This window comes from Rhodnius prolixus, unplaced genomic scaffold, assembly GCF_049639745.1.
Source record: "Rhodnius prolixus isolate KJV_2025 unplaced genomic scaffold, Rpr scaffold_3, whole genome shotgun sequence".
NCBI lineage: Eukaryota > Metazoa > Arthropoda > Insecta > Hemiptera > Reduviidae > Rhodnius > Rhodnius prolixus.
The window spans coordinates 37,387,949-38,467,367 of NW_027411603.1; the positions used below are offsets into that span (position 1 = coordinate 37,387,949).

A 1,079,419-nucleotide genomic window follows, 5' to 3' on the forward strand; every position below is an offset into this window, starting at 1 on the left:
GTAGCTTCAAAAATTCTAAAAAGCTCAAAATTCCTTCTATAAATTTATGAGTAGTACTAATGAGTTTTCCAAGAACGATTTGCAAGCTTAAATTTTCATTTACTTTGAAGAAAAATAGCAAACAAAAAAGTATTATAGCCATAAATATAATAGGCTACAATAATTCACAATTATGCAAAAAATGATGATCTCAATTTTCTTTTTTTTTTTATTCAAGTATGTACTGTTTGGTTAGACAAGCAATAAACAATTCAATAATAAATTGAGATGGTAAAATGAACAACGTGAAAATTTTTAAGCATGAGAGCAGGTCGATAGGGGCTGGCCTCTAGTGACAATGTTCAGTACTACAGATTTGTTTTGATCAATGCAGTCTATTAGCATTTCTTTAAACTAAAAATAATATGAATGAAACAAATCCAAACAAAACAATGAAGTTTTAAGAAGCAATTATGTAAACATCCAAAAACAAATTGGATTTTGGTTTAAACCACCAGCGCAGTGCACGAAAGTGGCATGAGTAACTTACACCATTGTGTTTAGGAACATGGAAATGGCAAGCTGTGACCTTACATCATAGCTTACTTTTTCAACCTGAAGATCCACCAGTAATAATGTCGACAGAGAAATAAAGTGACGCACCTTTACTCACTAATTTCGACCTACCACAGGTCTCACAACATGTCTCCTGCATTGCCAGAAACATTTCAGTAAATCTTCAGTACAACTTCACCTATCAATTCACTCACCCTTCAGTTCAGACTCATCACGAGCTAAAAGCCTTACCTGGTCTTCTATTTTCCTCCTCACAGTATTCATGACAAGTACTCTTTAACGTGATACAGCACCAAGTCTCCAAAGGTGCTGGTCACTTACCTTTGGCAACTTATGATGTACAAAAATGAAATTTGAAGGCTGCTGATTGGTGGCGCACACATCGCTTGCGTCAAACCATTCCTACATCACCTTAATACGAGCTTCTACATTTCTTACAATTAATTTTTGGCTAGAGATTTTTCACTTTTTTATATTACCATGTGCGCCACACTATTCTTGGGCATCTGCTTGAAAAGGTGGAATCTATTCTAATAGGAGGAAGTCCTATTTCTAAAATTTGTTCAGAGAAGGGTAAAATAACAATACAAAAACCCTATGAACACCTACAATAGTTCAAAATCATGAATATTATTAGTTTTTATGATGAGACAGGGGAAATAAATTAATTTTCTGTCAGATCTTCAATACTACTAAAGGAATCTGATATTTGATGCTTGAATTGGAATTCCACTGATTCTGTTTTGTAAAGATCAATTTTTGCGGACTAAACGTGTAGGGATAGCTACAAGTCTAGAATCTAAAGACTCATGGCTAATGCAAAGGAAATAGGATCATTATTTTTATTATTTCTGATTAACTAGAAAAAAAAAGGCTCATATATATGCGAATTTATGTACAATCATATATTTATTACAAACATAACAAATGCAACACCATACAATTCAACATTCACACAACATAAAAACATTCACTTAAAAAAATGGCAACTCATTTAATACTAAATGCATTACATAATTTACAATGGAAATTAAATAATTTAATAATTTCTTTTTAAAGAATCAGATTTTACAAAAAGAAAAATTAATTTTGTCCACAATTTGATACATTTTATTCACTTTTCTTTTCCCATTTTAAAGTTCATACACAATTTTTTAAAGGAAATATTACTTTTCTTGCAGATTTTGGTTCTAATTACCAAAAATTCGAATAAATCTTCATGCTTCATAGCATATTGATCATTATAATAGTTTCTCATTTCTCATTAATACATACTTAGTATTACTGAAATCTTTGACAAAGTAGTTAGTGAAGGAACGTTTTTGTTTATTCCGCTAGATCTTCTAGCATACCACTACAACCAAATTCTCTCCAAAGTAAAGGAAATATTAACTATTATTTTAAAAGTGTCTTCACAAAATATATTATGTGTGAAAACAATGCCCCATGAAAACATGAGGCTAGTTACACAAACCATCGTGATCAAGAACACTTCTATTTTCTTTTAATATTATTATCATTTTGTTTTTATTTATCATAGATTAGAAGTATAATCGATCTTGGAGGTTTGCAGATTTCTAGCAGTCAAAGTTTCATCTACCTAAATTTTTAATTCGTACTAGCCCCATTTGGCAGCAAGGTTATATAACGTTTTCAGAAGTTCCACAGCCCTGGCATCCGAATCGTATGGTAGCTTTATATTCGTATTTGTAGACGCTGATGGTATGTACAGTTTTGCAGAATTCAATTTATTATTTAATTCTGTTGATGATTGAACATTACTACCAGCCACAGCTGTTTCTGAATCAGTACCTCTGTAAAATTTCGGGCTACTGTATATATTAAGATTTGGCAGCCCTTGGTTGAATCTTCTACTATTTCTAACTCTAGGTATCCGAGACTTTTTCCTTTGAACTGTTTGAGTAGTGCTTGGTGCTTGAGTTGGTGTTTCACTAGTTGTTTCATCACTGTTACTCCCTTCTTCAGTTAAAAGGGCTCTAATCAAACTAGATCTTGACTCTTCAGGAGTTTTATTTTCTTTACTTTTATCGGCAACTAGAAGTAGTACTAATCTTCTAATAGTCAAATTAGATTCTGCTTGATTCATCATGTTCATCAACATACCAGCTGTTGTTTCATTTAACATTCCAAACATTTCTTTAGCTTTTTCTTCAATAAAGTTCTTGTAATCAGGATGTTCTGGACTCAAGGTTGTTTGATAAGATAATCTTCCACTATTCACTGTTGTTTCATATTCACTATTGGTATAAGTGACATCTGGTTCAAGAGTTGTGGTATCCACGTTCGTCGTAGTTGTAGTGTGATCGGAAGAAGCTTGCAGTGGATGATAGGTAGTTGCCTGAAACAGTGTCGTAGTGTCTAAGTAGCTTTGCGTTTGGTTCACTGGGTTATCTAATTCTCCTTCAGAGAATCTCAACGTACCCAAACTTGGGCTAGCTGTCCAAGTAGTGCTTGAATCTTTCTCTTCTAGAGTTAAATCATTTTCAACATTTTTATGAGACAATTCGGTATCACGTTCAGTGACCAAAGATGCAGTAAGTGTTCCATCAAAACTACTTTCATTATTTAGTGTTTTTCCATTTCTGTAATTTAGGCTAGATGGTGTATTAAATTGTGCATTAGGTTTAATTCGTTCATTCTGCGTGGTATTTGTAAATGGTACTATCTCTAATTCGGTATTTACATTAGGATTTTGTGTTTGAAAACCTGAAGGCTTACCTAAATTTTCAAAAGGTGGTTGTTGGCCAAAATAAGGTAATAATTCTTCTTTGCTAAAATCATTTACTGAGGAATCGCTTTCTTCAGCTGACATAAATGCATCTTTAACAAGTGGTTTATTGTTTCCATTTTTAATGTTTTGCTGTAGTCTTAAATAATTGCTAGCAGAAAGCAAAGACTGGCTACTTGAAGGTACTAACAATCTTTCCTTATCCTTAAGGCTGTCACTTGAGTCTTCACTGCTGCTGGAGTAAGCATTATTATTGTACAAAATATTGGTATTTGAGAGTAGACTATTCACACTTTTAGCTTCTGGTATCAATGGGATTGGTAGATTAAAGTTGGAGCGATTTAATACTGGCGAACTTATAGTTGTAGAAACGGAAACTACTTTAATTGGGGAACCTGTAACATTGTTGGGAAGGCCAGCACCGTACGGTGAATAATTTTTAGGAATTCTTCTGGTGTTATTGTGAAACCCACCATATCTTGGTCTGCTTGCGTCATCTACACTTCCAGCAGTTGGAAAGTAAGTAGGATCTTCAGAAGAACCTAATTTAGCAACTCCAACTGCACCAGTTGAACAATTTGAAGCTACATTATTCAGATCGTTTGCCAAAGAAGTAGGACTTACAGTTGAATACTGAATCAAGTTACTAAACGTCTGAACTGCTATTGGTGAATAGGAAAAGTTTTCTATAGAATTGTCTTGGTCATTAGTTTTTGATTTGCTCGCTAAACTATTAATTTTTCCAACATTCAATTTATTATCTCCTATAAGAGCATCCAGTAACGTTGTAGCAGGTGCAGTTGTGGTTCTTATTTTATTTCCTCTTTGGGCATCAGAAAAGTCCAGCACTTCATCCTCTGGTGAAGGTGTAGTGACCTCAATATTTGGTTCAGTTGGTCTTACTTGTGCTAAGATTTCTTTGAAAGTGTCTGGATCTTCAAGATAAGCGGACAAAGCTCTGCTGAATACTTGCGCTAATTCTCTTAATTCCGAGGAATCCCTTAATCTGCCCTGTCTTCCAACATTCATGTCTGTTAAATCTTCTTCAGTTAACTCAAGTTCAGTAGATGTTGTTGGAATCTGTGTACTTGTTTTCTCGCCAATCACTCTACCTGATTGTTTAGCAATTAGATCATTATTGCTAGATTGTTCTTTGCTTTCTGAAAATAGATGTGTATAAGATTCCTTCGTTTGTTTTGTTAATTCAGAAGGAAGATTATGATTGTGAGTAGATGTGGGAGGGGATATGGTAGTTTTATCACCAAAAGTGCTTCTTCCATCACTATTCGAGTGAAAATTGAGAACAACATCGGAAACTTGAGGGCGTTTCCCTCCTAAATTGTTTAAAATTGTTGAAGAATCTTCAACTGACTCTGGAGAGCCATAATATGTAGCAAGCGAGTGCAATGCTTTAGCAGAGGTTGGAGTAACCCCACTATCTGGCGAATGTGCTTTTTTAGTAGTTTTTTCTTTGATTCCATCTTCTACAAGGGAATTAATTAACTCCGGGCGGATTTCTTCTCTTCTTCCAGAGTTATCATATGAAGCGTATTTAACGGGTGGTTCTCCAGGTCTGTACGAATTCGGTAGAGCATTTGTAGTACTTTGGTTTGGGATATAAGTAAACTGTGTATTTTTGTGAGATATGGTGGTTGAAAACGGTGTCGATGGGTTTGTGACTGTGGTCAAATAGACAGGTTGGACCGATGGGGTAATCGATGACACAGAATAATAAGGAGTAGTAACAGATGGCGAAGGTGTTGTTACACTGGAAGCTTCATGATGTCTTTGGAGTTCTACATAGGTGTAATCTTTATTTTTTGGTTTAATTTTAGCAGTAAATATTGTACTTTGTGGTCCTGTCTGCTGTGTTTGAGGAGAAACTGTGAATGTAACCTCCGGCGTACTCAAAGAATTGATAGTTTGTGCTAATGAAGGTTGACCTTGATCGTAGTAACTTAAATCTTTATATAGTGCAGTTGTGGCCTGATTAGCTAATATAGGGGAGGAAGTGGCATCATTTAAGAAGAAGTGGTTTTCTAGAGGTTTAGAGCTGCTATAAAATAGAGGCGCAGGAGAGATTACATTGATCCTGCTGTACTGATCGTTCAACAGCAAGTTCGGCGAATCGTTCTGATATTTAATAACATTACCATCTTTATGAGTTGGTTTAACTGTTGACGGATATTGGTATTGCGTTTGTGATGATACGCTTCTGTAGCTGTTATAACCTGAATTAATTTCTAGTCCAGGAGTAGTCTGATATTGATATTGCGGTTTTATTGAGGTCTTGTGATTTTGGTACTCGTGCTTTGAGAATGGTTGAGGTGTTGTTTGGAAATGTGGATTATACTGCGAGTTAACAATTGAATCGTAATTAAGTTCTGACGTACCTGGTGTTTTGTATTGAAGTTGTAATTTCGGTGTTGAATTTTGTGAGTAATTAATTTCTGGAGACAAATTCGACTTGACATTTAACTGATAAGAATATTCAACCTGAGGTTTATTGGTTGATTGATAAACTGTTTGAGATTTCACAGGTGAATTGGTGTTATATTGCACTGATTTTGCTGTAGTCTGATATTCAGAGTTTGAACTGACTTTAGAGTTCTTAAAACTGAATTCAGCTCCATCAGTTGTTTGCAATTGAGATTGTGGTAATATACTCTTATAACGATTAAATTCTTGATTGTTGTTTGATTCTGAGATCGATGAAAGCGATTCTTGTTGTTGATTGTTATTGTAATGATAATCTTCACTTAGAACTGGTTTGGATACTGTCTGAAGCCGATATTGATTTGGCTCTTGTTTACTGTAATTCTGGTTATATTCTTCATTTGATTCGGGTTTGGGTGAAGCCGGCTTGTTTGGTACTGACTGTTGATCGTTATTGTAACGATAATCTTCACTTAGAACTGGTTTGGATGCTGTCTGAAGCCGATATTGGTTTGGTTGTTGTTTACTGTAATTCTGGTTATATTCTTCATTTGATTCGAGTTTTGGTGAAGCCGGCCTGTTTGGTAGTGACTGTTGATTGTTATTGTAACGATAATCTTCACTTAGAACTGGTTTTGATGCTGTCTGAAGCCGATATTGGTTTGGCTGTTGCTTACTGTAATTCTTGTTATATTCTTCAATTAATTCGGGTTTGGGAGAAGCCGGCCTGTTTAGTACTGACTGTTGATTGTTATTGTTGTTATAGTTTCCATATTCTTGATCAAAATGTGGCTTGGATGATGTTCTAAAATTTGATTGAGCTTGATGTAGCTCATGACCTCTATACGGATCGTAATTAGTTTTTGTAGAGGCTTGCTTTTTATCCTGATTCAGTAAGCTTTTGTTCTGAGAAACAGAGATTGTGGCATGCTCATTCTGTTGATTTCTTACTCTAATTTGGAAATTATTTTGACCAGAATAATTGTTTGGTACTCTATAATTCTGAACTTTACCTGCGTTACTGTTAGTAGTAGGATAAGTGGAGAGTAAAGGTGGTTGAGCGGTACTTGTAACAGCACCACTACGGTATTCACTTAATTGATCTAAATTATTACTAAAACGATGTCTATTACTAGTGAATGAAGCAGATTCTGCTGTGATCTGTCTCTCCAGTTCAAGATTATTGGTATTGTTTGGTTTCTCTTGAGGCCTTCTTTTACCTTGCCGACCATTGCTAGCTTGCAATTTCTTTCCACCAGAATCGCCATTTATTTTACCATTTTCTTTAGCTGCTAAGGCACGTGCGATTTCCTCTGCTCTTTTCTTATAAATCATTTGATCATGGGCTAATTGTTCCGCACTTTCTTCATATTGTTCCACAGATCGTTCACAATCCACCCTGAACCACCAATCACATATAAGGTGACTTTGACGAAAAATAGTTCCATTTGGACACAAAAAGGATATTTTTCTTCCACCATCACAAATATGGAAAACCTGAAAACAAATTATTCATTATTACAAATTATTATTCAATTATTCATTATTATATAATATTACAAATTTTTATATTGGATTTATTTTATTTTAATTTGGACTCGTTTATTTAAATCTGTGTATAAAGCTTAATGAGGGCGTTAAATAAATTATAGATCTAAATTATTTTTAAAAAATATTTTTTCTTTCTGCTTTAATTCCTTAATTGTAGTTTACTTATGAGAAGATCAAGTTTCTTATTTCAGGCAAATAATTTGTCAACTGTTTACAGATACCCTAAAGCATTAGAATGGAAGATAGCAGACTAAAATTATAAAATATTTTGGTGGAAACCAAATCGACATTTTACCTTGAAGTTGTTAATGTTTACTCCCACCACAAGGCAAAAGATATAGCGCTTCTTCCGGCAGAAGTGATTAATTTCATTTTTGTCTTTTTAACGCTTATTTTTTTTAAATTTTCTGCCAGGCTTTGGCCAATTACCTTAGCACATTCAAACTCGCAGTGATACTACAGTTTAACTAAGAAAATAAATCTCTTCGAATCCCTGTATATTTTACATTAAACATATACACTTCGTAATTTGGCTTCGTTAAACATCAGATTAGATTTTCGAAATAGTTGTAATAAGGAATTCCTGTTTTGTGTATGCCGTAAATAAGGTTAACATATATTTTTTGTTCGAAAGAAAGAGATTATTATTTTTATAATGTTATCTTCTTTGACCATAAAGGAACTCTGATTGGCTAGTTGCCTTGCATAATCTGCACATTTTAAAATCCATTAACAGGACTTGTACCTTCTCTCGCCGGTTGAAGAATCGAATATTTAATGAAAGGGAACTGTATCTCGTCATTACCTAGTTATATAATAACTTAATCGTTCTGTTTTTAAAGTGATTTTTTCCCCAAATTTGCTCATTCCTACTATTTAATGTTTGATAGTTTTCTACTATTTTTGGATTCATAGAATAAAAACATCAGTAGTGATTAGAGTCATCGTGATTCTCTTTTTCTTTACGGCGCAATGCAAAGTAACAATCTAAAGGTGATCTACATAATCTACAAAATGTGTTATAGTAAATTGTTTACTAAAACTACGTATTGATAGTTGGTTCAAAATATCCCATGGCCCATTAAATGAATGCGCTATATTGCAATCACATTTCTAAAAAGAGAATAATTTACTAAAGATTGTGTCAATAACTCTTAAAGCATAGAAAGGCCTTCAAAGATACTATCACTTGATTGCTCTTTTTTTTTTTTTAATTTCCAATACTTAAAAAGAATCACAACCCGTTGAAACAATAAGAGCAAACTTTAAACAAAATGTAGAGTGTAATGATATAAATTAAATTCATTTCGTTGTTTAAAAATTTTCACTTTTAAGTAATAATAGATTCCTTTCGTAAAATTATTATCATTTTTTAATATGCGAGATAATTTATTGTTTTCGTTCACAGTTAATAATGATAAAAAAGTATTGTGTATGGGTGAATTCTCACAGTATTTTGCATAACGTTCCCAAATGAAATTAAATGTTGCATAACAAGAGCGGCGCAATAGTGTCAAGGAAGACTCTGGAAATAAGTAAATGAATAAAGAAAAATAGCACTAGATCAGCTTCATAGAAAACACGATAGTTTTTTGTTCTTTATTAACTTTTATCACACCGGACATGGGGAAACAGTTATTTTACTACAGTAAGTAGCTCTTACTGTTAAGTAGGATTTAATAATGATTGATGGAGATTCACTAATTCACTTATTTGATTTGGACCCAGATGTACCTACATACTTATTGATAAATAAATAAACATAATTTCGATTTAAAAATATATACATATTGTACTTGTAAGTACAATTCTGAAATATCCTGAATTTCTTTCATCTTTTAGGGACGTTTAGGATAGAGCTGGAAGTATATATACAGGAAAAATGAAGGTAAAAAAACTGCAGTTAATGGAGAAGGATATTTTTTTTAAATCTTTTGAGCCTGTAGGCAATGGAAGGATCATATTGGTTTTTTCACGACAGTTAGATGGATGATCTAAAATGTTAGTTAATGTCGTGGAGAGTTAATCGCAAGTCTAAAGAGTTCGTAGTGAATTGTCTACAGTTTCTTGATGTTACTATAGCATGTCCAGCTCCAAGCGGGGCAGGCGTAGTGTAACATCTATTTTTGACCTCTTTGTGTACGATTTAAAGAGACAATTTTTTTCTTTTTCATTTCCAAATTTTAAAAAATGAATTATTGTCTTTAAGTGATTTAAGGGATGTTTTTTATTACTTGATGGCAAAAAGGGAAAAAGGCCTAATAATTTATACTTTGATTTGTGGTTACGTTAAAATTAACCACAAATTTATCTTTATCATGATTTCTTATCATCATTTGTGCTTTTCAAAATATGATAATGCCAAAAGGCCTTTTATAAATTTCTCATCTTAGATATTATTAATAAAATATTATCAAAGTTACCTGACATCCTGTGTCAAGATCGGCATAATATCCAGAACTCTTGACCTTTCTACAACTGAAGTCGGTTCTTGGTATTTTTGGTAATACTGGGAAATCGACTCCCGGGCGTCCCATTACACCTGGAAAATTGGTTAAAATTATTTGTAACTTTTATGATATTAAAAGTGGATTCAAAATTACTTTTTTTCTACTCGAAATTTTAAAACCGTTGGATCTCCTAAGTAATTTGCCACAATGTAAGTAGAGTTTTCTGATGTAAACAATTTAATAAGGATTCTAAAACAAAGAAATGTCAAGACTAAAAGAACTTGTAACTCTCTGAAGCTCTACTAAACTAACGGCATGTTAGGGCGTTTGTAAAAGTGCTAGATAACTTTCTTGGATTTGGAAATAAACAAGATAACCTCTCTGCGAAAATTCTAAAGCAACTGTAATATCCAGTCACCAATCATAACAAACCTACTACAAATGGCCACAATTGGGGGATTCAGAGATATTATACCAGGTTTGCAAAAGAAATGATCATTTTATTCTTATAATTAGATTGAAGAGGATGAAAAGATTTTTGGTGTTATATGATTAGAATTTAATTCATTTCTGAAGCGAAAGGCTTCACATTAGCGATAAGGAAATAAAGTTGGGTTTCAAGGGTTTTGTCTTAAATAATTTATGTTTCTGATACGAATTCCAACGGCATTCACCGTTTTAGATATAACATTGATAGACTCAAAGTAGTTTAAACATTTTACCATCTCCAAATTTTGGAATAAAATAATAAAAGAACATTTTGCTAATGATTAGAAAATATGCCTTGATATTCAGTGTACTCCAACTGATCCGGGTCCAGATCTTGGTCTGTGAGCTGTGGTTCTGGTAGTTTTCTCTGTACTCTTCTCCCTTTGTTTGAACCAGAAGTATCTTCATCTTCCAGTGTCTCTTCATAGCTGGCTGCTCCCATCACTTCGGCTACATAGGGGATCGTTTCGCTGGTGGGCACTGGTAACCGACTTCCCTGCACAACCACATTTTAATGTCAGTAAAGTGAACAATTATTTACAATACATGTGCAATTTTTTTTTTTTTTTTTGGCGCATCAACAGCTGAGGTCATTAGCGCCCGGAGCTTTTTCCAGTGCACTGCCGGCCTCCGGACAGTGTTCTCTCGTTACAGACAACACTGTCCATCACCGGACAGTGAGCTGTAAGAAGCTCCTAGGAAGAGAAAATCTAAGGGTCAGCTGCTGGATTCGAACCCGGGACCTCCGCGTGGGAGTCCAGTATGCTAACCTCATAGCTAATCCCTTCCCTTGCAATTTTTTTAAATTATAATTTCCGAGTAGTTATTGTTAAAGTTCCGATTTTATGATATCCTGTAAAATCTGTAACCTTTATTTGCACAGAAATTAATGCAAATTTTACACAGCATTAAAACTGATTTCTTTGTACTTAAATGATGAGATGTTGATCTCGAAAAATTATGGAAACAAAAAATTAGGCCTAGAATAAAGTGATATCTCTAGAGTGGAGATAGTGGACAAATAATAGGAATAATATTATTTTAGGAGGCCAATTACTATCGTATGAACTGCTTAAGAGAGCTTCTTAAACCTAAAGACTTATCTTCCCAACGATTATGTAAACCATGTGTAATTTTTTGTGTTATACAAGAAATGAAGCCACGCATCTGACGCGTTGATAACCGATTTAAAAATAATCTCATTACTTACTCTTACTAAACTCAGGAAGAAGGCTGCGATCGTCTCCAATTATTATATCTCTAGGAAATGATCTAGGAATGAAAATATGAGAGTTTACTGTTTTTAAATGCAATTTTATTGCCAAATCTTATTATGGATTAGCCAAACGCATATTTTATGTACTATAATAAGGAAATGAGGCACCTTTCAAAAAACTATAAGTTGTTAATGCAAACTCCATAAAATTTTAATAACAGTACGGTGTAAAGAAAGATTATTTGAATAAAAAAAGTCGCTTCAGTGAATAATCTGTGCACTGCAGTTTCTGTGCAACTTAGTGTTTGTAACTTCTGTTAAATGATTGCCATAATGTGATTTCACTAAATGCCAGAGTTGCAAAATTGTCTAGGAGTCAAGAAGTGTCGGTCAAATCTGTTAGCCATCTCTTAGCGAGCACAGTTTTAAAATTGCGTAAGTTGCTATAAGAAGCTTTGATAATTTTAGAAAAAACCTGTAATGTGAACTCGGGGCTTTTTCTTACTATTTTTCTCAAAACTGCATGAATTATTGTGTTATTTGCAAATTGCGAGAAAAAAAAAGTTACTTTCTAGCAAATGAGTGCTAATTTTAACAAATTTAAATAAATAGCAGTTTTATAAAATTCGCGGTAAACTGAAGAATCCGTTGAGGAAGTTAGTATTTCTAGTTGGGCTATTCTCTTTAAAGATGATCTCAGTATTTCTTCTTACTAAATTTAGAAAAAAACTGAGTGCTTTTTCGTTAATAAAACCGCCATTGCGATTTTTCCTAGTTAGAGCATTCCCAAAAAACTATGAAACTTGTTAGTTAGCTTATTTCTGGTCTCATTATTAAATCTGGATTTGTTACAAAGAAGTAATCCTTTTTTTTTATTGGCCCCTTAGTGCTGGTTAGCATATCAGTTTTAAGTTATCAGAATATACGTGTAGTTCGTAGTGGCTATTGATGAAGATAAACTATTCAGGTTGTACCGTCTATTAGTAAAAATAAAAATTTTGTAAAAGTTTCTTTATTAAGTCTGAGAGTTTCACATTTTTTTCAAATAAAGGTTTTGTTAATAATTAAAAGATTATTAATTAAGAACTTTTCAGTTATAAAAGCGATCACTTCGTGAGATTATTGCAGCCCATATTTAGTAAATGTTTTAATTAAACTCCAAGAGTAGACTTACTAAATCAGGTTTGTGTTTAATTAACTTTTAAGTGAATGAACTTATGGATTGTACAAAAGAGATTATAAATTCAATTACAGGTTGGGATTATTTATTTCATTAAAGGATTTACAAAGAAAGTGAAGTTTTGTAGAAATTAAATTATTCAACAAGTGTCTCTAGATCTTTTTTTTGTATTTTGTAATAATTGTAGCGTGTCTTCCAACAATCACGACAGAAACTAAAAGTTTAAATATAATTTACATAACTTTACTTGTTATTTTAGTTGCAATTTCAACTGTTATCTTCATAGTTCTATTTACGTTATATTGTATATCAAATGTATTAGTACTTTAATTCAATAAACTGAATGTAGTATGAAACCTTTTTGTTTTCTTTAGAGATTCTTTCAATTAAATGAGAGGCTTTCTAAATCACAGTGACCTTTAGCATTGCAGCTGACTGAATAGAACTACTGAGAGCAAAATCATTAAAAGAGCTAACTAGAAAGAGACGTGATGACTGTATTCATCAAACTCTAATAGGTATGTAATATAATCTGTTACATTATGTTGTAATGATGTTTAATTATACAGCAAATCACGATCTATGTTCTTAAATATTAAATCCTTTTTGCTAGCTTGTTAATATCAAAGTTTTTAGATTAATTGAAGCTCATCACAGTATCAAAGGTAATTGGTACTTAAGGTCTCCAGTCAATGTTCTATAGTTGCAGCTCTACTGCCCATCGTTAGACTGTTTCTGCTCAAGTATTTCAGAAATGAACGAATTATTCCTTTAACAATTTGCTGTTTCTAAAGTTGGGTTATTATTAAAATAGAATGTTTGTATTTAGAATTTTTTCTAGTTTTCTCAGAAACGTTTAAATTAAAAAAATATACAAGTAATATTTTTGATGTATGGATCAAAGACTAAAATCTATTACTAACATATATAATATTGATTATGGTGTTCATTATGTATGGCTTAATACATAATTTAAGGCAATACAATAAGCAATAATTCTCTTATTTAGCAAACTAAATACTGATTAGGCTTGACAATTTCGTCCATTAATTTGAAACACGAACTATTTAATAAACTAAACATGAATATTCACGTTGGGGAGGAGGAGAGACTGATTGATTTAGCCAAAAGGGAAATCATTGCTGATTTCAGTCCCATTTTCATTTATTTTTACCGAGCTTTCGGACTGGGGACTAGTTCAGGGCTTACACTTAATTAAAGTAGAACATTAATTTTGATTATTGATATGGCATTAATTGCTGTTGTGTTGTTTTTCCTTGTACAAGATTATGAAATAAAGTTTAAATTATGTAATGTACCTGTTAGTTATAAAGTCAATAAAGAATATACTAGTTTTTATCGAGAAGAATCTTATAATTTCAAGTTTAAACTAATGGTTAGTGTTTCACATGTTCCGATCAAGTAGTTTGCAAAACGAAAGAAGTAGTTTAATTTAGGGGTTTATCCAGTTTTAATAAGAGCGTCCAAAATATGATGCTGCTGGCCACGATGATTCAAATCTTATGAATGATCGTTCCATAGCGCAATGATATGATGAAACCACCATACAGAGGAGTTGTAGTAAATAAACTTTTAGTTAGCATTAGCTAGTATGTGTTGCAATGAGCTGCAACAAACCGTTTGAAACGAAAAGCATTCCTTCCATTAAGAGCGGGTGGTTGAAATACAAAAAATAAAGAAATATTATACGATAATAAAACTTGGCCTATGACGTAACTATTTAGCCAACAGTTATGTGTATAATGCATATATTTAATTTAACTCACCTAAGTTTTGATTATAAATTTTGAGCGAAGTTATTAACGATGTATTAACGATGAAAATTTAATGAGAAAATTTCATTTTATTTAAACGATACTTAAAAATTCTTATAAAACAGTAAGCATTAAATTAGGCTACAAAAATATAATATTATTTTTCTTAATCAACGTGTATAAATTAACAAAATAAGTTTAGTGTTTAAAAGACAGTCTTTACTTATTTTCTACAATATTTTATGCCTTTTTACCCTGCAAGAAATGTTTGAAATTATGCAAACTGTGTGAAGATCTAAAGAAATAAACTAATGATTTTGTTTTTCTATTTTAGCTATCCTCATTACGTATCTTTCATGTTCAGTTATTGGGGCACAACTTTAACATTCATCCTCCTAAATCTTGCACTTTTGCACCATTGCACTCAAAATATTGCAATACATAATGTTTCGTGCCAGTTGCAATTTCTGAAATTCGGAAGATTAGTCAATACTTTTAGTTGTAGACGGCTTAAATATTTGTTTTTCAACTATTTTTATCAAGAATAAAGTTGTAAATATATTGTAAATCACTTAAGATGATTCGGCACATGCCGAACTTTGTTAAATGCAGAATAATTCTATTTGACGAAATACCTAATTATGGATTACTCAAACCAAATATTCGTAATATTTAATATTAAGTAATTGTATCAAATGAAACCGAACAATAATTTGATACATTTAAGTCACAGCAAGAGTTTGAGATGAGAGCTAGTAGTAATTGAGATAGCAATAGCGGAATTTCTTGTATCAGGCTTCGATTAAGTCTTGTATAAAACGTACCTTTAAGTCGATGACAAAGGAAATGATCTATTGGGGAACTAATGCGTAGCATTATTTATACGACGTACAAGTTTTGAATGTTTGGTGACGACAGAGGTTGGAATCGTTGGCTGAACTCCCATAGTTCGAGCCCGTAAATCTAATTCGGTAGCGCATTATAAAACAAAATTTGGTAGCACATATCACTTTTGATCGTCTATCAAATAGCTTTACAAGTTGTAACTTTTTTTTAAAAAAGTTCTTGACGTTTGTGCCGCGCGTTTGGAGGCCTTGTTAAACGTTTTTCCATGTAAGTTCGACTTAAAGTATAGAGTCAGTACTGTTTGATTAAGCAAACAGGGATAAAGGTGGTATCCTGACAATTTTGGGCCTTAAATTTCAGTTCTTTTAATATATTTAAAAGTATTCTTATCTAATATCTAAAGCAATTCAACTGCATCTTCTATCCAAAGAAAACAAATTAATCACAATGCAAAAGCAAGTTAGCAAATTATTGAACTCACAAATAAATAAATATTGCTTAATAATATACTAAATGTTATAAATCTTCAAGAAGATTCTGTAATAGTTATAAATCTGGATCGATATATTGTGTTTCCAGTTGTAGAGGTACTTGCCAGATATTTATTATACCACAAACAAGTGTGATCTCATAAGTTCGACAGAAAAGGAAAGATAATAATAATTCGAACAGTTGAACATCAAGCTGGCCTTGGGTGTCGTTAGCTACCTTTCTACCTACATTATTAACAGGCCTTCTTGACGTTTAGAAAGTGCGTGCAGCTGATAATCAACCCGCAAGTACTATTTTCTTTAATTTAATTACATTTCTTTGTGTTAGCCTGTAAATAGGCAACATCTGATAACAATGAAAAACAATTGCGAGTAAATTAATTTTATAATTGCACAAATGTAAGAGCAACTTTGTTGAAATTTACTAGGTATATTACAAAGTACTGAGTCACGCACAGTAATTATTAATTTGAATCAATTACAGTCAATGTTAAATCACCAAAAATTAGGTAAAGTGTTGTGGACTATAATTCCAGCTGTAGAATATAGAATTACAAATTGTAGAAACGATGATTTGACTATTTTTAAACGTCTTGTTCTTTAATTTGAAGCCCTCCAAAGTAACCTACGAAAAACCATCTTCTGTAGGAGAGAAGACAGATTTTACACTCTTGAAAATAAAATATTATACTTTCCTGAATTCATAATTTAAGAAAATGATTAAATACTCGTAGTTTTGATGATAACTTTTTGCTTTTGATGCTCTTCTTCACTTATCTTTAGTTGGTTTCTGGAAATATAAAATTTTGGACTAATATTTTCTTTAGTATTTTATAGACGAATTGATATTTTAGAATCGCCTATTTCAAAAGTAAATAATAAGTTGGAAGTAAAACAATCTTTGGTGGGAAAAAATCACAGATAATTTTTCACTGATTGTAACAATTCTGGAATTTTCTGTTGTCCTCTTCATCATTGCAGCCATCTTAAGTTAATTTGAGCAAATGATTACTTTCACATTATTAATCAAAATATTCCAATTCCTTTGGATCCTTTAGTCTCCTGAACCTGCCACTAGGTTGGTACTCATACTCGTATAACGCTTAACCTGTTGCATTTCTTTCAAGTTTATTTCTCTAAAGAAATGGTTTTTTATTAAGATTAAGGTATGTTCTCTTTCAAACTTTAATTTTTTTCTAGTTCTGCAAATAAACTGATAGGATACAAAGCTTATTTTTGTAGATCAACCAAGCACGATCCACACTTTAATCCTAGAAAGTCAGTCCCACTTTTTGAAAGAATTTTCTAGCATAATTATTGACTATTCCTATATTTGTGTACAAGATCTTTTTTTAAAAGAAGACTCAAGTTGATTATCTTTAAAAACGTTTTTGGCTCCATTTGGCGTGTAAAACTGCATCTTCTATCCAATGAAAACAAATTAATCACAAAGCAAAAGCAAGTTAGCGAATTATTGAACACACAAATAAATAAATATTGCTTAATAATATACTAAAAATGTATATACCTAAGTTATAGTGAATTGGGGAATACATAAATCACTAAAACAAAATATCTACGTCACCAAAAGCATAATAAAACTATGACTTCATTATGGGCTATAAAATTTTTTACTTTTTGTCCTGAATAACGTTTCTAGATTGCGAAAATCTCATTTTAATTTACATAAATAATTGTTTGTTTCCCTTCAGGTGGACACAGAAGGTGAGAGGAAGGACTATTACTGATATTTAATGCCCTCTGCCATACTAATTACTGGGAGGTCAGCTGGCCACTTCTTCTTGCATTCTAATTACACCATCTTGATGGTTACTACTAGAGAGCTGTCCTAGAGACAACGTTAACAAAAAGTCCTCCTGGCCTATTACCTCATATGCAACTTATATCAACTATGCAACGTCATTATTATTTCAACCTTGCTTCATTCTTTTCAGCCAATTTGAAATTACTCTTTAGGGATAGATCGGCTTTGCTTTGATAGTAATTAAGAAGGACTGACCTTTAATCATATATTACGTGTGAATTTTTTATTAGCCAAGACAATTATGCTAATTATATCGCTAGCTGAAATATCAAGTAAATTGCAATATTTTCTTCGCTTTAAATTAAAAGAAATTATTGAGGTAGGAAAACTACTTGATTCAATTTTTAATTTGGTTTTTCAAGTTAGGTCTATTCTGAAATAATTCTTATTCTTATCACTCGTTACAATTATTACGTAGGAGTTATGACGTGTTGAATAATCTGTATTGACAAAAACTATTTTAATGCTTACTACGAGTAGATATCATTTAATTGATGGAGAAATATTGATTATCTGCAAAGTATGTTTACAGTATCAAAACAGGATAAAAAATGAAAACGTGCCATAGATTCTAGCTTAATAAAAAAGCTGATTCAGCTTGTAACTAATTCTCTTATGTACCGTGTAGCAGTCGTTAGAACTACCTTCGTTGAACGTTGCCGTTTTTTTTTATTGAAGATGCGATAACTATTATTTATAAAGAATGAATAAAATCGTGTTGGATGGCCAATCGTGGGTCATCATGTTAAAGAAGTCACAATTATTAGCGCAAAGAGGGGAAAAAGATCCAACTACCTTAAAGTCTGCTAACAAACTTGCTAGCCCGTGATCTTTCTTTAATATTTCCACCTTCTGAATTTATTTAACTGCTTTGCTTTTTATTTTTAATTAAGTATGATCTTACATTAATTTCTTCAGATAACAATTACTGTTCGCTATTTGTAACCCAAAACAAACCATTATTTAATAAAATGATTGCTGTTATTGGAAAACACCTTATTTGGTAATGTTTGCACTTGGGAATAACAAGACATTCGCTCTTCATCAGGTTTAGCAGTAGATTGATGAGTTTCAAACCAACACCTCTAAAACAACCAAATTCGGCAAGGAGGAAAGCACAAACCGAAAATTATTTTAACTCATCCATTTTACTTATTCCTTATTTAATATAAGTAGTACATACAAACCATTAAAAACATGACGGTTCTCCACAGTAAAAATTTATCATTTATTACAAAGTTCTGTATTGCTCTTCAGTGATTGATTGGTGTAAAAATTTCGACACCTCTATGATGTCATAACTTGGATTTTGAACAACTCTTAAACCAGTTGTAGATCTTACGAAGTTATTTAATTTACTCCCACAAAGAAAGTGTGTCTTGGATGGAATAAAGTCGTCAGATTGAGCCTAACTCAACTTTTGGGTCCATTCAATGTAACCAAGTTTTTTAATTAGTCTCTTTAGATCAACAGAGGTGGAAACTACTTTGCGATTAGCTAAAACTGGATAACGTTGTTACATTTTGGAGTATGTACTGCCCAGTTTTTAGCGATGAAGGTCCGTAATACATCCATCCAAAACAAATTCCTATTGAAATACCTACTTCTTCCTAGTTTCAAAAAACGTCCAAGACGTACTTAACCAATTGTCTTCTTGAGCCAAAACGTTATAGCGTTTAATTGTGGTCCAATGGCTCTCTCTTCGACCAGATCAATATGAAAGAATTGTAACCAAATTTAGCCAGTGGAAATATATTTGCCATCAAATTTTTCTACAGGAAGAAGCGGACGTCTTTTCCCCTAAAAAGTTTCGGCGGATTGTTGAGGGATAAGTTCATGCGATACCATCCTTTATCTTCTTATTCACTCTCACACTAAGAAAAAGGATTTGACTATTCCTGCAACAAGTGCGCAAGTTGTTGTAATCGACTAGTAGCTTGCCGTATTGCCTCATCATGTCACTTCATAAATGCCTCATATGATCTTAGTGGCACAAAATCATTTCTCTTCTATCAAGAAACTCATTTCCTGATTCAAAGGACGTTTTCACTGTTTCGAACTGAACCAAACTTGAACTCTAAATATCTCGTTTTCTACTCAATAGATTGTTACTATATTTTACACAATTATAGACAATAGTAGTCTCCATATACAGTTAAAATATAAACAAAATCGATCAAATAGTTTTCGAGATATTTGAAGTTAAAGTTTTCCCTTTATAAAACGAAAACAAATTATAACCCTAAATATCTCGTTTTCTGCTCGATAGTTTTTTTACTAAAAATTCCACAATTATAGACAATAGTAGTTTCCATATGCAGGTAAAATATAAACAAAATCGATCGAGTAGTTTTCGAGATATTTGAAGTTAAAGTTTTCCCTTTATAAAACGAAAACAAATTATAACCCTAAATATCTCGTTTTCTGCTCGATAGTTTTTTTACTAAAAATTCCACAATTATAGACAATAGTAGTTTCCATATGCAGGTAAAATATAAACAAAATCGATCGAGTAGTTTTCGAGATATTTGAAGTTAAAGTTTTCCCTTTATAAAACGAAAACAAATTATAACCCTAAATATCTCGTTTTCTGCTCGATAGTTTTTTTACTAAAAATTCCACAATTATAGACAATAGTAGTTTCCATATGCAGGTAAAATATAAACAAAATCGATCGAGTAGTTTTCGAGATATTTGAAGTTAAAGTTTTCCCTTTATAAAACGAAAACAAATTATAACCCTAAATATCTCGTTTTCTGCTCGATAGTTTTTTTACTAAAATTTACACAATTATAGACAATAGTAGTCTCCATATACAGGTAAAATATAAACAAAATCGATCGAGTAGTTTTCGAGATATTTGAAGTTAAACTTTTCTCTTTATAAAAGAAAACAAATTATAACCCTAAATATCTCGTTTTCTGCTCGATAGATTTTTATCTAAAATTTACACAATTATAGACAATAGTAGTTTCCATATGCAGGTAAAATATAAACAAAATCGATCGAGTAGTTTTCGAGATATTTGAAGTTAAAGTTTTCCCTTTATAAAACGAAAACAAATTATAACCCTAAATATCTCGTTTTCTGCTCGATAGTTTTTTTACTAAAATTTACACAATTATAGACAATAGTAGTCTCCATATACAGGTAAAATATAAACAAAATCGATCGAGTAGTTTTCGAGATATTTGAAGTTAAACTTTTCTCTTTATAAAAGAAAACAAATTATAACCCTAAATATCTCGTTTTCTGCTCGATAGATTTTTATCTAAAATTTACACAATTATAGACAATAGTAGTCTCCATATACAGGTAAAATATAAACAAAATCGATCAAATAGTTTTCGAGATATTTGAAGTTAAAGTTTTCCCTTTATAAAAGAAAACAAATTATAACCCTAAATATCTCGTTTTCTGCTCGATAGATTTTTATCTAAAATTTACACAATTATAGACAATAGTAGTCTCCATATACAGTTAAAATATAAACAAAATCGATCAAATAGTTTTCGAGATATTTGAAGTTAAAGTTTTCCCTTTATAAAAGAAAACAAATTATAACCCTAAATATCTCGTTTTCTGCTCGATAGATTTTTATCTAAAATTTACACAATTATAGACAATAGTAGTCTCCATATACAGGTAAAATATAAACAAAATCGATCAAATAGTTTTCGAGATATTTGAAGTTAAAGTTTTCCCTTTATAAAAGAAAACAAATTATAACCCTAAATATCTCGTTTTCTGCTCGATAGATTTTTATCTAAAATTTACACAATTATAGACAATAGTAGTCTCCATATACAGTTAAAATATAAACAAAATCGATCAAATAGTTTTCGAGATATTTGAAGTTAAAGTTTTCCCTTTATAAAAGAAAACAAATTATAACCCTAAATATCTCGTTTTCTGCTCGATAGATTTTTATCTAAAATTTACACAATTATAGACAATAGTAGTCTCCATATACAGTTAAAATATAAACAAAATCGATCAAATAGTTTTCGAGATATTTGAAGTTAAAGTTTTCCCTTTATAAAAGAAAACAAATTATAACCCTAAATATCTCGTTTTCTGCTCGATAGATTTTTATCTAAAATTTACACAATTATAGACAATAGTAGTCTCCATATACAGGTAAAATATAAACAAAATCGATCAAATAGTTTTCGAGATATTTGAAGTTAAAGTTTTCCCTTTATAAAAGAAAACAAATTATAACCCTAAATATCTCGTTTTCTGCTCGATAGATTTTTATCTAAAATTTACACAATTATAGACAATAGTAGTCTCCATATACAGTTAAAATATAAACAAAATCGATCAAATAGTTTTCGAGATATTTGAAGTTAAAGTTTTCCCTTTATAAAAGAAAACAAATTATAACCCTAAATATCTCGTTTTCTGCTCGATAGATTTTTATCTAAAATTTACACAATTATAGACAATAGTAGTCTCCATATACAGTTAAAATATAAACAAAATCGATCAAATAGTTTTCGAGATATTTGAAGTTAAAGTTTTCCCTTTATAAAAGAAAACAAATTATAACCCTAAATATCTCGTTTTCTGCTCGATAGATTTTTATCTAAAATTTACACAATTATAGACAATAGTAGTCTCCATATACAGTTAAAATATAAACAAAATCGATCAAATAGTTTTCGAGATATTTGAAGTTAAAGTTTTCCCTTTATAAAAGAAAACAAATTATAACCCTAAATATCTCGTTTTCTGCTCGATAGATTTTTATCTAAAATTTACACAATTATAGACAATAGTAGTCTCCATATACAGTTAAAATATAAACAAAATCGATCAAATAGTTTTCGAGATATTTGAAGTTAAAGTTTTCCCTTTATAAAAGAAAACAAATTATAACCCTAAATATCTCGTTTTCTGCTCGATAGATTTTTATCTAAAATTTACACAATTATAGACAATAGTAGTCTCCATATACAGTTAAAATATAAACAAAATCGATCAAATAGTTTTCGAGATATTTGAAGTTAAAGTTTTCCCTTTATAAAAGAAAACAAATTATAACCCTAAATATCTCGTTTTCTGCTCGATAGATTTTTATCTAAAATTTACACAATTATAGACAATAGTAGTCTCCATATACAGTTAAAATATAAACAAAATCGATCAAATAGTTTTCGAGATATTTGAAGTTAAAGTTTTCCCTTTATAAAAGAAAACAAATTATAACCCTAAATATCTCGTTTTCTGCTCGATAGATTTTTATCTAAAATTTACACAATTATAGACAATAGTAGTTTCCATATGCAGGTAAAATATAAACAAAATCGATCGAGTAGTTTTCGAGATATTTGAAGTTAAAGTTTTCCCTTTATAAAAGAAAACAAATTATAACCCTAAATATCTCGTTTTCTGCTCGATAGATTTTTATCTAAAATTTACACAATTATAGACAATAGTAGTCTCCATATACAGTTAAAATATAAACAAAATCGATCAAATAGTTTTCGAGATATTTGAAGTTAAAGTTTTCCCTTTATAAAAGAAAACAAATTATAACCCTAAATATCTCGTTTTCTGCTCGATAGATTTTTATCTAAAATTTACACAATTATAGACAATAGTAGTCTCCATATACAGTTAAAATATAAACAAAATCGATCAAATAGTTTTCGAGATATTTGAAGTTAAAGTTTTCCCTTTATAAAAGAAAACAAATTATAACCCTAAATATCTCGTTTTCTGCTCGATAGATTTTTATCTAAAATTTACACAATTATAGACAATAGTAGTTTCCATATGCAGGTAAAATATAAACAAAATCGATCGAGTAGTTTTCGAGATATTTGAAGTTAAAGTTTTCCCTTTATAAAACGAAAACAAATTATAACCCTAAATATCTCGTTTTCTGCTCGATAGTTTTTTTACTAAAATTTACACAATTATAGACAATAGTAGTCTCCATATACAGGTAAAATATAAACAAAATCGATCGAGTAGTTTTCGAGATATTTGAAGTTAAACTTTTCTCTTTATAAAAGAAAACAAATTATAACCCTAAATATCTCGTTTTCTGCTCGATAGATTTTTATCTAAAATTTACACAATTATAGACAATAGTAGTCTCCATATACAGGTAAAATATAAACAAAATCGATCAAATAGTTTTCGAGATATTTGAAGTTAAAGTTTTCCCTTTATAAAAGAAAACAAATTATAACCCTAAATATCTCGTTTTCTGCTCGATAGATTTTTATCTAAAATTTACACAATTATAGACAATAGTAGTCTCCATATACAGTTAAAATATAAACAAAATCGATCAAATAGTTTTCGAGATATTTGAAGTTAAAGTTTTCCCTTTATAAAAGAAAACAAATTATAACCCTAAATATCTCGTTTTCTGCTCGATAGATTTTTATCTAAAATTTACACAATTATAGACAATAGTAGTCTCCATATACAGGTAAAATATAAACAAAATCGATCAAATAGTTTTCGAGATATTTGAAGTTAAAGTTTTCCCTTTATAAAAGAAAACAAATTATAACCCTAAATATCTCGTTTTCTGCTCGATAGATTTTTATCTAAAATTTACACAATTATAGACAATAGTAGTCTCCATATACAGTTAAAATATAAACAAAATCGATCAAATAGTTTTCGAGATATTTGAAGTTAAAGTTTTCCCTTTATAAAAGAAAACAAATTATAACCCTAAATATCTCGTTTTCTGCTCGATAGATTTTTATCTAAAATTTACACAATTATAGACAAGATTATATACTCCAAGATTCACTAGCTACACACTCTTTTTTTACCAGAACAGTGTAAAATTTACTTACCGAAAAATAATAAAAATAACGTTTTCACACATCTCGACACATCGACATCTCGAAGATTGTCGCCAAGATAGACTATTGATACCATCTTAAGGCAGTCAATGCTTTCACACTTAAGGGAATAATGATATGTACAATCAAGTCTGAAGTTTAATTTAATGTCGAATCGTTTGTAGGTATTAAGGGTCTTGGAACTTCCGTATTAGAAATTAGTCCAATATTTTTATTCTCCTCATTACAATAATTCCTCGCAACTTATTAATTTTAATTTAATGAGAACCTACTTTTATAAATATTTAGAAAGTAATTTAAGTAATGTGTAAAGTATGTTGAATTCACACTCAAGACCACATTTTTGCATTGCTTGTCGATACTGAGCTAACTAAAGATTATGCAATTCATACAAAACTAAGTTTCAATCTAGATGTAATAAAATATCACTTAGATAACGTCCAACTATTTCTAAGTTTTTTTCAATAAAAGAAAACAAAAAGATCACAATTCCCATAACTACATGTCAGCATGTTATCTAATTAACTTTTTATTTATATAAATTCTCATTTAAGAGCATTTAGGAGGTTGTTAAATAACTAACAATGTCTGCTAACTTATGATGTAAGTACAATATGCAAAAGGGTAAGCACTGTTTAAACATTGCGATGTACTTTATGTGGTCATAATGCAAGAAAACGTTGGCATTTAGCAATTTTATTCTGATATTTAAACTCTTTCTGACTTGTACGAGTTCTTAATTTACAACTGTTTAATTTAAATTAACACAATTAATTCTCAGAGTGTTTTTTTGTTTGTAACCTTTGCAGCATTAGGAATTCTGCAAATAGATAGTTGTAATCAGCGTTATAGAACATTAATATAGATCCCGGTCATACGGAGAAAGTAAAGAAATGCTTTTTCAGGCAATCTTGAAGTCCGATGGCCGAATTAGGTGTCTTAGACAGAGGCGTTATCAAACCTATTCGGCTATAAATTTCTCTAATTATAACCATTAAGTGAAGCCCAAGGCTTAGACTGGGAAGCGAAACTAGTACCTTAATACATCTTGTTTTAACGATTAATTTAACTGCTCAAACATGGTATCTTCCCAGCCTTATTGCTACCAAATTTGAAATGACATTTCAGCAGTGCAAGTACTGTAAAGTTACGTGCATGATAGAACTAAGCAGTAATTCTGCTGTCGTTCAAAACCAGTGGGAAATAAAACCATTTTCGTAGCTTTACTCTTTTTATAAATATGGGTAATTGTACGTATTTATTGTGAATTTAAACAATATTGTTATTATTATGTCGCTTTTGTTCAGATTTTACTATTTGTAGTTCATATTTATGGGAGTTATGTTTAAAATGAAGCTGGTACGTCACACTTCTCTCTAAAATATTGATTTATTACAATCAATTAATTATTATTAAACTAATATTCAGTAAAATATGCAAGTTGAAGAAAATAGAACCTATAACTTAGAACATCGAGAAGTGAAGTAAGATTAGCCACGTCGGCTTGTCAGGCTAATGCAAGATGCAAGTTTAATAACATCTGTAAAGTGAAATGGAAGGCAAAGTACGGACAGTATGAAAGCTGTGGGGGCCAATGATTGATATCAAAGTTTGTAACCACAACAGATTAATAGCTATTAACATGTAATAGTCATTTATGTTTGTTGCTGGAATTTCAGAGAGTAGAACCGTTTGCAGGTCACCAGCAAAAGTTTACATCACTGTTAAGATAGACGTGTTTCATTTAACTTTTGATTATGACAAGAAGAACATTAATTTCAAAATGGTTACTTGTCTGGTTATATTTCAGCTTAACTTTCTTTCACTTCGCTCCTCTTTCTTAATTCCTCTTCAGTGGCGAAAAAGGAAGAATCACTATTGTGTTAGATTTATAAAATTAGTTTCCCCAGAAAATAACGTTCTGGTGTCCTCTGAATACGAACAAATTGTTTTTAGTGAACAGTCCGTGACAATAAACAAATTGCTAAATTAAAAAAAGCTCTAACTAGGTATATTTTTTCAAACGAGAAATTTTGTTTTGTATTTTACAAAAATGCAACTTGGAGTCATTTTAAACATGAACAAAAAGTGTTTCCATGCTACATGATTGTGTAAATAGTAATGATTCAAAAGTGAAGATACGAAGAGAATCGCGATTTTCTACATAGTAAAATTCCGATGTTATCAAGATGGAATTCATGGCCATAGAAACCGTGTTTTTGTCCAAACAATTGAAATTACGAGAACATAGACAACGTTGGAAGAAGTTTAAGGATTGTCTGGAACAAAAATTATCAAGGAAAGAGGTTTTTAAAAAGCCGAACATATAGGTAGCCGAACTATAGCCCCAACATCTTTGTGGAAATGATTGTTCTTTGCAACGTCGCCATGCAAGGTAAAAAGTGTTCAATGAATTGAAATTATGGCCAGAGAACTGTTAAACATTGCGTATAAATATTAAATATTAAAAACATATGCTGGACAGTACAGTTGAATACATTGACAGTTTAGTGTTCCTTAAAATATCTTAAAGATGTACATCTGCTTACAAAATTGTCAATTGGAAAGTATGTTTCATTCTTCTGAAACATCACAATTTTAGATTTTCCTGAAGTTCATTAGCTGCTTAATCTATTTAAAAATAACTGATTTTTGTTCTTCTAGAGATTAATGCATCATTGGCATCATACATTTCTGTAATTCAATTGTAAACTAAACTTTCATTTAGTTAGGGATTGAGACAATTATTTGGTTCATGAAAATTGGGTTGCAGTAAATAAATACAAGAGTTATCGCCATCCTTGGATATCTTTGTCATATTGTAAAGAAGAATTTAGTCACTTTTCGATACAAAAACACTTTTAAAAAAATTTTTAGACCGGAAGCGGATATAATTTAGATCATATCAGAATAGTTATGTTTGTCAATGAAGTGGGTTTTTTTTCCTTTCCAGCTGGTATTTAAATATTGCACTCTTAAGGGCGCATAAAGCTCGCAGTAATGAAACAATAAAAAAAATAAACAAATAATTATAAGTAATTTTGGAGTAACTGTAATTATAATATTTAATCAAGAAAAGTGAAGGCCAACCTGATATAATTATTATAACGTATTAAGTAGTGAATTATTATTTTATTGATTATATACTTTTTTCGTTTTTAGCTGACCTTTCTGCACGAGAAAGGTTATTTTGTGGTATTAATCTTGAGAAATATATGGTTTGTGATAAGTAAATACCCCTAATTGGTAAAATCACAATGTTCTTATAGATATATTAAGTATTTTTTATAACTATTTGTATTGCTAGCGTAGATTGGATATATAATCTTGTTAACATTAAGAAATTGCTGTAATTATGTATCTAATTTCAAACTATTAAAAGGCTTTTTACAAATCAATTAAGTTAAACAATATTTTTAAATTTTGGATTGATATTAAGTTGAGAAATTTTGCAACTTGCAGATGATGAAATAAGCTGAAGTCACTGTCATAACGACCCGTAAAAATCTACTTTGAACCAATGATTAACTTTACTTTAAAGTTCGAAGTAAGCCTAATGCTCACAAGCAAGACGTTCTTAAAAAGACGATTCAATGAAATAAGACTCCGTTGAAGAAATCAAACTGGCAAGCGCTTTGACAGCAAACATTGCGCTTTCTAACTCATTCAAGACCACGACCTGCCATGAGCATTGTTGTCCAACCCAATAGGCTTGATGGTTTCCCACGTCTATAATGTCAGGCTATCAGGTCTACTATGTTCCTTAAAATCTCTTAGTTTCTGGTTAAGCAAGTCTGCCGTTAACTTCTGATAAGATGCTGTCAATGAACATTTGAATCCTTGTTCCAGCAAATTCTCTTCAGTTCGTAGAGATAGAAAATAATTATACAATTATTACGGAGCGATGTATGGGCAAATAAAACATATTGATCTTTTAACTTTGGCAGCTTTCTAGTTCAGGTCACAAATAACTTTAGTCTAAGTTTTTTAGCAACAGTTTTTCGCCCAGAAAATCATACTATTGGAATGTGATCGTAAGATATAATATGATCAGCCAGGAGTAAACCAATTTTGTTGGTATTTTACCAAACGCAAGAATGAATATTATAAATACATAAAATGCTAAAAGCTACAGGTGCAGTCTTCTGTTTTTAGATATTTAAAATACAATGTACAATCCCCAATTGGATAACAATGTGCGGCTAATAACATCTGGAGTATGACCACATGCGGCTAACTGGTAGTGCAGGTAGAATGTTTTACCCGACAATATTAACATCATAAACAACCATCTACTGCGATATGTTACCTGTTAAAGATCTTATTAAAATCATTTAATCTACGAATAATACTTCCACCCAAACTACACAAAAAAGTCTCTCGAACTAATAACCAAGAAAACGGTTTCATATTTTCACAACACCTGCATCACAGAGCGTGAAAACGCTCTTAAAAGAAAAATGCTCACAGCAATGCGAAGAGAAATAGCCGAGAATCTGTTTACATGTACTGAATAGACAACTATTCCGCCTAAAATGCTTAGGCTATTTAGTATAACTTTAATTGGTTATCCCAGAATTATTGAGTTGGTTCTTTACCTAACATTTATAATATTTTCAGTAAAACATCAAAATTTGCGAAATCGACTAATGTGCTTAAATATTGGCATTTTTTTTCAAATTCTTGAAAAATTAATCTACAGTTTACAAAAAACCCAAAAACATTACTGGACAAATATCACAAATAACTTTTAATACATTAAAAATAACGCTTTAATAAACTACTAAATAAAAGGTATTAAATATTAATCACAACCACAGATGTTTACTTGACATAGATAAATTGAAAGTGACACCGGTAAAATATGAAAGATGCCATTCTATTCAGTTGTGGTATTGTCATAGAGTGTGGAATGAGAACAAAATGTCTCAGAGCAATAACATTTGCCTAACAGATATTTGGCCGCAAGACGGTAGCAATATTAATTTCCGGGTTAGTTTTGTATAAAACATATTTTTTTTTTTTTCTTTTTGGACAAAGGAGTTAAACAATCAAACTATAGTTTGCAAACAATGTGAATATTCAATATCTAGTAACCATATTGTTCGCATCTCCTTTTACTATAGAGCAAGCAAGCTTTATTGTTTGTGCATTCGTTCTTCTTAAAACTACGATGTATTTTACTGTTATTGCATACGATGTATTTTACTGTTATTGCACACGATGTATCCTCCATAACTAATGCTCTTTAAGTATCAACTAATACAAAATTTTTTACTTACACGAGTTCCTCTAGAAGCTGCGAGCTGAAGTGAAGACACCACCAGTATTCCTGTAAAAGGAAGTGAGATTTTTAATAATGCACATTTATAATTGCTTTAACTGCATGTTAATGCAGTAAAAACTGCTAATTTCTTTTCTAGCAATTACTGTTTTTAGTTTAAAAAAGGGAAAGCAACGAATCCAATTTTGAAATAGAAGATTTAACAGAAACAAAAGAATTGTCAAAGCCCATGAACCAGAAAAAAGCTGGCAGCTAATTCCAATTTGATGACCTTACTACTACTTCCTGAATACCGTTGCTTAGAGTTATCGAATGCTTTTACTTCATGTTTCTTTCAAAAGCTAATCGTATGAACTCTCTTCAAACTTAGATCTCTCTCTCACTCACACACTCATACAATATCGATAATTGCAAGAATAATCAATCGACCATAATGTTCAATTAAACTTGTTTGATTTATGAGAATAGTCTGGATTAATATAAAAATTCACTTCTATTTTCTTATTCTCACAAAAAAAAAGTGTGATAAGATAGTTCCAAATTTTTGAAATACATATTTCTTTTGAACTGTAAGTTTTGAAATGACTGAAAACTCTTCAACAGCAAGTATTTGAGCCTGAACTACATTTAAGGTGCAATTGTTCATATTTTTTATCAATTAGCGCACTTTCCTACAAAAGTTAGGACAATTAGGATGTGGGTAGTAGTCGATTTTTCTTTAAAGCAATATTAGGTATAATCTAAGGTTTTAAAGTACCTAAGAATAATAATAATAATAATAATAATAATAATAGGGAAGGGATTAGCTATGAGGTTAGCATACTGGACTCCCACGCGGAGGTCCCGGGTTCGAATCCAGCTGCTGACCCTTAGATTTTCTCTTCCTAGGAGCTTCTTACAGCTCACTGTCCGGTGATGGACAGTGTTGTCTGTAACGAGAGAACACTGTCCGGAGGCCGGCAGTGCACTGGAAAAAGCTCCGGGCGCTAATGACCTCAGCTGTTGATGCGCAAAAAAAAAAAAAAAAAAAAAATAGTATTCCTAGGAGCTTCTTACAGCTCACTGTCCGGTGATGGACAGTGTTGTCTGTAACGAGAGAACACTGTCCGGAGACCGGCAGTGCACTGGAAAAAGCTCTGGGCGCTAATAACCTCAGCTGTTGATGCGCCAAAAAAAAATAATAATAATAATAATAGTAATAATAATAATAATAATAAGGGAAGGGATTAGCTATAAGGTTAGCGTACTTGACTCCCACGCGGAGGTCCCTGGTTCGAATCCAACTGCTGACCCTTAGATTTTCTCTTCCTAGGAGCTTCTTACAGCTCACTGTCCGGTGATGGACAGTGTTGTCTGTAACGAGAGAACACTGTCCGGAGACCGGCAGTGCACTGGAAAAAGCTCCGGGCGCTAATAACCTCAGCTGTTGATGCGCCCAAAAAAAAAAATAATAATAATAATAGTAATAATAATAATAATAATAAGGGAAGGGAAAGGGGAGGGATTAGCTATGTGGTTAGCGTACTCGATTCCCACGCGGAGGTCCCGGGTTCGAATCCAGCTGCTAACCCTTAGATTTTCTCTTCCTAGGAGCTTCTTACAGCTCACTGTCCGGTGATGGACAGTGTTGTCTGTAACGAGAGAACACTGTCCGGAGGCCGGCAGTGCACTGGAAAAAGCTCCGGGCGCTAATGACCTCAGCTGTTGATGCGCCAAAAAAAAAAAAAAAAAAATAAGGGAAGGGATTAGCTATAAGGTTAGCGTACTTGACTCCCACGCGGAGGTCGCTGGTTCGAATCCAGCTGCTAACCCTTAGATTTTCTCTTCCTAGGAGCTTCTTACAGCTCACTGTCCGGTGATGGACAGTGTTGTCTGTAACGAGAGAACACTGTCCGGAGGCCGGCAGTGCACTGGAAAAAGCTCCGGGCGCTAATAACCTCAGCTGTTGATGCGCCAAAAAAAAAAAAAAATAAGGGAAGGGATTAGCTATAAGGTTAGCGTACTTGACTCCCACGCGGAGGTCGCTGGTTCGAATCCAGCTGCTAACCCTTAGATTTTCTCTTCCTAGGAGCTTCTTACAGCTCACTGTCCGGTGATGGACAGTGCTATCTGTATCAAGAGAACTCGAGAGCCGGCAGTGCACTGAAAAAAGCTCCGGGCGCCAATTACCTCAGATGTTGACGCGTCTTAAATCATTAAAAAATAAAATAAATAATAATAATGATGATAAACTAAAGTAATTGAAAAATATTATAGAACTAGATATTTCCTCAATACCCATTTAAAAGATAATTTGCTGATCTCATGTCAAGATTGATCGTTTTGCTAACCAATAAGTTTAGCCAATAAAAGAGCCAACAATAGAAAGAACTTTTGTATACCAATCAGAACTTTCACCATTCAGACGTGTGTATTTACACAGGTATTAAATAATAAAAATACCGCTTTTCAAAAACAACAACCTTAAAAAACAACATTGTTTAGAATCTCGGATGTTCTCACAACTCCAGTAACTCTCCCACCGCCTCAACTAGACCTTATTTCCTGACTTACCAAAATTTTACTCATTTCTGTCAGTAATTAACTTGTTGAATGATTCGCTTTGGTAAATACTAGATTGTAAGTAATTATTTAGATAATATTAGTTGTTTCCAATAATTATACATTTTTTTTTTATAATAATAATGCCACATTTGTACGGACATTACATAAACAGTACTCTCGACTATTAGATGGACCTTATTTTTACCTTATTTTTTATAATTTACACATTCCTCAAATGTGAACCCTTAAAAAGCCACAAATTACTTTGAATGTTCACAATATAAGTTGAAATTGAAGTTGGCAAAAATCAGATAGGCTAGCAAGATACTAAGGTGCTCAATTTTTTGAAGTCTAAGGCCAGCATTTAGACGAAGACCCACTTTCAATCTTTCAGCTACTTCATTCAGGCCTTCATCTTGTTATTAGTAATTCGGTAATGTTTTTTTACTTAAAAGTAAATAGTAAATAAATACCTACTTTTTTTCAAGCATCCCACTACTAACTTCGGATGCACCATTTTTACAATAATATGAGTATATTATATTTATAAATAGTTACCAGCGGGACTCGAAATAGCGACCTTCCACTTACAAAGCAGTGCAAAATTTACCGTTTTACCGTAATCGGTATTTTGCGATTAACTCCACCAGAAAGACTAAATCCGCATCCAGCTTCTTGCATAGCTTTTATGTATTCCATTGTGCTTGGAGCTGAAGGAAGCTTGTCTCTTTAACAGCATTGTTCTTCGTAACTCTGGTTACGAAGAAGAACCAGACTAAGGAGAAACTCTAAGGCCGCAGCTGTGGGTGCAGTCACCACTTTGCAACCGTCCCATTCAAACAAGCAAGCCTTGAACACCGCTAAGGGCTCTTTACGCGAAGTAAAGGTCCATCAGACTTTTACTCCAAAGAATAAAGTAGGAACCCAAGGAAATGGTTTTTAACTAAGGTAACGTAGAATTTTCAAACTGTAAGCACTGTCTCATTGTCAACATAAAAAATTCTTCAAATAATCATTCCTTTACATCACAATTCAATATTCCTTTCATAACAAACTTAAAGTGTCAATAATTTTGTTTTTTGAAATAGCCGTGTTGGTACCACTTTGTCTTATCAGGAGACTATCAAAAGCGAAGATATTGAATGACATTCATGTGAGTTCAAATTAAATCAGTTTAAATTAAAATTTCAGATAATTAAGCAAAAACAAAAAGCAAGAAATGGAGATATTAAGGAGATAATGGTTTGATCAGTGAGAAGAAAATAAGGTGTAAATGAGCAAAACAAAACCTAAAAGATCAGGAAAGCCAATGTTAGCGCGTTCAGTGGCCATGTAAACGTTACTGCAGGTTATCTGATTTACAAACTGGAGTAACTTCATGTACGTAATCAATCTTTCATATTTTATCATTTAATTGTGTTTCCCATTTCTTAGTGATATTATTCAATTTATATATAGTTTATCAACAATTTTATTAATTTGTTAATCTGTAAACAGAGTTTATTTAAAAATATAAGTAAATTAAAAATTGTAACATTGTTTTAAAATTAAAACAGATTTGTAAAGTTCATTAATATTTTCTTTTTTAATTATTTTCAACTTAGCTCCTTTATAAGTGCCTGTGGGAATATTCACGCGTATCTTTAAAATCTCTAATAAGGAGATTAAAAAGGAGAAAATTAAAAATGAATGAAAAAAAAAAAATCGAGGTCAAAATTACCTTATTTTAAAAAGTGAGAGAACATTTTTCTTGTGAACGTTTAAAACCTTGTTTGTTGAAGACTCACAAAATCTTAGAAATAAATGGTGAACATTGAAGACATTTTGAAGAAAAAGAACTTCCTATTATTATTTTTTTATAATGTTAAGCAAAATTTTGTTTAAGCATCTCTCACTTAATAAAAGTTTTAACTTTATGTCTCGGACGTTTAGCCAGCCAATGGTCCAAGTTTAAAATTGCGTGTTTGCAACCTAATTTCCCATGCCTTGTAGTTTCATTGGTTAGTTTCGATAAATTACCACAAACTTCGCCACATTGAATATATAGCGCGTTACTCGCCGGTACGTTTTCAAAATTATGAACATAGTGAAACCAATGTTATTAATTCTGCCAAAATAATGGTGATATAAAAAGACAATTTCAAGGCTTTCTGCATTAGATGCATTCATGAAGAATCACCACTGATAATGAGACGCATTTATGATGATTACTGCAGAAGGTTCTAGCGATGTCCTGGTTCTACACCAACTAGGTTATAAGGCTCTTATTCTACACTATTTAGCCAATAGAGAGTTTCGTACTGCACCATCTAGTTTAGAGATGTTCTCGATTAACTAGCATAGCTCCTACTCTACACCATTTAGCCTGCAGAGTTTTCTGTTCTACACCATCTAGTTTAATGTCCTATTAATTTCCACCAATTAGCAGATAGAGGCCTTTAGTTTCTGCTCCATTGAGATTGTAGAGGCTTTAACATCTAGTTGATCGTGCTGTTCTACATCATATAAGGTTCAGTTTATCTAGTTTTAACCATCTAGAACTTGTATTTAGGCCATTTCGAAGTACTTTTTTTTTTTTAATATCACCGTTTTCAAGGAAAGTTTTGCAATAGGATCAGAGAATAGATTTGTTACTCAATTGGCTTTGATAAGGTATTCGTAATAACAGGTCTTTAGTATCCATTCTCAGGAGCCACTTTAGCTCAACAGGCGGTTCTTATTTTATGATTGGTTGTAAAATTGGGTCGTATTTCTGATTTTAGACTCTCTACGGATTCTAGAAAAATCTTACTTCGCATTTCCCAGAAAGTTCCTATTTATTGGATGTGATTGGTAATTATGTTTGATTATCAATCCAGTTATTTAAATTATATAACTTAAGAAATAAATGTATCTTTTATGGCAAGAAAAGTGTTGAAAACTTGATGCCAAAAGTGAATACCCGTTTCCGTATGCCAGTCATTGTTTACTTATGGAGAAATGCATGAGGAGCTAATCGCTTCATGAAATATTCTGATTTTAATAATATTGTGATATTGATTGCCATATTGTCTAGCTTTGTGCACAAAACCCTTACTGCATCATCTAGTTAATTGTCCCGCACTAGTCAAACTACTTTAGCTCCAATTGAATACTATTTGGCCAACAGAGCTTTTGTTCTATAAGAAATCAACCATTATTCTTGTCTTATAGTCCACGTACACGCTTAGTTTATCTGTCCAGTTTAGTGGATTCTGCCTAAAGAAGTGACTAAAAACCGTTCAACTAAACTGAACTGACCGTGTAAGTCACAGTCCAGTTTTTAGTCAGTAGTTACTACAGGTTTTTTTTTTATTTTTTGTGTCTGTTCTCCTAGTTGGCTTTAAGGCATGAATTATAAAACAAATTGGCAAATTCTCTTCAATCGTTTGGCACCAATTTTTGAAGAATTGTACTGAAGGACGGAAATTGTAAAGCAGGTAAAAGATAGAAGAGTATGAACCAAGGTGTGATACTCTTTATCCGAAAAGTATGATTATGGATTGGAGTATAATCTGGTGATGTAAAATTGGGCAGCACAGAAGACCCAGGACTACTATTACTATCTTGGATGGACGTCACTATAAGAACTGATTTCTGAAATCCAAACGCCACTGTTTGGAAAAGATTCGATAAATGATACGATGCTCTAATTTACTGATGACGCCATACTGAAATTTCCCTTGCAACTGATGGTACTGAGTAATTACCTGAACGATCTGTCAGTTGAGTGAAGGTAATTGGAGCCCTAGAACTCAGTCACAATAACAAAGGTCTCACAGGTTATGACTACCCCGTTCTTTACGCTAATCGTACTATCATGACGTAAAAACGAAAAACTGCCAGATAAACCAAGCGTTTAAAGAGGCTTTTAAATATACAAACCTTACAATAGATTTACCAACTTCTCGTTTTAGAGTACTTTCTGCAAGAATTTTCATTAGTAAGTAGTAGTAAAGTAAACGCCTATTTTTTAGGCGGGGCTTAACGTCCACCTACCAATTAGGTGTCGTGGACGGTGGCGACTAGCAAACATACTTTACTGTAAATTTCTTTTTATTAAACATTAAATAAAATCCAAGACCAAGACCGGGAATCGAACCCAGTACCACAATACATATTAGCTTCGCAGGTCTCGCCTCTAACCGCTCGGCTACCGTGGCACCTAAGAATTTTCATTACATTCTTCTATATTAATTATTGAATTTACAGATTTATCTCATTATTCTTCTACTTCTATTAATAGGAAATACTAATCAAAGAGAAAGATTTATGAATAGGAAGAGAGCTCATATGGACAGTGAAAACCCCGCTCGAGATCGTGACACTATCAGTTAATGTTCTCACAGTATTGTACGTCGTAACGCTTACTTTCACTGTTACAAGCAGATCATTCGGACGGTAAAGAGCATCATTGCTGGACCAGTTAGAACGTGCCTCTCTTGTACATGTACTTCACACTCTTACTGACCATCGAATACATCCTTCTATCACCTCAACGGGCTATTAATCAAATCAGAATTTATCTTTCCTTCTTGTCCATCTTGTACACGATTCTTAGAAACATTCTTTTGTATTCCTGAATTTCTGTAACTATTTCATTTTATTATTGTGTTGGCGTCTTATTCAAAATAATCCTATTTCCGGTTATTGGAAAGAACGTGACTTGATTACAACTAATTCTCTTCTAAAAATACAAAAGTAGGATACAAACTAAGAAAAAAAAGAAGACAGTTTTCAGTTATACTACAATTGAATTAAGGGAATTTGAACAAACTATTTTTATTTTATTAGTGAAGCATGTTTTTCTGGAATCGTAATTCTTTTTTAAGCAATAACTTTTGTGATGGTGCCTTCCTGAACGTGAAACAGGCTTTCGAACCACTAAATTCTTTACTTCTATCTGACAAATTCCTACTACTTTGACATCAAACTCATCTAAGCTGGCATAACGCAAAAAAAAAAATTCTTGGCCCAGTTTTATACACAGAATTCACCGCTGTTTTTCGTTTCTATCCCGAATCCTTGATTACAACTTATGCAGTTGTTACTAGAATATTATCTACAAAATCTTATCCTGCTCAAGCTTTCTCATATATCTGAAAACGATCCGGACATATCTTTTCTTGGTGTGAACAAAAAATGGAAAGTAAGATTGAAGGAAAACAAATCAGCAACAGAGAGATACCAACTTCCGTTCAAACACGCCACCTTGGACTACATTTACTCAGCCAACATGTAACCCATTCTTGAGACAGAAAATATAAGATTGCAATGAGGAGGAGGATTTCAAACGTATAATAATGATATGTCCACGTTATGTAGTAGAAAGGAAACGAATGTTTGACGACATATACAGGTATTTAGATGCACCATTTCGCTACGAAGACATAATATTTTCCAGCAACATCTATGCGGTAAAATTTGTAGCAGAGCTAGCAATGATATATGAATGTATGTAAAAGTTATAGAATGAATGGAAGAAAATGCTTAGAGAAGGATTACGTGATTTTAATTTCGGTTAAGCTATACGGATGGCAGGACTATAGAGTACTGATCCATCCATTAGCTGTAGTTTATGTAAATAGTTGTATATAGTAGAGGGATGAATGTGTGAAGCGAATGTATTTATAAGTAAGAATGGAGAGTGAGTGATATTCTAGTGATAAGCTCCTAGACGATGCTGGCTGTATGGCGAAAGCCAATGCCAAAAAAAATATATATAAGAATTGATAGACGTTTTGGACAACTACGACCCTGCCTATTTCTAATAGATTCACTGGGGAATGTAGCTCTATTTTTTCAAAACAGTGTGGTAATTCCAACAATAAATTTAATGCATTTCAAAAAATTTATTAATTGTTCAGTAACGTGTTAATCATAGTGTCGATAAACATAGAAATGAATGAATCAACCCTCGAATTACATTAATTTCCAATTTAACTGGATTAAACCGCTCTCTCGTTACATTGTGTAAACTAGTTTAAAGTTTATTATTGCTTTAAATCAAGCGTACACCTCTATCAGGGCTAAAATTTTGAATCTTAAATTAGATTGGTCTTGCAATAATAGTTTCCAAATAGAGGAAAGTTAGATGAACCAACTCTGGATTAAATTGGAAGTTATAATTAGCACCAATTCTGGTAGATTGGACTAACAATAAGGGATAGACAAAGTGAGGAAGTTGTCTATGTAAGCGTTAAGCAATAGATCAACAACCAACACTTGGTCAATTTCTAAACAAAATATATGAAATTTAATTGTTATACAGTTTCCAAAATATTGAGTTCTGTTATTGGTTTTGAATAATAGCTTATGAAAATTCTAAGGTCGATATCTAAGATGTCTACGACTGCAATACCTTCTGTTACTTGAATGTTAAAAGTAATGTAGTGCTTAAAGTAAGGCTAAAAACTGCCAGAGTCTTACTGAGACGAATGCATTTTGTTTTTATTGCATTCGCTTATTCTTATATTTTAATAAATGCTCTAGATTTCACCATCAGCTTTAAAAGATTATAGCTTCTGTACAGTGTTTGAAGCAAATTAAAACAAAACAGAAATTTATTTTTATAAAGAGAACAAACATTCATTATTGAATTATTATTGGGACATCCAGATTTAAAGATAAAGATAATAAACAAAGGTAAAAAAAAGTTTAGAATTAAAAAAAAATAAAAGAGAAATGAAGCAAATGAGGGACACATTATGGAACAAGAGGAGATAAACCTGAAACATGTGGAAATACTTGATAATCTGAAGAACCGTTTTGGTTAAGCCTTACAGAGCTTTCAGCTGGTAATTCATATATGATTTTATTCCATTGAATTAACAAGTCTCTTGTTATTACACATATGTAATAATAGCTTTTCACATTTTAAAGTATGTGTGTAAAGTAAAAAACAAATCTTTTTTTGCAGTTTACTAGCTCTATCAACTTTACTGTAGCAACGCTTGCAGCTTACAACATCTCCAGTTACATAGGTTAACTTTGCTACAAATCTCTAAAGGATGTACTTATACATTGCGCAACTAACTCCAGAATAACTGATCTAGTTATAAACTAGTCAAAATGCTGTAAAAAATAAAAAAAAAATTGCAGGCACAGCTATTATTGGCTAATTGGTTTAATAATAATATTTATATTTGTTTATAACTAGAACATATTTTCAGAAATCGGTGGTGCATTGAAACAGTATCCGGTCGACAAATTTTCCCAGTTGTTTGTAGCTCCTCAGTTAATAAAATACAGAAATCATGTGTAGTGCTAACCTCTCACTTTTTAAGGACCTTTTCCCTCGAGGGGAAGAAATCCAGCTACCAAGGGAGACATCTTCACAAGTTGAATCTACAGTAAGTTGAACAAGAAGCGTCAAACGAGTGACTTATTGGTGATACCTGCACCTTGAAAAGTTAGATTCATTCTTCCTAATAAGAATAAATTAATCAAAATCAGAAATTCTTCGGTGATTGTTAAGCATCTTCATTCCCAAATTCATTTATTAATCAATTATATAATAATATACTCCATTTTCGTGCATTTTAGACTCCATTTCGGTCTACAAACAATTTTATTCCGACCCAATTTTTTTTTTAGATATTGAAACAGAGATATTTAATTCATATAAAATATAATAGTTGTAATATTACTATAGCTTATCTACTATAGTTCGGTCAAATTATAATATGTGGGAAAAATATGATAAACAAGTCCAAATAGAAGAGTTATTATGCCAAAAACGTAATTATTATGAATAGCTTAATCAATATTAATACTTTTTTAATTTATTCTTCTTTATATTCTTATTAATTTAATCCACTGATATAATGCTCCAGAAATCACCTGTCTCCATAAAGGAGTAAGAGGCAAGTGTCTTTTCAGTCGTCCAGGCAGTTTTTCTGGAAGAGTAAACGATTCTTTTCAGTATTTTTGATTGGCAAACAAGAATTAAAAGCCTTCGTTTGAATCTATAGCGTTAAATCCGCGTACATTTCAGTATCGTTAAGCAGAGCAGTCGTTTTTGATGTAGATATAGTTTTGTCATCTTGTAACCAGCAAAAACAACAGTTTAAATCGTTTGTTCAGTTCTTGTCTTTTTTAATCGTTTCAAGTGAGTTATTTGTCACTGAATACATTCCAAATCTTAATGATGTTGTAATTAATTAATTCTAAAATCCGCAACCAGAACTTCCGAATGCTAGATTAAAATTAACCACAGAATTCAGACTACAACTTTGAATACTACTACTGCCGCAACATGGGATTCATTAAATGAATAACTTAAAAACCAGCTGTACATAGAATAATTAAATGAAAGTAACTACTTAATATTGACCTAATTAGATCAGTGAAAATGCTAATATTAAAAGTGCTATTATTATTGTAATTTTTAATTACTGTTGTAATTGTGTATGAACACATGTAGAGCGGAACTTGTAATTTATAGTTTCATATTCGTTACTCTAATATTGTTTATCATTGAACAAATTAACTAAAAACTTATAAAAAACAAAGTAGAGTCCTACTTTCTGAAATGAACTACAGAGATAGGATGTGGGTTAATTTTGACTTATACTCTTTGACAGTCGTCCTGTTTCAGGGGTGGCCAAGCCGAAGACCACCAGGCATCTGAAAGCCCAACCAACACAAAACGGAACATTTTGTTTGATTAATTTAAAACTAAATTCTATTTATCATGTTTTTCACTATTATAAATTTTAATTGCAAAATTATTCAGAATATAATTACTGCAAGATGCTTCTCCGTAAGGACTCGACGCCAATAGCTTTTTATTTAGTCCTTCGTGAAAATTGCATACCTCAGGAGAATTCTTCTTAAATATTTGACAGACCAATCTGGCCAAGAAGATATATCAAAGGCATGTGTTATAATTAAGTTGAAAGCCAATAATACTTTTAATTAATGAATGTTGTTTAAGAATATTTGTTTAGTTTTTGGAAGTTTATCTAGAAAATTAAATATCCAAAAATTTCGAGATTCCGCTTTGTACAAGGATTGTATCCGTTGACTTAAGATTCTTTGATCTTGTGAGGAGAAAATCACACTAATAAAATGTAGATTCCATGCGGTAGGTCGAATGGATTTGATAGTGCAGCATCCTCTACTTACGTACTTGTTATGGTCCACTGTTACGTATAATTACCAAAAATTTAAAAGAATTTGCTAAATATTTTGGTGCAATATCAAAGCATGAATTATTTAAATCAGTTTTACTACTTCATCACTGAAAAAGTCCTGAAGCAAAACAGATTTATAAATAAGGAAATAGTCAAAAATTAGAGTAATAAATAAATAAATAACAAGCGTAAATGTTAGTAAAAGTTGTTTACCTCACAAACAAGCAGTAACTAACTATTTGTTTGTTATTGTCTATATTAGAAACAATTGTCAGACATAGATATAAAGAGGTTGTGTTTTTTTTTTTGTTAGCACGGTCGACTTGTCCCATGGTTTACAAGTGGCTCTACTATTTCCGCTTCTGTGAACTTGACCATGATGTGATTAATGAATAGGCATTCAATGTTTTATGGGCCAAATTTTCCATTTCTATTTTGCCAGAAATGAAAGCAGATTGTTTTATTTAGAGAATTTCACTTGAAGTATTTGTTAATTTTATAATAAAGATAATACAAAACATATCATTTAAAAGTTAATGTAGGGTCGAAAATTCAATCAACATCCACTGGAAGATGTAGGTGATTAAAGTTACATATGGTTCTTTCATTGAAAAAGGGAAAATAATGAAAATAGATACGATGGTGAAGAGTACTCTGCAAAGTTTTAGGAGCAGGTAGATAAGGTTAAACACATTTGGTGGCTAATCTTTGTGATGATTAGTGAATATGGCACTTACGAAGGGATCAGAGTTCAGAAATGGCTTCTTCGTTGGAAAAGAAGTATACAAGAACAAGTAACCAACATAACCTGAAGCTAATATAAGGTTGAAAACCCAAATGAACTGTCAGCACGTGGGTCATCATATTTCTCTGCTCATTTACAGGACCTTCTCATCAGAGTCCTTGACGCTAAAGATTTGAGACAAGATATTTGAAAGTGATGGAGGGGAAGATCAAATGAGTTGGAGCCGGGAAATGCCACGACAAAACCCAACCTGGGTGTACATACAACAAGCAGAAGACAATTTAAAGAAAAATTAGGAGGTTACGCTGGTTGGGAAGCATTGGCTCTGTGTAACTTCCGAAAAGATATTTGGGTAGCATGTGAGTCTCCAGATGGTGGAAAAAGAGAGGCTGTGGAAAGGAAGCGTAGACGATGTGCAGGAAACGAGAGAACGGGGAAAAAATGCTTTAGCAGCATTTTGTGTCGACAAATTGCTTTAAAGAAAATTAGTTCTTCTCGGCCAAAGACAACCATTACAACTTGTCATTCTAAATATCAAATAATACGTCATAGATACAGCTAATCTTAGATTTGATAGATTAAAGCCGAAAATTTCAAAAAAAATAATTCCTTGACCCGCTTTGTCAATGTTTAGATCTTGGTTTTGACGTTTTGACCTACCCCTAAGATATTATTTAAATATCAAATTGCCTGAAGGTACTATCAGAGTCAAGTTATCATGAAGATAGAGTTAAAACACATCTTCAACAATGTTATCATCATATTCTGCTAGAAGGTATCACGAAATTGTATTTAATAAAAAAAAAAAATTGTTAAGAGGATTATAAAAAAAGTATTTTATTCTTGCTCGGGGGCAGTAGCAACTGTAGACAGCCTGCACCAAATTGCAATCATAAGATTTACGCAAAATTACAAAGTGGCCTTACTAAATTGAAACGTACAGACGAAGAACTAGAGAATGAGATAGCAGACCTCTGTTTTAAAGTAAGTACGCATTTTCTTAGACCTAAAGTTATTTCTACTTTGATTTGAGTCTAGTTTAAGAATGATGCGGCCAAATTGCTGTTATAGAAGAAAGATAATAATTTACTAATTTCGACTTTAAGGTAAACTGAGGCAAAGCAGTTCTTTCCCAAAAACGAAAGATCTAACTGAGACGTCAAACAGAGGTATAAAGACAAAAAATTTACTTTCATTTACTTTGAGAATATAAAAAAAATCATTTTGTAGTTGCTCATAAAATATGTATATTAAATACAAATTTGAGGCCAATTATTTTGCAAAAAATGAGACAGAATGTTCAGTAATTTTACCCCTCTATTCGAGGTAACTTTTTGAGATAATTATCCTCAAATTTGTTTATTTGAGAGTGGAAAACTCTATTGAAAAGAAATATTATTTATTATCGTCCATCACTAAAGAAATAACCTTTTAACGTAATAAAACGAAGCCAAAATTGAAACATACGCGCAAAAAACAAAATGTCCAAGTACCAACAAAAGGACCATCATTACCTAATAGAAAATAATCCATTTACAAAAACCTAGGAAAAGAAATATTTAGCTAAAAATGACCAAACGACAAATTGAATGTAGTAATAGCGTTTCTACACTTTAAAAACAGTAAAATATTAGTGGTCTGCCAAACTATTAGTCTATTTCCTTTCGCAGAAAATTGAATAATGGAAAAAAGAAAATCTAATTGAGAAAACAGCAAAACATGAACACCATTTCCTGCAAAAGATCCTCCAACCTTGTATTAGCTCGACAAATGGCAGAAATAGAGTTATACACTGTAGTTTCAAAAATTAAGCGTTTAAATATATTTGCGAATTAGAACATTGTTGTTGATTATATAATAAGTCAGCCAGTATATCAATGAGAATATGCAATATGCATTTTTATTTATTTATTTTAAATAGAAAAATTAGCATTTAGACACACTCTGGTTACTTCATTTGCAGTTATGGTTATAATGTATTTTTCTTCATGTGTCATCCGAAAACTAATCGTGTAAAAGATGGAAAAAGTTTATTTCTTGCATAACAGTCCAAAATGACATCAGTAACAAAATACGAGGGTCGTTTGAAAAGTCCGTGCAAAGTCAGAGAGATAGCACCACTGGCGCGTATCGAGGTTATGTTTAGTTAGTAGCATCTCTTGGAAGAACACACACCAAGTTTCAGCCAGATCGGTCTATTTCTTTGTGTTTGGCATTCGTTTGAATCGAGAAAGTCGAGTGATTTTCAAAAAATGGACGAAAAAGAATTTCGTGTGTTGATTAAACACTACTTTATGAAAGGCAAAACGCCTCAGGAAACTAAAGAGAAGCTTGATAAACATTATGGTGACTCTGCACCTTCGATTAAAACAGTTTATAAGTGGTTTCAAAATTTTCGGAGTGTCCATATGGGCACAAGTGACGCTGAACGTTCTGGACGCCCTGTTGAGGTTACTACTCCAGAAATCATTGATAAAATCCATGATATGGTGATGGATGACAGAAGAGTGAAGGTGCGTGAGATTGCTAGTGCTGTGGGCATCTCGAATGAACGGGAACATAATATTTTCCATCAACATTTGGACATGACAAAGCTATCCGCAAGATGGGTGCCGCGATTGCTCACGCTTGACCAAAAACGAAATTGAGTGAAGTGTTGCAAGCACGGTTTGCAGCTGTTCCAGAAGAATCCGCAGGACTCTTCGTCACTGTGGATGAAACATGGATACATCACTACACTCCTGAGACCAAAGAACAATCTAAACAATGGGTTACCAAGGGGCGAAGACCGTTCCTTCGGCCGGAAAGACTGTCTTTTGGGATTCGCAAGGAATAATCCTCATCGACTATCTGGAAAAGGGTAAAACTATTACAGGTGCATATTATTCATCGTTATTGGACCGTTTGAAAACCGAGCTGTAAGAAAAACGCCCACGATTGGCCCACAAAAAAGTCCTTTTCCATCACGACAACGCACCAGCTCACACCTCAGCAGTTGTGGTCGCAAAATTAATGGAAATAGGGTTCCAACTCGTTTCACATCCCCCCTATTCTCCAGACTTGGCTCTCCCGGACTACTATTTGTTCCCCAATATGAAGAAATGGCTGGCGGGAAAAAGATTTTATTCAAACGAGGAGGTGATTGCAGAAACGAATGGCTATTTTTCAGACTTGGACAAATCCTATTATTCGGAAGGGATCAACAAACTAGAGCAGCGTTGGACGAAGTGTATAAGCCTAAAAGGAGACTATGTTGAAAAATAAAAAAGGTTTACCCCAAAAAATTAAGTAGTTTTTATTTTTGCACGGACTTTTCAAACGACCCTCGTATCAGTTGTTTTTCTCAGATAGTTAACTAGACAAGATATATTTGGACGGTGGTGCCAAATGCAGTACTAATCACTGAGTTGTAACTTCAACAAAATCACCTGTTATTTCATTTTATTACCATTATTATTAAACATTACGTGTTACGTGATTGGAAGATCTTTTTAAATTAAATATTTCTTAAGTTTTTGTGTATTACCAATTATTAGTTTGGTAAAGCCTATAATTATCTCAAGTCAGTTATACTTTCCCTCTAAATAAGAACAGTGCAAAAGGAAGAAAGAATATTGCCAATTTCCGTCATAATTTTTTGTTTTCGTTTAACTTAATATATTCTGTCTTACTTCTGGATTAGTGAATCAGTCACCAAAAATAATAAACAACACTCTACAATGTAAGAACAGAACTGCTAAATGAAGTCGGTTAATTTAACACTGTATTGCCAATGCTCGAACTTAATCAATTATTGCCAATGTGGAGTCATATTGACTTCATAATTTATTTTTATCTTTTTTTATATTGATTTCAATTTTATTAATAAAATTTGCATTAAAGGATGAGAAAGAATAGGAATTAAGAACGAAAAAACAAAATTTTGTCCACAAATCGGCTTTAACATTTCACGCAGAAGGAATTAACTTCAACTTAGGGTCGCAGTAATTTCAGTATTTTCTAGAATCCTGACTGGACTGCCTTCTGATCAGGGAGGGTTCCATTTTTTTAATTACATTCACTATTTTTTTCAATTACTGTGCGCTGTTGACACGGATCGGAAATTACCCAATTCGCTACAAGTTTTTGCTGCAATTCGGACAGAAAATCAACTCTAGAAAGAGGCTTTTTTTTTGTGCTTTGATACTTTCTATGAAAATTATATAAATTTATCATATAAGAATTTAGGCAATAATCTGGAGTCAAGTTAATAACAGAAAATCTACTTATATTACCAATCAGGAGTCGAAATGACTCCTAAGATTCAAGTAAACTAATCTGCAAAAAGGTACTAAGAATTCCACAGTCTTCAGCTCATGACTATCCAAATGGTGAGAGAGTGGGGATAGCATATCTAAGAGCATTTCGGGATAGCTATGAAATGTGGGGAAACAGAGACCATTCCTATTTTTTTTTGGAGTCAAATTGACTTCGGATTGGCAAAGCCAAGTTAAATGACAAAATAACAATGCTTTGTTCGTTGATCTATAATTCATAGCAGTGTTTAAGTAAATAAAAGTTACATTTATGAAATCGATTTGAATAGTTTTCTGTAAACTTCGATTGTGCACTATTATAAGCCTAAATCTAAGGGCCAGCAGCTGGATTCGAACCCAGGCTCTCCGCGTTGGAATCCACTCAGTCATTCCTTTCCCTTTCTAAGGCTATTACTTTTATTTTATAAATACTTTTCTTTTAAGTTGAGCCTTTAGGGCCACCTACTTAGTTGGAAACAGCTGTGTCAGTGCGCGTTTGAAAATTACAGAGTATTGAATGCGTTGACGAAATTACGATTGGAAGAATTCCAGTGTGTCAACTGTACAGATCGAATTCTTCAAATTTCCTTAGATTTTCTGTACAAAGGCAATTGAACTCAGTCGTATCAGAGAACAAATTGTATTTCGTACATTCTACAGAAGCTGTGACATCTCATTTTACACAACAGTATCATGAATCTGTTATAACTGGGAACCAATTAGTTTTTCAGCGCAAAAAAAATTAATTACGTAAACTACATTAGGAAAGAGTTGAGTCTTCAGTACGGTTGGTTTTTAATTTATCAGAATCCATGAGTAGGTAAAAATCTCAATGTCTAACTCGTTCGAATTCCTCTTAGATAATTTGATAACAAAATAAGTGACATAAAAGAATAACCTAAGATAAATTGATAAAGGTGTACGAAGAAATTGAGTCACAAAAGAAGGAGGTAATACCTAGGCAGAAATAAGAAGAACTGTGTGTCCTTGATGTAGATGACCTCTGACAATTTAGCTTACCAAGGCGGCAGTTTCCCACGGACTTCGTTCGTCTCCACTATGGTGAATCGTGTATGGCCCCGTCATCATCCTATTCTCTCTCTGCACATCGATACTCTAGGCCGAGCCGACCCACTGGTGTATTATTTTCACCCATTGCTACACACTAGAGTTGTTGCCTATACACTAATCATACTGTCCGTTACGCTAACATTATTTCCATTCACTAGTGTTAACATTATTTTTATACGGCTAACCTATTCTAATAAAAAATAACTTATTATTATTGTTGGCTTTAAACGTTTGTAATGAAATATTCTATTAACTTTTCAAGCTCTTGTTATTTTTTTCCAAATGTTAAACAGCTTTAGTAATTAAAATAATACTGAAAGTGCACTTTTCTAAAGAAACTGGAACTTAATAACAAACCGTTCATCTCTTCAAAATTATCTCTTGCTACTTTTCTCAAAATGTACTCAAACCTCCAAAAATTTGAGTAACATTCAACTCTGTCGACCATAGTTTAGTTTTTGACACTGAAATGTAACTAACGCTACAGGGAAACCTAACTTCTGTCCCTTCCAAGTACTTTGATTAATTTAATTCAAAGTTCTACACACAAAAACTTTACTCAGATTGTAGAAGTAGTATTAAAAACAGCAGAAGAGTGTATCTGATGATCACTGAGAAATAAGTTATTTTTCTTTTAGACTACAGCGCAATGACAAATATGATTATTTGAAGGAAATACAGCTAGGATAATCAAGGATACTATGTTAAATTCTTCATTGAAGAAATACAAAACGAATCCTATAAAAGAAATGGAAAAAATCCATCATTTCCCCAGAAAGATAAACAGAGAGAACTGGCAGGTAAGGAAGATAATGTTGTGTACAATAAATAATCAGTAATTTAAGGGAATTCTTTGATGGCAAATAAAAAATAAATGGTAAGGAGTAATCAAATAAATTTGGCTCGCTAAAAAACAAACTTATCGTTGTCATTTCTACGTTAAAAAATTGTCTTTGATTTTTCTTCTTGATTCTACTTCAAAATCTTTATAATTATTCTTTTCAGCCAAATGACTTTTTAAATTTCTTAGTGCCAACGATGACATTGTTTTTGTCTGTGGAAGGAGTGAAAATGCTTGTGGCCAACTAGAAAGGAGCTTTTTTTTGGTATTGTAGACGATGCTGGCTGTATGGCGAAAGCCAGCATCACTAGAATATCACTCACTCTCCATTCTTACTTATAAATACATTCGCTTCACACATTCATCCCTCTACTATATACAACTATTTACATAAACTGCAACTAATGGATGGATCAGTACTCTATATTCCTGCCATCCTTATAGCTTAACCGAAATTAAAATCACTGTAATCCTTCTCTAATCATTTTCTTGCAATCATTCTATAACTTTTAAATACATTCATATTTCTTCGCTAGCTCTGCTACAGATTTAAGCACACAGAAAGGAGTTGGTTCTGGACTAAAGCTGTTCAGCAATAGCTCAGGCTGATCATAATATTGTAAAACTTTGCTTTAAAAGCAAGAACCAAAAATAGTCTTAAGTTTGTTGAAATGTTTACTTGAGACAAAATCAAAATGGGTTTTTTAACGGAAATTCATGACATGAAAGCATTAAAATACACTAATAGAGGGAAGGGATTAGCTATGAGGTTAGCATACTGGACTCCCACGCGGAGGTCCCGGGTTCGAATCCAGCAGCTGACCCTTAGATTTTCTCTTCCTAGGAGCTTCTTACAGCTCACTGTCCGGTGATGGACAGTGTTGTCTGTAACGAGAGAACACTGTCCGGAGGCCGGCAGTGCACTGGAAAAAGCTCCGGACGCTAATGACCTCAGCTGTTGATGCGCCAAAAAAAAAAAAAAAAAAAAATACACTGATCAGAGTTTTTTTAAAAAACACAAAACTCTAAACATGTAAGTTTAATATATAAGTTCGAGTATCACCAAAAGTGAGTTTGTAAGTAAGTATTTGGCAAAAATGCATCAACTGAAAGAGTGCAACTTTGCTGAATAGTTTGCACATTTTGCTCTCGTGTGTAATCAGCAAACTACTTCACTCATGCACAGATGTTCTATTAGTTTAATTTGAAATAGTTCTCTGGATTTACTGAGACAACAACCCCTCATTGGGCGGTTAGTAAAAATGCCATCTATTATAGAACGTCCATCACAGTTTCATGAATCGCAACAAGAGGAAGTAGAGTGGTGACTAAATAGCGATTTCTCCAATTTTAGACACGTACAGTAATAGTGCATAACTTTGGAAAGGCACTTTAACGTGTGCCTAATAATATGGAGATGACTGTGTTGCCATTACCGTCTCATACAGTTCTGATGAGAGAAAATTGAAATATAGTATCAAAAAAGTTTAAAGATTGAAACTTAAAAGGCGATATTACATTTATTATTTATTTTTTGTAATAATGTAGAAAAAGAAAATAACTGAACCAATCTAAACGAGAACGCTGAACTGCAAAAGCGATGCTCTACACCCCGGGTTAACGAGAGTAGCCGGATGTAAAGAAATGAGAGAGAATAGGGTCTCCACTTCCAAAACTAGCAAAAGACGAATCGATAATTGAGGAGGACACTGGTTTGATGAGGCTCAACAAACAAGAACACTTATTCACGAACATAAAGTGAATTTACGCAAAAATGATTTTTTTTTCCAAATCACAAATCTAAATTCCCAAAATTAAATCATTTTTATTCAATAAAAATTTAAAACATTACTTCTATTTTACTTTATAATTTTTAAATTCCAACAGTATAGGAAAGTAGTTGTGAAATCATAATATTTTCCAGTTACTTTCCTTTTTGCATGGGTCATTCTAAGGAAAGTAAAAGTCTATAATTTTCTGGAAGCTGAGTTACTATGAGTAGAGGCCATAGTCAGACCCTTGTCTACCATTCAATAGCACGTTGCTATTATATGGCCAACTAATATACATGATTCTTCGCCATTTAATGTTCATGTAATGTAAATATTGCCTTTTCTAATTTGATATTCAATCAGTAATCGATTAAAAGCTGATTATTACGATTTTTTATTATCTAAATAGAGTGGGAGGGAGATTTTACGTGTAATTATAGAATAATCATCAGGGATGTTCGACTGTATCGCGTTGCTAAGAAACAGCTTACTCATCTATCATCTAATATTGAGGAAAATAATAAATAAAATAAAAAAAACATTACTAATGATACAAGCAAAGGTCATCCAGGAGAGAAGAATTGAGAGAAGCTGTAAACATGGTAGTGGCTAATAACGTTAACGAGTCGTCACTAATAACTTCTGCAGGTACAAAAGAACATTCTGTTCTAGGCCAGCTTTATCAAAAAACCCAACTAACTTTTATGATAACATACCATGAACTACAAATGTTCTCTACAGTTCTAAATTTTGCGTAATTCTCGTAAATTGCACGCTTCCATAATTCTATCTTTTCCACCTGAGCAAAGGTAGAATAGATATTTGCTCAAATCATACTCAAATATTTACTCATATCTTTCTATGCAGAACATCTCTTTGATGACTGGCTGCTCTTAACAATCTTACGAATAAATCTTTGTGAATAATATTCTTTTGAATATCTTAATTGTGCTGTATTCGAATTTTATGAGTACAACAGCAACTGATAATCGTATATTTTATAGTTTAAGCTAAACTTTGTACAAACAATATGGCGTATCAATTAACTTATCAACGCTGTGAAAATAAGTGACCAGCTAAACTTTTGTTTAGCCCTGAGCAACATTAAATAAAATAAAATAAATCCTTTTTTCTGACCAAAATATAGAAATCTATTGCTTTAAACCCAACTATATATCACTGACGTTTACAAAGCCCAAGTCATACTTATCTTAAGACCCGTTATAGAGTTTCTGTGTAGATTCACAGCAGTTTTTAGAGAACCTTCGTTGTGCCTTACGTTATACTAATAATTTATAGATCGTACTACATAGTTAAAAAAACAGGGCACAACCCCAGTAATGCTAAGCAAGCTCTATTTGAAATCAAAGGGGTAGATGTCCCAAAATCAGATACTGTGTCGCGTTTAGTTTCTATAATTTTAATTATAGTGATACGACTCTGGAAAGAAGTACGACGATTCAGACCGGCTATCTTGTGATTTTGAAACAAAACCTGTCAAATCAAAACCTATCTTAAGTACTTGAGGTCATGCCACAGAATCTTGGTGAGAAAATAGTTAGTACGACATTGCTGTACGAAGAGAAAGGCTAAACGGTGATTGTAGTTTACTGCTGCAACCAATAAAGAGTTGGATCCCACTCTAGTCTTCTTTAACTTGAAATGTGATTCTAAAAGTAATAAATTATATTATTTGTAACTATTTCAAGTTTTATCACTTGATTTTATGATTTTTTTTTTAGAACAATTTAATATTTAGTAATTTGAAGCTGGTTTAAAAGAAAATAAATAGAAGAACAAAGATGAAATAACTCACCTAAGATGGCTCCAAGCGGGTGGACCCCCATCCTTTGGAACAGCTGCAAAATAATTAAGTAGATTAGTGAAAGAAATAATTATTTACTTCGTTTTCAATTAACTTTAACATTAATTTAAAATAATTGCTAACCTATAGTATAACCTCCTAATATTCGACAAGTTATATACATTTTTTTTAGTCCAGTAAGTTTTTTTTCTTAACAAACCTTCATATTTTGATAACAATCATTGTGCTGCTGTTGTCAATAAATTTATTATTATATATTTTTTTGTCAACGCCCTATCCTTACTTGCAGTCCCAAAATTTGGGTTATTACCAAAATGGAAGCTCGAGATGACTAGAGAAGTAGGGGATGACTTAAAGGATAAAGGGATAGGATAACTGACGTACAAGGTTCAAAGCTACACATTCAATTACTATGTGGACTATCATGCAATTTAAGATTAAAGGCGCTATTATCCTAATTTTAGATGGATTAGCCATCTATTCCAGGTTTATTTGCAAGCACACTGAAATCCCTGCTTAATAACACCTAAAGCCTCAAATGTGGAGTCAGGAAACTGTATTAAATTAAACCCTTTAACAGTGTAGTAAATGGAATTCGTGTAAGTGTGCTAACCAGATTATATATATATATATTTAATTTATTTGCTATTCACAATCTACATAGAATAAAATGTAATAAGAGAATACGATAAACGAATACTTCATGGAAGGATCAGCTTGAGGAGAGAAGCTGCCCACCGGCAACACTCTCGCTGGAGTTTCTTGTACTATTGAAGATGATCACGAGGCCAACAGCGTTTCAATCGCCGTGGAGGACGATCTGGAATGGTTTTGGAGGCGAGATTTTGAACAAGAGGATTTGTACAGAATGGAAGAGAGTCAAAGAATTTTCTATATTTAGATTTAGAATCGTCAGTTACGTATGAGATTTTGAGGTCGTTATGGGAGGGTGGAGTTAGAGACATAAAATGGAGAATTCGTAATCTGACGGAGTATTTTGGATTGGAAGAACTGGATCTTTTGTGAATTAGAAAGTTTGGCTGAACCTCACAGTTCGAGTCCGTAAGTCCAGATCGGTTTGAGTACGCAGTTGTATATTAGTCTTTTAAGTTCCAGTGGCAGCTTAGATTGTCTGCCAATTAGTCGCAGTAGTAATTTGTTTCGTCGGTTGAGTTCTAATCCCAAGGTAGCGAACTAAATTAGCAGAAGGAAGAGGAATTGAGTTAAAACTTATAGAGGGACAAGAATTACGACGCAGAGTAAAAGTTATCTGTTCGCACTTTTGAGTATTGAATTTGACTCTCCACTTTTTGGCCCAGGGTTCAGATTATATTAAAGAATAAATAAAGTAAATATTCAAGTTATCCTAAATCGGAGTGCTTTTCTTCAACTTTTGTAGTATAAACCACTCTAAACTGCGACTTTATCTTGCCTATCCTTCCATTAGACAATTCAAGGCATCATCTTTTTAAGATTCATCTTCGACCATCCACCTCCCAGTCCTTTACCATCTTTCCGGATCCTTCCTCTCCAAGTTTCCACACCAAGCTAGGGAGTTTAATTTCAGAAGAAATTCATGACATTCCTCTCAACACATCCATGACTTCTTCCATACGTCTATTTCTAGTGCCAGGAGTTTCTTGAGCTATTTCTTGTTCAATACCCAGTTTCAGCCAAGTATCTTACAATAGTTCTAAAAGATTGATGAGAAGATTAGGTACTTGGTACAGAAAAACAATTTTTTGCTCCAGAGTATGGTTAAATATTTATTTTTTCAATTTCAGTTTAAACGAAAATAACAGTTTGGAAGGAATTCTTCACCCAGTACTGCACCAAACACAAACGTTCCTATACAAATTATTGAAATAATATTTCCGCATCTACAAATCGTAGGTATCAATTTCAAAAAACAATCTTTATAAAAATAAATTCTCAATAATTTTCGTATTCAACTTTATTATTTATTTTATTAAAAATTAAAAATAAATTGTATTTATTTTTAAAGAAAATAACATTTTATTAATTAAATAAATAATAGCATCACTGTTGTGTAATGGAGCAGGATTCCCACGTCACGTTCCTTGCCTTTGTAATCCATATCTTCCTTCTATCTCACTCAATGGCATTCTCTCTCACCCCCTGCCACTCACCAACACACACTTCACAATTCACACAACACACGAAAGATTAACATTTTCAGGGCCTTTTTTTATATATATATATTTTAATAAAAAAAATAGGAATCTGGAAAAAACAAAAAAATTATGAAATAATATTTTTATGAAAATGTGGGAATTTTCTTCACTTCTGTAACTTTGAGCTCATTTGGCGAGGCAATCTCTGCTGGTTCGAATTCCTCCTTTTATTTCCATGAGTTTGGTGTGTCATGAAGAGGAGGTAGCATGGATTAGTGTTCAGAGCAGATTAGATTTCTCATCTAGGAAACTGGTCCCTAATTTTGGGTATGAGGTCGTTGAGCGTCCAGCACTGGGGGCTAGTATCTGCCCTCGGTATGGTTGCAAGACTCTGGTGGCTGTTCCCTTCTATGCTCCTTGAAAGTCAAGGAGATACTTAGGGCCACCATGCGCCACACTAGTTCATCCAACTAGCCTCTGTTAATAAGGAAAACGCTGGTCTTAACTATCCAAGTGCTCATGCCGATTAGATATGCTTAATGCCTCCTAATAAGGTCAATATGATATAAAATACTGAGTGTTTTCTAACCACTTACTCATTTTTTGGGGGTTTTTGAATTACGAGTAAGTTTTCAGCAAACCATCCTGCAATTTTCCATGGTTTTGTGTTACTTGTTCCAAGTCACTCAATTTCTCTTAAGAAGATTACATTTCTCGTCCAGCAATAAACTGCTTTGCTTTTTTAAATGTGCGCATGAGAAAATTTAATTATAACGATTTGACATTTTTAAGAAAATCGACTGCACAAGTTTCCTTGCAGTTAAAAAAGAAACTCAATTAGGAATCAAGAACCAAATAATAAATTTCTCACATTCCCCAAATTCTTGATTTTTGTTTCATATTTGAAAAGCCTCGAAACCTACTGAGATCACATTGCCAAAAAGATTACACAACTACAATCTTAGATCTTAGATCAACCGCTATTTATTGTATTTAGCTTTGAACTCTTAGCACTTAGTTCGAATTCATGGCAATACATTACAGATCGTAAAAAGGTTTAAAACAGAATCAATAGATAATTTAAGGCCAAAAAATATATATAATAAACTATCTTCAAATTTCTTTAGTAACATTACACTCTACAGTGACAACCAATTAGATACCAGATCTTGGCTGCTCATAATCAGCAGGCCCAAGGCGCCACGGTAGCCGAGCGGGTTAGAGGCGAGACCTGCGACGCTAATATGTATTGTGGTACTGGGTTCGATTCCCGGTCCTTAGGCCTTGGATTTCATTTAATGGTTAATAAAAGAAATTTACAGTAAAGTATGTTTGCTAGTCGCCCCCGTCCACGACACCTAATTGGTAGTTGGACGTTAAGCCCCGCCTGAAAAAAAAAGGGGATTACTTTACTTTACTTTACTTTACTTTACTACTTTAATCAGCAGGCCCCTGTTGATCCCAATTTAATTTATATCCCAGAATTACAGAAATGTTTGGAATAATTGGATAAAATGTATTGTATAGTAAGGAAGTTAAGGTGAAATCTGAACTAATTATTTGTTAGAATACAAAATAATATGAATAGATAATAATTAATAATACCTCTCGAGGAAACTGAAAGTTTGGGTGATCTCACACGATTTATTCTTTATTTTTTATTATTAAAATATTAATAATCTTATGTGTAATTAGTCGGAGGTGAAGATTACACGAATAATGGGAAATAATTACAGATCTAAAAATGGTTTTATAAGCACAACAGAATCAATAGGCAATTTAAGACAAAATAATATATAATAAATTATCTTCTTTCTCATGCCAATATTTTGTGAGCGCGATAAATATTATCTCCTAAATTTTTTATTCAAACCGATTCCATTACAATAAAATTAATCAATAGAACATTATGCCACAGAAATTCCTCCAAAGAATGTAGCTTTAGCAAGATATGAATTTCACTACTTCTAACGTTTTTATCGAACTGTAAAGTTGTAAAAGGCAGGAAATGCCCTAGAATGAAATATTGTTGTAATATTAATTACGTAATTAGGGCAAAAATAGTACAATTCCAGCTGGAAAGAAATAAGCGGTAATGTGATATTTTAGAGGTAATTATTTGGTTTCTTACTACATTAAAATTATTAATCATTTGCATTACTAAATACTTCTCCAAATGGATCTTGTGAAGCCAGTGATACCCTTGATTGTAGAAAGATGAAATGATTTGAAAGAGCATATTTAAAAGTAAATTCACTTTAATAATTAATGCACAGTTCAGTCATCATGCCAATGAATAATTTTAATCATTGCTACAGGAGAGGTTATTTCATCTAACGATGACATAAATTTGAATCTGAAGATTGGGTCTTTGTGATCAGTCTGAAGAGTAAAACATTTCACACAACGCTAAAGCTCAGTTAGAAGTATTATCATTTCATAGTGCTAAAATATGATAGCTAATTTTTACTATTCTTGGATGGCGAAACACTACCACAATTTTTTTAACTTCTGGACCCTCAAAAACTTAACGAAGGCAAAAAGTTTGACTACCACCAAACAGTTCCATTATTCCGGCAACCTTTGGAATATCCCATTATTTTACTAAAATATTTTCTAGTGTTAAAATTTAGAAAATAAAATAATTCATTACTTTGAGCAAACATGTACAGGAACAAGAATTTAGAAACTTGGGCTCTATATCATCGTTCAATAACAAAGTGAACTAGGATATTAAATCCGAAGAACAGGCTTGTACTCCAAAGCAAATCGAAAAAAGAGCATCGAAAACCTGTATCTAAAATAGGTTTTCCATACTAATGCTTAAATATAGCTCCGAAACGTGGACTCTAATAAAAAAGGGACAGTTGAGTTGAGATTGTATGCCGGCAAAGAAGGTGAAACGCCCATTGGTAACGAAAATTGATTAAAAAATATGTTGGAAATACTGGAAAAGACAAACCAAACCTTTTAATTGTACAAAAGTGATGGAGAAAAATTTCATTTTCTGTCGTTCGAAGAATAATGGATTAATAAATCTTTACAAGAAATCTTACAACAAATGAAACTGCATGCACCATGTTACATAAACAATATACAGGACGATTTTGTGAAGAGTCTTTAATATTTATATACAATTCGCTGTTGACTGAGTGTAATAAAGAGGAAACGTGTTCACATGGTGACAATATTGTTTATTGAAGGAGGAAGACAATGAAGAAGAAGGATCATGAATTACAACAGAAAGGTCATGATCCTCCTCGTGCTCATAACATCGTCTTCAACTATCTCTAGTTTTTGTTATATTGTTTGTTTAGACTTCCTAGGTAGAGGGCACACCCTGCTAAATCAACATTGCTGTGTGTGGCTTCATAAATAACAGCCTGCGAAAAATATTGGATAGACAATGTACTTCGTCAACTTTATTGTTATCTGCCTTTTCTGTTAAAGCGACAACGTTTGTATATGTCTTTAAATTTCCGTATTGTACAGCAGTTTGATCTGAAAGAAATATTGTTAATGATGTATACATTTCTTTTCCTGATTAAATTGAATGCAGAAAAGTTTACTTTCAATTTTAAATTTAGACGGGAAAATCATTTTGCAACTTAACCTACCTAATGGACAGTTTTTCCTCAGGCCTTGATTACTTAATTAAGTAATTTTTAGTAAAACTTTGCAGTGTTCTTTTCTCGATATTCTGTTTTCTTCAAATTTTAGTACTTTTTATCCGCTGTTGATGACATTAATTCAAGTAGAAGAAAGAAATTCCAGCCGAGATAGATTATTTCTCTAATTTTTATTGAATCTCTTCTCTTATAGCTACAGCTAAATTGAATAAATTGAAAATTATTTGTAGGTTTTATTGAACGCCCAATTTGAAGCCCTAGTCGGGAGATTTTGTGGTAAATATGAGGCCTCTTCTATTAATTATTAATTTTTAAGATGTTCTTTCGTTGTTTAACGGAGAAATAATCTCTTTGGCATTTACTGATGACATCGAAATCTTTAAATATATTAAGTTTTTTGAGAACAAGAAAGTTTTACCAGTATACCAATTAAATTTCACTACTCTTCCATTAGAAATGGATTTACTCTTACAGTAATTAAATGCATTTTTATAAGTTTGATTCGATTGAAAAATAGTAACCTACTGAATCTTCGCACTTTTACCACTTTGTAATTCTTCTTCTAAATGGAAAAGCATTCAGTCTTATCTTGCACTTTTTCAATTTGTCATTAAATGACATTTAAGAAATATAAAATTAATAATAAGTTGATTTAGTTTATTTATAAGTAACATATATTTTGTATTAATAAATAATTTACTTAAACAAAACATAGAGATTTTATAAAGTATATTTTTCATATTAAAAAACCTTTCCAACATTTATTTTACAAAAGTTATTTATTTATTTTACTTTGGTATGTTTTTAAAGGTTAATTTTCTTACATATTAATAATTCATTTTCTTTGAGTGCTTTCTTTAAATAATTTTTGTGTAACTGTGGTGCATTATTTCTTTTTAAGTAAACATTAAGTATATAATTTTCTTTGTAAAAGACTCTTGAATAAATACATAAATAAAATAAATCGTCTAGTAAAAATGCTCGGGAAATTCAATCTCCATTTTTTTTTTTCCATGTGAACCAATTACTCTAATAAAATATTCACAACCATCAATGAAAGTTTGATCTAATTCAAGAAGGTGAAACTGTGTTTTCTAGAATGGAAAAAAAGTGATTCAGTAAGAAGAAATAATAGTGGAAAAAAAATAATGTTATATACGTATATAATATATAATTCACACATTTCACATTACCGATAATTATGTACATCGGTTGAATACATAAGTAACTTCTAATAGAGTGATTTCTTATTAAACTTGAATTAGATATAAAGGTATCACTTCTGCGACTTACTGTCCTTCATTAATTAAGACTAAAGCAAAGTAGATCACTTGAGCAATATAGGGACTTCTATTAAACTAGATTCAATATAAATATCTAGTTTTCTTTCGATTAGATAGAACTAATTGAATCTTTAATAGAAATAGAATGGAGAGTCTCTAGTTTCTTTCAAAAGCGGTGTGACATGATCAACTAATAAGAACATCAATAATTAGACTGTTTTATCTAAGATTGCACTTTCTTCAATATGGTTAAAAATTCTGTGAGAAATATACATAATTATGTTTTGATAATTTGAAATTACATTACATTATTACACAATATTGTTAATTAATGATTCCTAGCGCCAATGTACTGCTTTGAAGGCTGAAAAATTTCTAAGCACTTCGTAAAACAAGAAAAGAAAATGAAACTACTGAGTTGGATGGTTCGAGACGCAAAATGCGTGTCTTTTTCTCAACAGCTCTACTGGGCATATAAATATGAGTTGGGAAAAGCCTGGAAACTTTAAGGAAAGGACTCCTGTTCCAGCAAGAAAAAAGGTTCTATTCTAAGTTGGCCTGGAACTAATGGAGTTCGAGAACAACAGCACGAGGCTTGAAGAAGTGAAATTGGAAAGACCATCTAACAATCTTAGCTTCAAAAAGAATGTTATAAATTGAAGCGAGTGTACTGTGCGCCACCCTCTCGGTCGGGTTGTCGTCGGATTCTGACGATCCTTCTAGAATCTACAGATATACTGTGAACGTTGTGTATACAAATTCAACCACATTTCGATGGAACAAGAAGCAGTATATATAAACAAAGGCATCGCTTTAAATACTTAAAAGTGAACCAAAAAAATGCATTAGAATGCTCAACTACGAGAAAATTCTTTTTTAATAGGTTTTGTGGAATCTATTTGGGCAATTAGCTCACATGTAGCACAACCTATTCAGTCCAGTATTCCAGCCAAGATGTCCGCCCATAATTTGTGTTTCTTAGGAGCAAATTTCCTTTTACAGCTCATAATCCATACTCACAGTGTTGCCTTCTGTTTGTCACGTGAGAAATCTACCTGAAGGCCATGAGAACCGAGGTGATTCAGGACGCAAGTGACACCAGACGTTATAACACCTTTAATTTCCTTAATTCTCTTTAAAGATCCATCTACTATTTCGATCTTCCTAGCTGTTAAGTCCTTAACGAAGGACCAGATATCATGTTACCTGCGTATTAAGTAATGCTTAAGATTAAATTGTTCAATTTATTACTAAAAAAACTAAAGTTTTCTACACAACCAACAAAAAATAAATGGCATCAATATCATTTTTAGCATCAAAACGGTTTAGTTAAGTAAAAATGAAAATTGCAACCTGTGCATTTAGAAGCTATTAAAGTTTATGACTCTCAAAAAGTAAATCGGGAAATAAATACGATTACAGCACAGATAACTCACTAGAATCTTTATGAGTCATAAAATCAAAAGATAATAGACTTAATAAAAATAAAGTTAACAGAATAAGGAAACAGTAAAACTAGAATTGCATGATCATGAACTTGCTGCAGTGGAGGCTGTGTGATTACGTAATAGTAGGGGGCCCAGTGGCCGCGTCACTCACTCTGCTCGCAGACATTACCCCACCAGGTTTAAATAAAATAATCACTTTCTTTCGCGGTCAAACAAGGCCGGACGACGCCCTTTCAGCCACTGCCACAATGATCGTGTTGTTTAGCTTTACACGTTACTGTTTCATCAGAAAAAAAATACTACATTTAAAGACTTTCCTCGATGACTTACAAACTTTTCTCTAGCTGTAACAACCATATCAAATAAATGTAGATTTAAAAACAACTGTACAAAATTTGTGTATTATCTCTGGAAAGTACAATCATAGAATTTATACTCAGAATCTGGAAAACGAATTTTAAAATTGATAATTATCATGTTTAGTTTCTCACAAGTACCCAACCTACTACAGCTTCAAGCAAGTTACAGACACACTTACATAAAATAGAATCCTGGGCAAAGAAGTGGAGGATTAAAATGTACCCACAGAAATGCCAGCAAGCCACGTTTACTCTCCGGCGGGGCTCCTGTCCACCTGTCCTCTTCAACAGCAATCCTCTTCCTTATACAGATCTGGTGCGCTACCTTGGGCTCTATATAGACAAACGACTCACGTGGAACCCACACACTAGACTTAAAAGACAAGCAATGAAGAAACGTGCAAAACTGCTTTACAGACTTCTTGGACGACGCTCCAAATTACCCATTGAACTCAAACGCTTAATGTACAGTACTATCCTCAAACCTATGTGGACTTACGGACTAGAGCTGTGGGGTTCAGCCAAACCTACAAATATACGGACTGTACAGACATTTCAATCAAAACTCCTCCGACAGATAGCTGACGCTCCTTTCTACGTGACTAACCTCACTCTTCACAACGACCTCAGCATCCCCTTCAAAGACAAACTTGCCAACTGCTCTCTCCACTTGCTTCAATCCTCTAGTACAGTCTCTCGCTTCGTCTGACAATCCTCCTAATTATCAACCTCGCAGACTGAATTGCCAGTGCCCCGCGACTTCCTTGAAGTCTGAAGGACTAAAAATCCATATCCTGTAGAAAGTGCTACCGCTGGGCAGTTTCTTTCCTCCTGCTTTTCACGCCTTTATTCTTCAATCTCCCTATTTACTTATTGCATATTGTATTATACAGATTGTAAATAACGAAATAAATTTAATAAAAGAAAAAAAGTTCCTCGAACTACTGCAGAGCTAGTTTCTTCTTCTTGCCTCCGCTGTATGGCTTCTACAGCCTCCTCCAACTTCTTCTATGCGACTGTATAATACCTACACGCTAGGTAACACCAACACTACCATCACAAAACAACTACGTAGATCTAACCCATAGCTCTGCGTCGCGCATGTCTCCATTTCTCTCCGTCGACTAAAAGAAGAGGTTTTCCATATAAGTTGTTAGTCGATTTTTGCAGTTTCCGTTTACTCTTCTATTCTTTTTCTTAACATTACCCGCTCAGAACTATGTATCATAATTTCTTTCATAAAAGTCAAAGTCTATCGAGTATCTGCTTCTTTAAATACCATTGGTCGTATGATCCTTTAGTATTGATTTCTTTTGCATTTTTCGATGTACCTTAGAAATAAGGGGCTGCAAAAATCCAACCTCAATCGTGCATTTAATGTTTAACAAAACAAAACAAAAATCTAACTTCATTTCTGTTTGAGGGACTGATTCTAGATTTACTTTCTTGCAGTTTTTAATATTCTTTATTTTCTCGTTATCGCCACAATCTGCGTTTTGTCGTCATTAACTCACCACCAAACGAAAATAATCATCCGTCCATCCACTAAAGGAGTGCAACAAAAACGTTTTGACTAAAATCTTTACTGAAGGTACAATTTCAGCGAATAATATTTCTACTATCTTTTTTGTAACTACTTTTTTTTGCAACATCATTTCATGTTAGGTACTTTCATTTGAAACATTCGTAAGGAAAAATCGATTTTTGGCCTGGAAGGGCAGTAACTTCTCATGTTCTATTTTGTTATTCTTTTTGGTCCAACTTATTTTATTTAAATTGAAGATAATGTTAAATTTAAACATTTAACGAATAATTGGTTTTACAAAATTCTGTTTATGGAATTGTAAAGAGCTTCTTTATGTTTTGTAATTTCACATTACTTTCTTAAGTTGGAATTGTTTTATGCCATAATATAAGAGCACTTAGGGTGGGGGTAAATTATATAAAGCAAAATTCATGAGTAGCTTCTTCTTTCAAATGTCAGGCCCAAAACTACATTCTTCTTAAAAATACCAAACCTTTTGTAGTATGTTCTTGGCAACACCTGCCTGTCAAACCTGCTGGGCAAAATATTTAGTTGCTACGGGAGTGTTATGCAGCTTCCAGCTTCCGCAATTAATTCAGCATCTTCAAAGCTGTGGACTTCCTATATTCTTGAAGATGGTGGATTAGCTATGTATTTGCCTGCTTGGAAAATAAAAAAAAAAAAAGTATTGTGGTCATTTCTTATTTGATGATTTCAACTAATATTGCACGAAGACGATGAGACAATTCATCCTTGTCGTGGAGTTTGGTGAGTTCTCAATACAATGAATATTTAATTTCTAGAGGAAGAAAGATTATTGCCAATTTCAGTCATAATTTTTTATCTATTTTTTGCCTAGCCGAGAACTTAGGGACTAGGTCATCTTCAGGGCTTATGCTAGTTGAATATACGAACAATACTTTTTACATTTTTAACTTCAAAGGTTGGTGTGTGTTCTGCCCGTTTCTGTTTATGAAAGCTCGGCAAAAATAAAAAAAGTAATGACTGAAATTGGCATTATTCTATCTTCCTTCTGGATTGGATAAATCACCCACTAAAAACAATGGAAATACTTTAATTTCTATGTTTTTTTCTACAATATTAAAGTGCTGTTTTGATATTTAGAAAGAGGGAGTCCCATTCCAGGGCATATCTCAGGACCCTGGTTTGATTCTGAGACTACCCCTATTGATCTCTGTTTGTTTAGGATGTGACAGGTTCCAGGATCCTGGTCAGATAGCTGAGATAGGATTCAGGATGTTTCCCTACAAGTTTGCCATCCGGATAATTCATGATTGCTCGAATTGGATATTTTCCAGCACTCAACTACTAATTTTCTTTTTTCAAACATCTGTTTATTCAACAATATTTGGAAAAACAGTTTTCTTTAAAGTACAGTCAGCCATTTTAATATAACACACATAGTGGATTCACTTTTCCTGCAACCCATGTCTAAGCAAGTTGGGATTTTTCATTTTTTTTCCTTGAAATCACACAAATCTACCTAATTTTCTTTTTCTCTTCAACATAAGTAAGAAAAGCTATAAATATGATCTCAGATGAACAGATATTTTCATACAGAATTTTTATTGCATAATCTGATAATTTATCAAATACCTACTGAGAAGGGGGGAAATTAGTAAAAAAAAATCTAAACTATATATTTCAATGAAATAATTACAGTTAAATAATTAACCAATCAGAATGCAGAATAAAGGTGTGAAGTGTGGGAGGTTGTAGGGGGCCAATCAAAAAGTTGGAACATTCATGGAGACCACGCCCACTGCCTCACCTACCGGATCGCAATGGCTGCTACTATAGTTCGTAAATAGGTTTTAACTAAAAACATTTGTTCAAGTGATACCTAAAACTTTTTAGTTTTCAGAAAATTCATAAATTAGAATTACTGAAAGAATTGAAGTAAGTGAATCTGGTGCAGAAAACTGAAAATTGAGTGCGAGTTTCTCACCAGAACTTGAGGTTTTTTATATCGTCGTTTCTATTTAATTTAAAAAGTATTTTAAAAATTATTTTTCATAAATACTTCTACTATAGCAAAAAATAATCTTAAGGGAAAAACGTAATATACTCGTAGAACGAATCTTCATCAATGCTTATACTAAAACCCTTATACAACTGTCCTAACGGACAGTTTTAATATGGTCCTCAGACTTTTACAGGACACCCCAGTTCCAGCTAATATTCTATCTCGAGAGTAATGATGATTACAACGCATTACAAAAAGTCTAAACTCAAAAAACCGAATCATGACTATTCATCAATAAGAAAAGGTTTCACATAAGATTTCTGTATGAACAAAAGTAGATAAACTAAGAATAACAAAACTACAAGTAAAAAAATCTGGAGATTAAGGCAAGATAACAATTAAACATCTTATTTAGATGATTTGTTTACAACCTCTTACACAGTGTTCCCTAATTTCATATGCAAATGGTTTACGGATCGCTGCACCGTTCTACTTCTCTCTTCTCACAGTTCGGTCAAGAAGATAAAGAAAATATAAGAATGAAAAATAAAACAAACAAAATCTAATTACATCATAAGTTTCTTTTTTCTTATTAATGGCTTATAAGTCTTGGTAAAAATGAGCCAGAGTTCCCGTAGAAGTAGATTTCTATTTAAAGGCCTCGAAAAGTGGAAACAGCAAGTGCCCGGTTTGCTTGGGATTAACCGTAGGTTATAAAAACTGATTTAAATTGTGGAAATTGTTTTTCAAGAATGGTATAACTTGTTACGGAGAATTACGTCATTTCCTAACGTCGTTAGATACTTGCAAATTAGCAGAAGAAGAACACAGCGTTTTGCTGTGTGGTGTCCTATCCAGAATTAAGACCCGTCCTCTGGCTTCCAAACTAAATTTGGAACTGATTTAGGCTTCCTTAGGCTTTCAGTAAACAGGAAGGGATGTTGTATGCCTAAGGGGTGCCAGAGAAATCCATAATTGAAGGTCAGATAATCCTGATTACCTAATACTACCAGTAAGAGCTGTATTGCAATCGTATCAAAGGCTCAAAATTGAGTTTTAATCTTAAAAATATCCATTTTGACGCCTTCTGTGTCCAGAAAAGTGTTTTTGGAAGAAGAAGAAGAGGAAGAAGAAAAACAGTTTGATTTCTTTTCCGGCATTTTGTTCCTGCCATAGAGAATTAAGTAAATAATGTAACAAATTGAACAATTATTAATTAAAACTAACTTATTGTTTCGTTTTGTAGCACTTATACTAGCAGTTTGAGTTTTAATCGCGGTCGGCCTGTTTTCTGTCTGAGTCGTTGGTGTCCAGATGATGTCCATTTTTCATAAAAAGTAGATTTGGGCACTTCAGATTGCCCTTTCTTTAAAGTGCCACAAGTGAGACCAGAAGTGCCTAGTTCCTAATTCCCCGCCTTCAGTTTTCAGCATTTCTCTCAAACTTAATTGAACTGAACTCTTTATTCTAAGTACACTAAATACTTTGATAAGGATATTTGATTTACTTAAAACGTCTTTCGTTTGATTTTTACATGGTTTTCCCAGAGGGTGATTAGTTGGTCTCCATCTCAAACAAATTTTACATATTTTCCACACATATGTTCACTATGAATTAAATAATTTTCCTAATATTGAAACTATTAGAATTAGAGTAACATAGTTTTTCATTTAACTACATTAATGTAATAAAGAACTAATCATTTATCTATCACAAATTCCATTTCAGTGCACTTGTGCAAAATTATTATTTAACCGCATCTCCTTCTAAATCATAAACATAAAAAAAAAGAGTTACATAAACCATGAAAATTAGATTTATACAAATTAAAACTCATTTTTATAGTGTCTTCTACAATATCATACAACATTAAAACTAGTGAATTTCATAAATCAAAACAATTAGATTTTCATAGTTTCACTGCAATCTACATAATTATAAAATTATACGATAGTTATTAGATTAATTAGATAAAATTAAAAGATTCTTATTTAAAGTAATCAGAAAGTGTTTCTACTTTTTTAAACAGTTAAAAAATATGAAGAACGCCTCTTTTTTAAATTATTTTATTGAAATATCAACATATTTAATAGAATGACAATCATTTCTATAACAAATAAGTGATGTTACTGACTTTTCTTGACGTGATTAGACTAAGAATCCGCTCATTGCTAACCATCTATCCAATCCGAAGCTGGAAAATCAACCTAATACCATATAATGCATGTCAGCTTTAACCTCACCTTAAACCTTGGCTAACAGTTCGTACAGGAGAACCTAACACGGACAAATTGAAGATGGCATTAAGTGCAAAAGAAGCGGGAACGATGAAGAGATGAATTTTATTGCATTAAAAATCCAATTAGCTGCACAAATCATTACTTCTGAAGACTCTTCAATTATCATTACGCTTACAAGCTAAGTACCAGCCGCTTCGGCCAATATTTACAGTAAAACAGTTGCTATTTTGATTACTGTTTTTGGTCTAGAACTTTATATAAATGTTGATGTGATTAATTACTTATAAGAATTGATTTCTTATTTTGTATTTATGCTTCTGCCGAAGAGGGCTACTTCTGATGGTAGAATAATGATGGACCTCCTCTAAATACCAAAATGAATAGAAAAAAAATACCGTTAGTTTCATTTCCCAACGCATTTCTTCCTAGACACTATTTATTAAATTACCGGCCAAACAAAAAGAAAAAGTTTACCAATTACTTGGCGAAGAATTGAAGCATGATGCTGGTTTTCCTTTAGTTCCGCCTATTTACAAAGTTCCTTTTTTTTGTCCTTGTTTATTATTACTTAGTTTACGCCTTCTCTCTAAACACACAACGTTTGTGCTTCAATTACTAAGCATATTGTCGACGCACGTTAGTTTGAAAGGGAATGCAGTCCTATTAAGTTCCATTTATAAGCCAAGAAGCTGTCGACCACGTTTAGAAAAGTCAAATTAAGACAATTAGATGATTATTTTAGCAAATTTGTCTTTTAATTACTATTTTAAAGCGTCAACATCTTTAGATATTAGCCGGCACTGTCAAATACACGTTGTTAATGAATCTAGGACACCATTAAGCCTTAATTACTGGATTTTAAAGGAAGTGTGTGGACAACGTGGCCGACATTCGAACCCTAAGCTCCAAATTGCGCTACAAATTAAACCTGTAATTTTAAACGAAATTATTTGTTTTATTTCTATTATTTGCACAAAGAACCTCTTTAAGCAACAATGCTTATAGTTTTACCCGAACATCAGCGCTCAATGTTTCAATCTCGTTAACTTCAATTGATTAATTAACCACTAATAAGTCTAATATTTAAATAGCATTTAAATTGATAGCTTCATTATCTAATTGATGTCATACTAAAGAATAGTGGCGAAAAGAGAGCAACTTAACTTAAATGGTGCCCTAGTAAAATATTTCAAAGAGAACAAGTGCATAGTGTGCTTAAACAGTTTAATGCAAAATCCTTGTGCAACCAGTTCAGAAAAAAATTGCCAAAACTTAAAAAAAAAATGCATTCGTCACAGTGACCTTTCCGATCAATGGATTTGCTTTAAATTCGAACTTTACTCACACATTTTAGACCCAATAATGAATTTATACAGGTGATGAGGCTGCACAATACAATGAAATGATCTTTGAAAGAAATACCAACATCGGCGATTCCCCCATATTTCCCATAATTCAATTTTGCTGGGAAAATATTGTAAGTATCAGTTCTATATTTAAGAATTCTGCGTAACAATTTTAGAAGTAATCTTTGTAGCAGTTTTTTGTTTGTTTTCCTCACGTGTTTTTCCGATGAAAATTCAAAATGTTTGCACGATCGCAATACTTACCGTGTAATGAGGGGTAAGAGAAACTAACTAATAATCAACAAAGGCAATAAACCACTGGAGGAGAAATCATAAGTTTTTAAGTTAAAATTCTAAAATGTGGCCCGAATCATCACCCTAGATTGAAGAGATGCTGTGAACCAAATATTACATTAACATCTTTATTATCTGTAAATTTGTATTATTATATAATAAAAAATAATAATAATAATAACAGAGAGCAGGAAAGTAGGAGATCTTCCTATTTAGACACAGAAATATAGAATATTATATAATTTAAATTTTTCAACAGTTAAGAGTGAAATCGGACGCCAGGAAGTATCCTAGTTCCGGATAATTTCTCTAATAATAAAGGATTGTTAGAAACATTATTTTTAATAAAAAGGTTAGCAAATTTATCATACAAAAAGAAAATTGATGAAACCAAACAAAATACTGTGATTTAAATATAGTCAAATCATGGTCAAAAAAATGGAGTTCATAAGAATAAAACCTGTTGTTATATCGCAGTCATCATGCACAAATCAATATTGCACAGATTGTGCTATTTATTACTTTCACAAGTTAAAATTTAAATCACACATAGATAAATCATGATGATGTGAACAGTGCTGGGGGGATGTCAGTTATTGTGCAATCTAATGTAAATTAACTTTAGTCACATTATGCAAATCAGTGAAGTTTGACCTTTAAATAGCGTTTTGTTTTCTATTGACAGCACTGATGTCTTCTTGCTTGGTTGACAAACAGTCTTTTGGTTCCCACTTTCTTGGCGACATTGTCTCGCCTAGCTGTGGGCCAGTCGTTATTTATTTGAATAAAATAGAATCTTTATATCTTGGAAAGTACAAAGTCTGTTTGTAACGGTTTCCTTTGAAAATTCAATGACATGTACATCGCCGTTGCAATTACTTGTTGAATATCTTACAAATGTCGTTGGGGAAAGAATACTATCTCTGATTTACCGTTTCTCCGCGCTTCCAGGGACGTTCTTGATGGATCTGAGTAGTTACCAAGTGTTGGAAGGGTAATCCTGGCATCCTTATCTGTCCTTTTAATTGCTTTTAATTTGGGGGAATTTTGACCAATAGAGAAGATTTTAATGGAGAGCATTTAGTTGGTTAGGAAGGGTTTGTAGGCCCAGCTAGCGGCTCACATTACTCTTCTTAGGACTACGCTTAGAGTACCTGAATGAGTGGCCATATTTGTGAAGAACTCAAAAGAACGTAGTACTGTTAAACCTCGTTAACAAAACTCAGAACAAAAAACCGTTGATGAAGAAAGTTTGGTCGCGAATTCCAAGGCGTTACACCACCTCTGCTTAAGCAAAATAGATAAAATTCCACGATTACAGAAGGGCCAAAGCCCATTAAAAAGCTATTTTTAGACGGCTATATTAGACGGGTCTCTTTGCAATTTAGTTTAGACTTAAGTCTCTTGTTGGAACTCCCCCAAACTTTATTACTTGGCCCTTAGAGTCCCCTCGGGTATTGAAAACCAAGCTCTATTGACGCTTAAGGAGCATTGTCATTTAGCTTGTTGTCTCGGAAATAACAGTGTTAAGTTCAGTCGGTCTTCTTTCAGAGAACTCTTACACAAGAATTAAAAAAGAATGCAGACATTTTTTATTGGCTGTTAAAGATACGCAAGGACCTAAATGCCCCTCGCCAGAACATACAAATTTCATCTTCACAATACCAAAACTTCACTACTTCGTCCACGTTTACTTATGGAGCAGAACAATATGGCCTAAAGTTTCAAAATCTATCCAATCCAAACTGTTTCATCTACCTGAAGTCGCTCCTTATTGTGTCTCCAAGTGCACCCTGACTTGAAGCCAATGAACTAATCCACTTCTAAGTCCATTTCTAGAAAATTACTCGAATCTCCCGGCCCAAATTTTGATCCATTCCTTCCCAACCTACTACGCATCAGTTTAAACAACGTTGGCCCCACTAACTCATCACTTTCTAACTTCTTCCTGAAAACTAAAGAGCGCTGGCTGGTGTATTTCATTTTATTTAACCTGAATGCGCCGCTGAAAGTGCTACGCGAGAATGTTAAAGATCTTTCAAAAGGCCTTCAATTATTGTCACAAAAAAAGATGGACAAAATATAGTTCGGACTAGGAGTGAAAATTAGAGATAAAATGTCTATAAGACTTGAACACTAAGAATGTTAATAAAGGTTTATTAGACACACAAATATTTACTAACATGAACTTCAAACTTCAAACAGAACAAATATCTAAATTATTCACGTAATTAACTACGGTGGAGAATTATGCATGTTACAGTTAAACTAAGAATAAATTAAAACGAACAATTACTTAAACATTAAATAAAGAATTATGTACTAAATTAGAATATTAAAAATCTGCATGAATAAGATATGCATCGCAAGAAAGTAGGATTACTTCTTCCTTTTAAATGGTCTTTTTCCCAACTTCCCTTTAAATAGATGACATTTGTCTTGACCTGGCGATCCCTTAACACTCAGCACATTTAAAGTATAACCAATAGTTTTACCACTGTAGAATAATTCGAAAATACACATTTCCTCGCCTCTCTAAATCTCATATTCCAAATTGTTTTTGGACTGTGACACGATTCGTGGATGTATAAGTATCCCGTATACTGTTGCCGATATTAGGCAGTGCTGTGGCAAATACATGAAATTAGGAAACTAAGAAAAAACAATAGAAATGTTGAAGCGAGAAAAGACCAATTTTGTTACCTTGAAGATTAAATAGAAAAGGTAAGAATTCAAGAAGTTGGTAGTCTAAGAACGGGAGGAAATCCGAAGAGTTAAGTGTCTAATAGTTGCGTATTAAGTTGTGCAACAGTGGCTGCCTTCTGTCAAGATATGATCGATCCAAAAACTACTATTAGAGTGGCAGCAGTGGGCGAAGTAGTTGTAGTTAGTGGAGCTTCACCAGCTTCATGGCTCCATTGTCTAGTCAACCAACACGCACTCAGGTCTCGGCTCGCAATCATGATATTGCCAACCATTGTATTGGGTGCACGTGCTCAGGATATCAGGTAGTTTAAACTTAGATAACTCTACAATATCACATCACTTCTCTCAATCTAAAATCCGCTCCATTATTTCTAATGTTTAGTTAGTAATCTAATCGGCCACTTCACTTTCCCAAATGGAACTATACTAGAAGTTAGTTTCCTCTAATTGTAAACTTTGATCTCTATTGAGTTGTTGGTTGCACACAATATAATTTGATGTTTCAGTAAAGTTTAATTCTAATCGATATATTGTTCTACCTACCCCATTATCTCACTTATTTCCGCTTCGTGAAATAATTCTAATTTAAATATCCGGTAGCAACAAAGAACATCTAATTTCACCTATTACACCAATCTCAAAACATAAGTCACATGTGAAGATTTAAACAAAAAAGTGTTAACGAGATACCACCACAGCTCAGTTTCGGAATCATTACTCGAAATGATGCCAGGAATAAGAAAAGGTTCCATATTAGGAGATTAATGATGTACTTATCTAAAGCAAGTGAGTTACAGAGATCAAAATTCAAATTTAGTTCGGTTAAAGGAAGCATCAGTTTACAATATGGAGATTTAGGAGCCAGCATGTTCTGAGTTTACACTAATAGTCTGTGAGTTAATAAGGCATAACTGCATTTTGGTCTCAAGTTTATTTTCAAAACTTGCAACCACAAGAATATAGATACACTTCGGACGTAGAAATACATCTGTTTAAAAGAATTAACAATTTCTTGAGCAGAGCTGGACCAAATCATTCTCGGAGTTGTGTATTATGGTTGACTGATTGTAGCAGTGTAAACGAAGAATAGAATTCTGTCACCAAAAAACAATTTTATTTTTCTGTCAGGTTATGAAGACATTTCGGATCTTCTAGATTGCATCCTCACCTCTACAGTTCTGAGAGTAATTACAGATGTTAAATAATTTGAACAACAACAAAAAAATGTGCAATCCTAAAACTACATTTTACCACAGTCAGGCGAAAAGTGCTTCCTCCAGTAGCTAAAGCAGTTCAGTCTCTTCACTAACTTTTTATTGAATTGTCTGAACCATATATTCCAAGATAAATCATCATTAATAAGGTGCATTACATATACTATATTTGGCGTGGGACGAAATTAACCTAACTTAGTCAAATTGTGTCTACAGAAATGATTCATAGGTATTTTCTGCTTACAAATGTCTGTGAAACAGAGATTCTGAGCAATAAAAAATCTATTGAATGCTTGCTTACTTGACAATCCCCTAAATTAACGTTTTGGTGTTTTTTATAACTTCTAATCAAAAATAAAATTACTTTGAAAAATGATGTAAAAAGGATCAACACTTTCTTTTTGTTTTAAACTTGAAAAATATAAATAAAGTAATGAATTTATAAATCAATTGGGTCAAGGCTGATGGTGATGATGATGAAGCAATTACACAGCTGTTAATTATTATATTAAATGCTATTAAACATAAATTCTCCTAATAACCCTCATCAATATTATATTATCTCTCATTTAGGATAAACTAGGTTACTTTTTGTTCCCGAAGATTGGCCCATATAGAAAAATAATGTTCTTTAAATAATTTTCTTGTAGCAGAAGTTTTGTAATTGGCAAAGAGAATGATTCACGCAATATATAGATGCTGGAAAACGCACTAACTTCCACTTGTAGTTGATGATGGTGATGATGATGGTGTTGATTCAAATTAGAAAAGAATTTCGTGAATTCTATTTATGGTAATAAAATCATTCTAAAAGCTGATCATAAAGCGTCGATCTAAAGGCAAAACTTCCCCAAAAATAAAAAGAAAAATTTAACCATATTGAATATAAAACAGCTGTATGCAGAATCCTTCCAAGGTAGAATCCTTATACTTGAGCAATTACTAGAAAAATTAATGGCCAGAAAAGCAAAAAAAAAAAAATGTGGCCTCTATTACCCATTTACGAAAGACGAGGTTTCCATTACAAGGTAAATAGTTTTCTTGAAGATAGATTTCATGAAATCTTGAAGAAATACCTTCAAGATAGACATCCGGGCTTTAGCTTCATGCTTTCCTCGCTAGATTTCATATTTAGTAGCTCAAAATCCAGGAAGATCGCTTGGTTTGTCAAGTCTTGCTTTCTTATTAGATGAGACTAAACAAGCTGGAACTGGTAAAGCGATTATTTAGAATATATGGTTTTTCTTAGCGACCACATAAGTAGTCTTAAGTAAACTACTTTGATTTTGCCTTCTCAGGAGCTTTGCCTTTACTGTAAGATGAACAGAACGTTTGTTACAAGAGAACTCTCCCTTCACCTGAAGAACTTAGAGATTAATTGCAAACTATTAAGTGAAAACGATTACAATAGCACATCCAGATCCCATAATCAGATAAGTCTGCGCTAACTATAGCATCACAATTTAAAATTTACAGCGGTAACAAGCTTAGTTATCAGGTTTCAAGCAATAACGAATGTACACAGAATTAGCGTAACTCGTCTTAAAATTAGAATAACTTGGAAGATGTTGAAGGCAGATCAGAAGGTGAATACATAATTATATAATGTAATACAGGTTAGCCAAACTAGCTAGAAAGTCTTGAAGATGAGTTAGGTAAGTTGTATTGTAATTAGATATTGTACAAAAAATGTATAAACTATGCTACCCTACAAAAAAAAGTCTATTATTTGGAATGGTAACGTGTATATTGTTGATACAAGTAGGGCAAAAAATTGATTTTCTTATTTTTTACACTAATTTTGATTACTTTGAGGATCCATTATGGATCAAGCTAGACAATTAAAATACAAAAATAATGTACACCACTAACACAGTGTATGCTACAGCAATATAACATAATAACTGCCGTGCAATACCTTTCCATTTTGAGAGGTCAAGATCTACATGATTAATCAATTTATTCAAAATTTATGGTGTATTGGTGTCGGTTCTGGACACTACGTGTGATCTTTAATAAACATAATTCCATGGAAAACCAATGAAGGCTACTCTTCTGCTTAACAAATTATGTATTTACATGGTGTTTTATAAATAATTTCAAGGAGTTCATGTAAATGCCAGTTACTATGTACTTTTAAATTTATTTTTACAGTTTTGTATTAAATTTTCATACTTTATAGGAAAAATAAATAAATTTAGTGGCAAGAGAAAATAATTACCTACTTCAGACATATTATTTCTCCCAGGTTTTTATCAGAATATTCTTATTTTATTGTATTGCTTCCTCATCCTTATCATGTCCGACTACTACCGAAAATCAGGAACAGGGTACAGAACCCATGAGCTGATGATGACGATTGTTTGGCTTTCCATGCTATTTTAGTAACTATTCAAAAGTGTTCTGAACCTTAAATAATAAAAAAACAAATAAATAGTGATTGTTTTTTAAAGCTTGAGGTGGCATTCAAGGGTCACAATCACATCAAAACTGCTTCGCAAACTATTATAAAGTGGCTACAACAATCCTAAGTGCACAATACAAATACGGAGAATACAAAAAAGGACAACTTTTCCCTGGTTGATAATCGTATTAAAAACCTTTCAAGTATATCAACATAAATCTCTTGAACATAACTCTCAGCTGGCAAATAATTTTAAACCAATTCCTGAGGAACTCTTGGTTGCAAATAGTGTTGTTCTTCCTAGACCTAGCGTGCTGATATTGCGCAAATAAAAAAAAAATGTTTGAAGCTTGATAAAGTCACTTACACTTCATCTTAAGTTTCAAATAATTTGAAAAAGTATTCTGAGAAGCCCAAATATCTGGAACATCTAAGAAATGCAACACATCTTAGGTGACTGATCCAATTAAAACAAAATCGTACTAATAGGATGAAAAAATAATTGCCATTTCAGTCGTGATACATTTATTCTGCCGAGCTTTCGACCTAGGGACTAGATCATCTTCAGGGCTGTGAAAGGCAGGATATGGAATTAATAAAATATGACAGTGGAGGAGAGCATCAATTTGAACTTTTAGTTGAGAAAATAAAACAGTCATTTAAAAGAAATTTGATGGCTAAAGCTGCGGATTCAACTTTTCATTGTTTGTATAAGGAGTTAATTATAGATTTGGGTGAAAATCATTACATTAAAGATACTAACAAGTTACACTTTATGCAAACTATGATGAGGTTGAGAGGGCAGCTAATAAATTTAAACTACAGAGTGGGTCGTACAAGCGAGAGTCACCTCTGTTCAATGTGTAATCTTAATGTAGTTGAGGATTTATTGCATTATGTAGCTGAATGTCCAGTTCTTAAAGAATTTAGAATCCGGTGGTTCAATAAGAAAACGCTGAAAAAAACTGAAATAATTAGTTACCTGAACGGGCAGAATAATAGTTTTAAGCGTCTTTATTGGTACCACTTGGAGGCGGCTAATTGCAGACTGTTTTTTATTTCTAATTATAATTTTTAAATTTACTTTTTTTATGGGAAGGTTTTTAATAGAATTTTGTGGATTTCATTAATCAATTTAAATTTGTTTATATTATTTTAATTTTCTGTTACAAAGAATCTTTTTTGTTTATGTAGTAGTTTATGAAAAATATCTATATTAATGTATAATTTTTGTAAGTGAGGTCAACCTCTGCAGACGGACATAATGTCCATGCATTGTGTGGTTTTCTTAGTTTTCTGTTCTTTATTATTTTGTATCGTTATTTAATATTAAATAAACACACATTATTATTATTAAGTAATATTTTTACATTACAGGGTTGGTGTGTCTTCTGTCTTGTCTGTTCATGGACTGAGTGTGATCGGTCTGTGTGTGATATGTGTTATTAGGTTGTGTGGAAGTCCGTGTTGCCAATTGTCAAGTATTTTGTAGTAAGTGATGAACAGCTTTTACAAGACAAAAGCCAATCGAACCAACAAGAATTATTGTTAAAACACTGTAAATATGTTCCACAGCCCTGAAGATGACCTAGTCCCCTAGGTCGAAAGCTCGGCAGAATAAATGTATCACGACTGAAAACTGACATTTATTTTTTTCACCCTATTGAAACTATGAATAAGTCATCAAAAAATATGAACAGCTAAAATCGTACTATTTAACTTGCTAAAAACACATCTCATTAATTACTGATTAATTATAATTGTTAATTTTTTTATGCATTGGTATTAACAAAAATTTGCGTTAATTTCAAAGTAATGTTTTCCAATTTTAACCTACAGGTTACTAACAATTTATTAATAACTTAATAACGTATAAATTTCCAAGTTTAATTCTGTTCATTGAAATAGAATAAATAATCAGTTACTCAATTAGGATTTCAACTAGAAATTACTGAAGCACAAAGAAGGAGACAGAAACAGAGATAAAAACAGATTTAGTGGCAATTAGATTCATTAAGATAAAAGACTAAAACAGAATTCAAGAGGAAGTAAGTTTGGGTTACAAAAGTTGTACACAGCAAGACGGAAGATGAGGAAATGAGAAATGAATGTAAAAGCGGATGTTAATTGAAAAAAATAAGAAGAAATAAAGACTTACCAAGATAGTAGAAAACAGAAGAAATAAACTTAATAAGGATGGAACTAAGGACATGTAACTTTAAATCTTACATCCTGTCTTAAATGGCAACCTCATCTATCTACTGTTAATTCAATTACATTTTAGGCAAATGCTAAAACGTTTTAGTAAATTTCCTAGCAAATTATTAACCATATGCTAAACAGCATGCGTGGAAAACAATTTTGATTCAGATGGTTCACTTCCTTTTTATAAAATTTAATTATAATGTAGAGCTTGAGGGTTACTGTGAACGAAACATCTGGCATGTCCACTCACATGAATTGCTCTCACTTCTATGTTATTTTCAAGGTTCTAACTAACAAATTTTCTTGGGACTATCAACATTTGAGACATATCTAACTTTTGCCAACACCATAAAAATAGTTAGAATTGTAAGAAAGTAAAGTTACAAGAAAAGATTGAACAAAGAATAAACTAACAATATTTACACTATTGTCGATGTACCGAAAAAAAAATAAAAATAGAAATATTTACATATCTCAGCGTTTTTCTGCTAACTTAGTACCACTCCTCAATAACTTCTCTGTTTTCTTACTCAGCTTCTTCATTTCATATTCTAACCGGTTCCGTGCTTATGTCCACCATAAGAGGTAGATTAATCAAGTTGGTGTAGAGATTTCGACTTCACCTATATTTCCGTCTCGTTATTAGATTCATTAAGATAAAAGACTAAAACAGAATTCAAGAGGAACTACACTTGTTAGTCTCAATGTGTTCTACTTTGATGTTATCAAAAAATAGATTGACGATAAATAATAAAAATTTGCAACGATCCAATCTGATCGCCAGACAAGAATTGTAAAAATATACTCTTAGAATGTCACTAAAGAATCTGCCAGCAATCATATTCTGTGCAAACAAGTTCTAACTGGCATCAAAACTTTGAAAAGAAAATGGCCAGGTCATTGAGTTAATGATCCTACACTTTCACGATGAATTACTCTCATTCTAATTTTCAAATTTCAATTGATATATTTTCTAATATCTTAGATAAAATTTTCTAAATGATGTTTTGATGGACAATGTTTAGAAAAATGGCAGATCAAAGATTAGGTAGGTTACTAAGCAGAGTAGAAAGCGATCCTCTTCTAAAATGATGGAAAAGAGGCACAAAACATCAGCCCATTGGCTGCCTAAGTAAATCTTCCGCCCAGCAAGTTTTACTTTATTTTGGAGAGAAATTAATTCTTACCATTGGACAGATTTCGAAGTTAGCGCGGCTTTCCGCTCAGACATATATCTCATCAATTTATCACAGCCAATCTCTTCAAGAAAAATATTTTAAAAAATATGTAGCAGAGCTAGGAAAGAAATATGAATGTATTTAAAAGTTATAGCCGATTAGAATGAATGGAGGAAAATGATTAGAGAAGGATTGCGTGATTTTAATTTAGGTTAAGCTATAAGGATAGCAGGAATATAGAGTACTGATCCATCCATTAGTTGTAAGGTTTATGTAAATAGATGTATATAGTAGAGGGATGAATGTGTGAAGCGAATGTATTTATAAGTAAGAATGGAGAATGAGTGATATTCTAGTGATAAGCACCTAGACGATGCTGGCTGTATGGCGAAAGCCAATGCCAAAAAAAAAAGCAAAAAAAATAAGGCGTTGCAACAGCTGAGATTATCAATGCAATTTTTACTCATTAAGGACAACATTGTCTATTACCAGAAATGGGAACTTTAATGGCTCCCAGAAAGACCAAATCCAAGGCACCTCAACGCAAACCACGTCCCTCCAGCTTTCAAAACCAAACGTGGAACCACTAAGATAATTTCTTCCCTTCAAAAGCAGGAAAAAACAAAACCGTAATTTTCCAAAAGTCCGTAACGAACATCTTTCCATTTTCAGCACTAAAACACAATCTAGGTAGGTGTAGATATTGCCGAAGAAAATGAAATACAAACAGTTTTTAGAAAACTCTCTCAATGGAAGGATTTAGGCGCTCCCGTAAGGCTGGAATATTTAGCGATACGTTACAAATTATCGTAAAAATATAATTTTATTGTTTATAAATATAAAAATACATTACACGTAAAAGTATTAAAATGACGGCTGTCTACTTAAACTTATTTCAAATTGTTTAATGCATATTCAAAATTCACACACAAAACAAATGAAATATGTGACAAAGTTATCAAAAAAAAAAATAAAAATTGAAGAGACGCACGTTTCTCACATTGTATTATACAATATATACTCGTATAAAACCATAAATAATTACAATCAGCACTTCGTGGGAGGGTTAAGTAATCAAATTATTATTAGTTGAATAAGTTTTAATAAGAGAATTATTAATTACTGGCAAGATGAATGTTTTATCAACTGAGTATTATGCTTTTGGCTGCACAAGAAGTCAATTGTTCATCGTGTTATTTTCTTGCTACTTTTCTTTTATATCATTGTCATTATTATTTATATATTTATCTTTTATTATTATTCCTTTATAATTATCTATTACCACCTGCTTTGTAAAAGTTATGACAAAGCATTAATAAGAAATGTTTTTTTTCTTCACGGAAAGTAATTAGTTGCATTAATTATTAACATATTGCAAGTAAATTGTTCGCAGTTTAATTTGTATGATTCGATTTACAAACTTGTTATGTCAGTAACAAAATTGAATTTATGCATGTTTCAGGTAATTACTATTTTGTTTTATTACTTGACAAAGAATGTGTATTTTTAATAAGTTAATGAAACCAAACATATTTTTATAGGAATAGGCAAGTCCCCAGATAGGTATCAGATGTAATGTTAAAATTTAGTGCTTTCACCGTTGCTTGACCATCCTTGTAAATACAAGTCCTTTAAAAGGTGAATCCAGTACTCGCTCTTCAAAAAGATGAACTATAGGAGTTGCTACAACACCAATGCTTTGTTGAGCTCTTTAAAAACAGTTTAGACTTCGTTGAAAGTTATATTGTAGAACTTGCAGTTATTGCAGAACAAGATATAAGCCGACAGTAAGCTGATTATCACTCTCAAACAAACCACCTACATTTAAGTCTGTGAGATATTACACTAGTTATCCTTTTTTTTTTTTGTGCGTTCGATTATTAATCCAAATAGTTGCACGAACTATTTTGACAGGCAGCATTGTGCAGTTGTGTGACATTTATATAAGGCCAAGTCGGTAATCTGGGAAACCTTAACAGTTATACCAATATCTCTTTAATACAGCGCGTAACAGTGTGTTCGTAATTGGTGTACATATCCTCCTCTTTAGTACGTGATATGTGTCCAACAGTCTGAACATAATTTACTTTTTTGAAATCAATAAGTAAAATTTTTCGAAAACAGTAAGAACAGAGAACTATCTGTTTTTGAGTTATTGGATTCACAATGCTGGATAATACTACCTTTTTAGTTTCTTCGGTAAATGGTAATAAAAGAACCTCTTCGATAACATTAGATGTATGTCTTTTACGAGGGTCGTTTGAAAAGTCCGTGCAAAAATAAAAACTACTTAATTTTTTGGGGTAAACCTTTTTTATTTTTCAACATAGTCTCCTTTTAGGCTTATACACTTCGTCCAACACTGCTCTAGTTTGTTGATCCCTTCCGAATAATAGGATTTGTCCAAGTCTGAAAAATAGCCATTCGTTTCTGCAATCACCTCCTCGTTTGAATAAAATCTTTTTCCCGCCAGCCATTTCTTCATATTGGGGAACAAATAGTAGTCCGAGGGAGCCAAGCCTGGAGAATAGGGGGGATATGAAACGAGTTGGAACCCTATTTCCATTAATTTTGCGACCACAACTGCTGAGGTGTGAGCTGGTGCGTTGCCGTGATGGAAAAGGACTTTTTTGTGGGCCAATCGTGGGCGTTTTTCTTGCAGCTCGGTTTTCAAACGGTCCAATAACGATGAATAATATGCACCTGTAATAGTTTTACCCTTTTCCAGATAGTCGATGAGGATTATTCCTTGCGAATCCCAAAAGACAGTCGCCATAATCTTTCCGGCCGAAGGAACGGTCTTCGCCTTTTTTGGCGCAGATTCCCCCTTGGTAACCCATGGTTTAGATTGTTCTTTGGTCTCAGGAGTGTAGTGATGTATCCATGTTTCATCCACAGTGACGAAACGACGCTTAAAGTCCTGCGGATTCTTCTGGAACAGCTGCAAACCGTCCTTGCAACACTTCACACGATTTCGTTTTTGGTCAAGCGTGAGCAATCGCGGCACCCATCTTGCGGATAACTTTGTCATGTCCAAATGTTGATGCAAAATATTATGTACCCGTTCATTCGAGATGCCCACAGCACTAGCAATCTCACGCACCTTCACTCTTCTGTCATCCATCACCATATCATGGATTTTATCAATGATTTCTGGAGTAGTAACCTCAACAGGGCGTCCAGAACGTTCAGCGTCACTTGTGCCCATATGGCCACTCCGAAAATTTTGAAACCACTTATAAACTGTTCTAATCGAAGGTGCAGAGTCACCATAATATTTATCGAGCTTCTCTTTAGTCTCCTGAGCGCCAGTGGTGCTATCTCTCTGACTTTGCACGGACTTTTCAAACGACCCTCGTAAACCACAAATAATAAAATATAAAAACTATCAATCTTATTTGAAATGTTCGTCAATCCGTTTGGCGTTTCTTTATTTCATAAAAACTGCTTCTTATTAAAATGTTTTCGTTAATATGAACTGTTTCCCGTTTGGTAAATTTGAACTAAATCTGAATGATTCTTTTCAAATAAAATCATGTTTAGTAAAGTTTAATAATAGTAATTTTTTTAGCGTGCTACACCTGTGTATTTATGGCAGTTATAAAAAGATAGAGAAAACTAAAAATGATGCAACTTCAAGGTATATAACAGTTTAAATAGTTAACATCATTCCGTTAGGAATAGTGTTAATACATCCGAATTAAAAAGAATTAAAAATAATTGCGTGTAAAGACCAATTACAGGATTATTTACTTTTACTGTTAGAATAAAAAACAAAAAGTTCATACAGGATTCTAAAACGACCTTGGTCTTCAATTGGAAAGGATAAAGATGGTAAAAGGATATGTGGCTGAATTAAATACCGAAGGACATAAAAGTTGAGCCAGCTAACATGATTCTAGTCGTGGACATCCTCAACAGTTGCAAACAGTTTTATATGCAGAGATAAATAAAATATTTTGCAATCTGTGTACTTGACATTATAGTACTTTAAGAAAAAAATACATTCCTGTATAACATTTCATTATTACGGCATTATCTATCGTGAATAATATTTTCTTTAAATTTGTAAAGTTTTTCATTTTAAAATATGTACACGTTCAAATTGATTTGAGAAATGTCAAAGTTCCTTGGGTAAGAGTGAATTATTATTCTAAGCATTCACTTCTTGAAGCCATCACTGTGTCACTTGAAACACAGTGTTTAGCTGTGTTAGGCGCCAAAACTTGAGTCTACCTTCAATGTTATTCCCCCATTAAAAAAAAAAACATACTTTTTGAGCTACGGTTTTGAAAGATACTTCTCTTTGGGTTGCTCTTTCTACAAATAAAGACTGTGTAAGTTGAACAAATTGCAGCAAACGCTAGCCTTCGGCAACCATTGGTAAGGCAAGTCACTCGAGTACTTCACGAGACAATTGGTATTGAAACCTTTCTTTCTACGCAGTTATCAGTTCAGCCTGAACAATGTCCTCTATCATTTCTGTAAAATTCAAAACTGAAACAGATATTTTAAATACCGGATATTTCTTTTTTCTTTAATCAAATTGCAGAGTGAAAAATTAAAATTAAAGTTTTATTTAACCCACTCAAAATTATAAGTTGTCCCTAATAATATTTTTTGTTTTTGTTTTATAATTAAAAATAATAAGTTCAGCTATTAAAAATAATAATAAGTACAGCTATTAAGAATAATAATAAGTACAGCTATTTTTAAAAAAAAAAAAATTATAATGGGTTTCACAGGAGTATATTTTACAGTTTAAAGATATAAAAATTATAAAAGGAAAATATATTGTTAGGACCCATATTAAATTAGCGATTCAAATGAATTAAATAGTAAGAAAATTAGTAGGATGAATAATTGTGGGAAATATTAATTTATAAAAACAGAAAAAGGCCCTTTCAGATGAAATGGAAGTAAAAAAGGCAAGAAATGACGTCCAAAAAAGGGTTTGTTTTACAACCACAGCTGCTAACAAACTACCGATTATCAAAACGTCACAAAAAGAAAAGAGAAGATTTTAAAGTAAGGATGTACCCAACAAACAAGGGTTAGAAATTCATCGCCATGGTGAGTTTTCCGTCGTTCGTCACGCAATCAACTTCCGGTATTTCGTAAGTAAAACTCTTACCAAATCACCTCTGAACTTTTTCTGATATTTTTATTGCGTGAACTTTAGTTTATCATCACCATTGTGTGTGAAGAATTCCAAAAAACTTTACAGCTTTTTTGTGAAATACGTCACCAAAAAAAAAAGTGGACTCAAGAAACCTTAAACCACATCCATAACATCAATGGGTTCATGCGCCAGTTTTAACCAGTTTATGGCAAAAGATTGAAAGAAGCCTTCAATAGGCATTAAGGTTCTGGCGAAGGAATGCTCCAAAACATTAAAGAATTTCGTGTTCAATCGAGCAAAAACAAAACCTTAGCAAAGTTTAAACGTTAAATTACTTTCTAAATTGCAAATAAATTACATTATGCCCTAAATTTCTGCAGTTCAACCATCCCTGATATCTACTGACCATGCATAGAACGTTCGCCACCATTCTTCAGATTTTCTTTCTTTCATATTTTCTCCCGAATATTGCGAAAAAGAACTGGTCGTAAAGAGCAAATCCGCTCTATATTTTTCATTAAAACGCGCGATTGAGTGAGTGAAGTATTTGGAATGTCGGACTTTTACTTTTCTTTTCTGTTACAATTTTGCGCAATTTTAAAAGAATTCTTTTGGTCACAATTTGAAAGAACAGTGCTAGTAAAGTTATCACCCCAACAGTCAGCTTACTTCCACTCCACGATGACCTTCTTTTCTTTTTAAAATATTAAATGATTTTTATATTTAGCAAAGCATTGCAAGTGTTCTAGTTACACTTAAAGTTCAGTTTCTACAACACTCTTTTGACACAATCACTCTGATAAAGAGAATAAAATGGTCAAACTATAAATTCATTCCGGTTATATATGTCTATTTCATCGTAGTGCAAAAGTGGAAGAAGATACACAAGTCACTTCCAAAAAATGTTTTTATCGTAATTTCTGCTAGAAACATGTTATTCAGAAACGTAATCATGAGGTGGCTACAATAACCTAAATCTTGCTTTCAAACGAAGAGATTTATAAAGGATGTAATCATTAAATGGAGCAGCAAAGATTCAAGAAGCATGGTAGAGCTAATTTATCAATCCAAAACGGATTAGAAATAGTAAAAACTTACATGTTAGGACAGATAAAATATCAGCGAAAGCTACACCACAGCGAGATCAGCTGGCTTTCTACGATATTCCAATTTTAAATTATGGTTGAAAAAAAAAATTGTGTAATAACCAATTCATTCATTCTCAGGGGACATCAAAATTTGTAACTTCTTTTAAAACTCACAATCACAAATAGTGCTTTCTCTTAAAAAGCTTTAACAAAAAAAAATTGAAATTCACCTACTAAGTTTACATTGTTTTTCTTAAAAGAAGCTACATTCCACTTTAAACTCTATCCCTCTTTTTTTGCTTTTTATTTCCTATTACGGAGTTTGAAAGTATGTCAGGCTTGTTCCGAGGTAATGAAGTTTAATGTAACATACTGACTCCTACAATAATGTAAAGTTCATGTACAATACATGTTCTGCAACTTGGAATAGCTCTAAACGTCTGTAAAACTGATCTTCATGTAAAATATCCAAATTTTAGCTGCACTCTGACTGATCTAGCAATTTTACACAATCCCTTTAGTAGTACTAATAACATTCGTAATTATTTTTTGTAGCAGGAAAGATTTATTCATCAAGTTTTATTTTAAGCTCCAAATTTTAGGAATTTAACCCAATTTCTGATGCAAAAAAGACACTACTTTATATAAAGAACAGCGTACCAGATATTTCTAATGAAGAATAATTGCCATTTAAAGTGTTGAATTAACGCTCGTAATAAACAATCACAGAAAAAAAACCTGGGTACTCCTACGCCTAAGAGCACCTTTCTCGAATGAAAAGATTCTGAGCAAATTTATCACCATCAACGGGATTGGTTTAAGACGATAAACTAAATAATGAAAGTGATCTCCCAAAAGCTTTGAATTTCTTACGATGGAGCAATAATACATTAAAAGAAACAAAAAAAAGGTTACATAAAGTACCTACCCATCTTACAGGTTATAAAGTATGGCCTCTTTGCTTGCAAGAAAGAATAGGTTAATGTCCACCGCAATGGATTTCTGGCCTCAGTCTAAAATGGAGAGAATCCAGAATAAAGTTATTCGGGAAATAATGAACACCAAGAACATTGGATTGGAATGCACTGCTGAAAAAAAAACTTCAATTGTAAAGAAATATATTCTTATTGCCTATAAGAATCTTAAGAGTGGGATGCAGATGGAAAAAGGAGAGAAGTTGACTAAGACTTTCGAGGAGAAAGTCGACGAGGAAGAGATAGCAGGATATGACGGGCGGAGAAGGATGTTCAGGACAAAGAAAACAGGAGAAATGTATAATTTTTTATTTTTAATTTTGTAATATCAACTTTTTATTTATTTTTTAATTTAATACGTAATTTTTGTAACTATTAACTGTATTTATTTTTTTTCAATCTTGTATATCCACATTGTTTTTAATTTTTTACTTCCTCCCGCTTTTACTATCTATCGTGAAAAGTAAAAATACTCCACTTAATTACCGAATTAAGATTAAGACAATCTTGTGAAAAATTTGGACTAATATAAACAGATGAGATGATGAAGTGGCAATAGTTGTAGACGCGGAGTTAAGTTAGAGGGGATTTGCTGTGTAATCTTACAAACTTTAGATTATAAATAATATTGTTCTTTGCTCATAAAACACCTGAAACCAGTAAAATAACTACCCAAAAGGGCCAGGAGTAAAGCTAAAAAATGCACGCTATTTCTATAACCAAGAATAAAATTATATTGGCTGCCTAATAATTTGTTTCTTCTTCGATTAAACTTTATATTTATGATTGTTTTTGTTTATGGTATTCAATTTCACTTCAATGATGAGTTTATCCATCAAATGTTCATCTTTATATAACACTAACGGAAGTATTTTCGGAACAAGCCACACACATAGTAATATAAGATGTTTACAATGATTTTTCTGTATTATTTTTAAGATTTCCTGATTCTTCCTAAGCACTTGAAATTCACTATATGATATTAACTAATCACTTAATTATAACATCTTGACATTTCAGAAGTTATATAAACATCGGTGACAATTTACATTCTATTACACATGATTTGCCTTACAATTAAGATTCTTAACTAAGTAGATATTTTGGAAAGTAGATTTAGAAGTTACAAAGCTTAATTTTGATCAATTAGATATTTCCAATTGAAATATCAGTGAAAAAGGGTAGCCGAAATATTGAGTTCATTGGTAAAGAATATTCTTCGAATTTTAAGTAAACCTGAGGATAATGAAAGTTCCTTTTCCGGAGATGTGGAAAAAACTACATTTATCTGCATTGAACAGTATTTTGCTGCCTAAGAACTATTTGACCATTCTAGATATATTCTATCTTCCTTCTCCTTTCTAAATAAACCTTTCTATAATGCCGTCAGAAGATCGTCAGCTCATTGTAATACCAATGTGTTTTCCTGATAAGAAAACGAAAGAATAGGGTCACATATGATGATTTAGATTACTTTTCATAAGTTCCTTCTCCGACAAAAACTTCTTCTTCAAGAGAATAGTTAGTCTTTCTGTGTCTTCAGATCAACAATCCGCCAAAAAAATACCTAGACAAAATTACTGCTTCAGCAATCTCTTCATATCAGCTTCTGAATAAAGCAAAATGTTTATTTATCTTCGTCTCTCATTTTATACTTTCCTTTTACTCTTAGCTTGCTTTGCTGAATGCTTCTTTGCCACACCTTTAATTCCTTTATTGAGCTTAAACACTAAACCAAGATGAAAATAAGTACAAACAGTACGATCCAAAGTTATTTCCTTAAAATTACCAATATTATTCAAGTATTTTATTCTGTAGTCATAATTATCTATAAATAATACAGGAACTGATGGTAAAGCGATAAAAATAAATGGCAGATGGAGATTTATTTAAAAAAAAAAAAAAAAAAAAGCATTGAATTTCTTTGAAAATGAGACATTTCTTGGTTTGCCAACTTCCGCCATACTTTCCGAAAGTTCGTGGTTTATTAAATCACAAGAAAATTGCAATTCAGTATATTTACAGATACTCATAAATAATATATTACGAGTAGGTACATAAAACCATCTTGTTATGGAACTCTCTCATACTTTAAATATAAATAAGAAATATATCTGTCAAATATTATGTATTAGAATATATGCCGTGTTAGACAGCTGTGACAGCTTCAACAGATTACTTGCCTACTTGTGTTCAACCAATTTAGAATTATCACAAGTGTGAAGATTATCAAAAATATGGAAATAAGAAAGCAGAGAACCTGATCTAAATTTTATTTAAAGCAATGTCCACTTTCTTAAGGTTCTGCAATTAATAACTTTCTCTGTCAAAAAAAAAGAAAAGATGCTGAAATTAATTAATAGAATCCAAATAAATTTGAAGTTTTATTCATTTCAATAATATTTCTTCGATTAAATTAATCATATATTCAATCACTCCTGCGATCGACAAAAGATAAAAGTCAAGGTTTCAATGATTTCTTTCCTTTGACTTAGAATACCAAGATACATATACCCACATATTTTGATCAATTATACAATATTTTGAGTTGCAGTGGCTGTTAGTTAGTGATTATTTCTAAGCTCTTTAAGGAGAACCAACAGAAACAACCTGAGTTGGCCGCTGAAACTCTCTTTTCATGCCGGACTCTCACCATGCTTTAAACCAAACTTATCAAAGGAAATATACATAGAAAAAAAGTAATCTTTCAAATTCAATGTTTAACAATAATCCATGAATATTGCATATTTTAAATAATTATATATTGCAAATCTTTTATTTTTAAATTAAAAAGTTGTTGCACAATCAAAGATTAGAACATTCATTTCACATTAAAAAAAATATTTAATACATTATTTATACTACAACTGATAGAGAATACAATCGTTCTTAATATTGACTTTATTGCAACTAATTATTAAATATTTGTATTAATATTATACTCAACCTCAACGTTTAAAACGAAACCTTTTAGACATAAAAGTTGATATCTGAACGGGAGTTCTAATATGATCTGTCAATTTTCGTTGAGGGACATTTCATCGTATAAGAACAGTTTTCGAACTCATAGGACTTTTAAAAACATTGTGTTACTGTAAAACTTTCAAATTCTTTTTTTTTAAAGTCCTCTAAATATCCAAGTTGCTTACATACTTTCCGGGAATATAATCGTCACATCGACGACTAGTTAGTAATTTTTTTTTAACTTAGATCCTGGCAGCATAAATTTGAGCCAATACAGTGGTAACTTCTTGGGATGGTTCGTTGAGCTTCCACCAATGGGCGGTGTACATTCATTTGATCCTGTGTGAGCTTTTTGGAAACAGAGATGATTTACTCGGAACCAACAAGTTATTTATTCTATCCCCGCTAGCCTTTTCTAGTCAAGGTAAATTTTTATATCTCCAACTCATAACACTAATGACCATCAGCTTCACTTGGCAATGGAAAATATCTCTTCAGAAATGTTGTTCCGCGGTTAAGCTCACTTGGAGAAAAAGATCAGCGCACTCTAATCTAATCTAGTTGGCGGGGATTATGACAATTTCCAGTATGAGTTGGGACATCAACTGCTCGGTGAGGCTTTACTTCTGATAATATCTTTAAATAATCTTTTACAATGAGAGAATTGATGAAAATCATAGTTCCTTTTTGCAGAAACATAAAAAGCGCGTCAATATCTACAAATAAGGGATATTTTAGAAATAGCATTATGTTATATAAAATTTTGGCAAAAGAGTTTTATTTCAGCATAATACACATAATTAGAACAAAATTTGTAATGAGCACACGTAATCTGGCAATAAGACTATGCTTGTCGTTAATGACAGAAATTCTCTCATCAGCTGGTTTACATTAACTGTTAATACACTTCATTAAAAAAAATGTAACAATCCCTCTCTACCAGTAAATCTATTTCTTCCGCAACCTCTTATAATTATTATTTAATTGCAATTTTTTTTTTTTTGTAATTAAACTTTTAATAAAAAAATAAATGAATCCCGAACGAGAATTAATATTGAATAACAACTGTTCATCTTCCGAGTTCTTAACCTCAAAAAAAAGAAAAAAGTTTCTTCTACCACCTTTGGCCTGACAGCGATGTAATTTTGGGGTATGGACAGCTGTTGCCTTCGACGTCATTAAACGGTGTACGAACGCTAAATCTACGTGACCTTCGCTACTGGATCTGCTGTTAACTTCTGCTACCAACCTTTTTCTTTTTTATAAGAACTATGGGCCATCATTGGGTCTCGCCGTCGTCTCTCTGGGAATCAAACCTTCATGCATGGGCTCTGCTGAACAAACTGCAAGCGCTTATTAAGGGAATAATTATAATTACAAGATTCAAGAACAAGCATTCTGCGTAATAACGAATTAATGTAAACTAATTGGGGCTAAATCTGTGATTTTTAATTAATTTAATCACAAATAAGTAAAACTTCTTCAAAGCTTTTAAGGACGTGATCGTTCATTAGTCTAACCGTTTTGTCTTTACTTTATTGATCCATTTGCCTTTCTAAACAAAATTCTACAAATTCAAACGTGACTTTTCTCCCAACTTTCACCGGAAATTTGACAAGATGATTTCCGCCAAATCAGTTAACAAGAAGTACTTGCTAATTGAGTAGTTTATATATATTAGAATATTTACTTCACTTGAAAAGACAATCACTTGCTGTTTGTACAAAAAAAAATTATGCTGTAAAGCATCTATCTTCAAAGACCTTTAAAAGAATTTGATTACAAAAAAACAAGATACGTACAATATCTTACTTTAAATTTGATCAAAACTTTTCTTTTAATTCAAGTTAAGTAAGTAGTTTTGCGACCGAATCTTTGCTTTCCAGTGTAGCACTTGATTCTAGCTCTTTTTCATTTTTGTTTTAATTTATGATACCGTTTCCTCACTATTAAATTTCTTTGCAGAGAATAATTATCACCAAATTTTAAATTCATCAATGGGAATTTTCTTTTTGACTTCCCTTTAATTGAAAACAGTGAATCAACGCAGCAACCTTCGCTAAAGAGTTGGTGCTGCTACTCTCAAATTCCGCTGAAATCTTTCAAATACAACTAAACCTCAACATCTGAACTGCAGTTTAGGTTTCCGAGTGTTTTCAAACTTCTTTAGACACAATAAAGTAATTCTAAGAAATAATTTCTTTAAGTATCACGAAATTCAATTCCGACTTTGTTTAAAAAAAATCAAGATACTTCTATAGTGTCTATTACAATACACTGCAAATATTCTTTCGAGACTATAACTCAAAATTTCCCACACTAATTAGTAATCAATTTCCAATAAGTAATCATCGATTAATAGCTGAAAAAAATACTTGCTTACTTAGTAGCAGTGAAATTAATTATAAAAAAAAAGTCAGAGAAATTTAAAGAACAAATTATGATAAATACAAGATTTAAGAAGCTAAGGAATTTTAGGTCACTAGCAGAAACTTGGTAGTTTATTGAAATGGGACTTTACAAGTGAAATTATGGCCATTAATCAGACAAATTTAAAAGTAGTCTAATATTATATGTGTCTTATCCACGTAAAATAAATAAATAAAAAATAGTAACATAAATAAAGTATACTTTCTAACATATAAAATCATTTATTTAGTGATTTCTCGTACTTCTGCATACATTGACACAATTTCTAGCGAAAGCATTAAAAAATGTACGAATGATTGTGCAATAATTCTGAAATTTAATGATTCAAAAGTAATTTACCGCCGTGTTTAATTGAAATATTTATTGCAGGACATTATTTTGAAGGATGTTCAGGGATAAAATTTATTTATGAATAATGAACATGAGCACACGAATTAAATATAATTTTTTTTCACATTTATCTTCACTTTAATTGTAGAAGATTATAGTTTTTTGTTTAATTAAAAGACAGAAAATTCATTTTGCAATAAATATGATGTGCAGCGGACATCACCATTCTCTTGTTTTTTTTAAGTGGAAAATTATCCAAAACTTTTATTCCTAAGTGGGTGGACTAGCCACTTCTTCAAGAATTCAGTCAGGTATTCGGACACAGTAAATGTGGTCATTTTTAAAGCTATAATCGTGAATTACCTGTCTGTTATTGAATGAACTTAATGATATCTACCTCTTTTTTGAACCACCTGTACAGCAGAGGGCACTAAAGAAGAACGAAAAAGTTATCTTTTCTTATTAAAAAACAATTAACAGAATTTATAATTTAAAAATTGGCGCATAAAAATTAATGAAAGCAAGAGCGTTCAAGTAACTTTCACGCTCAGGCGTCAAACGTGCCCCTGTGTTTTCATCCTCAACAATCCCATCCCTACCTTGCACGTAGTACGCTACCTGGGTTTCTACTTGGACAGTAGACTCACGTGGAATCCACACACGAGACTCAAACGACTACGACTAAACCAAAGGTACGCACAACTAAGACGCATGATGGAACCTAAATCTAAACTAACCACACCTAATAAACTAACTCTCTACAAGACGTTACTTAAACCCATCTGGACTTACGGATCAGAGCTGTGGGGCTCAACTAAACCTTCCAATATCTCCCGCATCCAATCCTTCCAATCAAAAGTCCTCCGCTGAATTGTAAATGCTCCCTCTTATGTCACTAACATCATCCTTCACAAAGACCTAAATTTTCCTTTTGTCACTGAAACAATCCATTCACGATTCCTCAATTTCCACAAAAGCCTATCCTGTCATCCCAATCCAACAGTTCAATCTCTTTCCTCATCATCCCATCCTGATAATCCCCCACGACGTCTGATCTCCTAACCTAGACCTTTCCACAACTAGAATTCCCGAGAGTGTCAGCACTGGCTGATTTCTCTCTTCCTGCGACCTTACGGTTGCGGTGTACGTCGGCTTTGCCGGGCAGTTTTCGCATCCTATACTGTACTTGTACTATTAACAATTTGCCTGGTGTATATTTATTTTTATACAGGTAGCAAATAAATTAAAATTAAAAAAATTAAAAATTAAAAAACAAAACTGAGAATAATTATTCCCTAGATATTTTCCCTTTCATCAAATCAAAGTTTAATTTATACAAATCTATAAAGGAATGTTACGGCAAGAAAATTAATACTGAATAATTGAAAATAAAGATTGAATGAAAGAAAAGAATTTCCTTCATGAAAAACAATCATGTAAAGTTACTGAAGATTATGCAATATTAGAGAAAGGGATGGAAAAAAATGTTTAGTCAGAATTGAAGAGAAACAGAGAAAGTAGAATGTGGGCAAGTTAGACGAAGATAGAAGGATATTGCGGGTGGTGGAGAGAGCAAGTCAAGGGTCACTGAAGAATCAACATCACCAGCCAGTTGGTGAGTGTGTGTGTTTGTTTTTAGTGAGTGTATAAAACTGGGCAGAGATTGCTCCCCCAGCGTCTCTTTAAACCGTCTGTTGCAGCTTTAACGGTATTCCAATCAACAAAGTGGTTACATCACTTTTCATTCAGTGAATGTTCGAGAAAAATTTTCTACTACTACAGCTAAGTTTATTTGTTTATTTATATCTTAATTTTTGTTATTGAGCAAGTAAAACAATGTTTATAAAGACAAATTCAAGGTGAAAGATGATAATGAACGGTCAACTGCATACAAACTCCACAAAATAGCAGCAAGAATTCCCAATTTTCCAAGTGCGAGTCTGTTAAAATCTTCTCTAACCCCAAATAGCTTCTCTAAACAAAAACAAACTAACTGAGAATAGGAAAAAAAAATCCTAAATGTGATTGAATTCATTTCCGGTCATTAGGCCACCATTTCAGATTGTTGACAACTCATTGGGTAATTGGTGATTGTAAACAGAATGTTCTTGGAATGGTAAGGAAAGTTAAGAAATTGGTTAAAAAGCCACAAAAAGAAATTGAGGGTTCACAGAAAACCAATTTAGAAACATTCTCCGTGGTAAATCTGAAATACTAATCACAATTAATTTGATTTAAATTATAAGTTAAGCGAAAAATTACCCATATTTGTAGTAAGCAAATACAGAATACTTGACTAAGTTATTTTCGATTGGATGAGCAAACAGGAAAAAAAAAGTGAGAAAAATTTAGAAATAAAGGTGAGCAGGTTATTGGCTGAACCCGAAGAATCTGAAATTTGGGCCTAATTAGATGTACGGCCCAAAGATCAGCCATTACCCAACATCCAGGATCCTTAATTTCAATCTGTTTTCGACTTTAAAACCGAGGTAGATTAGATTAGATAAAGCGGGGCTGGACCCACGCCCCATGGCACCGCAGCCATAAGAGGCTTATTATGCCTTCCCCTTTAAGTCTAATAGATGAAGCCTCCCCTTCTAAAAAGGTTGAGGACTTTCCCCTACCAGTTCCTTCTGCGATAAAATCTCCTTTGGCCTCAAAGTTCCAAAGATATCGTAGCGCAGCCGCTCGATTGCAAGGCTGAGATTGGATGAGAACCTTCAACATCAAATGAAAATGAATAATTACGGTGAGGTCCCTTTGAGCAATACTGTACAACCTCGATTAACCGGGCTGACCTCCGGCTATATTCACCCCGGAAAACTGAAATCCCGGTTAAACCGAATACACAGTATTAAATAGTACATTTGTACTATGAATGTACATATGTATATAAGTATGTGTGTATGTATTGTACGGGTACACAGGTAGACTCATCAGTAAGATGCCTATGTGAAAATATGTAAATTAAAAAGCCGTTTCGTCGCAGAGATCAACTCCTATCTTAGACGGCAATTCTCGGCGCCAATCCAGGTGTCCTTATGATGACTCAACATGATCCCGGTTAATCCGAATCCCGGTTAACCGAGAGCCGGTTAATCGAGGTTGTACTGTAGTTCCAATCTTTGTGGCAGGTTTTTTTTTTTAGGTTCAGATGCTCCGAAAGAAATACATTAGAAAATGGGAGACAAACTTTTTACTCAAGCACCAGTTTTAGCACTAATTCTTAACGTGCCTGCAACAGATGTCAAAAATCTATTAACAAAATATGACTCACAGATCACTGAATGCGTGAAAAAAAGAAAAGTACCAAATCAACACCAAACTTTCAGGAAATCATTAAAGAAGATTGTAGTCAGGAACTTGACTTTCATCGTCAAAAACCTGCTCTTGGAAACAAGAATTATAAATAAGATGGGATTAAATGGCGATTGTGGTCACTTAGAAATGACCTCTCCAGATATTCTGTTCCTACTCTCTAATAAACATGTTTATGAAGCTGCAGTTTTAATTTTTATTGAAATAATATTTTCAAATTATTCTTCCTTACAAATTGAATACATTGAATAGATATCTAAGATTTTCCTCTCTTAAAATGTAGCATAATTTGTGGAAATAATTAGGATATAATTTTGCAACAGCTTACACAGAATTCAGCAACGATGTTATTAAATTAGTTGCCATTTTAATTTTGCAGAAATCTGTAACAATATTAAACGTAATAAAAAGAAGATTGTTAACATTATTATATTTAATTGGTAGTTAACTTTCAAACAAATTGAGTAAAAATTATAGTTTCAAAACAAGTATAGAAATAACAGACAAGTACGAGTAACGCGGTATTAATAAGAACTAGTAGTTCTTCTCATGAGCGCTATCTATTTCAAATAGGCTTCACTCAATGTGAAAGATATCTAGCCAAATTTCTATTTTCTAGTTTTATTTCTCCCACGTTTAATTACTTATTTCATTATTATTTTATTAAACTTTCTTTCCGGTTGATTGAAATCACATAAAAGTGCTCCTAAATTAATAATGTAAAAAAAATTATAGAGTGAAATTAAAAATAACAGCGATTATTACTACTTTAATTGAGTAGATTAATAATAACTTCTTCTTTTTTTTTGTAGACAAATCAAACTTTTATTAATTACAATAATTATTTTTTGTAAAATAAAAATATTTAAATTTTGACATTTATCGATTTAAAAATTAAATTAAACGGAAGCCGTAAACCGAAATTACTTTGCCAATTTGCCCATGCTTTTTATTTATCTTCAGCTAGTAAGAGAAAAATATCCTGGAATTGGCTTGGGGTTTCAAATTATTCTTACAACTTAAATATATTTCTTAAATGGGATTTTTTTTTGAACTGTTAGTGGCCATTTTTTAAAAGTATTTCCAGGGACTTTTTTGACAACTTGATAATCAAGTCGAATATGATAGGGTTACTTTAGGGACTCTGCAAATTGTTAAACAAATATTTTTAATTATAATTAAATCAAAATAAACTTTTGGCAAGTATTTCACTTTAAAACATTTAGTTTCTATGTTAAACCAACTTAAATTAGAACACATAATTGGTCGATATTTATCTGATATGTACACTATTGTCCAGTAATTGAGAAGGATTTATAATTTTCTCTAAATATCAGCCAATTCTTTTTCTTTTTTTTTCTGGACACATCCATGACTTCTTCTAGACATGGTCATGCAGACCACTGTAAGAACTGACCTTTTTCACAATTATATTGCACATGCTGTTAACAGGTACTGTTGCAATATATTTACCTTTTTATTTTTGCCTTTTTCTTAAACTTGCACGCAATCAAAAGGTTTTTTTTTTTTTTTTTAGCTTCTCATCTTTGGCGTTCTTGAATAATGTTTATAAAATATCCGTTATTGTGACTAAAACAAAAACCGAATGGAATGACAAGTAGCCAAAACACTGTGGGCCACTGTTATTTAGCAGCAAAACTTCTACTTCATGTTGTATTTTAGTTGCAATATACACTTTTTTTATTTATTTACGTTGGGTCAACGTAGAGTCATCAGATAGATAGATTAAACATTTTAAGGAGCAAACTCCAAAATTTAAAGAATAAAAGACACGGGAATAGCATTGATTTAGCCAAAAAGTCGATGCCCCCGCAATAAGCTTTATTGCGAAGAACTATCTGATTCCTACCTACACAGCTTTCGTCGAAATTCTCAAGAATGAAAAGCCACTAAATCAGTAGCGACCGACCAAACTTCACCTTATTTAAACAACGATAAAAGGAGGTTTACCAGCAACTATATGTTGAAGTCACTTGTAAAGGCGCTGTTATAGGTTATACTTTTTTAAAACATCATGTTTTCGATGGGACTTAAAGTTTGAGAATGAATTAGTTTGCTAATAACTCCAAAATGAAATAGAATACCTCATTTATACCAAGCGAGGTACTGTCGATTGGCGTCCATGGAAAGTATTGGAGAGATTTACTATTAATTAATGAAAGAAAAAAATTAAATTCAAATATGTTAACAACTATGTACATAAGAAAGAAAAGAATGTAAACCTGTTTAAGGTAAAAAAATAAACATAAGTTGTCTATGGATAGTATGAAATTTATAACTAGTGTAGAATAGAAAAGTAAAAGCATTCTGTTATTCTTTAAAAAAAACTTGAAGGAATTGTGGGGAAAATATAGAATATTAAAGAAAGCAAACCGTCATATTTAACATATGACCGTGATGCATGCGGAAGAAAATTTAAAAGACAGAGCGAAATAAAAAGTAGTAGCAATATTCAAGATGTTTTAAGAATGCAGCAAGAAGATATGACTAATTTATCAGGGTTATAAAAAGTAGTAGTAATAATAATAATAATAAGTCTTTATTGGTTTCATTACATACTTATGTAATAACTTATTTATCAAATTTAATATAATTTATTGATAAGTAACAGACAAAACTAAATATTTAATTAAAAAAAAATACTTCTTTAAATGACAAATAAAATATAATTCTTCCTCTTTTGTAAAAATTAATTTAATAATAAACGGGTCTTAAAACTAGACGACGAAATATTTTTTTTCTCAAAATGGAATCACTTCGAGAGTTTATTGAAAACAGAAAGTAACAACTCTAATAAAACAACTAATAAAATGCCTACAAGAAAAACATATAGTGGAAGAGATCAAATTGCGATTTTTTTTTTTTTTTTTTTTTTTTTTTTTTAATTTTATTTGCCATTTACTATCTACAAAACAAACAATGCAATCAGCAAATCCGATGAATGATGCTATGGACGTGATTGGCTGGAGGAGAGAAGCTGCCCACTGGCAACACTCCCGCTTGAGTTGGTTATCAATCCATGAGATGGTCGCGGGGCCAGCAACGCCTCAGCCGCCGTGGGGGGGTTGTCCGGAATAGCTATGGAGGCGAGATTTTGGATTAGAGGATTAGAGCATAGAGAAAGAGAGTTATGGAATTTTCGGTATTTAGTTTTAGCTGTTTCAGTCACGTAGGGTATGTTGAGATCTTTAGGAAGAGAAGAGTTTGAAACGTAGAATGGAGCATCTGTAATTTGACGGAGAATTTTTGATTGAAAGGCCTGGATTTTTTGTGAGTTTGAGCGTTTGGTTGAACCCCACAGTTCAAGTCCATAAGTCCACATTGGTTTAAGTATGGTGTTGTATAATAGTCGTTTATGTTCTATTGGAAGTTTCGACCGTCTGCCAATTAGTCTTAGTAACAGTTTATTCCGTTTGTTGAGTTCCAGTCTTTTTAGTTTAGTATGTGGGTTCCATGTTAGTCGTTTGTCGATATACATCCCAAGGTAGCGAACTAAATTTGCAGGAGAAAGAGGTACAGAGTTAAAGCTGACTGGTGGAGAAGTACGGCGTCGCAGAGTAAAAGTGATGTGTTGACACTTCTGAGGGTTAAATTTTAATCGCCATTTTTTGGTCCAAGGTTCAAGTATGTCTAAGTGTGTCTGTAAGTGAGTGGAAGCTGTTACGGGGTCGGAACTGGAAGCAAGAATGGCGGTGTCGTCAGCGTAAGTGCATAGTATTGTGTTAGTGTGAGTCGGTATGTCTGCTGTATATACAGTATAGAGAAGAGGACCAAGTATACTACCTTGAGGGACGCCGGCTAGAGCAGGAGAGTAATCAGAAGTGGCAGAGCCACAACTAACCTGAAAGAAACGGTCTGTAAGATAAGATTTCATAATTAAGTAGTAAGTAGAAGGAAGATTTCTCTTTAACTTCCACAACAGCCCCGGATGCCATACCCGATCAAAGGCTTGAGCCACATCAAGGAAGGCCCCGGAGCAATATTGTTTCCGTTCGAGAGAAGAAGAAATGGCGTCCACTACTCTATGGCATTGGTGTATGGGACTGTGTTGTTGACGAAATCCAAACTGATGAGAGGGGATGACATTTGCAGTTTCAAGAATAGGACAGATGCGTTTTAGCAATAATTTTTCCAACAGTTTCCCCATGGTCGGTAACAGACTGATGGGCCGGTATGAGGATGGAAGATGAGAAGGTTTGTTCGGTTTGGGAATCATTTTTATGACTGAAAATTTCCATAATGCCGGAAAGTATGTAGTTCTTAGTACTGAGTTAAAGATGTAGGTGAGATATACTATTGCCTTTTGTGGTAGATGACGAAGAATTTCTGAAGTTATTAAGTCAAAGCCCGGAGATTTTTTCTTTGGTAAGGATTTTATTAAATATTTTACGTCAGAAGGAGTGAACGCTTTTGGAGGGAGACAGAGAGGCAAGGCGGTATCTAAGTCGGTTAGGATTTCAGCAGAGTGTATGTCGTCACTAATGTCTGGTTTCTTCCACATTCATTTCTCTTCAGGTCTGCCGTCTCTGATAGCACTCTGACTATGCAGTTTTAGAGTGGTCCAGTTCTCTGATTGTGCTCACAACTTAGTATCCAAGCATTGATACCATTCTTTCAAGGAGCTTTTCAGTCTTTCTAACAGAGACTTTTACAAACCAATTATCAATCTCTGATTCTCGGGGCACAGAAACCATTGGGACAGAAAAATTTGGACGAAGCTTTCGTGCATACATCTTATTAGTCTGTAAAAAATATCTATCACATCTTTTAAGAGTTTTAGTGGCGGACATTTAAGAGAACCAAAGCTATTAGTTAATACAGGAACTGCGTATGTTTATAGTTTTTAACAAAAATCTTTTCCAGTCAGTTTCCACTTTAATAAACAGGTTTACACGTCGCTGATTTCTCTTCTAATTCTTGGATGACTTCTTAGCGTACACTTGGAAGCCTAGATATCTACTGTATCTATATGCAAAAACTCTCAGCCAGTACTGTCAGCGTAACAAGATCACTGCTTTCATATGGAAAACCTTTTTATAAATCCAACACAGCACATTCTCCAGTACTAAGAGTCATTCTGATCGAATGATGAAAGCTACGTTTCAAAATCATCATGATTGGATGGAAGATAACAGTTCGCAGCCAATCTTGACATACCTATGAAATCCCAGGTTACTTCTGAAGGTTCACTAAATTCTAATAAATAATTTTTTGTATCAAAAGGAGAAAGTTGAAATTAATTTTAATAAATGTGAATACATAATCCAGAAAACTCAAGTAACAGATCTTCCTTATCAGATCGAAAGTAATGAGGAGAACACAATGTATTGGAATCTCTATACCACAAGGATTTTTTGTAAAGGTAAGGACTAATGAATTGCTAGTTCAAATTAAATGGAAAGCCTAACAAATATTATGGTATTCGCAGATATCAACATGGGAGGAAAAAAAGAAATTTACAAGGCCATCTTGGAATCTATATTGATTTAATTGGGTGAAATCTGGACCCTCATAAAAAGACTAAAATAAAAGTTTAGATTAATGGAATTTTTGAAGCTAGACGCAGATAGAGTTAGCGTTTACCCAAAAAAGGCTTTAATATGGTACGAATGCAATCAGTGAAAGGAGTTGAAAGACGTTTGAATGGTTACAATATTTGATTAGAACTAGAGAAAGACCGAGTAAGGGTTAACCAGGATTGGTGTATCCTGGTCAATGACAAGAATAGAGAGAAACACAGGAAGACAATGCTAGTTCCTTTAAAAACAGCCAGAATAAAGTTATTTGACAGGGTATCCCTAGGGCGATGTATCTGAGCCTATGTTAGCTCTCAATCCTTAGACTCTTGCAGAAGTTGATTTCCTACACTCTTCTTAGACAACAAGAAAATATGTACTTTGCTCATAATATTGAACACAAACTTCCCAAAGAATTTCCTCGATGGAATGAATGAAATCCCACCATTCTCAAGCTAATATTACTCAAGAAGGAACTCGAGCAAGCCAGTGATTAACTATTACCTCCATCTCTATCCACATATCGATTTAGAAGTCATATCTATTTTTATTTAATTCCTTGTTTCTATAATTTCTTAAAGTTTATCTAAACACTGAAATTCTCTTGTAAAACTAGAGGGCTTGGAATATCTTGCGAGTTTTCTTGGCTTTCACCTTATTAAGAAATAATCAGGCCACATTTAAATATAATATTATATTGTTTGTATTAATACAGAAATTATTTCGCCATTGTTTGCAAAATTATTATAAAATTTAATTTACCAAATTTTAAAATTTCAAACCTGATAATTTAAAACAACATTAAAATATTAATTATTCATTTGACTTTTTAAAAAATTATTTTTGTCTTTTTATAGAAAAACTCAAATTAAAAATGGAATATCCGTCTGAAAACAGTAAATAGATTAATAACTTCTGAATTACCGAAAATGGTAACATAAAAGAGCATGCTTCTATTTTACGGATCTAAGGAGCTTAAGAAGCTGTACAGGTACTTATATAGTCACTCTCACAAGATGCGCTCTTAAAAAAGATAAGCTAATAAACGGGGACGAAAGGTAGTAATTGTTTGAAATTGAATTATATAACTCAGAAGCTAATTCAAAGATTGCTAGATCGTGATCTTTAAAGTGCCCTAATGAAATGAACTATAGCCAACGATTGAATAAATATTTCATCATAATGAATATAATTTATAAAATACAGAATTAAAGAAAAAAAAGTTGTCGAAAAAAAGTACTAACAATCTGAGGACTTCTTTCTTATAAATTATTAAACTCTAAAGTGCAAATTTGATCTAACAGAGAGTTTACTGTAAGTGAATTTAACAAAGCCAATACACAATCATACTCCTATATCGCCTTGCACTAAGGGAAGCGTAATGCTATCGAAATCTCCCTTAAATGATATTATCCCTAATATATAAGGGCTAGAAATAAACAAATATGTACTGACAAAACAAAGTACTGAAAGAAAATCAGATAGCAAGGCAAAATCTTATGTTACGAAAACAATTATAACTTTCCTGACTTTTTTCTAAAACTAACTAAATCTATGGCCTAAATTTCAGATTTCTGGCTTTATTATCCCACAAAAGGGAGCACTGAATACAACTTGAAGGAGTTCTCAAAATAGTACTTAAGGGATGCCTTTATGTTTTCACTCGCCAAAATTAATTTCCTTCAGATTTCAACTTCTTTAGGGATTTGGATGCCCCAGGGAGTAAAACAAAACTATATATTGATTCACCCCAATATTCACACCATTCCTTAGGTTCCACTGACAGTTGTGTCAAAGTACTTCAGTTCTGTGAACCCACAGACATCTAGATAATCCCTAATATACCCTAATCATTCCAACTTATACCTTACAGACGTCTCATTCTATGTGCAAAAGAACACGAATAAGAATTCACAATAGATCTTTTTCAGGTCGTAGTGGATTCGGGTTCTTTTACCTACAAATATTTCTAGTTCAAATTAAATACTGAAAATTTGAGGCAATGGCACATCTTTGTTCTTCTAAAAGTAAAAGAAAAGAAAGAATTAAATAGAAATTAAAGGATCCATCATTCAATTATTTTGGCCGAACAGAGAAGTTGATTTGTTCTTGTAAAAGTCTTTTGGGTAATGTAATGTAATCAGACAGCAGCGAGATTTAATGGAAAAGTGTTCTTGATGTTTAACAAAATAAAATAAATCATAGAATTAATATTTGTGAAGGTGCTAAAGTATTTTAATTAATAAAATTAATACTTAGTATGTAATTAGTAATTAACTTTTAACTGCAATAAAATTTGTTCCTTCTAAACTAGATTTTTTGTTTTGTTACTTTCGGTTGATAAGAGAAATTGGTAGGATCATAACTGGAGGCTAGGTTACTTAACGGAATTGAAGTGAGCAGTCTCCCACGTAACCTGTATTTACATTTTGTAAGCTCTCTCACGGAAACACATTAGCTCGTCAAGATAACATTATTTATTGTTAGCGTACTTACACGGCAATCAGCTGCCACCGTCATTCTCTTATGACCTATTTACCGGCAAAAAATAAAACGAAGTATAATAAGAAATAACATAATTTTGGAGAACGCACTTTTTCACCAAAGTTAATAATGCTAGCTGGCATTGCCATCAACAAGGTTTCTTTTTTCAAGTCTTATTGTAGTATTACAAGAAATGCGTCTAAATAACTTTTTCCTAACCTGTTTGTGATATAGTTAAAATTTGGCAGAAAAGTTATGTTTATTAAACATTAAAATCTGGTGAGGAAAACTCAAACGATTGTATCTTAAAATCTTCTCAAATAAATGGATTTCCTCAAGTAGTTATACAAAGATTTGCTGGTTCTCACATTCTCCACAATCCGCCCCCCAAATTTAAACAAAACTTGTGATTACATTTTTTTGGGAAACACAATCAAAAGTACCTTTACTTTGCATAAATCACGTAAATTTAATACGCTTTTCTGGTTTTTCTGGACTTACAGACAAGAATGTCTTTAAAGTACACTATCCATCGATAAGTAAGATTGTCTAAAATCGTTGAATCGCAAATTTACTAACATTATAACATTAAAACCACCAAGCTGATATTCAATAAAAAGAGACATTTTCTTCGGATTTTATTTGTTTCTCTAAATTAGAAAATGGAGTAATAATATGTGTTAAGTGTCCGGATCGGAATTTTGTTATAATTCCCACTTACTTAGGTTGTGCAACTTGGGATGAGGATTTTCTTAAATTATCACATTATCTTGAAGATTCTCCAAATGTCTCGGTCATGCTGATTGGGGATTTTAACGCGCGGATCGCAGATCAACAGCTACTGCCTGAGGAATTACTTATTGATAATATTTACTGCAGCCGCGCTCGAAATTCTAAAGATTTAATATGTAATAATAAAGGTCATAAGCTGTTGGACTTATGTGATAGTTTAGGCTTAATTTTTCTGAATGGTAGATTTCCAGGGGATGCGGAAGGGGAATTTACATTTGTGGGGGGTATGGGAAGCTCAGTGATTGACTTTTGTTGTGTTTCCTTAGAACTTATTCCTGTGGTTACTTCTTTTTCAGTTCAATGCGAAACCTTTTCTGATCACTTCCCTATAACCTGTAGCATATCGCTGAGTTATAAGTGTAAAAGTAAGGGTACAGTTCTTCCGCTATGCTCCAGATTGTTTTGGCATAATGCCAACTTAGATTCCTATAAAAATTCTCTGAAAAATCTCACCCTAAATCTTGTTGAATCTTCAAATGACACCCAGGGATTTGTAAACTCTTTAACGAGTTTAATTCAAAAAGCCTATCCCTTACATAGTTCTCGAATAAATATACAGTCAATTAGACGCAAACCTTGGTTTGAATTTTGCTGTTTTCGAGAAAGAGGGAAAGTATTTAATTTGTTAAATTTATATCGTAAAACTAACTCCACTCTTGCTAAGGAAGCGTACTGTAAAGCGAAAGCGAACTTTAAGTTGTTGTGTAAGGAAAAGAAAAATGAATTTTATGCTTCTATAAATTATCAATTGAAATCAGTCAAAGATACTAAGCAGTTATGGCATTTGATTAATCACATTAGGGGTGCAAATTTTAAAGTTAATAATGATATCGCGCTGAGTGAGTGGGCTGCCCATTTCCGATCGTTACTGAATCCTGTCCCTCATCCTTCACCAACCTTGTATGCTGAGCCTTGTTTAAGCAACTTAATTTTGGATGCACCTTTTTCTAATGAAGAGTTGGACATGGTCTTAGCTAACCTAAAGGACAATAAGGCCCCAGGATATGACAGGATCAGCTATGAATTTTATAAAAATGCTCCTTCCTCCTTTCATCAAAAATTGCTGTCGCTGTACAACTATATATTCGAGACTGGGTCAGTTCCTCCTTCTTTTGCTAGGTCCCTTATTTTGCCGTTGTATAAACATGGAGATATCAACGATGTGTCTAACTATAGAGGAATATCGTTTCTGGATTCTATATCCAAAATTTTTTCTGGACTGTTGTTAAGGCGGTTTGAATCGTTCATTACCAGTTACAATTTATTAACTGAATGTCAAGCTGGATTTAGGCGTGGTTACTCCACAATAGACAACCTTTTTATCTTAGTTAATCTTATTAAACTAACGTTTTCACAACCCAAGAAAAAGCTATATTGCTTTTTTGTGGACTTCAAAGCCGCCTTTGACTGTGTACACCAACCGTCTTTATTTTATAAACTTTATAATTTAGGTGTGTCCACTAAGTTTATTAAAATACTGCAAAATTTGTATCTAGCCTCTCAGTCTGCAGTAATAGGAAGAGATGGAGTATCAGAATTTTTCCCTGTAAGTAGTGGAGTCAGGCAGGGTTGCTTGCTTAGCCCTATTATGTTTTCGGTATTTATAGACGATTTACCTCTGTTCCTTGAGGGTGGAGTTCGAGTTGGTGATGCCAAAATAAATGTTTTAATGTATGCTGACGACATTGTCCTGATAGCAGACACCCCCCTCCTCCTACAGAGAAATATAAATATATTAGAGAGCTACTGTGATCAATGGAATTTATCCCTTAATCTCAGTAAGTCCAAAGTTTTAGTGTTTCGAAAGGGAGGTCGTTTGGCGGCACGGGAACGTTGGCAGTATAAAGGTAAGGTAATTGAAAGGGTAAAAAGATACAAATATTTGGGAGTTACTTTATCTAGTCAGCTCTCTTTTCAAGAACATCTTAAAGAAAAAATCTCTACCGCTAAACTTGGTATTAATACAGTTTGGACTAAGTTAATTTCGCAAAATGAAGTTCCAATTCATGTTAAGTTTCAGGTTTTCAAGTCTGTATCCCGTTCTATTGCCTGTTTTGGCGCCCAAGTTTGGGGTCATGAAAGGTTCGAATTGCTGGAAAAATTTCAGCGTTATTTTATCAAAAAAATATTTCTTCTTCCAGCCTTTACTCCCAACTTCATGCTCCATATTGAGACCTCTCTAGATCCAGTGTTTTTGCATACTCTGAGGCTTCATATAAATTATTGCCTTCGTACTTTGGATCTCCCTTCTCATCGTTTGCCCAAGGTGGTGGCTCAGGAGGTGGTACGACAGAGGGTTTCGTGGTTCTCGTCTTGGATCTTATTGTGCCAAAGGTATGCGGTCAACTTTGACTCTCAACTGACGAATAAGCTATTATGGCGTGGGCAGCTCGATGATCTGCTTTCAGCAATAAAATCGTCTTACATCGCAGATTCTCTTAGTCGTGCAAAGAGTTCTGAACAGTTTCTATTGTATAGAGCTCTTATGGAGGTTGAGGAGGAGCCCAGAAGATTTTGCGCGCCTCACTCTGATGTCAATATGAATTTGTCCGATTTGAGTCTATTGCTGAAAATTAAGGGTGAACTTTTGAAGCTAAATTCGGTTCCTTGTATAGAGAGGGATTATCAGGAGGAATTATGTAATATGTGTTTTTTCAGTAAAGAAAATCTTCATCACTTTTTAGTAGAATGTCCCGCTCTAAGTGATTTGAGAAAACGGTTCCTTGGTAGTGCCACTCTTCAAGGGAGTGACATAGTGCAGATGTTATCCTCCAAGTCGTGTAAACCTTTGCTTGAATATACTCGTAGGGCTATGGTTTTGAGGAAAAACTTGACCTCCTAATACTTCTCATGTTTATAACTTAAGTTATAAAGTTCATTTATTTACTAATATTTTCACTTCCTTATTTATATTTTAAGCACTTCATATAACTTCAAATTATTTCTATCTTTCTTGTATTTAATCTCTTATTTAAATTATTTACCTCCCAGTAAAGATCACATATGTATCTGATAATTATTTACACTATTCTTTATTTAAAATCCAGTATTTAATTTTAGTTAATTTTATTGAGCAGAGTAATAATTTTTTATTGTGAAACAATTAATTTTTTCTTTTACTTTGACATTAATTGAGTTAATCTTGTTGAGATAATTTGTTATTTCAATGTCTAGCAAACTCTGGCAGACGGCGTTAGCCATGCCTATTAATACTGTTATAATTTTCTTTATTTTTGTATTTTTTGTACTTTTGTATTTTGTAAATAAAAAAAAAATAAAAAGAGACCAGACATTACATCATTATAAATAAATAATTAACAAAAAAATGATTTTTTACAACCCTTCTGAGACTACTTACAACTTATTTATAAAGATTTTCAGAATATAATTCTAGAAACAAGACAATTATCCGGGGAGTTTTATGTGAAATAAGCGGCACAATTCTTTAGAGAGAGACACATTCTCTATCTTCTTCTAACTGCTCTTTACTAACTCCAAAATGTTATATAACTTTCTAATTATTTACTGTCTTATTGTTCTAATCAGATTAACAATAAATTATGTTTTTATTATGCACTATTTTATTGACAGAAAATGTACATATTTATCATCTTGTCTTGAGTTTAAAAAGTAAATAAAGCTTCCAATTATAACCATTAACCAGCTTACTTTTCCTGATAAACAATCTAATAAATGCAAAGAACGAGTTCTCTTTAGAAACGAACAAGAAGATATCGTTCCATCAAGCTGAGACGCACTTCACGTTTCATTCACAACCGGATACCGAAAACGGCAGTATGGCACACAAATTAACATGACAGAAAACCTGGTTTATTTCGTACTAATTGTTTCACCCTCATTCAGGACAAAGAGATCAATTCCTGATCCAAGTGAGTGTAAAGGAATCCTGGCTACAGCCTAACAACTTAAAAATATTTAGGTTGTAAGATCAAGAACAACCTACACCTTTTATACAAAGGATATTCTGTACCCGTTTTTTTTGCGAAGGAAGTTAAACAACACTGCATTTATTTGAATCTGCTCAGAGTTGCGACTCTTCGGAGAAGCAAAACTCATGCCTTCCTAGTTTGTGTGGCCCTCATAGTTGACATCCTCCCTGAACTACTGATTAAACCGTCAGGAATGGAACAGGTGAGCTGAACATAACTGCAGTGAGCCACAATCGAACATCTGGTTCGTGGTGGCGTAAACTTTCTTGCCAGTTCCCTTAGAATCAAATCTACTGATCCTTAAGCCTCTTTACAACCGGGTAAATTATTCGAGAGGTTTTCGTTTTGCTTTTATTTGAAATCAGAGAGATAATTATGCGCATATCTATCAATAACTTTTATTTATACATTTTTCTTTTATATAAAAAAAATAAATTAAGTAGATTTGAACAAAGTACTTGTACATGCATATTATTAAAACGATTTGGGCTTACGGATTCAAACTGTGGATTTCAGCGAAGCGTTCCTTCAGTCAAAAAATTCTAGGTCGGATAACCAGTAAACCATGATATGTCTATAATAGAACCATTCACAATGTTTTAATAATAACATTTCGTTCACCACACGAAACAAGAAATTTCACTATAACCTTTCTGCTCATCCCAAACCCTGTCATTGAACAGCTCTCATTAAATTAATTAATCAGACAATCTTAATTAAAAATTTAGTCAGCGGTGTAGGTCAATAATTGGAGAGTCACTGATGAATGGTAACTCGTTTCATGAGAAGGCAAGTCATTTACTTTATTTGTTGCAACTACAATTGCAATTGAAGTTGTAATTTGCGATGCAGTTTTTTTATTTTTGAATCTATGATGTTAAAAGTAGAAGATTTTGGAGGGCTGACTGAAAGACTTTAAAGGACCAAATAATAAAACATTCTTATCATCCAAAAATGAGACTGAATTTGTTTGTAAAGCTCGAAAACTCCCCGTTACTGCAAATTCAGTGCCTAGTGTTTATACAGCTAGTCAAATAAACGATCAGAAGAGAACAGGAATATGTGCGGGCCTCTGGTAGCCTAGTTTATTTTCAATTGAAGAAGTTGATGTCGCTCTAGTGACGCGCAGACTGTTCCATCAACGGCACCTTTTTTGCGCCGATATCATCTCTACTTTCACTACCTCAGCTCGTGTATTGCTCTCACCTCTTTTATAAATTATATCATTATATATATATACATATATATATAATTCACTGTAACTCTGTAACTTTCAACAATAGCGCTGCAGGCAAAAAGGAACATTATTCACTAACAAGCATGAACTTGTAATTTTATTATATTTGGTACTTCTAGCTATTTGTAATAGCCAGGAAGTCATTTAATACTCTTTTTCTAAAAAATAAAGTAAAGAACAAATACATTTTAAATTGTAATTGCTTTTTAAATACAAAAAATAAAAGAGATTTGCTAAATTTTTGTCCCTTTTTTTAAAAATAAATTTTTGTGCGGATTTTAAACCTAGCCTCGGGTTCCTGTAGTACTCTCAAAAAATCTGAGCCAACTATAAAACAAAATGAGTGAATGAAGATGACTAAATGTGGAAGTAACACAATTAGAAATGGTGGGTACAAATCTCAGACCAAAATCTGACGTAAATTAGCCACCCAAGAACGTATAAGTACAACATGCCGGGATGCCATTCGTACGACGGAATCCTCTTGCCAGGCCACCGTAGCCTGATGTACGCATGAATGGCATTGGGCCAGTTAACAGTCAGCCTGCGTAGATTTGACATAAAGAAGTATAAACGGCACCACTTGTATTTAAGTGTTTAAGCTGGTGATCCAGCAGTGTTTTCCCGGCTCGACAGTCAGGATTGAGGAATATTCCAACTAAAGAATGACACAACAGATCCAATAAGCACTTGATTGGGCATTCAACGCAGTAACCAATTACATTAAACAATTTTTAGATTAGAGAATTGAGTTTACATTGCAAACAATTGATGGATTCCTGCTTCTCTCAGATGCAGGAAAGTTAATAAGAGCTGGAATTTTCTAATAATATGTATATAGCTAAGTTAAAATTAAAATTTATTATTGAAAAACGTTTATTCCGTTATTGTTGGAGATTTTAACCCCTAAAGCCAATCGAGGAGCTTATGTAAGTAAGATTCTCCACTACTTATCTCCTGGAATTACTATGATACCATGTTCTTGTTGATCAAACCTCTTATAATACATTTATTTATGATTAATATGGATTTCAACAATGGCAAATTTAGTGCTTTCAACCAGAGTTTGGTTCATAAAAAAAACAAAGAAATCATAAACAATTTGTAGTAAATATCCTCTAAAACGGCATAAAATATTACAAAGTACGAAATTCCAGTGGACAAATTTAAGAAATGAGATGTAAAAACAGAATGAAAAAAAAAATTACAACAAAAATTACTGAAATATTTTGTTACAAGTTCAGTAATTTTACTGCTCATATTTAGGCCTTACAATACCAGGATCTCGGGATCCCGAATACCGGAATCCCGGACGATTTTTGTCCGTAATTAAAAACCGGTATTTATGTAAAAATACCGTTATTTTTGTATTACATTGGTTGATAAAAATTGAATTTATACACAATTTATCATTTTTCAGATAAAGAATTTAATTTATTATCTTCAATTATTGCTGCTCTTACTCCTGTAAAATTAACAGTAGATGCATTATGCCGAAAAGATGCAAATCTTTTGACGGCTGACGCTTCTTTGACATTTATGTTAAATACTCTTTCCCAGCAAAAATCTACAATTGCATTAGAATTATTGGAAGCATTAAAATCTCGAATTTTACTGCGACGAACTGAATTATCACAAATACTTCAGTATCTGCAAAAAGGCTCACAAGATGTTGTAGAAGTATTTAAACGCATATCCAAATTTGCAATCATTAAAAAAATTGTAAGCTTAACAAAACGGCTCACACATGAAAATCTAGAAGATACAGAAGATATGGAAGTTGTGCAAGAAACATCCCTTCCAATATCTTTTCAAATTAGTAACGAAACAATATTAGAATCTGACAAGGTAAACGTAAACGCATTAAAGAGAAAACTACAGGCAGCAATAGGCGAAACACTAAATACTTCACCGGTGCCTGCGTTTAAAAAAATTCCAAGTCTGGAACAAAAAATAAAAGATGAAATTACTTTTTTTTAAAAAAAACAGGAACCAAAGGAACGTATTTACAAAATGTTTATGATTTCTTAATGACAATAGTGCCGACAAGTGTAGAATCAGAAAGAGCTTTTTCAGCGGCTGGTTATATTTGTACGAAAATTCGGTCCTCGCTTGATGATTAAACGATTGATTGTTTATGTTTTTTAAGAGCATACTTTAATAAACAAAACGTTATTAATATTGTTTCATAAATACTTTCAATTAATTATATTTTTCGCTTCTTTAATTACATAATGCCATGCGAGCCTATTATATGTAAAATATAACATAAAATTTAATATGTACTTTTTTTATTTGCACGATTTTTTTACCTATCTATTCCTACTCTCTATGTAATAAAATTAATAATATCTACTCATTTCAGAACAATATTTATTAGATTTCAGCAATTATTTGTTAACAAGTCAATATAATATCTGATGTAAGTAAAAATATAACTAGTAAATTTTTTATTAATAATACCGGTTTTAATACCGGTATCCCGATATTTCAAATTTCAAATATCAAATACCGACATTCAGATTTTACTTCGGTATTGTAAGCCCTACTCATATTATACTGTATTTTTATGGTATTTCTATATACTGTAGATTGCATTTAAAATTCGGAACTAGCGCGAACCTTTCCAAAACGACTCAGAAAGCAATGACTTAAATCCATATGTTCATTGAAACAAAAAAGTTAATAAATAGAAACAACGTTACCGTCACTAATATATTCATACGAATATTACCATTCATTAGAATAATAACAAAATCATACAAACAAATTAGTTTTCAATGAAGTAATTGTAATTTAGACAGCATAAAATTTCTCATGTTATATTAACTGAACAATGGTAGATTGTTCAAGATTGTCGTCTGTTCTCAGTCATATTGTTTGGCAACTAGTGCAGATATCAACGAAATCAACGCTCTTAATTTGTTCCAATTAAATTTTATTTTTATTTATGAATGTTTATATTTATCATTGTTTGTGTATTCATGGATTGTTTTCTTGTTTATTGCAATTACAAAAAAAAAAGTAAGAAGGAAGAAGATTTCTAGGAGAAGTTGAAGACAAGAACTTACCGAATGTCATAGAGACAGAAGTTTGCCGTTAGAAAGGATATGTCCACTTCTCAGGACATTAAATATGATATGTAGATTATATTAAAGCCATTATGCCAGACTAAATCTTTCTTATTTTTCATTTATTAAGACATTTCTGGCTCCTCTGGTCTATATTTGCTACAATTTGAGTTTAAAGTTATTTAAAACAATGTAATAAAAATAAGAAGTTTTTTGTCGAATACATTACAACTTTAATCAGATCATCTATTAGCCACTTTCTTATGTTTTAATCATTTTTACGAAATAATACATTATTTAGAATCATTAATATTGTTGTTAATTATACATTTTTATGTATTAACTCATTGTTCAATTACTTCATTGAAATTTTTCTTTAAAAAGGAATTATTGTTAATTATTGACTTTTTGGTGACTGATTCATTAATCCAATAGGAAGAAAGTAATAATGCCAATTTCAGTCCTGTCAGTCATTCGAGAAGAAACTACAAATATTTATCAAACCATAACAAATAAAGTGCACAAAACAATTCCTTAAAGACAACGCTGACAAAAGACAAAAATACATAAATTCTCTCACCATCAATCTATCCGAATTCCATATACAGCACCTCACAACATGACTGAAATTAGCATTATTCTTTTCTGCCTATTATTTTAAAAAGGAACTTTAAACAGGTGTCACCACTTCACATGATGAAATTAGGGCTCGTAGTCTTAATTCAATTAAGGGTTTTTCTTGGAGGTAGGGAGAGAGATGGTTACTTCCACTCTAGCGTGCTATTTCGGAGTTCTATTTAGGTATGAATGTGAATTGGAATTTAAAGAAAATCCCCCAACAAGGGCTACTTTACTGAAAAGTATTCTATATTGTTTTCGGCATTTCTTTTGAAAATGGTTTTAAGATTACATTTCAGTGTAAAATACGGTTTTTACTAACCGTATTAAATATGGTTTAAATTAAACCATAAGAATTAAACATGGTTCGAATATTCGGAGTTTGAAACAAAAAAATAGCTAATTAGAACCTTGAGAATATTAGTTAGACCAGGGGTGAGCAACCGTTTTAATCAATGGGCCAATTTAAATTTAAATTTTTTTTGGCGGGCCGCACATAGATTAACTCTTATTAATAATTTACGAAACTTCGAACGAAACGCATCGCGTCCGTATTGCATGTTTGAACAAGTCACCGACAAGTGTGTATCTCGTCACAAAAAAATCGCGCAGACGCGTTCGTATTGCATGTTTAAAAACGTCGTCGACAAGTAACTCGCCATAAAAAAATATTTTGGTTTAGTATGTACTACTATTTTATTATAATTAATTTTATAACAATATATTGATGGGAGAAAGTCGTTAAAATAAATTCAATTTTAGAAATGCTTGGCGGGCCGCGTGTTGCTCATCCTTGAGTTAGACTAAGTTGTGAATGAGTTAATACCAGTTTTATTCTTTCGTTTGTTTTTAACCACTTTTAACAATTTCTGAACTTCATTTTTAAAAAAGGATAAAATTCCAAAAAAAAAAAACGTATAATTATTTTTCAAGAAAATGGTACATATTTTTGTGAAATTCATTAACGTAATCATTCACACAACCTGGAACTACGGTATTACTCCTCCGTTGGAAAGTTATTTTGAAACTTATTACCACAACTTATTATCTAACAGGTGGGAGTTCAGTCTATAAAATGAAGGAATTGTTACCATATGATTTAAAAATGGTAATTTCATGCATCCTTTCAATTAAAGTGTTGGCTTCATTTATTTATTTATTTAACTCTCTTAAAAATGAAGTGGCTTATTCAATTTAGGCGCACTGTGATAAATAAAATAATATAATTATTTTAAACTCAATTTTTGAACAGATATTTTCCTTTTTTAAAGTGTTTTCATGTGTTTCAAGCATTTTATGCTTACTGGAGTTCCTATAATTTGGATACTGGACATGCAAAGATAAGGTTTTATTAAAAGATGCATTTAACCGTACATTGTTCTCTGAATATTGCCACCATCTGATAAGCTTAAGACCGCAACTTTGTATTCCACCCACTTCATTGAAATATTTGGAGCTAGTGAACCAATAAAGTTCGAAAAGTAGAATTTCAAATCACCCTTTCAATTGTTTAGAAATGAAATGATCGGTTTCGCACTAATCACTGCATTTTATAACGACTCAAATCTAAGTTTTCCTCAAAATTTCTGTTCAACTTTCAACTTTTGGATGATAATAACGAAAACTACAACCTGTTACATAGTTACTTTTTTTGGCTATGTACAAGTTTAATGATTGGCTGTGGCCTAAAAGTAGACATTTTCTTTAAGATAGCTCCAACTTTTCGGGCACCTCAAGTGACTGAAACTAGAGAAAGAAGTTTTGTGGAGTTATAAAAAGTTCCGGTAACATAGAGATCTCTAGCGTTCGAATCCACCTCGTTAAAATCACTAAGCTAATACCTTTCCTTCAAAAATATATTTTATTTATACTCATTATAATTATTATTTTTCATTTTTTTTTCTGTTACGATAACCCTTTATCTCCACAACCCTGTCCGTGAAGTAGAATGTTCAAAAAGTCGAACTTTTTAAAGAAAATCTATACTTTTTAGCACTGAACCATTACAACTTGAATGTTAACTACTTAGTCATGGCTTTACAAAAAATAAAAAAGTTAATAATTTCTTAAACTGAATAAATGGTTAATAACGAAAAATTACTGAATAAAATTGATTTTAATAATGTCAAAACCCTATTTTAATAGTGTTCGTACACACTATACCTAAAATAGGTAATATGTGGATTATTTGTGACACCGGTAAAGGTAAAATTTTTTTTATAAAATAAATGGATTATAATATCTGAATGTGACAGATTCTTAAGATAAAAAAAAAGGTAAGTAAGAACATTATCTGAAGCTATTCCAGAAGAATCTTTGGTTGCAGTTATTTTTTTTTTGAGATAAATATTTGTATTGTGTTTTAACAAGCAACGTTAGGTAAATTAGTAAATTTAACACCTAAACAAGATGGATAGCAGTAATTAGTGAAAGTTTCAGATAACAGTGATCAGTAAATAAGCTCATATTGTCACCAGCAGCCCACTTTACCATCTGCAGCACAATACACATTCTGCGGTTTCTTTTCCACTTGAACACTGAATATACATATAGTTTCTCTCCCTATTCTATTATATGCAACAATTTCTATTGATTTGTTTCTTTTAATAATGTGTATAGTTTAATTCTCTAACGATAGTCTATCTTTATTAGTATTTATTAACTGCATTTCGTAATGCAAGTGATAAATAGTTGCGGAAGTTATTTGTTATTCTTCTGATAATAACATCTAAGTTTACAGAACTTAAGATGCTGTTAGTAATTTAGTGCTTTCAATCTAATGAAGAAAGGAAAATACTCTATCCAAAGCCACTCTGGACCCATCCATATAGTTATCCTAAAGAGAAAATCCAGTCTCGGGCCTCACAGCCGTCTAAGATTTACTAAGATTGGCCGATCAACTACCTGGAGGTGGATTACAGGAGTTTGGTTGATTCGAAACCCAATGAATGATGCTGGAACCCAAGAGCTGGCAGGAAGATAGCAGTACATTGAGCATTCAGTTATACTAGGCCATACTTTGAACAATAATAAATTGTCTTTATTTAAAAGAATTTACAATCTCAATTTAATACATAAAAACAAGACAATATACTACATGGTCAAATGACCGTCCGAGGGGTTCAAGGGAGCTGCAACTCTATGATATATAGGAAAAAGCAAACGATAAATAAATTGCAAAAAATAAAAATAAAATCAAATAAATAAGCAAATAAACAATCCTCCAAATCACATCAAATTAATATAAATAAATAAACAATCTTCTAAATCACATCAACTTAATATAACTTCTTTTTTTTTAAACCAAAACCTAACGAAATCAACAGTATAATCAGAAAACAAAGTTATGCATGATGAAGACTTTACAATAAACTCTGCCTTAACATCCATGCCTCTTTACAGTAGCCGATAAGCCTACACCAGTCATCTCCGTTAACATAGTTCATAAACTGATACCCTTCTAAATGCTGCTGGTTGAACCATTTAGATCTAACACCGGCTAGCTTTGGACAAATTGCTATGAAATGATAGACATCTTCTCTGTCACAGACATAGCAAAGAGGACATGAAGCGTCCAACTGGCCGCTGATTGGTTTAGCATTTACATTTAGACTTTCTCCTCTAATTTTTGCATCACTTAGTGGTAGATCATATATATAACTTTTATTATAATCTAAATCTTTATACAATAAATATCTATTTGTGTTTCTAGCTGCAGTTATATATTCATTTTGTAGTTGAATTAGAACTTCATTCCTTAATTGTTTGAACTGTTTTTTCAAAGAAATGGTATCACTAAAATCTATTTGAATGTTTATGTTATATTTGACCAATGTGTCTTGAATATCTTTAAACCAATATGTATTACTATCAATAGTTTTTTGTGCCGGTAACCGGGGTAATCTATCTGTAGCAAAATTTAACGATTTAATTATGTAGTCGTGGTGTAATTTAAGAGTATGTATATAGAGCGGCCATATTTCTGTTTCGAGGTGTATAAAATATGTTGGCGTATGCTGAGGCAACTGTAATATTTTCTTAATAAAAAACCTCAGCAATTTCTCTACTTCAACATACAAGTTACCACCCCATACCTGAGCTCCACAACACAGGACAGCACGGGACACTGAGTTAAACACTCTGTGTTTTGCTGGAAAACTTACGTTTGCATCCAACATTACCTTCTTCCAAATAGAATTAAGCCCAGTTTTCGCCTTAGAAAGCCTCGCAAATAAATGCTTTTTAAAGTTCAGAGAAGCAGTTAGTAAGACACCCAGGATTTATAGCAATTAACGACCAGGATTTTCTCTTTTCCGTACCACCATTTCTCGAATTTTGCTGGTTTCCCCCTTGTCTAAAAACCATGATTTGAGATTTTGAAAGATTAAGTTTTAAATTCCATTTTTCACAGTAACGTTCAAATGCGTTGATAGACTTTTGTAAAGATTTTACATCTGAGGAGATCAGATACATTGAACAATATATGTTAGATAGCAAAACCAATGTATTAAGTAATACAAAATTTATATCTTATTGAAAAGTAGAAACTTATTTTAAAGATTCTATTAAACAGCAATATGCACTTTTTAAATTTGCAAGTTTAGCAGCAAATATAAAGCTGTTCTAATATATACATCAGTGGTTTCATCATCACATGTTTATTCGTATTTTCCGTATTAGTCTGAGGTGATGAAAGGTCAAAAATATTATTTTACTTTTTATAGGTATGGATTCTTTTTTTATTAATTCACCTCTTTTTATTATTATTACTGTGAATAATAATAATATTATTATTACACGTTCAAAAAGTTCAATACAGTGTCTAAAGTCGTGCTGTCTGCACACTTCTTTTTTCATTTCCTTTATAGCGGGCAAACAGTCAAGTACTTACTAAAAGATGTCCAAACCCAAGACCAAAACTATAAACCTACAACTTTCTTTGGATATATGGATGGAAGATATAAGAGAATTCGTGATCTAGTTGCAAAGAGGAAGACAAAAGCGGAAACCTTCCCAAGTGGTGAGTAAGGTCATAAGTGAGTTGTTATAGAAAGTAATTTCAACGTCCAGGAACGTTAATATGTGTGCATAATCATAGCTAGTTCATTAATGTGCTTGCGTTAAAGAAATTTGGTTTACCATATGTACATTATTTACTACTGGTAGTTAGTATTGATTAGTAGAGGCATCTAGATACAATTTCACCTGAGGCATTAAGGTAAAAAGATATGTATACATGTATTATACTGTTTATATAAATATAATTGTTTATATATTTGAACTATGATTTAAAGAACAAATAAGCAGTTTAATAATATTGCAATAAATTGCATAAATAAGTTAGAAAACTGAAAATCATCTAAATGATCAGATAAATTTATTGTACCTATAAACCTTAAAGATAATTAAACAATTTATGAATATGTTCAGACGTCTACTCTAGTTTCTTGCATTGATCAAGCAAAGTCGTTCAAAAATAATTTGACTAAGTCTTTTTCGAGTAACAAAATGGCCTCATTATTGTTCTTTTAATTTTTTTTTTTTTTTTTCTTGGACAAGCGATGACCGCAAGTAAGTTTTTGCTTAGCTTAAGTTTTAAGAATTCAAGCTGGTTTGTAAAACTTATTTCTTGGAGATAACTAATCCTTGCAATTTTTGTTACAATTATGAATGAAAGAAGAATCTAATTCAAATATTTGCCCAGAAATCTTTTTCTAGCTCATTCCAGACAATCATTCATAATTAGTTTCCAAATTTAGGCTGTAGTAAAGTTTGTCAGAAAGATTAATTACAAAAAAAATCTTTATTATTTAAGAAAAGACCTAAACCAAACACTTGAAGCTTACGAAAAAATGTGCTAAAAATTGTATTAACTTTAAAAAATTATCTACAGCAAAGGGCGAAACTTATTCTTTTAAAAATAAATCTCTTCGTATCTTAAAGTCATGAAATATGAGCTCTGAAGGAAAACGGCAATCGCAAACAAAGCCGATAAAAGAAGTAGAAGAACCAAACAAATGAGCAGTTAGTACATTACGATCATTTCCATTTTAAAATTAACATTGATTCAGTTTGGTAAAATATCTTCCACCAAACTTTAATCACCAAAGGACAACAACATCTCTTACATATATCTCCTTAACGAAAACTTACAATTAAATAAGTCAATTGTAAAGGTTGAATAGATGACAAGGTACACAAATCAGCCAGTACCCAACATTTCATCCATACTTCAGCTCGTAATTTCAGCCACTTAGAAATGAACGAAGAAGCTTATATCTTTTATTCTAATTTGGTAACAATAATATCATTTAAATGATTTTACTGCATCAAATTATCATTAATTGATCCCAATTTTTAACAGATCCTCTTAGTAAGGCGAATCACAGATTTCACAGAATTCTTTTCAAAAATAGATATTAAAAAAAAAGTTCCAATGAAAGTTATAAGGTTTATAAACATTTAAAAACAGCCATACTTTAAAGAAATTCGTTTTTAAGTAATTTGCACGAAAATACTAAAAACAAAAACATAAAAAACTCGTTCCTTGGATTACCTGAAGCCTAACGTCATAAAGAATAAATTTAAGCGTAAGCATTAATCGCCAAGATGTAACTCCTTCAAACACTCAAAAAAAACGGCAATTTTCAAATTATACTATTTTCTCCAGGTTGAATTCTTACTAAAAATGTTGAACAGTATTTAAAAACGAAAATTAGAAGCAAGACGAAATTTCAAAAGTGATCTTTAGGCACGATTTCCCGTTTTTGGATTGTGCTGACTTATTCACATACACAGGTATATTGTAAAAAGTCACTTTTTTTCCCAACTAAGAGGACACAAAAAAGTTATTTTCAGTGATCGTAAAATTTTCTTTGACCAATTACGAACGAGTAAAAGGTAAAATACTTCCTTTCTTACTTCGTAAATAAAATAAATAACTTAAAACGAAAAGGTAAAACGCCATATAACATTGCAAGCTTGGTAAATGATAACTTTAATAATAAAATTAATTTTGAGAGAATGAGGTTAATTCTAACCCCAAATATGACCACGGTAATTTCCATCTAATACACCGGGCAGTAAAGACTTCCTTCCCCTTGCCGCAGACCCCCACCTAACAGGACTGTATACCCTCGAAATCGGTACTTTACGCAAACAGAAGGGAATTTGTTTTGTTTTATTCTCTGCGCCTCCGAATTTAAATGTGAAATTTCCCTTAATCTGACTCTTAGCCGGAGGGTTCCTACTATAATTTATATTAATTGCGGCCTTATATTATAGGATAACTGCCCAGTGTTCTACCAAAGTTAATCTCTGGTTGTAATTAATTTACTGAAATAAATTAAATGTTCCTGTGGGAGACATTGTGAAGCTATCTTTAGAAATATAGTATTTAGGCTTAGAATATAATCTCCTAAATATGGATAATCTGTTATTAACGATTTTTAAAAGCCTTAAGTCAGGAATGTACCGAGGGACTACTACAGGAGCCTCCTAAATCGTTACTAAATCTAGCTTTTGTTAGAATTTGCATTATTCACTTCATCAGTTAGCTCAAAGAAGACTGGACCTGTTATGTTAATGCCATATACTTTTATTACATCAATAATATTGGTGTAATTAGGTCATCTATTGGCAGTTCTGTTTCCACTGATGACTCTTAAGTGTCAAAGGATATGATAATAACATTAACTGTGTATTTCTTGCCTATAAATTCCAAGATACTCTGCTAGATTATCCTATTCACTAATCTGCTACCACTCAATAATCTGTTTTGGATCTCCTACTGCCAACAACTTGGAGTGCTTTAAAATAGTTGTAGGAGATTTTAACGCATTATCCACTAGTGTACTTGTAACAAAAGGCACCGCAATTTGGAAGACTTTTTTTAAAAAGTTTTTTTTAGTATTGTTTGTATGCATCAGAAAAAAGCATCCATTTAACACAATCTGAAATTCATATAAGGCACATTTAAAACCAAGCAAACAAAGAATGGACCTTTGTCTAAACCTTTTGATTATTGTAGCTGCAATGAAGTCACACATCAGACACACCGACTGCGATATTCTCTGCAATATTAATATTAAGATGCAGATTAGATAAAGATATAGATCATGGCAGATACTGATTGGTCTTAGAAAAAGAAGTCGAAAAGAGTCGAAGGACTCTAGCGCGGACACTTCCTGCTCCATAAACTTTTCGAAGCTGACAGTGGAGAGGGTGACTTCCTTAGAAGTCAATTATTACACTTTTTTAGACTGTGAGAGGGTTAAAATGTGCAAATACGAACGTAAACTTAGAATAAGATATAATTTGGCTGTGATCACATTATTTAACTCGATCGGTACCTGCAGAGAAAGCAGAAATGCCTGTAACGTAGATTTTGAATACTGGGAAACTGCTGAATAAGAAGGCCAGAGTTTAAAAATGAAACCTACAACTGCAAAATATTTTATCCAAGATGTGTTCATTATAGATTGAAATAAAAGAATCCACCCCCAAAAGATAGAATCACCAAATCAGAGTCGACAGCTAAGAGCTTTGATTTTGGATGAAGTCAACCAAATACAGAAGTCTGGGAAAAGATGCACTCTGATCGTTAAAAAGAAAAAAAAAGTTGAAATATTTTCATCCAAAAACCCATAAATATTTCAATAAAAGATAACGAACAAATATCGTGACTATTCACAACCATTACACTAACTTGAATAAATCATTCACTAACACCTCTGCGCCAAGACATAAAGTTCAAGTGGGAACGAACGTCGAAGACAGAAGATGCATCTAACTTTGAATGAGGTCGAACTTACTCAAGGACGCAAACACGGACACTTCGAGTTCCATAAATTAGCATAAGGAATGCATTTAAAAACTATAAACATAGAAAGATGAAAATGTAAACAAAAATGCAATTATTATTTAACAAATATTCTGTGACTAATTTAGATGAATAGCTTTAATGCAATCATTACACTCCTTATGGAATATGGAGTAGAACGTGCAGTAATTTATCAAATAATTCCAACCGAACGAAAAAAATCCAATACTGTGAATAAGACGGATAGAAGTGAAGCACTATCTGCTTTAAGTGGTACATTTCTGCATCACGCAGCAATCAATCGCCAAAAGAATTGCGTAGCTAGCATACACGCACTCTTAGCATTTTGCGTGTTTATTTTAACTAAAGGATAGCAAATACTTTGACCTTGATGTTTTAGAAGGTACTATTGTGTTTTTAAACCCTAATTAGTATTGTTATACATGCAAATATTCTAGTAACATTTCTATCGTGGTTAATATTTAAAAGAAAGTACGAAAAAAAGGAGATTGTTTTTTGTAGCAACACCTTTTTTAACTCAGATAAAAATGAAGCAATAACGTCAGTGTATAATTTATGCATTAAAATAAGAGCTTATTCGTTTATCGCAGAAAGGGTGTTGTAATTAACGAAGCTATTAACATATCATAACGTTTAGGATTTAACCAAATGGTGACGAAACCTGGGAATACGAATTTTTATTTTGTCTTTATGCAAACCTACTGGGGACTGCTAACGGTATGGAATCACGAAGCAACCGATTTATTATCAAAGGAACATACCCAGGACATAGATACCAGGATATTGCTCATGTCAAATATTTGCAAGGAGGATTACGACGCCTAAAAGAAAGAACGCTTCCTAGCTCTATGGCCGCATTTGGTGAAGGACAGAGATTGAAGAAAAGGTTGAATACGAAGATGTAGCAGTAACATTTATTGGCAGTCTATAGCGGCAGCTTTAATATAAGTTTCAGTACTGTAGTAAAGATATTGGTTCGCTCAAGTCACCACGTCTTCCAGAAGAATCGAAACAATGGAAGATTCAATAGTTCCTGAAGTTTATACCAGCCTGCTAGAAAAGAAGATAATTGAGCAATCTAAAAGTTGTAAACAGAAGAAAGAGCAAACAGAAAGACTTTCCTGGGCGAGAAGATATAACAATCACTTTATAACTAAAACCAAAACACTGAATACCGTAAGCGATTAATGAACTGTTAAGAAGTAAGAAAAAAAAAGAATCAGGAAGTAAAGAAGTGAAAACAAAAATAAAAGATAAAAAAATTGCAGTAAAGCTAGGAGGAGGAATTAGGCGACGAAACTGGCTAATAGCATGCAGAAGAAGATAAGTTTAATGCAAGTTCAGCTAGATGAAGTTAAGCTAAAAGATCAAAGTCAGATGAACGATACCAGCTTAGTCCTTAATGATAGTCTGAAATCTGAAGGTAAGCTTTTGAACTTTGGTTTGTTAAAAAGATAATAACGGCAGAGCTTAATCTATATATGTATTAAAATAAGCCTTAGAAATAGTACTGTAATTAATAAAAGCTATTAACAATCTCTAAGTTAAACGACAATATTAATAATATAAATCTATGATTGAAGTGTTAGTAGTTCATACTATTGAATACTTCACATTCGTGAAATGGTACTTATTAATAGTTTACTGGTCTTGATAGTAATAGCGAGAATGTTAATGAAACTATTACGCGACTAAAAAGAAAAACTGCCCATTAAAAATAAAAAGCTTTCAAAAGAAAAGAATAAAAAATATATTCCCTGAAAGAGCTTGAAGGATGTTAGTATTACAAAGATTTCTTGAACGAAAAGAAAAGAGAGAATATCGAGAAAATGCTGAATCTCTATAAAGGCATTTTTCATGAAGAGAAGTCTACAGTTTAGAGAAGAAGTAACCGGAAATAAAGCTCTTGTATTTGGGCAGGTAGGAGATTGCAAGAGATTGTCCGAACTATCACGAGAAGGTAAGAGGGTTTGCATGATGGGAACCTCCAAGACAGAGAATTGTAGAGAAGAGATAATCCATAACACATCACACGCAATCAGCCATGTTCATTAAATAACTTCCTAATTACATCTTTTTATCGCAAATATAAATAAATATACTTCTATAAATTTCTAGATTTGTTTGTTTTTTTTGAATACAGAAGTCGAGGTTCGCACAATTTATAAGTTTCAATTTTTTTAGCAAATTTTATTTTCGCTTCATATTGATAAGTTTTGAAGAAGGACTCTAAGATTAAGAAGAACCTGATAACAACAGAGCATAATGAGATTTACTTCTGATAAATCTATATGGTTGAATTTTTGCACATATTCATGCAGTTATAAGTTATAAGTGAATAATTCAAAAACTGAAGCTTACCTTTTTTTGAAAGAAAGACGAAGATTAGTTAGAAATCCCAGCGTGCAGGATGAGGATGTCACAGAGAAGTAGCACGAGCAACTAGTGAGAACGACTGTGCGAGAGGATAGCCCGTTACGCTAAGAGAAGAGTAAACAGCAGTTTGCCCCCACGCTGCGCCACTGTGAAGCCCCCTTCTTGGACCTAGTTCGCCACTACGGGGGATAGAAACCCCCACAGGTACATTCAAGGTCCTTTCCACGCTGATTTTCTGTTCATCCCTTCTCAGGGATTGGTTTATTTGGTTTTTAAAGATAATCTTGATCATTTTTACTTTCCCAAATCTAAGCTGCGATATTTTTTCTGTGATGTCTTTTACTTCTTCAAACCAGAAAGTACATTTCTTCATAATTTTCTGCTTCAATCAATTTAATCCTCTTCGTCTAATAAAATGACAAAATATTGGATTTTTTAAAAAGACTAGAAACCTCCTTTTGATCCATATTACTGTCAATAAATTCTTTTATTTAAAACGAGAATACCCCTTTCTTGGACTTGAACAACTTCACTAACATTTTTTTCTTTCATTCGCAATCCTATTTTTCTTCATCTTAATTAATGTTTTTTCGTTTAAGAATTCGATTTTATGACCTCTACTTTAAGCTCTTGATTCAAGTTCAAATATATTGCACAAAAGTCAATCGCTAAAAGATTTGAATGATGATCATCCAATGATAATGTTTAAACGGCTACGACAGGATATCTTTTGAATTTTGAACCCAAAGATTGCCATTTTCAATAATGCAATCAGATGGTCACAAGGCAATTGACGCTTCAGCAGCAATGTACCAAATTATTATTCCTAATAAGTTTTCCATAGAATTTTCATAAAATGACTTTCCTGGGAAATATTTTTAGTTTCTAAAATGTGTGGTACATATGTACGAAAAGTAGAAACGAAGAAAATTATTTATTATTTATTTTAGGGAATTTTGAGGTGCGGCCAATAAATTCACAAACAAATCTCTTTCTTCATGCACTTTCTTTCAACAGTTATGATGTTGTAGCTTAACATTAAACTCCACAAAGAACAATACAATACCCTGAAGAAGGTAATAATATTTACCGAAACGTTGGTATGAACAAACAAAATTTGTTTTTGAGTTTATTATACCGCATCTCAATATTCCCCCCAAAAAATCATCAATTAACAACGGCAGAAAACCAAAACTATCATTATTTATTATGAGTTGGATCCTTTCAATTCAACATTTTATTCGTCACAGTATTTTCTTGTTTTGAGAAATATTCTGACAGGTTTCAAATCTTTATCCATCATTAGAATCTCCAACATCAGATTTGTGCAAAGAAAAGTTTCAAAACATGTCAGTATTTCCAAAACAAACCGGATGAAACAGGAGATTTTAGAAGAAGCAACTTGTCAGCACTACTATGATTTATGAGTGAAGAATAAGTTATGAACGTGATGCCGCCATGCGGACCATATCTTTGACGTTTAATCAGTTTTGCAGAGTATTGGAAAATATGAAGGTCAGTAAAGTGGATTCCACTGAGTATCAACTCCAACTTTACTGCCCGAACTCCTCCTGCGTGGAGTTAATTGGAGAAAAATCGGGTCACAACTTTCCGTCCCCAAAAAATGCTGCGCAACACTAAGTGAAAGATTAATTTTTATTTGCTAGGGCATTGAACCACTCAAAATACTTTCCATATTAGCTCAATTTAAAAAATTTAACTCAGTTGCTCTTCACTCCTTTGAAAGCGACAAGAGGATAATAAAAAACACAGTGTGAAAAGTAAAAAAAGTATTTCCAAATCATTTAAAATTACTTATGGAGAATTTTAGTTAAATTAATAAAAAAAAAAAAATATATATTTCAAGGAAAAATTTCATTTTTGATAAGTTACAACATAATAATATTATGCAAGTATTGGTATGAAAGCAAAACTAAATATAATGTGAAAAATTCCCAAACATAAGTTAATAATTATGTTTTCTCATATTTTAACTATGTTTTCTTGATTAGCGATATTGTCACCAGATGTTAATATACAATATTATTACAAAATATACAATGTTTCACACCCTTTATTATCCCACTCTTATTAACAGTGGTTTAAAATTTTAATTTAATTATCTGACGACATATGTCTGTAGTTAATTTATAATAAATTAATAGCGAAGAATATCGGAGCCTTTAATTTGTTGTTAAATTTTTTAGTGGTCGATAAACGCCCCTGGACAACATCGTTATCTTTGACTTCTTTCTAGTACCATCTAGGCGATGAAAGCCCGTGGACTGTTCTGTCTCACACTTGCTCACTTCGATTTACCCAAGGTATTTTTTTATATGGACATTAATTAATTAATATGAAATTACGTGAAATGTACATGTTTCAATCAAAAAGTCCAAGCCAAAGAAATTACCATAAGAAAATTAATGAGGTTTGAATTACATTTCTTTTTTGTTATAAGCAAAAGGCGTATAATCCACTTGAATTTTTGGTATTTTTGCAATATTTTCTCTTTAGACTTTTTCAGAATTCATCCTTGAAATTAAAACATTTTAGATAAACTCATGGTTTTCTTTGTAATGAGAAAGGTATTGAAAAAGAGCCACCTAATGGAAAAGACTGGAAACATTTTTTTATAACATCCATCTACTTCTGAAATATTGAAAGAAAAGTATTAAAAGTTATATCTCTGGAGAAAATAAAATCTAGATTGGTAATGGAGAGGATTTCACAAATGAACACCAAAACGACATTCATATGTGCGAGGATTTCTTGGTTACATGTCTTATATTTCCGTAACAAAACCAAAACTTCTTGTAATGTAATAAGAAATGTAGCACACTGTTCTAGAAAACAGCCAGTAAATGTCACAGACTAATAGTAATGAACTATCACAGAATGTCTGTAAGAAGCAGTTACATTTCTATTATTTTATTACTTTATTGTACTTACTACACATTAAATTAAATTTTAATAAAGGTTAAAGACATTTTTTTTTTAATAAAGTAATAAAGTTAGCAAGGTTATTTATTTATTTATAGCGCGCAAACATCTGAGATCATTGGTGTTTGGAGCTTTTTTTTCAGTGCAGCTAGGTGTTCTCTCGTTACAGACAACTCTATCCATCACCACTCATGATGTAGCATTAATGTGCTAAATGATTTATCACTTCTACTATACTTATTTATTAATCATACAGAACATACGGAAAAAAAATACAAAGTTAGTTTGAACTAAAGGCAAATATAAAATAGTTATTTTAGTAACAAAACATAAAACATTGTGTAACAACAAAACTTGCTAAGTATCATTTATTCTGGATAGGATAATGAGAATAAATTTAAGACTACAAAGAAGTGAAATGTTTGTGTATAACTCTTAAAGAGCAATGGAAGATATTTTCAATAAGAGAGTTAGAGAGTTCACTACTGAGACCACTCTAGAGAAATCTGACTTCTTAAGACAACACTATGTATGGAATTAAGGACTGGAAGTTAGGATATGTCAGGTAAAATGAGACGGAACAAAGGAGTCAAGAAAAGAAAGAAGTTCGCGAGAAACAGCAATGTTGGGAAGAAGTTAGAAAAGGAAAATCACGTCAGCATGTACGAGAAGACAATGTGGGAAATGTGATAGATGTTTGAATATTCTCTCAGAATGTGAAGACTACCAAACCCAGGAAATTTTCTTCAACTTAAAGTAAAAAATTAGAAGATATTTGATGTAGAATAAAGTTGCGAAGAATAATGTCCAGCATGTTAAATAACTTCTTACTGCCGCAGTTAATGAGTCAATCGAAAGTGTCCCAAGAGAAAAAAATGATACCAAATCTATAGTCAGAATCAACAAAAAGCAATTGGTACATTAACTATTTTGTATTGGCTAGCGAAAACGGTTTAACCTGTCAAACGATATTTGTAAACATTCGGTTGTATTCAAATAAGAGCATTGGTTGAACGCCAGTAATAAAACATATCAAATTGTCTTAAAGAATGGATACATCATTTCTATTCCGATTCTTTTTTAAACATTTTTAAGTCATCTGCAAAGATAAGATGTTCGACATCGTAGTAAAAACAATCCAAAATTAACAAATAATAAGAATAAAAGGAAAACTAAGTTAAGCTAACATTGAGAAAAGTCTTGAGGTGCATTATTAGGAAGAATTAGCATTAACAAAATACAATAACTCTTTACTTTACAATTAGTTTTCTATTTTTCTAGTTCTAGCAAATGCAAACTACATACTCGTATATATCGGTGGTTTTCTAAGTCCCCTTTTTATTATTATTTTAAAAATTGCTCTATGAAGTTGTTAAATGTTATTTACAAAAATGGAATGCGCAGTAAAACTACTCTCATAGCAAAATGACCTGAAGAGAAGTGCATTTACAGGAAACATAAATATCATTGTTGGTATTAAGATAATAATCTAATCAGAAGAAATCATTTCGCCTTAAGACACTTATGAATGTTAACTATTTTCTGGATGAAAGATTCTCTTAAAGGACGAAATTAAGGAATAATTTAATTCAAGGTTACAACAGTCAATTAGAAACACATTGATTTCTTTGTTTTAAAGCAATAATAATAATTTATAATGTCAAAGTGTCTGTTCAAAGTTAGCCAAGTTGCTAAAAATGGTAGAGGAGCTGTGAACTCAAACATCAACATCAGTAATACTGAACTTTGGTAAGAGCAGAATGTAAGATACTTATATTAAAAAGATATTCAGCAATTTTTCACACTATGGAAATGAAATGGATAAATAACAAAGTGCCTCCATATTCAGGATTAAAACTTGAAAAAAATATAAAAGAATTTACTTATTATGAAGTTTAGACAGGGAGCTCTAACATCGTAGTAGAATGACTTAAAGCTTAATCTAGGATTGCACTAGGGGAACAATGATTACTTCGTAGAATTCTCTGGAGAAAAGAAGAAGACTTCCATACATCTCCCGGTGACCTGCGCCATCTTCATTCAAATTCAATGTTTACACGCTTAGGCCTTAGGGAGCTAGAAAAGAAATATATCATCCATAGAACATTTCCATAAATACTATCCAAAGATCCTTTAATGCATTTACAACCATAGGCTCGGACGTAGCATTAGGCATGGCCTTTAGAGGCTAATTGACCTTTCTTTTAATCTCACAACACTAAAGCAAAAAATCAAAGAAAAAGTAATATCTGAAATTAATAGAATTTGTAAGAATGACTTCATATAGTTATCAATCACTTTACTAATTAATAAATACCTAAAATTCAGTATTTAGTTACTGAATTCAGTTTCATCTGAGCTGAATAGCTAAAGTCAGTCAGCTTTACTGTATTAATAAAGTAATCTCTAGGTCACGTGAAAATAATTTTTTTTAAAAGTAAATTAGACTATTGTGCCCAATAATTGTCAATAAAAAGACAGAACTAAAAATGACGGGTGCGAATTAGACAGAATTTTGAAGGCAATAGTTTCAGCCATCACATTATTTAGGCGTTACTATTTTCATTCCCAGATCTAATACCTTTATATTTTAGATTTCTATTATTTTCTTTTAGATACTCCTGTCTTTCAATTACAGCTCATAAAAGAAAAGAATCATAAACGATTCGCATTCCTAATTCATAATGCAACATAAGAACATCAGTTGACTATCTACCTCAAAAATCTTGGCCACAACAGCATTTCTACAAGCATTTTTTCTTCTTAAAACTCTAATTACAAATAAAAAAGAATATCAAGTTTAGCCAATCGAATGAATTGGATTTTCTACAAAAATTGACAACTACTCGTAACACTTTTTTAAAAGGACCATCACACCTGGAAGATAAAATGCATAATAGTGTTCCAGAATGTGCATGTGAACTTTCCCCAGAGTATGCTTTTACCTGGATTTCTTGTTAGACTAACATTCACTTCCTTTGACATAAAATAGAGAAAAATTTATTATTTAATGTCGCATTACTTCTTGATATTCTGTAAATAATAATATCTCAATTTTGGTTTATTTCTACCTCTATGAAAGTTTGTTTTGTTACAAACAAGAGAATTTTAAATTCAGTTCTAAACCTAGATCAATCACTCTTATTGGGAACAATCCTAAAAAGTTTGGTACATCATTCATTATTGAACAGATTATATAGCACATTCTTAAAATTGAACTAAAGTTTCTAAATTTTATCATAAGATATAATGAAGAGAATTCTAGAAGGTAATAGATTAAGTTAGAGAACCAAACTGCATTAAATATTTAAGAAAGTTTTAATGAAAACAAAGTTAGTTAGTTCTTTGACCTCCTTAAAGTAAATAATTTGGACCAGAACTTAAACTGACTGGTAGAGGCTACAATTCGCCAACATCTGTAAAGCTGTAGTTGTACCAAAAAGGCTAATTTTACCCTTTTTTTATTCTATCTTCACTTCTTTGTTACAAATACAAGGAAGTAATAATTTTAAAAAAGAAACTTTACCAGATGCACCTGAAAATTGCGTTATTTGTTGTGAGGGCAGGGAAAGTTAACAATAAAAAACTTGCAAGTCTAAATTAAAAGAATCTATAATTGTGTACACAAATATTTTACGAGTATGCTTAGTTTTTTACTCAGAATAACGTAGAATTATTAATCTCGCATTGTTAATATGTTGTAACGAACAGTTCATGTAAGTATTTACAAATCTATAGACCAAAATGCTTCAGAGAAAACATCAAGTTTTTAACGTGTATAATTAAAATTATACAGAAATATTGATTGTAGATAGGTTCTGGAGGAGCTACCACTTTCTAACCCACACCTCATCATTATCATAATGTTGCACCCATCACAATTGTAATATAGTAAAAAAACTATTCAGAATTAAATCTTTTAATTAAAGCTGTAAAAAATAAAACGTGACGCAATTTTTTACGATTTTCAAACTTATTTTATTTAAATTAGGAGTGTGGCAAAAGAATTTTGTGAAAAAGATGTATATTTTTCCTTCTGAAGGGATTTTAATTTTTGTTGTATAAGATTTATTTTTATGAAAGATGTATAAGATAAGTATAATAAATTAAGTTAATTAAGAGAATACTTTCCATGGAAGTAACTAAATATAGAAAAATGAGTATTTATAGATGAAAAGGAATTACGTATTTCTATCATTAAACCTTTTGTTAATGGAAAAAAGTAGGATTTATATCATAACCGTTCTTCACTGACTGTGAATTTTACGATGGATTGTCTAATCTATATTTTGTTTATAACTAATTTAGTTGTATCTTCTCACCTAAAAGAAAGGATGCCCAATCAAATATATTTTATTTTGAGATCCACCTTTGGTTTGTCCAATTAATTTTTTTTATTCACTCTTAATATTTCCATAACAAGCGTTAAAGCATGAATATTTTTGTTTAAACTCAAAACAACTTATTAGAAGGTGATGTAAAATAATTTCTATTTTTATGCGGATAAGTTTTTACAACGTTTAACTGAAATTTTAACCTCTGTCAGTTAATTTAAAAGAAAAAAAATTCATTTATTAAAGAAATACTTTTTAATTTTGTAATCAATGCGAGTATTAAATATTTATACTTTCACTCACTCCATATGAGAATGAAATTGTTTTATATTTTGAATTTTTTTCATAAAATGCCCGTTTTTGAGAACTTCTAAGTACAAGTGGATTTGACCAATTGGTTTCATTGTGTTTATATTTCTCCCCTGTAAGGAGTGATGACCTTGATATCCCTCATTTTCTTTAACAGTAATATTTCCTTTAAAAATGGTCTAAACAATTCGATTTAACTTTCTTTCATACAACTTAATAGGTTGTAAGTTTTACCTTATTTTACTAAAATAAAGTGAAGTTCTGAAGACTTTCTAAGCTTTACCAACATCCGTACATCAACTAAGGAAATTTTCAGCCTGCCCGAGTTTTTTAAAAGTAAGGTGAAGTAGCGAAGAAAACCAATTAAGAAATATACGTATACATTTTTTTTTTTCATTTCAACAAGTACAATAATTGTTTATTGCATTTTAAATTCTAATTAAATTGCACAATCTCATTTCTCCTTTTTATTAGGCGTAAACATATCAGACTAATTCACTAATTATCATTTTAAATTTTCAATTTTAGAAAATAATGTATACAACTTTGTTTACATATTAGTAGAGTAAAAGTTAGTTTTTAAAACTTATTTAATTACTTACCATTTTATAACTATTAGGTTAATTTTATAAAAATATAGTTTTGTTTTCATTAACTCATATAAAATTTAAAATTTTAGATACAGTGTGTAAATAAATTTCGTCTGAGCAAAACTGAGAACTTTTGTTCATAAATAAAGGCTTCTAATTTTACTTGGTCAGTTTAAAACAAGTCTCTTTAACAAATATCCATAATTATGACAAAAAACAATTGAACAAACTGATCCATTGTACTTGCTAATAACAATACAATAATATTTTCATTTTAATAATTCATTTTAAAAATATAAATCGAAGTAATAGAGAATATAAATGCTAAATAACAAATAAATAAACATTTAAAATAAAATATAACAAATATACGAGCGTGTAATCAAATATTCCTTGCAAGTTATAGCCATTTACCTCAATATTTTTAACAACAACCTCTTTTTATTGGCTTCCTCCTTGGAGGGACGCTGGCTTTATTTTTAGTAGTTTTCTTTTTTGGAGCAGTTTTGCGAGAACTAGTTTTACGGTTGTTTTTCGTTACCCTGCTTGGCGGGGAACAACAACAAGATGAACAAGTGCATGAGGATGATGATCCAGACGGAGTGAACTCATCCATACAGTCTGAACAACTGCATGAACAATCAGAATTCGAACTGGACGAGTAATCTGATTCACTGCTGCTCAGACTGCACCCTGAAAGAAGTAGGAAAATAATCAGATAACTAGTAAAAAGTAGATTCAAGGGGAAGAGAATGACTTACTGAAAAAATAAATCTATTAGTTCAAAGTATGATAATATTTATGTACAAGTGTTGGTGTATGACAGAGTTGGCTCATGTTTATTTGCTAAACACAAATAGTAATTGCACACATCGTCACAAGGTGATTGGCAAATAACGCAGAACTAGGTACATGTTTACCAACTAACAGAAACTCCTGATAGAAGCAGCTAAGAAAAAATTAAATTTATAGCTATGCAATTTGGCGGCACTTGTCGAACTTATCAGATTGAAAAGGTACGGTCTTTTGTACTTAAATAGTCTATATAGAGGTCAAAAGTGAAACAATTTTTTAGACGGAGAAATTGCTGGAGAAAACAGAGCTCCATGGGCTGGAGTTAGGGGGTTGATCGAATGGAAAAGAAGAAACGAATCTGAAACAGGCATTCATAGCGCCAAGTAATGTATATCAAGCTGTCGGTAATATTTCTCAGCAGAACCGGTACAAGTAATCTCAAATGAAAAAGACCTAAGATCTAACATAACTACAATTTGCTTTTGTTCTAACCAGAATACTATATTTTTATCTCTTGTTTAATTTAGAATCTTTACAAAATTCTCTTTCAATTCTCTAAATACTAATAACATCGTTAAGAAAATTAATTAACTGTTCCCACCTTTATCACATTTTAGCCGTGGAAGAGCACTGGTAGTAACGTGATTGAATGAAATTGTATCTTTAAATTCGGCGATGGGCGAAAATAACCAACTGTCTTGATGATTTTGAATTGGAAAATCACAGGAAGATAAAAAAGTACTTCTTGAGGATGATGTAAGATTGTTTGATGTTGTTAGATTGCAATCGGTACTACTGGCTGAAGAATCAGGATAGCCGTTATTTGTGAAATCTGATTGACCGCTACTTATATCGTCTGAGTAGCCGCTACTTATATCGTCTGTATAGCTGCTATAAGTTTCGTCTGTGTAGCCACTATTAGTTTCGTCTGTGTAGCCACTACAAGTTTCGTCTGTGCAGCCACTACTTATATCGTCTGAGTAGCCGCTACTTATATCGTCTGTATAGCCGCTACAAGTTTCGTCTGAGTAGCTGCTACATGTTCCGTCTGAGCCGTCAAGAGTAGGATCGGAGTAATCGTACAAACCAGCTGGGCTGAGTAAACATTCAAAACAATCGCTCTGAGAAGTGTCAAAACTGCTACTCCATCTTCTGCCTACAAAAAAACACACACAGACAAAAATAGTATTTCCTTTTTCTAACTATAGTTAGAAGCAAGCAAATATTTTTATCTGCCCCTCAAAATTCTAATCATTTATTTCTATTTAATTAACTGTAAATAGATATCTAAAGAAGATAACAATGGGCGGCCTACAAATCATCCACTAAAGAACATAGATACAAAAGATTTTACTTCTGTAATGATATAAGATAATAGGAGCTTTTTTGAGAAAACATTTCAGAAAATTTACAGAGAAATATATATCGACAGAGTGTAACTTTGAAGTTATTTTTAAGTCACAGAAGGGACTTTTGTAACTCCTGAAAGGGAAAATTGTGTCTAATAACGAAGAATTACGCTACCCATTAAACTTTAAAATGACTAAACTTTAAGTCCATATTAAAAACAATAAAATAATTAATGGTAATATGATTTCCACAATTATACCAAGAAATGTAGGCTGAAGTATACATTTTTACGAACGATCTTACAGTCACAGTGGAGGATGTTATTTAGTACAACCAATGTTTGTGCCTCAAAAACACTTATATTACCAAAGTTCAAACTTAGTCACTCAAAAAAAGAATAGAGGACCTAACTCGTATTATTTAATGAAATGGTAGTTTTAACAGAAGAACAGATATTCAGTTTAAACATTCTACTAAAAATTCTCTACTTATTTGTTATTGTTTTCTGGGGAAACGATAAAACTTCATAGTTTTTTGGCCCCTAGAAAAATGACGTTTTTATTTTTTGTTTAACTGATTAGGGGGGGGGGGAAATAGATAGGGATTTAGTTAAAAAATAATAGTTGTCTACAAAATATTTGGTTTCACATATCAAACTGTATAAGTAAATAATAATGTAGATTTTTAAAATATTCAAACATCTCATCTAATCTTTTAAGTACAGTGTATATAGTAGATGTAGAGATAAGGTTCTAAAAGAATGCCTGTACTTATATGATTTCCTTGAAACGCTGAAAGTATTTCAGCTATAATGAAGCCAAGTGCGCTAAGCAGCAGTTATAACTTCTTTAGAGCGTATAATGGATTCTCCATAAATTTATCACGTAGACAGTAACACGTAATTATTATTCACTTAACATGCACAACGTTATTTCTAGGAAAGAATGAATCTCCAATCAGCGCTTAAGGCATCCTTATCTCGTGGAGAAGAAAGTAGATGTTCATTCAAATAAAGGCCTGCAGAAAGAAGGTTAACCTAACACAAGAAATATGAATGTGAATTTGGCCAATGTTCATCCCGTTAGGTTTGGTAAAATACTGAGAATACTGAGCTCCGCTGAAGACATAAAGTTGATGACTGAACTGTTTGCTAAATCCTAGCTTAAATTCATGGTGATTTAAACAGTTGAAAAATTAAAATAAAGTGAAACTTAAAAGAAATAATAATTACTACCAGAACTAAATTCTTTGGAAGTATTTTTATTTGTTTAACTTGATTGATGTACAAAGCACCCTTATTTTATATCCCATTTCAAGTTGCTGTTTCTTTGTAAAAAGTGAACGAAAAACTTATAAAAATAGGTTTGTAATAAATTTATGTATTTTTCCTTTATTTCTAGCGATTTGGAGTCATAGTTTTCTTCTACAACCTCACGATCGTCTGCTTTTCTTAAAACAATACAGCTAAGTTTTATTCTACTATCTTTTCAAGCTTATATTTTAATAGTTAAATTAAATTATATTGAGTTTAAAGTTAAATAGATTTTGCTCTAATCAAAGATGCTTAAAAATATTTCAACTTAAGATTCAACTAGGCTCAACATAAGGTCGTATTAACAAGTTATATTTTAAATAAACTGGGTTTAATATCTATGCCCTTCCGAAATAATTTACGATGAACTAAACATACCGAGTCAAAAATATTTAGGAAAAGAAAAAATAAATTATTTTATACTAAAAATCAAAGATGGAAATTTATGTGAATTTAAAAGGAACCCATGCAAATAAGTTGTGTGCTAATAATAATTATGTAAAGTCAGTAAATAAGCAGTTTGACTGGAATGAAGGAAAGGATGGTAAATATATAATTAATGGAAAATATTAACAACTCTCCCATTATCGGTTTGGCTTAAATAATACAACGATCGCATTTTATGATTACATACGTATCTTATGAAAACCATTGGTTATAAAGAAGACAAACAGCCCCAGTCTCTGCTACTCTTGAGTAACCAATGATGAGTTATTAACGAGGAAACTGCAATGAATGGATCTGAACTTTTTATGTACAAAATTTCAGCACTGCACATGTAAAAAAAATTGAACGCAACGTTCTACTTAAAAAAAGGAATATTAGGAAACAGCCACTTTTTGAGTAAAATTAAAGTTGGGAGAAAAGTTAGCTAGAAGAATTGAAATAATTGCAGTTAAAAAAGTGGCACTTTGTATCGCAAACAATTTTTTTAATTTCAGATATGTTCGTTCACAGAAGATCAACTTTAAAGTACAAAGTATGATCGAAATCAATGAAAGGAATACTAAAGCTTTTTAGTATTCCTTATTCATCGCTGGAAACTGGTTATGAACTAAACAGTCCTATTGGATACTGCTATAAACCAAAGGGACTGCCATTTGCATTTTGAATTCTAAATATTTCTTTCATTAAACGGCATTGTTATTCAATCAAGAACGCAATTAAAACACTTCCGTCCAAAATTCAGAATTTGAAGATGTGTGTTAGCGATAATTAACGCGTGAAATGGTTTGATAAGAAATATAACTCCAAAAAACATGCGAAAAAACAAAAAAAAAATAAAGAAATTATATCAAAGTAATTAAAAATAATAATAAATTTTAGGAACAAGTACATCTTGCAGGTTTAATTAAAAAAAGTTGTCTTATCCCATATTGTGAGAATCCATTACCGTATTTATAATCTAAATTTAAGCTAAATTAAGAAAAGTGTGTAGTTGACGTAGGCCACTCTGTATTTTTTCTAATAATTTTAAATTAAGTCCATTTTTTAATTACGTAAACAACAAAATGTAATAATAAGATAGTCAGTTACCACAGAGAAGTTAAATAAGCACTTTAAAATCATTAACAAATCTGTAAACTTAATACGACTTTAATTAAATAAGTATTTTGTGTAAAAAAAAATAAATTATTACTTCTATTAGTGGATCTTCTGCCATTTTTCTTTGGCGTTCTATTCTTCTTTGAAGACATTATAAATAAAAATTTTTAACTGGTAAAGAGACATGCACACATTTGAATACTCAACAGAAGAATGGAAGATATCTTATATTACTTACATAAAAAGTTAATAAAACAAAGTCCAAATTACCTAATTCTGTCCAAAACATTATGGTAATACAAAGTTTACTGGTTAGTTTGTAAAACATGTTATTAAAATTAATAAAATTGCTTGAAACGAATAAAAAAAAATAATTATTATTAAAATGATTTCATTAACTTATTCAATCGTTAATTAATTCTGTTAATTTAATTATTTTTAATTTTGTATTACATTTTTAACATATCCCTGGAAGAAATAATGTATTTTGAGAATGCAGAGCTCAGATAATTTTCTTCGCTACAATACTTTAATTTCATAAAGTTGTAAATTTATTTACACCAATCTCCCAGGAATTTTCACACATTTTGTTATTATTATATTTCTGCGATATTAATAAAGATATGAAAAGTAATTACATCACATTGCGAACAATGATATCGTAAATAATATATATATATTCTTAAAAACCTCTAATATTAAGAAATAAAATATTTGATTAAATACATTTTTTCTGAAAATGGACAATACTTTTATCTAAAAAAAAATATTAACTTTTAATTTTTTTTAAGTAAATTTAACATAATCTTATAATCAACTTAAGAATAATTTTCTGTAATAAGCACCCAGAATTACTTTCTTTTCATTGGATGTCATATTTTATTATTCCCAGAAATTTTACGTTTCATCATTTATTTCTATTTTTTTTAAAAATACTTTGAGAAAGATTACTTAGTTCAAACAGTTTACTGGGAATAATATCACTTTACCACACATCATCAAAAAACGTTCTCAAAAATTTAAATTTCTTTAAGAAATATTTAGAAACAACATACATCTTTGATTAACGCCTTTCCAAAAAAAATTATATTTCATTTTGTTCAAGAATCTTTATAAGGATTGCGAAAATAGTTTTCTCTAACTGAATGTAAATGAGAGGATGGTATTTGTTCGTAAAAATTGCTAGTTTAAAATTATATAAATTGCTCCTAATCGAATAAGAGAATGCTCTAAAAAAAAAATACTATTTATGGCATTGAAATGAGGAGAAAAACGATGTGATAAGAAAGAATTAACTTGAGTGAAGGATTTTTATACTGTACGTATAAATATACTTTTTATGCTGTATTGTAAAAAATACTTTTTTATGCTGTACGTAAGCAACATCATTAAGACTGTCTCTTTGGCTTGCTGAAGACAGTTTCAGTACATTTACAAAATGAATGATCCCTTTAAAAATCTTAATTGTGATTCTGAGAATTTTATGAACTTCCATTTGCACGACATCAGCGGTTTATTTAAACTTAAAATTGATAAAAACCTATCTAGGTCATCGATGTCCCAAGAAATGTTATCTAATTTAATATATTGTTATGTCCCTTTTTGTTGAAAGGTATAGCTAGTGTATCACACCCACACACACACATATTGCTGATTTTTGAAAGATCATGTTAGCGCTAAACCACAACATTTCGATTTAATTCGATTAAGTCGAAATGTTGTGGTGTAAAGCTAGCAAAATCTCAATATACTCTGCACTAACAAAAATCAGCAATATGCTATGATTAATAATATGTGTGGAACATGTGCTATACTTTTCAACGAGATGGAACTATCAGTATTGCCAATAGAATAATAATGGTGTAAAATTACACTGAAATCTTTTTAAGTGAAAAAAAGAATTACAAAAAATGTAGCTTTTGTTTGTTTTTTCATTTTAGCATTCTTTAATGTATTTATTCCCTTAGATGCAATTCAGTTTCTTTTATTAACTCAACCTTAAATCTGAACTCAATTAAAAGTTTGTTTTAATGGCATCTGAAACATTTATAAACAGATAAACAAAGAAAAAACTAAATTATACATGAAAAATAATGTACAGAGGACACTTCAGTTTATCCCTGTTCATGACAGATGATATGAGTATTTACTTGACAGTTACTTGGTGCAGCGTAAGTGGGATTCACTTGGGCAACATCATAACTCGGCACAGGATTCCACGGTGCTATGATAACAAAATATTTACACTGTTTTGGAAACTTCAACAATTGTTCACCATCGACAACAATAATTCAACTTTCAAGGCGTTCTAAAACTCCGGGTTACGCCCACGTCTTTTGGGTCATATCTTTGAGTCTTTTTTGAATGCTGCTTTATTAACAAAACTGTAGATGACGTAGAGATTAGACTTTGTCACTATAAAGGGCTCTGACAAAAAAGATCTGTTTTTACTCCAACAGGGTTCGTGTTTTTCGTAGAATGTAGATGATGTTAGTAGAGTGCATAGTGTATGATGATGACCTGAAGTTTGGCTGTGGGCATACTTACTGCACACAAGCATTTGCACTCGGTAACTGCCTCTGCAACGGGAGAAGGAACCAAAATTAAGTGTTGTTGTACTGGGACACCTGCAAGGAATCCAGGTTCCAAGGTCAATTTCTTTCCTCAATAACTCTGCAGAGCAATATAACTTAAAATTTCTTTTAAACAGTCATTTTGTTTACAGTCAGAACCTCACAAATAATTCAGAAAATAAGAGATGAAGTGACAAGGAAATATATAATTTTGAATAATACTGTGTTGCATTTCAAAAGTACGGAGTGCTTTAAGAGATGTCCAGTTCAAGACACAAAAGCCATACAGGTGTCATCTCCTAACCTCCCCTATTTGGAGGGTACAGATGGAAATATAGCTGGACGATCTTTCTTACTATAAACTTGTACTCTTATTTACACAGATTTCAGTTAATCTAATTTATTCCACTACTTGATTAGTTTTTCATGATTCTTTATTTGATTCCAGATCTTCCAACACGTCGATTGAGATGCCAGTGGCTTCGTGACCACCTACGACAGTTAAGTGACTCCAGCGAGAGTATCCCAAATATAATTTTATGTTCTTAATGCACAAATTTTTCCCATAGGTCTTTAATCACTAGTTTTAACATACAGAGCCAGAATATTTCAACTCTCTTACAATTGGGAGTATCTTGTAAGACCTGAAACTAACCATAGAATCATAAATTATTGTATATTGACCGTAAACATTGTTTAATAAAAATCTCAGTTATAAAACGTATAAATTACAATGGTATAATTGCAGAGAAAGAAAGGGAGATTTCGGGGAAGATGCACTCAATGTTCCTTGACAACGTCAGGAGAAGATGCAGAACAATTCGATTTAGTCTGAGTAGGAGATGTCCATGAGACATGTAACTGTCACACAACAAATATTCGTGAATAAATGACAATAGTTAGAAACGGCTTTTGGAAGAAGAAGACTGGCCACAAATATTTCTCAGGCGAATAGATAGTTTGTCATCAAATAAGTAAATAGATAAATAAAGAGTCGTGCCAGTGCTGCCCTCTGAACGAGTGACGCCGTTATAACATGGTTTGGCCAAATCTGTGTTGAAACTAGATCTTTATATAATTTGGCGTAGACAAAAATAGCACAGAATCAGCTTGAACTAATGCTAATAATGCGAAACACAGATGAACAATCTCCCTCTCAATGTAGATGAATGATATTTTATATAACATTTTTGGTTTTTACAATCCTCTTTTCTTTTCTTTTCTAAGGTAACCTTTCAGGTTTATTAACAACAAAAATCAGTTACTAAGCCAGTTATATTCATTCAACACTGTTCACAAAAATTATTTTCCAAAAACTGAAGCTAATAAGTTGAGACTGTCAAGTTTATTAAAAATTGAGCAAAGAGATGGTGAAAAATAAGTTTTAATTAACGTTAATTCAAGATTTTTTTAAAAAAACTAATTTAATTACTAAAAGTAAGGGAAGGGATTAGCTGAGAGGTTAGCGTACTGGACTCCCACGCGGAGGTCCCGGGTTCGAGTCCAGCTGCTGACCGTTAGATTTTCTCTTCCTAGGAGCTTCTTACAGCTCACTGTCCGGTGATGGACACTGTCCGGAGGCCGGCAGTGCACTGAAAAAAGCTCTGGGCGCCAATATCCTTAGATGTTGACGCGCCTTAAATCATTAAAAAAAAAAAAATATTACTAAAAGTAAATAAACCGTACTGTTGGACAGACGTTTTTTTGTTTTTTGTTCTAGGAGCTTCGAGAAAGAATTTTCGATCAAGATTTTGTAAATAAACTTTGTCTTTTCAAGTTTAATGGAAGAAATTGGAAAAAACTGTAAAATCCACTTTGTGGTTAAAATCTTTATGGATTTTGATCTTAAGCTTGAAAATTGTTGATGATCATTTACTCTGCACTCTATGAGAACAAATTATTTAAAAAATAAACATTGTTAAAATATTCTTTGTTTAAAAACTTCCAGTCAACCAGCGTACTTCTTGGATAAAATTACGAATATGACAGAAATCAGTAGCTAAAATGTTTAAATAATATAAGTTAAAAATATATTATAATTCATTTTGATTTATATAGAATATTTCGTCAAAAGATTATTCCAAAACCAGGAAAGACTGATCGTCTTGAATTAATGAAAACACAGCATTTTGTTATTTCACCTCTCTCATCAGAATCAATTAAAAGCGTGAATAGTCAGACTTGAAGGGGAAATAGCTGAACATCTTTTTTGCAACACATACTGATATTTCAAACTGAAATTGTAAAAAAATAAAAAAAATAACAAAATATCACCATATTGCGATCACTTATAGCAGAATTACAAAATTATTGTTATATAATAAAAATTCTAAAAGAAGAATACATCCAATTTTAATTCGAAACGCACTGGATTTCAAAGACAAAGGTTTATTGTATTCTAGCTGCAAAACGTATTATTTACATTATATAAGTCATGTAGAAATGAACTTTGACATCAAGATTCTCAAATTTAACTTATTAAATAATAAGCAGTACTATTCTTTTATTGCATAAATAATCAATATTAGTCAAGTAAAGTAAAACAGGGAGAAACATTTTATAACAATCTTCTTTTTTGGGGGGGGGAAGACAATTTTTACAAAATAAATTATATTAACAATTTTTATTGTGAAGGAGATTGTAACCTGAGTTTTCATTTCATTAAAAACACTATTCAGCAGCAGTATCGTTAACTAAATCTCCAGTTCTGAATTCGAACAAACAATAACTGCTGACCAACTGCTTTTTTGTCTGTGCCTTTCACGACTTGATGTAAGTAAAATGATGCGCGTGATAGAAATCATAGTTTTACAGTATAATAGTTTTTTTGTAAAAACTATTTCAAAGATTTTTTTTTTTTTTTTTTGAGAGAACATTTTCTGTGAACACCCATAAATCTTTCTCTTCTTCAACAATTCTTAGGAACTAACTTGCAAATATTCCTTTAAGTATTAATTTTAGATTACATTTATTTCTTCTTAATAACATTTTAGAGTTTGCAAAAACTGCACCTGCTATTGAAATAAGACTCGGGAAAGCCTGCACACTCCTCTCCCGGAAATACCCTGACATTAATTTTCTGGAAGAAAAATATATTTAAAATTAAGTTATATATTTAGGTGCATGAAAAGTTTAATGGGATTAGCAGGAGTCATTTATGACATAATAGGAGTCATTAAAATTTAATTACTAAAAATAAATCCTATACTAACAGATATTAACATCTTAAATAAATGTAATGAATACCTTCTTAGAAGACCTCACAATAACATATTAGTCATTAACTTTGGCTTACAGTGTGCCCTGAAAATGATTTTATTAATTGTTAGAAATCTTAAAAAGTTCATTAGTGCTAAATAGTTTTATTCTTTTCACTTTTTAATTACCTACCTGATTGTAAGGTATTGCCACTACTTAGTTTTCTATTAAAAATCAATATTTTCTAAGTTGGAAAATGATTACTCATCATTTAAATTATTGTCTACCTTTTTAAAGATGTTGCACCATCAAACATCATTCATTATTTAAATTTTAGACGATAGTTAAAACAGGCAAATAAAGAAGCGAGAGAATAGATTCGTTAAAACATTTTTTTAAGTGAAAAGAAGTAGTTAAATGGGCACCCACTCGTGTTGAATACTCAATCTCTTCCGATCAGAGAGTTCATTAGAACGCCTCCTGAACCATTTTGTGGCGTATCCTACCAAAATTTTTCTGAGGCTACTCAGAAATAAGTCTCTCGGAAATTCACCATAGAAGTTGGAGAAGTTCTGATGGGTTGAAGAATAAAACCACATTAAGATGTTTTATCATTGCTTAGAATTACTGCATACTCAAACGGAATTTTGATACTTACGTTCCGCTAGCCAAATTTAAAATTTACAAACTTCTAAGTTCTTAAATGTTTTCCAAACATAAGATTTAATTAATCCTCCATTGCAGATAAAGTAGCAAAGCAGGACAACGGCGTTGGTTTGCCAACTAAGAAGGAAGGAATCTGAGATTTTCTTTTCTGAATGTAGAAATGAGTACCAATCATAGAAATCCTAATGGATGTTTTACTATCCCTTAAAATATAAAGTTAAAATAAACTATTATCTAGCCAACGAAAAACTAAATATCCTAGTTTTTTGTTGTGATTAATTAGGCACGCCAATTTTTGCCCATATTAATAAAATTATATTATTGATTTCCTTCTCAAGAAAATGAGCAAAATGTCAAAGAGAAATGCAAGAAGTATTGTTTTTCTGGTAATCTTTATCTATTTAAAATCAGTAAGGTCAAACTGCATTTAACTTTCTTGGTTGCCAATATTGTGTAATTTAATTTTAACAAATGTCAAGAAATCTTTTACGAAATTACTGAAAGTGTTAAAGTTTAATGATGCTAGATGAATTTCGTAATTTTTATTTTTAAACACAAAATTGTTATAGTTTCTGGGTTGTATTATAATACTGTCAGTGTGGCGCTTATACATCAGCCAGTATTATTACTAGCATCAAGAATTTATTGTCACATTCAACATTATTTTTTGTAAGTATAACACATTAACTTGGTATATCGTATAGAACTTTATATATTTGTATTTACTGTATCCATAGAGAATCTAAGAATGAAATAGAATTAATTACAATTTATACATAGTTATACACGTAATTTTATTTAATATTTATTATAAGTGGGACAAAATTTAGTAAACAAAATTTCTTGGTAGTGCTTACCATAAAGTAAAATTATATAGAATACTTTCTCCGAATAACACTACATTACGTATATTCTTCTTCGTAACTTTTTCAGTTTCAGTTGGCGGAGAATAATTAAATCTTTGTCTCATGTCTTTGATTAATGAAACATTTTCCATCAGTTTAAACCGGGATGAGCTGTCATACTTGCAGTAGTCGGTCTCAAATTCTAATTCCAAAGTAATTTATATTCTGCTCTTTAAAATAGAACTAATTCAATAAAACAGTTGTAAACCTTGTTCTCAGTTTCTTTGTCATTCCTAAAATAAATTTGACATTTTCTGTAAAAAAAAAAAGATTTCTTATGTGCAACTCTATTGCAATAAGTTTGATTAAGTAAGACTTAAAGATGCATTAACTGTAGAGAAGTATTTTGGACACACACACACACAGAATGAAAAATTGTATTTAATAGGAACAAGGATGGGAAGACATTAGTTGAAGAGTTGGTTACCTCTGAAGGATACAACTGGGCCATGTCCTTGCACTTTCAACATGTTTCCTCTCCAAGAAGCAATAGAATCATCATGCTTCACCAGTTTGCCCTAACGAGTACATTTATCTAAAGAATTACTCGCTCTTTTATTATTTCCTCCTACAAAATATTATTTAAGCTTTATTTTCTCTTTTCTATAAATTAAAAACTTATTAAGTTTGTGAAATTAACTTTCAGCAATGTAATCTAAATACTGCAATTGCAATTAACTTCCTTTTGCATTTGTCTTTATTAGCATATTGTTTACTTTTCTTTTTGACGTCAAAGTAGGCACTTCTCACTTAAATGAATAATAAACATCTTATTTGAGTGGACATATCTAGAATTAAATTTGATTTATTTTTAAGTTTATAGGCTAAATGTTATTCGTCTGTCTCAACAATATGACATTTGTATTGATTTAAGAAATGGCTCAGAAATTACTGTGGTCGTCTGATATCAGACGATTTTTGAAGTAAATTAATTGAGATCTTAACATTTTTTTGAAAACTCATAGATGTTTAAAGTTCTGAGGTATTCTAGATTCTCTCAAGAACTTTGCCAATAGAATGTTTAAATAAAAGTGGTGTTAGTGAATGAGTTTAATAATCCTTGGGGTCATTTTCAGTAATAATTTAAAATTTCAAAATTATTCTGTAAAATCGCATATTAAACCTGCGGTTATAGATTCTTTAAATGTTGTTTAATAATATAGAGGATTCTATTTTCTTGCAGTAAGTGACTCTTTTTTGACGGATTATTGTTATTACAATATTTCAAGGATTCTCCAAAAAAAAATGAAGTTTTCTGAAATGAAACTTTTCAAATAAAAGTGATGGACAAATATTTGTGGTATACATTTACACGTGGAGTTAAAAGCTAATTATTGATACGTAAGATGATTTGAGCCTACTTCTTTTTAAATTTAGCCATAGTGTCTAGTCAATATACATTAAAGTGTTGAAAAAGGCCCAATTCGGGAATTGGAGGCTGGATTAAGGTTTTTTTAGTTTTTTGTAAGCTAGCGTTTATGGAAATGGAGCTAAGTAGCTGACTTTTATTCAATAAGTAGAATAAAGGAATAAGGAAGGATATGGTTAATACTTTAAGAGCAAGTAATTACATGTTGGCTCCCTTATTAGGAAAGACGGCAAGCTAAAAGAAAGATAAATTTACGAAGTGGTGCAGTCATCAAACTGTTCTTCATAAAGTAACGCAAAACATAAAATTGATTCACGTCGGAACAAAAAAATTGAAGTTAGCTGGAAAGATTGAGACCAAATTATTCGTATTAAATTAAAATAAATCAGATGAGAGTTAATCCGAAAAAAAGAAGAAAAGAAACACCATGACCTATATGTGGAAAAAGAGAACAGATAAAGGTATAAAAGTGAATAATTACTTCCGGCAAAGTAATATTTTGGCTAACTATAGATCAATAATAAGAGATTAGAGAATGTAATTTCAAAAAGCAGACAAACCCAAAACAATGGATGGAACTTACCATGCTATTATTTAATCATCTCTTTATCCTAAAAGAAGCAGTTATGCAGAACCAGATCTGCTATCTTCTCATTATTTAGCTAGGTGCTCGAGTCCCTCCAGTACTAAGTACTGATTTTTTTATTATACTCGTATTTTTACTCTTTGTATTGTCTGTTACGTATTTCTTATTTCTTAATATTAACATAAGAATACATTTTGAACGTAAGATAAATTCAAAATATATTATTTTAACAACTACATACAAACTTTGAAAATCATACAGTTGTTAGTTTTAGCAATGTTTTCTCAGTGATCGTGACAAAAATAAATTCCTTTACAAAGGTTTGTCCCATTTAGTTAGTAGGTAACATAGTGGAATATGAAATTATATATATGTATTAGTTACTAGATAGACCTATTGTTTAGATTACAAGATAAGTGTTCTTTTGATACAACAATAGAATAATCAGTTCCTAAATCATAAGTATTCAAATAAAGAAATATCCTTGGAGGGATAAAGATGCAGAAGTTCAAGGAAATCATTGAGTATTTTATCAAATTATTAAACACTAAATCAATAAAAATTGTTAAATAACAGCTCTATGCAAATGTATTTACAAAATGGTTTCTATACAACTGAAATTACTGAAAGTATGAAAATGTTGAATACTTGCTGATTTGTGCACCTATTGCCGTTGAATAAACCCCAATACTTAATTTTTAATCTGTAAGTTTTTCTTAAAAAGATAGGAATATAAACACAAATTAGTTTTTTCTTTCTTTCTTTGCAACCCAACCGGAGGGTATCTAAAGAATCTGATATTTTGAAGTGCTTTACTGTAATATTTTAATGCTCTAAAATTCCGAAATATGATAAAACTTATTGTTCTGCTCATGAGTGAAAAAGGAAACAATATTTAGATCCATCCAGTCTAAGAATTATAAAATGTACAGTTATTTAAAGACCTAAATATATACTTCACAAAGTAGTCGAACATTCGGACAAAAAGCGAACTTATTAATTTAATAAACTGATTACGAACTTCATTACGTTTATTTGACATAATGAACGTAAGAGGAAAACACTATATACTTTAGCCAGAGCAAATGTTAAAGGGCAGCCAAATGGTCACGAACATTTGTGGATTCATGTGAAAGTGAGCGCAGTAGAATAGAAAAGCGAAGTTCCTTTCTGGGTGATAAAAGTAGATGGAAGCAATGACCCCAGATGATGTACACCCAGCCGCCGTTCCAGACAATCTTCAGGGGCCAACTTAAAAAAAAAATAATAATAAAGCAAAAAAAGCTATTTAGAAAATTAGTAATTGTAACTACACGAGAAGAAAGTTAAAGCAGAACAAATGCTTGGCTTCAATTTATTTTATCTGCGATAGTTTTGATTTGTTTCAAAAGATTCATCTTTTATCAAAAGAATATGTTCATCACGATTCTCGATATTAACAAGTACCGCTCACACATTTATTTATTTGGCTGAGAAAAGACACTAAAAAGTAACTTATACATGCTATATAAAAAGTAAAATATTACAAATTACTTTAAAAAGAGATAGAGAGAAATAGTTTCACTCTCAAAACCTTAAAAAAGAAATTTTTTATTTTCTATTTTCTGATAGTAATAACTTAAACAGCGATTGAACTATGATTAAGTACAAAATAACGTTTTCTTCCTCAAAGAAGTTGGTCCCATTTCACAAGCTGAAAGCGTTGAACATTATACATTCGTAGTCTTCTAGATCTTCACTTGATAATGAAATAAGTTTTACTTATTTTTGTATTAAATATTTATGTCCACCTTTAGGACTTGAAAATTAACTCATAAAATCTTATGTACTTACTAAGTTTTAACCTGGGGGGGTCATCGAAACTTGTGAAGACGAAAATTTCAAAATAACTATTGAAAACTGATAACTTTTATAAACTGTAATGAAATATTTAAGCTGTGAACTAAATCGTGGATTGAGACTATGACTGCGATTATATAATACGGATATTTCACTTTTCAATATCCATCAATATATCGCTTTTTCTAGAACAAATTTTTAAGAATAAGCAGAAAAAAATGTTAAGGTGATTTACTTCAAATGAATCAAAACTTATGACGACGCTGGCGGGTCTAAATAACATCAGTGGTTCTATATAATTTGTAAAAATCCCAGTTATAGTGAAATTCATTTCAATTATTCTACCTGTTAAACATAAGAATGAAATAATCTTTAATTTTTGTCGCATATAGTTCGTCAATTTTTCCTTGGTAATTTCGACGCCAGCAATTGACTGGAAGAATGTCCGCCAGATCGAACTGGCGTATCTATTTGGTCATGGACGGGCTGGAGTGATGTTCAAATTACTATTCCAATAAAAAGTTGCCTTATCTAGATTCCGATATCCATTGATTTCAAATTTCAATTAAATAATTGGAAATACGTACATACGTACGTGGAAGTCCATGTCTACCTCTTTTCCAAAAACTAGGAGTCGCTTTATATTTGCGTAGATTTAACTGAGGTTATTTAGGAAACAGATATAATCTGGATAGATGGAAGGAGCCCAAGAAAAGTGACTAAAAAAATATTTCACAAGTGGCGAATGGCAGAGAGCTAGAGATACGCAAGATCCACAAACAGCTCCAAAAAGTGTACACGTAAGGTACAGCAAAAAAAAAAAATAAATACTTTTTCAAAATTATAGCTAAACATTTATAATGTATTCTCCAATTTAATGAAAATTTTTACTTCATTTCATTACAGCTAATGATCCATATCTATAACAATTTGAAAATCCATGAGCTACAGCAATATCTAATTTTAATTTTATTATGCAAGGATAATAACTAAAAATTCTAAAATAATTCTATGGATTAGAATGTGCAACAAATTGTTTACAGATGTTAACTAATTCACAGAAGTTCGCATCTCTTATGGAAAGTCTGTAACGGCGTGACATAATCGGACCTCCTAAAAGAAAGGTACGTTCCCCCATGTAAGGATTAGTTTGAAAAGACTAAAGAGATTTCTTCCCAGCGGTGCAATTTTACATCCGTATTTATTTATTTCTTTTATTTGCTGGTTGCAAATTTGCTGATAAATGGATTTTTATAAAAATGTTGACAAGAGAAATTGGGACTTTTTGTCAGTAAACTGTGCATAAGTATTGCAGCATGAATAGACAAGTAATATAATAAATAGGATTTAAAAAAAATTACCTTCACTTATTTTCCATGTAAAGAGACAAATGAAAAATATATTTGCTTGTATAATGTATTACTGTTTGGGTAGTAATAAAAAACAAAAAGATTTTGTGCTTTTAACAATTGTATTTATATTAGAGTAGATTAGACATTTTTTAAGAACAGAAGTCTAAGATTATCTTCTTTTAAGAGCCTCCCCCGTTTCTCTCATTTTAAGTTAATTGATCATACTACACATAATTTGCTTAATCAGGCATAAAGGCTAAATGGGACGATCTTCCAGGTCAATTCTAAAATAAACAGGTAATATTTTCCAGTCGGAAAAACTATTTATAATCTACTTAACAAAAACTTACAGTTTAAAAAGTTAAGTATAAGGGTTGATTAAACACCAAAAGGTACACAAATCAGCAAGTATCCATCATTTCATTTATACTTCATTGATATTATTTAAGTAATTTTACTGCATTAACTTTTCCTTCACATTTTTAGAATTTATTAGATGTCACAGACCCTTATGCTGGCCATTTTCATCTACAAAATATTTTTTCAAGACTGTAGACTAGATTGTAATAGTATCTATTTATCTATAATAATCAAACTATTAATTACAGGTTAAAAAGAAAAAAAGTATGAGGCTAAAAAGTTCAAAAACTTTTCTAAAAAAATGTTTACTCCAACATACATTAATGATTTTATTTTATTCATTTTTTTATTTTTTTTTATTTTTAAATAAAAATCGTCGGTTTAAGTTCATTCTTCCATCAAAGTAATTGTTATTTTATGTAGGAGTCAAACGTTTGTAATAATAAGTAATAAATAATCTGACTTTATCGCAAATAATATAGTTTTCTTCAATTACATTCTCAATCTAGGTGTTCTTCCCACAATGTTGTATATATGTAATATAAGTGGCCGACTCTAACTTTGTCTTTTTCTACTTTAACATGCATGTGTATTTGACTACTCAGAATAATTCATAATTCATTTTATCATAATTATAATGAAAAAATATTATGAATAACTGGCCAGCATAAGGGTCTGTGACATCTAATAAATTCTAAAAATGTGAAGGAAAAGTTAATGCAGTAAAATTACTTAAATAATATCAATGAAGTATAAATGAAATGATGGATACTTGCTGATTTGTGTACCTTTTGGTGTTTAATCAACCCTTATACTTAACTTTTTAAACTGTAAGTTTTTGTTAAGGAGATTTTTGTACCTTTTGGATAGATTTTTCTTTTTGTCTATTTTGCAAAGTTACATATCTGCTTTTTTGAGAAAGCGTTTTGAATAAAATAGGAAGGTATTTGTGCGTAAATAGCAAAAATTAAACTGCGATTTCAGTACTTCCTTTTAAGAGGAGCAAGAAAAATAAACTGCGATTACAGTACTTCTCCCTAAAAGGCAAAGAGGCAAAGATTTTGAATCGAACGACAATTCATTGATGTAAATCGGTTCACTCATTGATAATTTTAACGATTGCAGTACTTCCTCTTAGTAGGTGTAAGAGCATGATGGCACTTCACAGCCATGTAGAGGAGCTTTAATCACTTCTTCGTGCTAAATTTTATCAAAATCGAACTAAGCTTTGTAGAAATATTGGTAATAATAGTTTTAGAAAGGGCCTTATTTGGGAAGGGCAAACTCCCCTCCTTATGAGGCATAGCGTCGAGACCTTTAAAGTGCAAATCTTTACAAACTTTCGATTCGAATGACACTTCATTCATGAAAATCGGTTCACGTCTCGATAATTTGAAACGATTGCTATACTTCCTCTTAACAAGTGTAAGAGCAGATCGTCGCTTCAATGTTATGTAGGAAAGCCCTAACCCTATCATCCTATCAAATTTTATCAAAATCGGGCCAAGATTTACAGAGAAATTAGAAATAATAATTTTTGAGGGGGCCTTACATAAAGGGGGCTAACTCCTCTCCCATTCGATGTACAGCGTCGAGACCCCCAAAAGGCACATCTACATAAAATTCCGACTCGAATGACACCTCATTCATGAAAATCGGTTCACGCGTTTAGGCGCTACGCAGTTTACAAAAAAGGTAACAACAACAAGAACAAGAACAAGAATAAGAACAAGAACAAGAACATTTTTTGAAAAAGCCGTCTTTGCTCATTTTCGGCAACTTTTTCTCAAAACCAATTAGATCTGGGTTGTTGCAAAAAAATTACAGTTATAAATGAGGGTTTGCCCTATAATTTAAAGAAAATTTGGGAATTTTATCTTTTATAGAAAAAGAGAAAAAAATTGTCAAAGTTGGGTGCTTTTCAACGTTACGCTTTTTCGTGCACTTTTTGATGATCAACCCTTATACAACTGTCCTACCGGACAGTTTTAATAACTTCACACATTATTAGATTTCCCTTGCGTATACTTTTTGTCACCTGCGAAAAAAAAAGAGATATTCAGTGAATGGAAAGTACGGACCGAGTGATCCGGCAAACCAGTTACCGAATAATAGCCACACTGTCGATCTCCGGTTCACACCAATTAAAAAAATAGTCTCCCACACCACCCTTGCACAATATATAAACTCATACATGACCAACATATCACAGAAAATTTAATTTTAAATTAAAAATTAGTAATTGTTATTTTTAAAAATGATTATTTTACTTGAAAGATATGGATCGTTTTTAGCTACTCGTTCCCAAATTTGTATATCTATTTATTTAAATTTGTTTAGGGTGGGTTTGTAGCCTATAATTCTACAGATTCTTTGAGGGACTTATCACCATCTTTTCTTCCTTTCCAAAGAATTCTTATAATCGCCTGAAAGCAAAGGTTTCCTTAAATAAAGATTTTTATTCGCTTAATATTATAATTTACAATACAAATGCTTCCATACATTTTAGTTTTAAATAATTAGACACCTTTTTATCCGGAGTATGAAAGTATCCAGCGACCTTTAAGATGTATTGTGTTCCCCTCACTAGTGCCACACAAATCCCTACAATGCTCCTACCAATTCTAGACATCGGTAAAAACCTATGATCGTTCCAAAGAGGATAGTCTTTTTCCAACACCTAGTGATTTTCCATGTTTGTGAACTTTTAATAATGGCATCTTAGACAGTTTAAAAGTTTTCTTGGAGATTCCTCCATCTCTCCATAAAATCCCAATGCCATCATGTTCTTGACCCAGCTTCTTGGGGTGCCCTCTGAGTCAACAGTGCAACAATTTAATTTAAGACACGTCAACATCTGAAATTTAAGGTTAAAGCCAGAAGTATTTTGACTGCACTGTCGGCCTGTGTCGCTCGTCCTGTGACCTGAGTCACCATTATCACTTATAAACGGAAAGTGAGCTGTAAGACGCTCCTGGGAATAAAACTCTAAACGTGTGCATCTTAATTCGATTCAGGAATTAGCTGGGTATCCAGTACGGTATTCAGTGAGTTAATCCATTCCCACCTTCTAATCTTAATACTTATTAATCTAATAAGGCGCCTCAGTTTTATTAGTTGACATCCTGAGCATCTCTTCTATGCACTACCTTCTTAAAGATTGTGTGTTATCGTAATATTCAACGACACTGGCCGTCATCAAATCAAGAAAATCTATGGGCAGCATATTCTGTACTCGTGCACTATTTATAATAATGTTTCTTTTTTCAACCATATTGTTTAATTACAATTTAAAAAGATATTTTTTTTTATATTTACAATGATGCTTTGTAAGCTGGTATTCGATGGAAAGCATGCGACAAGCGAGGTTTAATTGATTTTGAAGAGATTTCCACTAAAATTTACTCAAGTTAAGATAGAATTAGTAACCAGAGTTATCTTTTTCAAAGAATCTGTACTTAGGTTTACAATGCGGAAAGAGTTGTAAGAGTGCAATTGACGAGCCCAAGTTTGGCCCATCAAGGTTTGGCTGTCAACCTGTTTTTGGAGAGAATCCTTAGAATTAGCCAAAGACATATATATATATATATATATTCAGTAAAACATTCACGCACTTAAAAACTATAGATATATTTGTTTGGCGTAAAAAACTGCCCTCATCCACGCAAACCTATATGACCTATTTTTCACCTCCTAAAAGAAAGTCGAAACATTAAAAGCACAAATAATATGTAACACAAAAGAATGCAATCATCACTCCTTGTACATAACACTACTACAGTGCATAAAAAAAGAGTGGGATTAGCTTATGATGTTTGAAAACTATGATAATAAGGTGTGTGGGAAAGGCTTACAAAGACTTTCTATTCCATTTTGGATGATAGCATCACTTCAATGTTAAGAGTTAAGCAATTTTCATTTCAGCTTTACTCGCAATATAACTAAGAGATTTCAAACTTGCTACAACTTACAAGATTTTACAGTTTTAACCAATCATAAAAGAGAAAAAGTTATTATAATGTACAACTATGTATTCTATTAATGAATATTTATCACTTAAAAAATTTAAAAAAGTCAAAAAGAATATCCGATGAATAATAACTTAAAAGAAATTTAGGATATTAATATCCTAGAAGAGTACTGCCCACCAAGACAGGCACAAAAACTGATGGATTATCATTAACAAATTTAAAATGAATATATATGCTTTCATTATCACCTATAACTCTACAGTGGATACTTTATCTTTCAAGAATCGGGCCATTATAATAATAAAAAAATAATCTTTTGAACTTTCTACCCCACGTTTAACTCGGCTCATTTTCTCAATGGTGTTTTGCTTTTAAGTTTATTTCATGAAATCTGAGACTTCTGCCACTTTCTTCTGCTAAAAACGATTTGTTAACGCTGCTAAAATTGTTTAAAACATTTTGTAAACACTGAATATAATCTTAGTTTCCTAATGTTGATGGAGATTGGTTTCTTCGTATAAATAATGTTACCCAAGTTTCTCCTCTCTCAAGAATCAAAACTATTGACTTTCTGGTTCAAGTTCATGAGTACGTCGGAGTCTCCTTCAACTGAAACGTACTTACCTGCAGCGCTTTCGTCAGTACATTCCTCATTAACAATTAAACCCAAGATCACTGGAACTAACTGATAATTCAAGGATCAAATTAAACACTTTACAACTTAGACCGATAATGCTAGGGAGAGTATTTAGAAAAAATACATCAAAATTGTATTTTGCAATGTGCAGAATATTTTTTGTTATTTATGTGGTACGACGATTTCTGAGGTTTTGTTCCCGAAGCCTTTTTACAGTACGCTTCTACCCAGAGGTGATTTCTCTCTCCCTTTACAGCAATATAATGAGCAGTATGAAGCTCCTAGAAAGAGAAAAATCTAAGAGCAATGTGCTGAAATCTGTTCATCATCATTAATTAGGACTTAATTGAGTACTGGAGTTGGAAAGATGATTTGAGATGTCGGAGGAACCCTTTTTTTGCCCCATCATTTTCTTTAGAATCTCATCTTCCGAATAAACTGTAAACCTGTCCTACTTTGTTTATCTCGAATTTTTATAAAGTGCCTCTTTCAGGATATACATTCTAATTACACTAGTTGGATGAACAAACTAATTGGCCGCGCGATCATTGGCTGCTCAGAGATGCAGTAGTATCTTAGCATCTTAATGGCCTATTACACTTGTAATCCCTGGATGGACGCCGTCCACGAGCTCAAGTCAATGCGCTGGTCTTAAGCCAACGCACATAATGAACTGATGCACCACAGTAGCATTTTGAGACGAGTACCTCAATACTAGGATGCACTCTGTTAGTGGGTTCAAATCCCAGTCTAATATGAGAATGAGAATTTAATAGTAAAGTAAGTTTGCTAGCCGTTTGCGTCCACGAAACCTAATTTGGTATTGGACGTAAAGCCCGCCTGAAAAAATAAGCATTACTTTACATTTCCAAAGATTATTACACTGTCCAAAAACGCAATCTTGCTCGTCGCTTTAAAAGATGTAGGTTCCGCTGCTTCAAGCTACCAATTATTGGTTTGTCAGATAGAAGTTTGGTGCTTAGGTCTGGTGGAATCAGGGCACAATATTGAGCCTATTTATTGGTAGAAATGAGGTTAAAAACTCACTTTAAAAGTTGAGAACTTTTTTTTAATTTTGGTGAATATGAAATTATGGGATAGATTTCTAAGTTAAAAAAGGAACTCATTTGTGATTTCTGATTATTTTAACGGGAAAGTTGAAATTGAGGTGCACTGCATTTAACTTTGAAGGATAATACGCCACTGTTTCAAAACCGTCAAGAAACAGCGTATAAAAACAGATTGAATATTCTAGATGTTAATGAACATACTTACAACTTATGCGGGAAAAAGTACTAATTGAGGAAATAGAGGAACAAATAATACTTTTGAAATATGGTTTTTAATACTTGGTTTCATTTCATGAAATCAAATTACAAATGTTATTTTTCTTTTTAACTAATAGTCCAAACATAACCATTTTTAAATAACTTGCGACAAACAATTAATTTTGTATACATATGGTACTGGTGACAATAAACACTTCCTTTTAAATATTTTGTTGCTCCACATTTCATTTAAATAACTTTATACAGTAGAAATAATATTCTCTTTTTAAGTAACACTTAAAAATTCTAATTAAACAACAAAGGTGGAATGTGTTTGGATAATAGTTACTTTTTAACAAAAAATTTTAAAATAAATTATAAAATGAAAATTCAGAAAAAATAGGCAATTCCAAAGTAAACTTACATTTGCCTGATTTAAAAAGCAAACCAAAAAAAGCTACATGATTTTCAAGTTTTTTCCTTATTTTTTTACATCCATAATAACATACAGTGGAATGGAAACCTACAGATCTATTATAATTAAACTTCTGTTAAATTCATTATATAATATTTTTATCACATCCTTTCTCAATCTTACTCGGGTGTTCACTAAATTAATTTCGGGCTGTACACAAATAAGCTATTTATTATTTATTTTATATTATTTTTGCTTCTACATCAAATATATATTTCGTTCCGCCCCCATAAAATGGTCATTTACTTATTATATTTATTACATTTAAAAAAATTTGTTAATCTTCCCAAAATGAAACTTCCTTAAGAGGAAGAGAGAGATAAAGTTAAAATAATGAACAATGATTGAATGTTAACAAAGAAAATTAAAGCCTTTACTTAGATAAGTCCAATATTGTTAATTAAATCTTTAATGTATATTATATATCTATATGTACAAAACACATAAATTGAAAGCATCATATTTTTCTGAAAATAACTTCTAAGTAGCACTCTCATTAATTGTATTTTTATATTCATATCGTAACAATACTTTTTCTTTTGATGCAAATTAGGCTTTACGTTTTGAACTCAACAAGTACAAAATTATACATCAATATATTTTTAAAACTACGCATTTTTTTTTTTATTCTTTATTTTTTTTAATCTGCAAGAATGGTGAGATAAAAAAAGACAACAAATATTCAATCGTGCAGTAATAATATCATGGTAGTACTATATAGATTGCATTTTTAAATATTGTTATATTATGATTGCACTTAAAAATAATATTGTCACTTAATTTTTTAAAATACAACACCATCGGAAACTTAATTTTGAAATCTTAAAAGTCAGACAGTTTGGCTTTAAATAATAAACATTGGTTAAGGATTATAATTATAACAGATTTTATTTATAGTTATTACATTGATTTTTTTAAACTGACTCATATATTTAATATTAAAAATTATCATCTTTTTTCATTTCATAAGAAATGATATTTTAACAAATCACTTCCACCAAAATACATGGCGCAACAAAAAAAAAAAAAACGATAAATGAGATTTTTTTGATTACTTTTTGTGACTGTATCCTTTTTACAAGGTACTGCTGCTTCTCTTAATACTCAAACACCTCTTCGGTTTCTGTTTCTGTTGGAAACGGTTCGGTTCTGTTTCGTGGTTTATATCCCATGAGGATGAATACCCTCTCAACAAAGCCTCGAGAAATAAGATCATCAGCCATGTAAATGACCCCACTAGGGAGGTCGTAAATTGGAAGTATTTATAAATCTCACATTAGGTGAGATTAAGATCCAAACATTGCTGACACAGTAAATTCGGAAGACTGTGATGGGCGAGACATAAAGCCAGAATGGCAAATTGTGAGGTGCCCACAGAATGTTACACGTTGAAAAAGAAGAGAGTTGATTGCCCCAAACTTAGGGTGTGCAGATGGGATAAGAACTACGCTCATGTCCTGTTAAACATAAAGAACTGGATGATAATAAAATGCAGCTTCCATTCTAAATTAAGTTGTAGTGAATGAAAACTATTTTGTTTACTAAATTTTTAAATCAAATTGAATTAAATAAAACGTTTGTTAAGGATTGAATTTACAAATGAAGATAATTTATAAATGAGATAATCAAATAGTATTTAGTAAAAACTATGCTAAATACAAAATTCCTTTTGCTTCCAACAAAAAGACATCCGTCTGACAGAAAGATTACAATAATTAAGCTCCATAATTTGTATATTTTTATATAGATATTTATATAAATTAATATGTTATACATTTAATTATACAGTATGTATATATTCATTGAATATTTATATATATGTATATATATTTTTTCTTTCTATATAATTTTTAATTAATACTTAAAAAAAATCGTACTTAATTTATAAATTTTATAATACACATCAGTAACAATAAGAAACATACTATGTTTCTAAAATAAATAATATAATCTTAAACTAATACTTCTATGCAACAAAATAGAATCATTCACAGAAATAGATCACCACATAATGTAATTATTTAAATATGTTCATATACGATGTACTTTAATATTCAATTAAAAATAAAAATACGATAAGAGTCTCATTTATATATTTACAAAGAAAAAAAAAAATGGCAAAAAATATTTAGAATTTAAAAAACAATATAAACAGAAATATTAGAATACGAAGAAAAGTTTCATAAATTCCTACTTAAAAACTAGAAAAAAAAAACTTTTTCGTTGGCATTTATTAGTATTCCATTTCTTTTTAATATCAAACTACGATATACCCCAATTGTTTCTCGCATAATTTTAAAAATTAAAAATATTCTACTATTTTTACGTTTCTTTTTCTTCTATTGTGTACAAACAAATGTTTTTTCGCTATGTTTTATTACAATCAATTAATTTTTAAGTTTAAAACACAAAAAAATAAATTAAATAAATCAATAAAGTAAAAAAAGATAAAGGACCACAACTGACATTAAATTTTGTTTTATTAAATTCTAAAGTAGGAAGATATCATAAAATAATTTTTCTTGTATCATTATCATCAATTTTCTTTTCGTTAAGCAAAAATGAAGTAACAATGCCGCTTTATTATTATTTTTTCTTTTTTTTTTGTATTATTTTTTTTTTTTTAATTAGGCACATGGAAGGGGGTGAGAGGAATTTTTGCCTACAAACAGAAAATATTTGTTTGTTTTGGTTAAAGTAATCAAACAAAACAGTAGGCTAGAGGATTATATATTACACTTAGCTGGTAACAGGTGACTGCAATAGCCAAAGCTTGTACCATTCTCAATTAATTATCTTTATTTACAGGCCTCAGGTCCACTTAAATTCCTGAAAATAATAAATATAGTTTATTAAATCACAGGCGTACCAAAACAGCAAGTACATAATATTCATTGTAGTCAGTCTACAGTAGATTATTTAAAAACTGACATCATTATTTAAAAATAAAAATATATATAAAAAAAATGCATCACAATGTTATTACTGTATTGTTTCTTAATGAAATAATATTCAAAGACTTGCGATGAAGCAGAAAACTTGAGAAAAAGAGAATAATAAATTTTACTTTGGTATGAACCTCTTTTTTGACTGCCTATCTTGGGAACAGGATCCACCATAACGTCTAATCTAAATTACAACAGATTTCTCAGAGTTCTGAGATGACTTTAATTAATTTCCTTCATCAAATTATTGACTGTTACTCTTTTTTTTTATCGAAGATCTCTAACATTATTTCAATTACCTAAATTTCATTGTTATGACTTAATTTCATCTAATATGTATTTAAATTTAATTTAATTAAAAAAAAAAAAAAAAAAAAATTATGCAAATTTACACAAACTGGAAATATTAAGAGGGAAGGGATTAGCTATGAGGTTAGCATACTGGACTCCCACGCGGAGGTCCCGGGTTCGAATCCAGCAGCTGACCCTTAGATTTTCTCTTCCTAGGAGCTTCTTACAGCTCACTGTCCGGTGATGTACAGTGTTGTCTGTAACGAGAGAACACTGTCCGGAGGCCGGCAGTGCACTGAAAAAAGCTCCGGGCGCCAATAACCTAAGATGTTGACGCGCCCTAAATCATACAAAAAAAAAAAAATTAAGGGAAGAAATAATTAGCACTCTTAGTTGTTGTACAAGCTAAGTTTTACTTTTGCAGAGTCCTGTTTATCTAAAATGAGATTAACCTTAAGTAGAAAGAAGAGTATCCGATGAAATGTCTCATATTTATTTAATATAGTTATCTAAAAACAACTTTTAGAGAATTTAGTTTTTTGCTATTTAGTTTTTGAACAAATTTAACAAAATTCTTAAGAGCAAAAGCTGAAGTGGAGACAAAGGGATAAAGGGTGAGATGATTTCTTATGCCCTTCGTTCAATCTGGTAATTTTTGAACATTTTCTATGTAGATCCTATAACTAGAATGTCCCCTACAATTCGAACTTTACAGGCAATCTCTCTTATTACGTATTCCACTGTTATGGTCTGTAATTCATTAGTGGCATGCACGTTCCGGTACAGTTCATCAGTTCCGTGGTGCAATGTAAAAATATAATATATTAAGCAATGAAGGTCTTAGAAGAAGAGAAAATCTAGGGGAGCCCTTTTGTATACGACGTCAGGACCCTTGCATGTGTCACTACTGAGATGTAATTAATTTCTTAATGAGTAAAAGTAAAGTAGGTAAAGTAGTCGCCTATTTTTTCAGGCGGGGCTTAACGTCCAACTACCATTTACTTATGTTGTCGTGGACGAAGGCAACTAGCAAACGTACTTTACTATTTCTCATTTAACCATTAAATAAAATCCAAGGCCAAGACCGGGAATCAAACCCAGTACCACAATGCATATTAGCTTTGCAGGTCTCGCCTCTTAACCCGCTCGGCTACCGTGGCGCCTTAATTTCTTAATGATAAGTTACTGTTTACATCCATCTTCAGGAATCTGTTCAAAAACAAAAAAAAAATACCTAATTACACGAAAGAAAAAATTAAAGAAGATCACAACCTTATTTCTTCTAAAGTTTTTCCCAGTAAAACAGGACTCTACAAAAGATATCTTTTGCAATGACATTTCTGGACAACATTCTTCACAATACCTAAAACTTAATAAGAAAAAAAGCAGTGGCGGCAAACAGTTCCTTGTATTTTATTAGTAGCCATAAATGTATAATTAAATTAGTATAAATCTATGTGCTACAGCCTCATTTCATTGGATTTTTTTTCTCTTAAAGGAAAGGTAAGACTATTGCGAAATGAATGTACTAAAAGTCGGAATTTCTACTTCATTGATTTATTTTATTATTTACAATGAAATGGTTTTTTACAAGGTCTAAACAAAATCTCGAAACTCATGGAAGGATTCCCTTCCTTCTGGTCTAAACAAATAATAAATCTTAACAATAATGTCAATTTGATTATCAGCAATTTTCGGTACTGTGCTGAAATCAATGTGAATGACAGACCATAGTATTGATACAAACGTTCACGATGGGGAAAATTTAAAAAATCTCTTTTCTTGCTTAGAGAACCTCAAAATACGAATCTCTAATTTTAAGTAAGAGAGAAGGGAAAGAAAATTACAAAATATTCAAAACTTGAAATTCAAATATGCTACAAAAATTTGCCAAACCAACTGTACATGTTATTATAATTACTAGAATTTATAGTACAATAGAATATTGAGCTTTTGGTGACTGAATCATTTATCCAAAAGGAAGAAAAATTATTACCAATTTCAGTCTTAATTGTTTTTATTATTTTTTGCTGATGTTACGTCCTAGGAACTTGGTCATCTTCAGAGCAGTGGAATATGTTATCCAGCAACAGAATTATAATGTATATTAATTTTATCGAAAAAATAGTTCACAAAATATCAAATTAATGTTCATTATAATTGTTACTGTAAAATACATATGTTCCACAGTCCTCAGATGACCTGAATCCTAAGGTCAAAAGCTTTGCTAAAAATTAAAAAAAAAAATACGACTGAAATTAGCAATTTTTCTTCCTTTTAGAATGTATGGGTTAAAATGAATTGGCAAATTTCAGGCCGCCACTGCAAAAGCAAGTAGAAAAATAAAATCAAACACAGGTGATTCACAGGATGTAAAATTACCTGTTGTTCATAGAGCTCCAAAAGGATCGAGCTCTTGTTGTTGTTGCTGTGGTTGAACAGTTGCAGGCATTTGTCTTGGAGAGCCCATACCACCAGCCATTATGCCCTACACCATATAAACCTAATGAGTGCTATACAATATTTACACAAGAAATCCAAATATATAATGTTTATATGAATGTAATTATTAATATAATAATAATATACACTAATCTAAATTTAATTGAAAATAAAACCTATATAGCACTCATTAAATGTTAGGCTACATTTTTATTATTCATTAGTTTACGTGTATATACAAGAAGCTGAAAGGTTTCATCAGTTAAGCAATACAGTAGAAGAATTTTTTGTTCATATTCGAATCGCAGCAGTTTAGAGAGATTAAGGGTAAATCTATGAGAGATTGATTTCTTTGGAAAAATGCTAAAAGGTAACAATATCATTCATTTTATTGTAAGGGATAAGCTTGAAGATAACAGAATATAGGTAAGATAAAGCAGCAGATGAAGGGAAGAAACCAAACATAATAAAATGAAATTTTATTAGGTAAAAGAAAATTTTTAGAAGAATGAACATTTTTAGTGGAGGTGAACATTAATAAGCAATGAATTTGAAAATTTAATCTATTTCTCTTTTTTTATTATTCCACAGATGATTGTTTCACCTAAATCATCTAAAATGAGAAGAAATGTGAGTCATTATGAGTACAAATGGTAAATTATCTTTTACATCATGAAACACAAAATTTCAATATATTTACTAAAATTGTTTTTTATTTTCATTTTATGGCAAATAAGATTGCAAGTAGAATATGTATAATTCAAACAGAAAATATTATATTGTGGGCACTTCTTGATTTTAATAAAAATTAGTTTACTTCTATAATTTATTGTTGAGAAGAGAACAAGGGACCACAGGATGTTGGAGGAGACTGAAACAAATTGTTATAATAAACTAAAAAAAAAAAAAAAAAAAAAAAAAACTGATTAGGTACAAACAAACAGTTTTTCTACTAAATAACACCCTAACTAACCTTTCATAAATATGCCTCTCCCAACAATTTAAGGGTTGTGATCTGACTTTTACTTATTTTAGCAATTGCAAGAAACACTCTTGGAAAAGTACTATTAAATCAATTTTTATGTAGCAGTTTGTTCAACCCGAGTACTGTGTATCAGAAAGTCTAAAAGTGGAGGATCCCTGTTTGAACTTCTAGAACCGGTAAAACGACAACGGAGAATAACAAAACATAAAATTAAGAAACAAATTTTTTAAAAATCATATCTAAGGTATTATATATTGAATTCGTCAAAATTAGAAGGAAAGCCATTTTAAACAGATTAAGTAGTATAATTACCCAAAGACTACTATTCGACCGCAGAAACTTTTCAATATCTTAAAGACTGAATGCTTCGTAGCCTAATTTTAAGTACTCTCTAATATATTCTAAGGACTAATGTTTTCTAGTTATTTTGCAACATTATATGTTACCATTTGACTCTCAATCTATTTCATGAAAAATGATAAATAACATTTTAAACTTGTACATAGTATTCTTAAACATATGAAATGTAAAATTAAAAAAATTAAGAAAATGGAAGATGCGATAATACATAAAATAAAGAAATTCATGCTGAAATTTATCAGAAAGATGAAAGTTCATGCTATCAAAAAGATATAAAGGTATGATAACAAATGGTAACATTCGCTAAACAACATCAGACATTCATTCCCTCCAACTTACCATATGGTGGTGCAAGTTGCTGAATTGCGGTGTGCTCATCATGCCTTGTCCCTGGAAATAAACAATGTCTGCAATCGTGCAACTATAAGGCAAGCAATACCTAACTACTAGTTATAAACAAATTAAATCATTTTTTTTTATTATTATCATCGTTTTCTTTTAAACGAACCTTATTTATTTACTTTTAATGGTCAATTTGTAAAACTTTAAATTCGATTTATGATTTAAAACAAAGAATTTAAGAATATTCAACTAAGTATATAAATATTATTTGTAACACTGTATTATTTAAACTCAACTAAAAACTAAAATTGGTTTTCGCTTATTGTGTTAAATGAGATAGAAAACATTTGAATTATTATTTGTTTTTTATGTATTTTTAAAAATGTAGTAAGGTCCGAAATGCTAGACAGTATCGTTATTTGTATCCATCGAAGCAAGTTTTTTTTTTTTTATGGTTCTGACCAGTTGTGAAGTTTTATCCATCATCACAGAGTTTAATTTATTAGTAAAGAATTTGATTTCCCATTATGATTCTGCCATACACAGAGTCAGCAAATGTAGTGTGTTTCAGCAACAGTGGTAATCAAATTACACCAAACTAATATATCTACTACCGATAATGGATGAACAGCCTAAACCGGTCAGAAACGTAAAATACACGCGTGCTGCAACTGATAAAATGAATGAAACGTATGTATCTTAATTTATTTGTACACTATTTTATATCTAACGATGTGGAATATAAACCCTCAAAAAAAGCATGATTGCAATAAACATCAAATGTTTGTGGTTTTGAATTTTGATTACCAAACTTTTCATTTTACAGAAATTAAGGAAAAACATTAAGCTTTACACAATGAGTTTCATCAGTGTAGCCGTTTCTTAATTTTATTAATACATACAGATATTTACTTAAAAACTCATAAAATGGAGAAGTGTCATAAAATTTGTTTTATATTTCTAACCGAATTTTATTTTCGTGTTTTTTTTTTTAGTTTTCACAAGATATACACTTCAAAAATAGTTTTTAGAACTGGTGTTTCGCGTGTAATTCAAATTTGAAAAAAATTTTAAGTACCACAATGAAAATCATTGAATGAAAAGATCTTGGTTATTTTTTAATAGCTCCGACGACCTTTAAATGTTTATGATTGCATACAAGTAGACTAAAATTTATATTTAAAAATATTTTTTCAAGAAAAGTAATTTTGTTGACCGTTTAGGGGGAAAGGGTTATTAGGCTCTCCTCTTAAATGTCATTTTAGGGTAATCTATCACTTACACAGTATTGACGAGGATCAAATGAATTATTTAATATGGTTCAATCCAAAGAACGAATTTCCTGATGTGTTTTCCGTTTTCAACGATTTCCTTACTTTCGTTTGAACTTTGTTTTATGAAAGCTGCTGTTAAGGAAGGATTGTTGACCGTCAAAATTGACCTCATCAAAAGTCCATTATCATTAATAACATGAATTATTACCACCAAATATTCAGTAAAAATTCTAAGTTAAACCTCGAAAACTGAAGAGAGAGCAGGTCTTATGAGTATTCATCCTGATATATAAATTTTTTGTTTAGTTTTTTACATCAGAATATTATAAAAGGAAAGGATAAAAAATAATAATGATGATTTAATTTCCTACTTTAAAAAATCAGTAAAAATAAATCTATCTCAATTTTTAATTCGAAAAAAGAAGTGCTAAAACTAATATTACAAAATCGAAACTTTGCAAAAAAATAAGGTGTTCAAGTTTTAACATGCAAATAGGCACAAAAATAGATTTGTGCTGTTTTAATGTAATGTTTGAACTGTTATTGAATAATATAAAGAAAGCATAACAATTCTGTCTTGTGGAGAATTAAAATAAAAGCAGTTTGCAAACTGAAGCTGTTTCATAAAATGCGCATGCTAAAAGAAAATTTTAAAAACGTAAGGTATTTCTTTACATATTTGGGATTTCCAATTTTGGTAAAAATTTTATTCTAATTTTCTGTATAAATATGTACATGTGTACGAATCTTAATTATATATCTTCATTTGTACATTTGAAATCAATGGTTAATTTAAAATAAATATTAAAACAAAAGCTTTTCTTTTATAAAAAATTGAAATGAATTTTTCATAAAAATTTTCATCAAAACCAGTGACTGCAGATATAATAAACAAATATAGTAAAACCAATTTCAGGCTAAGTTGATATGAATCTATATTTATAATAAATAAATTTAAAATGAGATAACTAACATTATTACATGATTATATAGTGCTTACATGCAAAATAAAATATTTGTATTTACCATTGGCCGATAATTAGCGCCTGTAGTAGCAGCCATTGGTTGAGGGCTCCATCCAGTTCCTCCGCCACTCTTTGCTGAATTCTTAGGAGAATTCCACTGCATTCCTCTAAACACAAGAGTTTTGCAATTAGAAGTCTTATTTTGGTTTATTGTAAGCAACTTATTTTTTGAAATCAAGTAATTACTATAATTTATCTATTACTACTAATATCAATTTTTAAGAGAAAAGTGAAGATCAATTTGGGAGCCAGTACTTTTAAACGCCATGAATGCCGTTTCTGAAATGAAATAGTAGTAGAGGAAGGCTCTGTTTCTAAAAGTATTGCTGATCAACAGGCTCTCAAAACTTTTCATGTAATTTGGCGTGTTCGACTCAATCAAAAACCTCTACCTGCTTCTAGCAGCTGGATTGATTCCTAAATTAAAATTCATATAAACTTTCAAGAACGTGACAAGAAACCATTCAAAAAAAGAGCACTTCTTGAAGTGTTCAAAAGCTTTTTTTCTAAAACCTACTAATTTTAGTTTCAAAAACTATTATTAATTTCGCTGAAAATTCGAATTTATGTTGATAATCCAAACACCCTCTAATATAGAAGTTAACAGTACCATGAAATTGCGAAGAGATCAACGAAGCCATTGAAGACATATTCTTTCATCTTTATTACATCACCTTTTAAAGTAAAATTTGAAGAGTTGAAACAATTAATTATTTTTTGTGAATTAATTAAACTGAGACTTATGTAAATTTAATTTTAAATTGTCCTGTTTGTTCGAAAAAGTCAATTTCACATTTTTACAGCATCAGAACCGAAGATGTTAAAACTACTCACTGGTTAGCGCCCCAGATCAAAGCAGAAGAAGAAGTTTGTGAATTTAATGATAAACATACTTTTGTACGGGTTGGTTTCCTTTGTTGATAGTTAAATTTTCAGCAAGCATGGCTAAACTTGTATCAAGGTCTCCCGTCAGAACTTTACCTCCTTGTGTTTCCGCTCCTAAACAGAAAATAAAAATAATTCATATTTTTATTAACAATAATACAATCAGTAATGTAAAAAAAACAACCCAGAACAGTATAAATAATATTGCACCTTTAGCCTAATATTGCAACGAACTGTCGGATTGTTCTTGAAGATAAATTTTATTTAAATGTACCTAAAAAATCCTACGCGATACACATGACACTTCTTTTTCTTACGCAGGTTTTAAAAATGTATAATATATCGATGATTTTATTTTCTTAAAACATTTGTTTTTATTTTTTTCTGGCCAGTTTAAGACTCATCTTACAAAACAAAACAAAAATTGATTTCAGGTTCTAAGTACTAAGATTATAAAGATACTTTATAAAAGGAAGTCTAAAAACCTGAAGAATAGATTTCTGAAGATGGATGAACATCTGTAACAGTTCAGAACGATAGAAAAGAATTGTACTATGGCACGTAAAAATAATCGATGTAACGTTAAATGTTTTTATTTCAATATTTGTAAGATTATAAAGATTTTTACAGCGGTTGTACTTTTCTTAAGAGGAAAAATGCTTATTAAAGAAAATAATGCTTTCTGTAATGTTCAGATTATCATATTCCATCATACATTCAAGAATTTAAAAATTACCTATAATTTGAATTTGTTTCATTACGTAGTTAGAACTTCTATTATCTGAACACTTAAATGAAAAGTGACATCTAAATACAAAGCTGTATTTTATGTATTATAAATTCATCTATAAAATATTTCTTTCTTTAAAGAAAAAAATAACATGACTGCATCCTCGCAAGTTATCTAAGAAGATAACTTATGAGGATAACATCAAGAACCAAATATTTAGTTACATACCTCTGCTTAATTTCTTCTCCTATGAATTCAACTCATTTTTATTATTTCATTTTAAAACTAAAATGAAATAAGAAATTTCATTTTAAAACTAAAATGAAATAAGAACTCATTAAAAATTGTTTAAAATGCAACAGGCACTTGCAGACATGCACTAAACTTTAAATAACTTGCAAGGCGCTCGGAACCGAAAAATTATTTTAAAATAAATATTTATTCAAATATTTATTATGGTTAGAATACAAAAATCTTCATTGATTTTAGAAATTTGAAATAAAAAAAAGCATATTAAAGGAAGTGTTCAGTGCACATATGCTCAAACCGTCACATTTTTTCCAAATAATTTTACTGAATCAAATGCATACAAGCATTCTAAGGTAATGCAAACTATTCCTAAGATCGGTCAGTATAATAATGAATGAATTAACTTTTAAAGTAGTGTTACAACTATCAAATAAACTTTATAGAAAATTTAACCAAATTAATGAAACAATTTCTAATAAATGAGAAAAGGAATGCCATCTATTTTTGAAAAAGTTATGATAATAATGAATGGATATTAAAATATCCTTAAAACTAATACAAGAATTCACAGCTCGAATAGAATTTAACATTGATAGATGGGCCTATAAATTCACTTGGAAAAGGTCATTTATTTATTTATTAGATTTCCTTCATTAATTGTTTTTCAAAACTTGTCTCCTCTAGGAAATTTTTGTGAGACAAAACGATTTTTACTTCTAAAAAAAAAAAAAAAAAAAGTGTAAAATTTTCTAAATTAAGTTTTTAAACCTAACACAAGTTTTAGAGAGACCCTTAAATAGCAGCAACTGCGCATATATTAATTCACTATTCCTTACAAAATAATAAATGCAAGACCCTTCGTTGGTGGGTTCAAATTATATTTAGGGGGAAATTAGTACAAAGGTGCAAGCCTATTAACAGACTTTTGAATCAAGATTCAATATTTAAGTGACAGTATAAAAATTTCAAAACTATGCAACCATAAGATTTTGTTACTTATTCATATATCAACTGGAGAATGAGCACGATTTTCTAAACAGGATTTAACATGTCGAAAAGCTATTCCTGCTCAGGACAGAGTGGCACTAACTTTGCCCTTTTTGGACATAATAATATAACTTAATAATATAAAATTTAAATAAAAAAAAAAAGAAACTGGGCACACTAGTGAATCATCAGTGTAATGTACATTATGGAGGTTACATTAAAAAGGAGTAACTTCGATTAAAACCTATGTCGAAAATTCACAAAATTCGTCCCAATAATAAATAATTTTGAGTATTTAGTTAGGTCCGCAGCGTTGAATAATATATTTGATTTTATCCATCATAGCAGGACGAAACCTCTACTCCAAATTGATTATTCTACCTCTGAAGATGGATGAAAGTCAAGGATACAATAAACATGCAAGCTAGCCGGATAAAATCAAACATAAATAACGTGTTTTATATCATATATTTGATGTTTCAGCCAAAAGCCTCCAAATAGGATCGGCCAACTCGAGTTTTGTATCAGATACAGAACGAAACTATATGCATTATCACTTTTATGATAAGGGGATCTTTCGAATCCGTTTTATTTAAAAAGAAATATTTTGAAATTACAGTTTAGGTGAGAATTTCAAACTAAATTAATTCTGAAAAAACCGAATGTTTTGATTCCATCTGAATGAATTAAAAAAAGAACAATAATCACTTAATTAATGAGGCACTAAGATTTTCCTTTTCTACGGTCATGACCTTTTCCAAGAGGTTTTAAAAGTTTTATACAATTATTAAGTGAGCGCCTCACATCATTGAATTTCACTGTACGACGACAAATTATTATTACCTGTTATAGGCTGAGTAGCTGCCAGAGGTGCCTTTGCCGGTGATGAAAAAAGTTGTGGAGTCGCGGGAAGAGCGGCTGATTGAGAAGGAATATGAAGAGGAACTTGTTGCTGCTGGGTTATTGGACATGTTTGGGATGGCGGAGGAGGTCTTGATGGTGAAGGATTACCACCCATTGCTATCCGAATTGAATCATTTAGATCATCCAAAGCTGTCTTGGGCGGAGAAGATGGTCTAGGAGGAGGAGGACGTGGCGGAGGTGGTGTTCCACCTTTTAATGTGGCACACTCATCTCCTCCGCCAACTTCGGTCATAAATGGATTTACTGTAGGATCCACCACGCCAGCTTGCGCACATAATCACAAAATCAAACTACTTACTCTTTATAATTAATTAAATTAGAATGAATCTTAATTTACCTTACACTAATTTGATTTACTACACAAAAGAAAAAGTTTTATAGCAAATTTTCAGTAATAACGAACAATGAAACCACTCAAATTTCAGGTTCACACTGTTTAACCAGCTGTACACCAAGAAAGCTTTGAAACTGTCCAGAAATAAAAATGATATGAGCGTTTATGCAACATACAAAGCAATGAAAACTTATTAATAAAATCAGAACCAATTAAAACAACATCTGGTATGTTAGCCCTAAAGAAATGTAGATCACTGGAAGATATGCATCCTTGGCGGGCGAACGGTTTAAAATTATAGCATGACTCAGATAAAAGTATTTAAGTTTGTTAGATTTTTTATTTGTTTTGCTATAAAAACTATTTCTTTAAAAAATGTTTAAGGAAAAATAAATAATAATCAATACTAATTTGGATAAGGAATAAATCAGCACCACTAGTCGTCAACCTCAATAAATAGTTATTTATAAGCATATACATTCTTATTAACTTTTATTTCTTAATCAGATATGTTTCAGTTTAATTTCTTTTCATTAGAATATCTAAAAATGGACAAAGGAATGCTGAAACATTACTGTTTGGTGCTCAAAAACTCATTTAAAAAACATTTTTTGGGGGCAAAAAAAAGAAGTGAAAATGGTCGACTAAAAATCAAGTTATAATGTTATTCTTTATCCTTTCAAAAAAAAAAATAATAATAATAATATTAATACATAAATAAAGTTTTTAAGTGACGACCAAAGAGTTGTGTTATGTGCATAAAATGTTAACGAAAATATTTGCGTGCTAATAATTTTCAAATACAAAATATGAAGTGCTTTATACAATTCTACAACGAACAATATACATATATATATTATTATTTTCAAAAATGCTCCTATGAAGAACTTAAGAGAAGTTATTCCAAATTTCTACCGAGAAATGACGATTGCCAGCATACAAAAATAAACAAGACGCGGAAGTTACTGAATTTGATATAATTTATTTAGAAAACTAATCTATTTCAACCTTGAGCTGCCTTTCGACGAATAATTTATACGTAAAAAAGATGTATAGAAATAAATTTCTATTATTTAGATTCAAAGTTAAATATCCATCAAGATTAATAACAATTTTAACACTAAGAAAACTTAACGATTAAGCAACTTGCTCTTCCGGTAAGAAGATAAATCCATTCTCGTTTCTTAGAAGAGATTCAAGAAATTTATAATGGACATCAGGAGTTTAAACTTACACCATAATGTGCATTTTTATTACCAGCATTCCTAACCAGGGTTTTAAAACTGCAAATCTTACTCTTTATACTAGAGAACCTAGATTAGAGAAACCCATTCAATCGAAAGCTATCTTATTGTGGCTTACTGCAACAACCACCAAACATACCAAAAAGTACTAACTCCTCCTAACAAGACAATTTTTTTTTTTTAAAAAAATTGATTTTTGTACATTGTGGGATTATGAGACATTGGATTTCTGTTTATCAGGTTACTGTTCATAAATTAAAAGCCACAACATTCCTTATTTTTCTCTCATTTTTGATTATAATGACCTTCGGGTGGGACCGATTAAAATAGATCCGTATAATTTTAAAACAACTACAAAATAATGTTATATTTTGATTACTTATTAGCCTGATTACTAATTATTAGTTGATTACTTATCACGACTCTGAGAACAGTACTCAGAATTAATTAATACCAAAAATATTTGTTTAAGAAAACGGACAAAACTTAAGTAAATGCATTTATTTACCTAAAAGAAAATTCTGAAAACATCGAAGGGTTTGATAATTCCTAAAAGAGGTTCCATAAATAATATAGATATTTTATGATTTTCAGTTAAGTAAATAAAAAATTGAAAGCGCAATATAAGAAACCGAAATATGATTCAATTCCTTAAATCTACCTAACGCAGTTTCTTCATGAATTTGGGAGCCACTTGAATCAATGCCGTAAATTTAACAATTCTTCTATCAATATTGGATCAATTATTTGTATTTGTCAACCTCGCCTTAGGATCAGTAATATAAAGAACGAAGTATAAAAACAAAACAAAACAAAAAACTTAATCTGAGTAAATCAATAAGTGGCATTTAAATGACAGATTTTACAAATATACCAAAAAACTAACCTTTATCGCTCAAATATTTAGGTGAAACAAAGTCTCCACTTTTTTAATAAATACCCACAAGAAAAAAAAAGAAAAAAGAAAGATGCTGTTAACTTTAAAAGATATAACATTCTTTAAACAAATATAAGTACCTTGCGCTGGAGTTGTACCATTATCAGTAGGACCAAATACAGAAGAAAACGCCGTATCACTAACGAAAGTATTGGCTGGTGTGTTGTTAAATCCTGCAATAGAAAACTGAACTTATTTTTGGCTTGAAAAGACATCTCTAATTCGCTAGCAGAGGAGCAAAAACCAAAGATTACCTTAAGTAGTTTTATAAAAATGAAAAACAACTTCGAAAATATTCATTGAATTATAAAAATTTAAAATAATAAGTTTATATACCAAACTTATAATTCTTTATTTTATTTATTTCATTTCTTTTTTTTTGTAAAAAAACTTTTGACCTCAGTGTAGATATGTGCATTCAGAAATTTCAAGACAAATTCTTTTTAACCACTGAAATTTTTTTATTATTCATAATGTACTATACTAAATAAACTATTTAACTAACATTAATAAAGGATAAAATTTTATTTTGACGAAACAAATTTGACTTAAGAGTTCAATGAAATTAAACGAAGTTAGGATAATTACCGTTCCGGAAGACAGCCTAACACATGATATAAATCTGAATGGAGCGTTTCTATCCTATTGTTCTCAAAACAAATGATGAATTTAACAAAAAATCAAAAATATTCTTCATGTTATTAAACAAAAAAAACTTTGAAACTGACAAATTTGTGTGGCATTTTTGTGAACGTCATCTTCGAACCAAAAATCGAACTGAGAAAATACTAAGAAGTGAATAAAACTCCACATTGAATACACCTGAAAAGATATCTACTAAGAACGGTGAAAACAGTTTTTGATACTGCCAGCCCTAATAAATATTTACACATAAATAATTAATACTAATTAAAAGAAGGTTTTTTTAAGGAATAAAAATCACCATTCGAGATCCACATATTATTGTTTGATGGGACTTGTCCTGGAACTACGGGTACTGTGCCAGCGAGAGGTGCAGCAGACAATGGAGGTTGAACTCCAAGTGGGGCTTGGACACCGACACCTGCGACAGGCGCTGGCCCGCCAAACATATCAGCAAATGGATTACCCAATTGTAACAGATCATCAGACGCTTTTGCAGACTGTTGCAACTGCAAGAAAATATAAAATGGTGCTTAAGATGAAAAATTTACTTATAATATAGTTGTAACTGAAGTACTCAATTGTATACTCTTTAAATAAAATATTTGCGGAACCCATCGCTGAAGGAAGTTTATTGCCGAGACAATAAACAATATTGTTTAAAAATTTTAATTGCACAGTACGCACAAATAAACGAAATTATTGTTAGTTTCATTCACACTGAGATGGAAAAAAAAAATCAATTTGAAAAACCTCAAAAGGTGTCGTACTACTACAGCCACATTAAATTCTAAAAATGAAAAATTTAAAATATTAATGTAAGTAAAGTAATCGCCTATTTTTTCAGGCGGGGCTTAACGTCCAACTACCATTTACTAGGTGTCGTGGGCGGAGGCGACTAGCAAACATACTTTACTGTAAATTTCTTTTATTAACCATTGCATAAAATCCAAGGCCTAAGACCGGGAATCGAACCCAGTACCACAATACATATTAGCTTCGCAGGTCTCGCCTCTAACCGCTCGGCTCCCGTGGCGCCCGTTTAAAATATTAATTATTGAGATATAATCTTAAAATTAACTAAAAACTTACCTGTGGTTCTGCAGAAGTTATCGGAGTTCCAAAAAGATCAACAATTGGTTGTGTAGGAGATCCAACCAGAAACGGATTTGTTGCTGTAGCTCCACTATTCGTAGGAGACTGCACTTTGGACTTGAAAAAAAAAAATAATAATAACATATAAAAGTAACATTAATAAATTTGAGATTTAATTTAATGTTTGTAGATTGAAATCTCCAATGGAAATACAGGAGAAAAGTACCTTGTAATGATTTATGGCAGCTTCTTCTTCGGCGAGAGCTTGCTGACGTAAAGCCTCATCAGTAGCATCAATGTTATGTGCGGCCGCAGTACCAAACGAAGTGCTTGTAGTACACAGAGCAGATACCCCACTCTTCACATCTGTGCGGTGACTGTTAAAAATACGGTACTTTAGAAAATATTAATTATTCAACATCCTTGAGTACAATTTTACTCATAATGCTTTACCTATATCTTGGCAATGAGGAAGGATCACAGGAAAGGGTTAAAGGTGAAGGATTAATGGACCTTTAGGACAAAAAGTATTTTAAAAAAGAACTATACTACATGTTAATTATTAGTGCATTACAAAAAAAAGTGTACCTTGCAGATTGTGTGGGAGTATTAGCTGCAGATCCTTTCTTCCCTTCGAGGGCTGCTAGATGTTGTTCCAACGCATCCAACAGACTGCTGGGTGCCTAAAAAAGTAAAACACTGTTACAATTTTAGCACTATTTAAGTAAATATGTTATCAAATACAGAAACAGCCGCATTCCATTGGTTTCAGGAGACAAGTTCCATTTTTGCCAATGTTTTTACTCCTTGTAATTCTAAATAGATCATCCTAAAAAGTACAATCTAATCTTAGCCTTGTCATTATATTTCAAATATAGAAACTGCAGCTTTCAAGAGAAATTAGAGAAAGATTTCAACTTTTTCCCTTGGTTTTTACTTCTGGTTTTTCACAGTACATCGACCCAACATGTAGAACTTAGCATTGGCCTGAATATTAACTAACAAATACAGAATCAGCAGCATTCCAGTAAATTAGGAGAAAAATTCCACTTGTTCTAATGACTTATACTTCTTGTTTTTCAAAATAAACTGAACTGCTTCATACGATTTATTTTCAGCATTCCCAAACTACTTGTTTTGTGAATTTAACGAACTTCAAAGCGGATAATTTCAGCGTAAACTAAATATCGAAAATTTAAAGTTTTTATATCTGCACTTTTTTGGATGGAGCAAAAGACACTAAGCATTAGTTTGAAAATAGTTGTACAAAATCGATAAAAAAGATGAAGAGATAAAACTTTTGTACTATTTAGCTTTTGATTAAACATTAAATTGAATTTAAAAAATTTAGAGATTTTAATTTAAAGATTCTAGAATTAAACTTCTTTGAATGTGAATTTCAATTTAGATAATTAAACTAATTAATTTTAAACATACCTTGGTCAAATCTGGAATTTCACCTTTATCGATTCCAACATTTTCGGCTACTTTCAAAAATTCTCCAACCCTATCCATACGTATAAGAAATTTCTTATAAAGATCTAACGCTTGTCTACATTGTTTTTTGTTCATTTCAAAAAATTTTTCTGTAAAAAAAAAAGAAGATGTATAAATTGAAGAACAAAGAAATATTTTTGTCAGGAAGATATCCTGCCTTATAAAATAATACAAATTTGCATTAAATGCATATTTATAACTAATAATTGTTAAATAATTTAAGATTAAGTCGTGGTCGAGTGGTTGGAAAGCCCCAGTTGGAATTCTATACCGCATGTATAGCTGCTAGACTATCTATAAACCTTGGGTTCATCCTGCTGTGTTTATAACTCATGTAACTGCTCACTGTGCACAAATCATGGTGTTCCCAAGGCACTATCTGGCTGTCTAGATCATTGTGGTTTAAGTGAGGTGCATCTATTAAATAGAGGGTAATAATTAAATAGTTATGTCATGTCAGTCTCGGTTAGAGGATCCATGTTAGTCAAATGACGAGTTGTACACAGATTTATTTAGGTTTTTGCGAGCTTCCTTGCACTGTTTATTGTTGTTGTTAATGTTTAAAAATCTAACTGTCAAAGATCTGCGTAAAGAGTTTTGTTTGTTCCTCCAGTAAGATTAAGTCCAACTTCTACTTATGAAAGCAGTCCATTATTTTGACCTGAGAAGTTTGAAAGTTAACTTATTATTATGACATCAGTAAGATAGTTATAGTTATATATATGAGTGTTGTCTGCTAAGTTGCGGAAGCAAAAAGTATAGAAGGTAGGAATGTCATTCTGTAGATTGCGAAGAAAATAAGGCTAAGAACTGAGCCTTGAGGCACATGATCTTTAAACTTGTCGGCTACTAATAATCGAGTTTAACTCTTAACTTGAATGTTCTTTTGGGAATGAAGTCAATATATGTTGCACGTAAGTAGAATTAAGTCTATAAAGAAGTCCGTCAACTCAATGATGAGTCAATGACCAGAAAAGCAATTGTCGTCCATTGTTTGAATTCAAATCCAGTCACTATTCACTCGTTTAACTGTTAAGCCGTTGACAACGACTTTCTGCATCCAAATTGATGAGAAGGTATCATTTTATGTTCTATAATCTGCGCGTGTAGTAGCATAAGTTTTTTCAAATAAGTTTGGGTACATTAGAAGCAGGCTTTTGGCTTATTTTGTTGTGATTTAGTTCTTCAAGTATTTGGGGAAGATTAAAGAAAATCATTTAAATAATTTTAAATAAAATATTCAAACAACTTGTGAAAAATAAAAACACAAGATTTACCTAAAAGATTAATAATACTGTCATTATAGCCAGCAAAGAGACGGATCAGGTCCCGGAACAATAACATGAATGCCATGTTAATAACACCGTTGCTCAAGTCAGCGGCTGTACAATCGAATTCAAGTAATTCGTCTAATTGGGCTTGTAGAACTGGAAGGGTTTTCAATAATTTTTCTGCATTCATTGTTCTCAACACACCATCTTCTTTCCTAAAAATAAATAAAAATAATAATTATGAAATGGCAAGATCATTAGCAAAATTACATAAATAGGGTATACATAATAAATTGCTCATAATTTGAAATTTAATACCTTTTACTTAAATGATTTACAAGAATTTTTATTTCCATTTTCAAATAAAGGAAGAGCGCTAAAAAATTTTTGAAGCAATAAGGTGCAGACAGAACATGGTTGATACAGGTTCTTCTTCGACAGTTCTGAACGGAGAACTTGATATCTGGTATCTCAAACTAGATAAATTTAGCTGTCTGGAGTTGTACGTACCAGTCATCAATAGTGACTGCCTAAGAATTTTACTGCTAAGAAGGGAAGCTACATAATAATCCTAATCTTGGTTGGATCTCTAGAGCATACAGAAAACAATTATGGGTCTTTGGTTTGGCTAGCAAATCACTGGTCAGTGCCTCTTGCAACCATTGACGAAAGAGAAGCCATGATGAATGCGGTCTTTAGAGTATGGTTAGTCAATGAAATCCAGATCTAGTTTTGGGATACCCATGAAAAAGGCAAAGAAATACTTCTTATCTTCTAAATCTTCTGAATGGAATTGCTCAGAATCCTTTCATAAGGACAAATTTCCAGGTTGATGATTTGTGAGTTAATGGATTAAACTACTTTTCTGGATACTGTAGCTAATCCAGGAAATGGTTTAGGAAATGTTTTCTGTGACATGCTTGCTTGTTTACATTTTCTCTTATAAGGAAAGACAAGTGCCTCTAAATTATAAGCAGAGGTCACTCCGTAGACTAATTAGTTTTGAGGTCAACTCCTATTTAAAACGTCTATCTTAAGTTTCAAAGAAGGTCGGTATGATACAATAAGTAATCCATCAGGGTTTGCAAGGTCACAATGCGTTCGCTTAGATTCAAAAATACGATCTATTCTATATAATCTTCAACTTATCATATTAAACATTAAATAAAATCCAAGGTTTAGACCGGGAATCGAACCCAGTACCACAATATATATTACCTTTGCAGGTCTCGCCTTTGACCGCTCGGCTACTGTTAGAATAATAAATTTATATTCAGATTTAAATTTAAACTTACCCTCTCTTTACTTTGCAAAAGTCTAATGCAACAGTTCTATATGACATTGCTTTTTCATTTAAATATTTTGCATATCTTCTTATAAATGGAGACATATCATATCCTGCAATGAAAATGAAATGTAAATAACAAGAAAATAGAATGGAAGTTTCAAAGCACCATGCACAAACCAAAACTGTGTAAAATCACGGTCGAAATGTACACTGGATAAAGGACTATTCTTGTGGATTAAGATCCAGAACATGCACTGTGATCCATTACATGATTTTCCTTTGAAAAATTTTACAATTATTTCGTTTTATTTTTATTAAATTATATACAACCAGATTAGTATAAAATCTTAATATTCTGATTTTTTTTTTAAAATGAGCAATGAGGACTGATATTTAATTAAGAAAGCAAAATATTTCCAGAAAGCAGGGAATATTAAAAGCAATTATGTTTGTTTTGTTTATTGCATTTAACTTACCAACTCTAGCCCCTAGTTGTCCATTGAGAATCAAATGGAAAATGAAGAAAAACAAATATTAAAAAAATACTGGTTAAAAGACAATTAAAAAAAAAAATACACTTTCAGAAATTACCCAAAATTAAACCTCTTAAGACATAAAAATTCCATAATCATGTATTTTCAGCATCCTAATCATTCACAAATATACTAATAATTGTTAGTGTGTTAATTTATGACAAAATGTTTTTTGAATAAATACACTTAGAAAATACTTTTACTAACAATAACAAAACTCGTTTTTTAGGGAATCAGTAGCTGAAAAGTTAGTGATTCAATTAAAAAAACAAATTTCAAAGATCAAATGAAGTCAGCTAAGGTTGATTTTATTAAAATATCAATAAAATCACGGAATAAAGTATCTTGTTCAATCACAAAACTTAAGAAAGACCTGAAAAAATATTCCCAAAAAGTAACCGCTAGTTTTTTTTTTTGCGATTTCTCAAAATGACAATGATTTTGTTTTTTTTATCTACAGAACTAGATACTTGGAGGCCGATTATTTGAATCATTTTGTGAGGATAATTGATTTTTCGAGAGGTCTACCATTCTTTGATTCATACCGTGAGCATTCTTTTGAAGAGTTTGTTTTGAACAATGGATCCTTTTACTAGGACTACAAACTACTCTCAAGACACTTTGAGAACAGTTTTCTATAAAACTGTACTGGGAACATAAGACCTGTATTACACATTGTATCTTGTAACGTAGAAAATGATACAAATTAAATCCATCAAATCAAAACTGTTGCATCATCAGTGAATGACTATCAACAGTTATAACAATACTTCCACTTGCAACAAATAGATAGCATTAGAGTGGATTTAACTTGTAAAGTGTTCATTAAACTTCAAGGATGAGCAGAAGATAGAAAGCGCTAGTTATTGCGGATCAAATCATAAATCTTGAACCAGATTGTAACTGTAATCCCCACCACCTTTTTCATTTGTAGTTTTCCATCCTGTTCCTTTGGAGTTTCCATTTTAACAATAAAAGCAAATAATAATTTGAAGAAAGACGTCCAAGTGTTACAAACTATAAGTTTTCGGTTGTAATATGACTCATCTCTATTTTTGTAAAACATTGTTCGTAACGAAGTTATTCCCAAACCTTTGAGACTACAAGCACTACTACTTGCTTCTACTAATACTGCTTCAACCACCCTCAAGAAATTTACTGTCTTCATAAAACTTGTAACAACTAATACATTATTCATTACAGTCCGAGTTTTGCCCAACCAAATTTTAGTTACTCGTCACGCTTGCTTTTCTTAATTGCCTTCTGTATGCAATTCTGTTAAATCTGGTAACGTTTATTCTACATTTTAAAAAGGTGCAAAGAGTTTATTTAAAGTACTTTACACGAATTGGGGGCAGGACGTATTAAGCCATTCGAAATATGAAGCAAATGAAAAGCCACGAAACTTTATCAACATATATCTCCATCAAAAATACAGCTAGAAAGCTGCTATTATGCACAATTGTGGAGGTAGATGAGTACTACAATTGTCTATATTTCTGAAAGGTTACACTAACCGGGCTGGAGATACAGCAATCAGAATGTCTAAAGAACGGTTAGCCCCCATTTAGAATGAATAATAATATTAATTTATATTTATTTTTGTAAAAACATTTTACAAAATAAATTATTGTACATAAAATATATAGCAAGGGCAACAGTCGCCTGTCTGCTGGTGCACGAAAATGCACCCAACTTAAACAAATTGAAATTGATATCTTCTATAAAAGATAAAAATCCCAAATTTTCTTTAAAATATAGGGCATAACCTCGTTTATAAGTGTAATTTTTTGCAACACACGGACTGTGGTCAAAATCAAACAAAAGCGTTTGGTAAACGGAGTAATTGAAACTTTGAACTTCGAATGAATCACAATCATTTCAATGTAGTCCTCAAAGTGGCAGTTAGAGAAAGTAAACATCTTCTTTCTTTGAATATTTGAAAAATATGTTTTATTGAAATTGCTACAAAAAAAAAAAAAAATAGAGAGTTGTTTGAATATTTCTACTAAGTGTATTTGTCCAAAAATGATACCATCTCGCACCAGCTAAAACACAAAAACTGCTTAATAAATATTTCTTAAATAAACATACCTTGAACTCCACTTTTGTCAAGAAAATTACTAAGTTGGAATGTACTGTTGCTGGAAGCAAGAAACTGCGTAAACCTCTGTAAAAGTTAACAAGATCAAATTAAATTATGTATAGAATATAATTTTCTTTTAATACTTAATAGTGTAATAATAATTACTATTCCACGATTTAGTAAGTTGAGCTTTTAATATCAAGTACGAATTGTAATTTTCTCAAACATTTTGGACATTCTCAAACATTTTGAAAATTGTTATTTTATATACAAAAAAAAAAAAATGGTAGCTAGCTCCTAGGAATTTCAATTAGCCATTTTCCGTTTGGCCCGAGGATAATTTGAACTAAAATTTGAATTCATTATAGCTTCTCAATCGCTAATAGTAAATTTAATTTATTATTATTATTTTTTATTCTTCATTGTGGACCTTAACTACATACATTTTCAACAGTTAAGTTTACTTTGAGTTTGGTCAGACTTGTCGACAATAAGCAAACCATATTGTGCAATATAAAAGAAGATTTCAATATTTATAATATTTTAATAAAGGTATATTAATTAATTGAAAGATGACATAGAATACGATATAATATAGATATACCTCATTTCCGTAACACATGAGATGGTGTACTGTGATTAACGCTTTAAATACAACCACCCAATTAGTATTTTGAGTCCTTTCGATCAACAAATTCGCCAATTGTGGTATCGACACGTTTGGTTCATTCGTGCAATGTATTAAATCTGAAACAAACAAACAAAAAATTATGAAATATTAATAAAAAATATAATAATGTGATAAAAACAATAACAGACTGCGATATCAAATATTTTATTTAAAAAAAAAAAAAATTGTACTCAGTTTAGAATAATATGGCAATGTGTGCTTTTGGCTAGTCTAATAAAAAAAAAGTCATTTATTTACTCATAACCGGAATTTGTTAGTCAAACAAACAGATAACTTTCTTCGATAAGCCACCAATCTAAGCAACTAACTCATTGTCTTTTTTTTTTTTATGAGTCATTTTTAGATTTGTCATTGCAAAATATTGTTCTTCGGTTTAAATAGCTGTTCAGTTTCGACTGACACTTATATCTGCAGTTCCTAACTGAGCCGCTTCTGCGAGTATGACTTTCAAGGTACTATTCATTGGACTGAAGATTCTTTTGGATTAACCATGAAGTGGTCACTCTTTTCGAGGGTTTAGGCTACTTTTTCCCTTTCATGTTCCATTAACCGTGTTCTTAAAAAGAGAGGTTTATTTATATATTTCATGTACAGATAATGTAATGAATTGCAATTTATAACACTAAAAATTACAATAATGCATTAAAAATATTGGGCCGAATGGATCTGGCAAACAATACGTACGCGCAAACGCATAAATCCACTTAAGTTTAACTGCTAAGATATTAGAAAATTCAATGAAATCAAACAGATATTCTGTAGAATCTTTTCTGGTTGAGAGGCCACGTGTTTCCTCTGTAGACAGCATAATTTATTGGCTATAGTCTATATCTAGTACAGGAGATAAAGATAAAATCTCATCAATTAGTGCTAGGAGATTACGATAATCTTTTATTATAGTACAGTTTGGAAGACAAAGGCAAAATGGTTACTAAATTATAAGAACGAGAGTAAATAATATTTGTGTTAAGATTGGATTTACGGTTAAGTTTTGTACTGAATATTTTTAGGAATTATTGGAGATATATATACGAGTATATTCAAGTCAAATCTTCAATTAAGTGATAAGAAAATCAATATTTTATAGGTAGATTTTTAGTCAGCAATCATTAAATCAATGCGAACACGAGCTAATGTATACACATAATCTTTGTACTTGCCAGCAATCATAATATTATTTATTATAAGGACAATAAATCAGTGAATTCTGTCTTTATTCGCTGAATTAATGAATGTTAGTCTTATTATTTTGTTTTTCATTTATATTTTAAAATATTTATTTCATATTTACGAACTAGCAAATGTACATGTGACACGGTCATTCACATATGGATAATTATTTGTCGGGTCTACCTCATAAACGAGAGTTGAACGTAGGTAATTTTTTTTAATAATTTATAAACGACAAAGTTACTGTCCTCTTAATTGGAGGAATAGCGTTCACATTATCGTAAGTGGAACTAAATGGGAAAAACAGGCGAATGACATGGAGTTATTGATAGGTCAAGTAGTGGAATGATTGAATTTTAGAATTGTGTAACACATATATGCATTTACTTCTGAGGGCTATGCAAGATGCAAGTTACATAAGCAGTGGCTAATTGCAGACAGTTGCAATAGTCTTTCGAGTGTGTGTGTGCATTGTACACCAATCTCAAATTGCACATCTTTATTCATTCTCAAAAGAAAATTCCAAGAGAAAATACTGCTTTCTCTTACTAATATTTCTCAAGGTTCTAAAGGTTCTAAACATTGTCTCACCTCCGAACATTTGAATCATATTTCATTTTTACGAACAGTATAATATGTTTAAATGCATATTAGCCTGAAATTTAACCTTTTAGGGAAGCTAAGCGTACCTTAACCTCTATCCAAGAAGTACTCTGAACCGAATTTTCTATTTGTGAGAAATTTACGCACGAAATTAACAGAAAAGCCTTGGAGCCATATTCGAGACAGTAAAAGAGGTGATTTCCAGAAAAGGCATCATTTTAACACTAGACTTTAGTCACCTATTTAAACCCCTTTTAGCACTATACAAGAATTAACAACGTGCATTTCAAAAGAAAATATAACTTTTGCAAAATCTATTAAAAAGCCTTTATCCAGAAGTGTTTTTAATCGAATTTTTCGAAAAAGTTATACAACTACATACGAGGTATGTTCAAAAAATAAGGTGAATTTTCAAATTTCGCGGGCTACGTACATTCGAATTTCGATTGTCTTTTTTTTTTATGTTGGTACACTTGTCTCGAACATATTTTCAAAGTTGTAGCTATATAGCATGTTTAGTTTGTATGTTAGAGGCATAAATAAGTCAAGTGTTTTGCGAGTTCGGCGATTTTCTTCTGTCGAAAAAATGGATCAACGAATTTGAATCAAATTTTGTGTAAAAAATGGAATTAAGTGCTCAAAAACACTTGAAATGTTGAGAGTGGCGTACGGTGAGAGTACTCTGTGTCAAAAAAATGTTTACAAGTGGTACAAGCTTTTCACAGAAGGTCGAGAAGATGTGAATGACGACGCTCGCCCTGGACGCCCCAGCACATCAACAACCGATGAAAATGTTGAGAAGAATCATCGAATCACAATTAGAGAAGTTGCTGAGGTTGTCGGCATATCGGTTGGCACATGTCCTGCAATTTTTTCGGAAATTTTGGGCATGAAGCGTGTAGTAGCGAAGTTCGTTCCAAAATTGCTGAATTTTGATCAAAAAAACCGTCGCATGAGCATCGCTCAGGAATTGTTGAATGACATTATCATGTCTCAGCCACCGTATTCACCAGATTTGGCGCCCTGCGACTTTTTCCTGTTCCCATGATTGAAGAGACCCATGAAAGGACGGAGATTTGCGACGATTGAGGAGATAAAAACCGAATCGCTGAGAGAGCGCAAGGACATACCAAAAAGTGCATATCAGAACTGTTCCGAGGATTGGAAAAAACGCTGGCACATATGTATTATATCTGAGGGGGACTACTTTGAAGGAGACAAAATAAAAATCGATGAATAAATAAATATTTTTTAAGAAAAATGAAAATTCACCTTATTTTTTGAACACACCTCGTATATACAATTTTTACTACTGAAAATACTAAAAAGAAAGCAAATCTATTGATTCTAATTTGTAAAATTAGTACCACTTTGATTCTCATTATTAAGTCTCAGGTTGATAGATAGTATAACTTGATATTTGATAAATAATAGCAAGAAACTTAAGGTAAAAAGTAAACTTAAGGTTACCTTAATAGAATCTTCCTTGTATCAGCCAGGTATCGAGGCTTTTTGCTAAAATTGAATAATCATGATACATTGGATAGAACTTAGAAACTTGTAATTACTTTCAAGGATGGTTAAGTTATCTAATATCTACTAATCATGTAGTTATTGAAATTAATTACATACACGAATAATACGCAAAAGGATAAAGTTCATTTCTCTTTAGTATACAGTTATTTTCTTAGAGACAAAAAAACTATTATAGGATGAACTTAATAAGGGCAAAGAAGAAGCCATAATAAAAACGATTGGCTACTAAAAAAAAAATAAGGAGAGAAAGATGGTGATGAATGAAACGAGTAAATCAAACAGAAAATGAGTCAGACAACATTTCAAGGACTTTTATAGAAATAATAATCATTTATATTTGAGAATAAGCTCATAGCCAACACATTAAATTAACAAGCAAACATTGTACGAAGAAAAATTGAAGCCCATTCTGGTCTTATTTTTGTTTTTTCCCATATATTCTAAGGGACTAAGCCATCTATCTTCAGGGCTATGATAATATTACATTCCTTTTAATATGACAATGGCAATTCAAGATGACGCATAACGTAGTTTGTTTATTGATTACTACTTAATTAATTAACTACACATTGGTTTTGATTACGCAATTATACAAAAAAAAAAAGGATCAATTTAACAAGTGGCTACAATAAAAACTGTGTGTTAACCGCAATATTCAATTGTTCTTTTTGTTGTGATTGATTCGGTATTGAATAGCTTCTAAAAATCTTGTTTGACTTACGAATTTTTAAGTCATAAACAGTGTAGGTATATAAAAATAGTTTATAAAATATATTTTATATCATCTTTAATTTTCAAATATGTATTATTTTATTATTATTTGTTTTATTTCTTATAAGAAATGATAAATTTCTATAGCACGACTTCAGCCTCTGCCAGTAATAACAATTATAAAAGAAATAGCACTCACTAACTATTTACCACTTGTGATAAATAAATACAAAATAAAAGTATGAAATACAAAATCAAAATCACCTCTCGTTACAAATTATTTCTTAAAAAACAAAGAAAAATAATGAAAACTGATATATTTACAAAAAAATAACTTAAATTTGATACTAATAAGAGTTTAATTATTATTCGGCGGCGGAATTTCTTTACAGCTGTTGAATATAATTCTTACAAATCTGTACCTCTCATCTAGAGCACCAGAAATGAAATAGAACAAACTGTTAAATTTATCTTTGCTGTCAATATCGAGTAAATTAGTGCAAACGTCAGTTTTATTGGAGCTTATGTTCCTATTCAACAATCTTTTCCTTAGTGAATTATAGAAAGAACATTCCAACATGAAGTAATTGATATTGTCTTTTTTACTTTCAGCACAAGTAAAACAAACCCTTTCATGGTCAAATACATGGTTTACTCCTTTATGAAAAATACTAGGATACTGGCTACCCTAATCTGAGCTATCAGTCTAATTTTTGAAATAAAGTCGACTGTATTAGATGTCATGTTAAACGCAAATGTCCTGAAGATGACCTAGTCGCTAGATCGAAAGCCTGTCGAATAATAGCAAAAATTAAGACTGAAATTGGCAATAATTTCTTTACTTTGGATGAATCTGATATCAGAATAGATGAATATTATTGTAAAAACGAATTTTTTTTTTGGTTGGCATTGATTAATATCAATACAAGTATGATAAATATAATCAATGACAAATTTGGCGTAGATGTACAGAAGGGAAAGGAAATCGTATACTGTTCAGTCTGGTATGAACGGCAAGAAGTTGGATTGGAGCCAGGTGCGCATTTATTAAGCAAAGCTGTTTACTTATTAAGGATATAATTACTGATTTTTTTTTTTTTTTATTGAAAATAGAATTTTCATTGCTTAATTTACATAGCTAATAAAGGTAGTTGTTAATGGAATCGTCTACCATTACGACGATTATTATGATCAAAGATATACAGGTACATTCAGTAATGCAGCCAAAGAGCCTACACCATTATGATAATATGTTTAGTAAATTTACCTCGTTTGGTGTGTAATTAAACTTAAAAGTTATTGCTAACTTGAGCTGAGTATCCGGAAAAGGCACTCAGTGAAGACGCCATCGTTTCGTGCACATTACAACTCGGAAATGCTTTCTAAAATTTATTAATGTTTATAAGTTTGACTACAATTAGACTCAACGAAAATAAAAAAACGAAATATTATCAGAAAATAAGCATTTTCGTAATTATTTAAAGAAATAGCTAATAAACATTTTTGTTTACATATATTGAGTATTTTACGATCAATTCAAAAAGAAGTGTGTTATCTGTGTTTCTTTCTTATCGTTTTGTAACTTTTTTTTTATCTCCGCTAATGCTGAAATTTGTGTAATGAGTTATTACTCATTATACAAACCTTCAATAAGTTCTCTCCTGTTCGTACCTAGCACCAACAACTTCATTCTGAAATCCTACCAACCTTGATCGCTATTTTAAAGTTGCGAATTGAATTCTGTCTATAAACGTATCTTAGCTTGGCGTCCAGCAAGGCATCAATCATCCTAGGCTATAACCTATCTTCCATTTATACAGCAAAGATCCCTACCAAGATCTACTCATGCTGTCTGTATCGCTATACTAGCTCACATCATGATCCCTAGAAGGTTACCAAAAATATGCATGACCACTTGTTTTAATAATTGAATGGTGCTTGTACTGGCGAATGGGACTTACGAGTACATCTAACCAAGGTCCACTGAAAGAGACGTACGAGGGTCGTTTGAAAAGTCCGTGCAAAGTCAGAGAGATAGCACCACTGGCGCGTATCGAGGTTATGTTTAGTTAGTAGCATCTCTTGGAAGAACACACACCAAGTTTCAGCCAGATCGGTCTATTTCTTTGTGTTTGGCATTCGTTTGAATCGAGGAAGTCGAATGATTTTCAAAAAATGGACAAAAAAGAATTTCTTGTGTTGATTAAACACTACTTTATGAAAGGCAAAACGCCTCAGGAGACTAAAGAGAAGCTTGATAAACATTATGGTGACTCTGCACCTTCGATTAGAACAGTTTATAAGTGGTTTCAAAATTTTCGGAGTGGCCATATGGGCACAAGTGACGCTGAACGTTCTGGACGCCCTGTTGAGGTTACTACTCCTGAAATCATTGATAAAATCCATGAAATGGTGATGGATGACAGAAGAGTGAAGGTGCGTGAGATTGCTAGTGCTGTGGGCATCTCGAATGAACGGGTACATAATATTTTGCACCAACATTTGAACATGACAAAGCTATCCGCAAGATGGATGCCGCGATTGCTCACGCTTGACCAAAAACGAAATCGTGTGAAGTGTTGCAAGGACGGTTTGCGGCTGTTCCAGAAGAATCCGCAGGACTTTAAGCGTCGTTTCGTCACTGTGGATGAAACATGTGGATACATCACTACACTCCTGAGACCAAAGAACAATCTAAACAATGGGTTACCAAGGGGGAATCTGCGCCAAAAAAGGCGAAGACCGTTCCTTCGGCCGGAAAGATTATGGCGACTGTCTTTTGGGATTCGCAAGGAATAATCCTCATCGACTATTTGGAAAAGGGTAAAACTATTACAGGTGCATATTATTCATCGTTATTGGACCGTTTGAAAACCGAGCTGCAAGAAAAACGCCCACGATTGGCCCACAAAAAAGTCCTTTTCCATCACGACAACGCACCAGCTCACACCTCAGCAGTTGTGGTCGCAAAATTAATGGAAATAGGGTTCCAACTCGTTTAACATCCCCCCTATTCTCCAGTCTTGGCTCCCTCGGACTACTATTTGTTCCCCAATATGAAGAAATGGCTGGCGGGAAAAAGATTTTATTCAAACGAGGAGGTGATTGCGGAAACGAATGGCTATTTTTCAGACTTGGACAAATCCTATTATTCGGAAGGGATCAACAAACTAGAGCAGCGTTGGACGAAGTGTATAAGCCTAAAAGGAGACTATGTTGAAAAATAAAAAAGGTTTACCCCAAAAAATTAAGTAGTTTTTATTTTTGCACGGACTTTTCAAACGACCCTCGTATACGAGTAGTTAACTTTTCAGTCTAGTGTTCGGACCCAAGTAAGTCTTTGTCGATGTACATTCTAAGGTAGGGTACCAAGGAAGGCATGAAGGAGAAAGAGAAATTGAGTTTAGTCTTAAAAGAGGATAAGAATTGAAAACTTAAACGAACTGTTTCAAAAATTTAATTAAACAAATTATATTATAAAATTCAATTATCAATCTTATCAACTCTATTTACAATAATAACACATTTATTTGGATATTATCCATCCAATACTTTGAATTATGCCAAGAGTAAATGCAACATATAATTCTAACCATACTCTCTATTAGTGACCAAGCTCGGTCACGACAGTATTCTATCGTAGTTTAACATTCGCCTAAATTTCACGTTAAAATAATGATCAGAATCTTGTAGTTTTTTGGTCACGAAACTTTCGCTATATTTTCTCATTTACATGGCAATGTTCGTAATAACAGTTTATTAAATTTTTGTTGATTTGAAGCTTTTGTGATATGGAAGTTACTGAAATACTAAGCTGTCAACAATTATGAAAGCGTTACGCTTACACATTAAATTAGATTTGGTTATTTAACAGATATAGGATAAAATGCAATTATATATTTGGTAACATATTCAAAAAATATATAATAGAAATAATATGGAAATGTAATATTATGCAAATAATAACGAGCATTTTCTTAAAAATGATTTGAGAACAATTTAATTAAATATTAATTTTTTCTTTAAAGTATTCACAACTTCGAAGAAAATAATTTGTTTACTTTATTTCAACATTTTAGATCAATGGCGTCAGGAGCCTTTTTTTTTTCAGAGCACTGCCAGTCTTGGATGGCCGGACAGTGAGCTTTAAGAATCTCCTACGAAAAAAAAACAAATCTTAAGGTCTAGCAGCGGGATTCGAACTTGTGATCTCCTAATCACAATCTCCCAGTTCGCATTCACTATTTGCATTATTATTCACCCTTGAAATTACCAAAAAAACTCTTGGTTTATTGCAGAATACAAAAAGGATGCCCTAATCATTAATTTATTGAAAATCTGTCTTGACTGCAAATAGTAAGAGACAAAAGCATTTAAAATGTTTTCAAAGATGCTAGATTAACAAAATGCAAAGAACTAATTTCATAATTCATGTCTTATAGTCACATTAGCGTGCATATGTTTGTTCTCTTTGGATTCCACGTCATCAAACCGGAGCATATATGCAATCCTCATAAAAAAAAGAAGCGCTATTTCTATCAATTTTTCCCGCGATAAAGCATGAATTCATTCTTTTATCCCCACTTTATGGCGGTTCAGTTCATTTACTCTTTGTTAATTCAATACAGATTCCTATGTCTTAAATCATAGGCGCATATTGCCTCAAAAAGAGCATTTCCAACTTACGGTTCTTGGCATTTTGTGGACAACTCCGCCATAGTCACAAACTAAGCTTTGATGACTTTCATTCAATAGTGTCACTGCTAAAATAATATTTGCCACCTAATTAAGACATCCATCTAACCAGGTTCCAGTTCCTTAAATTCGTGCTGTTTCTAGCATGTCATTTTCCAACAATATCAGACCAACTAATTTTACTCAATTCCTTTTTCCGATCATTCTATTTCATCAAGGCACCCATGGAATATTAATAATCCCGCAATGAATTTACCTTTCTTAGAGTTTAGCAAATATAAAGAGTAACTGTTAATTTATTGAAGAATTAACTTCATTTACTAATATTTTGCTAAAAAGATAAGTTATATTATATTTAAGACTTTCTAACAGATCTAGTAAGGTAGTGATAATTGTCAACCGCAAGATGTAAATGGAACTAACCTGTAGATCTAAGAATCGGACAGCTATCCGATCTCCTCATCTCCTCAGGTGAGGAAATGAATAAAAAATTACCTTTAGGATAAAGACCTTGATCGAAAAGGGAAAGAGTTGAGTTTCCTTTTATGGAGTTCCTACCGACGTATCAAGGTTGGATGTAAAATAAAATGTACTTTTAGTGAGGATCGCCTACGTATTTCAATATAGATTATGTTTAACTTTTGCAATTTTTTTAAATGTCGTACGGTTGTTGACTTACGGTTCCACTTAGTTTACAGAGAGATACGATATGATGTTACTGTTAATTAGTTTGATTTGCATGAATCTCTGCGGGCTCTACGAAAATTAAATCTATTTCAAATAACATTATAATTAAGTCATAAGATGTAAACTTTTTTAAAAAATTTTTCACTTCATTAGCCATTTTTACAACTACAACATCTTGCTGCATCAAGTAAATTTGATCATACTGGTTAAATTCACTTGAAAGTCGTGATAAGAGTAATCACCCACTGGTGAAACTCTTTCTCAGTGGATATTACACTCACGTCAGTAGTTCTCTAGGGCGCTTCCGCTTCAAGGGACGAGGAGGATTGTCTGGAAGGTGTGGAGAGGAGAGTTGTTGGACGAGAGGATTAGGATGGAGAGCTAGGAGGCTATGAAATTTGCAGTAGCGAGACTTTATTAGATCAGAGACAAAGAGAATGTGAAGGTCAATATGTATGGTAAGGTTAGAAATGTAGTATGGAGCATTCAGGATTTTTCGTAGGATTTTAGACTGTAGTGTCTGCAGGCGTTTGGAGTTAGAGGGTTTGGTTGAGCCCCACACTTCTGCTCCGTATGTCCATATGGGTCTTAACAGTGTTTTGTAAATAGTCAGTTTGTGATTCAATGCGAGTTTGGATCTGCGGTCAAGTAGTCTAGTAAGTAGTCTTGTATCGTCTGTTCACGTCTTGTCGTTTCAGTTGAGTATGTGGGTTCCAGGTTAGTCTCTTGTCAGTGTACAGTCCTAAGTATCGTACTACGTCAGCTGGAGGAATCGTTACACCGTTCAGTTGAACTGGTGGACTCACAGATTTTCGTAAAGTAAACGTAATGTGCACAATATAAACTTAATCAGCAAATAATGCTTTGATAGAAATGTATAAAGTATTCTAGCTAAATTTTAAAACAATAATTCAAGATTTCAATATTATGGGAAAAATATACATTAGGATATAAATCTTGTACATTAATTATACAAGTTTTTAAAATTGTATAAGAATTTCAATAATTCTGCTTTGTTTGGTTTACTATCTGTGTATACATTGTAGTTCTCTATTTGGTAGAGCTCTGTTTACATCATGCATTTCCGGGCACGTTCCATGACCTTTCTTCTATCTATCTTTGTCTGGTCTCCATTACACCTCTCACTCACTCACGACAGAGCATACTTTTATTTATTAATAGTTTTACCGCTCTAAACATGATGTACTTTAAAACAGGATGTACAAACATAATTCTAATACTATTTTATTCTTTAGTGATGAAGAGGCTTAAACTTTAGCCGCTTCATTAAAATAGGTTTTTGCTTCGTTTTTGTTGGGTTATTTTAGTCCAAACTGATTATACACAAATTTTTATTTTGTAACTAATTGCTACAACTTGATTCAGGTAATTTTTTTCTTAAACTAAATTCCTGTTTTTAGTTACTTTCAACACACTCTTTAATCTTCTTGGTGTGCTGGACCTCCATGAAGACATCGTGCATTTAAATCCTTCACAGACATAGTTTTTCATCAAGAATCGCATTCGTCACTTAGACCGCCGTAGAACTCATTACCGCCGCTTAGAGGACCAATCGGATAAGGTTGCACCCGTATTCTGTTTCCTTTTTAAAAAAGGAAACCTTGTTCATTGGTTAGCCAGATATTCGATGTGAAATTGCTGCGCAGAAGGAGATGAGTTTTTTATATGGGCTAAAGGTACCTATTTCATAGTCCAGATTTTGTTTTCCCAGCACCGGCTTTATACCGATAAACTTTAACTTCTTGCATATCCTTAGTTTCTCTAATCTCCTAGTGATACCATTGTTGGGCCTTCAGGGCTAAAAAAGCAGGCAACCAATCTTCGCTAACCTATCCAATTGCTCTTTGCACCCACTGGACCTTTAACTTCAATCTTCTATCCTGCAGTATTGTATGACAATTCTTTTGGTTTAATTGACTATTGTATCCACTCTTTAAGAAATTAAACCTAATATGTCTTTTTTGATATGACTATTTTACCATGCAACTACAAGAGAGTTCCTCCCAAAAAAGTACAAATTTCTTCTTATGGGGTTCTTTGTTGTAGAAAAAAAAAAAATCTTGCTGCTTCCATAAATTGCAATTACTTCAGCCTCAAAATTGATGGATCTTCTTTTCATTAGAAAACTGCCCAAAGAATTTGCCAGAACGATACAAGCTAGTCTCTGCTGTAGTATACTATCTTAGAAGGGGCAAACATCAATCAGTTTGCAATGAGGAGGATTTCAAACATATAATAATGATATATCCACGTTATATGGTAGAAAGGAAACGAATGTTTGACGACATATACAGGTATTTAGATGCACCATTTCACTACGAAGACATAATATTCTCCACCAACATCTGTGTGCTTAAATCTACAGCAGAGCTAGCAAAGAAATATGGAGGTATTTAAAAGTTATAGCCGATTAGAATGAATGCAAGGCAATGATTAGAGAAGGATTACGTGATTTCAATTTCGGTTAAGCTATAAGGATGGCAGGAATATAGAGTACTAATCCAGCCATTAGCTGAATTGTATGTAAATAGTTGTATATAGTAGAGGGATGAATGAGTGAAGCGAATGTATTTATAAGTAAGAATGGAGAGTGAGTGATATTCTAGTGATAAGCACCTAGACGATGCTGGCTGTATGGCGAAAGCCAATGCCAAAAAATGCCAACATCAGTATAGAGATAAGTCCCAAAATTCCTGGATATCTCTTTACTATCGTCTTAGATTAGCGGGACGGGACCTATGCCTCACGGCACCGCAGCCAAAAGAGGCTTATTGTGCCTTCCCTCGTTACTATCGTCTTTAGAAAGGCTTAATTCAACTCCTTAAAAGAAAGGTTTCAAAGTGTTTCGAATTCCCTACATATGCCATCATCGTTCCACAAAAACCAACATTTTGATTGTTTCTCATTACCAGCCGCTATGATTGATTCTACGGCTTTGCTACATACAGAATTGTTTCATTTAAAACCTATCAGATGGAATGTCTTTGTTACCTCAGTTGCATGTGAAGATAATTAGCTATGCATTCCGTCCATGGGAGACTAAACAGCCTTATACAGTTAAGGGTTGTTCCACCTTCAATTGGTGACCCCTGGATACCACCAATGTTACCTGCAGTTTGAAGTTACATAAGGAACTAAACGAGTCACAACCAAACATCAATATAATGTAATTAACGTAAACAAGCACGGTAAAATATTAGGACTATAAAATAAATTAATAATACTACCCAATTAGGTGACGTAGACGAAGGCGGAAGGGCATACTTTACTTATAAGTTCATCCACGCTTCATAACTACACTAACAACCGCTCCTTAAAACGATTAATAAATCTCCCGTTCTTGTTTTTAAGACAAAAAAAAATCAGGGAGCTGTCTAAAAATAATTAATAATTGCCTCGTTTGATCATATCCTTTATAAGAGTGTAATACAACGGTCGTCGCCAGAAGAAAACGGAAATGAGATACCGTTATAAACAACCTTATTTCTTTTTTTATATTATATATATACAAGTATTCGTTTCCTTTCTTAAAGCAAGACATTATTTTCAAAAGAAATATTAAAAAACACTTGTGCATAATTAAGTTTAAGCTGTACTTAAAGTAGGTATACTGTGTCGATTCCTTAAGCGCTAATTGAATCGGTTTATAAGGAAACAATTGTCCCTCTCTTTTCGGCTGGAACGCTGAACATTATTAAAGTCACAATTTCAACTAGGAAAGCAAGTTTAAATTCAGTTTATAAGAAAACTCGAGATTTTGGCTATACAATGTCGTCTGGCACAATATTAATAGTAACTGGTTGCCAATAACACTTGGCTTATTAAAAGTAATTAATCTCCACCTCTCTAAAAAAGGGATCCTGCTGAAAAGATCTAGCAAAATATAACCAAGTTCTCAGTTGAGCTTTGAACTAGCTAGCGTTCACATCGTGTCTGCTCAGTGTATTCATATAACAACTATATTAAAAAGTGAAAGTTTTTTCTCTTTAATTTTGTTTTTTCAATTTATTTATTGATTTGGTTCTTATTAAATATTTATTTTCCAATATAAGTGGTTATTATTTTCAAATTTTTTCTTATTTTTGAAGTTTGATCTAGCAGTTTTAATTTTAATTTTGAAAATGAGTGTTGAAAGTGGAGGTCCGGGACCTCCTGAAATGGAAGTAATGGAAGCTGGGGTTTCTTTTGAGGAGAAAAGGGATAAAAACGAAGGTGAAATTGAAGGTGATTTAAGTAAAGATGATAAAGTTAAAGAATTGTATCTACCTACAGATGTTGGCCCGTTTGAAATATATATGGAAAGTAAGGGTCAAGGACAAGGTATTGGTCAATTACATGCAATGTCAGTAGGTAAATTAATTAATAAATATCATCCAATGATTCAGAAAGACGTGGTGGAAATTACAAAAATGGGGAAAAACCGATTGAGGTTAAAGTTTAGAAATGGTAGTGCTGCCAATACATTAGTACTTTCTGATGAGTTGAAAAAAGATAAATTTGAATGTTTTATACCCAGTTATTTATTGAAAAGAAAAGGGGTAATTAAAAATGTGGATTTAACTCTTTCTGATGAGGAAATAGTAAATGAGAGTTTGTTTAATCAGGGCAGAAACATTAAATTAATCGCTGCTAAAAGATTTATAAGGAAATATAAAAAAGAGAAAGGGGAATATGAAACCAAACCTACATTTTCGGTACTCTTAACTTTTAGGGGACAAGTGATGCCAGAATATGTGTTTATTCATCATGTACGATGTCCAGTTGAGCCGTACATATCTAGAGTTGTACAGTGCTACAATTGTTTACGGTTTGGTCACATGAGTAATCAATGTCGAAGTAAAATTAGGTGTAGTCTGTGTGGCGAGCAGCATGATAGGAAAGACTGTGAAAAAAAAGAGGATTTAAAATGTATTCATTGCAATGGAAATCACTCAGCTACAGACAAAAAATGCACGGAGCAATTAAGGCAAACTAAAATAAAAACTATTATGGCGCTAGAAAACTTATCATATTCTGACGCTAAAATGCGTTTTAAAAATTCGTACGCTAAAATAACTGATGCTCCTCCAGTGATATATTCTAAGCGTGAATTTCCACCATTAACATTAAATCCGAATTTAAATAGTATTACACCACAAACTGAGCCAGCTCAACCAATCAAAAGAGCGAGACAAATTTCCCCTCCTAAACCACAGTTTTCACAAAAAGAAATAGAATCCTTTTTAATTAGGTCCACCCCGTCTAAAAATACACCCGGGGGACTGGTAAATTTTAACCCATACCGACCGGAAGAAAATTATATAGAAACTATACGTACTAAAGATTGGGTATGTGAGATAATTATGTCTGTGTTGGACTCTATATATCCCCTTATAACGTCACAGGTAAGGGAAGAAGAATTGATAAAAATAATACAAGAAAGAGTTTCACATTTTCCATTTAAGTAAAATTCATTCAATTATTATATTTTTTTATAAATCAATAATTTTTATAAATGACAATTCAACAGTTAAGAATACTTCAATGGAATGCACGATCAGCAGTGGCTAATAAAGGCAGTTTGGAAAAGTGTCTGGAAAATGAAAAAATAAATATTGCATTAATATCTGAGACGTGGTTTAAACCGAATAGTAATGTTAAATTTAGAGGTTTCAATTTAATACATAAAACTAGAAGTGATGGTAAAGCTGGTGTAGCTATACTGTTGCAAAGTTCAATTCCATATGTAGAAATAAACAACTTACATACAATAGACGGATTAATGTCCGTGGCGGTGAGTATACCTTTACATGTAAACAAAAATATTACGATCGTGTCTGTTTATAATTCCCCTTTAAATAAAATTAATTATAATAACTGGGATAATTTTATTAAAATTTTACCTCACCCACTGATTGTAGGAGGAGATTTCAACATACACCATAAAGAAGTAGGCTCTAGTTTTACGGATAATAAGGGTAGAAGTCTTTTAGAGGCGGCAGAAAGTAATAATTTAATTTATTTAAACGATGGAACTGCCACACTTGTAAATAATATTCGCCAAAAAAATAAATCAGCATTAGATATAAGCTTTTGTTCAGCCAGTATTAGCCCGTCTTTTAAATGGGAAGTTCTAAATGATCCTATGGGATCAAATCACCTACCAATACTGATAACGTCAGAGAAAGAGAGTATACCTCATGTTCCTCGCCGACCATTTAGTAAATGGAAAATTACAAAAGCAGACTGGTCTCTTTATAATACAACATTTTCAGATTTAATAAACAATTCTTGCTCGGATCTAGACTACTCACAATTAATAAATATCATAAACAAAGCTGCCGAGTGTTCAATACCACAATTCCAATTCAACTCAAATTCCGTTGTTTTAACTAAGTCATGGTGGACAACCGAATGTGCGGAAGCTATACAGCGGCGTAAGGATGCTTTTAATAAATACAAAGCTAATCCATGCTTAGATAATTACATTGAATGTAAAAAATTGACTTCTTTGGCCACTCGAATTGTTAAACAAGCAAAAAGGAAAAGTTGGGCAAAATTTTGTGAAAATTTAAATAAAAGTACTCCTATTAAAGACATCTGGAAAAAAATAAAAAATATCTCTAATAAACAAAATAGTTATACTCCTGTGGTTAATGGAGAGTGGGTTCAACATTTTATTAACACACTAACTCCTGAGTTAGCCCAAAATGAAATTAAAATCGAAGAAAACGCGCACATTGATGTTAATGCTAAATATTTAATAGATACTTTTACATTAGCTGAACTTAATAGAGTGCTGAAATCTAGCCCGAACTCTGCTCCTGGTTTGGACCAGATGCACTATTTAATGTTATATCATATGCCGATTAGGGGTAAGATAATATTATTGCAAATTTATAACAGAATGTGGTCCACAGGGCAGTTTCCGGATGAATGGAAGCACTACATTGTTATTCCTTTCTTAAAGCCTAATAAGCCCCCAAATGAAAGTAGTTCATATAGGCCAATATCGCTATCATCATGCGTTTTAAAAACAGTAGAAAGAATGATAAAATATAGATTAGAGTGGTGGTGTGAACACTACAATATTCTGCCAATAACTCAGTTTGGGTTTCGCAAAGGAAAAACAATACAGGATTGCTTGTCAGAATTAACCACAGACATTCAGATAGCTCTGTCGTCTAATAAAAGTACACTTGGCCTTTTCTTAGACATTACTGCTGCCTTTGATAATGTACAGTTGCCTATTTTGGCAACTAAATTAAATAGTTTAGGACTTCCTGCTACATTCATTAGAAATATCATTAATCTTTTATCGGGTAGAAAACTCTATATAAAAATTAATAATAAATTATGTGAGCCACGTATAGCTCAGACTGGCCTGCCGCAGGGCGGGGTCTTGAGCCCACTATTATATGCATTGTACGTGAGTAATATCGAAAGGATGGTAGGATCTCAAGTGAAAATCCTGCAATATGCGGACGACATCTGTTTATACACCAGTGATGTAACAATTGATAGTTGCATAAATCATTTAAACGAGACAGTTGGTCGCTTAAAAGAGTGGTCAACTAATCATGGCTTGACGATATCTGCAACTAAAACAGTGGTTTGCCCCTTCACCAGAAAACGAAGGTTACCTTTAGGAGATACAATTTCGTTAGGTGGTTTCTCCTTTCAAGTTGTCAGACAAGTAAAATATCTGGGAATTACATTTGATAAGGTTCTATCATGGAAGCAACACGTACAATCTATTGAAACGAGAGTTGGTAAATATTTTAATGTTTTAAGGGCGATCTCCCATCAAAAATGGGGTTCGGACCCAAATATTTCTCTTCTATTTTATAGGACAACTGTACGCAGCATTATAGATTTTGGATCCTTTCTCTATGGTCAAGCAAAAATGTCAACCCTTAAACCTTTACAATTGCTACAAAATAAAAGTTTAAGATTATGTTTAGGATACACTAAAACTACACCACTTGATGTTATGCATTCTGAAGCTGGCGAGCTGCCGGTTAATCTCAGAAGAGAACAGTTATGTCATCGATATGTTCTGAAAACTATGAGCAGGAATGAAAAATTATATAAACAAATTTGTTTATTGAGTATTAAAGATTTACAGATACGTTATTGGAGATATAAGAACTCACCCGTGCTGTCAGTTAGTTTCACAGAAGTTTCGCATTTGAAACCTCTGATATATATCGCAGACAAATTGCCATATTTCAATGCCAATTCAGAAATAATTTCACAAAATCAGCCGCATGTTAAATTCTTACAAGACTATTCTAATATTCCGCAATCAATAGTAAATAGAGTATTTCTAGATGATATTTCTGAACTATTTCCCTCCACATACACCCTGTTTACCGACGGCTCCAAATTAAATAATGAAGTGGGATGTGCCTATTTTGATCCCAATAGCAATACAAGAAAAATGTTTAAACTGCCTGCCTATTCTACCGTTTATACAGCCGAACTGATCGCCATTCATCAGGCTATGGTATACTCTTATACTTTGGATGCCACAGATATCACCATATTTAGTGATAGTAGAAGCGCCTTAGATGCCCTGTATCATTGGAAGTTGGCATCAGCCAATCATTTAATAATTAACATTGCCGAAGCTCTTTTAAATCTGAAAAATCAAGGAAAGAATATTAAGTTTGGTTGGTGCAAAGCTCACTGTGGTATTAGTAATAATGAAACAGTAGATTTACTTGCTAAGGAGGCCAGTAGTTCTGGTGAGTACTTAGCGATCCCTCTTCCGCCATCAGATTTAAAGGGCTGGGTCAAAAGAAAAATCATGGAAAAATGGCAGTGTAAATTTGAAAATTCGGATAAGGGCTTATTTTATAAAACAATGGTACCACAGGTTAACCATAAAGTATGGTTTAAAGATGGTTATTTTGGTAAAAGAATTGTTACCATAATAAATAGAATGCGAGCAAACCATGGTATTTGTAGGTCATATTTGTTTAGAATAGGTAAATTGGCCTCTCCTCTGTGTAGGAGATGTAATGAAACGGAGGATTTTGAACACGTAGTTATGGTTTGCCCTAATTATAGTAAAGAAAGGGAAAAGTTTTTTAACGAAATCTCAAGATATTGTACTGTTCCCCTCTATTTTAAGGAGATAATATTCTCAAATAATATCTATGTGTATTCGTCTTTGGTAGAATTTATTAAACAATACAATATTTAATACCTACCAGCCAGTTATTGCTAAACACACATACAGTTAGTTGATTGGTTAATAGTGTAAGCACTGATACCATTTAAAAAAAAAAAAAAAAAAAAAAAAAAAAAAAACCAAGTTCAGCTAAATTTATAATTAAAGATAATCTTTAATCGAAATAATGTTGACCAGGTTGTTGTTTTTTAAGTATTAAAAATAACTAAAAATAAAAATAAATTGCCAAGATAGGATCAGTATTTGAGAATGTTAGCTTAAGCGAACTGTAAGGGTGAAAGAAGTGAATGCCAAAATTGTGGTGATGACTGATGACAATGCACTGATAATGTTGCAATTTAGTTATTCTCTAAGTGCAAGAGGGGAATCTAGTGTAAAAATGGTGCTAATCTAAAGGAAGATCTAATTTTAATCTTTGAAATAATCTAAATAGTTATTTAACTTTTTCTAAAAGATTAACAAGAATTTAATTTCCTAAGTAAACAAGATGCGAGACTTGAGTTAGCTGTTTTTATTTGGAAAAATAAGTAGTAATGTTTAAATGTATTAAAGTATCATTTTAACACAGAAGTGTTCTGTTTAAAACGCTATTAATCCATAACTGATATTAAACTACAAAAACATAAATGAAACAAAAAACAAAAACAAATGAAAAAAAACTCCAAATTAACACGATGGAAGGTATTTTTACGTCCTTGAATAGCTGATATAAATCATGCACGCACGTATACATCTAATAAACCAGATAATAGACCAGATCTACTCGATAAACGTTAATTTTCGCGTCGATAAATGCAAACAAAAAATTATGTTTAATTTTGGTTAAAACTTCATTCCTGTTATAAATATGGTTTGGTAGTAAAAACTTTAGAACATCGTTAAATTCCCTGGTTTCTACCCAAACTTCTTTTGGTTCTTCTGTTGCTTGAATATCTTTCCCCTCATTAGAACAAGTACTGGGTCAACCTTTCCCATACATTCAGCTAAAAAAACTGAATCTTTAAATCTGCTAAATAATTTATACGTGCTGTTTTTCCTGAGCCATTTTACGGACTGTGTGTGTTTCATTGTAAAGAGGATGCTGACGTACAGATTGTTCTAACCAATAAGGTCTCCCTAAAAAAGCGTACATTGAACTGTTAATCCGTTCACTCGCTCTAGATAACCAGCGAAAAATTCACACAGTCTAAAGGTAAAAATTTACATTATGTTTTACACTGTAACATGATTATAACCGCAGCCAAAAAAAAATAAAGAAAATTAGGTCAACCTGAATTGATGGAACAGTATTACTAAGCTAATGTAAATACAAATAAACAGAAAAAACCCTTTCAACACAACTAAGCAGGAAGTTTAGCTGTTAAAAATGTGTGCCACATAAATATTTTAGAATGGACAAAGTACTTTCTCCGATACAGACTCTTAGTGAGGCAGACATTACACAACGTTGGATCTTTTCCTCGCGGAAATATTGAAACATGGACTTAATAAAAAGTTACTCTGGTTTGCTAACACTACAACCTTATTTAAACAATGTCCATATTCTTTATCAATAAATATGCTCACGAAAGTTTCGTTTCCAAATGAACTGGAGGTTATTTTTCTCAAAATACTTCGCAAAATAAGCGTACAGCAAAATAGGCATCGAATCGACTAACCATTTTTACGTGAGTTTTCAACAGTATTACTGGTAATTTGTAGAAAAAAATCTAATTTAAGAAGCAAATATCCACTTTTAATGACAGTGAAGGATCTAAGCTTTAAATCGCTTCACAGTTAAACGGTAACTATAATTAAAGTGGCTATTCGAGGCGTCATAAAAATTAGAAGCGCAGCGGGGCTTTTTAGCGAAAGTCTTAATTAAAAAAAGAAGAGCATCTACCGACCCTTTTTTAGGGCAAACCTTTTTGACTCAACAGACTGAACGACAAAAAATATCAGAAGAAACGATCTGAATTTGAGTCGTTTCCGCAATTATTTTGTTTATCTTATTTGGCTCGTGTTCGTTATTTTAGGAATGGTTAATGATCTGCAGACAAAGCACTTAGTCATGCTTATTTTCTTTTTTTGTGCTGTAGTCAAAACATTAATCGGCTAGCAGCTGACTACTGTTCTACGGAAAATGAGTTTAAAAAAAATAAACTTTTGTCATGTTAAACTTCGTGCGTCCTAATCAGTAGCGAAACTCTCCTAATTTTACATAACTAATTGCTCCCCTTAAGAGAGTGCTCTCTCCTCACAGACAACACTGTCCATCCAATAGGATTCGAGCCCAGTATCTCCGCGACAGAATCCAATGCGCTAACCGATAAACTAATCTCTTCCCTTATGATTCTGTACAAAGGCTGTAAATACGAGGTGTGGCTATTAAATAACGAGACTGATGCTGCTACAGAAGAACTATGCATGCGTCAAATCCTAACGACCGACAGCTGTGCAACGTAAAGCCTTCTCTTTCGATTGCAGCGTCTCACCACGTATTTGTAGAGAAATCTGTCTGACCGAAACCGTCTTTTGTGCAAGAGGTGTAAGTTTCGTTTTGCCCAAAACATGATACTACACATGTAGTAGAGCAACGAATTGGCGTGAAATTTCACATGAAACTAGGTAAAACCGCTACTGAAACTTATCTTTTTTTAAAAGAAGTTTATGGTGATGAAAGTTTATCACATGCGCAAGTTTTGGAGTGGTTCAATTGTTTCCAAGATGGCCGAGAAGACGTCGGAGATGATGACCGCGCCTGGGTCGCCCTTACACGTCCAAAACGGATGAAAATATCGATTATAATTAATCAACATTACTACCGTGGAGGTGCTTGCTCAACTCCGTGAAAGAGTAAGGAAAAAAACGACCCGATGTGTGGAAGACCAAGTCACGGGGTTCTCCATCAAGACAACGCGCCGGCTCACGTTTTTAGCCAAGTGCAACATCCCAGTTTAATAAGCCATCCGCCTTATTCGCCTGACCTGGCCCCATCTGACTTTTATCTGTTCCCTAAAGTCAAATCTGCATTAAAAGGAACACGATTTCAGTCCGTTGAAGCTGTGAAAGAAAAAGCGGCACGCATCATGCAGGAGCTCACAGGAAAACACTTCCAGCACTGTTTCGAACAATGGTAAATTCGCATGGAGCGTTGTAGAGATAGAGGAGGGGTGATAATAACTAAAAATACATAAATTTAAAATAAAATGTTTTATAGCTGTAGACTCGTTATTTAATAGCCACACCTCGTACGCACCAGATTGGTAAAAATCATTGAAATGTTGCAAATTGGCGGATGATTCAAAGAATCAAATCATCATTTGATTTTTTTTTTCTATCCATAGACTAAACACTTTGTTGCACACTAAAAGTTCATTCAACCGTTCATTTTTTCATCCGTTTCAAGTTGAAAGCATCACAACACTTTTTTGTCTATTCATTAACAAAAACAAATAACATCGAATAGAACCAGAATGAATTCTAAAATATACAATTAATTCATTCATTTAGAATATTTTATACCGAAACTGAACAATGCGAATCTGATACGCAAAACACTGCCCAATTCTTTCAAACTAAACTTTCCCACACTCCCAAAAAATTCATTATTTGTTACAAACCAAACAAAGAAATTTGCAACTTTAAATAGAACAGTATTTTTCGGCTCTTAGTTTAAATTATTCTAGTGCTGCACGAGAAACGAGACAAATCTCGGTCTCGGTCTCGGTTTTTCAAATATTAATTTTTAGCTACAAAATTATAAAATTGTGTTCTTTATTAATAAATAATCATTACGAGTATTGAATTAATTATTAAAAGATACGATTTTATTATATATGCTCAATATTACTACATCTATTTGACTTCGAATTACATAAATAAAGTAAGCAAAGTAAAGTAATCGCCTATTTTTTCAGGCGGGGCTTTACGTCCAACTACCAATTAGGTGTCGCGGACGGAGGCGACTAGCAAACATACTTTACTGTAAATTTCTCATATTAACCATTAAATAAAATCCAAGGCCTAAGACCGGGAATCGAACCAAGTACCACAATACACATTAGCTTCGCAAGGTCTCGCACCGCTCGGCTACCGTGGCGGCCCCCTTCGAATTACCTAATTTTTACATAAATTCACTAAATGAGAAGATCTTCTATTGGTCATTATCATCGCAGCTTGCGAAAATAATCTTTCAGATGGCACTGAAGTTGCACAGATACTAAAAATATCTTTTGCCATTCTAGACAAATTTTTGAAGGAATTCTCAAGTGTTTTCCACCATTCTAAAATGTCAACGTCTACTGGTCTAATTTGGTGTAATTAATTATTTCTGTCTTCCATGCTTAGGTGATATTTGCTGATTTTTGAGCAAATGGTGCAAAAATATTGATGCAGTCGTCGTCGTCGTCGTCGTCAAAAGGTGAATCATCAGATTCTTTATCTTCACCAACAGCCGTAACTAATGGAGCGGGAAGTTTGTTGGGAGGTGTATTTTTTATTTCAAGTAAACAAAAATTCAAAAAAACCGAGACCGAGACTTGAGCGACCGAGACCGAGACCGAGATCGAGATCGAGACTGCATAAAGTCTCGCCTCGTCTCGGTCTCGTGCAGCACTAAATTATTCTGCATATTCCATCCTTTATCTATCTACTCGAAACCTGAACTTCATTCTGATTTAATATTAAACACTGAGCGTCCTCTGGTGATACCATTCATTTCTTCTTGTAGGGGGCTAAAACCTATTAGCTAGTTACTTTCTTTGTGATTTCACAGATTTGATTAATAATTTGCTTAGAATTGGCAGTTTTGGATACAGTACTCAGTCGAAATTTCAATCAATGGCATTTGTAAAAATGATTAGAGAATCATTACTCCAATAAGAGTATTGGAGTAAGAAATATTTCTCTTAAAATCTTTACAGAAAAGAAATTTAAAGTAAAATTTCTAAGCCCAATCAATATTACTATTTTTTTATCTACTCTTTTTAAAGCAAAGCAGAACGGCGATAACATTATTTTTGTCTATCTTAAAAGAGGTGTTCAATGAAAAAGAACAAACGCTGATGTAAGAGATCCATAATTTTTTATCTCAGCTAAAATTCTTATAAATTTTGTTTACAAACAGCGCTAAATATAATTTCTTTTCTGTTTTATATCGCTCCATTACTGATAACCCTTTAAGAAAGTCTAGAATACCTTAGGATCAGAGGGTATTTATGTAACAATATTTCATCACAGATCTTTCGATAGTCTGGTGAGTCTGTGATCGCTGCTGAGAAGTTGATCTGTGCTTTAACAGAATATTACGGACACAAAGAGATGAAAAAAGCATCAACTTGGAACCCTGTTTTAAGATAAATTGAAGTATTGGTTAGTGTTTAGCTGATTTTACGCCAATCGGAATGTCTCAATAGATTACTAAGTAATGCGAGCCTAACTATCAATAGTTTCATTTAGCTGAATCGTAATCGTTTAGATGCAGTTTAATTTCATTGGGGTATTTTTCTTCTTTCCTACCTTCTGATGCACTCAAATTTGTGGACAAGAGGTTCTGAACATACCCTTATCATCAAAACATTGAAACAGACAGAGATACAACATTTGCTAACAACCTTTCAATTGCTACCATTTCTTTCACTTGCTCACCGTTGAGTTTGAATAGCCCCAAATGAAATGCATCTTTTAAGGAACAAACAAACACTTTCTCATGGTTAGTAAAGCATATTTTGCGCAAATAAAATTATTCCATAAAAGTATCTGGAATAAACTAACTTTAGTTCCAGCCATTGATTTACTTACAATTTGAAAACTGATCAATTCCCTTCAAACATTTATATCTAAAAATAGATGATGTCTTCATTTGTAGAGGAGTTCAGGAATTACAGTTATAAACATGAAAATAACTGCCATTAAGAGAAAACCTCTTACGAGTTACTCGGCTGTTATTTTATCAATAAAAGTAAAAAAAAGAAAAAACAACAAAAACTCCTTTATCAACAAGAGTTCACTAAAAATCTGGTTGTGGGTTATAAAAAAGAAGGCAAATGGCACTTTCAAGGCTTTCTGTTAAAAATAAAATAAATAAATACATTTAAAGAGAATGACGTCACCAAAATACATTCACACAGTGGAAGCATGCTCTGGATATAAGCCAAATTATTGTACATAACAGCTGACAGTGATTGCGTTAAATTATTGAATTAAAAGTTAGTAGAAGAATCACATGTCAGGGATTTACGCAAGAATTGGCAGAGTATAGGTTTCAGATTGTAGTTCTATTTAGGAAAAGAATTTGTAGCGCAAGAAATGGTAACTTGACGAATGTATCGATATCATATTTGTAAAAATTTAAACTTCATAGTGACTAGAATTCTACATTTTTGTAGAAAATCAATTATAGTACACCTTATTTCCATTGGGTAATGCTGAAAATCAAAGCATACTTTTAGTGTTTGAATTAAAGCAAGAATAACAATCACTTAGCAGGATTTACTCCAGAAAGTGAAGAGGATTGCCCCAGCAGTTAATCTGTGAACAGAATAACCCCTCAGTTAACTCCTCGAGCGGGTATCAATCTCTGTAAATAATTAAAACATATACAGGGTGATCCACTTAAAACGCACCAATCGCTAATAACTTTTTAGCAAAACGGAATTTCATTCCACTCATTCTTATTACTTAAAAAATCATAATACTTTTTTTTAATAAATTGTAGTCATACGCGGAATTGGAACTGGGGATCTCCCTCTTACAAAGTCACGTTCTTGACTACTAGTCCAGCATCCGCCCATCGCTGGGCAAGATAGTCTTACCGTAATCATACGTCAAGAAATCTTGCATACTGGGTGCATTAAAATGATGTAATGATTGCTTTAATTTGATGATAAAACAAATTTATCCTGATTCACCCACAACCATTACATTGTACTACATGATTTAAAATCTTCAATTATTATTATTTTTGTTCTTTGCGTCACCAATAACATTTTTTGCAGTCAGAGGACCACCTAAAACTTGTATTTGTAGTGGAAAATTAATATTGAAAACCGTTCACGAATAGATAAAATTGTAACTTTGATCTTAAATACGAGGGTCGTTTGAAAAGTCTGTGCAAAGTCAGAGAGATAGCACTACTGGCGCGTATCGAGGTTATGTTTAGTTAGTAGCATCTCTTGGAAAAACACACACCAAGTTTTAGCCAGATTGGTCTATTTCTTTGTGTTTGGCATTCGTTTGAATCGCGGAAGTCGAGTGATTTTCAAAAAATGGACGAAAAAGAATTTCGTGTGTTGATTAAACACTACTTTATGAAAGGCAAAACGCCTCAGGAGACTAAAGAGAAGCTTGATAAACATTATGGTGACTCTGCACCTTCGATTAGAACAGTTATAAGTGGTTTCAAAATTTTAGGAGTGGCCATATGGGCACTGAACGTTCTGGACGCCCTGTTGAGGTTACCACTCCAAAAATCATTGATAAAATCCATGATATGGTGATGGATGACAGAAGAGTGAAGGTGCGTGAGATTGCTAGTGCTGTGGGCATCTAGAATGAACGGGTACATAATATTTTGCATCAACATTTGGACATGACAAAGCTATCCGCAAGATGGGTGCCGCGATTGCTCACGCTTGACCAAAAACGAAATCGTGTGAAGTGTTGCAAGGACGGTTTGCAGCTGTTCCAGAAGAATCCGCAGGACTTTAAGCGTCGTTTCGTCACTGTGGATGAAACATGGATACATCACTACACTCCTGAGACCAAAGAACAATCTAAACAATGGGTTACCAAGGGGGAATCTGCGCCAAAAAAGGCGAAGACCGTTTCTTCGGCCGGAAAGATTATGGCGACTGTCTTTTGGGATTCGCAAGGAATAATCCTCATCGACTATCTGGAAAAGGGTAAAACTATTACAGCTGCATATTATTCATCGTTATTGGACAGTTTGAAAACCGAGCTGCAAGAAAAACGCCCACGATTGGCCCACAAAAAAGTCCTTTTCCATCTCGACAACGCACCAGCTCACACCTCAGCAGTTGTGGTCGCAATATTAATGGAAATAGGGTTCCAACTCGTTTCACATTCCCCCTATTCACCAGACTTGGCTCCCTCGGACTACTATTTGTTCCCCAATATGAAGAAATGGCTGGCGGGAAAAAGATTTTATTCAAACGAGGAGGTGATTGCAGAAACGAATGGCTATTTTTCAGACTTGGACAAATCCTATTATTCGGAAGGGATCAACAAACTAGAGCAGCGTTGGACGAAGTGTATAAGCCTAAAAGGAGACTATGTTGAAAAATAAAAAAGGTTTACCCCAAAAAATTGAGTAGTTTTTATTTTTGCACGGACTTTTCAAACGACCCTCGTATTAGGGATATCAATAATGGGGGTAACGTCATTTATCACAGTTTTTTATGTAGTTTTCATAATCATTGTCAAAACCAGTGGTCCTTATGAAACCACGATCAAGTTTTTGCCTGTAACTCCGCCAAAAATGGAGATACAGCATCGGGGGTGAAAATTTTTAAAACTAGACCCAAAAAAACATACTTCGTGGTTTTTTCGTAATTCCGCTTTCCTAAAAAGTTATTAGCGATTGATGCGTTTTAAATGGATCACCCTGTATATAAATATTTAAACATTTTTCAACACAGTTTTACATAACTTCTCCGCAAATTATTATCTATAAATTATTATTTCTATCTAAATTTGTATTATCTTTTAGTGACCTAAAACTATTAATATTTGGGATTTGGTCAAATAAAACCAAATTTTCAGCCGGTCCGTGAGTAATTAAGTAAATTACAAATTAACAGTGGTTATATACAATGTCGTTTTTCTACTCATACAATTTCTATTTCTATTCATAAAATAATTACAAATATTATTTAATATTATGTTTTTTATTTCAGTATTGATAGCTAGCTGGTCCTTTATTTCTGCCGGTCGACCAGGGTCAAAAGGTCGAAAAACACTGATTTGAAGTATAGTTAATGGATGTATAATTGTTAATTACTACTTAACATCAAATCAAAATAACTATAAATATATAAATGTGACTACCATGGCGACCAAAGTAAGGCAAGCTTGCTGACGCGTAAACGGTAGCTATAGAGGCGCGGGAATTACACTTTTTGCACTTCTAGGAAATAACTATATTTTAGTTTCTCTTTTGTGCTAAAAATTCAAATAGCAACTTGAGCGACTATTAACAAATAACAAGAAAAAAGAAATAATCAATGGTTAATGGTTTTTACTTTAGTTAAAAAGGATGAACCGTGTGTGAGGAACTGGGACAGACATCTGCAATATACACACAGTTCCCCTTCACTATACCGTTCACCATGATCCAGCAATTACTTTAAGTACACTTCTCAGCTGTATCCTTCACTTACTGTTAAAACGCTGGACAAACATTCCATCATTTAAAGTGCTATTTACATTTAAAACACGAAAAATAACTAATTTAATACCCTCCTTATTAAGTGCAGATTTTGGATTCTAATTTTTCACAGTAAAAACGAAAAAACTGTAATTTCAAATTGACAAACACAGCACTGATTGGAGAACATTACAGTACTGCTTCATTAGGGTATTTTGCAAGAACAAGTCAAGAAGAAGATTAATGGCGGACTTATAATTCTTGAGGAAGATATTAATTGGTAATAAACTGTCTGCTCTGAGCCAATCTTTCTCACGAACCAGCTTGCATACTGTTTGCGCCTGAGTCTACCCTGTACGGCCTACAAGCATCCTTAGTAACAACGATGTCACTTCAAATATATTAGTGAATGGAATTATGGCATTTCTTGTGTAACTGATTACCTCACAAGAGGCGACATATTTAGGAATAGAAATTTTGTATAACAATTCCTATGGCTTCTTAAACTTTTATTTTTTGTGTTAATTAATGTTAAGAGTTCTACCATTTTGAAATCATTGATTTCAATGGCTGCAAGTTGGTCAATTTTGAAATGAATAATACGATGTACGATAATTGTGGGCATGTGAATGAACTTCAATCAAATTAAAGCATTAAAAAAAATAAAAAGTAAAATTGACTATTCCAATAAAACCAAATGAAAACATCGTCTGCGCGATCAGAGAATTAAATCGGCATATAATAATAATAATAATAATAATAATAATAATAATAATAATAATAATAATAATAATAATAATAATAATAAAACTATGTTTCAATACTTGTTATCTGAAACGTAGTTAGTTCCTTGCAATATTTATTATCTAAATTATCGCAATGGTCATAAAATAAATCAACGTTAGTTTAATATTTGCAAATTTTGTTCAGTAAATCTCTTAATAAATCTTAATATAGCATCAAAAATAGACTATCAAAAACAGAAAACGCAGCTACGTGTAGGTTGCATTTTTTGTTTTGTTTCCTAGAACCGGTTTCGGGGCGTTTGTCCAGCAACGGCGAGCTAAGACCTTCAAGAGCCTATATTGTTGGCACGTTCTTATGTTACAGTCCACAGTAGACCACGCTATGTTAAAACTATGGCGGTCATTGTGGGAGTTACTTAGGACAAACAGTTATCAAGTTAAAAATAAAATACCTTATTACAATTTTTATGTTAGAACTAGTTTAGGACGTGGAGTGGGAGTTTGTCCAGCAGCAGCAGCGGCCAAATCCATTGAGACCTTAAAAGATCTACTATCGTTCCACAAGAGCGGTTGCACAATTAAATGACATTTGTTTCTAGTATGATGGTTTCATTTTCAACATTACTTTAAACATGAATGAGAACAATTTTGTTCTCTTGTACACTTTGGTTTTCTCAATTATAAACTATAATTATTTTGTGCACAGATCTATAAAGGTAGAAGATATAAAGGGTTGAAAATTTTTTGGGTCATGAAATTCTGTAAAATTATGGCCGTTCTATATCTTCCACTGTGAAACCCGTATTGATATGGAATTTTGTTCTCTTGTAAACTTTGTTTTTCTCAATTATAAACTGCAGTTATTTTGTGCACAAATCTAAAAAGGTAAAAGATATAAAGGGTTGAAAATTTTTTGGGTCATGAAATTCTGTAAAATTATGGCCGTTCTATATCTCCCACCGTGAACCACGTATTCGTATGAAATTTTGTTCTCTTGTACACTTTGTTTTTCTCAATTATAAACTATAGTTATTTTGTGCAAAGATTTAAAAAGGTAGAAGATATAAAGGGTTGAAAATTTTTTGGGTCATGAAATTCTGTAAAATTGTGGCCTTTCTATATCTTCCACTGTGAACCACGTATTGATATGGAATTTTGTTCACTTGTAAACTTTGTTTTTCTCAATTATAAACTGCAGTTATTTTGTGCACAAATCTAAAAAGGTAAAAGATATAAAGGGTTGAAAATTTTTTGGGTCATGAAATTCTGTAAAATTATGGCCGTTCTATATCTCCCACCGTGAACCACGTATTGATATGGAATTTTGTTCCCTTGTACACTTTGTTTTTCTCAATTATAAACTATAGTTATTTTGTGCAAAGATTTAAAAAGGTAGAAGATATAAAGGGTTGAAAATTTTTTGGGTCATGAAATTCTGTAAAATTGTGGCCTTTCTATATCTTCCACTGTGAACCACGTATTGATATGGAATTTTGTTCTCTTGTACACTTTGTTTTTCTCAATTATAAACTATAATTATTTTGTGCACAGATCTATAAAGGTAGAAGATATAAAGGGTTGAAAATTTTTTGGGTCATGAAATTCTGTAAAATTATGGCCGTTCTATATCTTCCACTGTGAACCACGTATTGATATGGAATTTTGTTCTCTTGTGCACTTCGTTTTTCTCAATTATAAACTGTAGTTATTTTGTGCACAAATCTAAAAAGGTAAAAGATATAAAGGGTTGAAAATTTTTTGGGTCATGAAATTCTGTAAAATTGTGGCCGTTCTATATCTTCCACTGTGAACCACGTATTGATATGGACTTTTGTTCTCTTGTACACTTTGTTTTTCTCAATTATAAACTATAGTTATTTTGTGCACAGATCTATAAATGTAGAAGATATAATGGGTTGAAAATTTTTTGGGTCATGAAATTCTGTAAAATTGTGGCCGTTCTATATCTCCCACTGTGAACCACGTATTGACATGGAATTTTGTTCTCTTGTACACTTTGTTTTTCTCAATTATAAACTGTAGTTATATTGTGCACAAATCTAAAAAGGGAGAAGATATAAAGGGTTGAAAATTTCTTGGGTCATGAAATTCTGTAAAATTGTGGCCTTTCTATATCTTCCACTGTGAACCACGTATTGATATGGAATTTTGTTCCCTTGTACACTTTGTTTTTCTCAATTATAAACTATAATTATTTTGTGCACAGATCTATAAATGTAGAAGATATAAAGGACTGAAAATTTTTTGGGTCATGAAATTCTGTAAAATTATGGCTGTTCTTTATCTTCCACTGTGAACCACGCATTGGTATGGAATTTTGTTCTCTTGTACACTTTGTTTTTCTCAATTATAAACTATAATTATTTTGTGCACAGATCTATAAAGGTAGAAGATATAAAGGGTTGAAAATTTTTTGGGTCATGAAATTCTGTAAAATTATGGCCGTTCTATATCTTCCACTGTGAACCACGTATTGATATGGAATTTTGTTCTCTTGTGCACTTCGTTTTTCTCAATTATAAACTGTAGTTATTTTGTGCACAAATCTAAAAAGGTAAAAGATATAAAGGGTTGAAAATTTTTTGGGTCATGAAATTCTGTAAAATTGTGGCCGTTCTATATCTTCCACTGTGAACCACGTATTGATATGGACTTTTGTTCTCTTGTACACTTTGTTTTTCTCAATTATAAACTATAGTTATTTTGTGCACAGATCTATAAATGTAGAAGATATAATGGGTTGAAAATTTTTTGGGTCATGAAATTCTGTAAAAATGTGGCCGTTCTATATCTTCCACGGTAAACCACGTATTGATATGGAATTTTGTTCTCTTGTACACTTTGTTTTTCTCAATTATAAACTGCAGATATTTTGTGCACAAATCTAAAAAGGTAAAAGATATAAAGGGTTGAAAATTTTTTGGGTCATGAAAATCTGTAAAATGGTGGTCGTTCTATATCTCCCACTGTGAACCACGTATTGATATGGAATTTTGTTCTCTTGTACACTTTGTTTTTCACAATTATAAACTGTAGTTATATTGTGCATAAATCTAAAAAGGTAAAAGATATAATGGGTTGAAAAATTTTTGGGTCATGAAATTCTGTAAAATTGTGGCCTTTCTACACCTTCCACTGTGAACCACGTATTGATATGGAATTTGGTTCTCTTGTACACTTTGTTTTTCTCAATTATAAACTATAGTTATTTTGTGCACAGATCTAAAAAGGTAGAAGATATAAACGGTTGAAAATTTTTTGGGTCATGAAATTCTGTAGAATTATGGCCGTTCAATATCTCCCACTGTGAACCACATATTGATATGGAATTTTGTTCTCTTGTACACTTAGTTTCTCTCAATTATAAACTATGGTTATTTTGTGCACAGATCTAAAAAGGTAGAAGATATAAAGGGTTGAGAATTTTTTGGGTCATGAAATTCTGTAAAATTATGGCCGTTCTATATCTTCCATTGTGAACCCCGTATTGATATGGGCTTTTGTTCTCTTGTACACTTTGTTTTTCTCAATTATAAACTATAGTTATTTTGTGCACAGATCTAAAAAGGTAAAAGATATAAAGGGTTGAAAATTTTTTGGGTCATGAAATGCTGTAAAATTATGGCCGTTCTATATCTCCCACCGTGAACCACGTATTCGTCTGAAATATTGTTCTCTTGTACACTTTGTTTTTCTCAATTATAAACTATAGTTATTTTGTGCACAGATCTATAAATGTAGAAGATATAAAGGGTTGAAAATTTTTTGGGTCATGAAATTCTGTAAAATTATGGCCGTTCTATATCTTCCATTGTGAACCCCGTATTGATATGGAATTTTGTTCTCTTGTACACTTTGTTTTTCTCAATTATAAACTGCAGTTATTTTGTGCACAGATCTATAAATGTAGAAGATATCATGGGTTGAAAATTTTTTGGGTCATGAAATTCTGTAAAATTATGGCCGTTCTATATCTTCCACTGTAAACCACGTATTGATATGGAATTTTGTTCTCTTGTACACTTTGTTTTTCTCAATTATAAACTGTAGTTATATTGTGCACAAATCTAAAAAGGTAAAAGATATAAAGAGTTGAAAATTTTTTGGGTCATAAAATTCTGTAAAATTATGGCCGTTCTATATCTTCCACTGTGAAACCCGTATTGATATGGAATTTTGTTCTCTTGTACACTTTGTTTTTCTCAATTATAAACTGCAGTTATTTTGTGCACAAATCTAAAAAGGGAGAAGATATAAAGGGTTGAAAATTTTTTGGGTCATGAAATTCTGTAAAATTGTGGCCTTTCTATATCTTCCACTGTGAACCACGTATTGATATGGAATTTTGTTCCCTTGTACACTTTGTTTTTCTCAATTATAAACTATAATTATTTTGTGCACAGATCTATAAATGTAGAAGATATAAAGGACTGAAAATTTTTTGGGTCATGAAATTCTGTAAAATTATGGCTGTTCTTTATCTTCCACTGTGAACCACGTATTGGTATGGAATTTTGTTCTCTTGTACACATTGTTTTTCTCAATTATAAACTATAATTATTTTGTGCACAGATCTATAAAGGTAGAAGATATAAAGGGTTGAAAATTTTTTGGGTCATGAAATTCTGTAAAATTATGGCCGTTCTATATCTTCCACTGTGAACCACGTATTGATATGGAATTTTGTTCTCTTGTGCACTTCGTTTTTCTCAATTATAAAGTGTAGTTATTTTGTGCACAAATCTAAAAAGGTAAAAGATATAAAGGGTTGAAAATTTTTTGGGTCATGAAATTCTGTAAAATTGTGGCCGTTCTATATCTTCCACTGTGAACCACGTATTGATATGGACTTTTGTTCTCTTGTACACTTTGTTTTTCTCAATTATAAACTATAGTTATTTTGTGCACAGATCTAAAAAGGTAGAAGATATAATGGGTTGAAAATTTTTTGGGTCATGAAATTCTGTAAAATTGTGGCCGTTCTATATCTTCCACGGTAAACCACGTATTGATATGGAATTTTGTTCTCTTGTACACTTTGTTTTTCTCAATTATAAACTATAGTTATTTTGTGCACAGATCTATAAATGTAGAAGTTATAATGGGTTGAAAATTTTTTGGGTCATGAAATTCTGTAAAATTATGGCTATTCTATATCTCCCACTGTGAACCACGTATTGATATGGAATTTTGTTCTCGTACACTTTGTTTTTCACAATTATAAACTGTAGTTATATTGTGCATAAATCTAAAAATGTAAAAGATATAATGGGTTGAAAATTTTTTGGGTCATGAAATTCTGTAAAATTGTGGCCTTTCTACATCTTCCACTGTGAACCACGTATTGATATGGAATTTGGTTCTCTTGTACTTTTTGTTTTTCTCAATTATAAACTATAGTTATTTTGTGCACAGATCTAAAAAGGTAGAAGATATAAACGGTTGAAAATTTTTTGGGTCATAAAAATCTGTAAAATTATGGCCGTTCTATATCTCCCACTGTGAACCACATATTGATATGGAATTTTGTTCTCTTGTACACTTAGTTTCTCTCAATTATAAACTATGGTTATTTTGTGCACAGATCTAAAAAGGTAGAAGATATAAAGGGTTGAGAATTTTTTGGGTCATGAAATTCTGTAAAATTATGGCCGTTCTATATCTTCCATTGTGAACCCCGTATTGATATGGGCTTTTGTTCTCTTGTACACTTTGTTTTTCTCAATTATAAACTATAGTTATTTTGTGCACAGATCTAAAAAGGTAAAAGATATAAAGGGTTGAAAATTTTTTGGGTCATGAAATGCTGTAAAATTATGGCCGTTCTATATCTCCCACCGTGTACCACGTATTCGTATGAAATATTGTTCTCTTGTACACTTTGTTTTTCTCAATTATAAACTATAGTTATTTTGTGCACAGATCTATAAATGTAGAAGATATAAAGGGTTGAAAATTTTTTGGGTCATGAAATTCTGTAAAATTATGGCCGTTCTATATCTTCCACTTTGAACCACGTATTGATATGGAATTTTGTTCTCTTGTACACTTTGATTTTCTCAATTATAAGCTATAGTTATTTTGTGCACAGATCTATAAATGTAGAAGATATAAAGGGTTGAAAATTTTTTGGGTCATGAAATTCTGTAAAATTATGGCCGTTCTATATCTTCCATTGTGAACCCCGTATTGATATGGAATTTTGTTCTCTTGTACACTTTGTTTTTCTCAATTATAAACTGCAGTTATGTTGTGCACAGATCTATAAATGTAGAAGATACAATGGGTTGAAAATTTTTTGGGTCATGAAATTCTGTAAAATTGTGGCCGTTCTATATCTTCCACTGTGAACCACGTATTGATATGGGCTTTTGTTCTCTTGTACACTTTGTTTTTCTCATTTATAAACTATAGTTATTTTGTGCACAGATCTAAAAAGGTAGAAGATATAAAGGGTTGAAAATTTTTTGGGTCATGAAATTCTGTAAAATTATGGCCGTTCTATATCTCCCACTGTGAACCACATATTGATATGGATTTTTTTTCTCTTATACACTTTGTTTTTCTCAATTATAAACTATAGTTATTTTGTGCACAGATCTATAAATGTAGAAGATATAATGGGTTGAAAATTTTTTGGGTCTTGAAATTCTGTAAAATTGTGGTCGTTCTATATCTCCCACTGTGAACCACGTATTCGTATGACATTTTGTTCTCTTGTACACTTTGTTTTTCTCAATTATAAACTATAGTTATTTTGTGCACAGATCTATAATTTTAGGAGATATAAAGCAGTGGTTCTTAACCGGTGCTCCGCGAATATGGTCCAAGAGTTCCGCGAAATTTTAATTTGAAATGTATTGAAATTTAGAAACTTAAGAAAGATACGAAAACAAAAAATTGTTCCTTTTTTTAAATTTGAATTTAATTTTAAGTTCTTGCTAAATACCGAATTTCAAATTATTTAATGTTAGTGTTCCGCGAGTAAAATATATACATATAATTGTGTTCCGCGTCTATGAAAAGGTTAAGAACCACTGGTTTACAACAAGGCTTGTATATTAAAGACAAAAGAAAGTTACTCTGAAATCAATAATTTCAAGAGAAAATTTGGAATGTTTACCTCACGTTGGTTAGATGTTTCAAATCACAATACTATTAAGTATAGTATAAAGGACAAAATGGTTGGCGTATTCGAAAAAGATCCAAACGAATCATCACAGTTATGCATCCTTTAAACTTCTGTGTTTTAAACATTTTCTCGCCAAAACAAACAATTCCAGGCTACAAACATTTTTTATTTTCCTTTCGGGTGATCTAAAAGTCCAAAACAAAACGTACGAATTTCCGTAATGAAATCCTAATTTCGGAAATTTGGACAAGATCTCAATACTTCCTCGGAATAGGAAGATAGAAATGAAGAAATAAAAACGTTTTAACGTATCTCTTTTGATTGAAATATCGAGATCATTAAATATGAAACTAATTTTAAATTAAGACGATTCATTCCGAAGATTTTGGTACAGATTAATTACTGACGCTGGAGGATACACAAATGTGAGAAATTTATTAATTAAAATGATTCAGAAGGCATTGAGGAACGTGGCCTAAGTGTAATCTTAGAACAACCAAAGGAAGAATCCGGCTGATACAGAACTGTTAGGTTAATGCAAAAGGAAGAAAGGTCGTGGCTGATTATGCACTTCTTATGTCTGGAGAGTCCATAAACAGAGAAAACAGAAAACACATCAACCTTAGATATGTAAAAAAAAAAAATATTGTAATTGTTAATGAGCATAAGCCCTGAAGATGACCTAGCCCCTAGGCAGGAAAGCTTGATGAAAAAAATTTATGACTGCAATTCTCGATTAATGAATCAAGTCACCAAAAACAATGAACAATATTCTACAATCACTTAATAACAGTTAATTTAATCAATATCGTCACTCCTAGTTTAATAAGAAATAGTTTTTAAAGAATGTAAAGAGAGAAAACAATTTAAAGCGTCTATCACCCGAAGTGTGCATTGTTACATAGAATAGATAACTGTCACCTTAATGGCTTTAACGGTACCAGCTTTTATTTATTGAAGTTTCCTTTTTCCCTCTATACATGCCATACACTTGTCTAACCTCTCTAGAAAAAGATCGAAAACGTTAATCAAAATGGCAGTTTCTCTTATAACTTCTAAAAATATAGAACTAAATATCGAATCCGAAAAAACATGTTTAAATGAGAAAATTGGGAAGTTCAAAGTGCTTAAGATTGTAGAAAATAGAAGAATTATCTTTAAATGAAAACTGAATATTGGAATTTGAATGTTACTCATAATAATCAAATAATGCAATTAAATCTAACTAGGTTCTTCCATCAATCTTGAAATCAACAGTGGTCTTACATGAATCCAAACCAAGTGCGTGTAAATGTCATTTAAAAGCAGGGATACATTTCAAATAAGTCAACGTACATTGACTCTGCCAAAGATTTCTGCGATAATTTTCATTTTCGACTCATTTATGAGGGACTGATGGTTTTCACTGAAGTGTCCATGAATAGAGACTTGTACAATTGAGAATAACGAAAAGAATGTATCGCGCTAACATTTATTAGTTAAACTTGAAACGAATTACATTCAAGAAGCCTCAGAATGAAAAGATACATTTAAATATTATATAAACAATAATTAATAAACTGAATTGTTTAATATAAAATAAATCTGTATTCAAATAACGAGTAGAATTAGCTTGAAATAGGGCTTATTCTATCACCCTCCAGATAGGAGGAGCAGGATATAACTTTAGTATGACGAAATCAACATCTGTTATGACCTGAAGATCCCTTAACATACGGTTCAATCACCAAGCCAAAACCTAGAGAGTAGACCTTAATGTTGGTGCCGGCGAAAGATAGATTGCTGTCGCCAACCATCTGGTGCTGGCCTATGTTACAATGAAGTTGAGGTAAACAAAAAAAATCATTTGAACAGCAATTCTAAACCAAAAGAATACAGGGTAGACCTACCGCCTAATTTGCATACATTGTCAATATATGGAGAAACAGAGGCGTCATGTAAGTCATTTTAAATCACCAACAACGTGCAGTCTAATTCAAGCTTAATTTTTATTTTAAAACTCTTTCTAAGCTCAATGGAATAAATAAATAATTGGGTAGCTAATCTGTTAGCTGAGAAATTCAGAAGTAACATTATTCTAACTCGCTGGTTCATTGTTCGAAACACTTCCGACTTATTAACCAGAATTAAATGTTATCTAATTTGACTCCTATATTTGGTCACCTTGCCGACTGTACAGCTGTACAATATTTCAATAAATAAGGCTACAAACTTTATTTAATAATAATTTTAAAATTTAAACTAGGTCTATGTTACTCTGTAATGAGAACTCTAGACGTTCTAACCTACATAATCCTCTCGATATGTACGAGGGTCGTTTGAAAAGTCCGTGCAAAAATAAAAACTACTTAATTTTTTGGGGTAAACCTTTTTTATTTTTCAACATAGTCTCCTTTTAGGCTTATATACTTCGTCCAACGCTGCTCTACTTTGTTGATCCCTTCCGAATAATAAGATTTGTCCAAGTCTGAAAAATAGCCATTGGTTTCTGCAATCACCTCCTCGTTTGAATAAAATCTTTTTCCCGCCAGCCATTTCTTCATATTGGGGAACAAATAGTAGTCCGAGGGAGCCAAGTCTGGAGAATAGGGGGGGATGTGAAACGAGTTGGAACCCTATTTCCATTAATTTTGCGACCACAACTGCTGAGGTGTGAGCTGGTGCGTTGTCGTGATGGAAAAGGACTTTTTTTGTGGGCCAATCGTGGGCGTTTTTCTTGCAGCTCGGTTTTCAAACGGTCCAATAACGATGAATAATATGCACCTGTAAAAGTTTTACCCTTTTCCAGATAGTCGATGAGGATTATTCCTTGCGAATCCCAAAAGACAGTCGCCATAATCTTTCCGGCCGAAGGAACGGTCTTCGCCTTTTTTGGCGCAGATTCCCCCTTGGTAACCCATTGTTTAGATTGTTCTTTGGTCTCAGGAGTGTAGTGATGTATCCATGTTTCATCCACAGTGACGAAACGACGCTTAAAGTCCTGCGGATTCTTCTGGAACAGCTGCAAACCGTCATTGCAACACTTCACACGATTTCGTTTTTGGTCAAGCGTGAGCAATCGCGGCACCCATCTTGCGGATAGCTTTGTCATGTCCAAATGTTGATGCAAAATATTATGTACCCGTTCATTCTAGATGCCCACAGCACTAGCAATCTCACCTTCACTCTTCTGTCATCCATCACCATATCATGGATTTTATCAATGATTTCTGGATTAGTAACCTCAACAGGGCGTCCAGAACGTTCAGCGTCACTTGTGCCCATATGGCCACTCCGAAAATTTTCAAACCACTTATAAACTGTTCTAATCGAAGGTGCAGAGTCACCATAATGTTTATCAAGCTTCTCTTTAGTCTCCTGAGGCGTTTTGCCTTTCATAAAGTAGTGTTTAATCAACACACGAAATTCTTTTTCGTCCATTTTTTGAAAATCACTCGACTTCCTCGATTCAAACGAATGCCAAACACAAAGAAATAGACCGATCTGGCTGAAACTTGGTGTGTGTTCTTCCAAGAGATGCTACTAACTAAACATAATCTCGATACGCGCCAGTGGTGCTATCTCTCTGACTTTGCACGGACTTTTCAAACGACCCTCGTAAAAGATTAAACGATAATTGTTCGTAGAATTGTTCTTTTTAAACTCCTTGACGTCATACTTGACTGTACCGATCTTTTTTTTCTCTTCCCAACTTGCATCTTCCTTCTCATTTCATTCGATATTCTTGCATCTTTTAGTCCTCAATATCGCACATAAAATTATCAGTCGTAAACAAAGTATAACTTTTTTAAATGAATATTTAAGAGTAATTTTTAGATTTTAACTGAAATATAAAAAAGAATCTAGAAGGGACTACAGTACTTATAAAAATCTATTCAAAACTAATCACGTAACCATAAGAAATAAAAATTTCTTCTGACTAAAACAATGGAAGAATGAATGAATCATCTATTCGAGGAAAATTCAATGGAACTGATAAAGAAGAAACTTTCAATTTAGACAAATCAAATTATTTTTATTTTCTCGCAACTAAATATATACGAAGTGAACGGATACAATCAACTAACAATAGCTACCAACTAACAATAACTACGAAACAGAAAGGAAGTTTTGTTTAGATATTCTTAACAAATTATTTTATCTCTTGATGATAATTTAAAGAAGCTGAAATAAACCATTGAAGCTGGGGTACACAAGATGATTCTGTGCACTGACGTTCTATAAAACAATTTTTAATAAAACGGAACACCAAAAAAAGGGTGTTCCTTGCCACATTTTTCAAGTAGAAAATTGATGAACTTTACAATAAATTTAACACTGATACTGAGTAAACATTAGAAATTCATCCGTTGATGATCCGTTTCCTCTTGATTTACTTTTTTGACAGCCACGAGGTTATCTTATTTCCATTTTGAAAGTAGAAAAAAATATAAACAAAAACAAGCTAGTTATTAATAAACAGTAAATTAATAAATAATGCCCACAAGTACTCGAGAGGCAACAATCAATTTTGATTGATTGATAAAATAGCTCTTTTTTATTGGAATTAAGTCAAAGAGTAATTACTAACATTTTAGGCGATGAAACAATGGTAAAAGATAAGCTAACTTTTATCTCAACAATGATTTGCGCTTATCGGTAAGATCGTATTTTCTTCAAAATATTGTTCTAGTTTTTTTGAAATGCATATTGCGATTTGGCAGATGATGCAGTATGTTGATGTAATTTAAATAAATGAACAGAAAGAAACTGATTCAGGTTTTTTTACAGAATCTTACGTGTTTAAACAAAAAAGTAGCCTTCCGCGATTTCCCAGTCTGAGTAACCAATATAAATCACAAATGTTTAACCGAAGCTAGTGAAACTGTTTTCAATCGATAATATTATCCATTAAAAATTAAATTCACAGATTTTAACATTTTTAGATAAGTTCAAAAAAAAAGAAATCAATTATTTTTCTTCAGTACTTTTTATTAAAATTAAATTTGACTAGAAACAGTCAGATAAGTGGCATCTGCATAAATTTCCGCTAAAACATGATAAAAATAACTTTAGGTTGTTCATGTCTGTGTCTGGACTTTGGCCGTAGGCTAGATTTATGTTTATATTGTTGGAAAGGGTAGCTAAATGACTTCATCACATTAATAATAATGGTTCTATTAGAAGGTTCTATTATCAAATCATCAATCTCATCGTCCAGAGTCCGGCAGAGTACTGAAAAAAGCTGCGGGCGCCATGACCTCACAGATGTTGGTGCGCCTAATAATAATAATAAGAACAATAACAGTAAAGTATTAGTTTGGTGATAATGCACTAGATTACCATACGAATATCCCAGATTAGAATCGAAGGCTGTGCGTCCTCTCTTACAAGGAGGGAACCTCTTACAGCTCACCGTTCGGAGGCTGGCTAACTATGATTGGCCCTAATGTAATACACTTCGCATAATAACAAACTAAAGTTGTTTGCAATGGCCGCTATGATGATTACTAGTTATTGGATCGATGTTTCTTAGACTAGCTATCAACAAGTGCTGTTATACAAAGTTTTACTGTACTCAACTTACGTTAAACCAAACTTAGTCCAACCAGGGTGCGGCATACTTACCTGTAACAAAACAAAAACTTTAAATAAGAGTCAAACTTTATAACGCTAAGTTTTAAAAACAAATACTTGTAACGTCTCTCCCTCAATATACAGGGTTGCACAGCGATGCACTCTTGAAGGCGAATTCTGAAGTTTTCAACCGCTCTTCTGCACATTTCGATGGGTATTGCCGTCAATTTTTCTTTGATTCTGTCCTTAAGTTCTTCCTGGGTATGTGGACGATGTTTTGGTCATTCTGGAATGAACACATGTTTAGGTCAGTGACGAGGCCCACTTCCACCTGTGTGGTGCTGTTCATAAACAGAATTTTCGCTATTGGGCTTATGAAAACCCAAGGGAAATTCACCAGAGGCCACTTCACTCACCTAAAGTGACTGTATGGTGTGCAGTATCCCAATCTGGGATTATTGGTCCTTACTTTTTCGGTGATAATGGGCGAACCGTCACTGTCACCGCTGAGCGCTATGTGACAATGTTGGAAGAGTTTTTTGAACCTGAGTTGGAAGAATTGAGAGAAGCAACTAATCTGGGAGACATCTGGTTCCAACAGGACGAGGCTACATCCCACAATGCTAGGATTTCAATGGTGAGATTGAGGCAAGTGTTCCCCCAGCGCCTCGTCACTTTGAGGGGGTGACGTGGAGTGGCCTGCGCGCTCACCAGATTTGAGCATTTGTGATTTGTTTCTTTAGGGGTACGTAAAGGGAAAAGTTTTTAAACATCGTCCACATACCCAGGAAGAACTTAAGGACAGAATCAGAGAGGAAGTTACGGCAATACCCATCGAAATGTGCAGAAGAGCGGTTGAAAACTTCAGTATTCGCCTTCAAGAGTGCATCGCGGCTGACGGCCGCCACCTACGATATCATCTTCCAAACTTAATGTAAAAAACTAGATTCTGTACTGAATTAAACAATATAAACATAATTTCTGTAAGTTGAATTGTTTTTGTTTTACATCCCTTTAAAACCGGTTCATACCTTTTGACCCACCCTGTATATATTTTCTATTTGTAAACGCCATTCTGCAGGTCAACCTCTAAATTGATGTTTACACCCCAGATTCATGCAAAAAGTTTTGGCTAAGAAGATAAAATTATTACACTATTTTGGGGTTAAAAATCACTTATTTTTATTCTCAAAAAACAGTTTTTTGTTCTCTGTTTTTTGTTCTTCATATTTCTGTTCAACCATCAATCGTATGCTGTCGATTCGCAAAGAAAGAAACGAAAAACTTTTTCACATAAGCTGTTTTTATTACATTAAACTCATAATATTTCATTAATACTCATTCCACTCACTTGCATCATTTTACATTCTATTCTATTTTTAACAAGAAATTTTAGAAAGTAGAGGCGGACAGTTTTTCTACTCTAAATATTCGTTGCGTAAATAAATACAAATTGTCTAAATATTTATTTAGAGTTGAAAGGAGAGAAAACAATATTTTGGATGGATGACTGAGAGGAGTTGAAGCTCCTGATGGTTAACCTTACACACAAATACATCCTGATAAGAGTGGAACAGAGTACACATTGAACTCTTAGCTTTTCTGAGCCAAAATGGTTTGGATCGATTGGCCGGCCACACCGCTGTGCTCAACTAGCGAGCTCTTTACAAGAAAAGCACATTATGTATTGTCAATACTGGCGATAGCTTTCAGTTGTATTACTTACGGACAAAGTTACGGTGCCAGATATAGTCTCCTCTACAATAACAAAAGAAACCGTGCAGACAATTACATTATTATCATTACAATCTTTCTTCTAAACAAATTGTAAGTTATGGCCTCAAATAACTTTACATTACTTGATAATTAATTAGTTCTTTTGAGTAATTTATAATGCTTCTATACTTAAAGAAACACAAACTATAATTTATACATCACAATAAACCGAGCGAACAGTAGTTTCGAATTTTAAAACATAAGAGTGTATTGAGAATTTGACTTAAACTTATAAGGCTCCCATTAGACCACATAGCTGTCAACTACTCTTGAACTACAACTCAAAATCTCAAAAAGCGTAAAGAAAGAATAACAGCAATTTGAAATGAGTGTCTAATGAAGCTTTTAAAGTGTATTCTCATTAGAAGAACATTCTGGCTTTATAATCTTTTAATATGAATTTTGTTGAGGCGAGAAATGCGTGAGGTGGCGTTTAACAGTGGTCAGCCAACAAATGTTGAACAATTCTAAAAAAAAGAATAACAAAGAGACAATTCAACTTGTTGTGACGTAAATAGAGAAACAAAAGGCGGAAATATGAGCTGAAACAACAAAGCACAATAACACCACTAAAATGCATACAATAACAAACACAAACCTTGCAAGAACACAAATTTTTATTTTTAAAAAACCAATGTTATTTTGCCCTTAAACAGATTCGAGAAAAAGCATTGAGAGGGCAACTGAGATTCATATATTTTGTTGTCCCTTTAATTGAAATTAGCCTTGGAGAAAATAATTCAAAACCTATTAGAAAAAGAAACTCACAATCAGATGACGTTTAATTTAGATTGATCGCCACATTAGGTCTCTATTTCGACCAATATCTATCAAAACCGAATAAAATTCTTTTGAGTTTTTTGGTAAATATTTCGAGATTGTCTTAAAATAAGTCGAATTTCCCTTAATTTCGCTACAAAATCTGGGTCAATGGCGTCTGGCCTTCTCAGAGCAATGCAGACTCCGTTTCAGTGATCTTTCTTTTTCTCTGTACTGAATAGAGGTAGACGCTTCTAGGACAGCAAGATAGGTTTCGTATCCAGGTCCTCAGGCAAGTGCACAAAAAGTGAGATAATAATTTCTATTATTCTCTCTTATTTACTTTATACTTATGAAAACGTAAGTATAAAGTTTTTTTTATTTTTATTTTTTAAGTTGTATCAGTGTTTACACTATTAACCAATCAACCACTTGTATTTGTTTTTAGCAATAACTGGCTGGTAGGTTTTTTAAATATTGTAATGTTTAATAAATTCTACCAAAGAAGAATACACGTAGATAATATTTGAGAATATTATCTCCTTAAAATAGAGGGAAACAGTGCAATATCTTGTGATCTCATTGAAAAACTTTTCCCTTTCTTTTTTTGTAATTAGGGCAAACCATAACCACGTGTTCAAAATCCTCCATCTCATTACATCTCCTACAAAGAGGAGAGGCCAATTTACCTATTCTAAACAAATATGACCTACAAATACCATGGTTTGCTCGCATTCTATTTATTATGGTAACAATTCTTTTGCCAAAATAACCATCTTTAAACCATACTTTATGGTTAACCTGTGGTACCATGGTTTTGTAAAATAAGCCCTTATCCGTATTTTCAAATTTCCGCTGCCATTTTTCCATGATTTTTCTTTTTACCCAGCCCTTTAAATCTGATGGTGGAAGAGGGATCGACGCTAAGTACTTGCCAGAACTACTGGCCTCCTTAGCAAGTATATCTACAGTTTTATTATTACAAATACCACAATGAGCTTTGCACCAATCAAAATTAATGTTCTTTCCTTGATTTTTCAGATTTACAAGAGCTTCGGCAATGTTAATTATTATATGATTAGCTGATGCAGACTTCCAATGATACAGGGCATCTAAGGCGCTAAAACAAAGCTTCAAGAACTTAATACTTTTATTTTCAACGTGTAGTTTAGATCCGGGAGTACCTAATTAATTCGGGCTATAGTTAAATGAAGCCAAAACTTAAATAAATGCAAATTACTGGGAGAATCAACCAGGAAGTAATAAAACTTCAAAGAAGATCAAAGTTTCAGATTCAAAGTAGACAACATCAAGAACAGAAACCAAATTTATAAATTATAAAACCCTCTTAAAGATGATACTCACGATAACGCTAGCAAAAGAAGAGTAAAGTCTACTGGGCATTTGGGAAAGAAACTGTTTTGAGGAAGATGCATGGCGCGGTACACGAAAACGATAAATGGAATATTAGATCGGCAACCAGGAATCATACCAACTATAACGTGCAGGATCTTGTAGGGGAAGTAAAACTGTGATAGTTGGGCCACTTGGTGAGAATGATAGAGGAGAGAATATTGAAGAGGAGGTTCACTGACCATCCTAGATGGAGAAAGAAGAAGGAAGACCACGGTTGCTAAGGTTGGAAGTTGTTGAGTAGGATCTTAGGTTGTTGATGGTAAGACGATGGAGGAGAATGGCTCAGGTATAAGGGAAGGCAAGGCCCTTAAAGTTTTGAAACTAGAATTTTATTTACTTTAGGATTAATGCACTTAATTTTTTTTTCAAAATTTTCTTAACGAATTTCCCAACTACTGATCGGCCTGATTTCTTGTACAACCCTCTACACTACTCTGTACATATTGCAGACGACACAGCCATACTAGCTACAAGTACCCATCCCATCCTTCATCTGCTTCATACAAGTTACAGGACACACTTACATAAAATAGAATCCTGGGCAAAGAAGTGGCGGATTAAAATGAACCCACAGAAATGCTAGCATGTTTACTCTACGGCGAGGCTCCTTTCCACCTGTCCTCTTCAACAGCAATCTCTTCCTTGTACACAGATCTGGTGCGCTACCTTGGGCTCTACATAGACAAACGACTCACATGGAACCCACACACTAGACTTAAAAGACAAGCAATGACGAAACGTACTAAACTGCTTTACAGACTTCCAAATTAACCATTGATCTTAAACGCTTAATATTTAGTACTATCCTCAAACCTATGTGGACTTACGGACTATAGCTGTGGGGTTCAGTCAAACCTAAAAACATACGGACTGTACAGATATTTCAATCAAAACTACTCCGACAGATAGCTGTCGCTCCTTTCTACGGTGACTAACCTCACTCTTCACAACGACCTCAAAATTCCCTTCGTACACCAACTCGCTAAGATTAAACTACTTGCCCCCCCAATCCTCTTGTACTACCGCTCGCCTCCTCTGAAAATCCTCCTAATAATCAACCTCGCAGACTGAAACGCCAGTGGCCCCGCGACTTCCTTGAGGTCTGAAGACTTAAAGATCATTACATCCCGTAGAGAGTGTTGCCACTGGGTAGTTTCTCTCCTCCTGCTCTTCACGAGCAATTAAAATCTTAGTACTTCCAGATTTACTTATTGTATACATGTAATACAGATTGTAGATAACTTAATAAATTGGGGGGGGGAAATTAAATTAGAAATTTTAGCTATCTAATTAACAATCACTTCTATTTGTAACTTTCCCTTTAACTAATTGAATTTAGGGTGTTAAAGGAGAATCTGTTTCTTACATTTGAGTGTAGAAGGAGCGGAGTAATGTGTAGCTACATATTTAACCTGCAGAACAATCTTCTACCATAGTTAAGTGGGAATTAAACAAATACATTTCGTACCATTGAAGAACATAAGTGTCTTAAGAATGCCGTTAATGTTTAATTAATAGGAGTCCCAATCAAAAAATAATAATTAGAGCATGAAGAATACGAACAAACCAAGTACATCACACAATGAAGTTGGTAAAGAAACTACCAATTATTTTTCTTTTTTCTTTTATTTAATAAATTAATGTTTTGCATGAACATGTAAATGCCATCAGGTTGTTATTTTGTGCAGCTGTATCATGGATAACAAACTAAAAGGGTAATTTGAAAAAGATTTCATCACAAATTACCACAAACTCCTTGTCAGCAAGAAGTTTGCACGAACAGTCTTTCCTAGTTTTAAACGTTCCTCTTTTGCATAATTCTAACTTTAACAAAAACACCAACACCAAACTTGTGTGAAAAAAAAAAAGATTCAAAGGACCTGAACGTTTTAAACTCCCCATGTAAGGTGTTTATAAAACAAGCAAGAAGGTGGTGCAGGTGTAAAAAAAAAAGGCATACGAGGGTCGTTTGAAAAGTCCGTGCAAAGTCAGAGAGATAGCACCACTGGCGCGAATCGAGGTTATGTTTAGTTAGTAGCATCTCTTGGAAGAACACACACCAAGTTTCAGCCAGATCGGTCTATTTCTTTGTGTTTGGCATTCGTTTGAATCGAGGAAGTCGAGTGATTTTCAAAAATGGACGAAAAAGAATTTCGTGTGTTGATTAAACACTACTTTATGAAAGGCAAAACGCCTCAGGAGACTAAAGAGAAGCTTGATAAACATTATGGTGACTCTGCACCTTCGATTAGAACAGTTTATAAGTGGTTTCAAAATTTTCGGAGTGGCCATATGGGCACAAGTGACGCTGAACGTTCTGGACGCCCTGTTGAGGTTACTACTCCAGAAATCATTGATAAAATCCATGATATGGTGATGGATGACAGAAGAGTGAAGGTGTGTGAGATTGCTAGTGCTGTGGGCATCTCGAATGAACGGGTACATAATATTTTGCATCAACATTTGGACATGACAAAGCTATCCGCAAGATGGGTGCCGCGATTGCTCACGCTTGACCAAAAACGAAATCGTGTGAAGTGTTGCAAGGACGGTTTGCAGCTGTTCCAGAAGAATCCACAGGACTTTAAGCGTCGTTTCGTCACTGTGGATGAAACATGGATACATCACTACACTCCTGAGACCAAAGAACAATCTAAACAATGGGTTACCAAGGGGGAATCTGCGCCAAAAAAGGCGAAGACCGTTCCTTCGGCCGGAAAGATTATGGCGACTGTCTTTTGGGATTCGCAAGGAATAATCCTCATCGACTATCTGGAAAAGGGTAAAACTATTACAGGTGCATATTATTCATCGTTATTGGACCGTTTGAAAACCGAGCTGCAAGAAAAACGCCCACGATTGGCCCACAAAAAAGTCCTTTTCCATCACGACAACGCACCAGCTCACACCTCAGCAGTTGTGGTCGCAAAATTAATGGAAATAGGGTTCCAACTCGTTTCACATCCCCCCTATTCTCCAGACTTGGCTCCCTCGGACTACTATTTGTTTCCCAATATGAAGAAATGGCTGGCGGGAAAAAGATTTTATTCAAACGAGGAGGTGATTGCAGAAACGAATGGCTATTTTTCAGACTTGGACAAATCCTATTATTCGGAAGGGATTAACAAACTAGAGCAGCGTTGGACGAAGTGTATAAGCCTAAAAGGAGACTACGTTGAAAAATAAAAAAGGTTTACCCCCAAAAATTAAGTAGTTTTTATTTTTGCACGGACTTTTCAAACAACCCTCGTAATAGACTACTGATTGATTTTATCCGACATTTTCTTTTGTAAACATTTTGTTGAACTAATCAATTTTAATTTTTCTGGCCAGTCAATCTCAAAAACTGCACACTTGGAGCAAATCCGATAATCGTATTAGTTTCTCTTATTGAATAAAAACAAGAATTAGAGAGTATAAAATACCAAAATTAAGCTGATTATAAAGAATGCAGGGGAAAAAATAAACTGACTGAGAACAATATTCGATTGTGTCTACTAAATATAGAAGGAAGCGAGAGAAAAGATAGGTCCGGTGCGTGGAATTATTGTTGGCTGTATCGTACCGACGAGCACCAGATTAAGTCACCCGCACGCACCACGACGAAAATCAATGTTTCCGTCTAAAGCTCTCAGCGTGACACCATCTGAAATAGCTGCTCGCTCTCCATATAATTCATTGGGTCACGTTTTTTTCACTCACTATTTTTTTTAATAAACCTAATGTTGCTTAACACTATAATTGTAACTAGCTTTTAAAATAAATAAATAAATAATTCGACTGCTATTTTTCTAGAAATAATCCATTTTAATTTTGTTTGTACTGAAACCTCGTAACTGAAAAATATGATGAACTGACATTGTACTGGGTACTATTTTAACATTTTTTACGATCGCATGTGCATCTACTTGAATTTTTATGCAAAACTACGGACGCCTTGGCAACACTAAGCAACATATCTCTATTCTAATGGAATTGAATCCCCTCTTTATCTTTTTTTTTTACTGCCTAGTGGATAGATTAGATTAGTCTAGGACGGCCTCAAGGTCTACGCCACTACGACCTCTTTGGATCTATTGTGGCTCCCCTCACTCTAAAGCTCGACCCTCCAGACCTGTCCTTTTAATCAGACTCTTAATGCTGGAGAGCGACTCTTGTGTAAAGCTCCTCAGGCCTTGGTTTTTCCTCTCCGAGAAGTACGAGGGTCGTTTGAAAAGTCCGTGCAAAGTCAGAGAGATAGCACTACTGGCGCGTATCGAGGTTATATGTTTAGTTAGTAGCATCTCTTGGAAGAACACACACCAAGTTTCAGCCAGATCGGTCTATTTCTTTGTGTTTGGCATCCGTTTGAATCGAGGAAGTCGAGTGATTTTCAAAAAATGGACGAAAAAGAATTTCGTGTGTTGATTAAACCACTACTTTATGAAAGGCAAAACGCCTCAGGAGACTAAAGAGAAGCTTGATAAACATTATGGTGACTCTGCACCTTCGATTAGAAGTGATAAAGCTTGGGCATGGATGTCCACATCCCGGAACTACTACAAACCAGGATTTCCACTCTTGAGGCATGGAAAATGAAATCGTACCAAACAATGCGTTTGATTTCTTTGCAAGGAGATGCTAGCAGCGTCATGTAAACGGACAATTAAAATTCTAGACTTGAGAAAGATTTTATCTAGACTTGATTGATTTTATTAATTAAATAACTCTTAACGATAACATGCTAGCAAATATGAACTAACACCATGAATTTCATTGAAATCATTTTCTATTTTGGTTCATGAACTGTGGAAGTTCCAAAACCTTGTAGAATTAGATAAAATTAGGGCAGCCTCAACGCCTACGCCACTGCGACACCTTTGGATCTATTGTGGCTCCCCGACTTTAGAGCTCGCCCTCCAGACCCGTCCTTTTGATCAGACTCTTAATTCTCTGGAAAGTGACTCCTGGGTAAAGCTCTCGGGCCTTGGTTTTTCCACCCCGAGAAGTAACATCCTTAGCCCAGACAAGCCCCTCACACTGACACAACACGTGCAGTGCCGTTTCCTCTTCTTCCTGATAGAACCTACAGAGACTATCATCTACCATGCGATGAATGTGTTTTCTGAGCCTACAGTGGCCCAGTTAATAGGCATACAATTATCCTTATAGCCCCACGACCTAGACGGATTAATTCTGCAGTCAGCCTCGGCGAATAGCCTTTAATGAACTCCTTTGCCTGTCTCTCTGCCCAGTGTTGGCTAGCCACCACTCCTGAGACCTATTCTGCACCCATAAGTTAATTAGTCGCTGACTTAACACACTTCGAAACCCCAAAACAGGGCTCCGGGCGGACGAAGTGTCCCGCAGAGCCTTCCCGGGCCAATAAATCTGCCGCTTCGTTTCCCTTATGACCTGAATGACCAGGTACCCACCCAAACCAGAAAGACCTTATTTTGGTCACTAATTTCCTTCAGGGCACCCAGACAGTCCCAAAACAGCCTTGAGTTGCCTAGTGGATAACAAGTAAATATGATTATGTACAATAACATAAGTAACATGTATTAGGGCGATCCGATGACCCCAAATGAGTTGGCTACACAGGGTTCCGCTGTAGAATTCATTTTTAAAACCCAGAAGGAAGAATAATGTTTTTTCGTTTTCCTTTTTAAATTCACTCGTTAATTGATTAATTGAAATATTACTTTTTATTTTACTTTTTTAAACATCTAATTTAAAAAAAAATACTTGAAAACACAAAGAAAAGTGGATAACTTTCACCTTCTTTTGCAATTATTTAACTTCTGACTCATTTTCCTTTAAGTAGAATTGTTCAATCAAATAATTAATAATGGCTCGGCAAGACAAAAAAATTATTTTAAACAAAATTAACAAATGCACCGATAAAAACGTGACTTCTATTATCGAAAATGTTCCCTTTTATCGGATGAATAATAACAATATTTTTTTTAATAAAAAAATTCATATATCACATAACAAGCGTTCCATTTTGGTTTGTCATTACCACAGACTAGACATTACTTCGAAATGAAGTAGAGATAACAGTAACATTTAGCAAGCGATATTAATGAATAATGATTTCAGAGGAAATTAAAATAATTGCTTTAATTCGAATTGGTTTGCTGCAATATTAATCCAGATATTTTAGAACGTTTCCAAATCTTTTTAACTTATTATTCGAAACTATTATTGTAAATTTTATTGTATTATTAAATTCAAAGAATTTAATTCTGGGTTTTACCTTAAATTTACTCGAAAGACCCGTGACTCTCCTCAATAAATTTAGATGTACATTAATAATTAAAATATCAAGACTTATCTCTAGGGAACGGATTCGTATGTATTTACATATTTTTTTCTAGGCAATTTACAGACGTTTTTCAACTAGAAGTATTCATACTGACACTTTTTAAGCCGTTTGAGTCTACTTTTATTTCACATATTTCCACATATTTGGATGTTATCGCATATTTATACATATTTGATTAAAATAAATAAATATTTCTACATATTTAATCAAAATATTTTGGGCATATTTTCATAATTGGGAGGTGGTTGACAGGAACTGTGATAATTCATGTGACGTGTATTGCTCATGCCTTGCATCGAGTAGCAGAAACTGTCCGATCTTTGTTCAGTGACGTAGATTCCTTAATCTCCTCGGTTAAAAAAGTGTTTTTAAAAGCACCAAGTCGCATTAAAATGCTAAAAGATCTCTATCCAGACTTGTGCCTTCCACCAGAACCAATATTGACAAGATGGAGTACTTGGCTGGAAGCAGCTCAGTATTACTATGAAAACTACAATAAAATCAAGAATGTCCTTTCACATCTCGAAGACGAAGCAGTAGCGATAAATACAGCCAAGTCTTTATTCGAGAAACCTAATTTAAGGAACGACCTTGCATTCATTTCTGACAATTGCGTATTTCTTACACAAGCCATTACCCAACTTGAGTCCCAAAATATTCGACTGACAGAAAACGTGTCCAACGTTAAAAAAGTCATCGAAAAGGTGGAAGGAATACCTGGGAGTAAGGGAGATCTGATCAGATCAAAACTGATAGAAGTACTGAGCAAGAACAAAGGGTGGGAGACCATCTGCCAGATTTCTGATATTATCAGTGGAACAGAAGTCACCTCAGAACATCGTGTACCCTTTACAACCAACGAGATAACTTCTTTCAGCAAGGCACCTATAACATCTGTAGATGTTGAACGATCTTTTAGTCGGTACAAGTCCATCTTACGCCCAGATCGTCGTCACTTTACGTTCCAACATTTGAAATTTCATGTGGTTGCAAACAATTTCGAAGAGTGAAGTTTTCAAAATTGAAAATTTAACACATCTTTTTATAAATAGTAAAAATGTTCTTTGTTGTATAAATCTTTATAACTTGTAAAAACAAATTATTTTGTTCCTAATAAATTATTATAAATTGTAAAAATGTTCTTTTCTTGTATAAATAATTATAACTTGCCCCCCCCCCAAAAAAAATTCCATTTTCATAAAAAAAATGTCCATTTTACTTAAATATTTCAGAAAATATTTTAAGAAAATCACATAATTGACGAAAATAAATGCATATTTTAATTAAATATTTGGCATTTTTAAATACATAAAAATCCGTTCCTTACTTATCTCCTAAAATTTTTATTGTAGATACCTCATTAATTCAATTGCTTTTATAAGCACTTTTATATTGACAATTTAATTCAAGTATCCATTATGATTATGATAAATTCTATTAATACTTTGCTAATAATAAATAAATTGTTAATTATAATTAGCATTAATGTTTATTTTCTGTAATAATGTTGAGATAGTGCTGAAATTCAGTGTTCCATTTTTACCGTGTTGATGTTTTGCAGGTCCAATAAAGTTTACTCTTATAAATGTGATTTTGTGTCTATAAATATGAGGCAGCCTAACTCAAAAACGGGAAATTTCACGTAAGTTCTAATTTTGATATTTTAAATCAAGCGTCCACTTAAAATATTTTCCGACAAAATCAGCAAATCGCACACGTAGATCTATCTATAACTTTATCTCTAAACATATTCCAAGAAAGATGCTTTTTTTTTTAAGGCAGCTCTAAGTGAGAGGTGATAAGCATTCCTCTGAAGTCTAATTCAAACATAATGACCAGCCTCATTATATTTTTAAATATTAATTGGAATTAAATCCGTTAGTAAAATTTAAAATTTGAAGAATATAGATTTGATCGGTACTTTCATTTTTTCACACAAAAGAGTTACAAGAAAATTGTATTATGTCTATAAATAGCGGTTAGAAAAGTGTATAACAGTCATGGTTTTTCTTTAATATGTGTTTTTAGGTTTAATTTTCTAAATTAAAGACGAAGAGAATTTATCAGAATTCCAAGATAAGAAACAACAACTCCACAGTTTTATCTTTTAACGCAATGAAATATTCATCTGAGAATATATTTTGGGAATACTAATGATTCGTTATCTATAAGACAATTAGCGACAAAATTTTCAATATCGTACTCCCGCTAAAAAAGAGTCACAACTCAAAAAACATTGTTTTGAGAAAATTTATGTTAAAGAATTTAGTTCACTTAAGCCATTCATTTATCAGTTACCGAGACAAAATACAAGTTAACTTGTTGTTTTACTGTTTCAGGGATATATTAGCTCAATGCTATTGGTGCAGTAATTTTCTCAAAAAATAATTCGATTCTTTTTTCTTTTCTTTTTTAGCGATTTTTGAGTTGTGACTCTTTTTTAGCGGGGGTGCGAATATGGGAAATGCCTATTTATTTGGCAAGTTGCACCATCCTGACAAATAAATCTCAGTCTATGTTTATGTTCTAAGACTATGTTCCGGTGTTACAGAACTTGAAAAAAAGTTTTGATGCTATTTGAGATAAAACTTGCATTTTCTCAGAGCAAACAATTTCTCATAGACTTTATGAGAGAATTAAACGTTCATTTCCTCTTTACGTGTTTAGCAGATGCATAAACGGCATTGATTTGCTCCCAAAATTTTACAGTATCTTTAAATCGTTAGGTCAATCACTGCCGGATCTTCATTATGTTAAGAACATTTCAACAACCCCCGGACTTAGGAGCGCTGAATGGCTAGGCAAGAAGACTATGACCTACCGTTTCCAAACAACAGCAATGAGAATTTCTGTTAATTCATCCAAAAATACCAATTGTGTGCAATTAACGGCTGATATTACTTTAGTTTGAAGACAGACTCAAGTCTTCTGTTCTTTTTCATCTCGAACAATGAAATATTCATGTTAAGACCATGGCAGATACTCATACTTTTTCAATAAATCTTGAGTTCCAATTCATCTTGTTTTATTTTTGAAAAATCTTCTAAAGATATTAAATAGATTCACTTTATCTGGTTAATCCGTCTTATCTCAGTCTACCTGAATTTATCTCTTCTGTCTGATCCATTTCTCCTCCTTCGCAGTTTATACAGTAATTATACATTTGTACAAACTTTCAAATCCTTCAAAATCTGAAACCAAGACTTTATCAATATCTTCGAAGAACCGAACACTATTTGAAATATACAATATAACAATAAGAGTAAAGCTCTAGCTGGTCCATCATTAATTTGTAAATAGATAAGAGAATTTCTTAACTCGGTTCTTTAATTACTAATAAAATTCCTTTTTTATCGCATTAAATTATCTTTAGAAGATCTTAACATTATTGAATTTCAAGACATTTATGGCTCCGTTCGGTGAGAATAATAACTGCCTGATGGAATATCTAAACTCAAGATTATTCCCACCAATTTTATGAACACTTCACGGCAATTAATTACCTTTTGAGTTCACAAAGACACCAACCACCCTGCTTCTAAGCTGTACGATGTACGTACGGTACTCTCTAATGCTCTTAAAAATTCTATCTCACTATTAAATTTTTATCACTTTTCTGCGTTAATACCGTTAGTAATAAGTTACTTAGTGTGACTAACTGCTGCCAGCAAACTAACTACTATTCACCAAAACAAAAGTGATGAGTAGGAAATGAGAGGTAAATAACAGTTAAGAGATGGTCATTTAGAAGAGGGCGTGGTCAGCTTCCAAGCTAGAGAAGGGCAGCTTTAATTTCTTTAAAGCTTACAGAGAAGCAAGCTGGCAAAACAAAGATGGAACACATTTTACTTAAATGACTGATAATAATTATTGAAAAATTATGCACGAACACTTATTAGTTATTAGTTTATCTAATAGACCAAGGGTCGCCAACCTTTTTTGATCATGGACCCCTATATAATTTTTCAAAATCTCCATCGACCCCCATAAAAGTAATTTTCAGTTAATTAAAATAAAACTATCTATTAGGTACTGTGTTTGTACATTCATTTTATAATTTTAAACATTTATTAAAGTAATTTAACATTGTGTAACAATAGTTTTATGAAAAATATCTTCTTCTTTTTTTTTAATTTGTTTATTTATTTTGCAGCTGTATGCAGTACAATAAGCAAAATAGATGAGAGATAAGGGATAGCGCAAATGCACTTGCACGTATATACTCTTTAACAAAAACTTACAGTTTAAAATGTTAAGTATAAGGGTTGATTAAACGTCAAAAGGTACACAAATCAGCTAGTACCCAACATTTCATTCATGCTTAGCTGATATAATTTAAGTAATTTTGCTGCATTAACTTTTTCTTCACATTTTTTTAGAAATTATTAGATGTCACAGACCCTTATGCTGGCCATTTTCATCTACAAAATATTTGTTCAAGTAGCACTGTAGATTGACTGTAATATCTAGTTATTTATAATAATCAAACTATTAATTACAGGTGAAAAAGAAAAACGTTATAAAAAATAAAAAAAAATTATGAGGCTAAAAAATTCAAAACCTTTTTTTAAAAAATGCTTATATCAACATACATCAATGATTTTGTTTATTTTATTTTATTTATTTTTTTAAATCGTCGGTTTAAGTTCATTCTTCGATTAAAGTAATTGTTATTTTATGTAGTAGTCAAACGTTTATAATAATAGGTAATAATTATCTGGCTTTATCGCAAATAATATAGTTTTCTTCAATTACATTCTCAATGTAGCTGTTCTTCTCACAATGTTGAATATATGTAATATAAAATAAATAAGATATGCATATTTTTAGGGCAGCTAATTATTCCAGTATTTTACTATAAGTAAAATTAGGGAGACTAAATTAAATTACAATTTATTGAGAAATGAATAATTGTTGAATAATCTACTTGTTATTAACTGTGAGTTATTTGTGCTCACGAATATTTCGGTAAGACGAATTCAAGACTGAAATATTCTGTTAAATCCGTGATTCAAATTTAAACAGTAGCCGACTCTAACTTTGTTTTTCTCTACTTTAACATGAATGTATATGTGACTACTAAAAATAAAGGGCATATTAAAGATAAATCCAAAGAATAATTTGGAATAGAGTTAAAATAAAGTACCTATTTAAAAACGAAGATATAATATACATTTTATCATAATTATAACAAAATAATATTATGAATGATCTAGCCAGCATAAGGGTCTGTGACATCTAATAATTTCTAAAAAAATGTGAAGAAAAAGTTAATGCAGCAAAATTACTTAAATTATATCAGCTAAGCATGAATGAAATGTTGGGTACTAGCTGATTTGTGTACCTTTTGACGTTTAATCAACCCTTATACTTAACATTTTAAACTGTAAGTTTTTGTTAAAGAGATTTTTGTACCTTTTGGATAGATTTTCATTTTTGTCTATTTTACAAAGTTACTTATCTGTTTCACAGATTTTTTTTAAAATTTAGAATAAGCAATTCTATCATTATAACCTGATAAGGTGTTAAGTCGGAACTGTAACTACCATTGGAGAGATCTTTTTAAAGAATGATTATAGTTGCCATCCTCAATAACAATTTTTTTGAGAAAGCGTTTTGAATAAAATAGGAAGGTATTTGTACGTAAAAAGCAAAATTAAACTGCGATTTCAGTACTTCCTCTTAAGAGGAGTAAGAAAAATAAACTGCGATTACAGTACTTCTCCCTAAAAGGCAAAGATTTACAATTCATTAATGTAAATAGGTTCACCCATTGATAATTTTAACGATTGCAGTACTTCCTCTTAGTAGGTGCAAGAGCTTGATGGCCCTTCACAGCCAAGTAGAGGAGCTTTAACAACTTATTCGAGCTGAATTTTATCAAAATCGGACTAAGCGTTATAGAAATATTGGTAATAATAGTTTTAGAAAGGGCCTTACTTGGGTGGGGCAAACTCCCCTCCTTATGAGGCACAGCGTTCAGACTTTTAAAGTGCAAATCTGTACAAAATTTCGATACGAATGACACTTCATTCATGACAATCGGTTCACGTGTCGATAATTTGAAACGATTGCTATACTTTCCCTTAACAAGTGTAAGAGCTGATCGCCGCTTTAATGTTACGTAGAGGAGCCCTAACTCTATCATCCTACCAAATTATTTCAAAATCGGGCTAAGATTTACAGAGTAATTAGTAATAATAATTTTGGAGGGGGCCTTACATAAAGGGGGCTAACTCCTCTCCTATTCGATGTACAGCGTCGAGACCCCCAAAAGGCACATCTACATAAAATTCTGAATCGAATGACACCTCATTCATGAAAATCGGTTCACGCGTTTAGGCGCTACGCAGTTTACAAAAAAGGTAACAACAACAACAACAACAACAACAACAACAACAACAAGAAGAAGAACAACAACAACAATTTCTGAAATTGCAGTTTTTGCTCATTTTCGGCAACTTTTTTCTCAAAACCTATTAGATCTGGGTTGTTGCAAAAAAATTACAGCTATAAAGGAGGGTTTGCCCTATATTTTAAAGAAAATTTGGGAATTTTATCTTTTATAGAAAAAGAGAAAAAAATTGTCAAAGTTGGGTGTTTTTCAACGTTACGCTTTTTCGTGCAGTTTTTGACGATCAACCCTTATACAACTGTCCTACCGGACAGTTTTAATATGTCCATACATATACGCGCACATGCATGTGCGTCAAGAGCGTGAGTGGAGTGAACGACGACCATCCAGTAATGGAAGCCGTTAGTTCGCCAGATTGGCAAGCTTACACAGCAACCATCCTAGGAGGTCGGCGTTGTGTTGAGATGGTCGCGTGGCCACCGCCGCTTTAGTCTGAGTTGAGGATTAGAAGGAAGTGTTGTGGATTAGAGGGTTGTAGTGACTGTGTAGATTTGAATGGAGTTTTGTGTAGCGAGATTGGGCTATTTCAGAAACGAGAGGAATATTGAGATCAGAGTGTATAGTATGATTGGAGACGTAGAAGGGAGCGTTAACTATTGTTCTTAGAATATTTGATTGTAAGGTATGAAGTCGGTTGATGTTTGATTTTTTGGCACTTCAGTAGAGTTGTATTCCGTACGTCCATATTGGGACAAGTAGAGCGGTATATAGTGTTCGTTTGTTCGTCGGGGTCAGTTTTGAACGTTCGTCGAGTAGTCTTTTCAACATTTTGTACCTCAGATTGAGGTCAGTTCGTTTGAGTCTCGTGTGGGGGTTCCATGTTAGTCGTTTGTCAAGATGTAGTCCGAGATATCGTACTTGGTTAGTAATTGGTAGAAAGATATCTTACATGTTGAAATTTAAATAACTTAATATTTATTAAATAATAAGTAATTATAAATAAGTAAAGTAACTACAGTATTGCTTCTTAATTAATGAGATGGGTGTGTGCCTGGTCTTTCTTTGCAAGGTTCGCTATATTGGGTTCGAAATTGTTTTTCCTTCGACCCTCAATCGACCTCTTGGCTCTATATAGACCACATTGGCTACCTCTGCAATAGACTAAAAAGAACTATGAGCGGAGATCTCAGCCTAAACTCATTTGTCAGAAGTGATAAAGCTTGGGCATGGGTGACCACATCCCGGAACTACTACAAACCAGGATTTCCACTCTTGAGGCATGGAAAATGAAATCGTACCAAACAATGCGTTTGATTTCTTTGCAAGGAGATGCTAGCAGCGTCATGTAAACGGACAATTAAAATTCTAGACTTGAGAAAGATTTTATCTAGACTTGATTGATTTTATTAATTAAATAACTCTTAACGATAACATGCTAGCAAATATGAACTAACACCATGAACCTCATTGAAATCATTTTCTATTTTGGTTCATGAACTGTGGAAGTTCCAAAACCTTGTAGAATTAGATAAAATTAGGGCAGCCTCAAGGCCTACGCCACTGCGACCCCTTTGGATCTATTGTGGCTCCCCGACTTTAGAGCTCGCCCTCCAGACCCGTCCTTTTGATCAGACTCTTAATTCTCTGGAAAGTGACTCCTGGGTAAAGCTCTCGGGCCTTGGTTTTTCCTCCCCGAGAAGTAACATCCTTAGCCACACGAGCCCCTCACACAGACACAACACTTGCAGTGCCGTTTCCTCTTCTTCCTGTGCAGAACCTACAAAGGCTATCATCTGCCAGGCCCATGCGATGCATGTGTTTTCTGAGCCTGCAGTGGCCCAGTTGATAGGCCTATAATCATCCTTATAGCCCCATGCGGACCTAGACGGATTAATTCTGCAGTCAGCCTTGGCGAATAGCCTCTAATAAACTCCTTCGCCTATCTCTGTCCAGTGGTGGCAAGCTAACGAAGTGTCCCGCAGAGCCTTCCCGGGAAAAAATAAATCTCCCACTTCGTTTCCCTTATGTCCTGAATGACCAGGTACCCCCCCCCCCCAAACCAGAAAGACCTTATTTTGGTCACTAATTTCCTTCAGGGCACCCAGACAGTCCCAAACCAGTCTTGAGTTGACCTGGTAGGAACTAACTGCCCGTAGAGCAGCCTGACTATTCGAGAAAATTACGACCTTAGAGTTAATAATTCCCCGCCCTTTAATCTCGGTGGCACAGAACCTAATTGCAGCTAGCTCAGCCTGAAAAACTGTGGCTAGTTTTCCTAGGCTAACCGAAAACCTACATTTCAGCTTCACTCCGTACACTCCCGCTCCCACGCCCTCCTCCAAAGCCTTGTAACTTCAATATGTTTAGATGTTAGTAATTTCAGAATTGTCCCAGAGTTAATTAGAGGACAGAACTGTCTGAAAATTAGGAGTCAAGTTTAAGAGGAATTCAAATTATTACTACAAAACGGTTGGCTTACTAATTTGCTTAAAGGTGAAAGGACCGCTATTTCGCTATCAATTAAAGGCATATTGCAGTGTCAGCTAGCGTGAATTTCTGTTTTGAACCAAACACAAAAGTGTCCTAGTTTGAGAAAAAAATATTGTCAAGTCTAGTTATATGGATTAAAAAATATAGCAGAACGCAAAAATTAAAACTTTACCAAAGTTTAATAATTTCTTATTAAATTCCAGAGTATAAATGTCTCTGAACCAGAATTATTAAGACGCTCATCCTCTTAAGAAAAATTTCATAAATTCTAAAGCAGGCTTCTTTAAAAAAAAAACAAAATAAAATAAACAAATATAAATAAAGTTGACATTATTAATTATTAAACATGAGACCCCCACCAGAGTAGTTTATAAATCTAAGAGAATTTAATAAGAGAATATAACTTTTTAGTAATCTGTTTATTTTTCTTAAGAGAAACTTTTTAATTTAAATGCAACCTAGACGGAGGAATGGCCCATTTGCTGAGCATCTACGAGAAGGAACCGGTGGGCAGGAGGCGAGTCCAAGGGAGAGTAGAAAATGTCTGCGTCAATGTAAATGTCTAGCCCAGTAATTTAATATAAATGAACGCAGTAGATAAGAAGAACGATGGAAGAATTTAGTTTTTTTTTTAAACATAAAGGAATAAAATGAGAGCAGCTCTTCAGTAACATTACTGCAGAGGTCAAGGCCGAATTAAATAACCATTATCAATCAAAAGCATAACTGGCGGCGATGACCGACCGGCCGGACCATAAAAAGAAATGATTTTCTTCTCTTTTGGATCTTTTCAATGCTCAAGATTTCCGCTAAAAAAAAAGACCTGGATCAAATTGTGGAGCAACGTTCTAACTGCAAAAACGTGACCACACTAAAGTTGATAAGTAATTGTCATCTAATCTTAGGAAGACACATTTATTTGGAACAGGAAGAATAAATCTTTAAAATGACGCTAATGGTACATACAAGAAAGAGATCTTTCAAATAGATCTTCCATTTCTGTTTACGATTAAAATTTTTTCATAATAATAATGACGCAAATAGGATGAAAAAATAACTGTAAGTTTCAGTCATTGATGTACTTTTATTATGCCGAGCTTTCAACCTAGGGACTTCTGTCTTGTCTGTCCATGAACTGTGAAAATGTTGATTCGATTAGCTTTCGTCTTGTAATTACTGTTCATTATTTTCGGTGATTGATTCATTGTTTCAATAGGATGAAAAAATATATACCTGTTTCAGTCATTATACTGGGTGTATACGGAGGAGTGGTCGAAACTTCGGGAGGTGATACAGCAGCTCAAATGCAACAAAAAAATATTCTTTTCACTTTGGCCCGATTCTCAATATTGTCCAAGATATTTGCATTTTTAACTTTTCCGACGATATTCGCGTTTTTCACCATAAAAACGGCCGTAACTTTTCTATCCTTTATCCTACAACAAATCTGCTTTTTCCAAACGAAAGAGCATTAAATTTCCTATAAACCTGCTTAACCCAGAGCCTCGAAACGTTTCTTATAACAATTTACACCCCTCTGTTCGGGGTAGGGTTTTATTAAAAACCAAAAAAAAATCCATATGGTCTTGAAGCTCAATAAATGGCGCAACTTTTTCTGAAATTATGTAACTCCTTGATTCATTAATCATTGAAAAAATGCAGTTGAAAATTTTAACAAAAATCATCGAGAACGAATTTTTTAGACATTAAAGTAAAACTTTCATTGTTATTAGAAACGTTTTGAGGCTCTGGGTTAAGCGTATTTATAGGAAATTTAATGCTCTTTCGTTTGGAATAAGCAGATTTGTTGTAGGATAAAGGATAGAAAAGTTACGGCCGTTTTTATGGCGGAAAACGCGAATAGCGGCGGAAAAGTTAAAAATGCAAATATCTTGAACACTATTGAGAATCGGGCCAAAGTGAAAAGTATGTCGCATTTGAGCTGCTGAATCACCTCCCGGAATTTCGACCACTCCTCCGCAAACACCCTGTATAGGCAAGACAGAAGGCAAACCAACCCTTTAATGATGTAAAATAATATATTGTAAATTAGTCGTGAAGATGACCTATTCCCTAGGTCGAAAGCTCGGCATAATAAAAATATATTGTGACTGAAACCGGCATTTACTTTTTCATCCTAATGAAATCAAGAATCAGTAACCAAAAATGGGATGAACAGTAACAATGATGCTGCTAACTTGCTAATTAAAGTTAATTTAAAATAATATTAGGGGGAATACTCAAGTTATAAATAAAAGTAAACTCAGTATTTCTCATCAAACAGCACACTAAGTTGTTTTGGTTAAATGAAGAGAAAATGTTCGATAAACTACTCAAACAAATGGAAAAAAAAACACTTCATATTAATTAAGTCACGAAATGATGGCCGAATGAAAGAAAACAAAAATTAGCAACAGTTTTATTTTCTCCAAGTTTTCGTTAAATTTTTTGTTCTTCAAGTTGGTTAAAGTCCTTGAAAACTCGAATAAAAGTCGTGAATGACGTAGCACTAGTAAATGATCTTACGACACACCAAAGTGCCTTGATAAGGCATGAAGTTCTTATAAATGAATTTTGTAAAGTTAACTGCTTCTATATTACTGTACTTTGGAACTAAGTTACCTGGAGCTTACAATTCCCTTTCTTCATCTTTTGGCCAAAATTGACACGAGTAAAATTATTACTTCAATAAGAAGCTTGTAATTAATTACTTTAATAAATAATTACTTCTATAACTCACTACTTTAATAATAAACCTTGGCCTTTGTTGGTTCCCAATGGCGTTGGTTTAACTTAAAGAGTTTATTATTGTTGTTTAAATAGACAAAACAACATTCAAGGCTTTCGGGAAGAAATTATTAATTAGCGCCCTAGGTTTCCACATTAGATCCTGGGAGGAATTCGAAACCAACTGACAGCCTCCAACTGCTCACTGTTCGGTGATGCACAGTTTGTCTATATCCGAGGAGAATACTGCCCGGAGATTTACTGAAAAAAAGGCTATGGGTGCAAACAATCTCAGATTGGACACGACTTCAAGAAAGAAAAGTATAATAACAAAGCCGTTTTCCAAGTGGTTATCAGGCCGAAACTGTAAGGGTATGCCCTAGACCAGGGGTCGGCAACCCGCGGCTCGCGAGCCGCATGCGGCTCTTTTATCTAAATTTTGTGACTCTTCAGCATGTCCAAAATAAATTGTATATTTCAATTTTATTGAAAGAAGTGAAAATTTCATTTATTAAAGCAAAGATATTTTTTCACAAAGAATTTTAAATGCGATTTGGTTTGAAATTGAATAGAATTATATTAAAATAAAGTAGGTAATTATATAATACTTTCATTCAAACACAGGTTTAGTTATTATTTATTTGTTTATTTACTTTGCAATATGTGAAAATAAATGTATAAAACATTCATATGTTATTGAATATCATAAAATCATAATTTATGAAAATGCAAATGATCTACAGAGTTTTTTACTCTATCATCCTTGCAGCTCTTGGTAAGATTTATTAAAATTATTTAAGGAGAAATAGCTCTCTACTTGAAATAGGTTGCCGACCCCTGCCCTAGACGGTGATGGACGGTGGGTGTTTCAGTAATGGACGATCAGTTTAGCACTTCAAACAATGTGATAATTACAGACAAAGAAAAGTAATGCCAACTAGGAACTACCAGAGAATTAACCATGATGAACTTAACCTGAAGCAATCTTTTGATTCTCCAGATCTCTGTACAGGTAGAACCTATGTATGGAGTTTTGGCTCAGTGTATGAGGACTTCTTTTTTAAAAAAGGCAAATCACAAACAAGCAACTGATTCGCAGTAAAAGAATCCAAGAACTTGGAATGGAGGCGTTGCCAATATGATTCAACCTATGAAACTATCTTCTTGTTTGCTTCCAAATCTACAGAATGAAATCAGTTGGGATTGCGATGGATTGCTATACACTTGCACTTGTTTTAAAGTTAAGTAAATGACAGTTCCACTAAGTAGCTTTACTTATAATCTGAGCGGATACTAGTAAGAATAAAATGTAAGAAAAGGCCAACAGAAATTAGGAGTATTTAACACAAAATTAACTAACGAGAGATAATTAAAGCTAAGTAGACATTTTTGAGTAAAAGAAACGGCCTAACGGTATGACGACGGACTGAGTAACTGTGTTTGATTGAAGAAGAACTGGAGAGCTAATTGCAGCAGCCTGGTTCGTTGGCCACTCAAGAGGATATTTCTGCTGGCCATTGATCGAGAGCTTCCTATTTCCTTTCGAAACTCCACAGCCTTTTCATCATTTCCTACTTCATGCATTGTTTTTCCAATTTATTCCTCTTTCCATACCCCGCAAGATTCACTAGCAGATTAGATGGATAACAAAGAATAAAAATATATGGAGCTGTGTTAAGATGTTTTATATATGTACATGAAGGCAAATACTGTTTCAGTACAAAACCTATTTAAAAAATTACTCTTAATTAATTCTAATGATCACTGAAATTCATAACTACAGGTAAATCGGATAACTGGTTCTTTGAAAATAACGAATAACGCTCTATAAATCCTGCATCTACCTCAATCAGTTTTTCCGCAACTTGGGCAACCATCAAAGAATTACTCTTCTAAAGATCTTTCAGAACGCAGTAGATACAGGTTTAAGACCACTCGCTGAAACTACTTTTCTCAAATAGCAACCTTCCAAGACATTACCAGCAGATCAATACGTTGCTCTCTGCTAAGAAACCTGAAGAAGTGTTTACGAGAGAATATCACTGTTCTTGATTAAATTGAAGTCTTGAAACAGGATATTTGCTGATCTCCATGTCCGTAATGAACTGTAGCTCGTTTATATAGAAAGGAACAGCACTGGAATACTGATACCCTTATAATCTAAAACCCTAGCCGGGGGATTGTGCGAAGAAAAACGAAAATATATTTAGGTTTTTTAAACTGAATTAACAGTAAGTACTAGTAATAATTTTGGTGAACAGCTAACGAGGCCGGTTTCAATTTCACTTCAGAATTAATTCTGCTCCTATTAATATTTTAACGATATTTACTACAATTGTACCTTACTTATCATTTTTCTACAGATTTTTAAGTGCAACAATTAGTAAGGCTGATTATTTATGAACAATTAATGCAAGTTTCAAGAATCTGGATAGCTCTATTTACGTCATTAAAAAACGTTATAATGTTATAAAGCCATGGATTAAATAAATTTATTGTCTGCGAAAATAATCTGAATACTTGAAGAACGTACACGGTACGTGTAAGGTGTAAGAATAAATTTTGCAATAATTTACAGATTCTGTGCCTCCAAGAGAATAAGAACAATTCCAAACTGAGCAAAAATAAGAAAGATTAGGATGGAAAACTTTTTTAATAACTGGCACAACAGAAAAGCTTCTTATAGAGAAAATTTTGGACTGTGAAGAACGCTCTAATTTTGCTGGACTTTTAGAAGATAAAGAACCGCTATAACTTTCCAAAGTATTAACTAGATGCTAAAGAAAACAATAATAGTTATTTTAGTGGCAGTAAATGTCGTATTGAAATCAAATAGTTCCTGGCATATTTAGGAGAATATAGAAATTTTTTACATATTCGACTAAACTTATTCATTTTTATTTTAAATATTCTCTTAGACAAAGAAAGTGAATTAATAAAGAATACAACAAATCTTAAATATTATACACCAAATTACGTAAAAAAAAAAGCTTTTATAAAAAAAGCGTTCTCGTAATAATTTTAAAGAATAGCTAACGATCTCACTTTTACGTAAAGTTGAGTGTTACATAACTAACTTCCCATTTGCATTCACTTAAAAAGAAATTGGAATCAAAAAATTGAATTTAGATTTAATAAAATTAATGATTGTGCCTGAAATATTCACAACTAGAGTTGCATTTATTTAATCTCACTTGTTTTTAACTGCATTTAGTTTCATAGGTTTAATAAAAATATTTATTTCGGAGGTATCCAGCTTTGCTACCAATAAATCATTGTGCCTTCTCAGACCCAGCAACACTGCTGATGATACACTCACCGTGATATTCTAGGGAAGTCGAAGTCGGCAACAAAGGATAACTCTGCTACCTGTAGCCGAATCAGGATGTGTAAGGTCTCGCCATCCATACTCCTGAGTGTACTAATGACTACCCTAGAAGCAAGGGAAGTTCTGGGGAGACATTAATTTCAGGTACACTCAGCAGATTAGGATAAACACTGTTTTTTTTAAAAAAGTCTTAACACGCCTCCTTATACACCTTTTAAAGCCAGACTTAACTGAACAAAAGCAACCTCCTACCCAGAAGTGGCGCCCGGTACCTTTATAATTACCGGGAACTTTCAAGAACACTTACTTCTTGGGTTAAGTAATTGTGGTATAGCATTTATACGAAGATATAGGCACAATGTAAAGGAATAAGCCACGAATCATTACGTGGTTTCTCTGGTCTTTTCAGCCTGCTTTCAAGGATGAAATTACCATAAAAACCTCAAATGAATGATAAGATTTGATGCATTTAAATTGCATCAAATTTCAGCATTATGGAAACCCTGAAAATTTATGCTAATTTTTTTTATTTTATTTATTTATTTTTTTATTTAATTATTATTGAGTGAACAATTAACTTACAAGAGGAGATAAGATTACTAGTAGACGCATGCTACAATGATAAGCCAATGTGGGCGGTCCGACAATCAGAAAAAAAAGAAAAAAAGAGCATTGGCCCTTTCATTAAAGAACTTCAATTTTAATAAAAGTTCATTAAATTCAAATTCTCCAAAGAAGAACATTTGTAACCTTTCTATAATTTGTTAAAATCGCAAATCAACTAAACATTTACTCAAAACGAAGTAGAACATAATAGTGTACTATTTGTTTCATTCGTTAATACATATATATAATAATTGGGAAATGATACATAATATTTATGCCCAAACCACATTAAGCTGCACAGAAAATACTAAATAAGTAAATAATGACAATAAATATATTTATATAAAAATGAAACTGTTAAATTAAGACACAAATAATTATTACAAATTACTACTGGTCAAAATCTACTACACACTCGAATCTCTTAGGGTCATAGCGTGCATATAAAAAAACACTTATAATAATGGTGAATTTATAAAAATTCACTGAAATGAAATAGTACAATACAGTGAAAAAGGTTCATCTTATTTTAAATTCAAATTCCTTAAATGTTTTAAGGCTCTCTACGAGGGTCGTTTGAAAAGTCCGTGCAAAGTCAGAGAGATAGCACCACTGGCGCGTATCGAGGTTATGTTTAGTTAGTAGCATCTCTTGGAAGAACACTCACCAAGTTTCAGCCAGATCGGTCTATTTCTTTGTGTTTGGCATTCGTTTGAATCGAGGAAGTCGAGTGATTTTCAAAAAATGGACGAAAAAGAATTTCGTGTGTTGATTAAACACTACTTTATGAAAGGCAAAACGCCTCAGGAGACTAAAGAGAAGCTTGATAAACATTATGGTGACTCTGCACCTTCGATTAGAACAGTTTATAAGTGGTTTCAAAATTTTCCGAGTGGCCATATGGGCACATGTGACGCTGAACGTTCTGGACGCCCTGTTGAGGTTACTACTCCAGAAATCATTGATAAAATCCATGATATGGTGATTGATGACAGAAGAGAGAAGGTGCGTGAGATTGCTAGTGCTGTGGGCATCTCGAATGAACGGGTACATAATATTTTGCATCAACATTTGGACATGACAAAGCTATCCGCAAGATGGGTGCCGCGATTGCTCACGCTTGACCAAAAACGAAATCGTGTGAAGTGTTGCAAGGACGGTTTGCAGCTGTTCCAGAAGAATCCGCAGGACTTTAAGCGTCGTTTCGTCACTGTGGATGAAACATGGATACATCACTACACTCCTGAGACCAAAGAACAATCTAAACAATGGGTTACCAAGGGGGAATCTGCGCCAAAAAAGGCGAAGACCGTTCCTTCGGCCGGAAAGATTATGGCGACTGTCTTTTGGGATTCGCAAGGAATAATCCTCATCGACTATCTGGAAAAGGGTAAAACTATTATAGGTGCATATTATTCATCGTTATTGGACCGTTTGAAAACCGAGCTGCAAGAAAAACGCCCACGATTGGCCCACAAAAAAGTCCTTTTCCATCACGACAACGCACCAGCTCACACCTCAGCAGTTGTGGTCGCAAAATTAATGGAAATAGGGTTCCAACTCGTTTCACATCCCCCCTATTCTCCAGACTTGGCTCCCTCGGACTACTATTTGTTCCCCAATATGAAGAAATGGCTGGCGGGAAAAAGATTTTATTCAAACGAGGAGGTGATTGCAGAAACGAATGGCTATTTTTCAGACTCGGACAAATCCTATTATTTGGGATCAACAAACTAGAGCAGCGTTGGACGAAGTGTATAAGCCTAAAAGGAGACTATGTTGAAAAATAAAAAAGGTTTACCCCAAAAAATTAAGTAGTTTTTATTTTTGCACGGACTTTTCAAACGACCCTCGTACGCTCTACACAATTTTACAGTCAATATGTTCCAAGAGTTTAAAATTCTTTTTTACATAACTGGCATTGCATGGTTCAATTTTTATAACAAAATTTACTGAAGATAATAAATCTCAAGTGATTACCAATGGGTGAAAAATTGAACTATCAAATAAGCCAAATTTTACTAAAATAATGTTTCAATTAAATGATCAATTTACTGCTCGTAAACTAACAGATATAGCGAAGAATTTGAATACAAATCAATGACAAAACTAAATATGAAATTCTATCAAAATATTCAAACGAGAGCAGACTAACAGTACAAAAAATTTAATTAAAACTAAATGCACAGAACTGAATATGTCAACCTAAAATTTTAGCTACACAGCCTTAATGCTAGAAGAGCAACTTAAAGTAAGATCATAAAGTTTTGTTTATCACAGTCTCAGTATTTACAATTCTACTTTCCAAATATTTCTCTAAGTAAAGTTTCTCGAGGACAGTAGGCTCCAATACAATATATTTAGCATATTGAGTTCAAACAGCTGCACTTATTTCTTCGCAGTTGCATCTATATACTGCATTATTGAATAATTTGTATTCTTTTTGCTTGCTAAGCACAATAGAGTAAGTTTTTATGCTTATTCGTTATTATGTACGCCATATTCAAAATGCTTCTCAAAGAAATCCACACTGCTTACATATCTGTAATAATAATTTAATTTCAAATTTATTATTAATCACTACTTAAAAGACTACTAGACTACTACTAATCTTTCACTTAATAATAAACGACTGATTTTCAATTCCATACTAAAACCCGTCTGGAAGTACTGGTATTGAACTGTGGGCTTCAACGAAACGCTCCAATCTTCACAGAATTCAATCGCTTCAGTCTAAAATTCTCCGCACTATCGTTAACGGCTCCATTTTTACGTTCCAAATCTAACCATCCACACAGACTTGGCAATACCGTTTGTAGGTCCAGGTTGCTCGAACTCGCTGCAAAAGTTTTCATCAGAACTTGCACTCTCATTCCAATCCTCTTGTCCGCCATTTATCATCTCATCACCTCCCAGACGATTAAAACGCCAGTAGCTTCCCGATTTTTCTCTCTTCTGAAGAGAGTAGCAAATCCTGGAGACGACTTAGGGAGTTTTATCACTGCGGTAACTTCTCCCCTCAATTAGTGAGTTTGTAGTGGTGTCAGTTATTGTCATTGTTACTAATAGTGCATCTAGGTGCTGGTGTAACTTAACAAATAAATTTAAAAAAAAAATAATAATTATATAAGCATTAAATCATTTTGCATTCTTTCATTTCAACTATTTTTTGTACTAATCAATCATTTTCACATTCTGAGTCAGCCAGATGTCCACTGCTCCTTACTGAGACGATTTCTTTGATGAAGTACCCAGAAATTATCTAAATTTAAGATATTACTAAATTATTAAGTGATGGATTAGTAAATTGAGCAGTATTTTGAGTTGATGGTACTATCTTTACCTGAGGAGAGGCACAAAGAAAAATACAAAGCTTACGCCTCGTATAACATTAAATTTATGCATATATTCATATACATAATTTTACGAGCTTCGATAAAGATTTAGTACATTATGAGCTGTGAAGATTCGTTGATAATTTTCTACTTCTCGCTACTTTTATTTTCGCTCATACAATCAGGAAACTTAAAATTAGTGAAGCCAAATATTAACCTCTTAAGATGAACATTATTAAGTAAATCCCGGGGATTTAGCGTATTGGATTCCCACGCGGAGATCCCGGGTTCGAATCCAGCTGCTGGCCATTATATTTTCTCTTTCTAGGAGCTTCTTACAGCACACTGTCCGGTGATGAACAAGAGAACACAGTCCGGAGGCTGGCAGTGCACTGAAAAAAAGCTCCGGGCGCTAATAACGTCAGATGTTGACGCGCCTTAAATAATAAAAAATAAATTAAGTGAATCCTGAAGAGGCGATAATTCTCTTGTAATACGACCATCATGAGATCCTGGAAGAATCTAAACAGTTACTCAATTCTAGTAAAATAATGTTTAAATTCTCTTGTACTCTTGAATGGGAAGTTTCCCATTATGAAAAATTATCATGCGTACAACAAACAATTGATGATGGGATGCTGTATCTTGGACAAGAGGAAGTAGATATGGTACGGAGGCTGGCTGTCGCCTCTGTTCTGGACTGTGTATTTCATATCATTAACATAACTCATACATACTATCAGCAGATCCTCCCTCTTCTAATGATTAACAAACTATCATTACCACACTGTTCTAATTATTAAAACTTTTTTAATAACTAGTAATCTTCTTATTTTTTTGACGACAATATAAAGTGATGAATACCAACTACAATCTCAACTTCCGTTTTAGTGAACAAAATGACCCCTTAACCACCAAAGAAAAGCAAAAAATAACATGGGACCTAATTACTAAGTTATAAAGGATCCTCAAGCTAATTTTTACTAACACTAGCCAAACATTGGAAATGATAAAGAAATGACAAAATCTGAAAAATGAAATTTTAAGCATGGATGGATCAAGCATTTTTAGCGAATAGAAAAGAGGTCGAAATCCTGATTAAGATGTTTATTGATCAGATGACCGAGGAAGTCGATAAGAAAGATTTTAAAGAGTTGAAGAATAAAGTGCATAAAAATATATATATATATAAAAAATTCATTAGTAGCCAGCTCAAACACAAATTTCAAGTAAAATCCCAAGTATCGAATCTGAGATTCAATATTCTTTCATCAAATAAGACGTTGAAGGACTCGTAACTTATTAGAGTTGTCTGCTGTCACATCCGCAAGCCGTCATGCTAAGACAATACAATGGGTGAACTTAGTGGGACGACTATTGATGTGATTTTGAAAAGAAGTTGAGATAATTTTAAAATAAGATGGGTTATAAATTGTAATGGATGGCAGGGGACAAGAAGGGTAAATTTTCTTTAAAACAATCTTTTCGGACACCTAGTTCCATCTATGGGAACTGGAGAATAGAGTGTTGTAGAGTTATGGAAGATGATATTAGACATAAACACATTAAAAGGTGTGTACTATTTTTTCGTCAATTTTTGGATTCTAGAAAACTTATTTTGTCCAACAATTAAGAACGTTAGAGATATCGTTTCTAACATAATCGTCTATTGCAGTAAATTGTTACCACGCTCAAGAGGGTGGATATATTTGTGGTACGTATATTATATAAAGCTTTAAATTAAATTAATTGAAGGGAAAAATAAATTTGAGTCCAAAAAATTAACGATAGAACAGTAAGCAACTTCTAGAAAGACTATTTTTTGAATCAATATTTTTTCAGTTTGAAAAAGCATCATCACTTCTTGATTTGAAATCATTTCAGGATCTAGATAAGATAAAATTGAAATAAGAATAATACTTAATTTCCTTGAAGGCCACTTTCAAGATACTGAAGGTTAAAAAGAGGTGAATGGCTTTGGTAAACATGCCCTTCAGGTAACCTTGGCCACCGGTCTCATTATTGATCTTCTTCCACCTGGAGGGTATCACAGGTATGTCCACCCTCTTATTCATAGTAAAAACTTCTACTGCAATCGGCGATACTGTTTGGAATGATATCTTTAATGTTTAGAGGGAATATTAATGCTAATATTCATTTTTTCTTCTCTTCAGCTTCAGGTACCAAAGTATGAATTAAAGATATTTTAGTATTCAGTTAAAATATTATAGTATACCGAAGACGGTAGATCAAAACTGTCTCTAGACAGCAAAAGCCTAATTTACCCTTGCATTTTAATACCCATCTTCGAGTATTGAATAGAGCACCAAACGCAACAATCTCCAAATAATTTAAACTCAATGTAATAGTATAAATTCCTTAGTTTAACAATGCCATTTCTTTAATAAAATATCCCATTCGTGAAACGTGGATGTTCTAAAATACGTAGCACAAGCAATCACTCAGTCAACTACGCCATGAAAATAAATGATGGAAACAAAGTACCTAAAACCAACCGAAATAAGGAAAACTTATGGACTGTAACGGATAAAATCTACAATATTGTCTAGCAGTGCTACAGGAAATCAACCACATTTTACAACATAAAATATGTGCCTGCATGTGTACCAACCAACACAGATAGCTAGTTTTGACGGAAATATACTCGTTTGTTAGTTGATTACCTTGGCTGTAGGTCGGAAGAGCTATGTGAGGTTGCCAAAACCCTTAAGTTATATATTTCCGCAGTAGTTTTTTTTACTATTTATTGTCCTTTTAGCCACATAAATATTTACCCAAAAAAAGAAATAGAAATTAAAGTAAACATTTTTTTAAAAAAAATAAGTGCAAAACTTAGTCCACAAACAACTGAGCTTATCTCATAATGTAACTTAAACTAATAGAACTTCATATAAAGAAATTATTATAACTTAAGATGAAAAAAGTCCGTAAGTTTCTGTTAATATTATCACATCAACTTCCGGAACAAGAATAATGAGGCCTAGCGAACTAGTATAATAATGCCGCTTTTCCTGGCCCAACAGTTACATAATATAACAGTAGTTTTTAAAATGCAACAGTTCAATGCAACAATTACAGTAATTCTAGAACTAATTAAAACACATCCATTATAGTTGTTAGCCTTATCATATAAGATGGAAATGCATGACCTAGTTTTGGCATCCAAATGAAAATTATTTAAATACTCTCAAATTGCACTAAATTACACTGTAATTAGATGGATGAATCTGATAGCATCAAAGTACTCGGAAGAAGGTAATGCCAGAGAATTCTAACACACAATTAATTAATTTTTAGAAAGAGAATTTATTACATATAGGTGTGATAATAAAAATGTTCAGAAATTAACGGTGAATATGGAAACGCTATGGACTGATTACCAACTATGAAGTGTTAAACATTCTTTCAAAGAACAACTAAACTTATGGCGAACATTGGTAAATCAAGTAAGTGCTAATTATTTTATTATTATCATAATTATTTGACACTTACCTAAAAACTAAAATACTTTGGGACTAAGATATTAGTTGGTTGTTGAATTGTTACTTCTTAAAAATTTTTGGCTATCTATGAGGGTCGTTTGAAAAGTCCGTGCAAAGTCAGAGAGATAGCACCACTGGCGCGTATCGAGGTTATGTTTAGTTAGTAGCATCTCTTGGAAGAACACACACCAAGTTTCAGCCAGATCGGTCTATTTCTTTGTGTTTGGCATTCGTTTGAATCGAGGAAGTCGAGTGATTTTCAAAAAATGGACGAAAAAGAATTTCGTGTGTTGATTAAACACTACTTTATGAAAGGCAAAACGCCTCAGGAGACTAAAGAGAAGCTTGATAAACATTATGGTGACTCTGCACCTTCGATTAGAACAGTTTATAAGTGGTTTCAAAATTTTCGGAATGGCCAAATGGGCACAAGTGACGCTGAACGTTTTGGACGCCCTGTTGAGGTTACTACTCCAGAAATCATTGATAAAATCCATGATATGGTGATGGATGACAGAAGAGAGAAGGTGCGTGAGATTGCTAGTGCTGTGGGCATCTCGAATGAACGGGTACATAATATTTTGCATCAACATTTGGACATGACAAAGCTATCCGCAAGATGGGTGCCGCGATTGCTCACGCTTGACCAAAAACGAAATCGTGTGAAGTGTTGCAAGGACGGTTTGCAGCTGTTCCAGAAGAATCCGCAGGACTTTAAGCGTCGTTTCGTCACTGTGGATGAAACATGGATACATCACTACACTCCTGAGACCAAAGAACAATCTAAACAATGGGTTACCAAGGGGGAATCTGCGCCAAAAAAGGCGAAGACCGTTCCTTCGGCCGGAAAGATTATGGCGACTGTCTTTTGGGATTCGCAAGGAATAATCCTCATCGACTATCTGAAAAAGGGTAAAACTATTACAGGTGCATATTATTCATCGTTATTGGACCGTTTGAAAACCGAGCTGCAAGAAAAACGCCCACGATTGGCCCACAAAAAAGTCCTTTTCCATCACGACAACGCACCAGCTCACACCTCAGCAGTTGTGGTCGCAAAATTAATGGAAATAGGGTTCCAACTCGTTTCACATCCCCCTTATTCTCCAGACTTGGCTCCTTCGGACTACTATTTGTTCCCCAATATGAAGAAATGGCTGGCGGGAAAAAGATTTTATTCAAACGAGGAGGTGATTGCAGAAACGAATGGCTATTTTTCAGACTTGGACAAATCCTATTATTCGGAAGGGATCAACAAACTAGAGCAGCGTTGGACGAAGTGTATAAGCCTAAAAGGAGACTATGTTGAAAAATAAAAAAGGTTTACCCCAAAAAATTAAGTAGTTTTTATTTTTGCACGCACTTTTCAAACGACCCTCGTAAATATAAGAAAATTGTGCAGAAAACATTTGTTGATGTGTTAAAGCCGATAGCCAACAAGTTTTAAAAAGTTATTTCTTACTTCTTACTGCTAACTCCTCGAATACTTACCTGTAACAAAACAAAATATAATTATTATTTATTTTAGTTATTATTATAACATTAATTGTTTTGATTTTTACATTTCTCATTTAAAAAAAAAATATATACTGTGATTGAAATACTGTATTAGGAATATCGTAAAGTTATTGTTCTAACATAAAAAAACTATATTTAATTTAATAGAAAATAATAAATGAAAATAAAAAATAGATAAAACAGAAAGAAGTGAACCATAAAAAATGAATTTGCGAATCAATAAAATAAATCAATTAGAGAAATGTGGGCAACGTTAATTTCATTAGCTTTCACTTCAAAAGTAGAATTACGAAACAACTAATTATTCTATAATCCCGAAGAGCCGCCAATCTCTCCTATGATAATCCAAAAGAACAACTGATTCGTTAGGTTACACAAAAAATTACTACTGAAAAGATTAGATATTGCCTGTTTAAGTTGCATTTAAGCTGAAATATTTCTGTAATAGAGTAAACAATAACAGGAAAATGGACAAGAAAATTTTAAAAGAACAGAATGCGAGGTTGAAATGAGAGAAAATAACCTCTATAGAAAGGTCAGAACTTACTCTAACATTCCAACCAGTGCCAATAAAATAACAGATCTTTAAAAGTTACGATTCTAATAGGACGCGTCGAAGCGTCCTTGGGCCACTGGTAGACTAGTAAGACCGTTTCCTCGGCACTGACATTATGATCCTCACTCAATTCTTGTTACAGATGCTTTTTAAATCAAAGGTATTGTTTGATCAATAGGTATCAGTTGGTTTTCGTTGTGGTATTGATTTTTAAAGATCGAACTTGAGGAATGGAGGACGGACATTCTTCAACAGCAATACTTTAAAAGCAATGAACAGTAGTGTCTTAGAGCAATCAGAAACTAGAATATATCCTTCTCTAGCTTACTAGGGACATTCTTCCCGTTTTACCCGTTCCTGTATTAGTACTAGGGGTTCTTTATGGTCCGTACCTATCCTTTCGGATCTACCAGACCCCCTGTGTAAGCACAGGGTCGTTTTACAAGAGAAGGATGTCACCACCACGGAGAGGCTGATGTGCTAGGCCTCTCCGTGGCAGAAGTGCCACCCAGGCATTCCCCCGCTTGGCCTCCAAAGAGGCGGGTTGAGATTACGCTCAACCAGCGCGTGAGCCCAGCCCTCACTCCCAGATCGTAGAGGAGGCAATCTCTACTTTAGCTCTGGTCAGCCGCACCTTCTAGCAACAGCACTTCCATCGTCAAGCGATGGCTGGTACTCATTTCTATGGCGGTGTACCCTTCCGCCCAGTTCATGTCCGGGGACAGCGGACCTATTGTTTAACGAACGGCCACTACGAATCCAACCTCAATTGCAAGCAATTGGCTTGGAAACTGGCGCTTGCGCCCGTAGTTCAGTAATTCACTAAATAATAAAATTATCAGTTAGCAGCGTGACTGATCGCACGCCCGATGAACTGTCTACTTATTATCTACTGTTTTGACCCGTTGCCGGAGGGGTCAGGTGTACAGTACACCTAGGAACCAAGGACCAATATAATACTAATCCTTGGGGGGGATAGGAATGAAGGAGGGGTTGTGGAAGAGTATGGGAATTCCCCACCCAACCTGGAGAGCCAAAAGCTAATTGCATTCCTCCCGGAATGGGCGATGGTGTCGCTACATACCTACGCTGAGCTTACTAGGGACAGTCAAAATTTGAAACCGACAATAAATATGAATTATCAAAAAATTCATAACTCATTCTAGCTAAAAACCCTTAAACACAACTGACCCGCCGTATAGTTTTAAATAAACCAGAACTGGATATCTTGCTACATCCTATTTAAGTGCAATAACATAACTTACAATCTCTGTTTACCCAGAATTATGCACCAAAGAAAGGAAGTCCCTCCCTGAAGTGAAAGAATACTTGACATTGCTGCCAAATTGCAGAAAACACCACATTCTTTTGTACTGAACTAAGAGAATTGGCTACTCTATCGATGCTTTCTTCAACAATGAGCAGACAATAACCAATTTATAATAAAATATTATTATCTAATAAATATATATTAATGACAACGTGTTCGCAACATCAATTATTACTTTCTTATTTACTAATAAAATATCTAAAGGGGTCTGATCTGAACCAGATTGGTCTTGCAGGTTGTCAATTACCAGCAATGTTTAATTAATAAATCAATATTTTCTAAATTATTAATTAAAATTTATTACCAATTTCAGAATACAAAAATAACTTGGTATTCAGTTGGGTGAAAAGGTATAATATAAATAGAATACATCTTTCTCTTTAACGTAATTCTGCGTGAACTACTTCGCTTCTTATGCTAATGTTACATTATGCTTAACAATGTGTACGCAGCAAAGAACTGTACTAATGACATGAATAATAAATATATTACAATAGATATCAACAGGAACTTCATTATACTATTTACAGTGTGCCGTCATTCTGCTACTGTTAATAACAGACTATGGTGTTTATGAGAGAATGGGAAATACAATATAATGAAAAGCCTTTCAAGTAGTCGCTTTTCACACATTAACAGCCTTTCAATAATTAAACAAATAATAGAAGCTCCTTACTTTTCTTATATTTTCTTTTCCAATTTTAAATGAATTTGTCTCTTTATTAGAACTCTGGAGTGAAAACCTGTTTTGAGCTTTAAATGGCCAAGCTACCTCATCTGAATTTTGAGAAAATTTAATACAAAGAAAAAAGATACGATCGCGATACTTCTAATATAGTAATGAGCTATGAGATATAAAACATATGAATGAGACATATTCATCCTAAGTTTGCTAAGGAAACGGCTGCATGCCCCTACGGGATATGACTCAGAGGGATTTTACCTACAAGCAGAGACGAGTATGGTTGCTCCCTAAAAATATAACTACACATTATATTAAGCGAAATACGCATGCACTTTCCATTTTCTAAAATCAATATTAGTATTATCCAAGAAGGATACCTTAAAATGTAAATACCTAGGCTACACTTGGACCCCATAAACTACCTTGAAAATCAATTTCATATTCTATTCTATTCAGAAAAGTAATTTCTGAGAAAATACTGAAGAAACATTAACAAAAGTTGGGAACTTTTAATATTTTTTAAGACGTATCTTTACAGTTTAGAAAACCAGACGATATCCTTACCATTTAGGGAACATTTTATATTTACAAAATTCTACATTTATAGTTATTCGCTATAATAATTACGAATGATGTAGTTTCCACTTCAATAGAAGTACAAATGAATACCAGAGTTTCAAGTTTCCGTCCATTAGGACATTTATTGTTGTTCTATCAACTTAATGACAGTAAGTTTAGAATGTGTACCACTCATTTTCAAATTCTGTTGCAGATTGCGTGCATGCAACTAAATTTCTACATACCAAATGGTTTACCTTTTTTTTTATGATTCACATGGCATTCGCTTAATGCAATTGTTATATTCCTTTTTGTTCATATTTTTTAATTTTAGCTGAACCTAAGAATTTATTACACTTAATTCTAGATGGTCGGGTTTAACTGTTGTTATAATTAGTTACCGAGAAATCTTTTATCATTCAATTATCAGCATTTTGAAGATAAGTCTAACCTACAGATTGCCTTGGTGTGTTGTTTCTAAACATCCTGTACCTAGGTTGACCCCTTCTGGGTCATAAATATTGATGCACCCTCCTTTTAAAAGTTTAATTTTCTAAAAAGGTCGAGGCCAAATCACACTACCTTAACAACCATTTCCCTCATTCGAAGAGTATCAGATCCAATCAGCCTGAACCAAACTCCTATCGCTTCGGCAGAAATGCGATATTACAGATTCCATTTCGACGAACGCCTCCACTCGTGGATCCTCCATACTTGACTCAAGCGACATGAACTTAACTTATATTGATCAGAAGACCACTCAAGAAATGACCCAAATAGACTCTGATGAACAAACTCCACAGAGCCTTAACTACTAGTCCCAATTCTTGACAAATACGGACTTGGAACTGTATGGTACAGCTAAGTGCTCCAATCCCTCAAATCAAAAATACTACGCACTGCAATTAAGTGCACCTATCTACGTTAGCAATCCAACTATCCTCCTGATATAGCTATCCTCGCTAATCTTAAGCCCCTAGCTCACATTATTATTTAATGAGACATCTCCCAATATTTATTATTTTGTGCCTTTTTTTTTGCAATTACAGAAGCTATTTCAGATAATTCTTGTGCCCCACACTTTGGTAAACACTCCTTAGAACACGTTTTTATCAATTTTTTTCTAGTTAAAATCTTTCAGTAAAAGAAATGTTAAAGACTCTTTCCAAAAAATAATAATAATTAATAATCTCAACAGCCACACTTTGTTTCCCAGCAATGTGCCCCAAATTTAACAAAAGTTTAACCAGCTTTGTTATTTGCACAATTAATGAGATTTGTGTACCTTTACAAATAATAATACTTCAAACCATACTGCTTTCCATCATTAAATTATAGCTAAATTGGTTTATTCAACTCAAAAGCTACCACTTTGCTATTGTTATTGTTTCAAAAACAATTACCTGAACTGTTTGTAAAATAGAATTACTTTGTTTTGTCTCTTGTATAACAGTAAAATCTCCAGCAGAATGGCTTAATACTTCAACTGGAGAAATAGCGTTAACCAATCAAATGCGGTTATGTTTCAAGGACAGACTGGCTGTGAGGTTTACACAACTTTTAAGTATTAGAATAGTAAGAATATGAGTCAGAAATATATAGGAGGCATGCCAGATCTAGCAGGCAAGTTCTAACCAAACACACATAAGGAGAAGGGGGCTAGAAGTATTCAGTGGTGAGTCAATCTGTTGCCGTGAGAGGGGAATCGAACAGAATAGATAGGTATGCAACCGCTACACCACCTTTGAAACCCTTTGAACCTCTTGTTTGGTTTTATAACTTTATTAATAATACATTTTGTATAGATCTCTTGGTGATGGAATTTAATCTTACAAGACACTTTTAACGAAAGGGAAAATGTATAATATACAGGGTGACCAGAGTTAAATGCTCCACCCACTTTTTTTTTAAACGGCGGGAAATTTCGAAAAAATAAAAAACACGTATTTAATCATTTTTAGTCTAGTTTATTTTCAGTGATTGACCCATTTTTTTAAACCCCTGTATCTCGAGATACAGCATCCAACTTTGTTTTTTCAAATGGAACGTTATATTTTTTGTTGCATATTTTTATAGTATTTGAACTCATAAAAAAAAAAAAAATTTTGAAATCGGTTAGGTTTTTCAAAAGTTATGGTAATTTAAAATATGAAAAACAAATTTCAGTTTATTGTCAAAATTAAGTTATATTTTTTAAAGAATCTGTTCAAACTGGGCACAATCAACGGATAGGCAAGCCAAAACTCTGGACTCCCACGCTTTGCTTGTAGCAGCACTTATGGTGACGAAGTCAAGATCTAGGCAGGCTAGAGTTATTCGACGTTTCAGATCATCGACTGAAGCCACGGGATTAAGGTTACTGTACACTTTTTTTTTTTTTTTTATATTCCCACAAAAAAAATAGTCCATTGGGGTTAAGTCCAGAGATCGAGGTGTGGCCATTGGATGGGACAATGAGTCCCTAAGCACTTTTAATTTCTGTCCAGGTAACACCTCGAAAAACTCTCCGCATTATGTGCCGAGCAACCATCTTGTTGAAAAGTACATATCTAGCCGACGTTATAGAGGAAAATCTTCAAGCAGAACTGGCAAAATGTTAAAAAAAAGTTAAGATACCTTGCATCCAGTTAAGTTCTCTCTGTAGAAGTATGGGCCGATTAGTTGATTTCCTAAAACTCCACACCAAACGTTTGTAGAGAAAACAACCTGAACGTCGAATAACTCTAGCCTGCCTAGATCTTGACTTGGCCACCATAATTGCTGCTACAAGCAAAGCGTGGGAGTCCAGAGATTTGGTTAAAAAGCTTCCAAATTCTCGTTTGAGCATTAAAAAGTTTATTTTCCCAGCCTCCTTGAAAAAACATCTAGAATCCATTAAAAAAAGCAAAACGGAAATAAAAAAAAAACCTGTTTATAACAGTGAATACAGTACATATATCTTGGGACAAATACAAGTAAATTAATTATTAATTGTAGCAGCTAAACCGGAAGGAAATTAACGAGATAGGATGGGTCCATCAAGAAAGTTTATCACGATCTAGTCCCCCGCTTTACAACAGGAAATAGTCTTTCCCCTTTAAGTTACAACATAAACTCATTTGGATAAATTAATACAACTGTTCATAGAAATTACTAAATAATAAGTTTTAGAATTAATATTTATTAATACAGGAAAAGGAAGTTAGTATTTAGAGATCATGTCGAAATGTTTGATCGAAAAATTTGTTTTCACTGTAAATACATGTTTAGTGGCACAATAGAAATAGTATTTTCAGCGAAATTTTATTGCGCGTTCTAGTCGCTATTTCTTATTGAAGTTTTTTCCTATAAACAAAAAATAGCTACAGAAATCAGAGCTAGAGATCTCCCAAATCAAATCTATTGCGCACAACTTCACAATTCTCGATCTCCCAAAAACATTATACCAAACGCTAGCACTTTTCTGTATCCTCCTGCATTTGCTTAGATGTCCATTGAAGTGTGTTTTGATTTTACTGCTCCATCGTTTTAACCAGTTAAGCGTGTTTGACGTGTATACACATATTATTTACTGGAATGTTTCCTTTATCTTACCAATAGAACTGCCAAGTATTTTATACGGAGAAGGTTGGTGGTAGACAGCCAAATGTGATAAGTGGTTGGTACATGTTTGGTCTCCGCATCAGAGATTGGGGAATTACTACACACAAATAGAAGCTCTCAACCCTTGTGCAAGGTTCAAACCTCAGTACGAGCATGATTTCATTTTGCTCAAGAATTCAAAGCTCTTTTCTTCCTTGTAAAAGCACTTGCGTCCCTATAGTTAACTAGGCAATGCATACGAGGGGGTACCCAAAAATAACCGGAATTGCGTTGCCGCGCATGGAGCTTATGTAGTACGCATTTCTGCCGCTAGACGTGTATAGCGCAATTCCTTGCCAGTTCAGTCCTGCCTGTGTTGTCTGCCTGGCTTGTTCTGTTCATCTGCAGTGATTGTTTTTACCAGCGCTGTTTTGTTCTTTTTTCGTTTTTTATGATGGCAAGTTTAAGTGAACAACGTGCAGCTCTGAAATTTTGTTTTCTACTCGGCAAAAATGCTGCTGAAAGTGTTTTAATGTTGAAAACAGCTTACAAAGATGACGCTATGGGAAAAACTCAAGTATACGAGTGGTTTATTCGGTTTAAAAATGGCGACATGTCGATTGATGACAAACCTCGTTCTGGACGTCCATCAACTGCCCGAATCGACGAAAATGTTGAAAAAATTCGAGAGCTGGTGTTCACAGACCGTCGACAGACAATTGATCAACTGTCAGAGAGTAGTGGGTTATCTTGGAGCTCGGTTCAGCGAATTTTAACGGAAGATTTGGGGATGAAAAGGGTTGCTGCCAAGTTTGTTCCTCGAGTTCTGACTGACAATCAAAAAGAACATCGAGTTGAAACATGTCGTGCTTTGAAACAACAGCTTGAAACTGATCCAGACTTTCTGTCAAAGGTCATTACTGGTGATGAGTCATGGTGCTATGGTTATGACCCAGAAACAAAGCAACAGTCGAGCCAATGGAAGACGTCATCTTCACCCCGACCAAAAAAATGTCGTCAAGTCAAGTCAAACATCAAAACAATGCTGATTTGCTTTTTAGATGCCAAAGGCGTAGTCCATTCAGAGTTTGTCCCCCCAGGTCAGACCGTCAATCAAACCTTGTATTTGGAAGTTTTGAAAAGATTGCGCAATAGTGTCCGCCAAAAAAGACCCGATTTGTGGCAAACAGGAGACTGGTTCTTCCACCACGACAATGCACCTGCACACACAGCCATCTCTGTTACACAGTTTTTGGCTAAAAATGGCATGGTTCCGCTGCCCCACGCACCTTACTCGCCTGACCTGGCTCCGTGCGACTTTTTCTTATTTCCACGCATGAAAAAGGGCATGAAAGGTCACCGATTTGACAACATTGAAGAGGTCAAGAAAAAAACGAAGAAGGAGCTGTCAGCCATTTCTAAAGATGACTACAAAAAATGTTTCGAACAGTGGAAGCACCGGTGGGACAAATGTATTAGTTGTAATGGAGAGTATTTTGAAGGAGATAAGGTTGTTCTGTAAAAAATTTGTAAATAAATAGCTTTTAAAAAATAATTCCGGTTTTTTTTGGGTACCCCCTCGTAATGTGAAGCGGTGCAAGATTTTTAATGAGCACAGAGAATGCTCTGTAATCTGTGTGCCCCTTAGAGATTGCAGAAAAAGTCGCTTGCATTGACTATTACGACTATTGTAAACTTTTGGTTGTTTTGTACTGCGTTCGACGTGTATACAAGTCATTGGCTGATTTTAATTCCGCACACTGTGGGGGGGTTTTTTAAAACTACAATTCCACGCTTAACTGGTTAAGGATAAGAAAGGTAGCCGTGTACGGCTACTTTCTGTGAGTTGACAAGAGACTTCTGTGCAAGGATGTGCAAAGGGACACCCTTATAGTGACTAAAAACGTTTTTTCGATAACAGCAGGCTTTTTTTTTCTTCATTTAGTGCCAAGCAGGGTGTTCAAAAAAAATATTTAAGCATCAAGAACATTTAAAGAACAACGTTTACACCAAATTTACTCGAAATACAGATACTGCTCTTATTCTAGACTACAGTTCGTTAGACGTCAACTTGTCTTAAAACATAAACGTATAAATCGATCAAAAAAGCATCTTTATTGATGCATATACATAACTGACTTCCTTTGTGTACATTTTTCACAATATTACCGCGCTTGATAACCGGTATTCAAAAATAACAAGCAGAAGGTAATAACCTTAATAACAATTTAATACATATGTGGTATTTTTTCCACATAAATTAAAAATATTTATCCACATGTTATTTCAATAGAGTACTTACTTATTAATCCATTACTTCAATTAATTAGAGCCATTTTAACGATCATAATGAGAAATAGATTTTGTAGCAGACCTAAACTAAAAGGTGACAATATTATACTGACTCCAGATTCTAGAAGGAAACAAATAGACACTCACTTTGAGGTCATGAAACTGATTGAAGATGAAGAAAAACAAGAAAGTAAGGCTGAAAAAGGTAATTTACAACAAAACTTCCTTTACTAATGTTAATTTTTTGTAAAAAAAAAAAAAATACAAAGTTTTATACAAATCTAAGAGTGAAACAGCAGTTTTATAGTAATTAAGAGAACTTGAGTCTTTCCTCATGATCGCTATATTTAGGAGGCATAAAAAAGAAGGTATGATTAAGATAATGTAGAATAAATTAACCAATATTAAAAATCGATAAATATGGTGATAATATAAACTCGATATTTAGGTGCCCTAGTTTCTACACTACAAATAAAAGATGTACTTACAAATACGAGAGCTATCAAACAACAACCACAATCATTTGGTCGACCTTGTCATTCAAACAAATTGTAGTTTGAATTATATAACCATTATCACATTATTAATCCTCAAACCACAAGATGCGGGTCGGATCCGACCCGAGGCGAAAATATGTTTCCATTGTACCCCCCCAAAATTAACTCTTAGCGATTAGACTCGGTATACCCTTTCTGTGAGTCCTTAGGAAGAGCCCACACTGTTTCCGCCGATTCGGTGAGTGTCACTCCGCTCTCTAGGTTCTTATTTTTGTCAGTAAGTCAGATTCTAGGTCGGATCCGACCCGACCTTGGTATTAACGTTATACGTTTTGTCCTGTACAAGTGGAACAAAAATGAAGAAAGTTACTCTGGAGATGCACGTTCGATGTTTCTCAAGAATCTTGCATTTTCCTTGACGCAACCTCTTGTAGGAAAAAGACTGAAAAACGAGCGTTTTCCAAAGGAATTACTCCTTACGATTGGAAAATATGTCCTACTTGTTCCCACTGATAATGGCGAACAATCAAATGATTTTTTTCCATAACAATGTGATAATTTTGTTACCTCACAACTATTTTACTTTAATTTTCATTCAAGATTTTTATAAACTGTTTTGTTTTTATTGAGACAAAGTTCCTTTTTCAAGTTCATTTCTTCACTTATTAGTCCATTCTAAATAGACTAATGCCATAAAATTATACAATTTATTAAAAAATTTATACATTTTATGTAGAAATAAATGTGTTATTTTGAGTTATATTTGAGTTTTTCACTGTAAGTAAGAAAATATAGTATCGGGTCGGATCCGACCCTAACTTAGTGTTCGTGTCAGGAAAATTCATCTTGTGGTTTGAGGGTTAAGAACAAAAAATAATCCCTATTTTTTTTTTTTTTTTTTGGCGCTTCAACAGCTGAGGTTATTAGCGCACGGAGCTTTTTCCAGTGCACTGCCGGCCTCCGGACAGTGTTCTCTCGTTACAGATAACACTGTCCATCACCGGACAGTGAGCTGTAAGAAGCTCCTAGGAAGAGAAAATCTAAGGGTCAGCTGCTGGATTCGAACCCGGGACCTCCGCGTGGGAGTCCAGTATGCTAACCTCATAGCTAATCCCTTCCCTATTATAATAACCTTCGTCTTTTCTGTGTTGACAATGTTCTATATTGACTTATCTCAGCTACCTTCTCTGAATAGACAAATTTATGAAATATTTCTCTTTGGTCATTATTTTCTAGTACAGCCACCAGATTGTCCGCAAGAAGGCAGAACTTGACTGGGTCTATAACTGCGGATTTGAGGGTTTGGAAGCTCTGAATTACTTAGTATATCAGGATCATAAAAAGAAGCAGGCTAAAGTTGTATCACTGCCGAATGCCGTGGTTTCTTTGGATTTACTGCAAGATCCTAACACCGTTTCTATTCCTCTTAAGTAGGCTACAAATTGTCAAGATAGTGTCCGCGTCAATTGCTTTATACCAGAAAAACTAAATGTAATTGCATGCCAAAAAGTATGTAATTCCCTTTAAAACTTAAATCGGCAAATTTTTCTAACACAATTTATTAAAAAAGTGATTCCTACCTTAGTTAAACACAAAACTATAAATAAGCCCAAAACGTTTTGAACCACAAATTACGAACCATTTTCCCCTTCAAATCACCAATTTGCCCTCCAATACAGTCTTAGCCAATAAAAACCACATAAAAGAGAATTAAATAGAGCAGCAAACATTAATTTTCGTTTCTATATAGGATTATGAAAATATTGAACTATGCACGCGCGTATGTGAGATTATATCCTTAATTTCCTGTAGAGTGGATAAAATATTCACAACTGGCAACAACGTTGCCTTTTACCTTCTGCCAAGGACAGGTTCCATCGTACAGTAATTCCAAAATTTAAATTCTTTTTTGACTCGGATCTTTCTGGGAGAGAATCTATCTAAATTTAATAGAAAAGCATCATCATAGAGCAACAGATATTATATAAACATTATTTAACTTTTATAATTTAAAAATAGAAATTATTTTAGGCTGATTAATATAAACAGCTCTTAGTAACTTAAAATTTAAATTTGAACATCAAATTTGAGCTTATGATAAGAACAAAAAAACTTTTCCTCAATAAGAACTTTAACGTAGAAATTTAACACGAGTAATTTTTCTCAAGCTTTACCTTTTTAATAAATCTTTTAGTTATCTGCAACATTACGAGGTGTGGCTATTAAATAACGAGACTGTTGCTATAAAACATTTTATTTTATATTTATACATATTTAGTTATTATCACCTTCAGTATACACCCCTCCCCTATCCCTACAACGCTCCATGCGAATTTACCATTGTTCGAAACAGTGCTGGAAGTCTTTTTCTGTCAGCTCCTGCATGATGCGTGCCGTTTTTTTCTTTCACAGCTTCAACGAACTGAAATCGTGTTCCTTTTAATGCAGATTTGACTTTGGGGAACAGATAAAAGTCACATGGGGGGCCAGGCCAGGCGAATAAGGCGGATGGCCTAAAACTGGGATGTTGTACTTGGCTAGAAACGTCTTGACAGACAATGCAGTGTGAGCTGGCGCGTTGTCTTGATGGAGAACCCCGTGACTTGTTCTTCCACAAATCGGGTCGTTTTTTTTCCTTACTCTTTCACAGAGTTAAGCAAGCACCTCAAGGTAGTAATGTTGATTAATTAAAATCGATATTTTTCATCTGTTTTGAACGTGGAAGGGCGATCCAGGCGGTCATCATCTCCAACTTCTTCTCGGCCATCTCGCAACCGCTTGAACCACTCAAAAAACTCGCGCACGTGATTAACATTAATCGCCATAAACTTCTTTTAATAAAAGATAAGTTAAGTAGCGATTTTACCAAGTTTCATGTGAAATTTCACGACAATTCGTTGCTCTACTACATGTGTAGTATCATGTTTTCGGCATAGCGAAACTTACACCTCTTACACAAACGATGGTTCCGTTCAGACAGATTTCTCTAAAAACACGTGAGACGCTGCAATCGAAGGAGAAGGCTTTACGCTGCACAGCTGTCGGTCGTTAGGATTTGGCGCATGCATAGTTCTTCTGTAGCAGCATCAGTCTTGTTATTTAATAGCCACACCTCGTATTAGAGCGAAGTTCCTTGAATAATACTACAAAAGCGACTTCAAAAAGAAACAATATCTATTAACTCACCAAAAAAACATGGGATGTGAAATATTCACTGAAATTATTCCAATACTTTCTTAAATCTAAAGAGTAACCTGCATAAAAAGATCACAAGAATAGTTATAGAAACTTGACCTTTTAACCTTTTTCTATATTTTTTAAATTTTCCTACCAATCAATGGCCATCTTCAGTGTACTGATAATATTAACTATCTGTACCCTAATAATCTTATTGAAACAGTTAAGCTTTTGTTCTACGGCGTTAACCGATTTGCGTAGTGAACCGCTCATACAATATTTATTCTAATTAATATTCTAATTTATTCTAAGTAGAAATTGATTAACTTTCTAGTTTCAATGTACTTAGGTGACATCAATTTATATATAAATGTGTCAAAATTAACAATTTTATTTCGTAAATTTTATTAAAAACCGTTAGTAGACTGAAGATTGTATAACATAATAAGGCAGACTTGAAAATAGATAGTAAATTAAAACTGTTCGGCCGGACAGTTTAAAGTGCATGAAAAAGCGTAACGTTGAAAAACACCCAACTTTGACAATTTTTTTCTCTTTTTCTATAAAAGATAAAATTCTGAAATTTTCTTTATAATATAGGGTCCTCCTTTATCACTGCAATTTTTCTGCAACAACCTTGATGTGATAGATTTTGAGAAACAAAATTGCTGAAAATGAGCAAAAACGGCTTTTTCGAAAATTGGTTTTGTTCTTCTTCTTGTTACCTTTTTTTTTGTAAACAACGTAGCGCCTAAACGCGCGAACCGATTTTCATGAATGAGGGTGTCATTCGATTCGGAATTTTATGTAGATGTGTCTTTTTGGGGGTCTCGTCGCTGTACATCGAATGGGAGAGGAGTTAGTCCTATGTATGTAAGGCCCCTTCCAAAATTATTATTACTAATAACTCAGTAAATCTTGGCTCGATTTTGATAAAATTCTAAAGAAATGAAGTAAAAAGTCACTTCAAAAGTAGATAAATATTAAAAAGAAGAAGAATATAAATTCCTGTACCAGCAATTACAAGTTGGTAAAATTAATTTACCAAATTAATCCAAAAAATGAGGTTTAATTTGATTGAGAAAATAGAATTAGGTTACCAAAAAAATATAATGAACAAAAAAGCTAGAAAATTCAGCCACTTTATTTTAGCCCTTGTACATTTTATAAATGAAATAAATATCTATTTTGTCCTTCGACAAAAAACAAGAGAAACTTCAAAATATTTAAAAAAACAATTTTGACAAATTAATGTCAATGTCAGAAAGTGTACAACAATGTCCTTGGGTTGGCTAAAAAGTGGTTGTAAAACAATTGTATAAATAAAGCCTTCTGGCATTGTTTAATTAAATATTAAATCAAATTCTCAATATTTACCAATGTAGAAACAACTAGTTTTAGGATTGCATTTTATTACAAATTAAGAAAACAAGATATACGATCAAATTAGTTAAGAAAACCTGAATATTTATAAAAATAAAAGATCGATATAATATTTACACTATATAGCATATATATGTATAATTATATACAATAAATTTGTATATACGCGAGGGTCGTTTGAAAAGTCCGTGCAAAGTCAGAGAGATAGCACTACTGGCGCGTGTCGAGGTTATGTCTAGTTAGTAGCATCTCTTGGAAGAACACACACCAAGTTTCAGCCAGATCGGTCTATTTCTTTGTGTTTGGCATTCGTTTGAATCGAGGAAGTCGAGTGATTTTCAAAAAATGGACGAAAAAGAATTTCGTGTGTTGATTAAACACTACTTTATGAAAGGCAAAACGCCTCAGGAGACTAAAGAGAAGCTTGATAAACATTATGGTGACTCTGCACCTTCGATTAGAACAGTTTATAAGTGGTTTCAAAATTTTCGGAGTGGCCATATGGGCACAAGTGACGCTGAACGTCCTGGACGCCCTGTTGAGGTTACTTACTCCAGAAATCATTGATAAAATCCATGATATGGTGATGGATGACAGAAGAGTGAAGGTGCGTGAGATTGCTAGTGCTGTGGGCATCTCGAATGAACGGGTACATAATATTTTGCATCAACATTTGGACATGACAAAGCTATCCGCAAGATGGGTGCCGCGATTGCTCACGCTTGACCAAAAACGAAATCGTGTGAAGTGTTGCAAGGACGGTTTGCAGCTGTTCCAGAAGAATCCGCAGGACTTTAAGCGCCGTTTCGTCACTGTGGATGAAACATGGATACATCACTACACTCCTGAGACCAAAGAACAATCTAAACAATGGGTTACCAAGGGGGAATCTGCGCCAAAAAAGGTGAAGACCGTTCCTTCGGCCGGAAAGATTATGGCGACTGTCTTTTGGGATTCGCAAGGAATAATCCTCATCGACTATCTGGAAAAGGGTAAAACTATTACAGGTGCATATTATTCATCGTTATTGGACCGTTTGAAAACCGAGCTGCAAGAAAAACGCCCACGATTGGCCCACAAAAAAGTCCTTTTCCATCACGACAACGCACCAGCTCACATCTCAGCAGTTGTGGTCGCAAAATTAATGGAAATAGGGTTCCAACTCGTTTCACATCCCCCCTATTCTCCAGACTTGGCTCCCTCGGACTACTATTTGTTCCCCAATATGAAGAAATGGCTGGCGGGAAAAAGATTTTATTCAAACGAGGAGGTGATTGCAGAAACGAATGGCTATTTTTCAGACTTGGACAAATCCTATTATTCGGAAGGGATCAACAAACTAGAGCAGCGTTGGACGAAGTGTATAAGCCTAAAAGGAGACTATGTTGAAAAATAAAAAAGGTTTACCCCAAAAAATTAAGTAGTTTTTATTTTTGCACGGACTTTTCAAACGACCCTCGTATATGTATAAATATATACAATAAATTTGTATATAATGCACCAAGAAAAATATTAAGGGTCTCAAGAAATACAATTATCTACTTCCTTGCCACTTTAATTTCCGCTGCCAAATATGCTAGTTTTGTTGTAAAGGAAGCGTATTATTTACTCTAAGCAATTCTCATAAAACGTTGAATACATACAAAATATCTTCTTCATTTAATTTATTTTTTCATTTAAATTATTATTTTCTCTGAAAAAAAGATAAAAGTGAATTTAGTAGAAATGTACTGTCCCATTTTCTTTGTATTTTTCACTTCTGAAGTTGAAGTGCCACGTAAAACGGGAAATTTTTCATTAAAAATATGTTTTTTGCTAGCACCTGAATAAGCAGAATTGTTGCTATGTGAATATAATTCTGCTATCCCGTATGGGAATATATTGCAAGTCAAAATATGTCCTCGTAACAATTCTATTCTTTGCAAAGTCAGCCTCGAAAGCACATCTCCCATTTAAGGACGTCTAAAATCTATAGTAGTAAATTCCAAATTAATTATACAATTTTCTGACTGATCCATATTGCAAAAAAGAATCCGGGACCTCCGCGTGGGAAACCCTTTATGGTTTTTACCTTTACTTATTTTTTGTTTGTAGTTTTTCTTCTAGTTTAGCCGAAACTAATCGATCACTTGATTCTTGCGAGTAATGATACCCACAAGATATTGAACAATACCTGGCCAGGACGAAGCCAGGGAGAAACTCTGCTGGAGGTCCGCAATGAGGAGCTGGATGTAGGGGGCGAAAGACTAATCAAACCATCCATCCTAGAGGCTGGTACCTTCTGAAGTTTCTATCAGGATAGTTTGCACTCGTCACAATCGATGCAGGGAATGATTATAGGGCATTAGGATCGAAAAGACCTCGAATCTATTTTCAAAATCCGAATAGAAGAGATCCCAGGACTTTCTTAAAAGTAAAGCAATGGGAACAAGATCAAAGTAACCAAATGGGCCAATTTTGGTAAGCTGTGGGATGAACCAAACGCAGAGGCGTCTAAATAACTCGCGTAAACGTTCAAATCAATTTTTATTATAATTAAAACCACTACGTTACATAAAGATAAGAGGTAAAATATTCACTTATTCTTTGCAGATAATCTGCACTGGACAAAAACTCCTCCTAGAGGAAAAATGTATGGCAACGTGAATGTCCTAAGCAAAACCGGATATTAAAATCTTCGCCGATTTCCGCTAATATCTACGCTTCCCTGTAATTATATACACTAAACTGAAATCAAGAACAAACCAGTTTACACACCAACCACTAATTTGAATAATTGGTATTTCTATGACAGTTACCACAAAACGCTTACGGTAATAACCACTGGGATAGTCAACTAGGTAAATTCCCCCTTCTTCAGGTAAAGGATCTTCCCCCACTTGGTCATCACTGAGAAATTGATATCCTCTGATCGCAAAGGGCCAAAAATTTCTCATAAATCGCGTAAAGCAACACAAACTGGAGATGAGAAGCCATTTCCTCCACAAATCCACACCAAAATTCCTTATTAAATAACCTTATTAATTACCTTCCCTTATTAAATAACCTTATCCATACCTGTACATGGAAAATACTATTGTCTAAAATTGTATAGAATTGCGTAAAAATCTATCGAGTAGTTTTCGAGATTTTAAAGTTGAAGATTTCACTCTTTCAAACGAAACCAAAATTTAACTCTAAATGGTTTCGTTTAAAGGAGTGAAATCTTCAACTTCAAATATCTCGAAAACTAGTTGATAGATTTTGTTTATTTTTTACCTGCATATGGAGAAAACTATTGTCTATAATTATATAAAATTGCGTAAAAATCTATCGAGTAGTTTTCGAAATATTTAGAGTTTAATTTTGGTTTCGTTTAAAACAGTGAAATCTTCAACTTTAAATATCCCGAAAACTACTCGATAGATTTTGTTTATATTTTACCTGTGTATGGAGAAAACTATTGTCTATAATTGTATAAAATTGCGTAAAAATCTGTCGAGTAGTTTTCGAGATATTTAGAGTTAAATTTTGGTTTCGTTTAAAACAGTGAAATGTTTAACTTCAAATATCTCGAAAACTAGTTGATAGATTTTGTTTATTTTTTACCTGCATATGGAGAAAACTATTGTCTATAATTGTATAAAATTGCGTAAAAATCTATCGAGTAGTTTTCGAGATATTTAGAGTTAAATTTTGGTTTCGTTTAAAACAGTGAAATCTTTAACTTGAACTCTTATTGCATAATAAGAGAATGAATATACCGAAAAGAAATTAAATAACAAATCATTGAAAAGACAAAATTAAAATCATCACGTTTGTATACTAAATTTTATGATAAAATCCATGACTACAGCAATAAATAAAGAACATTATAAAATAATTTTAAACGTTATTTTCATTTATAAAGCCTTGAACATAAAATAAATTCACTAATTTTTTTATTATTTATTTTAGTGAAATTAAAACATTAGCTTTATTAAGTTTTACGATCTAAAATAAAAACCGAGAATAAATATAATGTAACAACCATTTACGTGGTACCAATTTATGCGTATGTCCTTGAGACAATGGAACTTATTGTCAATATCCTTTTTAATAATTATTTAGTAAATTGTTTTCAATATTTTGGTCTTGTGCGAACATAAAGCTGAATTTATACGTTAACTAAGCAGATGATTACTAATGTTAAATAGTAACAATTACTTTTATCGTTTTATTATTATTATTATTATTTTTAAACGATAAACTATTAAAAGCGAGAGGAAAAGGTCAAATTAAATATCTAGAAAGAAAAAAATAAGTAAACAATAGCAATCTTAACTGGCAAGACACATATTTAAGATAAATTGCACGCAATTACATCTTTTAACGACCTTCATCTGCACATCATCTTGCTTTGTAACTGATATTGGAAGATACGAGGAGGTATCATTAAGTTGAAACCTGTTGTGATAAACTAAATGGCAAAAAAAATGCTTTAGAATTTTTCTCAAATTTTTGAAATTTTCAAAATGTCTTACTTTCGCACTTTCATTCATTGTCAGCATTACATTATTCAGTTTGTGTGTAGAGATTTCCGCTTAATTTCAATGTTTCCGCCTCGCACTACACTTAGTAATCTTTCTTTGAATATAAATTTATTTAAATGATATTTTCCGCAGCGATTAGTGTAACATAATTACAGAAATTAATGTATCTATTATACATTTTTTGTTTTTTCTTAAGAGATGTTGCAACGTTGGCTAAAACAAGTTGAAATAGCTTACAGAGAACTTATAGAAGAATTTCAGTCAGCAACTGACAAACATATTGAAGCAATCAGAATTTCTTTGAAAGAAGTCGTGATGCACGATTATAGATATTCTCTAAGAGGTAAATATTTTTTTAAAGAAAGGTTCCTCATTTATTTTATTTTTTCTGATTACATAAAAAAAAAAAAATCTTTTAACAATGTAACTAATATGAGAGAATGCAAGTCGAGAACTAGTTTTTATATCATCAAACTGTATTGTGTTATATAATCATCAGAGCCAAATAGATTTCTTCTGTAGTGTTTTCAGAGCGTCACACATTTCGTCATTTATTTCATTTAAATATTGTTTTTGTTTGTTTAATCATTTGTTTAATTAAGATACTGATCGATTTAAATGAGAGCGCTTTTATGTATACAATTCTTAATCGATATATCGATATCATCGAATAAGAAATATTAATCAAAATCATACAAAGAAATAAAAGGATGATTATAAGAGGAGATGTGGTGGTATCAAAAAATTATTCTTTAAATCTTTAGCTGCGATTTCAAAACATTTTAATCCTAATGGAAAAGACTATGCAATTAAGCTATTAAGGGTCATTTTTATTGATTAACTTCGCCATTTCCATTTATCTAAATTGACCGTTTAACTTTACTAATATTTATTTCAGAGAAATAAAATGAACTGCCACTTACGCATTCATTTTTTAGCAAATTTTATTCATTATTGACGAATTAATGCCAAACAAAATTAATAAATACAATGTTTCAATCATAGGGGCCCCCTCTATTTCTGTAGATAAATAAGTCTTGCTATTATTTTAAGGGAACATTTCTATAATCCTTTAAATAATAATTCAGTACACAGGGAAAGGGATTCATTAATCTAAGTGGATTAGCATACGCTGGATTCCAATGCGGAGATCGCAGGGGTTCGAATTTTCTCTTTCTAGGAGCATCTTTTACAGTTCACTGTCCGGTGCTGGACAGATAGTTGATGCAAAAAAAAAAAAAAGTATTCGCTATAAAGACCATGGAACTTCTAAGTTTCACTTCACGTTGCCTGTAAACAAATAAGTAAAGTAAGTAAAGTAATTGCCAATTTTTTCAGGCAGGCTTTACGTCTAACTACCCAAATTAGGTATCGTGAACGGAGGCGACTAGCAAACATACGAGGGTCGTTTGAAAAGTCCGTGCAAAAATAAAAACTACTTAATTTTTTGGGGTAAACCTTTTTTATTTTTCAACATAGTCTCCTTTTAGGCTTATACACTTCGTCCAACGCTGCTCTAGTTTGTTGATCCCTTCCGAATAATAGGATTTGTCCAAGTCTGAAAAATAGCCATTCGTTTCTGCAATCACCTCCTCGTTTGAATAAAATCTTTTTCCCGTCAGCCTTTCTTCATATTGGGGAACAAATAGTAGTCCGAGGGAGCCAAGTCTGGAGAATAGGGGGGGATGTTGGAACCCTATTTCCATTAATTTGCGACCACAACTGCTGAGGTGTGAGCTGGTGCGTTGTCGTGATGGAAAAGGACTTTTTTGTGGGCCAATCGTGGGCATTTTTCTTGCAGCTCGGTTTTCAAACGGTCCAATAACGATGAATAATATGCACCTGTAATAGTTTTACCCTTTTCCAGATAGTCGGTGAGGATTATTCCTAGCGAATCCCAAAAGACAGTCGCCATAATCTTTCCGGCCGAAGGAACGGTCTTCGCCTTTTTTGGCGCAGATTCCCCCTTGGTAACCCATTGATTAGATTGTTCTTTGGTCTCAGGAGTGTAGTGATGTATCCATGTTTCATCCACAGTGACGAAACGACGCTTAAAGTCCTGCGGATTCTTCTTGAACAGCTGCAAACCGTCCTTGCAACACTTCACACGATTTCGTTTTTGGTCAAGCGTGAGCAATCGCGGCACCCATCTTGCGGATAGCTTTATCATGTCCAAATGTTGATGCAAAATATTATGTACCCGTTCATTCGAGATGCTCACAGCACTAGCAATCTCACGCACCTTCACTCTTCTGTCATCCATCACCATATCATGGATTTTATCAATGATTTCTGGAGTAGTAACCTCAACAGGGCGTCCAGAACGTTCAGCGTCACTTGTGCCCATATGGCCACTCTGAAAATTTTGAAACCACTTATAAACTGTTCTAATCGAAGGTGCAGAGTCACCATAATGTTTATCAAGCTTCTCTTTAGTCTCCTAAGGCGTTTTGCCTTTCATAAAGTAGTGTTTAATCAACACACGAAATTCTTTTTCGTCCATTTTTTGAAAATCACTCGACTTCCTCGATTCAAACGAATGCCAAACACAAAGAAATAGACCGATCTGGCTGAAACTTGGTGTGTGTTCTTCCAAGAGATGCTACTAACTAAACATAACCTCGATACGCGCCAGTGGTGCTATCTCTCTGACTTTGCACGCACTTTTCAAACGACCCTCGTACTTTACTGTAAATTTCTTTTTATTAACTATTAAATAAAGTCCAAGGCCTAAGACCGGGGAATCGACCCCCAGTACCACAATACATATTAGCTTTGCGGGCCGAGCCTCTAAACGCTCGGCTATCGTGGCGCCTGCCTGTAAGCAATAAAATATCCTAATATTTTAAGAACCAACTAGAAGCACAGTATTACCCTAACATCTCTCTTACATCCACTCAATTAAGAAGCAATTATTTTTCTTTCATACCACTAGCTATAAAGATGCTCTATATTAATAGATTTAATACAACAATATTAGCAATTACATTAACTGCAGCGAAGGAAAGTATTCTGAACTGTTTAGAACCATTATGAAACAACATTCCAAAGTTGTTTCGCTTGCCTCTTACTTTTTCTATTACAGATCTGTCGACATTACTCGGCTTTCCAAATACATATACGTACCTAGAAAGAAAGCAAAACTTATAGCAGCAAAATAAAATGAAAGTGAAGGAATAATCAAGTATCTAGTTAGCAAAATTCTGTTTCACTACCTTATTATTATTATTTTTTTAAAAATGTTTTAAAGCGCGTCAACATCTAAGGTTATTGGCGCCCGGAGCTTTTTTCAGTGCACTGCCGGCCTCCAGACAGTGTTCTCTGGACACTGTCCATCACCGGACAGTGAGCTGTAAGAAGCTCCTAGGAAGAGAAAATCTAAGGGTCAGCAGCTGGATTCGAACCCGGGACCCTTCCCTTATTACAGTGGAGTCTCGGTTATCCGTCACCCTTTTATCCGTCTATTCCAATTAACCGTCACTGTCCTCAGTATTTAAAAATTAAAAAAAAAAAATCAAAAAATTATGTCGCAGACATTGTATTCATTAATTTTAATACACAATAGAATGAATTGAATAATGAAAGATACCTGACCTTTAAGGCTTAAGCGTATAAACGTATAAAATATGTATACCAGTTAATACAAAGTTTTATACACGTTAAACAAAAGAATCTGGAAATTTTCCTGATTTTTTCCATTATCCGTCTATTCGACTATCCGTCACGTGTCCGGTCCCGGTCATGACGGATAACCGAGACTCCACTGTACTATTATTATTATTACTACAAAGCTGTTATAATACTGCCTGTTCTGCAAGTTCTCCATACCCTAGGCACAATTCTAACTGAATTAGCCTAAAGTGAAGATTTAAGTAATTTTATTTCATAATCATACTCAGTCGCAAAGCTGTCATGAAGGAAAGAGATAAAATTTCAATGCCTCCTAAATCTCTCTCATTTATTTGAATTTCAAAATTTATAATAAAATTCCAAGGTAATATAAACCCAAAACCGGTAGAGTGAACAACCAGTCGACTATTGGGCAAGTTAAGCTTAACCAGTCACCGAGTGAGAGCACTTCTCTGCCATTCCTTTGAAACAACACCATTATTCCTAAAGAATTGACAAAATTAAAAACATATTTCACATATTTAGTCCTTGATTACATACAAATGTACTCATTGAACAAAGTCTTTAAAAGAAAATGATAATAATAATGGAGAATTGAAAGACCCAGCATTCCTAACAAGATTAATCATGGCAAAATTAAAAGCTACCAGAGTTTCATTAAGCAATTAAAGCTGGTAATTATGAATGATAGATTCATCTTGATGAAAGATTGTTGTAAATCTTGCTTGCATTAAAGTCTTAACTATAAAAAGCCTCTATTGTAAGTTAATTCGTGGTGAATGCCGGTCTAGTGCAATGGTATTCTAACATTTTAACAGTGCGCGACCCTGCCCGGGTCATTTGAAGGTAACATGCTGAACTAAAATTAAAATAATCAATAATCTAGTTCTAATTGCTCACAAACTAGGACTAGGTAATATTAAAAAATCAAGAATATTTTATTAAGAAGTGAAAATTAGGGAAATCCCATTTCGCTCATATGGGATGTGGCAAATTAGTAATAATACCTTTTGGAGCTGCGTCAGACGGTATTCAATTAAATTTCTTTAACAATTTTTTCTATCCACCTTGCGACGCCAAAGTAATTTTTCGCGTACAACCATAGATTGAATATTACTGGACAAGTTGGTAAGAGCGTGGATTTGTTAGTGGGAGATCCCCAGTTCGAATCCCGCATGTAGGTGCTTTTTAATTGTTAGAAAACAAAAAAATGTTTACAGTAAAGTATGGACTTCCGCCTCTATCCACGATACCCTAGTTCCAGTGATAGCGAACATATGACACGCGAACTTATTTTGGGTGACACGCATTGACCAGAGACAAAAAATTATTATATAATTTTAAATAATATAGCGATTTGTGGGAGTACTTTGAAGAAATTACTGTATTTATTGAGAATAAGAATCTTGTACGAGGGTCGTTTGAAAAGTGCGTGCAAAGTCAGAGAGATAGCACCACTGGCGCGTATCGAGGTTATGTTTAGTTAGTAGCATCTCTTGGAAGAACACACACCAAGTTTCAGCCAGATCGGTCTATTTCTTTGTGTTCGGCATTCGTTTGAATCGAGGAAGTCGAGTGATTTTCAAAAAATGGACGAAAAAGAATTTCGTGTGTTGATTAAACACTACTTTATGAGAGGCAAAACGCCTCAGGAGACTAAAGACAAGCTTGATAAACATTATGGTGACTCTGCACCTTCGATTAGAACAGTTTATAAGTGGTTTCAAAATTTTCGGAGTGGCCATATGGGCACAAGTGACGCTGAACATTCTGGACGCCCTGTTGAGGTTACTACTCCAGAAATCATTGATAAAATCCATGATATGGTGATGGATGACAGAAGAGTGAAGGTGCGTGAGATTGCTAGTGCTGTGGGCATCTCGAATGAACGGGTACATAATATTTTGCATCAACATTTGGACATGACAAAGCTATCCGCTAGATGGGTGCCGCGATTGCTCACGCTTGACCAAAAACGAAATCGTGTGAAGTGTTGCAAGGAAGGTTTGCAGCTGTTCCAGAAAAATCCGCAGGACTTTAAGCGTCGTTTCGTCACTGTGGATGAAACATGGATACATCACTACACTCCTGAGACCAAAGAACAATCTAAACAATGGGTTACCAAGGGGGAATCTGCGCCAAAAAAAGGCGAAGACCGTTCCTTCGGCCGGAAAGATTATGGCGACTGTCTTTTGGGATACGCAAGGAATAATCCTCATCGGCTATCTGGAAAAGGGTGAAACTATTACAGGTGCATATTATTCATCGTTATTGGACCGTTTGAAAACCGAGCTGCAAGAAAAACGCCCGCGATTGGCCCACAAAAAAGTCCTTTTCCATCACGACAACGCACCAGCTCACACCTCAGCAGTTGTGGTCGCAAAATTAATGGAAATAGGGTTCCAACTCGTTTCACGTCCCCCCCTATTCTCCAGTCTTGGCTCCCTCGGACTACTATTTGTTCCCCAATATGAAGAAATGGCTGGCGGGAAAAAGATTTTATTCAAACGAGGAGGTGATTGCAAAAACGAATGGCTATTTTTCAGACTTGGACAAATCCTATTATTCGGAAGGGATCAACAAACTAGAGCAGCGTTGGACGAAGTGTATAAGCCTAAAAGGAGACTATGTTGAAAAATAAAAAAGGTTTACCCCAAAAAATTAAGTAGTTTTTATTTTTGCACGGACTTTTCAAACGACCCTCGTATTTAAAAAAAAAAATGCATTTTTATGTTAGCTAGTTTAAAAAACTGTGAGTTAACCCAAAAAGATAATGCATAGATTGTTTCTACTATTATGACCTTTGAGGTTAACACTACATTATAATCAGATAACATGTAAAAAAAAAAAAAATGCTAAAGTGCATTTTAAATATGTAACGGAAACCAAAATGTGCAAATTTTATTAATCAGTTCAAGTCCTAAAAAGATGATCTAATCACAAGTTTGGCAAGAAAAATGTATATAAATAAATACAAAATAAATATTACTAATATTTTTCTTCCCTCTAAAACAACTCATTTATTTATTTACAATCTCTGCAATGTTAGTTATCAAGATACACAAACTTGTGACGGCTATATAAAATAATAATTAATAAATAATGAAACAATATTATATATTTATTAAATATACTCATGAGTGTTACATATAATAATTCAATAGAATGTAAACTTTCTAAAATATCCCTCCTACGAGAATTTGTAACTTATATATGGCTATACGATCTATTTTAACTAATCAGGTCAAATACTTTTAGCTTTATTTACATATTAATAATATTGTGAAATATTTGTTTTGTAGAAGTATTAAATAGTTATAACGTTTTTCTTAACTAATTTCAATTAACGTGTGTGGTGGGCCATCCGGAAAGGGGTGGGGGAAATTCTACTTTCTCCATCGTAGCTTTAATTAGGTATTTAACGAAATTCCGCTTCCCTGAGGTTGCGCCAGATAAACTGAATTAGTAACTCGGAAGAGGAAGAAAGGAAGAATCAGAGAGAGTCCTCCAATGACACGCAATCTCTCCTCTCGCTTTAACAACAATGTACTAAACTGTGTACATTACGTCATCAAAATAACGCACACTTAGTACGAATTCTACAGAAGAATCTCGATAAGCATGTTGAGTGTTGAAGACGAATTACATTGGCAAACATTGTATTCATGATGTAACAGTTTTAAAAAGTTTGTGATTTATGACTGGCAGGAAACTGGACATTCAAGACAGGACTTCCTGAGATGAGGGCAGAAGCTAACCGTAGAACTAGAGGATTGGAATGATGAAGAGGAGTTCTTGGTAGTTTTCTTATTTTAAAGAGGAACCAATTTCTTTACCGGAAGGGATTATAATAGAGAATTATGTGGGGGTAAGATGGGATGTACAGTAAATATTTTGTGGAAGAATTTAGATTCTAAGGATTAGATTCTTTTGGAATTAGTTCACTTTATTCAGCCACTGGGACTACAAACCCTGCAAATCAAAATAAGTCTCTTGTTTTGTTAAGTTAGGAGCTTGAACGTCTTATCTAATAGTTTTAATACGTAATCTATAGTGTTTTTAGCTCTTGTTTCAGTTATACATTGTCTGTGGCAACCAGTTTGTGAAGTATAACTATAAATGCTCTACTTATCATTGATTAAACGTTCCGAAGCTTTAATAAATATTGACAATTCAAAATATAAATAAATACATTTTTTATGCAGAACTCCACGAATAATGGGAGTAGCTTTTGCAGCGCCAGATTTAAGACTAACTTGAAATCAGCCTAAAATTCAATATTTTATTTTAGTTTTCAAGAAGGTTAACCTCGAAAACCTGTTATTATTATTTTTTTAATACCAAAACACCCCTAAAATTTGTAGTTCTTTCATGAATTTCGATCTAAGTCATTTTTCGACCTAAAAAAAAAAACTTCTTCTGGCCCCAGATGCCTGTTCAGATGAGAAAATACTGCCGAACTTATTTTCGACCTCGAATAACCAATAAAAAATTGAACAAAATTAGAGAATTACAGTATCCATCACCTCTTACGAGGCAAACGATATAGATAAATCAATAAAAAAGCGTCAATATACTTAAAAATCTAAGAAAAGAAAAAATAAGAAACAAAATATTCTAACCAGAATACAAACATAAACTCTAAACAAAATAAACTTCAGAACATAAACAGAACCATTCATTCTTACTTCACTTCTCTCGCTAGTTTTATCCATTATTAATCTCGTTTATAGTAATTTATTGTAATATAATGCATTATTAACTTAATTATTGTTAAATTTATATAAGAAATAAGGCGCCACGGTAGCCGAGCGGGTTAAGAGGCGAGACCTGCAAAGCTAATATGCATTGTGGTACTGGGTTCGATTCCCGGTCTTGGCCTTGGATTTTATTTAATGGTTAAATGTGAGATATAGTAAAGTATGTTTGTTATTCGCCTCCGTCCACGACACCTAGTAAATGGTAGTTGGACGTTAAGCCCCGCCTGGAGAAATAGGCGATTACTTTACTTTATAAGAAATAAAATAAAAATAATTAAAAAAAAAAAAAATACAAACTAATCATACTTTTTTAGTCAAACAACTAAATTTAGACACTGTATGAAATAACCGTAAAATTATATTTATTGTATAAAGTATGTCACACTTATGATTAGTCACAATTTTATTTGATAACATTAATTTACATTATCTACAATTTCGAGGTTATATTTCCTAAAAGTATAAATTTAAATGAATCAAGTATTATGAAATTGGATTAACATTAAAACGTGGGAAAAGTTACTGTATATGAACAGGGTATATAAGAAATAATAAAGAAAATATACTGGTGACCTACTAAACCAGTAACACACCGGTGGGAGTTGTGAATTGCATAACCATATATATTGGAAGGCACAAGGAACCTACGGGCCAGTAGGAGAAAGTGTTGTAAAGAGATTTGCTGACGTATCACATTATCACATAGAAAACCAGTCCTTGTCACTTGCAATTCTTGAAGTCTGCTTATATGCGAAACAACTTTAATGTCACTAGTCTTTGAAGTTTTTATTTTTATTTTTAATTACAAACCGTCTTATTTCTCTTTTAATTGTTTTATTGCAATCATAATCTTGATAGTCTTCACTAATTAGATTGTTGAGTTTCTTGAAGCTTTATTTCTGTTTTCTATTACTACTGATTAAGCTAGTGTTATTGTTTTGTTTTTAATACTTGGTTAGTATCAGTAAAGTAATTGCCTATATTTTCAGGCGGGGCTTAACGTCCAACTACCAACTAGGTGTCGTGGACGGAGGCGACTAGCAAACATACTTTACTGTAAATTCCTTTTATTAACCATTAAATAAAATCCAAGGCCTAAGACCGGGAATTGAACCCAGTACCACAATGCATATTAGCTTTGCAGGTCTCGCCTTTAACCGCTCGGTTATCGTGGCGCCTCGATTAGTATCAGTACGTATTTACAATAAATGTTTGAAATTCAGACTACTCTCGTATGTTTGGCTCCCATTTCTCAACCCTGCATAATTTCATCTCTCTTTTTTTTTTTAAGGCTTCTCTGCACATTGAGAATTTCTTCGCCCAAACTCATTTAATTCTTTAGTTATCTTTTTTCAAATGTCTCTATTCTTTGCCTCCTCAATTGAAAGACCATATCCAACCATATCATCTTTAGCCATCTTCAGCCATGACAGCTTCGGCCTTCCTCTTCTCCTTCTTCTCTCTGGGTCCCTTTTCCCAGATCCGTCTAGGAATCTTTTGTTCTTCCACCCTTGGAGACATATCCGAGCACTCCAACCTCTTCTCTCCTTTTCTTTCTTCGGAGAATGTCCTTCACTACTTCCATAGTCTTTCTTATCACCAAGGACGTTAAAATACGAATTAATAACCACAATCTTCTAGGCTAATGAGCCTTGAAGGAAGTTAATAGTATTTTGAGAAAGATTTTCAAAGCACTGTCTCAACATTTATTGTTAGTTTCCTCAAAGGTTTAGAAAAGTTTAGACTTTTTCTCTTTTCCGCATCGTTTCTCCCCAAAACCACCTTGGATTTTGCCTCTTCTTCCTGATAGCGCTTTCCATGATTCCCATTCTCCCATTCCTAAACTACACACATCCTCTAAGGGCAGAGGTGTCAAACTAGCGGCCCCCGAGGTAATTTTTTTGCGGCCCACGAAAATAGCTCTTATGGGAGATTGAGAAAATACCGCAAACGCCAATTCCTTGTTAACCCTTGAACTAGTGAAGACTTGTATACACGTGGCCCCAGGGCCTTTCCTGGTGGACCTGTGGGCTTGTATAAACGCGCAGACTTAGTTCCAGCGACATTTGAAAGCCATATGTCTGCCACTCTCAGAGGTTCATTTCAGGATGATTTGGTTTTAAAAGACGAAGTAGGAATTCCCAAAATATATTCTTATTTAGGTGAGAAATATCCCAAAATGTTTGCTGTACAAATTTAGTGTTATTTTTGTAGAACGTCCTTGTGTGAACAACTATTTCCGTCTATGAAATTAAACAAAACAGCATACAGATCAAGATTGACTGGATAAACATCTATCTGCTATAATGAAGATTGTCTGTTCTCAGTCTCTGAATCCAGATATTGGAAAACTAGGAAAAATTTTGTAAATATGTTGTGGCCTGTGTGAATCTTGCTTGTTGCACCAAGTGGCCCGTGGTTTAAACGAGTTTGGCACCTCTGTGATAGGGGATTATCCCGTTCAGAACTGCCTACCAATAGTATCTATCAGATTATACAGTAACAATCAATTAATCTAGTTTAATTTTTACTATCTAATCTGTAAGCGCAAAATCTAAATCTTATCCAAGTAAAATTCTTCTCTATAAGATCACCATTGTCCCAGAAGTAACCAGAGAGCGAGGTTCTGTTCTACGATATATTATTTCACTTCCTAGCCCTCTACAGCCTCACCGGAGACAGTGTACGATTGAAGTCACTGGGCGCCCATGAACTGTGCTAGAAAACTCGGAAAAGTGCCTTATACAACATCGATCATTCTCTGGATTCAATATTGGACAAGATTTCATGTAAACAAGACTGAAACAAGACATTTAATGACATGTGAAACTACCGTAAGGGAGCCATATTTACCATCAAACACATTTTAATCACTGCCTAACTTCAAACGGACTGCCCTACTATTTACGTATACGAGGTCTATAAATTAAGTAATGAGAATGATTTTTTTAAATTTTTTTTATTCAAAAAGAATTACAATTCTATATTGTCACCTTCAAAATAACTTCCTTCTGAAGCCACACAGCGCTGGAGAAGTTTCTTCCACTCCTCGTAGCAGTGCTCGAACTCCGATACTGGAATAGCTTTCAGCTGGTCGGTTACAGCCGTTTGAATGTTTCCGACTGTCCCAAAATGAGTTTCCTTGAGGTAATTTTTCAACTTCGGGAAGAGAAAAAAGTCACAAGGACTCAAGTCAGGCGAATAAGGAGGCTGAGGAGCCACAGGAATGTTATTTACTGGCCAAAAACTCCATTTATTGAAATTGCTGTGTGACAAGGAGCATTATCGTGATGTAACACCCACTTGTTCTTGATGTTTGGTCTCATACGAATGACCCTTTTTCGAAGTTTTTCAAGAACCTCTCGGTAAAAGTGTTGATCGAACGTTTGACCTTGAGGTGGATATCGAAAAAACAAATCAGCATGCATTTGATCTTCGATTTCGCCATCCTTGCTTTTTTGGGCCTTGGAGAGGTTGAAGTGTGCCCACACTCTATGCTCTGGCGCTTGGTTTCTGGGTCGGACTCAAATACCCAAGACTCGTCCACCAGTAATGACACGAGTGAAAAATCACCTCAAGGGAACTCATTTTGGGACAGTCGAAAACATTCAAACGGCTGTAACCGACCAGCTGAAGGCTATTATTCCAGTATCGGAGTTCGAGCACTGCTATGAGGAGTGGAAGAAACGTCTCCAGCGCTGTGTGACTTCAGAAGGAAGTTATTTTGAAGGTGACAATATAGAATTGTAATTCTTTCTGAATAAATTTTTTTTTAAAAAATCAGTCTCATTACTTACATTTACAGACCTCGTATATTTCTCAAAATCACTACATAACACGATTTACTCGTAATAGACAAACAAAGTTACACAAAGATAAAGGCAATACTGTATATTATAATATAAACCTTAAAATATAAATAAACATCCACTAAAACTAGATAACTGGTTTACTATAACCCAGCATCTCCGCAAAAACTCAATGCATTGACCACTGAACTTTTTAAACCTCCTAATTAAATGTATAATTAAATACATTAGGAAACATCCTTCACGTTATATAACGTGTTACTACTATTTAAACACTACAAGGACTTCTTGTTATGTATAATACATTTCCATAAGAAGTTCTCTCTCTACGGTAACTTTTTCATAATTGAACATTATATTCAATCAGATTCTTGAATAAGCAGTTACGTAATTAACAATGAGACTTACTTTGGATTCTTAAAGGGATTAAAACACAATCTTAACATTAGTGAAAACAGGTTGAAATAACTTAACTCAAATTGGCGAACTCAATTACCAAGTCTTAAAAAACCTACTCTCACAACAAGAAGATGGCGGTCAGTCAATGGTTACTATTCACACTAATTGGAATTCTTGATTTATCTCTAATTGTACTTTGAACTTGCAAAGCTATTAACTTATTATATTAAAAAAATTTCAATATAAGCTTTTTTTCCTTTTAATTAAACATTTGTAAGGAATCCCAAGTAAGATTTAATTTAGGTCAGTTCCAAACTTGTTTAAACAAGATAGAACAATAAATTATTGTATAACTAAAATCATGGTAAAGGAGTTCTGCAGGAAATTAAATTCAATATCTGAGAGAATGAAATGTTTTTTTTAATTTCTCTTTCTCCTTTAAATAAGAGAAAGAAGCAATGTAATCGTGCAGATTTTCGATTTAACTAGTAACATTAATTTTTAAGATTTCTTAAGTTCAAAAAAGTGATTACAAAGAGAGTTGAAAAATTTTAGATACTAGAAGATGGATGCCACAATAAAAACAAAAGAAAAGAAAAATAAAAAAACGAGATTAAAATGAAGTAAATAAAACCTAATTTAAGGCTGGCTTTATTATTACATCCAACTACCAAATTAGGTGACGTGGATGGAGGTGACTAGCCATCATACTTCACTATAAATTTCTTAAATATTAACCATTTAAATAAAAATCTAAGGACTAGACCGGGGAGAATCGAACCTACTAACCCACAACAAAAACATCTTTTAGATTTTTGGGTCTCGCCTCTTCTAACCGCTCGGCTATCGTGGCGATTAAGATATTACAAGGTTTTGGCCACCATTAATGCACTCTTTTTGGTTTTTTAAATATATACAAGGTGATCCATTTAAAATGCAACAATCGCTAATAGCTTTTTAGGAAAGCGGAATTTCGAAAAAACCCGCGAAGTAAACTATGTTTTTTTTTGGGTCTAATTTTCAAATTTTCCACCCCTGATGCTGTATCTTCATTTTTGGCGGAGTTACGGTCAAAAACCCGATTGGCGTTTCATAAGGACCACTGGTTTTGACAATGATTATGAAAATTATATAAAAAACTGTGAAAAATGACGTTAACCCTGTTTCTATATCCTTAATATTAGTCGAGATATTTAAGATTAAAGTTACAATTTTATCTTATTTGTGATCGGTTTTCAATATTAATTTTCCAACAGAAATACACGTTTTGGGAGAACTCCCAAAACATAGCAAAAAATGTTATTTGTGACGCATAGAACAAAAATAATAATAATTGAAGATTTTAAAATATGAAGTGTAATGTGATGGTAATGGGAGAATCATGATAAACTTGTTTTATCATCAAATAAAAGCAATCATCACATCATTTTAATGTACCCCGTATGCAAGACTTCATGACCTATGATTACGGTAAGAATATCTTGCCAGGGTATTGGTCTAGTGGTCTTGAGCGTGGCTTTGTAAGTGAGAGATCAGTTCGAATTCGATATTCTTACTGTCATCATAGATCAAGAAGTCTTGCATACGGGATACATTACAATGATGTAATGATTGCTTTTATTTGATGATAAAACAAATGTATCCTGATTCACCCACAACCATTACATTGCACTACATGTTTTAAAATCTTCAGTTATTATTATTTTTTTACTTTGCGTCACAAATAACATTTTTGCAGTCAGAGGACCTCCCAAAACTTGTATTTCTGGTGGAAAATTAATATTGAAAACCGATCACGAGTTGATAAAACAGTAACTTTGATCTTAAATATCTCCGACAAATATTAGGGATATCGTAACGGGATCAACGTCATTTTTCACAATTTTTTATGTACTTTACACAATCATTGTCAAAACCAGTGGTCCTTATAAAACCCTAACAGAGTTTTTTTGGGCCGTAACTCCGCCAAAAATAAAGATACAGCATCGAGGGTGGAAAATTTGAAAACTAGACGAAAAAAACATACTAGTTTACTTCATGGATTTTTTCAAAATTCCGCTTTCCTAAAAAGTTATTAAATTAGCGATTGGTGCGTTTTAAATGGATCACCATGTATATACGAGGGTCGTTTGAAAAGTCCGTGCAAAAATAAAAACTACTTAATTTTTTGGGGTAAACCTTTTTTATTTTTCAACATAGTCTCCTTTTAGGCTTATACACTTCGTCCAACGCTGCTCTAGTTTGTTGATCCCTTCCGAATAATAGGATTTGTCCAAGTCTGAAAAATAGCCATTCGTTTCTGCAATCACCTCCTCGTTTGAATAAAATCTTTTTCCCGCCAGCCATTTCTTCATATTGGGGAACAAATAGTAGTCCGAGGGAGCCAAGTCTGGAGAATAGGGGGGATGTGAAACGAGTTGGAACCCTATTTCCATTAATTTTGCGACCACAACTGCTGAGGTGTGAGCTGGTGCGTTGTCGTGATGGAAAAGGACTTGTTTGTGGGCCAATCGTGGGCGTTTTTCTTGCAGCTCGGTTTTCAAACGGTCCAATAACGATGAATAATATGCACCTGTAATAGTTTTACCCTTTTCCAGATAGTCGATGAGGATTATTCCTTGCGAATCCCAAAAGACAGTCGCCATAATCTTTCCGGCCGAAGGAACGGTCTTGGCCTTTTTTGGCGCAGATTCCCCCTTGGTAACCCATTGTTTAGATTGTTCTTTGGTCTCAGGAGTGTAGTGATGTATCCATGTTTCACCCACAGTGACGAAACGACGCTTAAAGACCTGCGGATTCTTCTGGAACAGCTGCAAACCGTCCTTGCAACACTTCACACGATTTCGTTTTTGGTCAAGCGTGAGCAATCGCGGCACCCATCTTGCGGATAGCTTTGTCATGTCCAAATGTTGATGCAAAATATTATGTACCCGTTCATTCGAGATGCCCACAGCACTAGCAATCTCATGCACCTTAACTCTTCTGTCATCCATCACCATATCATGGATTTTATCAATGATTTCTGGATTAGTAACCTCAACAGGGCGTCCAGAACGTTCAGCGTCACTTGTGCCCATATGGCCACTACGAAAACTTTGAAACCACTTATAAACTGTTCTAATCGAAGGTGCAGAGTCACCATAATGTTTATTAAGCTTCTCTTTAGTCTCCTGAGGCGTTTTGCCTTTCATAAAGTAGTGTTTAATCAACACACGAAATTCTTTTTTGTCCATTTTTTGAAAATCTCTCGACTTCCTCGATTCAAAGGAATGCCAAACACAAAGAAATAGACCGATCTGGCTGAAACTTGGTGTGTGTTCTTCCAAGAGATGCTACTAACTAAACATAACCTCGATACGAGCCAGTGGTGCTATCTCTCTGACTTTGCACGGACTTTTCAAACGACCCTCGTATATTTTAAGAGTTGCTCGTAAACATCTTTTTAACAATTTCCTTTAAAGTTGAATTACTAAATTGAACAATAGTAGTTCTATTATAACTTTTTGCAATGAAAGCTACAAAAAATTCAAATTTGCAAATTAGCATTACCTCCTCTTAAGAATAAGAGCAAGAAAAACACGCAATTCATTTACATGCTTACATAAATTGTGTAAAAATTGTAGGATGTGTATACCTACATTTATTTGGTTATCAAATTAGGTTATACAAATTTATATTTTTAGCCATCAATGAAAAAAAAAATGTTCTCTTTTAAGGAGGAAATAACATTATGTTTACTTAACGGAACAAATTCAATACCACAGCACATTTAGCTGAATAGGATGATACATATTGTTTTGTGCCTATCCTACAAATAATACCTTTTATCCATTCATATCATATTTTTTATGTTGAAATTTCATAAATACTTTCTACTTAAATTATTATAATTTCATTCATTTGTTCCATTTAGTAGCTTTATTTAAATGGTTTGTTACAATAGTGGTTTTAAGTAACCTTTCAATGACGATTTTGGTTAAAAAATTAGTGATAACGGAAGTAAATATGTTTTGCATTCAATTATAATGTATGTACCTTTCCTTTTACTTTTTTGAACAAAAACTTTTATTTTATTCATATGCTTTATAAGTTTTCCTGTATACGTAATTTCCTGTAATTTGTCCTTCATTTTATAGCGATGATACATATTTCGTTAGTCCTCGATGTCAAAATAACTGCTCAAATACAAGTTAAAAATACCGAAAATGAACTTTGTGATACAATAAAATTAATTTCAGCTTACCAATAAACAAATTCTGTAGCGGTAAACGTGCATGCGTCCTTTCTCTGGTTAAAAAAAAAAATCTTAAAATAAGTATTTAATATAAAAAAGTTTTAAATAAATAAACGAGGTTTTTGTAGGAAGAAGCCTCTATAAACAGATCCAAAAAACGATTGTTTTCTATATGAAGGTTAACTAAAGGTTAATAGACGTGGTTACCTTTCTCCAAAGTTCAAAAAAAAAAATCTGTTGGTACTACTGACAAGAAAATTGCAGAAAAGCTGTAAAGATCTTTCTCCGGTTATCCGATTTCCTTCTACCTCGGGATTTCAATAAGATATTTATTTATTTTTTATACCTTAGAACATGAGTTAAAAGATAGTAGTTTTTTATAATTCAAAAAAATTTACGTACAATTAAAAACTATACATTCAATCAAATTAAGACATTCATATATTTTGTAATTTTATTTCCTTTTTGAAAGATAAAAAAAACTATCATTTGGATTATTTAAATTCATGTACAATCTGTAATATGAAGAAAGAAGAATTAAATCATTTTCAATTTGTATTGTCCAAATTACAGTTCACTCAGAAAACATTATACTGATAAATGTATAGAGGGTACCAATTATGGTCTTGCTGAGCTTTTTACTATGGATATTTTGATGAAAGTTAATGACCTGTATTATTATACTATTGGAGCTTTTAAGTTGTATTCATTCATTATTAATGAATACATCATAATACTTAATAAACAAATTGTTTTTAACTGTATTTAATACATAAATGTGCTGAATATGATTTGTAATACAGCAATATCTCTTAGCTCTCTTTGAAAGTAGTTTTTATTCAGTTATTTTATATTTATAAAGTCTATATTTTAGTTACATTTATAATTTTATTTCAATTTATTACTAGATTTGGTATCCAGTAGTTTGGTATTTTTATTTTCCAATTTTTATAATTTTTTAATGGTACTAGTAGTTGTTATTCTTGTCTACTTCTTTTATTTTATTTTTTTGCGTTTATTATGCTACAATCAGCGCGTTAGCGCTATAAGTAACAGTGATAACCGAGAAACAAATGATAAGTAACGAGTGGAGAAGTTACCCAGTGGTAACACTCCCAAATATTAGATGGTTAGTCACTCTCCTTCACTGGAGAGGAGATCACGAGGCCACTGTCTTTTAAGACGTCTTGTCCGAGTTATCAGGAAGAGTTCTAGAAGAAAGATTTTGGAGCTAGAGGATTTATATGAGATTGCAGGCTGAAGTGGAGTTTTTTGTATCGTGTTTTCAGCAACTTCGGTGATAAAAGGAATGTTAAGGGTCAGTGTGTGTAGTCCAGGTTGGAGACATAAAATGGAGCTTTTACGATAGTTCGAAGTATTTTAGTTTATAGCGATTGAATCCTTTAGAGATTGGAGTGTTTGGTTGAACCCTACAGCTCTATTCCATACGCTCAGATGGGTTTCAAAATAGTACTAGTATAAATCAGTCTTTTGTTGTCCAGAGAGAGTTTTGATCTTTCGTCTAAGAGTCTTTTAAGTAGTCGATAGCGTCTGTTTAGTTCTTTTCTATTTAGTCTAGTGTGGGGGTACCAAGAAAGTCTTCGGTCTAAGTAAAGCCCAAGGTAGCGAGCAACGTTTACTACTGGTAGAGGTGTTAGGTTATAGAAGACTGGAGGAAGAGTAATGCGCCGAAGAGTGAAGGTGATGTTTTGAGACTTGGTTTCATTAAGCTAAAATAGCCCAGTTCTAATGAGGAGAGATGAGATTGCAGATTTATTTTATTTTAAAGTTGATATTTAATTTACAAGTATTTCTGTTCATTGAAATATTTTCAAACGCAAACTCATTGCTAAAAGGTATTGTAACTTTATGTGTAACAAATATATTACAGTTTGTAATCGGATTAAAAAATTATTTCTAGGTGTTTCAATATAAAGAAGTGTACAAAAGAAATGTACCCATTCTTGTCTTCGAAAGACAGAGATTCGAAAAATATTAATTTTTTATACGGACCAATACCATCGAATTTTTCTATATTTGGTTGGTCAAAATATACCAATTTTGTTTGTTTGTTTCAAGACCTGATTTTGTAGAAGGGTTTTTAAAAACTTCAACGTGATTCGAGCGGGGGAATATCTGGGAACTGATAATGAAGAAACCTGGTAATAGATTAAAGGATGGAGATAAGCGAGAAGGGAACTTGATTTGCGATAAGTATTCGAATTAGGTGGTAGGTTATTAGGATTTGAAGATTGAAATGGATTATCACGTTGGGTACATGAAAAAAAGGGTATTAATTAGAAAACGGGCAAATTTTTGATAGAAGGGATTGGAGACGGAGGATGTTGAATCCCATAACTCCAGATCGTAAATACTAATTGGTTTTACATTCAAGGATTCAGAGGGCAGAAAAAAAAAAATAATGACTTTTGTTACACTATAATCCTGGATGCCTGTCTGCAGCTTAGAAGGACACAAAAATTTAAAAAAATATATATATATTCACTGCTATCCTTGGAAGATTTACAGAAATATTGGTGAATAGGTCCAGTTAAGTGAGAGGTTGTGAGACGGCCGGCCGAGCAGAGCGAGGATACTGACCCTGCAGCAATCCCATCCATCATTCTATCTCTCTCAAGCGGGCCTCCGCTCTGCTCGCACTTCAATCTTTTTTCTCCCAGAGTGTTTGCCCTTCCACTCTCTAGTGGCATGTTACATACCTAACTGGCAACATATGATAGGTTTACCACTATTTTGTGTAAATGTGAATGTGAGATTCGAATCACGGATATCGGCGTAACAATCTAATGTAATAATCACTGGAGCTAATCACTTCCAATGTGGTAAAACCTGAAACCCATTTCCACACTAAGCAACTCAATGTAGAATTACTGATTGTCTTTAAATGTTCCTTGTGGATGCTTATTTTGTCACAACACAATTGGTTTGTTTTTATAGGCTGAATCCAATTATGGGCTAAATGATACGCATTTTTCTGCTTCAATTCAATATATTTTTATAAATTCCTTATTCCTAGAGCCCATCTTCCTCCACCAGGACTACAGCATCTTCATACGCTCTTCTAGGTCCACATTCCTCTTCCATTCAACGTAGTCTCCTAACTTTATAGTCATAATAACACTTCACATCTTTAATTTAAATAATGGACAATCTAAGATAGTTTCACAATCGTCTGGATCTCTACTATAATCTATCAAGCTCTAAACTTCTCCTACCTCCGTGTTTTAAACGTCTTAAAACAAAATTCAACTTCTCCTGGAGTCCTATTTCTCTTCATTTCCCTCAACAAGGCTACCAAATTCTTCTCAAGAAGAGGGGGCTGAACAACGTCTGCTTTTAGCTTGCGCTTTGAACTTCTTTATAGAACTGCCTACTTCTCTGTATCTCAAAATTCTACTGCATTTGTTCAACTCGTGTTTTCTCACTTTTAAAATACATTAAGTGATAACTTCCCCCAATTAGAACCTGACTGATTTTGTTTTTGTTTATCTTTTATAAAAAAATGAATCAAAATGATAAATTTTCAATTCTAGCAAAACATTTAAAAGACTTTTGGATGAAGAAGAACTGCAACAATCCTACAGTACGTCAGATTGAACTACTTGAACAGGCTAATGAGGAAGAGGAACATGATAACGATGTTGAAATTGAATCGTTTGGAGATATGTTCAAAATACAGTATGGAGAAATGTCCGTATTAGAACGACTGTGGCGGCATAGAGAATGGTCAAATTCAGTATGGATTTGTATTGGAACATTAGTGTTGATAATGTTAACAAATATGGTACTCACACTTCATGGAAACCAAGGAATATCCGTGTTACGTACAGGAACGAAAGCATTAATTTGCAGTGTTACCAATGATACTGACATGTGCAATGATCTAGGCACTAAAGGTACGAAAATTAAATTAAGTTTAAGGTCAAAATGGTAATATATGGAAATACCACTTTAAAGAAAGAAGTTTTGACAAAAATCCTTCCTGTACCAATACCCAAATTTTTTGCTACCTGCTCAAAATGTTTCCTGCATTTCTCTCAATTAATCTTTCTTTCCAACATTTTCTAAATCATCTCTAAGGTCAACAAATTTCTGCTTCCAAATATAGCCTCACAGAAATTCAATCGAAATTCGATGTAAATTATAAGTCAGAGCTTAAGAATTCTGTGTGGACCAAGAAGCGAAATAGTTTAAACCTATTTTATCTAAATATACATATTTCCTCTTTGCTAAGGTTGAAATGCATAATTTTTTTTTTTTTCAACAATCCTCTTTTCGAGTTCGTTAATTCTTATTTTCAATGTAAATTGGCAAAAGAATGCGCTAATTATGTCACGAATTAGCAGAATAACAAAACATAAATAACTCTATTTATAAGAATAAGAACCCTGGCAAAATTAACTAAAATGTTGGAGGCAATATTCTTTGCTTTCTTCATTTATCTTAAACGAAGGAACAGACATAAAATTATTTTGAAGGTTAAATTTTTAGAGGGAACTAAGAATCAGTTTATTCACCTTTGTCATCTAGTTATCGTAAAAATACAAGTTGATAAAGGATATGAAATCGGCCAAGAGATTTCGCTAGATTTCCATAAATATTAACCATATGCCCACTTCTACAACTATCTGTTTATTGTCGAAATAAAATTTTAAGCCTAATTACAAGAATTAAATATTCTAAAAAAGTAGGTTTACTAATTTCATAAATATTTGTTACTGTAAGTTCCACTATCATTTCTTTTCAGCTCAGCATTAAAATACATTCATAAATACAAATATATTTCTTAAATTTCAGTTCCCAAATTTATTGAAACATTATCTTTAACAGAAAAAGGTATAAAAGAAGAATTAAATTCACTTTTCAATGATATAAACAAAAAAATTCAAGAATTAAATTATGAATTAAACAAGACTTCGGCGAGCAGTAACAATACTATAAAAGCTGGCAGTATTAACGTTACATAAATTGGTTGATAAATACACAAGTTAGATTAAATTCATAAATTTATATCATATGGGTAAATGAGTAGTTATGTATTTTGGAGAAAGGAACAATAGAAAATAACTAAGTACGCAGGGTTTGTAGGGCATCGATCTTTTAAGCGTGTGACGTCATCCTTTCTGGAACTTATCCTACCACTTTTTTTGCAACCAAGTTACAAAAAAGAAATTTAAACATAACGCATATAAAGGCTGTACAATATTACTACAAATTTTATTTCGCGGACAAGAAAATGAATCAATCGTGAAATTAAGTAACCGAAAAATCTCGCCTTATCTTTAAATTTAAATTACTGAAGTAATTTATTAAATTTGTAAATAAAATCTTTAACACTGACTTCTATCCAATAGAAAAAACCACATCACATGATTCAACAGGAACGATACAAAGAAGTAATTAAAACTAGAATATTTGTTTTTAACTCAGTTCAAAAGTACATCGAACTTTTCGAGATTAAACCTTTTCTAACCTTTACTTTAATAATTTCGTTAGTTAACATTATGCAAATAGTATTATAATACTTACAGTCTAAGTGTTTCTTCTTTGGCCCAATTAATTCTTCAGTAGTTGCTTTACAAACAGATTTTGCTAAACCTTGGCCGGCAATGCTGTGCCTTGCGGCTAGCAATCTATCTGTCATCGTTTGCCCAGCCATTTTTACACTCATAATTTAACTTTTTTCTGCGATGAACCTAGGGGTAATAAACCCCACACAATTCACAATTTGAATAATCGAAAATAATTAAAATTCACCAACTATGGCTATTCCATGAAGAGTGCCACCTAACTCACATAAGTGAAGATGGCGACTACCGTGTGCTGATCTTTAACAAGTATGAACAGGATTACCAACTTAATAAATAATTAAAATATTCTCCGCGAATTATAAATTGCCTCAAAATGTAAAATGGTATTAAATATAAAAATATTTTATTGTTCAAGAGAAATGATTAAAAATTTAATCATTTCTTACTTTTAGTATTTGAATTAAATTAAAAATCTAGATTATGTTTTTATCAAGAAAATTCATATTTATTTGAAAATTACGAGTTCAATAATGATATATATATTAAAAATTGCTTTCTATTTACATCTTGGATAAAGGTTAATTAAAAAAGTTTTAATAAAGGTGGATGAGTTGAACAATTTAGGTAACAGTAACCATAAGGTTACAGTGAGAGAGAGTGCAGTTTTGGTTCGTCCGCTAGTGAGTACCAGTGATTAGTAAGAGAAATTAGTGAAAATCACGATTTTTCTTGGTGTTTGGCAACTTCTCCTAGGTTTCAAATTTTTTCACAAGCATCAGTTAACATGAACAGTCTTAATTAATTTTGTACCGTACTTAAATTTCGAATAAATTTTGTTAAATATGCCTTGTTGGTATTACGATAAGAAGGAGTTAAGAAACACTCCTTCTGCATTAGATAATATTGATTATGATACTGAAATGAGGTACAGAAAAGAGGGTGCAAGATTTATTATCGACACAGGGACTAAAATGGATCTTGGATATAATACAATGGCGACTGGCGTTGTGTACTTTCATCGATTTTATATGTATCATTCGTTTAGAAATTTTCCGCGATATGTAAGTCATTTATGATATTTTTAAAAGTATTAGTGACTTCAGGACTGTATATTAATCAATATTATTCTAGGTAACTGCATCCTGCTGTCTTTTTCTCGCTGGAAAAGTGGAAGAAACGCCGAAAAAATGTAAGGATATCATTAAAGCTGCTAAAAATTTTCTAAATGACAAAAAGTTTGCGACTTTTGGAGATGATCCTAAGGTAAATATTCTAAAGTAGATTTATGAGTTTAGTATTTATTTATGAGTTAATTAATATGGTAAAATATTTCCTACATTTCACGCTCCAGGAAGAAGTGATGACTTTAGAAAGAATATTACTACAAACTATTAAATTTGACTTACAAGTGGAACATCCGTATCATTTCTTACTGAAATACGCTAAGTGTTTGAAAGGTGACAAATCAAAACTACAAAAAATGGTACAAATGGCTTGGACATTTGTTAACGACAGGTCAGTATTCTGCATTTTGTTTTTATATTTCTACAGTTTTGTTTATTATGTGCTGACGTATAATTTCTTCCAGTTTATGTACAACTTTATGTCTTCAATGGGAACCCGAGGTAATAGCAGTTGCCCTAATGTATCTAGCTGGAAAATTAAGTAAATTTGAAGTTTTAGACTGGTCAGGGAGACAGGCTAAACATCTTCGATGGTGGGATATGTTTATTGAAGATGTCACGATGGATCTCCTTGAAGGTGCTTTTCATTTCTGTTTTATGAAATCTAATACATTTAGTTTTATTGAATAAAACTGTAAATATAATTTTGTTTTATCTTTTTGGCTAGATATATGTCATCAAGTGCTAGATCTTTATTCGCAACCCCAAACACCGGCTGATGCCCCTGATTCTCCACCTCTTGCACCTTCAAGACCTCCCACACAGCAAGTTGGATCTGGTCTACAATTAAAGGAATCCTTGACGTTGGAAAGATCACCAAATAACATCCCTCCTCCAAATGTTACACAAGGTAAAATGAAAAGAAAGTAATAATTGATCATTAACATTAAACCCTATTTTAAAACTAAGTTTTACATTAATTGTTAGGAAATATAATAGTGTGTGAATGTGGTTCTTTTTGGGGTTTTAGTTTGTTTTTTGAGATTTTTCGCCTTTTTGCTTTAAGGAAAGTTGTAAACTGTTTTGCCACCATGTCGAAAGTTATTAATGCCAATAAAACACATGAAAAAAAAATTACATTGTTCGTCGTCGTATTAAAAATTGAGAGCTACTAAATGTTTCATGTTATTAAAAAAAATAATCATTGCCAGAATAATTTGTAGGTTACAAAAAGACATTATTTTTCTAAGATATCCACTCACAGTAAAATGTTGTATGCATCTACAATCTGCAATGTTGTATGTTTAATCAACCATCTTGGTGAGAGATTCACTTATTAGGAATCATCAAACCTTCACAAACGTGGTCTAACTGGGATGTCTTGCTCCTTCTAGCTTACCTTAGAGAATTCTTTTGGGACCATCTTATCCTCTCTATTCTATCTAGATGTCTTAAGTTGAGCATGCTTCATACTGATCATAATATTCGTATCGCCATGCAGCTCGTAAAAATCCGTATTAATTCTACAGCGTCATTTTTCATTTATAATTTTGGCTCTGATGATATTTATTTTCGGAAAACATTACGTTTCCACAATCAGAGGATCATTTCACTCTTACTTATCAACACCCGAGTCCCGCATGTATAAGTGATCACTAGCTTTACCGTTACGTTTTGTTTTCAACCATTTTGGTTTCCTGCGTCAGCTGGTTAAAAGGAAAAGCTTTCGTTAAATTGCCAGCCGCCCTTCTAACCTTTATTTCTTGCTCTTGTGTGTGTGAGAGAGGGAGTTGTTCTTTTCCCTTCGGCTTCCAGTCCTAAAATCTCTTTAGCCATTGTTCCATCTTCCCTTCTTTTTATATGGTCGTAACATCTAAGTTTCTCTTCCTCCACACCTTCTGCTGCACATTTTTTGAAACGCCCATTTTCGCCCCTAACTGCAACCTATTGATCAAAATCCCTAAACTGGAAGTTCTTGTTTACAGATTAGGATTTGTTACTTTTTTGCGATTATTTTTGTAAAATAGCACCGATTGTAACAGTGATGGTCTACATCTTTCATTTAAAACTTTTCCTAGAAACACTTCTAAGAGATGATAGAAGGCTGGGTAGGCATTCTTTTAAAGGGTCATTTGAATGTAATGAAACGATGTGGATCCTACATATAAATGAGGGTTAAATGGTTGCTGAAATTCTGAGCTTTATGAAAATTCCACAATCGGAATTACTATTTTACTGTGTGGATTATTTACATCTTTTAGATGTTCTCAAAAACAATTACAGTATTTTCTTTGAACTTTCATTGGCATTGCCTTCAAGAGCGCCAATAATCTCATTTGATGAGACGTCTTTACCAAAAAAATTTAAGCAAAAGGTTTAGGGATTGTATGTATTGGTTTTACTGAAATATTCAAGAAAAGATTGTTTTAAATACATTAATTTATGAATATTTTGGATTTACGATGCCTATTAGGATTTTCATATACAATTCTTTCGAAATATATCTCAATTTTTCTTTTTAACCCTAGGTTAATTTTTAAAAAAAACCTATTGGGAATTGCAGTTTAAATTTATTTTATTTTAATCTGATTTACAGATTTATTAATTTACTTTACGTCCAACTTTGTTTTTAATTTAAGTAAAACATTGCGTCGGAGAAATTCTCAGTTCAAGTTTTTTTTTTTTTTTTTTTTTTTTTAATAAAGTGCCTTAGGAGACATTATTTGTTAGATGTCTTAGGAAATGCTTGATTCCAGACTTCCTTGGAAGATCTACTTTAAATTTGAAACGAAGATCTGGAGTTGCAACATTCAAAGACGATCAACATTCCAAAAAACACTTTAAAGATAATAATAATTTGAATTATTGTTATTAAGTTCGGATTTAAATTAGTGTAAAATTTTAAAAGTTAGATATAAAAATCATTTTTACTATGAACTTGTAACAGTAATTTTTTCTGGAAATTTTCTTGTGAAAATTAAATGTGTGCATTTCAAATTATCCAATACATGTTGCACATTTTACAAAAAAGTATTAAAACTGAGGTGAGTTACCAAATTGTATATATTATGTCAAAAATAGTAACCATTATAACCATTTCTGAAATAAGACTGATTGCTATTCATTTTTAAAATGTTATTTTTAACTTACTTTTTTAAACTTTGTTTAATCTTAAAAAATTTTATTCTATTTATTGTATCAGCTATAGTTGTGTGGACCTCAGTTTTTTTCGTAAAAAGAAATATTTGTTCCTTGTAGAAAACTGTGTATATTATTCTCAGTTGCAGTTTTATTTATTTATTCTATTTTTAAGTGTTTAATGAAAAACAAATTCCTAATATACTGATAGGGTGTTGAATAAAACTACTTAGTACCTGCTCTTGATTCTTTTTTTCTACAATCCAATCGTTAAATTTTCCAAACTTTTTATTTTTAAGGATTATCTATAATTTACTCTTTAAAAAAATAAGGGAAACATATCATTTTAAACTTTTTTACCCTATTTTATTTTTGAAGAAAGATGGTGATTACATAAACGTTATGGGAAGGTGTTTTAAAGTGCTTAACTCTGTTTGACTCTTACCATAATTTCAACTGTAGAGCACAGTTGGTTGATTCACTTTTGTAGAGGCGTTAGTATTTAACCTTCTTTGAAAATGTTTTTTTTGGCCGAATACTAAAAATTCTTATTTTTCTTAGGATTCGAATCTGTTAAACATTTTAAATTATGCTAAGGTTTACAATGTTAGTTTGGTAACCCAAAGCAAAACTTTAAAACTTAGAAGAAACAACCCTGTGAACAAATAATTCAGCTTTGTATCCTGTTTTGTAGAAAATTCAGTCACTATTTTGTAGAAAGCTTGGCACAGTCATTTCTTAAAACGAACTAATGTAATCTTGAAAGCTGGAGTAAATAATTACGTAACTTTGGAATTATTGCACTCCATTCCAGTTTTTCATCTTCTGTAACATATTCCTGAGGATCAAAAAATGATGATCCAATAATAACAAACTTATAACAACAAACTGCAGGTCCCTTGTGTTTTCAAATAAGGCAACCATACTATTTTAAACTTAATTTTCATGCGAAAAGGGTAAAAAATTATTTTTACTTATTATTTCTGGGATTTGGTAGATGTTATTTTAGATGCTTTATTCCACAGGCTTCTGGATCATTCGCTTATCTATACAATTATAACTTACATTTAACTTTTTTTTTTCTTTTTTTTTAAATTGGTAAGTACTCCTTACATTTTTCTGGTAAATATAGAAGTAACTATAAAAATGATAACTAAATCAAATATTTCATTAAAAAAATCTTTTAAACTCCTTTCTTTTCTTAAGTTAGACTGTTGTTTTCCAGTTCACCCGGTGAAAATATTGCCAAAAGCAGGAGAATTGAAGCTTGTAAGCAGTAATGGTGAAGTAACTAAATTAGTTGTGGATCCAACTAAACCGCCTCCAACGCAAGCTACAACATCAGTACCACCGCCCCAGATTGAAGGCGCTTATCCTCCTCCATATCCACCATATCCTCCTGCGTCAGCTCCACCTCATTATCCTCCAACATTTCCAACTAATTTCCAAACTGTTAGACCACCTTACTATCCTAATCAATGACATCTCATTCGTATTATTTAATTTTTAGTAATATTTTTTATTTTATTTTATTTTGTATTATTTGTTTATATATAAGAAAAGTTTATAAAAAATTCATATACAGAGAAATTTAATAAATTATCTTTAATTTATTTTATTTAACACTTCTTGTTTAGTAATCTCATTTTCTGTTACTTTCATTAATTTTTATTTTTTCGAAATTGGGAACATGGACTTTGTCGAAAAAAAAATCAGAAAGATACAGGAGTTAAAAATTCGATTGCTCTTCTTTGCTTTCAAATAATCTGGTCTTTTTGTAGGGATTTTAAGAAATCGTATTCATGAAGACATTTATATTAAACAGTTATTAAACGTCAGCATCAAATAACTACTAATTGCAATAAGAGATAGGGAAATAAGATTTCTAAATAACAATTCTGAAATTTCGACCTTCGCAAGAGTGGATGATTTGAGTTAATTTGACGCAAGCCATTCACACCTTCATTTATAGAAATTGTTATAAGAAGTAGCACCAAGAATAGAAGAGCATTTTTATCTATAGAACATTCTGGTAATTTTGGAGAGCTTACCATCCTAGCAGATTTTGGAGAACACAAGAACTTAGTTACTTTATTACAGCCTGATGTCCAAGCAGATGATACTCTTTTTAATAATTAGGTTTTAGAAATACATCATCCAATATCAAATAAATTAAAACCTTAAAAGTAAAGGACGTGAATCATTTATAGCTCTTCTTATTTAAAGCGCTCGAACAATCTTCTAATTGTTATAAATGTTGTCATTATTATAGTTTGTACTCAACTGAAAGCTACAGTCAGGTAATAAGTACGAATAAATAAATGAATTTTGAAGGTCTGCTTACCTCTTTTTTTGGAACCAAATGAGAATACTTCAGAAGGGCACCAGTCGTCTATCTATAATATCTGGAAGCCAAGTGTATACACAATATTTGGAATAATTATAACTTCAGCTACAGAGTTGAGTTGTAAATATCACAAAGTAGCTGAAAGATTTATTTAAATAGACTATGTTTTATATAGATTATAAAATGGCGTTTCTTGAATATTTGCTCACCTTTTTCGAGCCAAATTCCAATATTTAGAATTACAAAAATCTTTTTTTTAATAAAATTTATTGAAAATAACAATAATAATAAATATTCTTTGTTAATAATACAAGGCACAGCAACTTCAGTTACAACAGTTTTGAAAAAATGAATGGAGCACAAATACTTTTTTAAAGATTCAAATTTGAAATGCAAAATTTGATAAATAACTTTCACAAGATATAATTAAATTTTTCTAGTATACAAATAAAAAAAAAAAGCTACAATTCCTACTCTTTACAAAAATATAAAAGTTTCCAAATTCTATAACAATTAAAAGGTGGGCTAAATTGGTAATTTACAAATACATAATAAATTATTTTTGACAGTTTATATATAATTATATAAATACCAATATACCAGTAATGATATTTACGATTTACTTTAAATGAATTTAGGGAATAAAACTGTACAATATTTTCAAAGACTAGACGTAATGTATAAAAGAAAAAGAAGAATATAATTTACCTTTTACTTTCGATACTTTAAGATCAAATTTCTTGAGTATACATAAACCTAAATTATTGCACGAATGTGCTTTCTAATTTTTAGCAAACTGTTATTGAAGAAGGTACAAAAAAAAAATGAATAACTGAAAAACGGGAAAATAATAATAGAGAAAAATGAGCTTAAATTTGGTTAACAACTTTTTTGAAATTGCTGGAAATACACATAATTAGGCATGATATATTTTCCTCTCTTTAGGTCCACATTTAACTTGATCTCAAAATTAAATAGACCAATAATAACCGCCCTTAAATCATTTACGCAGGCTAAGGAAGAAAATATTTATAAATCTCTAATCAAAAATAGAATTTTTTACTTGAATCCTACTTGAATTTTTATATATTTTATAAAAATAGACTTGATCTAAATAATCTGAAAAATATTAACAATTTTTCTTTCATTTCAATAATGAAATTTTTAGGCACTTAAGAGTAATTAAGAATAATTTAATTAATTATTCAATTTTCATTGCACAATTCTGTAAATTTTCAAAAGAAAACAAAGAAACAAGTATAGAAAAAATTTGGAAATATTAAACTGAGCAAATATATAAAAATTGGCATTTATGATTTACAACAAAAATCATTCATTAAATATTTTTTTTTTATACTAAATATTTTTACCAAAAATATTTAATTCCTGACATTAAAAATAAATAAACTTGATTTAATTTAAGACTTTTTTTCATACTTGAACATTAACGTTATTTTCTACAAAAAATAAAAATAAACTTTACCATCTAAATTTAATAAACATGTATAAACCTCAATGAAAATCATCTTCCTAATAATTTTAATATCTGCGAGTATTTTGTCAGCATAGAACTGTTGAGAATCCTTCCCATGTAGCCAAGTCTGAATGGTTAAATAAATGTAAGTTTTGATCCCTGAATGTAACAACTGATTTTTTTGTAAATGCTTAATATCCCTTTTTAGAATTATGGGAGCTCTATGATTGGAAATTCTTAAGAAGCAATTACGTATGCAGTTGAAAGCCGCGAGTTACTCCGAACAGTTGGGTTTTCATTTACAAATATTTAATACTAAAAAGCTTCTTCAAGAAGTAATTATTACATAATCAATTTATTGCTATTCTGAGTGTTGTGGGACAAAGACTATCAAGATTACAGCAGCAGTATACTGGGAAAGAAAGATTCTTAGAATTTTATTGCTATGGAATGTTACCTATAAAGTAACCGAAAGAATCGTTCTTAGCATTGAAGGAAGCAAAAATTTAGGAATAGATATTAAGCAGTAATTTTGTCCCTCTTCACAATGCCAGGAGTTTTTGGAATTAGTTATATTCGAATAGAAAGTTTTGAAGACACTTTTTGTGCCGCTTTCGTCGAGATGTTTAATGGAATTCTAAAAAAATGTTCGCTTGTTTGAAGTCTTAGCAATGAAATAAAATAGATATCTTATCAAAGGTTTAAAAACACTTACACGTTAAAAATATCCAATCTTCATCTAAGACTGGATTATACAGAACAACACCAAAGAAATAACCAGCAATAACTAACATTCCTCAAAGTCTTAAATGTTGCTACAAACCATTTTTATAAATGTTTTCGAAACCGGATGACTCAATTTAGTCGTCATTTATCTTACAGTACGAGTTTTCTAGTATGTTTAACTTAATGAGAAAACTGCAAGTATTGTTAAGAATAAATCACCACAATTGAATAGTTTTTTGTTTGCCTCTTTGCAAAATTATTCAATAATTTGTAACCGTAAAACATCTTAGCAGGCAAAAGTGAAGTAATATATTAAACAAGGCACGCTAAATTCAATCTTGGCAAAAAAACAAAAATAATAATAATAATACACAAACTTTTGAGAACATTTCCTTTACTATTTACCAAATATAATTAATTTCGTTCCGGAAACATTCAATATTAGCCAGCTAATTGAGCTTTTGAAAGTTAACTTTTAACACCAACAAAGGCGAATATTAATGAGAATAAATTTTAAAAATTCCTAATTTCACAATGCTATTTCTCAAATGTTGATGTTTACGTTGTAAAGGACGGTAAGAAAAATCTCTTTTTAACAAACACAATTGCATAATTAATAATTGAAAAATTAGAATCACACGAAATTAATTTAACTTTTTCTACATTACATAGGTATATTTCAAAATTATAACTATAATATTACATTTTTTCACTTTATCAATAATATATTTGTGTACAGTGTGGTTAAAGATTTTATTTTATTTTTCATGATTTTTATTGGACTAGTATTAATTAATCGAAAATAAAAGCAAACTTTAAAAAAGTAAAGTTTTATTCAACATCTATACTGCAGAAAAAAACAATTTGTTTGTAGAATAGCTTTAAAAACCAATTCCCACATTCACTTTACAACGTGCCTAAAACAAACATGGTCATAGTATGTAAACATGTCATACTTTAAGGCACTTGTTAATTATACTTTGGCACACTAGTTAAAGAGGTGGGGTTGTTACTGCTGTCTTTTTAAAGTTCCTAACAGAATCGTAATGTTTTCTTCATAATAATAAGGGTCACTGTCTTAAGAGAAAATTTTGTTTTGTTTGGTAATATTTTAAGGTGTAAGGAAATATAGGTACGAAACGCGAAACGAACTAAATTTATTAGGATAATTGTATACTGTACATGCTAATACTGAAGTTAAATATTTTACCTATATTTTCGCACTCGTACATAAAAAAAAATCTGCTTTTAAACAGAATAAAATATAAAAGCAAATTATTGTGAAAACAAAACAAAGAAGTGCCAATTTCACAAATTAAACTGCACTTTTGGCGATTCCACTCATCATTGGTAACGCATCATAAATAATTTTGTTTATACACAACATTAAGCATTCATTATCAACTTTCCAAATTAAAAAACAAAATATCAACAATTGACTATAAATTCATAACAAAACATCTAGGTAAATATTCGTTTTATACATACCTATATTTTAATTAAATTAGTCTTGAATTTTTCAGATAATATATAAGCAAACTATGTACAAACCTATATTGAGATATATTCTGTATCATTAACATTCTTTGATGGCGAAGTAAATAGACAACTCTTGCGACATCAAGTTCCTAGAACAGACAAAAGAACGGATCTATTAAACTAGTAATATTTTTAACATGAAACATTGTCTGAGACTTCACATGCTGTTTAATTTTTTATTTCCCCCCCCCCCCTGATGATTAGTAATACTCATTCATCGAAGTTTTCTTTTAATTCAAAGTTATACAAAATTTTTAGAATCTCGTAACAAACTTGGTAATTCGGAATTACTAAAAAAAAAATTAAAAAATAACTAGCAGGCCGAATTCGAGCACGGCATTTCAAAGTAGTGTCTAAGAATATTCATGATGGTTAATGCTTTGAATATTACAGGCGTGCAATCATCAAGGAAACGTGATAGTAGTTTAATATATTCAAAATTACCTGCAAAATAATCAGCACATAGAAAATTTCGCAACTATTCATCACTAGTTGATAACAAGAATGCACGTTTATTACGAACTGGATCAAAAATGCTATAATCAGTAGATATGTCAGTATATGTGATATACTGAACACTTTAACACTGAATAACGAAATGCTGTGTTCAAGTTGAAGTACAGGGTGCGGCAGCATAACTCCTTTTTTCAAAACTTAATAAAACCCATTGTATGAATCAGAACATTTTTATTTGTTTTTTACAATCCCCTAAGTCCACCTCATGTAGCCGTGCAAAAAAAAAAATTCCTGTAACATGTTTTACATACCGGTCCGAATTCATTGTCACTGCGACTTCATTTTCCTCAAAGAACCAGGGACCAATAATTCCAGCTGAGGAAATTGCACACCACACTGTGACTTTAGGTGAATGTAAAGGTCTTTGATGCAATTCCAACATCGAGCCTGCTATGCTGGCAAGAGTCATGACAAACGCCAGAAATCGGTTTACTCAGTGTTTAGAGAATGGGGGACGTCACCTATCTGATTTTATCTTTAAAACTATGTAAAACAAAACTTTAGACATGCACCTACATTATAAAAAAAACAAATAAAAATGTTCTGATTCATACAATGGGTTTTATTAAGTTTTGAAAAAAGGAAGTTATGCTGTTATACTTGAAGTTATACTTATAGGAAAAAAGTGATAATAAAATTCGGGTATTTCCCGTTAGCTCCGGAATACAAAGTAAACAAGTCATGAAGTCATATGATGTCAACAAGACCAAAGTCACTGACACATGTAACCGACCGACATCTGATCATACTGTCAAAATTAGAATTAAATTTTTTTGGGGGAGATTCGCGCTAGATCAAAAAAATTCGTGTAAAAAAAGGGTATTTGTTCTTATTGGTGAACCGAGTAAAAAAAGAGTTGGTGCACTTGTTTAAGGGTTTTGTACGCTTAGTGTATGTGCAATGTCTTAAGAATTTTCAAGTTTGAGTTAGTATTTTACTCAGGAGGTGCGCGAATTAAAGTAGAAAATCACAGAAATATTTTTTTCATTTGAATCTATAAATGGAAATAATTATTGTTAAAATAATTATCGGAGTCTATTGCTTTCTACACTTAATTCTATAATGTTCACAGTTATTGACCAGATGACGGAGTATTTCAAATACACCTACTAACTAACCTGATTGTGATCATGCGTAAAAAGAAGAAGATCGCTGAGCATTGTAACAGCTGTAGGACCGACGCCTGTACTACAATGAATAAGAACTGGAGGATTCCTATTATGACCAGCAGGGATTTCAGTCATCGTGTGCTGCCTTACAGAACTTAATTCTTCTAAAAAACCTATAAATATCAATAAATATTATTTAATCATTACTGGATTTAGATGCTTTATTTTATTTTTTATTAAAATATAAACCTAGAAAATGTGGGACAGTATTTGGGCAGCCTTGGTGACCCCATTCTATGTATTGTAAATGCCATACACCCCTTGAAGATCTGGAGTCCACATGATGTAGTAATAATTTACTTGTGGCACAGTGACCAGTTGATTGAGAAAATTGACACATTACTTCGAACTATAAAAAAAAGAACAAATGTTATTTTGTTTAAACAATATTATATTAAAATAAACATTTTGTAACACATACATGGCCCGCATGTAGCATTCTGTCCGAAGTTGGTAAATAAGGAGCTATTTCTTCACCTGGAGCAGGTAATGACACAACTAAATAAACTTCACATTCCCATACCATTTGCCAAAAAGCTCCGATAGTGGTAGAAAGTGGACTTTGAGCAGCAATATAAAATCTTTGTTGTGAACCAACTGTAGCCTACGACAATTTTTTTTATTAACTTCGTTTTTTAGATTAAACCATTTCGTAGAAAAACAGAATACGTTATGAAATCCTAAAAGCAGAAAATATATACACAGTACTCACAGTGATATGTGATGCGTTGACATAACCATGTCTGTTTTCTTTACTGGGAGCTAATCTCACTCTATTGTCTTCGTAAGGCACTACATCATTAAACCTGAAAATAATTGACATTATAATTATTCATTTCTTTTAGCATCGCCTTTCAATGCTTTTCTAGTTCGTTGTAAACATACTAAGTTTCAGATATTGATTAATAAATAAATTACTGAATTAATTATTTACTATTTATTACTGATTAATATTTGTTTTTCACATATGAAGAGGTAGGTAGAATTTCATAAAAACCTAACCATTATTTAGATTATTGAGAATAAGCACAATTCTTAACAAAAATAAAATAGGAAAGATCTTCTTCACAATATGGTTTCAAATGCTTAACTTTGTGAATTGAAGAAAGTACTGAAGTAAGAATTTTAATCATTAAATAAACTTTCTCTTAATAACTTCCAAGTGATTGAATGAGAAGAGCGAAATGTGCTTTATTCTAAATCTATTTCGTTTTAACTCCAATGAATTGAACACTTACGCTGCAATAGACTGTGCAATGGAGATGTCCAGCCCAATTAACATACGTTAAATTATGGACAACCTTTACAGAAATAATAGATCGCAGCTTATTGTGTTCATCCTAACATTTTAAGTATACCAAGCTGATTTTGGTGGCAAATCTCTTAAGACTTTTAAAGAACTGATCAAGAAGTAAATTTGCGACGCTATACTATTTAGTGTATGAACTCAGTTTAAGTAAAAATAAATGCAATTTGTAATAAAGCATTTATTTCTGTTTAAATAATTTGTTTCTCCTGAACCTGACATTAAAAAATTTAAAAACATTAGTTTTTCTGCAACTTAGAAGTATTTATATTCATTTCCAATGGCTATAAGAACACTAACAAACACACTGAAAAGTGAAAAGCTTACAAAACCATATATTGATTGGATAAAATTCTAAACGCCATTGCACTTTTCCTACTAAAAAAATTATCCTGCTTACAACACTTAGATTGTATTTGCTCAAAGAAATCTATTTATAACCTGAAAAAAAAAGACATTTTTTTGCTACTAATCCATGTAACCTACCTATTTCTTGGAATATTTTCTGGCAATGTAGCAGTTGTAAAATCACAATTCTTCTTCTGCTTCGGAATTTTCTCAAATTCAAAGAATAACTGACTGTCTCCTAATTTTTTTTCGAGAAGTTGACACTGAAAAGTTGCATATGTTATTAGAATCTCATTAAACATTTAGTGCTTACAAACAACAGCCTTTTTTGTATGAACGATGTCGTAAAACGAGAAATGATTCATTCAGTTTTATTGAAAACAATCTAAAAACAAAAAATTGGAGTATTCAGATTTAAAAGATTTGTTCAGTAAAGAGTAGCTTCATATATTAAAGCGAACTGGCATTCTACCTGACAAACCCACCACCCCCCTCCCCCAAAAGTACCCTTAATCGAATGATTTCAGAAAAATGTTTCATATAAAAGTTGTAGAACTATTTATGAGCTATAGTTATATTAAGTTTGAAGAAAATCGGAAAAGCGGTTTTTGAAAAAAACGGAAAAAAAGTGAAAAATCTATTCAGTAAAGTGGTACTTCCGGTGGGCCTATTTTGACCAAAAATTTATAGTCGCTTCCGGTGGTGACACTTGAACGAAATATCAAATTTGAAGTTTCTACGATTATCCGTTGCTGAGATATAGCGGATAAACGAAGTACAGAGCAGTAAAGTCAGTCCAAACCTATGGCATCAAGGCCCGTTGGGTTAGAGAACTTGAAATTCTAGGAATTCCAGATCTGTAACCCAACGTGCCTTAGCCGTGCTTTTTAATATCACTTTTCTCTCTCTTCTCTCCGACAAGCCGAATGCGATCGGTTTTCTTCGGCAATTTTCGGCACAATTAATATTTATTTTTATTTCCAATTTAATATTTAACTTCTAATTTGCACACTCACACGACTTTCTTACTCTACGTTCTAACAAAACGAATATGATGGTTTTTTGTCGGCAATTTTCGGCACAATTAGTAATATTTATTTTTATTTCCAATTTAATTAATATTTATATTTAACATCTAATATGCACACTCACACGACTTTTTTTAAAATTCCTATGAAGTTAGGTATTCTTTCATTCACCAAATAGTATTACCTTAAATCACCAATACCTTCTGATGGAACTATTTTTTAAAAATCTAATGAGCACACTCACACGATTTCCTGTAACCGATACCTATGTAGTTAGGTATTCTTCCATTTACCAAATGGTGTTACCTTAAATCACCAATACATTCTAATGGAACTATTTTTTAAAAATCTAATGAGCACACTCACACGACTTCCTGTTACCTATACCGATATAGTTAGGTATTCTTCTATTTACCAAATAGTATTACCTTAAATCACCAATACATTCTAATGGAACTATTTTTTAAAAAAATCGAACGAGCACACTCACACGGCTTTCTCTTAGCGATACCTATGTAGTTAGGTATTCTTCCATTTACCGAATAGTATTACCTTAAATCACCAATACCTTCTAATGGAACTATTTTTTAAAAAAATCGAACGAGCACACTCACACGGCTTTCTCTTAGCGATACCGATGTAGTTAGGTATTCTTCCATTTACCGAATAGTATTACCTTAAATCACCAATACCTTCTAATGGAACTATTTTTTAAAAATCTAATGAGCACGCTCACGCGACTTTTTCTTTTACTTTTTGTCGTTTAATCAACCCTTATACTTGACTTTTTATACCGTAAGTTTTTGTTTAGGAAATGTTGAATGAAATTTTATTATCATTATACTCGTTTACCAAATATGTTACTTATGTATGTTACTGTAAGTTACTTTTGAGCATAGTAAATGATTATTTTCTAGGCGTCGCCAAATATACTAGCAGAAATTAAAGGAAAATGGCTAGACTGGCTGGGACAACTATAGCACTTAGGTGGATAGGTAGTAAGTTATAGAGGAATAAACCCAAAGAAGGAAAGTCGGAAGACTGAGTAAAGGTTAGTGCGAAGAGACGAAAATTACTAAAGAATGTCACGGACTGTAGAGCTAAGGAAACAAAATTAATAAAAAGTTGATTGTTTCAGGAAATAACCTTTCCTTGGTAGGTAATCTTCCTGAGGTGCTTTAACTGCAAATGATACAGATAATAATCGCCCTTCCTATGCAAATGTCACAAAAATTTATTATTTTCCCTATGCGAATAGTTTTTTTTAACTGATTTAATAGTTTGATCAAAATTATGTACTTATTATTTTATATTCACTTATAACAATACAAAATAATAAATTTATTTTACTTCACAGTTGGTAAATAAATCTGTATACTGAAATCAGGTAGTCAATGTGTTTTATAAGATGAATATTCTTAAGTGAAATAAACTCTACTCCATTTTCCATTATTTAATCATTTACCACTGCCACATATATTATACTATCGATGCAAGTAAATATTATTCCGACAAAAAAATAATAAAATAACCTGAACTTACCATTGCTTCCTTAGAAATAGTAGTGGGTAAAGGTATTCGTGGAGCATCTTGTTTGGGAAGTGTAGCTTGTTTATTTTTACTACCTCCACCTAGAAGCAAAGCCCATTTCCTGCCTTTACTTTTGTTAGGTTTTCCAAGAGTACCTCCTCCGGTTGAACCGTCGCTGCTTCTGGTTGAAGAATCTATAAAAATAAGACATTTTTGTAAAATATTTATTAAATTTTTTATAACTATAGAATAGGATTAAATTAAACATCATAATCGTGCATAACTAACCCATAGAAACATCAAAATGTACTCTATCGTGTACGCTATCCCTATGGACTGGTGATGGAGCTGGTGGCTGGGGCTGCTGTTGTGGTGCTTGTACAGTATGTTGAATATTTTCAATTGCTCTCATTTCTGGAGGAGCTGATTGAATACTTGCAGCTCTACTGCGAGGTGGTTCGCTTCCACTAAGTCCTCCTTCGCATATCCACGGCAAAGGTACATTCTCATAGATCGGCTCCGTAAGTCCACCTAGTTCATTTTTTTTTTTTTTAATTTATTTCATCATTTACAATCTGTATAATATACACATATACAATAAGTAAATAGGAAGAATAAACGGTAAATGGACGCGTGAAAGATAGGAGGAGAGAAACTACCCAGTGGTAGCACTATGGGATATAATGATCTTTAGGTCTTCAGACTGCAAGGAAGTCGCGAGGCCACTGGCGAGTATTGTTAGGGATGTCAGAGGAGGTGAGAGACAGTACTACAGGATTGGAGCAAGTGGAAAGAGCAGTAATGGAATTTTTGATATTTAGTCTTGGCGAATTGGTGTAAGAAGGGGAATGTTGAGGTCGTTGTGAAGAGTGAGGTTAGTCACGTGGAAAGGAGCGTCAACTATCTGTCGGAGTAGTTTTGATTGAAATGTCTGTACAGTCTTTTACTCTTTCAAAATTAAATAAATAAATAAATAAAAACGAATAAAAATATAAATATAATAAAATTCACTCACCTTGTCTTGATGCCAAGTTCTGCCTTAGAGGAACTTGAGGCTGCCCTGATGGTTGATGAATTATTGCATTGCCTCTCCCCATGTAGTACATAATATTATTGCCACCTACTTCATCTAAATGCTATCAAAAATCGAAAATTTATTTACCATGAATTTTAATAAATCTGTTAAATAAAAGTATAAACTACGAGGGTCGTTTGAAAAGTCCGTGCAAAGTCAGAGAGATAGCACCACTGGCGCGTATCGAGGTTATGCTTAGTTAGTAGCCTCTCTTGGAAGAACACACACCAAGTTTCAGCCAGATCGGTCTATTTCTTTGTGTTTGGCATTCGTTTGAATCGAGGAAGTCGAGTGATTTTCAAAAAATGGACGAAAAAGAATTTCGTGTGTTGATTAAACACTACTTTATGAAAGGCAAAACGCCTCAGGAGACTAAAGAGAAGCTTGATAAACATTATGGTGACTCTGCACCTTCGATTAGAACAGTTTATAAGTGGTTTCAAAATTTTCGGAGTGGCCATATGGGCACAATTGACGCTGAACGTTCTGGACGCCCTGTTGAGGTTACTACTCCAGAAATCATTGATAAAATCCATGATATGGTGATGGATGACAGAAGAGTGAAGGTGCGTGAGATTGCTAGTGCTGTGGGCATTTCGAATGAACGGGTACATAATATTTTGCATCAATATTTGGACATGACAAAGCTATCCGCAAGATGGGTGCCGCGATTGCTCACGCTTGACCAAAAACGAAATCGTGTGAAGTGTTGCAAGGACGGTTTGCAGCTGTTCCAGAAGAATCCGCAGGACTTTAAGCGTCGTTTCGTCACTGTGGATGAAACATGGATACATCACTACACTCCTGAGACCAAAGAACAATCTAAACAATGGGTTACCAAGGGGGAATCTGCGCCAAAAAAGGCGAAGACCGTTCCTTCGTCCGGAAAGATTATGGCGACTGTCTTTTGGGATTCGCAAGGAATAATCCTCATCGACTATCTGGAAAAGGGTAAAACTATTACAGGTGCATATTATTCATCGTTATTGGACCGTTTGAAAACCGAGCTGCAAGAAAAACGCCCACGATTGACCCACAAAAAAGTCCTCTTCCATCACGACAACCCACCAGATCACACCTCAGCAGTTGTGGTCGCAAAATTAATGGAAATAGGGTTCCAACTCGTTTCACATCCCCCCTATTCTCCAGACTTGGTTCGCTCGGACTACTATTTGTTCCCGAATATGAAGAATTGGCTGGCGGGAAAAAGATTTTATTCAAACGAGGAGGTGATTGCAGAAACGATTGGCTATTTTTCAGACTTGGACAAATCCTATTATTCGGAAGAGATCAACAAACTAGAGCAGCGTTGGACGAAGTCTATAAGCCTAAAAGGAGACTATGTTGAAAAATAAAAAAGGTTTACCCCAAAAAATTAAGTAGTTTTTATTTTTGCACGGACTTTTCAAACGACCCTCGTAGATAAATAATAATATCGCGATGATACAAGTCAGTGTAAAAACCAAAAAAGGCTCATTATCAATTTTGTTAAATAATTCACACAAAATGGATGAAAACGTGTGTTACAATGTATGTGAATGGTTAACAATTTGTCTTCAGAAATTTTGCTGGAAAATAAAAAGATGAACACTGTGTTAAAATTCAATTAAGCTTAATGTTTTATTATTTAATTTAATATTTCAGTTTTTCTGTGGGTGAGCGTGTTTTTATGGAGCCGAGGGCTGTTTTGGGAGTAAAAAGTATGTAGGAAGAAAAACAAAATATGGATCTTGAATATTCAAAAATAAAAACCTTCACCAATTGTTCATTCAAAAATTATATCAAACAATAATTCAGAAACATGCGGGGTACTTAAAAAAAAAAAAAAAATAAAACAATAAATTTAAAAATTTGGTAAACCACCACCTAAAACAAAGTTCGATACTTTTGGGCATACTTGTTGTGTATCGACGAGTGCGGCTAGATTTGCATAAGTTCTGTGAGCATGTGGATTTGGAATCAGATAAGGGCCTGCTAATCCACCAAATTGACCACGGCTCCGCAAACATACTAGATCCGGACTTGAACCACTCACCTAATTATAAAAACTTGATTTCATGGACGATTTTTTTTATACATATTTTGTAATTTAGTTTTGTCTTCATAGTAAATTTTTAAGAATGTTGACAAGAGAAATACTTTTAATCATTTGTACGTTGTATTATTTAACTTATGAAGAACTCAACTTAAAATACTATGAACATTCAAAAAAAAAAAAAAATCAACAACAAAAAATATGAATTTAATCTAATCTTATGTAGTAATGAAAATATTAGGAACTTAATTAATCTACCTGAGTGCTAATAAAGGTGGCCGTGGTAAGTAACGGCTGAGAAGCCAAATCAGGCGTCGAATTACTGTTTGGCCTGTAAGGTGGTGGTGGCTTATAGACTTGCATCATAACTCCACCACTGTCCGCTCCTCCATCCAACTCAGGAGTACTATATAATAAGAACAATTATAAATAAGAACATGGACGCCCATCAGGATAGTTCACACCGCCAAATAAAATTAAAAAAAAAAAAAACTCAATGTCAAGCCATTCAGTCTCTCACTGCCATCCTGGCAGTTTTACAAGTAAGAAATTTAGTCAAAAGTTAGAATTTGCTCTTAATGTCAAGTTGTAATAATTGTACAAGTAGAATATATAGTAAATTGCATTAGTCAATTATTAGAGCATTGTATTTACCATTAATTTATTACACTTTCCCCTCAACTACCATAACCACAAGAAAACAAAATGAAACACTCCTGTACAAAAAAATATATATATGAATATATTTTAATAGAAAATAAAGAAAAACAAATTCAGTTAAAGGTTCAATTTCGAATTTCGCTCATTCAAAATCTTTATAGTGCATCCACCAATTCTTTTTTTAATAAAGCGCCCATAATACTAATTTTATTAGATCTATATTCCTAAAGAACTTGATTATCTTTATCTCTGAAATTACATTCATTTATCACAAATAACTTTGACGCTCTGCTTATTTTCAGGTATGTTTCTTATAATATGTAAATATGCCAGTATTTCAGATTGCTTACTTACTTTTCCCTTTTTGCAGATGTTTGTTCTATTTCTTTATACCTCTTACACAATTCTTTTATTATACCTGAATATCAACTGAAGTATTCAGTTTTTATAATTAAAAACATTTTATATTTTATTAAATTCATCTTTTCTAAAACGTTCTTTTCACTAACCTACTAGAGATTAGTATAAAAACAAAATTATTTTTAAAAATGTATTAATTTATTTTTAAAAAATGCACGCCCCATAAAACCTATTATTAAGAATATCTCAAAAAATAAACAAAGCGCAAAAGTTTGTGTTATTTATGTTTAAAAAAATAAAATAAAATACAAAATATTAAACCTATAAGTATGCAGATTTGGTATGTTATGAGTTCGATGGTTTTCATCAGACTGTTCCAAATAAACTCTATCTACTCTTTCAACGTCTGGAAAATGTTTATATGCATTTCCATACTGCCTTACACCCTACACAAATAAAAAAGAATAAAACAATCTAAGAAAACACAGAATTTGCAGAGAAAGAAATTATTTATTTCGTAAAATTTAAGCCTACCTCATGAAGATTGCTTTGATGAATTTCTGGCTGGCTACTGTATAAGTAAGCATGACTTCTATACTTGTTTTGAACAGCCGTTTCATAGTCCGGTGCTGGTCTGTACGATGGTAACATAGCTCTGAAGACCGGATAATCAAATTTTACTTTAAATACAAATTATTAGTTTTTTCAAGGTAACATTTATATCAATGAAAGAATTAAAAAAAGATAATAGTTTTTCATACAATTTTACCTTTAAAAAAATGCAAACAACACCATTTTAACCGTAATGTTGAATTTATTTTACTTTCCAGTATCCGATTCAGTGACCCAAAACAGAAATTACTAAAATTAAAGTAACTAGTAACCGGGTACTAAGAATAGAATCGTCAAGATAAGAAGCAGAATCAGGACTACACTTCACTAGGTTCGATTCTTAGTTTTGATCTGGATTTTATGTCGTTAATATAGCAAATGTTCAGTGAAGTATGTTACCAATGTTAGCATTAGTAGATTAGAAACTGTTTGTCATTTTTTTTCGAATCAAATCAAATTTATGAAAAAGAATGTCTGAAAAAATAGATAGTAAAAATATCCCAATATTTTTATAAAAAAGTGTCTCAAAACTACTCATTTTCAACACTTTTGCTTATGGCACGAAAATCACTATTCTTTCAATTTCACCATTAAGAAAACCCACATAAACACAAAAAAGTACTATTAACGATTTACATCACAAAGATTAAGAACAGTTTAAATTTCAAAACAGATGACAATCTCAAAAAATTCATTTGCCAACTTACTACAAACAAGTAGAATTAATCAATATCTTTGATAATGGAAAGAGATATGGCTCAAACAAGAATTTATTGAAGCCTACCACTTAAAACTAAAGAAAAAAAATCAACAGTTAACCTTTTACATAGGTTAACCCGTAGTTGATATTCCTGCTACCTTCTAAGAATTTGTTAAAGTAAAGATGTAAAATAATTATCAAATGCCAATTGTTTTTGTTTACATAATTTAATCTTTACTTAAAAGTAACCTTTTCTGTCTTCTAGAAAATATACAATATTTCTTTTCACAATCTTGAAAGTGGTCTAGTCCCTATGTCGAACGCTATTAGCAAAAAGACAAATAAAATAGAAACGTAATCAGCAATACTTTCTCTTCCTCTTAAAGATTGCTTTAACATATTTACATTGATTTCTTCATTTGCTAAATAAGCAAACAATTCTTAATAAACATTAGAACCTAGAGTTCCAAACTATCATTCTCTTTCTCACCTTTTTACAAACGATATAATTAACTATTATTATTAATGAATAATACAAAAAAATTCTTCTCTGAGAGTATTTTACCTCATCCTTTCGATGTCATGAGTAGAATGGGCCAAATCAAGACAAGAAGTAGACTGTGCCCTTTGTCTTTCCAAAACTAGTCTTTCAGGTATGCTTTCACTCCTATCCAGTTCTTCGTGACTACTTGCTAACAGGCCATCCTACGAATTGGAAAAGTAAATTTTCAGTTTCAAAAAAAAAAAAAATCTAGGGAATCATAAAATCTGTGAAAAGAAATTAAACTGAATACCTCATTTCCTAATTGAGAAAATAAATTTCTAACTACTTGTGCGGTATTACTGGAATCCGACTCAGGGGCCTCATTTTGCATAAAAAATGTATGCTAGAAAAAAAAGTACCAAAAAAGTAACAAATTAGAAATGCTAATAAATATTCCGAAGGCACTTTTAGGTTTTGTACTCTGTGGGGGAGGGGGTTGTGGTGGTCCTTACTTTGTAATAGATTAGCAATAAAAACTCCGTTCTGTTATATTTCTTTCAAGTAGCACAACTCCAATTAAATCTGAGCTACAGATAAAGGCCTACACGTTTAGCAAACAAATGATAATGAAATATGAGTTCAAAACATTAACAATCCGTTGGAAGAAGCAGAGCTTTCATTCCAGTATATGTTTTGAAAGGTTTTGTATTGGATTTGAAATGAAACGTATGGACGGGCTCTGCTATGCAATAGTTTTCTTTTTAGTAGCTTTCTCGACATGTCGCAATGCTTCTGACAAAATTGGAACACAATAAGTCTAAGAAAAAACAGTGATGTATTCTTTAAAAGCAGAACATGCACTTAAGGTAATATATCCATAAATCGGAAGAAAGTAAATATTTCATTGAGTAAAACGTTTTGAAATATCGGAACCTGCAAAACGTTCCTTTTTATAACCTAGTATTGTAAATAATTGCTTTTAGAGAAAGCTCTCGGCACACTGAAGTCACATTAAGCGTAAAAAAAAAAAAAAATATATAAAATTGCTTCCAAAAAAATCTTTTAATTAACATACTTGATGAACACACATGCGCCAAATGTATTTAGCAGTTTCAACATCTGGAAGTTGATAATTTGTTGAATCTGCAGGATCTTGACATTCCATTCCAAAATTTCTTTTATGGTTGACAACATTTGTAATATCTTTCCACCTAAAATATAAGATCCTAATTAATTGAAATAGTTTTAATTTCTTCACAAAGTTAAATAGTTTTTATCTCTGTATCAATAAATATATCAATATTTTATCTCAATCAATGAATACAAAAGAACAGTTTCTCTTTCTGCAGTAACCTAATCTGAATAAGACTGTTTAAAATAAATAACTTCTCTAAATATCATTGTTACCATGATCATTGTGGAACCCAGATTGCGACTCTAAAGTGTTTGTCTAGAAGAATTAGAACACTATTGGATAATCGCTATGGACCGATAGATTTAGTTGGTCGTTTCGCCTTAAAATAGTAAGGATTAAATATCGATAGGATGGATAGTTGGCATGGATATAAAACCATTAAATTCATTACTAACATCGGGTACTTGTTCAACAATCATTACTTTACGAGTATTTTAGAGAACTTGTAGGAGAAATAGGTCATAACGTCTAATCCACATGCTTTACCACATTTAGATTTCTTTATAGTGGAATCAATTTCGATATCAGTAATTTATTAGTAATGGAAAGGTAATATGTATGAGTCAAGGAATCACGATTCTAAAGGAGAAAAGTGAAATACTTTTTCCAAGCATCGAGATCGATTGAAGCGGTTAAGCACATTCACCATTTAGGACTTGTAATAGCTTGAACGTTTATTTTCTACTAAATTTAAATTACCTTTTCTCTTCTTTACAAAATCATCTTTATCAGTTAATGCCAACTGAGAATTTTCCAACCTTTGTAAGGCTATTTTTACAATTTTATTTCAAGTTTTTGCACTTCAAATCAAACCACTGATTTGAGTTGCTTAAATTTTAGTTTAAATCCAAACTAGCGGACATATTCCAGACAGCACTAATAAAAAATTTTTTCATTTCATCAAGTTTTGTATGAGAATTAACACTTATTTTATTCGAATAACTAACACTACGGGAAAACACATTGGGAAGCGATTTTTTTAAAATACTTTTTGCCTCATTACCTTAAAGATATTATTTTCAATTGAAAGTGTTTCCACTCGACAGGTGACCGGGTTATAAACTGGCAGAAAAAGTAAGAAATGCGAATACACGGCCACTTATCCACCATCACATCTTTAATTAAATTAACATGATTATCTAAACATATCCACAATGCTGGACACCGTCTTAGATAGATGGATAAAATAAGCATTTTAATAATATCAGTAAATGAGAGACTTGTGAATGTTTACCTCCGATTAATATTTTTAGAAACAAAAAACCCACCACGTTAGTGGAAGAAAAAAATGGCCTGTAATTGAGAGACACTTTCTATTCTTTACAGTTTTCTGAAGATGAGATTGTTTGGTTAAGGATGATTTAGTACACTTGGTGAGAAAACAATTAGAGCTTGATCAGTTTAGTACAAAACAAACTGAATGAGATCCCTCTTCAAAACAAGCTTCACTTTTTAATTTGGAAAAAGGTTTAGATTTGGAAGTATATCTGTTGGCAGATTTTGGTTACTGACAATCAAAACTAGATTATTGTATTTAAAGGCAAAGTGGATAAGAGCAATATCGCCAATCAGATAACTGTGGATATTTAGAAGAGGCGTCACCATGAATAGGGATGCAACGATAGAAGAATTAGGAAATCCCTACGTGAGTTTGAAGAATGACGCTGAGAATTCCTAGTAGGTGACCCAGAATTAAGCAGTGACGGTGCTAATGACCATAGACGTCGATGCGCCAGGAAAAAAAAAACAGAAGTGACACAAAGTGAGGGGAATGCTTGGACTGAAATAAACAATTAGATAGAAATAGGAGCCTTCAATTCCCATAGTTAAGAATTTAAATTAAAGATGACATCAGTTCAAATAGACACTAGTATTGAACAGAAGATAAATATCATTTAAATATTGGCAGAAACACAATCACTAATATCTCTACCTGAAGCTAGTTAGTTTTTCAACTAAAAGCTCAAGAAATAAAGAAGGTCTGCTGTTTCCATCGTGAAACCTTTTAACAAAGTTATATGATAATAACATAACAATCTTACCTGTAAAATTTGGATGTTTGACCATTTTCATTGCGCACGATTATGCCAGTTAAAGAAACGCCTATTATCACATCATTTCCTGCCATGTCCTTGGGAAAATAAATAAATAGTGTTTTTAGACTTATATACGACAAAAATTACGCAAATGTTTTAAAAAGCTTTGTGAGAGCTTTTAAATACCTTTGCCAGAAATGTCTCCTGTCCATAACATTCTAATTGCTGCGCTGCAAGAATGTAGTACTCCTCAGCAGTCCCCTGAGGCACTCCAGCTAAAGCTGCATGTTGTAATATTACTGCTTGGGTTAAATTTTCAAGATGGCCATCTTCTGTCATGTGCTTTGGTACAAATAAATACTGAATTATTTATTTCTTAGCAATATATAACTTTTTTTTTTAAAAAAAAGGAATATCTTTTACTTTTGGGAAAAGAGCAAAATCTTTTAGGTACTCAGCTGTATGCCTCTCCAAATCGTGACTTCCATACTCGGCTGAAACATAAATTATAGAAATAAATTCATATATGCTAGTTGTATACTAGGAAAGTCTAGGAAATCAAATCAGATTTAAGCGCAAGTAAAGTAAACTGTGAGTGATTTGTGATCTGATGATTTTGAATTAGTGTGAGTTAACTAACGAATATTTGCACACATCGTACAAAGTGGGTTTTAGGGCTTTCAGTATAAAGGATGTGTGTGAAGTTAGGCCGGATTCTTAAATGGAAGCTAAATTCTTGTAGAAGTGGATAGATAGTACACTTTGATAAGAGGTATCGAAAGAAATACTATTTTAATTTTCACATTGTTATATTAGATGACAAGTGAAACATACCTTGCATGCTGTAACTTGCCAACATAACAGCCTGCTTCATGTTACAATTAATTCTACCTTCAATGACATCTTTTTTAAGCTGCAGGAAGTAGTGGTACCTAAAAAGAATAAAAATTGAATTTTTCCCAGATCCAAATTACATTTGTTTTTTTACGAATGCTACAAATTTTTATCAGACCTGGTAATTTCATCCGTTATAAGACTAATACCAGTCACATAGTACATTACTCGAAGGTAAAGATTAGGTTCTCTGGCATATTTATCTAACTGCTTTTTTAGTGGTCGTTCCATCTCCACCCATCTAGGGGAGCCATGTCGATTGACATAACGGAGTCCAAAAAATTCTGGCTGAAATTTTTTCTCAATTACTTCTAAAATATTAATTTAAAACAAAACTGTAATTATGATCGATACAAAACAAACCTGTTGTAATCCTAGCCGTTGGCATACATTATCAAGACATTCCCGTCCAACACTTTCTGACGATAAAGTACACTCGATGGTTGCATTATCAAGCAATTCCACACAAATTACAAACAATGATTTTGAAACTACATTATACTGTCTACTTTTTTTCAGACGCAATTTGAAAGGCATTGCAACGGTTAGTTATTTTTACTAGGATTTCGACTCAAAACTGAAATAACCACCCTTACCTGCCACATTACACTGGTACTAAGTTTGTAATACATTAGAATTTTTTATAAATCTACCTTTGAGGTAACTGATGAAAAAAAAAGTTATTAAAAACTGTACAACAGGTACTTGTATCACAAAAATATGAGCAGGCATTACTCACTTAGAAAGTATGTTATTTCTAATAGGTGAATGTTTACGTCATTACTTTCTCAACGTAAAACTGCACTTGCATCCCAAAAATTGTGGCCAAACATAATGTTACTATAGAATTAAAGATTTGTTCTTTTGTTAGGCAAATAACTTAGTGAAATAGGAAAAAATAAAACCTCCTCCAAGAAAATGTAAATACATAGCAACTACAAACATGACAGGGGCACCAACATAAAGGAATCTCATTGTCTCACTCCCATGGAGTAGGTGAAAATTCACTGTGTTGGAGCAGTGATGAAAATGTTTAAGACAAATCATTTTTTTGAGAGATCAGAAGCTTACAGACTTCTCTAAATTCAGTGTATTAGTCAGGTTTAATTACTTATTATATTCACAAGAAGAAATGTTTAATTTTTTAAATAATTGTTACCAATAAAATAATTTCCCCCCTTTGGAAGAGTTATTTAATAAAGAGCCTAATTCCAGGCACAATAATTTAGATGAATTGAATGTGGTCTTATATCTTCTTTTAATAGACTGCTTTAATATTTCCTCGCGACTTTACACGTGGAAATGTAGCATTAATTGAGTATTTCAAGCCATTATTTCTGGGAAATTAATCTGGTGCCTATGCGGGTAGCCCAACCTAACACTAATGAACGTACTTTGTCAGGCTGAAAACTAGTACAATGCACAAGATACATAGTAGTTGAAGAACGCAATTATTAGGTGTTACAACACGTAGCTTCACATAAAGTTACATCCCGCTGCATAGCTTTCATAACGGGGTAATTAGGTGTACCCAAAAAGGCTTTGGACAATTGGAGCTTGCCCTTACCACAAACCAATTAAAAAAAGTAACATATAAAGTACTTAGAAACAATGAGTAAAATAAAAATCTCTTATCATAAATCATTACATTTTTAGGATATTACTAACATTATACTTGCATCAGTTTTTATTATTCTTTTTAAGATTGTTGTCTATTGTATAAGAATCTGAATGAATGATAATTCATTTTCTTTGCAATATTCAACTAAAAATAACCTTAAGAATCTCACAAACCTTAAAACGTGGTATTTAGTTTGGAATAGCCATTGATGAACTTCACCAATGCAAACGTCACAAATATCCACAGTACCTAACAAAAGAAACTTCCAAATTCTGCTTGTATCAAAAATACATACCTGGTTGCCGCTCCAAAATAATCCATCTGAACAATATTTGTTTGGTTTGTTCAGGGCTAAAAAAGGGAACGAATATTCATTTCTAAAGTGTATGTTCTCTTATGAAATGGGAAGTAATTCCAATTATTTCAGAAGGGTTTTACGTCCTATAGCAAGCGATTAGGTATCGTGGCAACTAGGCCGTACTGCAAGAGCATACGGCCAATAGGCAGACCAGCCAAAGTGAGAGTAAAAAGAATTTAATAATTACAAAAAAAATCCCATACTTTTTCTCAAGGAAGTAATTAAGACAGACTTCGGTCACACAACTAAAGTAAAAAAAAAAAAATCTAAACTACAAATATAAATCAAGATAATTGATGTTTAGTTATTTAACACATTAGACGATTTTATTATTATTTTTTTTAATGTATATTTCATTTCATGCAGAAAAAAATTATTTAATTGCCAGGTAGTATGCAAGTAAATATGAAAGTATTAATACTGTTACAATTATTTTTGCGAATTGGCCTAGATTTCACGATGGTTGGTGTATTGAATAATTCATTAGATATATATATATGTTTTCTGAACATTTCATACAGTCCATAATTAGTACATTTCAAAGGATATTGAATTCATGAATTGATTTCTTCAAGATATCTTTAAAGGAATAATTAATTAAAAGAAGAAATTGTGAAATATCTTAAGATATCAACTTCCTCCAAACATGAAGGTTGTACAACAAAGTTTAAGGTTTGATGTATCCAGAAGTGTGAAGGTGGTGAATCTTTAATTCTTATGTGACAATAATTCCAATGAACACAACGAATAATACTAACATCTGAGTACCATTCTAGTTAAAGTAGAGAAAAAACAGTTTTCAGCAATGTCGATAAATTTCCCATCCAGCATCCTTAAACAAGGATTAGGTGTAGTCTGGTCCACCTTTTTTTGTCTGCGTAGTCTGGATCCTATAGAAGACGGTGTTCCAGGTAATGGAACATTATTAACACTATTTTCCCTTTTCACAATCACCTTCTAATTACCTCATCACGCAACTATAAGGTCAGAGTTAGGACTGTGTTAATCGCTGCTTAATTATTCAAAAGAATTTAGGTTTTTGTGCAAATAAAAAAAAAATGGAAGTGACTACAATAATTTTATAAGAAAAGTGCATGTTAATGCTATCCAGCGGAAACTATTAGAACTATTAAAAAGTGTAGTTTAATATTATGCCGCTAGATAGAATGAGAGAGCTAATTTTATCCTGTGCTCAAAAATAAATTAAATAGGGATTGTTTACAACAATCAACATGCGAGAAGAAAGATTCTTAAATTACCATAACTTTCAGTTCAATTAAAGTTATTGTAGCTTAATTTTACTAAAATCTATTAACACAATACCAATTATGATTAATAAAAATATATGGTAGAACACATTTTATTTAAAATTATTTAATAAAATAATAAATATGCTAGAATATTCCTTTAACAGCCTGGAACAACTTCTAAAATTTCATTGCTCTCAACGGAACCAAGTATCTTAACAAATCGCCTCTTCTTAGCATTTGAGTGCGCTCTTTTAATAATAGTTTATTCCACTTATTTTATTTTTTTAAATTAACATGACGCTAGTTTTAGATATTTAATTTCAGACATATATTTTGCTTGTCGTTAAAATTGTTCTTTTACAAGGAAAATGGTTCTGTTTTCAATAAACTTGGAATACCAAGTTTAAACAATCTCTTTTATTTGGAACACTTTCTAGTGAAATAGATAGTAAAAGAATTCTGGAAGAGTTCTATTTCTTTAATGAAATCTGAAGCCTGTCCTAGTCTTTCTGCTATCTACGATGCTTAGTCGCACCATTCTTAGTTGTTAGAAGTAACTGATCCATAAAAAATGTCCTAGTTCATCGTAATTCTTCTAAAAAAAAAAAAAAACGTGTCTATCTGTGGCAGAATTTAAATGCTGCGAAAACAAGCATTAAAAGGGAGAATTAGTAGTTTAACCAAAAATTTGAGTACTACGGTTACTGAATAGGAATAGCACACCAAGAACTCAAACTTAAAACAAAAAAAAAGCAAAACATAAATTTACATATTTATTTTATTTACTGTATAATATTTACAAACGTCTCTTAAATTTTGTTAAAATTCGCTACGTGCCAAGCATAAACCAGTGACACCGTACCTTTTGAAAGCCATTTGTTGGTTTAAAAATTAATTTTGTTTTTATTTCTTATTTTAAAAAGAAATATTTTTTCTTTGTAAAAATATAACGACCATTTATATTATATATATAAATATTAATATTAAACCCTATTTTCTTCACTTGTTAACAGTAACATCAAAAAAGTGTTACTTTTTGTTTTTATTTTAAATGGATCCAAATTACTGCTACAAAAATAGTTCATGTAATTTCAGTTCTCTTTATTTTTCGCGTAACAATAACATCGGAAAATTATTCAGAATTTTTCATGTACACGTATTTTAATTATAAACAATTGCTTATAATCTTACTCTGTTATGCTACACATGTATTTATTTATGTTTTATTCGAAATTATTCTTTGCAGCAGTCGTTAAAATTCAATGAAATGGCTGGAATGCAAATTTGTCGCTTAATCAAAGTTCATTTTTATTACTAAATAAATTATTATAATTAAGAACATAATTTCAAACTTATTTTCTTAAAAAACGCTAAACATTCACACATATTTATACTACTTACTACTTAATAAATTTTGTATACCATTTTTTTTTTCCAAACACAAAAACTCAAAAGCCGTGAAATGCAAACATAAATAAATCCAAGAGACTTTTCTTTTTTTGTAAATTCTGAATATTTAAATAGGGATTCACAACATAAAATTGTTTTAAATACTTTAATTCTTAAAAATTAATAAATTTACATTTGAATATATGCATGTATAGATTTTGTTACTTTCTCTTATTATGTTTTAACATAAAAAACAATTAACTAGATTTACTTACATGGAAAAAACAATTAGTTTTTATGAATCAATCCTAACTGTACACTAAGATTAACATTACTGCAATAATCATATTTTAACTTGCTTCTTTATTTTTGTGAATTAAAAAATCGAGAAATTAATATAAAATATTACAATCCCAACCCATTTATAAAATTCTTCGTTCTCGTGTATTCCAAATACTATGTTCAATTAATTATAATAAATTTTATCACAGTACTTTAACTTATTAACTATTAAATAATTCCATTACTATTAAAAGATTCAATATTTCATTTTTTTAAATTGATTTTCTTCCGTGTTCAGGCTCCAATGGCGTAGCTCTTTAAAGGTCATTAGAGGAGTGCAAATCTTTAGAGGTTAATAAAGTTCATCCCAATTTTTAGGTTCTACTATATAATGCTAGTTTTGAATCCTAGCCTAACTTTAATTTTAACTTTAAAACCACAACAACTCCAGCATAAGTCCTCAAAACAGAGGCACAATTATGCTCCTTACATATTTCTTACCTAAGACATGCGCTAGCAACATTTTGAAACTTCTCGAATGTTAATTGGGGAAGACCTCTCATTACCCGAAACTCATCCTAAACACATCATACCGAAATGTTCTAAAATGTTGTAAGAATTTTTTAAAAAATATTTCATTTTTAAGAAAGAATACATTAATATTACAATTAGTCACAGAATTTCAACAGAAGTGAGTCTAAAGCATAATGGTAATGCTCTGATTTGTTGAAATTTAATTATAAATGTTCCATTCCAAGCTAAGTATGCTGCGGAAACCTTAGAATACCTCTTTTAATATAAGTTTAACAAATTTAAAAAAACTTTAAGAGGTTTTTGATTTTAAATTCAATTTTTTGTCTTTTTATTATATCCATTATTGGAAAAAGTACCACTCCAACATATTTTTTTCGAGTTCGTTAATTTGGTTAGTTAAGACGCGGTTACACTTGCACTTAATTATTTATTTAATTTATGCCATTCACATCTTTATCACATCTAAAATAAGAAACAAAATAATAAAATAATGATTAAAATAAAAAGAATGTAATTTAATACTTTTATAAGAAATATACAATGCAATTTCACATACAATTTTTTTTACAATTCCTAGATTATATTCATACCAAATTCAAATTATCACACTATTTTATTAAATTTACTAAGCACCTTCGTCCTACTTATTCTGTAAGAAATCATACAAAACTGAATGACTATTTTTAATTATGCTTAAACTAAGTAAATAATGTGCTTTTAAATATGGCACTGCCTGGTTGAACCAAATTTTATTGGGTATTATATTTTCGTAAATAAAAATAAATTCTGAATAATTTTATTATTTATTTTTGAGATCATATTGTGTGTTTTAATTAATATTGTATTTTTAAGTTCTGATACCCATCAATAATAATAAAATCACTTCTCATTAGTAGACTATTATAACAAATGATCGGCATTCCAAATTTTGTCATATTTATTTATATATGGATAAAGTTAGAGTTGGGGAAGGGGAAAGAACTTTGCAGCACAAACTGCTTGTCCAGACTCTTTCTCCATTCCATATTTCTCCTTGACTGCAGCAAAAAATTAAATTTTCTTAGGAAAACATGTAATTGGATTATTGTGGACACTACAGTCTATGTTTTCTACTGCGAAGAGTAACAACGCTATTTCAACATGTAATTCTGTTCAAATATATCTGTAGACTGATATGCTAGCTCTAGCTTGGGTAAAGGAATTTTTATAAGATATCTTGGCTCCGAAATAGGTACCAGAATGGATTAGGAAACCAAAAGTCAAATTAAAATGCAGCTGCACTCTCATCACGAAGGTAATCTAAAAATGTGGTTGTGAATTTACAATACTACAGTCAATTCTCGATCCCTAAAGAATTCTATTCTGACGTACCATGGTTTAAATATTTTAGTTACTTTCAGCGTCTCTGCAGCATTAAATCGGCCAGTGGTCTTTACCCTCGGAAGTTCAGAGAAAAGAAGACGGATGAACCCGAAACTGGCATTTAGGAGGATGCTAGGGAATCAGATATCTGATTCTTCCGAGAGGGAGAATAAGGCAGATGAGAGAACAAGTGATTGGCATACTGAATTTCCATGCAGAGATCTAGTGATGTAATACAGCTGCTGACCCTATTATTTTTCGGTTCCTAGGAGCTTCTTACTCACTCACTGTCCGGTGATGGACAGTGTAGTCTGTAACGAGAGAACACTGAAAAAGCTCCTGGCGCCAATAACCTCAGACGTTGACACTACTTAAATTATTTTTTAAAAAAAAAATCTCTTTTACAACGATTACTCCGTATTGTCGTAAAAGATAAGTATAAAATTTAACCTCTGTCAATGTTTTAAATCTGTGCAAATCAATTCTGTCTTGTTATCCAAATTTTTTGTATACGGCATTACATTTAGTACCATAAAAACACGTTATATCAATTGTTTATAATTTTTGTTGCAAATTAAAAATTAGTCACCCCAATTTTCGGTTTAGATCCATAAAACCAGCAAAAGGAAACAACATACTTCAAAAAACATTTTATTATATAGGCATGGCGATTACTTGTTAAATGATAACTTTTTTAAAATAATTTTCAATCCACTGGTTTTGTCAACTTTCAAAATATTTTTTAATAAGTACATATCTTTTTTATTTATGTTCTATACGTTCTAGAATTTACTAAACAACAATTTTTATTAAATTTTTAATTAGGATGCAATGCAGATAAGGTTTTAGAAGGCCACGCACTAAGTTCAAATTATGAAAATGGTTATTTATTTACATTTTCATTTACCAAATTTAATATAATTGACTATATCTTTCACATCTAGTAACGGAATTCACTAACGTTTACATGCCATGGTTTGCTTGTGAATTTTGCATTTTTTAATTGTTAAGCCCAAAAGTGGAGTGAAATTACAATTATTAACATAAATTAGAATTATATACAACATTACATAACGTTCGAAATGCAATTTTTACTGTACAAATAAGATAGTTTTATACATGGAGACCAAAGATTCATTTAATAAAGGTTCCTAGTACATTACAGCAAACAGCAAGTATAACTTCTGAATTTTATTATATTAAACATACATTTCATTTTTTTTTTTGTTAGTATTAATTTTTGTTTTTGATGAGGGTACACTTTAAAAATAGCAATTCATTAGATTAAAATTCTATTAGTTATATTGCTTTGAGTAACAAAAACCGATAATATTCCTAGTAGGAAATACCAACTTCTGTTATATTAAACGAATACATTTCCTTTTAAGTACTGACTCAAAACCTGTTTTTTAATCTTCGTTTTACTAGAAAAAAAAAATTGTGGTATTCCAATAAACGACTGCAATATTATTTTCACTAATTCAGGCCCATTGAAAAAGCAGTTTGCAAAAAAAAAAATAATAATAATAATAAATAAAATAATAATAATAATAACAATAATAATAAATAAAACTTTGATACAATGATAATATAAATAGAATATTGTGAAATTAAAGACTGCAATGGTTGTCAGTGCTAAATGTAATAACATTACCGATTTACTGAAATAAGAACAATTCATAATGAAAATGTTTATTTTCATTATGAATCGAAATACAAGTAGAGTCCTCCTACCGATGAGGCTAACACGCATTCTTTTTTTAAAAAGTATGCAATCTTAGAAATCGCATGCAGTTATAAAAGAACATAAAAAAAAACCAAAAAAATTCAATTTTATGAAATTTAGAAATTTCCACGGCTTAAAGAAAAACTAAAATAAAAAATTGTCACTTAACCAGATTAACTTTAAACATACATTCTCAAAACATTAAAAGAAAAATGTAAGGAAAACATTTTCCCAAAAATAATTCAACTACAGCCTTTCTCGTTTGCTTTAAAGGTTCTTAGCTCTAGTACGCTGCAAGCTCTCTTATCAGTAAGATTTTTACCTTTTTTTTTGTATATGTACACTTTTTTCTTTGTTTAACTTGGTCTTTACAATACTGATTCTATTTGATTTATTTCTATGGCAGTTGACTGAGGTTGTCCTCCAGATGGTGAAGGTGCAGTTTCAACAATTTCTGGTACATCCTCATTTGGTTCGTTTTCTTCATCATCTTCGTCTATAGGAGTGAGGGCGTCATCGCCAACAATTGGCAGTGGCTCACTGGCAGTACACTGTTTCATTACTGGAGCCATGAATGAAGTTATCGTGGACAATAAGAAAAAGAATGCAGCCATATAAAATGGTATGGTATAAGTTTTGGTGGCATCATAAACGGCACCAGCTAACGGAGAACCGACAATAGCTGCAGCTCCTCTGAATAAGATGAGAAGTCCAAACGCGTTGGTCAGTTTGTCAAGACCAAGTAGATCCACCAAAATGATTGAAGTCAGGGAAATATATGCCGCTGAAAAATCAAAAAATAAAATAATTTCTAGACAGGTTTATTTAACCTTTTTATTTAAGAGTATGTTTACAAGTGATACAAGAAGAAACTAAGTAAGAACAACATTCTGCAGTATCAACTATTAATATTTATTTAGCTGGCCTTAAATAACACGGTGTAAAACAAAGTTATCCAAAAATATAGCTATTTCTGAATTCTAAATTTTTTTGTTTTCATTTTTTAAACACAAATTCATTTTGGGAGATTTAGAGAACCTCAAATTTTTTAAAATTAAAATCCGAACGATTTGGTTTTAATCTTGATTTTTTCTTAGAAAGACTTTATATTTTAAATAGAGATTTAACTTCAAAGAAACTTTTAAACATTTGTAATCAAATATCTTATTCAAAACAAAGTCAACAAGGTGTTTGTGTAAGCAAGGATTTCATGTGTATCACAGGTCTAGTAAAAATTATTCTCATAAAATCTAAAAGATATAAAGTTCTTGAAACACTTGAAGGAAAGGAAGCTTAAAATTAATGAATTCTTGGAATCCATTCCATCTGGAGAAGATACGAGTGGGTGGGCAAGAAAGCCAATGCCACCGCGGTCCAAAGTATCTAACAGGACTTTTAAGACTTCTAGATCTAAGACAGATTTCGTTCATGATAAAGAGCCTAAAATATAACTATTTATAACTATTTATAGAGTAAACAGGTCACACGCTTTTTACATTTTCCGCAGTTGACAGAGTTAAAAATTTGCAAAGCTGTAATACAAAGTTTGTAAAGTTGTTATGCATAAAAGATCTTGCAGGCCATTAAGAGACAACGTTTTACTTTGCAGAATAGGAAGATAATAATCAATATTATAATATATCCTTAACAAAAACTTACAGTTTTAAAAGTTAAGTATAAGGGTTGATTAAACGCCAAAAGGTACACAAATCAGCAGTTCCCAACATTTCATTAATACTTCATTGATATAATTTAAGTAATTTTACTGCATTAACTTTTCCTTCACATTTTTTAGAATTTATTAGATGTCACAGACCCTTATGCTGGCCATTTTCGTCTACAAAATATTTACTCAAGTAGCACACCATTTAACTTAGATTGACTGTAATATCTATTTATCTATAATAATCAAACTATTAATCACAGGTGAAAAAGAAAACGTTATAAAAAATATAAAAAAAATAAGAGGCTAAAAAATTCATAAACTTTTTTTACATCAATGATTTTATGCATTTATTTTTATTTTTAAATAAAAATCATTGGTTTAAGTTCATTCTTCGATTAAAGTAATTGTTATTTTATGTTGTAGTCAAACGTTTGTAATAATAAGTAATAAATAATCTGGCTTTATCGCAAATAATATAGTTTTCTTCAATTACATTCTCAATCTAGGTGTTCTTCCCACAATGTTATATATATGTAATATAAAATAAAGAAAATAAAGATATGCATATTTTTAGGACAGCTAATTATTCCAGTATTTTACCATAAGTAAAATTAGGGGGACTAAATTAAATTACAATTGAGAAATGAGTAAATATTGTTGAATAATCTACTTGTTATTAAATGTATGTTATTTGTGCTCACGAATATTTCGGTAAGACGAATTTAAGACTGAAATATTGTTTTGAATCCTCCGTGATTGAAATTTAAAAAGTGGCCGACTCTAACTTTGTTTTTTTCTATTTTAACATGCATGTATATGTGACTACTCAGAATAATTCATCACTCATTTCATCATAATTATAATAAAAAAATATTATGAATGAACTGGCCAGCATAAGGGTCTGTGACATCTAATAAATTCTAAAAAATGTGAAGGAAAAGTTAATGCAGTAAAATTACTTAAATTATATCAATGAAGTATTAATGAAATGTTGGGAACTGCTGATTTGTGTACCTTTTGGCGTTTAATCAACCCTTATACTTAACTTTTAAAACTGTAAGTTTTTGTTAAGGAGATTTTTGTACCTTTTGGATAGATTTTCCTTTTTGTCTATTTGCAAAGTTACGTCTGCTTTACAGATTTTTTAAAATTTGGAATAAGCTATTCTATCATTATAACCTGATAAGGTGTTAAATCGGAACCGTAACTACCACTGGAGAGATCTTTTTAAAGAATGATTATAGTTGCGGTCCCCAAACCATCCTCAATAACCATTTTTTTGAGAAAGCGTTTTGAATAAAATAGGAAGGTATTTGTACGTAAATAGCAAAATTAAACTGCGATTTCAGTACTTCCTTTTAAGAGGAGCAAGAAAAATAAACTGCGATTACAGTACTTCTCCCTAAAAGGCAAAGATTTTGAATCGAACGACAATTCATTGATGTAAATCGGTTCACTCATTGATAATTTTAACGATTGCAGTACTTCCTCTTAGTAGGTGTAAGAGCATGATGGCACTTCACAGCCACGTAGAGGAGCTTTAACCACTTATTTGAGCTAAATTTTATCAAAATCGGACTAAGCTTTGTAGAAATATTGGTAATAATAGTTTTAGAAAGGGCCTTATTTGGGTGGGGCGAACTCCCCTCCTTATGAGGCATAGCGTCGAGACTTTTAAAGTACAAATCTGTACAAAATTTCGATTCGAATGACACTTCATTCATGAAAATCGGTTCACGTGTCGATAATTTGAAACGATTGCTATACTTCCCCTTAACAAGTGTAAGAGCAGATCGTCGCTTTATTGTTAGGTAGGGGAGCCCTAACCCTATCATCCTACCAAATTTTTTCAAAATCGGGCCAAGATTCACAGAGTAATTAGTAATAATAATTTTGGAGGGGGCCTTACATAAAGGGGGCTAACTCCTCTCCCATGCGATGTACAGGGCCGAGACCCCCAAAAGGCACATCTACATAAAATTCCCAATCGAATGACACCTCATTCATGAAAATCGGTTCACGCGTTTAGGCGCTACGTTGTTTACAAAAAAGGTAACAAGAACAACAACAACAAGAAGAAGAAGAAGAAGAACAAGAACAAGAACATTTTTTGAAAAAGCCGTTTTTGCTCATTTTCGGCAACTTTTTTCTCGAAACCTATTAGATCTGGGTGGTTGCAAAAAAATTACAGTTATAAAGGAGGGTTTGGAGTTAGATTTAAAGAAAATTTGGGAATTTTATCTTTTATAGAAAAATAGAAAAAAATTGTCAAAGTTGGGTGTTTTTCAACGTTACACTTTTTCGTGCAGTTTTTGATGGTCAACCCTTATACAACTGTCCTACCGGACAGTTTTAATGCAATAAAAATAGTGAAATCAAAGCTTTGCCAAAAGTTGAGACAAAAATCAAATTAAAATCGGGACTTTTCGTAATAGATTCTATTGAGATCGGAGAGATTCGGTTTTCATATTCTCACTGATTCAAAAGTTTAAAATATATACTCAAATAAAAGTAGTAACTTACATATTGCTAATCCAAAGAATATGGCCATTACAACATATGCAGCATAAGTTTTGCAAAATGGTGTCGCAGCTACAGCTAAAGTTGAAATGATTAAACTGATATTATTCAACAGTAAGGAGTTCACTGCCGGGAAATCTGCGACCCATCCGCAAAGTACACGACCAACTGTATTTGTAATTCCGATAATTGATAATAAGAATGAAGCTGTTGATTGGTCAATTCCCTTAAACAAAAAAATAAATATATAATAATAGTAAATGAACTTATTATGGAAAATATTTATTTATTGGTGAATAGAACTTACATCTTGAACCGCAGCATCTACCAAATATACAAACGGTACATAAAGTCCTGCCATACCGAATACATTACTTATTCCAATAAGTAAAAATACAGGATCTTTGAGTAATGTGTAATCCAGCATTGCAGCAAGTGCAGATTTGAATGATTCTGGTAAAGTCAGGCAAGGACATAATTCAGCTGCAATTTTGAACGAAAAAAATAATTATCAATCAGCCTGAAACAACTAAAAAATGCTTTGTTTAAACTTTTTTCTTTAAGTAAACAATTATTTTTGTGTAATCTTTAATTATGCTGTGGCATTTCGGTGCTCTTTATGAATGAACGTTTTGTTTTTTATTACTGAGTGAAGATAAATCGGAATCAATACTTAAAAGGATTTATTGTAGTGTGTATTGTACATCTCTTTTGGTGACTGGTTTATTAATAATAGTGGAAGAAAGTTTGTTGCCAATGTCAGTCATGATTTTTTTATTTGTTTTATTGCCAGTCTTTCGACCTAGAAGGTATAACCTCTGAAGATGCCCCTAGTTCTATCTTTCTTCCTCTAAAAAACTTTTATTTTTAAAAATTCAATGAGATCCAAATATCAAAGATAGTGGGATTTTGTTATAGAATATGTTTTTTTTTTTTCACATTATCGCTTCAAAATTCAAAAAGGACTGGATAGCTAATTCAATCCTATCAGCTGTAAATACAGCAAAATGAATAAATGTATTTCAAGAATCGTTTCACAAATAAGTACTCTACAAATCGTGTCGGTACGCAACATTTAATTGTTTAAGTTCAATTTCCAACAAATTCTTTTTTTAATTGGAGTAACTGGATAGTTATTGTAAAAGTATTCTTTTGAAAGGATAAGAAACTTCGGACACATAAGATCCTGAAGAACTGATAGATCCTTCTCTCCCTGCGGATAGCTCCAAGGTGAGTACAGTGTACTACTTTTTGTTAATATGGCATAGGAGCAAGAACTACTTGCGTATCAAATTTTCTAGATTGAATTTTCATTGATAATATTGGTTCTTCCTCTCCACACACCTCTAATATCTGATTGTATTTTAGACAAAAACATATGTCAAAATACATAACAAAGGAAACTCATGCTAGTTCGGATGGCTCAATCGCTTTCGATAATTAACAGTTTCGATAGAAATTCCTAAACTAAAAGTTAATTTTCTTATTTTTTCACACTCACTTAGCGATATAGTCAAAATAATCCAAGTTAAAAACAAACAATAAATGACCATTTTTTGTGGAAAATATTACTAATAAATCTTTATTTAAAATAAATAAATAAAAATGAAAGTAAAGAATACTAACGGGGTTCTACTACTTCACCATCTGGTCCTCGATGATATCGAGGTAGCGAAATGACACTTTGCCTGTAACCAATTATTGATCTTTGTGATTGATATTCTGGTAAATTAACAACTGATCCAGAATAGAAAATATCTTTGCGCGACAATGGTCGAATCAATTCTTTTCTCGCTGTCATACTTGCTTTACTCGTTGCAAAGCATATACTATCTGCGTCTATCTGTGAAAAAAAAAAATGAAAATTAAAAAATTTTAATCTATTTTTTAAAAAAAAGTAAATTAATGCCTATTTTTTTTCAGGTAGGCTGATAGGTGGACAGAGGCGACTAAGAAAGCGTACTATACTATACATTTCTCACATTAACATTTATATAAAAATAAATACTGTTTAATAAATTGTTAGCAGCTGCCAAATATAGATATTTGTAGCAACCTGATGATTTCGTTTCCTAACTAATTAATTTTTTAAAACAACTTCCTTGAAGGTAAAAGATCATTAGAAAAATGTCTTAAGGTGAGGAATGTTTTTTAAAGAACACGTTTAAACAACAATTTAAAACATTCAGAAACCTATAATAAAATTAGAAATTCGAAATATACTCTATTACACAAAGGCTATTTCTAACATAAACGACAGCAAATAGACTTGGAATGAACTTAAAAAATTAAGCTTAATTAAAATCCGTCGTCAACTTAAATGACATTTCTTTTAATAGTACTAAGTAAAAAAACATTTTTCCTCATTCGTGAATAAAACTGCTGACTGTAATTTCTTGTATAAAACTAAAACAGTGGTAACCGATTTTACTTCAAACTCTTAACCTTGGATACTCCTTCGGATAATCTCTTCCACAGTAAATCTAAAGCTAGTGGATATTGATAAGATTTCAATAAGTTTCAAAAAAATATCAAATAAAATAAAAGCTATGCTCTAATCAATTCTGTTTCAAAAGATACTTACAATCATTCTTTGTAAGTATGCTACACTTGCTTCCTTATGGAAGCATTCCTTAATCCGAAACCTTCCTAAAACTAAACTTCAACTCTCACTGAATGAACTGCGCTCTACTTAATTGGTGCTGTCTGCTATTTCGACGATTTTAAAAAAGGTTTAAGTGTTAAAATATAAAAGGATATTTGATAAATTCGACTAACATCAGTTTTGGACCACATGTCATCATTATTGTTCCTAGTTGCACTGACAACGGAAGATGTAGAGAGACGAAGATGCAGAGAACGTCTTACATCACCATTTGAACTGATGTTTGGACGGGACACCTTGATTGCCTGTAGTGATGGTTTGTAGCGTTCTCCTTGGCTAGTTTTTCTCATTCTGTCGAAAAATGGAACCGAACCATTCTTTGGCAAGCCTTGAACATGTGTAGTGAACGCAGGCTGAGAAGCATTTCTAGGGAGTGATGCTTTTGGTGCTGCGTTGTCCATTTTGCCTGTGTCTTCTTTTGAATCTTCCTTATTCTCCTTCTTCTCTTTTGCCTTTAGGTCTGACTGACTACCTGTAACATACAGAATTTCCGAACATATTAAAACAAATATATGAAACATATTTTTCTAGAATTGTACTGAGAATCGGGACAAGTAGGTCCGGTTTTGAAAAGTGTTAACATAATAATATGATCCTACTGATATCAGGATCTATTTTGGAAATATTTTAAATCACGAAGGCCAACCATTTATTCTTTCTATGAATGATGGTTTCTGAAATTTATTGTTTACATTCATTATTTAAATGGCGGAATGTTTGCCCCTCTCGACACAAATTAAAGAATATTTTATTATTAGTATGGACTTGGGGGAAAAAATGTCGTTGACTTGTAAAAAAAAACCTTGCTAATAATGCAATCAATTATTGAAATTTGCGCTTTATGGAAAGGTCAGAATTCACTGATTAAAACAGCATACATGGACTGACCATAAAGAAATTTTTAGTTTTTTAAATCAAAAGTTGATGAAAATTTCTATAGATATACATATTTTTTTAAAATGTTTTGCTACGAATTTCCCATATTCTTCTTGATCTGTTTTTGTCACTTGTGACTTGTGACTTGAAGTCGCTATGATCACCCCAGTTAAAAGTGATAGAGGAATGAACTTCATTAGTGGCCACTGAAAAAAGGGCAGTTTAGATAAATAGACATATTTAGATAAAATATTATATTTTAATTCTTAAAAATACATTACCGTCAGATTTTATCCAATATTGCTGAAAATGTTTCTTCTATTTTGAAGTTTAGAAAACTAGAATACCTTATATAAATGAATAGAGGAACAACAGATCTTAGAGAATATTCTTAAGATGGCTAGCAACTCCTTAAGCAACCATAATGTACATAACTCTTTCGGAATAACAACAAGAGTCATCCACCTTCCAACAGATTACTTAGGAAACCTTATTCTGACAAAGCTAAACATTCCATCAAGCAATGAAACCGACTGGGTAACTACCCAAATAGACAACAGAAACAATGGGAATCTGCCGTGGTACTTTCTCAAAATTTACCAGCCCCAATATTGGAAAATGTTTTTCTCGAAGAAATACATTCATTTTTTAAAAGAAATAAAAAAAAAATCTCAACAATAATTTCTGCTAATTTGATTTTTTTAATCATTCTTTACCTGTTAAATATTTTTCTATCTTTTGCTCCAGGTCCCGGAGTTGATTTTTGAAACATCCAACAAAGGCCAGCCTGCCGTGTTTAAAGTAATAAATGTGATTAATGAAGATATTTGTTCAGAAAGGTGGCAAATAACAAGAAATACAAAATTAAGGGTGGAAGGGATCATCAAGTTATGTTTGAGCAAAAGATAAAGACAGACTTTCAGAAAATAAAAACAAAATTTAAACTGGTAAATAAATTTATACTTAACAAAACATTAGAGACAAGAAAAGAAAAAACTTCTTCAATAACCGATATCTCACCAGCACTAGAATTTCCAGATGAACCGCTTTGTTCAGGAGCTTTGGCCTCTGTAATTGTGGGTAAAACTGCCATAGTTGGAACCGGTGTGATAGGAGTCCCAGGTACCAATTCATTTAAATTGAAACTTGAATGTACTCCCGGGTCAATATTGATTGGCATCTTCATTCTTTTCTCCATTGAACCATCCGGTAATTGCACAATAAAATAAGACCCTCCTATAGAACCTCTTTCCATTTGGAATCGTTTTTCATCGGCCATCCTTTGTAGAAGTGGTTTACATGATGGTCCTTTTGGAAATTCAAGCGGACGCATCATTGCACCAAATACCTATTTAAACATTAAAATAAATAAATAAGTAAATGACTAAATAGTCTAAACCCAAAATCTATGAATAATATTTATTTTAAAAACTTACGGCACAATTTAGAATAAGTCCAGCTAATATAAGATTGGCTCCTTTCCAATCAAAATGTTCAAGCAAAAATGTTGCTAGCGGAGCAAATGCAAACGTCCCAAAACCTGAACCGCAAACTGCAATTCCAGTTGCAAGTGATCGTTTCGTTTCAAAATAATAGCCCACACAAACCACAGCCGGCAGATATATCAGTCCAAATCCAATACCTAAAATTAATTCGTGCAAAATTAAAAGATATTTTTATAATTTTAATTTATAGTACCTATTAATATTTTATTTAATGGTTGATTAAAGAAATAAAGTTTGGGAAAAGTAATATTACATACCACCCATAACGCCGTAAGTAATCATGAGAACGTTCACATTTGGTGAGAATGTGCTGAGTACGAAAGCAGCGCAACCAATAATACTGCCTGCTATACAGACCGAGCGACATCCGAATTTATTTGTGAGTGCACTCACTACAGGACCTGCAAAAAAACATTCCTCGAATTAGTTGAAAGAAATATAGTGCATGCTGATGAAACGATAATACAAGAATTCAGCAAAATTAATGGCGCTACAACAAAAGTAAAATTTATTATTACTAGATACATTTCAACGCCGCATTTATTATTTTTTATTTTATTCAAACGTGCTTAGTAAGTTTGATTATAAGAATCAACATTAAGTATTATGAGGAACGTATATCTTGGCGACAGTACCTTAATTCTGACAGTTCTTAAAGCACATCATTTCTTTCTATACAACATGTCCTTTACTTACAGTACCCCAATAGAAATAAGAGCTCTTTTATTCTATCGGTAAACTAACAAGGAAAGTCACTGCAAAATAATCTTCAGGCACTAATAAAAAATAGAAACAAGAGCTATAGAAATAGAGCTACATTATGAGATAATCTTTTACACTATTTACAAACAATCTTCAACTTTTACTTTACTTACCCTAATTTTGTCAAAAACGTAAAATTAAAAATTATGGCCAAAATTTTGGATTACACCAAACGAAGGAGGAGATATCCTTAAAAATTCGGGATTTCTAATATGTCCTAATAAAAAATTGAAATATTATTTGAGAATTTGTTTGTCTACAGGAACGGAGGAGTTAAATTTGTCTTCTAAACTATTTAAGATACATACTTAATCTAATGCTCTTAGATATTCATAATCTAACGTCCACGAAAGGTTAGAATACCTGCTAAAATTCTAGTTGATAGAATATCGATTCAATGAAGGAATTGACCTGATCGATTTTTCGTCTGCACTAGAGGTTTTCTTTCTAGTAGTAATCAGAACCACATACTATCATAAATTACTGGAATCAGGTGTCTTTTTTAAAGCAGAGCAATGTTTTCTTACAGTAAGATAATAACGCCATTTTTTCCGGTGGTTTTTTCGTCAAAGTAGGCGTAATGGAGAAAGAGAAATAACCACAATATGTACTTTTTTTGCGGTCCAGTTGAGGCTCAAATTAAACAGATATCTCTAGTCGAATTGATGGTCAAATGGAAATCCCAAGTTGTAAAATGTTTGACACCCAGCACTCTAATTGAAGTAAGTGAATGTTGTTTGATTGTTTTCTCAAGTAAATAAATTTGACAGTATCGAACTTATTTTTATATTGCTAAAATAAATACAACTTTCATTTTCCACACCATAACTAGCGTAGGGTTATTTTAAACAAACTTGTGTCTAGCGAACTATTCGAACAATGTAGCGACTGTATGTCTGCCATACTCTTGGCAAGTATTATTTAATTACAGAAATACGTTTTTGATATGCAGCCAATTTCAAAGAATGATGTACATTCATTATGCAATGTGTACTCTAATATTAAACATTGCAATTTGTCAAAAAAAAAAAGAAGTAACTAGAGCTTAACTTATACTGTTTAATCAGAAATTATTTTTTATGGAGCTTTAAATCAAATTTTACATTATGTACAACTACCGAATTACATCTGAGGCCATCTATTAATGAACTTTCCCCACGCTATATTCTAGGAAGGTTCAATGAACAAAGTATTATTTAAAGCCCATTTTATTAAAATTTCTTCTCTTTAAGAGAATGTAGCTTATTTTATTTAAATCGTTTGCAAAGATTTGATTAAGAAAATGGTATTTTGAAGAAATAATCTGATGTTCAAAGAGGGTTATAATAGCCTACTTGTAAGGCAAATATTTTCAAAAGGATGTTAATGGTTACTTTCCATACATTTTTCTTAAAATAAAATATTGCCATCTGAATTATTTATATTTTCATTAATTTTTTTGTTTGTTTATAACAGAGCATTTTGCTTTACAAATATCGTTCACTATGGGCTATAAATTAGAATTTTACATGTAGCTTTCGTCCAATTCAAAAATTACACCTTATCAAATGTATAATTTTAATTAATCCTTTCACAAAGTTAAGTTTTTTACTTTAGTTTCCCAAATTTCTCGAGCACATTCTACTGGTTGTTAATAGAAATAATATTTACTCAGCTTATAAATCACTTTTTAGTTTCAAAGGAGCAATTGTTCTTCCCTTTTCATTAAATCAAAATGCTTGAAATCTTAAGTCTGATAAATATTAAAAAATTAACCATACTATAGTTTTTTTACCTGCACTGAGGTACATGCCAGACAGTAGGGAGCCAACCCAAGCGGTTTTCCCTTTTCCTTCTCCATAATAATTAACAAACTCTCCAAGAAATACACCAAAAGTATAGGCAATGCCGTCCACAATCATGTTACACATGAAGGATGCGAATACGATGACCCAGCCATATCCACCGTCCGGCGGCGGTGGTATGTCATGCAGCTCGCAATAGGATAGTCCGTCAGCTTCTTCACCAGGACTAAGGTCGTCCTCTGTCAGTCGGACCCCTTCCTCGCCCCCGCCGCCTCTATCAGAGCTCTCGCTCTCAGTCTGTGAACAAACGAATAAAATTTTTGTAATTAAATTAGTTGTAAAACGTACATTAGGTTTTTAGACAGATTATAACAAAACCGAACTTAGGATTTCAGATTTGAGTTTTTGTTTTTCTTTTTTAGAAATTTAAAATTCCGCTCAGGTTCTTGAATTCAGAATGTGTGTTAAGATTTCTTTTGAAATATATGTAATTTAAATAATTAGTAATCCAGAGAGTCAGGGACCACCTTCTACCTTCTTTAAGGTTTTTCCAAGAATGAATTAATGATGAAAATTTGGACTAGGAGTTTTGGATGATGGAATAGGTGATTTTGAAGTTCAATAGTAATCTGGCCGAGATCGTGGACAAACAGAATCTTCCTGCTTATTTGAATAGTATGGCAGTAAGGCGTAGAAAGAAGCGATGGACCATTTTTGATTGTCGGGTTCACATTTTGTAGAGGTTAGTACACTTAACAGTTTACCTATAGTTCTACACTTCACTTAGCAGTTACCTATAGTTCTACACTACACTTAGCAGTTACCCATAGTTCTACACTACTCTTAGCAGTTACATACAGTTCTACTCTACACTTAGCAGTTACCTATAGTTCTACACTACACTTAGCAGTTACCTATAGTTCTACACTACACTTAGCAGTTACCTATAGTTCTTCTCTACACTTAGCAATTACCTATAGTTCTACACTACATTTAGTAGTTACCTATAGTTCTACACTACACTTAGCAATTACCTATAGTTCTACACTACATTTAGTAGTTACCTATAGTTCTACACTACACTTAGCAATTACCTACAGTTCTACACTACATTTAGTAGTTACCTATAGTTCTACACTACACTTAGCAATTACCTATAGTTCTACACAGAAATTCTAACTGGATTGAACAGATATAAAGTTGTTTTTCTAAAGAGGTCTAGTTTAGAAGGAGTCTAAAGTTCTGGTTATTAAAATAGATGTGTTCAAATCTTGGGTGAAGTTTTCGTCAGTCTCTTGATTAGAAATAATCTAACATAGATTATGGGTTTTGTTCTTGAAAGCCAAGTTATCCCAGACATAATATACCAATGGTCATCTGAATAGCCGTCCATCCAGTCTCATACTACTTGTAGAAGACTTAATAGCCAGAACAGGATAGGATGTACGGGAAATTCCGATTCTGAAATTGATAATTCTTCAGCAACTAATAACAATTACAACTAACTCTGCCAAGGAAGGAATTAGCTGTGCGGTTAGCGAATTGGATTTCTACGCAGAGATTCCAGGTTCGAATCCAGCTGTTGACCCTTAGATTTTTTTGCACTTCCTAGGAGCTCCTTACTGTTCACTGTCCGGTGATGGACAGTGTTGTGCCCCGACAAAAAAGCTCCGGGCGCCAATAACCTGAGATGTTGGGCGCGCCTTTAAAAAAAACTATGCCTGAAAGACTGTTCCAGTTTTCCTAGGCTTTTCCAGGGATCACATCTCGGCTTGTAGACGTACTCACACATCCTTTTTTCTGTCTTGGAGCCCTTTCTCAGAGTCTTAAGTTTAAAGTAAGCCTCAATTATTGTTTTCAAAACGAGGTCACTAAAAAAGTGAACACATTATATCCTAAATAAAAGAATAGTTTTAAATTTAAACAATACTTCTCAAACTTAAAGCTCTCTACCCCCCCAAAACAATTCTTGGGTGCTCCCCTGAGTACAAATTAATACACTGAGAATGAATGCTATTTAATAATGTTCCAAAGTTATTAATAATAATAATAATAATCAAAAAAAAGTATAAGTAGCCTGTTGCAACAGTGACATAATATATACAATGAAAGGCAAATATTATTAAGGTTGAAGATGATTTATGATAGAGAGGACAGTGCCTTAGGCATTTATGGAATATTCCGTAGTTCACTTGTTTACATATTTTGTTGACCAATCAATATATCATGTCTGCTTCAGTCTCCATTGACCACTAACTCATTCAATCCAGCATTAATGTCCATATAGGAAAATTTTTTTTATTCTCCTATTTTTGGGCTACTATTAATTTGTTATTTTAGAATTTATTATCTACGTCAATAATTTCCTTTATAATTTTATTATATATAAAAGTTGTTCTATATTTATTCCTTTAGTCGTTCCAATAGTTTTGTGTTGGAAGTAAATACGATTAAACGAGATTTTATAGAGTTAAAATTAATTTGAAGATTTCTCCGAATTACCATTATTTGTTTTGAAAAAAGAGTCCTTAATTTTTACAATGATTTCTCCGTATAAATTCTCAGTTTATAATATTTTCTTTAAACAATATTGAGTTTACAATGAAGTCAATAAACTATTTGAAAACTTAATACCAACTTTTGTAAACAATGATTTAGGTATAGATACTTTCATAAGGTTGGCAACATTTTTTTTCCCAAGAACTTTGACTATAAAACATTAAGAATAATGAAATAGTATAACTTTGATTTTTGCACTTGGGTTTTTGCGAGAGCCGAAGAAGCGAGGTTCTGAGATAAGATAACCAGTTTTAAACTATTCCTGCCAGGTTTATACCTAAAGTTTTTATGAGGTTACAAGAATTCCTTCTTCTTCTCAGTTAACAGTGCTTAATAACTCCATACTTTTTTGGGAGCTATTTTAAAATGTGAGGACCAGCTTTGTTTAATAAAATAATTTTTTATATTTTTATTGAAGAACTGGTAGGCAGTTATTAAAGTTACCCAACCAATATATTTATATATTGTTTTTTCAATAAAAAATATTTCCATTTTGACCTTCAGTTGAATAAAGAGGGCGTTTATTATTGCAGCGATAGTGAGGTTGACACGCTGAATTACGTCATATTATATAAAAAATCCTTTGCAAGCAGGAGGTTCTCCCACTTATATCGGTAGGAAACCAATAAAATGAAAGCCTTAGAGGGATAAATGAGGAGAAAGTAAGCTTAATCTGTTGTATTTATTTAAATCAATTGAATAAGATGTTCTTTATCTTCGATTTAAAAGATATAAAAGTATTGTAATAGAAGATAAACTTCAATACAATAAACGCTTAACAGTTAACGTGCGATAATGACAGCTCAATTAGATAACAAATCGAGATATTAGGGAACGAACATCTCTTATACAACACTTTCAACTAATATGGGGTAGCCGAACTTTGGGGATCTTCTGCCAAATGTTTCTAACTTCCTCAGATTCCTAACCTTACTGTCAAAAAATCCATGGCATTATTGTCTGAGCTTTCTTTTACAAATTCCAAACGGACCCTTGCATAATAACTTTAATATTCCTTTCATACAGAATGTAAACTCAATCCGCTATATAACTTCACAATTCCTTAGTCAGTTAGCCTCTATTCCTGATCAATTACTGATAATCCTCTCAGACGTCTTAAGTGCCAATGATCACGTGATTAGCTTTTTAATCTCTTATGAGAAGAGCTACCATTGCTTTAGTTTCTTTATTATTATTTTTTTTTAAATGATTTAAGGCGCGTCAACATCTCAGGTTATTGGCGCCCGGAGCTTTTTTCAGTGCACTGCCGGCCTCCGGACAGTGTTCTCTCGTTACAGACAACACTGTCCATCACCGGACAGTGAGATGTAAGAAGCTCCTAGGAAAAGAAAATCTAGGGGCAGGTTTGGTCTTAGTGGTCAAGATATTTTAAGTGCAATATTTAAAATCCAATACAAGGTTAACAGATTTTTAAGAAATATTGGTTTTCTATGATTTTATGGTTGCACCCAAGAATTACTACTATTAGTAAATGTTTTTACGCAATATTTTTTTTTAATTCATCTAATGCACTTTTATTCCGGAAAAATTGGTTTAAAAAAAACAAGGTAAAAGATATCCGTCCTGTTGGAAAAAGCTGTGAAAGTGCACATAGGAAACTCTTATCGTCAAATAATCAGGTCAAGTCGTAAAAGAAGGAAGTGAAGGTTTAATAAAAACTGGCCCTAGAGATTGGCTATTTGGCAATAAAATTTAGAGAAAGAGGAAATAACTGATAAATCTTTGATGTTCACGAGATTGGGGCTGATTGCACGAAACGTAATAAAAATGATACAAAAGGCAGCAAAACGTCACAGATACATAAAATAACCGTAATAACCCATGGGATCATTTCCAAACAATTTTCTTGGAATAGCTGTATAGCTACCAATTTTATTCACGCTATTGTAGTAAAGAAAGTTTGTTGCATTTATTCAATAGTCTGATATAATAATCTCAAAAAACTAATAGTCGCTGTAAAAAACTGAACATAACACGCTTGGGCAAACTGGAACTATATGTTGCATGCGACGGATACTGGAGGTGGACTGATCAGGAATAATACAGACGACAGTTCCACTAAGTAGCTTTACTTATAAACCGAGCGAATAATTTATAATAAGAATATAACACAACAAAAATAAGTGAAGAAAAGGCAAAATTAAAAAGCACTGAAAAGACTATAATACGTATATATTTCTTGAACACCTCCTTTAACTCATTTACACTTTTTAGTTTTACACACAAAATATAACTGAAGAAAAAATGCCTTGGGTAATACTGACAAAAGAATCTCTTTGCCACTGCCATCTAAATAAATATTTATATGAAATTAATTTATACAGAGGGTGCCTCCTCAGATTACTATATAAATATATAAATATATATTAGGAATGACGACTTAAGTACAATTTAATAATTTAATGACTGGCATTGAAGAAAAACTATAAATTAACAAGATGTTTTAGTTAGGCCCTTTCTCAGAGAACAAATCCAAACCAACGGGATCACACAAAAACGATTTTAACTCGCATTGAGAATACAACTCTCAAAAATTACATTAAAAGTGTACTCATATAGCAGAAATAATAATAATATTTATTGCTTTTTAAGTTTACACTTTACAAGCAAGGAGTTGTATGTATTTGTGATACAATAATGCTGAACTCAAAGTATTGAAAATAAATAATGGAATGCAAACAGCGCATGTACAATATAATAATAAAACATACAAAATTAAAGTAACTGCTTAAAAAATACAGAAAATACAAACAAAAGTAGGACACTTGATGTCTAATAAAATCGAAATTAAGTAGATTTGATTAATTTGGAAATAAATAAACAAAATAATAATAATAATAATAAAAAAGAAATTGCACAAAAATTAAAACATAATAATATTCATGAACTTAGAAAATAGATATGAAACGGGGAAAATAAGATGAAAACTCAAAGCCACAAAAAAAATACATAAGCCGCCTAGAAAAGGAAAAAGTAAATTTATACATATACACAGGTATATGTTAAATGACATTATATACAGGCACAAAAAACATATTAACACTTAAGTTTGAGACCATTCACTGTAAACAAGAAGAGGTTATTCATTTTACTTAAGGTCAAAGTGTTCAATAAATTTTCAATTTTTCCAGTTACAGTCATAGAATCATTTATGAAACAGGAAATGTATTTAGTTCTAAGGTGATTAAGTTCTGAGCAATCTAAAAAGAAATGAGACAATGTATCGAACTGTTGTGAATCACAAAGCAGACAGTAACTCTCTGGAGAAAATTTATAGCGCATATCACCACATGATACCTTAGAGCACTTTTTACAAGCCAGTCTTATCTGAGCCATCAACCTTAATTTGTTGATATGGCACTTCAAATTGAGATAACTTTCTCCAGATCCAAAGGAGCTAATATTTCTATAATATAAATTATATCGACTATTTAAAACAAGGTCAACATCAATTGAAGATAAGTGGTTTTTCAGCTTGGCAAGTACATCACATCTGCTTTTTCGCAGAAAAGAAACATCTTGCTTAAGCCACACATCCTCAGCTCCAATGAGATAAAAAAAACGATTTAAATTCAGATACCCAATTGAAAGGTATTGAAGAGAAATTAGCTAGTTGGTGCAATATAGCAGAAATGTTAAAAGACTAAGTCATAACAATATTTTACTACTAAAACATACAACTGTTTAAAAATAAGTTACTAAAGTACCAACAGAATATTTTCTTATCTATTTGGATCAGCCAAGAACTTATCTGGATAAATATTCGATAAGAAGTACTCGCTGAAATATTCGCATCAATTCCTTTATTCTTTATTTAAAGAAGAATTCTACCTTAAACGATACTAAAGAAAGGGAATGATTGTATTAAATATGCAAAATATTAAGAGGAAAAAAACAGCCGTGGGAATGGATTAAGGGAACAACAACTGGCGAGATAAGGATTGTTTATTTATTTTGTCCTACAAATGATCTCTTTGGATTACTTCTTGCTGTCTAAAAATCTTTAAAAACATTGTAAACATAACCTATAAATTGTATAAATTACAACCTTCATATAAGCGATAGAAATTCTAAAAATTAGATAGCCAAGATTTTAAACTGATTGAAAAAGATTATTAACAACAATAACAACTACAATCTAATTATCAAGTTCATATTTCTAAAGAAGTGGCAATGTATAATGTTCAAAGCACTACTGTAGTAACTTTTTGTTGTTTAATGAGATTTTGAAAACAATATTAATCTAATAAATATGAACTATTTATTATTATTTAAAATTAATATTTTATTTAAAAATAATTTTAAATAAAATTACCCTTCGAAGTATTGAATATCATTTCTCCTGATAACAAAAACAAGTTACTAACTTTCAGTACTTGTGCTCGTAATATTTAAATATTTATTTCAATTAAAGGGAAATAATTATTTTACAAAAAAAGTAGGTATTTTATAAATCTATTGACGAATAAAAATGTCTTTTGAAGAAAGGTGGTGATGTTGACTGGTCTGCAGGTGGGCGTAAGCCTCCCAAGGCGTAATCCAAAAGGTTTAACTATCTGTCAGAAATCAAGCAGTCTAATGTGCTGGCAAACCATTGCTGAGAAGTAATAAAATGAAGTAGATTGGATTAAATGTTCGTAACAACGAATTTCAAAGCGAAGGTGCGTGCCCAGCTGCTATTGCAGTCTAGCAATTTTGAGAAGGAAATTGGTGCCTAACCTTTTCACTAGGTATACCAATCGTAACCATAAAAACAAAAAAAAAAAACAAGATAGTAATTATTAATGACACCAAAGCCGCACTTACCGACATGAAATCCAGAGATAAGCTTCAACTTCTTGCAAAGGATGGCAAAGTAGTTGGTACTGTAGTGGATACCTTAGCAAACAGTGGGGATTCCAGGTAATGAGAAGGTAGCAAACCTTACGAGTATTGGTTCAACGTAATATCAAGTAAGATCATAGATCTCAACCAAGAAATTTGTCAGGGTCACGATTAAAGGAATATGTGAGGATGATGCCATCTTATTAGAGTAAATTCTGAACTCTATAACGCGACGTTCGTTGGTTTTACCTATAATACAGCTGGCTAAAGCCAATAAATAGCCTATTTTGGCTTATGATTTGTAGTGATTAATAGCAGCATTATCTCCTCCGAATTAGAGTGGTCGAGAGTCTTTGGTGTCCGCTCTACCAGTGTGGAAGAACAAATGAAATATCTTTAGAAGCATACCCTCGAATTCCAGCATTAAGAGTCTGATCAAAAGGACAGGTCTGGAGGGTGAGCTTTAGAGTGAGGGGAGCCACAATAGATCCAAAGGGGTCGCAGTAGCGTAGGCCTTGAGGTCGCCCTAGTCTAATCTAATACCCTCGAATATGAGGCAAAAGTTTATTGGACTGCAGGAATCCTGCTTCTTTTGTCTGTTTTAATGATAATCTGTATTATCGATTCATTCGAACATCTCATTTTAGGTTTTTAAATTTAAAATAACAATAGAAACATTAATTCCGTTAAAGATTGTCCCTGAACTGAAATGATGTTGCGTGACATTAGGATCAGTCAGATTAAGATAAATTTTTAATGATATGAAGAAAGGAGAACACTAAGAAATATGGCGATAAAATTGGTTTAGAATTCAAAATGTAAGAATTATAATACTGTCTCGTGTACATGATTACATAGATAGTAACCTGATTAAACATGGTTAATTATAGCAAACAATATTCAATCATTATACTGCAACAACAGCAGACTTAACTCAAGTAGGGCACTGACTTTTGGAACCTGAAACCAGAAACACTATGATCTCCTATACGTATTTTCTGCTCTGTAGTAGAAAAAAAACAGTGATATCACCTAACCTTAAAAAGGTTGAGGCTTTCTGATTGAAATAGAGACAATCTCTACGCTGAAATCTTGACACGGCTGCTGATGTGAAAAGAACATCGCTAAGATTAGTTCAAAAGAGATGAAAGCGAGCAAATAAGTGGTAAGTCATGAAGATATAATTGAAAAACTTTACTTAACATTTGATTCTGCTTAAAAACAGTAAATCTCCTAGAATTATCTAACAAAACACTTGTAAAGGCAAAGAACTTAAGGGCGAACATACAAACAAAACCGTAAACGCTATAAACACTTTTCAGCTCATCTGCTCAGCAACAATAGACATGTTACAAAATTATGTAAAAAATGGTAAATACTGTTATAACAGTTGGATAATTATTACCAAATATTGTATCTCTTACGAGAATATTTTTTTTTATACGTCAACACATTATCCAATACATCAATATCAGCGGTACAATGACGTTCTGAATTGTATGATGTCATTTAGGCCACTTAAAGAAAGTGTTCCCCACTGTGCAGTGCTGCCATCTTTCGTCTATATCACATACATCACATTATTCTAGTATAAAAACAAATTAAACTGTAATTGATAATACCTACGAGTAAGTAGCAAATATACTCAATATTGTTATACACATAACTTAGAATTCCAATCACAAAATTACTATATTTCTGAAATAATTTTATTTACGTTCTCTAATAAACTAGATTAAGCTTAAATAATTAATGAAAATATTAATACACGATATTAGAGAATAATGCAAACAATTTTGAAAATTCAATTTGAACAAAAATATACTGAGAAAAAATGTCATACACAATATCTACCATCCTATGAATCGCTTACTGCGTTTATTGCAGAATTATTGACGTCCGGAAAGCGATAATATTTATTGCCTTTAAAAGATATATTATAAACAGTACAAAACTAAAATAAAACACAGAACAAGACTTAAATAAACAATACCATTTCTGATGTATAATTAAAGCGTTCCCAAAATAAAACAGAATCAATACAGAAAGCATTTAAACTAAACACTATTGATATAATAAAATATAGTCGTATTTCCTGAACAGTAATCTTTCAGTTGTAACAAGGATACAGAATCATTCGATACTACAGGAGAAAATGGATCAGCCATTTCTTCAGGAATTCAAAATTCAGTAGAGGTCTGCAATTGATGTGAACAACTGCTCAAATTATGCGGTTTTTATAGATAAACTATAGTCCATTAACACATCCGTAATTTCTTAAGATTAAATTAGGGCGGCCTCAAGGCCTACGCCACTGCGACCCCTTTGGATCTATTGTGGCTCCCCGACTTTAGAGCTCGCCTTCCAGACCTGTCCGTTTAATCAGACTCCTAATTCTGGAGAGTGACTCCTGGGTTAAGCTCTCAGGCCTTGGTCAAGTATAGGTAACTCTTAACAGATATTAACCGACTTACATCCCCTCATGTAAGTTCTGCGAAAAATTTGGTTATAAAGACCTTGGAGTGAGAGAGAGAAGCCGTTATTCATATCTTTTGGTACAAAAAAAGAAGAGGAAGAAGGAATCTGCAGAACTAGAAAGTCACAGGGGCTCCATAAACTAAATTCTGAAGTTCAGAAATCTGCAGAACTAGAAAGATACAGGGGCTCTATAAACTAAATTCTGAAGTTCAGAAATCTGCAGAACTAGAAAGATACAGGGGCTCCATAAACTAAATTCTGAAGTTCAGAAATCTGCAGAACTAGAAAGATACAGGGGCTCTATAAACTAAATTCTGAAGTTCAGAAATCTGCAGAACTAGAAAGATACAAGGGCTCTATAAACTAAATTCTGAAGTTCATGTAGTTATTATAAGAGAAAGCAGAACTAGAAGGATATTTAACTAGAAAGAAGGAACCTGAGATGATTCCTTGGTCCAGGAAGAAGTTCGAATTAAGCTTAAGAATAGCTGTCACAACAATGGCGAAAATTTATTGTGCAGGACCTTATTGCAAAAGGCTGCAAAATAAAGAATTAATAATCTCAGTATTAGGCCCCCAATCCCGGGTTCGAAATAAGGGATCCAATAGTCCGAAATGTGGTTGCTGAGGGCATGGTGACATTAATTTACCCATCAATCAATCGAAGACGAACCATCATGGAAGTTGAAACAAGCCTATACCAAACGAGTTCATTTCTTTTTCTATTCTACCCCAGAGTAAACGCCTCTATCCTCAGTTTCTACCATTCCTCGAAGGCCTATTCCAGCCTTTTCAGTGCAACTAACAGTAATGCTTAGTTCTTTAAGAAGTTAAGCTTTATTTAAAATGAATTACTTAATGTAAAGTCAATTTTCTCCATCGTAAACGAAGTATATGTAACCCAAAAACACTACGACTTTACACAACCATTCATTAGTTCCATATATGACCTGGTTTTTTCCCCCTTTATCTATCAATTAAAACTCGTTCCTGCGACCTAGTCATTAATGTAAGTTTCACTGATAAATAAGTTTCATACATTACTTTTTTTTAATTAATATAATTATTTAGTGTTATTTAATTAAGTTTATAGAACGCAAAAAAATGTTTTGCGTGTACAATTAAATGTTCATTTACAAAATGAGTACAGTAGAATATCGATAGCCACACTAGGTAATTGGAAGCGGGGTCGTTTCGATTACTAAACATTTTGGTGCTTAATTAATACTTACAAGTATATTTATTTTCTTTTTTAAAATTTGAACGAAGATAATTCAACACTTTGTGAATTACATCACTTTTTTTTTAAAGCTTGTTTGGATATGTACAATTAAAATGTATTTCGAGGCTAGCTCAAAGGCAGAGTTCCGACTATTGCGCACATATACTTTGGGACAAATTATGCACCTTTGGGTCTAGAGGAAGGAATTCAAGTACTCGCTGGATAATCTTAAAGAAAATGACGATCTTTACCGTTACATGTATCAGCGAAATAATGAAAAAGTATTTTGGAATTCCTATACTGTGTATGAGAGAAATAAATGTTAGCTGTTTTAAATGAGTCAGATTGTGCTAGGCCTAGATACGTGAGAAAATTGAAATTTTCTTTCTTGCCAAACATTTCTATTATTGAAATGTATTCATTTTTATTTGATTTTTCATTTTTCTATTAGAGTTAAATGTTTATCTTTTCATTTCAAGTGTAAACACACAGTATACTCATTGTTTACTTCGTTTTTGTTTTGTAGGGAAGTTCTCATTAATCAATTAAAATCAGCTGTGTAATGCCCAACTTCCCACACTAGTGGGGGGAAATTCCCATTAGTGTCACTTTCCGCACTAAACTTTATTGTGCTTCCTTGATATAAGAAGTTTTGTTATTAACATAAATATTTTCTGTAAAACTCTAATAAGCTTATTTAAATTTATTTTATTTAAATAATTAAAAAACGAATATTAAAAAATAAAATAAAAATTGAAAGGAATATAGAAATAAAAATAATACTTTAATAAATAATTAGATATTTTTAATTATAACAGTTAAAAAGGTTATAGTGTTACCTTATAGAAATTTAAAATGGATTCTAGTGATGCCTGTTTAGAAAACACTCCTCCATCAATAAAAGAAACAGCAGAAAATGTAATAAGTAATGTAAATACGTAAGTAATGTAAATAATTGTAATATAACAATAAATGTTTATAATAAATAAATTACTTTTTGTTGACTGTAAAAATGAAATTTTTAATTTTTTTAGTTAATAAATGGTTGCAGAAAAAATATAATATTTAACTCTAGTGTAAAGTATTTTCCACACTAGTTAAATAAATAACTATGGTTGTATTTTCTAGTTCTAATTAATTTTTTCATAAAAACGTAAAATTTTCTTGACTTCTGACGTACAGCCATGATGTATTAGGACAGGGATGGCGAACTTTTTTGAGATGTGGGTCAAATTTTGTTCATTTTTTTTTTTTAGTACTAGCTCTTGGGTCACTAATGCCCATTTGCACAAGAGTTAAGTAAAATGGGACGAAAAAGTGCTATGGAAGTCTCTTTTTTACAAACATAACTGAACAAAACCTTACAAAAGTGTGTTTTATCTGAAGAAAAATCTAAATATGGTTATTTGCTTTGGGTTGTCGATTTTTTTTTTAACAAACAAAATATGAGTAAAATTATACATTTTATTTGATATTTTGTAAATACATTTTGCTTTATTTCAAATACTACAAAAGCATTTGTCGTCATTTGCGTTATAGAACTGTAATGATCAAACAAAAAGTTATAGATAGCATTTGAATTGCTTTTGTTTCAATGCGTGATTGAAAAAAAATACAGATAGAATATAAATTATCCACACAATTAGAAAATCTAAATCAACCCGTGTAAACAAACAAATGGTTGCCTAACAATTTGGGTCAGTGAAAAAGCTTGCGCGGGTCAGTGTCTGACCCGACTGACCCGCGGGTCATAGGTTCGCCATCACTGCATTAGGATATTTACAGGTTCCCATTGAAATGCCAGCGGCGGAGCTCCTGTACTTCTGGTGCTCTTGTCTTCTTTCATCTTGACCAGACCTGGTGCCGCTAATTTGTGCTCTTTAGAGTGACAGAACATGGGAAACTTCTTTACAGATTATTTGGACGACTTTTCTAATAGCCCCGTGGAAGTCAAACGATTAATATATAATACTACTCGCAAACCTAACTGTAAACATAACAAAACTACTCCGACAAATAGTTGACGCTCCTTTCTACGTGACTAACCTTACTCTTTACAATGACCTCAACATCCCTTTCTAGCACCAACTCGCCAAGACGAAATATCGCAAGTTCCATACAAGCTCTCTCTACTTGGTCTAAGTTCGATATTTCGCCTTCTCAGACAATCCATCACGCCGACTAGAATCGTCAATGGCCCCCAAAGACTTCCTTAAGAATTAAAGATCATCTTCAACATCGATTTCCTACAGAGAGTGCTGACACCGCTGGCAAGCTTCTCTCCTACTGCTCATCACGCACCATTTACAACATCACCATCATATGTACTTATTGTATATATTTACGAGGGTCGTTTGAAAAGTCCGTGCAAAGTCAGAGAGATAGCACCACTGACGCGTATCGAGGTTATGTTTAGTTAGTAGCATCTCTTGGAAGAACACACACCAAGTTTCAGCCAGATCGGTCTATTTCTTTGTGTTTGGCATTCGTTTGAATCGAGGAAGTCGAGTGATTTTCAAAAAATGGACGAAAAAGAATTTCGTGTGTTGATTAAACACTACTTTATGAAAGGCAAAACGCCTCAGGAGACTAAAGAGAAGCTTGATAAACATTATGGTGACTCTGCACCTTCGATTAGAACAGTTTATAAGTGGTTTCAAAATTTTCGGAGTGGCCATATGGGCACAAATGACGCTGAACGTTCTGGACGCCCTGTTGAGGTTACTACTCCAGAAATCATTGATAAAATCCATGATATGGTGATGGATGACAGAAGAGTGAAGGTGCGTGAGATTGCTAGTGCTGTGGGCATCTCGAATGAACGGGTACATAATATTTTGCATCAACATTTGGAAATGACAAAGCTATCCGCAAGATGGGTGCCGCGATTGCTCACGCTTGATCAAAAACGAAATCGTGTGAAGTGTTGCAAGGACGGTTTGCAGCTGTTCCAGAAGAATCCGCAGGACTTGAAGCGTCGTTTCGTCACTGTGGATAAAACATGGATACATCACTACACTCCTGAGACCAAGGGGGAATCTGCGCCAAAAAAGGCGAAGACCGTTCCTTCGGCCGGAAAGATTATGGCGACTGTCTTTTGGGAGTCGCAAGGAATAATCCTCATCGACTATCTGGAAAAGGGTAAAACTATTACAGGTGCATATTATTCATCGTTATTGGACCGTTTGAAAACCGAGCTGCAAGAAAAACGCCCACGATTGGCCCACAAAAAAGTCCTTTTCCATCACGACAACGCACCAGATCACACCTCAGCAGTTGTGGTCGCAAAATTAATGGAAATAGGGTTCCAACTCGTTTCACATCCCCCCTATTCTCCAGACTTGGCTCCCTCGGACTACTATTTGTTCCCCAATATGAAGAAATGGCTGGCGGGAAAAAGATTTTATTCAAACGAGGAGGTGATTGCAGAAACGAATGGCTATTTTTCAGACTTGGACAAATCCTATTATTCGGAAGGGATCAACAAACTAGAGCAGCGTTGGACGAAGTGTATAAGCCTAAAAGGAGACTATGTTAAATAATAAAAAAGGTTCACTCCAAAAAATTAAGTAGTTTTTATTTTTGCACGGACTTTTCAAACGACCCTCGTATATGTATATGCAGACTGCAAAAAAGAATTTTTTTTTTTTTTTTTAATCAGGTAATATCTATTTTTAGTTTTGGTCTAATCCCACTATGGTGGGATCTCCGCGTGGGTGTCCAGCATGCTAACCACAAGTTTTCCCACTAGTAAAATATTGCATCCAAGAATAATGCAACTAGAGATTGTGATGTGTGGGATCACATTGTTTTATTTTATTTTTTAATAGCAAAAATGACGTTTAGTATATAAATCAGTGACATCAAGGCTAATTTAAGGCATGATAAGAATTCTATCAATATAAACCATGTCAACATGTTTAATATTTTGTCATTTATTACTTGACCAATAAATTAAACAAATTTCATTTAAATAATAATTGTTTGGTAGTAAATATGAAAAAGTTATTATGTTAGAGTGCTAGCGGTTGCCAAGGTGTTTTGTTATTAATTTAATGACAAAACATGTTAAGCGAACGAATTAAACTCGTTCACATTCTCTGGCTTAAATTTAATTACATTTTCAAAATACCTAACGTTGATGATTCTGTCAACTTTTCCAATAAAGATCTTCTTTTTTCTGCCCTCTATGAACCTTTTACAGTTGTAGAGCAACACTGTCTGGTGATGGACAGTCAGACAGGAGCTAGTGAACACTGCCTTAAGGCCGGCAGTGTATACTGAGAAGGCTCTCTAAGCGTTAATGGACTTTCATGAAGTCAAAAAAGATCCACTATTCTTGAAAAGTTCCTACGAAACGGAAGCTGTAATTCAGGAAACAGGAACTCGATACCTGATTTTTGGCAATTCCTTGCCAAATACCAGCTACTTCATTTAAGAATTAATCGTAAGTTTGGTCATTTTAAAAAAAAAGGCTATCAGTTTGACGACTCCATTTTAATGTAAAAAAAACGTTTTTTTCCCGGTCGAACAAGTTTTGATCTTATCAAGATACTTTAGGCAAAAATATAGAGAAACATTCTAGTAGCATGCCGTATATATCAGGACAAAATATTATTAATATCTTTAAGCCAAGCTAGTTATGAAAGACCCAATTCCAACAATTTAAAGTTTACTTTCTTCTTGTAATAAATTAGATTTTACGTATGTTGATTAAAGCTAAAGAATGTGTGAAATTTCTTTACGAACTCTGCTCGCAATATCATATTTCATTTTTAGCATAAAAACTTCTTTTTATTAAAGGGTAGGAGCATAAAGAAAAGTTCTTTTTGAAGATAATTCCTTATTTTAAAATAAAATCTATTTAAAGAATGATTTAATAGAAACTCTATAAATAAAAATATTGATTAAATATTTTAATAAATTTACCTTTTTTTCCCATAACTGCACCTTATTTTTACTCAAGTGACCCAAACTATTATCGTTTTACTTCATTGAAAGAACTTTATCCTCAATTACATAAATTTCAAATTTGTTTTATTATCTGAAGAACTCCAAGGTTGTTTATTTGCTTTATTTTTTTTGGTAAAGGGGGTATCAAATTAAGATTTAACAGCTTATAATTTTTTTTAAATCAATTGGATTGAGAATGTTAGAGACTCGGGTGAAGAGAAAATAATTACATTCTGGTACATATGCAGTCGGATTCGAACCCGTGACCTCCAGCACTTGAGACAAGTACGCTACCACTGAGCTATTGGTATTACCTTTTTCATTTCTAATAGTGGAATCTATTTTAATCTCAACTTGTTCATTTCTTTGAATATCCAACTAATTATATCACCTCTGAAGTTCAGGAATTTTGTCAATTCCATTTTCTCTTTTTCAGGTAACATTTTAGTTGGCGATTCAAAATTTTTGACATTAGAATTTCGCCAGTAATCTTTTCGAGTAATAATGTTTTTGAGATAAACCAGGGGAGAAAAATTAATTTTAGTAATTGATCTGAGTATTTCATTAAAGTACACATTTAGATAGATGTAGGCCATAAAACTTTCTGATTCAGCAAATCTTTACTGTAAATAATGTATTAAAACTTGTATTAACAATTTTTTAATATTATTTATAAATTGTGTAAACAGAATTTCCAATCTTTACATCAACAATGAAATCACAATTAGCAATCATCATGCATATCGATGACATATCAGCCATATTAGTATAGCTAATAAATAAATTATGCGTGTACGTTGTACATTAATAATTCTGAAACATTTAGTTACGAGAGATTCACTAATTTCACTTTAGTGATTTATTAAAGGAATGTTTGCCAAGAACTACGAGTATTAATTCTAGGGATAGCAATTCAGAAAAATATCTAATAAATGTTGTTTATTCTATGAATCCAAATGAATGGAATAAGTGGTCAATAGAAAGTGAAAAGTAAATTCTTGATTTAATTTTATTTATTGATTACTTTTTCTAGTTTCATCTTTGGGGATTAGTCATTCTTCTTATTTTATCGAAAGTCACAAATGAGTCTTGAAAAATAAGGATAATAAAATAAGGATAATCGCTCTTAGTTTTCTTTCGACTACTAAAAACATGGAATTTTTAGCAACTCATGTTATCCCATTAATATTATGCAATTATAGTGCATAAAACCAAGATGGTACTTAAAAGAAGAAGCTGCTGCTAATCCATCTTCCCCAAGTACTGCTCAGTAAAAATATTTTTAAAATAAAAGTTACTTGTATGCAGGAACTGTTTTGGAAGTTAGGTGCAACGGTTTAGTCGAACGGTTAGTGGTGAGGGCCTGCAAATTATGAGAATATCGCAAAGAAATTATTAGTAGTCTCACTTAAAATTTAATATAAATAATAATAATAATAATTCTTTTTTACTTTATTTTCACAACTGCAGTATAATTCTGCAATAAGTGAAGCTGATACAATATGAAAATAGAATAGATACATGAACAGCATTCATCCCATTGGTGAAACTACCAAAGTGGTACAGTTCACTATTGTAAATTGGCATTTACTTCAGTTAGAAAATCGCGAAGCCACCGGCGCTTCAGCCGTCTTGCAAGTATTTCCAGGCAATGCAGAAAGTTGGGATACTAATGGATTAGGATGTGAGGTGATTGATGGGTGGAATTTAATATAACGGGATCTTGCAGCTTTTGAAACATAAGGAACAAGGAAATCTCGGTGCTAGGTAGAGTTGGAGACAAAGTAAGGAGCATTAGCGATTCGGCGGACGTGTTTTTGACTGGAAGGATTGGATTCTTGTAGATAATGGAAGCTTTGGCTGAACCCTAAAGTTCCATTCCGTAAGTAGGCAGGCAGGTTTCAGTATCATGGTGTAGATTAGTCGTTTATTCTGTAGTGAGAGTTTAGATCGCTTGTCGAGAAGTAGTAATAATAATATTAAAATGTTTATTGTTCAAAGATAACATCTTTTAACAATGAGTTTGGTTTATTTTATTTACTTATTTTTTTAATAAGTGAACAATACAATGAAAATAGCGAAAGGAAAAAGAAAATGTATCCAAAATACAAAGAAAATTTATCCATTCAAAAAACAGATGATAAACAAAAAATTCAATTCCTATTTGTACTTACAATTGGATTAAATATAAATATGTGAATTTAATTGTAAACATAATCACTCGTCAATCACAAATAAACGAAGTTGTAAACATTAATAAATTACATAATAAAATAAATGTTTCACGTTATTTATTGAATTTATTAAAAGAAGATCTTCAATGCTATTATTTTGATTATTATAACATTTGTCAATGTATTTCTTTCTTATGTTATTGTACTCTTAAACAGGACATGAGAATAGAAAATGCTGTAAAGATTCTAATTCCAGTTTGCTACAAGATAATGCATATATCTGAACCATCTAATACTTATCTTGAAACTTTATAAATTTAATATAAATAATGTTTACTACAATTTAATTTTTTTTTTTTAGAAGAAAATATTAACTTTCTAAATCCTTTGAATCTCTTTTACCAAATCACACATAGTTATGTAGATACTTTTCAATGTAATAGATACGCTGTGATAGAACTGATAAATTCTTTCGCCAGATAAGGAATGTTTATTGCATTTCCCCACTTTGTGTTGTAAGCTAGTAGATAAGCCATCAGAGTGAACCGTACCGACCTTACAAATGCGTGTCACAAAACTTACTGCTTCTTATCCCACTCTTGATTATATATAGATACATATATATATAATAAAATATTCATGGATTTCACCATCACTTTATCCTCTATGTTCCTTTATTTTTATATTTTTTACTCTACATGATGCCATAAGAAACAAGCATTGCTACCAACCTAAAGTTGAATTCTGTATTGACAAAAAGTATAAGTTGATAAAAAGAAATACTCAACTTCGTCTTAGAATTTTCTGTCAATTTGGGATCTTTAATGAACGTTAGTTTTATTTCTCGTAGGTTATTTATAATAAAAAAATTAAATGGAGTCTAAATTGTCATTTTAGTGAAATTAAAGGGTGTTTACCTTAATAAGCTGTAAAATGTTAGTAAAATTAAAAATGTTCAGAGTTATGGATATAGAATACAAATTAAGATGAAACTTCCTTCAATATTTTATATTGTAAGCCACTATTTGTACTCTAATTTCCCTAAGACTTAACGTCAATTTCAGCGAAATGTAAAAATCACAAAACCGGAAATCTATGGATATGGTCGAACAGCCAACATCGTTTTAATCTAAGTTGAGGATTCTTTAATTGGATGGTTGTAGAAGGGACTTCTTCAGGAGGATTGGGATAAGTTGAGAGGTTACTTCGAAATTAAGGAAGCAAGATCAAGAATTGGTTTTTATGATCGGTTAGTTTTGTTTATTCTGTAAGTTTATAGTTAATCTCCAACCAAATAGCCGCCATAAATATCCATAACACCTTCATTAAACTTAGATTATTCAAGTTTCTTTCACTAAAGATCGCAGAAAATAGTATTTTATTTTTAATAATTTTTACCAATAAAATGAAAAAATAACCAAATTCAAGGGGCAACGAAAAGAAAAACTGCCACCAGTTCAATGAAATAAATTTGGTGCCCAATTTACATAAAGTATAATTAAAACAACAAGCACATTATATGGGGATTGAAATACGACAAAAACATGAATCACTGAGTCGGAATCAGTAAGAATAATGAAAAATGAATGGCATACCGCGAAAAGTATTTTTACATTTACTAAATTATCACCACATCTCGAATATTTTAACATAGTTTCACTAAAAGCATAAAGGCTCCACCAATTAGAGGGAATCTATCAATTTTACTCTTTCTGCCAGTGATTGCTGCAATTAGTTTAGCTAATTTATATTTAACATATCTATAGAAATAACTAAGCCAAAAGGTTAGTAACATTTAATGCAAATAATAAGCTCTAACTGGGAAATAATGTGTTTAGCACATATTCCATTAATGTTTGATAATAAATATGAATAATACAAGTTGCTTTCAAATACTGATGTAATATTTAACAGTTCGATCTCGGTAATAAGAACATCTAAGAAGGTTAAAGCTAAACTTTAACAAGGTAAACACAATTGCATTTTGACATAATTTTAGGATATCGTGAGAAAAAGAAGCAGATTAATTATTAATCTATAACAATACTTAGAAAATTACAATTTAATTTTAAATTTGATCTTATTTTGGTGATAAAGTGTAATTTAAAATATCTAGAATGAAACACAAGTGATGCCATTATATCTGACAGCTTCAAGAGCAAAAGGTTCGTGATGTAAAAATGCTGAAGAAGGTTTCTCTTAAGAAGAAGATTGGTTATCAACATTTAGAGCCGGATGTTGAGTGCGATTATTTGTGAACTAATTCATTATTATCTAACTTTAAATATTTTCAAACTAGCTCCATACTACTTCCGATCCTTCTTTCTCCCCACTTAAACATAACGATGCTGGAGTTCCGCAGGGCAGCATTCTGGGTCCTATTCTCTGTTCCATTTACACTTCAGACATACCAACTGATCCTAACACTACACTTCTTACATAAGTAGATGACACTGCCTTACTGTCTCCACTAATCATGATCCTGTACTTGCTCACAGAAATCTGCAGTCACATCTCTCCTCATTAGAACAGTGTTTCAAGAGATGGGCTATTAAACTTAATCTAAGTCGCAAAATATCACCTTCACTCTTCGGCGCATTACTCTTTCTCCAGTATTCTTTACTTAGACCGAAGACTTCCTTGGAACCCCCCACACTCGACTAAAAAGAACAGAACTAAACAGACCCAATCGACTACTTAAAAGACTCTTAGACGACAGATCAAAACTCTCTCTGGACAACAAGAGACTAATTTATTCTTCTATTTTAAAACCCATCTGGGCGTATGGAATAGAGCTGTGGGGTTCAATCAAACGCTCCAATCTCCAAAGGATTCAATCTCTTCAATCTAAAATACTTCGAACTATTGTACACGCTCCTTTTTATGTCTCCAACCTGACTATACACACTGACCTTAACATTCCTTTTGTCACACAGGTTGCTAAAACACGATACAGAAAACTCCAATTCAACCTGCAATCTCATATAAATCCACTGACTCAAAATATTTCTTCAAGAACTCTTCCTGATATACCGGACAAGACGTTTTAAGAGACAGTGGCCTCGTGATCTCCTCTCAAGTGAAGAGAGCGACTAATAGCCTAATATTTTGGAGTGTCACCACTCCTTCTCCACTCGTATACCTCTGTAATTCATAGTTCTGTTATCACTGTTACTTATAGCGCCAACGCGCTGATTGTAGCAAAAATAAACGCCAAAAAGAAGCACCATACTAAAAATAAAAATTTTTCAGAGGAAAAAATGTCTAACAAAAGTGACGGAATTCTTGAATGAACGGTTTCAATAAAAATCATTGCCAATCATGTTCGAGAAAACGCTGAATAACTTATTGAACTTCTTTATTAATGCACTCTACAAATGATTTGATTTCTAATTTAGAAGCAGGAATTAACCTGCTAACATAGCAAATAAAAAAAATCTGCTTTGAACCCAGGTAAGTAAAAAATAACCAGAGCATTTCAGCTGCTCAAAGACAAGTATCCCTAAAACCTTTAAGAATTAACGACGAAATTAAACCAATGACGAATGTAAAGAAGTGCTAACTAAATTTTCAATGTTTAACATTCTCGTTTAGTGGTATTTATGACTGGAACTGGCAATAACCTTTCTTCATTTTGGATTAATGAATCAAGTCACCAAAATAAGATGAACAATACTCTACAATGTAATTTTGTAAAAAAAAAACTTGTAAACACAAGTTTTGTGTTTCTTTTTTTTAAACAATACCATTAACCTTACGAATATATGGATCTATTAGAGAGGAGGAAACCTGAAGAAGGCGCTCTAACACCTATTCCAAGCCCTGGACATCGTTAAGGTGATAAAAGTAAGTAGTTTGCGAAAGGGACGGCCATACAATTAGAATGGCAGATAATGAAATGCCCAGAAAAAGTAATGGAGGAAAATATGCAGCGCACAAGAAGAGTTGGACGCCCTAGGTTACGATGGGGGAGTTGATGGTGTCAGCAAGAACGCCAAGAACATGCTGAACACCCGCAATTGGAAAGCTGCCGCATTGAATAGAGAGGACTGGCGGAAGCGGATCGAGGAGGTCAAGGCCCATTGGCAGGCTGTAGAGCCGAAATAACTAACTAACCATTAACCTTATAGAAACATTGACTGCACCTTGTATCGAAGGAGCTAGCAACTCTGTAAGTCCATGCAACAGTTTGCATGACAGATGCAAGGGATGCACGATCAATTTTTAACAATACGAAGCAATCCTTATAAGATTTCGGCACAAAGCACTTCAGTATAAGATAGTAACAGCACGAACTACAGACAATTAGTAGTAAAGTAATTACCTATTCTTTTCAGGACCTAGCTTAAGCCCAACTACCAATTAGGTGACGTGGAGCTCCATACTTTAGCTATAAACAATTTTCTCTGACAAATAAAAAGTAGTCACACGCAGGATTCGAACTGGGGATCTCCCAGATATGAAGCCAAAGCTCTTAACCACTAGACCAACACTCGCAAACAGTGCTGACAAGAATTTTTCCTTAATCTTATTATAAAAAAGCAATGAGGAAAACCTTCACATTGTGTTCTAAGATAAGCAAAAGGAAAACTTTAAGCCTTTCCTTATCTGTACAGTTCTATAAAGCTATTATTTCCTTACAGCAGGCGGCCTGTGCTATCTACAGGCGACCTTGGATTTATTCATATATTTATTTTTTCATTATTAAGTAAAATGTGAAGACTTTTTCTTTTCAATTCTACCTGAGTGGCTGGCGGCTTGATCAGGATGGTTAAATTGCAATTAGATAGATTGCAGGCAGCAAGTAAACTACTAGAGGAACAAAGGAACTTCTACAGCTGCAGGAAATAACACAAGGAAAGTAAATGATGTTGAATAACAAATGACTAATCCCTTCAAAGTTACTTTTAATTGCAGCAACTAGAATAGGTAGGCTATTGTAGAATTCAATCCTAAACTTACACGATAGGCGATATATTCTTAATTTTTTTTTACCAACTAGTTATATCACATTTCTATATTCTCTCTACGTACATACACAAACAATTTTTCTACATATTTAAATGACAACATCAGCTTAAACGCAGAAAATATACCTGCATAATTAACATTACTACCGATTTATGCATTTTTCATTACTTTTAATAATAGTAACAATTATTTTTATAACATATTATCTTATTTATCTTTTATTCCATTATTTTTCTTTATATTAATTATAATAACTATTATATTAATAGTGTGCTCATTAAACTTGCTCTAAAATAGTCCCGTTAGAATGTATTGGTGATTTAAGGTAATACTATTTGGTAAATAGAATACGTAACTGCATACGAATTTTAAAAAAAGTCGTGTGAGTCTGCATGTTAGATACTAAATATTAAATTGGAAATAAAAATAAATATTATTAATTGTGCCGAAAATTGTCGACAAAAACCGATCACATTCGGCTTGTTACAAATAAAAAAAAAAAAGTCGTGTGAGTGTGCATATTGGATGTTAAATATTAAATTGGAAATAAAAATAAATATTAATTGTGCCGAAAATTGTCGACAAAAACCGATCACATTCGGCTTGTTACAAATAAAAAAAGAAAAAGTCGTGTGAGTGTGCAAATTAGAAATTAAATATTAAATTGGAAATAAAAATAAATATTAATGTGCCGAAAATTACCGACAAAAACCGATCGCATTCGGCTTGTCAGGGAGAAGAGAGAGAAAAGTGTAATAAAAAAGCACGGCTAAGGCACGTTGGGTTACAGATCTGGAATTCCTAGAATTTCAAGTTCTCTAACCCATCGGTCCTTGATGCCATAGGTTTGGACTGACTTTACTGTTCTGTACTTAGTTTATCCGCTATATCTCAGGAACGGATAATCGTAGAAACTCCAAATTTGATATTTCGTTCAAGTGTTACCACCGGAAGCGCCAATAAATTTTTGGTCAACATAGTCCCACCGGAAGTACCACTTTACTGAATAGATTTTCCACTTTTTTCACATTATTTCAAAATCCGCTTTTCCTATTTTCTTCAAACTTGGTATAATTATAGCTCTCAAATAGTTCTATAACTTTTATAGGAAACATTTTTCTGGAATCATTCGATTAAGGGTACTTTTGGGGGAGGGGGTGGTGGGTTTGTCAGGTAGAATGCCAGTTCGCTATAATATATGGAGTTACTCTCTATGGTAGGCTATTCTTTACTGAATAAATACTTTGTGTATGAAAATGGCCAGCATAAGACATCTAACAAATTTTAAACGAAATTAATAAAAATTTAAAAAAGAAAAAAACAGAAAGTTAAGTAAGTATAAACTTAACTTTTTAAACTGTAAGTTTTTTGTTAAGGAGAAATCAAATACGTCATAAAATAAAATATTAAACGTAATATTTTATGTCTATAATATGCGCATATAACTATAATCACCTTGCAAATATATAAAACAAAACATAACCTTAACAATGTTGCAACAAGATTAGTGAGGAAATAAATCTACTTTAGTGAATAGAGTCATCTATCATACCTGACTATACTCACAATGTCAAGACGAGTGTGCAAAGCGAAGTAATTGGTCCAACTGGATTACTTTGCGAGGCTCGTATTCTCAACTGTCAGACATGCTTACCAAATTATAATTTATGTTCATCTTTTTATTGTCAACAACAAAAGATAAAATTTAATTTGCTTTTAGCCTTTCATGGCCCTTCGTAAACAATGGCATAAGGTTAACAAAAAAGGTCTAGCAAAATATTCCACCCTAAATAAATGCAGTAAATTTATGTTGTATATTCGTATTATTTCTTAGCCAAATAAAACACCACTTTACAAAAAATCTCTTATAAACTATTCCCTCTGTCAAAAAATGCCTGCAATGCACATGCACTGTAAAAAGTTTTATGAAGAAGTCTAATTATTTATTAACGAAATCTTGATCGTCAAAGAAATCGCCGTTCATTTCAATTTGACGACGCCGCATGTTTTAAAAGACACTGATATTATTAATGTTTACACAAACATAATCAAAACGATAAATGGAAAACCAAGATCTATTTTTGCTATAAACCAATTGAAGTGCATCAAGATACAGAAGGAAGTGACGTAGTAAGAGGCGAGCAGATTTGTAGTACAGCATGCTATAAGTGTAATCAGCGAATGTATCTAATCAAGAACAATACAAGCACACGCTGAAAAAGTTTTTTAGTATCACTATCAGGCCAGAAGGATGCAAATCATTCTTTGGCTTTTACTACTTCCATCTTGATCCGAAGGATTAAATCCTTTAAATTGCTTATTGCGATTCCTTTTGTAACTAAACTGAAGATAGGAAGTTTGCAACATTACCGGAAAAAGAGAAACTAAATAATATTTTTGCTATTCACAAAAGGAAGATTGGGCTTGTATGAATGCTTCATTTGCTAAATCGATTAACTCCAATTTCTGAATTATATTAAATTTTAATGTCTGAACACTTTATTGACTCCTAACTGTGTAATAATGAAAACAAATTTCGGTGATAACCAGTATTACTAAATGACAAAAATGTTTTAGCCATTGAATAATGAATAATTTATTTCAGAAGCCAATCTGATTAACTCAGTGCTCTAATGTAAATTGTAATAAAAATTTAGCTAAACGCAATTGACGACTTCGTATATACATAGTACATACTTTGCTCTTTAATGTAACGATGTAATACGAGACAATAACGGTAAACTGGTTATTGTCGCTGTCCCTTTACGATGAAAAAGATTAAACCAGTTGCATTATAATTTCCACAGAAGCAAATATTTATGAATTTCACTGTAAGTGATTAAAAAAAAATAAATAAGCCATTAAAACATTAAGATGGAAGAAGTTGATAACAATTTAATTTAAGAACAAATTCAAGGACAAATCAACATGACGGGAGCTCAAATACACCTAATGAAAAAGACATCAATTATATTGCTGAAGAATCAGAAACTAAGTAAAAATACTTGTAGTACTTGTAACAGACCAGTTATTACTCAAGTTTTCTTGTAATAAAAATATAAATTTAAGACTGAATTAATCATTTTCTTACACATGCCAAATCGATTAACTTCCTTAATCACGTAAAAATTGCGTAATAGTAACGATATATTTCATCTTATACTTTTAATATGTCGAGAGATAAAAGATACATCTGCAACAATACGGTCTCCATCGTTTATTTGAATCTATTCTTTAACAGGAATTTTAAAAAACAATATATACCTACTAGTTTCTCATTTTTCTCAACTTTTTGTTTTATGAAGTTAAATCGATTTGGCAAATGAAGCATTCATATAATAGCTTCTGCATCATAAAAAAAAAATGTTAAAATGGCGACTAACGAGGAAGTTACAGAAAAACAGGAAAATGCCGGAAATTGGGCCAAAAAAGAGATAAAAGGAAAAGAATCTGATACTTCACATCGTTATTTCAACTGGAGTTAGGGCGTAAAGCAGTTTTTGACAGGAATTATCGATTATCTCTTGTCTGCAAAAATTATGAAATTATTTAAAGAAGTTTTTATTAAGAAGAGGTTATTAAAGGAGATAGATTTTTAGTTTAGGATGCTTGGTACATAGTTTTGGAGCCGATTAGGATGGTCTATTGAGAGGTCTTCCGGTATCCTGCATTCTGGCGACTGTTCTTTGCCTTCACTTCTTTGCTCTTCTGTTCAGAGCAAACTTTACAACCTAAGCAGCTCATCTGGTAACTGCTTACGAATCTTGAGTCCAGGTAGACAAGAATAATCTGGTCTTACACCCACTTTTAAAGCACCATAAGTCAGAAAACATCTCTACAGGATGTTCAACTGTAGACAGGAAACTATGATGAGAGAAAAGGAAACGTCTCTTATACCATACCACAGAGATGTGAAACTCAATTAAACCAAGGCCACTTGGTGCAACAGGCAAGATTCAAGCGGGCCACAAATATTTACAAATTTTTCCTTAGTTTCCCAATATCTGTATTCAGAGACTGAGAACAGACAATCTTCATTAAGGTAGATAGATGTTTATCAGTCAATCTTGATCTGTATGCTGTTTTATTTAATTTCATAGACAGAAATAGTTGCTCACACAAGGGCGCACTCCAAAAATAACACAAAATTTGTACAGCAAACTATCTGGATATTTCTCACCTAAATAAGAACTTATTTTGGGAATTCCTACTTCGTCTTATAAAACCGAATCATTCTGGAATTCAACTGAGATTGGCAGACATATGGCTTCCAAACTGATCTCTGGAACTAATTCAGCGCGTTTATACAAGCCCACAGGCCCCCAGGAAAGGCCCTGGGGCCACGTGTAAACTCGTCTTCAGTAGTTAAACGGAAACTGGGAATTGTGTGTACGATATTTTGCCTTGATCCTTCCCTTTGCTTTTTTTGCCTTCAGGTCATCGTGGGCCACAAGAAATTACCTCTTCTCGCACTTTGAAAACCAGAGGAGACACAACACGTGAAAACGTCTAGTGGAAAACTATGCACCTAGTAAAAAGAAAGGCGAAGTTCCTCGTTCAGAAGCTATAAGTAAACATCACAACAAACCTCTTCTATTGACAGAGTAGGGTTGGAATTAACCTGGAGCAAACTATGTCAGACAAGTGAAAGAAATGACGTGTTTATTGGCGTTACAATCGCTAGGGTGTGGCACGAGATCAGTATTACGCCAAGACCAAAGAAGATCAAGAGATGGCTGATTAGAGTTGTGGAGACGATAGAATAGGCCTCTTTCATTGCCGAGTTTTAGAGACACAGGTCCCGCCTGTGCCCTAATAGATAAAATTGAGTAAAAAAGTTCCTGCTGAAGCATATTAATGATAAAGTTCACTAAACGTAGTTTACAACAATAAACATTTTTTTCCATTAAATTTCTGTTAAAACATTTGCAGATAAGGTAGACTATTCTCTCGTCTAGAAAATTTATATGCATAAATTTTATGGAAAAAGTATTCTAGCAATTTAACTTTCTATTTAGATTTTCATCTCTTTGATCTTCTTTCTTTCAGTAATTTAGCATCTCAAGTGTTATTATAATGAACCAGGATGGTTCCTTTGCAATTTCCTAGAACGCTATCCCCTTAGTTGGGCTAATTCCAACATTATGCTCTTAATTAGAAGTCTACAGAGAACTCACAACTGGTTACAATTATTGTTACTAAACATTTTAATTAAGAATATTTACAATTCATCTTCTCGTAGTTTTTTCTTTGGTAATTAAAGTAATGCCAAGATAGTTTTATAATACTTGTCTTAGTCATTAATTTATGAATAATAAAACTACAAAAGATTTTAATGGTTTAATTTATGAATAATTATAATAACAAAGAGAATTATTATTTAAAAATTAGTCATTAATTTTGTAGAAACCATTGCACCGTAGTTGGATAACATTAGTTGGCACTTCACGACATTATTGATAATATTAGCCCATCAATTTACAAACTAAACAGCAGTCGACTGTATGGGTGTTTCAAGATGAACCAAATCCAACAAAAGTTGTTCGCGCTCGAAGCACTTCGAAACAAATGGTCACATGTTTTTTTTTTGGAAAAACTGGTCATGTGGCAACAGTGCCTTTAGAGGAACGTAGAACGGTCAATTCTGAATGGTACACAACCATTTGTTTGCCGGAAGTCTTCGATGAAATAAGGAAAACAAACAAGCCGTCGTCGGATCATTCTTCATCAGCTGTCACACATCTCGTCTAACAACCGACTATTTGAGCACTCAAAAAAGTCGAATTAATGGGTCATCCGCCGTACAGTCCTAATTTGACACCAAATGACTTCTTTTTGTTTTCGAACGACTCAGAATAAATTACGTGGACAACGATTTTCGTCGGCAGAAGAAGCCGTTGATGCATTCAGAAAACCATGTTTTGGAGGTGTCTCAAACGGAATGGAAAAAATGCTTTGACAAGTGGTTCGAACGCAAGCAGAAGTGTATAGATCATAAAGGAGAATATTTTGAAAAACAATAAAGTCATTTTCAAGAAAGATATCTGTAAATATCTTTCTGTCTGAATTCAGTGCTTACGACATTGTTTCTTAAATGAAAATAGGTAACTTGGAATTCCGTATCAAGATAAAGATTCATCCATGAATTTATTTCCTACGAAGAACATCACAATTTTCGGCGAAACTCCTGAAGAAAGAAAGATGCGAGTATTTATAATGACGTTCAGCATTTTTAAACTTCCAATTACCTTCAGATTATCTAGGTTTTAAGTTTCTACTTGGTTAAATAATTAAAAACATCACACAGATATTGTACAATGTTCACACGCAGATATTGTACAAAATTTATAACAGACATGATGACATTTATCTAATTTTGGAGTGCTAAATACGTTTAAAGAGGATAGAGATAACCAATATCAATTTACCAGGTTCCTCGCCCATTTATTGTGTACAGGAGAGGATAGAGAAGAGCCACATGTCCTGAAGAGTATGGCAGGAATTAGACTCAGATGTCAACAAGGAGGACCACCTTCTTTCAGCACACTATCTCCTTGACGTTGCTTCCGTTTTATTCTCAGCTTGTTCATGACAATAAGAATTTTTACAAAAATGCATTCTTATTTTATTAAATTATATTTTTCAATACTTTAAGTGAAGTTAATTTAAGTTTTCTTTTACAAACTGATGAAACTTACACTTTTACTGAAGGCGCATCTACTAAGAAGAGTAACAAGAGTTCTGGAAGTATGCAGAGACGCTACGTAAACTGTAAACGTGGCTGAGTTATTTGATGTGAAGGTATTGTGGTACATGATGAACAGAAGCTTCATCGAATGACCCTTAACCAAGCACATAAATGATTCTAAATAGGGCGAATAAAATTCAAATATGACATAGAACTAGCGCAAATTTTGCAAAATAGGAAGTTACTCGTGTAAATAAACACATACATATTTGCATACTTTGTTTCATATTATACTTGCAATCACCTCATTAAATATTCATCATGTGTTTACAATAAGTACTTCAATTAACCAAAACTCTTGTTACGCCAATCAGGGGAGAAAATAAAAAAAAAAAAAAACAGAACAGAATCGAGCTGACGCGAGTATGTAACACGCAGTCATCTTTTGGATGAATTATTTATTTTATCAACCATGAAATAAAAATCCATGGCCTAGACCGGGGAATTGAACCCAGTACCACCAATAAACACATAATAGTTTTGATAATTTTAACCACTCGGCTACCACCATATTGGATTTAGAAACAAATTACCAATGCCATGGAAATGTCAATAGCAGGGCTACCAACCTTCGATACACTAATATGGTTAATATGCTTGAAAACGCATAAAAATTAATAAATAAAATGCTCATTTTATTATAGACTTTTTCTCAATTAATCTTCTTTCTTTTATTTAACAGACTAGTTCCAGAAACCATCAACTTTATAGAATAAACACTTTTTTAGTTAATTAAATCATTTTTTCGTAAAAAGATTTAAACTTTTTTTTACAATCTATATATTTTTTTTTCAGATTAATGATTAAATTATAAAAGTTTGCTTTTAAATTGGTAGCATTCTATCATTTTTATTTTTTAATTGGTCAAACAGTTTGAAAATTGCGTAAATTATAAATGGCAAACAAGAAATTTAACACTGGTAGATAATGAAGTGAGTAAATGCGCAATGCCAAACGGAAATGACACTTCCTGATGCGCATTTTGTCCTTGCTAAATAGGTTACATTTGTTATGTTTTTTAAAATTAATATTCAAATTTAATTACACGATTTTTTTTTATTTCCATCAATGATTGGCAATCATTTTGATTGCCAATCATTATTGAGAGCAATTGAAAGATCAAACATTTTATTACCATAAGTGGATGATGCCGAATTATTAACTCTAATTTACTATTAAGTCAGACTTTTACATTCATCACATAAATCATGAAATCAAAAAGAATTTGAAACATTTTGTACAAGAAGTTGGAGACACTAACTCAATCTCCATATTATAATAAGAAAGGAATGAAATGAACAAACAATATTACCGTCTTGCAGATAAACAGGTCAGTTAATGATTCATTACTTATTCATTATCTAACAAAGAAATCTAAACAATTGGTAAAAATTGAAAAACTGAACAATCAACGGAACAGTAATTGAGATTAGGTTTGAAAAAGCAAGGAACAATACGTAATTTAATATGAATAAATATTATAGAAGGCAAGCTAACGTAATAGTAGTAACTATTTTGTTTTTTATGGTAGCAAATACATAAGCACGTTGTATGAGTCAGATTCATTTGAAACAAAGACGACTTCATTCCAGTATGAGTTAAGTGTTCAATTAGACAGAAAAGAATATTTGTATACAAACAGCAAATTCCATAGTAGAACTGAACTAGCATTTGAACATATTCCTCGATTAAAATATTTTTCGACCCGAGAGCAATGGGAGTGAAGGGATTTTAAAATAAAAATACAGAATCCCGAGCCCAAAGTGGATGGAAAGCTATAAGACTGCTAAATTCCATAATTTAGAATCCACAGATGTCTGCGAAAATAAAATAATGATTTTAAAAAAATGCTTACTTGACTGTAAGCATGTGTTGTTGAACGGAAATAAAATCTGAACACTAACATACAGAGAAACATATGGTTTGATTGTCTGGGAAAGGCTGGAACGAAGCTCAAGAGCACGACGGATAAGGTAAGAAAGAAACTGCTGAGGGAGTCTCTAGGTAGTACCGACGCCAAAAAGAGAGCGATTGCTCGGCTGGCACAAGATTGGAGAGCCTGCTGGGCCAATGACCGCCATGGGCGATGGACGGCAGAATTAATTGTTGACCCGGTGATCTGGGCAGAAAGGAAACATGGGGAGGTGGATTATTACCTCACACAATTCCTTACTGGCCACGGGTATTTCGCAGGATTCCTTAAAAAAATAGGGAAAAGGCCGTCTGGGGCATGTATTTACGGGGACTCGGACTCGGATGACGCCCTGCACACCTTTTTTGAGTGTACACGATGGGTACAAGAAAGAAGAAGCTTGCAGGAAGTCACCGGTCCGATAGCTCCGGACAGCATCGTCGGGCGGATGCTGGAAGATGAGGAAGCCTGGGCAAAGGTATCTTCCATTGTTAAAAAAATATTAATAAGGAAAAAGAAGGACCTCGAATTATTGTAGGTAAGGTGGAAGAGTAAAAAAAAAAAAAAAAAAAGGAAGGAAAGTCAAGTAACGAGGCGCCATCCCGAAGTAATGCTGTTTGGCGGTTCCGGGATGGATATTTACGCCTGAAGGGGAGGGGGTTTTTTAGTGGGTCGAGCCCCACACACCCGACAGATCGTCGGAAGGTGCCTTTGGCATTTTTCCCCCTCGCAAAAAAAAAAAAAAAAAAAAAAAGGTAAGAAAGAATAAAAATGCCCAAAAAGAAGTGGAAGAAGACACAGCAGTCCGAGTCTTAAACATGATACGGACACACGCTAAGAATCGGAGATTACCCAGATGGCCCAGGAGATGTTTGATATGGCAACCATCCTTTGATAGAACTGAGGCGGGACTAGTAGCAAATAATATCCGGCTAAAAACTACAGAAACAGTGACTGCCCTGGACAGAGGTAATCTGGAAGAATTCGATCCTTGCACCTTAGTGAGAAGCCTGAGCAAGTCATTAATACTAAAAACACAAAAATAAATATGCAGGATAACCGGCTCGATACTAATATAGAGATATTCTGCTGCATTTGTCGATTATACATTACTCAGGTGGTAGCAATATTTAATAATCTATGTACAAATTAATACGACAATTTTTTTAATCTTTTATTGCAATTTACCTCTGCAACAGTTGTTGCAACAAGCAAATATGGTAGAAGAAAAAAGAAACAGAAGAGATCATGAGTGGAGAAGGCACCCAGTGGTGTCACTCCAGTAACGTGCTTTGCTCTCACGATAAGAGAAGATCATGAGGCCATCTTCTCTTCAATCTCCTTAGAGGATTACCTGGTAATGTGGAGGAAGATAGGTGTTCTATGAGAGGGTTAGGATGAGCTGCTGTAGAGGAATGAAATTTAAGAAAACGAGTGATAGCAAGATCCTGAAATGAAAGGGATTTTGAGGTCATTATGGATGGTGAAGTTAGATACATAGAACGGAGCGTTAAGAAGTTTTCGAAGTATTTTTGACTGAACTGTCTGGAGGCGTAGTGAGTTGGAACGGTTTAGTCGATCCCCATACTTCGATGCCGTATGACCAAATAAGTCGCAGTAATAGTAGATATAAGAGTCTTTTGTTATGTAGGTTAAGTTTCGAACGTTTGTCAAGTAGTCTGGCTAGAAGTTTGTAGCGTTGGTTAGTTTCTTGTCTTTTCAGTCTAGTATGGGGATTCCATGTCAACCCTTTGTCTAGGTACTGTCCAAGGTAGCGCACTTTGTCCACAGTTGGTACAGGACTTTGGTTCAAGATGATGGGAGGTAGGATTTTTCGTCTGAGAATAAATACTATAAACTTTAGACTTCGTAACGTTGGTTTTGATTCTCCAATTGAAAAGCCAGTCCTGTAAGTGGTTGATGTGTGTTTGTTGAGTTCGTGTAGCGATAAGAGAATCGGAATGAGGAGATATGATTGCAGTATCGTCAGCAAAAGTAGAAAGAATGGTATTTGGATGTTGAGGTATGTCTGCTGTATACAAGGAGTAAAGAAGAGAGCCTAGGACACTGCCCTGAGGAACACCAGCTCGAACTAGATGGATATCAGAGTCTGCTGCTCCACAGTTGACTCTGAAATATCGGTCTTTTAGGTAAGATTTGAGGATGAGGTAGTAAGGTAGTGTAAATACGACAAATTATGTTAACATTTCACAAATAAATTATAATTAAAAAAAAAGAACACTTAATGAGGTTTCAAAATCATGCTTGTTACAGGAACAAGTATCAAGTATTCTCAATACTAAGTATTGCTGGTGAAATATCATGGTTTCATTATTTGTACGCATTTGAAAAATAAAAATAAATGTATAAAAATAAAAAACAACTGGAACACCGTATTTAGATTCTTTCGCTAATTATCGATAGAAAATAATGTCAAATATGTCCAAACATTTTCACCAGAAAGAAGTGACAAATAAAGATGGCACAGAGATGAAATAAATATTAATCAATCTGGGAAATATTTAAAGAAAAATTAACTTCTTTCTGAAAACAGAACAAAATTATCCGAGAGATTAACTACTACTCAGAGAAACTAAATAATAATAATAATAATAATAATAATAATAATAATAGCAATAATAATAATAATAGTAATAATAATAATAATAATAATAATAATATTTTAGATCAAAAAAGATTAGTACTTTGAAAGGGCGGCCAGCAAACATTTCTAACCTCAACAAGTGGCCCTTTAGCCTAATTAAGATTTCATCACAAGCCTGTTCTATACCACAATTATTTGACACAATTTATACAAATTATTTTTTTTATATATTGTATTTAAATTTAAAAGTGTACACACTTGCAAAAGTATTAGCATATTTTTAATATTATTTGTTGCAAATTACGTCATAAACATGTGTAGACCAGGCGGTGCTGTTCCAAGGTCTTATAACTGAGGTCGTTAACATTTTTCTGAGAATGGCCGATATTACTATATTCTAAGTAATGTTGTTGCTTTGTATATTACGCCATTACTGGCTAGATAATTTTTCTTTGTATTTCAACTAAAAATCTTTATCAACATTAAATATACTTCCAATCATTTTTTCTAGGAAATCTGATTTAGTAGCTCATTGCTCGAATGGAAGGCAAGAGACATGAATTTTTGAAGCTGATATATAAGCCCAGATATTGGCGAACTTATACGAGGTTTGGATATTAAATAACGAGACTATTGCTGTAAAACATTTTATTTTAAATTTATACATATTTAGTTATTATCACCTTCAATATACACCACTCCCCTATCCCTACAACGCTCCATGCGAATTTACCATTGTTCGAAACAGTGCTGGAAGTCTTTTTCTGTGAGCTCCTGCATGACGCGTGCCGCTTTTCTTTCACAGCTTCAACGGACTGAAATCGTGTTCCTTTTAATGCAGATTTGATTTTGGGGGTACAGACAAAAGTCACATGGGGCCAGGTCAGGTGAATAAGGCGGATGGCCTAAAACTGGGATGTTGTACTTGGCTAGAAACGTCTTGATAGACAATGCAGTGTGAGCCAGGGCGTTATCTTGATGGAGAACCCATGACTTGTTCTTTCACAAATCGGATCGTTTTTTTCCTTACTCTTTCACGGAGTTGAGCTAGCACCTCACGGTAGTAATGTTGATTAATTATAATCGACGTGGAAGGGCGACCCGGGCGGTCATCATCTCCGACGTCTTCTCGACCATGTTGGAAACGCTTGAACCACTCAAAAACTCGCGCAGGTGATAAACATTCATCACCATAAACTTCTTTTAATAAAAGATAAGTTTCAGTAGCGGTTTTATCAAGTTTTGATGTGAAATTTCACGACCATTCGTTGCTCTACTACATGTGTAGTATCATGTTTTCGGCAAAACGAAACTAACACCTCTTACACAAACGACGGTTCCGGTCAGACAGATTTCCTCTACAAACACGTGAGACGCTGCAATCGAAAGAGAAGGCTTTACGCTGCACAGCTGCCGGTCGTTAGGATTTGGCACATGCATAGTTCTTCTGTAGCAGCATCAGTCTCGTTATTTAATAGCCACTCCTCGTAGATAAATGAGGTTAGGTCATTAGGTTAGGTCAGGGGTCGGCAACCTATTTTAAGTAGAGAGCCATTTCTCCTTAAATAATTTTAATAAATCTTACCAAGAGCCGCAAGGATGATTATGTAAAAATCTATGAAGATCATTTGTATTCGCAAATTATAATTTTATGATTTTCAATAACATTTAAATGTTTTATATATTTATTTTCATGTATTGCAAAGTAAATAAACAAATAAATAATAACTTAACGAATGAAAAGGCGGCAGTCTTACAATATAAGTCAAGTACTTTATTTTGATACTGGATAATTCCATTCAATTTCTAACCTATCACATTTAAAATTATTTTTGAAAAAATAACTTTAATAAATGGAATTTTCATTCGTTTCAATAAAATTAAAATATACAATATATTTTGGGCAGGCTGAAGAGCCAGACAATTTGGATAAAAGAGCCGCGAGTTGCCGACCCCAAGGTTAGGTCATTGGTCATTATTAGTTATTTATTATTTTATTGTTTTTAAGAGTCAAATTTCTCTCTTAGCAAGGAGTTGACATAATACAACAATACAATACATTTGTACAATATGTATACAAATTAAACTTCTATGAATCATAAAATAAGAAAATAGTAAATTATGGAAATAGTGATTCTTGCGAGTTGTAAATAAATAAATGACAAAACAAAACAAAGAAGAATACATAAATAAAAGAAAAAATAATAAGAAGACACAGATAACAGTTAAGTAATCATTAGTTAAGTTTACAAAGTAAAGTTATTGGTCATTAATAGTTGAAAACATTCAGTTAATTAATAACAGGAAGTGACACAGAATTCAGCAAAAAAACAAAATGGAGGAATTATATTTCCGCTTCAAATATTAAGACTAAGGGGGGATGAAATAAGTCGAACAGTTTATACAAAGTTAATAAAACAATTACAAACATGAGTTACAAAACAAAAACAAATATTTTTTTTTAAATGCAAACTCACATTACTCAAAGAAGAATTAAGTTCAGAATATTGGACTAATTAAACAATTGAGAACAAGTGGTTAAAATGAATTGTTTCAATTGTTTTTAGAAAATTCAAAAGCGTGTTTAGCTCAATTATAATTATCATTTGAAAGCCAGGATGTGCAGTGTGTTAGTAATAGTATGTACATCTGAGACCCATATTTATGAAGGTTAACATTAGTGTGGGAAAAATTAGCCAAATAATGCAGGAAGTGGAGTAGAGTTAATGCTAACACTATGTGGTATCACCAGTTTTCCTGTGTTAAGCTATCAGGAGGAGTTGATTAGATTTACTTCAGGATATAGTTCTCAGGAAGTAATTTACCTGATCAAGGCTTTCAAACATGTTTTATAATGGTACAATGGAGAGATAAAATACCTACATTACGTAATTAAAGCTATTTTTCTTTTTATTTTTAATTATACAATACTGTATACGCATTCTAATTGCATGATCATAATGCACAATAAAGCTACCTTATTATTGTTGTAAATTAATAAACTGCCCTTGAGCTGAATGTGTCCAGTATTGTGATGCGGGTTATACAATATACATACATGTGTTATACATGTGACCTGTATATATTGACACCCATGACCTACATAAACCGATGAAAAACAAAATTACTTCCTAAATTTCCATTATCTCATCAAATATTCCTGGATCTGTTTTAATTTAGTTGTTGTTTTCTTTTTTTTATTATTATTATATACTGTTATATTCTGAAATGTTAAATCTCCAATTTTTATTTGCTATCACCTTAACAAACATTTACAGCTTAAACAGTTAAGTATAAGGGTTAATTAAACGTTAAAAGTTATACAAATCAAATAGTAATCAACAGTTCAGCCATTTCGTAATGTTTGGAAAAGTATGTATATAATAGACATTTTATTAAGAATCGGCAAAAGGAAATCGTGTGAGTGTGCAATTAGAAATTAAATATTAAATCGCAAATAAAAATAAATATTAAGTCATGCCGAACATTGCCGACAAAAACCGATCATATTCGGCTTATTAGAGATAAAAGAGAAAGAAAGTCATGTGAGTGTGCACATCAGAAATTAAAAAATTAATTGGAAATAAAAATAAATATTAATTGTGCCGAAAATTGCCGACAAAAACCGATCACATTCGGCTTGTTACAAATAAAAAAAGAAAAAATCGTGTGAGTGTGCATATTAGAAATTAAATATTAAATTGGAAATAAAAATAAATATTAATGTGCCGAAAATTACCGACAAAAACCGATCGCATTCGGCTTGTCAGAGAGAAGAGAGAGAAAAGTGTAATAAAAAAGCACGGCTAAGGCACGTTGGGTTACATATCTGGAATTCCTAGAATTTCGAGTTCTCTAACCCAACGTGCCTTGATGCCATAGGTTTGGACTGACTTTACTACTCTGTACTTAGTTTATCCGCTATATCTCAGGAACGGATAGTCGTAGAAACCCCAAATTTGATATTTCGTTCAAGTGTCACCACCGGAAGTGACAATAAATTTTTGGTTAAAATAGGCCCACCGGAAGTACCACTTTACTGAATAGATTTTTCACTTTTTTCAATTTATTTCAAAAACCGCTTTTCCGATTTTCTTGAAACTTAGTATAATTATTGCTTTCAAATAGTTCTATAACTTTTATTTGAAACACTTTTCTGAAATCATTCGTTTAAGTGTACTTTTGGGGGAGGGTGGTGGTAGGTTAGTCTGGTAAAATGTTAACTGGCTGTATTATAGGTAGTTACTCTTTATGGTAGTCTACTTATTACTAAACAAATATTTTTTTAATGAAAATGGCTAGCATAAGGTTTTGTGACATCTAAGAAATTCTAAACAAAATTAATGAAAATTTAATGCAGTAAAATTAATTGAAAATTACTCTAGATTGTTATTCTTTTTCAGCTCTAAGCGTTCATAATTTTGTAATGAAGAGCCTTTTCAAGTTTTTTTTGAACGCCTATTTTAGAATGTTCCATAAAAAAGTTCAGCAGTGTTTCTTCAGAGCAACAAAAACCAAATTTTCCCCATCAATAATAAAGTAAACAGCACTGCGAACAAACTTCTAAGTACGGTAGAGGAGAGAAATATAAAAGGAGAACCGGTTTTAAAAAAACCAGCCCTTATATTTTTCCCTTTCTAAGCCCCTTACAGCGCACCATCCAAAAATTGGCAGTATTATAGCGAAAGAATATTGTACAGAGACAGGCAGAGTATTGAAAAAAAGTTTATTGCATCAATAACCTCGAATGCTGATGCGTCTTACATTATAAAGGAAAGAAAATAAATCAACGAAGACGTTTAAGTAGGTCGTGAACATAAATATTTAGTTCCGCAATGGCAATGACTAAGGAATCATATTTTTGTGAAATATATTTCTCATTTCACAAAGTAATTTGTTTTATTAGGTATTTAAATATCTAGTTAGTCTGTCGATAAGGTTGTTTGTATACAAACAATGGAATATAAGGGACGGACATATGTTTTCAACTCATTCAACTAAAAGGAATCTGGTTAACCCTACACTAGTTTTGGTGATTAACCACACTGTAATGAGTTTGATTGAGAAATATTGCTAATAATAAATAAATAACCGAAAAGTAAATACCAAGGTTTAATATAACCCCGAGAGAGGTTATTTGATTGGATTAAAAGTTGGCTTCACTCAAAAGAAATAAATAAAAATATCACAGAATTAATAAACGAATCGAATAAATACAAATTTGAAGATTTTAAACAATAAAACTAATTCAGACAGAAAGATAAACATTTTATTTCCCTACAACATTTAGGGACCAGTGCCAAAAGTCTCTTAGTTTTTCTATGTATTATAAATTTTGAACAAGCAACACTACATCCAAGTGAAAAAAATAATAACTGAAGATATAATATTTTTAACTGTAAACAATGGTTTTAATTTTCTATTTACACTTTTCTCTTAAAATAAAACCTTAATCACAACAAAAACCTACTTAATTCGTGCGTATTTGCAAAATAAACAAATAAATATTTAATAAAAGAGGAATTTTATTAAATATTCTATTAAGACTGTACGCTTTCTTGAAACATTGAAAATAAGATTTAGCTTTCATTTAAAAGTTTACTGAACATCTGAAAATCATTATTTATATTTTGTTTTATATATTTACTGATATAAAATTTACGTTTTGGCAGCTAAATAAACTAACACTACACTACAAGATGCATTTGATAAAAACTATTGAGGGCAAATTCTGAATGTCCCTCTTTTTCAGCTTAACTGGCTAATTGGTTACATCTAGATAGTTTGATGAATAAAGATGATGCTAAATGATTAGCTGGAATGTCTTTTCTAAGATGCCACCAATGAATAGACCACGCTATTTTATTTTATCATGTATTTACATTCTTCATTTATTTTGTTTAATGTTTGTTATTATTTTAATTAATTTCTTAAAATTTGAAATAATTTTGTTGCTATAATTTTAACTTTCTTTTTTACTATTTTAGGTAATAGGAGTAGCCATTTTGTCTGTTCATTGGAGATATTCGTTTTGTGATCCTCTGAGTTAAAAAATAATACAGAAGCGGATTTTACGTCACACTATATGTACGTATTGCATGTGTCAGTATGTCTGTCCGTGGAGTTTGTGGCCAGTATAAAATCAAGTATTAAACATTGCAGCAGTTCAGACTTAATTCCAGGTTTGTTTACATCAGATCCGGCAATAAACTTTTGAATATAAATAAACGACCGGAAATTGCTAATAAGTTGAAGTTAGCTAATTGTATTTTAGTAAAGAAATTTAAGAATACTTTTTGTTCATTTATTTATTTAATTAGGATTCTTCTTAAACATTAACCATAGCATTTTCAACTTTATATAAGCAAGGTGAAAATTCTTAAGATAATTCTAGAATAGGTTTTCCCAGAAGGTTACCTTACAATTCATTCGCTTCCTTGAAGTGTTCCTCCTCTCCCAATGACACTACAGCTGAAGTATCCTCATCTGAAGATTTATTATTGATTAAAAAAAGGATGTTTTCATATTTTTAACTCCCGTCTGCTTCTTTTATTTATTAAAAGTAGAGTCTAACTTGAATTGTTATTCTCTATCACCAAATAATAATATTAAATAAGTGAAAAAAAAAAATTATAATTTCATTTCGATATTGTTCAGAACGTGATATTCACAAATCTAGACCAGCGTTTCCCAACCCTTTTTTGGCTCGCGTACCACTTGGTAGTACAATCATGCTAAATTGTATCACTTCGTAAAAAATGATTGTATTTCGTGAAAACTGTTATTCCGAGTGAGTTATTTTCATTATTATTATATTTATTTGTATAGAGATTCAATGTATCTGTTACAAAGGAGTTCAAATTCATGTTCATTTTATAAACTTTGTAAAGTGTAAGATCTTAGTTTAAAAACTTTTTAAAAATAATTTAAAATTGCGTACATATTTTTCTTTTCAAGCTTATTAATTAATTTACAAAATACTTCTTTAGGATTATTATATTTGTGCCCAAATCTTCTAAATTAATTTCTTTTAAGCATTCAACTAACCTGTAAGTACCAATTAAATTTAATGTTGCTTGGATAGAGCTTACTCATTAAAATCAGTCTAATTAAGCAGATTTTTACATAGACTTTTATCGATAATGATATAGCTTTTCCTAAATTTTCTTTATAAAAAGGGTTTGAAATCCAGTTTATCATTTGTGTTTTCGTGTTTTGGTAAAATACTCCATGAAAGACAATTCTAATCCTGTAAAATGGGCTATTATATTTTCTAGTATATCTTGAGACAGACTAACATTATTACTGTACATAACATATTAACAACTTTACTGTATAATATTATTGCTTAAAATATTTTTTATGTATTATAGGAAAAAAAAACGTTTCTATGGTATTTTTATGATTTTTTTTTTATGTCCGCCATTATTGATTATTTTTCGCGAACCACCAACCAGCAACTCGCGTACCGCAGGTTGGGAAACGCTGATCTAGAAGGTAAGAAAAATCAATGAGAAGTATTTTAGAGAGGGCCTGGACCTGCTTGGGGCAAACTCCTCTACTAAAGTTACACAGCGTAGAAACCTATAAAAATGCAAAAATCTACATCACTTTTTAAATCAAATAACACTTCATACAAGTAAATAGGTACACGAAACGATAATTTTAAATGATTGCAAAACTTCCCCTTAATAGGTGTACGAGCAGAACGTCGCTTTAAATGGTTATGGCCCTAACCCTTTAATCCTGTCAAATTTTTATCAAAATCAGGCTAAGATTTACAGAGTTATTAGTAATAATAATTTTAGAGGGGGGTCTCACATATATGGGGCTAACTACTCTGCCATTCGATGTACAGCGTCGAGACCCCCCAAAAAGCACATCTACATAAAATTCCCAATCGAATGACACCTCATTCGTGAAAATCGGTTAGCGCGTTTTGGCGCTATGTTGGTTAGAAACAAGGTAACAACAAGAAGAAGAAGATTTTCTGAAAATGCCGTTTTTGCCCATTTTCAGCAACGTATTTCTCGAAATCTATTTAACCTACGTTTTTGCAACAAAATTACAGTTATAAAGGGAGGATTTGCCCTGTATTTTAAAGAAAATTTGGTAATTTTCTCTTTTACAGAAAACGAGAGAAAAAAAATTGTCAAAGTTGGGTGTTTTTCAACGTCACGCTTTTTCGTGCAGTTTTTGACGATCAACCCTTATACAACTGTCCTACCGGACACTTTTAATTATAAATATTGATCAACTATGTGCTTGATTTCTTCAAATAATTCTTTAAATTCAATTTTACTGTGCAAAAAATTACAGTTCTGTATCAGGTTGCTAACACAACCAAAACCAACTAATAAAACAAAAGCCTGTAACATATTTTTTACATTAGAGCCATTTCAGATCTCCAAGGGATTCATTCTCAATTTAAAAATACATCTGGAAATATCGAGTTTGTTTTTGTTCAAAAATAGTTCAATTGTTGATCTTTAACTCGGTTCCATTCAAAAAAATTTTTGTGTCAAGGTGAGAGATGAGCAATAATTCCCTCCAGTCAACCATAAATGGTTGGTGCACTAAAACGAGTTACCCTACACGATTCCTACAAACAAATAAACAAATGTGGCCCAAAAAAATTAACTATAATCTCTCTTTAAAATACAAAAATACGAGATCTGTAAATTTTAGTAACGAGACTGATTTCTTAAAAAAATTTTATTCAAAAAGAATTACAATTCTATATTGTCGCCTTCAAAATAACTTCCTTCTGAAGCCACACAGCGCTGGAGACGTTTCTTCCACTTCTCATAGCAGTGCTCGAACTCCGATACTGGAATAGCCTTCAGCTGGTCGGTTATAGCCGTTTGAATGTTTTCGACTGTCGAACATCAGGAAGGAAAGGTGCCTTGACTTTTTGGATTCAATTGAAAATGACCCCCTTTTTCTGGAACGTGTCATAACTGGTGACGAGTCTTGGGTGTTTGAGTACGACCCAGAAACTAAGCGCCAGAGCATGGAGTGGCACACTTCACAACCTCTCCAAGGCTCAAAAAAGCAAGGATGGCGAAGTCGAAGATCAAATGCATGCTGATTTGTTTTTTCGATATCCACGGAATCGTCCACAGAGTTTCTACCTCAAGGTCAAACGGTCAATCAACACTTTTACCGAGAGGTTCTTGAAAAACTTCGAAAAAGGGTCATTCGTGTGAGACCAAACATCAAGAACAAGTGGGTGTTGCATCAAGATAATGCTCCTTGTCACACAGCAATTTCAATAAACAGAGTTTTTCGGCCAGTAAAAACATTCCTGTGGCTCCTCAGCCTCCTTATTCGCCCGACTTGAGTCGTTGTGACTTTTTTCTCTTCCCGAAGTTGAAAAATCACCTCAAGGGAACTCATTTTGGGTGCAGTCGAAAACATTCAAACGGCTGTAACCGACCAGCTGAAGGCTATTCCAGTATCGGAGTTCGGGCACTGCTATAAGGAGTGGAAGAAACGTCTCCAGCGCTGTGTGGCTTCAGAAGGAAGTTATTTTGAAGGTGACAATATAGAATTGTAATTCTCTGATTTTTAAAAAATCAGTCTCATTACTTAATTTACAGACCTCGTACAATTTTTTGCTATTATTGCATGTTATTATTATTAAATTTTATTTTATGCGTTATTATGAGAACTTTGAAGTTAGCTATCTTCGTCTATCTGATAGGAAAATGAACACAAATAAATAAAACAGCCATCAGGTTACTTTTACTTCAGTGAAGGTAATTTAATCTCGGCTTACATAATCTGTGTTTTCCATCACATGCAGTGGCTGCTGTTATGTTATTTACCTACAAAGACAATTTAAACTAATAAATTAATATTTCTATAGCATTTTATGAAAGTGTTGGCACCACTGTTTTTAAGTGAAACATTCTCATATTCTGGACTAATTCATAATCAATATAGTACTTCAATGCAAACATTGACTTGGATAGACAGCTTGGACTGGCAGCGTTAGTGATAGATTATTATTAATAAATAACCTACTTCAGCAGGTGGCCTCATGAATAAAATGTTTAGAAGTATTCGTTGAATTATTTAAAGGAATTCAGAAAAAAAAATGTATTAATAAATATTTGAAGCGCGTGTTTCACTCCCTAAAATAAATAATAATAATAATTATTATTATTAACTTTTTTTTGTACATGAGGCGACTCAAAATCTGAGGTTATTGGCGCTTGGAGCTTTTTCTCAGTGCACTGCCGGCTTCTTGACAGTGTTCTCTCGTTACAGACAACTTTCTCTGTCTATCAGCGGACAGTGAGCTGTAAGGAGCTCATAAAAAGAAGGAAATCTAAGAGGGCCAGCAGCCTGGATTCAAACCCGTGATCTCTGCGTTAGAATCCAGTATTCGCTAATCACTCAGCTTATCCCTTCTTTAATAAATAGTTATTATTATATTATATATATATATATATATATATATATGGAGTGTTTAATGAAAAATGTATCAAGAAAGTGCGTACGATTGGCTTACATTCTGGTACCAACGATTCTACTTTAATGGTATATAGTGGAATATCATAAATACAGGTATCTCTTTTACAAAAAAAAAATCATGAAGGCCCTGATTAACCACGTCCAAATATAAAAGGAGTAGTCAAAACGTGAGCATTAGCAGAATACAAGTTTACAGCCGCTCTAGAAACGATGTCTTTATTAGTGCTAAGATTATCGCTTCAGAAATAAATATAGATTTATTGTAATAATGTTTGTTTTCCTTTCTAATCTATCATAATCAGGGCAGTAATATGGTACACGGATGGCTCCAAGACGGAGGAGGGTGTGGGAGCGGGAGTGTACGGGGCGAAGCCGAAATGTAGGTTTTCGGTTAGCCTAGGGAAACTAGCTACAATTTTTCAGGCTGAACTAGCTGCAATTAGGTTCTGTGCTACCGAGATTAAGGGGCGAGAAATTATTAATTCTAAGGTCGTAATTTTCTCGGATAGTCTGGCTGCTCTACGGGCAATTAGTACCTACCAGGTCAACTCAAGGCTGGTTTGGGACTGTCTGGGTGCCCTGAAGGAAATTATTGACCAAAATAGGGTCTTTCTGGTTTGGGTACCTGGTCATTCAGGATATAAGGGAAACGAAGTGGCAGATTTATTAACCCGGGAAGGCTCTGCGGGACACTTCGTTAGCCCAGAGCCCTGCTTTGTGTTAAGTCAGCGACTATTAACTTATGGGTGCAGAGTAGGTCTCAGGAGTGGTGGCTTGCCAAAGGAGTTCATTAAAGGCTATTAGCCGAGGCTAACCGCAGAATTAATCCGTCAAGGCCGCATGGGGCTATAAGGATAATTGTAGGGCTATTAACTGGCCACTGCAGGTTCCAAAAACACATGCATCGCATGGGCCTGGCAGATGATAGCCTTTGTAGGTTCTGTCAGGAAGAGGAGGAAACGGCACTGCACGTGTTGTGTCAGTGTGATGGGCTCGTGTGGCTAAGGATGTTACTTCTCGGGGAGGAAAAACCAAGGCTTGAGAGCTTTACCCAGGAGCCACTCTCCAGAATTAAGAGTCTGATTAAGCGGATGGGTTTGGTGGGCGAGCTCTAAAGTCGGGGAGCCACAATATATCCATAGGGGTCGTGGCGTAGGCCTTGAGGCCGCCCTAATTTAATCTAATCAGGGTAGTAGGCTGAGTTCTGGGGCCAAGTAATGGAAGCCGAAATCCCCTAGGAATTTCGAGCCTAAACCTTTCTGAGGGGTAGCCGATATTATAAACAACGAACTATAAAAATGTACTAACTATACAAAAATTTGGTAATTACAAATTGTACAAACTTAACTTCAAATAATTGTATTATAACTTACGAGGGAGAAATGTTTAATTACAATACCTAATTAGAAAATAAGAAAAAGTGATAATTGCTTTGAAAAAAGACGTGGTATTTGCCGAAACTTTTTGAATTTTTATTTTTATTTGTCCGAACCTTCACAATTTAAAAAAAAAATATTATATTAACTACGAGGGTTGTTTGAAAAGTCCGTGCAAAGTCAGAGAGATAGCACCACTGGCGCGTATCGAGGTTATGTTTAGTTAGTAGTAATAATTGTAACTTGTTTCCTTAAACTAATTAAAAAATTGAACTTCTTCAACTGAATCTTTTTTATTTGGCAAATTTTTGGTTTCTGGATTTTGCTTCTCTGCTTTGCAGAACCAATGAAAAATGATGCTCTTCTCTCTCAAAGAATTGATGCGAGTTCATGTAACTGTTATTTTAAACTATTTATAACAATGCTTAATAAATTTATATATCTAAAATTAGAATTTCACTTGTGAATAATGCTAATATAGTATATAACTTTCTACAACTTGATTGCTTGTTAAACTTTAACGGTTTTTGTTTATAAGTCGACGTTATTTTTATATTCTAGTTTTAGTTTTATTTATTTACTAATCTGCATTTCAACCAATAACTTTATTTTGTAAAAAATAAATAAATAAATTCAATGCGTTAAGAAAATGTTTCAATCTGCTGTTAAAAATAACTTGGTCTGTTTAATGTCAGTGTCTGTTTAATTTTGTTTTATAATTAAGATTCATTTCTCAATAAACTTGCTCAACTATTTCTCACTTTCTTCTTTCTTTTATTCCTTAATAGAAAGTATAATTTTAGTTAGTAAAATTTGCAATACTTAAATCGATTATGAGTTATACGATATTCAAGGGTCGTTTGAAAAGTCCGTGCAAAGTCAGAGAGATAGCACTACTGGCGCGTATCGAGGTTATGTTTAGTTAGTAACATCTCTTGGAAGAACACACACCAAGTTTCAGCCAGATCGGTCTATTTCTTTGTGTTTGGCATTCGTTCGAATCGAGGAAGTCGAGTGATTTTCAAAAAATGGACGAAAAAGAATTTCGTGTGTTGATTAAACACTACTTTATGAAAGGCAAAACGCCTCAGGAGACTAAAGAGAAGCTTGATAAACATTATGGTGACTCTGCACCTTCGATTAGAACAGTTTATAAGTGGTTTCAAAATTTTCGGAGTGGCCATATGGGCACAAGTGACGCTGAACGTTCTGGACGCCCTGTTGAGGTTACTACTCCAGAAATCATTGATAAAATCCATGATATGGTGATGGATGACAGAAGAGTGAAGGTGCGTGAGATTGCTAGTGCTGTGGGCATCTCGAATGAACGGGTACATAATATTTTGCATCAACATTTGGACATGACAAAGCTATCCGCAAGATGGGTGCCGCGATTGCTCACGCTTGACCAAAAACGAAATCGTGTGAAGTGTTGCAAGGACTGTTTGCAGCTGTTCCAGAAGAATCCGCAGGACTTTAAGCGTCGTTTCGTCACTGTGGATGAAACATGGATACATCACTACACTCCTGAGACCAAAGAACAATCTAAACAATGGGCTACCAAGGGGGAATCTGCGCCAAAAAAGGCGAAGACCGTTCCTTCAGCCGGAAAGATTATGGCGACTGTCTTTTGGGATTCGCAAGGAATAATCCTCATCGACTATCGGGAAAAGGGTAAAACTATTACAGGTGCATATTATTCATCGTTATTGGACCGTTTGAAAACCGAGCTGCAAGAAAAACGCCCACGATTGGCCCACAAAAAAGTCCTTTTCCATCACGACAACGCACCAGCTCACACCTCAGCAGTTGTGGTCGCAAAATTAATGGAAATAGGGTTCCAACTCGTTTCACATCCCCCCCTATTCTCCAGACTTGGCTCCCTCGGACTACTATTTGTTCCCCAATATGAAGAAATGGCTGGCGGGAAAAAGATTTTATTCAAACGAGGAGGTGATTGCAGAAACGAATGGCTATTTTTCAGACTTGGACAAATCCTATTATTCGGAAGGGATCAACGAACTAGAGCAGCGTTGGACGAAGTGTATAATCCTAAAAGGAGACTATGTTAAAAAATAAAAAAGGTTTACCCCAAAAAATTAAGTAGTTTTTATTTTTGCACGGACTTTTCAAACGACCCTCGTAGTTAACATTAACAAATTTATTCATCAAATTAATAATTACGTTAGCCAAAAAATAATAAATTAATCAAAAATTAAGCCATAACTGCGGAAAACAATTACAAAGAATTATGAACTGTTATATTAATAAATGTTTTATGTAATGCCCACTAGAGAACTCTAGGTGCTTTAAATGAAATATTGGCACGTGCAAAATTTATTAAAAATAAAATTCAAAATAACACAAAAATAAACCATTAATCTGACAATGAAAAAAAAGGTTATTATACGCTTTCTCTTGATTTAGTAAATCCAATTTATAACGAATGTAACAATATAATAATTAACAACAGTTCAATGAGTGTGAATTCACGCTTCATCGTCTGATCCCAAAATATCTAGGCAGCAGTGGGGTAAAAAAAATACTAATTCTCTTGAACAAATAAAATGATAAATCCTGTCATAAATTTTGGTTATTCCGCGAATCGCTCAAAATAGATAAGGGTTTTTGTAGATTTTAAATAATTATAAAAAGTAGATTTTGTACTAATTTAAAGTTTATGTATAGGTTGGGAGGGATGTGCAAAGTGCAGCTTGATATAAATAAGAGCGAAACAAATGGAAGACAAAGAGGAAGGGAGGTCGGAGCTATACCGGAAGTATGTCAAGGGCGTCACGTGGCTATCTGGCGCGCGCCATCCGGAGGCCATGCGCCACAATCTGACTCTCGTTATCACCACCGGTACACACCATAACGTATTGTTGTAATATAAGTCCTCTTAAAATTAACATACTGCTGCCTGACACAGAATACCACACAGCCTTCTTTATCAATAAACTTTGAACATATATTTTGGTTGAGAAGCAAAATTTGTGTGTATATCATATCACGATTCGAGTAAAAAATAAAATATGTTCACTGTAGCTAGCTGCTATTTTTTTTTATTAAAGATATTTTTTTTAATATATTATTCACACACAACTTTTTGCGGGCTCAGAAGACCGCAAAACGGTTATTTTCGGAGAAAAATCGATTTACAATATATCGCATGATCTGCAAAAAATAACTGAGGGCAACTTAACCTGACAAGTTCACTGTCAGGAAAGTAATAAAAGTGCACATCAGAAGTGACATCTTCTAGTCTTGAACTGGCATCTCGGAGATGGAAGCTAAGCTTGGAAATGGCCGTCTGGCGTTCGTACAAATGGGCAAGAAAATGATAAGTTTGTAAATAATGAGTTTGAAGTATCAGCTTGAGGATGAAAGTTTGGTTTTTGGATACAGGATAACTTATCACTTATCAAATATTATCAGTATCACCAATGCCGAAGCAGTTTTTACTATGGGTATGAAGGATTATCACAAAGGAAATACACAAAAATTGCGGCACTTCGTAAGCGCCCAGATTATGGTGGGTTAGGGGTGATTCCTGGGTTTAATCCAAGTCTAGGGCTTGGATTTTATTAATTAGTTATTATGAGAAAATATTTTGTAGTAAAATTAGTTTGTAATCGCCTCCTTCCAAGACACCTAAAAATTTGTTAGACGTTAAAACATGCCTAAAAAAAAAAAAAAAAATGGGCGTTACTTCACTTCTATGAACAGAACCACAGCCTTGGCAACCTCGAGACGTTATAATGACAGAATTATCATAAAGTGGAGGCTGAGAGAATTGTAGTGGTACTAGACAGAATTAAGAGAAAGGCGACATGCTAAGAGATTTTTTAGCTGGGACGATTCATCCAGGTACAGGGCAAGGTACTAGCTGGACTTTGGTTTTCAGGACATTCAAGAATTCTGAAAGAAGTGTATAAACTGGGCACCCTACATTTCTGGTCATCTACTACAGCTAGCGGTTCTCAACCTGGGGTACGCGAAAGATTGTTTAGGGGTACGCAAAAATAAGTAGTTATTATGGCGGAAGATATAAAAATTATACCAATATATTATTATTATTTTTTTTTTTTAAATGATTTAAGGCGCGTCAACATCTTAGGTTATTGGCGCCCGGAGCTTTTTTCAGTGCACTGACGGCCTCCGGACAGTGTTCTCTCGTTACAGACAACACTGTCCATCACCAGACAGTGAGCTGTAAGAAGCTCCTAGGAAGAGAAAACCTAAGGGTCAGCAGCTGGATTCGAACCCGGGACCTCCGCGTGGGAGTCCAGCACGCTAACGGCAGAGCTAATCCCTTCCCTCAGATATATTATTAATGAGAAAAAAATTATATAATAAATGATTCCTACAACTTAATTACAAAATTATTATAATAAAACTGAATAACATATAAATTGACAAGAATTAAGTACTAATTCGAGACTGCAGTATTTTTTTTAAAGTAAATATATTTATATATCAAAAATTATTAAATGATTTCTTGAAAATGTAAAAATTCGAAAAAAATGTTGCTTTAGTTTTGACTAATATTACACATGGCCCGCATATAATTTACTTCTCCTTTATTAACGCTTTGCTGTTTCAATTTACGACCCCTGCAATAGTTATTGGTTTGAAATGTTTACCTATTCTTAAATGATTTTTTTAATAGGAACATATCATATGTATATGTTCTTTACAGGCCACATTATATTCAGATTGTTTTGCTGTTAATTTAAAGTTACAATACGTAAAATCAGGAATACGATTATTAATTTTTTTTATTTACATATATATTATATAATATATATATTTGTTAGGGGGTACACACTGAGGAAACAATCAGGTAAAGGGTACACTAATGAAAAAAGATTGGGAACCGCTGTACTACACCATCGAATGAGGGAGACCAACGCCATTTTTACATAGTTTAAGGATGGGGAGCGGAACACTAATGGGCACAGCATCCTCCTAATGAGGTTTAGGGCTGATTTATGTTTTGGGTGAGGTTTAAAAGCCTTTGGAACCGAAAAAATATCTGAAAAATTCAAAAATCCATTGAGTATAGAGTAGAGAAGAATTTCAGAATATCAGATTTTTAGCAACAAATTTAACGCTCTTCAAAAATACTTAAAATTTACCGTACAATATCCAAAAATAGAACTTAATAAAATCTATCCATCTGTTCTCACAGAATCCAATTTTCTAGGAAAAAACAAAAAAATTTTATAATTAAAAGTAGTAAATTTTTATGTTCACAAGCACAATAAAAAATTTAAATAAAATCTATAGGAACCATTTCAAAGTAACTTTAAAAAATAAGGTGAAATCTAACAGCACATCCGGACTACCTATTTCAACAAAGTTACAAATTTAGACCCACATCCGATTCTTATTAATATTAATATAGGTGGCAAGGTATAACATGCAAAACGTGTCAAATTAAATGAAAACCTAATCTATCGTCTCCCCACAAAACGCTGTAAATAGAATTTCTTTTTGAAAAAAAATGTGGCCAATTAAAGATGCAAATCTACGAACAAACAATTATAAAACTACAAATCTTTTTCGTGAAAACTGAATTACACAAATTGTGATAAGAGATAGCCGTGAATGTTCAGTATTTTTAGCGTTAAATTGCAAACGATGACCATTAACCAAAGTCATAGAAATATTATTCTTGGATGCACTGGTAATGTGCAATTAATCCTCTAATTTGAAAAAAAAATTTAAACAATTTAATTAATTATTCAAGTAATAAACAATAAAATTAAAGCCTTAAATTCTATTTTTAGATAAGCAGTCATTTAACCCGAAAAATGGCTATTTGCCTTGGTACAGTTTTATTATCGTCAACAATTAAATAAATTGACTAAATAACCTTAAAGGAAAAGTATTACAACTAAATTAGAAAAATCGATTAAAAAAAATATAATTGTTCAAATAATAACCATTAAAAACGTGAACTCATTAAGCACTTAGTTTTTCGAAACCAATTAAATTTAATAATCGAGAAATTCCTAAATATTTTCCATAAAGATAACCAAAAAAAAGTCTCCATAAAATGAAATCCAATTTATTCATAATAAAATGGAAATATTAAATTTTTTCCCCCTTCTTTTTACATTAAATTATTAAATTTATTAAATTGAATAAATATCTTATGAATAATTTAAAAAAATAAATAAATCATTTACACTTATTTAATTTTTAGGTTCAAATAATGATAATAAATTCAAGGTAAACCAGTGACTAAATCCCACTTGGTTTTCATAAAAATGCAAATTGCATAAATCATGGGATTTAATTTTCGTTATATTTGCTTATTTTACAATTTTTTTTTTAATAATCTAGTTTTGTGCTGATCTTGTGTTATCTTATCAGCTATTTATTTATTTATTTAGCTCGTTTTAGTGATAAATTTACTTTACAATGAATCTAAATGGGCTAAAAAGCATTTCTAAATTTATTGGTAGGGAATGAAACAAAAATTTGGGAGTCACGTGGCAGAGAGAGCCTTCATTGTATCTCCATCGATCTCCAAACATATTTAAGCAAACTGTGCCATCAATAGATATCTAAGTTCTATTTCTAGAAATGAATGAATCTGACAGCAGCTTAAAGACTCTCTTATCTTGCGGTGGTAGTCACGGAGACGAAAGAAGTGGTAGAAGCTGAGAGTGACCATCATTCAAAGTGCATGGACGTTGAAGAATAAAGAGTATATGTATTTTTTTTAGATAGCTTTATAACGAGAGAGTCTGTAACGAGAGAAAATTATTCAAAAAAACCAGCTGGACACAAAAAAAAATCAGATCTTGACTATAATAAGATTAAGATTTATAGAGTTATTATTACTAATTGTTTTACGGTGGCCTAACTCGTGTGGGGGGCGAACTCCTCTCCTAAAGATGCACAGCGTCGAGACCTCTAAAATGTAAATCTACATAAAAGTTTTGAACTAAATGACACTTCATTCATGAAAATAGGTTCACAGGACGCGATAATTTTAAATGATTGCAAAACTTCCTCTTAGTAGGATGTAAGAGCTGAACGTCGCTTTAATTTTATTTAGGGGGAGCTCTAACCCTTTTATACTACCAAATTTCATCGAAATCGGGCTAAGATTTACAGAGTTATTAGTAATTAAAACTGTCCGGTAGGACAGTTGTATAAGGGTTGATCGTCAAAAACTGCACGAAAAAGCGTAACGTTGAAAAACACCCAACTTTGTCAATTTTTTTCTCTTTTTCTGTAAAAGATAAAATTCCCAAATTTTCTTTGAAATATAGGGCAAATCCTCCTTTATAAGTGTAATTTTGTTTCCAACATCATAGATTAAATAGATTTCGAGTAATACGTTGCTGAAAATGAGCAAATACGACATTTTCAGATAATAATTTTGGAGGGGACCTAACATACATGGAGCTAACTCCACTCCCATTTGATGCACAACGTCGAAACCCCCAAAAAGAAAATCTACATAAAATTCCGAATCGAATAACACCTCATTCATGAAAATCGGTTTGCGCGTTTAGGCGCTACCTTGTTTACAAAAAAGGTAACAACAACAAGAACAAGAAGTTCTGAAAATGCCGGTTTTTTTTTGTTTTTTTTCAAATTTTCGGCAACTTTTTTCTCAAAATCTATTAGATCTGGGCTGTTGCAAAAAGTTACAGTTATAATGAAGAATTTGCCTTATATTTTAATGAAAATTTGGGAATTTTATCTTTTACAGTAAAAAGAGAAAAAAATTGTCAAAGTTGGTTGTTTTTTAACGTTACACTTTTTCGTGCAGTTTTTGACGATCAGATCAACCCATACAACTGTTCCATCGGGCAGTTTTAATAAACATCTGCGCAATAAAAAAAAAAAGAAAACGCCTGTAGTGTAACCTTCCGTGACGTATTTTGCAAACCCAATGTTCGCCTACATAAAAATAAATAAAAAAAAGAGTAAAAGATTTCATTGGAAACAAAATGAAATAGAAACAGAAAAATTAAAGAAAAACCTACGCTCCATTACAGAATAATAATAAAAACTAGCGTATAAATCGCCAGCTGTTGTCCAATTGTAAGTTGGTTTACAGCATAGTGAAGAAATAAAAGAATATTATGCTTGTTACAAAAACTTAATACTTAAGTGCAAAACATTTGCGTTGGATACTTATGTTTATTTTTTGTAATATGTACAAATTAATTAAAAAATCAATCTTCTCAAAATGATTGATCGAATTGTTTTCCCAAATTACTACGTCGCCTACCGTTCTCAACAACCTTCATGGTGGGAGTGACTGCCTTAACACGTCATCTCTTATCTGCGTTGCACTGGGGATCGTATTGTAGATTTTAGAAAAAAGAGAGAGCGAAAATGGATAAAATGGATTGCAAGATCAAGGTTAAATTCCAATCGTGCTGCACTTGGATGATACTTTTCTTTACTTCCTTCAAAACTACCTCTTTCCTGGTTTTGGAATGTGAGAAGCCTTTGGTACAACTGGCTAGGCACAATAAAGTTCGGCTGGTATGGGTGCTGGGTCATGTGAGGATTAAGGGGAATAAAACAGCCGATCTGCTGGCCCAGGAACGGAGCTGACACTCCTTTCATCGTCCCGGAACCTGTCCTAGGGATCACTAAGGGTGCACTTCAGAAATTGGATCTGGAGAGAACATGAAAAGAACTAGGTGATATGTCCTGGGGATCAAACACAGTAAGTGTAAGATACCTTGGCTGTACAAACAAAGAACCAAAGTGAGTCTGTTGCTAGGGCAGAAATCAGATTACTCTGATTACAGGCCTATTCAAAGTGACGTGGTAGGTCAGAAAGCGTCTGTACAAGGTGAGGGCTTATTAGCTCGAAACCGTTGTGCAGATTGTGTCAGGAAGAAGAGGAAACGGCCTCTTACCTGCAGTTCGTTTGAGACCAAAGGAAGTAGTAGTGCAAAAAGAACTATTAGGGAAAGTCCTCAACCTCCTTAGTAGGGGAGATTTCGTCTACTAGATCCGAAAAGAGGAAGGCACAATAAGCCTCTTGTGATTGCAGTGCCGTGGGGCATAGGTACCATCCCTTTTCTAATCTAATCTAGTTCTCTTCATTAGAGCCTTACTGCGAGATGAAGGACAGTGTTGTCTGCAACGAAAGAATCTGTCCGGAGGCTGAAAGTGCTCTGGAGAAATCTCAATATATATTAAGTTAACAAAATGTTGGGTAAATGAATAATTTTGAGTTTTCCATTGGCTCAAGCACAAAGTTTAGGCCTTTACCACGAACAGGGTATCGGAAAGGGTCATGCACTATTATGCATTTACATTTCTTTGCTTGCAGTCAACGTTTCCACCAAAGACCAGTCACAGCAGTTCTATGCTGACAAACGCAAAAATTTCGAGGCTTTACTTGTAACGAACATAGACCGGTAATTCCTCTACAACGTTTAACAGAGAAAGACATTGTCCGTAAAGACCGCCCTCCAGGAGGGTCACCTTTCCGTGGGTAACAAAATCCAGTAGTCTGCCTATATACGAGGTCTGTAAATTAAGTAATGAGACTGATTTTTTTTTTTTTTTTTTCAACAAGAATTACAATTCTATATTATCACCTTCAAAATAACTTCCTTCTGAAGCCATACAGCGCTGGAGACGTTTCTTCCACTCCTCATAGCAGTGCTCGAACTCCGATACTGGAATAGCCAGCCTTCAGCTGGTCGGTTACAGCCGTCTGAATGTTTTCGACTGTCCCAAAATGAGTTCCCTTGAGGTGATTTCTCAACTTCGGGAAGAGAAAAAAGTCACAAGGATTCAAGTCAGGCGAATAAGGAGGCTGAGGAGCCACAGGAATGTTTTTACTGGCCAAAAACTCGTTTATTGAAATTGCTGTTTGACAAGGAGCATTATCGTGATGCAACACCCACTTGTTCTTGATGTTTGGTCTCACACGAATGACCCTTTTTCGAAGTTTTTCAAGAACCTCTCGGTAAAAGTGTTGATCGACCGTTTGACCTTGAGGTAGAAACTCTTTGTGGACGATTCCGTGGATATCGAAAAAACAAATCAGCATGCATTTGATCTTAGACTTCGCCACCCTTGCTTTTTTGGGGCTTTGGAGAGGTTGAAGTGTGCCACTCCATGCTCTGGCGCTTGGTTTCTGGGTTCGTACTCAAACCCACCTGACTTGAGTCTTTATGAATTTTTTTCTATTTCCGAAGTTGAAAAATCACCTCAAAGGAAGTCATTTTGGGACAGTCGAAAACATTCAAACGGCTGTAACCGACCAGCTGAAGGCTATTCCAGTATCGGAGTTCGAGCACTGCTATGTGGAGTGGAAGAAACGTCTCCAGCGCTGTGTGGCTTCAGAAGGAAGTTATTTTGAAGGTGACAATATAGAATTGCAATTCTTTTTTAATTGAAAATGTAAAGCGAAAAATACCCAAGTCAAGCACTATTATGAGTAGGTTATAAGTTCAATTTCCATTTTTTGATTGCTCCAAAACTCCGTTTCACTCATGGTCTAAATTCTCAGTTACAGTTAACTATCTTTAGAAAGTTGGTATAGAATTAATGAGTGCCAATGATGATCCGGTAATTATGTAATCGTAAGTAGGACAGTCCCAAACTAGATCGATCAAGGTGTCAATTTTAGCGGTTTTTATCTTTTGTAAACAGTTAAATACAAAAATTTTTTTAAAACTAATATTCACCATTTTTTTCCTCATATTTTGCAATCAATGCGTCATATAATTTCAATTTTTTTTGTTTGTGTAAAGATTAATGTTTGAAACATTCATTGCACAAATCGATTAACTCCACTTTTTGAAATATCTTACATTTAAGTGTCAAAGCACTAGGTTCAGTCATACCTTTTTATACTTATAATGAAATTTAAAAAAATAAAAATAAAATTAACACCATTAAACGGCAACAATTTTTTTATGGACCATTGAATAATAAATAATTTATTTCAGAAGCCATTTTGATTAACTCAGTGCTCTAATGTAAATCGTTACAATAATTCAACACTCAAATTCAGTAGCAGGCGCTGAATGATAAGGGTAAATTCATTTGAATTTAGGTTATAAACAGAATTATATCATCGCATTTTTCCATTTTTTTGTTTTATCGAGTTAATCGATTTGTGCAGTGAACTGTTCCAGATTAGCGAACATTTAACTTCAACTATACTAGTGAAAGAAAATTTTTCAAATAAGCCAAAAGAATTAGTCTTTCAGCAGCACTTCTTAACCTGCAGTTCTGTAGGTAAGTGACTGTTTCACAAGAAGTTTAACCAGAAATCTATGTCATTATCGTAGCGATGTGATTTTGGCTAGGTAGACTGCTACTGGGAAAATGAATCTTCAATAAAACTTCTTAATGAATATATCTGATTGTGGCCATAAATTTTATAGGTGACCAAAATATCTCAAAACAATGAAATTCCATGTAAAATTTCAATTAAGCAGAATAATCCAAATAAAATACGTGTGAAACTGTTTACGGAAGCGACATGTTAATTTGCAAATCAAGTATCCTTAACGAGAGATGAGTAGATCTTTTTGGGCGAGTTACGCAAAATATTACAAATTGCACTAAAAAAAGGTAGTTTATTTGTAAGACACCTAGTTGTATTGGTTAATACCGAATTCAGATACGATTAATCTGTTAGACTTGGTTTCAAAATTTTCTATTGTACCAAATTTGAAACTAAGCCAATTAACCTTCGATTATAAAAATAGCGCTTATTTGAAAAATATTTCCTAATATTTTCTAAAATTTTTCAGAGAGTTTGGATTTTTTTTTTTTTAGTGCAATTTGTAACCTTTGACTTCCTTATTTTAAGACAGCCTACTTTAAAATTGACTATTGGCCTATCTAAAACAGAGTTTTCAATGAGTTAAACAACTTGATACACTAATACTGTTGAGTGCTCGTGAACACGTTTTCTTGCAAAACAAACGTAATTTCTCATACGAAGATAAAAGGAATCCTGGAAAATGATATATCGTTTGAAAGCCCATTAAACAAGGAAACTTTTATAAAAAGTGCCAGCACCTAGGTCGGATAATGATCACATAAGAGCCTAATGAGTTTTCTTAAAAATTTCGATTACTTTTATTTTTCCAGCATTCGGAGGAAGATTGAGGCTGTTTGGAGAATAACTTATGCTTCGAAATGGTATTCATTTTTAGAAAATTTATCTGTCTTTCTAACCGTGTCATCAGAATCGAATTCAGACTAAAACTTTCTGAGTAATAACATTTTTATTGGAAAAAGTAATGATTTTAGAAAAAAACTTTAAAGTGACGTCACTCAAGAACAGTGGAAAATATGAAGTCATTGAACTCCACTTTAGATGTACTACCCACAGTAGGCCTATGGACAATACTTACTGGTTCACCCTGTATGTACAAAACATAGCTAAAGAACAACGGAAATATATTTGACCGTAATTGACGAACAAATTTTCTAAGTCACGAGACATTAACAAAACAATTTAAATTTAAAAAAGCTTTGCAGTTCAACATTATTTTAAAGTAAATGCAGTTTATCACTTCGACAAAACTATGAAAGTTTCCAGGTAGACTATTTCTTCTGGCTCATTAGACTATCAACGAGAGTGGACTATTGTGCAAGTGCTAGAGAGGATGCAAAGAAAAAAAACTCCTTCATCTGGAATAATAAGTCTTGAATGTTCTGGCTTCGTTTGTAGGGTGGCAAGCACGTATTCTTTCTATTTTAGCTGCATTTGTGAATTGGCTAGCATGAAGATGTAAAAGATTTTTTATTTTAAAATTATTTTTTTAAGTAGGCTCGGTCCACAGGCCCCCTATAAGGGAAGTTACACCACGACCTATCATTTAAAACCACTCTCAAACTGAGGTTAATTATAAGACTAAATTAAAAATTGAACAGAATTCTTTTTTTAGAAAATTAATGGCTGGCTTAAATTCGGTAAGCATTGGGCAGAAAATTTGATAAGAACGTTTTTACTCCGCATTAATTATTTAATTATTTACAATAAACATCGCTTGGATATTAATCTACTAAATACTTATGTTTTTTCCACAAAAAAAGACTCGTGTATTAATCACAAATAAGTATTTCACAGAAGTATTTTGGCTTTTGATAGACGAATAGTATGATAAGATAAAATGGAGCAAACATTGGTCTGTAGAATTGCCGGTATATTTTTTATATAAATACCTAAATACATTTCAGAATCACTCATTATAAAAAAGAATGAGAGACAAATTGATGAATGATTTAAAAAATTAAATCAAATTAAATTTCAGAAAAACAAATTTTCAAAGTCATGGAAATATTTATTTCAATGATATTACGTCACGAGACGTGCCAATCTTAACGATTTGGCTCATCTGTCAGATGTACGGCTCAAACTGGGCGTATTCTCTAATTATTTTTTAATTTTTATTACTCGCGAAAATAATACGAAAATTCTTTTTTTTAAAGTAATCACTATTGAGAGGTCCTTAATTTCAGCAAATGTTTGCAGCAAAACAAAAGTGTAATTTTTTAATTAGTATTAATCAAAAGTAAATGAAAGTGTAGCTACCGGGCAGATTTTGAGGTTCTCAAAGTACCAACAAAAAACACAAAAAAAATGGTTAGTAAAAAATATGCCTCTTTCTGTGAATCCAGGCGTGACTCCAACGATTTTGCAGAAAGATCCAATTTGACATTTCACTCAGGTACCAACATAACAAAAGACTCATATACCTTCTGCTATTGCGACCTATTTGGTCATACGGCATCGAAGTATGGGGATCAACTAAACGTTCCAACTCACTACGCCTCCAGACATTACAGTCAAAAATACTTCAAAAACTTCTTAACGCTCCGTTCTATGTATCTAACCTCACCCCATCCATAATGACCTCAAAATCCCTTTCGTTAAAGATCTAGCAAAAACTCGTTTCTTTCATTCCTCTACACCAGCTCATCCTAACCCTTTAATAGAACATCTACCTTCTTCTGCAATACCAGGTGATCCTCCAAGAAAATTGAAGGCTGAACGAGATCAATTCTCATCTCATAAGAGCAGACGTCCACGATAATGCGAGGATTGCCTACTCTACTTAATATTCCAGACATTGTGTTATCATGCACCACATTTACTTGTTGCAACAATTGTTTAAAATTAATAGGTAGGTATATGTTTTTTTTTATTTTTAATAACTTCAACTTTTTTCCTGCTTTAAATAATCTAGGATAAATTTAGCGGTGTTGCGACCTGATGTTTTCATATACTCGTATAAACTTATATGTACAGCCATATCTAAATATGAACTTAAATTGACTTATAGCCTAATCATTAGGTGTTAGGTTATAAAGAGGTCGGCAAGAAATTTTTACTTTAAAAAGGGGTCGCGGCAGAAAAAAAGTTTGAGAAGCACTCTTTCGTCTAAGAGAAATATTAACTTAGAATATTTTTGCGGATTTTTCGTTTTAGTATTTCGGTGGAAATATGAATATACACTGTAATATATACATACGAGGGTCGTTTGAAAAGTGCGTGCAAAAATAAACACTACTTAATTTTTTGGGGTAAACCTTTTTTATTTTTCAACATAGTCTCCTTTTAGGCTTATACACTTCGTCCAACGCTGCTCTAGTTTGTTGATCCCTTCCGAATAATAGGATTTGTCCAAGTCTGAAAAATAGCCATTCGTTTCTGCAATCACCTCCTCGTTTGAATAAAATCTTTTTCCCGCCAGCCATTTCTTCATATTGGGGAACAAATAGTAGTCCGAGGGAGCCAAGTCTGGAGAATAGAGGGGATGTGAAACGAGTTGGAACCCTATTTCCATTAATTTTGCGACCACAACTGCTGAGGTGTGAGCTGGTGCGTTGTCGTGATAGAAAAGGACTTTTTTGTGGGCCAATCGTGGGCGTTTTTCTTGCAGCTCGGTTTTCAAACGGTCCAATAACTATGAATAATATGCACCTGTAATAGTTTTACCCTTTTCCAGATAGTCGACGAGGATTATTCCTTGCGAATCCCAAAAGACAGTCGCCATAATCTTTCCGGCCGAAGGAACGGTCTTCGCCTTTTTTGGCGCAGATTCCCCCTTGGTAGCCCATTGTTTAGATTGTTCTTTGGTCTCAGGAGTGTAGTGATGTATCCATGTTTCATCCACAGTGACGAAACGACGCTTAAAGTCCTGCGGATTCTTCTGGAACAGCTGCAAAGCCGTCCTTGCAACACTTCACACGATTTCCTTTTTGGTCAAGCGTGAGCAATCGCGGCACCCATCTTGCGGATAGCTTTGTCATGTCCAAATGTTGATGCAAAATATTATGTAGCCGTTCATTCGAGATGCCCACAGCACTAGCAATCTCACGCACCTTCACTCTTCTGTCATCCATCACCATATCATGGATTTTATCAATGATTTCTGGAGTAGTAACCTCAACAGGGCGTCCAGAACGTTCAGCGTCACTTGTGCCCATATGGCCACTCCGAAAATTTTGAAACCACTTATAAACTGTTCTAATCGAAGGTGCAGAGTCACCATAATGTTTATCAAGCTTCTCTTTAGTCTCCTGAGGCGTTTTGCCTTTCATAAAATAGTGTTTAATCAACACACGAAATTCTTTTTCGTCCATTTTTTGAAAATCACTCGACTTCCTCGATTCGAACGAATGCCAAACACAAAGAAATAGACGGATCTGGCTGAAACTTGGTGTGTGTTCTTCCAAGAGATGCTACTAACTAAACATAACCTCGATACGCGCCAGTAGTGCTATCTCTCTGACTTTGCACGGACTTTTCAAACGACCCTTGAATATCGTATAACTCATAATCGATTTAAGTATTGCAAATTTTACTAACTAAAATTATACTTTCTATTAAGGAATAAAAGAAAGAAGAAAGTGAGAAATAGTTGAGCAAGTTTATTGAGAAACGAATCTTAATTATAAAACAAAATTAAACAGACACTGACATTAAACAGACCAAGTTATTTTTAACAGCAGATTGAAACATTTTCTTAACGCATTGAATTTATTTATTTATTTTTTACAAAATAAAGTTATTGGTTGAAATGCAGATTAGTAAATAAATAAAACTAAAACTAGAATATAAAAATAACGTCGACTTATAAACAAAAACCGTTAAAGTTTAACAAGCAATCAAGTTGTAGAAAGTTATATACTATATTAGCATTATTCACAAGTGAAATTCTAATTTTAGATATATAAATTTATTAAGCATTGTTATAAATAGTTTAAAATAACAGTTACATGAACTCGCATCAATTCTTTGAGAGAGAAGAGCATCATTTTTCATTGGTTCTGCAAAACAGAGAAGCAAAATGCAGAAACCAAAAATTTGCCAAATAAAAAAGATTCAGTTGAAGAAGTTCAATTTTTTAATTAGTTTAAGGAAACAAGTTACAATTATTTTTTTTTTAGACTTTAAAGGAAAAAAAGAATTGCCAGAACTGAAGTTTTTTGAGGTGGAATGAAATGAAATGGGTTGCTGCGTCATCTGTGCTCTCCTGCAGTTATTTTGATGAAAATGACAGTTGTAGTTTATTGTAGATGCATTAGATTACATACTGAAGTTGAATCAAAAAGCATAAACACAATGGATATTTTAAGCAGTAAGCATTCTGAGATTCTTTCCAATAAAGCAAATATTTAACGTAGTTAAAAAATGTTCATTCTTTAAAATAACCGTTGATCTAAAAATTTTAAATATTTAGGATTTCCAAGGCATTGGACAAATTCTAACTCAATTTGGAACCTTCCTCGGGACACGTTGCACATTACATTCGGCTCAACATATAGGATCAGAAAATTATTATTAATTCATTACGTGTATTGTTTTTAACAATAACTACGGTTACAATAACTGTGTCAAATGTTGCGAATTACGCTATCTGCATGATGTATTATTAATAACTAAATAAACTAAATTCTTCCGCAAATAATTCGAACGGTACAGTAACGGCCGTCAGCACAGTTCACACCAATGGAAGCAACAGCCCTTCAAACTAGAAGAAGAATATTTTAAACCTCGTCGATAGAATCATGGGTCTCACCGAATTGGTCTTAAGTCTTCAATTGTCACCGTCGGATGCGATTAGTACTTTGGTCAATTGTGAATTCAAGTGCACGTAGAATCTTAACTCAAATTCAATGCACAGAGTTTCCAACTTCTACAGATTCTTCATTATTTGTTTTATTTTTACTAAATGACACACTTTCAGAGTGATGTCCTAGAAATACCTTAGCTTTGATTTGAGGAAGCTGAACGTTCATACTTCTCGTACAAATCCTTTTTTAAATGAAATGACAGAAAAATAGTTCTAGTAAAAGGGGGTTTTTGGATTTCTTTAATTTAAGGTGAAATAAGATTATTGCTATTTAGTAACTTTTCTACCTAAGGACAAGGTCATCTTCAGGACTCATACTTATAAATATCATAATATCTTTATACAATATGCGTATTTACTTTAAAAATTAGTGTGTCTTCTGCCCTGACAAGTCCATTCATCGAAAGCTTGGCAATACAGCCAAATACAAAACAAAAACTAACTCTGAATTTAGAAATAAAGTCTCAAAATATCATCTTCACTAATTCGGCGCATTACTTCTCCTCCAGTCATCTATAACCTAACACCTCTACCAGTAGTAAACGTTGCCCGCTACCTTGGGCTTTACTTAGACCGAAGACTTCCTTGGAACCCCCACACTAGACTTAAAAGAACAGAACTGAACAGACGCTATTGACTTCTTAAAAGACTTTTAGACGATAGATCAAAACTCTCTCTGGACAACAGAAGACTAATTTGTACTTCTATTTTTGAAGCCCATCTGGGCGTATGGAATAGAGCTGTGGGGTTCAACCAAACGCTCTAATCTCCAAAGGATTCAATCTCCTTCAATCTAAAATACTTCGAACTATTGTAAACGCTCCATTTTATGTCTCCAACCTGACTATACACACTGACCTTAACATTCCTTTTGTCACACAAGTCGCTGAAAACAAGATACAGAAAACTCCACTTCAACCTGCAATCTCATATAAATCCTCTAGCACAAAAATCTTTCTTCTAGAACTCTTCCTGATAAACCGGACAAGACGCCTTAAGAGACAGTGGCCTCGTGATCTCCTCTCCAGTGAAGAGAGTGACTAATAGCCTAATATTTGGGAGTGTTACCACTGGGTAACTTCTCCACTCGTATACTTCTGTTATTCATTGTTACTGTTATCCCTGTTACTTGTAGCGCTAACGCGCTGATTTGTAGCATAAGCGCAAAAAAAGAAAAAAAAGAAATAAATTATTTTGCCTTTCGTAAAAATTAATAATTCTAGTTACCGCAATTTTTTGCATTGACTTTAATTATTTCAATGATTTTAACTAATTAACGTGAATAGCACTTGATTAAGGTGAATAGGAATTCCCCTTGATAACGCATTACTGTAGAAAAAGTAATCAAACATTACGAAACTACACATTTGTAATGAGCAATTCATTAAAACTGTCAGTTAGTAAAGTTGTACAAGTGTTATCGTCAAAAAAATGCACGAAAAAGCGTAATTTTGGAGAAAAAAAACACCCAACTTGGATATTTTCCGCTCGTTTCCACTAAAAAGATGAATTTCCCAAATTTTTCTTTAAAATAAAGAACATATTCTCGTTTATAAGTGCAATTTCTTCTCTTTTTGCAACAACAAAAATAACTGTGAGGTCTATCGCAACGTTTCAGAAAAAAAAAAAAATCACTTCTACCATTTAGAGGACAAGTTCTAGGGGGAGGTTTTGTTTAAGAGTTATTACACCTTAGGCGTCCATGTTTTGTGAATACAAATAAGAAAGAAACCAACACGGTTTCACCAGCTAATTACAGAGAATACAGCCAAAGTTGTCTGGGAAGTCCAGCCAACTCTCCAACAAGGAAACTAGATAGAAATTAAAGATGTACAAATTGTAGGAATACCAACTGTTGGAGTAGAATTAAAACGCTGTCTGTTGCAATAATAATAATTATAAAAAGAAAAAATAACTTTTAAAATACTCAAGTGCACGATTAAATAATGGTAAGACATTCTCAGCACATGTAAGCAAGGCAAATTCAATTCAATTCAAATAATTCTATACACTTAAATTGTAAATTCTATGCATCGATTAACTATAAAAAATGGGCTGACCCAGTTCCAGTCTGATTCAAATTTATTAATTTATTTTTTTAAGAGAGCCAAATCAAGTTTTGAAGAAAAGAGATTCGTTTTTCTTGAATTGATTTATTATAATTCTTTCATTGCATTGGAAAAAAGTTATTTAGCTGACTTGATCCGCTGTATCATGTATGTTTATTGCATCGCTGGACCAGTTTCAGTCTTTTATCTGTAGCCAGAGGTACATTAATCAGTTTGGTGTAGAGGAATTTGACTTCACTTACACGAGGTCTGTAAATTAAGTAATGAGACTGATTTTTTTTATTCAAAAAGAATTACAATTCTATATTGTTACCTTCAAAATAACTTCCTTCTAAAGCCACACAGCGCTGGAGACGTTTCTTCCACTCCTCGTAGCAGTGCTCGAACTCCGATACTGGAATAGCCTTCCGCTGAGTCGGTTACAGCCGTTTGAATGTTTTCGACTGTCCCAAAATGAGTTCCTTTGAGGTGATTTTTCAACTTCGGGAAGAAAAAAAAGTCACAAGGATTCAAGTCAGGCGAATAAGGAGGCTGAGGAGCCACAGTAATGTTGCTGTGTGACAAGGATCATTATCGTGATACAACACCCACTTGTTCTTGATGTTTGGTCTCACATGAATGACCCTTTTTCGAAGTTTTTCAAGAATCTCTCGGTAAAAGTGTTGATTGACCGTTTGACCTTGAAGTAGAAACTCTTTGTGGACGATTCCGTGGATATCGAAAAAACAAATCAGCATGCATTTGATCTTCCGACTTCGCCATCCTTGCTTTTTTTGGGGGCTTTGGAGAGGTTGAAGTGTGCCACTCCATGCACTGGCGCTTGGTTTCTGGGTTCGTACTCAAACCCACCTGACTTGAGTCCTTGTGACTTTTTTTCTCTTCCCGAAGTTGAAAAATCATCTCAAGGGAACTCATTTTGGGACAGTCGAAAACATGCAAACGGCTGTAACCGACCAGCTGAAGGCTATTCCAGTATCGGAGTTCGAGCACTGCTATGTGGAGTGGAAGAAACGTCTCCAGCGCTGTGTGGCTTCAGAAGGAAGTTATTTTGAAGGTGACAATATAGAATTGTAATTCTTTTTGAATAAAAAAATCAGTCTCATTACTTAATTTACAGACCTCGTATGTTCGTCTCACAGTACTTAGATGAACTACCAGGGCGAATCGGAAATGTAAGTGAAGTCGAAATACCAACACTAAACTGAATCAAATCAGAAACTGGTCTGAGATACCATAAAACTTTTTTAAAAAAGCCACATTTTCATAGTTACTTATAAAGAAATAAGGTAAGTTCAGTTTTCACCAACACAAGTGCAGATTTCTTGCAGCTTTATTTTAGTCAAACTGTTCCTAAAGAATTCCCTGTGATAACTAGGAATTATCTGTACCGTTAGGTGAAATTTAGAGTTATGAGGAGAACAAGTTATTGAGGAACCTTAACTGTGGAGGATGGATATCTCTGCAAAAAGAAAGGTTTAATTTGACAGAGAAATCAAAATAAACTTTTTCAGTTTCTGAGTAGAAATACACGGGAATCTGTGTAGTATAGATTCTCCATCAAAGTTAACTTAGAGATAGATTTTTAAGTTAATATTTTAGTTGTAATTGTTTTAGAGATAGAAGAAAGGCAGAAGTTCTACTAAAAATATTCTACTTTTCTAATTAAAGCCAAGATCTCTGAATCACCCAAAAGTTATATTAATTCAGTAAAAACAAATTTTCATTTTTCACGTCACGCTTGTTTGGAGTTAAGAACTAGTTCTCTGGCTGCAGAGTTCAGTCATAACGAATTTAACCAGTTAGGGGTGAAATTTAGTTTTTTAAAAAATACCCACAGTATGCGGAATTAAAATCTGACAATAACGTGTATACACGTCGAACGCAAAGCAAAACAACCATAAGTATACAATAGTCCGTAATAGTCACTGCAAGCGACTTTTTCTGCAATTTCTGGGGCTTACAGATGACAGAGCATTCTCTGTGCTCTTTCAAAAATCTTGCACCACTTCACGTTATGCACTGCTCTAGTTAACTAGGGGACGCAAGAGATTTTACAAGGAAGAAAAAGAGTTTTGAATTCTGTGCAAAATGAAATCATGCTCGTACTGAGGTCTGAAGCTCTATCTAAAAGGTAAAAACGGCATTGCACAAGGGTTGAGAGCTTTTATTTGTGTACGTAATTCCCCAATCTCTAATGCGGAGACCAAACATTATTGGTAAGATAAAGGAAACATCCCACCAAATAATATTCTTATTGTATTTTATTAAAATTTCGAGTTTTTATAGTTAATGGCAATTTTTATATTTTTCACAACGAGTATACACGTCGAACGCACCGTAATAGAGATTTGGTTTGACGTGTATACACGTCAAACGCGCTTAACTGGTTAATAAAAGATTTTTCAAGTTAGTTGTGTGATTAAACTGAGCCTTATCCTTCCGACACCTCTCGGAGACTGCCGAAAAGAACCTTAAATTCTATCACGCAGTAAACCACAACTGGAATGGACTACTTCGCAAGCACAAGAAGCTGCTAACAACGCCAGATTTTGCAAAAATCTTGAAAGTTCCAAGTGTCAAGTTTATTCGTATAGTACACATTTTAAAACTAATTTTTTTTAAATAATACTTAGTTACAATAAAAGACAAATAAAATCCGTGTTCAAAAAAAATATTTTGGATACAATAAGTTCAGCCTTAAAGCCTAAAAAGAAACTACGTCACTGGTGTTTATACTGAAGTGTTTATATCTTGACCTTTCCCTGTACAACTTGCACTAAGATGACCCACTTTGTCAGGCCAAAGGTGGTTTACATTCAGGCTAACGTTCTGTAGTTTTTCTAAAATTTTAACAATAAATTCTTCAGAATAATTATTGTTGCTCAATGCAGTTTTTTGAAAATACTTGCATCGTAACTACATCATTCGTTCTATGGACTATGGCTAACCATCGCTTCACAATAGCCTCTATACAGTATAGCGTTCGTTACAAGACAGCATTATTTTTTTTTTAGTATATAAACTTCAAGTTTCTTTAAAAGGCATTACTAAAGAAATGAATAAATTTTATTTAATTCAATAATTAGGTCCAAAATATGGAGAACACGAGAAGCTGTCTTGCAATTATGCAAACTGCATTAATTCTCGAAAAAAAGTGTTTAACTGCATTTACATTAAATGTTGTTCTCCAAATAAACATATATAATAATTCAAATAAATTATCTTCAGCCTGGCGAATTATGTAACTGGAATTCCCCTAATCTTTTTATCTTATATATATATATATATATATATATATATAGCGGGGAAAGAGATATATAAAAGTCGGGTTCAGTTTTATTGCTTTTTATTAAGAGAATATCGCGTTATATTCTGTTAATTTCTACTCAATTATTGTTTCAACTAAACTAAGTGGAAAAACTAATCTAGAATGAAATAGGAAAAAATAATATACAGTCGACTCTCGATAATTCGAAACTCGATAATTCGAACTCTACAGCTGCTAACTTCGGTAATCGAAAAAATTCATTGTATTTAGATACGCTCGATAACTCGAAATCCTTTTCTTAACAACAGGGGGAGAGAAGGCTCTATAATTCGAAAGTGGCCACTTCCCCTTTTTATAATTCGAATTTTCCCTAGTAATGTTTACTTCTCATTTTCCGCTTATTGTCCATTTCCTGCGTAATGTTTCCCTCCTTTCAGCCCAGTTTAACTTTCCAATTCTCTTTCTTAGTTTGTCACGATGGGAAGTACATCTCCCTTACTGTGTCCGACAAAAAGAGAAATTATCGCGGCCGTGAAAAGTGGTTCGAAAAAAAGAAGATATCGCCAAAACTTTCAATATTCCATCATCAACGCTTTCTACAATTCTAAGTCACTTGACTAAGTCAAACCACATTGAAACAAAAAACTGTTATTCATTTTTTTAATTAGGTACATACAGTGGCTACAAAAAGTATTTGCACACCTACGATTTTTGTTATTTCCAAAAGGCAAATGAAATAAATTATATCGTACTGTCTTATATTTTTTTGTTAGTCATTTTAGATACATATTTTATAGAAAAAATTATTTAATTATATTTATGTTTGCCAAAAAAAATTAAAAACTACATTTTAAAACACAAAAAGTATTTGCACACCAAACAATATTCTTGTTTGTTTAATTAATAAATCCGTTCAAAGGTTGATTTAAAATTTTAAATTAGAAATAATTATGTTTTGGTTCCAATTCAGTTGTTAGCAAGATTAACTTGGCAAAAACAGCAGAAATTTCAAACACAATTCGCTTTAAGGTAATTAAATTGCGGAATAACAAAAAAAGTTATCGGCAAATCGCTAGTATCTTAAATATGAACATGTCCACGGTGCGATACATCATTAAAAGGTACGAAGATAGGGGAACTATTGAAAATAAACGAAGAACCGGTAGACCTAAAGTGTTAAATGAAAGACAAAGAAGAGGCATTGTTCGTCAGGTAAGGGCCAATCCATTCACAAGTGCGGGCGAGTTGGCGAATATGGTCGCGACAACATCTCAGCGAGTGAGTGAAAGCACTATAAGGAATGTTTTGCACTTGACAAATTATTACGGTAGAACTGCTAGGAAAAAGCCATTCATTAGTGAGAAGAATAGAAAAAAAAGACTAGAGTTCGCAAAGAAATATTCAGGCAAGTCAATAGAATTTTGGGAGAATGTGCTCTTCACTGACGAAAGTAAATATAACATTTTTGGAAGTGATGGCCGGCAATATGTTTGGCGAAAGGTAAATGAGGAATTTAAAAATCAAAATATAATTCCGACAGTGAAACATGGGGGAGGCAACGTGATGGTTTGGGGCTGTGTTTCTGCAAAAGGTGTGGGTAAACTTGTGTTTATTGAAAAAAATATGAATGCTCGAATGTATGTAGATATTCTGCGCCAAAATTTGGGCCAAAGTGTTCGTAAGTTGGGTATGGAAAATTCATTTTTATTCCAACACGACAATGATCCGAAACACACAGCGAGAGTTACAGAGGAGTGGATGCTCTATAATGTGCCAAGGAGACTTCACACACCTCCTCAATCTCCAGATGTGAACATCATTGAACATATTTGGCAAATGCTACACGTTAGAATACGAAAACATACAATTTATAATAAAGATTCGCTGAAAAAGGCTTTACTAGAGGAATGGGATAAAATAAGCCTTGATGATATTAAACCATTAATTTGTTCGATGCCTAACAGACTCAAGGCTATAATAGAAGCCCAGGGATTAAATACTAAATATTAAAATTAATTTTTTTATTAAATTTTATATAGAATCAAGATGTGTGCAAATACTTTTTGTGTTTTAAAATGTAGTTTTTAATTTTTTTTGGCAAACATAAATATAATTAAATAATTTTTTCTATAAAATATGTATCAAAAATGACTATTAAAAAGATATAAGACAGTACGATATAATTTATTTCATTTGCCTTTTGGAAATAACAAAAATCGTAGGTGTGCAAATACTTTTTGTAGCCACAGTATGTATATTATTATTTATTGAAATGTTCAATACATATGTAATTTTTTTGTTCTTTTTTGTCGTTTTCATTATTTTTACTTTTTTACTTGAGGCTATATATCTGTACCTCGGAGGGAAAAGGCACCACGTCACAAAAAGTAAATTTTACAGGGGAGCCAAATAAAGATATTTTTCCAAATTCATTTTTTGTTCCACTTTTCCGGTTATACTCTTTCCTGTACTTCTCACCATAATTATTACAGTTGGTATGGCCACTTAACCTCCCATATTTTAAAATATTTTATTTTGATCCCCATTGTAAAAAAAATTTATGCCCATGTAGTGCCTTTTACCCTTAAGTAATGAAGTATCATAGCGCTTTTTAAAAATACATAAATCGCTTAATAGTAAACATAGGACATAGTGCTTTACACCTGTAGAAAGAGCAACAAAAAATTTGTAAAATGATGCCAAAATCTGAAAATCGAAAAAAATGGACATGGTGCCTTTTCTCTCCGAGGTACAGATATGTCTAAAACTACATACGTATTTCCAATATACGTGTGAACATACATATATACTTAATAAAAACTATTAATAATTCGAATTTTTTTCCCCCTTCTTGGTAATTCAAACTTCTTGATAATTCGAAGTCTCGATAATTCGAATTTTTCTTGTAGTCCCTTGGATTTCGATTTATCGAGAGTCGACTGTATATTATTTTCATACAATTATTTCATTCAAGTGAAAACAAAAAAATAATAAGCCGGTAACATACTATGTTCCCTGAGTTCGAAAAATGGGGTTTCTATGATTGGTTTAAAAAAAAAAAGTAACCCACAGAAAGTCAAATATTTGTTATTTTGTTTACACAAAGCACGAGTAGAATTGGTTCAAAGTTTTGGTTAAAACCAAATCTCTCTTAAATGGACAAAAACACTTTATTAAATAGACTTTTTCAATATTTTTTTTTTTAGGGTTTACTGTAAAATGTTTTACAATGATTCTGTTCCAATGATTCCCAGTTCCTATGATTCCTATTTCATCGCCCATATTAACTAAACTTTACCGGTTGATTCTTTCTATTTGCCAATAAAATAATTATTTAAATAAATTCTTATTTCTCGCCTAAAAATTATTTCATCTTTGCAATAAAATATTATTAATGAAGATAATTTAAATAATGGCTAAGAAATATATCTACTGATAATACTATCAAACCCGATAGCTCGTTAATATACATATTAAATTAAATATTACTTAATTAGTTGGTTATTGAGACTAAATTCAAATATTCAAATTGTAAAAGAATTTATTTGTCCTTATTTCCAAATACGAGGGTTTTAAATTTGGTAAAAATTATAATGATTTTAATTGAATATTTCTTGCAAACCATTTACCTGAACTAATTATCGTAACTATAACTTCACTGAATAGAGTTTTGTAATTAATAGCGGTACCTCTAAAGGGAACGTTTATAATAATGGAAATCATGCACAAATTGTAACTTTCAAGAGATTTGTAATTGCATAAATTACGCTGAGAGCGAAAACGAGCGAACATTCACAACAGTTCTGTTGTGGCTGCACAGAGCTCAACGTGTGCATTTCTAAATGCAATTTCTTTTCTGAAAATTTTGTTCTAACTTGCAACAAAGAATTTAAAAATAAAGTATATTGCAGAAACAATCACTTTTTATTTTATTTTATTGTTTTTAATTAGCAATTTATACTCATTATATAGGCGCCACGGTAGCCGAGCGGTTAGAGGCGAGACCTGCGAAGCTAATATGTATTGTGGTACTGGGTTCGATTCCCCGGACTTAGGCCTTGGATTTTATTTAATGGTTAATATGAGAAATTTACAGTAAAGCGTGTTTGCTAGTCGCCTCCGTCCACGACACCCTAATTGGTAGTTGGACGTTAAGCCCCGCCTGAAAAAATAGGCGATTACTTTACTTACTTTTACTCATTATATATAAATATATATGCAATAAATAAATCTAATGAAGATGTAAATGGTGCTTGGAAGAGCAGGAGGAGATAACCTACTCAGCGGTAGCACTCTCAAAGATATCTTAGAGCCACTGGCGATTAAGTCGGCTTGATGGATTGTTAGGAATGGAAACGAGAGATTGAATGATCAATTGAACAATTGACAAGAATGAGAAAAGGATGGGAAGATGTTGTATAAATGAGATTGGCATAGGTATGTAGCGACATCATCGCACATCCCTAAAGGAATGGAATTTAACTTCAGGTTCTCCAGGTTGGGGGATTCCCACCTTTTCCTCGGCCAACCATTCCTTTATCCCACATTTAGTGATGCCTACAAGCATCCCAGGTTATACTGCACCTGTGTGCATCCGAGCACTGGACATAAACCAGTATAGAGGCTAGGTTTAAGCAATAACTCCAATAACTTGAGGTTATGAGTTGAGCAACAGGGAAATATTTTGTGAAGCCGCATGCGGCCTGCCACACTTTCTTGTGCGGCCCAATAAGAGTTCCATAAAAAATTATAGTAAAATAAAAAAAATAAAAAAATTATTAGTAAAATTATAGTAAGTTTTTAACATATCTATACATATTGTAAAGTCGACCTTTATCATTCAATTTTTTAATTGAATATTTTTTTTTTTTTATGATTTAAGGCGCGTCAACATTTGAGGTCATTAGCGCCCGGAGCTTTTTTCAGTGCACTGCCGGCCTCCGGACAGTGTTCTCTCGTTACAGACAACACTGCCCGTCACCGGACAGTGAGCTGTAAGAAGCTCCTAGGAAGAGAAAATCTAAGGGTCAGCTGCTGGATTCGAACCCGGGACCTCCGCGTGGGAGTCCAGTATGCTAACCTCATAGCTAATCCCTTCCCTTTTATTGAATATTATATTTTATGCTTTTCTAAACGGCCAGCGCAACATTTTAAAATTTGTAATCGGCCTGTTGTAAAAAAAAAGGTTGTCATCCCTGTGCTAGACTGTGTGCGGTAGCTCGAGAGCCTGTTAGAGGCGCCTTCCTTAAGTCTAGTGGTGTAATTTAGTGGTTTATTGTCATTTCACGAGTCGGCCTTAAATAGGCCTGAAGGCAGACACTTAATCTTTTAAAACCATCTCGCGGGACTGATATGCCCGAATGGATAGGTACTGTTCTTAAAGAACCCTAGATACCAGTACGAGAACGGGTAACCGGCAGGAGTAAGAATGTACAAATGGGGATGTTGAGGTCGTTATGAAGGAGTAAGGTTAGTCACGTAGAAAGAAGCTATTAACTATCTGCCGGATTGGTTTTGATTGGAATGTCTGTACCAAGTTTGTTTGAACTCCCCACAGTTGTAGCCCGCAGTTAGCACTGTAAATCCACTGTTTCCGAGTTTTAAAAGCAATTTAGAGTGTCATAGAAACAATGATCATTAGAATACAAACAATAAAATGAACAAACCTCGTAAATAGTACTATGCTGAGGACGATACGCCATAGATGTGTGCAATACACGGGTCCCACTCTAGTTTAAGCAAGCATTCATTCTGAATATAATTCAGAAAATTATTTTGAAAATTCCAGACACCATTATGAACAACAAAAATCACTGATTAAAACCCTTACTTCATTAAAATAAGAATAAAAATTATTTTAAAACAAACTGAAAACGCACTAAACTTACGATAAAATGATATACAATTTTTTAAAAGAAAAAAACAACAAAAAATCAAATGCTATTAACCACTTAGATCGTCCAACATGGACGAGAAAGAAAACTGTATGACATTCACAGTATAACAACAGCCACTTAATAACACATACGTGGCTCACATCATACACTAACTCTAAACCAAGATCATAATGATAGAAGAAGAGCCAGTTGGCTAAGAGATATCGCCAGTCACAATCCAATATTAGACACAAAACGCACGCGCATTTATACCCAAAATGCACCTTAGTGATTTATGTCTTAGCCAATTACTATTGTTATTATTTAATTAATTTGTTTTTTAATTCAGTGAAATTTATTCTTTTCAGTCAATAGAACATTGTATTTACTATAAAAACAAACATGGAAGTATATAGCTTACATATTTCTATACAATTTATTGAAATCAGTGAGCGAAAAGTTAAATAAATGAACTTTTCAAGTGTTTACAAAGCAATTTCATGAAAATAAGGATAATTTATCGTTTGTGTGTGACAAGAAAGATAACAAGGGAATAACAAAGCTAAAATTCATATATAATCAAAATTGTACAGTTTGAATCAAAAATTGATCAATCGCTAACCTTTCTTTCTCTTAATATTTATTATCGCTTAACTTAAATGATGTTTTTTTTTAAAAAAGGGAAGAAGTAAATTAAAATTTACCCTAATTTTTAATTATAACTCTTAAATTAGTAGAGTTTATTACACTTAAAATAGAGGGGAACGTGAAGAGGAGAATATGAGTAGGAGAGAGGAGAGATAGGAGAAGAATGACGTTTAGGTCTTCAGACTGCGAGGAAGTCGCGGGGCCACTGGCGATTCAGTCGGCGAGGAGTATTGTTTGGGATGGCAGATGAGGCGAGAGACTGTACAAAAGGATTAGAGCTAGTCGAGAGAGCAGTATGGAATTTTTGATATTTAGACTTGGCGTGTTGGTCTATGAAAGGAATGTTGAGGTCGTTGTGAAGAGTGAGGTTTGTCACCGTAGAAAGGTGTGTCAGCTATCTGTCGGAGGAGTTTTGACAAATGTTTGTACAATCCGTACGTTTGTTGGTTTGGCTGAACCCCACAGCTCTAGCACCGTAAGTCCACATAGGTTTGAGGATAGTACTGTTTATTAAGCGTTTGAAGTTCAATGGGAAATTTGGAGTGTCGTCCTAGTAGTCTGTAAAGCAGTTTCGCACGTTTCGTCATTGCTTGTCTTTTAAGTCTAGTGTGTGGGTTCCACGTGAGTTTTTTTGTCTATGTAGAGCCCAAGGTAGCGCACCAGATCAGTACAAGGAAGAGGATTGCTGTTGAAGAGGATAGGTGGACAGGAGCCCCGCCGGAGAGTAAACGTGGCCACATTAGAATTTTTGTAAACCTAATTTTCGAGGACTGGGTAATGGCCCATACCTTGAACTACGAATTATGAATTGCGAGGTCAGCTGATTTAGAGCAGGTGGAAGGACTTTCAATTATCTTAAAAAAGTTCGTTGAATGAAATTAGCCTTACTGATAACAAAAGAAAGAAAATCTATTATTCGGAAGGGATCAACAAACTAGAGCAGCGTTGGACGAAGTGTATAAGCCTAAAAGGAGACTATGTTGAAAAATAAAAAAGGTTTACCCCAAAAAATTAAGTAGTTTTTATTTTTGCACGAACTTTTCAAACGACCCTCGTAAATCAATTATTACCAAATTCGGATGCACAAAACTTACTTGGCTTCTCATTTTAGCCGTAAGAATCAATCAAAGTAACTTTTAAAAACTAAAAACATAGCCAGCACAAAAGTTTACATTAAGGTAAATACAGGGTGAAGGTATAAGGCCACGATATTGTAAACTCATTCATGAAAGATAAAAGGACCTTGTACCTCAGACAAGGACTCAATGGCAGTGAGACAGACTGGATCAAGGTGTTTTTAAGAAGTCTAGGCCACCGCCTTTGTGATCTAGGAGTCTATTAATTTCATGAAACTTCTTCAGGTTTATCTTTTTAATTAGAAAGAAAAAAGTTTGTGGAGTTTTCCTCCTATGGAAATACTAAGATATTGGTTTTTTTCCACCCAACTGTCGGAATTGGAGTCCAATAAATCGTTCAAGATGATACTCTTGCTGTAATGCTCGTCTTTTCAGGGAATAAACTTCAATAAACCCCAGAAGGAAGTGGAACTGGGCTGGACACATTAAAGGTGGGCTAAAATACTGATAGAGTCGGACTCCTAGGTTGTGGAAAAGAGGAAGGAGGACGTCCAACTACGGACTGGGATCAGGAAATGAAAAAAAGATTTGCGGTGGAGCGACCTGGCCTAGGAGTAGCTAGAGACAGAACGGAGTGGAAGCGAATGACGAATGTGTTTTGTGAAGTGTGGGCAAACGAATTTCATAGATTAAATTTACATTAAAAGGGGTATTGGTTTTTTAGCTTTTGTTTTATATACAGTTCGTTTTTGTAATTAATTGTTTTAAAGACGCATAAATTTCTTGAATTACAACTAAATTAAACCCCAGCTAAGACTGATTTTGTGCAAATAATAATATTACTTCCACTTACAGGACTGGCTTTTCAAATGGCGAATCAAAACTAACGTTACCGACGATTTTAACCAAATCAAAATTTACACTATTTACTCTTAGACGGAAAATTCTACCTCCCATCATCTTGGATCAAACTCCTGTACCAACTGTGGACAAAGTACGCTACCTTGGACTGCACCTAGACAAACGGTTGACATGGAATCCCCATACTAGACTGAATAGACAAGAAACTAACCAACGCTACAAAACTTCTCGCCAGACTACTTGACAAACGTTCGAAACTTAACCTACATAACAAAAGCCTCTTATACCTGCTGTTACTGCGACCTATTTGGTCATGCGGCATCGAAGTATGGGGATATAGATTAAGCGTTCCAACCCACTACGCCTCCCAGACATTATAGTCCAAAAATACGAGTTCGAAAACTTCTTAACGCTCAGTTCTCTATGTATCTAACCTTACTATCCATAATGACCTCAAAATCCCCTTTCATTACAGATCTTGCTAACACTCGTTTTCTTAAAATTTCATTCCTCTACAGCAGCTCATCCTAACCCTCTCATAGAACACCTATCTTCCTCCACATTACCAGGTAATTCTCTAAGGAGATTGAAGAGAAGATGGCCTCTCGTGATCTACTCTTATCGTGAGAGCAAAGCACGTTACTGGAGTGACACCACTGGGTGCCTTCTCCACTCGTGATTATTTTTATTATTATTAAAACCCAATAGCCCTCTGGATGCTCTTGTTTTATTAGGGTACAATGAATACCACGAAGCACAAAATGTTAAAATGATTGCTTAAAATATTGACCTAAATTCAGAAAATGAGAAATGCAGCAACAGCTACAGTTGGTGCTTATTATTTAGGGACTTTACTTTTTTAAAACCCACAATTAATGGGCAATTCAAAAAGTAAACCCAGAATTAATAAGATTTCTTCAAATTTTGATATATAAATTGACACCTGTCGTCAGAGGAGCTCCCAAAACGTGTATTTCTGGTGGAAAATTAATATTGAAAACCGTTCACGAATTGATAAAATAGTAACTTGGATCTTAAATATCTCGACAAATATTAGGGATATCGAAACGGAGTTAACAGCATTTTTCACAGTTTTTTTTATGTAATTTTCATAATTATTGTCAAAACTAGTGGTCCTTATGAAACCCCAATCGGGTTTTTGCCCGTAACTCCGCCTAAATTAAAGATACAGCATCGGGGGTGGAAAATTTGAAAACTAGACCAAAAAAAACATATAGTTTACTTCGTGGGTTTTTTCGAAATTTCGCTTTCCTAAAAAGTTATTAACGATTGGTGCGTTTTAAATGGATCACCCTGTATACACATAAGTAAAGATGCTAAAACGGAAGTAACAAGAAGTGAGGGACACAATGGTGTTATTTTCCAATGGAGGCACTGCCAGGCAAGATTTAAATCTTACTGGCCACTGAACACTGAACCAAATCGCTGAAATAGTCTCGTGGCTAACACCGCTTTAATCGCCTGTACGATTGGTGAATCTCTGAACGTGAATGGGCCCTTAAGTAGATGAGTTGAATTTGCAGTATGTTTTTTTTTTTAAATTAATTGAATATTAAAAAGATAACTTGGTTAAATGCTAAGGTTAATATTGTAAACATAATATGGAGTATAGGGTAAGCGTTGGATCCAAGGGCTATGAACTGGAAAGATTGAATCGATAGGAATTGGAAGGCTTGGTTGAACCTAAAATGACGTACTTTGTCTTCAATCGGTATTAAGGGGTTATAGGCAGTCAGAAATTTGAAAAAATCGATTTTTTTAAAAAAAATTTATATTAAAGTATTGTATCTCAGGAATGTTGTCCTAAAATTTTAAGTCGATCCGAACAAAATTGTTAAGAGTGAAAGTGTTTACAAGCCCCGACCGAGTTTACAAGCTGAGCACAGAGCGTAACTTCCTACGCGGGAGGCAAGAATCCTACGCAGACAGCAGAAATCGGAAAACTTGGATATTTTGGAAGACATGGAGGACTTATTTTATGGGCCTGGAATCGATGGCACTGTGTAAGTTGAAAAAAAAAAATTATCCAGGTTTTATTCGCAAACCTTTAACCGCTGAAAACTTTAAACGCGTTTTTCTCCAAAACTACGTTTTCAAAGTCGGTGGACACGATATCTCAAAATCTACTGCACCGATCTTTTTGAAATTTTACGTATTTCTTTTACACATATTAAAATCGTACTTGGACGAAGGATTCTTTTTTTCAATGAATAGAACTTGTTTTGCAAACATAAAATGGTCAATTTTTTTAGTGAAAATCGTGAATCAAACTTTAAAGTTGTCCCAAAAATTAAAAATTCAATTTTTTTCTAAATCCTTCGGTCAAGTACGAGATAAAGTCATCTACTAACGAAATCTTTTCGAAATTTTGATTTCAGATAATCCAGTCTCAAGATATCATGTCCACGAGAGGGTTGCATTTTTTTGACGTGTTGCAATTAAATATTCGCCATTAGTACAATTATTATTAATTTGTAACGAAAAAATTACAATAAGTTCTTTAAACATGGGCTGATATGACGCAAAAGTTCCCGAATAAAAAAGTAAACACGTTTTCCCCCCCAAAAAAATTTGAAAAAATGACTTTTTTTGCGCCTCTGAGTGCCTATAACCCCTTAAGATGGATTGAAAGGATACATAGCATGGCGAAGTGTAAATTATTAAAAACAGTAATTCCATTTTGTCTCTGATCCAAAGTAATACAGGTTAAGGATCAGACTCAGATATTACAACATACGAGCAAAAATTTCAAAATAATTAGAATAATGTTACCTTAATTGCAGATTAGATTGTAGAAATAAACTTTCACTTACCTGGAACAGAAGTAAATAAATTATTATTAATCTAGATTATTTCATTTATAAGAATATTTATAAACAAGCAATCTATCTAATAGCAACCATTAATAAACAAGTTGATGGTAATCATCTTGTTCGTCGTGGGAAAACATAACCTGCTCTTCTGTAACTTTCACATTAGAAGATTAAAATTTGCATTTCAATTAATCTAAAAACCACCACAAAATTATTATTTCAATTTTATTTAAAGCTTTTAATGGTATATTTGATTTTCAATTTAATAGCAACTTGTTTACGTAGAAATTTTCTTATTCAACAGGTTCTATTAATAGGCTATTAATCAAGGAAAATTGAATTCTTCAGTTTTTAACTTCTTCAAGATTTAGAATTATTACGAAATGAGGACAATAACAGCTAAAGCATTGTCTTTTTATGATTACTGCCTAAAAATGTATGTGGTGCGAAGACGTTTCTTTTTTTGGAAGAGGGATTCGTAATCTTCAAATTGGCCTTATTCAGCAAGGGGAAGCTGTAAGGTGGTAGCACGTGTCATCCCAGCTGAATCATGATTCAGAACGCTGCTAACCGTAACAGTTCGATGCACCAAAAGAAACCTCAAACTTTTATTTAGAATTAATTCCTGTGAATTAAATGTAGAGATGGAAGACTGTTTTCAATCAAGATGTACGATATGTTGTTTTAAGTATAAAATTTTAATTATTTACTAAACTCTAATTAATATTGTGCAGGTGATTAAACCGTATAATATACTAAATTGACAGTTTAGGTTTGAAAACCTGATGGCAACGCGTCACAAAAAAATGCTTTTACACGAATTTAGAGGAAAAAATGGAAAAATGAAGTTTTACATGAATCACGATTGAACATAACAAGTTCAAAATAGTAATAATAATATAGGGAGGGAGGGAAGGGATTAGCTATGAGGTTAGCATACTGGACTCCCACGCGGAGGTCCCGGGTTCGAATCCAGCAGCTGACCCTTAGATTTTCTCTTCCTAGGAGCTTCTTACAGCTCACTGTCCGGTGATGGACAGTGTTGTCTGTAACGAGAGAACACTGTCCGGAGGCCGGCAGTGCACTGGAAAAAGCTCCGGGCGCTAATGACCTCAGCTGTTGATGCGCCAAAAAAAAAAAATATATACAGTAATAATAATAATATAATAATAATAATAATATAATAATAATAATAATAACGACAAGACAACGTACAAGACATTTCTAAAAAATTGGAAAAAATCAAAAGGATAAAGATATACTTCGATAGCTGATTCTTCCAAAAGCTTATTATTCAATTATAAAAAAAAAAAAAGTTAAAGAAATATGCAAGAATTGTGGATTATTTTGCTCAAAAATTGTTGACAACAAATCAAAAAAATAAATCCAGAAATATATTCCTCGAAAACACATTTCCATGGACTTGCAACAAAAATCTTATCACTAGATAATTCAATTCAACAATACAATTCTACTTTAAATAATAAAAAATACAGAAAAAAAAAAAATAACAAGGGCTTACGGTAATTAATTTTATTATTGTTATTTTATGACGGAGAGGGAAGATTTTTATTATTCCATATGCTGTTTATCTGCTGATAACGAGGTTGTTAAAAAATTTAATGACGACAAATGCCAAGCGGTTTGCGTTGAGACGTCCATGGATTTATTAATCCAGCCAAGTTATAGCCAATTAAAATTATATTTAAAAAAAAATATATATATATATAAATTTATGTGAGCCAATACTCTCCAATTTTAAATTTGTTCTTTTGAATTTATTGAAACTGTCCGGTAGGCTAGTTGTATAAGGGTTGATCGTCAAAAAGGGTAAGAAAAAGCGTAAAGTTGAAAAACACCCAACTTTGACAATTTTTCTTTTCATTTTTCTACAATACAAATAGATATACGTTAAGCTGTGGGGCCGATTCTAATTGACGATTTAAGATAATGTTTTACGAACTTTATAGTATTGGTAAGAATTAAATAAATTTAGTGCTGTTCGTAGAAAAAATGTGAAATAGAACGTTCTGGCAGAAAAAATAATTCGGAGTGTACACATAAAATTACTGCAAAAATGGTTCCACCTATGTGCATTATGCAATTCTTTGTTCAGGTGAACATTGTAGTTTACAAGAATACCTAACTACATAGGTATCGGTAACAGGAAGTCGTGTGAGTGTGCTCATTAGATTTTAAAAAAATAGTTCTATTAGAAGGTATTTGTGATTTAAGTAATACTATTTGGTAAATGGAAGAATACCTAACTAAATAGGTATCGGTAAGAGAAAGTCGTGGGAGTGTGCTCATTAGATTTTCAAAAAATAGTTTCATTAAAGTGTATTGGTTATCTAAGGTAATACTATTTGGTAAATGGAAGAATACCTAACTACATCGGTATCGGTAAGAAAAAGTCGTGTGAGTGTGCTCATTAGAATTTTTTCTAAAATAGTTCCATTAGAATGTATTGGTGATTTAAGGCAATACTATTTGGTAAATGGAAGAATACCTAACTACATCGGTATCGGTAAGAAAAAGTCGTGTGAGTGTGCTCATTAGAATTTTTTCTAAAATAGTTCCATTAGAATGTATTGGTGATTTAAGGCAATACTATTTGGTAAATGGAAGAATACTTAACTACATACGTAGCGGTAAGGGAAAGCCGTGTGAGTGTGCTCATTAGATTTCGCCTAAAATAGTTCCATTAGAAGGTATTGGTGATTTAAGGCAATACTATTTGGTAAATGGAAGAATACTTAACTACATACGAATTATTAAAAAAAAAGTCGTGTGAGTGTGCATATTAGATGTTAAATATTAAATTGGAAATAAAAATAAATATTATTAATTGTGCCGAAAATTGCCTACAAAAACCGATCATATTCGGCTTGTTAGAGATAAAAGAGTAAGAAAGTCGTGTGAGTGTGCATATTAGAAGTTAAATATATTAAATTGGAAATAAAATAAATATTAATTGTGCCGAAAATTGCCGAAGAAAACCGATCGCATTCGGCTTGTCAGAGAGAAGAGAGAGAAAAGTGTTATTAAAAAGCACGGCTAAGGCACGTTGGGTTACAGATCTGGAATTCCTAGAATTTCAAGTTCTCTAACCCAACGTGCCTTGATGCTATAGGTTTGGACTGACTTTAATACTCTGTACTTAGTTTAACCGCTAAATCTCAGGAACGAAAAATCGTAGAAACCCCAAATTTGATATTTTGTTCGAGTATCACCACCGGACGCGACAATAAAGTTTTGGTCAAAATCGGCCCACCGGAAGTACCTCTTTACTGAATAGATTTTTCACTTTTTTCACTTTATTTCAAAAACCGCTTTTCCGATTTTCTTCAAACTTGGCATAATTATAGCTCACAAATAGTTCTACAACTTTTATAGGAAACATTTTTCTGGAATCATTCGATTAAGGGCACTTTTGGGGGAGGGGGGTGGTGGGTTAGTCCGGTAGAATGCCAGTTCGCTGTAATATATGGACTGACTTCCTATTAAACATTAATTAGGAATAAACGTGAAACCAAAATGCCATATTTGAAGAAAATTGGCCAACCGGAAATACCATTTTACATAATCGATTTTACAGTTTAGTCAAGTTTTCTTGAAAAGTTGCATCTATGATTTATTTTAAAGTTCGACTACTTACAGTGCACAAACTGTAAATATTTGAATTGTTTTATACTGCTTTAAAAAACAAAAAAAAAATCGAAACTGGCACTTTAGAGAGAAGGCCAACCCCAAAATGACAATCGAATTCGCTTATATTGGGTTCAAAATACATTCTGACTCAGTAAAATTACTTTTCCCGTATTCATAGCACCTCACAACAAATATTTTCAATAAAAAAGTTAAAAAATCAATAATCTGCGCCAATACACCTTCTCTTAATAATAGAAAAACGTTAAATACTAAGTAAACGCATTTTAAATATTAAAAAGCTTAGTTTTTCTACGAAGAAAATATTTGCTTATTTTTCACTAAAAAAAACAAAACCTTTTTCCATAAAGTTTTCCAGAAAAGAGAGTGGCACAAAGTAGTGATCAAACATTATAGGAGATTGTAAAAGTAAACAGCAAACTGTAAACAAAACCGTATTATCGAACATTGATAAATACTGATAAAAGATATTTCTCTGAATATGGGGGATTATTATTAACTGAAATATGTGCAAAACTTAATTTATTATAAGAGAATATTTTGTAAATTCAAATTCTGGTTAATTCTATCCAATACAAAAAACATTCACATTATTTATTACCTAATCTTACTTTACCTTCTTATTTCATTCTTTGTTTACACAAAGGCCTTTCTTAATTTTTCTTATTCAGTTTTAATTAACATTTTTCTTTACATGAGAACGATATTTATGATAGTGATGATTATATTTATTCTTGAGAATTACTGTTCAAGACAAGCTTTGCGTTGAATAAACAGCTGTTATTATTAATAATATTATATTATTCTAACTAGGGGGGTAAATATTGTGAGTGAGGAATACAAACAAAACCAACCAGTGATAAATGGCTTAGTCTAATGTTTTTAATTTTAAATTTTATTGGATTTAATTTTATTCATTATAAATATTAAAGTTTTTCTTATACAATTAAATTGCTTCTCTTTGTTTTAATTAATACATATTTCATAATTGTTATGTATAAATGTTTTGTTAAAGGTTTAACACTAAACCTACCATGACCGGTCAATTGACCTTTTTTAAATTTGGTTTAAATTTTCTAATTACAGCGTTATCATACCGCCATTAAACTTCACGACTTTTCCTAAAATATGTATACAATTGTTTTTTTTTAACATTCACTTCTTTTACTAATATTTGATTTTTGAGAAAAATATGTAGTCCGTCTTAACTAACGTTTTATTTACTTATTTTAATATTTTATTTTATTTATTTATTTTTTTTGTAACAGAATTCTCTCGAAAACTCAATTTGATAATGCATTTATCAGATTATTGTTTGCATGTGGTGCATATGAGGCGAAAAATGTATGATATTGCCCTTTTCACTGGAACAAAAAATAGGGACGAGCATTCTTCTCAAACACAGTTAGCAGATATGTATAGACGGAAATTGTGTGGTTTATTCGATTGAATCAAAGAAATCATCGCTTACAAACTGATAAATTTGCTTTGATTTCTAAAATTTGGTACAAATTCGTAGAGAACAGTCAAAACTGTTATAATCAGGTGTATGTATCACTTCTAAGGACATTTGTTTCCAAAAAAAAAAAGTCAAGATGCAGATTTACTCAGTACATGCCAAATAAACCGGACAAATTTGGTATCAAATCTTGGCTAGCGTTCGATGTAATAAAAGGCTTTCCATATTTGGAAAAAAACTTGAAAGCAGAGAACCTATAGTTCTGCTTGAGGTGTTTGTCGCTCTGAAATTAGCAAAAATCTATACAGCTCGTGGAAGAAATATAAAATCCTCGAAGATGGCATCGAAAAATAGTTTTCAGTACCCTAGACCAGGGGTCGGCAACATAATTTAAGTAGAGAGCCATTTTTCCTTAAATAATTTTAATAAATCTTACCAAGAGCCGCAAGGATGATAGTGTAAAGAACTCTGTAGATCATTTGTAATCGCAAATTATTATTTTATGATATTCAATAACGTTTAAATGTTTTATATATTTATTTTCACATATTGCAAAGTAAATAAACAAATAAATAAGAACTAAAACTGTGTTAGAATGAAAAGGCGGCAGACTTATATAATTATGTACTTCATTTTAATTTAATTCTATTCAATTTCAAACTTATCACATTTTAAATTCTTTTTGGAAAAATATCTTTAATAAATGAAATTTTCATTTTTTTTCAACGAAATCAAAATATACAATATATTTTGGGCAGGCTGAAGAGCCATACAATTTGGATAAAAGAGCCGCACGCGGCTCGCAAGCCGCGGGTTGCCGACCCCTGCCCTAGACTTAGCCCTGGGATAAATGCATGGATTTTGTATAAGAAAAAAACTACCGGAAGTGAAATTTCAAGGCTAAATTTGGTGTTACCATTGCAAAAGCATGGCAAATATTAGTAGTACACGAACAAGTGGTCGGAAAATAGCCAAATAAGATACTGCAAAGGTAATAAGACTAAAAAATGCTGTCTAAACTGTAAAAAAATACGTATGCGGGAAATGTGTCATTGAGAAGCCTATAATTATAAAAAATTATGCAAAAAAGAATAAAATCTACGAGATTTATTTTTAAACAAAAGAAACTATGCTTTTTCATGGTTAAATCATTATGATATTCATTCATAAATATAAGTAATTTTAAAGTCCGGACATTTGACCGGTAGGAATAGTTATGCGTAAATGTCGGTAGGTTTAGTGACAGAGAAATAGAACTAGATATATATTTATTTAATTATTTTTTCTATTGACCTTGAACATGTTGGCAGTAAAATGGTCAAAATGTATACATACTCGCATGTCCACAGACAGCTCAATGCATATACAGAGAGACCCACAGACAAACCATTCCACGCTACCACGAGGAGGAGGAGGAGCCCCATTGTCTGCGTAAAACATTACATAACCTGTTGCTCTTAAAATATTTATATACATAAAAACCCTAATCAATTCTGTAACTAAATTAATTGAAATAGATATTGGACGAAGAAGAGTCTGAAATGTGGAGAAAATGAGAATGAATGTGACGTCGATTTGGTTTCAATGGCAAATTTAATGTAACTAAAAGATATTAGCTGCTGTGTTGTTTTTTGTGAAAAACAAATAAATATTACATTTGGATGAATAAATACATAACACAATCTTGTTATCTCAGTATATTGACCGATCTGCTCCACACTACAAGGACGTTCTGTTCTGTTGTTGTTGATGTTGTTGTTGTTATTGTTGTTGTTTTTGTTGTGTTCTTCTTAACCCCCGAAAAAAATGTCTATTATTAAAACAAAAATCTTGTTAAGGTAAAAGTGTTTCAGCTTTTTCTATTTAATAAAATTATTGTTTCGAAATCAAGTTTGGGGGTTGAGATTATTGCTTGGGATTCTTCTTCCAACGCATACAGTCATATAAATATCAACCTTAAATTTGAAACTGTGTTAAGAGTATTTAAAATACTCTTAAATACTCCTGGCAAAGGTAGTCAATTATTATTATTAAACAAACCTCTTTGGAATATACTAAAGCTTCTAAAGCGAACAAATGAAAAATGTAAATATACTTTTAGTATTTGTTAAGCCGCGTACCGTCCTTTCTCGGCGGTCAGTTCTCCATCTCGCCTTTTTCTATTTCTCTCTCTCTCTCTCTCCTTATTCAAATTCTCGTAGTACGCGTTATTTTTCGTTAATCTTTTCCTTTGGTGTCGCCGCCAATATCTTATTTTTCTGCTATTTTGTAGTTTTATTTAGTTCTCAGTTCCCATGGTTTCAACCTTCCCCTTCTCTATCCTCTCTTAGGGTACGTTCACAACGGAGCTGTGAGCATAGATGATAGCGGAGATGATAGCAGTGATGCATCAGCGCTTATAGAATAACCTAGTACATTCTTATGTGAGCGTGCACAACGAAGCTTCGACTAGTGACACATACGCGCTGCTATAAACGAGCATAGATGATAGAATTGAATTTTTCATTTTTCTGCTAGCTGAACTCCAGTATCGGAGCTTCAAAATGGAGGTAGAAAAATTAATTAGTGCTGTCTTTACTCATTATTTTTGGTTATTATTTTATTATTTACTTTTAAACAATATTTTGTTTTTTAAATCGTGCTTACATTTATTTTTGTGTATTTATTTGTTTTTCCTCAATATAACCTTACCTCAGAGTTATCACTAGTTTTTCTCCTATAGTTATAGGATTTCCATGACAATTTTTCCTACGTTTTCTTAATTTTGACCTTATTTTTTCTAAAATTTAGTCAAATGTGGTTGGACCCATCCTCACATATTCAAAAAAACGATCCGGATAATTTCTAAGTTCCTTATATAAATAGTGAAATTCGCCCAAAGTACTTCGTTTTTTTATTTATGGGATGTACATGATATTTTCTACATCTTTTTTTTTTAAATATACCATTTCGTTGCTGGTGAACATAAAAACTCTTCTTCTCTACTCGACATGTTGCATGTATCACAGCTCCGTTGTGCACACTAATCAGCGATTATATTTTACTCTATCAGTTATCATCTCTGCTATCATCTATACTCACAGGTCCGTTGTAAACGTACCCTTACCCGTGGGGTTTTTCCGTCTGCTGTAGTTCAGTACGCCGCTGACTGTGCAAATAAGTTAGTGCTCCTCAATTCCATACCGCTTCATAACGAGTCGACGTCTGGCCCTGCTCTGCATCAGATATAGTACGCGTCCGCTGGACCAACGCTTCAAGTACAGCTTTTCGTACTTCCGCAACGCTTCATCATCGGCTGCTTCCGGCCCTACGTCACTCGAGTCTGCCTGCTGGTGTACTTCTTACTGCACCTCAACCTGCTAAGAGTCACTTCCGCTGATATCTAGCACTTCGCTTCATCCGCATCTAGTGCATTGATTGTACTATTACCTCTTCCTCATCCCCATCTAGTGCACTTGGTGCACTATTACCCTTCCCTCTTCCGCTTACCTCACTTCCAATTCTAATACGCCTCTTTGGGCTTGTACCCCAATACTTCTTACGCTTCTAGGAGCTCAGCTACACATTACACACACACACATTTTTACACACTTGTTTACCTAAGCTCCTTAATAGTTCCTATTCCCTTCTACCGCTTAATTAGTGATCCTTCACCGCCTGGCGGATACTGTGTGCGCTCGCTTCCGGTACGTTAAAGATAAGTGTTTTCTTGACCATTTTCATTACTAAATATTTTCTTTGTATTTATTTATCCCCTTCCCCCGAGCACGTATCGATTTAAATTACGTTTACGTCATCTTCCCCTCTCCGCATCTGGGTGTAAGCCTCACGCGCTTACAGTATTCTAGGAAAAATAAAAAAAGAAAAGCGAGTTTGAAATTATAATTACAAAAAGAACGTCTTGTCCTTGAAGAAAAAGAAGTATGCAAGAGAACTAGTCTTCAGAAAGGATATAATCCAGTGATGCAACAACATTTTTTAATATGGATGCGAGAACTTGAAGGTCATTCTCATTACTGGGTCATTTGTAAGTTGGTCTGTATGGTTAAAGTAAATAATTTCTAATTAATGTATAAACGTTCCTATATTTTTGTTTTGTGTTTTTAGTTAATAACCTATAGTCGAATGATTGGCAAAAATAAATAAAAGACAATCTAAAATTGGCATCCATTTTTTTTTTTTTAAGGTTGTATCATTGTTTTTTGTTTGTAAAGAACCCTTTCATATTTACAAACCATAAAACAAAACTGTTCAATACGTTACAGATTAATTTGAACCTTATTAAGTAGAAGATTCACTTACTTAACAATTACCCAGAATTCATTGAAATAATAACATTTTATTTAAGCTAGTGAAAATAATGAGAATCGGGATAAACACTGTGTTTACAAACAACGGGTACTTTAGTAACACATTTCAATAAGTTACCATGAAAAGAAAACAACCATTCGAGGTGAACTTAAATAATAATAAAATAGGAAAAGAACTGAACTAAAAAGAACAACCATTATTTTGTTTGTGTTATTATAAATCTTTTTTCTTTTTTTTTATTTAGACTTGGTATTTTTCCGTTACCGCTAGCTTCAATGTCGTCTACATATTTCTATGCTGGTATTTATAAACTCATTCTTTGATTCAACGAATGACTTATCCCTCTCTAACTTATATATACACATGTCTAGTAAGGTCTCAAGGAAGCATGCGTTAGGCCAAATCAGTTAAAATTATAACTCAGCAAAACGGAACTACGTAGATATGACGGTCTAGTGGAAAAATACACGGTACGCAACTGTACCAATGACATTCACAGCTGTTCCTTGTTTGCATTATTATTATTAATAATGTTTAAATGAATTCAATTAAACATTATTAATTGTAAAGTAGTAATTAATTTAACAAAATATGAGAGTATTTTTTAATTTTATTTATTTATGATTTAAGGCAACATCTGAAGTTATTGGGGCCTAGAGCTTTTTCCAGTGCACTGCCGGGCTCCGGGCAGTGTTCTCTCGTTACAGACAACCATGTCCATCACCGGTGAGTGGACTGTAAGAAGAGCAGAAATCTAATGGGCCAGTAGTTGGACTCGAACCCAGAACTTCCGCGTGGGAATCCAATACGCTAACCTCGTAGCTAATTGCTTCTCTATGAGTGTATAATTTCCTTACATAAAGTGTAAACATTTAAATTAAACAAGTTCTGTAAAGAACGCCATTGATAGTAAGTAAGTAATCGCCTATTTTTTTCCAGGCTGGCTTTTCGTTCAACTACCAAATTAAGTGTCGTGAACGGAGGCGACTCAAACAAACATACTTTACTGTAAATTTCTTTTATTAACCATTAAATAAAATCTAAAGCCTAGACCGGGAATCGAACCCATAACCTCAATACAAATTAACTTTAGGGCTCGCTTCTCTAACCACTCGGCTATCGTGGTGCCTCAATATTTTTATAATATAATAGTCAATTCAGGCACGCGCATTTCTCAGAATATTACTTCTATTTCCCGTATCGTTCAATGTTCATTGTTTATTCTATTAGATTAATGAGGCATGTAAAATCTTACATAAAATTAATAATTTTACAGCTTGTTTCTGCTCAAAAAAGTTATTTTTGATAAAAGTTGCGTGGGCTCATACCCCTACTATGCAGAAACCTCTGCTTTGCTTTATCTTATTAGAGAAAATTATAGGCGGAAGGGATAATGATAATAACCATGGTTATTAGTGCAAGGTCATTATCATATTATCAATTAATGATCATATTCAAATATGTTAATTTATGCAGCTGAAACATTTTGTTATGTTTCTGCAGAACACGAACAATTCCACATTGCAATCGCTGTTTCCAACAACAAAGGAAAAACAATGTTCTTCCATTGCTAGTGGCCACCCACGGCCCTCCTTAGAGAATCACATTCCCTAGTGGCTCTTAACACATCCTAGATTGACAGTCAAGATTTAGAAGCTTAACAGAGGAATCTATAGCAATAAATTGGGGTAGAATGCGTGGCTACAAATAAACAGCTTAGAGATCCATTACAAGTGCCTCCTAAATGCATACTAAGATAAATCTATACCAGTTTCCTTAACAGTAAAATGTTTCCTATCATTCTTGTGAGGGTTGAATTAGCAACAACCGAATGGCAGGTTCTGAATTATGGGGAAAACATTTACTGTTACTAATAATATTTATACAGTAGACCATCTAGGACAGAATCGACCAACTAGTTGCAGCCCTAATCAAATATTATAGCACCAATATGCGATAAAATCTATAGAAAGCCTAAAATAGACGCGATCAAAGCAGAGTGTTACCAAAGTTTGGACAAACTTATAATGATTTAAATAAAAGACTTAAGTGATTGCATTGTAATTAGGAGTCATATTTGCTACCAACTTTCTGCTAATTCAGGATTTTTTTAAAAATAATTTAATAAGTTTTCTACAATCAGTATACACATATACAGTCGAGCCTCCCATAAAGGACACTTTCACTAGCGACCTCCTCCATTTACGGGACAGTTTTTGGATTTCCCCGTTTTACCCCTGTACACTTTCTATATAAAAGAACCTCCATCTAACGGACCGCTGGCATTGATTTTGTGGAACGGATTAAATGTTTCACCTCCCACCAACGACCACCTTATTATTAAAAGTTCGTTTGACGCGATGATAAAAAGAATTATCCCCTCTCAAGTTTTTGTTTTTTTCTGGTTTTTCCTAAAGTTTCCTATATAAGCTCCATATATCTTGTACCATTTTAATCATTTTTCAATATTACTTTGGACGAACAATATCATTTTTTCCGATATGTCTCTCAAACGAAAGTGGTTAACTCTAGAAGAGAAAATAAATGTGTTGGAAGATTTTGCAAAAACCAAATCGAGCTAAAAGTCAACTTGCTGAAAGGTTTGTTCTATTTTTCTTTTCTAATAATAGATGATGGTATGATGATAATTTTACCATAAATTATTATTGTTATGAATAAATGTGATGATTATTACAAAAAATTGTTATAAACATTATTAATTAAGTCAATAATATGTAGTTTTTTGATCAATTTTTTGGATTATTAAGAAAAACTTGATGCATATCATATAGCTAAATAATTATGCAATTATGTACGTTTTTAAATCTATTAATAATAAACAATTTTTAAATAGATGTTTGGAAAAAAAACCCATATTTTTCATTATGAAACTTGCCTACCTCCTTCTAACGGCCACCTCCAAACAGCGGCCACTTTGCTTTCCCCCGCCAGTGTCCGTTATTGAGAGGTTCGACTGTATACAATAAGTAAATCAGGAAGTACAAGATTAATTCGTACGTGAAGAGCAGGAGGAGAGAAACTACCCAGTGGTACCACCCTCTAAGGGATATTAATGATGTTTAGGTCTTCAGTCTGCAAGGAAGTCGCGGGGCCACTGGCGATTCAGTCTGCGAGAAGGATTGTGAGAGGAGGCGAGAGACAGTACAAGAGGATTGGAGCAAGTGGAGAGAGTAGTATGGAATTTTTGATATTTAATCTTGGCGAGTTGGTGTACAAAGGGGGATGTTGAGATCGTTGTGAAGAGTGAGGTTAGTCACCGTAGAAAGGAGCGTCAGCTATCTGTCGAAGGCGTATTGACTGAAATGTCTGTACAGTTCGTATGTTTGTAGGTTTGGTTGAACACCACAGCTCTAGTCCGTAAGACTACATAGGTTTGAGGATAGTACTGTATATTAAGCGTTTGAGTTCAATGGGTAATTTGGAGCGTCGTCTGTAAAGCAGTTTAGCACGTTTCGTCATTGCTTGTCTTTTAAGTCTAGTGTGTGGGTTCCATGAGAGTCGTTTATTGTCTATGTAGAGCCCAAGGTAGCGCACCAGATCTGTACAAGGAAGAGGATTGCTGTTGAAGAGGACAGGTGGAAAGGAGCCCCGCCTTAGAGTAAACGCGGCTTGCTGGCATTTAAATTCAGGGTTTTAATAACTAATTTTGCAAAAATTAAAAACATAACCAAAAAAAGAAGTAGTAAAACAGCATAATTTACAGAAATGGCCCATTTCAGGGAAATAAACTTGACCTTATTTTTTAGAGTTCATCATAAAATGTTACAGAAGAAGATAGGTGACGTCACGGTAGACCCCCCCTCAGGTCAACCTTAAGCCCTATTATAACCGCCCATGCCTGTTTTATACAATATCTAATAAAACTTACAATATTTGTCGATTAGTAAATGCAGTGAGAAAATAAAAGTTATCATTGTTTTTTTAAAAAAAACAGGAGTTTTGGATTATGTTCAAGATCCAAGGTAAAAGTGCCAGAATATAACAGTAACTCTCGTTAAATAGGAACTGAAATTTTCAACTCAGAAAAGTAATAAACTAACTCAATTCAGAATTAAACTTACCAGTTAACTTGTAACAATCAAATCTAAAATGAAGTCAGGCGATAAAGTCACGAGGTTCGCTAAGTTCCTGTCGATAAACAGGGTGCAGACGGAGTGTCACTAATAAAGAAACAACTGTTGGTTACAATTATTGATTTAAATAATAATATAAGGTAGGCCACCAGATTTCGATTAAATTATAAATTATATTTTAGTGTTAGATGCACCACTAACTGTGATACAAGTTAACCAGATTCAAAATGAATGACTCGGAGAGTTGTGCCACGGTATTGATTGCAACATTCAATATTTATATAAATGAAGTCGGCCACGTTAAACCTTATTTAACCTTCCTGCACTGATTTAGCAAATGAAATACTGCACGCAATTAATCATTCTAATTCATTAATTTATAAAGATATGCTGCAATAGCTTATATAAGATGCAGTAAACAGGACTTGAGGTTACTTAAGAAGTTGGACAAACCAATTAAAAACACAAGTGACTTCAGTGTAAAAATTAGGCACAATTGCCGTACTTCCCTTCTGAGCAGAAAAGGAAATAATACGAACCTAAAAGGAAGCTAAGTGGTTAGCATAAACTGGATTCAAAAGCAGAGATCGTGGGTTCAAAACCAGCAGCTGGCCCTCAGTGTTTTTTTCCTAGCAGTTTCTAAACAGCTCACTGATGGAAAGTGTGGTCTGCAACGAGAGAACACTATGCGGAGCTCCGGGCGTCAATGACCATAAATGATGACGCGCCAAAAAAAAGTGAAACAGTAACAGAAAAATTAAAAAAAAAACACGTTGAGTAAAAATCCAACCAAACACAAAAAGGGTTTTACGCCTTACTGTAAGTGAAGAAGCTAAACCAGAATTACACAGATGTGTTGCATGTAAATTCAGGTATTAAGTCAGGAATTTTTCTGGTCGAAAAATGGCGGATCAGTGGAGTGGGCAACTACTTTACGGACTCTAACTTGGACGACGCTCTAAATTGCCCATTGAACTCAAGCGCTTAATATTACAGTACTATCCTCAAACCTATGGTGGACTTACGGACTAGAGCTGTGGGGTTCAGTCAAACCTACAAACATACGGACTGTACAAACATTTCAATCAAAACTACTCCGACAGATAGATGTCGCTCCTTTCCACGGTCACTAACCTTATTCTTCACAACGTTCTCAACATTCCCTTCACAGACCAACTCGCCAAGACTACATATCAAAAATCCCATACTGCTCTCTCTACTTACTCAAATCCTCTTGTACAGTCTCTCGCCTCCTCTGATATCCCTAATACTCCTCGCCGACTGAATCGCCATTGGCCCCGCGACTTCCTTACTGTCTCAAGAACTAAACGCCATTACTCTCCTCTCTCCTACTCATATTCTCCTCTCTCATATAGAGAGTGCTACCGCTGGGTAGCTTCTCTCCTCCTGCTCTTCCCGCCCCAGTTCATCTTATTCACCTCCTATTTACTTATTGTATATATTTATACAGATTGTAAATTACAAATTTAAAAAAAATGCTTTATTTATTTATTTAATTATATACAATATTTTTTCACTATTTTCTGTTTAACATACAATTCTCCTGCTTGTTACTGCGACCTATTTGGTCATACGGCATCGAAGTATGGGGATCGACTAAACGTTCTAACTCACTACGCCTCCAGACATTACAGTCAAAAATACTACGAAAACTTCTTATCGCTCCGTGCTATGTATCTAACCTCACCATTCAAATGACCTCAAAATTCCTTTCATTACAGATCTTGCTAACACTCGTTTTCTCAAATTTCATTCCTCAACCACAGCTCATCTTAACCCACTCATAGAACACCTATCTTCCCCTCACATTACCAGGTAATTCTCAAAGGAGATTGAAGAGAAGATGGTCCCGCGATCTACTCTCCTCATAAGAGCGGTGTAGTACTATGTTCACGATAATGAAGTGACACTACTGGGTGCCTTCTCCGATCCGTATTCATGTTATTGTTTTATCTTTATCACATTTGCTTGTTGCAACAGTTGTTGCAGTAGCTAATTTCAATAAAAGATAGATTTTTACAAAAAACATACAATTCTAATGCCATTTAACAAGAGAATATATCGCCATCTATCAAATTTTCATTCAGTTAGAACCGGAAATATATCTACTGAGAAGTCCCTGAACACTATTGAAATGTTTTTAACACCTAGTTTGATATTATGAGTACGGGTACGAATGTAAAACAAAATATCTCAAAAACAAAAAATACTGAAAAGCTCAAATTTTTTAAATTGTGATTTCTGTTAAAAATTTTTAAAAAAGTCAAAAAAATTGACTTCCTTCTGTCTTAGAAAGGCCATCACTTCCGGATCATAGAGAAGGCAGACTCTATTTTAGTTTTAAGAGAGTCATACTCCCATACATCGTCATCGCGGTGTAACTGATACAACAATTTACATCGCGGCATATATCCCCGGCCATTTCAGTTTCTTATCTTACAAAGAGCTCTTGGTGTGAAACCATGGCCACTACAAAATATCCGACTACGATGGACAGCAATTAGGGGAGTGTCTGACGCTTACGCCCCTAGTTTAGTGTATTACATTAGACTATGTTAGCGGCATGGTTGATCGTACACTGTTACTGTCGCCTATCTTCTGCATTTTGTCCTGTACTCTGAGCGGTCAGGGTAGCGAGTGACCAACAACCCTTATAGAATGAAAAGATAAAGGGAAAGCTAAAGGATATCGACGAATTGGGATGGAATAAAGGTAAGAAGTGGTCCATTATATGCGCACTTAATACCCACAATCCGGCGCACTCCAGGCTTTAAAGTAAAGTAATTGCTTATTTTTTCAGGCAGGGCTTTACGTCCAACTGTCAAATTAGGTGTCGTGGACGGAGGCGATTAGCAAAACATACTTTACTGTAAATTTCTTTTATTACCCTTTAAATAAAATCCAAGGCCTAAGACCGGGAATCGAACCCAGTACCACAATACATAACATATTAGCTTTACAGGTCTCGCTTCTAACCGCTCGGCTACTGTGGCGCCTAACACCAGTCTTTATGAACCCAGTATCCTACACTATACACAATGCATTAAATATAGAAAAATAATTGACCTAGACTAAAAATTAAACCTAGCTCATACACAAAGATCCACTATAATCTTGCTGGCACGAGATACTGCCACGCATCCTAGACAATGTTCTCTCTAAGCAGAACAAAACTGCTCCATCACCAGACCATGATCTATAGTGAGCCCGCATGGATTTGAACCCAGCTTCTTTGGCTTATCAAACATGCTTATCTTTTAAAACTTCGTACGCTCTTTATTATGTGTTTCGTACAACCCAAGATATCTCTCTTGCTTTCTTTTTTTTTGGTTTCTATGTGTTGGCACTGATGAAGAACTAAAAATAGTTGGTGAAGATTCTTTCTTTATAGTATAGACCAACATCAAGAAGCTGTAGAAAAAAGGGTAACAATTCCTTCCGCATAATACAGGTGAAAGTATTAAATACAGGGGTTCTTGTCTATTGTTTTGAATATTATAACAGCATTCCTGTGGTAGGTACGAGTATAGGCTCTAATCAAAATTTTTAACAGAGTGAAAACATTGTACGACACATGAACAATCACAGATATACAGACAAAAAAAACAACTAAGCGGACGATCTGAATGTATATTTATGTCAAGGTATTGGAAAGTAGACTGCCTCAGACCCTGGCACGTTTATTATATTTTTTTACGCAAAAACATTACAACTTTGGTAAAGTTTACCCGTTCTGTTCTCGATGTTTCTTTATTCTGTTTCTATTCAGAAGTAAATTTTTAAAAAATTATTGTAACAAAGTCATAGAATAGAGTACAGATATTTATTATACAGATTCGCTGCAATACAAACCATAATTATAAGAAAAAAAAGTGACCTTCAGCTCCCTGAATCAATTTCTTAAAATGAATTTGTTTAATTACGTTAGTGGGTACGAGGGTCGTTTGAAAAGTCCGTGCAAAAATAAAAACTACTTAATTTTTTGGGGTAAACCTTTTTTATTTTTCAATATAGTCTCCTTTTAGGCTTATACACTTCGTCCAACGCTGCTCTAGTTTGTTGATCCCTTCCGAATAATAGGATTTGTCCAAGTCTGAAAAATAGCCATTCGTTTCTGCAATCACCTCCTCGTTTGAATAAAATCTTTTTCCCGCCAGCCATTTCTTCATATTGGGGAACAAATAGTAGTCCGAGGGAGCCAAGTCTGGAGAATAGGGGGGATGTGAAACGAGTTGGAACCCTATTTCCATTAATTTTGCGACCACAACTGCTGAGGTGTGAGCTGGTGCGTTGTCGTAATGGAAAAGGACTTTTTTATGGGCCAATCGTGGGCGTTTTTCTTGCAGCTCGGTTTTCAAACGGTCCAATAACGATGAATAATATGCACCTGTAATAGTTTTACCCTTTTCCAGATAGTCGATGAGGATTATTCCTTGCGAATCCCAAAAGACAGTCGCCATAATCTTTCCGGCCGAAGGAACGGTCTTCGCCTTTTTGGGCGCAGATTCCCCCTTGGTAACCCATTGTTTAGATTGTTCTTTGCGTTTTGCCTTTCATAAAGTAGTGTTTAATCAACACACGAAATTCTTTTTCGTCCATTTTTTGAAAATCACTCGACTTCCTCGATTCAAACGAATGCCAAACACAAAGAAATAGACCGATCTGGCTGAAACTTGGTGTGTGTTTTTCCAAGAGATGCTACTAACTAAACATAACCTCGATACGCGCCAGAGGTGCTATCTCTCTGACTTTGCACGGACTTTTCAAACGACCCTCGTATAGTAATTCTGAATAGAAATCACTTGAAGACGTTTTACGCGAAAAACGTAATGGTATTTTTGCCATGAATTTCATTATAACAATTATAAATGTGAAAAACTAAATTAAAATGACAATTTAGAGAATAAACACCGCCTATTCACCACTTTCAATGCAAAAACAGTTTAAAATAAAACTATCGTAGCTGTTTTTAAAGCAAATTGCAAAAATATAAATCGAGTTTATAATACAGCACTCCCAGTTGGCTGTTATGAGCTAAAGCTTCGAATCTGGAATCGGGTCCCTCCTTAAGAAAGTACACAATAGCCCTGTATCATTTAAGAACCTGGACAAAAGAGGCAGTGAAGATACTTCGATTCCCAGTAGCTTAGGCTCCGAGTAGCACGCCATTTGGGAGCTTAATGCGAACATTCCTGAAGGGCGTTTGGAATGGATTTTCGATTCTTTGGCCATCCACTCTACACAGCGGTTCTGCTGCTGCACATATCCTGTTCAGATACTTCGTAAAGAAGCAATGCCCAGCTACTGTGAGACAGTAATCTTCCCCAAATATTTGACTTAACATTCGCCAAGAGGGCAGCATGGGCGGAGTCTTGGCAGAGACTCTTCCAAAAAGATTTAAATGACTCCAATATAAAGAGTTAGCCTTTTAAGGCCATTTTGCATAGGCCCTATAAGTACTTTGGTACCAAAATATTGCAATAAGGTACCTCATGACTAGCCTGTAGGCCTCCCTTTCGAGGCTTCTTAATCCAGCATTGCCCTGAGACAGTGATGGCGAACCTATGACCCGCGCAAGCTTTTTCACTGACCCACAATTGCTAGGCAACCATTTGTTTGTTTACGCGGGTTGATTTACAATAGATTTTCTAATTGTGTGGATAATTTATATTCTATCTGTATTTTTTTCAATCACGCATTGACACAAAAGTAATTCAAGTGCTATCTATAACCTTTTTCAGCAACCATGTAGGGAAGTTCTCATTACTCAATTAAAATCAGCTGTGTAATGCCCAACTTCCCACACTAGTGGGGGGAAATTCCCATTAGTGTCACTTTCCGCACTAGTGTGCTTCCTTGATATAAGAAGTTTTGTTATTAACATAAATATTTTCTGTAAAACTTTAATAAGCTTATTTAACGTAACTAAATAATTAAAAAACGAATATTAAAAAATAATTAGATATTTTTAATTATAACAGTTAAAAATGTTATAGTGTTACCTTATAGAAATTTAAAATGGATTCTAGTGATTCCTGTTTAGAAAACACTCCTCCATCAATAAAAGAAACAGCAGAAAATGTAATAAGTAATGTAAATACGTAAGTAATGTAAATAATTGTAATATAACAATAAATGTTTATAATAAATAAATTACTTTTTGTAGACTGTAAAAATGAAATTTTTAATTTTTTTAGTTAATAAATGGTTGCAGAAAAAATATAATATTTAACTCTAGTGTAAAGTATTTTCCTCACACTCGGCAATTTGCACTTGCACTCGCATCGCTTCGCTCGCTCGTGCGTGCAAACCCTGCCTCGCGTGAGGAAAAGTACTACTTTCCACACTTGTTAAATAAATAACTATTAGTTTGATCATTACAGTTCTAAAACGCAAATGACGACAAATGCTTTTGTAGTATTTGAAATAAAGCAAAAGTGTTTACAAAATATCAAATAAAATGTATAATTTTACTCATATTTTGTTTGTTAAAAAATCGACAACCCAAAGCAAATAACCATATTTAGATTTTTCTTCAGATAAAACACACTTTTGTTAGATTTTGTTCAGTTATGTTTGTAAAAAGAGACTTCCATAGCACTTGTTTCGTCCCGTTTTACCCGTTAAGCCAACTGAATTTTAAATATGTTAATATGAAAATATTCAGTTTAAAATGTTTAAACTTAACTCTTGTTCAAATGGGCATTCGTTACCCAAGTACTTAAAAAAAATGAACAAAATTTGACCCACATCTCAAAAAGGTTCGCCATCCCTGCTGTTGGGTCTCCTAAGACATGGCGCGGATCTAATCCGGAAATACTACAAAAAAAGAAACATTGTGTATTCCATTGAAACACGAAAGTTAAAAGTGGTACGGCCACGTGTTGCGAATGAGTGGTGAGAGATGGCCTAGGAAAATCATAGATTTCATTCCTAGTGAGAGGAGAAGGAAAAGGAAGTCCTAGGAGAACTGGGATGGAGGGTATCACCAAAGGAATGGCCTCTTAGAGGCCTTCGGGAGGGAGAATTAAACCTCCCTTAATCCATAATCGAGTTTACAATCGAAAGTAGAGTTGTCTAAAAACTTTTCGATATTGAGCAAATGTTCAAAACAAAAATATGGATCCTTTTCTAAAAATATTCTTTTTCAGACTCAGTAGTACACAAAACTTTCTGTTTAAAAACCTGATTTATATTATATTCATATACGTATACTAGGGTCGTTTGAAAAGTCCGTGCAAAAATAAAAACTACTTAATTTTTTGGGGTAAACCTTTTTTATTTTTCAACATAGTCTCCTTTTAGGCTTATACACTTCGTCCAACGCTGCTCTAGTTTGTTGATCTCTTCCGAATAATAGGATTTGTCCAAGTCTGAAAAGTAGCCATTCGTTTCTGCAATCACCTCCTCGTTTGAATAAAATCTTTTTCCCGCCAGCCATTTCTTCATATTGGGGAACAAATAGTAGTCCGAGGGAGCCAAGTCTGGAGAATAGGGGGAATGTGAAACGAGTTGGAACCCTATTTCCATTAATTTTGCGACCACAACTGCTGAGGTGTGAGCTGGTGCGTTGTCGTGATGGAAAAGGACTTTTTTGTGGGCCAATCGTGGGCGTTTTTCTTGCAGCTCGGTTTTCAAACGGTCCAATAACGATGAATAATATGCACCTGTAATACTTTTACCCATTTCCAGATGGTCGATGGGGATTATTCCTTGTGAATCCCAAAAGACAGTCGCCATAATCTTTCCGGCCGAAGGAACGGTCTTCGCCTTTTTTGGCGCAGATTCCCCCTTGGTAACACATTGTTTAGATTGTTCTTTGGTCTCAGGAGTGTAGTGATGTATCCATGTTTCATCCACAGTGACGAAACGACGCTTAAAGTCCTGCGGATTCTTCTGGAACAGCTGCAAACCGTCCTTGCAACACTTCACACGATTTCGTTTTTGGTCAAGCGTGAGCAATCGCGGCACCCATCTTGCGGATAGCTTTGTCATGTCCAAATGTTGGTGCAAAATATTATGTACCCGTTCATTCGAGATGCCCACAGCACTAGCAATCTCACGCACCTTCAATCTTCTGTCATCCATCATCATATCATGGATTTTATCAATGATTTCTGGAGTAGTAACCTCAACAGGGCGTCCAGAACGTTCAGCGTCACTTGTGCCCTTATGGCCACTCCGAAAATTTTGAAACCACTTATAAACTGTTCTAATCGAAGGTGCAGAGTCACCATAATGTTTATCAAGCTTCTCTTTAGTCTCCTGAGGCGTTTTGCCTTTCATAATGTAGTGTTTAATCAACACACGAAATTCTTTTTCGTCCATTTTTTGAAAATCACTCGACTTCCTCGATTCAAACGAATGCCAAACACAAAGAAATAGACCGATCTGGCTGAAACTTGGTGTGTGTTCTTCCAAGAGATGCTACTAACTAAACATAACCTTGATACGCGCCAGTAGTGCTATCTCTCTGACTTTGCACGGACTTTTCAAACGACCCTCGTACAATTCCATTCAAGGCTACTTGAAGAGTTCTTAGAAAACTCTTTTAAACTTTTTTAATTAACTCCAAGAGATGATATATCTAACTTAAAATGCTCATTTAATAATCTTAATAAAATAAATCTGATTCGCCGAGTAGAAGAAATGAATTATTTCAAATAAAAACTTATATAATGTAAACAAAGTTGGAGGACGAAGTGATTTAAGCAAGTTTCCTGTAGTGCGAGTATTAATAGCATGAAAACCATTACGATGTTTCCTATTTGTCAACATTTGGACGCTTTCCATTCAGATTTCAGTAAAAGATAATAATATATTTTAGAAATTAACATTATGCTTAATTACATGTTTAGGCGATATAATTTTGGCAAAAAGACATTCCTTTGTACTTATTCTTTTTTAAAGTTCTTACGTACAATGAAAACTCTATTTTTATAATTATTATTCAATGTTACAAGTTTGCAATTCTACAATATATTGATTGTATTAATTATAATTTACTTATTTCATATTTTAAGATATCTTATTTGAATAAAGATCTTTCAAGTTATTTGTTTTAAAGTAGCTTCTAAAATTTAGTATCTTTGCTTTCCTTGCTCGCTCCTATAAGATTCATTTCTGAAAGGAGAGCAATCGAGAGAAAAAGTTAGGGAATTTTAATGTTAGAGAATGAATCCTGCATCACTGTTTTCTTTCAAATAAGTCTGATTTTATTCAACCAGTTTGTTTTCCTCAATTTAGGAGATGGGAAATTATTTAGTTTACGTTTGTATACTTGAATTTAGCCTAGTAACATTTTAGACGATTCTGGTGAATGCAATATAGAATTATGATTTAAATCTTTTATACAGGGTGTATTCGGAGGAGTGGTCGAAACTTCGGGAGGTGATTCAGCAGCTTAAATACAACAAAAAATACTCTCTTCACTTTGGCCCGATTCTCAATATTGTCCAAGATATTTGCATTTTTAACTTTTCCGTCGATATTCGCGTTTTCCGCCATAAAAACGGCCGTAACTTTTCTATCCTTTATCCTACAACAAATCTGCTTATTCCAAACGAAAGAGCATTAAATTTCCTATAAATCTGATTGGGTACAGAGCCTCAAAACGATTCTTATAACAATGAAATTTTTACTTGAATGTCTAAAAATTTCGTTCTCGATGATTTTTGTTAAAATTTTCAACTACATTTTTTCAATGGTTAATGAATCAAGGAATCAAATAATTTCAGAAAAAGTTGCGCATTTATTGAGCTTCAAGACCATATGCATTTTTTTGGTTTTTAATAAAACCCTACCCCGAACAGAGGGGGTGTAAATGCAGAAAACTGGGATTTGCGTAACCTACTTTTCACTACTAATTTACTCAAATATCATCGATTGAAATAAGCAGATTTGTTGTAGGATAAAGGATAGAAAAGTTACGGCCGTTTTTATGGCGGAAAACGCGAATATCGACGGAAAAGTTAAAAATGCAAATATCTTGGACACTATTGAGAATCGGGCCAAAGTGAAGAGAATATTTTTTTGTTGCATTTGAGCTGCTGAATCACCTCCCGAAGTTTCGACCACTCCTCCTTATACACCCTGTATATTACAAAGAAATAAAATAAAAATATATGTAGAATGTTAAATAGTAAATGGTACTTTAAGAAAGTAAATAATAGTTTAATAGTGGAGTGCAACTGTCACAACTGCTAGTTTAACTTGTCAATCAGCTAGCTAATATAGCGTGCTGGTTTTTGCCCCTAATTGTACTTCATTAAAGTATACAAAAAGAAAACATACAAGTTAAAATGTTTTAAAGCGGCAATTTCAACATATATTTAATTGTTTAAATTTTTTTTAAATAAACAGGCTTGGCGGGGTTATATTTGTTATGGAGTTCATTGAGGCTACGATCTTGATCTAAATTAGTGGATCTCTCCATTAATTTAGGATTCATCAAAAACCATTAAACCATCCATTCAATTGTTTGTGGAAAACAGAATAATGCTCTGGCCATGAGAAATTTTCCTCCCTAATTATTCTTGTAAATAAGCACGGTTTCCTATTTCACTTTGATTACCTTTTTACTTATTAATACCCTGGTTTTTATGTTTTTGGTTTGGCTTGTTTTGCGATGCAATATTGATTATCTATTTTATAAGAGTTCAAACTAGGCCGGCAGCCAGAACAGGTCAACAGGCCACCGTGAATATTATTTTGTTATATTGTTGCAACTTAATTTTTTTAGATTTTAATTTTTGTATTTTTTATTACTTCTTATAAATGGGAATTTGTAAATGGGAGCAGATTTTTATTTTCATATTTATTTATTTAATAATAATATTCTTTATTAAGGGATGGGATTAGCTATGAGGTTAGCATACTGGACTCCCACGCGGAGGTCCCGGGTTCGAATCCAGCAGCTGACCCTTAGATTTTCTCTTCCTAGGAGCTTCTTACAGCTCACTGTCCGGTGATGGACAGTGTTGTCTTTAACGAGAGAACACTGTCCGGAGGCCGGCAGTCCACTGAAAAAAGCTCCGGGCGCCAATAACCTTAGATGTTGACGCGCCTTAAAACATAAAAAAAAAAGTCTTTATTAGAATAAAGACTGTCTCCTGGTCAATGACCATCAGGGGAGTCGGTCATCTCATACATTGCAATAGATTATAAATAAATAGATTTGATACAATACTGTTAAAATACAAAAACCAATAAAATGAGATAGAAATAAACAATTTAAACAAAAATTAATACAAAACGAGTAAATAAAATGAAGATACTCCAAATGAGTAGGAGAAAAATAAATTTAAAATTTGTACGCTTACGTAAGAAAATAAAATAAAATTTAAATGGAGACTATGGCTGGAATTCAGTTGTCAATCGCCATAAAATTACGTCAAAATGTATTAAATCTTTAGAAGATAAAATTTGAGAGGATTGAGAGAGATCCGTTTAGAATTAGATGTTGATAATTTTATTAACGAAAAATCAAGTGATAGTTCAAACCAGAAAGGTTAAGCTTTGGGAAAAACTTGTATTGCCCTTAATAACATATGGCTGTGAAGCCTGGACCTTAGATGCAAGAACAATGAACAAATTGAGAATAACTGTACGAGCAATGGAAAGGTATATGCTGGGCATAACAAAGAGGCATCGGAAAAAGAATATTTGGGTTAGAAGTATAACGGAAATGACAGACATAATAGAGAGAGAGTGGCGAGAAGGAAGTGGAAATTGGCAGGTCACATTATGAGAGGAGTGGTAAGGTGGGCGAAGATGCTGATAGAGTGGACTCCTAGGATGTGGAAAAGAGGAAGAGGACGTCCAACTACGGACTGGGATCGAGAAATGATAAAGATTTGCGGTGGAGCGACCTGGCCTAGGGTAGCTAGAGACAGAATGGAGTGGTAGCGAATGACGCATGTGTTCTGTGAAGTGTGGGCAAACGAATTTCATAGACTACATTCTTATTAAAAGGCTTATTATTTGTTTTCTTTTTTGTTTCTGTTTTATATATTCGTTTTTGTGCCTAATTGTTTTTGAAAGACACATAAAGTCATTAAATTGCAACTAAATAAAACCTCAGCTAAGGCTGATTTTGTATAATGAACAAGTTTTGTATAATGAACAAGTTTTGTATAATGAACAAGTTTTGTATAATGAACAAGTTTTGTATAATGAACAAGTTTTGTATAATGAACAAGTTTTGTATAATGAACAAGTTTTGTATAATGAACAAGTTTTGTATAATGAACAAGTTTTGTATAATGAACAAGTTTTGTATAATGAACAAGTTTTGTATAATGAACAAGTTTTGTATAATGAACAAGTTTTGTATAATGAACAAGTTTTGTATAATGAACAAGTTTTGTATAATGAACAAGTTCTGTATAATGAACAAGTTTTGTATAATGAACAAGTTTTGTATAATGAACAAGTTTTGTATAATGAACAAGTTTTGTATAATGAACAAGTTTTGTATAATGAACAAATTTTGTATAATTTTATTGCATAATTTTTTTACACAAATAAAGGTATATTATTATTATTATTAGTTCAAACCAGACTTTTAAATTAAATTTCCATTTCGTAAATCTGATCCAATTTTGGTTCTGGTAGAAAACAAAAAGAAAAAAGTTGTGTTAACAAAAACGTAATGGTTTACCTTGCCCACTTTTTATCTTTATGTTGCAAATCTTATATAAGATATATTTTTACGTTGCGTAAATACATTTTTCCAATTACACCAACTTGCTAACTGCAATTTTCAGGTTATGCCAACTGTGACGTCAATAGAATAATAATTATTTGAGAGAGGGGGAGAAATGACTGTTTTTCTGACAATGGCTGGAATATTTTATTTGATCAATCAGAAACAGTAGAGCTGTAATAATTTATTTAAACTTTACAGAAATGGAGAAAACCAAATATACAAATCGTAAATTTTGTTTCAACAAATTTAATCTTCTATTTTCTCTGAAATTGAACTCGTTTATGAATAATATTCAAGCGGAAGTCCATTAAAAATAAAAAAAGTTTATTGCAGCCATTTATAGGTAGCAGAGATACGTACTTACCCTATCAGCTGCAAGACCTAACCTTAACTGTGATTCAAAGCGCTAAACGACGACAAAATATTGGTAAACACTGAGCGCCCTACTTCCTAAGAATATATTGTAAAAGAGGTTTCAGAAAATATTGCATAGGTTATACTAACAATAATGGACAAAATATTGGCTATCAGTAGCGGGCAATGGAGAATAACTATCGTTCCAACATGTTCTATTTTTATTTATTTTTACTTTCTGCTAATGCTGGCCAGTGGAGGCGATGCGAACGGATAGAATTTCCGAAATTATATTTAATCCGAAAATACACTCCTTCTCCGAGAATATGGTTAGCTAATCTCTGAGAACTTTTTTTTTCACTTTATTTGACATAGTTACACCTACAACAAATGTTGCATCAAGTAAATTTGATGAAACTGGTTAAATTTTCACTTGAAAGACATGTAAGAGTCACCACCTATTGATGGAACTCTTTCTCAGAATTGATTGCACTCACAACAGTAGGTCCCTAGGCCACCTCCGCTTCAAGCGACGAGGAAGATTGTCTGGAAGGTGAGGAGAGGAGAGTTGTTGGACGATAGTATTAGGATGGAGAGCAAGGAGGCTGTGAAAGTTGCAGTAGCGAGACTTTATTAGGTCAGTGACAAAAGGGATGTGTAGGTCAGTGTGTATGGTAAGGTTAGAAATGTAGTATGGAGCATTCAGGATTTTCCTTAGGATTTTATATTGTAATGTCTGTAGGCGTTTGGAGTTAGAGGGTTTGGATGAGCCCTACACTTCTGCTCCGTATGTCCATATGGGTCTTAACAGGGTCTTGTAAATAGTCAGTTTGTGATTCACGTCGAGTTTGGATCAGCGGTCAAGTAGTCTACTAAGTAGCTTGTAGCGTCTGTTCACGTCTTGTTGTTTCAGTCGAGTATGTGGGTTCCAGGTGAGTCTCTTGTCAATGTACAGTCCTAAGTATCGTACTAAGTCAGTGTACGAAAGTTCCTGGTGGTTGCGGACGGAAGTTGCTTTGGTAGAGCGAAAGATAACAGCTAGGAAGGAGAGAAGATAAATTCACTCTTAGAGCTAGGAAAACCCGGGTACCTCATTCCCACAGCTTCTTTAGCATTGCTTCTCGACTTTTAGGGCTAGAATGAGAAATAGGCACTGTATAGACGGAAGATCTGGCTGGGGCGACAACCACTCGCACAATTCAAAGTGCAACTAAAGGATACTAAAGTTAGAACGAAGTTCAAGCTATTAATGCCCATTTTTTCAGGCAGGCTTTACATCCAATTACCAAATTAGTTGTCGTGGACGAAGGCGACTAGCAAACTGAGAATTAAAATTAAAATAACAAATATCACTTGATTATAGCGTACGCTGTCAAATTAGGCATCAGAAAACTAAAAAGAAGTACACTAATACGTTTATGCAGTTAAGTAATGCCTAAATTTTCAGGTGGGCTTTATATTTAACTACCAAGTTAGGTGTAATCATACTTTACTACAAAGTTCTCGTATTAAAAAAACATTAAATATAATGCAATGTCCAGATCGGCGGAATTGAACCCAATAAACCAACAATGCATCTTAGCTTTGCGGGCCTCGCCTCTAACCGCACGGTTACCGTGGCGCCTGCTATAGTTTTAAAGACAGTTTAAGCGGGCAAGCTTACTGGAAGGTTCATTTATCACCTCTTTCACTTTATTAGCCATATTTATAACTACAATAAATGTTGCATCAAGTAAATTTGATGATACTGGTTAAGTTCACATGAAAGTCATGTTAAGAGCAATCACCCACTAGTGAAACTCTTTCACAGTAGATATTACACTCACGTCAGTAGATCCCTAGGCCACTTCCGCTTCAAGGGACGAGGAGGATTGCCTGGAAGGTGAGGTGAGGAGAGCTGAAAGTACAAGAGGATTAGGATGGAGAGCTAGGAGGCTGTGAAAGTTGCGGTAGCGAGACTTTATTAGATCAGAGACAAAAGGGATGTGAAGGTCAGTGAGTATGGTAAGGTTAGAAATGCAGTATGAAGCATTCCGGATTTTCCCTAGGATTTTAGACTGTAGTGTCTGCAGGAGTTTGGATTTAGTGGATTTGGTTGAGCCCCACGGTCTTAATAATTTCTTGTAAATAGTCAGTTTGTGATACAAGTCAAGTTTGGATCTGCGGTCAAGTAGTCTAGTAAGTAGCGTCTGTTCACGTCTTGTCGTTTCAGTCGAGTATGAGGGTTCCACGTGAGTCTGTACAATCCTAAGTATCGTACTACGTCAGCTGGAGGAATCGTTACACCTTTCAGTTGAACTGATGGACTCGCAGATTTTCGTTATCACCTTTTCAAATACAAAACTCCAAAATATCTTATTGACACAGGTTTATTGCTAAAGCTATGTCACCTTCCCTAAGCATGGATATGGTTTACATCAATGTTGATGTGGTAACCCCCAGAAAATGCCCCAAAATTTGATTTTTAAAGATTAGCTAATTAATTACAGACTGGGTAAAAGTCAAACGGATACAGTTGGGCTTTGCACTTAGTAAGTCGCTGTTATAGCAACGTTTGATGCTGATAATATGCCGGCTTTGGAGACGATTCTATGCCGAGTGATCTGGAACTGCCATTTTGAAACGTCATTAAATTGCTGTAACAAGTTTATTGAAACCGGAAGGGCTTATTTTGTTTTTTTTAAAAAATAAATAAACAAACAATTTCTTGTCACTATTTCTTCTTACGGGTTCAGACTCTAAAATTTCTTCGAAACACTGAGGCTCTAACCCGTCCTTGTTCTAGTCTATGATATCAAAACGTCCAAAATAGGTCACGATGACCCCAAAATGAAGCAACAGATAAACAAAAAAAGTAATTTAAAAAAAACTTATCGACCCTAATCACCTTGAAGATTATTCCTTCTATTTTTCCTTCAAATTTTTTCCTTAACTTAAATACCCTTTACAAAACTTATCAGATAGCTGTTCCAAATTTCGATAAAATATCGAGAAATTCTGGTTTTTATAAAAAAAAAAATTATCAAACACTTAAAATTAAATTCGATATGTGGATATTTATTATAATTTGGGAACTAAGTTTTAGAAAATTTAGAAACCTTATGGGGTAACTTATTTTGACAATACATTACACAAATTTTAACTCCTATACAAACACGTAATCCTGTGACGTAGACGTTTTTAGTAAACATTAAATTAACAAGATTAAACCAAATACGGACAAGTTTTTGCATAGCAATAAACAAGTTATCATTTGAAATTAGATCAGGGTTGGTTATTATATAATGTATTTCATTTTAATGATCATTTATATTTAATCAATCGATTAAAAAGCAAAAGTACGATTTCTGCAATATTCAATTTACATTTAGATTTTGCAACTTATATGCAGAATAGATGGAGTTTAAAGCTCCAACGAGAATTTCAATTTTTTACTCCCCTATCCTTATAACACAAACTAGATTTCAGGTTGTGCTATTTTTAAAATTGACTCGAATTTATAAATTTAAATAATTTAAAAAAAAATATCATAGATTATCTTCTGTTTTGCATAGAGAGTTATTTTATATACTATTTATGCAAGTATTAGTATTCCATTTTACCATGTGACGAGCCAAAATTATGTATAACAATTTTTTCCAAAATATTTCCCGAAATTGAAAATAAAAAGAAAATCATTTTCCAATCCAACTGATCACCGTCTCTCTATAAACTGTAGACAGTTTTGAGAATATATTTTCTACTGAAAGTAAGACAAATTTATGAAGACGAATATTGTCGAAAGTTTTCAAGACAAGAGAAATAATCAACAATATACAGGGTGTTCATTTTAAGACGGCTCAAATGCATTTCATGCTTAAACGGTTAATCTGAGCAAAAAAATGGTAGAGGAAAAATTTGTTGGCCGTTATCTCTAGTTTCAGAATATGTGACTTGATTTTAGATTCCTGTCCGCATACGCGGCTGACGCGCGACCAAAAGTGAGGGTTCGCAGTTGACCTCCATTTTCATGTATACAGTTTTAAAGAGTATAAAAAGTTATGAAAGAAACCGGAAACCGCAATTCGATATCTTCAAAATTAAAGGTGCTAGGCCATTTCAAAATCTGGTATTTATTAATCATATTTCAATTTTTTTAACTTGTTATCAAAGAGAAAGAAGAGCACGCGATAGGTCATTTTTATGTATTTTTTCATCCCCTTTCTATTAAAAATATTGCCAAAGCAGTAAAGCTAGTATTTTTCTTAATATCGGGAAAAAAGTCGAAGAAAAATCAAATGTTAAGATCTTTAGATGTTCTCAAGCATACAGAAAATGGCTAAAAATTAATTTTACATCTGTTACATCAAGAAGGTTTAATAATTATTTGGTAATTTTGGGAGAGTTGCGTTTAATTACCAAAAAAATTGGAAACCTTCTGCCACATATTTAAGTGATCAATATCTTTCATGTAAAGGTTCATTCCTTAATTTATCAAATAATGCACTTTACTCAATTTGTGCAGCATGTACTATGCCTCCAAAGATGCCTCCTCAGATACAGAGAGCAGTTGATAACCAACTGACCAATCTGGCTTGCGAGCATAGAATTTGGAGGCATAGTACATGCTTCACATGTAAAATTACCAAAATAAATTCATTTATTAAAAAGAAAAAACTAATCCGAGTTAGGAAAAAAAAATTATTTAAACTAAAAAAACTAAGAATTACAGATAAAATTCTTAAAATTTTGTAAGCTTAATTAATTGACTGTAAATTAGCATAAACAAATGACGACTTCCACAGTGAGCAATTCCAAATAAACTGCTGTTCATTATGAAATAAAAATAAATCTGGTTTTATTAAAAAAGGAATGAGTCATATTAAAGTACACTATTTTTCTAAGAATCTAGATGTAATAAAATATTATAAACTAGAACATGTGTACACCGAGCATGCGCTTTAGATTTATTTTTTCATGCAAAATCATTGCGCCAAATGTACATACATACTATACGAGTATATTTATAAATATATACATTATTTATTTTGAATTTTATTTAGTTTTAATTAGTAAATACAAAATGATTATGAATATAGATTGAAAAAAAAAAAAATTACTTTAGGCGGTAACGAAGAAAAATGAAATCACCAGTAACTGGTTACCAAGAAAAAAAACACTGGTTACAAAATAATGAAACGGAAAAAAATAATGACGTAAGAATGTAAGTTACCAAAATGAAAGCTTTTAATAAATACGATAGAAATATTAATTAAACTTGAAAAGGCTAAAATATCATAAACTTAAAAGAAAGGAAAATGTTATGTTTTAATTATCTGGAAAATGGATAAACAATTTAGAAAAACACTAAATGTAGAACAAAATACAATTTTAAACTTTAGAATAAAGAAAAAGGTCAGAACTTTGTTTGGTAAAGTTTAATACTTAATTAACTGAAACATAAGTTAATAGAAATACTGTAACCAAATATTACAAGAGATGTAGAATAGAATTTAGAATAGAACAAACCTGCAATTATTCAAATTGTCCAGCTGTCAAGACTTAACTTCAAATAAAATATTTTTTTCTGCAACCATGTAGGAATGTTCTCATTACTCAATTAAAATCAGCTGTGTAATGCCCAACTTCCCACACTAGTGGGGAAAAAGTCCCATTAGTGTCACTTTCCTCACTTGTGAGTGGAAAAACTTTATTGTGCTTCCTTAATATAAGAAGTTTTGTTATTAAATATTTTCTGTAAAACTTTAATAAGCTTATTTAACGTAACTAAATAATTAAAAAACGAATATTAAAAAATAAAATAAAAATTGAAAGGAATATAGAAATAAAAATAATATTTTAATAAATAATTAGATATTTTTAATTATAACAGTTAAAAAGGTTATAGTGTTACCTTATAGAAATTTAAAATGGATTCTAGTGATTCCTGTTTAGTTTTTTTTTTAGTTAATAACCCTAATGGTGGCAGAAAAAATATAATATTTAACTCGAGTGTAAAGTATTTTCCTCACACTCGGCAATTTGCACTTGCACTCGCCTCGCTTCGCTCGCTCGTGCGTGCAAACCCTGCCTCGTGTGAGGAAAAGTACTACTTTCCACACTTGTTAAATAAATAACTATTGTTTAACTATCTCTCTTAAAGGTTTAAGGCGTGCCAATATCAGCGACTTCATTGGCGCTCAAAGCATTTTTTTTTTTGTGTGTGTGCACTTTCTGTCTTTGAACAGTGTTCTCTCGTTAAAGTCCATCACAGGACAGTGAGAACTCCTAAGGTAGCTCCTAGGAAGAGAAAAATCTAAGAACCAGCAACTGGATTCAAACCCGGGATCTCTGTATGGGGGATTCTAGTACGTTAAACATTGAGTTAATCGCTACCCTGAATAGAAATAATAATTAACTGAATAGCGTTTAGTGAGTTTATAGTGGTGTCAGTTATTGTCATTGTTACTAATAGTGCATCTAGCGCTGGTGTAACTTAAAAAATAATTTTTATTTTTTTTAATTTGTTTACTTATTTTGCAACTGTAATAGATTACAACAAGCAAAAGAGATGAGGGTAAGGAAATGGCGCAAATACACGTGCACGCATATATATATGCACTTACATACACGTGCGCGCACATGCAAGTGCGCCAAGAGGCGTTGAGTGGAGTGAACGACGACCATCCAGTGATGGTGAAGCCGTTAGTTCGCCAGATTGGCAAGCTTAGGGTACGTTTACAACGGAGCTGTGAGTATAGATGATAGCAGAGATGATAACTGATAGAGTAAAATATAATCGCTGATTAGTGTGCACAACGGAGCTGTGATACATGCAACATGTCCGAGAAGTGAAGAAGAGTTTTTAAGTTCAGCAGCAACAAAAAGGTATATTTTAAAGAAAAAACGCTTTAGAAAATATCATGTACATCCCATAAATAAAAAACGAAGTACTTTGGGTGAATTTCACCATTTATATAAGGAACTTAGAAATTATTCGGATCGTTTTTTTGAATATGTGAGGATGGGTCCACCCACATTCGACTAAATTTTAGAAAAAATAAGGTCAAAATTAAGAAAACGGAAAAATTTTCAACGGAAATCCTATAACCATAGAAGAAAAACTAGTGATTACTCTTAGGTTAGTAATGATTTTATTGAGAAAAAAACAACAAATAAATACACATGAAAATAAATGTAAGCACGATTTAAAAAACAAAATATTGTTTAAAAGTAAATAATAAAATAATAACCAAAAATAATGAGTAAAGACAGCACTAAATAATTTTTCGACGTCCATTTTGAAGCTCCGATACTGGAGTTCAGCTAGCAGAAAAATGAAAAATTCAATTCTATCATCTATGCTCGTTTATAGCAGCGCGTATGAGTCACTAGTCGAAGCTTCGTTGTGCACGCTCACATAAGAATGTACTAGGTTATTCTATAAGCGCTGATGCATCACTGCTATCATCTCCGCTATCATCTATGCTCACAGCTCCGTTGTGAACGTACCCTTACACAGCAACCATCCTAGGAGGTCGGCGTTGTGTTGAGATGGTCGCGTGGCCACCGCCACTTTAGTCTGCGCTGTGGATTTGAAGGAACTGTTGTAGTAGGAGATGTTGTGGATCAGAGGGTTGTAATGACTGTGTAGATTTGTGTATCGAGATTGGGGCTATTCCAGAAACGAGAGGAATATTTAGATCAGAGTGTATAATGTGATTGGAGACGTAGAAGGGAGCGTTAACTATTGTTCTCAGGATTTTAAACTGTTAGGTCTGAAGTCGGTTGATGTTCGATTTTTTTCGGCACTTCCGTAGAGCTGTATTCCGTATGTCCATTTTGGGGCATATTAGAGCGGTATATAGTGTTCGTTTGTTCGTCAGGGTCAGTTTTGATCGTTAGTCGAGTAGCCTTTTCAACATTTTGTACCTCAGATTGAGGTCAATTCGTTTCGTAACGAGTGGGGTTTCCACGTTAGTCGTTTGTCAAGATGTAGTCCGAGATATCGGTACTTGGTTAGTAATTGGTATAGAAGTATTGTGGAAGGAGAGTTTTCTAATTTAGAGTGAATACTATGTATTTAGATTTAAATTCGTTCATTTTGATTCTCCACTTTTGCAGCCAAGGCTTGAAAAGATTTAGGTGTGATTGCAGTGAACGGCTTGCTATTACAGGATCTAGATGAGGAGAAAGAATTGCAGTGTCAAAGTAATTGTAGTCGGATGAGTTGGTAAGTCGGCAGTATAGAGAATATAAAGTAAGGGGGCCAGAATGCTTCCTTGAGGATCTCCAGCGAGTATTGGAAGGATAAGAGAAGAAGTAGAACCTTGTTTGACTTGGAAGGAACGGTCGGAGAGATAAGACAAACAAATAAATTTAGAAAAAAAAGAAAAGCGTAAAAGTTTAAAACATATTATTTTATCCATTTAAATTAGATATGACTGAGAATATGTTTTCTTAAAATACTGTCACCAGTTTTTAAGATTATTATTATTATTAAAGCAGTAAATAAGCAATGAAATAAAACAAAAAATCAATTAACGAAACAAAACAAAGTAGCACGTACAGGTGGAATTAGGCGATTTCTCTTTCTATTGACAATGAAAGCAGAGTAGATGACGTAAGCAATAAAAATTACGAAGGTTACTTGGATGTCAGCGTCTATACTTAAAGGAAATACATACATATATATATATGAGCAAAACAGACGTTTATCATTATCATAATTATCATTATCGTTATTATTTGTCATTATAATTATAGTTTTAAGGGGAAATTCTATTCCAATTGGAACAAGTGCATGCATGTAAATAGTTTAGGAAATACGAGGGTCGTTTGAAAAGTCCGTGCAAAAATAACAACTACTTAATTTTTTGGGGTAAACCTTTTTTATTTTTCAACATAGTCTCCTTTTAGGCTTATACACTTCGTCCAACGCTGCTCTAGTTTGTTGATCCCTTCCGAATAATAGGATTTGTCCAAGTCTGAAAAATAGCCATTCGTTTCTGCAATCACCTCCTCGTTTGAATAAAATCTTTTTCCCGCCAGCCATTTCTTCATATTGGGGAACAAATAGTAGTCCGAGGGAGCCAAGTCTGGTGAATAGGGGGGATGTGAAACGAGTTGGAACCCTATTTCCATTAATTTTGCGACCACAACTGCTGAGGTGTGAGCTGGTGCGTTGTCGTGATGGAAAAGGACTTTTTTGTGGGCCAATTGTGGGCGTTTTTCTTGCAGCTCGGTTTTCAAACGGTCCAATAACGATGAATAATATGCACCTGTAATAGTTTTACCCTTTTCCAGATAGCCGATGAGGATTATTCCTTGCGAATCCCAAAAGACAGTCGCCATAATCTTTCCGGCCGAAGGAACGGTCTTCGCCTTTTTTGGCGCAGATTCCCCCTTTGGTAACCCATTGTTTAGATTGTTCTTTGGTCACAGGAGTGTAGTGATGTATCCATGTTTCATCCACAGTGACGAAACGACGCTTAAAGTCCTGCTGATTCTTCTGGAACAGCTGCAAACCGTCCTTGCAACACTTCACACGATTTCGTTTTTGGTCAAGCGTGAGCTAATCGCGGTACCCATCTTGCGGATAGCTTTGTCATGTCCAAATGTTGATGCAAAATATTATGTACCCGTTCATTCGAGATGCCCACAGCACTAGCAATCTCACGCACCTTCACTCTTCTGTCATCCATCACCATATCATGGATTTTATCAATGATTTCTGGAGTAGTAACCTCAACAGGGCGTCCAGAACGTTCAGCGTCACTTGTGCGCCCATATGGCCACTCCGAAATTTTTTAAAACCACTTATAAACTGTACTAATCGAAGGTGCAGAGTCACCACAATGTTTATCAAGCTTCTCTTTAGTCTCCTGAGGCGTTTTGCCTTTCATAAAGTAGTGTTTAATCAACACACGAAATTCTTTTTCGTCCATTTTTTGAAAATCACTCGACTTCCTCGATTCAAACGAATGCCAAACACAAAGAAATAGACCGATCTGGCTGAAACTTGGTGTGTGTTCTTCCAAGAGATGCTACTAACTAAACATAACCTCGATACGCGCCAGTGGTGCTATCTCTCTGACTTTGCACGGACTTTTCAAACGACCCTCGTATGTTTTAATTAATTTTAGAAAAAATCTAAGTAAAATCTAAATCTAGGTTTAATTGGGTAGTAAGGAGATGTTATGGTCTTGCCAAATTGTTATAAACTTATTTAAAAAGGGAACGTTGGTTAGGTTTAATTTTGTCACTGCCGCTGTAATCATAAATCTTGTGAATTTTGTTTTATTTTTTGTACATTTTGTATTTTTTATACTCGTATGTAGCATTTTTAAATAAGCAGGATTAAAGGTCAATCAATATTTACGCGAGTAAATTAAAAAAAATAAATACCCTTGGTTAATTTAAACAGATAAAACACAAGTTAGAATTTAAAGGATAAAGTAATAGAATTCTGGTTAAAAAAAATAATAAAAATAAAACATACGTCCGAATAAAATAAGGAAGAAAATAAAATTTGTAAAAAGCGGATATTTGTAGTTATGTTGGTATTGAATGTACAAAAATAGACTGAAAACATTCTCTCTGATCTGGGGCCAAAACACCCAACTTTAAAAGAGAGAGAGAATCTCAGGAGATAAACCGTCCAATGCCAGCCAAATAGTAAAATTATCATCAAAGTACAGTGAACTAAAATTAAGCTGATTATGGCTGAGATTATTGACACAGCGAAAAATTATGACTGAATATAATATACAGTTTGGCATTTCTTATTCAAGCGAGAAGTGTTATTTTACTACAGGTTTGCTATTATGAGTTTTCAGCGATCTACATCCTGAAAACGTTAGTTAATATTGATATTAAAGAAAAAAAAAAAATTGGGTTCCCAAAAAAAAAATATAGCAAAGATAAATTTTGTCAGACAGGTAGTAATTAGGAATTACAAATTTTGTTAGTAACTTACACAGTAACAGTAAAAAGAGATACGAGGGAAATCAGGAGAAAATGTGGTTAGTTAGGTCTTTAGTTTGGATAATATCGTTGATTTTATCCGTCTAGCATTGCACTCCTCACTGTTTACGGAGTAACAACCACGATATCAGAGATAAATCAATCAGTTTAGAGTAAAGAATTCGACTTCACTCCGTCTCAAATATACGAGTAAACGTACAATAAAGGGAAAGGGATATTTAGCTGAGTGCCTAGCGAATACTGGAGTCCAACGCGAAGGGTTCAAATCCAACTGCTGCTCCTTAGATTTTCTCTTCCTTAAAGCACATTACGAGGGTCGTTTGAAAAGTCCGTGCAAAGTCAGAGAGATAGCATTACTGGCGCGTATCGAGGTTATGTTTAGTTAGTAGCATCTCTTGGAAGAACACACACCAAGTTCTCAAGTGACGCTGAACGTTCTGGACGCCCTGTTGAGGTTACTACTCCAGAAATCATTGATAAAATCCATGATATGGTGATGGATGACAGAAGAGTGAAGGTGCAAGAAAAACGCCCACGATTGGCCCACAAAAAAGTCCTTTTCCATCACGACAACGCACCAGCTCACACCTCAGCAGGATTACAAATTTTGTTAGTAACTTACACAGTAACAGTAAAAAGAGATACGAGGGAAATCAGGAGAAAATGTGGTTAGTTAGGTCTTTAGTTTGGATAATATCGTTGATTTTATCCGTCTAGCATTGCACTCCTCACTGTTTACGGAGTAACAACCACGATATCAGAGATAAATCAATCAGTTTAGAGTAAAGAATTCGACTTCACTCCGTCTCAAATATACGAGTAAACGTACAATAAAGGGAAAGGGATATTTAGCTGAGTGCCTAGCGAATACTGGAGTCCAACGCGAAGGGTTCAAATCCAACTGCTGCTCCTTAGATTTTCTCTTCCTTAAAGCACATTACGAGGGTCGTTTGAAAAGTCCGTGCAAAGTCAGAGAGATAGCATTACTGGCGCGTATCGAGGTTATGTTTAGTTAGTAGCATCTCTTGGAAGAACACACACCAAGTTCTCAAGTGACGCTGAACGTTCTGGACGCCCTGTTGAGGTTACTACTCCAGAAATCATTGATAAAATCCATGATATGGTGATGGATGACAGAAGAGTGAAGGTGCAAGAAAAACGCCCACGATTGGCCCACAAAAAAGTCCTTTTCCATCACGACAACGCACCAGCTCACACCTCAGCAGTTGTGGTCGCAAAATTAATGGAAATAGGGTTCCAACTCGTTTCACATCCCCTCTATTCTCCAGACTTGGCTCCCTCGGACTACTATTTGTTTCCCAATATGAAGAAATGGCTGGCGGGAAAAAGATTTTATTCAAACGAGGAGGTGATTGCAGAAACGAATGGCTATTTTTCAGACTTGGACAAATCCTATTATTCGGAAGGGATCAACAAACTAGAGCAGCGTTGGACGAAGTGTATAAGCCTAAAAGGAGACTATGTTGAAAAATAAAAAAGGTTTACCCCAAAAAATTAAGTAGTTTTTATTTTTGCACGGACTTTTCAAACGACCCTCGTACAACTCACTGTCTGGTGATGGACAGTGTTGTCTAACGAGAGTACACTGTCCGGAAGTTGACTGTGCACTGTATAAAGCTCCGGGCATCAATGATCTCATAAATAATAATAATAAAGAATTAGGTACTCCCACGCGGAGGTCCCGGGTTCGAATCCAGCTGCTGACCCTTGGATTTTTTCTCTTCCTAGGAGCTTCTTACAGCTCACTGTCCGGTGATGGACAGTATTGTCTGTAACGAGAGATCACTGTCCGGAGGCCGGCAGTGCACTGAAAAAAGCTCCGGGCGCCAATAACCTTAGACGCTGACACGCCTTAAATCATTTAAAATAATAATAATAATAAAGTATTAAATAATGTTTTAAGCTGTTTGAAAAGTTTAAATATGAAACGTTAGTTTCAAATGTTGAAAAAAAATACGAAAATGAAACTGCTCAGTCGATAATGTTAAGAACGTACCAATCTGAAATAGAATATCGAATTGGTCTTCTACCATTTTCTCATCAATTTAAAATATTTTGTCTTATCTTTATCTTAGTATGGAGAGGGGGACACTCAATAGCAGAAACACAATTTTTTGAATTCCATTGTTCATTCTCGGTTATAAAATAAAAGAGATATGACCCTGTTGCTTTTCATTAAAAAGATTTCCTGCTTTCTAAATTTAAGCGAACTATAACAACTATATCAAGGACTGTCATTCTTCCTTCCAAGGATCAGCGTAGATTTATGTATTAAAACTGTCCGGTAGGACAGTTGTATAAGGGTTGATCATTAAAAACTGCACGAAAAAGCGTAACGTTGAAAAACACCCAACTTTGACAATTTTTTTCTCTTTTTCTATAAAAGATAAAATTCCCAAATTTTCTTTAAAATAAAGGGCAAACCCTCCTTTAAAACTGTAATTTTTTTTGCAACAACCTAGATTTGATAGATTTTGAGAAAAAAGATGCTGAAAATGAGCAAAAACAGCATTTTCAAAAATTGTTCTTGTTCTTATTTAAAAAGAAATAATTTTAACAAAAATACACAGAAGACATTAAATTTTAGGAAAAACATTTATTAGGCTAAAAACCTGTTTTAACATCTTGCCAAGGTGTTGATCTAGTGGTCAAGAGCGTGGCTTTGTAAGTGGGAGAACCCCAGTTCGAATACTGCGTATGCAGTAATTCTTATTACTTAATACATCATAACACTTTTTTAAATAAAATGTAGTCATACGTGGGATTCGAACTGGGGATCTTCCACGTACAAAGCCACGCTCAAGACCACTAGACTAACACCCGCCCATCCCTAGCATGATATTCTTACCGTAATCATAGCTCAAGAAGTCATGCATAAGGGGTACATTAAAATGATGTGATGATTGCTTTTATTTGATGATAAAATAAATTTATCCCTGATTCACCCACAACCATTACACTACATGTTTTAAAATCTTCAATTATTATTATTTTTGTTCTTTGCGTCGCCAATAACATTTTTTGCAGTCAGAGGACCTCCCAAAACGTGTATTTCTGGTGGAAAATTAATATTGAAAACCGTTCACGAAAAGGTAAAATTGTAACTTTGATCTCAAGTATCTCAACTAATATTAGGGATATCTAAACGGAATTAACGTCATTTTTCACAGTTTTTTATGTAGTTTTTATAATCATTGTCAAAACCAGTGGTCCTTATGAAACCCCAAATAGGTTTTTAGCCGTAACTCCGCCAAAAATGGAGATACAGCATCGGGGGTGGAAAATTTAAAAACTAGACCCAAAAAAACATATAGTTTACTTCATGGATTTTTCGAAATTTCGCTTTTCTAAAAAGTTATTAGCGATTGGTGCGTTTTAAATGGATCACCCTGTATACTATAGAGCTTCAACTTTTATCTCTAACCTAAAAATTCCGGTAAGAAACGTTAAACCGAAAATTATTACGATGTAAAATTATCGATTACATGAGTACATCAAAAATATTAAGTATTGTAAGGTCTTCTGAGTTCCAAAAAAGTGTTTTTTAAAACTGCCGATAAAATTAGATTGAACCTTGTACAATATTAAAGTGAAACCATCTTTCAGAATAAATTCTTCAAGTTTCAAGAATATTTAATTTACATAAAATGTGTTTAAAAAAAGTCATATGAGTGTTCATGTCAAAAGTTGTTTAGCATGGCTGTCCGATAACAACATGAACAGTGGGCATGCAGGAAGGAATGGCCGCGAGAGGATACTAGAGGAGAGGGAGAACGATGATGAGAGGGAATTTTGGGAATTGGTATATGATAAATACACATCACAAAACATTTTGCCCGTAAAATTTAATTCAGGATAATTTTATAAAAAGGGTACGGGATTCCTTCTGAAGTGATAAGAATTAAATATAAGTCAAATGTACAGAGCAAGACAAACATTTGAGAGAACTTTGTATATTGTAAGAGAAAATTTTGAGCGACAACAGGTTTTATTTCAGTAATTTTATCAATTTTATATCTTTAGGAATACAATTATTACTTATTTATTTTGTCTTCTTTCTACTCAGTAAGCACTGAAAAATTTTGTATCTGTATCCGTGTTAACTTGAAAGTAAGCGACCCCAATGATATTATCATATTATCTTATTAAATAAGATCAGTAACAGAACATAGTACCGCAATACATCTTTGCATTGCGGTACTAGTTTTTAGCCGCTTTGCTAACAAAAGCACTTAAGTGAATTCTGGTGTGCCACATTATTATGTAATTTTAAAGAAGGATAACTTAATGAAGAAATTTTCCAAATTTAATTATTCATCATAAGGGATTAGTTAGTATGTTACAAATAGAATGTACGAAATAGCCTTTTACACAGAAGTGTATTATTTTTTTTTTTTAAGAAGAAAGTGTGAGCCAATTGGCAACAGTTTTAAAAAAAAAAGGGGGGAATGTACAAATTACAGTTTATTTCAGGTAACTGAAGATAATGTTCTAATGTTTCATGTAAAAAAATAGTTTAGAATAGTTACAACAGGAAAAAAAATTGCAATTAAATATTTAAAGAAATTAACGGAAAAAAGATACAAGTGAAACGTTTGAATTTGGCGCCTTCTTTTCTATAGAACAAAACCTTCTCTACTGCACATAAACAATGTACAAAATCCATTATCATAAGGATTCTGTTATAAAAGATGTATTAATTATTTTTTAAGAATAGTCTACCTGCACTATGCTAAGGAAGAGACAAATATTACTTATAAGTTCATGGTAAAAAAAAGGACATTTTCATAGTTAACCTGTTTGGAAGACAATTTAAAAAAAAACTGCATTATTTAACTATAACATGGAATGGTAACAGGGCAACTGCATATGTTTATTTATAATTTGATCGAATTAACAAGAAAATGTAAATTGTAGAATATTATGCACTTTGTAATCCCGTGTAGCGGTTTCAACCTTATCGAAGTGTTTGACAGTTTATAGCTGACAGTTTTATAAGAATTAAACATTAATCATCAACTAAGGCATTGAGTAAAAGAAAATTAAAAATATATCTAAAATTAAACAAAGTAATAAAAAAAAATAATGGAATAATATTCTAGGCAAATAACTCACCCTACTTATTTTCCTGATTCTTCGAGCTATTGGTTTAGTTGGAAGTTTAGAGGTCGACATTTTTCCTACCCTGGTACTGCCAGCTTTAAGTATCACTAGTTTATAATAACTTGAGGGCCATCAAATAACTACACGGAATCAAAGTACAATTGACCATATGATATCTTTTATCTCTATATACGGTCGCCTCCTCCTTGTCAAAAGTAGATAAACAAAAACACTCAACCCAGTTTCTCAGATAAACATTCGAAAAACCGTTTGCAACACTAAGCAAAAAATTGAAATTTAGTTTTTGTTTAAATAAAAACACAGTATTGCTACCGGTATTTTTCTATTAAAAAAATGAGTAAACGAGCAACTGGGCCAGGCACCTCATCTTCAACATTTTGAACTGTTTCTCTTCAGCATTAGGAGAACAATAAACAAGGAGAAATAAAAAATTGTCAGTAATTATAGGAAGATATTCTTCACACTACGATTCAAAACATAACTAGCCAACTTTGATGGCTGGGCATCAGCTTGGTCCGCAGACAAGCTGTGTGAACGAGTCAGCTGATACTAGAGCACTAGTGTGTCTTCTGCCACAGCCTTCTATATTTAGTCTCTCCCTCCACGATTTAACGTTGGCGCTCATTCATGAGATGAATATTTATTCAAATATTTCATAGCTATTACACATAACTACTAGCACTCTGACAATTACATTATATTTCAAATATATCGGTCAACGGAAAGGGCTACTTTATTGATACCATTTTCCAATATTTTGAACTTTTTTCAGAAAAGCTTCTACGATTTTTTTTAAACGAATTGTTTATACTTTTTGGACCCTACCTACCTACCCAATGGCGCTACGGCCCTACGAAGTCCTGGACCTCCTCCACTATTTTTTGCCATTCGGCTTTGTCATAGGCGATTTTTTTGGACTCAATTATTTCTAAAACATGTTTAATATTTAATTTTTTACATTTTTACAGAAAATGATATAAATGTTACTCCTAAAAGAGGGTTGTTTTCCTAGTTAAAATTTCAAATTTGAAAAAAAAGCGGCTAAACGAAAATACTTCTTACTGAACGATTTCTTAGTTTATGATTTTTTAGGTTTAATCGAAATTAGTTCCATTAAACTGAATATATTTATCCGTGAATTCCACTACATTTTTTAGTTCAATTTTAAATTTCAAGTAAACCTAATTATGTTAGTTGCGATAAGAGATAGTCGTGTGACAAGATTTTTCACATATCTACGGAGTTCGTGGCAATGTAATATTAATTTTAACTTTTTGTTCACCAATGCAATTAATTGGAATAATTATAGTAACTGAAAAATGAAAGTGGGCCGAATCAAACATATTATTCTAGATTTTTCATTTGGTAACGACACCGACAATGGATGTTAAAAGGTTTACTTTGTCTAAAACCAAACTTTAATATTAAAAACATACAAGTACATTGCCATTAAAATTTTAAAATTAAAAATAATAATCCAAAAATTTTTCTAAAAAATTTTGGCGCTTGTCCCAGATAATTCTGAAATTAGTATGTCAGAAATAACGTTATATACAATTATGACAAAATTTTCTTTTGCATTAAAATGTATTTCAATCTACAATGTTCTTTTTTTTAATTCTTGTCTCTATAATCTATATTATGAAAAAGATATAAAAATATTTCTTATTTTGAGGACCAGTCGCAAACCAATTCGCTTGTGCAGAAAATCAGCTCTGCTAATATTATTAAATATTTTCGTTTAGAGACCTACAGAAACTTTATAAGAAAGTTTTCGAACCCCTTTCAAACTGTCAAATTAAAGGTGGAAGAAGAAACTTGTAATTAACCATTCACGCAGTAAGGATAAACTTGCAAGTTACTGTTAATGACAGCTGGTTGTAAGTGACCTTAAGCCATTTCATTCACCTAAACCCTAAACCATCCCTAAAGTTCATAACTGAAAGGTACATTGAAAAATTAATTAAAGGTTCATTTATCGAATTGTGAAAGACTCAAGGTGTCTGCAGGTCAAGCATGATTGTAGCATCAATATCGAAGTAGGATAGTTTTTAGAAATATATTATTAGGTAAATGTTGACAGATATTTAGTTTAGAAAACTGAACTACAAATAGATAAATTATTTATAAGCTGTACTATATTAACCTAAATAGTTTGTTTCAATGAAAATCCAAAGAAATAAACTAACACATAATGAATTATTAAAGTAACCAAGAAACAATTACACATTTAAACATAAATAAGAATGGAGAATTCCATAGCACATGTACATACTGCAGGTTAAAAAAAAATTTCATAAATTATTCATGTATTATTAAGACTGTTTTTTTTTAAATTTTCCTTTAATAATTTTAATTTATTTTTTCCTGTTAAATTGTTTAAAAAAAGAAATTTTTCTGATAGAAAAAAAGTAGACTTCTAAAACAAGAAATTCTATTTTGCAGAATTAGCCAATTTAATGCTCAAATGATCACTTTTGGATATGCCAGAAAAATGTTTGTAAATTTATCTTTCTATTTTATAATTATTAGAAAAGTTGAATTTTGTAAAAGAAATAAGATTTTCTTTTTGCAACAACAAATCACATAAAGCTAATCACATAGTTGAAAGAAAGTTAATAATAAATTACAATTATAAAAGTGTATTGTATTTGATTTACTACCATACCTTCAACACTTTGTAACTTGGTAAATCATCAAAGTGCAATTCCGAAATAAATCTTAGTCTTGCTTAGGACGGCTATGCTAGTTTTTCAATTAGCACTATTCGTCTCACAATTAATACAGATTTTTAAAAAGAAATCATCGTACCACTTACTTTCTAAAGATACTTTTCAAATATGCATAATTTTTTTGTTTTAATCCAAACATCGCTAATAATAGATTTTTATTCTTACCATAACTTTACATTTCGTGTAAATTATTGTTTTGAAAACTAAGCACTAAAGAACATAACGATAATCTGAGACAAATTGAACACAGGTGCCATCTGTACGACGCACTCAAAACTAAATCACATGTGTAAAGTTGAGATTAATCCATGGAAGAACTTTACATTAAAACTGTTTAATAATAAAAATTAAAAAACCTTTCAAAAGTTCAAAAAATGGCTAAAATATTTAAAGCTGTACCAAAATTCCAATGTGTTTCTTATCTTATCCTGAAGATCATTACTATTGTATTGATAATTTGAATTTCTCTTATAATAAGCCATGGTTAATAATACGCTACTGAAGTAGAATTTCTATTTAAATTAACTCTGCACCAACTTAAAATCATTCAAGAAAAATATTAATTTATTTCTTACTTGTAATTCTAATTCATAATATTTACAAAAATAAATTCATGAATAACTTTCGTAAATTTATTTCATTTTTAATAAAATATTTAACATAGTGCAATTAGAAATCTCATTTAATGAAAGTAATCCTCCATCACATTAAGTAAGCTTACCTTAATGGTAAGATGATGAAGTTTAAATTATTTATAGAATGGTAAATACGTTATTATAGTACTTACCTTCTAGATACTTCTTGTTTTGTGGAAATAAATGAAAGTTACAAGTGCTGGATTCATCTATTATTGATGGAAAAAATAGATTGTTGAATAAAGATATATAAGGATGTACATCGACAAACGACTAAAGTGGAACCCCGCACACTTGACCAAAAAACTTGAACTTAACCGACAGAACAAATTACAATCAACGCTACCACTGGAAAACAAACGACTAATATACAACAGCGTATTCAAATCGATCTGGACTTACAAACTTGAACTGTGGGGTTCAACAAACTTTCAAATTCACAAAATATCCAGTCCTTTCAATCAAAAATTCTTGACAGATAACGGATTCTCAATTTTTTGTCTTTAACACTATCCTCCACAACGACTTCAATGCCGCATATGTAACTGAAGAATCATAATCTAAATGTAGAAAACACTTTGAATCTCTTCCTTTCTGAAAAGATCCTCTTGTTGAAAATCTTGCCACCACAACGATTCCAAAGCATCCTCCACGTCGATTGAAAATTACAAAGAGGCAAATTCATATTAAGACTATCCTTTACTTTTTTCTAAGTTACAGTAAGAAAAAAATAAAAAAATTTCTTAGATGTTTCATTTTCTTTAATACATAAACATGATTAACAATATAGATATTATTTACTAAAATTTACAGATGCAACAAATACTAAACTGCACTCCTGGACTTCATCTACTGTAGAGTCACTTTGTAAGAGCCTAAAATTCTCCTAGAAAGTAGCAAATCTTAATTATTCAGAAAAATGATTCAAATAAAAGTGAGAATTCTGCAATTATGGTACACATGCTATATAGGCTATTTTATTTGGTCCAAGACATCGAGGTGTGGAGCATTCAATGGTTTGGTCACCTTATGAGTATGGGATCAAATAGATGGCCTAAGTGAATAGTGGACTACATGCCGGAAGAACGGTGAAGAGAAGGGCATCCGAAAAAGTCATGGACAGAGAACATACAGAAAGGAATAACCACAAGAGGATTGGAGGAGAGAAATATGAACAATAAAAAGAGGTGGTGTAAACAATGTTCATAAAAGCTACAGAAAAGTTTCCGCATCAGATTTGTTTAAAAATTATACCTTTTAAAATTAAGTAATTAATTTAAACTCATTATAAAATTAAAACTTGAACAAATACATATCAATAAAGACAGTAAGTTTCTCTTTTCCTGTTTGATTTATTTTAATTTAGGGAGTCATTTAACTCAGGTCATTGGTGACCAAATTTTTTTCAGTGCACTGCCGATCTCCAGACAGTGTTTTCTCATCACACAGACCAGACAGTGGTTGTAAAGTTTCTCTTAAACGTTTTAGACCAATTCATTTTTTATGAATCGTTGTGTTCGGGTTTTTTCCGTGACTGGAACTCTCAGAAACTTGAAATTATTAAATCAATAACTACAGTAGTTGTTACATGTGCAGGCTACCTTTTTTTTATTTTCTAAATCTACCGTATAAAATATAATTCTATTTATAAAAACTGACTTTCTATCAAACATGCAAAAGTTTTTTATACACATGTTGCATTAATGTATTAAATTTGTACGGGAAGGCATCATTACATTTATGCGATTGACAAGGACTTAATAAAAAAAAGAAGTACCATAACGTTATTTAATGTTTAGCAATAATAATGTGAGGAAAATTCCCGAGCAAACTTATTGGTTCTTCATCTGACACTTGCAGATACGTACTTTCAAGCTAGCATAATAAGAAAGCTTACAGCTATGCGAAAAGAAGTTACCTCTTTAATTTTGTGCCAACTTAATAAAATATAGTCTCAAACAAAGAGTAACTATAATTAAATAAGTTAAAATTTTTAGGCAGCATTAAACTGAAGAATATACTTCTGTTACTCTGGAATCAACATCATTTCTGAGTTAATTCTGAAACTAAAAAATAAGTAAACTTTTTAAGTCTGTCCCAAAATCAAATAAGGCATTAGTGGCATTGTTATTTTCTTCACAAATTAAATTTTGAAATAAAGAGCGGTCTCCAAATAGGATCTCTCTTTCAATTACTTTATCTATTTTAGTAAAAGAAAGAATCAATAACTAAAGTAGCATAAACTGTTTCGCATTATCGAAATTGATTTCCACAGACATAGAGGGTCGTTTGAAAAGTCCGTGCAAAGTCAGAGAGATAGCACCACTGGCGCGTATCGAGGTTATGTTTAGTTAGTAGCATCTCTTGGAAGAACACACACCAAGTTTCAGCCAGATCGGTCTATTTCTTTGTGTTTGGCATTCGTTTGAATCGAGGAAGTCGAGTGATTTTCAAAAAATGGACGAAAAAGAATTTCGTGTGTTGATTAAACACTACTTTATGAAAGGCAAAACGCCTCAGGAGACTAAAGAGAAGCTTGATAAACATTATGGTGACTCTGCACCTTCGATTAGAACAGTTTATAAGTGGTTTCAAAATTTTCGGAGTGGCCATATGGGCGCACAAGTGACGCTGAACGTTCTGGACGCCCTGTTGAGGTTACTACTCCAGAAATCATTGATAAAATCCATGATATGGTGATGGATGACAGAAGAGTGAAGGTGCGTGAAATTGCTAGTGCTGTGGGCATCTCGAATGAACGGGTACATAATATTTTGCATCAACATTTGGACATGAAAAAGCTATCCGCAAGATGGGTGCCGCGATTGCTCACGCTTGACCAAAAACGAAATCGTGTGAAGTGTTGCAAGGACGGTTTGCAGCTGTTCCAGAAGAATCCGCAGGGCTTTAAGCGTCGTTTCGTCACTGTGGATGAAACATGGATACATCACTACACTCCTGAGACCAAAGAACAATCTAAACAATGGGTTACCAAAGGGGGAATCTGCGCCAAAAAAGGCGAAGACCGTTCCTTCGGCCGGAAAGATTATGGCGACTGTCTTTTGGGATTCGCAAGGAATAATCCTCATCGGCTATCTGGAAAAGGGTAAAACTATTACAGGTGCATATTATTCATCGTTATTGGACCGTTTGAAAACCGAGCTGCAAGAAAAACACCCACGATTGGCCCACAAAAAAGTCCTTTTCCATCACGACAACGCACCAGCTCACACCTCAGCAGTTGTGGTCGCAAAATTAATGGAAATAGGGTTCCAACTCGTTTCACATCCCCCCTATTCTCCAGACTTGGCTCCCTCGGACTACTATTTGTTCCCCAATATGAAGAAATGGCTGGCGGGAAAAAGATTTTATTCAAACGAGGAGGTGATTGCAGAAACGAATGGCTATTTTTCAGACTTGGACAAATCCTATTATTCGGAAGGGATCAACAAACTAGAGCAGCGTTGGACGAAGTGTATAAGCCTAAAAGGAGACTATGTTGAAAAATAAAAAAGGTTTACCCCAAAAAATTAAGTAGTTTTTATTTTTGCACGGACTTTTCAAACGACCCTCGTAAGACTTAAGATCTCCTAAATAAGTAAATGTTTTCAGCATTAAGTCTGGACGTAGTACATGTACAAAAAGAAAAGACAAAATGTTTTAAAAGTTAAAAAAGCAAAAAGCTCACATTTAGTATTTGCGAAGGGTGGGTGCTTTTTCTACTATATTTTTGGCAATGAGTAGAGGCCAAAATCAGATTGCGATTTAACTCATCCGAATTTTATACTGTTTTCTCGAAAAGGTTCTATTGCATTTTATTTGTACGGTTTCATGCGAAGTATTTTCTTGGTGGCAAATTACTTTTGTTTCCCTAGTAAATTAATTTTAGGATACTCTCAAGGTCGACAAATCATAAGCATCCCTTTTAAATGCTTCTTCTATCCATTAGTAATATTATCCTACATAATTTAAAGCAATAATCCAGTGCCATGTTTTATTTAATTATTTATTTTTTTAAAATCTGGTAAAAATTATTCAAAACATTTGCTTTGGCCTGCCTATTTATTCAAACTAGCAATTTATTTTATTTCTGCGAATGTAACTTTTTCCAATATTCTGAAATGGCTCTTGGATAATTTTTTAAATTAAAGTGAGACATGAATTGTAAGTTTAACCTGAAGAATTTTGTAAATGTTTTTTCGTTAAAAATTCAAAAAACTGAAAATCAACTCAGTAAATTGGCATTTACGGCTTATCGATTATATCCTCTGGTAGCTTCTAAACGAATATGAAATTTAGTGTTTCTGCGATTTCCCTTTTAAGAATTGTGTTGCACACATAGTTAGTCTTAATTGATTTTATTAACCAAGCCAAGTTAACCAACACTTAGAGATTTTCCAAAGAGAATTTTAAATTCTCGCGAATTCACATGCAAAGATTTCCTGAAGCAGAAAAACTGAAAACGAAAAATCACGATTTTGAAGAAAATGTGTACAAAAAAAGAAGAAGATAATTCCTTATTAAAGCCCTCAAATTAGCTCAAAGAGCAAATTTTCGAAACCAGACCCACTCTGTCTTTATTTTTGTTTTTATTAACTTATAAAACTGAACAATAAATCTTTTCATAGAAATATTTCACCAATAATATTCATTTTAGGGCAGTTCTCATACTTTACTATAAACAATTTATCTAATCAATAAAAAGTAGTCATACGCGGGATTCGAACAGGGGATCTCCCACTGACCAAGCCCCGCTCTTGGCCACTAGAACAACACCCGCCCTACAAATATATATATATATATATATATATATATATATATATATATTTGAAAAAAAAGGCAACTAATCAACAAGATCGATTATTGCGCCCCTCTAATGTTCGAGCATACACACTACAAGTAATCTTCTGTCAAAATATAGGAAAACTGTTTCGCAAGGAAACTCAAACTGACAATAACTGAAAAGTTCCTTCAAAGTAACAGAAACTCAAGTTTTGAGATCACCTAAACACGAGAAAGTGGTTCTACAAACCAGTCAGTATGCCTATAGTGGGTACATATAAGAACCGAAAATCGGAGAAAGCAAAAATTTGAAGCAATATTGATATTTAAATTAACTACAACCATTTAATTGACTTGAAAATAAAATTCTAACGAAACATTACTTTTTTTGAAATTACATAAGTTAAGTATGAGAGCACAAAGTTAAGTATAAGCCTTGTAAAAATATCAAATAAGGCATATAACAGTTGTGCTTCAAAAGTATGATTTGTTTATTACAGTAGCTTACTAACAACCCTAACGAATTCAAAAAATATAAATTTGGATGAAGATATTTCAAAATTTATAAAAAAGAATATGTTAATTTAAAATATTGACAAAAAAAAAGATAAAGAGTAAAAGATTAATACAAATAAAGATTACTTATTTTTAGCTTCTTAATACGCATCAATTAAAAACAAAATTAAGCAACAACTGCTTGAGCCTCCAACTTCAACGGATTCTCAAGCAAAATGAGCAGAAATCTTAGAAAACTATTGTGGCAAATACTTGAAAATATAGACCTTAGAAAGTATTGCCTTACTGAACATTTGATTCTAATTTACTGCACACTTCAATTACTTATGTATGCGCAGTTCCAGAGTTTCAACCATCTTAAGATAGGTATTTGAAAGAGTTCCCGCTAAATTTTAAATCATTGTTTAAAGACACCTTTAATATTACAAAGAAAAACAAATATTTCAAAATTTGACTATAGTTGTGAATGAATAGCTAAAACAAAAGTTGAAATCAGCAAAGTGTAATACATAAATAGTTTTAATTCTTAGAAATATATTGAAGAAAACTCTCTGAAAATAAGTTATACCGCTCTCAATTGTTGGATGACTCAAAAAGATAGGACATATATTGACAAAAAAAATAATAATAATAATCATTGATAGGAAAAAACTTAGTATTAGTATGGTAGAAAATGTTTTGAAAATTAATTAATTTTTAAAATTAGCTTTCGGCTTATTCAAGTTTCTTGTTTCTTGCCTTTAGTTGAAATTTCCTTTAACTTTAGGGATAGCAGCTTCTTAGGATAAAACTGATATTTTCTTTGCAAAATAAATTTCCAAAATTGTATCCGAAAATACTTTCTACAAACAAATAATTTTAAAAATGGAAATTTAGATCCATTTCTTATCTTTAAAGGCTAATATTCAAATCATTACAAAAATGCAAACCGGGTGTAAATATTAAGTTTGTCTTCAAAGAAACAAAAGTATATTCATATATATTTTTTTTTTCAAATTCTGCAATTTATTAAAATTGTTTAATTAGATAAATATATATACACATAAAAAATTTCATTCTTTCCCATACAAAAAGGAGATCAATCTTGGCAGCAAAGTAATCTGCAGTACCGGCAGCTTTATTGAATGAATCATGTGATGTCTAGCTTCATTCAACTATAATTTAATTAGAGCATGAAAATATTATTTTTGAAAATTAATATTAAATTTGAAGATTTAATAATTAAAGCGATCTTTCTGTAAAATAAGTGCAAAAAAGTGAGAAAGTAATAATAAAGATTACAATTCTGTTTGTTTCTCTAATATAAACAGTTTTGCTACATGAAGGAGGGTACGGAAGTACGAAGAATGACTGCAAGATTGTAAAAAAAATATTGGCTATCAAGACTGGTTGGTAGTTAGGTATAAAGTTGTGTAAAGATAACGTGACTCACCACCATATCGGCCGGAGGAGGAGGCGAGGGAGGGTGGATGTACTGGTGTCCACCAGGATGGAGGCATGCCCGCGTCTATTCGCCGCACGCTCCTATCCGGTTCTGTGAACTGCTTGTCAGACCGTTCCAACTCGACAGGCTGGTCGCTCTATGGTGCTGCTACTCTTTGTCGACAATAACCAGTCCTACGATCAATAGACAGCAACTTGCGCCGGCTCAACTGTACCTAACTTGACGTTCTTGGTATTCTACCCCTCATCATACTTCTTTTAGAGATTCTGCCGGTACTCAAATAATGCACCATTTGAAGCGAGACTAATGTAGTTTGAGTAATTTTATTTAATTGTGTGGTTTTATATTTACTAGTTCTGTTTCATTATATTAATACACAATATAAATTGTCACTAATATAAAGAAAATACTCACAACAAATAAAATAAATTAAAAAAAATAAAAATAATTTGACTCTTAGAACAGAGTACAGCAAAACTTAGGATTAATTCTTAATAGAGCCACGATTTAATCACAAAATTTGTGATGACTTAGTATTTAATTTGGTAGTTTACTTAATCATCAATCGTTAGTAGTTAAGAATTAAAAATTAGTCTTAACTAATTTTGCTTAACACATAGTTTATTTTTTAAAGACACGTCATTTGTGGCCGTTTTCAATCCGTGTCAAGCACCCTTGTTACAATGTCCTTAGGCAGATGGTAAGGTTAAAGAGGCTCCCTAGGATGAGAATATATCAGCAGACAGGTTCCAACCTTTCTCAACTTTTTAAAGTGGTTCAGATACTTTAATTCACAAACCTTCAATTTAAATGATCCTGAATCAAGGAACGCCATAGTCAACCATCCCTATATAGTCGTCGGAATGAACATTACCATAATTAACTACGATTTTTAATATAAGTTTTCTAAAATGTTATTTATGTTTTCTGTTCCTCTTGTAGCTTACTCTATTGACATAAGTTTTTCTTCAGAAATAAAACTTTTTAGTTTCAGAATAAGCATAATTTTGTTAAAAAATAATTAAAAATAGGTAGCTGGACATCTGATGTGTCTACCTTAGCCAAATTCAAATGTTTATAACTTAAAAGGAATTTAAAAAGGATTTACAAGAAAAATTTAAGTGAAAAGAGAAAATGGCTTCTAAACCACCGTGCCACAAATGATCCTTCATTTACATCTACTCTTCATCAATGTCTATATTTATTGAAGGAAACAAGTTATAAGAAAATATGTCCTTTATAATTATTACAATTTCAAAAAGTTAAAATTGGGTGAGTGTTCACACCAGATCTTTCAAAAAATATATTTAAACGGTTACATATTTTTAAAAATACACATTAAAAAACAATAAAAAAAACCATTTCAAAAAGCATTTCCAACAGTTTCTTCAATAAAACTTAAATACATTGACATAAAATTGGCAACAAATGCTTCTAAATGGAATATAACCTTTGATCCTTTGTGCATTTGATGTTCGTACGTTGAAGCTAACTCTACAAGTTTTGTTTTTAATTCCATATCACAATTTTTCCCAAGTTCTTTCACTAGTCCCTAAAAAAAAAATCATTAGCAAACACCTTCTATTCCCTAATTTTCATTTAAATAATCCCAAACAAGATTCTTAGAATTTTATTTTGCTGGTTATGATACTGAATTTTATAATTCTATTTGCACACCCAAATAAAATTAGCGAGCACTGCTTATGTTATTGATTAAAAAAAAAATCCAAATTGCAGTTTTTTTTTCTTTTTTTAAAGCTACTGTGACAAAAAAGAAATGCTTACCTTAAAAATAATTTCAGTAGGTATTCCATGAACGAGTAGTTCATACAATCTAGATCGCACATCCATTAATTTTTTTGGAGATTGTTCTGATAATATTAATTTAGCTGTATCTCTAATATAAACTTGCCAATCTGGTTCCATTACTTCTTGATCTGGTGTATAAGGATATCTGAAATAAGTTATATTTAATTGATTTAATAAAATTAGATATTTATTCTAACAGAATAAATTTATTGAAAAGAAACTCACTGTTGCACCTTACAAGTTTCACACATTAATATGGCTCTGCGAAGATTACGGTCAGATTTTTCAGTAATCTTTTCAGCAAGTTTTTGAGGTAAATTTAAGCTCTCTTTTCTGCAAATACTCTATTTTTTTTAAAGAAAATATTAATTAGTTTTCTGTGCTATTTAAAATGATACACTACTAAGCCTTACATTCAAAGTATTTATTCTAGAAGATAAAACTAAATTAAGTGAATACCTGAAGTACTGCTTCTATCTGTTGGTTACTTGGTGCAGATACTCGTATCGGCAAGCATCTAGACTTTATTGGCGCTATAACTTGAGATATTGAATTGGCACAAAGTATAAGTCTACAGGTTGCTATGTATTTTTCCATAGTTCTTCTTAAAGCATGCTGCGCATCTTTGGTTAAACGATCCACTTCAGTTAGCACTATGACTATAAAAATGAACAGAAATCAGTAAATATTACAGCAAGAGAAGGCATTAGGTACTAGAATAATAATAAGATCTTTGAGTACCTAACAGCAAACCCGGAAACCTTGATCTGTTGAATTATCCCTAATTGAAATAGTGAAATACAGCCAACTATAAATTTGTAAACTAAAGAAGATCGGAACTTAAGTTTTTGGGTAGTCTTTCATGAAATGGCTGGTAACTTCCCAGAAACAGCGAATTGCCTTTAAAGGTTTAAAAAATGTTACAAAAAGAATTTTACTTCCGGGTAATTTATTTCTTCATGTTTCATTTAACATACATTATTCAAAAACTCTAATTATTAGAACAAATTATTTTTTAGAAATATATAAGGTTGATTTTCAATTAGATTAAAGGTAAATTTTAAGAACTCGTGAGCATACAATCACTACAATTTTTCTAATCAGAAAACTTTCAAGAGAAAAGAATGTTCTGCACAAAATCTTAGCAAACAGAATCCCAATCCAGGAAACCCACATGGCCTGTCGCCTTTAAGTTTTTTTCATTAACTGAGGCTTGTACTCCACACTTACTGGTGCGTTTCCTCATTTTTTTATGTGTTTTATCCTCATAATAATTAATTAGTACCTACAGATTTCTGGCTTTTGTCATACTATTTCAAAAATTGATGAGAAATTACTATCCAAATTTTATTATTTTTTCCCAAACTGAATCCAAGAGATCAAGAAATGATTAGAATTAAGACTTCATAAGAATTTCCGTTCTGTAATGAACTTTCTAGAATTAGGAGCAACTACTTAGGTTAAATTAGGTTGTTTGGAGGAAATTTTTAAGAGGACTTAGAGGACTAATAGCAGTCGAATAAGTATAAATCTTGCTGGACCGTTCCACAAGTGAAGCACTAAGAAAAAAGTGATGCGGAGCGGTGAATTACGGGACGTCGTTTATTCAGAGCTGGTGTTAACAGTCTTGCTTTTACACTTCCCTACTCAGCTGCAACGAGCAAGCTATGTTTTCAATCACTGTTTTTTCGGAGGCGAAAAAAGTACTTTTTTACCAAAGCAAAGCAAGACCTAAGCAGTTGAAGATTCGAATTGTAAAAGCTCTTACATCCAGCATGCTCAGACTTAGCATCCTGTAATTACCTCTTCCGCATCGTCTTTTTTTAAACGTTAAAATGGCAATATGTTCTTCACTCACCTAAAATTTCCAATTTAAATTATTGTTAAAATAACGAACCAAAAATCTTAATTTTTTGACTCCTAAAAAAAAATTACCTTTAAATTCTCGCTGCCCTGAAGAATCCAGCTGATGAGTTTGAGCAGCATTCTTAATCAACTCCATAACTACAATTCTGTCATATATACCAGCATCACTTGGGTTAACTTCTATATGATAATTACTTGCAACAGTCATTATATCAATTTTTTTGTTTGACGGTGTCTGGAATTTTATAATAAAATAGTTTAATTATTTTTACAAGTATAGATTTTATTTAGTATTAGTTGCTTTTCCCTTTTTGTATTATTAAATACAGAAAGAAAAAAAACTTAAGTTGTTAACAACTGGAACGATCCACTTGTTTAGTGTAGAAACTCAACCAAAAAGATTGAATAGTTAAGTATTCGAGAAAGTACACTGTGATTCTTCAAAAACTCATTGCAATATATTTTAATTACGAAGTAGTACTATGAGTTTTTCAAATAGCTAAAGAAAAAGTGTACTTCCAATTTTTTCAGAAAAGTTTTAAGTGTCCTGGAGAGACAATTTAAAAGTAAAAGTTCCTTACAGTAAAATTTAATTGCTCCATTCTTAATCTTTCTACCCCTGGGCCATACAGTTCTTTCAATAATGCCATAATTCTCGTTTTCTTACCAGCTCCTGAAGGCCCATAAAAGAGTAAATGGGGAAAATCACCTTGGTCAACCTGGGAATGCAACAAATCAGACAGATATTTTATTATTTCTTTCTACAACTAAAAGTTTGACTGTTGGAACATTCCTTACCACATTTTTTAAATGTTCGGCTTGTGTTAAATGGAAATCAAGCTTCTGCAAAGATGTGGGACGGTATTTATCTACCCACAAACTCATATTAAAGAACGTACCACTATTTATTAACTGTAAAAATGTTTAAAAATTAAAAACATTCGAATAATATAACATCCAAGAACAAAACAAGGTAAATTACACTGTTACCTGATCTCAGTTCCCGCCATAATGACGCTCTTGTGTATATTAAACTGTAAAATTTATTTTATGAAAACTTTTTGCAAATTCATGAGAACAATTTGAGAGGGATTGTTTTTCGCAAAACGTCGGAAAAATTACAAAATGGTAATTTTATATTTATATTAAATAACTATGGAACAAATGTCAAATAATATCTCTTACGTCACTGGGATTTGGCACATAGAGGATGAAACTGGACTACTGCTATACATTTAATATATGGTTATTTATTTACACTTCTGCAGCACTGCATATTTAGTGTTCTACAATTAACAAACGAAATGTCTCTTCACATAACCCACTACTTTTTTAGGAAGGTAGGTTTTAAATGTTGTTTATAACAGTAATCAGCTGATGGCTGAAGTTGTGAAGTTCGCCGTTCGTAATTCTGGATTAATATAAAATAAGTGGAACGTTTTGTAATTTAAACAATTTGTTAGTACACTGGAGGTGCTATGGCATAAACTCGCTTCATTATTAGTAAAGGAAGTGCTTGATGCGCCGTTAATCTTAAATTGTTGACAATGTAATATGGGTTACTTATCTAAATGAAGATAATGAGATATGAAGTATCAGCGGCGATAATTTAAGGATGACTCTTCCTGGGAACCAAAACAGCCCAAATCAAGTTCATAAGTCACCAAATTTAGATGTAAAGTAAGTTAAGTTTTTATATTTGTGCTTGATATCATAGAATTTCAATATTGAGTGGAAGATAGTATCATTTTGGTGTTTATTAGTAAAGGTGCCAGAATTTCGCTAGAGACCAGCATTTTTACACAATATAAAACTAATAATTTTCAACTGTTTTCACAGTACTCGCTTAAAATTAATTTCATTAGTTTTTACTCGGTTTTCTTATCTAATAATAGTGTTAAGCTCCAGAGAGCAACTATCAAAACCATTAAAATGTTTCCTAGGTCAAGTAGCCCCAATGCTAGTCCACAATCCAGTCCTCAGCTATTAACGAAAGTACATCATAAAAGAGAGTCTTCGGTTTCGAGCTCAAGAGAATCTGTACCAGACAAACAAGATAGAAGTGATACTACTAGTTCTGTTAGAGTAAGTGAAAAGATTTAACAATTTAAGTTAGTTGGACTTTACATCTTTCGAATGCTTTTAAAAGTTCAAAGTTTTTTAAAAGTTCACTTTTTCTGTTTATTATTAATATTTGTTCTTCTAGACAAGTGCATGTGTAATAGCAATTTAAATAGATTTCAATTAACGTATGTAAAATAAACGCAATTATTTTCAATTTGTTTTTTCCTTAGTCATCTTCAGATCACGGGTCAGGAGGTGAATTGAGTCGCAGCAATAGTCAAGAACCTGTGAGAGATCGCAAAAGTCAAGATAGAGTAAAAAAGAAAACACCGTGGTATAGTGCTTTATATCCTACCTACAAATCACGAAGTGACGATTTTAAAAGATTATTCAAAGACATACCTTCAGATGAAAGATTAGTAGTGGGTATGTTTTATTTTTATCCATTTCACGTTAAATTTTATCATTTACTATGACACTGCATCGATGTTGCTGAGTCATTTTGTTAGTTTACGACAGTATATATTACTTATTTTAATAATATGCTGTTATTAACAAATTTTAATTACTAACCCTGAGCAATTTTACTAATTTGACTTTGTTATGTTTTGTACAAAATTAGCAATATCCAAAATTTATTCTTTATAGCATGCATACTGTAATTTTATTAAAATTGGAAAGGTCCAAACTCTGCATAAGCCTAATTAGAATTAATTTCTAAGACTCATTTGTTTTATTCTACCATTAATGTTTTGACATTACATTAAAGACCTCCTTTCTCACCATTTTCTGATAAATTTTCTCTTTGTAAGCAGTATGAAATATCATTGTGCGTCGTTTAATAAAATTATTTATTTAAAAAGAAAAAAAGTGCACTGTCCAAATTTAGTTAAATAGTCATTGTTTTTGTTTTGTTTTTAGACTACTCCTGCGCAATTCAGAGGGATATTTTAGTTCACGGACGTCTTTACGTATCACAAAATTATCTCAGTTTCTATGCTAATATTTTTCGCTGGGAAACTCAGGTACCTTCCTTTGTTTAGTAGTAAAAGATAAATATTTTTTTTAAAATACATAACATTGTTTCATTTTATTGTAAAATGTGGCGTGTTTTTATTTATTTATTTTACTTTTCGGGTGACAGTAAATCCTTGTCAGATTATGCGGTCATGCTTCCGGGGTGATCTAAATAAAAATTTGTGCTTTCTGTGAATGTAAAAGTGCATATTATAATTACAGCGTTTCGCATATATCCTTTTTTAAAATATTTTTAAAATTTTTATAAATTTAAACAATTTGGTTCCTAATCTAATTATAAAATCCAAGGGCAAATTCTCTATTACTAAGTTACCTTTTGCAACTCCTCATTTCTTACTTTAATTAAAGTAATTAACATATAAATTTGCTTTTACTCATTAATTGAATTGAAGAGACGAATTATCAACTAATATGCTTTTTTATTGTGGCTATTTACTAATGAAGCAGCTATTAACGATTTAATAACATTATTTTAGCCCATAAAGTTGTAAAATTAACTTTTATTTCTGAGGAAATACCGGAGGCAGATAGTTTTTTGCCCCACTGAAGTTTGGTGTTTTTAATTGCGGAATTGGATACTATCCTATAATTTAAATTGGCTTAAAGATAATTTAGTTTATACTAAATACTAGTTTTGACTAAATGCTAGGAATTTAAACTTGAAGTTAGGTCAGGGGTCGGCAACCCGCGGCTCGCGAGCCGCATACGGCTCTTTTGTCCAAATTGTGTGACTCTTCAGCCTGTCCAAAAGAAATTGTATATTTCAATTTTATTGAAACAAAAGAAAAGTTCATTTATTAAAGTAAAGATATTTTTTTCCAAAAATGATTTTAAATGTGATAGGTTTGAAATTGAATAGTTATATTAAAACAAAGTACGTAATTATAAAAGACTGCCACCATTTTCATTCAAATAAAGGTTTAGTTATTATTTATTCGTTTATTTACTTTGAATATGTGAAAATAAATATATAAAATTGTCAAAGTTGACGATCAACCCTTTTTACCACTGTCCTACCGAACAGTTTTAAAACATTTAAAGGTTGTTGAATATCATAAAATAATAATTTGCAAGTTCAAATGATCTACAGAGTTGTTTACACTATCATCTCTGCGGCTCTTGGTAAGATTTATTAAAATTATTTAAGGAAAAATGGCTCTCTACTTAAAATAGGTTGCCGACCCCTGAGTTAGGTTATTTATTTTTTAGTTTCTCTTAAATTGTCTGTTAAATAATCTGTATTTAATTGTACTAGAGAGGAGAAATGATGAATATGTGTCCGTCAAGCTAGTTCTCTTCTTGTTTATATTTTCCTATTAGCGTACATTTCGGGATGACTAGAAATATCTAATTGCATTATCTTTAGAGACAGTAGAACAAAATTTAGTTTTCGAATCAAATTCAAATTAACGAAAGTATGGTTTTTGAAAGTTCTTCTACTTGGATTCTTAATTTCTATAGCCAATCGTTTTGCTCGTTGGCTACTCTTAAGAGTATTTAAGTGATAGAAAGTACCTATTCACCGAGCAGTGTGCTATAAGAAGCACTTATGAAGAAAAAATCTAAGGGGCTAGCTGGTGGATTCGAACCCAGGATCTCCGCGTGGAAATCCAATATAAGTTAACCTCTGAGCTGATCCCTTATTACTATTACGATTGTTTTTTTTTTTTTGTAATGATTTAAGGCGCGTCAACATCTGAGGTTATTGGCACCTTATTATTATTATTATTATTATTATTATTATTATTATTATTATTATTATTGGTTATGGGGGTGGAAACCCTGAACTATTAAAGCTTCTTTGGGTATATATAGAACATCCGCATAAAATTATATTTAAGATAATAATGAAAACTATTTGCAAACGTAATAAATTACTAATTGATGAGGTGTTAGTTACTTTATTCTCCTTCTAGACGAATTGCTATTAGCACACATTCCAAAGAATAACAAATTTTCATATTTGAAATGCCAAATGTTAAATTTTTTATGTTTCCTCCCATTAAAAAAAGCTTAATTTTTGAACAGGTAGTTAACAAGATACTGGATTCACAGATTCTAGGCAATATTCACAAGATTTCATTCCTTTAGGCATTTTTTTTCTTCTCATCTATTTTGGATATTCATCTAACTTCACTGGTGGATGAATACATTTTGTATACATAGAATTTGAACTTGCACTTACGAAATAGTACCTTTATGTGACTCAGAGTCAAAAGTGGAGGATTTACTAATTTGACGTAAATTTTAAGATTTAGTGGCTTGACAATATCTTCTCACCATTAAATCAATCGCATTTTTGGGCTACTGATTACATTGTACTTCAGCATTGTCTGGAATTCACAAATCGGGATTCTGATTTGCTAGTTCGATACAGGTATGCCTTAGATCCTCAATGACAATAGTTCTATTTACGAGGATTTAAACGAGGATCCGGTATTTTAAATTAAGTAACTATTTTGATTAATAAAAGATTTGATAAATAAAATCGGAAATTGAATCCTTATCGCGCATTATAACTAGAGAGTTATACGTTTCTGGTTATTTATCTTTCGAGGTACTTCACCAGTTAATTATAAATGTATCTTAAAACTACAAATTTGACAATTTTACCTGCTACTGTATGCAAAATTTGTAAATTTGATAGTATGTTGAAATTTTCGTGTGTTATTCCTGGTTGATACGTTAAGATAGCGTTCTATTATTTTGGATTAATAGAATCAACAGCTTTATGTTACCTAAAATGAAAAAAAACTATGAAATAACTTGTTTTTTTATCAAAACGATTTTACATTTAAGTAGAAATAAATTACTAATTAATAATTAAATGAGAAAACTAATGAATTAACTTTTTTCTTTCATAGGTTGTATTGCGTTGGAAAGACGTAACAGCTCTTACCAAAGAAAAAACGGCTCTAGTAATACCAAATGCAATCCTTGTGCATACAAATGGTGATAAACATTTCCTTACATCATTTGCAGCTCGAGATAAAGCTTATTTAATGTTATTTAGAGTTTGGCAGAATGCACTTATGGATCAGGTATAGAATCATCTCAAGACTAATTATCCGTACAGATTTTTTGTAATTACTTAGTACAATCATTAAAATAGATTAAAACTGTTAAAAAAAAAGATAACATTATTATCTATTACACTTCAAATGAAACACTTCAGTTCAAATGATTTGTTTGGAATATGAAGTCTTATCGAATGGTATTTTATATTTATTGTTATGATAAACATTGTGGTGCCATCAGTTAACTTATTTAAAGTAATGTATTATCGTAAAATGTTACGGAACAGTGATGTACTTCAAGTAAGTACTTACATTTTAAAATTAGTCACAAAGATAATTGCTAGTGCGAATTTAAAGTAAGGGTTGTCCGCCATTTTTTTACGTTTTTCAAAAATCGCTCAACAGATATTTATTTATGCATGTATTAATTCAGTTACTCTATATGTAACATACACTAAGATGTAGTGTATGTCTAGCAGAAATGTGTGTTCATTCTTTAAAAATAAATGCCACGTCAGTACAGGTGTGTTCAACCACTAAGTAAATATTGAATGTAATAATGTTTGTTTTGGAAAGATATGGTGATAAGAATTATGCAATTTCTTTGACTTCCTCGGGGATCGCATATCAAATTTTCAAAGTTGAGCTTTGCTGGAAGTAAAACAATATCTTGAAGTCTCTAGACACTGACAAAGATTTTGGCAATAGATCTCACCCTCTCTCAATCATGTTACTTACTTATTTAAAGTTCTGAGATTTAGTCAATATACTTTTGTTTAAAAACAAACTGGTAATTTTATTATAAACACAACCCGATATCTGCTTTCAAAAATATGGCCGCCTTAAAAAAGTCGATATCGTATCTCCCTTGAAAAAGACATCAAATAATGTTATTTAATTTTTTAATCAATATTATTCATTAATGGTTTTAACCAATTTAAGATTTTCAGTTTCAAAGTACTTATTTGTCTACAATGTCACTTTTTAAGGAATAGCCTCTATTTTAATACGCAAAAACCCTCTCTTAAAAGATAGCAACTCATACCTCACGCCTTCTAAACCACATTACATCACAGCCGTAAAAACTAAATATAAAAGAAGTAAAACAGTAATTTTAAGAAATGGGAACTTTTATATCTGTATAGTTTAATGTATCTCTTGTCAGCATCCCATATACATCTCTCTATTCTGAAAAACTACCAGCTATACACCCCTTTCGCGCTTATGGTAAATACTCATAAGGGTAGTGATGTTTCTACTTCTTCCTGGCAATTCTGTCTTCAGCCTATTGGAATATTACCAAGATAAGCTAACGCGAGTGCGTATTAATGGACTTTTCCGCCTGGCCTGACAATTTCACCTACAGTTTCTATTTTATTGGCGCCTCGACGCATTGAAAGCCAACATTGCTGCGATATTTTCCTACTCTGTCGATAACCCAGATTTTTTGAGAGTACCATGGAAGAGTTCCCGAGCCAGTCACACGGCTTTTACGTTACGCTTTTGTCTTGAGTAGTAATTGGCGTGCATTCATGATGGCTGGATATGCTAGGGTTCGTGGTGAAGAGGTTTTTGCAAAAGGAAATGGCAATTAAGCTATGATTCATGATTGTTAAATGTTTGCGTATATACTAATTAACTATCTTTATGCAGCCAATGTCAACGCAGGAAATGTGGCAGTGGGTTCACTCCTGTTACGGAGATGAACTGGGACTTACGAGTGACGATGATGACTATATTGCACCTAGTGCACCAGAAGATGACCGGCCTGTCCCGTCTCCGAAATGTGATAATAATTCACTAGATTCGTTTTCTGAAGTAAGCATTTTTACATACTGAAATTATCACGCATATTGAGAGAGTACTTTGTTTACAAAATTAAAATTCTAGTTCAGAATATTATACTGCGGCTAACTTCACACATGATTTATTAAAAATGGTTACAGGATCCTGTGTTCGTTAGTGCAGGAGAGAAGGATTCCGAAGATCAAGAAGAAAAAACAGACCATCATGTATTATCGGCTATTCACCAGCCATCTACACCTGGTTCACCCTCAGAAAATATACCTTCAGATCTTAGTGACAGTTCACCCAGTGAGACGGAATCAGAGAAGCATGGTACGCCGAACACTTTTTATCTCATAAACTAGCAACATTAGTCCCTTTTATTTTTGTTAATAATGAGTTTCCGTGTATGATTTGATATTAAATCAATTAAAAATAACATTTTTGACGCAGGTAGTGACATTGCATGTCCAGTTTCACATGAAGGAAGATTAATGCTTCATATGAAGGTTTCCATTCACGTGGATCAACTCTTTACCCATTTATTTACAAATTCTAAATTTTTCTTTGATCTCCATGAAAATAGGAAAAGTACTGGTTAGTTAATTTTATTATGTTTTAAACACTAAGTTAATTTTATCCTACTTATTCGAATGAAAGTTCATTCTAAAGAACCCCTGTTTCTCTGAACTGTTTAAGTATTTATTGATGTTTTGTTGTCGAAGACTGCGATTTCCAAAACTAATTTAAAAGGACAAAACAAACGCTTTTTCATTCGAAAACAAAATCAAAACAAATATTCTTTCCAATTTTGAAATAATTACTGCAATTTAGATTAAAATTATTACCATAATGTGCCGCTTTCCTAATTCATTTTGTAAATAATTCTACATTTTCTTTCGACTCATCATCATTGCAGTCTTCCTCATCGGCATGCAATTTTTCGGAATAATAAACATCGTCATCTTTTGACCAGCACAATTTCGGAAGTTGCATTAATCGCGACTGTTCATTTATCAAGCGCGCTGCTCGTTTATGTACTATCGAAAATTATATACTATTTGAAATGATCTGAAAACAATACTAATCCCATCTCAAAGTCACACACTGTCGACAAACAGCTGGGAGAAATTGCGCTAAATTTTTCTAATGTGTGTGATATTTACATTTTCTATTAATGATTCCTGAGGTATTTTCGTTAATGATAGGTTCCTATCCTAATATTCATAGCGCCAATTAATTAAATTTTGTTCTTACTACAATTACCAAGCAAACATTTTGTCCCATTGTTAAACAGATGTTCTATTTACTACTATTAAGTACTTAGTCACTAACATTACATTTTCACTAACAGTACATTCTACAAAAGTTATTTGTGGTTGCAATTCTATTAATATTAATATTAAAGGAAGACATGTAAAGCGATTAAAGACACCCACAGTTTGAACTGTCATAAGTTCGTTCACGTTTTGCTTGAATGCAAAATATTTCAATCCCTTTGTAATAATTATTAAATCTGTTACTTTCCTCTACAAATGTTTCAAATAAAAAATACATCATGGAATTTAATGAAACTAAAAAATGTAACTAAATGAAATTTGTTACTTAAACGAGCTACATTATTTTAATATTTACAAATTTACCTTCTGGTTCATATTCCTATTAGTAGTTGTGACAGGAACGTTCTCGAACATTTTAGCAGCTCACCAGTTCCTTCTCCGACTTACTCTCAAGCTAACGTTCGGTTCCAAATAAAATTTATTGCTCTGAAAGCAGAAACAATCATCTCTCAACTTAATTCGCTCGCTTTAATCAACTGATAAAAGTTTCTTCCTGATTTCCAATAGCTTAGATTTCTTGATTTCCGTAGAATATCCTAAATTACGATGAACAGCTATAATACAGTACCTCTTAGCTTATTACTACTTTTTTGATTTCTAGTTTTCAAGTTTTGAAGTTGTGATCGTTCTGGTTCTGTTTTATATAAAAATTTCTCTTTGTTTGTGTGATTTGTTTTTGGTAATTTTTTGTCTCAATCTTTTGCTAATAGTAATCTATGTGTTCGTGTATGCGTTATATGTATGTATGTTTTTTATTGCCAAAAATTATTATCATACATTTCTGAGCGACTTCAGTACATGTGAATACACACACATACACCAATATGTATGAACAGCTATAATACGAATACAACACTTACAACAGAAGCTTACAAGTTTTAGGGTTAAAATTTCAATAACTGACATCTCTTTAGTTGCTCTCAGTATGATCAGTGAAAGTAATGAAATATGTAAAAATTGTTTCATCAAAGTAATAATAGTACCTGTTTAATTAAGTTAGCACATTGTATTATGAATAGCTTTTTTACGAATAGTTTTAGTATGAACAGATTTTTAGGTTAACTAATAATTACTGCTCAAATTTTTAAAGCAACAAGAAAGAATGATAGTTATTAACTGTACATGGTCATTTTGATAATTTGTACTTTAGCTCTTATCAATCAATAATCTATAAATAACTTATCTGTAGAAAAATATTACTTTATGACACCCAAATAACAGAACTTTTTCTGATATATGAAATCGTTTTGTTTTTATTGAGGTTAAACTGTTCCCCTCTTTTCTAAGTTTATCTTTTTATTTATTTAATATTAGATGTGAAACAGTCACCATGGGTTACAAATCCTTCAACAAATCAGAAAGGAAGAACTGTATCTCACACAATGCCACTTGGCCAAGCTATTGGACCTAAACAAGCTCAAATCACTGAGTCTCAGGTAACGTACAATGAATGATTAATTTCAAATATTCTGAAACCTCACAAATATCATTTGACGCGCTTTAAATAGTTTAATAAAATTCTTTTAGCCATATAAGTAATTTCTGTATTTATGGTTACCCACCTGATCAAGTTTAACATGATATACATACACTGGGCCAAAAAAGTCTGTGAACACTAACCTAAATTTTATTACTTTTATTATTATCTTATTAGAAACTTCTTTTATTTTCAAATGAAATATACTATTCGATAGAGAGAAACCAGAGTTTTTCATTTTATATTCAATCTTTTATTTTTGTTCAACAGGAATATCACAATTAAATGTTTAACAAAACAACACCCCAAACGAATGCAAAAAAAGTCTGTGAACACTTTGCAGAAATAAATCATTCTTACACATTGTACGTGAATTATAAATTTTAAAAACTTGTTGGACCTCCTATGTTCCTAATCACTTCCAACAAGCGAGCTTTCATCGATCCTAATAATTTTGTGGTCGTCAATGTTGGAATTTTATCCCACTCTTCTAAAATAGCGTTTTTTAGTTGTTCACGGTTTCTTATTCCTCGTTTATTTATTTGGCGGCTGATTTCATCCCACAAATGTTCTATTGGGTTAAGGTCTGGCAATTGTGGAGGGGTGTTTAGGCGCCAGAGTGTATTATTTAAAAGCCATTCCCGAGTTTTTAGTGCGGTATGTTTCGGGTCATTGTCTTGTTGGAAGACAAACGTTCCCTCCAACCCTAATTTTTTTGAATTTTTTTTTAAATTGCGTCTTAATATATCCACATACACATATTGGTCCATCATACCATTAATTAGATCTAACTTGCCCACTTCTTTAGCACTCATGCACCCCACACCAGAATGTTGCCTCCCCCATGCTTAAAAGTAGGCTTCATATTTTTCATTTTCATAGCTTCATTTCTTTTTCGCCACACTTTTTGTCGTCAATCAGACCCACATACATTGAATTTCGACTCATCTGAAAAGATTACGGTTTCCCAGAAACTAGAAGGCTTAGAAACATATTCTTTCGCGAAATCCAATCGGCGGTTACTATTTATTTTATTGATTAAAGGTTTTTTCCTCGGGACTCGACCGCAATAATCGTATTCATGTAATTTATTTCTAATTGTCTGCGGTGTTACGCTTACACATAACCATTTGATAATTCTTGACTGATTTTTTGAGCGCTTGTCCTGGGTTCTTCTCGAACAGACTTCAGAATTTGCCGTTTATGAAAGGAATTAAGTTTTGGTGGCCGTCCACTGCGTGGCCTACTAATCACATTTCCGTACTTTTTAATTATATTATGCACCGTTGAAGGGTTTTTTTGAACTATCTTCCCTATTTCTCGAATACTTTTTCTTTCATTTCGCAACGTCACAATAAGTTCTCGAATTGGTCTGGGAACTTCCATATTAGTGGTTAAATATGTACTAATTAGATTATTTATTCACAAAACTGACTGTAGTGGTTTCTACAATACAATAGAGAACTTTGAAACTTTATTCAATCGTTTTTCTGTTTGTTATCTTAATGTTTTTACATATTTATGCAGCTGTTCACAGACTTTTTTTGCATTCGTTTGGGGTGTTGTTTTGTTAAACATTTAATTGTGATATTCCTGCTGAACAAAAATAAAAGATTGAATATAAAATGAAAAACTCTGGTTTCTCTCTATCGAATAGTATATTTCATTTGAAAATAAAAGAAGTTTCTAATAAGATAATAATAAAAGTAATAAAATTTAGGTTAGTGTTCACAGACTTTTTTGGCCCAGTGTATGTACATATGTATGTAGGCTTAATTATCTTATGTTACTTTATTTATTTTTCAGAAAATGTTACCATGTAGCAAACCGGGTGAGATATATGCTATTGAAATAGAAGCATCCAATGCTGGAATTCCATATGCCGAAGCATTTTATGTTTCCAGTCATTATTGCTTAACTCGGGGCGCAGATCCTGGGACTTCTACTATTGCTGTATATAGTCAAATAAAATATAAAAAATCTGTATGGGGTCTAGTCAAAGGTTAATCTAAAAAAATGTTAATTCGTATAAATACTTAATATACCTATTAGTCGTTATAATTTTCATTACCTTTTTTAGGTTATATAGAGAAGAATTGTTGGTTAGGTATGGAAGAGTACTTTAGTTCATTAGTAAAAGCGTTAGAAAGTGAATGCGAACGTACAAGGCGAGCTATGGCTTCAGGTCTTGTAGGAACTAAGCGAAAGGTTAGCCGAAGAAGAAGAAATAATGCATTAAAACCTCTTCCAATTCCTGTTTGCCCTGTACAGATCGAAGAAAAACCTTTAATTCAACCATTACAACTTCCTACACAGCCTCCAATTAATACTCAACCTGATACACTAGTTTGGATTGTTTTTATAGTACTATTCTTTTTATTAGTACTTAATGCAGCTTTATATTATAAATTATGGGGATTAGAAAGAAATGAAAGACTTCTATCTTTACCACCCAACGATCTAGATTTAGAGGCAATGAAGTAAGTTATTAATAACGTTCTACTCTTCTTTGTATTCGTAATAGTTTTATTTATTAGATTAAAAAAAATGGCATTTATTTAAGGAATGTGCCGCAAAATTCCGAAGATTGGCGAACGTTGCTTTTAAAACAAGAACATTTACACTCTATTGAAGTTGAAAGGTGGTTGCGAATTTTAAAAGCTTCAGTACATCTTCTTCAACAGGTACTTTTGCAAGTTTTATTTACTTAATTTTACTTTGATCTATTTCATAATCTATTAAAATGAATTTAAGTTTTTATCAACATCTTATAGCATCTTTCTAAAGGCGTTATTTATCTGTTTCATGCTTATTGAAATTATCGTAAGATTCTTGATTTGTTTTCTTATAAGCCCCATGAAGTCCTGGTAGGCTAATTTGTCTCTTTTAAAAAGAGTAAAATGATTTCAATAAATTATTGTTTTTATTTAACGGATAAGAAGTAATATACCCTAGAATAATCATATTAAGGCAGGCGTCAGTGACCTTAGATTTAAACGGCCTTAAAATAAAAAGTAATAAGATATATATTGAGGTCAAATGGTCATACGAAGAGAAAGTAATACGAGTTTAATGCGAAAAGACATTATTGTATAGAAGTCGACGTTCTGCAGTCACACCCAAATGCATATATTAAAATCAATATCCTATTGAATAGTTCTTTTTTAGAACATGATTCAGATGAATTAGATCGACGTTTACTGTTAAACATCGAGCAATAATGCCCAAAAAAGAAGCAAATCTATGGAGGGATTTTACAGTCAACTCTGCCGCCTTCTAGAAGGACTTTTACTGTTATAAAATGAGAAAAATATTAAAAGATAATAAATAGAAGGTACAAAAAATTGATTCAAAAAAATGAAAAAATAAGTTGGTAGTTGATGAAGGCTATAGGGATGAAAGTAAGTTAAATAAAAATATAAAAAAATTGTTCAAAAAGAAAGTTTTGTGAATGCGAGAATTTTAACTGTGAAGTTCAACAAAATAAAATTAGTTTTGCCTGAAAACATTTTGAGTATCAAGTTGAATTACAAGTGAATGAGTATTATTAAGTAAGTTTCTACGCACCCTTTGGAACCAAAAATTATTTTAATTTCGGAGAATTATATTGTAAAAAGCATGTTTAACTAAACAGAACTAATAAGAGCAATTTTGGACAGTCAAACATTAGGATCACTGAAACGGATAAGTAAAGTCTTCAAGTATTAAAACCGTATAATGCAAATAAGAGTGGTTTAAATTTTTCATAGTATTGAATAATAATTTTTCATAGGTAGAAGAATCACTTAGCGCCCTTCAGACAAGCATTCAAGGAGTTGTAGGCGAGAATTTTTATAGCATGATTAAAGAGAATCATGGAGCAGATTCTCTTCAACCTAAAGATGATTTGTAGGCACCAGTTTCTTGTTTATAAAATCATTTTAAAATATTCCACATAATTCCACAAAATGGTTCATTTCTCTATATAATTTCAGAACTCCTTTTATTATTATTTTTTGTATTTTAAATTTCTCTAGATATTCATGAAAAGCCAAATTACTGGCTGGCATAATTATTTATTTATTTAAAAAAAAAAATTGTATTATTTTATTTGTAGTGATAATGGCAACATTTTATTTCTTTTTCGGAAACATTTTTAAAAACTGCAAAATTTTAATGTAATTGTGCTGAATGAAATTCAAAAAGTTAATTCCTTCCTCTTAACCAGTATTATAGATATTTAATGAATAATGAAATTTTACAAATAGCTGTAATTTCATTCCTGATGTAAAACATTTTTGAGAAATAGTTTTTAAAATTGTATCTATTCTAGTTTTCCATTTAGGCGGCCACTGTTTGTTTAATGTAGTTTTGACTTTTAAATTTATTATAAATTCTTAAATTGAAATAATTGTAACTAAGCCTCAGAATCTGATTTTTAATTCATAAGGCCTTAAAATTGACGAAAAATTTTCTGTAATGTTCAGAGAAATGTCTTTTTATTGGAGATCTGAGTTTTGGACTCCAAATAGTCATTTGTTGGCATTTTTGATCGTACAAATTACAATTTATTTATGCTGGTGGGGATCCGCTGGTTTCAAGGTGAAGGATATAAAAGGGTTTTCATAAGTTATCCGCTCGCAGCATCGCTTTTGACGGGTCGTTGACCAGAATTTCTAGCAAACGAATTTGTGAAATTTACTTGATAATCCAATAATCTACTCATAAAATTCCAAGGAGTAAGTTTTATTCTTTCTTAATGCCCAAATCTCAAATAAATTATTAACTGTATCCAATGTGTGCACCTAAATTAATACATACTTTCCAATCCAATGTCCTACAATTCGAGAAAGAACTGATTTCTATAGGCATTTTGAAAGGAAAACATTCATTATAATAGTTATATTGGCCGCCTGTCAAATGTAATGTACAGCTCTTTTATTTGATTTTAAAAAAATCATTATGAAATCAACATTTTTTTTGTTCTCAAAAATATAATGTTCTTAAAAATGTGAAGTTTCATTGTAAAAGATAACTTGTATAATCATTTTTTAGAAATTGAAAAAGTAATTGCAAAACTTATTTACACTATTGTGTACACAAACGGTTCGCGCATAAACAAATTTGTAGATAAATTTAGAACTAGAATTTGTAGGTTAAACGTTATAGGCAATTTTGTGATATTAGATTTTCTCTTTTAATTTCAAGGTTTTTAAACGAAAGGAGTAGGTATATATAAATAAACTTTTGTTTTGAGATAACCTACTAAAGAAATTAAAATAAAATTATATTCTGAATTTTATTTTTCTTGAACTTAACTACTGATTTTTTTTTTGCAACTTACTTGCTAAAAACTTTTAGTTCTTAAAATTTGTCGAAGGGATTTTGTGTCATGTTGCTTATGAAAGTGGTGTAAAACTTAAATTTTCAGGTATTGTAACACACAAATAATTTTCTGAAATAATTATAAACAGATTATTTATAAGACAATTTTGTTGCTACAAAATGTATGAATTATTATCTTTATTTTTTAAATTGTTAAGCGAAACAAACAACTAAGACTGTTCTCTAAATGAAATTCTAATTCTAAAATATGTTCAAATTTAAAATTTTTACCTAATTATTTTAAATGTTATATTTATGTTTAAAGCCTTAAAAAATAATTAGTTGTTGGGTAGATTACTGTAGTTCATTTTTATGGGAGTCAGAATTGATGGGGTCAGGCTAACTAGTAGAGAACAGCATCATTCAATTTTATTTTAATTTTATTAGTAACTTAAATTCTGAATCAGTTAAATTGTTGTAGAAAGATTTAGAAGAGACATCAATTCAAAGTGCTTCTTTAAAAACGGATCAATCCAATGATTTCAATTAATTTTCAGCGAGTTATTCATTAAATTTCAAACTGAAAAATTGAATTTTGCTAAGGTTTTTGACATGAACGATATTATTTCGTGTAAAATTTGAGTTCTATGAAGATTTTTCTATCATTTCCTGGAGCAATTACACTATGTTATTATTCTATAAAAAAAAGAAAACCGTAGTACTTCCTGATCCTGCATTAGTAAAGCCAGAGGATTTCTTAAAGCTTGAGAGATTCTGATCTTCTTTTTCTCGATTTCTGTCATTCAAACCAAAAAAGGCTTTCTTAGTTGGGCCTAGGTTAAACAATTTGGTGTGAAGAACACTCCAAAGATTTTATTTGAATATAGTTATTACTATATTCTAATTACAGATTACCAATAATGAATTTTACTTAACGTGGTGTAGGTATGAGATTGCGATTGGAACATTTCATAAAGGCAAAGCAAAGAAATCATTTAGCGAACGTAATAACTAAGTTGCAGGAATTTATTTTTGTATTGTTTAAAGAGAAAATTTCAAAATTAATTTGTAATGAAATCTAATTGTAAATGTGAAGTGTTGAATGAGCGTTTGTGGAAGTGAATAGGATATTGCTTAAAGTTTGTACTAAACCCAAATAGTTCACCCTCCAGAATTCTTTGATGAGCTTATGTGAATAATGGGTAATATAAGGTTGGGCGACCCAAATAGTTGTTCAGTTCAACTCTCTCTACAGAGTGTACGTGAATTGTTTGAATTTTGGGCTTGTCAGTATGAGTAATGTAATGTTTGTCTAATCGGGGGAAGTCAAGATCCACTGCAGAAATTTTCCACTTCCTTTTATGGATACTGCGAAGTTTAATGTTATGAAGTTAGCTGTTCTTATTGGCCGTTAGTTTACCTTGTTAAAATAAAAGGTGATAATTCAACTCCTTTCAATGTTTTATAAGTTCCCGACGTTTTAAGTCAGGTTGCAATCTTAAAGAGGACCAAATGCTTGGTTTAAATCAAACTTTCCTCGAAGAATCCGTACAGAATTCGACTATCTTAAAAAAAAAAAAAAAAAGAAATACTTTTTTGTAACTAAGAGTTGTAGAAAAATTAAGTAACAAATTTAGACTAGAAATAATTAGAATTTCACAATTCTAAATTAGAAAACCTTATTTCTAAACCACTTTCATAAAAATTACCAGCCAAATTTAAAAATGAAATCACATTTAAGCTCAATTATTTAGTTTTTAGTGTCATATTTTTGAGGACAGCGTAGATGAAGAGATATTTTTCTCTTGTCTTTAATTTTCGTTTTCACAAATAAATTAAGGACGAAATTGGTTCATTAAAAAAAGTAAATTAAGTACACATAAACCTCTAGAAAACATGGTATTACTATATATCTCTGGTTTTTATTTCTTGTTGGTCATTTTAAAAAATAAATTAGCTCCTATTAGAAAAAAATTTAAGAGCAAAGCACATTTAGGTGATAATAATGTGATACTACCAAAGATTTATTGTGCGAATGAACATTATAGGTGCAATCTAATTTTATTTTTTCAATTTATTAAAAAAGAAAAACTTTTTGATATCTGCTTATTTTATTGAACGTTATGAAATTTGAAATTATTTAATTTGATGTAAAATAATCTTACTAAGATGTTTGTTTATTTAATTTAATAAAATCCGATAAATAAATTTGTATATACCATATTAAAAAGTAAATTGCTATAAAAGACTGGTTATGGTGGTATCATAAATTGATAAAATAAAGTATGCATGTAATTTTTTCAAGTATCTTTTTTTTTTTAATTTTTAAGTTTGTTTTTTAGTTCCTAATAGTGTGCAGGTTGTCTATTGTAGATTTTAGATTTTTTGTAAGTTGGTATTTATATTTTTTTCATTATTCCCTTTAATCTTGGTCATGGAGATTTAAAAACGCAATTTAAATTAAGGATTAAGTTATCATATTAATTAATAAGAAAGAAATTTGTAGACAATAAAAAAATTAAAAGTACCTTCGTTTTAGGAAAGCAATGCTTTTTTACTCTGTATATTTTACTCTACGTACAGATGGTATTGTTACATATTATTTTCTACAACTAAAACAGCCATTGTATTAAAGAAAAAGTTAATGCTATGAGTATCATTAATATTTATTTGCAAGTGCCAAATTATGCTTTGTCAAAATTATGTTTACGCCATGTAATTTAGTATTCCCTTAAAACTTCTAGTTCTTCCACCAAGTTAGATATTTCAATTGTATTTTAATTTTTTAAAAAAAGCAATATTTTAAAAGTTTAAACAAAATGTTTATGAGAAATTTATTTTTTAATAGCTTTTAAAATAACTCAATTGAAGCTGCAAATAATGGTAATCGAGTACCAATCTAGAGCACTTGTGATGAAGGAATCCAAAAAATAAAAATAATTAAATAAACGAAGTATATGAATGTTATTGTATTTAGTATTTATTTTACATTCCTTTTTAATGTGTTCCAGGAAATACATTGTTATGGGTATTTATAAAATGAAAAATGTATTAATGCCTTTCAAATTTCTCAAATAGTACCTGTAGAAAAAAAATAAACAAATTTTCTAAAACATTAATGCGGTTGTTGACTATTTTTTATTTTATAACTTAATATTACTCCATTTTCTAAACTAAATAAGTTGATAATTTGTTCACTTAATAATAATTTTTAAAAAACAATTACATTTTTGTTATACTTGAAATTGAGACTTAAAAGTGAGGAGGTGTGCTGTGTATAGAAGTGAATTTTCTTCGAGTTAAGAATCTAACAACTTATTTACTCCTTACTTATTTATTCCTTAGAAAGAGTTAAGACTGTACATTCTAGTGACACAGAACTTTAAAGGGAGGTCTACCCACCTATTTAAGCTGCATCTCGCACTTAAATAATTTTCTTGGAAAAAATTTGAAAATAAGAGTTTTAGACCTAAGATAAATATTGTAGATTAAAGAAAATCATTAAATACCATTTTAAAGTAATTTGAAACTACAAAGAAATCCATTCAGAAAAGACTTTAAATGAAGAACGGTAAGATGTTTTGATCGCAATGTTATTTCAGTTCCCGTGGTATCACTAAGTCAAAATGTAAAGTTTCAGAAATTTTTTTAACATTCTAAACAAATTATTAAAAATTTACTTTTTTTAAATTCAGAATCCTCAAAAAGAATATGGCCGATACTAACTAAATTTTGAAAATTTACTTTAAGAAAAAGAAATCACTAATTTGATCAAACTTGAAAATAAATGAATTACTATTTTACACTATTCAACACTCATCTTTCACGAGAGTTAAAAAAAAAAAAATGAGGCGTTACTGCAGCCTGTTAAAGGATATAAAAGTAATCTGATTACTGGAATTACTTATGTCAGATTATATTCTTTAGTATTAATGCATATCTGTTAGACATTGCCTGTGAAAGACCCTTTGTTTTAAAAAGAAAAATATTGAGTAGAATGTTTAGTCAGTGAACAAGGATGTGTACAAAAGAAAAAACATCAGGAACTTTAAGAATTGTTTTGCGAGACGATGTTATTTTGAACATAAAATTGAGCCACTGATCTGGTCAGTTATGTGACCAGGATGGAAAAGGTAATTAGGTAATATACGAAGCAGGTAATTAGGTAATCAAAATGGCAAATCTGGGAAAATTGGGGCGTAAGATCGAATCTGTGGTTAGTGGATGATACGTTTATAGATGCAAAGATACTATGGGGTTTCCTAATTGGAGAGGAGCAACATCAAAAAATAGACCAACTATGGAAGAGGCTTACTGAGGAAGTCTCTCATTAGCAAACCCTTGGTCAGATTCACTAAAATAGAAACAATTTAATAATCTTGAATTTTTCTTAAACAATTAAAAGATCTCAAATTTTTATTATTCCAGTAATTTTCATTTTACAATTGAATTAAAAGGTGGCGCCACAGTTAGAATTGTCGCGGCTTAATGTTAAACAGCTTTCAATAATTAAAATAGTAATTCAGAATAAACTTTATATTTTAAGCAAAATATTGTAACTAATTTTTCCTTCAATTCTAATTTTAATAAATTGAGTAAATACAAAATTTGTATCAATATATTTGTCATGTCTAACCTTTATTGTTACAGTGAAAACGTGTTCATATGCACTCCATTTTGAGGCTGTGGTGCAATGAAGTAAAGAGCTTCCTTTCTTGACGAAGTGTTGTTCTTGTTAAAGGTAGGTATAATTTGAAAATAATATTTTATTTCTATTCATTTGAAAAGATTGTGTTCTTTGTTTCAAAGTGGTTATAAAAGAAGTTTTTCGTAAATTTAGAAAAATGTATGATTATTTTCAATTCAAGGAGACAACGTGTTATTTGCATTGTTATATTATTTGCATTACTTTTTAAAGTTATTCGGTTTCAGTATTGAGTTTTATTGATTTAGTTGTACAACACAAAGGTGTAAATGTCAACTACATTTACTTGCAAACTTCATATGTACATATTTAACCTCGTGAGTTGACTGGATTCTGTTTTATTTAGGAATATATTTACTTGAACCTTTTAAATTATGAGCGGGTCTTAAATAAGCCCATTTCGGCGTCAAACAAATTGGGAATTTTGGACCCGGTGCTTTTTATTTTCTAAATGTAGATTGCGTTCAGGAAATACGCGGTGAAAGTGTACAATTTCGTCCTATGAACGAGCCATATTTTTTAAAGATGTGAAACTGACATTTGAATTTCTGCAGTTTTGATCACACCATAAACAAGATATTACAACCCACTCTCGAGGTTTTTACTAAATAGATTTTTACAAGATATTTTGCGAGGTAAGTGGTAAATTTTTTTTTTGTTTCTCTTTAGTTGGATTAGGGAACAGTATACTTTTGAAAGATTATTTCTTGTCATATAAATTTAAATGTTCGTTGTGTAATTGTTCTTCCTAAATTTTACAAATTTTTCCGTAATTTAACTTATACTTTTCCCTATCCATAGAAATTGTGGTTTGATCAGAACTGCAATTATGAACTTAAACATGTATCTAAAATATTAAATTTTTGCTAACATTGAGTTATTTTTATTTAGGTTTGTAATCATGCCGCAAAACGAATATATTGAACGTCATCGGAAGCTTTATGGTCGGAGATTGGATTATTATGAGCGTAAGCGCAAGAGAGAGGCTCGTGAGCCTCATAAAAGGGCAGAAAAAGCTAGAAAACTTCGAGGGCTGAAAGCAAAAATGTTCAACAAGGAAAGAAGAAATGAGAAAATTCAAATGAAAAAGAAGATTAAAGCACATGAAGAAAAGCAAATCAAAAAGACGCATGAAAATGTTAAGGAAGGAGCATTACCTGTATATTTGTTGGACAGAGATATTCAGTCAAGAGCAAAAGTAATTTCTAATACTTTAAAACAGAAAAGAAAGGAGAAAGCCGGCAAGTGGGATGTACCTATTCCAAAGGTTAGAGCTCAAGGAGATTCAGAGGTGTTTAAAGTTATCAAATCAGGAAAGTCAAAGAGGAAAGCTTGGAAACGAATGGTGACTAAAGTTTGTTTTGTTGGTGAAGGTTTTACCAGGAAACCACCTAAATTTGAAAGATTTATACGTCCAATGGCTTTAAGATTTAAAAAAGCGCATGTTACACACCCAGAATTAAAATCTACTTTTTATCTGCCAATTATTGGAGTTAAGAAAAATCCGAGTTCAACAATGTTTACATCTCTCGGTGTGATTACAAAAGGAACAGTGATTGAAGTTAATGTAAGTGAATTAGGTATGGTTACTCAAGCTGGTAAAGTTGTATGGGGTAAATACGCACAAGTTACAAATAATCCAGAGAATGATGGTTGTATCAATGCGGTTTTGCTTGTCTAAGGTGTATATTCTAAATGTGCCTGTGTAAATTTTTTTATTAATTTGAAGTAAACATTCTTTGTAACATTTTAAAGACTTTTTTTTTATGTTCAGTCCTGAAAAATGTAACACTTATTTAACAAGATTTAGAAAAGTACGAAGCAAACAATGTTATGTATTTGTGAAAGAAATAAAAGAATAAATGATTTGTCTTGACTCTGAATTTACCCAATGATTTTTTTTTTTTTTTTTTGACACTTAGAGAATGTAAGCAGATGGACGTGGAGTTGTCAGTACGATTTGGCAGTTCTAAATTTTTATGAGTACAATTCTGTGGAACATAATTTATGGAGTATATTTTTTAATACTTTAGACTTATCTAAGAACAAAAATGTCTTCATATTTAAATTTCATTATTGGTAAAACGGACATATCGAATAATTGCTATTTTAATCTTAATTATTGAGCAAGAAAATCATCACTCCTTCTGGTACTTGATCGAAGTGGCAAGAACTTCCTTTAATCAAAAATTTTGAAGCGAATCCTAAAATTTTAATATAAGTTTCGGTTCGTTATCAGGTTTTTATTTTTCTCTAAAAAGAAAGTATGTCAGGCCAGAATTATAATATTAATATTAAAGGGAACGTTTCTAAGTTTTGCACTAAAGTTACTTTTTTATACTTTAACAAATTTTTAATTGGAAAAATGATACATATTTAGATGTGTAATGGAAGTGACCAGTAAGTGAGCTAAAAGATCTTAATTCTTCAGCAACTCACATAAAGGTCATGCTAAAGCAAATTCCCAATCTATAAATCTTGCCATCCCTTTTTTACATTACTTTTAAACGTTGAATCTTCATAATCATAACAACATAAACTCTTGTATAATTTAACTAATTTAGTTAACTTTATTTTTTTTAGAATAAAAAATCTGCTCAGAAATGCAGATTTTTGTAAAAACCCTCACGGGTAAAACAATTACCCTTGAGGTAGAATCCTCGGATACTATTGAAAATGTAAAAGCTAAGATTCAGGATAAAGAAGGTATTTAAGTATAACTAAGTTATTTAATTTTTTCATTTAATATTAAAGGTTACTAGTATCAATACATTATTTTTTTTTTATAGGAATACCTCCTGATCAGCAGAGATTAATTTTTGCCGGTAAGCAGTTGGAAGATAACAGAACTCTTTCTGATTATAACATACAAAAAGAATCTACTTTACACTTGGTGCTCAGACTAAGAGGAGGTGCCAAAAAAAGGAAGAAGAAGAATTACTCTACACCAAAGAAAATCAAACACAAGAAGAAGAAGATCAAGTTAGCTGTCTTGAAATATTATAAGGTATGGATGTCCATTCCTAAGTCAATTTGTTTCAATTTCAAAATAACTTGAATCTTAATATTATGTTGAGCATTTCAAGTTTTTGAAAAATATTATATAATCTTAATAATAACACGTAAACAAAATTTTTCATGTCTCCGAAACATATTTGCATATGCCAGCATGAGTTTAAGGAGCGTGGTCAAAAATTCCTTTTCTATTATTATTAGAAATAACAGTAAATTAGGTGAATGCCAAAATTGTCTACTCAAATTATTTTTTCTGGCATTGTTAGTGCAAAACATACAAAACTACCGGATAGTTTTAAAAAAGTGGAGTAAGTGGGGTGTTTAGTAAATTATTTTGATTGATCAGAAAATGTTTAAGAAATAAATCGATATATAGTTTAATTAGTTCAATATACGTTACAGTTAAATGGATACAATTTACAAAGTTACAGTTGGTTTAAACAATAATTCAAAAATGATAGTGGAGTATACTCCTGATATGATATGATTTAAGCACGCACTCACTAGCCCAACTCACATGACCGACTGCCCTACACAGACAGACTGCGACTCAAGTTACAAAGTACGTTGTTGTTGTTTGATGATAAACCACAACTTCCAAATTTTTCAATGAATTTACTTAACAGTGGGTAAAAAAGTCTGTTGAATGAACTAAGTTTGAAATGACGGATAAAATCAACAAAATTATCTATTTGTAAACCAAGATTTGACAATTATTCAATAATAATTTATTGTTAGAAACCTTATTGTGTCAGTTATTGGCTTCTAAATTACTGAATCTTCAGTAAAAATCAATTTATATTATCTATTTTCCTTAAAGCACCATAACAACTTACAGTGTTGTTATTGGCCGTCAAAAGGAAAGAGAGAAACAAAAATCATAGGTGGCAAATTAATACAGGAATTATTTCTTTGTCAATCCACGATTTGACAGTTATTAATAATTAATTTCATACAGTTTATTGAATAGAGTATTGTGTCGGTTATGACTGACTTCGGAAGCAATTTTGAACCATATTATATATAAGATCTATTTTCCTTAAAGCACCATAACAACTTACAATGTTATTATTGGCCGTCAAAAGGAAAGAGAGAAACTAAAATCATAGGTGGCAAATTAATACAGGAATTATTTCTTTGTCAATCCACGATTTGACAGTTATTAATAATTAATTTCATACAGTTTATTGAATAGAGTATTGTGTCGGTTATGACTGACTTCGGAAGCAATTTTGAACCATATTATATATAAGATCTATTTTCCTTAAAGCACCATAACAACTTACAATGTTATTATTGGCCGTCAAAAGGAAAGAGAGAAACTAAAATCATAGGTGGCAAATTAATACAGGAATTATTTCTTTGTCAATCCACGATTTGACAGTTATTAATAATTAATTTCATACAGTTTATTGAATAGAGTATTGTGTCGGTTATGACTGACTTCGGAAGCAATTTTGAACCATATTATATATAAGATCTATTTTCCTTAAAGCACCATAACAACTTACAGTGTTGTTATTGGCCGTCAAAAGGAAAGAGAGAAACTAAAATCATAGGTGGCAAATTAATACAGGAATTATTTCTTTGTCAATCCACGATTTGACAGTTATTAATAATTAATTTCATACAGTTTATTGAATAGAGTATTGTGTCGGTTATGACTGACTTCGGAAGCAATTTTGAACCATATTATATATAAGATCTATTTTCCTTAAAGCACCATAACAACTTACAGTGTTGTTATTGGCCGTCAAAAGGAAAGTGAGAAACTAAAATCATAGGTGGCAAATTAATACAGGAATTATTTCTTTGTCAATCCACGATTTGACAGTTATTAATAATTAATTTCATACAGTTTATTGAATAGAGTATTGTGTCGGTTATGACTGACTTCGGAAGCAATTTTGAACCATGTTATATATAAGATCTATTTTCCTTAAAGCACCATAACAACTTACAATGTTATTATTGGCCGTCAAAAGGAAAGAGAGAAACTAAAATCATAGGTGGCAAATTAATACAGGAATTATTTCTTTGTCAATCCACGATTTGACAGTTATTAATAATTAATTTCATGTTTTACATTTTCCCAAACCTTTCGGCGTACATTATAATCTCCTTGGAAAATAATTTTGACCCTAACTTTGTTGCGTTCTCAGAATGAATTTGTATTGGTTGTATTTTTAGAACAAGTTTTGATTTTCTTAGGTTGAGGTTATAATTGAAGGGGGCTATTTTAATTAGAACATTTAATTAGAACTTCAGCCTACACGAAAGCATTATGAAAATTTTGTGACTATTAGAAGAATATTTAATTAATTCGTTTCTTTTTACTTTTGAATAGGTTGATGAGAATGGTAAGATTAGCCGTTTAAGAAGAGAATGCCCATCTGAACAGTGTGGTGCTGGTGTGTTCATGGCTGCCATGGAAGATAGGCATTATTGTGGCAAGTGTAGTTACACACTTGTTTTTAAACAACCTGAGGAAAAATAAACTTTCACTTATGCATTATACTTTGTGAATACATTACAACATCTTTTATAACGGTGTTTTTATTTGCAAATACCCTTCCATTCTAATTTATTTCAATATTATAATTCACATAAACTAAAGTTATTATCGATTGGAATAATCGTTAGTATTTTATTTATAACTTAATGCCATTTTATTGCCCTCCTTAGCATGATTGACTTTGCGTCAAGCTGTCCTTGAGAGACCTTAATGGTCAACAAAGATGTAGTAAAACTGATTTTTTGAGAAATGCAGAAATTTTGTATGAAAGGATTGTTATTTAGAAAAATTTTGGCTATGAGTTCGCTGAAAAGAGAAGCTAGACTGATGGGTAGAAGTGTGATGGTAAATGTTCGAAATATCCAAAATTGCAAAATAATAGACGAATTTCCAACCGATGGTGAAGTAAATAGAAGTAGTTTACTTTGTAGAGCTAATTAAGAAACAGTTGTGCTACACTGTTCATAAATGAAGTACAGAGTGCTGTAGATTTTTAGATTTGCTTACTTATACCATTTCTGGTTGGAAACATCAAATTTGAGTTAAACATGAAAGACGAAAGAATTAACATTTTCTGCTACAATATTTTATTTGAAGTCTAAGGCTTTTTGATGTAGAATAAGTTTTAGCTTCGATAAATGTGATATATAAAATGTAAGACCTACCCTTCTCTTCTTGAGAACGAAAATAAAATTAAATTAGCAATCATAACACCGTAAAAGATTTATTTAATAATAGATAATTTAGATAAACTAAAAGATTAGGCTTAATTCTACCGAAATTGATCTTCATTAAGATTATTATACGAAGTATAATTACAACAAAAAAATGAATAAGATAGGTATATACTGAAATATAATTAAATTGAAATTCATTTATAAAATAAATTGGAGGATTTCTAACGTCCAGGGCTTGCCCATGCTATCTTGCGGGAACAGTAGAAACTAAAATTCTATAGTAGTTTTACAAATCGCCGCTAGATAGAATAGGCATGCACTTATTACGTAGTATACCTTCTGCGCACAGCACCGTTTAATTACTAGGAGTAGAACTTAATTACAAATTTTAATTAAATTAGTAAATTGTCAAACTACACCACACATTTCTATTTATCAGCTGTAGCTTTCAATAATAAAATAAATTGAGTAAACAAATAAATTCATAAAAAGCTGAATGAACATGCACTTAGTAGAGCGCAAATTCAATAAATTTTAACATTGAGTCAACTCAAAATCCAATTAAATCTGTATTTAACAGCAACGAATTCAGTTTTGTTTACTTGTTAATGTAAAATACCATTTGTGCCGGCATTAGACCTTCAAAGTTGACGGCTGCTGTTCTCCTCTGCCAGCTTCAATTATAATCAATTTCGTCCATTTTCTTTCACTTAATTTTTTAAGTTTAAGGTTCTGTGATTCAATAAGAAGAGACCCAAAAAATTAAAACAAAGAAATTCGATTTCCCTGGACTGTTCTGGTTAAATTGAGCACTTCGTTTTAGTTCCAGTTAGAAAAACTGAGGGTTATTCGATTAGTTTTAGTGAGACTACTGCTGGCTTCAAGATGTTTGGTTGAGATTTTTTTTTTTGGAATTATACATCTTTCAAAAAATCAGTTAAACTCTATGTTTTGCGATCGCTCTTGTAATCTCAATAACGTCGAATGCGACGTGTGTGAAACGCAAGAGTAAAATAATTTTTGGATTACAAGGAATTCAGTTTTATCAGAAGGTACATGTTATTTCTAATTTTCTCTTTCTACATATATCCCTTCTGCAGTTAATTTTAAAAATCATTCTATATTTAACAGCAATTATTACGATTATTTAGTTGATTACGTTAGTTTAGTAAATAAGAAATATTTTAAGATCTAAAATATATACTAGCATCCGATAAGCTGTGAGTCGATGGTGTTAAACATCTCTCCTGTCGATAATTCACATGACAGAGAAGGTAATACCGGTTAAAAGAAGTTAGTTGTCATAGCAACTGTAACGTTAATTTTAAGTGTGTTTGATCAATCATTCTAAAAAGTCAAACGTGTTTTTGAATCATGTTAGTAATATTAATTAAGTTTGTTTTATAAAAAAGATTTCTTAATGTAAATTTGGTTTTAATTCCCAAAATTTTCTGCTGGTTTCAGAATTTTTAAAAATGGTTATTTTGAATGTTAAAGTCGGAACCGAGACTGAATTCCTTTACAATACTAGTGTTGATGCAGACACCGATTCGGTAATAAGTGATATTGTTCTACTCTATAATGGACAACTTAAAATTGGTAGAATTTGTATTGGTAAGAATTTTGTTAAAGATTTTTTTATTTTTTGAAGTTTATGGAATAGAATGTATTTTTTAAAATTATTTCCTTTAGAAATCGAACAGCTTGCAAAATATGGAACAATGCTGCCTCCAGAGATGGTAGGTTTGAATGAAGACCAAGTTAAAGAATTGGGCTTGAAAGATGAATGGGGTGCGGTTTGTGAACCCATGGGAGGATCTACCTTTAACGAAGATGTCTACTTTCGAAGAAATGGTAAACAACCATCTGAGCATATGCAAGGAGTATTAACGAAAACTGTCGAAGAAGCAAAAGCTGTAGTTTCTAGGGTGAGAAATCTTGTACAAAATACTTAATTGTTCTGATGATAATTTCTGAATAATTTTATTTAACTTTAATTAGCTTTAGAAAAAAATATAAATAATCTGTTCGTATGACTTTTCTAACACATATTGGTGTAAAAAAACACTTCATACAACTGGAGGTAGAAAAACGTAAACATACTAGGTATCGTACATGTCAGTTTTCCTCAAGGTACATATCAGGATGTGTGAAAAATTTGGTATTTTTGTCAACACTTTTTACAAAAAAATCGATTCTAAATATTTTTCATAACACTCCCAATACCTGTTAATTTGGTGAGATTGATAATGTGAGTGATGCTTTATAAAATAAATGATATGCTTCATCAAAAAAGGAACATTTTACAAAATGCTTCCAAAATTAAACTGGTGCTCCTGGTTTGCGCTTGGGTATGACATATCCAGAGCAAATTCGTTCAACTAATGTAGTAAATATAAACGTACCCCTTTAATTTATTTAATTTTTTGATTGTGCTGTATTATTATTATTATTTAATTAATATAGATCTTTTAGTTAGTGTGATTACATTAAATTAATTGAACTGTTGCAGAAAAAAGCAAAAGCAGGTGTATGTTTGACCCAGAAGGATGTACAGGAAGCACTAGATATGCTTAGAGGCGCTACAATGATTGTTTACCCGATGAATCTGCCACCACATGATCCAATAAGAATGGAATTTGAAAACAAAGAAAATCTTGAGGGTACTCAAGCTTCTAAAGAGGTGAAGTTCAGAATTAGTTTGTTTTATTATTGTTGACATTAGTTTCATTTTAAAGCTACTGAAAATTCTCGAATATATAAAATGGCGATCTTCGTTTAAATATTTGACGTTCAAATTATTAACACGAACCTATACTTAAATGAACAAATATATATTTTTGATTACTGTACAATTTTACATAAAATTTGAGAATTTAGATTAACATTTTTATGAACAGAAAAAAAAAGGCGTATCTCATGCCGGATTTAAAAAATATGTATACTTTTTAGGTGCTTGATCCTGTTTTGGCACGTTTGTGGTTCTCAGGCAAAGAGATTCCTCGTGGTAAGAAACTGAGAGATGTTATCGGGAGAAATGAGAAAACAAAAATTACAGTTAAGCTAACCAATGTAAGTTTCAATGTTCTGTTTAATAAGTTTTTTTTTTAATTAAACCAATAATTTTTGAATTAAAATAATTGATTTTTTAGTGGATAAGCAAAACAAGGTAATTGATATTTTCATTCTGAGCGGTTTAAAATTTTCATTTGGCTTAAGAGATTGAGTTGCTCAGAGAATTTGATATCTACTTTTTTCGTCTGACTTGGCGAATGACATAAATTGTTTACACCAATAATAATAAATAATGCACAAGATTTAAACATCCAGAACAGTTTACTTCTAAATTAAAAAAGTCTGACGGATAAATTAAACAGTCAAAATTAACATTAAACGTTGGAGAGGTTATTTAATAATTTCAAATTCGAATATAAATCTGAGACCAAATCAAATTGGTCTAGAGGTTAAGAACGTGGATCCCCAGTTCGAATCCCGCATATAGCTCTTATTATTTGTTAGAAAAAAATGTATACAGTCAAGTATGTGCTTCCGCCCCCGTCCACGATACCTAATTGGTAGATGAGCTTGAAACCCCGCCTGAAAAAGTAAGCGTTACTTTACTTTTTTAATAGGCAGCCTGTGGACCTCCTGGAAGAGAGCCTATTTTTACAGAAGAAGAGAGGAAAGCGATGATGCTAGATGCTTACCGCCGACAAGAAGAACTGAAGGTAAGTACTTAGTAAATAATTTTGTTTAAATACTAAATTTATGAGATCTTGTTGAATAAAATTTTGTTGATGGGACCAATAATGAGTGAAAATTCTCATTAACTGATTTTTGTTATTGTTGTTTGAAAAATTTGCCGAATAAAACTGTGAATAATGTTTTGTCGCTAACCAGTTTAATTAGAAAGTCTTTTTATTTACTGTTACCATGGACTTATTGAAACTGATCCTTAAAAAATAGTGTAAATATATTTTTTTCGGTGCTGCATTAATTTGTCGAGTTTCTTAGTTACTATTCTTTTTAAACACAAACCAAATCAGGTCCATAGACAATTTTAATTGTGTGCTAAAGTATGTTTTTTGCTAGTCGCCTCCGCCCATGGTACCTAATTGGTAGTTGGACATATAGTCCGCCTGAAAAAAAAATAGTCATTATTTTACTAGGAGTAAATTATACCTTCAGTAGACAGCATGACGCAACAAAATTTAAAGAAGTTTAATATTGTATTGTGCCACCATAGTTTACAATAAATTTTCTAAGGAGCGCGCTTCAGTATCTCTTCCCCTGTTTACTGTGCTTCATTAAGTTGTTTGCTGAGAGTGAAATGTCTTTAAAGCGAGAGTTAAGTACCAACCTAGCAAAATGATGTGCCAAATTATCCATTGATGGTTAGGAAGCAATGAACACTTTTTTTTCACTGAAAGAAAAAGTTATTTCTTTTAGATAACAATTAACGAGAAACAAATACTAGCATTATTATTCCATCCGTAGCGTGATATGTTCTGAAGTTCTCTTTGGAGATTTGACTAGTCTGGCGATTTCTCCACTATACTAAAAGTAGTAAAATTTTTGAGGGATGTTAGATTTTAACAAATAGGATGATATATCATCCTAAGTTTTTAATTCAGGCATCGATGCAGTTTTAATATCCTTTATCATAGAGATACCTACTCCACAGAGGAGTAGGAAATGTAATTTCACATTCTAAATGCTTGCTAGTGTTATATAGTCTAGGCTTTCAACAAAAATAATACTTTATTTCAGAAATTTTTGTTAACACAAATGGATATGGTATGTGACATTGTTACATAATTTAATGCAATGTATATCTAAACATCAATAAGTTACACCGTACATGTGTATAAAGTACATAATTCATATAATAATAGAAAACAACTTTCTTATTATGTACATACATATTTTATAAGTATATTTAAAAAATTACATTCACATTAAAAGGCACATACATTCAGCTAATAATTTACTACTCATCTATATTTGCATCTTTAAAAATATCAATTACATTGTCTCATAGTTTTATTTCTCGAACATGTTTGATCAATACGTTAATTTTATAGTTTTGGTCAACACTTCTGTTTTATACAACATTTTTAAGCTTATACAATTTATTTCAAATAGATATGATTAAATTAAATAATTTCTGCTACATTCTTACATTTCACAACTGAAGCAGGTCTTATACATGCGCTCTACTCTTTACTTTGTTAATCCGAATCAGTTATTGCAAGTTGTGAGAAATTGATATTGTAGGAAGTAGTATTTAAAGTTAAGCTAATTTATTTCCATACTTTTTTCACCTTGCTTTCATGGGGTTCATTATTTATTATTTGTAAATGAAAATTTAAACTTTTTAATTAATTTATTTTTTTTTATAAACTTAAAAGAAAATTATTTTTTGTATTAAGATGTTTAATGAAAACTGGAAAATGATGAAATTAATTTATTTTTCTTAATTATTTTATTTGAACAATATTTTTTCTATTTAAAGGGGAATTCGTGATTGTTAAGTTTTACATTTTGTTATTTTGAGGTTGAATGTTTTTGTTTTTTTAAATCAATAATCAAGCGAGGTACTTAAATTGTCTTTAGTTTTGCCACTCGTTCTGTAAATATTGTAAGTTTTTTTAATAAAGAGTCTAGCTACTTTAGCAAACTAATGAGGGATCTCTGTTTTAACAGAAAACATTTCGTATTTAAATTAGTATTTAAGCTGTATAGTCATATATAATATTTGTCGACCAATTAATTACAATGTAAAAAGGTCGACGCTTATATTATTATTGTAATACTGAAAATAAATTGGCGATTGGATAAAATAAATTTTGTATAATTTTATCTGATTTCGTAATAGTTTTAGAAATAGGAGATTACTAGATTGATTTCTACAAAACAGTGCATGGCTTCTATCCACAGTATAGAACTAAAAATCTCTAGTGTGAACATGATTTAAGAAAAGAAACTTTAAAGAAAATTGTTGGCAGCATTTCTGGAAAAAAGTCTCAGAATAATGGAAAATCCATACAGTAAAGTGGGGCTCAATATTTTTTGAATTTTTCTATAAACTCGGTATTTTAAGTAAAATATTTAACCTCCTTTATAATGTAGAACACACAGAACAGTATATCTAAATGAAAAGGTACTTTAGGGGCCAAAATATCTATTCTAGAGACCAAGCGTCTCTACCTTAACTAATATGTCCTGGAGTAGTTTTTGAAATAAACGTTTAGACTATTAGAAGTGCAATTAGGATACAAAGTTTAAAGAACATTTTTTTGTTTAATCTTCAAGTAAAAAAAATCTTCTGGTTCTAGAATCTCCCACATAATTCGGCATTTTGGAAAAAAAAAAAAACAGAAATATTTCTGTAAAGTTGTTAATCGCTAAGTCGTAGTCAGATTCTCTGTGGGGTCCAATCAGAATATAAAGTTTTAGGTTTTTGCGTCTATTAATTTTAAACATATTTTGTTCTTACAGAAAACGACACATACTCAGAGATCTAGGGAAGGGATTAGCTATGAGGTTAGCGTATTGGTCTCCCACGCAGAAGTCCCGGGTTCGAATCCAGCTGCTGACCCTTAGATTCTCTCTTCCTAGGAGCTTCTTACAGCTCACTGTCCGGTAATGGACAGTGTTGTCTGTAACGAGAGAACACTGTCCGGAGGCCGGCAGTGCACTGAAAAAAGCTCCGGGCGCCAATAACCTTAGATGTTGACGCGTCTTAAATCATTTAAAAAAAAAAAATACTCAGAGTAAACTACTTTCTGAAAACCATTTTTATCGGATTCAGGGGATTATAATGGCTACTTTTGACGAAAGCTCATTATCTGGAATTTGATACGATTGTAATATTGCTGGTTCCCCTGCCTATTAGATAAAGCAATAAAAAAATAAGGGGTTAAAAAGAGAGTGAAGAAATGATGGAAGTCATGGGGAGAGGTCGCCTTAACATTTTGACCTTTTGTAGAGAACAAAAATCAAAGTATTAACGTTATTTGTAAGGAGGAATTGGAGAGAGAGCCTGTTGTTGTGCCATTGATTACCAATAGCAACGCCCATAGTGCTCTTCATAACGGAGCACCACTATTGCACTATTTTGTTCTCTATATAAATGGTAAAGTTGACTTTTATAAATGATTAAACAAATAATTTTCTAGAATTTGAGCCACTAATTTATATTCCACCTTAATATACAGCCCGTAATTTCGTACAGTGTACTTAAAGTAGCACCTCTTCTGTCGTGAAAAAAGTTCCATGTAAAAATGATTAGCTATTAAATTGAGATTCCAGAAATTTTTCTTCTTCTTTTTTCTTTGAAAATAGTGAAAACAATCCAGGAAATTCGCAAGAAACTGTCAACAAATTTTCTGAGTTACAGACCTGTGAAAATAAAAGCGCTAATCAATAAAGTTGCACTTCTGCTTTGCTACCTTTTGACCAAAAATTCTGGAAGTACCTAACCAATTTATCGTTAGATAAATGTGAACCTGTTGCAATTTTTAGTTTTATAGTAACGTCGTCAATAGGGCAAACACAGATGCATACACAAACTAAGAACAATTATTTCCCCCCCCCCCCCCAAAAAAAGCTTACATAACTTAAATTCACGAGGTAGCAGAAAGAATGATAGTTAGCTGTAAATTTTTGGGTATTCTTTGTTTAAAAAACTATTAAATATCTTAAATGCATTCCAGACATGATCAAATGATACTTAACTTGCAATTTTAAGTGAATTCAAGTACGTCTGAATGGTGTAAAATGGCTATTTGTTTAATGATTTAATGAAACTTAAAATACCTTAGTAATGCATCCCAAATAAACATAGCCTCCTTATGATAATCATTAATTAAGTAAATTCACAACAATAACTATTAAAATTGATGTAATTACAGAAGTTAATCATATGTCATTAATTATTAATGATTCCCTTACATATTTTTTCAGCTTCTTATGTGCTTGATTTAAATGTAATTTAATAAGAAATTTATTTTATGAGACATATGTTTACAAAATGTCCAAGCTGAAAACATCTATTTTGGTGTTTACTCAGTTTATTTTTTTATTCTAATTAGATATATTTTCTTTCTTTTAATTCGGGAAACACTTTTTAAATTAACCATAAAACACAATTTAACCGTTTTAAATAATTTCGTATATTTTATTTACACTATGAACAATTTTAATGAAATTTTTAAATAATAATTTTTCTCTCAAATTATATCTTAAAACAAATTATATTTGTTTATAGGTTTTTAACATATAGTTGGTGTTATTCGTAAATTTTTTAATTCAATACTTTATTTTATACTACTACTTTATTTTATATTACTAATGTTATTTTCCAAATCATATTTGTTACATTAAAATAAATTCTAAACGATGCTATATAATAAAGTTAAAACATGTCATTTTTGAATAATATTTTATTAATAAAGTAGCACCTAATAATATTAGTTTTTTCTTTTTATAATTGATCCAATGGTATAATAATTATTCAATTAGTAAATTAATAAAGTAGATAAATTCAGAAAAACCAAGGCACATTCTTGTCGGTTATTAATTTATGAAAATTAATCATTAATACACAGATAGTTGTAACGATTATTATATTTTATAATCTATAGTATTTTTATAATTATTATTTTTAATATTTCCATTTCAGTTTGACCAAACCATTAATTTATTGACGTAGTTCTTTTGATATTTCCAGTTTTTTATTAAACTGTAAAGTTACGATTTGTAAAACCGTTTTAAACATAAGAATCTACTTAGTCGAATGCAATCCATAACAAAATATTGTAGATGACAGTTTTATTTAAATTAACGACTTTTTGAAATATCTATATTGTACTGCACAGGGTACTTCTATTTAACTAGTAAGTTTGAAATTTAAAAGAAGAGGCATGTAAGACCACTAGAAGTAAGATCACTTGTTAGCGTCTTCTATGGTTGATTCCTAAATCTGCATGTACCAAATTTAGAGAAGGTCAACGAGATTTTATTTCACATTGTTCTTGAAAGAGATCAATGCGGCAGTGCTACAAGAGAGTGGCTTGTATACTATTTACGATTAACCGTACAAATTCGAGTACACTTTGCTATTTGAACTGTTAGAGCTTTCAGTAGATTTGAAGCCGACCAATTAGGATTGCTTGTTAATCTCAGTAAGTTTAAATTCTGATTGGAGATATCCTCAAAGGAGTGTACAATAAAGGTAATATCCATCGATAGAAGCACAGTCTCCCGAATGCCTAATTGGTCTAATATTTCAACATTCAAATATAAAGCAGTTACATCTGACGTTGATTACAAGAATAGCATCGATTATATGCGACTTGCTGTTGATTTAATCAAGTTGGGTTTTAAGGGCTAATAAAACTTAAGAATTAAAATAAAAAATAAAAGAAAAAGCGACTTGAATTCTTTTACAAAATGAGTTTTGAAACTGAAATTCAATTTACTAAATTTTCTAAATGAAGTTATAGCTAATATTGGACTCCATAATTCTATCTTCCCTTTGTTTCTATGATCTTCGATATGCTGGGGCTCCTATCGTTAATAATGAAACCCAGTATAATCCAAGACAATTTATGGTCATATAAGTATTTCTTTCTTTTCTTAACTAGAAGTACTAATGGTCCAAATTTGAATAGTATGAGAATTAAGAAATTTCGCTGTTAGCGGGAATATGTCATACTGTCAGATTAACAATATTTTTTCATCTAATTCAAGACAATCAGATGATTAGAATCGAGAAATTAGGACGTTATGGTTTTACGCATTCTTAGTGTTTTGGCAGTGTTCTATATCCTATACCCTCTCTTTTCATATTTTTTTTTTTTTAATTTCGATGTTGTAAATTTAGAATTATTGATTTTCCAAAACTTTAAGAGTGAGCTGCTAAATGTTATTATAAAATATTTGTTATCTGCAATAAATAAATAAAAATTCAGTACTATACAATATGACTAACACATTCTCTTAGAGTGTTGTAGATTAAAATATTATTTAATTTTAAAAGTGGCTCATGTTGGTATTGTATCAAGGAAAATAGTACATAGTTGGACTTCTGCTAGTATAACCCGGATCGGTCTTGAATCTGAACAGACTTTAATATTCAACAAAGAAATACTTCTTAAGCCCTGTATGTATAATGGCCCCTGTACAATGGATGATTTTAATGAAAAAGTTTTACAGCTGTTTCGGATAGTTTATTTTATAAATTTTTAAATTTATGAGTCGTCTTGAACCAATTAAATATTAAATTATAATTCATCTTTTATATGAGATTAAATTATAGTTACTTTGAGACCAAACAAAAGAACGGTTTTCGTTGCAAACGTTGCAACTTAGAAAACGAATTCAGTCTAAACATGTTGGCCATAAAATTTAATATTCCAAATATCCATTGGTAGGTAACTATTTCATATAAGTTTTTTAACATTTTTATCAGTAAGTGCTAAACTGGCTATTAGTTTGGATTAAGGATCCTTCCTATTTTCATATATGACATTGGAATGTTAAAATATCATTGGACATAATATTTTTTAATGTTAGACAGAGAGATTCTGGGTTCCAAAAATGAATTTTAAATAAATAACACCATGACTTTTAGATGCGCTATTGTGAAGTCGTCATCTTTATTTAATTCAACTTTCAGACTGATAATGAACCTTCAGTTGGTTTCTTTTTCTTAATGTTTCTCCAAAATAGAAAATATAAACAGAAAAACTATCAGGTTTACTTAGTGATATCATGATTAGTTTTTTTTCAATTTTTTTCATTGTTTTTCCAGGATTTGAAGTTAATTAATCGAATAGATTAATACTCCATAAATTTAAGTGGTTATATTTACAATTATTAATTTAAAATGCAAAAATTTGGGGCAATTTGGCCACAGATAATTCAATATTTATAAAAAGAAAACAAATTTGCATTTACACAATTAACTCATAAAGGCCACATTTAGCTTAAATTTTACACTTATTTACATCTATAATTTGTTTCTTCGTACCGATATATTTTGGGAAGAAAATAAATTTATTTTAATATAAATTAAGAATTACTGTCCTCTTCTCTGGATGATGAAGAACACATGGCGTTCGTCTGTTCAATAATACCTTCCATCACTAGATCCATTTCGGCGTCCACTTCTTCTTGGGTCTTTATCTTCCTTTTGCGGCAAAGCAAACAACGCATCTTTGTATCGTCACCAACGTGAACTGAATGGCCAATTACTAATAACGTTATAAATGATATTATAAATAAGGAAGACGGCACAAATACAGCGATCATTAATTCCAGCCATGTTTTCTCCAAATTGAAACGTGCAACTACCAAGGAGGAATCATTCTATAACATAAAGAGAGTGATTTAAAATGAAATCTTGTTTTATGAAATGAAATAGACTTGAGTGGGTTTTTCTTTATTTTAAATTTTACATATGAAAAATTAATATTACATTAAAAATTATATTAATTTGTGACATCACTTTGGTCTAAAGACCAGGGAGAACCAGCTCATTGTTCATACTTCCTTGAACAATACTAATTACACTGCTTAAGCAATTCACTAAGCCATTGCCGTTTGAAAGTTCGGTGGAACTTTTCAGGGATGATTTTGGAGGATACTAACTGGACAAATGGATTTTAAGGGAACAGTTTTATATGGAATTTTATGTTGCGGTATTTGGCTTCATCAGACATGTTGAAACGACGGAGCATTTTGACTGTTTTGAGGAGGATTTTTGATTGGATTATCTGGATTCGTTGAATATTGGAAAGCTTGGCCAAACCCCAACGTTTAATTAGGTTCGTTTAGATTGATTTTATTATTCTGGAGTGTTTTGTTCAACCGTGAAAGTAGAAAGCAGCTGTGCAGTAGTCGTGACAACAGTTTTAAGATTCCTTATATTTTCAGAAAAGTATATTTTGCAAAAATGATCCTTTGTAACATTATTTTAGAAATTATGGTGATTTTTTTAAAAAAGTTTTATACTTAATAAACACATTAACTTAACTCTGGCCAAGTCTGACTTACAACGGCTTACTTTAATTATATATGCCTTTAAACGAATAATCATACAAACAAAGTACATGCACATTAAGTTAAGGAATAAAATGTAAATAAAACAGTGTCTAACCTTACGATAGTAACATGGGAATCGACTTTGAGCAGTCTTGTTATCTCCATCATTGCCATGTGTCTTTATAAATTGTGCACATTCTCCCATTAACGTATTCACACATCCTTCTAAATTAATATGTAATTTTGAATAATTATATATAGTCAGATGATCTTGTGGTGGAAGAAATTTTAAACTTGGATCTATTATTTTTGAACTGTTTTCAACTATTGACCAAAATGTTGTAAAATTGATGAATGGCTGGGGTATGTCTGTTTCGTTTACTAATGTACCATTCAGACAATCAGTGGCCCTGGAATTGAAATAAAAACATACAAAAGCTGTAGTGAAGCAAATGTTGATGTCATTTAATTTATTTTATTGTTACAGTTTTGTTTATTTGATAGTTATTTTTGCAATTATTATCGTATGGTCGCAATTAGAAGAAAGATCCTGTTCTTTGGTATGGTAATATTTGACAGTACGATGCATTTGAGATTTATTTTTTTAAAGATTTCCCTTTGGAGTGATTGTTCCTTTGAAATTGGAATGTGTGGCAGAGCCCGCCATACTTCTGATATATATAGCAGGTTTTTAAGATGGTTGCACAAAACAATCACCTTATTTATAAAGTGGTCATTAAGCTGATGTTACTCTACACCTGCCCCGCTTGGAGCCTGACTTACTTTGGTAGCATCAAGAAACATCCTAGGAGAAATGTCTCAAAAGTAAGACTAAATTTCACTTTAACCTTCTCCTCGACATACTAGAATCGACAGGTATGTTCCATAAGCTCCATACAAAATCACCGGTGATTAAAAATAATAACCTCAAATTTTATGTATCTAGAGATACAAAAGAATGATTTGAATCTTTAATTTTGATTAAATAATTTTCACGATATTACACAGTATGTGGAACAGAATTCTTTTTAAGTGATTAATATTGAATATATTCAAACAGTTTGTGGAATATGGCCAGATATTGGGCGCTCTTAATAACGAGAAAGTATTTCTTACTACCACGCTGACCTCCAAATATGCTAAAAATTAATATGCTGACCGCTTAACCATATTAAGGAATTTCATCGAAAATATTTACTTAATTTTTACATAAATATCCGTTTGAAGTCAAACATAAACAGCCTCTGAACATTTAAATAATTTTTATCATTATTTCTAGCTTCTTTATAAAGTTGTTTTTAAAGTAGAATTGATAAACTTTTATTTCATTTAATTGAAAGTTATTTTATCATAGATATAATGCATTTAATATATTGAATAAAACCGAGAATTGTTTAAAGGGAGAAATAATTTTATATTGGACTATAGCCTTTGCTTTGTTAAGTAACAGTATTAACATTATATGTACTGTATTAACCCAATCTTTTCCGTCCTTTCGAATTGCTTTGTGAATTGGGAATTTATCCTTAATAGGTTGTAAGAAATTGGCCACATTTTATTGGCTTAATATTGGCGTTCTCTACGATCAATATTTCTTAAACATCATTCATCACTTTATGGATTTTTTATGGTCGCATTAAATTGGTAATTTTTAATACTTCAAAAGGAGTCATGCAAATAAACGGTCGATAAACTCCAATTGTTCATCGTTTAAATGAATGAATTAATGGAGAGGGACAAAGCCCTACTTTATCTAAAGCTCCAATGGATACTTAAAGGTTCCCTAGTGTAAAGGTGTGTAAGTTTTTTGTAGGGTGCATAAATATAGTTGAATGAAGGAATGAAGATTAAGGGGTTCTCTGTTTGGGGAGGAAACATTGAGACGAATTAAGATATAACAAATTGGATTTCATAAAAATCTCTGGCCTTTAAGTTCAATAAGTAACTCTAATAAATTAATAAATCCAAATAATCTTCTAAATGAAACCTACCTAATTAAGGTACCATTTTTTTCGATGTTAACTGTATGACAGGATGCAATTAGAATACCATGAGCCTCATTTTTCCATACTTCAGTAGGATCTATTTCCTGGCCGATTTCATTACCATTGGTTTGATCATGGGCAAATGCCCTTTGACAATCACCCGTGTACACGTTATCACCTTGCTGCAGGTATACATTTATGGATGTTGTAGTAATCTTACTGCAATAGCGATCACAGTTTGGCATCTTTTTCTCATATCTCACACATCTGAAAGAATGGAAAACGGAACTTTGTAAAATTTGCATGCATTGAAATTAATAATGGCTTCTTGAAAGATTCTATGATTTATTTTCTTTGTGTTTCATTGTTATAGCAAATGATTCTTCAGGTTTGGCTTACTAATCTAGCGCGCAATCAAAGGATAGGAACTGGTTGCAGCCCAAGAGGTTGTTTATGAATGCTACATGGCAGACATGAATTTAAATCAGGGAACACCAGAGGTCTAAATTTACCTCTCTTCGTGGGAAAAATGTAGTTCAACAGAACAAGAAATAGGTGATTTTACTGCTGAATTTAAGCCTAACATGAGAAATATAGACGATCATGGGGTTTACTCCATTGTCTAAAATATTTTACAATTAAAGAACTTCCGAATTAAGTTAACCAAATCTGATTTCCCTAGGGAACCAAAACAGCCTGCGGCCGTAAGAATTGGAAGCCAGGGCGTAACCAAGGTGAGAAGAGACCGACAAATTGACCGATGAACAAAAGAACACTGAGAAAAGAACCTGGTTCTAGCATGGTTTATTTGGCAGAAATTGTGGTCAGAAGTATGAACCCAATCTAGGGATCAACTTTGTATTGCTGTTCATCAAGGATATGGTGTTAATGTCAGATGAAATCAATGGGTTCAAGAAGGCCACAATGTATAATAGAAGAAATTTGTTTCTAGGACTTCTTTAGAGTACCTGGATGAAAGAATGGATTCATCAACTGGAGGTGCTACTAGACGAGTGGCCTCCAGAGTGTACAGCTCAATAATCTATTCGGTCGAAGAATTATCTATTCATAGATATATTCGTTTACTCAAAGACTATTGATCGAGAGAATCCCGAAGCATGGGTGCTACACCTCTGCTTTAGTAAACCAGTATCATGTTCCACGTCAAAGAAAAATAACTGCATGAGTGCATAATAAGAATAATAATAACAATAATGATAATAAATGTTTTATTAAAAATAAATTACAAAAAGTAATTGGCAAAATGTACAAAGAAAAAACATGATGCATGAACTCCAGTTTAGAGATGGCTGGCTTTGAACAAAAATAAATTTACTTTTAATAATGAAAAACACAGAAAAAAAAATATTATATTATTTCCATGTAAAAAGTTAAAAGTTTTATAATCTTGAATTCAAAATGCCTGAATTTTATGGAGTATGAGTATACATAATTTGTACAATTATTCCCAATCACAACCATTTAAATTTAAATAGCTAATAAATGTTGATGTGCTTAATATAGCTTTGCCAAACAGTCTTAAATTTTCTTAAATATCTTAGATACCGCCAAATAGTAAAAATAATGGTCTTTTATTATGTTTAATGGAGTCCTAAAGATCAGTTGTGAACTTAAATGGCTTGCTTTCGAAATGCTACCATTATTATTCAAATATAATAATTCGTCTCTTAATTTCAACTCTATCTGCATAAATTCAAGATATTTTTATTTGAAAGATAATGATTCTCCGCTAAATCTATCTTCATGTCCTTATTATAAAAAAATTACTTTTGAATCTACAATTACTTAAAAAGAAAAAATAAAGAATTGTGCTGTGAATAGAAAAAGGATGATAGTTACGGTATCTATCATATCATAGACAAAGAGATCCGTATGAACACAGACAAATCAATATTTAGACAAGATTTACTTATTTTAGCCGTACACTTGTTTGAAATCATTGTTTTTTTTTTGTAAATTAATTATTAAAAAAAATATACTTACTTTGAATGTCGACACTCGAAAAATCCTTTCAATTTGAGATTATCTTTGTCAGCATCCACCAAACTACCATCGGCATGGTTATGGCATAGAAATATTTCTGACATATTAGCGCAATGACCCAATGAACAGTTAAATACTCCCGTTAATGTTGCACATTCTGTATCGTTGTTGCAGTTATAACGTTTTAAATTTTCTGTATCCGCCTGGAATTGAAATTGTTTACAAGTTTTATTAAGTTATCAATATTTTGTTTTGCTGAGAAATTGAGTCAGAACAATACAATTGTCATTTAGAGATAAATTCCATTAATTTTACAGGAGATAATAATTCATGAAAAACATTATTAAAGTTTGGGATTAACGATCCTATTATCTTATAACAAAAAAAATCTTATAACTTCTTGGAAACAAAAACCTAAACTATTGTAAATAAATATTTTGCCTCTTTAGACAAAATTAGTCTTTGCTGAGGTTATTTATATAATTTATTAATTTACTAAAAGTAAGCAAGTAAAACTGAAACTTTTCTCTGATTCTCGCTACATCATACTTCACTCATAACTTTTGGTCATTCCAGGTTCTCCTCCGGAGGTTTACCTCCAGTCAATGTCCTCTACTTTTCATCCACTTTATTAAGGGACCTCCAGCGATCCTATTTCCACTTCCTTGTTTGTAACAACTTGTCTATTTCTGTAAATCCAATTTGGTTCCTTATCCAGCCCTACTATGATACCACCATATTCCCGATTGTTCATAGAGTCTTGTTCTTGTGTACAAATTCTTCTACTCTACTGATCGCGTAATATCGTTTACTGATCACGATGATGTGAACACAGGTCTAAGGATTTCCGCCTGATGATTTGCAACTTTCTTTTGGAAACTATGATTAACAGTTGTATGATTCCATGCATTATTACAACCCCCGTAATTAGTGCACCTCAACTTCATTATTCCAAAACATTTCTTATAAAAAAAGCATTAAAAATTCCCTTAAATTCATACTATAATAGTTTTCATTAATTTTGTTTTACTATTATTACGTTTCTTTTGCTTAGCTATTAGCATTTTGATCACACATCTAATAATCTCTCTCACTCTGTCTGTCAATGTAGTCTGTGACGGAACATTGCTGGCAGTCAAATTTTCTACAACTAACTAGTTGAATCAATTAATCATCAATGAATGAACGAAATTCTGAAACTGACAGAAATATAAAAAAACGCTCGCTATGATGGATAAATTGAACGATATTATCAAAGCACTGGATATTTCAGTATTTATTATCGTATGGTATTGACAAGCTCCATTGATGGTGATTTTTTAATGTCTTCTACATCAATGTTTCATCAAACTTTGAAATGCTTTGTTTGCTGTCATCCGTTTTATTTTTTTCGTTTAGATCGATGTGAAAGATTCAAGTGATTTAGTTTAGTAATGTGTTGAATCTCTTGCATAAAAAAAATGAAAATAAAACGTAAATTGCTTTCCTCTTTTGATGTTCATGATGTTAGGTAATGATCTCATTACCATCAACCTCTTGTACTTTCACTCTACAAAAAAAAAAAAAAAAGAGACAATGGGCTTCTTAATTGTCAATGTGCAGAACTACAAAGAGAAAAGTGAAACACCATGATGGCAGGTAGGGTGGATATGCTGGCGACAAGAACAGTTTCTCCTCCAGGTAATGCTAGTGGATATCAGACTTCTTCTTTTGGGATTAACTCTACTCTATTCAAAATCTAAAAGAAGGTCAGCTGATTTACTCGAATTGTAATGAGAGGTCCTATGAGGTGTGTGTACCATGCTTAAAGTCGAAGACATTTGACTGTTCTGTTACTTTTGAATCACCTTATTTTTTTATTCAGCTCCTTTTATAGCAGAAAAAAATAAATTCCCAAGCCTTTATTTTGCTGTAGACTGGAGTAATGGTTATTTCTATTGGTAGCAACAAGTTGATGAAGTATAAACTCGGAAAAGAAATCAACTTATTTTAAAGAAACACGTCAGGTAGAAATAAAAATGTTCACCATATCTAGTTGAATGTACGATCAATGAAAAAGTGAGTTCAGTTTAAGTCAATATTAGCATGACGTGACATTTCATATCACAATTTAGTTATCTCCTCGCGTGCTATATTAATATAACTACCCTTACATTAATCTACATTAATTCCTAATAAAATTTCATTACCAAAATTTTCATTTCTTCTTCCTACTTTTCTTGTTGAAAAGTTGTTTGTTTGTTTGTTTTGTTTTTAACACTAATTTTACGCATGTAGGATCTTTCTTCAACAAATGAGGGTAATTCAAGATATAAATTACCATAGGTGCTACTATGGTGGAGTTCAGGAGTTTAAACCTTTTAAAAAAATATGATTGAAACGTAGACAATATAAATTATTTAGGAAATTCCAGCTCTATAAGACAAGATTAAATGGCTCAACTCTACTACATCTGAGAAACATGAATCCACTTGTTGACTACATACTAAACATAATTCTCCAATCTTAAATTGGGCGTAAGTTTAGATTAGATTACGAGGATATTGGCTCGTCTATCAATTCCACAGCGACCCTTCTGTTGCGACACTCTAGATTGGAGCACTTCTCCACTTCCGTTAAAATATAATTTAAGAGAGGAACTCCTTGGTTTAACCTTAAAAGGAAGTATTGTTTCTTCTTACAAACACTCAACCTTACAAGGCCCTTCGCAATGTCGGGAGTGCTCAATACTTTTTGATGGAATACATTTTGATTTAATATCTTGAGGCATTCATTAATAATCTTCAATTTGATGCTGTTCACTTCCAGCTAGAAAGGCCTATCATCACTTCAAAGCGGAGATGATTTTTTGTTTTGTTTTTATTATGTATACTGCTAAGAAATATTGAACAGTGTATAGAATAGGATGATTCATCCTGAAATAGTGATGGAAAGCTAACAGTGTAATGCGAACTCCAAAGCCAGTGCACCAATCCTCTCACAGAATCAATTACGACTTAAATTGATTTGCTATGTAAAAGTGCTTGCTATGAGCTTTACATTAAAAACAAAAAAAAAAGAAAGGACAATCCATTGTAAAGTCTGCTTCTCAATAGTAACGAACACGAATTAAAATAAACTATAAAACATCGTAAGTAGCTAAGAGCTTTTCAAGAAATGAAAGAAACTTAAGGCAGTATAATAAGCCGCTTTCATGAAATCAATGATTCAAACCTCTAAACTCCGTTATGTTCCAAAACACTGGCCCAATGATGTATGGGAAACAATTTTTCGACTGGAGAAACAACAAGACAATCAATCAAAAACAAAAATGTAAACAATTCTTTTGCTTTATATTATTCAGACTATTGGATAATAACGTTAAGATTAAGAGAAAAATAACCAATGTAATTTTGTGTATATTAGTCTAACTGTAGAATGTGTTTCTGTCAGAGAATGAAATGGAAGATAACAAATTGTGGTCATCAATATTGCTTTGAGTTGTTTATTCGTAGCATGCTTCTTTTTTCTACCATTTCTATTATAGACACTACTTTACCTCATGAATTTAGGTTCCGCATTTAGCACTAATCAGCGTGAATGTTATCGTATTAATTGAAAACATTTCTTAAAGAGTAAAATACAAAAGAATTTACACGGCCAAGGGGGACAATGTGATGGCTGAATCAAAGCAAAACTAATCTCACCAAAATAAATAATGAGAATCAGTAATAAATAAAAAGAAAAATGAGTAACTGAAAGCACTGTAATATTGGGAACAGAAATTTGATTTGGAGATTATCGCTACGAAATATTTCCGGACGACAAAAGATTTCGTTATATTTGTAGGCGCGTGCCGCGTGCCGACCCAGCTCGAGTGGATAAAAGAAGAGAAAAGCTTACAACGATTTGGGGCGCTAATGACCTCAGCAGTCGATGCGCCCCCCCCAAAAAAAATTGTAGGCGGCTGGATATACTCAAGAAATCGACGAAATGTACGACTTCAACTAAAAAGATCCAATCGTATTGGATTTCAGGTCGCCCTCATATTTCTCAAATCAGAAAAGAAAAAGTTAATGAGTTGGTGATTAAAATTCTGTGAATGCCAGATTCAAAATTGATTGATTGATTCCAGAATGTCAAATTCAGCACCTATGAATGACCATTCATGGGCGATGGTACACAGTACTTTGCTTTGGAATACCTGCTACTTATTTTTTGTGGTCTTCAACTTACACGGGACAAACTGAAGTTTTTTAAAGACCTTAGTAAATATTGATATTGAAGAATGACTATTTATTTTAGAGCTTACAAAGTAAACTACAAAATTGCAAAAAAACAAAAAAATATACCGCAAGGTCATTAATATGAATTTAATTTGATACATTAATTTATATATATATATATTTTTTTTGTTAGTATTTGAGAAATGTGAAGAAATAACTCGGAGACTTGAGGTGACATGTTCATAAATATTTTGCCGCCTCTGATGCGCCATTCCTTTGACATTTTTAGAATATCACTAATATTTCTTCAATTGCTTGTTATATGGTTAGCGCTTCTATTTTTAATAATACCAGATATATTGAGACTGAATTGATTTATTATTTTATTTATTTGGCTTTCAAAATACAAAATTTTACAGCCAGTGAGTCTGGTCCACAAATTACATTCGTATTACAGATTACATACTCAAAAAATAACAATACAAATGAATTTATTAACAAATAAAAAAAAAGAATTAATACTAATAGAGAAAACTACATATTATTACATATTTTATTTAAGAGCTGAAATACTACCCACTACTATACATCAAAATGATGACTGAAACCAATAATAATAATAACAGAAATCAAAAAGGAAGAAAAAATAGAATAAAGTATTATATACTGATGCATAGACATCTTTCAAGGGCAAGAGCCATCTGTGTTTTTAGAAATTAATCAACTATTTGTTGCATATCTATAATAAATTTTCTAATCTTTAAAGCCTGACAAATAAAATAGTAAAGATCGTTAAGATTTTGGACACATCATTGAATTCTGACAATCGAGCAACATTTGAAATCTGATCACTATTATTACAGATATATTTACTAAGATATTTTTCTCTACTATTCCTATACATGGGATAATTTAATAGAAAATGGTAAAGGTCGTCTGTACTCTCTAAATAACAAAACTGGCAGTTATACCTACTTCTATAGTCATCTTCATAGTGCGTACCACCCATTAGACACTGATAGTTTCATTATAATTATTACACTTATTATGAGCGCGCGAAGGCGAGGGTCAAGGCCTGAAGGGCCAGCCAGGGCCATAAAGATGCAGATGATGATGGAGAAAAATTGATGGTGAAGAGATGAATATGTAATGTAAAGGATACAGCTAGTAACAAATAGCTGTAATTCTGTAATAGCTTTAATACAAAAAAAACGCACTACTACTTCTCAAGAAGAAAGCTACCAAACTGGACCGCTCTAACAAAAGATGTGTGACGTCCCCGTATCGCAGATCGCCGCGACTGACCGCTTTATGTGTGCCCAAGGCCTTAAAGTTGTATTGCGACCAAGTTTCAAGTGTTGTAAATTTAAAGAATTAAAATTAGTATAGGTTTTTTTTGTTGTCAATTTATAACAGAATGTGTTTGTTACTGGGCAGCACCAATAATTGTACATTTTAGATATTCTTTTCAATAAACTATTTCTCACTTGATTGATCATTTATTTGAAGTGTAGGTTAAAGTTAGATGGTTATATATATATATATATACAATGCTTTATTCAAGAAAAAGTGTTCTCTTTTTAACTAAAAGGAGGTTGTACTGCTTGATGATGTCAAGTGTAAGGCGATGAAAGGCTGTTAACAAAATTAAAGGGTAAATATTTGTAGTAAGTGATCTTATTATATCTACTGTAGAATATTTCATCCAAGTAATATTATCTTTAATACTCTTCAACGACTGTGTGCACTTGGGCTAGTTTAGTAAATAACTCTTCATATAGGAGGACACGACGCAGTCATATATTTTTATAAGATCGTACTCATAAATATGAAATACACTATTCAATATGGTGTTAATACTTGTCACATTATCCAAGAAATATATTTCATTTCATGTAGACAATTTAATAGGATGCATTTATGCGGCGTTCTAAACATGTCACATCATGTTTATTTGCTAATATTCTATCAGAGGGCCTTTATTACTTGACAGACTCCTTCACCTCCTCTTTTAATGAAGTCCTTCCCATTGCTATTCCTTGCTGACAGCATATCTACGTCAATCTGACATTCTTAGATTAGTTTTTTTCAAATTTAGTCGTATCAAGGCACAGAATGACTACATATTAGGACGGACAAAAATTAAATAATAAGTACCGCAATTTTTTGGTCTATTTTCTCATGAGGATAAACAATTGTGCAATTAATATAATAAAAGATTATTTATAAGAGTTGTGCACAATGTACAAAGTACAATAAGTACTTTGTTTAAATTATGCAAAGATTGTGAACTTTGGCCTGGACTCTTACAGGTTTCAGCATTTTCAAGATAAAGTTTTGTTTCTAGTACTAAATTTGCCAATTCCTTCTTTTGCCAATTTACTCAGAATTTTGTACTGAATTTTCGAGAGACAGAGACATCCACCAATAGCGTCAAAGGGTTTTATCAGCAACTGAATTCTGTGGGTCTTAACTCTTGCGGCTGTTTAGTCTCGCATTTAATTTCGATTTGTTCAGTCTCTTTAGTGATAAATTAAAACCATGTTTACAGCAAATGTTGTAAAATTTGTCTGCTGAGGCAGAGTACTGCAACTATCTCTACTTCTTTTTATCATTAATACTCTTTTTGCTCTTCTCTCTCCTTGAATAATTGAATAATTCAACGAAACAAAGCATCCTGAATTTTGGATTGAATCTAAAATCGGCCAGTCTCTTTACTTCTTATGATACTTCCCCTTTCCACTTCCTCAATAGATAAACAACTGTTACTTAGTTACTGAGCTCGTTTCCAGGAAAGCCTACAAGTCTAGTACTATGCTCTGAAATGGTTACGAATCTTCATTTTGACTCAGGCAATTCTATATCAGAGTTTTTCTCCTGGTACAGTAATTATTCAGTTGTAACCAACCATCAGGCAATTGAGTAGTGCATCTTCAACATTCCCTTTATATTTAGTATCGTGATGTCCTCATAAGTACATAAAATAATAAACATACATTAATTAAGAAACTTAGTGAACCTGGATCTTGTTCCTGTGGCACGTTTTATTTTGTCTTTTGTGGAACACTTATTTATTGTGATTAAAATTATGTGATTACATCCCGATAAGGAGTGTATCTTAGGATCTCCAACTGTACTTCTAGAACTGTAATTATTATTTTCACTAACCGCAACTCAGGAGACATATCAAAGACCTAGAACACAGGGGTGATAGCTTGAATTCTCTTCTTTGCCATTATCTTTTCTGCAATCTTGCTAACAGCTTCGGCAGTAGTAAACATTCTTTATAGAAATATTTATGATTCTCTGTGTTTAAATTGTTATCCTCCAGAAGTGGGACAGTTGTTTAGATGATAATTTCTTATTTAATTTTGAAAACAATTTGAGATGATTGATATAAACGGATAGTTTTATAAGTCTTGTTACTCTGTCCCTTGTTAAATATTATTCTTATTTTTGTTATTTTAAAAATATTATCTTTGATGCAACTATTTATAAGGCTTCTAGGAAAAGAAAATCTAAAATTATTTTCCGAAAGAAACGAGAGATATTATTAAGTCCAGTATACTCAAATTATAGGTTTAACTTAACTACATTTAGTGCTTGAGGAGGGAACATGTAATTACAGGTTATGAAGTTAAAAAATGAAATGGCGTTTTAACTTTAAAGATTGTAATTACTTTGGGTAACTAAGCAGAATATTATTCAAGTACCAGTATTCTCACTTTTTAAGATTAGGTTAGGAGTAATGATTTAAAAAAAAAAAAAATAGTGCTTGCTTACAGTTGGAGCATTGATCTGCCCTTCGGTTAGGAGAATGAATATTGACCTCTCAAATTTCAATTATTATTTAATAATTAAATAAGGAAAGTCCGTGTGGTCACATCAGGTAAACAGTATAATTTTTCTTATCAATAGATAGAAAATATATAACGCAACTTTGAAGTGAAAACTGTTTGAAACTGATTCCCTTCATCGTGATGTACATATTATATGTTCTTCCGTCAACAAAACCGATCGCCTTGCCTTGACCCTTCGAACCCTGAACTGTTAAAGATAATTGTCTTCTTTTTTTTTCTTCTAAAGTCTTTAATATTGTACTTATCATCATGTTGGATGGTTCTTTTTTAGTTAAAGTAATGCTCTAAATATTATTCCTAAAATAATTTACAGACGTCAAAATAATTGACCGTATTTAGTATTACTTAATTAATAATTCCATATTGTTAGTTTTGTAAGCACTACAGAAGAAGAACTGTAAGTAAGCACGCAATGTACTAATTACTTTTTGTCTGACGGATCGGACCTCATATGTTAGTTTCCACTAAATGAAATAAATTTCAAGATTCTTTAACTTTCCATCGATGATACCAAATACCTAGAACGAGCTTTTTATTCGTAGAATACTTGTTTCACGATGTACTATTACTTTGTTTAGATTTCTGCTCTTGTACTTTCCCTTCGGTAGTAATTCTTGCCAAATATTTTCGATAAATAGAAAAACAAATATTTGAAATAGGTAATAATTGTACCTCAATTGTACAATAATTTATTGGTAATAAATAAGTTAGAAGTCAATATAGTTTTTTCATACGAAAACAAGACATGAGTGGATAACAAACGCAAGTGCTGCTAGGTTGCTCGGAGTAAGAAAATGCAGAGTTCTTCAGCTGGTTTTTGAGGCTGGTTAATGATCAGTGGCTTCTTTGAAGAAGTTAAAGAAGTGGAAGCTATTGGTGACCATTATAAAGAAGGGCTTACTCAAAGGGTTGGCTATAAGACTGTATACGTACTATATGATCGAAAATAATTTAGATTTACTTGAGGTTAAATTGGGTATTTAAATTTTATTTCATTTCTTTATTTTCTTAAATGAAGATTTTATGAAAATGGTTATAAAGTTTGTATTTAAAAGAAAAATTAAAAAACAATCAATTAATAACTATTGTATTTCCTCTACAGACGTGTGATAATTCTATCAGGAGATCTTTATGAAGGGTAAGAGTAGCTAATAATGGAGCATGGTCGTCTGATAACAATGATACACTACTTTACGGAAATATGTGATAGATAGATGGATAATCGATTTCCATTAACTTTTAATTTACTAATACTATTAGTTGTATTGTATTTATCTCTATTATTTCAATTATTGATTCGCTTTTAGTTACTACTTGATATTTAATAATTAATTTAACCTTGCATAGACTTTACCACAGTCAAATTATGTAAAAAAGGGGTAAATCTCGGAATGGAAGATAATAAGCTATAAAATCGTGTAAATCTTTGTTTTTGGCATTTTATAAATTGGCTCAAAAGTCTCATAGAATCTCGTGTACACGTCAACGGAAATCAGTGGTCAAAGGTCACGAAAATCAGTTTTTTGTAAATATCTTGTTTCCTTTGCTCTAAATGATATTTAAAGTTATTACAAAAGTTGTAGAGCATAATATTCTCTACAAATTTAGTTCTCTGCAATTTTTCACACAATCAACCGTTCTCAGATAAAGCGCGAAGAGTGGGAGCCGTTTAGCCGTACCGTACGTATAGTAACGTTAGCTTTTATTAGTACGTTTTATAAAGTTACAAAATATTATAATTATTAAGAATTATTATGAATAGTTACTGTCTAATAATAAGCAATATTTAAAATTACCTACATTGAAAACTAGCTTTATCCGGCCACGCTTTGGATGTGACTCAGTCTCAGGTTAAATGGAACTATTCTGAACGAAGCAAGAGCTAAGTCATTTTGGGATCGAATTGCTGCCAGAATCAATCTAATTTACCAGTTATCCTGGTGCATCTAAGAAGATTTCTCCAACTTCGTTGTTGACAGTTTGCATTATTTCATCGTAAATGCCTTTTTACTTAAGCGTTATCTTAGGAATAATAATAATAATAATACTTTATTAAACACATAGGAAAGTACAAGAATATAAGAAAAAGTACCATACAGGATGGAGAATCCGTCTGCCGGATAGGAATATTATAATAATAGGAATATCTTAGGAATATTTGATTGCACATATGACAAAAGATCACCCATGTAGTAATTTGTTTCACGACGCAATTCCACAACGAACGAAGCATTAGCAGATAGATTCCCAATTAATTGCTCGTGATTTCTAAATCAAACAATGCACGAATTTGACCTGGAAGTGGATTTTTCTTTGTTTTCTGAATCTCTACATCCAAAACTAGCCAATCTAATGTGTATAATACACACATGGCATAGAAATACGATGTTCGAAATAGAAATTAAGGAAATTCCAGCAAAACTGATGAAGATTTGGTACTTTCCATCTTTTCTGAATGTCTGCATCCAAAACTAGCCGTCCTAATGTGTATAATAACGCTTGGCATTAAAGTACTCGTACAATGTTAGAAAAAAAATTAAGGAAATTCCAGCAAAACTAAAGAAGATTTTGTATTTTCCTTTTTTTCGAAATCTCTACTTGCGGGACTAGCCGGCCTATTGTGTATACATTGTAAATATTGGACTAGTGCCTATTTCTAATTATTTCTTTAACTTAAACTCCAACTACAAAACCTACTTCGATCTTCTGTAAATATTATTATATTCTAAACTAAGCTAATATTTTCCTTAAATTTGGAATTTATTCCTGTAATATTATTGTAGCGGTGTTCTGGATGGTGCGAAAAGTTTTTGGGTTCCACCAAAAGAGCTATATCTTGCAATTATTCAAGAGCTATATAGAATATGATAATGGCAGAAACTGTATTCTAAATTCATTTAAATAGTACTCATTAATTGTCTGAATTATTTCGAGTATTTATGTATAGAAGTAATTACTTCAAATATTTGCTCAGGTATAACAATCCCCAAGTTTCCATCTGCAGATCGCTGGAAAAGAACTTTGTTTTGTTTTGCTACTTTGCTAGCAACGTATCATTTGGTGCGACCAAAGGCTGCGAATTGGATTTTTGGATCAATTTCATTTCGTAGAATTTACAATTGAAACAATTTTTTAGTTTGATAATTAAATTAATTATAATTTTAAGAATAACGAACTTACAAATTATATTAATTAATTTATGGATTGATCTCTTCAACGCTTGAGCTTTATTTTAAAATTGCAAAAACATAAGATGTCCTTTCTGTCTAATGTGGGCCTCAAATTAGTATCTACCCCTTTTTATTAAAATTATCAGACCCTGATTTAATATTAAAAAAGCTTATTTTGGTTTTTATGGCAGACCTCGGCACATTTTGTTCTTTGTTCATTGCTAGTTCTTATATTCCTACGGCTCTTCAGTTTCTTGCTAAACCTTTTTCTAAGGCAAACAAGTTTTATGCCCTAATCAATACTGAACATCATGCAACCCAATGTAATATATTATCTCCCTCAGTTTCCTTGTTAGGTTATATGTATTCATCAATATTATACATATACCGTAAAACATAAACGTTCTCCTCTTGTTTTTTATAACTACTATAAAGTCTTATTTAATTACATTATCGCATGATTGGTTCGTTTGAAGAAAGTAATAAATTCTTTTACATATTGTACCAAGGGTAATATTGATCTTCTAGACACTTCAATGGAATTTATTGGCCTATTGTTTGAGAGCAACCTTACCAACTTTCTCGCATAATTATGAAGAAAATTACAACAAAAGCTGCTTTGGACTACGTTTTCTTGTGCCGATTCTTATCAGTATTTTGAATTTATTATTATTACTTTTGTTTTGTTTTGTAGAGAAGGTAAAATGCTTGATGTATGCAGAAGCAATCTCCCCCGTTGGGACAACCCTCGAAATCATAACTTCATCTTCTGAACATTGTCCTTACTATGCCTAAGAGCTTTCTTGTCTCCCATTCAAGCCCATCCAGGACATGTTTCTTCGCAAGGAATGCATGGTGTGCATAGCCTGTGTTGCATGGCTTCAGGAACACTCCCTCCTGTTCTTTTCTCATACTTCATTCAAATTCACACCCCAAAACGGCGTTCTCCATGTCATCCAGTCGTTACTAGACAGTACAGGCTGTGTGCTGATTCTGTCTTTCCCACCCTTCCTCACCCACATCCACTAAAGGAACGAATAAGATATTATTCCCCACCGCCTTTTTACCCATAATTTTAAATTCCCTAATGATTCTCGACGTCCAGTGCCCTTTGGACTCTCCATCCAAAGCTTTCTGCCTGCTATGGGACATTCAGCATCTTTCTTTCTCTTTTAGTCCACTTTCCGACACCCATCCTGCGCCCATGGATTCTCTCCTTTACTTGGAGATCAGTAGGAATTGACCAGGTCTGTACGCACTGCAGTGTCGATCCGTAGTACAGCTAGGTTATAAGTATTTAATGGAAGGTATTCGCCAATAACAATAATAATTAATAAAAAATAAACAAAAAAACAAGATCCCTTCGCTAGAAAATATATATAATATTAGATACTAACCCTTGGACAGGAGACCATCTGTACACGTTTACAATCTTCCAGAGTGATTTTGGTACCATTTCTGCGCACAGTGACATGTATTTGGGTACAAAATCCAGAGGATTTAGTTAAACACCATTCTCCACATGATGCCCAAACACAATTATTCACTAGAGTTGTATTGATAGCTTGGCACATTACCGGCACTGGTTCCAAGCCATAAGTGAAGGCCCTGTACGATGGCATGTACACAGCTACAGCTAGATATACCAAAGCCACACATGATGTTACTATTGTAAATTGGCACAAACAAATACCACCGCATATCCTTTTATCTTGTGTTGGTATGACCGGTTCTTTTTTCTGCCGTTTCTTACCCATTTCTCAGCCACATTGCGTGCTCTCTGCAACAAATATAACAACAAAGAAATCAATAAATTCATTTGCTACTCTGTATTTTGATTTTTAAAGATAATAAACCGATAGAAGTACAAAAAAAAAACAGAATTACAGGAATTCTCATTAGTGATTCACTAATAGGAGCTGTTTGGCATTACGGGTAACGCTCTTTCACGCAATGTCTGCACTTCCAATCTGCTACAGGTTACTTTTGCTGTTGTGGCATGCTAACTACTTAATACTTGTTGCCACGATTACCCAGCCATTGTTTTTACTTACAACTATTGTAACGTACATGCGACTGATTTCAGTAATCTAAAATTGCATTCTTCATTTTATATAAAATGATAATTACTTATAAAAGAGGTATGATGTTGACATGAGCGCATCCATAAGTTTTTTGGGAGGTTTAGAGGAGGAGTTAATCCATTATTATCAGTTTTTCATTTTGGATACATCACCATCATTCTTAATAAGAATGTCTTTTCAAAATAATTTAGACAACTTGATTTCATTTAGCTATAGTGATTCTGTGATTTCGAATACTCCAAGACAGCAGTGGGGAGAGCCGGATTATAGACGCTAATCCAAGGTAAGAAACGGTTAGGAATACTGGCCAATCTTTGCGCCAGAGATAGTTGCAATATGTTTGAAGGATTTAATCAATTCCAGAGTCATAATTATTTTTAGGCATCCAGGCTTCTCTACCAGCTGCCATGTCTTAAGAAGTTAATATAAGATATTGTGCTTCTGCCTATGTGGACATTCTATTAAGTATTTGTAAATATTTGTCTAGGTACCCGGGTATTAAGAAGATGAGTGAGCGGCGTCCCTGATCCGGAAGGGTTCCATGGTAATTTCAAATTTGCGCATGAGAAACTTCAGGGATTTATCCAGTTTTATCTCTTCTCATAAGCCTAATCAGATAAACCAGACTAGAGAGGTGCTCGAACTACAGGATGCAGGAGCAGACTCTCAGCATGCAGTGACACAGTCTTGTCTAACCTCACTGGAGTGTTTATTGAGGCTACTTAATCTTCTCTTAAAGCTGAAATTCACTAAATAATGTGAATAATCTACGTTACGATTTTTTTCTTTTTGTAGCAAAAAAATAACGTATTTATCTATTATAATTAATATCTGCCATGAACTTAAACATGAAAGATACTAATTGCCTGTTTGGTGAAAGCCAATGCAAACAAAGCAAATTTTACAAATAAAAATAATAATTAAATATACAAAATTAAATACTTAACATATATCGATATTTATGTAGTTGTATTTCAATGATCTTTAAGAATGATATATAATTATTTATCGCGATTGATCAGCATCATTTATTTATATTTTGTAATACATATATGTATAAATAAATAGTTCCGCCCAAATATTTTTAAAATATCCAAAAATATTTGAAAATTGTTGGCTACTAAACACAGTTTTAAAACATTTATGGATGGAATTAGGAAAAACAAAGCACAGAGGGCAAGGTGACCTCTATCTTTTTCAGTAAAGAGTGCATGACACGTGATGTATAAATTAAAACAGATTTCCCATTTCCAAGAGATAATATCACATCATGAATTCTTTCTTTAGTAGTGAACTAGTTTTCTGTTTTTCTGGGGAATAGTCTGACTTGTGCACGTGATAGAGTTTAGAGGTTGTTCAGCCAAGATGGTCATCTGTTGCCTTTATCATTGATTATAACTAAGGAACGGATTTTTATGTATTTAAAAATGCCAAATATTTAACTAAAATATGCATTTATTTTCGTCAATTATGTGGAAAATATGTGATTTTCTTAAAATATTTTCTGGAATATTTAAGTAAAATGGACATTTTTTTTATGAAAATGGATTTTTTTTTTGGGGGGGGAAGTTATAATTATTTATACAAGAAAAGAACATTTTTACAATTTATAATAATTTATTAGGAACAAAATAATTTGTTTTTACAAGTTATAATGATTTATACAACAAAGAACATTTTTACTATTTATAAAAAGATGTGTTAAATTTTCAATTTATAATGATTTATACAACAAAGAACATTTTTACTATTTATAAAAAGATGTGTTAAATTTTCAATTTATAATGATTTATACAACAAAGAACATTTTTACTATTTATAAAAAGATGTGTTAAATTTTCAATTTTGAAAACTTCACTCTTCGAAATTGTTTGCAACCTCATGAAATTTCAAATGTTGGAACGTAAAGTGACGACGATCTGGGCGTAAGATGGACTTGTAACGACTAAAATCCTTTGAAATGAGGATTTTTAAGTTTGTGGAAAGGGATATCTGCTCTAACCAAAGCCCGACACAGATCTGTACTCAGAGTAGACTTACTTGATGATGGAGATGTAAGGAAGGCTTGATAGGACGTCCTCTCTTTCTTTCAGTTTTTATTCTCTATGTGCGATCCGGTGTCAATATGTTAGGTGACTTGGGAACGTTGAGAGCAAGAAACGCGCTTGTCACAAGCTGTGCAGTACAAAATGTCTCCATCACTTTGAAAAAGTTCTGCTGGAAACTCGCGAAGATATTTAGCAACCAAGTGTTCATCAACCAATTGAGGCCGATGTTCGTGGCATTTCATCCAAAAAAGAATACACTAAGTGACCGAACGAAATGAATTGGACACTTCAACGAACGAGCTGAAAGAACAGACAACGTCAGACAACTTCAAAGAACTAACAAGTGCCCGTCACTGTTTAGCAGCATTCTGTATAAATTAAAAATAACCATTGTACCCACTGTGATTCACAGCCCTACAGTCTGTGGTTCACAGTTCCTGTCAACCATCTCCCAATTATGAAAATATGCCCAAAATGAAAAATATGAAAAAAAATGTACATATTTTGATTAAATATGTAGAAATATTTATTTATTTTAATCAAATATGTATAAATATGCGATAACATCCAAATATGTGAAATAAAAGTAGACTCAAACGGCTTAAAAAGTGTCAGTATGAATACTTCTAGTTGAAAAAGTCTGTAAATTGCCTAGAAAAAAATATGTAAATACATACGAATCCGTTCCCTAATTATAACTAACCATTCTTTCCACCCAATTTTTACACTCTTCTCTCTTGATTACGTTACAAAAAGCATTTGAAATACAAGAGCAGAGTAGAACATTAACTTCCATTCACTTTTCATTTACAAATGCCCTTTAAAGAAAAAGAATCAACAAAACAAAAAGAAGTCTCAAAATTGTAAAACGGATTATGCAGCATATTAAAAAAGGTTTTACTCTCTTTGTATCCGAACATGCTCAGTGCCCTAAATAATGTTTTCAATGGATGCATAAACCATTTATTCTTTTTGTTCACTTAATTGGGCTGACAATGCAATTAAAATGGTGTCAATTGCAGTCTTTTTTTGAGGGCACCTCACACATTCCGGTTTAGATTAATCTTAATGAATATGTGGTAAAATCGTTTGAAGTTTTAAAGATTGAAAAAGGTTCAGCCATTAAGTGCTCCGCACCTTTAGTAAAGTCTCTCTTGAAAAAGTGATTATAATTTCTTTGAAGATTTTTTTTTTATTTTTTATTAAAGCTGCAGTAGATGCAAGTTATTTTAAAGTCTCTTTTACTTTAACCATAAATAATGCTTTATTTTTTTTTAACTTGTCCAAAAGGGCTTCATGTTTAGGAAACTCTTTATATTAAAGAGTTGTGGTCTCTCGTCACACGTCTTCTTTTACTTCAGTTCTTGAGGATCTAATCTGACATCATCTATCTGATTTGTTTACATGAACATTTTACCAGTTTTCCAAAACTGGCCTACGATTTTAACCTTCATTAAAAATAGTGAAGAGGTAATCTTTTTTCTTTCAATTCCATTAATCTTGTCTATCTATTTCTAGCTTCAAGGTCATCTTCATTCTTGATGTTTTATTTATTTACTTTATTAGTTTCTAACCGATTTAAATTCTTAGTGTTTACAAGTTTTTCGCATTGAGTTCAGTTTGAGACTAACAACAAAATTTACCTGCACCAAATTTTATAGAAAATAATTTTGATTTTTGTTTTAATTTAATCCATTAATAATTTGTAAGTCAGTACAAGTCTTACAGAAGTTCCTTACCTTCTATAAATAATAATTCGATGATAGAATCAATACTTAAACTCTAAAGGTTGAATTATTAATGAATTATCAACTATACATGGTGTAACAGTATGCGCTTAATCAGTAGTCAATCGCTATTTAGTATTCATTCTACCGAACTGTTTTTTAAATTATTTACTTATCATTTATGTGAGATAATACAGTCCGCTTGCATAGATAACTCTATGTCAATCAACAGACACCGGCGGCTGTGGTGCCTCCAAGAGCGAGTATTGTACAGAAGGAAGTGCTTTGGTATTGGGAGCAATCTGATCCTGCTCGCTGCCACTAATCCTGTTACTAATCCAGCAACAACCTTGTTACTGTAATACTTCTGATGAACGTTGAACTAACAAGTTTTGTCTTTACAAACTAGATTTTTCTTGATCAAAATGAAATCTTGCCTCTCCTAAAAACAGTTCTTAAAATATCCTCTCTATATTCTTAAAAACTGAAGAAAATGCAGATATTTATTATTACTTCCTGCCTAGTTTACGATCTGTGGTCTCTGCTATTGAGTTTGCTGGAATTGGTGAGGAATTTAATTAATTCTAATGTTATAAAAGCTATAAATTAGCTTTTTCGTTCATTCTCTTCTGATACAAAAATCTAAAATTATTACAGAATGAAATGCGAACTATTTCAATTTATTGCGATTCAGCGAGCTGATTTATGTATTTAAATTTCGATAACTGTAAACAGTAAATAGAAATGAAAGCACTTTTTAATGAGATAAATGCTCGCTTGTAAGGTTTCAAAGTCACAGACCCTTTTTTAGTTGGCAAGCGATAGAAACTGATAAAAATCAATAGAAATAAACAAAGGTTCAATTTTAAAAATTCAAAATACATCGATGGCTCAAAATAACGTTGGTAATTCTATCGTATTGTATATTTTGTGAATTATTCATTGTTTTTTAACTATTAACGTTGGTTTTAATCCATAACTAGTCGGTTTTAATCCATTCGAAGTTAGAAAAGTTATTAAAAAGCTACCTATTTTCATTGAGTTCTCGTAAAAAGCAAACTTTTATAATATTTCAGTTTAAAATTCTCACAATTCTATAACATTCTTCTCTTTACGTCCACAATTCATATTTAATATTTAGTTGCTCCTGATAAAGTGGTGGTTAACCGCACATTATTCTCTCGTAATACACGGACTTCCAAAGAGACCCTGTGCTATGTCTATACAATTGTAGATTCGTACGGCTGCAGTCTTTATTAATTCAGAGAAATTCAGAGTAATGTAGATTAGTACGCTATCAGGCTGGATAAGCGTAAAATTGTGAACTTAGTTAACCATTTTAAAGAATTATTGTAGATTTATTCTTACAGTTAATCGATTGTTTTCTGTCACCATTTTTTATTATTTGTATGTTCTACTTTATTAGATCAATACAATATAAAATAGAATTTGTAAAAAGGGAAGGTGGACATGCGAATCCGCGCTAATGTATTTATCCACTCGGTAACATTTCCCGGTTAGCCTAAGTTAATCAACACACGCCTCGAAGCCACCTGAGTGAGCATGACGCCGTTTCAACGTTCACGACGTGAGCAGAATCGCACCTCCCATGCTCCTTGCATCGGAGGACGTGGAAGAACTTCCTTTTGACTTTCTTTGTCAAGCCAAACCTACAGTAACCATCATTATGAGTCTTCTAAGGCCTGCAGTGTTCAGTCACCATCCACATAAAGGCTCTTTCAGGCCAGGTTGTGCTATTTCGCTGTTACCTTGGGCAAGTGAACTCGAATGAAATCTTTCGTTCGCTCAGGATCCAGGGCTAGAAGATTGATTTTGTGATAGCTCTGCACACAGCATTAGGACACCAAGTCCGTGAAAGATTTCCGGGCCAATTCGTGGCCTAAACATCCCCGCATGCCCAGACATTTGGGATGATCGAACTTATTGGAACTGCCTACCTCGATGAGAGACTGAATACTACTATCCTATACAGAATAGAATTGTGTTGGTAGACACTGTTAGCTTAATCTCCTGATTATCCTTCTGTCCGAAGCCGCAAATGGCCACAACTTCCTGTCGTCCAGTAAGAGGAGACTTAAGTTTGAGCTAATGCTTTCTATTTAATTTTGCCAACATCAAATTAATTGATTAGCAACTCAATGGAGTTGAGCGGCCCTTAACGCAATTGTAACAGTTGTAAGTACCGTTTCTCAACACAGTTTTTCGATGTAATCGAGGTTCTCCTCTTACTTACATATTGTGAATACTCTGTAGATTTTAGGGTTTTCTCGCTAGCGATTGTAGAATCCTCTGTTTTATTTATTTTTTTAATTTTAGGGATTTTTTTCTTCAAAATATTTAGAGAAAGCTTTAGAGTAGGAGCCGTTTGGTGAGAGCGGCTCTTCCCACTTCTATCTTGTATTTCTCCTCTAACAATCGATTGGCACAAAAGAATCAGAACTGCCAAAAAAGGGCTCCCAAAGGAATTGCTCACCAACTTCTCTATAAATACTGAGCATTTAAATGTAATTATTTTCCCGAAAGTATTCTTAATAAATTCTGGTTTTAAGAATTTTCAAATTTGCTTTTAAAAAATTACGTATAAACATTTCTGTTGAAAGCTTATTTGAAACTTCACCCCTTAATATGGTTTAAGGGTACATGCGGCTTAATGGGTTTAAGCTCCAAATTATTATTTGTTAAACTTTCTTTGGTTACCCCTAAAAGCAAAATGAAATCAGTTTTTACCAATTTTTAATTTAAAAAAAAAAAAATTTGGAGATGAAACTATTCAATTGTTAATTAACAAATGGGATCTCCTTTTAAGATAATAAGGCGGACATTGGATTATTGATCGGCGGTTCCTCAGATACGTCCGGCCTTTCTAGTACTTCATCAAAAATAGAATGCAACAGGAAATATCTAGTGTGTTTGTTGAATACGAGTATAATAGTCATTCCTTGTTGAGGCATGACTTATTTATGATCTGACAGGTTTTGATGAGGCAACACCATTTCTGAATTAAATTCAACTTTGATGCTATGAAATTTTAACATTGTAATGCATTTCACATTAACTTTTTATTTTAAAAGTTTCATTTAATTTTAAAGAAGCTTTATTTAAAATTTTTGTGATTTAAGGAAATATAAAATTGTCAAGTAGTTGCGTTAAACTACCAATCGCAATACAGTATTTATCTATCCCAATGAAGGCAGTAATCTGCTTTGTTTTAGAAATCTCTTGTAATTGTTGAAGTTCTAATCAAAACAATTACTAAAAGACAACATGAATAAATAAGCTGAACGTAAATTACGATAAATGAACTGGGCACCAGTTTCGCAGTGCCAATTTGGGCTGAAGATATTCATATTCGTCCGACCTTCAGTTCGCTGGCAGTTCCATTACTTTCTCCCTAGACATTCGGCAAGATCTTTCAACGATTTAATATTTGTATCATACGAATAGGAGGATTTATTTCATACAAAACATAAATTTGAATCTGAAGGTTGGGTCTTGATCAGTTTGAAGAGTAAAACATTTCACACAACGCTAAAGCTCAGTTAGAAGCATTACTACTTCACATTACTAAAAATGTGATAGCTAATTTTTACTATTCTCGGACGGCGTAATACTCTAGCGTCTGTAATCTTCTGGCTCGGAAAGCACAACTATCTTTAAACTACTGATCATTCTCGGACTGCATGTAGTTTCAAAACTACATATCCATGTCGGCTGGTGACGTAAATAGAATGGAGCCTGAAAGGATTCCGACCAAAAAAAAAATGTAATTACGTTAAGGTCCCTAAATAAGAGATGAAAAATTAGAAATGTCTATTCTACTGTAAGTGATCAAAAAGGTTTACAAATTTTTCTGGCTTCCTGAAAATTGCTCTGTTGTATTTTAAATTATGTTTTTCTTAATTTGTTTTAGAAGCAGAAAATTAGGATAACGCATTTCGATTCCTACTTTGCCTATTGCTATTACCTACCTTTAGGTACTAATACTGTTTTGATTAAAATAAAGATATAATTTATACGGATCAAGTTTATCGTTCAAAATTTATTTAAATTCGTAAGTTTCATTGTTTCTATTAACGACGCTCTTTATAACAATTTATCTATCCATGTTTTGTGCCCACATTTAATTATTCTGTTAAACTAGTTTTATTTCCAGTCCATTTACTCTCCATAGTTTAGTTTCCATACTAACGTGGACATATGCTTTACATGTATTTTACCAAAAGTAATTTATCTCTGTGTAATGGCCTTTTGTTGTAAATTATTTTCTTTTATTTATCTTTCCAGGCTTGCATCATAAATTTTAATGAACTGGCAGAAACATTTTACCATTAGGAGTTTTTGTTTTTGTTTTTTTTAACCCGTTTTTCCAAATATATAACTTTCAGTTTAGTTATTCGTAGTCACTATTTAATTTTGTGAGTTTAACGTCAGTTTCCTGCTTGCCATTGTTTCCTCAAAATTAAACTGTAGCTTCTCTTCCATGCCATTTCTTTATTTACCCAAAGCATCTGATAACAGTATGCCTTTCAGTCTTTTAAAGTATGATACTAAATCTGACGGTTAGTCCAAACCGCCAGACAATTTTGAATTATTTTTGTTCTGACTGGTAAGAAAAAAAGGTTTTTATAGCGACTAAAATGTCTTCGCTATTCTACACTCTCTCATTGCTCTAATTCTTTCGCACAGTCACTCGCCTCTCCTACTGTTCCTGACAATCATACACGCAGTGGATGTATCTTCTTCAGGAGTGGCCAGCAATATCATGGAGATACAAGGTGTCACGTCGAGTTAGTTTCTCTCCTCCTGCTACTCTCAGCAGTCTTCCACTGATCAATTATTTACTTCTATTGTTCTTAATTACACAAATTGTAAGACACCTTTTTTATTTCAGTTTTCAAACAGTATTGTTTCGATCGTAAATCGTTCGTAACAATTTCTCACAATCCAGATTTATCTAATGTAGGGGATATTTTAAAACGATATTCAAATAATTTGCATCACAATATTCTGTACTTTTTTTAAAATTTTATTGGACAATTATAAATTATAAAAGTCCTATTTCTGACTGACAAATTAGAGAATGCATAAACATAATAGATCCTAGCTGAACTAAAGAAAATTGAAAAGAATGTTAGTGATTTTGAATAAAAAATTAAATGAAACAAGAATGAAAATAAAAAATGGTTAATTATAGGATAAAGATTTAAACAAAAAGCTTTTCAGTAGTTTAACAAAACAATGGATCTTCAACCATCTTGGAAGTATTGACGTTATTGTCATCGTTCATAAAGAGAAAATTGCTATTTCGTTTTTTATGTAAATGTTGAGGAGTAAGTATGAGAAGTGCAGAAAATAGAGAAAGTAAAAGTGCTGAATGAAGGGTACAGTGCCGAAAATACAACAGATCATATTTCAGCCACTCAAATGTAACAATATCTGTTGTGAAAACTTCATAGCCTTTATTGATAATTTTTCTGTCGAATAAAATTCTTTGAAATTGTTTAGTTTTTCTTACTATTGACTAAATACAGAATAGAATTATAATGAAAAGGCAAATCTATTCTCTCAACTGTTAAAATAATTTTCATCCAAAAAAACATTCAGAATTTTGCTGAACAGTGTCTTTTTTTAACTTTAGATTTAAATTTAATTGTATTTGAAATTTTAGTTACATTTTTTATTCTTTAAAAATGTGATCAGGTCCGAGTGCTAAATAGTACCTTTAATTTTCTCCGTTTTAGTGCGGTTGTTTATCCCTGACTGGTTTATTTTATTCCTGTTTGTATTCTATAGTGATAAAGCTGCACATTATAGGCCTTATTTAAATTACACAAAGAAAGAGTAACCCACTTCAGTCTTGTTTTAAGAACTACTATTCTGCTGGGAAAATATTCCATTAAGAACTACACCTAAAAACAGAATTTCGAAAATTAAACATCGCCGCCGGGAATTTCGTTTAACGTTTCAGTGATTCTCTTACTTGATGTACTCGTGAATTTAAAGTTTTGTAGTGGAATAGTATTGCAGAAAAACTTCTGAGTATTAAAATTATTGAAAGTTCAATTTAGTAGACTATTCAGTCGGTAGATGTCGGTGGTTACTTTTTGTTTAACCCAGCAACCCAGGTTTATAAAATAGAGTAACTATTTTTCTTCCAATTTATTAATTTAACTAAAAACTTACTATCTCACAGGCCAAACTCTTTTTTTCTTTCCAAAGATATTACAAAGAAAGTTTATTCACTTTGATATCTATCTCAGTTCTGAATCTATCCAGGACAATGCTATGAAAGTAAAAAAGTTACTCATAACATACATATTGTAGAGATTCCAACGGAAAAGTTTGCTATTGGAAATATGGAAAGCCTTAGAGCAAATCTTGAGTTTGTTAGCAAATAACTTAAAGACTACTTATAGCCATATTTTCTCCTAATTAATCATACTCAAAAGACTTAATATTTTTATGAAAATCTAGTTTTCAGTTCATTTGTTTTGAAGTTAAGGAGGTTTTACACGAACCCACGCACGCCCACATAGAATATCGAATATAGTAGATGGATGAAGTGTAAATTATATATTATTCTGAAAATAGATTGGTTCAGAAATACATTTTTTGGATTATTATTATTATTTAATTAATAATTCAGAGAAGAATAAAAATATTATGCACTGCCAACAATTTTGAAACAGAACAATTTTATTTAGGTTTGATGAAGTCTCTTGAGCATAAACATTATTTATAAAATATAACTTATACGCAAGCGGAGTGTTTGTTCTCTTGATGTATTGTTAACTTAAAACTGAAAAGATTGCATAAAGTAAAATGCAAGCTGTTGTTTCAAGGTATTAATAATAACTTTTTGATAAATTACTATAAACCGAGAGCACAATTTTACTGAATGAAACTTTTTCTACTTTGCTTTGGGCATGTAATTATTTCTCAAATTCTTACTGATTAGTTAATTTGGCAACCGAACTTTTTTAATTACTCTTAATTAAGTAATTTAAATACTTATTGGTTTAACTTGTCAGAAAATATAGTAGAGCCACCTGAAGAATGTGTAAAGTGAATACTTGTTTCTTCATCAGAATGTGAACCTGACTCTTAAATTCAATTTTATGTGGTTACTAATTGTTCACAACATAAATATTAAATATTATATCTTTACTGTTACTAAGCTAGCTCTGTAAATTATTTAGCGGGACCACGTTAAATCTTAGTGAACGATACTGTAGTTAATTAATTAAAACTCATTACCAAGTATTACACTTTCTGGTATCTGTTCGTACCGTTATTGCACAGACTGATCATTTGGACATTAGTTGCTACTGCTGCTGGTTGTATCGCGCGATTTTAAAGTTGACTTTCGTTTTTTCAAACATGATTTTTTTAATGCATTAATATTTAGTGTGTCGCTCAAGTCGGGTAAGCTAGAAAAAGTAGCGGAGAGCTGAAGAATGGGACATCAAGATAAGTTAATGAATTTTACAGGATTCTAGTCCATTTAGTCTTTGTAGATGTTTAAAATTTCAGATAGATTATCGAAGACTCCTCCGTAAATCAGGATATGAATGTTTATTTTGTATGAAGTTCATTCGTTATAAAATAAAATGTGAAAAAGTTACTTTTTGTCAAATGTTTATTAATTATTCCCCATTCGCATAGCAAAACGAAAATGTTTTTAATGGCGTGTGCATGCTGAACGGCCATCGTTAATGAAAGTAAGAAAATTAAAAAAAGCATTTCAGAAAGTTTAGAACACAATAGCTCTACCATCAGAAGTATTGATATTATTGTCGTCATACATTGAGAGAAAATTGCTATGATTTTATCCTTTAAATAAAATATTGAGGTTTGAATATGAGTATTCGAAGTGAAACTTTGAGAATACTAGAAAGAAAAGATTTATGTGATCGACTTTGTTTTGTGTTAATGAAAAGTAGAAGATTTTTACCAATTAGAGTTCTCATATCTTTAGCATAACTTAACTCGTCGACATTTCATCACACCTTTATTAATTAATTGGATTAAGTTTAAATGTTTGTTTCTATCCTTGTGGTTCTGAACAGTTTAAAAATGGAAAGATCAAATTTCCGTTTTTATTTTGCGGTTTTCAGGTTACTTTTATTATAAGTTTTTGGTTAATTTTGTTGCCTACTTTACTTAATCGGTTTTTACTAAAACAGTTTTTTTGGGAGTGGAAGGTGGAGGAACTAATTTTAGAGGAATTCTGGAAGTAGGCTAGCATTAGGCTCACCTGTAAATGTCATTTCTTATAAAATACTATTTTAATTAAAATTCTTCATACTTCTTTAATTAAATTTCTCCAAGTCTGAAGAAAATAAATTAACTAAAGTTGCGCCTTTTTTTCTTTTGAAGTTTTGGTTTTGTTAATGTTCTATTTTGGGCATCTAATTTTTTGAGACTTTTAGATCATTCATTTTTTTTTGGAGTATTCAGCGGAAGATTCCTTTGATTCCCCCAAAATATCCATTAAACATTTACACTCCAGGAAACTGTCTTATTTTTCATTTTCCTTCTTAAATTGTTCTAAGGAATTTAAAAAATTGTATGCATACATGTTTAGAGTAAATTTTAATATTTCATATTATTCAAGAAACCATTTTTGTTTCGAGAATTTAGTTTTTAATTATGTTGCAAATAACGAATTGTAAATTGTTTTTTTTCCCCACTTCATTCGCCATATTATCAGTAATTGGCTCCGCCACATGATTTGATGTGTTTAAATTTCGAATTTGAACTAATGTAAGGCTGGAGAATATCGGCGTTTTGACACCTTCAAGTTACGTACATATTTTTCAGAAGTATTTACTTATATTTGAATAAAATAAGGCAAACAATAAATTAATTTATGGAAATAATTTAACGAGAATAGTTCAATTATTTAGAATAATTAACCATTAACATTGAAACATATGACGTTTAAATAAAATACCTGTTGCTTTGATTATAGTTCTATCCTGAGGAATGACACTCCACTCTGGCAATGTACTTACACTTTATTATTATTGTGTTTACCAGTATTTATATTAAATATTTATTTGATTAGAGAGACTGAGAGCGGTATTAAGGAACCGGAGCACATAGCCACAAACAGAGTGAAGTTTTACTGTGAATGTGACACACATTAAAGTCAAAGTCTTTACCACGCATGTCCTTTTATCTTGATTCTGCTTACACCACTCTTAGCCCGCTATCAACCCTCCTAAAACCCCTTATTCTCTAGGGAGCACTCTCTTCTCACCATTTGGATACTAGAAAACAATCAACTCTCTCAATTTCCACTAAATTCCTACATCTTGGAGCTAGAAGCTCAACTACAGTTTTCTTCATTATTTCTCAATATTTCATAAATAAAACGTCTATTCCCAGGCGTTTTCTTGCTGCAGCAAGGAAATGCATTAAAATACTAACAATTTTAGAAACTGATATCCCTGAATTCAAAAATAAATCTGTTAAAACACAAACTCGACTTTCACTGCATGGAAGTTATTAAATTTTTTTGGATTTGAATTTAATTTTTTAAAAAAATTGAAGATTTCAATGCTTTAATGTAGTGAAACTGTCCGAGGAATTATGACATCAAAGCTTTTCCAAACCTCAAAATCAATATCATTTTAAAAAGATGTTTAAGAAAAAGTACCATTTTAAGAAGAACCAAGATAACAAGCCTTACGTCATTTTATTTGAACTGAAAAATTGTCTAATCTCTGGAGAATCACAGAAATTAAAATACATTTATCTGCGCGCGTTCAACTGTGACTTTTAGAAATACGCTTTAAACGCATAAGTATTATATGGATATTATTAATAAAATAATTGTAATAATACAAAGTTGAGATTTTATTTTAAATAAATAAGTTAATCGAGCTGAACGTTACTCAAATTTTGAATCTTCGCCCAAAAAAGTAAGGAGTACCCATTTACTACAATATACAATATTCTTTTTCCCTTCTTGAAAAAAACAGGAGAAAGCTAGGTGAGCTCTTTAATTAGGGCAAGTTGCAAAGATTTATCAGTTTTATCTATCTTTTCCGTTTTAATTTTTGTCAGCTTATCAAGTGTGTAATAATTAAATAATACGTCTATGAACAGATTAGAGCCCAACAGTGACTTATTGGGTTGCCAGGTGATTATACAACTTGTTGAGGTAGCTGAGAATTGGTTCTCTCACTGTTGCATACAAAGGTGCAGGTGGTTTTTGCCACCTGTTGGTTCATCAGGACTAAACTGTGCCAAGGCTTTTCCTTCGATTTCATATTATCGATGGACTTTTTTTTTCGTATCCTGCGTAATTTTTTGTTAACATTTTCCAGGTATCAGAATATGTCTGGATAAAGGAAGTAAGGATAGTGCAATCCTTTTTTTTCTCCAGAAGGGAGAAAATGCTTCAGGAATATTAGGATGATAACTTGCTCACCGATTAGAGAACCAGTTTCCTTCTCAATAGGTTAGGAAACCCAACAAGGTCCTGCTTCTTGTACGTAAACATACTGACTGCTTATTTTGTCGAATTAAAGCAACAGTAGTATCCAAACACAGTGGACCCAACCAAATTTTCATTGTAATTATATTGTACTTTTAAATTACAAGAGCAGCTGGTTCTTATGATTTGTAATCGACAAGCAATTCGATCTGAAAGAAAGTTTGAATATTCCATCATACTTTCTGCTAAAGATCTTCTAAATGGCTAAATAATAAAATGTATTCTCTGTCCCTCCTTCTATTTACCTTTCATGATTTAAATTATCGTTATTTACTTAATTCTCTAGATTATGTCCTGAACAATGAGTCCAATGATATTAAACCCAAATATGTTATATACTCGAACTATACAATTCAGCAGAGATATTTGAAGGAACTAAGACCTAATGAGAATAAGAACTGTATTGTGATGTCAAAATATAAGACAAACATTATAATAAAATATATAAAAAGGAATATATAATGTAACTTCTTTTTTAATACATTAAAACCTTCTTTTTTTAAATCTTAATGTTCCTTTTCAATGTCCTAAAAGTATCAACACAGAATAGATAGCTCCTTACTCTCCCCCGAGTTAACAAGATAGGCTACAATTTACAAAATGTCCTTCTTTGATGCATGTCGTCATTGACCATCAAAATGGATAATGAGTCTGTGGCAAAACAATATTGGGCTGTGAGAAGCCAGAAAAGAAAAAGTGTATAGATAATGAAGATAAAGTTTATTTTAATTACAGCTTTAAGAAATTACATTATTTTTTCAATTATTTATATTGATATACAATTCATTTATATAGACTTTATATATATATAATTCTCTCTTTACATTAATTTTTAGGCATCATCTCATCAGATTAAAATATCATCAATAAATCGAACTTGAAAAATGATATGAAATTTAATAATGTGTAGAATTATTGTTCATTTTATTTTGCAATCTACAAAGAAAATTAAAAAATCTGTAGCAAAATTACCTAATTCAATCATAAATTGTTAGAATATCACATTGAATATTAGTAGGTTTCTTTTCAAGGTATGAGAAGCAGGAATTTGGACTTAGTAATTTGTTCATTTTAATTACATTAAAAATAATTTCTTTTAGAATTAGAAACTAGTATTTAGTTGCTTTTAAGAAAGTTTACGCCATTCTTGGTGAAGGAGAGAATGCCAGCAATCTGTGCATTTTATTGGAGGTCTAATTTCCTACATTTATGTAAGTTCATTTGAGTTGTTCTATCCTTTAGTGAATAAACCTCCATATAATTTGTTATAAATTCTATAATAAATTTGAATTTAATTAATTAACACATCATTAGAATAGATATATATGTACTATATATTTATCTAAATATAATAATATACAATAGAATGTTAATATGACTTAAGTACTGAAGGCTTTGTTTTCTTTTTAATGAAAAATTTTAGAAAGGCCTCAAATTTTGGCACTCTACTCCTCTGCAAAATAAATTTTATTGTTATAAAATTAAGGGTAGCGAACTGAAACAGAGCGTTCTTATCAAGGACATTCACTTTCTTTTTTTTTTGTTCGAAATCCTAATTAAAAGTTATTTTGAACCCTTTGTATAAACTAATAGGCTTTCAGTTCTTGTAGATAAGGTTCCGCCTTATCCTAAAGTGAAATTGCTGATTTACCATAAACTACATTTTAATAAAGAGAGTAAGATGTTTGGGGGGGGGAAAGGGAATTTAGAATTTTTATTTAGATTTTCAATGGTGTGGAGAGTTAATAACATTAGTTTTGTTTAATTGAAAATTGAAATTCATTAGAAATTTTCAAAACTTGCAAAAGCCGTTTCGTCTTTTTATATACTACTCTTGAATTGCTACTAGTTGTTGCAATCTACCATAATTGAAACTTGGACAGACAATAAAATTACAAAATATTTAAGATTGTTAACCTAACATAAAATAATCCAAGTTGGTTAGTTCGTTTAGAACAGTTTTTGCTCCGTATATTTTTTAATGACAAATTTTTAATGTTTTATATCTATTGGTTGTTAATAACCATTTATGATAACTGAAATTTCAAAACTTTCTTCTTCTTTCAGAGACTTCTTTTTGCTACTTTTTATCGCCTTTTATCTGTTAGGACAATCATATCAGTGTGTCTTCATAAACAGAGTTTTGCATGGATGTAGTTGGTTAGTTCATATTTTTAAACTTCTTGATGTTAGCGGAACACAGGAAATAAGTTGATGTCTACAAAATGACTCTGGCCTCTCATGAAGAAACATCTCTCTGGTTTTCCATCTAGCGGATCCAATCTTCTTTCTTTGTTTTGAACTATCTCTAGTGTACAACTGTTCAATTACTTGTCTCTAGTCTTGTCCGTGAACTATTCTGGGGTATTAGGAATTATTTTGGAGTAGTTTAAAGGGCATGTGATTACCTTGGATGGTATGTTGTAAGCTCTCAAATTACAAAGCATTCCCCTCATTTTTAGGAGCAACCCAAAGGTATTAAAACCTCAAAAGTAAAAAATGAAAATTACTTTTTTAATATCGGATTAAAAGTTGATATTTGAGAATTTCACAAAAGCTTTTCTGTTACAAGAAAGTGCCTTAGATAAGGCTAACTAAATTCATATTCATTGGCATTTGGATGCCAAACAGTTAAAACAGTTTTTATACTTTTTAATGTACACTTAAATTGATTGATTAAATCGGAAGTAACCCGTTCTGCAATTATTAATTTTCTAAGGAATTAGTAGAACTTTTCCCCGGACATTGCACAGATGAATTTCTATTGGGCGGTTTGAGAAGATACCCTTTGGTCTGGGCAGGTTATGTATGGAAGTGCTCAGGATGTTTACCCTTCACGTAGCAATTTCTTCAAATTGCTGTGGATTTGGGAATCGTAAGTTTTTAAAGAGCGGCTTTGGATTTTTGTCTGGACTCTGCTTAAGTTGTTGTTTGTCTCCAGGGTAAAGTCCTAGAAATTAAAGCTCTTATCCATTGTTTGGGAATGCCGAGAATCTTTGTTTCGGCTTTTACGTCACTACAAAGTAGTCTTTGAGAAGATGCAAGTAGAGCTTCCACTCAATTAATTGGAGGAAGACCCGTCCTTGGAGTACTAAAGACACTGCACGAACGGTTTTTAATCAATGGCTTTAGAGAGGAGTTGGACAAACACTGGAATGCTGTTCTAAGAATCAAACACAGTAAAAGACTTATGCCCGATCTGATTAAAATCAAAACTGAGGAAACTTTTTGGCTAATTAGGAACTATCTTATTTAGATTCAAGCATCGTTCTTACAGGGCAATCTCCACAGGGGACTATTTAACCCATAACCTTTGTGCTGACTCCGTCTGGAGCTGGAGTAAACAGCTACTCACCTCCTGTTTCATTGCGTTGTTATCGCTAGTTAGTTGCTATTGCATTGGTTTTGGTACAAGAATCTGGCTCTCTGCTGCCAGAGGAGATCATATCACAACCAAGACTAGTGGAAATATGCTCGAACTTGTATGTAGAGGAGGTATTTCCTATTCGAGACTACCTAGGGAATGGTACAACAAGCCTCAGTGGCTATAGTGCCTGGGCCAACAGGAACCTCACCTTGACTCAATATAAATGAGTTGATTGAGCTGACATCAATTTCGCAAAAGTTTATGAAAACTATACATTTAAATTATATTGGAGCAAAAACTAAAGAAACGTAATACAAAAACTCATTTTTCTTGTGGAAGATAATCTATCTATTTTTTTAGATGATAAACTTAAAACTACAAATAATTTTTAAATAAAATTTCAACATAAAGTCATATTATGTTAAGTATATAATTTGTAAATAGCTGTTTAGCAAATTGCAAACTTTATAATTGTTTAACAGTTTTAAATAATTTAAAAGTTTATCTATAGAACAGCTAATTATAACTTTTTATATTATCTGAAATATTAAACAATTCATTATTGAAAACGAAAACAATCCATATTTTTATCTGCTTTTTTTGGACATATATCTATCACATTGTTTTATTTTAAATTGAATTATAAATATGCCTCTAACAACTACAAGCCAAAATATAAATATATTTTGAGCATAATTATACATAATATATTTAATAATTTATTTGGAAAATTTTGAGAAAGTTTTTACATTTTCAATTTTCATTACTTTTTTCTTTTCCATTAATGACCTATTGTCATTGCACAAAATATTTAAAGTAAATATCTAGCCATGCCTATATTCAGTTGAAAAATATCAGATTAAATCTTGTATTCATTTTTGTTGATATGATACATATGTCTGTGATTTATCCTCAAACTACATTGTTTAGCTATTATTCATGTTTTAGATTGTTTATGTGTTTCTCACTCTTATTTTTTGAGTAAAAAGCCCTAAATATTTAATTTTTCTTAGTGTTATTACTAAATTATTATCATTTTTAATTAAATACATTTTGTCAATATTTTTATATTTGCAGTGTGTAAAAATTTCAACTAGGTAAAAATAGAATAGAATGCAGTCAACTACAATATAAATTATTTTTTGTTTCTTTTACTGGAGAAATTAGAGATTCAAAGTTGAATATAATTTAATTAAAAAGCTATAAATTTACTAAGAGTTTAAATATTTAAATATCATTAAAAAGTCATTTAATCTTTTTTGGGGAATAGTTGGCCATTTTGAGCATCTGTTCCTTGGGTTGTTTTCGAATTGTTTTATTTTTATTTGTTTGCGTTTTTCTCTCTCAAAATTTGGTGATTTCATTTACTGTCAATATTCCTCTTCATCATATTCTTCCTCCTCATCCTCTCTGCAAGTTTTTATATTATTAATTACATTATTACTATAATTATAATTAAATCTAATATTACACACAGTGCGTTGGTATATCTCTGTGTTTTTGCATAATTTAGTGAGTGCTTAATGAAAAATATATTCATTAAAATTAATCTATTCGCTTAGAAATGGATTTGCATAGTTTAAGATGGTTAATGACCAGTATTTTGAGTGACCGCACTCTGTACCAAGTGGGAATGTTGTACACTTTTCAGCGAATAGCCTTGATCATTCTTTGGAAGCTGCACATAGTCTTTGTCGAGTATCATCATACTAACTGGTCTTTGTCAATGATATTCCATTGGAAAATCGTCTTCACTTTCAAAAAACCACTCTCTAAGAGTCGCCAATTTTGCAACCGTCAAAAATTGATCAAGATTGTTATTCTTCCCGATAGTAAGGGGAGCCTCTGAGTGCTTCTGGACAAACTAAGTTCGGAACAAAATGGCCACTGCAGATTCTATAGAGAAATGTAGGAAATCCCAAAATAACCTTCTAACTGACTGCGATGGCTATGTCCAAGGTAGAAACAGACTCCTAGGATAAACCTCTCCTTGAAATCCCCTCAAATCAATCCTCATAGACTTTTGAGACTGGAGAGGGTACTGTAGGCACTCTCCTGATATAAGTAAGTGAATAAGAACTTCAAGGGCGCTAGGCACTAAGTCCCATTCCGGGATCGGTAAGTTTTAAAACGTTTTCCGGCAAATGTATTATCCTCGAATGTTAGCTTTTAATCTATTTATGAACGCCACATATTTTCGTACTTTTTTCTTGGGACCTATTTTACTATCATTAATTATGATATTTCTTATAGATGAAAAATCTCTCAAATAATGAAGCACATTCAAGTAATGTTATGTTCAGTTTTTTCCCCCAAATATATATAATTTTTTAATCAAATAATATCGTTTCTTTTATAATTATTTTCTCCTTTTATAAAATAAATTATAAAAATAGCATACAGTTTTGATAATAATAACGTTCCAAAATTGTTTTTTGCTTAAATGCTATTTCACTTTTCATTCTAAGAGAAATTTGTTTAAAATATGTTTTACATACAATTAGTGCACTTTAACTTTAGGAATGTAACCAAAATTTTAGTAAATTTAAATGGAGTTTTTGTTCGTGTTTGCCGAAATACTATCGTGTTGAGTTAGAAATGTAAGATATACTGAATGTTAATAACTTGAGGTTTTAGCGACATTAACTTAAATGAATAAAAAAAAATCATGTAATTACAATATTTTCTTTAAGTTTGAAAATAATTGAAAATTATTGTAATAAAATTATCTTTTAAATGATTAAATATTTAAAATTATTTTGGTTACAATCTGCATACAACTTTTATAAATCAGTCAACATCTACTTATGCAGCATGCACTAAGAGAAATGTTCCATAGGAACAAGCAATGAATATTTGACAATTTTCATGCATATATTTTGACTTTGAATACATTTTAATGATTTCAAGATGATTGTTAAATTGATTGCCCAACACTAGCTATCGTTTCTAGTAAATTGCAACTTCAAAGGCTGTTTGTACATTGTTAACTACTGCGTTTTGAGTTTTAATCTTTCAATATGAACTTCATTAATTTGATTTTTAAGGTTAATTCAAACCTTCACGTATTATGATTTTGGTACTTTTTAGAGGTATTTGTGATTTTCTAAGCTTATTTTTAACAATACAAACATGGAGAAGGCAAAAACGCTTAAGATTTGGTCACGATACTGAAGAAATAAGAAAAGTTAATTTCAAGTACTTTTGGAAGTGATGAAATGTTACTTGAGCACAATCAATATGCAGCAAATATGTTACTTAATGTTCATTTTTTCTTTGGAATCCGAAACATTCAATTTTGTAACGGAATAGAGGAAGTAGATGAAAATCGGCAAAGAGACTGCGGATGCTCATCACAAATTGTAACAAATCATGTACTCTTCCAACTCAGACATATTCTGAAGCCATGGTGAATGGCCAATGATGGATAACAGTTAATTTGAATTAAAAAAAGAATCAAAACTTAATGATAACGTTTTCAATTTTAAAATGTTTGATGATCATAATAGTGCAAATTGACTACAAAAGACGCCACATTTTATTTTTATTTTTAAGTTTTTATAAATTCCATTAAACGGTCATACATACTCTGTGGACTAACTACTTGGATTGCTAAGGGCTGTATTTTCTGTAATATAAAACAATCATTATAAACAGTTTGATAGTTTTTTATTGACCATTTAGATTTCTGCACTTAATTTTTCCAAAATTATATAGTGTTTCTATTATTTTCTCTCGATGAATTTTTAAAATTCTGTTTATTTAAAAGATGAAAATCATGCTGATTGTAAATATAAACGCTTGAAAACGTTCTTTAAAAAAATGAAATTATAGATAAATTTTTAAAAATCATGCCTTCATAATACATATTGTAATTAAAGCAATTTCATAACATGAATAAATAACTGAAGTAGTCTGAATGGATTAAAAGAAGAAAAGTAGATGCACTAAGATTGAGAAGACACCTAAACTAGTGAGAATTAAAATTGATTCAGTTTCTTTAAGGAATTCAGTTAACATGAATTTTATTGAATTGTTTTCAGTGCTGCTAGTTTTTAAAAAACTAACATGCTTATTGTTAGCAACATTAAAAACAGAAGTTTATTTTTTTAAAAATAATTTTTGAAGAAAAAAAGTTTTATTGTGATTAGAAAGATAAAGAAAATTAGTGACTTCTCAAAAGAACACAATCTAAATCAAACTTACGGTGATGCATTTTTTTAATTTTTAATGATTTTTTTTTTGTTTAACTTTGTTTAATTGGGAGAAGGAGAGAAGACTACCATGGCTTTGGTTATGGTTTTGTTTTGAAGTAAACAGTTTTTTGCAGCTTACTCGTTTTTAGAATGGAAGCTTTCAACATATGAAGATGTATCTATCGGTGTTCTGCTCCTGTTACATCCTGGACAGTACCAGTAAATAAGTACACCAATGGATGCAGCAAATAATGCATTCGGTATAACTAACGATAATATTAGATGTTTTAAATTATCATCCCATGAATATCTGGCTACTACCATATTTGGATAAGTTCTAGAATAATAACATGGAAATGGTGTGCCCATTGTATTGTAACCATATTTTTTAGCAAATTCTGAACAGTTTACTCGTGGCGGATATCCACAACCTTCTGTATTTATATAAAATTTGGTTTCACCAACATCCCATTCTATTGATTCTAAATCTACAGCACCCTGTAAACAAAAAGAGAAATACATTACAAATTTGATTATTAATTTTACTTATAAACTAAAAAACACTAACAAGCTTATTGTTAGCAACATTAACATAGCAACATAGTACTGGGTTTTTTTAAAAAAAATGATGGTAAAGAAGTAAAGTGGACTAAAATAGTAATTGAACCAAAAAATTACTCAAACAATTTCAGTGACCCAAAAAATTACTTTAAAAAAGTAATTAATCAAAAAATGATGCAAAGAAGTAAAGTGATCCTAAAAATGACTATAAAGAAGAAGTAATTACTCAAAAAAGACTTAACGTAGTAAGACGACTCTCAAAAATACTATAAAGTAGTACTTCTTACTAAAAAATATGATAAAATAATGTTTTTTCCCAACATTGTAGAGCCAGGCCCATACTCCTTCAGTCAGACAGAGAAATAGCAGAAGAATTTGATGTGATTAAAATACTTATTCATATACCAGGAGAAAAATACTTAATTTATAATGACGCCAGTTTGTTTGCCTCTATATTTTGGAAGAAGGTAGCCTCAGCATTGAGGAATCACCTGTAACCTTTCCTCAAGGAAACTTCCAGAAGCCCACGCGTGCTCTCCCTTCTATGTCCTCTGATAGGACATATCCTCCTTCCTTAACGATTATTAAACTGACGAGTTAAACACAAATTCAATAAAATTTAGGAAGAATTAGAAGTGTATAACGTTGCTATAATAAAGAAATTAATTGTGTCGGACGGATTCAGCAACCGTAAGAATGTTATAGACGTCATAGTTAATAACAATGGAAAAATTAGTTCACTTTAATTGACCATGTAATAAATAATTGAAAAGATACAATTGTCAATGACGACATACCTTCTGCCATTCTTCAAAAGGCATCTTGGTATAGTTGACTAGTATTTGATGACATCTTAGGGCAGCCGTTGTACAACCTTCTCGACACGATGACCATGAACAATTACTAAGCCCTTCAGCATAGACATGTTCCACGGCCACACAGGTGACTGGCGCTGGTTCATAATCGGCCAAAATGGTTGATATAGCTGGATCAACTACGAATGGTATTAGAAATAGAAAGGCAAATACTGATAAAATTGCTGTTGTTCCTAGGCATAACGATGTATAAAATTTAGTTTTTACTAAGAGTCCAGCTACATCAACGTTTGCAATTAAAGTTTTCACTAACACTTTAGCTCCCATCTTGTTTGCTATAATTTTTTTTCTTTTTTTTCACCTGTTAAAGATAATTATGGCAGATTGGTTTTGTTTTCTGTATATAATTTTTTCGAATACAACCACAATTAACAAACTCAGTACTAACTACGGTTTGCACTAAAGTGATTTTTGTTAAATATATAAGTGATCTTACAAGATTTTGTGTTCTTTAGTTTCCCTTATTTATTGTGATTTATGGACTACCGTTTTGTTTCACCTACAATAATTTTTAGTATAAAAAATCTCACTAATCAGTTATTGATTTTTATTTTTACCTCTTTTTCTTTTGTGTGTTATTATTTTAATTTACAAACACAGAACTATATATTTTAATAAACAAGAAAAACACGTATAAAGTTTGAATAATTTTGTAACTTGAACACTCACAAAATGGAAGAAGTCATTTTACAAAACTTTTAAGAAAAAAATAATTTTAAATAACCAAACAATATAATAAAAAAAAATAAACAAAATTCAGTCTTAATTTTTGTTTTATCTATAAGATTGTTGTTTGGGTGATTTTTTGGTTTTCTCCTTTTTTTTATAAATAATTATTTAGTGGACGCGTTCCCCTCCGTAGTTGGCAGTTTCTCTTTATATTACTTTTTTTCTAATTATAATTTTGTTTTGTTAATAATTTCATAAAATATCTTGATGTGAAAGATGGCAGCGTTTACGCTATTTACAGTATCTTTATAAAGCGTGCTTTCTCTATTTGGTTTTGTTTTATTTAAGCTTATTGTGCAAAGATCTGAAGGTGAATGATAATTAATAATCTTGTAATGAAAACACTTGCTGATGCGTTGGGCTGTCCTGAAGGAGGGGAATGCCTGAAACACACCAACAGATAAACAGAAAATTCAGATAATTATAATTATTTTAGAGAACAAAAAGTAATAAATAGAATATTTATTATTATATCTGAGTCAGGTTTTACTTCAGTCTCTTATTTCTCTAGAAAAAGAAAGATGGAAAAAGTGAAGGATTTTGATTTTGAGACCCAGAACGTTCAGATTTGATATTTTGCTTGACATCCACAATAACATTTAGCTCTAAATAAGAGATTAGGAACATTTTCTATAAAGCGATAACTCCATCAGTTGCCCAAAAGTTCCTAGAACTAATGACACTTCAAGTCGCCTTAATGGAGGTCCTGGAGGTTAATTTGAGGGAAGGTTTCAGGCAAGATGGTCAGGATGAAGGGTAAATCATGCTGTGAATTTCCAACTGGTACATCCAACCATCAGAAGATGGAAGAAAGCAGTATAAAGTAATCTTCTCTTCAGTGAAGAAAGTTTGGAGCGATTTATTATGAATCCAGCAAGGAATCTGAAACGTTTGTGGATACATCGTGCGAGTATCACATGAATCGTTTATCCAAGAATATACCTAGGTATCCGCAAGTAGTCTGCGGGTGGGATGGAAGTATAGTAACTATTGAATAGGTAGTCAGGGACATGATCTTTTTGATTAAGGTAAATACAATATGTTAGGATTTTTGGATATTTACTTTTAATCTGGATATTGTCAGCCAGGACTAAAGTTTTTAACAGATTGCAGAATCGTTGGCGTAAGCAAAAAGGAGATGTTTTATCTGCAGTTTAAAATAAAAACTACATATTTACTTTGGCTAAATTTACTTTTATCTTCCACTGTCAAGCCAGAACTCATGATGAAGATGATTTAGAAGAGAACAAAATGTTATGACTGGTTGGAAGTTTTGTATCAAAACTGCCATATGATCGGCAAAGATGTATACAATGGTCTAGGGGTGATTCAGTTGGGTAAATTAAATAGAGCAGGCGTACTCGGATACTGCCTAGGGGTACACCGGCTTTGAATTAGAAGAATGATATGCAGAATTATAGTTTAAAATGAAGTATTTGTTGAATACAGTGCCAAACCAATACTTAGGAGGTGACTGGCGAGTTGAATAGAGAATTCTCAGGAGTTCGATTTGATTTAGAAGCTTCAAGGTCATGGTTGTAGGCTAGACATAGACTTACGATGTAAGAAGTAGCCCTTAAAATGTTTATTAAACACAATATTGAAAAAGTAGTCATTTTTTTGCTATGTTTTAGATAAAAATTAGGGCTAGAAGTTAAAATTTGTCGAAAAATTAGATTACTTTTTGCTAAGAAAGCAATCCTTTTGTTGGCAGTTTATTAAAGAACAAAAATCAATTTTTAATATGAATTAATAAAAAGTTTAATATTGAAGAAAGATTAAGTAATTAATATTAAGAGAAATCTTACGTGACGGGTCTCAAAGCGCCATTGCGTGATCCCCTCCCCCTGTATCGCCAACAGAATTTTCTTTGTCCGCCGAACGTCTACTATCAGAAACCCCGCCACGTTTTTTAAATCTCATTTTAGCGTCATCACCCACTTCAACAGTCCTTTGACATAATATCAACGTTAAACAGGACACAACAAATAATACGGATGGTACAACAGAAGCAAAAACAAATTCTCTATATGTAACTTCTAAATTGAATCTAGCGACAACCACATCTGATTTTTCTTCCGCATAAAAGCATGGAAATCTTCCTCTTGCATTATGATCGGTACCATCTTTACCATATTCCCTAAGGAATTCTTTACATTCATCTTTCAAAGTATTTACACAACCTTCCATGTTGATCATTAATCTGCTGTCATTAGCTATTAATAAATCAATTTCCGGTGGTGCTACTGTTCTAGTCTCGTCCATTAAATTGGTATTGATTACACTTAGATAGCTTAGGTATGTGAAATTAGTTAGATCACTGAGCACATTTTTCTCCAATAAAGTCCCATTTATGCAATCAACCGCTTCAATGCCTAACGATGTATTCTCTATATTGTAGCAGGACATCATTAATATATTATCCTGATTTTCGTTCCATACCTCTTGATCAGTGCCTGTAACGAATGCTCGCTGACATTGCGATAGATATACTTTATCACCGCTTAGTAATATTGCATTTTTATTACGTGTTGGTATGTCTAAACATCTTCTGTCACAGTTATACGGTGTTCTTATACGTTCACAATTACCACGATTACAATTCTGTAGGCCATCCATTTCTTGGCAAGTAATCTTACCTCTACGTCCAGAACATTTCAATGGATAATCTTTATTACTGAATACACATTCAAAAGCATCTGTTATATTTATACACATTCCCATGCTACAGTTAAAAGTACCTGTTAAATTTTTACACTCATCGGCAATACATCTATACTTTTTAGCATTTTCCTGATCAATACCATAACAAGTTTTATTAGCTGTATTTGTACAATTAGCTAAGAAAATGTTCGAACCATTTCTCCTTAAATTTACATAGATTTGTATACAAGAACCGCTGGTTTTACTTAAACACCATTCACCACAAGAGCCCCAATCACAATCATCTGTAGTAACGGTTCTTGTTGTGGTACACATGACCGGATCGGCTGCTATGCCCGATTCAAATGCTCTTATTGATGGCATATAAATGGCTACAGATAGATATACTAATGCTACACAACTCAATACGGCTGTCATCTGGCATATACATATTGTACCACAGATTTTATTATTCTGTGGTGGCACCACTAAATCTTCAACTGGGATCTTCTTCTGTTTTGGCATTTTTTTTTTATAGAAATCTAGCTATTTATTTCACCACATCCAAAATATGATTCTTTATAAAGACTTTAATTATAAAGGCTAAAGATTTGTAAGGTGAGTAATCTACCCCATAAGTCATTAGATGAAAAAGGATTCACAAATATAATATAAAAAAATAGTTTATATTACCACATTTTGGTTCAATCAAATAAATAAACTTCCCAAATATTCTTTGAAGTTCACATCTCACTGATATGTTCACTTAAAGCAAAAAAAGAAAAGTAAAATCACTAATCGTAAATACTCAGACCACTGAATTGAAACAATTTCTTTTTCTCAAACTTATGACTAAAAATATCTATTTTATTTTCACCACAAGTTTTGTAATAATCACTTTAGTTATTAAAAACTCTTGAATAAATGAATATCAGCAGTTTATTTGAATGTTATCGTTGTGGCTAGTTTGAATGGACTGTTCTGTACTTGTGGGTCGATATTCCGCTGGCGACAGACCACTGAGCATGCTCCAGGACTAGGGCGAGTTCGCCAACTTCTCTATTCTTCTTTTCAGCACTTTCTCATTTCTCTTACCATTACCACTTTACAGAGGAAAAAACAAAAAAACTAGTTTCTGTATAATTTCACTTTTATTAAATATCTTTTTTTCTATCAATATTTAATGATGAACTATTAAATTTATCTATTCTAAATCTAAAAAAAATCATCACACTACTCACTGCAGACAATGCTTTGTTTAGCTGACCCAGTTTTTTTTGCAGCTAATTCGTAATTGTACATTTTTATTATATTCTAGTTGTTTCTGCCATTGATTTATTAAGGATTACAAATTTTCCTTTACCGAGAACTTAATTAAAAATTAATAAGTAAATAAAATAAACAATTGGAAAATACGATTAATTTTTTCAAATTAATATATTTTTATTAAATTGCTCGAATTTTCTCACATTTTACTATCTCTTGATGGTTATTGCTCTTAACAAAAAAAAAATGTTGGTAATCAACTGAATTTTTTAAACGGAACTGTTTATACTTGAAAGCATTTTTTTTTCCTAATCGTATTACATCATTTTGATGTTCTCTTCCACCTGATATATTTGGAATCGTTTAATTTAAACAGCTCAGTCTACTTTTTGAAGTGTGCAATGAAGAAGAATTATTCCCTAGGATCCCTCCCCTTCAATTTTAAGTAAATTTTGAGTTCCCGCAAACTCTAGCAGATTTGGGTTCTAAAAAAAAAAATGAAGAATAAGTTATATTTTGCGAAATTTGGGAATTATAACCATATCACAATCCAAACTAGCTCAGTCATCTCATTGACTCTTTCAGAGCATTGCAACAGACTAAGAAAAAAAACCTTGTAATTTTTAAATTTCTCTTTCTGTGTGAACTTACCTGACACTCAAGTGAACACCTATCAATATGTTTAAATTTATCCTGACAATCTGTGCTATTTGCTTTTAAAAGTTAAATCTTTTATCAAATACTGAATTACTTTGACTTGAATGGCTATTAAAAAAACTATGAGAATAATTAGAATTTTATATTTTAAAGTTAAGAAGAGTGCTCTAAATTTTGGGTCGAAGAAGTCCTCTGACTTCTTTGAATTTAAGTTCTACAATAATTCCCATCATTTACAGATGTTAAAGTAAAGTAAAGTAATCGCCTATTTTTTCAGGCGGGGCTTAACGTCCAACTACCAAATTAGGTGTCGTGGACGGAGGCGATTAACAAACATACTTTACTGTAAATCTCTTTTATTAACCATTAAATAAAATCCAAGGCCTACAGACCGGGAATCGAACCCAGTACCACAATACATATTAACTTCGCAGGTCTCGCCTCTAACCGCTCGGCTACCGTGGCGCCGTATTTACAGATGTTACTATAAACCCAACTAGACTACATTAATGCTATTAATTTGTTACATCGAACTACTTTAAAATTTTTGTTTCTTTCTCATTTTTTGTAGCTTTTTTTTGGGGGGGGGGGAGGAGAAATCAGAACTAAGAATAAATCTTTATTAACGTTAAATGTTTTATTTTATTAATTATTAGAAAAGAAGATCGATAATTCAAGAAACCAAAAGTAACTTTTTGGAATTCGCCTGAAGACAGGTCAAAAGAATGACCTTTGTCATACCTACTAGTGATTGACTATAGATTTGCGATTAAACTTGTAATTTACAGGTCCCTTGATTTATTTGGAAACAGTTTTACCGGCAAAAATTCATTTTAAGGGTGTTTCGAGGGGGGAGCAATATTGTTAATCTTTGCTCTAAAATGAAACTTCAGTGCAGTTAATGAATCAAAAGACCTGTAGATTGCACTTATCAGCCAAATATGTGGCCCTAATTCCTAGTTTAACTGGTATCAATTGATTGGTAGGGCTCTTTATGGAACAGATTTTTCATCCTGTTATTTCTCCGCCTCCCAGGTTATTATTTAACTATTAATTTTGATCTTGGTGCGGTAATTTCAGCAAGCAATATTTTATTGGAAGAGACGTTTCTAGGGAGCTTGATGCTTCATGTGAATAGTTTTCCTTTGGTTTAGTTAGTTGTACTCAACTTGATGTTAAGGAGTAATGACAAATAAAATTCAATGTTTAAAAAAACAAAAAAATCGTAAGTAATTTTAAAGAAAAACATATCCAGCAAGTTGTTTTAACTCTTATTAAACTTTGTTTTATATTACATCTAATTACGCAATGTCACACAATAAAGTAATAAAAGAATAAAGAGAAATGTACAACAAAATAAAATAAAAAAAAGAAAACAGCAAGCAAGATCGATTTGTCTGCAACATAGTGACGAAAGCGATCGATGTTAGGAGCGCAGACCGGTCACATATACTAAATTACCTTTATACACAGAATTAAGTACACTTAAATGGTTCTCAACGGATACATTGAGAGGGCTTTTATAATATGAGCTATTAACAAGCATTGTTTATAAATATGATTGAGCTGTTTATGTCTGCATTCAAACCTCTAATTTGGAGTATTTATTTTGTATTTATGTATTTAACTTTAACAAAAAACTATTTGTTAAAATCCAAAGTTATGCCGCAAATTGTAAATAAGAACAGTATTTACAACAATACTGATCAATATTTTGTCATTTAAATTGATGATCACAAAATATTAAAATGTATGATATTAAATTGTTCCGTGTAAAAACGTTATGTTTTGAAGTTAACGTGTGCTTTTTAAATCAAAACTTTTTTTTTTATAGTATAAAAAAAAAAAAAAAATACTAGAGTGGGGATTACAATATTTAATACTGAGGCAAAACATATCAGTACCCTGTTATCACAAGAAGTTGCGACATAAACTGAATTGGTCACGCGAATAAAACGTATTTTGGTTTATTCAACTAAGATTCTTTATACTTGTATAATTGAATCGTGTTATTAACTATTACAATTTAATTCTGAAATATCTATATAGATGTTCCAGTGGTTTTGAGGAAACTTCCAAGTGAATTCGTTAAAAACTTAATCTAGGTTTTTAGGTGCAGAAAATGACTTTAATAATAATTATGTACTTACAATTATCGGAAAGATGTTCCAGAATCTTCTACAGATATTGGGGCCAGCCTGTAGTTACTTTTCTTGAGGCAACCTTTATTGTGTCAATAAGAAAAATAAAAAATAGAAAACTAATTTAATATTCACCCCCCAAGGAAACTAAGTCACTAGATATTTATACTATTTCTTATCAATAATTTTTCTTTTTCGTACTTATTACAAAAAAAGTAATAAAGAAAACTTAAGATAAACCATTATGATGATTTAGTCGGTTGGTTAAAAGTCTGTATTGACACCATGACAGTAACATTAAGTAGGAGGTATACAATATGGCGCGAAACGAGTGGGCGGCCATCTAGTGAAAGGGTGCACTAAGTTTTAACCAGATCAATATCAATTTTACTAGATTTTAAGAGAAATCTGGCGGAATTTCTTGTAATTAAATACATTTGTAGCAAAATTCTTTTAATTTTATTTAATTTTGGGCAGAATAAATCGAAAGGGTATTTTTATTAGAGGAATTAAGTTTAATTATCCACGAGTAAAAAAGCTGAGGAATGCCAATTCACTCGTTCCTCAACTAAAGATTACAAACAAAACAAAAATTCAAACAAAAGCTTGAGAAATAGTATCGCTAACCGCGCAACGCTGTTTAATGATGCATTAATAGTGTTCAGCAATTGAAGAGAATTAAATGGAAATAAATGTTTTAATAAAAGGGATCATGAATTCAGCGCAATAAAATGCCGCTGAACAATTCTCTACAAGAAAAGTACTATTTCATTAATCTTTTATTTACAACATTAATCTGTAAAATCACAGTTAATTCATGTACATAATTGTCAGTTTGTTCGTACAGTTTATTACGTATCAAAAGATAATTCGTTATTTAAAAGATTGTGATCTAATAACATTAATGGTAAAATAACTGAATAATAAAGTTAGTTGTTTTTCAGCCACTTTTTCGCAAACGAAATATTTAAAAGTAAAAAAAGAGAAAAATTTGTAAATTGTTGACAGAGAAAGCCAAATATGTGTTTTATACCTGACAACTAATTTTTCTTAAAATTAATAAATAGACAAATTCACCACTATGAATTCAGTTTGAAAGAAGGTATTTCTAAAAAAGTTAGATGAACATACTTGGTTAGTTCGCGTTTACTTTGTTGTGAGACCCGCAATAGAGCTGTGCATTGCATTTAGTTAATTGGTCGAGCCAAACAAGCAAGCTCTTCATTCTTCCAACCAGCATTTAGATTGCCTCTTTCATCTCTACACATATTTAGTATTTCCAACTATACTCTTTGTACCAGCTGGATTTCCCTTCTTGTCTTTACTATTCTCTATTCCAAGAATAAGTTAGGAATATCGGCTTTCAGATTTTGAATCAGCCAATCAATTCAGTCTTGGATGAGTAACAGATAATCTTCTAAATATTTTTTTGCAGTTAATTGATTTTATTGAAAATAACTCAAAAGAGTTACTTTTTCTTTTAATTTCTGTTCAATGTTAACCATTTGCCTTTCATTTTTATACGACATTTTATCCGAAAAATATCTTTTTAAGGGGCTGTGAAGGAGCAGGCATGTTACTCTCTTCTAATAATTACAATTTTATTTCAGAGAATGTGTAATTTTGAAGCCCACGAACATTTAGCTAAAATATCCAAGTTGATGAATAATTAATTTAAAGTTCGGAAATTACTTTCGCAGATAAATGTTTTATTGTCGATTATTATTATCGATCAATTCAAGTTTTCTAAAAAGAATTATTATTTTTCTTTTATTTATTTAACATAAATCAGAACAGACTTTTATGCCAGTAAGTGCAATAAACAGTTAAAACAATTTGTTACTTGTTCCATAGATAGCGATATCACAGTTTTATGTCTCTCACAGAAAACTTATCCTGGATATGAATCACATGAACTAGTCTAAAATCGTCTGACCTGGAATCTTTATTCATTTCCATATCACAGTAAATTTATTCTTTTATGTTATTATTATTATTAACATCATTATGTTTTTAATCGATCCACCATTTTGGAAAAATATGCATTATTCCATATTATACTTTATTTTATACTAATTAATAGTTCGTGACGAATAGTTCAAGGTAACTCCACCATACGTTTCTCTTTTACATGCGAATTTTACGCTCATGGCATGCATTCTCCCTGTGGGTCAGCTGAGACGTCTGCAGGTTTTTTCTTTTTCTTTTCATTTTTTATTTTTTATTAGCGCCATTTCTCACATGACCATTTTGTTTTTAAACTTTGAATATTGTTATGATAAAATGCAATTAATTCAATGACCTCTTTGTTTTATATTTCTTGTGCAATTTCATCAAATCCTGTAAAAAGGATTAATTTTGTGGAAATTTCTTCTTTTATTTGGAAGATCCTGCTTCTGCAATAGTTTACTTCTTCATTTTTCTCAGCTGGTTAGTAAAGATCTTCTTGAGATCTAGTAGGTCATGACATTGTAACAAAGTTCTTACTTTGCCCAAACAATTTTTAAACCGGATAGAGCATGTTTAGACTGGAATTTCTAATGTAATTCCCATTTCTCTCCATCACTCTTCATCAGATCTTCCTCCATGGGACGGTTGTATCTACCGTCAGCCAGGTAAAGTATCCAGGAATTTATCTCGGCAAAAGTTTTGCAAGCAATATTCCCAAAAAATAAAAATACTAAGAAAAATGTAAGAAATTCTTTCTAGACATACTCTAGACTTGAAAATGAAAGACTTCTTTCGCTGTTATACTGTTATAAAATCCATTTGGACATACGATTGCAAGATTTGGGCTTCAACCAAACATTTCATCTCCTAGTGTACTCAATCCTTCCAGTCTACCAGAATCTTCCGCATTGAACTAAACCGTTCATATTGACCGCAAAATTTCTTTTCTGTAACAATTTATTATAAATATATATATACGATTCCATATAGTTCTAGCTTGGTCAAACCGATCTTTAAACCAGTAAAATTCTAGTGGAAAACAAAAAAACTTCTCGAGAGTTAAATTAGAAATTTTTATCGTCCTTCTGTAGAGTGGCTTGAATCGGTAAGTAAGTTATCTACATTGAATTTTTGTTGGCCATTCAGAAAAAAATAGTAGGAACAAGAGCCTGACAGACGGCATAAGTTGAAAGAATCAGATCTGTCATACACTTTAAATCTCCATCGAATACCGAAATTGTGATAAAATGTTTACATTCGTAAAATTGTACACATTCATTTAAATATCTGCTTAATGATATTCAAATTTTGACTTTTAGATTTGTTTCTGACGACAGAAATAAAAAAAAAAATAAACTAGACGCAGAAAATGATTTACATTTATGGAATAAAATAAAATCAATATCGCGTGAGTTTTGGGGATAAAACTTCTCTCTCTTTTTTTTTTTAACAAAACACTATTTCTCGATTCGAATGTTCATAAAATGTCGAAAAGAACACAATATGGCGTGAGTCAATATCCAACAATGAACCATGGCGCCAGAGAATGATTCGTCTGTTTCCATATATTTCATACTACAATACATTATATTGGATATAAATAAGGCAAAATATTTAATCTATTTTTTTCAAATTTGTTTATTTTACACTGACTAGCCTTTACTTATTGAACTACCTTGATCTCGCCTTTACACTTGATGCGAAGTTTAGGGCGGTCGCTGAGTAAAGTAAAAACTAAAAGTCATATTTTTCAAATTATCGTGGTAAGAATAAAATAACGGAAACTAGCACATACAACGTACAAACCTAAATACCACATCCGGATGGCTGATAAGCCTTTACGCGTAATTCACTTCCGCAAAATTTACAAATTGTCGAAACAAATTTCTTCTAAAAAAAAAAATAAATGAAATTTAAAAGTAATCTAATCGCTAGTTACAGGAAGGAAGTGTTTGAATCGCAAAAACAAAAAAATTGGAAATTTAAAAGGAATTATAACGATTTCCGGTCCTCTGAATTTAAAAGAAGTAAATTTTGAAATAGATTCCGTTTTTGTTTGTGTTCGTGAAACTAGACTAAGAGCAAATTATCTACAATTTTTCCACGTGCAGGTGATAGAGAAAGTTGTTGTTAGGATAGAAGCTGAGCATGCGTTTCTTTTTCAAGACTTACTGCGATTGTAATTCAGTTCAGCCATTGATTGGATATTTTATATTTTATTTAAGTTGCTGTAGAGTATTATACAATTTTATATTTACAATTTTTTTTTTTTAATTTACACCACACTGAACCAAGTTTGGTGATTTTTAGTGCGGGATCCAAGTTTGCTATTCTAGAATTCCTTATTGACTTCCGCATAATAGATAGAACTCTGTTGGGTTAAGTCACCCTCGATATCTATGATCTCAGAAAGTAAATTAACTTCCTTAATTTAAAAAGAATAAAGATAAATCCCATAAATGATGTGGTCTCTACTGTTTATTACTAACATCGGTTTAATAAATACAACTTTTATATTTATAAATTAGCAATGTTTTTTAAATATTACTCGAACTATTACACCCTGATTCTATACTTGAAAGAAACCTTCTTGCTAATCTAACTTCTAACTTTAATATGCGATAACCAATGCAAAAATTGATTTATTTAGTCTTAGAAAAAAAATTAAAAATACCTTAAAAAATTACCTTTAAATAAAAAAACATCTCCTTCTATTGGATTATTCATAAATGACTGTCTACAGTGATCGATTACCATTATTCAATCGAGAACAGTGAAATGACCTTATTCCTTATTTGGTTGTTGTTTTAACGTATTATTTTATATTTTATTTCTTTTCAATAAAATATTAACTTTAAAAATTGTTTAATAATTAATAAATAAATGATAAAATTCTAGCGTTCCCCCTAGTTTTTTGATTTAAGGTTTTGAAACTGTCTATTATCACAGCGAATGTTTTGAAAGTTCTCTGACTATGAAAAAAATGTTAGTGTTTACTATAAATGGGAGAATGTGGCTACTTATCCCATTTTCCTGTTATTATTACTTCGCCCAAGAATGCTGTGGAGAATCGTACGCTGTGGATTCACGTGAAAGTGTATTACTTTAATTTATCTCAGCGCCATGGCAAGTGTTGAGTGTCTGTCTTCAATAAGAGACAAAGATTAGTATAGTAGATTGTTAAATTGATTAGTTTTCTAATAATGTGGATGTTGACCGTTGAAAACATTCCTTGGATTGGCTACGAATCTCTAGCATTGCAATTTAAGATTTCATAATTTTCCGCTTGGCTAAATATGGACGCGTCTACCAATTTTCCGATATTAAATTATCGTAGAAGATCGATAATTTCAAGGCAAGTGGACAGAAAAACGAAAATGGAAAGATAACGTAAGCGATTTTGATTACAACGAAGAATTTAAGGGATGACATTTGCTAAGCTAAAGTTGAGAAAATAAAAGAAACTCCATTCAAAGTTATATGCCCAACATTTCTATAAAATTGTTTATTTCCAGCTACTGAAATTATTATTAGAATCATCACTCGTGATCTTATTGCCTTCTCAACTGAATCATCCTGAATTCGCCTAAATAGTTTCAACTTTAAAAATTGCGATGAGGAAAACCGCATGAAAATTCGCACCAGATTTTTTTTCAATTAGGCAGTGTTTATCAATATTTTAACAGATATTTTGATAACTTTTTTCTGATAACCTCTTACTAAATTTTAGATAGTGATAGTGCCAATCTCGTATCTTATTTCAATATCAGACCAGTCTGATCTCTAAATCTAAGGGCAGGCCGCTGTAGTCGAATCCGGGATCTCCGCTTGGGAATCCAGAAAGTTAACTAATCCGTTCTTTAAGTATTATTATTATTATTACTATTATTATTATTTTTTTTTTTTTTTTTTTATAGATCAACCGCAAGCTCCCCTGGATTACGCGACAACGAAAAGACTCCTACGTCATAAATTTAACTCCGAGGCGATAGAGAGTTTTGAAAGGCAGGCAGAAGGGAAAAAGTGGAGGGTTCTGCTTGAACAGGGAGGACGAATTCCCCATAACCTCCCCAGAAACGAATTAGTTGCCTGTTTCAGACTAGCCACTGGACACGATTACCTGCAGGCTCATCTTGCCCGAATTGGAGTCGTGAACAGCCCTACCTGTGTGTTGTGTGGCGTTGGGAGCATGACTGGCTCTCACCTAGATGAGTGCCAAGCTCTTTTAGACATTCAACAACTGCCAATTAGGCAGACTGATATCTATATCAATCTATTTTATATTGGACTGCTCGAAGTCGAATGGCTGAACGCCAATCATGACTTGGCATTGGAAAAAAAAAATAATAATAATTTTTTTTTTATGGTTTAAGGCTCGTCAACATCTAAGGTTATTGGCGCCCGGAGCTTTTTTTCAGTGCACTGCCGGCCTCCGGACAGTGTTCTCTCGTTACACTGTCCATCACCGGACAGTGAGCTGTAAGAAGCTCCTAGGAAGAGAAAATCTAAGGGTCAGCAGCTGGATTCGAACCCGGGACCTCCGCGTGGGAGTCCAGTATGCTAACCTCATAGCTAATCCCTTCCCTATTATTATTATTATTAAAACAGCATTATAAAGCCTCGGACCCAAGACCAAAAGATATAATTATGGATATTATTCTAACTCCACACACGCTAAAACTTGAGACGATTATGGACTTGGCAGAATTCATTCATACATATAAAAATGGTATTAAAGCACATTCAGAATACTTCTAAAGTCCTTAGTTTTTTTTATTTATCGATTTTGGATAATGTTTTATTAAAATACTTTGAATTAATTTCTTCGAGTTATAAATAAACGCAGTGAATAAAGGTGATTCTTTATTGGCGGAAAATAAAGGTGAAATACAATGTTCATTGATTGGTCGCTATTACTTACATTATTAATACTAAATCAATGTTACAATATTTATATTTAGTACAGAGCAGTTGATAAGAGTCCAGGTTATTGTGTTCACAGTAATCCATTCTTCCCTGCTTGCTTTAAAGAAATGAAAAATACTACATCTTGTTCATGTTCAAGAACAAATAATAAATAAACTATTGTAGCGCTTAATGAATGATTTGAAAATATTATTGGCTTAACTTTTTTTTATACTACATTCAAGGACGAAGTTCCTCGCACATGTTTTGAAAAATTCAGATCTTAATAAAGGAAAAACTTCCCCTTTTTTCATGGTCGTTATATGGCCATGAAACTGACGGTTAGAATTGTTTAAAGCGAAGGTAGACTCTCTTTCTCTTTGTGGAGCACTGGTGCTTGATTTAAGTACTTTCGTACTTCTTCTCATTGCGACGCTTTCTAAAATGTTGCTACAAAGTATGCTAATAAAAATGACGAAGGAAGTTTCATCTAAATTCTATCTTAAATTCATAATACAAAATTATTTCTAAAAAATGTAAATTTACTTTTTAATTTAATTGATTACAATAACTTTTGCATCTTTTTCTTAGGTTGCTTTCTTACATATCGATATAATACATTATAAAGTTGGTAATAGTTTTACGCAGTATAACGAGGTGTGGCTATTAAATAACGAGACTATTGCTATAAAACATTTTACTTTAAATTTATACATATTTAGTTATTATCATCTTCAATATACACCACTCCCCTATCCCTACAATGCTCCATGCGAATTTACCATTGTTCGAAACAGTGTTGGAAGTCTTTTTCTGTGAGCTCCTGTATGACGCGCGCTCTTTTTCTTTCACAGCTTCAACGGACTGAAATCCGTGTTCCTTTTATTGCAGATTTGACTTTAGGGAAAGATAAAAGTCACATGGGGGCCAGGTCAGACGAATAAGGCGGATGGCCTAAAACCATGGGATGTTGTACTTGGCTAGAAACGTCTTGACTGGCAATGCAGTGTGTGCCGGCGCGTTGTCTTGATGGAGAACCCATGACTTGTTATTCCACAAATCGGTTCGTTTTTCCCTTACTCTTTCACGGAGTTGAGCAAGCACCTCATGGTAGTAATGATGATTACTTATAATCGATATTTTCATCCGTTTTGGACGTGGAAAGGCGACCCAGGCGGTCAACATCTCCACACCTCGTATATTTATACATTGAAAATTCCATGTAAGATATCCTAGGATTGTTTACAACTTCACAGTTCTTGTTTTCATTCGGTACTAATTGTAAGAAATCGCTGCACTCTATGTAAGGTAGGCAGAAACATTTTCTGCTTTGCTAGACTATAAAATGTATTGACCACCCCATTTCTTAAATGATCTTGATATCAACCTGCAGTTCCCATTTTGACACCAAGAAACAACACTTCTTCCGGCCAATTTATTTTCACCCGAACAATTAAAAAAAAAAAAAATTGAAATGATAACTTATTTTGGTTATCCGGATGCCCTGCATCTCTGGCACCCTGCCAGAAGACTCCTTGCAGCCCCAGTTGAATAAAGTAATGATTTTTCTTGCAGATAAACCTTTTCCCTTTTGAGTTCAGATCACGGTTAGGCATGTATCCCGCCTAGTAAACATATCTTACTACTACTAGTACTCCTCATCCTACACCTTATTAAATATTAAATCTATCTAACACTCCTTCTGCCGTAGTAAATTGAGTAGTTATCAGCCGCAATTTTTCGCCTGCTTTTATTTAGATTGCCTTGCAACAGATCTTAGAAATTATAGCTATTCGAAGACTTTATTTCAAGTGCCTTGATTCTAACTTTGAACTCTAGTATTCCAGATCTTTTTTTTCTGAGTGTGGAATGTTTAGGAACAGCATACAAAGCCATCATAGTTGGAGTAATTACAATACGCAACTAATAATTACAATTACAATAAGTAATTACAATATACAAGTATTTTTTATTTTATATAAATGCCATTCTTATTATCCTATAAAAATATATCTGGCCAGCTCTTCCAGGCTTTTCGGGCACTAAAATGTCCCCAGTTTTCTACAGCTCCTGTCTCTACCACAGTTCTATTCGATGAACGACGTTCGCTGAAGAAACGAGGAATGATAAACATCTAGTGTTGTATGTGATCGAAACATCATTGAAATCGAATTCTTGACGCCAAACTGATTAATAAACCTATGATGTTGAATCGAGAGTCCAAAAATACAGAGAGAGAAAAAAAGGCATACTGTGTCGGATAAAATCAACGATATTGTTCAACACTGCATGAGATTTCTTACTCGAGACATCTCCTTTAATAGAATAGAAGAACCAATCATAACATGTGGGTGCATATTACTAAATCGATGTAGGAAAAGTAAATTGATATTTCAGGGGCTGAAGATGGTACCTTACGAAGTTACTTCGTATTCAGTATTTATATAATAGAGAGGTTGGTTTAATTATCCTGCCCTATACGTGAATATATGAGAGTTTCGTTATAAATGGTTGTTACTTAAGTTATAGTTAAGTGAAACTTTACTGGCATTTTGTTAGGAAATTTGTTGGAATCACAGTAAGTAGGGCGTATTTCCTATTGGCAAGATGGACTCTGCGCTTATTTTATTATGTTTAAATTTGATAAATAGAATTGGTGAATATCCATTTTACATTGATAATAATTGTGAGCGAGCCATTGGTGGTGGAACAAGTGGAGGCGGCATGAAATAGTGGGGGAATTTTAGCCGGGCTGTGGCGCCGTCCCCAGTAGTCATGGAGCTGGCGCATAGTCCGGGCTATCTAGAGATGTGAACTCTTTGTTTTGGTTTCATTTTATTTTAAAAAAAAAAAAGAAAAGAAAAATAATAATAAGTTATTAGATTTTACTCGTTCTAAAAGTATTGTTTCATTTAGTTTTACTTTTTTTTTGGTTATCTAAAACATAACAGTAAAACATTTGCACGTCAAGTTCTACCGGAAATTACATGAAAAAGAAAAAAGTTCTGATAATAAAGTTATTACATAAAACATAATCTGTGCGTATCTACAACACTAGCTTCTCTTCAGTGTATGTATCTTAAATATTATTGTCCTCTACCGCCAGAAGTGGAGTTTTTACTGACGGTATGAGGGGAATAATATACTGCATGTTTGGTGTGGTGTTTTCTATATTCTATTAATGTTTTAGTTGATGTGGTTATCTTTTAAAACAATAATTACAATTGTCTCTTGTACAGCGGTATTTTTTTGTCTGTATGTATGTGCATTTTTTTTTGGTTTGCGTTTTGCATCACGTTTTAGGAGCTTCGATATTGAGGAAAATATAAAACTCAAGAGCACTATTCGAATTGTTAGTTCAATGTTTAGTAATTACATTTAGTTCTCTCGATGTTGCATGATTCAATATTCAATATTATGAATACTAATCCACCAATAATAGCAATAAAGTACGGGTCTACCCAACAATAAAGGGGATTCATGTTTTTTTGGGGGTTATTACGTAAAAATCTTCTTGAGAAGTACCAAATTATAATCCTTTACTTATAATCATATTGTACATTAAAAGAATTAAAGGAGAATCGAAACCTGTTGGTAACCTCACTTTAGGCTATATTTTGAAGAGTTATCTAATACTAGTAATTTATTGATAATCTTAAAACATTATCTAATTTCTTTTTTCAGTTATCTTTATTTCAAACTGAATGCATAAAAAAACTATTAATCGTCTAGCCACACACTTCCAAATACTAATATTAAGTTATTCAAATTCAGCTTTATACATTTAATTATCTTTGGTATGGAATGGTAAAATTCTTTAATAAATGTTACTAAATGACGTAGCAAGGAGAAAAGCAGCGATGTTGCTTTTTCCAGAACTGGACAAATGCTTTATAAAACTGCGAGATCAAAAATGAATTAAAACGTGAGAGATTCCCTTGTGAAGAATTCGTGAAAAATCTAAGATTACCGCAATACCGGATCCATGGAACCAGGCTTACGCCAATTTTTACATCCCAACAGCGAAACTACTACGTACATTCCAGATACAAATCCTTCGTCCGGACATTAATAAGGAGCTTTTTTTAGTGAATCTTTTCTTTTTTTTATACGAGGGTCGTTTGAAAAGTCCGTGCAAAAATAAAAACTACTTAATTTTTTGGAGTAAACCTTTTTTATTTTTCAACATAGTCTCCTTTTAGGCTTATACACTTCGTCCAACGCTGCTCTAGTTTGTTGATCCCTTCCGAATAATAGGATTTGTCCAAGTCTGAAAAATAGCCATTCGTTTCTGCAATCACCTCCTCGTTTGAATAAAATCTTTTTCCCGCCAGCCATTTCTTCATATTGGGGAACAAATAGTGGTCCGAGGGAGCCAAGTCTGGAGAATAGGGGGGATGTGAAACGAGTTGGAACCCTATTTCCATTAATTTTGCGACCACAACTGCTGAGGTGTGAGCTGGTGCGTTGTCGTGATGGAAAAGGACTTTTTTGTGGGCCAATCGTGGGCGTTTTTCTTGCAGCTCGGTTTTCAAACGGTCCAATAACGATGAATAATATGCACCTGTAATAGTTTTACCCTTTTCCAGATAGTCGATGAGGATTATTCCTTGCGAATCCCAAAAGACAGTCGCCATAATCTTTCCGGCCGAAGGAACGGTCTTCGCCTTTTTTGGCGCAGATTCCCCCTTGGTAACCCATTGTTTAGATTGTTCTTTGGCCTCAGGAGTGTGGTGATGTATCCATGTTTCATCCACAGTGACGAAACGACGCTTAAAGTCCTGCGGATTCTTCTGGAACAGCTGCAAACCGTCCTTGCAACACTTCACACGATTTCGTTTTTGGTCAAGCGTGAGCAATCGCGGCACCCATCTTGCGGATAGCTTTGTCATGTCCAAATGTTGATGCAAAATATTATGTACCCGTTCATTCGAGATGCCCACAGCACTAGCAATCTCACGCACCTTCACTCTTCTGTCATCCATCACCATATCATGGATTTTATCAATGATTTCTGGAGTAGTAACCTCAACAGGGCGTCCAGAACGTTCAGCGTCACTTGTGCCCATATGGCCACTCCGAAAATTTTGAAACCACTTATAAACTGTTCTAATCGAAGGTGCAGAGTCACCATAATGTTTATCAAGCTTCTCTTTAGTCTCCTGAGGCGTTTTGCCTTTCATAAAGTAGTGTTTAATCAACACACGAAATTCTTTTTCGTCCATTTTTTGAAAATCACTCGACTTCCTCGATTCAAACGAATGCCAAACACAAAGAAATAGACCGAACTGGCTGTAACTTGGTGTGTATTCTTCCAAGAGATGCTACTAACTAAACATAACCTCGATACGCGCCAGTAGTGCTATCTCTCTGACTTTGCACGGACTTTTCAAACGACCCTCGTAAACTCCTTGCATCAAATTACAAGTTGGCTGTGAGGATTGTTTTACATTATAATATACTGCGAACGTTAGTGTCTTATGATTCGTTTGCTAATTTTTTACAATACATTAGAAACGTTGTTAGCTCTTCTTTTATTTTTGTTTAGACTGCAAACAACTCATGAAGTTCGAAACGTTTCCAATGTGATTAATAAACGATTCTCGAGACTGTAATTTTAGCTTTTGTAATCATAATATTCCTAGCAACTTCATAAAAACGAGTATTACTTTTATTGGAACCATTTTTATACAATTAATGATTTAGCGCGCAATTATTTCTTAATTTTTCAAAATATAGAGTTTCGGTAAAGCGAATTTAAATATTTAAAATGAAATATTAAGCGTAATAGACAATGTTTCGATAAATTTATTTAAAAAAAAAGAATCAGTACAAACGAGTCTTCTAGGATTAGTACAAAAAAATTAATAGAACTAGAAAATACATTACGTTAAGTTATAAAATGTTTCTTCCTTACGAGTGTTGCAAATAAAACCTTATTGCTGTTTATTTCCTCATTATAACGACATTTATTTTGGAAAGCAAGTTTAATGTATAAGTTAATAAGTACGAAATACAATTTCCATTACCTAAAAGAAAAATACAAAGCAAAAGGTTTAAAAAAAGTATTAGGGCAGAACGGTACCCGAGGTTACAACTACGGTTGAAATAGAAATAAGATTGCTTGTAGATGGAAGAGAGATTTCATGCAACACATCGTAACAAGAATATCTCTCGCAGAAAAAAATGAAACTGTTAACTATGTGGGTAAAGCGCAAAGAAAATTTGAATAAAAAGAAATTGTTCCTTTAATCTGTGTTAAATGCCAGGCCACCAATTTGAACATTTCCTTAATTCAATATTAAGTTCTTTGCATTCACGGAGCTCAATGTGCTTTTTACTCTCTAATTCATGGCCTCAAATGCCACTGAAATTCATTCATGGATAGCCTCGGTTTCAACAATCACTTCAATTACGCCAAATTGCTTAATATTCCCAACATTTCTTAGTTAGATATAGCTCAATGTTCATCTTGATCTAGAAATTTAAACTCTGTAAAACTTCCTCACTATTGCATCTGCAATGTTCATTTTTTATTCAGCAGAATACAATAATAATTGTACCAAAAAATTAATTTAAAAAACTTATTCTGAACTGAATTTAATCCCTAATAACAGTCGTGCTCCTAAAGTCTTGTATTTTGATTTCAAATTGCCGAACGAATTTAAGCTATCTTTTCCTTAAATATATGGAATTCTCGAAGTAGAATGCCCTTGCTGATATAAGTTGGATATTTTATTCTTTAAATTCTTTAATTTGTGGTCTGGTTAAGGTAAAACTGTGAGTCTACTCGTAATCGGCAACCCCAGTAACAGTCTGAGTTTTATAATATTGTCTCCAATTCTTTCTTATAAAGTTATCCATAGCAATTCTGGTTAGAAATCGGTAAGCAATGGGAAGATTTAACTCAGGGTGAAAGAAGAATAGCCGCTACACTACCCAGAGCTGTGTTTGTGTCCAGTTTTAGTACATTTACTGAACATGATCTCCAGTATCTTAAAGGGTGTCGAATGCTCCTTCTTGTGTGTTCTAAGAGGTGGTTAGGAACTGATCGTTCTACATTTAGATTCTAGTTCAGAACTTTCGAAATTCATTTGTAGATGATTACGCTGGTACTTCAGTGTAACTATATTGGGCTGCAAGATCGTGCAGGGACGAAGCGTCTTCTCGCGTCTTAGCGTAGTTTCTGGGGAGGAGATTTCTTTTTTTGAAATGCACTAGAGTTTTCCAGGTACAGGAATTTTTCTCTTTATTCTCAAATTCCCTTATTTCTTGAATCGTTCTTGCTTGTTCAATATTCACGTACTTTCTTACTTACTAAATAGCTCTTCAGCTCTGATCGAGCCTTGGCCGTCCTGACAACCTCGAACCACCTCTCTCTCTGTCCAGCGCCTTCCTCTCCAGCTTCCGCAAGTCAGCCTCCACATCCTGCATCCAACGCCTTCTTGGCCGCCCTCTACCTCTTGTACCCTCCATTTTGGAGAAAAGTAGTTTTTTTGACATCCGATTATCCCCGGTATTCGCACCACATGGCCCAACCATTCAATTCTTCTCGCCTTTATGAATTGCACTATGTCATTTTCCTGATACATCTCTTAAAGCTCATTGTTAGTTCTTATTTTCCACTCTCCCATCACCAATGTGGCACCGTATATCTTTTTTAAAATCTTCCTATCAAATATTCTTAACTTATTCACAGTCGCCGCACAAAGGGTCCAAGTTTCCGCTGAATATGTCACAATTGGCCTCAATCAATGTTTTATATAAATTAATTTTTTGTTTTACGTGACAATAGAGAAGAAAGGAATAGCTTAATATTGGCGAAATAGACACGGCTTCCGGCCAGGATCCTGCAATTCACCTCGGGTGCAATCCTGTGTCTCGCTGTTAAGCTCAGCTCCTAAGTATATGAATGATTTCACCTTTTCGAAAGTGAACCCCTCCACTTTTAGGAATTGTAAATTTTTGATATTTAAACAAGAATCGGAGATTTATTTTTCAGTAATTCTTAAATAATTAATAACTTAAAAAAAATGAACGTTTTTGGTTGGTCAATAATTTCGTAGGCTGATGCTGGACATAAGAAAGTTGAAACCCTTTCACTAAAACATGAGCCCTACCTTTCTTTAGGCGTTATGGATCGCTCTCTCGGTTGTAACACTTACATTACGTATTCATTCCGGCGTAATCTACAAGTCCATAAAAACTTTTAAATGGCATAAAACAATCTAAAAATATATTTGATCTGTACGATTATTATCACAATTGATACTGGTCAAATATAAAGAAGTAAATAAAATTCACTTTTAATTATCAGTTAAGAGCACTAATTAAGAGCAGTTTCAATTAGCAGAAAATTATCTTCAACTATTTTTTGGGAGGTTTTTGGTGTTGGAAACAAAAGCATTTGCCCCGATTCTTCTCTTTTGCTTACCTACCGCTTTTAACGTCCCTTAAATTGTTTTCTCTGAATAGGATACATTCGAGAGCCTTAACAGAACAATAGATGCTGGCTACTTTAAAATCTCTAGCCTCCATTACCCGCTAACTAATTCTCCTAGCAATTTAATTCTAATTTGTATTTAATTTCTTTTATTCTAAAAGCAGTGCTAGTTTAATTTAGTTCTCGTGTACTGAGAGGAAGTTAAGTTGGTAGCTCTGACCTTTACACACTCATATGTTGCGCCTTTTTTTTTTTTTGTTAGAGTTAGCCATTATTAGGCTCAGTTGTAATTACTTACTTTTATCAGCGCTGTGACATTTACGAATATGCTTAGTTATAATTTATCTTAACACAATAATGGGTTATTGACGAATATGATTGATTTTCTAAATTTTGTGAGGATTTTGTTATAATTACGATCAAAAATCGGACTAAAAAACATCTTGTCCAATTAATAATTGATTCCGTGATCTCCTGAATCTTCTTAAGAAGATTTTTACTTTTAATTAAAGTACCCTGCCTAATTAATAATACAAATCAATTAAAAAAATTGGAATTATATAGTTTCACATTAAGGGGGTTTGCAGAGATCAGAAATTAGTAGATTCTGCGAAAGAGTCAGGTGTAAAAGAGGTGGTATGGTGGATTAGTATAGCAGTGTGTGTGTACATGTCTGTGTTCTTTGTGTATTTAATGTATTAGTGTGTTCCTTGCTATCGGTGTTTTCACAGTTGTTGTATGGTTGGACACTGTTTGTTGATTTGTTAACAAATATGATACTTGTGGGGGTTGATGAATGATGGAGAGGGGTCAGTGTTGCAGGTGATGGAGGTGAGTTAGTAGGCTCTCTTCCACAATATGGCTGAACAGCCGCCTGGCGAACAGACCTTCGCACAGAAATTGCTCTTCTACGTCACTGCCAGCTTCATCCTCCTCGCCACTTTCAGCCTGTTCGCCTTCCTCTTCCTTGTGCCTTTCGTCATTGAGCCAGCCTTCACAACAATCTTCATGGAATTCGATGAAACACCAGCTACTTGTGTTACACTTGATTCAGTAACTAAAAGAGGACTATCAAATTGTTCATGGACATCTTGTAAAGAGGGTTGCACTAAGGAAGTGTATGATTGTACGCAAGTTAGGGTCAGTTATAAGGTGGACGAGGCTGTGAGAACCGCGGAGGACGATGCCGTCAGGGTCCGCAGAGCGATTAGAGATTATGATTATCCCCAAGGTTATGATCAAATACCACCAGAAATTGAAGAAGAAGAAGAAGATATGGAAGGTACCGACGCACAAGGCATTGTGCCAGGATTCGCGCCAAACGGAAGTGAATGGTACTTTATTGGCGCGAAACTTTATCCAAATGTAAAAGGATGTGGATATCCGCCCATGCTCAATTGTTCTATTTGGCTGAAAGCGCATAAGGAAATTGGGTCCAACTTCTCATGTTACTATTCAAGAATTGAACCGGGTCTAGTTATAACCGATCTTGATATGGGACAGGTGTATATGAACTTGGTGTACGCAATGGCCATACCCATCCCGTCCTTTATAGTGTCCTGTATTTACCTAGCCATGGCCTATTTGTATATCTACAATGAGGATCCACCAGAAGGTGAGGCCGAAGAGAGTACACCTTTGCCACTGTCCACACCAGTACCTCCGCCCACATCGGGAGCTCTCACACCAGCCTCTGAAGTTTTCCGCGAGGATCTAGTCAGCTTTGGACATCAGCTCAAGGTGGCTATGGCTGACGACATTAGCCGGGAGAGCATCTTCACCGACAGTGTACCACTCAGTACCAATTCAATCAATGGGTAATTTCTTTTAATCTACTAGTTGATTTTTTTCATGTAATAAGCATAGTTTTAATTAATATTCATTCAGAGATACCAGTTTCTAAGGATATTAAATTTTTTGCCGATATATTATACTTTGTATGCTGTTTTATATAGGAAGCTGAGATGATTGCTGCATTGTACATACCACAACATTTAAGAAAAATAATATGTACATATATTTCTAATTTTCGTGCCCAGTTTATAGAATTAGTTTCCAAATTTTAGGCAAGATTAGGATTTGTTCAAAAAAACGTTACACAATAGATTAATTTAAAATCAATAAATCCATTAAAAAAGTATTTTTCAACTTGCGTTAGTTTTATTCCAGTTATATTCTAAGCTAATTTAGTGGACGTCCTACAGTGATTCTTCCAAACCCAGCTAGGATTGAGAGTGAGAGATGAAATGGGATCATCTTGATACGAATTCTTCTTCCTCACTAAATTTCCCGATCTCTTTTGTAATTCATATCTCTCGTAAAGTTTAGATTTATTACTTGATTAGATTCATCTAGTTTCCGTTCTCTTTAACAAAAGTCAAATAAATGTACTCCAATTGTTTAGCTATAGTATTAATTATTGTACGCTTGCGCTTTATTTGGTTTGAGTCTCTTGGTCCTTAAAGATACCATCTTCTAATTGGAACAATATGTACAATGAAAGATATTTCATAACTAGAAAATCAATAATTTTGTTTCATCATGTTCAGGAAATCCATGATTAAATCCATATATTAATCTACGTGATAGCATTCACAGTTCTCTCTTATGAGGTCTACGTTATTTCCCCTTTGACTTTTTAACTTGAACATCAATGAAATCAACTTAACACCAAAATAACATTTGCAAGTATTCTCAAGAGATTCTGTACTTTTTTTACTATTTATTTTTCTGTCCAGAAACTTTTTACTGAAAACCTTTTTTCGGGCTTTCTGATTATTTATTTACTTTCCTGTTTGTTAGATAGATTGATTTAAAATATTAAAATAGCTATTTATTTGCAAGAGAATATAGTGGTCTACTGGGAAGTATGCAAATCGGTGGAGTGGGAACGTATTCTCCATGAATGTTTGGCAGGATCTGCACGTCTTTAAATCCTTCCTATATTTTATTAATTCTTGGGCGAAATTAGTTAGTGTTCATTTTCTTGACAGCAACATTCTCAATTTGAAAATATATTCTGAACATTCGATTAGAGTAATTATTAATTTATAGCTTAAAATTCACAAAAAAAATCTGACTATAACTACATAATTGACTACAAATAATGAATCAGATGACGATTGCGCAAATAATAAGGATTCGCACAAGATGAAGAATTACCTAGATGTTTTCTTTTATTGCTGTAATAAATTCATTTTGTTTTCCCACTAAATTAATATCCTGAAGCACTTTACAAGACAAAGCAATAACAATAGAAAATTTGTTTAAATAAGATGCTTTTCAGTAGAACCTATTCTTCCAAGTCCCAAAACTTGATGAATGTTAGAACAAAACAAAAAAACAGAGTCGCCATGATTTGGTAGTAGAAGCAAAAAGGAACGATGTAAAAATGGAAATTCAAACCTAGTTAGTTGAGATAAAAAGGGAATTTCTTTAAAAGACCCAAAACCAGACTAGTGATAAATAGTATAAGCAGGCACAACCTTACTTGAATATAGATTATACTATAATAAGTACTAGCTATTCTTGAATTTGCACAATTTCACCGAGTATTCGCACTTCTATTCTCGAATAAGGGTGACTCTATTTGTATTATCCAATACTGATTGGTTTTGGGAATTTATAGACAGAAATTAATCTTTTATTGTTGTAAATAAGATAAAACTTTGTTTTTCTTCGTTTCTATTTAAGTCTACTTCCGAATCAGTGTGACTTTTATACTTTAAAACACTGTTTTGGTTTTGAGAGCTTAGAAATGGAAGTTTCCCTTTTATCCTACTAGGTTTGCTCGAATTTCCACTTCTTTATCGTGTATTTACACTTCTACCTTCAAATCAGTGTAAGTCTAATTATACTTTTTAACACTGTTCTGGTTTTGGGACTTTAGAGAAGGATATTACCCTTTTATCGCACTAACTAAATCTGAATTTACATTTATCTTCAAATAAAAGTTACTCTGATCATACCATCGAACATTAATCTGGTTTTGGGATTTTAGAGAGGGTAACTAACCTTTTATTGTCATAACCAGCATTGAATTTCCACTTTTTAATCGTGTTTTTGGCTTCTACTTCCAAATCAGGGTGACTTAGTTGTACTTTTTGTCATTGATCTAGTTTAGGGACATTATTGACGAAAATTATGCTTTAACCATACTTAATAGGCTGGAATTCCCACTTTTTCCTCGTGTATTTGTTCATCCTTCCTCAAATAAGAGTTTCTCTGTGTGTAAATTCCAACACGGTCTGGTTTTGGGACTTTAGTGACAGAAATTACCTATTATCTCGCTAATTAGGTTTGAATTTCCACTTTTTAATCGTGTTCTTTTTAAATTCTACTTCCAAATCAGGGTGACTCTATATGTACATTCTCTCACTGGTCTAGTTTCAGAACATTAGTGACTGAAGTTACCTTTTTATCTTCTTAAACCAAATTCTTATGAGGGTTATTACAACTTTAAAAAATGGCATGGCATTAATTTATTTAATGGAATGTATAGACCAAAAGTTCTAAAACTTTTTGTATCCACAGACCCCTCTACCAGAAACTTTTAAAACCTTTGACCCCTTAGTCATTTTCTTTACTTATTCAAATTAATAACTTTGTACTGGATATTAAATATTTCAATAGATATCAAAGTTTTCATTTAAATGGTTGGAGAATATAAAAAGGGTTTTGGAGTCATGACATTAACTTGTACCAAATTTATTATCGAACCTGCACTTACCAAAATTAATGCAAAACACTTTTAACGGAGCTTTTTTATTTCTATTTTTAACTTTTATGAAATAAAAAGATGAATTGAAAGCAAACACTAATATTGAAATCACTTTGTTAAACATAAAAATTACTTGAAAAATGTCTTTATATTCAGACAGAATTAAACAATAACAAAATGACAACAATGAATGATTTTAATAAGAATTATAAAAAAATAAGAAGACCAAAATATATTAGCTTGGAAATTTATTAAACTTAAAGAAACGGTTACACCTGGTTGATCTGTCAACAATTTATCTAATTTCGGTTTTTAATTGCTGAGTTGCATTTTCAGATCTCCACATTTAGTGTGACACAATCTACCGCAGGTTTATACTCCACCAAAGCTTCTTTTTACCAGATAGGAAGATAGAAATATCAGCTAATGCTTAACAACAGTCAATGAGTCTCGAAGAGTAGAGGAATATCTTGTAGCAACCAAAACTTTGGATTACCCGATTTGAATCCTACCTTGAAATCCTCATTCTTGCTGATGTATCTCAGCTCATCCTGTAGAATTATACTCGGGTCTGCTCTATTCAATAAGGACATTTCCAAATATAGAATATCTCTGCATCTAATTGAAGATAAGCCTCTTACTAGATTTCATACAGCTATAGGACTTTTTTTTTTTTTTTATTGTGTCTTAATTAAGTTAGGGAACTAGGAAATTCTAATTAGACATTTTATCGTATTGTTTGCATGCTTGGTACATTACGTGTTTTTATCAAAATAGTTTTTTAATTATTTTTCTTAAAAAGCAGTAGTAACAAATACCTTGTGAGTCTATTTGTGCTGTCGATTTGGTTATTGAAACCATCAATCTCTTACAAAGTTTAAATGGACCCCATGGGGTCAATATCAAACAAACTGGGAGCTCTTTGTTATAGAGGAACTCCATAAAATAAATTTTTGCAGTATAAGTATTTTCAAACTATTTCGAGCTAGTGGAATATTTACTTGAAGTTTTAAACTTCAGGGAACCATTTTAGAGTCTAAATTTTTGTTTAACGGAGGCAGGGAGAAAAATATTATTCTAAAATATATGAAATTTTGACGAAAATCAAATTGATGATTAATCAAAATGTTTAAATGGTTTCTAGAGTATTCTCTTTATCTTGCTAAATTTCCTTTGGCCAATTTGTTTAATAATATTAAAAATTTTATTTTCAACGTTAAATAAAAGCAATAAATTTAAAAAGGCGTATTCACTTATTAACTTGATAATTAATGCTCCAATAAACAAGTTATTGGAAATTAACCTTCTCTAGAGATTTTATTGCTATTTATAATTTGCTTAGCCTATTGGACTGAGATTAAATTTATAATTAACGCTTTCAAATTATCATTAGTGGGTTTTAACCCTTTATTTTTTATTATTACGTTGCAGTGGAATTGCAAGAGTAATAAAATAAAAGATAATTTAAGTCTAAATTTATCGACGAGACTTGTTTTCAGTTAAAAAACACAACCCTTACAATATACTCGTATTATTATTACTATTATTATTATTAGTGTTATTTAGACATTTGCAACCATGCAAAAAGTATTATAAGCGAATCTCTATTAAATCTTTAAAATTGTTGGTTGAAAATGTTCCTTAAAGAAAGATGAAGCGGCGTTTCAGTTTTTGGAGAATTGTTTCATTGATTTATTTATTAGATTTTGATTTTCTAAAATTATTAACCTATTATTTCCATCTGTTTTTTTCTCATTCGTTAAATTACTGCCTCATCAGTGCCGAAGAACACATGATTGTTAGCACCACCAAGTAGATACTGATTGTACTGGTAAACCGATTTCTTCATAAAAGATGATCGCTTATGATTCTGGTTCTTTTTTAGTTCAACATTGAGAATACTTTTCCTCTAGATATCAGGCGAGAATAAGTAAGCCGGTCTTAGCAGATCGATTGAGACTATTACTCGTTTGTCCTTAATGTTTATTGGTCCTCTCATAGACTTTAATAGATTATAAAAAGGTTTGAGGGGTTCTCTTCAATGGTTTTCATTCTGTGATTTTAATTGTAAACGGGAAAAGATATTAAAATTGAGCCAACGATCACATAATAGTGCTACAGTTGTTGATACATCTTAAAACATTACGATCAGTAATTCACTCATCAGACTATTTCTTCGTGTCATAATAATAATTTTTGAATATCATTTATAAAAAGAAGTGAAGAAGAATCAGCAATTTACTTAAAAAACTAGAAAAATTATTGTCAGAATGATTTAACCACATAGATAGTCAACAATTTTACATAACTTTAGCTTGTAGAGCATTGAATTGAGTCGATAACAGTTACCACGCAAACTTTATTAGAATTCATAATTTAAACGATTATTACATGAAAATTTCTCTCCCCAAAATTAACATTATTTCCATCTATAAAATAGAATTACACAAACTTGGAGAATTTATATATCTAATAAATAAAACATAATGTCTGGGAGTTTCTGATTTTTTTTTGGGGGGTGGGATTTGTTTTTTATATTTTTGATTTCATTACAGCCTGAAGACCTTTGTTCATTCTTCTTCTCAACCTTTGTCTGTTCTTCTAAACCAACAAGAATGGTCAACATTGCATTATTTGGCTTAGCCAGAACTTTGATTTTACCATTTCCACACTCTAGATGTCCAAAATTGTTAGCTACAAAAATTTTAGAAAGACAATTTTTTAGGTGCACACATTTTTGCAATCTGATCAATGAAATCGTTTAAATAATAAATGTAAAAATACGAAAATTTCTCCTAAAATAGTTGAATGAATATTGGAGTAAGCTTCTACGAATCCTAGGATTTACAATAAATTTAAATTAGTGCTATGATTTAGATTGTTTGACGAAATCCATTGTAACCTCAAAGAATTATTATAAACCCTTAAATTTGCGAAGGAATTCTTAGTTCCTGTAATATGAATAAATGTTTAATAAAGTTTATATGATATTTATTAGTGAGAATGAAACTAAGAGTATTGTATGAAGCAATTGCATTTGTGTTGTCAGACTGGGTAACCCGCTAGGTTTTCTTGATCGTTTGAGCAATGGTTAGTCTAACTTCTTTCAGCTAATACACCTACCTCTAATTTTGATGAAAGCTGGTTACTAATTATTGTTTTTCAAGTTTTTTTCAAAAAGCCGAAAGATTATTTTTTAAAAAACTAATGTTTTAGTGTTAAATTTGTAACCATTACTTTTTCCGTCTTTAAGGATCCATCCATTTTCAAAATACATATACAAAAGTTTTAAAATAAATTTTAAAATAGAAAAATTCATCCACAATTTGAGTTTTAAACTAGGTTCATCTGACAGATGAATAGTTCTTGCTGATGGTACATAAAACAGAATTGACGTTTTGAAAAGTGGATTTACTGTCTTAATCCATAATACAGTAATAAATTCGTGCCAATCAACTCTCAGCATTTGAAAACGTGTTCAGTTCGGGAAAAAAGGAGATAATAATTTGTAACTAAATGGAAATAACTGAGCTGCCAGAACCTACGGATCTACCTCTATTTTGAACAGCAAGAACCTTTTTTTATACAGAATTATCTGCTCCTTAAATCGACATTGAAAGATTCTTTTGAAAATTTGAGAAGTTTTTAAACTGTCACTTCAACTTAAACTTCCGGCTTATCATTTGTTGCGATCAGTGGCTCATTTCTTTCGATGACTATTTAAAGAGATGGTCAAGCCCATTCATTAGTTTTCCCGCTTCAAAATGTAATCAATGTTATCGATAAAAAAAAAACCTAGACTAGCGCTAAAGATGGTAGAAGTTAAGGCTCCAGCTGGCGTGACAAGGGGATTCAATAAATCAATATTCAATCATGTGTTCAATAAATAGGGTTAAAGGAGATTATTCCAGTAAAAGACAGTAAATTGTACTCTAATTATTTAGAATTATACCTTGATTTTATCTTATATCGAATGTAAGCTATTTATAGTCGGCATTTTGTTTGCATAGACTAGTTTTAGATCTACTAACTTTAAGCGAAAACATAACTTAATTTCAAATTCAATTTCAGCTTCATCTCGAATATTGTTACAGTTTCAGTTACATTACCTGTGCTTTGTTAAATTGAACCCAGCAATATTTAATTATTCAAGCTCGCGTGATGGGAAAACTGGCCGTCTACTGTATATCAGTCAATTCAATACTATCGCGTAGTCTTACTGAATACCATTGTTGAGTGGCCATCGATTGTCAAGTTCTTATTACAGATACTATTTTATTTATTCTTATAATAGAATAATCTGATGTAAAACTATTTCTGCAATGTTAAAAGTCCCCAACTTGGAATTTATACTACACATAACAATAAATTCAGTGATTTATATGTTACCCTGGTATTTCAGTGTTGGGTATTTGTTACTCTGAGTGATTATTCATTCATCTCAAGGAGCGGATATTGGTATAATGGTCATAAACGTGGAATTGTAAATGGCAGGTCCCCAGTTCGAATCCCGTTTTTAGTTTGTTTAGATCTGTATGATTTCTTTACCAAATTGTAGAGAAAAGTTTGTTCTATAACTGGAGTTAATCACAATGTTATAGTGATAATATTTAATGAGATATGGAAGGTTAAATTTTAGAGGTTTGCAAATTCGTTTAAATTTCAAACCTTTATATCTCTCTTTGTATTCATCAGATTTCAATGAATTATTTACCAAATTGTAGAGGAAAGTTAGCTCTATAACTTGTATAAATCGCTATGTTTTAGAGATAATATTTAATGAGATATGGAAGGTTAAATTTTAGAGGTTTGCAAATTCGTTTAAATTTCAAACCTTTATATCTCTCTTTGTATTCATCAGATTTCAATGAATTCTTTACCAAATTGTAGAGGAAAGTTTGCTCTATAACTGGTATAAATCGCAGTGTTTTAGTGATAATATTCAATGAGATATGGAAGATTAAATTTTTGATGTATGCTAATTCGTTCAAATTTCAAACCTTTATATCTCTCTTTGTATTCATCAGATTTCAATGAATTCTTTACCAAATTGTAGAGGAAAGTTTGCTCTATAACTGGTATAAATCGCAGTGTTTTAGTGATAATATTCAATGAGATATGGAAGATTAAATTTTTGATGTATGCTAATTCGTTCAAATTTCAAACCTTTATATCTCTCTTTGTATTCATCAGATTTCAATGAATTCTTTACCAAATTGTAGAGGAAAGTTTGCTCTATAACTGGTATAAATCGCAGTGTTTTAGTGATAATATTCAATGAGATATGGAAGATTAAATTTTTGATGTATGCTAATTCGTTCAAATTTCAAACCTTTATATCTCTCTTTGTATTCATCAGATTTCAATGAATTCTTTACCAAATTGTAGAGGAAAGTTTGCTCTATAACTGGTATAAATCGCAGTGTTTTAGTGATAATATTCAATGAGATATGGAAGATTAAATTTTTGATGTATGCTAATTCGTTCAAATTTCAAACCTTTATATCTCTCTTTGTATTCATCAGATTTCAATGAATTCTTTACCAAATTGTAGAGGAAAGTTTGCTCTATAACTGGTATAAATCGCAGTGTTTTAGTGATAATATTCAATGAGATATGGAAGATTAAATTTTTGATGTATGCTAATTCGTTCAAATTTCAAACCTTTATATCTCTCTTTGTATTCATCAGATTTCAATGAATTCTTTACCAAATTGTAGAGGAAAGTTTGCTCTATAACTTGTATAAATCGCTATGTTTTAGAGATAATATTTAATGAGATATGGAAGGTTAAATTTTAGAGGTTTGCAAATTCGTTTAAATTTCAAACCTTTATATCTCTCTTTGTATTCATCAGATTTCAATGAATTCTTTACCAAATTGTAGAGGAAAGTTTGCTCTATAACTGGTATAAATCGCAGTGTTTTAGTGATAATATTCAATGAGATATGGAAGATTAAATTTTTGATGTATGCTAATTCGTTCAAATTTCAAACCTTTATATCTCTCTTTGTATTCATCAGATTTCAATGAATTCTTTACCAAATTGTAGAGGAAAGTTTGCTCTATAACTGGTATAAATCGCAGTGTTTTAGTGATAATATTCAATGAGATATGGAAGATTAAATTTTTGATGTATGCTAATTCGTTCAAATTTCAAACCTTTATATCTCTCTTTGTATTCATCAGATTTCAATGAATTCTTTACCAAATTGTAGAGGAAAGTTTGCTCTATAACTGGTATAAATAGTAATTTAAGAGATTTTGAGTTCATACTAAACTGAGAAAATTTAGGCAATCTTCCACAAATATTTTTTCATCAATGTTCAAAAGACAATCACAACTATGACGGTGGCTGATAGTAAGTAGGCTTCGAATAACATGTATTATTTTTCAAACTAAAAGAAAAAAATTATGCAATTTTGCATAGATATATTCCAGCTTCTTTCAAAGAAATTGAACAATATTTAAACGATAAGATCTTTTGCCTAAATTAATTTGTTAATAATTATTGTTCATTGTGGATTTGTTAAATATTCAAAATGCAAGTATCGATTCTTCAAATATTAATTAAATTAAAGAAACATTAATATTATTTAGAAAAAAAAGATTTGAAGTTTACATTTTCTAAAAAGCTGGAGAAGTTGTTAATAGCTGTGCAGCTAGTTTAAGTAACTAGAGATTGGCACGAGTTAACTACATTACTTATCCCTAATACATTCTAAGGGGAACACGCCATTTTATGTTCAGCATACGGAGTGATTGCGGCCCTGCAACTTGGGATTCCATGTTTTTTTTTTGGTTAATGTGAACTATTAAATCTGTTTAGTTATTTCAAATATATGTATATATCGCAATTCGCAAATGTCGTGCGATTACTGTATAAATGAGAACTAAAATGTGTGTAGAATAAATAATTCGATAATCGGAACAAGATAAATTGAAAGTTTGCATAAAAAATGGCAACAAAGATTTTTCTTGTCACGTCATTGCTATGTTTCGCTTTTTCTTTTAATTAATGATTTTTTCAAAGGGAAAATTCACATTTTGTATTGGTGAAGAACAGCTCCTTTTTTGAGTGATAGGATTATAACAATCAGATAATCAGAAAATTAAAGCTTTTATTAGGGGTCCAATAGAAGATAAGAAGTGCACCTCATTACTGAGATTGAAAAACAAAATGGGTGAATATAAGTAAAAGTTGACTACAATGAATAATAATTAGGTAACAAAGTTGGCCATATTAATCTTAAATACGTCCTGTAATGTACCAAATTCGTTAAATTTGAAGAAAATGGATCTGATTCCATGGATTGAGGCGCCCACTAAATTAATTGAGCGTCAGAGGTACAAAGTCCAAATAAGACCAGATTAAATCGGCACAGCCATTCGGCTTGGACCACGTCAACATTCGCCATCCTGAAGCTGGACCATTTGGAGATGTTTTAGCCTTGACCCCCTACTATAGAGCCTTGTGGAATGAACTCTATGAATATAGAGAGTAGCCTACTTTCCGCCATTCATTGCCTTAGTTGCTGCGCCAAACTTCTTTTTTTGCATGTATCAGCTAAAAATTAATTTAAAATTGAACTAACAGAAGATATACTTTCACGTCTGACCAGTTTCATATTGATCATTACCTTCGATAAGCATCAAGTGACTAGATTTGCGGTTGACAGGTTATCATATGAAATATGAATTATACAAAGTGGTATTAGGATGTCATCCTGTAGGTGAAATGGTTTACCAGCATGATGGATGTGTTTCCTGTTAGGATAAGGACAGCATCAAATATCTCTTTGAAAGAGAGCTAAGTAGAGGGAGAGAATCATCTTTCTCTATTTCATTAGAAGAGGAATATAATTCCTTAATTGAGAGATGTCTTTTTTCATAATGAAATTCCACTTTCTTCTTATTTAATCCTTATTGTGAACACAACAATATCTTTTTTTTTCTCAAGGAAGTTTATTTCATCTGAAATTCTTGCTCTTGTATCACTTAACAATGCGAGATGTTCCTTTAAATTCTTCTGAAATTATGGAGGAATTCATTTTTTAAATTAACGCAAGATTATTACAAAATCTGTTATATTAAATTCTGCCATTGGTTGACAGAATTTTTTGGCCCAATCTAATATTAAGAAGTTTTGCTAGCATAAACTCATTTTAAGAAAACAAGCTGCAGTAGTGTATTACCAACAATAATATTTGATCTATTTCATATCTGCTTCCTCGTGTTTTCTGAGGTGAACAAAACTTCGAAAAAGAACGCTCTAAACTTTCTTTGCGAAACCTTTTTGATTATTATTATTTTTCATTTTATTTTATTTTTTTTACAAAAGGATCTTCTATTTGAAAATTACAAAAATAAAAGAAGTACCAATACTTCTTTCAAAATCCGTCCTCGTCGCCTAATTGGTAGTTAGACGTAAAGCCCGCCTGAAAAGATCGGCATTACTTACTACTTCTTTCAAAAAGGATGTATTATATTAAAGTATGTGGGTTACACTTAGTTTCCTCTGTGATAATGGCGTAAAAGTTGATCGCGTTCTTTTTTTTTCGACGTTTCTCTTTTTTCTCTGCAGGTCTGCAAGCTTCCTTTAGATCAAGCCGTTCATCAACACGTTTTAATGATGGGTTTTAGGATTAGAACAGCCTGGCGGGACCTGAGCCCCATTGCACCACAACCAAAAGACGCTTATTGTGCCTTGCCCCTTTGGATCTAGTAGACGAAATCTCCCTTACTAAAGAGGTTGAGGACTTTCCCAACTAGTTCTTTTTGCGCTACTCAAAGATCCAAAGGTTTTGTAGCGCATTCGATCAGCAAGTAAGAGGCCGTTTCCTCCTCTTCCTGACACAATCTTCACAATGGTTCGGAGCTAATAAGCCCCACTTTGTACAGAGGCTTCCTGAAACTACCATGCTCTGTGAATAGGCCTGTAATCAGAGTAATCTGATTTCTGCCCAAGCACAGAGTCACTTTGGCTCTTTGTTTAAACAACCAATACATCATAGTCTTGTTGTGATCGAACCCCAGGACACTTCACCAAGTTCTTTTCATGTTCTCCCCAGATCCAGTCTCTGGGAGCCACACGAACTGCACGAATTGGTTTAGTAGCCAGAAATTATTTTCCGTTTCAAAATGTTCTCCATTTGTCTGTACGTTTGGTTGATTATTAGCCTTTAACCTTCCTTACTACTGGCTAATCTGCCTTGAAAAGATCTTGTTCTGTACAATTCTTCTGCCCAAACACTGACTGCGTCCATACAATATGTCTTCAATAGTTGTTGAACTAAGTGGAGGAATTGTTTTGTTTATACAATAATGGATGTTGGATACTTGAAAATGAAGGGTAATACAATCGAGCTGTTTAGTATGAGATGAGCTCTTGGAGCTGGTGAAGGTGCGACTCGGAGGACGGTATAAAGACCCTTCAGACCAAAGATAGGTACTATAAGTGGGCTCTCTCCCAGCCATTCACAGCCCCTCATCCTTCGCCATCACCAGTCTCTCACACCCAGTTCTTTCTTAATACAGATATCAACTTTAGACGCTAAACTCTGGTCTTCTTTTTTTACTTACTTTTTGTTGGGAAGGTCAACTATGCACAAACAAATACTTTTACTTATCTACATATACTTTTTTTTTTTTCTTTTGTATCTATTAAAATACTTTACATATCCATTTCAGAGTGTAATTCAAGATAGGAAATAAAACTGATTTATTTTTCTACGATTTTAACAACTCAAATTCAAATTTTTCCAAGAATTTTTGCTGAATTGTGTGAGTCATTAAATATAAGATTATAGAAACGCACATTATAATGAAATGAATTTCAGAAGGAGCTCTTCTGTTTCAGCTCCCCCAAAGTCAATAAAACCAAGTTTCTTGAAAAAAGAGCCTAAACGAAAGATATAAATAAATTTAAGGTTAATTAAAACTAATATGTCTTGAGAAGTTTAGGTTTTAGTTTGGGTTAGTTTTCTGTCCAAGTTGGAGGTTCTGTCCTGATTACTTCAGACCTGAAGTTTAAAGTTTATCTAGGAATGTTGTGTTACTGTCTTGTCTAGGAAGTATTTTAGTGTAGATATTTTCAGTTCTTTGTGTATTTGATCTTTTCGTTTTAATCGCTACGCTTCAGCAGCTAAAAACAGCACTTTGCCTTGAAATACCTGCAACTTTTTTCATTCCTGCGGTCTTATCAGTTCCCATCCTTATACGGCTAATGTTCATTAAAGTTTTGTGTTCTGGTGTTTAAAGAAGTCTGGGACATTGTAGTTTCAGTGATGCCTGTCGCTTATTTAGAGGATAGAGCTGTCTAAAAGTATGGTAAGCCAAACAATGTGAAGACCAGGTAGGTCTTGACTAAAACTTAAACCAAAAGATCTCTTAGTAATTCTTCCGAAGTCTTCCATTTCACTTCACTTTGTTAATTTTTAATTTCTGTTTTGGTTAGAGAACATTTTGGCCTGTGTGTTGGGTACGTTTCTATCTAATTTTCTTTCGTCAAATCAGCTTTAGGGAGTGATTTTGACTTGAAAGAAGGAGAACACCGTCTGAGAAATTAGTATTCAATGTTAGCAGGTTATAATTAGGTTTACTGCCTGACAATATTGAAGTTAACTCTTCATCTAGGTAAATTCACCAACTGTAAGAAAAATTTTCAATTTCATTAGTAATTAACTTAGAGCACTTCAATTAGATTAAGTCTGTGAATACTTTGTGCTCCATATAGCTCTATGAATTCCTTCACCAGTTCTAAATTCCTTCTGCGTCTAGCGGCACAGCGCCAAATGTGGAAATTATCCTTCTATTATAGCCCTAAGGCCACAGGTGTTCAGAATCTTCAAGTATAACATTGTAATTTACATTCAACCATTGCCCTCTTGACTTTATTAAACATTGAATTAAATCCATTCATTTCTATTAAAAATATACTCAAAAAGTTATTCATAGATCCTGCATTTGATGAAGTCTTTGATGCAGTGATTTTTTGTCTTTTTTTGAATGGTAAGTTGGTATTTGGTTGATATATCTACATCCAGCTATGTTTCTATCTACACACAGTTATTCTGTCTTTTAGACCGAGAATCGAACCAAGTACAACAATAAATTTTAGCTTTCCTATGAGCAGAATGAATAGTTAATGATATTAAGAATCTGGTTGTCCGGTGCACCTTTGAAATGATTTAAAGATGTTACAAAAATGACGTCAACACCAAGTACAATCTCTTCTGCATTTGTACCCTTTTCAACATTTTCAACCCTTTATATCTTCTACATTTTTAGATCAGTGCACAAAATAACTATAGTTTATAATTGAGAAAAACAAAGTGTACATGAGAACAAAATTTCATACGAATACGTGGTTCACAGTGGGAGATATAGAACGGCCCTAATGTTACAGAATTTCATGACCCAAAAAATTTTCAACCCTTTATTTCTTCTACATTTTTAGATCTGTGCACAAAATAACTATAGTTTATAATTGAGAAAAACAAAGTGTATAAGAGAACAAAATTCCATATCAATAAGTGGTTCACATTGGGAGATATAGAACGGCCCTAATTTTACAGATTTCATGACCCAAAAAAATTTCAACCTATTATATCTTCTACATTTTTAGATCTGTGCACAAAATAACTATAGTTTATAATTGAGAAAAACGAAGTGTACAAGAGAACAAAATTTCCATACCAATACGTGGTTCACAGTGGGAGATATAGAACGGCCCTAATGTTACAGAATTTCATGACCCAAAAAATTTTCAACCCTTTATTTCTTCTACATTTTTAGATCTGTGCACAAAATAACTATAGTTTATAATTGAGAAAAACAAAGTGTATAAGAGAACAAAATTCCATATCAATAAGTGGTTCACATTGGGAGATATAGAACGGCCCTAATTTTACAGATTTCATGACCCAAAAAAATTTCAACCTATTATATCTTCTACATTTTTAGATCTGTGCACAAAATAACTATAGTTTATAATTGAGAAAAACGAAGTGTACAAGAGAACAAAATTTCCATACCAATACGTGGTTCACATTGGGAGATATAGAACGGCCCTAATTTTACAGATTTCATGACCCAAAAAAATTTCAACCTATTATATCTTCTACATTTTTAGATCTGTGCACAAAATAACTATAGTTTATAATTGAGAAAAACAAAGTGTATAAGAGAACAAAATTCCATATCAATACGTGGTTCACATTGGGAGATATAGAACGGCCCTAATTTTACAGATTTCATGACCCAAAAAAATTTCAACCTATTATATCTTCTACATTTTTAGATCTGTGCACAAAATAACTATAGTTTATAATTGAGAAAAACGAAGTGTACAAGAGAACAAATTTCCATACCAATACGTGGTTCACATTAGGAGATATAGAACGGCCATAATTTTACAGAATTTCATGACCCAAAAAATTTTCAACCTATTATATCTTCTACCATTTTAGATCTGTGCAAAAAGTAACTATAGTTTATAATTGAGAAAAACAAAGTGTATAAGAGAACAAAATTCCATATCAATACGTGGTTTACAGTGGGAGATATAGAACGGCCATAATTTTGCAGAATTTCATGACCCAAAAAATTTTCAACCCTTTATATCTTCTACCTTTTTAGATCTGTGCAAAAAGTAACTAGAGTTTATAATTGAGAAAAACGAAGTGTATAAGAGAACAAATTTCCATACCAATACGTGGTTCACAGTGGGAAATATAGAACGGCACTAATTTTACAGAATTTCATGACCCAAAAAATTTTCAACCCTTTATATCTTCTACCTTTTTAGATCTGTGCAAAAAGTAACTATAGTTTATAATTGAGAAAAACAAAGTGTATAAGAGAACAAATTTCCATACCAATACGTGGTTCACATTGGGAGATATAGAACGGCCCTAATTTTACAGAATTTCATGACCCAAAAAATTTTCAAACTATTATATCTTCTACATTTTTAGATCTGTGCACAAAATAACTATAGTTTATAATTGAGAAAAACAAAGTGTACATGAGAACAAAATTTCATACGAATACGTGGTTCACAGTGGGAGATATAGAACGGCCCTAATTTTACAGAATTTCATGACCCAAAAAATTTTCAACCCTTTATTTCTTCTACCTTTTTAGATCTGTGCAAAAAGTAACTATAGTTTATAATTGAGAAAAACAAAGTGTATAAGAGAACAAATTTCCATATCAATACGTGGTTTACAGTGGGAGATATAGAACGGCCATAATTTTGCAGAATTTCATGACCCAAAAAATTTTCAACCCTTTATATCTTCTACCTTTTTAGATCTGTGCACAAAATAACTAGAGTTTATAATTGAGAAAAACAAAGTGTACAAGAGAACAAATTTCCATACCAATACGTGGTTCACAGTGGGAGATATAGAACGGCCCTAATTTTACAGAATTTCATGACCCAAAAAATTTTCAACCCTTTATATCTTCTACCTTTTTAGATCTGTGCAAAAAGTAACTATAGTTTATAATTGAGAAAAACAAAGTGTATAAGAGAACAAATTTCCATACCAATACGTGGTTCACATTGGGAGATATAGAACGGCCCTAATTTTACAGAATTTCATGACCCAAAAAATTTTCAAACTATTATATCTTCTACATTTTTAGATCTGTGCACAAAATAACTATAGTTTATAATTGAGAAAAACAAAGTGTACATGAGAACAAAATTTCATACGAATACGTGGTTCACAGTGGGAGATATAGAACGGCCCTAATTTTACAGAATTTCATGACCCAAAAAATTTTCAACCCTTTATTTCTTCTACCTTTTTAGATCTGTGCAAAAAGTAACTATAGTTTATAATTGAGAAAAACAAAGTGTATAAGAGAACAAATTTCCATACCAATACGTGGTTCACATTGGGAGATATAGAACGGCCCTAATTTTACAGAATTTCATGACCCAAAAAATTTTCAACCCTTTATATCTTCTACAATTTTAGATCTGTGTACAAAGTAACTATAGTTTATAATTGAGAAAAACAAAGTGTATAAGAGAACAAAATTCCATATCAATACGTGGTTCACAGTGGGAGATATAGAACGGCCCTAATTTTACAGAATTTCATGACCCAAAAAATTTTCAACCCTTTATATCTTCTACCTTTTTAGATCTGTGCAAAAAGTAACTATAGTTTCTAATTGAGAAAAACAAAGTGTATAAGAGATCAAATTTCCGTACCAATACGTGGTTCACAGTGAGATATAGAACGGCCCTAATTTTACAGAATTTCATGACCCAAAAAATTTTCAACCCTTTATATCTTCTACATTTTTAGATCAGTGCACAAAATAACTATAATTTATAATTGAGAAAAACGAAGTGTACAAGAGAACAAAATTTCATACGAATACGTGGTTCACAGTGGGAGATATAGAACGGCCATAATTTTACAGAATTTCATGACCCAAAAACTTTTCAACCCTTTATATCTTCTACCATTTTAAATCTGTGCAAAAAGTAACTATAGTTTATAATTGAGAAAAACAAAGTGTATAAGAGAACAAAATTCCATATCAATACGTGGTTTACAGTGGGAGATATAGAACGGCCCTAATTTTACAGAATTTCATGACCCAAAAAATTTTCAACCCTTTATTTCTTCTACCTTTTTAGATCTGTGCAAAAAGTAACTATACTTTATAATTGAGAAAAACAAAGTGTATAAGAGATCAAATTTCCGTACCAATACGTGGTTCACATTGGGAGATATAGAACGGCCCTAATTTTACAGAATTTCATGACCCAAAAAATTTTCAACCCTTTATATCTTCTACCTTTTTAGATCTGAGCAAAAAGTAACTATAGTTTATAATTGAGAAAAACGAAGTGTATAAGAGAACAAAATTTCATACGAATACGTGGTTCACAGTGGGAGATATAGAACGGCCATAATTTTACAGAATTTCATGACCCAAAAAATTTTCAACCCTTTATATCTTCTACCTTTTTAGATCTGTGCACAAAATAACTATAGTTTATAATTGAGAAAAACAATGTGTACATGAGAACAAAATTTCATACGAATACGTGGTTCACAGTGGGAGATATAGAACGGCCCTAATTTTACAGAATTTCATGACCCAAAAAATTTTCAACCCTTTATATCTTCTACCTTTTTAGATCTGTGTAAAAAGTAACTATAGTTTCTAATTGAGAAAAACAAAGTGTATAAGTGATCAAATTTCCATACCAATACGTGGTTCACAGTGAGATATAGAACGGCCCTAATTTTACAGAATTTCATGACCCAAAAAATTTTCAACCCTTTATATCTTCTACATTTTTAGATCAGTGTACAAAATAACTATAATTTATAATTGAGAAAAACGAAGTGTACAAGAGAACAAAATTTCATACGAATACGTGGTTCACAGTGGGAGATATAGAACGGCCATAATTTTACAGAATTTCATGACCCAAAAAATTTTCAACCCTTTATATCTTCTACATTTTTAGATCTGTGCACAAAATAACTATAGTTTATAATTGAGAAAAACAAAGTGTATAAGAGAACAAAATTCCATATCAATACGTGGTTCACAGTGGGAGATATAGAACGGCCATAATTTTACAGAATTTCATGACCCAAAAAATTTTCAACCCTTTATTTCTTCTACATTTTTAGATCTGTGCACAAAATAACTATAGTTTATAACTGAGAAAAACAAAGTGTATAAGAGAACAAAATTTCATACGAATACCTGGTTCACAGTGGGAGATATAGAACGGCCCTAATGTTACAGAATTTCATGACCCAAAAAATTTTCAACCCTTTATTTCTTCTACATTTTTAGATCTGTGCACAAAATAACTATAGTTTATAATTGAGAAAAACAAAGTGTATAAGAGAACAAAATTTCATACGAATACGTGGTTCACAGTGGGAGATATAGAACGGCCATAATTTTACAGAATTTCATGACCCAAAAAATTTTCAACCCTTTATATCTTCTACATTTTTAGATCTGTGCACAAAATAACTATAGTTTATAATTGAGAAAAACAAAGTGTATAAGAGAACAAAATTTCATACGAATACCTGGTTCACAGTGGGAGATATAGAACGGCCCTAATGTTACAGAATTTCATGACCCAAAAAATTTTCAACCCTTTATTTCTTCTACATTTTTAGATCTGTGCACAAAATAACTATAGTTTATAATTGAGAAAAACAAAGTGTACAAGAGAACAGTGGTTCACAGTGGGAGATATAGAATGGCCCTAATTTTACAGAATTTCATGACCCAAAAAATTTTCAACCCTTTATATCTTCTATTTTGGCCGATTAAATTTTTTAATTTTAATCATGATTAAAATTAAATTTCGGTTTAATTCAATTGATTTTTAGTTGATTAAATTTTTGCCCAACTCTGTCACCTGTGGCTAATATTTGCTTGGAGATGTACCAGTAGCAGGATTGGTCTTCTATTTCGCATGCTGGCTCTCCTAAGTAATATCCTTTCTAGTTTAAAAATCCAAGCACCAACGACGAAGGGGTATCTCTTTAACTAAGCTTCTGGGACGATGGCCAAGAAACTCACTCACTTCGGCCCCACTTTAGTGAACTGGAATCCTAGACAAGAAACTTATCTCTGAAAACCAGCCGGTGCTACCTCTTGATTACACCACAACCGTCACGAGAGTGGAAGAACTTGAGCCTTGATTTGAGTAGCTTCCTGCTGAGATGAACAATCTAATTCGATCTCATATTTGGCGGTATCATACTGTTAATAAAATAGTATTAATAAAATAATATATTCATTAATAAAATAGTAGACAATGTAATGAAAGTAGTGGAGATTATGTAAGTTATTGAGTTTGGCCGTAGCAGTATATTACAGCACATCCCAATATAGCCATGATCTACCCGTACGCTGTAATCTTCCTTGAAATAAGATTAGAGCCTTCTTCATTCTGTTACACTCCAATTTTTGCCGTAATCGTTACTTTCCTTTAATTTCTTCGTAATTAATTATTTCTTAATTGTTTATTAGAAGAACTTTTTCAAGGAACCATGTAAAAAACTAATCGGTTGTTCATTATCTGCTCAAATTCAGTTTTACCATTATTTGAAGTAATAACCTAACCAGTGTTAAGTAAAAAAAAACACAGATGCATTCTTAAAAAGCAGACAAAATGTCTGTAAAACAGGAAATCTATAACTCTGTATAAAGTAAAGATTTCATTCAGAAATACGTTTTGAAAAAGAACACATGTCGAAACCTGCACACTAATCTTCTAACCTGATGTGTTACCTACAGAATGGTATTACTTATTGATAGATATTTTTTGTAAAATTCATTAAGGGAGTTAGATAGCTTCTATCTAAATTACCATTTCACTAAATTGACTATATTTTTGTATTAATATAGCTTTCTAATTTGTATATTTCGCATTTAATTTATACATCTGACTTATCAAAGAGAATTATGATAATATTTGTATAAATGTAAAGCAGCTTGTTTGTAATATACTATAATATTAAGCTTTTATAAAATACAAAGAAAATATATTTTCCACTTCAGTCCATGTTCTAATTATATAATTAATTATAAGGTATGTTATAAAGATTGCTAGCTTTGTTAATTTGCAAGTACGTTAGCTGTTAAAACTAAGCTATAACTTCTGTTTGCAGTTAGTGTATAAATTTCGTTGCTGTACTTGACGTTATTTTGTATTTAGAGTTAGTAAAGTTGGCCAGCTTTGATTATAAGTTTTAGTTGAATAAATAGGAACAATTTAGATTTTTTTTTCCCTCTATCTTTTGATGTTGGTAAGACTTTCTTTAAGGTGGAATCTTAAAGCGGTGATGATGGCTTTATCTTGATAACAAAAACTTACAGTTTAAAATGTTAAGTATAAGGGTTGATTAAACGCCAAAAGGTACACAAATCAGCAAGTACCCAACATTTCATTAATACTTCATTGATATTATTTAAGTAATTTTACCGCATTAATTTTCATTAATATTTTTTAAGAATTTATTAGATGTCACAGACCCTTATGCTGGCCATTTTCATCTACAAAATATTTGTTCAAGTAGCACACCATTTAACTTAGATTGACTGTAATATCTATTTATCTATAATAATCAAACTATTGATTACAGGTAAAAAAGAGAACGTTATAAAAAATAAAAAATATGAGGCTAAAAAATTCATAAAATTTTTTAAAAATTGCTTACACCAACATACATCAATGATTTTATTTATTTATTTTTATTTTTAAATAAAAATCGTCGGTTTAAGTTCTTTCTTCGGTTAAAGTAATTGTTATTTTATGTAGTAGTCAAACGTTTATAATAATAGGTAATAAATAATCTGGCTTTATCGCAAATAATATAGTTTTCTTCAATTACATTCTCCATCTAGGTGTTCTTCCCACAATGTTGTGTATATGTAATATAAAATAAATAAAATATGCATATTTTTAGGTCAGCTAATTATTCCAGTATTTTACCATAAGTAAAATTAGGGGAACTAAATTAAATTACAATTGAGAAATGAATAAATAATGTTGAATAATCTACTTGTTATTAACTGTGTGTTATTTGTCCTCACGAATATTTCGGTAAGACGAATTCAAGACTGAAATATTGTTTTAAATCCTCCGTGATTCAAATTTAAACAGTAGCCGACTCTAAATTTGTCTTTTTCTAATTTAACATGCATGTATATGTGACAACTTCAGAATAAAGGGCACATTAAAGAGAAATCAGAAGAATAATTTGGAATAGAGTTAAAATAAAGTACCTATTTATACGAAGATATAATATACATTTTATCACAATTATAACTATTATGAATGAACTGGCCAGCATAAGGGTATGTGACATCTAATAAATTCTTAAAAAATATTAATGAAAATTAATGTGGTAAAATTACTTAAATAATATCAATGAAGTATTAATGAAATGTTGGGTACTTGCTGATTTGTGTACCTTTTGGCGTTTAATCAACCCTTATACTTAACATTTTAAACTGTAAGTTTTTGTTAAGGAGATTTTTGTACCTTTTGGATAGATTTTCCTTTTTGTCTATTAGCAAAGTTACGTCTGCTTTACAGATTTTTTTAAAATTTGGAATAAGCTATTCTATCATTATAACCTGATATGGTGTTAAATCGGAACCGTAACTACCACTGGAGAGATCTTTTTAAAGAATGGTTATAGTTGCGGTCCCCAAACCATCCTCAATAACCATTTTTTTGAGAAAGCGTTTTGAATAAAATAGGAAGGTATTTTTACGTAAATAGCAAAATTAAACTGCGATTTCAGTACTTCCTTTTAAGAGGAGCAAGAAAAATAAACTGCGATTACAGTACTTCTCCCTAAAAGGCAAAGATTTTGAATCGAACGACAATTCATTGATGTAAATCGGTTCACTCATTGATAATTTTAACGATTGCAGTACTTCCTCTTAGTAGGTGTAAGAGCATGATGGCACTTCACAGCCACGTAGAGGAGCTATAATCACTTCTTCGTGCTAAATTTTATCAAAATCGGACTAAGCTTTGTAGAAATATTAGTAATATTAGTTTTAGAAAGGGCCTTATTTGGGTGGGGCAAACTTCCCTTCTTATGAGGCATAGCGTCGAGACTTTTAAAGTACAAATCTGTACAAAATTTTGATTCGAATGACACTTCATTCATGAAAATCGGTTCACGTGTCGATAATTTGAAACGATTGCTATACTTCCCCTTAACAAGTGTAAGAGCAGATCGTCGCTTTATTGTTAGGTAGGGGAGCCCTAACCCTATCATCCTATCAAATTTTATCAAAATCGGGCCAAGATTTACAGAGTAATTAGTAATAATAATTTTGGAGGGGGCCTTACATAAAGGGGGCTAACTTCTCTCCCATTCGATGTACAGCATCGAGACCCCCAAAAGGCACATCTACATAAAATTCCGAATCGAATGACACCTCATTCATGAAAATCGCGTTTAGGCGCTACGTTGTTTACAAAAAAGGTAACAACAACAAGAACAACAAGAACAAAAACATTTTTTGAAAAAGCCGTTTTTGCTCATTTTCGGCAACTTTTTTCTCGAAACCTATTAGATCTGGGTGGTTGCAAAAAAATTACAGCTATAAAGGAGTGTTTGCTCTATATTTTAAAGAAAATTTGGAAATTTTATCTTTTATAGAAAAAGAGAAAAAAATTGTCAAAGTTGGGTGTTTTTCAACGTTACGCTTTTTCGTGCAGTTTTTGATGGTCAACCCTTATACAACTGTCCTACCGGACAGTTTTAATGATTTTTAGTTGCTCTTAGTGCTCTAAGGACAAAGGATCTTGTCCAACTCATAAAGGAACAGTATGTTTTCAGGTCTCAAAATTTAGAATGAAAAAACATTAATTGAAGTAAGGTTTAGTTGTTTGGGAACAAAATATCTCAAAAACTAAAACTAAAAACGCCGTAAGTTCACCTGGTATTCGTTTTGATTCCATAAGATTTGATCCAGTTTTTTCATGTACTCTCATGGATTGCTCAAATGGTTTTTTTTTATTTAAGTTGATCGTTGAAGTACTTTAAAGGTTGAAGAATAAAGAAGTTGAAGGCTTAGAAATAAGGCTTAAAAGTTGGAGTATTTTGTCGTTTTTGATTGAAATTTATTTACCACTCTGGTTTGATTACTGGTCACTGGAAGGTCATCATGCACCTAGGAGGAGACGAATCTCCTAGCTTAGGAATCTTTGGTAGTGTTCAGTGAAACCACAATTCTCTTTTTATTACATCTTATAGAGATTGATTAAGATCGTTGTAACTTATAGAATGGGACGCTGATTTAAGAACTGCATTAATTCATTTGCTTTTTTTACTAAGAATGAATCTTGATTCAAAATCTGACGATACTTGCGACTTTCCCCTACTTACCTTATATTTCTACAAGATAAGCAAAAATATTAGTTGTTTAGAAGAATGGATTGGTTTCAAAGCACAGATTTTTTACGACAATCCAGGTAGAGAACGAATTTTATGCCAAAGAATTTAGTATATTTCTGGATCAGTAATAACGTGATAGCGATAAGTTGCTGTGATTCCCGCAACATGTCCTAATACTAAAAGGGCTGTCAACAACTGTACTACACTAATAAAACCCAGCCCTAACAGATTTACTTTTGCAAAATAAGTGTTGCTATCTTCAAAACTCTCAGCTCGGCTGTTGTTTTGCGAAATGCCAACTGCGCATACTGAGTTCTTTTCTTACTCTATTCTATTTGAAAAGTGCGCCCGAGTCCTTCTCGATGATCATGGTGCCCACACTGGTCAGTAACCTGTAGTAAATGTCTTTAGGAAAAGAAATTCTAAAGGTTCTTCTGTCCGCACGAGAAACAGTCACGTAATAACCCAGAAGACTGTACTACATCGTTCTAGTGACTGTGCTGGTTAGCTCTGGAATCTTTTAGCAAATAGTCCCCACTGTTCGTGACTCCTATACCTTCCACCCACCTTTTTTTCCCTAATTCACTGTCAATCTCACACATAATCAATCACAACAGTTACGATGATTTCACTAGTGTTAACCCTATTTATTAATTAACGATCGTTACAAGGAGTAAATTACAGGGAAAGCAGATTTATTTGGTTTTGTTTCAAACTGTGATCAGATATTTTCAATTTGGAACTCCAACAATGTGAGTAATTTCACTCGAGTTGTTCTCAATGACACTAAATACATTATACTCTTACTACTTTGTTATACGAGGTGTGTTCAAAAAGTAACGGGAATTTTTAAATTTCGCGGGTTTGGAGAGTCTGATTGTAAAATTTTTTTTATTATTATGTTGGTACACATGCCCCTGAAGTACGATAAAATTTTCAGTAATATTCATTGTTTACTTCTTAAGTGGCAGCCGTTAAGGTTAGACGTGTTTTTCGAGCTTGGCGATTTTTGTTTGTTAAAAAAAATGGATCAAAGAATTTGTATTAAATTTTGCGTAAAAAATGAAATAAAGTGTGTGAAATGTTAATAAAGGCATATGGTGAGTCTGCTATGAGTAAAACAAGGATTTACGAGTGGTATAAGCGTTTCCAAGATGGCCGCGAAAACGTTGAAGATGACGAACGACCTGGACGTCCAAGCACATCAACAACCGATGAAAACGTGAAAAAAGTGAAAGAAATGGTTATGAACGATCGCCGAATCACAATCAGAGAAGTCGCTGATGATGTTGCCATATCAATTGGCTCATGCCATGAAATTTTTTCGGATGTTTTGGGTATGAAACGTGTGGCAGCAAAATTTGTTCCAAAATTGTTGAATTTTGAACAAAAACAGCGGAGAATGGAAGTTGCTCAAGAGTCACTCAATGAAGTCGACAACGATGCGGATCTACTGAAACGTGTTATAACAGGTGACGAAACATGGGTTTACGGATATGATGTCGAAACTAAGGCTCAATCGTCCCAGTGGAGGCATTCTGGATCGCCAAGACCGAAAAAGGCTCGACAAGTGCGGTCGAATGTGAAGGTTATGCTCACTGTGTTCTTCGATTTTAATGGCATAGTGCATCATGAATTTTTGCCACAAGGTCAAACAATCAATAAGGAGTACTACCTACAAGTTCAACGCCGTTTGCGTGAAGCAATCCGAAAAAAACGCCCGGATTTGTGGCAAAACAATTCATGGATTTTGCACCACGATAATGCACCTGCTCACACTTCATTGCTTGTTCGTGAATTTTTGGCCAAAAACAAAACTTTAACGATGCCCCAGCCTCCATATTCGCCAGACATGGCTCCATGTGACTTTTTTCTATTTCCAAACATAAAGAGAACATTAAAAGGCCGTCGTTTTACAAGCATAGATGACATTAAAAGCGAATCGCTGAAAGAGCTGAAAGCTATCACAAAGATCGAGTTTCAGAAGTGTTTCGAGGATTGGAAAAAGCGCTGGCACAAGTGTATTGTATGCGAAGGGGACTACTTTGAAGGATATTAATGTAGATGAATAAATAAATATTTTTTTCAAAAAACGAAAATTCCCGTTACTTTTTGAACACACCTCGTATATGTAGATTGAATATTATTTAATTTGTACAAGTTATAGTTAAATCTTTTAATTGTTAAGATTGTTTTTCCTCAATCGTTTCTCATTTTTTCGTTTATTTTGTTAGAACAAGGAGTTAGTTTTTCTCAACAGGTGAGATAAACGCAGACATGCGATCGTTTCACATCATTGCATTAAGCCAATCATTCATTTCCAAAATCTGCCTACTTTGTTATGCCTTTAATAACTTTTGAAAGTTTGAAATTGACTGGAGTGGATCTAAAACTCGTCATTTTGCATTAACCAGTAACAAGGGACGTATTCCAAGAGAGACAATTTCGCCTTCCAGTCTGTTAGAAAAACCAGGAATATTGTTTAAAGGAAGTCCTCAAGCTCTTTATCTGATTGAGGAATTAAATGCTTACGCTAAATAGGTTATTAGCCAACCTATTTAATAGATACCCCGAACAGCGAGATACACGAACGCGTTAATTCTACCTATTTTATTGTTTTGATTTGACCGATTTGAACTGTTTGAAATGGCCGGCGTGTATTTTAGTTCCGGTTATGAGCATTTTTAAATTATTTTAAAGCGAAATGAAAGGTTATATCCTAATTACTTCAATTATACTGAATTATTGATGATAATAATAATGCATTCCAAGCAAAGCATAGAAGTGTAATGCACAATATATTGAGGAAAAGTAACCAATTCGTTTTTAATAACTTTTGAAAGCTTTTGTTTTCATTATCTAAGTTCGTATATCTGCGCTTTTACTTTCGTAGTTTTTGATAACATAATGGAAAAAGTTGAGGAACAACAGAATTGCGCTAAAATCAATCCACAAAAAAAAGAAGTTATTTATTTATTTGGTAGCTTATAGAAATATAAAAAATTTCATAGCTAAGAGCCTCGTACGGTTAGATACCTATATAAGATTTTTTAAACAAAAAATACCCAATACTTAAATAGCAGTACTTAAAAATCTAAGAAAAGAAAAAATAAGAAACAAAATATTCTAACCAGAATACAAACATAAACTCTAAACAAAATAAACTTCAGAACATGAACAGAACCATCCTTTCTTACTTCACTTCTCTCGCTAGTTTTATCCATTATTATTATCATTTATAGTAATTTATTGTAATATAATGCATTATTAACTTAATTATTGTTAAATTTATATAAATAACAATAGGTATATAATAAAAATATTTCTAAACACAATTCACGATAATAATTAATGCTTTTACCAAATACGAGGGTCGTTTGAAAAATCCGTGCAAAGTCAGAGAGATAGCACCACTGGCGCGTATCGAGGTTATGTTTAGTTAGTAGCATCTCTTGGAAGAACACACACCAAGTTTCAGCCAGATCGGTCTATTTCTTTGTGTTTGGCATTCGTTTGAATCGAGGAAGTCGAGTGATTTTCAAAAAATGGACGAAAAAGAATTTCGTGTGTTGATTAAACACTACTTTATGAAAGGCAAAACGCCTTAGGAGACTAAAGAGAAGCTTGATAAACATTATGGTGACTGCACCATCGATTAGAACAGTTTATAAGTGGTTTCAAAATTTTCGGAGTGGCCATATGGGCACAAGTGACGCTGAACGTTCTGGACGCCCTGTTGAGGTTACTACTCCAGAAATCATTGATAAAATCTATGATATGGTGATGGATGACAGAAGAGTGAAGGTGCGTGAGATTGCTAGTGCTGTGGGCATCTCGAATGAACGGGTACATATTATTTTGCATCAACATTTGGACATGACGAAGCTATCCGCAAGATGGGTGCCGCGATTACTCACGCTTGACCAAAAACGAAATCGTGTGAAGTGTTGCAAGGACGGTTTGCAGCTGTTCCAGAAGAATCCGCAGGACTTTAAGCGTCGTTTCGTCACTGTGGATGAAACATGGATACATCACTACACTTCTGAGACCAAAGAACAATCTAAACAATGGGTTACCAAGGGGGAATCTGCGCCAAAAAAGGCGAAGACCGTTACTTCGGCCGGAAAGATTATGGCGACTGTCTTTTGGGATTCGCAAGGAATAATCCTCATCGACTATCTGGAAAAGGGTAAAACTATTACAGGTGCATACTATTCATCGTTATTGGACCGTTTGAAAACCGAGCTGCAAGAAAAACGCCCACAAAAAAGTCCTTTTCCATCACGACAACGCACCAGCTCACAACTCAGCAGTTGTGGTTGCAAAATTAATGGAAATAGGGTTCCAACTCGTTTCACATCCCCCCTATCCTCCAGACTTGGCTCCCTCGGACTACTATTTGTTCCCCAATATGAAGAAATGGCTGGCGGGAAAAAGATTTTATTCAAACGAGGAGGTGATTGCAGAAACGAATGGCTATTTTTCAGACTTGGACAAATCCTATTATTCGGAAGGGATCAACAAACTAGAGCAGCGTTGGACGAAATGTATAAGCCGAAAAGGAGACTATGTTGAAAAATAAAAAAGGTTTACCCCAAAAAATTAAGTAGTTTTTATTTTTGCACGGACTTTTCAAACGACCCTCGTACATATAAATATCTGAGATTTTTTGAACATTCCTGCCTAAAGTCAACAAATTTTCTAAAATTATTGAATCATCATTATCAGAAATATATTTATTCAAATATACCAGTCTTAAAAAATTACATCTCAATAAGAAATGAATGAAAATATCTTTACCATTCGAACACAGTTTACAATTATCATCACTTTTGAAATGGTAAGAATTTGATCCTAACAATATTCTGGTTTGTCAAAATAAAAAGTTGTAAAATATTGTTCGTCTGGGTGGAAATTCATTATACTTTGTCCTTTTATTTCGGCCTTTGCATTTTATGACAAAAATGCTTGGCAGCGAACAAGTAAATTCTTTAATGCCTAATTATTTTCCTGAATCTGGCATTACCGTCTGGAACAATTTGTAATCTTCTAAGCTTTCTGTTCATTTTTATATTAAAAATATTGATTTTTTTTGTTTTGTTTAAGTATTAAACAATATTGCGTTACATTATATAGATTAATGACACCTGTTTACTATCCATTAGATAGGCTTCTAATTAGAGCATCATATCTTAATTGGTTGTTTAAAGTTTACAGCAAGGGTCGTTATCATTTTTTTTATTACTATATTTCCCAGTAATCAATTTTTGTGGGAATATGTTGCGTCATTTAAAATAAAATTTTAGTTTTTCATCCTTTAAAGAACCTTATGTTTTGAAAAGTTGGCCTTTTACTTTAAAATGTTATTCAAACAGTTTCGAAATTTCTCTTAACAATATCCAATTGTTAATAAAAGCATCATCATAAAAATTAACTTTATCCCAAATTAATTTAGGGTTCAATAAAAATAGCATACACACCGCTATTCAACTCGAAGAAAAACTGTCAATTTTAGGAGCTGTAAGTTTGAAAGGTAACATTTTGTTACTCCATTTAAAGCAGTACTGTTCTTCATATTTAAGGAGTTTACTAAGCTTATATTTAGAACTTTAAAGTTTAAGAATTTTCCACCGACAGTTTCTTAAAGTTTAATTTCGTTCACTTCTAGGGTCATGCTTTTTATCCCCCACTAGAAACTAATTACTTTTATAGCGATTCATTTCCTTTGAAATGATCTTTTTGTTGGTTAAAAGTTGAAAGATTCACAAAAATAGTAATTCTGTTACATAATGTAAGCAGATACTGTTTAGTCGACGAAGAGGGAGGAAGGACAATTAGATATAATATTTTTAAATTAACCGTTAAATAGGGGATGGAACTAGGTGGGGGACACCACCACTCAAAATACCTTTTACAAAGAAACAAATATTTATTAATTTTGACAATCGGGAAATCTTAAAGCTAGAATTCAAAATAATAAAAACATTTCTTGACAAACGGGAAATCTTAAAGCTAGAATTCAAAATAATAAAGACATTTCCTGACGAAATAGGAACACATTAGTCTATAGCGTATTCTAAAGTTTTGAGACTTACATGAGCAGGCATTACATTTTTTTTCTACAATGGTCATGACCAAATATAAAAATTAAACATCCAATGGATCCAAAAGATGACTATAGTGATCTGATCACAGGCACAAATTTCACACCTAACCGGAAGAAGCCCGATAGTATTTTTTGATGCTAAGCACAGAGACACAGCCAAACACATGAAAAACGACCCAACACTTTTTTGTTAAGTCCAAGGACCACTGCCTGAGCCAGGTCACGTACGCAGTCCCTTTCTCCCTACAGACCTCCAATGCAGCCAACCCTCCACTGCATCATTCCAAATTTCCCACAAGGGGGGCCGCATCTCCTTGCGAGGATCCAACAGATACCTCATCAAAAACTACCTTGACTTTAAAGAGCTGCCCATCTCTCATTGGTTGAAAATTAAATAAACCTGTTGCAAAGTTGCAAATTTTTAATTTATGCCTTAAGGCTTATTCTTTCTTAATTCATGAAATATCTTGTGAGATTTGTTTGCCTAGATACGAATTAAGAATAGCGTTTTCTATGGAGGAACAAAAGGAAATTGGTGCAAAAATGGAAATTAAAAGCATTCTATTCTTCTGGTCATATTAACATACTCAACTACACTGATTAAAAAGTAATCAAACTAAAGATACAAGTTTCGAGGAGCTTTTCCGAATAATGGGAAGGTAGAGGAGGTTGATTATGTGGTTGTGAAAACTTTTTTAATAACCAAAACCACTTGGAAAAGTTACTATGAAATTCTCTCCTTAATAAATACAATCTCTTTTCCTTTTTTTTTGTTCAAGAACATTTTTTTATTAAGAATACAGAAAATAATTTAATAATACTTAAGAAATAAGTACCTAATGTAGCCAGTATTTATACTCTAGCCCTTTATTATCGTTTAATAAATTTTCAGAATGTTAATTACCATTTTTGTCTGGCCAATGATTTTTTTCAGTGATAGGATTTTCGTACTATCTTTCAGTTTTATACAAATTCGTACCAAAACTATAGTCAATAAATTTTGGTGTACGTATTATAAAGCTAAGTAGAAATACCAGCTGCGAGGTCTGTAAATTAAGTAATGAAACTGATTTTTTACAATTTTTTTATTCAAAAAGAATTACAATTCTACATTGTCTCCTTCAAAATAACTTCCTTCTGAAGCCACACAGCGCTGGAGACGTTTCTTTCACTCCTCATAGCAGTGCTCGAACTCCGATACTGGAATAGCCTTCAGCTGGTCGGTTACAGGTCGGACTTTCTGGATCCAATTGAAAATGACCCCCATTTTCTGGAACGTGTCATTACTGGTGACGAGTCTTGGGTGTTTGAGTACGACCCAGAAACCAAGCGCCAGAGCATGGAGTGGCACACTTCAACCTCTTCAAGGCCCAAAAAAAGCAAGGATGGCGAAGTCGAAGATCAAATGCATGCTGATTTGTTTTTTCAATATCCACGGAAACGTTCACAAAGAGTTTCTACCTCAAGGTCAAACGGTCAATCAACACTTTTACCGAGAGGTTCTTGAAAAACTTCGAAAAAGGGTCATTCGTGTGAGACCAAACATCAAGAACAAGTGGGTATTGCATCACGATAATGCTCTTTGTCACACAGTAATTTCAATAAACGGAGTTTTTGGCCAGTAAAAACATTCCTGTGGCTCCTCAGCCTCCTTATTCGCCTGACTTGAGTCCTTGTGACTTTTTTTTCTTTTCCCGAAGTTGAAAAATCACCACAAGGGAACTCATTTTGAGACAGTCGAAAACATTCAAACGGCTGTAACCGACCAGCTGAAGGCTATTCCAGTATCGGAGTTCGAGCACTGCTATGAAGAGTGGAAGAAACGTCTCCAGCGCTGTGTGGCTTCAGAATGAAGTTATTTTGAAGGTGACAATATAGAATTTTAATTCTTTTTGAATAAAATTTTTTTAAAAAAATCAGTCTCATTACTTAATTTACAGACCTCGTATTTCAAAATTCTTCCTGAGAGGATTGAATTTGTCAGATGATTTGTTAATAAATTGTTCCTTCTGTCCTCAAATCCTTAAGAAAGTGATAAAAGAGATAACTCTTCAATTCACCGAAGTTATTTACTTGTTTTCCTCTGAATTATTCAAACTGTAAAAAATTGAGCACCCAACTAAAAGAATTATATTTCTGGCTTCTAGATCCAAAAAAGATGAATCCTGACACTACATCATTCATCTCATTTGATGGATGCTGTTAATACAATTCTGTTCTTTCCTTCTGTCGTTTCAGACATATTATAAGAGGAACCTTCTGTCTAACCAGTTATTAAGTCTGACCGGATTTTAAGTCATCTTCGGTTTGTTTTATAAGATAGACTAACTCAATACAATAACAATTGAATTTTCTCGTAATATATATTTTCTCCCTCTGCTATTGCACCAGAAAACAATTAGGGTTTATAATGAACAAAACATTCATCCTTTTTTAATCTTTTTATATTACACTTTTAGGTTTGCTGGAATTTATTTATGCCACCATATGTTGTTCCAACAACATCAAGCGAACCAACTTAATTTAGGTTCCTAAGGGATATATTGTTTTTCCTAAGTTTCTTATTTGTTTTTCTTATCTCAAAGTCCTCCAACTTGTGTACAAACTGTTTGGGGACTTGTAATCTGCTTTTATTTTTTTTCGCAGTGGACGATTCAGCCTTATGGGACACACCTTAAATTCTTCTAACACACTAATCTGTCAAGTGAACCTAAACCCAATCTTTTAACATCCTAAGAACACCATTATCTTGTGGAACCACAATGTCCAGCAAAGGATCAGAATCAGGAATCTGAAAGATGTCCGTGAAAGAAAACAGTTTCCTCTTTTAACTAAACAGTATTTTGATTGCATTGTCAACCCAAAGAACTTAACGACAATGAATGGTTTAGGCGTCTTCGTGCGGTTTACGTCTACATTGGAAAACTTAAAACACTTATATTTGAGAATATCGGTCAATAGAATTGTAGGAGATAGCGCAGACCGTGAACCTTTGTAATCAGAAATCAAATTTTATTCTCATAACTGATATATAAATAAATAGATAGATCTTTATTATAAGTACTTACAGTAAATATCTACTGATATGAATTGCCAACGTACAATACATTATAACCTTCACCACAATGGTATTTGGAAAGCTTAAGATTAGAAGGATAAGAATGCAGGGAAAAAGAAAGGACTAACTTGCAGCTAGTGTAGAAAGTTAGAGAAGTATTTGTTTATTCTTTTGTGCCTGCAGGTTATAGAAAGACCGTAGAAGGCTATGTCGCTGTAGAGTGGATTAGGATGGCAGACTAGGATGGGAAAAGGAGTTTCATCAGAAGATTTTGGATATAGGAGTGTAAGGAGATAATGGATGCAGTCAAGGTGGAGTGAGTCAATTTTAGAGCGTCGAAAAGAGTATGTCGCAAGTCTGAGAAATTTGTTCTGTGTTGTCCTGGAGGTTAATCTTGATGTTACTACTACAAGTCAGGCTCCAGGCGGAGCAGGCGTAGGAGTAACATCAGCCTGCTGACCACTTTGTAAAGAAGGAGTTTGTTGGTCACAATCATTTTGGAGTCACGTGAGAGTAGAGGAAATAATAGTCGTGTAGTCCAGTGTGCCTGAGTTTACTTTATCCTGCCTGTGTGTCGTGAAAGTCAGTTTGTTGCCCAAAGTTAGGCCTAGGTACTTAACGTGGGTAGACCACGGGATCAGAGAATTATTATGTCTAATCTGTCGATTAAAAGAGTGTCTGCTTTTGGTGAAGAGTATACCGTTAGTCTTATCGTGGTTTATTTTAATTCTCCACTTAGTGCAGAACTTGGTTAGTCTTGGTCGGTAGCAAGAGTAAATCTTGCTAAGTTGGTGATAGTGTCCATTCTCCAAGATGACGTGTGTAAAGCCACATCATCAACGTAAAGGCAAGGTTGACATGAGGAGGTTTGGGGAGAGGATTTATGTAAGTGATGAACAAGATAGGACCCAAGATAGAACCTTGGGGAACACCTCATAACTGAACACTGAACTATAGTTGAAAGATTGGGTGGGCGCTGTGACAGATAAAATTAAAGTAACCCAGAAAAGGTAAAACTTTATCAAACTCTGTTCCATCATTTAGCGAATGCGTGCGCATTCTGTACACAAACAATTGCCGAAGTTTAGTGATGAAAGTGAGGATGGATGTTCTCGCTCGGTTTGACCTTGGCGTTGTGAATGATAGAGGGCCGATCTAAGTTGTTTACTGGGAGGAAGTGGAAACAATGGGTCCCACTTCTGACCTAAGTGCAGCATCTTCCTTAGGGAAACACGATTCTAGAGTAGATTAAACCTTTGTCAAGGTTGTTTAAATGAAACTTCTGACATTTAAGAAAATGTTTAATTTAGGTTAGTTAATTTCCAGAAAGAGAAAGAGCGTTCAATACTCTAATTCCTATCATTACTTCCATTTGTTTTTCTGATCAATATCGGCGCTCAATCTTTCGTATATTTCGCAAAACTTAAAACTAGAATTAGTTATTACCATGCTATTTATGGTTAAATATATTGCAATGTTTATACAAACAAAAATAAACTATCATTATGCTCGGTCCCATGTTTATTACTGATTGCAGTGATTGGCAATTAGAAAGTTCCCGAAATTAAGAACTCAATCAATATATCATTGAATCCCTGCCAAAAGAAATACTAGATTTGCTTTTTTCCTTTAAAAAAAAAAAAACAAATTGCTGAAATTATATTGCTAATATAACTCTTATAACTTATCTAATATAACTTATCTCCATATCGACCAAGTATAAATAATTAAAGCCCAATAACTCACTTGGAGAATAACAAAAAAAAATAAATAAAGAAAAAAAATATCGTTAAAAGTGAAATGCAATTTACATTCTTCTAGTTCTTTTACAAGTTCCATTATGTCTAAAATGATTTCAAATATATAAATACAAAAAGCGTTTGAACTAAAGCTTCAAGTCACGTACTTACAAGTCCTAGTTAGGCAAGTTCTTATTTAGTAGCGTGAAAGTGCGTCTTGAATTCAAGTTAAGTGCTAATCAAGGAGGCTGAAGATAAAATGTAATTTTTTTAAAATAAAAATAAACTAGTTTAAAGGATAGTAACTAAGTAACTAAGTATACAGTCAGACAGTTTCTATCGGTAAATAGTGGAATTAGAGAAGAGGTTGGTCTTCATTCTTTTAGGAAGGTTCCTATTAAAGCGACAAAGGCTGACAGCAGTTCTCTTTAATTATTGTAATAAAATTAATTGATTAAGAAATTTGTGCTTTTTATTTCACTTCAGTAAAAGAATATGCGATCGTAAAATTTTTCTAAAACATTTTACATCCGGAATACATACATTGAGTGCACTAAATATAAAAAATGCAATCCAAGACCCAAAACGCTGTTAGAAAGGTCCAATTAAAACATCAGTTTTTGAACTTAAGCCATCATCCATAACTCAAGCTTAGCCGTTGCTTGGCAACATCAATATCCAAAATGGTTGTCGAAGATTTTTCTTTCTTTAAGGTTATTTACTATGCTGGAGTAGGTGTAAAGGCGGTGCTGAGGTGTGAAGCGAATAAATTTGATTTTATTTCGTCCGATTTGTCACTGGAGCCATCGTTATAAAGATTTGGAAGTAGCCAGTTTTACTATAAAGTATTTTAATTATTCCGTAAGGAATTTTGTGGTTAATTGTACAAAAAGTCTATTCAGAAGTTTTTGGCAAAGATTAGGTGTCAATGAAAGAGTTCATTCGGAGGTACTAAGTTTGAGTTCGTAAAAGCATTTTGTAAAGGCAATTTTATTGAGTACGGTTATAGTTTTCAATTTGCTGCATCCATTATTTCATCTAGGTGTATTCTGAGGCCTAGTTTGAAAAGTGTGAACTTCTTCCAGTCAATGGACCTTGGAATTTTGTAGCTTTGGGCATATTAGATGAGTATTAAGAGTCAGAAACTGAAAAGACAGAAAAGACCTGGAGACAGGTTTTTCAGCTGATTCTCTGCGAGGAAGTAACAGAGAAATCTAGTGATCAGAGATTATGTGGAGTTTTGTAAGGTAATCTTGGACTCTGCGGGGAGATCTCGGCCTGTTGCTGCCCTCACACTTCCCACTTATTATGGTTTCCTGATGAAACTCCGGTCCCTTTTTATCTTGTCATCAAAGTCGTTTACTTTTTCTTCATGTGCTGCTTTTAGCATGAATCAAACATAAGGCACTTGACCCTTACTTGTCAAAGGACATATGTTTGCATTTGTGAAATTAGTTTCCTTTTAACTGCATTTGTATGCAGTCTAGTCCAGTATTTTTGTATCAATCTCAGATTTTTTTGTCAGAATGAAGGCAATATTTTCTAACAATATTTTTTTGTGGTCAAAATTTAATGAAAAATATTTAAAAATCTACCATTTTATCATATTGATCTCTTTCTCCCTTTAATTAATACTATTTAAACAGATATATTATGTTTGGCATAATGTACATTCCAAATATTTCATTTTCAAGATATGAAACAGAACTCAGTCATTACAAGAAGAGCAGAACGTTTTAATCTTACCCGGCATGAGATGAAAATAAATATACAGTGGTCAAAAAAAAGTATTCATACACTAAGTTTTCTTACTTTATCTACTGAACTTCTGTTTCTAGGATGACTATTTCTTCAGCACTGAAATCGAAGATAGTAACAATGAATTTAATGCTCTCATTTTCTTTTATAAACGTAAAGAATTGATTAAAAAGCAGAACCAATTTAAAGAAATCATGGACAGAAATCACATCTCAAGAGACACTAAACCTGGTGGAATCTATGCCAAGGAGGCTTCAGGCAATAACAAATGCAAAAGGGATTGCTTACAAAATATTAAGTCTTTAGTTTTGCGTTAATTATAACATTCAGACTGATTGTATGAATGCTTATTTTGCATACAATAAATTATTTTTCTGCTTTTTAATCAATTCTTTATGTTTATAAAAGAAAATGAGAGCATTAAATTCACTGTTACTATCTTCGATTTCATTGCTGAAGAAATAGTCATCCTAGAAACAAAAGTTCAGTAGATAAAGTAAGAAAACTTAGTGTATGAATACTTTTTTTGACCACTGTATATAGCAAAATGTACTTCAAAATTCGAACAAATAAATTTTGAAGTGCACTGAATTCCCCTACTTTGTTTTGCATCATATTTTTTAAACTGTGTCCTACCAATCAAAATACCTTATATAAATTAGGCCCAAAATTGTAAATACCTTCATTTTTCGATAAATATTCAAATTATCCATAACTGTATGAGTTATATTTCAGTGACTCGATCTTTTGATTTGTTCTATTTGATAGTAGTACCATCTTATTGTTGTCATCTGCCACATTCCTGGGTTCTTACTTATTTTGTATTTCCTTCAACAATCTTATATGTAATTTTTGTTTATTGCCACCCTGAAAATCTGTTAGCTTCTACCATTTTTATGCTACTCGGTGACGTAGTATCCAGTTATTCAACATTTCTAACCACTTTACCATGATTTCAAGTCACTCTGCATGTTTCAGTTTAAGATCTTATTTTCTTATTTTGTAGTACGTCTTCACCAATGATTTTCTAACAATCAGATCTCCGCTAATAAAGTTCGTTGGAGGATTTAATGTTTTAGTAAATCTGCTGTTAATTCCCAAATGAGTGATTTTAGTCACTCTTACTCAACTATTATAATTAAATGTTGACAACTTTAATCAACACATTGAATGTGAGCAGCATTACATCGTATGAAAATTGATGATTGACCCTCCAAAAGCTGAAGAAACACTGATTTAATTCTTAAAATTAAATGAAAAAACACGCATTATATTGCCTACGATTTCTCAATCATACAAATTATCATATCACAGTTCATCGCCTAAACTATTCAAGAATCACAATCTTCTAAGTAGAAGTTTGCTTTTATTTTATCTAGTTCCACCTCAGTTGTGCCTTTTTTACTTATTAATTTCTTCTGTATTTAACATTGTGGAAAGTAGAGCTGTAACTTCCATTCTTCAACCATCAACCACTAGAAAACGTAACTGAATAATCCAAAGTCAAGATTTACTTTAGCTTATAAACGAACATTATCTTTTAGTAAAACAAAAACACATGTGGCGTCAAGAATAGATCGATTATTGGTCTATGTTTGTCTAGGCCGGACAGTTGGTATTACCAAACGCTAGTCAGAGTTTGATCAATTTTAGGGCTTGTTTTTTTTACAGTTTTTTAAACAAAGTTTTCTTGCTCGAATCCAATTATGAAAAAGAACTTCCAAAATTTCAATTAAACTTCTGAGATCCTCACCCTCCTCTGTTGAGAAAGAAATGTGTTTGTTTTTTCTTTTTTCATAATGAACTTGCATCTCATTGTATATTTCCTTTTTATTTTCGGGAACAAATTGTGTTAAAAACATGGAGTTCGAACAGATACGCTACTTATAAATAACAAGATGGTCTTACAAGAGATTTAAATCGAAAATGTTCATATAAAGCGTAATTAAGTCCCTTTTTTTGGCATCTAAGGGTAGCTAATTCCAAATAGTTGTTCACTTCATTAACGCCGACGTCATATGTAACATATGATTGAGTGTTGGGAGTGTCCAGTAAAGTTGTCGAATGGAATCCAGTTGGAACACTTAAAGAAGCTTCACCACTTCCTATCTTCGAGAACTTTTATTTTGTCTAGGCTTCAACATCGAATCATCAATATTGTGACTTACAGATGGTACCAATTTTGGTTCCTAATCTCTGCATTTTATGAAATGCAAAAATCCAAGTAGTGAAGTAATAATTGCAAATAAAAGCAACCCACAACAAGTTTTATACGAAATAAATTTAGTCCGGAACATATTTAAACTGTTTTCCCCCACAAACTGGATGTAGTCCAAGATGTCGCTAACACAAACTTGTTGTGGTTCCGTGCACAGCGAAATGTACAAGTTTAGCTAAATACTTCAGCTAATTAGAGAGTAACAAGGAGACTAGATTAGCTAATGAAGTTAATTTTAATTCAATATTACATGAAGGATAATTCAATCTAGAGATTTCATTTCAATTTGCTTTTACTAGCTAACCTTTCCGACTAAAATGGTGATATCTTTTCTAAATAGAAGAAATTAATAGCGAAGAATTAAAAATGTTATTTGTCAAACTGTTTGAAAAATTAGAACTCTCCCGTTCAAATTCTTATAGACGAACAAAAAAATGTAATTATCAATAAGAGATGACGGGTTTTTCAATATTAGAATATCTATTGAGCGTTTTATTGCTCTTAATATTGACAGTAAAATCAATCAAGTTACTTTTGATAGAGAACAATACGATCACAAATAAACATCAAACTTTCTGGGAAGTTATTCTTAAAATCAGATCATGGCTGAACTCTTTTGGGCATAATATATATTAATAATAGTATTAGTTACTATTTTGATAACCGAAATAAACGGAAAATGAAGATACTGATCAACGTGAAAACACGGAACTGATAATGTAGAACACTGTTTTTCAAACACTAATTTCGTTGCTCTAAAATGCGGTGTTTGGACGATTTTTAGTTATAATTATTTGTTTGAAAACGCTGAAAGCTAAGAAAATGCCAGGTTTAAGAAATATAGTCAGTTATTAGAAAGACTAGTGTTCTGTTTTTCACTATTCTAATTTTTCATTGGACCAGAAATTAATATTCGAAAACCTTTTTTTGTACAGCTGTTATTGTTTTGTTCTTATCACGGTTTTTTTTTTTCAAATTTGGATAAATTTGTTGATTAATTTCTAAAATCAGCTTAATTTTGAGAATAGGAATTTGTAAATTGAGTATTGATTCTATTCTATTTTTCTCAATACAACCTTTCAGCAAAGTGTTGCCAAAAAAATCCCCTCAAGAGTTGAATAGATTACTAGGGTTAGAGCGAAGTCTTATTTGCAAGACTACCTGAAGTAGTCAAACAATGCTGTAGGGTGACATTAATTCAAAAACAAGATAGGGGCCACTGCTCTAAAGTCTAAGGGAAATGTTTGATTAGCTGCAGGTCCTTTTTCCCCGCATTCTCTGTCCTTCCCATCCTTATCTAAAGTTTCCTTTTTAAACTTGGGATGGAAGATTTGCGAGGAATCGGTCAAATAAAACAACTCGTCTCTTTGCCAACGTTTCGACAAATATATTGTCCTCTTCAGGGCCTGGATATTACAAATAAAAAACAATTTACAGAGTCAGTAACACAGAAAAAAACAGTAAAAATCAGTAATACAAAAATAAACAATAAAACGTTGGCAAAGAGACGAGTTGTTTTATTTGACCGATTCCTCGCAAATCTTCCATCCTAAGTTTAACAATTTGCGGTCACGAAAACTATATATTCATGTTTCCTTTTTAATTGTAATGTAACTAGACATTGAAACTTCATGCTTATATTTATGAAACTTCACATTTATCTATTTATCTATCGGGAATGTTTGATACAAAATGAAACAAAGATGTATGTGTATTATTGTGGGGACCTAAATTTTCATATAAAAAACAAATCTTTTAATTGATAAAAACGGTAAAGTCTTATAAAGGTATTTTTCCCAAAATCTAAATAAAGAGTTTCAAATTTGACCTAGCTGCAGTTTTCTGGTTTTGATTTATATAGCCGTGTAAATCTATAAAGTAATTTGGTTTCGGTAAACCCAATTTTAAAATTTTGATTCGAGCTCATTACTCTTTTACATCATTAAGGTCGTAGAAAGAAGAGTGACCTTGGTGACCACAGTTTGGCATTCACGATCAATCCGTGGATGGAGTAGAGAACTCTGTAAGAAGATTGATGACCTGGTGTTCTATGTTAGAGAGAACTGTTCGTTTAAACGGGTTGGTGTATTGTTTTATAGCCACGAATATGGAAACAGAAATAATCAATGTAAGAACTTTTATTATTGTGCTGAAACTGAATAGCGTCTACAATTAAAAAAAAATAAATAAAAGTAAAATAATAACGAACGCAGTTATCATGGATTTGCACTTCTTGTTTCTAACATTGAACATGGTGGCTAAAAGTGGTTGAGAGGAGCCTATAGAGATGAACACGGTACGGGCAAGCTGAGAGTATAGAGTGCCGGTGACTGTGGGTCTGGCCGAGCAATGTGGGACGGCGCCTTGCTGTCCAACACTTGGCCCCCGACTGGTCGTTAGCCGCCCCCGACCGCCGTCTCCAGTCTGCCTCTTTCCATGCCCACATATTATTCCTACATATTATTTGCTACAGGTTATACTAAATATTTCATTAAATATTATTATGTTTATTCAATATTTATTTTAAATATTATTAGTTATTTTCTGCTCTTCTCAGACATTAGAGCACTTCTAATCATGTTCAACATTTGCAGTATACCTTACATCAAGAGTAAGTAGGAATAATTACTGCAATTAATAATTCCCATATTATCGATTTGAATCATCTTATAACTTTCCCTAGAATCTGTCAGGTTGAAAACCACCATTAAGTACGTATTTTACTTCCTTTTCTAAAAAAAAATTGCTTTAATAATGGCAAATCCATCTTGTCGAAATATTTTGTGCCACCTTGAAAGAGAAAGTCTCCGTAGAGTTTTAGGAGATTAAACAAAACCTAAGAGAAGAAAAAGAACCAACTTTTTCATATTTAACAGTAATAACCAAGATGGTTGAATATTTTACCTTTATTGTAGTGTAGATTTCATAAAACAACTACCTACTCTAAAAATTGCTAAAACGCTTGTATGCGATTATCTCTTCGGAAACAAGGATTAAGACAATAGGTAAGCTAAGGATCGTCACGAATAGAATAGAATAGTGTAGATTCGTTAGCGGAAGACAGCCAAAATCATATCACAGGGCTGTCTTCCTTGCATAAATATTATATTGCACTTCTTCTGTATGGACACACAAACATTGGCCTTAATATTAACTATCGAATACAGAAACACCATGTTTCAAGCGAAATTAGGAGATGATTTCTACTTTTTCCAATGGTTTAGGCTTCTTACTTTTTAAAATTGATCGACCCCAGTTGTACAATCTAGCATTGGCCTTAATATTAACTATCGAATACAGAAACACCAAGTTTCAAGCGAAATATCCGGCACTGGCATTAATTTAAATATATTATTAGGTATTGTAATCTATCCATCTTCTTGAATGCTGTGAGGTCCTAAGGTTTATTCCTCATCAAAAATCTTTAATAACAGTTCGTTCCGCCTCTTCTAATAATTGATTACTTTGCTATAAATGAAACTGAATACAGCTACATAAACTCACCCTTCTGTATACCTACGTGAGGGAAGTGTAATAGATCTCCAGCAATCTTGGACTCGTAACTAATCCAGATTAGAATGTTCTTTTTCTATATTCTACTCTCTAGATTCTCCGCAACCTTTTTGGCACACCAAATTCTATATTTAGTCTGGCTTGCCAAAAAAAGTTTTCTGTTCGCTACAAAAACATTCATTTCCAAAAATTTAAATACGTATTTTTATGCACAAATGCTGATATTTTTGGTGGTCGTGGAATTCTATTCTGATTTACTAATACAGAAGACATTCTCGTGTTTGGCGGATCTCCAACAATATTTTTTTTACCCTCAACTTAAAAAGAGTGCTACACTCCTGAGGCCACTCATTCTATAGCTCTTTCAGGTGATGAAATCATTCCTCCAGATCCTGTAGAAAGAGCTACAGGAGTCGGTAGTCAGGGATCATACACTTTTGTTCCAATACCCTTTAAGGTGTTCTAAAGAAGACTCCTCCAAATGAAAAGAAACTGGAAGGATGTTTGCTAAGATTTATGCTCTCTAATTCCTGTTTACCACTCAGGATGTACAAGTCAATACTAGAAAAGAGCCAGCATTGGGGGATACTCCTGAAGCCAATACACCCCTTCCATAAAAAAGTCGCCAACATGCACTTTTGTTCTAATATCCTTCCAAGATATTCTGAAGAAGACTCCTGCTAAGTTTCGAGAATCTAAGATGGAGGCTAATTCAAATCCAATTTCTCCAGCAAGAAAGGGGAGCCGTGGTTGTTGAGTAACCACTTCCTGATTCGAACGTATCCTTTCTTTCCTCAATGTCCCTTCCTCCACCAACAGTCAGTCAGTCAACTCGAACAGAAACTAGAAGTGATTGTCATGCCAAAGTCATGGTAAAGTATATTTTTAATAGAAATCATTGCACACCTTTGAACGTTGAAATATTATGCTTGGATGCGGTTGTACTTAGTTAAGGGAACTGCTCTATAAGACCTAGCCTAATAAATGGCTGCCTATAAATCAGCATATTTATTGCGAATTTCAAAATAAAAATGTGAAAAATTCAAAGTTTGGAGTTGTTCTTTGTATATATTTGTATCAAGATAAAGTATTGCACATATATCTTTATTCAGACATCCCTTTTTTTATACTTTTTATAGGAGAGGTATTGGTGAAGGATAGTTTGGATAAACTGTAGTAGTAAATATTGGAGAAGTAGAAGAGGTAACGTCTGTATGTTCGTAACGGCAAGGAGCAAATGATAAGATATTCATATGGTAACTAAATAGCTGTTGGTACCACTAGCTACTTAATCGTTCTATAGAGTTGTACTGCAGAATAGAAGTGTTACCACCACTAAGAGGGCTCTAACCTGTGCAGGTTATCCTGTGTGCGTGCTGGCTGTCCGTATCGATTGTTGTGTGTATACATCGGCCGTGCACACAAGGCGACATGGAGACCCCGCCATCCCAGTCGTCCAGGCCCTACGAGCTGTTACACCCTCAACAACTAACATACTTTCCGCACAATCTATACCTCTTACTTCCGGCATTGTATTTTAGGTTTTTATATGCCCTCCTTTTTTATTCACACAACTCTCAACGTATTCACTCAACACTATTCAAGTAAGTTTGTTCTGTTTTTACCACCTATTCTCAAAATTTGTGTAGATTTATCGTACACATTATTTGCAGCGAACATTCTCGTATATTTCCCCTGGGTAAGTTAAATCAAATAAATTTCTTAAACCCTAGAGCTAACAAGTTGGTTATCTCTGCCACGTTTCTTTTAGCTCGGGCCTAATGAATTCGGTACAAGCCGTTTGATGTAACTTTTTCAAGTATCGGAAAATTGCTGACACCTAGCTTTTCGATCAACGTATCTTATCGAGATTAGACTAGTGTATCGAGTACACTTTCTACGCAAAGATAATCGAATACACTCCAAAATTAAGATATGAAAGAAGGAAATATGAAGCTAATATAAGGAAATAAGTCACAACTAGCTCCACCCAAGATGCAAAATCAAGCATTGGCCTTAATATTAACTATCAAATACAAAAACTGCTGCTTTCAATAGAAATTATGGAAAGATTTCAACTTTTTCCACTGGTTTTTACTTCTTACTTTTCAAACTAGATCGACCTAAGATGTACAATCCAGCATTGGCCTTAATATTAACTATCAAATACAGAAACAGCTGCTTTCAAGAGAAATTAGGGAAAGATTTCAACTTTTTCCACTGGTTTTTACTTCTTACTTTACAAACTAGATCGACCTAAGATGTACAATCCAGCATTGGTCTTAATATTAACTATCAAATACAGAAACAGCTGCTTTCAAGAGAAATTAGGGAAAGATTTCAACTTTTTCCACTGGTTTTTACTTCTTACTTTTCAAACTAGATCGACCTAAGATGTACAATCCAGCATTGGCCTTAATATTAACTATCAAATACAGAAACAGCTGCTTTCAAGAGAAATTAGGGAAAGATTTCAACTTTTTCCACTGGTTTTTACTTCTTACTTTTCAAACTAGATCGACCTAAGATGTACAATCCAGCGTTGGCCTTAATATTAACTATCAAATACAGAAACAGCAGCTTTCAATAGAAATTAGGGAAAGATTTCATCTTTTTCCACTGGTTTTTACTTCTTACTTTACAAACTAGATCGACCTAAGATGTACAATCCAGCATTGGTCTTAATATTAACTATCAAATACAGAAACAGCAGCTTTGAAAGAAATTAGGGAGAGATTCCTACTTTTTCCACTGGTTTTTACTTCTTTGTTTTCAAACTAGATCGACCTAAGATGTACAATCCAGCATTGGTCTTAATATTAACTATCAAATACAGAAACAGCTGCTTTCAAGAGAAATTAGGGAAAGATTTCAACTTTTTCCACTGGTTTTTACTTCTTACTTTACAAACTAGATCGACCTAAGATGTACAATCCAGCATTGGTCTTAATATTAACTATCAAATACAGAAACAGCAGCTTTCAATAGAAATTAGGGAAAGATTTCAACTTTTTCCACTGGTTTTTACTTCTTAGTTTTCGAACTAGATCGACCTAAGATGTACAATCCAACTTTGGCCTTAATATTAACTATCAAATAGAGAAACTGCTGCTTTCAAGAGAAATTATGGAAAGATTTCAACTTTTTCCACTGGTTTTTACTTCTTACTTTTCAAACTAGATCGACCTAAGATGTACAATCCAGCGTTGGCCTTAATATTAACTATCAAATACAGAAACAGCAGCTTTCAATAGAAATTAGGGAAAGATTTCATCTTTTTCCACTGGTTTTTACTTCTTACTTTTCAAACTAGATCGACCTAAGATGTACAATCCAGCGTTGGCCTTAATATTAACTATCAAATAGAGAAACTGCAGCAATGCAGTGAAATTTATAGACAATTTCTACTTTTTCAAATTGTTTTTACTTCTTACTTTTCAAATAAAATGCTCGTTACATGTACAATCCATTAGACTTCTTTAGAGTAATCACGAAGGCTTTTTGCGCTAGATAATCGGACATCCTTGAAGGTTAAGACATGGAGGAAGGAAATATGAAGTTAAAAGTCACAAATTTCTTCTCATTAATTGAAAAAGGGTGCTGAAAGGGGTCATGAAATTAAACTTCTAGCCTTTATGATGGTTTATTCGCGAAGTATAGTAAAAACTAATTGTTTTTCTTTAACTTTTTGATGTCTTAAAGAGAAGAATTTTTGCTAGATAACTCAGCATATTCTTTTTCTTACTGTGGTTAATCAAAAACCCCAGTGTAGGAAAGATAAGCTGCAATTTTGGCGTGACCAGCGCTTATATAGTCAAAACTAGTCTCAAGCTAGAACATCAACATTAAAGAGATCTTTGGTTTGACTTTATTGCCTAAATCGACTACTCATACCATCTTCTTTCTATTCCTTAGGCTTGTTGTTCCAAACATATTCTGGAATAACTAACTCCGGATTTGAACCAATCAATGATTGGAATAAACTCACCTTCGCTAGCTCACCCACTTTTTAGGCATTCTGTTTTCACCATTAAGCTTATTAAAGTCGCAAATTTTAACCTTTTGGTCTAAATCAATTCAATGGAATCGTTCTTTTCCGTTAAAATGAATTTTTTAATCTTAACTTCTTTCGAATATAGCTTTGTAGTTCTATTAACAATACTTTTGACATTACTTGAATTTTTAGCATTATAAGAAGTTTAGGAACAAGTTGCTTTAAAAAAAAAAAAAAAAATCTCAGAATACGAAAGTATATCACCAAAAAGCAATATCGCATTAAACTCCGTTCTATATTCTTCGAACGACTTCAATTATCAGACAAGAATAACATTGTTCGGTCATGGCCAAGAGGCGAGGGAAAAAGGTAGAAGAGGCTAGAAGACCCGAAATAAGTGGAAAAATGGGATGAGCGTGCATGGAAAGCGATGCAATGGTGGTGGGTATTTGAGATACCTTCTTGGATGAGAGAGGTTGCTTAGCAACCGAACGGAGTGGGATAGGTCTCTTGAATTCTTAGCCCATTCACCTCGAAAACTACGATCTTATGCTGATTATAATGTTTTCATTCTTTAATGGCACTTGCTATGAAATGTTTTTGAACAAACGGACAGCAATATGTCAGTAGTGAACAATGCTAGAGCATAATTTAAAATTTAGAATGGCTTTCTACGTGGTAATACTGACAAGCATTGCAAAATATCCTTTATAATTAAAAATTAGTAAGGATAAAATTGTTCGGATAACTTACGCTAAGGTAACCAATTAATTTTGCTTATTTACAAATTAATGTTTTAATTTATATTCTTAAATTTATTGCATACTATTTTAATTCATTCAGCTTAATAATTCTTCTCGAAGAATTATTCGAAGCGAATCTTGCTCATCTAATTGAAATCTACTTTTAATTAGAATCTTAAAAAACTGAACGATTATATTGCTGTGATTATAAGACAAGGCGCTGTGACTGATTCTAGAGTCAGTAGTGTCTCTAGGACAAATAAGGTGACCTTTTAGGCTATTAAGTACTTCGAGCCCAATTCAAGGTTGTTCTTATCAGGAATTTTGTTACCAAAAGGAGGTCTTACTTGGGTACAGGACATCTACAGATAGGGATAATGAGACAACAGTATTCTGGTTCAGGTTACTATTAGAACCAAACTAGCGAATCTTAATTAACCTTAAATCAAAGTATGAGTGTTCAATAAGTTTTAGAAATGATTCATATTAACCACAGGCAATAGGCTGGCAAACAGGTTCATTGTTAGCTAATCAACTTACGAAATTCCAAAGAAGGTTTTCGTGAGGTAGAAAAGAAACCGAAATGCAGAGATTGTGCTACGATGAAGGCGCGAATGCGCTCTTCAAAAAAGAAGAACTCTTGTGTTCAAGCTTTACTCTGGAGCGCTTTCCTGGTTAATTATCCAGATAGCACTGGAGGAAGTCTACTGGATTCCCAAGTAGAGGATGCCATCACAAACCCTTTGGATTCCGTTGGCTAACTGTGTCTAATCAAATCTACTTAGGTTCTGAGAAAATCTTTATTAGTACAAAATGTTCTTTTAGCAGAATTTACTATTCCAGTATTCAAGTCTTATTTATTATTCGATTTTCATTCAACTATTTAAAAAGGTAAATTTAGTAATTTTAGATTTAAATTAGTGCTGCCAATCCTCTTCACGCTATAAAGAGTAAAGTTGAAAGCAGTTTTGGTAGTTCTACCTTAAGCCCTACCAGCGAAAAATTGGCGATTACTATTTGAACTCGAACGTCTGGCAATTAGCAGATGTAAGTTACACGGTGGTTCCATGAATGCAGTTGCTCACTTGTTAAAGAATATTGCGACATTTAGAGCCTGCACTTAGTTTATTCAGTCATCTCATTGTTATGAAACTATCTCAACTACTAACAAAGAACGTAAATATTTAAAAAATGGCAACAAATTTAGAATATAATTTATTTTTGTTAGATGCACGCAAAAAAAAAATAGGCTAAGTTGGCTATTTGCTTGCACTGCCTAACATCGAACACGCTCGAAGTGGTTGTATAATGTAAGAAGGAGTGTGACAGAAAAAGCTAGGGAGTAGTTTAAGGGTGTTAGCCACAAGAAACTTGGCTACAACCACAGGTGAAGAAGAATGTCACACTATTCATGCGCAGACACATGGGATGATTCTTGGGCCACAGAAATGTGGGCCATAGTTTATATTAAAATAAGCACAAACAAGGTGTACGTCCAAACTAGCCATTCTGCTCTTTATGTTGGATCAGGTGCCCGTTACTGGGCTCTGTGTACTACTTGTACACTTTCTATTGCAATTTTTCAATTTAATGTTTAAATTATACGAGTTTTGGTGATTTTACTCATGTTCTTGTTTTATTAGATTTAAAAAAAATTGTATTTTTCTTGTTAAATTTCTATAAATTTATATTACTTTATCATTCTCTTTAACTAATTCATTGATCGCCATTGACAGTACTTGCCTGAAGTGACGTGGCTATCCTTTAGGCTTCAGCTATCTTTAGCCTTTTATAACCACCTATATTTCTGCATACAAGCGCAGCTTAAAAATAAAAAGAAAAAAACTTAGAATTATGCACTTTACGAAAGAACAAAGCCTGAACATTCAAGAATTATACCCAAGTCGAGCTAGTTTTTCGTTTAATTTTTTCCTGGCAAGTGAAGGTGTTTGTAATAAACAGTCATATTATTAGGAATAGATAAAGTTATTACTCTGTGACCATTACAATAAAACACTAAATATTGTAAATATGTATATATTTATACATAAATATGTAAATGAATTCTATTCTTCACTTGCCCGATTTCCCACCCTCAGTTATGGTTACTGCATACCATAAATGTTACTGACTCAAACAAACCCATTATTATGGTGTAGGCTTCACAAATTAATAAATAAATAAGAGAAAATGTAACATTTAATATAAGTTCCCATAATGTATTTATCCAATTAGCTAAACTACCAGCCTTCATTTATCATCTGTGATCTGTTCGGCTCAAGTTTCAATGGAAATGACATTTTCTTTTAATTACATTGGCTCCTGGAAAATGTATTACAATTGGTGCTTAGCATTTGTTTTCTTTATTTGTTTTTACTATTTCTGTTACAGCCAATATTTTGATAAGGGATACACCTCAAGAATTAATAAAACAGCTAATTCAATTGCAGCAATTTGAAAGAGATATTTCTTTGTAATTTAACAATTAAAATTAAAGATATATCACGATTTTTATTTTGTCTGAACGAAAGTAATAAATAAATCAGTTTTGAAACTATTACATCCGGCCTCCGAATATTAGAGGTATGGCAAGCTAGGGGATTGCATGGCGATTGGACAAAATATATGAGGATAAGATTTTAAGACCAAATTAGGTTGTCATGGACATTCGACCAGGTCCGCTCGTGACCCACCGTCAGTATCTGCTTCAGCTTCAGATAATGGATTATCCATCTACAAAAAAAATCAGATCTTCACTGTGGATCTGAGTGCTGGAATCCTCGCCCAAAGAGTTCCAAATTTAGCAGTCATCCCAGGCTAAAAACCTTACTCAATCTGGCCCGCTCTTTGCTACTCTCTATGAGTCTACTACGGACAATGAAGTTAATTTGCACACAGGAGAAAGTGCCTCTTTCTAGCTTAATAAACTGTATTTATACCCAAGTTTGTGTAAACCTTAAAATCTATCTTTGGACTTAGAAACAATCAGAATATTACGATTCTCTTTAATTCCTTTTAACTCAACAGTTTTATGAAATCTATATTTTTCTAAAAAACTATTTCAAATAAAAGTTTGGCTAGAAAAAGTTTTCATGTCAAATTGACATAAGATGATCACTATTTGTATGATAAAGACATAATACCTTCATTTCTTTGTTTTATTGAGGTAGATGTTCTAATTAATTCATATAAACAACCTTAATTTTGCTATAAATATGTTTCACATTGAGGCGATTTCAGAACATATTCTGCAGAAAACTTAATTTACCAATTATAAATTAAAAAAATAACCTGAGATATTGCCTGTGGCCATTAAATGAATATTAAAGCATTGAATAATAAAGCATTGTGAGAATTGATTAGAAGTAAGACTCTCATCCTGCACCCAAGAGGTAAAAGATGTCCATTTTCTCTCTTTTTTTTTGCAAGGGTTTGCAAGTTAAAGAACGATTGTTTCCTTAATATACGAAAAATCTACCAATTTTATTCTCTGATCAAAATATTTTTTACTAAAGAATCTACTTGAACTGAAAAGTTGAATAAATTTAAATTATTTTACATTTTGAATGATTAATAATAATTTATATTTATTATATGGATATGACTACTTTTAAAACAGGCTTTAATTTCTGCAGACGGAAGTTAAAAATCATACCTACCTAGTTTATTATTATTATACAGGAAATTCTTCATAAATTAGAATGCCAAAGCCGGAAATCTATATCACAGCACAGAAGTCTATCTTATAATTAAGTTTTAAAGGAAATCAACTTAGTGTTCAATAAGAACCGTTAAAATTATTGAATTACCTAATATTAATGTTAGGTTCATACTTTGTACAGAGCAGCCAATATTTTTATCTGAATTATGTAAAAATAATCTCCTTGTGAAATGTTCCTCTCTAAAGCAATTGGATGAGCTTACTAACTGAAAACTCCTTTCGTCCTGGTCAGAAAGATGAGTGAGGCTCCAGCATTCAAAACTGCTGAATCATTTTCGAGAATAAAATCTAATCCTCCTGTTAGTGTTGGTCCTTTCTTAGACCAAATTATGAATAGTATCTGCCGTTCTCAGAGGTGTTTTATCAGCTTCTGTGCCTCAGTTGGCGGTACTTCGTTCTGGTCTCCTACAAAGTTGCTATTAGTACGTCGCAATGCCTGCCCCTAAGTTGTATTTAGCTCAAAATGGGGTGATGTTCCCCGCGTCGTGAATGCAGAAAGACAAGGATAATTGTTATTCTTTTTGGTGACGTTGCAAGGCTCTCAGTATTTTCTCTACTTGCATACCAAATTAGCTTGCTATTCTTATCTAACAATTCAGAGTTCTTAAATTAGCCCGATTCCAAATAGCCTTTGGTTAACTTCCTCACAGTGATGGTAATTCTGTGTTTTTGTGAACTCACGAGTGCAAGCACTTCTAACTAGTTAGGTTATATTTGTGTAACTTTGGCTAGATGTCCTAACTTACTTAATCTTAATGCGATTTGTTTGTTCTTGAAAGAGAATACGTAAGCGGAAGTAAGTTTTTGAGAAGATAAACAATAGTTTGTGTGAGTGAGGTGGAATTAGTGTGTGATTAGGCGGAAATAACCGCAGGGTCGCCAAGATTCCTGAAGTGAAGGCCTATAGTTACTTCTGTTTAGGTACCTGTTTAAGATTTACTTAGTTTCCCATCAAATTATCTTCAATAAATAATTATTTTCCTAAATATTAACAAACATTTCTATTCTTGGCCTGATTCGCTTTCTTGCTATAAAAAAATGAAGCTAATTACTTCTTTTTTTTTTGGGACAACTTATTGAATCAGAGTTTACAAACGCAGATCATCTCCTTTTTCACATAATTCAACTCATTTTATAAACAATGACAAAGTACAAACCTTCCTTCTCACACATACGCTAACTTAACAATCAGATGAACTTAAGTTCTGACTGTTACAGATCCAATATTTCGTCTACGGTTAGAATATCCTTTAAAAGGATAGAAATACCTTAATGAAATTTAATGAGAATCACTCCGTACTTGCTCTTTCAAAATTATAAGTGCTTAGATTCCAATCAAGAAGATTATTTCTAAAGGCGTAGAAAGAAATGTAAAGTATTTTAAATTTCCGTCTCCAGCACCTGATAGGTCAGTAAGTCCGCCTGAATTTAATTTGCATAAATGAAGAAAAGAATAAGAGATTTGAAATGTAAAATGGAACTTAATAGTGAAAACGTCACAAACAGGGGAAAAAAAGTTGACAGGTTATTTTGAAAAGAAAAGACATTACTCACTGCTATCGAAGTAAAATGCTATTATTGAAATTTGTGAATATAGATTGCTGAAACTGAAAGATGGCATTTGAAACATTGGATCTAGCTTTGAAGCTGCCTCTGCTAGCCAATATAACATTTTTTCCCTTGTCCTATCCCGGTATGTCGGGGACGGCCACCCGACCTCTACAATACAATCTGACCTATTTACAGCTCATATCGATTGTGTCCGCACTATTCTCACTATTAGCCTCCCCTTAGCCTACTTTCAAGCGACCCAATATCTTTGGCAAGATCCTTTTTAGCCCATTGCGCCATTTTTTAGCCATCAAACTCTAGGCCACTTCCACCCTGCTGAGACGTCTCCAAACTGTAGTGCCATGTCATTTCCACTTGTACGTACATCCATTGACAGTGCTAAAATTATAAATTAATAATTTTATGCTGGTCAATCTGAATGGAATTTTAAACAAAGGTCAAAGGTTCATTCAGGGTTCATTACTGATTTGTCACCATGGCAATTTATCCAAAATCTCCACTCATTTACATTTAACATTTAAATTCTTAATCAACCATCTCTAATCTTTGTTTTCAAATAAACAAAATTTTGTATTGCAGAGTTATTGCGCTGAAAATGAATGAAATTGGCAAACTAATTGGCGTAATATTTCCAAATTCTGTTGTGAACGTTCACACCTCATTTACTTAACTATAATTTTCATTTTTGTAATTATAACTTTCCTGCAAACTAGGGGGTTTTGGCATCACAGGTGTATATAATTCCCTCTTTCATTACGTAGGTATTAAAGCAGAGAAACTTAAGACTAACATTACGAGAAAGTCTACCTTTTTTTTGGGAAGGAAGCCAAAAATAGTCTTATTGCACTTATTTACGATGTTGGAAAGCAGTACAATTGGTGAATAATAGTGGTGTTGCAATTAATTTTGAATACATTTATTTTAAAAAAAGAAAAGAAAAACCAATTCCCAGACAGTAAGAACGTGTTGATTATTTGCTAATAAAAGTGGAAGAGTACTTGTATCAGTAACCAAAATTTTATAGCCTCTTTACGACGATCTCCAGGGATAAAAATAAATTCTACTACCTGTGAGATGGTTTTTAACATTAGGACTACTTTTTGATGATAAAAATTACAGGCCTGTCTGTCTACTCGTGTGTTGCACAAACAAGTCAAAGTACACAATATCTTGTAATTAGTAAAACAAAATACATCATGAATTAGAAAAAATTATATCTTTGAACATGAAATTTGCTGAAAAAAAACCTTTATTTTTCATTGAAACAGTATTAATTTAGATGATGTAGTTAAATATTAATAGATAAGTGTTGATTGGACTGTAAAAGTTTTAATTGCTAGGAAAAAAGTGCTTCAGGAACTAACAATACAATCTAAAGCTTCATAAGGGATAATTTGATGTCTACTAACATGAAAGTGTTAATTAGGCGATACTTGGTATGATTTTACTGAATAACTTTTATAATAGTAAAATAATTTAGCGACGTTAAACTTATAAAAGATAAAAAATTAATGAAGAAAGGTTTAATGTGGCCAGCAAAATAGGTAAATAAACAAAAGTCAATTTGGTTAGGAGGGAAGGTGAAAAACAATAGGTGTAAACCAAATACACTAAAATAAAAAAATTAAGTTCGTGGTTTGTTTGGTGTTTGGTTGGAGCAATTCAATCGCAAGGACTTGGAAACAATCTTGCATGTATTCTGTAAGTGGAGGGTTTCCGTGTGGCTGATAGTTCAGTTCCTCTGTAGAACAAAATAGCTTTGATAGACTCCCGTCTAAATGGACAAACCCTATAGATGCTTCTGAATAGACCGACTGGGGCGCTGAAGTTCATATTATCCAAAATTGAGTAATTTTTTATTTTTTTAAGAATGGAAGTTTTATAAAAATAATCGTAATAATATTTCTTGGGCACAAATAGCCACAGCAGTCTATTAACAAAAAACGTAATCCTATTACTTCCTTCAAAGTTTGCATTTTTGATCGAAAGTGAATTTGGAAGAACAATAAGATAAAATAAATAGCGTTGGGAAATAAATGTTTCTAATACGGTAGAGCCCTGAGCTCTACACAGATTTTGTAGAGTTCTCACCTTTAATATAGCCGCTTCTTTTTAAGTAGATAATAATTTGCATTATTCGAGGAATTGTAGAGTAAGGAATTACAATTTGTCTTATAAAACAATATTACTGTAAACTTGACATTACAATGTTACGTACTTATTATAGCACAGGGCTTCCTAAAAAACAATATTACTGGTTCTCTCGGCCAAAAAAGAAGTATTATTGGCTTAGTGAACAGATTAAGCAGATTATAGAGTAGTTTAATTTAGTCTGGACTTTAGGAACTATCTACTGTTTTAAAAACATGTCTCCACATTCTTACTAATCGTGCATGAAAGGGCCACTTTATTCTCTTAAATTCTCTTACTGATTTATTATCTTTCGATTATTTATATAATTTTAAGGTTACTTGCTATATCTGTAATTTAAAAAAATAAATAAGACCCTAGAGTTTTTCAGAATTATTGTTTTAAGACTACCTAGATTGTTATCTAGAACAATTACAATTCTATTTTGAATAAAATTGTTGGGTATATGGCCTACTAATTCAATGGACAACTAACTCCAATAAATTTCAAAGAAACCTTCTCGAAAATGAGAAGTTCCAGGAATATGCAAAGGAGTTTTTGAAAATGATCATGTATAATTAGAGCCAAATGAAATGTTAAATGGTATTAAAGTAGAGAGAATTCATCTGTTTGACATAAAAGGAAACGAGATGAGTTATAAAAAAAAAGACAAAACAAATGCATGAGTTAGCCATCATTATATTCTTCTCAGCTGACAAGAGAAAAGTCTAGAAGAGAGAGAGACTAGACCTACCACATACATTCTTGCGTGGCGAAGGACTCTGAACAAAGGAAATTGATGAGGTACCTAGTGAAGTTAAGAATCAGAGAGTCCTTACCAGAAAACACCGAACATAGAAAAAGAAATTTTGACCCAAAAAAACAGTTCCTTCCGAATTGTTTTCAAAAAAATATTTCCGCTTCCTGCGATTAATTTAGTTTTGGAAGTATTTTAGTTCAACACTCATTTAAATTTAGAAAATTTGACGTGTAAGTAACCCTATCTCTTGGGAATCTATGGGTAAAAGTATTACACGAGATAGGTGCCTTAAAGTGTAGAACCTAGGCTACAAGAAGGCCCTTATCCTACTAACCGATAGAAAACCTTACCCTTCATCTAATTCTCACGCTCAATCTTCACACTGATTACCCCCCCCCCCAGTCGTACAGCAATACCTTCCCAAATCCGTCAGACAAAGGTTTAAAAACTCTTTCTCATTGAATCACCTTCAATCCAAGGATTTTCAATAAAAATTTGGAAATGAGGTGTATAGTTTGAATATACGAGGCTAACAGAAGACTGGCACAGAAGCTTGGAACATTTTACGTTGCTATCTGGAAGCGTATTGTGAAGAAAAAGGACCCACAAAAGCCAGAGGATTATAGAAGAGGTCTTAAAAGGAAGCCTTCTTGAAGAATGAATCAATCTGGAGAAAAGAGCTTGTCAAAAAAACGAATGATTATTATAAATCTCACATTGTTTACTAATTGTAATTGCAGTTCATGAAGAAGATATTATCCATTTCATAAGGTCGGCGAATAGTTCAAAACTAAGTTATTTGCATTCATTTATTAAGTAGTTCTTTTAATGTACGTTAAAAGATTTAATATTAAGGTTAAACTTTAAAAAACTAAGATTTCTACATGGCGGTTAACAGAGAAATATTTTATAGATTACCATGTTTATTTTATAAATTAAAATGATAAATTGAGTTCTGACATCAAAATAATGGGTTACCGTTATAACGATCTGCGCCTCAAGCGTTGATTTATGAAAGACTCTTATATTGAATAATAACAAAATGTTATCGCTGACACTTTCAATGGAGCAAATACCTATAACACAGCACGAGACAGGCACTAGTATTTTATGAATGAGTATATTTTACAATAACTATTGATCGAGGTATTGCGTAATCTTAATCAGTGATGATATTGAAATTCTATTTGTTAAACAATCTGAAACTGATCTCCAGTTACTCAGAACTATGGTTACCTTTAACTGGGGTACAACTAAATGGGAAGCGGTGAATGTAAGTTGATACAGAACTTACCATTACATCATCATCTGCAATGAGAGCTCCAGTTTTAGCTGGGTAAACTGAGATTTAAATAACTGGAAAATTAGAAGAGTAGTATTCAGTTCCGGACATCATTTTCGTATTCAGTAAAACAATAAAATAGAAAATCAGCAGAGGACTCTCTTACCACTATTTAGGTTATTACATTTTCTTGAATACTGAAATTGCCGAAAAAATAGTCGACTTCAACATTATGGTAATGTTAAGGAAAACGTGATGCTACAGTTCCTCCAAAAACTACACTAAAATCAAAGTTCCCTGAGAGAAGTTTCAAGTTTTAGTCCAAAGTGACAGGCTCAACGTGGCCTATGTCCAGTTCTAGAAAATTACAGAGTATTCAAAAATGCCTTTCTGAATTGTCACACTTCTGGTAAGGTGACAATTTTTTGACATCGAATTTCGGTTACACATTTTATACTCATAAAAATGCAGGTTCGTATTGAAATGGGTCTTTAATTAAAGAATAATGTTTCAATTAAAAGTAATTATCTACATGTTTGTGATGTCTGTTAGAAAATAATTTAAAATACCTAACTCTCTTCCAATAAGATTGAATCTACTTGAGAAGTTATCAATCTAGGTACACCAGTTTAAGGAAATTAGTTGGTGCAATATACTTGAAAATACCAAAGAAAAACAAAACTGAAAATTCGAAAATGGCTTTTCGCTTGATCTTGTCCAAAAGATTTTATTAGGTCTACTAGTAGCACCAAAATCAAATACCGAATTTGGAATTTCAATTTCTGAACATCATCTTTATTTTCTTAAGAAAGGTAGAAGAGATAAGAGAAGTTAAAAATATTACATTCAAAATAAGAATAATTATTCTATTATTATACTACTATTATTATAATAGTTACTTTTTAAGCATTTAACATAAATATATATTTAACTCTAATAATTAGAGAAAATATCTTTACATCGTTTAACTTATATTAACTCGAGCTTTTTTGAAGTTCAGTGCTCATAGATTCTAATTTCAAATCCTAAGAACTGAAATGGACAAGTAAATCAACTTAATTAATTGTCTAACCAAAAGTTTCTAGTTCGATAGTCCTAAAAGTAAAGCAGAAGAACTAAATCTGTAAAACTTGCCCAAATTTTGTAACAATGAGGCATCTAGTCAAGTCTCATTAATTTTTAATGCACATCTCTAAGAAAGGTTGTTTTTTTTTTTTTTTAAGTAAAAGGGGTGGCTTTTGAAAGAATGAAAATAAAAGTCACACATTTACCACCTTTTCAAAAGAGTTAAACATTTTTTTTTTTTTATAAACTTTTACTGACATTTGCAATCATTCTTAAAATTTCTGTTAATTCCATTTATCTTTAAAAAATATATTTGTATCTTATAGTTTTGATTTATTAACATTATTATTGATAGAGTAGTGTTCATAGTTCAAGCTTTTTCGACCTATGGACGTAGGTCAAACATTAAAAACCGACACCCACATTCAGAATCCAATTACGTCTGGAAAAAATTAGAAAACATCCAGTTTACCTTATTGATTAGTAAACAAATTTAGAAATACTCTATAGGCATTCACAACTTGTGTGGAGGGGAAGTCTTGCAAATATAGAAATAGTATTCTTATTTTCAATATATGTGTGAATGTGGTGATGTAATCACTTCTCTTTTCATTCAATCTGTAAGAGGTTGAGGTAAGTTGTTGCATTTGTTAGTGCCAACTCCTGTTATTATGAAGATTTCCCTTCTACGATAACTTGTGGAAAGGTAATTGTGCTCCATCCTCATTGCTCACCTGTTCGTAATTCTGTCACCTCAGGTTTCTCTTTCATAAAGCTTTTAATTCTTTCTTTCTAACATCCCATGTTTTTTTAAAAAATTTCTTTACCTTCACTTGACCTAGTTTGTTCAATCCGGATAGACTACTGACCCCAAACGACGGATCCAATAGGTGAAGATCTCCATTTTTCTCAAATTCGCCACCTTTGCCGAACGGTGACTTAACAATGTTAATTACACCATGGTACTCTAACAGAAGACATTGCTTCAACAGATTTAAGATATCATCTGCAATTTTCATTCAGAATGTTCATTGAAACAAGTTCTATAATGTAGAAGATATTATTGTGATTAGGGTATTATCATAATCGTTCATAAAGAGGTCACTTAATTTAAATTACAGCCTTTCTTTCTATTTAAATTTTTCGATTATTTATATAATTTCAAGTTTCATTTCTGAACTAGTTATATTTGTAATTAATTTGAAATAAAAAGATTGCTGAGCCTAGGTGAACGGTTGTTGAATACTAAAATCCGCAAAATCAAAATCATAATCCACCCTCACAATCTACACCCAATTCTTTAGCCGTGCAATGCCAAAACTTCAAAGAAATACTTTGCTAACTTCCAGTTTTTTCTGGCACCCTGATGGCCATTATCGTACCATTTCAAACACTGGCACTTTATAAAAGAGGCTATTGATGGCTCTCCAAAGAAGAAGAAGAAGAAAAAGGCAATTACTTACATGACCTTCTTCTCCGATTGCCTTATTACACCAAAATTACAGCTAAGTACTTCTCTTTTTGTTTTTACAAGAAAAAGCTTGTTCTCTTTCACTCTAGATTCTCTCCAAATTTATCTCCAATACACAATAATTTGATTCATCTTTTGGATCAGTCGCTGTACTGTTTGATCAGACAATAATGATCTTCAAAAGTTTTATTCACCCACAAGACCTGGGTTCCGATATCTCAAGTTTCTTACAGATGCAGTTTGTAGAATTTTTTTGAAATATTTCTGTTATTATGCTTATAGTTAAGTACGCAATATATCCGTACCTCACCTGCAATGGAATGATAACTGTAATAAAGGATTAAATTAATTATAAGCATTTTGTTTTAGCTTCATTCCCTATTTATGAGCTAATACCTAACATGGGAACGTAATGGTGAAATATCATAGCTATAAAGCATGATATATGAACACAACTCAAATGTAATAACCAGTACAAGGTTATAGTATTCTAACAGCACAGTTTCTCGTCTAAAATTCTCTAAACTCTGGAGAATGAACTCTTTCATGCTTGAAAACTAATTTATGTTGGTAATTACCAACTAATTTAGTTGCTTGTAACGCTTGCAACTTCTAATAAACAAAAAAACAAAAAAAAAAGTCAAGTGGCCTACAAATCGAAGGGTGACCTACACATCTAAAATAAAGTTCTAGCCTAAAGATGTACATTTTAAATGGATGGAGATCCCCGGGGATATTGAAAGTTGCAGGGTTCTGCAAGTTATAGCCGGTATAAACCTGGAGTTTGATGACTACCTGGAGGTGATTTTTTTTCTCCTTGCTGTACTAAAGATTTGGGTAAAATTATTACTAATCTGAACCTACCAAAGTTAGTAAGAATATTATAATGTAATTTAATTATTTCGCTTGACAAAGTATTCCAGCATAAAAGACAGTCTCCTGATATCTAAGTCATGTCAGAGTTTGTAAGAATTTTGAAACAGTAATAGGTGTAACCAACCTAAAGCTAAATAAGTTTTCAGATTGTGAAAAATATCACTGTTAGGAAACGTGGCAACTACGACTAAAGCGCTATATGGCTACTCAAGGAAACTATTTTGAAGGACTAAAGTACAATAATTTAGTTTTGAAAACAAGTAATTACAGAAATAGTTTCATTATTTTATTGGAAGATGCAAGTATGTTTATGTTAAAAGAGCACCTCGAGAAGTTTAAAGTCTCAGAAAGCCAGAACATTTATTCAATTTCGGTGATGCTGAAAGGTTTTTACCAAATCTGTCCACCAACTTTACTGGAGCGAATTTCAGTTTTACGCAATTTTCTAGTAAATAGTCCAACAATATATTTCTTTTGTTTCAACTCATTGACTACTTTCCTCCCTAAAACATCTATCATTTCTATTTGTAACAATTCCCAGGAATTAATTAATATTGAAGAATTTCTTTGTTTCTATGTTCCTAGGTTATTTTTCAAATGTCACTCTAATACAATTTACTATTTTCTGCCTTCTGTATAATATCATGATCATGGATTTAATCATGATTAGTAAGTTCTAAGTTTGAGGCAAATTAAGAAAACTGAAACAAGACTATGTACTGAATCATACAGATTGTCTTATGCTTAAAATACTTCATATTTTGAAAATTAAAAATTTGTGGAGCATGAACAACTAAATAAGAAATTAATCATTTAATGTTATTTTGTAATTTAAAGATATTAATCCAATCACTCGTTTTAGTAAAATTATCCAACTAAGTAATTATCTATTCATGCAATATTTTATGCTATAATTTTGAACAGATTATTAACACTTACCTTGCGCAAGATGGATAATTAGACTGTGTTATAGCTTTCGAATTTTAGTGCAGAGTTCATGGAACATGGGATTTGAAGGGAATATTGTGTAGAGAAACTACTCTAAGATACGGAAAAAGGTTCAGCATTTGTTGTATTAGCATGATAATTGTACTAGCATGTAACAATGGTAAAAGAGGAAAAGAATTTACACAATTGGAAAAGAGTGCATTGGCGTGTAAAAGGCGAAGCTTAAAAAGACCATCATAGCGCCATCTCTGGTCATTTTATAAGAACTCAGACTAGGCTGCTGCACAAAACATTCATTATTCATTCAAGTTCTAGCAAAGAATTATTATCATAATTCATTCTAGTTTCAACCTCATTTCTATTTCGTCTACCGTTTAGCCATTTAGTACTATTTATTTGTACGGTTAGTTACCCTAGTTTTTAATGCGAGCTCATGAAACATATGATTTCTAAATCCATCTTTTTTTAACTTCTTAGCCGTTTTTACATCCGCTCGGTCTGTTTAAGCTAATTAATGCGTGTAATTGTATATTTAACATCCATCTAGCCAACATAACTTCACATTTTTTGAAACATTTTTCTCTAGTTAGTAATTTATTGGTTACTGGAAAGAATTATGTCGTTAGATTCCATTGTTACCTCACCAAATGGGGAACCATTAAAGTGGAAGATCAAAGTGAATCTTTCATACCTAATTTTTTCCCCGTTTGAAACATTAATGGTGTCCAAAACATTCCTAGCAATGGGAACATTTTTCAAATTTACATTCTTAGGGAATAATTTTCAAATCCTTTAGGAGAAAATGCACTTCCTCTGAATTTATCCCTTTTTCTTCCCTTGCAAATGTACTCTCTTTGTAAATATAGAATTGTTGAAATCTAGATATTTGAATGGGCGTCCATCCTTGGCTAAGTAGAAGCAGCAGCGAACATAGAGAATTATTTACGTTTATTGTAGTAGAATCTCTAAGTTTGTCTAATGGAGGGAAAGGATTATGAGTAGATGGAAAGCCGGCCCTAATAATATTTATCTATAAAACATTCAGCAAAGAGAATAAAATATTCAACTAGATAGAAAGTACTGGCAAGGTTTTTACTTAAAGATGAAAGGTTACATCAAACTAAAGCCAAATAAACAACACTTTGTAAATTTTAGTATGTTTCATCCGTTCTCTACGCGCGGAATACCTGATGATCCGTCTTGGCAATTGTTTAATTAAATTTTACTTTTATTGCGAAGCAGTTAGACATTTGGGTTTTTAGTTTTTGGATATTTGGTCAGGATCTCTAAGTCCAGGAGTGTGGTTGTACCTCTTCCTTTCAAGAATCCACACATAGCCTAATATTTACACAGATATAAGCCACAACTTCTCTAAACTGCTGAATCAAGAAGGAAAAATATAGTTCAAAGCATAAATTCTCAACTTACAACTTAAAAATGACGATAAACCGAACTCTAAAAAATAACGTCTCAACCTATTGCCTCCATCTTAAGGTGTATGGACTTTTTCTTACTTTATTTTGAAAAAAGTTTTTCTGGCAACCCCATCATATAGAGATTTTTCCTTTATTTAGCTTTAGGAAACACTATCAGGATGTTTCACAGAGAGCCGGGAAAGATCCGTTAATATTTTATAATCGGTCCTTAACAGTATCTAGACCGGAATGACTTTGCAACGTTCCTTTTGAACTGCTACGCTTGTCGGTCTCAAGTTGTTAATTGGAACCATCACCACTAATGCGACAAGCCAATTTATTCAAACCTGTTTAAAACTACTGAACCAATGTAATAAAGAGATATGTAGTTTTGATCAAAATATTTGTCAGCCTCTGGAAGAAGCACTATTTCCTATTAAGTTTAAAGTGGCAAAAGAATGTAAGGGTTTATATTTTCTTATTAAGCCTAAATATTAAATGCTGCAGAAGTAATTAAACTTCTGCAGATTACTTTTGTAGTATACTTTGTTGAGTTTCTTATTTTGCGTTATTCGTCAATGTTTTACATAGTTTAGTTAAGTTTTATGCAATCCAAAATTCTTAATTGTAAAATTAAATAGAATAAACTTTCTCCTTAATCGAAACTCCGTAAAATATTTGTGATTATTAAATATATTGATCGACACCAGTGTACGTATGTCCATATTATAAATTTCTAATGTTATACTATCTGGTTAAGTTACAAACTTAGCCAGATACAAATCATTGTTTAAAGCTCAGCTGGTAATTACTTACTATACGAGTACCTAACTCTCGACTCACATCCGCCCTGAGATCCTGCCAGAGAGCAGCCCATTATCACTTCGCTTGTTATACCATTACTGCGGTTGGTATTAAATTTAGGTTTATCTTATAAACAGTTAAGGAAATGATTTATAAACTCAATTTGATTTATTTATGACACGTAACTAGTGTTAAAAAGAAATCAGGTAAAACAAAATTTCTCAGGTAAAAGTCACTTGAAACAAAGTTAAAAATGTTTTTAAAAAAAAAAGAAAATCCAAGCTCTGGGGCAGCACCTAATTGGCAGCTTAAGGATCCCTTTATTCCTTTCCTTGAGATTTTCTTTAATTAGGTCGCCCTTTTTTACTTTCGCTTATTTTGTTTAATTATGGCCTCCTCCATTTGATTCTGGCAGGACAACTTACCAAAATATCATTTTCATCACTGTGTTAACAAATTGCTGTTTTTTCTTTACAAACTGCCATTTAGGAAATATCCACAATCAGTCAACAGAAATTGCCGCTTTGTTCAAAGGATTTTGGAGTTCTTAAAATGGCTCGAACCTTTTTTTATAAACAATAAAATAACTTTTACTTGAAACATTTAACAGAATAAGGAAGCAAAAAATCCTTGTTAAGGCAGCGCTGAGTGGGAGTTAGGGATTAGATTAACTCCTTTTAAAGTGTTACGGAAGTGTATTGGACGACCCCCATTTCCAGTATAATATTAACAGAGATTAAATGTGTAGGAGAATTGCAAATTTGGGGAAAACGGAGCCGAAGTGCCACTGTTTTGATTTTGTGGTTTTTAGCGGTTATTTCTAAATTATAAATTTCCTGTACATTTATTGTAGTAAATTGAGGTAAAAGAAAGAAAGGTGATTGTTCCCATAAGACTTTTACACTTAAGTAATGTAATGACAATTAATATCTACAGTGGTGTCAATATGTTCAAAACGTGTGTTGCAAGTTAGTTGATGCTTTTCTTTGTTGTTATTGTTATTTCTTAATTATTATTTATTTATTTTTTGTGTGACTTTATTATTATTTATTTTGAATTATTATTTATTATTATTATTAATTATTTATTATTTATTTTTAGATTACCTTGTTACCATTTATTGTAAAAAGATTAAGATTAGAAAAAGATATTATAATAAGATTTCTAGAGAAATTCTCATTGAATTTCCTATTTAGTGAAAACAGCTGGAAGATTTTCTTCCAAGAAGTGACTCAAGGATTTTTGTGAAACTCACGATGCTAAGCTTTTCTTTTTCTCTGTCTCTCTTAAGTGTCATTTCAAAATATTGTGTAGATCCATCACCTCTAGACTGGAGCGTACAGCGAACAGCTGGAAGTGGGTCCAACTACTTGTGTCAACACCCATTCTAGTTGCCTGCCACCGATCATCTAATAGCTCCTTAGGCTACTTCGAGAGTGGCAGTAACTCTTGAAATTTCTCAAGATTTGGTATCCATTAGGAGTTTTCTTTGCTCTCTTAATGGCAAGAATAGCGATTTTTTTTTTGTCTATAAAAAATGTGGAGATATTTTCAAAATAAATTGTCACTATTCTTTTTTGGTGTTTCTTTCCTTATTGTGAGAGCTAGGCATCAGGCTCTGTAATTATTTGTAAATTTAAATATTTTAATTATCAAGTACAATACATTTTGAAATAAAAGACTCTCTTTGGAAAGATTACAAAAATGGTAGAGTCCTATTCAGCAGCTTCTGTCCGTCCTGACGATTATGTAGTACAATCAAAAGTAGACAATACCTTTCTCCGTTTTCATAAATATTTGTACTCTTACTTCTACTTTCTTTTCATTTTAATTTTACTTTTTCCATGTTTACAAAAAAGAGATTTTAATCTTTCAACATTTTGCTTGACAGCTACAGTTAACTTTTGTGAAATGTGCCTCTTGTATTTCTCTTCTTCATTTGTATTACCATTTAAGTGTTTTATACTTGAATTCATTGTGTAAAGTTATATTTAACCAAATTGAATCTCTTGAATTCCCCTTACTCCCCATAAGAGGAGGTATTGCAAACGTGTAGATTTTGAATTTCACTTGGACACAAAAGAAAAATTTTATAAATGTATAATTTCACTTTGAAGGAGGTATCTAAAGTTCACAGACGGAAAGAACACCGTCCTTAGGCTGGCAGTTTTACTGAAAAAAAGGCCTCGAACCCAAATGACCTCAGATGTTATTGATGCGCCTTTAATAAATGAAAGTAATAAAAATAACAAAAATAATAGTCAAATTAATCTGTTTGTGGCCTTAAATTGGTCATGATTAAACTAAGTTAGTATTTATCTTGTGCTAAGTTATGAAATATTTAATTATTTTGCTTTCTATTGAATATTCAATTCTCTGTTCATTCATTTTGAATGGACTATAATCTTACCTAGAGATTATTACATTGATCAGATACTTAGCTGAAAACTGATGACTTAAAGGGGTTATTTGTAAAACAAAATAGCAAGAGCAATCATATTTCAAGGTAATCCAGTTTTTAAAATATTTGAATTCAAGAGTAAGTTGAGTTGCCAAAGTTTTAAGATTGTTATAGTATTTTCTCTAAGAATTAAATATGTTTCAAAATGTAGAATTTGTATAAAATGGATGAGTTTAAACATACTGAATTCTTAGTAAAAGTTACTCTATGAAATTCTAATTGGAGATGACATTACTCCAAATTAAAAAACGGAGATTTTTTTTTCTTTAAATATACATTTGCCATTAGAAAACCAAATTAACAGGAGATTAGTAACGGTTTAAAGTAATCATAAGTAACGGTGAAAGCAGTAATCACAATTTTATTTTAAACAACATTAAAAACCAAGCTCTTCCCTCTTCATAATCCATCAATAAAAGTGCCTTGCTTAACATGTTTGCTCAATTGACCTTAAATTGAGATGAAGATGCCATCTGTTGGCGTAATATTACACTACATCTGGCCGTAAAGTTCATTTTGCTGACCTTTACTGAATATTATTTTGAAGTCTCTCTTTCTCCTAGATCCCATATACCACCTGTGTATGTGTACATATACTCGTATACTGATTCATCTGACTGGCAACATTACCATAGTTCTAACATTTCTTTATTTTATGGATTCCTAAGCCTTTTTGAGCGTTGATCTTAGCTTACAGACGTGTGAAATCATTACACAACTTGGCTTAATTTTACTACAAATATCTTGGTTTAGATTATCTGTTATTGAAGTACAAAGGCAACTACTATGGTAGTATGCGGTTGTAGTCCCAGTGCTTCTATTTTCGCCAGACATTAAGTAATAGAGGCTCCTGTGATTTGTAAATCTAAGGGCACCGCGCTTGGGCTCATCCTAGACGAAAAAGGCACAGGCTCAGACCTTTGTGTACAGTTCCAAAGGGGTTTCCACTAAATAGAAGAAAAAGGTCACAAAACCTAATAAATATAAAAAGAAAAATTCTTAGTGAACAAAAATTAGATATGAAAATATGTCTGAATGTAATCAAAACAATGAATTTGAAAATATTAAACATTTTTTAAAGAAGCATTTTATATATATATATAAACAAAGAGAAATTAAATGCTCGAAAAATATTGTGCAAGTCATACTCGATACTAGCAAACCGAATTGTTTGCTTTATTTGTTCAGCCAAGATTAGCTCTGAAATTAGCATTATGAATAATAATTTTAACAAAATTATTTGCATTAAATTGGCAGACTTCGCCAAACTTCCACTTGATCCAGAGTAAATGATCCTAATTTTCTTTAATTTTAAGTTTTCTTGTTTACTAATTTTCAGAGGTAAAATTGCAGCATTTTATTTCCTTTTAGTAACTAGATCCGTGTATAAGGTGATTAGCAGTAGGTTAGTAAATAGGTTTAGAGAGAAATTACATCAAGCTTGCAAACATGAAATTAGTTGTAACATGAGCCAACCTTTGTAAGTAAACTCTCTTGAAGCAAGAGAAGTATTAAGCCTTAAGATCTCTTGCTAAAAGGCATTCCTTCCTTAGCCCTTGGATACATGCTAGGTGACATTTTCCTCAGTATGTAGAGAATTGATTCCAGGCATTAACATTTTACCTCTTTCTCTGCAGAAATTTTAGGAAAATAATATTCCATATTTTAACCGTCAACATTAAAATGTGCTTTAAAAAAATAAATAAAGTTTCTTAGATACTTTGAATAGTAACTACTGGAGTAATAAAGGAATATTAAGTATATCATTTTATTGTTAAGTGTAACAAAGTGATGTTACATAAAACATAGTGATGTTTTGAAGGAACTTTATTAATTTTTTAAAGCACAGACTTTGTTTAAATTAGTACATAATGCTAAATATGGAGGTTGATTTCAAATAATGAAATGATTTATCAAAATTAATTCTTACTAATTTCTTCAAAAATAAATGAAATATATAAATAATTTAAAGGTGTCATATTCTCCCTTTGACCAACAAAGTTATCTAACTCAGATTCCAGATCTCCTTATTCCTTCTCACTGTTTAAATAGTTCTCAATGTCAACAAATTATTTCAGTCAATTAATGTGATAATATAACTTATAATTTACCTTTGCAACTAATAAAAAACTAACGTTTCAGAGATTGTAAAATAAAGATAAAAATAATGAATAAATTTAATAGACAAATTTGAGTTAGGGGAGAAGGGAGAGAGAGAAAAAGCAGCATGATTCATTCATTTTGAGGCATACATATATTTACAGCACGCAATCTTGTGTATTATACAAGTATACAGCACAAGCTCTGCGTACGGTCAGACCTTGGGCACTGCCCTTCGCAATCCGTGGCTATTATTTAAATATTGAATTTAATATGGTCTAACGTTTCTCCATAACCTGCTTTTAACGTGATCAGTTCAGCTTCAACTTTTACAGTTATCTCGGTTGTTATGCTTCAATTTTGTTATTTAAGTTATTAGATTGTTCTTGGTAGTAAATTTTTATTGGTTATATCATATTTTGAGGAGGTTAAAAATTCTGACAGGTAAATTTAGGTAGTTGCTGCTTGAAATAGAAAACCCTTCCCAAAAATATGGGAATGCCTTCTAAAACCTAATCAATTAAATATAAAAATTATTTTTTTTAGAAATTGAGACGTTTCAGTGTAGTACACCTTGATATAATTGGGATGAATTCAAATCTAAATCCTTATCATTTTTTTGGAGGTAGTTACTGGAATATTAAATCAGAATTTTCGTCCGTTGAAGGCGTACGAATAATGTGTGGATTAGGGGAAAACTTTATATTCACATTGAACTATCTTACATACCTCTATAACTTGAAATTTTTTCCCAAAATAAAGTTTTATAAGGTTGTACTCTAAGTTGTCTTTTAAGGGTCCTTCAGAATGAAAATACAATTCTAAACTTAAACAAAGCCTGTTAAACAGAAATCCATGTTACTGAACAAATTTCGGGTTTTTACCACTAATTCATTTACGAAAATTTCATTGTGAAAATCGTTCTAAGAGGTATTTTCAAGATTTTCATACTTTGAGAATTCAATTTCGTCGCCAAGAAAACTAATCATCTATTTTTAAAAAGAAAGGAGAACTTCATTTTCTATTGAATATGTGGTTAGGTCCACAGTGCTAGATAATACTTTGGATTTTAACCGTCGTTGCACGCATCCTGGACCGGTTTTGGACTTTCATTCTCTAATCCAACGAAATCAACATAACTTATTTTGCTTTTGAGTTGTCATTCTGCTTTCCTACCATTGACAGAAGTTGATAAAGTGATGAATTCTTAGATTTCTTTCATCACTTTCTTTGAGTATGTATGATAAATTCTAGATAAAATTAGAAATGTTAGTCGTGGGATCAACATGAGAAGGGATCGACATTGCAGGTTTTTCTTTTATTATTTAACAATTAGTTTAGTGATCAATGTAATGTCGTGAGTTAAGCAAGATGGCGCAAGTTCCGTGACTGGAACACTAATGTGTGTGCTAGAAACTGAAAAGCACAGCTTGATTGGGCGTGGCAAATAGAAGGAGAAAAAAGAAGTAACAAGAAAAAAAAAAATTCTTTGGTCCTTTGTCATCAACAATCTTGGGAAAAGTCACTACAGTGGGAGAACAACAGGTACCTTAAAGTTTCGCCTTGAGCAAGATGGGGGATATGGGAAACAGGGACAAACCACAAACACGAAGGAAAATCTAAATTTAGTTTCTTAGTTTTTCAGGTAACTTTTCTCCTTATTCTTTTTTTGTTTTACTTTATATTTTTCTAGTTTTCAGTGTTAACATGTTATAACGTTCATTCCATTTTGATTTTCTCTTACTTGTGACGTCAGGGGTTGAATAAAATTGGACCATTTCCACACCAGATTTGTCGCGAAGTTCACTTATTTCGTCTATCATCATTCTTTTTATTCAGCCAGATCCTGGGGGTTAAAACGTGTAGACTTTGGTTGTTCTTCTTCCAGATATTGGAACCATCGCTAACCAGAGCTTCACATAAACACTTTAAAATCCTTTTTCCTTTTATTATATGACAAACTCTGCAATGATGATCTTTCATCCTCTTTGCCAAGACTAGAACCCTTGAATGTGGCTTCTTAACCTGGTTTAAGACTTACAGCTATTCACTCATGTCTTACTTATAACTTTTTTTTTTTTAATTCAGAGGACCTCATTATGAGTTCTCCCAGCAGGAAAGCGGAGAATTATTTAGAGACATAAGATAGAGGAAAGTGTTCAAGGATTAAGGACACTCCTAAAATCATCTTTGGAAACTATCTGGAATAAAAGGGGCACACCTCGTTTGTAGTGTCTCGAAAATTAATAGCAACAAAAATACACTTTGAATTTAAAACGATTTATTTGTTACAGAATTACATTGTAAAATCTCACCAAGAAGAATTTTCATTAATACCATTTAAAGCAGAACACAAATTATATTACTTGTTAGGTTTCCTAAATCTTCAGTCATTGAAAGACCATCTGTTATAAATAAAGTTCCATATTTAGTTATTCATATAAAATAGTTTTAATTTCCAAATATAAGCTTATTTGCATTTTGTTAATTAAATTCCAAATTGAAATGGCGTTTTCATGTTTCGTCAAGACTTAGAAATAACTGCTATCCTCTATTTACACTGAGTTGTCTCATTTAATTCAACATTTCTCCAAAGCGTTTAAAAAAGTATTATTTAAACTATTTCTTGCGTAACAAGTGTTTAATTAGATTCAACCTAAAACTTTTCCAATTAACTTTATCTTTTCTTTTTACTATGGGGATTTAATTGTTAACTGATTTTTTTGTTTTCTAAATTAAGCAAAATTACCAAGAAACCGACTAATAAAACTGACCAAAGGCGAACCTATTAATTTGAAATTACAAGTTTTCAAATAGTGTTAGTAGATCCATCATATGCTGTCGTGCTCAAATATGGGGCGAAATATCTAGTAATATTAAGAGCATTGCTAGAATTTCAAATGTGAAGGATTTAAAATGGTTAAACTCCTTAATTTGTTATTTATCCCCAATTGATGCTGAAGATTTTTGGTAGAACATTTTTATTAAATGATCAAAGAAGCCAATGATCAAGAAGTTGAATTAGTTCCTTAACTCTTGCTACAGTAACCATAATGACAAATTTATGAATAGTTTTTCTTTGGAAGAATGGTACACCATTGATGTATTTGCAAATTAATGAAATGTAATTGATAACAAAGTTGAGAATCCACTGAAATAAAATTAGTATCCTTTATTCACACAGAAATTGGCCTAAATTTGATTATATCTATTATTGTCCTCTGTGTACCTAAAATGGCCCGACCGACATACAAGTTAAAAAAGAAGAACATAAATAAACTAAGCCTGTTGTTGTTTTTTAACATTTTGTAAAAATTGATTGAAAGTAGCCCCGCAGTTCAGTTTCTGGTCCTCGGAAGTAAAGTTGTCATGATGATTAATTATAAAGCTGCCAGATTTTGGATTTTCATCCAATGTGATGTAATCTCATTTTCAATCAACTCATTTTTTAAATATTTTATGTAGCTTACATATTTGTCATATTCATTAATATATCTGGAGTGCAACCATTGAATTTTTCAGCTGATCTTTGTCCCTGCAGATTTCAGCAGTTATCGGACTTGACACAAATCTATGGCTAAAGTTTATAATCCATTATTGAACGAGAGACTAGCCGCTAGTAAAATTGATCAATATCAGTTTTATGATCTCTATTCTCATTATTGCAATGTTACTACATTATTTTAATTTCAAAATAGAATGTACGCTTTAGTTATAAGTACTTGAAATATAAGTATCCAAGAAGTAACTTATAAACATTAGGCATAAGTTTGCTTCATCGGAGAATAAAATGATTATAATTTATTTTATTTGTTTTTATTTTTTTTTGTAAAAGAATAGTTTCGGAAATTATGTCAAAATGTGTATTGTGGCAATCTTTTGTGCAGACGGAATCGTACGAACAAGAGTGCCGTGACTTCATACAACTGAATCAGATTCTTAACACTTCTGTTTAAAAAATAAAAATCTCATCGTGATTCCTAGGTAAATGTTCAAAACCGAAGTTACACTCATCTTTGAAGTTACAATTTTTCTTATTAATGTGAATGCACTACCAAATTTTTTTTTTTTTTTTTTTTTTTGTTATTCAAACCCCAATTTTTAAGAAGTTTTATCTAACCTTTAAGATCTCTTTCTCCTCTAAAGTCTTTATACAAGTTGTATGTATTTTCATTTAATGTCCTGCATTATACATATAAATACAGTATTTAAGTGGGCGCACCCAGAAGAGGTATAGGGTTAAAATCTTTTAAAGGGTTAAACAAAATTACTTGTAATCATAGACTAAATACATTATTCAGAATTTCCATTTTTTTCTTTCTGAATCTTAAACATAATTCTCTAACCTCTAAAAATTGGAAGATTTGATTATGTTTCTTGGGGATTGGCCACGCCATTAACTTCTATCGTGGCATTCTCTTATTAGAGCAGCCCTCTTAAATGTCTGGGCATCCAGACTACTTCTACCAACACTCATCAGGTACTGACAGTTTCACACTGCCTTGAATTACCTTCCTAGCATATGACTGCCTGGATTTCTGACTCACAAATTAATTTTGTTTCTCATTAATTCCAGCATCACAAATTTAGTTTAATTTACGCTATCTGAATGGAAGTACCTCACAGAATCACAAGTTAAAAGGAATTATTTTAAGGACTGCCAAAGAGATGATGTAGTCTAAATTATGTTGTAAACTTGTTTCTTAAAAAAAAATTATTTTTGCCCAACCAAAATTAAAATATTAACAATGAAAAAGTAACGCAATAACTTCTTATAACAAACTCTTTCCAAAAGATTCTGAGTGCGCCTCTGTATATTTATATACCTAGTGTTCTTGGTTTAACTTACTTATCTATTGTTATTTCCCATATTATTTTATGTTTAAAATTGTTTATGTATGAATATATTGCACTTTTGATTTGAAACTGTGACTGATTTGTATTGTTTTTCTTTACAAATCATTTCTTTATTTATCATTTCAAATTGTCTCTTTTTTAAAAATAAAATAAAATAGATAAAACCTAGTTTTATCCTGTAGTATAATCACTTTTTGACCATTTAGTTTGGCCCTCATTTTACTTAGGATATTTAGTTTACATTTCCTGTAGATATATTTTATTACTAAGATTTTTGAAGAAATTAAAGCACTTCATTCAATAAAATGAACTTTTGAACATTAAAGCAGTATAGCTGGATAAAGCACATCTTATAAACAGACCAGCGTGTTTCAAATATGAAAGAATAATACGGAAAGGACCCACTCATATGGTACCAGTTGGAATTTCAACAATTTACTATGTAACTAAAAAAAACACTAAAAGCAAAATTTGCCATCAAAATCTCTCTACACGAAATGCAACATTATTTCTCTCATTTCTGACGATTTTTTCCCCCTTAATTTAGCGCATCACCTACTTAAAGAAGCTACATTACTTTTTGAACTGTATAATAAGGTGGTTAATAGTGTTAAGGTTTCCCTGTAATGAATGAACCACTTCAATAAACGGTTATCCTTTGTTTGCTATCTGAATAGATAGCAAATAAATAAATGTACATCTACTTCTAATTTAGCTTCTGTGGCTAAAAAAATATGTTGTTTCACTGAAATGAATGCAGCATTGAAAAAAAATTATTCTTAAACCTGTCATTTTTTTTACTAAGCCCTCAACTACTCTGACGCAAATTCTAATTTGAACAATAAATTATTTATTTTTTGGGGGTAAAAGGTTAAAACTTGTGAAAATTTCTGAATTTAAGTAACTCTGCTATATTTAAAAATGTGATTTTTTTTTTTACATTTATAAATACTGTTTTCATGTCTCTGTTTTAGAAACTTGAACAAGATGATGACGACGAGTATCATAACGCCTCCTGGGCCGATAGCTCAAGTTTGAAGCGTTCGATTCAAGGTCTGGCAAACATTTCCTGGAAACCGAAATAAACTTTTCGTCATTAATTTTCTAAATAAAAGAAAACAACCATCCTTCTTTAAAAAAATAAAAATCATTAGAAGAAATGAAATCCACTCTTTTTAATTCGTCCCAAATGTATTAAAAAAATAATAACAAATAAATAGAGAATAATTTAGTTACTTAATAAAAAAAAAAAGAAGCAATCATATGCGTTTTCTTTCTGCAAAATAAAAGAACCACATAAGGCGTATACATGAAAACTACCGCAGAATAAAGATTCTGTAATGTATATGTCAAAAGTAAAAATGAGATATAAAATTAATTGAAAATTAAAAAGAGAAACAATATTATTAGATGAAAACAGTGAGATTAAAAACAATATAGTAGTTTCATTTAATTCTTAGTTGTCATCAACAATTTGTGTACATACATTTTTGTGATTGTATGTATAATCATGAAAATATATAAATAATTAATATAGTCTGGAGAATTGGGGAGGAATTTAGGATATTTGAACATAATGGTTGTGAATCATTTTATTTAGTGTTTTGTTCTAAGGTTTCTTTTTTTAGCGCACAATCCTTAAAGTATTTTGAAAAATTATTGTACCACTCTGTTTCTGATGGACAAGACATTCACCTTTTTGGAATTTAAAGATATCAGAAGAATAAAAAAAAACAAAATCATTGGAAATAAAACAAAATACTAATAATAAAAATATATATGTACTTGAAATTCGCTGTTATTTTAAACATAAAAAATACTGCTCATGTTTTTTGTATATCGCTGCTCAGTAATTTGTGATTACAGCATTTAAACATTTAAATATATTAATAAAAAAAGATGCAATTGTTCTATTTATATATATACATATATAAATATATATAAAAAAAATTGTAATTGTCTTATGTAAATATTTTTTTCACATAATTTAAGCTTTTTCTAAAATGTAATCTCTCACTTTTTTGCAAAGAAATTTTGGGAAAAATAAAACTGAAAAAATAATAAATTCCTTCATAGAATTCTTGTAATTTTGGTTTATTTTTTATTTTATTTTCCAACCTCTGGGAAAACTTTATTATTAATGAAACCAAACTAATAAGTCCTACTTTTATAAAGTATAGTCGGCGCTAAATTGAAAGTTGTTGCATTGTTTCATTACATTTTTTAAAACTATTAATCAAATACGTTTATAAATATACTGCAAATCAAATTCTAAAAAATGTCTTGCTAGATTTCCTAGTGGAGTTTGACTTGTTTCATTGAAGCTAATATTGTGATTCTATTTTTCAGCTTTTAGGGCTAAATCAAGCCTTCAGAAATGAAAATTATTTAAAATACATTCTTATATTTAAACCCAACTCTTTGAAGAAGGGCTGATGTTTTTCGTCTTTATTGTGGCATTTCAAAAAAGTCCTTGTCTGCTTTAGTGAAGTTCATTGATACTTAAATTGGAATATTCATATAACAGGCTTATTTTACCTAAATGCAATTAATACTAAGTTTAAACCCAGAATTTACCATCTATTTCAATAATACTAAGAATTGGTTAAAACCATGCACAAAAAAACTGTTAGAATTTATGAACAGATACGAATGTTGCATCTCATGTTATTGATTAATTTTTTTATAGGAGTTTTGGTTAGTTTAAGTTTATCAATTATATTATCTCTGCATCTGTAAATACTCAGCAAATATTGAAAAAATTACTCATTACTGCCGGAAGCCTATTTTAACACGTCTACATCTCCCCTCTGTAAGAAGGTGTATACTCTATTCTTAAAACTTAACAAAATTCATCAAGTTCCAAATCCGGAGCACCAGTTGATCTATTAGATGTACTTTTCACTTGCATTTATTTAGTTGCTTTACATTAGGTGCATGCTTCTAACAGTTGTAATAAGTTCTATCCTTAAAATCATCTACTTCTCCCCTTCAGAGTGATGAATATCCGTTTTATATCAATGGTGCGTATAGATATTTATTCTAGGAAGTTTGAGGAGTCATATTATTTCATTTTCTTGAGAACTCTGAAGATAACTTGTACAAGGGCTATTTTGAGAAAAGGTTTTTGGTTACAGTTTGAACGTTTCATGATTGAATTTTTTTAAACATTAAGTCACTAAAGTCGATAAGGATTATAAGACCTTAGACATAGCTCTGTGAGGAAAAATTAAAAAAAATTGTAATTATATACATAGTAAAAAAATATATATATATATTGTAAATAAGGAATAAAAACGACTTTTAGAATCAATTAATATTTTACATGATGTTAATATGGTGAAGAAAAGTTATTGCAAAAATGTTTTTAATATTTAAATGAGAAAGAAAAAGAATATATACACTGTTTTTTATATTAAATGTGCTGTCGTGCCTATTAACATGTCATATTAGATGCAAAAATTTGGCAACAGATATTTATTTTTTTGGGAAATTTGATTGCTATTTCTGAAATGTGAATATGAAAAAATCCAAACCCGATTTACCAAGTATTCAATGTCGACATGCTCTTCAGCATGTTCCTATGCTTTGGTTTCTTTTACTTCAGCAGAAAAATAAAAAACAATCGCTACCTAAGTACTACTATAACTATTTTGCATAAATTTAAATTTCACTTATTTTAGATGTTAATGCTTTTTTAATAAGGGACCTGATCTGTGTTAATAATATATTTGTTCCTTCTTAATGTGCAAGCAAGAAAACTTATATGAATTTATTCATTTTTATAAAAAAAAAAAAAAAACCTTCATTACAAACGCCTTTTTGGAAAAAAATTCCTTCCAAGTTATGTATAAATATATAAAGAGAGCAAAAAAGTGAAATAACCCTCCAGAAATTAACTGAAATGCTGAAATATATTGAAGAAACTCTTAGGCCACTATAATATTAGAGGTAAAAGGCATTTGCTTCTGTCTTCTCACTTTGTAGATATATTGTGTACATTTTAAGCTGTTATGCTAAATGAAAATAAAAAATGGCAATTGGAAAGTTCTATTGTTTATGTCACCAATATATTTGTTGAATTAAAATAATAATAATTGAAACAAAAAAAAAAAGTGAATTGAAAATAATGAAATCTAAATTGTTTGGATGTTCGACCTTTATTTATCCTCATGTTATCCATTGAATATTGTTAATATACTTTTTATCTATGGAATAAGAAGAAAAAGTAATTATGAAGTTCCACTGAATATATGAAAATGCTTAGAAATCTTTGATTTGAAGTACTAATTCTTCAATTTCAAAGTTGGTATTGTTCAGAAGGGCAGAGTAGAACCCATAGATAAAAATGTTCCCTGGAAACCTAAGTATTTACGATTAAATGGTTTGCATAATATTTGCTGCAATAGCAGAAAAACTATTCTTTAACGGGTGGTCTTTGAATGAGTAGGAAGGGTTGTTAGCCATGTTAGTTATCAACAATTCTTTTAGGCCTAGAGCGATCTGAAATCAATGTTCCTGTCCTTTCAGATTGGGACTGAGAATGGGGCTAACAACTCTGTTCTTTTTTATAGCTTGACAGAACATCTTAAATGAATGACCATCTTGACGAACTAAAGGACAGAGCTTGAATATATAGAATTAGGTATATGGAATTTCAGAGTATGTGGAAAGCGAAAACAAACAGGTGACTGGAGAGAAGGGATTAAAGCGTTATGGGTAAGTAGAGATTGCAGGCGCATAGAAAACTGTTTGGGATGCACTAGCAGTCCTGAATCTCGAATAATATCATTATAAACATCGAACACCAAAAAAAAGTAGAAGTATTTTACACAGTATTTACACAATTTGTACTTGACTAAGGACATCAAAGTGAAAATATTGTCGGTACAACTACTGACACATCTAAAACCTGCTTGAGATTCCAGAAAGAGATACAGTCAAACTCAGTTGTCTACTACAGAGTACACTTATGGAATTTTCTATTAACTAGCGAATCGCTCCTTTGATTTTCAGGTTTAGACATGTCTCCTTTTTCAAAGATGAGTATTGTCCAAAAAATTGGCCAATTCTTTAACCAAAATTTGAGAAATAAAAAAAAACTATGGATGTTCAGAGTTTCTTGACAAGCACAAAATTAAAAATACATTTTTATTTACAAGTATTTCAAATAAATAAGTAACATTTACATTCCACAATAGTGTACAGGAGTGGAAGAAGTAATGAGATATACCTAAATCAGAATCGCAGAGATTACGTGGTAAGTTTTAAATATGCAGAAGATTAATAGTTCTGTAGCTTCTTTTTTTTTTTCTTAAATCGCCTGTTATTAGAGGATGCATTTTTAGTGAATTCATCTGTATTTGGTAATATATTAGTGAAATAGAAGAAAGGAATTGCACTTGTTTCTCAGTTTTCATTTGTTTCACCGAAGCTGAGAATGATAATGAATAACGCTTGTAATAGATGCAAAGCTGTTTTAAACTCGGTTTTAAGAAGCAAAGAAAGAAGTTTCTAAATACAGATTTTATGCATTTTCATTGGTAACGTTATAGCAGTAACTTATATATTGTTATTTTTAGTCTTATGTCTTATTCCGGGTTTAAGAAGTAGTACTAAATCAAAACAACAACGGCAACAGTATTTTGAATGGACGAGGTCAAAAAATTCCATTTTTAGTGATTCTTGTTAAGAGAAAATTTTCTTCTAAAAGTGAAAGAGTTACAAGTTGCAGGACATCAAAAGTCTTGTGGAGTTTCTATAATTTAAGGGCCCAGGTTACACACCTTTTCAAAGTTTCGGAGTTGCAATCACTTATTTGTCTTGGGTTCTTAATTAGTTGCTTCAAACACTCTTAGAATTTCAGTGTACTTTACAATGTAATGGAGAAATATTTTATAGGCAGTAACTCCCGTGAAAACCTGAAATTAAAATTAAAAAATTGAAAAAGAAATTTAAAAAGTCTCAAATCAAAGTGGAAATGGTTCGTGAATTATACTTTATCTTTAAAGTATGTACTTTATCTTCAACTACCTATCAATGCCATCTATGAGCGAAGGCGTAAAGCTGATCTATTTTACCATAAATTTCTTGAGGTAAAAGAATATATGTGAGGTATTACTGAGTATCTGAGGCATGGACAGTCTTTTGTGTTAAGAAGATATTAATGTTATTTGAAAGGAAGGCCAAAAAAAATCTAGTTCTACCTCTACCTAAGCTGTAATTGAAAAAAGAAGACCAATTCAGAGATTGGTTAGTACGATAATTTACTCTGATATTCTTGATGGGTTGGAAGATAAGTTACACCACCAGAATAAAAACGGCTTATGAGATGTCGCAAGAGTAATTCTCAATGCACATAACTTGCTGTTGAGAAATGATTGGCGAAGACATCTAGAGGTGACCGATGCTCGGGTAGCTGAAGTATCAAGAAGAAGAAGTTAAATCTTATATTAGTGGAGAGACAAAGGACTCTCCATTCATTAAGTGCGACTTTAATGGGAAGTGTTATCTGAAGTGTTAAATGAACGAAATCAAGTGGTAAGTTGCAGCAATTTCTCTATTTTTGAAGTAGAAATATAAACGCAACGAAATCGCAATAGCATGTAGAAAGTGAAATAATCGCCTATTTTTACCTTTGGGGGCCTCACGTTCGACTAATTACCAATTAGGTATCATGTAACAGGGGACGGAAGCACATAATTCATAATTAATATTTTTACTAACAGATAGAAAGTAGCCACACGCAGGATTCAAACTGAGGATCCCCGACATACAAATCCACGTTGCATAACCACTACACCAAGTTGTTATTACAATCCAGAATCTATCTCTTCCTAGACTCCAGGCAAGTAAAGTAAGGACAAGTATTTTAAGTACTTTTGTAGGGTGCAAATATAATCATCAGATAAAATAAATTATTTTGACATGTTTATTGTACTAAACAAATATTTACATCTCATTATAATTTATGATTAAGATACGACTAGATTTTTGAAATCTTAAAAATAAATTTTATATTTAAAATTTTTCTTTCTATTTATTATTGATTTCAATAAATTGTTTAAATTCTCCATTATTGAGAAGGAACATGATTATAGAAGGGCAATTATGTTTTGGCTCTAATGATTTTGCTATTTAAATAAAACATTTATAATACAATTTTACAAGCGATCATATACATTTAAAAATACACAGCAATTTGTGCTCTTTAACTTGTATTATTATTATTATTATTATACTTTTTTAAGAAGGTAAACCAGTGCAGCGCAATAAGTAAAATATAAAAGGAATGCATAAGTTAAGGTGATAATATTTACTAACAATGATTTTTATTTAATGCAAGTATACCATCAGAGATTTTTTTATAAAAAGGTGAACTGGTTTAAGTAGGGTATACATACTCTACCAAAAATAATTGCTCTCTATACAATTTTAGGGAAAAAGATGTTTTACGATTCAATTTTAATTATGGAATTATTGAATATTTTTAATAAAATATTCTGAGAATATTAGCATTTTTATAAATATAATTTTTCCTCTCTCTCTTAAATGAATTTAAGTTATACAAGATCAAGACATTTTTAGTTATGATGTTTATTCATTTCACACAAAATATTTTTATTTTCATTTCATCTAATATTAAATACTTATTATGTATGTGCTTTTAAAACTGAGTTTTCTTAATATATTATTGTTTAAGTTATAGCTGGCACAAAAATACACTGGCATTGTCTTAGGTGTAGAATAAATTATATATAAATTTATATTTTTTAAATTACTTTTCCATCAGATTACGAAAGTAGTAGATTATTTTTTGTTTAATTAATAATTTTTGTTTATTATTTGCACTAAGTGAGATCACAGGCATGAAACATAATTTCTGTATACAACATAATTTATAAATATATTTTATGTATAAATTAAATTATTACTTATAATACAATAATCTTCTCTTCAAGTGTTTGCTGCTGATGGTGTCTAAGTTAGCAGATACTAATGAAGGTGAATTTTTATTTATTCTTCCAGTCCAGCTAGTTTGATTAAATTATGTTGGACACAATACTGTAAGGGAAAAAACAAACACAAATTTTATTATAATTGATGAATTTTGGGTCCATTATTATGAATATAAAGGATGGCAACTTCAAAAAGAAAAACACATTTCTACTTATAATAAAAATTGAGAGATGTCTCAATATTACAAAAAATAATTATGTTTTAATACTTCATTTAGGCATTTAGGTTCATTTTAGGCAATTTTTTCATGAATAGGTAGTTAGTTACCTTTCAAAATATAGTCCGTTAGTAATGTAGGGACTGTTGGGCTGTCCTCATTTATTGCCTTTAAGACTGTAACAGAATAAAAGTGGTGTTTAGTTGAGTTCACAAATTTTAGTTCAAATCTTAGATGAAGCTAGACATTCAAATTTAATAAAATCACTAAAGTTCTTTTAGAAAGCCTTGAATTAACTATCCATATGTGTTTCAATTCAGATTTTCATTTAATTTCAAACATCCTTTCTTTTGCTTCAGTGATGACCTACGTATCCTTAACGATATTCAGAAAGCATCAGTCTTTTTATTCATAAAACCCAAATCCAGATAAAACTTATTTAATGAGAATTTTGCAACATGTATGGAGTTGTTCAAATTTTTGATACCCTATACAAGGTTATTTTTTAATTAGATAACGACAATCTACAATATGTAGTTTTAATTAAGAGAAGACACTGTAATAGTTCAGTTAAATGTTTGATATAATTACAGAGAGAACACTTTTGGAAAGTGACATTGCTCTGGCTCCTGCACAGTGAGACAATGATCTCAGATATTAACATATACTAATTATTATTACCCCTAATATTTAACTGTAATAAAAAACTTATAAGCACTATTTTCTCAATCTAAAATAAATAAACTGGAAATATAAATAAAAATGTACTGGAAAATAAATGAATTGAAGTATTGCTGTTTTGGGGATAATTAGATCTATTTTTAGAGAAAATTTGCTGATGTCACACTCAGTCACTTCAACAGTGGTTTATTTACTCTCCCACTCTTTACTAAGGAATCTATACATACCACTTGTTAAACCGCTTCCACGGAATCTTTTACTTTAGGCAAAGAAAATTGTTATTTTATTTTAGTACATGCATAAATTATGATATTATAAATTTCCCTTGAAGATAAGTGATAAAAACCTCCGGATTAAAAATAAACCTTCAAACAACTTTTACCCCTAGAAACCTTATTGCTACGGGTGCTGTCCTTAAGAGCACCTTCTTCTCCATAATGTGTACATGTATCTTTTGGGGCCGTTCCTCTCTGAGGAAGCGGCAAATCCTATTGAGACTAGGTCAATATTACCTCGAACTCAAGTTCCAAAATTCATTGCCAGAGCCAGCTTCTTGATCTTTTCCTCCGTCATGATAAAAACAATTCCAAAGGCTTTTGAACCAGAGGCTTACTAACTAGCTTATTAGCTTAGAGTGTGTGGTAGTGACAGCAACATTCCACAACAGCTTACCTATGTCATTCTCAAGAACAGGCTCTTGCTTTCACTTATAATTGGAGCATCCCACTTACAATACTAACGTCCTTTAGTGGCCGTGGCTTGTCGCTGAACGCTTGTTCAAGTTGGATTTCTCCTTTATACCCGTAGGCGCAAGTCCTTAACACTTAGTCGAATCCTCGTTAAGGCCCTTCAGCCGGATGGTTCAATAGCAACCGCGTACAAAAGGCATTGTTAGTTTTATACGTGGTCTAATGATTCAAATCGAGCCACCAACAGCCCCGTGAACTATGTTATATCAAAACAGTAATGAAAAGTCGTGAAATGAACTAACAAATGACTAGCGTATATCAGTAAACACGTTATCATACAAGAAACAGTGATACAAACTTCCTGTGGTAGTTTCCGCCCACTACTGCTCCTAACATTACCCGTGGGCACATGTCCTTCACACTAAGTCGAATTCTCGTTAAAGACCTTTAGCCGGATGGTTCAATAGCAACCGCATAAAACAACGCATTCTGAACGCTGTTAGATTGCCCATTCTCACTACAACTGCACATAATGCCGTGGCCTATCGCTGAAAGCTTGTCCGAGTTGGATTTTAACTTCAATTCCCAAATGACGTAAATGACGAATACAATCGGCAGAATGCTAATCATATTACTCATGTCGTACAGATCTGCATAAATCTCCAAAAATAAAAACTTGTAAGAGAATATAAGCGTTTTATAAGAATTATGAGAAACTCCGTTAGAACAGTGAAAAAGGCGAGCTTGCTCTTCCAGCTTTAAAGATTTTATCTTCCCTACTTCTTTAAGTCCTTGTAAGGCGGTTTTGAAATTTGTTGAATCTCTCGCCATTATTGAAAGTAGTGAAATAAAATTTCAGAAATCAATTGACCATTAAGTGGATACTTTTATACAACCTTTATTAGATAATAAGAATAACTTTTTGAGTGAGAGAAATCAGAGCAACTACTAAATTTTTATCTTAGCATCCTTAAATAACCTATAGTTATCGAAGTAGCACTATCTTCACTAAAACTGCCCACAAAAGTTTATTTATTTAATCTAGACGTATTATCTGAAGAAAAATTGACTAAAGAACGAACCACATTTAGATATGCATTGCACTTCTGAGTGATATACAAAAAAATAATCTAGGTATTCAACAATATGGTGATTCAATTCAATTACTTACTCTTTATTAACACTTGCAACGCTTGATTATCCAATGGTCCGCTGTCCATGTGATAAGGTATTACAGTCGTAAGGTACTATGGAAAATCAGGTATATTCAAATTAGATGAGCATATTTTTATCTGTATTCGTCATATAATTACTAAAGCTCTATCATATTGTACTTTATCAATCAAAATAGCCTTTGTCAAATTTTTCTTGAAATTAGAGAAATATGTCAAATAATGCCCTCTTTTTAACCATAAAATGAATGGAATTCCATAAATGTATAAAATTAATTTGTAGCTACAAAAAAAAAAAAAAAAAAAAACCGAAAAGATGAATTTAAATTGGCCAAAGTTTATGAAATTATATTGTAAATTTTGCATTAAAACTTTCAATATTAATATAAGTATTTTCAAAGTGAAAGGCGTCAAGATCAATACAAGTAATTGCTTGCAAAACACGCTAATTTAAATATTGTTAAACGACATGATTGTCACAGACCTTAGATTCTGACCCAGAAGGTTTGCTTCCAGGCAATCTAGCCTTTTTCTTTTCAACGTGGTGCTGCCTTCGTCGATTTTGAACAGCCAATAAAAGTGATATGAAAGAATTTTTCAATTCTTTCTCGTACTCAAGTTCATCTCTGAGCGCTAATTCTGATATTAATGTCTCCGAATAATCCCTTATTAGTAATTCCAATTCCATGTAGAGTTCGTTTAACTGGGACACTGTAAGCGTTTTCAATTCTAAAACAAAAATATTAAGAATTAATCCTTCTTAGTTAATAAGTAAGTACTGAATTTAAAAAAACACTCAAATCAGAACCATTGCATATTGTGAAGTAAAGTGGAGAGTCTACTCACTGTCATGGTAAAGCGGTGAATAAAGAACCTGCTTCGCTTTTCTTTGTAGTGATTCTTCGGCTGTTTCTGTGTCAGGTGTGCATTCATTCGATGTTTCCTGCAACAAATGGAGTAGTTTTTTATTTGTAAAAAAAAGGTTTTTACTTTATTAACAGTTTTTGAAAATTGTATGGTATGAATTAAAATTATTTAAATTTTATTATTACCAAACTGATTGGTAATTCTATTATGACTTTTATTATTCATAGAACTAAAATTTAAGTAATAGACAAAAATTTCAAGTGACTTTACCCTTCAGATTTCAACACATGACACCAATTTTAAAGCCAAATTACGAATGAGCCGACTCAGTTGGTCTAAGATTATATCTTATTATTGTTATTATTTTTATTTTTAAATCATCTGTTATACAATACCACTATCCAGATACGATTTTTATGGTTTATGAATTCTGTTTAGTAAACTTACATCCATTATATCATCTATTTCACGAATAACTTCATCAGCCGTTTTGACCGGTTCAGTGTCCTGGGTAAACCCAGAGAGTATCAGTGAATGCATGTCGAGGTCGCTTGCTACAGCTTCATCTTCGCTGCTTAGTTCTCCTTCATCCATCAACTTATCCTTTAAAAACAATATATAAATAGATTAAACAAGAATACAAATTGTGAGTTTAAATATACTTGTGGTATAAAAGTTCTGGTCACCGGACAGTGTTCTCTGTTACAAACACTGATCATCACATGACAACTTGATCATAGCAAGATGTAAGACGTTGCTAGGAAGATACGTTTTAATGATACGTTCAGATTAATCGTCCCGAAGAAGTATTTACTATGTATAGCAGTAATTACTTATTTAGTAGTTCGTATTAGTGAACATGGTCGGGAAGCAGAAGTGCACTGAACATCTGCTCTCAAAATAAAATAGAATATAAAAAGATAAACTAAACAATTTTAAGCAGGAAATCTGAAATACATTCTGAGACTATTTATTGGGTTTTCTAAATTATTTGGTATGTTTTAATCACCCACCCAGTTTTTTTTCTTTTTTTTTTAAATATAAAAAAATTATTTTAAGACATACTCAAACTGACATTTTTATCCTAAACTACAAAGACGATTATCTGTTCTCTAAGTGAGCCAAGTAAAACCTACTAGGGAGAATGGATTAGCCACTTTTTCAAAAAAAAAGGATTGTGTCTCAATGGATATCCCAACCTGTTAACACTAAATTCTAATACTAATATTCAAACAAAATATTCTTAGGGCCTGCAGGTACATCTACTTGGGTTTAGCGTACCCACAGGCAAACTTTAACCCATCTATACCAGTCAACGATCTTAGATTAAAAAAATGAATCAGATTCTCTTTCTTTGCCCTACATTCAATCAAGGCATCGGCTGATAATTATAAAGAAGCCATAGCAATGTCACCCAACATGTCAAATGCATTATTCAAACATGAAACAGCTGCACATTAAACCAGTAATCATACCCACAAATAACCAATTACTAAGTAGAGAGTTTGAAAAAAAAGACAACAAAAATCTTTGGCTCATGGTAATCATTTCCCTAACCAGGGTGTTATAGCCCTCAATAACAAACTAGAAAATACATTTTTGTATTTTCATGAGCACATAATTATTTACAAGCAGAAATCTGCTGCATTTATAACATATATTATATTTCAGCGTGAAGTAGAGACCAACTAAATATCTGTAGTTACATAAATCAATTGACCTGGTAATTCAGTTCTCAGTTGCACCACTAGATAGCGTTACATGCTTAATTATTAACTGATTTGAAGTAAAAATGTTTCACTACAAAAGACTTCATAAGTAAATTAAAGCATTAATTTGAAGATTTCACTTGCATTTTTAAACCTAGATCTTTACTAAAACATAAGTAATTAACTGAAAAAAATAATTATACTTCTGCCACAAAATAATTGAAATATTTACTTTATTTTCATTAAGATTTAATGCTGGCATGTGAAGTTTTCTTGCATAAGATTTTGACCAATCAATTGGAAGAATGTTACCAAAATTTCCAGTAATTGTCCACCACATCCTGCAACAAATGAATAATTTAGAATTAATCTACAAATATATACATATATTTTACTACTACAACTACCACTACTTGGATTAGAAAAATAATCCTTTATTTCTGTGGAAAGACATGTTTAACATATTGAAAGAATACAAAAGATAGTGAAAAAATGAATGTGAGCTTTTATATTCATGCCTTTGGGCATATCTCTGGAATTAAGCTATCCTATGATGAGAGGTCAGATTTGATACCTCATAAGGAAGAAAGAAAAGAAGATAAAAACAGACGACGTCAAACCAGTTTTACATTTGGATGTTTGACCTATATTCTTCTCACCAAACAATATGATTTCCAAGCCGTTATTTAATTAAGTATTTTAATTTGTTTACATTTAATTGAAGGCCGGGCCAGTTATTCAAGAAATATTTTTAATATGTAGTAAACTATTTAATTAAAGTGAACTTTCTTCATCACTGGTGCGAGAATTGGATAAAAAAATTCGTGGTGACATTAATGTAAATGAAATTGAACATACTGAAAAGTATTAATAATTATTCTCTGTGAGCTATAAAAAATTAGAAATAAAACTATTTTATTTTGTGAATTCTTTATGTTTATTAAGAATAGAATGATTAATTAATTCAGTAGAATTTATATAAATTTGATTTACAGGTAAAATACATAAATCAATCATGTTTGGCCCATAATATAGTCTCAAAACATACCAATCTACCTTGAACAAAATTCCCTCCTAAGAATTTAGTAGGCTTTTACTTTCCAAGGACTCTTATGTTAAACAAACCATCCAAATGAAATATTAAAGTAAGATATTTTGAACTATCGCTTTTATAAATATGCACCTTTATCTGTAGATAAAATGTGGATAACTACAAAAGTTTTATCTGACGAGAAAATAATTATGTTGAATGATATTAGGGTAGTGTTTCTAATTCATTGTAATGTAATGTTAAGCAGCGCTAAACTAAACTGTACTTTATGTAATTTACTTTTGAAGGACAGCAGCTATTTTTTAATGATCAGATGATAACAGTCGCTTTACAGTGTAATGTAGTATATAGATATATATATTATAACAAAGTCAAAAATATCTTTGAGCCCCAGTAAATGCACTAATCTATTATGTACATCAGCCACACTAAAAGTAAGAGTGAAGTTGGCATAATGAAAATTTATATCTACAATTATTCCATCTTTTAGGAACTAGGACGAACTAACGACAATTTTAGTACACAAGTGCAAGAGTTTAAGCAAGCCTACTAATACAACACATAAATCAAATTATGAACAATAGAAAGCAAATAATTTTATTTATACTCGTTAACATATCACCCCTTAATCAAGCGTTTACAACGGTTTTTATGTAATTTTCTTTTTTAAATAATTTAAGGCGCGTCAACATCTGAGGTTATTGGCGCCTGGAGCTTTTTTCAGTGCACTGTCGTTACTGACAACCGGACAGAGAGCTGTAGAAAGCTTCTAGGAAGAGAAAGTCTAAGGTCAGCAGCTGGATTCGAACCCGGGATCTCCGCGTGGGAATCCAATACACTAACCGTATAGCTAATCCCTTCCCTTTTAATGTAATTGTTAATTAATTATTATTTGTATCCGAACAAAACATACCCATGGTGGTGAACGCTAAATTATTCATTGACTAATTACTGTTTGCCATAAAAATGCCATTAAATAAAATGTTTCAAAAAGTTTGATGGAACCTTTCATGAATGAGGTGGCCAGTAATATGGTTCTAAATAAGTGAACTCACTTACACTCATTTTAATAATAATATTTATAAAACGAAGAAACAAATGCTTGGAATTCTACACCTTAAAACTGGCGAGTCGAGCACATATATCTTCACCACTCAGGAGCATTAGAAAGTAAAAACAAAGTAGTCGCTTATATGAAATCCGGTTTCTAATCCTAAGTTATATTTAGATAATAACTAATTTTGTCATAAAACATTTTCCTACTTTATATTTATTTATTTATTGTTTATTTGTTAAGCCTGAGCCCTACTTTATAAAAAACACACAAAAAATAAAATAGTGAATGAAAATACAGATTAAAAACAATGATGAAATGAAATAAATATCTAATGAACTGAATAAAATGATAGGTGTGATTGACTTGATGTGTTTGAGTGGTCAATTCCAAATAAAAGAAACGCACCTACATATTGAAATTTTGCTTTGTTCTGATAAGTTCATCAACCCGTTTTTTTTTTATTATAATTATTTGAATTTATGCTTCGGCTGAACCAAAGTGGGAAGATGGTAGGAGGCAGCATTATATAAAAAAATCTTTTTATTGGTTCTCAGATCAATTTGTATATATAAAAAAAAAAAAGGTGAACTAACTAAATCATTACTTCCCAGACAAGCTCTTCTTTTAAACTTCAAATAACTGTGAGAAGAATCTCATAAAGTAGCAAAATGAAAAAAAAAAAATCTTGAGGAAACAATATGTATATTTTTCTAGGACTATAATGTACCCATCTAGTCAACAAGAATTTCACAGAGTAATTGGACTAATTAAAGATAATCAATGTGAATAAAAGGAGATCCCACACTATAATGGCTACAAAAGTTTAATGAAGTTTGAACGGGAACAATCTAGAACTGATTGGGAAAAAAAACGTTGTTTTTAGACGTCTGTAAACAAACATGAATCTACTTTTGCAATTAGACAGGTGTTTGTTTTAATTTGGGATTATTTAGCTTGGTTAATTATTGTTAAAACAATTGTAAGGAGCAACTTGCAACATCTGAAATATCTTTTTGGCATCAGCCAGTGTTCAGAGATCTCGATGAAATGTTTTAAGCAAAGATAAGTGAGCAAAAAACGTTTATTTCATGGAGACTAAACTTGTTTCAATACTCAAAAAAGAGTGATTTAGATAATTTTTAATTTGTTTTAAAAATGAAACCAAAGTTTTATTCTAATCGGAAAATTTATTTACAATTTATTGCTACGCAATTTATAAAGGGAATTATCCAAATACAATAAATTTAAATTTAGAAAGTAAGAATAGCGAATTGGTTAAAACGATGTGGTCAAGCCAGTGATAACTTTGAGTGCAGATTTTTGATTTACATAAAAAAAAAATTATAGACTGAATCACCAATTTTTTTTAAAAGAATTTTATCTTTACTAAAAACAATAATGGGAGAAAGTATAACACTTTCTTTTTAAAAACACTAAAGAAGAAACTTTTTTAAAAAAATTTTAAGGCGCATCAACACCAGTTATTGGCGACAGTAGACTTCGCAGTAAACTGCTGGGCCCCGGACTACAGTGTTCCTTCAGAAAAGTCAGCACTGTCCATTACCGGTCTGTAAACTGTATAAACTTCTAGGAAGATAAAGAAATAATAATTATTTTATAAGCCTCATCATTTCTTTTTATTAATTTATTCTTTACTAAATATATTAATTAGAACCTATCTAACTTTCCGTTACTGGTTCTCATCAATTGGCCTGCTCAGTTTCATTTTTCTTTCCACCATTGTTCAACCTAAATCTTCTAAAAGTGACCTTTTTTTATTTACACACTCCTTTCTTCTCTTATCTCTTCTTATTATTCTTAGCATCAATCCACTCAAAGCTCGAATTATCGTCCTTAATTTATTGATTGTTTTATCAGACAATGACTACATTTCCACCCAATAACAGTAACGCCTGTTTCTACCTCATAATCCTCTACACCTTCTTCTCCTTCTTCAGCTTCATTCCCTAATTGCTGTAGAATACTCTGTAGGTTTTTTCAAGTTATTCTTATTACTCTCTTAATTTCTTTCATTTAACTACCACTGTTATCTTCTCACCCATATGAAGCAAAACTCTCTACTTGCTCTATTTATTTACTATTTCTTTCCAGAATTTTCAACGTTGTTTTAGATCTTCTTTATTTTAAGTATAAGTCCTTGTTTCTTTCTTTCTGACTGTAATTCCTGTAACATTATTTGTAATTGGGTTTACAAAGAATTATATTTCTTTGTAACTGGGTGATTGCCCGTCTTGTAAATAAATAAATAAATTACTTAACATCATTTCCTAAAAACCCGATATCAACCGCAAATTTCAAACTCCTAAGCCACCATTCCAATATTCCTGCATATTTCTTGCAAATAACCGTCTTTTGAATTACAAGAAACCAATCCAATCTTTGCGGGTAGAATGTTACCTTATCTTTCTCCCTTTCTACATCTTGCGAACTCTTATCATGATATTATGATAAGCTCATCTATGAGAAACGAAAATAACATTTAAAAAAACACATTTTTACAGCATACGAGTATGATAAATGTAATTCTATTGGTAGAAAAGGGTTGAAGTTTTAAAAGTGTCCACACCTAATGAGATTCTGATGGAATTGCTAGCTAGAAAATTAATAACAAACTGCAACCAACAGATGGCCAATCAAATAAATAGATTTTCAAAACTCATAATATATTATTTGCTAAGAATTATTGCCATAAACATTAAAATACACAGAAGAGATTGAGCCCATCCTATCATTAACAGTTATCCACTCAAAGGAAATGGGTCATTTACAAATTAAACAAAAGCAGTAGAAATGTAATTAGTTCCAGGGAATTAGGGCAAAGGATTAAGGATTACTAGAAGGAGTAAAGAAGTCCTTTATGAGGTTTCCCTTTAACACACTTTATTACGCATTCCTAATTAAATCTGAATCCTGACTTATCCTAGCTAGCATAAAAAACTTCTTCCTTTTTTAACAATTTTTTTAAACATTGATTTTACTTTTAAAGAATTTAATATATGTAATTAAATTAAGACTGGTTTCTAAAATTAGAATGGGAAACATTAAACACAGTAATATTTATTATTTTAACTTTAAAAAATATTAATTTTATTCTGAAAACTTTTGTAACCAGTGCTGAAAACAAGATTAGAACAATAAAACTTTATCTGAGATCCCAGAGCTTTTTCAATTTTTAGGGATAAATTTTGTTTTCTTCTCCTTTCTTGGCCTTGTGACGATTCCAAATTAGCCATCATGCAGAGGTTGATGAATATTTAAGCACATGTAAAACAATGCTTTGAATACTTCAGATCAGGTGATACAAATTCTAACACTGGATATTCTAGAGAAGCTAAATAATATATTCTTAAATCGTGTAAACAGTCTGAATGTAAGAGATTCATGATTTTTAGAGTACTACATATATGATAAATATATAACTGCATGAGACCAGAAACTTTTCATTCATTAATTTCATTACCTAATAGATTTATTGTAACTCTTATTTTGTATGGTTTTAATTTAAAAGTTAGTTCAGATTTGGAATTCTATTATTATTTTAATCTTTTATTTTTATTCGTTTTCTAAAGCCGTTGTTAACAAATTTTCCAGTGGTTTTGTCCCTGTGCTGCCACATTCAGGGCTACAGGATGCAATTCCTCATTAACTCAATAAATATATGTTCTATATTCTTTTGAAGATTGAATGTTTTTAAATTTTATTAAATTTATCTATTTTGTTAAGGTTTAATATTGCATTTTGTGACGGGAAATGTGTTGAGTTATTCATTAATCAACGTTATTTATTTGATGGCAGCTAAACTTTTGAAGAAAATTAATTAATTATAAATACTCTAAGAACAATAATAAGAATTCTTGATTGTCTTACAACAATCATTTTAATATTAACCTAATATAAAAAATCAAAACCAGCATAACTGTAATGGGATGAGCCTTGGACATTTTTTGTTTCCTCTACATTTGCTAGATTATTTAAAATATTTTAAATTTTCATGTGAAATAAAAATGAATTTATTATTTTAATTCTCAAAAGTGATGTAAAATTGTTCAACTTTTACTTTTTTCGGAATGTTCAGATAGCATCTCTCAGAAACTAGCGAAAATAATTTTACTAGAAATCTTGTTTGAATAAACAAGTTTCTTGGATAGTAAATAATTAGACTTTGATGTAATTTACCGCTTAATCTATGGTTTATTTTTAAGAACACAGTTAATCTATTACCCAAATAGTTACCATATTCTAAGTATAAAATTTAAAGAAAAGATGGCTTCAAGAAAATTGAGGGTAAAAGACAAATTTGCTATTAAAGTTATTTTTCAATATCTAATAATAATAAACGCTAATAAGCCAAGGGTGCTTCACTATTTTATACAAAACTATAGATTAATACAATTTTTATTCACTTTGCAAATAAAATTATTCTTACTTTTTCTCTAGATTTTGAGATTCAACCGTTCACTAAAACGACTGCACGAAATAATTAGTATTATAACGACTGAATGAAAGCAAAAAAAACGCCAATAGAAAACAGTATTTAATAACAATTAAAATAAGTGTATTTTGATAAATTGTATAAATTTATGCCAAGGATGAAGTGCTCATTACTGTTAGAAATATTTAATTGTGTTCAAAATGTACGATAAGACCAACCTTTCTCCAAACAATTACCCCATGAATAGGCCAAAGTTCCCTCGTAATACTTACAATGAGGTGTCTTACTTTTTGCTCATTATCAACTTTTGTAATATTTCAAAAATGTTTTACCAATATAATGGTTAATAAATGACAATAAAACAAAATAACATGGCAAAATACTTTTATCTGAGGCTTTTTTCTGTTTCTTTTGGCCTAATTAAAGAGATTTCAAATGGAATTTTTTTAAATTGCTTCAACAGACCAATTTAATAAACTACAATATTCTACAAAGCAACTAATTTTAAAGCTTCTCTTTTCTCCTTTCATATTACCGCCGTTTGACCCAATAAAGTTCTTGAAGGTAATCTACCGTTAACTTTCAAAGATACCGCAAATTAACTTTTAGGGTGCAAGAAAGATATGAATGAAAACATTATGTTATTGAAAGATATGAAAACATTGTTGTATACTCTGTATTGTATTGTTAGGCTTCTGTAGGCAGAAGACACATGTAAGTAAGTAGCACAAGCTGGATGCGTTGTTGGTTTTGTCAAAAAGATAAGCTCATGGCAGGTATTGTTTAGAGAACAAGTTCAAACTGGCAGCTGATTTAAGTCTAATAAAATAATGATTACAGTGCTTTAATGGAGCAATAATAGATCACTGGGGTTGGGGAAGCTTTCAAGAAATACTTATATATCCTGGCTATTTCGTGAGAAAGGGTAAAAGTCCAAGAAAATGTTCGGTTACTGGATCACGAGTATATGTCTCAACGAAATCATTTTTTTGTTCTGGGACTGCGGGACCATTGCCTGCTCCTTTCTCGAAAATCTTACTTTGATTCTTGCATTCCTGATTTGCGGAAACCTTTCAGGATCTTTCCTCTCTGCACGCCTCAATCATCTAAGACGATCGGTTTTTACCCAGGATACCAGATCAGGTTGGTTGAATAGCTCTCTTAGTTTCTTATTTTCCCTTAATTCTTTAAGGTCCTTTTTCTCGATGGGATCACAAATATTTCATAAGATTTTCTTTACGAAAGAAGAAGAAGTAGACGTTCATTGTCTTTTGTAAAAACCCAAGACCAACTGCCTTAAGTGTCATTGTCAGTACACTAGGGCTAACTTATTGGTCAGATTCGGAAATTCACTACCTTTTGACGTGCATACGAGCATCGATTTCCAGGGGTAGTTCTTCCTTTTAAACTATTACATTGTCCACTGTGAATTTGAATCATAGCTATTAACTTGAAATTCACGTTAAGTATCTTTAGAAACGCATTTGCCGGAAATATTATTATGCGATTTTTGCTTTAATTTTGTAAATTCCTGGAAAGTCGTATGCTTACCGACACAACCAATCCGAACTACAGAACAGCTTTTTTTAAAGTGATTTTTGGTTTGAATATTGTAAAAAGACGAAATTTAGAGACAAACTCATATTCGTTTCAAAAGTTGTTTTTTTTTAACTTAAATAAAAAATTTCATTTAATAGAAACCAAAAATTATGGATCTGATATATTTATACCACAAGTGGTTGATTTTGTGTTTTACGAGATTTATAAATAAATGCGCTAAATTTTTAAAAACCAAAGAAATTATTCAAATTTATTTTCTCCGGAGTTTGCAAAGCTTAGAATATTGATAATTGGTCACATTTCAAGAAGGCATAACTATCGTTAAGGATAATTGAAACGAATGAATATCGCTCGGAATATAGACGAGTGGAAGGTCATGATGATGATGGCACTACTAAATTGTCTATTAACTACCAACCTCCAAACTATTTGGCAAATTGTCCCCACCTCAATCTAGCGCCCACATTCGCTTCTAGTTTATTAACTTGGGCTTTAATAACTACTTTATCGCCATTAAGTATCACTTATAACTTGTGACTTTTTAAACAGATACATTTTTTATATATTACAAGTAAATATTTGATTTAAACAAATCCATTGCGGCAATTACTTGGTAGAAAATTAAAAGTAAGGTTTGGAGCCAGCCAAGTACTACTAAAATTGCCTCTAGTATGCCTCTAAATTATTCCAGTAAAAGTAAAGTAATTTGCCTATTATTTTAGGCAGGGCTGTAATACAGCTGACTTTTTTAGGAGAAATTTAACAAACAAACTACCAAATTAGACGTGAGGGCAAAAGTACCTACTTTAAAATTAACAGTTTTCTAACAAATAATTATTCACAATACACGACCTGAGGAACTTCACCTTACATTAATTTCGGAAGCAGAAGTGAAAACATTACAGCTACTGCAAAACAAATCTACCAACTAAATCTTAAACTATGAAGCATCAGTGAACCATACGAAGCTCACACAGTGAATTTTAATACCTTTATAAAACAAATAACCAACATTTACTTTATAAAATGAAATATTTACTGAATATATTAAAATATTAATTCAATGTCAACTTTTAATGAAGAAGCCTAAATAAGTGAGAACCGAAGGGGAATGACATCTTGTTAGATGAGTCATTTAATATCATCTGTCCATTACCAAGTTGCTGACTGCTGTTGCACATGTATTTATGTAGTGCATTGATATAATTTCATAACAACTGTTAAGCTAAAATCACACATTGACGAAGTAAATTTGTTTATTCATCTAAGAAACAGTAAGAATTTAACTGAATGTATTAGAATTATTATTATGAAAATGTATGTTAAACAACATTGTAGTTCTACTTTAATAATGTACTTTTTTTAGTTAATAGTAACAAATAAGTTACATACATTAGTATTTTAAACACTCGTACGTATTTAGTATTACTTTTCAGTTGAGACAAATGATGTGCGGGTAATAACGGTTCTGAAAAGGCCTCTTGAGCAGTAATTTATCTTCAAGTTTTTAGCGGCAAAAATAAAAAAAAAGAAAACGATTTCTGAATAAATTACATAGCTAAGAGACTTTTTTTCCCCCCCAATTTCCCGAAGTTGTCGTCATAAATTAGAGTCATCGTTTTAGCAAGTATGTTATTACTCCAGAGCACAGAGTTCAGCACCTGCTACTCGTAATATTTTTCTAAATTACTCGCGATGATTACTCACTTGCAGTACAGATGATCCAAAGTATTGTCTTCAAACTTTTTTTGATGTTCGATGTCTCCAATGGTTACCGTTTCTACTTTTCATCTGCAGCAATGGCCATTAAAATATTCACAAAAACATTAATTTTGAGATATGTTTATTAATTGTGAATAAAATTGATTATAAGTCCAGAAAAAAAAAAAATGCATCCTCTAAAACTCAAATACTAAATAACAGTATTCCAAAAGAATAATGTCTGCTGGTTATCATCGGAAGGAAGTTTGCACGGTTGTTTAAGGAAGTAGAGATAATATTTCTGGTTTCCTGAAGCCTTTTTCAGGCAATAAAACGATAGAAATGGTAATTTTTAAAATAATTAAATGTATCTCTAACCATTGGGACTGGCAAAGTCTTTCTTTTAACGTATTATGTTTCAAGCATTTGTGTGACATTGCCTACTAACTACGAGCACAAGTTAATTTAACTTCACTTTCTCTAATATTAAAAAGAAAGCAGAGCTATATTTTTCAAATATAAAAATATTTATTACTGAATAAATTATAAATTTGAATAAAATTAAGTACTAAAATTATTCATCCAAGAGAGAACGTCGCACCTGGTCATTCTGTATGATGAATGTGTAAAGAGATCTTGACGTAATGATCTAGAGTGGTTTATTTTCAGTACACTCTAATTATGTACAGATTTCATTCAGATATTTAACGAGCCCCCAAGTTACTGTCGTAAATGTAAATATATTTTAGTTTATAGGAAGGTATTATTTTGATAACTAATCTTAAAATTACCAGATCTCTGTAGCCGTGCAATTTATGTTTCAGATATTGTAATTGAAGTAAAAGATTTTTAGAGAGAGATAGATAGACTGAACACCAAAAAAGTTACAAAACACAAATTTCTTAATCAAATCATACTGTTATCTAAAATGATAAGCTCTAGAGCAACAGAAACAAATGATACCAAACGCTTATGGTTGAAATCTGTATGAAAGCAGCTCTTTTCAAATTCTCATTTTTTTGGGAAGCTCCAATCTCATTTTATATAAACTTAATTATGGAAGAAAAACCTAGAACCATAACCGAGAAGCCTGGGCAACTAACCATGGTACTAACAAATAAAAGTTGAAATTATCAAAATCTAGCATCCAGTGAAGAAAAAGTCATCAAAGTCAGTAGATGAGCTATCCAGAGAACGTGGTAGCCGTGGATTAAAGAGTAGGAGCAATATTTTACAAGCAATGGGAGATCAATTGGAGAAAGAAATGTTAAATATTCACTCCAGATGGATTAAAGAATACGCAAAGCACCAGAATTGAGATGATGCCTCCATAGCTACGGAACTCTAAAACTTCCCAAAAACCCTGAAACTTATTTTATCTTGTCATACCTTCACTGTCTAAAAACGCCCTGCACCTTTACGTATCCTAGAACAATGGCCTAGGAATCTTTCTTATTGTTTTATGGATGAGAATAAATAAAGACTTTTCAGACGCCCCAAGAACATCTTTCCCCATCACTCTTCGAGCAGTTTTGAATGAGCTAGCTATCAGATATTCTAAAAGAGTTTTATTGGAAGAATGTCGCATTTGTGAACAGCAAGATAGTGGATGAAACGCATGGGTACTTTATTACTTTTATTTAAACATTTTTTAAAATTGATTTTATCTTGTTAAAAGCACTGAGACATTTAGGTTTCCTTTTCAAGTAAGTAATACTAAATAAGTAAGTGATAAGTAAATAGTTAACGTGAGTTCATTGTCATCAAAAATCATGAGCAACAACCCCCCCAAAAAACGGTTCCAAACAAAAGTTTCTGCAATTAACACGATAGTAATGATAACAATATCCTTTAAAGAAAAACCTTATTCAAAATCATTATTTTTAAACTTTCAAAAAAAAGTCAAACCAAACTTCAAAAAGTCTGTATTTCATAACATGTTGGTTAATCATAAGAGTCTAGATCACATTACTCTTATCCCTAAAACGAGGGAAATAAAAATAGAACAAATGAAAACATTACTTCACATTCCGAGATTATTGTTAATCCTGTCCTGTCTTATACGTTTTAGTGAACTACTTATCTACATTATTTTTACCCAGAAGGCAATGCAAGCAATATTTAGTTAAGTAACTCATGTAAATCCAATCTTAAAACCATTCGAGTATTTGCGTTTTGCTTTTAACGATAAAAGTAGTTTGAATAAAAAATAAAATACATTTTTCATGTGGTGAAGTAATCTTAGACTAATGGTTCGTTAATTAATGCATGAAGTCTAGTTTGCATTGATAAGTTGTAGAATTGCACCCGATTTCTTATCATTCACACTTTATTTATATAATTATTGATTTCTTTTAAGCTTACATAAAACACTCAGAAGGCTTTTTCTTATTTTTTCCTTTTAGATATTTTGATTACTACAGAGAGGCTAATATTTATTATATAATAAATAATTTATAGGTATTCTCAACGAATCCAGTTTGAACTAAATAAGTTCAGCTAAATAAGAACACACGTGCGTATTTCAAGAATAAATTTAAACTCTAAAATCTGACTAAACAAGTAAAGAACCAACAGATCTCCTCAAGAAACTGTAAGCTGAGGTCTTCACGAAGCTAGCCTATCATCAAGGCGACCCGTCACAGCTCTGGTACTCACCGGAGTTCATCAAAAGTCCAGAATGAGGTTTACTGGAAAACATATGTCCTGGACTGGGAAGGAAATTTCCAGAAAGGCATAAATGAGTCAGTAGAAAGATTTCAAAGAGTTTAATATCGCTAAAAGGATCCTCATTGAATGAACGGAGAGATGGATATTTCCATAATTAAGTCAAGGACTAACAATAAAATATAAACGAAATAATATTTCTGTCACGTTTCATGATGTGTACAAGCGAGTAAGAGACTATATACTCTAAATAGCTTGCAGAAGTCAAAGCTACAACAGTGCACGATGAAATTGCCTGTAATTGTATCTGTTCTCTGTTTGCCTACAATCCAAAACTAAAAGTACAAAGAGAATTGTTTTTTTTTTTAAGTGAAATTTACGACTGCAACGAGCATGTGGTACATGATAAGACATGAGTCACCTTACTGTTAAAAATGTATTTAAAAAGGCTTAAATTATTAGCTTAAAACGTTATCTACAACATTAACTATTTATTGATCTCAATGTGCGTGACAAAGGGAAGTTCTAATAGTGATGGGAAAAATTCTTTTTTTTTTCATCAAGTTATGGGAGCTATCTCAATTTCGCTCATACTATAGAACTTTTAATAAACTATACAAGAACTTATGCATAATGCTGCATAGTAATCATAGGTCGTATAATCAGCGAGGACATCAATTTGCATCTTAAGTAACTAAATTCAAAAATTATTCAATAAACAAACATCGTAACTAACAACTTTCTGAAATATTGTCTCGCGTTTCCTAAACTAAATATTTACATGAGTTTTAGCAAAGTGATTGCGCTCTGTACAAATATTTGATAAAGATAAGTTAGACAGTCAATATATACTCATTAAATTAGGCGAATTTGATTTATTGATTAATTCTTAAATAATTTCAACAATAGATATTTAGCAAGCTTATTAAATTTTGAAGTAATAACTAGATGGGGTAATACTTAACTTTAAAATACCAGTTTGAACTCAACTAATTGCTCAAGGTGTGATCATGCTGTTGATAAGGGATAATTAAAAAAATATATCTGATTAACACATAATTAGGAAGCTGATTGTCTGATAACTATTGCATTATTCATTAGATTTTAAGCTGCTTGATTAAACACATTCTTTTAAAGAATTATTTATTGAATAAAATAAATCAGGTAGAGTAAGCATGTTCGAGGGTTTTTGTTATTAAAGCACAAGTAATCTGAAACTCTAAAAGCTATTAATTTTCTTACATAAATGTTAACTCAGAATTTTACTGTTTACTTAGTACCTGTACCTAACACTAGGTATCAGAACAGTACACTAAAACAGAACAGTCGATTTAGTAAGTTATATTTAGTGTCTGCATACGACAAATCGCGACAATCCAAAACTGGCCAGATTTAAACAAAAGAGACCTATACAGATAAAACCAACGAATTGATATTTTGTAGTTTAGCGGTTCCAACCATCAGGTCCATAGTCTCTTGCTTTCAGCTATCCTTAAAACTACTAGCTATTTCTCATCAACTGAAAGATATAATCCTATGAAACCATAGAATTTAAGTTTTTAAAACTGTAAGATTTAAGCCTATAAAGTTAGGGTAGCTTTAGAGTAAATTCAACTTATACTCTGGCCTTAATTTCAACAGATGAACCTTATCAAAATTAAATCTCAGATCTTTACAATTTAACCTGTTGTTTAATGATCTTATTTTTTCCAAAACATTTATTCTAATGAATCTTATGACATTATATAAAAACAATATTGAGTTTGCTCTTATTGCGCTTATTTTGATAAAACATTTTTTTAAAAAAATTCTACTAAAAGAGACCACCGATTACTTCCACTAAGATTATCAAGTATTCTCAAACGTAATCAATAGTTTGAGCTAGATGTAAGTTTTATTACAAAAAAAAAAAAACTGAATAAACACAAATACACACCGAAAACCTTTGTACTAACAACTCAGGGGACCTGAAATCGCGGTAAACACTCCCTTCTTAAGGCAAGAAAAAGTAAAAAAAATGGATCTATTTTTAGTCCTTATTTATGGTATGTTGGTAGAAAAGCAATAACATCTATTTAAGCAGAATAGTTTTTTTGTTCATACAAATTGAGGAAACAATTACTTCTGAGGAAGCTGCAGTATGGATCTTTTAATTTGTGACTTGTCTATGAGTCAACCGTTGGCGACAAATTATCTACCCAACTATCATGAAAAATGATGGCTTACCGCTCCTAGGAAATGTGATTTATAGCAGAAGATTAATGCTTGTTTTATTATTTTCGCAAAATACATGATTAAAAAGTAATAGTGTTTATATAAATAAACTTTTTACAGCTAATCATATAAACTTATAATGAACAGCCATAAACCTTTAGCTAATATTTCATAAAACGTAGAGTAAAATGGCTAAAGAGTATGTTGTTTATTAGATAATAAAAGCAAGACGTAGAAGTGTACACACGATGAATCTAAATGAAACATACTGTATGTAGGTCACCAGTGTAATAACTACTCAGAGGTCACTTTTTCTTAAAGAAGCATCTAAATAGACTGACTGCCGCCTCAAGGTTACAGGAACTTAATGATTAATTTTCTTGTTTTGTTTTTAAGACCTTTTTGGTTCAAATTTGAATAGGAAATTTAAGATTTTCATACATAAATAACCCATTAGACAACATTAATGACTGATTTCACAAATGGCAATTAGACAAAACGTACAAAAAAACCCAAGCAACAACTTATTATTCTCCTGAGAATGCACTCAAACTTTGGAAATTAATTATCCTGACCCCACAACGCTGAAATTAAGACCTACCCTTAGTCAGTCTACTCTTCCATAAACAGATAGATACCTCTGAAACCACTAAGCTCCAGACTTCATTTACTCGTCTTTACTTTGACTCTTATTAAATTACACTTCCTCCTTGTAGGGGCCGGCTAAGAGACAACACTGAAAAAGCTGCAAGTATTCCAAAACGTGTATGCCCATGGGCAGAGCACCGTGTTTAAAATGGAATGAACGCAGTCACAGAGAGCTGGAACTATAGACAACACTCTCAGCTTCATAAACTGCTTAAGTACTGTAGAGGGAATTCCTGCTACTACTGCCAAGATTTGCGCACCAGCGATGGCTCCAGGCGGGCTCTCGCCCAGACACTTCTGTTCTCATCGCCGTGGCCCTCTCACTTATCGAGACATAATGATGATACAAAAGTAACATTAAATCTGGAACGTTATTTAGCATACAACTTATTAATCACGTTTGTTATTTACGGCAGAACATAGACATTGCCAGCCTCTGGAAAGTGTTCTCTCCATATGGACAACACTATTATCGAACAGTGAGCGGTAAGAAGCTTCTAAGAAGAGAAAATCTAACAGCTAGCAGCAGGATTCGAACCCGGGAACTCCGCCTATTAATCCTAAAAGATAATTTTAATTCAATGAGCTAATTTTAAAAGGCTAGAAAGCTCTACCAAACTTTCTCAACACTAAGAAACAACAAGAAAGCAAGTTAAATAAATATTAGTTTAAATATTATTCCAAGTTGTAAATGGAAACCACTCGATCGACATAAAAAAAATTGAAAAGGGGTATTGGAGTTAACAAATTAATGATGGCCACATAATTTTACAATTTTTTGTTCAAAAAAAAAAAAACCATTTGCCTTTTTAATTTATACAATATGCTCATTAAGACACTTTCATGACAACAATAAAGCTATAAATTTATTGTTTCCGAAAAAATAATTAGCCAGCCTATTGTTAATGATATATCTACGATCAGAAAGGAAACGTGTGGGTTATCTCTCTTACATGGTGGGGATTAAACTGGCATGACAGGCTAAAATATATGAAACTGCTTTCGTTAAAAAGCAGAAAGAATTACAGAACAAACGTAAGTAACATATTGAGAAAACTTTTCGGAACAGCAGGTAGTCAAAATGATGGTTAAACTCTTATAACTGGTCAAAGGAAAAACTATCATACTAGTCAGGGATTTACCCTTAAAATCCTGTGAGGTTTCAAATCAAAGTTTTTGAAGACTTCGAACCTATGGCGTATTCGCTTATTGTCTATTTATTTCTATGTTTTCAACTAGAACTATAGAAAATCAACTTTCCAATCTAACAGTAAGGATGCTCACACACTATTCGTCAAAAATCCTAATTATGTTACCTCCCAAACTAGATCACCAGAATACTTAATGATTAAGTTAAATAGCATAAGTCTATTTCAAACATGTACTAAATTTGTCTGTGTCATTTCTAAAAATCTTTGCTGACATTGTACTTTCCTTGAACTTAAAAGGTTCTGGAAAAGAAATTAGACAAGCGAACTGGCATTAAAACTTGCAGAAATCTATTTTACAGTTTACTGCACGGCCTTGAACTGTTAATGAAAACTGAATGTCAAAATTTTGACATTAAGAAACGTTCAAAAGTTGAAAGTTGGGAGAATAATTTTCATGAACAGTTTTTCTTCTTAATTTGAGCAAAGGATTTTTTTAAAGTTGTTAATGAACTGGTTATTAAAGATCTAACACCTTTAGTTAGAAACCTGACTTGTCGAAAAAAGAAATGCTTATTTGAGAGAACAAGTCCTATTTAAGTGTAAATTACATACTTGCAAATCAAAAAAATTAAGTTGACTCCACTAGTTGATTGGTCTATTACCGCTCGCCTCTAGTTATTCAGAGAATTGAATCTTGCAACAAGTAGGGATTTGTTCTCCAATTTAGCAAGAAAGATCTGTAACGATGGTGCACTTGGCAAATGCAAGGACTGTCTATTGGAAGGGTTGTTAATGCTCTTTTTAACAAGCTGAGATGGCTTTTGGGGGCGTCACTACAGAGCTCTTTAAATTCTTTTCTATTTATTTAGAGCAGAGAACTGTTCTTCTTATTGTAACAACATTTTTTCTTCCATTTTTGTTAAAAACTATTTATGATTTTTTGTGCAAAATTGCAAAACAACGCCGAAGAAGTTGCTGTAAAGTAATTATGTAATTATCACTAACCTAATGCTATCTTCTAAACTGAACAACTGTGTTTAGAATCAGCTTACTTGGATGCAGAATGAAATTAAGCAGGCGTGGTTGTTCGAATAGTTTGTTACGAATAATTTGTGCATTCACAGTTAAAAAAACAAAAATCTAAATCTGCAGTGAAAATAAGTTCAATTGAATGGTTAGCCATTGTGTAGACATTTTACACCATATTTGTTTTTTTACAAAGAAACTCCTGGAACTAATACGGCCGGCCAAGAAAGCAGCCAGCTGTGTATGTGGACCAATCACAACACTGAGAAGAGCCGTAAATTACGCAGGTGCGATACAAGGTCCTGACCGAAAACTTTTTCTATCTAACACCTGTTCGTTTCTAAATGCCCTATAACAGTCTGTTTTTGCTGTATAAAGAAGATTTGTCTTTGTAACAGAACAATAGGTCTGTTTAGCACTATACTTATAATTTCATTGTTTTTGGTAATACTTTTTTTATTCTACTCTGTATTAAAAGAAATTTCTGAAAAACTTTAACGATTGAAAACTAATAATGACGAACAACTTCTAGTACCAGGCCATCAGTTCGACTTCAGTCCAGTACATTCAACAATTTAACAGTATCACATGATGTAAAATTCTGCAGGGAAGCTTTTGTGAATATTTTAAAACCTCTAATATAATTTTGTCGTCGAGGACTGCCTTTTTGGTACCATTTAGCAACATTAAAAATGTACTTACCATTCACATATTATTTTAAAGTCTTTCCTCGAATACAGTTTCTTTAAGATGACCCAAGGCTCTAACTTCTCGTACTATTGCCTGTGTAATATGAAATAACTCAAAGATGCGCTACATGTTCATTTCTATACTCCTTGTACATAGCAGACATTCCATTTCCTCATCGAGACAGCAATCTTATCATCACACATCCTGCGACACAACAAGCTTCACACAATCTTCATCAACACCTGAATACACTAACCATCTGGGCTGAACTATGGAATGTAAAACTGAACGCTATCAAATCAGCACAAAACAACATTTACACCAAGACGAGAATCATGTCGAACTGTAGACTTGAAACAGTGAGGCACTAACCTACATCAAATACTGTACCTGGAACAGACGCTGCGTGTCAGAAACATAACTAGAACAAACAGTTAGTACTGAAACGCTGATTATGCTATGCATCAAACCTGAGTTATCACATAGACTTACAATTACCGTATGTACAAATGGAAATAACGAACCATTATAGACGCTTCCATAACCAACTTACTGAGAACGGTTATACACTTAATCCCAATCTAACAATTCTTACAGTAGCCAAGCGTCCAGACAATCTACTGTCCGAATCCATGGATCCTCCAGTTCGCACACTGAATAGTCAACAAAATATCTTCGTCACTAAACTCTCAAGCTAATAGATAAATAGTATGTAAAATTCTGTCGTGTACTTATTAAAGAAATGACTTCTGCAATAAAGAATTCCACAAGAGTGGCCATTTGTTTTTGTTTTCTATTTCTAACTGGATATAATCGATAATCTATTTTTCAGATAGATCGTAGACAACCCGACAGCTACATTAAGCTTAACGCCAAAGAATCTTCTCATCAGTATATTATGGCTAAAGGCCTTGAATTGGTCACAGTATTGCAATGAATAGATTGAAGAATAGTAAATTGTTCTGCTTGTGGTTCTCTTTTATTAAGAAATTAATGGAACTTCTTTTATGATTTAAAAATTTTAAAAACTTCTCCTTCAACTAATGGTGGCTTTGCCTAAAAAAACAGAACGGACAGAAATGTTCAATTTCTGATATTCGCCAGCCAAAAAGCTGCACTTTTTGATAACATTTTAAGGAGATTCTGCAACATTACATTTTGGTATAAACAACTTTAGTTCTGTTGATTATTTTTTTAAGTGGCAACGTTTCTATCAGTGAATACCAAATTAACATCACTTTCTGGCACAGGCCACTCATTTAAATGTCCGATGGAGCGTGACATGTTGGCCAATGAATATGCAAGTAGTGCCACACCAGGTTATAACCGCTTTTCGAAGGTGAATTGCCTTAATTTAGATAGAAACTTCTATTAAATATGAATCATTTAACTGAATTACTCCGTGGATGTACTAATTATTTCTACCATTAATTAAAATTTAGAAATGTTATTACCATTTTTTTTTGACAATGATGAAAATCTGATATTATCTATGTTAACCAGGCTTTAGCTTATCTTCACTGCATTTGACAACTTCATTTAAATTGAATGAACTATAGAGGCCATTTACAGGGAACTGATAAGATCTTGATGCCATTTTGTAAAACCTTTTTAGTGGAAATTAAGGTATATTCTCTCCGATTAAAAACTTAACTCGCAACAGTCTTTGTCCAGGCTTTCATTGAGAGAAATATAAGTACATTATTCAATTATTCAAAAAAAAGCAAATCACTTTTATTTGAAAGATTTATTGAATTACAAATCATTTTTATGTTTCGGGGAGAAGCTACATTCCTTAAGATTACTTCTACAATGCAAAGAGTATTGCATTAACATAAACTCCAGTAACGCTGTCCAGCTGGCAGTTAACTGCACTTTTAAAAATACCCATTTTTTATTTATTTATTTAAATAAGCTTTGAGAATTCCAAAGTAGATACAGTATTTCCTTTCTTTCTTTTATTTCGTACGAAGCCAGCATCTGATGAGAAGTGAGAGAACTGAATATTCAGTGAATTCTTATTAAAACTGTCCGGTAGGACAGTTGTATAAGGGTTGATAGTCAAAAACTGCACGAAAAAGCGTAACGTTGAAAAACACCCAACTTTGACAATTTTTTTCTCTTTTTCTACAAAAGATAAAATTCCCAAATTTTCTTTAAAATATGGGGCAAACCCTCCTTTATAGCTGTAATTTTTTTGCAACAACCCACATCTAATAGGTATCGAGAAAAAAGTTGCCAAAAATGAGCAAAAACGGCATTTTCAGAAAATGTTCTTGTTCTTGTTCTTCTTCTTGTTCTTCTTGTTGTTACCTTTTTTGTAAACAACGTAGCGCCTAAACGCGTGAACCGATTTTCATGAATGAGGTGTCATTCGATTCGGAATTTTATGTAGATGTGCCTTTTGGGGGTCTCGGCCCTGTACATCGAATGGGAGAGGAGTTAGCCCCCTTTATGTAAGGCCCCCTCCAAAATTATTATTACTAATTACTCTGTAAATCTTGGCCCGATTTTGATAAAATTTGGTAGGATGATAGGGTTAGGGCTCCCCTACATTAAAGCGACGATCTGCTCTTACACTTATTAAGGGGAAGTATAGCAATCGTTTCAAATTATCGAAACGTGAACCGATTTTCATGAATGAAGTGTCATTCGAATCGAAATTTTGTACAGATTTGTACTTTAAAAGTCTCGACGCTATGCCTCATAAGGAGGGGAGTTTGCCCCACCCAAATAAGGCCCTTTCTAAAACTATTATTACCAATATTTCTACAAAGCTTAGTCCGATTTTGATAAAATTTAGCACGAAGAAGTGAATAAAACTCCTCTACGTGGCTGTGAAGGGCCATCATGCTCTTACACCTACTAAGAGGAAGTACTGCAATCGTTAAAATTATCAATGAGTGAACCGATTTAAATCAATGAATTGTCGTTCGATTCAAAATCATTGCCTTTTAGGGAGAAGTACTGTAATCGCATTTTTTTTTCTTGCTCCTCTTAAAAGGAAGTACTGAAATCGCAGTTTAATTTTGCTATTTACGTACAAATACCTTCCTATTTTATTCAAAACGCTTTCTCAAAAAAATGGTTATTGAGGATGGTTTGGGGACCGCAACTATAACCATTCTTTAAAAAGATCTCTCCAGTGGTAGTTACGGTTCCGATTTAACACCTTATCAGGTTATAATGATAGAATAGCTTATTCCAAATTTTAAAAAAATCTGTAAAGCAGATATATAACTTTGCTAATAGACAAAAAGGAAAACTATCCAAAAGGTACAAAAATCTCCTTAACAAAAACTTACAGTTTAAAAAGTTAAGTATAAGGGTTGATTAAACGCCAAAAGGTACACAAATCAGCAAGTACCCAACATTTCATTAATACTTCATTGATATTATTTAAGTAATTTTACCGCATTAATTTTCATTAATATTTTTTAAGAATTTATTAGATGTCACATACCCTTATGCTGGCCAGTTCATTCATAATAGTTATAATTGTGATAAAATGTATATTATATCTTCGTATAAATAGGTACTTTATTTTAACTCTATTCCAAATTATTCTTCTGATTTCTCTTTAATGTGCCCTTTATTCTGAAGTTGTCACATATACATGCATGTTAAATTAGAAAAAGACAAATTCAGAGTCGGCTACTGTTTAAATTTGAATCACGGAGGATTTAAAACAATATTTCAGTCTTGAATTCGTCTTACCGAAATATTCGTGAGCACAAATAACACACAGTTAATAACAAGTAGATTATTCAACATTATTTATTCATTTCTCAATTGTAATTTAACTTAGTTCCCCTAATTTTACTTATAGTACTGTCCTAAAAATATGCATATCTTATTTATTTTATATTACATATACACAACATTGTGGGAAGAACACCTAGATGGAGAATGTAATTGAAGAAAACTATATTATTTACGATAAAGCCAGATTGACTACTACATAAAATAACAATTACTTTAATCGAAGAATGAACTTAAACCGACGATTTTTATTTAAAAATAAAAATAAATAAACAAAATCATTGATGTATGTTGGTGTAAGCATTTTTTAAAAAAGTTTATGAATTTTTTAGCCTCATATTTTTTTATTTTTTATAACGTTTTCTTTTTCACCTGTAATCAATAGTTTGATTATTATAGATAAATAGATATTACAGTCAATCTAAGTTAAATGGTGTGCTACTTGAACAAATATTTTGTAGATGAAAATGGCCAGCATAAGGATCTGTGACATCTAATAAATTCTTAAAAAATATTAATGAAAATTAATGCGGTAAAATTACTTAAATAATATCAATGAAGTATTAATGAAATGTTGGGTACTTGCTGATTTGTGTACCTTTTGGCGTTTAATCAACCCTTATACTTAACTTTTTAAACTGTAAGTTTTTGTTAAGGAGATTTTTAAATACAAGTTTGTGAAGGAGATTCTTTTTAAATTAAAGCAACCAAAATAATGTGAATAAAGAGAAAGAATTATTTTTATTTTGTTTAAACTAAAAGATGCTTTTTAAAAAATCATGTTATTATTTAAAAGTTATCATAAAACCTAAAAAAAAATATTTGTTATTAATATATGTTCTTAAGAACAACAATTAAGTTTATAGTCTGTTTAGAAATTAAAAGGAGAGGTTAGGCTCATAAAAGTTATGCACTTAAAGTTCATTATAACTCATTAGCAATAAAAACTTATTATAGCACTAACAGTATACAATATGCCCTTCAAGAAGAAAATTACAGCGGAATCTACAGTAATTATTGTGAGTAAAAAAGGCCAGGTACAGAAGTCATGTTTCTTTTTTGTGTACAATGGTCTTTTAAACTTATTGTCTTTGGTTTAGATAAGTACAAAAAAAAAAAAAGATTTGATCTTACACCCTTGCGACGACAAATTGGCAAACAATGAACTTCAAAAACACAGGATGTGAAAAAGTGGACTTGCCTAAAAAAAACATCCTTTAATGTTATCTTTTCAAATCTGCCATTTCCCTAATAATGCGCGGATTTCTTGTTACAAAATAATCTTAAAAAATCCAAGAAACGTTCTGAGTTTAGTTTATCTAGATAGATGAAGTTCATACATAATTACGTTTCTTTTAGATAGCCATTTAGATCTATTTTGAATAATTTTTAATATTTAGAAGTGAAACATCACAAATGAAATATTTATTAGAATAGATTGTTTTTAAATGTTGCCTTTAAAAATGTCCAAGACTTGGCTGAAACTCAACAACAAAACAAAGTGTGAGAAAATAAAACTAACTGTTGGAAACTAGATACAAAATAAAAATACAGAACGTAAGAAACCTGTTGAACCACAAATATATCAGATCTCTTGTTACATAATAGTGTTGGTCTAAATGTTGCAAAGAAACCACGAAATTAGAGTATTCACATTATTAGTGCTTTCGATAAGACCGACCGCAACGTGATGATGACTTTTTCTAACTTGAGACTTTCATTAAATGGTCTTGTTTGGTGGCCATCTTATTGAGTTTGTAATTTCTAAATTTTTTAAATGAGGCACGATAAAACCAACCACGAAACTAAATGTCGATAAAGATAGTAACCAAGGCAAAAAAAATGAAATAATAGTAAATGTTTTAATTCTAATAGCTAGACTGTTTTAAAGACCTGCTGATGCAGCGAAACATTTAAATTAAAATATATGGCGTGAACCTCACACGACATCCTGTAGCAATAACCAAAGTTCTAATCTGTAAGTTTATTTGAAGATGGAATTTCAAAACATAATAACTTTACGCCCATAATAAAGTTATTACAATAAATTTTACATAAAAGGGACACAAGGTGGAAGATTACTGCCATCTCAATCTGACAGAAAATGATTCAAATAAAAGTTATAAATATACACTTATGAAATGTAAATATGAAGTCCAGAGAAAAGCGAAGAAATGTCTTTCAAGAAATACTTTAAAAAATGAGAAAAATCTCCATTTCCAAAAAGAGACCTTTATGTATTTCCCAGCAAAAAATGCTTGAAATGAACACAGTTCCAAAATTGGCAATTAGCAAATAAAGTTCAAAGAAATCGCATGTGTGAAAAATAAATACAGAAAAATCGATATAGTAAAGTTATACTTCTGGTTGATTGATTTAATCAAAAAGGTAATTTTTTTAGGTCTCGATAGTGAGGAACCCAAACTAACCAACAAAATCGATGTTTCTGCTATTTTTGATGTTTAAATTATGCTGAACGTTAAACACCATAGACAATTCACATATTCCAACACTTGTCAAACAAAACACTTTTGGAGCTCAGGGGACTTTAAGACGGAAAACTCAAATTTTGAAATTAGGAGCGATCATGTTTCTGTATCAAGTAAGAGGAAGTAAAAATCCAAGCAAAATTTGTTAATATCTAAGTATATTCAAAAGAGAAGTTTATAATGTTATTAATATTACTATGAAGTAAAAAAATAACTTACTGACCAAATATAGCTAAATGTTGACTCAATCACGTGGGATGCTAATAAGGAGATATAACTTTTGTAACCACCAGTTTAAGCAATTTGAATTTAGCAATATTTATATATATACATCAAAGTTTATATGTATGTGATTCAAAACAGTTTGTGGGCGGAATTTTTGTTCTAATAACAGTTGGACGACTCACGTCTGTTGCATAAATGGTATTACGTTATCACTTTAATCGTTACTCTTGTACAGAGCATTTTCTTTAAGATAAATTTGGTTATTTAGTGACTCATGACGTATCACTGTAAATGTTATTTCTAAATTAAATTTTGCTTTTACTAAACTTCAAAACAAAGGCCATGGAGAAGTGCATTTTTCTAATAAATTGTAGCGTTTTATTCTGCTAGTTGATATCAAAAAGAATGAATGTATAAATACTTTTTGTTTACTGAACTATAGAATCAAATGTAATCATTCGTGTTAAACTTTAGTTGCCATGGTTTCTTTCCGTAATCAAGTCATGCTTCATAGAGATCTTGAAATCCTACTTTTAAAAGAACTGGGAATCATTTTACAAGATTTATTTCTTCCGAGGTTGTGCTAATGCTTTCTGAACTTTCAAATGCCAAAGTAATCAACTATTTCGATTGTACGACCATAAGATTTTTAATAAATTATGAATTTTTGTTTACTGAGTGCACTTGCTAGCACGAGTTTGTGCAAATTGAAAATGTAAAATTGTAGCTTTATATCGAATAAAAGCGATATTTCCGCATAAATATCGTTTAATTAATCCATAAAATCAGGCGCCACGGTAGCCGAACGGTTAGAGGCGAGACCTGCGAAGCTAATATACATTGTGGTACTAGGTTCGATTCCCGGTTTTAGGCCTTTGATTTTATTTAATGGTTAATAAAAGGGATTTACAGTAAAGTATGTTTGCTAATCGCCTTCGTCCACGACACCTAATTGGTAGTTGGACGTTAAGCCCCGCCTGAAAAAATAGGCGATTTCTTTACTTTACTTTTAATCCATAAAATCGCAGTGAAGTTGCGTAGCATTCTGCATTTCTTTCTCACTTCAATTGCACTTCTGACCTCCTTTCATCAACAGCAATCCTCTTCTTTCTCTGGAGCGCTACCTTTGGCTCTTCATGCTCTTGGAACCCACGAACAAGAATTCAAAAATAGGCAATAGTAAAACGTGCGGAACTTGTTTACTGACTACTTTTACGTCGCTCCGGGTTGCCCATAGTACTCAAATGTTTGATACACAATGCTAACCTCAAATCTATGTTGCACATACTGACAAGAACTCTAGGATTCAACTAAACCAACTGACTATACAGCCATTTCAATCGAAACAGCTCCAACAGATAGTTGACGCTCCTTTCTTAAGTGACTAACCTTACTCTTCACAACGATCTATGTTAAACATCTCCATTCGTACAATTAGCTAAGACAAAATATCACAAGTTCCATGTTGCTCTCACTAATTGCTCTGGTCTATTTGTATAGTCTCTCGCCTCTACTGTTAATCCACCATGCCGACTAAATCGCCAGTGGCTTCCTTGAGAACTGAAGATCGTCGTTATCGTCAATATCTAGTGAGCTTCTCTCCTACTGCTCATCACGCACATTTACATCATCGCCATCATATTTACTTACTGTTTTTTAAATGAAGATTCTAAATTACTAAATAATTTAAAAACAACAAAGAATGTTTACAAATTTATATTTTATCGCAATAAAATACAAATTCCTGCACTTCACTTCGATATTCCGAGCAGTGGAATAAAAACCTGAAAGCAAGAAACAGGAAATATCTCCAGATAAAGAAGTTCCACTATGTAGAAGAAAGAACTTTACAAATATAAGGAATCCAGACCTACCAGTGGAACTACACTGTGCGGCAGCACTAGAGTGGAGAGTTTACCAACTAGGCTGATCCACTGCAGTTGGCTATGCACTTGGTACTTGTTAACAAAAGGGAAAAAAAAAGGCTATAATTGGAAGAGGTTGCCTACCTTACCGGCGGCTTCTAAGTTCACTACCTTTTTGACTGCATTCCAACACCTAGACAATAAACTGTACTACTTCCCAAACCAAAGTTACTTTTTTCCCTCTCAGGTATAAAAAGCCCCGTTGAACAGTTGTTAGAATTTTGCCTTAAACCTCTTTATTTCCATTGCTTCTCGGTGATATATTTAAAGGATTTTTGTTTTGTTTTAAGTAAGATAAACCTGTCTAGATAACATAGGTTTCTGATAAAAAGCCTTTTACGGAATACCCTGACAATTCTTAAATGATGGTTTTCGAAATTAACTTTCGAAACCTGCTAATAGTCAAGAGAATATAAAATTTTATTTAAACAATTACGTTACTCAGATTTCCGAGCATTTTAAAGATAGTTTTAATCATGATAGCTACTTTCTAAAAATTTGTTCAGCTTCCCTTTCTTGAAGAACGCAGAATCAAATAATACAACTCTGTTCAAAATTCATTGACACTTTTTCGCCAGAAAAAAGTACAAATTCAATCGAGCTAGTCATTTCGAACGAGCACATCCTCATGAGTAGCATTAGACGTGACAGTATCCAAGCGGTTAGAAGCATGGCCCGCTAATCTAAGATGAATTGTGACCCATGGGTTCAATACCCAGAAATAATTAAGTTCATCATATAAATACATACATCTCGTAACGTCAACATCTTATTACAGGTGCAATTTCCTTTGCAATAACGACTCCGAACGGTGTTCCTCAGCTTCGCCGGAAACTGAGCCGTTCTGCCTCCTTCCTGACGTGAAAAAATTGTGAATACTGTTAGGTGAATAATGTTTGTGCAAATTAACTTTTATTAATTGTAGTCATTTAATTTAGTAATTGTAACTACAGCCAACATATCCTTAGGGAATATGGTTGAAACTAATTAGTATTATAAAATAACCCCTACAGGGCAGTTTTATTACGTTTAACTTCTTTTTTAGGTGTACATTTTGTTTATTCCCATTAAAAATAATTAAAAAATTAGATAAATTGAGGAACTGTTTGCACAGAGATAGCAGTTGAATATCTCGTAGTCATTTAACCCTACAATCAGCTACACAACGAGTGCATAAACTGTAAACATTATATAACGTCATCTTTTATTTATGTCTTAATATAATTCCAGATTCTCAATTTTATTCTAATCAATTCTTTCTTTACAAGCTAAACTTACTGTAAAATGTAATTCTGATGGAATAAATATTATTTTCAACAACATCGTGTGAATAAATAAATAAATAGATAATTTCTGTTGCAAAGAAACGCATTCTCTTTTTCATAGATATTCGCAGAGTGGGAAAGGGAAATCGAAAATCATGAGAGAAGAAAGCAAAGATATCTTAGAATCATTTAGTAGCGTCAGGCATTTCTAATTATTGTACTGTCACGTTGAAAAACGTAATTAGAAACAATCTATTTGACAGAATGATCTAAAAAAAACTAGTTTTGACTGAACAAAACAAACTTTCCCAATCTAATTGGGCGTACAACTGACTAACTATTACGTAAGTGAACGAGGTATAACCAAATTAACTTTCAATCAATCTTACCGTAACCTCATGTAGTATCAATTAGAAAATGCACTTAATGGTAAATACTTTCTTTAAAAAACAAACATTAATTAAGATCAAAACGGAAGAAATTGGAAGGTAAAAATTCTAACGATAAAATAGATAAAGATAAAAGAGTTTAGACATTTGATTCACCTGCATTCCAATTAAATGTAAACTACTAGATTCTGTCGCTATTATTGTTCTTGATTTGGAGAAAAGTTGTGATCTTATAAGCACCAGCTTCCCTTTAAGATCCACGCTGTGCTTTCCCCAAAATATTTGTCGAAATAAAGAAAACATTGCTATTATTATTCTGTTTAAACTCTCTACATATCAACAATCAATCGCAGATTAGATAAAAATTGATTTAGATTGACTATGTAGGTATAATAGACTAAGGCTGAACATCCATGAGCTTAGAAAAGGCTACATTAAGGCCTACATCACTTCTGCAGTTCTTCACTTCAGTTATGATTACTGCTAGATTGTCTTGAGGGACGAAGGATCATCTTTCTACTACTTCCAGAAGTTGACGGAGAGATTTAATGATACAATGTTATTTAGAGCTTTAAAAAACTATTAAATTTAAATGCTCTGTTTCTGAAGTATAACTGCTTTCTTGTTTTTGTAGGTGTATTTATTTATTTAACATTAAAGATACGATCAGATGGAATATAGAAATTAGTTCTTAATGTGATTTACTGTATTATTTGTGAATAACCGAAATCTATTTTTGGTTTTAATTGAAAACAAAAATTTAACGAATAATTACTTTGAATCTCCATCTTTCTTCACTCGCTAAAAAGAATGAATACTAAAAGATCTCTACTCTTAATCTCTCTTAGAGATTCTCGAAAAACAGTTTTTATGCACAATTTCGTGTATGCCTGTCAAGAAATTTAAAAAAAGAAGAAGTTATTTAGAATTCTCCGCTAAATTAAAATTCCCTTTACAGTGAGGATTCGCGTAAAATGATTTTATTTACTGGTGCTTTACACTATTATGCAGATAAATCAGATATTCAGATGACTTTGTTAGAAGTATTGAAAAATCACCTTGCTACAGGCTCCTCATATAAAATTAAGAGGGTCTTTTTAGAATTGCGATAAATGAAAGATCCGAAAAAGGCTTCTGGCGGTACCAATGAACTCAGTTTTTGCCGCGCCTTAATTAAATAAAAAAAAAAATGTGAGAAAAAGTCGGAATTCAGAAAGAGATAGAGATTGTAAGTGAAGTTGGTCTAAATTGGTCCATATAAACACACCGCACAATCCAGATGTAATGAACTGTAAGCCTGTATAACCTTGTTTGGTTGGCATTGTCTTTCTGATTCATCTGGTTACCATAAAGCAATGTTATATAATCCGAAATTTTATAATAACCTGAAATATTATATAAACTAGAACCTAATATTAAATAAAATGTTTCTAAAAGTATTTTTATCGCAAATTTTCGACCTATTTTCAGTGCTGAACACCTGCTTGAACAATACAATCACAAGAACTTTAATTATAGCTATTAAGACATTTCCGTTCTGCTATTAGTTTCTTTTATTATTCTTTACTTGTTACTTTAAAGATGTTATTAGTGTATTAAAGAGAAGATTTCAACAGAAGATAAATAAGTAAAGCAAGAAATTAAAAGGAAATCCAGAAAGCGACCATGTGTTTCAGCGACGTGATGACGCAGTTTGAAAGAGGTCAGCTACAAGGGTCTGGTTGGGAATGCCTCACCAATTTGCTTCACACATTATAATAAATCAAGGATATCGATCTGTCAGAACTTTTCTTTTTTAAAATAAATAAATACTTAATCTGTTATGCAGCATTGCGAGATTTTTTTTATTTTATCAAAAATGTAAGATGAACAAAGCGTATCTTTACGCGTTTACTGCAACGACTGTTTTGCATAATTCATTCTTAATCATGGTTGGGTTTGTTTAGACTTATTATGCAACTCTTTTGCTTTCTTCCTCATTAATTTGAATTTACGAGGGTCGTTTGAAAAGTCCGTGCAAAGTCAGACAGATAGCACCACTGGCGCGTATCGAGGTTATGTTTAGTTAGTAGCATCTCTTGGAAGAACACACACCAAGTTTCAGCCAGATCGGTCTATTTCTTAGTGTTTGGCATTCGTTTGAATCGAGGAAGTCGAGTGATTTTCAAAAAAAATGGACGAAAAAGAATTTCGTGTGTTGATTAAACACTACTTTATGAAAGGCAAAACGCCTCAGGAGACTAAAGAGAAGCTTGATAAACATTATGGTGACTCTGCGCCTTCGATTAGAACAGTTTATAAGTGGTTTCAAAATTTTCGGAGTGGCCATATGGGCACATGTGACGTTGAACGTTCTGGACGCCCTGTAGAGGTTACTACTCCAGAAATCATTGATAAAATCCATGATATGGTGATGGATGACAGAAGAGTGAAGGTGCGTGAGATTGCTAGTGCTGTGGGCATCTCGAATGAACGGGTACATAATATTTTGCATCAACATTTGGACATGACAAAGCTATCCGCAAGATGGGTGCCGCGATCAAAAACGAAATCGTGTGAAGTGTTGCAAGGACGGTTTACAGCTGTTCCAGAAGAATCCGCAGGACTTTAAGCGTCGTTTCGTCACTGTGGATGAAACATGGATACATCACTACACTCCTGAGACCAAAGAACAATCTAAACAATGGGTTACCAAGGGGGAATCTGTGCCAAAAAAGGCGAAGACCGTTCCTTCAGCTGGAAAGATTATGGCGACTGTCTTTTGGGATTCGCAAGGAATAATCCTCATCGACTATCTGGAAAAGGGTAAAACTATTACAGGTGCATATTATTCATCGTTATTGGACCGTTTGAAAACCGAGCTGCAAGAAAAACGCCCACGATTGGCCCACAAAAAAGTCCTTTTCCATCACGACAACGCACCAGCTCACACCTCAGCAGTTGTGGTCGCAAAATTAATGGAAATAGGGTTCCAACTCGTTTCACAACCCCCCTATTCTCCAGACTTGGCTCCCTCGGACTACTATTTGTTCCCCAATATGAAGAAATGGCTGGCGGGAAAAAGATTTTATTCAAACGAGGAGGTGATTGCAGAAACGAATGGCTATTTTTCAGACTTGGACAAATCCTATTATTCGGAAGGGATCAACAAACTAGAGCAGCGTTGGACGAAGTGTATAAGCCTAAAAGGAGACTATGTTGAAAAATAAAAAAGGTTTACCCCCAAAAATTAAGTAGTTTTTATTTTTGCACGGACTTTTCAAACGACCCTCGTAAATGCAAATTTTTTCAGTTTTGTTTTTTTTGTTTAAAGATAATATTAGCGCAACAGATAAAGCCATATTTTACTGGAAACATCTTTCTATATAGTTTGCATTTCGTATGAGAATAAACCTTAACTTCTAGCTCCCATTTAGGTACATCTCAATTCAGCGTGGGCAAAATTGCAATGAAAGAAATATAGCATCAACAGTCAACTGCAACGTACATTAATTTCAAATTAATTAATCGCAATACAATCTATAAGTTTTTCCCCATTTGTTAATTCAAATTGCAAAAAAATAGAATGAAACAAACCCAATAAGGATGGATTTAATTTTGAAATTAAACTCGATTTTTAAACTGAATTAAAGAAACCAGCACTTAATCCACTTTCATAAATATGACTGAATTTAGAAAGACTGGCAAAAAGAAATTTCTTTAATAAAGTTCAATCACTGCTGCATTTCTTTACTTTTTTAAAGTTGTTGAATATTGCTACAGAAATCCTATAATATTGTATCGAGATGACAAAATAAATTTAAATGTCATTTAACAAAATGAGAAATAATTGCAGCTTGTGTTCGTCATACTGGATTACTTTAATTCATCAATTCTTCATGATGACAAATGGATTATTTTATTGGGAATTACGATCAGAGCATAAAATATGAATATAATTCTGGATTTATACAGCAATTATTAAATAGTTTTACAAAATATTTTTATCCATATCGGAATGTTCTTCAATTTTTCATTTTAACATTTAAAAGAATTTCTCAACTACAATAATAAGTTATTTCTCCAAACATTGTTTTTAACTGATCGGCCAAGCGTATTGTATAAATTCCAAAATTATCCGACCACTTTTATAAAATTGTAATCATTTCTTTTTGTATATTTTAATTTTTTGTTTGTTTGTTTTAGTCTGCTGAAGTACAAACATTTTTATTTTTATAATTACATAATAACAATTTCTTTTCGAAACGTTTATTAACAGTAGTGTGCAATAACAGTAGTAATGGTGAAATACATTGAACAGCTCTGCCATCAATATAAATAAATATTGGGAAATATTTGAATGGTAAAAGAGAAGCCAAAACAGATGTTAAGGAAATTTTAGGTAAGGTATTCAAGGGGAAATTGAATGACGTGTGTGCCGTCAGATTATTGGCGTCGGGCACGGCGCCCATTGATCCTCTCTTCGCCGCTATAGTTCTACCTTTACCATCGTTGTACTCCCTTGAAATAGGCCTCCTTACATTTGTAAATTTTTAAATATTAAATGGCAAACTAAAGGGAAAATAGTGGCAGATTGGAGGGTTTCTAAACCTTGATTAATCTTTCATTATTTTCGTAATTTGAACAAATTATTGTATGAAGACAAAGTCTTCTAAAGAAGCTCTTTTACGATTTCGCTCAATAAGTTAATTTTTTCCTCTCGATTTTATTTATGTATTTATTAACTTTATTATTTTAAACGCTTTAAGGCGATTGCCGAAAGAGTGTCACCTGTCAATCATCTGTAAGAGTCCCTCTTAAGCATTTTCGAGATACCTTTCGAAACCGCTTAAAGTTTCTAAAAAGGTGGAAGGAATTCGATAATCTGATCTACATAATACTACTCTGTATTCTGTAATGACCGAATTCATTCTAGACTATTATAAATAATACTTCTAATGTATGTAAATTACATGCATAGGTTCTTTAACTGAATATTCAATATGTTTAAGAAATGTATACTTTTAACCTCTAGTCAGAAAAACTAACAAAAATAAGTTAAATCAAATAAAAAGATGTTCAGCCATTATTTAAATAATATTTATTTTTTAATGAACGAATTTCACTGACTTTATGTTTAAAAGAGAGATTTTCATTAATTAGTATACAACTTTTCTTAGCACATTTCGTCATTTTTCATTACTACAGTTTCATCAACAGTTCCTTATTCTTTTAATTACTATAACTGAATGTTCGTTAAACAAAAACGTTTTCTACTGTTTTAAACTTTAAGTACTGGCTCTCAATTCGAACCCCAAAAACGCTTCTTAGAAGCCAAGAAATATTCAGATTTTTGAAGGACCTTTCGCTGAGACTTTTTCAAAACAAATTGTTTACTTCAATTAAATCCCCAAACTAAATATGTACATGTTTAGTTACAAAAAACGTACCAGATGTTTAGTCAAAATTGAACATTTAGGTATAGACACTTTTTTCAAAATTTACTTTCAAATAATTTAATTTAGTCACAGTTTAAGAAAAAATCTAAAGAAAAGACAATTTATGACACCTGTCTCAGACAAAATTAAACCTTTTTTTTGAACTTGGGACTATAAAAGACTATGGCAGGACATAAAACATGAAGGTTTTATTATATTTCGAGGGTCAAATTTTATTGCAGCTGTTAGGCAGAATGTAACATGAAGTGAACCTTATTTATAAGAACAAAAACGAGACCGAATTGAAGATGGGCAGATTTTTTTTCCAAACTTTTTTAATTTAGATTTGTTTAATAAAACAAAATATTTGATAAATTGCAACCAATGCGAATAAATTTAAAAACACACAGATATTTTGTTTAACCATTTCGTTGCAGATTTTATTCTACTACAAATACTGGTAACAATTAGTTACCACAAGAAATTCCTGTAATGGAGAAAGAATAAGTTCCAGTTTTGTCAAATTGTTGTCAAATCTGATATAGAGAAGATATGAAATCAACTTTCTAAAAGTATTGTCGACGTATAGTATAGATGAAATAATACAAATATATATCAAACGAATAACAGCACCACTTATATTTTTTTCGGTTGGTAAAGTTTGAAATAAATAGGTATTAAAAGAGTGAGAAAACGATTCGTTGCTATAACAACATGGTAAGCAAAGCTTTGTGTAACAGTCGGGAAGGCGCCAAAGCATCGATCTGTAATCTACTTTCATCAAGTTTTATTAAATACAGATATATTTGTTTCCCTTCTCTTTTCATCTAGGTTCTTCTTTTTTTTTTTTTAATTTAAGGCGCTCCAACGACTGAGATCGTTGGCGCCCGGAACCTTTTACAAGGCACTTAACAGCTTTCCTCTTTAAGGACAACAGCTAAGTGATGAGCTGTTAAAGCTGCTTTATTGATTGGACTGGAGTCTTAAGTCCAAAAGTTCTTGTAGATACAGGCCGGTGACCTTTCAGGGTTTTTAATTTAGAGCGGATTATATCCCGTTTATCTGCTATAGTAAATGGGATCACGAATTAACCCAGTGCAGTACTGTCTTCAGCTTTTCTAGCTGAGCAAAGGACGTTGCAACCTTGCATATTAGATAGTAAAATCGCTGCCATGTTCTAATTAAGAGATTTCGGGCTGGGATGGAGTGCCTAGAAAAGAAAATCTAAGGGTGGAATCAGCATTTACCCAGGATCTTCAAATGGTAATCAGTGCATTAACTAATGAGTTAACGTTTTGATAAATGATATCATCTATTTAGTATTATCTTATTATTATTATTATTATTATTTTGAAATTAATAAAATTTTCAATGATAATAGGTTTCAACTACCCAATTATGTTTTACCAAAAAGAATAAAACTAATCTACTTAACCATACCACATTTTATACTACATACTTTATACCCCAAGATATCTTTAAGACAGACAATAAACAATTAGCTGTATTAAAAAATTATGTATAGGAAACGATAAGTTAACAAAGGCTAAAAGATTGAAACAATTCAAGGTGAATTGAAACTGGGATGTGCAATTTAACTGACAACGACCTTCTAGCCCCAAATACAGTCCATCTCCCACCTTCATTTAGCACTAAGTGAATTTGCAAGAAGTGCAATTATTGCAACAGGGTAAACTTCTTTTTTTATTTCTTATGCAGCCATAATAGATAGAAAAAATCATTAAATTGTGGTATGAACTGTCAAATACGGTTTTTATTACGGGCATGCCAGGATATTTTTGAACTGAAACCCAAAATTAAAAATTGACAGCTGTACTATTTAGTTTAATATATGCCACTGAAACAGTCACCTAAAATGAAGGGGAGATATATATATATATATATATATATATATATATATATATATAGCAGTTCAACATGTATACTGACAGACAATGTAAAACAATAAAAGTAACTAACCTTAGAAAAGATTCAATTAACGCAACCGTTTGAACTACTGCTCCATAAAGGAATCTTTTCACTGTATACACAACAGGCAGCTTTTCGTCACTCATAATTAAAGCACTAACTATTACACTATTAACTGACTTGAAACTAGTTTACTGTTTGCTAGTGTTGGTTACATTAACGATGACCTAAAATATATAATATGTATATAATTGTGAAAAATAAACTATTTCCTCAATAATTATTTTCATTATCTTTCCTTCAAGTGACGTAACACGACGGTACCTTGAGTTAAAAAAAAATACCTTCTTTTTTACACAACTCGTTCTTTAACCGATTCTTACTTTCTCCTTTACTCTACCTCTAGTCTACCCGTTTTCCCATCCATCGAACATCTTGGCAGTATGCCCAAATGTCACATAACAGTTCGTCTAAGACGGTAAGTAGTTGGTAGGATAACCAGTTAGGCTTGTATGAAAAATGATAGCTCCAAACTATTAATAATTTGAGCTGATTTCAAGATAAAGGTGGATCTGATTGCTTTGAATTCAATTTTTTCTTTTTCAAGGACTTTGACAGAAGCACAATTATCTAAACTGATCACAGGTTTATTCTAATTCCACCATCAGAGAAGAATGATTCAAAATTATATATTTATTTAACCCCTTTAAAATAAATGAAACTTAAGTTCTGCTAGTTGATTTTTGTGTTTTAATAAGCATTCTGAAGTGTCTAAATTGAACACAACCTGAACCTTCTCATTCAAGGTTTTTTTAAGGAAAACTATCGATTTTTCAAGTTTACAACAAAAAAAAACAAAAAATCGTTATTGAGTGACATTCAGAGACCTTGAATCGTTCACATTAACTCAACTTCGAAATGTGATACATTGTAATATTTCCTCCTTCATCATTCCTTTGAGATTTTATAGCCGATATTCAATTTGCAAGAGATTTCCATCTCCAAAATCACCCTAATAATGTTCCTTGTCTAAACACTGTTTACTTGAGGAAAATGTAATCAAGATATACATGTTTATAGAAATGAATTTCAAATTTCCTTCTGAGAGAACTCATTCCACTTTTCTGCACATTTCTGCAAAAGCAAAATACTGCAAAAGAATTAAACACGATTTACTGCCTTTAAGAAGGTTCTGATTTTCAATTTTCATCAACACTTGTCTCCAAAGTTCGAAGAATTCTTTTGTCTTGATATTTTCCATTTCTTATACTAAGAAAGTGATCTGAATTGGCCTCACATTTTTATTAAAGAATTCGCTTTTCAAGCTCAAAGAAACAACTCAATTTCGCACAAACTTTAAACTTAAAAAGCTCTTTTGCTGTTTCATAATTCCTCTGTTGGTAAAAGTAAAAATCCGATTCACATTTTTAACTTACCCTGCAAATGTACTAATGCATGGTAAGACCTTGGATGCTTGGAAAAGAATTCAACTAAAATTTGCTTAAAAAGTTAAATTTATCTAATACTATAAGATTTTAAGTATTCACCGGTTCTATCCAACATCTGATTGAGGAAAAATGGCCAACACATTCAGCTTACAGATTGAGCAGGAGTTAAACACAATAAAAAAAGTAATTTGAACTTTTTCTTATCAGCTGAATTTTACAAATGACAAATTGCACTGAGTTTTCTCTTTGATTTGAAGAAAAAGTGGCAATTACAAAGCGAGAAAAAATTCAAAACTTTCACTAACTGCAGAGAAAACATACATTAATTCCCTTGAATACATTATCTCCCTTGAAAATACACTCTGTTCATTGACTAACATTCCGAAAATTTTACCTTACTTCGATAATTTATCAAGCTTGATTTCTTTAGCACAATATCACAATCTACCTGATTCTACCAGCACGCTATCTATCGTTTGATCCTGACTTGTACAGGTGATCAATCTCGTAAAACACACACTAAGGAGCTGGGTTGAGAAGCAAGCTAGATATCTGGGGAAAAAAGTAGATTTTGCCACCGGCAAACAGTATTTACTTCTCAGATAGTATTAGAAAGAAGTATTTACTTTTGAAGTGATATTAGCAAAAAGTATTTACTTTTATGGTATATCATCAAGTCAGTACTCACTGATGTGGTGTTATTACCAAGACAGTGTTGATATTAGCAAGCATTTTTTACCAATAAGAGCGGAAACCATCAGTTTTGTGACCTATGAAGGTAATTACGCCAGGAGCTGCAGTCCTCCGGACATTGATAAACAGTATTGTATACTTAGTATAATGATCAAAATACTGAAATATCTGAAACGGCGATTGCAGATTGTGTGCGTACCTTTTATGTTACTTTATGTTCCTGAGATATGTGTGCTACACATTATTTACTGAACATATTTTTTTCCAGTTCAGAGTGATTCAATAATTTCGATTCTCATTTTATAAAATTTGAAACGAATTTTTAAGCAAATAACTATTATTAAAATAAACACAGACCTTTAATGATATCTCCATCGAAAACAATTAACCACCAGGGAGAAATAGTACTCGCCAAAGAAAGTGGACACGGTGATAGTTGTAGATATCTTACTATGAGGTAATAATGTAGTACCACACGACACGTCCAGCCTGCTATTTCCGCTCTAAGTGCCTAATTACGTAAATAAAGTCACACCCATTATGTAGTACATTGCACCCACATTTATGTAAAGTTATCTGTTTGTAATGCACATAATTACATCACAGGATAATGTAAAATTTTAATAAAATCGTATTAATGCAAAATATTGCATACATTTACAAAACAATTAGATAAAAATTCACTTAAAAACTGTATTACTACTGTTAAATAAATAGTTTTTCAAATATTCTGACCACATACTTTTACTGATAGCTTCTAATACCTATCGAATGTATTTATTCTACATAATGTAAGAATAAAACTGTATTATGAATTAAGTAAAAGTAAAGTAATGCTAATTTTTTCAGGCAAGACTTTACGCCCAACAATTTGATCCGGTTTTGTGGAAACGAGGGCGGATATCTTTCTCACTTAACAACAAAATAAAATCCAGAGCCTAGAAATCGAACTCAGAACTAAAAAAAAAAAACCTTGGGTGGTCACGTTTTTAATCATTGGGCTAATGTGACGACTAAATGTTTTAACCTTAACTTTAAGATGATATAAAAACCAATAAGTTAAAAAGAAAAGATTTAAACTACTATTTAACAAACAGCAATAAACAAATTTAAGAGCATCCTACAATTAGAATACTTATTCTTCAAGATTGGTTTGATTTACAATTAATTATCATTTGCTAATTGACCTTATCTAATAGTATAAACTAATTCTGTAAAATTAGAACAATATTCAAACAAACAATCAATGATTTAGTTGCTTTATTTTCATTAAACAACTTTTATACTGTTCGATTAGAGTTCGACCATCTTCAACGGGTAGAAAGTAAACAAAGTTTGGATATTTTCAGATGCCAATGAACTACAAATAAAATCGATGATATAAATTTATTATTGAAGTATTGTGTTGAACTTATTTCAACGAGTTCTTTTTACTACAAAGGAAGCCTAAAACATTTCTAGCAAAATGCATCTAACTCAAACAAATAATCTATAAGTAAGACAAAAGAAACTATAGATTACTAACAAAAAGCCTTTTTATAACAAAATACAATTGCATGCTTTAAGAAAAGGTAAAAACTAACGACTGTAGCTTTCACTGCAATGGAGGTAACGTTACATCTTGAAATTTTCAATTAGACCATTAGATCTAGATGAGATACGTGTAATATTAACCAAAATTTGGAGATTAATAATCTTTTGGTAATTTTCATTACCACTATACCGTAATTAATCAGCTTTGCAAAATATAAATCTCATCTAAACTAAATTATCTTGTAACAAAATAAACGAATTTATTTAATAAACTGTATTAAAACTGTCCGGTAGGACAGTTGTATAAGGGTTGACCATCAAAAACTGCACGAAAAAGTGTAACGTTGAAAAACACCCAACTTTGACAATTTTTTTCTATTTTTCTATAAAAGATAAAATTCCCAAATTTTCTTTAAATCTTACTCCAAATTCTCCTTTATAACTATAATTTTTTTGCAACCACCCAGATCTAATAGGTTTCGAGAAAAAAGTTGCCGAAAATGAGCAAAAACGGCTTTTTCAAAAAATGTTCTTGTTCTTGTTCTTCTTCTTGTTCTTGTTCTTGTTGTTACCTTTTTTGTAAACAACGTAGCGCCTAAACGCGTGAACCGATTTTCATGAATGAGGTGTCATTCGATTCGGAACTTTATGTAGATGTGCCTTTTGGGGGTCTCGGCCCTGTACATCGAATGGGAGAGGAGTTAGCCCCCTTTATGTAAGGCCCCCTCCAAAATTATTATTACTAATTACTCTGTAAATCTTGGCCCTATTTTGATAAAATTTGGTAGGATGATAGGGTTAGGGCTCCCCTACCTAACAATAAAGCGACGATCTGCTCTTACACTTGTTAAGGGGAAGTATAGCAATCGTTTCAAATTATCGACACGTGAACCGATTTTCATGAATGGAGTGTCAATCGAATCGAAATTTTGTACAGATTTGTACTTTAAAAGTCTCGACGCTATGCCTCATAAGGAGGGGAGTTTGCCCCACCCAAATAAGGCCCTTTCTAAAACTATTATTACCAATATTTCTACAAAGCTTAACCCGATTTTGATAAAATTTAGCACGAAGAAGTGATTAAAGCTCCTCTACGTGGCTGTGAAGTGCCATCATGCTCTTACACCTACTAAGAGGAAGTACTGCAATCGTTAAAATTATCAATGAGTGAACCGATTTACATCAATGAATTGTCGTTCGATTCAAAATCTTTGCCTTTTAGAAAGAAGTACTGTAATCGCAGTTTATTTTTCTTGCTCCTCTTAAAAGGAAGTACTGAAATCGCAGTTTAATTTTGCTATTTACGTACAAATACCTTCCTATTTTATATAAAAAGGCTTTCTCAAAAAAATTGTTATTGAGGATGGTTTGGGGACCGCAACTATAACCATTCTTTAAAAAGATCTCTCCAGTGGTAGTTACGGTTCCGATTTAACACCTTATCAGGTTATAATGATAGAATAGCTTATTCCAAATTTTAAAAAAATCCAATCTGTAAAGCAGATATGTAACTTTGCTAATAGACAAAAAGGAAAATCTGTCCAAAAGGTACAAAAATCTCCTTAACAAAAACTTACAGTTTAAAAAGTTAAGTATAAGGGTTGATTAAACGCCAAAAGGTACACAAATCAGCAAGTACCCAACATTTCATTAATACTTCATTGATATTATTTAAATCTAGTACTTCATTTCTTTCTTCTTATGTTTTAGTTTCAATGGGAAGGGATAAGAAAGCTTTAGTTGCAGCATTTGAATCAAGCACTGGAATGACACCGAAGCGTACAACCTTTCGATTGAAATTCTACGATTCCCTTTCTCATATTGCAGTATTACCCAGTATTTTACACCAATTTTCTCAGCTAAATCTTTCTGTGTGAGACTTTTTTGAATTTTTGGAGCAGTAAATGACCATTGCTAACGAATTAAGTAATTTTACCGCATTAATTTTCATTAATATTTTTTAAGAATTTATTAGATGTCACATACCCTTATGCTGGCCAGTTCATTCATAATAGTTATAATTGTGATAAAATGTATATTATATCTTCGTATAAATAGGTACTTTATTTTAACTCTATTCCAAATTATTCTTCTGATTCTGAAGTTGTCACATATACATGCATGTTAAATTAGAAAAAGACAAATTTAGAGTCGGCTACTGTTTAAATTTGAATCACGGAGGATTTAAAGCAATATTTCAGTCTTGAATTCGTCTTACCGAAATATTCGTGAGGACAAATAACACACAGTTAATAACAAGTAGATTATTCAACATTATTTATTCATTTCTCAATTGTAATTTAATTTAGTTCCCCTAATTTTACTTATAGCAAAATACTGGAATAATTAGCTGCCCTAAAAATATGCATATCTTATTTATTTTATATTACATATACACAACATTGTGGGAAGAATACCTAGATGGAGAATGTAATTGAAGAAAACTATATTATTTGCGATAAAGCCAGATAATTATTACCTATTATTATAAACGTTTGACTACTTCATACAATAACAATTACTTTAATCGCAGAATGAACTTAAACCGACGATTTTTATTTAAAAATAAAAATAAATAAAATCATTGATGTAAGTTGGTGTAAGCAATTTTTAAAAAAGTTTATGAATTTTTTAGCCTCATATTTTTTTATTTTTTATAACGTTTTCTTTTTCACCAGTGATTAATAGTTTGATTATTATAGATAAATAGATATTACAGTCAATCTAAGTTAAATGGTGTGCTACTTGAACAAATATTTTGTAGATGAAAATGGCCAGCATAAGGGTATGTGACATCTAATAAATTCTTAAAAAATATTAATGAAAATTAATGCGGTAAAATTACTTAATTCGTTAGCAATGGTCATTTACTGCTCCAAAAATTCAAAAAAGTCTCACACAGAAAGATTTAGCTGAGAAAATTGGTGTAAAATACTGGGTAATACTGCAATATGAGAAAGGGAATCGTAGAATTTCAATCGAAAGGTTGTACGCTTCGGTGTCATTCCAGTGCTTGATTCAAATGCTGCAACTAAAGCTTTCTTATCCCTTCCCATTGAAACTAAAACATAAGAAGAAAGAAATGAAGTACTAGATTTAAATAATATCAATGAAGTATTAATGAAATGTTGGGTACTTGCTGATTTGTGTACCTTTTGGCGTTTAATCAACCCTTATACTTAACTTTTTAAACTGTAAGTTTTTGTTAAGGTTAAAGTATAAGTATTGATCCGCTTGTATGCATGCAGACTTTCAATCGAATATTTCTTGTTGCATGACCCAACTAACTAGTTATTATTCAACGTCTAGATTGGAGTAAAACAGTTACACTTTTCCTAAAATATAAGACGAAGAATGCCAGCTAAACTGTATTCTGAAATAATTAACACATAAATTAATTATTAGGAAATCTAATTATTAATATTCGTAACTGCAATCAGGTTAATCAGATAAGAGTACTGTTTGGAGGCAAGTCAGAAATTGGAAGTGTCATACTGACATGGATTTCTGACAGAGTTGGTGTGTAACATACTTCATCATTTCAATGTGAAACAAAAAATGCAAAACAAGTATGCAGTCATTTTGCTATGTATGTTTTAATGATGTAATACTTGTATAAAGTGCATTCTTAAAGTAATTTCTACAAAAAAGTAAAAAGTAAAGTAAAGTAATCGCCTATTTTTTCAGGCGGGGCTTAACGTCCAACTACCAATTAGGTGTCGTGGACGGAGGCGACTAGCAAACATACTTTACTGTAAATTTCTTTTATAAACCATTAAATAAAATCCAAGGCCTAAGACCGGGAATCGAACCCAGTACCACAATACATATTAGCTTTGCAGGTCTCGCCTCTAACCGCTCGGCTACCGTGGCGCCTTACAAAAAAGTAAACATTTAATGAATCCGATAACTATACAGTTCAAGATACATAATCTCTAATAACATTTGAACTATTTTAATAGGCCAATATCTTAAAATTGGCAATCATATACCAGTAATTCAGACAAAATTTATAGACAATCCCTTTGAATATCTAGAATATCTTTACAGAAATTCGATGAAACATTATGCTAAGCGAATAACTCGATGTGATAGAATTGTAACCATCAAAAATTAATGTTCTACGTATCTAAAGTGACGAGAAAACTTTTCTTAGTTGTGAATCAAAGAACATAAATTACCTGAAAGAGATAAGGAAGAATGACCTGGTTCTCTTTTTATAATTAAGTGTAAATTCTACAATTATTACAAAAATATCATTCAATTTTCTTTTTAATTTAATGAGTCATACGTATAGGCTGTACACTACTCATCTTTTTTGGTGACTGAATCATCCAAAAGAGAGAAATTACGGCCAAAATCAGTCTGTGTTTTTATTTTATTAAAGCCAAGCTTTCGATCTATAGACTAGACCTTCTTTCAAACAGTTAAAGTTATAGTTTTAAAATATGTAAATTCTAAATGCATTGTACCAAAAAAAGTAAATTCTGGCTAATTTCTCTTCGGATTTCTGTACTATCCCAGAATTGTCGTAGTCCAGAACGTTAATATAATAATCCATTTAACAGTTTTACTTTTATTTCATTTGAATAACCAAAATGTTGAATCATTGGTAGGGAACGACCATTTTTTAAAAAACTGATGGAAAGTGAAATGAAATGTGGCAAAACATAAGTAAATTTGAGAGAAAACTTTTCAGTGTTTTTGTTTTTTAATTTTGAGTGACACATTCAGTATAATCAAAACAAAAGGAAATGTCGACTTTGAATGGAGAACAAATGTTTGCAAACAGGAAAATGAAAGCGTACAGTTTCAGGTGTAAGTGATAGATACGCGAACAACTGCAGCCAACTAACAGTCCTCCCTCGACCTTGAGGGGTACACAGGAACTGTTAGACACCACCCCGCTCTGGGCACAGACAGTAACTATATTTAGGATTGTTGGCCTTTCTGTATCGGTAGCACAACAGTCGTACCGTATTTCTAGAAGATGTCTCAATGTCATGGACAATCTGTCCAGCTATAGTTATACACTCCTTCCTCGGCTAACCGCTGACTGATTTTAATTATAATCTTTTAAAATACAGCATTCCTTAGCCAAACAGTAAAAAAGAACTTCAAAGAAGTATTTTGCTTCTAATAACGTCCTAAAAAACGATCATTTTTAATAATAGTTTATGTTACCATCTCTTAAGATAGGTATGCAACATATTTTTTAACATCTGAGATAATTTCGATCAAATATATTTAAACTAAGATACAATAAATCGAAACATTATTTGTTTTACAACTTTTTCTACCCATAATTTTCCACTTGCAACATTCAAGTGAAATACGATGTTATTAAAGATATTTCCTCATATTTCACCACCAATCGCTAAAACAATATTTACTTAGAACTTCAAACTTTAATTTACTGGGAAAATCCCACTACAAAGATTTAGCCTAAACAATGTTCAACAACAAAAAAACATAAAAATACGTGCCTAAAACACCTTCTAATTGCAAGGCAATTAATTTAATTGAAAACAGAGGAAGAATGAATTCAGAAATACTCGTATTTCCAACTGCCAAATAGTGATAATGTGGCACAATTGTAAGGTCAGTATGGCTATCTAACTGGAGCAAAATTAACTATGGTGACGAATGTAACTATCTTAGAGCGATTGCATCACTGCAGTCGGACTTGTGTACATTCCTCTATTGTCCCACACGTTTCTAAAACTGCCTTAATATACAGGGTGATCCATATAAAACGCACCAATCGCTAATAACTTTTTAGGAAAGCGGAATTTTGAAAAACTAAGAGTTAAAAAAACGTAGTGTAATGTAATGGTTGTGGGTGTGTCAGGATAAACTTGTTTTTTCTTCAAATAAAAGCAAACATCACATCATTTTAATGCACCCAGTATGCAAGTCTTCTTGACCTATGATTAAGGTAAGAATATCTTGCCAGGGATGGGCTGGTGTTGGTCTAGTGGTAAAGAGCGTGGCTTTGTAAGTGGAAGATCCCCAGTTCGAATCCCGCGGGAGCAATCATTCATAATAGTTAGTACATCATAATAATTTTCTAAGTAAAATGTAGTCATACGCGGAATTCGTCCTAGGGATCTTCCACTTACAAAGCCACGCTCTTGACCACTAGACCAACACTCTGGCAAGATATTCTTACAGCAATCATAGGCCAAGAAGTCTTGCGTTCGGTATACATTAAAAAATGATGTGTTGGTTGCTTTTGTTTGCAAACAAATTTATCCATTCACCCATAACCATTACATTACACTACATTTTTTAAAAATCTTCTATTATTATTATTTTTGTTCATTGCGTCACCAATAACATTTTTTGCGGTCAGAGGACCTCTCAAAACGTGTATTTCTGGTAGAAAATTAATATTTATTTATTTATTTATTGTATTAGACATTAAGTCGTTACAATGGAATTGTGTTTACAAACAAAAACATAAAATAAAAGTACGAATCAGAACAAAGAAAGCCTTTTCCTGTTGTACAAATACATGAATTTTTCCCTAAAATTAAGAGAATTTCTATTATTATTTTCTGTTTCTTAACCTTATATTTTTGTTTATTTTATTTATATGTTAGTAGTGTATTCATTATTAGTAGTTGTGCGTTTTTTTGTTATTAAAAATATAATTTAAAAAATAAATTAATATTGAAAACCGATCACGAATAGATAAAATTGTAACTTTGATCTTAAATATCTCATCAAATATTAGGGATATCGAAACGGGATTAACGTTATTTTTCACAGTTTTTTATGTAGTTTTCATAATCATTGTCAAAACTAGTGAAACCCCAATCGGGTTTTTAGCTGTAACTCCGCTAAAAATAAAGATATAGCGTCGGGAGTGGAAAATTTGAAAACTAGACCAAAAAGAACATATAGTTTACTTTGTGGGTTTTTTCGGAATTCCGTTTTCCTAAGAAGTTATTAGCGATTGGTGCGTTTTAAATGGATCACCCTGTATGTTTTTTTGTAGTCTAACATTAAGTATAAAGTATTAGTGAATATTATATCTACTTACTTCAAGACAGAATTAATTTTAAAAGATATTTCGCCTGTGAATTCATTCGTCGTGACGTGCTTATTTTTTTCCCCCATTTCTAAATAGTACCCATCTTCAGAGATTAAATGATCTGGTTTAGATAAAATAATTTTATCTCCATTTATAAAACTACTATCCAATTAAAAAACTATTTTTAATGTTGACCCTAGTAACATTTCCAGAAGTTTACAAAGTAGAAATCAAATTTGATTTCTTAACGAAAACGGATTTTTGATTATCTTCATATGATTGATAAAGAGGAAGGTTAATTGGAGTGTCAGGTTTGAATCTTGTTTAAGGATTGCCTGAAGAAGTACTGGCCAACTTTCCTATCATTAACATGTCAGCACTGCGGATCCAACAAAGCTAACTTCAGATATTTTACTGATTTACATACAACGTGAGTTCCACCAAATATCACTTTGTGTCTCTATTCATGACTTAAGGCAGTAATACGATAAATGTCACTGCAAATATTTTTTATTTAAATAACTGTATAAAAATAATAATAAAATAAAACAATTCAACTCCTTGTTGATAATAATTACCGAACGTTTGACACATAATTTATTGACAGTGAGTAGACAATTCAGGACAATGATTGAATACTTCCTGAATGACGCAGTCTGTTCTTCTCCTGTTCAACTATTCATTTCCACATTGCCTTTCCCAGTATTCAGGGGTTTTTTCCACTTTGACATTAATATTTTATTTTCATTAACAGGTCATTGGTGACTGGTTAACGGTGCTTGTTACATACAATACTCTCGACGCACCTTGGAAAAGAAAAACAAAGATCAGCAAGCTAGAGTAGAACCTGTGACATCCTTTTTTGAAATCCAGGACATTAATATCGAACTATTTCCTTACCAGGAACATCGCAGTATTAACAAACTGGTGGAAAACAAAGTACCATTTCATCTTATTTCAATAATTGTAGTTTTTTTTTTCTTTTTTTTAAATACAATTCCTATGAATTCATGAACTCAGCCCAAAATCAATATCGGCAATTCAATTCCCATTTTCAATCCTCTATTCCAGAAATAACTTCCCTCCGGTCTTCCTTAATCTTCCATATTCTTTTATTACCATCACCAGCACAGTTCTGAGTCTTATACTACTTAACTAGTCTTTGCAATTCAAATCTATTTGATGCGACTGCTCACCAGTTACGGCTTCCAAAAAGGACGAATACTCTTGTTACAAAAATGCATCTCGTAATGTGCTGTATCTTAGCATCATAAGAATGATACAAGTGAATAGAATGTACGTAATTTCCAGTATCTGTATCAAATAATTATGATAATATCGCCTCTTGGTGGTTTTGTTTTGCCGAAACAGAAAGAAATTATACTAATCGCTTGATTTACGGTAGGCAGTGGGTAAAATCTTGAATCTTTTGAAAAGAGGGTATTAATCGATTAAACCATCTTCTAGAGCATGGTACCATAAAGCTTTACGGCAATAATAACATATACCGTCTGTTATTTTTCTAGAACCTGTTCAAAGTTATCAAATCATTGTTTAAGATTTCTAAGCAGTGAAAGTGTTATTTCTCAAGTGAAAATAATAACAGTCTAAGTAACTTATAACGGCTTAACATAATAAAAAGATCTTGCCAGAACAGTCAAGCCCACAATAAAATCAATTTTCAACATTTTAAAGCGAAAATTAAAGCACAAGTAACATGTATTCATTTCCGAACTGCACTGGGTAAGTTGGGAGTCCAACTGTGTACTCGTATTTCAGTAAAAAACAAAAACATTAAAATTCCCTGTGACTTCCCTAGCACGATAATTAAAAACCCAATGACATCCTGTTATCAAAAAACTTCCTGCCACTTCCTGTAATGCTTTTAATTTTGTTTTTAATAATAAATACGTAACGCATCATAAAATAATAAATATGTCTTCCCTATAATTAAATTTAATTTGCCCATAATCATGTTTACACATAGCGGAAGGCCATTGGCTTCTTTATTTTTGAGTTTTAAGACTATGAAAGACTACTTGTGTCTTTCACAAGGGAAAAACTTTCATATGACTTTATCTCGCTACAGTGTTAGTTTTCATGATGTTTTCAATTGTTTTGTAAAGTAAGTTTTAAGTTGTTTTTTTTCGGATGAATATCATCCAGCACTTTGGACCTAACCTTATTTTTTAAAACTACTCTCTACACCGGCGAGCCAACCCTCATCCGGTTGTATTCTGAGGATCTCCGGGATTCGAGACAATTTGATGCATATTAGACAAAGGGCAACAGAAGTTATTGATTTATGCAAATATTTGGTTTTAGCAAACCCATAGGATGATTCTAGTCTAATACTAAAATGTGGATAAACATTATACGATATATAAGATGTGACCCAGCAGAGTAATAATGCATTTCAAATGCAAATTGTCTTGCAAAGTCATTTGAGCTGGCACTGTTTTATGGTCCCTCTAGTCTTGTAAACAGCTTTACATAAATAACAACACAAAATGTTCAATGAAATGTACAACAGCAAAAAATGCATTGAAGCGTTACCATATCTTTCATCTAAACATATACGAACTTAATCTTATCTAATGATGAGATCTTAAGATCTAATCTGTGTTCATTAGATAACAATAAATATTGCTAAATTTATTTCCCTAGCTTTTGTAATGTTTAAAGAACAACTTTCTTGGTGGTTTAAACAGTTATATTTAAAATATTAAGTCTAAGAGAAAAGTTAAGATGAAAATGTAAGTTGTAATATGAGAAGAAGATTTCATAAGACGAGCCAGACCATCCCAAGGCTGACAATTCTTTCCTGACAGCTTCTCATAATCACATCTCGCTATATAATACTCTATTTACCCCTCTTACACAATACAACCAACTATTGGGTTACCTATACCATCTGACAGGTTGTATTCTTCGTCTAATAATGGAATATTAGTGGTACGCACATACAATGCAGCTTAGAAAATAAACTTTAGAAACGTTAAACTTAAGCTTCTGTCTAGACACTTCACACATTTGCTTCAGCTCAGTATTTCCTTATGTTTCACACCTATAAAACAATACTCTGGAAAGTTTCGTCTATTGATTTACTTCAATGAAGTAAACATAAAGTGTTTATTTTTGTTTTGAATAATAATTTAAAGTTAGGTAGCTGGTTACCTTGGGGAATGTTCTGGCTCGGGGCAATACAGATTGAGAGTACTTGGAGTGGAGGTAATATAGAGGGACAAGTTTATAAACCTGTCTCTAAGTGGAGGCACTGAAACGAAACTGGTAGGTTTAGAAGTAACCAGTGTGAACATTGAATGCAAGAATTAGATGTCAGACCTATGTCTTAGGAGGGTACCTCTCATGAATAATAAAATGTTAGTCCATGTTATCCATGAAAGTATAATTGGATAGTAATATTGTAAATAATTACTCTATAACAGGTAATCAATAGTATGAATGACAGAAAATCACTACATAACCATTCTGTGGTTATTGGTAATGTTATAGAACCACAATTAAACCAAACTAGAACTAAATATGTATATTCTAACGGAAATTAAATAAAATCTCTAAAGAAAGTGTAGTGAAGTTGGATGTCAACTGATGTTTGCCGCTAGAAGTTGTAAGTTTACTCCAATAAACAACGACTTCAATTAGAGCTGTCTGGGTCAGGGTGGGCGTTTTGTAAACATCCTTTAACAACCGTCTACCGCCTTCCACAGTTTCAACGTTTTTTGAAGTGTCCTTGGAATGTTTACCGCCTCTTTACTACTCCTGAGAAGATGTATTCTACATTCTTAAAGACTGACAATCTTTAGTTTCCAGCTGAGGATGAAAAAGTAGTTTTTTTTTTAAACGGTAAATCGAAGCATGTTCAACTTTTATGTTTCGCAAAATACAAGGGTAATTTTACAACGCAAGCTTCTCATATAATTTTGTTATCTTTATTTTTACCAGAGACTTTATGTATTCTATGTAAATTGTGTGGCACAAGCTTCTCTCTATTTCTTGTTATTGAAAACCAATATTGCTAAAATTCGATGAAAATTGATTAGAACTTGAAGAGAGAGTCGGGCAGAATCCAATCCAGTGATATATTGAATATATGGTAAACTAATTGAAATTTTTTTTCAACACACTGATTGTTATTGCAAGATTACTATCAACAAATTTTGCTATTCTGCGCACGTTCTTTGCAAAAGGAAGCACAGAATTTGCACATTACAGGAAGTAGTGGCTTGCTTCAATATACTTCTCTCACTGTCATTAATTTTAAAGTATAATTAATGGGTTCTCTAACTCTAGTAAAAAAAAAACAGGTATCTACAAAAATGGCAGATAAAGGGGTTATTTATTTCTTCTCAAAGATAATTTTTATGAAAGCACCTTTTTAGATAAGGCAGTTTATCTCCTTGCAATTGTTTTGTGGCGGATAATTTCTGGGCGTTTCTGCAATAAAAATTTGGTTAAAGCCATAACAGAAAAAACTTTCCATATTATTGTTATAACTTTAATAAAAAGAAACTAAATGATGGTAAAGCAAAATTGCGCTACTTTCTGACATTTGCAACTTACAAACTCAAATTTCTGGATTAGCATTACCTACTTGCACATTTTAAATTGTATAAAACTCTACAAACAAGATATCGTATAAGAAAAATCAGTGTCAATGATACTAATTTTGCACAAGTTTCTGGTTACATTGCGAATTAATAATATAATAATAACAGTTTCTCACCCAGAATTCATGAATATTTCTATGAATATCTATAACATTTCTAGGAATTTTGGTAGCAGCTTCAAGGATCTAGTAATTACTTAAAAATAAAGTTTTTTAGTATCACTTAAAGTAACACTTTTACTTGTAAGAGTACAGTTGCAAAAGACTGAATTAGATTTTTAAAAACTCTAAATTTGATAATAGGAGATAGCATAATGGAATATGTACTTAACAGGCCTAATTCAAGTAGAGGATGTAAAGGAAATATTTACTAGATTGCATTATAAAGTAGCGATCTCTAAGCATCATTCAAAACGGCTAGATGCTATCAAAAAAAGTAATTGGCAATCCAATAAATCGACTTAAAGTGACCAACTATTTGAGGAAAAGAGATTTTAAGAATCTTCACCCAATCAAAATTCACATCAAGAGAATTTTTTTTTTTTAAATTTACAAAAGGAGATTAATTTCATGAGATCGTAAATAGAAGTAAAACTTGTTTATTAATAACATTACTTAATTTAATATCAACAAAATATGAAAACTATTACTTTTTAGTAAATAAATAATGCGTGCCTTCATCTCCTAGTTTATTTATTTATCGATTATATTTATGTAAAAAACAAAATCTTCTTAAAAATGTAAACTGGGCCTTAATAATTTTAAAAACAATTTAGTTTGAAGACACAAACAATGCTTTGAAAACACATTATGCAAATGAAAGAACATCATACTGTTATCCTCAAATTATTATTATAATTAGAACTTGCATCTATCGCTGTACCTATTCCATTAAAGTTTTGATCTATTACGAAAAATCCCACAATTAGACTGGGAAAAAGAAAATTACAATTGCAGCAAATCTGTAAACCGCTAAACGCACTACCCTGTTATGTTTTTTTCTAGTTGTAAAAAAAATAAATTACTCTTGTTAATATGTGTGTGATTTTTTTACTTTTATTGTGCAATTAAAATTAGAAATGCACAAAGAAACTAGATCTGATAAATGATAGTCGTATGGACGTGGGAAATGTTACCGAAATTCAGATTTTTTTACGCTCAGTGACTACAATTAAAGGGATTGTACGATAGTGATATGTTTTCGAAACTAAGTTTCTAAATAGCGGTGGACTTTGAGGTTATGATAAATTGTCTTTCAATGTACTGATTCAAAACTCTACTTGACTTCGGTGTATGTTTTTATTCCCGTTATTATCTTGATTAAAAGAAAAAAAAAAGACATCTTTTCAAATACATTAATCATAGTCTAGAACTAGTTTAGAAATTTCTCTACTCCTTCATTCTTCTCTGTCCATGGGCATCTTGAGAGATGCAGTTCATTGATACTTGGGTAGCTGATTATTCCGTGCACATTCTAGCCAATACATTTCTGAAGCCACGGTCGGTAGATGAATCATGTTGGTACATGTTGTGGTGCTTTAAGTTTAGTAATTCGTTTTGTTGATATTTAGATGGAGTGTTAATTAAGACGTTCAAACCCACCTTGATAAGTTAATTATAACCCATGTAATAAATGTATGCCTGCGAAATAGCACCGCTATTGTTACTAGTTTTGCTGGAATTTCCTTAATTTCTATTCAGAACATTGTATTTTTATGCCAAGCCTGTATTATACACATTAGGTTGGCTAGTTTTGGATGTAGAGATTCATAAAAAAGGGAAAAGTACTAAATCTTCATCAGTTTTGCTGAAATTTCCATAATTTCTATTCAGAACATTGAATTTTTATGCCAAGCGTGTATTATACACATTAGGTTGGCTAGTTTTGGATGTAGAGAATCAGAAAAAAGGGAAAAGTACTAAATCTTCATCAGTTTTGCTGGAATTTCCATAATTTCTATTCAGAACATTGTATTTTTATGCCAAGCGTGTATTATACACATTAGGTTGGCTAGTTTTGGATGTAGAGAATCAGAAAAAAGGGAAAAGTACTAAATCTTCATCAGTTTTGCTGGAATTTCCTTAATTTCTATTCAGAACATTGTATTCTTATATCAGGCGTACATTATACACATTAGGTCGGCTAGTTTTGGATGTAGATATTCATAAAAAAGGGAAAAGTACAAATCTTCATCAGTTTTGCTGGAATTTCCTTAATTTCTATTCAGAACATTGTATTTTTATGACGAGGTGTATTATACAGGTTAGGTTAACAAAACTGATTTGGGCAGACTCGATGAAAAATAAAATTTATCTGACTTGATGATACGCGATATTATTGAGCTTAAGTTAATGCTTGTTTAGTTTTCCTTGACTAAGTTGAGAGAATTGTACAATTCTCTACTTATAAATATTCCTGAATAGAAGTAAAGTAATTTCTATTTTTTCAGGCCGGTTTTACGTCCAAATTAGGTGTCGTGGACGGAGGCGACTAGCAAACATACTTTACTGTAAATTTCTTTTAATAACCATTAAATAAAATCCAAGGCCTGGACCGGGAATCGAACCCAGTACATATTAGCTTTCCAGGTCTTTAACCGCTCGGCTACCTTGAGAAATTATAGCTCAAAATGAAATATAAAACAAGTGTGACATATGGATTTTCGTCAGTGAACAGTTTTTATGTAAAAAGTTCCTTTGAAGAATGAAAGGAAGTTAACGCAATATACAAGCGATGAGTTATAGTCTGATATGATTCACGCTAGTGCACACTACACGGTTAGATAAGAAAAATTCTAAGGAGCTGTTAGACGTAATCAGCCTTCTCTCCCATCTCTTGCCTTAAACCAGTACTTTATGCCTAGGTTAGTTTACTAAAACCGCAATGCGCTCTTCTTTCTTAGTACAAAAACTCAGTCGCGAGAAATAGTGAATCCGACCACCCTCTCTATTTTCTTCTCGTTATATTCAAAGATTCCAAAACTATTCTAGGTCAATAAATCAGTACGGGCAGTGTGCCAGACACTTCCCTCCTTCGTTCACTGTTCTAGGGCAACTTGTCCTCATTTGGATCAATTCTTTATTATTATTTTTTCTAATTTTTATTTTTAAAGAAAGATGAAAGTGAAAACACACTGCAAAACACAAATACTCTGAATAAACAAATAGCAAAATTTCTGCGTTTCTTTTTTAAATAATGTCTTCAGTTCAATTAGGTTATTTGGACAATTCAATTTAAAAATACTCAGCGTTTAAATATACTAAATTTAGTTATTTAAGGGAACAAAATCAAGCTAACAACCCCGCCCCAGAAAGGTTGTAATAATAACTTTTTATACAAGTTTGTTGTTTTAAAGAGTAAAAAAAGGTCTGCGCCAAAATATATATTCTGACTTTTTTTTAAGTCAGTGTTTTTTATGTGTATTAAATCATATTAAACCTAAAAACCAGTACAACATAAATTTAAGAATAGAAAACAGATTGTTTACTATTAAAAAATGAATGAATTCAGTAGATTCAGGACATCCTGAGGGATTAAAAGGTTAGGCTTAGACGACATTATAGAATTGGGGCCGATAATGATTTTAGTTGACATGAAAATTAAAAGATTCGATAATGATGAATATCAAATAAAACTGAAGCAAGAATATGTCTTAATAATGCACAAAACCTTTGAAGCATTTCAGAGTAAATATTTGTAGTGTCAAACTGAGAAAAAGAAATGATTCAGTATGATTCGCAGATACTGTTTCATATTCTAGTCAAAATATGTCGTGACAGATCTTAGATTTTGGGTGTGTGACAAGGACTTCCAACACTTTATTACTCACTACTCATTCATAAGTACCACCACGGTATCTGATAACTGATAAGATTGCCCTTGGTATCGTCTACAAAAAAAAAAAATAAGATACAGATACTTTTGTTTACAAGAGAAATAATCTTGAAACTTTCACTTTTTTATTCCCATTATTCGCATTTAAAACGTGAACATGGTATAAACCATGTTTGCCAATTAAATAAATGTTTCTCTCGCAAATTCCTCACAAACGAATTCGCTCTTAGGGATTCTTCTCTAATGAATTATTGTTTTATATTGAAAGAATTACAAATTTCACTTTGATATTCGCTTAAAATTTTGATGTTCGATTACTGACTGCCTCATTAAACAAAATGGAGTGAATAAAACAACTTTTTTCTGTTTCATTTTCTATTTGTTTTCATAAAAGAAGCAATGGGGATCACTTTGCAATTGAATGATAAGATAAAGTAACTATAAAAGAACTCAAAAGTTAATGAAAAAAGAAGTGAGAACAAGGCAGGCATTTTAAAAATAATCTTTGTTTTATCGTAAACATTTTACAATTCGGAAACAACAACCTCGTACACAAATTTAACATAAAATGAAATATTATTTTAAAGATTTTGGAAGAAAGATAATTATATTTAACAGATTGCTCCCTCGATCTCTGACGTTGTAGCAAAAGAATTTACAAGACTGCACCACTATAAAGATTCTAACACTAAGAATAACCTTAAATCTGATCTTTCATTTTAAATGATTGAATCGCCGAATAAAATCGTTTATAAGTCAACCAAATGATCAAAATTTCATTTTTTTAATGTTGCTAAAGTTCCTGTATAAATCTGTAGTTTATATTATGATAAAACAGAATGCTTTTTGGTTTTATTGTCTAGAAAAATACTATTTTTGGGGGGAACTGTTCCCCATATAAATGCTGTCATTTTTAAATCAGACATTATCCCAATAAAATTAATTAGCAATCTTTTGTTCTACTAACAAAAACACCAAAATCAGTAATTTTTGAGATACCTAAATATACTGAAACTGTCGTTAAGTCTATAGTTCAAGATAATATCGCTGTTTTTATCCGTCATAGGTTGAATATTAATCGAATTACGATACGATTAATATTCGTTCTACGACGGACGTTTCAGACTTTCATCTAAGTTTGATTAACCAGTAGTGAGTAGAAAATTCGACTTAAACAATGTTTCCGTCTCCAACTAGTTGGTCTAGAAGTGCAGTAAGCAAGTGTTGTGTGAAACGGAAATATAGTTGAAGTCAAATTCTCTACAACGAACTGATAAATCAAACTCTGATGAAAATCCGAAACCGGTTTAGGGGTATAAAAAAATTACCTTAGGACATATCTCGCTCCAGCCAATAGCGGCCAAACAAGAAGTCTCCAGTTTGCAGCGCATATCTCTAGTTATTTTATGGGTGAATCGATCATCTCATCACCCGAAATTTAAACTATCACAAACTGGCCATCATTAACTTAGATAATTACTTAAGTTAGTAAAAAATTGATTTACTTTATACATTTTTAACATTCACAGATTTGTGAAAAGACTTAATCAATAAACTTATTTACAATATCTTTATAAAACCCACTGAGTTGAATCAATCCATGTGTCTACGGAAGTAAAGTTTAAGATTATCCGAGCAAACAACCTCCAGAGTATTCAGTTCTTTCAACTCAGAAAACTCAGAAAAATACCAAATATTCTTACCTTAAGCAAAGAAATCTAACTTTAAACTGAAATCAAAAAATTCTTTTCTTCCAACTTCATTCAAAAAATGTCCCTTATTCACAAACCAAAAAACCTTCCATAAGTTATGAACTTCCACTCGTACTTTTAACCAATATTTCCAAACACTTTATTAACATTTTTTCCAGTACTGAGGGGCATCTTTTAATGTTTCTCATGACTTGACTCAGAGAAATCTATGAGTTGAGCTTATCTATAAGCTGCTGTAATTACAGAATAGAATTTATGATACTATGAGATGTAGATAGCCACATTTCAGATACAAATTTTAAATCTAAAAACCTCATTAACAATTTCCATCTCAAATTGCATGCTACTCGTTTATCAGGTTGTAAACATCCCAAATGAGGAAAAAAATTGACAATTAGAATTGCAGTTATAGAAAAGAGAGGGTTTATGGCATTTTAAGTGTTTCAAAATCGCCCATCTTCGGCATTTCAGCTGTGCGACAATGATCAACTCATTATAAACTAGCTAGGTATAAAATTCAAATTTAAAGGCAAAAATCTGAGTTGATCAAATCAAATACACAAATATTTTATTATCTTTACAACTGCAAGCAAGCATTTAATTTATTTCTTAATTTAAAATGTCTAATAAAGGTTTAGAATTCTAGAATTATTTGAAAATTTAAGAAACATTACCACATGAAATGGAAATTGAAGATTAAATGATTTAAAACGACTTCTTTAAGAAATGAGAATAAATTAGTCTGCCTTTTGTTGAATCTAGTTCAGAAGTGTCCGATTACCGACGTTGAGAAATTCTGCATTGCAGTATTCACACGTTCCTTACTGTTTATTTTACAGGTCTGACTAATTTAAACCACAAATCTGTAATATTGTCATATAAAAATTAATTTAACCAATTGTTCGTTGGTGTTATTTTTTTCTGAATGCTGTCTACACTTTGCAATAATCCTGTGAACACTTAGTAAAGTATTGCCTATGTTATCAGGAAGGTTTTGCGTCTAACTATCAAATTAGAGGAGCCGAGTTGAGAGAAACGAGATACGCAAATCTAAGATATATTGTCATAACAGGTTCAAGATCCCAGTCTAGGCTTTGGCTTTTATAAAATGATTAATTAGAAAAATTTATAGTAAATTATGTTTGCCTCCTTCCAAAAATATAATAATCAAAGCTAACCCCTCTGTATTGAATCGGTGCATAGTATCTTGGACATGATTTCTCCATTTGAATATGTGATTTGGGTAACTAGGAGGTGAGTGATCGTAAGGCAAATTTTTAAACTCTTTAGACGTATTTAAACACACATTGGTCCACAAAACTAAAATATCATGGAAATTTAAAACAATAATAATCGCTTCAAACTTATTTTATCTCAAAATTTCATTGTGATGCCCTATTCTTATATAGAAATATTTACTTCGGGACACTAGGACATGCAGAAAGCATGATTAAGTTAGTGGATGATAGAGCGCAGCATGAATCCTCAGGAATATCGATTGGGGGCGAGCTACGCTGCAGAACCATTCCCCCACAATATCAAACACCCATATACCTCTATCTGTCTACCTGCAACCAAACAACACTTACATTTATATAAACATAAACTTTGCCGAGATTTCTAGATTTCGTTTATCTTATATCAACGCGATATTTTTTTTTGCAATACATCTGTAAAGTAATTAAAGAATTCCGCCAAAGAGATGGGTCATTATGGGTGTTAAAATAAAAATGGTTACAACCTTCAACAAGTAGACATCTTACGTTTACTTTATTGAAATATGGGAGTTTTCTTTTTACTACTTTGGAAATGGGCTAGATTTGCAGCAAACTCTAAAGAAAATAAGCTTTTTACATTATTTATCTCACTAGATATAGTGGCCATTGATACCAAGATGTTTACATTAATAATAACCAAAATCGCAAATTAGAAAAACAATGATTAATTTAAGATAAAACTTTTGTTTTTTTTCTGTTGCCTTAGAAGACAATTCAACCAACTGTTCTCATCAATGAAATTATTTTTCCTATAATAATAAGGAAGTCAGGGTTTCAAATCAATGATTAACACGAGTTTCACTTTTTTTGGAGTTAAAACAATTTATTATAAATAAGTTGCCAAATTTTCTTCATTTAATCAATTTTCAGTTACACTCAACAGTAAACCTTGATAGTTCATTGACAGATTCTCAACAAACAATAACTATATTGAGGTGAATCTTGCCCGTCAATATCCCGAATAAAAAAATTAAGCCTCTAAATAATATAGCAATATAACACCGGCTTGAAATTCCAACTTAAAAAAAAAGGGTTTACCAACTATCGATCAGGTTTATGCAAGAAGGCGGCAAGGAGCTGAAATATTTTACTATAAATTTTTGATATTAAAAGTAAATCTACATTTCTGATTTGCTAACAGATAACGGACAAATAGAGACAGAGTGAGAAGAGTAAGAACTGCAAGTCAAACCAATCCTAACATTTTTCGATATTTAAGGGAACGTCAAGACAAGTTACTAGTGTAAAATTCATCATCGACAATTTGAAACAAATAATTCAACCTCAAAAATTTAAAACAAACACAAAGTATTCTTGTAACAGTAATTAAATTAATATTTCTTCTCTAACCACATAATAATGACAATATTGTTCAATAAAAGTACGGACTTAAGTTGTACTTTAATAGTTAACTAGCGACAAAAAGTACAATGTACTTAATTATCGTAATTATAAACACTTCGTTAACCTTTGGGTAACAGTTACTTCATTTAATGATTTCTACATCAAATGATTTTCTTCAAAAGTATTTTATTCAATTTAAAATACAAAAAAACATTTATTGCAATAGATAACAGACAGAAAAAAAATACTTGCAGACAGTAAGGTAGCACTAAAACGCTGTACATAGCGAATTATATTTTATTGCTTGCTAGTTACAGAACAAAAATAATAAAATATGCGTTATCATCGCTTTTAAAGCAAAGAGCTTGGAGGACAATTTCCTCTTTTAATAGTTCTTTCTCAGAAATGTTTGATTTTAACCGGAAGTTTGCTTTTTTAAAGAAAAAAAAGGTAAATTTTATACTTTTACCTAAGTTCTTGTTTCAATGTTTTTTATATGATTTTAGTCTGTTGACATATCTACAAAAAATAATAATAATAGTAATAATGTGGCATGTTGAACTTTAAAAATTAAAACTTCTAAATTACAAACCTAAATACACAATTAGCCAGAATCAAATGTTTCAAAAGAAGAAAATGAATCAAATCCAGCATACCTAGGTTCAAGATTTGTGCTTAACCATCTGGTGTGAATGATTTCTCACAACCTACATATTCTCCAATTATAGCAATAATTCTGACGAACTTGGTAGGAACTAGCTGCTCCTTTTTCATGACCAAAAATACTTCCTACATTCCAATTCTGGTTTATGTCCTGAAAAGGTAGCACAGACTAGTTTTTAGAGTTAAGTTTTCTATTCTTGAAAGTCTGCTACCTAAATTTGAGCTTTTTGAGTTGCTCCATAGAGATAGCTGGGGTGAAACTACATGAATTTAGCAAACACTAGTTCATTTTGTAACTACAGTCATTGTACGCACAGATTTTAACTTTTTAAAAACACACTTATTCTGTAAACCAACAATGGCTTTTTGGGGAGCCTAACTTTTACAATCTACAATCCCTAAAATGTTCAATATGAGAATTCTTTATAGCGCATTTAAAGTTATTTTCAACGAATGATTTGTTAGTCCACCCTTTTGTGAACTATCTTTGTGCAGTAACTCAAGATTATAAAGATAGATAAGCTTCAAAACTATTCAATGACTCAAAATGAAGAAAGCAGGGAATTTTTGAACGACATCATTAATTATTTTTTTGTAGCTAATAATGTTCATTTGGATTATTAAGTTTGAAACCAGTCCTTGAATCAGTCTTTGGAAGAGCAAACTAAAAAGTCAGTTCCACAATCGTGTGTATTTCTGTTGAAAACAGAGAGTACTAAAATTTGTTAGGACAATAGAATAGATGAGGATAATATTTCTCACAAAAATCAGTAACTAAATACCTAACTTGTCAAGTTCTATTATAATAATAACGGGCTGTGGTTATTTTTATTTTTTTTTTATATTACATATATTCTGGCACGCCAACGTGACGACCACATGGCCCTTCTAAAGTAATAAATTTATATCTTCTGTGGTTAGTCGACACTCATATATCTGAAGAAACTTCTATACTTTAGCTGTTATTGTGAAGAGTTTTCAGAATGGGACATAAATTATATGAAAATCATGAAATTATGTTCAATCTCCTACGGTTTTACGAGTATTTTATTTTTCTCTAAATTAAGTAAGTTATTGTTATCGTTTAATAGTTAAATGAATCTATAACTTTGGCTACTGGAGTATTAACAACAATTTGCAGGGAAATTTGTAAGCAATAGATGGCGTCGAATTAATAATAAATCAAAAAATCAATTTTGTATGAATCAAATAACAAAATCAATTTCGGATTTCAAGAACTAAAAAACGATTAATGGTTGTTCCCATGAAGGAGACTCTCAAAGATAGCCTTATCTCGCCCGTCTTCCTTTTATTTTTATAGTAAGGATTCCAAATTTTGCCAAATAATAACAACTATAATAACACATTGTAAAATAAAAGTATATATTATAATCTAAACCTTTAACAAACGGATATTTTTACATAGACCATAATACGGAAAAAAGTAAATGGTCACCTTCTTGTTTAATTACATGCAGATATTATAAACTACGAACTAAAACAACAACTACCTTCAGTATTTGTAATATTGAATTACAACCTTCATTTTATCTAGCCGTGGTTACTATAAAGCAAATATTTCTCAATGCCCAACTTAAAACAGGGAAATCTACCTGTTTTTTAGCCAAAATTTTCGTAAGTTGTTCTTTGAATTTAAAAAGTTTACAATTTACAATGTTTTTAGTTAATTTGAACATCAAAATACAATGAAAAATGTCTATAAATGTCCATTGCCCTGCTAATACTTCCAATAGTTTGATATGTCAATATTAACCACTTTAAATCTTATAAAGATTTTGCTTATATTCCCAAAATTGAGTACGTATAATGGAACTTTACTTTTCAATAACAATTTTCGTAATTATTTTCAAATATTGGACAAAAATTATCAAAGAAACCCAGTAAATAAATCATAAGACATTAATTAATAACATTCAGAACGTAATCCACGTGAATCCATGTGTAAAGAAAAATAAAGAATAATTATTAAAGTATACAGAAATTCCTTTTATAAATAAAGAGGCACAAGAAGAGATCACACACAAGCGAACCTTATAAAAAATACTTCTGGCAACTCAATTACGAATATAAAGAAAAATTCTCTCTTATCAAAAGAAGTAGTAATACTTACTCAAAAATAAAAATCATCTATTAGATTTGGATAATATTTAATTAAGTAAGTAGTTTTGGTACAATGAAGACGTAAACTTAGGAGGAGACACTAAAACCGAATTAAGTACTGAAAGATGGTTAAGAACAGTTTTACTGTCTTACAGAAACAACCTTTATATGAATATGGATGAATGTAGTGGTAAAGTGAATTGGTAAAAAAAAAAAGATTTCTCATACTCGTTTCCAGACATTACTTCTTTTTTATGAAAGAAGACAGCGCTAAGGGATTGTAATGGATAACAGACATTATTTCTTACTGCTGAATAGTAAAGGGAAGAACGTGTTTCTAATTAGGAAAGTACCTAAAGTTGGGCAACAGTTTTAATATCTTGTGGTCTGGCTGATATAGAGCACTTAGTATAGTGTTTGGAAGAAATGTCTTTTTTTATATTCTGTTACTTACATGTAACAGTGACAAGGCTTATGTTTTCATTTAAATTAAATCCGAAAAATCACATTAAAAAAAACTCTGGCTCTTAGAACAATTTTCTTGTTAGTAAATTACAGATATTTTCTTCAACTCCAAAGTTGTAAAACCGTACATTACACTGAAATTACACTTTACAGACAGCCAACTCCCCTCATTCCACCCCAAAATCCAAACTATTTTTCCTACAAAAATGATTAAAAATAATAAGTTTTAGAGCTAAAGTCTATTTAATGAAGATGCGAAAGTAGTAAGAGTAATTTTCGTGGAAATCTTCAAAAGGTAAAAATTAGTGGCGCTTCCGAATGACAGTTCTTTAAACTTGTCATTTGGGTGATATAATTACCCTAAACAATATGAATATAAATAAAAGTACAGTACATTGTACTTAAATAGTTCTTTCGAGGAGAATATGACCATCCCTTCCCTCAGTAGTGTCCTTCATCAAACGTTCCTGGACAATTGTTTCAATAAAAAATGTATATTTACCTACAAGATTAAAGTAAACCATATGATCCATAAAATATAAAGAAAATAAAAAGAAGAAAAGAGATAAAACAGGTCTAATACTGAAATATTTTTCTGTCTGAGATCATGGCAATAATACTACTCTGATAACACCAGCGTAACCGTATCTTCTCTTCAGATACACCAGAAATCTATAGTACGCAACGTTCAGTAACTCAGGTAACATTCATTCTTTAAACTGGAATTTTGAAAATACAGTATATAAAATGTAGGTATAAATTTATAAAAATCACTTCAAAATTATACTAACGATGTAGATACACTATATAATTTGGTGTAGAAGCTATGATTAATAAAAAATCTTAAGATAATTTTGGAGAAATTTGCCTCAAACTAGAAGGATTTCTGTTTTAAACAAATCTTTATTATTATTTCCTTGGCTAAGGCTGAACAAAACATCTTTGAACTTCAAAAATTTTAGTTCTACTGACTGCATAAATACACAATACACATAGATAACGATTGAGTTTTAGGACCCAAAGAACCCCAAACATGTGTATCTAGTGTAAAAAGAACTTCGAAACTCTTTTAACAATATACTAAGAGTAATGGATAATATTTTTGAAAACAAAATGCAGAAAAATTATCTCAATATTTGTATGTTAATAAAAGATTGATTTAAGCTTATTCAAATATTGCAGTGTTTTGTAAGGGTGATAAGAGGTAACGCCACTAGCCATCACCTTCAAGCGTGGCTTTAGAACCACATCAAGGCTTTCTCAATGCCACAGAGCTTGGCTAAACTTCGTTTTTCTTTATGTCAAAGTTTGAATACTCTTAAGTATTCTATCTTAAAAGTTAGGCCAGATATTTCCGCAAACACTATTGGTAAATAAAGGTACCAAACATTAAGGTAAAATTTAATCAGTGAATAATCAATATATACTTATGACCTTTTGAATCTAAGTTCAATAAACTTAACAACTAAAAGGGATTCTTGCAACTAATCAAATCGTAAACCTTTTTTTTAAACTACTTGATAAATTTTAAAAATAAAAATAATTGAAGAAAACTTACTGGCATTCATTCATGATTTCCTCCTGCGAACGTACTTGTACAGGCGCCAATTTCTCCACAGACTCATCGTAATTGCAGAAACACCTAGTGATCTTATCATCAAACGTATTAACAAGATCTTCCAAACTTCCAGAGAATGTTTCAGTAAAATTATCAGCATCAGCATTGTTTGTAGTATCCACTGAGCATAGACACTGTTTCAATAGCGTATTTGGTGAATTATCAATTTCTTGTTGATTACAATTTTTTAAATTATTTAAATTAACATCTTCTTGATCTGGTTGTTGTAATTGTTGACTAGGTAAATGATTTTGTTGTGTCTGTGCAATTGTTATTGTTTGTTCACCTGGTTTAACTACCTCAGCAGGACCCCAATCTTCAGCCTCTTCCAATTTGGCCAGCGGAGCCTCGAACTCTAGTTCTGCCATTTTGGCTGTGGTGTCCCGCATGTTGTTTAAGCCGACTCTAGGCTGAGACTGCGCTGCTGGCCCGTTCGATTCTTCTCCCCCACTATGACAACTTACAACCAAGCCCCACTTCTCTCTGAAACACGAATGCCCTTATCGATCGTACCACTGGCTACACTATTCTCACCCATACAAATCGGTATAACGCTAAAATCCTGGCTAGCAGTTCCTCGAAGATATTTCCTTCCCTCTAAGCGAAGCAAAATTATTTGCCATTTTCTAAATAATAATGTAAGAGTAATTTGTGTGCAATACATTTCCTTTTTATGTGAATTCCCTCTTAATACAGGATGTCAGACTATTGTCCAACAATCAGAGGAGTTGTTTATAAAAATCAAAACGTGAAGGAATTGGCTAAGTGGTTAGCGAACAGGATTCCCAGGTGGAACTGCCGGCAAATTTTCTCTTCTAGAAGCTTTAAATTAAATAATGAGCTGTAAATTGTTCTGAGGTGGACAGTGCTGTCTGTTACGAGAGAACAATGGCACGAGAACAGTAGTACACAGATAAATAAGATGCCAATGACCGCCATTGTTGATGCGTCTTAAATTTGGAAAAAATGTAAAGAAAGGATTAGCCCACTGGGGAGTCTCAGATTCTAATATAAGCTTTAGGCTTTCTTTTCCTTAGATCCTCTACAACTCAATGTCATAAGATGACCTTGTCTTTAAGGAACTATTTGGAGACCGGCAGGACCAGAAAGGCTTCGGACGCCCATGACTTTAAATTATGATGCACCTTAAAAATAATTAAATTTAATCAATTAAATTGAATTAAGAAATTTATGTCTGAAATGGCTCATTAGAGTAGAGATGTCTGCCATCCTCCACCCAATAGCTCAGCCTGTCATGAATTTTTCATAACTAATGTTTCGAATAAAAATTACATTTTTATCTATATTTAATATAGTAACAAGTTTAAAGATAATCGTTCTTGAAAAAAAATCAAATCGTAAAGATGATTGGATAATTCTTGTATTCTTAATTCTAAATTCTTTGCTTCTTAATCAAATTAGATTTAAAACAATATTGTTAGCGATAAGAGAATAACCATCACTTGCATTGCTGGCTTTCAAAAGCACAAATTAATGCCACTATTAGAAACCAACCGGACAAGAACCTGAACGATATTTTAATCTATTAAGAACTTTGTCTGACATTTAACATGGTATTTTGTTAGTTCGACATTTTCTATTGTAAAAGAAGGTCATTCGTTGAAGGGAACTGCTAAGTTTCATTTCATTAGCCTAAAACATGTGTACTGCGCACTATAATTAAAGCATTTATCACACCAGAGATCATTTCTGAATATACTCAGGTTATTGTTATTATTATCTACAGAAATATTTTCATCAATCATACCCTTTAGATCTGCTCTTTGTATTTATAGTGTTTTATATTTTCTGAAAATTGTGTTTGTTTGGGAAATACTCCTTCAGTGCCTGAAAGGTGTTTTCCTGCGGTTATTCTAGCCTTTTAACAAATTCATTCTTAATATTTCCATGTAAGAAGTGTTTTTAAAGGTCCAATTAGTGAGATCTATCGGCAAACTGGAGCACATTATCATGTTTTTGTTCCCTAACAAAAGTCAAACAAATAAAGTAGTCGAACTGTCCAAAAAAGTTCAAAAAATCTTTAATTGCCGTTTCCAAGTAGATTGCTAACTATTGAATCATAAAGTATTTTCCGTTTTGTTCATTTCAATCAATCCTGGCGCTCGTAATAGAAAGATTCAAGCTTATGCTACCAAAATTATTAAATTTATTGTATTTATTCAAAAAATAATACAAACTTACATTTTTTGCAATTTTTATTTGTTAGTGAGGATAAAGTTATTTCACACTATAAAGCAGTGACCTCATCCACACTAACACAAACACTTACTACTGTAACTATTGTCCTAAAAACTTCTTCAGCCCATCAACTACATACTACACTGATACCTTTAAAAGTTTAGGACTTAAGTTGAAGGATCTATATGTTTAACAAATGTTCAATTGTGTTAGGTACGATATCAGAAAACCATAAGATTGTTGTAAACGAGACTTTTTATTTCTGAGTTTTTGGAGCAATATCTTGCATGGCTCAGTCATTTATCGAATAGCAAATTGGTGCAAGACGAGCTGCTGCCTTAAGGAATGAGCGGTGCCCACATTAAGTGATAGCGCTTTACGAAAAGAATGTGAGGAAATGGTTAAGTGTGGAGTTATAGCTATTAAACTAATAGCCAAGTTACAAGTCAAGCAGAAGGTAACACCCTTCATTTCCTTGGCAGAGTTTTCGTGGTATCACATAAGGAGGTAGTCTGGGATGTCGTAGAGAAAGAGGGTCTCTCGGCGGTGTTATCTTGGCAATCTCCACTTTTACTTTGATAATCTGCCATCGGCACCCGTTGAAGCATTTTGACTGAAGAGTTTACTCAGGGCCAGCATGTGATGTACGATCCAATATCATTATGATAGTTCCCAAGGCCGCCACGGATAAATGTCCAGAACCAAGATGTGTGCCTAAGCTGTCCCAAACTATCTAGAAATTTTTACTGGAAATAATAGAGGGAGAAAATAATTGCTTGAGGGTAGATCAAATGAGAGCCTTTGGGCAGATTCTCTGTGAAACAGGAGAAAGAAAAGTTGGCCTGTTAATTGCAGTGCAATCGTTATTTACGAAACTCTATATGAGACCTTTGGCACCTTGAGCCCACAGGAGATGATATCAAAGAACAAGTGGAAACCTTGCAAAAAAGTGGAGCTCTCATCTACTAAACCTGCAAGTCATTAGTCTATGTAGCTTGAGAATCAGGGTCTTCTTTATGTTCAGATATAATATAAATTTCTTATTATTATCGTTTTATTATTTATCCATTTACTTTTTTGAAATTTGGATGTGACTCGTCTAAGTACCTTCGCAAAACGTATGGCGTTGATAAAAGGTGCCTCCCTGGGACACTAAATTCTCTTAAAACGGCTCTGTTGATAGCTTACGAAAGCTGGGTCTCCCGATCAGTCTCCTGAGGACTAGGATGTAGTTCTTATAGATTCTTTCTCATTTCTCACAATTCTGTCTAAAGCTTCGGTGAGATTGGAATACTCACTTGGTACCCTCTAAATGCTTTCTATAAAATTTACTGTCCTGTGGAGTGAATATTATTAAAGAGGGTTTGTTATACGTATTTATAAAAATTAATTTAAAGAAAATTCTACATCCAGAAGACCACTTGACTGAATGGATTTTTCATTTTTCTGGAACTTATCTCTTACGATTTACTTTAAGCTTAGAAGGTACTAATCACACGTAGATAAATCTTTTATTTGAATAATTTTTCTAAAAAAATCCCTTTACGGCATTTCAGAGAAGTAATAATAATGCTGTTTGACAATCAGGCCGATGTTTAATAATAGTGAAATATGTTTTAGAAGTGAGTAGAGAGACAAACTTTTTGATATATTTTATTTTCTCTTTAATGTAAATTTCTTTCTGCTTATTTATTACTCATTTCGGTCGTGCGAGCGCTGATTGTAATTTTCACATCTTGCACTAACGAATTTTGTTTCGTTAACCAGATTCAGAGATATGTATGTAATTCCCTTAGCCGTATTATAGTACGATAGATGGTCAGTGCTGCAGAGACAGACGGCAGACGGTATGGTAAGTACTCAAGCAGGTTAGGTAGTGAGTACTGGTTAGAAGGTTACAGTAGTGTTAGTATTCTGCTGATACGTGATTTTGAACTGGTTGCAGGTGATTAGATTAAGCTGTACGTTAACACATCTGGGAAGCTGTCTACAGGAATATGTAGTAATATTCAAGAAATGTTTAATGATAAAACTTGTCGCCAGATTTATAGTTCTTACATTTCTACTGGTATTTACATAGAGTTATTATTATAATGTCAACATTTGATTTTCAAGATTACAATGTTAATGTGGACAATCCACAAAAACATTTGGATCCCATGGATACTTACATTTCTTTCAGAATTACTACAAAGGTATAAATTTATGGTGCTTTGTTTGAATTTTCTATGTACTTTTACTAATTTTCATGACTTTATTCTACACAGGTTAAACAAAAAATGAATGAAGATATGCAATATATTGTTAGAAGAAGATATAATGATTTCTTATGGCTTCGAAGCAGATTAATTGAAACTTTCCCAACATTAGTCGTACCAGTAAGTTTTATTTACTTGTTCTATTCAATGAAAAGTAAACAGTGTTGAAATCTCTGAGACAAACCTAAAAATACTTATTTAGATTAAGAAACAATTTTATCTGTATAAAAAAAAGAAAAGAAAGTAGATTTGAAATCAAGTGGTTTGCTCATCATGAAGAAATGAAATTGATAAATAATTTTAAGTCCAAATGATAACCTCAATTTTCTTTTAAAACGGACTACTAGCTTTTTCGATTTAAAAAACCTCAATTGGGAATTTGAATAGGTTAGGGTCCTTCATGGGCTGTAATGCAAGAAAGAAGAAAAGAAAGTTTTTTCTAACACGTACAATTATGGGAATTTCCATGAAGAAAAATTTGTTTATTGTTCTAATTCAACAATTCTACAGAACTGTTCAATTTTCTCAGTCAAATTTTCATTATTACAGGCTCTCCCTGCAAAGCATAATGTTCTAGAACAGTTGGATAGGTACTCTCGTTCATTTATAATGGCTAGAATGGCAATGCTGCATACTTACTTGCAGAGACTTACCTCGCATCCAGTGTTTAGCTGTAGCCCATTGCTTAAATTGTTTTTAACAGCTAAGTCAGCAGTAAGTATTTAATCGTTAAGTAAAAATAATTTAATATAGATCTTCAATTTTTGTAAGATATTAATAGCTTAATGTTTTTATTTACTTAGGAATTCATGATGCATTCAAAGAATAGTGCGGGTTTATTAGATCGAATTACGGGTTCTCTTCAAACGTTGACAGGATACAGAAATACTCTTTTGTGTCCTGAGTTTGAAAATGTTAGACAATATACCAATCATCTTTCGGCTAAGCTAATAGTCATACACGATGTTGCCGCTAAAATACAAAAAGAAAGAATTGGTTAGTTCATTACAACAAACTTGCTTGTTATTCTGTTGATAGTTCTAAGTAAATTAAACCCATGTGTTATAGAATTAGCTTATGATATTGAAGAAGGGAAGAGAGCTGTAGAAAATTGGTTATGCCTTGAGCCAGATCTTAGCTATTGCTTGCACGGAATCAGGGATGCTTTAGTTTCAGTCCTTGGATCTCAGAAACATCTTCTGCAGATTTATAGTACCAATATTGAACAAGTTAGAAAAACGTAATTTCTTTTTTTTTAGTAAGTAATATTCTTGTTTTAATTGTTTACCTTATTTCTTAGCCTTTGGAAGAATATCTGAGCTACACAGATGCTGTGAAAGAAGCTCTTAACCGTAGGGATGCCATTCAATATAATTATGAAAGTTCTCGGGATGAAACTGCACGTAAACGAATTGAGAAAGAACAGGTAAGTGTTAAACTCACATTTGAGAAAAATCAGATTTTAATATGCATAAATAATACTGGGTAATTCTGGACAACAAAATGTCTGACCCTAATCTGGTGCATAGCACTTTTTGTTTACTAATTTTTGAAAAATTAGGGAGGTTTATGGTAGGATGCTTTTTCTGCGATACTCATTTTTTTGCCAAGTTTACTAAACCTCTGAATCGTGGGGGTCGCAGGCTGTCTGCTGGTTTATTGCCTTATACCTCCTTATCAACAATATTTTCATCTAACTTGATGTTCTAAAACCAACTTCTTCAAGTGCCTCTCCTCTATGTGCGTAAGAACCTTATCGGCATGCTTAGTTTTCATCTGCTTAGGCTGGCGTAGTTCATAAGAAGATCCTAGCAAGCCCAGCTCTTGGAAAGTTATCTGTATTAGAACTTTTCCAGTGGTCATAGTTGGACCTATCACTTTTTTCTTAACGTGTAAATTTCCGTTTCAAGAATTCTTTCTCTTCCTTTGTACCAACCCCATTAATTAGAGATCGTCGAATGATCCATTTTATAACTCCTTCTTTATGATCAGACTGAGTGAATTCATTCAATTTATTTTTTTAGTTACATAGCCTGAAAGGAACATTTTTGGCGTTTTTACCCCACAGAAGATAAGAAAAACTGTTCTATTGGTAAAACATGCTTCCGCAATGTTACCAGCCTTGATAAGTAATTTTTACGTGAGAACGTTTTCTTACCTAGCGTTTCTCGCAGTATTTGATTTTGCAGTCTTTTTCTGAGTTGTTCTGGGTTTCTTAAAAAGATTTTTCACATCTATTTCTATAGAAGTTGACGTCTTAACGCAGGTTTTGTCTCACTTTCACCTTTATTACACATCCGTTTAAGGCTAAGGTTTAAGTATATTTTGGGAACTGTTTAGAATCGTCACCTCACTATATCCATTGAGAGAATTATTGTGCTTTTATGTAGATTCTCTTCCAGTCAAATAAGAGGGTCACTTCGTGAAGTGATTGCGCTTGCGGTTTGGGTAAATAGGGCTTTTTTTTTTTTGCAAACATTTTATTTATTTCTACAACTGCAGTAGTACATTTCTATGACAAGCGAAGCTGATACAATTATGATACATATAAATACGTGAATAGCGTGAGGGGGAGTATTCATCCAATGGTGAAACTTCCAAAAAATAGGATCTAATGTTTTAAAATTTGCCCAAAGAGAACCTCTTCAGACTTTATTATGTACGAATGATACTCTACATAATTCACTTCTGGGTAATATTAAAGTTCTTATTAATTATTTCTCTAATAAAAATTTGTAACTTTAGTTGGAGATATTAGACAATACTAATGGATTTGGATTCAAGCTGTGGAAGGCTACCAATAGAGATAAAATCAAAAAGTTACAGCAGGATCTACCAATATTAGAGAGCATGGTTGAGGTGAGTTAATGTACATTTTCTGAGATTTCTTTTTAAAATATAAATCTGGGATTGTCTAATCATATAGTAATGTTTATTTAAAGGACAATCATGATAAGCTAGAAATTGCCAATGAAGGAATGAGAGCGGATTTAGAAAGGTGGCATTTAGAAAGGAAATCAGAAATAAAGGAAATACTCACTAGAATAGCCCATTATCATGTATTATACTACCAAGAAGTAAGCTTTCTACTACTCTTTCACAAAAATTATCGTTTCTTAAGAAGTCTCTGTTAATTATGATCCCATTTTGATCGCCATATTTTCTGAAGTAGTTTGTTCTTGTTGCATGAAATGATTGAAATTTGATCATTTTCGAGAAAGAACTTCATTTCCATAGACTTAGAGCAACTCACCAGTTTCTGTAAGGGCTCCTTTAAACCATGCCCTCCAGAAGTGTGACATCCTAATCGTGGAAGTTTATAGATTAAAATAATCAACTTAAGCATAATCTCAGACAGCTACAGTGATTAATAAACTTTTATATATATTTTTATTTAATTAAATTAGCCCTGACTTGATTATTTCTAATTGAGTTGCACCGGATATATCCGTTTTGAGATCCTCTGTGATCAAAAATTTGTTTTTTACAAGTTGGCCAACATAGCCAAAATAAGTTAAGAACCCAAAATCGCAATAAATTCAAATTTTATTTTTGATTTAGGTACCATCAGGGAACGGCAGAAAAAGGTTTCATCCAGTTATTTTTATATTAATTTAGGATCGTCATCAACGAAGCCTGGAGCTTTTCAGGTTCTTTTGTCGGACATTGTTTCTCACCGGGCGGTAGGGTGTATAATTAGCTTGTAAGGTCTAGGGTTGAACTCTGAAACAAGATCTCCGCCTTCTGAATCCAGTGAATTAAAATTAATATTACTGATAAATTCTTTCCTTGGATCCAAATTTCATCCCTCTTAAATTTATTATTACCAATTAAATATAAATAATTGCTCACATGGTATTCTCCTGGCCAGTTATGTGTATAGTAATTACCTTTTATTGGTAGTGGCTCTTATTTTATAATATAAGTAGAAATATAATTACTTTTTCTTTCTAGTGTTTACAGGCTTGGGAGAAGGCGTTAGAAGCTGTGAAAAATGTAAATAAGGACTCTTAATGTATATAATATATTTATTATTTATTTATATTTATTCTACATAAAGACACTACATGTTAAATCAACGTTACTATGTACACTTTTTTTTTACAATTTATGAAATTATATCTGTTTAATAAATTAAAAAAAAAAAAATTGTTCTTTCTTATAACAAAATTTGGGTAATCCCTTGTTAAAGGCCTTTGACTACAAAAAAAAAAAAATCAAAATAAAAATAAAATTGAAAAAAACTGCTTGAAAGCAGATTTATTATGAAATTGGCAAGGCTTTCTGTTTTATGTTTACAAAAAATATCTCCCACAGACAGAAAGAGGAAGTTATCTACATTTAAAAATAAAATTCATTAAAGATTTGAAAATAGTATATTGTAGTCAGATGTCCCGAAGTCATAGAACCTATGATTAACTGCTTCTAAATGAGTTATTACTGAAATTACCGTACAAAATGTTGAAATTATTGTCATCTAATGTAGCACTGCATTATATCTGTACAGAAATTAAATTTTAGAAACCAGGACCAATTCAGAGCAGTAGACAATTTTCACATCGGAAACTACTCTTTTTTTAGTGTTGGTCAATCAATTATAAATAATGTTAGCTACCGGACCTAAAACATTTTACGAATGAATAAAGGTACTCCATTTTCAACTAAGTAATTAAAATATATATATTCTTCTAAAAAGAAAGGCCCGGATAAGCAGCAGAGTTAGAACTGTACCACTAAGTGGCAATATCCTAAATAATACCTTTTGACTAGTTAACTCGTTAACAGATTATTTCATTGATGCCAATCGAAGCATAGATTCTGTATTGTTCACAAGCCTCAGCATTTTGTAATTTTTTTCCCCCTCTGAAAGCCTAGTTGTCCAATGCTTCCAAGACCAGACATGAGCTCGCGAGTCTATTTTTTTTTTTTTTTTTATTAAATTTGAAAATCAAGTTGAAATTGATATGATCTGATATTTCAATAAATCACTTAAGGAAACTAGTTGAACGCTTGTTACACAATTTTTTTTTTTTGGCAATAACTACTGCAATTACGAAAAAAGCATAAAGAAAGCTGGAAGCTCAAGTTTCCTAGCAGATTTCCAGTCTATAAGCTCACACCACGTCTTATACCGCCGCTTAGCTAATTTTTATGTGTTGTAAGTAATAATTAATGTCGTCTTTATAACTCAAATCTTGATGTGAAAACGTAATTAAGATTTGACTTAAAAAATAACGCAATTTTTTTTTTTAATTGAAAAACGAAGTTTAATATAGCAGAAATTTTCATAAAAGAAAAAGGTGATAATCACAGTACTAGATGAATCTTTTTGTCATTTCTTTTAAAAGGAATGTTACGTTTTTTGAGTTATGTTTAATAAATAAGCAATGCCAATTTACCCAAAAAGCAGATAAGAAAAAACAGTGAAGTACGTTTCAGTCTATATATAGATATTGATCATATAATGATAATAAATACATTCCTTTCCCCATAAAAAAAAAATAATAATAATAATAAATTATTAATATACAACATTAACAATTTCAAATCATAAAATACTAGTAAGAATTTTTAGAAAAATTAATATAAAATTTTGATAAGCTATTTAGGATAATTAGATTGTTGTGTATCAAAACGCACACGGTGACTGTCCCTCGCCGATTGAAAGCTAAGATCTTCATTGCTACTTTCTGTAAAATAAAAAAAAAAATAATTGAATAATTAATATTTTCGACAAAATAGAGAAAAACATAGAATTTACAGGATTTAAGTTGGATTTCGACCAATACTTTCTTGGGGTGGGATAATAAATCCGAGATTGGGGGTTTAGTTGAGGCAAAACTTATCCAATTATTCCCAATTACAGACCGACGATTTTTATGCTGTTGGCTGTGACAAGGTTTTTTTTTGTAAATCTTTAGACCATTTGGCGTCGATGTTTAAAAGGACTTGAAGATCCTTAAGAGATTTACTAGTTAAAAAGTTATAGGATTTCACTAAGTCTCAATGAAGCAAGCAAGAGAAAGAGACTACCACAAATAAAAGAGAGGAGTATTATATTTCGTCTTATTTCAATAGATATATTAGTAAGGTTAACTTATTCTATAAATATTTTTTTTTAAACGTCAATAATACAATAGCAAAAGAATTTAATAAAATATGTGAAATACATTCACTTTATGCTAAAACTGAGAAATATTACAAAGTGAAACAATTAAGTGATGCTTTCCTTTTCTTGTTCGATTAAGCAAAATCAATATTTTCTAGGGATTCAGAAAAAATAGTTGTTTAAACAGCAATTCTTCTTTGGTACTACAGATGGCTCACTCCATCAAATATATCATTATTCCCTTAGAAACCTTTTGAACCTATTTTTGGTCCAAGTAAATACCTTCATCTTCAACAGTGATATATTGCAATTCTGGTGTAACATACACCAGATGTAACCTCAAAACAAGGCGGTAAATCATTAAATTAAGCGTTGTTAGCTTACCTTGAATAAGATAAGAAGATGAATTGGATGGCCTATCATGCAAAGGTTGTGAAAGAGACGAAAGTGATGGCCTAGAATGGACGCCTCGTCCATGATAAGTATTGTGACCACCATACAGTGTTGATGAAGATGATACATCGAAGTATTCCGAACCGAGAAATGATACACCACTGCTAGATTCATCTTCTTCATCAACATCACTAACATTTCTGTGAAAAACATTTTACCAAACAGGAATTATGTTAAAAATGTTTTTTTTACAAACAAATACTTCATTTCAGTATTATATCGTACCTATGGTATTGGTCAACATTCCTAAAATCTGAACCAATTCCAATGCAAGCTAGCATTGCCGACATGTTGTACATAACCATTTTGAATGAGGACATTTTAGTCTCTCCATTCATTGAACCAATATTACTCCACTCTAAAAATTCGAAAATTTTAAAGACAGTACAATACTATCTGCTGAAAATGTGGTTAGCTATTATTTATTATTAGCTCTTTCAAAAATTAAGGATTAAATAGACTTATCAATTAATATATAAATACCTTGATGGGTCTGCTTCTCAAGATCTGGAGCAGAATGACTAAATTTAGGATTTCTTGAATCAGGAAGGCCGACAGTTGGTCGAGTACGATGATGCCAGCGTAATTTCTGACAAGTACTGGGTCCCCATGTTTTTCCTTTCATTTCACCTCCAACTTTACTTTTTAAATCATCGTCAACTGTTTAACATTTTAAAAATAATAATAATAATAACCATATTACTATTTTGAATCAATAGTTTTATAAAAATGCTGAATGGTGATGAGCAATGTCTCCAATGATTTTACACCAAAGGCTTCTGCAACTGTCAATGATAGGCGTCTGCAAAATACAAACCTCGTTAACTAAGTCAAAAATAGTGCCAGTGTAGTCTTAGGAAACATACTACTAGAAAGTTATTTAAAGAAAAAATATATACACAAGTAGAACGCACCAACATGAACATATATGCACCAAAAGAAATATAAGTGAAAACATCCATTATATTTCAACTAAAAATTCGTTTCTAAGAACAAGGAACAAATGTTTTCACAACAACCTAGGCCGATCGAAAAACCATCTACTCTATATTTAGAGAACTTTTAGAGAAAATAAAAATTAAATAGCTGGATGAAAAAGTAATTACGAAGGGGAAGAAAATACAATTATATCTAATGCAATAAGGGATGAGCAAATTGGAAACGGGGAAAACTCTCATGAAAAAAAAGAACAGACAGGGAAACAAGAAAGTAATGAAAGCAAGATTAATGAAAAAAATAAAATAAATAATAGAATTAGAAGTAACTTTAGCTCAATCACACAATAATCCTGGTTGAGGGATAGATTTTTGGAGTTAAGTCGGCAGTAAAATGCTGTACAGCTATAGAAGAAGTACAGTATCAAATTAAACAAAACGCATGGGTAGTTCTAAAAAAAAAAAAAATAGATGAATTGGATTCACGATCAGTTTTTTTATCATAATAACAAAAAGTGAGAGTTTTTCATAAAGATAAACATTAGCACATTTATTTCTATAAACATAAATTTTCTGATAAATTTTTCATAAAGAATTATTATCTTTTTCGAATGAATTAATCCAACTTACAAGTACCTCTGAAACGTGTAACACTTGGAGACAGCGGTGGACTAGTTGAGGCCGTATCTTTTACCGTTATCTTATGGCGAAAATCTAGAACAAAATTAACATTAAACCATAAATTTTACTAAAGATGAATATGCGAATGTCCAAATCGTTACAATTACATTTATTTTCTTGTTACGGATCTAAAAAAAAATAGAGATCCTCTTATGCAATAAACTGGGATCCTACTAATATCCTAATTTCTTCAACTTGAACATCACTTACATATTGTTGTGCCAGAACGACGTAACTTCACATTTTCAATTTTTGACTTATTCGACCTAGGTAATTATTTCGATGAGTTCTACTTTATTTGTATTTATCTTTTTTAAATGATATCGCATTTTCATTAATTATTTGATGGGTATTTTCAAATTACGGAAATTTGATTAAAATTATTTCTACTAGCTCCTCCTAGAACCACTACTGCTTGGGGTTAAGTCCTTCTGGTTGGACAAAACGATAAACAGGGTGTACCAGTAAGTATTGTCCATAGGCCCACTGTGTGTAGTACATCTAAAGTGGAGTTCAATGACGTATTGGCCAACTTCATATTAGTTGAGTGACGTCACTTTAATTTTTTTTCTAAAATCATTACTTTTTTTCCAATAAAAATGTTATTACTCAGAATGTTTTAGTCCGAATTCGATTCTGATGACACGGTTAGAAAGACAGATAAATATTCTAAAAATTGATACCATTTTGAAGCATAAGTTATTCTCCAAACAGCCTCAATCTTCCTCCGGAAACTGGGAAAATAAAAATAATCGAAATTTTTAAGAAAACTCATTAGGCCCGTACGTAATCATTATCCGTCCTAGGTGCTGGCACTTTTTATAAAAGTTTCCTTGTTTAATGGGCTTTCAAACGGTATATCATTTTCCAGGATTCCTTTTATCTTTATGAGAAATTACGTTTGTTTTACAAGAAAACGTATTCACGAGCACTCAACAGTGTTAGTTATCAAGTTGTTTAATTCATTGAAAACTCTTTTAGATGGACCAGTAGTCAATTTTTAATGTAGATTGTCTTAAAATAAGGAAGGCAAAGGTTACAAATTGCACTTAAAAAAAAAAATCTGATCTCTCTGAAATATTTGAGAAAATGTTAGTGACGTCACTCAAGAACAGAGGAAAATATGAAGTTGGCCAATACGTCATTGAACTCCACTTTAGATGTACTACACACAGTAGGCCTATGGACAATACTTACTGGTTCACCCTGTATATACAAATACTGACAAGCAAAGGAATTATAAATTTCATTATTTTTTTTAGCGAATCTTCTCTCACAAAGTTCAAATATAAAACTTACCAGAAGGAGAGCTTATATTTTGCCCAGGTTCTTTCTTCATAGCCCTTAGCATTGACCTCTTGAACTTTCCTCGTCTTCTATTTGGAGTTGGTGTTGCTTGTTGTAACATGAACAATTTTATATGGAGTTCTCTTTTCAGCAAATCTAATTCTTTAGCATGTAATTCTCGTTCTTTTTGGAGAAGACAGGCTGCCATTAAGTTCTGCTCTAATTTAGCACGTTTTAATTCTTCTTCACGGCATCGCAATTCCTGAATAATAGTAAATAATATTTTTTTTTTTTTTAAATGTCAATACAACCAGTGAGGATTTGCTTACTTTCAAATTATATAACACACATTTAACAAACAAAACACATTGTTTCACATAACAAATATGTGGATTTCCGGAAGGACAAATAAAATTTTTAGATGTAAAGGATACAGTAAATATTCTGTTAAAGAATATTTTCTTTAAAATTTTTCTAATTGCAAAGTTACATTTATTATGCAAACTTTTTTAGACTTTGTGTACTCCAGAAGTATTGAAATATTAGTTGGTTACCGTCAAATATGATATTTAATGTGACTAGTACAATGAATAGTACTTTTCAATTTCATAAAGTTTTAAATTTTATAAACTCTCTTTTAGTATAACTGTTCTTACCTATCAATAATAAAGCGTTTTCAAAATAAAAGTGGAAATTTCTTAACTTTCAGTTTTACGCTGAACATATTCCTCGCAGGAACTAGCGGCTAAGAAAGTGGGTACGTATTAAATAAAAAACTAAACCTTCATGCATTATCCTATGAAGATATACTCAGGGTGAGGAAAAATGAATTTTTAAGAGAATTACTTTTAGAAGTATGCCCTAGTGTACGAGGTTTATAATGACCAAATATCATAACAATGATTACTCTATGCTGCCATAACCATTCTCTTATTTGGTGAGAAAACTATCCTAATGTAAATACGGCGTGGTTTGGAACAGCACCAATCCCTGGCAAAAACAAAGCAGTGCAATTCAGTTCAAGAGGTGCTGCAATCCATGCTTTTAACTGAGTGTCTAAGGCCAATTGCGAAGAGACTAATCGAAAAGAAAACAGTACACATTTTCTTAAACAGTTCTTTGAAACGATTTCGATTACAACTGCTCAGTACTATACTTTGAAAGATATTTTAATGTTCCTTAGTACTGTTCTTTTATCGATTTTTTTTTTTTTTTTTTTAACTGTTCTGTGAAAGAATAATGTTCAACATTATTTCATCTGAATAGTCTGAAGTCAAGCTTCAGATAATAACTTACGATATCGAAAAAGAAATCTATGGTACCAAACATGGTGAGTGGGAAGGTTCGAATGTTATAATGTAAATAAATAAACCAGATACCTAAATACACTAAATGAGTGACACAACGTATCAAAACAATTCATGCCAGATTTACGATAAAAAACTTTTTACAAAAATTATTCAGCATTCTGAAAAATATTTTTTGAAATAATAATGAAAATTTGAATAAATGAAATGAACATATTTGTATAATACAAACGAAATTTTCATTTTCAAAAAAGGAAGATACAAAAATATTTCCAAAAATGAAGTTCATTCATGTAAATAATGATAACTGTAAATACTGTTTAATTGCAAGTTCTATAAAAACTACTATTACAAAATGCTAACTACTCTTCCGGCAAATATTCATCCTCATAATTATTATCTCATTAATTTTATTGAATTTTTTTATTGATAATTTTTATTTAAGTTCATTTCATTACCAACCCATCCTGAGACTACTCTTCTTACTTATGTTGATGATACTGCCGTCTTATCTACCAACCTAGATCCCAATAATAGCTCATCTGAACGAGACAATATCTCAACACACTAGATAGATATCTAGTTCTTTGGAACCTAGATAAAATTCATATGAACTAAGAATGAGAGACGAGAGAAACAGTAAAATCTACTTTTTCATTTCAAGTTATAGGAAGAGTTCATCAAGGACGAGAACATAAATAAACCTGTTTTAAAAAGTACTAAGGCTCCTAGAACATCGTGTAGAAGGCAAAAGTGTAAATAATTAAAGCAATTTTTCCAATGGCAGTGTATACAAATAAAATCAAGACATTTGGTAACAAAATGAGCACTAGTCTTAAAAAACTGTTGTATGTAAACCACCAAAAAATTGGTTGTGGAAGTTCTTAACTAGGATACAACGCGAATGTTAGGTGAACTTATAAGGAACTTATTGGTGAAGCTCAAAGAATAGTCTCAAACTCATTTTAATACTTAGAATAAGGACCTACGAAGAATAGACACATCACTTGCAAAAGAATCGAATAGAAAACCAAAATTTTCAAAGTATAATTGCTCTAAAAAATAAATTCAAAATTAGAAAATATGTGCAATTTAGCTTTATTTTCTAAATATCTGTTTTCAACATTTTCTTATATAAAAAAATTTAAAAATCTCAACATAAGAGAATTTCTAAAGTATAAGTTTTTGTACTATGTGAGGTAGACAAAGCTGATACGAATGATTCTACAATACTTAATCATAAAAACAATAATATTGAAATTAGCTAAAACCAAATAAATATAAAATCTGAATTACATTTCATCATGCAATGCTGAATCGTAAGATTCTAAAATACTGACTTACCTCTTCTTTGGACTTAAATACCTAGTCAGCGTGAAAAAGATAAAATGATTGAAACACAATGAAAACAGAAATACCTATTGGAATTATGATCATCTTAACGGATCCCATGAACAAGAATTTAACTTATTGAATTTCATAACAGTTAACCATATTTAATTAGTCATAACGGAGCTTTGTGAATCAATAAAAAAAAATAAACAGTTGTACTCACACTTTCTTTATTGCGAAGATCATGTAAAACTTCCTCAATTTCGAGTTTCCAGCCGTCTTGCATGGTATGAAAACTTTCATAAGGCGTTTGTGAAAATCCTGATTGTACAATCATGTCTAAACGTTTTAGTATATCTTCAAAAGAAGGTCTTAAATGGGAATCAGACGCCCAGCAATCTTTAAAATGTAAATTTCTTAGTCAATATTCATTCAAATCTTTTATAGAAAAAGAGAAAAAAAATGTCTAAGTTGGGTGTTTTTCAACGTTACGCTTTTTCGTGCAGTTTTTGACGATCAACCCTTATACAACTGTCCTACCGGACAGTTTTAATATGGAAAATCAAATAAATAACTTGCACTCTACCTTCCATGAGTTGTTTCCAAGGTTGTGGACATGTGCTTGGAATTGGAAGTGTCAGCTTGTTAACTGCTACTCCATAAGCGATTGAAAGAGGTTCTATATTTTTGTATGGTGTCTCTCCAGTCAATAATTCCCAAAGTACAACACCATAACTACGGACAAAAAGAAACTTATAAATATCATTAACTTTGGATTATAAACGTAAAAGTACTTAAAAGTTTGAACGATTTCCTGAATTCTCAATTCAAATGTCTTACTTTTTTACTCGTAATTTTGAAGTTAAAGAAAACTGCTACTGAACAGAAATTTTTAAGCTATACTTCTTTAAATCATAGTTAATGACCAAAATACGAAAATTACCTCCAAACATCGCTTGCTTTGGAGAAAGTTGAACTTTTAATTACTTCAGGAGCCATCCATGCGTAGGTTCCGGCTGCAGACATTCTAGTAGTGGTGTAAACTTCCCTCGCAAGGCCAAAATCAGTTATTTTCAACGTTTTAAATTGTAAATCCTCACAATCTATTGGTTCTGATATCAACACTGAAGAAAAAATAATAATTAAAAATTCTATTTAATAAAACTGGAACGAACTTTGCGTATTTGGGGTCCTCTCTTTTAACAAAATTGAAAATAGTTTATTAAAAGTAAAACGTAGACAAATGCAGTTATTTCTGTTGTATTTTAATGTTCACAAGGCCGAATCCCAAATCTTCAATATAAAGGCTCTTGGGAATTTGCCCACTTTCGTCAATTATAAAACAATTTTTTTGTACACTGAACTTACTCGGGAGCAGTTGAAAGATACTAAAGAATAACTTTAAATTTCGAACTTTTTTAAAAATAAAAAAAATAAATGTACTTACCATTGGAGGATTTTAAGTCCCGATGAATTATAGGAATTCGGGCATCATTGTGTAAATAACACATACCTCTGGAAATCTGTATAGCCCAATCAACTAAAACATCAGGTCTTATTTTCCGACCAGTTAAAACCCTATTTAAGGAACCTCCTCTGGCATATTCCATTACCAGACATAAGTTTGGTTCCTTCAAACAAACTCCTTTTAAGCCAACAATATTCTCATGGTCAAGTAAACAGAATAATTTTGCTTCCTGAAGAACATTTTCCAAAACAGTACTTGTATCTTCGCCTGGCCCCTGCCTTGCAGCCTTCACAGCAACTTCTTGATTTTGCCATATTCCTCTATAAACTTTGCCAAATCCTCCGGCACCGATAACTTCTTCTAGCTGCAACTCTTTAAAGTCTATCTCTGGTGGTTGGATTTGACTAAAAGCACTAGACAGTTCGGATTCTTCGGCTACAAAATTTGCAGGAAAAATGCCAACTCTAGATCCTATCTTTCCTGTCCACCATCCTTCATCTCCAGAAATTTTCGAATCTTTGGATAAGACTTCAACAATCTCACCTCTTCGCAATGTGAGTTCATCTTCTCCATTGCTTTGATAATCATAAGTAGCAGTACATAGCAGTAATCCAGGAAACTGACCCTCATGAGATCGATAGTTTGAACTACTTCTGAAGCTGTAACTGGATTGCGGAGAATTACTTAATAAATTATTTGTTGATCTTCCATATATGTCATCGTTATACCCTGGCCTAGAGTGGTCCATGGACGTCAATGACGGCGGCATTCGATTTTCTGGGGATGGATTTTTAATCCACCCAATTTCAAAAGGTCCTTTATGCAACGTATATCACAATGAAATATTTCACAGACCTCGGATTTGCACTTGCTCATCTGTGGAACAAAACTAGAAGTAATTCTAATATTTAATTTCATGGCCTTATATGCATCTGTTCTTTCACTAAATATTTTTAGTGTAAAATGAAAAAGAAAGTACTACTTTTGAAAACACATTTGTTTATTTATAAAACGAAACCTTAGATATAGTACATAAACCAACACAAAAACAACACCTCCATCTTGAACAACCCTAACCCATAGCCGTATATATATGTATATATATGTACCTTATTTATTTTAATTTTAGAATCAATGTAATATAAGAGGCTGTGGCAAACAAGATGTCAGTCGTCCCAGTGGGCAGTGCTACCTATCCACGTTTTTACCTTCTTCGTTCTTACTCACATTCGACCTCTGGAGAAGATGGCGTCAGGAGTGAGTGAATTTTGTTATAAAATTGCTAGATGTCCATTATAAATATATTTACGTACTAAACAATTTTTACAGACCTTATACACCATCCCTGATAATTTTCGTACTTATAAAGTATTAATAGCAGCACAATATGGGGGTGGAGGGGTAAAAGTAGCACCAGAATTTGTTTTTGGAGAAACGAATAAAACTCCCGACTTCCTTAAAAAGTTTCCTCATGGCAAAGTAAGTAGAAAACTAACTGCTTATTCTTTATTTTATCATATTGATTTAATGGATATTAAAAGAAAGTCACTTAGCCTGTTCAGAGTTGCTAAGAGCTGCTCCACATGTTTAACCTATATTCGTGCCATATTTCAGGTTCCGGCGTTTATGTCTTCTAAAGGAGAGTACATTACTGAGAGCAATGCAATTGCTTATTTCGGTAAGCTGGAAGGTTTACGAGTTGAATCGCTACTACTAATCTAAGTTATTTTAATTTAATGTTTTATTTTATTAACTTCAGTTAGCAGTAGTGAGTTACGCGGGAAAACAGATACCGACAAAGCTCATGTCATACAGTGGCTGAGTTATGCTGATACAGAAGTTCTTCCATATACTAGTGCTTTTGTTTTCCCTTACATGGGTATGATAGAGCTCAACAAACAGGTATCACAAACATTAATCATTAGCATTATCATTTGAGTTGTTTCTTTGTTAACAATAAATGTTGTCGAAGTAGATTTCGGATGGTTAAGGTATGGTACTTGATACTAAAGCTAAGGTGTCAGCTGCTTTGGTTTTACTGGTACGTAGCTCCAGCAGGTAGAATCTAACATTCCAGTCTGAAATATTACCACGGCCGATAGTCTTTATTGAAATTGCTATATTTACTCAAAATTGTGCTTATTATTTTATTTGGTTAAGCATATTTCAAGAATTCTTATCAGATTTGGGAAGGTGACATTCATATCTAGGACAAGTTATATCACTACTTACATACTTCTACTTATCTCTTGATACGTTTGATGTTAAGCTGAACTTATGTTTATTAGTGTTTAAAACTGGCCTGTCCCTTCAACAGGTTTACAAGTTTACAAGGTTGACTTTGCCTAGCAGCTCTTCCTCTTCACTTCTACATTTCACTTAAGAAGAATCCGTCGCCTAACCCGCTCCGACCATATTACAAAACGCATCCGCTGCATTGTGTATACCTCAACTATTCCTTTATTTTAATATAAGTTTATTACATATTTTATCAACGAATGATGTTAGTTAAAAAAAAAAAACATTGTTTACAATTACTAGTTCAGAACTTCTTCCGTGATTGTTTTTTTCATATATTTTATTTAGTGGAATAATGAAAATCTATTTCTTGTTATTGGGGAGAAGAAAGAATTGGTCAGTTCTAATTTTATTGATTTATTTCGAAAAGTAACTTAAGACAAATTAGTCGTTTTGAAAGTTACTGTAAATGTTTCGAGATTTACTGGTTGTACCTAATAAGTATTTATGTTACATGCATGAATTAAATTTAGAAATAGTATTTTGATCGTAACGAGTAGGTGGCTATTAAGCCAGATTCTCTATGATCCAAATTATTTTATGTCTTTGTAAAGTCTTATATATCGGTAGAGATAAAAATTATAGTGGGATTTTGTACGAGAATTAGGTGTGGTTGATGAGCTATAATTTTGCTGTGTTTGTTAAAAGTCAACTCCCTGAGGGATTGTATCTACCCCCGTAACTGGGGGTATTTGCAAAGTAATAATAACCCTGATAAGTGGCTGATTCCAAAGATATAATAAAATTGTATATCCCCACGAATTGCTATCCCGAGAAATCTTTTCAAGTCAAAAATGTAATTTGAATAAAGGCCTCCTTTTGGGCAGTATAGGAGCTGGAGCAGATCAATATTTCATTTACATTTAGACACATTTATATTGAAGGAGTTGATCCACTAAGAGAAATAAGAACAACCACTATGATGAATTCTTATTATTTTATTTTATTCTCAACAACATGGGTTAAGGCAGTCAAAAGAACACAACGCTATATGAATATAAAACAAAAACCTCTAGCTTCAATATTTTTTTACATTCAATATATCACACATATGTTTTATCATCTGTCCGTATTATTATAATTATTTAATAATTAATATGATTTTAACCAATTAACATATTCGCCCACAGCTCGTCCAACCTGACCTTGATTGGTCTCACAATCAAACAGTAATTCTTAGCAAAATTAAAATTAAAATTATGAAAATAAATAACAATAACATTAGAATCCAAAACAGAAATTAGAAAAGTACAAAACATTAAGTTTGAAAAATTAAGCAAACTTAAAACAAATAAGTTCAATAGTCTGCAATTGGCTAACTATTAGGTAACCACGGTTTCATGTTCATAGGTGAACTTTTATGGAATTTAGTAAATCCATTGGGATTGAAGCCAGAACCCCCATCGAAAACTAACTTAACTGGCTTGTGGTATTGGGAAAAAAACGAGTAGCATGCTTGCCATTTAATAACTTCATAAGCGTTAGCAGTACGCATTGGATAACTTTCATTGTCGAACTGTTTCTGCACAAGGATCGAACCATAGCCTTGTGCACTTGCATCACAGTGCAACTCAGTAAGTGCAGTGGGTGAATAAATAGCTAACAGCGGCTCTGATATTAGGAAATTCTTAAGTCGCTCAAAACAATTTGATTCTTCTTCGGACCATACGAAATTGATTTTAGATTTCAACAACTTATATAGTGGCTGGGCGACAATAGCAAAGTTATGAATAAATTTTCGGAAATAAGAAATTAATCCTAAGAAGCTATGCAATTCGCGAAAATTTTTGGGTATTGGGTAATTTGCAACTGCAGCAACATTTGCTGTGGAGGGACAAATCCCTTCATCATCCACTAAATACCCCAAGTGACAATCGGGTTTAACTGTGAGTGCTAGCTCTAAATTTGTTACGGGCTCTTTAGGTTTTTCAACATCATTATAATTTTCTTTAATAATATTTTTGACTTTACTTTGAATTTCTAATGATAATTCATTATTTATATCCAAATCAGGTTCATTAAGTTTTACGTTATTGGAAATATCAATATTTAAAATATCAGAAATACATTCACCTATCGGTTCTTCAACTAATGTTCTTTTAACATCAATACAAACATTATTACCCTGAAACTTAACCTGCAGTCCATCATATGAAAGAAAATCTCGACCTAACAAACAGATAGAATTTATAGTATTTTCCGGAACAACATAGAAAGTAATTGGAATTTTAATTGAATTAACAGATACATTTTGTTTAAGCTCTCCTAATATATTTAATTTACTTTTATTGACTTCTTCAAATTGAAATTTACGCGTATACGGACTTATAATAACATTGACAGGCAAAATATGTTCAGAAATTAGAGAAATTGGGCTACCACTGTCTAAAGTAGCGCTAATTTCTACGTCGTTTACCTCTAGCTTAATTTTTACTTCGTAGGTTGGTGCTAACGATGAGCTCTCTGCAATCCAGCCAATCTCCTTATGCGTAGTACCTTCCGTGAGCTTTCTCGATGTGGGACGTAATCTTGGACAGTCCTTTCTTTGATGTCCTTGAGATCCGCATTTGAAACAGGAATTAGGTTCTCGTTTCGGAGCCGTGCATGCTGAAGAAACATGACCCATTTTCCCGCAGTTGTAACATCGAACAACATTCGCCACACTCGTAGTACCTGCATTTTTCACTCTTCTTTCCTGCACTGACTCTGGAAATTTCTTGAATGCTAACGATTGACATTTCTCTTGATGTACTTTACTGCTTAACTTTATTTCTTCATAAATATCAATTCTTTTCTTAAATTCTGCAACCGTAGAACAGCCAAAAAGAACAACTTTGTTTCTAATGTCATCATTGATGCCGTCGATTGTATATTTAATTAATGCATCATCTTCGATACTACCCCTTCCTGCCAGTTCGCGCATGTGACAAAAGTATTCTTTAAGTGTCTCTTCTTTTTTCATTTTTCTGTTAACTAGCATCTGATGTAGAGTAGCACTATTTATCGTAGTTGGAAATTCAGCTCTTAAGACCCTCTTCAAATTAACCCAACTGTTTACATTCGGCTCACAATTAATTACTGTTTTTGCAAATCCTTTTATCGATTTCTTGGCATATATAAAAGTTTCCAAATCGTTCCATTTCAATAATTTCCTCATATCTTCAAATTCTTTAATCCACCGATTAGCGGTGTAATTGTCACTACCGGTGAAAGGACGAATAGAATCTTCTATATCTCTTAATAAAAATTTGGGATGGTAACACAACTCTGAATTACTTCTTTCTTCATCTTCTTTATTTTCTTCTTCTTTTACATCTTGCTCTTCAGTATCTTCATCTTCTTGCTCATTAACCGCTTCATTTAATATTTTTAAATTTTCTAAATTCATTAGACTTGTACAAATACGTTTGGATAGTTCGTCCGCATTTCCGTCATGGTCAATGTTAAGAATATTGCAGATTAGTGTAAGGTCACCATCAGTTAAATTTTCATGTATGAATTTAAGTTTGACCTTATATTCTTCTGAATCCAACAAAAAACTAAATCCTTCAAATTTTCTCAGTCTAGCTCTTTTCTGACGATTTCCTTCGCACTCAAAAATTAATAAATGAAGTGCTCGAATAGCGTTAATGGTAGAATTGCTAATATTTTTGTTAATTCTATTAATTTCTCCTAATGACGTCATATTTGCAAATAAATTAAACCAATGTAGTATATAACTGAGTTTTACTTACGGCCGATGAACAATCTGAATTGCTATTACTTCCTCGCAAATCAATTAGTTTATACGACAACTCTTCACTATTTTCAATGTTCAATTCGTTTCCTTTTTTTTGCAATATAACTTGATTTGCCTCTTACCAATTTGATCTGCCTCGAACCCCACACCTGAAGCTGAAGGAGTTGATCCACTAAGAGAAATAAGAACAACCACTATGATGAATTCTTATTATTTTATTTTATTCTCAACAACATGGGTTAAGGCAGTCAAAAGAACACAACGCTATATGAATATAAAACAAAAACCTCTAGCTTCAATATTTTTTTACATTCAATATATCACACATATGTTTTATCATCTGTCCGTATTATTATAATTATTTAATAATTAATATGATTTTAACCAATTAACATATTCGCCCACAATATATATATTTGCCAATTAAAAAGAAAATCATATCATTCGAAATCTTATTTTTTCTATCCTAAGTATTGAGAATGGTGTTAACACTAAAACTATGTTAAAATCAGAATGTTCCATGTAGATTTTGTAGGGACTATAGTTAATAGTTGTAGTAGTTGACCATATATACATATCGCAAATTGCCCCTCTGTAATGTGTCGAAATAGAACCTGTGTTTAATCTTTACATTCAAAACATTTTATTTTTTATTTAAATTGACTTCCCTTACAAGTTAATAAAACACAGAACGTCTTTCTTTGTATTAAGACTTTGTATTAAATTTTATTTTTTATTTTTTTAAGGGTGCTCAACATCTAAGGTCCTTCGCAAAATTTTATTTATTAATTTTTATTTTTAAAGGAGTTACCCCAGTTAATTTATTAATGTATTATCAGAAAGCTGCTATCTTAAGCGAGTAGTGATACTTTCAAAATTTATAAGTAGTAACTAGAATTATGATCTTTAATGAAATCTTCTACACTTCTTTTCTTAAAACTTATACTTTACTTTAAAACTGCTCTTTTCTTATGTAATAATCATCAAAATAATTAATTGTAAGTAAAATTCAGAGTTGAAGTTAATTATTAATAGGAGTTGTAATTGCAGTCGGAAAACACCTAGATCTGAATTGAATTTCTACCACTCACTTTGTAGTGCTTGGTGAGAAAAGTATTGAGACCATGCCAAATTTTCTATTTCGAATTCTCTCCGGAAATATTCGCACCGAGATCCTGAGAATTAAAAAAAAAAAGTTTAGAAATAGTCGGGTGGTGAGAAATACTACTCAATAATTAAAAAAACTCAGGATGCTCATAAGTTCATTAGCAGACAGGACAAATGACACTCCAACCTTACATTTAACAATGTACAGACTCTCTAAAGTACTTTTTACATTGTGTACAAATTATATGAATATCGTTACGAAGAATTAATTGTTTTAAAAGTCAGATTTTCACATCTATCACTTTATATATTTTTTATGAATAATTTTTAATTAAATAAAAATGAATAGTGGACGGTCTTTGACTGCAATAAATGGATCTACTTCATTTAAATTTCCTTCATCCTGTTCTGATTATATTTTTAATTAATTTTTCTTTTCAAATGTTATATTTGTTCTTTTTCTTTCCAGGCTGTTGCAAATGCGAAAAATGAGTTAAAAAACGTGTTTCAACAATTGAATCAATATCTACTGACTAGAACTTACCTAGTGGGAGAAGAAATAACATTGGCTGATATTGTGCTTGCCTGTACTCTACTTAATGCTTATAAATATGTTTTGGATCCAAACTTTAGGTAATAAGATATAAGAAATTAAGATATCAAATTTGGATTACAATTTTTGCTCATTAATTGAGGTTCTTTACTAATGGAATGTGCTTCAATTTATGAAAAGGAAGCCCTATCAAAATGTAAATAGATGGTTTTCAACTATTACAAATCAACCAAAAGTCAAGAATGTAATTGGTACTGTTAAACTTTGTGAAAAAGAACCTGAAGTACCCAAAAGTTCTGAATCTGGTGGTATGTATTAAATTTTAATTAAATTGATTTAGTCAACATTATCGATGCCCTAAATGTTTAGAGTATTTAGATTAGAACGTTTAAATAAATTTACATCTGAGTAGGTTGCTCAATCCACAAAGTTTGTTCTCTTGTTCTTTATCAGGTTATATTACTTTCAAGATCCAGTTCGTTTTCTCAAGTTGCCCCTTATTCTTTTGCATTTATAACTTTTAAGAACTCAATTCAGTATTATTATTTTATTTAATTTTTTTTTACACATAACATTTTCGTGGTTCTCAGGGAAAAAAGAAGGAAAAAAGAAAGGCGGAAGTGGCGATCAGAAGGAACTTCCACCGAAACAAGAACAACCAAAACCGGCTCAACCAGAAGAACTGGATGAGACGGAATTAGCACTGGCTGCAGAACCGAAATCTAAGGATCCATTTAGTGCCCTTCCTCCAGGTTCATTTAATATGGACGACTTCAAAAGGGCTTATTCAAATCAAGATACAGATAAATCAATTCCATATTTTTGGGAGAAATTCGATAAGGACAATTATTCTATTTGGTTAGGCGAATATAAATACAACGATGAATTGAAAAAAGTCTTCATGAGCTGCAACCTTATTACCGGTAAGTGCTAAATTTTGTTGAGATTGATTTTAATTTCTTCTTTAAAATCTTAACGAGATATATTTTTCTAGGTATGTTCCAGAGGTTAGATAAAATGAGAAAACACGCGTTTGCTTCAGTTTGTCTCTTTGGAAAAGACGATGATAGTACCATTTCTGGTATTTGGATTTGGAGAGGCCACAATCTAGCATTCGAGGTATACTAATCACTAGGCAGACTATTAACCATTCATACCACTGAATAGCTAATCGACTGACAAATATGATCTAATAAAACTTTTTATGATTGAACATTAAATCATTTGATTTTAGAAGTAGATAAAAGTTTTTATTGTAATATTATTAACCGAATAGTATTCAAAGTAATCCCATCTTATTGTACTATTCTAATCATTCATAATTATTATAATTATTTTTTTTAGTTGAGTCCAGACTTGCAGGTAGATTATGAGTCTTATACCTGGTCCAAATTAAACTCAGATGATGCCAGTCACAAGAAAATGATAAACGAATATCTTGATTGGACCTGTAAAGATAAAGCCGGCCGTTCATTTACTCAAGGAAAAATTTTTAAATAAATACGCAAATAAAAAGATGCCAAAATGCGTTTTTTGTGAAATATTTAAATATATTGTGTTAACATTTCCTAAGTTGATGGTAATTTATTTACCTTTGCAGCACTTTAATTTTATCTTCCCTTTTATAAGAAGGCAGTGAATCCTCTTTTTAACTTATAAACAATAATTCTTTTTTCTTTTAATTAGTTTGATCAATCTTTAATGAAAAGTACAGTTAAAATGTCATACTAATTGCAATAAAGGAAACAGAGAAATAATGTGACGGACATTTGGTTTTTAAAGTTTTTTTTATTGATGGTTCTTTCAATAAAATTGATATGCCCCCTCACCCTTGAATGAATTAACTACGTCTGACTTAATAGTGTGGGCAGAACCGTCTAAATTCGACTTTTTAATGACCATCCTTCTTTTCTCGGCATCGCAATTATATAGCAACTAGCTCTGGCTGAAGATATGTGGCCAGTTTTTCTATGTTTACCGAGATATATCATGGATTAGTGGGCATAAACCCCAGGTTTTTCATCCTTACTGCCTTGAGACTGCCGAGAGCCTATCAAAGAAATAAGCCTAAAGTAATTACCCGGTCAATCAGTAAACAGTTTTTCCGGAAAAAATGTAACAAATTAACTTCAGCTACTTTAGTTTATAGAGAATGCTAAGAAGAATAATGTTACAAGTAATTACAATACTTTGCTGATGTTAACTGAAGGTAATTACTTATAAATACATTGTATTAAAGGTGAGTGTTTATTCCAAATAATATTTTGATTTTTAAATGCTAAAAATTTTCATTAGAGTTTATTTAAGTTGTATATTGTTTAATTATTATTTGGGGTCGATGAGTTGTCCAATAAACGTGCAAAAGTACATTTCTATGCTATCTAGCGACGATTTGTGGAACTACAATCTTTTAGTAGTACATGCAAGCGTCGCTAGATGGCAAAGTAATCACTTTCACTGAATAAAATAATTCAATTCTCCCCTTTCACTTTCTTTAGTTTTGTAGATCTTCAAGTTCAAACCATCGTAAATCAATAACTTCTGTGTGTAATTGTTACAATTTTATTTTCTTAGTTCCAGTTTTCGAAGACCGGCAGTATTCAAGTTGATTAGTAAGCTTAAAGATAGTTTAATTCGTCAAACTTCATTATTGCAGTCTCTAAAAAATGCAGAATCTATTAGTATAATTTTTATTTTTTGAAATACGTTACCGTATAATTAATTCGAAGTATATTAAAGTACTATGAAGTAAGAACTATAATTTTGTCTACATTTTGTTGTTTAATAGCCAACCGAAATGTACCTATCCTCAAATCATTCCACATTCCCTACTTACAATTGCAGAATGATAGAATTTGCAGGTGGGATCTCTTCTGGTTACCATGACAATGTACTTCGTGGAACTAGAGTTGATAAGAGTTTATTTCTGTTAAATCTTGGAACTTATGCCCCTCCAAGCATCAGTTTTTTAAGCTTGCCAGGTTTTTTATTCTGATGTGGATTGTGATAATAAGTCAGTGGCTCCTAAATGATTGCCTCTAGTCTTTTAAAAATTGTATTTCAGTTTAACATCCAAGTAACTTCAGTATTAATTATTTTCATTTCAATTTGCCTTAATTTTTTGGGCGGAATCACTTTTTTTAAAAACAGGCATTTGAATCAGCTCGGTTTCCCATTGGATTCGTTCCAGTGGACCGAGTCCGCTCAATTAGCCCATCACTAACTCTAAAGATGTTTGTTCTTACGTCAGATAAGGTTACGTGGATTCGGAGATGTCCATTCTTCAGTTTAAATAAATACAATTTGCATATGTCTTTGTGCTGAGAGGAGGAAAATGACGATGCCAAATTTAAGTAAATATTTAAAATTCTTTACTGACTTATCCATTTATCAGATGATGATATAATATTGTAGTTAGGCAACACCATGACTGTATTTTTTCTATTTATAGAACTAAAACGAAACAACCTTTTGAAATAATATATCACAATTATCAGTAAGAACAGACAAGATGTACGACTTTCTTTTTTAAAAAGTAACTAACTTATTAACAAAATGAGTGATGTGAAAAAGTTTTTTAAGGATGCTGCTATACAAGTGGGATCCGGCGGATCTGCAGGTAAACAGTATTGCTTGATTAGTTGGTTAAATATAAGCAACGATATGATTATTACATTGTTAACATTATAGGTTTCGTAGAAGTATGTATAATGCATCCGTTAGATGTTGTTAAAACTAGATTACAACTTCAGGCTCATTTCCAGGCTAGTAGTCCTAATCATTATACTGGAATTGTTGATTGTTTAAGTAAAATGCGCCAACATGAAGGCATTTTTGCTTTCTGGAAAGGAATTCTTCCACCTATCCTTGCAGAAACACCGAAGCGAGCAGTAAAAGTAAGTTAAAACTTTCGTGGCACAAAAAAATATTAAAATGCAGCTTACTGTATGATTTATCTAGTGATTGAGGTTCCTTGAGTTGATTTTTCTCTCAAAGATACCAAAATTTAGGTAATTTCTGTTTTTTAAATGATAGTGAAAAGGCCTAGTTTTGTTAGTACATATCAGGGTTTTTTTCAAATAATTGGTCAGCAAAAGAAAGGTGTCAATAGAAACAAAGAGTAAGTATTAGATACAATTTCCGTTTCAACACTCAATATGGACATGAGCCTTAGCCCTCACGAAAAGATGTAAATGTTATTTTTTAAGTGTTGGAAATAAAGCACTTCCAAGAGTAGAGAATTAAAAAAGAAGGAACTGTCTTAGGAACGCCACCTATTGCGGAAATTTTGGATTTGTACTAGTAGCGCACCGAATTATGCGAATGCAACCACGGTGGTTTGGACGTTAATGAAGAGATGAGACACCAGAAATGAACATTCGAAACGTTTGGAAAAGAGAAGAATGGCCTGTTGGACAGTTGTTGAATCTGTGAGAGAAATGTCGGTATCAACCAAGCCAAGTCTTCATAAACCCTTCTTGACACTACAGGATAAAAGAGGAAGGGGATAGATTAGAAATATTTACGAATACTTATTTGAGGCGGAACTATTTTATTAAAAAGAGATTATATTCAAAACAAAGCATTGTAACAAGTTTTAAATATTAAGATTTTATAGATTAATAGTAGCGAGGATGGTAATAGCCTATAATAAAACATGACTCCTCATTTTTCCCCATGATTCCAATAATTTATTATCATCTTAATCTATATTGTAACTGAGAACCAATCCGCACAGAAACGCCCTAGAAAACGATTTATTTAGCGAAAAACTTGTTATCTTTATTGACTGAATTGTTGCTCTCATTATTTCACTAAATTTAATTGCTAAAGTTATCTTTACCCACAAGAAGGTAACAAAAAAGTAGGTATATTCTTTTCTTTCTTTTTTTTCAGTTCGTGTCTTTTGAGCAGTACAAGAGATTCTTTCTATTTGGATCTCCCACCCCTACTCCACTGGTATAGTGATGCATATATTTTTTTTTAACTTCTAGATTAATTTGTTGAAAATTTTTTACATTATTTGCGAATTTTCAGACATTCTCCTTAGCCGGCGTTTTTGCTGGTCTGACGGAAGCCTTTTTTGTTAATCCTTTTGAAGTTGTCAAAATTTCGATGCAAGCAGATAAAACTCACATGAGAGAATTACCAAGCACTTGGGTTACAACCAAAAAAATTATAAGTAATGAGGTAATATTTGAATTTTATTTATTTTTATAAATAAACCAACCAACCAACGCGAATTAAGTTTTAATAGTCTCTTTAGATTGGACAAGTGAATCAAAATATGTTTTCTCAATGTCAGTTTCTTGATCCATTTGAGCACTGCTCTGAATTGTAGTTGTTAATCAAAATTTCTAAGAACTAGTTGACTAGTACTAAATGACTTTTCCAGGCCACTTGTAACAGTAAAATAACAGAAACTTGGCTATTAGCCAGGAGAGATTGTAAATGTGAATTTTTTCAGGGTTTTGGATTCAGAGGTTTATACAAAGGCATCTCAGCTACTGTTGCTCGGAATATGGTCTTTAATGGCATTTATTTCGGATTTTATCATTCTCTGAAAGGAAAACTTTCACATGTAAAGGTATTGTTTTTTTTAAATAAATTTTTTGTTAAAATCGTGCCATTATTTATTGGGCTTTTTAAAAGGCAGAAACTTATTTTATTATTAATTAATATTTATTATTAATATATAATAAGGTATAAATATCCTTTGGAGACGCATTAAGTTATTTATAGTTATTTTATCACAGGATCCTACAGTCGAGACCCTAGGAAAATTAGCACTTGGCTTTACTTCAGGTGTCCTGGGATCTTGCTTTAATATTCCTTTTGATGTTGCGAAAAGCAGGATACAGGGCCCTCAACCAGTCAAAGGGGTCATCAAATACCGAACGACTGCTTCCACAATTATGATCGTCTACAGGGAAGAAGGGTAAAAATAATTGTATTTGATACATAAGACCTTTTTTTGAATTAGATAATAATAATTTAATTATTCAATAATTTATACTGAATTTTTCTTTGGGTTGATTATTTAGTTGAACAGTATAATGCATACTAAGTTAAGAATAAATTAATCTAGTCCTTTCGATTCAATAGTTCTGATCAGTGGTGATCTATTGGAACTCTTAATGAATGCTTCCATGTGAAAATAATGACTTAATGTTTGAAAGGCATAGAAAGCCTAACTCAAATTATTCTGTTTTTTTAAAATTAATAAGTCAGAAATACTATTCGATGTTTTTCGCCTTGTATCATGTAGAAATTTGTAGAATTATAAATGCTGGATTGCAAGAAGTTGTCTCACCGTGGATTTTGAATATTTTAATCTTTCAGTCATAGTGTGAGATACTTACTTTGAATAATTTGATTTTATCACACATTTATTTAAAATACATTTTTTAAAAGAGCAAAGATTAAGCCTGGATCTTAACTTCCAAAACCTTACATTCTTTATTCAATTTTTAGATGGCGTGCACTTTATAAAGGACTGCTACCTAAAGTAATGCGATTGGGACCAGGTGGAGCTATTATGCTTGTCGTCTATGAACATGTACATTCTTTCTTAACTCAGACATTTAATGACTAATATATTCCATTTTGTAATTTGATAAATATATGTATATTTGTATTTTGTTACTGATAGCAATATTAAATGATATTAACTGCTTTAGCTAAAAGTTAAGTTATTTTTTTTTCACATTTTGTATAGATTATTATAGTTTTATAAAAACTATTTAATTCTGTAAAGGGTAAAAAAATTAAAGGAAATTATATTCTCTCGACTATGTCTTTTTTGGTAGGTAATTGTTTATAATTCAAAGATGTACATTTATCCCACAAATTTATATAGTCCAACCTTTATTGGAAACTATAAATATGAATACATTTAAAGGAAATATCCAGCCACAAGTGATACGAAATGAAGAGGTCAGAAGTGAGAGTGATTCATTAACCAATGTAGGATAGATGTAATGAATGTAATGGCAAGTCAGTAAGAGACATTTGATTCTTTGAATTCAGTGTCGGTCATATCCAGTCAGTGACGACTCTAATAATTAAGAAACTTGAATCAAGTCAGTTCGTTCTTCCTTCACAGCGATCCAGTGACAAAGCTTCTAAACAAGTAACAATTCCGGCTTTTTTTAAAAATACCAATTACTAATTTTTTTAAAAAACCCTAGATGAATGTTGTTTTTGAATGTAGCAAATTTTTTGTTAAACACAGCCTATGCCGTAGTTTCATGGATCGAATTTTAGTTGAAATAGCTTAGTACGAAAAGCCATATCACTACGCTTCATTTGTCTTCAGGTTTCAAAAAAATATAATTTTTTTCGGACAATCGCAAAGTAATTAAAATTTCCAATTGAACCATAATTCAAATTGAATTCTAATAATTACATGGATTGCGTGTGTACATCTACAAAGCAGTGAGGCAGAGGCTAGTGAATAAGCTATCACACGGAAAAATAACGGTTGGATGAATTAAATGTATCGGTAGTCAACGTAAAGCCCGCGTGAATAACAGGCGTTATCTTACAGTTTACCACTTAATTATGGCACATCAATTGCATTACTTTCAAGTAATGAGACTTGATAATTTGTCAGAGGAGCGATTATGAATGGTCGGACTACAGTTCATCATAGTCTGTAACTAGAGAACCCTGACCGGAGGCTAACAGTGAAAGTGCACCTAAAAACCTCTGGTTTCCAGAAATCACAGATTCTGATGCGCCTTTGAACAAATATATTGCGTTCAAGATTTTAAAGGAAATATACTCTTTAATCATAAGTTTGTATTGCCTCTTCTGAAAACGTTCTGACCGAAAGTAGTTTGAGCTTGAGACATACTTCTATTAAGTTCATTTTTCTCGAATTGTTCATTTTCAGTAGCGCCTAATTTTTTACAGATCCAACCTTCGTTTCCTTTACAACTATTTTTTAAAGGGTCATAATTCAATAGAAGTCAATCCTAGAATATCAAAATCTTTAAACGAACCTGATTAGCCAAATTGTTAAAAACACGATTGTATCAAAAATGTTGTTCCCATAGAGCATTTTATTCTGTATTTGATTTTTCTACAAGGGAAAATGATTTTTAACTTTTAAACATACCGTAGAATTTTTTATCAACTTTGCGAATTTAATATTTGCCAGAATTTCACGTTCAATAAATATTTGCATATGTTCCTGCCTTCAAATATAAGGAATAAAGCTAACATGGACGGAATCACATGATCTTGGCTAATTATATGCACAGGAGAAAGTATGTTAGAAAGAAAAATTGTATTATGTTTTCAAATTAAATTACAGCAGAACCAATAATTCATTAATTGCTGCTTGTACACATGGGATAATAGGAAAAACAAATTAATAATTGATCTAGATTCCAATTAGTATGGAATTCGTAAATCAAAATGCTAACTCAAACATTTTTCTCGTAACCCCATAGGAATAGGAAGTAGCAATTAATAACCTGAGTATAAACTCTCAGTCAGCTGTAATAGAAACTCCCCTGTAGTGCACTCTGTGTGATACTACTAGTAAATAATCCTTGAACTCAGAAATGATGTGTAGGTGTAGCAATGTTTCCTGTGCTTATTTTGTGTTTGAAATCAACAATGTAATTGTTAAATAATTTCTCTTGTTAGGTTGCCTAACAAAATGAAAGAGTCTGAAGAAAAAATGTAATATTTATTAGAGCCCTGTAAATATGGGTTCACAAACTTTAGAAATTTTAAGGCAAGGAGTATGGGCTTCCTTAACAGGAGGATGGTATTATGACCCACATCAAAGTATTTTCTGCAATACCTTTCATCTTTATCTTTGGCTGTTTCTTTTGTGCCTCCCCTTTACAATATACTTGGTGAGTAAATACTTCTATTAAGTATTGGTTAAAGTGAGGTTATAATGTTTGCACTTAACTTGCAATAATTTTTTCTAGTACATGCCTCCTTCAATTCTAATTTGGTCCGGATACTGCACAAGTGTAGCTGTTCTTTTTACAACTACTAAATTAATCAATCTTTCTCTTCATCGAATGTTTGACACACCAGAATGTAAGGTTGAAGAACCAGTTGATGATAAAGATGTTCGTAAACATCAGCCACACCATACAAGTCACCAAACATCCCCTTTGAGGTAACTTTCCAATTATGCGATACTTTTCTAAATTTCATGGACGATTAAGTCTTTACGTTAACTCAGATTTTGAAATTTAATCTAATATTATTTTTGAAGTAGTTCCCTGAGACATGTAGTATTTATTTTAATAGCTACCCGTCATATTCAGTCTCAAAGTGATTAAGCAAGAGACATTGATTACTTAAAATATTCAAATGTACCTAAATTTTTAGGGAAGAAGAAGGAATAGAAATGCAAGTTCTCAACTCTAAGAGGACAAGCGGAGCATGCCTCAGTACTACTCCTGATTGTAGCCCTCCTTCGTCGTCTGTCGCAGATAGTAATGATATTGCAGGTCAACAGCTGGCCAGTACTATTGGTACACTGTTCCACTATCTACTGAATTTATTAAATGCACATATTATAGAAACATTAAAGGGAGGTTTTTTAAGTCAATCTTTTTGTATTAAATCAAAGGTTGCACTTTAAAATTACATTTCGTTAGATTACCGAAATAATTTGGTTACAATTTTTTTGGTTGAAACATTCAGGGGTATTTTATTGTTTGAAAATGAACGAATTAATATGTGGTTGAGTAATTATCTTCTCACCAATAGAAAAACCAAACATTTCAATTGTTTACTTCTTTAAATGACAGCACAAATTTAAGTGCTTAAGGTAAAATTGTGTTTATTTCTGGCAGATCTCAAGGTTGACGTTCATAGGAAGAACAGTTCAGAAAGTAGTGAGGGCCCATTTAGCTGCATAATTCCATCATTTGGTTAGTTGATTCATTTATGTATTCATTATTTCCTTTAGTGTTTATTACATTGTTAGTAGAGCAATAAATTGTAATTGCGTTTATTTATTTCAATTTCAATTTTTAAAATATTAAAAAGAATCTATTCAAAAACAAATAGCAACAGACCAAGTCCATCTCTAGAGCTGGCCTGAAACAAAAACACATTCCTTAGTTCCCAATGTATATTTTATTAATTTTGGGCCTATAAATTATAAAATGGCATTACCTACAAAAAATTATTTAACTCAAGTTTTACTCTTAATAAAATGCATTTAACTTCTCATCCCTGTCTTCACATATTGTCTCGACCCCAGTTCCATTCTATAGCGTTAGAAATGCCGAACTTCTAAAATTACTTGACAGTTATTACAACTTGATGTTATCTCAGAATTATTTCACCCTGATACAAACTTCCTCTGTTTGCCTCCTTTAGTGTTTCTGCTGGTATCCAATTGTCTCTCAGAAGGCTTCATCCATTGATTCAATCTGTCTTTCTTGGCATCTTTAATGCTGAAATTAAGTGGTCGAGTGGGATCAAACCTCAAAGGATAAAGAAAGAACAATGTTTGTTTTTTCTGAAGCAATCTTATTTGCGATTTTCAATATTTGCTCGAACTAATCAACTGTCAAAGGGCAAATTTGCAGAAGAGCTCATCTCGTCTTCTGCTTCAATCATTTTCGACATTGAAAGTAAATTATTAGGGAAATTCAAAGTCCTTCTGCTCAAAGCATTTATGATCTTTTGAATGTCGTGGCTGCACGCTTATTAGTTCCGTTTCGTGAATCCGAAACCGTAATTGTGTCATTTAAAATAAGTTCTACTTTTTCATCAGCAGTTCTTCTTACCAAATCTTCAATTGCTTCTCCAATCTGACTATTTTGCTGACTTGCAGCTCATGCTCTTCTGCTATGGCATTTTAAGTAGTATTTCTTCTCAGTTGGCCTAGAGCCATCCTATTTTCAGCAGCACGGTTTCCATGTCCTTTTCCATATTGGATCACTTTTTATTGAATTTAACAATGTACGAAATCTCATCTGAACCATTTCTAGGTAGAACGTAGTAATACGTAATAACGTAACCTACCTTGAAGTCAAGCATGAAGCGTTATTAAAAAAAATTCTACAACAATGAGGGCAAACACAAGTATGAATTGCAAGTACAGAAATTTAATACCAGCGCCTAAGGCGCAACACAATGTATCAATTTTTCCGAAAAAAGGTGCTTTGGGAAATATGGTGGTTTTATTGTTTTTCCGCGTTATTAAATTTGTCCTAAGTAAATTTAAATAAAGTAAAAAATACTAATAAAATTATACAGACATAAAAATAGACCTGTATTGAAAATTAAATAAACTAGTTCGTAATTTATTATGCATTTAATTATTAAGAATTCTGCTATGGCTCTGGTCATTGTTGAACATCTTTCCAAATAAAAACACTTCCAAAACTTCTTTTCTGATAGAAATCGAAATACCGTATAATTTCTTGTAAATTATCGCTTCAAATGTACTGATCGATTAGTTTATGGCCAAAGAAACACACTTCATGTAATAAAGTGCATTTACAGATGTTTTCATGAGCGATTCATACTTTTTTTTTGCAAATAAAACATTTAGAATAACATGAAATTCAAGTTCGTTAGAAAAGTGGACCCATCTATCATTGAATATTAAATTCTTAGTAATAAAGATGACTAATCTTCACTACTTAAAACATTTCTGTTCTTCAGATCTAACATATAACATCAACATTCAACACAAACTACTCAACCCTTATTTCCATAATACTGACATAATCTTCGTTTATATAACATACATCTATACTACATACACTATACATTGTTACTATTCGGCAATTTCAATAGCTAACTGTTTATTATGCTAGGTATGCATTAGTGTGGTACTTAAGGCATTTACGAATTTTGATGCTCTGCTTTCAATGACCTTAATATTTGAATCATTCCCATTAAATATTTCATTTGCGCTAAAATTATGTTTCATTAGAGCAATAAGTATATTCTGTCTATTGTAATTTAAGTCTAATGTTCTTCTAAAGATTGATTTTTTTTATTTAAGGCGCTTCAACATCTGTCGTTATTGGCGCCTCTAAATGGTGATGTTACCTAAATTTGAAGTGAATTGTTTGTCCAATTTTTTCGAGTTATGTTTTAGTTTTCTTGCTAGAAAGGGTACTTTTGTAAAGCCACAAACATGTTATCTTCATACTTTGATTAAAATCAATACTATAAGATCTTCTTTTGAAAGAAGCTCCAAACGTATTTATGCTCCTTTAAGAATTAAAATCCTCAAAATTTCAAGGTGTGAGAAACCGAAAAAAAATTTTGGTCAAAGCATTGCAGACAGTTAATTGTCACTTTTTAGAGATTATATTAAAACTGTCTGGTAGGATGAACAAATTTCAATGTTTCTCCCGTCATGAATATTAAACTTAAGAACTTAATATTCTTTCCTTTGGAACTTTTTTTTTCTTGTAGGAAAGAATAAAAATTAAGAAAATACCTTACCACTGACAGTAAATTAAAATGTATTTTGTACTGCTAGATATGGCTGCTAGTACTAGTTGGATGAATGCTGGAAGTAGCAGATCGCTGAGTCAAGTTTCGTTACACCGAAATTTGGTACGTCCAATGGTAATACATCTTTTTTTTATTATTATTATACTCTTAAGGCCTGTAAAATTGTAGTTAATTTATGTATTGCTTCAGGTATACCGGGCTAGCAAACAGGTTTTAATAATAAATTTAAAATTAATTACAGACTTATAACATTTGTGTGATAGATTAATTTAAAGTTTGAATTTTTATAACGATTTTTTATTTATTCTTATCAGTTAATGGTAAATGTTAACAGTGCGGAACAAAAAGCCTTAGTGGAGTGCTGGAAGGCAGTGAGGGTCTTGATGTGATGGATGAAGGTAGAGGAAGATTGCATCATCGTCATAAAAAACGGCGAGGAAGGCAGCGACTTAGTTAGTTTTTAATTCTTCTCATAATTAATTTTATTGTTTCCATTTCATTATTTATTACTTCATTCCCTAAAAAATTAAGGTGCAAGAATTGAGGTCGTTGACACTCATGATCTTCTCATTGAACTGTATGCAAGCCTCAAGCAGTATCTCTCGATACAGGCAACATTGTTTATCTCCTGACAAAGAGTTATAAGAATATCAAGAAAGAAACCACCAAGGGCATCATGCCATCACGAACCTATTCAACACTCGAACCCATTATTTCCAACCACTTAATTATCCCGTTCCACTCAAATATTTGAAGGGAAATTATTTTAATTACAGCTCGAAGGGAAACTTTACCAGGTCCTAGTGTGGATGAAGAATTTGATGGGGAAGCATTAAGCCCCAGTGGATTGGATTGGTTATTTCACAACACAGAAAGCGATAATGAAAGAACACTACCATGTAAGTTGCTAGAAAATTTTATTTGTTTGGTGTATTTAAATTTGTAAGAAATTCTTAACCTATCATTAACACATAGTGCTATCTTCATTAGAAATTTTAAAATCTAAGATTTAGTACCTCATTCTTGTGTTTAATCTCCAACGGCCTATTTTCAAATTTTCCTATCCTCAATTAATTTTTGCTAAAAATAAAAGTCAATTGGCGTTTTCTAACGAGTGCACTACTTTACCTTTATCAAATGTGGTGAAAATTTTTTAATAATCGGAATAAAGGTTATATATAAAGGTAATTCGTTATATCTAGTTTGTAAAACGAGCTTTTACAATCTTAGGATTAATTTCCGCTTCACTTCTTTAATGCTTAACTTTTAGAAGTAGATTAAGTGTACATACGTACTTGGTATTAAATCTTTAGCGTTAAATTGTATGGATTAGAATGGTAAGTTATAAATAGCCATTAATTTTAAGATTATTTCATATTACTTGACTGGCATTCCCGGAATGCATAAATAATTGCAAATCACGATTCGTAGTTAAATTTTAATTTTTATGTCTAAATTATGTGGAAAATTTTTTAAAAAGATTTAAGATTTGAATCATAATTCAGTTTAGTATTCGGATCCTGAGGACGTTACAAAAAAATGATAAAACGGTCATTCAAAAGGATCATTAATGAAAAGGATCATTTGTGTAATATTATTTGCGCTGGTAATAAAAATTGCAAATATTGTAATGTGGTTTAAGAAGAAGTTATTAAAATTCAATATTGTAGATGTAACCAAGTTAGTTATTTGGATTACTATGTACCATGTGAAATGTAGAATTTGAAAAGATCTATTTTCTTTTATCTTTTAAGGTATTTCTGAAAAAGACTAGAAGAGGTTTTTCTTTTTTAATACTTGTTTTTTTTTTGTTTTTTTAAATTGATGATCCATTTTTTTTCTTCTTAGTTTAATCGATTGAGAATTATTTCTTTACTTCAAGAAAATTAAACTTAGTACTAATGTATTGTCTTTTTATTTTAAGGATTTGGAATTCTAATATGCTTAAAAGTTAGAAAGATTGTTTTTATGTTAATCTGGTAATGATTGGATTTTTAGGCGGCATTAATTGTGTAGTTACTTGTCTTTCCACTTTTTTAATGATTTTATTTTATACAGACATCAGCTTTATGACAAAATATGTTATTTTTAATTATTTGAATTATCTTTAAATGTAATTATAAATTTTCTTTAGTTAATATTTATTTAATACTGATTTTTTTTATATTATTTATTATTTCATGTTGAAGATGGGCCTTTACGAAGTAAAACTTCAAAATTAAGAGAACGGCAGGCAATCCGTTTAACAATTTAAGAAATTACGTATTCTCAAAAGTAATTATTTAGGTTTTATTCAGATGACTGAGTTTAGGGAATTGACATTTTTTACTTTAGTAAATTTTACAAATGCAAAAAATAATATTACTAAAACTGATACGAATGGAAAAATCAAATGCTTCTGTAATAATCTATTTCATTTTGATGCTCCGACTCGCATAGGTCCGGACTGGAATCTGGCTCTCTGGCATATTTATTTTTTTATTTCTCTTTGTCTTTGTTATTTTCTTCGGGCAAATGTGCATTTGATTTAATGAGCAATGGATCTCCGAAAAGCAATGATAGTAAAAAATTTAAAATTGCTAAATTCAACGGGCCATTACTGTTCTTCGGTATCCATAATAGTAGAATACAATGTAAGATATCAATGTCTCCAATACATTCTTTTAAATCACATTACAACGTACGTTGATTTTTGTATACAGAACACAATACTGGAATTTACTTTAGATTTTCCTTTCTTTTATAAAGGTTGCAGATGGTTATTCATTTAACGGCAATGTGTTATTCAGTTCTTGTTTTTCCCTTAGGTGATACATTCTGCAATTAATTATAGCATAACAGGGAAAATCGTTATAACGCTGCTTTAGCTTTGGCTATAACTACGGTTCATCCACGTTGTAGTTAATTTTATTTACAAAGTCGTCTAATTAGCATATGGATGTGTTTATTGATGGCAAAGATTTTTCTGTTGCTCTTCAATGCTTAGGAAAATATTACACTTTTGTTTTAAAGTCGGACTATTTTTTAATTCTGACTAAATAACTGTGTGATAAAATATAGTAAGGCTCTTGTTATGAAAACATTCATATCAACGTTTCCTAAAAGATCAGTAAATAAGTTTCTTTATACTTGTTAGTTTGGAAAATTAATTAAAGGAAAATGATTTATTAGATTCTATTTTGTATGGAGTATTTATATTGCTGTAAAGTCAGTTGCGAATGACAATGTGATTTGAACGCTTTCAATAGGATAAAAAAAATCAAGCAAACAAACAAATTAACTTAGTATCTATAAATTTATGTACACATTACATACATAATATGCAGGTGAGACTAGACAATTAGGATTGTGGGGTTACGCGCTTTCTGATGACACCATGTCAGATGCTTCAGTTAGTTTGTTAGAACAACCACGTAAGTGATTTATTTAATTTTTTTCCATTATTATCTTAATATACATTTAAGGAGAACAAGTTGTTTATTTTTATGTTAACGCTTGCATCTTTTGGTACGAATTTTGTGGCGGTTTTTATTGAAGTCGAAATCTGGATTGTTAGGCTAAGATCTTGAAAAATTGTTTCTTTTCATTTGTTCTAAATAAAGTTCATTAAAAATATTTCTTATCGTGGGTTTTTCCAGGAATGAATTTACTCATTGCATTTTCTTGTTTGTTAAAAAACAGTTTACGTCTGTTCTGTTTTTGCCTTATTTTTGTACTGAGCTTTCGTCTTTTGACAGAAAATTTGTTTTTTACCTGTTTATCTAACACATGTTTATGTGATTTGTAGTCGTGAGTATTATAATTGTTTAAAAAAGGAGAGTCTTGAAATACTGCCAGGTTATGGACGATCTAAAATGGATAGGTTACAATAATAACTAAAAAAATGAATATTAGCTCAGGGTTTATTTTTGTTTTTTAAACGTTCATATATTCAATGCGTCGAGTAGTGATCACAACTGAAGTTAGTATTTGTATTCCTTGAGAAAATAAAAACTAGTGGATAATTGCGTACATACTCCTTAAATTTGTAATCAGTACCGAGATAATAAAAAAAATACTACTGAGCCAAATGTTTAAAAAATGCAGAAAAGTTAATTAAACTCTTTTTTTTAAAGCTTTTATAAAAAAAAAATCAACGGACATTACAGAGCAAAAAGTATATTTAAAACTATATTAACAATATGTGCATAAGATTTGGTAAATTGGAAGTTAACTTTAATGTACATATGTTAGACTAGTTGCCTAAAATGAAGTTAATAGGAAGTAAAAAAAGTAATGAACACTCGCTTATTCCCACTTCTATTCTGTCGGTTCTAACTCATAAGTGGGCCTTTATATTCGGAATATTTGAACCATATTTAACTCCATCATATTTATATTGCATATTTGTTTACAATTTATTATATTTTGTAGAATTGTACATTACACCGAAATCTAACTTTATAGAGAAGCCCCTCCCTCCTCAAGAACTACCTAAAAACGTTAATTAAAAAAAAAGATAAAAGCAAGCTGTAATGATAAAAGTTACCATGATTAATGTGTACGGAATGTATATAAGAAGTTCTTAAAAAAGTCAGGCGCCATTTTCGAGTTGGGGAACAATCCATTGAGTAAAGTGGTACTTCTAATAGAAGTTACCTTCAAAGTCGATTTTTATTTAATCTCTTTTAAAAGAACTCAAGAGATAGGACCTAAACATTACAGAAAAATGACAATTAAGAGCGAATCTACTCGTGCATGCCCTTTCATTAAGGATTTAGAAGTACCGCAATCAATTAAAAAAACAAAAAATTATATTATCCATACAAATTCTATTACATTTTAGGGATATTTTATCATGTTTAATATGTAGCCTGTTGCAATTGAAGGTTTATGGCTAATTATCTGTATGTTGTTGCATTACTTAGTTCGATGTAATAATAATGATAAATAATAAACCTGCACTCTTAATTTCAATTTCTGCGAAGTTATAAAATTTTCTCCTGTAATGTGAACCACGGACAGATGCAGATAATTGTTGCTCAGACAGATTATAGGGTAGATAGATGTAACGAAGTGTATTGCCTCAAGTACTTCACATTTACTCTTATTCTAATGATATTAGTTATTTTGCTGGGAAAACTAGCATGCAATGGCTCATCTTCTGAGTATCAATCTTAAACTGCAATTGCATAACCAACCGAAAGAATTTATACAAATATTGTTGAAGTTTTGTTTTTCTTTAATTATTATTTTTAACTTCTTTTCTCTTCTGTGCTTTTCACGATATGACTCAAACTAGGGATCTTATAAGGAATGAACTCAACCTGAAAGTTGTAGTGGACACGAGTATTATTGTTCGCTTCATGCCTAATCTATTTCTATGAATTCATTCACTAAGCTGTCGAACTAATTATGACGGCTTTCTGCATAGACTCATTAAGGCTATCGGGCAGCCCAAGAGTCCGTAACCCATGATGTATCATATATGATTGGAAATTATCCGAGTTGCCGATGGACCATAGGAATCGATCGATCGCCTGAAGGTACTAATCTTTTCCTTGTGATTCTGCTCAAGGTCAGATGTAAGGGCAAGGCTATATCGATCAGATAGACCTATCCAAACCAGCTCCAGGGAAACCATACCCGCAACCAGTTTTGCCTCTTAATATAATAGTCAACAAGTTATAAATTCAACGTCTGAATTTTAAGAAATATATTTTCGGGATTAATGGAACTCAAGAATTTGTTGCCAATGGAGACCTAAAGCCTTCTGACACTATATACAAAGACATGGACGCCAACCAATATCAACTCACTCTGACTCACATTTGGCCGAATTATCAGTTTCCTTCCCAAGAGGGTCAGTAGCTGATACACTTAATTTGAGTGGAGTAATTTCCTGACCCGTCTCACAACTTATTTATAAAAGCCGTCCTTACTAAACCTTATTATTTTTCTGAAACTAATTGAATTTTCAAAATTTTGACAGTTTCTTTTAATATAACTAATAACTCCATTTATACTTTTTAATGTGATTTTAAAAAATATTAACTAATAAACATTGAAACTCACATCAATGTAATTTAATTTCTATTAAAACTAAATTAAAGAGACCGTTTATTAAACTATATCAAATAGTTCGCTCCATTAATCCTCAAAAATTAATGACCATCATGAAGTAAATGAATATATAATTCGAAAGAATACATGTAAACAAATAACAAAAAACTGTGCTGTTGCTCCTAAAAATGTTAAAAAATAATTCTGTACAGATTTAATATTAGAAGTTTATCCACTTTGATTATTTAAGAAGAAACTTTTTTTTATTGGTTAACCAGTTAAATTATGTGAATGTCGGCTTCATGCCAGCGTACTTTAACCATCATTTTTATAACTATTTTTGATTTTTTAATTTTCAATTTGACTTTTTATAAATTTGTTGAAATTTATTAGCATCAAATTTCCTACTTTGCTTATTTTTAGTGAAAAATATTGCTGCGAAAAAATTATTTTCACATGTTTATATGTGGCAATCACTTGGAGGAAGTTACAAAATTAGGAACTTCTACAAATGGCATATACGGCCCAATAGTTCCAGTTAAATACTGGTTAAAACGACTACAGATTCCATAAAGAATTCTAAATGTCTCTGCTTTATATCTCAAAGATTGTTTTTAAGAAGTTATATTTTAAATGTATTCTAAACTAACACTTGTATGTATGTAGATGTTTGAATTTAACAGTGGGATCATGTTCAAGTACGTAACTAACATTTTTGTATTTAAGCTTTCCACATTAACTAACCATTTTATTTGTATTACTAAGGTTTTTTGTTTTATTTTGGAAAAGAAAGGTTGCATTTTGCAGTATGTTATGTGCAATAAAGTTTTGTTATTATTTACATGGAAGACCTAGATCATTCATCACTGCATCATTCATTAAATTCTTCGCTAATAACAATAGCTAATAAGCTGCAATGCATTTTTTTGTACGGAAAATACTATTTCAGGCCAGCATTTTTAACGTCGAGGATTCTTCTCAACATCCAACATTTCTTTTCTTTTCATATTTCTTTTATTACCTTTGTGTCCGGACTAATACTTTGTAAAATAATATTTAGGCTAACCATAACTCCAGGTTTAGTTAAAGGCTTCTTTATGCCAAATGTTCTACAATTATTTCTGTCCTCGGCATCCTTTTCTGCCCCGAAGGCTTAGAATGAAAATAGGTTCTCATTGTTTAATTTAAAAAATAATTAATTACCATTAAGTACGCATACAAAGCCAAATATTTGTATATTATTCCCCAATAATATATTTTTGTATTTTTATAACGCGAATTAAATATAACACCTAAATTTTAATTGCACAAAACATCTCATTATTATTTTTATTGATTAAAAATATTTTTTTATGTCTTGAAGCCCCAGAAGATGAAGCCGATTCTTCAAACGTTAAGTCAACTCATGAATTAGGAGCTATACCTAAAACGCCTAGTACGCCTGGTAAATACTTGATACTATTTTCTATTAATAATTTATTTATGGTTATTTATTTACCAGTTATTATTGTATAGTACTCTGCAATTTTTTGTTCATTCTCTTTTGTGTTTATTTCTAGTAGTTGCGTGGACTCTTAACGAAAGGCGTAGATGCAGACGCCGGCACAAACCGAGACCTCGAGCGCTTACTTTAATGCCTCGCAATTCGTCATCTCTAGGTTTTTTCATTATTTAATTTTTTTTTTTTAATTGAGAATGTTTACTTATCTATGCCCCTGTCCTCATTATACCCCTAAATGTTCTCAGACGGAGGTAATGGAGAAACAAGTAGGCCAGACGATGTTAATAACAATAACAGCAAAAAGGCTGAATTAAGCTGTTTGCTTCCAGTTCAACCACCTCCTGTTGTGCCCAGGTATTTATGCGAACATTAAAAATGAAATTAAATCCTTAAGTTGAGAAATAAATCGAACATAATGTTTTAGGCTGAGTCCAGTATTACCTGTGGTGCCAAGTGGATCAGCTGCAGCGCTGAGCACTCTTCATCAGTTGACCCAAGCACCTGGAGGAACCTTCATTTTGCAATCGTTAACTCCGAGGATATCATCTCAGCCAATATCGTTATGCATGTGTACACCTCCTGAGCAATCTAATATAACGCAGCAATCTACTGGAGTAGGAGTTGAACAAGTTTCACGTAGGCTGACCTGGAGTTTACCATTAGATTCTATTGATTCCCCGAAACCCCCTCGCAGATATTACAGGTAAAAACGAAAAATTATTTTGATAATTCCCAAAATTTGCCATTTAGAATTAAGTTTATTTAAGTTTTTTTTCCTGCAGACCTTAATTTCTTAAGCACATTGTTAAATTTTAAACAAAAGATCAGTTCCAGGCGATGTTTTGCTAAAATTAAAGTTGCTGTAATAGAGGTGGTGCGCAGAAGTATCTGCAGTTATTTTTCTCCTAACTTTCTTATTTTTATTATTTTTTTGACCGCTCAAAAGATTCTGTTCATGAAGTTGTAAATAACTTTGAACATTTACACAATTTTGATAAACAATAATATTCTATTGGGATGAAGAAATGAAACCGGTTATTACAAAATTAAAAGAAGCTTTCCACTTCTTGACCCCAGATTGTCGTCCAGCCACTACTAGTTGAATCCTTTTGTCTGTAGACAATTAATCCTGAACTAATGATAGTGTGGCTTTGGTAATAAAAGCAATTTTTGAGAAATTTATTTGAGTCCAACAATCAGAGGTATCTGTAAGTTTGCATATTAAGAAATGTGTGAATTGATTACCCTGGTTTTAGTCATTCTGCTCTTAGCCCACTGTTTGCGGTAGGAATTTATGATGTTCTTAACTTTGTTTATTGAGGATGCACGACAGCCACCTATCTATCTTCTGCTTCACTAATTAGGCACTCTTTCGTACACGAATTAGTTGGGTTCCCAGTATTAACATAATTTATTGGGAATCGCAAGTTTATGAGTTTTATGTCTTGAATTTTACTAATTTATAATAAATTGTTGATTCTTTCTTTTGAATTAATATTTCGCAGTATAATAAATGATATACTGATACAAAAAAAAAAAATTATGAAATTTCTAATAACCATTCATTATAAAAACTGTGGAGCACATTTTTGAATGTTACCATTGGCTTATCTTCGAATTATTTAGTAAAATCAGGAGATTCTATTCGTACCTTGCAGCCATTATAACCCTGGAGTTATTGAAGAACAAGGTTCTTGTTTTACATGTTCAAAAAATTGTATTGGAAAATCTGGGCAAATTTGATTGTCGTGTTTGAGTGCAACAAATGTAAAACGTTGTCAGGAAGTTATTTTATTTGGCGTAGAAAAGGATAGTATCCCACTTTAATGGCCGATTAGCTTTTCCAAAAAAATAAAATAAAATAAATAAATAAAGTTGCTGAAAATTGGCATTATTTATTTAAATGCATAGAACTCAGTAAAAACTTTAAACAAAGTAAAGATATTTGACTTCAGTAATGGGTCTTAGAGAATTCCAAGGTACCCTTCAAATACTGCTGGGATCCCTTTTAATTAATGAAAGTTATGCTTTTTAAGTTATTTAATTAAATTTATGTTTTTTATTAAAACACTCTTTCATTGCCTAAATGTAAGTATTAATTTTATGGTGCTAATCCAAATTTTTTTTTTTAGGTACACTTGGTGTCCTTATATTAAAGTAAGATTCGATAGGCTGATGCTATTAGCAGTGATGGATAGAAATCTAACGTATGTAGAGACATTATTAAGCATACTGTTAGCTTCTGGTGTAGCCCTTCTTGGCTCAGTGTTACTCTACCAACAACTTTACAGAGATCTCCAAGCATTTATCTTGTGCTTCGTTATGGCTGGCAGCCAATACTCATTAATAAAATCTGTGCAACCGGATACAGCGTCGCCGACACACGGTTACAATAGAATTGTGGTGTTTTCCAGACCAGTTTATTTCGTTTTGGTTGCATCTATTATATTGTTACTACATTTTAACATGCCTAAATCATCTGGAACACAATTCTCCATATATGGTGTTGTGATGAAGACCGGACATGTTTGCCAGCTGCTTAGAGATGTTATGTCTTTAGTGCTTTTATTTTTCCCATTATTATTTGGACTGGGGTTATTTCCACAAGTTAATACCTTTACAATGTATCTTTTGGAGCAACTTGATATGCATATGTTTGGTGGTAATGCTACTTGTAGTTTGGGTAGTGCACTGTATTGTGTATTTCGAAGTTGCGTAGCTGTAATTTTTTTATATGGATTCGCTTATGGTGGCCTCACAGAAGAGAAATCATCACAACATATACTGTTCTCAATATATTGCGGCCTATTACTTTCCACTAGCTACCATCTAAGTAGAAGTTCAAGTGATCCTGGACCAATACTTAATATACTTAAAGCTCAATTGTGGGTACCTGAAGAAGAATTAGCTAAAACTGAAGATGCCAAAGTCCAACCAGATGATGATCCTTTACCGAAAAAATTACAGTGCACAGTAAATACAAGACTGAAATCAGATCTTCTTGTCTGCACAGTCATTGCAGTGGTTGTATTTGGAATACATTGTAGTTCAATCTTTACTGCTCTTCAACCAGAACTTAATCCAGTAAGTTAATAGTTTATTAGATATAGGATCTAAGTATCAAATATTTATTTTTAATTTATTAAATTTTTTATTGTTAATTCTTTATTTCCTGTTGCTACTTGCACTGCCTAAATTTACGAATTAAACATTTTAATTCACTTCAGTAATGAACTTCTTAGCATTGGATTAAAAATGTATTAAGATCGAAACGAAGACCTTTAAAGTGACACTTATTTTTAAGGTGATGGGTAGCGTCGCCGTGGCTCTAGGAGTCTTGTTGCATTATGTCATTCCGCAACTACGAAAACAACTTCCTTGGCTTTGTTTGGCAAGACCAGTTTTAAGACATAGTCATCAATCACATTTTGAGCCCCATCATCCACCTACTGTTATGTGGTTTGAAAAGGTAAAAATTGCCTTATTTTTAAAGATATATATTATTAATGGATAGATGTTCTTTAATAAAAAAGGTGAATTGTGTTTCAGCTCTATGTTTGGCTTTGCATGGTGGAGAGTACTATTGTATATCCAGTCCTAATTCTAGCGCATCTCACTTCTGACTCTAGTGAACTTTCTAGCAACATTGGTCCAGGATTAGCAGCTTTAGTAATCACAGTTTGCGGTCTAAAAGCATTGAGATCTGCGTTCAGTCAACCTCATGATCAGTTCCTAGTTCTTATCTTTGCAGTTCTTATTTTCCAAGTTGATTTTCCCCAACACAGCTCAACCTTTCTGGTGGATTATTTTATTACCGCCATTGCTTTAAACAAGACATATGAATTTCTTCTTAAGGTTAACTGAAAATTCTTTACTTTTAAGTTACTACTGCATATATATTTTTGTTTAAAGTGATAACTGATCAAAATATATAAAATTATTTTTGTTTTAGGTACAATTTGTGGTAACATACATAGCTCCTTGGCAAATTACATGGGGATCAGCTTTCCATGCTTTCGCGCAACCATTTTCTGTTCCTCATTCAGCTATGACATTCCTTCAGGCTGCTCTTTCTGCGATTGTTTCAGCACCTCTTAATCCTTTTTTAGGTGACACCAACTGTATTTACTGTATTTCAATAAAACATTAATAAAGATTAGTGTAAAAAGCATAAATACATAAATTAAATTTGATTTCAGGAAGTGCCATTTTCATAAGTTCATATGTACGACCAATAAAGTTTTGGGAACGAGATTATAATACTAGAAGAGTGGATCATTCTAATACCAGATTGTGTTCACATCTGGACAGAAACCTTGGGGCTGATGATAACAATCTTAATTCGATTTTTTATGAACATTTAACTCATTCGCTTCAGCACTCATTATGTGGCGACATTATTCTGGGTATTTGTAAAGAAAGAACTTTTATAAAGGATTTAGTTTCTTCTAAGTACACTAAGTAAAATTGTAACTTAAACTTACAGGACGATGGGGCATCGTAAGACAAGGTGATTGTTTTGTATTAGCCTCTGACTATCTCAATTGTCTTGTACATATAATAGAAATTGGAAATGGCTTAGTTACCTTCCAAATGCGAGGACTAGAGTTCAGAGGTACTTATTGCCAACAAAGAGAAGTTGAAGCAATCTCAGAAGGAGTTGAAGACAATCAAGGTACAGTTTTACAATTCTTGTTTAATCCATTTGAGATTATATGTATTAATTTTTTTTTTTTTTAACTATTCTGGAAATTCTGATAGGTTGGTGCTGTTGTGAACCAGGACATTTACCTCATCTTTTGAGTCTAAACGCTAGCTTTTCATTGAGGTGGCTCGCATGGCAAGTAACTGCTGCAAGTTACGTATTAGAAGGCTACAGTATTTCGGATAATTCTGCAGTTTCAATGCTACAAGTCTTTGATTTTAGAAAAGTTCTAGTCACATATTATGTCAAGGTACTGCTTACATTTAGAAATAATGGATTTCATGTACTTTTTTATTTAATTGATACAGTACAATTTTTTTTTTTTTTTAACAAGGAGTGGATCAAATAAACTTCTTTTTACTTTTTCTCTTGTTCCTCATCTTATGCTCGTTATAATTTGTCTCGTTTAACGCAGGATAAAAACGAATAGAGTTTTAAAATAGTTCAATTTTTTTTTTTTTAAATTTTGCTCACTCCACAACTATCGCTTTTATTTATAACGATTTTTTAAAGAACTTTGTACAAGCGTGGTCTTCCAATTATTATACTTCTTCTACTAGAAAATTTAATGTTTAATATCAAACAGAATTTTAAGCAGTGGTAGAAATTCTTCATTTAAGGAGAAACAATTTTCAGTAAGCGATTTAGCTAAACAGATTTTTCTCGAAAGGGCTCTTCTTAAAAATAATTAGTTAACAGTCCGTTCTTTAACCAATCATGCACCTTTTTTTTTTTTTCTTTATGTTTATTTATTTTGCAACTATAATAGATATAACAAGCAAAAGAGGTGAGAGTAAGGAAATGGCGCAAATACACGGGCACGCACATATATGCACTTACATACACGTGCACGCACATGCATGTGCGCCAAGAGGCGTGAGTGGAGTGAACGACGACCATCCAGTGATGGAAGCCGTTAGTTCGCCAGATTGGCAAGCTTACACAGCAACTATCCTAGGGAGGTCGGCGTTGTATTGAGATGGTCGCGTGGCCACCGCCGCTTTAGTCTGCGTTGAGGATTAGAAGGAAGTGTTGTGGTAGACATGTTGTAGATCAGAGGGTTGTAATGACTGTGTGGAGTTTTGTGTAGCGAGATTGTGCTATTTCAGAAACGAGAGGAATATTTAGATCAGAGTGTATAATGATTGGAGACGTAGAAGGGAGCGTTAACTATTGTTCTTAGAATTTTTGATTATAAGATCTGAAGTCGGTTGACGTTGATTTCTAGTGCGCTTAAAACATATTAGTAAGATTTTGAGTTTAAACCATGTGACTGAGATATTTATTTATTTTATTTTTTCCAGAGTATTATCTATTATGCTGTAGGCTCTGAGAGATTAGAAACCTGGTTGGAGAGTCCAGTAATTCTAGAAGCTCTTCGACCAACCTTGAACAAAAACTTTGTAGAATTAGATCCGGTATTCAATACTAACATTGATGAAGATTATGATCTCAGAGCAGCCGGAATTACAAGAACGTCATTCTGTGCAGTTTATCTTTACTGGATTCAGTTCTGTAATGATAAAAGACAACAGGTGTTGCTTTATTCATTGAAATCAGTTTGATTGAATTATAAATTGAGTTATATACACTGAATTTTCATATATGATTTTTTTTTTTTTTTTTTAATAGAAACTCGCTGACACAGGGAAAGATTCAACTTTAGTTTCTTTATGTTTCGCCCTTAGCCTCCTTGGAAGAAGGACTCTAGGAGCTGCTTCTCATAACACTTTATCGAGGTAGAATTTCATTAATCGTAGGCTTGGACCTTTTTGCTAAGTTGTAAGTTTTAAAAGGTAGAATTTTGCAAACCAAGCCTTAGTTTTATTTTATTTTTTTAGTGTCGAATTCTTTCTTTATGGATTACATGCACTGTTCAAAGGAGATTTCCGTATTACATCTCTTAGAGATGAATGGATATTCTCTGATATGGAACTCTTAAAAAGTGTAGTTGCACCTGCTGTGAGGATGTCTCTTAAACTTCATCAGGTACTCTCTGCTGAGTCCTTAATTGCAATATTATAAATACATTGATATATATTGATAGATACATTGATGTATAATATTTAGCTAATATTTCTATTTAACTTTCTTTTTTCTTTTTTTTTCGTAAATTCTTCGATGATGGGTACTTTACACTTTGTATATTATTAACAGGATCATTTTATGTCACCTGAAGAATATGATGATCCAAATGTACTTCATGCAGCGATAACGGAGCACAGAGAGAAACTCGTCATTTCTCATGAAGGTGATCCCAGTTGGAGGGCAGCTGTATTAGCTGGGACCCCCTCATTACTTGCGTTAAGGTATTCAAACTTAATTTATATTTTTTAAGTAACTTATTATGTTGGTATAAAGTTATATTAATGGCATTAGGGTTTTTTTTTGTCTACGATTGCAAATTCAAAATTAGAAAGACAAAAAAAATATTTCATTAAATGTTTCCTAACACTTGGATTAATTTCGTCTACTCATTTATAATACTTAATATTTTGTATTTTAGGCACGTCACTGATGATGGATCAGATGAGTACAAAATTATAATGCTAAATAAAAGACTTTTAAGTTTTCGTGTAATTAAATTAAATAGAGAATGTGTTCGTGGACTGTGGGCTGGTCAGCAACAAGAGTTGGTATATCTTAGAAATACTAATCCCGAACGTGGTTCCATTCAAAATGCTAAGCAGGTAAGTACACGTCTTGAGAAACATTGTTTATATTTGTCTAAATAGTTTTAATTGTTTGTTATCTAAAAGCTTTTTTAGTAATCAATTCAAGTGTTTCTTAGACATAAAGTTGATTTTGTTCTAGGCATTGCGGAATATTATAAATTCATCGTGTGATCAACCAATAGGATATCCTATATTTGTATCGCCGTTAACAACATCTTATTCAGATACAAATCAACAATTAAGAAGTATTCTTCCTGGCCCTATAACAACGACATCTATTAAAAATGCTGTAATAGATTTATGGACTAGGTTAGTTCTCTGCACTTGTACTAAATTATTATGTTTTCCCTTACTCGTTAAATTTCCATTAATTCGATTTTCTAAATTCCTTGGGTATGACAATGAGCAATACGTACAATTAATATAGTTTTTCCTGGTTTTCTTACTGCTTAATGAAATGGTAATCCCTACTTAATTGGCTCTTAGTATATTTTTTACAAGTAAATGTTGAATCTTAGATACTAACTTGATCTTTGGTACTGATATTAGTCAAGCCTCAATAATAATATTTCATATATTAAGGAAAGTTTCTATGGGAACGAGTCGGTGACTGTTCTCCCTCTTTTGCATCTTTTTTTTCCGAGACCAAAGTTCTAACTCCGCTATCAGATTGCAAATAAAGGTTATACTTTCGTTTACAGAGTGCGTAAGAGATGTGTTGAAGGATGTTCAAGTGGAAGTTCCATGCATCAAGATGATGGTGGATTTGGGAATGAAGGAGTCTACGCCATGACTACATATAGCAATAGACAATCAGGTAATTTAGGAATTAAAAAAAAAGACTCTGTCAAAAAATGTGCTCTGATAAACCGATTGCTTAGAAAGTTGCATCGCCCTAGAGAACTTACAAATGCGTAGGACCTCAGATCAACATCAGTTACTTAGCAAGCAGAACGCTTTAAAACCATCAGATATTTCATTCTCACTACTTGCGCAAAAACAGAAATAAATTTTCAAGTGATCTGTTTATGCGGACTGAACCAATTCTAGAGGGTCCGCTGAAATGGGTCTTCTGTTTTCTTAAATACATCATAGATAGGAAAGTGAACAGGTATTCATGTGAATACCATTTCAAAAAAACCATTAAGAATCTATCAATAACATTGCTAACCAGTTAGCTTTTCCAGACAATGGCCAATCTATTTTCTGGATTCAGATTACAAGCCCGAAAAATACCAAAATTTGATCAACATTATTATTTAGTCATTTGTTAATGTCTTATGTTTTGCAGGCATCAGTGGTTCTCTAGAACGTGGAGGCACAAGGGCAAGCGTTGTATCTTCTGGAAAACCGTCTCTAGCTTCGTTAGCTGGTCTTTTATCACCAGCGACCCAAGGCGCCGCAAATGAGCCTTCAGCTTTACATAGGGTTCGAGTACGTATCTTCAAACAAATAACTTCTTCCGTTTAGCATGTTTTTTTTTCTTTCACTGAGATCGATTTCAAGTTTCATCCATATTTAGAGATAAAATCACCTAGAGAAATATAGAGAAATTTGACTTACACTAAGAAAATTGCTGTTACCAAACTGCGAATATCTCCATAACCTTCATAATTATCAACACAGTAAGTATGCTCACAACTTGGTTGAAGCTTTTCAAGGGGAAATAAAATTTCTCTACACATCTCTGATAATTCACTCATTCGTTATTTATTATCCAATTATCATCAGTTTATCAATTTTTTATTTTCTTCAGTAAATATCCGATTCCGATTTAAAAAAAAAGTTCGTTACTATTTGTGAATTTAAGTAAGATAGCATTGAAAATAACAAAAATCCAAACTATTTCTTCCGAAATAGTATGCGTGTTTCATTCTTATCCTCGTCTTTAAAAATAAATTTTCAGGTTGGTGTAGTTTCATTCACTCTATTAATAAACTGCTGAATTATCTTAGTCTTTGTCCTCTAGTAGCACTCAACGATGGTTTTTTTTTCAACCAAAACCAGTCGATAAAGTTGTAAACTACTGTAAATACTGCAAAGGAAAGACCACTACATCGGTCAGAACAAAAATTTACCATAGTCCAGTCAATGATTACATTCAAATTTTGCAGATAATGGATCCTAATCAGGTTTATGACTGCATTAACTTGGGGAGACGAATTGATGTGGTTTGGCCAGATGAAAAGATGCGGGCTCAAGGAGGCAGATCGCAATGGGGTGACTGGGTACCACTTCCTGGTATGGAAGGGCAGGTAAAATATTTGGATATTTTCTATTTTAGATTGATGCGAATTTAAGCAGGTGTGAGGTTTTTTGTTTTTGCATTGAAAGCAAGTTTTGAATATTCTTACTATTTAGAAGGGGATGTCTTTTTCTTTCTCGCCCTCCAGGCGTAGAAATATTTTAATTTTATTTTTATTATTTTGCCTTATGAGGAAATTTATACACAATATTGCCTTTTTTTTTTTTAGTTATGTAAACAAATTTTTACGAACTGTCAACAAAGTAAAATTGTCAATTTTTGGCAGGTTTAACGAAAATTTTATTGTTTATCTTACAACTTACATTTCAATGTTTTCTCTGTTGGCGACACATGTTTCTCATCGTTTCTTCCAAATTTAAAATTCTTCATGGAGTCCATTTTTATTTGTGACGTTCTGTCCGTTTTTTCTTTAATCTTTTTCTTGAATTTAATGAATAGAAATGGGGTAGGTAAGTGAGGCGCAACAGAGAAGCGATATGTTGCCAGTTAAGAAACGACGAGTAAGACAACGCCTCAGTTTTCTGACCACTATGCTTAAAGAATGCAACCAATATTGCAAACATTAAAGATTCAGAGTTCATTGGTAATGTCTATTTAGGCCTGTTACGGGTATTTAGCAGTTAGTGTGGGGTTCAAAATTATTTAAGAACTAAAAGCTGTACTTGGTAATCGTATAGAAATCGCAAGGTCCAAAAAAGAGATTGTAAAAATCTTTTTCTTTTTTTCAGTTTTATCTTCTCGAGTAGTTTCAATTATACTTGTAACATGTTTCTGAGGATTCTAGGAGTTCAGTTTACTTGACTTTTTGGAAGAGCAATTAAATTAAAGTAGATTAAAGCTTCCCTTTGAATAAAGTAATGGGTATGATTCCCTTTAATTATTTAATGAATATTTAAATTTCCTGTGAAATTGCAAGGTTTGTGATATTAGGTTTTACAAGTTGCGATGTTCTCGTTAGAAGAAAAATGCCAAGTAAACTGAATGGAGTAAATCTTATGAGAGTTTCACAGCGGATTTTTGCTTTCTTTTTCCATTTCAGAGTAATACTATTTTAGTCCTACATCATAAATTTATGATTTCAGGTGGTACACAAATGGGTGCCTTGCCATAGAGATATTACGAAACGGTCACATGTAGATAGAACTATTTTACTTGTAAAAATAGATGAAAGATATGTTCCTATTGCTGAATGTGGTATTCTAGATTTGGGGCCAGATTTATAGCAAATAATTTTGTAAAACTTATATTGAATAATAATTAAAATTGCGTACAATTTTTTGTTTCTTAGAGTGCCAATATTGCGATTGGCCCTTGTAAATACTATTGTACAATTTGCTCTTGACAGTTTATTTTTTAACATATAAATGAATTCCCATTTCGAAAGCATCTAAGAGTTTAAATGGATGTTATTCGATTTAAAAATCTTGAAGATATATATATATATATATAAATACATTAATAAAGTAGCACAAGTTGAAGGGAGAATTCTTTGTAAAGTATTTTTATGGGGTTTAAGTGTGGCCAAAAGAAGTAACTAAAATAAAAGCCGTTTATATGCCTTAAATTAATTAGACTGATTACTTAATGAAAGAAAAAAAAACAAACAAACATGTAAATAATTGTAATGTTTGGCCATGCATATATATTGAATTGTGTAAAAATAAAATGTACATTTTTATTCTTTAGATTATCGTATACCTCTAGTTTATTTTATTAGAACCTGGGTATAGGAACTTGGCTGTGCATTTGAAAGGCTTATTTGTTTTTAAAATGGCTATAACGTTCACATAGCACTAAAGAAAACCATGAAATGGAAAAAACAAAACATTTTTTGAATTTATTGTTATTTGATGATGTTGACATTTTGCATATCATATAAGTTAAGTAATTTATTTGTATGTATTACATTGTTGATTTTGTAACTGGTAAAATTAATTGTTTCCTACAAAATAATGTCCGAAAGAACAATAGATTAAAAAAATACATGAAAACAATGAAAAATATTTATTTACATTATTTGTATCTTAAAATAAAAATTTATATCATTTAAAGCGGCGGTTTTTCTATTTCTATCTTAAGTCTAAGGCAAGGCAAAGTCAGATGGCAATGAGAAGTCATTGCCCTGTTGCCCATATGTTCCAGCTACCGAAGTATGATCACACATTCAGTTCTTATGGTTCTTTGTCTTACCATGAATTCTTTTTTGAACTAGACAATCTATTAAAGGATTCAATTTCATCGAAAGAAATGCGGACTTCGGATTACCTTTATTTTTCATTTGTATTTAAAATCATATACTGTACAAACTACTACTTCTGAAATTTAGGTAAATATAGATAAAATTCTTTTGATAATAAACATTAATTATTCAAGCTTACTACCTCTACCTGAAAGGGGAAGTTTGCGATTGTTGACTAGGAGTTGATCCGCAATGTCAACCTATGATCTTACCTATCACACCATGTATGCTTCTTTACTTTTTAATGTGACAGCTAAAGTTTCCTATCTGTTACATAAAGAACTTTCAGAGATCCGCTCTAATGTGTATGTTATTTCTGTAAATAAACTTGATCATAGTCTAAGCAGTTTTAATTTAAAATTAAATTAAATTTTACTTTTGGGATATAAATTCTGAGCGGTTTGAATATGTAACTTCAAGAAAACATTATTTAGAAAGTGAAATCAATTCAGAAAATAAGCTGGACAAGAAATTGCAATATCTATTGTAACTGCAACCACAATCTACATACTTAAGGCACTGAGTTATTGTAACGGATTGGGCTACAGTTTCACTCGAAATATTTAAGTAAACCTACTTAAGAATAGCTTAGGTTCTGGAAAAGTTGACTTTGCATTTTCAGTTTACAAGACCTCGTAAAGGTTGCCACGGATGTCAAGCATTCCTTCTGAGCGATCAGCCCAAAAGAGAAGTAATGTAAGGTGGCTTTATTATATTGAGGAATTTTAAGGGAATTTCTAGCCGATAATCACTAGTGTAGAACTCAATTCTTAGGGAATAAGATTAATTTTCTCAGTCACATTTGGGATTTTTATTCAGCTAATTCTTAAGAATCGCAAAGCCCATCAAATTAAATCAAATGAATATCTCTGAATTTACAGGAGTCAAATGATACTGATCTCTCCGACAGGTTCGTAGAGCCTTCCTTAAAGCTGAAATATCAAATCATGCATAGTTGGAAGTTATAGCAGAAGAAACTACTTTGGAAATCCCAATTGATAGAATCGATAAGCACAACCTGAATAACGACATATGGGTAACGTGCGATAAAAGCAGTGGAAGCAGTAGCGGACTGACAAGACGAAATATAAAACAGATAACTCCAAAGGAAAAAAGGAAATATCTAGAAGACTAGATAAATTTGAAGCACTAAATGTACTCGTATAAATATAGCGTACATTATGTTACTAACTTCACACTAGATGTATTTATGTTAATATAAAAAAATATCCTTAGTACCTTGGAAACTGTAACGGAGTTTTCTAGATATAGAAAGTATTTCACTGCATTAAGTGAATTCGTTCGAAAAAGAATAACGATATTACTGCGGAGGTAAAAAACTTTACTGATCACAAAAATTTAGACCAGTTCCGATTTAATTCATAAAACTACACTTAAAAAAAAATGGTATAAAAAGGTGAAGGGAAATTACAAAAAAATAATATAGAAATATATTCAATCAGTTCTTGTACTCTCCAGAGCACAAACACTGGTTTTCACATCAATTATGGATTACGATGGACAATATGTATTTAATGACTATGATATGATAATCACTTAGCTCTTTTAATTGTTCAGATGATTTCGGTTTGTGTAAAAAAATGCAAAATTTCAAAACCAACCATAGATACAAATAAAAAGAAAATAATGGGTTACTTGAGGAGCAGCACATTATAATTTTTAATACATATAAAAAATTCAGACAAATGACCATTATTTCAAAAATAATATTAACAAATATATCCGTAACTGTTTTTAAAATTAAAAACACGATCCTTTAACAAATGCCGAATTAAATACTTACATAAACAAAATAGTAATAAAATAACGACCGAATTTTAGGGATTGTGGGTGCTAATTGCAGTAAAAAAAAAAAATTACCCAGCTTTAAACAGGCATAATTTCATACATTACCTCAGAATTTCATAATTCTGTTAAATGTTAGAAGTATTTAAATTTATTATAATAAAGTTACTTCATATTAAAAAAAAAAATTATTAATACTTGGTAAAACAAATTCTTTATCATGAAATAATTTACGAACATTTAAAAAATTAATTGACTTTTTTTTTTATCTGTACAATTAATTTAATGATTGATAAAGTTTTTGTGGTGTGGGTGACATCTTATTTAATTTTTCTTAAATAATGGTCTTTTTATAATCATGAAAAGTTTTTTAATTCTAAAACCCTTCAAATATCCTAATCTTTTCATTGGTCTACCGTTAGAACCGTCTAGTGAAAAGCTTTTTTTAAGAAAACAAAAAAAATTACAGAATTTATGTACTTTTACCAGTCAAGTTCCTTCATCTATGAACTTTTATCACAGGTTTTTCAGATTAAATTTTCTTTAATATTAAACCAAATCTGCAATCTTATAGAATTGCTTAACATGAATTTGATTTCAAATATTTAATTCCTCATCCAAATTGAAGAAGCATGGTTTATTTCAGGTAGATTCTTCCAACTATAGTGTAGGGTGTTTTTTTGGACGGCAAGCGGTGGAAATACGTGCTTTTATCTTTTTCTAATAAATATAGTTTTGTGGTTACTCGCGAGTCTCGAAGTAAGATTCTTCCAGGTATGAGGTCCACGCTTTTAATTACTATTCAAATTTTGTTTATTCATGGGTGTGGTAAGTGTCCGTTATTTTCAGAGGCCTCATACTTGGTTAAATTAATTTTTGATTGGAAACCTAAGCAAGACGGAAGCATCACGATTTAAAACATAGGTTTTCAAATTCTTTGAAAGATTGAGTTGTCTGCAATAACTTAAAAATGGTTGGAGCTTGTACGAAAAAGGATGATGTATCAGATGGCCACGAATGGTAAGGATATGGAGAACAAGATATACCTCTTACGCAATGAATGATGAAATGGAAGAAATAAATCATAGAAGCTCGTCCTTTGGATCCCAGTTCGTAAACTGATAATGGGATAAAGCTGATGTAAAAAAAATATATGTACAGAATAAATTACTATTTTAATTAAGATGTACACTCCGATACAAAAGAAAGCGGAACACCTTGATAATTTGAGGTATTAATATAGCTGTCTTCGTTAAATTTCAAGAAGGCATTTGGTAGAAAAGAAGATTAGGGAGAGACGAGGCAATAAATTCTCAAACGGTGACCGCGATCGATAATTTCTCGATTTTCTCCCTTTTGAAATAAAAAAACTCAGAAACATAAAACTTCATACATTTTTCTCTTTGATATTGTTTTATCTTGATAAAAAAAAAAACTGAGAATAGAACAAGTCTCCGACTAAATAAGCATACTCAAACCAGCTTCTACCTCGTAGACGAAAGATAAGGAATAATCTTACATAGCTTAAAAATCCATCTCCAAGCATTTAGAAAAGATTTGGTTCTTTCGTTATTCACTCAGTGCATAATAAGACTTTTCTTCTCTTACTTCCTCACTCTACACATGAAATATGCTAAGAATATTAGGTATCTGTAACTTCTATCTAATTCAATTCAATGACTCCACAGGTTAGTCACATGCTTCAGGTCAATGTAACGTTTAAAAAATGTTTGCTTCTTATACAAACGAAACGAAACACGACGTAAATGACAAATCATATTTTTCATATCTAACAAAACAAAAACAGAACTAAAGTCAATCTAAATTATGTACTGGACCTCAAAGAGTGATAAGAATCCTAAGAAACTGGATTAAAGAAGTGGTAAGAAATAAAAAACCTAGGTAAAAGTCTGAACAAATCAAGGTGTTTCGTTTGTTTGTATCTAAGAGAATATAAATTTTTATTCTAAATATAATTCTAAATTTCAACAATTGTCAAACAATTGTGGAAGACCCCTCTTAGAATCCATTTAATTACAAGATGTGTCAACAAACAAAATGTACAAAAATTCCCTATTGTCTGTCTTAAACCTATAAATTTTAAGTATTTTAAATAGAACAATATGAAATTTTAATCGATTTTAATGAAAACAAATATCAATTCTAGTGAACAGGTCAGAATCCCACTTACCTTTACTTAAGTGGTTCCTTACAAAATTCTCCAGCTGAGTTTTAATAGATTACACAATTTACAACTAGCAGCTTCAAGATTTTTTTATAAATAAATTCAGTACAAGAATAAAGATAAAATTGCTGAATAAGAATTTCAGAGAAAACGGGTGTAAATCAAATGAAAAATTTAATTCTGTTAAAATTAACTTCCAAGATAAGGTGACGTTTCTGGAACAGTCTTTTTATATAATAATTCATTTCTTTTTTACTATTATTATCAATATTAACAACCTAAATAAATTATTGTTATTTGTTTTAAGAAACAAATATATTGTTACTATTAGTTTTTAAAATCTCCAATTCATCTCTCAAAATATTTTATTTCCAAATTATAAGCCAAAATTAAAATAGAAGATGGTAAAGTAATAAAATTGTTTACACCGCCCGAATGATGGATAATTAACCACTGATGGACGAACATATCAGATCATTTCTGCACCCCAAGATGATTGAACTATATTTTAAAATATAAAAACCATCGTAATTATGAAAAAAATCTATTTTAGATAACTCTCATCTTTTATTAGCTGACAAACCTTTTACTTTTCCAAATCAATATTGCACTTGGTATATTACAATTTAACATATTGCATTACTAAAGGCAACAAATGGAAGTAAACCTTAGAACAAAAAAAAGTGAATTGTGCTTATAATTTTTTGTTATAAATAATAAAACAGTAACCAAATACAATTAAAAGTTTCACTCACATCCAAGTTTGGCCTCCTTGCTCACAACCACATTATTATTATTATTATTATTATTTATATTACTTTAATTAATTTATTATTTAAGGCACCCTCTGAAACTAATCTTTGGTGCCAAATGAAATCTGATATAAAATCTACACGTTGACTAATTCAGTTACTTTTTTAAAAACTACAATCGCAAAATACAGCATTTATTTAATGTAACTTATAATATTGTTGTGTCACCATAATAAAAATTCAAAAAACGAAACAGAAACAGCCAGTTCTTTATGGGCCAAAATATCTGTACAGTTACTTAGGCACAAGTACCAATGAAATAAAGCTTCTTATTTCAAAGAGGAATTATATTTATATAAACTAAAAAGATTTGAAGTCCTTTACATATTTACAATACTTTTTTTTTTAGAATTAAGTTCACGATTCTTCTCATAACAAAAATTCAGCGCCATTTTTTTTTTTTTTTTAATGTTTATTTAAATTTTGTTGATGGTGAAAAAGAGAAGAAGTATATATAAATAGGCCACAAATGTTTCTAAGGAATGTAAAAGGAGTGCGATTTTTTTAAAAATTTTGTTTAGTAAAAATAATTAAAATTATCTACAATGCTCGAAATAAGATCATGAATCTCTATAATAACTTTTTAATCAAGTAGAAAACTATAAGTGTGGAATAAATAATGCCAATGTCATAAGAGCTCAATGTTAAAAAAGAAATGAAAAAAATAACTCAAATTTTTAAGGGTTGATGGTCCCGTAAGTGGACGAACAACTGATTGGCAAAAACATGAAGCTAACAGATCTTTATTAATGTGAAATAAAAAGCATCAGTGGCGTTAATCATAACATACGTACCTATATACAGTTACATATATACTGCACATATAAATATTATAAAACAAAGGCAAACGTTACCATACAAAAGAGATAGCATATGATGCAATCCTAAAGTGCAGGTACGAGGATGCAATAAAGAATAGATGTAACAACAAGAACCTAAGTGGATCTTGTTGTACTACTTGTGGAGGTAATGGCCCTCCATCAACAGAAGACATTGGACAGTAGTCTGCTACAGGCATTGTCCCAGTTTTATAGAATTCATCTAGTATCTTCTCTTTTTCTTCCCACCTTGTGAAAAGCCATTTGGTAACCTCATCTCGATCCACCGGCAGCTAGGAAAATTAAATCAATCATAAATATTAAGTAAATTGAAAGATTCCAATTTGAATAATACAGAAGTGAAAATTCGCAACTTTAGGTTATGTAAGCAATGTTTAGTAATTCAGTTTTCTTTTAATTTATTTAAGTAATTCACTGTAATTCTGATTCAAAAGTTTGAAAATTTTGGCTAAATAAATTATTCTATTTGTCCCTCCAAACGAACGGGCAATAGTGCTAAAAGGACATTACAAAGTATGCCAAATCTTACCTTGTCAGAAACTGAAAGTCTGTTTATAAAAAAATCTTTAGTGCTATAATCGATAAAATCGATAAAGTAACACTACATCTTCCAAATAACAGATTTTTTCTATTCATCAAAACCGATATTTTTAAACCCATACAATGGTCTACTATATATCATACTACTAACCCCAAAAGGTCACTTAATTTTGCGAAAATTTTTCTCGGAAACCGTTCTTTTAATTTTCTTAAGAACACTTGATATATTAATTGCACCAATGTAATAACTTTAACTTTTATTACAAAAATTAACCCTAGAAAACTATTTTTGGGCATTAACTAGGAAAAGGGAAGTTGGTAAAATACTTCCGTCTAAGGAGCTATTTATTGTAACTCATGGTACAAACAAATATATTAAAGTGGTATGAAATCATTAAACTTTTTATATTAACTACTCACGTAAGAACCGATCAGTTTTATTTGATACGTTTTTAGTAAAAATTTATTTGGCTTTGGACGTACCTCTAACATACTCTTTCTGGGAATTTTACGTTTTTACCACCTAATTATTTCTTAAATTAAATTAAATTTCGTGTTTGTCGAAAATTCTCAAAATATTTTCACCATAGAACTATAAGAAAGTGATTCACGCAAGATTTTTTTTTGAATTAAGTTCAATTTAAGAAAATTGGTGGGACAAAGTTCAAATATCATCCAAAGTTCATTTAAAAGTTTTATAAAATTTGAGTTAAACGCTTTAAAAAAAAAAAAAGCTGGGAGATTTGCTGCTACCTATATTTGAGGCGATCAGCGCAATACTGGCCTAACTCCACTGAAAGTACTTCAGAAAATACTGAAGTACTTATTGGGTAAAGTAGATTTGAATGTTTGATGAAAATCTGTATTTATTTATGGCAGTGATTTTTCAAGTAAATTCCAAAACTTTATCATATATTGCAGTGTAGTACCTAGTTTTCACTTATGCATTAAATTGGTACATTAAACAAACAATTCTTGCTAGTACATGTGGGTTGGGCCACTATTGCAATATCCGATTTCAGTTGATTTGGGAAAATATGTGGGTTAGGCGTATATTAATGCTATAAATCTGGTAATCTGTGTCTTAAGAAGATAATACGTTATACTCGTATTCTTTATGAATACTTTTCACATCTTATCCACTTCCTTCTTCTTTATCAGAACTTCCTAGTAATAAACCAGGGTCTTCTGTTGCTGCACTTCTTTTATTTTAATGTTATTAATGTTTCTGTTCTGACCTTCACATTGATCACTGTACATCATAAGTTTGCTTGTCTTTACAAATGCAAGATCCTATTTCTTGAGGACCCCTTGAAGCCTTCGATTCATCCCAGATATACATACAAGCATCCTGGTATTGAGATTGTGAATCCCAATATGTCCAGAGATGTCTTTTATAATAGCTCATACCCACAGAGAAAACTGGTGTAGGCAAAGTTTTCATTAGATCAAACGTATAACTGTGACATTATTTTCTGGTTTGCCTACTTCAGCATCGGCCTTCATTCCAGCTCTGGCGGACTCAGCATTTCTTAAATGAAGTTCTTTTTGAACTTTGCAATCCTCTAGTTGCCTTCCAGATGTTGCTGTGATTTTCTTTTGTGCAATAACACAATTTCATTGTCATCTGTTGAGTAGACTGAGAAGGATGGTTGGGCCAATATTATACTCATAGATTAGCATATGGAGTGTGCAAAAATGTTGATATCTCAGTTTTCACATTTTTGTGGGTTGGGCCACTATTGCGCTGAGCGCCTCATTTATCTCCTTATCAAAAACTTACAGTTTTAAAAGTTAAGTATAGAGGTTCATTAAACAACAAAAGGTTCTTAACATATTTACCTCATTAGACGGGTATAACCTGTAGAACATAAATGTTTGACAAGGTTTTCTTGTGCCAGCCACTATGGTTCGCAAATCTAAAGGTTTGCCATCAGGATATGCAATAGTTATATCCAAGACCCATCTGAGCTGATTATTTTCAGGTACTGTAAATTAATGAAACGTAATTATTAAAATTATTTATTAATTAAACCATAGAAGTAAACAAATTTTCGAGCTCACAATAAAAATTCTCAAATGTAAAAAAAAAAAAAAAAAAAAATTAAGTGACAACTAGTACTTCTCTCAGATGGAGTCTTAGGATTAGGGCACATTACTTCCACTATTCCATGCATTGCGCCCATACGTGGCAGCGAAACGTTGTTCAGCATAGGTAAGTTATTTTTTAAAGCATATCTGCAAGTAATATATGATTTTAAAAAGAAAAAATTTATACAAATAAGTGGTTAAAATAAATACAAATAAAAAAACCTCTTGCTTGCTTCTCTCCTTTTTCTAAGAAAACCACCTTCCGGAAATAGGACCATTAATTTCTTGTTAAGTGGTAAATATGAACGGTGAAGATGATCTTTTAGAAGCGTCACAGCCTCTTCTCTTGCATCCTTACCCTTAAAATTTCACAAAATAAAAAAAGTGTATTTCATACCTAAATTAATACTTATCTAATCTTTTGACTAATTTAATACTTTCTCCATAAAAAAAACAGAAGATTTTCAATGATATACAGATTTTACAAAAATTCATAAAATTCTAATACTTACAGATAATATAAAAAAATCTTCATGTATTACAGAAACAATTCCGAAATTAGTGAATTTAAATACTCGATCCATTATCCACATAATGTTTGGGAGAACATTTTTCTTAGCATTAAAATTAGCCATAAGCAAAGGTACATCAGCAGTTGATTGATGATTTGCAATTACCAATGTTCTATCTTCTAGGCAAAGTCTCAGATCATCTCCCATTTCTACAACTTAATATTAACAGTAAATAATTACAATACAGTTCACTAATAATTTTCTCCGGTTGGGGAAAAACAAAATTTACACTTAACCTAATTTTTACATACAGCTGGCTGTATGTCGAAACGTCAATGGGGGGAAAAAAGAAGGTATATGCATATTTACAAAAAAACAGTTAAGAAAATACTTACTGATGAAGTAGGGAGGAAACTTTTTTTAGAAAGAGGGAGATCTATTTGGTGAATTTTATTCCTACAGAAATTTCTATTAAATATTCAATTTTCATAAATTAACACAAACGCAACACTCTGTTTACAACATTTAGAAGCCAAATTGAATATCATCAATGTTTCAAATTTCTAATCCTTATTCACGTCACTTTTTTGTCTCGTACTTTATACCCTTCTTTTTTTATAATCCCCTGAATATAAGAAAAAAAAAAAACAAAACATGAAAATTTAGTTGTTGTACCCTCAAAAATTGACCGAAAGCCGAACAATTTAAAAAATAAACATTTATATTAGTATGGCAACAATGCTTTTGTAACAGAGATGAACTTGGAAGACACGACGACTCGAAAAGAAAACGGCGTAAAACATGCACAGATAAAAAAGGAGGCTGACCACATATAATTGCAAGAAATGCAACAAGTCGGCATGCTTAAGAAAGTTTTTGTAGAATGCTTAGAGAATAATTAGAAAATAAATTAAGAAAGTTGAATCAAAATTGTGTCAGCATGTAATTTATTTTAAGAATATTGTTCTGCTGAGCAAATAGATGTTTTTTTTTTTAATTTTAATTTAAGACGTACTGAGGTCATTGGCGCCCGTAGCTTTTTTCTGTGCACTGCCAGTTCTCTGTGTTCTCTCGTAACAGACTATATAGAAACGTTTATCTCTTTCATATTCTTTAATACTAACTTTTTTGTATTTTTCGTCAAAACAAATATTTTATCGTAAATCCGCTTTAATTACTACTGCACTAAAAGACTTCTCAAAACAGGTTCATTCAATGCTGTATTCTGCATTACAACATCATTCAAACATACTATAGATATTTGCTGATTTAGTCATCGAGGCGCTGAAAAGTACGGGTTCACTGAAGAGGACAGAGTTATATCTTCAATTAAAGTAACAATCATCAGTAACAAAGGTTGTCTTCTTTTTCGCATACTTCAAACATTACTTCAACTTGATGTCTACTGCCAGCTCTAATGGTGAGAAATATTTTGCTTCCCCCACCTCCAAAATGTCAAATATATCGTACAAACACGGCATAAGGCGTCCAACACGTTAAACTTCAATAATATAACTAAACCTAGCCAATTCTAGCGCTACCACATCTTTTTTTCGCATGTCTTAATTAAGGTTTTTGACTTCCTCTAGTCTCTGTCTCTGATGCGGAACTATTATTTTTCACTTGAGTTTGTACAATTCGCTGCGCTTTCCGTCATTAAAATAGGCCTGCCCTTCCTTATTGAGAGGTTAATAGGTGAAGACTATGCTCTAAAATTCTATGTTTAGCTTTAAAGCCCGTATTAAGGCAACAAATCGACGACTTTCACTGGATATTTTCGTCCTTATAAGCCTGCTTTGCAGAAATATGTAACTGTTTGTTGGTAAACATGCTTTCTTCAGATATAATTGACCCCTGGCACTGAATTTAGAGAATTCAGATAAAGTTTTGAGTTTAGTTTCTCGCTCCAGGACGCATGACAAAAATAGAAATTTCTTCTGAAACTCAACCAACTCAGATAACAACGCCCTGAGGAAGACAATAAATTTGTCGAAACGTTGGCGTAAAGACTTAAGTAGCTGTTTCTTATTTTGATCAAATTCTCGCCAGTTTAATCCTAAATATTAATAGTTAATGGACTTTAAAAGTCAATAACACAAATTCATGTTACTAAAAATAGACGATTTGTATTTCATGACACAACTTCTAAGTAATGGCAGTACGAAACTGTTGCCCTAATTAAATACCCATCTTTTTTAATCTCCTTTAATTCTAAAGTTAAATTTAAAGGAACTTTTGAAGTCAATTTATTTATTTGTAAAACTACAGAGAGAGTCAAGTATCGCTTAAACTTCTAAAAAATTAAAAGGCTATAGCCAAAGACAAACTATCACTGTATATACTGATCATTTTTGGGCTCTTCACTAATTTCCACAAAGAAACTTAGCCAAACGAATTTATGGAATAAGAAAATGAAACAAAACATAAAAGTCAAAGAAAAACAAGGAAATAAAAAGTAAAAAAATCTTTATAGAAGTTCTCGCAGACCGTTAATGAGTTACATCATATGATTGCTTAAAATAATATTTTCAATGAAAAATAATTTTGTTTTATCTGCTACTGAAAGAAAATACCCTTACATCAAGGTTCGTCATTTTATACTGCCTTTTTAACTATTACCAGGTAAGAAAAATGCTTTACGTTTTATTCATTTAAATTAAATTTAGTGAGTCAATAGCAATTGCTTATCACTTTGTGGGGAAAAACGAATTTCTTACGATCGTAATATCTAATCTACAGATACAAAAAAAAAATACTGTTCAAATGTCAATTTAGTAGCAGAACCTACAAGAACTATTTAAAGTCACTTCGGTAGTATCTAAGATTATTTCTATTAAAAACAAAAACAAAATTTGTTGCAAAAGTACATTGCTTTTATAAAAATATAATCAAAGTTTTTTATTCAAGTAAATTTAGAAAAGTTAGAAAAAAAGGCGATAATGACAATGTGAATAATTAATAAATTAATTTTATTTCCCTAACATATACGTAAATATCAGTGAAATAAAATTTCTGTATGAAACATTAGGCATTTTAGAAATAATCAAAATGTCTGAAAGCTAAAAAAAAAAAACTTACTGTCATATCCTGCTGACCAACTCCACATACTGACCATAGCTAACAGCCAATGATAAAAGGTGCCTTCAATTTTCCAGTATAAAGTTGGCTTATAATACCTTAATGGTTGGAAAAGAAACATCCATACACAGAAAGTAGGAATGCAGTATATATTATTTATCACTACAAACAATACCCTGAATACCACTTTCAGTAATACTAGGATGCTGAAAATTAAAATCCAAGTTATACTTCAGCACTAATCAGATACAAAAGTTAATACATATATCTATTTAAAAAATAATGGGGTGTAAATACATGCAAATATACTTCTTACTTAAATAAGTGCAGTGTAAAAAAAGTGACCTTTCTCATGACGATTTGTGTGTGTGTGTGTGTGTTTAATAAAACCCCCCGTTGCACGGCTTTAAAACTTATTTCCACACGTTTAATGGTTACAAACAAGAAATTTTATCCATCTTTATTGCTTTTATATAAATCCTCCTTCAAATAGTGAGTTAAAATGTAGTCATTGTGACCTGAAATTTGTGACTGTATTTTTTAATATATATAAGTTTTGTCACCATTCGAAAAGAACGCTATCAGTAGTTGAAGAAAAGCGTGTTCTATTGCGAAATCGAAATCCGTAAGCTGCACGGCGTTCATTTTTAACATTGTACAGAGGTTATATGACCTTGGTAGGGTTCAGAGCAACCATGGTGTTGATTTTAAAAATTGGGCATAAGTTATATGACCTTATAAGCATTCATGGTGTGTTTTTGCAATCGTTAACATGGTATGTTAAACGAGCACGCATGCACTTTCTACAAAATTGGCAGTGTTAAGAATATAATCCTGCCGGTAAATGGACACTTCCTAACATCTCTTAATAAAATCTATCTGACAAGCACTAAGAATAGCACTTTGTGCAAATTTGCTGGCGAAATTTGTACAGATTATTAGCAATTAGATTGTTCTTTTATAAAAGTGATTCATCGCAAACTCATTCCTGACGAAATTTTACATGAACACCACTTTAATGCCATCATCTGGATAGAATAAAAATGAAGTGTGTTATTCAACTTGAGCTACCGCAGTTTTTTTCAGTTATGCAATGAAACCGTTCAAATCAATGGCTATGAACTTCTTTAACATCTATTCAATATCTCAAAATGTGACAACTTTGTTTCAGTCCACAGCTTCTTCTTCGCGAATAACAAAATAAAATCTATGTAAGTTGAAACTGGACAACAAGCATTTTATTCCAAGCTAAATAATGGTATCGGCGAGTTGTACCGCAGTTGGTAATACCTACAATTTATTTAATGAAAGATTTAAACTAATTCGTGAAAGCTAATTATTCTTTTATTACACCCCATTATTTAGCCGAAAAATAATTTACCTCATTTTGTACATTTCTATATCGTCACCAAGATAGATCCATAAATTTCCAGTACTTGTTGCAATGTTACTACCTTGTTGTATATTTATTTTGATTAACCATTTCCGTGATACTTTCAGGCCTGTTAAAAACAAATAAATGATGAACATTACCTCAAAAATAAAAAACGTTTTACTGTACATAACTTTCGCTGTAGGGAGCACAATTGCAGTAAATCGTTTCAGTATTAAGCAGAACACATGCACTCTTTGCCAAGATGCTGAATGCAATGAGGAGGTAAACGGACATTCAAACCGCCATCCAGAATTTTAAAATTTTAAGTTAATTTTTTTCATAAAATAAATCAAAATTGGTAATAATATAAAAATGGTCAAATTTAAAACTTTCCAAGCACATAAAAGAAGAGAGATCAATTCCAGTACATATGAAATCATAAATTTACTCTTGGTTTTTAGTTATTATTGTTCTAAGAAATAAAGAAAACTGTAAAATTAAATAATTAGTAGGATTAATTATTATGGTTTAGGAAAATCATAATTATGTTCGATTATAAATAATACTTTTTATAATAATTTAACAATTAATAAAAAATTTGCGAGTGAATATAAATTAAAAGTACTAAAATATTATGTTAGGAGGCATTCAAAATTAAATTCTTAAATGATTTGTCAGGTCTGACGGAAAATTACCCTTATCAAAAGAAAACATGTGAAACCTTTACGTTTCATTTTAAATATATCTATTTTTTTTTACTTGTTTTTGAGTTTTCCAGCAACTTCAGAGCGATAAACATTGAAATAAAAGCAAATGAACTGACAGATTTACTTTATATCTAAATATGAGATCCTATATTATTTCAATATACTAATTTTAAAAATAAGAAAATAGAACTCACACAGAAACTGTTAAAAAGGTGACAAACTTTCCATTTTTTTCGGTATTATAAGTCACTTGTTTGTACATATTTGCTTCTCCCTTTCCGACACTTACCTATAAACTAATTCAATCATTAATATTACAAATATATAATATATAAGTTAGTGAATAAATACAGTGCAAATTTCGAACAGAAAGTTAAATTATGTATATAAAGAAAATAGTAAGCTAGCCGGGTGTACAAACAAAAAATGGTTTCATGATATGTACGAAAAAAAGAAAAGAAAAGAAAACGATCTATGTGAATAGCAATTTTCTTAGCAATGCATCACCTTCAAAAAACCGAAAAAAAAGAATAAACTAAACATTTCATATAATAAGTTCACTACAACATGCTCTAACCTCTAATTTAACACAAAAATTTAATCTTACATTTTCTGACCGCGAATAAATGCCATGAATTCAGATTATTACTACTGTGTAAATAACAAATATTTAATCACTACAGTGAAGGTCGGGATGTTTCATTCAATCTTACTAACATGACCGACTTCACAAACTAAATAATTGCGAACTGACGTAAAGACTAATTGCAGCATACAGGCTGGGTAGACAAGAGGTAAAGTTTGTAAGGTCTTACTATCTTCGTGATTGAAATTTTTTTAATAGAAAAATTGTGGCATTTTTATATCATTTAAAGAAAGTAAAACTTGTAATGATAAGTCATATTCGTTACGCAAGTCTACAATAGAATAATTATTACAACATATTATACTATTAATTTTTATTGTTATTTTAAAAATTAAGTTATCTTGATTTTTTTTTTAATGCTTAGAAACATTCCAATTCTGAACAGTTTAATCATAATCTACTTTTTTTTGGATTTGAAGGGGGAGCACCTTTTACCCCAGGCCACTCTGCAGTTTGTTGCCGGTATAAATATTCCAAATTTGTCTTGTCACAATTAACAAAATCAGAAACTTCAGACTGAAATATGTAAATGTAATGTCTTCTTGTTAATTTACTATACAAAATTGTGTCCTAGTCTCGTACAGAAAGTTTGTTTTAATCATTTAAAAATACAACTTGATATCAAATAAAACTTGTTTAAAGTTTAGATTCAATTTTTCTAGCAAATAAGAAAATGGGTCGCTAATGGGACGGTGCAAGCCGATACAAAAAGTAATAATAAATTCGCTTTTTTATCCATTTTTTGATACTTTTTATTAAAGTTTTTGTTTTAATCTAGAGAATTACCTTTTTTTTTTACAATCATTCCGCTAAAGTTTATTTTAAATAAATAATATCGTTTATTACCGTAATAAGTGAAACTTATAAAGTTTAGATTATTCGTTTTCACAAATTTTAATGTAATTCGAATGAGGGAGCTAGAAACGACTAAACATGAACTGCTAACTAACCAGTATCCAACAGGAAGGTAACAGAAACAACCAAATGAATGTGGAATTTTCTCACAGCTGATAACCTAATATAACCTGTCATAAAAAAAATCTTTGTGTGTGTGTGTGTGTGTGTGTTTTATACCGTATGTAGAGCTGAGCAGATTGTGGAATTGAAGTGAAAAGTGAAGTGCTATAGATGGCTACCGGAATGATGACCCTCTATAAGACTTTAAGGAGGGGATGTGATCGTTTCGTCCCAGAATCTAGTAGATATCTTTCATTATCGTTTTCTACAAGTTCTGTACAAATGGTAACATTTTTTATTTATTGTAAGAACTCTATTTTTAGAATGCCTGGATTGAACATTTTGGAAAAGACCCGCTTTAAGGGCAAAGTTATAGAAAGTTTTCCTATTTTGTTTTTTAAATGTTGCTTTGTTCTTTTTTTTTCGAAGTAATATTGATGAAAAACTATTAATTATTAAGGTTTTTAATGCCGTTTGGTCTGACTTTAAACATTCTCTACCTCTGTCCGAAAAGTAGCAGCTTTTTAAATTGTTAGCTAGCAAAATAAATATTAGCTAATCACTTCCACCAATATTATTGCGTTCAAATGCTCGCCTTAGTTGGAAACTTCTGTAAAATGTAACACCTCTATGAAAGTCTCAGACTTGCATAAATATTTTGTAAGTTGGCTTTTATAATTTTTTTAAAATAGTTTTGAAGTAATGCTTCCCTTCTCGGAGTAATATATCAAAAACGAAGCTTGCAAATTAACCATTTGAAAAAGCAGCCAATGAATTGAATATTTACCTTATATAACTGGATTCATTACCTGAGAATAAGAAAATTTATAATTGTGCCCAGTTTGGTTTGATTTCTTTCGATCGTTGTATGCATTTTTTTTATGCTTTTCACAAATGAGGCTTTATTCCCTGAAATTTACCTGATGTTAACTTTTCTATACTTGCCAATCAATATTGATGGGAAAAGTATGTTCTAAAAATAAGTGTTTTATGTTTTCTACAGTTTTCCTTGCCAATATAAACCGTACTTTTATAAATTAGTTTTTGTATTAAATTGAATATTGTTGGAGTTTATGTTCCAGATATTCTGATAATTTATGATACGAGATTTGAATATTCATATTTTCTCTCTAATAAGTTTCATCGTCTTTTGGCAGGATAAGGAATACAGAGTTGAAAGTGATACATTTGGTGAATTAAAAGTACCAGCGGATAAGTATTATGGGGCCCAAACTGTGCGATCTGTGATGAATTTTCCAATTGGAGGAGAGACTGAAAGAATGCCGGTAACTTTGATTTCATATCAATGTAATGTGCAGTGTAATATTTTAAGTATTAGTTGGGTAAGGGCTGCTCTATAGCAGTCTATGTAAGGGGGCCACAGGCCTAAGGCCTATAATTTAAGATACCCGTCTTAAAATTAATATTTACAAGTAGCTTTCAAGAGGTACCAAATAGAACGTTTGTATTTAGAAATTTATTATTAATTTAAGTAAAACTTTTTTAATTCTTTGGGGGTATGTCGTAGGACTATAATGTGATAATCTATTGTGTGTATCAGAATTTATTTACAGGCTTTTTCATTATTGTCAGGTACCAGTTGTTAAAGCAATGGGCACTTTAAAGAAAGCAGCTGCCCAAGTTAACAAAGAATTTGGATTAGATCCTAAGATTGCCGATGCCATATGCAATGCAGCTGATGAAGTTATTTCTGGAAAACTTTACAAAGATCATTTTCCTCTGGTTATTTGGCAAACTGGTTCGGGCACGCAATCGAATATGAACACCAACGAGGTGAATTTCCTTTTAAAATAGAAATGTGAAGATTAAATGTTTTAAGATTTTTTTAAAAAATATTTTTTGTGTCCACTTTCGTATTAATTTACTGCTTTTTCCACCCCAAGGTAATTAGCAACAGAGCAATCGAACTTTTAGGAGGTAAATTGGGATCAAAAACGCCAGTTCATCCGAATGATCATGTCAACAAATCACAGAGCTCTAATGATACGTTTCCTACAGCTATGCATATTGCTGTAGCAGTGGAGATTAATTGCAATCTACTACCTAATTTACAATGTTTACATGATGCTCTTGATAAAAAAGCAAAAGAATTCGCCAAAATTATTAAAATTGGTCGCACTCATACTCAGGTAAGATTATTATTTGACCTTTTGCTCCATCGAATGATACAAAAAGATAAACAGGATTTAGAAAGAAGATGAATTAAACCCAATCCAACTGAAATTTACAGAGCACCTACAAACTGATTGTGTTACTTTCAAATAAAACGTTCACAACTTTCAGTTTCAGAAGAAATCATCTATTTAGAAATAATTTTCATCAGTATAAATATTTTACGTCATTCATTTAAAAGACAGTTGCTTGCATCAGTCCCAATTGATTTCTTATTAAGATTTTTAATGCCAAGAATCACTCTCTAGACCATATTAGTCATTGAAATAGCTGGCAGTTTGTTCAAGGACTTGAAATAGATTGCAGGTCAGAACAAGAATGAAAAATCTTTTTCACAACACCTTATAAAAGGCAAGGCTTGAGAGATCTTGTGTATAATGAGAATAATCAGGAGATGTAAGAGAATGGGCAGCAAACGGCGGTTCCCTCCGCTGTTGGTTACGACCATGAGTTACTTGGACCCGTTATTAACTAACCTGGCTCTGTCAGTTTCTCATAAAATATTTTAGAACCAGTTTATTAGATGAATATCTGCCAATTTAGAGCACTCATCCAAGTTTGTGCATTTCACATCATATTATTCGTGTTTGAATTGTGAAATAGCATTGAGAATTGTGTTAATCTTAGCTTCGAATCTTTTTTCAATTATGTGAACTTCAGTGATTTCACTGGTAAATGCATTCCTCTTTATTCAACCAATGTGTTTATTACTAACTAACTGCATAGTTACAAGAACACAGATATGTAACTAGCGTTACGAATATCTTTTTTTAAGTGAAGGGCTAAAAACAGACACTATATTCATGTATAGATATAGATTATGCTGCTGGAAAGAAAAGTTTGATCGGAGAAGGGAAGGTTTTTCCTGAATAATTTCTTAATACTGTGGCACAAACGCTGAAATTTTGCACATTGGTGGAACAAACGCGACACTAACAATATGAAAAAAATCTGAGGATGGTACTCCAACTTGGCATGTAATATATATATTGCAGTAAGAATCAATAATCATTTATGTTATACCAACAGTTTTTTTTTTTAAATCAAATCTAATACTGATTTCTAAGCCCAGTAGATTTGTGACGTTTTAAAAAGTCCTATAAATGAAGAGAATCATACTTTGCCCTGCTGTTTTGCAGTACCAATTTTATAAGCTTGTAAAATAACACATCTCCCTTAAATTGGATTATTGCTAATTTGGCATCTATTTAAACAAGTTATGAAAATTTATTTTGAAATTGGCAGAAATATTGCTCCATTCGGCTTAATATTAGTAATTTAGTGCGTGTTTATAAAAGGATGCTACTCCTCTAACTTTGGGTCAAGAATTCAGTGGCTATGCACAGCAGTTGAAAAATGGAATTGATCGAATTAAAACTACACTTCCTAGATTGTATGAACTGGCTATCGGAGGAACTGCAGTAGGTACTGGTCTTAATACAAGAGTTGGATTTGCAGAAAAGTGTGCGGAAAAGATCAGTCAGTTGACTGGTTGGTACATTCTTATTTCCAATATTAACTCTAAATAAATATAACTTAGAAATTAAAATGAAAAAATTAAATAATTGTATAACCAAAATTTTAATGTCAATTAAGTTATTGAAAAAATTATTAACCATGCTGATGAAAAATTAAATGTTATAATTTCTGAAGTGATAATTGATTGGCTTTATACAGTATGCATTTGTATTTTCAGGACTTCCGTTTGTCTCTGCTCCCAACAAGTTTGAAGCTTTAGCTGCTCACGATTCCCTTGTCGAAGTTTCTGGGGCTCTAAATACCGTGGCCGTTTCTTTAATGAAAATTGCCAATGACATTAGATTTTTGGCCTCAGGTCCTCGTTGTGGGCTTGGAGAACTTTCCTTGCCAGAAAATGAACCTGGATCCTCAATTATGCCAGGTAATGTTTGATTTAAAATATGAAATCTTACATTAAGTTCCTTTAATTTTTAGATATTTAACTTTTTTTTTTTGCCTGAAAAATTCAATAAAATTAATTTCTTTAAAGGTAAGGTTAATCCAACTCAGTGTGAAGCAATCACGATGGTAGCTGCACAGGTAATGGGAAATCACGTAGCAGTAACTATTGGAGGCAGTAATGGGCACTTCGAATTAAATGTGTTTAAACCTATGATGGTATCAAATGTTCTTCGATCAGTTAGACTTTTAGGTGATAGCTCTAAAGCTTTTACTACAAATTGTGTAAACGGCATTGTAGCCAATAAGGAACGAATTGATAAACTGTTGCATGAGTCACTAATGTTGGTGACTGCTTTGAATCCGCACATTGGTTATGATAAGGTAATTACTAAAATAGCCACAGATTTGCGAAATTTATTCTGTAAAATGAAAAAAAAAATCTGATATATCATCCTATTTTTTAGTCCGCCAAAATAGCCAAGACTGCTCATAAAGAAAATACAACTCTTAAAGAAGCAGCGCTAAAGCTGGGTTTTCTGACGGCTGAAGAATTTGATAAATGGGTCCGGCCTGAAGAAATGTTGGGGCCGAAGTAAACGAAGTTAATAGACCTGTGTTATCGTTTGAATGTTGTTAATTCCACTGTAAATAAGAAAGACTTGTTTTTATATAACCAATCAAACCAATTAAATTGAATTAGCACATTACTATTCCTTTATATTCATCATAATCTTTTTATCTGTGTATCATAATGAGATGTCAGCAACTTATAGCTCAGTTACAGAATACATTGCAACTTCTGAAATAGATTTAAGAAGATTTAATAGCTTTTTGAACTTCTAATTCCCTTGAAGTCACACTAAAAGTTCAACTATTAAGATTTTATTGCGTCGGCTTATATAGTTTCTTCTAGTCACTTTTAAATTTGAGATTTACAGAACTAATAACTAAGAAAACCTAGTACCTTCTAGATGTAATAGTAATTTAACGACATTATGTTTACAGGTTTAAATCTTCTGTATAAGGAATCAAGTTTTTATTTATTAACCAAATTATTTTAGATTTTAAAATCACTGTCAATAAGAAAAAGCTGAACTTCTCAACATTAGAAGTTATGAATTGCAAAACTGTTGCCTTTCCTAAAATGAAATTTGACGAAGGAACAGTTTTCCTTAATTTTTGCAGCAGTGTGCAAAGAAAATGAATAATCAAGCCATGGAGCGATAAGTGGTATCAAGTAAATACCAACTTTGTGATTTTTGCTACTATGTACCAAGAATAGGAATAAAAGCCTGTTTAGCCATAAAAGCGATATAATAGTAACAAGTAAAATCTAACATGAAGTCAAAATATTTGCAGATGTGTCATCAAATAAACACAAATATGGATGTTTATCTATACCAACTGGAAAAGTTGATGCTACATTAGGGATTGTGAACAAAACAATGTTCTCCATCTAAATGAAGAGTAAACCATTCATTTAAATTTAGAGCTTTAATACATAGTTATGACGCTGCTATATGCCAGTAAACGGTGGAAAAACAGGTTCTGGATCGGGTCTTTTAAGTACACAAAAAGGCTCAACAGAAAAAATCAGTCTAGAGGCTTACTAGTCAAAAAAATGTGGAATGTTATATGTTCTGCAAAATATTTTCAAAAGTACTGAGAGTTTACACCAGATGTATTTCATAATTATGGAAAGGATAGGAATGCAGGTCTGTAATCACAATCAAAATATATTTGTATTTAAAACGAAAAATCATTTTACAATTTTTTTTAATGATGGGTAAGTTTTTAATTTTAAACCTTGAATTTGCTTTTTTAATTAGTATTAAAAATGAACTTTTCGCTTTATCGTGACTCTTAACTATTAGTTCGTTATATAACAAAATATATTTAGGCATGCTCATGATTTACCTAATAAGTGAAAGATAACTTATCACAGATACATATATATTTTTATAAATATATTTTAAAAACGTAAAAAAAGTATGTTCGTAACTTTTTTTCCAAATTAACTCGTATTCTGGCGAGTATCGATTCTGTTATTCTTTTTATTCCCACCTCCAGCTTCCCACTGTTTGCGAAACATATTATAAAGCTGAACTGAAGCTTGGGCGTCTTGAACGGAACTGTGCTCACCAGATTGGATTTCTGTATTAAGATACTGGGCGGCTAAACTTTTTAAAGAAGGAGTACCAGAACCTTTCCTTCGAAAAAAAGTAGCTGTGTCTCGAATTAGATGCCTTGGATGTCTCAGGAAAAGTACTTCTAAATCATTTTTTATCGCATGACCAACTAGGATCCTGTTTTTGATTAGCTCAGCAACTTCTTTCTGAACAAAATCAAACTCATCCGCATTTTTCAAGTCTGAAGCTCTAACACCACTTATATGTGTCCTGTAATCTGTCACCTCTTCCTTAGGTTTTACAAATTTATCATATAAACAATCACCAAAAAGATTTACAATAGATACTCTCGCTAAAAGATTTTCTTTACCATTCGCTCCAGCCCCAACCATTTCGCAATCCATTCCAATAACTTTTGTTACTTTCTTGTTTTTTTTGTCATTTACAAGTTTCGAATTATTTTTACCAATAATTTCATCAGGTATTTTATGTACAAAATACTTTTTACCTAGTTTTAGAAGATACTTTTCCCAATTATTAGAACCTGTGCATCCCTTGCGGCTTATGTTGGCATGTTCTTTCTGTGTGTCTGCATCGTCTAATATCTTCTTTTCAATTAAAAGTCTACTACTGTTTAAGAAATCCTCATTTCTACTTTTACCAGCAAGATTTTGGTTGATAGGCATCTGGTTTCCCTTCTTATTTTTCCTAGAATTTGAATTAACCTGAAAACAGTAATACAATTAATAAAAATGAGGGACAATCAAAACTACTTGCGACGATGAAGTTAACAGTTTTTTTATTTTAGGAAATGGAGTTTATAGTTTTGGACCAGGAACTAAGTTTTAGTACGACATAACATTGAATTACATGTTATAATATTATTAGATATTATTCATTATTATATTTACAACTTAATTTCTTTCTGAAAAATCTTAGTTACTTACATCAAAATCATTACTTTTCCTGGATGACTCCTGACTTTTTTTTTTCTTAGTTTCCATTCTTGAAGTGTCACTTTTATTACTACACATACTTTTATATTTCCTCTTAAGATTTTGTTTATCTTGTTTCATTGACGTTAAAAATAAAATAACAGGAATTCCAAGAATTCAACTGCATAACCTCATTAAATATACCTGCAACAGCTAATTTCAGAACAAGCAGCAAGACACAATACACCACAACATAACCTTCCTCGAGTTTATGTAATGCTCACGCTACTACAGTTAAGGAATTAGTACAGCCATGTAGCGGACGGCAATGTTATGATTTGTACAAATGTCAAACTGACAGGATTTGCATTGTAAATTGCATTTTCTGTGTAAATATAATTTTGGGTAAGTAATAATACAAACGTAAGTACCTAATAGATATTTTTATTAAATTTATTTACATTTGTTTAAAAATCTTAACGTTTTAATGCTTAATACATGAATGTTTAATACCTAGTTTTTATATATTTATTTGTATGAATTTGATTTAGCATTAGCCACTACTTATTTTGAGCGCATATATTTCCACTGTGGGTTTTCCATGCTTTAAAAAAAAAAGAAAAAAAAAAGCTCAAATGTAAATTTGTGTCATAGTCTTTTATTCGGGATCTTCTTTAATCGCTTGCACACTTCAACTTCTGTATCTTAACGGAGCAGGGCGAGTTAAGCAGCACAGACTTTCTTGTTAAACTAACTTTTATTTTTTTTACTTAATTTTTTGTTCTTTTAAGCCATGTAGATCAACATTTGTGAATTTTTTATACACTTTAGGGCCTGGTCCTGTGCATTCAAACCAGTAGTCTCATCAGTGGAAAAACCCCTAATGTATTCTAATTACTACACCTGTACGAGGTCACTTTAGTATATATTCCTTTGATCAACTTATTCTTGCAAGACAGCGCCTCCATAACCATAAGTTTTTGACGCTGCAAGGAAGTCAGAAAGTACGGTAATGAAATGTTTTTGCAGGTGAAGAGGAACTTATTGATGTAACAACAGTCACAACTAGTCCTCAGTGTCAATTTTTTTTTGCGTGAGTGTAGTTATCTAAGCAAACCTAATATAATTAAATTTAATCTTAGAAGAAAAGTTTATATTTTAGTTGTTACATGAAAGTATTGTTTTCAGGTTTCTTATCAAAAGGAAAGTATTAATGATATTTTTCCATTTAGAATATACGATGGCAGAAAACCTTTATTCACCTGTAGAAGGTAAAATCTATTTTAAATGCTATCAAACAAAGCTTATATCAGTATTAAGAATGTCTTGTAGGAAGGAGCTAGGAATTTTTTTAACGTTTTCTCCTATGCTTGTGAAACACTGTTAGTATTTGGTACATTGGTCTCGCAAAATTTAGGAATAATGTTGGAACCAGCATTTCAAATAATAGCTTATTAGGCACATGGCGCCAAAGACCTCAATGTTGATGCACCTTAATTAAAATAAAAAACACACTTCGCTTTGTTACCTAATTCAGAGTTACTTTCGTAATTATTAGGAAGCGTTTTAGCTAAAAGAGATACACAAAATTATTTGGGACGTGCTCCTAAAAAAAATTAGTATTTAGTAACATGTATGTTAAACTTACATGGATGTTCTCGGTAGGGTTTCTTCTATGTCACTGCACCCTAGAGCCCGGCCAAACTAGCTTTACACTTATTCTTCAAATTAAATATATCCATATTAAATTAACTTTTAGTACCAGAGAGTCCTGCGAAGAAAGCAAAAGGAAACCTCACTGGAATACCTAGAATAGTGCATGATTCATCTGCAGATTTATATAATTGTATACAGGAATGGAATGGCAACCACATAACCGGAGTCTCTGTGATTAATGAAATTTGTAACCTCAAAATCACGCATTTGTAAGTAGAATGATGTAAACAGGATTTAATCATTTAGTTTTGGATTGTCTATGAAATATTGTCTATAATTGTCTATTGGAATGCATTTCGTTTACAGGAATAGCAGTAACGCCTCCGTTGCTTTTCCTGCAGGATTAGAAGAGCTGTGTAATAGTTTAGAAGATGTTTGCAGTAAATTGGTAAGAATGGTTGATGTTGAGTGCTAACATTTAAAGTATCCCTATTTCTATTTAATGCTATTCCTGGAAGTTTTTTTGGCAGGATAGATTGAATCCTAAGAATTGTAACTTTCTTACAGATGACTAAAGTAAAAGAGGTGTTAGGGCAGTGGGAGGAATTCCTGGTACAATGTAAACTCAACTATTAGCACTTCCTAATCGGTCCCTCTCATTACTAGGTTTTTTTTATATATATAAATATCTGAATTCCGACACTTCGACACAACGTCGATGTTTTTATTAAAGAAGAGTTGAAATGCTCACTATTATATTAATATTTAATATTTTTTCGCCGATTAAATATATTTTTTTCTTTAAGAAAAATTAGTTTTTTGCCGATCTTTTAAAAGTTTGTTAAGGTTTGAAATAGCTTTACAATGTTTAATTTCTAAAGATGAAGATGGAAGTTGATCACAAAAAAAAAAATAACAAAATACTGGATTTATTTTATTCCTCTTACCTACCAAAAAACCTCTATGAACATTGCAGTAGTCTCGTAATATTTGCTAGCCTGAAATAATCATTCAGCCATGTTTTATTTATTTATTTTCAGAATACTGTTTTAAATAAAATAAAAGAAGTTAAAAATCACTATGAAGGATTAATGAAATTAAATGAAATGAAAAATATTAATACACCGGTTTTCACAACGTGGCGTGTACAAGAATTTGGTAAATTTATTTAAATATATTTTAATTTTATGTTTAATATTTTATGGTTAATGTTTTAGTTCATTTAATTTTAGTGGAATTAAGCAGCAAAATATTAAGTATGTACGATAAAGAGTTACAAATGAAGCTGTACATAAAAGAAAATATTGCTCACACAAAATATGAAGAAAATTTATTGCTGTATCAGACAATATGGGTTCAGCAACCTTATATAGAAAATTTGGATTTGCAAGTAGAAGCAATGCTTAAAGAAACAACTCTCCGTCAGTAAATTTTGAGAAAAGTTACTAATTTTTTAGTTTCTATTACTCTACTGTGGAAGATTCAATTTTGAGTTTTCAGCGTTTAGAGATACCGTGAGTCTGAAAAATTGTATTTACAAATGTGTTAGCGTATGCTCCCCATAACTAAAAAATAAAAGTTAGCAGAAATCTAAAATTTGATATTTGGTAAAATGCTAACAAGGTTTGGTCAAAATTGGGCAAACAGATGTACCATTGATACAATTACTGTGATAATTTTTTAGTTCTTAGGATTTTTCTAAAGTAGCCAGTAAGTTTTTTATTTTTTTTACTCGTTCATCAACAACTTTTATTAGAAAAATATTTACAGAATAATTCGATTAAGGGCACTCTAGGGAGAGAGGGTGGTCAAACATTTATTTAAAGTGCCAATACCATTGATTGCATCGATTTGCCACCTATATAGTGTTAAATGAAATCACTCAGGATTGAATATCCTAATTTTAAGAAAATCGGCCGACCACATTACTTAATAGAATTTTTTTATTTTATTTTGCAATTTTATAAAATAATGCTCCTATAATTTTATTGGAACATCAGCCGATAGAAAATTTTGTTTGCCGTATTTCTGAATAGAGAAGTTTTGTTGCCTCCAAAAAGTTGCCGGATATTTATAAACCATGAAGTTCTTGGGCAAGCCTGTGTCTTGTTTTTCGTTCCTATTTCTCAGCATCTGTCCAGGTAATTTCTTGACCTATCAGAAGTAATGCTGTTTTCTTTAAAATCTTACCTTGCTTTCGAATTTTTTCAATTCGAGAGTGCATCACTATCATATCAGTTTGCAACTTAGCGATTCACAAGATGTGGATAATTACTTCTCGCTGGTGAAAAGATATTCAATTTGGCCATTGTTATGGACAAGAGCTTTATTAAAATAAGGTTCACAGCTGTTTCTATGGTTACGTGGCACAGATTTATTTTATTAAATTGGTATTTATTCTATTTGTAAAAAATTCTCTTTGTAAGAAGGTGTTCTTTAAGTAAAATGATAGATTTTAAGATTGTAGTGTCATCAACACTAGAACTATTTTTAAAGCAAAAATGCATAGTAATTTCGCCTGATGATAATATATTCTTCGATCTACAGAGCTGGTAGTGATTGGAAACTTAAAAATTTTATGAGACAAAAAGTAACAATTACATTTTACACCCAAACCAATTTATTTTAAGAAGTATGTTTTAGTTTGTATGAATGTCGAAATCAAGTTGTACACTTCATAAAATGTAACCCTTGGCTACAGATAAACAGTACCTTGATTATATGCAAATTATTAACATTTTTTAAAATGAATAGTTGTAAAACCGTACATTCCCAATATTATTATTTACCCGAAAGATTTGAGTATCCTGGTGGGTATTATGAAGCTTGCATTAATTACTGTAATGGATGCGCTTATAGCTTGCTGTAGTTTAGTACTATTAATTAATTCGCCTTATTAATGTTTAACTACCAGATCGCTTTAAAAACTATGGAATTCAGAAGCAGCCGCGTGGTCATCCATTTTATCAGACAACTTCTTCTACATATGGATATTTACCACCTAGTAAACACACTTTTCCTCATTGTTATTTTCCACTTTCGCGAAGTTTTACAAGTCAATTATCTAATTTCGGTATGTACAGAAATTATTCTTTGAATGTGTAATTACGATGCTTATTTAGATGATACTGGTTTTTGCATATCGTCCACATTAGCTTAAGCAAATTCTGTATTTGAGGTTGTGCTTTGTAGAATTGAAAGCATCAGATGTAAATTGTAGAATACATTATGTTTTGAGCTGTTAATTTTTACAATTTAAAAATAATAAAGCATTTATTAAAATACCTGCTAAACATATATTAGTTATATGTTAATAACTTATTAGTATTTTAATGAATGCTTAATCCGTTGTAAATTTTATTAACTTCCTATTAATCCAATAATTTTGTATTATACAATAAACTAAATTTTGTAAATTCCACTAAAATGGTCCAAAAAAAAAACTTAATTACCTGGTAATACATAATTTAAGATATCAGCGTTATAACTTTTATTTCAGCTCTTACAAAATTACACATCTCTAGACAATTACTCAGTATTCTACGCATAAAGCTAGAGTATTCTCCTGAGTGTCTGTATATCATTTACCGACGATTTTTTGCAGTATAACAGTGAAAACAGAAAGTGTTTCGGAATTTCGTTCAAATAAACAATAACTCTAACAGAGAAGTGGTCAAATAATAAATTCCAGTTTCACGTCGAGAAATCCCAGTGATTGCGATTTATGCGTAGAAGATTAGGAAATCGAATTCATGGTTATCTTTCGGGTAAACCTATACCGATTGGACAAGAAGAGAAGCCCTTAGGAGTATGGTTTTATAGATGTATCCTGGTATGTACATATATCTAAATAAAGATTGTTTAAAAGCGTTCTGTCCAATTCATGTCCTGGCCTGATCATCTGAACTGTATTCACCTGCTGTGGTATATACTCTAGTAGAGTTGTACATCGCATCGACTTAGCAAAGAAATTCAAGGTTACTGACAGTGATAACCAAGTTGAACTGCTAGCCATTCTTAAGACTCCAAAATAAATAAATTCTTAACTGTTAGAAAAAAAAAAAACAATTCTGTTGTAAATTCCTAGGTGTGTTAAGAGACCAATGCAACCACAATCTAACTGCCAAACATTCAGCTCAAGACTAAGGAAATTGAAGATAGGACTGGATTTAAAGGTAAAACTGCAGCGGTAAAATCATTTTCTGAAAAAAAAGGCAAGCCGGAACTCTGGCTCTTTTCGCGCACTAGAAGCAGGTCTTTAAATGACTGGGAAGAACTCTGCATCCTCATGTTTCAGTTACCTTCTCAATGTCAAGAGTCTACGATCTTGGGAAACTAATGTCAAAGTAATTAACAGCTTTTTTCTAAGCATGAAGTAAAGAAAACAGACAGTCTTAGCGTTAAAATAAATCTCAACTCTCAAAGCCATGGAAGAAAATCTCGTTCCTGATATCAGTTTAATGTAATTGATAGTCTCACTCCAAATGTCATCTTAATATTCGATTTTCTTTTGGAGACAAAACAGTAAATTAATTGAGGAGCTCTTTTGAAGGGACAAAATTGACCACATTGACCCTACCTGCTCATTTCAAAATCATTAGATGAAAATGTATAGTTTGTTAATTTATTTTACTCAAGTAAGTATGTATTATGGAATAATGGAAAGGTGCCACGATAGCGGAGCGGTTAGAGACGAAGCCCGCAAAGCAAACGTATTGTAATGGTTTCGATTCCCGATTTAGGCCTTGGATTTTAATTCAACATTTCTCTTGACGGGAATGGTTGAATTCGCTGCGATCCTCATAGATCTACTGTGCACGTACGAAATCTTGTGCTGCAAGATTAGACGGGGCAACACTCTCTCTTCGTTAAGGCCCCAGACTCCGAATTAGGGAAGGTAAATGGTATATTCTTTTATAATAACAATAGGGAATGTCAATCTCTGGAAGCATCTCCACAGTTTGTCAGGAAGCGAATTGGCCTCTCTTCATTTTCTCTGCAGGATCTGCAGATGTTGCTTCCATGCTCAGCTTTTTCAGGCAACCACTGAGTCGGGAACAGCATATTTTGACTCTTCCAAGGCAAGCTTCAAATATTTGTTAGTTATTACAGCCTAGTCAGATCTTGGTCTGCCGCAGCCCTAGGTAGGCACTCATTCCGGAACTTACCTCTGTTAGTTCTCCTCTTGGAGAAGCTCAACACATACATCTCTCGTGAGGGTTCGGATCTTACGAAAGGAGTTAAGTATCGAGTATTCAACAACCAATCTTGCAAGAAACATCGATATTATTATCGAGAGTATTGGAACAACTCTAGAAGTTTAAGAGGTTATAGCGAGGTCACTTGCCACACATTCGACTTAATCTTATCATGTTATCACTACAAACTAGTGATGGGCAGAACGAGTCCGCGTTTGGAGTCGTTGGATTTGAATCAGTTCCAGGGTTGGAATCGATTCCAACAACTCGTTCACTGATTCCAGTCTGTACTTACCCTATGCATTAGTACAAATGTCACGCATTGTAATTAAATACATCATTAAAAGTTAGCTTTTCCAGTTAATAACAAAACTATATTTCTTTAACACACATTAAGTAGTTCCCTAATTTCCAATTGATCTGATAAATATAAAATTAACAACGTAACCAAATATTAACAAAAATAGGCTAGTCAAATATAAAAATTAAAGCAACTGCAGTTTTGTCGTTATCTAGCTTGACCACTGGAGTTAACTTGATTCAAGAAGAAAAACGGAAATGGGTAGGAAATTATTCCCATAAAAAAAAATTATAACCCTTCAAACAAAATGATAATTATAATTACTCATAAAGAAAGAAATATTTATTTACTATGAATTGAATATCAAGCTTTTAAAATATCTCATTATTTTACAAAAAGAAAAAGCTGTGTGCCAAATCTTTAACTTAGCGGCTGGACGCTCTTTCTCTTATCTTCATTGGCGAAAGTTAAATCGTGTACATGTTATTACGACGATCAAAGTAATACTGAGCTAAAAAATAGTATTACCTAACTGGTTTACTTACTGCTGTATCCCTCCCACTCTATCACCTATTTCACAAACATTCGTCGATTGGAAATAGGTTGTAGTTTAATATTCGTTTCATTTGAAAACAAAAAACATTATAACGCTTTCTCAAGATGTTTTTAATTCTTAAAAATTTGTTTTTGTCCATTACTCTTATAAAATGCGAAGAATTTCGAATAAAATATAATATACAAACACAGAATGATCTAGAGTGCAGGTGGAGTCAGTCGTCGTTGCCATGGTGATGGAACCGTTTAACGACTCCGGTTCCAGCTCCAGCATTTTCTATTGGCTAGATTCAGTGAACGAAAAAATGGAACGAGTCCGGTTTCAAAAGGATTTAAATCACTCCGGATTTGACTCCACCAATTCCAGTGGATTTAACCAATGAAATTGCTGGAGCTGGAACCGGAGTCGTTAAACGGTTCCATCACCATGGCAACGACGACTGACTCCACCTGCACTCTAGATCATTCTGTGTTTGTATATTATATTTTATTCGAAATTCTTCGTATTTTATAAGAGTAATGGACAAAAACAAATTTTTAAGAATTAAAAACATCTTGAGAAAGCGTTATAATGTTTTTTGTTTTCAAATGAAACGAATATTAAACTACAACCTATTTCCAATCGACGAATGTTTTATTTTAGTGTAAACGACTACAGTATTAATTATTTTCATTTTAATTTGCCTCAATTTTTTGGGGCGGGGCGGAATCACTTTTTTTAAAAATAGGGATTTGAATCAACTCGTTCCACCATCGGACTCGTTCCAGTGGAACGAGTCCGCTCTAATAGCCCATCACTACTACAAACATAGGTTCACCCACTGCCCGGCCCATTTAGTAATTTAAATTACGTGACAATGATAGGCGAAGAACTGGATTTAGTCGTTTTTGGTTCCTGTATGATTGATCTTCTGTGGTAAGATTCTGGTACATTTAGAAATGGCATTTTAATAGATTAAATTGAAAAATTACAAATATTCTGTCAAGGTAGTTATGCTCCACGGCTACCAAGTGTGGGAGAGACAATACGTGGCACACATTTTGAAATTGGTAATGGTGGAAAAGGAGCTAATCAATGTGTAGCCGCTGCCAAACTTGGGGCTTCTACAGCCTTAATAGCAAGGGTAAACTTGGATATATTTTATTTTAGCTTAATGAATTAACTTCAAGCATCTAGATAAGTGAGGTTCACCTTTCATTTGTTTTTACGGAATAAACTGTGCGTTCTAGAAATTTGAGTTTTTAGCGAGGTCACATACCACATATTCCCCTTACTCTTAACCACCTCATCACTACATCTACAATCCCACTTATTGTCCGGTCCATCTAGTGTCACAATAATGGGCAAAAAACTAAAAAAGTTAATCATATTTAGTTCCTGTATGATTGATCTTTGTAAGATTCCTTTGCATTTAAATTGAAAAAATATTTAATCTCAAACCTACAGAAGAGAAGAGAAGAAGGCGCCTAAAATCCATACTGCATTTTACCGAGCTTGGTTATTTTTGAGCGAAGACTTGTCAAACTGATGCATCCCTTATGCCTTTGTTAGTTCATCTGCAATTTGATCTAAGTTGTTCCACTCTTATTAAAGTCCTGGTTTGTTTGTTTCCTGGATTTGCTAAGCCTTTGCCGAGGCAACGACACTTTGGTTGCCTTTTTAGGTGTTATCGGTGATTATCTTTCCAAAAAAGAAGTTCTAGTAGACGTTCTGGCTGGTTATTACATAAAAAGTATGTGTAATTGAATGTAATGTATATTATCTTCAAGTGAGAAATGAAGATATACGTTTTCCGATTTTTTTTTTTTTAATGAATCTACAAAAAGAATTTTTATATTTGTAGCTCTAACCTTCTATAAAAAAATTTAAAAAAAATGATAAAATAAAAATATAAAATAAAATTAAGCTTAAATAAAATAAATCTTGATAAAATAAAATTTTCATTTTATAAATGAATTTTCCAGTTAGGGGATGATTATTTTGGAAAGAATTATCTGCAAAACCTTAAACTCCATGGCGTAAATGTCGATTATGTCGTTCTAACCGAAGGTACTTCTAGTGGTATGGCACAAATTACAGTGTCAGAAAAAGGTAAGGTTTTGCTTCTTATTAAATACTTGAATCAATTGAAATTTGGAATGTTTGAGTTTTGTATTGATTGGTTTTTGAGTATACCTTTGGAAACTTGATTTTGTCGATGGCTACAGGCTCGCACAGCTAATTTGTTTAGTTCTGCAGAGTTCAATTCCCGGACCTTGCATTTTATTTGAAGTTTTTGAGAAATTTATTATTAAGTATGTCTGCTAATTGCCTCCGCCTACGTCACCAAATTTGGAAGTTAGGCGTAGATCCAACGGAAAGAATGTGTATTAATTTACTTTTTAGATTAAAACGTAGCAGCATTTTAAATAAAATATACTATATGAAATGTCGAAAAGTCCCTTTTAATAGCTTAATAAATTTTCTGTAAACTTAAATTTCTGGCTGTGCTTATTGCCCATTAATGATGGAAGCAAATGAATTAGTTGAACTCATGTGTCGCTTTAAAAAATGTACAATTTTTCAGTAAGTACTCTCAGAACTTATTTCTCTTCTACCGGAAAGTGTAGAGAATTTTCAAAATCCTTTATTCTTCTCTATTCATGTAATTTATCCTGGAATTCAAGCATTTCTCACCCTTTCCTTAAACGCTTTAGAGATGCGCTGTTTTTTAAGCATTCCGTTTATGTGCCCAAATTTGCTAGATGACCTATTTTAATGTTTATAAAGGAAGTTCCGTTTTAATGATTGGATTTTTCGTTTGTTTTTTATTTTCAGGAAAATGGTCTTTATGATTTTCTCTGAAATTCGTATATCATCTAATTACATGTCACCTTGATATATAACTTTTATTTTAATACATTTATACGAGAATTTAAATTCGTGCATTTCTGAGAAGAGATTACATTGGGTAAGACAGTCATCAAGTTTCCAACAGAATAATGTACGGTTTTATCAACTTTATTGGCCGACCGCGAAGACGTTGGCTTGATGATGTTAAGGAGGACTTGAGAGTCCTTGGAGTGTCAGGATGGAGGACAAAAACAGCCAATAGAGATGTCTGGAGTCGCATTATTAAGGAAGCCAAGGCCCACCCCGGGCTGTAGAGCTACGTAGTAGTAGTAGTAGTTTATCAACTTTATAATGTGGGCCTTTTTTCCTATTTATTCGCTCTTAAATACTATACAGATGTTGATGAGTTGAAAATTAAATTTTTTATGAGAGCTGTAAAATTATTAAAGATTTCTTGTTTATTTATTAAAGTTATAACATTTTTAAGGAGAAAATCAAATAGTAATCGTGCCTGGAGCAAACAATAAACTTAGCTTTGAAGACGCAAAGAAATGTGGAGATCTCCTGCAAAAGGCTAAGGTGGTTTTATTTCAACTGGAAACCCCGTTGAAAGCAACTTTAGACACCCTAAGATATTTAAGGAAAAGTGGTAAGTAATATTGCTTTTCTGGCATATTGAGGTTTGGTTAAATAAAAATTTGTAGTAAGCCCTATTTTAATCGCCAAACTTTTGACCAACAGATGCTGTCTTTTTCAAAATAATAAGTATACATAAAAACATTCCACAGTAAATTGTTTTCAAACTCCTTAAAGTTTCTTTTTTCACAAAATTTTTTTTTAAATTATAAACATTCATGTTAACACAACCACGAAATTAATGGATACCGAAATGTTGACTGAGGGATAACTGACTTTGAAAAACGGTGACTAGCAAAGTGGGTTTTTAATATATTCTAAAACCAAATAGAAAATTAAACTTTATAATTAAGATTTTTAAATTATTAAAACAGAACACAATTCAGTCGCAGAATACTACATAGGGGATAAAGGCCAAACAACTCCATTATTTGGTTTTCGTTGATACATTCCACGATCATAACTGACCCTACAAAGCTCATCATAAAATTTTAATTTTTAGATTTATACTTCATCAGAGTAACTTTTATTTTCCCCTCCCCCCCAAAGAGAACCAATAATTAACATTTACATTTTTGTTCTTTATTAATTTAATCTTTTGCATTTTAAAGTGTGACTGAGATTTTTCAAGTCTGTTTATTATCTTGAAGTTTCTTTACTAAATTATTCCAGATTTATAAAATGAATTTATTTTTTTATTTTCTAGAGGGGCCATTGACTATCATTAATGCAGCACCGGCAATTCCTGATGTTGATAAGGAAATTTTTAAGTTAGCCCATATAACATGCGTCAATGAGTGCGAAGTAAATAATTCAACAAATAGTTTAATAAATAATGTATTATTCGCTGTAAAATATACTTCATTCTTTCTTCTTTAGGCTGAGGCTTTTACCGGTATGAAAATTACATCTGTTAAAGAAGCTTTTGAGGCTCTTAAATCTTTACTATCAATGGGCTGTAATATTGTAGTAATAACGTTAGGCGCAGAAGGTTGTGTTTTTGGAGGTGAAGGATTACACGATGAACATGTTCCTGCAGACATTGTGGACGCCATTGATTCAACGGTATTAAGCAAATATTTTATTAAACATACCATAAAGCAGTTTGTAATTTCAAGATTTAAAGTATTCTGAGGTGATATCTAAGCACTGGTATAAGTATAAGAGAAATTAGCTCTGCATGAATTCAATCGTAAATTTTAGATAAAATTAATTTTGCCGAGATTGTGGTAGGTAAATGAAAACAATTTTTCAACTATGGGCGATAATTTTTTTGTGAAATTTGAATTTTCATTACTAGTAACGAGGATTCGGCCTATTGGTCGATTGTGATTTATTAATCACATTACTAATATTTCCCAGTGTATCATCAAATTTATTGTATTCCTCAGGCGTTATTGTGCGAGTAGATTGTCACGTACAAAATTGGAGGCACTGTAGGCACTACAATTGCTTTAAAACTGACAACCAACTCGCGCAACAAGACCCTGAATTTATTATATTAATCCTAGCTACCGTTAATCTAAAAAATAACGGTCACAAAACACACAAAAATACTGATTGTCTTTGGCACGATGAAAAATAAAATGTTTGCATTAATATGCAAAGCAAAAACAATAACATACAATAGAATAACCCGGATTTATAGCCAGAGATATTAAGTACTAGATTGCAATTTGTTATGTATTACATACGTTTAAAATTATTTAATTTTCAGGGTGCAGGAGATGCATTTTTAGGTGCTCTTGCATATTATGTTGGAAAGTTGCCACAAATTTCATTCCATGAGAAAATTAGGAGAGCTTCCAAAATTGCTACATACACCGTGTTAAATAAAGGCACACAATCCAGTTTCCCATTAAAGAGTTCTTTGCCAAATAATTTGTTTGAATAACAGTAAAAGTATTTGTTTTCATAGATTCATTTTAATTTTTTGTTATGAACTCAAGAATAATACATGTAAGAGAAATGTCAGAATTAAAATGAAGAAATTTGAGAGTAGTGATTTGAAGTACAGAAAATCCAACATTTATGTATATTTTTTCAATAAATTTATTTTTCTGTTTAATTTGACATTTTTTTGCGTAAAAATTTATCACAAATCTGGTGTGAAACCCAGATTGTCTAAAATTTAGAAGGACCCAAGAAGATGATTTGTATTAGTCGCATGAATTGGACAAAACATTTATTGTTGAAGTAAGAAAAAGTTTTTGTTAAGATTTCTTTTTTCTTCACAGACACAATAGTTAAAAATTTGAGGACCTGGAAGCATATAATTTTCTAAGAACTATGGTACAACAATCTCAGCTGAATGGTTCCAATGTTTATATTAATACTAGCAGTACCCGTTCACACGTTGCTGTGTTTGAACAAAAAGGCAGTTTTGATACCTCAGACATAATTTATTAATGACCAAATGTATACAATACATCGAAATGAAAATTAACAATAAAATTACCCCTACTTCAGAGTACAGTAGTGTCCTTGCGAAGGTATCATTTCTACATAATGTGAAAAATTCAGTTAATGTTGGCGTGGTGACATTGCTCTTGCACGTACATTTTCTGATGTAAAATACACACGCTGTCCATTTTCAAGATGTACAGCTAAATGAACAACCGTTGAATATCGTTCATGAATGGAAAATGATATACAGGTAATACGCCATACAGCCTCATTGCTACTTATGAAGCGTCCCAGTTGATATTGGGTGACTTCATCGTTAGATGCAGTTGTATTTTCCACTCCAAACACTGCCATATCGCTTCCTTTGTTCACATATGTGCAAATATATTTTCTAGCTTTCACTGAATTGCAGTACCCAACATTTATTGTGTGCGTTATACGTTTTTAGTACTAATGGAGAATATGGTACTACCCAACGATTATCAACATCAATAGTATTGTTGAGTACTTTTAGTTTAATGGATTTTCCACCATCTTCGGTATAATTTATTCTCGTATTAATAATTGCAAAAAACTGTTTTTCATGGTTTTCATGGTTACACTTTCAACAAATATTACTAATTAAATGTTATTTTGATATTTTTGGGATATTTGTTCGGGTGTACCTAGAACCCCAACTCTGATTTTAAAAAAACTTTGCAAAAACCTTCCCGGGGATATACCTAATAATTTCCCAAATTTTCACGGCGATTGGATGTATGGTTTTTGAATCTATCGAGTACAAACAAACAAACAGATACACATTCATTTTTATATATATAGATTTAGAAGCCAATTGTGACTAAACCTCACACGTTTCTTGAATATGGAGATAAGTAGCTCAGTTATTCTCTACTTAAGCAGTGTTTTGGTATTTCCAGTTATTTTGTTCGCTATTTGCAGTTAGTTCCGCATGCAGGGCCTAATCTGAAAAATAAAGTAAAGCCTATTCTTTCAGGCTTGCTTTACGTCCGACTACCAAGTTAGCTTCGTGGACGGAGACGAGTAGCAAACATACTTTACTACGGATTTCTCATATTAATCATTAATTGAAATCCAAGGCCTATAACAGGAATCGAACCTACTGACCCAACTACTATACATCTTATCTTCGCGGGCCTTGTCTATATCCTCTAGGATACCGTGGCGCTATAACGATGATAATAACTTTCCCTTTAAAATTTATGTCACAACCTAATCCACTAGTATCCCAACTTACTGCATTGCCTGGAAATACTCCAAGACGGCTGAAGCGCAGGTGGCCACGCGATCTTCTCTATGAAGTGGTTACATTGTTTACTGTTTTTGTCGTTACATATATGACTGGATGTAAATTACTTTAGTTTTGGTTGGTATGAAATGGTTCTCGAATTCCGAAGAACTATGATGTAACGCATCTCTCCAAATACTTATTGATTACGAATGTAATCCCTTTTGAAGGACATTCATTGGTCTTAAACGTTATAAGCTGTGTGCAAGCACCCAAAGCACATCACGCACAATTAAAAACAAAAACTATTACACAAGTCGCCTAGGACCTTTGCCTCTTTAAGATTCATCCGCTTCAACAAACTGTAACTACTCTCTTTTTAAGTTTTGATAATTTTTCCGGCTTTATATTAAATCGAGCATGAAACTCATCCTCACTATCATCACACATTATCTTTATATAGACATCTTTATATGTCATTGAAAAGATCATTAACGCGATGAATGAATGTGATAATAAATAATTAAGCTAGATAAACTTCTACTTGATTTTTATCGGCCGTGAAGGTATAGGTAAGATTAGTCTGATGTAAGCAACTGAATTGAAAATATTAAAAGAAAGAAGGAAAAGTAACATACAAGAGCATTTTTTCTTTTTTTTAATCAGGAAAGGAATACAAAATGAGTTTTTCAACAAACTTCCATAGTTTATTTAACAAAAAGCGAGATTGGGTGAAATTTTTCTTTTTGCCAGAGGCAATTGTAAAATTAAGATAATTTTTTGTATTTTTTTTAAATAGAAAATTCAAGCCTACAGTCACCATAAATATGTAGGAAAGCTTAGTATATTTTGTATACACCCGCTTACACCAGAAACTATCAAACACAAAAAATTGGGGTCTTCTTCTCTATACATATATATCATATAAGGCAAGTGATTATTTTTTTAAAAGATTTATTTATTTATTTTTTGCTATAATAATTACATTCGCACACAACACACATACGCAAGCACGCATGTGAGATGTGCGAGCGCACGCGCCTGCGCATGCATGATGCAAATTACAACCTTTACATTACCTTGTACATTTTTTCAACTAATTTATTTAGGCGTATTTCATACAACCTGCTTTTATCGTTTTTTATTTATTTATTTTAATAATTTACAAACAGCTGAGTGCTCTGTAGGCTTGATTATTTATTTTTAAAATATTTACTATATAAGGAAACATGATGTCATTAAACTATAAGTATTAATCTAAATAAGATATAGTTCATTTTTTTTTTCTTCATTATTCAATATAAATAGTCTACAAATCACAAAATCTTTTTTTTTTTAACTTTTTATGTCCTCATTTTTTTCTTTTATAATTTTTTTGTGTGTTTGCTATAGAAATGGCGTAGCACACGAGAACGGGTAATTTCCTGTAGGAACTGTAAATCTACATTACTCTGAAGAGCAAACCCTACTAAAAAAAAAGTCATTATTTTGTTAAAAGCCTCATTTCTTCATCTAAACAAAAATAGTTTAATCAGTAATTAAAAGAAATGATACTGTCTTTTTCTGAAAAATCGAATATATCAGCTAAATTATATGGAAGAGCTAAATTGTACACTTTTCATTTTGTTGCTTTGCCATTTCGATATAACACGTTTTATTTATTTATTTTTTTTACTTATAGTGAATTCTTTCTTCATAATAAATACTCAACAACGCACTATTTAATAATTACTATAGTATATTTTTATATGTACATCACAAACAAGACATACTTTATTACATAGAAGCTTGTAAACTTATTCTACAGAATGAGTTATATGGTATACGCTCTTTTTTTTAGTTAAATTTATTATTTATTTTAAATATCTCTCTTTTTTTTTTATAATTAACTGTTCACCCACTTATTTTTGGGGGGTACATGCAGGGGACACCTTATTTGTTTATACGAGATATATTTTGTACACACTGCTGCAAATCTTTCGTTTAGAACAACGTTATTAATTTATTCAGGATAAAAATTTTACTTCTCTTTTATATAAATGTTTCTATCCCGTTCTAAGTCTAGTGAACTTATTTTAAAAACCAAACTTAAATATTCAATAAAAACATGCGCTATTGTTTGTTTCTCACCTAAGTGCTTTGTGTTTTATTGAACTAATACTCTTTTTTAAATATACTATTTATTCGAGGAATAGGGAACATTTTGCAAATGAGAAAAAAAAAAACTGTTTTGGATGGTTTCAAAAATATAGATTGTTGTGGCTTTGATAGCCATTTTATGTCAAAAATAACATTTAAAAAAAAAACGAAAACATACTCGAAAACTATTAAATAATATGAAAAAAGGATTTGTTTTCTTCTTTTGTTTACAGTATATACTCTTCGTATTTTTATTTTACATTGCTCTAAGTCTATAAAATTCCGCAAAGCTACTCCATAGCAAAAAGAAAACAAAACAAAAACCTGCAATGATTACGTCTCATTTGCTTTGCAATACTTTTAAGCCGATAACTTGTTATTTGTTTAAAATAGTAGAATAACCACATATGTTCCCCCTTGCCGCTATTTAATTGAATTTTTTCTTCCTTCTTTAAGTCTGAAATAAAATTTATAATTTATAAATAAAATGTAGTACATATAATAGTACTTTTGTAAATAGCAATACTTTGCCATAAACTTGGCGACAGTGGGTGAAAACATATGTTAATTTAATTGAAAAAAGAAGAAAAGTGAATGACGTTTACAATTTACACAATTCCATTCTTTCATAATGCCTTTCTTTAATTTTATTTAAATATATATCTTCTTTTTTTTTCATAAAATATCCATATGTGCATGTGTGTAGTATATATATATTCGTAATAGAATATGTATGCGTACATACATAAATATAATACATATGCTTATATTTTTGTTATATATATATATATATTTATTTTTATGTATATCTATGATTAATTATTATACAATTCTATTACTGATAATATCTTTTCTAAACTAATTTTTTTTTTTTTTGTTAATTAATTTCATTTATACGGTTTTTGTGTCTAATAAGAGAAGAAACATATTTTAAGTTTTTGGTCTTTTATCGTACTAAATTGGCAGCGCTGTGTAAACATATGGAATTAAAATAAGTAATGTTTTATTATTTTTTTTTTTAAAAAAAAAAAGCTGACTGTGAGGTAAATTTTATAGCCCTGAGAAAGTACTCTGGTAAGAAATATGTATAAAACAACAAATATAGTTAACATTGTGTGACCAGCATTTTTTATTTATTTTTTTCCTTTATTATTAAAATGTGATTCTTCTAATATTGAACAATTTTTTTTTTTTTTTTTTTTTTTTTAGGATAAAAAAGTCTTTTAGAAGGAGCATTAATTTTTGGGACAGAAAAGATAGGATAAAAAGTGACAAGGGAGAACAGTACGGTCAAGCTACTTTTAGGCCAGGTGTGGTCCCCATTTATTTTTTTTATTTTTTAAATTACTTTTTGTTTAGTATTTACTGAGTGAAATTTTGGTTTAGCTGCACTGTTACATTGTTTGAGCTACTGTAAAGATGGATTTTCATTTTTTACAAGTGTAAAAAAAAAAACAAAAAAAAAACTAGAATTGTTTATCACTCCAAAACATAACCCTTAACATTTAATCAAGTAATTAATATGTAATAAACTGCATATTAATTTTTTTTTTTTCATTTCTGGAAAATAGTATTGTACTGATCCTGTATTATTCGATAAACTATCAATTCAATTTGTTTTCTAGTTGATTTTAACTAAAAAAAAAATTGTCAAATCGAATTACACAGAAGCTTACAATAGTATATATTATATTTATATATTCAATTTTTAATATTATATTTATTTATATATATATCAATCTGGTTGCCCATTTTAGGAAGGGGTCTTTTTCATCAAATTACATCACATTTACACTATATTAACATCTCTTTTTCTTTCATACATACAAATTATTAACTACTTAATTTTAACAAATCTATACTACTTCATTTTTATATGCTAATGGGAAAACCTTATTGCATATTTCTTTTAATTATTATTTTCTTCAAAATATTTATAAGATATAAAAGATTACACCTGTTACCTATTTATGAACACATTGGTTACGGCATCGCATCTTTTAAGGTTTTCCAAACCCGATGGCGTATGTGTCGTCGTTGATAATTTTCTGTGTCTTTTATCACTTCTTTTTCTAAATAATAATAATAATTAATAATAATAATAATAAAAAGAAACACACACTTAAGACAAAGGGTGTCCTATAGTTCTTTTATATTGTTCATTTGTGTTAAGTAATTAAAAAACAAAACAGAGACCAACAAAATGAATTACCCACTTTAAAAAAAAAAAAAAAAAAATCACAAACACAAGCGCACTGTTCATATTTTCATTGTTCTATTTTATTTTCATTTATTATAATTATTTATCTTGTTCATAAATAAAAAGTATTTAATGCATTTGTCGTGAAAGAACGGTCGTTAATGACGATTGATTCTGCTATACAATATGACAGCTGCCCTTCAAGCCGTTGATTATTATTACAACAGATCGAAAGCTGTCAGCTATCTAAATCTCAGTGTGATAAGACTGGCGATTGCTGTACACACACCATAGATATATCCTGTTCTTCTTGGTTTGACTGAGCACCGCTAGGCGCTACGGCTGGTTGAAAATATGCCTGTGGCGGTGGCACTGGTGGAACTGTACCAGGAACTGTACCCGATGTTGCTATTGGTACATAGCTGCCTCTTGTTGGATACCTTGCTCGATTGTGATAGTGACTATGAGGTAACGGCTCTACTTCCATTGCTTGTATATCGCCTCCTCCACCTCTATTTCTTACCAGACCGCCTGGTAACAAAAATAAATTATTTTTTTCATTAGCCTAATTAAAAAAATAAATCTTTTATTTATCCCTAATCATTTCAACAATTCAGTGAACAAGTATCTATACAAAAAACAATAACGGTATTCGCAACTTTGTTTCAAATAGAAACACTAACACTTAAGATATTTTTGTTATATTCCAATTAGTGTTCATTTTCCTTTTAGAGACAATTCTTTAATCATTTTAGATTTCAAAGGAAACCTTAGAATTGAAACTTTGATGCGAAGGAAAGTTGTAAGTAATGCATTTTAGTTGTAGAGAAGATATTTCTTAATCATTAATAATTAAAGATATAAAGTTCAAATTTTACGAAATTATTTCATAAATTTAATTTAATAATTGCCTAAAGTGAACAGAATAAATTAGATTCTGTCACATTGCAAATATAGAAATCTTTTTTTTTTTCTCAATCTAAACAGTGTTCTGGCTACAGAAGAGAGCATTATTTTGTTTTTAGCTATTCTGACACAAAATAAAGGAAGAATGTGGAAGATTCGATAATATGCTCATTTATTTTTATTAAAAATATCAAAGAATAAAATTATTCAGATGTTTCTGGCAAAATGTGATAAAATTTGTTAGTTAAATTGATTGAACATACAAATCAAAAGCTTTCTTGTAAAAATAACTTATGTAATATCTCATTCAAGGTACTTGATAGTTGTTAAACACTTGAGTTGTTGATAAGTGCAATTGAAAAAATAAATTTCAACATTTTAGAGAAAAGACAATAGTGAAAAACATTCTAGCATTTGTAGGCAATGTAATATTTCAATACTTTGATTAATAGGTCGGTCATAATATGTGCAATATAAAATAAAAAAGTGAAATATTACCAAAACGAACATTCCGTAAGCGCAAGTAGAATTAAAAGAGGAATTTGGCATAAAATCTTCTTAATAGTCACCATTGCCAGTGACCAATTAAGAGATAATGTATCTCTAGATAAGTAAACAGTAGGGGCAGCAAGTATCATTTGCTAGTCAACTACCATTCATTGAAACTTATGTTGATGCGATAGTAAAACAAGAGATCCAAGAATCAGTTTTCTGTAACTAAATATTTGTATACAACCAATTTATGTAATTTCCATATGAAATTGAGAGCAATAATCAACTATCATTCCTAGATAACTTTTTTATTAATGGAAGAAAACGAAATATTAAACATGAGATGGCTTATTAACAATTCTAGCATCAGAGAATTAAATTACAACCTGTATCATCCATTTACACATAAATAAAACTTTATATAAACAAAAAAAAAAAACAACCTTTTTCGACGAGCAAAAATACGAACATACGCGGACTACACGATTTCGCAGTAAAGCATGCTTCCTAATACATCTTAATAAAAATCTTTAAAAAATTGTTATCATCAAGGCAGTCTCATGACTAGAATAACACAGAAAGCGAACACATCAACTATCTCAACACTTCACCAGGCCAGGGCCCGAACAGTTTTGCATTTTTATAATCTTTATGTAAAAAGTCCTTTCAAGAAAGAGTAACTAAATCATGCCATTCATAAACTATAACATTATATTCTCTAATCTAAAGAAAGGCAAAATTCAACAAAGGTAAACCACAGTAACGAACAACTTACACTATAAAATTAGCTGCATCGAATCAACGAATATCGATATGATATCGTAGCATTTTGAAAAGTTGAATTTTTATATATCTGCAATACTAGAATTAGAGACTAAGAACTGAATAAATAAAACGAACTAGTGATACCAAGTTCAAAGTTCCTACTCAATTAATACACAAATAACTTTAACCACATATATCATATAATCGAATTTTCATCAATATAACAGTTCCACCAATTTAAAACCAATTAAAACCCTTATTTATGTGCATAAAACAATATAACTCCATTCATAACATAGCTAATAACACACATCATCATAACTGGCACTTTTGGAGGACATAAAGTAAATAAATAATAATAATAAATAATACTTGTATAAAAAATATAACTAAATAATAATAATAACAGTTAACAGGGGAGGGATTAGCTATGTGGTTAGCGTACTCGATTCCCACGCGGAGATCCCGGGTTCGAATCCAGTTGCTAACCCTTAGATTTTCTCTTCCTAGGAGCTTCTTACAGCTCACTGTCCGGTGATGGACAGTGTTGCCTGTAACGAGAGAACACTGTCCGGAGGCCGGCAGTGCACTGAAAAAAGCTCCAAGCGCTAATAACCTCAGCTGTTGATGCGCTTAAAAAATAAATAAATAACAGTGTTCAAAATTTGAATGAAATAATCAACAAGCCATGTTCAAAACTCAACGATAAGATTAAAATGCTGTTACAAGAAATTTACTGCATAAAAATCACAGAATTTTCGTTTCTCAACTTAGAAATTAGATCTATATTTTTATAGTTAATTTTCAACAGCAAAAAATAATAGAACCAGTATCTATAAAATGGAAAATTGAGACATACTGATAAATGTAAGAATCGAATCCTTTAAGTCTTTTTTACCTCTTGCTTAACAAATAGAAAATTATATTAGAATTCCCAGTGAGTTTTCATTCCTGAGTTTTACTAATTAACAGAACAGTAGCAAGAAGTTCCAAGATCAACAGAAACATGTCTTTGGAAAAACATCAGCGCTATCTCTTACAAACAGAGTGAAAACAATACTTCTGAAATGCGGAGGTAATGAATGATATTTATTAATAAAAAGGAGACAAGAGGTAATTAAAGATTTTTAAGTGCACTTTAAGAAGAGGTGCTTAAATAAGCAATATTATTTTCCATGGAGTGTTTTTTATTAATTTGAAAAGAATAGAAAGAAAAGTGCGGTTATTTGATATTAATAAAGACATTTCCTTTAATAGTTATTTTTGTAGGTTGTTCCGCAGATGATTCATCTCATCATTTGTGTATTTAAATCCTATTTATACATCATCCAGACTGACTTCGATATATTTATAAATAAATAAAGTAAGTTTGAAGATGAATTTGGAACTAAATTCAAGATAATAATTGAAGAAATAAGATACTAGAAGCAAAGAAAAAATTACTAACATGCACTAAAGCACAGAACAATAATTAAAATTCTATTATAGGATCTAATTAACTTGAATTCATGCAAGAAAAAACTATAATAGAAGCGAAGCGAATATAAAAGCAAAAAACTACTTGAGATATATTAATTAAAATGTGGGTGGATCTTGTGTTGTTTTTGTTACAGTTTAACACTTACTTAGTGATTATTAGTGAATGACTGCTGATTCAACGTAAATGCATGTCATCGATGAGCAAAACCAGGAAGCAGATCTAAACAAGAACCAACCACCAAAGTTAGTGGAATGTCAGAAATACTATAAAAAGTCCCATATTTAGGCAGAGAAGAAAATAGCAAGTCGCCAAATATGATAAAGCTAATCTTGCATTACTAGCATTATTGTGCGCTGCATGAGTTAACTTCACTCAGTAAACAATAATTATTTACTGAAGGTATAAATTTGTTGTATCAGATTCTATAATTGTGGCAAAACGTATCTCCACTTTCTAGAAGTATGTTTTTATCAAATGAAAAAAACAATTAATATAAAAAAAAAAAATGAAAGCATTTATATTAAAACATGAATAGCAATTTTAGAAGCATGTAACACACTATAACTACTTCATGAATGAAGTATTTATAAATAATAACGCCATTAAGCTTTTATGTTATAAGTACAGACAAAATACTTTTTAACTTTTCAGATTTTCATTGTACTGTTTAAAAAAATTAACATCAATCTAAACGAATATTAGCAAATTGAAAATAAATGCGAAGATAAACAATAAATGATAATTTTATTGTAAATCAAACCAAAATTAAATTAATTATTTTATCTAATTTTATAACTAATAGAATAGATAAACAACACTAATTACATAAAAACCATTTACTAAAACGAGGTTTATTAAAAATTCTAATTAGCCAGATTATTTGTGATAGTTGTGATTTAACCCAAATTGATTCACAATATGAATGCAACGTCACATGATTGATTTTATTTGCCCAATGATAAAATATGAATTTTTGCAGTTTTTTGTTTTTATTGATTCTACCTAAATAGTATACAGATTCATGAATAAGCTAGTTATGATAAATATAAGTAGATTCAAAGATAGAAAAAAAACAAACAATAAAAAATGAATAAACAACGAGAAAACGATTAATTCTTTCACAAAAACTTTAAGTTTATGCAGTTTCTTTTTTGACTGGCATAATAATAATATCTTGAAGAATTATTAGAGTTAAGATTTTCTTTTAAGATATCTGATGTGATTTTTGTTTTGTTTTATTTCAAAACATCCCAGAGAGAAGAATTATTATTAATTTGTATCAACGAAACTCTCAAGAAATATTGATCTATATAAGAACATGATCTTTTAAAATGACAAAACGGAGATGACCTTCCAGCCGGCAGCCGGTTTTTGTTGTAAAGTAAAGTAATCGCCAATTTTTTCAGGCGGGGCTTAACGTCCAACTACCAATTAGGTGTCGTGGACGGAGGCGACTAGCAAACATACTTTACTGTAAATTTCTTTTGTTAACCATTAAATAAAATCCAAGGCCTAAGACCGGGAATCGAACCCAGTACCACAATACATATTAGTTTCGCAGGTCTCGCCTCTAACCGCTCGGCTACCGTGGCGCATTGGTTTTTGTTGTAAAAGTAATATTGAAAAAACAAGGGACTTCATATGTTCAGTGTATGGCTCGAAGTTTATTTAAAAGGTCAGAAGGTAACCAAAAACTATTAAGGGAATTCTCCCGTTTCTAACCTCAATAATTAATACCCAATTTACAAATTAGTAGATGTCTTTCTTAATGTCCGTTCACTTGCAGGAAAGCTATTAAATTTAATTCAGATGTTTCTAAACACCCTTTTAAGATCTCAACTGAATACAGATACTTCAAGAAATGTTTAAATCAAAAAGAGCGTCAAAATCAAAGCGTCTAGTCAAATAATTAATGCGTACACTATTGTGCAAAGCTCAATCCTTAATTAGAATAGAACACTGGTGCTATCGAGCGAGGTCTTGTCGGGGACTCCGTAAAAGGAGGATGGAGACAATTTCTGTGAGGCAGAATCGGGGAATATAGATCAGAGATAATCCTCAAAGGAGTGTAGGACGAAAAAGTAAAGTAACCTGCATTTTTTCGAAATCCAATCGGGTGTTCTTCTATAAATAAATAAATTGTAACTGTCTTTATATTTACACACTTCCCAAAGTTTTAGATGTTACCTTTATCAGAAAGATTGTGTTCCCAGAGGCATTCTTGGACATACTTCCTACTAATCTAGAATGTATGTAAACGATTACAAAGAAACGCAATCACAGGACAATATCAGCAACTAAAAAAGCGCTTGTTAGGCATCGGTATAATTGACCACAGAGCACATAACATCACTCAACACTCAATAAAAAAAAATACTCAAACGAAAAGTTACTTTTTCTTATAAAAATTCACCGAACTTTACCAGCAACACAAGAAATACTGGCACAAAAACTGTTGTCTACTATAATATAATAGAATATGCTAGTTACAAAATATGGCAACCCAAAAATCTAAGAGCGAAATAAGTGTAAACAACTTTAAAGTTTAACCTGTTTAAGAAATAAATAAACGAAGAAATGGCAATTTTTTTGGAGCGGTCTTTTACTATCAACTAACAACCACAAGAAGACGGTAGCAACACATTCTTCAATAAAACATCGCATTAAATCATCAAAAGGAATCATTGGGAAATACCAGAAATCAAACCTATCGAGAGCTAATATTGTAACTCGATATATGAGATATTTGAATTTATAATGTCGTTTGATACAAAGTAAGAACCTGTAAGCGACCCTAAAAACAACTTTAAAGAAATTATTTCCATTACCTCTTTAGGCGTAAATAAGTACTTTAGTTTAGCTTGTAAACATATTTCTTCTTATAAACGTTTAAACAATTTTAAGGGACTAATTAACCTAAATGAGAAACATGTACCGTTGTCATTAACATTAAATTAAACAATACCAAGGCTTCGTAATTATTAGTTAACGTTATACTACAATCCAAAAAGTTGAGTAAAAACCCAATTGTTTTATTTATAACTTTAATTAGTTAACGTTATACTACAATCCAAAAAGTTGAGTAAAAACCCAATTGTTTTATTTATAACTTAAACTGTAAACTATCCTACAATCTAATTTTTATAATTATAAATTTTTACCACACCTGGCTTCAACAAATATAGTTGGAAAAAATGTTAAGGTTCTTTGGCCCAATTATATTTTCAACATCCTAGCCTGCGAATAAATTAGTTATTATATTTTACAACAAACAGCGCATACACGGGCCTCTGGCATAAGTAAATAAACTACCAAAATAGAAAAGAACTTTAAAAAACATAAAAATATGGATAGCAGCTTGTTTGCAAAACTTATGGATAATTCGCATGCAGCAATTTAAAGCTATTAATCAAGTGAGCATTTATTTACACATTCTTTTTCTAAATAATAATCAACTTAAAAAGAATATTTATTATCTTTTAAATATTATTATTTTTATTAGATTTAACAGAACGTCAAGCCTGGATGTTGTGGAAATTGTATCTTATAAACAAAATAATTAAAATATAATACAATAAATTCATGTATCTACAGCTCTAGGTTTTTGAAAACTGGCTAATTGCACACAATATGATCCCCATAAAAAAAGGGTAATTAAAGGGCAGCAAAGATGCATTAAATGAAACTTACTGAAAAATAAGAATTTTTATAAGCTAGTGATCAAATTGCAACTAGATTTAGAAGGCAGTATATATGTTCATAATATATGTGTATAAAACGGTTAATTGAGCCGTTCACTTCATAAATCAATTACCACCACTAATTGAAATATCTTAAATAAATTTTCATACCACTTCATTCAGTCATACCTTTTTATATTTATAAAAATATATAAAGATATAAATAAACATATAAATTTATTCATGGATATTTATTTTCGAAATAATAAAGATTAACACCAGTAAACGACCAACATTTTTTTGTCCATTGAGCAATAAATAATTTATTTCAGAAGGCATTTTGTTTAACTCCGTGCTCTAATGTAAATCGTTGCAATAATTGAACTCAAATTCAGTAACAGATGCTGAATGATAACGGTAAAATAATTTGAATTTATGTTATAAAGAGATTTTTTTAAAAAAAAACAATCTACATTATTTCATCACATTTTTTGTTTTATGAAATTAATCAAGTTGTGCAATGAACGGCTCAAATGTATATTTGTTTTTATGATTTCTTAACAATACAAGAACAAATACAGAGGCTTTTAGACCAACTACTCCCTAAACTTTCGTTTTCTAATGACAGAACTTAGCGGAAGAGGATTTCTTATTCTTACAGTAAACTACTTGTAAATTATAACGGTGTTTTAAGATTTTATTCTGGATATTCTAGTGGAACAAAAGTATAAGGCTATAGAGCTGGAGGAATTCCAAGTACATATTCCACTCCATTACGCTAAATAGGAATATAGAAGGGTTGAGGAGATCATAGGTGAGTTATAGATTTGTTAGTTAGGCTTAGAATAATTAGAAAAAAAGTACCTAATGGTATAATTTATTTTTAGGCTGTTAGTGAAAAGAAGAGTAAAATAAGTACGTATGAAAGTTCTTTAATAATATTTTTCGGTTGTAAGAAGGCGATCGATTCGTCAAATTCAAATAAAAAAATTAAAATCGAAACAGCCAAGAGCCCACAAAATAGCCCTATTTACAATGCATCTCATTTTCAATCTATTGCAGAAAATAGAGGTTCCCAACTCTTTTTCAATGCATTAAATTAAAAAGTTTTGGATGATAACTTCATTTTTAGTAGTTGGGCTTAACATAACCCAGCCAAAATATTAAAAACTAGCAGTTCATTTCTGATTAGTTTTTAATTGAGATGATTTTAGAAAGAGTAAGTAAAATTAAAATGTCTCAGTCAGATATTAGGTTATGGTATTATACTTCAATTTGCTGCACTTAGATTGCCCTAACATTTGGAGAAAGGCGAATTATATTTCATCATAATAAATTAAACACAAGTAGAAATAATTACATGCAAGAACACTACAATGGAAAAACAAATTTTAAAATTAATATTTAATTACCTGGCTGGGAAGAAGGTCCAGGCTCCACAAGATTCTGCACCGATGGACTAGAACCACCTCCTAAACTGGTGTTTGTTCCTTCGTCAGCAGTTCTCTTAAAGAAATTATGTTGCAAAGCGTAATAAGGAGTCACTCTTGTTTTAGGATCGAAATCCAACATACGATAGATTAGATCCTGAAAAAAATAAATAAATAAATAAAACATCAGTATTACATTAATGTAAGTACAGTAAAAACATTAAGCTTTATGAACTTTTCAGTAATGCTGAAATTTCTGTAAGTATAGTTAATTAATGAAAATTTTCAATAGCAATAAATACTCATTACAGAATTTATTTCTTTAATACAATATAACTTTATATATTTTATTATTACTTCTTTCAATGAGTGATTTAAAGATGTCTTGTGAATAAAAATGTAGAAAAGTATGGTAACCCCTAAAAGGTTTCTTGTAAGTGATTTCTTAAAAATAGTAATGGACGACGAACAAAACTTCAAACTTATTCGATGTGCAATATATAAGCTCATTATTTCACATTAAAATACTCTCAGTAACTTAATTTTTCGTGAAAAAATGTAAGATACAATTTTCCTTTTGCTCTGAATGCATCAGTAAGTGCAGGGTGCAATTGGTCATAGAAGTTAACTATAAAGACTAAATGACCACACACCGATATCAAGTGTATAATTGCAAAAGCAGCACTACAAAAATGGCAGGCAGATTACAGTAACGGTATTAAGGAAGATTCTATAAAACTATGGCTGATCAGTTACCTAGACAACCATGGTTTAAAGGAACTGTCACTAATAAATGGGTTGAGCTGAGAGCGAACCACGCGGTGGTTCAAAAGGTCCTCTCCTCTTTGCGTAGATTGCAATGAGGAGGAAGATTTCAAACATAACATGTTATAATAATGATATGTCCACGTTATATGGTAGAAAGGAAACGAATGTTTGACGACATATGTTATACAGGTATTTAGATGCACCATTTCGCTACGAAGACATAAAATTCTCCACCAACATATATGTGCTTAAGTCTATAGCAGAGCTAGCAATGACATATGAATGTATTTAAAAGTTATAGAATGAATGCAAGAAAATGATTACAGAAGGAGTACGTGATTTTAATTTCGGTTAAGCTATAAGGATGTCAGAATATAGAGTACTGATCCATCCATTAGCTGTAGTTTATGTAAATAGTTGTAATATATAGTAGAGGAATAAATGTGTGAAGCGAATGTATTTATAAGTAAGAATGGATATTCTAGTGATAAGCACCTAGACGATGCTGGCTGACGATGGCGAAAACCAATGCCAACAAAAAAAAAATAGACTAAATGACAACAGCAGCAGATTATCTACACGCCTAGTTGCCTAATTTTGCGGGTAGGATAAACCAAAATTCTTTTAATTAATTGAATTGTTTTAATTTCAATTAATACCCCTTTTGTGTTGTGAAAAATGAATGTTCTGATGACGTCAGACTGGACTGGATATACTGAGGATTAATTATTCTTAAAAGCAACAATTGGTGTGCCTATTAGAGAAATTATCTTGTAATGGATCAGAGCGGAGGATTAGTCAGAACCATGAAGTAGTTTCTCTTAACTATAAGAGATAGTTAGAGACTCTTTAAAAATATGTTAATCTCCAAAGATTTGGAACGAATAGTCAACTCTTCATTTAATTATTATAGAAATATTAGAGCACTGGTTTTCCATGAGTCACATTTTTAGTTACCTTCTCAAATAAAGAAGTTAAGCCTAATGTCGCAAATTCGCTTAGCAAGCTAAAAAACTCCTCGCCTATTTCTAACAAAGAATAAAGTATGAAATCTCAGGACTTAAATCTTGAGACCTTTGTAAATCTGGAGAAGATGATAATTTACAACACTTCCTGATTACTTGCTCTGTTTTAACCTTTTTAGACACAAATATATCGCTACCATATCTCACTCAAAACACTTTATAAGCGATAATTATAATGCGATTCTAATTTTGCCTGTGACCAGGTGGTAGCAGTTTTATTTTTTCTACTTCTTTATTTTTTTTTATTTAACGAAAACCATCTAAAGGTACTTCGTCTTGTACGCTTCTTAAGTTTACTCATTACAATTTATTTTCTTTAAACTTTGGACGCTCAATTTACCATAAAGTTAAAGAAGTTAATGGCAACCAATTGAGGTTCTTTAGTCGTTAATAAAGAAAACAAGAGAAGCGAAACAAATATCAAAAATAAAAATAAAAAAAATCTTGGATACAAATTAAAATTTCCACATAAAATCTGTAATACCTTGAACTTGAGATAATCAGAAATGGAGTGTCCAGGTTCCCCAAGCCGCCTTCCGCCTGGGCCACCAGATTCAACACCTAGTATATCGTGAAGTCTCCGCGATCCTGGGCTGCGATATTTTTTGCCATCTTTAGCTTTTCTCAGTACGTATCCATCACCCGTGGAATTCTTTTCAAAATACTTACGGGTTTTGTGGGCCATATCGAGAATATGTTTAGGAGGCATACCAAGTACTTCAACTATTTTATTCATCTGATCCACCTAAATAACGAATAAATCATATATAAATTCTTTATTTCGAGTGTTCAACAGTCTGGAAATTTAAGACTGTGTAATTGATCTAGTCAATTCAAGAGGTGAGATAGTATAAGAATTTGTTTCTATGAAATGTTAATTTCTGCAATAATAAATAACAGAATTCAAGTACTTATATGATTAGTACAGAATTACATTACTATCACAAAACCATGAAGACCTTCTGGTATAGGTTATTTCATTTTTAGTGTTTGTAGAAAATCGTAACTTCAACGATTCTTACAACTGAGTAATTAGAAAAAAATAATTATACAACCCAATAATATAAAATGCTTCCAAATAAACCCAATATATCTAAAAAATTCGAGATCTAGGTCTCCAGTTACTGAACACGAAATTATTCCTAACTTGTTCAGGTTTCTATTAGATTCCTCAACTTTAATTGTCATGATGTATTTATAATTATTAATATTATAATTATGAAGATTATAATTTTTATAAAGATGGCATAATATATACCTCATTGGCACCACTAAAGAGGGGTTCTCCTGTGTGCATTTCCACAAGAATGCAACCCAAACTCCACATGTCAATAGCAAGATCGTAAGGGATTCCAAGAAGAACCTCTGGTGATCGGTAAAACCTTGACTGGATGTACTGATAAATCTAAAATTAAAAAAAATAAAAATAACATTTTTGGTTTGTGGAATAACTGTAAAAAACATCTAGTTTTATCTTTTAATCATAAAACACAAGGCCTTCTCCTCAATTGCGAATAAGATTCTTATGTAAGTCATTTAAGCAGATTATTTAGGATTAAGTTTCTTTTACTCGTGCCACCTTAAAGATCTAAATTTAAAAGTTGACCGTCCACGGTTCACATGGCTTCAATTTAGTTCAGGACTAAAATATTAGGTAAGACTAGAATGGATGGAGCATCGATATATTGTTTAAGTATCAACGTAATTAAGTTCTTATTTTCAAAGAGGGTAGTACAACAAAATTGGGCTAGCCAAGCATAAGAGCACAGAAATGCTGCCACAATGCAGTGGACCCATGAGACTGCAACTCAAATTTGATTGTCCATTATGGAGGAAAAAAGAAGAATATGAAGAGAGATCGTAACTCTTAAGAATGTGTTAAAAAGTGAAAAAGCAAATGCTTTTCTATTGAGACCAATTTAAAAAGTATAATGATTTGTAGATGTTCATTTGTGGATAACCTGGTTCATAGAATTTCGTAAGGTAACAACATATAATACAAAATAAAGCTAAATGTGTTAATACAAATATTTTATAGTTCTGTTTTATCATGTTTGTCTTGTTTTTATTATTTTTTATTTTTATATTTTACAGTTGTGATTTCTATTATTATTAATTAATAAATATATAAATATGAATAGTTTAGAGATATATTGTAAATAAAATGTAAGTCACATTACCACTCTTTACTGTACAAAACTGTATTCTTATGATGTAAAATAAATTTTAAACAAAGATTTGGCTCCAACATTTTTGTCTTTTCTTTTCATTTTCTTTTTTGTCATTTTGATATTAATCAAAATAAATTCATAAAAAAGATTTATAAATATGGATTCCGCTTGATATTAAGTATACCAAATATCGTTCAGTTTAGGTACGGTTAGGTTCGGCGCTTAATCCTCAACAACGTTTCAGTTTAGACAATAAATTACAAGATAAATAAATAGCCTACTATAAATGGAAATTAAAACTTTACTAACCCTTTGTCCAAGTTGGCATGATGAACCAAAATCAACAATCTTAATAGCTGATCTTTTTGGATTGCAAAGGAGAATATTTTCAGGCTTAAGGTCACAATGAATGATATTAAGTTCTGGTGTAGATAGAAACAATAATGCTGTGCATAATTGTTGGGCAAATTTTCTTGTTAGATTAAGTGAGACGCCACGGAAATTTGTGTTTCTTAGCAGATCGTATAAATTATATGACAGCAATTCGAACACAAGACATAAGTGATTTCGCCACATGAAATGTCTTTTCAGCCTCACTAAAAAGCAAAAAAACAACAATAGGTTATCGAATTATTTTAGTTTTCAATTTTACATTTACATATATTAATTTCTCTTACTATTTACTCAAGGAAAATAAAGATACCAGAATCGAGTTTTATTTCCAGAAACAATTTAAGATCTAATTCTGGAAATAAGTTCTTAGAAAACAGTCAGTATGTGGGTATGTCCATGTAATTATATGAAAACTAGCTCAATATATATTGAAAAATACCTTTTAAATAAAAAGAAGAAAATAGAAAAATACTTTAATCAAAAAATGTACTTAAGTACAGCTTTTCTATTAGAGTTTCAGTTTACACTGTAACCTCCTAACTGTTTATAATAATAGGTTTAAAAACAGATCATTAGATTGAGGGAAGAAATTTGGACAAAAACGCTCTAAGCATTGTAAGCTCACTTTACATAAGAGCGTTTTTCACGCTCCCCAATGTCTGTGTACTCAACTCCAACGTTACAGTATCATATGGAACCCACAAAGCGGTTTTTCTTTTAACGCTGGTAAAGGAAAAACACTTTTCAGAAGCGAGGAAAATATATTCTTCCACTTTGTCCATCTTACAAGAGTTGTGTAAGCCTTTTAATCTTTTTTTTTTATATCGTGGCGAGTTCGTTGCCAGTCTTAGTAATTTTGTTCTGCGGGCCATTAATATTTGGTCCTACAGGTGATACTAAAAATTATTGTAGGAAAAAGTAGCGAAATAATAAATAAACTATAAATGACCACTTTCAAAAAAGGAGTTTTCCATTATCTTTGCGATTTTCTTAAAAAAAAAAAAAACTACCGACTTATTTAAAAAGTTCATATGTACATTTCACGCACTTAGATCTGAAATTTTGTCGTACTCATTTTTCTAGAAAAATCGTATAAAGCAGTTTTGGGGAAATGGAAGTGGAAGCTTTATTTAAGGATTAATTCAATTAATATAATTTTAATTAAAGGTATTCGAGGTAAGAGTATTAAATATGAAATATATGTAGTATAAAAGTTTATTACAGAATTTTACTTTTTCTTAATAATAATAAATAAAGTTATATAGTATTCTATTCCAAATTTTTAATACAGGCTTCTCATTGAAATATCGTTTTAAGGTACTCCAACTGCGACAAGAGATTTTTAGAAAATGATTTATTTTTGTGAAATGATTTCTTAGAATTGCAAAAATTGTAGTAAGAGAAAGAAGTGGGTGTTCACACCAATTTTTATTTATTATTTTGTTTCTTAAATTAAAATTAAAATAATATTGTTTTTTAATTTTCATGAAATATGCTGGAAAATCACGAAATACTCACCAATATAATATTTATTATCTGCATCGGCTTTGTTCATCATTTCTAGCAGCATTACCTCAATCTGAGCCTGATTTAGGAATGGCTTCTTGTTTTTGATTATCTTGATTGCAACATGACAAACTTCTTCATGGTCAAAAGCTTTCACCACCTAAAATCAGAAAAGAAATATATAGACTTTTTTTTTTACAAATACTAGCAAATTGAACCAATCAAAATGCTGATGTAGAGGTGTAAAATATTGGCGGTTTGATTGGGCAATCAGAAGTTCGAAGTTTCATCATGTCTTGGGCGGCGTCACGCCCTTTTCTAACGGATAACTGTAATGAAGAATTTAAGGTGTTTTTTCTTAAAGTTACTATCCAAATTGTTCATTATTACTCAGGATTGTTACTAGCTAGCATTAAACTACCAATCACCCTTTGGTTCTCATTAAATGGCGATCCTCCAAATATTAACATCAAAACATGGCGAGCTTACTTCTCCTGGCCCACATCTAAGCAAGACTGGTTTTCCTTCTTTCACCCCCCCCCCCCATAAAAAAAATCATTCAGATCTACCAAGTTTTTGTTTTAGATATTTTCATGTAAAATTTTTATTGCATAATCTGATAATTAATCAAATACCCACAGGGCCAAATTAGTAAAAAAATGCTAAACTTTCATTTTTCTATGAAACTATTGGGGTAAAATAATTGACCAATCAGAATGCAAAGGTAAAGGTGTGAAATGTAGGCGGGTGGATTGGCCAATCAGAAGCTGGAACTTTTATAGCGTCACGCCCTTTTCTATAGGCTGCTACTTAAAGTTGTTAAAAAAATAATAAAAAAATATTGTAAATAAAAAATTATGTCTGCAATTGGCTATCATCTGTCTTGTCTTTAAATTAGCATCATAATATATTTGAAACGAACTATTTTTTTATTTCAGATTATAGACAATCGGATGGAAATATTTTAATACGGCATTTGATTGCACATTCTGTATCAACTCTTTGCAAAAAGTTTAACATGAACTATTTTAGTAGTTTTGTCACACAACGTGCTAGATAAAATGATGCTTTAATTTATTTTATCTAATGAGATGATATTTTAGAATGTGATATCGGAGAATATTTTCTTAACTAATGGAAGGAGAATTGAAACGTGATTTAAGTCTAAATAAAGCACTATAAAATGTACACCTTAGGGTTTAGACAGTGGAAAAATTCTTAAAAAGCAAGAAGTAAATTTTAATAAAATCGAAGGGATTATTACAAACCCATAGATTTTAAGGATGTCCATGGATGATAGTGGTAAAAGATTTTTGAATATTCATCATTGATGGTGAGTGGGAAGAGGTGGGAAGAAAAAAATAACACATTTACCTGTCCAAATGATCCTTTTCCAATGAGAGAATCAATTTCATATCTGTCCAGGAACTTTTCACCATTTTTTATGATGTAGTCATGATTTTCATCATCATATCCATCATTATATAACTTGCGTTCTTTTTTGTGTGAACTATCTTCTCCTTGTGTACCTTGCGCTCTTCGTTTCTTCTTTGCATAATATACCTAAAATCAAAATTATACAAAGAACTTTTAGAAAAATAGTTACAAAAAAAAAGAAAAAAAAGAAGGTAATATTGACATCAATGTTAACGCAGTTATTCTGCATGAAAATGAAACTGTTGAAATAAATCTACCGAAACGCCTTACAGCTATACAATTTTTAGGTCGAATTAGCGGTATCTGGACGAAACTTATACGTCTCACTTAAAATAATTTGCAAGAATTGTTGCATACCCTCTCTCCATTTTGGATATTGTTTTAAAAAAACAGGTGAAGTTGAATAAACAATAGATTTTCTTTTATTTTTTCCCCCCTTTAAGATCCAAAGTAGAACGACCTACCTTTCTCTTCTAGTGAACAGGAATAATTTCTACAAATTAATGGCCTCCTTTCTTTCTAAAAGCTACTTCTTTCATTTCAGTATAATAATGCTTATATTACTTTACCGAGGATGAAATCGTATGCAATTCCAAGTGAAATGCAGGTAAATAATCTTGTAACAGATTTTTCTCAAAAGTCACAACAGTGGATTTCTCGAAACTTAATCACTCAATTTTCTTTTTTTGTTTTGTTTTTTGGCATTGGCTTTCGCCATACAGCCAGCATCGTCTAGGTGCTTATCACTAGAATATCACTCACTCTCCATTCTTACTTATAAATACATTCGCTTCACACATTCGTCCCTCTACTATATTCAACTATTTACATAAACTACAGCTAATGGATGGATGGATCAGTACTCTACATATTCCTGCCATCCTTATAGCTTAACCTTCTCAAATCATTTTCTTGCATTCATTCTAATCGGCTATTACTTTTAAATACATTCATATTTCATTGCTAGTTCTGCTATAGACTTAAGCACATAGATGTTGGTGGAGAATATTATGTCTTCGTAGCAAAATGGTGCATCTAAATACCTGTATACTCGTATGTCGTCAAACATTCGTTTCCTTTCTAGTGCATAACGTAGGAGGATTTGAAATCCTCCTCCTCATTGCAATCTACGCAAAGAGGAGAGAGGACCTTTTGTTGATCCTGTGAAGATACGATCCGCGCACAGCATGGTTCGCTCTCAGCCTGCTTATTGTCGCAATAACCCATTTATTAGTGACAGTTCCCTTAAACCATGTTTGTCTAGGCAACTGATCGGCCATAGTTTTATAGTATCTCCCTTTATTACCATTATTGTAATCTGTCTGCCATTTTTGTAGTGCTGTTTTTGCAATTGCACACTCGATATCGGTGTGAGGGTTTCACTTTTGTTACAAAACCTTTTCCTTTTTTTTAATTATTATTATTATTATTATTATTATTTTTCGTGAAAACTGATTTGATAACTATTTCTAGGGCAGTGTTTTTAAAAGACCTTTTTTTTTTCCAAAAGTTTCACATCTGCATTCTCAATTGTAATATAATTTTTGTGAAAGTTAAATGAGTTACCACAATTTCGAATCTTAAAAAAGAAATGCGATTTTCCTTGGACGATTTTGTTTTCTTTAAATATATATATATATATTTGTTTTGAATGCTTACAAAGAGACAGACAAAGTCGGTAAATAAGAAAAAGAAAAACGAGTAAAAATTTCCAACAAAAATAAAACCTTAATTAAATTAAAATTCAAGGGCTACCCCTGTGGCCCTCTTCATTCATGCCATAAAATTATCAATTATTAATGTTAATTACTACGAAATAATATTTTAATAAAGGATTTTTTTTTCAGGTGGTACTTAACGTCCGTCCATCTACCCAATTAGGTGTCGTGGACGGAAGAAGTACTTTACTATTACTATTTAACAAATAAAAAGTATCTACGCGCGGGGTTCGAACTGGGGATCCCTCACTTCACAAATGACTTCGTAACCACTAAACTAACGACCTAAGCCAGGTAATTAACTTAAAAAAGTGACAAAGAATGCCAAAATCCACTAATTACCGTGTCTTGAAATTTAAAAAGTAATTCATTCTGTTTAATAATACCAATTTTTAACATATTTCACCAAAAATAGGTACTTTGTGGGTCGTACATAGTGCTGAATTGTCATTGCACACCGTTTACGAAAACTCTGTTCTATGAAGTGATGTCCGAAGCTTTGCTGATCATATAATGTCAGTAATGTATGCAGGGGGGATTTTTAAGCAGTAAATAGATTTGAAGATATTAGAAGATATTGAAATTTAAATTATTTATTTCAATTTAGGTAAACTTTAAGTTGGACAGTATGAAAGGTTAATTTTTTTGAAAGGAATGGAATGACTATTTAATAACAAACGTCTAATCCACCAATGGAGGATTGCAAAAAGCTGGATACTTTCCAGTACACAGACTCCATTCTTGAAAGGTTCAGGACCATGCTCTTAGATGTCCTTCACTAATCTTAAAGGGCGTTTTCAACGGCCAGAACCATTTTACCACTACCAACTTTATATCTGTTATACTAGCCTCCAAATTACCTTACTGCAAATGTTTCTACAACTTAGTAAAAGACCTAACCCTTTATTTCGTTGAAATTGACTTAAAGGGATTCTGGAGGAGGCATTTCGACATCCACTGTGTTCTTTTCTTTTAGGAGGGTCCTGGCAAAGAGACGCCTTCAGGATGGAAATTAGAAAACTAAGGCTGGGGAAAACTATAGGCTGTAAAAGCATTATTAAATAATAATAAAAAAAAAAAACGGGCGTTTAAGAAGAAATGCTAGAGCTATTGTATAATATGTAAATATGGATTTTCTGTGATATGTAATGAGGAGTGTAGAGCAGAGAGGCGAGTGGTAGACTAGACAGAGGAGCTGGTGGGGCGGGCCATAGTGGGGGTGGCAGATCGATACACACCCAAACCTGCCCGCTCGCTCCCACCATGGCTCGCCGCCTCCAGCTAGCCTCACTCGTGCCGTCTCTGTCGCGCCAACCCAAACACTGCTCGCCCGTCCCGACGGCAAACCATACTATCCAGCTTCTGCACTCTAGGTCAGACCTTCTTCTACCACTTACAAAAACCTTTCATTCCTTATTTTTATACAAATAGCAAATGATTAACATTTTTAATCGTCTTATCCTGTTCCCACGCTCATTTCTTACAACAAAATAATGCTATTTTTATTTTTAAAGCGTTATTGAGGATTTTCTTTTTCTTTTTTTTTTTTTTGAATTTTCACAGGATTAAGGAAACAAGGGATTTGATGTAAGGCAAACATATTTTTATGTTAACCGGATTCCTAAAATATGAAAACCCAGAGAATGGTTACAATACTGAAATCCGTTTTATTTCTGTTGTCGCTTCTTTATATTAGGACTTCTATCGAAATCCGGTTTCCGGATGTGCCACATACTATTTTCCCGATCTAAATGCTTACAACTTTTATTTTACTCGTTTACTGCAATTGCTGTGTGACAAGGAGCACTATCGTGATGCAACACCCGCTTGTTCTTGATGTTTGATTCTCACACGAATGACCCTTTTTCGAAGTTTTTCAAGAACCTCTAAGTAAAAGTGTTGATTGACCGTTTGACCTTGAGGTAGAAACACTTTGTGGACGATTCCTTGGATATCGAAAAAAACAAATCAGCATGCTCCTTGTCACACAGCAATCTCCAATAAACCAGAGTTTTTGGCCAGTAAAAACATTCCTGTGGCTCCTCAGCCTCCTTATTCGCCTGACTTGTGATCTTTGTGACTTTTTTTCTCTTCTCGAAGTTGAAAAATCACTTCAAGGGTACTCATTTTGGGACAGTCGAAAACATTCAAACGGCTGTAACCGACCAAGCTGAAGGCTATTCCAGTATTGGAGTTCAAGCACTGCTATAAGGAGTGGAAGAAACGTCTCCAGCGCTGTGTGGCTTCAGAAGGAAGTTATTTTGAAGGTGACAATATAGAATTGTAATTCTTTTTGAATAAACAAATTTAAAAAAATATGTTTATGTATTCATAAAGAGGTAAGGATGGAAAATACGAAAACCCTGCATTATGTAAGCCATAATGGCAATCTTACAGACAGCAAACACCCTAGGAAATTAGGTTATAAGTTGAGATGATCTCGCGACCAGGCTTTAGTCTGCAATGAGAATTTAAAGGTAGCGTTTTGGTAAACATATATTTGTGAATCATTGGGATATAATGTGACTGACTGAATCTAAGTTGAGTTACATATAAGGAACTTTGGTTACACAGCAACCAAAGGCAGCATTTTTCAATCGGTGTACCGGTTTGGTTAATCCAGAAGTGTACAGAAAATTAGCAAAGATGGAAAAGTTATTATTTTCTTGTGAATGAGGAATATTGTGACAAGAGCAACGAACCAATACGAACATACATTATTTTTCTATGTTCAATAAAATAAAAATTTAAAGATTTTTAAGAGATATACAGTCGAGCCTCCCCATAAAGGACACTCTCACTAGCGACCACCTCTATTTACGGACAGTTTTTGGATTTCCCCGTTTTACCCCTATACACTTTCTATATAAAAGAACCTCCATCTAACGGTCACTCTACATAGCGACCGCTGTCATTGATTTTGTGGAACGGATTAAATGTTTCACCACCCACCAACGGACCACCTTATTATTAAAAGTTCGTTTGACGCGGTAATGAAAAGAATTATCCCCTCTCAAGTTTTTGGTTTTTTTTTGGTTTTTCCTAAAGTTTCCTATATAAGCTCATACATCTTGTACCATTTTAATCATTTTTCAATATAACTTTGGACGAACAATATTATTTTTTCCGATATGTCTCTCAAACGAAAGTGGTTAACTCTAGAATAGAAAATAAATGTGTTGGAAGATTTTGTAAAAACCAAATCGAACCATCGTCAACTTGCCGAAAGGTTTGTTCCAGTTTTCTAATAATAGATGATGATAATTTTACCATAAATTATTATTGTTATGAATAAATGTGATGATTATTATAAAAATTATTAAATAAGTCAATTTTTTGATAATTAAGAAATACTTGATGCATATCATATAGCTAAATAATTATGCAATTATGTACGTTTTTAAAATCTATTAATAATGAACAATTTTTAAATAGATGTTTGGAAAAAAAAACCCATATTTTTTCATTATGAATCTTGCCTACCTCCTTCTAACGACCACCTCCAAACAGTGGCCACTTTGCTTTCCCCCATCAGTGACCGTTATTGAGAGGTTCGACTGTATTTATTTAAAAATGCAACTTAACCTGAACTAAAGTAACAATAATGGATGCCAGGGTACAAACTGGCCAACAATTACAATATCAAACCGCTACTTTCAAATTGAAATATCTCATCCACTTGAAATAAATAAATAAATAAATAAGTCTGTCAGGATTTAATTAAAACAGTACTTAATATTAACATACGTAATAGCTCAAGTTTGAATTACTGTTATTAATTGACACATAAATAAATTAAAACATCATTTTTGTGGGTACTTTAAAACAAAAGATTAAACAAGAGAAATCTAACTAAATAGAATTGTATAAAATATAATATTGATAATTTTTCTTGTAAACTTGATATCATTATGTGAACGGAAAGTAAGTACATATCGTAAAGAAAGGACTTCCGCTCTTATAACCATGTACTGTATCCACTATTTTCTGTACGACCTTAAGACTGGTAAGTACAAAATAAATTTACAGCACTTAAGTAGAATTCTTAGATTATACGAGGGTCGTTTGAAATATCCGTGCAAAGTCAGAGAGATAGCACCACTGGTGCGTATCGAGGTTATGTTTAGTTAGTAGCATCTATTGGAAGAACACACACCAAGTTTCAGCCAGATCGGTCGATTTCTTTGTGTTTGGCATTCGTTTGAATCGAGGAAGTCGAGTGATTTTCAAAAAATGGACGAAAAAGAATTTCGTGTGTTGATTAAACACTACTTTATGAAAGGCAAAACCTCAGGAGACTAAAGAGAAGCTTGATAAACATTATGGTGACTCTGCACCTTCGATTAGAACAGTTTATAAGTGGTTTCAAAATTTTCGGAGTGGCCATATGGGCACAAGTGACGCTGAACGTTCTGGACGCCCTGTTGAGGTTACTACTCCAGAAATCATTGATAAAATCCATGATATGGTGATGGATGACAGAAGAGTGAAGGTGCGTGAGATTGCTAGTGCTGTGGGCATCTCGAATGAACGGGTACATAATATTTTGCATCAACATTTGGACATGACAAAGCTATCCGCAAGATGGGTGCCGCGATCGCTCACGCTTGACCAAAAACGAAATCGTGTGAAAAGTTGCAAGGACGATTTGCAGCTGTTCCAGAAGAATCCGCAGGACTTTAAGCGTCGTTTCGTCACTGTGGATGAAACATGGATACATCACTACACTCCTGAGACCAAAGAACAATCTAAACAATGGGTTACCAAGGGGGTATCTGCGCCAAAAAAGGCGAAGACCGTTCCTTCGGCCGCAAAGATTATGGCGACTGTCTTTTGGGATTCGCAAGGAATAATCCTCATCGACTATCTGGAAAAGGGTAAAACTATTACAGGTGCATATTATTCATCGTTATTGGACCGTTTGAAAACCGAGCTGCAAGAAAAACGCCCACGATTGGCCCACAAAAAAGTCCTTTTCCATCACGACAACACACCAGCTCACACCTCAGCAGTTGTGGTCGCAAAATTAATGGAAATAGGGTTCCAACTCGTTTTACATCCCCCCTATTCTCCAGACTTGGCTCCCTCGGACTACTATTTGTTCCCCAATATGAAGAAATGGCTGGCGGGAAAAAGATTTTATTCAAACGAGGAGGTGATTGCAGAAACGAATGGCTATTTTTCAGACTTGGACAAATCCTATTATTCGGAAGGGATCAACAAACTAGAGCAGCGTTGGACGAAGTGTATAAGCCTAAAAGGAGACTATGTTGAAAAATAAAAAAGGTTTACCCCAAAAAATTAAGTAGTTTTTATTTTTGCACGGACTTTTCAAACGACCCTCGTACTTTCACTTATTGCCAACCTTGATGTGAAAAACTCTTTGGCGGAAATTCGAAATTCTTCAAATAAATTAATTGAAATTAAGTATGAAAAAAAAATTGCAACTAAAAATTCAACTAAAGATTTTTGACTTAGTTTTAGCTGTATATTAATTTAAATTACAGAATGTATCGCGAAAAGTGATTGGTGGTGAGAGGGAGGAGTAGGGATTGAGGATAGAGAGACAGAGGAGAAGAAAACCACCATTTTCCCACAACTTGTGCGTAAAAATACTGAAGAATGGCCGCAGCACAATTCCTTATAAAGAGGAAAGGAGTTTTGTACGGCGTCAAGTTATACTAGTTACGCATTTCATGTGAGCAATGCGGGTTAAAATAAGCAAACTGTATTTAATACAAATAACTTCTTTTTTTTCAACTTTTTAAAAACTAATACAACTCAGACCAATGCTGCATATTTCAGCTACTTATGTATTATTATACAAAACAAACAATTAAATAAGTAAATAATAATAAACAACCATTTTTAGAAACAAATAATTAATTTAACCAAACTTGCCAATTTGGTCCAAATTAAAATTAATCAAAATGTGAAGTTGGCAACAAATCACGATAAAAAATATTATATATACCTACTCGAATAAATATATATAATAGTATATATAAAAAATTCTACCTCACAATGCATAAGATTAAAAGAATGACTTTTAAGTTTGGCCGAGAATGTGATGCATTATTCTACCTACCACAAGCAGCATCATTATCAAATTCAGAAAGATTTTCGCCCCTATCCAATTCACTGCAATTATTTTTGCCAGAAAAATGATTCTAAGTGACCGCAAGCAGTTGTTTTAAAACCAAATTTAGATGGAAACGCTGTAGCCATTTTTTTCAGAAAATTTCAAAAAGCTTTGAAACTTATTCAGTAATGTTTAACTTCCGGATTAATCTCTATTATTCTTTAGAATGGTACGAGGTCTGTAAATTAAGTAATGAGACTGATTTTTTAATTTTTTTTTATTCAAATAGAATTACAATTCTATATTGTCACCTTCAAAATAACTTCCTTCTGAAGCCACACAGCGCTGGAGACGTTTCTTCCACTCCTCATAGCAGTGCTTGAACTCCAATACTGGAATAGCCTTCAGCTTGGTTGGTTACAGCCGTTTGAATGTTTTCGACTGTCCCAAAATGAGTACCCTTGAAGTGATTTTTCAACTTCGAGAAGAGAAAAAAAGTCACATGGATCACAAGTCAGGCGAATAAGGAGGCTGAGGAGCCACAGGAATGTTATTTACTGGCCAAAAACTCGTTTATTGAAATTGCTGTGTGACAAGGAGCATTATCGTGATGCAACACCCGCTTGTTCTTGATGTTTGATTCTCACACGAATTACCCTTTTTCGAAGTTTTTTCAAGAACCTCTAAGTAAAAGTGTTGATTGACCGTTTGACCTTGAGGTAGAAACACTTTGTGGACGATTCCTTGGATATCGAAAAAAACAAATCAGCATGCTCCTTGTCACACAGCAATCTCCAATAAACCAGAGTTTTTGGCCAGTAAAAACATTCCTGTGGCTCCTCAGCCTCCTTATTCGCCTGACTTGTGATCTTTGTGACTTTTTTTCTCTTCTCGAAGTTGAAAAATCACTTCAAGGGTACTCATTTTGGGACAGTCGAAAACATTCAAACGGCTGTAACCAACCAAGCTGAAGGCTATTCCAGTATTGGAGTTCAAGCACTGCTATAAGGAGTGGAAGAAACGTCTCCAGCGCTGTGTGGCTTCAGAAGGAAGTTATTTTGAAGGTGACAATATAGAATTGTAATTCTTTTTGAATAAAAATTAAAAAAGTCAGTCTCATTACTTAATTTACAGACCTCGTATGTAGAGCCTTGAAATTAAAAATATATACATTGCAATATCACATCAATTTCTTCTATTCATATGTAAATTGAAATGTTTTATTTAAAATTTTCAGAACACTTAAAAGTAGATTTCAAAATAGAACTTTTAGTTTTCATTAAAAGTATTTTCTAAATCACTATTATTGCAAATTATTAATATCAATATTAGTTTAATACTTTAGAACTATGTATTGGTTATTAAATTATACACAAAATACAATCCACCAAGGCCTAAAAATAACGCGTGCGTACAAAAAAAGAAGAAGCTATCTATAAAAGCAATTTTCCAATTAAGTTAACGCGAACAGCAGGGGTTACTGTGTCATATGAAAGCAGGCGCTTAGATTAGCAGCCAGCAATGTGCAAAAGGTCAAAGGGCCAATTGGCAGACTCTTCTTTTACGATATTTATATATGCATATAATATGTACAGATCATATCTTTTGAAATTATGGAGTCCTAAAACCTTCAATTTATAATAAACACAAGAATATCATTTAAAGCTCCAGGAGTTTAGCATTAAATGAAAGTAGGCCCACTGTAAAGGAGTTTAATACTGTAAATAAGAATTAAAAATCAAATTAGTTTGTTTTGTTCAAAAAAAAATTGCTCAAGAATGCATTCAATACAATTACAGCTATTTGGCGGTGAAGTCATAGTTAGTAGATTATAAAGGAGGGTTTGCCCTATAATTTAAAGAAAATTTGGGAATTTTATCTTTTATAGAAAAAGAGAAAAAAATTGTCAAAGTTGGGTGTTTTTCAACGTTACGCTTTTTCGTGCAGTTTTTGACGATCAACCCTTATAAAACTGTCCTACCGGACAGTTTTAATATCTCTTAATATTTAATGACTTCAATATAATTGTCTATGAAATGATGGGCCTAAATTTGTACTAAAAATAAATTTCGATTTGAAACCCCAAAATGATTTTCAAAGCTCTGATAGTCCTTTCTGTTTAATACGTCAAAGCACTTGGTTTAAGTCATAGCTTTTTATATTTATAATGAAATTTCCTAAATAATAAAGATTGAACACCATTAAACGATCAAAATGTTTGTATTATTTCGCAAGTCATGTTGATTAACTCCGTGCTCTAATCTAAATTGGTGCAATAATTCAACACTCAAATTCAGTAGCAGGTGCTGAATGATAAGGGTAAATTTACTTGAATTTATATTATAAATAGAATTATATTAAAAAAACAATGTGTACATTATTTCATCGCATTTCTCCACTTTTTTGTTTTGTTTTTAAGGAGTTAATCGATTTGTGCAGATTGAATGGCTCAAATATCGGAACTATGAATATTTGGAAACGTTAAATATAAGGCCTGTGACATTTTTTATTTACCCAAAGGGAGATTTTCAAGTTTTTTGAAAGATTAACAACCGCTAGGGAGGTGAATTCAAATCAGACCTCTGCTACAGCTCTATGCGAACAATTATTTTTTTCCCCAAGTTTTTGTGAAAATTGTTTTTGAAAAAACTAGAAGTTAATTATGCTGGAAATATTTTCTGGATAAATTAAAATCAAATTTTAAATATTTATACTATCTACGTCACCAATCAAACCACATTCATACAGATTTGAACATTCCTTTCGTCACACAAGTGGCTGAAAACACGATACAGAAAATTCCATCTTAACATTCAAACACACCACAATCCACTTATACAACATCTACGAGGGTCGTTTGAAAAGTCCGTGCAAAGTCAGAGAGATAGCACCACTGGCGCGTATCGAGGTTATGTTTAGTTAGTAGCATCTCTTGGAAGAACACACACCAAGTTTCAGCCAGATCGGTCTATTTCTTTGTGTTTGGCATTCGTTTGAATCGAGGAAGTCGAGTGATTTTCAAAAAATGGACGAAAAAGAATTTTGTGTGTTGATTAAACACTACTTTATGAAAGGCAAAACGCCTCAGGAGACTAAAGAGAAGCTTGATAAACATTATGGTGACTCTGCACCTTCGATTAGAACAGTTTATAAGTGGTTTCAAAATTTTCGGAGTAGCCATATGGGCACATGTGACGCTGAACGTTCTGGACGCCCTGTTGAGGTTACTACTCCAGAAATCATTGATAAAATCCATGATATGGTGATGGATGACAGAAGAGTGAAGGTGCGTGAGATTGCTAGTGCTGTGGGCATCTCGAATGAACGGGTACATAATATTTTGCATCAACATTTGGACATGACAAAGCTATCCGCAAGATGGGTGCCGCGATTGCTCACGCTTGACCAAAAACGAAATCGTGTGAAGTGTTGCAAGGACGGTTTGCAGCTGTTCCAGAAGAATCCGCAGGACTTTAAGCGTCGTTTCGTCACTGTGGATGAAACATGGATACAACACTACACTCCTGAGACCAAAGAACAATCTAAACAATGGGTTACCAAGGGGGAATCTGCGCCAAAAAAGGCGAAGACAGTTCCTTCGGCCGGAAAGATTATGGCGACTGTCTTTTGGGATTCGCAAGGAATAATCCTCATCGACTATCTGGAAAAGGGTAAAACTATTACAGGTGCATATTATTCATCGTTATTGGACCGTTTGAAAATCGAGCTGCAAGAAAAACGCCCACGATTGGCCCACAAAAAAGTCCTTTTCCATCACGACAACGCACCAGCTCACACCTCAGCAGTTGTGGTCGCAAAATTAATGGAAATAGGGTTCCAACTCGTTTCACATCCCCCCTATTCTCCAGACTTGGCTCCCTCGGACTACTATTTGTTCCCCAATATGAAGAAATGGCTGGCGGGAAAAAGATTATATTCAAACGAGGAGGTGATTGCAGAAACGAATGGCTATTTTTTTCAGACTTGGACAAATACTATTATTCGGAAGGGATCAACAAACTAGAGCAGCGTTGGACGAAGTGTATAAGCCTCAAAGGAGACTATGTTGAAAAATAAAAAAGGTTTACCCCAAAAAATTAAGTAGTTTTTATTTTTGCACGGACTTTTCAAACGACCCTCGTACTTTCACTTATTGCCAACCTTGATGTGAAAAACTCTTTGGCGGAAATTCGAAATTCTTCAAATAAATTAATTGAAATTAAGTATGAAAAAAAAATTGCAACTAAAAATTCAACTAAAGATTTTTGACTTAGTTTTAGCTGTATATTAATTTAAATTACAGAATGTATCGCGAAAAGTGATTGGTGGTGAGAGGGAGGAGTAGGGATTGAGGATAGAGAGACAGAGGAGAAGAAAACCACCATTTTCCCACAACTTGTGCGTAAAAATACTGAAGAATGGCCGCAGCACAATTCCTTATAAAGAGGAAAGGAGTTTTGTACGGCGTCAAGTTATACTAGTTACGCATTTCATGTGAGCAATGCGGGTTAAAATAAGCAAACTGTATTTAATACAAATAACTTCTTTTTTTTCAACTTTTTAAAAACTAATACAACTCAGACCAATGCTGCATATTTCAGCTACTTATGTATTATTATACAAAACAAACAATTAAATAAGTAAATAATAATAAACAACCATTTTTAGAAACAAATAATTAATTTAACCAAACTTGCCAATTTGGTCCAAATTAAAATTAATCAAAATGTGAAGTTGGCAACAAATCACGATAAAAAATATTATATATACCTACTCGAATAAATATATATAATAGTATATATAAAAAATTCTACCTCACAATGCATAAGATTAAAAGAATGACTTTTAAGTTTGGCCGAGAATGTGATGCATTATTCTACCTACCACAAGCAGCATCATTATCAAATTCAGAAAGATTTTCGCCCCTATCCAATTCACTGCAATTATTTTTGCCAGAAAAATGATTCTAAGTGACCGCAAGCAGTTGTTTTAAAACCAAATTTAGATGGAAACGCTGTAGCCATTTTTTTCAGAAAATTTCAAAAAGCTTTGAAACTTATTCAGTAATGTTTAACTTCCGGATTAATCTCTATTATTCTTTAGAATGGTACGAGGTCTGTAAATTAAGTAATGAGACTGATTTTTTAATTTTTTTTTATTCAAATAGAATTACAATTCTATATTGTCACCTTCAAAATAACTTCCTTCTGAAGCCACACAGCGCTGGAGACGTTTCTTCCACTCCTCATAGCAGTGCTTGAACTCCAATACTGGAATAGCCTTCAGCTTGGTTGGTTACAGCCGTTTGAATGTTTTCGACTGTCCCAAAATGAGTACCCTTGAAGTGATTTTTCAACTTCGAGAAGAGAAAAAAAGTCACATGGATCACAAGTCAGGCGAATAAGGAGGCTGAGGAGCCACAGGAATGTTATTTACTGGCCAAAAACTCGTTTATTGAAATTGCTGTGTGACAAGGAGCATTATCGTGATGCAACACCCGCTTGTTCTTGATGTTTGATTCTCACACGAATTACCCTTTTTCGAAGTTTTTTCAAGAACCTCTAAGTAAAAGTGTTGATTGACCGTTTGACCTTGAGGTAGAAACACTTTGTGGACGATTCCTTGGATATCGAAAAAAACAAATCAGCATGCTCCTTGTCACACAGCAATCTCCAATAAACCAGAGTTTTTGGCCAGTAAAAACATTCCTGTGGCTCCTCAGCCTCCTTATTCGCCTGACTTGTGATCTTTGTGACTTTTTTTCTCTTCTCGAAGTTGAAAAATCACTTCAAGGGTACTCATTTTGGGACAGTCGAAAACATTCAAACGGCTGTAACCAACCAAGCTGAAGGCTATTCCAGTATAGGAGTTCAAGCACTGATATAAGGAGTGGAAGAAACGTCTCCAGCGCTGTGTGGCTTCAGAAGGAAGTTATTTTGAAGGTGACAATATAGAATTGTAATTCTTTTTGAATAAAAATTAAAAAAGTCAGTCTCATTACTTAATTTACAGACCTCGTATGTAGAGCCTTGAAATTAAAAATATATACATTGCAATATCACATCAATTTCTTCTATTCATATGTAAATTGAAATGTTTTATTTAAAATTTTCAGAACACTTAAAAGTAGATTTCAAAATAGAACTTTTAGTTTTCATTAAAAGTATTTTCTAAATCACTATTATTGCAAATTATTAATATCAATATTAGTTTAATACTTTAGAACTATGTATTGGTTATTAAATTATACACAAAATACAATCCACCAAGGCCTAAAAATAACGCGTGCGTACAAAAAAAGAAGAAGCTATCTATAAAAGCAATTTTCCAATTAAGTTAACGCGAACAGCAGGGGTTACTGTGTCATATGAAAGCAGGCGCTTAGATTAGCAGCCAGCAATGTGCAAAAGGTCAAAGGGCCAATTGGCAGACTCTTCTTTTACGATATTTATATATGCATATAATATGTACAGATCATATCTTTTGAAATTATGGAGTCCTAAAACCTTCAATTTATAATAAACACAAGAATATCATTTAAAGCTCCAGGAGTTTAGCATTAAATGAAAGTAGGCCCACTGTAAAGGAGTTTAATACTGTAAATAAGAATTAAAAATCAAATTAGTTTGTTTTGTTCAAAAAAAAATTGCTCAAGAATGCATTCAATACAATTACAGCTATTTGGCGGTGAAGTCATAGTTAGTAGATTATAAAGGAGGGTTTGCCCTATAATTTAAAGAAAATTTGGGAATTTTATCTTTTATAGAAAAAGAGAAAAAAATTGTCAAAGTTGGGTGTTTTTCAACGTTACGCTTTTTCGTGCAGTTTTTGACGATCAACCCTTATAAAACTGTCCTACCGGACAGTTTTAATATCTCTTAATATTTAATGACTTCAATATAATTGCCTATGAAATGATGGGCCTAAATTTGTACTAAAAATAAATTTCGATTTGAAACCCCAAAATGATTTTCAAAGCTCTGATAGTCCTTTCTGTTTAATACGTCAAAGCACTTGGTTTAAGTCATAGCTTTTTATATTTATAATGAAATTTCCTAAATAATAAAGATTGAACACCATTAAACGATCAAAATGTTTGTATTATTTCGCAAGTCATGTTGATTAACTCCGTGCTCTAATCTAAATTGGTGCAATAATTCAACACTCAAATTCAGTAGCAGGTGCTGAATGATAAGGGTAAATTTACTTGAATTTATATTATAAATAGAATTATATTAAAAAAACAATGTGTACATTATTTCATCGCATTTCTCCACTTTTTTGTTTTGTTTTTAAGGAGTTAATCGATTTGTGCAGATTGAATGGCTCAAATATCGGAACTATGAATATTTGGAAACGTTAAATATAAGGCCTGTGACATTTTTTATTTACCCAAAGGGAGATTTTCAAGTTTTTTGAAAGATTAACAACCGCTAGGGAGGTGAATTCAAATCAGACCTCTGCTACAGCTCTATGCGAACAATTATTTTTTTCCCCAAGTTTTTGTGAAAATTGTTTTTGAAAAAACTAGAAGTTAATTATGCTGGAAATATTTTCTGGATAAATTAAAATCAAATTTTAAATATTTATACTATCTACGTCACCAATCAAACCACATTCATACAGATTTGAACATTCCTTTCGTCACACAAGTGGCTGAAAACACGATACAGAAAATTCCATCTTAACATTCAAACACACCACAATCCACTTATACAACATCTACGAGGGTCGTTTGAAAAGTCCGTGCAAAGTCAGAGAGATAGCACCACTGGCGCGTATCGAGGTTATGTTTAGTTAGTAGCATCTCTTGGAAGAACACACACCAAGTTTCAGCCAGATCGGTCTATTTCTTTGTGTTTGGCATTCGTTTGAATCGAGGAAGTCGAGTGATTTTCAAAAAATGGACGAAAAAGAATTTTGTGTGTTGATTAAACACTACTTTATGAAAGGCAAAACGCCTCAGGAGACTAAAGAGAAGCTTGATAAACATTATGGTGACTCTGCACCTTCGATTAGAACAGTTTATAAGTGGTTTCAAAATTTTCGGAGTAGCCATATGGGCACATGTGACGCTGAACGTTCTGGACGCCCTGTTGAGGTTACTACTCCAGAAATCATTGATAAAATCCATGATATGGTGATGGATGACAGAAGAGTGAAGGTGCGTGAGATTGCTAGTGCTGTGGGCATCTCGAATGAACGGGTACATAATATTTTGCATCAACATTTGGACATGACAAAGCTATCCGCAAGATGGGTGCCGCGATTGCTCACGCTTGACCAAAAACGAAATCGTGTGAAGTGTTGCAAGGACGGTTTGCAGCTGTTCCAGAAGAATCCGCAGGACTTTAAGCGTCGTTTCGTCACTGTGGATGAAACATGGATACAACACTACACTCCTGAGACCAAAGAACAATCTAAACAATGGGTTACCAAGGGGGAATCTGCGCCAAAAAAGGCGAAGACAGTTCCTTCGGCCGGAAAGATTATGGCGACTGTCTTTTGGGATTCGCAAGGAATAATCCTCATCGACTATCTGGAAAAGGGTAAAACTATTACAGGTGCATATTATTCATCGTTATTGGACCGTTTGAAAATCGAGCTGCAAGAAAAACGCCCACGATTGGCCCACAAAAAAGTCCTTTTCCATCACGACAACGCACCAGCTCACACCTCAGCAGTTGTGGTCGCAAAATTAATGGAAATAGGGTTCCAACTCGTTTCACATCCCCCCTATTCTCCAGACTTGGCTCCCTCGGACTACTATTTGTTCCCCAATATGAAGAAATGGCTGGCGGGAAAAAGATTATATTCAAACGAGGAGGTGATTGCAGAAACGAATGGCTATTTTTTTCAGACTTGGACAAATACTATTATTCGGAAGGGATCAACAAACTAGAGCAGCGTTGGACGAAGTGTATAAGCCTCAAAGGAGACTATGTTGAAAAATAAAAAAGGTTTACCCCAAAAAATTAAGTAGTTTTTATTTTTGCACGGACTTTTCAAACGACCCTCGTATGTTCCAGAATATTTCCAGGCAACACTTCTAGGACAGTCTTAAAAGACAGTGGCCTCACGATCTCCTTTCTGATGAAGAGAGTCAATAGAATTCAGAATGTTATTGGAGTGTCACCGCTTGGGTAATTTCTCCACTCTGATATGTGTGAATGTTATTTATTGTTATCATTGTTGCTTATAACGCAAAATGCGTTGATTGTAACTAAATAAATGATTAAAAAAAAAGTATTTATAAGAAAAACATGTGTATGTTATAATTGTTAATAAGTCTAAGCCTTGAGAATCGAAAGGTTGGCCAAAATATAATAAATAAATACAAAAGTATGACTGAAATCAGCAATATTCTTTCTTACTTTTGGATTAATGAATTAGTCACCAAAAAGCGATGAATAATATTAGAACCAAGAAAATGCATTTTGGAATAGCTGTTACTAATCGCGAAATGGTATTTTTTTTGCTAGAATTACAAAAAAATTTAAAGAAAAACAAAAACATCGTGCACAAAATGTCCTACTAAATTTAAATTGGCTATTTACTCCCCCACCTCTTCAACTAGATTTTATTGAAGTTTTTTTGATTCTAGGCCAAGATCACCACTCTTTTAAGGCACCATTATATAAATATCTCTGCTCGAAAGAGTTCTTACATAATGTGGAAATAAAATAATTAAAATAAAAATAACGGCGAGAAATGAAGGTAACTATTTGGCAGGTTATGGGGGCGTTCATTACCTTTCCACGGATATTCTTAAACTGGTGACCAGGTCCCCCGGGTTTGTTCTAGTTACAACCGTTTCCTGTAGCTATTCTAACTTCCTGCAACAAGCCATTCTGGTTGATATCCTAAGTGGTTTTACTTTAATACCAGAATTATCAACACGAAAAATGTCATTACTTCCCAGTTGTTTTAAAAAATTATATTCTTTTCCATGGGTTCCAAAAAACCAATGAAGTCAAAATATCCAAAATCAATAATAAAGTCGGATGTGCTGTGTATGATCCGGTTCGGAACTATTTTACGATAATTAAATTAGAAGATGAGGCGTCCATCTATACAGCGGAGCTAATTGCTATTTTAACGGCTTTAAAATATATTTATTCGTTGTCGGAGAAAAAATATACCATTATTAGTGACAGCCAGAGTGCGTTGCGTAAATTATCACATATACACAACCAGTCTACAGGAATGAATCACATTATCGCAGAGATTGTAGAAACTATTGCCATTTTTAAAGAGAAGGGAGTCTGCATTAATTTTTTGTGGATAAGGGGTCATTGTGGTATAAAAGAAAATGAAATTGTTGATACACTTGCAAAGGAAGCCACCAATAGTGGGGAAATGGCTAATTATAAATTACCACACACCGATATCAAGGGTATAATTGCAAAAGCAGCACTACAAAAATGGCAGACAGATTACAATAATGGTGATAAAGGTAGATTCTATAAAACTATGGCAGATCAGTTACCTAGACAACCATGGTTTAAGGGAACTGTCACTAATAAATGGGTTGTTACGACAATAAGCAGGCTAAGAGCGAACCACGCGGTGTGCGGATCGTATCTACACAGGATCAACAAAAGGTCCTCTCCTCTTTGCGTAGATTTCAATGAGGAGGAGGATTTCAAACATGTAATAATGATATGTCCACGTTATGTGGTAGAAAGGAAACGAATGTTTGACGATATATACAGGTATTTAGATGCACCATTTCGCTACGAAGACATTATATTCTCCACCAACATTTATGTGCTCAAGTCGATAGCAGAGCTAGCAATGAAATATGAATGTATTTAAAAGTTATAGCCGACTAGAATGAATGCAAGAAAATGATTAGAGAAGGATTACGTGATTTTAATTTCGGTTAAGCTATAAGGATGACAGGAGCACAGAGTGCTGCTCCATCCATTAGCAGTAGTTTATGTAAATAGCAGTATATAGTAGAATGATGAATGTGTGAAGCGAATGTATTTGTAGGTAAGAATGGAGAGTGAGTGATATTCTAGTGATAAGCACCTAGACGATGCTGGCTGTATGGCGGAAGCCAATGCCAAAAAAAAAAAAAAAAAAGTCAAAATATAAATTTATAGAAATAAAATTGTTCTAGAATACACAGTAGATAAAAATGGCAATTGATATTCAGACTTTTTTTTTAAATTTTGGCTTTCAAAGTTAAGCAAAATTTTGTTACAAATCCTTTCACTCCCTAAGCAAAAATTTCTCTAGAAGCTAAATATTATTCAAAAATAATTTGTGAATCCTAAATATTTTATTTTCTTAATCCTCTTTTACCTGAGCTTATTTAAAACTAAATTATTTTTATTTTAAATATTTTTCGATAAAATAATGTGGTTTAAAAATTATTAAGCTACTTTGAAGATCCGCCATATTTTTTCCAGTCTTCTCCTAAACTATTTGTGAATAAATAAATTAAAAAAAAAAAAAATGTGTAAGAAAATATTCACGTTAAATTCGATTAAAGTGCGCTCAACTTTAACTCTTACTCCACTAAGAGAATATTAAACTCAGCGGCTAAAGCTCCAATTAATACCGAGCTTCGTGCCAGATTTTAAAAATAATACACGGAAATTCAGAGCGTCCATATTTAAATCAAACCACCTAGTTCTCAATCACTCCCTGACCCATCCATACACCGCGGGATGACCTTGTCTCAACCTAGCTGGTATTTAAGGATTATTAATATTCATTTCTGTCTCTCTTTAAAGACAGTCTCTTTTTGGAAGAAATTGTTGAATAATCAAGAAGTGGGTTTAAAAAAAAAAAAGAATCCCTTTCCTTGGGATACTTTAGAGAAGTTTTTGATTTATTAAAAGATTGGGAATCTTTCAAACTTTCATTTCACCCGAATGCAATTATCTACTTAACTCAGCATCAACACTGTTGGATAAGTCCATTAGTGCAATCATTTCCCAGTACCTGATACCATAATTCATTACTAGTATTCATAATTCATGTTCAAAATGTGCAGGTATCTCAGAAAAAAAAATCATCCTTGCAGAGAAAACATTTATTTGTGACACTAATTTGGAAAAAAGATTCTTTTCTTAAGAGTATGGTTATCACTGCGACTCGAGCTGAAGAAACCACATGATTCTTTGTAACCCAGCACCCAGTAGTGTCATTTTTGTAACCCAGCACCCAGTAGTGTCATTTTTGTCAGTGACGTTCAGTATTATTGCTGTATTTTTTTTTTTTTTTTTTTTTACAATCAGCAATGCAACATTGGGAATCACAAAGAAAATTAGCCAATCCAGGAAGGCCTCTTTGCTGGATAGATTTTTAATTTTTTAAGCTGTAACCGAAACTGCATCAGATCCATAATGTTCATTTGGTATATTTTCTTGCATGAAATCCGTCTTAAAACGATTCCAAGGAAGAATTTGGGATTATATTTTGTTCAACATTTAAAGGGACCAATATCTAAGTAATATTCCAAAAAAGAAAATAATCGATTGAGCTATTGCCATTTTACTGAATTAATATTGAGTTTTTTATCGATTTTTTCGTTCCTCCATATTGTGAGTTTATTTTTTGATTTTATTACGATTTATCAAAGATACTTTTATGGATCATTTAGTAATTAAATTATTTAACTGTATAAATTGTAAAAATAATTATTATTAAAATTATTTAATTACAACTAAATTATTTTGCAAAAAAAAAAACAACAGGTTAGTCAAATCAATTTGTCTTACATTTCGAATTTTCCTAAAAGAAAAAATGTTACAAATAAAAATTATAGAACTGCATAAATGCAACTAGTGCAACAAGTATAAAGGAAATTTTTAGAACCATTTTTTGAGAAAAATTCTTCTATCTTAAAAAATTGATATAGAAAATTAGTATTTTCGGTTGATCATTTTGACCGATTTTTGTTTTCGAGTTCATTTTTAGGGTTCAAGGACCACAAAGTACAAATCTATCATCAGCACGATTACAGAACACTTTATAAAGGAGGAGAGAGAGAAAAATAAATAAATAATAAAATAAAATTAGTATTCTCCCCATCATTATCAAACTGTACAACTAATAAACTAACAAAGTTAACCCATCAAAAAGGTAAACAAATTGAAAATACTTTTTAGAATCTGCAATATTAATATAATGTGTATTTAGTGAACAATTTTGAAGTTATAGCAAACTCTCTGAAGGGGAGGAGGCGATGATGGTGATGATGTCGCCTGTGGATGTGTTCTCTGTGTGTTGAACACTCTCTACATACCCGGATCGGAATACACACCACAACAACAACAACAACAACAACAACAACAAGTAGAAGAAGCAGAAGAAGAAGAGTGGTTAAAGGCTGGTGAGTATGTTTGAGTTCGCAAAGTTCTTTGTGAAGAAGGACGACATTGTTTTAGTGAAGTGATGGTCGCCCCAGGGAGTTCACCGCCTTATCTACTCTGTGTGTGGTACTTGAGCAACTGGGGAAGTTCCATCTAGTTCGTCAGCTCTTCACACACATACTATCCTGGCAGCTTTACCCCACCACATCATAGGCCATACATCTTCTCTGTTATTAGCATAGACCTAGAGGCAATCGCTTTCCATCCATCGACATTACCTCATAAGACACGTTACATATATTAGAATATAATATCGTTAAATAATAGAGTTCGTAGCTTGAATTAATTACTTAGAATGCAATACTTATCTGTGTAAAACATAAACAACAGTTAAATAATGCATACAACAAAATGCAATATAAATAATAGAAGTTATACAAAGCAATAAATGCCGCAGCCAAGTACCGCCGTATAATGGACAAAGTTTCATTTAGAACAGCATGTAGACAGAGGCAGAAATGACAGAAAACAAAGCTGAACCGCACAAGAAGGCTATTACTAAAAAGTGGTAAGGAATAATAAACAATCTCAGAGAAAGGAATAGCTCAGTGATTAGCGAATACTGGCTTTCGACACGGAGATCATGGGTTCGAATCTAGCTGCTTGGCTGCTTAGATTTTCTCTTTCTGCAGCTCACTGTTCGGTGATGGAGTGTTGTCTATAACGAGAAAATACTGTGTAGTGGCCGGCATGCACCGAAAAAATGCTCCGAGCACCACCAATCTCAGACGCAGCTTCAATTATTGCATAATAATAATAATAATAATAATAATAATAATAGTAATAATAATATATAAATATATTTTTAATTGAAAGGAGGTGAAATGTTTTTTACGCACAGAGTGCCGGTCTCCCAACAAAATGGCCTACCGGCTAAAACACCCCCCTTCATCCCTGGACCTAGCCTGGATTCACTTATGCAGCATTACATCAGGCTAGGCCCCCCAACCTGACCCTAATTAGGGATTCATTCGCATCCTCCTCATCCAACTCCCTTTTTTTATTTATTAAAACCTCTCTAGCAAAAGTTGCGACCGCTCTCCAATTCGCTCTGCTTGTGAGCATTGTACTTTGGAATCGGTCAGCAGTCCACCGGCCGACGCTCCCCTCCAAATCCTTTCTGAGACGACCCCACCATTCACACTCAAAAAAGGTGTGATGGGCATCGTCTCTCATCCCTATACAATGGGGGCAGTCCCCTCCCGGCCTCTTGCCCATTTTCCGCACATAGTCTCGGAAGTAGCCGTGACCAGTGAGGAGCTGGGTGAGATAGTAATCTACCTCACCGAAAGACCTCCCGGTCCAACTGTTCACGTCCGAGACTAACTCCGCAGTCCACCTTCCTCTGGTCTCCTCCAGCCATGCAGCCAGCCATTCCGACATAGTACGCAGCCGCTCCTCTCGAGTGACTGCTGCCTTGTCCACTTCCCTCCTTCTCCCGAAGATTCTCTTTCGTTCGGAGGCGAGAAATATAATAGAAATGACCCCCGCAATAATAGTAATAATAATAATAATAAAAATAACAATAATAATAACAATAATAATAATAATAATATCAACAATAATAATAATAATAATAATAGAGTAGAGGGAAGGGATTAGCTATGAGGTTAGCATACTGGACTCCCACGCGGAGGTCCCGGGTTCGAATCCAGCAGCTGACCCTTAGATTTTCTCTTCCTAGGAGCTTCTTACAGCTCACTGTCCGGTGATGGACAGTGTTGTCTGTAACGAGAGAACACTGTCCGGAGGCCGGCAGTGCACTGGAAAAAGCTCCGGGCGCTAATGACCTCAGCTGTTGATGCGCCAAAAAAAAAAAAAAAAAAAAAAAAAAAAAAAAAAAAAATAATAGAGTAGAAATTGTTAAGCGGTATACCTCACGTATCAATCTAAATAAATAGTCAGACAGAGAAGATAAGCTAAGAGATTTAGTGAATCGAATCCTCATGCGGGAATCCCCGGATTCGAGTCCTATTTCACTAAGATTTTCTCTCACCAAAAAATGTCTTTCTAGCTCACCGACCCACTTTACCAATAAATAGGAAAATAGGGCCCGACTCAATCCGTACTGAACGTTTTTCTGGACGTTTCCATACAGTTACCACAGTTTCGAATTTATTTTATTAAAGAATCAATTAGTCTCAGCATACCTGAGATATATGTTGTGCAATTATAGTGTCTAAAATTGATTTAAGCACCCTGGTCAGCCATTGCTCTATCTTCTTAGTTAAGACGAGACCAAGATCTGAGTCATTGCTGCCAAAGGCATGTCCTTTCATTAACGTAAATTATCTACTGAATTTTTGTTTACTATAATTACTTACTAACTGTATTTAACAGATTTTTTTTCTTTTTTTAGAATAAAATTTTTCAATTTTTCTTATCTTCCATTTTATAAAAAACAAACAATAATAAAGTATGTTTACTTTACAATATTCTCACGTGTTTTCAACAAAGAGAGAGGAAAGCAGGGAGGGAAAAAAAAACTGTCTGACCTTGAGATTGTGTTTATGAATGAAGAATGTGTGTGTGGTTAGGTTATATTTTATCTGCCTCATTCATAAGATTTTGAGTGTTTTGTTCTTTAATATCAAACATTTATATCTATATTTTTTGTTTTATCGCAATTAAGATTTTATAAAAATAAATTAATTATAAAATATAAAATTATGATCAATTTTTTACCAATTATCTACTGATGATTAGGAGGAAACTGCATTTTCAGTGTGGTTTGTTCAATAATCGCCTTTAATGGACTACAAAATTGGAAAAAGCCAAATAAATGCATGCACCAAAGTATGGTAAATTTTGGGAATCATGCTTGCACGTTGTTTCATTAAAATTGTTGCACACTACACAGCTAAATCTTTACTAAATCCCTATACCAGAGCTTTTCTAAAGGAATTTTTTTCCCAATTCTTCGGAGGATGAGGAGGGTGTTGCCGTCCGATCCTAGAAGTTTCTCCATTTTTTTTCCCCACCCTGGCTATGAAATCCTTTCAGGTAGTTTACTTCTAGACCAATTTTGTACACGATGTCAACTGCCTATTGAATTCTCGCGTTTACTCCGTTTTTTTCTATCTCTTCTGGGTTTCTATTCGCTAACTCGACTGAGACACTTCTTTGGCGGAATCATTCTTTAGAATACCTACATCCTTTTATTCCGTAGTTTCCTCATCATATCCTCACCAATATTTTCTATCTTATCTTTCCTGCCTTCTTAAAGCAATTTCTCAACAAAAGAAAAAATTTATCAGATTCTATTACTTCCGCAATTCTTTTGTTTAAATCCTTGATTCCATTGATTGTATCAAAATGCTCTTCACAATTCTCATACAGGAAATTCCTTTTTAATCAATCTATTGCAGAGAACTTCTAAATCTGCTGCAATATTCGACTGCACACCATTCTCTGCACTACCATTATGATCTGAAATGGCTCTAGTTCATATTTTCGATGTGCCTTATTTACTAGACATTCACTTCTTAATTACTTCCATCGTTAAATCCAACTAAAAGTATTCTGTCTTTAGTTTTTTTAAAATTTATTTGTTAAGTTACACCAGCGCTAGATGCACTATTAGTAACAATGACAATAACTTACACCACTACAAACTCACTAATTGAGGGGAGAAGTTATCTAATGATAACACTCCCTAAGTCGTCTCCAGGATTAGCTACTCTCCTCAGAAGAGAGAAAATCGCGAGGCTACTGCTGTTTTAATCGTCTGGGAGGATGATCTGGATGGTGATGATAAATGGCGGACAAGAGGATTGGAATGAGAGTGCAAGTTCTGATGAAAACTTTTATAACGAGTTCGTGCAACCTGACCTACAAACGGAATTTCCAGGTCTGTGTGGAGCGTTAGATTTGAAACGTAAAATGAAGCGTTAACGATAGTGCGGAGAATTTTAGACTGAGGAGTTTGAATTCGTTGAAGATTGGATTGTTTCGTTGAACCTCACAGTTCAATACCGGTACGTCCAGGCGGGTTTTAGTATGGAATTGTAAATCAGTCGTTTGTTATTAAGTGAAAGTGTTGAACGTTGGTCTGGTAGTCTTTTAGGTAGTCTGCTAACTTCAGTAACGTTTAAGTCGTGTGTGCGGGTTCCAAGTCAGTCTTTTGTCTAAATAAAGCCCAAGATAACGAACAACATTGGCAGGAGGAATTGGAATTGAGTCATAGAAGATCGGAGGAAGAGTGATCCGGCGGAGAGTAAAAGTAATATTTTGAGATTTTGTTTCATTTAACTTGATTTTTCCATTTTTTAAACCATTCCTCAAGAGAAAAGAGATGAGTTTGAAGGTTGCTGTGTGAAGTTGCCGGATCAGTGTGAGGAGAAAGTATAGCGGTATCATCTGCTGTGTATATTACATATAGGATAGGTCCACAGATGCTTCCTTGAGGAACACCCGCTTCAATACGATGTTTAGCTGAATACGATATTCCTAGTTGAATTTGAAGCTGACGATCAGACAATTAGGTCATTCGTTTTTAAAAAAGAAAATATTACCTATTCTCAGAGCTACTCTCGGAGAATAAATGAGACCAGCAAATGATGTTATGATAAGAGATCATAAAAACAAATGAATTTATTTTTCTTTTCGCAATAGTAATTTATTTTTTTAAATATTCAAATTTTCTCTAAGATTCTGTAGCAGTTCAAGTGACATTTATTTAATTATATATTGAAAATATCATGATATACTAATATCACACAGGCGCCACGGTAGCCGAGCGGTTAGAGGCGAGACCTGCGAAGCTAATATGTATTGTGGTACTGGGTTCGATTCCCGGTCTGAGGCCTTGGATTTTATTTAATGGTTAATAAAAGGAATTTACAGTAAAATACGAGGGTCGTTTGAAAAATCCGTGCAAAAATAAAAACTACTTAATTTTTTGGGGTAAACCTTTTTTATTTTTCAACATAGTCTCCTTTTAGGCTTATACACTTCGCCCAACGCTGCTCTAGTTTGTTGATCCCTTCCGAATAATAGGATTTGTCCAAGTCTGAAAAATAGCCATTCGTTTCTGCAATCACCTCCTCGTTTGAATAAAATCTTTTTCCCGCCAGCCATTTCTTCATATTGGGGAACAAATAGTAGTCCGAGGGAGCCAAGTCTGGAGAATAGGGGGGATGTGAAACGAGTTGGAACCCTATTTCCATTAATTTTGCGACCACAACTGCTGAGGTGTGAGCTGGTGCTTTGTCGTGATGGAAAAGGACTTTTTTGTGGGCCAATCGTGGGCGTTTTTCTTGCAGCTCGGTTTTCAAACGGTCCAATAACGATGAATAATATGCACCTGTAATAGTTTTACCCTTTTCCAGATAGTCGATGAGAATTATTCCTTGCGAATCCCAAAAGACAGTCGCCATATCTTTCCGGCCGAAGGAACGGTCTTCGCCTTTTTTGGCGCAGATTCCCCCTTGGTCTCAGGAGTGTAGTGATAGTGAAAAACCAAAATACAAACACATTATCTCTATCCCAGTTTCAAAATTCAATTTCAAAACTGTCGTGACTGACTAGTGTCACCGTTCAGTTGGACACTGGTTTAGAGACTTGGATAGTTTCCCACTCAAATACTTCACGACTCAAATTTTACAAAGATTGTAAATTTCTTATTGAAAATTTTAAAACAAAAGCATGGCGATTATTATCAACTTGATTCTTGAAGATATATTTATAGATAAATATTTATAAACCTAACAGTAGTTTATATTTTCTGTAGGTTTTTCTTGATGGGAAAATATTAAGAAAAAAATTAACAAATTTTCCTTCCGCCGAATGACAATAAAAAAAAACAAAAAACAAGAAGTCAATTTCTTGATATGGATCGTAAGCTCAGTGAGGTTATAAGAGGTGAGAGCTTATTGATGGAATCATTTTCTCTCTCTTTGAAAAAAAGAGAGGTAACACTATATATATTTATATATATGTGCCTGTAGGAACCTGCACTAGATTAAAGTTCAACGTCCATCTGGTGTAGACGAAATGTCACGTCGAGTCCTTTTTGTTTCAAATGTTATCATGTCTCAAATACTTGGGCTAGTCTTTTCTTTCCTATAAATATACATCGTATACTCACCACTGGCGAGGATCTCTTCCCTTACAAAGGATATATACTTCGTGCTGATATACTATCTACTTATTTGCAACTCGTAAGGAATATATTATATTTTTATTAAGTTAATTTCAATAGAGAGCAACATTTTGTCCATTAAATAAATAGTTTAGTAAAAAAGGGTGCAAGAAAACCATATACTAAATTTTCATTGCGTACAACTTAAAATAAAAAGTCAAAAATAAACAGCATCAAATATTTCTGAAATTCCTGTTAACAATAAACTTGTAGAAAAAGCTCAGCAGGTCCTATATTAAGAAAAAAAATAAATCCTACCAAAATTGCAGGACAAAAGATTCCAAAAATTTCACAACTGCATACAATGATGCAGCATCAAGCAGAAATGGTGAATAAATGATAATATATATGCAATATACAACCCAAATTCATGCATTAGGCGTGGTAACGTGAGCGGCGACTAACCAGCAATGCGAGCCATTAGTCCAGTGCAGCTGTTACAGAGCAGACATATGCATCAGACCAATCTAAGGACGACGATCGGACGCCTCAGAGTAAGTCGGAAGTGTTTTAGATGAAAGAGAGAGCGGGATTAAAAAGATTATAATGGGAAACTGGCCTGGAATTACGGGAAGTAACCGGGGTTAGGCTATGTCTGCGATAGAGAGAATCTTTAGGTCTGATGTGGATAGTGAGGTTGGAGATATAGAATGGGGTATTTGCTGTGGTACTTTGGGTTAGGGTTTGTATTTGGTTGAGGTTAATTCGTTTCGCTGTTCCGTATGGTTTCGGGGTCCGTATCTTCATATAGGAGCAAGTATTAAATATTTTTCTTTTGTTCGTTACAGTCAATTCAGTGCGTTTGTCAAGCAGTCTTTTCATCATTTTGTATCTGTCTATACTTTCACACCTTCGCTGGTCCAGATAAAGGGCGAGATATTTCATCTGATTCGCAATGAGCACTGTAATGAATGCTGTTGACATAAAGAGTAGGAAGAGTTTTCCGGTATAGGGTATGCATTTGGGTTTTTTGCTTAAGTGTTTATTAGGGTTCAAGTGCAATTAAATAAAATGATAATAAAATTTTGTTTCAACAAGTATTGTCATTTTACATCATTAAAGTAACCCGATAATGAGAAACACGGGCCCTTTTAATGGGGGAAAACCCCTAACCTATGGTTACTTTAACCCAAAATTTTAAGGAATCATAGTTACAAAAAAAAATGGTCACAAAAATATAAATACCTAAAACTAGAGAATTAAATTATAATAGAAAGAATTTATTAAAAAATAGTTATTTATTTAACAAGTGTGGAGTAACCGACAACAAATTAAGAGTAATTAAGGAACCTGTGCACGCCTGGGACTCAGCTTACAGGTCAATTAGAAGAGAGGAGGTAGTAGTGGCTCGGCTGCGAATTGGTCATACCAGGCTAACGCATGGTTACCTGATGTGTGGCGAGCCTACCCCGTTGTGCAACGCTTGTAACAGCTGTCTGTCCGTGCAGCATGTCATTGCTGAATGTCCGTCCTATGAACAGGCTCGATGGAGTAATAATATTCAAAACGACATTGCGGAGACCCTTGGGAATGATCCAGCTCAGATAAACAGGGTGATCGGGTTTTTGAAGCAAATCAGGCTGTTTGATGAAATATAGCTTGGAAGGAAGATCTACACCTTGTGTGTGGTCCGTGAAGGGATGAGGAGAGAAGTGGGATAGAGAGCATAATAACCGAAAGGTTCATTGCTCAAAAAAAAAAAAAAAAAAAAAAAAAAAAAAACAAGTGTGGAAAGTAGTATTTTTCCTCACGCGAGGCAGGGTTTGCACGCACGAGCGAGCGAAGCGAGGCGAGTGCAAGTGCAAATTGCCGAGTGTGAGGAAAATACTTTACGCTCGAGTTAAATATTATATTTTTTCTGCAACCATTAGATTTATTAACTAAAAAAATTAAAAATTTCATTTTACAGTCTACAAAAAGTAATTTATTTATTATAAACATTTATTGTTATATTACAATTATTTACATTACTTACGTATTTACATTACTTATTACATTTTCTGCTGTTACTTTTATTGATGGAGGAGTGTTTTTTAAACAGGAATCACTAGAATCCATTTTAAACACTATTACCTTTTTAACTGTTATAATTAAAAATATCTAATTATTTATTAAAGTATTATTTTTATTTCTATATTCCTTTCAATTTTTATTTTATTTTTTAATATTCGTTTTTTAATTATTTAGATAAAATAAATTTAAATAAGCTTATTAAAGTTTTACAGAAAATATTTAATAACAAAACTTCTTATATCAAGGAAGCACAATAAAGTTTTTCCACTCACTAGTGCGGAAAGTGACACTAATGGGAATTTCCCCCCACTAGTGTGGGAAGTTGGGCATTACACAGCTGATTTTAATTGAGTAATGAGAACTTCCCTACATGGTTGCAGAAAAACATTATTTAATACCTACTAGTCAATTTAAAAAAGGAACTAATTGAGTGTAAAAGTAAAATAAAAAGTACGAAAATGGCGGAAGGTTTGATCAGAATTAGAATTTAAGCTCTTTAGAAAAAAATGCGTGTATATATATAAATAAAAGCACTTTATAAAACAAGCCATCTTGAGTAATTTAAGGTGATTAAATCAATATCAGTAATTACAGTATTGCAGTACAGGTTATTAGCTCACTTACATCAGTAAAGAAAACAATTTGCATGCGAAATGGTAATTAACACTATTCGGTTATGTTAAAATATACATAAAGTATCTCCACTTTTTCACTTTAAACTTACCCTTAATCCATCCAAGTTTTCTGTAGCTTTTATTTAGAGCTATTTCTTTTTTAAATACTCGTTTCAAGATTCATCATTTTTTTAAATAACTTTTCAAATATATTCTAATGTCTTTAGACTTTTATATATAAACAACAAAAAGTAAAGAGTAATGCATACTTTTTCAGGCAAGCTGTACGTCGTAACTACTAAATTAGGTGTCATAGACGGAGGCGACTAGCAAGTAGCAATAATCTTTACTGTAAAGTCCTCAACATTAAACATTAAATAAAATCAAAGGCCTAGAGACCGGGGAATCGAACCCAGTGCTAACAATACACTTCAGCTGTGCAGCACTCGCCTCTAACCGTTCGGCTATCGTGAGGTTGCCTGACTTTTATACATAAACGAGTAGATGTAAACATATATTTATTTTTAAAAACGCATTTGCTTTTAAATTTTAAGTAATAATGCTTCAAAGGGTAAATTTTATGCCATTTGTCTTACCTTAAATTGCAATTAATACCTTCCTACTTCAAATGATGAAATCAGATGCAATTTTTGATCTATTCAACCTTGAACTTTCTCTGCTCTGATAATTTTAGAATCCACTCGCATTTATTATTGACTGTTTTTATATTATCTTACTTTTTTGAAAGAAGAAAGTCGTATAATCTTTGATTTCCTTACAAATAATTGTATTATCATTTTCATGAGATCTCAACTGCAGGAAATCACTTACTATACTTGAAAGTATGATTAAGGCCATTGTCTTTCAATAAAATTAGAGTTTGTTCAATAAATCTTAGTCTAAAATCTAGATGGCATAGGAATGGTATTTCTCCTGCAGTAATTATGGATTTCTATTTAGTTTCCCTCCTCAATTAGAACAAAAAATAAACTAGAAAACCTCCTTCCAAGATTATAATCTAGGTGAAATTATATATATTTTTTAAATATCATTGTCTTCAAACTAGGTATTCAGAACTACATTACACAAAAAAAAAGTTTTAGGCTATAAGCACAAAGTACAAAGAAAATTCCTCATCGTGAAAACCTATTTCGAGGAAAATCTGGTAAGTAAATTAGTACTTTTAGGTTGAGGGATTTCCCACATTAAGGGGAAACTAAAAGTGTTAAACTACTTTTTCGACCTCAGGCAGGTCCTCAAAAATATAAGACATAACCTGCGTTTACTAAAATCCAAAAATTAGATATGATCACCATTACTCCCACTGTTTAGGAGTAAGAGGACGTAAAACTATTAATGAGACCCTATTTCCTATTTTTTGTATCTTCTTCCTTAATTTTTTTTTTTAATTACATACCATAGAATTTTGATTTAACCAAAAAAAAGGTCATCCACGTGATAAAAGTCAATATTAAGAAAACGATTATCGATTTATGCCAATCATTGTTGCCAACTAATTAATACTAACTGAAAATAGATTTTAACTAGTTAAAGCCAAATAATAATTATGGTTTAATTTCGCTGCTACATTCAATTAGTAGGTTTCATTATTTTTTAAAAATGGTGAACGATATATATATACAAAAAAAAATTAAATGTGATAAATAATATCAACTTTAAAACATTTTCGAGATTTTTTTCTCTATTCCGCTTTTCATTAGTCTTGCCCAAATTTCAGAATCTAAGAAAATCAAGAAACGTTTACCACCAGCCGAACTAGTCATTCACTATTTCTACTATGATAGACAACAAACTAGAAGTATAGTTAAACATTATTTCTGTTTGCTTAATTTTTCAGGAACTTGGACACGGCTCTTACACCTAAAATTAGTGCACTGAATTTGAACTATTTTTATTTTTTAAAGCATTGATTACACTGGAAGTATTTTCAAGTCTGCCATATTTTCTCCATTCTTTTTATGGATTAGTTAAAATATATAATATAGATCGATGACTATTTTATCGACCACGAGTTATTTTAGTTAATCATTAAAAACAAATCTGATATCTAATTTTTTATTCCCTTCCTTTATCAACAATAATCACCAAAACTAAACCATTTTCTTTTTTAGTACATTTCACCGAACTCTAATTCCGAAAATGTAATACGAGGGTCGTTTGAAAAGTCCGTGCAAAGTCAGAGAGATAGCACTACTGGCGCGTATCGAGGTTATGTTTAGTTAGTAGCATCTCTTGGAAGAACACACACCAAGTTTCAGCCAGATCGGTCTATTTCTTTGTGTTTGGCATTCGTTTGAATCGAGGAAGTCGAGTGATTTTCAAAAAATGGACGAAAAAGAATTTCGTGTGTTGATTAAACACTACTTTATGAAAGGCAAAACGCCTCAGGAGACTAAAGAGAAGCTTGATAAACATTATGGTGACTCTGCACCTTCGATTAGAACAGTTTATAAGTGGTTTCAAAATTTTCGGAGTGGCCATATTGACAAAGCCATCCGCAAGATGGGTGCCGCGATTGCTCACGCTTGACCAAAAACGAAATCGTGTAAGTACGGTTTGCAGCTGTTCCAGAAGAATCCGCAGGACTTTAAGCGTCGTTTCGTCACTGTGGATGAAACATGGATACATCACTACACTCCTGAGACCAAAGAACAATCTAAACAATGGGTTACCAAGGGGGAATCTGCGCCAAAAAAGGCGAAGACCGTTCCTTCGGCCGGAAAGATTATGGCGACTGTCTTTTGGGATTCGCAAGGAATAATCCTCATCGACTATCTGGAAAAGGGTAAAACTATTACAGGTGCATATTATTCATCGTTATTGGACCGTTTGAAAACCGAGCTGCAAGAAAAACGCCCACGATTGGCCCACAAAAAAGTCCTTTTCCATCACGACAACGCACCAGCTCACACCTCAGCAGTTGTGGTCGCAAAATTAATGGAAATAGGGTTCCAACTCGTTTCACATTCCCCCCTATTCTCCAGACTTGGCTCCCTCGGACTACTATTTCTTCCCCAATATGAAGAAATGGCTGGCGGGAAAAAGATTTTATTCAAACGAGAAGTTGATTGCAGAAACGAATGGCTATTTTTCAGACTTGGACAAATCCTATTATTCGGAAGGGATCAACAAACTAGAGCAGCGTTGGGCGAAGTGTATAAGCCTAAAAGGAGACTATGTTGAAAAATAAAAAAGGTTTACCCCAAAAAATTAAGTAGTTTTTATTTTTGCACGCACTTTTCAAACGACCCTCGTATCATTACAGGTGCTTTCTTTTACAGCACAAACTAACAGCAGACAGCTAGTAGCTCAAACTTATTTAGTGGATGATACATAAGAGACTAAGAGAAACTGCCACGATTGTTTAAAAATAGTCTGCTGGTAGTCCAGTACTTTACTAAGAGGTTTTAAACTGCCCAAAAAATGCACTAATCACCTTTCATTTAAATTATTTTTCAAAAAAAGAAATCTTCAGAAAGCTGATGAAATATCATTTGAATAAATTTTGTAAGATTTATAGTGGATTTGCTACTTTGAATACAAGTATTAGATGGATATGAGAACAGTTCGTGGATATGAGAAGTCCCCTAGGAGGTTCATGTCCTTTTTTTAAAAATTAATTAAAATCACCTGTCAAAAGTGGTAAAATAGCTAGTTCTAAATGAACTAAGACATGCGATAATACAATTAATTATTTATAGATAATGCAGTTCTATAAGTGTCTATCTATGTCTGCATTAATTTTATGGTAGTCGTTCTCGATTATAGATCAGCGATGTTACTTAAAAAAGTACCGACTACTGGTTGTCGGGATTTTCCATTTCTTTATAAGGAATACCTAGCTTGCTATAAATACTGATACAAAAGTTGAATCAAAAGTTCAAATTATACTTATCCAATCAACTGTAATTAGTTTTTATTAAACTTTCACAAGGAACTGAAGAGGTTCCATGGGCGCCAACAACGTCCGATGTTAAAGCGCCATAAATTCATAAAGTTTTAATAAAGAGAGTGAATAACAGGAACATAGCAGAGTAGTTTTCAAGAAATAATTCATTTAACAATAATAATAATAATAATAGGATTTTGATGAAACCCTAGGTGTGCAGTTCGTGAGGCTCTCAGAGATTGGATCTGGAGAGAACATGAAAAGTACTGGGTGATGCTTCCTGGGGTCAAACACAGCATGAGTGTCATGCCCTTGGCTGTGAAAACAAAGAACCAAAGTGACTCTGGGCATGGACAGAAATCAGATTACTGTGATTACAGGCCTATTCACAGGGGCACGGCAAATTCAGAAAGCACCTGTACAAGGTGGGGGCTTATTAGCTCGGAACCGTTGTGCAGATTGTGCCAGGAAGAGGAAGAAACGGCCTCTCACCTGTTATTCGATTGCGTTGCAATTGAGAGACTGCGCTACGAAATCTTTGGTACCTTGAGACCAGAGGAGATTATAGTGCAGATGGCACAGGTAGGGAAAGCCCTTAAACCTTCTTAGAAGGGGAGGTTTCATCTACTAGACTTAGAGGGAAGTTACAATAAGCCTCTGGTGGCTGCGGTGCCGTGGGGCCATGGGTCCCGCTTTTCAAAATCTAAAAATCAAATCTTGATGAAACCCTGGTTTATCGAATCTCTAGAAAGCCTATGCCACCGAGACTAAGAGGAGGCTTCCCATACAGTCCTGTCTATATAATTCAACTTAGGAGTTGGCTAAGAGGCTACTGGAGAAAAAGTATGAAAGCTAGAAATTTTCTTCTTTCAAGAGCCGAACCCTGGACCAAATCAGTCCTTCGTACAGGCAAACAACCATGGTGAAGACCCTTTTCTTCTTCTTGTATAGAATTCTTTGCAAGGCCCATACGATGTGTTGAGTCTGTTCAATCAATGTACAATGGCCTGTGAAATAAAGAAAAACCTTCGATCAAGCTAATAGCCGCAAGGCCATGCTGAAGTGAGTCTTTATAATCCGAATGACTAAGACATAAGATATTACTTATTCTGGCCTACCAATTATCGACAGGATTTAAGCCATCTCCCTTTAAGTAGACTTTTTTTTGAAGAGTTTAAAGACCTGATTATTTCCTGACTTATGATTCAGTCTGCCAAAAAAGGTTTATTAAGAGTAGCTCTGAAATATGGTCATACCTAGAGGCCTTATATACCCCGGCATCAACACCTCCAAACATGAAGCCGTCAGAGTAACGCACTGAATCGCTTGTACACTAGGCGATGTATGCTTCCAAACCACACTGGAATAAGAACTGTGAAAACTTGCCAAAGCTGGCTGTACCGAGAAGTTGATGTAAATCAGAAGGAAAAAACCCAGTATAGAGTCGTCAGACTTCCTGTTCCAGGGTAATCAAGCTTGAACTTTCTCTGTAATCCACTTTTGAATTATCATAATCAAACAAAAATATAAGATACACTATTTCTATTAACTACTTCGTACTCCAGATAACTTTCAATAAACTTACTTTGTGAGTAAAAAAATTTGCACGAATACAATACTTCTTGGAGCGGAGTATAAGAGAAAGTATAAACCCCATAAATAGATAAGAACTACATAAAAAGAAGCTTTACAATAAAGATGGATTAAAGAAAAAAGAGAATTTGGAAGATAACGTTGATAATTTAGATGGTGAAAAAAAAGGTCTACAGAGAAATGTTCACTAAAAATTTTGGTTACTCTAGTAGATGGTGGCATTGGAGGCGGCCAGCATTATCTGTATTGTGAAGTTGAAAAGGGACAAGATGGAGGAGAATGGTAGCAAGTTTGGAAGAAGCCAATAATAAATCAAAGGAAAAGTAGCAGCGAAGAACGTGACTTGATCCGACTTTCTTAACTAGGTGGCGCTTTTTCTACCAACCTCTCTCATCTCATCGCTATATATTCTCCATCAACAATATTCTCTGTTCTGATTTCTTTTATAAACAATTCGTCACCTTCCAGTATGTTATAGCAAATAAGCAATATTGTTTTATGCACACAGTTTTTTTTTTTTTAGTACAAATGCACTTTTTTTCTTTTGTTTTACTTCTTCAAAGTCTTCTGTGTTCGCCTTTCTTTCTCTGAGCAAAATTATCATCAAAAGGAAGTTATTCTTGTAATAGCAGAACTTACGCTAAAATATTAATGAAATTTTTGCAGAATATATTGGTTTCGAGACAGTAAATTATTAACTTAAGGATTCAAAATTGGCGAGGAATCGGTCAAAAATAAAAAACAACAACTCGTCTTTTTGCCAACGTTTCGACAAATATATTGCCTTCTTCAAGGCCTGGATATTACAAATAAAACAATACAAACAATTTAGAGAATCAGTAATATAAAAATGAAAATGAAATTAAATACAATAAATTTTGTTATAATTATTGAAACTTACGTGGCTTTGCGGGTTGGTTTGAGTTACGTTATTTACTTCTGACCAATTGGTTCATATGTATTTAGTTCATAAGGGGTTTTTTGGTTTCTCCAATGTTTGTCTTTAATTTCCTTATTTTAAGACAGCCTACTTTAAAATTGACTATTGGTCCATCTAAAAGAGTTTTCAATGAATTAAACAACTTGATAAACTAACACTGTTGAGTGCTCGTGAACACGTTTTCTTGTAAAACAAACATAATTTCTCATACGAAGATAAAAGTAAACCTGGAAAATGATATACCGTTAGAAAGCCTATTAAACAAGGAAACTTTTATAAAAAGTGCCCCAGCACCTAGGTCGGATAATGATCACATAAGAGCCTAATGAGTTTTCTTAAAAATTTCTATTACTTTTACTTTAACAGCATCCGGAGGAAGTTTGAGGCTGTTGGAGAATAACTTATACTTCGAAATGGTATCAATTTTTAGGAAATTTATCTGTCTTTCTAACCGTGTCATCAGAATCGGATTCAGACTAAAACTTTTTGAGTAATTCCAATTTTAATTGGAAAAAAGTAATGATTTTAGAAAAAAAAAATTAAAGTGACGTCACTCAAGAACAGTGGAAAATATGAAGTTGGCCAATACGTCATTGAACTCCACTTTAGATGTACTACACACAGTGGGCCTATGGACAATACTTACTGGTTCACCCTGTATATACGTACCTGTTCTCCAGTTCTGGCGCTTAGTTTCTGTAACTCAAACCAACCCGCATAGCCACGTAAGTTTCAATAATTATAAAAAATTTATTATATTTAATTTATTTATTTTCATTTTTGTATTACTGATTCTCTAAATTGTTTGTATTTTTGTATTTGTATTATCCAGTCCCTGAAGAAGACAATATATTGGTCGAAAAGTTGGCAAAAACACGAGTTGTTGTTTTTATATGGACCGATTCCTTTTGAATCCTTAAGTTAGTAATTTTTGCTATTATATTTGTTTAATTTCGGACTAACTGGCACAAATTTTAAAGTGATTTTTATATGCTTGAACAGAAAGGCTGCGCTGAAATCCTTAAAAGTATTAGGACTTCTTCAATAAATTGATTTGCTACAAATATTTTAGAAGGCAAGCAAAGAAATCCTAACTACCACAAAATTACTTTTCTATTTGGATGTCACTTGGCAAAGACATAATGAAGTTCTTTATAAAATGAGAAGTTGTAAGTAAGTAAGTAGAACCAAAATAGGCGCCTCCTCTTTCCTTTATTGGTCCCTAGCTGTTTGCGTGCCTTGCAGGCAGGACTGTCTTCAGCTCCTGTGATTGTGGTGGGTCCTGACAGTAAGAGAGTTTTTAAGGGATTGGGCTAAGCCCTGATTGGATCCTTTATTAGTTGGATATTACAATTTATGGAGACATATCTACATAATATTGCTTTTAAGTATAAGCACGACAAAAAAGAGATGAAGCGAGAAATGAGATAATGATTGTAAAAAGTTAAATAACAAACAAGACAAGGTAACAAAACTACAAGCAATAAAAACAACTATCTAGTTAACATATGTCTTAATTAAAAGAGTACGATTAAATATGAATTAATGATAGTAAAGATTGAGCTAGACTAGAGCTAGATTGAACTAGAACAGTATGGTTCATAGTTTCGAAAACGTTTTTAGAAGTTCATCATAAAAGTGGAAATAACACTTTTCGTCTTATAAATAATACAGTTTATCAACCAATAAAACATTGAATGGGTTTTGTTTAGATAAGTATTATAATAGTTTCTATTTTCTTACATTTATTAGTAAAGAGATCACGCAAAATCAGGAGTTAATATCATTTTTACAATTTACATTCTTGAAATTTTAGCTGAACATTTCAAAGTACCTTTAAATTGTTTAAAATGGAGACACCGATCAATATAAAGAAATGACTATTTTGTAGGGAAGCCTGACGTCTTAGAGTCACAACAAAACGCTCTTACAATTTGTTTTCACCCTCTTCGATCTTTAGACTATAAAAGTTTATTTTTTCTTATTAAAAAAAAATAATAAAAAATATGACAAATAAATAAACCAACAACTGGGATTTAATTTAATTTTATTTGTTTCACTAAAAATAAGTAACTTAATGAATAGGGTCATTCCATGTCAAATCAACACGGGGTCTGAACCTCACCATCTCGGATTTTCTTGAAATTTGGCACATGTGTACTATTGGTATAGACTTGGAAAAATATGAAATTTTACTGTGATATGTCAACTGGTTTATGAGTTACATGGCTGTAAAGTTGCCAAAAATGGGCTGAAAAACAGGGAACCCCGTGTTTTTGAATTCCTGTAGAAGCTTTCCTAATTGAGCTACAGACTTAGGATTGGTGTCATTTTATAGCATATATAATGACCTTTTCTGTGATATGTGACACCATATGGGTTAGGATAAATAAAGTTTGTTAAATTTAAATTTAAAATTTAAATTTTAAATTTTTTAAAAAGTACATATTTTAAAATTTTAAAATTAATTCTATAAATAGCTAGTAGTGTTATGAATCATTGGGCAAAATATTAATTTGGGACGACAATGGCTTCATTGTTAAAAAAATTTAAGACTAAAGCTCCTTTTCATGGAAAATATATTTTAATAAAATTAAAGTAATAAATTAATTGAAAATAGTAATAATGAATCAATGAATCATAATTAATAATTATTAAGATTTAAAATATTGACTTTGAAATCATTTTTAGAATTAATAATTATGATTACAGTAATTATTCATATTAATTATAATATATTATTTTAATGAAATTATGCAGTTAATCAAATTATACAAAAATAATTCAATTCAATATCTTTGTTCAAGAACAGTCTTCTTTGGGTGAGATAACAAACAGCCTCTTTAAGTTGGTTTAAGTCGGCAAACGGCCTTGTGATGGAGTAGGGGGTTCGGTAAAGAGTCTGGCAGCTCGTGCCAGTTTGCAACGACCCTATGAAAATCAAATTCAAACTTCACTACAACTTTTTGAGTGGGCAGTAGAAAACATCACCAACATAGACTTTGCATATTCAACCCAGGAAGACTATGTTGAATCTGAGTGTTTTTTAAAAAATCGGTTTGCTCAAGCATTGGCTAGTAAAGGAACACAGCAATACCATGCTTTCATTCCCAGAAGTCAATCCAAAATATTGGTTAAAAACTTTAAAAACTTTTCTATGAACTCAGAAGCTTGCGAAATGGAAGTTTCAAAATTCCCTGATAATCTAAAATTAGCCGCCATATCAGGTTGTATATCAGTGTAGTCTATAAAGAAACTGGTGGCTTGGCTTGGATATGTTTTAGAGAAAAATGAAGAACTTGATGAAGTAAAAGTAACTTTTCTTCATCCAGCTGGACTCTCTAAATCATCTCGCATCCAAGAAATGCCGATATTCTTTGGGTCTCAGTAGTGGATGTTTTGATAAAAATTGATCCTGTGACTCTGACTGGAAGAACTTACATATGTCCTACTAGAAAGTGATGCATGTCAAACAAATGAAGCCTTTTCAAGCTTAAAATATTAAAGAGATCCTATTACTTAACAGTATGTTTTACTTTGGACTTATTAGTGGAATTATTATTAGCATTATTGTATTAACATGAATTCAGAGTTGAATTAATCGGATTGGAGCTTTAGTCTTAAATTTTTTTAACAATGAAGCCATTGTCGTCCCAAATTAATATTTTGCCCAGTGATTCATAACACTACTAGCTATTCATGGAATTAATTTTAAAATTTTAAAATATGTACTTTTTAAAAAATTTAAAATTTAAATTTTAAATTTAAATTTAACAAACTTTATTTATCCTAACCCATATGGTGTCGCATATCACAGGAAAGGGCATTATATATGCTATAAAATGACACCAATCCCAAGCCTGTAGCTCAATTAGGAAAGCTTCTACAGTAATTCAAAAACACGGGGTTCCCTGTTTTTCAGCCCATTTTTGGCAACTTTACAGCCCTGTAACTCATAAACCAGTTGACTTATCACAGTAAAATTTCATATTTTTCCAAGTCTATACCAATAGTACACATGTGCCAAATTTCAAGAAAATCCGAGATGGTGAGGTCAAAAATGGTCTTTTTTTGTGTTGATTTGACATGGAATGACCCAATATGGTTCCTTGATATATCTTACGAAACTGCTCTAAATGCAGACTGATACGACAGACACACAAGCAGTATTTTGTTTTATTATTATTTTTGTTTTTTTTAAATTTAAGGCGCGTCAACATCTGAGGGTTATATAGTCGGCCGTGTAACTTTTTACAGTACACTTGCCGCCCTCCGGATTTTTCGTAACATGATAGTCCATCAGACAACACTGTACCATCGCCATGACAGTGATCTGTAAGAGAAAAATCTAAGAGGCACTGGCCTAAGAGACCAGTATATACTCTTACCACAACTCAGCTAATCTCTTTCCTCACAAACAGTAATTAGATACACTTTTTCCATTCTTTGACTAGGCAACTGCTCATAGAATTCAGTAGAATTCATTTACATGTTCCAAACATATATAATTATAATATAAGTATTGTTTAGCCGATAAAGTTATGATTGTTTAGTTAGCAACATGGAGGGTAAGTGACCTTGCTGAATGCTATAAATATCTGACCTCCAATAAACTAGTAATAACTCTACAACTCTATTTACCTTCGTATGTATTTTACAGATTAAAAAAAATAATGATTTTGAATAGATTTATGTACTAGAGATGAATCAAATTTCATTCAAACACGTATACGACAATGTACAAACATACATATTATAGTGTAGTATTTATTTATTTTGAATATTTACCAAACATTTGTTACACAAATTTGTAATTATTCTATATCACATGTTCTCTTTAGAGTGACCTAGAAAAATACGTATTTACTCCACAAGTAACGTAAAATATACAGGTAACTTAGTCACAGGTTACTTGATTATAAAATGATTATTTCTTAAAAAAAATTACTTAAAACTTCCAAGTACGTAAATTAGGAAAGGGATTAACTCAGTGGTAGACATGTTGGATAAATCCCGTGTTCGAATCTAGCTGGTGGTCTTTAAATTGCCTCTTCTTCCTAAGAGCTTTTTATAACTCAGTTCGATGGTGGACACTATTGTTGAAAACACTCAAAAAAAACTCAGTGACAGATGAGACCCCGTTCACATGGATCACGATGAAGTCGGCAGTGCACTGGGAAGAAAAAAAAAACTTCGGCCGCCAATGATCTTAGATTTAAAAATAGCATAATCTTGGAAGCTGTGACTTCAAACTAATCATGTCAGCATTATGATAACTAGTTAGGACACACGAGGAGATGGAAGTTGAAATGGTGAAGGCAGGCGACAGAAGAGGGTCTAGAAAAGTTTATTGGTAAGAAGATTTTGGACGAGGTATGAGCATTGGGAGGGTACATGAATTATTGATAATTCAGAGTTTAAGGCTATTGAAGGATGTTCGGAAGAAACTGGTTACAGTCGCAAACAAACTAGTCCGGAACATAGGACACAGAAAGGGATTAGAGGAAGACAAAGGATCTCTGTTCGTGGTAAGAGGTTTGTGGAGTGAAAACGGGTAATGAGGTGGTAGTTGAGAAGCTGAAGAGTTGTAGAAGAGGCCCGCGTAAAACTAGCACACACGAACACATCTCATATTATATAACCACAATGTTTCTTAAGGTTCACACAAAGATAAAGGAGAGACAGCTCGCGGTACCTAGAGAGAGGTGCGTGCCAAGAATGGCAATGCTGCCCCTCACATCACTTCTCTAATTTTGGTAGTACTTGTCGGACTCTCTCCAACTTCTACTTCTTCTAGGTACGGTCCCTTCCTCCTCCAAGCTAATACCAACTAACCGACCCCATGATGTTATCTTATACAACACCTTTTCCTTCGACTAACACTACCAATTCCTTGTGCTTTCATATTGCCAATATGGGCTTGCATAATAGAACCCTTACTATAAACCATCGACATACGCTATCCATACTCTTTCTCCTTTAACATCATCCCTCAATCGGTTCCCATCATCAACTAACAACACATCACCGGCTCCACTACTGGAGTAGAATTTGTTGTCGGTATAGGTGTACTATAATATGTGCAACCCTCTCGCATTATCCACAAATCTTCTCTATGGCCATCATAATAACGGTAACTTTTACTATATGTAACGTATGTTCACGAACCCAACCACCATATTCATAACGTATTCAACGTTTTCGCGGACAGCTGGTTCAAGCTAGCATTATTATACATGGCTCGAACTTCTAATTCTTTTTACAGATCTTTTTTTTATTACTTCCCCTAATAAAAACAAAAAAGTCTCATGGACAAATCCTTCTGACAAAAAGGAATAAACTTATAAACCTAAACAACATCCTGAAAAAAAAAAAGAAAAGATATATCCTTTCTGAGACTTTCTATTCAAAGACACACAGACATCCAAACCCTATTTAATGGATCTCTTCAGGAAATGCAGCTTAGCGTACAAACAACCATTCCTTCCGGAAGTACCCATTTTTCCTAATTCCTCGATGTATCGCAATCCTTTGACCGAGTCTGGCACGAAGGTCTACTATGGAAACTCAAACGCATCCTTCCTAGCACTTATTACCTCATACTCAGCTCTTATCTCTCTGACAGATTCTTTCAAGTTCTCCAAGGCACTACTCACTCTTCCATCTATCCTGTCCTTGCTGGTGTGCCACAGGGAAGTGTCTTAGCTCCTCTTCTTTACACAATCTACACTGCCGACTTACCTTCTAACCTTAATACCTCTATTTACACCCTCGCTGATAACACACACACTCCACACACTCTGACCCTCTCCTCGCAGTACGCTCACTACAATCCCACCTTCAGCTCAATAGAACCTTGGTTAGAAAACTGGCGTATAAAAATTAACCCAACTAAGTCTAAATACATAGTCTTCACACTCAAACGTCAAACTCCACCACCTGGTCTTCTTACATCATACACCTATCCCACCAGCCGACCATGTGCGGTACCTTGGAAAGTACCTAGACTTACCTGGAATCCCCATACGAGACTTAAACGCACCGAACTAAACAAACGATACAAACTTCTAGCCAGACTACTCTTCAAAACGCTCAAAACTCTTTCTACAGAACAAACGACTACTCTATACAGCTCTTCTCACACCAATATGGACTTACGGGACTCGAACTTTACGGAACAGCTAAAAAATCCAACTAATTAAATTATGCAATATTTTTACATTTTCATTTAACACTTTACACTCATTTTGAGCAATAGCTTTTACGTGAATTAAAAGCTGATTTCGAAATTAAGAATTTGAAAAATCAGAACTATAAGGAAAGGAAAATAAATATTAAACGCAGTGTTTCGCTATTTAGAGTTTTTATTACTTCGATTACCGATTTAATTATTGTAAAAGATTTAATATGAAATAACTATAGCAAAAAGCGTTGTCTTTAAGCCAGTAATAAAAGTATCAGGAATCACGTAAATGAAGGATTCATATATTTCAGGTACATTAAAAAATGAAAGTGTCCTTTTTAAAGAAAAAACAAATTTATTAAGGACCAGCATTCTCTAAAGTTTAAGTACTGAGAATCCTTCAGCAACAGGATGTAATTTACTTTCACTTATTGCCCTTTCCAAGAACTAGTGTAATTTCCAAGGTACATTTCCTTGAAATTTATTCCAGCAACAGGATCTCCTTTCTTTGCCAGCGAATGACTGGTAAATATCGTGTGGTTTATTTTTATTTTTTGAGAAAGCTCTGGCCAGTTCCGCTAAGGTGCTGACTTGATTACGAAATAAGCTATTTGTGATTACATTTTATTCTTTCTTCTGGAATAAGTGTACTTCTACGTGATTTTATCAGAAATAAATGTTCTCAAAAGAGAGAGATATTGCTATTAACTCAAAAACTTTTGTCACGTCGAGGAGAGATCTCAATAAATATGCAAAAGAAATCTTAGGTTTACAAAACAACAGAACAGATGCCCACCTAGTTGATAACACCATCAAATCTACAATAGTTATTGAATGAACACGAAAATGTTCAAGAAAGATTTTTTAGATGTTTAAAATTCTAAACCTACCTCATTGATGTGTTTATACGTTTTGATGAGGTCAACGGATAGTTTTCTGAGAGGAGCGGTAGCTGCATCTCTGAAATGGGTTGGGATTCTTGCTTGCATGGCTTCGATATCGGAGCCACTTGTTTCCAGCATTTCTTGGGCCACCAAGCGCCCGTACAGCGGGCCCATGTCGCTGCCACCTTAAATCAAGAATCATATTTTTTATTAAAAATTATACATAAATAAATTTTTAATCAATAAAAAATTCAACAAAAAATAAGGAAAATAAATATATCAAAGAATAATTATTCTTATGTACCGTCAAAGCGCTTACTATAAATGTACAGGGTGGGGCAAAAGGTATGAACCGGTTTTAAAGGGATGTAAAACAAAAACTATTCAACTTACAGAAATTATGTTTATATTGTTTAATTCAGTACAGAATCTAGTTATTTACATTAAGTTTGAAAGATGGTATCACGTAGGTGGCGGCCATCAGCCGCGATGCACTCGTCTCTTTGAGGGGTGACGTGGAGTGGCCTGCGCGCTCACCAGATTTGAGCATTTGTGATTTTTTTCTTTGGGGATACATAAAGGAAAAAGTTTTTAAACATTGTCCACATACCCAGGAAGAACTTAAGGACAGAATCAGAGAGGAAGTTACGTCAATACCCATCGAAATGTGCAGAAGAGCGGTTGAAAACTTCAGAATTTGCCTTCAAGAGTGCATCGCGGCTGACGGCCGCCACCTACGTGATATCACCTTTCAAACTTAATGTAAAAAACTAGATTCTGTACTAAATTAAACAATATAAACATAATTTCTGTAAGTTGAATAGTTTTTGTTTTACATCCCTTTAAAACCGGTTCATACCTTTTGCCCCACCCTGTATAATATAAAGTCATTGCAATTATACAGAGTATAATAAAAAAATTATTTCCCCTTTTTTCTTAAGTTAACAGTCATGGCACGCACCTGGGTAAATCATACGTAAAGTGAGAAAAAAGTTGTACCTAAGGGTACGTTCACAACGGAGCTGTGAGCATAGATGATAGCGGAGATGATAGCAGTGATGCATCAGCGCTTATAGAATAACCTAGTACATTCGAATGTGAGCGTGCACAACGAAGCTGCGACTAGTGATTCATACGCGCTGCTATAAACGAGCATAGATGATAGAATTAAATTTTTCATTTTTCTGCTAGCTGAACTCCAGTATCGGAGCTTCAAAATGGACGTCGAAAAATTAATTAGTGCTGCCTTTACTCATTATTTTTGGTTATTATTTTATTATTTACTTTTAAACAATATTTTGTTTTTTTAAATCGTGCTTACATTTATTTTCATGTTTATTTGATTTTTTCTCAATAAAACCATTACTTATCAGAGTAATCACTAGTTTTTCTTCTATGGTTATAGGATTTCCATGACAATTTTTCCAAAGTTTTCTTAATTTTGACCTTATTTTTTCTAAAATATCGTCGAATGTGGGTGGACCCATCCTCACATATTCAAAAAAAAAAACGATCCGGATAATTTCTAAGTTCCTTATATAAATGGTGAAATTCGCCCAAAGTACTTCGTTTTTTATTTATGGGATGTACATGATATTTTCTAAAGCGTGTTTTCTTTAAAATATACCATTTTGTTGCTTCTTCACTACTCGGACATGTTGCATGTATCACAGTTCCGTTGTGCACACTAATCAGCGATTATATTTTACTCTATCAGTTATCATCTCTGCTATCATCTATACTCACAGCTCCGTTGTAAACGTCCCCCTAAGTCGTTTGTCGATCGCTGCATTAGTTTCTCAAAAAAAATATTCAAAGAGAGAATCAAAGAATTAATTAAAGTAATCACGAATCTTCTCTCAGTTCCGCCCTTTCGTCAATTTTATTTAAAAGACCGAAGGGTGAAAAAATATTAATTAGTCCTATTTTCCCCCCTGATTCCCCCAAAGATGAATATTAAATGAATATTTCTCAAAGCTTTCATAAACCCTTATTCAATGCTCTATTTTTTTCTTAATTAGTAACGAAAAAAATTATGATTTTTTTTTTTTTTGAAGGCAAGAAAGATAAAAATTAATAATTATCAAGTTGGTAAGTCTGTAAGGGCTCTAAGTAGATGGCCGGATGATTACATCCGAGTAACATACCGTTAATTGTTTACGAACATTAATTTCATTAATGTACTGGAACTCCGATAATTTAAGATAATAAAGGGTCAAAATTACTAATGCAGTCATTTATAATTGCACTATTTTTTTTTTTTTATCTAAATAGAGCAATAACATTAATATAAGCTATAATGTAAAATAATAATTTGGCAGATTTGTTTTTTTACTAATAGTTTTGGTGAAATAAAGTGACTTTTATCCAGTCAATAGAAGACTGACATTTACTTAACTGTCATTACCACACAACACAGACAAACTGCCATTACATTATTAAAATCGCGAGTGAATATTTATGATACGCAACCATTTACGAAACGATACGATTTGCCCATAAGTGAATATATCGCTATATTTGAGGTTTAACATTAATCTTTAAAGAAATTAAAAAACCTCTTTACATTAGGAAGAATCTTTCAACTAAAATATTAATAAAATATATTCATATAGTAGCAGGAATAATTACTAACAGCTGAATAACGCTAACCAATAGAAATGCCAGCTGAACAATGCTAACCAATTAGAAATGGCAGTTGAACAATGCTAGCCAATAGAAAAGCAGCTTTACTAAGATTCTTAGAAATCACAACAAAAATAGCTAAAACCCTCTCTAAGTAATAGAAGAAGGTTTACAACCGCTGAATATTGTAAAAAATACCAGAGCATTTGATTGATAAAAACAAGTCTCGCTAGAAATTTTAAGAATTGTTAAAAAAAGAAAACCAGTGTAGAATGTAAAAAAGTATTTCGAAACAGTTCGAAACCAGTTTGTTTCTCGCTTAACGTTTATTTATTATTAAGGAAGTTTAAGCTAATTTTATTGTTCTTTTCTAAACATTACAAAAACTGGTATAGCTGTCATTATTTCCATTAATTAAAACTATTCATGGTGCTTTATCGTCGCTGTACTTACGCATCGGATTGGTGGAAATCTATTGAAATGGTATAAATCTGATTGATGGAAATTAGTTTTTTGGGCGAAATAATCAGTGCATTGGACAGTTTTACGTTAAGAATTAGAACACTGAGGTTGAATGTTCTTTCAAACCAGAACTTTCTTTTATTTGAAAAAAGTATAAAACAAAGTACAATTTTCAAAAATACTTTCCACACTATAAATATATAATGGAATACGCTGCTCCAGAACAAAAGGCAAAAAAAGAAAAGAAATCGATATTAAAGTAATATATAAAATGAAGTTATAAGAGTAAAATTTGTCTGTTTGGATGGCCGGATAACAAAATTAATTTCATGCAAATATAAAAGGGAGCCTGCCTAGTAGTTTTCTGCATAGTGACACCCCCTCCCACAATAATGATTTAGTACATAGTGAAGGGATGGGGTGGGGGGGAGTAAGTCGAGCGATATTGTGGAGAAGTGTGATATTGTCGGCGCCAGTTGAACGTTTACAAACAGCGTTTTTTCCACCCGCGGCTACAATACCACTGTGTGGGGGTGTCACTGAGTGCTGATCGATGTACCAGTGATGTTATAGTCAAATTTGCCACCACTATAAATCTATAGCTATTGATATTTTAAGGTCAAATCAAAGTTGGGATTTTTTTTTTTTTTTTTTTTTAATGAAAATAAAATAGAAAAAAATTAATTTGAAGCAAACGCGTCTTTTTTATTCACTACAATTCTCATTGTTTATTGTGACAATATTTCACGGTGTAAACTCGCTATAATAACGAATTAATTTTTACATTAATTTTAATTAATTTATTAATTTAATTAATAAATTTATTTAATTAATACATGAATTAATTTTACAATAATTTTAATTAATTTAATTAATAAATGTATTTAATTAATTAATACATGAATTAATTTTTACATTAATTTTAATTAATTTAATTAATACATGAATTAATTTTTACATTAATTTTAATTAATTAATTTAATTAATACATGAATTAATTTTACAATAATTTTAATTAATAAATGTATTTAATTAATTAATACATGAATTAATTTTTACATTAATTTTAATTAATTAATTTATTTAATTAATACATTACACCAAAATACTCCAAAGAAACTTCATGCGCATCACCTCCTCCCTGAAACCACTTACCCAAATTTCCCCTGGGCTTAATTACTGTAATGAACATTGCGATTTTATATTTTGCGAGCCGTTTTTGAGATTTGAGACAATCGTATGATATTATCTTTACCATGCTCTTAATAAAAAGGAAAAGATTCTTATACCGATTCAGGCATCTAAGGTTTTTGAGAAGTATCGGACAGAAGTTAGTGTTAATAAAATACGTAAAAACATCAGATCACAAGAGCAATCTTAGTGAAATGATAAAATTATATTAATTGGGGTCTAAATTCATTAAATACGATTCAAAAAAAAAAAAAAAAAACACAAATTGATCTATCTAGATTAATTAAAGTTCAGCGATAAAATACTTGATTAAGAGAAGTAACTATAGTGGGAGAAACCAACTGGATCCTAACTCTTTATTCTCATTCAACACATCGCAAAGGAAATTCCTTGGTTTCAACCAATATAGTGGAGTCAGTATATCAGTCAATAAGAACCTACTTTGGCCCATTTATATAAATTTCTCAACTTTATTTTTGTACACTAGTCTTTCTTTTATTTATAGTTCATTCACTGATATAATGCAGCCATTTTCAACTGTAAGAATTTATACAATTTTACTTCGATATAATCAATCAATAATAATTAAAAATTGAAGTAAAAATTACATATTAGGGAACAGTTAAGTAATAGCCTTTTTTTTCACAAACTAGAACATTTTAAAACCAACCACACTTAGTATCTATAAACAGACAGGTTTGAAGACTCCAACCTTAGAAATAACAATGTAAACGATGTTCTAATGGTTAATAGCATAAGGTTGATAATTTTTGTGAACTATTTCTTGATATTTCAAATTAATATAAGTCATAATCTGTTATAACAAAATTATGTAACAGCCCCGAATGTGACGTAGTCCCTAGGATGAATGCTTGGCAAAAAATTAATCAAAAATTGTAATTGAAATTGGCAATATTCTTTTTTACTTTTTGAAACTAATTGTACGTATTATAGGAAAACAATATGAAAATGTATAATTTTTCTAGTTACACGAAAAATTGATATTTCGAAAAACTCGTTTTCTCAAATTTCATTCCTCTACAGCAGATCATCCTTTCAACGAAACACCTATCTTTTTCTGCAATACCAGGTAATCCTGGAAGGAGATTAAAGAGAAGATCTCGATCTACCCTTATCGTGAGAACAGTTTAATAAGTGTTCAGGATAATGGAGTGACACCACAGGGTGCCTTCTCCACTCAAATACACCTGATATTGGAGTAATCATGCACCCACATTTACTTGTTGCAACAATTGTTGCAGTTGTAAATTTCAATAAAAAATTTGAAAAAAAAAATACATTTAATACGGTAAGAATGCGGATTTTTTTTAATTTAAAAGAAAACTTCAAAATCCTTAAACGATTATTTTATTAATATTTATACATACTTATTAATTAGACTGAGACGCCACGGTAGCTGAGCGGTTAAAGACGAAGCTAGCAAAGCTAAGCAGTGTTGTTGATACTGGGTTCGATTCCCTGTCTAGTCTTTGATTTTATTTAATGGTTAATATGAGAACATTGCAGTAAAGTATATCTACTAGTCATCTCCTTCAATGTCACCTAATTAGGTACTTGCGACTTAAAACCCGCCATGACTTACATCACAAATAAAGCTGCTTCTCTCTAGAAAAACTAACGAACATTCGTGTCAATTTAATCGGAAAGCTCCTTACAAAACTATAAATCTGAAGTTTTTTGCTTTTGCTTTCATGACGAGTTATAGAAATGAAGATTGGACTTCTGGCAAAACGCTCTGCGAAGACCTGAAATGCTACAACCAAGTGACTTTAATGCTGCTCACTCAGTAACTGCTACTCCTTGTCCTAAGAATAAAGGGCCCCCCTAGCCAGATGATGGTGAGGAACCACAACATTAGTGGAGGTACGACAATGTGACAACGTGAGAGGTATGTATGACGAAGTAAGTGTATATAACCTATTGAATGGAAAGCAAGCTGCGTGACCCAAGCAACATCGATAGCATACACGCCAACTCCCCTCTGCCCCGCTCCTGCATATAACCCACAACAACTCACATATTAACCCACTCCACTTTCTCTATCAACCTTTTTTTTTTTTTTCTTTTTTTGCACGAATCATTCATAACTTCTTGGAACGAACGCATACGAAATTATACTACGAGTTCATTCACTCCCACTATAACAATCTCACATATATCTTAATGAAAACGGTGATTAAAGGCTGCTGCTATACACCACTGTTAATCGAAAAAAAGGTTGCACTTTTAAAAAAAAAATAGAGCAATAGCTTAAATTGAACTACTAAGCGAAATTCTGAACAGAGAGGATTTGGAGAAAAACCTCCCGAGTTTTTTGTTTTTTTGTGGATATAACGAAAAACTGTAACTTATTCTCTCTGAAACACCTTTCTAATTTAGATGTAAATATAATTTTATAGGCTAACTTGGCGTCTGGCTAGCTTTGAGTCATCTTTAAGTTACTTAGTAGGAGATAATGAACTGTAACAGTGGCTTAGGAGCGCTTAATTTTTGATGGTACACTTCAGAAGATTACTTGTCACTGCCTTTAAAATATTTTAAATAAATTTTTGCGCAAAACTTATTTAAATCAATACAATCGATTGGATAATATCGCTTTATCTCCGTTCTTTCTCCATTATTTCGCTTAAGATGTTTCGGGGAGTTCAATCCCAGCTTAGACTCTTAAGTTTATGACAAAAGTCTTCAAAAACCAAGGATAATGAAATAATACTATTTTCAGTCTCATATGCGATATTCAAATACAATTATCGTATTCGTTTGTTCAAATACAATTATTTCTCTTAAAAACTGAATCAACTTCTTCTTCTTTGTCTTAGCTCTTATGCCTTTCAGCCTTGAGCTTTAGATAACTTAGGCATTTAAGCAGGGCCGGATTTAGGTGAAAAGAGGTCCTAGGCTATTCCTGTTTATGAGGCCCTTTCACCTCCCATTTTTAAGTTTGTAAATTACATGAGAGATAATAAAATACGAGGGTCGTATGAAAAGTCCGTGCAAAGTCAGACAGATAGCACCACTGGCGCGTATCGAGGTTAGGTTTAGTTAGTAGCATCTCTTGGAAGAACACACACCAAGTTTCAGCCAGATCGGTCTATTTCTTTGTGTTTGGCATTCGTTTGAATCGAGGAAGTCGAATGATTTTAAAAAAAATGGACGAAAAAGAATTTCGTGTGTTGATTAAACACTACTTTATGAAAGGCAAAACGCCTCAGGAGACTAAAGAGAAGCTTGATAAACATTATGGTGACTCTGCACCTTCGATTAGAACAGTTTATAATTGGTTTCAAAATTTTCAGAGTGGCCATATGGGCACAAGTGACGCTGAACGTTCTGGACGCCCTGTTGAGGTTACTACTCCAGAAATCATTGATAAAATCCATGATATGGTGATGGATGACAGAAGAGTGAAGAAGCATGAGATTGCTAGTGCTGTGGGCATCTCGAATGAACGGGTACATAATATTTTGCATCAACATTTGGACATGACAAAGCTATCCGCAAGATGGGTGCCGCGATTGCTCACGCTTGACCAAAAACGAAATCGTGTGAAGTGTTGCAAGGACGGTTTGCAGCTGTTCCAGAAGAATCCGCAGGACTTTAAGCGTCGTTTAAGACTGTGGATGAAACATGGATACATCACTACACTCCTGAGACCAAAGAACAATCTAAACAATGGGGGAATCTGCGCCAAAAAAGGCGAAGACCGTTCCTTCGGCCGGAAAGATTATGGCGACTGTCTTTTGGGATTCGCCAGGAATAATCCTCATCGACTATCTGGAAAAGGGTAAAACTATTACAGGTGCATATTATTCATCGTTATTGGACCGTTTGAAAACCGAGCTGCAAGAAAAACGCCCACGATTGGCCCACAAAAAAGTCCTTTTCCATCACGACAACGCACCAGCTCACACCTCAGCAGTTGTGGTCGCAAAATTAATGGAAATAGGGTTCCAACTCGTTTCACAACCCCCCCTATTCTCCAGACTTGGCTCCCTCGGACTACTATTTGTTCCCCAATATGAAGAAATGGCTGGCGGGAAAAAGATTTTATTCAAACGAGGAGGTGATTGCAGAAACGAATGGCTATTTTTCAGACTTGGACAAATCCTATTATTCGGAAGGGATCAACAAACTAGAGCAGCGTTGGGCGAAGTGTATAAGCCTAAAAGGAGACTGTTGAAAAATAAAAAAGGTTTACCCCAAAAAATTAAGTAGTTTTTATTTTTGCACGGTCTTTTCAAACGACCCTCGTATATCAATATGTTAAATGTTAATTTATAATATGTTATGTTTTTAGAATTTTAATTTTGCTAACAATTTGAGTGTAGGCCCCTCTTGATCTTGAGGAAAATCCGGCCCTGCCTTTAACCATCGGACGAACTCTTTATTACTTGCCATCCTTCAGATAAGATGACCTTGTCTTACTTCGCTTTAGTGCCAATCGTTCGATGTAGTCCAAATAGCCCAATCTTGGTCTGCGGCCTTCAGATTTGGCCTCACTTCTTCGCCTCTCCGCTTCTCCTGCAGACGTGGCCAAACCACCCCAACTGCCGGTTCTCCAACTTGGTTACGAAGAATTGAGTCTCTAAGCCGCTCCTTACTGATTCATTTCTAATTTTGTCACGCTTAGTTTTTCCTTCGTCACGGAGTAGAAATAAAAAAAAACGAATCATCCGGTAAATGGGCTACTCAAAAAAAACTGCAAAAGTGCAACTATAGCCTCTCCCTAAATTTTGCAATACTATTGTAAAAAAGCGTTCGCTAGTATGGCAGAATTCATTGTATTTTTTGAGTTTCTGAGCTTGCAGTATATAATTATAATTTTGTAATTTTAGGCGCGTCTACTGAGGTCTGCGGAGCTATTTTTCTTTTTAATGCACTGCACGCAATCGGACAGTGCTCACTCCTTACAGAGAACACTGTCCATCATCGAAAACAGTGAGCTGTAAAAAGCGCCTAGGAAGAGAAAATCTTAGGGCTTGATGCTGGGATTGAAATCCAGGATCTACGTATTTGTAAAATCATAGCACTCTAATCCCTTCCCTGAAAATCTGAAATACAGGCGCCTATAAAAATACTTCTACAATTATTGCTATTAAAGGGGCGCCTACATCTGGGTTCTTAGGCGCTCGGAGCTTTTACCAGGGCACTTCCTACCTGCCGGAAAGTGCTCTCTCGTTAGTGGGCTATAAGATGCTCCTAGGAAAGAAAATTTAAGTACAGGTCGCTGCAGTCGATTCCGAGAGAACACTGTAACACCACCGTGTTAATATATGGGTTATATGGCACACTTTATATCCGTACATCTTGGGAACTTTGTAATATTTCGACATCAATGTCGAATGTGGTATTGCCATTAAATTGACAGTAAATATTACTCAGTTCGATAAACAAAAAAGTATTGGTCATACAATAAAATTATAATAAATAAAATCTGGTGTTAGAATTTCCATAGAAACATTCCAATGTATCATTTGAACAAGAGAAACGAAGAACCACCAAATATGTGGTAAACTGAATCATCAGGGTGGTGGAGGAGAACCAGGTAGATAGAGAGTGCGGACGTGGGGTCCGCAGACGGTGGCCAGCAGCGAACCCATGGATCATCATTATTTCGGGCTGTCCTCTTTCTGATATGTATTAATGATGTTGTACTACTGTTGGCCACAATGTAATTCCATCAAATTAAATGTAATACTCTCGGCCAATCTACCGCACAATCCCATTTTGGTACATATTTAAAACGCCAAACTATACCAGACATTCCATTTCCTATATTTTATTTATTTTATTTTCGATTATCCAATCGCTATTTCATTTCTAACTGTGGTCCGTATTTATTTCTATCGCATTTATAAAATTTTATGATGGGAATTTTATATTTTTATTTACTTGGTTTTATCAATTGACACGTGTGACACGAGGAGGAACTTCTATTTTTGCTTTAGAAATTTTATATGAATTTTGCGGCTAAATATAAACTTAAGTGTGAATAATTACTGAGTTTGAGAGCTGCAAACCTAGATAAAAGCATGATGGTTTAGTAAGATATTTTAAGATAGAATATTGTATTTTGTTTATTAATAATTTGCATTGTTAAAAACAAGAAAGTGAGTTAACATTTACTTAATCAAAATTTTATCTTACACTGATCTATCTGAAGAATTAGGAAGAGAATCCTGCGATCAAGCTGGCATTGATCATTAAAAGAAAACCACTTTAAAGGCTCTTTTTTTTAAACGCACTCAGGCGTACCATTTTCTAAAAATCTCTTTTTTTCATGTTCAAAGAACTTCAAAATGGACTAAAAAAGTAAAAAGTATATATCTCGAAAATTTAACTTGATCGCAATACATTTAAATAATAATATTCAATAAAAGGGAAGGGATAAGCTATGCGATTAGCATACTGGACTCCCACGCGGAGGTCCCGGGTTCGAATCCAGCAGCTGACCCTTAGATTTTCTCTTCCTAGGAGCTTCTTACAGCTCACTGTCCGGTGATGGACAGTGTTGTCTGTAAAGAGAGAACAGTGTCCGGAGGCCGGCAGTGCACTGAAAAAAGCTCTGAGCGCCAATAACCTTAGATGTTGACGCGCCTTAAATCATTAAAATAATAATAATAATGACAGAACCTCAGTTGTTATCAAATAGGACCGTAACAGCAGTTGCCTACTTCAGGCTTATAAAAAAAAAAATTGAAGTAATGCCTATAATAAGTAATTAAGGCCAGTAGTTACTTACGCAGTGAGACGTGGGTATTACCCAGGGAAGTCGAGCGGAGGGGGCTCTGAATGTCTAGAGGAAGATCTTCAGAAAGATTTATGGGCTAGTGAAGGGGCGAGATCGGTGGAGGATTCGGTAGGATGTAGAGTTAAAAGTGCTGTACCAGGAACCTTCGTAGTCTTCATTAAACAAGGACGCCTTAGGTGGTTGGGTCATGTGGAGCGAATGGAACCGGAACGCTCTTCTCAAGAAGCATGCTTTATTGGCATGCTTATGTGGAGACAGAACTGAGGAGCATGGGGCGTACGTAGATGGCGTTCTAGAGCCCTCGATCGAGAGGAATGGAGGAGGCTGGTTGTGGAGGCTCCGGTCCTTTCAGTACTACAGCGCCCCAGAAGAAGAAGAAGAAGAAGAAGTAATACCTATTTTTTCCAGTGGGTTTTACATCTGCCAAATTAGGTGCCGTAGACGGTGGAGGCTAACAAACAGACTTTACTATAAATTCTTTTTGCAAACCATTAAATAAAATCTATGTTCTAAATTGGAAACGGGCCTAGCTCTCAGACACAGAGAGCAGTTGATAACCTTTTGGCTAACCTGGCTTGCGAGCCAGAGGAGGCACCTTTGAAGGCACAGTACGTACATGCTGCAAAAGTTGAGTAAAGTGCATTATTTGATAAATTAGGGAATAAGTTTAATTCTTTATATGAAATATATTGATCACTTAAATATGAGGCAGGAGGTTTCCAATTTTTTTGGTAATTAAACGCAACTCTCCCAAAATTACCAAATAATTATTAAACCTTCTTGTTTGTAACAGATGTAAAATTCATTTTTAGCCATATTGTGTATGCTTGAGAACATCTAAAGCTCTTAACGTTTGATTTTTCTTAGAAAAATCACTCTGAAAACGACTTTTTTCCCGATATTAAGAAAAATACTAGCTTTCCTGCCTTGGCAATATTTTTAGTAGAAAGGGGATGAAAAAATACATAAAAATGACCTATCGCGTGCTCTTCTTTCTCTTTGATAACAAGTTAAAAAATTGAAATATGATTAATAAATACCAGATTTTGAAATCGCCTAGCACCTTTAATTTCGAAAATATCGAATTGCGGTTTCCGGTTTCTTTCATAACTTTGTATACTCTTTAAAACTGTGTATATGAAAATGGGGGTCAACTGCAAACCCTCACTTTTGGTCGCGCGTCAGCCGCTTATGCGATCAGGAATCTAAAATCAAGTCACATATTCTGAAACTACAGGTGACGGGCAACAAATAATTCCTCTACCATTTTTTGCTCAGATTAACCGTTTATGCATGAAATGCATTTGAGCCGGCTTAAAATGAACACCCTGTGTATTAAAATGAAGTTTGTATAATATAACGTAATTTACAAAATTATTTACCTAATTGACAATGTAATATTTTACATCACTAAAAAAGGTTGGTGTGTCTTCTGTCTTATTCTGTTCATGGACTGAGTGTGAACGGTCTTGTATTTGATATGTGTTTGGTTGTATGGAGGTCAGTGTTGCCAATTATAAAGTATTTTGTGGTAAGTTGGCTTATATATGTTTTTTAAATTGTTCGTGTGAAATTTAGACTGTTTTCTGTCTTTGATATGTATATCATTTCTACACTGACCTCATCATTTTGTAAATTACGTTTACATTATACATATTCATTTTAATATAATTATTGTTAGCACACTGTAAATATGTTCCACAGTCCTGAAGATGACCTCTAGGTCGAAAGCTCGGCAAAATATAAAAAATACAAAATATGACTAAAATTGACATTCATTTTTTCATCCTAATGTTAGAATGTTTTCCAAGATGGAGCGAAGAGTTTGCTTAATATGGTAAAATTCTCACCATAATCGACTGAAAGATTTAAAACAGATTAACTAGGTGATTAATACGGAAATTATAGACTGTGGATCGCTCATGACCCGAGTATTATCTGTTTCATTGAAAGAATCTGTGCAAAAGTAGTCGTCAAAAAAAGCTAACAATATAAGAATCACTTGTACAATGTGTTCTGAACCTCATACAGAAGATATAAGGAGATCGACCTACATACCACTGAAGTAGAAACGGACTTAAGTCACTGCCTCTCTCTTTAACTTCCTAGAGCATTCGCTCTGACGTATCACATGGTAAAAGATCCCCACGAACAGAGAACAAAAAAATTCTCCAGGGTACGACTTAGTTATCTCAGAAATTAACTACCATTTCTGAAAAAAATTGACCAACATTTTTTACACAACTTATTTGTGATTTTAGCGCAATAAATTTTAGTCTACAGCGAAGGAGCCATATAACTTGATCAGAGTCATAAAATTGATATGATTCCTTTCTAATAGAAATTGAATTTGTCTTCAATTCCAAGAGAGTAAGTCAGTTTCTCTACATCAAGACTATAATGAGAGAATTAATATTGTCACCATCACACAGGAAAGCTGAGAGACAGTGTCTCTGGTGTGGGTGCATTAAGGTGGTAACCACAAGTACAAGGCAGTATATATGTGGTGGCTAACTAGATTCTGCCTCATACCTAACCTCTAGAGCTCTTCTATCAACTTATCACCTCCTCACAGACATATGAACTTCCACCTATCCTATCATCTAGGAATAGATACTCAGGGCTAGCTGAAACTACAAAAAAATTGATCGACACTGATAGCATAAAGTAAGAAGGATATGTACTGCCTGCAACTATGACCAACAGAGCATGGTGTTATATTTATTATTTTTTAATGATTTAAGGCGCGTCAACATCCAAGGTTATTAGCGCCCGGAGCTTTTTCCAGTGCACTGCCGGCCTCCGGACAGTGTTCTCTCGTTACAGACAACACTGTCCATCACCGGACAGTGAGCTGTAAGAAGCTCCTAGGAAGAGAAAATCTAAGGGTCAGCTGCTGGATTCGAACCCGGGACCTCCGCGTGGGAGTCCAGTATGCTAACCTCATAGCTAATCCCTTCCCTATCATGGTGTTATAGTCATATTTTTTGGAGCAAGGGATGGAAAATTCACAAAATTATTCTACGGAGTAAAAGTAAAGTAATCGCCTAGTTTTTAAAGGCGGGGCTTAACGTCCAACCACCAATTAGGTTTCGTGAACGAGGGGGGCGGATATTCATACTTCAGCTATAAACAATTTTTGCAACAACCCAGATCTAATAGATTTCGAGAAAAAAAAGTTGCCGAAAATGAGAAAAAATGGCATTTTCAAAAATTGTTCTTGTTTTACTTGTTATTGTAACCTAGACCGACTTTCAAGAAGGAGATGTCATTCGATACGGTTAGCCTTTAGTCGCTTTACATTTATTTTTGATATAAAATATTTATTCAGTAAAGAGTAGCTAGCCTACCATAGAGAGTAAGTCCATATATAACAGCGAACTGACATTCTACCGGACTGACCCACCACCCCCTCCCCCAAAAATGCCCTTAATCGAATGATTCCAGAAAAATGTTTCAAATAAAAGTTATAGAACTATTTATGAGCTATAATTATACCAAGTTTGAAGAAAATCGGAAAAGCGGTTTTTGAAATAAAGTGAAAAAAGTGAAAAATATATTCAGTAAAGTGGTACTTCCGGTGGGCCTATGTTGACCAAAAATTTATTGTCACTTCCGGTGGTGACACTTGAACGAAATATCAAATTTGAAGTTTCTACGATTATCCGTTCCTGAGATATAGCGGATAAACTAAGTACAGAGCAGTAAAGTCAGTCAAAACCTATGGCATCAAGGCACGTTGGGTTAGAGAACTTGAAATTCTAGGAATTCCAGATCTGTAACCCAACGTGCCTTAGCCATGCTTTTTAATAACACTTTTCTCTCTCTTCTCTCTGACTAGCCGAATGCGATCGGTTCTCTTCGGCAATTTTCGGCATAATTACCTTTATTTCCAATTTAATATTTATTTTAACAATACAATCGGTTATTGTCGGCAATTTTCGGCTCAGTTGACCATGATTTTATTTCCAATTTAATATTTAACTTCTAATATGCACACTCACACGACTTTTCTTTACTAATTCGTATGCAGTAGATGCAGTTACTGATACTAATGGGTTTACTGTTCATCCGATGTAAATTTGAGGCAATCGCATTATTTAATAACTGAATCTTTAAATAGCTGACTTCAATAAATAATTCTATACATAAAATAATTATTTGTCTAAGGTAAAGAAAAGAATAATTGTCGCAATCCCTTTAAATAGAGGGGAGATAATTCACCATGTTTTATATTTAGGGAATAAAATAATAAAGTGAAAGTAAGAAAGAGGGAAGAAATAAAGGAGTTAGAATAATAAATCTATAATTAAAAACCATTTCAAAAGGAAAACAAATGACCTTTGTAGTTTATATTGTCAGCAACATAATTAATGAGCCATGTAAACAGAATGATACTCAGGCCTGCCAACCCCTACTTTCTTATGATTTCCATACAATTAATTTACTCAGTAGACATTAATGTTTTTATCACAATCAAGGTGTGGTAGTGGTGAAGGGGGAGTTACCTTTTTTTCCACAAACCCGCAGGGCAGCCTTCTCTTTATATTAAATGGAAAGAGGTAATCTTTTTTTAATTACACAAATATACAAACAGAAATACCAATTATTGTTTTATTTACTTTTATTTGGTTAATTTTGTTTATAAAACATTTTTACTGAATATCCTTCCCTCCAAAGAAATTATTTATTTAATCTTGTTCTTTATTATTATTATTTTTTAATTAAAGGCGTGCCGATGTCCTAAAGTTTTACTGAAGCTTTTTTTTTTATTATTTTATTCTCTTGTCAGTACACGGCCTTCGAGCTGAAGGATGGTAACCTGGTGCGCTAACCACTGAGCTACTTTTAATTTTTAAAAGGAATTAATTCCACTTAATGTTTATTATTTGTTTTTTTTTTTTAATGTTTCGCTAAACTATAAAAATACTTTCATAAAGCTACGTGTTAATATCCTACGTCAGCGGTTCCCAAAATGTTCTGTCTACTGAAGCACATATTAAATATAAGGATTCAACGATGTGCACAGCTAATTTTTTTTATTTATTTATAGCTAATTTATTCAAAAAATATTTAGCAAACAAAATTCATTCTAGATGTGTAATTTTTATCATAAATGTAAATCAAATAATTTTTTATATTGGTAATATACTGTAATTTTGATTGTTATGTACAACAAAATTTACTACCAAAATATCAATTTAGCCTATCAAGGTGAACTATTTGAACAAATGATTAGATAAGCAATGCTGGGTAATATCTTAACACTAAACCTACCGACATTTATGCAGAACTATTCCTACCGTCACCGGTCAAATGATCGGACTTTAAAATCTTATTATAGAACGAAGACAATAATTATTTAACAATGGAAAAGCATGGTTTCTTTTGTTTAGAAATAAATCTCGAAGATTTTATTCTTTACTGCATCATTTTTTATAATTATAGGCTTCTCAATTGCACATTTCCCGCATAAGTATTTTTTACATTTTAAACAGCATTTTTTAGTCCTCTTGCCTTTGCGGTATCTTATTTGGCTATTTTCCGACCATTTGTTAGTGTACTAATATTTGTCATGCTTTTGCAATGGTAACACAAATTATGCCTTAAAATGATCGACCCTAGTTTTTCTTCCATAGAAAAGGGCGATATCGTACATTTTTCGCCTCATATGCACCACATGCAAACAATAATCCGATAAATGCATTATCAAACTGAGTTTTCGAGAGAATTCGGTTAAAAAAAATAATAGCAATAATAACAAAATAAAATATTAAAATAAGTAAATAAAATGAAAATATTCAGCCGGTCAAATGACCGGTCGCGGTAGTTAAGACGGACTACATATTTTTCTCAAAAATCAAATATTAGGAAAAGATGTGAATATTAAAAAAACAATTGTATACATATTTTAGGAAAAGTTTAATGGCGGTATGATAACGCTGTAATTAGAAAATTTAAACCAAATTTAAAAAACGGTCAATTGACCGGTCGTGATAGGTTTAGTGTTAATCTAAGTCGGCAAGTGTAGTGCGTGAGATGGAGATATAAGTGAAATCGAAATCTCTACAGCAAAACAGATAATTCTGATTTTAATGGACGAAATGTCCGAAACAGGTCAGGAACCACATTTACAAATATATATTAATTACATATCTGAAATTATAATTAAATATTTAATAGCACTGTAATATAACTGTACCTAGACAAACGATTGGAATCCCCATACTAGACAGAAAAGACAACAAACTAACCAACGCTACAAAATTTCTCGCCAGACTACTTGACAAACATTTCTAAACTCAACCTACAAAACAAAAGACTCTTTATACCTGCTGTTACTGTGACCTAATTTGGTCATTCGGCATCGAAGTATTGGGGATCGACTTAACGTTCCAAAACTCTCTACGCCTCCAGAGACTTTATAGTCAAAAAGACTACGAAAAATACTTAACGCTCCATTCTATATTTCTATCCTCACCATTCATAATGATCTTAAAATTCATTTCATTAACGACTTTAGTAAAACTCGTTTCTTAAAATTTCATTCCTTTACAGCAGCTCATCCTAACCCTCTCATAGAACACCTATCTTCCTCTGTTTGACATTTTTGACCATAACCTTCTTCAGAACGTTTTGTTATTTGAGCCGTGATTTGTGTTGTTTACAGTCACTTGAAAATTGTGTCTCAGCGAAAAAATGGAATTAACTCGTGAAAATTTTCGTGCAATGATTTATTACGACTTTCGACGTGGATTATCAAGACAGGAGTGCATCGATCAACTTACTTCCACTTTTGGCGATAAAGCCCCATCCTTTGCCACTGTGAAACGCTGGTATAACGAATTCAATCGTGGTCGTCGTTCGCTCACCGAAGAAAGTCGTGAAGGTCGTCCAAAATCAGTTTGTTGTGTCAGAAAACATTGATGCTGTGCAAAAACTAATAATGCAAGATCGTCATGTGACATACTGTAAGATTGAGGTAACCTTAGGCATTAGTTCCACCAGCATATATAAAATATTGCATGATCATTTAGCCGTGAAAAAGGTTTGTTCTCGTTGAATCACACATAATCTGACAAAATCTCAAAAAAATGCTCGTGTCGATTGGTGCAAACAAATGCTTAAGAAATACAATGGCAGTGCTTCAAAAGACGTATATAAGATTGTAACAGGTGACGAATCATGGATATATGCGGAAACTAAACAGCAGTCGACTGTATGGGTGTTTCAAGATGAACCAAATCCAACAAAACTTGTTCGCGCTCGAAGCACTTCGAAACAAAGGGTCGCCTGTTTTTTTCGGAAAAACTGGTCATGTAGCAACAGTGCCTTTAGAGGAACGTAGAACGGTCAATTCTGAATGGTACACAACCATTTGTTTGCCGGAAGTCTTCGATGAAATAAGGAAAAGAAATAAGCGCCGTCGGATCATTCTTCATCAAGACAATGCCAGCTGTCACACATCTCGTCTAACAACCGACTATTTGAGCACTCAAAAAATCGAATTAATGGGACATCCGCCGTACAGTCTTGATTTGGCACCTTCTTTTTGTTTCCGAACGTCAAGAATAAATTACGTGGACAACGATTTTCGTCGGCAGAAGAAGCCGTTGATGCATTCAAAAACCATGTTTTGGAGGTGTCTCAAGCGGAATGGAAAAAATGCTTTGACAAGTGGTTCGAACGCATGCAGAAGTGTATAGATCATAAAGGAGAATATTTTGAAAAACAATAAAGTCATTTTCAATGAAAAATTACTGTTTTTTTTAATTATTAGGCTCAAAATATAAATAGTGCCCCTCATATAATAATAATAATACTGCTTTATTACGTAATAAAACAATAGATAAAAAAAGTATAGTATTTCTACACATTCTACAGCATGGTAGAACCGTCTGCCGGAGGTTGATAATGAGATTGAAAAGAAATAAATCTATCCAAATTGCTTTTAAAAAAAAATAGAGAAAGACATAATGATACAAACACATTAACTATTAAAGTAAAGTAATTGCCTATTTTTTCAGGCGGGCTTTACGTCCAACTACCAATTAGGTGTCGTGGACGGACATTTACTGTTATTTTACAACAATTCAAATGTTGTAGTTAATGATAATAACTAAATTATATGGAAAAATACAATAAAAATAACACAAAAGAAAGAAATGAAGAGGAGATAAGAAAAAATACAAAATGAGAAATAAAAACAAAAATAGAAATTGGGATAATAATAATAAGGGAAGGGATTAGCTATGAGGTTAGCATACTGGACTTCCACGCGGAAGACCCGGGTTCGAATCCAGCTGCTGACCCTTAGATTTTTTTCTTCCTAGGAGCTTCGTACAGCTCACTGTCCGGTGATGGACAGTGTTGTCTGTAACGAGAGAACACTGTCCGGAGGCCGGCAGTGCACTGAAAAAAGCTCCGGGCGCCAATAACCTTAGATGTTGACGCGCCTTAAATCATAAAAAAAATAAATAAATAAATAATAATAATTACTTAAATTAACCAGTTAAGCGTGGAATTTAGTTTTTCAAAAACCTCCACAGTGTGCGTGATTAAAATCAAACAATGTCGTGTATACACGTCGAACGTAGGGCAAAACAACCAAAAGTTTACAACGTCCTAATAGTCACTGCAAGCGACTTTTTCTGCCATTTCTAGGGCTTGTGGAGATTACAGAGCTCTTTCAAAAATCTTGCACCGCTTCACATTATGCATTGCTCTAGTTAACTAGGGACGCAAGAGCTTTTTACAAGGAAGAAAAAGAGCTTTGAATTCTGTGCAAAATGAAATCAAGCTCCTATTGAGGTCTGAAGCTCTATCTAAAAGGTAAAAACGGCATTGCACAAGGGTTGAGAGCTTCTATTTGTGTGAGGTAATTCCCCAATCTCTAAAGCGGAGACCAAACATGTACCAACCACTTATCATTTGGCTGGCTCCCACCACCTCCCTCCGTATAAAATACTTGGCAGATCTATTAGTAAGATAAAGGAAACATCTTAGCAAATAATATTCTTATTGTTCTTAAAATTTCGAGTTTTTATAGTTAATGGCAATTTTATAATTTTCACAACGAGTATACACGTCGAACGCGCCGTAATAGAGATTTGGTTTGACGTGTATACAAAAAAAACATGAATAAGGTTTTAAAAAATATTAATAAATAAAAAATTACTAATTAAAATTAAAATCTTTAAATTTTGGCGATAAATCCAAGATTGCAGCAAACCTCCAAAAAAGAGGAACATATTCCTCCCTCTAGCGTAGTATTTAATTATATATTGCAAATTTACGGAAATAATTAAGTAATCTATCTAATTTATGTAAAAGTAAATAAAAGTGTCGCATTTATACTGGATTGTGTAAGCAGTTTGAGGTTAGTTTAAAAGAGAAGAATTCCAATAGAACTATGATGGTGACGGACGTCGACTGATGAAGGTGAGTACCTATGACGTCACATTTAATGGATGTCAAGTCCAGGGGAGGCAATAGGGGCAAGCGAATGACATGCTGAGAGGCTACATTACATGTATTTGTGCAGAACAGGCCCACGCATGCTCCCTCTCTCATGGTGCATAAAGGCGAGGAGTATGCAGGATATGATCTCTTAAGAGGGAATGTGAGGAACAGTAACCGTCCTGTTATGACGCAGGCTGTACCAACGCACACACATTGTCAGTTGTACATCATGTAAAACATACATACACATTAAGTACGTCATTCTGCCAACTCGTCCACCTCTTATCATGGAACTATATGGACTTGATGTCTCGCTCATTCCAACCTCTCGACAGAGTCCTTCCTTCAATATCTCTTCTTCCCTTACACCACCCACTTATCAGCAGATATTCAAAATAGTTCATCAACTGCACAAATACCCTATCAAACGATTCACTTATTAACTTCTTTTCCATTAGTCAATTAATATTTCTCTAAATCTAACAATCACATCCGTCTTCTAAGATCATTGATCAATGTCGGCGGTACTCTATGACACTCATGGAACAAAAAGCAAAAGTTCTTTATGTCATAATTTATAGAGATTTCATTTGATTTTCTTGCCAGAATTACATTTCTGTTTATAAGCCTAGTTGTAAATAGGCAAATAATTTCTTCAGTAAGGCTTATCTAGTTAGCCTCAGCTCAGTCTTCGACTACTCACTCTTTTTTGAGACCGAAGAGGGTAATTAATCCCTCTACTAAGGCTTATCACAGTCACTGTTCATTTAACTCTGTAAGTACGCCGATGGTACCACTATCCTTTTCCCTAGTAATGATCCCGTCTCGGTTCCAAGTCAGTTATTTGGGACTCCAGCTAGACAACCGATAGACATGGAACCTTCATACTCGACTCTAACGAACTGAACTGAACCGAAGATACAGAATGTTCGAGAAACTATTAGCCAAATGCTCCAAACTCACTTTAAACTATACAAAACTCTTACTAGCTCCAATATAGACTTATGAACTTGGAACTATACGGGACGCTGCCACATGCACAAACCTCAATCTCATTCAATCCAAAATCCTACGTACCTGTAGCCAATGTAGAGGAATTATTTACCCCTTTTGAGCTTGCATAAGGGGAAGTAGACATTGACTGAAGAATGATTGTTAAGCCTTAGTAGAGGAATTATTTACCCCCTTTGGGCTTGCATAAGGGGAAGTAGACATTGACTGAAGAGTGACTGATAGCTTTTACATCTCAAACCTCACTATCTATACCAAATGTAGGAATCCAAATCCTCTGTTAAGATATTCTTTTTTACTCTTCTTCTTTTCTTCTTCTTCTTCTTATTGGACAAAAGATGTACACACAAGTACTCACCGTGAAAGTAGTAATTCTGTCTGTCAAGGAAAAGCGAGTACTTTCTAAGTTAATACCATGACGATCTGAGCTAATTATCGTTTCACGAGACGCTGAACAGTAAAGAAAGTTTTCTGTATTATATATGCTGGTATACAATGAACAGAATTTTGGATATCCTAATAATACATTTTGAAGCAAAATCACTCTATCAAGCGACAAAATACTTTTTTTTCTTATCAAATCAAAATTAGTAAAACTTTCCATTGAATTTTGTAAAAAGTAATCACAGGGTTATCAAAATTGTTAATGTTTTGGTCTGATTAAAAAAAGTAAAGTAAGTAAAGTAATCGCCTATTTTTTCAGGCGGGGCTTAACGTCCAACTACCAATTAGGTGTCGTGGACGGAGGCGACTAGCAAACATACTTTACTGTAAATTTCTTTTATTAACCATCAAATAAAATCCAAGGCCTAAGACCGGGAATCGAACCCAGTACCACAATACATATTAGCGTCGCAGGTCTCGCCTCTAACCCGCTCGGCTACCGTGGCGCCTTTTTGGTCTGATTATCTATTATGCTTATATTCAGGAATATCATTCTTTTAAAATTCTCTAATAATTCTCAAAGTCGTATCTTATTCAATATTTTCTAAGAATATCAAAGTAAAAAAAAATCTTTGAAACTAAAATAATGACGATAATGGTGCGTGAAGAGCAGGAAAGAAACTCTCCAGCGGTAGCACTCTCTAAAAGAACACCATGTTGATGATGGTCTTTATACTTCAAGGAAGTCTTAGGGGCCATTGAAGATTCAATCAGCGTGGTGGATTGTCAGAGGAGGCGAGAGATTTTATACATGTATGGAAATTGTGATATTTCTTCTTGGCGGGAGGTTGTACGAATGGGATGTTGAGAAAACAGCGGTAACTATTCTACATCAAGGATCTATAACTGTCAACTACGTATCTAAGGATTGTCGAGAGCAGTTTTGATTGGAATATCAGTACAGTTCGTTTGAAGGTATGACTGAATCCCACAGATCTAGTCCGTAAGTCCACATAGGTTTGTGGATAGCACTGTATATTATACGTTTGAGTTCAATGGGCAATTTAGACCGTCGTCCAAGTAGTCTGTAAAGCAATTTCGCACGTTTTGTCATTTAAATCTAGTATGTGGCTTCCAATTGTGAATGTTTGTCTATAAAGAGCCCAAGGTAGCGCACCAGATCTTTGCAAGGATGAGGATTGTTGTTGAAGAAGACAGAAAAACCGGAGCCCCGACGGAGAGGAGAATAATAATAATAATAATAATAATAATAATAAAAATAATAATAATAAAATGAATAATCCGAGTATAGCATGTTTTTACTTCAATTTTTTTTTTAATCTTTTATTGGAATTTACTACTGCAACGGTTGTTGCAACAAGTAAATATGGTACCTGATAAAAAAAATAAAAGAATATCACGAGTGGAGAAGGCACCCAGTGGTGTCACTCCAGTAACGTGCCCTTGCTATACTGCTCTCACGATAAGAGTAGATCGCGATTTTCTCTTTAATCTCCTTGGGAGGATTAACTGGTATTGCAGAAGGAGATAGGTGTTTGGTTAAAAGGATGAGCTGCTTTAGAGGAATGAAATTCGGGGAAAACGAGTTTTTGCAAGATCTTTAGCGAAAGAGATTTTGATCCACATTATGGATGGTGAGGTTAAAAATATAGAACGGAGCGTTAAGAAGTTTTCGAAGTATTTTTGACTGTAATGTCTGGAGGCGCAGTAAGTTGGAACGCTTAGTCGATCCCCATATTTCAATGCTGTGCGACCAAATAGGTCGCAGAAGGTATAAGAGTCTTCTTATGTAGGCTAAGTTTCGAACGTTTGTCAAGTAGTCTGGCGAAAAGTTTTCTAGCGTTGGTTAGTTTCTTGTCTTTTCAGTCTAGTCTGGGGTACTTCAATTTAAATTTCAAATTTAATTTAATTTAATAATTTACTTAACTAAATTATGTCATAAATCTTCGCTTTTCATTGAAGAACGATGTACATGATTAAGCGGGTTTCTGACTTAAAAAGATGTACCCCATCCAATTGACATTTTATGACACTAAGTTACCACAACTGAATAATATAATATTAAAATATATTTCATAAAAAAGATCCCAAAGTATTAGAGAAATTAATCAATCAGAATTTAGGGAATATTCTCAGCTTTAAGACGTCTCTTAACACCAGTATTGTAAGGGGAGATATTTTGTGTAATATTTTATTAAGAAAATGGGTGGGGGCAGATTGAAAGAGACGGTAAGGTTGGTAACAAGTGGCAGATAGAAAGCGAAGAAGATAAGCAGTCATCTCTAGGAAATATAGGAGAAGTCGGCGCTCTCTACAGGCGGGTTGCCAAGACCCAAGACCATACACTAATTGGTACTAATTATCACAGCCACTGTCTAGTGTAGCCTACTCCAAGCGCCTCTCCTCTAACCAGTCTCATGCTATTGAATGATACTTCTTTACTTTGGAAGATTTAAAATTAAAAGACCTTCATTTGATTTTTCTTTCTTCCGTTTCCTCACCACCTCTAGGTCCATCCATACTTGCTTGTAACACACACTTTCAAATGGTTAATTTTATCAAATATAATTCTCTAATTAGTTGAAAAATCTTTTTATTTTAAAGTAATTTTAATGAATTAATGTTTATAAAACGTGGCTTTTATACATATTTTTTTAATCTCTTATTGAAATTTAAAACCCCAACAGTTGTTGCAACAAGTAAATATGGTGCATGATTTCTCCAATATAAGGATTATTTGAATGGAGAAGACATCCAGTGGTGACACTCCATTATCCTGAACACTTATTAAACTGTTCTCACGATAAGAGTAGATCGCGATCTTCTCTTTAATCTCCTCGGGAGGATTAACTGGTATTGCAGAAGGAGATAGGTGTTTGGTAAAAAGGATGAGCTGCTTTAGAGGAATGAAATTCGGGGAAAACGAGTTTTGCAAGATCTTTAGCGAAAGAGATTTTGATCCACATTATGGATGGTGAGGTTAAAAATATAGAACGGAGCGTTAAGAAGTTTTCGTAGCACGTATTTTTGACTGTAATGTCTGGAGGCGTACAGAGTTGGTTACGTTTAGTCGATCCCCATACTTCGGATGCCCAAACAGGTCGCAGAAACAGAAAGTATACGAGTCATTTGTTACTTAGATTGTGTTTTGATCGTTTGTCAAGTAGTTTTGTAAGCGTTAGTTAGTTTCTTGTCTTTTCAGTCTAGTCTGGGGGATTCCATGTCAACCGTTCATCTAGGTACAGTCCAAGGTAGCGTTGTCCACAGTTGGTACAGGAGTTTGGCTGATGAAGATGGGATTTTAAGAGTAAATACTATATATTTTGATTTTGTAACGTTAGTTAGATGTAATAAATACTACATCTTCATTTTCAAGAAGAAGTAAATTTAGAAAAATTTAGGAATTTAAAAAACAAACAGACTCAAGTAAATTTGTTATAACTGATTAACTGATTTTGTTAATCCTAGTTAATCTGAGGGATAACACTTTTATACTTAATTTTATAGATATTCTCTACTACTAGACATTTTCTACGAGGGTCGTTGGAAAAGTCCTTGCAAAGTCAGAGAGATAGCACCACTGGCGCGTATCGAGGTTATGTTTAGTTAGTAGCATCTCTTGGAAGAACACACACCAAGTTTCAGCCAGATCGGTCTATTTCTTTGTGTTTGGCATTCGTTTGAATCGAGGAAGTCGAGTGATTTTCAAAAAATGGACGAAAAAGAATTTCATGTGTTGATTAAACACTACTTTATGAAAGGCAAAACGCCTCAGGAGACTAAAGAGAAGCTTGATAAACATTATGGTGACTCTGCACCTTTGATTAGAACAGTTTATAAGTGGTTTCAAAATTTTCGGAGTGGCCATATGGGCACAAGTGACGCTGAACGTTCTGGACGCCCTGTTGAGGTTACTACTCCAGAAATCTTTGATAAAATCCATGATATGGTGATGGATGACAGAAGAGTGAAGGTGCGTGAGATTGCTAGTGCTGTGGGCATCTCGAATGAACGGGTACATAATATTTTGCATCAACATTTGGACATGACAAAGCTATCCGCAAGATGGGTGCCGCGATGGTTCACGCTTGACCAAAAACAAAATCGTGTGAAGTGTTGCAAGGAAGGTTTGCAGCTGTTCCAGAAGAATCCGCAGGACTTTAAGCGTCGTTTCGTCACTGTGGATGAAACATGGATACATCACTACACTCCTGAGACCAAAGGGGGAATCTGCGCCAAAAAAGGCGAAGACCGTTCTCCTTCGGCCGGAAAGATTATGGCGACTGTCTTTTGGGATTCGCAAGGAATAATCCTCATCGACTATCTGGAAAAGGGTAAAACTATTACAGGTGCAAATTATTCATCGTTATTGGACCGTTTGAAAACCGAGCTGCAAGAAAAACGCCCACGATTGGCCCACAAAAAAGTCCTTTTCCATCACGACAACGCACCAGCTCACACCTCAGCAGTTGTGGTCGCAAAATTAATGGAAATAGGGTTCCAACTCGTTTCACATCCCCCCTATTCTCCAGACTTGGCTCCCTCGGACTACTATTTCTTCCCTAATATGAAGAAATGGCTGGCGGGAAAAAGATTTTATTCAAACGAGGAGGTGATTACAGAAACGAATGGCTATTTTTCATACTTGGACAAATCCTATTATTCGGAAGGGATCAACAAACTAGAGCAGCGTTGGACGAAGTGTATAAGCCTAAAAGGAGAGTATGTTGAAAAATAAAAAAGGTTTGCCCCAAAAAATTAAGTAGTTTTTATTTTTGCACGGACTTTTCAAACGACCCTCGTAGTTCCAAATGTTTCATGTTCTTTAATATTTTTTTTAGCACATAATCCTCTAAACTCTATATTTAGCACGAATCTGAAGCCAAAACTATCAGAACTTGCCCCAATTTTTTTCTTTTTTAAAAAAACATAATAAAACCGAAAGCAAAATCAAATAGAACTTCATTCTACAAAGAGTTGCTAGGTATTAGGCAGAATAAAGCTCCATAGCCTTACCCGAGGTTTCAATGGTTCGTGTCCAGTGGGCTGCAACGATATGACAACAAGCACTCAACATATAACCTCTTAATAAGAAACGCAGAGATAGGACCATTATGCCTCAAAAGCGAACAGATGTGGCCCAAAATAAGAAATGATCCTGGGTGTCGAGTTGGATGATCAAAACATAAACACGAATTTTAAAATTTCACAACTTAATAATGAATATATTAAAGAGCATCAATATCTTATATCACATTCTACCGGAGATGAACACCGTTTTTAATTTTTTTTTTTTTTTCAAAGAAGGTACCGCAAATCTAAGATTGTCTGAACTGAGAATAATTTAGGAGAAAAGCAGAAGATGCTAAGAGCAACCCAATGTACACCACCCATTCAATTAATCCGAAGGCGACTCTACTACTATAGTTATGGAGCCTTCATGTACAGTTGTAGAATATATAAATAGCCTAGCAATAGATAGATAACATCTGGATAACAAGAGTTTTCTTAAGGACAGCTTGCTAAATTTCAATCGAGGAATGGTCTAAGACAAAGATTTCTGACTAGCAAGTTCTGACTACCAAATCCTAGATCAGGGCTTCTTAGTGCTGCACGAGAAACGAGACAAATCTCGGTCTCGGTTTCGGTACCGAGACCGAGACCGAGACGAGACTTGAGCAACCGAGACCGAGACCGAGATCGAGACATGATATATATCTCGTCGAGAAATCTCGGTCTCGTCTCGGTTTTTCAAATATTAATTTTTAGCTACAAAATTATAAAATTGTGTTCTTATTAATAAATAATCCTTACGGGTATTGAGTTAATTATTAAAAGATACGATTTTATTATATATGTTCAATATTACTACAACTATTTGACTTCGAATTACATAAGTAAAGTAAGCAAAGTAAAGTAATCGCCTATTTTTTCAGGCGGGGTTTTACGTCCAACTACCAATTAGGTGTCGCGGACGGAGGCGACTAGCAAACATACTTTACTGTAAATTTCTCATATTAACCATTAAATAAAATCTAAGGCCTAAGACCGGGAATAGAACCCAGTACCACAATACACATTATCTTCGCAGGTCTCGCACCGCTCGGTTACCGTGGCGGCCCCCTTCGAATTACCTAATTTTTACATAAATTCACTAAATTTCACTATTCATATCATTCATTCATTCAATTTCATAAATTTCACTATTAATAATCTAATACTTTGAACTTAGATATTATTTGAATTATATTTTAGAATTTTAGAATTAATGAATTTGAAAAAAAAGACTATCTATGCATCTAAAAAATATTGCCACAAATTTTCGTTTTTAAGATACACTTTGCCCAAGCATTGATACATAAAAGAGCTTTTACTGAGTCAGAAGTTAGAGAAGATCTTCTATTGGTCATCATCATCGCAGCTTGCGAAAATAATCTTTCCGATGGCACTGAAGTTGCACAGATACTAAAAATATCTTTTGCCATTCTAGACAAATTTTTGAAGGAATTCTCAAGTGTTTTCCACCATTCTAAAATGTCAACGTCTACTGGTGCTTGGTCTAATTTGGTGTAATTATTTCTGTCTTCCATGCTTCGGTGATACTTGCTGATTTTTGAGCAAATAGTGCAAAAATATTGATGCAGTCGTCGTCGTCGTCGTCAAAAGGTGAATCACCAGATTCTTTATCTTCACCAACAGCCATAACTAATGGAGCGGGAAGTTTGTTGGGAGGTGTATTTTATATTTCACGAATCGACTTGTTATAGCAGGCAGATATGTTATTTGGGTCTTTCATTTGGCGCGTTTTTAACATCTTTTTGAAATTATATAAAGATATATAACAGTAATAGTAATATATGATGCATTGAAGTGTACGAGTAAGTAGTTGTCTTCTTTTACACACATTTTCATTACCAATATATAAATTAAAATAATTATTAAAAAATAATAACATTTTCTGAAAAGATTATTAATAGCAAACCACTTTTAATACTTAAACAAAAATTCAAAAACCGAGATCGAGACTGCATAAAGTCTCGCCTCGTCTCGGTCTCGTGCAGCACTAGGGCTTCTTCAACTTTTAGAGACCGCGACCCCTTTTTAAGAGCTGAATCTTGAATGTCTGTAGACTCTTCAAGCTGTATGGCAAATTTTGAGTTTTTTTTTATTTCTTTCCACTAATTGTTGAAACAAAGTCCTCAACAATTCCTTTAATACTTTTACAAACTGTACCATTTGATAATGGAGTTTGAATGCAGTTCATCTGCACACTTTTTTCCATGAATCAACTCAGTAACTTTTAACTGCTACGAGCTATACAAGTTTCTCACCAATTGTAGGAGATTTTTTTCGCTTTCTTTGTTAAAAATCATGCTAATCAGTAATAATAATATAGTGTGTTTTATTGATTTCATATTTACAAAATTCACATAAACAAGACATTACACAACATAGGCATGGACCAAGGTCCGTCCGCCAAGTTGACCATCGATAAACAAAACTTATGCTCTGTACTAAATTAAAATAAACACTTCTAAATTAGGAATATACAATAAAAATAATCTAAACAAGAACAAAATACATAGAGAAATCAAGACTTTTTCCTCATTTAATAATAACTGATTATAATATATGATTTTAAGGGCAGATTCATAAATCACCAGCCTAATAATTAAACTCATTAATTAAAAATGACCTGTATTTCAAAGCAGAGACAGTATATTTATAAAGTTTTTCCCATCCATAAAGACCATTTAAATAATTTATTACTTCTTGTAAGGGGACAAACCGTTCACCGAGCCATCTTAATCGCCATTCCTGTAATACAGGGCACAGACCCACAAAATGTACCACATTTTCTACATCGCCAGTATTACATAGTGCGCACCTGTACTGACTTTCACCCCTACTCACATGAAAATTCAATTTAAGTAGCTGGCCCCTCAATTTCATGATGGTACTAATCAGACCAATTGCGTTACTATCATTAACATAATTATCAGACGCAAGTTCTAAATTTAATTCCTTGTACAACTTATGGAATCTTGAATTTTTCATACCATTAACTAAATTACTTTTAAACTCTATCTGAATAGCGCTTAACAAATTGTCTGCTGAGCCCTCGTAGTTGCCCGTAATTACTTGATCTGAAGAGCTATATCTACTGCACAGATCCGTGTATTCTTTAAACCAATATAATTTCTTACTAATAATTGTATTGGCTAAAATTCTAGGGAGGCGTTGGTCCGGCATTGACAATACTTTTTGAACATATTTGTAGTGCAAGTTAAACGTAAATAAAAACAGAGGGTTTGAGCTTGTTTCCGTATATAAAACATAATGCGGGGTGTTCAAAGGCAGTTTGAATAGTTTTTTCAGGAAAAAGGTATTTAATTTTTCATGCTAATCAGTATTTTTCCTAGAACGTAGCATATTTATCAAAGCTTAGTTTTATTATTAATATTTTTTCTTTAATCTCTCAAAAGCCTTTCAAATTATTCGACTGTTTTATTTGAGAGGGTAGGATGATGCTTCGTTTCGAAATGCCTTTTTAATTTTGTGGGCTTCATCGCTTTCATCAGCCAAAGTTTGGTTGAAGATTAAACAAAGCGGTTGCTGTTTATCGTCATAATTATTAAAAGTAAACCCGTATTGCAGAAATGATTCATTGTATGTTCTTTTTTTATGGACGAATCTGGCTCTTTTCTTGTATTTTCGACTTATTCTCCGATGTACCCGAAGTCGCTTAGGTTTCTTTTCTTTTTCGGATTCACATTTCTTAGCTAGATTTAGCCACATCCATTTTACAGTACAAGTTCAACTAAAATAAATTGTACATTAGTAAGGATGTTTTTAATTTGTATGAAAAGAACTTTATAGCCATTAATTGAAAGATTAATGGACACTGTGCAATTGGGCGAAACCTAAACACCATTAAAAAGTGTACTGCCCCAGAACAACAAAATTTTGGGGAGGCATGCGTATCAGTGAAAGTGAGGATAGAAATTGTGATTTATGAAAAATTTGCTTCATCTTGTTATCTGGAATTAGAAATTAATTACAACTGAATTTAAATTAATAGAAGATATAATCTTTTGGTGGAGTTAATTAATGGTTAATTAATTTATTCTAAAGAATTATAATGAAATTATCGTGGCAAACTTTTAAAGAAAATAAACAGCTAAAAAATAGAATAAAAGGTAAGCGGATGATATCTAGCAATACAGTTCAGTATGGTATGATGGAGTGAATAGAAAGGATTAGTGCGCAAGAGAAGAAGAGTAAAGATATGGGAGACTGGGTATGATAAGAGGTAAAGAAGTGGATGGAGCTGCAAAAGAAGAAGTAGTATTATGAGAAGGAGAGTGCAAAGTCCTTGCTGGAACGTCCGGAATGTGGAGCCTACCACCACCTTGTAGCAAGAACATGAGAGGACCCCAACTATCCAACGGTCACCGCAACAACTAACATCAAACCAAACAGATATACAAACTTTTATTAACATGAACGATCCAATAAAATTATATAACACTCATATATAATAAACAGATATTATTTTAATAGTCTCACATTCCTGAAGGTAAACAAGAACTTACAAAGAAATAATGGACACCAGTATTTTCATTCAATAAAATATTGTAATAAAAATACTAAATAAATATTCAGAGTCCCAAATAAACAGGCTGATAGCCGTGAACTTGTCTAAGAACTAGTTTTTTTTTCTACAGGAGAGGGGAGAGGTGTAGCCTCAAGGCAACTAGATAGTGTAAGGAGACGAGTTCCAAACTCGAAGCCTAATTCATAACAAAGAACCGACAAATATTTAATTTTTAGAGCCTCGATAGTTTTATTATTGTACGTACGAGGGTCGTTTGAAAAGTCCGTGAAAAAATAAAAACTACTTAATTTTTTAGGGTAAACCTTTTTTATTTTTCAACATAGTCTCCTTTTAGGCTTATACACTTCGTCTAGTTTGTTGATCCCTTCCGAATAATAGGATTTGTCCAAGTCTGAAAAATAGCCATTCGTTTCTGCAATCACCTCCTCGTTTGAATAAAATCTTTTTCCCGCCAGCCATTTCTTCATATTGGGGAAGAAATAGTAGTCCGAGGGAGCCAAGTCTGGAGAATAGGGGGGATGTGAAACGAGTTGGAACCCTATTTCCATTAATTTTGCGACCACAACTGCTGAGGTGTGAGCTGGTGCGTTGTCGTGGTGGAAAAGGACTTTTTTGTGGGCCAATCGTGGGCGTTTTTCTTGCAGCTCGGTTTTCAAACGGTCCAATAACGATGAATAATATGCACCTGTAATAGTTTTACCCTTTTCCAGATAGTCGATGAGGATTATTCCTTGCGAATCCCAAAAGACAGTCGCCATAATCTTTCCGGCCGAAGGAACGGTCTTCGCCTTTTTTGGCGCAGATTCCCCCTTGGTAACCCATTGTTTAGATTGTTCTTTGGTCTCAGGAGTGTAGTGATGTATCCATATTTCATCCACAGTGACGAAACGACGCTTAAAGTCCTGCGGATTCTTCTGGAACAGCTGCAAACCGTCCTTGCAACACTTCACACGATTTCGTTTTTGGTCAATCGTGAGCAATCGCGGCACCCATCTTGCGGATAGCTTTGTCATGTCCAAATGTTGATGCAAAATATTATGTACCCGTTCATTCGAGATGCCCACAGCACTAGCAATCTCACGCACCTTCACTCTTCTGTCATCCATCACCATATCATGGATTTTATCAATGATTTCTGGAGTAGTAACCTCAACAGGGCGTCCAGAACGTTCAGCGTCACTTGTGCCCATATGGCCACTCCGAAAATTTTGAAACCACTTATAAACTGTTCTAATCAAAGGTGCAGAGTCACCATAATGTTTATCAAGCTTCTCTTTAGTCTCCTGAGGCGTTTTGCCTTTCATAAAGTAGTGTTTAATCAACACATGAAATTCTTTTTCGTCCATTTTTTGAAAATCACTCGACTTCCTCGATTCAAACGAATGCCAAACACAAAGAAATAGACCGATCTGGCTGAAACTTGGTGTGTGTTCTTCCAAGAGATGCTACTAACTAAACATAACCTCGATACGCGCCAGTAGTGCTATCTCTCTGACTTTGCACGGACTTTTCAAACGACCCTCGTAAAAAGTATAGTTGCTACATAGAATTCTCTCCATCTAAGGTTTTTAGTTTTAATAAGATGGCGTAATATTTCCTTGAGTTCTGGGGGGAAATTTCCATAAATTTAAACCACTTTTTCACCACATTTAGCACTTATATTTAATTGGGAGGTAAGAACCAGGAAAAGCCACACGTGAATAGCAAACAAAATAAGACCCAAATCCTGAACGAACCATCAAATCAACCACCAGAGAAGGGAGTGAAGTAAAAACCATAAATTGGGTTCATTATAATCATTAAATATTTTGTTCCTATAATAAACACCTAAAACTAATTATGTATTTAATATTAATAAATAATACAAGTGTAATAAAATATGTAAATATGTTGAATTACCATAATTTTTCTTTCTAATTATATATTTTTTGAAATTGATGACCTTTTTTTTGTCCTATTATGTTAAATATATAGTTATTAGTTTCATAAAAAATTTAATAAATTATTTTAATTATGAAAAAAATTGTATTTGAAATGTCTCTACTATATGAGAATGGATTAGGCTGTTAGTAGCGTTGGACTTTCAATTCCAAGTGCCTCTAGGAAGCCTTCGAGAACGCCGAAGACTGTTTACATAAAAACTATTATAATAAATTACTAAAAAAAACTGTTTAATTATTAAGTATTAAACAACCAACTGTATGAAAAATTCTTCACATGCATTTTCGAAAAAAATCTGAGAAAAATGAAAAAATTTTCTATAAAAATTTCTCAAAAAATTGTAAACCAAAACTAGTGTAATCAGAATACTACGTTTAAATGAGGCGCCACTGTAGCCGTGTGGTTAAGAGACTAAACCCGCAAAACTAGGATGTATTGTTGGTTATAGTGGGGTTCGATCCCCTGTCTAGACCTTTGAAGATTTTATTTAATGGTTAAAATTTAATAATAAAGTATCTTTCTTATCCGCCTGTAGCCGCGCGACACCACATTTGGTAGTTGGTCGCAAAGCCCGCCCAATATTAGCGGCATTACTTTTACTTTTTACTCAACAAATAGATTTACATAAGTAAAAAAAAAAATGAAACTGTCTTCTTGCTGTGGAATCTGTCGACACACCACTCTCCTACATAAAGCTAAGATGATGTTAAATCGACTCTACAGGTCTGGTTAAAACTGGCCCTAAGTTCAGCGCTAAAAACCATGTGTGCTTCTTATAGAGAGCACTACTAAAATACGAGGTATGCTGCATTATTAAATAACGAGACTGATGCTGCTACAGAAGAACTATGCACGCGCCAAATCATAACTACCGACAGCTGTGCAGCGTAAAAGCCTTCTCTTTCGATTGCAGCGTCTCACGTGTTTGTAGAGAAATCTGTCCTGACCGGAACTGTCGTTAGTGTAAGAGGTGCCGAAAACATGATACTACACATGTAGTAGAGCAACGAATTGTCGTGAAATTTCTCATAAAACTTATCTTTTATTAAAAAAGTTTATGGCGATGAATGTTTCTTTTGAAACATTTGTTTTTTTGAATGGTTCAAGCGTTTCCAAGATGGCCGAGAAGACGTCGGAGATGATGACCGCCCGGGTCGCCCTTCCACGTCCTAAACGGATGGAAATATCGATTATAATTAATCAACATTACTACTGTGAGGTGCTTGCTTAACTCTGTGAAAGAGTAAGGAATAAACGAACCGATTTGTGGAAGAACAATTCACAGGTTCTCCATCAAGACAACGCGCCGGCTCACACTGCATTGTCTGTCAAGACGTTTCTAACCAAGTACAACATCCCCGTTTTAGGCCATCCGCCTTATTCGCCTGACCTGGCCCCCATGTGACTTTTATCTGTTCCCCAAAGTTAAATCTGCATTAAAAAAAACACGATTTCGGTCCGTTGAAGCTGTGAAAGAAGGAGCTCACAGAAAAAGACTTCCAGCACTGTTTCGAACAATGGTAAATTCGCATGGAGCGTTGTAGGGATAGGGGAGAGGTGTATATTGAAGGTGATAATAACTAAATATGTATAAATTTAAAATAAAATGTTTTACAGCAATAGTCTCGTTATTTAATAGCCACACCTCGTAGGTCCTGAGTACTTAAATCGCCAGGGATATTTGTAAATAGACTTTTAACATAGAGGGACGAATTCCTCAAAAAGCGACTAAAAATATGTTTGAAGTACATTTTAAAAAAATTATCTTGTAAAAAAAATAATAACAATAATAATAATAAGGAAGGGAAGGGGGGATTAGCTATGAGGTTAGCATACTGGACTCCCACGCGGAGGTCCCGGGTTCGAATCCAGCAGCTGACCCTTAGATTTTCTCTTCCTAGGAGCTTCTTACAGCTAACTGTCCGATGATGGACAGTGTTGTCTGTAACGAGAGAACACTGTCCGGAGGCCGGCAGTGCACTGGAAAAAGCTCCGGGCGCTAATAACCTCAGCTGTTGATGGGCCAAAAAAAAAAAAAAAAAAAAAAAAATAATAATAATAATAATAAGGGAAAGGAGGGAAGGGATTAGCTATGAGGTTAGCATACTGGACTCCCACGCGGAGGTCCCGGGTTCGAATCCAGCAGCTGACCCTTAGATTTTCTCTTCCTAGGAGCTTCTTACAGCTCACTGTCCGGTGATGGACAGTGTTGTCTGTAACGAGAGAACACTGTCCGGAGGCCGGCAGTGCACTGGAAAAAGCTCCGGGCGCTAATGATCTCAGCTATTGATGCGCAAAAAAAAAGTAAAAAAAATAAGGGAAAGGGATTAGTAATGGATTAAATGGATTCCCACGCGGAGGTCCCGGGTGCACTGAAAAAAGCTCCGGCGCCAATAACCTTAGATGTTATCGCGCCTTAAGTCATTTAAACAAAATAATAATTACGCACAATTGAAAAATACATTTAAAAAAAAAATTGTATTATACATTTCGCACAATCATTTAATTCTTGTATAAGTTATAATTGCTAGGGAAGGGATTATCTCTGTGGTTAGCGCATACTGGATAGCAATGCGAAGATCCTGGGTTCGAATCCAACTGCTGGCCCTTAGATTTTTCTCTTCCTAGAAGATTCTTAAAGCTCACTGTCTGATAATAGACATCAAAAAAAAAGCTCCGGGCGCGAATAACCTCAAATATTTAAGCGCCTTAATTTTTGTTGTTATTTTCCATTTCTGCGGACGGGGCTCCGCCCCTGGTTACACCAAAATGTCAATAATTTACCTACTTCTAAAGAAAAACAAAATAATAATAACAATGAAACCTCAAAATTACGCACGATTGAAAAATATATTTTTAAAAAACAGTAAATTTTATTATAAATTTCGCACAATACTGAGAGTTATAATGAAAGACAGAAGAAATGTAGCTATTATTATGCCATTGTATAGAAAGTTCTAATTTAGCAATGTTGAAAATAGAACATACCAAGTAGACTGGAGATTTTAAAGAAATAGAGATACTTTGGACTATTTTTTTAACAAGAAACTAGAGTTGCATTTTTAATATCTAGCTACAAGAACTGCAGTTGGCTGATTAATTAACTATTAATGAATTTCAGCCATTTATTCAATGATTTTTAACCCAAGATATCTCAGCTCCAGTCATAGTTTAATATTTAAAGGAATAATTATTTTTAAAAAGAATAGTTTTAATTAAATAGAGACATTTATATTGATTAAATATTAAAACATCTTATTCAATTGTCCTTTTTAATTTAAAAATCATACGTCAATAAGTGGGACGGACATTAGAATTACAGCATTACTGTAAGATAATAGTGGTTTATAAATTAAAAATATCGTTTAAATTGTGAGGAAGAATACAATATACGATGCATACTATTAAAAATATTTAGGAATTAAATATGAGGGGCACTACTTTATATTCTGAGCCTTGGCAACACTGAGTGTTGTCAGGTGCTATCTGACGTTTCCACTTGAAAGTTTTTACATTTTTGACCATAACCTTCTTCAGAACGTTTTGTTATTTGAGCCGTGATTTGTGTTGTTTACACTCACTTGAAAATTGTGTCTCAGCGAAAAAATGGGAATTAACTCGTGAAAATTTTCGTGCAATGATTTATTACGACTTTCGACGTGGATTATCATGACAGGAGTGCATCGATCAACTTTTCTTTCTACTTTTGGCGATAAAGCCCCATCCTTTGCCACTGTGAAACGCTGGTATAACGAATTCAATCGTGGTCGTCGTTCGCTCACCGAAGAAAGTCGTGAAGGTCGTCCAAAATCAGTTTGTTGTGTCAGAAAACATTGATGCTGTGAAAAAACTAATAATGCAAGATCGTCATGTGACATACTGTAAGATTGAGGCAACCTTAGGCATTAGTTCCACCAGCATACATAAAATATTACATGATCATTTAGCCGTGAAAAAGGTTTGTTCTCGTTGGATCTCACCATAATCTGACAAAATCTCAAAAAGATGCTCGTGCAAACAAATGCTTAAGAAATACAATGGCAGTGCTTCAAAAGACGTATATAAGATTGTAACAGGTGACGAATCATGGATTTATGCGGAAACTAAACAGCAGTCGACTGTATGGGTGTTTCAAGATGAACCAAATTCAACAAAAGTTGTTCGCGCTCGAAGCACTTCGAAACAAATGGTCGCCTGTTTTTTTCGGAAAAACTGGTCATGTAGCAACAGTGCCTTTAGTGGAACGTAGAACGGTCAATTCTGAATGGTACCCAACCATTTGTTTGCCGGAAGTCTTCGATGAAATAAGGAAAACAAACAAGCGCCGTCGGATCATTCTTCATCAAGACAATGCCAGCTGTCACACACATCTCGTCTAACAACCTACTATTTGAGCACTCAAAAAAATCGAATTAATGGGTCATCCGCCGTACAGTCCTGATTTGGCACCAAATGACATCTTTTTCTTTCCGAACTTCAAGAATCAATTACGTGGACAACGGTTTTCGTCGGCAGAACAGAAGAAGCCGTTGATGCATTCAGAAAACCATGTTTTGGAGGTGTCTCAAGCGGAATGGAGAAAATGCTTTGACAAGTGGTTCGAACGCATGCAGAAGTGTATAGATCATAAAGGAGAATATTTTGAAAAACAAGTCATTTTCAATGACAAATTACTGTTTTTTTATTATTAGGCTCAAAATATAAATATTAGGTGCCACGGTAGCCGAGCGGGTTAAGAGGTGAGACCTGCAAAGCTAATATGCATTGTGGTACTGGGTTCGATTCCCGGTCTATAGGCCTTGGATTTTATTTAATGTTTAAATGAGAAATAGTAAAGTACGTTTGCTATTCGCCTCCGGCCACGACACCTAGCAAATGGTAGTTGGACGTTAAGCCCCGCCTGAAAAAATAGGCGATTACTTTACTATCGAGGGTTAGTGGGTTCGATTCCCGGTCTCTAGACCTTGAATTTTATTTAATGTTTAAAATGAGAACTTTATAGTAAAGTAATATTAAAAAGAACTATCTATTTATTTAAAAAAAAAAAATTACTCTTTTTGTCAGATAAAAAAAATTATCGAAAGATTTTATCCGCCATACGACGATTGTTCTATTTGTTTGTGACCAGTTTCGTATTTTCATTCATTATCATATACTGATTCATCAATAAGGTATAGTGAATTTTTCATTCACTTTTAATGTATCTGTCACATGTTAAAACTAGCTGACTCACAACCTCTAATGATTGAAACCGGTCTTAAACGGGTGGGAGAAAACAAGGGTTGAAATCTATTGTAAGCTACAGCGCTGCTAGCCCAATTAAATGTTCCAAAATAACCACTTTATAAACATTTTTTATTGTTAGTGGTTAAAATAGATTCCTACCGAATTTCCACACTTACGAGGGTCGTTTGAAAAGTGCGTGCAAAGTCAGAGAGATAGCACCACTGGCGCGTATCGAGGTTATGTTTAGTTAGTAGCATCTCTTGGAAGAACACACACCAAGTTTCAGCCAGATCGGTCTATTTCTTTGTGTTTGGCATTCGTTTGAATCGAGGAAGTCGAGTGATTTTCAAAAAATGGACGAAAAAGAATTTCGTGTGTTGATTAAACACTACTTTATGAAAGGCAAAACGACTCAGGAGACTAAAGAGAAGCTTGATAAACATTATGGTGACTCTGCACCTTCGATTAAAACAGTTTATAAGTGGTTTCAAAGTTTTCGGAGTGGCCATATGGGCACAAGTGACGCTGAACGTTCTGGAATACCTGTTGAGGTTACTACTCCAGAAATCATTGATAAAATCCATGATATGGTGATGAATGACAGAAGAGTGAAGGTGCGTGAGATTGCTAGTGCTGTGGGCATCTCGAATGAATGGGTACATAATATTTTGCACCAAAATTTGGACATGACAAAGCTATCCCGCAAGATGGGTGCCGCGATTGCTCACGCTTGACCAAAAACGAAATCGTGTGAAGTGTTGCAAGGACGGTTTGCAGCTGTTCCAGAAGAATCCGCAGGACTTTAAGCGTCGTTTCGTCACTGTGGATGAAACATGGATACATCACTACACTCCTGAGACCAAAGAACAATCTAAACAATGGGTTACCAAGGGGGTATCTGCGCCAAAAAAAAGGCGAAGACCGTTCTCCTTCGGCCGGAAAGATTATGGTGACTGTCTTTTGGGATTCGCAAGGAATAATCCTCATCGACTATCTGGAAAAGGGTAAAACTATTACAGGTGCATATTATTCATCGTTATTGGACCGTTTGAAAACCGAGCTGCAAGAAAAACGCCCACGATTGGCCCACAAAAAAGTCCTTTTTCCATCAAGACAACGCACCAGCTCACACCTCAGCAGTTGTGGTCGCAAAATTAATGGAAATAGGGTTCCAACTCGTTTCACATCCCCCCTATTCTCCAGACTTGGCTCCCTCGGACTACTATTTCTTCCCCAATATGAAGAAATGGCTGGCGGGAAAAAGATTTTATTCAAACGAGGAGGTGATTGCAGAAACGAATGGCCATTTTTCTGACTTGGACAAATCCTATTATTCGGAAAGGATCAACAAACTAGAGCAGCGTTGGACGAAGTGTATAAGCCTAAAAGGAGACTATGTTGAAAAATAAAAAAGGTTTACCCCAAAAAATTAAGTAGTTTTTATTTTTGCACGGACTTTTCAATCGACCCTCGTACAACGGTCCTACCGGACAGTTTTAATAAAATATGATAACCTATAATTTCTTGATTACAGAGAAAGAGATTTATAATTAAATTCTAGAAAAACAATTACGTTAGAATGGAAAATAAATTAATTCAAAGCAAAGAAAAAAAATAAAAATTATAACTACATCAAAATCATATAATGTTATTCATAATAAATAAACTTAAGCTAGCAGTGATTATTTACAATTCATTATGCATTAATTAATCACAATAAAAGTGTAAACATAGACGCACATTTAATTTGAAACAATAAGAACATAATTAAGTGGACAAAAGCCCGACACCAATTGAAATTAATAAAATGAATAGAAAACACTACCTTGCTCTTCCTTAGTGCGAACCGATAAGAAATCACTCCTTGAAGATACATCTGCAAACATGGGCCAATTTAATTAAATGAAAAGACAAAATAAAGAAATAAACAAAAAGAAAAAAATTATTAAAATTAAAATAAAAAAATATTTTCAAAAAACAAAAAAGAGTAAAAGAGCGACAATTGTATCTGTTTTCAAAATTAATAATTTTTTTTTCCCCCTTATCCCGCGACAAAGGCGTTAAGCCATTTTCTGTCTGGCAGCCCAATATCTTTCATATGGCGTATTCATGCCCTGCAGTGCCGGGCACTCGTTCAAATGGTTAAAAATCATTAGGCCGTCATTGCACAATGGGCAAATCGGCGAGTTCCCTAATACCTATCTTGTGGAGGTGTGCTTGTAGATAGTCGGGCCCAGTACGCGTCCTCGTCGTGCCCCCTGGAAACGCTAATTTTGCGGCTAAACGATCTGCGCTGAAACCCAGCAGCCCATTAAAGAAAGATGGCGACAATGAATCAAATTTAATAATTAAGTCCACCTTAAATTTGAAGAAGATTTCGTTTGTTCTTTTGACAAAACTATCTTTTGCACACTACGTTTGCACATTTTAACCAATAATTCAATGATGATTTAATTGTAATAATTTGTAGAGTCTTGTCTTGTTTCCAGCAAGAAAGTCTATTTTAAGAACCCAACATTACAGGAATCACAATTTCTTTTAGGTACGTAAGTCGAACGGATGTGACGGAAAGAGAGCGGTCAAAAAATTTTGAAGCCGGATGTAGCAATGTACTGAAAAGATAATTTTTTTTTTTTGGCATTGGCTTCCGCCATACAGCCAGCATCGTCTAGGTGCTTATCACTAGAATATCACTCACTCTCCATTCTTACCTACAAATACATTCGCTTCACACATTCATCATTCTACTATATACTGCTATTTACATAAACTACTGCTAATGGATGGAGCAGCACTCTGTGCTCCTGCCATCCTTATAGCTTAACCAAAATTAAAATCACGTAATCCTTCTTTAAGCATTTTCTTCCATTCATTCTAATTCGGCTATAGCTTTTAAATACATTCATATTTCATTGCTAGCTCTGCTATCGACTTAAGCACATAAATGTTGGTGGAGAATATAATGTCTTCGTAGCGAAATGGTGCATCTAAATACCTGTATATATCGTCAAACATTCGTTTCCTTTCTACCACATGACGTGGACGTATCATTATTACATGTTTGAAATCCTCCTCCTCATTGCAATCTACGCAAAGAGGAGAGGACCTTTTGTTGATCCTGTGTAGATACGATCCGCACACCGCGTGGTTCGCTCTCAGCCTGCTTATTGTCGTAACAACCCATTTATTAGTGACAGTTCCCTTAAACCATGGTTGTCTAGGTAGATAGATAGATGGTAGATGGGACGGGACCTATACCCCAAGGCACCGCAGCCACAGAAGACTTATTGTGCCAGTCCCTTCTTAGTTCTAGTAGGCGAACCCTCCCCTCCTAAAGAGGTCAAGGACTTTCCCTACTAGTTGTTTTTGCGCTACTATCTCCTTCGGCCTCAACGTTCCAAAGGTTTCATAGCGCAAACTTTCGATTGCAACGCAATCGAACAACAGGTGAGAGGCCGTTTCCTCCTCTTCCTGACATAATTACAGACACACTTATATAAAATAGAATTCTGGGCCAAAAAGTGGCGGATTAAAATGAACTCACAGAAATGCCAGCACGCCACGTTTACTCTCCGGCGGGGCTCCTGTCCACCTGTTCTCTTCAACAGCAATCCTCTTCCTTATACAGATCTGGTGCGCTACCTTGGGCTCTACATAGACAAGCGACTCACGTGGAACCCACACACTAGACTTAAAAGACAAGCAATGACAAAACGTGCGAAACTACTTTACAGACTTCTTGGACGACGCTCCAAATTACCTATTGAACTCAAACGATTAATATACAGTACTATCATCAAACCAATGTGGACTTACGGACTGGAGCTGTGGGGATCAGCCAAACCTACAAACATACGGACTGTACAGACATTTCAATCAAAACTACTTCGACAGATAGCTGACGCTCCTTTCTACGTAACTAACCTCACTCTACACAACGACCTCAACATACCTTTCGTACACCAATTAGCCAAGACTAAATATCAAAAATTCCATAGTGCTCTCTCCACTTGCTCCAATCCTCTAGTACAGTCTCTCGCCTCCTCTGACATTCCTAACAATCCTCCTCGCCGACTGAATCGCCAGTGGCCCCGCGACTTCCTCGCAGTCTGAAGGCTTAAAATTAATCTCCTGTAGAAAGTGCTGCCGCTGGGCAGTTTCTTTCCTCCTGCCTTTCACGCCTCTATACTTCAATCTCCCTATTTACTTATTGTATAGTGTATTATACAGATTGTAAATAACAAAATAAATTAAAAAAAAAAATCTAAACTGAAAATATTTGACAAAATGTTAGAAAATATTTTAAACAAGTGCTATTTTTATAATCGAAGGCTAATTTGCTTAGTTTCAAAATCTAACATTTTGTCAAATATTTCAGTTTAGATTTTTTTTTTCGGATTCGAATTCGGACTAAAACTTTCTGAGTAATAACATTTTTATTGGAAAAAAGTAATGATTTTAGACAAAAACTTTAAAGTGACGTCACTCAAGAACAGAGGAAAATATGAAGTTAGCCAGTACGTCATTGAACTCCACTTTAGATGTACTACACGCAGTAGGCCTATTGACAATACTTACTGGTTCATCCTGTATATGTCCATATAAGTGGATTTGAAGGAAGTGTTGTGGATCAGAGGGTGTTGATTGGAGTTTTGTGTAACGAGATTGGGGCTATTTCCAGAAACGAGAGGAATATTTAGATCAGAGTGTATAGTATGATTGGAGACGTAGAAGGGAGCCGTTAACTATTGTTCTTAGAATTTTTGATTGTAAGGTTTGAAGTCTGTTGATGTTCGATTTTTTGGCGCTCCTGTAGAGCTGTATTCCGTACGTCCATATTGGGGCAAGTAGAGCTGCATATAGTGTTCGTTTGTTCGTCAGGGTCAGTTTAGAACGTTTGTCGAGTAGTCTTTTCAACATTTTATACCTCAGGTTAATTCGTTTGAGTCTCGTGTGAGGGTTCCATGTTAGTCGTTTGTCAGATATCAGATACGGTGATTATACTTTTTGTATAGCTGTCAATGCTTAAATTTAAACTAAATATCTGTTTAAAAATAATAATATGTTTTTAATTCAATTAATAAACCAAACAATTAATATAACAATAATTGTTAACAAGGAACAATGGTCAAGATTTAGTAAATATTGAGTTCTCTAAGAAAGAACTGTTTTTTAAATACAACAATATTTTTAATTAACGCGCACCATCATCTAAGGTCACCCGAAGCTTTCATACGTTCTGCCAGCCTCAGGACTCAGTCCTGTTCAAAGGATTGTAAAGCAGTTATTTGTAGAATATTTCAAGAGATTTGACAGCTTTTGGTCGATAATGTAAAGACTGTTTCGTATAACAGCTAAATAAAATTACTGATCTAACATAACTGGGTAGTTGTAGACATTTTGGTCCACAAATGTGGGTACCACAGATTGTCAAGAAGTTAAGTACGAAGTAATAATAATCTTGGAGGAAGGATTATAATATTAGTTATATATTATACACATATGTTATTATAACAGAATTATGTATAATAATAAATTGCATATAAACTGTATAGATGAGATCTGCATTTATCGTCACCTAATAAAAGCGTACGCTTACTAATATGACCGCATGTGCAAAGCGTACCGTTCAATAACTAATGAATGTGGAGGTATCGCCGCACAATTGGAATAATACCACTCGACAAACAATCCCTGTTCAACAAGGTACAAGGTCAGTATGAAATGTCAAGAGTTCACAGGTCATTGGAAAACAATTTGCATTTCAGCTTAAATTTAAATTTTTTTGAAAAATTAGAAAATTAACGCAATTTTGCATTGCTTGAAAATAATAAAAAAAAATAGTTATAAATATCGAGTATTTGTCGAGAACTTCCAAATGGTAATATATATATACACACAATATGAATTTCTCTGCCAATGAAGTTTCGTTCAAAGAGTTGGATATCCCCGTAGATTTCAATCGATAAATTAATTAAGGCAAAGAAGCGATCTGATCTTTTTTATCCACATCCTCGGTGAGTTTTAGGGAATCGACAGCTGAAATGTAGGTGATCACTTTCTTAAAAAGAAAAACGAAGCCTGGAAATCAACGATAGAGAGTAGTGCTCATAACTCGGTTTAATGAATTTGAAATTAGCGACTGCAATTTAAAAGCATCTTACTAGGTTAATCAGTACAGTGCACTTTGATTGACGGATTTTGAAAGGTCTAAGATGGCGCCTAATAAAAATGAATTTTAAAATTATATTAAGTATTTACTGTTCATTATTTTTAGTGACTGATTCATAGTTTCAATAGGATGAAAATATAACTGCCAGTTTCAGTCACGATATATTTTTATTATGCCGAGCTTTCGACCTAGGGACTAGGTCATCTTCAGGGCTGTGGAACATGTTTACAGTGTGTTAACAATTAAATTACCAATTAATTATATTAAAATGAATATGTATAATGTAACGAAAATTTACAAGAATATTATGCCAACTTGCTACAAAATACGTGACAATTGGTAACACTGACTTTTTCACAACCAAACACATTACATAGTCCATGAACAGACAAGATAGAAGACACACCAACCCTTTAATGATGTAAAATATTAATTTGCAAATTAGGTAAATAATTTTGTAAATTACGTTATATTATACATATCCATTTGAATATAAGTGTTGTTAACAAACTGTAAATATGTTCCACAGCCCTGAAGATGACCTAGTCCCTAGGTCTAAAGCTCGGCATAATAAAAATACGAGGGTCGTTTGAAAAGTCCGTGCAAAAATAAAAACTACTTAATTTTTTGGGGTAAACCTTTTTTATTTTTCAACATAGTCTCCTTTTAGGCTTAAACACTTCGTCCAACGCTGCTCTAGTTTGTTGATCCCTTCCGAATAATAGGATTTGTCCAAGTATGAAAAATAGCCATTCGTTTCTGCAATCACCTCCTCACAATCACCTTTGAATAAAATCTTTTTCCCGCCAGCCATTTCTTCATATTGGGGAACAAATAGTAGTCCGAGGGAGCCAAGTCTGGAGAATAGGGGGGATGTGAAACGAGTTGGAACCCTATTTCCATTAATTTTGCGACCACAACTGCTGAGGTGTGAGCTGGTGCGTTGTCGTGATGGAAAAGGACTTTTTTGTGGGCCAATCGTGGGCGTTTTTCTTGCAGCTCGGTTTTCAAACGGTCCAATAACGATTAATAATATGCACCTGTAATAGTTTAACCCTTTTCCAGATAGTCGGTGAGGATTATTCCTTGCGAATCCAAAAAGACAGTCGCCATAATCTTTCCGGCCGAAGGAACGGTCTTCGCCTTTTTTGGCGCAGATTCCCCCTTGGTAACCCATTGTTTAGATTGTTCTTTGGTCTTCAGGAGTGTAGTGATGTATCCATGTTTCATCCACAGTGACGAAACGACGCTTAAAGTCCTGCGGATTCTTCTGGAACAGCTGCAAACCGTCCTTGCAACACTTCACACGATTTCGTTTTTGGTCAAGCGTGAGCAATCGCGGCACCCAGCTTGCGGATAGCTTTGTCATGTCCAAATGTTGATGCAAAATATTATGTACCCGTTCATTCGAGATGCCCACAGCACTAGCAATCTCACGCACCTTCACTCTTCTGTCATCCATCACCATATCATGGATTTTATCAATGATTTCTGGAGTAGTAACCTCAACAGGGCGTCCAGAACGTTCAGCGTCACTTGTGCCCATATGGCCACTCCGAAAATTTTGAAACCACTTATAAATTGTTCTAATCGAAGGTACAGAGTCACCATAATGTTTATCAAGCTTCTCTTTAGACTCCTGAGGCGTTTTGCCTTTCATAAAGTAGTGTTTAATCAACACACGAAATCGTATATCATGACTGAAACTGGTAGTTATTTTTTTCATCCTATTTAAATTGCGTATAAACAGACCTATTCTAAACCAATACCATGACTTTCAATTTTAACAGGTTAAAACAAAAACTCCTTTCTCAAAATTGCGTAATTGACTACCAAATAGAAACAAAACACAAACTACGAGTTTTGAAGCATATCTAAAATAAAAAGTAGAAATACAAATCAATAAAATAAGAAATCAAAGAGAAGGAAATTTCCGATACGCGTTAAAAATTAAAAAAAATGACAAAACCACAAAGCTATTTTTAAATAGAATACGCAAAATATGAAAATATTGCATTAAACATTACAAAATGACTATGGTCTCAGCATAATGGTGGCATACACTACATATATAATGATCTCCATTTCAGAGAAATGGATTTTTTTTAATATCCAAAGAAATAATTTATCGATCTTGTAAACGTATATCGCTAGAAATAATAAAAATTCTGATGAAATTCATAAGTTAATACGAAACTTCTTTTTCAATCGAAATTTAAGATCGACTATTACGCGAGGATCGATACTGCGACTACTTTTTAAAAAAACAAACAAAAAATTAATGATTTCCTAGAAAGCAATTTTAACTTTAAAACAGATCTCAGTTCATTCTAAATGCTAGGAACCATCAATAAACCTAAAGCATTATTAACATTTAGTTGGAACTGATTTAATAAACAATTAGGCTTGCTTTTACGGTTTAAAAAAAAAGAAGAAAAGAAATGGATAAACAGTGAAAAATAGGGCATAAAGGTAGTTGAAGCGTTTTATCGATTTGGATATTTGTAATGAGTACTTGATTGCCAACTATTTTTGCGTAATGATACGAAATATAGAGAAAATTTAGCTTGTTTCCAAATAATCTTGCCAATCCCTCAAAAATTGGAAAAATTTTGTATAGTAATGTGGTATTTTCCGGCCGGTTGATTTTGTAGAAAAGCTTATTTATTACCAGATCTCATGGTGACAATGACTAGAAATAGATAGATAGATAAAAAAATACTGTATTTTATGTATTTACATATTACAGGGAGTTCTGTTAGTGAGTTAAATTCCATTAACAATCTGGTAGTGAAAAAATAAAATTATTCCTCAATTACAAAAATAAATTATGCATTAAATAAATAATATCTAATGACAAAAAAATTAAATGATAATTAATTAAATAATTAAGAAAAATAATAATAAAATACTTAGCGCACGACTTGACATGACAAAATAAATAAAATACAAATAAATTCTGACCAAACTTAAAATATTACCATCATATTCGGACTGTATACATTGGAGAAGTTTAATAAATTAATTTATCTTTTGAATTAGATTTAATTAAGCGGTTGTAATTAAGATTCAGTCAAAATTTTCAATTATTATCATTATTATTGTACTATTATTCGTTTATTATAAAAGATCTTAACTTGAGTACTTCTATAATATATTGGTAAACACTGTTCAACTGTTGGATTGAGCAGACTGAGAGTATAGCAGTCAAATTTGTGTAATTATCTACATTGAATATAAAATTAGATAAATGATGTTGTCTAAAAGGTGAATATATTGGACAGACCAAGAGGATGTGCTCCAGGCTCTCTTTGCAGTTCAAATTACAGAGGGTACAGGCAGTGCTTGTCTCGATGGAATGGTATCCATTTCTATTTTTTATTCTTAGAAATGGAAAATCTGCCATTGACTAGAAATATAAAACTTCAACTTTTAGCGACATATTTTTTTTTAGTTTTGCTGCTCGCACGCGCATAGAAAAAGAGACAGAACGATAAAAAGAGAGGTTTCAATTAGTAAACAGACAACTGTGTCGAATTTAGAGGATTCAGTTCGACGTAAACAATAAAACGACAATTTGCATGGAAAAAAGAACTAATGTAGTGCCATATATTTTCAGGAGGGCTTTATACGCCCAACTACAAAATTAGGCGTCGTGGACGGAAGCGACAAGTAAACATAAATAAATAGGCCATTTACTGGGGCTTCACACAAAAACAATACATGAATATACAAACTAAAACAAACCCATAAATAAATTAGCTCAAATCAGCCGTAGATTAAGCAATTACGAGGGTCGTTTGAAAAGTCCGTGCAAAAATAAAAACTACTTAATTTTTTGGGGTAAACCTTTTTTATTTTTCAACATAGTCTCCTTTTAGGCTTATACACTTCGTCCAACGCTGCTCTAGTTTGTTGATCCCTTCTGAATAATAGGATTTGTCCAAGTCTGAAAAATAGCCATTCGTTTCTGCAATCACCTCCTCGTTTGAATAAAATCTTTTTCCCGCCAGCCATTTCTTCATATTGGGGAACAAATAGTAGTCCGAGGGAGCCAAGTCTGGAGAATAGGGGGGATGTGAAACGAGTTGGAACCCTATTTCCATTAATTTTGCGACCACAACTGCTGAGGTGTGAGCTGGTGCGTTGTCGTGATGGAAAAGGATTTTTTTGTGGGCCAATCGTGGGCGTTTTTCTTGCAGCTCGGTTTTCAAACGGTCCAATAACGATGAATAATATGCACCTGTAATAGTTTTACCCTTTTCCAGATAGTCGATGAGGATTATTCCTTGCGAATCCCAAAAGACAGTCGCCATAATCTTTCCGGCCGAAGGAACGGTCTTCGCCTTTTTTGGCGCAGATTCCCCCTTGGTAACCCATTGTTTAGATTGTTCTTTGGTCTCAGGAGTGTAGTGATGTATCCATGTTTCATCCACAGTGACGAAACGACGCTTAAAGTCCTGCGGATTCTTCTGGAACAGCTGCAAACCGTCCTTGCAACACTTCACACGATTTCGTTTTTGGTCAAGCGTGAGCAATCGCGGCACCCATCTTGCGGATAGCTTTGTCATGTCCAAATGTTGATGCAAAATATTATGTACCCGTTCATTCGAGATGCCCACAGCACTAGCAATCTCACACACCTTCACTCTTCTGTCATCCATCACCATATCATGGATTTTATCAATGATTTCTGGAGTAGTAACCTCAACAGGGCGTCCAGAACGTTCAGCGTCACTTGTGCCCATATGGCCACTCCGAAAATTTTGAAACCACTTATAAACTGTTCTAATCGAAGGTGCAGAGATCACCATAATGTTTATCAAGCTTCTCTTTAGTCTCCTGAGGCGTTTTGCCTTTCATAAAGTAGTGTTTAATCAACACACGAAATTCTTTTTCGTCCATTTTTTGAAAATCACTCGACTTCCTCGATTCAAACGAATGCCAAACACAAAGAAATAGACCGATCTGGCTGTAACTTGGTGTGTGTTCTTCCAAGAGATGCTACTAACTAAACATAACGTCGATACGCGCCAGTAGTGCTATCTCTCTGACTTTGCACGGACTTTTCAAACGACCCTCGTAAATAAAAAATCTAAGAGGCATAAAGCAGGGAATCGAACCCTGTGTACCACCCACTTCTTAGCTTCGCGACTCACGCCTTAAACCTCTCGGCTACTGTGGCGCCTACAAAATTTGTATGATACTAATAACATTTATTAGTTCTGTAATGGAAATTAATCATTTTTCTTTGTTTCTAATGCGTTTAATAATTTTTATTGTACAGTTTCGTGTGCCATTTTGATTTAAAGCTAATTAAGATCTGTTCTTTTTTATTTATTTATTTTTAATCACCTAAAATAAGTTATAAATTCTGATTGTATTTGTGATTTATTTAAGGTCGAATACGATCCTTGTTACAAATTGTAAAATTTAAAATCCCTAAAGAATAATAATAAAAACTTTTGATTAGGAGCATGCGAGTAAATGTGACCCGATTTACTTCTTAACATTGTTATTTAAAATATACCCAAATTAAATCGAAAATATTATCGATTTATAAAGTAAACTAAGATTAAATTAAATTCAAAAAAAAATTATTATAACCGTTAACTAAGTCTTAACAATATTAAAAAACAATTGTACAAATATCAACATGTAGTTCTATGAATGGTGTGGTATCATGGAAAAACATGAAGATAAATTCTATTACAATGGCAGTCTAAAAAATGATACATTGGTAGCTTGTAGATTGCTGCACTCATTGGTGGACTCGTCGAGAAGAGGAGGCATGTGGGGAGAATGGAAAAGTATGTTCTATTTGGTGGGAAGAGAGGGCAAGTTGTGGCTAAAGTGACGCTCAATGTAGCCGGTGTGCCGCGACATCCGGCCTGGAAAGCGATCCCGGACGGAAGCTTTCATTGGCCGGAAGCTGGGCGGCACGTAAGAATAAGGCACTACCCAAAGACTACAATCTCTTTTCATTCCTCCACTAACAACTAGCTCCTTTTCCAGCACCGAAGAAAGGGCCCCCGTCATCTCCTTATTCTTACCACTATCATTCACGCTGAACTACCAAATCTCGACGTATAGTTTTTTTTTATTTACTTATAAATTAATTAATGATGAAAGATTTTCCACCCATGATTTTACTTAAAAATCTCAGCTTCAGAAATAGGGACAAAAAAAGGGGAAAATAGATTCTTAAAATTTATTTCAAAGGTTCTTATTTTTAAAATAATAATATTTGCCATTTTCCATTAAAAATTTGCGACATTTATTACGTTATTACAAGAAAAGTTGAACCAAAGGAAAATGATCCAACATATAATTAGCTTCTCATTACGTTAGAAAAAATCAAAGAAAATTGTCATTGCCTCATTATAATTTTACTTCACAAATTTCTCGAAACATTTTTTCTGAGAAATTAATATTTCGGAGGGTTCTTAAATCTGAGAATTCCAGCAGTGCATTAAAAAATGATTAAATATTTAATCTAAGTCTGAATTTATGTTAATCATAATTATTTTTGAAGAAGTTCATTACTTATACAGCTTCTTAATAGATACAGTTTAAAATGGTAAGTGTAAGGATAGATTAAATGACAAAAGGTACCCAAATCAGCAAGTAGTCACTTCAGTTCTTAATTTCAGCCATTTAGAAACGATAGAAAAAGCATGTGTTTAATTGAAATTTTATAAAAATTCATTTAAGTAATTTTAATGCACTAAATTTTTTATTGAATATTTTTTTAGAATTTATTTGATGCCCAGATTCTTATGCTGGCCATTTTATTCATAAGCAAAGTAAAGTAATTGCCTATTTTTTTTCAGGCAGGCTTTACACCTAACTACCAAAATAGGTGTCGTGGACGGAGGCGACTAGCAAACATATTTTGCCGTAAATTTCTTTTATTAACCTTTAAATAAAATCCAAAGCCTAAGACCGGGAATCGAACCCCCCAGTACCAACAAAATGCATATTAGCTTTACAGGTCTCGCCTCTTAACCGCTCGTCTCTACCGTGGCGCCATTTTGTTTTGTTAAAATAATGACAAGATGTATATAAAGTCTTCAAAACAGCAATAAATACGAGGGTCGTTTGAAAAGTCCGTGCAAAGTCAGAGAGATAGCACTACTGGCGCGTATCGAGGTTATGTTTAGTTAGTAGCATCTCTTGGAAGAACACACACACCAAGTTTCAGCCAGATCGGTCTATTTCTTTGTGTTTGGCATTCGTTTGAATCGAGGAAGTCGAGTGATTTTCAAAAAATGGACGAAAAATAATTTCGTGTGTTGATTAAACACTACTTTATGAAAGGCAAAACGCCTCAGGAGACTAAAGAGAAGCTTGATAAACATTATGGTGACTCTGCACCTTCGATTAGAACAGTTTATAAGTGGTTTCAAAATTTTCGGAGTGGCCATATGGGCACAAGTGACGCTGAACGTTCTGGACGCCCTGTTGAGGTTACTACTCCAGAAATCATTGATAAAATCCATGATAGGGTGATGGATGACAGAAGAGTGAAGGTGCGTGAGATTGCTAGTGCTGTGGGCATCTCGAATGAACGGGTACATAATATTTTGCATCAACATTTGGACATGACAAAGCTATCCGCAAGATGGGTGCCGCGATTGCTCACGCTTCACCAAAAAAGAAATCGTGTGAAGTGTTGCAAGGACGGTTTGCAGCTGTTCCAGAAGAATCCGCAGGACTTTAAGCGTCGTTTCGTCACTGTGGATGAAACATGGATACATCACTACACTCCTGAGACCAAAAAACAATCTAAACAATGGGTTACCAAGGGGGAATCTGCGCCAAAAAAGGCGAAGACCGTTCCTTCGGCCGGAAAGATTATGGCGATTGTCTTTTGGGATTCGCAAGGAATAATCCTCATCGACTATCTGGAAAAGGGTAAAACTATTACAGGTGCATATTATTCATCGTTATTGGACCGTTTGAAAACCAAGCTGCAAGAAAAACGCCCACGATTGGCCCACAAAAAAGTCCTTTTCCATCACGACAACGCACCAGCTCACACCTCAGCAGTTGTGGTCGCAAAATTAATGGAAATAGGGTTCCAACTCGTTTCACATCTCCCCTATTCTCCAGACTTGGCTCCCTCGGACTACTATTTGTTCCCCAATATGAAGAAATGGCTGGCGGGAAAAAGATTTTATTCAAACGAGGAGGTGATTGCAGAAACGAATGGCTATTTTTCAGACTTGGACAAATCCTATTATTCGGAAGGGATCAACAAACTAGAGCAGCGTTGGACGAAGTGTATAAGCCTAAAAGGAGACTATGTTGAAAAATAAAAAAGATTTACCCCAAAAAATTAAGTAGTTTTTATTTTTTCACCGACTTTTCAAACGACTCTCGTATGTACTATTCTTTAACTCTATCAAATAAACACGCACATTAAAATTAGCGAAAGAAAAAAGTTAGAATTGTTCTATCACTGCCATAATTTGAATCACGGAATTTCAAATGAAATTTCAGTATTGAATTCGTCTTACAGCAGAATATAAGAGCACAAATTACAAAGTTATTAGTTATTAAGATAATTTTAATACTTTAGTTTTTCTATTATCTCCTAATTAACTAGAATAACTAATCAATATAAACCACTAATCAACATTTATTACTGATTTAGGGACAAATTTAACTCATCCGTCATAAAACAAATGTGTAAGGCAGTTTACAAAAAAAAAAGACGGAGCAAGAAAAAGACAATAATTTACATTGGTAGACGTTATTTGTCAGACACATTTTGCCGGCAGAAATCGAACCCACAAAATACATCCACTAAACACCAATCCCAGGGAAAAATGATTATCTAACTTTGCAGTAGCAGCATTCAGATTTGATAAAAAACAATGGCAGCCTTGCGAAAATAATAATTGAATAATTTGTAACAATAAACAGGAATGATGGAGAAGTCTTATTTATTTAATGGGGAATTAATTGAAATAAACATAATTGAAGAATCTATACCTCAAAAGACACTCTCTGAGCGTGGTTCACTACTTTTAATTAACTTATCTTATAAAACTTAACAGAAAGGGGGCGTTCCTTTCAGCAGAACAGCATTACAATGTTCTAGTACAATGAAATGAACTGAAGAAGGAAGTATGGCGACAGAGCACTCACCACAACCAAGCTAAATTGATAAATATTCCCTGAAAAAGGTACAAAGAAAAGTGATGAGTTCAAAAACGAGAGTCTTTGGATTGGATTGGAGACAAAATGTATGTGCGGTGGAATCAGTTTTGAAAAAATCTGTGCCAAAAATCAGAACTCTGTTCAGTTAACTGCATATTTAGGTTAAACTGATTTCTTTTAACTTAGTGCTCTGTCGATGCCATAACTTAAATCCAATATTGTGTACTTTAGACTCAAACGGAAAGAACTGAACATACGATTCAAATTTCTCTCTAGACTTCTCGACAAGCGATCTAAACTCTTACTACAGAATAAATGACTTATCTAACATACACTACGATACTGAAACCTGTCTGAACTTACGGAATGGAACTTTGGGGCTCAGCCAAAGCTTCCAGTATCTCCACAATCCAATCCTTCCAGTGAAAAACACTTCGTCGAATCGCTAATGCTTCTTACTAGGTCTCTAACTCTACATTGCACCAAGATTTCCTTTGTTCCTTATGTTTCAGAAGCTATAAGATCCCGTTATATTAGATTCCACACATCAATCACCTCACATCCTAATCCACTAGTATCCTCAACTTACTGCATTGCCTAGGAAATACTCCAAGACGGCTGAAGCGCAAGTGGCCAGGCGATCTTCTAAATGAAGTAAGTGCCAGTGGTACAATATTGAAGTGCACCACTTTGGGAGTTTCACCAATGGGTGAATTCTCCCCTCATGTATTTATTCAAGGTATCATGTTGTATCACCTTCATTTCTTGCAGAAATATACTGCAGTTGTGAAAATCCGATAGCCGAGCGATTAGAGGCGAGACCAGCAAAGCTAAGGTGTATTTGGGCACTTGATCATGGATTTTTTATTTAATGATTAATATGAGAAATTAAGGGTAAAGTACGTTTGATAGTCGCTTCCGTCGGCGACTACTGAAAGGAAATTACCCGGAATAACTAGCCATTTTACTTTGTTACCCTTGAAATATAATATATATATCTTACAATTGAGTTGATATTAATGACTAAAGCTAACAAGCAATCCCTCTTAACATCACTCTATTTGCAAGGTTCTTTAAATGATATTTTGCCAAAATATTCTATAATATTATAAAATAAATAAGGCGCCATGGTAGCCGAGCGGTTAGAGGCGAGACCTGTAAAGCTTAATATATATTGTGGTACTGGGTTCGATTCCCGGTCTTAGGTCTTGGATTTTATTTAAATAGTTAATAAAAGAAATTCACAGTAAAGTTGGAAATAATTTGATAGTTGGAAATAAAGCCGGCCTGAAAAAATAGGCATTACCTTATTAAAAATAATTCATTTTCAGTAAAAATCAGTTCCCCTAGCTTCTGTCTACCATTTTAGTTTTAAGGCGGCATTATTATTATTATTATTTAACATCTGAGGTTATTGACGACCAGTACACTGCCAGTCTCTGGACAGTGTTCGCTTGATGCAGGACAATCGGACAAAGAGCTGTAAAGAACTACTGAAGAAATAACAAATCGCTTCCCAAGCACTATTTTTATATCAGATTTTTAATTCCTTGTAGATAAATGACTATATAATTAAATTCAAATTTACCACTTCGTAATGACTTTAGATTAATAAGAGATGACATGATAATAATATACAGGATTACAATTTTGACTATGACGTAATGGTATTAAAGAAAATTTATAGTAATTATTTTGGATGGAATCCAATTTTAGATTAGTACATTAACCTCGCAATGAATCTTGGAGCTAGGCTTCTTCTTCTGGTCTAGAGTGGTCCTACATCAACACAGTATTCTAGATAGCAATAGTTCTCTTTAAAGATTGTGGCAGCACTCTTAACAGAAAAACGCTAACTAGTAAATAGGTTAGAAAAACCTAAAATGGCTGTATCTTTACGCTGCATAGTTTACACTTTAGAGCTAAGAGAAGCGAACTATAGGAGAGCGATATCATTAGAGAGAGGCGCTCCACTGCACACCTTATCACAACTTTCACCCGCCAGGCTACTGCTGTACAATTAACATCCGCCATTTTTACTACTAGAAGTTACTATCTTATTCTAATCTGATTTAAAACATTCAATAGTACATTTTGAATGGCCATAGAACTAACAGAGCACTTTTTTTTTTTGTATCTCATTAATATCTCTGTTACGCATATATTTTAGCAGTCGACAGTTCAGGCTTTAGTTCAGATGCAGATAAAATTTGTTTGCGATTGAACAAAAAACAGGTGTAGTGAACAAACTTTAATTACAATTAAATTCTCATATTAACCACTAAATAAAATCCAAGTGCTAAGACACCGAGAATCGAACACACTACCCAACAACTACATCCACAGCTTTGTGGACCACGACTCCAACCGCTCGGCTACTGTGGCGTGGCGCCTCTATTAAACATAGTATCTTCATTGTATTTGTTTTGGAACAATTCGATTATCAAAAAGGGAGAGGGGATTGTTGAAAGAGTGGATGGATATTCTTTCTTCTATAATCCATTTCAATGTAATGCAAAAATGCAGCGCGTTTTTTGTAATATTAAAAGCGAAGGTTAAATGAATCACCTTACGAGAGTCCCGGAACTAACTTAGCTGATCAAACTTCGCGTATATACTATATACAATAGATTCAGTTTAGATTAAAACTGTCCGGTAGGACAGTTGTATTAAGGGTTGATCGAAAAAGCGTAACTTTGGAAAAAACTCAACTTTGACAATTTTTTTTCTCTTTTTCTAAAAAAGATAAAATTCCCAAATTTTCTTTATAATATAGGTCAAATCCTCCTTTTATAACTGTAATTTTTTTTGCAACAACCCAAATCTAATAGATTTCGAGAAAAAGGTTGCCGAAAATGGGCAATAAAAGGCGTTTTCAGAAAATCTTCTTGTTCTTCTTGTTACCTTTTTTTGTAAACAACGTAGCTCCGATTTTAATGAATGTGGTGTCATTCGATTGGGAATTTTATGTAGATGTGTCTTTTGGGGGTCTCAACGATGTACATCGAAAAGGAGAGGAGTTAGCCCCATACATGTGAGGCCTCCTCCAAAAATATTATTAATACTAATAACTCTGTACATCTTAGCCCGATATTGATAAAATTTGGCAGGATCGAAGGCTTAGGGGCTCCTAAATTTTCTTACGACATCAAATAATAAAAAAAAATAAAATAAATAAACTTTGCAGGATTTTCTATTTAAAATTAACGCTGAATCACACTTTTAAATAGATATAACGGTATTACTCTTTGTGGGAATTTCAAATCGAAGTACATTTCTTAAAGTTCGAAACAGAAAAAATAAAACCAAACGAAAAAAACTTTCTCATGAGAGGTAAGAGAAAGTAAAGAAAAAGTACAAATGCATAATTCAGAAAACGTTAACAAAACAGTGCCTTCTGAATCACAAACCACAACAGAAAAAACACCCACAACAATGGACAATTCAATCGGCTATTTATACAGGCGGAAGTTTCTATTACTATACACATTAAACAGACAGCCAGATATTTGTGTGAGGATGAAGAAACTATTTTTAGAGCGCTTTAACTTATTAATTACTGTTGTAATTATTTTGTCAATATATATAAGTGACACATTTTTTGTTGTCTATGTTAAAATATACATATATAAATGACCTAAATTCTCTGCTCATGTCGTATTAGACATACAGTTGGATGAGTGTTACGTAGGAGAAGAGACTGTTAAAATGAAGGTCACCAGTTCGATCCAGCGACCCCCGCCGACGGACGCCAACCAACTGGCAGGCAACCCCTCCTTGCATTGCTGTTCCTACTTCGATACTTCTCGGTTCGCTGTTGCTGGTCGGACAGACCCACTATAATGAGTAACTGACCTTCACTTCAAGTAGAAGTGGCGTCTCCTTACACAGACAACTGGATATATCATTATATTATATCCTATCTAAATATACACGTGTTCAGTAGAATCTTACAGCATGCTCCTCTTTCTTAAGACTTAATTCTCCTTCTCATTCGCTATCGAATGCAGATATATTTTTTTTTTTTAAATATCTTTTCTGAAAACTCAATCTTAGAATAATTCTTCAAAAGCTAATGAATTTAATTTAAACAATCACATGAAAAACGCAAACCACCTTAATTAGTAACAACCAAAAATTTGTCCGTTAAAAAATAATTCATTAATTTTTATAGAAATTATTTTCTATAACGGTAGAATTGATCAATCATTTCGAGTGCATAATGATAGAATGGTTTGGGTAGAATAGTCACTCAGAATCTAGGTATAATAGTTATTACAGTCTCTGGAGGAGACGAGATGTCCAGTTCACTAGGGAAATAGTTAACAGCCTGTTTCACCGATAGTTACCGGATAAAGTCTACTGGGATTTGCCGAAATACCGATACAATGGTATATACAGTGGGAGTGACTATTGGGCAATCTACCATTTCTAGTCATGATAGCAATATACAACTGTGTATTTAGCCTATTGGCAATCGAAAGGCTTGATATGTTCATTTCTACAGGCTTAAATACCAATTGACAGCAGTAAACTATTACAAAAGCTCTTTTTTTTTAAATAATTACATGACGTGAGAAGACGCTTTTTTTTAACCAAAAATCAAATAAAACACTTCTGGTATATTAAAAATCAAATAAAACACTCCTGGTGTTTTAAAAATCAAATAAAACATTTCTCGTGTTTTAAAAATCAAATAAAACCCTTCTGGTATATTAAAAATCAAATAAAACACTTCTGGTGTTTTAAAAATCAAATAAAACCCTTCTGGTATATTAAAAATCAAATAAAACCCTTCTGGTATATTAAAAATCAAATAAAACACTCCTGGTGTTTTAAAAATCAAATAAAACATTTCTCGTGTTTTAAAAATCAAATAAAACACTTCTGGTATATTAAAAATCAAATAAAACACTTCTGGTGTTTTAAAAATCAAATAAAACATTTCTCGTGTTTTAAAAATCAAATAAAACCCTTCTGGTATATTAAAAATCAAATAAAACACTTCTGGTGTTTTAAAAATCAAATAAAACATTTCTCGTGTTTTAAAAATCAAATAAAACCCTTCTGGTATATTAAAAATCAAATAAAACATTTCTCGTGTTTTAAAAATCAAATAAAACCCTTCTGGTATATTAAAAATCAAATAAAACATTTCTCGTGTTTTAAAAATCAAATAAAACCCTTCTGGTATATTAAAAATCAAATAAAACACTTCTGGTGTTTTAAAAATCAAATAAAACATTTCTCGTGTTTTAAAAATCAAATAAAACCCTTCTGGTATATTAAAAATCAAATAAAACATTTCTCGTGTTTTAAAAATCAAATAAAACCCTTCTGGTATATTAAAAATCAAATAAAACACTTTTGGTGTTTTAAAAATCAAATAAAACCCTTCTAGTGTTTTAAAAATCAAAACACTTCTGGTGTTTTCTAGTTTCTCTTAAACAATTTTTTAAAGGAATTATTTACTGTACAATATAAAAATCCTGTATCTTTTATCCTGTATGAATGTATAGGACATAGAACGGCTTCTAGGCTTTTCTGTCTATATAAAACATACCCATGGATAAATAAGACTTTTGGATAACCAATTTACCAATTTTCTTGGGAAATTCATTTTAGAACTGTTCTCAAGGAAGGACCATAGGTTTTTCCTGTGATGTTCAGTGCGTTGTACCATCTACAAACTGGTACAATGTAGTTAAGAATTAAATATGACCCAAATGTTCAAAATTTAAGAGTTAGAACCTTCTGAAGAGTAGTTTGACGATTTTTTTTGCTTTTAACCGGCTATAGTTGCTAGTCAATTAAAAGAGAAATCAAGAAAACATAGTTAAAAGTATTATTAATGAATTTACAAACAATCAAAAATGGTAGTTACCTAAAGCAATTAAATAAATTATTCTTCAAACCCTACAATCAAAAAATAAACAGGAATGAAATAAAATAAAGTAATAAAAAATTGAGTATTTTATGTGAAAATCATTTGTTATAAATATGAGGTGACTACAATAAAATAGGGGGTAAGAGGGTAGAATGTTTAGTAAGAGGATAGAAAAGTTGTAGAGAGGAGAGTGTAGCTGGTGGGGAGGCGATGATGACGGATGATGGAAGAAGGGCTGTTGGAGGAGCATTTAAGGGAGTATGAGCTCATCATCATGGGCGGAAATATAAACTTTAGGGATATTCGTCTCCTTAGAACTTTATAGGTAATTCATATGCGGTCGAAGCCCTTAATGTTCGTAAACAGCCCTTCTGTACTAATGTCACCAACTTTGTCTCGCTTCCACCAACGGAAATTTAATAAAATAAAAAAAAACATTCTATCATCGCCCTTCGACTTTCCCCTTATTTTGAATTTAAAGTGCACTAGCTACCAGTTTGGAGTGCATCTATCTAGTGTTAATTTCAAAATTATCACAATCATTAACCTCAAATAGGGTGAAAAAATAAATGCCAGTTATCCAACCCAAAAAAACCAACCGTTTTACAAACACACAACGACACCGACCTATCCATAGAACCCAAAAAAAATATGCCTCACTACCATATGTACAACCACTTACAAACAAATTGAAAACATTACTACAGAACACGACAAACACAATAATCACTACAAAAAAAAACACCAACTCAAAAAGACAATTTTTTTCGAAGCTAAAAGACCAGATGGAAAAGGACAAACAATCAAATCTTATATACGAAATTGAATGTAAAGACTGTCACAAAAAATATATAGGCGAAACTTCACAGTACTTAAAAACAAAAAGACTGTACCAATACTCTAACGACACAAAACCAAAAAAGAACACCACAGCACTTTCCTTACACAGCACAGAAAATCATCACACTTTCGATTTCCCAAACACAAAGATACTTAAATCAGAAACCAACACATCAAAAAAAGGGAAAGTGCTAGTAATGATTTACATATATCTAAGACAGAAAACAGTTTAAATTTCAAAACAGACACGAACAATTTAAACAACATATACGCAAACTTACTACAAAAATACTTGTGGCAATTGACAACACTGACTTCCACACACATATCACACACAGACCGATCACACTCAGTCCATGAGCAAGATAAGACAGAAGACACACCAACCCTGTAATGTAAAAATATTACTTTGTAAACTAGGTAAATAATTTTTTGTAAATTTCGTTACATTATACATATTCATTTTAATAGGATTATTGTTAACAATCTGTTAATATGTTCCACAGCCCTGAAGACGACCTAGTCCCTAGGTCGAAAGCTCGGCAAAATAAATTTTACTCGACTGAAACTGGCAATTATTTTTTCAACCTATTGAATCAGTCACCAAAAAGAATGAACAGCTATTTAAACTCAAATTTTTTTTATTTCTTTTAAAATTTTGATTTGTAAATCATGCATATTTTCGATTTTTAAGCTTTAATCGAAAATATAGATAATACGAAAAGCTGGTTTTTATAATTTTATTTTTAGTTAATGATTCATTATTTCAATGGGATGAAAAAATAAATGCGAATTTCAGTCATGATATTTATTTATTGTGCCGAGCTTTGAGTTCATAAGCAGACAAGATAGAGGATACACCAACTTAACCATGTATAAATATCATATAGGCAATAAGCCCTGAAGATGACCTAGTCTCCAGGTCGAAAGCTCGGCAAAATAAATTTTACTCGACTGAAACTGGCAATTATTTTTTTCATCCTATTGTTTCACAGGTCGGGCTTAACTTTAAAGTGTTGTGGAAGGAAGCGCGACTAGCAAACAAAGTTAACAATAAATTTTTCATATAAACTATTAAATAAAATCCAAGGCCCACTAGACCGGGGAATCGAGTCTAGAGTACCGAGTACAATACTTTTTAGCTTTAAAGACTAAGTCTCTAAACACTCGGCCTACCGTGGCCTCCTTTATCTTTATAACTAAAAAACACGTTATTTCACCTAGATATTACATGGAATATGCAATGGTATGAACTATTTGTAAAAGAACATTTTCCGGATTGAGAGGTTCTTTGTATGCGACTTTCCGTAAAAATTCAAAATAATAATTCGCACAATTGCAGTAAGTCCGGATACGAAAGATTTATTTACTTATTTATTTAAATAACGAAGCATCAATATTAAATATAAGAAAGTACTTACAAACAGGTGATAATGAAAGCTGAAAGAGAACAAACCCTGAAGGAGAAAAAGACATAAAGGCCCAGGAATCAGTACCTAGATTTACAAGCGTCTATCCGCCAATCTCATGCGGAATAGTCCATTGAAGTCATAAACGCTTATTTGGCGTTAGACTATGGTCTTAAATCACAAACCCGAGACAAACATATTGCGATGGTTATTAAATAGTCACTAACTGCGAAAAGCTTTCTTGCGTGTATAGATTTAGCCCAGTTTTACTCACAGATGAATCATAGGGTTTTATCAAAACGGTCTTTCTCATTGGAAACACCTGATAATAAAGGACCGCCATTGAATTTTACCCACTAACCTCGAAGTGTACACAGGAAAAATTGATCCATTATTTATTGTTGACATCTAGATATTGATATAGAACAGTATTTTTTTTTTTTTTCTTCTTCTTCTTTTTAGGAGGCCGTGGAGAACCACAGCCTCCATTAAAGACGTATAATTCGTCGTCGTGAATAAAATTTTATTTTTAACACAATGAAATCTCCCTTCCTATAGTGTGAGCACAGGATGAAAAACAAAACGTTTACCAGGACCTTTAAAGGATTAGGTCAGGGATGTACTTCCGTGTTGCTTAATATATTTATTAGGAAGAGGATCACAATAGCAAAGTACGCAAAGACCATAACCATGGCAACCAAAAGTGCTAAAAAACTGTTTCGCCTGCTTCTGAACCCACCATTCCTGCGAATTATACACCCGTTATTTTTTTTTTTTAGCCGCGATAAGTTTTTTTTGGGGGCGCTTAAAAAGGAGTACAGGTCCCGTTGAAATTAGAACAGAACCTTTCCTAGGCCGAACAATCTATCGCCTCATTGCACGTATAGCCAAAATGCAGTGGCTAGTGAATCCAAACAAGAATGAGGACCTTATTTTGGCCATCCGGATTTCCGTTAGGATTTCTAAACTTCAGAACTATGAAAAAACTTCACACGATTTTAATGGTTTATAGAAGCCGGATGGTTGTTTGAGAAGATGTCCGACTCTAGAATTATTTCTCGTTTTAAGATCTCGACAGCTAAAAGAACTACAGCGATTAGACTATAGGCTAACCGAAATATAATGACTAGGTTTAGCTCGTACATTCCGGGCTCCCACTGCTTACTCCGCCAGGGCATCACATTGAATCACCAGTCAGTCCGCGCTTACAAGCCTCTCTCTGTCTGGAGTTAGGACTCGGAAGGATTCAAGGATCCAATTAGGATCCGCCTTCACCCCGTCGCCTAACTTTTCATACACTCCGCAGTGCCTGGAGCGAACCGGTGCTAGTCTTCTGAAACCGGCCTTCTACCCACATTTCTAGCTCGGACCACTTCTACTTCTTAGTATTAAGAAGAACCTACCTCTAAGGCCGCAGTGGATGCAGTCTTCATAACATTCTTCACATTCAGGCAAACGAAGACTTTTTTTTACCGCTGACTGCTCTGCTCTATAAGGATACCATTTGTTCTAACTACAGACAAGTCATCCTGGAGTCTTAAACTGATGGTAAAAACTTGAAGCTAAGATTTATAACTGGCCACGGTAGTCGAGCGGTTAAGAGGCGAGTCCTGCAAAGCTCGAAATATGTATTGTGGTATGGCTCCGGTCTTGGCCTTGCATTTTATTTAATGTTTAATAAAAGAAATTTACATTAAAGTATGTTTGCTAGTCGCCTCCGTCTACGACACCTAATTGGTAGTTAGACATAAAGCCCCGCCTGAAAAAAAAATAGGCAATTACTTTATTGGCTGATGTAAAGCGATGATTACTTGTAAAACAATTAAACTGAACTCTCAAAAGATCAAAAGACCAAAAAAAACTGAACAAAAATACTTTTTACCGCAAAAGTAAAAATAGTTAATTTGACATATAAAGTATCTCATGTTTAGATAAAAATCGATGTTGCCATTTTCAAAACTCAAAAGTGAAAATTATTTTCCTAAAATTTGAATTTCTAAAATTACAAGTATTTACGAGATGGCAGAATTCCTAAAACTCAAGTTTCCCCTCTGAATTCATTTTAAATAAATTATGGCTGAAAATTAAAGAAAACGGACAGAGCTCAGTATAACAGATCTCAATGGCGCCATATCTAATAAAAAACGTATTTTCAGCGCTGTTTTTGTTTTTCAGCGTATTTTTATAGACTAAATATTCGGCCAGAATTCATTCTCTTTTTTCTTTTTCTTCTTATTTTAGGATTTTTGAATAGTAATTCCAGTAAAAATACTCCATTTTCCAAATTTGCACATTTCAACAGCTTAAGTTAAGAAAAGTCAGGAAATAATTGACTTCTTTAGTAGGCCGTACAATATTCTCAGCATGATTTAAAAAAATAGTCATGGTCAATGTATACGTGATGCACGAAGAAGAAGAAGAAGAAAAAAAAGCAACATTAATTGGCAATAAAAGTGGAAGCAATGGTTTGGAGGCAGGAAAAAAAAACTGGATGACTCTCACAGAGGGAGGCTTCTATCTTGGGGAGTATGGAGAAGAGCAGCCAGGCCAGGTGTGCCGCCGTCTGATGGTGCGGGTTTGTGCGTGGGGGGGCAGCCGGCGCGCCTGCTCCGACGATGTAGACTGTAAAGGGATGGGTCTAGAGCGTGGACAACGGGGGGGGGGGGCGCTATACAAGTTGGCGCGGACGGATCAATAACGGTGGCCGCCAGGGGCCGCCCATTCCCAGTCTACGTCATGACTGTGATGTCACCAGCGTGCCGCTCGCTGCCTTTCGCCTCTTCTAACAGACCTACTTCAAAACTTCATTTCACCACCCATATCTATTTACTTCCTTATTCTACAAACAATATAAATAAACATTTTATTTAGTAAAGAAATTTTCGAAAAATTATATATATTTAACACTATATTTGTATAAAAATAAGAAAATATTAACCCAATAACTCAAATGGTTATGATTAAAAATATTCCAAAAAATAATTCTGGCCACATAAAAAATTCCAATTAATCAAAAAATAAAAGAACCACTTCGAAAAAAGAGAAAAAAAATTGATTACGTACAAATTTCGATTTAAATACTGCATTTAAAAATAACGCTCTCGAGATACAATGCAATTTTGTTAATATACAGATCCTAGAATCAAATTCTACTAATAAACAATTCTAGATGGGCATCCATATCATTGAGTTCAGAAAAACTAGAATTTGGGAATAATTTTTAAAAAATACAAGAAATTTGATTGCAAAACTTTTCATCACTTCCAAGACGTAAGAGATGCTCAAATTACCAATTCAAGTTCTTGAAGCGAGGACTGATAAATTTCTACCAGCAAAAGAACGAGAACAAAGAATTTTTTTTTACAAATAAAAGCATTGAATTTGACCGATAGTACAAACATTGGGCAAGTTATTAGCTGATGAGTTTTGATTTGTCTAAGGTGTTCCTGAACGCTGTATAAGTAGGAGTAAAAGAGAACTGCACAGTGCTCTCCGGCGAGATTTACTAAAAATTCTATCAAGATGGCCATGGATCCTTTTGGAGATTCCGGACTGTGCACCCAAACGCTCTATAGGAGAACCATTTGGTTCAGACAACAAAAGTATAGCTCGGACAAGTCTGGGGGTCCTCTAAACTTAACAGTACAAAAGTTGACGCTAAGATTTATGACTGATCCATCACATTGGCTGATGTAAAGCGATGAAATATTTAAAAATAAAAATGAAAAGTTTGTAGAACACGTAATCTCATGTTCAAAAAACAAAAACATATGTTACCGTCCTCAAAACTCTAAAAATTCAATTTATTACCTCTCTAAAACAAGTTGTATTTTAAAGAAAACATATTAAAAAGTAAATTGCTGTAAAAAAAATAGTCCTGTATTACGTTGCATCAAAATTCTCAATTTAATATACAGGGTGAACCAGTAAGTATTGTCAATAGGCCTACTGCGTGTAGTACATCTAAATTGACTATTGGTCCATCTAAAAGAGTTTTCAGTGAATTAAACAACTTGATAAACTAACACTGTTGTGTGCTGGAGACTCGTTTTCTTGCAAAACAAACGTAATTTCCCATACGAAGATAAAAAGAATCCTGGAAAATGATCTACCGTTTGAAAGCCCATTAAACAAGGAAACTTTTGTAAAAAGTGCCAGCATCTAGGTCTGAAAATGATCACATAAGAGCCTAATGAGTTTTCTTAAAAATTTCGATTACTTTTATTTTCCTAGGTTCCGGTGGATGATTAAGGCAGTTTAGAGAATAATTTATTCTTCAAAATGGTGTCAATTTTTAGAAAATTTATCTGTCTTTCTAACCGTGTCATCAGAATCGAATTCGGACTAAAACTTTCTGAGTAATAACAATTTTTATTGGAAAAAAGTAATGATTTTAGAAAAAAACTTTAAAGTGACGTCACTCAAGAACAGTGGAAAATATGAAGTTGGCCAATACGTCATTGAACTCCACTTTAGATGTACTACACGCAGTAGGCCTATTGACAATACTTACTGGTTCACCCTGTATAATCATATTAATTCATTATAATTATAAGACGTGTTTGAATAATTGCTAATGATTTCATAGAACGTTTACTACGTATATTTAAGCGCTAAAAATAATTGAATAAAATTTTTGCGCTATATTTACTGATCTCTATGACATCATCACATGAACAAAAATAATAACCTATGTAAGCCGATATATTTGACATTTAGTCAAATAGGGCGGAGAAAGAAATAATAATGAAACTGAACTAACTGCACTAACTATAGGTCCTGAGTTTTTATTATGTACAAAGCAAATTCAGTATTATACAAATAAAATTAGGATAATAATAATGGCAATGATAATTATTATAATATATATTCTTATAATTATTACATTATCTTGATATTAATGGCAACCATGATTAATTTATTGATTATTAATTAAAAAATGAAAAAAACTAATGAAATTGCCCTCGAATGCAATTAAATGCAGTGCTAATAATTTCCCAGCCAAGAGAGTGAATTATGCAGTCGAAAAGGTTGCTGATCGCGACCTGTCTGGAATTGTGCCAATGGAATGTTCAATGTAAGGTTTTTTTTAAAAAAAGAAAAATAATTATTTTTAAATAGATATGGGATCTTTATATAGACCCAATACTTCCTTAGAAATTATTTATTTACAAAATGTAGTAGAAATATCACTTTTTCCACTAGAAATAACTTTTAAAAAGTGAACAAACTCGCAACAAAATGATTGTTTTACTGTTAAAAAAAAGATATTGTTGCTACACATTTCTGGCTTTTACTCATTCACTACTCAATCCATTTTATGTCTAGCCATTTTAAAGTGCATTAAACTTTATAGCCCCATGACAATTTCGTACAAATTACACTGTTTATTTATAGTAATGGATGACCTTACGTTGATGTAAATGTAGTAATTGCACTAAAAACTAAGAAAATGCCAATGCTCTTGTTACACAACTGGATCATTAAAAAGAGGAAAACTTAAATAAAAACAAAAACTACAATCACTTACTGCAATAAGTGAGGTTTTTTAATTGATTAAATTAGGGCGCCACAATAGCCGAGTGGTTTAAAAGGCGAGGCCTGCAAAGCTTAAGATGTATTGTTGGTTAGTAGGTTCGATTCTTGGTTTAGGCCATAGGTTTTTTTATTCAACAGTTAATTCCTGGTAGTCGCGTGGTTAAATAAAGGTGAGGCCCGCAAAGCTAAGATGGTTGTTTAGTAGGCTCAATTCCTGGTTGAGGCCATAGGTTTTTTTATTCAACAGTTAATTCACGGTAGTCCAGAGGTTTATGGCGAGGCCCGTACAGCTAAGATGTATTGTTGGTTAGTAAGTTCGATTCCTGGTCTAGACAATGGGTTTTTGTATTCATCGGTTAATTCACGGTAGTCGAGTGGTTTATGGCGAGGCCCGCACAGCTAAAGACTTATGGTTATGGGTGGTTAGTAGGTTCGATTACCGGTCAAGGCTTTTGGGTTTTTATTTAGCAGTTAATATGAAAAATTTATAGTAAAAAGTATGTTTGCAAGGCGCCTCTGCCAACTAACACCTAATTTGGTACTTGTTACGTAAAGAACGTCTGAAAAAATAAACACTACTTCAATTTTAACTTACTAATTACAAAAAAATAAAATAAAAGAAGATATGCGAGAAATTAATTATTTATCTCTTCTTAGGAGCTTTACTGTCCAGCGAAGGACAGTGTTATACGTAACGAGAGAACACTAATTACATCAGATGTTGACAACCCTTAAATAATTAAAAATAATAATTTTTAATAATAAGTTAAGGAAAAAATGATAAAGGAAAAAAATACTTTAACGAAAAAATTACTTCACAGCATCGCGTGCCTCAGGCCTTTTGCATTTGTATCTTTCGTTCAGCATTGTATCTTTGTTATAAGATTTTGGCAATAAGACTGTAAACACTGTTGACTGTTAAGTTATAAACAGCGGTAGACACCTAGCAACATCTAGAACAGCATGGCTCAATCGGTGTCCATCCGAGAAACGACCCGACTAACCGCAAACATTTTTACTGCTAACAGTTGTTTTAATGAAAGAGAAAAGGATTCAATTATAAGAAAGACAAAGAAAGGAATCAAAGTGGCTATGCACGGAGTTAGAAGTAAGGAGCGAAAATAGAAGGAATATTGTTGTTGCATATTTATATATCTTGAACTCAAGAGCACGTCCTTGTTGTTATAATATTCATTAATATTGTTATAATATTCATTAATGTTGTTATAATATTCATTAATATTGTTATAATATTCATTAATGTTGTTATAATATTCATTAATATTGTTATAATATTCATTAATATTGTTATAATATTGATTAATATTGTAATCATTATATTGAAGGCTGGCAGTGCACTGAAAAAAGCTCCGGGCGCTAATAACCTCAGATGTTGAGGCGCCTTAAATCTTCTAGTTGTCACAGGCCTTATGCTGGCCATTTTCTTATACAAAATATTTGTTCAGTAAAGGTGTAACACCCACTGAAATTTGATTGAAATATGAAGTATCAAAATACTATTTGACTTTACAATGAAAAACATGAAATGAAATCTTACAATTAATGGTGTCCAATTTTGCTCCTTTGTAGAATTCTAATATTTATCAAGAACTGGTTAAGCATGCAGCTCTGTCCACTGTTTGATCGAAAAAAAAAAAAAACTACTTCTAGAACTAGAAAGTAGTATTCAGATCGATTTAAATTAGAATACGAAGCTTTAAAAGTCTTTTACTTCCCCCCCCGTTCGTTCGTTCCTTTTTTCTTTCTCTTTTTGTTCAAATAAAACTCCAGTTTGGAAATGTGTGGTTAGGCAAGGAGTATTTGACTTGACTGGGTATGTAGGCTGTCGCGCGGACAGGCCGGCGGGGTTTATGGATATAGTGGTGCCGCCTTGAAATGAATGCATAGTCTATGAGCATGAGGTGGAGGAGCCGCCGGGGGTAGGAGGATATTTGAATTCCTTAGAACACACAAGTATGGGGAGTATTGAGTGAAGGAATACCATTAAAGGTAGCGGCAGCTATGGCATAGGAGAGTTTCAGCTACCACTACATAGCTCTCAGTTCCATGACTCTTGCCACTCTCGGTCCTCACTGCTGAAGAGAGAGAGGAGAGAGAGCAATGGACCTACTGTAGAGCACAGCATCCACTACAGTAGAGGATCTAGAAGAGTGAGGTGGAGTTGGCTATGATACCAGCCGACCCTAGAAGACTGGGCACCTACACCGATGCTATCCAAATTTACATTTTATTCACAAGAGACGATGACTACTGTGGTAACTACAATCTCCCAATTCACTTCTCCAACTTCTTCTACCACCTTCTTCTTCTTTGGCACACCATCCACCAATTTGATTCATCAGATTCTTAGCTATGAAGGAATCATACGATATTACTAAATTATAATTTCCATATCTTTCAACTCAACCAGTAATAGAAAATATTGCGATCGGTAGACATTCAAAAATTTTAAATTTTACTAGAAATATTGTTTTTGGGAAAAGGGGCGGGTATTGGTGTTGAGGTTATGAACGTGGCTTTGCAAGTGGGAGATCTTTAGCTACTTTTTGTTAGAAAAAAAAAAAATAGAGCTTCCGCCCCATACCGTTTTACTTGTTCTTTTGGGGAAAAAAGGGGTTTCTACCAAAGGTGGCCCGTGTGAGCAGTAAAACTAATAAGCTCTTAGTTAAAATCAGCCAACTGAAATTACCAATTTACAGAATAATTCTAAAACAATGAGGCAACTTCCAACACCTTCGCTAAATGAATGACGAGAATATGACTGAAGGAAACGGACGAGATCAGAGATATAGGAAAGGAGTATGGTAAAAAGAGATTGGTCGGGTAATGAAGCCCATTTTGCCTTTTCTGATTCTCAATAATCGATGGATCGATCGGTCGCTGCAATTCAGATTAATCTAATTCCCTAATGGAGTTAATCGACACGTACAATACTGGAAACTAAACAGCGAATTTTGGGGGTCAGTTAATAATAAGGAACTAATCGAAGAAAAAAGAATAATTACGAGATGTACCTACTAAGCACTCTTCTTAAGTAAGTGTGCCAAGTTTCGAAAATCGTGCGATTGAATTCGAGGATTAAAATTAATTAATAATAAAAATACAAAATAAAATAAATAAATAAAACTGAGTTGTGGCAAAAGAAGGTTACAAGGAGAGCTTTGAGGCGCAATCTAAGAACAGTTAGTAATGACAGATTGTAGAAAAATTTGGAAAAGTTGAGTAGGAGTATAAAGTCACACCCTAGAAACAGAGAATGGTAATTTAGCAATCAATGAAATGTCCAAGACTTCTAAATTGGAAAGCTGCCCTACGAACATCTTGCAGAAGAGCCTGAAATAGTGGAGATAGGAAATATACAGTCGAACCTCTCAATAACGGGGAAAGCAAAGTGGCCACTGTTTGGAGGTGGTTGTTAGAAGGAGGTTGGCAAGTGATGAAAAAATATGGGTTTTTTTTCCAAACATCTATTTAAAAATTGTTTATTATTAATCGATTTAAAATGTAAATAATTGCATAATTATTTAGCTATAAGATATGCATAAAGTTTTTCTTAATTATCCAAAAAATTTATCAAAAAACTACATATTATTGACTTAATTAATAATTTTTTGTAATAATCATCACATTTATTCATAACAACAATAATTTATGGTAAAATTATCATTATACTATCATCTATTATTAGAAATATAGAACAAACCTTTTTCGGCAAGTTGACGATGGCTCGATTTGGTTTTTGTAAAATCTCCTAACACATTTATTTTCTCTTCTAGAGTTAACCGCTATCGCTTGAGAGATATATCGGAAAAAATAATATTGTTCGTCCAAAGTTATATTAAAAAATGATTAAAATGGTAACTTAGGAAACTTTAGGAAAAACCAGAAAAAAAAAAAAAACTTGAGAGGGGATAATTCTTTTTATCACCGCGTCAAACGAACTTTTAATAATAAGGTGGTCGTTGGTGGGAGATGAAACATTTAATCCGTTCCCCAAAAACAATGTCCGCGGTCGCTATGTAAGAGTGTCCGTTAGACGGAGGTTCTTTTATATAGAAAGTGTACATGGGTAAAACGGGGAAATCCAAAAACTGTCCCGTAAATAGAGGTGGTCGCTAGTGAGAGTGTCCTTTATGGGGAGGTTAGACTGTATAACGATGCATGCTAACACCTAACAAAGAAAGGTGCAATGATTGAGGAGTCCAAGTGATGCCAAATGGAAAGCTAGAACCTAAGATCAGTTGGTATGATAGAGTTCATCAGAAGGACTATTGAAAGTGCGAACAGAGATCAACATAAAAAGGTGCATGAACAGTCCAAGTCCATCTATAACTAAGGGCTTGGACAGATAGAAGAAGATATAACGTTTAAAGAATTAAGAAACTAGTGCAATCACTCGTTTGTTTAGAATGGGTCCATTTATGTGTATTCTGTCACATAATTACAGAGGATTGTAAAAATGATTGGGTAGAAGAAGCAATGTAATTTTTTTATTACATTATTTCGGCTACAGAGATTTTAAAATTGCATTTTAAATTAAAATTAAAAGACAAACCAATCATTCTCTCGGCAACAATAAATTAACTATTCTCTAGCCCTTCAATAATAAGTTCAGTGGTTATTTTTAGCTGAATACACCAATGAAAAGTACACCTCAATAAATTTTAATAGAATTAATTTTAGAATAACCCCTCTCTTGATCCTATAATAATTATAATTGAAGAAGCAATAACTTACGGTTGAGCAAAATGCCCTTTTAAAGATAAAGTAATAACGTATTATGTATGCCATGTAATTTACTATTTAAAGATTAAATCGATATAATAATATAATTAACGGTGAAAGGAGAAGAACAAGGAGAATTTCCGTCAACAATGTACCTCCTACTTACTATAACCCTTGTCTCGATTATTATAAACAATAGCAAGTATACCGACACACAAAAAATAATAATAAATGGCAATAAAAGGATGGATAAAAAATAAGAAGTTGATATTACTGTTATTGTAGACCTATTTAAGTATCTTTTTGCATAGTTGAAAAATAATTTTCAGGACGTAAAGTGCAATAAATCGTGTGTTATTCATATTAAGATGCCATCAGTGTCTTCACTTGAAAATTTATGAGAATCGCTATTATTGCACTAGTGCACATGAATGAATACCAAATATATATATATATATATAATTTAATGCTACTGTACTGTAATAATAATAATCAAGAAATACTAAGACATTACTAACGGTTTATTGCAATGTACATTACACCAAGAAGAGTATTTAATAATTTTAAATATTACAATTTACTTTAATAAAATAATTTAAATAAGGAGGCGCCACGGTAGCCGAGCGGGTTAGAGGTGTGGCTATTAAATAACGAGACTGATGCTGCTACTGAAAAACTATGCAAGCGCCAAATCTTAACGACCGATTAGCTGTGCATCGTAAAGCCTTCTCTATCGATTGCAGCGTCTCACGAGTTTGTAGAGAAATCTGTTTGACCGGAACCGTTGTTAGTGTAAGAGGTGTTAGTTTCATTTTGCCGAAAACATGATACTACACATTGTAGTAGAGCAACGAATTGTCGTGAAATTTCACATCAAAACTTGATAAAACCGCTACTGAAACTTCATCTTTTATTAAAAGAAGTTTATGGTGATTAATGTTAATTACGTGCGCGAGTTTTTGTATGGTTCAAGCGTTTCTAAGATGGCTGAGAAGACGTAGGAGATGATGACCGTCCGGGTCGCCCGGATGAAAATATCGATTATAACTAATCAACATTACTATTACCGTGTGGTGCTAGCTCAACTCCGTGAAAGAGTAAGGAAAAAACGACCCGATTTGTGGAAGGGTTCTCAATTAAGACAACGCGCTAGCTCTACAATGCATTGTCTGTCAAGACGTTTCTAGCCGAAGTACAACATCCCAGTTTTAGGCCATCCACCTTATTCGCCTGACCTGGCCCGTATGTGACTTTTATCTGTACCCCCAAATTCAAAGTCTGCATTAAAAGGAACACGATTTCAGTCCGTTGAAGCTGTGAAAGAAGGAGCACACAGAAAAAGACTTCCAGCACTGTTTCGAACAATGGTAAATTCGCATGGAGCGTTTTAGGGATAGGGGAGAGGTGTATATTGAAGGTGATAATAACTAAATATGTATACATTTAAAATAAAATGTTTTACAGCCACACCTTGTATGTATTGTGATGCTGGGTTCGATTCTCCGGTTTAGACCTTAGATTTTGTTTAATGTTTAATATGAAAAATTTACTGCAAAGTTTGTTGTCTAGACGCGTCTATTCTAATACGGTGGTTGGACGTAAAGTACGCCGGAAAAAATTGGCATTACTTTACTCTTAATTTAAATACGGTATACATGAAATAGATCACAATGATATTGTGTGATTTGAATTGTAACTATCCAATGATTTCCAATAAATAAGATAAGAAATTATTTAAAAATAAAAAATCTAATCAACGGTTAAGTTGACGTAGTTAAACAGATATTACCCTGAAGAAGGCAATACATTTGCCGAAATGTCGGTCTAAAAAAAGATAAAGTAATTGGTCCACATTAACCTCTCCTCAAAATTCCCAATTTTTTTTTTTTTAAATCTTATGTTCACACTATAAAACTTAATGAAACTCTAATCAACAAGTAAATATGACTATATCCCATTAAGATGTTATTTTGGTTGAAATAGCTTTTTTTGAAATAAACGTGATAGTTCTTAATTTGAGAATGATTGCATTCAAAAAAAGAAAATAATTACTGCTGTTAAAAAGTAAATCGCACTTGCACACAGCAAAATGCACTTCTTGACATCTAATTTTCAAATTCGCCTCTATAACAACACATTTGCTTTTTATTAATACTTATAAAACAAAGAGAGGAATTTTTTTTAAAATAGATATCGAACTTTTCGAGAAATACCTAACTTTAAACTTCTTTTAACATCCTCTAAAATAAGTTTTATAGAAAAATAGAAAAAAATACAAGAGTGGAGACCTACTGAATTCAAGAAACGTGTGGGATATCTTTGTCATGTAGGAAAGGTAACTGTTTACGATTTACCCCTAAAAGTTACACACGTAAAACTCGTAACAATTAAGTTACAAGTGTGTATGATTTGTTCACAGGAAGCAATGACTAGACCGGATATTGGAAATTTTGCCAACTGGGATCCGCATAAATGACAAGCACTTAAAAGTCCACATTTAAATAAGTTAGCATTATGCAAATAAATATAAAGTGCAACAACTATGAATTTTTAGACTGTTTATTAATGATTTTTGGTGAATATCGAGGTGCGGTCTTAAATAAAACAACTTTTTTGCTTTATACCAACGTTTCGGTAATTTTTTACTACCTTCTTCAGGGTATTATTAAAAAAGTTTTTAAAGTTTAATGTAGAGCTACGAGTATATCATCAAATAGTTATGATGATATACTCGTAGCTCTACATTCAACTTCAAAAACTTTTTTTATAATACCCTGAAGAAGGTAGTAAAAAATTACCGAAACGTTGTTTGTTTGTTGATATACTCGTAGCTCTACATTCAACTTCAAAAACTTTTTTTATAATACCCTGAAGAAGGTAGTAAAAAATTACCGAAACGTTGTTTGTTTGTTGATATACTCGTAGCTCTACATTAAACTTCAAAAACTTTTTTTATAATACCCTGAAGAAGGTAGTAAAAAATTACCGAAACGTTGGTTGTTTGTTGATATCCTCGTAGCTCTACATTAAATTTCAAAAACTTTTTTTATAATACCCTGAAGAAGGTAGTAAAAAATTACCGAAACGTTGTTTGTTTGTTGATATACTCGTAGCTCTACATTCAACTTCAAAAACTTTTTTTATAATACCCTGAAGAAGGTAGTAAAAAATTACCGAAACGTTGTTTGTTTGTTGATATACTCGTAGCTCTACATTAAACTTCAAAAACTTTTTTTATAATACCCTGAAGAAGGTAGTAAAAAATTACCGAAACGTTGTTTGTTTGTTGATATACTCGTAGCTCTACATTCAACTTCAAAAACTTTTTTTATAATACCCTGAAGAAGGTAGTAAAAAATTACCGAAACGTTGTTTGTTTGTTGATATACTCGTAGCTCTACATTCAACTTCAAAAACTTTTTTTATAATACCCTGAAGAAGGTAGTAAAAAATTACCGAAACGTTGTTTGTTTGTTGATATACTCGTAGCTCTACATTAAACTTCAAAAACTTTTTTTATAATACCCTGAAGAAGGTAGTAAAAAATTACCGAAACGTTGGTTGTTTGATGATATACTCGTAACTCTACATTAAACTTCAAAAACTTTTTTTATAATACCCTGAAGAAGGTAGTAAAAAATTACCGAAACGTTGTTTGTTTGTTGATATACTCGTAGCTCTACATTAAACTTCAAAAACTTTTTTTATAATACCCTGAAGAAGGTAGTAAAAAATTACCGAAACGTTGTTTGTTTGTTGATATACTCGTAGCTCTACATTCAACTTCAAAAACTTTTTTTATAATACCCTGAAGAAGGTAGTAAAAAATTACCGAAACGTTGTTTGTTTGTTGATATACTCGTAGCTCTACATTCAACTTCAAAAACTTTTTTTATAATACCCTGAAGAAGGTAGTAAAAAATTACCGAAACGTTGTTTGTTTGTTGATATACTCGTAGCTCTACATTAAACTTCAAAAACTTTTTTTATAATACCCTGAAGAAGGTAGTAAAAAATTACCGAAACGTTGGTTGTTTGTTGATATCCTCGTAGCTCTACATTAAACTTCAAAAACTTTTTTTATAATACCCTGAAGAAGGTAGTAAAAAATTACCGAAACGTTGTTTGTTTGTTGATATACTCGTAGCTCTACATTCAACTTCAAAAACTTTTTTTATAATACCCTGAAGAAGGTAGTAAAAAATTACCGAAACGTTGTTTGTTTGTTGATATACTCGTAGCTCTACATTAAACTTCAAAAACTTTTTTTATAATACCCTGAAGAAGGTAGTAAAAAATTACCGAAACGTTGTTTGTTTGTTGATATACTCGTAGCTCTACATTCAACTTCAAAAACTTTTTTTATAATACCCTGAAGAAGGTAGTAAAAAATTACCGAAACGTTGTTTGTTTGTTGATATACTCGTAGCTCTACATTCAACTTCAAAAACTTTTTTTATAATACCCTGAAGAAGGTAGTAAAAAATTACCGAAACGTTGTTTGTTTGTTGATATACTCGTAGCTCTACATTCAACTTCAAAAACTTTTTTTATAATACCCTGAAGAAGGTAGTAAAAAATTACCGAAACGTTGTTTGTTTGTTGATATACTCGTAGCTCTACATTCAACTTCAAAAACTTTTTTTTATAATACCCTGAAGAAGGTAGTAAAAAATTACCGAAACGTTGGTTGTTTGTTGATATCCTCGTAGCTCTACATTAAACTTCAAAAACTTTTTTTATAATACCCTGAAGAAGGTAGTAAAAAATTACCGAAACGTTGGTTGTTTGATGATATACTCGTAACTCTACATTAAACTTCAAAAACTTTTTTTATAATACCCTGAAGAAGGTAGTAAAAAATTACCGAAACGTTGGTATAAAGCAAAAAAGTTGTTTTATTTAAGAGCGCACCTCGATATTCACCAAAAATCATCTATCAACAACGGTCGAAATAACCATAACCATCACTGTTTATTAATGTAAAAAAAGGTAGCTGAACACCCAAAATAATTATTACATTAATCATAATATAATTAATTTTATAAAAAGCAAAAAGCCAGGCAAAAAAGAGCAGAATAGAGGAAGGTTACCAAAATAGAACTAAAAATTATTTTTGTAAAATTATATTACGTTGAAAGTGCCATTAAATTCGATTACAATCACAAGAAAATGAGGTAAACTTCGTAAACTTTTAAATCTTAAAAAGATATTACAATCAGAAAGCAAAGAAATATAACGTTCAAGTTAAGTAAAGGACGTCTACAGTGCACAACCCAAGTTCTACCTACGGTTTGGTTATGTGGATAGGGGGGACGGGAGTCTAGATATTTAGACGAATGACCTTGCCTTCAATGGTTATCTCTCCAACTTGGTCATGTCTGCGAATGACGTCATAGATGCAACTACTTTTAAGACGTTCCAAGATTTTGATCTGCATTATAACGATTAAATAATATTGATATTTAATTCACTTCGTACTAGTTGAACTTATTTTGGACCATCTAATTTCAATTAAACGTATTTTATGAAGCTAACTAAACAAGACTATATTTTTTGTAACCGATTTCCTTAAAATGGAGAAATACTTGCGAGACAATATTAGAAAGTGTTAGACCAATGCGCATAACGACTGAGAAAAATAGTAATGCCTAAAATTGAAATAGAAGACATAGGTTGTTCCTAAAGTATGGCTTTGTAAGTGAGAGATCACTAGTTCGTATACTGGAACAGTTATAAAGGAAGGTTTGCCCTATAATTTAAAGAAAATTTGGGAATTTTATCTTTTATAGAAAAAGAGAAAAAAATTGTCAAAGTTGGGTGTTTTTCAACGTTACGCTTTTTCGTACAGTTTTTGACGATCAACCCTTCGTACAACTGTCCTACCGGACAGTTTTAATATAGCTAATTTTTATTACAAAATATGTTAATAATAAGTAAAGTATGTGCTTCCGCCTTCGACCACAAGAACATCTAAAAGCCTAGCCTGAGAAAAAATAAGTCAAATTTTTAGTTTTATTTATTTTAAGACGAGATAATTTTTGAGGTCATTGGCGTCAGGAGTTTTTATTCACTGTACTGCTAGTCTTCGGACAGTGTTCTCTCGTTACAGACCGCACAGTGAACTGTAAGAAGCTCCTAGAAAGAAAAAAAAAAAAAATAAGGGGCCAGCCAGCTGGATACGAACCTGGGATCTCCAAAAGTAATCCCCAAAAATAGGTGATTACTTTTTTAACAGTTTTTTCCCCCACGAATTTACAATTAATTTTTTATTAATTCAATTTAGTTAAAAGTTCACTACAAAAACTGCACATTAACTAAATACAAATCAATAGCACAAATTTTATCGAAACTAAATTAAATATTTAACGATTAAATCATGTAGAGGTTATTGAAATTAATTTAAATAAAATGGCATCATTTAAAAAAAATGTATATTGCATAAATAATAACGGAAGTAAACGTGTATTATGTATTTTTAAAGAACATATCCACCTCGGTTAAATTTAAATATAGAAAAAAATGGGACCTTCTAGAAAAAAAAAACGAATTAAATATTTGCATTTTTATTGAGAATTCCTTGAAATAAACGAGGGGAAAACCGTCAAACTTTCTAAGGCCAGTACCGTTCTTAACTTTCTAAAGTATCTATATTTCCTTCTCTCTCTTTCTAACGAATTTCTTTTCCACTAGCGCCTTCTTTAGTAAGCTCCAATTTCTATATTTATTATGAAATATGTTCAGTTTTAAATATTAAAAAAAAAAGAGTAAAAAATGTAGATATAATCTTTATGAACAAAAGTTACAACTACAAGAACCGAAAGTATAATAAATAAATAATATATAATATTTAAAAAAACGAAAAAATTTAACCGTGATAATTGAAAATAAAAAGTATCAGAACTGACAGCTTGAAGCCCTAGGAATAAATTCAGATATTGCTGTTATTCAACAAAGAATATTAACTTTTTTTTAAATAAAAAAAAATATTTATTTGAAATTTATAACTTCAGAGCTATAATGATAATAGCGATAAAGTAAAAACAATTATAATAGAAACATAAGAGGGAAAGGATTAGCTATGCGGTTAGCATATTGGACTACCATGCGGAAGTTCTGGGTTCGAATCCAGCAGCTGACTCCCTTAGATTTTTTTTCTTTCTAGGAGCTACTTACAGCTAACTCGCGCACAACAAGTTCGGCTGGAATGGGTGCCAGGTCATGTAGGGATTAAAGGGAATAAGAAAGCTGATCATCTGGCCCAGGAATGGATCTAACACTCCTTTTATCGGTCCGGTTCGTGCGGCTCTCAGAGATTGGATCTGGAGGGTGCACGAAAAAAACTGTGTGAAGTGTCCTAGGGTTAAACACAGCTCAAGACCATGATGCCTTGGCTGTGTAAGCAAAGAAACCAAAGAGACCCTGTGCTTGGGGCAGAAATCTGATTACTCTGATTACAGGCCTATTCACAGGGGCACGGTAGGTTCAGGGAAGCATCTGCGCAAGGTGGGTGGGGGGGGCTTATTAGCTCGGAACTATTGAGCAGATTATGTCAGGAAGAGGAGGAGGAAACGGCCTCTCACCTGCTGTTCGATTGCTTTGCAATCGAGCGTTTACGCTATGAAACCTTTTGGAACGCTGAGGTCGAAGGAGATAGTAGCGCAAAAAGAACTAGTAGGGAAAGTCCTCAACCTCCTTTAGGAGGGGAGGGTTCGCTTACTAGAACTAAGAAGGGGCAATAAGTCTTTTGTGGCTGCGGGGCCGTGGGGCGTAGGTCCCGTCCCATCTATTATCTTATCTAATCTACAGCTAACTGTCCCTGTGATGGACAGTGTTGTTTGTAACGAAGGAGCACTGTCCGGAGGCTGGCAGTAAACTGAAAAAAAAAAGCTCCGGGCGCCAATTGCCTCGCCTTAAATCGTAAAAATAAAAAAAAAATAAGTAATTACTCAATGGGACTTGTTGAATGGTATTTGAGATCATAATTTAAATTAATTTTTATAATTACTAAATCTAAATTCGTCTTGAAACGTATGTGGAACATCAGTTATTCAGCGAAGAACTTTTCTTTAAAAAAACGCGTAGACATAGAAATATTTATCTGACCTCCACAATTCTAAGTCTACGAGTTCAAATCGGCTTTAATGGTGCGTTTTTGTGTACACCCCGTACCTTTGCTAGTTACTAGGTTAGTATTTAAACGTCCTAGACAAGTAGTCGTGCTACTAAAAAGTAATGACCTTTCTCTCTTGACCAGACTTTCTAAACATTATTATAAAAGCAAATATACTATATAAAGCTACAATAGGTTTGACCCACAATAAATAAAAAATAAATATAATTTGAGATGCTTAAGTCTTCAAGACCTTTTTATTGAGGTTTGAAAAAATAAATTAAGGTTTGTACGTAAATCAAAAGTACTTCATTTGAATGACTAACCCTTAAAAGGTAAAAGATTAGACAGTACCACTTAGATTTTATTATTATAAGAGAGGCACTATTTATATTTTGAGCCTAATAATAAAATGAACAGTAATTTGTCATTGAAAATGAGTATTGATTTTCAAAATATTCTTCTTTATGATCTATACACTTCTGCATGCGTTCGAACCACTTGTCAAAGCATTTTTTCCATTCCGCTTGAGACACCTCCAAAACATGGTTTTCTGAATGCATCAACGGCTTCTTCTGCCGACGAAAATCGTTGTCCACGTAATTTATTCTTGATGTTCGGAAACAAAAAGAAGTCATTTGGTGCCAAATGAGGACTGTACGGCGGATGACCCATTAATTCTATTTTTTGAGTGCTCAAATATGTCGGTTGTTAGACGAGATGTGTGACAGCTGGCATTGTCTTGATGAAGAATGATCCGACGGCGCATGTTTGTTTTCCTTATTTCATCGAAGACTTCCGGCAAACAAATGGTTGGGTACCATTCAGAATTGACCGTTCTACGTTCCTCTAAAGACATTGTTGCCACATGACCAGTTTTTCCGAAAAAACAGGCGACCATTTGTTTCGAAGTGCTTCGAGTGCGAACAACTTTTGTTGGATTTGGTTCAAATTGAAACACCCATACAGTCGACTGCTGTTTAGTTTCCGCATGTATCCATGATTCGTCACCTGTTACAATCTTATACACGTCTTTTGAAGTACCAACATTGTATTTCTTAAGCACCAATCGACACGAGCATCTTTTTGAGATTTTGTCAGATTATGTGGGATCCAACGAGAACAAACCTATTTCACGGCTAAATGATCATGCAATATTTTACTTATGTTGGTGGAACTAATGCCTAAGGTTGCCTCAATCTCACAGTATGTCACATGACGATCTTGTATAATTAGTTTTTGCACAGAATCAATGTTTTCTGACACAACAACTGATTTTGGACGACCTTCACGACTTTCGTCGGTGAACGAACGACGACCACGATTGAATTCGTTATACCAGCGTTTCACAGTGGCAACGGATGGAGGCTTTATCGCCGAAAGTGGAAGTAAGTTGATCGATGCACTCCTGTATTGATAATCCACGTCAAAAGTCGTAATAAATCATTGTACGAAAATTTTCACGAGTTAATTCCATTTTTTCGCTGAGACACAATTTTCAAGTGACTGTAAACAACACGAATCGCGCTCAAATAACAAAACGTTCTGAAGAAGGTTATGGTCCAAAATGTCAAACTTTCAAGTGGAAACGTCAGATAGCACCTGACAACACTCAGTGTTGCCAAGGCTCAAAATAAAAGTAGTGCCCCTCGTATTACTGCTCTTTTCTTAAATCCGAGAAATAAAAATTCAACATGAGTATCAAATAATTAACTGGAGGGGGAAATTATTGCGCTACCTGATAAGAACAAGGCATCAACCTTTAGATAAGGACTTGGGAAACCCATTTGAAAATCTAATTAAATTCTTTTCTTAGAAAAAGAAAATACAATTATTTTCAATTTAGTCAATATTTATTATTATTCAAAAATTATTAATTTTGTTGCTTTTAGAATAAATTTTCAAATATCCTGAAGGAATATTGATGTAAGTTATTAATAATAAATACATGTTTATCTCTCTCCCTTCGCCCTCGCAGGCACTAATGAAACTGTTTGGTACAAGGAAATTATACTCAAATCGGGCAGCTCTGGGGAATGAGCTTAGAACTGTTAATGACACGTCAAACCAGAGTGGGCCACTACATTTCACATTGTCAAATTGTCTTGCACAAATATAAACAGAATTACGTCCTATCTTACTCAAGGAAAGAAAAGATATGAAATTAAATCTCTAAATATAAACTAAAATTTAAATCGTTTGAATTGATTAAACTGGTTTATTTTTAAACTCCAGTTCGTTTTAAATACCAAAAAAAAATAATTATAAAACAGCATCCTGAAGAATTGGAAGTTCCCATTTTTATGGTGGATATGGAACTTTAAAGAGATAGAAAAGTGGTCTCCAAATCCTTTCCCAGGATGTTGTACTCTTATTCCCCTAATTTCGACCAGGAAAACTGTGAAGAAAATCTTTGAACTCATCTGAATGGGTGTAGGGTAATAGAGGTTATGAGCGTAGACTTATACGAGGGTCGTTTGAAAAGTCCGTGTCAAGTCAGAGAGATAGCACTACTGGCGCGTATCGAGACTATGTTTAGTTAGTAGCATCTCTTGGAAGAACACACACCAAGTTTCAGCCAGATCGGTCTATTTCTTTGTGTTTGGCATTCGTTTGAATCGAGGAAGTCGAGTGATTTCCAAAAAATGGACGAAAAAGAATTTCGTGTGTTGATTAAACACTACTTTATGAAAGGCAAAACGCCTCAGGAGACTAAAGAGAAGCTTGATAAACATTATGGTGACTCTGCACCTTCGATTAGAACAGTTTATAAGTGGTTTCAAAATTTTCGGAGTGGCCATATGGGCACAAGTGACGCTGAACGTTCTGGACGCCCTGTTGAGGTTACTACTCCAGAAATCATTGATAAAATCCATGATATGGTGATGGATGACAGAAGAGTGAAGGTGCGTGAGATTGCTAGTGCTGTGGGCATCTCGAATGAACGGGTACATAATATTTTGCATCAACATTTGGACATGACAAAGCTATCCGCAAGATGGGGTGCCGCGATTGCTCACGCTTGACCAAAAACGAAATCGTGTGAAGTGTTGCAAGGACGGTTTGCAGCTGTTCCAGAAGAATCCGCAGGACTTTAAGCGTCGTTTCGTCAATGTGGATGAAACATGGATACATCACTACACTCCTGAGACCAAAGAACAATCAAAACAATGGGTTACCAAGGAGGAATCTGCGCCAAAAAAGGCGAAGATCGTTCCTTCGGGCGGAAAGATTATGGCGACTGTCTTTTGGGATTCACAAGGAATAATCCTCATCGACTATCTGGAAAAGGGTAAAACTATTACAGGTGCATATTATTCATCGTTATTGGACCGTTTGTAAACCGAGCTGCAAGAAAAACGCCCACGATTGGCCCACAAAAAAGTCCTTTTCCATCACGACAACGCACCAGCTCACACCTCAGCAGTTGTGGTCGCAAAATTAATGGAAATAGGGTTCCAACTCGTTTCACATCCCCCCTATTCTCCAGACTTGGCTCCCTCGGACTACTATTTGTTCCCCAATATGAAGAAATGGCTGGCGGGAAAAAGATTTTATTCAAACGAGTAGGTGATTGCAGAAACGAATGGCTATTTTTCAGACTTGGACAAATCCTATTATTCGGAAGGGATCAACAAACTAGAGCAGCGTTGGACGAAGTGTATAAGCCTAAAAGGAGACCATGTTGAAAAATAAAAAAGGTTTACCCCAAAAAATTAAGTAGTTTTTATTTTTGCACGGACTTTTCAAACGACCCTCGTAAGCAGGAGAATCTCAGTTTGAATTCCGCATGTAGCTACTTTTTATCTGTTAGAATAATAAAATAAAAAAAATGTTAATAGTAAAGTATGAGCTTCCGTCTAAGTCAATAACACCCAACTTGGAAACTAAACGGTAAACCGATTTCGATTGAAAAATTTCCAAAAATGCTTTTGAAATGATTGTCCCGGTTTTAAGAGCCCCAATCGTAATATAAAATTTGAGCTTTAAATTTGATAAAATTTGAAACATTTTATAGTCGAATTGTAAAAAGGTTGGTTTTAGCAATGATCAAAAAAACTAAGTTGGGATGGTTTAATAATTGGTTATATCTTCTGGGAACGCCAAATATTGTTGTAAACGGTGAACGAAGTCTGACGGTTACAGTTTGGTGAACTCTCTCGAGTTCTTCTTTGAACTCTATAATTGCCTCAGAGAACACAAACATTTTATTTTAAAAAAAGTAAATAATAGTATCTCCCATTCTCTGTATCAGTTTCCAAACCTTTAATTTCAAAAAAAAAAAAAAAATAATTACCCTTTCTCTCAAACTTCTAAAAATTGCTAAGAATATTAACAAAACAAGTATCTGAAATGCTGAATTTAACCAACAAAATTTTGGAACTAAGTAGGGATCACCAAACACTGTCCCGTATGTAATTTGGAATATATTGCGAGGACTTGGCATCACTCTTCATGACTGAGTATGACTTGCGTGTCTCAGGTACTATTTTGGCTGTACGCAGCTTCTTAGATCTGACTATTTGGAGATAGTGAATGATAGGTGATTGGTCGGCTCTTGCTGCCTATGTTCGGGATGCTTATCAACGTAGATCGAGAGATTATTAAAGAGATTACTTTATAATTTTATTACTATTTTTTTTTTTTTTTTTTTTTTTTATGATTTAAGGCGCGTCAACATCTAAGGTTATTGGCGCTCGGAGCTTTTTTCAGTGCACTGCCGGCCTCCGGACAGTGTTCTCTTGTTAATGGCAACACTGTTCATCACCGGGCAGTGAGCTGTAAGAAGCTCCTAGGAAGAGAAAATCTAAGGGTCAGCTGCTGGATTCGAACCCGGGACCTCCGCGTGGGAGTCCAGTATGCTAACCTCATAGCTAATCCCTTCCCTTATTACTGTTATTAATTTACGATTTCTGTTCGTGTAATGCCAAAATAGAAATTTAATTTGTTTATTTTTTATATAAACTTATTGTCACTCATTATTTTTTTGCTTCCTACATTAAATGTGGTAACTCGTCTGACTGTCTTAGACCTAGGCTACACATTTTTATAATTCGTCAATGTAAATAAATAAATAAGTAAATAAAAAATGTTTATAAAAATAAAATTATTATTATTGGTACAGCATTTTGGGGAGCTGGGAATTTTGAATACATCTTTTTGTTGTCAGCCCATCTTTTCAAAAGCCACTTTTCAGGCTCAGAACCCTGAAAACTCCGCTGCAAACTCGTTATAGAAAAGTTTGGTACGATTACAGTGCCTCTCAGTAATTAGTAAGATCAAGTACAAAAAAAAAATTATATAAAAAAATAAATAAATAAATAAAATAAAATGGAAAGTACATGCCCACACTGGCTTGAATTATGAAATGGAAGCATCTAAATATTTAGTTCCTATAAAAAAAATCACCTAATTTTATTATTCTATCATTAGACTGAAGGACAAACGTTTAATCTATTGTTCCAAAATAAGACAACAACAAAGGAAAAAACAAAAAATAATAAGCTGAGAAAACAAAATGAAAAAGACTTAAGAGAAAGCTATGCAACATTACTAAACATTATTAAAGCTACAAACAACCTTGAACTGCTATAACTTATTTCTCACATAACTAGGTCAAATGTGAAATTAAAGTTAAAATAATAATGAATTATTTACTTTTCTCCTAAGCTATTACCTATATATATCGATTAATAACATCTTATAGACGTAAATACAGATGTTGAAAACAGAAAAAGTATCGATAGTTCTTTAATGTGAAAAGTGAATAATAAACATATTTCCCTGGAGTATGGACAAAAATCGGGGAAATTTCTGTTATTCAATTGAAAGATTAGGAAATTATTATTTTTGGGGAATATCGAGGTGCGATCTTAAATAAAAACAACTTTTTTGCTTTATACCAACGTTTCGGTAATCATGACTCTTGATGATATACTCGTAGCTCTACATTAAACTTCACAAACTTTTTTTTATAATACCCTGAAGAAGGTAGTAAAAATTACCGAAATGTTGGTATAAGGCAAAAAAGTTGTTTTTATTTAAGACCGCACCTCGATATTCACCAAAAATCGATCTATCAACAGCGGTCGAAAAAACCAAAACCATCATTAAGAAATTACTTAGAAGTATTCGTACGATTTATTCTCCAAATTTTGAGTAAAGCATCTGGGAAAGCAGAAAACTTTCTACGAAGTTAGTTATAATCAAAACAAAACATAGTTCGATTCAACGAACATGTTACTTCTTCATTTTTTACAAATGAATATGAAAACTTGTATGAAATGGAAAAAAAAAATAAAAATAATAAATGAAATATCCAGCTGGTGGACCGTAAGATTGTCTCTCCCTAGGAGCACTGTTCGGAGGCCAGCAGTGCACTTAAAAGAAAATAAATAAATAAATAATAAAAAATAAAAAGCTCCGGGCGCCAATGAACTTAGAAGTAGAAGCGCCTTAAAAAACACAAACAAAAAGAAAAACAATGAAACAAAAGTTTATAGAGAATAAAAAGGCTAGTTTCAATTCAAATAACAACAAATTGGATAATTTCTAATTAAAAAAAAAGAAAAACTTAATTAATTTGCAGCAATTAACTAATTCAATTTAAATTAAATGGCTTAAAATATTAATAGAATTAAATGCAACTATTTATTTTCATGGCTATTGATAAACTTAAACGGAAAAAAACAAAAAAAGGGATCAAGTAAAAAGACGAGAAGTGGATTAAAATGGATACACATCTGTGGCTCAACCACAACAAGGTCTCCGGGAAGGGTATTTTCTTATGCCCTATGCCCTAACTAAAACTAGGGTTGTCTTCTCTATTCCGTCATAACTAGGAAATTGTTCGAACAAAAGTTTTTTAACAATATAAAGTGCAATAGGATAAAAAGGAAGGGCGCGTTTGTATGGATATATATATGCTTGTGTATTAGTGTGTGTGGGGGAGATAGAGAGGGGAGATAGAATACTTGAGGCGGATCTTGAAGAGAGAAAAAAAAAGAGAACATCTGGTGGCCGATAATCTACCGACGGCTCTTCTCCACTACTCAAACTTTATTATTACAAAAGTTAGAACATTTCTGGTAAGCGATTCGGTTATTAGCGGTATGGATTTAGGAGAAATAGCAGTTTATACAGGAAAGAGAATAGAGAGCTGCCATATACAATCCATGAAGGCCGATGACACCCACTTCTGGTGGCAGATAGATGGTCGCATGTTCAACATCCTTCTTTCTATTATTCGCCATAATAGAAACGTATTTCATTGCATTTGACATAAATCACTTCTCATGGATCATTATATTTCTCTCTGATAATTAATTTTAAAATTTTTATTTTTTCAATAATTTTAATTAGGTTTTGACTCATTTAAATTAATTACGTGTCAATTTTATTAAAGTTCTGAATAAATAATGGAAAAAAAACCCTTGCGACCGAAACAGCCATTTCGCTCAACAAGAGCACCATTTTACCCTAAATAATACATATGGAAAGCGAAAAAAAGTCATGTGAGTGTGCATATTAGAAGTTAAATATTAAATTGGAAATAAAATCATGATCAACTGAGCCGAAGATTGCCGAAGAAAATCGATCGCATTCGGCTTGTCGGAGAGAAGAGCGAGAAATGTGACGTTAAAAAGCACGGGCTAAGGCAAGATGGGTTACAGATCCCGGAATTCATTGAATTTGCAGTTCTCTAACCCATCGGTCCTTGATGCCATAGGTTTGGACTGACTTTACTACTCTGTACTTAGTTTATCCGCTATATCTCCGGAATGGATAATCGTAGAATCTTCAAACTTAATATTCCGTTCAAGTGTCACCACCGGAAGTGACAATAAATTTTTAGTCAAAATAGGCCTACCGGAAGTGCCACTTTACTGAATAGATTTTTCACTTTATTTCAAAAACCGCTTTTCCAATTTTCTTCAAACTTGGTATAATTATAGCTCACAAATAGTTCTATAACTTTTATTTGAAACATTTTTCTGTAATACTTTGATTAAGGGCACTTTTTGGGGGAGGGGATAGTTACCAATTTTCCCCCCTTGTTCAACTACGAATGGGTTGCAATTGTGCAGATTTTTGAATTTGAATTTTTCCCAGAAATATCCGTATTTTAAGGTACTTGAGACCGAAAAACTCAAAAAAAGGAAAAATCGCAGATAGTTCAAACTTGTTATTTCAGTGGTTGCCATATTAAAGTTTTGGGTCAAAATAGGTAAACCGGATGAAACACTTTACGAAATCATTTTTTTTTTTTTTCAGTATGAATGCTAGTTGCACATGTGTAGTAGATATATTACATTAATTAGAACATTTTCACGGGAAAATACAATTTTCGATACGACACCGGAAGCAAGGGTGGTTCGTTTTCTTCTAAAAGACCGTAATTGTTGATGACTGAATTTTGTTGACAGCCTAAGCACAAACAAAACTCGTGTATTAACACTCTTGTTTTAATTCTTCCGCAACATACACCAATATTTTATTATTGTTACTTTTTTTTAACCATATTTATTAATTACTGCTATAAAATAAAACAAAAACATAAATTAACCATAATAAAATTTTCTATTTATTACCATTATTTGTAATTGTTAATAATGCAAATTGAACTGCAATCATGGCATTTATTATTATATCTTCTGCAGTTGCATTAGACATTACGTGTCTCAATGTTATTGAATAGTAGAGGGGTAAAGTTGCGTACGGCCTTATTAGCCTTGGCCCAGATTGCTTTCTACGCATGCTCATTCGAAAACCAAGCCCATTTCTCCAACAATATTGTGTATATAACTTCCTAAATAAATATTTTGCGAATTACATGTAAAATTTTTTGAAAAATTAGAACGTAATGTGGGAATAATTGAGGTTGAAGAATTACTTTGAAGAAATACGGTATTTATTGAGCATTGGGAACTGGAAAATATTCTTTGATCGACAATCATAAAGTGGGTCATTAATCAAATATTTTTTTCCACTATAGTTGCAAATATACGTGTATAAAAAAAATGTATATATATGTATGAGACACGATACCAGAGTTAAGTTAGGGTGTTAGGGGAAATTTAGACGTGCCGAGATTTGTTTGGGTAATGGTTTGCTGTAGAGTTGCACCCTCTATAGCTCCCTCAGTAAACAACATATTATTGGTATGAAATTTACTTCTCTTATACACTTCATTTTCCTCAGTTATATGCTATAGTTTTCTTGTGAATCGATCCATAAGTTGTAAAGATATTGAGTGTTGAAATTTTTTTGGGTCATGGTTTGCTGTAGAGTTCCACCCCTATAGGTCCCTCAGTAAACAACATATTATTGGTATGAAATTTACTTCTCTTATACACTTCATTTTCCTCAGTTATATGCTATAGTTTTCTTGTGAATCGATCCATAAGTTGTAAAGATATTGAGTGTTGAAATTTTTTTGGGTCATGGTTTGCTGTAGAGTTCCACCCCTATAGGTCCCTCAGTAAACAACATATTATTGGTATGAAATTTACTTCTCTTATACACTTCATTTTCCTCAGTTATATGCTATAGTTTTCTTGTGAATCGATGCATAAGTTGAGAAGATATTGAGTGTTGAAATTCTTTTGGGTCATGGTTTGCTGTAGAGTTGCACCCTCTATAGCTCCCTCAGTAAACAACATATTATTGGTATGAAATTTACTTCTCTTATACACTTCATTTTCCTCAGTTATATGCTATAGTTTTCTTGTGAATCGATCCATAAGTTGTAAAGATATTGAGTGTTGAAATTTTTTTGGGTCATGGTTTGCTGTAGAGTTCCACCCCCATAGGTCCCTCAGTAAACAACATATTATTGGTATGAAATTTACTAATCTTATACACTTCATTTTCCTCAGTTATATGCTATAGTTTTCTTGTGAATCGATCCATAAGTTGTAAAGATATTGAGTGTTGAAATTCTTTTGGGTCATGGTTTGCTGTAGAGTTGCACCCCCTATAGCTCCCTCAGTAAACAACATATTATTGGTATGAAATTTCGTTCTCTTATACACTTCATTTTCCTCAGTTATATGCTATAGTTTTCTTGTGAATCGATCCATAAGTTGGGAAGATATTGAGTGTTGAAATTTTTTTGGGTCATGGTTTGCTGTAGAGTTCCACCCCTATAGCTCCCTCAGTAAACAACATATTATTGGTATGAAATTTACTTCTCTTATACACTTCATTTTCCTCAGTTATATGCTATAGTTTTCTTGTGAATCGATCCATAAGTTGTAAAGATATTGAGTGTTGAAATTTTTTTGGGTCATGGTTTGCTGTAGAGTTCCACCCCTATAGGTCCCTCAGTAAACAACATATTATTGGTATGAAATTTACTAATCTTATACACTTCATTTTCCTCAGTTATATGCTATAGTTTTCTTGTGAATCGATCCATAAGTTGTAAAGATATTGAGTGTTGAAATTCTTTTGGGTCATGGTTTGCTGTAGAGTTGCACCCCCTATAGCTCCCTCAGTAAACAACATATTATTGGTATGAAATTTCGTTCTCTTATACACTTCATTTTCCTCAGTTATATGCTATAGTTTTCTTGTGAATCGATCCATAAGTTGGGAAGATATTGAGTGTTGAAATTTTTTTGGGTCATGGTTTGCTGTAGAGTTGCACCCTCTATAGCTCCCTCAGTAAACAACATATTATTGGTATGAATTTCGTTCTCTTATACACTTCATTTTCCTCAGTTATATGCTATAGTTTTCTTGTGAATCGATCCATAAGTTGGGAAGATATTGAGTGTTGAAATTTTTTTGGGTCATGGTTTGCTGTAGAGTTGCACCCTCTATAGCTCCCTCAGTAAACAACATATTATTGGTATGAAATTTCGTTCTCTTATACACTTCATTTTCCTCAGTTATATGCTATAGTTTTCTTGTGAATCGATCCATAAGTTGGGAAGATATTGAGTGTTGAAATTTTTTTGGGTCATGGTTTGCTGTAGAGTTGCACCCCCTATAGCTCCCTCAGTAAACAACATATTATTGGTATGAAATTTCGTTCTCTTATACACTTCATTTTCCTCAGTTATATGCTATAGTTTTCTTGTGAATCGATCCATAAGTTGGGAAGATATTGAGTGTTGAAATTTTTTTGGGTCATGGTTGGCTGTAGAGTTCCACCCCTATAGGTCCCTCAGTAAACAACATATTATTGGTATGAAATTTACTAATCTTATACACTTCATTTTCCTCAGTTATATGCTATAGTTTTCTTGTGAATCGATCCATAAGTTGGGAAGATATTGTGTTGAAATTTTTTTGGGTCATGGTTTGCTGTAGAGTTGCACCCTCTATAGCTCCCTCAGTAAACAACATATTATTGGTATGAAATTTCGTTCTCTTATACACTTCATTTTCCTCAGTTATATGCTATAGTTTTCTTGTGAATCGATCCATAAGTTGGGAAGATATTGAGTGTTGAAATTTTTTTGGGTCATGGTTTGCTGTAGAGTTGCATCCTCTATAGCTCCCTCAGTAAACAACATATTATTGGTATGAAATTTCGCTCTCTTATACACTTCATTTTCCTCAGTTATATGCTATAGTTTTCTTGTGAATCGATCCATAAGTTGGGAAGATATTGAGTGTTGAAATTTTTTTGGGTCATGGTTTGCTGTAGAGTTGCACCCTCTATAGCTCCCTCAGTAAACAACATATTATTGGTATGAAATTTCGTTCTCTTATACACTTCATTTTCCTCAGTTATATGCTATAGTTTTCTTGTGAATCGATCCATAAGTTGGGAAGATATTGAGTGTTGAAATTTTTTTGGGTCATGGTTTGCTGTAGAGTTGCACCCCCTATAGCTCCCTCAGTAAACAACATATTATTGGTATGAAATTTCGTTCTCTTATACACTTCATTTTCCTCAGTTATATGCTATAGTTTTCTTGTGAATCGATCCATAAGTTGGGAAGATATTGAGTGTTGAAATTTTTTTGGGTCATGGTTGGCTGTAGAGTTCCACCCCTATAGGTCCCTCAGTAAACAACATATTATTGGTATGAAATTTACTAATCTTATACACTTCATTTTCCTCAGTTATATGCTATAGTTTTCTTGTGAATCGATCCATAAGTTGGGAAGATATTATGTTGAAATTTTTTTGGGTCATGGTTTGCTGTAGAGTTGCACCCTCTATAGCTCCCTCAGTAAACAACATATTATTGGTATGAAATTTCGTTCTCTTATACACTTCATTTTCCTCAGTTATATGCTATAGTTTTCTTGTGAATCGATCCATAAGTTGGGAAGATATTGAGTGTTGAAATTTTTTTGGGTCATGGTTTGCTGTAGAGTTGCACCCCCTATAGCTCCCTCAGTAAGCAACATATTATTGGTATGAAATTTCGTTCTCTTATACACTTCATTTTCCTCAGTTATATGCTATAGTTTTCTTGTGAATCGATCCATAAGTTGGGAAGATATTGAGTGTTGAAATTTTTTTGGGTCATGGTTTGCTGTAGAGTTGCACCCTCTATAGCTCTCTCAGTAAACAACATATTATTGGTATGAATTTCGTTCTCTTATACACTTCATTTTCCTCAGTTATATGCTATAGTTTTCTTGTGAATCGATCCATAAGTTGGGAAGATATTGAGTGTTGAAATTTTTTTGGGTCATGGTTTGCTGTAGAGTTGCACCCCCTATAGCTCCCTCAGTAAACAACATATTATTGGTATGAAATTTCGTTCTCTTATACACTTCATTTTCCTCAGTTATATGCTATAGTTTTCTTGTGAATCGATCCATAAGTTGGGAAGATATTGAGTGTTGAAATTTTTTTGGGTCATGGTTGGCTGTAGAGTTCCACCCCTATAGGTCCCTCAGTAAACAACATATTATTGGTATGAAATTTACTAATCTTATACACTTCATTTTCCTCAGTTATATGCTATAGTTTTCTTGTGAATCGATCCATAAGTTGGGAAGATATTGTGTTGAAATTTTTTTGGGTCATGGTTTGCTGTAGAGTTGCACCCTCTATAGCTCCCTCAGTAAACAACATATTATTGGTATGAAATTTCGTTCTCTTATACACTTCATTTTCCTCAGTTATATGCTATAGTTTTCTTGTGAATCGATCCATAAGTTGGGAAGATATTGAGTGTTGAAATTTTTTTGGGTCATGGTTTGCTGTAGAGTTGCACCCCCTATAGCTCCCTCAGTAAGCAACATATTATTGGTATGAAATTTCGTTCTCTTATACACTTCATTTTTCTCAGTTATATGCTATAGTTTTCTTGTGAATCGATCCATAAGTTGGGAAAATATTGAGTGTTGAAATTTTTTTGGGTCATGGTTTGCTGTAGAGTTGCACCCTCTATAGCTCCCTCAGTAAACAACATATTATTGGTATGAAATTTCGTTCTCTTATACACTTCATTTTCCTCAGTTATATGCTATAGTTTTCTTGTGAATCGATCCATAAGTTGGGAAGATATTGAGTGTTGAAATTTTTTTGGGTCATGGTTTGCTGTAGAGTTGCACCCTCTATAGCTCCCTCAGTAAACAACATATTATTGGTATGAAATTTCGTTCTCTTATACACTTCATTTTCCTCAGTTATATGCTATAGTTTTCTTGTGAATCGATCCATAAGTTGGGAAGATATTGAGTGTTAAAATTTTTTTGGGTCATGGTTTGCTGTAGAGTTGCACCCTCTATAGCTCCCTCAGTAAACAACATATTATTGGTACGAAATTTCGTTCACTTATACACTTCATTTTCCTCAGTTATATGCTATAGTTTTCTTGTGAATCGATCCATAAGTTGGGAAGATATTGAGTGTTAAAATTTTTTTGGGTCATGGTTTGCTGTAGAGTTGCACCCTCTATAGCTCCCTCAGTAAACAACATATTATTGGTACGAAATTTCGTTCACTTATACACTTCATTTTCCTCAGTTATATGCTATAGTTTTCTTGTGAATCGATCCATAAGTTGGGAAGATATTGTGTTGAAATTTTTTTGGGTCATGGTTTGCTGTAGAGTTGCACCCTCTATAGCTCCCTCAGTAAACAACATATTATTGGTATGAAATTTCGTTCTCTTATACACTTCATTTTCCTCAGTTATATGCTATAGTTTTCTTGTGAATCGATCCATAAGTTGGGAAGATATTGAGTGTTGAAATTTTTTTGGGTCATGGTTTGCTGTAGAGTTGCACCCTCTATAGCTCCCTCAGTAAACAACATATTATTGGTATGAAATTTCGTTCTCTTATACACTTCATTTTCCTCAGTTATATGCTATAGTTTTCTTGTGAATCGATCCATAAGTTGGGAAGATATTGAGTGTTGAAATTTTTTTGGGTCATGGTTTGCTGTAGAGTTGCACCCCCTATAGCTCCCTCAGTAAACAACATATTATTGGTATGAAATTTCGTTCTCTTATACACTTCATTTTCCTCAGTTATATGCTATAGTTTTCTTGTGAATCGATCCATAAGTTGGGAAGATATTGAGTGTTGAAATTTTTTTGGGTCATGGTTTGCTGTAGAGTTCCACCCCTATAGCTCCCTCAGTAAACAACATATTATTGGTATGAAATTTCCTTCTCTTATACACTTCATTTTCCACAGTTATATGCTATAGTTTTCTTGTGAATCGATCCATAAGTTGTAAAGATATTGAGTGTTGAAATTTCTTTGGGTCCTGGTTTGCTGTAGAGTTCCACCCTTTATAGCTCCCTCAGTAAACAACATATTATTGGTATGAAATTTACTTCTCTTATACACTTCATTTTCCTCAGTTATATGCTATAGTTTTCTTGTGAATCGATCCATAAGTTGTAAAGATATTGAGTGTTGAAATTTTTTTGGGTCATGGTTTGCTGTAGAGTTGCACCCCCATTTCTATCACTAAAAGTAAAGTTGAAAATATGAGCTACTCTTTTTAAACTTTCTTGATAAGAAAAGAAGCATTAAATAAAGAAATGATTATATGTTAATAAATTAATAAAACAGAAATGGTTACCAACACACATATTATAATATGTACAAGAGTGGAACAGCTGGTGAAAGGGATTTAAACAAAGCTATGTAAAGGAAAAGAGTTATAATAAAGTCGAGACGGATTTAGAATAGAGTTAAATGGGTGAACAGACAGATAATCGTCAAAGTGAAGAGATAAAGCGATGTAGGTGGCCGTGTACTCGTGATGCCAGTTAAGAAACCGGACCTTAACCACTCTTTTCAAGCTGAAGCCGCCCCGTTCATACGGCGCGCCTAATTCTCACTAGACATCCCATTCACTTGAGACTACCTTTCAATAGAGAAACCCGGTTTCAATGTTCTTACTTATAAACATTGGCTTTTTGGTGAACTTCCATGTTAAAAAAAAAGAACTCTCGATGCTGACGAATAAGATCTGTTTCTTACAACTATTCTTTTTGCTACTCTCTCAAACCTCAAAAGGATATTTCACTTCCGGTGTGGTCCCAAAATAAAAATCTAAAGACTCAAAATCTGATTAAATGATTCAAATAATTTCGAAAATGGATTAAAGATTATTAATGGCCAGATAATATATTTTTATTTTATCTGTTGCACTATGCATGTATACCAGATCGGTTTCAGACTTACTTTATCATCAGAGACATAATCACTTCGATGTAGAAATTTCGACTTCACTTATGTTTCTTCATAAGATAACTCATTAAAGTTAGCAAGTGCAGTGTGAGACGGAAACATCAGTAAAAATCGAAATTTCTATACCGACTTGATTAATGTATCTATGAGAATGAATGTCTGAAACCGATCAGAGATACACTGCGCATGCGTGGTAAGACGGATAAAATACTTCCCTCACTTAGTAAGATAAAAGTAAAAACTGTAATATATTTCGATCAAATATAGTCTTACTGATATTTTTTATATTATTAAGGGTGAACACAATTAGTAATAATAACTTTTTTTTGAACTCAAGGTCCTCAATAATATTATAATATAAAAAACATATAGAAAATTAATAAGAATAAAATCAAGAACATCGTAATAAGACACTTTCCGTAAAGAACACAAATATTCATGAAAAATAAAAATGAATCCATCAATAGACTAAACAATAATAAATAAACGGAGAGAATCATTTTATTTATTTATTTTTTTCAAATATTGTAATTTTATACGCCTAATAAATAAAGATTGCACAAGAGGCTGAGCGCGATGCAACCGTTGCCCATCCTTGATGCACAAGCAAGCGGTACCGCTATTGAGGAAGAGATCTAACACCATGGCAACAGGTGAATTTAAGAGAGTTTTTTTTCAGGTGAAGCTGCTTTGATTTTTATCACATCACTTTTTTGATTTAATATATTTTTGCATCAGCCATTATTTATGATAAAGACACTTTTAACCACTGGACTGCAATCGTACTTATCAAATTGAAAACTCTAATACAAATTATTAATAAAATAATAATGATAATAATACAATCAATTTCAACCCGATCTACTTGAGTGCAACCCCCAGTTAATGAAGATGTTTCTCTCTCAGTTAGAAAATCATCCACTTATTTACTTTATTAAACATTGTAACCTGAAATGACACTATTTAATGGTCCTAGTTATTTACAAATTTTCGTTGGATAGATTTCAAATCAAGTAAATAACTTCGCAATTGAAGTAGGGAATTTAGAGTGAAATAAAGATCGTTTTCGAAAAAATAAAAATGGGAAATTGACCTTGATGATTCTAAGGGGTTACTCTTTTTTTTAATTCTTCGTATGGAAAGGAAAACAAAAATTCAGAAAATTAACAGCCATCACATCATTCGTAACATTTATTCAAGGAAAATTTACTGCTTAAGGGCACTATCGCGGGAAAAGGATGGTAAATCCCCACATAAATTGAGAAACGTTTGGTATAGTTACAAAATTCCTGATATGAGGAAATTGCCTTCTCGTAAAGTTCCAACTTTTAGAATGAGTAGTTTGCTCTTGCGAAGTGGCAATAATAATGAATTCACCAGATGCACCAGTAAATAAAAAAATAACATGATCTCAATATATACCCACAATTCCCAGCCATTCAGTTACAATCAGGTTAAATTCATTAAGTGAGTGGAGAAGGAAAGATTAATAACAGACATAGAGTTGCTGTTTGATAGTGTGGTTAACAAAATTATGTAAACATAATAGAACTTTATAAAAAATAAATAAGTGAATTTTTTCTATACTTAAATTCAAAGAAACAAAAATAGCAAGCTGAGAAATCAGAAAAGTTGCTTGAGATGTTTTTGTTGGTATTCCTCCTCTTTTTTTGAAGAAAAAGAATTTAAAGAAGATAATATCTTTAACATCCAAACAAAAATTAGGCCACATCATGCTTTCTACATGAAAAGACGCTTATCACTGGGTTCAACCGAAGAGTACACCAAAACGGCTTTTCTTGGGTAATGCCCTATGAACTCTAGCAAGAATTAACTAATCAGCGGTATACACGCTTATAAACATACCAATAACGTTAATTTCATTATTTCATACATTTGAACTAAGGGATTACACAGTATTTGCCAGTTTTTTTCAAACCTTCAAGGTTTCATGCTGAAATACTTATTACAAACGAAACACGGCAATGTGTGAATTACAATCAATATCAAATAAATAAATAACACTTACATTTGGGCTTCTGCTTCTCAACAAGCATGAGGTTGTTGTGCCAGACTTCTGGCCGTTTGACGTGCACGGCAGAATCCATAGCTGCCGGCACTATGTCCGAGCTCAGTAGAACCATCGAACCATCCGACCCACCCACAACTATTCCCCTTCCCTCCAGTATTGTTATTTAAGTAAATAAAATAAACTATATAACTAGATATACACTGTCCACATAACACTATCACTGCCCAACGAGCAAGCTTCCTTTCTTGAGTCCGTGAAGAGAAACAAAGAACAACAGAAGTAAAGTTAAAAAAAACCGTAAAATATCCCTTCGGTATCACGTTAAAATAATTTTTAAAAACCACTAACACAAATGCATCATACTTCTCAAAACAATCAAAACAAAACGTTAAGGTTATGCACCTTCACTTGATTCTATTTACAAAAAACTTTTTTAATTAAGAGTTATATTCGTACCTAAATTATGATTTTCGAAGATTCAGATCATAAATTATGCTAGTGAATATTGCGTTTTGCTTGATTAAATCTTGCACAGCTTGCCAACCACGCGCACACCCCTCTAGATTCAGGCGGACATATAATGGACTCTTCCGCACAGGTCAAAAGCACGATAGCAAAATAACAACAAACTAGTACTTGAAACATGTGAATTTACTGCAATAATGATTAAAAAATGCTTTTTAAATAGCATCACACATTAAAAACATAAATATGAATGAATATACCTAAAGTCATTTATAACACTAAGAAATTATATCCTATATTCACATTATAGCGAATGTTCTTAAGTAACTTGTTCTCACTTGTTAAATAATGAAGTCTAGTAGATGAAACACTGATGTTAGATATACACATCTTGTCGAATGAACCTCCAACTAACTGTCAATCCATGTGAACGTTAAAAATTATAGAAATGACACAAGTTTCACACATAAAAATTGTAATAGGACTAAGCACGCCCCACAACAGAACCATCAAACATGGCAGTCACTGTACTGAACTGGCGTGGCCAAGTCGATCCAGTGATCATTTCTAACAACACTAGCGCTAGTTACTAAGTGCTCATCCCGACTGGCTTTGTAACCTTTATTTAACTAAATCAAAAATGTTTTAATGTATGCAAATATTTTTAAATTTTCTGTTTTCTTAATATCCTAGTTTTTCAAAAGTATCATTAAAAAGGCTTAATATGATAAGAATGATTTTTATGCAGTAGCAACATTGCACTAAAACAACAATTTGTCTAAAACTAAGAGGCCCAGTGATTGGCTTGAAACGAAAGATGACGTCATTTCATCATAATCATAACCAATAATATTGTGGTTAAATTTGCGGACATATTCCTTAGATTTTTTTTTTTTAACTTATTTTATTTGCTTTTTCAAGGAGGTATATTTAAATTGCAGCTAATGTAAATAATAAAAGAATAATGCAACATTTTATTGGCCACAGAAATCAGTAAATATTCAATGTTAACAATTTATTTGATTTTGTAAAGAAAATTTAAATGTACTAAATAAATTCGAATTATAAAGGGGCTTTGATTATAGAAACTAAGAGTAATAAGGTTCTCCCATGCCTGTCGCATCTCGTTAAAAACAATTAATTCCATGGTTCTCAGATCTCGCTGCCCTCCTATTTTACTTGCCGCCAATGTGCTTCTTTTCTTTTATATGCACTGCAATCCAAAAAAAAGTGTATCGACTGAAATAATATTAGGACCTGAAGGAAGCATTAGTCAACATACATTAATAAAGGTCAAAGGAAGAATGAGATTTTTCAGCTTGAAATAAACTTTTAATGAATGATGAAATCTTTATTGTTATATATATGGAACAACATCTGTTGTTTTTTAAACTGCTATCATTGATTTGTTTCTTAATTCTGGTTGGATACGTTGAGTTGAGAATGATGTAACAGGTTCCATTTGGTGAATTTGATTTTCAGCAGTTAAGATTGTGCCTCATTCGTTATACTACAATGGATACAAAGGTACTTTGATTTTTATCCGGAATATTTGTTTATTCAGAGTGTAATTATATTTCAGAATATGTTTTTATTCTGAATGTTTTTTAGGTTTTCAGTTTTTCATAAACTGTGTATATGTGTACAAACAAAGAATAAATAAAACAAATCCAACGTACACTGGATACCAACGCTGGGAACTAGACATATGTCATATCAATATTTTTAAGCGCTAATTAGAAATTCTTTAAGAATTGGTCTTTAAAACAGTTGAAATATTATTACTTGGCTATCAAAGAAACTGAAATGATGAACCAGCTGTAGCAAAGGTAATTTTAAAGTTTGTTTGACTCTGAATGGTAAATAAAAATAGAAACATTATTTTAGTGATGATGGTTTTTCATAAAAGTAAACATTTAAGTTGCATAAATTTAAGAATTTTGCTAAGTAACTTAGGATCAAACTGCACTCTAGCTAATTGAAATTTAGATGTCTGCGCTATCTATTGATGACTTGGATAATTTGACCCAGAAAAGTAATTTACTGCAACATTTCACTACTAAGATTTGAAGATTTATTCGCTTTTTTTATTTTTTGAAGACTGTTTTGATTTATCTTGAAAATTGTTAATATTATAATAGCCAAACATAAAACAATATAAAGTAATGCCTATTTTTCAGGTGGCTCAACATCCAACTAACTAGGTAGTCAAACATATCTTTTTAATATTACTGCATTGATAGCTTTTCTAAGTGACTTTGTTAAAATTAGAAGGAACGATGCAATACTTTAAAGTTGCATATTCTAATACAGAGTTCAAATCGTAAAAAATCATCAGTAAGTATCACACGTATTAGTATGCCTTCAGTCTTTCTTTTTTCTCTAAATTGTTCTTATGTTTTTTTTTACTTTTTAATAGTTATGGATTTGCCACCAAGCTACACAAAAGGAACTAAAGATTCACAGAAAACGTGTTGCGAAGGGTGTGAAGGGCTAGACAGTTTAACTACTTAGTTCAGTATAGTTAGATGAGTTAAGACGTAATGGGCTGCAATGAGAATCAACCGAAAGGGCTGATTTGGAAGAGATGTTATGATCCTTAAAATTCTAGATAATAGTTTTTTAGATAGTAATACTGGAAAAGTGAGAAATTATCTCTCGTAAGTCAATGTGTAGAGATTTTTGAAGTTTGGCCTCCTTTATTTTAGTGAAATATTTTTAATACGTATGTATGTTGCATGTTTTACTTATTTTAACATACTTTCTAATTAGGGTCCCTATAGAAACACAAGATGAAAGGATTCTACAAAAGTAAACGAAATATTTCAAAATAGAACTACTCGAATTGCTCGCTCAAGAAAATTTTCGGTTGGCCACATTTTTGCTTAACCTAAAAAATATCTATAACAATAAACTACTTAACTCTAATTTTAAAGTCTCATTTGAAAATTTGTGCAAACTAATGAATGTTACACAATTACCAAGCCATGGACTTTCGAAAACTAGGAGGGTGCAAGTTCGAAAATAAGAGAGTGTAATTTTATTCGATTCTTAAGAATTATCATATTATTCACCTAAACTTATAAAATCAATTCGTACCGTTGGAATTATAAAATTAAAGTACGGATTTTTTTTATAAAATTATTTACAAATGATATCTGTGAATAATTGTGAGAATGATTCTATCGATTATCGAAAGTCATCTATTGAATCTTAATAGGATAGTAAGCTTGCTTGAGGAAGGCCCTACAACTTGCAGATACCGAAATAAATAATGGCGCAACCGTGTGAAACGGTATACCTATGTTTGATAAGATTGCAGTTAAATAAGAGTTTTATGTACTAGAACCATTTTATTGTAGTGAAAAATAGTAGTGAACGTGTTAAGTGAATTAGCAAATGACATAAATTTCGTATACGGTCTACTGCAGTTTAAAAAACATGGATCAGGTTAGTTTTAATCTGCCTGCTTCAAACATTTTCGTTTTAAATGGCCAAACTGTATTATTTCAGAATGGTACTTTGAATTCCCAAGCTGTAAATGGAGATTTTTTACAAGAAGAAGTCTTCAATAAAGAATGTTCTCCAAAACAGTTATCTACAGAAGTAAAAAGAGGCCAGCAAAACACGTATGAAGGATGTGGCTTTGTTATTGTAAAGGGTGCCCAGAAAGAAAATAATTGTAACTTAGTTCAATTAACTGTTCAAGAAGCTGCTGAGCTAGGAATACAATTTTCTACGGATAATGCGCCAAAAAGTGATAGTGTTGTTGAAGTGCCCAACAATAAAAGTCAAAATTTACTTTTTCAGAAGGTAGGAGGTTCAGTAAATGAAAAAGTAAATGCCAGTAGAAATGCCATTAATTGTTTTTCTAATGGTAATTTGGACGATAACACAAAAATTCCTTGTGCTAGCAAGAATGTGAATGAGTTAACTCTTGTTCCTCAATATGTAAATGGACAAATTGCTTACGCAGTTCAACTTACTGGTACAGACCAGGTACATACATCTCAAAATATCGGTATCCCTATTTCAGTTCCTACAATGGAAGTGCAATCTGTGGCTTCTGCAGACAATGATTTTAACAAGTTTGTCTCTCCAGTTACGGTAAAAACAGTGATAAATAATCCGAATAAGAAATTGGAAACGTCAAAGAGTAGCACTTCTCTTCAAACATTTGCACCTAATCCTAAAATACGGATACTTAGTAAAGTGAAACATCAAGAACTAAAAAAGAGTAATCAACGAAAAATTATTCCACTTAGTAAAGATAAGTATATAATTAATCGCCAACGAAAATTAGCCCCTCAAAAAATTTTATTACCTCCACTAACGAAGGTTGGGCAAGAAGTAAATAATGATACGAAGTTATTACGAGCAAGTGCCTCTGACTTTACAGATGCCACGAAACAAACTGTACCAACGAATGGACAAAATCAGTCGTTATTTAAGGTTTTAAAAGAAAACGAACAATCAAATGAAAAAAACAGGTTTGTACATTTTTTTTTTGCTATGTACTAGTTATTCTGACATGTATTGAAAATATTTTCAACATTTCAGCCCAGGGATCGCAAAAAAAACCAATTCGTCACCCTTAAAGTTTGATTGTGTACAACCCAAGAAAGTTCAGTTACTTACAGTTCCTCAAGGTAGTCAGGATGCCAAAAAAATTGTTTCGGTTCCAAATGATAAGTCCGGAAAAAAGTAAGTGATATTAAATTATTTATTTCATTTTACTGCATTTTCTGTACGCTTCCTTATTTAGCTGATTATTGGTATTGAGGTATTTGTTTGACAGTTTTTTTTTTTTAAATAAATATTCACCGTTTTGTTTCTTGTTACTTATCTCGTTAAATTTACTAGATTTAATGTGCTCCCTTTAGACAGACTTAAGGAATATATTACCTGAATAGTTTAAAGAAGGGATGGCTACGAAAGCCGCACCTCCGCTGACCCTAATGTAATATTGTGTCAACAACTACCTTGCATTGAAACAAGCTGCCTTATGATCAGTCTTGGAGAGTTTATTGTTTTGTGGGATAACTCTTTGAATGTTCAATGAAGTTGCTAGCTCCATACCGGCAAACCCTTCCTCTAATGTGAACCACTGTTATAATTCTTAATACTGCAATGCCATTTCTTAAGAGTACGTTATAGCAATAAAAAAATAATAATTAAAAAAATGTCAATTTATGACATGGCAAACCATTTTGGCTTCTTTTAGCCCGGTGGTGGTCTTCTTGCATTACGAGAGAAAATAATGTAACGACCATAGCAGACCTCCCTCCAAAATGTAGAAACCTATTTTGTTATCATCATCTAGCTCAGTTTTGATACATTTTTTTACTTAAATTGTTCATAAAGGTAAATTTTCATTCAGTTACTAATTATAGTTTCAAAACTCAAAACAAGGAATGTGTTTAAGAGTTATGCAGTGATCTACTATTATTTTATTGCTGATTTTTATTTTGATAAACAAAATTATGTCATTGAAAAAAAAATATGCGTTTTTATTTAGGCTAACACCTTCTCAGCTGATGCAGATAGCCACAGTTTTGCAGAAAAATCGTCTCAATAGACAGTCTAGCTTATCAAATGCTTCTACGTTATATGATTTAGAAACTAACACGAGAATTATATGCAGGTAAGTTACTTAATGCGACCCACTTTTCTGTATTTTTTTTTGTTATGTATTATTATTGATAAAACAGTACTAAATATTTCAATTCTTAATTAATGAACAGATTGATCGAATGTAACTTCCCTTCTTACATTACTAAAATTATTCACTCTTACTTAAGTAATAAAAAGTTTTGCGTATCATTAAATTCATCCTTATCTCTTCCTCATGAAGCAACCGCTGGAGTGCCTCAGGGCTCAATAATAGGACCGGTCTTATTTCTTATTTACTTCAACCCAATGCCTCGACCAAAGGATGTTCGACGCCTTGTATGCTGATGACGTCGCTGTCTATTCTTCGCCCTGAAGATTAGACACGTCAACAGGCTTACTAGGGCGATGTCATGTATGGACCGATTTTTCACCTAGTGGAAAATAAAAGTTAACCCTTTAAAAACAGGGGCTACACTTTTCACTAAGCGCAGGCCGATCTTGTATCGACATGTCCACTTCGGGGGTACGGATTGTGCCATGGGCTGCCACTATCAAGTATCTTGGGGTATTACTAGATCGTGGGCTGACTTTTACCCTCCACATAAAGGATAGAGTCAATAAAGGAAAGGCAGCCATTCGAGTACTATTCCGCAGGGTCTCTAAACTGTCTCCAGAGAATGAACTCCTCCAGTACAAGGTAGTGGTTAGGCCCATGTTACTTTATGCTTGTCCCTCATGGAGTCGGATATGTCGATCCAATGTCGCCTCTCTGCAGATCATCCAAAACAAATTCCTCAGGCTTGTGATCACTTCCCCCCCGCTACACCCGTATTATAGACTTACACTCCAACATGGACTATGTAGAACACTACATGAAGTACCTCGCTACTGGTTTGTTCAGTAAGTGTGAATCAAGTCACAACCACCTCTGCAGACTAATAGGGGACTATGCACTGCACAGGCACAGAAGAGTTAAGGACTCCCTGAAGTAAAACTTTCCTTCAGGCTGAGGGTTTTTCATTGTTTTTTCCCCTCAATACTTACTCTTTTTTTTAATGATTTAAGGCGCGTCAACATCTAAGGTTATTTCAGTGCACTGCCGGCCTCCGGACAGTGTTCTCTCGTTACAGACAACATTGTCCATCACCGGTCAGTGAGCTGTAAGAAGCTCCTAGGAAGAGAAAATCTTAGGGCCAGCACTGGATTCGAACCCGGGACCTCCGCGTGGGAGTCCAGTATGCTAACCTCATAGCTAATCCCTTCCCTCTCAATACTTACTATACTATATTCTGTATCAATTTATGTAATTAGCTGGAGGTTATAGTATTTATACTGGCACTCCTATGTACATATGTATATACCTTCATTTGTTAAATAAAGTTTATCTATTTTAGAGTATTATACCCTGAAGATTTCAAGCCTGAAGTTGAAAAAACACCAGTAGTAACGAATGTGAAAAAAAGAGGAAGGCCTAATAAGAAGGAACAAGTGGAAGTCGGGGCAAAAGAAGAAAAAAGTGAAAAAGGTAAAGGTGAAAAAGGAACTGACAGAGTGCCAGCAAGAACGCGGTAATTTAAAATATTTTTACCCAGATTGCACATAAAGATGCAGTTTTGATAGGAGCGAATAAGCGAGCATTGTTTTATTCTACCTTTGTTTCCAGATCTGGAAGAGTAACAAGACCACCCAGGCATATGGTTGAGGACTATAAAAGACTAAAAGGTGATGATTCTGATGGAACATACTCTGATTATCAAAGTGGAACAGATGAAAACATAGAAAATTCTCCTGCTGTTAACCTTCTTCCAGGTAAAGTTTTAAAATTAGGAAAATCTATATAAAATTCATAAATAATCTTGTTAAGCTACTGTTCACAAAAGTAATTAAATAAATTCAAGAAAAAAGTTTAAACAATGAAAAAGTAGACTTTCAAAGTTTCAAAAATAGATTACATTAGTATCGACATTTTAAGGTCAATTATATAATTGAACTAATGGGACAAAAAAGTTAATTTTCAAAATAATAAATACAAAAAATAGATATAATTTCTAAAAATTCCTCTATTTTAAATCATAACCTCAGACTTGGTATATCTAAAGCCGTTCTCAAATAAATAATTTATGCCGTTGACAGTCTTCTATAAATATTGGGATAAATATTTGTTTCAACCTTATCAAACCCTCACACATGACTTAAACGAACTGAAGTTAACAGACGTTATCTACTGCTTAAAAGACTACTAGACCAACGTTCAAATCTTTCACTTAATAACAAACGACTGATTTACAACTCTGTACAAAAACCCGCCTGGACGTACCGGTATTGAACTGTGAGGTTCAACGAAACGCTCCAATCTTCACAGAATTCAATCTCTTCAGTCTAAAATTCCCTGCACTATCGTTAACGCTCCATTTTACGTTTCAAATCTTACTATCCACACAGATCTGGATATTCCGTTTGTAGGTCCAGGTTGCACGAACTCGTTATAAAAGTTTTCATCAGAACTTGCACTCTCATTCCAATCCTCTTGTCCGCCATTTACCATCACCATCCAGATCATCCTCCCAAGCGATTAAAACGCCAGTGGCCTCGCGATTTTCTCTCTACTGAAGAGAGTAGCTAATCCTGGGAGACGACTTAGGAAGTGTTATCACGGGGTAACTTCTCCCCTCAATTCGTGAGTTTGTAGTGGTCAGTTTTTGTCATTGTTACTTATGGCGTATCTAGGCGCTGGTGTAACTTAACAAATATGTCAGCATTAAATTTGGGAATGACAAATTTTAATCAGAAATGATATTTTGGTGCATACTTTTTTTTTTTGTTTTTGTTTTTAAGGTGAGTCAAATCTGGATCATTGGCGCCCGATGCCTTCTTTAGTTCATTACCTTTACAGTTACAGAACTTCTATTATCTCTTCACAGAAAACGCTGTCCATCACCAGACAGTGAATTGTTGGAGGAAACGATTCAAGGGCAGGTAGAACCGAACCTTGGTTTCCGCGGTTTAGTTGAGGGACTAATCATTCAGCCTTATCCTTTCCTTATTGTCTTCACCACCAATTGTCGATAAAGATCTCTCTATTTCTTATAGACTAGGCTTCCGAACAATAGACAGTGAGATGTTTAGTGGTCCAGAAATCTCCGCGTGGGCATCAAGCGCACTAACCACCCTACTAATTACTTTGCCTTCATTTTGATGCAATTAATAGATCAAATGTTGACTTTAGGTCCACGAAAAATTATTAGATTTTGTTTCTACTTTGAACTATTTTAGCTTAGTTGTTTTTATCAAAATACAAAAACTAAAAACCTTGTTTGCTCCACGCAGATGATCATTTTTCTTGTATGTGCACATACTTTCTGTGCTTTGCGCAAGAAGGCTTAGGATCTATTGTGGCTCCCTTAAGTCTCATTGTTTATGCATGTCTATAAAATTAAGTTTGTAAGCGTGGTGAGTGTGTGTCTAAATGATTAAATGGAAAAAAATCTTCCATATGACCAAGTAAATGGTATTGATTTTTTTTCTAGGTTTAAATCTTCATCAAAAACGCAATTTTTCATCGCAGTTTAGATGTCCTACATGTAACAAAATATATTTAGGCAGAGTGCGCATGGCATTACATTTTACAAAGTATCCAGATCATTGTGATAGTAAGCAATTAGAATTACTAAAAGAATCAGCAGCTACTAGAGAAGGTATTTTAAAATTTAGAAAACGAAGATTATTAATTTAAAAAAAAGCATAAAATTGGCATATTTTACGTATAGTTTTAAGATTTATACTATAATAGATTGATGTTCTGACCAACATTCCTTGTAAATCTTTTTTTTTTGTTACAATTTTTAAACATACCGTCTATTTTAAAATCTTCGAATTTTTCGTTGAGATAATTATTAATAACAGATTTTGAATCTGGAGAAGGTGCAAAAGCAACCTGGAGAAAAGGTTTGGTTTCTTCGAGAGGAAAAGGAAAAGCTCAAAGGAAAATGTTAGGCAGATTGGCACTTGACAAAGTAAGATAGATAATTGTTATTTAAATTCTGTATTTCTGTAGTCATCTTTAGTATTTTGTTTTTAAATTATTGGAAAATAGTATTGTGAATCCATTTTTGATTCAATTTAATTCAAACAACTTTTCATAAACAGGTATTAGACTCTTACAATGAAAATGAAGTAGTAAGAACTTGTGGGCGCCGAGTTGCTGGAATGCTTTCTACTTGGGAAATGTTACTCCTGCGTTTAGAAAGTAAGGTTTATGAAGGAAAGTGTAAGGTTCAAGCTTTTCTTGATGAATTGGAGAGCCTGGTGAAGTCTGTAAGAGTAATATCACAACAAATACTACGACCTCCAAATTGTGATCCACCAAATGTACATGTAAGAATGATTTTCCTTTATTTATCACAGTACTTTGAAGACGGGTGTTGGAATAGTTGTTACGAAGCGTGGATTTTTGTGTGGGAGATTCCCAATTCAAATTCGCTGGTAGCTACTTTTTATTTGTTAGAAAAAATGTTTATTGCCAAGTATTTGTCCATGTTACCTAATAGGTAGTGAGTATGGACAATAAGCTCCGCATAAAAAAGACGATTATCTTACTTACTATTACTTACTTATGATATTTATTTATTTTAAGTGGTTATCTACTATTACTTCAAAATAAAATTGGTAGACTCGTGAGTCATTCAGCCTACACCATCTTTCTTGTTCTCCAGTTATTAAGGTTACACGTACTTAACTTTTTTCAATACAAATTAAAATGAATTACTCTTCATCACAGTTCTACATATGTTACATTCACATCACTTACCAACTAAATGTGATGCACTACTCATCAACCTCTAAATGCTTAAGTCTAAATAACATGTAATAAAATAACTGTGTATACAAATCTATAAAACAAAAAATTTTTACATACTGTCTACTGTTCATTTATGAAAATAAAAACTTGTATAACTACCGGTAAAAACAAGAAAAAGTTTTGATTTAAAGCTATAACTTTACTCAAATAAATAATAATAAGGGAAGGGATTAGCTATGAGGTTAGCATACTGGACTCCCACGCGGAGGTCCCGGGTTCGAATCCAGCTGCTGACCCTTAGATTTTCTCTTCCTAGGAGCTTCTTACTGCTCACTGTCCGGTGATGGACAGTGTAATGAGAGAACACTGTCCGGAGGCCGGCAGTGCACTGAAAAAAGCTCCGGGCGCCAATAACCTTAGATGTTGACGCGCCTTAAATCATTAAAAAAAAAAAAAAAAAAAAAAATAATAATAATAATAATAATAATAAGCCTTTATTGGTTTCGTTACATATTTACATACATATTAACTGATTTATCAAATTTAACATAATTTATTTCTTCTTTTTTCTTTTCAGTTAATTATAAATCAAAATATTTAATCAAAAACAAAAAACTACTTCTTTACATAAAATAAAATAAAACATAATTATTTCCATTTAATTTGAAACCAGGCCCAATCATTGAGCCTAGGCCTCTCCCATCTCGGTCCATTCGCCTCTATTGTAGACTCTTTTGTACCATTTGTATCCGGCTATCTTTACAATGTCATCCTGCCATCTCATTTTTTGCCTTTCTTTCTTCTTGCTGCCATAAAAGGGCGTCCATAATGTTGCATGTCTGTATAGTCCATCTTCCATCATTACATCGCACAACATGGCCAGCCCATTTCCATTTCAGGGTCTTCACAGTCTTGCTCTATATCTTAAACTTCCGTTTCTTGCCTAATTATTGAGCTTCTGATTCTGTCTTTTCTTTTTACACCTTTCATAATTCTTTCCATTGCCCTTTGCGTCACTTTTAACTTATTAATTATCTTTTTTTTTAAAGTCCATGACTCAAATAAATAAACAATCTTTAATTGCTCTCTGTAGACACTGGTCATTAATAATTATTTTCGCAATATCTTTTGTTAAAACATTTTTACTTAATAAATAAATCTGTTTTTTTGCTTTTATGGTTGCTTAATAAACTAAGTACGTATATATATATATATAGTAATAATTAATGTTCTGTAGAGTAAATGAATTCTCAAGCACGCACATTTCAAAAGAGGTGTTATTTCGTAACCTTAGACACATTTTTAAGTATTTTTAGATTATTTTTAAGGTTAAAGTAAAAACTGGTTTTCATTGCCATACAAGAAACAATTGAAATCTAAAATTGGCCGAAAATTGTGAGGATATTTCTGAATCTGCTTCCCATTTTATTTCATGCTGTCCTCTACACATTAAATTATTTTTTATTCTTTTAATTTTAGTTTTGATGTGATTTTGGCTGGATAGGGTTTTGTCCTTTCTTATTGAAATATTTTACTAGGAAAGTGTTTACATTTTACAGGTCCAATCATGTAAACGAACTCATTTAGCCCATTACTCTTAGTCAAATCATTTAAGATTCTTTTAGCTTGTTCCAGTTCAGCTGTATATCTTTCAGCAGGGGAGGTGCTAATGCCCTTCCTGTGTAGAATCCTCAGAGGCTGTTTGGCTTGGAGGTTCATTCCTGAAGTATGGCAAAGGGTGAAGGTCGTGTTCCTTCCTAAGGTTGGGAGATTAGGGGACCAAACACCGCAGTCATTCAGACCGATTAGTCTGTCGTCCTTTCTGCTTAAAACATTGGAAAGGCTTTTAGACAGACATATTCGGGACGAAATCCTAAGAATTCAACCCCTTAGTGATCGTCAATATGCCTATCAGGCAGGCAAGTCTGTGGACCTTGCATTAGATGATTTTAATAGGCTACTTCAAAAGTCCCAAGAGGACAAAGAATTTGCGATGGCCGCATTTTTAGACATACAAGGGGCTTTTAATAATGTCTCGGCTATGTCGCTGATTGATGCCCTGTCAAGGAGAGGCTTGGCGCCAACCATCTGTCAGTGGATTAAGTCTAACCTATTAGGCCGCATTGTTATGGCCACGTTGGATAACTGTTCGGTAGAGGTCAGAGTGGTGAGGGGTTGCCCGCAGGGGGGAGTTTTGTCACCCCTTCTGTGGACGATTCTGGTGGATGATCTCTTAGCGGAAATGACGGCGGAGAGTTTCTATTGTCTAGGTTTCGCGGATGACCTGGCAGTAGTGGTTAAAGGACGATTCGCTCATACGGTCTCGGGGCGCATGCAAAGAGCGCTTAATATTGTGGATAGATGGAGTAGAGCGGAAGGTCTCTCCATCAATCCTCATAAAACTAGGGTTGTTCCCTTCACGAGGAGGAGGAATCTGGGTGGATTGGAGCAACCAACTCTGGGGGGAGTTACTATCCCCCTGTCCATGGAGGCCAAATATCTTGGGGTTATCTTCGATAAAAGGCTTACATGGAATTCACACATAAATATGATTTCCCACAAGGCTAAGGTTTCCTTAGGATGCTGCAAAAGGCTGTGTGGGAAAAGTTGGGGATTAAGCCCTAGGATGACGCTCTGGATCTATAAAAGTGTGGTTAGACCCATGGTGTCACATGGGGCGGTGGCGTGGTGGGCGAAAACCTTGCAGGTGGGGGGAATCCGAACACTCAGTGGTATTCAAAGGCTGGTTTGCCTGAGTGTCACTGGGGCCATGGGGACTTCCCCTACTGCGGCCTTGGAGGTTTTATTAAATTTGCCCCCATTGCACATATATATTCAAGGCGTTGCAAAGGCCGTTGTCATTAGGCTTATGACAGGACAAGCCCCCATTACCGTTAGGCATGGAGGAGCGTATCAAGAGTTATATGAGGAGCTGGAGGCCGACCCAATTCTGGGCCTGCCCTCGGACTTTATGACTCCCAAATATAACTTCTACAAGCCTTTCAAAGTCTGTATTGGGGACCGGGAGGCTTGGAAAAGTGGACCCCCAGTTGTGGGAGATTCAATGTGGTACACAGATGGCTCCAAGTTGGAGGAGGGAGTAGGAGCGGGAGTGTACGGGGCGAAACCGAAATGTAGCTTTTCGGTTAGCCTAGGAAAACTAGCTACAGTTTTTCAGGCTGAGCTAGCTGCAATTAGGTTCTGTGCTACCGAGATTAAAGGGCGAAGAATTATTAACTCTAAGGTCGTAATTTTCTCGGATAGTCAGGCTGCTCTACGGGCAATTAGTTCCTACCAGGTCAATTCAAGGCTGGTTTGGGACTGTCTGGGTGCCCTGAAGGAAATTAGTGACCAGAATATGGTCTTTCTAGTTTGGGTACCTGGACATTCAGGACACAAGGGGAACGAAGTGGCAGATTTATTGGCCCGGGAAGGCTCTGCGGGACACTTCGTTGGCCCGGAGCCCTGCTTTGGGGTTTCGAAATGTGTTAAGTCTGCGGCCATCAATGCATGGGTGCAGAGTAAGGCTCAGGAGTGGTGGCTTGCTACCACTGGGCTGCGACAGGCGAAGGAGTTCATCAGAGGCTACTCGCCGAGGCTGACCGCAGAATTAATCCGTCAAGGCCGTGGGGCTATAAGGATAATTGTAGGCCTATTAACGGGCCACTGCAGGCTCAGAAAGCACATGCATCGCATGGGCCTGGCAGATGATAGCCTTTGTAGGTTCTGTCAGGAAGAGGAAGAAACTGCACTACACGTGTTGTGTCAGTGTGAGGGGCTCGTATGGCTAAGGATGTTACTTCTCGGGGAGGAAAAACCAAGGCCTGAGAGCTTTACCCAGGAGCCACTCTCCAGAATTAAGAGTCTGATTAAACGGACGGGTCTGGAGGGTGAGCTCTAAAGTCGGGGAGCCACAATAGATCCATAGGGGTCGCGGTGGCGCAGGCCTTGAGGCCACCCAAATTTAATCTAATCTAATCTAATGGCCAGCCCATTTCCATTTCAGGGTCTTCACAGTCTTGCTCTATATCTTAAACTTCCGTTTCTTGCCTAATTATTGAGCTTCTGATTCTGTCTTTTCTTTTTACACCTTTCATAATTCTTTCCATTGCCCTTTGCGTCACTTTTAACTTATTAATTATCTTTTTTTTTAAAGTCCATGACTCAAATAAATAAACAATCTTTAATTGCTCTCTGTAGACACTGGTCATTAATAATTATTTTCGCAATATCTTTTGTTAAAACATTTTTACTTAATAAATAAATCTGTTTTTTTGCTTTTATGGTTGCTTAATAAACTAAGTACGTATATATATATATATAGTAATAATTAATGTTCTGTAGAGTAAATGAATTCTCAAGCACGCACATTTCAAAAGAGGTGTTATTTCGTAACCTTAGACACATTTTTAAGTATTTTTAGATTATTTTTAAGGTTAAAGTAAAAACTGGTTTTCATTGCCATACAAGAAACAATTGAAATCTAAAATTGGCCGAAAATTGTGAGGATATTTCTGAATCTGCTTCCCATTTTATTTCATGCTGTCCTCTACACATTAAATTATTTTTTATTCTTTTAATTTTAGTTTTGATGTGATTTTGGCTGGATTGGGTTTTGTCCTTTCTTATTGAAATATTTTACTAGAAAAGTGTTTACATTTTACAGGTCCAATCATGTAAACGAACTCATTTAGCCCATTACTCTTAGTCAAATCATTTAAGATTCTTTTAGCTTGTTCCAGTTCAGCTGTATATCTTTATAAATTGGTCGTAATATGAACCACAGGTTTTTATGTAATTAACGTACAAAGTGAAATCTGTCAAATCAGCACTTAGTTTATCTTCTTCGTTTGGCTTACAGAGGAGGAAGGGATATTAAGTATACTCGAGCCTTTAAAATGCAAAAACTTTGTACGAAATTAAAAGAAGATTAAGAAGACTTAATGCTGAACGATTGAGATTTCAGTTCTTTCAACTCTTTTTTTGAGATTTATTTCCTAATCTTAAAAATTGTTTTTTAGTCTTTCAAGAGTAGATTAATTTAATTTTTTTAAAGAATTGAACGAGAAAGATATGTTTTAATAGATGTAGTCAATGGCAATTTAGTTATTAAGTCTTTAATGATGGTTCTTCCGTTAAAAATAAACCTTTCTTGATTTTTCTTCGTTTTTTTTTAAGTAAAATAATTAAGTTATTTTGCATTTACAGTTGGAAGACGATACCATCGCTACTGTACTTGGTGTGGAGAAAGGTTGGTACACATCAGATGAATGTGGCCTACCACAACCGCTTGTTGATAAAGAACAAAGTGCACCAAAACAGCATAATCTAAGAAGCAGTGATGAAGATTGTAGTACAACTTCGGTAACGGAAACTCACTCTAATTTGTGTAAAGATGAACAAGATGTTGTTAAAGTGAAAGAGGAACTCTCGGAACTGGATTTATCATGTGTCCAAGATGATCCTATTGGAGTAGATTCGGTTGATCAGATAGTTAGTGAGCGTTTAAAGACAATGGCACCAGTGGAAGATTTAGTGTCCACATTACCAGCCATGCCGGCAACATCTACTGATGATCTGGTGCGTGGACTTCTTACAGATGATCTCATTAATTCATTAGAAACTTTTATACCACCCACGCATCCTCCACCAGACTTGGATTTTACAGTATTAAGTTCAGAATTTAGCTCACCAAGGTGATAATTAATGTACAATTAATAATTATATTTTTGTATATATGTATATTTTTAATATATTCCTTTTAATATAGTCTATTTATAAAGTACCGTCTTTTATTTTATAATATATTTTTTGTTTTTTACATAAATTATTGTTAAATAATTTTTTGTTAGCACTTTTGACTGTATAAGTTACATATTGTTTCATTTATTTTTTATCACAATAAACTCAATTTTAGTGAAAAAAAAACAAAAAAATTACCTTACCTGGCAGTTGAGTGGCAGTTGTTGCTATGAGCTTTATGTAAGTATATGTTAATAACGCCGAAACAAGAACGAGAGGTTCCTGAAATGATCTCTGACGTTCTTAGAGATTTATTTATTGATGCATAAAATGTGCATAAATGGGATGGACAAATCCGAATATTAATAGAAAAACAATGAGTATTTTTCTTTTTTTTTTTTGCAAATTACTAGTTTAAAGTAGAATTAAAGCATTAAATTCCAGTAACGAGCATTATTTTAGGTCTGTGATGGTAAACGTAATGAAATTTTAATGTCATTTATTTTAAAACTAATTCTTTGTTTCAAGAAAACTTAAGTGAAAAACAGTAAGAGAAGATCAGAAGATCTTGTGACTGTTCATACCAGATTAAAACAAAAAAACATTAACTAAACAAAAGTATTAATTCGTACATTATTTGTTGAAATAAATCCTTGGGAATTGTGGTTATTCAAGTTAAATACGGATAAAAATGAAGGAATGCCAAAGAAAGAGAATTTTAATCAGTCATGTGTAAGTACGTAGTATCTTTCTTTTTACTTAAGATAGAGAAGACCTCAAGATGGTAAAAAAGAAAATTAAAGGATATACAATAGTCAAAGCCGAATATATTGGTTTTAGAGGGGAATGCAGACAATTCTTTGCCAAGGAAGAAAAATGCAAAATCTAAAATTTGTTCTAATGCTTTACTTCAATCCTACTTGAACAAAGTACTCATTTATATTATGAAATATTTTCTAGAAAAAATTTAGAGGTCCTGCGCAATTAGTCTTACCTCTAGAATTCTAAAGTAATCTAAGGTGATTCTTTTAACGGAAAATATTTTTATTTTATATTTATTGTTTAGTTATATATTATCTTTATGATATATTATTTATTTAATAAAATTAGCGACGCTGTTCAGTTCTGTGGAGATTTTTTCAGCTTTAAATAAAAAAGAATGAGATATCATATTAGAATTTCAATGCAGCATTTTTTAAGATTAGGTTTAATAGAAGAAGTAAAAATACCAATTCTGTTCTCAATTCGAGACAGAAATGTGTAAAAATAAATTGTAAAGCAGGGGTCCCGTCCCGCGACGCCAATTTATCAGGCCCGCCGACGGTTCTTGAATTTGCTTTTTTAGTTAATAAATAGAAAATCAACCCAATTTTAGAAAGTTTAGGCACAAAGTTGTGGGCCCTGATGAATGGAAATTATATGTTGTAATTAGAGGTACACCTTAGTCTCAGATAAAGAAACATATTATGATGAATTAAAAAAAAGTATCTCATGATGTCAGTAGTCAGGATGATTATCACAAAATTTGAACCTAACGTTCAAATTTCTCTTTGCCTTGTAAAATAATTTTATTATACACCATTGTAAAAAGTAAAAAAATATCCAAACTATTAGTAAATGGATTTAAAGCAATTGCTTCGGTTCCAGAAGGTGTGTACGAAATGAATATATTAATGGAAATTAATGTGATCAACAATTTCTGTATCAAAAGAGTTGGCAATGTCTGTTACTAACTTGACAACAAGACTTTATTGATAGAGGACAATATCAATTGTCCATTGTAAAAAAAGTAGCAGGCAATCACATGTGAATCTGGCCCCTGCCATAAACCCATGGATTTAGTGCTTTAACTCCCTTCAAATAACTAATAATTTATTCTATTTCCTTTCAGTTACCTTTTGAGTGATATCATCTGAGACAGAATTTTAAAACATAATTTTACAATCTCCTTAGTTTTCGTGGTAACTAAATAAATATAAAGAAAAATCTGAGACCCCAGAGTCTCAGGGCTCTGCCAGCCTCCATAATTAAATCATTACCATCGCATAATAAGCAGTAGAAGGTTCTTATAAAGAGAAAATCTGAAAGATATTTCAAGTTTATTTCTCAAAAAGAGATTGTTGCGAACAGCTATATTTTATTTAAAACTTTCATTTCCAAATCTTGTGGAAAACATCCGTGTGGTTGCAATTTAGATTTGTATTATGAACAGAATAATTATAATTTAATCGTTATTGTAAGATATTTTTTAACAGTTATTAAACTTATGTTTGAAGATGAGCTCTACGCAAATGGTTGGGAGCGCAAGCAGCTGTCATAGTAAGTAATAATAATAATGGGTGGGAAGGCTGCAAGCACAAGGTAAGGCACGTGTCCAGGATTACGGAACAGAGGTCACGTAGGCAATATTGGCAGTGTTTCTAGGTCAGTGGCAAGCCTTCCTCCTTATTCCTCCAATTACTTTTCCTTTTATCTGTAACATATCAAATTAAATGTTTTCACTTTGAAAAGCAGAAGTTAGTAAGCATGTGTTATTTTACAATTCTTTAGCTTTAATCTTCTCCCGTATGAAAATTCTGCTACTGAAAATTAAAATGCCTTTGGCTACATACAAAATATCTGTATATATTTATACGGATATGATAAGAGACACACGTGTACTGTTGTACGCTGTACAGGTGTATAAAAAAAGTGTCAAGGTTGCTTATTTACTATCATCTCTCACTTTTCTATTGACCAGTATCAAACAACCTTCAATTTTTATATTCATTCTTAACTCTCTGTTTGTCTTTAGGGTTATTAAACCTAAAAAAAAAAACCTCAAAAGTTTTTAGTTTAATCTTGGAAGCAAAAAAAAAGGTTTTAACTAAAGCTTATTGTGTTCGTGCCAAAAATAGCAGGAAACTAAAACTTTGCTTCCTGATTAATCATATCCTCTCAAACAGAAGATTTTTATTAAAACCGATCTTCTTGGAATATGGTTTCATATTTAATTTCAATTAATTTTTTGCAGCTATGAGACCGTACTTTAAATAAAAATGGGTGGGAAGCTCGACTCTCTCTCCTCCATAAGTGCACTTAACCCATGCAAAATACCACTCTTTTTTTACCTCATCCAATTTACAAATCTGTGATAATTACCTAAAGCTGAACCAAGCTGTAAGAAAAACTTGTCTTACTGTGACATTCCTCTGTGAAAAACTAAAGAATAATATTAATTTGTATTGCTATTACAGGCAAATTTAAATCTGTGTGAAAGAAAAGCTTTTTGTCAGTATATTATTTCAAATAAATTGACTAGTTCTATAGAAAAGCTTACTGTCTCGCCTCAATATGGCATCTAGCGATTATTAAATTGTAACAATCACCGAATTTTCGTTTTTCAGCAATGCTGACCACACACATTAGCAGACACACCCACCGGACCATTTTTTAAAACTAATTTTTCTTACTCAATGACTACAAAATGGATATTTCGGTGAACACTCAACAGAGGAAAATATCATGAATCAGTCATTCTTTCTCTTACTAGTATGTAAAAAAAAAAACAAAAAAAAAACAAAAAAAAAACGATATATTCTAATAAGAGTCTCTGGTTAATCCATCAGAGTCTAACTACGCAATAGCTTCCAATTTACCCTCAAAGAAGAAATGACGTTAGTTCTTTATTTTTTCCTTTTGCATAAATAATAATCAAAGAAGAAGAGATGCAGCGTCATTGAAGAACACTGCTTGTACTGCTGCCCTGCGACTGACGTCACAAACAACCCTGTATTAAAGAGACAGTGGTCAGCGACCGTTATTAAATGAGTTCGTCAGTCTTGAACCTTGGTGAGTTCACTAATGCCAAACGTGACGTAATACTGGAAAATTGGAATTTATTAAAAGAGTTAACTTTTTTGCTTATGGTGTAAGTGGTTGATTACTTAAATGGTGCGTACTTAAATTCAGTGATATCCAAACGATACGCGCTTCTTGTTCATAATCAATTGTGGTACCCAAGCCATTTGTAGAAGCTTTAATTTAGTTAATAGTACTTTCAAATTGCACAAATTAGAAGTATTTTCGGATTTGAAAGCGGCATTAAGTACGATTACTAACAATTGCTTAGATAATGGCAGAATTTCCAGATGCTGCCAAGAGTTATTTGATATCACTAAGGCTTCTAAGCGGAGTTGTTACGGCACATTGAACGAACAGAGAACTTCTTGGTTCGTGGATTGAAGCTGTACGATTCTCCTATTTCACCTGCAGTACTACTAAAAGTGTCACCATAGCTAGAATGAAAAGTTTTTTTTTAACGATGAATGAATGAATGAATTAATTAACAAGTATTTTAATTGGATTGTTTTCAAAGATTAGGTGCAAAACTCATAAATACTCAGTTTGCTTTCAAATAAAATGGTTATTTATTTATTATGTTTTTGATTTTATATTGACTTTAACCATAATAAAACAGTAAAAGAAATAGTTGTTCAAATACCTTAAATAATAATGCTACTAAATACCATAAGAATTTAATTATTTCAGCGAAAATGTGTAGTCCATAAAATATTGTGATTAATATCTGAAATTTAAGTGGATCCGGAGGGTAAGATAAAGGAAAAGTGTAAATATTGCATCAGCAAATGTTGAAAAAGAATATTGTTATTAAAAATAAAGAGCTTGTTTCAGATAAGTGAGAGGAACTTTTACTTGTAACTTTATTAAATTTTATCTTTGAAGTATTTCAATAAACATGTCAGAGGTTGCTGAAACAAATCAATAAAGTTTATTTTCCATTCTTAATTGTTCAAATATTTTAAGTTTTAGAAAACTAGTATTTATCTTTTTATTCGTCAGTATTTTTATTAATCTGAAAATTCAAAATTGAAAATCTGTTGCAGTCACCTACACGATTTTCTCTCACCCGTAATTTCCATAATAAAGTTTTATTAAAACCACTTGGAAATAAAAAAAAACTTCTTTACAGACGAAGAGCATCGCCGGCCTAAGTAAGGCCTCGTGTCAAGGAAATTTTATTTGGAGCTGAAATCGTCCGCCTCCGAACTGTGATATTCAGTTAGAGCATACTAATTAACAATATAATCACTAAGTTTAAAACGAGCAAACGTGATTCTCAGTAAAACCAAAGAAAATAAAAACTTAAAAATATGAAAAAGATTCAGTAGAAATTTTAAAAAATCTATATTTTTTACTCGTTAGAAAAACTATTTAATTGAAAATAAATAAGCGAAAGACAAACAAACAAAAATAAATAAAATTGACAGGATTACATTATTTTTGCAATATATTTTAACTAAAAAATACTCAATATTTTTCTTCTTTTTTAGATAAGATTGGAAATTGTTTTTCATTTTTTTTTAAATTCTTAAACATCAAATTTTGATCGATTACAATTATTATGGTAATAAATCATTCCATTGAAATTAGTGATAAAATCAACTAAGTTTGACATTTTGTTTTAGTATAATATTTTTATCTTTATGCGCAAATGTCGATTAATTTTTATTAGCTTCTGTTTAATTTAACGCGCGCCTTCAAATCTGAGGTCTTTGGAGCCCGCAGCATTGCACTGCTGGCTTCCGGCCTCAAGTTTCTGATAAGTAATATTAATTCATTAAACAATTATCCACGTGACAGTACACTGTCTATGCAAGGAAGTGATTAGTTTTGAGACAAAGTTCGTCCTAGTTTATCATTTTATTTTGCGCCGTATGTTTTCGTAGACTAGATTCGTTATCTTCTTTGCTCTAATTAGGACAGTTTATTTAGTGAGCAACCTATTTATCCACTTCATGTGATATTGTTTGGTGGCTACAAAATCATCTACTTCAGATCATTCATTCTCATGAAGACAATCTACCAGGGATGAAATGGTGGCCTGCAAGGATTCTAAAATTCTCCAAGAGTAGGATGAAAAAAATAGTTTGAACTGACTTTCTTTTTCACATCGGCACGCGATTCTACAATACAAATTTTTCTTAAACTGGATTTGAACGTTTTTTTTTTTGGTTGTTCAATGGTAATATCCGAAGGACTTCATTCTGAAACCTACGAAAGGAGAAAATTGTTGGCCCCGTTTTAGAAGATTCAGCGGCAGCTAACTCCTTTGGAGCCTAAAGAGATCAAATGATGTTTCTAAGTTAGTCAACCTTTGTTTGAGAAACTTATCATTGTAACGCTCCTGTATAACATATTGAATCTTCAAAACATTTGTATGCTCCGAAAAGAAGAAATGTTAATGGCAATTACTGAAGATTTTAAAACGCAACTGATTGCTTTTTTTTTTAATTATTTTTTTAAAGGAAAAACATCTTTTAAACTCAATGAATAAGAGTGCAAGTTGCGAGCTTACATTTAGTCTGGCCTAGATCAAATTCTTTATCTCTGTCTCTAGGTCCAAACAAATCTGAAATTATACAGAATGTGAAACGTTATTTATAATTTCCTGTTGTACATACTGAGCGTTGGCAGTCGACCTGAAACATGAAAACTAAACCTAAACGTTAAACATGCCTTTCTTCAGATTAGATCATTTAACTAAGAATTCATGCTCAAGGAACTCCAGTTTTAGTATTTTTTTTTTTTAAAAAATAACAGATTCCCCAATTTAACTAGTACTTTTAAAATGGTATTTTAAGGATAACTGAACGAACTAGTCTATTCGGTTATGTCATCCAGTAAATGTTTTAAATGATATAAATTAAACAAAACAAATATAATGTGGTTTATAATAGAGTGAGATAGAGAGAAGGATAACTTTCTTGCAGGAATGTCTGGCAGGAATCCAATATTTTCACGGCCTCCTTGTGGCCTCTGGTATAGCCTTTCTTTAAATATAGGCCAACTTCTGTAAGTACAACAGGAAGTACTCGGCAGCTTAAACTTGGCAACTCGTTTTGTAATCTCTCTAACGATTGGAACTTTAACAAATTCTTAATATTTTATGATATAATTAAACTTTGATTTATTTATTTTTAATGTAATAATTAACTTTGAAATGTTTGGAGGTTTTGGGCTTTGAGTTTGTCTTTAGACACACTGGATTTCGCTGAAGGCCATGCCAAATTGGGTGAATTTAAAAGGCGATACGGTAGCCGAGCGGTTAAGGCGGGGCCCGCATAGCTAAGATGTATTGCGGTGCTGGATTCGATTCCTGATCTAGGCGTTAGATTTTATTTAATAAATAATAATTCTAATTGGTAGTTGAACTTTAATGGAAAAACTAGGCGTGACTTTACTTTTTTTACTTTAATAATTAGACTATTCGTGTACAATATATAAGTAAAAATTTTGATAAATAACTCAAGTTAAAGTAAATTGGGAATTACAGAAGTTCATCTGAATATTATCAACAGATTCTTTGTACTATCAAGCCCAAAAATAAAATATCAATTTTGGACTTACACTGTGTATAGGTATTTTACCACAAACTAATTTATTTTTATCCATGTTTATCTTCGGAAATAAAATGACAATGCCAAAAGGATGGAAGTTATTGGACACCTAAATTTTTAATTTTGTAAATGACCTCATAATTTCACTTGACAACATGCTTCCTATGTTTCTATAACCTACTAACTTTTAGGTATTTTTGTTTTATTAACCTTTTGAATTTAAGTGTAAAAGCCGTTGCGAATTGGCATTGGACCACTACTGTATTTAGGAAACCTTAAAAATTTAAAATCGATTGAACTAGTTCACTGTTATTTGCACATTTGTCTCCTTCATTTTTAAAGAGGTACATTATTGTGCAATCAATTTTGAATGAATTACAAATGGCTTCTTTTTTTTAAATATAGGTGCGACAACATTAGTTGAGTGCCGGCATCCGTAACTGTATTCACTATCATTCAGAATACATTGTCCATCACCGGTTGTAGGAAGACAAAAACTGGGTACGAATTCATTGGCTCTCTATTTGTTGAGAGAGCACTTAGAAGCTAAGAGTAGTTCCCACTTTTAGCCTGTGTAATTATTGTCATTACATTGGCTGAAAGGAGGGGCCACTTCTCCGCATTTCAGTACTCCTCCGGACAGTATTCTCTCATTACAGATAAAACTGTCCATCACCGGACAATGAGCTGTAAGAAGTTGCTAGGAAGAGAAAATCTAAGGGCCAGAAGCTGAATCCACTTTGGAATGCAGCATTCGCTAACCACTCAGCTAATCCCTTCTGCTCTGTTGATAAAAATCATAGTAAATTTAATTAATGCAGGCAGGACAATATCGTACTCATTCGCATTATTGTTGCTGAGAGACATAAGTCTAGGCATACGTTTGGATTGGGAATAAAAGGTAGAGGAGTAATGTTTAAAAAAACAAAATAGGCTTGCTGCAATTATTTAAACAGGAATTTTGAAATCAATGAATCGCAAGTATTCATTCTCTGCATGATAATTTTAAAGTTGCATATTAGGTTTGGTCTTTGAATGTAAAAGAAAGAGTATCGAAATTTAGGGAATCAGATACATCAGAATATATTAGACTAATCTTTCAGCCTTTACATTTCTTCTTCTTTTAAGAGAAAAACCTGTGCTATACTAGCTTATACGGACAATATGGGCTTTAAAAATAATGTTTTCTGTGTTTGTATTGGAGGTTAAACCAAATGAACTAGTGTTTTAAAAAAATATAAAATAAATGAAAGAAAAACTAAGAAACCTTCCGGACCAAAAGATTGAAATGGAGTTTAGCCCATTATTGCACCACAAGAAATAGTATTAAGTGGCGCTGCTGAAATAGGCGAAACTCTTAATCAAAACTCAACTTAAAAAAACTTTTAATATTGTGACCATCATGAAAACAAACATTTTTCCCGAGTTTCTTTTGTAACTTAATTAAATAAAATTCAAAGGTATAAAAACTTGAAGTTCTTTTTATTGGATTATTTTTCTGCTAGTAATTCGAAAAATTTTTATGATCTACCCAATTTTAGTGGTTGCGTGTTATAACACTTTAAAAGCACTCCTATCGAAGAATAAATAGAACATAAATGCTATCGTAGACATTTTTATTGCAGCATTGATACGATAGTTAGGGCACAAATGTGTTATCTTTTCATTAGACGAAATGAAACGAATTTTATTTTTAACTAGTGTAAATAATTAAATTCTATTCTGTTACATTAACAACTAAAAGCAAAATTAACTGCTACTATGCTGAAAAATAAAGATATTCTCTAAATGCTTAAAAGATATTTTTCAGGAAAGAAAAATTCATCAGTCAAGGAAGTCTCGACATATTCTTCAATTCATCAGAATCGAAATTGCTCGCAAATGTTATCTTTTCAGCATCATGTAATACTCAACTACTATTAGACAGGAAAACGTTCCAGTAATTTTGATAGCAGAGATTGAGGCTTAGCAGTGCCAGAACTGTAGTCCTTCTCAAACAAAACTGATCTTCTTGAAAGGATTCTGGCCACTTGGTTATTCGGCTGTCGTTCGCCGAAACTAGTGTAATTGTTAATGTCATTAGAATAGATAAATTATGTCCCAGCCACTGTAGAAATTGGATTTTGAGGTTTATGAGAATTTGTTAGAAACAACCTGCCCTATTTTTCCCTTCTCTGCCAATCTATTTGTTGTTTCCCTTAGTTTTCTCGTTCAGGATTTACATATAATGCAAAATCTTTTGAGTTTCTAAGAAAAATGAATGTTTGTTCATGGAATGCTCTTATCACAGATGTGTTCTATCGGTCGAAGTATAAAAGTGGGTCTGGAGATAAGTTAGAATTGGTTTTATGAATAGTTTTAGCTAGGCTAAAACCAATTTATTACATTATCTATTTCTACGGATGTGCACAGAAAAATTTCCATATAGACGGACGGATAAAATAAAGGTACTCGTAAAGAAAAAGAGTCGGGAAACTCTTGAAAGCAACAATAAGAATAATTTTAACAATAATAATATCTATATTTTTATAAATAAATTGCACATTATTATGTAGAAGGAAATTCCGAATCGGCCAGTCACTTAAATTTCACGAATTATCAACTTGAGATTATGATTTCAGTTTCACTATTATTATTTTAAACTCAAGTTATTCAAATAGAATTCCAATGCCCTCAATCATTTTCAGATTACAAGAAACATTTCCTTATACATTTATTATGAGGTCATATTATTGATCTTGAATTAATAACATTAATACCTCAAATAATCAATTTATTGAAAACAAATTTAACTTTTGAATGAATAAGAAAATATACAAAAAAGAAAAGAAAATGTAGAAAATTGATAATAATTTTAGGCATTCATAAATACCGAAGAACATTCTGTGCAGAGTATAATAGTTGGCGAGGTGGGGAATATTAAATGATAATAAAATAAAAATAATTGCTAGTAAGTTCCACGTTGTCTGGTACTTTTCCATTCACTATGACACATTCTTCCTGGAGAAGTAATTCAACTGATTATACAAAACTTTCACTCAAGTTCTACTTGAGATCTTTATTTATAAAGTTTTTCTGTATGGTGCTTTATTTTATTTATAATGCACAGTTGTAATACTTATAATATTTGAAGTTGTATATATTCCAATACAAATGTTGTAAATAAAATGAATAAAAGTGCTCTTTAATAATTAAATTATTAAAATAGTTCTCTATCAATTTTTCTCACTTGCGCAGAAAATTTCTATACAAACTAAATCAATTAGAAAATTTAAAGCTTTTTTTTTTTTTTAAAGAACATTTAGCTTCGAAAATTTCTCTCGAAATTAATTAATGGAGTGTTGCAATACTATAATATTTCCTAAACTGAATTATCACTGGAGTTAGCGATCTTTGAGCGTTTTTTAGAAAACTATTCTCTAGTTTTCTTTAATTGTGACCAGTTTGTAAATCTGGAGTGTGCGTTTTTATCTTCCTAGAGATTCATTTTCTCCGGAAATTTTGTAGATACCCGATTTAATTTATTGAAGATTTAGATTTTCGAATGACAGTCAATATACAATATTATAATTTCTGCTTCCAACTTTTAACTTTTAGAAATTTTTATTATTGAAAATGCAAGCGAGTCTCTTTGTTTAAATGGTGCAAACTACCATCGTTCGTAATGTTTCATTTTCAATCAAAAATATGAAAATAGAAAGTAGAAAATTGTAGTAAACTACTACTTTGTGGTGCTATTGTTATTTCCCTTTTATACGGAAATAATGGAAAGTAAATAAAGGTATAGGCAGGTTCTTGTTGAATTACTCTAGAATAAATGCACTTTGATACATTACCAACGAATTGGTATATTGCTTATAGATTCTATGTTATTTTCTTTTGTAACAAAACAAAGAATATAGATTTATGAAATATAATATGCAAATTATATCTCAATAAAGAAAACAGCTGTCAGTAAATATTTAGAAGTGGCGAGGCCAGTGCCCCACATGTTCGTTGATACACTTGACTTGTGCTAATTGCTTAACCATTCTTTGTGATTGATTTTACAATGAACTCCAATTTTGTAGTTGTTCAGAATAAAGGAAAACTAATGTATGAATGTTTTTTTTAAAAAAAAAAGAAACCAAGTACACCATCTTTGTCGACAGATGAATGAATTCTTAAAACATTTTCATAGAGGCGATCTGGTCAATACCTCTTTTGACTTTCATTTCCTTTTTAGTTGTCAATCACGTATTAGCATTCATTGTTTACATAATAGGGTACTTTAGGAACAAAGTACGGTCAGGACAGTTCTCGTCTACTGGTAAGATAGCAGACCACGTGTATATTGGACGTGGTTAGTTCTGTTGTGGTGGCCGTTTAGTGTCGCACTCTGTCAACAGTTCCGCTAACCAACAGGTTCTTTTTTTTTTACTTTTTATAATGCGGTACCCCATAATTTAATTATACTATCCTTATTAATTATCTTTTCTTGATTTTATGGTGATAATTATAAAATTTAATTATTAAAAAGTATTGTCTTTTTTTTGTAATTAATGTATGAATGAAAATTACATTGGACAGATCAAATGAACAAGTAACTCATACTTCATAGAGAATCTGCGATCAATTTGTTTTTCTACCCTTTGCTAGGATATGTTTATATTAAAAAGTTCTTGTGGAAGATTGATTTTTATGAAGTACTTCATAAAATCTCAAATGTGTGATTGTAAACAATTATTTCTTTAAATTATTTTGGTATTAATCAACTATTAATACAGTCCTAGTTGTAGATTGCCCATTGTGAGCAACTGAACAGCGTGCATTTAAGGCTGCAATGAGAGTTCATTTGATTATTAGTCATCTGAAGACAACATTTTTAAAAATGTAAATTGGAAATATAAGAATGTGCGAAGAAGTAGTAAATAATAAGGAGAAAGGAAATAAGGTGTAATGCTAGCGGCTAATAAAACGTACGTTACACGGCTAGTGGATCAATAGAGGAACACTGGGGAAGGCATTCGTTGGAGATAGCTTGGCTCCTATTGGCTAGTTTGGCCGCAGTGGAAATTTCCATTGCAAGCTCCCTTTCTAAGGCCGCCGTCAGCGCGCTCTTGTTACTAGAACGCATACTCTCATGATCCTTTGTGCCCGCTTTAAGCTATGCGCTACTATGCTCTCTTGCATTCTTCCCTTCCCTTCTCTCCACCATTCTTTTCTATAAATAAACATAAGTGGTCCGTCTTATCTTTTTTTTAAATATTCATACACAGTATGTGGTGATTACATTACAAGGACGCTTCTGTTTTAAGGGCAGCCTTCTCGATTACTGTCCCGATGTTTTTAAGTTACCCTAGTTAATATTAATAAATATGGATAAATTTAACTTTTGTTCCGAAACATAACATAACATAAATACTAGTTGATTTCGAGACGAATGATTAAACTAGACCAATATAGTTTCGGATAATAAATTGCAAATTTAATTGATAAAACAACGAGGAGAAACAAGATATATTTCTTTTTTACTAAAGATTGTTTTAGAAGTTGTGTTTTGTATGCTTACTTCTTTCTAGAATCCTACAATCTTCATTATGAAATTGGCTTCTTTTCACTGCTCTACAGTAGGAAGTTGGACTTTGTTTTCCTCCAGCTAGATTCGCCATTTTTCCCTACCTTCTGCTCTTCTTCACTACTGACTAACTTCAATCTGTTGCAAATCATCTTTTAGATCCTGTAACCCCTAGAACCTTGGCCATTATCTTGGCCGCCTGCCACCCAGGCCACTATCATTCGCTTTCCTGGGACCCCTTTTCTGTCCTTTCCTATGTAAGTGGCGTAATCGTTCCTAGTTTATGGTTAACGTCATTTTATAGATGTCCTTATCATTCACCGGTACGAGCATGTGCTCAAAATCTTTCTCTTCTGACAATTCAGCGTCATGGTTTTGAGCATGAAGAATTTTGCCTGTTAGAAAAAACTTCTATTGTATTTTTTTTTTAGTTATTCTGACCACTCACGTACACACAGAGAATCCCATTTTAAAAAACAAAACAGTTTCATAGGTAGCAGTCTTCGGGCTACTAAAACTCTACTTGTGTCAAAGCCCAAAATAGAACATGAGCGCGAATGCAATGTTTCTCACAAAGGTTAACAGAAAGTAAAAATAAATTTTATTTCCTATCTTTGAAACTATCGCAACACTTTCGTTTGCATTCTCCATCTTTAAATGAAAGTGAAACCAAGAAGTAATTCTTCCTCTTAAGTTAGAGAAAAGTAAGGAGTACACGGGACAAACTTAAGGTTTAAGGTATCGCCATGTAGTTTTCTATATGCATTTAAGACTTATTAGCTGCTTCCACTGCCGCGATGTGGGGCAAAGAAACAAAAAAGAATCCAGCATTTTAGTTGGCCCAGTTAAACCCAAACAATTAAAGAAAACCCTTTTCTTAATGAGCAAATATATAATGGAAGATAAGTGGTTCGGAATGTTTTTTAAGAACACATTAGCCAAGTTTACTTACGTTACCTACTTTTTGAATTGTAAAGGAAAGAAAGTGACTTTTCGAGAGATGAATTGGTTTCATGGTGTGGACTGTGAGTGAATCGCTGAAAACGAAAGAACCACAAAGTATTCGTGATACTCTGTCTGCTGCCAAAGAATTTGTCTTGAAGAATAAAGAAACAAGTAATTTAAGAAAAGAGAAATGTTGCAATTACCGGGTTTTCATCACTTTCAACTTTAAAGATTTTATGTAGAAAACATTTATTATTTGTAAAATCGTTCAAGGGTTCTGACATTAAGCAGAATTAAACTCTTGATGACGTATTAAAATCTCTTTAATGTTTTACAAGAACACTTCCTTCTCCAGGACAAAACTAAAAAGAATTTTCCTAATAAATTTCACAAATAAAAGTTACAGATACCCATGTGTGTAATTAGAAGATTATTTTTAAAGTTAAAAAGTAAAATTCACGAAATATTTCAAAATATTTTCTCTAGATTACTTTCCTCAACAACCTCAACAATGGGAAGGAAAACTAGGCAGTAAATGAGAAATGATTTATGTTTGAATTATCTAATCATAGCTGTAGGTATTAGCTTATCAAGTTGCCTGTTAACGTTGAAACAATATTTAATAATGTTTAATGATATTAATTATATTTATCTTTATATGCAAATCAGAGAAATGTGTAGAATAAACAGACGCAATACTCCCGGCTGTTTGCAGAAAATAATCTACAAATATTTACAAAGAAAATACAATAACGTTTTCCTCTCTTTTATTGTTGAGGTTTATTTCCAACTGTTTGCAAAGATAGTACATTCTTTCTTCATTTTCAATTAACACGGTAGCTCTAAACAACATTTTGTGAATCTTGTTCAGAAGGTTGTGATCTTTTATCGCAAAATACTCCATTTTATTTCTTGTTTTTAACCTGCCACCTTACCGTCTCCCTAGAATAACTCTGTTCTACAGATTCAGGCTAAAGATGTTCTGGTTAAAAAGCTGGATTAATACTGCCCAGAAATATGATCGCAGATTCGATTCTTCCCTGGGTAACAACAGCTCACTATCCGGTGATAGTCAGTATAGTCTGCAATGAGAAATACTCTCTTGATGCCAATAATGTTGCAATGATAAAAGCTCCTGGTAGTAATGACCGATAATAAAGTATAAAATATCCAGAGTCTCGCTTACACCAAAATTTCCTAACGGTAATATAATTTTTATTAGTACTAATATATTATTTTTGGCTTCAGTGTTGTATTGATTTACCATTAAAATATGGTAGGTAAGAGAGTAGAGTTGTCTACACCTCATTATCCCAGCAAAAATGCTTTTTCTTGATAAACTGTCTTTAATGAAAATGTCAGGAAGAAAAATAAGTATTTAGGGCCTTCAAAAACTTTAAATAACCTTGTAAACTTTGTTTTCTAGAACATTGTTTAAGAAAAAAAAATTAAATTAATCGTTTTAATGGCACCTCCTAATCTTGGAATCTTTGAAATAAATTTAATTCTTATTAAAAAAGAAAGAGTTGTGCCAATTCGTCATAATTATTTGTTTTTTGCCAAGCTTTCGATTTAGGGACTTAGACATCTTCAGAGCTGTGCAATATATTTTACGGTAACAGAATATAATGTAAGCTATAGTAATATATTATAACATAATTATATTATAACTATTGTATATTTAACTATATTATAACAGAATATAATATAATGTAATATAATTACAGAATGTAATGTAATGTTACATTATGTGATATAAGATCACAGTTTACAAAAACTATTTACCTTATACCTACTTGTTGAGAATAATAACTTTTTCTTTTTGAATTAATGAATCATTCACCAACAATGATAAACAAACAGTACTCTACAATTAGCTCTTATTAATTATTTACATTAGTTAGAATAGTAACTTCATACATTACTTAGTACATCTTAGTACATTACTTAGTAACTACATTAGTTAAAGGGACCTGAATTCACATCCAACTAAGAGTTAATTCTCTCGTAAAAACGTAACAAACAGAAGTATGAATACAAAGGTTAAAGAAAATTTTTCAAATAAATTGCAGATAAAAAAGCCGAGCATTGTTTCATCAACTTCAACCTTCAGTTAATCCAGTTTTAAGTATCATCTGTTACTGCCTTAATAACATACGGTCCATAAATATCTCACATGAATAATATACTTTCGAAGTTATTGAGTTCGTCTAGATATGAGAAGTATTCACACTTAAAGATCTTCGCCGAGAGGTAGATACGAGATAAGGAGATCCTCTAGTAAAAAAAAAAAAAAAAAAAAAATCTAATTGAATTGAACAATACAAACGATAAGATAATGCTGGGGCGTAGAGATAAAGTTAACATCAGGAAGTCTCTGGACTTTTGAAATATAAAAAGTGTAGAAAGTAAACAGGTGACGGGAAAAATTATCGTTAGTATAAGTACCTCAACAGCCAGTTTAGAAGAATAATTATTAAATCAATACAGTAGCTTCCATACTCCAGATAACATCCAGATAGAACCAGTTTTGCTCCCTGTTCATGAAATAACATTAGTGGCTCTTCAATGAACGAAAAATGTGAGGATAGAAGACATCATTTAAGTGATGATCTTAAGATTAAACAACTATTTGAAAAGGCTAGATGAAGCGATACAAGTTTTGGTGAGAAATGAAACTTAAAAGAAGGATTTTCTTCTGAAAGCCAGCTAGGGGTAGCTTAAGCAGGAGAGTTTCATTAACAAGATGGTCACAAATGGTATGCTCAAGGATTCTAAAAACAAGAAATAACAAAGAATGAGGTGACTAGTGAATGTCTATAAGTTCTCGATGTAAACATGAGGGCTTCAACTCTTCTAGAAGACTGGAAAGAAGAAGCTCATTTGGTTTTCTTAGAGTGTACGATTTGTTTTTAAGCTTTGCAATATTTTGCTAGTTGTTTTTTAAAATGCATCCATATTTATATTTTGTTCCGTAATAAATAAAATAAAAGTATTTAGCGATGCTTCTTCTATCTAGCATTCTTTTCAACTCCATGTTTACTCTTGTTTATACCTTCATCGAGTTCTACGCTTAAATTACTCATATATTAGCACAATAATTGATTTACAGATAAAAACAAGAAATTTTGGAATATATATTATAATTTACAAAGAAATACGTGCTGATACAAGTTTTTTCAAACGTAAGCAATAGCGATTCAGATTGCTTCATTTATTTAAACAAAAATATTAACTAATTTTTCACAAAAATAATTCAAAACTTTAAATTCAATTAACATTTTATTTCAACAATATTCAAGTACCAAGGTATTTTTCCATTAAACAATGCTAACCACATTAATGGAAATGTTCTGTTTTTGGAAGTTTTTTTTAAATGATAGTTTAGTTTTTTAAATTTGTTATTGGTGGAATTTTACGAACAGTAGTCATGTAAAATGATATTTGCGTCTGTTAGAGTAAAAGAGAACTGGATGTGCACTGGAATTTTACTGGAGCTTTGTCAATTAAGGCGAGCAAAGGAAAAATGTTGTATGCTAAAAAAAATTCTTTTGGGGAAAAAATATTTTTGTTCTTAAAAATTAAGAAAATTTTGTAATTATATAAGTCATGCCAAAGGAAAACTTTCCATTTCTTTATTTTTATTTGTTTTTTTTTTTTTTTTGCATCTACTAAATAGACGTTCATTGCACCAAAGGGTCTTAGTCTTCGTTTATGATGTAAAAAGATAGTTTTAAATTTGTAACGAAAACATCTTGCCTAATAGCTGTTAAAATTAGATTCCCTAACTGTTTTTTTGTTTGTTTTAGATTTTGTTTTCAGGCGCATCAACTTCTTGGCTTTTATTCTCTAATACATCCACCTATCTCTACCATATCTTGGTTTGGAAATGAAAATTACTGGAGAAAGAGAGTTCTACAACATAATAATGCAACTTAAGTTTAAACCAATACTCACAAAACAGCACTTATACAAAATAAATTTTACAAATAGACCCAAATGTGATTGCATGGTGACATCTTGTTTTTTTTACATTTCAGCTGATACAAAGTTTCATAATTTAAATATTTTGTATGATTTCCTTGTAACTTTGAAACCATATTGGTTAATGTAAGAATAATGGAGTTGTATTGTGTGTATAAATTCATCAAAGAGAATAAAATGACCATACAGAGGCCGGAATTAGAATGCATACTGGTTCTTCCAGTAATCAAATCACTGCCATTTACTTTCGAGAGCAACTTACTACATAAGGCAGGTATTGACATGGTAAACATTTTCAGAGATGTATACAGCATGGAGATACTAAAAATTAAAATTAAAGATGAACCGTCTACTTAAACAAGAAGCAACATCTACAGCTCTCAAGATGTTATTAGGGTGGAGACCCACCACTGGAGAGAATGTACAAAGGAGCCAGTAGGTGCGCAGGTTAGGGATATTTAAATAAAGATCATAATACTTTGAAAAAATCGGACTGGTTTTTATCCACCAATATTTTAGTGTATTTTCGATCTCACCACCGATATCAATAGAGGACCTAGATTAATAGATCATATTATGACACACTAATTAGGTAAAAGAATATCAAAACGAAGGAAAAGTTAAGAAATATTAGCTAGAATGACGAATCAATTACATTATTTTTGGCTATAACTACCGACTTCAACAGCACAGATAGATTATAATACAGGACGTTAAAATATATTCCAACACGAAGGAAAAAAAATGGAAAAATTATCTAGATAGCTTGTCATCCTAGTTAAAAAAGTGAATTTCAAATACCAAGGAAAAATTAGAAAATATTGACAAGAATTACCAGCAAATAACTGAATTATTCCAATCGATAGAAATCGAGATATTACAATTCAAAGTTTAGAAAATGCGAATGATTAGTAAAATTTTTACTTCCGATATCTCCTTTGATATTGCATCTACAAAAATCATATTACTCTCGGTTGTAGAGATAGTAATAGTCTAAAATTGCGCCAAAATAAATAGAATTCTGATTGATAGAAATCGAGATATTTAAATTCCAATTTTAGTTGTTATAGAAGATTGGTAAATTTGGACTTTTTATACTTCCTTTACTGTTTTACAATTCTAGATCATTAGAATTGTGTCAACATGTTTTTCCACTCCTCAAAAAAACAGAATTGGTTAATATTTATTACAGTGACATATTTGTATCAGGACTATTCCAGCTTACAACTTATGCTTCCAGAGAATATTTCAGTATAACCAAAATCATTTTCAGTTGAAGCATCAACTATTTTGAATTGTATTACTGTTGGATTGAACTGTTGTATAGTTATTTTGATTGATTTAATGAATTTACTGTTGCAAAAATGTGGATGTTAATAAATGCAAAAAGAAGATTGAAGAAATTCTTTACTTTATTGTCTTAAATGGGCTGAAAAAATACTAGAGCAATTTTACAATTTGCACAGTTTTTTCTAGTTTACTTAATGTTTTATAAGTGAGTCTTCGTTTTTAAATTATGCAGAAACTCACCTGATCAATCGAATTTTACTAAATATTGATTACAAAGCAAACTGTACAAATATTAAGAACTAAATGTAATTTCCATTTTATCAATCGAAATCGTTTTTTGGCGCAACGACAACTATCCAACGTTATTTGAAAAAGAGTTACTTTGATTGGAATTGTAATTAATTATTGTTGGAGATCCAGATAATTCCTATAAAAAAATTGTAGTAAACTTGTTTCATCATTTTTTTATTTCAATATATTAGTTGCATCGAGATGGAAGTTTACTCCTGCTCCTGAAGAGATTAATGAAGTAGAAGAAGTTGGTGCCAAAGAAAAATAAAATCCAAGTAAATTCATAGAAATAATTCAAGAAATAAAAGAATTTACATTTCTTTGAATACGAAATAAGAAAATTCACTGCATAAACAAATTTCATGTAGGTATCTGGTTTTCCGTAAACCAAAGACAACTTCACATTCAGAAGTCAATAGGCAAGAAAGTGGTATTCCAGAAGACTGGGCAGAACAATTAGGGGAAGCAGAATTTAATTTTTGTTCCCAAATAATTTCTAAAAGCTAAAGTGCTTTAGCAAGTGTAAGTTGTAAGGCTGAATCTAAAGATATAGGTAAAAAAAAATTTTGGCACATATTTTAACTATTTGCTTAAATTTGCAAAGCTATTTTGGTCAAATTTAAAGAATTTTTATTATAAATGAAAAAGAACCCTCAAATCTGTTATTATCATTAAAATTACGTATTACAGGTTTACATAATAATTACCGCTAGAACTCTTATTTTTAGAATTTAAATAATTAAGTGGTGCTAAATAAAACCAAATACTGAAGGTCATTGATTGCACCAAAATAAGCGATTATTATGAATTTAGGTGAACGGTAATTTTCCATTCACCACAAAACTTCCTGCCAGTTTGTTTTTATAAATGGACACAAATTTGTTTGTTAAAAAAAACAAACAATAAACTATATTTGCTGAAGAAAGTAGAACAAGAAAAAATGCTCCATTGAGAGAGGAAAACACGGCTATTGTCCATTGATGTTTTCAAACTGCAATGATTGTGTTTACAAATGTGTAAACTAAAGAACTAATTACCTTAGTAAAAATCACATAAAATAATTTGAAAACGAAATCGTTTTTCAAATTATTTTATTAGAAAGGAACAAAAGTTCCAAATAATAGGTTGCAGCTTATTTCATGCTCTAAATTACAGGGTACTAGTATTCATACAACCTAATTCATTTGTATTTCTTTGAAAATAACCATGCAATAAATTAGCAATTTTTACATAATTATTTTCATTTATTTTAGTTGCAATAATTGATCAAAAAACATTTTTCAATTAGGAATGTTGTCCTAGACTCCATGGTATTTAAATAAATATTTTTACCAGTTGTTTTTGAGACCATAAAAAACATAACTCACAAACGATCAAATTCGGGTGGTTCATCATCACTCTTAGAAGTGGGAGAAAACTATTTTGGTAATATCTCAATAGTGTGTAGGTCAGTAAAGTGGTAAAATTAAAATGCAATTGTGGTAATGAACTAGATTTCGTCTGTCGCAACTATAATACGAACTAGCTGAGCACATAAACACCTCTGCCAAGCTGTTAAGAGGCGAAGACCGCAATCCTAAATTGTATTGTGGATCTGGATTGGATTCTCTGTTAAGAACTTAGATTTTATTTAATGTGATTCCCCCCCAAAAAAATTAAAGTAAAATATGTTTGCTATTTATCTTCGTTCATGATATCTGATCGGTAAATGGCTTTACTCGTACCTGTTTTTAATAGTAGGGAATAATAATTCCGCGGGCCCTTTTGTGAATTGCATAAGATTTCAAACGGGCAGTATTGGGCCTAGAATAGGGTACTTACAGGGATGTCAAGATTCCTGAAGAAATCGCTTGTCTCTTCCGCCAGAGAGGATAACATTGTTCGAGCATATGTGAAGAAACCTCCAACTTAACATTTAGTAAATCTATCGTTTTCGCTTCATAAACAAAAACAGTCAAAATTTCACGAAGTCGTCTTGAATTGCAAGATAACCACTGCACTTAGCGGTGATACGTAATCTTTGTAAACAGCAATTTCCCAAACCCTTCAAATTCGACAAAAGTTGAAAGAAAATATGGAAAGGAACAAGAAATATGGGACTGGACATTGACTTACAAAGTATTGCGCCACCCAAGTTAAGTTACAGAAAAAAACCTTGTGATACATCCCTAAGTAGAGAAGTCACTAAACAAGGATTCTAAGCGGTTTCCAATCCTAAAGTCACTTATACTGTCACCGACCGAATACCCAAGGAGCCAATAAAAGTAGCAGTCTGTGTAAATCCACCAATAAACTTTAGATCTCTCTTTCTCAAAAAACCCTTACTTGTAGGCGGAGAATAATACATAAAAAATAATTCTAATATCCTGGAACCAAAATAGATTTTTTAGGAACAATTGGATTTGATTTTGGATCCATTATTCTTCCCTCTGTTTACATTTTCATGTTCTTCTGGACTATTAAGAAAATTAACAGATATGAACAACACAGTATATTAATGGAATACCCTAAACATCTAAAGGTTGCAAACAAAACAACCCATAGCCAACAGTAGAATGTTTATTTCGTGCTAGCGAGTGGGCGACTTGGCTCAGTCTAGATCGATACTCTCCGTAGCAAGTTCACTCACAAACTTTTACTAGACGGCGTGAAGTTTGTGATTCTTCTTGCCCTTTAGTGGTGGGTGGAGAAGGGTTAGTGTTAAGGACAGCAACTATTATCTATGGGCACTTTTAGAGATTAAAAAAAAATCCTTTACTAACATTGAAAGCAAATTGCTTAGAACTTTATTTTATTTTATAGACTTGAAACCAGGTATCCTCGTAGTATCAACATTATTTTATAGACTTGAAACCAGGTATCCTCGTAGTATCAACATTATTTTATAGACTTGAAACCAGGTATCCTCGTAGTATCAACATTATTTTATAGACTTGAAACCAGGTATCCTCGTAGTATCAACATTATTTTATAGACTTGAAACCAGGTATCCTCGTAGTATCAACATTATTTTATAGACTTGAAACCAGGTATCCTCGTAGTATCAACATTATTTTATAGACTTGAAACCAGGTATCCTCGTAGTATCAACATTATTTTATAGACTTGAAACCAGGTATCCTCGTAGTATCAACATTATTTTATAGACTTGAAACCAGGTATCCTCATAGTATCAACATTATTTTATATTATTTTGAAAGCAATTCAAATAAATAAGTCTCAAAATTATTTTGCAGTTAAAATGGTTGACTTCAATGTGACATTTATTAAAATTTATTTCATGTATTACAACAAAAACCCTTATGCTAGAAGATGCACATCAATTGAGTCAAAGTTTAGAAAGTGCATTTTTTTTTATCGTAAACATGAATTTAATGAAAAACTCCTGCCTGCACTTCAGTTCAGCTTCATCTGCAGCGAATGTCATTCCTTCAACAATTTCAACTTTTTCTTAAATTATCCAATGGTATTAATCATAAATGAAGTTTGTCAACAATCTAGTTTAGGATTGTGGTAGGAAACCCAGAAAACTTGAAACCCAATATTCTTTTTTACAAGCGTACATGTTTATATTTGACCTTGTAGAAGATCAACCGCAGAAATGAAATCTCTTGGAACAGCTAGGTCGTACCAGAAGATAGTGTTCAAAGCGGCATCATAAGAAGGGGAACTTCAAATAAATGCCCTATAAAAAATACATCTAGAAAAATGGTTTGACATGTTTTAAAGAAAGAAATATCCTTTTACTGTGAAAATTCTCATTGGCAAGACTTAATGGATGATGTGAAACTCACTTGGCGCTGGCAAGTGACAGAGATAGTTGGTGGATTCTCCACGCAGAAAGAAATAAGAAGGCTCGGGAACTGAAGAAGTAGAGAAATCTCGGTATCTCAGAATATATTTCCTACTAAGCATCTGGTAACTTCCCTTGAATGATGTCATCGTACTCAGTTCACGAATAATGCAATTTCTACCATCATGCCAAAGAATCTGCAGATGGCGTCATGTTACAGACCCGGCTTCTTGTACTCCCAGAGACTACGATGCTCAGAAAACCAGTTAGCTTGTAACGATGGATAACTACTCAAGCACTTCGATAAGCTATGCCCCAAACTCTTCCTAGATGTTGTAAAAATGACTGACATGATCGAAATAACTTCCTCATTCAGCAGGAGCATAAGATGTCGATAAAGGATGATGAATAATTCTCACTTTGTAAACAGGTAATAGATAAAGAGTTGCTCGAGTTGGTTTCTGCTCGAATCAACATAATTCCGATTGTTATGCTGAAGAGCTATTATAATATCCCAGTTCACAATTGGTATTTCAACTTAAATCAGAAAAGACAGCGTAAATTATTTGATCATTTGTGGGTCAAACAATGTTTAAGTTTATAAATGATTTATTAGACACTTTAGAAGTTTGTCTTATGGCGCAGTTATTATCGTTGACAGATTGTTACGTTTTGACCTTCAACTTATCGTCTAAATAAATTACTCTCTGAACGTTTTTGTACGTAAACTGTTCTAAATTAATAGTTTGCCAACTGGTTCTGCCGATGATAAGTAAATTTAAGTGATGGGGCAATTCTTTTGCTAACTTTATTTTTAAAAAAAGAGTTCACAAAAAGACAAATTTAATGTGAAACTTAATGTGCTTTTATTAAATAAAACAAACTTTTTATTATTATTATTTATTTAAGGTAGTTCTCATAAATAACATTTAGATATGCTTTAAAAAATTCATGGTTATTTGTCTAAATATAAACACTACCTCAAGGTAACGAATATTAATGAAAATTAAGTGACTCACTTCGGCTATAATAAAACAAATATTTGAATATTCAAAATACTACGTATTTGATTAAACTCGCTGATAAATGTTGATGTATTGCAAAATGTCGTGATCATTACAGTGGTTTAGGCAATATTTTCTCTTATTTTTTATTTATTACCTCTTTCTGGTATATTTCATTTGCTTTTACATTAAATTATATGGCGAATCAGCTATTTGCTGCGTCTAGAGGGGTCAGTGTTCAGCTATTCAAAATAAAAACACTATTTTAGATGCTATTATTAAAAATCAAATAAAAAAAAGGCACTAGGTTAGAAGTTTTAGGTCGCTGTGTCTTTCACATTCTTTCACCAAATCCCTCAGAATCTAATTTGGCATTTGGATGTGTTTTAATTAAAACACAAATTAAAAAAGTAACTTTTATAACAACTCTGATTCATGTCTTTTTAAATTTATTTATAAATAATATTTATTTATACATCTATTTAGGTATATATTTATTTTTTTGGATTCCCGATTAAATGTTTTGCTTTTTTAATTCAAAGCACGTCATATGAGTTAAAAGGCGCTTATGCTATTTTCTGCACTTCCAGGCTCCGGACAGTGTTTTTACGTTATTGAGCATTACCGGACAATGACCTTAAAGAAGTTCCAGGAAGAGAAAATCTGAGGGGCAGCAACTGGATTTGAACATAGGATTTTTCACGTTGAATGTTTTATTTATTAGTTTTCAATCTAAGGTGTGTCAGTAGCAATTGTTGTAGCCAAAACTGGAAGGTTACTCATTAAAAGATAAGACTGAAGTGAAGCGGAAGTTAAGATACATCCATAAATGGGTTTATAGCACCGTGTAAAATGTAGAAGGCAGTATCTTAGATCATTGACGTCGGGAGCCTTCTCACGCTTTTCCGGCCTTCGGATTCTGTTCTTCCTGCTTTTATTATTATTTATTTTTAAAATAATTTACTACTCCATAGTTGCGAATTTCTATACACTTCTTTCACTCATGACCATTCTTTTCAGGCCCTCGTAATCTGGTGCCAGAGTGCTACCCGCTGGTTTCTCTATTTCAAGTGTCACACTTATTTGTTCGATTCTCTAACTTCATCTTCATGCCTTCCGCAGGGCTTATTAGGTACTTCTTCAAAATGAAGAATTTACCTAAATGTTGATATTTACTCGATAAATTTAATGTTCTTAGGTTAAAACAAGTTCCAATACTAGAACCTGATGTTACATTAAGTCAGCAATTGCGAGTGGGAGTTCTGGTTTTGAAAATTTACCAAATTTAGGAATATTAAGCACTTGTTGAAAGCAATAACCTGATGATGAGTGATGAAGTAAAAAACTCAGAGGATCTTAACAAAGAGAAAAATAATCATTAATAGTCACGGAGGTGTCCGTGAGGCAAACTTGTTACTCCACCTTCCATTACACCCACAATTTTGTTCCTCTAGTTGCTTAAGAATGGCACCACAGGAGTTCGAAACGTCGAACCAATCATATCTTAAAGAAAATTGTGTTTCTTGCCCCCTGCCAACTATTGCAACAAATATTTGTTTATCAGATTCTGAAATTAATAAAATAGAATCGTGAGTGTTCGGCCATGAAATGATTTATATGTCTTTAACTGGTGCTAAAGATGATGGTGTGCCTTGGAATTTTCGCCTGTTTTTAAAAATCTAGGATCTAGGACTAAATTAGATTTAAGTTCATAAACCAGATGTAAGTGCAGTAGATCATTCACAGATGGGTAACTTCTTTTATAAGAAAGTTCCTCTCCGATAACAGCGCTGAACTTCAAACAATTCAAGCCATTACTTGTTTTAAAGAGCCTACTAATGAACTACAGACTGCTGAACCACCAGAAAACAAAGGGTAAAATCAGAGTAAAGGATAGATAATGTATGTCAGTTAAGTAGAATTGATTTTCCTAAAGAGTTTTTGAAGTAATCAGGATTTGTTGCAAATATCCTTACAAATTTCCTGTAACAATGGAATGCTTATTGCAGATTTAGATATCTTTCTTGTTGAGACTGGTTAAGCTCTGAGACTAACTGATCAGAACTGCTGAGATTAGTAGAAAAAAAGCAGATGGACACAAATATAAGGGAGAGTAGAATGTATGGTTCTACATGATCTATATTTAAGGGTTATAAAGCTTACTAAATGAGCACCATAGATAAAAAAATTGAGGAAAACCAGAACAAATATAGCAAGGGAATTTAGAAATGTATCAGTTGTTTCATAATATTATTTCAAGTTACATTTGCATTATCTCCTAATGATGTAAACAAACTAACCGAGCATCATGTTCGTTTGTAAAAGTGTATGTTATTTGGATAATTATACTTGGTAAACATTGAAATCATTAAATTGTAAGAACTAGACAGTTCATGATTAGAGTGGGGGAGTGTGCGACTGTTCCTTCTAAATATAGCTAAGAACCTGTTCCATGACTCTGGTTATAGTGGTGTGTCTATGGCGCGGCCCACTCCGACCAATACACATTCTGGGTGAAAATGTTGATGCGCAGTAACACGTCATCGGCCTTGTACCAAGGTCGGGCACCAAACCAAAACCAGTCTTAATACTGTTTACAGTTACCTGCCCTTATTGCTTGAAACGATTCTTTTACTTTTTCTTTTCTTTTTTTTACAGAAATATTTTCATTGTTTAGAATTTCCTTGGACTTCTGTCAGAAATTCGTGCTATATCTCTTAACAATTAGCTTAACAAGGTTCACTATTTAGATTAATTATGACATCAAAATCCAAAGCAAGATTTGTCCAGGCTAAAAATTTTCCATGCGTAATTAGTCGGCCTTAATTTCTTAGGAAACGTGACCAAAAGAATGAATTAGTTAAGTTCTACGAATAGTTAAACGAGACTCTGCATTGCACAAAGTGTAGAAATCCACAGTGGTAATGTGCTAAAGATTTTTGCAATTTTACACTGTTTTGACACTACGTCTACTGAATAACTTTCGCATTGCTCAAGTGATGAGCATACAACTTGCATTTTAGAAAATCAGCCCATCAGGTTCCTTAGATAATTCGTACGCCGTTGAATAATCTTCAAGAGAATCCTTAGACTTAACCTTTTATATAAATCTCTTCAAGGCCATTTCATATTCAATAATTCGGGTAGCCCCTAATAGTTTCTGCCAGGCAAGAGTAACAAGGAATCTGGCCTTACAAAAACTGTCAACTTCTATTCTCTGGTCATTCTATCGTGTAAGAGGGCTGACCCACTTATTCAGAAACTTTAAAAACCAACTTAACCCTAGCCAATCAACCTTTAAAAGGTGTTGCACAAGATTACACTATTCACAAAGGGTGTGGAGTGGTAGTTGGTTTTTTTGTAACATTTGGATTTAGCTTATCCAAATGGTAAATTATGGATCAACATTTAATATTCTCACAGAAGTTTTGGATATCGACGGTTAAAAAAACTTCATCTTTTTAGTTTCACTGTTTAGTTAAAATTAAGTTTTTAACTGCTTACTAAAGTTGATTTAAATAAAATTGAAGTTGTAGGCAAAAATAATGTCCATGTGCGATATTTGTAAAGAAAAATCATTTCAATACTACGTTAAAGAAAAGAAATAATTGATCTTTATAAATTATATTATTTTTTTGGTTTAATAATTTTTTTTGTTGGACCGAACATCAATATTTTAAAAAGAATCATTACGATACGGTTTTTTTGAACAAACTTGCGCGTTATAATTACATATAGTTATCAAATGCCACTTCAATTAACAGCTGCCTGAAATCTGGTTATTAAATTATGAGCGATTATTTTTTTGGTGTTTAAACAAAAAAATGCTTTTTATAAATTTTTAATGTCTACAATGTGGTATAAGATACTTGAAAGCTATTGGAAACATAATCACAAATTGATGTATATTTTACTGAGCGTTCTTTTAAACCACACTTTGATTGAAGTGAAAGCTTTAGCGTTAACTAACAGAGGAATTTCCCTCATTCTTAGAATAGGATAAATATCGTAGAACGTTTTTTTGAGGAAATTTTCTACCTTATTAACAGTTGTTAATTACTGACCTATTCATTAAAGGTGTTAGCTTGTATTTTTCTGTGTATTTTGGTTAAGAAACCTTTTGGTTTTTTTCCCCCAAGTTCTGACCTAATCAATGGAAATTTTTTTCTACCTTAGTAAGTGGGAGTTCTCCAGTTCGAATCCCGTATCCCGTAGTAAAATTATGTGCTTCCGTCCCCGACCAGACCTAATTAGTGTGAGTAAAGACGATTACTTTACATTACTTATTACTTACTTTTAGATCAAACGTTAATCCCTGGAAATTACTATAGGTATATCAGGGAATTCTAGATATATCTACATATTGTAGGTTAATATCCAGCTTTATTCTGACTTCATTGTTTTGCATTATTGTGTATTCTAATGCCTTTAAATTATTTTATTAACTTTAGTTTATTAAGGAAACATATTCCATGCCCACGTAGACCATTAAACTTCGAGGTGGAAGCGAAGCGGGTCGCCAGAAATAGAAGTCAATATTCCATTCAAAGATACTTTTAAGTCCCAGATATCTCCTGTGAAACCCGGCTATTTCAATACAGTAGTTCCTTGGGTCTTAGAAGAAAACTCTTATCCATAGTTGGACAAACAAGAAGAAACTTCTATAACTTTAAAGTTTGCCCATGATGTATTGTGAAATTGCGACAATGCACGCTAGAAAACGAATATAACGGTAAGACTAACACGCTCAGATGACCAACCTGTCAATTTCGCGCTGCTTCAAAGTTCCAACATTTAAAGCACGATGAATGATAACTACGGCTTTCATACCAACATCATTCCAGGTAACCCCACCAAGGCGGCTGTAGAAGAAGATGGTCTAGAGATATCCTTTAATTTTCCAAAATAAGAAGATTATTACCATTGTATTGATTTCAAACAAATCCACCAACCACATTATATTTTACTTAGTAATAGCATTTGCTTTTACACTACGGAAAGTTATTTGTAAATTTCAAATAAAATGGTTTTTTACGGTTTCGGTAATCTTTAACCAATGATAGTACCAGTGCCTGTACCAATCGTTGTGCCGAGTGCCGAAGCCAAGTGTGCCACACCCACAGATAAATAGTTTGTACAACGTAGAAGTTGCCAGCCCACGCTACGCATGTGGCTCGTCTTGTTTAATAAATAAATAAGCAACAATAATAAAATAATACTAACAACCAATAAGAAATAAAATAAAGGAATATTTATTTGTGAGTAGGACCGCAGGACTGGTTAAAAAAAAATCGAAAGATTATTAGTTTGGTTTCGCTTTTAATCGCTTCGACTCCTTCATTAGAACTAATATTTTTTGTTTTTTAAATTAGTATAGTGCAATTAATGAAATAGAAGACATTTTTCAAACATTAGACTTAAATATTACCACTATTGCACAACCCGAATATTTGGAAAATACAATAGTTACCATTACCGCTAGTAATATCGTTCAAGTGTGTTTAAATAAACTTTCGTTTTCGCTTAAGTTGTGATCGATTTAAATTCGGATAAATTATTACGTAGAAAACATTCTACTTCACGGACAGATAAATAACTTTTAGGTGTGCCACTTGAGGAAGTTTGTAGCGAAGTATTGCCCTAACTCGTAGATTAGAGAGTTAAAAGCATTGGAACTGTAAAAGTTGAATTGCTGAATTGAGTTTGAATCATCAACCGTTCTATAAAGGGAACTATAATGTTTTTTACGTTCATTAAAAGAGAGTTCAGCTTTCAGTGTCCAAAGAAGTTTGAAGGGCACCAATGGCAACCACACAAAGAGTACCAATAAAGAATAATTTTAAAAGACTATTTTAGGACTTTGAAGGGCACCAATGGCAACCACACAAAGAGTACCAATAAAGAATAATATCAAAAGACAATTTTAGGACTTTGCTGCAAAAATTTTTTTCCTAATACCAGAAGTTTTAGAAACCAACTAAAGGTTCGATTCATTAACAAAAAAGAAAAGAATAAAATTGTATAAATACTGAGTTTAATTTGAATTTTTAATTTAACAATTCAAAGAGTTGAACGACATTTATAGGTTACTACGTTTTACTGAGGATCGATTTATCGAGCAACTTTTTAAGGAGAATATTAAATAAACTAAATAAATACACACGGTTGACTTAACGGCGTACATATGGCAAATATATTTCTATTTCATCCGGATTTTCTTATATTTTTGTTCAAAATAGTTAAAAAAGAAAAATTGAATTGAATATGAATTGCACAAACTGACCTCAATTGTGTCAAGTAATTTGACCACGAGTCAACAAAAATATTGTTAGATCTTAAAATAAGACTTTAAAGGTCTTCATATCTTATCACGTTATACTCTCAGACTAATTGTTAATACAATAATGCACTAATTTTCAAGGAGATTTTATTAAATACATTAAGAATTGACCTGATTTTTTGCACTTAAAAAAAGAAGGATAAATATTAAGTATTATTTTTTTATTACTCCTAATTTTTACTCAGAAGTAAATATTGTATTTTGATCAATGTATTTTGGGTTTTTAAAAAACTTTTAAGTACAAAAGATAAACTATTTATATTTTTTAATTTATAGCATAATATTTTATTTCTATAGATAATGTCTTGTTTCAAATTCATAATTCAGTCTCTGAATTTAAGACCTTTGGTTTCTTTGAGTGTTTTACGACAAGATATATAAATATTTCTTACGCCATCTTTATGTAATAACTTATTTAAATTTTATTTGCAAAGAAACTTTCCTTAAAATTAATATTTCTGAAGGTGGTAATTGCTTTGGACATTGTTTGCACATCCTTTCTGATGTAAATTTGTCAATAATAATAGGTTTATATTATTTATTGGTTATTCTCTGCTGAAGTTGTTTTACATCTTTATGGCCACAGCTTTAAAGGTAAACAAAATCCATTCTCCCTTCGTAAAGATATCTCCCTGATTTTGGCGCTGAGTCCTAGAGCAATCAACGCCCAATAATGAATAGAGTTACAAAAATTACGTGATGAATATATTTATATATGTTCAGTTACTATATAAATTACAGTAAATTACCTGCTTTTTCTTAAAGGCTTAACTTTAATTAACAAAATACTTTTTATAGTAGAATTTGTTGCAAGAATTAAAAAGAAAAAGATTGCTTTGCTTTTTAGTGCTCTAGCAGAAACTTTATTCCACAAATCCTTTGATGAATGATGAATTTAACAGGGAAACAGAATATATTTGGAATAAAGAATTCTTTCAAGGCTTCCTGCCACCGTTTATTAAATCCTACATTTCACTCACCTTCTCCTCACTCCTCTAGATTAATAATCTCCTGCGAGAGTCAGAAATAAGTTATTTCCGCATTTAAAAACTTCTACAGATTCCAAATAAGCGCACAGCAACTTTATCCTGTCACTATTATTTATAATAATAATATTATTATTATCATTATTAGTTTGTTTTTTTAGCCCAAGGAAAAGATGGTAGTCGATATAACACTTCATTTAATCCAGTCATTCTGTAAAAACTCTTCAAAAATTTATTACCTACCAAATAGGAATTATCTGTTAATTAATAAAGGATGTTTTAATACATACTTTTTCTAAGATAGTGATAAGAACCAAAAAAAAAACAGAATTGTTGAAACAAACATATAATTAACGATTTTTTTAATGCAAAAAATCAGGCAAAAATTGCATTACATGCATAATAAATTATTAATTAAATAAAATTATCATTATTATTATCGATAAAATATTAATTTTTATTGGTAATCCTGCTGCTTACTATCGAAAAAATTAGGCAATTAGATAAGCACATTCTTCTGATATTTAATCTTCTGTTTTCCTCCATTTCGTTCATTTTTAGAGATATCATTAATATCCTATTTGTTGTTGTTGTTGTTATAAAATTACCTTCTTTATTTTGACAATTAATTGTTTGTTAAACAAACTAAAAAATATTTTCTGTTTTTGTTTTAAATAGACCAAAACTACAGATCTCAGTTTGTACCATGAAAGCGAAGGAATTTGGAGAAGTTGTATCCTTGGCGCATTCAACTTTCTATGGCCATTTTATGGAAGGAAATAGAATTTGCTTTTAGTAATACATTTCTGAGTTTTTCAGTATTTTCTTAAAATTTTTTTCATTCTCAGAACATTAACTTACTAAAAATACCATTGTATTTGTATCCCCAACTTAGGCATCTATTACGAGGCATCTATCCGCAAGATGGGTGCCGCGATTGCTCACGCTTGACCAAAAACGAAATCGTGTGAAGTGTTGCAAGGACGGTTTGCAGCTGTTCCAGAAGAATCCGCAGGACTTTAAGCGTCGTTTCGTCACTGTGGATGAAACATGGATACATCACTACACTCCTGAGACCAAAGAACAATCTAAACAATGGGTTACCAAGGGAGAATCTGCGCCAAAAAAGGCGAAGACCGTTCCTTCGGCCGGAAAGATTATGGCGACTGTCTTTTGGGATTCGCAAGGAATAATCCTCATCGACTATCTGGAAAAGGGTAAAACTATTACAGGTGCATATTATTCATCGTTATTGGACCGTTTGAAAACCGAGCTGCAAGAAAAACGCCCACGATTGGCCCACAAAAAAGTCCTTTTCCATCACGACAACGCACCAGCTCACACCTCAGCAGTTGTGGTCGCAAAATTAATGGAAATAGGGTTCCAACTCGTTTCACATCCCCCCTATTCTACAGACTTGGCTCCCTCGGACTACTATTTGTCCCCAATATGAAGAAATGGCTGGCGGGAAAAAGATTTTATTCAAACGAGGAGGTGATTGCAGAAACGAATGGCTATTTTTCAGACTTGGACAAATCCTCGTAGTGCATCAAAATTGGGGGCAAAGTCAAGATGTGATTTCTTTAAAGTTTACTGCAGTAACCCCATACTTGATGTTTTTAACCCGGTCGTTTAGGGAAAAAGTACAAAACTTTAAAGAACTAAAATAAAATAAATGAACAACCTGGTCGTTCCGCGATAAGCACGACGCTAAACTGTCCTGATGCTTGTACTGACAGTGTTTTGGACAAAGCTGGGTAATTCAGTTTTCTGACTCCGCATACAGTAGATTGGTCGCCCATTAATTTTGTTTCTCCTTAAAATATTTCTTAGATCGTGTGACTTAGTTGTTTAGTTCATTGGGTTATCTTCATTTGATGCCCTACAAAACTTCTGAGGAGCTCATTTTTTTTCGAGAACAATCAGTTGTTGAGTCTATTTCCAAACCTTTGGTTTGGTTTAGTGGTTTTGAGTTAAGCTTAATAATACCAATTTATTAAGTGTAATGAAATAGGAATTCATCCGTAAATGTTAGTAATCATAATTTTCATGTTAAGAGATGCAATCAAATTGTTTGTTTTTTAGCTGGTATTGTCTGCTTTATTCGCTTTAATATTATCTTAATTCTTGTAAAAGAGATTTACCATTTTAAGATAATCAAATCTTAGCGAAGTTTATTAATAATTATTAATTAAATTTGAAAATAAAAGAATCTAATCGATTTTTTCATCGTCTCTTCACTTATTTTGAACAATTATATGTTGAAAGACATCAAGTTGAGTGCAAAAGAAGATAATTTAAAAGAAATAAATTACACATTTTAATTGTGCACGCGAAATCTGTGAAGCTACACGAGAGAAACAATAATTTCTCTTATCTTTATTTTAATATTCTGTTTTTATTTTTATCTTCAATTTATGGGGCAATTAATAAACTGTATTCTAATTTAATATTTGAAAACAATTAAAACCAAAAATAATTAGAAGTTAAGCGTAAATAAAATATTGTTTTATCAAATAGTAATTGCAATATCTGAATACAAATATAGAATACATTTCAATTTTATTTAAAAAATATTGACAGATGACCACAATTAAAGAAACCATCTTGTTATCTAATCTTTTTTGTTAAAATTAGAACCAAAAGATTTTCGTTTTTTAATATTAACATAACCTTGTTTTGTCCCAATTATAACTTGTTTACAAACATAAAAACAGATTACGTGCAATGTATGTTTGTTTGTCTTAGCTCGTAATTGTGACAATTTTACCAATTTCTTTTTTTGCAATGAATATCATTATAGCCAGAGTCTGGGAGTTCCGGGTAGACTTCAACAACCTGTAAACTAGACTGGTGCCAGAGAGCTCATGGCACATGAGATTGACAGTTTGGTTAAAGAGAGATCTTTTAAGATATCGTCTACCCAGAATATTCTTGCGGCATCTAGCTAATAAACTGAAGTAAGGATTTAGGATCTTCATTTAAGACCTAATGTACACCTAGATTTTCATGGAGAACCCTAGAATAACTTGTCAAGATAAGGAAAGTATCAATGACCAATCATTTGGTTGTTTCATTATAACCAACGTCCAATGCCGAAATGCGAAAGAGGATGTTTAATTTATTTCTATCTAAGCGTTTACAAACATTTTTCTTTCACTTCTGTCGCTTAATAACACAAATAAGTTTAAGAAAATTTACAGATTTCTATTTCTCTCTTAGTAAATGACATCAGTGTACAATATTATATTGTTCCAACCGTTGAGTAAGTAATAAAGCAAAACTCGGACTTTCGTCTGGCATTATAACTGTGTCTACATGTTTAGCAAATCGTGCCAATTATCTTAAAGAAAGTAGGCTCAATGCCAACAGTTGAAAATAGTGGATTCCTTTACCGGGGCCAATTCATTCGATTGGCCAATTTTTTTGTCGCTTAAGGAAATGAATAAAAAAAAACCTAAGGAAGTGCAATTTATTCTTCACCTTTAAAATTTTAGGATCTGAAGATTTGCCCAAAAGTTGTCCTTCGATGAACTTTAATTAATTTAAAAATACTTTTATAGTTTTGTAGTATTTTTCAACAAGAAGGGAAAATGCAGTTTTTCTTTTTCTTAGATTTGAAATCGGATGACTCCTTCGCTCAAGTTTCAGAGACTCATTTCTACCTTTTTCAATAATTACTCTTGCTCTGTATTCTTAAAACGAAAATTTGCTAAATCAAATTTGTTTATTGTTAAATGATAATTTACGGAATAAAATATCTTTAAAGTGGACAACTGGCAACTTTTTTCATCCGATAAATAATTCCTATGTGCTATTTGGTCGGCAGTGCTGGTTGATCTTCTTTACATATCTATGGATTTTCATCAGTTTAATGCAAAGAGTTTGACTTCTATGATATTGCTGTCATACGCTTCACTCATTGACTTATTTATTCGGTAAGAAACAATAAAAACAAACGTGCTGCAGCAGATACAATCAATGATCAACACCTAGGAAATTAAAAGTTGATTGCCAATTTAAAAGTGCTTTATTTCTCAATCACCTGAAGAAAATAGTGTAACTGTTGCCAAAACTACTTCTTTAGAGAGAATTCGCTCACTTGATTAAATCGAATTTCTCTCGAGAGCAAATGAAGATTGCTGAAATAAATGAGTAATGTCATTCCGAGTGGAATAGTGCGGAAAGATCCCCTTAACAAAAAATTAGTAGAGCACGCTTTGCTGTAATTAAAATGCAGTTATTTTGACCTGGTTTTTAAAAAAACAATGTTCTCTCCTGTTGTAACTAAAAATTTGTTATAAGATAAAATAATTTATAAACTAAATAAGGAGCTGTAACATTAATGGCATTTACTCCCTTCTAACATTGATGTAAAAAGTGCTAATATCATAACGTTTAGTAAGCGTTAGAAAATTCTGGCTGCATTCCCTCCCACGTAACTGTTCTAAATTTACACTAACTCAGTTCCCCCGGGAATCTTACTAGTTCGATCCGATTATAGGGAACGTATACTTAAAACATGAGCACCTGCTAGCATAATAGTTCAGACCCTTACTAAAATAGATACAAAATAACGTAAATATATTCTAGGCGCCAAAAACCTGTATTACCTATTGTAGTATTTGGTAAAAAAGCGTATTTATTTCTGTCCAATTTTGAATTATTCTTTCATTCAATTGTAATATTATTACTTGGGTTTATTTAAGATTGTTGGAACGATTGATGAGACTGTTGGGCTTATAAACTCGATTTAATGTTACTTACTAATTAAATCCATTTTGAAAATCCAATACAGATTTATAAGAAGTTGTCAAACAGTAACTTTGGCTATAAATAGATCCTCTTCTTTAAAAAACTAACTACTGGGCCCCCATCTTAGAAAAATTGGATGCAATCTATTGCCTCATTGGATATTTTTGAGTGTAGGTGTGCTTACGCCAAATGGATAAAAGATAATATCTGCAAACTGGAAGGTTAAGCTACTTGTTGGAGCTAGAACAGAGATCCAGTTGCTACCAATGTGGCAATTTTACTTTCCCTTCAGCTACTGAATTGTCTTGACTTCGACTTTAATAGCTGTAGTGTGATTATTTTTCATTTTTCTTTTGCATATTAAAAATGAAATTGTATTTCTGTTGTTAACAGCTTTGTAAGAAAATATAATGGTGAACGTTAACGTTAATAATTACATATTTGGAACAGAAAAAAAATGAGAAGTCATGTATTAACATATACTAAGGGGAAAGGAATATCGAGTACTTTCCCCTTGTGTGAAATGTGGTGTGAATGTATTTATTGGCGTGAATGTATTTATTAGCGTGAATGTATTTATTGGCGTGAATGTATTTATTAGCGTGAATGTATTTATTGGCGTGAATGTATTTATTAGCGTGAATGTATTTATTGGCGTGAATGTATTTATTGGTGTGAATGTATTTATTAGCGTGAATGTATTTATTGGCGTGAATGTATTTATTAGCGTGAATGTATTTATTGGTGTGAATGTATTTATTAGCGTGAATGTATTTATTGGTGTGAATGTATTTATTAGCGTGAATGTATTTATTGGCGTGAATGTATTTATTAGCGTGAATGTATTTATTGGTGTGAATGTATTTATTAGCGTGAATGTATTTATTAGCGTGAATGTATTTATTGGCGTGAATGTATTTATTAGCGTGAATGTATTTATTGGCGTGAATGTATTTATTGGCGTGAATGTATTTATTGGCGTGAATGTATTTATTAGCAAGAAAGTTGTATGAATGTTTAGGATAGATCATAGTCCGGGGTTGAAAGACATTTTATAAAAGTATTTCAACCCCTCTAGGTTAATTTTAGACTAAGTTTATTTTAGAATGTGCAGGAAAATTTGTTAAAAGTAGTGCACATTATCATAGTTCTAAGGAAAATAGCCTCCTTATGGTAGATTAGGTTTATTTATATTCGGTAATAGAACACTTTTGGTCTTGCGTTAATAAATATCTTAAGTTAATGAAGATAGGGGAAGGCACGAATATATTCCACTCTCCCCCTCGTCGACTGGATCGATGGACAAGAGGGGATGAGTGGGATATATTCTCCAACATAACTGGGCTCCACCCTACCTTGCTCAGCAAGGTGCAGTATGTGGAAGCCCGAAAGTGACGCGTGCCGACCCAGCTCGAGTGGATAAAAGATGAGAGAAGATTAAAATGATTAGGGGCGCTAATGACCTCAGCAGTCGATGCGCCAAAAAAAAAAAAAATTAACATAAATTATATTATTACATTATAATATTTACCAACGCTTCAAAGTGAAGCCTATCTGATTTTGCAGTAATTTAATCTAAAGGATAACACCATTGTAAAGTCTCTGTAAATTTATTTGTAACTCTCTGCTGGAGCAAGAAGTGAATGAAACGTTGCAAGAAATTTCTAGTGGATGGACTAGAGAGGATTCGGGTGCAAAGTTGGGCCAAATGTTTTAAGACAGGATAGATATTTCTTGAAACGAAAGGGTGCTAGAAACAAGTTCTAAGTCGTTAAATTACAGTATAAATGATGAACTCAATGGCAAACGTAGTGGCTAATTTAATCTCATCAGTTTTTTAAATAATAATAAACTTTTAGCCAATGAAATTAATTTGCTTTAAACAAAATTAGAGAGAGCCCACCTAAAACTTATTAAAACATGTCTAATTAAAAATGGAAAATTATTCTAAAAATGCTTTCAAGTTGTACCTTATTTGGTTAAAAAGAGAACTGTTTTTATTTTTTCAATATCGTAAACCTCAGACTCTTAATTAAAAGAAATTGAACACAATTTGTAGAACAATAAATAAGATAATAATCATTGTTTTAGTTATGAGTGAAATATTCTGATAGAAACAAAAATGTTGGTTATATTGGAATCTTCATTCAGGCGTCCGAGCTGCTATGTCTTCAACGCTCAGCAGTAATGAGAGCATTGCCAACTAGCTCCTGAAACTGAACATAATGAACATTTTAAAACGATTCCATTGTATAAAAAATAATTATATTTCCTATTTCTCAAATTAAAAATTTATTTTTATAATCATTTAGGTATATAAGCTTTATTAAATATTTTTAAAAAGCAAAACAGTTAAATTGTAACAAATTCCTGATTATGTTAGTGGAGCGCTAAAGGAGAAAGATAAATCTTTAAATAAGTTTGCACAATGTTTACCCTTAATGGTTTTTGCTACTGTAATGTATATTTAGCGTGCTGTAAAAAAAAAAAAATGTTTATTATGTTTGTAAACAGCTTGGAAGAGACCTTGCATTTTGTACCATCTGTTGTAGCGGTTAAGAGTAACTTAAATTTAGTTTACATCTCCTTACAGTTTTTTTTTTATATTTTAGTAAATTATTTACAAAATTTTACTTGTTAAAACTTGTAGTATCAGCCTTGTGTTTCACCTTAGTCACTAATTAAGGGTATTAATAATAAACTTAACAACAGGAAATAACTGTCAGAGTTTGTTACGTGGCCACAAGTGTTTGCTAATGAATCACAGCCAATCTGTATTTAGCACGTAAAAAATATTATTTACGATACATTTACACATATATACATGTATTTATTCATCTATTAATACATTATATATATATTAATCTAATCTCATTTATTTCGAATTGATCCTTCATCAAAGCTGAAATCTTGCAGATTTTCAAATACTTTTAAACAAGTTAATGCCCATTGGGTGTTTTTTGGTATCTTTAATTCGTAATATATCTGAATAGAAAGACGTCAACACTTAATCATTTAAAAGTATTCTTAATTTACTCAAGATCCAAGGAAGTGACCAAATTGATCTAACTGTACCTCGCTCATACATTTCTTTCTTGATCTAACCGAATGAAAAGCAGTATTTCGTAAATAATCTTTTTCTGAAACACTACTCTTTGTTGGCCGGCATCATCTTCGACTTCTTGCGCCTCCCGGGCTTGTTCTCCATAAATCTATTTTGGCTTTCTTTTCCAGAGCCATCCACTTTATGAAATCCCGTTTTAGTTCTATGCTTGGTCAAGGAAGTTGTATAAGGTACAGTTTTTTCAATAGCATTATTTCGATTCCATTGTATTTCTCTAAAATAAATATCGAGCTAAGTAAATGTACTATAGAAACGATATAATTACTATGAATAGTTAGCTTTATTACAGTTTGATAATGATTAGAATCTATTACCATATTATTTAGTTACTACGATATTAACGCTAGACATATTGGTATAAATTGTTGACTCGTATCAGCAATATAAAACAGTATACTTAAATTCATTAAAAAATTCAGTGATTTTTTGGCTAGCATACTATCGTTCTTAACATTTCACATGTAACTACAGAATCAAAATGGAAATATTGTAAATGATATGATTCTTTTCTTTTTTGCACAAAATTTCTGATTATAAATCTTGCATCCAACTCGAATCCAGATAGTCCTCCATGACTATTCATTGACCTGTTGGCTTCGAGATTTACTCCGACAGTAATGTTGGAAACTCCAGCATGAGTGTTGCTAGCTTCTCTTCACTAGCTGAACTAACCAAGAAGTCTGATTCACTGATTACATTTTTTTTGTAGATTGTGAAGAGCAAATAAATTAAAGGAAGAAAAAATGAGGGAACTTCTTCAATTCTCGGCAATCGTTCTGTCCTGTACATCCTACCTCCTGCTCAGCAATCTTCCAATCTTCGGAAGGATTGAAAGGAATCACTTTATTTTTATTAATTTTGTTAATGTATTAATGAACTCAAATAGTATTTGGATGAGTGTGAATTGTGATTACAGCTTTCTGACTGTGTGCTAGTTGTACATATATTTTGTATAGACAGTAAACTTGTTATTTTTTAATTTATTCTTATTTAAACATACAACCAAATTATAGGACGTAAGATTGTTTAAAATGGCAATTTTAGATGGCCGCAGTTTGGAAAGTTGAATGAGCATGTTGCACTTCTTTTGGAATGTCAGTGCAATGTAAATCCCGTTACTTTCTACGCGACACACTGCAGCATGTGATGAACTCTATTAAACTTTTTCAAACTGCAAATCATCGTTTTAAAAACTCTTTAAATAAAAACATTTCACGTTTGGTACAATAAGGTCACAGCTGTTTTCTACATTGTTGCAATAACTTTTATTATTTTCTTTCAAATATTATTAAAAAAATATTTTTAATACATTAACTTATTAATGAAGAAATCTTGGGAATATTAAATCCAGATATTTCGAGATACAACCAAAGTCACTAACCTTTGTTTCAGTAATTCATTGAAAATAAAAATGTTTATTGAACCATTAAGTTTCCTTTATGGTTAATTTATGGGGATTTAATTTCAAGGCATTTCCATCATCTACAGATTTCCTCGACATAAATTTATTTAATTAAATAATTTGAGTGCTTTTTATTCAATTAAGTGGCTTAAATAGAAACTTTAAGGAAGAAATTCACAAGCTGATTTTGAAAATTCGAATGATTACTTAAGGAAACATAAATTTCTCACTTTAAATTGAAATGTATTTTTTTTAACAATAAAATCAAACACAATTTAATTAAATTCTAATCAATTTATATTTAAGTGTCTGATATATAAATAGACTTAAATCAGCGCACCAATAAGGTGCTCTTGGCAGCTGGCTGGGTCTTAAACAATTGCAGGAAAAACTAAATTGCATTCTATACCATTAAACAAATCTATCATTATGCTTTTAATATAATGAAGATTGAGTACCAGTTATGGATGAGTGAATTTACGTTTTATTTTTAATATCTAAAGCAAAATGGTTTTGTTTTATGATTTAATCTTCTTCTTTTACACAGTTTTCTACTATCTGATAAATTGGAGTTTTAGATGACCATATTTTTAGAAGCATTTGATTGTGATTATAAATAAGTAACTTAATAGAATGGAAAATGTTGGGAAATATCTAATAATAAAAATGGATAAGTCCACAAAATGGCTGAAGATTAAACAACAAAATCAAAGAGTATCTTGATTAAGCAAAATCAATACAATAGCTTGGGAATTCTCTTTGATGTTGGAAGAATTGCATGTTAATTATTTTTAAGTCTAAATCTTATCCAATACAATACTATGCGACTTGCAGCCTTTGTAATGTTACTTGCTTTGTACAGATCATTTCTTATTCACTTCAGGTGGGGCACAAACAAGTACAATGTGATTTATTACTTGAATTGATAGGGCAAACTAAAGGGCCAGAAACTCTTCAAATATCTGTAATGTTCTTAAGACATCTCGGTCTTCTTATTGGCGGTGACTACTTCTCATTCTAACTTCTTCACCTGTGTACGATTTTCAGCTGCATTCTTTCCATTTTCTTACACCTATAGCTGCGCTATTATCTTTCGTGGGTTTCAATTCTAACCACCAGGGCATTTCAATCAATATAAATTTCATCTTTAATTTTTGTTGTCTTTCTAATTATGATTATCTTATTAGCAACTTCTTACCCCATCAGAAAAGTCCAACTCTGCCTTTTAAAATTGTCTTTTAAGTTGTTCCATATTTTCTGAAGAAAAATATTATGAGCTTACAAGATACATTTACCTAATGGGTTTCACTAATATTTCGAAATCTGAAATTAATCTTAACTTTTTACGGGGTGTTAACAGTATAAATGAAACATTTTCACAATCTCTTTCGCCCCTTTTTCAAAATCAATTTTCATTCCCGCCCCCTTAGAAAATTTCAATTTTAATTTTCTTTGATCATATTATATCGTGGCTGTTGCTTATTAAAATGGCCTTAAAGACCCCATTTATCAAGTTCAATATCAGTTTTCTTTCATTAAGTTTTTAGATTTTATAATAACGAATTTCAATATGAAATTATATAGATTTTTTTTATATTTATTTATTTATTTATTGCATTTGCACCAAAATGCCAGAAGGGAACGCCTCTATGAAACGGCTGAAAATACATCAAACTATCGGAAATGCTCAGCGCCGATTTCAGGCTAAATTTTCCGTCATTACTTTTGTTTTTAGTTGAACCGTTTTTGAGAAAACCGTGAGGAATCTAAAGAAAGAGAAAAGTAAGCGATTGTCTTTTCAATTCAATGGGAAGCCTTTGGTGAGACAGATAGAATTATGCTGAGCTTTGTGACCTTCTACAATTCTTCAGCCAAGAAATGAAATACTTCTTTTACGTCACAATAATTCTAAAACATAAACTAATTATTTGGTAGAAGCACTCTGTATTGTAGTTTCTGAATCTGTGATGAGTTTACCACATCTTTTGAGATGTGGTTTAAACTTGTACCACTCTTGCTTATTTACAATGCAGGAATTCCTGTTCTTTCCCATCATTCATTTATTACCTTCCTGGCTTTTATCAATCCGTCTTTTCCTCATTGCACATTATCTCACCTAATTATCCCAAACGAATTCTTCCTCGACTTCCATAAACTCTCAATGTAATCATTTTCCTCAATTCTGTTCCTTAAGATCATAAATTAACTTCACATCTGTAGAGAATTCGAACAGTTCCTTTGGTGAATACTCAGAATTCAATGGCTGAATTTGAATTAACTGTTCGACTCCTAAAATTAAATATCTTTTGGTGTAAATATCAAGTAAACGATAAAAGAATATAAGATCTCTAACTCTAATAATACAGTTATTAACTTAACTATTCAGCTCATTACAGGAAGAATTTAAATCAAACAGGAAAGCAGGAACAATCTACAATACTAGACACTTCACTGTAGTGCCACGAAACCTTCAGTCCATGTACGGCACTAAGAAGGTTGTATCCAATACTATCTGAATCAAGAAAATAAAATAAGTTCTTATTTGGAAATAATAACTCAGTCAGTAACATGTTGAAATATTTCGTAGTTACTCATCTTAATACGGTGAGCAATGCACTCATCGTTGCGTGTTAATATCCGTGACTGAGGAGAAGTTGTTATCAAGCTGAAGAATAATTTTCTGTTATCTGTCAGCGTAGATAGATACTAGATCAACAAACCAAGCTCAAGTTGAGGCCAGGCACACAGCAACATCGATCAAACCACTACAGTAAATAGTAGTCTTTCAAAGACAGTTTGGACTCTCAACAACTGAAACCAGTTTCTAATGGTCAACTTCCTCCGTTTACTCTGTCCTTTTATTGAGAGTTAACAAAAGTTTCTGAAGAATCACTCCTTGATACTCGTCCCTCGGAAAAACGACTGACGATACAGCTAGGTGGTACAAAGTTGCTTGTTATAAAGAAATTTATAAAATGTAAAATAAAAGTGGAATTTGAGACTGAAGTTGCCTGTTATATAATCAATTAAAATAGTATATGTATATCTTTAATAAATAATAAAATTCAGATAATTAAAAAATTCGTTAAAGGTTAATTAAGATATTTTTTTATTAATAAGGTGTTATGCAAGCATGATGGTGGATATCACTTTTTTGAAATTCCTTCCTTTTTTGAAACGTTTGACTCTTATTGTCGTTTAAATGTTAATAATACATTATATCAATAAAGGATTACGTATACGGGTTGTTGACTTGACTGGGACTGGCTAATATATAACAAAGTACGATGCATTTTAGGATAATTGAACTGGTATTTGACAAGTTTACCTTTCTCCTATTTAAAATCTTTAAAAGCTTCCAGCTTTTGCAAAGTTTCTATTGAAAGTAATAGAAAGAGAATTTCTGATTATAATTAGGAATTGACTGAAAATATCGACGCTCAAACGGAAAGATGAATGTGTTCTCTCGTTCAAAGTTTTAAAAAAGAAACGATTAGTGGCTAAAAGTTTTAGAATAATAGCAATTGTTTTATGCTAGAAATTTCATTTTTGCATAGACCATATTTAATTCTAGATCACAGGCTGTAACTCTATACACTTTTAGGTTAATTCCTCTGAAATCTGATTAAGATTAATTAAATTTAGAAAGACAGGAGAAACAGAGCAAGTAAAATGTATTTAGTCATTCCGGAGCATTACTATTGGATAGATCTTGTTACATAAGTGACGGAGTGTCCTTGCAGAACTTTCTCCTCAGCTTCTAAACTTATCTAATGTATTTAGGAAAAAAGTATTGTAATTATGCACCAACCATAGATATTGCAGTCATATGCATTAAGAATTTAATTATCTTTTAATATTGTCAAACCCTTGTTTATAGCCTCGAATTTATTATTGTTTTATAGACTCCAATAGTTCCTACGTTGAAGATCAGATAGATGAAGATTTAAACTCAGAAAAACTGAAGAGCCACTTGCATTGTTTACGTCCTCCCTCCTCGGAAATTCATATACCCCTCTGTTTGGCCAAATTTCTGTTATCCACTTCCAAAAAAGATTTTATTTACTCCTTGTTTTGTTCACCCTTCTTCTGCCCAATTACATTTTTTTTAAAACAGTTCAAAAAACAGATTCACTCTAGAGATATTAATGTAAAATTCTGGAAGTTGTATATTTTTTTTACGGATAATCCGAAGAACCAAGCTGAAAAAAAGTATACTTTGTTTATTTAACAAAAAGAACGAACAACTTTCTGATATTTTTTCAGTATTCAGAAACAAATTCTTGCGTGCAACAAAATGCTTTCTCTAAAGTTTTAATCAAATCAGTTTAATTCCCATTTCAACAAAGAAATCGAATTACTCGTTTTGCAAAACCAGTTTCCTTTTACAAATAGAGACATTAAAATTTAGGGCGGTCGTTAAACTTTGGAGAACTTTGGTTTCTTCTAAATGAATAAAAACTAAGTCTCAAAAATCAGCTATAATATTTCACGTGGAGAGATTGTCAGTCTGACTTCGTTTTTTGTGCTAGTTCACGCAATTGTTCATCCCGCAGTTCAGTTTATTGCCTTTGACATTTTGCCATCTATTGAAACGCGACTAGATTCTGAAAAACACGACCCGTATTGCCTTAAGAATGCACTAAGGTGGTATATTAACCATTAAAGCAAAATACTCAAGTGCAAATATTTATTGTCCTGTGCCATCTGAAACATGGTGCTATAAACACAATTTTAGGACGTTTTAAAGAGACGTCTCTGAAATTCCTTGTATGTTATCTTCACATATTTCCTTAAAGGTATCATTGGCTAGATTTTGCAAGTGAAGAAAAATCTGGTTATCTGGCTAATCCTGGAATGAAAAACCACAGTGGCTAGGAACGCATTATAATTACCTACTTAGTCGGATGAGACAGTCTGCTAGATCTTCAAAGCATTTCTGTATTTGGGTTGACAATAGCTTGAATGGTGTCATGGAAATCTTCTCATGCTGTGATTCAAGCCTCAAACAATCCTGCTTTGCTCCAGGTTGTATTAAGGAGTAAGTTGCCTATCCACATATACAGTAAGTTCGACTGTTTTAAAAAAATCTAGAAACGCAGTATTTGTAGCCAAGCTATTAGTATAGATGTGGAAACATTGTTATGAAAGCTACAGTTGCCCTGGCGATGGCTTTCTTGATTCTTGTTCATTGTGGAAGTCATATCTTTAAATACACCCAATTAGAAAAACATGAATGCGATTGTGAGGTAAATTTGTTGGTTTTCGCTGAGTAGTTTCACGTAGCGATAAATGAGCAGCACTCAAAAAGTTCCTGACAAACTCAATGCTTAATTGTGGGATCACTTTTCTTATTAACAGATTTTATACATTGTACCTCGTCTATTTTCGGTTGAAGTTGGTAGTAAACACATTTAGATCAGTCAATCCGATCTATTGGTTTTACATAAACAATTCTTCTATCAACAGCATTCTTCAGATTTCTTTTGATTGAATAGTGCTATCATTTCAAGACATCATCTCACAGAGTAAAAGACAAAAAAGAAACTGTCGGAGGAATTCACTTTCCCTAGACAGTTTATCTAAAGAATGATTATGCATGAATCTTTAAGTAGTATGATAAAAACGGAAATGTATATATATATATATATATAAAGATCCGATGTTTGTAAACACATCATCCTTTAGAAATGTCTATACTGACCTCGAGACACCTTTTAAAGAAATATTTTATTTGCGTGTTAATTATAAGAACTTCTTTTTTTGCCCTTTAACAACTAGGTGTGCAACTAGGTATATTTTATATTGTATGCAAATTACATGTTAGTTAATAAAGATCTATCAAGGCACATGCACATTGACTATCTTGTTAACAGCTTATTTATCTATTTATTACAAAAACGTAGTTGAGAGTCAATCTTGCTAAACGTATTTTTTATTAAATAAATACAAATTCTATTTTTATAACTTTTTCTTCCAAACAAGATTGCAAACGGAAATTTCCTAACTGATAAATACAAATACCAATCATTCATAAATGATTCACGTAATAAAAAACTTGCTCCATTGAATGTAATATTCTAGGTATATGATTATGAGCCTACGTTAATGAAAATATTAGAATTATGGAATTTCCCCAATTTTCTAGCAGCGGATTACACCTTTTTATATTTATTTATAAACCACGTTTATCAGGAAATTATTATTATTATTATCTTTACTTAGTTTACCTTTTTAGAAAAATAACAAACATTAAATAACAATATTGTGAACAATTTTTTTATGTTTACTTAAGTGCGTCAACATTTTTAGTTAGTTGTTGTCCTGGATGCGACTTGATAACTGTTACAAATAACCCTGACTATTGTTGGAAAGTAAGTTGAAGTTCTTAGGATAAGCAAAAGTCTAAGATCAGCAAAGCTGGACTTGAATCCAGCACTCCTGTATTATGTCTTCCAGGGATATACGTAAAATCTCTCTTCGATTACACTGCCACTCCGGTCCATATCAGCTGTAACAGTTTCTAGCATCATTTTTGCGTCTCACCAAAGATCTTTCTTAGAAACCGCCTTCCAAAAGTCATCAGTATCCTATTTTTATTTGTGGAAATGGCTTAAGATTTAGAGCAATGAGAGAACATCGGCTGAATTTGAAGATTTGTGTTATTCTCGAGACAAATTAGCTTATTAATTGGTGATTCAGGCCAACTTAGTATAATCCTATTATTTCAATAATCTAGGTCATTGGAGGCGGCTGAAGGTCTTCTCAGTGCCATTTTCCGAACAGTTTTCACTCGCTACCGTCAACGTTGTCCAGATCACGCGATGACTCTAATCATTATTCATCAGTGAGGATGGCTATCACTGCTACTATAACATCTTACAGAAGTCACCATCATCCTATTCCTCAGTCTTACATCTTCTGCAACTAACAGATAAAATATTTAACATGAAATTGTTTGACCAAAGGAAATTTTTCGCTTTCTACATATTGTAAACACTTGCTCGTGTAACCTCCGCCAGACCAGAACTTCATTGCATACTTTTATAATTTAAATTCATTTTCGATTGTAATCTAAGGCTTTATGTTTTTAAATTATTCTTGCAACGATTCAGTGACCGGTTTGCTAATTTACATACTCCAGCTAAAATGACTGAAAACTAGTGAACGTCATCATTGTTCTTACACTGGATCCACCTTTACTGCCTGGATTGAGGCATCGTTGAAACATTCTTCTTTCTGCCCTAAATTTACACACTCACAATTTTTCGTTTTAGCAGGAAACATTGTATTTGTAACATTTTAGGTGCCTTGAAATTTTAGTAGAATTTGTTGCTTATATTTTTAGACACAATGATTGTAAATAAAAAAAGAAAAGTATTTCATAACTGCTCCTCACAGAAATGCGGCATTTCTTTCGCTTTAATAAAAAACACTTTCAGAACCTTGACCTTTCATAGTTCAAAAACTTTTATAAATTTTTTAAAAATATTCAAGAAATCATTAAAAGTTTTCAGTTTTATATTCTCAACGTAGTCAATTTTAAGATGAACACTTGAAGTTATGTAAGTCCTCAGTTTATCTACTTTTTTTGTTTGATGAAACGTTTGATTAAATTTAAATTCCATTTATTTTTAGCCTTGAAAAGAAGATAAATTTATTTATTTATTAATATTATATTGCGAAAGTGTTCTAAAATGTTGTTAAGTAAATACTTTTTAAGTGTCGCCAAACACTATCTTGAATCGCAATAAAATTAAGATTACATTTTATTTAATTTTGAATTCATTCATCCTTAACAATTCATCCTAAACTTTTTGTGAATAAGAAAAAGTGATTCATTTAAAGGAAGAATTGCTGTAAGTGTAAACTGAAATAGGTACTCACTAATTTAAACAAAAGAAAAGATAAAGTTAAAAATATCAAGAAACCCATTCATGCGGCGATAGAGAGTTATTAAGTGAGTTGTCAAATTGAAAATAAAGTTCTAATTAAATAATAAGTTTTTTAAACATTTTTTATTTTATTAACGTTTTTTGGTTTGAACTTGGTTTATAGTAAGATCCATGGAGAATAAGAAGACACAGCAAAGAGGTAGGAAGAAGACTCTAAGAAGGACTCGAAGCTAAGATGATAGAATAGCGAACAACAAATGTTTCTAAAATATAAATTACAGAAGAGAGCAGGAAACTTGAATAGTTCAAAGCAGATGATTTGGATGATTTCCAAAAAAGAATCAGATAGAATAGAAAAAATACTTTTCGCAAAACTGATGGAAAAGAAAAGAATTGGATTGAAGAAGGCAAAATGAAAAAGAAATTTGAGTTCGTTGAATTGTTAACTCAGTTTCGACGAATTCAAATTATGTTAAGAGGAGAATAGATATATTCCACTCTAATCTAACTTCTACCCTAAGACAAACCATTAGAAATTTCCAGTAAATGCGACGCCGTAAGCGTCCTGGATGAGGGACAAGCTGACCGTACAATCTGAACAAGTGTGACCTCGTAAATCATTTCTTCTCACCCTCTGCAGGTCAGGAAACAATCAGCCCTTGAGCTTGTCTGAATTTTATACACCTTGAGTTACTGACTTAACTTACCCACCAGAGTGTCAGTGGACATGGCCAAGATGTTCGGATGTTGTAGAAGCAGACACATGGATATTAGCAAACTCCACTTGTTCTGAAAGAACTGGAGTCAGCAGAGGCGTTAGTAGGAAGGACCTAGAATCGAGCAGTTTCTCTCTCAGAAAAAATGAAAGAAAAACGTTTAATTTGTTCTGGCATGAGATCCCTTAATAACTAATATTTTAATTACTACTTATTATTAAGTTATTAATAATAAGTAATTAATTATAACTTAATAACTACTAATATTTAAATACAACTTAGAAGTTATCCATCATAAACTCTCTCAATAAAATTGGTTAGCAAACGTTCACTGCAATAAAAATAATAAGAAGATAGTATAATAAATGTGAAATACAAACTACAATTCCAAATAAAATGCCATAAAATTAGATTAATATCGTATAAACAAAAGAAATTCTGCTATTTGAAGGCTCCATCTTTGAATGATTGCATTAAGTAATTATAAAATCAATTTTTAGATGAGTTGTTCTGTAGATGGAGGTAAAGAGGATTGATTCAAGCATGAATTTACTCAGGTAACAGTTCTCTTTAAAGAACTGTAGAATTAAGGTAATATTGTGTTTCTTAAATGTAATTAGATCTCACTAATCTAAAGATTAACGAATATTGTGGGTGTTGACTCGTCAAGAGCGAGTACAGAAAATTGCGAAGAAATAACTTTTTTCTCTGAACTTCAAAATCATCCAATCAAGAAAGTTGAAATGAGAAATTAATATGCACATTACTTCTTAAATCCAAAATAAAAACGAACAAAAGATTTTTTTTTCAATTTCATCTTCAACTCTGCAGTTAAATCATAATACGAACGATTACGAATTAATCAAAATGCTGAAATACCAAAACTTTTTCTTTGTGGAATGGTAACGTGTATTCTTATTGTATTTCAATTAATCAAAAGTTTTTTATAAAGATTTACTGAGTGTGACATCCAGATGTTTTGCAGGAATCATTTAGGGGTTAAGAATATAATTTACGTGACTTTCCAAATGGAATGATAGTTGAGATTTGTGGAACTTCCAAGCACTTTATGGATTTTGTTTTTAGAAAAGTTAAACTTTGCATTATTATTATTAGTCCTTGCATGGATTGAATACACATTAGAATTAAATGATACTGAACTTTGATCTAATTGAGACAGTGGAAAAAAGTATATCTGCAAAACATCCTCACAGAAAGAACATTTACAATATGTATTGTCATTATGTTGAGAACAAAAGAGAACCTAAATCAGACCCTCTGATTGGACAGAATCTACGCGTAGAATATCACAGAGGTTGACACGAAATGTTGGGACAGCCGGCTTTCAGATGTCCATTTCACAAAACCTAGATAAATTTTGAGCGATTCACCAACAAACGCTCTGCAATCATCTGCAATTCCTCTCACTCATTCATCATTACCACGCTCTTAAAAAGTACTCTATTTTTGGGCAGTTCCTTTTTGCTCAAGATTTAAATACCCAAATGATTAATCCAAATAAATTCTGATTAGAACGAAACGTAAAGCCTTGAACTTCGATAAGAAAGAAAACATATACATTGTGATAATGTGGATAAAGATAAACATTGCAAATGATATGTGCTATTGATAAAAACTCTGTGGCTATTGAACTTGATAACATATTATTATTCATTTGCCAGATACAGACGTACGTGAACTTGATTGAACTTAAAACTCATGGTATGGATCTAAAAGGACCTGAATTTTATTTAGCGTTTTGTTAGACAAAGTTCTGGTACATTTAGTTGTGAATTATCTGAAGGTCTCATTCCAGAAACTTCTTAAAGCCGAGTATCAAGAATTGAGCAGTTTCAAGACTCCTTTACTTCAGTTTAATTGAAAATGTAAATTTTTGTTAAAATTTCACATATGAGGCCACTTTTACATATTTTGGAAAAGGTAACTAACCATCTGCAGTATGATCATCTTTTATTTTATTCTTTGAATTTTATTTTCAAAAAAAAGACGAAGAAATTACTCCGAGCCTAACTAACTTAATTGATCCTTATTCATGTTATTATTGGAGAATCCATGATAATTATCTCTTAAAACAAGTTACAGAAAAAACTTGATATGACCAGCCTCAGCTAGTCTCTCTCTCTTAAAACAAAGAAGTGCAAATACTGAACTTGTTATAAGAAACATATAAAAACTTGCTTGTACTTTTACAAACGTAAGACTTACAAAAAAAAAAAAAAATACGCAAATGCCAAAGTGACGTCATAATAACTGTAATACTACCTTTACGAAATCAAGAACCAGAAGAACCTTCAATCGATGACGTAGAATTTATTTGATACATTCAATAACCTGTTTATATTGATTGATATTGCATAAATTCAACCTGTTTTACGTCAATATTTTATTAATAATGATCTTCAATACAAGTTATTGATCAATACAATGTCCTTCTCTTGAGAGTAAAAGTTAGTTTAGGGTTTAAGAACAATGTCTGCGCTCTTTCTTTCATGTAGTTGATTGAACTGTAAACATAAATATAGCGTTGATATTTTACTTTGATCGGTTAATACTATATGAAACAGTATTTAGTCACTTTTTGTTTTTATATTGATGAAAGATTCTGAGATGAGAGAATTATTCTGCATCTATCTCTCAAGATTTCTCCTCTGTCTGCCAGAAGAATTATGTGATTAATTATAATCTCTCTTTCCTCTGCAGATTTCTCCATTCTCAAAAAGATAGACCTATCTCCGATCTCTCTAAATATCCCTTCTCACGAAATTCTGCTCCCTTCAATGTACCATTTTCAAACAAACTTATGTCTACCATTCCCCAATTTTTCTGATGAAACAAGAAGCCAACCGAATTGACTTGGATTCATTTAATGGTAATGCCGATTTTATCGGGCGGGTTTGACGTCCAATTACTGAATTAGGTGTCTAGGACTTAGGCGACTAGCAAACATACTTCACGATAAATTTCTCATAGTAACTATTAAGATACAAAAATAGTCCTGCGATTATTTGCATACAATTTTTTGTTATTATTACTTTGATTTATTATCTGTTATTTTCATATTAAGGTTTTATAAAAATAAAATTAACTTGGCTAATCTTACATAGTCATAAAACTTATTTATAAGAAAGTCTGGCGCTCTCATTGTCGTATACTCATCAAAAGGAATTAAAAAAATGGACTAATGCCAGTTTCATTAAAATTATACTTATCTTCCTTTCTTTTAGTTTTAAAGATGTAACTTAAAATAAAAGTTCGCAGATAAATAATGAAAGAAATAATTATTTTTTTTAGGACCAGTGCAGATCTACAACTCCATACGCTACCGCTAAAAACAACTTAGTTTCAAGAGCTATTCGATACATGATTATCCCTGACGAGTGATGTAATGCTGACAAGATAGTTTGTAAACTACCTTCATGTTTGAAAATAATAACTACGTACTTTTATGCAAGCAGTTGGCTATGATAATGTGGGAAGAATAGCTTATCGCTTGTCGACTGTCTAGCCCTCTAAATTGGAACACGCGGTGAGTTCTTCAAGTCACAGCAGCCAAAGAGAGACTTACTTGATCATCTCCTCGAAAGGTCTTTTAGATGAAGCTTCCTTCTCTACCTCCAAAGGTCGTTTATTGCGACTTTATCTCTACTGGTCTTAACGTACCATAACCTAGCGCTTACGAAGCCGGCAAGCAAGGCCTCCATTTCGTTCCTCTATATAAAATGTAAGCACAAAGGCTCTAAATTAATCATGTTACCTGTAAAGAGAACGCTTATTCTGGCGGTCATTTGAAGCCCTAGTGGGATAAGAATGTCTTCAGTTTCACAACAATCGCTTTTGCATATTGTCGCCTATGGTTTCCAAGCGCCAGTGCTTCATAATAATGTTTAGGAAACATTTTTTCTCTTATTAGCATATGAGGAACGCCATGTAGTGTGGTGTAGGAGCCTATTGCAAGATAATCTCAAAATTCGGACAAAAGATATTCGTATGAATTGTCGAATAAAAATTTCAGCATAAAAGTAACGAAGCTGCTTCTGTTTTCAGAAATCCATTTTCAAGTGAGTATTATTAACCTCAATATTTTAACTTTTATTAAGATAGAATGAACTGCGATTTAAGAACTGCTGACCCATTCTAGGATTGATTAATTAATGTAAAGAGTAAAACTGAATGCTTTTTCGAGTGGAGATCTGGTCAGTTTTGCTCAAAGCAAAAAGGGCCTTGAATAAACAAGAACTTTCAGAACAGAATGCATATTTTAACTTAACGCACCTGTTAAAACTCAACATAAACCAAAGAATACGACTTTCTAAATCATAATATGATTATGGTAATGTGGATGTTATTACAAGGAAATAAATTAAATACAGCGTAATTTCTTTTACAACGTTGTAAAACTGGCAATAAATGTGAGATATAAATAAACAAAGATTATACATAAAATAATTATAATAATAAAAAAAAGCGTATTTTAGCGAGGCTATTTATAAAAGACAAAAGGAAATACATAAAAATAAACAGCAATTAGTAAATATATGGTAAATAAACAAAAATAATATCGTGACTGAATATATGTGGAATGTACATATAGTTGCATAACTAAAACAAGGCTAACGTCCCTGGGATTGATTCATTAATATTATACTAGTTTTACAAGATCAGTTTGTATTTATAAGCAGACAAAACACACCAGTATTCATTAAACATCACTATTTAAATTTAATAAGTTTTGTATTCATAAGATAGTTGTCATTCATAGCGTTTTCTATTGGAACTAACTTCCCACCTTACCTATATTCTTTCTTTGGAGTACAAATAGAACTGCGTATTCAACATCAAGAATGGGATTAAATTGATCGCACATTCTTACAGCAACTTCCAATATAATTTTACTACCACCATCAAACTTATTTTATATCTCCTTAATGGCTTAATTAGTCTCAATTTTTCTCAAGTTTTATTTGCTTTGTTATTCATTAACATTAAAATAAGGTTTGATCGTCAAAAACTGCACGAATTAATGTTCTCAGCTTCTTTATCCACATTTATTGTTTCAGATTTTGAACATTGCTTTACTTAGGGTCACACGCTTGTCCACAACAAGTGTAGTACAGTAATTATGAATATTCCTAATAGCTAATTCCTAAGTTTTTATCACATTAATTTAGTTGTTGGGGATTGCGTTTAGAAACTTAATTGCTCTGAAAATGCTCAAGGGTAGAGGCAGGTCCAAAATGTTATTGAAGTAAAGAAAACTTTCATCAACTATCTTAACTTCTACTATATTATCATTCTGATCATTAATAAACTTAAAAAGAGAAAAAGGCAATTATGTTATTGCCATCAACAAAGAAACTAAAATAAATATCTAAAAAAACAATCCACTATTTCAATCCAATATTTCTTCAAACTAGATCGACCCAACATGTACAATCCAGCATTGGCCTTATTATTAACTATCGAATACTCAAACAGCAGCATTCTATTGAAAATAGGGAACAATTCTTACTTTTTCCGATGATTTTTACTTCTTACTTTTCAAACTAGATCGACCCTATATGTACAACGCAGCATTGGGCTTAATTAACTATCGAATACAGAAACAGCAGCTTTCAACAGAAATTAGGGAGAGATATCTACTTTTTCCACTGGTTTTTACTTCTTACTTTACAAAATAGATCGACCTTAGATGTACAATCCAGCATTGGCCTTAATATTAACTATCGAATACTCAAACAGCAGCATTCTATTGAAAATAGGGAACAATTCTTACTTTTTCCGATGATTTTTACTTCTTACTTTTCAAACTAGATCGACCCTATATGTACAACGCAGCATTGGGCTTAATTAACTATCGAATACAGAAACAGCAGCTTTCAACAGAAATTAGGGAGAGATATCTACTTTTTCCACTGGTTTTTACTTCTTACTTTACAAAATAGATCGACCTTAGATGTACTATCCAGCATTGGCCTTAATATTAGCTATCGAATACTCAAACAGCCGAATACTATTGAAAGTAGGGAACAATTCTTACTTTTCTCGATGCTTTTTTACTTCTTACAATGGTCTTTCAATGGATTTTGCTTTTTTCTTTTCAAACTAGATGGACATAAGAAATACAATTCAACATTGGCCTTAATATTAACAATCAAATACAGAAACACCATCTTACAGTGAAATTAGGTTTCTACTTTTTCCAATGGTTTTTGCTTCTTACTTTTCAAACTAGATCGACCCCCTAGTTGTACAATCCAGCATTGGCCTTATTATTAGCTATCAAATACAGAAACACCATCTTACAGTGAAATTAGGAGACGATTTCTACTTTTTCCAATGGTTTTTACTTCTTACTTTTCAAACTAGATCGACGTAAGAATTACAATCCAGCATTAGCCTTAATATTAACTATCCACCTTTATTGTTTCAGATTTTGAAAATTGCTTTACTTAGGGTCACACACTTGTCCACAAGTGTTGATTAAAAGAGACACATTACCTCGTCTCCTAATGTCCATTTATTACTATAATAAAATGACTTACAAACTTATTATTTTGTCACTTTTTATTACAAGCTGACATTAGTAATAACTAATGTCAGCTTGTAATAAAAGTGACAAAATAATACAGATAAAACGCCAGGTTAAAAACCTCTAGTTGAGATTCTGGCGAAAAATTCTCCCTCATTGCCCGCCACTTTCTCTAATTATAATGCTAATAGTAATTGTATTAGTAATAGTGTAGTGCAGTAATTATGGATATTCCTAAAAGCAAAAGTTTTCATCACATTAATGTAGTTGGTGGGGGATTGCATTTAGAAACTTAATTGCATTCAAGATTGTAGTTCATAAAAATTATCAAGAAATAAATTTCAAATGACCGTAATGGAGTCAACAAACTTACTAATAAAACGAACGCTCAAGGGAATTCAGCGGCAAGCCTATGGGAACTTATGGCAGGCTGCTGCACGAAATCCTTCGAATTAATAGATCAAGATACCTAGTTTACTGTCCTCCCTTGTGACTGTTTATTTTGAGATATTTTAATCCTAAGCTCATTTTAACCCTAGACACACTACATTCATCGAGCTGTTTTCCTTATCCACGGAACACCATGATTAAGATCCACGTAATACAAATGTCTATTGTGGCTATTATCTCTGAAATGTTTAAACCATAAACAAAGTGTGCCATCCTAAACGATTTTTTTTTTGAGGTTTGAAGTTTTAAGTTACTTATCTACAGTGCCTCCCATTAATATTGGGACACCTATTACAAAATGATTTAAAAGGAAAATGAAAACAACATACAAAAGTTTGGAATTTTTTTTTTTTTAAAATAACATTAGCAACATCTGTAGAAATTATATATAAGTATAAATCGATGAAATTCCAAACTGTTAGGTAGCACTTTTTGAAAAAGTGTAAAATAAGGCTCTCAAAAATTTTGGGACACCAGAAGTGCTAGAGTTTAAATGTTCAATATTTAAAATCTCCTACTATTTAATAATTGGTTGGTAATAATTTAATAATTGCTTTTTGACTTACAATAGCCCTCAAACGATCAGGCACAGGTGAAACAAGTTTTTGGTTAATTCAGGTGGTGTTTTTTTCCCTTTCTTCCAGGAAACATAGTTTTAATTCATTTTTGTTAGATATTATTCGTTTTTCTTAAAGCACTGGCTAAATATTGCCATAAATGTTCAATGGGATTAAGATCTGGTGACTGCGGAGAGGTTTGGAATACTTTTGGGCAATTGTATAACAGTCACTGACGTGTCACCCAAGCCGTAGGTTTGGGGTCGTTATCTTGGTAGAATTTAGAAGACCCTAAAATACCAAATGTTTGGGCACTTTTTTCAAATTATATTTTAATATATTACTATAAACCATTTTGTGCATCATTCCATCAATAAACACTAATTCTCCAAATCCCGATGCGGACATCCAGCCCCAAACCAGAACTGACCCACCTCCACCCGGAGGTGCAGCTTTAAAACCCTTTAAAGTTGGCTGTAAATTCTTCTTTTCGAGTTCAGCATTCGCTTTCCTCCAGACCATAACCCTTCCATCTGACTGGAAAACATTAAATTTTGATTCATCGCTAGAGTATATCATTCCAAAAGTCACTATTTACATTGGAATATTTTTCGGCAAATTTCACTCTCTTAACACGATTTATCTTACTGACAAAAGGATTCTTCCAGGCTACTCTACCATGATAGTCGAGTTTTCTTAGCACTCTCCGAACTGTTTCTGCTCCTTTTTTGCTCTCTGAACATGTCAAAAATTTCACATAGAAGTTTTGGAGCACTAAGTCGGTGATCTTTTCTAATTCTTTTAATATATAACGCTGCTCTCTGCTGCTCTCTCTCAGAGAGCAGTTGAGGACGGCCTTTTTGTGGGGTTGAAACAATTCTTTTTTCTTTTTGGTAACGCTGAATGATGTTCCACGCAGTAGATGTTTTAGGCCCGATCAGTTTTTCTGTCTCTCTAACACTTTTTATTGTCTTTGTGCAAAGAAATTACAATTTTTCTTTGTTCAATCGTTGTATTTGTATTTTTGCGCGACATGTTATACCTGGCTTGATTTATATAAACTAATATAATTATTAATTTCATATTGAATATATGCTTAAGGTATATATTTACAAATTGTATAGATATTCGGGCAAAACCTTGGACAAACTATAAATTATAATAGTGTCCCAATATTTATGAGAGGTAGAATTTGCTCTTATTATTATATATATTTTTTTTAATCTACCAAAACATTTTTATGTACTTATTTAAATAGTTTTTATTTAATTAATAGTAATTATAAAATGAAATGAATTTATAAAAATTTGAATAAATGGGTGCCACTTTTAATTTTCGTCAATTTTTAACTTCTGTATGTACTGTCCCAATATTAATGGGAGTCACTGTATGTACATGTTGATTTTTTTCAGGAAGTTTCCTAATTTTTTAGATTTATTCCAATACTTAAGCATTTGATTAAAATTAACCATGTGTTACAATAATTACACTGACAGCCTCATAAAATTTTAAGTTTAATTTTGACCATGAAAATGAAATCTTAACTAGTAAAAAAGTTAATTTTTTATGAAATTAAAATTCAGTAACTTTTTCATTTACTCTTTTGCCTAATATCGAAATAGGCTTATGATTGCCTGAATAAAAAACAAACAAAAAATTGTTTACATAATATGTTTATGTAGTAAACTAAACACCTTTTGTTACATCTAGTTTTTAAATGTTTTATATCTAAGTAGTATCGAGTATCTCAAAAGCTGAAGTGTATTCGAGTGTTATTATGTGCCTTTTTTTGCTTTTTCAATAAAAAACGACAAAGAAAAGATACACGAAAAATAGGAAAACAAAAGGGTGAATTTCTGGAAAATGGATTCAACTCAAGGTTTTCCAAGGTTTTCACTGTAATTATTGATGGAAAGCAGTTTACCCAACTCAACACTTCCGAGTGGTGCAGCATCAGAGACTAAACATATGGAAAATAGTAAGCAAAATAAGCAATTGCTTCAGGCCTCTTAACGGCTATTGCACAAGTGTTTATGGAATTACTAATCAAAAGTATAAACATGCCATTATGGATTAATGACCCGAACTTAAAAAAAAAAAAGTCCTTAAAAAATTATTTGTACTCCTGAAGGGATTTCTTGATTTAAATTTGTTGCAGTTACTTCTTGTAAATAAAATAATCAGAAAGACCCGAAGTGGTTTGCACTTTGATAATCGGAAAATGCAATCAATAGTATATTTGAACATTTCAATTTATGTACAATATTTTGCCACGGATTTGCATCCTTTTACAAAATCTGCATTTACAATTTTACATAATTATTAAAATAAAACTGCACCTTTTAAAATACAAATAAAGCATAAACTGATAAAAGGACATCCACATTGTACTATTTGCACTACTAGATCAATGAAATGTTTAATAAAGGAACTTAAATTCAATAAAAGTTTAATATTATGGAATGAAGGTAACAAGAAATTGTACATGATAAAAAGAGAAGAATATTCAAAGAAAGTGATATTAAAAATTGCATAGAATTAGCGATAAAACATTTAAAATAAATAATGTTAAAACTTCTTCCATTTGGGCAGAAGCGATCCTTTTTCATCCTAAAATACAAGAGTATTCACAAGTAAGGACGATGTAGGAATAAAATAATTATTGTAAAAGAACAATTTGCAATGTCATACATTATTACAAAGGGTGCTAAAAGATAATAGAAGCGGAGACTTGGTTTTCGTCATCTATTGATTTGTGACAAATATCACAAATCAATAGCGTGTCCAACATTTTTCTTCTATTAGAACATTTTTGTAAATTTAACGATGAACTTAATTGTAATTAAAAGTTAATAGGAACCTTACAGAGAATTTCAAGTGTATTACTCTACATAAATCTCGAACACCATTCCGTTTAGGTGCTTATATTTTTTATTTAAAAAAAAATATCTGTACTTATGTTTGTATACTATTAAAATTACTTCACACGTTTTCCATTATTTACCTGTATTATTACATAATATTAGCACACATTTCCAGATTTGTATTAATATAAATCAGCGCTTGAGGAGAAGTGGTAAATTTTTAATTAACATTCAAGTACATGAAGAATGCTATTATTTCAGCGTTGGTATTTTTTAGGATGGTGTTATTGATTGAATGTGCATGTACACAAAATGATAATTGTAATTATTAGAGTGAATGACATAGGATATGATGTATTACGATTGGGAGAATACAATATAATTGACTTGTTCCCTAAGTGCAAAGCTGATGGCCTAGGCCAGGCAGTTGATGCACCCATGCTAAAATCTGCCCTAATCATAACAAATATTTCTGATAGGAATTTAATACCGAAAATCGGACATGATAACAATAATAGCTCTAATTTAAACATCAACAATGGAGGAGTTAAAATACTGTTTTAACCCCTCTTTGCAATCTTTGCCTCTTCATATAATTATAATATTTAAAAATAAAACAATGTTAAATATTTATTTAACTATTGCGGCATTGTATATTTTATCTAAAATAGGTGAGTACGTGGCGGATCGCACGGCTCTACATTTTGTGCGCAGAAGTTGTATCTTACATAACCTCAGGTAAAATTAATGAATGTTTGGTTTGAGATATTAAATTGTTTTTTATAACAAAATACATAAGAAGATATTTCAGTCTTTGGTGTTGTATTCTAAAAATTTATCATTTTCTCTTATTTAAATAATATGAATGCAAAGATAAAGAAGAAACAACGAAAATATGGAGGTCAATATACAAAATTAAAGAATGAAATGGTATAGCATTCAACAAGGTAACCAATGAGGCCGTTAGTTCGAGTTAATTTCATGAGATGTTAATTTTATCAATTTAAGGGGATGAATCCGTATTCCATTTCTTATTTCTGGCCAGATTTGATCTAAAAAAATCCATGAGATGAAATCATCATTCTTCCTACAAAACAAAAAAGAAAATAGAAATCTAAACTTTCCAACTAGCTAGAGAATTACAAACCTAATGTAACAATTTTATTGGCTGAAAGATGAAATGAATGATTCGGGATTCTCTACCAGTTCGGTTATTAGCTGTAGCCGTGCTCTTATTTTCCTCATGGGAGGAACATCATTATTAGTGGGCGTTGTTGATCGGGAAGTAACAAGGACAAAGGAACAACAACAGTGGCGGTCACAGTTACTAATTGCTTTAGAATGGATTGCCGAAATTAACTGAACTTTATGCTAGTAATAAACACTGAAAATCTACAATGAAATAGATTATCGCACTAAAACCTTTGCGTTCAAAAAAGATGAACAATACAACAATGTTAAGTTGGGAGTTTTTTCACCAGCTTTATTTATTTACCAAAACTCACGGAGGTTCTTTAGAAGTGAATCTACAAAATTGATAACAAATCATACATCTGTAAAGGTGGTTGGTTTTGGCAAATAATTTCATAATACATTTATGATGGTGTCTATAAAAAGCTAAGATAATGCTATCATTTTCACAATTGATATCAATAAACACTCTAATATTTATTACATTTTCAGATCCTTTCAAAAACTGGAATTCCCCAATCCCCTCAATTTAATGACTGGAATTCCCACAACAAACCCTTGAGTCCTCTAGCCCAAGATTAAGGTCTTTACATGACCAACACCTTCGCCAGAACTCAGACAGAAAACCATAGTCCATTTTCTTTTCTGATATATTTTATATTATTATTTTTATATGAATTTGGCCCTAAGTACAAATATTTACTTTTTATCGATAGTCTTGAAGAACATTATGAATATATTGAAATGTTGGCTTTGTAATATTTATGTTTTATTTGCACCAAAACATAACTTTCGGAATGTAAACATTGGACTGAATTGAGCTGCTTAAACATCTATAATACATGGTTATTCTGCGAAAATCTATTTCTAATGAAACATTTTTCAAGTTCTAAATTCATCCGTCTTCTCAGCGATAGTAACATTGGACTTTAACCCAACATGACAATCTCTTGTTGCAGTTCAAATATGGCTGAATTAATTCTTTTTCTCTCTCTGACATTATATTTTACAAAACTGCAACGCTCAGTACACTATTCACAGACTGGATCTAATTTTTATGAAATAACTGAGTGGGCTGGTTCGAAGCAGTTACATTTTTAGAACCAAGACTTGTCCCATATAGTACATTTTATACTTTGTTGTGGGGGAATAGATATTAAGTTACGGACCACATTTCTGATCTCACCTTTTCTTCTCTCACTTTTTTTGATATTACAACCCTTTTTTATAGAATTAAAACTTTGTGCAATAGGTACTGCATGTCGCAGCAATGATAGGACTGCTTACAAAAATGCAGTTAATTTTGTGCATCAATTTGTTACGGGAAAACAGAAGAGATTCTTTTTATTGAGAACCTTGTAAAGGGTAAAGAAACAAGAACACCAAGCCAGTCTTCTGGATCAATTAGAGATAGTAAATAAGAAGCATCCATTAAAGAAGAAAATTCAAATTATCGTCAAGATTAATGCATGCCTACTAAGGTGCTTTGACAATGAGGAAACTAGGGGATTTGAAATGTTAATTTTTAGAACAGTCACCTAATTTAATAGATAGGTACAACACTTTGACTTCCAAATATTACCAAATCGAAAGAAATTTATGGTAGGACATTTTGAATTAAATGAAGAGGTAACAGCATCTGAAGTTTGGTATTCTTTCCCAATTGGTTTACAGAGTTGAAATTTATTTGTTGAAATAAACTCGCATTGAACTAAATGAGGTCTACGTATGAATTCAATTCTTGTTGCACTAGAAAAACAATTTTGTTCTCAGGTTGAGAATTTTCCGCCAGTTCCATAAGTTGAAAAGTTTGAAACAGAAATTATAAATTAAAGGAATTTGCTGCCAATGAACAGACCTTGAATTCCGTTTTTTTACTTCCATTTTTACCATGGTAAACTTGTTTTGTTATTATATAATACCTCTGATTGAAGCTATATTTATAATTGATGAAACATCTATTTATATCTAGGGAACTGTTGTATTTGAACTTTAGAGTAGGCCGGGCTGATGAACAATATTTTTGTTCTATATGTGACTGGGCAGAAACAGAAGATGTTTCCAACTGCTCAGCATTATGCGCCGCAATGGCCGACTTTGAAATTAAGCGTTTTGGCTCAGAGTTTTAGATGATTCGGAGTTGCTAGGGTATTTAAATGGTAAAGATTGTGCTGCATTAAATAAATCCCGTGGTTTGGTAGGAAGATATAGGTAATTACTCGTACAAAATTATTGTTTTTAATGTATACAGCTTTGTTTAAAATCTATTTGATTCTTGATTTAAGTTTTTAAGATTTAAGTAAAGAGTCTCCTCCACTATTAATTTTTCTTATAGTTCCCATTTCCTTAAGTATCTTTTATTTGCCAACAATGATCTGATGTAATCTTGAAATGGATGTAACTCTAACAGATGGACTAAAAATCCAAGTTTTTCTATTGAAAATATTTGCTTAAAAAGTGTTGATTGTTTTTTCTATTATTATTATCTTCAATTATTAGGGACCGAAGGCCGACAGAGCACTGTAAAACACTTCACCACCCGTCACTCCCTGTTAAAGAGCCTTAATTAAAATGTATATATACAAATATAAAATAAAGGAAAAAAGCCTTTTCTTGAGGAGCACAAAGCTGTCTGTAAAACAATCCAGGTGACTAAAAAAAGAAAAGAAAAAAAATGCATAAAAGCCATTGACGCTGATGCTGTTGAGTTAATGAAGGATTCCTCTCGCTTTTTATCAACAAATTGATTGCGAACAGTAATAAAAGATGAACATAATGTTAATTGAAACCAATTCAAAGAGAGTGCCAAAAACGTCATTGCATTGGAACTTAATTAATACTAATAATTGAAATCTTGAGCGTGAATTTGTTTGACGTCATTAAAAATTAAGTGGACTTGTGATCAATTAGCTATAACACTTCTCTTTATTAAACAATTTAAACAGATATCTACATGTTTCCTTTTTTTTGTGCTTACTAATTAGAAGTCGAGTATATTTGCTTTTTGATGACGTATTATGTTTTTGTTTTTATTTGCTAATATATGTGAATTTTAGGAAAACGGTTATTATTTACTGTCCGAGTTACTAACAGTATTGTCATTCACTAACCGCCATTGTTTCTTATTTCTTTGAAGTCTTATTAATGCTTGTTTAAGAATTGTTGTCATTCGTCATTAGAGTTAGCCTTAAAAACACAAAGGAAAAAAACCCTTAATTTATTTATTTTCCTATATTTTGCCCCAATATTTAACTAACCTTGTAAGCCTTCTTTTTTTTTAGGAGAAACAATTAAATTATAGGAGAACTGTGGTTATCCCAGTCTAACAGATGAATATACTTACACCGTCTTCCCAAATACTCAAACATGGCACTGAGGTGGCACCCCAAAGGGTGGTGCCCCAAGAACCTCTAAATTAAAAGTACTTTCTGGAGGATGGTGAACACTTTCAGCATCAGATCTTGTAGAAACCATGCTTTACAAAGATTGTACCCTTACAGATCATGACCGTCGTCTAGAATTTATTGCAATAGAAGACGTTCATTCTCCAAAAGATCCCGTACTTTCTAATTAGTTTTTGGATGGGCGAAAGTCAATCATCAACAATAGTCTCATAAGTTGCTGAAGTTAAAAAGATATTTGAACAGTAATTTGGAATCGCGTGTTATTTCAACTCGTGGGATGATTCAATGTTGGCTCTCTTGTTCTTCTGATTTAACACTTTTGGATTACTTCTTATGGAAATGTTTGAGAAAGAAGAAAAATAATTATTCTATCTAAATTTGTTTACATTTCTCCTAAAACTCGTACAATTTCTAAACGTTGGATTATGAGAATCGAATCAATAACATATTTCTGGCTGAGAGAGAAAAATGAATAATTACATGAATCTCAGTTGAAATTTATTCTAATATTAAATTTTATTCAGTTTATTTTATTATTAATTTTACAAAAATGTGTTTACGAAAAATTAACTCGTTAAGTATTGTTAATATAATAAGAATGGTTAAAGTAAATTTTAGTTAAAACAAAATTAAGGAATCTGTTGTGTTAAAGCTGTACCTTTTTATTTACTATTATATTATATATTTCTTTAATATTTAAATATAATATCATATTACTTTACTTATCTAAAAGTAATCACCTATTTTTTAGGCACACCTTACGTCCAACTACCAATTAGGTGTTGTGGAAGGGTTAAAAGTTCATACTTTACTAATACCATTTTTTCTAGTAACTAAGTTGAACTCAGAAACTAATTAATCATTGTCTACAGACGGTGATGATAATATTTGCTATTATGTTTTGACCTTAACTTGACATCAACTACACTAAAATCAATAAGCACAGCCTTAATCGTTTTACTCTTTAAAGAAAAGTTAATTAGTGGAAATGAGGTCGGGAAAGTTGCAAATAGATTAGCTTTGATTTAGCTAACTGAAGGTAATGAACAAACTACATGAACTGTCAGGAGATCTGATCCGTAAAAACTTCAAATACTGCCCAATAAACGTGTTATTACCTATTCTTTTCGTACTGCTTTGAAAATGCTCAAGGGTAGAGGCAGGTCCAAAATTTTATTGAAGTAAAGAAAACTTTCATCAACTATTTTAACTTCTACCATATTATCATTCTGATAATTAACAAACTTAAAAAGAGAAAGAGGCAATTATGTTATCGCCACTAACAAAGAAACTAAAATAAATTTACACTATATCTAAAGAAAATTACAATCCACTATTTCAATCCAACATTTCTAATTTCTCCAATGGTTTTTACTTCTTGCTTTCAAACTAGATTGACATAAGAAGTACAATTCAACATTGGCCTTAATATTAACTATCAAATACAGAAACACCATCTTATAGTGAAATTAGGAGACGATTTCTACTTTTTCCAATGGTTTTTGCTTCTTACCTTTTCAAACCAAGATGTATAATCCAACCTTGGTCTTAATATTAACTATCGAATATTCGAACAGCAGCATTCTATTGAAAATAGGGAACAATCCTTACTTTTTCCGATGGTTTTACTTCTTATTTCTCAAAACTGATCGACCTGCATGTACAATGCAGCATTGGGCTTAATACGTATTAACATCAAATAGAGAAACACCATGTATCAAGTGAAATTAGGGGACGATTTCTGCTTTTTCCAATGGTTTATGCTTCTTACTTTTCAAACTAGATGGACCTAAGAAGCACGATGCAACGTTAGCCTTAATATTAACAATCAAATACAGAAACACCATCTTACAGAGAAATTAGGAGACGATTTCTACTTTTCCTATTGGTTTATGCTTGCAATAAAATTTTCTGGAACATTACCCATCTCCTAAAGCAACTCGTTCCAAGTGTTCAATGCTCTCAGAATTGATGTCGACAGACCTTTCCTTTCATCTGTCAAAAAAATTGCTTAGTGATGTTCTGATCTGGACTCGAACAAGCCAATCGTTTCCTACTAACCCCAAGTGGTCAAGAAATTCTCTTGAGGTTAGGCCTTCTTTTTTTTGCCGAGAATTAGAGAAGAAAAAGTTAGTTAAATGCGGAAGATTACATCGCAGATCGTGTCATTCCTCTTCTATATTGGAGATAATACTTAATAATTTGTTTGTGAGAAAAAATGACTCCAGTTCAAACTCAGTCAACATCTATCTTTTTTGTGGAATGCTTGTCATTGAAGAAACTGGAAATCTTTTAATTTCAGCAACCCACCCTAGTCTAATTCTTTTATAAGTAACTGTTTCTGTTCTTAACCTTAATTAAACCAATATAAACAGATTCTTAGTTAAGAAATTCCTTCATAGTTATCCCTCAATTTAACTGTATTCCATGTATAAAATAATAGGTGCCACGGCAGCCGAGCAGTTCGTGAGAACTGCAAAGCTAATCTGCATTGTGGTACTGGGTTCGACTGCCAGTCTAGACCTTGGATTCAATTTAATGTTAAAAATGAGAAATTTATAGGGAAGAATGTTTGCTAATCGCCTCCGTCCACGACACCTAATTTGGTAGTTGGTCGAAAAGCTCGCCTTAAAAAAATTGACATTCCTTTTACTATGTATAAAATAATAACATAACATCTAACCTAAACTAAATAGTATTGTTAAAGCAAACAAAAAAAAACAGACAAAATTTAGCATTTATTCCATCATTTAATACAAAATATACAATATATATTAGTTTAGCTTATTTTCTATGTAGTGTCGATCTAAGCCAGTAAAAAAATTTGAATGAACAAACTCAAAAAAGTATATGATAACTCAGTTTCAGAATTTCTTAAACTAGTACTGGAGAAGAGAATTTTACGCAATGATAAACATTGCCTGGTATGGCACTGCAATAGAGGAATGTAACTAACCAACAACCTTTAGAGTCAAAAACCTGTTTTATATTTAATGTGCTTAAGTGAATGCGGTCTCTTCCAGGCGGGGCATTCAGTACAAAGCTGGTGTCACTTTAAAATTACAAATCTCTCCTTTATAATTATCTACTAAGAAATTATAAGGAGAGATTTCGCAGTTTTTATAAAGAAACGCATTATATTTGAAGCTTCAGCAACAGGACCACCATTGGATCTTTAAAAAAAAAAGTATTAATTTTAATATTTTTTCTAATTACTGATCATAAAAGTGGAAACTGTGGCTGGATAATATCGCTGAGTCAGCAAGATTAGTGTGAGATGGAAACATAATTGAAGTCATATTCTCTGCACAGAACTGATGATGGATTTATAAGTCCAATCCCGGTCAGGAATATAATAAACATGCCTGCTATGTCAGATGAAATCATCGAAAAGTAAAACTATTAAAGTTGGCAATCATTAAGTGGTAATGATAGTTTTCTCTTACTTTTATTAAAATGATGGAAAAGTCAGTATACAAAATGTGGGAACACTTTTTTTATGAAGAAGGAAAGTCTATAACTCAAAAATAGTTATATTTTTATTAGACCTTGGGATTCGATGACGTTATAAACCAATCTAAAAACAATCTTTCTTCTCCATATAGTTATCCCTTATTATTACATTGCATCGTTAAATTAAGAGAGTTCTTTATTCTATTTCAACTCAGATGTTCAAATAGATAAATTCGCAATTGATGAAGTGGTAAAAAAAAAAACATCGTGTCAATAATTGTGATGTATTGCTTTTTCCTTACGATCATTCTTAAAGATGGATTTAGCAAGAGAAATTGAGTATTTAGTTGGTGAACACTCCATCTACAAATGATTAAGAAAATTTGATTAACTGTTTCTAGTGCTGGGTAAAACGACTTTCAAAAATGTTAATTGTCTACCTGTATCACATGTAATTATCACGTGGCCAAGATCGTTATTGATCTGAGCTTATATTTTTAATTTTACCTAATTTTTATTTATTTATTTTTTTTTCTGTACAGATATCCCTCGTTTAAAGATAAAATTATCGTAAGCTCCTATTTAAATTCAGAATTCGAATTTCTGATTAAAGATAAGAAATTTGGGTCAAAATCGATCCACTAATGTCTACTTTACTGAATATATTCTTCATTTTCTGTTTTCGATTTCCTTGAACAGGACCAACGAATTTTTTTAACCAGTTATGAGCTTGCATACTTGTAATTCTTCAAGTTTCTTTGAAACATTTTCCCAAAATGAATAATTGATGAAGAGTGGATTACGTATTCCTCTAGAATACCATTTTAGGGTAACGCATGAAACTACCACTTACAAATATTAACTAAGAATAAGATGTTAAACTTCTAAGTTTAAAAAAAGGTACGACCTTCCGGTAGTTCCCAAATTTCTCAAAAAAGATTTCAGTCGATTTCATGAGCTTAACTAGATTAACTTAGTACATCATTAAAGGTTGTAACATTTATTTATTTAGGGAAATTCATTTTAGGACGGTTCTACAGAATTGGGTGAGGCTTACAAGTCACAAAAAAACAATTTCGAGAACAACAAACTTGCTATTTCACTGAATCGTTCGGCATTAATACCATAGTAAAATTAGTGGCAGTTAAGTGCTTCTAAAATTCCGAGTAAGAAGAACATCGCAAGACTGGAAAAATCTCTTAACAAAATTTCTATTTAGCTATTATGTACTGTCTATTGAGATAACGATTACCGCTTTTCTTGCAAAAGCATTCTTCAGTAGAATTTGTTACTCGAAAAGAAGTTTCAAATGTTTTTCTTTATTATTTTTTAAAATAATAATAATAATAAAGGGAAGGGATTAGCTATGTGGTTAGCATGCTGGACTCCCACGCGGAGGTCCCGGGTTCGAATCCAGCAGCTGACCCTTAGATTTTCTCTTCCTAGGAGCTTCTTACAGCTCACTGTCCGGTGATGGACAGTGTTGTCTGTAACGAGAGAACACTGTCCGGAGGCCGGCAGTGCACTGGAAAAAGCTCCGGGCGCTAATAACCTCAGCTGTTGATGCGCCAAAAAAAAAAAAAAAAAAAAAAAAAAAAATAATAATAATGTATTTCCTGGCTCAGGCCTAAAGAGAGCGATCTGCCCCAATAAACCGGAAAAGTTCTTCCGTTTTGATAAAAATATGGTGAAAAATACCTTTACATTCATATTTCATGAAAGCTCGGCTTTGTAATTCTAAAACGGAAACTCTAAATAAAACAAAAACGAAAATTTACTATTGTATTGAAGCACTCAGATAAGTGATATCTTTTAAATTTCTGTAAAATCAATGTAAATTGTTATGTATAGTATAATATTATACTATAAAATATATAGTCATAGTATATAGACTATCAGAAAAAACGAAGATTTTAACTGTAGTTATCTTTTTTTTTTTTTAACTCAATCAAACGTTTTGTTAGAATTAGCAAGTCTTAATCGAAAAACTCAAAGAAGTCACGAGCTCAACATTAATTAAAATTTATTCACAACGTTAATTACTGCGCTATTTCTGGTACTAAAGTTATTTTCTTTATATTTTGAATTACATGCAGTAAAATCTACTGCATGTAAATTTACAGACAATATTTTTACAATAATATTTTTTTTTTTTTTCAGGCGGGGCTTAACGTCCAACTACCAATTAGGTGTCGTGGACGGAGGCGTCTAGCAAACATACTTTACTATTTCTCATTTTTAAACATTAAATAAAATCCAAGGCCTATGACCGGGAATCGAACCCAGTACCACAATACATTTTAGCTTCGCAGGTCTCGCCTCTAACCGCTCGGCTACCGTGGCGCCCTTTTTTTACAGTAATATTTAGGTTCCCAGTAGGTAACAAGATTGATCCAACTGCCTGTAAATCTTTTGTCTTTACTAGAGTTTCAAAGGAAATTAAAAATATCTCTGAAAGAATCCGCTTATACTTCCTATGGAAAGACCTTAATAGATTTAGCTAAGTAGATGGTATATTCCCACGAAGAATTTCCTCAAATTACGTAGAATAAGCTCAGTGGTTAACGTTCTAGATTTCC

At 32.5% G+C, this 1,079,419-nt stretch overlaps 28 protein-coding genes and 4 long non-coding RNA genes across 93 annotated transcripts; 15 read left to right on the forward strand and 17 right to left on the reverse strand.

Annotated features, from left to right (window-relative positions):
* Positions 1–1,686: 1,686 nt before the first annotated feature.
* On the reverse strand, positions 1,687–123,151 carry LOC141452471 (uncharacterized). The gene is made up of 6 exons (XM_074124648.1): positions 123,006–123,151; positions 51,926–51,968; positions 29,685–29,734; positions 10,525–10,726; positions 9,715–9,833; positions 1,687–7,237 (listed from the first exon to the last, which is right to left on the reverse strand). The coding sequence occupies exons 2-6, from the start codon at positions 51,954–51,956 to the stop codon at positions 2,174–2,176; spliced, it is 5,466 nt and encodes a 1,821-aa protein (XP_073980749.1). The 5' UTR covers positions 51,957–51,968; positions 123,006–123,151; the 3' UTR covers positions 1,687–2,173.
* Positions 66,350–76,827, reverse strand: LOC141453222 (uncharacterized). 3 transcript variants are annotated; one of them, XR_012457852.1, is made up of 4 exons: positions 76,663–76,827; positions 74,322–74,509; positions 73,177–73,310; positions 66,350–66,577 (listed from the first exon to the last, which is right to left on the reverse strand). It is a non-coding gene; the product is annotated as an uncharacterized lncRNA (long non-coding RNA). The 3 variants fall into 3 exon arrangements; XR_012457851.1 differs by lacking the exon at positions 73,177–73,310 and having other exon boundaries at positions 74,326–74,509; XR_012457853.1 differs by lacking the exon at positions 73,177–73,310.
* A 7,818-nt stretch (positions 123,152–130,969) lies between the features above and the next one.
* LOC141452472 (uncharacterized) lies at positions 130,970–136,451 on the reverse strand. The gene is made up of 3 exons (XM_074124650.1): positions 136,293–136,451; positions 132,593–133,147; positions 130,970–131,889 (listed from the first exon to the last, which is right to left on the reverse strand). The coding sequence occupies exons 1-3, from the start codon at positions 136,348–136,350 to the stop codon at positions 131,621–131,623; spliced, it is 882 nt and encodes a 293-aa protein (XP_073980751.1). The 5' UTR covers positions 136,351–136,451; the 3' UTR covers positions 130,970–131,620.
* An 18,526-nt stretch (positions 136,452–154,977) lies between these two features.
* Positions 154,978–297,235, reverse strand: lap (phosphatidylinositol-binding clathrin assembly protein lap). Of its 14 annotated transcripts, none has more exons than XM_074124718.1 (19): positions 296,933–297,234; positions 180,368–180,510; positions 179,772–179,847; positions 177,621–177,632; positions 177,152–177,254; positions 175,863–176,071; positions 174,526–174,674; positions 173,677–173,771; positions 173,542–173,601; positions 173,315–173,465; positions 173,086–173,205; positions 172,295–172,502; positions 171,432–171,524; positions 168,756–169,100; positions 165,955–166,060; positions 165,063–165,168; positions 162,760–162,810; positions 161,016–161,121; positions 154,978–158,226 (listed from the first exon to the last, which is right to left on the reverse strand). In XM_074124718.1, exons 1-18 carry the CDS (start codon positions 297,072–297,074, stop codon positions 161,023–161,025), a joined length of 2,268 nt encoding a protein of 755 aa, XP_073980819.1. In that variant the 5' UTR covers positions 297,075–297,234; the 3' UTR covers positions 154,978–158,226; positions 161,016–161,022. The 14 variants fall into 14 exon arrangements, with proteins under 14 accessions (XP_073980819.1, XP_073980816.1, XP_073980822.1 ...); XM_074124715.1 differs by having other exon boundaries at positions 162,760–162,841; XM_074124721.1 differs by lacking the exon at positions 161,016–161,121 and having other exon boundaries at positions 162,760–162,841; positions 296,933–297,235.
* On the forward strand, positions 265,040–297,872 carry LOC141452505 (uncharacterized). 2 transcript variants are annotated; one of them, XM_074124733.1, is made up of 4 exons: positions 265,040–265,187; positions 274,747–274,893; positions 294,937–295,299; positions 296,201–297,872. In XM_074124733.1, the coding sequence occupies exons 1-4, from the start codon at positions 265,040–265,042 to the stop codon at positions 296,368–296,370; spliced, it is 828 nt and encodes a 275-aa protein (XP_073980834.1). In that variant the 3' UTR covers positions 296,371–297,872. The 2 variants fall into 2 exon arrangements, with proteins under 2 accessions (XP_073980834.1, XP_073980835.1); XM_074124734.1 differs by lacking the exon at positions 274,747–274,893.
* Positions 273,457–279,730, reverse strand: LOC141452506 (uncharacterized). Its single transcript, XR_012457435.1, has 2 exons — positions 277,538–279,730; positions 273,457–275,840 (listed from the first exon to the last, which is right to left on the reverse strand). It is a non-coding gene; the product is annotated as an uncharacterized lncRNA (long non-coding RNA).
* On the forward strand, positions 297,777–309,118 carry CycK (cyclin K). Of its 3 annotated transcripts, none has more exons than XM_074124732.1 (6): positions 297,777–297,995; positions 298,066–298,197; positions 298,286–298,449; positions 298,523–298,695; positions 298,786–298,968; positions 308,871–309,118. In XM_074124732.1, the coding sequence occupies exons 1-6, from the start codon at positions 297,777–297,779 to the stop codon at positions 308,909–308,911; spliced, it is 912 nt and encodes a 303-aa protein (XP_073980833.1). In that variant the 3' UTR covers positions 308,912–309,118. The 3 variants fall into 3 exon arrangements, with proteins under 3 accessions (XP_073980833.1, XP_073980831.1, XP_073980832.1); XM_074124730.1 differs by lacking the exon at positions 308,871–309,118 and adding an exon at positions 302,422–302,819; XM_074124731.1 differs by lacking the exon at positions 308,871–309,118 and adding an exon at positions 300,815–301,436.
* Pez (protein tyrosine phosphatase non-receptor pez) lies at positions 303,759–324,193 on the reverse strand. 7 transcript variants are annotated; one of them, XM_074124714.1, is made up of 23 exons: positions 323,970–324,192; positions 323,349–323,518; positions 323,171–323,268; positions 322,760–322,830; positions 322,523–322,678; positions 322,343–322,431; positions 320,181–320,316; positions 319,416–319,508; positions 319,187–319,326; positions 317,844–317,964; positions 317,631–317,755; positions 316,548–316,695; positions 316,152–316,289; positions 314,195–314,315; positions 313,468–313,710; positions 313,192–313,373; positions 310,760–310,884; positions 309,680–309,773; positions 309,389–309,571; positions 309,157–309,316; positions 308,917–309,080; positions 307,295–307,371; positions 303,762–305,144 (listed from the first exon to the last, which is right to left on the reverse strand). In XM_074124714.1, exons 2-23 carry the CDS (start codon positions 323,459–323,461, stop codon positions 305,066–305,068), a joined length of 2,856 nt encoding a protein of 951 aa, XP_073980815.1. In that variant the 5' UTR covers positions 323,462–323,518; positions 323,970–324,192; the 3' UTR covers positions 303,762–305,065. The 7 variants fall into 7 exon arrangements, with proteins under 7 accessions (XP_073980811.1, XP_073980815.1, XP_073980808.1 ...); XM_074124707.1 differs by having other exon boundaries at positions 303,763–305,144; positions 323,594–324,192; XM_074124709.1 differs by having other exon boundaries at positions 305,114–306,660; positions 323,594–324,192.
* A 3,026-nt stretch (positions 324,194–327,219) lies between these two features.
* On the reverse strand, positions 327,220–476,723 carry LOC141452507 (monocarboxylate transporter 9). Of its 5 annotated transcripts, none has more exons than XM_074124737.1 (10): positions 476,420–476,723; positions 343,521–343,827; positions 341,242–341,385; positions 340,916–341,121; positions 340,500–340,827; positions 338,717–339,075; positions 337,565–337,781; positions 336,246–336,421; positions 335,942–336,164; positions 327,220–332,536 (listed from the first exon to the last, which is right to left on the reverse strand). In XM_074124737.1, exons 1-10 carry the CDS (start codon positions 476,423–476,425, stop codon positions 332,121–332,123), a joined length of 2,382 nt encoding a protein of 793 aa, XP_073980838.1. In that variant the 5' UTR covers positions 476,426–476,723; the 3' UTR covers positions 327,220–332,120. The 5 variants fall into 5 exon arrangements, with proteins under 5 accessions (XP_073980838.1, XP_073980836.1, XP_073980837.1 ...); XM_074124735.1 differs by lacking the exon at positions 476,420–476,723 and adding an exon at positions 466,314–466,887; XM_074124736.1 differs by lacking the exon at positions 476,420–476,723 and adding an exon at positions 417,967–418,344.
* LOC141452511 (uncharacterized) lies at positions 342,210–384,450 on the forward strand. Its single transcript, XR_012457436.1, has 3 exons — positions 342,210–342,468; positions 383,670–383,871; positions 383,985–384,450. It is a non-coding gene; the product is annotated as an uncharacterized lncRNA (long non-coding RNA).
* Positions 476,724–477,721: 998 nt separating the features above from the next.
* RfC38 (replication factor C subunit RfC38) lies at positions 477,722–486,244 on the reverse strand. 3 transcript variants are annotated; one of them, XM_074124744.1, is made up of 10 exons: positions 486,108–486,244; positions 485,822–485,946; positions 481,097–481,140; positions 480,905–481,018; positions 480,688–480,825; positions 480,176–480,341; positions 478,700–478,899; positions 478,466–478,584; positions 478,217–478,385; positions 477,722–477,983 (listed from the first exon to the last, which is right to left on the reverse strand). In XM_074124744.1, the coding sequence occupies exons 4-10, from the start codon at positions 480,989–480,991 to the stop codon at positions 477,795–477,797; spliced, it is 1,068 nt and encodes a 355-aa protein (XP_073980845.1). In that variant the 5' UTR covers positions 480,992–481,018; positions 481,097–481,140; positions 485,822–485,946; positions 486,108–486,244; the 3' UTR covers positions 477,722–477,794. The 3 variants fall into 3 exon arrangements, with proteins under 3 accessions (XP_073980845.1, XP_073980844.1, XP_073980843.1); XM_074124743.1 differs by lacking the exons at positions 485,822–485,946; positions 486,108–486,244 and adding an exon at positions 481,292–481,432; XM_074124742.1 differs by lacking the exons at positions 485,822–485,946; positions 486,108–486,244 and having other exon boundaries at positions 481,097–481,237.
* On the forward strand, positions 481,647–499,250 carry LOC141452509 (protein Aster-B-like). The gene is made up of 13 exons (XM_074124741.1): positions 481,647–481,786; positions 482,050–482,191; positions 482,401–482,596; positions 483,092–483,195; positions 486,073–486,249; positions 487,879–488,043; positions 488,172–488,343; positions 488,464–488,607; positions 490,665–490,786; positions 492,634–492,829; positions 492,908–493,307; positions 493,391–493,511; positions 494,600–499,250. Exons 1-13 carry the CDS (start codon positions 481,722–481,724, stop codon positions 494,717–494,719), a joined length of 2,124 nt encoding a protein of 707 aa, XP_073980842.1. The 5' UTR covers positions 481,647–481,721; the 3' UTR covers positions 494,720–499,250.
* A 1,483-nt stretch (positions 499,251–500,733) lies between these two features.
* Positions 500,734–506,399, forward strand: RpS27A (ribosomal protein S27A). The gene is made up of 4 exons (XM_074124755.1): positions 500,734–500,872; positions 503,420–503,542; positions 503,626–503,843; positions 506,199–506,399. Exons 2-4 carry the CDS (start codon positions 503,440–503,442, stop codon positions 506,346–506,348), a joined length of 471 nt encoding a protein of 156 aa, XP_073980856.1. The 5' UTR covers positions 500,734–500,872; positions 503,420–503,439; the 3' UTR covers positions 506,349–506,399.
* On the forward strand, positions 500,735–502,704 carry Ip259 (NSA2 ribosome biogenesis factor-like IP259). Of its 2 annotated transcripts, XM_074124754.1 has the most exons (3): positions 500,774–500,872; positions 501,391–501,471; positions 501,728–502,704. In XM_074124754.1, the coding sequence occupies exon 3, from the start codon at positions 501,738–501,740 to the stop codon at positions 502,515–502,517; it is 780 nt and encodes a 259-aa protein (XP_073980855.1). In that variant the 5' UTR covers positions 500,774–500,872; positions 501,391–501,471; positions 501,728–501,737; the 3' UTR covers positions 502,518–502,704. The 2 variants fall into 2 exon arrangements, with proteins under 2 accessions (XP_073980854.1, XP_073980855.1); XM_074124753.1 differs by lacking the exon at positions 501,391–501,471 and having other exon boundaries at positions 500,735–500,872.
* Positions 506,400–508,284: 1,885 nt separating the features above from the next.
* On the forward strand, positions 508,285–660,067 carry LOC141452523 (cilia- and flagella-associated protein 298). 11 transcript variants are annotated; one of them, XR_012457440.1, is made up of 8 exons: positions 508,285–508,419; positions 508,508–508,657; positions 508,736–508,971; positions 509,556–509,726; positions 509,996–510,115; positions 510,676–510,771; positions 521,453–521,634; positions 521,762–523,050. XR_012457440.1 is itself a non-coding variant. In XM_074124769.1 (7 exons), exons 2-7 carry the CDS (start codon positions 508,519–508,521, stop codon positions 657,771–657,773), a joined length of 873 nt encoding a protein of 290 aa, XP_073980870.1. In that variant the 5' UTR covers positions 508,285–508,419; positions 508,508–508,518; the 3' UTR covers positions 657,774–660,067. The 11 variants fall into 11 exon arrangements, 9 of the variants coding, with proteins under 9 accessions (XP_073980870.1, XP_073980871.1, XP_073980863.1 ...); XM_074124769.1 differs by lacking the exons at positions 521,453–521,634; positions 521,762–523,050 and adding an exon at positions 657,663–660,067; XM_074124770.1 differs by lacking the exons at positions 521,453–521,634; positions 521,762–523,050 and adding an exon at positions 536,890–537,320.
* Teh4 (tipE homolog 4 phospholipid transfer protein) lies at positions 512,115–549,358 on the reverse strand. Of its 2 annotated transcripts, none has more exons than XM_074124757.1 (6): positions 549,155–549,358; positions 535,716–536,098; positions 523,084–523,286; positions 521,086–521,346; positions 519,210–519,504; positions 512,115–518,419 (listed from the first exon to the last, which is right to left on the reverse strand). In XM_074124757.1, exons 2-6 carry the CDS (start codon positions 536,073–536,075, stop codon positions 518,123–518,125), a joined length of 1,416 nt encoding a protein of 471 aa, XP_073980858.1. In that variant the 5' UTR covers positions 536,076–536,098; positions 549,155–549,358; the 3' UTR covers positions 512,115–518,122. The 2 variants fall into 2 exon arrangements, with proteins under 2 accessions (XP_073980858.1, XP_073980859.1); XM_074124758.1 differs by lacking the exon at positions 549,155–549,358 and adding an exon at positions 538,443–538,827.
* Positions 551,407–559,973, reverse strand: Teh2 (tipE homolog 2 phospholipid transfer protein). 3 transcript variants are annotated; one of them, XM_074124772.1, is made up of 4 exons: positions 559,627–559,973; positions 558,408–558,766; positions 557,661–557,700; positions 551,407–555,482 (listed from the first exon to the last, which is right to left on the reverse strand). In XM_074124772.1, the coding sequence occupies exons 1-3, from the start codon at positions 559,969–559,971 to the stop codon at positions 557,685–557,687; spliced, it is 720 nt and encodes a 239-aa protein (XP_073980873.1). In that variant the 5' UTR covers positions 559,972–559,973; the 3' UTR covers positions 551,407–555,482; positions 557,661–557,684. The 3 variants fall into 3 exon arrangements, 2 of the variants coding, with proteins under 2 accessions (XP_073980873.1, XP_073980872.1); XR_012457441.1 differs by lacking the exon at positions 557,661–557,700 and having other exon boundaries at positions 558,279–558,766; XM_074124771.1 differs by lacking the exon at positions 557,661–557,700.
* Positions 560,537–564,056, reverse strand: Teh3 (tipE homolog 3 phospholipid transfer protein). The gene is made up of 2 exons (XM_074124759.1): positions 562,242–564,056; positions 560,537–560,816 (listed from the first exon to the last, which is right to left on the reverse strand). Exon 1 carries the CDS (start codon positions 563,599–563,601, stop codon positions 562,252–562,254), a length of 1,350 nt encoding a protein of 449 aa, XP_073980860.1. The 5' UTR covers positions 563,602–564,056; the 3' UTR covers positions 560,537–560,816; positions 562,242–562,251.
* A 3,538-nt stretch (positions 660,068–663,605) lies between the features above and the next one.
* Unc-76 (fasciculation and elongation protein Unc-76) lies at positions 663,606–734,415 on the reverse strand. Its single transcript, XM_074124760.1, has 8 exons — positions 733,920–734,415; positions 670,215–670,323; positions 668,721–668,876; positions 668,253–668,349; positions 667,891–668,135; positions 667,406–667,481; positions 664,975–665,040; positions 663,606–664,752 (listed from the first exon to the last, which is right to left on the reverse strand). The coding sequence occupies exons 1-8, from the start codon at positions 734,366–734,368 to the stop codon at positions 664,736–664,738; spliced, it is 1,215 nt and encodes a 404-aa protein (XP_073980861.1). The 5' UTR covers positions 734,369–734,415; the 3' UTR covers positions 663,606–664,735.
* A 3,682-nt stretch (positions 734,416–738,097) lies between these two features.
* Positions 738,098–742,480, forward strand: LOC141452531 (sorting nexin-30-like). The gene is made up of 9 exons (XM_074124790.1): positions 738,098–738,373; positions 738,446–738,556; positions 738,986–739,150; positions 739,240–739,432; positions 739,505–739,665; positions 739,737–739,862; positions 741,182–741,295; positions 741,379–741,513; positions 742,391–742,480. The coding sequence occupies exons 1-9, from the start codon at positions 738,272–738,274 to the stop codon at positions 742,448–742,450; spliced, it is 1,167 nt and encodes a 388-aa protein (XP_073980891.1). The 5' UTR covers positions 738,098–738,271; the 3' UTR covers positions 742,451–742,480.
* A 1,416-nt stretch (positions 742,481–743,896) lies between these two features.
* slpr (mitogen-activated protein kinase kinase kinase slipper) lies at positions 743,897–753,093 on the reverse strand. Of its 4 annotated transcripts, none has more exons than XM_074124780.1 (11): positions 751,988–753,093; positions 751,484–751,664; positions 751,127–751,275; positions 750,764–750,939; positions 750,553–750,573; positions 747,914–748,163; positions 746,570–746,647; positions 745,482–745,658; positions 745,224–745,356; positions 744,930–745,138; positions 743,897–744,126 (listed from the first exon to the last, which is right to left on the reverse strand). In XM_074124780.1, the coding sequence occupies exons 1-11, from the start codon at positions 752,775–752,777 to the stop codon at positions 744,038–744,040; spliced, it is 2,253 nt and encodes a 750-aa protein (XP_073980881.1). In that variant the 5' UTR covers positions 752,778–753,093; the 3' UTR covers positions 743,897–744,037. The 4 variants fall into 4 exon arrangements, with proteins under 4 accessions (XP_073980881.1, XP_073980880.1, XP_073980883.1 ...); XM_074124779.1 differs by having other exon boundaries at positions 746,564–746,647; XM_074124782.1 differs by lacking the exon at positions 750,553–750,573.
* Positions 753,094–753,119: 26 nt separating this feature from the next.
* Positions 753,120–761,277, forward strand: eEF1gamma (elongation factor 1-gamma). The gene is made up of 9 exons (XM_074124789.1): positions 753,120–753,265; positions 753,338–753,487; positions 753,623–753,686; positions 753,768–753,910; positions 759,622–759,785; positions 759,886–760,013; positions 760,296–760,628; positions 760,700–760,824; positions 761,050–761,277. The coding sequence occupies exons 1-9, from the start codon at positions 753,254–753,256 to the stop codon at positions 761,203–761,205; spliced, it is 1,275 nt and encodes a 424-aa protein (XP_073980890.1). The 5' UTR covers positions 753,120–753,253; the 3' UTR covers positions 761,206–761,277.
* Positions 761,278–762,917: 1,640 nt separating this feature from the next.
* LOC141452535 (mitochondrial 2-oxodicarboxylate carrier) lies at positions 762,918–766,496 on the forward strand. 2 transcript variants are annotated; one of them, XM_074124797.1, is made up of 8 exons: positions 762,918–763,058; positions 763,157–763,324; positions 763,396–763,601; positions 764,602–764,664; positions 764,743–764,895; positions 765,173–765,292; positions 765,462–765,643; positions 766,180–766,496. In XM_074124797.1, the coding sequence occupies exons 2-8, from the start codon at positions 763,261–763,263 to the stop codon at positions 766,298–766,300; spliced, it is 909 nt and encodes a 302-aa protein (XP_073980898.1). In that variant the 5' UTR covers positions 762,918–763,058; positions 763,157–763,260; the 3' UTR covers positions 766,301–766,496. The 2 variants fall into 2 exon arrangements, with proteins under 2 accessions (XP_073980898.1, XP_073980899.1); XM_074124798.1 differs by lacking the exon at positions 762,918–763,058 and having other exon boundaries at positions 763,470–763,601.
* Positions 766,497–768,154: 1,658 nt separating this feature from the next.
* Positions 768,155–791,047, forward strand: pcx (pecanex). Of its 6 annotated transcripts, XM_074124774.1 has the most exons (30): positions 768,155–768,285; positions 768,364–768,578; positions 768,657–768,853; positions 769,069–769,214; positions 769,539–769,616; positions 772,199–772,287; positions 772,508–772,625; positions 772,950–773,072; positions 775,500–775,586; positions 779,579–779,659; positions 779,775–779,873; positions 779,962–780,070; positions 780,141–780,419; positions 781,849–782,800; positions 783,021–783,185; positions 783,266–783,571; positions 783,669–783,825; positions 783,916–784,122; positions 784,203–784,391; positions 784,478–784,671; positions 785,726–785,956; positions 786,054–786,160; positions 786,263–786,410; positions 786,579–786,730; positions 786,928–787,111; positions 787,236–787,405; positions 787,798–787,913; positions 788,388–788,530; positions 789,211–789,351; positions 790,445–791,047. In XM_074124774.1, the coding sequence occupies exons 2-30, from the start codon at positions 768,426–768,428 to the stop codon at positions 790,583–790,585; spliced, it is 5,262 nt and encodes a 1,753-aa protein (XP_073980875.1). In that variant the 5' UTR covers positions 768,155–768,285; positions 768,364–768,425; the 3' UTR covers positions 790,586–791,047. The 6 variants fall into 6 exon arrangements, with proteins under 6 accessions (XP_073980875.1, XP_073980874.1, XP_073980876.1 ...); XM_074124773.1 differs by having other exon boundaries at positions 768,282–768,578; XM_074124775.1 differs by having other exon boundaries at positions 768,282–768,578; positions 779,778–779,873.
* Positions 791,048–796,767: 5,720 nt separating this feature from the next.
* Positions 796,768–807,095, reverse strand: LOC141452532 (acyl-CoA:lysophosphatidylglycerol acyltransferase 1-like). Of its 3 annotated transcripts, none has more exons than XM_074124793.1 (9): positions 806,979–807,095; positions 805,741–805,842; positions 804,846–804,966; positions 803,465–803,670; positions 800,387–800,601; positions 800,097–800,233; positions 799,906–800,021; positions 799,626–799,771; positions 796,768–797,515 (listed from the first exon to the last, which is right to left on the reverse strand). In XM_074124793.1, exons 3-9 carry the CDS (start codon positions 804,857–804,859, stop codon positions 797,255–797,257), a joined length of 1,095 nt encoding a protein of 364 aa, XP_073980894.1. In that variant the 5' UTR covers positions 804,860–804,966; positions 805,741–805,842; positions 806,979–807,095; the 3' UTR covers positions 796,768–797,254. The 3 variants fall into 3 exon arrangements, with proteins under 3 accessions (XP_073980894.1, XP_073980892.1, XP_073980895.1); XM_074124791.1 differs by lacking the exon at positions 806,979–807,095 and adding an exon at positions 806,154–806,294; XM_074124794.1 differs by lacking the exon at positions 806,979–807,095 and adding an exon at positions 806,154–806,291 and having other exon boundaries at positions 805,741–805,835.
* Positions 804,972–811,969, forward strand: LOC141452529 (fumarate hydratase, mitochondrial-like). Of its 2 annotated transcripts, none has more exons than XM_074124787.1 (8): positions 804,972–805,121; positions 808,307–808,435; positions 808,743–808,943; positions 809,054–809,299; positions 810,641–810,833; positions 811,039–811,242; positions 811,351–811,643; positions 811,727–811,969. In XM_074124787.1, the coding sequence occupies exons 1-8, from the start codon at positions 804,984–804,986 to the stop codon at positions 811,856–811,858; spliced, it is 1,536 nt and encodes a 511-aa protein (XP_073980888.1). In that variant the 5' UTR covers positions 804,972–804,983; the 3' UTR covers positions 811,859–811,969. The 2 variants fall into 2 exon arrangements, with proteins under 2 accessions (XP_073980888.1, XP_073980889.1); XM_074124788.1 differs by lacking the exon at positions 804,972–805,121 and adding an exon at positions 807,228–807,434.
* A 1,016-nt stretch (positions 811,970–812,985) lies between these two features.
* LOC141452533 (uncharacterized) lies at positions 812,986–814,602 on the reverse strand. Its single transcript, XM_074124795.1, has 2 exons — positions 814,339–814,602; positions 812,986–814,116 (listed from the first exon to the last, which is right to left on the reverse strand). Exons 1-2 carry the CDS (start codon positions 814,465–814,467, stop codon positions 813,277–813,279), a joined length of 969 nt encoding a protein of 322 aa, XP_073980896.1. The 5' UTR covers positions 814,468–814,602; the 3' UTR covers positions 812,986–813,276.
* Positions 814,600–819,227, forward strand: LOC141452536 (cyclin-dependent kinase 2-interacting protein-like). 3 transcript variants are annotated; one of them, XM_074124801.1, is made up of 7 exons: positions 814,600–814,731; positions 815,356–815,419; positions 815,515–815,597; positions 816,086–816,251; positions 816,349–816,430; positions 817,023–817,140; positions 818,897–819,227. In XM_074124801.1, exons 3-7 carry the CDS (start codon positions 815,540–815,542, stop codon positions 819,085–819,087), a joined length of 615 nt encoding a protein of 204 aa, XP_073980902.1. In that variant the 5' UTR covers positions 814,600–814,731; positions 815,356–815,419; positions 815,515–815,539; the 3' UTR covers positions 819,088–819,227. The 3 variants fall into 3 exon arrangements, with proteins under 3 accessions (XP_073980902.1, XP_073980901.1, XP_073980900.1); XM_074124800.1 differs by lacking the exon at positions 818,897–819,227 and adding an exon at positions 817,215–818,763; XM_074124799.1 differs by lacking the exon at positions 818,897–819,227 and adding an exon at positions 817,200–818,258.
* A 3,566-nt stretch (positions 819,228–822,793) lies between these two features.
* LOC141452534 (ribokinase-like) lies at positions 822,794–827,573 on the forward strand. The gene is made up of 7 exons (XM_074124796.1): positions 822,794–822,952; positions 823,028–823,160; positions 824,002–824,128; positions 825,357–825,518; positions 826,212–826,309; positions 826,385–826,570; positions 827,223–827,573. The coding sequence occupies exons 1-7, from the start codon at positions 822,894–822,896 to the stop codon at positions 827,397–827,399; spliced, it is 942 nt and encodes a 313-aa protein (XP_073980897.1). The 5' UTR covers positions 822,794–822,893; the 3' UTR covers positions 827,400–827,573.
* A 6,039-nt stretch (positions 827,574–833,612) lies between these two features.
* On the reverse strand, positions 833,613–993,232 carry mnb (minibrain). 3 transcript variants are annotated; one of them, XM_074124786.1, is made up of 11 exons: positions 992,269–993,232; positions 934,562–934,612; positions 894,029–894,207; positions 849,490–849,678; positions 848,128–848,275; positions 846,526–846,812; positions 845,304–845,450; positions 844,530–844,790; positions 842,235–842,409; positions 837,288–837,361; positions 833,945–834,030 (listed from the first exon to the last, which is right to left on the reverse strand). In XM_074124786.1, exons 1-10 carry the CDS (start codon positions 992,381–992,383, stop codon positions 837,333–837,335), a joined length of 1,581 nt encoding a protein of 526 aa, XP_073980887.1. In that variant the 5' UTR covers positions 992,384–993,232; the 3' UTR covers positions 833,945–834,030; positions 837,288–837,332. The 3 variants fall into 3 exon arrangements, with proteins under 3 accessions (XP_073980885.1, XP_073980886.1, XP_073980887.1); XM_074124784.1 differs by lacking the exon at positions 837,288–837,361 and having other exon boundaries at positions 833,613–834,030; XM_074124785.1 differs by lacking the exons at positions 837,288–837,361; positions 934,562–934,612 and having other exon boundaries at positions 833,613–834,030.
* Positions 993,233–995,664: 2,432 nt separating this feature from the next.
* On the forward strand, positions 995,665–1,009,059 carry LOC141452537 (uncharacterized). Of its 2 annotated transcripts, none has more exons than XM_074124802.1 (9): positions 995,665–997,226; positions 997,297–997,440; positions 998,255–998,380; positions 999,744–999,917; positions 1,000,013–1,000,158; positions 1,001,877–1,002,044; positions 1,002,253–1,002,362; positions 1,002,496–1,002,723; positions 1,008,356–1,009,059. In XM_074124802.1, exons 1-9 carry the CDS (start codon positions 996,178–996,180, stop codon positions 1,008,845–1,008,847), a joined length of 2,637 nt encoding a protein of 878 aa, XP_073980903.1. In that variant the 5' UTR covers positions 995,665–996,177; the 3' UTR covers positions 1,008,848–1,009,059. The 2 variants fall into 2 exon arrangements, with proteins under 2 accessions (XP_073980903.1, XP_073980904.1); XM_074124803.1 differs by having other exon boundaries at positions 1,002,268–1,002,362.
* Positions 1,009,060–1,010,971: 1,912 nt separating this feature from the next.
* Positions 1,010,972–1,023,070, reverse strand: LOC141452577 (uncharacterized). The gene is made up of 2 exons (XR_012457466.1): positions 1,021,841–1,023,070; positions 1,010,972–1,011,362 (listed from the first exon to the last, which is right to left on the reverse strand). It is a non-coding gene; the product is annotated as an uncharacterized lncRNA (long non-coding RNA).
* Positions 1,023,071–1,079,419: the final 56,349 nt, after the last annotated feature.

Bases quoted from the DNA above. Each gene is read 5' to 3' on its own strand.
- LOC141452534 (XM_074124796.1), top strand. From the start codon at position 822,894: ATGATAGGCGAAGAACTGGATTTAGTCGTTTTTGGTTCCTGTATGATT. The intron at 824,129-825,356 runs GTAAGGTTTTGC...AACATTTTTAAG, and splicing joins AATTACAGTGTCAGAAAAAG to GAGAAAATCAAATAGTAATC. The intron at 826,310-826,384 runs GTAAATAATTCA...TTTCTTCTTTAG, and splicing joins CATGCGTCAATGAGTGCGAA to GCTGAGGCTTTTACCGGTAT.
- Unc-76 (XM_074124760.1), bottom strand. From the start codon at position 734,368: ATGCGGGACACCACAGCCAAAATGGCAGAACTAGAGTTCGAGGCTCCG. The intron at 670,324-733,919 runs GTAAGTTTTCTT...CATTTGTTGCAG, and splicing joins GAAATCATGAATGAATGCCA to GATGTGGTGGACAATTACTG. The intron at 668,877-670,214 runs GTAAATATTTCA...TTGTTTTTAAAG, and splicing joins TAAATCTTAATGAAAATAAA to GATAAGTTGATGGATGAAGG.
- LOC141452535 (XM_074124797.1), top strand. From the start codon at position 763,261: ATGAGTGATGTGAAAAAGTTTTTTAAGGATGCTGCTATACAAGTGGGA. The intron at 764,665-764,742 runs GTATAGTGATGC...GCGAATTTTCAG, and splicing joins CTCCCACCCCTACTCCACTG to ACATTCTCCTTAGCCGGCGT. The intron at 764,896-765,172 runs GTAATATTTGAA...GAATTTTTTCAG, and splicing joins AAAAAATTATAAGTAATGAG to GGTTTTGGATTCAGAGGTTT.
- Pez (XM_074124707.1), bottom strand. From the start codon at position 323,767: ATGCCTTTCAAATTGCGTCTGAAAAAAAGTAGACAGTATAATGTAGTT. The intron at 316,696-317,630 runs GTTTAATATTTT...CTTATTATATAG, and splicing joins CCAAATCTGCATACTTATAG to TACTCCTGAGTTGGATGGAG. The intron at 310,885-313,191 runs GTAAGTTCAGGT...GCAACTTTTCAG, and splicing joins CTATTTCTAAGGAAGCAATG to TGTCAACTTCTCGAAAAAAA.
- LOC141452505 (XM_074124733.1), top strand. From the start codon at position 265,040: ATGAGAAATAGATTTTGTAGCAGACCTAAACTAAAAGGTGACAATATT. The intron at 265,188-274,746 runs GTAATTTACAAC...TTTTTTCTTAAG, and splicing joins AGAAAGTAAGGCTGAAAAAG to AGATGTTGCAACGTTGGCTA. The intron at 274,894-294,936 runs GTAAATATTTTT...TTTCAATTCTAG, and splicing joins TTATAGATATTCTCTAAGAG to CAAAACATTTAAAAGACTTT.
- LOC141452471 (XM_074124648.1), bottom strand. From the start codon at position 51,956: ATGGGGGTCCACCCGCTTGGAGCCATCTTAG. The intron at 29,735-51,925 runs GTGAGTTATTTC...TTCCTTTTACAG, and splicing joins CCCGCTTGGAGCCATCTTAG to GAATACTGGTGGTGTCTTCA. The intron at 9,834-10,524 runs GCATATTTTCTA...CCAATTTTCCAG, and splicing joins GGAGTACACTGAATATCAAG to GTGTAATGGGACGCCCGGGA.
- pcx (XM_074124774.1), top strand. From the start codon at position 768,426: ATGGGTTCACAAACTTTAGAAATTTTAAGGCAAGGAGTATGGGCTTCC. The intron at 773,073-775,499 runs GTAAGTTGCTAG...CATAATATGCAG, and splicing joins TAATGAAAGAACACTACCAT to GTGAGACTAGACAATTAGGA. The intron at 779,660-779,774 runs GTAAATACTTGA...GTTTATTTCTAG, and splicing joins TAAAACGCCTAGTACGCCTG to TAGTTGCGTGGACTCTTAAC.
- LOC141452532 (XM_074124793.1), bottom strand. The intron at 799,772-799,905 runs GTACTAGTTGTC...ATTAATTTACAG, and splicing joins TAAGACTCCATCTGAGAGAA to TACCTGAAAATAATCAGCTC. The intron at 797,516-799,625 runs GTAAATATGTTA...TAATTTTCCTAG, and splicing joins GGTTATACCCGTCTAATGAG to CTGCCGGTGGATCGAGATGA.
- LOC141452529 (XM_074124787.1), top strand. From the start codon at position 804,984: ATGATGAACATTACCTCAAAAATAAAAAACGTTTTACTGTACATAACT. The intron at 808,436-808,742 runs GTAACTTTGATT...CATTATTGTCAG, and splicing joins GAGAGACTGAAAGAATGCCG to GTACCAGTTGTTAAAGCAAT. The intron at 811,243-811,350 runs GTAATGTTTGAT...ATTTCTTTAAAG, and splicing joins TGGATCCTCAATTATGCCAG to GTAAGGTTAATCCAACTCAG.
- RpS27A (XM_074124755.1), top strand. From the start codon at position 503,440: ATGCAGATTTTTGTAAAAACCCTCACGGGTAAAACAATTACCCTTGAG. The intron at 503,543-503,625 runs GTATTTAAGTAT...TTTTTTTTATAG, and splicing joins TAAGATTCAGGATAAAGAAG to GAATACCTCCTGATCAGCAG. The intron at 503,844-506,198 runs GTATGGATGTCC...ACTTTTGAATAG, and splicing joins CTGTCTTGAAATATTATAAG to GTTGATGAGAATGGTAAGAT.
- LOC141452533 (XM_074124795.1), bottom strand. From the start codon at position 814,467: ATGAAACAAGATAAACAAAATCTTAAGAGGAAATATAAAAGTATGTGT. The intron at 814,117-814,338 runs GTAAGTAACTAA...TACTGTTTTCAG, and splicing joins GGAAAAGTAATGATTTTGAT to GTTAATTCAAATTCTAGGAA.
- LOC141452531 (XM_074124790.1), top strand. From the start codon at position 738,272: ATGTCAACATTTGATTTTCAAGATTACAATGTTAATGTGGACAATCCA. The intron at 739,433-739,504 runs GTTAGTTCATTA...CATGTGTTATAG, and splicing joins AATACAAAAAGAAAGAATTG to AATTAGCTTATGATATTGAA. The intron at 741,296-741,378 runs GTGAGTTAATGT...GTTTATTTAAAG, and splicing joins TATTAGAGAGCATGGTTGAG to GACAATCATGATAAGCTAGA.
- Teh2 (XM_074124771.1), bottom strand. From the start codon at position 559,971: ATGGGAGCTAAAGTGTTAGTGAAAACTTTAATTGCAAACGTTGATGTA. The intron at 558,767-559,626 runs GTATGTCGTCAT...TTTTGTTTACAG, and splicing joins CTTTTGAAGAATGGCAGAAG to GGTGCTGTAGATTTAGAATC. The intron at 555,483-558,407 runs GTAAGCTGCAAA...AAAAACTTGCAG, and splicing joins AGCTTCCATTCTAAAAACGA to AGAGGATGAGGAGGAAGAAT.
- mnb (XM_074124784.1), bottom strand. From the start codon at position 992,383: ATGGTTCTACTGAGCTCGGACATAGTGCCGGCAGCTATGGATTCTGCC. The intron at 845,451-846,525 runs GTTAGTAAAGTT...TTTTAATTTTAG, and splicing joins CATGCCAACTTGGACAAAGG to ATTTATCAGTACATCCAGTC. The intron at 842,410-844,529 runs GTATTACAGATT...TATTTTTTTCAG, and splicing joins CTGATTATCTCAAGTTCAAG to GATCTAATCTATCGTATGTT.
- LOC141452507 (XM_074124735.1), bottom strand. From the start codon at position 466,373: ATGTCGACCTCTAAACTTCCAACTAAACCAATAGCTCGAAGAATCAGG. The intron at 341,386-343,520 runs GTAAAAAAACTA...GTTTTTTTGCAG, and splicing joins TGGCATGTACCTCAGTGCAG to GTCCTGTAGTGAGTGCACTC. The intron at 341,122-341,241 runs GTATGTAATATT...AATTAATTTTAG, and splicing joins TACTTACGGCGTTATGGGTG to GTATTGGATTTGGACTGATA.
- LOC141452537 (XM_074124802.1), top strand. From the start codon at position 996,178: ATGGATCAGGTTAGTTTTAATCTGCCTGCTTCAAACATTTTCGTTTTA. The intron at 997,441-998,254 runs GTAAGTGATATT...GTTTTTATTTAG, and splicing joins AATGATAAGTCCGGAAAAAA to GCTAACACCTTCTCAGCTGA. The intron at 1,002,045-1,002,252 runs GTATTTTAAAAT...TATTAATAACAG, and splicing joins ATCAGCAGCTACTAGAGAAG to ATTTTGAATCTGGAGAAGGT.
- lap (XM_074124715.1), bottom strand. From the start codon at position 297,074: ATGAGTGTAAAAATGGCTGGGCAAACGATGACAGATAGATTGCTAGCC. The intron at 173,602-173,676 runs GTACACTTTTTT...TTTGTCCTAAAG, and splicing joins ACTCCCACACAATCTGCAAG to GTCCATTAATCCTTCACCTT. The intron at 173,466-173,541 runs GTAAAGCATTAT...TATTTTTAACAG, and splicing joins TCCTCATTGCCAAGATATAG to TCACCGCACAGATGTGAAGA.
- eEF1gamma (XM_074124789.1), top strand. The intron at 760,014-760,295 runs GTATGTATTAAA...CGTGGTTCTCAG, and splicing joins CAAAAGTTCTGAATCTGGTG to GGAAAAAAGAAGGAAAAAAG. The intron at 760,629-760,699 runs GTAAGTGCTAAA...ATATTTTTCTAG, and splicing joins GAGCTGCAACCTTATTACCG to GTATGTTCCAGAGGTTAGAT.
- LOC141452536 (XM_074124799.1), top strand. From the start codon at position 815,540: ATGATATTTTTCCATTTAGAATATACGATGGCAGAAAACCTTTATTCA. The intron at 816,252-816,348 runs GTAAGTAGAATG...TTTCGTTTACAG, and splicing joins AACCTCAAAATCACGCATTT to GAATAGCAGTAACGCCTCCG. The intron at 816,431-817,022 runs GTAAGAATGGTT...ATTTATTTTCAG, and splicing joins AAGATGTTTGCAGTAAATTG to AATACTGTTTTAAATAAAAT.
- Ip259 (XM_074124753.1), top strand. From the start codon at position 501,738: ATGCCGCAAAACGAATATATTGAACGTCATCGGAAGCTTTATGGTCGG.
- CycK (XM_074124730.1), top strand. From the start codon at position 297,777: ATGCCTTGTTGGTATTACGATAAGAAGGAGTTAAGAAACACTCCTTCT. The intron at 297,996-298,065 runs GTAAGTCATTTA...ATATTATTCTAG, and splicing joins TTAGAAATTTTCCGCGATAT to GTAACTGCATCCTGCTGTCT. The intron at 298,198-298,285 runs GTAAATATTCTA...TTCACGCTCCAG, and splicing joins CTTTTGGAGATGATCCTAAG to GAAGAAGTGATGACTTTAGA.
- LOC141452509 (XM_074124741.1), top strand. From the start codon at position 481,722: ATGACTCTTCCTGGGAACCAAAACAGCCCAAATCAAGTTCATAAGTCA. The intron at 483,196-486,072 runs GTACCTTCCTTT...TTTCTTTCATAG, and splicing joins TTTTTCGCTGGGAAACTCAG to GTTGTATTGCGTTGGAAAGA. The intron at 488,044-488,171 runs GTAAGCATTTTT...AAATGGTTACAG, and splicing joins CACTAGATTCGTTTTCTGAA to GATCCTGTGTTCGTTAGTGC.
- LOC141452523 (XM_074124762.1), top strand. From the start codon at position 583,297: ATGGCTGAACAGCCGCCTGGCGAACAGACCTTCGCACAGAAATTGCTC. The intron at 584,256-657,662 runs GTAATTTCTTTT...TCTCTGTTTTAG, and splicing joins AGTACCAATTCAATCAATGG to AAACTTGAACAAGATGATGA.
- Teh3 (XM_074124759.1), bottom strand. From the start codon at position 563,601: ATGCCAAAACAGAAGAAGATCCCAGTTGAAGATTTAGTGGTGCCACCA.
- LOC141452472 (XM_074124650.1), bottom strand. From the start codon at position 136,350: ATGTCTTCAAAGAAGAATAGAACGCCAAAGAAAAATGGCAGAAGATCC. The intron at 133,148-136,292 runs GTAATAATTTAT...GTTTTTTTGTAG, and splicing joins CAGAAGATCCACTAATAGAA to GCAGAAGATGGAGTAGCAGT. The intron at 131,890-132,592 runs GTGGGAACAGTT...TACTTCTTTCAG, and splicing joins ACGGCTAAAATGTGATAAAG to GGTGCAGTCTGAGCAGCAGT.
- Teh4 (XM_074124757.1), bottom strand. From the start codon at position 536,075: ATGGGTAAGAAACGGCAGAAAAAAGAACCGGTCATACCAACACAAGAT. The intron at 521,347-523,083 runs GTAAGTATATTT...CCATTCTTTCAG, and splicing joins TTCGAGTGTCGACATTCAAA to ATGTGTGAGATATGAGAAAA. The intron at 519,505-521,085 runs GTAGGTTTCATT...TTTCAATTCCAG, and splicing joins AAAAATGGTACCTTAATTAG to GGCCACTGATTGTCTGAATG.
- slpr (XM_074124779.1), bottom strand. From the start codon at position 752,777: ATGCCGCCGTCATTGACGTCCATGGACCACTCTAGGCCAGGGTATAAC. The intron at 751,665-751,987 runs GTAAGTACATTT...TTTTTTCTTCAG, and splicing joins GGACTTAAAATCCTCCAATG to TGTTGATATCAGAACCAATA. The intron at 748,164-750,552 runs GTAAGTCAGTAT...ACTATTATTCAG, and splicing joins TATTTAAGTCCAAAGAAGAG to GAATTGCGATGCCGTGAAGA.
- RfC38 (XM_074124744.1), bottom strand. From the start codon at position 480,991: ATGAGTTTGTGGGTAGATAAATACCGTCCCACATCTTTGCAGAAGCTT. The intron at 478,386-478,465 runs GTGAGTTTCTTT...AACTTATTTCAG, and splicing joins GAAACTTGTAAGGTGCAACA to ATATCCTTATACACCAGATC. The intron at 477,984-478,216 runs GTAAGCATTTCT...TTTTTTTTTTAG, and splicing joins CTACTGAAATTATTTTTAAG to GGACTAGTGAAAGAACTTGG.